Here is an 849,423-nt window from a genome sequence, read left to right as displayed (position 1 = left end):
CAACACACAGTGCTTCAATCCGAGAACCGGACATGAACTCAAACTTTGGTTTGATGTTTTTTTTCGGGGTTTCGATTGAGGCATTGTATACATAAAATGCGCTTCTTCATCGTCTTCGTCGTTCTTGGGGCTAAGATTCTGCTGTTATACTACCGATTTGCGCTTCAAGCAAGCTCTTATCAGGTAAAGTGGTAAGTGCTATATATACAGGATTTTCCGAGTCAGACTCCTATGTATAAAGCATTGTTCATCACTTGTGAGATGGTTTTCAATCCCTTGTGCTGTGCTGTTGAAAAAAAATAAATAACTGCTCGTAGGCAGTTAACACATGGGTATTTAGGGGTTCTCATGCATGTGGGATACTTTCATAATTCTTTTACGAAATGAACTTTATTTGAAAGGAATTGCATTCTATAGCACCTATATTATTGGATATTAGGAATTTCCAATGAATCCGTCCAAAAGAGGTGCCAGAGAGTCCAATTATCTTCACATAAAGTTAATATCCCATTAGAATAGTGTCCCACAGCTATGAAACCCCCTGCAAATGCTGTTCAGTGTGGATACTGATTCGGAAACCCTGTAACAAGAATCCTTGTCGAAATCAGCCTAGCGGGTATGCAATCTGCATGCACATTAGGGCACACTGTACACGTAAGTTCAAGCTCTGTTTTTTTTTTATTTCTTCCATAAAAAAAGCAACTGAAGTTTTTTCAGTAGCTTATTATTAAAAAAGTATATTATTTAAAACTCTCTGTTAAAGAGGCGAATGATGCCAACCGGCTCAAAGTCTCTATAAAAAAATAAAACTCTCTGTTCATACAATAATTATCAATGTCAATCAACATTTGCGCACTGTTTTACACACGCGCTGTACATTAGGTGTAGCTATTTACATCAAAATGCAGGATATATGCTGTCTGTGAGCAATATTTTCAGACTTTGTTGCTTGTCAAAGCAATACAAAAGAAAAAAAAACATTACCTTTAATCGCCTGCTTTCTTATAGAAGTTTACTGTTTTATTTGAGTGTTCTTGTGTTCGGTTCCAATAACAGTTCCAGAACCATATCGGACGCATTTTATTATATTTACATCGTCTATTAAATACAACCTTACTACGCACTATGCAATTTATTTTCTTTGCTTAGTATTGACTTGACATGTTCTTACCAACAAACGTTCTTCATTTGCGTTTGTCACTAACCTAAGTGTCGGTTGCCCACTGAGCAGGGGAGCAGGGGAGCGGGACCTGCAGACATGAGTCACATTGTAGAGAGGGAAGGGAGGAAGGGAGGGGGGAGAGTGATGTTCCGTTTTGTTCTGCTTGCTCAAGGCACTGGCAACTAGACTAAAAGCTCTCCATGGAGCATAATTTCAGTATTTCAGGTGTGGCTGCAATTCCGTGTTGTGGCCGCGTGGGGCGTCGCGAGTGGTTCACAGTTGCAACAGTGTTGCACCCTCCCTTTATGTTAGGACGGTGGATCTACCCATTGTCCACTCTAAAGCATCTTTACCACTCTCGACAGCCAGTAACGGAACGGAGCAATATCCGTGTACAGTACGTACTTGTCGCGGGCGCAGGTGAGCGTGTTCGGATCGTACTGGCCGACCGAAACGATACCACGAATGTAGTACCTCGAGCCACGCTTGATCACCAGCCCACTGCCCGAATCGCCAGTGCACGGCACCGAACCATGCCCGTCAGCGCAAAATATCCTCGCATTGCCGGCAATCAGCCGCTCTAGGTTGCGGGTGCACGTTCGCCGATCGACAACCGTGGCCGTAACGTAGCTCGGATACTTGGCATTGCCGTCCTCGGTGACGCCCCAGCCCGACACGAAACCCTTCTGACCGACGATCTGCTCCAGGTTGTCGCTTTCCTGCCACAGACAGATCGGCCGCACGAGATTGTTGTACGTGAGTGGCTGATCGATCAGCATCACGGCGATGTCGGTATCGAGCAGTATCGAATCCTCGAAGTAGTAATCCTCGTGGATGAAGATTTTCTTCACACTGCGCTCCTGCAGATCGGCATCGAAGAAGTTGTCGATGTTGTGCATGCCCGGCACGGTTGTCAGGTCGTTCGCACTGCGCGGGTTGCCGATCGAATCGTACATGCAGTGAGCGGCCGTTACCAGGTGCCGCTCGCCAATGATCGTACTGCCGCATATGTACTTCGGCTTCGCTGGGACTCCGGTGTCGAAGATCGGTGCCGCCCACGGGAACTGTCCCTTGGGCGAGCGGATTCCATTGATCGAGAGACGGTTAAACACGGCGGCCGGTTGTCCGCAACCACTACAAAAGGTCAGATAGAAAAGGAAAGTTACAGCGTTAGATTCAATTGTTCCTCGTTGGAAAGCATCCTGCTACTTACATGCTGGCCGAACCACCCGCTTCCGTTGAGCTAAAGTCTACCGACGGTCGTTGCGTTTGTACTGGCTGCGGTCTGGGCGTTTGCACTGGCCTTGGTCGTGGTTGCGGTTGCGGTTGGACCACCGGCTGCTGTTGCTGCACCGGCCGGTACACCGGTGCCTGCACGGCCGTATTTTGCTGGGGCTGGAACTGTATCGCATTGATGTTGTTGCCACTGTTCGCCAGCGGTTGCATCTGCGTGAAGAGTGTGTGCTCCAGGTTGATGGTGGTCACGATATTGCCCGTCGCCTTTTGCCCGGTACAGATCGTCTGCCCGTTGACGCTAATGGCCAGCACGCTCGGGATGACATTGTTGAACGGGAAGTTTACGCGATACTGGGCCGGCTGGTTGCTGTAGATATCGCGGAACGTTTCCTCCCGCGACTTCACCAGCGTGATCGATCCGACGTTGTTCTGGAAGGTAGAGCAGAGCAAATGCGATGAATATTTAAATTATCTATTTGTTTCATTTGGGTTTCGGGGTGAAGCAATGATCTTCTAATTTACGACACGAAGGAACAGACAGCGGAAGCTTCAGCACAAACGGCGGGTCTGCCTTTGCTACTCGAATTATGGTTATTAGTACGCGGACGCGGGTGTCGACAACACAGGTTTGCGAAGGAACGATCATCATATTTTAGAGTGTGCTATGGTGCTTTTGCTAACCGAACCTTCCAAAACTGGTTTCTCCCTCTCTCTTGAGGTTGACAACAGGCACACAACAAAAAAAAACTGCGTAAAATCATGATTTTTGGTTTTACCCGGTGCTGTGACACGAGATGACACCGCAACCCCCTCCCCACCATCTCGCCATCCAGCCAACGCAAACGAGCGCCGCGCAGGGAATCCCACCTTATCGACGGAAGATGGTGGTCTTGGACCAGCGCTAGTCATGATTGATAGAATACACAACACACCGCATCGTCCGGTACAGTGGGTAGGAATTTTAAAACATAGCTCAACTTTCCCCCAGCACGTAGCAAGCACTCACGGTACTCGGGTTATGGGCAGGGAATTTCAATCACCACTCAATAGGGGGAAAAATGGGGGCCAACGTATGAATCAAACTCCCGCCCAGATGACTAAACGGTTGCTGGATTTTCATGCAGAAAAACATGGCCGATCGTGCGTGTGACATTCGTTCCACCAAACGGGTTTGTATTGGCTGGAAGGTCTTGACCAGAAAATGCCAAACGGTCAGCGGTGCGCGAAAATCTAAATTTAATTTTTCCTCCCATCATCTTACGATCGTGCGCGGGGGGGTAGGGGGGGATGCGTGGATAGTATCAAGGTTAGAGCAGATAAAGAAGCCACATTTCGGTGTGGGCGATGTTTTTCTGTGGGTTGGGAAACCGGTTTGTGTAACATTTTTTGGGAAGAAAATTGAATATAAAGTATGTCTCCAAGTATCCCTCCCCCCGGGTGGGGATCGATGGATGATGGTGGACTGAACAAGCTTTCCGAATCATCGAACACCATGATGAGCACCTGAGATGAGATCTTCTTCGCTGTTTTGAGCGTGGCCTTAACATCATCTCCCCGATGGAGCGATCTTACACGTCCGCCTTCCATTGAAGATCGTGGCTGACGTCTAGCACATCTTGTACAAGCTTTCAGTTATTTGTAGAACGTTAAGTTGTTGTGCAAATAGTCTACCATTCCACATGTCCATTCGTTCCTATCAGTGATCACGTCAACTATTGGGCTGTTGTTTTAAAGTATGCTTAATTTAAATGTCACATTACACCTAAATGACGCTCCCCCCAATATCGTCTGCAGATCATGTCAAGTACCAGTTCTGAGACTCCTACGACACTGTACCGGCAAAATCGAACGACCTTTACTACCGTCGACGATGGTTGGTTGGGATCGTAACGGGAGGGTATCATTACTGGTTTTTTTTGTCGTGCCGGACTCGGACACTTACCTGCGGTACGGCGATAGCGATCGACAGGTCCACGTTCAGCTTGACCAGCTGACCGATGCGCAGACCCTGCAGCTCGACGTAGCCAAACACCTGGTTGGTGCCGGGATCGAGCCGGTACGAGAACACGTCCGGGCACGGCGACCGCAGATACTGACCCTCGACCGGGCTGTGCGCTAGCGGGCCCAGCAGCAGCAGCAGGCAGGCGCACGTCCGCAGCAGCAGGCTGAACGGGGGCGAGCATCGCGCCATCCAGCGTAGCTTTGCGTTCATTCGCACCGTCGTCAACATGATGTGATGGTGTATTTGCTGCTGGTGGAGAGAGTACGGTTTGTGTGCACTACACGCGCGTGTCACGAACGGCGGGCCCGTGAGAGGAGACAGCTGGACGGTGCCACTGCTACAAACTGCTTGAGGAAAGGAACTGCACACCCAAACTCTACTGCCCGCTCATAATTGCCCCTTAGCTGCACAAAAACTCTTCAAACAAAACTAAACGCTGTCAAACGAATCGTTCAACTAAGCGTCATGCACACCTTTCCGTGTCCGGTCACACTAAGGAACTAAGCCACTGTGACAGGTTTTACCCCGCACCGTCGATAGAATTGGTGGTACGTTCTAACACAACATTCGGTGCGTGAGCAAACGGGTTAGAGATGAACGCTGTACACGCTAAACGCTAAACCACATACTCCGGTTTGGGCACTCCGGTTCGGATTACTACTCTGCCGATTCCCTGCGCGATCTTCTGCTTATCGGTTCTCTCACCAGCCGCCGGAGAGATAAAGACAGATAGAGCGAGAGAGCGCCTCCTAGTGACGTGATCCTCACACACACGATCGTTCTTTGTACGCTGATAATGCGAGGTCGCGGCTTGGCGAATCACGCGGCACGATACGACGACGAACCGTTCGGTCGAAGCTGTTGTTACACACTGACACTGGGCACCGCGGGTAGAGCAGCGAGTGTGTCTCACCGTGCGCCCTGCTGGTGGTATTGGTCGGCCAGGTCGACGCGCTGTAGGGACGCACAGGGTAGAGTAGAGGGTGTGCGGTTGTGGGCTGGGATTTCGAGTGCCATCAAGCGCCACCGGTTTATTGTTCGCTACTAACACCACCGTAGCCTACTACCGGTTAGCGCTCGGCGGTCGGTTTTTCATCGATCGCGTAGTGCATGTGTGTGTGTTTGTCCCTGTCGCAGGTCCCGGTATACACACCCGCGGTTTCATCTCGCCCGTATTTTTCACCATCCCTGTAATGTGTACCCGGCCTTTCAAGGGGCCAATCGCTTGCCTTGTGCGCCTGTGTGTGCGGGTCGGCATCTTGTGAGTGACGCGCCGTTTGGGGAATTACCCGCCGTATGGGTCTGGCCCTTCTGGAGAGTGTCGCTGTCTTTCTTTCGCCCCGTGCGCTGGCTTGCGGGGCGTACAGCAGCAGTGGTCGCAGAGGACACCGCGGGTAGTGATGCTCTCGGGCGCTCGGACGCTGTTTCCACTGTCCCTAAGATTGTCCTGGTGCGCGGAGTCTGGCGAGCTGAATTCATTAATGAACACTACCTTGGGTGGGGAATTCCAGCACCTGCACCTTTTTTTCTGTTTTGTTTTGATTGGCTTCCGTTTGCAAGAGAAAAGGGGTGTGTTTGTGCCCTTTTTAAAGAGCCCCGGTTAGCCCTCTTCACTGATGCTTGTGGTTTGTTTGGGTGCAATGAAAAGCATACCTGAACACTCACTCCAGCAAAAAGTGCATTGGCACCTGTTGCATCGTGCCTACAAATTCCTTCAAGAACGCAGTTGAAACCTTCTCGTAGACACATTTGTTCCAGCATCATCGATTATACCTGTACAATGCTGCATACGAGACACACGGGGTGGAATTGTTCGTGAGATTACATATATTGTGAAGTGCATCCACGCGGTGCACATCACATCCTCAATAATGCAGCTTGTGATCGTATGCACTATTAACGTAGCTGCCCGCGAGAGCGATAGTATCAGTGCGAACCGCGCCAATCTATTTAGATTCGTGAGATTTTCAATCGCATTTCAATTCTCTCTCACATACACATACCCTCGTACTATGTGGCACACTGTTAGTGGTATGGAATTTTTGCTAGACGCATCTCGTGCTCGTTATGCATCCGAAAGATCGCATACTCCATCGATGGAAGCGTACGCGATCGTAGCTCATATGCGCGTCAATTATTATGATTTTTTTTTTTTCAAAATTAACTCACGAAATACCGTAGAATCGTTTTTCTGGTCCCACCTCTAACATCGTTTTGCTATAAATGCTATTCAAAATAAAGAAACTCGTCTTATTTGCATATCTGATTAGATGCGAACATCCAGTTCAAAATCCGGTTTTGAGAAAAGTCAAACTTCAACCAATTTGGAACTGAATACAATGACCAGTTTCTATAATCTTCTAAACGATTCAAAGACTGTTTCTAGATCCATTTTTATCATCTCCGAGCATTGCCCTAGTCCTAGTCCAACCTCAACGAGAGCTTTGAGGAGGAAACTGTAGCGCAAGAATTTGCGTGTTCTCCTATCTAATGTCTGGAGGAATTGAGAACCAAAAGTCAGGGAAAACCCAAGAATACAGTGGTTCAAATTACAATAGCAGCCCGTTTGGGCAGCACTAGTTCTACTCGTAGAACTCTGCCAAAACATACTCTATCTAAACGCAATCTTTTTTTATTTTGATATTCCTTTGTGAAGATTTGTCTTCAACAATTCGTATACAGTCTGCTCCCGAGTTACGTGGTTTGTGCGTTCCCGAGGAATCCGAGTAACTCGAATATCAGCGTAAGTCGAATATCGCGGTTTTCGGCCAAAATACATTTGATAACTCTATAATTTTTCTTTAATTTAGTACTTTACACTTTTTTCACTCATTTCATACGATTCGTGCCAAACATTCTGATAATTTTGGCTTTTAAGTGGATTAAATTCATTAACAAAAAGGCAATGTATACTGTATTGAACACTTCTTGAAGTAAATTATATTGATTTGAAGTTTGATCTGTCAAATTTAGAAAACCGCGTATCTTCGAATCCGCGTAACTCGGGTACAGACAGTAGTTTTAAATGATTTTTTTTTAAGTCTCACAGGAAATGGCCCAACAGGTTGTTGTGGACAACATTGTTCCTTGCAAGCTGTTAGGTTCAAACTGCTAGCTCAAATTCCAAACTCAGTACATTTAGTTTCTTGTAACAATAATCAGCAACAACATTAGACAAGACACGCAAGTCTGTTTGATTGTTTCAAAGCATTCAAGCGGTTGAGGCTGGATGAGAGGCGTTGTGTTGATGTTGGAGGCTTTAGGAACCTGGTCAGTGGGATGCTCACCCGTTCTCATTCAAACTTTTAAGTCTTCGGTCGAACAAGGAACCATTTCCAAAAAAAAAAAAAAAATGCGTATAATCTAAATCGATGAATTCGGTCGGATGAAACATTTATTAGAACTGAGAACAGTTTTCATTCTTTCGCTTGTTAGAGCAAGCAAATCGTTTGACTTTATTTTTTGTTACGATGCATAGTTGTACTAACAATTCGATCACCGGGCATCGGCGATCGGGGTTGAACATACATTTATTGGAATCGGATTATGTGGCATCTTGATCACATGCCTGGCCACTGTCGTTTATGGTTGCTGTTGGATTGTCCCAAACACAGGGGATTACTTCTACTGCTAGGGGACAACTAGACCGACGGATAGATCGTGTGCTGCAGGCTAATGGAGCTTTCGGTGTTGCTGGCTCTACGGCCAGCGCAGATCGTTCGTCCATTGACGCGAATGGCCACTACGCTCGGGAGGATATTTTTGTACGGGAAGTTCACGCGATACCAAGCCGGTTTGTTTTTCTTGATGTCGCGAACAGTTTGGCTGGTGGATTTGTACAACGAGATCGATCCGACGTTGCTCTAAAAGAAAGTATTAAAAGTTGGTTATGTTTTGAAGCCAATTTCTAAGCGTTTACAATTGAAAATATGGACAGTGGAAACCTATGAGAAATAAAAAACAAGTTTGTCTATCTACTCGGGTTATGGTAAATAGTAGTAAGACAAGGATCAAACGTTGAGGAAAAGGAGATGCAAACTGATTCTCAAATTTCTATTGGTCATTGGCTATTGATTCACATCGCCCATCGTTACACCATTTGAAACTAGAGTTTGCAAATTAATAGCTATATAGTTACGGGCCTAGGGCTCCAATTAAACACTTGGTAACGAACTGGTCGAGTTTAAGTTGAAACCCTTAATTCGGAAACCCCCACGATCCGTTCAACTCTGCGAAAATCTGCTGTGCCTAGTCAAGGCTACAGCAGATAAAGAAACAACCTCCAATGTTGTGTGATGTTTCGCTCAAGTTGTGAAACCGGTTTGTTTAACTTTTTTGAAGAAAAAAAAAGATGTGTATTTTTGAATATTCAATGTGTTTCGTAATAATGGGCAACAGGGAAAATGCCGCTGTTTGAATATTCTAGTTGCTCCGTTGTTTTCAGTGCGAGGACAAAAGTGAGTTTTAGTTTAGTGATTAGATTGCGATTTCCTATCGAGAGCTAGATGTTAGTTGTTGTTAGTAGTCCAAAATCAGTTAGATTATACCAAAAGTGATAAGCGATTGTTTGAGTGGTTAAATATTTTATTTTAGTGGCTTCCTTTAAGTCAGAATTATCTTTTTTAAATGAGTTAGCTTATTTAATTTATTTATTGAATTTGATATAATTCATTAATATTTAAAAAAAGGCTTTTCCATAAACACTTTTTATGCTATTTACACGTCACATTGGGTCCACGATTGCAAGTGGTTCGTGGACCACCAGTTTTGGGGGTTTAAATTTCATGTTTGATGGCTCTTGAAGCTGGAGGCTTACCTTTCGCACGATGGCAGCGATCCTCATATCTATCTGGAGTGTGATCGCCTGATTGGCGCGTAGACCTTGTAATTTCACATAGCCAAAGGGCTGTTTGGTATTATTATCCATCCAGTACGAAAACACGTCAGGACACGGTGACCGCTGACCCTCTACCGAGTTGTACGTTAGCAGACCAAGCAGCAGTAAGCAGGCACACGACCGCAGGAACAGAGAGAGAGGTGGAAGGGATCGCACCGCACAACGGAGGTTGCCGTTCGTCCGTCCGTTCAACATTTTAGTGTATTTGTTCTCGAAGATTGAAGAAGAAAGTATGACAATAGTAGTGATCAAGGTTCTCAAAATGCACAAAACTGATAAACTATCACACTATTTGATGTACGATTTTGTTCTTTTGAATCCCTGCAGGCACGCCTTCCTACCGTGTACGATCGCTCCTAACGTCTGCCAAAGAACTAAAATGTTTCACCAGTCCGTGCTGGAATAAATACGCTATAAAGAACTTTGATGTGTGTGTGTGTGTGTATGCTCGATCGCCACGTGTAGCAATCACGCCTGGTAGAAGGAAAACACATTTTTTAGGAGAGATTTTTTAGGACTGTCTCCCCTCTCATATACAAAGTTGAAAAGCGCCAGTTTACAATCCTACCTCTGCCATTATTAGTCGCTAAACGCATGTGTTAAGGTATTCAGGTTTAGGAGCCCGGAATACTGGTTGTTGGAACGAAAGAATAGGATATGTGGCTATCTGCGTAACGTTAACTTTTGCGGTAAACTGTTCGGTTTAAAAGGATTTTTTGTAATAACTGCGAGCGAAAGAATCTCCTTAACGAAAATTAAAGGAGCTTTTATTGGTACATATTATATAATTTATATATTTTTGAATATTCAATGTGTTCCATCCATCTCCCTAAACAAAACGAAGTAAGAGGTGACGCTCACGTTACGCTCACGTTACGCTCATAGGTGACACGATTGCTCACTATAGGATCTTCCTGTACGAAAAAGTTACTCACTATAGAACGGTTTTGCTAACCAACTATGGGTGCTTGGATGATTTTTATTTCTTTGCGGTGTTTCCATTCTCCGAGGCAACAAGCAATGGTAGAGTGATTGAATAATTGATATATTTAGATCAAAAGACATCATTGTTTTCTTCTACACACGTGTTGAAAGTGTATCAATAATTATCAAATTATTCCCATTGATTCTAAATAATTCTGTGGTGGAGATTCTACCTCGCTCCATCCGTTTTATCATGCGTAGTAGTGTTTTTTTTGTGTAGTTCAAAACGTTTAAATAAAAATACTTGCTTCGAACTATCATGTAATTGCTTCGATCCAAGTGCAGTCAAATGCTTGCTTCAAAGGATTGCAAAATCGTACGCTATGAACGTTTAACAATTACAATTTTAATTGTACATTAACCCAAAAATGCTAGGTACAAGCAATATAGTGAAACCATCGGTGCTGCATAACTAGGACTAAGTGAACAACTTTAAAACATGCATATAACGGGTTTATATTTCCCATAAATCGGGCCTTTATACGCAGATGGGTGGATAAGGCTTAGTACGAGTTGTGTTAAACATAAAAAAATTGATTTATTTAATTTTAGTATTTATTCATCCATTGAAAGTATATCACCGACAAACCGACGTGACACTTCGAACAAAATGAGCTTCAAAAGTTGTCTCCTTATTTCAAATGAAAATACGTTAAACACTAGCGCCATCTCTATAATGATTCGCTTACTACACTGGCACAGAGAAGAAACTGCTAAACCCTCTTTTTGTTTTTCTTCGCAAATTCCAATGCGTATTGTTTTATGTACTTCTCACATCTTTTGCATTGATTTGAAAACTTATAAAATGATTTTCCTGTGTGTTTTGTCGAATTATTCTCACAAAATCTTGCCTCACACTACCTTCGCCATTTGTATTTAGAAAAGTTGTTTACATCGAAGCAGCAGTGAACAGAGCTTACTTTGACAGAAGTGTTCGCCTCACTGGTAAATGACAGTACTTTCGTGTGGGACACTTTTGTAACGCCAGTGTCACGTCGGTTTGTCGGTGAGTATATCTTGCGGGAAAAATAATCGTATGGTTCAGCAGTGACATTACAATCTGAACTGCACTGTAAAACCGAAATGAACTGCAACTCCTATTGGGAAAAGTAATGGGACAATAATATACAAGGAATAAGGACATTCCTGGGTCATGGTTTTTTAAAAATGCGCACATGATGAAGCAACACAGTTGAATGAAGTTAGTTTAATTGTTTCTATCAGCATTTAGCACTCCTGGATACCCATGGCTGCTTGGTACACAAATAGTCTTGCAGAAGATGGGGCACTGATCAATAATAAGCCGTGCCAGTGAGCCCTGAGGAAGAAAGTCTCGGACCCATATGTCATGACATTTAATAGTATGATATAGTAGTCAAACCGGTAGCATGATATAGTAGTAGGCCGGTCTCGTATTACAGTCGTCAACTCGTACGACTTAACAACATGCCCGTCCTGGGTTCAATCCCTAAATAGACCGTGCCGCCATACGTAGGACTAACTATCCTGCTATGGGGGGAAATCAATTAGTCACTGAAAGCCAAGCCCACAAAGTGGTACAGGCAGGCCTTGACCGGCAACGGTTGTTGAGCCAAAAGAAGAAGAAGAAGTAGTCAAACATCTTCTTCTTTGCCACAACAACCGTTGTTGGCCGAGGCCTGCCTGTGTCACACTGGGGCTTGGTTTTTAGTGACTTTTTGATAACCCATAGCAGGTAAATAGGCAGTCATACTGGAACTTAAACCCATGATAGGCATGTTGTTAAGTCGAACGGGTTGACGACTGCACCACGAGTCCAGCCGATAGTCAAACATACTGAAAAAGAAAGTTGACCACGATTGCTAATGTAATGGAAATACTAACATTTGTAACTAAGTCAAAAATATGGAAGGGTTATAAACCGGGAAGGAAGAATTGGAAACCTGTGCCAAAATAGCAACACGGTCATAAAAAGTATCAGTAAAAAGACATCAAAAGAGAGCAGAATTGCTTATCTACATGTTTGGATGAAAACATTTAAACGAGTCCTACAGTCAGTATACACGTTTTAGGTTCTGTTGTGAAACTCTGTAACCGGGCCAAATTAACTAGTTACATCAAAAAGCGTAACGAATTTGTAGCTGGGTAGAAGATTATTTTAATGCAAATTTACTTTTTAAACACAACCTCACAACGAAAATTATTGTTTTTGCACCAAAATTTTAATATCAATCTTATTACATTTGTAATAGCAATAGTATTATGATGAATGTATCCCTTTTTGATGATGTTAATGCCAATTTAGTGTGTGCGGACTGTTGCAAAGCGGGTAAAATTGGCAAGAAGGACACATTTCTGATCTATTGAGACTTCATCACTCTCGTCAGCCAGTACCGGAACGGGGCAATATCCGTGTACACCACGTACTTATCGGTTGCACATGTGAGTGTCTTGGGATCAAACTGTCCAAACGATACAATTCCACGAATGTAGTACCTCGGGCCACGCTTTATTACGAACCCACTGCCCGAATCGCCTGTGCACGGCACCGAACCATGTCCGTCCGCGCAAAATATCCGTGCTTTGGCGGCAAATAGCCGATCCAGATTGCGATTGCAAGTCTGCCGATCGACAACCGTGGCCATAACGTAGCTCGGAATCTTTGCTTTTCCATCCTCGGTGACGCCCCAGCCCGACACGAAACCTTCATCGCCGACGATCTTTTCCAGGTTGTCGCTATCGGACCACATACAGATCGGCCGTACAAGCTTATTGTACGTGATCGGATCATCGAGCAGCAACACGGCGATATCGGCATCGACTAGCATCCCATGCTCGAAGAAGTAATCATTGTGTACGAAGATTTTCTTCACACCGCGCTCCTGTAGATCGGCTTCGAAGAAGTTGTCGATGTTGTGCATCCCTGGAACGACTGTTAGGTCGCTAACATTTTGTTTGATGCCATCCGAATTGTAGACGCAGTGGGCGGCCGTTATTAGGTGCCGCTCGGTAAGAATCGTACTGCCGCATATGTACCTCGGTTTCGACGAGCTGCCGGTGTGGAATATCGGTGCCGCCCATGGGAACATGCCTTTGTGCGCATGTATTCCGTTGATCGAGTAATGACTGAATCCCTTGTCCGGCAGACCGCAATCACTTAAAGTTGGAGAGAAAACAAACAAAATGTATAGAAGGAATGAGCTATTCTGGAGCTAAATAAGGCTTATCGTTACTTACAGACTCTCTGACTCTTGTTCCAATGACTCGTCTTCAGTACTTTTTACATATTCTATTTTTTTCCGTTGCCGTTTGACCGGCTTAACATCCTGCTGTTGCACTGGCCGCGTAACAGGTGCTTGTGTGGTCGTCAATTGTATCACGACGGGCGGGTTTTCTGTTGTCTGGAGTCTTTGTATCGGCGCGATATCATATAATGTCTGATACACAGGTGTTTGTGGGGGCTGGTATTGTATCACATTCACGTTGGTCCCGTCGTTCGTGCTTACCAGGCTTTGCGTCGACGGATATAGTGTGTGCTGCAGGTTGATGGTGGTTACAATCTGGCCGGTCACTTTCTGACCGGCACAGATTGTGTGACCATTGACGCGAATTGCCAGCACGCTCGGTTTGATGTTTCTGAATGGGAAGTTTACGCGATACCACGCCGGTCTGTTGTTTTGGATGTCGCGGACAGTTTCGGTGCTGGATTTATACAACGTGATCGATCCAATGTTGTTCTGAAATATTAAATAAGAAATATATTGAACATTTACGTTAAATAAGCTCATGTAAACTAACCCTTGAAATGGGTGACATTATATATACATAATTCCTTCTGATAGTCAGAGACTTACCTGAGATACGGTGGCAGCGATCATCAGATCTACCTGTAGCGTAATCGCCTGATTGGCGCGCAGACCTTCCAATTTCACATAGCCAAACGGCTGATTAGTGCCCTCTTCCACCCAGTACGAAAACACATCTGGACACGGTGACCGCTGACCCTCGACTGGGGTGTACACTAGCGAGCCAAGCAGCAGTAAGAAGGCGTACGTCCGCAGCACCAAGCTAGACGGTGGTGAGGATCGTACTGTCCAACGACGACTCACGTTAATGTGCACCGCAAACATTTTGGTATATTAGAATTATGCGAGTTCGGAAAATAAACTACACTGATATTTATTACTCGAAAGCGCGAGAAAGATCCTTTGATCCTAAACTTTCACGTTTATAAATCACTCATAGCACAAGATCAAGACATTTTCACACTTTTCCCGTACTTGAAACAATCGTCTAGATGAAGTCTCTCATCCAAACTTTCCGTGTCCGATCACACTTAACGTCTGCCAAACAACTGACATGGTTCAGCTTGCAGCCGGTAAGATGCGCCTCCCCCCAAAAATAAGAGTTATGCAATTTGAGTTAGCGAACAGGCTCTTTTCGAAACATTAAAATGTTGGTGAATTTGTGAAAAACAATACCACTCGTTCGGGATACGACAAAATCCCCGGCCGTTTCCTAACGCGAATTGGGTAACATAGTCGTGGAGGGGTATTATACAGTATCGGACAGAAAGATAGGGCATTGGTTTTTTAACGCACCGTGCACCCGTTGGGCCAAGTTTATGTGTGGTTTGTATGTGTTTGTGTTTGTGTGTGTGTGTGTGTGTGTGTGTGTGTGTGTGTGTGTATGTGTGTGTGTGTGTGTGTGTTTGTGTGTATGTGTGTGTGCATGTGTGTGTGTGTGTGTGGATGTATGTTTGAATGTGTATTGATGTGTGTGTTTGTTTCACAAGTAGGTCGTTTCGGATAGATTTGTAAGTAGTTTTTTTGTGTTTTGGGTTAGGTTTTTGGTGTGATAAGCAGGACCACCGCCCTCGCGATCAGTGTGTTTTCGATATATTAACAATATTACGGTCTTCTTTCGCCGTGGTCTTCTGAGGACGTCCGGTTGACTTGCGCGTTTCGGTTGTCCAAGCGCGTTTCAGTTGTCTAAGCACGTTTCGGTTGTCCGAAGCGCGTTTGCCACAAAAGTGCGCGATCGTTCCATTACGAACTCGATCCTTTTGCGCTTAATGCCAGCAGCAGCCATTCGCTTTTACATATGGCGCTGATAATCGGTATAACGTTTACCTCGACCCATTGTTACTAATATTGCTTGCTTGGACCCTCAAGAACGCGCTGGTTAAAAACTTGGACACAGCTGATCCCGTGCTCTGCCTGCGTTCTACTTCTATACGCGATGAATTACATCGTTTTGGAGCAGCGAAAACATCGCATGGATAAAAACTATCAACGAGTACGCGAGTAAGCGTCTTCCCTTCAAAATCGAGAAAAGAATACTGCCGCGCTCATGAAACAAAACGCCCATGGAAAAGAATAACTGCGCGCCAGCTCAATGCACGCACAAAGTTTACCATTCGCACACAACGTGCAACGCAGAGATGCACGAAGGCCTTTCAATGGCGTGCACTGGAGAAACACCTGTGAGGGAATGCCGAGTTCATTGCTATTGTGCGCGTGTCCATTTCGCACCGGTGTCGCATTCACATTCATGAAACAGCACACCTGCGTTTTCGTCCGAGGAACAAGCGCTGCTGTCGATGTAAACTTTAGTTTTTATCCAAGTGTAAACGCACAATGTTTCACATGATAACACACATAATAAGAATAATTTCAACGCAATATGACATCATGGCAAGCTATGTTTTTCAGACACAAACCCGCGCACTTGCAAATACACATTAAAAAGCACACTCTCTTTCTACTACTACACACACACACACATGCACACACACACACATACACATGCACACACACACACACACACACACACACACACACACACACACACACACACACACACACACACACACACACACACACACACACACACACACACACACACACACACACACACACACACACACATACACACACACACACACACATACACACACACAAACACAAGTAACGTGGCAAAACAAGTGCACGGTGCATTGAAAAAAAGGGTCCTATCTTAATGTCCGATACTGTACCGTTTCATAGCCCAATTAGATGCTCTGTGGTTTTCAAACGATGCGTAGGGAATAAACAAATGCCTAGCAGTACTGTTTACGATGGACTCGGTCCATACAACATTTAAGAGTACCATGAGTACTTAAAACAAGAATAATACAGAGCAGCTTAAAATCCAGACCCAAAAAAGCCAAAAGGCAACCATTTAACTAACACTGCTTATCGTTTCCCTACCTTTTCGCCTCTCTTCGAGCGAATGATCGTGTTCGTCCCTATTCTCCTCTCACATCGCACAATTCACACTCTCTTATCTTATGACATTCCTGTGCCACGGTCTCCCCACTTAAGATGCGAATATTTGTCGTGCAAAGTGAGGTTTGGAATTTCCCTTGCCACCGTCTTTTTTTTTCTATACTATCACCACCGCAGCTACTACCGGTTAGCGCATGGTTGGTGGACTCTTCGTTATCGATCACACTATGTATCTGATGCGTGTGTATCTGTTACGCATAAATGATTGGGATGTAGCGATCCATGAGACGATTTGCTTCTCGTTACTTTTTCTTATTTTTGTACTATTATATAGAGTAATGTTTTTCGTGTTCTGTCATCTATACTGTCTATACCTGAAAGAACTCAAAATTCAAAAAGGAAAGAAAAGCATTCGGGTTCAAATTACAATCTTATAGCTTTATTGGACACGTAAGCAATATCGTTTATTTGGTAACTAGATTCGTTAGAAGCCAACTTAATCCTCGTGGCCAACCTAATACTTTATCATACCTTTGTTTTTTTGGTTTTGTTTAGTGTTTAAAATTCCAATATGGGCTGGAATATCCGTCCGTCCGTGTATCATTCCATTGCCAAACAGTGGGGATGAGGCAAATTTGAAATAATGTAGAGTGAAATAGGCAAACGATCAAAGGTCAAAGTTTAAAAATAGAATTGTACGTTACACAATCTGAAAATAATCTAGTACAGACAGGTTTGGCATCGATTCTCAGATGGAACAATGCTTTCAATCACAATTGGCATAGGAAACGTCTTTTTTTTGTTTGCAAATACCTAAAAGGACATAATTCAATCTGATCGATGATCGGTATTTCAAAGTCGTAAAAAGATTGTCCCTTTTTTAAAATGGATCGTAAAACCGCACTCTCGGAAATGCTACCAATGTTCTAAGCCGTCGAGTTATCGCGTATTACGTCGTTAACCGTAACACCGTTGCTGAACTCGTTCGCGCGCTTGTTGTACGTCACCACCTTCACCGTGCGATCGTGCTGCCACTTGCGCACCAACCGCCAGCCACCGTACACTACGGCCACGAACAGCACGGTCGCAAAGATGGCCACCAGGAACGCTAGCATACCGAGCAATCGGTCCACATCCCGCTCCAGATCGTGCAGCTGGCCGTCGAGCCGCTGCTGGTGCAGCGCCGTCTCATTGCCCTGCCCCCGGATCGTGGAGAAGAGCGCGTACATGAAGTAGATCGTGTTGCGGCCGAGATTGCGCAGCACGGTCATGTCCCGCTTGATGTGGTTCATCGTGTACTGCGGCTCGAACGCATCCGTAACGTAGGAGTCGGTCACGTGCGTACCGTTGATGTAGCAATCGCGCGGATCGCTCGTCGAACGGATGTGCGTGCGGTTAAGGTACGCATTCAGCTGATCGTAGTAGGTGCAGTTCCAGCGGTTGAACGACAGCGACACCAACTCGAGAAACGGAAACTCATGCCCCAACCGCTCGTAGCTGATCAGCTCGCGCAGATAGTTGAAGTTAAGGCTCAGATACTGGAGCGAGCGCATCCGCGACAGATCGCTCACGTTCAGCCGCACAAAGTTGTTCTGCGACAGGTCGAGATTGAGGATCGAGTCCGACGCCAGCAGGCCACCGATGTTGTGCTCGCTTAGGCTGCAGTTCTGCAGCCGCAGCGTCACCAGGCTGGGAATGTTGCGTATCGAGTACTTAAGGTTGTAGTCGAACTTGGACACATTGTTCGAGGAAAGGTCCAGGTACTCGAGCTGGTTCATCTCGTGCAGCCCGACGATGTTGTCCAGGTTGTTGTGCGACAGGTCGATGTGTTCGGCCCGGTTAAACTTGAACAGGTCCGCATCGTAGATGTTGTTGTGCTGGATCTGAAGCGCGCGCACATTGAACGATTTGTTGACCGTGAGCGTTTCGATGTGATTGTTGTCGATCTTCAGCAGGGCGATCTCCTTCGTCTCGATGTACGGCATCCGGCGGAAGTTGTTGTCGGACAGATCGAGCTCGTAGATCTCGTCCACCATTGTGATCGGATCGAACAGGATCGGGGGCAGAAAGGCGAGCTGATTGTGATCGAGCAGCACCGACGAGAGGTGATCGTTGAAGTGAAATTGGTTGGGTGCGAGCGTTACTAGGCAGTTTTCCCGCAGGCTCAACGACTCGAGCGCGTACAGCCGATCGAACGCTTGCCGTTCGAGGGTGTGAATCAGATTGAAGGAAAGGTCCAGCTCGACCAGCCGTATCAGCGAACCGAACGTAAGGTTGCTGATCGTCTGCAGCCGGTTGTTGGACAGGTTGAGCGTTTCCAGCGAGTAGAACTTCAGGAAGGTCAGCTCGTTCAGCTCCTCCAGATTGTTGAACGCCAGGTTTAGCTCGAATATCTCGTACCCATCGCCGACGATGCTGCTCAGATGCCAGTGCACCTCCTTGAAGCCCTGCCGGGACAGATCGACCTCCGTTTCATTTTGGCGAAGGTTTAGCGTGTCCTCCGTTAGGAAGCCGTCCCAGTTCGGCGAATGGCGGTACTCTTCCATGAGCGTTCGATGGCGATCACGCTTCATACTGACACACTCATCGCCGCGTGATTGGTCGACCGACAGCAACGAAACAATCCCCGCAAAGAGGTACGCTATTGTGCATCTGAAAAGAGAGTAGAACCGCGGTTAAAAAACAGGAAAGCGATGATTACACTACACAAAAAAAGCGTAACAATGAAGGGAGAAAAGTTTGCACGAATGCTGACAACCAAACCCATACCAGCAACAAGGTAATGGGAGCTGCAAAACTGTTTGAATGATAAACCATTTTATTCATCGCGCGCGACCTGCATCGTAGCGGATGATATCGGAGCTGCAGCACAGAACGTGACTGCCCAACAACTACCGGGATGATTGTTTGTTGGGTTGCTTTTTTTTGTAGCAGCACATCGAAACTCCTCTTTTGTGATAGAATGTGCAAACACAGCGGTGTGGCAATTAATTAATGCATTGATTTGAAAAGGTTCCATTGGAATCCGTGTAGTCGTGCTGTTCTTCATGACGTTTATGAACGATCGATCATCACGTAATAATTACACATTTAGTGTAAACCAATAGTGTGCCCATGACTGTTTGCCTAGCTAGCAGCACAACGAATCGACAGCACACCGTTTGTGGTTGCTCTAGGACTTTCCATAATAGCCGTAACAACAACAGCCGTAAACTTTGAAGGCTCTTCTGATGTTACATTCTAAGGTACAGCACAACAGCAGGAGGTGGATGTGGTACGTGCGCTGAGATGAATCTGAACGTTCGCCACATGCATGTACGTAGAGTTTTTTGATAAAATGACGCTATCAACTGCACGTATCACGTTTCCGGTAAACAATTTAATTTTATCCATTAATCATTACATCAATTCATCAAAAGCCGTCCATTAGGAGTCATTCAAAACACTTCTAATTGACCGATCTGTAAACGTAATTGATTGCAATGGCGCAAAAATGGAAAGATTTCATCTACGGGCTAAGATTAAAGCGACGAACCCGTTGCCTATAGCAAATCGAACGATTTCCCTTCAGCTGTCATTTTGTTGAACAAAAACGAAAAAAGAGGCGAATTTTTGGCCTTCTTTATTCTGCGATCACATGCGGATAATGTGTATGTGTGTCATAATCATTTCATTTTTCATTCGAACGCCCCCCTTTGCGGGTCCGGTGTGAATCTGCCATCCGTTTTATCAGTGCACACGGAGTGTGGAGAATAAAATTACAGTCAATTAAATTCACTGGACAAGTCGTGCATGCTAATGATATTATAACACGGCGTGCCGGTATGGCGTGCTTGTAATGTACGTCATCCGCGCGTGTGTGTGTGTGTGTGTTTGTGCTACTCCCGGGTCTTCCGGGCCCACTCGACCTTGATTAGTACGAGCCTCCTCCTCCATTGTGGCATCGGGATGGTGATGATGAGGAGAGCAAAACATTCTAATGATGCGCCAATGTTTGTTTTCGTTTTCGCGTGGTTGTACTCTTTCCGGGTTTCAGCCGTGATGTGATCGAAATACGGTGCCGCAGAAAGTCACCGAGAGAGTTACACAAAAGCGCGATGTGCGTACTGGATGCCGGTCACCCATCGGTATACCGTAAATGATAGTTTAGGGAAGGAAGAGTTAGCAAGTTACGATAAAGCGAACCATTGCTTCGCTGCTTATGGCATGGCGAAGAACACAAAGCGCGATACTGTGCTTCTCGGTTGAGGTATATCTTTCGTACGTGAGCCAAATGTTTACAGAAGCTCCGGTTGTCTGGCAGCAGCGATAAAGCAGTCGCTGTAAGGGCACAATTGCATGCATGGATTACACATTGCTTGTGGTGGGTATAAAGACAATCTTGCAAATCCCTTTTAGCACGCCTCTCTAGGTGTTCTAGTGAATTCTCGATAAAATAAAATCCACAACAATGCTGCTGCAAGGGTGGGATTTGAAGCGTGAAGTAACATTTATTAAACTTAAACAACCATCTGACCGTACCCTTGATCGCGCTGTCCTCATCGGCACAAATAAACACCAACCTGCAGCTGATTCCTTTTTGCGTTCCTTTCGTTTCGTGTTTGTTTGTTAGTTTGTTTGCGTTGTTTGTTTGCCCTTTTGAAGCCTTCCAAGGCCATCATTTGAAAAGCCATTAAATATTTAAATATTTTAAAACAGTATCCCCATTAAACGTTGTTTACCCATCGACATCAATCTTACCGTACTGTAAGCTGCATGTTTGTTCCTTTTCCCGCGTTATGGGCTGTGCACCGCTAGACGAAAAGTGTCAACCACTTTTAAGGATGACCGAACAGCTTTCTCTTCTGCTGCGCCCCAAACTGCACACGTGCTCGATGGAACCTGGATAGGTAGTTGATACCCGAAACCTATTTCCTGTTCGTCGCTTGCTTTAATAACTTAATGCGAAGTCGTTGTGTGCAACCAAACGAATTCACCACTTGGCTGGCCAATTAATAACAATCATTTCTCAGTCACCTTTAACAAAACTTACTGTTGGAAAGCATTTAACACACACACACACACGCACGCACACACACAGCACTTGTAAAGTGAGAGTCGCGAAGAGAAACAGTGCAGTAGGCTGATCACTAATTAATACGAGAGCACCTATAATCGATTGTTGGCGTTGAGCTGGAGACTAGTCGATGTTAAAATCGCTTGCGGATCGTGCTGTAGAACATGAGCCTGTGAGAACAACCGGGTCAAAAGCTGCAGCTGCGTGTTTATTGCACTTCTATTGCACATAAAAATCGATAAGCATCTCTCCAGCTTTGCACAGACGATCGCGCCGAGATGCTTCGAATCACTTCAGAATCACTTTATAGCACGCGCCCACACTCACACATACACTTTTGCTCGATAAGATGCTCGTTTGCAAATGCATGTGCATCTCCGTCCCGTCCGAACACCGAGCAAAGAAGGGTTTGTCTAAACTCCCCACCGTCGTCTGGTCTGGTCTTGTCAGCCGCACCGTGTGCGGTGCGCAGTGGGCAACGGTTGAACGCGTACTGATCGTACCGGATCGATCGCACGGGGGGATGTTATAATAGAACATTGAAAGCAGACGGGGAACGTACCGGCCGTGCACACGCTGCGCGAACCCCGCTCGAATGCGCGAATGTGTGTCGTTGTTGGGGACCGTTTCGGTCGGTGTGCTGCTGATGATAGACGGTATCGTAAGCACACACGGCCGTGCTGCATGCGTATGGGTTAGGGGAGGGGTTGATAGAATCACGTATACACTAATGCGTTTTGTAGTACATTGGAGCCGGTGGGATTTACGTGTGCTTCATCACTCAGGAATTGGAGTGTGTGGCTGCAGGAAGTGTTTAGTAGAGTTAGTTTGCAGAAGATACCAAGTGGCTACAGAAAGAAATGGGCTTAGAATGAGGTACTGTTCGAGTACTATTCGAACTCAAATTACATTACAGTTATTGGCTTGCTTCGTAGAGATCACATTACATAAAGAACAAGGGTATGAAAAGTAACCCCATAGTAACATCCCTATTTTGGTTTTGTTTTTTAAAAATTAAGCCTTTATTTGCATCTATATCTTCTCTATAAGGGTTGACGCTGGTATACGAAGTGCAGAGCTAATGCATCAAACATCGAACCAAGCGTACACGAACGTACGTGATGCGATGAGCTTTTTGCCGATGGCCCGCAATGGCACGCGATATTGATAAACCGCCGAGTGTGGAGGATTGACAACTCGTATTTAAACCACCACAACAGCATTGCGCGTGTCTTTAATATGTTAGAGGTAGGTGGAGCTCTTCCTTTTCATTTTTTGTTTGCGCTTTAAATGCTTTAACCTTTGCTTGTTTGTTTTTCGTCATACAACAATGCAAAGTTAGTAAATAGTGATTTTATTCTTCCCATAACGTTGTTAATGTTTTGACTGCACTAATTAGTTGTTTCAAGTAGTTTCCAAAAAATGACTCCATTATCTGTCAGTGCGCATGTGTGCATGTGTAAAACTGAAATGTATATTATGTGATTAAAATGTAATTAAGCGAGATTTAATGTTGGTTTTGATCAGATAAAACATTTGTAGATTTTGTGTGCAATTGTGGCAACGGTTATTTGTTATTTCATGCTATCGCGTTCGCTAAACACGTGTCAGTTTTTGTAGCTTGGTTGGAAGGGGTTGGGATTTCTTTTATTTTTGATATTTCTGTTGTATATTTCTCTATCAGTGGAATGCATTACCGTTGCAGCACAACTCTGTATTAGCGTCTTGGATTGATTGTAACAGTGAAGTTAAATATAAATCCTTTGTTTTACGTAAAGCGCTATTTTGCTACAACAATAAAAGTTATAAATAACCAGTTTAAATAAAAACATCGTTAAAATTTAGCTGTAAACAATACAAACGACTTAATTAGTAATCCACACGTTACCTTACCGTTGCAACGTTAACGATCGCGTTAAACAGAGTGAAGCGCGCATTGCATACCTTTAGGCGTTTATGGAATAAGATGTTCGCTAGCGTTATTTTTGAATTGTCATTTTATTTACGTTATTTTCTATTACTACGTTTTCGCTTTTCGTACATTTCTTTTCAACACGCTGTTGTGCATTTTACGTAAATCGTTTGTAAGATACATCAAAACTATTCCTCCCTAAACGTAATACCAATGCAACCCTTCCTAGCGGGAACGGGAAGCTTTTTATGATCGCATTTTGGCAATCGCTTTGCCGACACTAACGCAGTTTGCAAAATAAAATCGTGTAGGAAACGAAAACACAAATACTCAAATTACGCTACTTTGTGTTCGCATTCGCATCAACCAGTGCGAAACAGCCAGTCAGGCTGCCTTCGAGGACGCATGTGGTGAAGATGGTGGGTACGCATTGTGGTACAAATAAATAAAACTTATAACATGCTCCGGTGCGAGCCACACTTGCGGGTCGCGGTCGCCTGCTTCCTCAGACCCAGTTTCCTCAGTCCATCCCGCTCGGTTGCCGGCTAACCGTGATATCCAGCGGCGACTGGCGCTTGGTACTACCGGACAGTACGCTCGACTCTTGCGCATCGATGTCGCGGATTTGGTTGGAGATACGTTTCGTGCGTGGCGGTGGTACCGGTGCGTTCGCTTCCACATCGCCGTGATGGGCCACGCCAGCACCGCCCATGTTCGCGATCGGTTCCGTGCCGTGCGCACCCTTCTGCGTCTTTTCCCGGTTCCAGCGCATCAGCGCCTTTATCCGCCCCCCATGATAGTGATAAATATAAAGTGCAGCAAATCCACATAGGACCAGAAAAAGCGATATAATCGCCACCAGTGGGCCCATATACTTGACGCCCTTCGGTGGTTCCTCCTCGATCGGTTGCTCGCCCTCGGCCGGTTCCGTGCTCGAGTCGGGGGCACGGGTCGGTGTCGGCTTCTGGCTCGGCCGCAGCGGGGTACGATTGTCCTGGCCGTCCTTCTCGCTGACCGATACGTCCGCACAGGCGCGGAACTCTTCCTGGGGGCCGCAGCCGACCGCACCGTTTCCGTCCGGACAGATGCCCCAGTTGTTGCCGGCGACGTACTTCCACTGCACCACGCAGTTGTTGCAGTTTAGATCTGGTGGAAAAATGGAATTCGTTTAAAAGGAAACGCATTGTGAACGTGGGCAGACAACAGCCACATACCTGCGGGAAGTTCTGCCTTCATGTCGTAGATCCGGCTACCGTTGCGAGGGTAGAACCGCGTCTTCAGGTCGTTCGGATGCGGAATGCTCGGTGTACCGCTGACGATCCGCATCAGATGCTTGTCCAGACAGTCTTGCTTGGCCTGCACATTGTCACAGATGCGGAACTCGAAGTACCTGGCAATAGAAGGAACGAACTTTAGCAAGTGACACACATAACGCACCATTAGCTAAACCACTTACCCCATGTGGCTGGCAGTGAGCTCGACGCGTAGCGTGATGGTGGTGCCGGGTTTGTATCGTCGCACTATCACACCCTGACCCCATTTGCCCCCGAACTCGTGCGGACGCGGCAGCGGTGCATCGAACGGATCGCCACACTCCCCACACTTGCCCTCGTTCCTTTGCCACTGCCGGTTAAATCCGCCACAGTACAGCTCGTGGTCGTTGTAGTTGGGCGGGGTGGAAAATCCGTACCGCCAGGCCGAGGCGCGGCTTGGTGGCTCTATTAGGCGGCCATGTCCGGCGGTGGGATCGATGTTCGCCGCCAGCAGAAGACACAAAGGCACGAACAGCACACTTAAGGACACTTTTCGTCGATTGATCATGGTGCTGTGTTGTTGTTGTTTGGAGTTGCTTCGTTTCACGTGAATTGGAATCTCGCTAAGCGCTGCAGACTGTCCGAGGCCTGCATGAAGGAACAAAAGCACAAAATTACACTCCTTGAAATACAAGCACTTTTTAAGGTATAATGGAACTATAACAAACAGTTGGACCTGGTCCGACCAGGCTCCTCCAAGCGTTTGCTCCAAACGTCACTGTCACTACCCCGAACCGACACCGATGAACCGTCGATCGCAAATGAAGTCCCAAAAACTGGTCCACCCCGATGTAAGGAAGGGTCCGCGCTTCAAACCCTGCCAAACCTTAAGCCACTCCCCCACCCTTCCCTACTCCAACCTAAGCCGGAAAAAAAAGGGAGTGAGCAGGTATGGCCGTACACAATTTGATAATAGCTCGCACAAACCAATCCGTCCACCGCCGTTCCGATACGGTTCCTCCGCCACAAAAAGCGCATCTTCCGCGTGCTTGCGGCACATACCGCCTGTGCACTCAGGGCACGGCGCCGAAGCATAAACGCTGCTTGTGTACGCACGCCGTACACGCGGGGGAGCGGAAAGAAGCGGAAAGAAGCGCATACAGCATAAACATGCTCGCACCCGCCCATAGGAGGTGTGCGCGCGCGCCTTCTGGGTGGGTGTTGGTTGTAGGGTGTATAAAAACAAAATAAAACAAAAAAAACGCACCACACCAAACACAGAACAATGGGTATGTGTGTGGCAGGGCAGCGTCAAATACCTTCGCGGGCAACACTTACGCTTTTTGCGCGATGGTTTGCATGGAAGGAAGTCGGCAGCGTTTTACGATGTGCAAAATACCGCACTACTACTGGCGCTACTACTACTGCTACTACTACTTCTGCTTTCGATCACTTCCTTCCTGATAATGGGGTGCCCACTGCTACCGGTATTTTACACCGTGCGGATATCGGGTATGACGCGTCCGCGGTCAGTGTGTAGTGCGTGTTTGCTTACGTATCTCAAACATGTGTTTGCACTAAATCTTGTAGTGTATGACAGCTGCACCGGTTCACAGGTGCTCTCTCTCTCCCTTGTGTCCGGTTACATCGTACGCAATCTTTAGTCTTTCACATAGCCCAAGGCAAACGGTTATTGCTTTCACTTTAATGCCTTCACTTGTCTTTGCTGCTCAACTCCCCACGTTACGCAAAAAACTGATAAGAATGGAAGATTTCACGTATGAGATACCCCATTCCCCATCTTACACCGGCGAGACGGCGTGCTTAATGTGTAGTCTTGATTGCGGATCACATACGGTCGCGGTTACAAGATCCTCAAACGCGGGTTTATCGGTTGCGGATACTCGTGCGACAATTGTGCGACAACAATGGGGCACGCTGGGAGGATTATTGGGCTATGACGACGAGCTTACAGCGGTGGCTTACATGTTACGTCAAGCGGTGGTTTACATAAACTGCGAAACCATTTTGTGTCACCGATGCGCTTTTTAATTGTGTTATGTGATACTAAGATTAGAATGTGTGATGTGATACTAAGCGAACATTGTTCGGAGAGGAGAAGCAATATGAGCGAGAGAATATGGCCGAGAGATCAATGTTGAACGTTTAAAGTATTTCTAATATTAAAATAGTTTTTATAGCGTTAAATTCCAACTATAAATCACCTTTAACTGTCACCAGAACTTAAGTTTACGTGTTGATGGCATAGTACAGCACTCTGAGTTGTTTTGTTTCGTCAATTACCCACTAGAGGGAGCCAATTTATGGCGCTGCTGTTCTCGCCGGACCGTAGATTGTACTACACAACACCAATTCGGTTCGGCTCGTTCCCACCGTGACTAGCCGAAAATAAAGATAATTACACCCGTGTCCAATCCCCGCATGTACAGACAGCCGAAAAAAAAAGAAAAATCATATTTAACCGTCACCATACCAAAAGCTCTCACTGTTACATTTGAATGTGTTGGAGCTGCAGCTCTACACACGCGGTTGCAGATATTGACTACTGCCCCTTGCTCTGTGCCCTCCCAACACTGCCTATTCGCGCTGACCCCTTTCCCACGAGTGCAACCCTTTCGATGCGGTACAAGCCCCGTAAGCTCTGAGCGCCAACGCTTGGTACACACAGCAGCGTTTTGCTTTTAAGGTCCAGCCCCACGACTCACCTATAAATTGCAACGTGCTACATTCGGTGTAGTGTGCCGGCGAACAGAATCCACCACAAGCTGACATTGAAAAGTAGTGTCCAACTGACCGTTACCAGCAGCACGGAGGCGAGGCCAGAGTGAGAGGTGAAGACCAGCGAGATGTATGCAAAAAATATGTCTACTGTCCGTTGACAAATAGCTGTTTCCGATCGGCATACATTTAGCGGGCATTTTTCTCTCGCCTGCGGGTGTAGCTGTGTGCGCGTTTGTTAGGCTGCAGTAAACCACCCGGTGAAGGTGCTTAGTACTGGGCAAGAATATGCGTAACTGGTGGCAAATCAACTATAAGCTGTATACACAGCAAGAGTGCGTGATCAGAACTGTCAAGCTCTCGTCACTGGAATACAGCAGCAAACTGACAGCTCCGTTGCGATGTGAAAGAACGAAACCCTCTGAATGATGATGATTAGAGTCAGCGAATTCGTGAGCCCCGATCGGATTATAATTAGAGCGAGAGTGAGCAAATCGGAGGACAACAGATTTAAATTACAGTACCGAACGGATCATGCAGATGCATCTTGATTTAATGCCGTTGGATCGTGATGGGAGCTTTGTGCAATGGTTAGCCTGCAATGACCTGAACGGGGACTTAGTTGTGACACATTTGGCACCACCAGAAGTAGCACAGTTCGTGAGTGTGGCTTCAGTTTGTTTGTTGTTTAATGTTATGCTTAGTATTTTTGCTGTCAAATAAATCCCAAGAAAGCTTCAAACCGACCACCAGCAAAGATAATTTGAAGGTCGTGTCTAACGCTAACCGCATGATTGATATACAACTACAACCAAACTACAAAAACACACAATGCATCTCGAAGCCAGCCTAAACGAATCGAAATGATGGAAGAGTTAGTCATCTCTATTTTGCGTTAATTTTCTTTTGCCTTCATTTACGGCAAAATGAAGCTAATTCAATTGACGACCGTTAAAGTAGATTGTTTGGGAAAGAAACCGCGAACCGTATGATCGATGATCATGCATGGGTGATTAACGGTAGTGTACGGTGGGGTGGCACGTTTGGGCGCCGGCGGCAAGGCACAATAAAATGCATTTTATTTCGTGTTTGGGTAGGCATAATTTTCATGGATATCTGAGCCGGAAAAAAGGGATGAAAAATTACGAATATAAAGGCAAACACAGTCCACCAGCGGTTGGCAGCGGTAAAGTACGCGATCACTTGGTTATTGATTGAGTTTAGTACACACAAAAACAACAACAGAAAAAAGAACTTAATCATCTTTTACTTAGCGAGTTGTTAGGTGGTGTGCCGTGGAATGGGATCGTTTCACTTTTACGTGTCAATGAAGCCATCGGCGATCGTAAAAATTAGCCCCTCAGCTTGCCCCCGCAGGAGGGAAGTGTTTTGCGAGTGCTTTAAACTTGAAACGAGAGCTAGTGTGTGGCGAAGTGTGCTTTCCACGTGCAGTTTGAATGATAATTCAGTGCCCATCGTTGTGCGCGAGGAAAATCTGTGGCAAAAAGCTGCTTCAATGGAAAGGCCAATGGAAAGGCCTCGTACCGGAGGCGATACGATATCTCTCTCGCCCGTTCGAAAGCCGATCAACATCAACGTCAGATAGGCGCGCAGTAGCTTCTGGGTGAAGCAACCGCGCTTGATGTTGATAAGCACCATTAACTTGGATACAAACTGAGCTACGGACTTGTTACAGCAATCGTTTGGCTTGAGTGTGTGTGTGTGTATGGTTGGATGAGGAAGAGCAGATGAGACTGGATGATAGTGCAGATTAAATGATGATCTGTACGTCAAAAATTAGGCTTCAAATTGCTCAATTAGCCATTCAGTGATTGAAAATCTTATTGCAATCAACTACATTTTTATCATAGTTTCAATTTGAACTCAGAAATTATTAAACGCGCACTACACAGCTTATAATTTTGCCTATTTGTATCGCCCGGCACGCGTTCGATGGGTTGCCAGCAGTTCCACCCGCAACTCTTGCGTAATGGGTGTACTTTTTAGCGATTAAAACCATCAAAACCTAACTCCGGTGGACATCAAATGGATAAACGAGGACACTCCAGCACAACGTGTGGAATGTGTAATGCCCCGGCCGTAATGCTGCGTGCTTCGTGGATGAGCAGGTCGGGTGAAACACAAACGCCTACCACGAATGTGCTCGCCCCGTTGCCATTGTTGATTGATTGATGGCAATGTTGGCCACATGGACTGCATTCGTCGGCTGGCCAGTCGAACAATACTCGCATTGCGTAAAACCTTCAATTTTTGTATGCCCGCACTCGTTCGCCTATGCTGGGTGTTTTATGTTGATGAATTATTTTCTTCACCTATTGACCACCAACCAATTGGATTTATCGAGTTGCGTACAGCTTGCTTCAATCCTTCCGATTCCGTCTGCTGCCATCTCGACACCTGTACAGCAAGTCAACTTATTTCCTGCACACACTTCGAGAACTGCTTCGTGTTGTTACTTTAAAGCTCAAGTGCTGTAGATCACTGTTGCTCAGTTCCGCTGGTATAAGTGAATGGAGATCTTGGTACAGTTCAACCGCTCTGGTCTCTCTGGACCCTTCCACTCCAGTTCGTCACTTACTACTCAACAGCGGGCTCCGTAAAAGGTGTGGTCCACCTATACGCTACGGGGTTCATGTCGTTCGAGTGATTGAAACTGTTTCGTGTAAGCTTTTTTTGTATGCAGTTTTTTTTAAGTTTCTGGTGACCTTAAACAATAAGCAGGAGAACTGGCACGTCGTCTACGGGACTGGTGCCTTTAGTTGCTGCGTCATCAAGCCGCATGAAATTCAGCTGAGCCTTGTCATTGAAATATACTTTCCGGAACGGACTATCAGCGGATGAATCGAGCGCACAGCATGAACTGTCTGGTCTGCTTGGCAAAGGGAATAGCACGCGATGACTAAACCGGGGTTCGGAACGAAGAACGAAGAAAAAACAACAGAAAACAGTTTAAGAATAGGTTCTGTTTCCGCTCGACTAAGAGTTCTAACCAATCGTCGATGAATCACTTAGGAGCTTGAAAACAAGATCCCTTCTCTTTGGCAGCGGTATCGATCGATTCGGTTTTGATTAATTATACTTTTTATATATTCTAAATCTGTGCTATTGTTCATTTTCGACGGATTAAAACATGCAATGTTCAAATAGCAAACAACGAACTTTTTGTTTTCAGGTTCGTCGCTTGCTGAGTCTTTTGTGTTTTGTACCATTAAAAGTCGTTTGTTCACAGGAGCTTTTTTGTGCTTTAAGCTTTCCGCCATAGAGACAAACCAAGCTGACCCAAGCGACTTCAGGAAACACGGGTAAAAATTGTTCCACCTCCCAAGGAATTCGACCGTCAGCGAGATAATGTCAACCTAATTCTCCGAGCCGCATAGTTTGCACCATATTAAATACGCCGCGCGGTGCAATTATATCAGCTACAGCCGTCTTCCGCTATCATTACCGACGCTTTGCAGCCACTGGATAAGTCACCGGCCAGATTGCCGGGTTACCGACGCACGCACCCCGAACCTTTCACTGCGTTCGTTACCAGCACACCCTCGGTCGATCCGACGACAGCAGACAATGAGCTGCCAGAGCTTGCTGTTGCTACTGCCTGCTGTCGGATCATTATCGTCAACAGTGATTACGCCTAACGAAGCTTACACCAAGAGATGACGTTATACTAAGCCACTGACTAGGGGGAAAACATAAAAAAAATGGTAGCATCTTTCCTTCTGCACCCAATGGCACCTAATAGTCACATTGAACTCTCCCGGGGTACATCAACACCGATCGCAGTAAGCGGGAGAAGGGGATTGCAGACTGGCAAAACAATTAGACAACTTTCTTCGCCGGCTTGTCATCGCCGGCTCATTTGCACCTCGCCAAAGCTCATGTAAGGGCTCACAGTCGAGTGAGAGACACAAAAAAAACGCATCAAGCGATTTGAAACCCATTCCAAGCTCATTGTTCGGTTCGGTTGGGGAGAAAATGGTACAACATTCGCTACGCGTCAGAGAGCGCATCAGTTGCATCGCCTGTTGCATCTGCAGTGCGGTGGAGAAACAATGCCCCGGACGGTGATGATTTAAGCGAAAGAAAATAGCATCCAAACGTTGTAATACAGTCTTCTGTAGTAGACATTCTGTACAGACCTGGCATCCCTGACAAGGAAATGAAGTTGTAGAGTAGTGGAGGGAGCGAGCAATGCAGTCAACACCGTCACTGTTGAACCGTGTGGAAAGCGGTGTGGTCGGTGAGAAGTTGTTGCGGTTGTTGCGTGCATTCTTCCCCTCCCGAATTCCCATTCCCGGATGCTGCGGTTTTTCTTTCCCTTTCAAGCTTGAGAGGCTTTGTGCACGGTTTCGCCATGCTGCAATCGGAAGTGGTTTTGTGGCGCATTTCTTGGGCGCCTTGGGTTCAGCGAAGGTTGAAATGAAAACAAAGTGTCAGAAATTAAGCTAATTTATTGAACAGAAAAGCGGAAAGGTTTTATGTGCGTCCTTTAGCCGGATTGATTTTAAATAGTTGGCTATTGGGTAGAGCGTGGTAATAAGTTTGCAGTTTTTATGTGCAAACAGTTGAGTGTTTGCGTTGGCGATGATGAAACACCCGGTGTGATGCACTTTTCCCATAAGCAGATGGGCATGAACGTGGGCATGAGAATGATTCTGCGTCAGAATAAGGCATCGCACGTGTACCGCAAAGCGATCGTATCGTTGCCTTATTCAGCCAGGCCTTTGATTTACCTTTATCGATTATTTTGTTCATTATCTAGTAAATGCTTCAATTGTACACTTTTACATCATGTTTGACATAATATTTCTATCAAACTCCTTCAAACGTATCAATAATAAAACATGAAAAGCTGTGTTTCATAAGTCTCTGTCTGCTGGTGCTGGGGGCCAATTCCACCGGGGCGTATCCGGCACTATCAAACCATCTCAGACACAGACATACTTGATAAGCCCAAAAACAAAAACAAAAAACAAGTTAACCGGTTCCCTCTTGCTCTGACCTCTTACACAACCTCTCGAACGGAGAGCAGCCCACAGACAGTTCCGTAAACAGTCTTGAGTTTGATCCGTTTTTTTAAACACGAAAGTCCTTTGGCTTCGGTTTCACCTTCATGTCATAAGATTTAATCGCCCTAGCTCTTTCTACTCTGGGCTTTCATTTTTCGGCTCATTTTGGGCTGGTTTCGTGTCGTTTCGAAAGCCTTTCTTGTCACGACCTTGTGCTGTGTGTCGCTTTCCCCGCATCTGATATCCCCGCAAATGATAGCCACGGGGCAGGAAATGTCCATAAAAAAGCTGCCCAAATTCAACCCGGGTCGGAGGAAATATCACCATTCACCTACGACCACCGATTATGAAGTCGGTCAGGAAGTGAGGAAGGTATATTAAACAAAACTTAAAAAAAGCAATTTTATTCACAGTTTTCTTTTGCAAAATTTCAGCAGTTTGTGACGATGAGTGAATTGTACAAAATTATTCACTGGAACGATGGCTGTATCCACTATCGGTTGTTCGTCAAAGTACGGCAGGTGCATATAGTAGTGTGATCACCATTCAAAACCTGTTTACTATGTGTTGAGTTGCATTATTAATGGTGGGTGCAGATTGACAGCAGCTAAATAATTGCTTTAAAAAAAGGTAGTATAAGGAGATCGGCAGCATGATAAATTTCTTTTGCCGGAGAAAGTCGGAACCAATTTTGTGGAAAACTAAAAAAAATATTATTTTTAAGGTAATTTGTTTGTAATTTTTTTGTAAGCAAAGTCTAAAAAAGAATATTTTCTAATTCGTTAGATACTGTTAAAACTAATTTTATTGTTTTATTTTACAGTGTGTCGAACGTTTTTCATCCCGCCGCCACAACCGTATAACGTGAGTGAAATTTGAATTTATTACCCCATGCTCCTTCACTCCTCTTCGGCATTCTTCTGAGCTGACAGTGTCAATTGACCACGGCCAGCGGACAAACGGATCCCACCGAACGGCCAATCAGCCAGTGTGGGATCGATTTTTCACCTTTCGCTTTATAGCCTTTTCATCCCGCTGCAGCAGCCCGTCCATCACCCACCTGACCTGGGCAGCAGCAATGCCCAAGTGTTCGGGGAGAAAGGCTTTCCCTTTTCAATAGCACTTTCTGCAGTCCACCGGAGACCCGCAGGTTGTCATTGGCTCAGCCTGCCTGTTGGCGCACTCTTCAAAAGACAAATTAAGTAAATTTTCGCCAAAATACAGCCAACGAAGAGGATCATTTCAACAGTGCCCAGGCAGGCCCAGAAAAAAACTTTACGCAACAGTGCAACGAGCCCATTTAGCTCGTGACGATGAGGAACTCCCATCCGCTCTTTATAACCACACTTTCCACGCGGGTTAAGTGTCACTTTGCGCAGACAACAACAACAAAAAACGGTATCGCTTCAGGTTCGCACGGTGTTGCGGTAAGAAAAATCTTGCCCCTCTTCTCATAAGAGCATACCGGCGTGCATCCGGGCGTCCGGGGTTAGAGTACGCGTGCAGGAAAGATTTAAAATTATCTACATCCCATCCGCAAAAGCCACAAAGACAGACAACCGCCACGGGACGAGCCGCATAGTAAGACAATGTCATGTGTATGTGTATGCTGCGGGTAAGATACACCGAGTGCGGGGAAGTTCAATGTTTGGAGCTAGATGCCAACCACAACGGTTCCCACTGACAACGAGGGAGCGGAGCGTTCGTCTTCGGCAATAAAGGTGACGGTGCAAAGTACCGTGTGCGCGCTTTCTCATCACTTTTGATGGTTTAAATGCATCTGGGCAGACTGATGCGTAAGCGCACCGTCACACACGCCAGTAAGATTATGTTGAGCGGCCGGCAAGATTGAGTCCCCGCGTGCAACCTCGCTTTGAAGTTAGAAGATAACCTACCAGCAGCAAAACCGTAACTGCACGTAATGGGCTTTTGGTTTAGGGGTTGTTTTTTTTTTGGGAGGCTTTGTGGGCGGTGGGTGGTCTCTAAAAGCTTCAGTACGCCCTTCAAGGACACGTGGTGTTTGATGAATGCGGGAGGAAACATGCATAAGCGTTCAATTTCGTGCCACCACCAACCAACGCCACACGAAAAGGTTGTCTTCGTTAGAAGCGACTGGAGTGTTTGCTGCTTCCAAGCTGCTTCATAGCCTCCCGTTAAGCTACCATCGCACGAAAACGGTGCACCTAATTCGCTAATTAGCATTCAAGGCTCGGTACCGACTGGCGAGAAGACGAAGAACGGATTCGATCGGTTCCGTACCGCGTGAGTCAAATTTGTACACTAACTAAACCCGCATACATCGCTTCCAATGGATTCTCGATCGCAGGCGCAAGCTAATAAAACTGTTTACTTTTTGGACTGTGGGCCGCGGCCATCGGGAGACTTTACGCATGATTAATCGATGCTGGGTTTCGATGTTGGTTCGTGGTGCGAATTTGAAGTGTTTCCGTGCGGCAGAAGGGGAAGATGCTTCTATTGCTTTTGATGGAAGGTGTTATTATTGTTTCACAATCAAAGATAGCATCATCGCATGTTATTGTTCGGTGAGTTCTAGTAAGAGATGCTAAAGAGCTGCTAAATCAACTACTAGCACCATGGGAAGCTGACTGTTTAACTTTCCCATCATCATCTGGGACATTTGCATACACTCTTACTGTTTAGAACCGTAGGAATGGGAGAGATCTTCTCTAGTTCATTCTATGGAAAGTAGCTTTGCAAGCGAAAAGAGGGAACCTGAATAGAATGTTTTTTTTGCATCATAATAGTGAAGAAACTCAACGTCCGGAAAGAGTACACTTAAGTTAAGGGTATGTAAGACTAGCGATGATTTGAATTAGAATGCTTTGAAAGATGGCAAGTGATCCTCTGACTGTCTAAAATCGGACACAACGCATGAGAAAGAGCAAAAGTTGCGCAAAACAAGAGCACTCCTCGCAGTGCCGTCTGACCTCCCGGTTCACCTAGAGGCACTGGATTGCTGGAGACTTTAAAAATACTGAAACCGAATTACGAAAGCCACGGCGGCACAGCAATCGCCATGATGGAATCAAAATCAACCACAGCAGCAACTGAGATGAAAGATGGCAAAATTGCGTGTCAATAGACGCGCGCTAGGCACGGTGGAAATGCAAGAAATAGAAAGATCACGATTGATCCATGACACCTAATTATCACGTTACGCCAAACACAGAGGTAGCTCGGATACGCAACTCCGTGCGCTTAGAGAGGCGATGAATATTCATTCGCATACTGGACCTGGAAAGAACTGGACCAAGTGAAACGTAGTGGAAAGAAAAGTGCTACGAAATGATGAGCCGTGGTAGGAGACAGACTGTTATAATGAGGGTAATTAGAGGTCGATCGCATCTGCTTTCCAGCAGTAGTAGCAGCAATCCAGTTTAAGCAACAGTGGAGGATCTTCAAGTTTAGCAACTTTTACGAGATGAGATGCAAATCCGTAGCCCCACCGGATGGCATACAAATGACTATAACACTTTCTTTATTGAACTTATAGCCCCCGCTCGTGGTGTCTAACCTGTCCAGCCAAGGTAATGAACCTAATTTTTGCTACACGAATGATCTGTCCCACTTTACAGCAAAAGGGCAGCTCGAAATGTGCCACATTGCGGGAAGGAAAATTCTCGCCCATTGGAAAACGGCACCGTTGCACACAAGGCTGCATCCAGCAGTGACCTCCTTTTTGTGAGTGTGTGTGTGTGTGCCTTTCTCTTGCACTCTTTCGCCTCGCCATCGTCCAAAGAAAGCAGGAAGTAGTGTGCCTGGGGAGGACTTATTACCTTTCTGGAGGAGGCACACTACACGCAACATCATCTCGCAACGATCTCGCAGCATGGAAAGTCGAAATGTCACTGGCGGCTAGTGGCGTGTCTGTTTGTGGCCCACTGAGCTACAAACTGGTGTACTGGTGTGGGATGTATCGCCATTGCCTTCCGGTTATAGCGGGTGCCAAACAAATATTGTACACATTTCACCAAAGCTAGCTTTCCAGTCGGAAATGGAGCAAACAGTCAGGAGAAACCGACCAGGGGGAGATTTCTTGTTTGCCTTTTCAAATGCGCTGCACCCACACGAACCTAACGGAAGAAGGGCTTATTCAATAGAGATTTGTTTATTGCTTCATTTGTAAAATAAAAAAAGCATATCGTGAAGTGGACAGTGAAACGTAGCAATGTACACAGTTATTGGTTCGGCTTTGCCGTAGATTGATACCTACGCATTAGCGAAACGATCGCCACGATCGCTTCTTGCGCTAAACGTTCCTTCCTGAAAGGCGCGACACCATGTAAGGCAAGACCAGTCGACGTTCAATGACCGTAACATTGACCGAGAGGAGAAAAGATGGTTTATTTTGCTTATTTTGTGAGGTATATTTGAGTGTTTTGGATGTCTGCCAAAAAATGAAAGGTGTTCCGGTGGGGCAAATATCCGCCGCTGAAGGGCTTTTCTACCACAAATACAATATTGTGCTTGCTGTATTGTAGGAATTTATATGAGTGTTTGCATGCTGCTAATAACAGTTTGCCGGGAGAGTATAAAAGCTTCACAAAACAGCAACTTGACCCATTTACGTGAGGGTTCAATGGTAAAAAAAAAGAAATTAAGTAGAATCCCCCTCAATTCTACTGCCGCTCAAAATGCACTACTACGCACACAGCCGCGACACTATCGCACGATGCAATCTCTCACGTCAGTTTTAATTAAGCCTGGCACGCACATTTATTAAACCTTCACTCAGAATTTCGTGCAAAGGTTACACAAATGATAGAAAAAAGAAGAAAATGTTTGAATTAAGAAAAAAAACACTCTCTTGGTTGCATTTGTGTCGCAACAGCCGACAGGAGTTGTTCTGTTTCAGTTCTCTTCTGTAAAACACACCTCATGCCTGTCTCGGAGAACTTGTTTCTGCTAGTGGCAAGCAACAAGTTTCTTACAATCACAACCTTTATATTGCCTTTTTCTTAGCTTCACGTTCTGCCTATCCCACAGCCGCCTTTTCCTATTGCTATCAACACGCTCCGCCTTTAGTAACCGTTTTCGTGGCAGCTGCATAAAGCTTTCCGTTCATGTTGCTTTCCTGTACAGAACAGGCAGGTTTGTGGTCGTCGCTCTCGTAGCATTTTTTCCCCACTCTCCTTCTATTTCAGGCACGACTTGTGCTTGCTGTACGGTAGCTAAGTGGATTCGTACAATTGGCGATGCTTAAATGTCAGCAGCCTTCTAAGAGCAGATTGGCTCCACAGCGGCGATGGTACATCGGATGCGGTTGATGCAGTGTGGTATTAGGGAGCTAAACCTTCCCAAAAAAGAGTTCCTTTTACTTTTGCAACCGGCCCGTGTAACCGACATCCGCTCTGGAGCGTTTTGTTGTGTCGATCTGCTGTGCAAAACAGAAACACAGAAAGAAGCTTTTAAAATAAAGTGAAGCTTCTTGCAATTGTACTCTTAATATGTAAACCACCAAACCGATTCTCTTTCGTTAGCCTAACCTTTGCGAATGACTGTCATTCTCCCGTTTTTGCCTACCGTCAATGGAGTTGTGTTCCGAATTTACATTGCAAAAGATGATATCGATTGCAGTGCACGAATACTGTGGTGCAATTCGGAGGGCGGGAGGGTTTAGCATGAAACATGAATAGCAAACAGTGCACCAGACGGCCGTGACGTACTTTTTAAAATGAAGGCACGGCTTTACAGGGTTTTCCAGGTGTTCTCATAGTTGTGGTACACTTCCGTGACTCAATCCTATTGGAAATGAACTTTATAAGATGGGAATTGGACTATATGGCATCCTTTTTGGACAGGCTCCTTGGAAATTCCTATTGGATTTGTCCAACAACGGTGCTAGAGTCTAGTTCCTACGGCATAAAGTTATTTTCCCTAAAGAAAGAGTAAATAAAGTGTTCCACAACTATGAGAACTCCTGCAAAACCCTGTAATCCACAAGCCATTTTGGGCTTTGTTTTGGGGAAATGTATATTAAAGTGCATTTCCATTTTCTGAATTATTTTCTCTGTTGTTTGATCCAATTTTTTTCTCTTTTTTCAAAAAAAAAAATCACGAAAATGCTATAAAATTATACAAATTATCCAGCTATAAGCTCGGATAATAATTGATAGAAAGCTTCAAAATGTTTTGACCGACTTTTTGACCGACTGAGACCTGTACAAACACACACACATGAGGCACGCCTGCAACAAAACTGCATTATCCGAGAAGGTGTTAAAAACAAATAACAACACCACACGCCTCGGAATGGATAAGAAAAGTAAAAGTAGCGCGAAACACACAAATCATCCCCATTGAACAGCACCGCAACAACACGCGCTCACTTTCTATCGTATTGAACCCGCGGTCTTGCTGCCGCTTGCCACCGCGTTTATCGACACCACACAACACAAGTGGCCCCACTTTTCTCCTATGTTTTATGCACCCAAGGCACACACACGATACAACATCGCGGTTGTTTTCGTACGGTTTGTTTCTTTTTTTGCCAAGATCGCCCTCGATCTGTCTCACCTTCTCCTCTTGCAAAACCGGTTGGCAGGAAACAACCCTTACAGCGGACGTTCACTTTAGCGCACGAAGAACGAGCGACAAGAGCGGTTTTCTTTATGCTGCCTTATGCTCTCGTTCGTTCGATTCTGAACGTGTGCGTGTTCTACTTACCCCACACTGAAACGGTGCATAAGTCGCTCCTCCCTCCCGCGTTGACTTTTGTACGTACGTACGGACACCCTAGGTTGACAAAACTTTCCCTTTCGTAGGCTTCGTGTGCCGAAACCGTTGACGTTGCCGTGTTTGCCGGTCACTTTACCCCCCGAAACGTCGGCTCTTGCACCACAGTCACTTCACAAAACAGTTGCTGCAGCTTGGTTGAACGAATTTAACCACTTTTGAACCGGTTTGCTGTGCGCTTTTTCAGGTTGACTGGTCTCCCCACACCGTGGCTTCTGGTTCTAGTTTCTTTTTCTTTAGCGGGTCTGGTAATTTTCGCTTATTTCCTTCATCTGTCGTTTTGCTCTATTATCACTAGGCACACTCGGTCGGTTGTTTGCATCACCAAATTTGCATCGAATTAACCACCGCAGGCTTTTCACTATCAGTAAACCAAAGCAGCAGCAGCAACACTACCACTTGTGTGGGATTTTTCTTCGTTCGCCCACCCAAATGCCCACCAGCGAGGCACGAAACTCACATGCGTGACCTGCGCGTCGAGCACGTCTAATTTCACGCGCGTACGCAAACCCACTATCGCGTATGCGTATGCTGCTGCCGGTGCGTGGGGTTCGTTGGTCCGTTACGAGCAAACGTTTGTGCGCTACTGAGCAGCGCAGTCGGTCTTCGGGCGTTCCTACCAACGAGTGCAGTGGAAGCGTTTCATTCAGCATGCGTGTAAGGGGTCGTAACAGAGCGGCAAACGGAACGGATAGCAGAGAAAAGCAGTGAGCCAACTAAGAGACCCCCAGAAGACGAAGCCAAACACGTTTGCTCCCTCGCGAGCCTCCCATCAGTCGGAGTTCGGAGTCGGTTTTCTTCGCCGAAGAGCCTGGCTGGCACGACTTCGGGCGTGGTGGGGACGCCACGAACACGATCTTTGTGTTGGGCTTCTCTCGCAGGGGTTTTCGAACGCTGTCGTAAATAGCGGAACAGTTTCGATTACTATTACACTAATGAGTTGCGTTTTTGCTCGCGTTCGCGATAAACAAGTGATTCATATTTTTTTCTACAGAAATTAAGACTCGCTTTAGTGCTATGCTATCGCATTGGCGGCTTTTGCTACGGGCTCATCGGGAAGCTAATGTGGCTTAATGTATTCATTCCCAATCAGTAATAAAAACAGATGTTTAGGATATTATACAGATTCCAATTCAATGAGCAGCGGTTGCGTAAGTGAGCCTGTTTAAAAACAGCAGAAAATTCGGATACGATAAATTAACACTCTGTTGGCAATGGTAATTATTTGTAGAAAAATAGATTCTTGTCCTTTTCCAGAGTCCAGTTAGTAAACTTAATAACAATTCATTTACATGCGTATTGCAACACCTTCTCACCCATCATAAATATTCCCTTCTACCGTTATACGCTTATCAAAATCATTTAAATATTGCTTCCTCGACCCCCTTACCGCCTGCCGCTGCCATTGTGCAGTGTCGTACTTACGCGCCTAAATTTTGGTTTCCGATCACCATACCCTGCCAGCTAGAATCGTTCGATCTGCTTGTGGTTTTCGTACTGCTTCAAATTAGGCAAATTGTCCCACCACAGCTGCAGCCGGTGCTGCAAGATCAGCCGGAACCAGGGCGTTAGCGGTGCATCCAGCCGTGCGATGGCATCCGTCAGCCCACTGCGCGGAATGTATCGCACCTCGCTGACCTCGCTGTCGTTTGGCTTCAGGTCGACATCTTTCTGCAGGAACAGAATGTAGTCGATCTCGTGCTCTCCCCACGTCCCATCGCCCCGGTCGGCGTAGTGGATGCGGGTGATGTAGTGGAAGTTTTCCGGCCGTGCCTGTAAAACGCAAATTCCATTTAAGCAAAGCATTAATTGATACCATTTTAAAGGGCGGCCTTCCCCTTACCTGTGCCATTGGAATGCCAAGCTCGTAGTTCAATCGTCGCTGGGCAGCGCGCCGAATGCCAAGGGCATTCAGCTCCTCCCGCTCTCCCTCGATGTCGTACAGCGGATGGCTGCAGCAAGCGTTCGTGTAGCAGTCGGGAAATGTTATCTTCGTTCCCGTTGTCATGGAAATGTAAAAATCATCGAAAAACGAGCGATCATCATAACCATCGTCGGAAGCGTTTGAATTATTCATGCGTGTGCCAGCAGCCGTTCCGCGCGTGACGTAAGGAGAAGAAAGGAAACCGGGTTGGCATCCGCGAGAGATCCGCCACCCAACACTAACGGGCACGGTCGGTGTGAAATCGGTAGGAGAAAGTGGCGCGCTATCGTCCGAACGTGCGATGGGTCGCGCGGGCCTCTATGTGTGTGTGTGTGCGTAAGGCCCTATATCACTACGTACCTTTTCGACGGATCTACGTTGCAGCAGCATATCTCCGGCACTGTTGAACAGGAAGACACTGAACGCACGATGCAGACGAATGTTACCGTCGGGATCCACCCGGTGGCAGTCCCGCTTCGAGGCACTTCCGGTGGCTTGATCGTGGTCGTTCACCAAGATACACTTCTCCTCCAGCGCCTGTTCCTGCAGCTTGGCAGAGCTGACCGTGGCTACATTTGAAAAGGAACGGGCGGGAAGAGGTAGCCTCCCAGCAGTCCGCAACCACGAGAACAGCATGTTGAGGGATATTGGCGCTTCACGACAGCACAACTTACACACTACCCTGCAGTACGGTCGAATGTTGAATCAAACTAGCGCGTGAGAAGGGGGAAAACCCAGCAGAAAGCTCGTAAAACACAAATTCCTTCGCACCGAGCTCCGAAATCACGGACTTATTTACGTTGCGGTACGAATTGTTATGACAGTTCTCGAGATTGAATTTAAATGTCAGCAAGCTGCTGAACTAGTACCGGTTGTTTATTCGGTAAAGCTGTTCCAAATGCAGTAGACACGAATTGTAGAAGATCGAATCTTTTAAAATGAACATTTTAATACGCATTTGCGTATTTTTCTGTGCAAATATTGTACATTTTCGTACACACCGCCACTGTTGTTTTGATCTCGCAAAAGGCCTTTTCGCCAGCAGTCACTGTAAACGTCATCGAAGGTGTGCGGTTAAAGGTCCTATACACGAGTGGAAAATTGACGAAAAGTTGGTTATTGTGAACAGTTGTTTTTGATAAACTACATAAAGAATCGCATTCATTTAGAAAGAATATTCATGCAATACTACTATCTTGTTTATATTATTTGTAAGGATTCCCAAAACCGCAAAATATCATTTGTATGAGTATATTACTAAAAAATGTATTGCACACTGTAGCCGTGAACTAGCATCTTCAGCAAAGTGCTATCGTGGGCTGTCAATATTCACTTGACGTCGTTGAAGCAGCGAAAAAATTGGTAATCAATCTCATCAAATCAAAAGCAAGAGAGTTGCGATACTATTCGGTAAATAACTGGAGAAACCCCTCGCAAAGGGTTTCCATCTAACTGTGTGGGTCTTTCCCTTGCATCGATCCACTTGCTAGTCAGACGACGTGCTCTCTTCCCTAAACATTCCTAAACGGCCGAACCATTCACGATGGTAAGTAGCAGCAGCAGCGGCAGTAGCTGACGGATGATTATTCCATCTCATCAGCAAAATACCACCCCCTCCCACCCCGTACCATACCACTTGCCATCTGCACCCACACAAGCGCTGCTACGCGCTGGAGCCTACACAGCCGATAACAAACTTCCGTTTGGTCCACCCACAGATTCGCTTCATACTGATACAGAACCGTGCGGGCAAGACGCGGCTCGCGAAATGGTACATGAACTTTGACGACGACGAAAAGCAGAAGCTGATCGAGGAGGTGCACGCCGTGGTGACGGTGCGGGACGCCAAGCACACCAACTTTGTCGAGTTCCGGAACTTCAAGATCGTGTACCGCCGGTACGCGGGGCTGTACTTCTGCATCTGCGTCGACGTGAACGACAACAACCTGTGCTACCTGGAGGCGATCCACAACTTTGTCGAGGTGCTGAACGAGTACTTCCACAACGTGTGCGAGCTCGACCTGGTGTTTAACTTCTACAAGGTGTACACGGTCGTGGACGAGATGTTCCTGGCGGGCGAGATACGGGAAACGTCCCAGACGAAGGTCCTCAAACAGCTGCTGACGCTGAACTCGCTAGAGTAAGCCACGCCACATCATTTGTTATTTTTCGCCTGCTGTTTTTCCTCCTCCTTTCGCTGGCCTTCATAGTCGGTTAAACTATTCGCACTTTACTGCCGATACACTTGTGTGTAGAAGACGATGGAAGACGCGCGCGCACAGCATTCCAAAAAGAAAGAGTAGCGCAAGTTGTTTAGTAGAGCTCGCCTGCTCGGGAACGTATTTGAGTTGTTGAACAACAATGTGGTGCAGCAGCAGCAGCGGTAGTAGTAGTAGTGGTAAAGCCATATTTTGGGGATTTCGAAACCGATCCCGGCACACACTCCCATATTAGCTTGACGGAGAGTGTCAGCGTTTATGTTGTATCACGTTTTCGTATCGAACCATTTCGTTCGGCACGTTTACTATTTAAGCTTCTCACCGGACCTGTATGATATGAAAGCGCTAACAACGCATGCTTCCGCATTAATCGGAGACAAGCAGACGAACATTACATTCAAATCACCCCCAATTTGTCCCAACGTTTGCGCTGAAAAGAAGTCGTGACGTCGTTTTGGTTTCGATTACTGCGCTCTACCCCCTTATACTACGGACGATGCGGCCGTGTTTAGTGTTGGCAAGATATTTCTAGTAAACGTGCAACGAACCACACACATTCACACACATCCCGTGCGTGGTGGGTGTTGAATAATTCTGCACGAAGCTCACCAAAACGCGAAAGGTTAAATTAATCGAAACAAACACAAAAGAAAAGAAAACAAAACAATACACTATTAAATATGTAATGAAAGGTAAGGCAAATATTATTATAGTATAATATAAACTATTACGATATATTAACGAAAATGATCTGTATTTGCGTAGTAATCGAATAAACAGAGTAAAGAGCAAACCCGTTGGACAACCGTTTATTGCAGCTTTGTCTCGTGTGTACTGAACGAACTTTACGAATTGTGCTAAGAAAGTAAGTAAAATATGTTGTACAAATTAGAACCATACATACTAACACGCTATGTATGTGTCCGTCTATTAAAAACATGAAACTTTTCAAAAGGCACACGTGTTCTACGCCTAATCCTACTGTCCCGTTATCAGTCTAGTCATTTCCACGGCCGGGGTGTTTTGTTGGACGCTTTCCCAGTCAGTCCCAGCTGATGCAAGGCCGTAGCGGAAGCGGACCTCCCATTCATCATCCCGCAAGGAGGAACCGTAGCTTCGTTCGTCCCAGTGCCACGTTCGCCGCTTTTCCGCCCCGTCAACTCCTTTTTCGATTGCTTTCGACAGCTCGATAGTACCTCTTCCAGTCGTTTGAGATCGTTCGGCGACGTTTGTAGCAACAGTTCGATGTAGTTGTGCAGCTGCTCCTTGGGGATGCTGCCAACGGTCGATTCCGTTGGTTTTCTCCAATTATCGGTATCCCCTTTTCCACCGCCCGATGTCTGGAGGGAATCATTTTCATCGGTTAAAAGGGAGTGTTTTAACGAGCGAACTCCATCCAAACGATCTTTGTCTAGGTGTTCGAGGGTAAGACGATTGAATTTGGCGCTAGCCGTCTTTCCCGCCTCCTGCTCGAGCAGTGTGTAGTGGTTGCCGGAACTGCCCAACTGTCTGCCCGTACTCATCAAAAGATCACGCGTTTGCTTCCACTGGTTTTCCATGATCGAGTGCACCTGCACGGCAATGTCGGCCCGGCCACAGCGTATCGTGCGCAGCTCCTCCTCCAGCTCGTGTATCCGCTGGGCGGAATTTGCTAGCTGCAGGCGGTACAGTGACTCCTGCTCGTTGCACCGTTCGGTGAGTAGCTCAATCTCTTGCTCCCGTTTCTGGTCGATCAGTTCGATTTGACGCTTCGCTCGATCGGTAAGCGTTCGTTCGCGGGTTCGCGCTTCCTCTTTTAGCTCTTCTTCGACGGAAGCGAGCTGCTTCTGGAATTCCTTCAGCTTGTCCGACACGACATCCTCGAGCTGCGATTGGTAGTACTTTTTCAGCGTGAGTCGTTGCAACTCCAGCTCCTTAAGTAACTTTTTCTAAAATAAAAGAAAATTTAGTTTTACAACATGGATCTTTACCTTTTTGCGCTCATCTGCTTACCGATTCTTCTTGCAGCATTGTGTTCTGTTCCTTTACGTGCTTCAGCTGATCCTGCAACGTTTCATTCTCCCGCGTCACGTCCGCAAATCTCTTCCCCAGCGCGTCCGTCTTGGTCTTGAGCGCACAAAAGTCCGCCCGCAGCCGTACGCCATCGGCAAGCTTTTGCTTTTCCGCCGCCAGTTCCGAACCGAGCTGCTCGTTCGCTTTTCGCTGCTTTCCTAGCTGCTCTCTTAGCTGCCGTTCGCTGTCGCGACTATTTGCCAACCGTACTTGCAGATCGTCCAGCTGCTGTCGATGCACCTCCCCAGCGTCGCGGCTAGCGGACACGAGATTCTCCACCTTTATCTCCAGATTATCCTTCTTATCTTCCAGCTTGCGCACCAGCGTGAGCGTTTCCGCCAGCTCCTTTTCGAGGAAGAGGTTCTTGTTTTTAAACTCTAAATTCTCCGCCATCAGCTTCTCGTGCGCATCGATGTGCTTCAGCTCCATGTCCCGCAGCTTGCCGGTCAGGCGGGACGTTTCCTGCTCCAGCTTGTCGATGATCGACACCTTTTCCTTGTCCACCGACAGGGCGACGGAGATTTTCTCCTCATACTCGAGCAGCTTCATGTGGAGCGATTGAATGTTGCGCTCGCAGTGCTGCCTTCGCAGTCGCTCTTCCTGCAGCACCTTTGCGTAGTCGGGCTGGCCACCGTTCGTACCGTTCGTTTGCCAAATGTCGCTCAGGTTTAGCAGTGGCTGACCGTTTTTCCCACATGATTTGCTTACCATTCCACTAGCACCACTGGCGGGCACGTTTCGGGGCGGTTTCTGAGGGACGGGACCACATCCGGAGGAGCCCGGTTTCGTGAGCCCGTTGAAATCGTTCCGCGTAAGCGATGGATACTCTTGCAGGGAGAGACTGTTGAGATCGATCAGAGATCCTTCCGGACTGTGGGTCGTAGCTGCACCGTTGTGCTGGTACGCATGCTGTGGCGGTTGCCTTTGCTGTGACTTTTGTGGCTCATCGTCCTGCAAAAATCGATCTATTTCGTGCAGTATGTACTGTTCCTTCAGAGGTTCTTGGTGGTGGTTCTGGTGGTGGTTCTGGTGGTGCCCGTGGTGCTTGAACGGAGTGGAAGCCACATACTGCTCGGTTCGCTCGGCAGCCAGCGAGTAGTTGCCTATCCCTGCCATCGTGGAACCGCCGCTTCGCTGTGCAAAGGATGCATAGGACAGGCAATCGACGCCCAAGTCCCAGGAACAGTTGGCTGGGGTTCGAGGCGTCGGTGTGATGGGCGATTCGCAGTTGAAGAAATCGGGCGGTATCAGCAGCAGCACGTCTGTTTCATCCGAATCACTCATCACATGCTGATGTGGGGGGGCATGCAGAATCACTCTTTAGCTAAAACGATACACTACTTTCTAGCTTTACAGCGCTGTTACAGGCCGTAAGATTGTAAAACCAAAGCAAACGGTCATGATGATGGGGTGCCACAACAGTAGGACACAGAGAAAAAATAACAAACAAAACACACAAGCCGCTGTCCGTTGATGTCAGTTGCTGGTACCAAACGAACCGTTGCAAGGGGGTTATCTATCTGGCTACTGCATCACTTTCGGATGGGATTTTTACCTTGTCTAGAAAGTTATTGGTAACTAAAATAGCACCAAAACCACCATAAAATCGAAAAATTATCCATTTGCAATGATTTTAAAGCGTTTATTTGATAAAATTCGTCATACTTCAATAGTCCCAAGTAACAATTTGGATACTTTGGGAGAAAGTACTTTTGGGTCCGTTTCCTCAGCAAACTCTTTTGTTTCGAACAATTGGTGGTATATAGGAAAATTTTCCAATTTTAGTGGTTTATCAAACAAATAACTAAATTAATAAAGCGGAAAATTACCCCGAAAACCTCCAATCCGTTAGCGTGCTGCCATAGCGTTGACGGGCGAAAATTCGCCCGTACAAAAATGCTCCTTGGGTCCCCGGCTGCCGGCGAATTCTGTCAAACAAACCTCATTTGCCGTTTGCCTTTTGTGACGCTTCTACACTACTCTGTCTGTTCAGCGAAGACGACGCGGTGCTGCCCCTACAGCTCAATTGTTCCGTGAATTTGCACGAATCCGCATCTGGCGTTACTTGTTCATTCGTGTACGGAGGTGAAGAAAAAGTTTAACAACCACTAAAATGGCTGACGACAAGAAGGACCCGAAGAGCTCGGAATCGGAGCACATCAACCTGAAGGTGCTTGGGCAGGACAATGCCGTGGTGCAGTTCAAGATCAAAAAGCATACGCCACTCCGCAAGCTGATGAACGCTTACTGCGATCGGGCGGGACTGTCGCTCCAAGTGGTACGCTTCCGTTTCGATGGACAACCGATCAACGAGAACGACACTCCGACGACGCTGGAAATGGAGGAAGGGGACACGATCGAGGTGTACCAGCAGCAGACCGGCGGCGGAAATCGTTCCAACCAGTAGACGAGGGGCGGTGGCGGAAGGACGGCAGCCGGAGGAGAAGGTCACAATTGCACGCGCTCTCTCAGCCGCTACTACCACAGCCATGAGAGAAGAACACATCATTTGGTGGGGGGAGCCATGCAGCAGTGACGAGATTTAATGTAAAACAAACAACTAATTTAGCGCGTGGTCTTCTTGCTCACGTGAAATAAACATTCTATATTAATAACACCATATTGTTTTTCGGTTTCCTTTGGCCTTGCTGTTTTATTCGGGAGGGAAAAGGTGTGCGGGCTTTGCGAGCGGTAGGAGGGAGAGGAGGGAAAACGGGGAAGGCGCGCAAAAGGGAGTTCTTTTCGCCGAACGTTGGCATCGCGGCATCATCTTTGACAGCCGCCACAGCAGTTGTGTCAAAACTCGATTTGGCTCGGCGGAGAAGGTTGGAGTAAAAAAATAAAAAGAAGCTCTCGGCTCTCCGGCGCACACACACACACACTGCTTGCCCAGTTGTCCACTTTTTTGGTGTGTGATTTTTCGACAGACGATTGGCGCACTGAAAACGGCAAAATTGTACGCGAAAAATGGCTGATGCAGAGGTAAAAGCGACTCCGGCTCGTCCGTGCCGTCATGGCTTGCTGTGTCGGTTCGCGAAAAGTCGAGATTTTCTCTCATCATTGTCGTGTTTTTTACTACCCCCTCGTCTCGATTTGCCGACGCGGCTGGCTGACCAAGTTTTTTTTGTTCATCCCATTTCTCCCCGCCTCCCGCCTTCCATAATAGCTTGCTAAGGCCCTGAAAGACTTGCCGAACCGAGTGCTGAACGTGCCCGTCGAGGAGCGGCCGGAACTGTTCCAGAATGTGATTGCGGTGCTGCCAAATCCGGGTAAGTGACGGGTGGGGGGAGTGACGTGTCGCGTACCGGTATGCCGTAATCGTGCGCCTGCTACCGTCGCTCTGTTGTGATGGTGGTGTGTCCCTCTGCCAATTCTAACCTCAATTTCCCTTGTTTTTATCTCCGGTGCTTCGACTGTGTACGTGTGTGTGTGTTGTGAAATTGTGCCGTTTTCTTGCAGGAATTAACGCCACCATCGTGCGGGGAATATGCAAAGTGATCGGCACGACACTCACCAAATACAAGGATCCGGAATCGCAGGCGCTGGTGCGGGACCTGCTGGTGGCGGTGCTGAAACAGCATCCCGACCTAGCGTACGAACACTTCAACGCCGTGCTGAAGGCGCTGCTGACGAAGGATCTGGCCAGTGCGCCACCGGTGAAGGGAGCGCAAGCGTCCGCCCTCGCGCTAGGATGGGCCAACCTGGTTGCTCTGCACGCGGACCACGAGACGGCCGTGGGGAAGAAGGAGTTCCCGAAGCTGCTTGACATTCAGGCCGGCCTGTACCAGCTGTCCCTGACGTCCGGCATGCAGAAGGTGTCGGACAAAGCGTACAGCTTCGTGCGGGATTTCTTCGCCAGCGGGGACGACGGTCTCGCCCAGCGCTACTTCGATCGGCTGCTGGCGACGGAACCGTCCAGCGGCGTGATTGTGATGCTGTGCACGATCGTGCGGTTCGTGCGGGAGGAGCTAGGGGCGGAGGCGGCGGAATCGTTGCTGACCCAGCACAAGACCAAACTGTTGGACCATCTGGTGAAGGGTTTGATCACGGTGAAGACGAAACCGCACGCGAGCGATATCATCGCCTGCTCCCCACTGCTCAAAGCCATCACCAAGGACGAGCTGAAGACGGTGGTGGTGCCGGCGCTGCAGCGGTCGATGCTGCGGTCGGCTGAAGTCATCCTCCGTGCGGTCGGTGCAATCGTGAACGAGCTCGAGCTGGACGTGAGCGATTACGCGCTCGATCTGGGCAAACCGTTGGTGCAGAATCTGGCCTCGAAGGAGGAAACGGTGCGCCAGGAAGCGGTCGAGTCGCTGAAGCAGGTCGCCCTCAAGTGCGGCACCGCCGGTGCGATCGAGGCGTTGCTCAAGGAAGTGTTTGCCGTGCTGAACGGGTCCGGGGGAAAGATAACGGTGGCCGAGCTGAGGATAAATCTGCTACAGGTTGGTGGAAATTCTTTTTAAAAAAATGGCTCATTTTCAATGTCTAACTCTCTTTCGCTCACTCTCGATGCTTCCAGGGTGCCGGTAATTTAAGCTACAACAAAATTCCACCCCAAAAGGTACAGACCATCCTGCCCGCCGTTTGCGACCAGTTTTCCAAGGTGATCGAGGCGGAAATACAGGAGAAGGTCGTGTGCCACGCGCTGGAAATGTTTGGCCTGTGGACGGTGTACCATCGCGGAGACATTCCCAACAAAATCGTGCAACTGTTCCGGAAGGGTATGGACGCGAAGGCACAGACGATCCGCACGAGCTACCTGCAGTGGTTCCTGTCCTGCCTGCACGATGGCAAGCTGCCGAGTGGGGCCGACTTTACCGCGACACTGTCGAAGATCGTGGAACGGGCGGCCCAAAGTCCGGCCCAGACGCCTGTCGTGTCGGAGGGTGTCGGTGCCGCATGCATCCTGCTCCTAACGAACGGTAGCGTGTGCGAGAAGCTGAAAGACTTTTGGAACATCGTGCTCGACACGGGCAAGTCGCCGTTCCTCAGCGAACGGTTCCTCTCGACCACGAACGCGGAGACGCGCTGCTACGTGATGGTAATCTGCGAGCAGCTGCTCATCAAGCACCGGAGCGAGCTGAAGGGCGGCGACAGCGCAATCGACCCGCTGATACGGGCGGCCACGATTTGTGCCATGTCAGCGCAGACCAAGGTGCGCCGGTACTGTCTTCCGCTGGTCAACAAGATTGTTAACAGTGAGCAGGGCGTACCGCTGGCGAAGTGTTTGCTGGCCGAGCTGACGCGCTACGCCGAGAGTAGCAAAATCCAGTGCGAAGGGGAACCGCTGGAGGAGGGCGTACCGCCCGCCCAAGCCCTGGTCGATGCCATCTACACCGTGTGCAATGTGGAGGGTGTGGCGAACCCGGACGCTCAATCGTTGGCGCTCGGGGCGTTGCTCTGCTCGCACCATCCGGCAGCCGTGTCCGTTAGGGGCGACCTCTGGGAAAGCATTCTCGAGCGGTACGGGCTGAATGGCAAGCAGTTCATCGCGCTCAATACGGCCCAAATCGAGGAGACGTTCTTCAGCGGGTACAAGGCGGCGGCCATGTACGAGAACACGCTTGCGACGCTGTCGCGCATCAGCCCGGAGCAGATCCTGTCCGTGCTGGTGAAGAACGTGACGGAGCAGCTGAACAACTCGCGCATGTCGAACGTGACGGACGAGGAGTACTTTACCTACCTGACGCCGGACGGGGAGCTGTACGACAAGAGCGTCATACCGAGCGCGGACGAGCAGATCCAAACAGCGCATCTGAAGCGCGAAAACAAAGCGTACAGGTGAGAGTGGTGGCGGTGGCGTGGTGTGCTTTTCGTTTTGATCGTTGTTTACCTTTTCCATTTTCCCCCACTTTTCAGCTACAAAGAGCAGCTGGAAGAGCTGCAGCTGCGCCGCGAGCTGGAGGAGAAACGGCGCAAGGAAGGTACGTGGAAACCGCCGCAGCTGACGCCGAAGCAGAAGGAGGTGATCGACAAGCAGCGCGAGAAGGAAAACGCCATCAAGGCACGGCTAAAGGCGCTGCACGACACCATCACGACGCTGATCTCGCAGATCGAGGGCGCGGCCAAGGGTACGCCGAAGCAGCTGCCACTGTTCTTCCCCGCCCTGCTGCCCTCGGTGCTGCGCGTGTTTTCCTCGCCGCTGGCCGCACCGGCCATGGTGAAGCTGTACTTCCGCCTGAAGGACATTTGCTTCGGCGAGGAGCGGGCGGAGCTGGGCCGCGACATTGCGATCGCCACGATCCGGCTGAGCAAGCCGCACTGCGATCTGGAGGAGAGCTGGTGCACCGCCAACCTGGTCGAGCTGGTGAGCGACATACTGGTGGCGCTGTACGACGAAACGATCGACATGTACAACGTGCACCGGGAGGAGGAGGGCAGCAAGCGGTACCTGCTGGATGCGCCCGCCTTCAGCTACACGTTCGAGTTTCTCAAGCGCGCCCTCACGATGCCCGAAGCGAAGAAGGACGAAAGTTTGCTGATCAACGGCGTGCAGATCATCGCGTACCATGCGCAGCTCAAGGGCGACACGGTCGACGGGAAGGATCTGGCCGACGTGTACCATCCCGCGTACATGCCACGGTTGGAGATGGTGCGGCTGCTGCTGCGGCTCGTGCAGCAGCACCGGGGGCGGGTGCAAACGCAGGCCGTCGCTGCACTGCTGGACGTGGCGGAGAGTTGCTCCGGTCGTGAGTACACTGCGCGGGCCGATCTGCGCGAGATCGATGCGCTGCTGGTAGCACTGCAGGAGGAGCTGGACGCGGTGCGGGACGTGTCGCTGCGCGCCCTTGCCATCATGATCGATGTGCTGCCCTCGATAGCGGACGATTACGAGTTTGGGCTGCGGTTAACGCGCCGCCTGTGGGTGGCGAAGCACGATCTGTCGCCGGACATAAAGCTGCTGGCGACGGGCATTTGGCAGGACGGCGGGTACGAGGTGCCGATCGTGATGGCGGACGAGCTGATGAAGGACATCATCCATCCGGAGCTGTGCGTGCAGAAGGCGGCGGCGGCCGCGCTGGTATCGATCCTGGTCGAGGACTCGTCCACGATCGAGGGTGTGGTGGAGCAGCTGCTCGAGATCTACCGGGAGAAGGTGGTCATGATACCGGCCAAGCTGGACCAGTTCGATCGCGAGATCGAGCCGGCCATTGATCCGTGGGGACCGCGGCGTGGTGTCGCCATTGCGCTGGGCAGCATTTCGCCCTTCCTTACGCCCGAGCTGGTGAAGAGCGTGATCCAGTTTATGGTGCGGTACGGTTTGCGCGATCGGCAGGAGATTGTGCACAAGGAGATGCTGGCCGCGTCGCTGGCGATCGTCGATCACCACGGCAAGGAGAACGTGACGTATCTGCTGCCCACGTTCGAGTACTTCCTGGACAAGGCGCCGAGCAAGGGCGCGTACGATAACATCCGCCAGGCGGTCGTGATTCTGATGGGTTCGCTCGCGCGCCACTTGGATCGCGAGGACGAACGCATCCAGCCCATCATCGATCGGTTGCTGGCGGCATTGGAAACCCCTTCGCAGCAGGTGCAGGAAGCGGTGGCCAACTGTATCCCGCATCTGATACCGGCCGTGAAGGACCGGGCGCCGGAGATTGTGAAGAAGCTGCTGCAGCAGCTGGTCAAGTCGGAGAAGTACGGTGTGCGGCGCGGTGCCGCCTACGGCATTGCCGGCGTGGTGAAGGGGCTCGGCATCCTGTCGCTCAAGCAGCTGGACATTATGTCGAAGCTGACGCAGTACATCCAGGACAAGAAGAACTTCAAGTACCGCGAGGGTGCGCTGTTCGCGTTCGAGATGCTGTGCAGCACGCTCGGCCGACTGTTCGAGCCGTACATCGTGCACGTGCTGCCGCATCTGCTGCAGTGCTTCGGCGACTCGTCGGTGTACGTGCGGCAGGCGGCGGACGAGTGTGCCAAAACGGTGATGGCCAAGCTGTCGGCGCACGGTGTGAAGCTGGTGCTGCCCTCGCTGCTGAACGCGCTCGATGAGGATTCGTGGCGCACGAAAACGGCGTCGGTCGAGCTGCTCGGTTCAATGGCGTTCTGTGCGCCGAAGCAGCTGTCCTCCTGCCTGCCGAGCATCGTGCCGAAGCTGATGGAGGTGCTGGGCGATTCGCACATCAAGGTGCAGGAAGCGGGCGCCAATGCGCTGCGCGTGATCGGTAGCGTGATCAAGAATCCCGAGATTCAAGCGATCGTTCCGGTGCTGCTGACGGCGCTGGAGGATCCGTCGAGCAAGACGTCCGCCTGTCTGCAGTCGCTGCTCGAGACGAAGTTCGTGCACTTCATCGATGCGCCGTCACTGGCCCTCATCATGCCGGTGGTGCAGCGCGCCTTCATGGACCGGTCGACGGAGACGCGCAAGATGGCGGCCCAGATCATCGGCAACATGTACTCGCTGACGGACCAGAAGGACCTGACGCCCTACCTGCCGAACATCATCCCGGGGCTGAAGACGTCGCTGCTCGACCCCGTGCCGGAGGTGCGCGGTGTGTCGGCCCGTGCGCTCGGCGCCATGGTGCGCGGCATGGGCGAATCTTCGTTCGAGGATCTGCTGCCGTGGCTGATGCAAACGCTCACGTCCGAGTCGAGCAGCGTGGACCGGTCCGGCGCGGCCCAGGGCCTGTCCGAGGTGGTCGGCGGGCTGGGCGTGGAGAAGCTGCACAAGCTGATGCCGGAAATTATTGCCACCGCCGAGCGGACGGACATTGCGCCGCACGTCAAGGACGGCTACATCATGATGTTCATCTACATGCCGTCGGCGTTCCCGAACGACTTCACGCCGTACATTGGGCAGATCATCAACCCGATCCTGAAGGCGCTGGCCGACGAGAACGAGTACGTGCGCGACACGGCCCTGAAGGCGGGCCAGCGCATCGTGAACCTGTACGCCGAGTCAGCCATCACGCTGCTGCTGCCCGAGCTGGAGAAGGGCCTGTTCGATGACAACTGGCGCATCCGGTACAGCTCGGTGCAGCTGCTGGGCGACCTGCTGTACAAGATTTCGGGCGTGTCGGGCAAGATGACCACGCAGACGGCGTCCGAGGACGACAATTTCGGCACGGAGCAGAGCCACAAAGCGATCATCCGCAGCTTGGGCGCCGACCGGCGCAACCGCGTGCTGGCCGGGCTGTACATGGGCCGCAGCGACGTGTCGCTGATGGTGCGCCAGGCCGCGCTGCACGTGTGGAAGGTGGTCGTGACGAACACGCCGCGCACGTTGCGCGAAATCCTGCCCACGCTCTTCTCGCTGCTGCTGGGCTGTTTGGCCAGCACGAGCTACGACAAGCGGCAGGTAGCCGCCCGCACGCTGGGTGATTTGGTGCGCAAGCTCGGCGAGCGCGTACTGCCGGAGATTATTCCGATACTGGAGCGGGGGCTCAGCTCGGACCAGGCCGACCAGCGGCAGGGCGTCTGCATTGGGCTGTCCGAGATAATGGCTTCGACGTCGCGCGACATGGTGCTTACGTTCGTGAACAGTCTGGTGCCGACGGTGCGCAAAGCGCTGGCTGACCCTCTGCCCGAAGTGCGACACGCCGCGGCAAAGACGTTCGATTCGCTGCACACGACGGTCGGTGCCCGGGCGCTGGAGGACATCCTTCCCTCGATGCTGGAAAGCCTGGGCGATCCCGATCCGGACGTAGCCGAATGGACGCTGGACGGGTTGCGGCAAGTAATGGCGATTAAATCGCGCGTGGTACTGCCGTACCTCATTCCCCAGCTAACGGCCAAGCCGGTCAACACGAAAGCCCTCTCGATACTGGCGTCCGTCGCCGGGGAAGCGCTCACCAAGTATCTGCCCAAGATACTGCCCGCTCTGCTCGCTGCCCTGGCCGGTGCACAGGGCACGCCGGAGGAGGTGCAGGAGCTCGAGTACTGCCAGGCGGTCATCCTCTCGGTCAGCGATGAGGTGGGCATCCGCACGATCATGGACACGGTGATGGAGTCGACCAAGTCGGAAACGCCCGAAACGCGCCGTGCCGCCGCCACGCTGCTGTGCGCGTTCTGTACCCACTCCCCCGGCGACTACTCGCAGTACGTGCCGCAGCTGCTGCGTGGCCTGCTCTGGCTGCTGGCCGACAGCGATCGCGACGTGCTGCAACCTTCGTGGGACGCGCTAAACGCAGTCACGAAGACGCTGGACTCGGCGCAACAGATCGCACACGTGACGGACGTGCGGCAGGCGGTAAAGTTTGCCAGCAGCGACCTGCCGAAGGGTGGCGAACTGCCCGGCTTCTGTCTGCCGAAGGGCATCACACCCCTGCTGCCCGTGTTCCGCGAAGCCATACTGAACGGGCTGCCCGAGGAGAAGGAAAATGCGGCCCAAGGGTTGGGCGAGGTGATTAAGCTAACCTCGCCGGCCTCGCTGCAACCGTCGGTCGTGCACATCACCGGGCCGCTCATCCGCATCCTGGGCGATCGGTTCAATGCGGGCGTGAAGGCGGCCGTCCTCGAAACGCTCGCCATCCTGCTGCACAAGGTGGGCATTATGCTGAAGCAGTTCCTGCCCCAGCTGCAGACCACCTTCCTGAAGGCGCTGCACGACCCGGCCCGTCTCGTGCGCATCAAGGCGGGCCATGCGCTGGCCGAGCTGATCGTCATCCACACGCGGCCCGATCCACTGTTTGTCGAAATGCACAACGGCATCAAAAATGCGGACGATTCGGCGGTGCGCGAGACGATGCTGCAGGCGCTCCGCGGCATTGTGACACCGGCCGGCGACAAGATGACGGAACCGTTGCGCAAACAGATCTACACCACGCTGGCTGGGATGCTGGACTACACGGAGGACGTTAGTCGGGCGGCGGCAGCCGGTTGTTTCGGTGCGCTGTGCCGCTGGCTAACGCCCGACCAGGTGGACGACGCCCTGACGAACCACCTGCTGAACGAGGACTATGGGGATGATGCAACGCTGCGGCACGGCCGCACGGCGGCCCTGTTTGTCGCGCTGAAGGAATACCCGGCCGCCATCGTGCTGCCGAAGTACGAGACGAAAATCTGCAAAGTCATCACGGGGGCGCTCGTGTCGGACAAGATACCGGTCGCGATGAACGGGGTGCGGGCCGGTGGCTATCTGCTGCAGTACGGCATGGCGGACGACGGGGCCAAGCTGTGCACCGCCCTCATCGCCCCGTTCGTCAAGTCGATGAACCACAGCAGCAACGAGGTGAAGCAGCTGCTGGCCAAAACCTGCACCTATCTGGCGCGCGTCGTGCCGGCGGAACGGATCGCGCCCGAGTATCTGAAGCTCGCCATTCCGATGCTGGTCAACGGAACGAAGGAAAAGAATGGGTACGTGCGCTCCAACTCGGAGATTGCGCTGGTGCACGTGCTGCGGCTGCGGGATGGGGAGGACTTCCATCAGCGCTGCCTGACGCTGCTCGAGCCGGGCGCACGGGAATCGCTCAGCGAGGTGGTCAGCAAGGTGCTGCGCAAGGTGGCAATGCAGGCCGCCGGCAAGGAGGAGGAGCTGGACGATACCATTCTCACGTGATCAGCGTTCGGGCGTGGCAAAGGGAAAGGCGCAATCAATCCGGAAGGCGGCAACATGGGGTGGCATAAAACACAACGACGACGAGGAGGAGGAGGAGGAGGAGAACGATGGTGGTGGCTGCTGTCACGTTTGAAGCAGGTCCACCAGTCGCTAGTATCCATTTTAGGTAGCTCCACCACCATCCACAGCCATCGTCATACTAATCGTTTTGTATTATCGCAAACAGTACGTACCATTGCAACTATTACCAGTACTATTGCTATTCAAACTGTCGTACAATATCAACCCCGGAGAATAAACTACATACAAGCGTACCTACCGGTTTATTAGGGGGATGTGGAAATTCCCGATGGAAGGTTCATGGTGACACAATCTCATTTCGGTTGTTGTTGTTTGTTCCCCGCAACGGAAGATAGATTAAACAACGGTTAAACATTATGTACTCAGTTTTATTATTTGTATCACTAAAACTATCAGTTGTCCACTGTTTTTTTAAACATTGAATGTATCACCATCCTCTGTAGCCTGTTCCTATAGCCAACCAGTCTCTTGTTGCTGTTCCATTTGCGTTCATACTAGTTTTGTATTTCTGATAAACACAACCACAATGATGCTGCTAACACACATGCTAACGATAACGATCAACATTACGCGCGTTTGAAGATTAAAGAGCCGTTTTTTCTGTATTTAAAACTCCGGCGGAGTGTATCCAATTGATCAACAGTAGAGAGACGCGCTTTTTTTGTTTTAGAAAATAACAATTTATCGAAATATTGCAATGCAAATTCCGTACTATGAAACAATGTACATACACACACATACACATATACAGAGGCGGAAACAGTTCCAAAGAAAACAACGAAGTAACAACAATCAAAAACAGAAAAAAACAGTTACAGGAAATCTTAGACTAAGCTCGTAAAAATCACAATCTCATTGTTGACGGCTGGGCCGCACATTTGCTGGTGAGTGTGTCTCCTGGGTTGTTACGGGTTGAAAACCCCCCCAATTTAGACAGGAGCCACCCAACCACCGAACCGTCGTTCTAGCTCTTTGGCTACCGCAAAGATAAGATGATCCTGTCCGGGGGCAGCGACAATCTGGAAGAGCAAATGCAAATTCATTTTAGCATCGACACAAGACAACACGCGTGTTGTTGACCCTCTATCTTACCTGTACGCCGATCGGGAGCTTCTCGCGATCGAACCCGACCATGCAGGAGGCGGCCGGCAGCCCGACGGTGTTGAACACCATCATGTACGTCGTGTCGACCAGCTTGTGAAAGATGCGATAGTGCCGGTGGGCCGTGTTCGGGAAGCCGGGATAGATAAACACCCCGTCCGTGCCGAGCAGATCGATAAAGTCCTTGCGCAGCTTCTCCGTCTGCGCATCGAGAAAGTCGAGCCGGGACTGGGGTATGTAGTTGTTCACGATGTGCTGCATCGGGCCGATCATGACGGAGGGCAAATCGGACTTCGACATACCGAGCAGATACTTGAACACCTCGCGCTTCATCGTCGTGTCCGGCTTGCCGTTCGCCTGCGGGCTGTAGATCGTTTCCACGTTCTTCATGCGCAGCATCTTGCACACCGAAATGTCCAGCGTCCAGCGCAGCCGCTTGAGGTTGACGCGCTGTGCGTTCAGGTGTGCCGCCACGTCCCGGATCGCCTGCACGATGTCGGCATCGATCGGGCGCGTCAAACCGGACGGTCCATCGTTCTCCATGTAGTAGCATTTGAGCGCCCCGATCGGTACCGGTTTGTGCAGCGTCACGGGCGTACCTTCCGGATCGCGCATCGCTTCCAGCAGGAGCGGCAAATCCTCCGCATACCGGCACATGGCGCCCGGCGTGAAGAAGCTGCCCCAGTTCTCATCGTCACAGGACGGATGGTGCCCGTACGGTGACACCACGTACGGTGAAGGTTTGTGCCCGAACACGCCAGTAAACATGGCTGGTAGGCGCGAAGAGCCGGCAATATCGGTCGTAACGCCGAGCAGCGATCCGGCCGCCGCAATCAGTGCGGCCTCACCGCCGGACGATCCACCCGCAGTACGCTGCAGGTTGTAGGGGTTGCGCGTTAGACCCGTGCACTGGTTGTACGTTTCCCAGCACAGGCACAGTTCGGGCGTGTTGCTTACGAGCAGCACAATGCCACCGGCCCGCTTAATCTGGTGCACGACGGGCGCATCACTGAGTGCGACCTTCTTTTCGCGCAGCTTTCGACCGGCCGTGTTGCTCATGCCCTCGACGGCTAAGCTTTCCTTGATCGAAACCGGCAGCCCAAGCAGGGGCTTGGTGCGAGCTAACTCTTCCGCGGGTCCGAGCGTACCCTTCGCCAGCTGACGGTCGACTTCCTGGGCCTCTTCCAGTGCGGCTTCGAAACGATCCTCGACGATGGCGTTTAGCAGCGGGTTGACCTGCTGACACCGTTGGATGTACGTACGGACCACGTCCTCGCTGCGTATCTCGCGCTTGCGGATGCGCTCGGCAAGCACGGTGGCCGACAGGAGCAGCAGCGGATCTTCGATTGGTGGGAGCTTGCGGCGCTCTATCCGACCGCTAACGCACTGCGAGTAGGGCATGACGAACCAGCTAAACACGCACATGGCTGCACGGAGCAGCCTGCGTATAGCGTAACTCATCTGTCTGTGGAAGCGAGAGGAGGATAACGATTAAAGGAGCGGCAAAGGAACCCGTGGGGATGGGTCAAACATTAACAAAGGCTGGATATGATGGAGGTCGTAGGAATTTCGGTTTTGTGCATTCCATGCTTTTCCCAAAGCGTTCATGAAGAGTTCAAGAAATTTCCAAAGGGGCGGTATCAGCAGTGTTAGTCATGTGGGAATTAGTGGCACATTGAAGACTTCAAAATCTCATTAAGTTCGTCTGTCCTCTAGTGTAGTATATCTCCAGCAATTCAGCAAACACCTAAATCTCCATTATCAGGTACCACTTCACAGTCTATAATTGTCCCTTTCCCCAGCATTTAATGGGTTTAACGATCTAATAATACACTCCACAGAAAATTCTACCCAAGTAAACGATTGGTGAGCTGCTACGATTGGAATTTTCTATTGGATCCTATCAATACCTTGGAGGACCACCCTCGTCGGTCACACGTGATAAACATCCGTGGAACCATTGAAGAGCGTACGTAGAGTACGACACTTCAATGAGGATATGTTGAGGCTTTTCTTGAGTTCGGACATCCGCACGGGTTAACACCATGTGCTGTTTATGACCGGACATTTGAAAATGACCTTCAATTAGCTCTCCGTCTATAAACAGAAGGTACTAAAAGGCTAAGCTGCACAAGAATTCCACAGCGAATACTGGTCAAAGGGTGTAGCTTATTTCAGGAGCTACTGGATATGCCGCACAGCTTACAAACCCTCAAGATGTTGGAATTATGAACTTGGGGGGACATTCGGTCCAAAAGTTGCACTTAATACTCAAGAGCTATTGAAGCCATTCTTTATAATTCACACGATCACACACACTATAACACACGCTTTATCTGGATCAGGGTGTATTTTCCTCAACCCTTTACTCAACCCCCTCATCTATCTGTTTTGTGGGAGGGACCAAAGTGCGCATGTAGTGCAATAAATCATGGTTTTATTGATTTGCAAACAACCGTGACGACGACGACGACGACGACTATGTGGACGTCCAATGTAACCTTGAGCCACCGGCGATACAAGTTGGATAATTGAAGAGCATACAGAAAATCCAATACGAAGTACATATAAACAAAAAAAACAAAAACCCATGACATTGAAGTGCATTATTGTTTTACAGAAAGGTACTTGAATCTTTCGCCGTCGCGGACGTACAACCACACAAAGCGCGTCGTCACTATCACACCGCGATGCAGAGAATAGGCCCCAATTGAAGGGGCAAATCACAAGCAGACAAGCGAAAGAACGGAGATGACGAAAATCCAGAAAAAAATGAACACAAACACACAAACTCGATCGTTGTTGTTAGGAGTTTTTGCAGATCGCGATCGATATTAAGATCAGCTAAGGCTTGCCCGATTCTGCCACACGGAGCGATCACGATGCGGGCTGATAATGTAGGGAGAACAACACACCGAAGTAGCACGCAACGCAGAGGAGTGGGAACCAGAAACACATAAGCTCAAATGCGCATCATTGTTATGGAGATCACTGCCCTGCTTTCATATAGGAAACGGTCCAGAGAGAGAGAGAGAAAGAAGGCAAAAAACCTGTTATGATTCGTATGCCGATTACACAGTATCGTTAGATTTTTAGACTTTTGTTTGTAGCACAAACACATTCGCACACTTTTCATCAGCCCAAAATACCTTTTTTTCTATTCCTTATACACTGATTAGATCGAGATTTCGAACACAGTCACTGGAACCTTAACCGGGCACCACCGCCGGAAGCACCACCTTCTTGGAGAAAGTGGGCACCTGTGCTGGAATGTGGAACTTCTTCGTATGCGAACACTGAACCAAGCACGCACGCACGCCCGCCACGTCAATTACATTGCGAGCAATTCGCGTCTGTAGCAACTGAAGCCAGACGAAGATCAACGCACGCGCCTCATGTGTGTAGAGCTCCAGTGGGGTTTAAGCAGACTGACCGATCGCGATGCCGTTACAGCAGGTTTCGTAACTGCTACGAACGATGCCGAGTTACAGCAGTTGAAGCCGAACGATCGTGCCGTGTTCGGTGTTCGGTGGTGTTGTGTTGAAGCGCCATCGGAGATCATCATTACCGCGTACGCTGCTCCACGTGCTCGCAGCTCTCCCCAGAGCTGGGTGTGCCGAGGACGATATGCCTGGGAGTGGGGCGTTGCGTTAAGGCTTGGCTGGAAGATTACAACTTTTGGATGCTCAGAAAAGAGGAAAGCTCGGCTTGTTAAGACTGCTTGCATGGACCTACAGCGAGGACAGCGAACGGGAGAGAGAGAGAGATCGCGAGAGGATCGTTGGCCGGTTGGAGAATTTCTCGGTGGAGCTCAACCTGCTCCGCGCGGGTGCATCACACGATAACTCTTCCTTGGCAAACTCCTCTTCCTTCAGATCTGCAAGGTCTTTAAAGAGCTTCGATAAGACGGGATAAAAAATCCTAACAATCCGACAGAAACCATTAGTCTAAATGTGTAGTGGTAATGACATGACATCAGAAAAAAGTATATATTATACCGAAACGGTTCCATGTAGCAGGAGTTTGGACGAAGAAAAATGACACCGGACATGAAAAAATATCCATTACAGCGGTTAACACACCGATAAAAACACGCACGTTGAAATGGATCGTCGTACAGCAGCAGTTGGTAATGTAATAAACACTCGTCTCTCCAGCATCCAGTATCCCCACCAGGCGAGTGTGATACCTAATGTGCATTTAATAGCAGCTTTTTGGATATGGAGCGTGTGTAAAACAATATCCCCCTCGCCAAACACAATGGAAAAGGGTTACACACAGCATCATCACAGGATCAGACTCACAGGCCTCACCGCCAGTCTCGAATATCTCACGAATTTTGGTTCGGTCGGAAACCACATTACGACAGCCGCAAGCTGAGCGAGCGCAAGCTGAGCCATTGAAAAGCTAAACAATTTAAGAGCTACTGTTAAGGAAAGGGAACATTAATTAATGCACGCCGCTAAAATCATTCTCAAATCCACTACCCCTCTGTTGCCAACACAGAAGAATGCAGAAGTCACCGGGGCTAATGGGGTGCCACAACCCGTCGCTTCAGAGAGGGTGATCGTAGAGTTTATCTAATGACAGGCAAATTAATGGTGCTGATATGCCTAGCCGTAGCCACCAGCTGATAGATTTGTAGCCTCCAAGCGAAAAGGCTAAGAGCGCAGGTGATTTAAAATGAATTAGTCAGGTGGAGGACCCCGAGAAGAAATGAGGAGGGGGATATGCGATGGGAAGTTGGAATCGCTGTGCCTCCCCCCTGAATGTTTTAAGCTGCTTAATGATCAGTCGTGAGGTCACGAGAAAACGGTTCGATTGAATTCTCAAGTGTTGATGAGCCCTGCCGCGGGTCACAGCAGGGAGTAGGACATTTGAGGTCAGTTACCAATACACGATAGTGACCACTGCGTAGGACTGTTCGACCATTCCCTACCTCAGCCCACGTTACGTCGATCACAGAGTAATATGATCTTTGTTTGATCTCAAGGCAAGATATGTTGTAACGAGATGTAGCGCAAAAGCTAGCTAGCTGTTGGCCCACAATCGACCCACAAAGTTCGACGACATCGAAACTGGCGAAACTAACGTTTGATTGATAATCGTCTGTCGCATTTTGTTTCAGGTTTCACTTTCAACCGCTCTCTCTCTCTTTCGATCAGCTAAAATCCTTCACTTGGGTAGGGTATCCCTTTGGGTGGCCCTTTCCAGGCGCGCACACTCGTCGATCGTTGATCATAATGAGGGTGGTGGTTTGGCGGTAAGAGTGAACGTCCTTCGCAAGCCGGCCGGTTGACCTGGCCGGCTGAACGTTGTTGTACCTTGCGTTGTAACTTGCGTGTTTCATAACTGCACGCCGATTCATGCAATTTTCCAAAACGCTCGCTGGCGATGGAGTGGCTGGCACTGAAGGGAACTTGCCAAAGTGCGAATGGCGACAACAGCAAGAGACGGAAGGGAAGAGATCTTTTACGTCAGAGTTGCTGGTAAACAGAGCTAGCAGCCATATCCTATTTGTCCCTCGCAAGTGTACAAGTGTGCCCTCGTGCGTCTGTTTGATCGTGTCACGACCACAAACATAAACTGTCCTCCCCCCCCTCCCTTCGAGTGCGATGGTGACAAGGTCACAAGGCCCACAAGCCCTCAGTCGACCTGGGGCACCCCTTATGCAACGGGGAAAAGGTGTGTGAGATGTGCATGTGATAGCTGCCTATCGTATGACGGTGGGCTGAAACAATATGAGCTAATGTTTGTTACGAAAAAGTTCGCGTGTATCGTTCGATAATTGCGGAGAGATGTTTGTTAACGAGAGGTGATTGGACAAACACACGTGGAGGTTTTAATTTTCAAGACATCTTCCAATGTACATATACGCGGTTATGATCATAATAAGTTTGTTCAATCGTTTCGTACGTTGGTTAGTAAACAAAAGATAAGAGTTAATTTAACCCAGACCCAACGGATTAGTAATCGCACGATCAACAACCAACAAACGAAACATTATCATGCTGATAAGCGACATATTATCGAACCAGTTACACCATATTGGGGAGGTTGGTGGACCATTTTCTACGCACTTGGCCGCACTATGGTTCATCGGAGGACTATCGGTAACCTTCCTGCCAGTGATACCAATCGCACGCCTCCCGCTGCATGCTGAGATGAGCATATATATTGTGTTTGATCGCAGCATCGCTATGCATAAATGCATAAATATGTAGATGGTTTGAATTTATATATTTACATATTTTTAAAGCTCTAAATGTCCCTTCTGAAAAACATATCAAAAGCAGGTTACAAAGCTAAAATATCCTTCAAATGCCAACCGGCTACCGCCAAGCCTGCAGCAAAACGATGTGTGTCAAATGCTGCTCTACCGACAGGCTCGTCAATTCCAAGAACCGTGTGCCGTTTATATGTGGTTTGTAAGATAAATTGCTTAATTTGTACCGGGCACTTGCGTACGGCTGCTACCACCACCATTGACAACATCTTTAGCGGCCGGAAATGCAATCTCTCGTGCGTTTGACAAAAGGAACCATGCCACTTTATCACCCCATCGTGTAGCACATTATTTGATGAGCATTTTGTTGTCGAGTTAGCTCACGTGCCCGTGTGCCGCCGAGGAGGTGTGAAGCAGTCCGGTCAACAATCAAAATTGCTTTGTTAGGTTATTTACACTTGTGCGGCGCTTGTGCGCTTTGCGTATCCGCAGGAAAGGGGAACCACGTTTTGTTGTTGCGATCTTTGCATTTCTACATAACGAACGTGCGCTGGATGTGTGTATAAGAAATGCATTATGCATTTCTTATTGCTACGCTGTGCTAGAACTATTCTACTAAAATACACACAGCCAGTATTCGATGCAATAACACACACACACAGCCAAACGGTATCGTAGTTAGTTAAATGCGTTCATCGTGCATTTGAATTATTGGTTCAGTGCTGAAATGCTGCCTGCAAAGCGTATGCATCACAGCAACCGAAGTTCAGCACCGAAACTGACCTATCTTTCCGTTTTCCTTCCCTTTCTTCTCGCACCCTTCCCTCTTTGTTCCAATGTTTGCGTACATGCGATCGATAGCAAAAACTAAAGCTGTTGACCGAATTTATGTACCATCGTCGAAAATTCGCTTTTGCTGTGGATGTGGTCGCTTTTTTCCTATAGGGGTTATAGCCATAATTTGTTTATTTTTGAGGTTGAGCCCTCTCCTCCCCATCCCAGCTTTATACATACACACTGTTCGCATTGGGAGTTCGGTGCCTCGGTATACTTGGATCGATATTTCTAATTCATGGCAATCACACCAAAATTACATTCCACTGTTTTTTTTTGGCAAGGGAAGCCCGGATTGGCGCAATGGTTTATCATCGTGGCAGGCCAGACACACTTATTAGTTTCGATACAGTTTCATATAGCCCTATGTTGGCGTACGAGAGAGACAGAGAAGGTGAATGATATCAATTTTCGATTAGACACCAACGATCCGGGGAGACGACGATTGCTGTCGTGTGTCGTCTTTGGATGTGTTTTTATGTACGCAAGCTCACACAGACGCACGTATGTCTTGCGAAATAATAGCAAAACCGGCGGTTCACTTTCACCTCCTTTTTCTGTACTGAGCAGCTGATTCGCCACCGTCGGGTGCTTTTTACGGGGGTTTGGGTTCGCTCCGCAATCATACCCTTACACACCGCGGACACGTTTATTTATGCTGAAGAGGTGGCCCACAACGAAACGCCGATTGAGGTTGGTTTAAAACTCTGCTGGGGGTTGGACAGCGGAAAAAAACGGGTTTTCCACGGCACGGTTCATGAGTTTTGCCGTTGACTTTTCATCTGAGATGGAAAGGCGCACACCAACGAAAAAACACGGCTTTTAATATGACGGCGACGCGCAACTGCACTGTCTTGGAAAGCACGAAACACGAAGATGCACAAGAATTGAACACAAAAGCAGCACACACACACACACAGAGAACAACTTACTGGTTGCATTCTCGGACCACCTTACGGTAGCACTTGGCGTAGATGAGCCGCAGAAACTCGACCAGCGCTTTCAGCGGCGAACTCATTATTGGGGATGATTCCGGCTTGAATTGCATTGTCACACTGGCGTATGCTTCCTGCGGTCGCTTCGTGCGGGATGGAAATGCACATTTAATACTGTCTGCTCCCAACCGCGCTGTTCCCGGAGCCTTGCTTCCTGTGGAGGACCTGACGACGATGCGCGCAAACAGAAACGAGTCTAATAGCCAAATGCGGCTGACGGACTGTTGTTTTGTTGCAGAGAAGCGTACTCACGAAGTTGCAGGTCGGTCGGACCGAACAGCCCGAAGCTGACGTTAGCGCGCGCCGTCTCTACCTGGTGGTGCGAACGAGAAAGCGGGAATCGAGGGGCGCACCCTGTCCCTGGTGCGGACACGTTTCACCCCCTGAGAGAGCAGATGCGTGCTGAACAACCTCCTAACGCCATCGTGCGGTACTTTGTGTGAGTGAGAGTGAGAAAAAGGTGTGGAACGATGGAAAGCCTCCGATAGCAGCGAGCTCTGGGCTAGGGGTGTCAAACTCTTGCTTTCTGGTGTTGTATTTTTAATGCTTTTAAATAATGAATTTGTTTCGTTTTGCTTACAGAGAAATTGAGTTTTACTTACTCGTTTTTGAATTATGATATTCTACGAAATGAGCGAATTTGTCTTGAAAACAATTGCATGCTATAATGGATAAGATATTATTATTATTTATTTTACCTAAAAAAAACTCCATCTTTGCATTAGATCTATATGAAACTTGAACTCTACCGAGCGTTCTGTGGAAGAATCTAGCCTCTCTAGCCACCCAAATTTCGGCTCTCGTTGGATAGATTTACCAAAGGACGCATTGTGCTCTTTCTTTTCTGGTCGTTAAACATTTTCAGATGCTTTTCATAGCGATTCAGCTGTTTTTTTGACGCTGTACAGATATCAACATCAATTTTTGATTTTGGTCGCACAACGTACGCTTTGTCGGACGGCATCGGAACACGTGCACGCCCTACCCAGTCTCTATCGCCCGGGTGCCCAGTGCCTCTTTCTCCCTTGTCTAACCATAGGGCCTCGTCCAGCTGGTCACTTCTTGCCGATGGCAGACTGTCCATCGTTTTGCGCTTGTTAGCAGGCATTTGTTTCATTTCAAGCTGCTGGCGTTCTTCACGAGACATCGCTTTCAATTCGGTATTAACATTATAGATCGTTCGAAACCAACCGTGGATCAATTCTCCTGCTCGCTTGCGGTTTGCATTCGTTTCGTCTGGATGCTTGTACAGATACATGACCGCCTTGCCGATGCCGGACTGCTTAAGGTACGATTTTTCGATGGTAGGGAATTCCCCCAACATCTTGAGAATGCCTTCACGAATCTGCAAACATGGCAGCACTTTGCTGGGTAGTGGTGAGATCCAATCCGCCAGTACGTTCAACACATTATGCTCCAGCAAGGGCAGCTGCAGATCTTTCTTGATCAATTGCGACATGAAATGCTTCAGGAGGGCGATCTTTTTTGTGGCCGGTTTATTGGCGCGGTTGAGCTGTCGGTCCTGGTCGGCAGCCTGTTGCATCGTTTCCAGGAGCACCAGTATCTGATCATCATTTCTTTTTGCTACATCGATATCGCTACCGGTGCGACGGTAAATGTTTTTCTTCCTCTTGAGAATCATCATTAGGTCAAAGTCCGTCATAAGCTGCTTATTTGGCGAACAATCTTGGATGGTATCTTCTGGAGACGAATGTAGACAGAATTGTCTGCCATCTACATATCGCTTCTTGGAAGTTGTTGTAATTTCCTTCCGCTTACCGTTGAGCCCGGATTCCATGTTTCTACCCCGATTATATTCTTGTGATGTTATTACACCCGCGGAATGCAGCTTGGGACAAAACAGCACTATTTCTACAACTTTCTTCGCGAAGAGAAGATTCTACACTACATGCCACAGCTAAAACTGTAGCTGAAATCTCTATCGAGGATATTTCCTGGAATACGCAATTATTTTCCAATGGCTGCTTGTTTACAGCGGTGTTCGGCCCTTTCGCTGTCCGCAATTTCCCAAACACGTCCAAAGTGATGTTCACCCGACCGACCACTGTGCGATTTTGACAGGCGGCATCAATGTGTTTAAGGTCGCGCGTTGACGATTTCTCAAAAGTGCAAGTTGTTAAGCAAGAAGAAGAAGTTGTTGTTATCCCTCCACGGCAAGTCGGTGAGTGTTGAATTGTGCTGACTGTAATTCCCAATCATTTGCAGCGATTGTTAGCGTGCAATCGTTAAAAAAGCCATCTCAATTCAATTTCAGCACAGAATCCACAAGTAAAGATGTCCATCCTCGCGTACAACGGTGGCTGCGTGGTGGCCATGAAGGGCAAAAACTGTGTGGCCATAGCCACCGATCACCGGTTCGGCGTGCAGGCCCAAACCATCGCGACAGACTTTGAGAAGGTGTTCGAAATCAATCCCCACATGTATCTCGGCCTGGTCGGGCTGCAGACAGACATCCTGACGGTGTACCAGCGGTTGCTGTTCCGCAAGAACCTGTACGAAGTGCGGGAGAACCGGCAGATGACGCCGGAGCGATTCGCCGCGATGCTGTCAAACTTCCTGTACGAGAAGCGCTTTGGGCCGTACTTCATCGAGCCCGTCATTGCGGGGCTGGACCCGAAAACGTACGAACCGTTCATCTGCAACATGGACCTGATCGGATGCCCGAACTTGCCGAACGATTTCGTGGTCGCCGGCACCTGTGCGGAGCAGCTGTACGGTATGTGCGAAACGCTCTGGAAGCCGGACCTGGAGTCGGACAGCCTGTTCGAGGTGATCTCGCAAGCGCTGGTGAACGCGTTCGATCGCGACGCCATCTCCGGTTGGGGCGCGACGGTGTACATAATCGAGAAGGAGAAGATCACGGTGAAGAAGCTGAAGACGCGCATGGATTAATTTGGCCGCTGGCAAGCAGATTGCTTTGGTGGGCAGGGGAGCTGGAGTTCTTACACATTACATGGGGAGCTTTGTTTACTTGGTAATACTTTCCGTTTTCATTTAAGCTCGATCAATACGTTTGTAATACGATCAATAAAACACGTCAACGAGGGGGACGATCCTCTGTTTGCGAAGACGGTACGTGAAAGTCATCTTGTCTCATCGGAATGTGTAAAGGAAGAAACAAAAATCTACGTACAAACATTCTGGCTGGTAAGTTTCGGATCCATCCGGGGGCAACGGGCAGAGGACAGAGTTGTGGAAAGAAAAAGGGTATAGCTTCACGCTAGTCGGCATAGATTTACATAAAGCGGTGGTTTATTTCAAGTGATTTGGTTTGTTTTCTCCGGTCGGTTAGCGTTTTCTTACCCATTTTCATATATCTTTTTTTTTACAACGAAATACTGCGCACTCCAGGGTTTGATGTAAGTTAATTAGTATACCGTTGCAATGTGTTCTGCAATCCATAATTTGCATCAAACCCATTCCCTACAGCTCATCGGTAGCAGTAGTAATAGTAGTAGTTAGTAATAGTAGTGGAAGCAATAATGTATTTTACTTCTGAAACTCGTTGCCATATTAACTTGCACAGGAATTGAACCATTTCCATCATATCGCACTCCCTTCGGTACGGTTAATAGATATACCATTGATACGATTTTGCTTCGTTTTCTTCTACGGATTAAAATCATTAAACGCAACATTTGACTAAATGGAATAAGAAGCCACTCAAAACATACTGATGCGTTAAAAAAGGGAAAGAGAATGCTACAAATTATCAAACAATAGTAAAAGACACCAAAGAAAGCTCGATGAGTTCCGGTTGCCCAAGCTGGCAAACCATTTTCCAAACGCTGCTGTCACCGCTCTAATCAGTCTTGTTGTGTGTGTGTATTTTTTTTAACGACAAAAAAGCACCCAAACGTGAATACGGCACCAATTGCACTGGAACGTTGTTATAAATTTTGAAACACAAAAACACCAATTAAAACAGCCAATTGTGAGATGTTGTGGTTTTTTTTTAATTCCATTTTTTAATGTCCTTCCACTTCCGGCGGTGCCACTGCTAACACGCGGTTACAATGGTTATTTTTTTTTGCCTCGAACTGCACATTCTGCTCACCTGAATCCGCCACACTTGAATTTTAGATAAGCTTAGCTAATGGGAAAGTAAATTCGTCCTCTTCTGTCTGCCGGCTAGGCTGATGCTACTACTACTTACAACACAAAGAAATTATGCCAGTATTGACTAAAAGAACTGGGTACGTAGAAAGTAAACTTACAATGCAAAAAAAACCATCATTCCATCATTTCAATCCTATCCCCAATCACGCAACGTTCGCTACTGACGCCACGTGGTCCACGTGGATGACTTTCCGTTATACCTTCGTGACAGCATGGTTCTCTATCTTACACGCGCACTGTTCCTGGCGCCCTGCCTTGTGATGCTTACAGATGTTATATGTATATTTAATTGTATATATATTTGGGTCTATATATATATGTATAAATAAGCTGTTCTCTTTTACATACAGGACCTTTCTGCATAATGTGATCCGCGATCGCCATGAATTCGCCAATCCCCTGGGGGAAGTTAGCTCGCTGATAATTACTTATTATCTCTAAAACCGTTTCAAAAAGCGCTACCCAACATTCTCACTTGCCTGCATAATTTTCTTCTTCCGTTTTTCTTTTTAGCATAATTAAAATGCAAAAAAGCTGCAGCTTATTAGACGTTTTGCTTTTGCCGAGGTTGTTGCGCAAAGATAACTAATTATAGCGCAAGTAATCATACCGCTGTAGTACAGCGTTTGTGGCGTGTCCTGATGATGCGCAATGGTACCATTCTAATCGGCCATTTGGAACTGCTGACCTACTGCTGAGGCTGTACAAATGGCACACCACAACCGCTTGCGTAAAGAGCTTTCTTGTCGCCATATGCGCACACGCGAGAGTGTGTGTGTGTGTGTAAAGGACCGTTAAATTTGACTGGCAAAATTTGCAGTTACAAAAGTTACGGTTCTGCGTATTGGTTTGTGTTGTAAATTTTTACTACGCGACGGTTTTCGTCCGCTTCGTCGCACTTCCGTAAATCGATTGAATTTAGTTTGAGTATATTAGTGAGATTTCGAATTATGTTTCGTTAAAATGCTGCATCGAATTGCATGTAAAACTCATCCCTCTCTCTCTCTCTCCCTGCTCGCGCTACCATTTCCAATCGACTGTTTGAGCACATTGATGTGATGATGATGATGATCGTGATGCTGGTTGATCTTTCTCTACCTTGCACGTGGTGTGCTATGACTGTGGCGTCTATGGCGGGAGGATCCGCTCCGCGTGCTACTTCTGCTATTATGTGTATTTAGAGTTTATTGTTTCCTTGGTTTGCTGTGGTTGGCCCTGCCTTTTTCTGCACCACAATACACAACTAGTATATTTAGCTACTATATAAGAGCCACACTACCGCTCGCAGCTGCCAAATCGGCAACCGGCGTAGTATAGAAAGCGAAAAATCGGTCTCATGTTAATATTGTCCTGTGGTTTACAATACTTGTTTGCTGCAAATGGTTCCTGTAGTATTATCATTCTTCTGTTGTGATGTCAGTTTTTTTTTATTTTGGTAGATGAAATGATGATTCTTCTACATGTGGACTAAACTTACGTATGGCGTGTTTTTTTAATACACCACTTTATTGGCCCTGTTATCGGAGAGCAATATGGTGGCAATGTGATGGGGTTTTTTTTTGCTTCTGTTTGGGAAACTTTACTATTTTTAGGCGGGGAGAGTGTAAAATCGCTCAAAATACCGCTCTTTGGTAGCGCTAAAACGGTAGCGTTTTGTGTGGTTCTGGGGGGTGAAAATATAGATATTACATGTACGTTTCTATGCTTCAATAGTGTTGATATTCTTTGCCCTCTTCTCGTAGCAGCGAGATCATATACAGAGTGATATGATGCGATTCGGATTGTTCCATTCAGTGGTCATCAAGTGGTCAGGATATGCGTTTTTGTTTGCGATACAGTCTACACACATGTTGTAGTAGTAGTAGTGGTATTAGTAGTGGTAGTAGTAGCGGTAGTAATAGTTATAGCTTGGTTCAGCTAGTGTGGAACCGATTGGCAGCGGTGGATGTGGGTGAAGCGATCATGGACACGATGAGCTGATGCGGATGAGACTCCTTACGGGTGGTTAGCAAAATCCCTTTTTTATACGCGTAGGTTATAGATATAGATAGTTATAATAGCATTAAAGCTGACGGATGCCAACGAACGGCACCACATAGGGGCGAATGTGGCTTTGCTGTTGGTCGTGAGATGAGGATTGATTCTTTTGCTAGCTTGTTACGATCCTACACTACACACAGTCGTATGTTGGGTGCTATATGTACAGGCGTTTCTGCAAGTTTGCGAGATCATCCTGCAGAAACCGAACCGAATGCTTAATTAACGCTAAATGCTACGAACCGACACGCTAATACGAATGAGACGAATTTAGATTGAGCTTTATACAGGAGTAACGAAACCGAAAACAAATGGCGAATGAATTGTTGTGCGCTATGCTTCCACGCCCGATGCCGTGAAGACACCCTCCTTAATGCTGCATCTGGAGGCCATTGATCTGCGCCGCGTTTATGTACATCTCCCGGTCCTGGTCCGATATCATCGAGTAGTTGGCCGAGTCCCGGTCCTCCGGTATGGTGGCGGGCGGCAGAAAGCTGCTGTGGTTGGAGTGCGAGTGCACCACCGGCATGCCAGCGTGCTGCGGCATGGCGAGCGGATCGTGCAGCAGCTTCGAGAACGTATGGTGGCCAGCCCCGAGCCCCAGATGGCCGTAGGGCGATTCCGCGTTCTTCATGTACGGCAGCCGCTTGAGGAACTGGTTCGAGGACGTCGCGTACCGCACATCGTTCGGCAGCGTGGTACGCTGCGGCTGCTGCATCTGTTGCCGCGAGCCCGACTGGGGCGGCGTGAAGGAAGTCTGCGAGTGGTAGTGGTGGTGCTGGTGCTGCTGCTGATGGTAGCCGGCGGGCAGGGGCATCGTGCTGCACTGGGGATAGTCGGGCCGGTGCATCTCGGAGGCGGTGCCGCGCGTTAGTGGCAGCGTCGCGCTCGTACCGTCCTTGTTGAAGCTCGACATCTTCATGTTGGTCGAGCGGCCGAACGGTTCCTCCTGGATGGCGGGCGGCGGGGGCGCTTTGATGATGGATTTGTACGGTCCCGAGCGGGGCCGTATGACTACCTCGTCGCGCTCCTCGCCCGAATGCACCCCGCTCGACGTTTCCGACGGTGCGTCGCGGCAGTCGGGCGGCGAGGTGGAGCTTTCGGTGGAGGTGGAATCGGAGCGGGGCGTTAGCGCTTCGGTCGGCATGCCGGAATCGGCCCGACGGAGGCAGCGGGGCGTCGAGCCGGGACCCTAGTGGAAGGGGAGGAAAATTCAAAAATTAGGAAAAAGCGGAAAATGTTACATTTTGTGTGTGTGTGTGTGTGTGGGCTACACCGTACCGAGTTTTCGAGATGGTTGTGAACGGTGACGGTGACCGGGGCCAGGGGGCTGGCGAGCTGTTCCGGCGATCGCATAAACGTTTCCCGCGACACGGTACGGTTGAGGGGCGGTTCGAGGTCGCGGGTGGACGCGTACGTCACACTGTCGTCCCGCACGCACGCCAGCAGCTTGCCCTCCTCGGACGTGTCGTCCGCGTGGTCGTTCGCGCTGCCGACGAGCGTGTTGCTGTTGCTCGCCTCGTCCAGCAGATCGCAGTCGTCCAGCTGGGGCGGTGGTGGAGGGGGCGGAGGTGGCGAACCGGACGGGGCCGGGTGTTCGTACGGCCCGAGGTGCAGCAGATCGCCGGTGGGGCCCCTTAGCGTAGCGTAGTCTCCGTCATCAGCTTCCCCCGCAAGACTGGACATACGTAGCGTGGTTCCACCGGACGGATTGCTGTCACGGGAGGAACGGGGGCGATAGAAAGGAGGTTAGAGTGCGGCATATTGAAAGAAGCGGACGCAATTGGATTGACAACACACAAACGAAACAAACAAAGACAAGCATTCTACAAACAATCGGTGGTGCAAATGATAAACCGCGGAATGGTGCGCTTTTTTGGGAACTAAACAGCTATTCAAACTAAATGTCAAGTTTCACACACGATGGACAAACAAAGAAACACACAAAAAACACACAAGGAACGAGTTGAAACTGGTAAGAAACTTGTCTTGTGTATGCTTTACCGCTTGCTGCCATGTTCGTGTGGACCGTGTGCGTGTTCGGAGGACGTACTGGTTACTTCGTTGAATGTTACTTTGAGCTTCGGCGAGTTCGGCGCAATCTTCGGCCAGTAGATCGTTTCCTCTTCGCCGCCCGATCCCGACCCGGGACCGCCAGGGCCACCGATACCGCCCAGCCCGGGGCCACCTGCCTGCAGTCCCGTGACGATGGGGGTGCCGTTCGGTGAGCGAAGACTACCATTGCCCCGCAGCAACGGTTGGGCGGACGGACCACCGGCCGATCCTCCCAGCCGGGCACCCTCCAGCGGGGGCAGTTTGAAGTGCCAGCGACGCTTCGCCGTCAGCCCCAACCACAGGACGATCCACAGGAAGATATGCAGCACTGAGCCAAGAGCTAGAAAGGGTTGAGCAGATGAGAATAATAAGTCTACCACTTTAGCAGTACACACCCGCCAGACCACACACTTACCAGCGGCAAGCACCGCTCCATCGAGACTTCCCCGATAGGTCGCGCACAGGTCGTGCATTAGCGGCGCCTTCACCACGGCCAGCGCCAGCACGAAGCAGAGCGACGAACAGTGGGCAAAGTAGGCCCACACGTCCGCACTCTGCTTGGCCGTGATCATGCGACGATCGCGCACCCTTGCCGCCAGCTTCCCGTGCCCGTACAGATACAGCACCAGCGAGGAGGCGATCGTCAGTATGAGCGCCAGTATCGCCAGCGCGATCGTAACCGTCCCGTTCAGTATGAGCGCGGGCGCTTGCAGCGGCAGCGCCTGGCCGAGCGTTTGCAGCTTGTACAGCACGCTCGCCCCGGCAAAGCTCAGCAGTATGTCCGCCCCGTTCGCGATCATCTGCAGGCTGAACAGGCAGGCGAACGATTTGGACGTGTGCCAAAAGACGGACGGATAGCGGACGGCCCAAACGGCCAGCGCAATGGCCAGATTGACAAACTCCATGCTCGGCACGGTGCCCCATGCCGCCTTTGCGCTGAACTGCCGATCGATCGGTGAACCGAACAGCTTGGCCAGCAGGGCGGGAAAGCCGGACAGCTGCATTGGATGGAGGGTAAGATTGCCCGGGGCGGCTCCGATGAGAAACGCCGGCTTAATCTCCATACCGTGCTCGTCCTTGATGATGAACTCGTCCTCGTCGACGCTCGGGATGCTTTCGATGCTTTCGAGGCTTTCGCTGCTAAAGCTGTCCGGCTCGGAGCGCTTGCTTTTGCGGCTGACGGTGCCAGACTTGGCCGGCACACCTGGCGAGGCGCCTGCCACTTTGGGTTTGATCTCGATAATCTTGGAGTTGGTCGTGACCGGTGTGGAGGGAATGATGTTTTCCGGCAGGTTGACCGGTTTCAGGATGTGAATGTCACTGTCCTTTGCCGTGGTGGTGGTGCTAGTCTTTTTGGTTGTCACACTCGCTCCAACGGTTGTAGTTGGCTCGACGGTAGTAGTAGTAGTACTGGTAGAAGTAGTAGTAACAGGACGCTTTGGATGACTAGAATCGGATCTTGGAGCGGTCGCTTTCGTCGTAACCGGTGCGGGCACTGTACTCAAGTTGGAAGGCGAGCCTTTGGCCTTACCCGTTCCTGGCTTCTTGCCGGCTACGACTCCAGACGCTTCGATCAGCGTCGGTGTACCCTCGGGTTGATTGAGCAAACTCCAATCCAGCTCCTGCTGCTCTTCCAACTCCAACCGCGTGTCGATCTCTTCCCCGTACCGATTCCTCGGCTCCTGATGGTGGTGGTGGTGCTGTCCGTGATGGTGACTGTTAGCATGGTGTGCTTTCGATCCCTTCCCACCACCATGTCCCACCTTGCCGTGGTTCGCGGTCGAATGAGCAGCCTTTCGATGATGCCCATTGCGGGTGGGCTCCTTCCGGCGGCTTTCCCGGCTGCTGGCACGTTCGTAGCTTCCCGCACTTACCGTCGTACCCGCCCCCGGTCTCTGTCTCGGTGCGATCGTGCTCGTCGTCGTGATAAGATTGCGCACCGGTGGCAGCGCATGCAGCGGGGTGGTTGTCGGGCTCGCTGCGCCCGCGTTAACATTTTCCACCGTGGCAATAGCGATCGAGGAGCCGCCACTGCCACCCCCGTACAGGGTGCCACCACCGCCCATCTCGAGTGCCTCGTGCGTGCGAAACTCCTCGTCGCTAGTGTCGAGCGAACCGATGCCATCGTCGTAGTCGGAAAACTTTTCCACCAGATCGCTCTGCTCGAAGTACCCGTTGCGGTACAGCTTGCGCTCCAGCTCGCTCATCGGGGGCCGGCCGGTGGTCGCGTTCGGGTAGGTCGGGGAGGAGGTCATGAAGGAGAGCACCACCAGCCGGTCGCTGTGCGTGACCATAAAGTCGAGATCGGTGCGCCAAACGTGCTCTGGAGTAGAATGGAGGGAAGAAAAAAAAAAAAAAGGAAACGACACGATGAGATGGAGCTTGATTGAGGAAGGATAGTGCAATTAGTAGCATTCAGCATCACTCCCCCCCTTGAGGGGGGAAGGGAAAGCAGCCAATAAATTAGTTTCATTTCCGCCGGGAATTTCATCAGGATGCATCCGGAAACGGTAGGAAAACTCCCAATTTCCCTAAACTGTTTAAGATCAGAAGAGTTGCAAGTAAGACTGATTTGTACCGCTCTGGGACTCTAGCTCCCAGCCGTCATCATCATCAACATCGCCCTCGTCATCCGTCCACAAACACACACACACATACACCGATGACACACTTCCAGTGGGAAAATAGGTTTAAAAATTCTCTTTCAAGTCCCAAAGCTTCAATGGGCAGCAGCAACCTCCTATGCAACACGAGTGAAGCCGAATCAAACCGTTCTTCGGAGCGCTTGAAGCGATGCATAATTCACTAACGGTGCGACAAACTATCATGTCCCCGCGCTCTTGGCCTCGTGGACGTTGTTTGTTGTCGAGATGGGCTACCAGGCTTATGGCGTTATGGCAATTAAATTGCAACGGAAATCGAGGTCGAGACAGTGTGTTGCCCACACGCCTGCACCGCTTCGAATTCCTCGCAATATGGTGGACGAAGTTGCAGGGTAGTGAGATTTAAACGAGTTGAGGTGAGAGAGGGTTTGCGATGTGTTTGCGCAAAGGATCTCTATCGCTCCGTGCGCTGCTCTCGGGCTGCTGATGGGATTGAGGTGGCGTACTTTGTTTGCAGCCTCGTGCACGCTTCATTGAACTTTGATGATCGAACGTGTAAGCTGTGGAGGCTTATGAAGTGGTCGGTCAATATTTGATTAGATGTTGGGATGGATGGAAGAAAAAAACGAAATCCTCAGACCCAAGTTACTCGTGCTTTGAGACACACATTTCTAAGGCAGAAGGTAATGCGGGTAACAAGTACTTTATTTAACCGACAACTAAGAGATTATAACAGCAGGGAAGGAGCTACTGTTTACTGTCTGTTCAAAGTGCCCCCCCAATTCAAATTGAGACGTCTTTAAAGGTCTTCAAAAACACCCCAGGAAGTGTCTTAATAGTGTGTATTCTTTAATATGAAATTTAAATTATTAACAGTGTTATTCCGAAGCATTGTTAAACATGGATTGAACTGTTGAAAACACACCAAACATTCCACGCTCCGTTCCGTTTACGTTTTAGCCGCGCTTGAAAAATAAACACACGGCCAAAAGCGAATGGCCGAAAGCTTCTAATCGTTCAATTTGACGCTAAGCTGTCCGGTGCGCGTGAACGCGGAAAGTAATAACAAATTGCTTGGGGCCCTGGCCACATTCCACTGGTGGAGGGGGGTATTATTTCTCCCTGTTTCATTATACTTCCATTTTGTAACACACACACACACACACACATTATAGTACAATGGAATCTCACCATTGAGACTGTTCTTCCTGTTCTGACAGTCGCCTGTAAGTTCCTACGGCAGTATCCTTCCCCGAGGCTACTGCTTATTGGAGGTAAGAAAGCGCCATGTTGGCAAGTGGAATGTAAAAGAAAGGGAAAATTTTATATTCACTAGCAAGAGAAGAAAACGAAGTGAACGAAGAAGAAGAACAAAACGAACAAAGCTTGTGGCGTTAAAATATCGTGTCGTGGGATACGAGAAGAAGAGACAAAAAACAGCAAAAAAAAAAAACAACAATAACAGGAAACGTGATTAATTAAACGTCATCATGGTAACGGACGGTGAGGCGTTTCTGTAGACACAAAGTGGGCTTTGAGGGCTTCTGCTGAAGCGCACTTTTTTCCCTTATCGATGAGATCCCCGGCCCATAGTGGCGTGTTTGTTGGGAGTGTTTTTATTTTTTGCTTCCGCTTTTTTTTTTAAACACATAATTTACTCGACCGTCGCGTGATTCGGTTTGTTCGTGGGTGTGAATGGGATTTTTCCTTGGTTCCCGCTAACCGTTACATCGTTGTTTGGGACAAACTTCTGCTTGCGGAGCCCTTTTTTCATTTAGAAAAGCCCGTGGTGGTAGTTAATGCTGCAGATGCGCTTCACGATTTGCGTAATTGCGTATCAAGCGCGCTTTTGGTTTGCGTATCGTGTGGCACGCTTTTCGTGTTGTTGCTTCAAAAGCTGGCCATAAAAGGGACGATAAAAAGGGCTAGTTTAATGTTTTAAAAGAACAAATGCTATTGCTTACAATGTATTGCATTAGATTGAAAGGAAATAGCAAAAGGAGCGGTTTAAAAGCTGTTAAACAGATAATAAATATAAGATTATATTTAATTTATTTTACGTATTCCTGCTCCAGACTAAAAATGCAGTTAAATGTATGATATTCAGCACTTAGAAAATCCATACGAGTTGTTTTTTTTTTGTATTTTAAACATTATAAAGCAAAGTAATTTCCATCCTTCTGGATGATGAAAACGGATCCACCGTAAATTGAAAGCAAACAAATGGATAGAACGGTGCAGCATTGTCTCACTCACGCTCACGGACAGACACACTACACTAGCCGGGTCCGGTGAAGCGAAATGATGTGAATGGAAGTCATTAGTTCTAATTACATTTTTCCGTTGCACAATTTTGCAGCTGTGCCTGGTGCATTGGCTTGCCAACCCGTCGAAAGGGGGCGGCTCCATTACTGATGGAGCGCAAAGATGGAGCCTGTCTGGCCCCGGCTAGGAAACTTCCAGCCCAGTTCAGAGGTGCTTGAAACGGTCAACCGTTACTGATCTTGTCTGATTGGACTCGGTAAAAGAACGCAGAAAAGTGCATGTTTCCCTCCCCCCTCCATTTCTATCTCATTGCGTTCGAACTCACTCCAGTCAATAATGGGCGCAAAAGGCGAATGAGTGAGGTAGCAAAGAGTCATTTTTTATGGCTCTGTTTCCTATTACGGGACGAGTTTTTTTGTGTGCTGTTGCGCTCCAACAGATAGAAGCTAAAAATAATCAGCTTAATTACGTTGAAGCGAACGTTTCCTCGGTAGCAGCTGTGGTGGTCAGCCGACTGGTGTACTTTCGCATACTTTCGCTGCACTTGAAGTGTCCGTCTGTTAGGCTTAATTAATGAAACCCTTGATAAAGGGGGAAGTTTTTCACAGATTGGTTGTAGCTTGAGGATTACAAAAAAGCAAGATGAGAGACAAGTGAGCAAATACAAAAAAAAGCGCAGGTTAACTATCTTGCCCTTTCTGTGTTTGTAGAAGAGCATACAATATGAAGATAGGGAAAAAACTTGCATCAACAACGAAGAAAGTTTGTTTCAAATTACGCCAACGCATTACATTTGCTTTCCAACGTACTTTTCCGCACGTTTCACGAAGCATTATGATAGCAAACCGTTCTGCAACACAAACATTACAATCGTTCTTCAATGGTTCTTGTGCAACCGTAATCAGATTCGCTTTGTAGTCACCAAAGCTCGTTTCCTTTCCAATCCGATCGGGATTCCAAGAAAACCTAAGAAAAGTGCAGTAAAAACGCAAGTCCGCTTGTGCTACATCCGCACACACACCCCGGACCGTGTAAGTAGCCCACCGACGGCAAGTGTAAAACTCAATTTCGCACGTTCTCTTTGCGTTTGTGTCTGTGCGTGTGTGCACTGTGTGGGCTCCTTTTAGTTCCATTTTCCCATAATTTATAACCTCAAAAGCTGCCCGTCGAAACGGAAACAACCCATCTCTGCCAACAACGTTTGAAACGATTCCATTCGACGCTCAGTATGCGCGTGCCAGCAAACAGTGCAAAAGATGCTTGTGTTCCGTTTCCGTTATTGGATGCAAGAAGTGCACTTTGTCATGTGGCAGTGGGAGTGGCGCTTGTAGAAAGTGTAAAGAAATAGCACCGCCGCACCTCTGTTCCGGCAAGGGGGAAGAAGAAGGAAGCAGCCGATCCGAGCATGAACTGGTGCTTGTTTTGCGATGATCAGGATCGATATTTTAGGTGTTCGGGAGGAAAACAGGACTAAACGTGAAGCTCACAGCAAGCAACTTCCTGGGAGCAAAGGGAGCAAAAAAGCAAAAAGCGAACATTGTTGCACGATCAGGGTATAAATATTGTTACACCATTTATGATGCTTCCCGTGCATGGGACTGCTGCAAAAAACACGTGCAAGAAACGGATCGCCCGGGTGAGTGAAGCAGTCGTGTTTCAAAGTTGATACGAGTGTAGCAAATCTTGTGGCGATTTTGCTGTTGTTGCAACAGGCAAAAAGCGTGATATCTTGATTCGATATTCGCTCCTTTTAGTCGGTTGTACAGTGGTGTTGTTCACATTGTTGCCTCACCCTTGTAAGCTTTGTCGGTGTCGATGGAATTGAATCTTTTACGATGCTTTTAACGGTGCTCCGAGTTGTTAAAGGGTGGCATTTGATGCTTGCGTTACGACACCATCGGAAAGTGGGTCAGTGTACAGCAACAAAAAAAGGAGAAATATTTACAACGATGCAACAATGACACATATATTCTATTTCATGCAATAAAGTATGTGTTGAAGAAAGTAAAAATACAAATAAAATTATCATAATGAATGTCCAATGTGCAATAAGACATTATCCATTACACTAATCCATTAGGAGAAGTTTCTCCATATGGCTACTCTATGAGGGGAACTAAACCATCCAAACTCCATAAGTAATAAGATTAAAGTCAATTCAGTTTTTATTACCTTCAGATTCCTCCTAGTGACTGACCCTTCGCCTAGATCAACTCTCTATCCTTTCTCCTTCTCTGCCATCTATTAAACAGATTCAGTGTTTAATGTCTCAATCTTGGGGATCGCTTTATCCGTTCGACCTTTTGGTGTAAGAGCACGTCCACGAACGAAGTTGGGGGAAAGGTCAGCGCTGAACAAAAACTAGTTCTGAGCTCCGGTGTGTGACGTGGTAGTAAAACTCCCCTAGCATCCTGTATAGCATCGGTGACGTTAGTGACACTCGGGAATCATGCGAGAAATTGCACAGGAAATGGGTAGGAAGCAGCAGACAGACTGGCAGGAGCGGCAGGATGCAATTAAAACTGATCTATTTCTGATTAGGAGTTCGGAGAAGAATGGGACCAGTTCTGTCTGACCGGCCAGTGTGGTGCAGGGGTGAAGGGGCCTCGGGTCAGCTGGAGCTGGTTCCCACACCCATACGGGTTGATACGTTTTACGCCATTTATTATCTGCTTTTATCGGTAGTTTTTCGTTCGCTCGAGCGGGCAAAGTAATCGAGTGGGAGTTTGGGTGATGTAATTTGGTTAATGCTGATTTATATGGCTTCAATAGCGGGTGGCAAATTCATCGGGAGGGCTTTGCGAAAAAGAGTTTTACAGCCATTTTGTAGTGATGGAAATGGTAAAGCAGTAAAACACGTGCATTACCGTGCGTCTCCATCGAGAAAACATATTTACCAGGCGTCTCCATTGTGAGCAGAAAGGTTTGAAATGCACCTTAATAGTTATGGTCGTATATTTAGTTAATCCTTTTACACATGCAATCATGTAAGAGTAGTAAATAAAGTTGCTAGTGAACTGCGTTTACTACACAAATGTCCCCTTTTATGCGAAAAACTCGCCGTAAGATCGGATTGTTTATGTTTGGATTTTATTCATCTTAATTAAAAGCATGGATTTAGCCGTTGCCACTTTCCCCAGTTGTGCATTTTCACAAAGAACAGGGTGACACCTTAAACATGAACCATATGTTACCGTTCGAGCGACTTTGATTTGGGTCCCAGGACAGGGTTGCGGAAAGGATTAACGATAATTCGATGAGTTGCTGGACGGGTTTGTCAGGTAAGAGAAGGTACGCCTAGGCACCGATCACCCTCAACACTTACTGCCACGCTGTGCCGGTTTGGCAATCGAAATAATTGCTTCCCAAAGGTTAATCCTCTTACCCTCGGCCCTTTTCACCGGAAGTTGGCCTTCCCTTTCTTCTAATAGACTAAAGACGCTGCCTTCCATGCGGCAAGCGGTCTGGGGGGGGCGTTCGGCTGCGAGTGCGGTCCGGGTGTAAACTTTCCCAGCATCCATTCAACTCATCCGTGCAACTCATCGCCCCGCTCTTCGGGCTTCCCCTTCCCACCGTGGGCCAACAGAGGTGGGGCATTTAAATCGCACCAATGGGTGACGTAACTGAGCGGTTCCGTCTTTTTGATACTGTGTGTGTGTGTGCTTCCGTTTTTATTACGAAGCAGGCAAGCAAGTTAACGGTGTACGCGCTCGGGTGAAGGCATGCAGATGAGCACAAACAATAACATGACTCGCTGCAGAACAATATTGTTCCATTCTCGTAGCATTTTCTCGCGGTAAGCAGATGAATTTCAGGATGCAGTCATAAAGGAGAGAGTGAGGTTTTTTAGTCCGCGGATGGTTGAAGCGGTTTGCCAACCCTTAGGCTAGTTGTTTGCTGAAACAACATGCAGACATTACAAGACATGAAGTTCTTTTTTTTGTGTTGTTCCTGCTGCTGCTCCAACATAAACATTGTGCAGCTTCTTGGTAGTACACAGCGCCGAAGATGGTTGGAATAAATTTCAGACCAAAGGCGTTTATCGTTTCCGAAGAAGTTTACGCTTCAATGTAAAACTCTACTTTTATGCATTTAAATCTGTCCCTTCGCTCCGGCGGCAGCGAGATTCGTCCGGACTGTTTTGAAACGCGAACCAACCGAACGAGCAAAAGGAATCGGAGCATCAATTCTTCTCCAACCATTGACACGATTGCGTGGTTTTGCTTCCACTTTCCATTGAAAGGCATAAATCGTGCAGAAGTCAGAAAGACGCAGCGCACTCTCGGTATGCCGACAGAGCTCTTTAGCTCAAATTGAGTTTACTTTTACCATTGTCATTTTAAACAGATTTTAATGATGTGCCTTGTTCTGACCGTCGTTACGGCTGTGGCTAGCAAAGGTACACAATTGCGTTTCACTGGGAGGGGGAGAAAGCGTTGTGTCTCGGCAGTGTGTTGAAGGATTAAAGTAGTGTATGATTCGTACTAAAAGAGACCCGGTTTGGTTTGATGTGGAGTAGATAGAGAGCAGAACAGTCTTTAACAATTCCGTACCGTTTCCCGTTTTTAACTGGCGTTTGGATTTAGGTTGACGTTGGATGAGTCAGTATGAAAATGGTCATGATTTATGCATAAGCATTGTTTCACCGAAACAGAAACCCAACTAAACGCTCTCGAGCTCTATGTGTCTGTGCCGTGGTCTTTCTTTTTTTTTTATGCCGTATTAAATTTGAATACTGTGATGAGCTTCAACTGGTTGAATGGAGCTCCGAAAGGGAAACATTTGCTGATGTAGCACGGTCAATATAAGCTTGTACTTAATTCATGCAGTCCCTTTGGTGTAGCAGAGATAGTTGTTTATTGTAGTTTTAAAGCCAAATTAATTATGTAAGCATATTGTATGTATATTGCCAACTTTAATCAAATCTTGTAGGTGTATATTTTACGCTTAATTCTGAGTCTCAAATTCGTACGAAAAAAAAATTCCTCTTCTTATCAATCATGCTGTTTAGCATAATTTTAACCCCCAAAAATACCCTCCAAAACAAAACCCTTCAACAAAAAAAGCAAGTGTCAAGATCTTTGCTTTGATGTGTTTTTGTTAATCCTTTTTTTCTGTTGTGCGCAAAACCCGCAGCATGTTTAAGGAAGTGATTACGCAAAATCAGCACTTTTCCCACGGTTTAAAATTTCTTTCTGTAAACCGAAGAAGAGTGTACGGTGTTGGGCAACAACAGAAAAAATGTATCCCGTCCTCAAATTATGATCTCTCGGGAAAGGAGTAAAAGTTGACGGTTTGTTAGCGTTCAGCGTCTTCAAACCTATCCTAACATTACCGTTCTTTTTGTACAGTCTTCCGCAAAAAAGGACATCCCTGTGTGTACCATTGTGCGCCCGACAGAAGTTAAGAAACTTTACCTAAAGTATCAAACATAAAAAAATGTCTCACAAGGGACAGAAATTTTTGTTTCGGGGCCCCGAAAAATGGATCGCCCAAAAGTAAAAACTCTACCGCTCACTTCCACTGTAGTGTGTTGGTTGCGCGAAGGAGTCAAAAAACGGAAGCTCATTTTTATCTGCTAGCTTTCGCCGTGCGAACGAAGATAAGTGATGGATGGATGGATGGATGGGTGCAAAAAACAACGAGTAAGTTAAGGACATTGCTACTTCAAGCGGGTGACTTGAAGCATCACATTGAAAGTAGTCCTTCACCTCTTTTCTCGGTTGTAGTGAGGGAAGAAAAAAAAACAACCACAGCGACTCTGCTGGGGGTTTATGCCCTTACTTTAACCGCGAATGATGTAAGGGAAAGGGTTATGGTTTTGAATGTACGCTGGAGTGATGAGAAAAAAAGAAATGTTGAAGAGAAATTGTAAGTAACAACAATACAGCCCAGTAGCAGAGCTCTGATTCTGAGAAAAGTGCAACAAGCAGCAGTAAAGTGGATGACTTGTTGCCGAAGGAGAGCGATGGAGTGGCGCATACTTAAACCTTGGTTGCTTTTCCAAGATTGAACGTTACATGTTTTGCAACATTTGCTTGTAATTTGTTTCCCTTTTGCAATAGTGTTGCCGCTGTTGTCTTGCTCCAAGTAACTTGACATCGGAAGCAAAATGTTTGCAAAGTGCGTGCGCCACGTGTTATGCCGGTGAATGTTTGCTTCAAACTTAACAGCCAACAAACAATAACAAAACCATGGTACATGCGGGCGTGATTCAATTATAAGTTTATCTTGATTGATTGAAATGTTTCCCCCGCTGTCGTGTGTTTTACTCGGTTTTGTACGCCCACATTATCTGATGTTTTCTGAACTTGACAAAACAATTGGGGCGGAGTGGTTGGTTAATGGGATGGTGTGTAAAGTTTGAAACAGTTAGTTTAACGATTGATCTGAGCTGGGATGGTTTTGTTTTCCCAGGATGGGTCTCATGGGAGAGGATTCGGCACATGTTGGAAAAACACCCTGTTTTGTACATCGCGTAGTGCAATCTAAAATTCTATGAAATTTAGTAGCAACTAAGTACTTCAAAAAGTGATACATTTTTAAAGCATTTTTCAAATGGCACGCCTTGTCGACAATGACTGAAACGATTAAGCGTACACAACAGAAAGCGTTCTGCCTCAAACGAATACTCACGGAAAGGAAAGGATCTCCTCAATCCAGCCCTCACTCATTTCGCCCTTTTGATGCTTCCCCCTGCTAGTGCTGTAGATTGTGACACACCGGATTGACTTTTTCCGCCCAGTCATCCCGTTATTTAATTACTGTAGTCCGCGAAAAGTTAGTCCAATAGACTGTCAGGCACGTTGGACCGGGGGGGGGACGACAAAGATGGCACACGCACTTGCCGTCCCTTTCAAAAGAGCTCTCAGCGCGACGGAACTGGAAGGTGTGAAATGGTACGCTCTTTCATGTTGCTCATTCTGGTGGAAAATCCTTACCGGAAAAGCCTATCACGAGCTTTGCACTGCACGGCTCCAGAGAAGAGTGGCCGTATCCGATTCCCGGCTTTTGCTGTGCTCGCGTTTTGGGGAGGTGGACGAGAAGATGACTTCCTTGCGAGAATTGCTTGCTTTTTTTCTTTTCATCCCAAAGTCCAACTCAAACTCTACTGCATTGCAACGCGTGAAAGGTGTGTAGCGTTGTAGAAATCTGAAGAGTGCTTAACAGGAAACCAAGCGTGTGCAGTAGTAGGCACAGTTTTGATGGTGAAAACCAACTGCGAGAAAGAGACAAAACGCGCAGCATCGTTTTGGAGTTTGAAGCGAATAGAAAGAAGAAAGTCGGGTGGGAAATTTACCGCCCCCCACCCTCCCTGCGGGCTGATAAGCACAGGCGGGATGGATGGCTGGGAGTGTCGGTTAAACGTTTCCAAACCCCGCCCGACAGGGAGGATGAGAGCAAAGCCCTGCTTTCTGACACTATAAGCCTCTAGAGCAAAAAGGGATAGAAAATTTTGAAAACAACGATGCCGGCAGCATCGCTGAAGATTGAGGTTGAGGTTATTATTTTATCAACATTAGAGTAGAACGCGGGAATGGGAAAACCGCAAGCTAAATCAGCCCTTTGTACGAGGCGGCGCTGCAGCTTTTGGGAGCGTCGAAATTGGGGATAGAACCGATTAGAGCCTGTGCGAGCGAGTGTGGCAAAGCGATACGAGCAGGGAATTAGTGTGTGGCCGCCAGAATTTATTGTGCCGTGCTGTGTGTATTGTTGTAGCGGTAGGAAATGGCAGTTAATGAGATTTGCGATGAGTGGTTCGGGTAATCGGTAGGGGCTTGCGAATGTGAAGGGTGCAATTTTTGAATGGGAAAGATGGGAAGGTGTAGCAGCTTTAGGCAATATGCTAAACATTGAAATTACTTATTTTAAAGATGTGCTTAAATGATTAATTACTCGAGGGCAGGATTCGACGAACGGTATGATATTCTCTCTGTGTTTGAAGTAAGGAAGTAAAGCTCACCCTTTGAACTCCAATTTAATAAACGAATGGGTCTACTTCCAGTAATGGACGGTGCATTTCATCATTAACGTCGATCACAGCGCAACATGCACATTGGCAATAAACACAACTTATTACTTTTTGCTCCATGTTTCAATTGTTACTGACCTAGATTGAGAGGCATTACACGACGGAATTGCAACTGCCAAGGTGCAGCACAATATACATCGCTTTTTATGATGTTTTTAGTTTGTGAAGCGAAGCCCATCTTTGTGTTGGTGTGCCAATTCCGGTGCTTCAGTGCTGACTCATCAGAAATTCCAGGTCAATGTGTCCACTTCGATTGCTTGTTTTAATTTGCCCACCTTCCGTTCCCGCACAGCTTACCTGCCCCCAAACGGCATGGTCGATATGTACACTTCCTCGTCTTTTGGAGCGTAAAATAAAACCGACACGCTTTCCTCCCTTGCCGGAGGGATCTGGATCTGGATTGCATCGTGCAATTTTTATGATTTTTTTTACCCAACTCCGTAGTGTTTGTTTCCCCTCGGTACAACGCAGAAAGGAAGAATCGTACTATTACACCACAGCAAACAACAACATCCCTTTGTGCAGTGCGGGGTGGTTGCATACGGGTTGCAGTCGCTTTCGGCGTTATTGCGTCCTTGCAGAGAGCATGGTTTGCCAACAGGACACACGCCTCGGTGTGTTTTTGTGAAGCATGTAGTGTGCCGTTGTTTTGCAAACTGCCACAGGCGTATGCCGAGCTGTGTGGATGTGTTTCAGGCTCAATTTTCGATGTCATCGTTCGAGGGGTGTCCATTGAATGACCTTCCAAGTTGGTAGAGCAGCAAAAAGCATAAGGGAAACAGGGGAACAGGAGACGATGTTGAATGGGATTGATTGAGTGTTCGAAAGGAATGGAGAGCAGCTTTTTCTTCTAATAATTGTGGCTGACTCTTGCCACAGGACTGGCGAGTTATGCGAGGGGATGGAAAAGGGGACTCACTGTTGTAGTAAAATAATAACACTACACGGGAATTGTAAATCAAAGGGCAGGTTTATTTGGGGATTGTTTGTTTTGGTCTCCCCCCGCTGGAAGGATGCTATTATAAGTTTTTATTTGGTGATACATGGTAAAGGAAACGGTCGCCCCAGGGGAGCAGTCGGCAATCGGCGCCGGAGATCGGACCGTAAAACAAAGCTCGTCCCCCCTTCGTCAAGGACAAGTTTCTTGCGATGTGAACTTCGTGTGAGGAAATGGTTATATTGCCCCCTTGGATTTGATGTGGACAGGAGGGATAAGATGACACTTTACTCCCCCCCCATACTAGTGCGCCCTGAAGGATGGCTCATTTCCGTAGGCGATAAGCGAACCTCTTGGCTCTTGATAAGGCCACCGTGCGTTGAACCACGGGAAACGAAGTTGTTTATTTCTATTCAGTTTATCTGCCCGTGGCCGGATGGAAGGGCAACAGTACTGGTGGATGTTCCGTATCCGAAAGACACCGGAATAGCTTGAATACGATGTTATCCTTAGTCGACAATAAGGCCTTTCCTTCCCTTTTCGGACACAGGCACATCGGCAGAAGATGCGCACCCTGCGCCCGCAGGGAATCTTGTTAGTGTTATCCAAAACTTTACGACACTTTCGAAAAATGGTTCGTACACAAAACACACAAAAAACGAACCAGGAAGGGAGATACAGCTTCGGTAGCAGCTGCCACCAACTCACTCTCCCGTACACGGGCCACGCCGAGGAGTCAGTGACAACTGCGTTGGCTTACAACAGCACCGGATGCCGCTCGTTTGAAAGTTCAGTTTATGATTGAACATTCTGTAATCATACTTTGAGTGAGGAGAAATGGTTTCCAGAACGGAACGAACAGGACACGGGTACGGGTGGAGGTAATTGCGTAGAAGACAATTTAAAACATCGCCCCAAAATGTTTTACTTTCAAACCGGGCACTTTTGGCCTTTATCCCTTTTTGCGCTTGTCCTTCCGTGCGGGGCAAATGTGTGGGTATAAAAAACAAAACTCGGATGGATCAAATAACGCGAAAGCTTCCACCAACTCGCTGCGAGCGGGGTGCGAAACTTTCACGGTGTAAACTTTGTGCACGGCGCATAACAATCATGTCTGTTGGCTAGAGCTGTTGCCCTTGGCCGTCTCGTCCCGGCCGGGAAGGAATTTTCTATCGAATCGGGCGTAGGCTGATTGAAAGGTTTTGGGATAGGAATTTTAATTAGGATATTTTTGAATTTGCTCTTTTGCGCTGGTGGTTGTGCTGTGCCGGTGTGGGTGAGACGAAACGAAAATGGATGAGTTTGTCGGTGGTATTAAGTTGTTTTAGCTGTGGGCAAGGTTACTTTGCGATGCGATAATTGTGAGAAAAGGGGTGTGAAAAGATGAATTGGCTGAACGTTGTACTGAAATACCCGTTGTGTAAAATTGTGAAAAGAATGCAATTTAAGGGAGTATTTGTAAGGCTCACTCTAGGGCTGAATTCTAAAGGTTATTTTTCATAATAAACAATCAAAACTTGAGCACCTTAGTAATCATTCATTCAGTTTTATTCACTCACAAAAGTGTTAAAAGACCTCTCGAAGCGATTGTCTCCTTTGTAACAATTTCTTTGATCGTTATCATCATCGTTATCATCGTCATCACTAGCAGTGCAAGAGCTTTTTGTTCGCACAAAAAACCTCACAAAAACTACTGCTCTTTGTGCTGCACACCGAAAGTGTAGCGGTGAAAATGCAATTTGCATTTAAAGCACCTTATCTTTTTCTCAGCTCACACAGCGAGCACAAAAATGCGCGATGCACTTCAAACGAGCAATATTTATGCCCTCCCCCCTCCCTCTGGTAAAATAAACAAAATGCCACAATGGGTCAAACTGGGTAGAGAAAGCGGAAAAAGCGCAACCACATTGACAACAGGGCGCGCGCTTGTTTCCCCGAGACAAACAGGAAGCGATTTTTCACCTTGATGAAACTTCGCCCCGGATTCGCAGCGCACGGCGAGCACGGTTTTCCTACGTTGGCACGATGGTAAGCACATCGCAGTGTGAAGCGGAAAGAGAGAGAGAAAGAGGATGCGAAATGAGCTAAAATGTCTGCGGAAAATACAATTATGGTAGCGTTTGAGGAAATAATATCGCAAGACCAAGATGCCAGACGACACGTCCACGGAACGAACCGTCGTTGTGTGTAAAGTTTCTTGTGAGGCAGATGAGGTGGAGCCGGGCGGTCGTTTATATGTTTTTCGACATTTTATGGTTTTTTTTGTAGCACTTTGGTTAGTTTGCTTTTTATTTTACGCTATTTAATTTCATTGAATTAAAATCATTTTGTACTTTCGGTGTCATTTTTTGTGTCAAGTCTGATGTTGGTTTTCATGGTTTGTGATGAGTGTGATGAGTAAATAAAGAGGTATAATAACTGAGTTTTGACACTGGATGGTATGGCAATAAAGGAGAAAAGCTTAGACAAAAGCATGAAATTGAGAAAAAAACACGAATAATTATTCTGTAACTAAGACAAGAACGAAAAAATGAAATCAAAAGAAGATGAAAATCAACAAAACATAAACTGTAGTATGCAAAACAGCGGGCAAAGTATTTAAACATACACAAGGTGAGAGCAGAAGCAGAAGGAAAGCTGTTAAAAGGTACAAAAACAAAAAAAACGAAACAACAACAATAACACCATTACTCTGATAAGACATAATCCTCTCGAAGGAAGCGAATGGTGTTTTTTGTTTCTATTAAAGAACAAAACAGGAACGGTCTGGCGGTGGTTTTTCAGCCAGTGAGATTCCATCTATTGCTGCTTCCACTGTACAAAAGGATCTGGTCATTGGTTGTTGATTTCACTGTTTTGCCCTTTCTATTCCGATTGGACTGCTCTGTGTATTGTGCTGTTTTGTTTTTCCTGTTTTTTTATGTTTTTCATTTTGATTATTCCTCTATTTCCCATTTCCGCAAAGCAAAGCGAAGCGAGCGAACGTGTACGTCCTTTTTATAAAATTGGATCATTGCCTTTTATCCCGTTAGTCCTTGATTGGCCGTTAGTTTAGCATCATGGCACGGGTCCGTCCGATGGGTTAGTTTGAAGTTTTTCCGGCACCTCCGGTGAGCTGTGTTTAGTGTTTTTGTTTTCTATCCACCGAGTCCCTGCAGCAGGACATGCCGCAGAACGTTCTCTGCTTCAGAGTTAATGAAGAAGGAGTGTTTCGATTTTCACTTTGTTTTCATTTGAAAGAAGGATAATTGAACAAGGGACAGTTTTGCTTCAATCAATTTCCTCGCCCTCGTCGATGGGAGATTGATTTTCCTGAAGACTTTAAAGCCTGGTGTGGCCTTCACGCAATAGATGATTATTAAATTTGCATTTAAAGTAGGCCGTTGAACAGTAGAATTTAAAACCCTGCTTAAAAGGGGTTTCTTGGTAAACCTTTTGTTTCCAAATCGTTCAATAATCAGCTCACTCAGGGCAAACGCCTTGAACCGCAGTGAAAATTCTATCAAAATACCACCACCAAAGGATAGGGTCTTACTTCCAAGAACCAAACCCATCATCATCATCGTTGCTCATTACACTTCCTTCCTTCCGCCCATTTGTAACACCAGCCTTTTGCTGCCCGGCTGGGTGCCTATTTGATGTGCCAATTTCAAAGGATTGAGATTTGAATAAACCTCACCATTGCACATTTCACCACCATCCATTCATGGGCACAGCGGTTCTGCTCGGGTGATGATGATGAAGGTGCTCATGCATCTGCCATGCCACCATAGGTGCTTGTACCATCGTCAGGTAAGCAACAGCAGTCAGACAGACAGTCAGAAAGGCATCATTAGTTATGCAAATGCGGCCGGCGTGTACTGCAAAGCGACTACTGCTCCACGTGCTCCAGATATCTCTTTGTGCTTCGGGGGCGATTGTTCGGATTTTATCGGTCACCAAGGTGCCATGGGTTTATCTCGAACGATTGTGGCAATTCCGTGCAATTCGAAAGCGTTCGAGACTACTGAAGCGGGAAAGATTATCCTGCGTTGTGTTGTGCCGCACGGTGAGATGTGAAAATGGGATTTATTGGGCGCTGCGGAGGAGCCAGACCTTAATGCAGGAGAAATGTAAATGACACACAAAACGAGGCGAATGATTTAAGTCTTAACCGTATGGGTCGCATGGAAAGTGTCCGATGTGAAGCTAAATATGTACAATCAGCGAAAGTCAAAACAAGGGAATGGGAGTAAATATGGATGTTGTACAATAAAAAATGGATACCATCCTCTATAACATAGTTTGCTGTTCCGGTTGACCGTAGTTGTATTCTGCATTAAAGATTCATTCACCAAACAAGCCTGTTGTAGCTATGAAACAAACAAGCTCAAGCACTTTTGCATGCACCCGCAGCACCCGTTCGGCCCATTCGGTGCCCGTTTGCTGAAATGCACAAATTAAAGTGAGCAAGCAATACAAACTGATCATGTTTGTTTCGTCGAAAGTGCAATTATGCTTCGTTACGCACTCGCTCCGGCCCCCGCAGAGCCAACTCGTCTGCAGTTCTGACTGGGTGGCATTTATAATTGAAACCGTTTATCATCGGTTGGTTCACGTTTTGTTCGGAAAGCTTTGCATTGCAGGCAGCGTTTTACACAGTGCGCTCGGGAGTGGAAGGATCCGTTTGGAGTGAGGCGTTATAAAAGCGTAAATTATATCGTAGCCGTTAGCAGTGCGGGGCAGCGCTTGTGGTCGATTGTCTTCTAAGTGGCCAGACACGTTGATGGTGGAAGTGTATGGAGTGTTGAGATGAGAGGTAGCAGTGTTTGCCTTGGGCAGCGCATAACGAACTTACTGTATTTGATTTATGTTGCCAGTTCGATGGTGTGCAAAAGAAACCCAAATTATTTGAAACGATTTGAGAATGTGTATTGTAGTTGAACAGTTTTACAAACTTTTGTCATCTTTTATGCATTGTTTTAGTACATTTATTGCCTTCTTATACTTTGCCGGACTTAGACTCTTTGTATCGTGCAGGTGAGATTACATTGAAAACATCAAGAAAGAACGGTTCTTATTAACTCGCTTGTGCTACATCTATACTCCCCAAAAATTACCTAGAAGAAGAAACCTCCATTTCCTAGGCCCACAAAAAAGGGCGACAGGAAATGAAAGAAGAAAAATCAATTTGGTGTATACTTTTCTTCGGTTGAGTTACCTTTACGATTATAAACTTCTCCAGACGTCCAGAATCCTGATCCGAACGGCCAACGGTGGCGAAGAAAGCAACCCTAAACCGATACTGCTGCCATGGGGTTGGGGGAAGGGTCAAAAGGGTTAAGAAAATTAAGCCCTAATGCCTATATTCGAATGCCCATTACGCAGGAGGGTGAACCCGTAAGCTGACCCGTTCCCGTTCTCGTTCCTGTGGATGTTTACATTATTCAAGGCATCTTGTTGAAGCTTCCTCCCGTCCAATATAGTGAGGTGTTGAAGAAATGAGAAAGAGCGAGAGTTACATGCTAGAAAAGTATGTACTATAGCGGAGGCAAAAAAAGGGGAGTCCTATCATGGCCCATCACTCACCTCTACCCTTCGTTTCATGGGTGAATAAGAAAATATGGATTCAATTTATCAATTTCCCTCAACCGAAACTGAGATGTTTTTTTTTCTTCTATTGAGGAGTGCTACAAAAAAAAAACAAGTTCGATTGGGCCGATGTTGATCGAGGTGCCGGAAGCACTAAGAACATGCAATTGGGTGGAAGGATATTTACATAATAAGATGTATTAATGCTTTTGGTAGGCATAAACACCAAATATTTATCAGCAAAGTGCGGTGTTTTGATAAACATGTTGTAAACTGTATAACAATACAAGATAATGTTATTGTATCAGAGAATTTATATGTTTACTGGTATAAAACAAACATACAACAAATGAAGAAACATATGTTTTACGCTTAGCGTCTTCTCGTCTCGTCTGCCAATAATGTTTGCGTTCCACCAAGTGAACGTTGCCAGGCGTGTACTCCCGTGTAATAGTTGCTATTTTCTCCCCACAGGGTATACTTTCATTCCGAATAAATACACGTTCCATACGTAAGCGCCTACGGCAAAATGGTTGGCATTTCCTTATCGCACCGTCAGCTTCCGGTAGCTCGGGGAACAAACTTCGTATTTCATCGTCAGACGACGACGAGCCCCAGCACACGATGTGTACCACACAACGCCCATCTCACACACACACACAGACACATACACACACACACCAAAGCCCGGCACCCACCAGACAAGCGTGGCACAGGTATTTACCGACGGTTTCGGTGGTTTTCTGCGGCAAACCCAAAGGACATTCTTTCTGACTTCCGGCAGCTCAATCACGGCCAACGGCGGGTAAGCGTACGAAACGAGGTGAGGATATGTTTATGCGAACAATTTATGTTTCCTCTACGGGTGAAAATTGGTGCCAGTGCATGGCGGTTTGGGCAAAATCGGGCACGCTAGTGCTAGATGGTAGCGGGCATGATGGTTGTTCCTCCATGCTTCATTTGCATTGGCCGCTAAGTCGGTTCCTGTCGGCTGCTTGGGGGAGATAGTTTCGCCAAAATAGAAGTTTGGCTACGCCAGGTAAAAACTTTGCCCTTGCAGTGCATCAAACCGAACGGATGGAAATGATGCAGCTTTTTGTTCGGGAAGTAGCAGAGGTTGGGAAAAACTTAACCGGAGGCTTCCTTACCAGCGGGATCTTCGGTGCGGTCTGTTGAAAGCAAACTATAGACAAACTCTTGCAATTATGCTGGTTTTTTGTTGGGTGATGTATTTCCACGAGCCACCTGAGCGCCGTTGAACAGCCAGCTCATAGTTTTGCTGGTTTGAAATTCATAGAATCGTAAGAGGAGCTTTTTAAGTTGGGGCTTGATGAAATAATTAAAATAATTTTAAAAGAAAGAAAATTGAGAAGAATTTCTTGTCGTGTAGAATAAAAAAAAAACTACAATTGTATTGCTTAAATATTATTGAATATCCATCGTAAGGTAAGCAATAAACGAAATCTTTCCAAATTTTGAATTCCATCAAGAATTTAATTTGTTTCGAAAACGTGACACCCCTGTCAGGTGTATTAAAAATAGTCTGCCGGTAAATCCTCTTATCCTTACCAGCCTTGCCTTGTTCACTTTTCTCAAAACGGCACCAGCAAACTTGCTGCCGAGAACAGATTTCAACCAATCAGTTTCAGTATTGAAGCCTGTGGTACGGTTATTTTCTACTGATCAGCACAACCGGAAGCAGCATCATCATGTTGACAGCTGTCGTTCGTTAGCTGTTCGGTTTTTTTTGCACTTTGGATCGTTTCCTCACAGTAGGCGAACTAGTTGCGAGAAAAAAGGGAGAGCGAAGCTTAGGAAATGGAAACTTGCAGGTGTTTTCCGTCATCTGTTCAGCAAAGCTGATGGAAGATATTGAATTTAGAGTGCAAAACTAACGTGACAAGAGTTTAGCGCGAATTGCAACTATTGTTCCGTGAGTTTTTTTTTCTTGAACAAAAAAAAAGCGTATGCAAAGTTATATTTGTTGCCCATTAGCTAACATTTAAAACTTCTACCACTGTCAATAACCTTTTGCCATGTTTTCGACCAAGGAAGGGATCCTTTTTACTCCCCCTTTTACTCCCTACGATTCAGAATTGCTTCAGAAAAATGTAGCAAATTGCTGTTTAAAAGCCATTAATTTACGGCTACTCGCTCGGATGCACATTCTTGAAGAAAATTGTCCACCAAGCACACTGCCGATGCTATCTCGCACTGTATCGATTTTCTATTCGCTGCCGTCTCAAACCCCTTTTTTCCACCGGTTGACTTTCAATTCCTGTGCGAGTTTCCCACTTTGGGGCGTGTTGCGGAGGTGTCTCCGCGATGTACCAGGGGGGGATGAAGAAGTGATGTGTTTTATGAGAAAAGTTTCTCCCGGCTGATTTCCCCCGGGGACACAAGCCTTGTCGTCCCAAAAACCTTTCGAATGAGGCCAAAAGGGCACTGCCGCAGAAGGGCGGTGTGTGGGCTTGTACGTGTACGATGAAAGGGAAAACGATGGAAGAGAATGAGAGAGTAAAGGGAACACGGATGACTTACAATTACATTTTAACGTTTTGGGTTGATAGGAGAAAGAACGAAAAAAGTATAATCTTTTAAGTGTTTGAATTTTGTTTTGCAAATGTGTGAAACAGCGAGAAATATTTGCAAATGCTTTGAAGTTGAGTATGAAGTTCAACCTGTGAGTTACTCTCTCCTCACTGTATTCTGGATGTATTAAAATGTGATTGATGAAATAAATCACCATCCATCCATCCAGCCTTGCACCTGCAACTGCCTCCATTTCTCCGTTTAAAACCCCTTGCTCAATCCTCTGTGAACAAGTGTTGACGTTCAGCAAATGTCACTAAAAATCGAAAAATAAATGGCATGCTCGTAACCATGCCTCTGGACGGAGGCAAACGTAAAACCCGGCCTAGAAATTGCGCGCTGTAAATCAATTCTGACAGCGCGTAACAGACGTGCAACCACCGCTTTGGATCCCCGGCCGGCCTGGCGAAATACACTTCCGGGCAGTGGTAAGGGAATGTATGTCCACCGTAAGACCGGCAAGCCGAGCGAGCGTACGCGCGTGAGGGAACGTGGCCAGATGGTGCCAATGCTTCGGTGCCCGTAGCACCGTAGCTAATGTCAAACGTGATTGGACGGGGATTGCAGCCCGTGCTCTGCGCAGAGGATCTCTGCAATGTGCCCACTTTTACCGCACCCTCTGCATCTGTATCGACTGTCGATGGTTGATGGTTGCGGGCCCTGGACATGGATTACTGTGTGTGTGTGTGTGCGTGTACCTTTCCCCCCGGATGGCTGCAGGAAAACGCGAAGAAACTTATTTTTAAATCATGATGGTGATTTTATTCTTCCAAGGGGAGATGGAGTTGGAGTTCGAAATGCGAAAAAGTTTTATCGTACAAACCCCTGGTATAAGAAGGGTGTGCTCAATGGGGGATGAGAAGTACGAGAGATGTTGGGCGAAAAGTTCGCATCGATGTTACCGATAAGCGAACATATTTAACATGGCTTTAGTGAGGGATTTTTAGTGTCATTATGCTAAGGAATCATAAGGTTCTTGTGAGCGGCGTCTCCTAGAGGGGTTATTTGGGAGGAAAAATGAAAATCTTTCGAAGCAAGTAAACATGACAAAACCACGGGGTAAGATAATTTTACTTAAACATGGCTGTATGTTGTGTTGTTTAATAATACTGTAAAGTATTATTTGAGTACTTTTGAAAAGCATGCACAACTGTTAAGCAACACACCATGTGCATTTCAGGCAACTGTATAACTAGCTAAAGTAATAATCTGTTCAAACTATAATTCACCATAATGAGCGTGATTTAAGCTACGAATAGGATTAGTAAACATTCTGCATTCACTGGTGCCGTTCCGAGTGGGACGTGTGCCTCACGAAGCGATACCATTTAAACTGCAACGACTAGCTTTATCCAATTAGGCTAATTTGTAAATGAAATAATGCGAACACAAGTCCCCGGTGGGAGGCCTTTCGCAGTGAAAATAATTACAGTTGACGATGGTCGAAAAGCTACACAGAAATAGGAATTGCAACAAATGGATTAAGAATGCAGCGGAATATACTAGCATGGGAAGGAAAAGTGCTTGTTTGTGCATAATTTAATATTAAGGTAAAATACGCTTTTGCTTCAGCAGCTTGTTGTTGTTTGGGTGCATTTTAAACTGTGCAATATCGATTCTTGTTTTGTTCTGTCAAAGTGTGTAAATTTCAGTACAAAAGCACACAAAATCCAATTATTGGCATTACGAATGATCATGCCAGTTCGGATCGTAAACAAGCACTTTTTTTTGCATTTGCTCAAACCTAATTAATTTCATCACTCAACGCTACCGTTTACGTGCGTGGCGGGAGAGCTCGTTGGGTAGGAAAATTTAATTATTACAATAATAAAGCATGACAGCTTCCACATCGTTGCGATGCTGCTTGACGGAGGATATCATCGTTGACAGCGATGGAAAATTACCGCTTCTCGCGTGTTTCTACGCAAAAGCCTTTTTAGCCGGTGGGCGAGAGAAGGTGGGTGGAAAATCGGATTATGACACCGATACGCAGTGTGGTTTGAAGCTAAGGGCACGGGACGATTCGGGCAAACACCCGGGCTCGATGGTAGACGATGCTGGGCGCTAACAGCTCCGCAAAAGCTCTTGCGGGATGGTGTGCTTAAGAAAAGTCCTCCCAGTCGAGGGGAGCGCTTAGCAGGTAGCGTAACAAATTGGGGAATTACATTTTACACCGGCAAACAAACTAATCGACCCATTCTCCCCATCTCCCCATCCAAAAGGAATCCGGTGCACTAGCCACTTCCGGTCGGGTGCGGTATTTCTACGCTCGCACCGTGTACGATTCGGGTACTGTTGTGGATAAGAGAATTTCTGAAATCGTATCTCGTTAGCACACACATACTCATGCTTGCAAACGCCACCCAGAGGGTGAAACTCGACCGGAAAAGCGTAGAGTCTCTGCACGCTCTGGAGAGTTTCGGTCCGTGCGTTACAACTGCACATTAATTCATTCTTATTTATTGTCATCTTTAATTTCAGTTAGCTTTTCCATTAGAAAGTTTCGCTGGTAAAATAGTGCTTTCCGTTTCCGGTCGCGCGTGGTCTGGGTGGGTGAAATAGCGTGAAATCGTTAGCCGGTTGGAATTTGAAGAAGTCGGAAAAGTAAACCAAAAAGCTGAATAAATGCTTTGGCAAGCAAGCATCTGCATGTGCGGAAGAATGGTGCGCTGCGGATTGTTTATCGACTAAAGGCGAATACATACGTAAGTGGTTTAAGTTACACTGGGATACATACACACATATAGAAGGAAAGGATGTGGTAATGAGCAAGAAAGGCGGTAAGAAGTAATATGATGGCTTAATAAAGTTTTGCTTTCAGAGCACTTTTTTGTGGGGCGAATGGGAAAACTCCCCTCAATGGGGAAGAGAGAAAAAATGGCACAGAAAGAAGAATGTGCTTTATAATATTTTTCATAAAGATAAAGCCATACGAAAGAAAAAATACAAATACCACTGGACTCAAAAGCTATTTACGATTTTCTAGAGAAATACTAAAATTTTACCCGAACAATAAGCAGAGTATAATCGCACACAAACGGGTTGCAGTATTCCCGGAAGCGACCGCGTTCTATTAACACTTGATCCTATTTCTATTATCGCGCTTGGGCGTGCTTTTTTCCGATGAAGGTGCGCATTATGTAATTGGATTTCCCGGTATAATTTCGCGCCCTCAAGGGCAAGGCTTAGGTACGCTTCATTCGCTGCGGTAAGGTTGCGTTTTAAAAGCCGGTTCGGTGGGAAAATGGGTTCCAAATAATTCGCCGCACACTGTAGGCAGGAGAGGTTTCATCGTCAGAGCCGTTTTGTGGTTGGCTTTTTAGGAAAATACCCTACACGTTGATGTGTATTTCAATTTGGTTGAACAACGCGTTTCCATGAAAAGAAGCTTGCTCCGTTCTTCTAGGTGAATGAGCATCGGAGAAGAATTTATATTGAATATGGAAAGCGGAGGCGTAGGATGATGAAGAACCATACCGGAGGTGTTTGTTTTATAGAAGTTATTTTGGGAAAAAAATATAGAAAAATCGCATGTACATTACCTCTTGGTAGTAGTCCATTTTCGATTACTTTTGCCTCGAGCAGTAACCGAGGCAATAGTAAACAGATTGCCGTGATGATATGTATGAAAGCTGAGGTTGGGCCACCATGAATCCACAGCGAGCTGGAAGGGAAAAATAATTTAATTTTACATTTACTAAAATGATGATAAAATTTTACATAATTATTATCGCATTAAGAGAAGTTGTGCACTATCCTTTCTTTTCCTTGCTTCCTTAACTCTCACAACCGTGTGCCGTTCCCTGGCAGGAAAAAAGAGCTTCATATGTATGCATTCATCCTTAAGTTCCGCTTCTCAGGCAATGATTTATAGTGCAGCAGCGTTTGCATAATTTCTTTCAGGAACGATCTGCTAGCTAGCTGCCAGCACGGTACGGTTTATGCACGTGCTTTGATGCAACGGCACAACATGACAGAAGCGAAAATAACGCGACGATGATAGAGAAAGCTAGATAAACTCGGGTGCATGTTTGCGACGCCTAGCCAATACATTACTCCTCAGCGCAGTGCTGTGTGGGCGGCAAGGAGATGGCAAAAGGTAGAGTCTGTATATGCTAAGCAGGATGCAAAATAGTGCCACTCAAACAGCTCCGGGGCAGAACCGGTATGAATTAAGCAGAGTTGTTTCCATTACCAGATGGTTTGACGGTTCTCGCATACGCCGGACCAGGGCAGGGAGGATGCGGTGTAAGGCAAAGATTAGATTGATAGGGTGAAAATGAGAGAAAATACTCGGCAAACAGTAATGAAAGTTTTTCTATGGTGATACTGGGTTGGAAAACGGGTGTGCAATTTGTTGATGCCATTCTGCTGTGTGTATGAAGCATGTGAGCGTAGCAGAGGAATCAAGCTCCTTCGTAGTATTCGTCACACTTTCTTTAGTATTCCTTTTGGAAATAGAAAAAACTTCGTCCTACTGGGAATGAGTGTTTGTGCCACCCGTAACGAAAATCTTTAACGTTCTTATGCTGGCTGCATTCGATTAAGCGAAAAATAAATAATCAAATCACACCACACTGCAGCAGTGACTGCCAAAGCAGTCAGCGCCTGAAAGTAGACTATTCGTTTCTCACCATCTGTGCCCGGGTGGGAGCGTGTGGTTTAGAATTTATAGTTTGGCTCTGGCTGTGAAGGCTCGCTTGTCGACAGTCGTGTACCGTTTTACCGACAGATGGTACCATTGTTATTAAGAATCGGCTGAAGACATTCATCAGGCAAAACAGACAGTAGCATCTTCAGCGTGGGAAACTGTGTACCATCCACGTCGAAATATTAAACACAACCGAATCGGTAGAATCGGAGCAAGAAGCTCTAGCATTCGCTCGGGGAGGGCAAAAATAGCATCTCCCGCGTGGGTGATTGCAAATTTCATAGTGAAATGGTGCGGGAATACTCCTTTTCGGAGGTGAAATGGAATAGGATTATGGAGGTTTAGAACGCTGCTAGAAACGGTGAAGGATTATTCGATGGCGTGGGCATATCTATTGGAGAGACTTCCATCACAAAGCATAGCTGATTTTGTACGGTTTTCAGAATTCCCGGCTTTGACTTCTTAGCCTTCGGTGAGACGAGTATACACGAGTTAGTTTTAATTAAAGTTGGGTACTGGTGTTACCGAATGCTAGCGCGTCTCATTAGGACGTGCCCGGTGGTGGCCCGGAGCAGCGAGAGCACGCCGTTGGTACATGCTGTCAAGCGTATCGTGTTGCGCAAGAGCTTAGTCACTCCAGTTTGCTAGTGCTGCAGGAGCGTCAGTAGTGTAGCGGGAAAGCTACAGCGATGACTTCAAGCAGTCGAATCGCGTTTCGGAAGCAACCTGAACGCACACAACGGTAGCCGTTGAGGAAGTCATCAAAAGTGCTGATACTGCAGCGTAATGAGAATATAATGAAAATTGTTCTGCTTGTGTTGTGACGACGGAGTGATGTCTCCGCTGGAATAGATTCTGATGCCGCGTCTCGTTCCATTAATTGTCTAACAAAGCAAAAACAAACACAATTAGGAGCGCTTTAGAGATTGGCCTTCATGCCTTCGCAAATTCTAATGCTGACTCGGTTCGAAATGTTTCAATTAGGCTCTTGGGAGACAAAACTTTCGCTGCTTAAATAAGTCAACGCAATCGAGTAGGTGGAATGAAATTGTGTTTGCTTCAACTTACCGCAACGTTCCCTCGAACGCTTCCTCTTCCAGTCCGTCATGGCTGGCTGGAGCAGAACCGTGCCAGAGCTTGGTGCCGGAGGCCAGCTTCATACCGTCGTTCGCTAGATTGCCCACGCGAAACAGTGCCGAGGCGAGCAGCAGGGGCAGAAACAGGACGACCAGTCCGCAGAACACGATCTGTATGTCCAGCTCGGTTGTAGGCTTTTCGTACTTCCAGCTTAGCGCGGACAGGCCTATGTATCGGTGGGTGCCCTGCACGATCAGGTAGCCCTGTAACAGCGTCATCAGTATACCGTACCAGATGGACCAGAGCGTGTTGAGGTGTAACCGCCGACGCCGATGCTTTGCCGGGTCGGCCAAATGTGTCTGACGCCGAAGCGAACCAGAATTGGCCACGTACTGAGCGGAGGTGTTGTTGCTCGTCAGCACCACGCTGCTGTGCGATATGCTGGAGTTGAGACTTTGACATTGCTTCGATGAGGCGGTCGAGGTGGCGGTAATGTTGAGCAGTGATCGGTTTTTCTTCGAAACCATTGTTATGTCTCCCCCGTTCTCGTAGCCCACCAGCGAGCCGGTTATTGACATTGTGTGTTTGTTTTCTTTTCGTGAACGAGCGACAGCACTTTAGGTCCTAAGGTATTTTAGAAGTTCTGAGGGATGTCGTGTGTTTGTTTATAAGATGGACTTAATGCTGATACTAATAGTGCGCTACGTTACGATACTATAGACTACGGCGGTGGTTTACGGGCGTATTCTAATGTCGCCGGTGTTTGACAGAGCAAAGACTAGAGCGAACAAAGTCGTTGTTGACGTTGCACAAGAGTGCATGTTATGAGCCTTGGGTGCCGAATGGTCGGCCGCACCGTGGAGATATGCTCGTGGCTACGTATTCTGGAGCAATCCTTTCGGTGGTTGCCGTCGATATGTAGAGTGCATCATCGCGTCGCAGTTTACGGTTGACTTTGGCGGGAGATTCGAATCTATAAATAGAAAGAGATGGGAAGGAAGATTAGTTAATGTAAAGTTTTGGTATTAACTATTGAGTTTCTGAAGTTTAGCTATCTTTGTATTTGGAACATCCTTATTTCAACAATCAAAAATCGTTGAATCTATAGAACATAGTAGTAGTCGTAACATTAAAGCCATTGTTTTATAAACCCGGAAGATTTGCTGTTGTTTTTACAGTACCTTATTCCAACCCAGAAATCTAATATAAAACATACCCAAAGTACAGGAGAACACATTACACCATTCCATGTGTTGTAAAAGTCCCGCTCAGATTTGGTGATTTGTGGCTACAATTTTTGCAACTTTTTTTGCCATCTGCCCGTAATCGATGTCAATTTAAGAAGAAGGTAACGAAATAAGTCTTCCGACCAAAAAGGAAAAAGGAAAAAAACAATACATGGGTTTTCTACCGTTTGTCGCAAAGGTTTATCGTTGATTGACGAAGGTGCACACTCCCCATCCCCCACGAAAAAAAGCACAACGGTAGTAAAAAGGTCCAGAAATCCCACATCTACACCGACCAATCATTGGTCCAATGAACCCACCCACCGTACATCCGTTTTGTTATTTGTGCCGGATTCGCATTCGCAGCTAGACGGTTCTCAGTGGACCCAAAAAGCAGGCCACACAATATGGTTCACTTCATCATGAACCATTAGCCCAGATGTGGTGAAGTCCTAAAGTTTAGTCTACATTTTTTTCTGCTTTGCTTCTGCACCGTCCAACCGGTAATGGATGTAGTGTGCTGAAGATGGTTGAAATAAAAATAATACCACTAATAGAACACTCCCCGCTTGTGCAACTTCTGCCAAATTACTTCCAGCCAAGGCTTGGACTAAAGAGAGAGAGAGAGAGAGCGTGTACGAGCAATGGAAAATGTTCTGGAAGCAAGTTGAATTTCAAACCGGCGGGGACAAGCTTCTTGCTGTTTTATTGTTTGTTTGTCTCGCCCCAGGTTTTGTTTGGCCACTCGTTAAACGTAAATCGTAGTATGGCGTGAGGGAACAATAAAGAAACAACACAACAAGCGAAAGCAAAAAAAAAAAACAAGAAACATCACAGCGTCTCGATTGCAGCAGATTTTCATTCACACCGATCGATCGATTTTCAGCGACACTGGAGTCGAACGGCAGGATGAGGTGCTACACGTCTGGCAGAACGGTGAAACAGGAACATGGGGATATAGATGGAGAGGAAAATATTGGTTTACTTTGTGATACTGTGCATGCCCGATGCCGGCTGGCTTGCGGGACAGGAGTTGTAAGGGAAATGAGACGAGGTAAAAATAAAATCAGCAATGACCAAAACAGTTCACAGCACCGTATGGAAATGGCGATACCGGTTTTCTTTTTTACAGTATACGTGCAGGATGGAAGAGTACAATGCTTAGCAATGATGATGATGCTTACAGCGCAAGGGAAATACACTATCAAGTGGTAAGCTTTGCAGACGACATTTTTTGTTTGCTCCGTTGTGCTCAATGATGATGACGATTTTTTTCAACGGTAATGATGATTGTGTGGTAGAAGATGTTCTCTGCAGCACATAAGCGTTTGTCGTGTGGGAGTGGTTGCAAGTTTTCGTGTTTTTTTTTTCTTTCCACCGAACTTGAACGTTTATTTACATAATTCAATGGCGGGGACAAAAGTTTTTGCTAGCTAAACTCAGGTGGCGTACAGCACAACTAGAAGCATCAGCCGCGAAGTATTATTTTTGCTTTGTTGTTCCTTATTTTGTGCATTTTTTTGTTGCTTTCCCAAACGAAGTAAACAATTCAAATGCAACGAACCGAGTGTAGCGAGCAACGGTAATAAAGCTTTGCGAACTTATTAAAAATACCGACAATAGCTCCGTATGCTGTCTCCGACGCTCCATTGTAGGGGGCTTGGTATGGAAGCTTTTTCTCTTGTGCAGTAGTTGAAAGACACTTTAGAGTGCATTTTCGTGATGCAATCTACTTTGATTGCAATTCAGCTCGTTAGAGCACGCATAAAAGCATCGTTGATGGTGATGATTTACGGTAAACTCATGATTCAATAGAACGGTAAACGATGGAGTAAAGAGCTTGCTCAAGCATTAAAGGGCTTTGGCGGGGTTATTACACGGAGGAATGAGTTGGTTCTTTTGAAACAGATTTTTATGCAGCATTTGTTTGAAGTTTGATTGGAGTAGATTTTTTCTTTGGTAGAGTAGTAGAAACAGCTTCATAGTTGTTGGTTTTAAATATTATAATAATTGAATAATAGCTTGAGCATCTTTAAAACAGTCTAAATTTTTAGTAATATCAGCATATGAAAAATAACGAATGAAAAATCAGTAAACCGTTAAAACTTTTCAACATGTACGCTTCCCAGAATGACTGCTGTCCGATAAGTCTCAAGTGGTAGCCACACTCTAGAACCCATTTCGAAATTGCTTCACATTTTTAGAACTGCAGAGTTGCACCGGTAGATAGAAACGGTACCCCAACAGCCACTTGTTGACGGGTTTCTTGCACAACATAAAGATCGTAACTTTATTCCCTGGCAGCGGGACATTGAAGGCAGTGCACCACCGTAAGACGAGTTGGAAGAAAGTTGGACTGCATCGGTACTGCGCGACGACTCGAAGTGATTGATGGTCGGAGCTCCTGCACGCGGTTGGTAATGGGCCCAGCGCTTCTGGTCTAGCGCTTCCGGGCAAAGAGACCAACTAAAAGCGACCTACTTTTGCGCTACCGAACTGCCCGTTCGCCGAGCGGATATGCATTTTCCCGTAATGGGTTTGATGGCACAGGCTGGTCCATTTTTTCGCCTCCTATTTCTCGTTTGGAGTGGAGCACTCCAACGAAGTGCTTCACAAAAAACGGCGCTCCACTTGAGAGGACTCCAAAACTGTGCCACGATAAGGACCGGCGATGATGGTCGCTATTGCACGACCGAACGCCAACGGCAGTGTACTGGCGTGGTACATAATCGGAAGAAAGTTTTTCGTTTCACTAATGAAAACATTAACTCCACCGTTCGCCCTCTCTCACTCTGTAAAGTTTCTCGTAAGAGTTTTACCTAGAAAGCATTAAGCAACAGCATGTTTGCAAGATAATTGAAAGAGAGTAGTGGAATTATAACCACCCACAGCATAGCAGAATATTTGTCAACAGCAAGCGGATATTTTTGCATAAGCGGTACAGCGGAGTACAACTTCCAGGGAAAGCCTTAAAGTTTAGCATACCGCTTGCGAGTGAGACGGTGTGCCCTAATTAAAAAATCAATAGCAATTAGTTGTCCATTTTGTCACTCGCCGTCTGTGAAGTGTTGAATGCGTCAGTTGGACGAGTTGAACGGGAAAATGGGCTGGAAATAATAAGCCAATCAATTATCATTAACGCGCGGAAATCATCTCCAAACGAAATTCCTATGCAAACAGACGTTATCAACCCCCAAAACACGGTGCTGGCCAAAGGGATATTAATGGTTATTCAACGTCTAAATGGCGCGTTTGACGACTGAGAAAAAAAACATGAGTGACACGTTGAGTGAAATCGTAAACCAGTTATGGGAGATTAAACGTTGACACTTAAGCTGATTATCTTGATGATTTGATTAAACGATTAACATTGGAAAAATAGAATTGGGAAAACTGAATCATGAACATTTTTATAAAAAAGTACCACTGTTGCATCTAATTAATATTACAAGGGTAGGATAGAGTCAGTACAACTATTTCTAAATAAGCAGATGCTTTTAATGTTGTAATTGAATTTGTCTGTAATGTGTTCATTGTATCTCATTAACAAAATGTTCAATTTGAAAAAAAAACCTCCCAAAAACACACAGCAATGTAGAAAGGGCTTTGATGTGTGTTCAGCACACTACATCTCTTCAGTCACCCGTTTCATTTCGTTGGACTGTGATTGATGAGGCCGACGCGTAATTTGATACTCGTAATTGACCGCACTGTGCCAGCCTTTGCCACCCCCAACGGCCGAAAGCGGGGAGTTCTGGCCCGTAATAATTTCATTAACCATTCGTTTGGCCAACCGAGCCTTCCGGGTTTGCGGTGTGTGCACGCCGTGGAGCTGTGTATGTGAGCCATTTTCCCGTTTCCTGGTTCGAAGCCACTACAGCCCGGTTGCCGCTTTGTCGCACGCGGAAGTGAAAAATTGCCACCGGAAGGCGACAGAGCAATATAAATTGTTTCAGCAAATAAAAACCTTTTGTGGTGGAGGAGCGAGCGAAGGGAGCGGGGGTGTTGGAGCAGGGGAAAATTGTGGAAATAATTTTTAATAAAATTATCCTCCCTTTGCGCCCTGGCTGTCTTCATTGTGTGCCTGTGGAATGACGTTTAAACACCAGGATCAGGTTCATTCCCTGACAAACAGTGGGCCGCCAACTGGAGAAGGGGGTGAACAACGATCAAGTTTCTTTGTAAGCCTGAACCTGACCGCAGGAGGTGTACAGTTGCCCAAAATTAATTACAGCATAATGCAGTCGATAATCCTATTAGTAAGTGTCATAATCAAGCCACATCCAAACGGTGGGACAGCGGTGATTTCGTTTAGTGAGCGACTGAAACTGCCAGACGATGAGAAATTGATTTTTTTAATGCGGTTCGAGCGATGCCAGTGTTAAAATGAAATAATAAGGTGCTTTTTATATATTTACTGCTCGTTTCACAGAGCATCCAGCGACTTTAAGCGCCTAAATGTAGGCAATACAGATACTTGTGAATCGAAACAGCTCTAGTGTAGGACGTTGTGAATGTATAGATTTATGTTTACATTTTTTTCATTTGCATTGATTTTTCTATTGATTTTTAGAGCCGTATACAACCAAATTTTAAAGCGCTACACATAAAGACGCTATTCGCTTCCTTGCATCAGCAATAAATAGTAACATAAACATTCACACCTTAGGCGGATGCTAGAGTCTGTTCCGGGTGGAAGATAAAAGTCTTCAATTCAATTATGGGGAGCACAATTTCCCCACCCTACCATTTACCTTCCCGTTTCCTCATACCACACCACACCACCAGTAAATCTCATTACTGAGCTTCATGTTCTGCCAGTAAAAAAAAGAATGGAAGTCCATTGCAAAACAAAAAGTCTTCGACCGACCTAAAATCCAGCAGAAAAATGGCAAAATCATCGAAAACCTACAATTACATTGCGGACAAAGCCTTAACCAAGCGGGAGGGGTCAGGGTGTAAGGGGCACTGTTTACCTGCTCGTACGCGAAACTTGCTTCGCTCTTTGCACGGTAAAGCCGGGCCTGGCTCGGTGTTTATTTTTTATGACGCTATAATCTCGCCGAAATGGGCACTTACTGTCCTACGGCAGGAGGTGTGTGAGTGGAAGATTTTATGTTTTATTTATGTTTTGTTTTGCCCCACTTACGGTGTTTGGACGGCAGTCTTTACTAGGGCGAGCAGCATTCACCCGCAACCCGCGTTCCGCCAGCAAAAAACGGGCAGCAAGGAAGCAGCACGACTAATAGAACGATCAAGTGCTGGTGTTGTTTGATTTTGAGCCGCTCGTCCGACATCCTCCCCATGCCGTTCGTGTCTTATCGAATCGCGTCTCACGTCGTAAAAGAACACGTGACACGCTCCAGTGACCTGCACGATCCCGACCTATTCTCTGAGGCATCGTTGATTAGACGAAGATATTTTGACGTTGACAGTGAGAATATTAACGGCGCGAAAGAACAACAAAACAACAGTCCAAGGGCAATCATTTCAATTTTTGCAAGATTGCCAAAGTAAACAGTGCGGGAAGTGTAGGCGCGAGAAGATTTCAGCGAATAGAACATAATTGAAAATTAAAACTCGTACAAAGATGGCCTCGGGTATACTGGGGAGTTTTGCTTTGGTAAATATTATTGGTTGAGAGATTGTTGAGACACAATTTCAATGAACAGTCCAAAGATGTGCAAACCTGAATGTTATACGGTGAAAATTTCATCTCCTTTTCCGAGGGGGAATCGAACCCCAACCGGCCTTACAGAAGACGACACGTCCTTACCATAAACCAAACCAGCTATTTTTTTCATTTAGAGAAAATTTAAGAGACGCATCGCATGTTGCGAATTATATAGAAAAATATCAAGAACCGCTAAGCTTTGCATGTCCGATAAACTCCAACACGTGATGTCTACACATAGGAAAGCAATAGGCAAAAAATAGCACGCACTGCTCCGCAACAAACGGATTAAGGCGCCATGTTGTTTGGAGTCCGACTAAAAGATTCAATTTTTTCTTCATTTAAAACCGAACTGCCTACAACATCCGGGCAGAATCCTCCGTACGCGTTGATTGCTGCATTTGTTTACATTTGTATTCTCAATTGCACGATCATTCTGGTTCATTGTTCTCTCCAGGCCGACGTTAGTTTGATGTCCTGTGAGACCGATTTGCTGACAGTGCGGACATGCTGTCAAAACAAGGAAAAATAAATTAAGCATTTGTAGCAGGGATCGCTGAAACGTCAGTCCCAAATTGCATGCCACGTACTAGTAGCAGGATTCAGAAGTTCTGACTGTGTAACGTTAGCCCACACCGACCGAACCCACAGGCGGATGTGGGGATAATAAATAAATATGTGACGGAATGCTTTGGCTCTCGGGTTTGGTGTGTTGTACGGCCAGCTGTTGTAGTTGTCGTTCGTCAGTCGTCCGGAAGGACGTCAGACGAAGCGACACCACGTGAAGGTAATGGAGTTGACCGGGTAGCAAGAAACAAGGAAGTCGCGCAATGACGGACCATTAAAACTCGCTTCCATTGAGAATCACAGAGGGAGCGTAGCCGTATCGTCCGTTCCGATCCCTTTGCTCGGTGTTTTATCCCCAGTTAAGTCGTCCCTTCTCGTACACGCTCCAAGCTCCCCATCTGTCACACCCAAGCCAAAGCTAAACCGTTCGGTTGCGTGCAGGAAGGGAAGATAAAGGAACAACATATCCATTACTATCATAATCTACATCATCATCAATGTTATCATCATCCTTATCATCATCAGCCTAGCCTTGCTTATCGTCTTACACACCCTTATGTGTACGGTTGATCCGCTCGGGAAAGCGCATCGCCCCGGAACGTTGATGGCGTTTGATTCGTTTTCCACTTTTATTTAAGATAACGAATGCCAGTATCTATGAGCGAGTGGAGGGAGAAGAAGGAAGGGCGAAAGGGAAAGATTTGGCACAATATAGGGGAGGGTTGCTTGTGAGAATTCTTTTCGAGTAAACGATACGCCGCTTGTTTACCTCTTTTGAGGAGAGCAACGTCTCTTGAAGAATCATGCGTTTGACAGACACATATCAAACATACGGAAATAGAAATTATTTCATTTCCTGTGTGCTAGGCGGTTGAAACTTTGCGGGTAAAAAACATGTATATCGATAAATGTGGTTTTAACATAAACATATTTGTCTAGAAATTCCACACTGCATGAATAAACCCACAAGATTGAGTTTTAGGCAAACATGTGGCTTGGTTTCGATCTATTAAGATTTTTACAAAGTTGTTGATCAACTTTGTGTTTAGATGTTCAGCAAAATCTCTGCAATAGTCTCGATTTTAAAAAAAACAAATCCATTTTGAGGCTACTCCCTTACAGTCATGAGTGAAAAGACGATACTTCCCGGTCATATTTCATGCCCGTTTGGCCTGGCACACAGATATTGCTCGAGATTGAAAGGGATCTTTCGTGTGGGTGTGGGTACGATAAACGCCAACACGGCCAGCACATTCTATCCGGCGCGAAAAGGGCCACACCGCCCCACGGAGCCAAAAATGTTGCAATCGATTTTCGTGCAGCCATTTCGTTCGCTTTGAACCTGAAAGGATCTGCATGATATGAGGATTTTCTTTTCCAATAAAAATCACCCATATCATAGGGTAAGAATGTGAGGTAGTAGAAGAAAAAAACTCTAGGTTGGAAAAGAAATGGGGATAAAGATTCTCTTCTGCCCTCCACCCCCTGACAGTTCCCAAAAAGCCTTCATTTTGTAGGTGACCGATTGGTAGGGCGGCGAAAAAGGCGAAAGACGTGATGCATTCCAGCCACTTGCGAAGTGGCATTTGTCTCCTTTCTATATTTTTACCATGTTTTTTTTTGTCTGCTAACTCTCATCCCCTGCTATTCTCATCGTTTTCTTCCACTGTACGTGCAAAGTAACAACGTGCAGTAACTGTGTCTGCAACAGTAATTCAACGTGATCAGACCAGGGTTGCAAAGAAGCTTACATTCCAACCGGGACAATAGCATCGTCAACGTGGACGTGCCGTGAAGCATGGTCACGAGGACCGGGCTGCTCCATCGATGTTGCACAGTTGCAATTGTCGAACGGTTGCACTGAACGGTTCGTTTGCATGAAGGATGCAGGTCGATCGGTTACGTAGCTCCTTTCCTATCCGTTCGTGTCTGTTTTATCCAATCCACCCCTCTCTGCCCCGTGTCAGTGCACCTGATCGTTCCGAGTGTCGAGCGGTCGTGTCTGGTTCTCCCGGCGGGGTTTACCGTTTTTGAATTGGCTATGAAAATATTGAATTTAATTCCACTTACATAGCGCATCCCGGGGGATAGGCTCTATCGCTTCGGGATGCAAACCGCTGCTAGGAACGGCTTTCATCGAAATCAATTAATTTTAATGAATACCTTTTACTGAGGCTTTTTACTCAAGGCTCAAGCTCTTATGTACCAAAGCATGATGCAAAAAGTGACTATTTGCAGGTGAAAGAAAAAAGGAGCAACACAAAAACCGAAACACAAATAGTACTCGTTCCCGGTTCAATTAAAACTTGTGCACGTACGGTGCGACGACTCTTCCAGCGGTATTTGGCCGGGAAACTCAATTACGCTTGTACCGGTGAGTTTTGCTGCTGAGTTTGCATCCTCGACGTTTCCACGGCTTCGTAAACATAGTACGGGAGGTGCGCGGCACGCAAATTGCATCCGAAATGCATTCCTGTGCAGCTGATTTGATTTCTTCCCGTTCCGTGGTCCCGCAATACAACGTGGTCCGTCCAGCACCAGTGAGAAGGTGTGAACGTGAAACAGGCTCAATTTGGTCCGGGTGGGCGGCGGTTTTTCCCATTCGTTGTATGTCGCGGTCTGGCAATGAAACCATCACCACTGCGCGTTTAAAGTGTGCAAACATCAACGGGCTGTCATCGATGCTGGGTGGTCCACAAACCGGTGGGTTTTGGGGTTGAAAAAAATAAAATAAAATCAAAACTAGCAAGCTTTCGGACGACCAGTGATGACGCGATCCTTACCGGCTAGACGGCTGGGCCCGATCGTTATTCACCATTCAAATGATGATGTTTCGCATTGATTCCGGTCGTTGTGCAAAGTGAGTCAACATTCGTGGGGATGGATTTTTTATTCTGTACTGTCAAGAAACAGCACATTTGTGTGAGCTTTTTTCTCTTCACCTCTGTCGCTGTGGTCTAAAAACCGCAGAATCTGCATGGAACGCGAACCCAATCGTGGTGGGTTATTGCACCATGGGTCTGCAACTGTCGTTTGGTTGGCTGTGTAGAACCTAACCACAAAAAGCGAGTGCAAAAAGTCAAAAACCTTCGCCCGGTTGCCGGTACGGTTGAATGGTTGGTGGTTTTGTCCAGCCCGTTGTCAGGCTGTTTTACAGTGAGTATTTGTTTTTTTGGAAAGCAGTTTTAAAATCTCGTTATAAAACAGTTACATACGCTTGGAGTTTTTTTGTTGGTGTTCGTTTGACTAGGAGTAGTCACGAAACCGCTGAATAGAGGGGGGTAATATATGGGTTTGGGGCTTATTTTAAACACATGCCTAGAACACAGATGTAATAGAAATACAACGTTTGTGTTATTCAATGAAAAGGGCCAGAAAAAATCAACATTGTTGCTTTTATTTCCAAAAGCGTAATTGTAAAATTACCTATGATTTTTTCCATTTTCACCTTACAATTTAATACTCTTTAATGTTTTAAATATTTATTATATTAGCTCCATTCTTGCGATAGCTCCTTTACTAACAACAATAGATTAGATTGCTACAAGACTTTAAACATTGTAAAATGCTAGCAAATAGAAGACTCTCCCTACGAAAAGCTTTAATAGGTCCAGAATCGCAGTGGAGTGTCGCAATGAGAAAGGTGTATTTTCAATTTACGATTTGCACTAGAAGCAGGTATGTATAAAACATTAATCCAATTTCCAACCCTCTAGTAAACCGGCGAAGAAGAACCAATCAAACGGGTCGTATCATTTCCAAACCCCAAAGCAAACCGGACGCTGGAATCGTGCAGAAAGGACGAGAAAAAGCCTTGCAGCAGTCAGGCAGGTGGCGTGGGGGCTAAAGCAGCAAAAGCAGCAGCAGAAGTACTGAGACTGCTGGAGTGAACATCCCAAAACCCCGCCCAACAAACGTGACAAACGGCACTGCTAAAGGATAAATTTCATTTGTTCACCAACGCCACATAGCCGGCGGTGGGTAGCGCAAAGCCGTTGGATCGTAATTTAGAATGCTGCATTCGTCGTCGTCGTCGTCGGGAAAAGACATCCTCGCAGGGTTTGGACTTCGATTTGAGATTGGGTTTACCCTCGGTGTGCAGAAATCCTGCAAGCGACCGTTGAAAGTGCACCTGAGCCGGGTCTTACGACGAGTTGGACGGGTATGGCAATCTGGCGAATGTCTCGGAATGGTCATTGAGAGTAGGTGGATAATTGATAAATCCCGTGCGAAAGCATCTTTTGATGGAGTGGAGGACGGGAGAAGGAACGGAACGTTGATTATTCAACTATGGAACTATGATTTCAAGGGTTGGCAATCGTACCATTACAACGGCTGGAAGCAACTTAAATTGCAGTGGGAGTAATATTGGTTGATAATGGATACTATTTATGAGTTAAAATTGACGTCAAGGGAGCATGTTGTATATTCTTGATTTTTGTAATTTGATACGTGAAAATGTATGCTTTATTGTTAAACATTTCTCGGGCTTTGCAAACTATACGCCGTTTGGTAATTGATATAATTTGAAATAAACAAACTAGGTAGTGAGTTGTTTATTTTCTCAGAAATTTTAATCAACCAAAGCTTTTCCCTGTTACAACGTTACCATGGGAACCAAACGCTTTGCGTCTGCAGTAGACTGACAGTCCATCCATTGAAAGACACACGAAGAGTGGACCTGCCATACACATTGGCTGCCATGTAAATTAGCAACAAGCGCGTGTATCGTGTAGTGGCAGGAACGCTGTTTCATTAGTGCTTCGAAATAAGCTAAACAATTACGATGATTTAATGAAACAACCCGCCGCGGTACCATCCGAAAGGCAACCAGTGGCGCTTATAGTGTAGCTTTTGAACCCAGTTTCCTTCGGTTGTCTACCGCGCAAGGCTTCCGTGAACACCGGTGCAACACAATTAGCGGCGTGGTTACGAGCAGCATGCCGCATGCGAGCTCGCTGAGCTCCATTGTTCACCATGGGCAGGCTGTGGTTGGATCGAGAGCAAACAAGGTCTGCCACAAATGGTTTGCTGTAATGAACATAAACAACAACACACCGGCAAGCGCCGGCGATGGCTCTGGATGCTGGGCGAATTCTGTGAACTGGGGCAGAACGGTAATGGATTCGTCGCAAAACTGACGCACCGAACACATCGCACTCACAATTGACATTTCGTTACACGCCAGATGTGGGCATTCGGAGCGCTCATCTAACTTCCATCATTGCTGTTTTGATTAACATTTCGGTGCCGGTTTCGGGAATCGAACATTGTTGCACGCATTATACTGTGTGTGAGAGAGGGAGCCAATGTCCAGCAGGGAATAATGTCGCCTTAATGTCAGCTGGCAAGTCGAAGTAGTTGAACTTTCGACGTTTCATCGAAACGCATGGTATCAGATTTCGTCGAACGGGACGGTCTGTGGATGGTCTACGTGCAAGCATCCCTTTTTGTTACGGCACAACGGTTATACAACTACCATTACAAGGCGATGTTACGTGTTGGGCGAAAAGGAGCTGGAGCGCACATTGCAATCATTACTATCATTGACGTGGTACAGTCGACGAGACACCAAATGGTCGTCCCTGAACCATCCTTTGAAAGGATAACGAACGAATAGTCACATCTCGTCGTAACAGGCACTACTAGCAGCAGCAGATAGTGTGCAGGAGCAGATATGTAATACCTTTTGGTGCACTTGAATCAGTAACACGGAATGGGGCCCTTTGCGCCCAGTGCCACCAACCGATACAATAGGATGCACCAGCGCAGACTGAGAGTCACTTGAAGTTTAATTCAATTACTGTACGGTGAATGACTTCGAATATTCGCATACAAACACCCACATACACACACCCGCGTGTGCTGGCCAGTTGGTGAATACGGTCGTACGCAGCGAGCACATTCCTTTGGCTGGTTGGTTGGTTCGTTGGCACTGGTTTTAAGGGTTGAGCTTTAAATACCCTTTGGCGGATTCGTCAGGCAGCGTTCGTACGTGCTTACTGGTGTGACTGAGAAAAAGTATGGCGACTGCACGCTAACCTAAAGGGAGAGCTTGACCAAAGGGATCAATGATGAAGGTTTTGGCAAAAAAATAGAAGAAGACTCGACATCGTCAGCTCAACTTCCGGACGAGAGGGACTGCTCGTAGCTCCGTTAGACGACTGCTATAACGTGCTAGATCGAGTGTTTGTCGATTCGATCGTCCGATAATGTTTCATCCGTGGTACGCCGCTCACGGAGACATTTTTGGAGGATTTTCCAGGCTTAACCCATCCCGCATTGTGTCTAGTGTCGTTTTTGGTGCTTTAAGGATGGTCATTGTAGAGAGTTAGCCCGATGTCCCGACGGAGACTGTGTGACGATTAATTTTTAATTTAATGCGATTTAACTTGCTTTAGTGCTATGCTGTAAGTGATAGCTGAGGCGTGTAGTTTGTTAGAGAATCTAATAAAAGCAAAGCAAAAACTAAATGAAATAAGAGAGAAAAAGATAAGCCTTGAAACGAAGCCACGAATAGTTAGCCTTTTTATTTAAAAATTAAATCTAAGTGAAGAACTTGTTTCCTTAAGGATCGACGCCGAAACGCAATTGAAACATTATCTATTTAGTGTAGAAACTTTTCATACCCATTACCTGCGGCAAAACCTTACGCAGTTGAGACAACGAGCAATGAACACAGACTTTCAACAGAATAAAATCGAATTGATTTTGCTTGATTCTCCTCGGCGGTGTTACTCTGCTGGATGCTCTGGGTCCGGGAGCGATAAAACTTTCGCAGCGCATTGCGGAAATGTACCGCAAAACTTTCACTTCAAGTGACCAAAACCATCGTTAGCCATAAACATGCCAAGGGTGGATCACAAGCAACGGAAAGGAAAGACGAATGGGGTAGAACTTTTCACCCACACTGGGAGGAAAAGAGAAGGATCGCTTATGAAAAGAGGAACCCGTTTTCCAATGTGTTCCCAACTCGCAGGACGCAAGGTCATTTATTTGGGATTAGTGTTGCAGCATAATTATAATCTATGTCCGGGAGTTAGACGGGCGATGGGAAGTGGCACCGTAAGTTATGCAATTAGTTTTGCTTTTGCAACCAACGCAAGAGGAGGATTTATTTTTGCCCTAATAAGCACAAATGACGACGATGGGACGAAACTGCTGAGCCAATATTATTGTGCTCGGTATGATTTGAAAGAAAACTGTATCCATTGTGTGGAGGTTGCTATTATTTGTGACGTTGCCATGTGAGGTGGCTTATGAAGGGTATTAATAAACTGCCAAATGAAACAGTAAGGTAATATTTTAAATAGCAATAATATTTATTTCTACAGTAACTTTTGCCTTGGTGAAAGCAATTAGCCGCGTGTACTGCCGTTAAGAATGGCTTTGCCTTTTTTGCAGGGATTATTTTCACCCCGCAGTCATAATTCTCTTGTACGAAGATAGTCTTTTTTGAACCAAACATTTCCAGACGGCTGGGAATTTTATTGATCGCACTTCATTGACAACAGACGTCGCAAGATAGAAGAGGGAGCATTGCTACGTTCTGCGTCTGGTCATTGCTGTTTGTCCCCCAAAGTTCCCTCGAATCGCATTATGAGAATGAAAGCACAACCTAAACCAGTGAGTCGGGTTTTACTAGCCATGGAGAAGTTCTTTTCATGTGTACAGAAGTCAAGAATCTAATATGTCCGTAGCTGTGGAAGCATTCACCTAAATTAAACCATTTTATACCACATTTAGCGATGTTATTACGAGCACACGAATGTACGGAGACAAAGACTAGCAATATGAAACATCAGCAAACACATCAGCAAACACGTGCAAAAAAAAAACAAATCTCCTAGGAGTTTAAGTCTACTTATACTACCAGAACGAACTGTCATGTAAGAAGATATTCGACATATGTGTACGTTTTTTACGAGACAGTGCGCGACATTTCTTCTTTGCGCTGGAGTGAGGTACCAGGAATGTTAAATTAAAAAAACGGGCATTTCTTTCAGTAAGCGAACTGAGCGAACATTAAACTCGAGTGTTAAAGAGGTTTACAATTAAACGATGGAATGACAAGTGTGCATGAAAAATACGTCACACAAAGAGCTAGGAATAATTATGTTCATTGCTTCCTGTGGCGTTCCTTTATGCTGTGGCGCGTAGTTATATCGCACCCGGGTCGTTGTTTCACGCTGAAGAGCATTTAATTTCACGTTTTTCCATTCAAAAAACCGAAAAAGGGGACTGAAACTGGTTGAATGAATGATTTGAAAATAGCTATTTTTCCTGACACCAGCACAATAGAGCCGTGGCATGGCTGTAAGGTAGAGGACAATAAAATAAAGCCAAAGTTTTCCTTTTTTCCATTTTCTTCAGCCGCCCTCAATGAGTTGCCCCTTCGGTGTATCATAATATCAACGAAACAGAAACACCCCGGGGTACTGTATGAAGCAGAGTAGCGCACAGTGGGAAATTTCGTGGAAAAGATTGTGAGCGGAAGCTTGGCAAAACCGCAGCGTGCCAAGACATCGGCGAGCTTGATGGACAGTGTAATTGAGTTTGCGTGGCGATAGCTGGCAGGGTACGAACGATTGGGATCCTTTTGAGCTGACCAATTCATGGTGAGGGATGAACGTGTAATGAATCACTCGTTCGGTTGTGTGGGTCGAAGTGGAGAAAATAAATAAATCATCCAACAAAATGGGCTGACATTTACGCCCATCACCGAGCTAATAGGGTGAGAAGAGAGTATTTTTGCTCGTTTGCTAAATGAATGAAGGATCATACACACCATTAACGAAAGTATCTAAGAACTAAGCGCCTAAAAGTATGCAAATCATAAATGATCGATTGAACACTATATGCAGTGTGGCGAAACCTTAAGCGATTGGGACCACGTGGGAAGAAACGCAGCAGATGATTATTTTGTTGACATCCGCATAAGCCGCTAGCAAACACAATTTAACTAATGCATCTCTATCGATGGAGACTCCCAATGTGAATGTGCGCCGTACTCTATCGTCTGGAAAATTGCGCCGGAAAGCACACCCTCCACATTGGGGTTCGAACTAGCGAACGAACGAGCACGAGCGACGGCCAGACAGATGCATGGAGGTAAGCGAGCGCAACATAGCGAGATAGAAGGGCTTAAACCCTTGCTGATGATGTGTAAGAGAAAGTGACACTGACAGTGACACTGACGTCGTTGTTGGAAAATTGCATTGCAGCAGCTCCCACCAGTGGAATGAGCACCATGAGTTGAAGGAACAGGTTCTTATTTCTTGTTTTGCCTGAAACAAAGGAAGAGAAGGGTTCCTCTTTCCCTTGCGCCGACCACGTGAAACATTCACTTTCGATGTGAAGGATCCCTTTTTGTGTAAAGAATTTATGAATTGCAGACTGGAAGCTTCCATACGTACGGGACGGGTGTGCTGACGATTGCACATACACCATGTGATGGCTCACATTCTACACGGGACACTCCACGGGCTGAAAAGGGGAGAGAGTTGGCGAAACACAAGAATGATTTGTTTTGTTTTTGCACACAATATTCGACCACGGACGACGGCTGCTGTTGCATGCTTGCAGCCACTGCACGGCATGTAAGCTAAAAAGTAAACTCAAAATGGCCAGTCGAGTTGTTAATAGAGTAGCGTTTTAGAACCGTACCGTATTTTCACGGTTTATCCTTCTGCCCGTAGAGTGTACTCACTAGGAGGAACGGTAGCCTTCACCACCGTGGTTTGAATGTGCGTGTATGATTATGCGTTTTCATACCTCTGCACGACGATTCAATGAAAAACACACAGAAAGGTAACAGCGTGGACTTGCCTGGTGCTGACACGCTTGACACATGCACACCAACACAAGTGTGGGCGGCGACCCTTTCACAAGGTGGGGGGGGGGGGGATCTAGCCAGTGCCGGTAGACAAAAGCAGCAAGTGGCTGAGGGTGATTCACTGAATGGCATGACGCACCGAACGTGGGGAGAGCATAATTGTTCAGGCATTTATGCTCCGACATTTTCCCTTTGGGCATCCTTGGACCATTCTGGGTTTTGTGCTTGGTGCTTGGTAGGAGTGGGAGCCTTGTAGCTACGCCCTGTGATCATTGCAAACCAAGCGTTGCTAGGCTGAATATGCGTCAAGTTGAGCGAATCCAAACCCAACCGTTGATGCTTTGCAGAACGGGAGAAAATGGGTGGTCTGTCAAAAATGTGAGAAAGGAAAGATACCGGCGTTTCGGAGGGAGCATCTCCGCTCCTTGACAGCGACGTGGTCGTATCAAACGTTCGTCAAGTTGACACCTTGGATGTTATTGTTTTTTGATGTGCCTTTGGCTGATGTGTGTGTGTGTGTGTGTGTGTGTGTGTGTGTGTGTGTGTGTGTGTGTGTGTGTGTGTGTGTGTGTGGAGATGCTTTTGATTGAAGGTTATCACTTCGAGTGGCACTTGGGGCAAGGGTCAGTGTAAAAGATGTTGAAACTTGATGAGACATGGGGCTAATATAATTTCACACGATTGCACATGTTACTATACCTTTGCTTCTAATAACCTGAATAATAAAAAAACTGTAGTTTTTTTACCAGTTTTGGCCAAGAGTATACTTTTATTTAAAGGTAGCTAGAGAATTCGTTTGTACATCAATTATTCAAAACTTCTAAAATGCCACACGACGTACGGGATGGTGAAAATAATACGAGCCAAAAACAAATAGGCTGATGTGAGCAAAAGCTGCTACGGATGTGAGCGAGAAGCTGCTGTAGAATAAATAATACGCTTTTTCCGAAACTCACAGAAGAAATTTCACGTATGCAAAGCGCGTTTCGGAAAATTTCCACAAATTTTCACGTGGGAAGTTTGCAATGAGAGCAAAACAAAAACGAAAAACAAAAGAACGCAGGTGATGAAAAGTTGCAAATAACGTTGAGAATAAATTAAATATTCATAGGACGAGTATTGGAGCTTTTAGACGTCAATAGTAGGAATACTTTAACCGAAGCAACAATTGAATGTGAAAAGGGAACGTAAAGAACTGCTCAATTTAAGGCGCACAGTAAGAAATGCTGTACAAAGGCAACCCATTGAATGGGCTTGAAGCAAAAGTCACCCAGTTATTATCGCTGACAACTGTGCTTTATCGTTTACATTGAAATCACTGATAATTTATACTCCGTTTTAAAATGTAAACTCTTACGTTCTGTTCTCAAGCTCTTATCTAACGCTCTCTAGCCACGCAAAGCAGAGCTAGAGAAATGGCAGCAAAAAGAATCAAAGCCCCTGCTGTACAGGGAATGTAAATAATCGTATTGCCATCATGTTGCGCCTTGTATGTTGGATCAATTCCAAAACAACGCGAAAGACAACCGAGCAAAGGTTGGCGCTACCACGCTTCACACACCAGCCAAAATCCGGAAGCGGAAGAGCCAGTGCCACACGATGGGGGCCAAAACGATCGCAACACAACGGGTCGTTACCGTCGCTCGCGATGACTATAAATGGTTGAATTAAAATCACGGCACGAAAGCAAAATAAATAATGTGCCCTTTGGGGGAGGGTGGTTCCTTCCTATCCACTTGCTAGCTTGCATTTTGGAGCTCACGGTACCGCGTAGTGTCGATAAGTGACCGACCATTTCACTCCCGCCCCGGTGCAAACTCGTTTCGCTAGACGGGAAACGCATTTCAAAATGATGGTTTCGTCTAGCTAGGATGACTCCCAAGAGTGAGGAGGTATGAGTTGGTACAGGAGATGGGATCGTCTGCTGTATGCCATTCGATAGTGGGGTTTATGATGTTCATTCAGCTGGAGTAGGGCTCCCCCGTGAACCGGCCGAACTGTTACACCGGAAAGAGGCATATAAATGGTGGAAAGGCCAAAAAGAAAGTTCGTGCGTAGGATTGCGAATAAGGTAAGGTGTCAGCAAACGTCGTCAAGCCATGGTGGTATGAAAGAGCTGGAAGAAGGACTTGAAAGGATTAAAAATCCATTCTCGAGGTGAATGCAATTGGATACGGCGAAGCATGAAAGGACCATCCCGCCTTAGCATGGTCTCGTTTAGCTCCCGGCTCAACCGGATCGGGTCAGATCAATCCGCAGGAAGCTGTGATTGTTTGTTTGCTTTTTTCTCCCCCCGTTGAAGCTTAGCCATTCCAAGAAAGCTTTCACCCACAATCGGCGTTCCAGAGAAACCAAGCTACAGCCTGAGTGAAGGATGTAATGATTTATGTCCACTGGTGCCACATTCAGCCTGGTACGGTGGGAACTTGATTATTTTTATCCTTCTTTTCTATTGCATCCGTCGGTTCCTTACTTGCGTCAACGATCGAACGTCATCGCTCAGTAACACGACACTGTTCACCTCAAGGATGGTCCCATTCTGTCAATCGGAGCTGCAGCCGTCTCATAAAAAAGCAACCACTGTTCGTGACGCTTCGACGATGCGCGGAAAGCGAACAGTAAAGGGTAAAACGAGCTGAGAAAGCGACCGATGTTATACACAGAAGTTTCAGGAAAGTGCAATGCAAAACACTTTGAAAGTACAATCATGGTACTTTGGCGCTAGCAAGTGTCCTGTTTTCCCCCGGCCCGATAGCAAACAGTTGTTCAAACACTTCCTCGATACGTTCGCTCCTGACGACATGCATCCAGGGATTGCTGATGGAAAGAATGTTCACAACAACTCCGTTCGACAGCTGTTGTTTACTGCCTGTACGCTACTTCCCAACCGGTCTGCCGGTATAGCATCTGATTGGGTGTTTTATGATGCTCTGCTCGTTGCATTTCTTTTCAAAAGTTTATCCTTTGGATCGACCCTACACGATTGTAAGTACACCGTGAACCAATCTCATGTTGAAGCAAGGGTATTTCTGTTTCCTCGGTCCTGTTTTTTTGGTTTTTGGCATCGGTGGTTAGGAGATTTCCTTTAGTTTATTTGAGCATTGTTTATCTTCTTTGTTATTGGATTGGAATCACCCTTTTAGAACTGGTTCGCAATGCAACTGCATAACTTCAGGCGCATTGATTCGGAAATAGTGATGTTTGCTCTCTTATTTATGTGCTTTTGTAATATCAACGAAGACCATGCGAAGACCAGTGAATAACTTAAAATGACAATTGTAAATAAATTAAATAAACGAAACACGTTTACCTACGGAGGATACTCTAAAAAATACATGTCGAGTTGAACAAGAAAAATCCAATGCACTGGAAGTTATATGAATTTGTTAAGCTCTAGGCTGGATGAAACATGGGAATTCATTTTCGTACTTTCGTTTTCGTATTCGTAATGGTTTTATGATTACAAAATAGTATAGGGAATTTTTGACATTAAGAATCTTTCTTTCTTACTCTTGAAGAAACAAGCTAAACGCTTTTTCTGGGCAATTTGAGTTGATGACAAATCAAACATTTTAATTGCTGCCTTAACTTCCTATCAAGGATATTGCAATTTTGTCACGTCGTTTAATGCTTCTCGCTGGTGTGCTGGCGACAAAAATCCCAACCGAAACACAGAGCAGATGCAAACATTCCATCCATCGCACGGCAGAAACAAATAATTCCCCTGTGACAGCCACCCACTTCGGGGTACAATAAATCAATAAAATTCATAACGAACCTCCTCGCCGGCCTTAACGCTCCAACAGGCGGGCATTGTGACAGATCACGAACGGAAAGGACGAAACCGTATACGTGCAGTATGGTGGATGGGTTGGTACAGGGATCCCTTAGCTCATCAGTACGGAATCCTTCAAGTGTAATAAACGAATTTTCTCCTCACACCACCTCCTCCGCCCCCCCGCCATTGCTGGGAGTAAAAACAAGGCCATGGCAAAGTACGTTGGTCGTCCATCTTGTTGAGGGTGGCATTTGAATGTGTTTCGCTTTTATATCTCCCAAAAACTCCCACCATAATCCTAACCGGCGGACGAGCTGTTCGAATCTGGGTACTCTGTGCCACGTACGTTGTGTTGCAATAACAAAAAAAAAATGCTTTGTGTACTGCTCAAAAATGGTATATATGTGGTAGGCAATAAAAAAATTACCACCTGTGCCAACCGACATTCCTCACCCTGAGGATTCGTCAAACCCTCGTGTAGCTTTCATAGGGAAATTCATCAAAAATATCGCTTCCACATCACCCGCTCCACATTTTCACCCATGCAATGTATGTCGTTTGTTTTGGAAGCTTCATTGTGCGGGCGGATCGTTCAATTTCATCTTCTTTAGTCGATTCTAGCATCGCCCGCTGTTGACTGCCAGATTAAACAAAGACCGAATGGTTCCTTTCACGTGAATGTGACGTGCAGGGGGTGGTTACTGCCATACACCCAACAACAACACAGCACACATACACACCGATATTTATCCTTCCCACGCACAGGAAACCACAGCATGTTCATGCATATTCGCGCCAAAATCGAATGTCTGCAGCGGACACCCGGCCCGACAGGATCTCCGAAGTGGAAGGTGTTTATGCGTCATGCGTTGGAGTGTTGGGGAGGTTGATGTTTTGATGAGGCAGCTTGGTTAGTTCCGTAACAATTTCCATAAAACGAAACGGCTTCCCAAAAGCCATTGATCGACAGTGGTGAATGGGAGGGTGGATTTATTCCAGCAAGAGCCCGGCTGGCTAAAGAATAGACAGCACTCGAAATACTGAACGAGGACGGGACGGGTATCTTTTGTTGAAAATTAGAAATATTCTTGTGTGCGTTACCAAAGTGACACCCGGTGGAATCTATTGTCCTTTGCGTAGTATCACCACTCCTCCCTAAAAGCACCACTACAGCTGGAAGCTAGGAATGATAATAAAAAGGGAACTGTTTTTGTGTGTTGTGGGGAAGGTTCCCTCACACGAGCGTTTAAACATTAAACGAAAAATTTAACCAATAACCATCCTACCGATCGTCCCCTTCGTGCTACGCTTTTAATGGTTGGTTTGTGTGTGTCTATGTGAAGGCAGGTTCTATGATGTGGCTTAGCATTAGAGTATTCGTTTCCCATTTCCCGCAGGCGTTAGTTTTTGTGGGTTGCATATACACTGGTTGGGGACATTCTTTTTTGTATCTCAACTATGGTTGCCATCTATGTATTGCGTAGCAAGAAATTGGCTTTTGTGACTGAAATCGGGGAGAAAATTCTTCGCTCCTTTACATCAATCCTTTGCTGGGAGCAGGGAGTGGGAAGAAAGTATGGAGAATTTTCTTCCATTTATTTTCACAGCCAGAACGACGTAGATGGATTTAAATCCGATTTGAGTGATGGAATTTGATGCTCGTTTTTTCGGCAAGATGACATTGAACGTGATATTGAATTGAAAACGAATATAAAGTAGGCTTACGATTGTACATGCAGTGTTGTAATGTGTTTGCAGCTTAAGCCAAAATTTTTGGGTGTACAGTTCGCTCGAGAATGTAAAAAAAATCTTCTTTACAATTATGTTAAAAGGTTTTTTACTTTTTTTCAATAATATTCTCATTAAACTTCATCGTATTAATATTTCAAGATGGTGCTGGGAAATCTGTTTGAATTACCAATTATCGTTTTTGAAAAACGTAAAAAATACGATGTAATGTCGCTGGCGAAATATGAACAACATTAATTACAATAAGCCCGTAGGATGTAATTTATTTACGTGTAATTATCGATCAAAAAGATTGAAAACTCAATCGCTGATAGAGCCATGAAGCTCAATTCGGGCAATCATGGAATGGAATTTTGATGCTGGATTTTAATGACATTTTACAGCCTCACGTTTCTGAGTGGTTTAAACCTGTCCGCCTGCAGCCCAAACTCGTCCTGCTCCACGTGAAGCATGAAATGATAAATGAACGAATTGATCAATGAAGTACCGTTCGTCCTTTAGCCGTTGGTCTCGCCTTTTGCACGTCCTTTCGCCCTGCAGCGTAGTTTGAAGCCATGGCTCGTTTGATCGAATTCGGTTTGCCTCCTCAAATCCAGAATACCAGACCCATGACTTGAAACGTGCACCAAGTGGAGCGTTTCGATTTTCATGCAGTTTTGGCAATCTGTTTCGAATTTTGGTTTCTTTGAAGAATCGCGTTGAGTAGCGCTTTTCGCCTCGTATACGTTAGAGGGAATGATAATTTTGACCCCTCTTCTTTAGAAAAAAAGAGCCAGTGGTTGTAACTTGATTGAAGACAAATTGCAAACAACAGTGACGGCACCGTCCAGGATCTTTAATCTAAAATATGTCCTTTTTTATTCCTATTTCAAAAGTATGAAGGCGCATAAAATAAATCAGAAACTTTCCACCACATGAAGCATTACGAGTGCATTTTCGCTTGCCGGTGGGCACGTACTGGGTGAGTTATAACCTGCAAATGGATGTCAGTGCTTTGAGTAAATGCATTCAGCACGGGAGTGTACCAACACGCGCTTCCGGCTTCTGCACGATGAGTTATGGCTGTAGCCATTTTTCCTCATCATCTCTGTATTCTCTGGATTTTCACAACGATTCGAAGCATTTCGAACGAATTATGGACAGCCGAGGGTGGAAAAAAATACAGTGTTTGCCTTCGCAATGACATGCTTTTTCTATGTTTTTCGTTTCCACCAAGCCGCTTGGCTGTGGTGAACTGGATGGACGGTGAGATTATTAATGGAGCTTCCTTTAGCAGAAAACGGATGCTGTACGGTGGTACACACATTCGGTCTGACGAATTACCATCATGTTGCAAGCAAACAGCAGTGCACGGGTTAATTCCAACGTGGACGTGGAGGATGATCCCTGCCAACCCCAGGCAGCTTTGTGCCCTGGTGCACATATGAGATAGTAAGGATCTACACACACTCACTGACTTTTCGTCCTCTGCCGCTCAATTGCGGGGAGGGATAATTTGCGGGACAAATTTTCACCGGCAGAGCAAACAAACTACTGACGATTAAAATTTCATGAACTGGAGGGCTTCAGTGCCGGAGGAAAAACTTTCCTTATCATCCAATTATGCTTCGCACCACTTGCTCTGACTAGATGAAACATGCAATAGTTACACACACGCATACTAACCCAGCCCCGTGTTAGGCATAGGATGTGAGAATTTTCCCTTAGTGTTGGTGTAGACGCATGGAACTTTTCCCATCCTTGCCGAATTTCGAGTTGCTCGCAAATTAATTCATTTTCACTGCCATATTCCTGCGACGGATTAGGAGCGTAGCGACAGTGTTGATAGTGTGTTTCGCCCGTCCCATTTGTTTGCCAAAACTGCCTTTCCCGGTCGTGGTAAGGTTACACAATGTGTTATTAGCTGTGAGACCGAAAAGTACGGGAGGGGTTGTCACTGGGATGGAAATTAAATTCAAAAAGCCCTGCACACAGGTTGTTCGGGCGTTTCTCTTGCAGCACCTCGTCTCTGCCTGGTAGTAAAGTAGTAGTATATCTTACCGCGAGTCAACGTAAGAAAATAGAATAGTAATGATAAAATTGTACCGCATTTCATCCACATAGGGTTTTGAAATGGTGCTCGCTGAAAACGTCCCGTCAACCACTCGAACCCAGTATGTTCGTTTCCTCCGCTTTCCTTCCGGCGGAGTATACATGAACGGGGACAAATGGCTTTTTCTAGGTTGTTTGTTGTTTGCTTTCTCCCGTTCTGGGTTCGGTTTTTCTACCCTGTCCTACCACATGTATACAACGGGTGCACGAAACGTAGGACGTTGTGTTGTATACTTTTGGCGCGTTATTCCGTCAATAACCATTAATTTGATTACGCTCGACATGGAACAGATAGCGGTGGGACAGAACGTAGTGTAGAGAGAAGATTGAGGTTTGTTTGCTTTCGATGTTAGTGTGTATGTGTACGGGTGGGTGGACAAATGAGTGTGTGAATGAGGACGAAGAACGCAATTGGGCAGGAGTGTTGTGTCATTAATAGAACAACGACCCGATTTTGGCTTATCCTTTGACCCAAAGGTTTGGTTTGTATTCGTTTCCTTCTTTTGAGGTAGTATGTGTTAAAGGTTCAGTTGTTTGTGTACTACCAAATCACGTATACTCATGCTTAATTTGAGTTTCACTACAATCAAAACGGTGAGCTTTAGGAAACGCTTGGAGAAAGATTTATTGCCACGTGATTTATGGGATAAATGAGGTAGCAGTTTAGAAGTGGGTCGCACGCAAATAAATTTACCATAAAGGTGGATAATTTTTTAGTAAAACAAGAGCTTTAAAATAAATAGGGAAATATTAGAAATGATTTACTAACAATAAACTAACATAGACTTGATATATTTTGTTAATTTTTCCAAAATTGCATAAACATGGGCGGTGTTAGCACAGGTAAGAAAAAGCATAAGAATAATATGTCGCAGCTCTCCATTTTAGATTCATTCATTACATAGAAACCATGAAACTTTTAACCACTTGCACATGTTCCTTTCTAAAACGGGAAAGCATCCGCTTTTTGTAAAGCAACTTAATCAACTAAGGATTATGTTCTCGTCTCCTAGCAGTAAATGTATGCACGATGCTCAAAACGAAATATCCTGTGTTTGTTTGTACAGCTTGATGTGTTTATGTGGCGTGGCTCTTTTACGTCTTTTACTTTCCATTTACCAAAATAAAACCTTAAGCAAAGATGACAAATGTGTTTGAATGCTGATCGTCACCCTGGCCGGTATAAGGCTTTGTGATGTTACGTTAAAAATACAGTAAAAAAATAAAAGCTAACGCTCGTACCAGTGGCTCGTAGGGTTGCTGATACAGAACAACAACTTTATAAGCCAGCTAGCGGCTCGTGCGCCTTGCATACCGATGATTGACATTTCAAATACCGTCACGTATCGTCGGGATTGCTCACGAACTCTTCTGAGGCGAGAAAGAGGAAAAATAAGTTCGCACCTTTTATCGTGCCCACCTTTAACCCGAGCTGATGAGCTTTTTCCTCGCAGGCAACTTTGTTCACGCAAATGTTGAATAATCTTGTCCCTCGCTGTTTGAAGTGAAGAGGTTTGGTTACGTATTCCAACCGACAAACGGATGAAGTGTAGCAGGAGGTAAAAATCAATCGACAGGAAAGTCATCGCCCTGTCGTGCGGAAGGTAGGTAGTACGTTTTGGCAGTGCGTTGTAAATTTTTGAATTCAACTCACGAAACCGATTTCCGGTGATGGTATTCCCGGGGGGTTTGGCGAAAAATAGGCCAAAGTTATTGTGCGTATCTAATGAAAGCATCCATATCTTAATATGTGCGCCAAACGAATACTTCTGATGTTATGAAATGACTGTGTTGGAAATAGGGGAAAGCAAACACCTACCTTTACAGCATGATGCACACTTTAAGCGCTAGCCGGATCGGATACTTTTGCCTGTGGAAAAGTAAGAAACCCATTTTCTTATGATGTTTTTAGCTGTGGACAAACCTTACCAATACCCTTGAAAGCAGCTTATTCAATACGAACCTAAACAATCTACAGACTCGAACCAAATTTATTGCATTTCAAATTAATTTATTTCCCTTTACTTCCTCTGAATGATATCAGATTGGTTTATACAATTTACGTTTTTGATTTTTTTTTATCTAATCAAATATATGTGATTTTTTACTTGTTAAAGTTTTTTAACTTAGTTTTTTCAGTTTAAATCAATTTTTGTATGTGTGTTCTATTATCAACTTGCTTGCAGTTTGAATGACGATTTGAACATCATTATTCTTATTTTAAAGGCTGTTTGTGATTTCATCCGGTCTATAGAAGCTTGTCTTTCAGGCGTTTTCACCATTTTCAGTGAATTTATCGTCAGATGTACATGTTTTTATGTTTGTGGTAGCTAACGTTAGTTTGATTGCTAGTTTCTAAGCTTTCTTGTGTCTATATCTACACAGTTTATTTATGTCACCAATAGTAACTGAATAACTGAACTACACAAAATATTGTTGGTTTTGCATCGTTTTCATCAGTGTAGTCAAATTTTGATTAATAAAGATTTATTCTAGAAAAGAAAGGTTGCGATGTTCGTACCCAACCAGTACATCATAAATGTTTGATGCTATGATTAGAAATGATACTTATGTGGACAGAGCACATTCTATACAGTATCTTCGACAATGATAGGTTTATTTGGTTGTTTAATAAATAAACGAAGCATTTCAAAGTTATTCATACAAATGATGTCACACGACTAACGGATTTACAAGGATAAATCGTACATAGATATATCAAATCAACTTTAATAATTATAATGATCGTTTGAATAAATAAAGTAATATTTAGATTTGTTATGTTTGTTTGTTGCTTGATAGTAATTAACAACGGCGGAGGTATCGAAGCCAAAACAAAATTTAATCATTACGCTGAGTAACATCAAAATTTAGGTGGAATGTTTATGGCAGTAGGAGCCTAAAATATTGGTAGATTATGTAGCACTAGAGAAAACATTCGAAGTTTAATATTTTATTATAAATAATTCAGCCGAGCGTTATCTCTCACTGAAACAACTAGTCAGAAATGATGTTGCAACATGACGGAACCAAAAACATAAACATTACTACTTTTCAATTGACTGAAAAATCATCTACACAATCTACAGGTATCGAGCGTATCATTGCGAATAGTATACTCTACTTAGCACTAGCGTACCGCTCACTACCATTAACCAACTTTAGTCTTTTTGCCGGGAGGTGGAATCGTCTGATCATTCTCGACATCCTCTTCACCGGAACTGTTTCTTTCGTCGTCAATCGATTGTTTAGAACTGCTCAACGAGTCGTCGCTGACTGCCGCTATTGCTCCATACCTTGCACTATTTTTCGAAGTCTTCCTTCGCACATTGGCAGAAAGAGAGGTTAAACTACTACCAGTGTTAGTAATAGTGGTGGTAGGTTGTTCCATACTGTCCTCCGACTTGGTGCAGTCATCCAGGCTATCCTGCCCAAATTTATGATCCTTGGAGGATTCGTCCGAACCGAGTGCACTTTTACCGTGCTCTGTGTCGCAGTTACTCTCATCGGAAGGATCCTCAAGCACGTGATTACTGCTTTGCTGTTGCCCAACGACTTTGATAGTGGAATTTCCATTGCTTGCCTTAGATGCGTCCGGTTCTGCAGGTTGCACGGTTTCGTTAGGATCTTTTAGTGCTTCGTCGGTGGCAGATTTGCTGGACTCTTCCGGTATGTGCTCTAGCAGATCCGGCTGCAACTCACTGGCAACGTAATGTGTCCAGAGCGCTAGCTCCACCTTATGAGGTGTCCATTTTTTCTCGTGAGGCATGAGTGCTGGTTTCGGTGTTTCGAGTTTATTCTTTTTTGGAGGTGTCGCGCTCAACGAATCATCATTGGAAGAGGTCGAACTATCGTCGTCCGTGTCGCCATCTTTACTGGACGTGCCGTTGCCTGACGTGCCCTTGGAAGGAAGTGTTCTGCTGCTGCTGCTGCTGGATGGCTGTTCGGACGAGCTGTCGTCTGGATGACATTCGCGATTCAGCCGATCCGTCGTGGTCTGGATGTGTTGCACGAAGTTCATATACTCCCGCGTTGTGTAGTCGATGCCCTCGATTTCAGGTATTGCCATCAGACATTCGTCCGCCATGAAGGGGGCATTTTCAGGAGCGGCTGCAGCTAGCAGGGCAGACGCCATCGTTGTGCCGACGCCCTTCAGATTCGATAGTGCTGTAATGGCCTGTTCCAGGTTGGGCAGCTTGCGGAAAGCTTTTCTCGTTTCCGTTTGCACCGCCCGGGGTGTGTTTACTTTGATCAGATAGGATAGCTGCGGGTAGAACTTGCCGCGCGTTTGCTTCCATTTCATGGTTTTGACCAGCTCCTCGTGTACCATGTACTGATCTTTGCCCCGCTTCTTGATTAGCTGGGGAAGTTTGTTTTGATACCAGTCGTCCAGGCGGATCAGCTCGTCTGGTTTTTTGCATTTGTTTTCCGCCTTCAGCTTCAGCACCTGCGGGTACAGGGCAAGGACGTAGTCAAACTGTGCCGATGTACCTTGCGAAAAGAACGTAGCCGTGTCCTTTTTCGACATCCTTACGATGGGTTTATAGGTGAAATGCGATCCAAAAACACCCAAGAATAGCTATCCGAAGAGTGGAGTGAATGTGAACTGAAACTGTGAAAGGAGAAGTAGACAACGGATAACATATGACAATTATGTTTCCCAGACAGCAGCTGCAACGCTGCCTGTTCGTCCCACAATTCCATTGGCACACTAGAATGCAAATTAGTCCGTACAATATTGTATGTTCTTTCCCTACTTCTCAATGCAATTGCTGGAAATCTCCCCCAAGAGACTTTCGGTACGTTTATGCAAAGGATTAATCCTGTATGTAGACGCTACCAAAAGACCCGTGTTGCGTTTCATATGTTCTGGTAATTATTACACCGGTTATGGATCTCGGCAAAGTTTCCCTGCAACGAGCGGGTTAAACGAAGCCGTTTCCAAGTGAACGTCAGAAAATGAGTCCTTTATTGTTTACAACAAATCATTAATCACCCAACCCGTTCGTCTGCCGGGTCTATTCAGGCGCAAGTGCAGGCGTTGTAGTTTGCCTTTAGGGGAAAGGTAGGCACTTACACCGCCACAAAAATGGGTAAAATGGTGAGGAAGAAAAACGCAGACAAAAGTAATAAAAAAGCAAAACTTTATCTACTAAGCTTATCTCTTGTGGGGTTATGAAAGGACGCACTCCCCTTCTGAACAACAGTGGCTAGATGACGCCGGTTCACGCGAACGGAAGCGAAAAAAGCGAACAAAGTGGAAGCAAAAACACTGAACCCTTCTACTAATAATGCCGGCGACTTTAGTTTACGATACGGTGGCAAACGAGCCATTATTGCACACGCGAAAAACAATGGAAATGAGCTGGGACCAGTGCGATGGGACCTGGGTGTCCTAGCTCCAAAGCGTCAGTGCTAGCAGGAGGAAAAGACGGTGCTTGGTTTGGTTCATAAATATCCGATTCTTTTCCGGTTCATTTGAAGACGCTAGTTCCGGGCTAGTGCTTTCGGTCGATGGTGCATTGGCCGGCTTTAGTCGCTGGGGAGCCCGCTCGTAAAGGGAGCTAGAGTTGGATGAGTAATTCTATAAATCTTGCCCTCCAAACCCCAAGCCACCGATGGCATAAAGTTTGACTACGAGCGGGCCTTTGTATGCAATGAAATGGGGTGGCTAATGAAAATGTTGGTCGATAACGCTTTCATTCTCCATCGCTTAAATGTTTGCCCTGCACAACCGGAGGAAAGTCCTACAATCCGTCAATCAGTCAGCTATCCGTTGTTGAGTATTTTTTCTCGTAATCTTAGGTTAGGAATTAACCACAACTTTTCCCTAGTCCCTAGCACTGCTTCCTAACAACATCAAATTAGATTTGTGCAATCAGCGATAGCAGCATGAGGTTAATTATGGGAAATTTAATTAGATTTCGCTGTCCAGTGCGAAGTGCCTCTAGGTTCGAGCTGAAACGTAGTTTTCGTCCATCGACACACCTTACAAACGCTCTTACTATATAGCACAGCAAACCGCTCCCCATTCACATAAGCATTAAACATTAAAGTTCAGCAGGAAATCACATGAATCCCCTTTTCCAACCGTTATGAGCCCTCTGAAAATCCAATCAATAACAAATAAAACCGTTCCCAATTTTCTTTTCTCTCGCTTTCTATTTTTCTCTCCCAACCGGCTGCCACAGGACAGCAAATAGTTATCCTACTGCACTCGCTCAAAGTTAGATTACCTCCACCGCAAGAAGTCTTTCCAGTTCAGTTACTCCTCAACATGCCTTCCGTCCTGATGTGCGGCGATACTGAAGATCGATCGATTTGAGTTCAATTATTTTTTGTTTGTTCTATTGCACACGTACGGAACGCACAGAAACTCGCTGAGGTTTCGGTTTCCAGGCAAAGTTTCTTATTTCAATTTCCCGTTTGCGGTTTGCGGAGTCTTTTTCCAACGTCTTCGAACAGTGTCGCTGTGCCAACATGCACAGAGCTGCGCGTCGTCCCTTCGAACTAGCTCGGAAACTTTAATTTAGGTGTCATTGGCACGCACCAATTGTCATCGGAACGGTGAAGCGGAAATGTCCGCACCGCAGGAACGATTGGCATTTTGCTTGGAGGGTGGAATAGCAAGTATTTGTGGTGAAATAAGGCAAGACTAACACGTAGCCGTGTTATGTATATTCGTTTAAAAATCCAAACCAAGCCAGCTCAAGGAGTAATTTTGATGTGCCAATTGCATACTGTGAGGCGTATTCTTCTACGATATACGAAAGGAATCATTATCTTGAACTAGTCAAACATGTATTTCGTTGGTAGTAACCATTTCGACTATCATCTATCAGGAATTGAACAATGTTTAGATGCACATTCCAATACTCTTTATATGAATATACTAGCGATTTTTATACTGTAACTAAACGGCAGACGAGGATGGATGCTGTACATTCTTTCAAACCCTTGCATGGTTTCAGACGATAGCGAAGACCGGCGTGTTTCTGAAAGCTTCTTTAGCTGATGAATTTTCAACCCAAAATACCACTGAACCCATTCAAGCACACGCCGTGAGATACTCAAGCAACGGACTGAACTCTGCACTTTCTGATAAGCTAAGAAGCGCTTCGGTTGTGATCCTTGGGTGAATTTGGCGCTTCGCATGTCACACGATTCTAGAGAGGCCATTAATTCTCAACTGTCTGCCAAGTGCTGTTGGCGTTCCAGTGTCTTGTGCTGCACACGACTTCACCACAGCTTTCGGATGAAGCATAAAAGGATCTTAAAATAGTAGCAGAATGAAAAATGAAATTTCGCGCTCGTCTCTCGGGCAAACCGTTGATTCCAATAACCATGTTGTGCATGAAGACGTTACTTTGGGGTTATTTTAGAGCACTTGCAGTGCACCAAAGACTACGATGCATGATATTTCTCTATCATTGCGGCGCCTTGTTTGTTTCGTTACGCTCAACGAACGATAACTCATATTTAATGGGTAAGCTATGGTGATAAATATGAATTAAACACTTGTTTATCACGTCTTTATTTTCCTGATACTTCGACCAGAGGGAAGAAAAAATTTAGTATCTTCCTTCTGACTGAATGTGTACTTTGAAGTTTGATAAAACGTAAGTGCTCTTTAAAACGGATCATCTTTACCGACAGACACGTTGATTGAAAAGAGGTTCTTATCCAGGAGGATTATCATGATGAATGGTGTGTTTGACATGATGAATAATGTCTTCAACTTTTGCAGTTGGACGATATGCATAAATTCGCTTAACTGCAGCTAATCAAGAACCGAATAGTAGCCCCAAAAATCATAACACAACTTAATTCAAAAATCATTTCCATTTGTGTTTCGTCAATCCTACGTCAGCGAACATACAAAAAGTATTTTTACGTACGTATTTTGCATTCTAGTATTGCCATTGGAATTAATTTTTTTTTCGTATGTTCATGAAGTTTACCTTTTTTATTGTATGTTGAAATGTTTACAGTTGTTTGCTTCTTATGTTGTCGCTGTAATGTGTTGTAGAATTTTCATTTTCGGTGTACACAATGACGGCAAAAAATTATCCAACACGATTTGTATAAGCACTTTCACTATAAATGTTTATAAAAATTTCTTTTGCTTTTTCTCTCGCTTAGTTTGCATGTTTTGAACTGACCGATATTTCACTATTGTTTAATTATTATTAAATTAGGGCCACGTTGTAATAGAGTGTTTCATAACTTTGACTAAAAATGAAACTAATTTTTTAGAATTTAACAAAAGTTTAAATAATCAATGTCGGTTAGATATTTAACACTAAGTAGCTCCATTGAACACCGTCCTGCATGCTCTGCAGCATACGCTCATGCTTGTTTTCTCGCGCATACAATTCTCTCACGCTCGTACACGCTCTCTCAGCTGTACCACACCACGTCATGGCGCTAATGGGTGTGCGTCGATATTTTTGCACGTTTTACATACGGCCGTGCTCGTTCGATGATCTCGGCTGTGGTTTTCTTTAAATAGTCTTCTCAAGTAAATAAATAGAAGGTGCCACGCTTGTAGCACCATGTGGAGCGCATACCACCCTTGTCAGACTGCACCACAGGTGTGCGCTATTGGAAATACAGCAAACAACCGTATGGAACACTCTGACCCTTGCTCCTCCCTCCTTCCCACTGCGATAGATAGAAACACTCCACGATGCTTCTGTTTGCATCGATGAAAGGGAAAAGCCGGTATCAGAAGGTGGACTGGGATGGGGTATTCCTAACCGGTAGAATTTATCGCGCGAACATTTCTCAGACCGGCAAAACCCACAGTCACACAAAATAGCAAAATTAGGTATTGATTGAACTGTTTTCAGTGCATTGCAAAGAACATGTTTAATTAAATTAATCTTCTTTTTATAATAATGATTGACGCCAATGCCCAATGCACCAAGTACACATAAAACGGGTTGCAGACAGAACAAAAAATCACCAAAAAGAAGCACCATGCAATCAACGTAACAGACCGAAACCACACTAACACATCCAAGTAGAAATGCACCGAAAAAAGATAATTGAACAAGTGTTTGTTTCACGCAAAACGTTTGCCATATAGGTAGCAAAAGAATGACAAGTTTTTTTTCCTTCACACATTACGCACAACTCTTATGTTGTCCCGCGAAACATAGTGCGTTTTAATCAGGTCCATTGTCACTCTCCATCAGGCCCATAAAGACAAATCTGCTCTCGCACAGGGAAAACAAAGCCACCGAAAACACAAGTGCACCCTCAAGTGCCGTCACTGACCGTCAATTGCACCACTAGCACAGCTGCCTTTTCGGTGGGTCCCTGAATTGGTTGCAAGCGCCACGAAACTACGGTCCCGGGAACACGGACAGCGACACACCACGACGGACACACGGTCAAAAAAATCGATGAGCAGCGCAGCTAACCCTGGCACACACGCACACACGAGGAGAATCGGTTCCGGCTGGCCGGAGTCCGTCGTGTTGTGTGCTGCTGTTGTGTGTACGGGGAGCGCACACAGGCTATACGGTTTCGGCGTATTGCTGCTGCTGTCGCGTGCACTTTACATCCCACCCTCCCTCACCGGAACCGGAAAGATGCAGCAGGAGGATGGTAATACGTTCGAATTTCACCCCCGGTTTGCACGAGCCAAAACCACGGGACACAGCAAATTTGTACACTCTTTGCGTTGCGGAATTCACGTAAACTTTCGCAGTGTAGGTAGGAGCGAATGTGTTGTGTGCGAAGACGTCAAAACTGTGCTACCCTTGGTCCGTGGTCTGCCCGTAGTGAGAGCTGTGCGCTGTTTTATGCTCTCACTGGCTCTCTTTCGCTTGGGTGCTGATATGGGGTGGAGGGGTGAGTTTTCTCTCGCAAAATTTCAACCGACCGACGACACTACTCTAGGGGGTTGTTTTTGGTGCACAAGCGGTGCAAAGACGTGATGAGGCGATGGGGTTTGCTATTCGCTCTCTCTCTGCGGTGCTGTGTGGTTGTGTCTGCGCTATCTCGAACTGGCTGCAGCGCTGTGGATGGTGAAATCATCGGCAACAGAGTCAGGCCCGAACGGTGGTTTTTCGGTACAGGGCCGAGCTGTGCTACGTTCTCTTGGCAGCCGCAATAATGCTCTTGTGTGACTGTGCAGCTCTCTGCGGCACTCTGGCACACTGTACTGTGCAAGATGGCGACCGACACTGTTCGAAAAATCGATTGGTATATGTGTAATATGAGCAGGTTTTATGAGATTAAACGGTTTTTTAAAGTGTGCAAATGTTTCACCAACAAACAAAGAGCAATAATGGCACGAGAGTTGTTTAAACGATTTTCCAATAGTATCAAATTTACAAAAATGTTTTGTGCTGTGTTGATTATGTTGTGCGCATCTTCTCACGACACAATTGCAAAACATTCGTTACTTTTTGAATATATGTAGACGGTTACATTGAAAGTGGCAATAAGGTAAACACAAAAGAACCATTGAACATTTTGGATCAGGAAGGACATGTTGTTTGTTAAAAGTTTGAAGAACTTTACTGTAAATATTTCGCATCATAAAAAAAACAAACTGATAAGTTTAGCTAGTAACAAGAAACAAGTAAACTAGATAAACACTTGTTGTGATTGGAAATAGCAATGAAATTCCGGTCCAAAAACTCTAGAACCAAAGCTGCTAACCCCAGACACATAACTATCGAATTCAACAATTGGGAACGAACACACCATGACGACCGGCAACTCCATCACCATGTGCTCGAAGCATAAATTCGATATTCACTTGTTGGTTGGGTGCAAAACGGTGCACTCCTTCTTAAAGCGACCAACCACAGAAGGGAACCTTCAAGTGGAAACCAATGCTTCTAATGTTCGGTGTGTATGCTGCTAACGCCATACCGTTCTGGCTCGGTTGAAGTGGCAAATAGCAGGACGCAAATGATGCAATAACAATATTTCTTTAGGAACCACTTATGGTTCTCGGTGGTCATTATGCATGTTTTCCGTGTGAAGAGCATGATGGTAGTATTTGGCCAGTGTTTTGGTAATTGATTCGTTAGCTTGAAGTGGACGCTAGACGCTTGTTCTGAATCGAATGGAGATATGCTTTTGATAAGCGAATGTTTGTGTAGCCATAAATATAGAAAAATGTTTCAATGTTGATTTTAATAGACTCTCAGGAATTTAGAAATTACTGTGTACATATTTTTCAGATAGGTTATTTACAGTTTAATTATTTGGTAAGCTGCTTTCAAGGAATCAAATAAAACGATACTACTTACCAGTGAGAAGGGAAGGTCCACCATCAAATGTGCAGGAAGAACCCTGAAAGAAAGTGGAAAACATAATTCGTTAAAATATTATAAAATAATAGGAGGCCTCATCGTTTGCACTGGCAAATGGAATTTCAGTAACGGTGCTGGAATGGTGCATAAATTATGCCAAAAATAAACCTTCCGCATGGAAACGCATTAACAGGGAAAAGAAAGAAAAAAAACATCAAATTTGCTTGCCGCGGTGGATATTATGCTTCCGGGGAAATGAGATATAAAACTTAACGGAGCCTTCTTAAACACATCCGGGACTCATTGTGGGGTTTAATGGCAAACGAGGTTAATTTTTGTTTATAGCATTGCCTTTATCTATAAATTATGCACTGAAGAAATGCACTGTTAGTTTGCTCTTGTGGTTTGTTGTACTTGAAAAGAAAGTTTTGTTATTTTCTCCTGACTGGTTTCTTAATAAGAAATACTCATATCACCACTGGAAATGTATGCAAACTATCAATCAAATATATTAAACTTCAAAGTACATATGTGTTATGTTTTATGTATGTTTTTTTGTACTATCTCACAGTGTTATCAGTCATGCCAGACATTGGACGGAAATTGGCTTGAGATCATTAAAACCACCAGGAACATACACATTTTCGTTGAGGACACGAGTATTCGTTCTTCCCTCGCTGTCACTGGTCATTCTCAAGCTGCTATGCTTGAACATGCAAGTAGAACGTCTTGTGGGAATGGTTAAAATCAGGTAATCTGTATGCATGGAAACCGGCCCGAGGAACAAATTGAGGCATTTTGTCTTATCGCTGAACCCAAGGTAAGTAAAGTAGATTGAAAGTTTTGATCGATGTTGACCCAAAATTAATTTCATTATCCATGCAAGAACGGAATGTCCATGCAAGAACGGAACGCAATGAAAATGATAATGTCAAATTTCCACAAACATTTAATTCCATTTTTGCCTTTTTCAGGGAGATTGAGCAAAAACTTTTAGGGTATTTTAATATCATCTGATCATCATCTTCTCGGCAATTAAAGCATGTTACTGTAAATAATTATCGAGCAAAATAAGATATTTTGATCATATTTTTGTTTTACTACGATTCTCGCTTCCATCAATATCCACCCATCAATCGCTGCCAATTAATGCATGACGCATAAAACACGTAAACGCCATTTTCTAACCCAACAATCAAATTGCCAGCACGGTAATCAAATAATCCATTGACAGCGGTAGCACTCGCACGCTTAAAGAGGACGGATATGGTACTTCATACAGTAACGATTTTGAGCACAATCGGAGCCACGGGGGTTGCTGTCCTTTCGTTCTCCCAGCGATGCCGTGCTGTCCCTTTCGACCAAGCCAACTGTGACAACTCATTCATTACCATCATTAGTTAGTCATTCACGGTTCTTCACGCCCCGGAACACACTTTTTTCTAACTCGCGTTTTAACTAAGGGTACCTAGGAGCTAGGACCTAAAAATAGCACGAGTGTGGCACACAGCAGGACGTCCGGAGGGAACGTATCGAGATAGGACAAGTCCATGTAACAGTGCACACAGTAAACACATGCAGATTAACTTCTGAGGGAGACCGTGGTGGGCACCGCCGGTGTACAAATAAATGGTTTTAGATCCTGCTGTTGGGCTTTAACGAATGGTGCCACCGAGTGCCTGTTTGCGTGCAGTGGGTACAGCGAAATTGGAGCAGAAAGATCGCACCAAGTGTTTGAAGGTGATGACATATGCAGGTCGAGTGTATTAAATTTTAACATTGCTCGCACTACACAGGAGCTTAATATGAGCTTCCAAAACCGGGGAACACAAGGGTCCTAGATAGCGAATGTGCCATATTCGATTTGGGGTGTCATTTAACCACGATTCCCCTTTGCTTTTACGGGCTTGTTGTAGTGGTTATGAAATATAACCTCAAATAGAGTCTTTGTACCAAACTCGGGTAAGGTCGTGGATCTTTAGGTCTTCCTAGAAAGAGGGTCATTGATGTGTCAAAAAAAAAAAGGTAGCATCAGGAATGAACCCACAGACGAAAACATGCGTAATGGGAGTTATAAATTATTCATTTCCTCCGGTCCATTGAAGGCTACAATCGTCACCAACGCTGGAGAGCGATTATCACACAAGTTCAGGCAGTCTCAGGCCGGATTAGGTACTCAGATGCCGGAACCATAACATCCCGGTTCCTTCTGGCAGTCAGATGAATAATTGAACGCGGTCGATTGGTCTGCGCAAGATTCTAGCATAGAAAACAGTTCGATGATAAGCAGCAATCGAGGTCAAATTGTACGATGGCCCCGATTTTATTGCCCATCGCAATTGGTACGCTCTTCCGGCATTCGTTCGGAAGCAGAGGGCTACATTATTCGGTGGGTTGATAATCAACAAATCGAACTGGTTGGAACGAACGAAAGTCGTTGCTCGGTATTGCACTTCCGCAGTCACCATCCGGCAGCAAGAAGTAATTACTTTAAAAGTCTTTGGGCACGCATACACAAAGAGCACGTGCAAAGGGGTTCTTGGCCGTTCGTGACACGTTCTGCTGGTCGAATCAGATGGATGCCGGTTGAGGGTTGGAAACAGTTTTTATCAATCGATAAGCAGCTGCATCGTAGTAGCTTCGTGGTTTGGATACAAATATCGCAGTTTCGGAGCGGAATTGAGGGGATTATATTTTATTCCTCTCGCTTCCTCTCGATTCAGTGGCCTTACGGCCAGACTGTTTGCACTTCCGAGCCGTCTTAAACATCGGAATCAATTTGCACCGTTGCCGGCTGTCAAAAAAATTGATAAGAAATCAACCCATCGCATGGGACGACACACGTGCAGGGGATCAAAATGTTTCACCCCTTGCGGGGCGCTGCTGCCGGGCATATTGTACGCTGAAGGGATTTTGCTTGTAGTTATTCGTTAATGCGCCACACCCTCTCACTGCCAAAAACTACACTCCTAATCCGAAAGACCAGGATTACAGCTCGAGTCGCATAAAGCATGATAAAAATTGCGTACCAGACTGAGTGCGCTGTGCTGCGAGCGAGTAGTGTCAGAAACACACAAGGGGAAGAAAACACATAATGAAAATGCGTTCCAGCTGAAAGGACATGAAAGTGATCTGCAAAGCAACAAAAAAAAAAAAAGAAGGAACGAGCGGGCTAAGATTCAACCAAAGGTAAGCTGGTATTATGCTATGAGCGCATGAGCAGGTGAGACTCTCTGCAAGAAAAAAGCATAAGGAATACCGTCCGAGCAGACTGTGCAGAGCAGAGTTCTATTGAAGAATCATGTCCGGTGGTCGGTGGTGCCGGGCTGGTGGAACTTTATCCATTTGGTGCACCCAAATGAATTCAATCGCTCCTACAATCGGGACTAATGCGAGAAGTTGGAGCTTCCAGCGAACGTAAAGGCTTTTCGGACGAAGACTCTTGCGAAGACGATGCGTGCACTGGAGTGTAATGTATGCGCAACGGAACAATCGGAACGAGTCTTACACGGTCTTATGTCTGGTTGATTACTGCAGAAGTTCGCCAGTAAAATGGGCGAGAAACTTTTGTTTGCATTCTGTGGCAGGAAGTAGTGAACAGCGCTGGGAAACGCTACGGAAGCCCTGGGGCGGATTCACCGAGAGCAGGAGGATTCGGTAAATTAGGGAATCTTCACAAGGACTTACTCGTTTCGTGTGGTTGTGTGGTGAAGTTTGATAAGAAGGCTATAGTTCGGTTTTGGAAGGGACGATGTTTCCTGTCTGGAATGGGTCGCGTGTGATGAGTCATCCCATTGCGTTCGATCGATCGTTACAGATAAAGTAGGATTTGTGGGATCAATAATCAGATGGCATTTAAGAAAGTTAGTTTCGATAGCAGGAAGCAGATGATCTCGTGTCGATTGCCATGCAGTTCATCGGCGCAAAGTTTATCAACTTGACTAATGGCGAAGGAAACAGACTTGGAATGGGCATAACAGAACAGCTACACATTTGGTAAAAACCGTTGCAGTAAACAAAACCAAGAACATCGTTAAATCTGGCAGGGTCATAGTAAAATTTGATTTAAAAGTAGAGCAAACAAGGGCCTACGAAAAAATGCGCAACATATTGTACGCTTCCCATCTGTTGCGTTTTAAAAAATCAACAACTTTCAAATCAAAGGCACGTTGCTCTACCTACCTGCGTTGACCTCTCGAAAGCCTACGCCTATACTTCATTTACCATCTGCCGGTGGCTCTAGCGTTGGTTCGTCGCTTGCACGATGAAGTGAGTCCCATTAAGGGATTAGACTATGCGTGCCTGTAACGCGATCGTTTGATAGTTTCGTTAAACTCTCCAACATCTCCCTTCGGTAGCCAGCGTTCGACAGTTTGGCAGGGGCTCCCTGTTGAGTTGGTAGAGTTAAAAACAAAAACAAAAAAACTCCCTGCGTCCAGCGAAGAGCGATGAAGCTGCCTCTCGGCCTAAATACAAGCACCTGGCCGCTGCGTATATTGGAACACGAGAGACCGACCAACGTTCGCACACCTGAAGGTACCAATTAGAACGACCAACGATTGGTAATTTTGAAAACCGGGAGTTTTTGATGCGAAACTGCGTTGTGCAAAACATGCATATAGTGTGCCTTCTGTTCAATTTTAGGGCTGGAAGCGAAGGAAACCTTAACTGCTGCGATTGACTTGACCGATGCCAAAGGTAGGGCGCGCGCGCCCGAAGCATCTTTTGCTTTGTTTTGCCTCTTTTGCTGTACTTTCGCCCTTTTTTGTCTTTCCATCTCGCAGCATTCATTGTGTTTTGCGCATCCTTCGCATGGGAAACTGTGCACCACAAGCATCGGTATTGGCAGAATTTATGTTACACAGACGCTTCCCGGGAACGGTTTGCGTCCTGTTTTGTCCAAAAAAACCTCATCCTCTTTGCAGCGTCCACCACTGAAGTACCTGCGCGGGCAACGGTGGCAGGTAATCGACCTGGCCAAGCATGAAATGAAGAAACGAACAGTAAAACAACTCAAATAGAAACCCATCCTGTAAGCGTCTGTTGTTGTGTGCCGGCTGCTGGCCGAGATCGTACTTGCCCGGCTTGGTGCATAGGTTGCAACCTGATTTAAACTCCACCAACCAGATTCATTCCCTGCCTTCGGATTGCAGCCCCCGAAAGGATGCACGGACGTGGTGGCAAACGAAACTTCGGCACAAAATAAGATCCACAAACGAACGGTTCGATACGTTAAGATAGCTCGGGCGACTGCACGGCCGTCAAGAAAGAGTGGAATCATCATGTCGTACCGTAGCCGACACCGTAGCAGCGTATTTTTGGAAGCTGTAACGCCAGGACCGGTCGACCGGTCATGTCGAAGAGCGTGCGCAGCGGTAAGAAAGGGAAGGGAATAAGGACAGAAATCGAAGCAATAACAAAACCGGAGAGCAGATGTTCGTGTTCTCCAACCATCACCGTACGCGTCGCCGTGTGCTGAAGGTACAGATTGATCGAGGTTTCGGGGGATTTTATTTTTATGGGTTACATATTTTTTGAGGTTAGCAGCGGGCATCGGACGAAAGGCTCTAGAATTGTTGCCTAAACGATGTGCCCAGGACAGCAGTCGGTTTGATTGCTAATGTTTTTATTCCATCAGGAATGGGTTGTGTCTGTTTTCTTTTTTCGTATTCACTTTAAGCTCTTGACATTGTGTCAATTTTGTAAGACGGTCAGCTGAGAATGTTTCAAACCATTGAAAATTAAAAAAAAAAAAATCCCCTGGCGAGTGTCACTTAATCGGTTGAAGACTTTTGATGAGTTAAAATCGAACGCTTTTTTTGTTCAATACGCCCCTATCCACATGTTCGGCTTATTGCATATTGAAAGGCTGTTGAGAAGCTGGCCCGCATAAAGGGGCAGGGTGTTTGAATTTTAATTCTGAGGAGTTGTCCACGGGGTGTACGCATCCGCATACTAAAGCCCGACAGCACGAAGTCATTAGTTGAACATGTTGCCATACTTATGCCGGCTTTTAAACTCATTTATCCAATGTGAGGTTCGGCATGCCACTGGGAACAGTGTATGAAGGAAGGAACTTCCAGCCACCAGTTGGTAGGTGGTTTTATTGACATCAAAAATAGCGTCCGTGGTTCTGGCTGCGGTTCGGGATGCAAACGTCAGTGTAGCAGCAGGATAATGAAAATAGCATACATACACTGCAGCAAAGCGAGCCGTGCTGGGCATTGGTGTGCTGTAGTTTCGCGTGGATTCTAGTGCACCCCGGGGAGTTATTACACGCAAAGTCACTTTCGGGGGAGATGCTTTTCAGGAATGGGTGGATACTGCAAGCATTGGTATGACTACCATTGAACAACGGAGAAGAGGGCAAAAAGCAGGAGGCACAGGACATGCAGCGTGGTTCGTCCGAGCGCTAGATAAGTGGACAGTATTTTGGAGTTGGTGGTGGTTATTTCAAAATTTATGCATTTACAACGGTGCGAGATTTTATGAACGGCCTTTGCCCGCAAGAGGACAATATAATTTAAATGCCATGCGAACGGACGATTTTTTACCAGGTGAGAATGATCGGGATGATGAGTTCAGTTGAGAAATATGAAATGGTGAAATGTACCCTACTACATATTTCGTAATTGAAGTAGTAAAAATTTCGATTAGACTAAAACAAACCCTTTGCCAGATTAGTATTAAAGTTCCTGCCCCAATAAAATAATTCCCTTCTCTCATATTGCCACGATAAACCTTTCAGCATGGACAGAAGTTTATGTGGCGATGTGTTTATGCCCTTGCACGATAAAACACAAACGGGGGTCTAAATTTGATCATCATCATCCCTACTGCTTGCCCGGCACCTCCGACTCGCAAACCATTCGATCGCATTACTTATTCACGCACGTTTTTCGGTGGTTTTTAATGTTTTGTTTAGCCCGCCCGAGCTCGTGCGGTGGGTGCAAAACCGTTGTCTCTGATATGGTTGGATAGTTAGGGTGCGTTGCGGTTTCGGCGACAGGCGGGGTAACACCATGTGGGCGCTAGAAATTAATGCTGCCGAGCTCGCTGCGCAACACCTTAAAAATATGCATCCGCACACCATGGCCTACGCCACCGATTGTTTCCCTGTCCCGGGTGGTGGAAGTTATTCGGAAATTAATTATGCTGAAATTGTTTACAGCCCCCCGGGGGGAGCGGATCTGAGAGCACGAAAACATTGGTGCAATCGGGTTTTGTGCATTGAGTGTGACTGGAAACTCGATGATGATGATGATGATGGTCGCGTGTGGCGTCCAGTACGTTAAATACCGTTCGCCGTATCGCTCCAATGGCTGGTGGTTATCCTACCCAGCTTCATCCAGGGATGCTGTTGGTCATCGTAGGGCATTTGTTATGGTTTTTTTTTGCCGTGCGGAAGTGCATTGCACGTAAATAAATAAACAAAAAAAAATGATAATTTATGCGCGAAAAGTAAAAACACGGAAAACAACAAAGTATTGCGCCTGGTGGAATCGATGGATAATCATTCGGTGGAGTTATTTTTCGACATCACAAAGTGGCGTGTCATTGAAGAATGAAGTCCGTTTGATCATGATCGTTTAATGAGAGAGAATGTAATGTTATGCGCGTGGCGGTATAGGCAGATAATTTCAGAATATTGATTTCATTTGTTTTCCCCTCGTGAAAATATGTATTTTAATTGACAGTCAATAAGAACCTTCCCACATCAGTAGGTGTTGATTTCATCATCAAACAAAAAATAGCCTCTAGCTATGGACACACTGAATGAATTCGATAAACAAAAACGTGTTTTTAGCATCCTAAATGTCACCAAATGGTGCCACGGTTCCAGAATTAGTGGAAACAACTTTTGCTTACGTAAAATAATCAACGAACGCTATTTGTGGAATCCAACCCATGGCAGGGGGCTATCAATTTCACCTGTTACTGAGAATTTTGTAGAAAATACCCATTTATCGAACAGTCTGCTGCAAAGCTATCCGATTAGCTACCCACAAGGTTGGCTGAGCGCAAAAGCGTAATATGATGAGGCTGTACTTTCCAGCGCTCCGAACGATACTTGCACTAAGGGCTGTTAATCAATCAGTATATACCAAAGCCTTAGGTGACAAAGAAGCAACTGCTGGCGTTCACCATTGTCTCACTGTTGCATAATGTAAAACTGATGAGTTACGAGCGAGCGACACACACGCTGCCTGACATGTTTCGTTTATCTAGAAGCCCACCCAAAAACGCAAGCTAATGTCACCATTGCGGTGCTGCTATGGGTAATTTTCGCTAGAGTTACTTGCGACAGGGTAATCCAATATGAGCGGCTTGAATTTGATACCATCCTTCCTTGGCCGGGTGTCTGGCGGCGGTCCCATTGCGTTACGAAATGCTCTGCCGGCAAGTGGTGGCCGTGGTTCTTGCTGCCTGAATCTACAGCGATGACTTTCTCATCGTTGAAGTCAAAAGGCTGGTAACATGTGGACGTACGTTGACTTTTCGCACGAAGCAAAAGACTTTCCTGTGTATTGTCACACATTTTCGGCCTTACGGTGTGGATAGCATCCGGCCGTTGGGAGAGTCTGTTCAATGCCGGGCATAGGCAACTCTGTCTTCGTTGCGGGTAAACATTAGAAGCAGAAAATTGGCAAGCGAAACCAAGTCGAGCTGGTCGTTATCGGACGGTGTCAGAATGTTCGGTCACTTGGAAATGGCTTTTGAAAATAAAATGATTGATTACAAAACTCGCTCAGTACGATCGCTCGGAGCGATGGGCTTTGTTTGGGTTAGAGATGCTGAGTTGTTTTGGGAATTCGTTGCAGGGTAGGGCGATGGCTGGAGAACGGTTAAGGTCGTTCCGCCTCGGGACCTAATTAAGAATGATGAAGCAATTAAAATGGACGGTAATTGAATCCAATGAGCAACGACAACATTGATATATAATTGGAGGATAAGCTGGAAGGTGATGGAGTAGCGAGATACAAATAAATCGTACGAACATGTTGTGATTACGTGCCTGAAATTTCCACACCGAATAACATTCGTGTTGTTTTCTGTGAGGGGTATTGGGTTAAATTATTCATATTTAGTCGTTGAAAGTCATTGGTCGAATAGTTTTACTTGTTTCCTCACTTTTATACCTAGTTTCAACATCTTTAATTTACAGTCTATTCCCTATCGTTTGAATGCAAATCATATTCTTTCAAACTTTGAACATAAGCGAAAGTTGAACAGAATATGCTTGTACCTTCTGCATCCTTTCATCACAAATATGTTTTCATACCATAAACGAATTATACTTGTCCCGGCACTGGCCGAACAATTGTACAAGAACTTCGGCAAGAGCACTGCCAACGGTGGAAGATGCATTTGCATTCGCATTCAGATGCAGATGCACCAGGACTGGGGTTGCTATTCGGATGAGTCAATAAACGAGCATGTCTACAAGATCCCGGACGCATTTCCACACGACCATGAGGCTCGACAACAGCAGAATCTTCATCTTCTTCGAATTCTTGTTTCACCGGAACATCAACCACAGACCCTGGCATGGCATTGCTCACTTGCTGTAACATAGTTGCAGATGAAACCACTCGGAGCCTTCGAACGGAGCAGTGTCAAACACTGACCGGGATAAAAAGGGAGCCAGCCTTGCTTTCTGGCAGACACACAAAAACCAGAAGGATAATCCAGTGTGAGGTGTGTTTCGGCAGGGAGCAAAGGTTCGTTGCTTACCGTTTTGCGGTTTCTATTGTGGTTGCTGTGGTTTCTCTCCGGTGGTAGCGGTGTGGTGGTTGTAGTAGAATGAGGCGAAAGAGTTTGATGATGGAGAAGTCGGTTACAGGTGCTATGGGGTAGTGTTTGATACAGACATCTTCAGAAACTACCGTTTTCGTGAACCGTTCGCTTCACGGTTGCATATTGAATAGAATGAATATTTCATCCGTATCTGTGGGTGTGTCTCGTCCCGGGCGAAAGTCGTCCCTTATTTACGAGCGTTGAAAAAACATCCTCCATGCTCAAGCATGACGGGGGAAAAAGAGCGTTGATGAAATTTCGATAGGATCCACTTGAGTTTTGCAATTTCGAATTACAAATAGCTTGTGCAAATATTGAATCGACACAGGGGTACCAATCTAACTCGCAGTCTAGGCTCGTTGTCGACGTTTAAAACTGCCTGATAGAACGAAAGGGACGAACATATTGAAGGGGAGAGTCACTTTAAGAACGATGCAAAATGTAAGAAGTAACTCAAACAAAAGCCCTAGAACCTTTCCTTTCTGCTGAGTGGCTAAGTGTGTGTGTGTTTCTTTTAAGACACTCAACAGCTACACATTACGTTCATCAACTACACTTTACACAGTTCATTCCAATTCGCTTGATGCCTATCCGAGCCCTTGTCGACAGACAGCAGACATCAAACAAACTTTGGCGCAAAAATTAAAGTAAATTAAAACTCCGTCAGCTTCACTGCAATAGGCTGCTTTTCGGCGGATCCCCCCTTAGCTCAACAAAATGATTCGCCCATAAAATTGGAATCTATCTATGTAAGTGTCAAGCGCGTACTCTCCTCTTTAACTGGGTAAATTGCTATCAAGAAGAAATCGCTGAAAATGTTAACTTTTGATCTTGGTGGTAGTAAAGCCGTCGTAGGATCTCGACTCTTCGGTAAATGTGTGTGGAAATTACTCTTGCAATCGAGAACGACTGTCAAAACTTCCGCTTGTGGAATGAGGCCATCACGGCAAGAGAGGGATAAGTTTTACGACAAAGATTTCAGTAGGGTTGGTGGTTAGAACAAACGATAAGAAAGCGATACTGCAATGTGTAGGGGTTAGCAATTCCGAGGCGATATCGTGGTACAGTACTCTTACCCTTGTGGGATGAAGAGAGAGTGTTTTGGTGGCATTGTCGAGGTAGAGATGTCTTCTATTGTCAGCACATAAACCGTATCTAGAAACTGAACAATCGCAAAGAACGAGAGGGTGTGGTAAGTAAAATGAAAATGAAATTATGACTTCGATTGCTTGCCGTTCTTCCTCAAAAATCTTCGTCTTGGTGATGGCCAAGAACCTTTTAGCAAAATCAATATAAGATCCAGTACGAAAGATTCATCCTTTCAATCAAACCAAAAGGCAAGGTCAAGAGTACAGAGAGAAGCAACCCAATTACCACGTTTTCCTTTGGCACATCAACGCGGGCTGTCATCAAGGGATATTCCATCAACTAACGAGTGCTTCTAGCTCCAAAAAGACGTACTACAACCATGTACGATTCACAGACATTACTTCACAGCATCCAGTCTAATCGTCATTCAGGCACACTACAATTTGAAGGATGTGTCAGGTCGGTGTGTCGGCAAATTGGCAAACCGATATCGGTTTCTGTGGTCCGTTCTTCCTGCCCTCCGGCCAGCCATGCTATTTAATGCCCTCGGGTGCGCAATAAATGAGGAAATCGAATTTAAATTGAAATCAATTGACAGTCTCTGATTGCGCAGCGACCTATCGACCTATCGGTGCCTTCCATTAGTCAGGCTTCTGCACACAAACATACATCTTCCATGGCTGAAAGCAGCGGATGTTGAAGGGAAATCAGTTTCAAAGTACCGACAACAGGACCACCTCGAGGGCGAAAAGCGGAGAAGAGCAGCAGGATGAAAGCTTGCACCCACCGAAAAGCTTCTGATGAGACCCAGTGACAGGCATACGGTCAGGAGTGTTTGACATTTCAGTCTGGCATCCGAACGACCCGGCCACGACTAGTAGGCCGATCGTACGCGGTTGAGGTGAAATTTTCATCGGAAATGAAATGAAAGCTCGCTTCCGCAGGGCGTTGTGATGGAACTGATCTCTGTGTAAGGGAACGATGCGCTGGCAAACGTTCGTTCGGCGAGTTGGTGGTGAATGATGAGGTGAACATTACTGGTACACCAGCAACTAATGAAGGCATGGGGATGGTCAAAACTTCATTAGATGTCCTAGATACGGAACAAAGAAAGCAGGTCATCTGAGAACGTAGAGTGAGCAAATTCATATTGCAATCTTTTTTCTCTTCTTTAGAGAAAGCTTGGTGTGGACCCAAAAATAATAGCAAAAGGCTATTATGTGCCACGCACGCCGCAAATTCGCACCTCAAGTACGAATATAAACGGGAATTAAAATTCGTCAAACATTCAAGTGTATTAATGAAACAATTCAAGAGCACATGACAGCTGCGGTAACCCACCCACCCTCGGCGATGGCAGTTTTTCCTTCTCTTGCTGTCATTTGTGTGCCAGCCGAAAGGTGTCCTTTCCGCACACTCGGGCACAACTGTAGCAATTAGTCGTCTGTAGGGCTTGGTTGAAGTGCATTGCGGTACCCGATGAACATACGAACACGGGAACGAACACTTCACAAATGCCAACACGAATGCAACCGTACTTCAGCAGCACTCGTCAAAAGCGGTCCTTTTTTGCCTTTTTCGAACGAAACGAGATGGAAAAAAGAGAATAAAAAAAATCCCCATTCTAACCAGGAAAACAAAACCGTCCCATTTCAGCATGATGCCAATCATCATCAGTTATATTATTTATACCCAGCGGCGTCGTACTTAATATCAATAATTTTACACATCCAAAAACGTACTGTGTAAAGTGTGTGTACTCGACACTGTGTATGGGAACGTTGGGAGGATTGCATGAAAGTCCTAGGGGTGGAGAAAAATATAAATCAACATCATCTATTCGGTTCCCTATTCATAAAAAAGAGACATTTTGTTCAACTTTTTACACTCGTCGGTGTTGGTTGACTTTTTTCGAGTGTTCTCCACTCACACACCCACTTTAAAGGAACGGTCGGGCGGGCGTAAATCAAACTTTTATTCCATCACAATTTCCTCTCTCTCGCCCACCGGATGGTGTGTCCAAAGCAGGGCATAAAAATATCACATCACTCCTCTATTTCTAGTGCCGCAGTACACAACAAACGCCGGAATAAACAAAAAACAAAAACAAAACAAAAATGTTTGTTTCCTTTTGCCCGATAAATGCGAAATAAAGTATAAAAAGGATAACGCCAGCGAACACACAAAAACAGTTGCACTTCATCCGAATAGCCGGCCGCGCACAATGTGCCCGGGTAAAGGAATGGAATCAAAAAGTTGTGCAGCAGAAGCAATCTACCGCCATCGGCCGGGGGAAATATGTGCACGTGATTATACGTGCCGGTTGATAGGACAATAATATAACTTCAAACGGGCAACGGAACAAAACTTTTGCGTATATTGGGTGGAAAGGAGCAAAATACAGAAGACAAAACAATAGCAACAAAAAAATCGTACGCGTCGAACAAGTTGCCTAACATGAACGCCCATCATGCCCCGCCGCCAGCAGGCAGAGTTGAAATATGTTTAACGTGACTTTTTGCTTATGATGGTTTCATGATATTTTTGTGTGTGTTTTTTTGCTCACATTTCCGATCCGCGCCTGGTGGCAGAACAAGGTGCAACGAATTTAATTTTCCTTCTTTGGACGTTTTTATTTCAACATTAGCCATTACGCTTTGAGACACACGTGTGAGGTGAATTGGGAAGTTTTTTTTTTGGTTTTTGTTGAATGTTGTACGCTACGCTAGCAAAGAAGTGTGTGCGTGACTATGTATCATACGGTGTCCTTTGCAGCCGAAGCTTAGAACACATAAAAGGGTTCAACTAGCTCGGGCAAAGATAATTTGATCCACGGTACCAGAGTACCGGAGGCTAGTGCGAAAAACCGTCGTTAGGGTTAGATTCTACGAGCATTGGTCGTGCACAATGCAAGATATTGTGTACAAAAACATACGAAGATGAATTAAACCTCCCAGCACGTGAGCATGGCAGCACATTTTGGCAAACAAAAATAATAAAAAAGGGGTTTCATCATTAGCAAGGATTTCGGGTGCGGTGGAAATGGTCTGGTCGCTCGTTTGTCGTTCGTGACCGGTGAATCATTTTCGGCGGGTGGCAAAATACGACCCCGGGAAAGGCCGGGAAACATAATTTTGAAAAGTGTGCAACATTTGTGCAACGTGTGAAATTGCGAACGCTTGGTCACGGTACGCTCCATGGAAGCAGCATGGTGGTGTTTGTGTTGTGTTTTGTTTTTTCTTTGCTGTGTCGGGAAAGTTTTTCCCAATCCCTTATCGCAGGCGCTGCGGGCTCGATTTGTAGAATAGGGCAGTGGTAGTAGTTCTGTGTGTGTGTCTAGTTTTCGGCACGAAAAGAAACGCCGCTCGGGAAAATGTGCAGATTGCAAATATTTATTCAAGGGATAAAAAATAGGACGCTTGAAAGAGGGCTCAGAGTTTTGAGCACATAACTTTGCGAGGATAGATACACGGGTAGCACCAGAGTGCCCAAAGGTTCTCTGTGGCCATTTTGCAAAACAACTAGAAAAATCGGACAAGCAAGACACAATATATCCTAATCGATTGAATCGATTCGAGGAAGATCGGTGTAAAAAGAAGATAGCAATCGGAAACCTCACACAAACTCTGTCATGACTACGGCAGGAGCATTTTAAGAAGATCGAGGAATTGGCATTCTGAAATCGATGTTTTTTTTCCTGTAGATATAAAAATCGATAGACACACCAGAGAAGCATTGAGCGCGAACATCATCAAGTAGCGGGATCGTCCAAAACCAACGTCCAAAGAAGAAACGTTTACGTTTTCTAGATACGGAAGAATTACGGAAGCAGCGATTTCCACAGCCGTGGCACCCAGCATAAACGGAAAAGCATCATTGAACATTAGCCTTTCTCGGTTTGCTTTTGGGGAGCTGAGCGGGCGAAAAATTGGTTTGGCTATTCTTGTCGGATAATCTGGATTTTCGGCCGAACTTGGCTGCCGAACAGTGGACGACAGTGTGAGTTGGGGAGTACGTAGTCAACAGAATTGAAAGCTATGAGGAAAATGTGAGGAAGTGAAGATAAACATTGTGGGTCTGAGTTGATCGGTACAATATTGTGAAATTATTATCATTTTACGCTAAGCTGGTGAAAAAGGCAGCTAAAGGGAATGAAACAAAATTGTTAGAATTTTTCGGTTTGTTTTAGATGATTTAAAGGCTTTTTCAAACGTACGGTTTGATAAAAAAGAATAAAGAGAAATAAACTCCAAAATAACAAAAAAAACACACTTCAAAATCAGGTCACACACTAGAGGTGAAACTAATCATATTTCATACAACCCGTTGACACTAATCTGCTGCGTACAGGTTGGTTCAATTTAGATTTCAATTTAGATATAACATCCTGCGAAAAGGGAAAAAGGTGGCCCCACATGGACAAACGCACTGCGACCGACCATAGGGAGTTGCCAGTGATTCATGGTTGAACGGAAATTGATCAATTATTCTACTCCGCTGCCATCAGAAACCAATTTGTAGGGAAGAGAAACTTCAGTGCAAGCAGGGGCTTCAGGATTAAAGGATTAAATATTTCAAACAACGAAATAACTTTCCTGTTTTTTTGGACTTATGTTTCAATGGAAGAGGTTAACAATAATTACTAGGCAAGCGTAGTATGCCTTTGCTGTTGTTTCATGCTTTTAAAGTGCCAACCCTCGAACGCCGGCGGAATAGTCGCTGTCGATGAGCTGGAAAATGCATGACTTTCATGCTAAAAGCCAAAACCATCGCGTGTACCAGCAACAACGGTGGGCTCACATTCGCAAATATTCACACCTTTATGCTTGCCACATGCCGGAGGCCAGTACCCGTCCCTACGATAGTGCTTGCTTGTATCAAACACAAAACAATGCTGCTCGTCTATTTCCAGATGCAACATAGTCATGGCAGAACGTTGCCGGAAGTCAGGACCGATCGATAATGGCACTGGCTGCAATTTTACCCATCGGAGTGGTCGTATGTTTCCTGCCCGTTCGATGGTCATTCATTTGCTCAATATGAAAACTCCAAAAACAAACGCAAACGAAGCGGGCGAAACGGGCCTATTGGCAGGGTGGCAGTTTTTTGCGTGACTTTGCAACGGAAAGGTGGCAAAAACACGAATATCTCCCAGAAGGTTCCGATTGCTGGACACTTCTCCATTTAGATTCCGGATGCTTTTCGATATCGGAGCTTACGGTGGAGCCATTCAGGTACGGGGCACTGAGGGAGGATGTTTCATTCATGTTGCATTCTCTATCATTGACGCTATTGTGCTGTTGCACTATCGCGTGGAATCACCGTTATCGTTGATGTTCGGTTCGCGCGTGGGGCAAGTCATGGCATGACCCTTTTGCAACGTCAAAAACAACCTACAGACTGTTTTTGGGGTGGACCATCTCGAACAAGCTTTTGAAAAAATACAAAAACCATTAGTGCCCGAATGAATGGCTTAGAGTGCAACTTATTGCAACATACTTGCGCCTAAATGTATGCATTGCGCTTTCTGTAACGTGCTTGTTAGGCTGCAGTGAAAGCGTACTCAAAAGCACTACATCGATAGCAGAATTGATTAATTCTTCAGCAACGCAAAATTGCACTCAACTCCCGGCCGCATACTTCACTTAATGATGCAAAATGTTGAAATTAGCTCAGCTTAGCCTTTCAACAAACAGAGCGCAACAATTGATAACAGCTCGTGTTGGCGGAGGGAGGAAGGCAGTTGTCAGCGGGAGTTTAATTAGTCACATTTAAAGCGATGTCTCGATCGGCTTCAGCTTGTCACAGTACTTCTCTTCCATTCCTTTTCCCTGCGCGCAGGAATGCATTCCACGCTCTGCTAACAGGCACGTTCAGCGCTGCCAATAAGAGCACAGCGACACAAAGAGTGTATACCTTCAGGCGTGGAAGCTTTGCAGCACACTGTCCACGAGTGATACTATTCATCCATTTGTTAAATTCCATGCCAACGATAATCCGCCTATCGAAAGCATTTTCACGAACAAAACACAGGCACTCTGCTGTGTGATCGAAAAACCTTCCACCCAGACGGCAGGACGGGTTGCGCAAAAGCTTACTGTCCTGATAATGTACGTACATTGTGGCACTTTTTAGATGGTTTCCGCTACGAAGCAAAATGCAACGAGAGGTACGGGCAAACATACGGGCAGATGCAGATGCATTATTCCGGTGTTTGGAGCTTGGCTGCAAATTTGTTTCCGTTTTGTTTTTAGCGTCCTATGCATATGTTGCGAACCAGTTGGGCGGATATAATCGGTGCCTAACTGTGGGTGCATGAAGGCTGTTGAATATCGTTATTTTTTGTACGTTCACTGCTTTTTAGCTTAAAAAACACCCGAATGTATACATAAAAACTGAATCCTGTACAATTCGAGAATCCCCTGGATTGGAATATAAAATGTAAACTAATTAGTTTTTGCTAGTGGCAAGGATGTTTTTTGTGATTTTTCAAAAGGCACGTTTGGACCGTATTGCAAACTAGGATGTGTTAAATGGAATTAAATTGCTGACCATCGTAAATGGTTGTTGTGGGCGATTGAATTTCCATACAAAAGCGTTCGCCCAGTATAACAACAAAGCCTAAACGGTGGAACAAAAGCAAAATCATTTCATGCGAAGCGTTGCAGGGGAAGATTATTGAGCTTTTTGTTGTATTAACTATCAAAACGAACAACATTCAAATCAACTAATTGCGATTATGCAAAAGTCCTGTTATTTGTTGCTGTTTTAATGGTGTAAACCCGATTCGAAAGATTTTTTTATATTTTGTGCTTGCTCCTTCGTGTTCTAAACCCGCCGTGTGCCTCTTTTTGCAGTATGCAGTGCAATTCACTTTCTCATAGGTTGTTGAAAGATGAACACGATGAATTCACGTTCAATTAAAGCCACCAAAATGATATCAATACTCGTACCATAACCATAACTTGCTTTCACGCATTTCCCTTATCGGCTGCGAAGATAATCATTAGCGCGTAATGTGAATCGTAAATTTCGCTGATCCAGCGCGGAATCACGCTAAGAAAATCCTTCGTCTGCCTGTTCTGTACGAATTAAAGTTGTTATTCGCATTTTTCGGTCGTTCACCGCTCACTGCTCATCATCATCATCATCACCGTCATCCTCTTTGCACCGCCTTATCGCCAGTAACATGATTGGCTCTCCTGTTTTATCCAATACAGCCTGCACAGTTATCAGCAGAGACCGATCGGTGGGCGCGGGAAAAAAAGCCTTCCGTAAAGAAAAGCGCTTCCCACAGCGCCTTCACACACACGCGCAAGCAGGGTAAATGGTAGCTAATGATGGTAAAAACTATGGCAGTACCGTGGCTCACCGAATGGGCCTCTAAGCTTCCATCCCCGTAACACCGGGTTAAAGCACTATTGCCTTGCAGCCTGCACGACAACGACGACGTGCTAATGAAACACATGTAAAAGTGCCGGTACGTGATTGCAATAGTGAAGCTCGTTCTGGGGTTCTTTTATTTTTTTTTTGTGCCTTTCCTTCCACACCTCCAAAGGCCGGGGTTACCAATCTGCCGGACCAATTTCCTGCACGTGGAAAGATTTCATCCAGCGCACGCTTCGGACTCATGGGCCTTTTTTTTGGATTGTTTTGTTGGAGCCTCCGGTATACTCCGTGTGATACCCTTTTATGTGTGTGTGTATGTCGGGTGTTATTTTCCCTTTCAATGGAGCACACCGAATGGTAACATTTTGCTAGTGACTCCTTTCATTCGGACAATTTGGGAGTGTGTGGGAGTTTCTGTTTTGCCAGCAAACATCAGACGGGTTGAGAAGATTCCGCCTAACGTTGAGTTGAGGACAGTGGACAGTGGCGTAGGTAGGGTGAGTAATCGGGTTCAACATGAAGGCATAATGGAACCCTGGGACTAGTTTTCCACCGAACTATTAGCAAGTGGACGTGTGTGGGTGTGTCTTACGGTTTCCAAGCAAACAAATATTTTATTTGCTTCTTTATTTGCTACACTTCGGCAGCCCTGCTTGGTTTTCTCAGGGGAATGTTGTCGGAATTCAAATTTGCTTTTTGTTAAAGTATTGTCTAAATTTCGTAATCTCTTCCAGCAAATCCTTTGCTCGTCAACACCGCCTCCCCTTGAAGAGAGAAAAGTTTACATCCACATACAATAGATTCACACACACAGAGAAAAAGAGAGTCAGAAGAGATAAATTATTCAGTCCAATCAGTCACGGAATTACGCTGAATCGTCATCCGTGCGAAGGAATGCGTCATCCCGGTCAGGTGGATGGATGGAAGGAAGTAAAAACAACACCGTAACCGAAACCTCGCCAGTAATATCGACCCTGAGTGGCTTGATATAATTTACCGATGGTATTTAGGAGGAAATGAATCGAGCGGGGCGTGCAGAAGGGAACTGCGAGATCATTGGCCACACCTGCGAATAGGGACACTATTACCGGAAAGTGATTTCGTCAGCTTAATAGACCTTTCGCACGGAAGCTGATGGTGTGATGCTGCGAATGATGAATTCGATGAAGCCCTCTCACCTGACGAAGGATGAAGGTTTGGAACACATTTCTGACCTAATTATTGTACGGTGTTGGTTTCTTTTGCCAGCAACCGAACTGGTTTGGGACGAGTTGGTAGGGGAATAAAACATTTTCCCACGAATTAAGAGCTTATACGTTATGCACAGTGTGAATAATTCTATGAATGAAATTAATTGGAATTTGACAGCATTAAGAGCATTTACAGGTACAATATTTATATGTCTTCTGAATGTGCAGCAGATATTGTTGTGAATGAGCGGAAAAAAACGAAATCCGATCAGAATAATTTATGGCATCATGTCCGAAGCCTGATGCCGAATAGAGTTTAAAAATTCATCATTTTCCACACATTTTCAGTGCCCATTAACGTTTCAATTTGTATTTAATACTTTCCGAGAGAAGTCCAATTATGTTCGCAGTTGACAAGTTTTGTGTTGTTACAGCTTGTGTTTATTGGCAGTTAAACGTAACACATGCTTCACAGTGGGGCAATTTCATGCGAAGGGATTATCATACACATTTAATTAAAATGGGAAGCAATAAATCGAATCTGTGTTTTGTATGGCTCCATTCAATTGAAGCATTTTATGACACTGGAACATAAATTTGCAATTACAGTGCAGTTGCAATTGAATAAAAAAATTATTGGGGAAGGCGACAGTATTCGTGGGAACAGATTTGGCACTGGATGGTTGGGTTATTTTTGGACGCATAATTAAAACCGTGCAATGTCAACGTGGTTTATTTTTTCTCGTGAATTTCAAAATGCATTTAATGACCTTGGTTAAAATTAGACCTGAATAGTTTGATGGCTTAAAGGATGTTGTCAACATGGAATTAAATTACGATTTCAATAGGGTCTATTAAAGAAAAAAACTACATTTACTTACGTTATTTTTTAAGTTAACGAAAAGAGTACCATAGTCTTATAGCAACACTTTTTGTAGCACTCTTTTTAACCTTTTCACGTGTCAACCATTCACTAACGTATACCTACTACAATAAGGACTCTAATTCTTGCACAAACATTCAAAATCACACACGCACTTAGAGCTTCACGCTTATACTTTTTAACAGGTTTATTACACTGTTTTCCTCTTCAAGACAATTCAGATTGCCGAAAAAACACACTAAATTATTTAAGCTCCAGTTTTCACACTCACAATCACACGGTACCTGTAATGGTCACGCTAATTACGATACCTTCACTTGATTGTAACCGACATTTGTGCACGGTAGCCGATGTTCTTGTTCGCTTCCGTTCTGCAAAACAACTGCAACAAACTCACTACACGATGACGCACATTGACGCACGTGACGCTTCCTCGCTTCCAAAAGGGTGTAGCAACCCAGCGGGGGAAGGTGTTGCGGTCTATATGCCACCTGAAAAGAAAGGGGGAGGAAAGAAAATCGATTCTCCGAAGGTCAGCACCCGGTGTCAAACAAAATCGCAAAACACTAGAACACTTGACACAAGACACAAGCCCTTCCTGGGTCGATCCTGGGGCCACTTTCGCTAACACAGCAACCCGCGAGCACATGGCAACGGCCAAACTTCAGCATAAAGCACACACCACCATCGTTATATAGCACACCGCTGTGCTACTGCCGCTGTCTCCGTCGCCGGGGCGTTTGGAAATTGGATGTAAACTTCCTTTCGAGCGATCAGGTGCATCGGAGCAGAAAATGAGGCAACTTTCCAGTTTTCTGCCGTCTTGAGAATGCTGTAGAGGTTTATTTCAGCGTGTTTTGTGTGGTACACTTTTTTCGGGGGATGGTGGTTGCCAATGCTGCGTCCGTTTCCATACACAACTGGGATCTGAGTTTGAAAACTTCCCACCGCTGCACAACAGAAAGAAAGACTCAGTTTGTTGTCAGCTTGACTTCACTTAATTCGGCTCGAAGGAAAATCACTCATAACATTTGCATAATCTTTTGCATGCCGAAGAGGGGAAATGTTTACGCGTTGGCGTAAATATTTTTCATACATTTTTTCGCTTCGGCGCTTTGCCAGCACCACCAACGATTCACGGGACAACGTTTCCCATCAAACGATAGGGCTATTATAACGATATTTCCGATTTTTTGCACTTCTTTGCTTTACAACCATAAACACACAGCACACACGACCCGCTCAGGTTTGCATCCTGTTAGCACACATCCTCTTAGCTGCTGCCCTTGTCCGCCTACTGCGAGGAATATACATTCCATCAGGCGGATGCCGAATCGTGGCAGAAAAACGCACGCGGAAACAAATCTTGCCCCACTGCCGGGGGGAAAGGAATGTGTCCGCGCGTTCGCTGGAATCCTTTTGCGTCGTGACAGAATGACAACACACTCTCACGCACACACCCACACACACACCCACTGTGCACGAATCAAAGGATGCGTTGATTTCGCTTGAACGGCAAGAAGCGCGCGCGCACACAAACACAAATACGGCCGGCCTGAAGAGGCAGCCACCGGCAATTGCACACTCACTCACTCACCCAAACACATACACAGAGGGAGATACACCAAACGATGAAGATACCTTTTGTGAAAAGAAGGACGACGGAATACGCTGTGTGGGTGCGAAAATGCGCTTTGCACTTTGCACGCCCGCTCACGAGGGGTTTCCACCGAAGAATGAAAGCAAGCGTGCGTGAGCATCGGGGCGAGAGCATAGAACATCGCACGGACGTCGCACAATGGGTACGCCGTTTGCTGGCGATTGGCTAGAATTGGAGTTTGGTGTGCGGTACGAGGCTTTTTGACAATAAAATTGTAGGGGTGCAGCACAAATTAATGCCTTTTAGCGCACTTATTCGCCATAGAAACAACATCTTAAATTAATTGAAATGAACCATTGTTTGCTGAAATATATAACAAATTCGATGAATTTAAAAAAAATAATTTTAAATTACACAAGCAATAATATAATTTTTCTTTTGGATTTTATTTTACAACCCCGTACACGTTATGTCCATCCTGCACCGCACTGTGCACACTGCTTGTCTCTCGCAACGCTCTCTCAACGCTTCGAATGGCGCGCGCGCTCTCTCTCGTTCGCTCCGCTTCTCATCGCCCGCCGCCTACCATGCTGGCGATGTTTTTGCGCGACGCGTTCGGGCAACCCGACGGCTCACATTATGCTTATGCTTGGCGTTCACGCTTTTATGCTTGCCGCACTACAATCCGACAACCGTCGGTACCGCGGGAGCGGTTTGTTGTCGGTAAACAAACCGAAACGACAAGGACGCGTGTTCGGGCCGGTACCCCGAACTGCCGGTTCGCCGGTCCGGTTGGAAGATGAGCGCAAAAAGGTCTCCTTTGTTTTACTGTTGCCTTCAGCCCTAAGCTCGAAATCTGACTTTTTTTTTGCTAGCGGTATCCTTGACGTTAGCAACGGCACCGAACGCCCACCTAAAACACGAACAAAACCGGCCGGTTTGTGAGCGAAGGGAGTTCAAGTTCATGCGCATTCATTCTGCATTTTGCATCCTGCCCTGGTATGGAGCAAAATCCGGCATATCGGATCGGTCGGTCGTTCGAACGAATCCTTGAACCTTGTTCCGCTCTGGGATCCGATGAACGTTGGTTTGGCAATTGGGCTGAGGGGAAGAAAGTGCAGGGAGTGGGGATAACCGGGGCGAGAATTTCGCCATCTGTTAAATTGCCGCTGATTTGCTTCGTTTCCAGGAGGGTTTGGGGTATTTTCAGCAACTTTTTGGTGTTGGAGTTCGGCCGAAAGTTGGAGGGTACAATATACACCCATTTGCATATGCATTAACCAATCGATTCCGGGGGATAGCGGAAAGTTTTGCGGAAATCTCTCGCAAGTGGGTGATATTGGATTCGTTGAAACAAAAGTAGAATAAAGATTAGTCGTTCAATTACTGAGTGGGAATGAATTCAAACGGATTGGATACTGTATGTGTGCACAATATTCAATGGAATTCGTAATTTTATTCAGTTTGGTCAACCATTTTATAGAATATTGACAAAGTCCATTTTATATGTTAAAACACACCTTACATGATGTTTTTTTGTGCTGAAATAATCACCTAAAAATATGTTTTTTGATCCAATAACAACCCTAAAGGAGGTCTTGCAGAGTGCCCAGATATTCCCACGTATAATTACGCATCAACTTTCGTCGACCCGTTTGCTTTGCAGTTCTGTGGCTTCTACTGAGTACGAGTCGAGTAAATTGTGCTGAAAAGTTCTCCACGACGCCTCTCGCTGACACGCATGCAGCTAAAGGATCCTGTTACAATCTCCAGCTTTGCCATTTTGCAAAAAAAAGTTGCCAAAAAACGAACCGCGACCACATCAATTACCGTCCGTTTCGTTCCTGTCACCCTTCATGCATTCTTCAAGAGCATGTTCTTCCAAAGGCTTCCAGAGATTCAGATTACAATGGCATTGGTTGGTTGTACCTGGTGACAGGAGTGACATTACTGTCCTTTCGGTGATGCGTAAAACTTCTTCCTTCCCGTGCAACGTGAACGAACGGCGTCGTCCCGATGGCATCTTTAACCATCGCCTTGATGTGGTCCCGCGTTGGTCTCCTGTTAAGCCGGTTCAGTCGCATAAAACGACATAATTGCTACTAATTACAAGTTATGCTGCACCCCGTCCAACCCTTTTTCTTGGGCAAATTTGCTCCGCATGCACTGACCCCTTTCTTCCAATTAGAATGCTGCAATCTCTTTTGGCGGTTGCGAGGCTTTTGCAACCTTTGTTGCCTGATTTAATTACAGACCAGTGCTTCAACAACAACCGGGCTGCTAAAGTAACATTTTATCACATTCCACGTGTGCCTTGTGGAAAGGAAGCTGTCACCACGTTTCGGGGGACATTGAACTCACGTCACTGAAGAGAGCAGCAGTAGGTCAATGGCGTACTACCGGAACGCCACACGCCTTTTGCGTAATACGCAGGGGAGCGATACGTTGCGAGCGAGTTGGGTTTTGGGCGAGAAAGTGGCATTTCTTGTTCTCCGTTTTCGGCGACAAATCCTTCCTTTGCTCCCAGGAGAATGCATTCTGACACAGTTACATACTTTCGGCGTAGAAGAAGCCCGCAGCAGGTAGCCCGTGTGCGCTACCTGTTCCTTTTTTATGCGTGTTCTGTGCATTCTTTCCGCCACCCTTTCTCCTTGTTGAATTTCAAACAGCCGTTGAGTGTTCTTGGAAAAAAACGGCACGGCCTGCTGCTCCGTAACTGGGTAGGGCCTTCTACCAGCGGGTTGTGTCTTTTCAACGCAAGGCGCAGTAGGCCATCCTCTTGCCGCCCGTTTTTATTTCAAAACGCTCCAAACGAACACGTGCTGCTTTGGAAAACACATTTCACACGTGGATCTGGTTTTCGGAGTGCAACTTGAGTTGAAGACGAATGTAAATGAACAAGTGCACAATCCGTATAAAAGAGGCAACAAGGCGAGCTTCCCTCGACGGATGGCAATGAATTTAATTAAAATGTTATCAACGTCCTCAGCACGGGTAAGTGGCGTTAAGCGTGGAGTGACGTTTTTTGCTGGAACGGTGAGAAAGTGCATCATTAATGCAGTGGCGAATCTTCACACGTGGCCCAAGAGCCAGAGTCCATTTTGTTTTCTCGTTCCAGCTCTCCACTTACCTAACGGGGTGCTCAGTTGATTCTCATGAAGTTGATGAAAGATAATGTTTAAATTATGCTGTGCGCGTCTGTGGGGGAAAACGGCAGGACCCAGAATGGCGTGTTAATTGTAAGCATTAGCACACTTCTTTCCCATTTTCTATGACTGAGATTTAAATAATAAAGAGAAATTTATTTTGTAATGAGTGACGAGTGAAGAGTTTCAAAATAAATGAACAGTGGGGTAGCTTCAAGCTCAACTTCAAATACATAGAAGACACATAGGAGATCCGAGAACAGAGCATCTTCTTTCTAATATCCTTTCAAGCTTCTTCGTCCTAACCGACCACTCCGTAAGAGACACCTGCTGTTTTATGGGATCCATGGTCAAGCTTCAAACGCTCTTCATTGCTGAAACTGCTTTTTCAGTCCAGTGCACAAACAGCAAACAGCAAAAAAAAGGATCGAACGACCAAGGATGTTTAAACACATTATAGGAAGCACCTTGCCAAAATTTGATCCAACTAAACAGACAACAACAAACGAACGAAGGCAAATAAATAATAGCCCCTGAAAGGTTTCTCTTTTCTTTCTCCCCCTGAGCCAAAATCGAACCGATCTGCAATAGAATGAGAGTCCTGTCGTAAAAGCACCCGACGGGACGTGTAGGCATAGGGAGCATATTTTATGTGTTTACGTAGGATCATCGCGACCTCCTTCAGATTGTGCGTGTAGATAGTGTGTACACGGGGCCGGTTCTGCTAGGAAAAAAAGCAAAAGTCTTCTTTTTAAAATATTTTGTGCTTTTATCCAACCATCACAAGCATACGAACGGGCAGGATCTTCTACCAGGTTATTTATTGGTTTAAGCAAATTGGTGCCACATTTGCAAACCGGCCATGTGCGAGTAGTCCTTTTACACTCTTTAATCTGCTGCTGCACCGAAGCCTCAGTGTGTGTGTGTGTGCTTGGGAGTCATAAAGTGTACGCTTTATGGGACGGGGGAAAATGCGCGTGAAAGTAATAATTGCACACTAAATTGATTCCCATTTGCACGCCCCTATTTGGACACGGACAGGGGTGCGTGGTGGTTGACTGTGGTTTAACCCCTCTGCTGCAAGCGTTCCAGTCTGGTGTCTAGATAATTGCTTCATTTTTCTGGGTTGTTGTAATTGAAGGGTGGAGCGATTTTTGGACAGGATTCCCTAGAAAAGGGGTGCAGCGAGAGAGAAATTCGATCTGTTTTGGAGATGGAGAAGACACTTTGTAACAACATCAAGAAGCAATTAGTTCGTCTTTTTAATGGATTGTTTGTATTGTGAATTCTTGTGTGTTTTTAATGCAGTATTTGACGCAAAAATAACTTAAATAAAAGATGTAAAATTATAAATATTGGTTAAGAATATTTAAGAAACGTAAAAATAATTACTTTTGCCATCTATACTATAAACATTTACTGGAATAATCCATCCAGTATGTTGAACATTAAAATTTATTTGCTTTCCACCACCACTGTCCTCCTCTCATAATCCCCTTTCCCTGTAATAGTGGAGCAAAAACGAAAACAGTGGAAAAAACGGAGACAAAGGCTTAATTTAAATATGAAGTATTTGATTTCGCTCCGACGAAGTTCGCACAGGACATCATCTCACCAGAAGAAATGAGGAGCAAAAAAAAAACGTGCATACATTTTCAAAACGGTGAGCAAGGGAAGCAGAAAGCAGAACAAGGGCCGAACAGCTGTGGAGGAAACTTTACCATCCAACTTCCAACAGCAATGGTATAAATGTAAAATTTATTTTACTCATTCCTTCCACCCATTTCCACCACGTGCCGGTGGGCGGCGCTTCACAGCCGGTTCCCCGGCTGTTGATTACCGATTGCTTGATGGACAACACTGGTCGATCCCGCTGCCAGGTGGAAAAATTAAACGAACGGTCTTTCCAATTCCTTTACCCATCTCTCGGTGCGCTCGCGTTCGTTTGTACAAGTTCTCGCCGCATTTCCGGTGCTTGTTTTGCGCCTGATGAAGTGAGTGTAGTGAAAGGAATGGAATTGAGCAAAAAAAAAAAAAAAAAACAAGCAAACGACGAGTAGGAAATCAATCCAACCTGTTCGATTAACAGTAAATCAACAGCGAACGCCATTGACACACTTGGTACGGTGTAGTAAATATGGTGCATTGGAAATTATATAAAATGCAGAAAGGATGAAAAGCACGACTGATGAGCGCACTCCAGATGGGTCTAATGTTTGTATTTATGGACGACTTCATCATAAATCAGCAGGGTTTGTGTGTGTTTATGTATCGCTCGACGAAGCTTTGCTCATGCCATTTATAGAGAAGCTGCCATTATGCAGTTTTCATAGATAAAACCTTTCCAAAAAATAGGAAATTACTTGCTTTATTTCCCGCCAAGTTCTTCATTTCAACAAATGAAAAGCGTGAGAAATGGTGTCCCATTTTTCATCTGGAGTTCCGTGGTACCTTGGCATTATTTTACCCTCTCCTTCCCAATATTTTTACTTAAGTATTTTGGGGGAAACGAAACCTTCACCGCAGAACCGTGTCCGTTGAAGGAATCGTTTAACCGCGTTTGCTAAAAAAAACGTATACCATTTGGGCCGGAAATGGAGGCTCATTTTTGCGAAAATCTGGATTCAGACGATGATTTACGATGCTCGAGAAATGGTTGAGAAAAGGTGTGTGAAACAAACACACACACCGCAAGTGTGTTGTGACTATGAGGCATCAAGGCGTATGATGAGACATGAAATGATGAGGAAATGTGGTTAGAAAAATCTAGAAATATGTTTTTTCCCTTAACATCTAACAAATGCTTGGCGACCTTGGCAGTTGAACTGAATGCAATCACTGCCACTACACCAACATCATGCTCATTCCCAAAAGAAGCCAACCCCACGGTGCGACTGGTCAGTGTGGGAGTGTAAACAAACGTCACCGTTTCGGGGGAAACTTTCCGCCTACTGTGTTTATCCAAAAATAACAAGAACAAAAAAGATGTCTTCCCTTTCGCCACGGTAGCACCACCTTTTGTACCGTCAAAACACGCATGGCGCACGTTGGCGCAATCGTCAGCACGCTGTGCCCGCTTTACAGTGTAGTAATGGCGTATCCTCCCCACTCCCCCCCCCACCTCCATCCCATTCAATTGGTAATTTTGTTCCTTTTGTTTACAAAACACCCCTCCCCGGAACGGAAAGGCAAATGGTGCGATGGGAAGATATCGCAGGAGGCATTGCAGCAGCAGTTTCCAGTCACGTGTTTGTTCGGATAGATTTATTCGCTTCGGAGGAAGTGATGTTGCACCCGTGTTCTGTTTTGATTTCGGCTGTGAATTTGTTTTTATTTGTCCTATATACTGAATTCGGTCAGTTCGCACCACGTTCTACCGGTGCCAACGTACGCGGGTTGGTAGATGGCGTACCAAATGGGAGCAACAGCCCAAGACAACGGTTTAGAGCCAGAGGGAGAGAATTTCATCTAAGCAGAACCCAATGGTAAGTAATTCAATCAGTGACAGATCTTTAAAATTAATTTTAGCAATCATGTACCCTAGGTGAAACTAAAGGAAAACGAGATGGCTTTTTGAAGACATCGCTGTTAATCATAGCTTTTGTTTAGCGTTGTTAGTTAGAACAATAAATAACTTGAATTAGCTCCACCTCAATGATATGCATTGCTGTACTGAGCGTAATGGACGCGCAACACCAAGAGACGATGAGATGACCGTCCGGAACATTGATAAGCATAATCCAGGGGGTTTTACTACATACCAACAGGACTGGGGAATGTTAGGAAGGGGAAAGCAGTTAACAGTACACTAGCTACACATACACACAGAAACAATTTGCATGTCTATACTTTCTACGTGGCGGTTAGGCGCTGCATTGCATTCTTAACATCATGCTTGCCATCATAGCACGGTGCTGTATCGTAAACCGTTAACAAGCCCGGTGATAACTGCTAAAAGCAAAAAAAACAACCTCGTATTATTTTGTTGCAATATACCTACACAAACGCCACAGCTACGTTTAATATGTTTTAATCGCTTTGTTTTCCTACCGCGAGGGCGCTCGCCCCCACGTAAGCTTCTTTAGTTACAATTTGAAAATCCCTAGCATTAACACCGTCGTAAAAGGAGCACACAACACTTCGCAAAGACGCATTGAAAATATCGCCTAGCCAGAGTGCAAACGAACCTCAGGGTGCGGAACGACGATTCGTTGCTAAACGCTTCAACAATGCTCCTTGAAAGCGTGCAGACATACGTAGACTATACGCGGCAGTAGGTTTGCTAGTAATTGCTATGCTTTTGTTCGACTTTTGCGTTTGCATTGGCGGATCACACGGTCACACCGAGGGCGGGCTTTGTGCCGAGCAGATCGGACAGCTTTTGCTGATAGGTCCCGACGACGGCCGGATCCACGATGCCACGGTTGCGGAAGATCAGCTGCAGCGCGTTTAGGTATTGCATCTCGGTAAACTGGGCGCCCTTTTCCACGATGGAGGTGAGAATTTCCTACACGACAGGCAAGAGCGATAAGGAAAGTGGTTAGTGAAATAAGGTCATAAAAGCGATGAAGCGATGGATGTATACCTCCGGATCTAGGTAGAACATTTCGTAGAAGGACCGTGCATAGTCCAGGGCCACCTCACGCGACGCCGTAATGCTGCTCAGCGTTTGCTGCAGTGCTAGCGCATTCCGGCACATTCGCTGCACGCCCGAATGGTCGATGTATTCCATCGAGTTGGCGGCCATGATGAGAATGCGGGCGGCCAGATGTGCCAACCCTTCGAAGACGTACTGCAAAAAAGGGAGAACGGTTATAAAAGACCGCTGTCGATCGAATCCTCCATTCACTTACCTTCGTTTTCCGCGGGTGCAACGTGGAGCTAAGCGCTTCGTCCATGTCCGACAGTACCTTCGTTAGCTTCAGCACCTTTGCGTCCGGTTCGAGCGAATCGTTCTTGTTGGGATTGTTCGCCTTGTACCGATCGGAGGGGCTCGAGCGCAGGTAATGGAAACACTGCACGCGCACCTCCAGATGCAGCACCAGCAGGCACGTGTTGGCGAGCTCCTCAAACTCCAGTGCCAGATTGATCAGCACCTTGATCATACCGTCCTTCACTATGACCGGACTGTTCACGATCGTTGCCGTACCGGCGGGCGAGGGAGAGCCGGGCGTTGTGACCGGTGAGGCCGCCACCAGGCCGTTTACGATCGGTTTCTTCAAATCGTGGGCAAACTCGGTGATGCGACTCGCAAACCATTCCATGCTTTCCTGCAGTATGGCCAGCTCCTTCAGCACGCCCACATCGGATAGGATCTCTTGCTGGGAGATGCCGCCCTCGCCGAGATTGCTCGTAAGCATTTCCGCCTCGCGCACGTTACGCTGCTGCACCTGTGTGGGACTTTCCTCCTCCGAAGGTTCCGTCTTCATTAGGCGCTTTTGCTGCAGTTGCCTCAACCGTGCGTTCGATGACTTTAGATCCGTCCAGTTGGGAAGCGATCTGAGAAAGAGGGGGAAATGAAAACAAACCTTGGTTAAGGATGCCAAAGTTTCGATGCTGTGCAAACGTACTTCAAAAATCGTGTAATATCGTCATCTTTAAGCCAGGCGACACTGTAGATTCGTTTGTCCTCGGTTTCTGGCTGCACAATGCCACGGTACGCGGCCTGACACGTCTCGCGGTACGTCTTCAGCAGTGAGCAGACCATCTTCAGCAGTTCATCGGAGTAGGTGGGAAGATCTTGGATGAGTTTCTTCGTTTCAGCAATTCCTGCGGAAGAGAATGATTGTGTTCATCGAATAAACGGAATTCCATCTGACAAACGTAACAAATACTAACGATTCTCCACGATGAGAGTGTTCTGCAAAAGTGGACGCGTTAGGCCGAGCCGTTTCATTTCCTCCGGACTGATGATGGTTCGCCAGGCGTCCTGTGCTTTCGAAAGCGACTCGATCGTCAACTGCAGATTGCGATTGTGGCCCCGTGCCAGATAAGCGTCCTTCACGTAGTTTGCTAGGAACGTGTTCAAGCTGCACGGTTGCCTGTAACGGAGAGAAACATCCCATTAAAGACACTGATTCTTCTAACAATCAACCAACGCACCCTGACTTGCACTTCATAAAGCTTTCAATCTCCTGAATGTATCCCATCAGCGGTAGATAGATCTTCCGCACCAGGGACGCATCCGCCGGGCAAACCAGCGCTCGTTCGCGCTTTCGCCGTTCGGCGGCAGCATCTTTCCCGCCGAAATAATACGGCTGATGCTGATGGAAGCTGCTGTTTAGCAGATGAGACGAGTTTGCACTGACCGCCGAGCTGTTGAGCAGCGCCTCTTCCTTTGGTGTGCTGTTGGACACGTTCGACAGGTTGCGCCGGTGTTCTTTCGTCCCGCCCGCGTCTCCATCCGCTGTCTGCGGCCCGCCGGCGTCGGCCGTGTGAGACGATTTATCAAAGCGAAACAGCAGCTTCTTGCCCGGCGTTTTTCTACGACTGAAGAATGCGTTCACGTTCGTCGACTGCTCGGCGAACTGGCCGCGCAACAGCAGCGCCTCGTCGCCGCTGTCGTTCTGGATGTCCAGATAATCGGTGAGCACGAGCTTGAGCACGGCCTGGGCCTGCCCCCAGTACTCGATGATGTCGTAAGGCTTCACTTGCGGAATGTTGTATCGTTGTATGACGTTTCCGTAGTTACGGAGCGCTTGCTGGTGCGCGTTGGCGATCAGCTTAAACTGCTTGAACACCAGATCGAGCAGCTCGAGTATCGGTACCGGTTGGGCGGGCCTGGTAGGGTCTGCACTGGACGCACCGGAGGGCGTCCCGTTGCACGTGGCAACGGTGCTAGACGATGGAGTGCTAGTGATGCCGAGCGTTGTCTGCTGTTGCTGCTGCTGCTGCTGCTGATGCGTCTGTGGCAGATGCTCAAGCGAATTGATGTGCTGAGTTGACTTGGTTACGATAGCTAGCAGTTCGCTTTGCATTTGTACTTTTATTGACTGTGGAATAAATGGAACAGTTCAGAAATTAGGATGAAGCGTGTTGGGAAAGCTGCCACTTACCTCAATCGATTCAGGCACTTTCTGTAACAATGCAAAACATTCAACAATTATACTCAGGAAGTATGACGAATTGACATCGGGATCTAGCAGCTCCGTATCTTCGATAATTTCACTTTTATCCACATCCAAAAACCCTGAAAACGCAAAGCGAACAGCAAATTAGTGGAATAGATGCAGGCGCTTTCTACACAAAAAACGGGGCTTACCATTCTTGGAGATCTCAAACAACGCCTTGCGCGCTTTCGTGTTCGCTTCCACGCGTTCGGCCGAGCGGCGCAAAACGTTTCGCTGGAACGGTGACGTGCCGGCCGCGTACTGGCTGTTGCGCCCGGACGCTTGCCGCTGGAAGTTTTGCAGCACGTCCGCCGTGCTGGACACGTACAGATGTTTGTTCAGCTCCTCCAGCAGCTTCCCGTACAGCTGCTGGCGGCGGTTTTGAAAGTCCTGCCGCAGATCGTTCAACCCTTCGACGCCCTTCAGCTTCCCGTCCGTCGTTTCGATCGAGGCCATCAGCAGCTTGGTCGCGTGCAGGTAGTGTTTCTTTGCCAGGAAAGCGGTCAGCTGTGCCGGCACCTTCCGTATCTCGGTGATCTGGTCCAGCATCTCCAGCACGTATTTGTGCTGGATCGCATCGGTGTAGAGCTTCTTCAGCTCGTCCCGGCGGCAGCGCAGCAACTGTTTGCAGGACTGGAGGTTTTCCTTCACCACCTGTATCCGCTCCCGGGAGGCCGTAACTTCCGTCGACACCTTGCCGAACAGCTGCATGACACGCGTGAGGTCGCCATCGCTGCGCGACACTAGCTCGTTCAACCGTTGGTCAGTTTTGCGGAACTCTCGCTCGATTTTGAGCTTCTCCCGCTCGCGCTGCTCGTTCGTTTCGCTGGCATCGAGGGTTTTGATCACGGAAACAAGCAGTCCGCAACCGCTCTGTTGGAAGGACGGTAAAGAAAAGGCAACCGATTAGCTGATTGGACACGCAAACGCAAACAAGAGGCAACTGAAGCAGCAACATTTATCTTATCGCTAAAATTGTTATGCCGAGCGAGTGCACTGCCCACAAAAAAAGATGATGTCACTAGCTATGGAGGACAAAGGGAGGCAGCCAACTGTGGCCGGTCGGTCGACGTGGTTCTCTCACCATTTTGGGTTCGTACTGCCTGCAGAGTTCTACCCAGAATGGCTCACAGAAAATACGATGTGAGCCTTTACGCAAAATGTGCACAATTAAGGGAAAAACCACTGGGAGCTCTTCTTGTCGTGGAAATCGTACGCACTGTTATGATAATAAACAAAACTTCCATCAAAAATTGCACGGGTGCATTTGACAGCTGCGGTGCGTGAAGGTAGCCCGTTTGTGTAGTCGAACCGTTTGTTTTCGTTTCGCTCACTCGTGCTGTACCGCTCACACTCAGGGGAATCTAACGGAATGCATCATCCTATCGTTGGCCCATTTTGACGCTGGTCGAGATGACGCACCACCACTAGCACCAGCAGCAGACAAATTGATTGATTGCCACCCACTATAGAAAATAAACACAGCATCTTCACGAAAATGGCTTTACACGCGGAATTGAGGGCGTTTTTCGTGCAACCTTCAACTCGTGGCTGTAGCTAGTGGTAAAGCCTGCTGGAAAATCGTCGGTTGGATAATGAAATCGGGAATATTTACCGTTTCTTTGGTATATTTCACTCCTCTCGGAGGTTTCACTGGCGGAGAGTCCATTGAACGAAAATACGAAAACAAACGCAGATGAAAGGTAGGTGATATTGCGAACGCTGACGGAAAAATATCGATCGTTCGTCTGACAGTTTGGTCCAGGGGTGTCAAACACGGTCAAGGTCAGCAGTTTTAAAGGAAAAATGTACAAACAAATCAAATACGACACACTTTTGCATGTCTGCAGTAAACAATTCAATGTTTAACGATAATTAAATTGTTTTTTTTTTGCAAAAAACAAAAACCGCATAAAGTAGAACGTTGATTATCCGGGGACGGATTTACCGGCGGGCGGCTTATCCGTGCACGTATAGTTGACAACCGCGGCGAATATTTGCATCGATAGTCCAGTTGGTTAAACATATTTGTGTACAGCTATTTAGTGATATTTTCGGGCTTCATGTTTGTTCATGAACAGCTGTTAAACTTATAGTTATGGATTAAAATAATATTCTTGTAATAATTACTGGATTGATACAAGGTGAATTTTTAGTAAAATCAGTGAGTTTTGTAATTTTTATACGGATTTGATATTTCTTGGACCATTATCCGTGGAAATCGATTAACCAGCAACCGAATAGTCCCTAGCTGCCCGGATAATTGACGGTTTACTGTAATATCACGCTTCAATGATTAAATGTTCTTACCTCAGTTCAGTATACCAAGCATGATGAAAGCTTAGACTCAAAGCATTTGAAAGAATGAAGTAATGTGGAAACTAATTTAACACATCTGGTTTGTTGTTGCCACTTCATCGCATTTGATTTTCTTCTTCTTATTGATGTAACAACCTACGTGGTCTTGTCGACCTATACAAAAAATCGAGACTTATTAAGCACCACGTAGCCGAGTAGTCGGTCCTTGCTACTGGGGAACAGTCTATATGAGGGGTAAACCCTCAACGGGTATGTTGTTAAGTCGTGCGAGTGGAAAAGTGTACCGTGGCACAGCCTCATGGCATTTTATTTTATTTTATACAACAGAACCACAGACATGCAAAACATTTTTGCAATAATCTAGTTTTATACTTACAGTCGCAACACTTTATTCTACTTAGCATTTTTGCCAACAACTCGTTCTTGGTTTTTCTTTCCATTTGTAGACAATAAATAAACCATACGAACGTGTAAAGTTATTCCATAATTAGTTTACTGCTTTATTTACTGTTTCAATGTTTCCATCATGTTTTTGTATCGATTCCATTGTTTGTATTGTTTGCATTCCCTCACTATGCCGCCTCGTCTCCGAACCGATAGCTAACACCAGCCACTTATACTTGTTATTTAACTTTCCTTCGTTTCCTCTGCTATGTTTGTTTGCCTTTTTCTCTTTGGACCCTATACAATGTTAATTATATATCTAGCGCTTTAGACGATAGTGTTGTTGCTGTTAGCTGCATGTTAGTACAGTGCTCGTTCCCTTCCTTCCGATCCGTGTTCCACCCCTTGCGCTGTCATGAAAGTAACGGACCGTATAACAGATCGCGTCGCTCCTGCTAACATTGCTGCTGCAGAACCACTCTCTGAGGAAACAGTATAATGTCTAGCTTTTTTAGTGTGTGTGTTCTGATTAGCCCTCTGGTTCAGAGTCGGTCCAGTGGTTGTTCTATACGTTGTTCGCTACGCAGTTTAACAAAAGTTTAACAGAGTGTATAACACATGCGGTGTTCGATTTAACGTTCTGAAGTGTGATCAATCAAGAAGATGCTTTCAACACGTATGCTGAGCACGTTTTTACAGTGTCACGCGATTAAGGGAAATAATTGAAGGCTAGTATTGCTCCTCTTTCAGTAAACTTATTAAGTAAGCGCACATGAATGATTGCGAAAAGTTCAAAACGCTAGCACTCCAAACAGTGGTAGTTGGGTTATAATTAAAATCCACTATCGAATATCGCAGCGCACGATCAGAATCATTTGCAATAAATAAATTGTTTGTTCATTTGTTTTTGCTTCATTTGTTTTTTGGTTTCCATTTTTGGGTTGATGCTTTCCTGACTAATTTTTGTTTTATTGTATTTCCTGGCTTTATTCTCTACCCTTCTTCATTCTCTCTTTCTCTTTTCCATTTATTTTATCCGGCTAAACGCACGCACGGCAACACACACACAACACACACACACTCATTTGCGGCGCAGTTTGTTATTAAAGTTATCAAATAATGCTAATATTTTTATGTAATAATCACACACATTTTGCTTATTCATTCTATGGTCTTTCCCTCACCCTTTCCCTCCCGTTTTGTCTACCACATCGATCATGCTCACAGAGTTCGCTTTTCGACAAGGATGATTAAATTGTACAACATGTCTCTTGTTCGTTATGCCCCGTTGATTGATGCAGTATCTATGACGCTCCCATTCTGCCCATGCCTTGGTACAGTAGATGTGAAGGAACGGATCAACTGTAACAGATCCTCAACCATGCTAGGAGATTTAGACACGCGACCTCGCCAACAGGATCTTTCCTTCTTACTTATATGTGTTCTAAATCGCGTATCCGGCAATGTAAGTATTACTATTATGTTTATATCTCATTTAGTTGTTCAATAATATTCTTTCTTCTCAGTATATAATAGATTGACTTCGTCCACTTGTTTCGATATTTTGTTGTTTTTTTTTTCGTTCTTGTATTTTAAAAAATCGTTTTTTAAGGCCATTCCTGTTCTGAATTGTTTGATAGTTTACCGAGCGTGTACCGACAGAGTCACGTTCATCTCGGGAAGATCACGATCGTGAGGATGGCGACAATGAGATGTTCGAGGAAGCGAACAGTGGATGTTGAGATGGGAAAGATGAAAAGATTTGTCACTCATGCAAAATGGAATAAAACAGTTGTTGAATTGAATAGAAACTGTAGCTTTAGACGCGCTTCAGATAGTATCTGTGCATTTTTAGAAGCCATTGGATGAGAAGTGTGCTAAAACAATTCAGAACAGTTTCGTTTATTTTGATGTTTTGTTGTATTGTTTCATTGTATTTTTTATTTATGCAACATTGCGTTTAATGAACGAACGAGTATGTGTGGATCAAGACAAACATTTCCAACGAACCCAAGACTGAAAGAACATTTACAAAACGGACCACTCAACGGTGCCAGCTTTTACATTCTAAAAATGTAATTAAAAACGCCTAATAAATGGTGCAGAATGGGGGTGGGCGATGACCATCTTTACAAATGGTATGCCAACTATGAAAGTGCTCATTTTTTGTTCCTTTTTTGTTCGGTTGTCAATCCGATCCTCTTACTTTGTCTTTATCGTAAATTTGTTTGCTCCCTTCCCATTTGCCTACGTATGCCCCGATTTATCCCGCAACTTCCCATCTTATCCCCAAATATCGCTTCGTGTTTATATTGTATCCTTCACTGTTTGTTTTTCTTTCTCCTTTCCTACTTTCGCCCTTTTAGCTTATTTAAATTAACGTTATTTGGTATTATATTTTTTTTATTAAAATAATGCATGCGCAATTATTGCCGTCTTTGTTTAAAAAAAACGGTAAAGAATTGCTTGGGCAAAAAAAAAAACAAAAAACAAAACAAACATACCCTACTAGTGCACATCAATCAAGTGAGAAACAAAATGTTACGATCACATAATGCAAGGAAAGGGGAGAGGGGGGGGGGGGGTAGTGTACCTGCTTCGCTTTAAATACAAATGGTCCGTCAATCATACCGTCGATCGAGCATGACAGTTTGCCACTGCGAGAATCTTTTTGAGATCTCGTTCAAGTGTGTGCTTACCACTTGAAAAGGAGGTGATCTCGTGATTGTTTGTGAAACCTGTTCAATATTCAATAATCAACAATCGATCGGCGGTAGAATTATCGGTTTGCTCTACCAGTAAATAGTAATAAAAATATAGAACGGCACAATAGGCTTAACTTTGGTATTTTTGAGATTGGGTTTGAAACCGAAATATTAACCGAAGTAAAACAATGCACAAGTACTGCCACTTTAAATAACGAATTTAAACTACACAAAACCGTTAAAATTGAAACGAGTACAGAAAATATTCGCTTTGATAAAATGTACCACACATAGATGTGTCATGTGCAGCTGCAAGTACTTTATATAATTTATTCCCTTTACCTAAGCAGAAGGTGGACTACAAACATGCTTCATGCTTTGTCCTGCTGCTTCGACAAATGAAGCGTACGATACCGTTTATAAGTGAGCAGGTTGGACGCCACTGCCGTCAGTGAGAGACGGAGTGCACGATGGAGAGTAGCCACCTAGTACTAGCTAAGTAGCATAACATGAGATGATCTGATGGTGGTTACATATTTTGATGACGCTTTCACGTAACTACGACGGTAGAACATTTAATTATTGCTTTCGTTTATATTTGTTCACTTTTATTGTGTGATTTCCTCTCGATCTCCTTTTCGCTCTTCTGCTGAGCCATCGTTGATAGATTTGTGCTTTCTTCGCTTTATGCTACCAGAATGGTGTAGTGAGCAACACTTGACATTCTGAAAGTGTTATTCCATCTTGAATTTTATAAAAAAAAGTTGTTTGTTTGAATGCTAAACATAATATTAGAAACGAACGATACGAGATAAATACTGAACTTAAAAGATGTTAAAACAAAAAATGGTGAGTTTCTAAAAGAAATGACACGAAGGGTGATTTTTGTGCACTAATAAAGGTTTGATTTGCAGGTTCGTTTCTGTACGAACATTTTTGATTGCATATATTGCTGATGCAAACGGTACCCAACGGGGCAGGAAACCCTCAAACGTGCGATAAAGTGGGAGATGCGTGTGGTTTGTTGGTTTGTGCAAGATCCTCTACTACGTGAGCACTGACCCAGAAGGTACAGCCAAGCTGGTTTTGTGGTTTTTCGTTTTTCTTGATTTTTTACGAATTTAAATCTAGTAGCCATAGCAACTGTGCGCTGACAAGGGGAGTGGTGCAATGGAGCATAGAACAAGAGTGTATGTTGTGTGTGTGTGTGATCGATCAAGATAGACGGATATTTATAATCAAAATGGAAGAGAGCTAGAGAGAACTAGAGAGATAGAGAGAGTGAGAGTGTGTGTGAGAGAGACAGAGAATTGAGCCTCTACTCTCTCCGCTGTGGTTTATTTTGACCGGTACAGAGCGTGCTGTCCGAGTCCGGAAGTGCAAATTGTGGTTTATTCAGCGGTAATAGAGAACAGAAAACATTAAAGCCTACAAAAACGTACTACCAACAAAGCGAGTCAAAATCAGATACAATCCATTCAGGTAGTGAAGCAACAAACTGGATCATTGTGTGCGACATTCTGGTTGTTTGGTGGTTTATGCGTTTTGCTTGAACTTTCCCCTTTGTGATAGTGATCGTGCCATCAAACGTGCGTCAGAAAACGTGCTTCAAACATAAGGTTTAGTAGATACAAATAGTGGTGTAGGTTGGGAACTATTTTGACACAGGGAAACGAAAAATGACAGTGTGTTACTGCTACTATTGCTTAAGACTGCGTCCATTTTGGGTAATACGTTTCGATTGATCCGTTTCGATGTTGCTTTCTGTGCTAGTGGTTTCGGCTTGTTTTGTTCTCTTCTCTTCTTGTCTCTAGTTAGACTGTTTAGTCTGTTTCCTGATTTTATGACGTTTTGTTGTTGTTTTTCTCGGTAGCTCTACTCACATTATGGTGGTTCATTGTTTGCTTCACAGTTCCTGATTAGATTTATTAGGTTTCCATTTACTTGCGTTAGTAACATTTTTTCATGTTTTGTTGTTCGTTTTGTCTTATGTAATTGTATGCAGAGCAGAGATATTTATCTGTACTTGCATTTGCGCCGTACGTAGCATTTGAAGCATTTTCCTTCACTTCAGATTGCCCTTTACTCAGTATGTTTATTTGCTATTAGAAGGTTTTACGCTCCTTCTATCACCCCCACGGGTATACCATCCGCTGATGCTATTCGTTCTAGAAATTTACTATATCAAATCTGTTTACGTGTATGAACAAAACAAGTGAGTTTGTTATTATCGTTCCATTTGTTGTTGATAGCGCTTTCTTTGTCTTTTGCTTATTTCATTCCCTCATTCATTTCATCCCTCTTGCTTAGCATATTCTTTTATGTCTTCCGTTGAGAGAGTGGGGCTAGTAGAATACGATATAGGTAAACGCATAAAATCAGCCAACTTTTTTTTCTCTCATATTGTGTACTGTTAGAACCTGGCAAGTATAGACACTCACTGTGTGTGAGGGATGAATGTTGCGCTTTAATTATGCTGTTGTTTTCGACTTTTGACAATTTTGCAAATAGATAGAATAACACTGTAACGAGTGGTTGGAGTTTGAGGGCGAGTTGTTGGGGGTATTTCATATTATATACTTTTGTTTGTGATGCCAGAGATTGATTGGATAGAGTTTTTTTTTTGTTTGTATTTGTCCGCAGTTTGTGACCGTACAATATAAAGATTAAAACTTGCCTGCTTGCCTTGTGTTAGGAAAATTGTGTTAGCCAGAAAAACTGTACAAACTTCACACGCAACAGCGGCATAGCAGTGTGGTTTTGGTGATTTCGCAACATTGTGTTTTTAACCATCGAGCGTTTCTTTACTGTTATAGCTGTGTTGTTTGTGTGTGGTTTTGTTTTTGAAAGATGTTGCTCCTCATTTCGCTAGGATTACCATTACACTCGATTGTACTACATAGTATATATCTAAATAAGTGTATATATAATTACTTGTATATATATATAATTTTGCTTTCACTGTATGCATAGTATGGTTGTTATTACTTGTTTCATTGTTTCTTACTGCTTTCTGCTTTGCTGTTAATTGTTCAATGGGCGCTTGCCAAACGTTCAAGAGCATGATGAACCTGCTATGGATGGGAAGGGGTAGTTGAATAATATGGTTTAAAGCAGAGAGTTATCTAAATAATGTTAATAAACCTAATATTTGGCGTACCGCTTCTGCTACGAATGGTACACGATTCTTTAGTAATAAATATTATTTCAACAACACCCACTAGTACATCAACGCAATTGGAATGGATTTTTTTTGCAAGACTACAAAATTCATAAGGAAACTAAAGGTACGAAATAAGATTGCTTGCGATTGTTGTTAGAAATAAATTAGCTCCTGGGATGAAGGACAAACATAAGGCGTGGGCTGTAATAAATAAGAGAGAGGATAATTTAATCGCACAAATATACAATAGACATCTTTGGTTAATCCTTTCTTTCTTTTTTTCTCTTCAACTGCTTGGCTATATACTAAAAACAAAAACAGCAAAAAATGTTCCTTCCACTGTTGTGAAGCGATTCAAATAATTGTAGCAAAAGAAAAGCTAATAAAAAAATGAGCTTCCGTTTTGGTATTTACTTTCATTTCAGATGCGTGTGTGTGTGTTTTGTGGCATTGCTTCAAGAGGCTTTTCTTGCGACAAAGAGACCATTCGGTGCAGCCATTGCGCTCCTCTCGCACTGGACTGCTTTGAGCTGGCATTGAAATGTCTTTTTTCCTAGCGCGAATGTAACGGTGCTTCGTATTACTTTGTACGTGTGTTTGGTTTGGTGCGCACAAATTGAAAAGTGTGTGTGATTTGATTGTCAGAATCATTTGCATTCGTTTCGCCTTTCGGGGGAGCAGTTAAAAAGTTAGTCTCTCTCTCTATTTTCGCATTTCCTGTGCTAAGGAAGTCTTTTGTTGTTTCTTGTCTCCTTGCTTAATGTCGTTTTTTTCTTATGTTTTGCTAGACATTTCAACCCCAATCACACGTTCATCACCAAATTGAAAAGGGTTAATAAAAGTAGTTTGTAAAAGAAAGCAAGAACTTATGACACTCCGTCCATCTCTGTCGCTTGCCTGCAAAAACACACACACGCGCCTACTGCCATCGGGAAGATGTAAGGCAATAAAATACCATAGGCAGGTCTATCATGCCTGTTGCGGTTCATCTTTGTTGTTTTTGTTCACAGTATATCTACTAATAAGTTTCTTTTTTTTGTTGCTCTCCATCCCCATTATCGCTACATGCCTACGTTCATATTTGCTCTTCTTGTTATCAAACTTTGAATATAAATGTATTTTTTTTTCATCACGACACATCATTTCATTACAACATCGTTAACGTTTACTATTCTAAAATGTTTTTTTTGCTTCCTCTATCATCCTCTCTTGCCATTTGCATCATACAGATTTTTTTTTTGTAATTCAATGTTGTATTCTGTTTTTTTATGTTTAATGTCTGCTGCATTTTGCGTGTGTATGTATGCTTGTTTTTTGTTTGCTTTTGTGTGTTGTTTGCTTAGTTTAGTATTTTGTTACACCATTGATTTCACATGTTTAGTGGCTTTCATAGACTCTTACTGTTTTACTTCACTATATTAACCTTCCTTAATAAGAATGTGTTGCCTTCACCTGGCAGCAGTAAAGGTTATTTGTTTAATCCTCTCTTCTCTACTTTATCGTTCAAATATGATCGGGCACGAAATTGATATGTGTGAATTGTTTCTTCTTTGTTTTGTTTGTTGCTGTATCATTTACCATTTTGTTTTATCATATAACATACTCGTCTAGGGCTTTTGTTTCATTTGTTTAAATGTTTTAAGTGTCTACCTCACACTTTATGCGCAGTTTACTCCTCGCTGTTATCTCTTTCTCACGCTGTGCAGCTCTTCCAATGTAGCTTTTCAGCGTTGTTCTTTTGCTGATGCTATTTGTGTGGATTTTGTTTTCACTATCAAACGTTCGCTAAGTATAGCCATAAGAGCAGGTATCAAACTCTACTGTTCTTCTAATTGCTGTTTGCCTCACGTTCTCCACCTTATTATGGCTGGTTAGCTGAGCTAGTGTTTGTTGTTACACAAGGTGACAAACAAATACTCCAGCATAGTGTGATTTAAAAAAAAAGAGCAGCAAATTAATGGACTTCTAACAAATTTGCATGCAGTTTGTTCATTGTTTCCTGCATTTTCCATGGAAATGTCTTTAACTTCCACTATACGCACAAATACAAACACACTCACATAAAGCATACACGCATATCAAATACACACGACATCGGTATTAAGTTCTTTTTCATCGTTTTATGTGTGGGTTATACTTACTTGCTACCGTACCCGAATAAAGGCCATAACGCCATAAAATGGGGAGGGATGGAAAAAGCAAATAACAAAACATCCAAACGAATAGAACTCCAACTCTGCCCTCGTAGCTTTCCATCGGGAAAGGGGGTAAAACCCCATTAAAAAGATAACGTAACGTTTTTTTTCTATATCAAGAGAACTTAGGCTAGTTGTGAAAGGCATTTCGTGAAAAGGGGACGTCCTCGTGCGCCACGACGTAAGCGTTTGTTCGTGGTGCTAGATGTGCTAACACATAAACAAGTGAAGCGCTGCTGAAGCGCTTTAGCGAAGCTCGCACCGTTTAGGTTGAAGCGCTTGAAGCGTGGCTTACGCGGGGAACACCCACTCGCTTAGAGACAGGGGTAAAACAGGGTGTAACAAAAGCCCGAAACGCTCCCTAGAACCTAGCAAGGGCATTGGGATGGGTATCGGATTAATCATGCCTGCAATCGATCGATTTCGCTAACGAATATGTTATGTTATGTATATTACCTATATATGTATCAATGTATATGATCTTTGTGTGGCAAAGTTTTGCGCGTGAACGTCGTTCAGCACGCTTCCTTGCATTCCTTTACTCGTTTATATTGATGATCCGGTGTGGTTTTTGTTTTTCATTCGCTCGTCTCTGTTCCACAGTCGGGAGTGAGAGTGGTCACCTCTGTCCCAATGTCTACCTCGAACACTACGCTACGAAAAAACATGTCTTGCCTCTCGACCTTCGTATGCGGTGTAGCTTCGTACACTCTATTTATCATCCCAATAAAACATTGATATGTATGATTTGCAGTAGTTCCCATGTGGTCAAGCTACCCGAGGGGCGCAGCACACGGAGAAGCAAACGATCGACCTCGTCAGAAGGAAGCTGCCGCTTCCCGATGTGCTGCCCTCTCGATTCGCTCGTTTGTCCGCGCTAGCGGTTTCTCCCATCCCGGTCGGACAACCGGTCTCCATGTGTTCAAAACTGGCCTAGATTGTCGGCTTGTTTGCTTGGTTTGTTATCGCTCGATTGCCCTCCGTACCTCACGCAAGACGCCAGACTTAACTACACACATTGAATTGGACGGAATGATTATGCTTCTACGTTCTGCCTTGTCGCTGACACTTCCTTTCTTCAATCCTTTCCCCGTTTTCGCAGAGGTCTTGAGAGACCTTTCTTTTCTAGTACCCCCTACCCACCGCACTTCATCATTTGCTTTTACCAATCGTTTTCCCTCGCTGACCCGCTCTAATCCTTCTTCTGTTTCACTAGTTCAATGGTTTCGTTAAGCTTGCTCGTTTTGTGTTTTTCGTTTTTGGGATTAATTGAGTTTACTTACGCACTATAGTTATGCTTACGAGTTAAAGATATTACCTCACACAGCTTCACCAAAGACAGTAATAACCGTCATAATCATAGTATAATGATAATAATAGTAATAATAATAAAAAAAAACTTCAAAGTTTCGCTACTTATTGCTACTGTTTTGTGTTGCTCGCTTCTAAGCAAGTCTGACGTTTAACTCTCGCATTACTTGCATTTTGTTTTTTATACCTGCTGCTTGCTGGCCACTCCGTTATCCTTTTTGGTTATCTGTATGTTAATTTGTTGACCCCCCTGCACGGCATGTGCGGATGTCTTGTGTAGCCTGTTGAATGTAGCCCCCGTTACACTGCATATACCATAGCCATAGTTATGTTCTCTTTGGTAATCTGGTAAAAGAAAGGGATTTCCTTATCCTTCCCAAGCCCACGCCCGTGATCCGGGTGTATGTTTAGTGTTTGTTCTTTGGTTTTTCTCTTCTGTAGTGGTTGTTTTTTTCTTCTCGCAGTTAGGTAACTGTATTGCTGTATTGCCAAATCATAGTTTTTTGTTTTTAATTGAAAGCAATTAGCTTTTGATTGAAAATAGTTAGCTGTATGGTGGTATGGGCTTGATTTTTCCCTAACATTTTTTGTCCTACACTATGAATTGCTTACATTTAGGCGGATGGGGTTAGTGCAGGATAACGAAGGGCTGCTAGAGCAAACTAGTCCAGATAGTTACGGCTAAGTTCAACACACCCTTACAAAACACATAATTAATCACACGCAGCTCGATCATTCATTCATTAAATGTCTTGTGTTTTTTGTTGTTGTTAGCAATAAAAATAGTTTTCCATTCACGTTAGGAAACAATTACAAACAAAGCAAAGGCATTTAAATGTAATTCCATCAATGTAATCCTTCATCTGCTGGGAGAAAATGAAAGAAACACAGAATAATATTGATCCACACTAGCCCAGCAACGACCCATATCGACGTGGGATGGTTGATGGTTTTTCGTTTTTGGTTGTTACCTCTTTTGCTTCCTTTCCCCTTCCATAAAAACCTAACGTTTTCGGTCTCATGTCGCCTAGAATTGTTTCGAAACAGCTTGACCTCTCTACTCGTATATACGTTTATCGCTTATGCGCACATTTTGTTTGTTTGTTTATTCTCTCAAACTTGCTTTAAAACTTTGCTAAATACGTCAGATGTATGTTCTGCCTTCACACCCGTACCCGCTGGCTAGTAGTAAATGTATCTCGTTTTCTTAAATGTCGATTCAAAATCTTGATATGCATTGATATTTTCATTTACAAAGTTTTTGTTTCGTTTGTCCCTTTCATTTTTGTTGTTGCTGGTTTAACTAGTATTTCATTTTGCAGCCATTCCGTGTGGCCGTTCTCTTTGCTCTGCTTCGTCATTAATTGTGTGTCTTATTGCTCACATTTTGTTTCTTTTTCCATTGTTATACTTCATCATGCTAATGGGGATTTTGTGTTTGCTTTTGTTTATTACTCGGCTCTGTCTTGCTTGTTTCTGGCAGATGGTGGCCATCATATATGTCCCCTATAGCAGCAAATTAAAAAAACAACAAACAAACAGCAGTGATGAAACCCTAATCACATACTTGTTCAGCCTATTGACTTACGATATCGTGTCCTAATGCTTTCCAGCGCCTTCGTCCAAACTGTTTGCAGATTCTTTCCCTTCTGGTTTTGTTTTTTTGTATATCTCAGATTGTTTGGATTAAAAATGATGCTAATGCGTAAAAAACGGGATGTAAAGAATGATCGAATGTCCCTTTTACATTTTTTTTTCATTTCGTTTGTTAGATTAATGTGCGCTGGGAGAGGAAAAATCGGCCGTTAGTTGGTTAACAATAGCCTTTGCTGATTTTTTACGATAAGAAAAAAACAAATTGGAATCTAGGTAGAGTGATGATCGCTTGCCAGAGAGTTTGCCAGCCCAACTCGATTGCTCGACTAGTCCTTTACCTTCTACGCTCGCTCGCACCTTCTTCGTGGTATCTCTTCGCCCTCTTTACCTACCTCCCGCAAACGAATCATCACTCCTTTTTTAGGGCACATTTTGGTAAAAAGTGATCAACTAGTATGTATGTTTTAGCTAGCGCTTGTTCGCTCGTTTCGCGTAATGTATATCGCTCTAGACTTGTTTTGTATTCTCTTTTTCTGTTTTTGTTTAGTAATCGTTTTAGCGTGTTTCTCAGGAAAGTATGTAGTGACTGTGTAAGCTTGCGCTCTCTTGCTTGCTCTGTTAGGTAGGATTGATTAATTACACTCCCATCATGTCGACGGGTTCGGGTTTTCCCCGTCTGTGCTTCTGTACGTGCAGTGCAGGTTCAAATACAAGCGTTTGCTGGCTAAAATTGCGCCTCCATCCGTCCTTTCGTCTTTTCGATCGCTTATCACAGGGATCATCATGGAGTGGATCGCGGTTGCACTAACCCAATCCATCTAGTACTTCTTTTCGACCATTCCTCCTACTCTCTTGGGCACACCTTTTTTGCAGTGTGTTTATTTTGGTTTAATGCTTTGTATTAGATTATCCTTCTGCAGCAGCCCGCCTATGCCCGTGGATGTGGCGCCACAGCAAAGGTGAACAGTCCCGCATTCTGTCCACCCAGCCCGGCCATTGATGTTGCTCCGGGCGGTGCAGGTTGTAGTGCACCGCGGCCATGCATGCCGCCTCCGATCAGTGCTGCCCCGCCGGTGCTGCCGATGCAGTGATGCTGATGATGCTGCTGGTTGCCGCCAAGATTGCTATGGTTCACGATGGTGGTAGCGGTGGTGTTGGTGGTGGGTACGGGTTGCATCTGTTGCGGTCAGGTTGTTGCCATTAGGTACGAGCTGAGATCGGTTCGTTCACTCTTCTTCCCCAAATGATGTTCCATTCTTGGCTCCAAACCCGCCCCCCTGGCACCGCACCGAAAAGGGAAGAGAAGAGAAGGAGAGAAACACATTGATATGAGCAATATGGTGGACGATAAGAAAGGGTTTTTTTTGTTTTTGGTTAACAAGGGTAAACTTCCTAGCTGTACAGGGTGACAGTTGTTATCTTTGCGATCAACGCACAACACAACACAACACACTCACACAGCTACTGTTCGTCTCTGCGTATGGTGCACGCGTGTGTATGTGTGTATTGAGGTAAGTGAATGATAAGGAAAACGATTCATTTCTGTTACCGAGCCTAAGCGTCTTAGGCACGCAAAACACAAAAAAAAAACAAAAATGCAAAACATGAAACATAAAATGTCGCACGTTGGTGTCGGTTTGGTGTAAACTAGCCCAAAGGCCAAAGTACAGTACAGTCGGATGGAGTAGTGAAAGCTTCATCTAAAATGGAGGCGCATGGTGTTTCTTCTGTACACAATTGGAAAGGTGGATGAAACCTAAAAGATTACTTTACAGTTTCAGCTTACTACCATTGTGATCTGAATTTATTTTTTTCCTGTTGAGAGGTATTTAGGACATTGGTTTTTAAATGAAAGTATTTACTCTGTACAAAATGGTTTCTAATTGTGGTGCGGTGTGAAGTGAAACGGGTGCAAGATTTGCAAAAACTTGAAACTGGCTTTGGTTTTGGTTTCGTGCAGTTGTGTGTGAGAGTGTGTGTGTGTGTTTTATACGTGAGTGCGTCGGTGTGTTGAGAGAAAGAAAAAAAAACACGATCACATCAACTCGAACTCATTCAGAAAACATACTGCGATCCGGTGCAAATCAAAGAGTGAATTATTGAACAATGCGGTGTGAAGAAAGTGTCTGTTTGTGTTTAAAATATGTTCAAAAGCGAAATCAAGGGAATGGCAGAAGCATTCGTTATTGCGCGAGGTGAGTTGCTGTTTACATGTTCTACTAGGCTGTGGTTGGTTTTGTGGGCAACGGTGGAGGGATCGATTGTTGGTTGGTTTTTACTCATAATTTTCATACATTTTTGCCCCAATTCCGCGAACTGCCAACAACCGATCCTTGATCGTGGATGAGGAATAGTGGTGGTGGTGGTGATGATGATGGCAATGGAGTGAGGGATCGGGGGGATTAAACATACTTCTCTCTGCTGCGCGTGATTCTGTGCGTAGAACTGGTGCGACGGTATGTCGGCGGCCATCTTCGACTTTGCAAACTCGATGCGCATTGCGCCCCGGTCCGACGACAGGAGAAACTTGCCCTGCAGAGCGGTCATTGCTGCCGCCGCACTGAGCACGTCCTTAAACTCTACGAACGCAACCGGTACCGGGGTAGCACCACCGCCCGACCCGTTCACAAGCGTGGTGGTGGTGGAGGTGAGTGCAGTACCGTTGCTGGTGGCCAGCTGGCTGTGATGGTTGGTGCAGTGGCGATAGAGGCCGTTCAGGATGCTCTGGTTGTTGATATTGGCGGCGGCAGCAGCGGCGGCGGTGGCAGCTGTTGTTGTTGCTGAACCCTTAGTGTGCAAACGAAGGCGACAGAAGCCAGGCAGACTGTGGTGGTGGTGGTTGGTGGTTGGTGGTGGTTGGTGGGGGATAGTTGTGCAGAATTTTATGGTTTTAAAACGATTTTTTTAAACGATAATTTGCAATAGAACGTGGAGGAAATCAAACACATACGAGATGGATCGAGGAATTAGGAACGTAATGAGGAGAGAAAATAACGCAAACAATTTTGGATGTAAAGAGGAAAGTGATAAAAGGAGCAATTTTAAAGGGATACGAGTTGTCGTTGCGATGGAAATAAAATGGAAAACAGGTAACAAGGAAGTATGTGTTAGAAACGGTGCATAATTCAAATAGAAGTAGTTTTTTTTTGCTGGTTTTTTTGTTTGTTTCGAAACATTCATACAGGGCAGGCGAATACTAGTAGTGGAAACCGAGAACAGCGAGCTGAGAGTGATGGTGGCCTACCCCTTCCCTCCCTCTTCCGTACCCAGTTTTCTTTGGTGGCCTCTGGTCTCACATTAAAATCTTTTCGATTCAGAACAGTTAGAGTAAGGCGAGTAAGACCAACAATTTAAAATGATGAAACCAATTACAACACGTCCGCAAAGACGCGAAGCAAACGGAAAACAAAGAAAGAGAAGGTTGGGGAAAGAGAAAGAGATAGAGCAAGGTAATTTTGCACGTGAGATGAGTGTGGTAGGGATTTTTTGGAATCAGAAGAAGTAGAAGAAGAAAAAAACATGAAAAAATAAATTGAACAATAGTTACCACGAAAGCATTCCGAATCAAACACTAAAGGAAAACAGAGTGTACAGATCATTCACTTTCAAACGAGGACGGGTGCGGGAGAAAACAAAACTTGTTGATGGTTTGGATGAATTTGGTTGCTTCATTATTAGCTAGGCGAGCATGGGGGGGGGGGGGGGAGACGGAGCAAGAGGGGACACGAGAGTGAACAGTGAATGAAAGTAGTAGAATTGAATAGTTTAGTTATCGGATTGCACGTACAGAGAGAGAGAGAGCTAAGTTGTTGGGATGCAGTGAATGTGTTGGGTGTTTGGTTAAACATTTGGTGAAACGAACAGGGGATGCAGTTTTACGGATTTTCTTTATGAAATATTTCATCGATATAGGTTTAAACGTGGTGTGCACTATATATATAGAAACAAATTGCGTTCTGTTAAATATATCTATTTATATATGTATATAAATATGGAGTAAGTGAAGGGTGAAGGGGTTGACTACAGTTTGTTGGATTTATTAGTTGTTGTTTTTGTTTAATGGTTAGGGATTTTTGGTTTTATTTTTTAATACTTGAATCAATCAATTGCATCGATCTCAAAGTTTGTTTCAAACATAAAAATAGACATCTGCCAAACCTCACATTTTAGCTGTACCAGAACAGTTCAACAGATAAGCCACAACTGAAGAAAAATCCCAGAGAAGGAAACATTCAAAGAAATTTCGTTTGGGTGAATAATACAAAAGAATAAAAATGGCCTGCTCTGGCTTTCGTCTTTGTTTACTTTTAATGGACTGTGACGGTTAGACATAGAGTACTTTCTTTTTTTAGATTTTCATGCAATTCTCTGCGTTTTTTCGTCTCGTTGGTTTCGACTATCTGTCTATGGTGGGTAGAAAAGGGAACAAAATTCTGCAAAAATCATCTTGGGGGGGAAAAAACTAAACCAAGAAAAAGGGTTAAATACTCCGGAACAGTAGCGAGTAAAAATAAACCCACGCACAAATAGCCAGAACGAATGGAATGAAACAGAGTCAAAAATAAAAGCGGTAAATTGGTTCGGCTGGGGCAATGAGTTCTCGGAGATTAATCGTTTACCCCTTGAGCGACAGCCCAACTTGGGATTGTCTTCCGGAATACACCAGTCGCCAGTGGCTAGTAGATAAACAAATGGGGGAAAGAAAAACTGAAAAGCCCGACCAAACTGAATAGGCCCGCAAAACACACCGATTGCATAAATCGTGGCGAAGGTACAACTGGTGTTTGAAAACCAAGAAACCAAACCCCCGAAGAAAAAAAAACTAACCCAAAAAGAACAATCACAACACTATAGAATGGGGGGGGGGGGTTAAACAGGTTGATAGATGAAGATAATGAAAGATGGAAACAAACGAACGGATAACCAAGAGAAAGAGAGAAAGAGACGGAGAAAAAGGGGGACGGTGGGGAAAGGGGGCACACAATACAGGGTGGAAAAAAGAGTGGTTAGAGGGGACGGGGAATGAGAGGCGAAAACTCACCTAGCGAAAATTTCTTTCAGCTCATGCTCGGATACAAACTGTCCGAGATTGGCAACGAACAGTGTCGAGCAGGGAGCATTGGCGGCTAGCGGCGGGTTCGGTGGCTGATTGCCGCCGGCAGTGCTGCCGACCGGACTGGCCAGGGCCGGACTGGGCAAAAAGTGGTTCGCAGGCAGGCCGGCGGACACATGCATCGATGCTGGATGTATTGCTGACGGGTGCGGCATTTGAATTTGCTGCTAGAATTAAAAAAAAAGGTAAAACAAATAGAGGATAAGGCACAAACACACACACACACTTAGACAAGGCGGAGAGTTAGAAATTGAGGAAGAAGAAAGATGGATCTTTGTTTGTGGATGAAGAAGGGCGAAATTAGTATGCAGCAGTACTACTTTTTATAGCCTCAAGGTTGGAATTGGGAAGAAATGGCATCGTTTTGAGAGCCTAATGAAACAACAAGATGGAGCGAATTGTTTGGTACATTTGAAAGTCCTTAGAATCATCAGCTTAGCTTTTCGATTCTACTGTCAAACATCAGCAGGTATCTTCTTCTTCTATTTGGCGTAACATCCGTAACATCCTTCGAGACTTAATTCATTACCACGCAACCGGATAGTCAATCCTTGCTACGGGGGGACGGTAAATTCTAGGTTTGAACCCATGGCAGGCATGTTATTGAGTCGTTCGAGTTGACGACTGTACCATGGGACCCCCCCACCATCAGCAGGTATATAATGATTAAATATGGGTGAAACAACAGTTTTCATTTAGAAGTTTTTTGATATGAATATTTAATCACTAACTAACTTACAGAAATTCGACTGAAAGAAGCAGAGCATTGTAAAACTTCCGTTCAGTTACATTCCAAGAAAAAGATAAATTGGCCCACACCCGGTGTAGGTCTTTCCCGCCATTCGTAATATATTTGCCCGCACTGCACGCAAACCACGAAAGTTTGTCGAACGCTGCAGACAAAATATTTCCTAGAGTTCCCCCGTTGCCCTCTTTTTTTTTGTCGTTGGTTGCTCCGAAAATCTCCGCATGCCCGGGAGTACGAAATCTCGACTCACTTCCGGCCACTTTGCACACTCAAACAAGTGTCGCTTGGCCTCGGCTCGGCTTGGGCGGAGAAGGGGGAGGAGATTCGACAAGGCCAGTGCTGAGAATGAGTGTAACTTTTAATTAAAACTTCATTATTATGCAAATGAGCCAAATTTACGCTCCATTGCAGTGGAGCTTCGCACTGGTGGAAAGCCTTTCGCTCGAACCCAATGCTAGAGTGGTGCATTTTCGGAGCAAAAAGAAAGGGCAGGCGCAAAAAGTTTAACAATATGTGGGAGCGGAAAAGCACGAAATCCCAGGAACCGTTTGGCAGCGTGTCCAATTTTAAGGGACAGAGAGGAAGAAAAACAGCATTAAAGTGAGACGGGATGAATGGGGCATCCCTTCACGATGCTTTTTTACGGCCTGTGGAAAGCCTTTCCACATTGGTGTATTAGAGAATTTAATTTTCCTCCGTCGATTAAACCGATCCTTATCGGAGAGTGGTGGGACGATTTTAATGATCGTTTCGAGTAAACCATTTTCGACCACTTTTTCGCTGCACAGAGAAAAAAAGGCCAACTTGCCGGCCCGGTTTTGGGGCCACAGCAAGCAAAAAACAAGCGAGCGACAAAGAAGCTAAAAACAAAAGTCCTTCTGTTGAAATTTGGTCTCCGCGTTTTTTTGTGTGCACGGTCCTCGGCCGATGCTCATCTCGTTCGACAAGCTGCTTAGCGAACAACAAACGAATCATAAAATCTGTCATCGAACCCATCTCCCATTGCCTGATCATGAGCAGGAGCGAAAGGTCCGTCCATAATGCGGATTAAGGGCAAAACTTGTTCATTGGTCGGGTGGTTTTCCCGGGTGTTTTTGGGGATTGAGCCGATCGTGGGGGAAAAATGGGGAGCGTTGGGAGAGAGGGAAAGGTGGAGACCAAAATCTGCTTAACTGGAAACCGACGACTGAGAGAGGACAGTTGTGGAGCATCTTTTTTGGCTTCATGCCGTTCCGGTGCGTAGTGGAAGTGTATGGTGAAGGCCATCTAATCCGGTGTGGAAGACAGTAAAGTAGTTTCTCCTTTTTTGCAAATCTTCTTCCGCACTCCCTTTCTGTGAAGGTATCGATTATCAACGGGCCATGTTCGAAATGGTAGTATATGGCCGTGCTTGGTTTTTGCAACAGGCTAGGGGCCGAAAGAGCAACCATCCACGAGCCCTAAAGGCATCCGTTCGATTGAAAGTATCGGAAGGATTTGAGAATTATTAATTGCGGGGCAATCATTAGGAATGTTCGGGGGCTGTGGTACCGAAGTGACCGGGATTTACACCAGGTACTCACCATTGGCCACGTAGCTTATTGGATAGGATTGTAGCCGAGAAAGTGGGACAATCTTGTTAGCAAACCGTTCTTTTTTCTACTTCTTCTTCTTATTGCTGCAGGTGATTGGAAACCATCATCAACACCTTTACTGGCGTTAAGTACGGATAGAGTGTGAGGGCAGTTCTTGGTCTTCATTTCTCTACCATAGATCCAAAATAGGATTAAATGAAGAGAGTTTGCTGCACTGGCATCTCATTGACCAGTAACAAGGCTGGTTTTAATTTTCCTCCACCCGTAAAGTGCATCCATCGAACAAGGGAAGGGTGGCCATCGAGCACCAAAGTGTAAATGGTTGTCAGGTGCCAGAAGCAATTTTGCCTCCATTAAAGCGTCGGCCTGTCGTTGTATACACATTTTTTCCCCCCGCTATGGCAAAGATGATTGGATCTGAACTGATGGGATGAACTATAGCCGCCCGCTTCGAGCGTGTGATGGAAAATTTATTTTCATTAAATTCAAAAATTAATTCCCACTTTTCATCAACGCTGGCGGCTGCCCTTTCCACAGTCAGGCGGTCCGTTTTGGTACGCTCGAAAAACTATTGAGCCGTAGGTGCGAGGAGGGCGGAAATACTTTCTTAAGCAATGGGCAAAGAATTTAATCTCAACTGACGCGTTGGCGTAACTTTTGCCCTTCGGAGCCAGCGGGTAAAGCTCACCGGGAAGGTTTCGCCGCAGAACGGAGCAACAAGAAGCAGCAAGCCAAACAATTCATCTTCAAGCGTGTACAGTTTTCCAGCGCCCGTTTAAACTGCGCGCGTATTTCACCTCGCACCTGGTGCCTGGTGCTCGTTGTACCGAATGGTCCGGTGGGAGTGCTAGCATAAAGCTAAATGGAATACTTTGTTGCTTTTCATCTGAAACGTAAATAAAACAATTTTTGCACTGGAGCTGTTTAATTTTCTCATGATCTCCGGCATGAGGTCTCTGGGCTGATCGAGCGGAGAGCATAACGAAGAAGAAAGGAACGAACAAAAGACAGAACAATAGAACGTGCACTAGACGGGACCGGTGAAGGAGAAAGCTGGGGAGAGTTCTATTTTTTTGCGTCTGTAAGGTTGTTGCTCCAATCACTTCCGAGACCGTGCTGAGGAGAGGGGGTGAACATTCTGAGCCACCTTTGCCCACAAAGCATCCGGATCGCAAAGGGTACCGCGGGAAAAGAGTAAAGTCGCAAATGGCAAGGGATTACGAGCCACGGGAGGGAAAAGCGAGACCGAGAGCCGAGTTTTAAATCTCGGGTATGATTTTTGCTCTCTGCGCGGTAAAATTTTCAGTAAAAACACGAATAACAATGGGCATACAAGTTACAAGAGCAAGTTAGCTTTGATAGATTGCTTGATGTAAGGAGGATTACGGGGAAATGAATTTAAAAAAAGAAATTTTGTCATTTATTTAACTATGCAATCTAAGGCCAAGTAGCAACGCAGAAATATAGGAATATGGTTGTGAGTAGTAATATGGCACTGTAAATATGTCGAAGGCATAGGCTTTATATGAAAAGACAGAAGAACAAAACATTCTATGGAATGGGTTCACCGATTGTGAATCGAATACAGTAAAGCAATATTCCTTTTCGTGAGCAAAACAACTGGGCAACCCAAAAAAAGAAGGCCGGATTGCCCATTTCACTTATAAGCCATACAGTCTTCCCTCGTACATATTAAGTATACGATAAAGCTTTATGACTTCATTTCTAGTCGTTAAATCGAATGAGGATACTTAACGACAGGTGAACCCCTTTTTCCGGCGGGTCTATATACGCGCTATATGATAAAGGAACAATACGAGCGATGGGAAGGCACTAAAAGGGTACCCAGGACAGATCAACAATGAACCAAAAATCGCTTGACGGTGAGGTGAACTTAACGAAAGCTGTGACTCAATCAATACGAGGAATATCTACAGGATGTACGGGTGACCCTATAAAACAGTGTTTTCCCAATGCGTTTGCACACCGTAAAGCTAAAACATAAAGCGCCCCCTTTTTGGTAAAAAGGTAAACTGCTATCTGCAAGAAACAATGAATTATAATGAAAATGAAACCAATTTTATTAAAGTATAAGCTATGCGATCTGTAGTAAAAGCACAAAAATCTTTCGCTAGAATAACACAGAAAAGCTAACACGTACATAGGAAAAGCGACTGTTTGCCCGGAAACAACATGCATCACGGTTAGACACCGGATGGTTTGCGTTGCGAACACGGGAATGGCCAAGTGGGTTCATTATTTCCTAGCCGCAGGATGCACGGTGGTAGGATCGCCTTTTGTATACGAGGACGCACTGGGGTCATATTTACAACGATACTAAAAAAACACAACTCAGCTCAAGATGCAAATAGAATCCGTACGGGTTGTTGAATAAACTCGCAAGCAAAGCCTTCATCACGAGAGTGTGCATCACAATGCAGTTCCGTTGCTCTCATTACGTTGTTCTTCTTTTTGTGTGAGTGTATATTTTTTTGCAAGAATTCCACAGAGCTGATGTTACAAAGCAAAACTGGAGACAGAGGTGGTCTGACTGTGGGCAGAATGAATGTGTGAGTGGCATGAAAAATTCTGAAGAGTGTGATTCTACAAGGGTTTTTGCTGGTGGAGGGAATCGTATCGTTGGTCTTGTTTATCCTGCTATATAAATACTTCTAGATGATCATATCTAATGGTAAGGACGCAGGCTCTTTGTGCTACTAATCAGAGCAATGCTCTAACCACGAAAGTAGTTCTTAGAAATGAAAATTACAGATGCATTTATAACGATCATTTGATGCTGGGATAGGCTCATTAGTTGATAAAGGATTTATGGAACATCTCTCATAACAAAATCAGAACTTCTCTCAAAACATTGGGCTGATTTGTTGAGCTTAAAGCCAAATACTATCACTTGAATGAATATCTGTGCAATGCTCTGTAACAATAAGTGAAGCTCTGGGTGCAATATCACACGCGGAGCTATCTGTACGACTTCTTCTGTACAAACTATTGGGTGCAAAACAGCAAATTATTAAAAGAACAAGTAAAGTGGACACAACACAAGCGGACAATATATCTACACAGAAGGGGACTAAATGTACAACTTCTCACGAGCAAACAGCTCGGGATATACTCTCAACAAAAAAGATGACAAATAACGTTTGGACAGTGTGTGTTCTTAGAAGGTAATGGTTAATGGTAAGCGCGATGGTGTTTGATGAAGGTATTGGTAGACTATTTGATGGCGGGTTGGTACTTACTTGGTGCATCGGCTGCTGCTGTTCGAGGACTTTGTCCGTATTTAGTCAGAGGTAGGACCGTACCGGTACCTGCGGATGCAGTGCCGGATGGACGAGTGTCGCGTGCTGCAGTGCTGCTGCACTCGGCAGCTCAGCGGCCGCCGCCGAGAAGGCTAGCGGATGATGCCATAGTTCCGGGCCGCCAGGAAAAAACGGTGTACCTAAGTCTGACAGAAAGATTCAGTTAGAGTTCACGGAAAACCACTACACTCAACATTGGGATTGGGAGGGAAACTGAGGGCTTGGCGGTGTTGGAAGGGAAGTAGCCAAATACGAACGGTCGCCGGGATACGGTGTACATACATTATGATTGGCTACATTTTGCTCTCAAATCTGAAGTTATACATGGACCGTGTACTTGGTAATGTGTCGGGTGCAACTACATTTTTTGTTTTGTTTTGTTTTTTGCACGCATTCATTCTTCACAACCAGGAGACAAAAGGTCGGGGTATTCAAGCACCGCAAACACTCCATATTGTCGTGGTGCGTATGTTTTTTTGTGAGAAGGAGGGAGCGCTTTTGTGCACGCACGTGTGTATGTGTGTTCGCAGTGTATGTAATGTCGGTGTAAGGGTAGGTGTGTGAGTTTATAGCAGCACAACAGTGGTGACGACGGTTGTGGTGGTGCATGGTTGCACTTCTGGCTACTGGTGCTGCTTACGAATGATCGACTCGCAATACAAGTTAGTGTATCGGTGTTTGCGTGCACTTGCTTTGCCTGTCTAATGGTATTTTATTTCAACAAAAATGTACAGGTACGGGGATCTTACGTTCTGCTTGGATTGGGGGTAATTACTACAAATACTAAATGTGCATCGTAATAGTTGCTAGACATTTATGCGGAAAATGTATGACATTTTTGCCATAAGGAAGGCATGGAAAGCTTTTTACGGGACCCCAACAAAACGTATGCAGCAATGTGTAAGTTGTTGAGATGAAGAATATATTTCTGATGTTTTCTTGCCTCAACTGTATCTTAGCCAGAGAGCTTGGATAAAGAGTTGTATAAACGACAACCAGAAAGAGGCGGGAAAAACAACACTCAAGTGCAACTACACGGTATAAGCATATCATCATGTAGCCCGGGAGCGAGGAGTACTGCGCACTCCACTAATCCCTGGTTTTCCAACCCCAAGGATTTGTCGTTTTGCTTTACTAGTGTCATCGGTCGACGGGCGTTTGGTGAGGGAAGCAAGTAGTTCGGGAGAGAGAGAGAGAAGGAGGAGAGGACAAGATGTGGGAGGCGGGAAAGAAAATGTAACGAAAAAAAAAGTACTTACGTCCAGCAGTAAGTGGGTGCATCAATGCAGGATGTGCAGCTGTGGCCGCTGTATTAGGTTGTGGTTTTGGTTTGCTGACTTTAGTGTTACTCTTGGCGAATTCCAAGCGTATTGTTTGGGGCATATCGGGATCGAAGCGTACACCTTGCTGCAAGATTTATATTGTTTTTTTTTTGTGTGTGGTTGATTTTTGCATTTGCGTTCCGATTTTTGGTTTTGGTTGGCACGTGAGGTGGTTTTGGAAGGTACATTTGATTTCGATTTCAAACGATTTGCATTTGCGGGCAGATAGGAAGGGTTGTTGTGACGCGCGGTGAAATTGGGTTTCGTAGTTTTTTTTTTGTACCAGTGCAGTTCGGTGTGGGTTGTTTTGTTGATGTTGCAAAGAAAAACAGGAGTTCCAATTTCCCATCGAATGACAAAGGTGAATGATTGATCGATCGATCGGCGATATGGCATCATAACAAAAAGTAATGGAGCAATGTTTTGTCCATATGTTTTTATTTTATTTTGTAAAAGATAAATAGGAAGAGAGAGAGAGAAAGAGATGGGAAAAGTACAGGTAAATAAAATGCATCAATGTACAGTTTTTTTTAGTAATTTACATTTAAATGACTGTAGGGTGTAATTAAAAAATATATTAGTTTTAAATTATTAAATAAGCTTTTCATGGGAACCATTTCAAAAGATTATAACCGCAAGATTAGAGAGAATGGAATTAATTAAAAACAAAAACGTTAGGAATGGAAAAATCTCATAAAATCACAAAATGTATGGGTTAAAAATAGAAACCATTAAAATAGGATTATTGAAATGACTTTAACATATTTTTTTGTCATTACATTTCAGGCGATTAGTAAACGAAACATCAAAAATGAAGGTAATGATGCAAAATTTAGGAAGCCTGAGTAAGGGGGAATCGTGCATGGGCTGTAGCATTTTGGTTGTTGATTTTGTAACCATGGAAGAGGCTTGCTTGAGTATGGTATTTGAAATTTCGAGAGAGAAAAAGCTTATAAGATTAAATGAAAACATACAAAAACAAGTGCTAATAGTGTCAGCCTCCCAGGCAGCGGATGTGTTGAAGTGCTATTTTCTCTTCAAGATATTTTGGCGCGATGGCATTGATAGGAGAGTAGAAATGTCACAGCTTGATTGTGTACAAGTGTGCTAAAATCAATCACCACTTAAGGGAGGTTGCCCATTGAGCTCAATGGAAACGAAAGTAAAAAAAGACTAATCAGATTAAATCACATCAAACATCAAGCTCAGTGGCTTGACAAGTGCACACAAATGCTTGTGTTCACGTTCCTTCCTCTCACAACCGTTTTTATTCGAAGAAACGATCGATTGAGATGAGAAAGAGGGAAAACCTTAAAAAAACATCCCTACCCCAATACATACGGTTGTACGTGTGTAGGCGTGCGGCTTTACATTGGTATACTATTAACTTTACCGGTGGGTTGAAGTGGGGCCCCCCTTTTCCGGGGCAAGAGCGCAAGTAAAAGATGCTTCTGCGAGATGTTCAAAGAAGACGGTGGCGCTTTTTCGTCGCTTTTTTTGTTGTTTTGTTTAAGACGGGTCAATAGTACTTCTAAGTGTTGGGCTATTAAAAGGGAGAACGATGTTAAGTGTGCGTGTGTGTGTGTATGTGTTTCTTTGGGTCGTGTAGGTGGCATTATTCTCGGAAGAACGTTTTTACTTTGATCCTTGGTGACGGTTCGATGTGACAGAGTGAATCATGTGTGAACGTGTCGGTGTGGTGATGTATGGGTGTGTAGGCGGTGTGCAAAGTTTTCAACGATCAACAAGTAGTTTAAGGGTGGGTGAAAAAAAGGACACACTCACACACATACGTATCCATTCAGTGGAGCGAGATAAAAAGGGACATTCTTCTTCAAACAAAGGGCAATAGAATTAAAAAAAAAACGCTTGAAGTATAGGAATGTAAGGACCAGGAGCAAAAGAGGTTTGCTGCAAAATGATTAGCACGCTGTGGGAAATGCTGTTTTTACTGGGCACGTGTGTTTTTCTGTTTCTCTCCAAACCAATATGCTATCTAGCCTTGAGGCACAACTCTTGCGCAATCCACCTAGCTAGGTGATCAACACAACGGGGCGAAATTAAAGCTTCAAAAGATACTTTTCAGAGCTTGGTGAGATGGTTGGTCGGCATGACCGTGGGGTTAGTTGGTGGTGGTGGTGGTGGTGGTGATGGTGCACGAGCCAAAGATTGCCCGATCATGTACGAAGAGCCCGAAATAAAATTAATAACAAAAAACCATAACGAAAAGTAAGTAAAAACATTAGCCTAGCAAAAAAAAACACAAGGAGGGTGAAAACGGTGAGTGGGGTTAGTTTTTTTTCCGGGGTTTCAGTTAGATTTGGTTGTGGCACAAACGGGTATATTAGGTGAAGTTTTGTAGTCAGAGAAAACCGGACGGAAAGGTACGGAAGTGGTGCGAAACGGTCGACTTTACCTGTAGATCCTGCTTGGCTGCCTCTGCACCGGCTCGGGTGTTGAACGTAACGAAACCGACGGGCTGCAAGGAGTGAACACGAAACAGTGTAAAACATTATTGTGTAGAGGAAAGAAACAACAGTAGGAAAAGGAAGAATGGGGCCATGTTTTTTTTTTGGTTCCATTGTTCGTACAGGTTAAAGTGTCGAAGCAAATGTTTCAGATACAAAAAACTACCCCAAAACTCGATAATGGGACTTACCGATGCCGTTTTTCCATTTTTGCTGGTAACCTTCAGCAGCGAACCTTCGTAGCCTTCGTAGGCTCTGAACAGTAGATAGAGTTCGCGCGGCTTTGCATCCATCGGCAAACCACTGACGAAGAGGGTACGAACCTGTGTGTGAGAGAGAGAGAGAGAGATAAAAAACGATACAAAATGAAGATGCGTGAGATGCGAGGGATTGCATATTGTTAGCAGTAAATTGATGTAGGAGTTTTATCACACTGTCGTGCCAGTTGGCGTGCGCAAAAAGAAGCAGTAAAGGTGGTTCTCAAAAAAAAGGTCCATACAAAGGCTCCGCAAAAAGCATCCCGTCTCAATCGGTAAGATCCATCTAGGGGTTTTAGGGAGGGGGTTTTCGACATCATTCGACGTGCTGAAGGATACGTTTTTGTTGGTGGTTGCGACTTTGCCTAAACTTCCTTATGATCGTGCTGCCTGCATGTATTCATTCATGTTAGTCTGCCCCGTAATGGTGCTACCCTCCCAAATAAAGCAGCAAAAATCTGTTTGATGCAAACGCTCATTGAGCGTTCTGTTTTTGAACCGTGGCCGGAATGGTGCGAAAAGTGGAAGATAGAATTTCCATGATTTTTTTTGTTTGTTTGTGGGTTCAAAGGCGGCTAAACTGATAAGAACACGTAGCTTTGGGAAGCACGAAACACCCAGATAAAGAGCCGAGACGATGATGGGTTTTTTTTTGTTTCGATCTGTGTTATCGTTTAGGGTGAGAGCGAGTGAACTTACAAATCCATCTTCAAAGTTTTGGTTTGAAGTTGGTGGTTTGGTTAAATTTTAGCTTGAATTCCAGTAGCGAAATGCAAGAAATGTTTCTTAACTGTTTTTGGTTTATGGCAACGAGAACGAGAGAGTGTGGAATGTAACAATTTACTCAAACAACTTTTCACAACTGTATTCAAGCAGCCAACAAACACGTCCAAAGAGGGCGTCACTCTTGACTAGTATTTTATTATTTGTTTTGTACCTTTACAGCTGGTTGCGCTAATTTTAATACAGCAGCACATCGTCTACAAGAGATAAAAGTTCGAACGTCTTCCGCTGCTCCGAGCCGCAATAAGGAAGCGAAAAACTTTTGCTTCACCAACGAGGCCATAACAAATAGAGCAACGTGCTGGCAAACGTGTTGTTTCGGACGTTGCCCCCCAAGCCCGAGTTTGTGGTGGGAAACGCTTTAGTTGCAGAACATAAGCCCCGAAAGCCTTCTCCGCCCAGCTCGCTAACGACGAAAAGCTAGGCTCGGGCCATACTTGTGCACCGACCGGGAGACGGATAGGCGGATACAAACACACGGTAAAGAAAACACTCATTTTGTGGCCAAAATTTGACCATCAACGTGGTACAACGTGGTGTGCCTGTGCTATCGCGCTGCCCCCAAGCCCCATTGTTTAATTTTTGTGTGGAAAAAATCTAATTTCAAAACGAAACAACTTGCTTTTCCGCATCGAAACGCTGTGGTTTTGGTTTGGCAAGCAGGGAATACATGTTTTTGCCTTCTCTGCTTCCATTTCTTTATTTTAAACTTCGTCTCAATATACACCCGTACCATCTCATGCGCAACAGCAGCGGAAAGTCGTGCAACTTGCTTTTTTGTACCTATTTTGCTCCCAATTGGCTCCCGAAAGGCTCCCGACGTTGGTCCGATCCGTACCGGCAATGTTTATTATTTCTAACTTTTTTTTTGTTCCTCGGCAGAGCTCTCTATGTTGGTATATTGTCTTTCGGGATGTTCGTTTACGTTCGTCATTAGAGTGTCCTATCCGTCTGGGTGGGAATGGAAGAGAGACTATGTTTTTTGTTCTTGGTAAAACCGGACAGGGAATATCAATAAAGATCTTTATCTTGACAAGTGTTTTCGTGCCTTTTAAACGCTTTCCTAGCTTACCGGTGTCGATGTACGCAGGATGTGGAAATAGATAGGTTTTGGCTGTGGGGTAAAGATAATTCGTTTCCGATAAGCGACGAATCAGGATGAGGTGCAAAGAGCCGCACCAGACTGACTGATGGAAGATTAAAGCCAAAAGTCTTTCCTCGTTACGGTGGATGATTGAAACGATGGCAAAATGGTGGATTAAGGAAGCATTAGGAAGGTGATAGGGAAAATGCTAAGTTTGAAATAATTAAAATGTGTTGTTGGAAAGTATTATCTCAAATTGTTTTAAGCTATGTTGTTTATTTAAATCGCTCTTAGCTGATACATTGAAAGGAAAAATACAATTTCCCGTGAAATTGAAGTAATTTTGAGCACATGTTCGCAGAAATCGTAGATCTATGATAAGAACCAATCAGTTGTTCAAATCCTTCCAACGTGATGATACGTAAATTTCCAAAACTTGAGAAATATAGCTTAACAATAGATGAAGCTGATACCCAATTTATAATTCATGGGTTGATGAATTAGACATCTTGTCAGCTCGAGCATCCCCGCCCAGACTCATCTCACATCGTAACCTGACGATAATTTGCTCCATACCACACCTTTGCAACAAATTCTATACCACAGCGCATCCTTCCATATCCCATCATGATAGCAAATTGTTGAAGTGGGTTTCACCGTACATCATCATCATCATCTTTGGACAGTTTTTAGGCCTACAGACGACGTGCAAGCACACACATACACATAAGCGCACATACACGTATTCATTCACTTTCAATTGTCTTGGGTTTTGTAGCAAGGCGTCATGTTTAATCCTTACCACCCATCACCGCCCTCTCCACACACGCTCACACAAAAACAAAAAGCAAAGGTGCGAACGAGCGATTCCCCATGTTTAACAAAAGCCCTCCAGGGCTAATACCCACAACACTTGTTTGCCCTTCATCACGTCGCCTGGAGGGCGTCTGGCAGAGGGATGGAGCACCTGGTATGCCCTGTTATCGTTTCATTTTAAACGAAATTAATTATTAACTACGATACTGAAATGAAACTTTCCCACGCCCTGACGCCTGACGGTTGGGTGCAAAAGTCGGCAGTCAGGCCGACCGGGCCGGCCCGGCTGGTCAACGGCCGTACCGGCAGGCAGGGGAATGTGGCAATGCGTGCGTGCTCAAGTAGCTCGGTTTCAGTAGTACGTGGCATACAACATGGTTTGCGATTAATGCTCTACATCGCTCTACTGCAAAGTACATGGCCCGGCCGCTTTAGCTGCACATTATGCTCGTCCTTATGGACGGCACCGATGCGATCCGTAGACGGGCCCAATTCCAATTAACTTCCTCCACACTCCAGACACGTATCGTGCAGTGTGGTCAGCGTGGGAAAATTAGAAACTGGTAGCCCTCTATCGGATATCCTGATAGTGTTTAAAGGCTAGCAGGCGATTAAAATTTCATCCACCGACACCGATGCAGAAGCTGGACCTCGATCGGCAATCAACCATGCGAAAGCGAAGTGGCAAGCCTAGTTATGGCCGGGTTTTGTGCAAGTTTTTATCGCAAAGTAGTTTTAAGTAGCATGAATAAACGATGAGCATGTGTGTGTGTGTGTGTATGGTAGTAGGCTTGGCCAGTCTCTTTGAGCGCCTTATGTACCTGGATAGAAGGGTTTGTGTGATGGGTTTGGACAAATTACTGGCACCAGCTGGTAACGATCTTGCCTGTTGTAAAAGAAGCTCGTCAGTTTGGACAAAAACTCGTAATTTTTCCATTTGATGCAGTCAATGTGTTCCATAGATTAGTGCACTTAGCCAAGGGAGGGGACCTTCAAAATGAGAAGGCAATTTTCAAAAACGAACCATACGGACCGCTAACTAACACGTCATCACTAACACGTATGGCAAGCAGCTGAGAAGGAGTTGGTGTTTCAACCTATAATTTTCCTTCTTAATCGAACGCAAAGCACAGCACGCTGCTAAAGTAATTAAAAACAGCAACAAGGAATAAATTACATCCTTCAGTGACATAAAATATGCACCTGAGAGTCATGAATATTCGCATGCTCGCTGCCGAAACTACATTCCAATCCGAACAATATCCCTTCCTTTTGAAATGGGAGAACTTCGCAGAATTCCTCCTCCTTCTTCCCCTGCCAAAAAGGCTCTTCGAAATGGTTGAAAACTTTTAATGAGCTTTCTTGACGATATCAATCATGATAAAACGTGATAGCTTCATCTGGGAATTTTGAGGGATCGCAATGGCCTGGGATATGTGCCCCTTTCGGTTTCCATATTGTTCGCGCAACGCGAATGTTCTCGCAACGCGAATGATGAGAACTCAACCCGTTTGTAAACACAACAACACATGTGTCATTTGCGCACAGACGGAGAAACGGGAAGCGGGTGTCAAAAAACCACATGGCGATACAGTAGCAGCGAATAAAGAACTCTACATTTTTCTACAGCAAAAAATCCAGTGTTATCACTTGAGTTATCCCACCATTTTGGTCCTTCGAATCGCGGATCGACGATTGATCATCATTTAGTTCTTCGAGCAACGAATTGTGGTCATTCGGAGAGTGTAAACAAACGAAATGGCAGAGGCACGTAAGGTAAAGTCGCTGCGTATCCAGCAAACGGCCACGCAACTCTCTATACAGGCAATTCATACATTTTCCAAGTCTTATAACAAAGAAACGCAAAGAGCAGAGGCAATTATTCGCAAACAAAACCTACAAAAACAATATGCAAAATTCATTGACCTGCAAGATGAACTGTTGCCCCTAGATGAAGGCAATGAAGCGGAGAATCTTGCGCTTCGACAAACCGTGGAATCAGCGTACTATGATGCTGAAGCTAATTTAGCTAGCGCTGTTGAAGCAAATGATAAAAAACCATGTGTACCAGCATCTAACATCAAGCTACCGGACGTGAAGCTTCCCGTCTTCGATGGCAAGCCACAAAATTGGTCTAGCTTTCATTCGATCTTTGTCGCGATGATCGATAGTGCGGAGCTGTATTCAGGCGTACAAAAGTTGTATTACCTGCGTACATCGCTATCCGGCCCAGCACTCCAGCTAATACAAAGCGTTCCAATCAGCGAAGAAAACTATTCCGTGGCATGGAATCTGTTGCTCAATCACTACAACCACCCAAAGAGATTGAAGCAGTTGCATGTGGAAGCATTATTTGAAGATGCTGCGCTGAAAAAGGAATGTGCAAATGAACTACGCAAACTGATAGAAAATTTCGAAGCCAATGTAAATGCATTAACCCAATTAGGCGAACCAACTGCTCAATGGGATACGCTTCTAATACAAATGCTTAGCCGTCAGCTCGATCCGTCAACACTACGAAGCTGGAAAGAACATTCGGCAGAAAAGAAAATCGATTCGTATAGTGATTTGGTTGCGTTTCTGTACCGTCGAGTAGGAGTGTTAGAAGTGTTGCCATCAACGTCATCAGGTAAACCACCCAAGCAACGTGTATTTGCAACAACCACAATGCCGAACAACAACACCAAGGGTTGTGCTTGTTGCAACAGAGACCATCCTGTGTACACGTGCGATGAGTTTAAAAAACTATCCTTAAATGCAAAGCAAAAGGTCATAACACAGCTCAAATTATGTTATAATTGTCTTCGTCCTGGTCATCATCTACGTGACTGCAAATCTGCCAGCACCTGTAAGAGTTGTCACAAGCGCCATCATACACAATTGTGTTCTTTACCACAACCCTCGCCTACTGTACCGTCATCAGAAGAAGATCAACGAGATCCTCCGACCACGTTAGCATCAACATCGGTCGTCGAGTCGATCACATGTGCTTCATCAGGTCAACATAAGACAGTCCTCCTGGCCACTGCCACTGTCATAATCGTTGACGATGAAGGCCACAAACACAACGCACGAGTGCTGCTAGATTCAGGAAGTGAGAGTTGTTTTATCACTGAAAATCTAGCCCAGCAAATGAAATCAACAAGGGAGAGAAGCAATCTATGCATCTCTGGAATCAGTTCCACCAACACAACCGCAAAGCAGAGCATCCGAGCGACACTTCGCTCGCGGGTTGGGCGATACTTTGCCAACCTACAGTTCTTCATACTACCAAGAGTCACGGGGAATCTTCCATCGTCATCGATCGACACAACGGGATGGAACCTGCCTGACAACATCTTTCTTGCGGACCCTCACTTTGATTGCATCGGCCGAATTGATGTCTTGATCGGCGCGGAGGTCTTTTTCGACATTATGAGACCAGCTGGACGAATACTTCTCGGGAAGGATCAACCAGTCCTTGTCAACTCGGAGCTCGGATGGATCGTATCGGGGCCAGCCGTAAGTACACTCACACCTACTTCACAAGCTTCTTCTATTACAGTCAACCATGCATCTACAACGGTTCAAGATGTTCATAAACTTATGGAACGGTTCTGGGAAATAGAGGAAGGTGAAATAGTCAACGCACAATCTAATGAACATGCAGCGTGCGAAGAACACTTTCGTCGCACCGTTTCACGAAATTCTTCCGGACGCTACGTCGTGCGTCTTCCACTGAAAGAACATCTTCTCACAAAACTAGTTGACAATCGCAAGGCAGCAGTTCGAAGATTTCATTTTTTACAATCCCGGCTCAGTTCTAACAACGAATTTAGAAACAGCTACAGCTCATTTATCGATGAATACGCTGAACTGGGGCACATGAAGCGCATTTCGGAGGAAGAATATAACAACACAAACCAACATCATTATTACCTTCCACACCATGCGGTGACGCGTCAAGAATCACTAACAACCAAGTTGCGCGTTGTCTTTGACGCCTCCAGCAAGACATCTAGCGGCATATCGTTGAACGATGTATTGATGGTAGGGCCAACAATTCAGGACGATATCCGATCAATCATCATGAGAGCACGTAAACATTCGATCATGATAGTCGCTGATATTAAAATGATGTACCGTCAAGTGCTCGTAGATGCTCGTGATACATCGTTACAACTCATCGTATGGAAGCCAACACCGTCCGAATCACTGCAAACATACAAACTGTGTACCGTCACATACGGTACAGCTAGTGCACCCTATTTAGCAACACGAGTATTGTCACAACTTGCCGATGACGAAGGCAGTAGCTATCCTATTGCAGCCAAGGTATTGAAAAAAGATTTTTACGTCGATGATTTACTTACCGGCACTTCCACCGCAGCCGAAGCTTCCGAAGTAATTACACAACTAACTGCGCTTGTTTCCAAAGGTGGTTTTACTCTACGTAAATGGGCCACGAATGATGAACAAGTTCGCCAAACCATCTCAAAAGACAAACTTTCAGAAGACGAGTCATTTTGTTTCGATCGCGACCAGATTATCAAAACTCTTGGTTTGCATTGGCATCCATTGAACGACTCCATGACGTATCGCATCAAACCATTTGAAGAAAAACTGATCACAAAACGCTCAACGTTATCGGGAATTGCACGATTATTCGATCCAATCGGCCTTATCGGACCAGTAGTCACGAAGGCAAAAATATTCATGCAATCTCTCTGGACACTTAAGGCCAGCGATGGCTCGATATGGAACTGGGATACTGAGCTTCCAGAGCAGCTCCAGAAACAATGGCTATCATTTAAAAATGAGCTCAACTTACTTAACACAATACAAATACAACGATGCGTTCTACTAAATGAAGCTACTAGCGTCCAATTACACATTTTTGCCGACGCATCCCAAACAGCATACGGCGCTTGTGCCTACTTGCGCTCAACTAACAAGGCAGGCCAAATCAAAACATCACTAGTAGCATCTCGATCGCGGGTCGCGCCTCTTAAATCACAAAGCATTCCCAGACTAGAACTATGCAGCGCCCTCGTAGCAAGTGAGCTATACAAATCTATCCAGCAAGCTATGCAGCTAGACGCCGATATCTATTTTTGGCTTGACAGTACAGTCGCTCTTTACTGGATTCAAGCATCACCGTCGAAATGGAACACCTTTGTCGGCAATCGTGTGTCCAAAATACAACAAGCCACTAGCAGTTGTACATGGAGCCACATAAACGGCCAAGAAAATCCTGCAGATCATATTTCACGGGGATTAACTGCAAGCGAACTCGTCAACTGTGACCTTTGGTGGAATGGCCCGCCATGGCTCCAACTAGATCAAGAGCAATGGCCCAAACCCCAACTGTCATCTCAACTACCATCAGAGGTTTCAATAGAAGGTCGGTCGATCACTACTACAGCTGCTGCCACCAAAAGTCCCCCATGCGATGCAATACTGTTGGTAAACGAGTTGCTATCCAAGTTTTCTGACTACCACAAATTGCTACGAGTAATTGCATATTGCTTTCGAATGAGAACTAAACGTGATTCTTCGCAAGAAACTGTCGTTATTAGCACAGACGAATTATGGAATGCTGAAATCAGAATCTTGCAAGTGGTTCAAAGAGATATCTTTGAAAAAGAATGGACTCAGCTCCGTCAAAACAGTCCTGTTTCCAACAAATCCAGACTAAAATGGTTCCATCCGTTTCTTTGCGATGATAATCTTATCCGCATTGGTGGACGTTTATCAAAATCTAATCAACCATTTGAAAGCAAACATCAAATATTGTTGTCAGCAGGACATCCTCTGGCAGAAATGCTGATTAGACACTTGCATAAAAAACATCATCATGCCGCACCGCAACTATTGATCACCATCCTTCGTCAAAAGTATTGGGTCATAGGGGCCAGATCCCTAGCTAAACGCATTTGCCATGAATGCGTACCTTGTTGTCGTGCTCGTCCTCGGCTGCTAGAACAATTTATGGCAGAACTACCAACTTCACGCATAACACCAAGCCGACCATTCTCAATAGTGGGAGTGGATTATTGGGGTCCCATCGGTCTATCACCCATTCATCGCCGTGCATCATCTGGTAAAGCATTTGTAGCTGTCTTTATCTGTTTCGCTACAAAGGCTGTTCATCTCGAGCTCGTCGCAAACCTTACCACAGCCAAATTCATCCAAGCATTTCGTCGTTTCGTTGCTCGTCGTGGGTTATGCAGTGACATTCACAGCGACAACGGACGGAACTTCCTAGGCGCCTCCAGAGAACTGCGAGCATTGGTGACGAGCAAACAACATCGAATTGAAATCATCCAAGAATGCACGTCACAAGGAATGCGCTGGCATTTCAATCCACCGAAAGCGTCACACTTTGGTGGGCTATGGGAGTCAGCAATTCATTCTGCTCAGAAGCATTTTTTCAGGGTCCTTGGCAAAACAACTCTGCCTCAAGATGACATGGAAACGTTGCTTTGTCAAATTGAATGCTGCCTCAACTCACGTCCACTGGTTCCTCTCAGTGACGATCCGTCTGACTTAGAGCCACTAACACCAGGCCATTTTCTGGTCGGAAGTAATCTAAAGGCAGTCCCTGATAACAAATTAGAGGATATACCAACCAATCGTCTTAAACATTACCAACTGGTACAAAAGCTTCTACAGCAGATTTGGACAAGATGGAGCGCAGAATATTTGGCGACTCTTCAGCCTAGGAGCAAATGGCTCAAACCACCAGTAAAAATAGACGTTGGCCAACTTGTTTTGGTCAAGGACGAGTCAACTACCCCATTGCATTGGCCGCTAGGACGCATCATCAAAACATACCCAGGCGATGATGGAGTAGCACGAGTTGTGACATTGAAGACAGCTTCTGGCGAATACACTCGGCCAATTGCGAAGTTGTGTCTTCTTCCAGTAACTTCAATGGTTCAGAACTAACGTCTGAAGGGGCCAGTATGTTCGCGCAACGCGAATGTTCTCGCAACGCGAATGATGAGAACTCAACCCGTTTGTAAACACAACAACACATGTGTCATTTGCGCACAGACGGAGAAACGGGAAGCGGGTGTCAAAAAACCACATGGCGATACAGTAGCAGCGAATAAAGAACTCTACATTTTTCTACAGCAAAAAATCCAGTGTTATCACTTGAGTTATCCCACCACATATGAAATCGTAACCTTCTCGGGACTATCAATCTCTATCAGCTGGATGGATGGACAGAGAGGGTGCATGTGTGTGTGTGTGTATGCGTGTGGCGATATCGGCTGTGTCGTGTAAGTTTAGTATTTATGAATATTAATGCATATATCGACGGATGGGCTACCTTTATCCATCACCTGTGGGACTGTCCCCTAGATGCTAGATATGCCTTATCATTAACCGTAGGGAGCTGGTGAAGTGATAAGCAGCAGAAACTAATCATGACTAGCTGGTGTGAGATACGATGAGTTTGATTTTTGTTTTTGGTTCTAAACTTTGAACCTAAGCGGAAGCGTAAATGTGGAAACTTTAATATCACTTCGATAATTTAGAAGGCAATTTTATCGCCACACTGAACGCACCGTTCCCCAACTAATGAAGTTACCAGTGTTACAAAATCATGATACGAAATGCGTCCAAAACCTCGCCGGCAGGTAACGGGAGCGATAACGAACTTTTCCAAAACGTCCGGAAAAATGTCCGTTTGCTTTTCCCGCTCTCATCGTGTGCCCTGAGCGCGGGTGATTAAATTATTGCTGTTCGGCGGTTTAGTCAGCCCGGTGGTAGCGCTCCTTAGAACGATTTTGTCACCGTGGGGCCGAGGTGCCGTTGCTGTCAGCTTCCGTTTGCCGCTTCCGCCCATCCATTTTGCCAATATTTGTCACACTAATTAATTTAAATTTCGTGCCACGCCTCGGTCTTCGGGGCGAAAAATGTTTAATTAAAGTGGCGGGACACCGTTTTGTCAAGGCGCCTTCACGTGCTTTGGTTCAGTTTTCCGCGTAGCACAGAGCACCCCGCAGGGACTGGTGGTGGCTCGTTTCATACTTTGTATTTTATTTATTTTTGATCAAGTCCAATAAAGATGTGGGTATGAGAGATTACTATGTAAAGCTATATTTGAATGTTTAAAAATTCGACATATTTTGCTTTTTTTGTTACTATGCCTCAACCAACACCCCTCCAATTTTCATTCGATCGTCTATTATGTCGTGATAAAATAATGACAAAACATTTATTATTTTTGTTATCCAGTGTGGATGTTTTCTGCTCCCCCTGTCGCTCTCTCTCTTTCGCGCTCTTTCTTCTCGTTGACATTTCCTACCAAATATCTCACCACGCAAGAATCTTCTACCTTCGTTTTATTGTACATCGTTTGGAGGGCAACTGGAGCAGGTTCCGCCAGCGCTATCCACTCTCCCTTTATTGCTGAACCAAATTTCGTGGAATCAGAGTGAGAAACACGACGAAAATTATACACCCCCCGACTCCAGTAAGGCAGTAACAACTTTCTCTTCCGTTTGACAAATATTCTTGTTGCGTATCATAATGTTCCAGGGCACAATCTTAAGCTTTGTTGCCGACCATGCCCAGTATAGCAAGGACATCGTCTTACGAAACGGCGAGACTGCGAGAAGTAAAAAAAAAAGAAAAACCTCTAAGCCTCTTGCTTTCCGCACACAAAAGCAGCTTACACAACCGTAGCTACGAAAGTGAAGCTACAAAGCGTGCGGACGGAAAGGACACGCTCATTGTTGTCATCCATCTTTGCCTTGCCCCGTGCCGCAACCACTCACAGTGTTCGTTCGACTGGTTCGTTCTTTGGCGACAGATTGAGCGCGCTCTGTGCCCGCGCGCGAGACGATAAATTACGCGCATTGCTCGATTTGAATGGGAGATAATCATTAAAATTTTAGTAGCGTGAAATTTTCATCAAACTTTTGCTCGGGCGTGTTGCGAGAGGCGGTCGGTCGGTGCTGGGGCAGGAGCGGCATGCGGCGTTTGCCGACACTCCATGCGAACAGCACAGAACCGAGTGCAAGAAGCTGAGCGGGATTGAGGTTTTCGGGCGGTGTTGAAGCCAATGGAAAATCCGCAGTGGTGTATGTGCTTGCGCTTTCACAAGCACATGCCGATTGGCGGACGGGGGTAAAGAAACTGGCGGGCGAAGTGCGGTAACAAACATCGATGACTTAATTAATTTGTCCCTGTTATCCTTCCCAGAAGTCGTGGTGAAAGTGTGAGTTTTAAATTAATGTTTTTTAGACAATGAGCCGGCTTTAGCGATTGTTTGGGTGGAAGACATCTTTATCACCATCGTACTCGTACTGATTGATTGCGTGTTTTTTCGGGGCGAAAGACCATTTCTTTTATACCGGCTGAATTAAGAGTTGAAGCGTGAAGTGAACCAGTTTGACGGATGAATGGATTGTTCAAGAAGTTTTAGTAAGGCGTGAAACGGTTTAGTTTAATTGTTTAACAAGATGATTAATTATCGCTCAATTGTAAAAACATCATCTAGACTAGTTCAGACTAGTCATTTATATGATTTATGAATACTGAAATGCTGATTAAATTGTTCGCTTTTGATTAAAGTTCCTTTCCAAATGTTTCCGTTCACAATCACACGCCCACACAGCCTATGATTCATGTAACGGAATGAAGTCATCACGCACGTGGCGGCTCCATACCGTACTGGGCGTCTCCATTGAACCATCCGCATGTAACCGCAACGACCGCACATGTTATTTTTCTCGCCATTCGATCGCTAGTAAATCGAAGCAAACGGCTTATTTGACGTGCAATGCTTTCCCACACTGCCGGTTCACCTCACCACAGCATGGCTCACTACCGCCATAAACCACCGAGCACAATTTATTCAGCCCCGTTGGTTTCCTCCGGGCGGCCGCAAAGAAATTGGCCCGAGGGATGCTGTACACAAATGGACAACATTTATTTTGCTACGTGGTGTATTTTTTGCTGTCCCATTTACCTCCCTCCTATCTATCGCTATCGCTGTCAGTTAACGACCATTCGTCTGCAGCAGTGTGTTCGATTTTTGGGGTGCCGAACGGCATGCAAAACTGGATAGGCCGCGCTGCGGGGCATGGGCAGCCCTGCGCGACATGTTGGATAAATATTTACACAGCAAACTTAACGAGGGGCCGCTATTAGACCACGAAAGGCCAGGGGAGAGAGAAAGGGTTACTTCCAGTGCTAAACGTGGAGATGCAAGAGTGGGAAGACAGCATTGTACACGCTTTCGGTTCCCTCCGGTGGAAGATCCTAAGCAAACATTTTAAAACCCCGTCGTTACCGTTGTCCCGTTTGAACCCTTGCTTGGCTTGCTGTTTTCTCTATCTAACCAGTTCCTTCCTCGCTCAGCACTCGCTCATCGATTGTATGTCAGTGCCGAAGCAAAGGAAAATTCGTTCAATTTTGTGTTTGCACGCACAAGTTGCGTGCGGTAGACAAGACAAGGCACCGCAACCCAGTTGGTGTCTTCCTTTTTCCTTGGTCCTTGGAAATGGAAAGATACAAGCGTGTGGAAAGCATAAAAGGAAAGCATGCGTATCCGCAACGAAATATGCCAGTTCGACACAACAACTTCCCAGAAAGGAATGTGGTGAATTAATTTCACGACAAGCATTCAATCCTACCCACCAGCACCGCGGGCAAAAGCTCCCACACGCCATGGGAGAAAGTTGAACATGCTTCCATATCAATGCACACAGCGGGTAAGACGAGGCGGGTGTGCCGGGCGGCGCAGGATGTCAATGGAGGGCGCTGTTTGTGCGCAATGGTTTTACGATGTGTTTCGAGTTTTTGCCCGAAACATAGAACCGTCCCCAGCTCTTCACCCTTCTTCACTCCCAATGGGGGGTTCTCGCTAATTGATGCAGAGATTCGTTGGTACACCAAATTGGCCCCGTTCTGTGCCACTTTTTGCTAGGCGCAACCAAGCAACACGTGGCGATGTGGTGCTGCATGGATAGGGAGGGTGGTAGAAGGGGGAAAGCTTAGATGAGTATGTTTTCTCCGGTTGGCTATAGATAGGAAGATAATTGCTGTCGCTTCGCTGGTAGATTGTGTAGCAGTGTGTCCTGCGAATGTTTGGTTTGATGGTATCTTGGAAGCCACTGTAAGCAACCGGTAGCGAGCATTGCCAGTTAACAGCTTAATGGTGGGCTAATGTAGCCTAATAAGCGATTTAATGAGCGACTAAAACAACTCATTCGTAGGTATTTGATTGAAGGCTGGTGATTTGGGTTGGGCTTTACAAAAAGATCATGCTATATAACATCAGACGTGTTTTAAAATACTTTTCTAGGTATTGGTGTAGAAATTAGATGAGGGTTGGTACATTTTAATAAATGTACCAATTCTTAGTCAGTTTTGCTTTGGACAAATTATCGCGGGGTGACTAATGGTATTGAAATTGTGTTGAACAACCACTCCGAAAAGTGTACACACGCAAAGTGGAAGCAAAACACACCCTTGCGTTATTATTCAACCCCACCCTCCGGGTTCCAGTATGTCGCCTGGTTGTCTGTGTTCAAAAACAACTTTAAACACGCACGTGCAGCTCATTTTTATCCACCATCATCCAGAGACCGCAGCACCTGCCGGTTGTTCCATTTTTTGGTTCTCTATATAGCTTCATGAGCCTTATTAAACACTGTACGCAATAACTTTGGCTGTGGTATATTTCGAACAAGGGCAAGAAAAACAAAACGACAAAAACTACATAAATTGAAAAAAAAAACAGAACACAAATTATTCCGTCCAGCGCTACGCTCACAACATTGCAAAACACGTGCGGGTGAAGCGTATCGACTGGGACTGCGAGCAAGGGGCGGTGAGTTTTAATCCGTGCGACGGAAGAAAAACGATTTTCGCGAATTGTCAGCATATTTCGGTGCGTAGTGCCGTTTGCGTTCCAATTGTGTTCCCGTTTTTACAGCATGTTACGCGAAACATTGGTTTTTGAAGAGATTATGAGAAATTCCTGCGTTTATTGGGAGTGTGTTCAGCATGCGTTACAAGCACACCGAATGAAGGTAGCTCGGTGTGCGTGAGGAAATCTCACCGTAAGGCTAGCCGGTAATCGGGCTTAACATGTCCACCGAATACGGGCGGGTGTGGTCGGGATTGAATAACAGGTCTTATTCACGATTTTACAACAGTCCCGTGTACCCGTGAGCCCGTGAGGCATTCGGAGCATGAAGTTGACTGTAACTATTCATTAAAATTTATAGCTTACAACCACTGTCAATCTATCCGCAGGGCATAGGCTCAGAATCGTACCCGGTACAGGTTCGCATTTTCGGATTTTAGGAACGTTTCTAAATCAACCCGTACTTTCCACGTTGGTTTGTTGCCTCCCCCAGGATAATACCGCCTTCTCCCACGAAATACATCGGTCCCGGCGAGGTCATGTGGGTGTGCGTGTCGCGTTCTGTGCGTGTTGCGTTATTGTTCCCGTCGCTGGTACGAGAGAACCCGGCAGCATCGTCCGTGTATGCGTGATTATTAAATATGGATTTATTATAATTATACCGCACGGTGTGTGGGGAAAAGAGGTGTGGCGCCATGTACTGGACCTGGTGCCGCGTTACTTGTCGGCGTCGATAATTCTGCTCCATCTCGATTGCTGGAGTCGAGGTTTGACCTCGATGTAATGGTAACGCATAATTTATCTGGCCATTTTGAGTGACACGCAAAAAGCAAACATTTAGAGGCAAACGGTAGAACTGTTTTGGCACATGATTTCGGCACGATCAGAAGCTGGATTACTTTGGCATATTTTAATTTTTAAAAAAAGAAGGTTACACATTACTCAATCAAATGGATAATGAATGGTTTCCTAGAGGGTGTGTATAATACCTTTAAAACATTATTGTCATCATCGGTTTTTTGTTTCTTTTTGCTGGTGGAAAATGTACATTAGGCAAAATACTCCAGACATAACTTAAAAAAAAAAAAACAGGGGAAACCCACCACTAAATGATCCCCAACCAAATGGTCTGACATGTACTAAACAGTAATTTGTGCCGTAAAACTACTCGCTGGCATGCGATTGCGTACGCGATGCTTTGCCATTGCCCGTGCGTGCCCGTGTAGGTGGAAATGTTTCGCACGAAATCGTGCGTGTCACATGGCAAACGTGACTGACCGATACCGTGCAGGGTGGCGCGTTCGTGTGCAGAAACCGCACAAAAACCGGGGGGCGCCGACTGATGTCCGTGATGATTATTAAAATATTATAATTAAATCATGAAACATGAAGCATTCGCAATCGCACCCGTTTGTTTGGTCGGCGGATTGGCGAGTGCTTTAGAAGGATTATTGGTGCTGAACGGGTGTGATGAGGATAGGCAAATATAGCCACGGTTCCAAAACTATGAGTAACAGAGCAGCACTACCCAAAATCCGTCCAGTTTCGAGGGTTTGGCATAATGATTTATTCATTTATTTAATATGTAGCGACGTTGGTAGATTCGAGTGTTGTACACGGTCCGTTCAATCACGGTAATGTTTTTCCACCCGCTTTGGTATGGTGAAAAGCGGCTAGATTTACATAGGTCAAATGGAATTTTCCATGACTGATTAGGTTTGAGTGTTTGGGCATTTTTGGCTGAGCAGTTGGTTCGCTTATCGAGAGCGAAAATACCACCAACTGCAACGATACTGTTTTGTACAGTGAAAATAGCACCAAGCAAAACGAGCTTCGAATTGAATTGAGTTTTGCCATATTTTACAACAAGTAACGATGGCGTACCATGCCAAATTGCGAGCTGGCTTAGGGTTATGAAGGCTTTTGCCGAATCGATTAATTATCACATTGTAGCGGAATTGCATTAGCACAAATTGTTACTGGGGCGCCATTAACCATCACCATCAAAGCCGGGCTCTGTTAATTTCGCCCAGTTGTACGTCGTGGAATTAACCTCACGGGAGCAAAGTTGTGCCGTGCGGGTTAAGTTTAAATACTGTGTGTCGTGATTCTCCATTAGTGTGTGGCTAATAATTAAACTAATTATCTTAATGTTTCGTGTGCCGCCATTGCTAGCGGGAGTCGCTGAAAGCTCGTGTGATTGCTTTTGCTAAGAGTTGCAACCAATCACAGTACACGGAAAATGTGTGTCTATGTGTGTGTGTGTTTGGGATGTTTCACCCAAACTCGTTATGTTCTACTTTGCCCTCGAAAAAAAAAGAAGATGTGCCTCTCCGGCCGGATGTGCACGAGCGAAGATCGAGCCGCTGGAAAAGTTGAGCGTAAAAAGTAATTTTCAAAACTGCCTCTGCTACCCGTTCGCTCGCTCGCTGTTGGTGTCGGAAGTTGGTGGGAAGAGTTTCTTGGTACGGGCAGCAGTTTGAATTTATTTTGCAAGGAAAATAATACAAGCTTTACCATGTGTGAAAATACCACATTTTTTTTTCATAACGATGATGCTACCGTGAAGTTCGTCCCGAAAGGGCTGGGTGGTGGAGAATCGGGATCTGATACGGTGTGCGATGTGTTTCGTCCGGTGCTATATTTTGCTGTAATGTTAATGGGCGTAAAGCATGATTTCTTTGAAATGATTTTCCTTCTCGGAGGGTTGGTGGGTCAAAATTATCCTGTTTCATGTTGCTACTTGCTACGGGCGGAATGGAAAGATTTTAACGACACACAAAGTTAGTGGCGACGAAAAACGGGAAGCAAAATTCGGGCACTGCTTTTATTAACAGCCTCCTATGCACATGATTTGGTACAGTTTGGTGCTTTACAACATGTGTGGATAAAATGAAACGAGTTTTTGAAGTTTGCATACACCGATGGGAGTTTAATTGCACATGCATACGTGAAACTCTTCTTTAACAGACTTTTAATTTGGGCCTTTATTGAAAGCTTGGCGATCTTCGAACGACATTATGAATAAAGTATTTTGAAAGTTCTTTAGTTTTAATGCATCTACTGCTTTCCGAGGCACAACAGTAATTAATGACCATTTTTAGTTTGAAAAGTAACATGTACATCAAAGCCTTTATCTCTTCAAGGTTTACATTCGTTACTAGTAAGTACAAACAAGGAGTCTGAATATTGTGACATGATGCACATGTTTGTCTCAAAATTAGAACGTTTAGTCAGGTATTTTAAATACTTCCATAAAAAAAACATGAAAAGAGGTACCAATTGGAAGAGGGAATAATTATTGTTTGTGAAAAATTACAGCGCTTCCTACAATTCCCACAATATTTTCCTTCTCCTCAGATCCCACGATTAGTGGAATGACAAATTGTACATGAATGATAGCTTAACGAAACGAACCATGGCACCTATCCGGTCGTTGTTTGTCGCGCACGCATCGAATAGAAACCTTCTGACAGTGCATTTTACAACGAAAACCCCTTACGGCGTATGAAAACGATTTATCAGCACGGTTACAACACTCCATCACTGGACCCAAACTGGGCAAGGGAACATATGCATCCCAAACCCGGAACCAGCCGGCTACAATCGTATGGGTGAAGCTGCTGAAAATGAGAAACACCGAATGACGCTGCAGGTGGCACGTCAGCAAAATGTAAAGGTCACCCAGCATTTGATAGTATTACATTGCAAACATGCTAGTATCATGCTGGGCGGTACGGTAGAGCGTCCCAGCGTCTCCGTTAAAGGTTGGGGCGTACCGTCGCACGCTTCATCGCGGAAGGAAGCGGGTGTGCGATTTTTTATAATTAAATTCTAGAGCGAAAAAATTAAATTATTACATTATTTTCCGCAAATGTGGCACGCTGCTCTCTTGCGCTTTCTTCGCATGATCTGGGCGGCAGTACGGGTGGTGTTGCTTTCGCTGCGCTAGAAAGCAGGTGAAAAAGTAATACACACAGCAAACACAAAAGCTCCGACCAGGGAAATGGATGCTTCGGATGCCGGCCAGGGACTAATGAAGAATGATTTATGACTGCTTTCGGTGTGTGCTGGATGGGAGGGGAGAACCAAGCAACTGCCTTCGTACCCGCGACCGACAGTTTGCAACCGTTGCTGCTGCACAGAGGCAAAACACAAAATCACACATATTCATCCCGTCATCTTTAAGAAGAGAAATCCTTACCTTGCGGCCCGAAATCACGGGCAGTATGTTTTGGGAAATGTATAGCCCCCATGGGGGGAAAAATATGATGCCACTTAATATGATTAAATTTTGATGCGTTGTCTCCGGGCGCAACTGACGAGCTGTCAAGCGCATGACCCGATAAAGTGCGTGCTAATTGAGTTTGGTACGCAAATTCACGAGTGTCTTTTGTTTTGGTTGTGCAGTATATTCTACATTGTCTATTTATGCGTTGTGGTGTTAGCAGAAGACAAAGCGGCTTTTCAGTTGAAGGTTAATAGCATTTTGAAAGGATTGAAAGAATCTTCACAACAAGATGACAAGGTTATAACAAGAGAGAGATAGAGAAAGGATTAAGAAACTGAAGGACATCACGCAGAAAAAAACTGACCACTGTTTGTGCGATAAGATTAATAGCATAAAAAACTAGTTAGCTCACCATAAATAACATTTTGACGCGTTCACAAAAGACTGGCAAAGAGGAGGGCAAGAGTTAAAAAAAGAAGAGAAAAATCCCTCCACCTGCACTGCCCCTACTAGCTCTGATGCTTTATGCTGCAAAAGCCACTGTGCCCGGATGCCTAATAGAAATGCAAATTGTATTTAAAAGTCCGTCAACTGTACTGCAGCCCGTCCGATTTCGACCCGAGTCCGGCTTTATACGGTTGAGCAAGACAAGTTTTGCTCGAGCTCTGCTCTCGAACGGCGAGAATCAGCTGTGGCCCGGGCGTCGGTTTCAAGCGAGAGCCATTACGGCTAAACGGGACGCAGGATAACTAAGGATAACGAATTCAAACTTTATCTGTGACGTTGGAAGGGTGCTTTGGGTGTTGCTCTTTCCCTCGCTGCTCTGTCAAACACACACCTCGACACTCGCCGAGAAAAAAGGTTTATCTGTTTTGCATTTTAATGGTGTTTGTTTGTGGAAGTGATTTGCTCTGGAGGTTGCATTATGCTGCGGTAAGTTTATCACCGAGTACTTTTGGCGCACTGGCTTTTCCGTGGGGAAGCTGGAGATTGGAAATTGGAGCAAAAGTACGGAACGGATGGCACACTTATTTGGCGAAGGAGGGGAAAAACATGATCTATATGTGTTTTATCTCACAATGGCCTTAAGACAATTAAAAGATATCATCGTGAAGAAATACATTTAGACGATAGTCGATCAAAATGTTCGCCTAAAATCCAATTAAGCAATGTTGTATGAATCTATATTCAATCCACTATGTGTGCAAAAAATGTGCATCTGTTTCAAATTTATATCACTGCAGCAAAATAGTAGTTGCACAACCATATTCATAAGAAGCACGTGAAAGGATTTCAATCAGATTATGACACATGCGGCCCTACCTCACGCACACGTACGACAACGGCATCTTCTCGTCGGTCCACATTCGCCAAAGAACGTTCCGTTTTTCTGAGCTGACAGGTTGCACTCGAACCAGTGCTTGCGATTTATATCAGTAAGCATACCACAGGCAGCTTTATGCCAATCTGATTGGCATCGAGATGTCAATCCGCTTCGGCAGAGAGCGTTGTCTTGCAGCAGAAGATGCAACATGGAGGAACAAATTCAATCGCACTTATTTACCACCTCGTGCATTTCCTATTTCCTATGCAGCGCGTGCATTGCAAGTGATGTGATTTAGTTTGCTTCCGCCCGTAAGTGGCAGATGCAGGCAGCGAGCAGACGTCACGTGGTGGTTTTTGGCGGGTAGCTTGTCATGGCACAGCAAGATGGAACGTTTGTTCAGAATAGTTCGTGCAACATACTTCGTTCTGAGGTTTCTGTTTTTATTTTTACCGGCGACATGACAGCATATGAAAGGTGGCGTAAGTAGAGTGTGAATTCTACCACCTAAGCAATCGTATACAAATCGTGCCGTAGTGGTGTTGGAAACATCTCCGCGAAAAAAAAAGTGCTACCACCAGTCAGACAACATACAAACAAGGCGAGCACTTTTGCTATTCTCCCTGCGGGATCTTGGTGAACCTTAAAATGTTCCTCAAACACTCAGCATCACACCTGAAATGGGTTGTCGGTAGTGCTATAACGCATCTCCCTCCCCCCTCCTCCCACAACGAAACATGATGTGAAGCTAATGGAGAAACCCAGTTAGTAACTGCTACGTCGACCACGAACCCGCTTATGATCGGGAGGCAGCGACCTAGAGCACGAACGCTCGCAGCTAGCAGCGGACGGTCGTCGGCTAGTCGGTATGTCTTCATTACGACTTTTCGGAGACATTAGGATAAGATACCGTTCGGTCGTTAGTACAAGGTTAACGTGCGCCTCCCCGCCCTCGTCAGCTTTGCAGACTCCCGTAACCATTGCGGGAGCTCCAAAAATGGCTTCCTTTGCTACCTCCTTCGGGGCACTTTGCTGGCTTTGACGCAACCGTTAAAATGTTGCCTTTTTGGCCCAACGATTTGAGGCGATGAAAACCTCTTGAACAACTTCATTTCCTTATCCCGAGAGTGGGCCCAAGCCCAACTACAGCACACCTGAAGTAATCTTACCATCCAACGCGGTGGGACTTATTCCGAAAGGAGTTGCTTCTTCCGGGACTCGGTAATGGTTTTACTCGGCAAACAGGCAACACTGGGTGCGGTGCAGGTGTACGCAAAATTGGTGTTATCGACGTGTGTGTGTGTATTTTTTGTTGCTGCTGTTGTTGTTGTTGTTGTTGCGATGCTTGTTTGTGATGTGCAGTGTTCGTTCGAGTGTGCTATTTCTGGCTCATGAGAAATCTTTTCGACCTTAAGGATCACCACACAAACATATACATACACGAACGTACTCTTACTGGTAGGTAAGTCAATTTTCATATTAAGAAAATGGTCCCGACCAAGGTAAACCGTAAATGGTACACGGGATGGGTATCTTTTCACTGTTTAGCACACGATATTTGCAAGTTTGCACGAATGAAACCGTATTCCGGGTGTGCAAAGGAGTGCAAAAAGGGCAAACGGCTTCCATCCGAGTGGTAACTATTTTAGGGGGCTCGGTTTCTGTAGCATCATCGGCATCATCACACCCGCTGCTCGGACTTTGGAATGGGCTACGGATCGATAAACCGGCCCGGCCGGGTAGATGGGGCGTTTGGCATGGGGAGAAGGTGTGAAAGCTCCTTTCATAGCAGCTACCATGCTTCGCTTTCCAAGTGAAATGAGAGCTTTACAGTTTTCATGCCCTGCTCAAGAGCAGGGACATTAAATTATCTCTAATCGGTCTCGAAGGTTCCGAAGCCAGTTACGTTTCGGTTTTCCAGCGAACGGCACTGGGTCGACTGGGAGGAAATAGGAAACTTGACTTGGCGGTGGTGGTGATGATGACGATGATGTGAGGTTTACGGAAAGCACTTAGCTTTGAAACCCTTTCAGGACAGTCTGCGAGTCAGAAGCCCAAGCGGCCAAGCGAGAAAGTAACATCGGTGGGGAGCTTTCGAAAGTAGTTAGGAGCTCATAAAACTATCATTTAATTAGTGCTGTTCGAATCGAGCTCGAGTGCATGAAATATGGTTAGATTATTCCACTTCGGAATTTGCCTTTTGCAAACTAAATTAAGAGACATATTTTTAGTGAATTTCTTTAACTGCAAAATGACAGTCCGCGTGTGACAGTGCGCATCGATTTACTTAGCTGGGGTTTTAGTAGATTTGTTTCGTCGATGTTTTGCGTACCTGTAGAAGAGAAGATGAAATAGAAGAATGTTTTAAAGAAAACGTTCAAACTGTTTCAGACATATAAACTTGGCTTCCAGAATATTATAGATAGTTCTATCGCAGGTATAGTTATTTTCACATTAATATTTGCAATTGCTGTATCCTTTCCCTCTTAGTACTTAATTGCACTACACGAGAATTGGGGGAACATTGTGTGACGGGTTTTATATATGTGCGGCTCGTATCACCATTTCGTCGAGGTCGAGACAAACAAAACCATAGGTCACGCAAGGGAAAAGTAATATTGTGGCTCATCGAAAGGAAAGCGATGAGGCATAAAGAGGAAAAAACAGCCAACAACAATGGACACAAAAAATCCCCGAAGCAACGCATGAAAATGATGATCAAATTACACGTTTCAATATAATGATTCTCGTTTTACCTTCCCTCTTCATACACTATCGGCCACATTGTAGCAATCGCTTTAGCTCATGCTTTATTCACATTTTTCTTTTGCATTTTGCCGCCCGTCCAATTCAGCTCGATTGTCCAGCTCGACACAAAGCTGGCAAATGGAGGACCAGAATTCTTTTTTGTTACGTGAATAAAGTACAGGGACTAAAACAAAGCAAAAGGTGGAAGTGTTTCTGGTCCGCTTTTTTTGTTTCATTGTAGTGCAATCTGTGCATTACCATAAGGAAAGTAGTTTACTTCCCTGCATTTTGCATCCTTTATGATACTGTGGCTTAAAAAATCGATCGTTTAGCATGGATGGGGTCGGCGCGTTTTCCCCCTGTACGCACCATGGGTGCACCTCCTCATCCTCTCACAGTGACCCGTCATAATGCCAGACATGATGGCGTCAACGTTATTAGCTTGGGTGGCTCAATGATGCATGGTGGTTGAAAGAGTAGGAGGGAGAGCGAACGTAGGTGTGCTTAAATTAGTCACCATGATATGACCGGTGGTGCGGCTGTAGTGTAGTAGCCCCATGTTCCTTGCATATGCGTGTGTGTCTGTAAGGCTAGCTAGAAGAGTAGCGTATCACTCAAAAGGGGTAGAAACATGTTTTTATTTGAGATAGCATGAAAAAAAAACACACTTGAGAGAAAGAACAAAAGGGAAGTAAAAACTTGCCAAGATAGTACTTGTCGCGAAGGTTTGTTTAATTTTAATTGGCTTCTCCTTCTTGCTTCATCTGCATGCGAGTGGGTGTATGTGTGAGGAAGAAGTTGTAACCAGGAGCAAAGGAAAGAATGAAAGGGAATGTAGTTAAATTGTTGCCCACTCTAGTTCCCACGTGCGAAAAGTCCTCGACATTTGTCGTTCGTCGTGAGTGGTAAGAGTGGTTCACGGGTTTCGTTGTTATATTTTGCTTCATTTTTTCTACTGGCTTACGCTTTGTTTCCCAGTCCAGCGGTACAACGCGCACTCAGAACTTGTGAGCGGCGGAAATGGAAAGCGAAAAAAAAAGAACCTTGTTATCCCTATCATTAGTTGGATAAATAGGCTTTCCTTTCTGTTTTGCGCTAACGCTGCGAGGGTTTTTACGTCACCCCGCGGTTCGGGCAAACCTTGTCCCAGCAGGACCTTCCGGGCACTATGTGCACACAATGGGCAGCACAAAGCAATGGGTTGAGAAAGTTATAGCGTGGTTTTCAGTGTTTTAATGAATGTTTTGTAACTACGAAGAACAATAAATGACGTATCCGTTAGTACGCGTGATTCGAGCGGAGGAATTTTAAAGACACTATAAATAAAATATTAAATAAATAAATTAATATCATAAATTAAACTATAAAATTTAGTTCTTAATCATAATAAAAAATCAGCTTTTCATCTACAAGTAGTTGAACATTAAAACGAAAATTTCGCTTGCGAAGGATTTTGTGTTTCAACCTCCATATCGAGTGCCACCGTTTGAGTACATAACGTAATTGTATCTCACTTCAGCTTAGTATTGTCTTCATCCTTTTGCCAGAAACACACTGAAAACCGCATGTGTGTGCGTGTGTGCATTGTTACAATGAACCACCCCCAGCGGGATGTTAAATCAACGAATTACTTCACTCGCTCATGGAATCATTTCGGTAGAGAAATCGGTAGACAGTAGAGAGCAACGACAAGAGCGATGATCGGAGCACAACGATTGTAACAGACACTCCACGTGTGAGAGATGCATGAGTCCGACAGGGACAAAGTGATGCCATTTGGTGTGCAAAGTTAATTTAAAGTTTAAATTTTAATTACAACTCTAACCATCAGCACTGATTGCATGCAATGTTCGATCACACAACATGGATTGTGGTAAAGGATGGAAACCATGAAATGTTAAATACTGTAACTATATATTGTGCAAAGCTTTTCACTCTTAAGGAGCAGAGTTTTGGTTTTGTACAACTAACTCAATATCAATATTGATTTTTAAGGTTGTTCTGAATTTACTGGATAGCGATATTGCACTGCTAGGATTGCAATGAACCTCTAAACCATGCTCTGAGTATCATCCGCTGCGAAAGTGAACATGTGTATGAGAGAAACGATAAGTTACATCGTACGTCCTTAACCATCATGGCGGAAAACACTTCAAGACTCCAGCGTTGCATTGCTAGAAATATCTCGTTAACTAGCCAAATGTAATGAGCGAACATGTGTTGGCACAGTCAAGATGAAAGTATTTGAATCGCTTAGTTTACAGATGATACAGCAATCCCCACATGTCCTACCAGATGGTGGAGTTTTTGGTAATTGTATACTGGCAAGATTTTTTCCGTCTCTCGCGTTACATTACAACTGCTGTAGCAGTCGTCCGTTAGTATATTCTGAAACCTGAAGGTAAGCATCTCATCCTTGATGCCGCAACACATGCACCCAGGGAATGGGGGACAGGTACAAAGGCAAATGGTTCCTTCGGTTTGCCGTAAGCTGTTGCGAAGTTCATGAATAGCTAACAACTACCGGGATGATGTTGGTGTCCATTGCTGACTTTGCAACATACACACGATTTGCGTCTGGAAAAATGCCTATGTACACACACACACACACATGCACAACACGAAATGAAAACTGCTCTTAGGTACTGGCAAGGCTTTCATTTTGAATTCCCGGTCTCGACAAAGCGCTTGCCCTGAAGGACGTCGCGTGACGTGTTCTATCCCGAGGGCCCATTTGTGGCGCTCGTTGCAGAAAGAAGTTCACCTCACTCGGCTGCCGGAAGATGGAAGGTGTTTTGTACTGAGCTCTCGCTTCTCTCTTCTCATTGCATGACCCTGCAGTGTAGAATGCACCTTCGGGCGATACAATGTTTGCAGCGAAACGAACCATTTCGTTAAATCAACTGAGACTGGGAGGGAAAAAGGAATCCACCCGAACAGCCAGGAGACTGATTCTTGCTCTCCTGCATGTGCGTGCTTTACCATTCGTCAAGACCGCCACGCTACGGTTGCATCCTGCAGCCTGGTCACTTGACGTCGCACGAGATGGCAGTGAAGCGTACAGGGAGAAGATGTGGATTGGAAGAGATCGCATTTAGAATGAGCTGCACACTCTCATCGCTGCGTGTGTGTGTATGTGTAAACGCCTCCATACGAAAATCTTCACCACCGGTCGTCGTTGCACCATGATTGTCGACCGACTCAGCCGGCTGGATTTTACATCGGGCTTGTTTGTTCAGCTTAATTGCTGCAACGTAACACTGCAATTGACTGCGACGTGCTCAAGTGGATGCACTTGTGTAGCGTTTTACCCGTGCTGTCCTGCCATGCGATCCTAGCTTCTCATAGGTGGGCGGCTCTCGTTTTTGCAGAACATGCAGAGGCTTTGCGTTACCTTTTACCCATTCTAGCCAAATCTGTCCCCCCCCCCCCCGTTTCTTTGATTCGGCTATACCTTCTGGGAGTTCGTTTCGTTTTTTTTCGTAAGTGCATTTTACCCCTACGAGAAGGAAGGATTTCACCGAAGGGTTTTCATATGTAGAATATATTTCTTTGGAAAAATGGTAGGACGTGAGAGGTCTTTTCAATGGCAATCGGATAATTGGTTCTCTGGTTTGCAGTTTTCGGGAAGGAAATAAACTGAAATAATAAATGTTCACCGTCAGTAGACAACGAATGATTGAATCGTAGCCAGTTGAATGTTTTAGTTGTGTTTTTTAGTTGTGTTTGACTTATTTATGATTAAACAGATAGAAATATTTTATACTCCTGTAATTTTTTATCGTTATTAATGTAAGTATAGTAAATTCAATTTTATTTTTACCATATTTAGATGAAAATAATGCACACACTAAGTACAAGACCAGGCAACGCAATTGTGATTCCTTTCTTAGAAAGCATTAGTATTCCTCTTCGCAGTCTGCTCTGAAAATATCCCTCAACCAAAAGGCTTTAAAAGTAAGTAGAATGTGAAGGAAAAATCTAACGTCAAAAAGCAATTCCCTTATGTTCTTGCATCTAAACAAGATACGGTTTGAAAACATGACTTTCCGAAAGAAAACAGAGGCAATCATCCGACAGGAACTATAGAGAGCAAATGCTTTGTTGTTATGAGCAGATGGTTGCAGCGTAAGAAATATCTATGCCCGAGGCTATGCCCGTATTGTCCGTGGAAGGAAAGATGCTAAAGAAAGAAAAAAAAGCTAGCATACTTTTTCCCCTATTTCCACCACCTATCAGTCTGCATGAAAAGGACTAGTATCGACCAGGGGTGCTTCCACAAAGCAAACAGCTTTTAACGAGAGGTTCCACTATGTTTTGATGTCGTGTTTGATGACCATTTGGAAGCAAATAGCCTTCGCTGTCTACTTTCCCCTTTGCAGTTTAACGGTATTGAATGATCGACAACTTCAAAATTAAATTATTGTTCGGCTCTGGCGTGGCTTTCGTGTGAGCAACCGTTGGAGTAGATAGATGCTATGGTTCAGCCCATGCATATGTACACATGTGCCGAACCGATCACAAACATGATGTTTTGCTCAACCTTGCAAATGAGTTTTTGTTGCTGTAGTTGCTTCATTTCCGTACATGCATGCATAAGAAAGTAGAGCAGTTAAAGGCACATGCAATCAAAAACTGATTACTGATTTATTTGCTTTGAAGCAAGAGTCCTATTAAATGCCTGATTGGAGTGGAAATGTTTTTAGTTTTGTAGATCATCTTGGGGGCTAGTTTAATAGTATTGTAGACTTACTGTAAAAAAAGCAATCATTATTAGTATTAACTCTACTCTAACAAACATTAAAATGATTATCAACCTTATTATCAACTTCAAAGGACTACAACCTACTTCATCATCTCGTTATGTTGCGTAAATGCAATCGCGTAACTAGCGAACATAAATCAGACCGTTGTTTTACCGAACAGCGTTAAAAATGCTGATCCATGTCGATTCCATGCTTTTCATTTGGGCTGCTTTCAGCCTCAGAAAGGGACGATACAAGGTATGGTAGGTTAAAACAGAAAAATATGACATGCTGGGTGGATATATTTCATCACGTTCCCTGTTTTCTACCTGTCTTTGTTGAATTTGCAGACAGAAAAAAATGAATCACTAGCATTGCCAGCAATATTACGTAATGTAGAATAAAACAGCAACAAAAAAGGGTTAATTTATGGTGACAGTTTTGTTTTCCATTTAAACGCCTGGACAATATTTCATTGTTGCGTCAGGTGTAATATTATAAACTGTTTTAGGCTCATTACGGGTACGGTTGATGTTGGTTTAAGGAAAGTTATATTAGAATCGTTCTATTTAATCAGTTTTGTAAAAGTGGTTTATTTCTAATGTATTTACTACAGGAAGCAAATTCCTTGCAGTTGGCGCTTTACAGCCAAGATCCTGCATTGAATAGTTCAACCAGGCGTCGCCACCCTACTCATACGATTGACTTTCGCTAACCAGACGGGCGTAAAAGATACGTCGGTCAATTCAACAGTATGGAAACTACCAACACATGCTTGCTTTCCGTTCCAGAGCGATCACTTATTTGTGTGACACAAAGGACTAAGTTGTTGCAAAAGAAAAAGTTGGTCATAATTAATTGAAATCAATGTATACCACAAACACGCTTCGGACAACCAATCAAGCTTAACCAACCAATAGCAGTTGAATAAATAACTTAATTTGAATGGACTTTGTGGAAAGATTATACCCGTTTGTTAAGACCAAGTGATACTAATAATAGGCTGGGTGGAATTCTTCAGTTGAATGATACGTTGTTTTTTTTATCTCCAAGCATGCATAACATTTCCAAGTAATGTTTTATGAATATCATATACCCATAGTAGCACCGATGAAAAGGTATTGAAATGGTCGGGATTGAAAAAAAAACGTGGGTTTGTTTGTTCACATACCATCCAAATACCACGAAATTGAAAAGCGCTCATAAGTATGCACGGAACGCGGGTGCATGTGTTCGTTTACATTGCATCCCCGTGCGAGGGTTGCAGGGGTTCAATCATAATTAGCAGCAGTTAATTTGCATATCTAAACATATCGATCGCAAGCACCCGCATCTTTACGCTGTTTCGGTGGATGCGTGGAAAATTCGCTCTGTGGGACGCAATCAGTAACCGCATGAGAATTTCAAGTCAGGATTTTCAACAACATTTTCCAACCACTGTCACGTGGCGACTCATTACGGTTGCAAATGGAAAGGTGTTAAACAGATAAACATACATTCGTGAAAGTCAATTTTAGTAGATGCATTGACGAAACGGTACGGTAATTGCATCGGGATGCAGATGCGTTAAGAACGTCGGAGTTGCGAGGATTATCGCTAATCAGCAGAATTCGTACATACGTATTGGTGGAATATTAAGACAGGCTGTCATGCATACACAACAGGTTTTGAGTGGGTCACATTGTTTACGTTTGAGGAGTTCAATCGGATGGAAACGCAAACAAACTGTTGTTTATTTTTCAGTCAAGAAGCTGATTGTAGAAAAAAAACACCGAGTTTGAACAACAACATTTTTTTAATCTAAAATCGTTTTTGGAAACCTTAATAAGCATTTATACATTATATAAACACATTATTGTTGCACATGGTCATTTGACACAGCCAATGTGTCCCATTTTAAAGAAATATATTGCTAACTGCTTATGCTTACCGTTTCTTTGCAACAAAATATTGTTATCAACAGCAAAACAGATGCACCTAGGCAACATGCTTTACATTTTCCAATATTCTTCCCCAGTTACCGTAACTGTACGTACCGAGATTTTTGCTTCAATTACCTTCATTCTCGGAGAGCAAAAAAAAAAAAGTATGACCAGCTCCAGACGAAGAGATGCTGTGGGTAAAGCGCGTTAACGACCACCATGGAGAAACACCCCACTTTCGAGGTGGCTTATCGTAAAACCTCACCCAAACAGACACCGCACTTTTAAAGGTAGTCGTGTGCTTGATTATGCACGATGAAATTTTCATTTTTCGCTTCGCCAGGCAGAACCGGCCCGGAATGCGTGAAGGTAAACGAGCTGTAAGCGAGCATAGCATGATAAATACTGTGCCGGTTGGGAAGAAGGATACTTGGTGCCATAGTGCAAAGTCACTGGCAGTTGCAGCAGCAGCAGCAGCAGCAGCAGCAGAAGCATCCAAACGACATGCAAGGCGTAAAAATATGTGTTTATTTGCTCTGCTGGAAAGGATTTCTAGCGGTTGAGCTTGATGTGGTTAACCTACGGTGCTAAGGATATGGTTATGGGTTTCCGCACAAGAATTAGCATCTTTTGGCGCTTGATTCATGGGTTGATGTCTTATAGTTTGGATTGAGAACGCTTCTTTGGTAGATTTAAAATGATGATTAATGGCAACGAAAAAACTGCGCAAAAAATTCAATATCCAAATATGTTACACTTTATCACCATCTACTCGCAAAGTGGCAAATAGCAGCACTGCTACTACTGCTAAGTGATAATTTTTCAGTAGGTAAAGCAACATCCAGATTGAAGAAAAAGTCGAACAGATAACGACATAGCAAAAAATGGTAATGCCGAAGTAAAACTGTTGCTCGTTTCTCGTCTGGCTCGGAAAGCAACCGATTTGACTGGAATGTTTTACCATCTTTCCTTGTATTTTTTTTGTCCATTTTCCTTTGCACACTCTACGGATGGAGGATTTAAAAAAATGTCAAGATTCTGTTCCTGTCTGCTTCGTTGCATCGGCAACGGAATGCAAAATGAGCAGCATAAAATTCCACTCCGGACGACCTAATCGTTCTGCAGTTGAAGCTTATCGCTTCAATTAATGAAGTGAAGTTGATTTTAAGAGCTTTAAGAGCTTTAACGTGGAATAATAAAGTGAATCACTTTTTTCTCGCTGTATTGGCAACATATTTTAACAACTTTTGCATCGCGTTACTGCTCGGGAACATATTTTCTAATGCCACTCAATGATCCGAAGGACAGCAAAAACCGCCACTCTTACCGTCAACCAGCATGAGAGTGTTGGAATGAAAAATGCCTTTTTGTCGCCATGAACGTCAATAGCGTACAGTTGCCATAGTTGCCTTTTGCTCTTTACCTCTTCTGGTCACATGCCTGTGGACGCTCCAAGGCCCATGTAAAAGAAACCAGCAAAAAGTAGCCATCAGTTTACCCTTGTCAAGTAAAGCGATGGTGGGAGCGTTTCAAATATGCTCAACGAGCAAAGTGAGTCAGAATCATCGAAGTCCCTCCGGTTCAGCAGCCGGAAGTTGAAAAGTCAATTGGAAGGCATCGACGAGCACGACGGGCTCTGACGAGGGGTTTTTTTGTGGAGTATGCAGGGTGGCTATTGCTTGTGGAGTTGAGTCTGGGAAGGACGAAAGGTCTCGTTATTGAATTAACTTGTTAAAATATCCGACAGGATGACTTGCGAGCCACACGATGGTAAGTCCCCAGTACTTCTGTTCTTCTGTCCCTTTCGCTGTGTGCTATGTGTGTTAAAGATTCGGGAGTTTTGGCTAGTGTCGGTGTCACAAGAATGTTTCACTTGTCGGCCTTCTAGCATTGGAAATAAAAATAAAAGCATTGAACGATAATTTTATTTGTTTACGACATGCTTAAAAGTGTCTTAGACGAGAAAAAGAACTGGAACACGAAAACAAACAATCCCACATCCTGCTTGCTTTTGAGGGTCCTTCGATGAATGCCAGAACAATTTTTGTCCAAATTATTATCGCCAATCAGCGCCCAATAAAAAGCGCCCCTAGTCCCCAGCCTCCTATCGATAAAATCGTTTTCATTTTCCTGCCTCACCGGAAAGAAAAAAAAAGCCCCGGTCAATGGTTTTGTTTAATGGGTTCTTCTTTTCTTCCTATTTTACCACCCGGTGAGCACTCACAGGAGAGGGTTGGGGGGAGATATGTTCGTTTTTACGACGTTCGTTTACTGTCGACCCATTACGAGAGGCATATTTAAAGAAGCATTATAATGGCGCAAATTGGAAGTATAAATTTTATTATCGCGCGTAAATAAGTTCAATCTCAAGCAGGCGAACGATGGCGATTGAGGTTGGGAAGGCTATTTATAAGACGATGGTCAAATTTGGTGCGTTGTTTCCGTGTAAGTACACACTTTGGGGCGTGTTGCTTTCTCTTTGCTTTTTAACATTGATTCAACAAATCTGACACCGGCGGAAACACTCCGCACATTACGCGAAAGAACATCTTTTTATTTACCATCATCTTGGTCCGGAAATGGCAATGTGCTTTCCTCGAAATGACTTTACGCGATGTGGCTCTTATGGTGGATAAAGTTCCGTCCTTTTACACCACAGAATGAGATAGTCTTGAAACTGTACGGGATGCTTTGCCGCTCACTGCGATTGCTATAATTACTTGCCCTTTTTTCTGAGTGGTTTCTCTTACTTTCACTGATGCTCTCTGACAAGACAAGACGCATGGTGGTGTGCTTTATTGCCACTTGAATAAGTGTTTGATAATTTACGAACTGTTCAGAATTGGGCCGGAGTAAAATATGAGTTGGTGGAGCAAAAGTCAAGCTTTTAATAGAGCGCATACGTTAAGAGTTATTTCAAACGGAGTGTAGAGTAGAAACATCATGGTGGTTCATCATTCTATTACTAACACTCACATAAGACGATATTGTATCTGGTTTGAAGTTAATGTATCAGTCAGGAATTGTACATACCTAAAAAGAAAATAAAAAAAACAATCATAAGAAAAGAGATATTCGTATCATTTTAAAATAATATAGGCCTGAAAATGGGAATTCTATATATTTTCGATAAGTTTTGATACAATAAGCTAGATCAGTTCTGCACTTTATTCAAAGCTGTATTTTCTTCCACGAATTCTTAGTACCGTGTAACCTTTTCCTAGTTTGAGCACAAACCTGTCACTTACGTTGCTGTAAGGATAGATAATTCTATCCTAGGTAGAAAGCAGTGGCCCTGATTTAGCTTGAAGTTGCCGATATCTTGAACCTACACCAGCACCTGCTTCATGGCGACGAAATTCTCATCCATTTCATACGCACGGTACCACAGCAACCACAACATTGAAACCGAAACGCTCCAACGACATATGGGTGTTGCCCCGGTAACACACAAAAAAGAACACCCATCCCGGGGGGTAATTGTGGGAACAGTGGATGAAAAAGGCGTTTTTGCTATCGCAACGAACGGAAAACAGTCTACGCATGTTTCACCAGGCCCTACATTCGAATCGAGCTTTATCGCTTTGAAACGGCAGTGCGTTGGATGAACCCAGAGCGAGAAAGAGAGAGAGAGAGAGAGAGAGAGAGAGAGAGAGAGAGATAGAGAAAAATAGGGTGAGTGAGTAGGAGAACTGCAAAGGGCAAGGGCATTATTGATAATATTGAAGTTATGAGTGAAAATTTGTTGCTTCAGTGACGGGCTGAAATTTCTCCCACGCCCTAAAAAGACGCTCGGCAGAACATGACCCCAGGAAGCCTTTATCGATGGCTTCCTGGCGTTGACTCCCCTCACACTGGTGCCAGTAGACGAGTATCAGGTCAAACCATAAAATGTGTGACGTACGGCGAAAGTGCGGGGTGTACATCAAAAAAGAAATAAAAGAAAAAAAACTCCCCCCCTGGTACCAATATCTGATAACTCCAACCGGGTGGAAAATATGGCATTTCATGCAAGAGATAAATATTCCCAATTTATTGATTGCGACACGCGCTATTGCTAAGGATGGCTTTCGGGGCGGAGAATCGCGACATTGTGTTATAATCGTGGATCATAGCGCACCGGCTATGTGCACAGGTGCGTATGGGCCGATCACGCACACATGCTCACATCGTGCCGCTTTTATTGATCGATAAAAAAGGGGGAAAAACATACACATTCAGAGCTCGTACGTGCAGGATTCGCTCAAAACATTGAAGTGGTTGGTTGAGAGAAAGTACTCAAAATAATGAACTCCCGGAGGACTGGGCTTTCTTCCAGATGTATCGCTCAAAGAAACTGTGGAGTGTTTCTTCAAGGTAATTACTTGCCCGAGAAGCACCTACGGCAATGTTCTTAGTTGTTTCAAAAGAGCTTGCTCATTATACGATACTTCTTGCTCTCAGTACTCATCGTTGTTATTGCTGGAAAAGCTCCTGAAAGTGGTATTATTGATAAGAAATCTTACGCCTGTTTCATTATCCACTTTTGCATAAGAGAGTTGTTGGTTTTCGAGAGGGTGGATTCAATCGTACAAAATGAAAGAATCGTACTTCAGAATTTATGAGCTGAATAGAGGATGTGTGATTGAATCTTTAAGCAATTTCAAGTGGAGTATTCATGAAAGCTTTGTATGACTAACGCAATATGAACGATTTTGCTTTGTTTAAAATATTTGTTTCAAATGAAACAAAACAAAGAGTTTGTTTCAAAATTAGCTTTTAGATTCATCTGATTGTGTTATTAAAGGTGGAATAGTTTGGTGAAAAATGGATAGCCAGTGTTCATTCGGTAAGCAACGGAAATTAAATTGATATCACCATAAACTGCTTTTGTATTTATGACCTCATCTCTATTTGTGATAAATTTCAATTAAAGCCAAATCATTTGCTACCCAGCAGCTTCATCGGGAATGGTTGGGCTGAAAACAGTCGTCGCTCCGACCACAATCAAAACCGTACCTCGATTCATCGTCCATTGCTCAATCCGTTCATCATTTTCTTGCCAAACGATATCATGGTTTATCTTCCGGTCGGCCAAATTTTGACGGTTTGGTTTGTTAGTTCACTTTGCTCTCAAAATTCAGAGCTCCCGAACACTCCTCCAAACTTTGGCCCCGGGATCGTTTTCACTTGAGTGAAACTAAATTGAAATCGATCTTCCATTCAGTTGGATACGCAATTCAAGCCTTCGCTGCTGTGAGTTTGTGGGCTTGTAGCATTCGGCTACGTCTTAGCAATAAATGAACGAAATGATAGCTAAGACGCTGCGCTACAATGATATCCCTTTTCAGCGTACGCCTAATGTTCGTTCTCTCAACTCATCATATCACAAGCAATGTCTGGCTTGTTCCAGAAAGTTTCCGGATGTTCCGGTACGCCACGCAGACACTCTCGCTTCGCTCTTACTCGCTTCACCAACAACCAGGTACCACAAAGGGAATTGTTGGATGAACTCTAATTTTAATTAGAACAACTGCACTATGAGTGGCCGGAATGCAAGCGATGCAACCTCCCCCGCACATGCAGTCTTCATTTTGCGTTGCTGAACACAAGAAAGGAAAGGAACGCGGCGCTTATAATGCATCATAAATGAGTGAAGCTTTGAACACGACACTAGCGACTGTAGAGATCTGTATTTAAGAAACAAGCAAACAAAGTTTTTCAGATTCACAGAAACAAAGATAATCCTTTTGCAGGAGGGAAAAACAAGTTGTTGATAAAATTGTTTGCATGAAGCTTGATGAAACGGGTAAAACAGATAAATAAAGGTAAACAGAACGGCATGCATTTAAATAATTGTTCCTATAGGAAAAATGCTAATTGTGAACCGTCTAATGAAATACAGTGCAAGAGAGAAAGCGTACTGAATTCCTGAGTGATAAAACGCTAATGGAATACAAACAACAACATTACCCTGCGGTGGATGGAGCAAGTGGGCGGGCAATGGGTGCGAAAGCCCTCATCAACGGTGGATGTTTACAGAGAGAACAGAGAGGCCACGTTTACAGCAAGAACAATGCGCAGATGGCAAAGGGGCACGCACATTGGCACGCTGGCATATCTCCGTCATCTATGGGGTCTATGCTGCTTGGCGTGTGTAAAGCAGTCCATGGAGTGCTATCCATTTGCAGCTAGATAATTACGCTCATCTCGCAGTGGGTGTAGCTTACCCCTGAAGTATCATCGCATAGTAGCATCGCAAAAGATATCCCACGAAGTGTCATGAAAAGCATGTTCGTTCCATTTTTCTCTCCATTGTTACAGTGCTTTTTTCCTAGACAATCTGGGACAGTTTCTATAAATGAAGTATAGCTTGTTTCAATCAAACATTTTCTCTAGTTTCTGCTGTTGTCTACAGTGGATGAACGTGAGCTGACCTCAAATCATAATAGCCTAACAGCATACCGCAGAGTTCAGTTCTATTTCAATTAAACTACTTTTATATTCACAATAAACCTTTGTATGATTGTGAATGCTTATCAATCGATACCGTGCAATGACTAACGAGTTACAGCTCGATCAGATAGCTTCAATTGTAAATCCTAACATAAAATGTCTTAAAGATAGGATAAAACACTTTGGCAAGGAAATCAGATGCCGATTCTCAGAACTTTTTCTAGTGCTTTTTTGCGCGTTCACATTAAATTCCCGCCCTTAAACTTTTCTCTAGCTCCGACCCGAGCTTCCTTCCACTTCCTGAATCCTTTTCAGGCAGGTTGTGTTATATCCTCATGAAAACCGCGACTTGACATCTATTGTTGTCGCTTGGCGTGACACTGCACTGTCACTCTTCATTAGACCCGTCGGTGGTAAGCGAATACGGTATGCCCATTCCCTTTTCATGGCGGTGTCGTACCAACTTTTCCAACCTGGACGTGGTGGTGAAAGTGTTAGTGTAAACCGCAACCGTAGCGGGAAATAATTTTTGCGGTAAAAATGTGGGTAAGGGGGAGACGCAAGGAATTGGTTAGATTAAATGGTTTAACAATGGGGTTTGAGATTGATGCTTGGACGTGCAACATGCATATTGAGCTGTTTCGCGTAAGACATGCTAGCCATAAAATATTCTTGAGCAAAGGCAACCAAAACTGAACGATGAAAACGGCGAAGCGAAACATGGTAACGACGAGTAAAGTAAATGGGCAGGCTTGTATTAAATTGCAGCACATTGGAACCATTGCAAAGAAAGGGGAATTACCAGTGCAATTGATTTTTATTGCCAAAAGCTTTCTCACCAGCCATTTTTGGGATCGGTGGTTTTATTGTTACATGTTTCAAGGGAGTTTTTTTGCAGTTGGTTTTAAAAATGAACCAACATAAATGCTTTTTGTGGCGATGGCCTGACACCCATGTGATGTATGCCTCTCATTTAAGTGTACTACCTTTTTGGGACACATTAATGGAGGTAATAATTAAAGGTAAATAACCGAAAGCGTAATGAAAAAAATAAGCCATGCCGGTTTTACACAAAGTTTACCTTTGGCTCTATGACTCTCTTGATATTATCGGGCACATTTTTGGAAAAAGAAAGAATTGATAAAAGTGGTAGAAAATAAAAGCATTACGCACTCATTTGCCGATAGGTTTTGTAGAAAAAAAAATATCCAAAAACAAGCTACGTCAAAACGGTGACAAATTAATGACATCCCATTTATGCGTTTCACCGGATAAAACCCACGCCCTAGCCAAATGGAAACCGTCCCGGTAACAGAAACCGTTCGCGTGAGATAGCATGGTGGCAAAATATTTCCTCCACACACACACACACACACACACACACACATAGAAACGTAACCACCACCAGGTTGGGCCGGGAGGCATTTCCCTCAATACTTCCCGTAAGCGAAGGTTTCAAATGCTGCCATTCTCTGGAAAGGGGTAGGACATGAAATGACACACCCCAAAGACCCGGGCCCGGGACTTTCGCCAGCGTGCTGCAACAGGAGCCTAAGAGATATTGGCCATGAAAAATAAATGCGTTTGTAATAGGAAAATGAATAAAACATTACGAACCGGGCCGGTTTGTGACGATTCTACGGCGCCCCCGTGTGCGCAGAGGGATAGAATGAAGCAATACTGGGATTGAGCGGTTTGAGAGCTCCAAAAGCTGATGCTGTAAAGTGGAAACTGGAATGGCTGAGATCCAAAATTTTGCTACACCTTTTTCCTTTACGCCTTCCTGCCAACGGGAAAGGGGATGTAATGTTTCAATCCGTACAGGTCCGCCGTAACCGTTCCGGTTGGGATAATCGGACGACGTAATGGAACCATTAATCACTTCGATAAAACCTGATGCGTGTGACATTAGAGTGGAGTTTGAAGTGTACCGTGGTGGTGTGGGAAATGATAACGTGTTATAAGTGGTGAAAAATTGCTATGTTTGACAGCTGAGGGAATGTTGCAATCAATTGGCACTGGACAGATGATCCACTGCGATTATGCTGCATCATGTAAGCTGACTAAAATTTGTCAAATATGATTTTGGATGAATAGGCATTCATGTTTTGTTATGACATTAGAACTTAATAAGAGAATAAAATATGTCTATAAAGCTCAAAACATAACTATTCCCTTTAGAATGAATTACTGAATCCCTAAGCCAAGCCATCTTCTACCTTAAAATATTTGTCGTTGTCTTCACCGTCACGAACACACCTAGGCAACGTAACTGGTAGTGGTTTATTACACTTACGTGCGAGCTACTTTAAATTCTACTCCAAACCCTCGATCCACTCTAAACGCTAACAAAAAAAAGCTAACGTATAAGCATTATCCGCAATGGGTCGAGAGATAACACACCCAAAATCGATCGGGATCGGAACACGAAGCCCGAGGTGTATGACGGTGGACCGGTCGTAGGGATTTGCTAGCTCCCATCACCTTGGCAATGGGGCACGCTGGCGGAATCGGTTTGCGTCAGGCCGAATGGAAAAAGGGGGACGATAGAAAGTAAACTTTCTCGAGAAGGAAACATAAAAATAGCATGCCATGAGGATATCCATTTCGGGACTCTACACTCACCCACACCTTTACGCGCATCCAAGGTAGTGTACGGATATCGGAAAAATTGGCTGTCGGTGTGTGCCGAAGCGTAAGGTGAATGAATGGCTCACGAAAGCTCGAAGGCGTTTCCCCATTTATCCTACGCGGGGCGCTTTTTCGCGAAGACACGCACCCGATGCCGAGCCAAACCGGGACAACAAATCGATGTAATTGGAACAGTGGAAATGCAAACAGAACCGGTAAAAGGACGCGTCGAGGGGTTGGGTTAAGGGCTTCTTCTAAAACTGCTGCCAACGATCATTACATCAGCGGTATTTGCTTCGCTGTTTTTTTTACGTTCCCATTCCGTCTACTCAACTGTTAAAGCGTTTGCAGAGAAGAAAAAAAAATCCTTCTCAAAACATTTAGGATGAAACGAAGGAAAAAAAAAGATCATAGGAAAAAGTTATTTGCCAAGCACAGCAGTTGAAACACTTTTTTTAAAGCATTCACTCGGTCTGTTTTTTTTCTTCCTTTTGATTTCCTCCTCTTTTAGCCCTCCATTACGCGGTTCGACAAAGTTTATGCGTGTTTGCGCCTTGTCAGTGGTGTACGTTCACCGTACGGGAGGAGGCAAAGCGCCGCCCCACCCATCGTTATTGATGTGCTATTAGGCGATGGTAATTGGAGTAGATCCGAAGCGAAGGATGGAAAAGTGAGTCCACTTATTTCCATTTGCTGCTTTTCCCTTCCCAAATAGCAATTGTCAGCAATCGAAAGACGGATTCAACGATTAATGAAGGTCGATACGGGTTTTATGTATTTCTTATTGGATGCAATGTTTTAGGACGAAATGACGCGTCTAACATGGCTATTAATTATTCGATAACTCTTGTACCTTTTGTTCCTAAAAGAGATCTCTTTTAGAATGTAATGGATGGCTAGCGCTCATCGATTTATAAAATATTCCCTGGGAATGAACTGTATCTTTCATGATTATTACGTTCGGATGAAAGATAAAGTTTATTTTAATGAAATGAACATAATTAAATGGGATAAGCGTCTGATCGAAGACTAATCGTAAAGTACTATGAACATAGATTCAATCAACTTCTGTAACACGTGCATTAGCGAGAACTAGCACTTTCATCATAGTATTGATTCACCATTTCGATTCTATGTGGGAGAAGCTCTAGAACAAACATCGCGTTGTGAAACGTAATATTTACTCCCACTGCCTGGCTCTTTATGATAAAACAGGGAACCACGGGCTGCTATCTGCCCATCGACCGACAGGACTATTCATCTATCTAGAGCAATATGAGTATTTGCTCTCTGCCTACTCACATTGCCATTGCACATCGTAGACTCGTGCAGGAACGTTGAACTGGCTAAAACGCACCAACCATCCAGACAGAAACAAAACCTCGGCCCCACACAACACGAGTTGAGTTCCTCATCATTAGTTGAAATGAATGTTTTCACTGCACTCACTGCTGCACATTGGGAGTGCAATTAATGCTTGTTTTTTTGTTGCTTCCTCCTGTCGCTATTCATTCTAGCAGTTTTACTCCACAGTTCGTTCAGTGTAAACGAAAATGAAACGTTGTAATGATTTCATCAAGCCTTTCTTTGCTAACTGAAAGAGCAACAAGTTCTGGTGTGCAGGGAAGAATATATACACCACCAACCGATAGGCAAAATATGCAACATTGAAGGGTTGATCGAAATGAAACTCCTATGTGAAACATGAAAAGCCCGCCACGATACGTATACCGAAACTAGAGCCAGTTGCTTTGGGGGAAAAAGCTTTTCATCTAATTGCTGCATTGGGCCCCCTGTGTATGTATGTGTGTGTCATGCTTGTGTCATCGTGCCCTAATCAGTGCGATTGATTGAAAGGCTCTGTCATCTCTATGCTCTTGTGCGATGCTCTGTCCACGGTGGAAACGTGTCGAAACGTATGTGAATGAGTATGTACACAGATCTCAAATGCTGCAGATGACGTTAACCGACAATCAGATGAGGGATGCAATTATGTGCCAATACCTGTCCGATCACGAAACGTCAGCTATCATGCTTTCTGTTGTTTTGCTTTCATTCTTGACGTGATTTATCGAACTAGTAGAGTGCATAGAATAGATGTTGAGAATATACTTCACAGGACATAAAATATAAAAACAGTTTAAACAGAAAACAAAGGAATCTTTTGTATTGGAATCTTCAACTATTGACTATGTCCTAGGATAATATGAACAAGCTTAATTTGTATTGCATAATTGTATTAATGACCGTCATTAAAACAATCATACGTTTCTCCGGATAAACCAACACATCCGTTGACAATTATGTACACGTACTATGAAAGTATAAACTCTTTATTTTGCTGCAATGAGTTTCTTTATCTTTACCCTAACAGCTCTACAAGCTGAATTTAACTGAGTGGTACCTTAAGGGTTGATCCAATGCACAGCAAACCGGAACGAGTAAATTAGCCCCCGGACAAGGCACGGGATAAAATTATCCCCTCAGTCAGACATTCTTTGGCATACTTTCAATCCCCGCGGGAAGCCGTGCGCTGCCAATCTGCAGACACGTTTGTCTGGTTGGCCAAACAAACACCAGAAAAAAAGTGTACACCACCAGTTTCTGCTTCCAAAAGTAGGAACCTGCGCTCCTGCGTCAACCCAGCGTGCGGAATCCGTGGCCAGAATCGCTGGATGAGACTTTCGGTGGTATTTCGTTCTTTTCGCTACGACTTTTTTCGTTCACTGTGGATCTCATTCATCCTTCTTTTCGGCCTGCCAACGATTGCTGCTCCTGCCGCTGTGACTGGGTTGTTGCCTGCGTTGATAATGTTGTCGCATGGATGCCACCATTTCCTGTTCGCTGCCATCGTTTTCCCACCCTTCGTTTCAGCCTTCCTACCGCTGTGACAATCAAATGAAAATTAACTCCTCCATTAGGACTGTCAGTGGCATATTTTCATTTCACGTGCCCTGTCAACTGGCAACTTGTGTGCCGGTGAGTAACTTTTTATTTAATGTGTTGCTGTGTGTGTGTGCGTCTGTACTGTGTGTACAGCCGAAATCAAAATGGAAATAAAAAAATATATTTCCTTTTGTACAGAACCGCTGGAAAGTGCTGGTGGAGGTAGAGCGATAAAAGTGCATCCATCTTGATTTGAAGTACATTGCTTTTACCACAAATTTAAATATGCGAGTGAGCAACGGTTGAGGTGCAAAACAGCAACAGGACAGTGTGCCTTTTAAATAAAAATGGTCGCTTTAATTAGCGCAGCGAGTAATGCTGCAAGATTTTTGGAATAATTTGATCGTATATCTGGGAAATCTGTGTTTCTACTTTAATCCCAAACATGAGTTAGAATAACCCTAAAAATTCTTCCATTTCCGCTAAGAGAGCAAGTGTTGTGTTCGTACATGGGGTTGAATGTTTGATTGTTTTAATTATTCATGAACTCAGCCTAGATTCCACGTGGACATGGAAAAGGCAAGGCCCTGTTTGTTCACTCATGTACCTCCGTAACTAGTTTTTGGCATTCCTATATGCCTCGAGCCATCACATTCTTTGTTGATTTTTGCCAGGTATCAGTAACATCAGCAAGTACCCCGAGTTGCATGTTTCATTTTATTAACTGTTGTTCGATGGGTTTTGTTTTGCATGCATGTCTCTGTACGCTACACGGACCCACGCTCGCAAACATACTCTAAAAACAAACACCTTCACACAAGTCAACGTGTTGTAAACTGTCATACATGCTGCCACTTTTGCAGAACACAAAAAAATGCAATGCAATAACACACAGCTAAAAGGATGATGGTAATGTCTAGCTAGCCTGCTTTATCATCTACCTGTAGTACGGGAATGAAATTCTTCCGTCAAGCATGAGCAAAGCGAGAGAGTTTTGTAATTCTTTCCTCCTGTTTTTATTTCCTATCAAATACAACCTCTGACATGGTACCGACAGCCGTGGCCGGGGAGGAAAAAATCCCCAAGGCCAAAAACTGCCATAGTAATCAGAATCGATCTCACCTGGGCAGCAAAATTTACCCCCACCCGCATTGGCTGAGCTTGCGGGTGTGTGCATAGTGGCACTGAAAAAGAGTTTCGCTTCTCTGCTGACTCTGCAATGACGCTGCGTCGTTAAATACACACGCCTGTGCTGCTGCAACACGTACGAACAAATAGACTAGTGCATTGTGAAAGCTCTCCAACAAAAAAAGCGACAACACACATTTTGCAAAAAAATGTCAACCGTGCATCATGAGAGAAAAGCAAAAAAAATAACTTACCACCCCCAAACATTGCTCTTGTAAAGCAGAACTGCAGGCAAAGAAAAATCCTACATGGTCCTCCGCTCTCTCACTCTCTTGCTACCTAAAAATGCACTCGTAAAATCTACTCCAAGCGGGCATTGCTCGGGGGGGGGGGGGGGGGGGGGGGGGGGGGGGGCAGGTCAAAAGAAAACAAAAAAGCTGGATCCAAAAAGCACCGAACGGGAAACCAAATCTGCAAGTTCATGCATATTCAATACGACCTGTCACTGGCATTCAAGCGTCGAGCATGTTCCCCTGATGCGTCCCTGATGGTAGAAGGTGTGTCCTGCTTCCCGGTGCGAGAGTTGCACCTTTTTGGTTCGAATTGCGTTCCCTCCCTCCCCAAAAAGGGACGAAGAAACACGTCATCAGGCTAGCCCGGGACGAAGTTATGCCTGGATGACCCATACACCATCATTCAGTGCACAGCACAGGAAGGATCGGATCGGTACGGTGGCTTTGGATTTGCACCGGGACCTAATCCGCGCTGCAGTTGTGGGTGGGACTATGTGTGTGTGTGTGTGTGTGTGTGTGTGTGTGTGTGTGTGTGTGTGTGTGTGTGTGTGTGTGTGTGTGTGTGTGTGTGTGTGTGTGTGTGAGAGAGAGTGTCACGTTATTTTTATGATGATCCACTCCTTTGTTCGGCCTACACATTCCGGCGAACAAATTTCGACACCGCGTAGACAATCGTGTTTAGGCTTGCGCTGCACGTGTCCGTGGTTGGCAAATAGAACGGTTGCATGTGGGTGTTTTTTTTTTCGTTTTCGTGGGTGAAATATTTTGGCATTCAGTATCCACAAACCGGAAATGAAAGGACGATTATTTTCGGGGTCATGCGTTTGATTTTGGGCGCAATTTTTTTGGTTTGATTTTGCTCTCTTCAAACAGTGCTCTTCACTAAATAACACACCCTCTTGCTTAAGCTTCCCAGTTAGTTTCAAATGGGCTGAACGGATTAACTCACGGATCGTGTAGTATTTGGTCTACCAGAAATAAATCGTGATAGGCAAAATCAGTTCTACCACATCGATGCTTACCTGGAAATAGATAAATGAAAAATGGAAAGATTAGGTTTAGGTTTTTCGGGAAGGCTTTAGATACATTGATAAGAGTTTTATGTGGAAATCACATTGGAAGAAATCTGGTTCCGAAAGAATTGAATAAAAAATTGTAATTTCTATTAATCTTTCGATTGAGTGTAAATATATGTTAAGGATAAATTATCTAGCTCTTTAGTAGCTGTACTACGGTACATTTCACTTATTGAAATAAATGAAATCGTATAAAAGTAATCACGCTCAGGTATGTCATCTAGCTACTACTCCAACAATTCTGTTTGATTCTTCACTCACACGGGTAATTGGATTAATTTCACCCTATTTAACCCAAACCCATCCAGTTCACAATAGTTCTTCACTCCGTGTCTTGACATTTCTTGATGTTATCGTTTAGCACCGCAACGCAACGATGCATTCCGTTTTTTTTTTGTATTATTGCATCCTTAATCCTTCAAAGACAGACACCTAGAACACCTCCGCTATCGCTCTACGTATGCTTCCATGGTAAAATGCAAATGCTGCGTGCGTGTAAACGAGCATAGGAACGATGCATCATGCTAGGTTAAGTGCTTTTTTTTCATCGCTTCATTTTCAAGAGCGCTGCATCCCCAAAGAAGGTTTGTTGCTTTCCGTGCAATTTACCTTCAGGGCATACAGATTTTTCTACCCTACGTATAGGGTTCCCGGTGCCCCTGTATTTCACCCTCAATCCAACTTTATGCATTCAAAACAAGCACCAACCTCAGCAGAAACGGCTTTGGCGCTTATCCTTTCCCTACACTGGCTGTGGCTGTGCCACACAACCGGAAGGTAAGACTCATTCTTTAACATCACGCAAGGAGTGTGTCGCACAAATCTGTTCTAGACTTGAGGCGACCCCTTCCGAGGGCGCGAGTACGAGTGCTGGTGCTGCATGCACAATCTTCCATTAAAGTGTGTGCATCTGGTTAGCGAAAAAGCGTACACGAACGTACATACCGCTTGTGTCAAAAGTCGGGTGAACTTTGCACCAAGGTGCGGGCAGAAGGGAAACGGTAGTGCCGTAGCAAAGAAACACATTTCCTGGTTTTGCATGTGTTACACACAATTCTCTTCAATCTTGCAGCGTTAAGCTTGAGCTAAAATGATGAAGACATTCAATCTCGGTACCGAGGTTCGGCCGGGTTTCGTACATGGATGGGGCACACAAACACACACACACACACACACACATACACACAAACACTCACACACAGCATCACGGCAGAGGACGAGCAGTGCGACGAAAAGGATTAGCATGTTACGCGACGCCACAACATTTGCCGGATGAGTTTCACTTTTTAAGCCGAGGACGATATTTTGCGCCCACCGCAAGCAATGCATGCAGACACATTCCGAAAAGGTGCTCCTCGCTGTGTTTCATCTCCAGCCTGCATGACTTCTTGCTCGACCGGCAAGGCAGGGTGATAGTGAGTCTGTGCTGGCGGCCCGTTTCACTTTATCATCCGTTCTGCGGGCACTTTCTGATGTACGTCACCGGAAATCAGTTTTAACCGTGCGACCGTGGTCGTCGGTTTGATATTTTGTCATTCTAACAACATTCTGCTGCGGCGTGAGGGTGGGGCCACCATGAAGACAAATGAGAAATCTCTGTTTTCGTGACATTGCCTAGAGTTTTTTGCTGTACTTTTCTGCTTTTACTCTTTTTTCGAAGTATTGCTGGTTCGTCATCGTTTCAATTTTTCTTCCCTCTGGGGTGGTATGAGCGGTGTGAGCGATGAGCGTAAGTCGAGGTCACGTCATTCTTCTCTCTACCGTGCTTCCAGACATGGTGGTTTGGTGCAGACGACTTTTAGATACGCCATGAACACCAACGGAGTCATACAACTTTCGTGAAATGGTTCCTGGAATGACATCGTCTATGCTACTCTAGAGACATGCTGTACGGGTAACGCATAGGTGCGGTTGAAGCAATGTTTCTACTCTCATTAGAAGCACATAATATTGAAAGCTATTTGATGAGGATATTCTTTTCAATACGTTCGCCTTACTGGCGTGCATTGTTTGGTGCTCCAAACCTATAAATATTACCTTCATGTAATATTAACCGAAGCAAATGGATATGTACTCACTGAAATGCGACAAAAACTAACCAACGAGGAGCAAACGGCCCACCAAAGTCGCACGTTTAATGGTCCAACCTCCAGTGCCAATGGGCTTCCATTTATGATACACCCATCCGGTTGCTGTAAAAGCACGCGCCGCAAAACCCGAGTGAGGGACCATAAATTCATCAACATTTACGACCAATTTCTACTGGAATCAAAGACCAATTGATCACTTTTCAAATTACTTTCGATCGGCCATCGCGGTGTGGGCTCGACCTTTCGGTTACCCGCTTACTATTGAATCGGTTGCGGTGGCGGTGCAGAAGACACCTTTAAGGTAGTTTTATCACACAAACTCACACAAAATAAAACTCGAAGAAGATAAATATGAAAAAAAGAAGTACAAATGGCAACAAAAACATATCAGCTGGGCAACGAAGCAACATCGTTACTGTGCTGGGTTCGTTTTAATGTTATTTCATCATCACGAAAATGCGTGAGTTATTTTTGGAAGAAGACAAATCGATACTTCTTCGCTTTGGCGTCTCATTGAGCGTCATTGCAAATGGGAAAACAAATAACCCGAACGAAAAGGATTTGAAAATAATGACCATTTTGATGGACGTGTTGTGTGGAAAACGGATACCTTGCCTAACTGGGAATACAGATAAACTACATGATAATATGCGATTACCATAATAGTTTTTAGAAAGCTTATCTAAGCCCTATTTTCAATATCATTTTATACTGTAATCATGAAAAAACGTTTCTGAAATCCTTTGTTTTTTCATACACCTTTGATACAATATTAATTTTGTTACGCATTTTTTCCTTTATATCTACTGTATTTTGTGAAATGTGGTACACTATATTTGGAGAAGTATCAATAGTTTAATCGTTGCATTATGATTATGCTTCAACATGCGGCACAACACAGGGAGCACCCATTTTTATTCCCTCGATTATGTGCTATTCACGGAATTTATATGTTCTCTTTTTGCTCTCCACAGCGTCAGGACACACAAACCTCCCTGCGTACTATCCACATTTAAAGGCTCCTTTCGATTTTCCCGCTGCTAGGTACGATATATTTCCACCATACTTTCCAACCATTTTTATGAGCCCCAAACACCACGGCATATCAGATTGTGCGTGCAGTGTGCTTGGTGGTTGTTGTTTTTTTTGCTTATTTAACTTTTTATACTCCATTTGCCACCCATTTCCATCGTCGGCAGAGGTTGTCCTCATTTATGTTCGAGTTTTGTTCACAAACTGAAAAAAAAACAACTGAAACTGCAAAAAAAGCAAAACCTCTTTCACCTACTTGTGTGCCAGCACCTGCACGTTTAATTAAACATGTTTCATGTATTTCAATTTTATCGATCATAAATTATAACCCACGCCGGACGGTACACACACACACTCACCAAGTGGTCTCAATAAATATGTGTGTACTGAGCCCTGCGGGTCCTAACCGAGAGCACCGCGCACTGTACATTTATATTTCGCACACATGGGCCCCGACCAGTTTCGGTGTCCTGGTGGAGTTTGGTAGTTCTTTATTTTGTACTGACACAAAAAAAAGAACAAAACAGAACAAAAACCCCTTTGCGAAAAATTCGATATATTTTTATTTCTCGTTTATTTATCAACCATTCCCAACCCCTGTGCTGCGCGTTGCTCAGTGGGAGGCATTTCGATGGTTTGTTATTTTTATGTGAAAACCCATTAAACACACATACACACACACGCTCAGGGAAATGGAGTATAGTTTTGGGGTCGAAAAGCAAACGGTTTCACGTTCCGTTCGTTCCGAGCGCTCAATATCATTCTCATTCGTGCGATTATTGGGCGTGATGGCGGCTGGGTAGCCATGAGGAGAGGGTTTATTTTAATCTCGGTGAGCTTTTTTCAAAACCCCTTCTCTACGGATCATCACGAGCCCCCTGTCTTTGCCGGGGCCGGGTCATACCTTGATTTGGGTTTAATTTTTTTATGATTCGCCCAGATCCACGAATGACGGATGATTATTGAGTTGATTGGGTCCTGCAAACCTAGGGGCTAACACCCCCCTGTGGCGATAATCCATCCATTGGAATGTGCGTTTTCAATTAAGCGGTGCCCGGCATGCCCGGCAATTTGTGATTGTGAAATTGGTTTCAATTAAATGCTTTTACCCCTGGCAAGGCTTACGGACTGACCGACCGGCAGCGAACGAATGGTGCATAAGGATGGAATTGATGTCTAGTTGAAGGTTCGGATTGTTTGATATAAAAATTAATTATTCCTCATTTAGGTTGAGTGGGAGTACATTATTAACCAGTGCACAATTATTAACTGGCAACGTCACAAAGAAGGGAACAACACGCGGTGTTGAAGATGTGATTGAAAATCCAAGAGATTAAATAATAATTTTAGACGATTTTATGAGTGACATTAATTCCTTACGCATCCCAGCTCTGCAGTTTGCACAATTTATTGAAATAATCTCTTGATACTGAGCTGGAGGCCTTTGGTAAAGAAAATCACCCGAAGAAATGTGAGGTAACAAGCCGGCAGCGAAATAATCGATTTCTACCACCCCGCCATCTGCACGAATCGAAACGCACACACGGCACAAGCATCGAGACAAGCAGTCACCACATTTCGACACACACTCGTATGCCCGCTCGCTTTCCTGATTTTCCACCACACAGTAACTTTGCTTGTATATGTTGGCGTGATTATCACGTTGTGTGTTTCCCCTTGCCCATGCGGTGAGCGGTGGATGGGATGCGGCAGGGAAATCGTTATTCATAGTAACAGTCGGGCTCGGTTCGCTTGCCAAGGGAGAGTACGTAAAGCAGGCGTCTCCATTTGCCGACCCCAGGAAGCCGGCCCAGGATCTTGCCGCTTTCGACAGAGCGACGTCATTACGATGGCGCGCTCCTGTGGCGTCATTTCAATCGGCGGCTAATGGGCGAGACATAAATGTAATGAGCGGCTGCGATGGTAACATGTTCGTTTGCACAAGTGGTGGAAGCAGGCAGCAGCAGGCGCGTTCATCAGCACGCTGGGCAGGAGAGGAGCCGTAATATGTGTGGCCAAAATGTGCGTATGGTGTAGCAAGTCAGCAAAACTGTAATCAGTGTGCTTAAGGCCTTGTATGTGAGCTTTCTTTTCAAATGTGTGCTGAATGTGAAGGCATTTTATTTAGTTGTAATATTTTCGGGACAGATAGTTTTCCAAAACTTGCGAACCGCAAAAAACTGAATGTATTAAGGGCGCAAGAGATACGACCAGAAGGATTAATTAATTTACGCATCTCTCGGTCGTGTCGTTTGTTCGAGCGTTGTTCGATTGGTAGTTTTGTGCTACAGTTAGTGATACATACCCTTAAGGCCAATGTGATGGTTTCACTAAGACAGATCCAGGTCCAGACCATTCGTTCGGTCCATGGAAATGCATCCTTTTCTGTTTAGACTCTCCTGGTAAAGCTCATTTTAATCCTCAAGGCTATGCGTTTGCATTCTCGTTCGAACGATCAGAACACCGAAAATTGAAACACGCCCCAGGACTAACGGGTACGTTTCTCCTGCATAACTACAGTCAGTTGGTGAAATCCATAGTCAATTGCATTCCTGCAGATTACAGCCACCGGGAGAATGTAAAATTTAATTGAATCGTTCTGCAATTGATTTCGAATGTTGAGGCCCACTTTTGTGTACCCAAAAAGCACTGCACACGGTAAGACATTTGGACCAATCATTCAATATTGAACAACATTTTCGATTCTGAGTAGAATTAGCGCTCAGCGAGATTGTGCTTTCGTTTGCATCGTTATGCACTGGCTTGTTTGCATTGTTTTGTCTTTTTTCGGCAAATCATGATTAATTGCCTACTTTACAATAATTATGAAAAAACAGGCGGATATTTTAAGGGAATTCTATTATTCGCAAAACACAGCTTGTTAGGCTCAACACTCTCTGCAGGATACATAATGTTCCCAAAACGCTAACACGTGTATGCTTTTCTCTGAGCAGCAACACAAAAAAACTCTCCGTAATGAACGAAACTCACTGAATAATCCATCGCCAGAATGGCATCATGCAGGGCAAGAGTGTGGAGCACGGTAAGCTAAATCAATTTAGCGCTGCGCAAACAACAACAACCCTGTACCACAAGGCACACTCACACACACACGCACTGTGTGTCATATTAAATTATTAGCAAACGCAATTAGACCGTGAGCCGACTTATTATTACACCGCGACTGTAAACGCAATGTAACGCAATCCTGTTACGAACGTTTTACGAATGAAAGGATAAAACTGCCGCATTTTCACCCCTCCCACGGTTACCGATACATGCCGAGGGTCGAAACGTGGGAAAGGAAATTTAATAAACCAAACATCACGTACATGCGGGGGTGGGAAAAGCCCGCCGTCGGTAACCGCAGCCGATCTTCTCGAGCAAATCGCACAGCCGTAGCTTTTTGGTGGAAATGGTCGCTAAAAAAAAAAAAAGAACCCCCGTATAATCACTCAGTGAGCAACTGCATAAACTTTTCCATCGCGAATCTCGCCCCGGTTCTTTCGGGTTCAGAGTGGAACCTTAAAGGCTGCCCAAGAGAAGCGTTCGGCGTGGATAGAAGCAGGTGGCTGCCTGGATGGGACTGGGCATAAATGGTTTGTACAAATCAACTACGAAATGCTCCGCCAACCGTCGGCAGGCGACCTCCGGAAGGAAGATTTGGCTACCAGGAAGATGATTTGATGTCTTGCTGGAGTGCAGTTTGTGGAGGAGAAAAACGAAGATAGAAAAAGCACATCCATGAAGGGGAAGAAAGTGTAGCATGGATAATGTGCCGCTCTGCTGGCAAACGGTGATGGCGCATAAATTATGCATGAACGATCCTTTGGCCCACGAAGAACGGGGAGGAAAAGCGGTAGGGAGGGAGGGGGCGGGATGGCCTAGTCGCCCGTAGGTCATAAGGAAAACATATTTCTTACAAGACGAATCGAGTGTGTATGTACACTCGGAGTGGGGCTGAATTGTTGCAGGGTATTGGGTTATTTGGGGGCGGCCGTACCGTTCACCGTACGAACGGCGAACGACAAGGGAGGACAAATAGCAACAGCGGCATGATTCGTTACTACGCTTAGGCAAACCGGGCAAGAGTTGAAGTGAGCGTCACTGGCGTGCTGTGATGGCAGAAAATATTTTATTCATGACGGAGCAGGACCGCAGACAAGCGAGATCCAGGCACCGGGCTCATGGCCATTGTGATGGGCTTGCTTTCACGACCTGAAGGAAGAAATGCTTATGCTTTGCCTTATTATGCGAGTCAAAGAATAACAACAATCGTTGATTTCCGCGGACGGAATAATCTTTAAAGCGAGGACAATGTTTGAAAGTACACAATTCCCTACTCGAAAAAAGCACAGCACGCTTTATAGATTTTGAATGTTACGATTTTTGACATTATGAAAGGTTCAATATATGGTTTAAGCAATATTTTAAAAGCTTTAACGCCTTTTAATATGCTATCGACGACACAACAACAAAAAAAACACACGCAATGCGTCTTTAAATCACATTTTGCCTGAACCTGTTACACCACTCTTTAAACAGCCCTTTCAGCAATCGCCCGATAGCACGACAAAAGAAGGAACAGCACCGGCAGCACGTACTAATGGCCCCTACATGGCGGCACTAAATCAAGCCCGTAGCCCGCCGAAAATCATGGCCTTTTAACAGTCTTACTATCGGGCGCTGCAATATTGTTTCTGGTTGGGTTGACCTTTTTTTTTGCTCTCGTGCCAGGAAAAGTCCAAAACCACAGGACACCCCGTCAACGTCCTGTGCAGACGCGTCGATTGTTAGGGGGGGGGGGGGGGGGGGCTGTGGCAGGAAGGTAGCACGAATCAGGACCCATAAAAGAGAACCCCTCTTGTCCAGCCGGTGCCCAAGCACGGGGGACGCGTCCGGCCATCGGGGTAGCTAATAAATTATGCATTAAAGTCATTACCGCTAAGCTCCTCAAGGCTTGATGAATATGCCGTTTTATGACAAATTGTGAGAGGCAAATATGGCGAGCGGCTACGAGGCGGTGTCGAACGGAGAGAAGAAAGGACGTGGCTTTTAGGAACAATGTCAGTGATCGTGCGTGCTTGTTTAAGGATTGTAGTACTTGAACATTTTGGGAACCTTTGCAAGTCACTGTACAAATAGGTCTTTTTAAATGAAAAGTTTCATGCTCGGCTTTCGTTATGACTCAAAAAATTAGATTGATTTACAATGTGTGAACCACCGCCACAAACGTTGAGAATGGGGAAATATGTGTTTGCATAACAAAATAAATATTTGTACAAGATTCGAAGGAAAGGCGAGGCCTTGCTTGTGCCTTCAAAAATGTCCCAAGGCCTTGTTTGCCCGGCAGTAGTAAATAAAATTGGAAAACAATTTTTGTCCTCAGTCAACCGTTAATTGCGGAAAGCGATCGGTAAAAAGTATCGCAAACTTTCGCTATTTTCCTTCCACCCACGAGTGGTCCCTGCGCGCAAACATTGTCCCACCAATTTGGTTCGAGTTTTGGCCCGCAACTCCCGCGGGGCATTTGCGTACAAGCGTACAGCTTGCAACCGTTGCTAACCGACAAACAAGCTCGAAACCAATCGGTCAGTTACGAAACATCAACAGTAGGAAAGAAGGAAAGAGAAAGAAAAAACAAGACCAGACAGGTTTTTCTTTTCTCGTCATTGCTCGATTTCAATTGAAATACTCCTGCAAAAGGGAAGAAATACAAGCTGAACCCTTTTTTGTAGAATAGAAAACCTCTTCGAGCCTTATCAGAAGAGGTAAGAGGATATTTTCGATTCGCAACGGATGACGATGGACACAGTGTTGCAAAAACAATCGATCAAAGTTTTGGTTTTCCACAGTTTTTTTTCCTCTTTGCTTTTGAGTTGGAAAACTCCTTGAAGATAAATCGCAACACCCGTCATGTGCAGTGCAAAGAGACGCTGAAAGTTTGTTTAAGTTCTTTACAGGACAATATTTCGAGATAGTACAATATCAGTCATAGTATCAGGAATAACTAAAATGTTTCAATGTATCTTGGAAAACGTACTTTAAAAAAGAAAATAAAGGAAATTATTCCTACTTTTTTATCAAAATGTAGGGAAAATAATGTTTAATCTATAAAAACACCTCAGATGCTCAGAGATGCTTCAAGACATCTATACAAAACATTACTTACAGAAAAAGTCATCTTAGTCAAAGTTTCATATGTATCGATTGAAAAAAAAAAACCCAACAAAATGTTCTTATCAACCCAACAAACCATCAATAGCTTGTTGGCTGCATAAAACAAGTTGAAATCTTTGACTGCTGCCGTCAAAGTTTCTGTGCATGTAGAAGCCCCACCACGAGGACGGACATAAAACAGGAAAAGTGGGAGCAAGTTAAGTGATTTTCTTTTCTGTTATTTCATTAAAGTTTCCCATTGTGGCGGACACACAACCCAGCAGCAGTGCGGATGGGTTAGGTACACTTGCAAGGGTTCGGTATTTGCCGAAGCGTTGAGGCAGTAGGGCGGCAATGCTGATCTTCTTTCCGCAACAAACTCGCTACAAATCGTCCGACATGGTGGCATACAGCTCCCGTTTTATCTCCCGGAACTATGGCTAGCAAAGCAAAAGTGGCAACTCTTACCATGCCCTGGCAGGGGCCAGCTCCCGGGACGAAGCGACCGGTTCAAAGTATGGTCACTTCAACTTGATTGAGTTTGGATAAATGATGCCGAGTGCCGAGATGCCGGCAAAATGGACAATCGGCTACAAAAAGGCTGAGCAGAAGAACGAGGGGCACCCTGCACGATTCGTTGTGCTGCGGACGGAATCGAACGGAAACGGAAGTGTTAGCTTAGCACGAGCCACTTGCGAACGAAGTGTAATAAGAGCGTCTTTTGTCGGCGGGTGACTCGATCTCGTTACGTAGCACCGTAACGAGAAGGGTGAGGAAATTCAGTGGGGCAATGGGAAAAAGTTGAGGCATTTTCCTAACGCACCCGCAAGCAAGCAAGTCACTGCATGCTCAATGTTTGAAGGGATGACACACACACACACACACACATGCACCCAGTGTCTTGTAAGACTAACTTTTATCCCATGCAAACCACATTCCTGATCCGTGTCATCTTTGGCCTCCAAAGGGGAGGTCGAGAAACCGGCTCATCAGCAGTCATTGCTGCAGCAAACGGAAGCCTTGCGATAGCGTAATGGAATGGGGGAGTTACATTAAACTTTTCATTCACTATTTCAGTTATGGCTTTGTTATTCTGTGGAGTTGATCGAGAAATAACCATTTGTGTGAAAAGTTTCCGTTTCTTCGGTAATGTGTACCTTAAACATGAAAGAACATTTGGTACAGTTGTTTGTATGCATGTGGACTGGACAATAGACTTCATGTTCGAATCTGAAAAATTGCTTGCCGAGTAGCTGCCATTCATCCTGTCAATTGAGTGATTGAGCTTTTGCTTGCTGGAGCTACCGAGAATTTCTAAACGAAACGGGCCGCGCACGTTGGAATTTTGATTCCAACTTTGTTTACTGCCCTGTTGGTACTTTTTATGAGCTTTTCGGCTTCATGGCGATGGAAAAATATGTCAGTTGTATGAAATATTGATCAGTCGACACAAACAAACGTCGCTGTCCAATGGCAAACGTTACAAAAAGGGTCCCACGCTTTGCCTGCCCAGCACACTGAAACACGGAAAGGATTAAAGGTGAATTTAATTCGATTTGAGCGGGCGGCGAGGGTGGATGGCATTGCGTCCAGCCGGGAGAGGAAGCCGGGTGAATAAATTCAATGCATTCATAACTCGTAGCCAGTCAGCCGAAAGCGAACGGTCCCCCGTCAGGATGGTATTCCCATTGCAGGGACATGTTTTATTCCCTCCGTTCTTACCTTTCGCAGGGAAACCTCAGGATTGGGAAAAAAGCTTTTGGAAAACGGAAAAATGGTACCACCAATCGATATTGGTTCAATTTTGGAGGCGCTCGCTTTCCGGTTTCAGTAAAATCAAAGGTCTTACGGGAAAAAGCGCCCCTCCCCCCCCCCCCCATTCTTGCGCTCGACTGACTGCTGCACTTTGGTGAATTTGTGGGAGAGTATGTGTGTGTGTGTTTTTTTTCGCTCAATTCATGCTGCTCACTCTACTCCAACCGACCTGTCCAATGGGGTGATTTATGAGCGGAAGTGTGTGAAGTTTTATTACACAATCTCTCACTCGCACTTCTTGCGGCCCAGGGACCATGATGGAAAGAAGGACGGTTGAATTCTTTTTGAACTTACATTGGAAACCGTTGCCGAACAATGGAAAATAATGTCCCGGTGTGGTCGGCAATATTGATTTTGATAAAAAGTTTCCAATATTTTTCATCGACCAACTTCTGAGGACGGAGTGGGGAGGGCTGCGCATTAAAATATGTGAGTGAAATATGGCCAGCCGGATGAGTAATGTGTCACCCAAGATGCAAGCCGGCGAAGCGGTGCCCTCCAAAACTATATGTTGAATTACAAATTATCGTCTCAGGCTGAATCCCCAGCGGTCCGTGCTTTAAGCTACTTGTGCTTGTGACCTTTCGACATCTGGGAATCACTTCACGTATAATCTAATGGAGGTTGATTAGGATGCGAGCCTTTTCGCCAAAAGAGGGGAAAAGGTTTTATCGTCATGAGCAACAAAAAAGCAGCTCTTGCCACTCGTGAAACAATCTTGCGAATGAACGGAAACGGAAAATAATACACATCATGCATTATTCAGTGGGAGGTGTGGATATAAATCAAATTTTCAGCAACCATACCGCACCACGTCATGCAAAGGCGGGTGTGCGCAGGATGGATGGCACAAAAGCTTACATATCCAGGGCCGAGCGCACGTAATTTTTGGGGCTGAAAATTCTAGGAAGCTTTCCCTGCTAGATAGAAAGTGGCACAAATAGAAAGTATTACTTTGCTTGTGCGTGGAGTTTGCGTGAGTTCAGAAGGTGCTTTTTTCTCGGGAGTTGTTTTGCCGCTTTCTGTTGCTTCGCGTGTAAATGGTGTAGTATATAGTGGCATGAATTGTGCACAGGGTCACATTGAAGAACGCACACATACGTGACGGTTTTGTGAGCAGCGCAAACCTTTTTGGAATTAAAAAAGTTCAACCATGTGTCATGTTTCGTTAGCGGCTCGGGAACGTTTTCTCAATGGTTCATGGATTTGTGTGTGGCAGTATGAGAGATATCGGAGAGCGGCGTGCAAATAAAATGAATTGTTTCGGCAGTTGAAATTATATTGTGACACAATTTAATCCTTGTTACAAGCGGATAAAAACTGAAAAAATCTGATTTATCAAAAGTACAATTGAATTTTTTTGCTCTAGACCGTTGTGCATTAATTGACTCGTAGGAATACAAATACATGCAATAAAGACATTATTTCACATTCCTCTGATCGAGTGTTGATTACCATAAACTTTTCCATGTAACATTCCTTCTTGCGAACGGAAAACACGTTATTATTAATCAGCTACCCTCTTTCCCACTACCACGCGCAGTCGATATTTAACGCCACTACACTGTTTGTGTTTACTTCTGTACCCAATAATTATTTAATTTCAGTTTTACGATAACGAACTAATCCACCGAACCCGTGCAAGCGAGAAAGGTGTAAATCTTTGCCGTTACTCAAAACCGAAAACGAAACTAAGCTCGCTGGCTCACGTTTCACAGTAAGCAACGATAAGAAACCGCACCACCGGTCGACACGCGATCGTACTTTCGTGCGATAAGACATTCTTCTGTACGGGAAAAGTCTCCATTTTTCACCTCCCATACCCCTACGGCAATGGGCCCCCACGGCAATGAGTCGGTTTTTCGTGCCTAAAAATAGCGTCCAATTTATGCGATTCCTTATCCCTGCCTAATGTGCCAATCGGGCGAATGGAGAAGCGAACGGTGTTTTATTTATGAGCCGTGTCGAATGGAACGGTGTGGAGTGCTCAAACTTCTCCGAGTGGTTACATTTTTGCACGCATCGGTTATCGTTCATCGCGTTAATGCGGAATGCCCGCTGGGGGGGAGTAACGAGCGCCAGAACTAAAAGTACCCTTCAATCGTGTGCCTTTCTTCCAGCAAAAAGTGGGCCAAAATTTGCAACCGTAGTGTGTGAGTCTTTGGCAATGGGCAGACCGGTCAGTCCATTGCGCGTGTGAGTGGTTTTGCCCGTACAGGTTAATTGTTAGCTGAGGTGACCTTCCGATTAGCGTTTCAATGCTGAAATTAACCTCAAATGGAAACGTTGATTAGAAGCTGGGAGAGAGTTTTCCGTTCGAAACGAAAACGCGTTCCATTACTTAACGACCATCGGGTACGCTTTACACTCTACATCATTAATTGGTCGTGAGAGATTGAGTACAATATTTCGTGCTGATTCGGAGTATGGTTGGGTCCTACGGTTGCGTGGGGTTTGGCTTTTTGAGCTGAAAATGAAACCTTATATTATTTTATGACCATTAGTAGAAGACAGATGGTGCTTTTAGCCAGTTGTCGAACGGTCGATAGAGGAACGTGATGAATATTTCAAGCTTAATTAATATCAACAGTATCGCTGTGTACTTTGAGGTACATTCGGCAGAACGAAAGAAAAGATTGAATAAATGATAACAATCGATCAAAATAGCTGAAACGAAGAACTTAACCTTCTTTTGAAACTGTTCTCATGGTCAGACTCAGTTTACTATAGCTGCTGCGGTACTTAACATTGCACACCATATTCGTAAAAGTCTCCGTAAAGTATTGGTATTTGGGCTTCCCACAAATTATGAAACCTGAGTTGAGATAATTTCAACACTACCTGCATTCTTCAAACAAACAACCATAGCATTGCAAATCATCGCAACCAGGAGCACCTTTATTTCAGTGTCATTTTCATCGCCTTGTACTCGCCTTGTTCAGCAAACCATGCAATTGCTGACTTTAATTTATTCAGTTCATTAGAATGAAATGGCAAAAAAAAAGCCGAAACTCAACAAAAAAGGACACCGTTGCTGAAACATCACCTGAAGGCACTACCTACAAGCCTAGCTCCCGTCTGGTTTTACTTCCGGTGGCTTAACCAAGCCCTGAGCCTGCTCCATTATACAATGATCAGGGTTAACGAAAAGGTGAATCTGAATGTTTCACACTACGAGTATGGAAAAAAAACATTCGAACAATTTTGCAACGGAGTGTCTCGCATGCGAATGCATGAGTTTAGTTGGTTTAACGCTGTGTGCTAGCTGGTGTATGCCATATTTTGCTAGTGAAAATATACCTGCCCCAAACGTTCGTAGCCGATAAAAGGCTGTTGTTGATTTTGCTTCATCCCTGCTCCACTTTGGGGCTGACATATCTGTAGAGTCATTCCGAATGTGTCTAACGGCCGGATGGAATGGAAGAAAGGCGCTCTTTACCAGCACGTTGAGGTGGCGTATCGTGGAAGTGCATGGTAAAAATGTCAGCAACTAAACCACCCTCCACCAGCACCGACACGATGTGCATGTGTGTCCTGTGTCCGGAGGTGATGCCGCTGGGCTTCGACCTTCCGGAAAGGTGAATATTTCGTTTTTCTTTGCGACACTTTTTCATGCGCTTGTTTTTTCCGCCCTGCTAGCGTTTAATTTTTTGAACGAAAAGAGATCATCGAGATAGGGCAGGGCTTTTCACCTTCGGCTGGTCGTGCTGGTGACAGTCGGGAGTACAGCACACGCTTCTCGGTAGCCGTGGCTTCGTTTTAACGAGCGGGGCCCGATTTTTAACTCAAAGGGTCTCATTTTCATGTTAAAAGCGTGCACACGGGTACGGATACGGGTGACAATGAGGAAAAAGAAACAAACACTAGTCTATTTTTAAACACCATAAACAGACAAAAATAAACTGTCATCAAACAGAAGAGAGATGCTCGTTTTGAAAGTTGTCTAACCCTCGGGTGTCTAATAAATTTGATCGCTTTTTGCGAAAAAATACACATTTCTTTTTATTTAGATTCGCAGATTTGTTTAGAAGCAAAGCCTTCATTTTAAAACAAAAAAACATAATTAAACCCGTATTTTGTTGTTTTATTGATAACAACTTGTTCATATAAAACAGTCAAACATTGCCCCTCGTGTCTTGCAGATTGCATAATTTTAGGCGACGCTTTCGCTGCGTCACCAAAGTTATCACCAAGCATAGTTCTGTTCCAATTGGCAGCGTAAAACTTTGCAACAGTCATTACACATGCTTGAAGAATGGGTTAGAATTAAATTCTGCCGCACATTCTGCCTGTAAAACGATCATCAGCACCATTACGCACATCGCTCGAGGAGTGTTCCATTAAAATCAAGCCAAATAAATTACTCTGCAGCGCGATTACGCTAAACGCTCCTCCCTCGGCCCTCCGTCCCACATACTCCACCCACCATGCATTCGTTCTGTCGCACCACGCACGCACAACAGGAAGTAAACCGAGCGAAGCTTCCGAATGGAACGATACGGTAGCAGAGAATGGGGTAGGGTTGGGCCATATTATTTAAATTTTCCACGCCCCGTTTCTGTGGCGCACGTATCGATCGATGGCGATTAAGCGTAACCTATCGAAAAGACAGCAATCGGTCGCCTGCCATTCTTGCCGAAAGCGTTTGCGTTTTATGCATATTTTACCCTTCCCGGGAGAGATTGATGCGTTCAAATTAGGGAGCGCTTGCCGGGGTGGTGCGATTTTGCCTTGGCAGCATGGAACCGGCATGCTCGTGCGTCTGTTTAATATTTGTTCGCATGGCTGCTCAAGCATTCAACGACGAGCTGGCCGACCAGCATTGTACTGTGCGCTGTGTGATTTGTTGATTTTTGTTTTCCCTTCGCTTGCCTTCCATACACAGCATGCAGCAAACATTCCCTAGCACGCTGATCGTGCATTATTCGTACAGAACTCATGAATCGTATTGAGCTCCACATAGCGTAAAGGTAACTCCGGTCACTCCCTTTAACCTTTTGATCGTGTACCATGCTTCCGGGATGCGGTGCGCCTTCTAGATCACGCATGTAGTGGGCCTGGATCAGTATCGAAGGTATGTCAAATTTCCAAACCCAACACGAACCCAACAAAACAGATCAATAATAATGCAGAAAAATCGATTCAAACCTATCAGACCGGCAACAGACAGCAGCGCACCCACAAAATGGCCGACCCTTTACCACTGATTTTGCGTGTATTGGGAAAAACACACACTGTTCCGTTTGTGTGTTAATGGATTCATTGCGTTCGTTCGTTGCCGACCTAAGAGCAGCAGCAATGGGAGCTTCATTTCCGATGCGTTTTAAAAGCGATGTATTACAACTATAGCTCGGTGTCTCGTGCTATGGATGCGCTGCGTCACCTCAAAAGCTTCGCCCACTATCTCAATTCACAATCGTGATCCACCGTTGAATATAGGATAAAAAAGTGCAGTAAACGCAAAAAATAAACAACATCACTTACAAAACGGAACGGAAGCAAGCCCGGTAAATTACATCCAGCGTATTAATCGACGCAACACATCAACCATCGGTGGATCTAGCTACAATGAATGGAAGAAAATACAACAGTAGCAAAAAAAAAGGGAAAAAGAAACAACAATAACCCTCCGGCCACTGTTGTTCTGACCTAAGCGCACGTGCTCGGTGACGCGTTGGACGGGACAATTGCGTTGCAGTTAACAATGACACAGTGCCAGTCGACTCTTTGCTGAGTTACAAGGGAACATCACATGAGGCATTATTTTGATGTTTGCATCGTTTAGAGCTCATCTCTAAACTAATGCAACAAAGCGGCATACTATGCTTTGAAAGCTTGCTTAGTAAGATTGTAAAGCTATCACAACTATCTATTGTATCCATTGCTGTTAAGAACTTACGCAATCGATATAATCAAGTGTGTTAGGGCAATCAAGTTGATTGAATCGCTCACCTGCAAGAGAAACAAAAGTTTTTTGTTAATGAATATTCATTACAAACGACATACAAATAAGGGTCTTGCAATGTGTGACAGCACATCAACAAAAGCTGAAAGAACAGATGGTATAAAATCTGTCAATTTTGATTCAAAAGTTAAAACACAACGTTTCCATTCGCTGCAACATCAAAGCACTAGGATTATAGTTTTCCCGTTGCAGTGAAGCACTCATACTGGTACTGAACTGGCAACTAGATTGCGTCATTTGAAGCTAGAACAAGAAAAAGCTCCATTAATTTCGCACGATGAAAAATGCCATCGTCTAACTAATTTGAATAATGCTAACTGTGGCCGTCCCAGACTAGCCCTGTAACGTGAAAAGTACATAAGTCATAGGGTGTAGCACGAGAGTGCAAGCTCGGAGGCAGGGGACTATATTTTGGGCCAGCACGCATGGCACGACGCTGAAAAACTGAATGTCTGAATGATTGCTGTGACGACCGGACTCGGCGGAATGAAATGAAAGACCAAAAGCAATTTCATTTGATGAACATCCACACAGCCGTAATGTGAACCGGAATCACGGTTCGTGCGCGACCAGCGTACATGCGCTACACGCATACACATGCTCCCGCCCCGCGTGGGGAAGGGTTTTTGGGATAGTAATCACCCGGGAACGGTGAGTGGTGTGGCGGCGGAAGCGCGGAGAAGATCACACAACATTTCAACGCTTTGATGGAAAATGAATGTTTTCGCTTTGGTTCCCTTCCCGGACCCCTGGATGGTACCGATTGAATAAGCTTTCCGAAGCGGGCTGTCCGTAGCTGAACCAATAAACAGAGATTATTGCAACGTGCCGCACCTTAAGCACGCTACTACGGTGTGATGATCCAATGCTGACGAATTGCGTCATGTGATCGTTCAAGTTCGAGGTTCTGATGATCTCAAAGCACTGTATGAGCAATTTTGCACGTTACATGTATAAAAAAACATCAAGATGTAATTTAATTAACCAAGCTCAACCGTACATTGATTGGCTGACACGGTTCCTTGGGCACATCTTACCCAAACCAGCACAGGAAATCGGCTGCAGATACTTCACCGTTGCCTGCTGGATGTCAATGTCCCAGGCTGGCGTGACAAGGGATCGTGCGGGGCACGCTGATAAACCACAAACATGGAACTCCAATGCATCCATATCCCGCGAGCGGCATTTGCGTGCGCGTTAATTTCCCGCGGGAAACGGCGTTGATTAGCTTAACCACCGTGAGCGCTAATTGGATGAAACAGCAGGATGGCCTGGGCGTATGGCGAACGGTGTGGCCAAAAAGGATGCGGCTCCATCACGTTAAAGCTTGCCATCATACTACGAACGACACGGACGTATTGCTGCAAATATTGCTTCGTTTCAATGCAAAACACACACTAACGCGCGTGCTCCGTTTCACGCGGTGATAATCATTGCACACTACGAACAGAGAACAGCGAACAATCACCAACGCGTAACGGCTGCATATTGCACTGTATAAACTCGTTATTTCGTTGTGCAATGTAATGTGTCCCCGGTACGCGCTGCACACACTACAAATCCCATAGCTCATAATTGTGTTCTCGTTTGCGCTCTCGGGGTGACTAATTCTCGACATCCTTCGCGGGTGGAACTGTGAACACAGCCCAGTAGCAGGAGATTGCTGCTGCCATACTTACACATAAAACGCAATCAGTCGGGCAGAAGGCAAAGCACCGAAAATTAAAAACTCTTCCATGGAGTTCTGTTTTCGGCACAGTTTTGCAAATAGTTTTGCAAAAGTGCTAAATCTGTGTAAAACACGCCGCAGCAAACAACTTTATTGATCCGCAATTGTGTGGGGTAGGAAGTGGGCATGTTTTCATCGACTTGAACGAATGCGCTGCTGTGTTGAGGAATGTCGTTCTCCTGAACGGACTCGTTCCGTGGCCATTGGCGCAGCAAAACTTTTTCGATCTCGAAGTTGGTGTTTTGCAACGCGTTGAAGTGGAAATGTTTGTTTGGAAAGTATTGAAATATACTTCATTTACAGCTGCTGCATATAAATGCACGGGAAAATGCACACAAGAACTGTTTTAATCACATTTGCAATGAACAGCAATTTTTCAAACTGCTATCAAGGTTTTAATCGTGTACTCGATATGTTTCGAATTTCATTATCTACAATAATGAGAGTACGATATTAAATGGACAAGAAATTTGTTTTCATGTAAGTTTTGATGACTTTTTCTAGCTTTTGCTCTATCTTTATTGTAAGCAACGTATGTTCCTGGCCAGGTACCTGCTGAGATGCGATACTTATGATAAACGATACTGTTCCTTTTCTCAAGGAAATATCCATTAGATGCTCGTTTGCCTTCTGTAATGGTGATATGATGAGGCTAGAAAGTAAAAAAAAATGTTTCCAGATCATCCAGCCAGCCTGTTTACATGATAAACTGCTTCACCATCTGCCACCGAGAGTAGCGAATGTGCTATGCTTCGCGCTTACATCGTAACAGTTTATTCGACGGATACATTTCGGGAATCTTGCTTGACTTTTTTGTACAATCATAAAAAAACAGACTTTAGCGGTGAACAGAAAGGTTTCAAAAGCGCTTCCAAGAAATGCTAGTTATACGATGCGGGTTTCAGTGCTTACAGTCCTGGTTTCGCGCTCCGCTTACATGTTTGTCAGAGCGTAACCAAAATGGGGGAAAGGTTTGGTTAGGAACGCCAAAAGAAACGACCAACAATTCTAGCCAAACTGTTCACCGCATTGAATTCATTAAGAATAAAAGTAACGCCTTCGGGTTCTTTTCGACCAGCGCTGGAAACGTGCATGCGAGAAAATGCCGGCCAGCAATAAGAACACATTATCCGAACGCATTTTCAATTCCAACGCACTCGTACCCAAAGCTCTCTTCTTTCGAGTGAAGGAACGCAATTACGATTACAGTACCTGGATGACAGTACGGTGCAAATCCTGGACCGGTTCTCCCGCCCTGGCAGGTTTATCGGTAAGTTACCGGCGTGTAATATGTTCTGGGGATCTAGTAGCAAGCAAGCAGGCACGTTCTTTTTTGTGCCTAGCCCTCGAGCAACTCCGCTCAACTCAACCAACCATGTCCACGTCCAACCGACCGACCCTGTCCGGGCTGTACGTAGGTTCCGGTCGCCTAGCTGCGTTCACCGGGTCGGGCTCTTGCCAGTCGACAGTAGCACCCGGAGACTTCGTTGCGCGTTCCGGTTGACCAGCCAAGCGGAGCATAAACAGAGTCATCAAAAAACCCGACCCGTTGGTGCTGGCAGAGCCACTCAAAAAGCCTCGGAAACAAACGGCGCTAGCAGCAAGCGATAGTACCGTAGAAAGGCGGAGGATGTGACCGTGGTGTGTGCTAACCATTTCGTAGAGCGTCACTGGTGTGTGGTATCGGAAGCGGCAAACAACGCACATACACACTACGTTGATAGTGTAATGCAACACCGGAGGAGTGCCGTATATAGCCTAGCATTTTACGATTAAGGTTAAGGGACAGATTTATGGATGAGTGTAAGCAGCATTCATCGGGTTCTGATTGGAATTCAAGACCAAAAATAATCACGAGGTACAGAGAGAGGGGGATATAGAAAGAGAGAGTGTGTATGTGTTTCCGTTTTTTTTTGTTATCAAAAATGGGAGCACTAGTAACGAAACCCCATTGTTGGTAAATGGCGCTGGAAGTATCGTTTACTTTCATTTCTAGCATCTTCAAATCCTTCACCATACATTGGACCTTGATTCCATTCACTAGGAGCGAGTGTATTGAAGTCCGACAAATCGAAGCGTGAAACGGATGCGGCTGGAGTGTAGAAATCAGCACTACCCATGATTTTCGTAAAAATTGTAGCAAAACGAAGCAGAGATAATGGAAGCAATATAATAAGTCTATTGTTCACGCCACATATCGCATAAAACGCCGTTGGGAATGTGTTGAAAAAGAAAAAAAGAGCTTGTGAAAGCTTTCGTACACATAATTATAGCACATTTATAAGATAAAAGAATCGCATTACAGGGCATAGATACAAGTATGACATTTCTTTTCAACATTAAACTATATTGATTTCGATGTACGTATCTCGTACTTTGATTTTTGTATGTATTCATTTGTCACTTTTCATGATGTACACCCCATACCAACTTAGCTATGCTAGATATCACATGTATTCTGCCCTCGGTTGATTGTCTTCACGTGTCCAGCTTGAGCGATGGAACGTGGCTCGTCATAATCATGCATTTATCACACACTTTCATTCATTATAGCGGTGTGTGCTACAGCTTTCCACACTATCCTATTCCAAGCCTCGGGGATGGCAGAAATTCCCGTATCTATCGGGGGATTAGGTCAAATGTAAACAGGGCACAATCTACTATCGTCAGATCGCCAGTATAATCGAACCATACTAGCAAACGGAGTATACAGTAAAGGTATAGCACATTGATAAAACGGGAAAATCTCGGAAACAGTATTAAAGAATTTCAGTAACGTGATTGTACACGGTTAGATCAAGAGAATTACACTTTTTTTCAATGATAATCCAACGATAAAAGCATGCTAACGTGCTATGTTTGCTGAATAGAGGATACGGACAGAATAGGGACTCCTAGTGTTGGATGTGGCCATCACTACAATTCACACCACAGTGCCAATAATCTCTCGTGTTAGTTAACGTTCTGATGGATTTGTAGGCTTTGAATGGTAACTATATCAATTGCATGTATCATATGTTACACGTGAGCACAGCCATGTTAGCTAGAGTTTTCAATTACACTAGAAGCAAGCCACCAAAATCCGAACGATTTCAAACTATGTCCATTCCACAGGAAGAGGTGTTCTTGAACACGCCGCCAGAACTGTGACTAACTGAATCGGTGCTGTTAATACGTGTGAGCAAAAGAAATAGTGTATGCTTCACTTCGTTGCTATCGTAGGCATCAATCACCAAGATCGCAGTAGAAGCATTGACGAAGCTGAAAAGAATAAAGACAGCCTGGGAGGATCTGATCGGTTAATTGACCGGAAAATCGATTTCCCTGGCTTACCGATCGGAACAGAAACGCCCAGTTCGGATGCCATATGGCACATAGAAGCTACACTTCTGAAGAACCGGCACGGAAAAAAACATAGTTGACCAAGCATCGAAGTGGTACCATCCGTGGTGCGCAGCAAAGGCATCGTAGCTAGTAACGCATGAAATTGTGTTCTCGCCGCTCGTGTCACTGCTCAAAGATGGAGAACAGAGATTTTGTTGGGTGTGTTCGGAGCACCCCATTGTGTGCTTGTTAGATACCCACCCAAAGGTCTCACCCCACCGTCCGGATGTGACTAAACTAACCTCTTTTTCCCCGCCAAAAATGGCAGCCCTTTTACTTACATCGTGCAATAGCGGAAACAGCGGAGGAAAGCTAGTACGTATGTGGTTTCTTCGGTGCGTTCGGGCGCATCGAACACTGATTGACGGATTGTCAGCTTTGGGGAACCAGATTTAAAAGACCGGCAAATGAGCTGACGGGACACACACTCACACACACACGACATACCACTCCGCCGCGCTTCCTGTGTAGTTGGAACGGGTTCGGGCAATCTCATCTTTGCGCTGCGGCGTCCGGAAGTTTGCCATGACAATTAAGCGTCTACGACGCCCGCACCCAAACAGCACCGAAACTCGTTCCGTTCCGGTGAAGGTAAACCACAATTAAACAATCTTCTACCGCCCGCCCGAAGGGTTGCGACCACAACGATGTACCCTGCTGCTATGCCGTTCCAAAACCGCATCCATGCCTGGGTGGCAAAGGTATAACTGTCCGCGTGCCCAACGGAGCAGTTGGTTTCTGCAATTACTACAACGTGCACACACACAGAGAGACTCTCGGTTGCACTCTCCGGTGTACCACGGTAGATTCTAATCGCATTAATAATAACTGCAGGAGATGAAATGACATGCAGGAGATACATGCAGCAATTTGGAGAACTGTGTGTTCTGATGCGCTTTGGGTTTCCATCAAGCTTGAACCAGACGCCGGAAGGGAGTCACGGGTACGAACGGCTTCACTGTCAAAGCCACAACGTTTTCCGTTATGGCATGTACTACCAGAATGGTAACGCATCGGGTATTTCCGTGGTAAACGATTCGATAGTGAGACTGACTAACCGCCTCACATGTGATGAAGTGCGCACAGTCTCAAGGAGATTGGTCAACACAATTAAGATGATCTTATCAGGTGGAAGGATATGTGATGCAGTTTCTATTGAAACTTTACCAGTGGAATTTTATGATTTTATCCAAAAGTTATCCAAGTATTGCAATTTAAAAAGTGGAATTTGATAATATTGCCAAGCAGATGGCACTTTTGGTTTGTTCGGTTTGGTGCTGATTTTTTTAAATTTCAAATGATGTCTGAGCGAAATGTTTCTACTTACAATAGCACCTTTAAAGCTTCCTATGACACAATTAAAACTCACCTGTAAGTAAAAGGAAAAAAAGGATTATTTATAAAAGGTTCCATAAAACATCAGTAAAATGAAATGGTTTACGAATGAATGCTAACGATTCTAAGGCTGTACTCTTTTTACCCAAATACCTAATGTAGCGGTATGCTCTCACCAACTGCCAACCAATAAACTTTGCAGCCCATCAACTCATATCCAGTGGTATTTTTATCGAACTTTACTACCCATTGCTAGCATTCGACTGAACCGTGCTGGTTGTTTATTCTAACGAACCCCAGTATACTATATCAAATTCTTCATCGATGGCTTACGGCAAACGACGAGACTTAGTGCCAGCCGGTGTAGCAGCTTACGCAAATGTTAACGAGCTACATAATATGTTCAACCGACTCCTGACCCGTCCGATTGGGAGACGAAGGTGGCCCTCGCCGACCAGTTACAGAATATTGCCCGGCTGAACGCCAAGGATCGATGAGGGCTAGAAGTGAATTCGGTTGAGGAAAAACAGTGAGTAAGAGACCTAAACAGTCGGCCCAACCGACAGTAATACCGCCCGGTCATCAAACCTTTGTGCGGTCGCATATTACGGGCTGGAGGTGGAAAATCAATCGACATGCAATAAAACCATAAAATGTTCGCGCGACAGCGACTGTTGGGCGTTCATAACGACCCCAAAACGCAACCGCCTGCGTGGTTAGGGTACGCGACCGAGCCCACTGACAAATGGGCGACTGGCAACAAACGAGCCGTCCAAGGGAAGGTCACACAAGGATAAACAGAGCTAGTGTCGATTTGGTTGGCAGAGTAACGAGCAATATTTTGTCCAAAATAGTTTTAGTCCGTAGTCTGATCCTGTTACCATAAATAAAGTGTGTTACTAATAACGCACTGGTGCTTATGGAAAATTTAAGCAAAATACACATTGGAGTAAATCCTCTCTATTTCCAATTTCAGGAAGCTTTGCATCGAAATAAATTGCACCAATTAACACAATATGATGCGAGTGATGCACACAAATTCAAATCAATATTGTCATAGCGTAGAATAAAGCGAGAGGGTTTAACCCGGGACAAATTTTCCAACCCCATCAAAAGCTAACCACCACCATCACAGCACGAAAAACCTATGATTCTGTTATCACCTCGTTTTGCTGTACCGTTGGTGATGCTTTTGTAATCCGAACATCAGCGTGAAGGGACCAACATGGGGTTGGCGGGAGAGAGCGCCTTTTCTCCTATCAACCGGCTGTCAACGCATTGGAAGTGAAGCATTGTATTTTCCTCACACTCTACGTGCTGTGGGGTGCCGCCCGTCCCATACCATTGGCATTGGGCACCACATTGACACTCAGCGAAAAATAAGGTGAAAAAACAACCTTGCCATCCTAAAGCTTTTACTCGTCAACGTGTTTTTCAACCTTCCTCTTGCTAGCGGAGCGGGCGTTGATTACGGCACACAACATGTGTAGGGAAGTTGAAGGGCAACACAAACAAAAGCATTACAGCCGAAGGGAGGGAACGAAACACACACACAAAAAAGTCCATCCAAACGCAAAACAGCAAAGTGGTTTGGTCTCACACACAAATTCACGACGACCTGTAAAGTTGTCGTCGTTGGTAACAGTGCTTTGGGGTTTCGCATTCGCACGGCATTGTCACTGGCTGGATGGCAATAAAATGTCCACCATCGACTCTCCCACCTCGTACTCCAATGCATATTCAACCCACGATTTGGGGTTTGGTTTTGTGCGTCTGTGTAAGCTATAGGATAGCTATAACCGATTGAAGGCACAAAACCCGACAACACTAAACGGCGGTTTTGCGACGGTGCCGTCCAGCTTCGTTGGGAATCACGAGTGTGTGGAGATGAAAATCCACCCGAACGAGGGAAAGGTGACACACGGCCAACTCAAAATGAACGAAATAACAGAAATTATAGCCCCATTGTGTTTCCTGGCTCGATATTTTTCATTCCCAAGCTTAGATTGGGGGCCTCGGCGATGGCAAAAACGGTGATGCAACACGTACCCCGTGGTTCCCGAGATCGGGGTGTTTAAAGTTGAGATAGAATTTATTTGTATAGCAGCCCACACGAATCGGGTTTCTGTTGAAACGAGATAAAAGCTTTCCTATAACAGTGGTCAGCTTGTGAAGCGGTGTGATTTGAGTCTGGATAAATTAAAGTCCCACACAGGCACGACGCTTACTGATTGATTTGGTCCCCATGGTCTGCGTTGCGTTAGTTAGGGGTCGTATTTAAACCGCTGTTGTAATAATAGTTAACGAAACAACACAACAACTTCCCACTCGACCATTATCGATGCACAATAATAGCTGAAGCAGTGCAGCATTGTACACAATACGTTGTTGATCCAACCAACTGGAAACGGGATGCAAAATATTGCTGCTAAGTGCTACATCTATTCTAACCCTACACTACAACCACTACACTGCCACATAGCTAGGTTCTGGCTGTGTTGAAAAATGCACCAAACATCTTGACGATCGGTAGAATGCAGAGATTCAACTACCGCATCCTGTAAGCTTTCCCGACCATTGGTTACACAGCAAAACATCCATTGCCGGAAGCAAGCGCTCTCCTTCCCTGCAACCTGGGAATAACTTCGGAAAATGCCGTAGGACAACTCGCTTCCCGATTTGCCTTGCCCGCCCAGCCCAGAGTTACCGCTGATCGTTTGCCGTTTTCCGGCAAAAGTGCTTTCGATCTCGGTGCAAAGCCGGGGAGCCAAAAACTTTGCCATCCAGAACCTTAAAGTCAATCTGCGACGGTAGCAAGCGCAACGAGCAACTTTCTTTACCAAACTGTGCGCGCAAAACTCGCTTCCTGTAGTTGCTGCCCGTTGCTCAAGGGGATGGAACTCTGGTTCTGGCGAACCTTCCTCTTTTTCTGCCTTGCCCAGTAGCACTTTAGCGTGTTGTTTGCTTCGGCTCGAGCCAGCACGACGTTGCTATTGCCTGGCATCGATTAAGGATGAGGAAAACTCCTAAACTACCACCGCCTGCTCTCCACCACAGCAACACACACACACCCTGATCACCATCGTTCATACTTGTCGTCCGGAACGGTGTTTACCTATCTAGCTTTCTTAGCGCAAGCGAGAAACAAACCCGTCCAGAATATCTCATAATCGTGCCCGCTGCTAGTCGCTTCCTTTGCTAGTGGCACTGCGGCAAACGACAGTAACTGATGGTTTAATAATGACAAAATAAATGGGTTGCTCATTTTCATGCAAATTTCCACCCCGTGTGGATGTGGCGGTTTAAGAAACCTCGGGCCCGGCACACCTTTGCCACCCACTTTGAACGTGCCAGTGTTCTTACTTCACGATGCAAAACAAGCTCGGGAGCATGAAATATGCATTTTTCAACATGGAGAAGAAGCCTTTCAACTAGCTGGGTCAGTTTGTTCGTTGTGTATAATGCGAAGCATATGGTTGAAATCTCTGGACAGTGTCATAGTTGGTTTACTTTTTTTTCTTCCATCAAGCAATGATTAATGTCTCTGGTGTGTTGCACTGGTTTTTTTTCTAGCAAGCTTTTCGAAGCTGTCTGCAGTGAAGCGTTAACGATCGCATTAGAAATTGAGTAGCGCTGAATAAAGGCTACAGACAAGGTAAACATAATATTAGAATGTAACAAAAACAATCTACAGACGAGCTCAATCGATTGTTTTCGTCAAGAAAGTTCGTTTCCAGCACTGGCATTGACATTCTCCAGAATTGAACAACTTTTTCTATCAATCCATTCAGCACAACTTTCCCCAATCGCATCGGATATCGTGCAGCCATTGAGGGCCGTCGACAGTTTCCATGATGACGTCCGTCCACTTCTCGCATTACATTGCTATTGATTTCCACTGCCACCATTTGCACCACCGTCCTGCGAGTCGTGCGGGTAAAATGGTTCTCCCCTTGTAATAAAACGTTTGCAAATGACATTGGCAAACGTCCGAATGATGGGTTTGAATGCTGGAACAACTCTCGAGTGCAAAAAAGATAGGTAGGTGGCAGTGTGCAAGGTAGTGAAATTAGCACCGACCAACCGAGCTTGGCGGTTTGGCAATTATTTGCTCATTGAAGTTTACCGTGCTGTAGTTGACATAAACGAACCCCAAGCCCTGGTGCGCTAAGAACTTTCTGGATGCTTTCCGTTCGCCACAAAGCCAACGAGCAATAATTAAGTTGGTGCTTTTCAACTATACTAGAATATTTTCATTTGAATTGGTGCATCATTTATTTTGCTTGGATTCATCAAAGCACATCTTTGGCTCGAAGTTCATTATTTTTTAAAGCATTTTAGACCTTGCGAACTTAACTGTAATACTTAAATGTAATGTTCAGTGCAATGGTAGAACATAACCTTTACCAAAGCTTCATCCTTCCAGCTGCGGTATAAATTTTAATAGCTCGGTAAATTATTGCTATCCACTCTCGTATTCGAAGCCGTAAACCGAACCGACCAGATTCTGCCCCATTTTTCTTGGTTCGATTTAAATAATAGCACCCTCAGTCAACCTTAAAATCGATTCCCTCCACCGAAAACAGCCACCATAAAGCGAATCGCCTTTCCGACGATGCTTCCGTTGGCTCCCGTTCTTCCCCTCACATGATTCCATTTTTTTTCAATGAAAAGCTAACCCCTGGCGCCAACGTGACTTGCAAACCGTTGCCTGCCATGTAAATGTGTTACAAACTTGCACACTTGGAAGGGAAAATATCAAACTGCACCATCCTACCTGCAGCTGCATTGGCGGCAGTTGGTGGAGGAAATTTAAAATTTATTCCCATAAATTTTCAATAAACACATCGAAAACAACAGTCGACGAGCATTTTTCGGTCCCGATATACCACACACACACACAAACCCACAAGTAAGGTGAAAATTCTCGCGGGAAATGGATATGGTGTTGGGTTGAAAATGCACTCACAAACACACCCACACAGGTGCTAAATATTTAATCGCAGACATCGAAGACGCTACGAAACGTGTGGCAGGATGGGTTGTAACAATATGGAGCGAAGACCAACGAAGCAAAGTGTTGTATTTTCACAATGTAAGACTGTATACGGGACCGCTATAATGCACGTTTGCTGGGAACGGAGAGGTAGCGAATGGGCAGGATTGGATTTGTTGCACTTTAGTGGTCTCAAGGTGCATTGCAACACGCTCTGCTGTACCTTTTTGCGTCGTACGAACGAGGTTTACAGGCCGAGGGAAGACATTTTTCGGTATACCCTTACCGGTGGGTTTGAAACACTAGAACATGCTTTCCCCCGGGCATGAAGCACACAACAAAAGACGATCTAAACTATGCATTGGTTTTCCATACCCGGTGAATCAATCGTAAAGGTTTCGTGTTACGGAAAACTGCAACAATATGGATGAAAAACATGTTCTACCAAGGCGTGCAACATTTTGGAAACGTATAAAAGCTGTAGGGAAGATTTTCACCGTCCAAAAACACTCGATCCAAACGACAAGAAAGGACACATGCCGTGACACAGCGACAGCAACACGCCTTGGCTCTCAGTTGGCGGCAGAAAAACCCGGAAAATTGAAACACATGAAAAACAATGAGATATCGTTTGCCAAATTTGTGCTAATCCTCCGAGAGCCATGAAAAATCCTCCCTTTTGTAACGACGGACCCGTTCCGTGCCACGCTTTGATCGGTTGCACGGCATAGCCAAGCTGCTTCGTACAAAGAAGGTGAAAACTGCCACTCCCTGGGCGACTTTCTTTATCGTATGCTTTTGGATGGCATAGCCACACGCACACACATAAACACGATACTAGAGTTTTTTTTTTTTGCGTTTTCCGCCCCTAACCCAACACTGGTTCCGAATGTAGATGAGCTCAGGGATTTCTGCATAGCACATTCCAGGACAAGAAGTATCACGTTCGCAGGAAGGCGAAATACCGTAGCCATTCCCGCATGAAACGTGTGATGAGGTGAACTGGGAAATATACTAAACCTTTTAGCGGCAATCAAAATTTAATGCCTCATCATACATCGTTGCGTTGCTGTTAAGGTGTACCTTGCCTAGATGTGTATGAATTCCTCCCATTTTTTTTGAAAGAGGCTGCGATTTGCTTATTTGTTGGTTTTTGGTTTTTCAGCTCAAGACTAGAGCCACACAGCCACAGACGATTTTTCAAAGGGAGTTGCAACAATTCATCTATCAGCGCACTAAATTTGATCCAATTCCCTTGACAGGAGTAGAAGGAATACAAAACTCCACCCCTAGGTGAAAATAAAGCCAAAATTAATCAACTTTCTGCACATCATGGAGGCAGCAGTACATTGGTGTTGATATAAGGTGGCTTACCAAAACCAGTTAAAAAGTCGTAAAAAAAGCTTTGCGTGATGAAATTCTTCCTCTTGCTACTGATAGCACAAAATATTCCGGTTTATATGAGAGTACAAAAATCTCTGTTCAGTTTAAACACATCCATTGATCGGTGAGCGTCAACTACTCACTCCTGTCGTCACTACATAGCTCGTAAAGTTTGTTCGACTTCACTACAAACAGAACCGGCTAGATCGGTACGAGTAACCAAACCTCAAAATTTGCCTTAAAAGAGGAAGGAAACACATTGGTGACAGCTTGACGACAGCTTGCATAACTATGAAAAAACTTTGTTCGGTCATATTTCTCTGAATGACTCGCAAGCAAAAAAGTATATCTGTGGATTATGGTCGTGTGAGTGTCAGAGCAGTCGGTATCAGCTTATAAACTAGCAAACTAACTCGCAAAGAGTCGTAGAGTTTTGACCACAATCTGGTTGAAAATGACATCATTTCCCATGAGACCTTTCTAACACGTTCATATGTATTCCAAACAAGTTTAAAGGAGCATTTCTTCTTGCTTAACTCGATTTAGATGAAAAAATATGTTGATGCATGCTACTACAATCTCGGTACAACAAATTGCTTTCATGTAGGTGATGTATGCGTGCAATGTATTGACAGCTTTATCCAACACTGAAAACCTTCTCCCGTTTTTCACATCATACCAATGATCCAAATTCAATACGACACAACACAAAACATCCCCACTATGTTCGATGACCTTTTTTTTCCTTTCTTGCCCATCCATAAGACCCGAAGATGAATCGCTTTCACCGAGGGCGAACGAACTAATCCGAAACCGTACCTTACGATGGGTTCCGGGTTCGGTTTTGTTTCCATGCCAGCCTCAGCCAAAGCCTTCGATTTTTCGACGCGCTGTCTCGCCGCGTATCCCATCCTAGCATGCCAAGTGTTTGGTGCCTCTTCGAACGGTGCTGAGGCCTCTCGGCCTGTCGCCAAGTCGTGCGAAGTAAACCAATCACACTTGAGCGAATTTTTCGGTTCTGCCTCCTTTCACGGACAACAGCACACTCGGCCCGGTAACACTTCAGTGACAACAGTTGTATCCTTGGGCCTGGTTGAAAAGGTAGGCTGCGGGGTGGACTTAACGTTTCACAATCCGGCCGCCAATTTATCAAATCCTTACAACAAATCCTTCGACATTAGTGGAGGATTTATTTGCTAGGTTGCTCGTGCGGTACATTGGGCTTTAGGAGGGTTGGTGGAATGACGGTTAAAGTGTCCCTTTCCCTTTAAGAAGGCTTACATGTATTAGTCATTGATTGAAATGAACTTTCAGCCGCGTGAGTCTAACTCTAAAAGTATGATATTTCCAAGTCTAATATTACACACGTAATCCGATCAAGCAAATGCCAGCTAATCAAAATACAGAAATGTATCTATTCCAGTTTATATCGCATAAACATTCTTCCAGTTCCGATAAAAAGTTGACATCTGCCTTTAAATTCACCACGTGTCCTCATTGCACCATACTCTAACTAACCAGATTCCGTTACTGACTCCTAAAATTCCTTCTCCCACACAGCAGTACTAATTAAGTAGCAGCATTCCATTCCAACAGCATCCCTCGTGGTGAAGAGTTGCTTCTTCTCCATTTTTCCTCTCTCGTTTTCGCTCACTCTTGGCATTCGTTTTTTCCTCCAAAAACAGGATCTTTATTTTTGCCCTAACGATGACGAGCTGCTGATGATGGCCACGATTCCACGTCGGCGCGTCCTTTCACAGCGAATTAATTGCCGGCCACTTTATCACTTCGAAGATCGTCTTTTTTCTAGTTGTAGCAACCGTGAGGACGCAAACGCAGACGGAAACCGGTTGATAAAAGTGCTTACCGTCGTTGCAGGAAGAAAGAAAACTCATAAAACGGCTGGTAAAATATCAACGGGAATTGCTTTCATTAGCCAGTTTTATGTGAAGCGGTTTTTGTTTGCGAGCCGGGCAAAATAAGAAGAAGCACAGCAAGAAGGGCAGAGAGAGATAGAGGGGGAGAGAGAGATAGAGGGAGAAAGAGACAGAGAGAGAGAGAGAGAGAGAGAGAGAGAGAGAGAGAGAGGGAGAGAGAGAGGAACAACCCCGACCTGAACGGCAAAGGCGGAAGTAGAGGAAGTTTTCCAACACTCGATGGCGCCCCGTAAAAAGCGCCATTTGAGCGCTATGAGTATTGGGAAAGAAAAACAGGATGTTGGCTGTGAAAACCGGTTGGGAAGTTGAAGGATTCTATTTGATTTTCCCCTCAGTCTCGTTTCGCACTTTCGAGTGGAGACGGTTGGTGTGTGTGTATGTGTGGGTGTCTTTTACTCTTCCCAATTTAAAACGCCACTGTGCACCGTGTCTGCAGATGCTGCTCCGATAATTTGATGACTAATGCTGTCCAAACGAAAACCCGGAAGGTCCTCAAAATCTTGGCTTCCTCACCAGGCGGACTAAGGTGAGCGGTTCAGGAATGCAACAGTGTGCAGGGAATGGAGTCTCAAATCTTTAATTATTCACACTGCAGTAAAATGAATGTCACTTGCCTGCCTGGTGACCATGGGGCGAGATCAGCGTCTTGCTACGCTTGCAATTCGAAGCGCTGGTTTGTTTTATGATCATTATTTATGTTGCATTTCGCTTGTCTCACGGATTTGATACCCTAGCGTTGGTGATGAAACATGCTGCAATTAGCTGTTTCTAATTGAATAATAAATGAAGCTTCTGAAATGCGTTACTTTTTGCATTGGGTCGAATCTTTGCATTGGTTGGTCCCAAGTAGATGATTCAAACCTAGTATATCAATTAAGAGTATTATCGCATTGTACAAAACTGTGTTATCATAATGGCAATTAGAGATTTAACTATAAATTTTGTTTTCTATTGGTGTTTATATAAAAATACTTTTGAAATCCTGGTTATAGACGTGATTTGGTGATAGCATGAATATCGTAAGCATTGTAGAATGTAACTCGACTAATGACTTTCAGATGATCAATGATGCTTCGGTTTAATTGAAAAGCTCGTTTGTGATGCGTTCGTTTGTTCTCCAAGTAGAATTGCACATGTTTAAGGTAGAGGAAATACCATCCGCATGTAACCTGCACTCAATCGATGCACCAGATTTGCCCTTCTTTCTACATCCTACGAATGACCAATGCTTGCTATAGTCAACCATTTACTCAGTTTATCAAAACACCCAGCCATCAGCGGTGCTGTTGTGTCCTATTTTTCCCACACAGTGCAGTGTCTTCACTGCAGAAGGATCCACTTTCCAAACGGCCGGTCTTGCATTACATTACGACAACACTTTTTCTCGGACAACTATCAAGTACGGGAGGCGTGAAAAAGTGATCCCATTTAAGCCGTCTATTCTACGTACACTTGCTCTCCCGAGAGCACACTCTAGTTGCCCTCCTGCGTTGCAACAATGCAATGGGGGCGATAGAAACAGAGCATACAATATTGATTGCAATTGCTCTGATAACTTTCTTGCAGACGCATTGCAAACGGTTCTACAAGCGGTACTGCAACAGGCGCACAATGAGTGCGCCCAATGGAAACATGAAACGGCGCCAACACCGGCAACGGTTACGCTATACATGGCTGTTGGGCAATTGGAGAGCTGGTAAAATCGACCAATGCAACCCCGAAGCCCGAGTTGCCACAACAAAACAACAACTCCGATACATTTCCACAAACGGTCGAATATTCGCTCGGATAGATAAACAAACAAGCAAACAAAGTACTTGCCCTACTCCCGTCCCTACGAGTGCCATGTTCCTACTCATCGTTTCTCAATCACTGTTGAGAAGGGTAAGGGTATTGCGGTGGTACCGGAGGTATAGATACTCAGTTCAGCTTTCTTCCTTATGAAAAAGGAAACTCGGACTAAACACAGCACTCGGACCACTCGGAACTATCTGTTGTGCCAATCGGATTCCTAACTTTCCTGCTGTAGATTTTCTCCCGGAAAAACTCTTCCCAGCTATGCGTCGTAAAATGGGACGAGCCGACAGGATGGTGCTCAGCGCATATATGTTACGCTATCAGTACCAACCCGGAGGATAACTTTTAAGAGGAAGGTCAAATCCATAGCCAAGCTTTATCCCTTGTTTTATCATCAAATGGCTTTTGGGAAGCGTTGATCATCCTAAAACACGTAACTCTTGAATGTTCGTGTGTATTTCCCCTAGTCAAGACGTATCTTGGACCAAGGAAACGAAAGTTAAGCTGACCGATGTAGTGTATGAATTCAGCAAAAAAAGTTTTGTGCGTAAAATTTGTATTACTGCATATTTCTGATTAGCATAAAATTCAACTGGATGACTGTCTCGTGGACAGAACGAAAAAGGTAAAATATGCTGAACTATGAACCAGAACAGTCGGTAGAAATTATCGATCAAACAGTGGCTCGCTGTCCGGACATTTCATTATCGCTAAAAGCACATTCAGTCAACCAAATAAATTAATCACCTCCTCGTCGAACCCCGTAAAAGCTATGGCAATGGATGAGAGTAGCCCAGGGAAGCCCATGACCATACTTTCGAGACCAAAATCTATCATTTCGCAGACTATTTGCACTGCGAATGAACGCTTCCGAGACCTGTTTCATCCGAATGTCTCCGGACTGTTTGCCAAAGGGGGCTATCAAAACATTCGACCAACTATGCGCCTGTCGTCCCAACCCAACCGATGACACCCGGTCGACGACAAACAAACTCCAACCGAGCTGGCGCCACAACCTTCTACACAAAACGGTTCAAGATGATGTTCGCTTCGGTCTGCACAGCGCCAACCCACCAGACCGGGTGGCTCCAAGCATCTGGGCACACAAACACAAGGAATTATGTTCGTGATAGATAGGACGTACCACCAGTGCGTCCGAATGCGATGGCGACAGCGAAGCCGACCAGGCAAAACTTCGCCAAGCAGCATAAACGTCATCATTAAACATGTATCAAATAATTAACAGCATATGTCGGTAGGGTTCGACATGGTCCGATGTCCGGGACGATAAAGCGGCAACTTGTGTATGGTGGAACGGTTTTTGTGATGGAATCGATCCACTCGGGTGTGGTGTAGATGCCGAGTGAAGGAATATGTGCCTTGAATGGCCCCGCAATTGGGAGCATTATTGAGTACATAAACATTTGTTTGCCACACAGCTGTGTGGCACAGCTTCGTTGTGATGTGCAGTCCATAGCATATGCTCGAGCTGTCCGGAATGGGTTCTTGACAGCGATGGGTGCATGTAATAGTGTACTATATGATGCAGTCAAGTATGCTTTTAGTACTTTGCAAATGGACGAACTCTGATAATTGTAAACAAAACAACTATTGGGCGATTCCACATGATCGCTCATCATAATAAGAGGTTGTAGAGCAACGCTTTCAAGAAATGTTGTGGAATAAATGATTCTGTATTAAGATTTTCTGTTGTGTTAAAGAGGTGGTGTATTTGAACAGTTGTTGCAATGCAGTAACTCTGAGAGCGTGTCGATAGCGCTGGACATTGCGGAAGCAAATAATTTTGAACCAATCCATCGAACACGGTGTCATGTTTATAGCCGTCCAAATCACATTTGTGGGTAGAATGTATACATTTCCCGGTCTTAAAAGATGCACCCACTAAGGGACAAAGCACTTCCACGACAATGCGAGCGCACATGCTCTGAACGCACCGTTAGTCGACCGGTGTGCTTCGTGAATCATGAATGATTGAAACATGTTTACAGCAATTACGCCGCTCCATACCCATGCCGTGCTTCATTGATTGCGCAATCGTGTCGAACCGAGCTTCGAGGTCAGGAGCGCTCGGGCGCGTATCTTCCTAGAATTGCGACGGGGAGCAGCGAAAGGATGGCAAGCGCTAGCCCGCTCCACTTGGTCGGTCAGGCGGAAGGGATGAAGTTTATATTCTAAGCATAAAACAAGCTGTGTACTTGCTTGCGGATAGCACCAGCAGCATAACTCTCATGATCGTACCACAGCTGTCGCAATCAAACATGATGGCTAAACCTTCATCACAAACATACTCTCTCGGTAACGTACAAACACTTGCCCACACACACACTAACCATCCACTTGAGCGGGTGGAGAGTTCATAAAATTTGCATTCTCTTCTACTGTTTCCCCCCTGTCCGCTGCTTTCATCTTGCAAATCCTTGAGCTCCTTGCGAGCGGTACCCCCAACTGCCACCCTTCGCACTCATCCGAAACGTTGATGGATGGGTTTCGTTGGATGATGAATGTGATCAGCTTTTTATTGGCCATCCTCGTTCCTCGACAAAAAAAAACAAAGGGTAAAGGGTATACTGCTGCGGAAGGCAGCAAATCCCGCAGAGTAAGTAGCCACAGGGGTGCAAAAACCACATGTTTTACCACCATTTCAAACACCGCCCTGTGCCCGTTGCCCGTAGTGCAATGAAACTTCGCTCAAGCGCACCGGGCCAAAACCTCATTCATATTACATTGGATTTTATTTGCCCACTTTATGGAGATGGAGTTGAAGTCAAGGATAATGTACTTTCGTGTCTTTTGGTCGTCGTTGTTTGGCAGGTTTCAACACCCATGGCTGATGGGTCGAGCTTGGGAGGTTTGTATAAAAAAGGAACACCATCAGCGTGCAGCGTACCCACACAGAGCCCATGCACTCCCAGTGCCTCGAATGCGATACAATCATTTCGCTCCAGCGTTCTGACACACTATCACCACCGGTTTTCCTTTTCCTCCCGATGGGGGAGTGGAAGGAAGAGCACGTCCAAAGTACTTACTCGCGTAGTATTTACCGGATGACGGTTATGGTGAGTGCTTTCTTCGTTAACGGCAATCAACTGCCTCATCGCTTAGTCGTGTGCAACACAGCGATGTGATGTTTTCTCCACAAAGAAAAGAATATTCTAACCAAAACGGTGCAACTGTCGCGTTTCGAACTAAAGCCGTCAATATTCAGAACGATGGCAGGAGTTGTTATGTTAGTTAACAGACTGATTGAAATAAAGAGCTCCTCCTAATGAAACAAAAGATGATGCAACATTTGCACAATTTAACACTAATCTTTTGCTAATTCCTGCAGCCCTCATGGAAATTGATGAGCAAGATCGAGGCTAACGCAAATTCTAGAAATGTTTGTAAAATCATCTCTAAAAACACGAATCTCATTGTTATGCAGTAGCCTACATTATTGTTTTTTGAAGTATTTTTTTCGTACAGTTTTATTCTTCTTCGTTAAATTACACATGCACACATGTCTTAAACGCCAACAATTTCTGAGTATTTTACAGCACATTAAACAGCAAATTAACTATTAACGTCTTTTAGGTGTTATGATATACACCCGTTTTTATGTAAAACATCATAACCTATCGGAATTAAATTGAGTTGTATTCTTTTTGATAGCTTACACATTTATCATCTTAGTAACAGTAACATTGTGTTCCTCATTGCTTTAAATACTTCCTCCATTAAAGGTACAAATTGGTCGCAGCCATTGCTAATACCTTATGATTCTACTTGAAAAGGTCACACTATTCACAAACGTCATACTCCAACGACCTTCGTTCGATGCATCATGTCAACGCGTTCAGCACGCTGCACTGTTCGGCCCAATTTTCTCCGTACACCATTTACTACCCAATAACATCAGCCAAAATCATAAAAATGTTGTCCCACAAAGTGGCCGGTGGGATAATTTGATGCCAGATTTGCATCAGATGCACGGCACCATGGAATTGATTTATTTGAGTGTCGTGGTTTAGTCGTCCCGCAACGTCGTACAATGTTGAGCACGAAAGGATCGTTGAAATAGCGATCAAATGCAATCAACAGTTATGGTTCCACAAATCATAAAATTGTGTACCGCGTGCGATGGTGTGAAAAGGTGGAGAGCAAAAACAGGTTCGGAACACTCATTAATCAGTGCATCGAAATTTCGGACTCATCGATGTGTATTCCCGCTCACTGTGACCTAGAGGATCGTACTTGTTCGAGAACATAAATTAATTCCCAACTCGTTAGCCTGTCGGGATCTATATTGACAGCAAGATTAAAGATGCATAGCACAAAAACAAGCGCACACCACTGACGATTGGCGGATAAATTATACACCTCGTAGATTCGTCTGCGAAACCCTTCCGGGAGAGCTTGCCTAGGTCATGATGAGTCTCGACAGCGAGCCGATCGCGTCTTGGCGTTAATCTGCACCAATTACTCTTCCGTACACTAATCGGAGATGATCGTCTAGCGGTTTGAAGATGGAATTTTTCTTTCATTGAAGCGTCGCATCTTGCATCACGAGTGCACTTGGTGCACCGGTCAAAGCAAGGAACAAGAACCTTGGAAAAAACAAATCTCGATCAGCTCGATAGTACACTCCAATAAATCTGCGCCAACAGACTACACCCAAACAAGTCTCACTGTCAAACGGATGTCAAACCTTGCACGTTGCCCTTCAACTACCGGCGACTGCATAGGGGCCGAGCTAGGTATTCTTCCGTCTTTCAATTGCACCATCACGATGCGATGGTGTCAGATTGCCAAACTGATCGCATCTGTGCATTTTAATATGCCGCTGAACGTGATCGGACGCATGGGTGTGTATGACACGTCCCGCAGTCCCGTTACCCTCCTGGTTTCGAGTAAAAAACTCACTCTTTCGCACATGTTTCGCACCCCCAAACGGACAACCGCCTCGTTCAGCAGCAGCACTACATCGGTTGGGATTAGTTTCATACCATCCGAGAGTGTCGGGTGTTGGCGAAAGGTGAAACACTACCCGATTAAAAAAAGACATCGCGAGAGGATTGGAAAGCAACGACACTTTATAATTAGCTAATAGGTAACGCAGAACGATCTTCTCGCTTATTGCCTAGGCCAGGGCTTATTGGTGGCAAATATCAAACCCTTCGCTGCGTTGCGTTCTGCTACCGCGCCGGATCATTATGGGTCCGATCGGATTGTTTCACCCAAACGGCAATTTGACTCGTGTTGAACGATGTGCATGCAGCGCCCGGCTATGCGCACTGATCATGGTACCTATCGACGCCTTTTTCGCCGCCACAACACTTGACGACCGTCGAACACTCTCCATCCTACTTCCTCGTTCAAACGTGGCCTCCCTGCAGCCAAGGTTGCTGTACACGTAAGAAATGCCACAGCATGCAGTTAAAGCCGTCCCTCTAGCCGCGCCAAAACTGCCATCTTCCTCTACACATACACACACATACACTACCTGTATCCACCGAATCGACTGATCTTCTCCGCAAACGATCGAAAAAGGGACGCATAACTTGCAACCTGAGCAGCGTTTGGAACAGGCTACCGGGGTAGTTCGGGTTTGCCAACCAAGCCAAACGATGATGGGCAAATACACGCACCAATTTCTAAAATTACAGCCGTCCACTGCACTGAGCTCTCGTTCCTCACCATCATGACTGCACCTTCTCTTCTCCACCTTTTTGTGGAACCATTTTTCAACCCTTCGGCACGGCGACACTGCAGCAGTGCGCTTGCAAAGTGCTCGCGTCATCGGCCGCCCGGCTTTCTAATGCGAGTTCGCCAATATTTATAGTCGATTGTGACCGAATGGGGATGAATCTTTTAAAAATAGGATTGAATTACATGTCGCCACCCCGGCACCGTCGGGAACGGAGGGAGCGGGGTCGTCGCACAATCGTCATAATGCCACCGACACCGAAAGACCAATGCCGGTCGGCAAGTCGTGCGAAAGGTCTCTTGGCATACCGTTCCAATGTTCGATCAAGTTCTCGGAGTGTCGTTTACATCGGAGATTTCATTTCATGTAGTCCGCACAGGGAAAAAAAGATGTATCTTGATTTATATTGGAGCATCATGGCAATAGCTAAAACGCTTCTAGTGCTAGTGAAATGACATCCAGGAAACGAATTTATAGAGATGCCAGGTCTTTGTGATTTAGTTTTATAATTACAGTAAAGATTATTCCAGAATCCACTTCTTAGCAGTTGCTGTCCGCTTACCTCTTCTTCGTTGCTGGCCGTATTAACGGAATCCATACTTTGCGACAATGCCAACGGGGCCATCGGCGTCATCTGACCCATCGAGCTGTCCATCTTGAGGTTGCCGGTGGCCGACTGGCCGGTCTGTCCGAGTCCGGTGTGGTTGTTGTTGGCTGCGTTCACGTTCAGCGCACCGTTCATAGACGGACTGCTGACAACGGTGTTCGATTGTGCTACGACCGGCGAGCTAAACATCGGCGGCTGCCCTACTGCCCCAACTGCGCCTGTTCCGGTACTGCTGACGGGAATCGTGCCCAGCGGCGACTGGCTGGTAAGTGCGCTGGCAACCGAGACGGACACTTGGTTCGGTTGCGGCGAGATCGATTGCTGCACCTGCTGTACCTGTGCGTCCGAGCCAATCGATTGCTGGTGGTGCAGTTGTTGAAGATGCTGTTGCTGCTGCTGCTGCTGTTGTTGCTGCTGCTGGTGATGGTGTTGATGGATTTGGTGCTGCAGCAGGGCGGCTGCGGCGGCGGCAGCGGCAGCGGCCGATGGGTGCGCCGGGACGAGGCAGTTGCCGAGGGCCGGAAGGGCAGCCGCCGCGACGCCGGGCAGCGCGGTCGTGCGGAGTCGCTTCGGCGATAGGACCTGCGGGCCGCTCGCTACCGTAATCTGCGGCGCTGGCCTACGTTTCACCACGGTCGACGAAATGGTGACGGAATTTACTGACGCGCCACTGAATCGAACACCATGTGCCGATCCTGCAAGATGAGAAGGAACGTACAAAGAAGGGAGTTAATATATAACATTTGAAAAAGGGAAAAGGAAGTAAGAGATAATTTAAATTGTTTTTAAAGGTTTTTTTTTTTATAACGTATCAACCTTCACAGCCAGTTGCAATAACATATAGTTATACCGTGCAATTGCACCATTTGCCGTAAAGTAGGTTAACGCGTGCCGGACAAGCAGTACTGATTGCAGTTGGAATGTCATGATTAAGATCTGTATAATTAATTCCAACCAACGCACAGAAGGATTGAGTTCATTTCACACACGTGTAAACTGGTCTTATGGATGCAGCGTACATTCTGTGTCCGTTTGGTTGTGGTTGCGGAGTGAGAAGATATGCCACCGCAAAGTCTGACGTCATTCATTGATTGATGTTGCAGCATTCATTGAACACTTTGATAACTATAGAATTAAAATAGTTTTTAAAGAATGAGGGTGCATAGTTTTTTAATTCGCTAATACGCTTTATACTACCTTTCAATACATTTCTTTACAAAATCAAATCAAAACATACGCACATGGGCGCTCAGAACAGTAAGGGGTAGAGAAAAACACAACCCCAAATCTGGGCCAATTTTCGCAAAGTACTTTAGCGGCATCATAAACATTCCGGCGAGCGCAAACAGCACCCACCCCCAGGGGAACCTGTTGCCTCCAAATCTTCATCATAACTCATGCGCTAACGATTACCCCGGGATAAGATTTCTCTGTACAGCTCTTCCAGGGATGCGTCGATGCTAATCCCGGTACGAACTTGGACGGTACTCGGCCGCTGCCACCAAATTCGAACCGTGAGACTTGTTGCGGAGGGGTTTATTATTAGCGTACCCGTTTGGTGTTACCGCACGTTAAACGACTGCGCGTCGTTCGCGCTATAGTCGTGGCTATTCGGCACAGGTGTTGTCAGTTGTGACGCGTCAAAAACCGACCTCTTTGCCAACCCCCCCCCCCCCCCCGGAGTCATTCCAACGTTTCGGTATCCCAGCACACGCACACAGCAAAGCGTTTTGGGTGGCTTTCGGATTTCTACCACAACCTGGAAACTGGTGCATTGATGGTCACATACCACTAGCGGTAAACAGCACGCTAAACGCAATGAGCAATGTGGGTAGGAGGGATCAAACGGGGTTTGAGTTAGTGCAAACTGGCCGCGGTTTAGAAATAACGTAACGAAATACGATGCGCCTAGGCTGCTGCAGCCGTAGCCGTAGTGCAATGCAATCGATCATCATCGTTGCAGTGGCGAGCCGCGACCAGCGACGGCATGTTTGGTGCGGCCAACGTTGGCGTTAACCGAGCAGTGAGCTCCGCGCGCTGGATGTTGTCGGTGTTCATTACAAACGCCCCAACGATATGCAACGCCACTAGAGGCGTTTGAGATTTTTGCATTCTGCACATCTGAATTGAAAAGTAAATAAAATGAATGCAACTCTTGTAAAATGGTTCAGCTTTTCTTCCAATGTTGTATATTTTTCCGTTGTTTCTCTAGAAACATTTCTATCCATTACAAGTTGCGCCTCAGATGCATGTGGGTTTGATGGCCATAATTCGAAAGTATTCGAATGAATAATTCGATACCAACCTACTGCTAAGCACAGCCAAATGGAACAGGTTCTTTTTTATCAAGTGTTATTTCACCAGCATGTACAACAATTGCAGGTTGCATTTTCAACAATTAGAAGCTAATCATACGAACAAGGTTGAATGTTGGAATTGAGTCAGTTCGCTTTTTATCGTCATATTTCAACAATCAAATTTGATTTTTAAATATTAAAACAGCGACTGTGGAAGAACGATCATGTAAAACCGTCAACAGATTTGATGTTGAGTATAATGTAGAGAAGGGGATTATAGGTAAGCGCTAACAATTTATATAAAACAATATCTTTCTTTTTACGTAGTTGCATTCAGTAAGTATTACACAATTCATAAAACACATGTATCCGCTTACCGATTTGGATTGGAAAAGTGCCAAGGATTTATTGAACGGCTACACAAAACGAACCCAATTTTAAAAATGCGCTCAGTATAAGCATCGTTTGGCCATTTTTATTACCTTCCCATCTTCAACAATTTCATATACGCTCGTTTCTCGCCCTCTCTTCTAAAAACTTACTATTGACGCTAGTACACTAAAATTATACCACGAAAAATGTACATTGCTCGTCCTGGTGAACGCGAGACAGGTCGCAATTCTAAGCACGATGGAAAATCTTGCTTTTTGTCAGCAAAAACCACTCACTACATCATTCCGAATCGATGAGCGATCATTATTTATCGTGTCTATGGCTCGAAGTGTGGCATTCGCTCACAGCATCAGTATTGCTTCGGGTTAATCATAAAATCATTACCATTAATCAACCTGTACTTTTAAACAAGATGTAAACGGGAAACGGCAGATACACCGCAAACCGAAAGCACATGCCCTAGAATCGATCGTTGATGAGATGTGGAATTATAATGTTGATTAATGTGCGCCTTGGAAAACATGCACTGTGGCCGGTTTTTCATTGAGAAAAGATTAGAGTTGAGTACAGCAAGGAAGAAAATTACAACCTTATAAATCATCTTATAACCTACTTGTGTTGATACTTGATTAACATAGTCCAAGAAAAATCAGTGCATTTTATCAAAATTATGAAAAATGAATGTTCTGTTCCGAAATCGTGTCACGCAGAAGCAAAAAAAAACACACACACATACAGTTTTCTCATCCTTCTTTGCCAAATGCATTTTCCTACATGAAACAAACAGTCCACCCAACGTCTAATATTCGGCTCATTTTGATGTGCTCGAGCGATGCAAAAATTAATTAACAGACAAGCTGCTGGGCCAAAAAACCACACCAACCATCTGAACGTAGTGAAACTTGATCCTTGGTACCATAAAGTTTGCTTCATCCTAGATGCGAATATTAAAATATATTCTTCTCGGCAGCGCTCGACTGTTTGGCGGCACAGACTGCGCGCTGGTATCGCTTCCGTACAGTGACGCAAAGCAGGAAAACCCAACCCGAACCCGAACCGGAAGCCGGACTGAGAGTTTGCGCATTTTTTATCATCAAATCTCGAGCACACTTCCACGTGGTTCAACGAGAAATGAAAGAATGCAAAAATGGACGAACAAAAAAAAAAGAACAGTCATAATCAGGGAATCTCTTTGGTGCATAAGGATAGCTTCACTAAAAAATACTGTTTTTTGTTGAGACTGCAGCATTGCAAACATTATGTTGCCGCTTACCGACGGGTGGTTTAAATAGTGACGCATTTTTATGGATTTCCGGGGGAATGACGGCACCTGATAAAAAAGTTTGGTGCATTATCCGTGGAATGTTTATGCATATACTGTGCGTGGAAGTTGCGAGTGTTAAGAGATTTAGAGAGTTTAGACCTGATCTGTAAACTGATGCGTTTATTTTGGGTTTCATGTTAAAGGCACATTTTTTTAACGTGATACATAAAACCAACTTTATTCGGCGTATGTTTCATATCACTTATGAGTTCAATTTGTTTTTGAGATAAAAAGACGCAACCAAATGGAAAATCTAAACCGATGACTCATTTGATTGAAACACTTAAATTAGTTGATAGCTTTTGATTACTTCAAACGATTGAACGACATCTTTATTTTACTCAACCAACTCCGGATGGGAGGCACTTCATTGAGATTGCATTGCCAAATTGGTCAAAGAAACCACAATGGAGCACATAACACACCAAAAAGCTATCCCACCAGGACTGATCGATAGGAGCGGTTGCTGTACCAGATTGCAAACTCGTCCTCACCGGGCTCCTTCTTGGTGGTAATTGGAAGATGGCGGTCATTGGAAACCAAGGGCCAAACATCGACTGAACCATTCCCAAGCTGGCGACTGTTCCTGTTGTAATTAAAAGCGGAAAGATGTCGACCTTCCTCGCACGCGCAATCAACGGCAGCAGTGAAAATATACGCAAAGGTCTACCGTTTCGACCATTCCCTTGAGCTTGCAAAAACTTCTAGTACAAGTTTTTGTCCCATGCGAAAAACCGATCGCAGAACGATGGGGCACAAAGGTTACAGATGATTGCAAAATTAGAATCCAATTGACGCCGGGGACCCATGTGTGCGGTGAAGCGGAACCATTGGACCAACCATAAAATGAATTTCACTTCAATTAATTCCTCAATTGAACTTGATTGTGTAAAAGCGCTGCTACGCCAGACCTTCCTCCTCCAGCTACTAGGTGAAGGTTGGCTTTTGGCCGACGGTACGGTGCTGTGAATTGCGTTCAAATTAATTTTCCGCAAAAATGAGGGAAAAACGTACACGTTGTAGCGTGCGCTTACACGAATAGCAATTTGCTTAATTGTTACACATGAAAAAAAAACAGTATTTTTCTTATTTAAGGCAAATCATGTGGTTTTAGGACATAGTAACGGCATTCGACGAATTATGTTTTCGTAATAGAATAGAACAAAACAACAGCAATCCCATTAAATGTTGTTGAAAAATCACATCAAGATCATAAACGGTCTGGTATCCAAATTCAAACCCGATTAAGACATTATAAGCGACCGCTAATGCAACATAAACCAGGCGCCTTTTACCGGATGGGACGTTCCGCTTTAATGCACGAAAAGTTTTATCCGTCTAAAGGCGTGTAATAACCAGCGCTGGACCTTTTAAGCCGATTAGCAGCTACTAGTTTCTATGCTCCCCTTCTTTCGCCTCCTACCTCTCGCTCTCGTTCTCTCTAGTCGCACACGAATGTGTCTCTAGAGCGATGTGCTCCATTCACAGGCTTACCTTGCCGCGTGCAAGTCCTTTGACCATTAATCTTTTCCTTTCGCAGCCAGTCGTAAGTGTTTCGGTGAAGGACGTAGGATCTCCGTTTCATTGTTTAAGCCGGAAACAAGTGCCCCCTTCCCTTTGGTGGACTCGTACAAATACTTGCGAAAAGAAAATTAAACCTCTTCTTTTTTCACTCTACCATGTGTCTCTAACGTTGATTCGCACAGAGTTAGCAGTCGCTTTCCGGACCGTTTCGTTCGTTTTCGAGCGTCAAGAGGCACTTGCCACCGTTCCAGTGCTGCACATTCTTCCTCGTTTGCTGCCATCCTTTGCTCTTAATTAGGGATGAATTATTTCCATTATATTCCATATCTCCAACAGCTACCCGTACCCGTCTGAGGACGTAGGCAACGCCGGGCTTCTTTTGCTATGAAAGACAGGCTTCTCATCGCTAACGCGACAAAACATCTCCATTCCAGTGCAGCAATGCATGAAGAAATCGCGCTTACCAGCGCTTATTTTGCTCGAGCGTTCAGGTTCTTTCATGCACAGCTTCAAAATCTCCCCTCTCCCCATCAACGGAATACATTGAACGAAATCCTGCCAGTCCACGCGAGGTGTACACAATGGACGACGAGGCCGATTTGCGTGCTCACTTTGCGACACTTCCATGCGCACAACGGAGCCTTCTTGTAGTCGGACCCAAAAAAGCGATCACAAAGCGCCCAGGAATGTACCCGCTTTGGTACGCAAACGCCAACAGAACGTGTAGGTATGTTGTCATTCCATAGTAAACGAGATCCAGTCTACGCGTGGCTAATTAAACCCCCGACATCCAGTTTTCAAGCAGTACGAACAACTTTACGCCCGCACTGTACTGACCAGTGCTGTCCCAGAACGACAACTTGGTGATGAAAACAACCTCACACCAAAGAGCTAACTACAACTGATGCCACTCAGACCCGGAAGTGGTGCTTTTAGTGCCAGGGAGGGACAATGCTGACCGCTTGCGGAAGTACAATCATCATCACACCATCATCATGATCTCCGAGACAGTCAGTATCATCGGTGCCCTGCTCATCCGGTTGGCATGCAGACGGGGCTGGAATTTGTCCTACTCAACAACTCCGACAGCAGCGGGATGATGTCGATGATAATACTCTTATTAAAGAAACAAGAGTTGTACGCACAGAACTCAGTGCAAATGGTATGTGCCTGATATCCTGCACTGTCTGTCTCGTCTGTAACTCAAAATGCCTGGAACGGTAGAAAAGGAACTAGAGGTATTTTTCCAGGTGAGTCACAGTGCTCTAGAAGAAAGACGTCAGCATTAGTGCCTAAATTCACCCGACATTCTGCAACAAATCAGTCCGAACATTGCAACTTTTGCTCGTTCATCTTTGTCCTTGGACGCTGGCTATCCCACCCACTAGCCGAAACAACAGCTCGGAAACGATTAAGCTTTATTTATGGTGTGTCTCATCACGTTCGGGACACAACCGTAACCATTGTTGGAGTGGTTCAGTTTCAGCAGAGCTTGACACTGGTCTTTATTCTCCTCCACATTGCGTGGACAGGAAAAACGGGAGCGGTATCATGTATCCTGGACATCAAAAGTATCCACGGATGATCCTCTTATGGCTGTGAAAATTTCACAGAAAATCAGCAGCCCACATACGTCCTCTAACATTTTATAAAAATAGTTTTCAGCAGCTCGGTTTTATAAATTGAAGAATAATCCATAAATCTTCTTTAAAGATGTTTATTGAAACGGAGAAACGAAGAATATTGAATACACTTGTTTTCTAAATTACGCTTCCAATGCAATCGAATAGTCAAATGTCTTGTCTATTTGTCAACAACAAACATTTCCACTTTCCAACAACCTTCCAGCTGACATGTTCGCGATCGACCAGCGTTAGCGAACTAAGCTCTAGATACCTATTCAATTCCCTCACACTCAATTGTACCGTGTGATTGATGAAAGCGCGTGATTTTGGCATCCGTCGGTGCATTGAACTGTCAGGACTATTGGTATTGTGCGAATTGACAGGGATTTGGTTTTTATTTTTTGCACCCTACTCCACACCACACACGACTTCAGCTAGAGGTGGTGGTATACGCGCTGAAGCTCATGTTCTATTTGTTATGCACGCTGTAGAGTTTTGCCCAGTGTGGTGCTACCCGTATCGTGTGCTCCAGTTCCCCCAAATATAGGGGCTGTAGTTGTAGGGAATAACCATACTAATCTAAATAAGATTATCCAATACATCGTGAAGAGGTGCATTCGCATTCAATGGGAAGCAAATAAAAAAAGGACGCCCCTTATCCACCCGATCCTGAGCTGACAGATTGATATTGGCATCGATACAGGTGCGAGCAGGGTGGCCGGATGATCAGCCAGGTGTAAGCGTGTATGTGTGAAGCAATTGGACTGAATGCACGATGGAAGGATTGACAAATGAAGTAGACGTGTGTCGCTGAAGGATGAGAGATAATGGATTCTGACATGCAAGTTGATAGGTACGTCTGTCAGTGAAAGGACTCAACCCCACGCGTACACGGTATATCGCTCGAGGTTTGGCTGTTGGATGCGTGTCAGAAGTCCATTCAATTTTATTCGCCCACCACTGCTCTGTCTCCTCTACTGCACCCTTTGTAACGGTGGTACCGGTAAAGTTCAATGAGGAAATAATAATTGAAATAATATCTCAAAGGGAATATCCAATATGAAATGCAACAATGCAATCATTATATTACTTAGTATCACATAAATATCTACCAATCCATCAAGCCTATATCACTCAGGCGCAAACCGGCAATGCAGACCAAACAGTGAACATAAAACTTAATCATGAATTAGCCTTAAGTGAAACATTGCAACAAGCGTGGGATGAGCATCTTTTTGTACCAGCTGTAAGCCACATTTACTAGCATTAGAAACAAAACAAAAAACCTATTTCAAACGATTTTTTACGTCCCATTTCCTTGCTGGGTGTTAAGATGAATTGCCACAATAGTCATCGCTCAAGACGAGATCAGTTGTTCTTTGGTAATTGTATTTGCCGGAGGGTGTTACTTTTTGCCCACCCATCTCCTCCGTCTCTCTTTACATTTGATCTTTGATGATCTTTCAATTGAATTTGATTGATAAATATTGTTTCATCGATAGCAGCCGCCGGGCTGGAACGTAACGGAGGCTTTATTTGCTTAACTCAATTAACGTGGTCATCATTTCTTCCATTCTCGATGGGATTCTCAACCCACCCTCTCTCCAGGCGCTTCTGGATGGTGAGATTCCATATGGCCCATTTTGTCAGTATGTGCTTAGTACGCATCCGAAATGTGAACTCACGATGGTTTGGCAGAATGATGAAGCTTCTCAAAAATATTTACTCAACTACGTGCCGGAGCGACAACCTGGCGTTAGGTGTATTTATATTTCACTCACCGCACCAAGAACGTACGGAGGCTTTCTGGAGTGAAATAAAAGAAGAAAAAATAGCTTTGCCCCTTTTTCTGCAAGACGAAGCCCCAACATACGCAACAGACGCCTGAAAAGGCCGGTTCTACAGTCAGAGCAACAAGCGGCCCTGGTTACACTTTTCCGCTGTAAATCCCGTTGGGATTGCGAAACATCACACGTGTGCACTGTGTGCTGTGGGCGTGCGCCTTTGCGTATTTAGAAATTGCGTACGTGATGGCGTGCGTTGCCGGCCCATTCGTACAGGATTTGTTTGTGTAGTCGCTGAAGCGACTGGTAAGTCACCCGCTTTTTCCCTCTGCAAAACCTCAGCATCTGGTGAGCTGGTGAGCAAGCGGCTCCGTCAAAGCGACGACGGCATCGTCTCGGGTTTGCCAGTCGCCGGTATTTGCGCAAGCCATTTGGTTAAAGGATTCTTGGAGTTTTTTTTTGTTGTTTGGTATGCGTGCTTGGGTAGGTACGGGTGTGTATCTTTGTATCGCTTCGTTTGCTGCTGACGAGGCACGATACAGGAAGCAAACACAGGCTTGCGCCTGTGCTGGATAATGTCCTGGAAAAAAGGGTGACCCGGTGCGACACGCACACGGACCGCTTTTTGGGGATGAAAGACAGCACACCCCAAAGGATCAGGTACGTCGTCGTTTTTGTGCCTTAGAAGCCGTTACAGCGATGGGCCTTTTTTGGAAATTTTCACTCACAGAAAGAAAAAAGTAACGAGACAAACATAAACATACACCCGTTTGGAGGGAAAGGAAAAACGAGGCGCAGGTAGGAAGCATAAAAGGATGATGAAGTAACAAAATATTAATGATGACGCTGCACCCAATCATCCGATGGACCCTGGGTGCCTGGCTTTACGCATTCATGTGTCATACGGCTCATCAACGGCGACGGTCTGCTCCATCGCATGCTCGACTTGATTAATGGTCAAAGGCCCAAATGCAAACGAATGGAAATGCTTTACCGGGAAAGCACAAATGAATGAGGAGGAGTTTTTTTATGCATGTTGTTGCTCTCTATCAAACACCGTTTCCAGGGACCTCGAACCGGTCGAACCGGTGGTATGGTGAGCCACCCCAAAACTAATGGATAGGAGAGAAAAAGCAAGGGTCCTTAATTAAGACTTCTGGTGGTGTATAGTGCCACCGACAGTGAAAGATTTCTATCCGATGACATTTTGGCTGAAAGCCACCTAACGTGTGGAAGGTTAATGAATATACGGCATGTAAAACCCTTCACCGGGGACACGTACACACGCAGGAACACGCAGTCTCTCCCACGTCCTTCAAGATAATTATCAAAAATATGGCCCCGACCCTCGACTCAGTCTGTACGACCGTCGTTCAAGTGGATGATCCAAATGTGGACGCCATGCTCTCGGGATATGGATCAAAATGGACGAATGGGCGTTTTTGTTGATGAAAATCAGGGGTGTCCTTTATAAATAGGCGTTAAAACTCCCACGCTAGAAAGCTTTCAAGTTACACCCTGACTCGTGGACGGTTCCTACAGAGTTGGGTTATTTTTGTAGAATTAAAACTCGTCTGTGGGTGTTGCTTTTGTTTTGACGCATATGAAAATCTCATAATGTGAGTTCCAGTTGCCTCAATGTAACGCTTATTTGTCACTTTAATGAAATCAAATTCTTGGCTTAAACACAAACCAGTTGTTAGAACACTTCGAAGGTAACTTTGCACAACAAACCCCAAATTCGTCGCCCTTTTTCATCTGTCGTTAGAAAAGCTGACATCTGAGCTGCTCCGTCTACACGCTCACCGGAGTAAACAAATCATCTACCCACTCCCTGCCCTTTGATGCATTCTAGATTAAAATAGTTTCCCGTTTGCTCGCCACTTACGACGGACTAATATAAATCTAGTTTCATTTTAATCTTCTACCCGATACAGCGTTGTTTAGAATTATGCACTCAACTTTCACTCACTGCCACTACCCCAGTGTATATGCTCTCCAAACGTTGGTCGATCTTCCACAGCCCTGGCAGCGATGAAATGGTAGAAAACGAGCTACAACCGACGACGTTGATTGCAAAAATTGCAATCTTCCTGTTGCTTAAATTTTCATCACCATTCGCTGGAAAATGCTATCCCTCTGTTCATTTGCTCCACATGCTCATTTACTTGTAGCTTGATTTAATTTCATTTCCTCGTTTCTTTCCCAGCAACCCTGGCTGTCGATAGCGTCCACCCTTAGATGGGCTACACTGGGAGGTGTCTACAAACCCTTTCCCGTGGCACATTGATTGAATCAATCGCACCGTAACGCTTTACCGCCAATCTGGCGCACAGGCAGCGTTCTTCGCTAACACGGCTCGGAGTGTGTTATCAACCCTTCAATCGTCTACATTCTCGATTCGTGGAAACTGTTTAAAGTAAAAGCGACCCCGCCCGAAAGCAGTGTACCGGTGTATCATTTACCGCAGCCGTTTTTTCATTACTGTCAGCCAACAGTGTTACCTTTCTGCTCATTTCCCACCTCGTGTGACGTGTAGCTGGGTGTAACTATTTTGCGATCGATTTTCCGATGCACACACTTTCGGTTTTCACGCCGACTCGGTCCGCTCGATGTGGTGCGACGTTCACGCTCATCCATTCATTCGCTTCGTTCGCGCTTTCCCAGCGCAAGCTTTCCCGATTGATGAAAATTGCTTCCTTGCAGCAGGCGCTTAATTTTCCTCACCCAAACCCCCTCCTTCGCCTGCCTCGCCACGCAGGGATATTATTTACCTCCTAACACCGATTTTCCTCGCACCTGCCAGCGGCCCATTTGCCTTGTCTTTTCAATCAATGAACGAATATTGATTAGACAGTCGCACAAAAGGGAAGGCACCGGTGGACCACAAAAGAAAGAAAAGCTCTCAATCCGATCAACCACGCCACACGAACCGACTGCAAGCACACTGCTCACCTGCCGGCGCTCTGTTCGAACCTCCGCTGGTCGTTCATTTCCCTCCCGGTTTGGGGCTTTTCTCCCAACCCCCTGCCCACATCGGACACTACATTCTCGCTTCTCTCAAAGGCACTATCGATCAATCACTTTTTGATTGGGAAACCGTCGGTCGATGGTGCATGGCAAAAAAAAGGATCATTCTTCCAATGGGTCCTACGTTAAAAACCGATGGAAAACATGCTCGACACGGGCTGGGATGCCGGTGGGAAGGTTGGTGTGGTAATTCTAAAAGGCACACCTCATGCACGCATACGATCCTCTGGCATACGGCATAAACATTCACGCTGGAGGTCGCATGCCCTCCCGGGGGCCATTCCAAACCGGTTCCGGGTGCGATACGTTTGGGTTCGTGTACAACGTTTCGTTTTATCATTGAATTTCCCAGATGCTCTCACCCGCATACCCAACCCTCTCCCACGCAATAGAGCAGAGAGGGCGAAAAATGGACTTCAAACACGGCAGGATTTTTTCTCCCCGTTTTCCGCCGGCGTTCGTTAAGCTTCCACAGTGTGCTGCTGTTGTTGCCTCTTGTGGCCACGAGGGCCTGTGTTGGCATTTTCGTTGCCCATTTCTCTACCCCTTAGTGGAATGGTGGAAAATTGCTAAAAACCCCTTTTACCTTCGGTCGCCGGTAACGGACGTAATCGGTGTACATTTTTATATTTACTTATTTGTTGATGTAATTTCACCCCAAAACGCTAGAGCGTTTCGCTGTTTTTCTTTTTCAACAAGTTTTCTGAGCTATTTTCGTAGGAGAAGGTACATTTATCCACGAAACTCGGGCACAGACTTATTGAAGCAATTTCGTCGGGGTTGAAGTCGAGAGTTTTCCTCCCATCCTGAGGATGAATGTAATATTTTTCAGTTTCCTTTCATCCAGCAAAAAAAAGAAATCGTTTGTTGTTTTTTCTGACCCTGCCTAACTGCCACAAAATCGTGCGAAGGTGATACAAAATGATGCTGGCTCGCATTGGTCGTAGAAAAGCAATTTTTCAAACACAACTAGACAGTACGCTGACCTGCACTGTGCTGGCTGGTTGGGATCTCCACCGCTTTTCCCCAAAAATGGATTCCGACAGCTTTGTGCAGGAAGCATTCCGTTTTCCCATGAAAAAAAAAAAGAAATAGAACGGGACGCGAATGAGAATCGCGATAAGAGTGCAGCCACGCTGTCCAGCGCAGACAGAATCACGCTGGAATCACTTTTGAACATCCTGCCAAGCTGCCGCATCCAGCACCTGGGCTAGCATTTGCACAGTACCATCCATGAATCAACCTCTGCAGCATTTCCTTTTTTTACACCTTTCCGCAACAAAACGAAGCTGCGTATTGGCATTTTTTGTTTGTTTGTTAAATCCAAGCGCTCTTTCTCCGTTGAAACACGGTCACTAACGAATGCGCATTGGCGCCATCGGGATCGGGAACGAGCTGACCGAATGTACCGAATGGTCGGAGATTGTGCAAAAGCCAATTCGCCATCATAATGCGGATTTACGGACGAGACCAAATGGATTCGAAATGAAGGTAGAACGCTCGATGGGTGTGTTGCATGGGACGGACTCAACACTCCGTGGTTTCGCTCGCAACGGAAACAAGCATTTATAACCAATGATTGTGAAATACCTTCTGAAGCAAAGGTGAAGCAGTTATACCATTGTTAGATCAATGGTATCTAACACTCGTTTTGAAATTCAATTGAAAAATATTGTATAAATATTGAAATATTTATCCTTGAGTTTCGTTTTAGTTTTGAAATTATGTACTAATTCTTGAACATTCGTTAAGCTGATATAAATCGACTCGGAAGTATGTTATCAATACAATAAACCAATTGGCTCACCTGCGTTACTACTGCTTTCGAAAACTAAAAACACAATCGCGTGCGTTTCGAAACAAGGAAAACTAATTAAAATGTGTTCTACCTTGCATTGGTTAGAAAACCACACATCAACCGTACCACATTTCAACTTACAGTTTGCACCAGTTTTCAGCATTTGCAACTGTTTTGTTTTCGTTTGTTTTTTTACACACACGCATACATTCTCTCACTCTCTGTCTCTCTCTATTTTCATGCCCCTCTTTCACTCTTACCCCTGAATTTCAATTAATTTCAAGGATGAAACATGCCCACCATGCCCGTGCCCGTTGTGTTTAGCACACTTTCTGTATTCCCTTCCCCCGTGTGGCGTGTGTGACAAATTGAGTGATAGCAATTAGCAAACACCCATGTAACGGCTCTCCCAACCATTAATCCTGCCAACGATGCAGATCACGTACTGGTTGGGCAAATATTAAAAAAAACCTACCGACATAGAGCGAGTTCAACAGAGTTATGTAACAAAGAATAAAGCACATGGAAAGAACAACTATAAAACAGTGTTTAAGGTTTAGGGCCTAAAAAGGGTTTGCATGATGCTTACGATAATTGTGAGATTATGTTTGTATTATAATTTCAAACTTTTCGCATTTATTCCTCCATTCTTGATAACCAGAACTAAGGTAGCAAATTATTTTTGCCGGTTTATTTACAGCTAATTGTTAAGCAAGAGCACCAACTAAAGCTCATCTCCGTTCGTTGCCCGCTATGGCCAACCGTCGACGTTCGAGCGCAATGGTCCGTGACGGACACCATCAGCCATCATGCTGCCGGTGTTGCAAATATGGTTCGTGTTTAGGAATGTGTATTTGCGCTGTTGCTTCTGTTTAGGCTAGGGCTTACCCAAAGCCCGCTCAACCATGTCCGAATCGCTTGATGATGATGATGGTGGTGGCTCGATGGAGCTACGGGAAGGCCATACACCCCGAGGCTCAGTGACTGACAGGATCTTGTAGGCCATTTTTGCTGGCGGTGCTCATTGTACCTTCTGCAGCCTTTCCTAATGGCAATTCATTGACTCTACCAGCTATGTTGGCTGATGTTGTGCAAAAAATCAGCGGTAAAACAATCGGCACTGTTACAGTCTATTGCACCGTACAGAGCGCTGAAATTGGAAGATACACATCCTATCGGGTCATGGTCAATTGAATGTACATTGTACATTTTTTCATTTCATTTCATTTTGATTTTTCAAACGTACGTACATTCCCCGATAGCTTGTGGGTATGGTTTTAATTAAAGAGCTCGCCAGATCGGGATTTGGCCGTACCGAAGCAGGTGTGCAGAGTCTTGAATTGAGTCATTGCATGCTACCACAAATTGCGCCATGTGGGCGCCAGTGGTACGATAAACAAACTGCCGATCCCGCTAATTTCTCCACTGATGGAAAGTGAAAGAATATCGCACCACTTCTTTCCAGAACGCTCCACAGCACATCACTTGAATGCCGCGGAAAAGTACGCAGCAAACACAATGAGGTGAGAAGAACAATTTCGTTTCGTTGTGCTGCATTATAAAAATAGACCATCACACACACACACACACACACACACACACACACACACACACACACACTCACGGCCGAAGACAGGAAAGGGGAACAGGTGTGTGGTTTAAATTGAAAATTAATCCCCCGAACCACTCTTGCAAAGCCCGCACCACTATCGAGAATCGTGACTTTGAGTGGGAAAAAGGTGCGAATAGCGCACTGATGCACTTTAGGGCGGCGAAAGGAAGATAAAATCAGGTCGTGGCATTTCCCAACTAAACAGACGTGGTAGTGTAGTTGAACTGTTGTAATTGAAGTGATATTGAGTTTTGTTTATATTAGAAACTCCTACCAACAACATCATCGCTCCAGTGATTGGCAGGTGTAATGGAATTCTTCGCAACCTCGGCCACCCTTCGTGTGGTTTTTCTTTTTTTTTTTTCAAGCGCTGAAACGCAACCCAATCAGCAACAGCAGAGAACCTAACCCGCAAGTAATTGGCCATTGTAACGATCGCTCGGGGGTGCAGCTCCACCACAACCGACCGGAAGTTGGTTAGATGTGTGCTTGTTCGGTACGGGTAGGTCATCACGTGTACCTTTTGTGGTTGGTAGAACGTGGATCGGTGGATCTTGCTTTTCTCCCGTTTTCAATGGCCAAACCGAACCGGAAACGGTAAATATGGAATTGCTCTACCTTTTGTTACGTTTCATGCATTCTCTCGTAGAGCTGAGGGATTTCTCTTGTGTTGGTTGCAGTGTGCTGTACGTTGGAATCGTTAAAGTGCAGGTGGTTTGCAAGTAGGTAACACGCGACAAGCTGGGACTGGTTGCGTGTTGCAATTGCTCATGAGTGTAAGCGTGTCATAGTTTTTGTAGCAATGCTTTACATACTGCTAAGATTATGAACATAGTTCAGATATTATTGTAACTTTGAACTATTTCAACTTACTTGCACCGATAATGGAACCGTTATTAGTCACTGGTTAAAGTACATACCTGAAAATATAAGAAAAACGATATTTATTAAAAACATTCAACCATCACTTTAACTAAATCTTTAATTTCATTCTCAAGTCAAGTTCTCTTCTGAATAGGAAAATCCATCGAGAGCACTACCCATTGCCAATGGATCATTGTTATCCGGTAAAGGGGTGCCATCTTGCCTACCCATACACCATGGCCAAGCAACTACAACCCTCAAAGCCTTTGTGCCGGACATCGGCATCGGGCTCGACGACACCGTAATTTTTCAATTTTCCAATCCAATCCCCAAAATACCAATATTATCGGAGCAACGTCGAACTCATTCCGGAGGTTTTCATCCGTTACCAGGGTGTTAACGATCCCGAAAGTCTGCCAATAACGGATCGACTATCGAACTCGCACCGGCAACCGGTTGACTATCTCAATTTATGTAGGGACAACATCACACACACACACACCCCCCTTCCTAAGCTATTGAATATTTCGTCTCTGTACAGTTTCTGGCTGTGGTTCTAATAAATACGGCTTATCTGCTAGAGGTATCTATATCAACTACTTAAAAAAAGGCAGGCCTGTCTGTGTACCGTATTCGAGAGGCTTTCGACTGGGACCTAAGCTCTATTTAGTTGTCTGCTATCGATCTATTTCTGGGATAGGTAAACGCTACCCTTAGCTCATACATCTTTTTCGAGTGTCGTTCCCAAACCCAAATCATTGATAACATCACACCGAGTGCGAAAAAGGGCAAGGTGAGCCGAAAATTCCCTGGAGATGCGAAAAATATCAGGATGTCGAGATATCGAAAAGCAGGTAATGTCGTTTATTAGTGGTAGGAAGTGATACTCTTAATCCGGGACGTCTGTGAGATAGGTTCTGGTACTCATGAGAATAATCGTTATTCTACATTTTGTAACTATTTTTTACATTATTTTTCAACAATCAGATATGTTTTATATTCCTGATTCTATCAATATCTTGCAAAAACTAGCTTGGTTCTCGAAATAATGTTGACTATCTCGCACAAACGATACTCAAAGAGCAATGAAAATATTGATAGAAGGACCTGAGGCAATCGAAGAATCTTCAACCGATCGTTAAACCCAACAGGCGAATAGCGAATCATCTAACTGCAAACGGTACTGGCAAGACAAACTCCCTACCTTCCACTAAATCAACGGAACTGTTTTATTTAATTTCCGAAATGCTAACGACTTAAGCAACAATCTTTCGCCACTCTTCTACTTATCCGGCGGATTTATTCAGCTGTATCGAAACGAACGGGAAAGCAGACGGCGACAAAGGCAAAACGGCGCAGGGAGTCGTGTATAAAATTAAGAGCACGATTTGATCAAACGCAGTGTATTCGAATACAGCCAAAAGGCTAGCACTGGCATACTTTGGACCAACGTTTGCAATCGTCAGTAATCAGGAAAGAGGACAAAAGAGTCTCGTAATGATTGCTGCGTTGTGTGTGTTTCGGTTCTGTTCCACTGGTACAATGCATTAGTTGTTCATTTTATTCTCGTTTATTTGGTCTTCCGCGGAGAAAAAGAGGCTGGGGTTTCCTTTGTGTGAAAGTATCTCTTTTAGTGATACTTTTTACCAACACATTCTTCCATTGTATCGAAATTTGGCCAAAATTGGAACTTTTAAAGCAAGTGGTTTGGCTACATCTTTCCGCCCATTATCCACAGGCATCTCGTGCCAGAGGTTGCTCTCTTTTTCTCTCTACCGAAACCAGAAAAAAGCAATCGGTAATGGAACTAATTAATTACGTTTCTCGTTTCAAGGCACGAAAAACACGTACCGCCCGGTACGCCAAAATCGCGCACACCAAAGATCTAAAAAAACGGCTCAAACAAACGAACTGCACTGCCTTGCACGGTGGATTCGAGCAAAATGTCTAGGGATGCAGTACGGACGAACAGCAACACCTAACACCCACATCAGCAGTGGTAGTAGAAGCGGTAGCAAAGAGCAAACCTGCAAAGGCGTCGAAACCGTCTCAGAGCATAATTTAGTTTGCGAACAAGAAACACGTACCAATCGCAGTGGGTCGAAACTACGCGGGAAAGATTTCGCTATAATTCACATCAAACACTAACGAAAGCAAAAACCTGCCTTGAATCCATTATTATATCGCGCACGCCGGTCGTTCGGTGCCGTTCTATTTGCCGTTAGTCTGCGCATTATTTTCTTTCTACCTTATTTACCCTCAATTAGATTTTAAGGCATTGTTGTGTTCCCGAAAGGGAAGAACTTTTTCAGCATCGATATCCACCGGCAGATCTGTTAGCAGGTTAGGATAAGGAAAATGTCTTATTCGATACTCAACAAATTGCTTCATCCTGATCGATGTTCTTTGAAGATTTACATCGAAAAACATAATGGTGCTTCAGAGTAAAAAACGCCATAAAGCTCCATTTTGCACACGCACACACATAGACTCCATCAGAAGTGTTCTCGAACAATCAAATTTGAATATGATGATACCGATACAGTAGAAAATAACTACGCACAAAAATCGAGCCTCGAATCCCATCGGCAAAATCCCTACTTCAATTTAATGAACCATGGACCATGGTAGTATGTCTATTACTGGATGCCTTCGACATCCACTATTCACAGGGGATTTGCTTTACCAATCAGCATATCCTCGCCAGTCCGATAATGCTAAGCCTGTTTACGAATGGTCAACTGGGGACAAAGCGAGAGTGAACCGCATCAAGCGCCCATACACGATGGCAGATCATCGCATCGTTTTTGGAGTTCAGTTTATTCAGAGAGACGGACCAGTTGGTAAGCTCCTCACCATGAAATGGCATGGTAGAAGAAAACGAAAAAAAGGTGGCTCCAAATGGCAACACGTGGATTCAAAACCACCCTTAGCCCGGTCGCAGAAAACGCTTGTCGAAGACTATCACATTACTCATCGCTTTTCGGAGCAAGAAAGTTGATCAAACATTTATGCATTCAGTTTCCTTTGCCTGGCGCATACAAGTGGTGTTATCGTTTTACCGTCCAATGCAAATAATGGCAAGTCTTTGTATCGAGCTGTTGCCCGAGAGCTTAACAGGAGTGTTTTTTTTTCGTCACCGGCGTGCTCTTCTGTTCAACGCAAAGATGTATGAATGTTCATGCCTTGGAGGCACAAACAGGACGATTGTGTTAAATGAGAATGGAAGTATCGAGGCAAGACCCAAGTATTGCAAGATACCACACATCGGCAATGTTGAACATCCTGAAAGCACCCGCTGCTGCTGGTGATTCCTAACCGATGGTCTGAAATTATGCCCACAATCTGCGTATACTGCATACCTACTTCACCACAAAACATTTACCACAAAAGCGTATGTATGTTGGCGTGTGCATGAATACACAACATTGTTGTATGAAGTAGCGCTCTTCCTCTACCAGGTGGGTACATATTAATCCAACCTGTTCGACCGTGTTCGTCCCCTATAAAACACATCCGGAGGTCCCGGCCCTCTCGGCGTTCTGGCGGAATGAAACAAGCGACGATAAATAATGCATGTGAAACAGTCACCCGCCCATCCCAACCAGACACAGTGTGATAGCTAAGCCTGTATTAGTACGCTACGCTGTGGTGCCCTTGTGTCCTCTCTCAGCACAAGAAGGACGTACCGAAGAAAGGACGGTCCTCGCTCTTTGTATGGTTTGATCGCTTCTCGATTCTCTTGGTCCTGAATCGATTCGATAAGTTTGTATTGGTGTAGTCGCTTAGGTGACCGTAACACACACCATCGGTTGTACTGTGCCGGGGTCAGGTTGCTATGGAAGCGAGACTTGGCACACTATTTTGTATAGTTGCATGCTTTCATGGGCGCCCATTCGGTTGGGTTCAGTTTTTGAGTGATTGGGACATGCTGTCGCCACATGCAATCGTCTCCTGGGCTGTCACGCACACAAACACAACCCCCCAAACCCTTAGTATAACTGCCTCATGAGTAAACTAATGTTACGTAAATACAGTCAAGCTTTCGCGATTAAAAATAACAATTTCGGGCTGATCCTGACAAGCATTAAAAAACATCGCAAACGGACTGTAAGGCGTTTGAAGAAAGTTTATCTAACTGTGGGCGTCTGGCAAAAAAGTATGTGGATTTATTCATCGCTTTCTTTTTTGCTGGAATTTTCCTTACCGTATAATTCGCTGAGGAAAAGTGATCTGCTTGGTTGAAAGGTTTTGCACAGTTTCCGAAGAAATGCCAACGATACAGATTCAACCGACCCAAGCCAAGGTTGATAAGATATCCCGTATGACCTGGCTCGAATTTTCCCCCTTTTTTATCGGCTAAAGATTTCTCCACTTTTTTTCACACACCCGCGTAGAAATTCCTGTGGCACGGTTGTTATTCCTTTTTTTTCACTGAGAGCCAGCGCTGGGGCAAACTTTTTTGCTGGAATCAAAGAACGAAAGGACCACCGTTGGCACGGGGAAAGAGTTCCCAATTATTTTCGATGAAATATCAGATAACCATTCCGGGCCGGGGAGCGAACGTAAAAGCTCAAACCTTAAACGGACCATTGGACAACTGAACCTCCCAACCCTTAATGGTATTGATTCGTAGAGAATGGCAGAAAGAATCGATTCCGAAGCCGGCAGGAATATATATTTTTGGGCTACAATAATGGTTAGATGATATTTTTCGTTCAATACAGTGGCCTCGGTCCGGCGTTTTCGGGCAGGATTTGTGTTACATGGGCAGAAGCTTTGTTCGAGCTGAAGGATAGTGAAAGTATCATTAACAATACCCCAACACTGGACGAAGCTGGATTTTGCGGGGGGGCTGCATTGAATAGAAAAAGGATTAAATAACACGATCGAAAGGGATTTCACTTTTTAATTTGTTACGCAACACTGCAACATTTGGAGGCGATACAAATTACTGAGTTCAAGGTACTTTAACGGAAGCCTTTCTGTTCTTATGAAATAATGCTTTAATAAGGCAATACTTTTCCATTATTGCGTGCCCACCATCAACAACCTCACTAAAAGCGATCAGGCTAGGGTGTATTATTTAATTACATCAAATTACTTAACCATCAGCCCATCTTTGACACAACACAAATGGTCATTAATGTCATTAAAAAAAGGCGTGTATCTGAATGGATCGAACCGAACGCAACTACTAACAGGCGCTAATGTCAACCCGTCTGTCAATAAATATTGTTTCATAACAAGAGTAATTGCGCGCCAGCACTGTGCGTATGGATAGAACTGCCTATAAAGCAGCCCACCCACTACCAGATCCAACAGTTGAATGGAAGCACGGAACGATCTCTCGATCCATCCATTTCGTATGACTCTAGCTACCGATGATGATTTCCCACACGCTCCAGCTAGAACAAAACCACCCTTTGCACTGTTTTACAGTGAAGCATTCTAGAGTGGAGCAACGATACCACCTACCGATGGGCAGAATGGCCCCACGTTCAGGGTGGGATGCTGTTTGCTAACCTTCAAATGGGCACTAGCCGCACACCCAGCGTGTGCTGACTATAAATAAAACAGTGTTGGACGATTGCAATTCAAGCGCCAAAGTATTTCTTTGCTTTTCAATGTGGAAAAATGGTCCCAACAGTGCATACCATTTAGACTAACTTTTATATTGTTTTCATGTGGCGGTTTAGATGTCAGGCTAGCCGCAACGGCGGTACAAAACCGCGAATAATCCCTCTTCTTACGCCTATTTGATTTGCGTACGCCTGTTGAGTTGCATTTGAGCGTACACCAACGCGGCGTGTTTGCCATTTTAAAAATCACCGCTCGGTGTGTGTGCGTCGGTCTTTACAAAGGGAGAAACGTGTCACCGTCGTCATATATGTGCGTACCCCGTTAAGCCCGGCTGCCGGAAATGTCCAGCATTGAAAAAGGAAACGCTGCCGAGGCGGCAACAGAGGCAGAGCTGTATTTTGCAACTATGCAGCTGCAACCGATCCCTCTCGGTGCGGTGGTTTGTGTGTGGAGTCGCACGTGGGATGCAAGAAAGGGAAAATGTTAATGTACAGTTTGCCAAACCAAGGTCTCCTAGACGACATTCTGCTGCGAGAGGCTGGTTCTTGTTAAGTAAGTTTAGCTTTTACTGCTTCAATGACACTGAAACGGATTCTTAAACGTGCAAAATACATTCAAACTGTTTATGAATAAAATATATAAAAAGCTAATATTTGCTACATAAAGTCGGTACAGCAAAGACTGTTTATGTAACATTTTACGAGCTAGCGTGCACGAAGGTAAGGGTCTAATTTTTGGCTCATTTCACCTTAAGATTAAATTGTAGGCATAAAAGAACCCACAAACACACAGGTGAAAACTTTATTCCTACCCACCGACCGAAAGCCCATTGGTCAGGCTTCACAGGTTTGTTTTTCTGTTTTTGGTTGCCCTCGCCATGGAGGTTAAAAGCTGTCACACTGCTGACAAAGTTCGCGACATTCAACCTTTCACAAACGAGAAGCATCGAAAGCGGTGGCTTTCTTTAGGTTCTTTCTACGGTCTACCATGGACGGGAACTGCCTTAGCTGCCGTAGCCTCCCGGGAGAATAATCATTCTGGCGTAACATCATTTATTTATTAGTTGTTTCGAATTTATGGAGTCCCATTTCGGGCACAGCGTCCAGTTTCACCACGTTCTCGGTTGCGTTCATTTTGATCATCATCAGCTATTCGCTCCCTTTCCCCCCTCACTTTGGGGAGCATTGAGAAGGGGGGGGGGGGGGGTCGTAAAACAAAAATGCTGGCTTCTGCACTGGCTCGCTGAGTCAGAAACGGCGCCACAGCACGAAAACGAAATTTTGCCCCACCGTGGTAAGGGCCGTTTGTCCCAGAGGAGTTGGTCAAGTTTTGTGGTAGCAGTAGCAAAGCCAATAATACCACAGCACAGACTTTGACTAAAGCAGTCGAAACTGTCACTGGGAATTTGCTGGTGTTTGAGTCACTAACAAAACCAGAAAAATGTAGTTAAATGTGAAAAAATGTCCTTTTTTGTCCTTAAACATGGTTTATAAAAATGCACAAATACGATCAACATTAATCGATCACTAAATCAAACCAAAAACAACCAATGAGCAAACAATGAACCAACTGATGAACGTGCAAAAATCCTTCTTCTATATGGTTTTGCTCCTATTTTCTTTGTTCCACAATGGAACAAAAAACTACAGCACAGAACATAAACTACCCCTAATCGGATACCGCATACCACCCGTTTACTCCCGAGGGATTGTTTCGGTGTATCAAAATCCAATATTCCTAATTTCCTTTCGGTAGTTTCGCCCACCGCTCACCCTTCAGACCTGCGGGACTGGAACGGTAATCGAATTTTCATTATCGACCCGAAAGTTAGGCACATCACGAGAACGAAAATTGATTGAGCAACATGTCGTATCGTGTGCATGTAGATGTCCGCGTCTGTATGGATTACCCCGTTTGCTGAATAGTGATGAAAGGACGTCAACCGTTAAGTATGTTCATGTTCAGGCAGGCTGAGGCAGGTTTAGGTTCAAGTCACCTTGGAACCTATAGCTACGATAGAATATTTTAGCATATTTGCTACGAATTTTGAATAGTATTTACAAAAAGGTAATAAATTTGAAATCATCGAAGGTTAAGATACTACCTAGACAAATTGTCAACTATTTTTATGTAGAACTATAAACTCAAATCAATAATTGCCCTCACCTTTTTAGCCCTAAAACATAAGCTCACACATTGTTAAAGCCAACCAAGAAATAGCATACATAACAACCAACATTCACCATTCTTCGAACTATTAGTCGTACAGTGTACAACACTCCGAAAAAGTCGCAATCGAAAACCTTCGACCTCCGAAGCACCGGAGCGCCACTTGTCACCGCCCATCCAATAGGCGGATGTTTCAAGGATACGCTCAATCAGTATCGTGTTACGCGGGCCTGCCAGATTCCAACACCAACCGACTGAAGAGACAAACCCGCTCCCCCCCCCCCCCCCCCCCCTGCGGCACTGAGCTATTGTCGGGATGTTGGGACACCGCTACCGGTGTCTGTCGTCGGCGATACGGTAACCTTATCCCAGAGTACACTTCGTGTACGTGTATCATGTTATTCCGGTGTTAGCTTTCTTCCTTCGGCACGTTTCGTAGGACCGGCATTCGAGGAGCGTTCCCTTCTTCGATGCCATTCCGGTCCAACTTCCGGTGCTTCAGCGGTGACTATTTGCCCTCGCCCTCGAGGGTGCTTTAAGCGACAATTCACGGTTGGCACCACAGTTGACCCCACGGTAAAAAATGAACGCAAAGGACATTTTCAGAGTGTTTTTAGGAGCTCCCTTTTCTTCCCCAATCGACATTGGTGCGCTTTTTTGCACGCGATGGTAAATTTGTCCCATTGACAGTTTGAAGCCAATTGCGCTTCGTTCTAATTGAGACCGTTCTATCCGGGTTCCCCTTATTTTTCGCGATCCGCAAACATCTTCAACTTATAAACGGGGGAACAAATTTCCACTTCGACAGTGGGTGAGTTGTCGAAATAAATCGCGACAATCCGGTTGACAATATTGTTCTTCCTGCTGCTACCCATTCACCGGGTTCTGGGAGTACGAGAAAGCAATCTGCTCAACACGGAGCTACTAAATACAGCAAGAAAGGGACAATTGACTCAAGTTGCTTCTTCCGAACAGAAGGACACGATTGCACTCGGAACAGTTTGCGAACAAGTTGTCCAATGCAGTGTAGTACGCTATCAGACAAGCACTGCACTGCTGAGCAAGACTGCAGCAATGATCTGAAATGCTGAAAAGGAAGCGAAAAAAGAACTAGAGAAAACATCCAACCAACGAAACGGATTGACCGATTTCGTTTCGAATCCATTTTTTTCCTTCCCTTTTCCACTGCAATCCAAATGTCCTTTGGGCTTTCGGGACGAGAAAAAAAATCAATTCAACACAACCGGGACGAGCGATGCTTAAACCGCAAAGGCTACCCTAGCACCGACCAGGAAGCTTCTCTGGGCGGGCAACCAACACAAAAGCAGCAGCCAACAAAAAATAGGCTGCAAGAGCGCGAGACCTATCCGGACGAAAATTGAATGCAATTTAGACTCAGCAAATTCTTGGCTTGACAGTGGCTCGAAGTTGGAATGCCAAACCGGCACAGCAAACTTGTGTGACATTATCGAACAATTTGCGGAACACCATCTCGATACTCACCCCTCCCACTGGGCTCTAGTGCGGATCTGATAGAAACTAAGGATTTAATGAGAGTTTGTTTTTTGTGTGTCGGAGTTCTTGTGGTGTCCGTGCTTTTTTTTGTAGCTGTACCGAATAGACGTTTCCCACAAATTGCCTTTGCCTTTGCGATGAGATTATGCTGCGACAGATTTATTCGTGGATAAGTTTTTTACCCACCGTCCTGCTTGCTTCGCTTGGTTTTGTGTTCGTTCTGGTCCTTCTGTTTGTTTTTCTTTTCTCCTTAGCAGCTCAAGCTGTCGATGAGGTCGGGGCTGCATCAGTTTGTCTTGGATGACATCGAATTATGTGCTAATATTTGATCATTGTTTCCGATCTAGGCATTAGTTTGGCAAACTTGACTCAGCGGAAAAGTTGAACCGATTGGGGTTGCCAGCAATCACGTGGTGCAACATGATTTTGTGGTTTGTGAATCGTTTGGATGGTATTGCTAATCATTCATCTAGCATTTAACATTCAACGTATTTATTAGTTTTCTATTAAAAGTTGTTATAAATCAAAAATACACAATACAAAAACTGCAGTCCCTTTACCAGTGAACAACAAGGACTCGTTCAGCAGTGTACTGAGCTGCCAAGCTGTTTTGACACGCCATAAAAACAAGGGCGGCGAGGTGTTAAAGAGGTTGTGTCAAAAACCTACACTCTCACTCGTTCTCTCTCTTTCTCTCTCTCTCTCGCTTCCATTCTCTCTCTGCCATTCTATTCTCAGCGCACGATAAGGGTTGTTGAGGTTCGGTAAAAAGAAATAAAAACCACCCGACAAAGGACGACACTTCACGTTCATTCAAAATATTCCAGTTTTTTTTCTGTTGTTGTCCATTGCCGACAGCATGGCACCGAAATCGTATCGCAGCTAAAGCATATCGTTATGGCCGGGTGTTGCAAAAGGCACTTAAGAGCGTACACAGAAACAGGCACAGCTTGGCTTCTTGCGAGAGGCCGCGCCGGATTGCTTCATTTTTGTTTATTGGCACCGATTTGCACTTGAGGTAATGTTGTTGATTATGGAATTTATATACGATTTTTTCCGCTCAGTTTTGCACAATAAATAATCTGTTGTTTTATTCTGCATACCGTGTTTTACCTCGATGCATTACTGTTTATTTTCCTGCACCTTGTCTGCTGCCGTACAGCAGGACAGCACATTTGTTCGTTCAATAACCTCACATAAATCACCGAAGTTCGAAAAGGCGGGGTAGACATGGTGGTAGACAGAAAAGTCCTCCCTGCCCAGACGGGCTAGCTCTTTAACTTGTGTGAGGTAGCATCGGGTGTTGGCATAAAATATTGGCACAAAAGTTTTATCAATAAATGGCGCGAGCTACGTCCACCCGATATCATGTCGTTCGATCCAACAAAGTATTTCGAACCGCACCGAAAGGGATCAAATTTCGTAAGCATCCCCATTTCCTCCAGCCAGGGCCGTGATGGCTTTCTGTTCCTATTGCTTTGTCGTTCGGAAACAACAAGAAAGCAAGTATAAAGGTAGCAAAAATATTAACAACCAGGTTGTGGTGTTCTTCTTCTACATTGTACTCGAGCAGCCTTGGGCGACTTTGTTCACTTCGGAAGCCGTACAGTGCAAGAGGTTCGGAAAATATTAAAAATAAATTTGACCAAAACTAGGCATACCATTCTTATTTAATGGCATTTTGTAAAACATTCTAGATCAAAGCCATACTTTCATGTTGATGTACTGCATAAATGACCTGCATTTGAACTTCAAACTTTCAAATCTTCTTACCCACACCCATGATATTGTTCTGAAGAAGATACTTCAAATAATTGTGCTACACAAAATCATCCTCTAGGCTTCTTGGAATAGAACATCATTAGTTTATAAATATAAGAAATTGTTGTTCTTTCCGGTAGCTCTTGCCAGTAGCTGAAGAATTATTACAACCTTGAAACATCCCTCAAGATGCATGCCACTCGAGTAAAGCCTAAGCACTGCTCAGCACAAGCCATGTCGCAACGCAAACTAACGGTTCATGCCGCTAGAAAGCCCCCGGCCCTTACTGTAGCTACAAACTCCGCCTTAAGCAGTCGACAATTTCCCGAGAATACACCAGCAAAAGTTACGAAAAGAGTCTGTAAAGCTAGAATGGTTTTCACGGCCCCTAGGCTTGAGCTACTGTTTCCTGTTAGGAAAAATGTGGATTCTTTTGAGGTACCGTTTCATTCTAGGTCCCATCGCAACATACCTGCACTGACGACATGATGGTTGTGAAATGCCTTGCCTGTCCCAACTGTTTGGAAAAACTTGCACCAAACTCTCACGAACTTGCTCCTAAAAACAACCCCACCAAACAGAACGACCACAGTTCGCAATGTTGTGCGAATTGTTTGAGGTCCAGTTTTTTTTTTCCTTTCGTGTCATATTTCCCGGTGAACTCTTTTAGAATTGATTGGCGTGGAAGCGGAGTTTCAGGAAGCCTAAGAATACACTCATAAAGGAAAAGTATTACATGACCCAAGAAGTAGTTGGAATAGAGTCATTTGACCTTGTTTTGTAATATTTTGACATGTTGTTGTAAAACCAGTATGTAAACCAGCAATTCAATGCAATACTATGAGACTAGCTGAACCAAAAAGGCATACAGTAAGAAACAATAACTGCCAATGCTCGTATGAATCTTCCGATCTTCCGCAAAGGTTGTACAAATTTAATTATCAAATGCTTTAACCAAACTTCCATATCGCCGTTCTACCACCCAAACAAACAGAACTCGCCTTAAAAAGTAGCTTAATTTTAAAACAAATACTGTCTTTCACGGCTTCCAAATGAACTGGCTCATTAGACACACACACACACATACACACATATATGCTTCTCATACTGAATGCCTTTGCGGCGGCACCACGCAAACCTCAAAGTGAAGCAAGCCGTCAAAGTCAAACTCTGTGTCTTCTGCGACTTCAGAACTGTACGAAAGCCCATACAGGAAAGGGTTGCTGCAATGCCAAACAGTTATCAAATCGGTAGTTTAAAACATTGAGAAAACATTACCAGCACTAACACGAGAGAAACAACACGGTTAGTTCCAGCAAAATGTGTTTTTAATCAACGCTGGTGCAAGAAATAAATAAAAAAAAAACCCGTACGAAAAAGCTCATTTCTTTCACATGACAGCACAGATCGTAATGTATGTGCTGCTAGAGATGGATACAGTACAGTGTGCGTCTGTACCTTACTTTGAAGATCGCAGTTTGCATGAAAAGCATGCAGCGAGAGCAGAAAGAAGCTAATTGTGGAATTGTTTCCAGCATGATTGCGATGATTAACATTAATTAAGTGCTGCGGTAGGCACGGGAGAATCAACGGCGAGAGGGGTTAGACTCTTCTCTTTCTTTGCTGCTGCGTGCTTATTTGGTGATGGTTTTAGAAAGAGAACGAACGGAAACGATCAAGACGAGCATGCTGAGAAGTAAGACGTTGTGGGGAAGTATGTACATGCTCAAGCGATGTTGCTGTTCTACCATCTGTTTCGGTTGATCGCTGTAGCGCGGCTGTAAAACTCACTCGCTGTCTCCTCTCTATCACTCTCTCTCTCTATCTCCGCCGGCACTGCCAAAAGCCCTTCAAATGCGTTGCCCAAGCAGCAGTAGAATGTCTGGGTCACTCACCCACTGGTGTAGAAGAATGTACACATTCTCTACGCATGACGGCTTGCGAATGAACAAAAGATCGCTTTATGTTGAGCTGTCACGATCGTAATAATCGACGCAATAATAATGGCGCCATATGGAACGGTGTATGACATACAGATTGGTGTAGTAGATGTCGCAGTTTTCGATCGTTTAGGATGTACTCAAATAGTTGTGATGAAATTTATTTCTGAAAAACGTTTGACAAATTTCAAGCAAAGCAAACGAAGTAAAAGTGACGAAAAGTGATTGTATCATTAATAAGTTATAGACCTTTTTAACCTTGTATAATTATCATATTTCATGCACAACCAGCCAAGATTAGTGAGCACGAAGGACATAAATCAAGATCGAGAACAAACACCTCTGATGGTCGGTATTTCCCCTGCGCATAATAATGAGCTAAAGTTGCATTGCTAAGCTGCTTCCTGCATCACTATGACACTGTTGATTTGCGGATGTACGGAGATAAATCACCCACATTCAATCATCCAGCAATTGCTAGCACACATAAACACACACACACACACACATACTGACACACTGACAATCTTAGTCACATTCCGATCGAAACAATCGAAACCACATCAATCGAGCCAACTGGACGTGAATGTGCCGGCGTTGTGTTGGTGTTTGCTGGTCCGTAAATGATTGCAAGAAAAGCGCCCGACAGAAGACCACTCGCCTGGCTGAGCCTTCTAAATTTTCTGATTCGATGGTCTGGAAAATAGGCGAATCATTGAAGTCATTCAAGAGAAGGTCTGCTCAATGTACGAACAGGCTCGTGGTTGTTATTTTGGATACGTTTTTCCTAACGTCGAGGAGTTTTAAAATACAAGTCTACAAATACATCGTTTGTAAACGCTACGTAGAAGGAATAGATTTATTTCTTTACAATTTGTTGTGATTGTAGTTGTTACTCGTAACGTTCCAATGAACCATTAATCGATGCAGCACCGCCACACATTCACTAGAGTGTTGATACAAACACCATCAAACGAAAAGCATAAATATTGCCGCACCGCATGGTTATAATGTGCACGGTCATACACCGCAATTGTCAATTACTTCCAGCAGCTGTTTCACTTACCTACGCTAAAGGCGGACGCACTAATGCAGTTGGAATAAATTATTCGATCAAATGTCGAGGTTTCACCGCTACGAAGGGGCCTAAGCTGCACACAGAACTGTTCTTGCAATCTTTTGTTTTGGTTTTTTTGCTGTCTTTGCTATTAGAGGCGTGTTTAGTAAAGAATATAACTATTTTTTCGGATAAGATGTTATTTTATCCCTGAATTTCAGAATGTTTATTGTAAAAAAACACAAAATAAAAAAAACAATGCTTTTTGTCTCAAACAAAAGCTCACTAATGCTTGAAAATTGTTATCGTGCTCTCTCTCTCTCTCTCTCTCTCTCTCTCTCTCTCTATCTCCCTCGCTCTCTCTCTCGCTCTCGCTCTCTCTCTCTCTCGCTCTCGCTCTCTCTCTCTCTTTCTCTCTTTTTGAAAAAAAAACACAAACTGTCCCTTTTCTCTCTCAATGCGTATTATACAAAACCTCTCTTCCAGTAGACTGTAGTCTTTAAAATGACTCATCCCCTGCCAATCATACGCTCATTAGGAAGATAATTTTACGACTGTGACTCCCAGCGAAACAGCACACTCTGCATCTGCCCCTCGCGATACGGGTTGAATGCTTAACGAAGTAACGTGTCCGACCGGCTTTTAGGTTCATTTTAAGTGAATTAATCTTCATGCAGGCCGCCTTCCACCGTATCGCATGCGTATGGGTCAGGCACGCAAGATGCTCCTCCCCGGGGCATGATAAAAACAATTTGTTCTCCCATCATACTCACATTACCATTGCGTTCAAGGCTGCGTTGTGCCTTTCCCGAGATCAAACGTCACAAAAGCAACACGGCGACTGGTTCTAAATACTAATGCTTCGATCAAGGTGAAGCCTCACCGTGCGATCGTTATTCTACGATCAAGCGTGTGCAACTGTAGCCGGGCTAGTGGCGAAGCTCATTCTACCGTTCTTCACCCACATTATAGCATGCATTGTTCCCCGTATAATTGCACCGCAGCACGATGCAACAGTAAAAAAACGAGCCCTCACAATCGCATACGAGCAGAAGCTGCGGCTACAAAATTGCGTAACTTCGCTTTCGCTCCAGCCTGTAAAAGAATGATGCGATTCTAGTGGAATTCTCTTTGCTGCGATCATGCACCGCGAATGTTGCCAGTGTTGACGCTAATAACACACCACCCCTGATCTTGATCTCGTTTCATTTCACAGCGGGAACTAACGCTCACGCATACAGTCTCACTGAATGCAATGCAGCGTTATCCACCCCACGTAGAACATTGTCGAGACCCCAACACGCGTAGAAACACGATTCTAAGCCGCGATTCGTCGGCAAGATCCGAGATTTAAGATCGTTCCCACAATCATCGGTTGTTGATTATTAATTATCCGAGATGAAAATTGGCGCAATCGGGCGAAGCAACGCAACGCTGGAAGACCTTCGCCCATGTGCGAAAGGTAGGTTGCAAAAGCCTGCCAAACGTGATAGGGCTGCTAGGAGTGGGACGCAATCTAGCGAAGGCTTCACCATTGCCACCCTGTCTGATGCTGGTGCCAGGTGATTTGCATTAGCTTGGGCTAAGCATCGGCGTTCGACCTACTGGGGAGGGCCACGATGGCCGTGAAAGTGAAACAGGTGAGCAAGTGTGTAACGATTTGCTGCTATCGCAAAAGTGCATTAAGCAGACATTAAGGGACACGATGTGTTGAAGGGGGTTACGGGCTGAGACGCCGGCTGGCGAGGCCTCTGTTTGCTTGCGTTGCATTATCGATCGAGTAATCTAATTTTATTAATTGCTGCTATCAACGTTTACGGTGTATCGCAGAGGCATCAAATGGTATTGTTTTGAGGTGAGCTGCCCAAGGCTGAGGCAAATCGATACCACTTAAAATAAACAATTCCAGAGTGGAATCATTCCGCGAATATCGAAACACAATTGTTTTGATACTGTAAGAAAGGGAAATTAACGTATTTCTTATTCCAGGCATATTTACTCTTAGGTGGAAAGTATAAGAAAGTATATGAGTAAACATCATTTACCTCAAACAACGCCATCGAAATATTTCATGTTTCAATCGTCAACAGATCATCAATCATTGAACAATTTAGTGTGAACTAAAAATATATTTCCCATCACTCAATCATCTCACCACTCATGCCTACAAAGGAGTGGAGGGTGAACGAACTTCAGTGGTACGAATAAATTCAGCAACGATTTAATTATAACACCCCAACGAACTTCCGCAAACTTCAATCAGCTCACCCACGTTGCTTCATTTTCACTTGTCACCTACTCTCAGTATTACCACCCCCCGCTACTCAGAAACCGTGGGACAATTAGATAAACAAAACACACACAAAAAACCCAATCATCCCGATCCGAACCAATCATTGATTGAGCGTTCGGATCGATAACCACTGTGCCAAAGGTGATGGTGGTATCACCGATGTTTGCAATTATTTTCACTTCACCAGCAGAATGTTGGTAATTATTTTCACTCAAACCGTGCCGGGTGTGATCGGCTACACCAGTGTACTGCGGTTTTGAAATGCAGGCAAACACAAACAATATCGAGCTCATTATCATGGCCCTTTTGCTCAGGTACACGCACCATACCCGTTCCGCCATGGCCATGGTAAGGGATTCGAACATTTTAAACCGCTTTGCAGGTGGCCAGTAAGCCTCGTTTTCAAATTTAGATTGATTTGTTTGCCCACCACCGATATTGCACCAGTGGTGTATTATTCAAGTTTAGAATGAAAAACACTCATCTAAATTTCATCCACCAAAATCGGTACATGTTTGATAAAGGCGTTACGGGGGTAATGATTTGCGACAATCCGGGATGCTCACCAAAATTAGGCTGCTGCTCGACAATCGGATACAGTCCACCAACGTTAAAGTTGGGATCTAGAAACGGTTGTTGCTGCTGGATGTAAAACGGTTGCTGTTGCGGCTGCTGCTGCTGCTGCTGCTGCTGCTGCTGCTGCTGTTGAAACTGTATGAAGTCCTCAATTTTGAACCGCTGCACCGTTACTGCACTGTACGGAAATGCGTTTGGAATCGTTTTGCAATCGTTGCCGCTTAACGATATGACCCAATCTTAGGTAATGCGTAATGCAGTTTGCTTCACCGAAACGACGACACCTTTCGACTGTGTGGAGTTAAAACTGGCAAGAAAATCGCTATCCGTTTTTCTCGCTTATTCTACTTTGCTTTTGAAGCCTTTGTAACAGAGTGTTTTAAGAAAATGAATAACTTGTTTTTGGGTTTGTTAGTTAATTGATTTTTTGGTAGAAATTAGACTTTTTAAAAGTTGTTTTCTTGTAATGTATTACTTTTGTTACTGAATTATTTTATCCAAGAGACACAAGCACTTAAGAAACGCTTAAAAAAATCACACGCACACTTTTATATTTGTTGTCATATTTAAGGTTTCACCAAACAAAACCATACACAGGTTTGGTGCTCTTTTTTTTAATTTTCTCCCCAATTATAACTGGACGAAACTCCTGCAAACAAAACACACAGCGCTCGATTAGTGAAGTAATTTTTTGAAAGCAACATAACATTTCTTCCAATACACGGAAAGATTCTACACTTTTTCACTTGGTTCCAGTATTCAATTTAGAATTGCACTATCACTATTACGCACAATGTTGTATGATTTCAACAAGCAACCCATGTGAACAATGACTTCAACGACGACAACGACAACGACGAGTAAGTAAGCATATGAAACTATATTTGAACATTTTAATTGTCTCTACCAGTGCGTTTTACAGTAAAATTAAACTTCATATTTAAATGAAACCTACAAAACATTCCGTGCTCGAACAAACCAAAGAGCTCATCACGCTGAATGCATTAAGCAAGATGTTTCTTTTTTCCCACAGTGTATCATTCCCGAAAAAAAGACACACACACACATACCTATTCACAACGAATGGTAGTAGAAACAGCAAACGAAGCTATTTTTCTTCATTCCATGCCTTTCATGCACCACCTTGCTTCCGAGCGTTTGTGGTTTTCTGCACAGGTCTGCAAACAGTACCCTGCGGGAGTGAGAAACCAATAGCAAGGGGAAAAAAATAGAACCTTTCCACAACCCATTCACTGTGTAGGTCAGCTGTGTGAAAACCGTGCTTTGCACTTCGTTCACCCAAATGCCAACCCAGTGGGACAAGCAAGACAGTTTTTTTCTGTTGTTGTTGTCGTTGTTATGTGTGTGAGTGCATAATTTTGCCCATGCTGACGATGACCTGCTGACTGACTGTTCCGAATTCCGCAGCTTTAGGTGGTGGCGGTTTTCGAGGGGGTCCCGTTTTTTGTGATCATTTCACTCACAACTCTAAATTTTTATGTAGAAATGGGACAGTTTCTTCCAAGGGAGTTGAACTAACCGCGTCCAATAGTCGGATTGTGGTTAAGTAAGGTGACAAAACAAGGTTTCAGCATAATTGAGGTTTATAAAGGAAGCATGAAATGATGTTTCCATTCTACATGTATTACCAACGAACGTGAGATATCTTTTGAAAAATAAACATGTGAATATTTGAAATTTGCTCTTTAAGAGAAAAAAAACACAGCTGCATAAAAATTCTGAAAAAAAATCACTGTGTTGGCTTTTCCATTTGATGTTTTAATACACAATTCCATGCAAATGCTGATGTCTATTTATAGTATTTTGCAATTTCCAACACTCCTGCTCAATTAACGAAAATGGTTTTGATCTCTTACTGCTCACTGTTTCACTTTGATCAATGGAAAAGGCACCATTCAATTTTTTGTAAAATACACACTAACATAAATGCACGTTAAACGAAACGGCTGTGAATGGTTGTGGGCAACTGTTTGATCAAAAAGTTAAACACGACATTAAGCACGGTATTAAGCTCGGTACAGCTTTTTCCAATTTCATACTGAATCTGCGCTCAATCCTCCTATTCAATTGCTTGATAAATTGCCCGCACGACCTTCGGCTCGGAAGCTTCGATCAGAAACTGAATCGATAGCCGTCGATTCGAGAACTGCGTGCCACGCGGAATTTGCGCACCGTTCCGTTCCGCTAGTATCGTTTTTTTTTTGTTCTCATGCTTCCCACACCCGCCCACCACACGTTGCCGATCTAACGCTGGACACCCACACCCATTGGGATCGAATTTTGTTTCCAGCAAACGGCAAGGGTGTGGGGGTGGCAGGGTGCAGGGGAAGAAAAAAAATAGTGCTACAACAAAACGCGGCAACAGCGGCGGCTTGTTGAATTGCAACGCGGTATCGTGGGTGTAGTTGTCGTCGTCGTTGTCGTCGGCGACGCGGTCGCCACCGTCATCTTGGGGATGATTATTCCACGTTTCACGAAGCTTCTCCAGCTGAGCGAACAAAACCCGCGTGTGCGTTTCGTGCCGCTCGCACACAGCGATAGCTTGCTGCACAAAAACACCACAAACACAGACCGTTTAGTGTGTTACCCACTACATCCAGTATCGGTTACAGTTGTTGCAGAACACACACGGTTTAATTATTATATTTTCCTCCCCCTCTCTCCCCCACCCTCTCAGCTGCCGTTCACGCGTACGGTAGGGAATAGAACAACAACATCCACAACACTACCTATAGTAGCCTTCGCGAAACTAACGAAACGCCTAACGGGGTACACACGCGTGCAGGGATGGCGATGACGCTGGCTGACGGTGATGATGGGGGGGTTGGTTTTGGTAGTGTGTGACACGACACGAACGGCGACGGAGTGTGACGGCGATGCTAAAACGGCTGTGCCTTCTCATTCGGTGCGATTTTCCCGACTGCTAACAGTAAACTGAACCGCGGACAGCAGTGCTGCTGCTGGCGCTTCAAACACACCAGCTGCGTACGTCGGTTCGTCGGAGCTGAGAGCAATGTTGCCGAACAGAGAACTGAGAGCAAGAGTGAGAGAGCGCGCGCAACGAATGAACGAGAGCCCGACCGCAGCCGAATGGTACGGGGCACCAATCGATGGAGCACGAATTGTTTTCCAGCAACGCTCTTTTCAACCCTCCCACGCGCTGTTTAGAAGGGAGCAACATGAGAAAAATGTATGTTTTTCGGAGAGCCACAGCGATTCCAATAAAATGAGCGTGTGTGTGAGTAAAACATGCTCTCGATTAATCGGAAAAATGGAGAAAACATGAAAATTATTTGATCTATAGTGGAAAGAAGTTACAAATACACACCTAACAAAGACTGGTTCTAACATACTTGTATTTAAAAATATTTAAACCTAACACAAAAAATTAAGTAAAATGCTCAGCAAAGGTTTTTTGTAAACCTTCTCGCGTAGTTGCTAACCCGCTATTTTACTAATGAAGTTCATTTTAGCCGTGAACACTAGAATGAACCAGTTTCGTTAAATCGAGAGGCTTATGGATCAACTAGAAGTATTTTGATATCATGTACCTAATATATATTGACGTTTAACAATCTATACAAAACTTCATAAAAGTCGCTTTTACAATTTTATTTTCAAGTCGCATGAACGAGATACAACCTACTGTTCGTAAACAATTCCTACAGAGTTATTCTCACTGCTAAATGACCACTGAAACGATCGTAACACATTCGACATGACAACCTGTTCTAAAGCAATCAGCCAGTCGCATTACCTTCTCGCAAACCGATTGAACGCAATCATTTCTCAGCTGTGCAAGTACAAACATGATGCAAATTGTGAACCGCTTGCCCCCACTTGTCCTTATAAGCCCGCCTCTTTTTCTACAAACGGATGTAAGTGGCTTAGCAAAACTGTCCACGGCAAAATCGTGCCACGCCGCGACAGACCAAGTGTCGTGCTGCGGTGGTCAGCGGAACTTTTTTTCCTCCTCCCATTGAGCACTCGAGAACTCGACCGACAAACTCTCGGTCTGATTGCTACACCTTAGCATAAGGGAACCATTAACCGTGTACCAAGGAAGGGAGGCTCAGTAGCATTACACTTGATTTTGAATTCAATCGAGTAATTCGATCTCTCGTCAAACGGCAAACCCAAAGCAAGAAGACAGTGAATTTGTACGGTTTCCCGTTGGCGTAGATTCAGGCGCTCGTTGTCCGTCTTGCTTGGTAGAGCTGGTTTTGTGTTTTACTTACAAATTCTCTTCCGTGTTGATTTTGATTTATGTAAGTGGTGAAGGAGAAATCATTCCTTAATTGTGAGAGCCAACAGTTTAGGGAGCAGATCATCTATAAAACCTCTCTGCTACAATCAAACATTTAAAACTAGCAATCTGAGCGTTGATAATCAGACGGAACAACGGAAAACGAAAATAAACCATCGTCAAAGGGAATGGCACGAAAATAGCCTGTAGCTGGATCAACTAAACAGTTTTTTCCCTCGCCCCGAAGTAATATGGATTAAACAGAAACCAATAAGTTTTGTGACTTAAGTACCATCCGTTTTTTTTTCTTACTGTTTTGCGCGAACCACGTGAGAGAGGCAATAGACAAGAAACTGCAAGAAATAAAAAAAAACAAAACTGAAACTGAAACAGCGAGGTTCGTCGCTTACACCGGCAATTAAGCTCGAAGTCACCAGTGCAAGCCGGCAGCCAGATCTACGCGTGAGAATGAGCACGATCGTTCTCATTCCTCAAATGAGCAGTGAGCATAGTGGTACAAAGAGATGGGAGAACGGTTGGTGATGTAAGAACGTGCGCGTTGCTTCCCTTCATTCGCCAGCTGCTGACCATTCCTCCCTAAACCCTGCCAGGCGGTACTCGATCAATTCCATCACGTAAGATTCACACACACACACACTCATACACACACATTCAGACACACACATACACAGACACAGGACGGAATGAGATACGGCATCTCACTGTTCACTCGCTCATCCGCGACCACAAAGAAAAACGGACGATAAACGGGGAGGAAAGAAAGCGATGAAGAGAACAAAACAAAAACTGGAAGGTGGTAGTTCTTCGGCAGGTTGTTCGGACGTTGTGCAATGCTGAAAACCGATGACGAAAGAATTGGACCTTGCGCGGTAGGGACGCAACGGGCGTGTGTCTGTGGCACGGCTGCCTCGCCAGGAAGTCACTTTGCTCAGGTGGCTTTTTGTTTTTCTTCGCTTCACGCTGCATCTGACAGCGTGCGTGTGTTTTAACGAGCAGCAGCAGCAGCAGCAGAGCAGCTGTGAGCTCTTCTCGGCTCTTTTTTTGATCATCTTGCCATCTCATGCGCGTTCTAAGCGGAAGCAAATCGATTTCGTTGCGATACAAGATTGCCGAGGAACAGGTACAGGTGGAATTTTCACAGACACATTCGAGAACTGGCAGGTTAGTATGCTGTTCTTTCTGAGAAGAATCGTGACGAATTGGGCCATTGTGGTAGGATTATGGACAGGGACAGAAAACGAAAGTGGTAATGCTGACATGGATACTTGAGCAGACGGAACAAACTAGTAACCGGGTACTTGTTTAGAAGTAGCAAACATTGTTTGAATGACTAAATAATATTTATAAAATAATATGACACACCGTGAGGCGGCTTCCATTCGTTTCAATTACTGCCACTGCCAATAAATCTCCATACAGAGCGGAGTGCCACTTTTATTTCCCACAAAAGCTGTCAAATTTCTAACACATTTCTTCGCCATCTCGCCACTAAACAAACAAAACAAGAAAAGAGAAGAGAAGAGAAAAAAACCGAAAGGCACGGCGCTCGCTTTGGGAAAACTTCCGACAACTTTAATTTGTTCACCAACATATGACAGAAGCGGGCTGACAAACAGCGACCCCGCCTGGCGACAGATGCTCCAATGGTTCATGTTATGATTATGACTTTCCCCCCCCCCCCCCTTGCCATTCACTGTGTCCCGTCACCACCGCCGTCATCCGCAGGGGCCCGTATTGCAGTCGACCTGCTGAAAGCATCCTTTAGAGTTTTCATCATTTTACCCCGCGAGCACAACGACATCGGCCAATGTTTCGACCAATGTCCTTTCGCTTCGTGTTCGTTCATGTCCTTGTCGTTCGTTTTTGGTGCTGAAACATCGCAACCATAACAGCCACCTTACCGTCAGCTGGTTGATATTTTGAGTTGTTTCTTTTTTTGGGTTTTGGTTTTTTGGTTTGGTTTTATTTTATTCTTTTTTGTTCGCGACGTGTCGTTTCGGTTTCGGGTCACATGCATTGCTCATCACAATCATCTGCTCAGCAAATTTGTATGGATGCATGTTAAAAATATGAGTGAATTCGTTTTTATTCTGCAAAGTTTTGAGTTTGGGAAGGTTTACGTAAATTTTTATGTGCTTGCTTGATATAATAATTCAATATATCCAACATAATCTTATTAGATACTATTACAGTTTTGATAATATAATTTCAATCCATCAAACTTGATCAGATCTTTTATGCTACAGTTAGTACACGTGGGATAGTCTCAACAACCTACGTAAATACGATAAAATATAAAACCCCTAGCCCTCTGTTTGTTAACACCGCTGGATACTGAACAGCATGAATTAGATCTGCCCGGTCCAGCCCCGTTAGCTGGTAACAAAGCACCCAGCAAACAAATTATGCCAGCTCCAGTTTCGGCCCATCCATTAATGCTGATCGTAAAAAAAACGAATCACAGAAATTTCACCCATTTAACTTCCCGTTCCTTTTGGCATATGGTCCAAGCATCGACACTGGAATGTTCAGCAAGCATAAATCTCTGTGCCCGTGAAAAATGAGACAAAACCCATGAATTCACCACCAAACTTTTCAAACGGGTTTTTGTTACCGGACATCAGGTTGGATTCAAAAGCTTCTCATTTCCAGGTCGTTTTGATGTGATTGATCGATCAAACTTCCGTTTGATTTATGTTTAACACATTCGACGATCACACTTTTTTCTCACGTGCTAGAAAAAGAACTTCAATAACAACAGTTCAAGTAAGTATCAAAGTGAAGATCAATATCATATATCACGATTCTGACTCTGCGCTATTGAACAGAAATTCAGTGAAAATTGTACAATTTTTTTTTATTTTTCCAAGAGCAATAGGTTTTCATAATATATTTTAGATTTTATGCTACGCTCATAAGAAACTATGTTAAAAATTCAATAGCATACATAGTACAGTCAAAAGTAGCAATAAATTAGGATTAGAAAATTCCGAACCAATGTTCTTTTAAGTCGGGAACTTCAGTTTCCCAGAAAGATTAGGAAAACAAACCCACTCTCTATTTCCATTTCTTTTGTACCTCTTGCCATACACTCCTGCCATCGTTTACCAGCTCTACGAAACATTTTTTTCCCATCCAACGACCTTAATCGAAATAAAACGATCTTAGCAGCGGAGCTGAAGCTTCGTTTTAAAATCGCACTCTACTCACGGCTAATCGAATGCACCGCGGCTCGCCCAAATCGCCCAAAGGTGTGCGGCACACACACACACACACACACACACACACCCGACTCGTTCATAGCACACAACGAAACGAAGCCGAAAAGAAAAGCAGACAGTTGAATGCTCAAGAAAGAGCCACAATCAACATGATTCGAAGAACCTTTCCTGTGCCCGCATAACAACAACGGCTACTTGCGTAATTAATAATTCATTTTACCACTTGCAACGCACAACGTGGATCGAAAATGATCCCTCCACGGCTCGCCCAAGCAGGCGACGAGAGCGAGGGAATGGCAGCCGCTAGAACTGAACTGAGCCCCGCACAGGGCAAGAAACGCGAACACAGGGAAAACATTCACCAAATGAGAAACGGTTTGCGAGCGGGCGATGACCATTCTTTATTCGAAAGCCCAGACAAGCATGCCTCAAGCTTTTGGGGGGAGTGAAAAAAGATGATGCTTTCGTTCTATTGCAGCATTTCGCGTGTAGCAGAGTGATTGCTATCCGCTAGGTGGAATGTTTATATACAAGACTTTTTTTTATTGTTAATCTTAACATTTAACGCAAATTAAAGCGTGTAGTAGAAGAACCTCTATGCTTTCCGTTACTAAAGCACTTCTACTTCCCACAAAGAAAGGCGTGGCGGGAATGGTTAGCGAAGCAAGCACGTAACAGACCAAAATATACGTACAAAATAGACCATACTGAACTTGTAAATAGGGCAGATAGAGTAGTTGCCTACATAAAAAAAAAAAAATAACAGATAAAGATGTTCGATTTTCAGCAACAAAAAACCCTAACGAGCTTTGCTGCAAGGTAAACTATCTCTGCAAAACACGCCAACACGCCCGACAAAGCCACGCAAGGCGGCGGTGAAGTCTACGCTCTCTTTTCATTGCCTCTCTTCAACTTTCTACTGACTGTCTGCATCCAGTCTCACCCCAACAAGCTAGCATTTGGTTGACTGCGGTTCGATGCTCGATGCAGCGGTGAGTTTGCGGCCAATTGTCGATTCGGTTGGGTTGTAAATTGCATTCCAATTGGTACGCGCAATGCAGCGTTGCATTAATGCTACGAAGCTTCGGTGTACGCTTTACCGCCTAGTCCGCCTAGATGTGCACACTATCTTGGTAAGAGGGGAAGGGGTCTGATCCTTACGGTGCACGGTGTGTGCTATGCTTTCTTCGCCACTCGGGGGGAAAAAACACACACACACATACACACTTTCCATCGAAAGCACACGCTGCATAAGCAGTGAAGCATGAAGAATCGTTCAACAGCCTATTGACGGAAGGAAGGGTAATGACGGTAAGGCACCACCGTGAAGCATCAGCCATATCGAAAGCCATGTATCCTCTGTTTTCTTCGAGTGTACTTTTAGTTGCAAAAATTACAGTATGAGATTGGGTACATTAGTTCTCTGCTAGAGGAAAATACAGCAAACATTGAATCATTTGGTACAGATCCGTTTCCAGAACCATTCTTCTTGGTGTAGACATGCGTTACAGTAACTAGAAAAACGTGTTGTTTTTTCCTAAAACCTCAGAGAACAGAACGAAACGTTGAACGCCATCTCGTAGAACAAACCGTTTTTTTTACATTGAATATCCCAGCTTCATAGCAAATAGGAACGGTCTTACAACCCCACCGACTGCAAAATGTAGTGCGATAGTGCGTTCTGCCAAGAGCAACTTGGCTCTTGAGCTTACATTGCCTTCCCTTCCACGCCCTGAAATAACACAATAGACTCTCTGTTACCCGCAGGGCTATCATCGGTTGAACAAAATGGGAACAACGTTACCGTGGAACGGTTTTCCGGAAAAAAGGCACTAGACTACATAACTGCAACTCGGTCGGATCGGGCATAGTTAAAAAGGTCAAGCGAACAGTTCTCGTGGCGATGCATGGCAAAGTTATCTCCTCCTCCCCTTTGGAGGGATTAAACGCCAATTGCTTGTACTTTCGCTGCTAATCGAACAATCAAGCGGTCGGGCAATCGATCATTGACGTTTGTCGAGCGAATTTAGTTCCAACATTGACGTTTGTTACTAAGGAGGTTGAAAATTAAAACCTGTACAGTATTTCTTTGTAGTTAAATTGACGTAAAATATTGGGTTTGAAATTTATGAAAGCTGAATAGTACTTTTGCATTACAACTTTTATGAATTATTTCAAAAAAAAATGTTAAATGCAATTTCTCTATTCGCCACAAAAATCCAGTCGATCACTCCTAGTCGCCTATTTGTCGTAATACGTTGCATTTCCGACCGGACGACCCACCCGACGGTCGCTCGCGTACCGTGTGCCAGACTCATCGAGGGGCTTCCTCGCTGACGAATGCAGCCGAGTCAACGTAGGTCAATTAATTACCACCACTTCCTCCGAGCCGATACTACGGGCAGCACCCCGTACGATCCCTGCCCGGTTTAATTGAAGATATTATCAACGGGCCTCGTCGACGGTAAAACCAGCCCGCGATACGACCCCACGGTCTTATGCTTCCCTCTATGCGTGGCCCAGACGGAAGCTAACTAGCAGAGAATGAATTAAACTTCATAGCAAAAAACAAGAGGGAAAAGGGGGAAAAACAAAACTCAAAGCAACCCAGAACGTCCCAAGGGGTCAAGTAACACACGCGCAGACATCAGAGCAACATCGTTTCACCCATTATCGACCGCTGTTAGGAAAGCGGAAGGCGATTCTTTCCATTACGCTCGAACCTCGCTGTTGTGCTGAGCAGCCTCTGCGGTCTATTTCCTAGAACATTCTCACTGGCAACAAGGTATTTCTTCCATTGGGATCCCTTCGCCACCGAAAGGAAGATGAAAGTGAATCAGTAATTTAACTGCCAACTGGAACACGGTGCCTCCCGGTGGAGCGGTGAAGAGGAAATGGCACCGACGAGGCTCACGGTACTGCCTGCTGGCACATCCTGCTTTACGCATCCTCCTGTGCTACTGCCGTCGCTTAAGACTTTCCCAGTCGGCTGGCTTACGCCTTCGGTGGCGGACAGACATTAGTCAAACTGCACCCTCTGGATAAGGTCACAGCAAGCCGGAAGAAGTAGCGATTGCAGAGTGCGGGTTTTTTGCCATTACTTTTCTCGCAGTCTAACACGGCATAGGCTTGCAGGTAATTTACAAACATGTGTTTTTGATCTTTCGAGCACCTTGTTCCAATTCTGATAAGAGGCAGGTCTCCAGAATTCTAGAGAATTGTGAGGTTTTTTGAGGGGAAATAACATAATTAAGAGTATTTCTTCAGGGCTGGAAAACATTTCCGTTCAGCATTGCTTATCACACAAGCAAAATGAAGGCTTTAGGTGAATGCAAGTACACTGAGTTACGAAAATTAAATTTAACGCACCAAACAACGCGCCCTATCAACACCGTTGCGTGCCATAATGATGGTTTAACTTGCAACAGCTCGCTCAAAACCCTACCGGCAATTGCGTCGAATGGGGAGAAATGGTGATATCAACAGCATTAGCCACAGTTCCATACTGAAACAGTAGGTAAATGGTGTAGATAAGCATATTGAAAAGTTTTGCACCCGCTTGCTGCATAGGAAGAAAAAAAAATCGTACTGTTATTTGCAAGCAAAGAAAACTAGCCACAAAAGGGGGCTGCGAAAAAGTGAGCTCGGGAAAGACCGCTGAAGGCCACACGAAACGGAAGGAAGATGTACAACAGAAACGGAAAGCCAACCCGCGCCAGTGACTTCCCACCGTACCCCGAACTACCAATAGAACGCCCAACCGACCAGAACGAAGAACGGCAAAGGAGATTAAAATAAGGGCTAAGGGAGGTAAGGGAAGGCAATCGAAAAACAAAAAGTAAAACTCATGAGCATGAGTCTGCTGGTGACCGCGGTTCGGAAGCGCGGTGAGGTGCCGTGTATGGAAATGGTGCTGGTACGCAGGTGGTGCTGTGGAGGAGAAGGTGCGCGCACATGGCAACCCCCGATGCTCCATAGCGAGGGAGAATCGGCTGAACGAGAAACGAATAGCCTGAGAAGTGGAGCGCAGCAATCGGTAGCGCAAAACGTAGAGCGTGAGAGAATGAACGTTCTTTGGCTGCTCACTTGGGAAGCAGAGTTCATCCGAAAGCGAGAGAGTAAGAAAACGTGACCGAATGAACATTGCTGTTGCTATGGCAACGGGAGAATCAACAAAAAACGATTAAGCTGTGTTTAGACAAAGCAAATGTTGATCAAGAGACATTGGTGTATCATTCTGTACAAGCAGTCAAAGTAATTGTAATAATAATTGTAAAAGAAAAGGTATCCTAAAACAGAGGATCTCAAAGTTGATTTTCTTAACTTATTTTTTTTTGTCAGCTGCAGAATTTTTTTTTCATACTAACTTCTACTTCAACCACGTATTATTACATTTTTTTATTTTTTGTGTTCATTAAATGTTGAATGTTGAATTGACCACAGCGAAAAACTTACCATAGACATTGCGCACTGGTACAGTGTGTGCCTTTGCTTTACGCGTAACGATTAAACGTTCCCGAATAGTGCATTGTTTGCGATACAGTTCTCCCTTTGCCGTCGGTACGATGATTATTATGTTGGTGGGAACATTCCGACCGATAATTAGATGGAAACGGCATCACTTTAGCTGTGGTACGCCAAAGTTCTAGCTAGCGATCGCCCGTCAGTACTAATGCTGTGGTGCGGAAGGAAAACCGGTCCGTGGGAAAATCGAGGGGAAAATAACGGCGTTTTCTATTTATTTGTTACATATTACTTCTGATGCTTCAATCTGCCCCAAATACGCATACGATGCTAAACATAAGGTGACGCTTTTGAATAGAAGGCATATACATTTATATAAAAAAAGTAATACGAAACTCATCATAGTGGTTTTTCTTCCAGATTTTGCAGTGTGCAGTTGAACTAAATTGCTTGGTATTAGGTACTGTTTATGTTTTCCATTCCCTGTAAAGTGCTTTCTAGATTTCGATAAATTCGCCCTTCTCTTCGCCCGTCAGCAGCAGTAACAGTAACCCAGTCTGCAAATGTTATATTTCAATTCAAATCTATATCCTCGTTACAATTTTCCTAGCTCAACCCTCGTGCATGTACACAACCAACTCAAGGTAGGAACTGCTCACTGTCATCTGCTCATTAATAATAAATCCCTTCGTCCTAAGCCGCCGCCCCGGATAGGAAGGCGACGGTCGAATTCAGTAGGAAATTTTTGCTCAAACGGCATACGGAAATACGACCACGGTAGAAACGAACCATTCTCGTGCGCTCTCGTATGAATCATTCATGAGTGAAAGAGGGGCATACCGGGCCAAGAAGCGACCTGCCTGGCCTCGGTTTGTTGCAAATTGGAATTAAACCCATCTAGCGAGTCTGTACAGTGCCAGTGTCTCAAATTGCAAAACCATTGAAAATAAACTGCAGTATTACAAATAATAATTGTGCTTGTGTCTGCCGATAATATGGGACGACAGTATGACTCTAACGGTACTAGAGGAGATTCTAATGGGCTGGTTCAAACAAGCACGCAGGAAACCATTATCCTTGGGAAGAAAATCATTTAAATTGTTAAACTTTCTAGGAAATGCTTCGGGAATCGTTCGTGTTATGCCTTTCACCATTTTTCATATTTTCCTTCAGGTAGAATGTGTTGGTTAGGGCATAAGTATAACTTACAGCCCTCCTAGCAACAATTTCCGTTTCCAGCCATCCATTTTGGAGGCGTTTCGAATATCGATATCGAAAACTACCGTCTACCTTCACCGTCTACCGCACCGTCCTTCGACTCCATTCTGTTCCGACTTAACGACACGCTAACAACCTGGCCCCAGTCTAGTTACTATGGTGACAAACGCTGCAAGTTTACCATAAACATTAGAAAACGCCCCACACTGCTACCACCTACGAAGTATGAGCGGGAGGTTCAATTGTTTTCGCTATAACAGCGGCAAAAGCAGTGGGAAGGTACCATTAGAACGACACAAGCGCATACACAAAATACACGCACACACACACACCCACAGACACGGGGTAGTGGTTCACTAGTTCCATCTGCCCATCAGTGACAGCTTGTCGGAAGGTTGGAAGGATACTGATGGAAGGAGCTGACTGGATGGTTTGGAAAGAAAAACCGCAACCTTTCCGAAGGGAATGGCCTACACGTGCGGCTAGTGAACCGTTGTTGTTTTTCTCGGGCAAAACCCCACGCAGTACATTGGACATGTATTGAGCAATCGATTATTTAACTCTACTAATAGCGAAGTAAATGACCTGCTATTTCAATGATAGAAATACGTTGTTGGAATGTTTACAATGTATTAATTTAATTCTATTGAAAAATTGGAAAGTTTGTAGATACAGCATTCCCTACAAATTGATGATCGTGTTAATCGAAACAATCTGTGTATCTATTATCGAGCAGCAAACACATGTTGGAAGTCATAGTGACATTCTTTATTGGTCTCTTGGAATTTGGAAGGGTCTCGAAAAAATGATAATCATCCATCAAAATGTCCAGCATTAACAGCAATAATGTATAACTTATTTGTAATGAAACGCGGTATTATACACGCGTAACAATAGTTTTCCAATCTCACCGCCCCAATTCACTATGTGGGTCAAAAGATCAATGTTTAATTTTCCCATAAAACAATCACCCACATGGTATCTGCTTATGGATACAGAAGATACAAAACCGCTATAAACCAAACAATGAGCATCCGTTTTTTAATTGATGCTATTAATAATTTGTGTTGCACGCTCTCGTGTCACCTTTTATTACTGACGTGTCAAAGCGCGAATCGTGCACCGACTCATCAGCCATGCAGCTGATCCGCTTCAGGTTGAAACTGAAAACTATACGGAGTGGTGTGAAATGCTAATGAGTGTAAATACTGGCTATTGTCTGTTATCTAGCTAGAACTATTGTTACACTACTTACCAAAGAAGATATTCACCAAATCTTCTCCAACCCACTAGCTGCTCGTAGACGTCTTCTCGCAGTTAACTTCGATTTATCCAAGGAAAAACGTCGCAATTTTGATACGAGCTCCAAGCGGAATGCTTGCAGCGAATGACTTTTGCGGCACACACATACACACCACAATACACACTTGCACAGCAGACGAGAACTGGCCGTTTCTATCGTTGCATGTCCTTCCGGCGTACGCTACGTTACGTCACACACAGCTATTCACACAAACAAACACAATGCTTCTCACCCCGGACACAGGTGACCCGTTTCTACCCTCCCTGGCCAAATCGGTTCTTAATAGTCCGCCAATCGTTTGGTTCGGTGTTCGTTGGTTGTATTCGTTCAATGAATGTTACACAAGATGCAAACTGTTTGTTTCTTCGAAATTCTTAATATTAGTCTTAACCTTACGATGTTACACTTTTCCCTGCTCCGATATTTGCTCCACTGTTCAAGGCTCTCTAGACACCGCTAGTTTGATATGTATTGGTGTTGGCTTTGCCCTTCTTCCTTAAAATCTGCTACCCTTTCTTAGCATGAAACACTTAGGAGCAAATAGATAGTAGTTGTTTTAGCTTATAGTAGGTTGTACAATAATTTACCACACAACATAGATTTCTTCGATGTTGCTCTGATGATATGTATCGGTTGCCGCCTTACGTTCTAGAATAACACTAGGTTTGGTTTACATTGATGTCTACCTTATCTTAAATTCTACGGGTGATATGTGAGTGATATTTGTGATATATTGCCTCCACACAGACGACTACATTGAAGATTTGCGTTTTTGTCTTAGCGCTCTAGTTGCATTCCGTTGCAACTATACTCTCTCTCTCTCTCTCTCTCTCTCTCTCTCTCTCTCTCTCTCTCCCTCTCTCTCTCTCTCTCTCTCTCTCTATCTCTCTCTTGCTCTCTCTCTCTCTCTCTCTCTCTCACACACACACTTGCTAATGGTCCAGGGAGGTACGGTGGCATCCGCAGTCGGAGCCTTCACTGCACTGCAATGTATGCACAATCAGTGTGAATCCTGATGCCCAATTTTGGCCACTGTTTTCTATCTTCTATTGAGCTAATTTCTAAATAACTGCACAAAAACACACGCACACGCCGTGCGTACGCCGGAAATGCTCACAATAATAGTTCGCCTGCCTCTAAACTTCTGCAGAAAAAAACAAAACGGACACACGTTTGGAACTTCGAATCCGTTTGTGCAACTGGATGTGCTGTGCTGCCGCGATAGTTGTTGGAAACGTTGTCGTTTTCCGCCTGCTTAGCTAGATGCTGGGTTGGATATGCTGTGATGGTGAAATTGTTGGTGGTTTCCGTAGCAAAAACTGTAGCCCCCGTTGTTATTTCAGCCGTTTTGCGTGCCGTGATGCAAAATTGTGAAGTATTGACTGATAAAATGGTAGCAATTAGTTGCGCGCCGGCGCGCCACGCATAACCAGCCACTGTCAACGGTGGCTCACTGACAGTTTCGACATTTCGCCACCCCGATTGGGGATGCGTACGTTCTGCTTAGTTTTGAAAAGATGGCTGCATACGTTCCATTGGCTGTATCGTCAGCAGTCGATAGTCGTTGAAAAGCAATGATTTACTATTATGCCATTGTTTAGCACACATTTGACTATGGTCGGAACAATCGCAGAAGACTTTAAGTCCCAAATCCTATATCCAAATCGATTTTGATAGCTTATTTATCTAATTCTAGGAATCTGATTCACTTGAAATTTGGAAACCACAGCCATTTGTCTCTGATTTTTTCGTAGAATTTGTTGAGAAAGATAAACCTGTTTTTATTAATTAATTTTTACAATACCCCTATTCCAAGCAACCGGACTACCCGGGTAGCCAGCGGCTTTTGAGGCTTATAACTTTTGAATACGTATATTCTATGTATCGATGCAAATTAATATCGATCCAAATTAAATTAACTAATTTTGTTTCTATAGGTCTTTATTCAAATAAAAACTCCTTTATCTTTTTAAGTACTCAGGAAAAAATCTAAAACAATTATGCAAGACTTGTAATATACAGTTCTCAACACTATTACAGCAATTATTCTGTGAACATTTTGTAAAGTACTGAAAAACTGTTTTTTACGTTTTGTTTTTTATTTTTTTTCAAAAAAAAACCCTCTGCTTAGAAAATCTATAATATAAATACGGTAGTGAGTTGAACCAATCTTTACACAGCTATAAAAACTGCATTAGTTTGTTCAATTTCAATTTCGCAATATGGGATTACGAAATTGGATTACGCATTCAACAGTTATGAGCCTTCAAAGATGCTGGCTCTTCGGGAAGTCCAATTGCCTGGAATATGGAGTTTTTTTGGTTGTCAGCGACAGGGTTAAACCCGTAAACGAAACTCCATTTCTCAAAGAGATCAAATAAAAACACACCTGTCTTGATTTCGTTTTCATTCTCACAGTTTTATTGTCGTTTCTCGACATTTTCTTAGCCGAGAGGGGATACAGTTTTTCCTTGTCTTTAATATATATATATATATATATATACTTTTTTGTTGCGGTATATTTATATATGGTTTTAATAATAATAGAAATTTTTGTATTTTACAATATTCTCTTGAATTATGTTCATGTTTGCGATCGTACCCTTCGCTCGTTTAATCGCGTACGCCACGCTCCTACCACACAAGAGCAGCGTCTAGTCTCTTCGTCGTCCGTTCACCATGTGTTGTTATCTTTTTATGTGTTCATACTTTCAGCGTATGTTTTGTTTTCCATCTTCATCATTTTGTGTTCATGCTTCTGTGTGTACGAGTTCAATGTATACGCGTTGATAGTGTGCATGTTACTGTAAACGGTTGACACTGTAAGTATAATGCAGTTTAACAATACATTTGTATATTGTATTATCCTGTTTCTTATCCCTCTTTCTGTCTCTTTCTATTTATCTCTCTCTCTCTCTCTTGCACCCTCTCATTCTCTCTATCGGGTTGCTACTATTTCCGCTCCTTATCCGCTTGTATCGCATTACAACCGCATTTGCATGTGACATGTTTTGCACTATCTTGACGGTGTGGCTAGTGTGACTGATTTTGGATTGTTCTCTCTAGTGGAATGAGTTTTGTGTGATGGCGCTTCTTATGTGTAGGGTAGAGTACACGTGTGTTAATTGTTTGTCTTGTGTTTTCATCCAGCAAAATTTGAATGTATGATGGTAAAATACCTGTTACCATTCGCGTACTCCAGCGCATTTCGTTCTGTTTTGGCTCGTTTTTTTTTTTTTTTTAGATTCTTGATGTTGTTTCATGTTTAATGTATAATTTTATCGATTTTCCAATTAACTTCTAGTGTGTGTAATTGTGTATAAGTGTGTGTATGTGTAAAAGTGTGTGTAAAAAAACATGAAGTAAGGATGTAGCCTCTGGCCGTGTGAAGTGTATGACTTTTTTCAGCATTTACTTACAGCATTGTTTCAGCAAAGTTTGTTTGGTTTGTATGTTTATGTGTTGTGTGGTGAGAATGTGTTAGTATGGTTTACTTAAGTTAATATAAAATAATTTTAAAATTTACTTTTTACTTGCATTTTTAACCCTTTTCACCCAGTCTAACTTCATTGGTTCTTAGCTACGAGTACTAGTTGTTTCATGTGTTTTCCTTCGCCCTAGCTTTGTACAAACGCCACCCACTCCCCTGTTTTCTGTCGACGATGAGAAAAACAGGGAGGGCAACGTTGTGGTTGGTTTTCTGTGTTCCACTTGGTTGGTTGGATTGTTGATTCAATTATAGATGTATTTTGTTAATATTCTTTTATATCAATTGTTTGTAAATTAATTTACTTTACTCATGTCGCTCAACAATCTTTTTGTTTGTTTATTTGTTTTTTTTTTGTTTATCTACTAACATTTCTATTCCCGTATTTCCCAACATACATTTTCAGCGTACACATTTTCTCACATTCCAAAGAACTCTTTTGTCACACCGACGCGGGTAGCCATGCTTGTTTGCTTTACTTTTCTTTCCCTCTCCCTTTTTATTTATATTTTATTTTTGTTTTGATGTTGTCTCTGGTCTATCTTCAAACTTCTATCGAAATGCAAATAATCGATATAGTGGTAACATTTCCACATCCCTGGATCGTTTCGTGTACGTGTGCCTACACCGTCTGATCGTTTACAGGAAGGCGTAGTGTCTAATGCATAATCTTTTCCGATGCAGTACGATTGGTTCGCAATTAGCGTCTTTTCAAAAGGCTACACATACTCGCACACATGGTAAAACAGCACGCTCCAAGCAACTTATTCGACACTAACATAAATGTTTCATAACGTGTAACGTTTCATAAGATACTGCTATAGTGTGCAGAAGAAGCGACGACTGCTCTTTCGTACCAAAACCATTCCTGTCTGTCTATCACGTTCGTATATTATTTTAGGCATCACCTCGTAACGCCATCCTGGATAATAAGCGAGCAAGCTCTCAAGCGGAACAAAATTTTAAATCATTGTTCTGGTCAATGCATAACACAAGTGCTGTGTTCTAAACCATGCATTTGTTTTTCTTTTCTTTTTTTGTTGCATAGTCAATAGGCCTCAATTGCTGTTTTCGAATTATGTTTTTTTTTTTCGTTTGTCTTCGTTATTTTTCACTTATTTATTTCTCCCTCTCATTTGCATTTGGTATTAGTAATATACTGCAAAGCACTTAAAGCAATAATTATAACCTTATACTTTCCAGATGATAATGTTCTTTTCCATTATTTCACCAATTCTCTCATGACAATTTTCGACACCGTCAATTGTGTTCCAGATCATGGACTAAACACAGTGGTTGTGTAAACATGTTGACGTTCAAAACCTTACCTTACTAAGCGTATTACGGTTCCAGGAAACACAAAAAAGGCATACCAACAATGCGACGTAAAGTAAATCTTGTAAAACAAAATATTAACCCATCTTCAATATGCTTATTTCGCGCGTTCGACTCATCACGCGATGCATCAAGCGAACTGATCGCAAATAAACTAAACATGAACATACCGCTGAAGTACGAATGGGAGGAAAAACTGGTTGGTCCTGGTTATGCTTCATCACTCGAAGAGTGTTCCAAGGCAGCGCAAACACACACATACACACACACACAAGCGGTCGTGGCAAAAGGTTGTGTTTAAGTTTCCGTTATCTGGCGTAAATTAATCCATTTTCCACTGGACGGATCAGACAATGTGGGGGTAACAATCCAACAAACTGCATCAACTTTCTCTGCAACCTGCCAATTTTAGTCATAAGCTGCCGCACAAAACAATAGTGCAGTTATTCAACCATTTAAACAACTCACTTCTGCTAAATATACAAACATTGAGAAAATAGAGTATGGTTGCTTACTTTCGTTGTTTTAGCTCGAACATGAGTTAGATAATAAATCAAGAATACAAAGCTTCCGAAAGGTATTCGTAAACCAAACATTAGTTGCAGTTTATGTTATGTGGCATGAAGCTTGATCATCTAAAACAACGAAGAGGAAATGGTTCCAGGTTTCCAAGCGTAGGGTAAAACAATCAACCAAAAACAGACGATTGCTTTACCGCAGGTTGACAACAAACGACTGTCCTGACGATCTGTCCCCTTCATCGAGAGTCTTTTCAAACCATTTTTTGTCTCTGAGATTGGCTATATGATAATGAATCGCTTCGCCTATAGTTCCCTGTAGAAACCTGATCTTATTTACACCTGCTGCTTGCTGGCCTTGCTGCTCAACCGATCTTTCTTGCGTCTATTTGCTTAACATTTCCTTCATTCAGTTGATCTTATTTAATAGTTTTGTTTGTTTGTTTTTATGTTATTTTATTTATTTTTTGTATTTTTTTCTGTTTAAAGACAGCTGATGCTCGTTGCATGTTGTTGTTCCTAATAATTTTATATTCTGAGGCTTTGTTTAAAGGGGAAGAAATGAGCTGAGAGAAGAGAAAGAGAGAGAGAGAGAGAGGAAGATATTAAGATATAAATAAAAACCGTACTCAATGGTTGCTTCAATGTGCATGTGCAATGCTATGCTGATAAGTATATTATTCAGGAGTTGAAGCAGCTTCTATCTTCCAGCACCTTCCTCTTCGACTTTACCTCTCCTGTTTTTCCTGTATATATTTACATATAAACTTCGCTCGGTGGTGCAAATCATCCTCAATGTGCAGGAATTAAAAGAATACCAACTACATTAATCAAAATCAAAAGAAAATCATTAATCAAAAATTTTAATTCTTTTTTATTGGTTCAACCTAACATAGTTCAACCATAGTGCAGGTTCAACGTAACAAAATGCAATAGTTCTTTTCAAAAAGCTCACAAATGTTGGTGTTTGACGAGAAGAATACGCATGTATGACATTTGGATTGCTAATAATATATGCTTCAAAAACTCAATTTGAATCCTTCCACGGACACAGATGAACCATTTCATTACGTCCCGCATGGTGTAGCCGTGTAGACGCTTAGGATACTAAGCAACCAGCTTGGCTTCTGGAATAAATTCTTGCACATCGAGCTTGATCAGTATCACCATTGCGATTGCAACCGTTAGCGCGCCAAGATTCAAGCAACTAACCAGAGCAAAAGCGTAACACACACGCATACGTAATGCTCTCGATTCTTGATTCATCTCACTTCCCTTGGCGATGATTTGCACCTTAAAATGCGATCGTTTATCATTTACAATTGCACGCCTCTTCCCTAACTCTCTCTCGCTCTATCTCTTACTTCACTTGTTTGCAACTCTTGCATAAACAACGTTACACTTTTAGCGTAATTTGTTAATCAGGACTCGAACGATATCCTTTTATTTCATGCTCCTAACTAATCCTATCGTTTCTGATACTCAGCGAAACAAGTGCTGCATCCTATAATGTTGATTTGTTGGTACCTATTCCATTTGTTTGTGTTTTGTTATGTGTGTACGTGTGTGTATGTGTGTGTCTGGTTGTGTCAGTGTTTTATTCCACTTTTCGTCATTTGTTCCGTTTGTATTAATATTTGCTAAGAATTTTCTTACTGATAAAGATATGATTTTTGGCTCGTTTCTCATTCCCTTCTTTCCGGCAAATTTACTTATTATGCTTACACTCTTACGCAACTTTTAGCTTTCTGCTCGCTTACATACTTGCCGTGGTAATAGCTATTCCTCAGGTTGCACTCGGTTCAAAGAGGTTTTCCTCGCGGCCCTCTAGCTTCTATGCATCGTATTAACAATCCTCCCGTAGCATGAAGCAATGGGGCGACTCAAAGCGTTTTTACTCTGTACTCTGCAGGAGTACCTGTCCGATTCAGTTGATACTGCTTATTGTGTAAATGCGCGTTTGTTTAATAGCTGATTTCGAAAGCATGAGTTTATTCAAACAGCGTGTATTCGAGAGCTAAGGCAAACAATATGTTGATTTTAGTTGTTATTTGTTTTCATTTTTTTAGCTTTGTTCATTTATGATAAGTTAAGTATGACAATGTTGCTCTGTGTGTATGTAAGGGTGTATATTTTTGTTACTGATTTGGGTGTTTGCTTGTCTTTGATCAACTGCATGACTTTTTAACTCCTACAGTACGATAACAGCATCATACAGTACCGTTTCAGGACAATCGGTTCACTACGCTGCTTACCCTTTATCCTGCCAAAGGCAAAAGCTTGCTTTTGTACTTCCTTCGTTCATTGCGAATGTTTCCGTCCCGAGACGGCTGAGATTGCCCTACGATGCCAGGTAACGTCTTGCGGATCTAACGAGCATTGGCCAAAGTTCAAACATTTGTCAAAATGTTCGCTTGCTGTTGAGCAGACTGAAGAACGTGACAAATCCACTAGCATCATCTGCGATCGCTAGCTCACAAGATCCACGAGTTTGGTGAGTTTTTCACACCTTTCGTTTCATTGCTATCAGTTTGCTTCTCGTTTTGCCTGTTGTTTCGATGCATCAGTTTACTGAAGCATATACGTGTCTAATTTGTTTTATAACTTTATTCTCGCATTTACTCGTTAGCTGCTTCTTGCCATATAATTTTTGTGTCTGTTTTGGTTTGGTTTCAAATAGTACAATTTAATAAATTCACAGATTTGAGTTTCTTTTTTTTCTTCTCCTATTACCTCTAGGTTTTCTTTCTCTTCAAGCTTTCAATTGGTGGAATGATCTTCGTGTGTCCTACTTTCCCCGTCTATAAGTTGTTATCAAACATGCTTGGACTTAGTAGGTCGTCATTCTTGCGCTCTATGGTGTTCGTTTATTCGTACCACGTTTTCTATTCTCGGGAGAAGACTTGAAAGTATGTACGTTAACGAATGAATTAAAACAAGTAATATCAATCACGATCGCGCACAAACGGGTATGTTTTGTCTCATTTTGCTGTTTTTCTCTGCAGACCACATTCAGCAGTAGAAGTTCCTGGAACGAAACTGTATCCCAACCTTAGCCGTGCGTTGGTGAATAGCTCCAAAGTGTCCCTTTGCGTATGTAAGGCCGTAAATGGTTTTGATAGCGCATACGTGAATGGATTGATTTGTTATCCATTTTTCGTGTGTAGCATTTACTTTCTATATGCGATAAGTCCAGTGTTGTTCACCTGTCGATGTACGTTGGGGCGGTGATGAAATACGTGCTCATACCATTCCATAGTTATAGTTCAGGTTTAGAAACGTGTTTGTCTTACTGTAAAATACAGATCAAATTGGAATTGATGGAAAAAGACAAAAAGAAATCATGAAACAGTTGCTGGATCACACTTTATTGTGCCGATTTTGGTGAAAATATTATCGAGCTGTAACTATAGCTACGAATTTTGCTGAACAAGGCAACCCTATATCTTAAATGCGCTAGCAAAAGTAAGGAAATATGACACTATTGCGCACGATCTGAAGAAGATAATGCATGACAAATGAAACGAAAAACTAGCATGCAATACTAATGGTCCAAGGAAATCTACCGGTTTTGGTTTGATCAGTGCAGAATCCATTGAAAGTTTTGTGTGACGAAGCAAAAGAAAATCAATCCTGAAACTCAAAGACCAAGCGAACATTGGAAGCGGTACATTTAGATAGTACAGCATGCAAAAGATTGCTTAAAGAAATATGATATCAGACGTACCTAGAAAGGAGATACCGAATGTGGGAAAACAAGGTGAGTGGTTCTGTATTATTAGCACTGTTAGTGGCTACGTGAACTTTTTGCGGCTAAGATTTGACTACGCACATTCGCGATAGTGAGGGATGCACAATGTGCTCAAGCTAACCAGCTACAGTGTGCTGGCTTTCAATGAACGCCGTGTTTGATGTCCTGGTGGAGCATGGGTTAGGATAAGAATTTTGAGGGGAGCTTTATGATGGAGCCTTTTATAGGCTTTTTTTTAAGGATAGAACTTCAAATGCCAAATACTGCGACTAGGTGCTGGATAACTGATCAACTTATTCTTCATCAACATCGGAGCAATTTTCAGAAGTATTTGTCAATGTCATTGGCTTTAATTAACAATAACTTCCTTTCGTGATGAATATATTCTATTATTAAATATAACTAATACAAACCACGGTAGCCAAGTACATTTGCTGTGATTCGAGTTTATCATGTAGTGAATCATGCTCTCAGTGACTTTTAGTGAAATTAATTGATCTTTCAATAATTTCGACTTTCTCGAAAGTCAAAGCTCAGTGATTAATTCCTTGAACTTGTTATTTCTTTTAAACAGATCAACAGCCTTAAGAGTTTATACTCAACCAAGACTCAAATTTATACACTATAACGAATGATCTATAACAAAAACATATTTTACATAGGCTGACCGTTCAACTTCAAAATCAATTAGAACAGGAAACAGAAATCTAAACATTTAAAGAGAAAACACAATATATTCTTTATACTAAAAGTAGTAGGATTCAGAGTAAGAACAGCCAGTCAGCCAGCACTGGAGTGTATCAGCAGAATGCACAATACATTTTATTTGCCTTACACACGCAGAAGCAGCAACATAGGTATGTGTGCGGTAGTGTTAAACAATATCTATTCATCTAGATTGGTCTATAGCAACATAGAATAGTGAGAGGATAGTAGGATAGAAGGACAGCAAGGACGACAGAACGAGTGTCAGAGCGGTGATAATGATGGAGTTAGTGGCGAGCTGGGATAGGAAGAACTTCGTTTGGTGATGGTTCAGTTAGTGGCTTTACAGCTTGAGTGAATCGAGTGAGGCGATCGAGGATCTTCTAGACAGGCCCAAGCTAGGTGGCCCACTGACCAGTGACGTTGTTCCGAACAGTTTGTACCAGCCGATGACGATGTGTGAGAGGTTGAGGTTGTCCAGCATGATCTGCGCTACACCCATGAATACTTTTTTGCCTTCCATACGACCATAATCGCCCCATACCGTGACCTGATGCGGAAAATGGTTTGAAAAGGACCAATATTATAGTGTTGACCGGCCGGACGCTATCAGCGTGGAAGGATCCGTTCTGCGCTACTTACTTGCAGTATACATCCCGCAAACGGCTCCCTAAACACTAGTTGTTGCTGATATAGTGGGTCTAACGTTTTTCTAGCAGTCGTTGTTTTTGCTTTTTCTATACACTTTTTACCGGAAACTAAATACACTTTAACGTAAGGCGCTGGAAGTACTTTTGAGCCAGGACGTGCCTTGAAGATTGGAGCAAGCGAAAGAAAGAGAGCTGTAAGATCGCACTATTCAAGGGCGTCAGATGTATAACTTACCTGCAATCCCCTTGCTCTTATCACTTCAACCTCTAAGGAACCCTTCTGATAGCACATAGACAGTTGAATATCCCCTAAGGCCGGAGCACCCAGTACCTGGCGTCCAACTAGCTGTCCTGGTCCCAAACCATCGATGAAGTCCGATAAAGGTCCGGTATCACCCGCTACTCTTAACGACGGTGACCATCTGCCATGGTGTTGGTTGTGGTATAAAATGTAGGGCGATAGGTATCGAGTAAGAGTAAATATTACATGTTAGTAGCCGTAGTATGATCTTTCCAAGTGGAAACAATAAACAAACAATACAAATGAAAAAAACTTAAATATTAATCAAAACCGTGGTAGCTAGTGTACCTAAAGAAGTTGAGAACAGAAACTAGAGGCACTCATACAAAAAAAATCATAATTTTAAGTAGGAAAGTATGCAAAAGAGTCTCGAATGAACGATATAGAAATATTTCTTTTCGCTCCTTTTCATACTTTTCTAGTCCTTTTTGGCTATAAAGCATCATTCTTATAGAGAGCCAAGAATGACGCAAACTAAATAAATAACAACCAAATACACAGACATCAAGCACATCAAAACGCACACGCACACGGTGAATAATAATTATAGCTGAAAAGAGATTGGTTTGGTTTCGAAATGTAGACTAACGTTTAGTTATTTATTGGTATTTAGTTACCATAAAAACAACTAAAAATAAATAAGAAAACCTTAACTCATATGCTTTGATTGGAGATTTTCAATTAATGCTTAAGTATAGAAGTAATTTTGAGATAACACATAGGAATTATTTTACTCATTCTAGATTAAGAAGGTTAGAGAATGTCCAGAGAAACAAAAACATATACGGGTACTCGCACACAGTGGACGATAGAAAGGAATGCTGCGTTAGAAAAAGGGGAGATACGGTATTCTTCATTTGGGCACAGTACAGCGAGATCAAACAGTCGTACAGGAGAGCTTAGGCAAAACATCTTTAGCGTACGGGTTCGACAGAAAAACGATCGACACCGGAGTGACGCACCGTTGCGCAAAAGCTACAACACGTGGATTGGAGCTAGATTAAATGGTACAAGAAAACAAGAAGGTTGAGCAGAGTACACACAGAAATTTGAGTAAGGGCCTCTGTTGTTCAACGGATGACAACCAAAGTGCCACTATAATAGCATATGGCGACGGAAAGGATACATACAACCACATACATACTGGTAACGTTGAACGTTGCTGATTCGTTCGCACAAAACGATAGAGCATGGAACAGTGAGAAAAACGCTTCACAGGGAGAGATAGACAGTTTGTAGTGTGTCGTGTAGTGGAGCATTCTACCAAGCGGCTAACTACTAAGGTGCTAAATGATAGTCATGCATTGTACCAGTGGGAAAGGAATGAAGTAGGAATAACTATTTACATGAATATCGACAATAAATAACAGCTGGACAGTTCACCATCCTGCTACAAACTGACCTATTTGATGGCTAGTGTTGGAATATGTTTAGTATCATCTCTATATCAGTAAACCCTACTCAGAATAAGAGCGTAAGTTTAGTCAAAACAATTTAAAAGAAAAAAAAACTGTTAAATTTAATACAGAAATCATAACAATGAGAGTTTTGATCTCATTAAGCAGATTTTTTTTTGCAAAAAATGTCATATGCCAACTTTAAGAAAATTGCTTCAAGAAACATCATTATAGCTCCTGTTCCGGGTACTTAATGGAAAACAAAAAATATCAAATAGACAATTACAATTACAGCAATAGCAACATCCAAAGCAAAAGCAGAGAAAAGAATGCCAATAACCCACAAAAGCGTAGAGAGTAGATATGGAGACAGATGGAGAGATAAATAGAAGGAGAGAGAGAGAGAGAATAAGAAAGAGAATGTGTGTGTAAAAGAGCAAAAGCACACAGTGTAACATACACGTAGATAGCACACAACAACAAAAATGACAGCTGAAAGGGGTCACAAACACGAAGAAAGAGACACGAAGGAGCGAAACACAAACGGAGAGTATAGATACATAACACGTGAAAGTATAGTATCGGTTTGGCGACAGGAAAACAAAAGGCAAAACTTAGAAAGGAACGGAAACGGAAATCGTTTTCGCATACGGCAACACGGCGCCACACCGACTGCGGCTAAAAACACACACTTACGAGGAGCCTTCGGAGCTCGAGATCGAGTGTAAGCTTCCGGCCCGATAGGCTGCCGACTGTGCTGGTATCGGTGTCACCTCGACCGATCGTTGGATCGAACCGGCCGACGCTCGTTTGCGCTGCGACGTCGAGGATGAGGATGAGGGCGACACTCCTTGGTCTGCGAGCAAGATCGAATGGGCAACAGATGGAGATGACAGAATTTGATGTACAAGGCGATCAGAGTGGGGTGGCAACATGGTACATTTGTGAGCTGGTGCGCCACTGGTGACGCGGTCGACTCTTTTGCTAGCCACGCGAGGGGTACTATCCGCAATAAAAATTACGCTACTATGTCTGAGTTTGGCCTACTTTTGGCATAGAGCTATGGTAATGCAAACAAAACAGTGCAGCCCAGATCAGCTGCTTACACATTCCAATGGTACCGAACTGAACCAGATTCTCGCGCTAGAACGGAACTCGAACGCCTCTGGTGGCCTATTTCAACCAAAACGTACAAAAACTGAAAGGAGCATGACAATAACGACGATGACAAACACGCAAAACTAAATGAAACGTAACAAATATTGAAACAATTGCCCAAGCGGAATAAAGAAATTACATGACGGCCAGACACATAAGCAAATGTTGTTGGCATACACCATGAGCACCAACCAAAACAGGCCGGGGTGAAAGATCTCACCCGTGCACCCAGGACACATAGTTCTTTTACACAGCTTGACGCCATTTTCCTACGCCATAACAAACACGACAGAAAACAAACGGATACTATACACTCTACCATCGAAATGAACGGTTGACGGCTGTAGCTTTGCTGTAAGTTTGCCATCCCTCCCAGAAAACAAAGAGAACAATATTACCCTATGCACCATGTAGAGAACGGTTCAATTAATGGAACGATCGAGATGGTAATGATACTTAGTAGACAACAAAACAGAAGAGAAAACAAGACACTAAGAACCATACAGTTTCGTACTCGCGCATCTAGATAAGCATATGTAGTTTACAGTGGTGTAGTTTGTGATGTGGAATGGGCATCTGCATAATACGTCTGTTTATGTGTTTGGGTTCGTTTGTGCACATGGTGTAGGACGTGATTTTCGGTGTTTAGGGCTCTGTGTGTTGTGTAGTGTCATCAGTATACTCAGTAAGATATGTTACTGTCCAAGCCAACAGCAAACCGGTGTATCGGTGTGGTGATCGACTGGACATTCAAACATTCTCTTGTTGCGATGATTTGCATCTCTCCCCGCTGTTCGCGTACTTCGATATCAAAAAGCCAAACAACAAAAATGGAGTTTATAACCTCTCTTTCTCTCTCTGAGTATTGGTTCCGTTTCTCGTAGGACTATTCTTTGGGATGCAAACAATAAAGTTGGATCGCGAACAAAACAAATACTAAAATAAAGAATATAAATCTTGTTTTTCAGTTCTCTATTTGAGTTTATATCAATCCAAACTCTTTTCCTGCTATGCTACTACTAAAACACTACCGTCTAATAGCATAATACCTGAACGGAATAAAATGAAACCATTGCACCGTAAAAAAAGTAATCAGCTAATAGTAAACATCTGCATCAATTAATCCTGCAAAAACAGATGCTTTCTCGAGTAACATCTAGCATGTGCGTAGACATTTTGCTGAGAATTTTAATTACTTATAACGCATTCGTTTCAGGGATTAGATTCAAAAACTAATCGAACTAAAGTTGATAACGTACAATAAGCAAAAACAAACAAACTGATACAAAGCAAACCAAACCAAACAAAACAGATCAAATTAAAGTCAAAGAGCATTGCTAGCAACGAAACAGCACAGGGGTGTTAAAATGAAACAAAAATTTGCTGCTGCGAACCTGTCACCGTCGGCACTTCCTTCACCATCGCTGGAGGCGGACGAGCCCCGCGATAGACCGCCGCCGCCGCGCACCTCGCCCGGAAGCACCTCCTCGCTTCGATGCACGGTGAAGGAATTCTTGCCACGCTTACCAAACCCCATGCGTCGCTTACGACCTTTTTCATATGTTGAATGAAATTGATTATCAAAACAGTGTCAGTTCCGTACGCTATTGGCGGAGAATGGTATTTTTTGTACATTGATGCTACACACACAGAAAGAGAGAGATACACCATGGGAGGGCAATGGGAGGAAGGAAGAGAAACACAAGAGATGCGGGAGGGAAATACTGTAGGCAGCAAAAAGGAGTCGAAAATAGGAAATAAAAGCTTGGAAGAAACATGGGTACTTGGGGTGGGATTTATTTTTTTTAATGCTCTCCTCTTTCCTGCTAAAAGCTTGTTGTCGCCTTCTGTAATGGGACGCTGAGCAGAATTTAGTACACCGAGTTGGCCAGATCAAGAACATCGCCACAGCAACAAGCGACACTGGTCGCCGCGTCGTTGCGCGCCACCTTACGGAATGATGCGGAAGCTAGGCGCAATAGCTGCGCCACCGTCGCCAGCAACCACTGTACAAAAACTCAAACTCACACGAATAACAACGCTTATACAGAAGTAGTTACCTGTTGCCGACAGTTGCGACGTCGAGTTACTCTTGATACCCATACCGGTACCGAACCGGTCCCGGTCCCTGGTGGGCGTTTCGCTTTTCGGCGAACGTTGGTCCAACTTACGTCGTGCATCCAAGCTCTGTATCACTGCAGTATCACTTAGGCTACCGTCTGAAAGCAAGCAAGCAAGGAAAGGTGAAGACGCGCATTATTTCCCTCTCTCCTGGCAATACTCGTCCAGGATTGCCTACCTATCTTATCCTCCGGTGTTCCCTCGGTATTCGAAAGACTTTGGTCCAGTTCGCCGCGCTCCCGCGACTCCCGTTGCTCTCGATCGCTCAGATCTCGGTCCCGCTCGTGATCGCTACTGTTCCGATCGCGGTCCCGGTCACGATCGCGCTGCCGATACGCTTCCCGTCCTCCGTTGTGGCCACCGTAACGGCTGCGGCCCCGCACATCGTAGTCACTGTGGGTGGTATGGGCCCGGCGTTGATGGTCCACCGGTAGGCGCCCGGCCGAAGTTGACGGTGAGCCGGAACGGGTTGCCGCGTGACGATCGTGCGATCGGGATCGGGTACCATCAGACGCACGGCCAACAACATCGCCCACCGCCGGTGGCATGTTGGAGGATTTTTTCATCGACGGCCGTTTCGGTGTGGTTTGCAGCAACGCAACGCCATTGGAGGATTTGTTGGAGGAAAGAATGGAAGCATAGTTAGCGGGTTTTCTACTACTAGCACTAGCGCGGCCACTACTACTGGTGCAGTACGGTGAGGAGGGAGACTTGGTGTACTCAAAGTATTCGGGCTTCTCGTTAATGCTTACGGAGCTGTGCCGTGCGCTATCGTTTTTACCAGCACCGTCGCGACCCCCGCGACGATTACGATCCTGCAAGTTGGCTAGAAACTGATCCAAACCCTCCAGGCTACTCGTGCGCCTCGTATCATACCGTGCCCTACGCTTCAGCGATGACTTCCCATTGAACGACGAGTTCCGGCCCCGCGAGAACGAACTTTCAAACACCTCATCGTCACCCTCTTCCTCGTCCTCCCGCCCATCGTCATCGTCCTCCTCTTCAGCACTGTCGCTGTGATAAACCTTGCGCCGGAGCGGAATCTCACCCGCATCGTTCGATACCAGGCTGGAGCTGCGCGATTTGCACTTGGCAAACATTTCAGGACGTCGGCGCGGATCATCCTCCTCACCGTCCGGTACCATGCGACATCCCCTGCGCTCGTACTCATCGTCACCCCGGCGCCGATCGGTACTTCTCTCGTATCCCACCGCCCTTTCATGCCCGTACCGATCGGTGAGCCGTTGCTTCAACCGCTCATCCTTGAGCAGATAGTGCTTGCGACCGTCCACAAACTCATACTTATCGTAGCTATCGTGGATGCGTTTGCTGTAGTTAAGCTCGCCGTCACTGAACGAGTGGCTACGGTTCAGCACGGTCGGGCTTTCGTCGCTCAGATAAACGGTCGACTTTGGCTTCTGCAGCAGTTCCATCCTCACCTCATCGATGATGGATTTGATCGATTCCGAACTGCTGTAAAGCACGGTCGATTCGGACTTAATCTCGTCCACACGGCTCTTGCTGTCCGTCTTCTTACAGGGCAGCTTGGATTTGGACTTTTTCGTATCTATCTCCTTGAAGTTAGGCTTCTCGGCAACTTTCACCTTCGAGCTACTCGCAATGGATGGGGTAGATCCTCCCGTTTTTGTCTGTTTCCCTTTCAAAGAACCGGCTTTCTTAATCGAACCCGACCCGCTTTTAGCCGGACTTTTTGTACCCTTTTTCGGTGTACTCGAACCGGTGGACGACTTTGATTTTACCATTCCCGGCTTGGATGAGGAGCTGGTTTTGCCGACCTTACTCGACTCCTTTTCTTTCTTTGCCACAGCCGTACACTTTTCCTTCTCTCCCTGCTTCCCAGTTGCTGTGGGTTTCTCTATGTTCTTGCTTTTGCCCTTTTCGGACTGATTTTTTGACGATTCTCCGTCGACATTCTTGACTATGTTTAGCGTCAAGTTGCTACGATCTAGACTAGCTTTGGAACCGCTCCTACTTTTCCTGCCCTGCACTGGAGTGACCTTCTTCGTTTCACACTGACTGTCCCTGCGGCCCTTCGTCTCCTCTTCACTGTTCCCGCCTCCCAACGAACGAGTCCGTTTCCTGTACACCTTCTCCTCCACACTGCTCGCAAACACATTCTTGCGTACGCTTTTCGTCTTCCAGCCCGTATCCGAATCGTACTCAATGTCTATTATCTGATCCTGCGCTATCAACGAATGCGACCGTGAGATCTTCTCCGGCTTCCCGCGAACGTCACTGCTAACTACGTACGTGTCCTCGGTCACCTTCTTCGGGTAGGCCGAGTAGCGATACTCGCTGGGAGATTTAAGCACCTCGATCGGTTTGTTGAGAATATGGTCGGGGTGCATCTCCAGATCGCTCACGCCATACTCATGCTCGTCGCAATCAATATTGCGACCAGCCGAGAGCGTTTCCTTCACCGGCACTCTTGCCTGGTCCAGTGGCATTGCAACTTCCTCGTACAAGTTTGAAGCGCGCGAACTGCGAAACTGCACATCCGGTGCATTGATTTCACAAACCGTGCCCTCCGGATTGCTCGTGTACCGGAAGTTACTTTCACCAAGATTTTCCCTACTATTGCTGATGCACGTGATGGTCTGATTCTGGTAGCCCGTGTGCGGATCGTACACATTCTTGTTCGAAATGCAAATATTCTGCCCTCCGGCACCGCCACTCATCCCGCCCGGCTCGTAAACGATGCTATTATGCAAATTCTGATCGGAAAAGGATGACTTCAAAATGATCTGATTCGTGGCAACCGGTGGCGGAGCATACTTCGAGCCCATGTCGCTCCCACCCATGCCGGCATGCGGTTGGGGATGGTACCGATTCGAGATCGATATCATTTGATTGCGCGGCTGCGCGTATCCAAACGCATGCGGTTGCTCGATGGGACGGTTCGAGAGCCGTCGCATGATCATCGAGTTGAGGTTCGGTTCCGAGGTGTTGGAACGCATCGCATACGATGGACGCCGTCCCATTGACGGTGCACACTGTTCGTACTCAACCGTGCCAGTGCCATCTGCGGCGTGCATCGAGGACGACATGATCGGATCCATCGAGACACCGCCGGCAGGATGAGCTCTCGCGCGCCCAAAGTAATGCTCGGTGGGAAGTGATCCCGACTGAAACTCGAACGACGTCGCGGGATGTTGGCATCCCGGTTGGCTGGAAGATAAATTCACCGAAGTGCTCATAACGTTGTCGCTGCCCGGGTTCATGGAAATACTACGAATCGTACTACGCTCCGGCTGCAGCGTGATGCACTGTTCATTAAAATACCCTTCAGGCATGGAGCCACCATGACTGACGGGCACGGAACCGTAGCTGCCAGCCATATCGGACATTTGCGAGATTGTCTTATCGGGTGGAGCGGGAGAGATCGGTATCGGTTCCGATAGCACGGAATCGATCGGAATGCTTACGGGCAAAGGGGACACAAAACTGCTACAGGTACTAGCATTACCAACTACGGAAGGACCAACCACAGTACAAGCAGGAGGTGGTAGTTCAAACTCCGGCTTGGGAGGAATGATTGTGGCTTGCGTTACATCCGGCAACACTGGCAGTATGCCCGAGTTGTCGGCCATCACCTGCTGACCTCCGCACGGGTATGACTCACTCGGCAGGGCGCACAGTGAGGTCGTTGCCCATCCCGTCGGTAGGCTCCGGTGCTGAAGACGGCGATTCTGATGAGTCCTTCCGTGGCAAGCATAGAAATGTACACAAGTCAGTACGTGCGTCTACTTTCCACAGCCATGTTGACCCTCGAGGTAGACGGTTGCTCCGAAACATGCTCTCCATGCTGCTGCACGTCTATGTGTATGTGTGAGTGCATGTGCAAATTCGTAGTGAAAGTGGACACCATCACCGTACACTTACCTGATCCCTTTCGATCCGCGCGGTCGCTCCGATTGGGTTGAGAAAGCACTTGAAGTAACACTAACTACCGATTCCATGTCGGAATCGCCAAAGTCACCCATAAAATCCTTGTCCGGAGATAGTGAGTGCCGTGGCCTAATTCTACTCTCTAACGAATGCGTCGTCAAGTCACTGTCGGACAGTCCGGAGTAGTGTCGCTCCCAGCCTGCAAACAAGTGATGGAACAGCGTTCAGGGCACCATAAAAGAGCTCCAGTTTCACGCAGCTTCCGCCAGCTGCCACCTACCTCCCATTCCCGTGCTGCGGTATGTCGGCTGATGGTGGCTCTGGCGGCCACGATGCCGCGCGAATCGTCCACCACTGCGCTCCTCAAAGTCCTGAATGAACCGCTCCCGTATTGCTGCATTCCGTGACATGTGAGGTACTTGTGGTAATTGTCGTTTCTTCGGTGAACCGGTTGGTGTCGCTGTCGCTGATCGTGATTGAAATCTTGGCGCATACTGATGCAATGGAAGAACTGGATATTCTGTATATCTATCATCTTGTGGCGATAACGAGTCCCGCCGATCGTCCCGATAGTTGTCGCTCGGTGCCGCCGATTGGCTTCGCTGATTCAACGCCATCGTACCGTTGCGCCTGTACGCCGACGATGCCTGTGCCCAGAAAACAGAGGTAAACTGTTAGCGACGGATGCAACCGTTCCCGCTGGCGCGATTGGCATACCTCTGCACTCATCTGGTTGTGAAATCCCTGTCCGACACCAGAAACTGTACGATAGTCCTTCGCTACCATTCCAGCTGCCCGTTTCCTGCCTTGCGGGGACATATCCCGTCTAGATCGTCTGTCCTGCAGATCGACCTTCAACCGACGGGAAGGTGATGTACAATTGCAAACGGAGAAAAAAAAACAGGAAAAGAAACAAAAAAAAGACCGAAATAAAATTATGTACATGAGTAACGTTCGTTCAGACAGTTGAAATCAGAAACGTGTGAGTGTGTTTGCATATAGCGCTGAAAGAATGTAATGTCATGTACATGAAACATGGTCAGGTGGAATCTGTGGAACAACTACACTGGCAATAGCTTCGGTCACCATGTACGGCCCGTTCCAAGGATGGGGTTTGTGATTATGTGTAGGTGTATTTGTGACTCTTGTACACAGAGTGAGTAATGTCTGAAGTGGGGTGTTGGGGTTTTTTAGTTAAATATTTTATTGTTGCTGTTCCGTACAACCCGCAGTATCTCCGATGTTCGATGCGATAAGTTACCAGTCAGTTACCGTCGTTAGGATCTACTAAACTACAAATATACTTCATTAAGAGACAAACTAACAGAGTGAGCATCAAGCATCGACATAACGCAACCAGAAAGGTACCGCCGAGCAAACATCAGCCGGAGCCTTCCGGAGCTAAGATACCAAACGAAAATCAAACCGAAAGCCAAAATAACGTAGATAGCCTGCCGTATATTAGCTAAGGTCAGTAACATAGTAACGATAAAATGTAACAAACATAGTAAAGAGATAGAGCACTAGGGATAGAGATTATGAATGAGAAAAAAAAACGAAGCAGAAAAAAGTAGGTTAGGTAAAGCTTAACAAGAGAAATAGAAGAAAGTTAAATATAGATGGTAAGAAGATAAAGATGATGAGGGTGAAAGAAATGGTTTGTAGAATTGCTATAACTAAAGCATATGGCAGTAACGATCTAACGGAAAGGGTAACTAGAACAATAAAAGCTATGTTGTGTTTTGCTATTAATTTTTTTATGTGGAAAGTATGCTTTCCAGCTAGATTTCCAATTCAAAGAATAAAGCAGATTGTTTGCCAAGCATAAAACGAGATCCGTTTACCATGGCCATGTGACCAACCAATAAACAGTGGTTAGAAAAATTGCGCTGTTGGCGCTGTTTTGCACTATTCAATTACAACACCAGCCGTGAAGCGTGTTTGCATTCGGTTTCGTTTTCCGCGGCTAACAAATGTAGCCCAACTCTGATCAATTCGAAACATTTCGGCACTACATTTGGTTCCGACCAGGTTCGAATGTTGCTGAAAATCAAAACAAAGAAAGTAAAACACATCAATGAATGTAACCAAACATGGCGGCGCTAGAACACGCGCGATAAATATTATATATCTCCAGCAGTAGTGCTTGTAACACCGTGTCTCATTTGTTTTGTTTCATTCTACTGAACTGAAGTACAACCAAAAGCCACACAAAAAATGGAAAATTATCGTTGCTGAAAAAATACCTCTGCAAAGAAACATGGGAGTGGATAGCGTGCAATGTACACTGCTCAATGAAGACCTAATCTATGGTTATGCCGTAACTGTGTTAGATAATGTTACAAAACTTTGCAGTGATTTTGCTTGTGGTTTGGCTGTGATTCTTTTCAAAATGGTTCTGTTGATTGCAAACGGCAGTATGGCAGGGAAACCTACAAACGATGCACATCGTGCTTGGACTAACTCTGTAATACTGATTGAGAGCTGGAGCGTTAAGAAAACAACTGTGAACCCCCCCCCCCCCCACGATCGGTTTCGTGACCAATAGTACGGTTGTTTAACGGTAGATGTAGTTTCTTTTTTTGTTGTTGTTGTTATTGTTGGTTGGTTGGTACTGAGGGAAGCATTGTGAAGGTTATGCGTTTACCTCTGGCGGAGGACTAGATGAGCTGCCTAAGGATGATACACTAGCGCCGTCACGTCCGGTCATCAAACCATCTATATCGCATTCGGATGTCGTATCAGAGTCACTCAATCGTGAGGTCGTACTCGGCGGCGATAAATGATCGGTCGGGGTCAATATCATATCCAATTCGTTGCCAGGTTCTTTATCGTCTCTACGCAACTACGAATAGATATTGTGAAAAATGTAATGATTGATTGTTTTGTATTCCTTTTTTCTTCTGAGTTTTCGTGTCTGAAAATCGATTCTGCTGTATTCGTTCGCTTTGATTTGCATTCAAAATAAAAAGGTTTGAATTGGTTGCCGTAAAGTTGTTAAAGATTTGAGGTCAGAATTTTGTTTACATGTTTCGCATGTTCATTACGCAATGTGCAACATGTTGTGGTTTTAGGGCTGTTTCTTGGAAACTTTGAAGTTATGATATGAAACTAAAAAAAAAACAAAAGAATCAATTTTTTTATTCGTCTTAAAATGAAGGTGAATGCGTTAAAGAATTGGTGAGTGGTTCTAAAAAAAATAATTTAAACAATTAAACAAAACAAAAGTCAAACACATAAAACATTGTACCCTAGGTTCGTTTGTTCGAACAAAATTCTTATTATTTTTATTTTGATTGCGTTATTCACTCAAGACGGGTGTTGTAAATGATTGTGTTTGAATAAATAAACAATTTACGGACTAGCAAAATGGAACCAAAACGTTAAAGTTAAGAAACATTTTAAACTAGAGATGAGTTAATCAACCAATTGGTACAACCAACGAAACTTTGGTGAAGTTACTGTAGGCAAGCGTTAACCATGATGAAGGAATGGGTGGAATTTGGCAGAAAGCGGTAGGAATAAAACTGGAATTGTACGTTTTGATAAAAACAATAATGTTGAATAAATAACAATGAAAATCAGCTAAAAAAATCAAACTGCTATATACTTGAAAAAGCAACTTGTTTTTCCAAGAAAAATGTGCTACCATATTGCAGCGAATAGAAAGATAGAAAGAGTAAGAGCTAGAACAAGAAGAAAGGTAAGATAGATACTAAACAATACGAATTTAAACAAGAAACCAAACAAATTATGCACCACTTGTAGGTGAGTGTGTGAGAGAGAGCGAGAAAAAGAGAGATAGAGAATGTGTCTGTGTTTGTTAATATTTATAAAACTTCATTTTTATCCTTCTCTGTAGTAATAATACAGACTCCATAGCTATTACATTGCTCGGTAACGCTTGTGAAAGGCAAACAACACAAAAATCGTCAAAGATTCTCGTGAAGCCGTTTTTTTTGTTTGTAACATAAATTGGTGAAAATGGGTTCAGGGTCAAAAACGTAGTCATGAAAAACGAACGGTTTTCGATCGCACGGATAGCCGCCTATGCAAGTGTATACGTACAGTATCGCGCAGTGTTTCCTGGTGGGGTTGAAGAATATACCATTCCGCCTCATCGTCCAGCGGGTGTGTGGACAGGTCGATTATTACTTCGCCAAGGAAATCATTCGCACCGTACCGTACGTAATCCCACACCGTCACCTGCAATCGGATGCAATCGATTATGCACGCTTGCCACAAGGCTGGAAAGAGATCACCGTTCTGCCGCTTACCTCAAACAGACGGTTATTTAGGTCCGCCCTTCGCAAGCCTTCGTAGACGAACGTTTGGCCCCAGCGCGGATCGTTCGTGAGGGCTAACGTTTTGGTGCGTCGTTTCGACTTTTCGCTTCGATCCGGTAGCAGACAAATCTGTGACAAAGCACGCACAAGATGAATAAACGTAAGAGAAAGCAACGAAAAAAGCCCCACGGGGAAAGAAAGGGGGAAGAAGCTTTCGAACATAAACACACAAAAGGATGAAAGGACAATCGGGGGAGAAACTTACCTTAACGTACGGATTGCGTGCTGCACCGTTGCCGCGAGGCACAAGCCCATTGGCGCACAGGATGGTCACGATCAGCTGCAGTGAGCTGGGCTCGAAGCCGAGCTTGATCTGTACCCGGCCGCCGACACTGTTCTCTTGCGTGACCGTCCCGGCCGGTGCCAGCCGGTTGCTGTACCGCGAGCTGGAGTAGTTACGCACACTGTGCAGATCGGGCGATCCTGGCGAGGTAACCAGCACACTGGGCTTATCGCGGCGATCGTAATTTTCTACAGCAGTTTGAAAGGTGGAACGTTGGGATTAATTAACGAGGCGAAGTGGCAACGTATGGCTCCGCTTACCAGACAGAACGGGTAAGCACGACCACGGAAACACGCACAGGGAAACGGAACCGAATGCACAACGATCGAACCAAAGCGTAATCAAATTGATAAAACAAAAAAAAAAACGAATCAAAAATGGCAACAACACAAGAAAAACACGGAACAGAAGAGCACAAAACTGCGCGTTGAGTTTTGCTGTTCACTTGTCAAGGGCTATGCTCTCAAGTCGATAGAGGCAGTGTAAGCGCAGCAATAAACTCGTCGTAAAGAAGCTGCCACACAAACAATTTGACAAAGCGCATCAATTGGGCAACAGTAACGCGCAGTGTAGCAGTGTAACAGGAGTTCGCAAGCCATGGGAATCGTTTGGCCAGAGGAAAATCGGTTCAGAAAACAACACACAAAGAAACGAAAATCCATCACCATGCCATCTCCCCCCCCCCCATGGGCTAGTAGTGGTAGTCGGGGCTTGCGGCAGTGACGCCACCAATCTAGAGAGAGAAAAAACTCACCGCGCGCGAGACTATAATTACCTGGCCTAATGTGGGCACTCTCCAGTTCGATGAGCGCTGCACGGGGATCGCTCGGTAACACCTGGCCACCGCGCACTTTCAACCCTAGCACATCTTCGCCGTCAAACGGTCTTCGCTGCACCGCTGGACCGATCGGTCGGCCACCGTCCGACGATGACACTACCTGCCAGCTTAGCGGATTCTGTACAGGCAAAAGGGTGTTACGATGGGAAAGTGAGGGGTAGTAAAGGAAATGGGACGGTTGTAGGCTTTTTTTGGTTTTTTGTTTTTTTGCACATATTTTGCACACGCTGCAATGTGTATCCCTAGGCACGGCGAGGGAAACACATTGCGTGGTAATGAATTTGCTACGTGTAGAGTTAATGTGTGTTTGTTGTTTTGAGGGAATGAGGGGTTTGCTTTGCGCCGAACGATAAGCCCTGCTGCGTGTGTACTGGTGGATACGGTGCGCTGTGAGGCACAGACACGTGACTTGCTACTATTTTTTCGTGTGTAGTGTACGTGGAGAAGAGCGAAGAATGGAGCACTTAAAACTAGTCCCTCAAGTCTAGCAGTCAACGTCAGCGGATCGTTCTCTCCCCATCAGGAAGTGTAATGCATTGTTTGCGATTTGCATTCATAAGGAACATAAATATACTTTAAGGTAAGGCTTTAACATCGACTTAACAACTGACAATTGATTGATATCGCCAAAACTGCGCTATCATTCGAACCGTAGGGCAAAGGAAAGTACCGAAAACAATCCTATCCAGTCCAAAGGTCCACAATAATGGAGCCTAAAAATCGTTCCTTCTGCCCGGCAATTTTGTTCCGTTTTTCATTAAAACATTGACTACCCTGGTGGGTGGAATGGAGGGGAGAGGGGAATCGACAAAAAAGGCCACCAGTACACCTCAAACATTGTATACCACACCGCATTATGCAATCGAGGAGGATAGGCCAGAATCAAACATCGCACAGCATCACTCTATAAGAAAAAAAAAAACAACTAGCACATAACCAACACAAAACGGATGGCTGTCAATCGGCCACAGACAATGGAAAGCTGTGGCAGAAACTGTGCTGTAAAAAAAAACAAAAACAAAAATCGCACATGGCGCTGAACCTTCGATTCTACCTCTCCAGAAGACTGAGAGGACTTGCTTCGGGATGGCGTTGCGCTTCAGCCCCATCTCCATCATCCTACCGGGAGCGATGAAGTCAAGGACGGAAAAGGATTATGTATTCTAAATGGTTGGGCATGGTTGTGCCATGCAAAACTCGTGACGAGAGATGGAAGCATAATCAGGAAACGGAAGGTATGGAGATACCGAGCCGACATGTCACAAACACCGGATGAATAACGAAGAGAAAGAAAGAGTGTTAGCGAGAACACACAGACGACGACAACGACATGAGCAACAAAATGGGCACGAATTGGGATTGCTTCCGACGTGGCAGCAAACCGATCGAGTGTGGATAGCTTTTACGTGCAATTGTGTGCAGAAATTGGTTGGAAAATCGAATCGTGTGTGGTTGGTTTTTCATCCATCTAATTACGTACAAACACACACATATATGTATATAAACACACACGCGCAAAAGCTCACACCAAAGCATAGCATTAGTGGTTGGGTTGGAAAATGTAAGCTGCGTCCGCTTTCGTCAATACGCGCACACACACACACACACACACAGTGAACCAAGTGGAGTTGTAGGGGGGATGGTTTTTTGAAACAGTGGGTGAGGTGGTTGCGATGATGCTGATTATGGAGCTGGCTGATGGTACTATACTCCAAAAGAAAATGGATTTTTATGTTACCCTGCGGCACAAACAACACCGGTACTCTATCGAGCATGTACATACATACAATGGTGTATAAATAGACATTGGCAAAACGTAGATAAGGAAGCTGGTGCTGTCGTGAGCGTGACAGAAGTACAGCTTGCTGAGTGGGAGAAAGAAAGAAAGAGAGAGAGAGAGGGGGAAGAGAAAGAGAGATAAAAGCACACACACGTACACTCCCATTCACACGGGCACTCATGTTTGGAGCGAAATGGGGGCGAAATCGTGTGCAAGAATGAGAGAATGTGAGAAAGAAATTGAAAGAGGGAAGCTTTAGAGGGCTACGGTTTGAGATAGAGATCATGGCGCAGATGACGGAAGAAGAGAAGAAAAAACAAAAACACATTCACAATTGCTGGAACGAAGAATGTGTGTACTGTATTGTGGTTTTGCATACGGTTGAAAGCATTAATGGACAGCCGTATTTACACGTGTCCGCTATGCACTGTGCATAAAATGGGCGATCGGAAGGGGACAAATCCCGAGCGAAAAGCGCAGCATGCCCGCTGATGCCCGAGGTGACATGAGGGCGGATGGTTGACGGGAAAAGAACACACTGCTCGAATAACTATCCATATTCAGCCGATTTTCCAAGTCACTGCCACTGACTGGTAACACATAGTAGTTTTACAGACCCACTCTACACCGTCATGTCTCCTCGGCACCACCACACTGGAAATACCTATTTCATGCGATTATATTTATATTACAGCAACATGCAAAGCAAAAGCATTAGAGTGAGAGGCAAACGAAAAACAGCAGGCTTAAACGGAAAAAAAGCTAAAATGCACTGGAAAGAGTAACGCTAAAAACTGGTCAAACGAAACAGAATGCAATACACTAAGTGTATCCGCTAGACCGGTAGTGAGTGTAATCCCTCCCTCCTCCCGGCGATGCCTTTGATCGCCCGATTACTGTGTCGGATGATCCGTCCGGCTGACGGTTGCTCTGCGAAACAACAGGCATTAGTAACCGTGGTAGTGAAATTCGTTCGTGTTCGTGTATTGCGCACTGCATACATTTGGGCGGTTTTGGGTGTTGGCTGCATCTCCGGCAACCACCAGCGTGCAGTAGGTTGTTCCACAGGCACTGTGTACTCACGCTTGTGACGTGAAAGAAGTGTACCGTCCGTCACATGTCGTCAATGTGTGTGAGAGTATCAGAGCTGTTGCGTTCGTCTTACTACCTTTCAATTCTTGGTCGTGTTTACATGGGCATGAGATTAAGGTGTTTCGTGCAGTCTTCGTGAGTACGTGTGTGTATGGGGGTATTGTGAATGTGTGTGTGTGTGTGTGTGTGTGTGTGATGTGGTGTGGGGATGTGTAGCACTATACCTTTGGGCCATCGCCACGGTTCGAGTCTTCGCTACTGGTAAACGTGCTACTCGTGTCAATGCCGGAGTCTTTGGTCGCCGAATCCTGGCTGCCCTGCCGTTCCGATTCCCACCGGGACCAATCGTCCGAGTCCTGCCCATCGAACCGGACCGTCTTCTTTCTGCGCTCGGTAAACCGCCGACTGTCCGCCGGCTCGTCCCAGTACGGATCCGGCTGCTCGGTCCCGGCCGGACTCGTACCGTACCGTGCGTGCGAGTTCTGCGCCACCGGATGATGTCCCGTGGTACTGTGGCTGGAACCACCGCTGCTGCTGCTGTTGCACTGCTGCTGGTGGGGCTGCTGCTGGTACGGATGGTGCTGCTGGCTGCTGCTGCTGCTCCCGCTGCTACCACCGTGCAGGCCCTGCGGTATCGTGACCGGGCTCGGTGCCACCGTACCCGACAGATGGTGAAGCGACTGGTGAGGCTGATGGGGCTGGTGATGATGGTGGCTAATACTATCGTAGCCTGCGATAGTGCTGTCGCCGACCACCACCTGCGGCAGTGGCTGCTGTGGATGGTAGTCCCGGCCGAGCGGATCCTGCGACGGCTGGTAGTGATACGGATGGGATGAATGCGGCGCCGCCTGGGACGGTGATTGATATCGGTTGTGATTGGTACGATTGTAACTGTTGCGTTGCTGCACGTCCAGCTTTGTTGCTCGATAGTCAGTAAGGTTAGCGTTCAGTCGAGTGTGATTATCGAAATACTGTCTTTGGTGACCGGCTGGAAGAGAAATGGGTTCGAAAGCGGAACAACGCCTCAGCAACACTGCTTCTTCTGTTTTCGTTTTATTTTTATTTATTTATTTGTTGTCTTGCAAAAAACTAAAACTCTTCTTGAACGATACTGCCCGTTATCATTTACCACCTTCACGCCAACAAGCGCTTGGCGTAGCTGAAGCGCATTACGCTAGTGCCCGGATACAACTGAAGGAAGGAACACAACCAAACCATAGCGAAATACCAGACATCACTTGAAAACACAAACATAAGCCCTGTATCGGTTTAAACTGAATTCGAATCGAAAGTCATAAAATGAATAAAAATTATTCAAAACTTATTTTTAGTACGTAACACTGACTTGTCCAAATCACACAGCTGAGCACATCTAATACCAGTGCTCTGCAAAACTTATAACGACTAAGCCAATACGTTCAATACGATAAATTAATTATACATGATTGAAAGTTGGGGTAATAGGGCTAACATTACTTCCATCATCAAAATCATACAATGTATACTAACAAAAAAAAATTGATTGGTTTGATTGATCGTGCTAAAGTTAATGGTAATGCAACTTCGGCGGTGCAATGAGGTAACGCGAAACATCTCATAAGCAATGTTCTTGCTCTGCATTTTGTTGATTACTACGGACGAAGGGCAATCTAGCGTTGAATATGTGACTAGGTAGAACAAGGAAAAACTCAACCAACGCAAAAAATAACTGACACAGATATACAAAACCAATGGGCCCTTTCTATTATAACAGACCGAGTGTCATGATTGTAAAGTTGCACGAAGAAAGAGTTTTGCATTTACCAATACCTTCTATTAAATGTTTTTGATTGACAAAAAAAACGGAAAACAATCATTTGAATAACACAAAAATAAAGGATACAAATTTGATGTACCAGCGTGTAAGGCTCTTTTTGTGCTAACGTTCGCTGAATACACGCTGAACAACAGGAGCCACACTTTACTTTGATTTCATTAGTAAAAAAACAATCATAGAGCTTTTTTTATTTTTGTTTGTGGGATTTAAAGTTAGGAAGATGATAGACAGAGAATAGACGAGAGAGAGAGAGAGATAGTTAAAAGAAGGGAGAAAGTGCGAGAAAAATACATATAATTGTACACAGAAAGAAGGATAGACACAGGCACAGAACATTCCAATACGTACAGCCGAATGAAAGAAGATGGTACAAATGAGTGGGTATGTAAGAATTGTAAAACTGATTGTCATTGCAAACGAGGCGTTTCGCTAACACAGTGACAGAGGAGAACCACACGACATACACACGCAACACACGCAACACACATACACACAGGCATACGCATATTCATCGCACCACACAACAATACAGTGCACATTTACAAGTAAAGCTAGATGCGAATGGGACGAATTGGCGTGTAGACAAGGGGTTGAATAGAAGAGTTTACAGAGCTTTGGAAAACCTCACACACAGGCAGTCGAATTGAAGCAATCTCATTTGTATAACCTGTTTAACGAATTAATGAACATTTACTATCGGATCTTATGCATCGATTGAAAATGGTTTTTGGTGGATGGGTAGGCACCGGCAAGCTCAAGAAGGAACGACATTCGAAGCCTGGTATAATGGTACAATTATATTCTTATTGTACAACAAACTGTTGTTGTAAATGTATGACACTGGTGAATTATAAACTTAAGTTTATGCACATTTTCTTCCGCACTGCTTTCTGCCAAACCATCCAGTTACACGATCAATGCATAAAGCAGCTCAAAAGAACCCTTCGGATCGGCTGACTGTCGGAATCTCTTGACATCCTGCTAAGTGTAGCATGTGACGTACATCACTCATCAGCTACCTTCAGATGGGAGAACAATCGAGTAATCCTTCTGGAAGAAAGGGAGCATGGTTGTGTAAATGGTGTGAGATGTGCAGCACACTAGAATCGCACGCCATTTCATCAATATCGTTGTGGACCTTGACAATTCCTGCGAGTAGGCACGCTAAAGAAGCCTCGATGGCACTTCAAAGCTTCACATAAAGACAAACCCATACATACGCACATACCAACGGAGCCATATATGTTCCACGTGCTGGTGGGCATATGCTAGTCCTCAAGATTCGACAGGAACGATCGACCTATAGATTGGATTCACTCAAGAGCACATGGCACAGGCCCAGGGTATAATTACAAATACCAGTACCATGTTGACAATCACTGTTTTTTAACGCAAATTCATTCTTTCATGACCATGCTTAACGTGATCGAAATAGGAAGTAACGAAATTCCGGCTATAAAAAATATTTTCCAGCTCCAGAACGTAGAACCAATTTACTTCAGCTGTCTAAAATTTGCAATTCTTGTGCTTAACAACGAAGCGAAAGTTTTGTAAGGCGTGGAGGAGAGTAGGGTTGCCATTTACTCCCGCGCTGATAATGAAGAACTATAATTGGGTCACCAATGAGCGGCCAGTCGTTTAGATGTACGCAATATTTTCCAATATCCGGGAGCAGAAAGAGAGAGAGAGAGAGAGAGAGATACACAGAGAGGAGCACAGTAAAGCATCAGCTGAGTAGAAGAGTCCCTTCGCTGTACTGGGTTGCCGGACCGGTAGTTATATTTAGCACGAACAAACGTCGCAAGTCACGAGCGCGACCTCCCGAGTGCCGAGTGATAGGGTGGAGGAAGCCCTAGGGCTAAGCTTCCACCAGTAAGGGCATAGAAATGTGTGCCGGCACGCACTCCATCAACCTGCTAGTCGGGCGTATCGAACAGTGCCAGGTAAGTGGTGGTTTCAATACAGTGCCCTACGTAGTGTGCCGCTTGGATAAAAATAGTTCAACACATCAAACGTAAAAATAAACTCAGGCATCGCTTCTCCCCGCCCTTTGCTGGACGATAATACCGATCGCTGGAACTTCACGGTGCTTAAGTGCAATAAAACAAGTTGCTGCTGGAGGAAAATAAATAAAATTAGCCCCACGGCAGACTGTTGCGTGGCCAGGCGTCGGGAGCCCAATAATGGCCAGTTACGGTCGACCATAGCATAATGGTAAACAGTTTTGCAAGCTGCATTATAACGCTAAAACGCTAAGTGCTGAAAATATGGAGGTTTCGTTTGGAGCTGTCTTTCATACGTTTATCTACTTATTGCAATCGAAACGGATTGATTCACCGGTTCAGCTTTTGCTTTTACTAGATGAAGAAAAACAAGTGTGTTATCTTTTTAATCCGCTCGAGCTTGAGCCCAACATTTCTTTTATGAATTCTCTCTTTTTTTTCAACCGCATGCCAAATGGAATTGAAAACGACTAGCCCTTACTCATCTGAATATGAAAACGTTCTAATTCGCTGCACCAAAACACTCTTCTTACCAGCGCTTCGGGAGTTGGTTTTTCGAACGAGTCGAAAGAAATGCAACAAACATGCCCAGAATCGGGCGAGCAAATATGGTAATAGATATTGGCAGAAAATCATTAATTTGGCAGCAAACTGTCTGGCTGTATGGCTGGAATTGAATATGCATTCATAAACACAATCGTTTGCGATTTTGGGGCCGTACGAAAACGGGATCTATTTTAAGTTGGGTTTGTACCGAGCCGTACAAGTGGGTGGAACGTCGTTCTGGAACATCGAACTAGTGCAGCTCTTGCACAAATGATTGAAATTAAACACAGACCTGAGAAACGATAATTAAGCCAGCCACTACAATTGGTAGCTTTGTGGTTTGAAAATTGAAAATGTTTTCCGTTTTGAAGCATGAAGCAGAATGTAAAACGTCCTTCAATTGATAGAGGCGCACAGTAGTTTTACGTATGCATGATGGAGCAGCATGGTCTTTTGTACAAACGTGTACTTTATTTGTGTTATTTTCTCCCAAAATCAATGCACATGAATGCCCCTCGTTCCCCAGTTTCCACTAGCACTGTTCAGCAGGGTATTTCGCCGGCTATTATCATTATTGGCATTGGTTGCAAATTTCTGCACCGGGGCTCATTAGCGACATTGAAAGGTAGCCGATATAGGTCAGATAAGACGCTTCAGAACTGCTAGGAACAGAGTCGCTGTCAGCTGTACGTTCAGTGCACCAGCAAAAAAAAAAAATTAAAGCAAGCTTACGTGGCTTATGTGTAAAAATAACATATTATGGGGTGTCGGTGGTGCAACGAAGCCATGCGAAACTGCAGCATAGTATTCCGTTGTCCTTTCGATTGCCTTTACCCAAGCGACCACCTTTTCGCTGGATGCCAACCGTGCACAGTGCTCTTACTTACACTATTACAGCCATGTGTAGAATCTTTCCACTTACAAACTTGTAAGAGATCTTCTTCATTCCGCAAAACCTTCTTTCGTTCTACAATCGATAGTCCTTGTACAGTCGAAGGCCAATAATGGGGCCGACTGGCAGGAGCAGACGGGTATGAAATCGCTCGGAAAAGATCACATAATGGCAATCCAATTTTGTTCTATAATCTCTTTGCGTCGTACCACAGTGGTACCGTTGTCATTGGCGAATAGTTTGATACAGCAGTATTGGTAGCCGTACAACAGTATACAAGATAGTGTGAGAAACAAACAAACAGTTTGAATGTGTTTTTTTTTAGTTATAAGATATAATGAAACTCAACAATCGCGTAAAAAACAACTTCAGGACATCAATCAAGCACGAACGAACATGTCCTGGACGAATGATACCAATCAAGTGTAAAAGTTTTGGTTTAATTAAAAATGCTGAATAGTAGCATGCTTTATCAAGCAGCACTTTTTGCTCTTGTTTGACACAACGACCAATGTTGAATATTGTGTGTACCATTTGGCTAATTAGTGTACCCATACTAGGATAATCAGTCATGCTTATGGTGCACACGGTCCAAACAGATCTTGAGCCCATGATGGACACATTGGTCAACCGTTCCAGTTGATTAGTATGCAATGGGATCAACACAACATTAGTACAGTTCTTTTTATCACATTTTTCAATTAAATCGTTTCGCTTTAGATGATGTTTTCTGGACATGACATACAAAGGAGCTTAAAGGATGCTCCAAATCAGAACGTAGATCAACTGACAGAACAATCAAATGTTGCATAGTGGTAAATAGAACTTAAACAATCAATCAAGAAGTAATTCTAAATCAATATCAACCCGAGCAGGCAATAAAATCAACTAAGTGTAAGTATTCAACATAATAAGAACGAGCCTATTGATACGTGGTTATCGTGATTGATATTTCTAACGCGATTTGTAATGCAATTGAAAACATGATAAAATGGTTTTATCGATTGCGGTAACTTAAGCCTAAAACTCACATTTTAGCAGGTTTCTGTAACAATTAATTCCCAAAATTACCCCGGATGTCGGATGGCAATCTTAATGCAAACAACACAGCTCGCTGTCACTAGTCTGCTACACTGTAATGCGAGAAATAGGCCACCCGCAGTCACACGACATTTGTCTATGCTTATTGCTGAAATGTTTCGCTCACTCCTTCACATCCTCACACTTTTTCTGATGCACGTTTCTGATGCGTCTTTGCAACACAGCATTGGTTTATAGTTTCAGATGATGGTAAAACGAGGATTCTTCCTTAGTGGTTTATATTTTGCAGCTTTATTGCTCGCTACCGAGGGTGTGACATCAAACGCTTGCTCGCGGGCGGGATCTTCTGCTTTCTTTCCTTTTTTTCACTCTGGTCGGACGCTCTGCCCACCGTCTGGCTCAGGCTCGAAAGATCCCGTCGGAAGGGAGAAGTTTATTATTAGAACTTGAACTCCCCCAAAACCGAACCGTATCGTCGGCGCGTGGCTTGAAACTGAGTTCGTTTGGCACTCACCAGCAAAGACGGCAAAGTTCCATCCGAATATCCGTGTGATAGTGATGCATCACCACTGACACAGGCACAAGCGAGCGTACACTCTCTCTCACGGTCAAAACGACGTACCAACGAGTATTAAATCGGTAAATTTTGAAACCGAGCATCCAGCTTTTGCCACACTTTACCATTCGCTGGACGGTGAATTGTTTATCAGCTCTGTTGAACGCTTGCTCAATAGCACAACGCTTACCAGCGACACAAATACAATTGTCTGTCCAATGTTACACCCACGGTGCTCATCCGTTTTTACGTTGCGTTTTGGCAAACTGCACACACACACACATCCACATACACTCAAAACACGTAGGTTTCAACGACGCTATTCAATCGGCAACACACGCACACGCCGTTTTACACCGGGAGCCGTTTTCCGTCGTCGACCGGTGCAGGATTAGCACACCGCTGGAGAGTAAATTTTGTGTGTGAGTGTGTACGGAGCGAGCTAAAAATAGCCTCATCCGCAACCAACCCGGGTTCGTATTGTTATTTACTCACAAACAACATCCCCCTCTCCCTGATATCTGGGCTGTGGGTTCGTACCAGCGGTGCAGGATGTTTGACGGAGCATAATACGCACCAAAGTGTACCAGGGCCAGCGCAAGTGTCAGTAGGTTTGCATACCTCTAGGCGCGTTTCACAAACTTTTCCGACATCCTGTGGCGGTGTGTTTGGTTCACACTGCATCGCTTATCTGCAAGGGCAGATCGACGTCCGATGGCAGGCATCAGACAGAAAGTGGTGGTCCGTTTCGTACACCGTGCACTTGTGTAGAAGTTGTGCTTGGCCGCTTGTTCAAGCAATATGTCCAAATAGGTTTGCTTCAAAACCCGATCGACATAGAAACGGCATCACCAACGACAAGATGCAAGCTCCAAAAAACAAAATGTTCTCCACTCTCACGCGCTCCGAGCGCTTGATCACAATCCGACTCAAATTTCGCTCTCCCTTTGTATGTGCCGTGCACTTCTCTTCCCACATGTATGTACGGCTTGGTAAGAGAGAGACAGAGAGCGATCCTGTGCGGTGCTGTGTCTCTGTTAGTATGTTGTTTTTCCATCCGATTTCGGTTCGTCCATATCTTGGCACTCGAGTCTCAACGGTTCGCTATCTTGCTCACGCGCGCGCGCTTTTTACCCCCCGTCTTCACTCCCCCGCCCCCTCTTGGCACGATGCGGAACGGCGTGAATGGTCAATTCTTCCGGCAATCGATAATTTCCGGTGCAAAGCTGTTTTCCTTCAAACGGTACAGAGCGCGCACAGGCCACACTATTCCAACGGGTACACTGTCAAGGGCGCACAGTCACACACGCACACACATGGACGTAATCCGACACACACACACACGCTTGCAGTGAGGGCAGATACGCGCATACCGTGCAAACAGAATGCGCTACAGCCGTATGCAATCCGAGATGCTATAGCAATGGCTCGGAAAAGGTTGATCAGCGCCCCCGAGATGGACCGATGAGGCGTGGGGCGATGCCATGACTGCTTTACACAGGACACAATCGTACACACTGCACTGGCTACCTGCGTTACATACCGATAGTGGTGCTAATGTGGTGGAAACATTATTTTTCACCTTCCCGAAACCGAAAACATTCCTTACAGCACAAACGGCATTTTCATCGCCAGTTTCAAGCATTCGCTGAGTGAGACGGCATTCGGGCGACGGCACAACCGAAAACACATGGTCACTGGTGTTTCACGCCCATCCCGTACACTGACATTGGCGGAGAAAAATTCGGCATTTTCGTTTCACTGCCCCCAGGCTCAGCTGGGACCTGGCCGAAGGTTCCGTGGACCTTTTCAGAACGCACGTTAAGTAGGGCACAGGACCACCTTCACCGATCGGGTGGACTGTTCGGTTCGTTCGGACAAACACGCACACACCACCCACACACACACACACACACACACTCTAACAGTCTGCCTCCGAAAAGTTCTTCAGGGCTTTTGTTTGTCGTGCGGGTTAGCTGGATGGGGTTTCTGGGGGAACAGGGAACAAAAAAACCAAACGGCAATCGGTAGTTCCGCCCCGGAGGCTTCAGGGAAAACTGGCACGCTCGGCGGCTAACGCAGGACTGAACCCGTACGTGGACTCGTGGAATAATTTACATACACTGCGAACGAAGCTGGTCCCGGTTTGTGCTTCGCCACACATTCGCCACCCGTGGCCAGCGTCGGTCGCTTTCTTTCTTGCATGCAGGACCGGACGGGGACAAGTGACAACCGCCAGTGCCAAACTTATACGCACCGGCACTCATCAATTACCGTACCGCGGTGAGTTACCCCCGTGTGGGTAATTTTGGAACGCTCCGGCCGAGGAGAGCTAATGAGCAAGGGAAGCTACCGCACGCGCGTCCAAGTGAGCGTTGGTGAGAGCATTTTTGAGGAATTCTGAGTTCCTTGGGGAGCGAAGCGTGGAGTGGAAGCTTTGATGATTTTGTTTTTAGAACCACACACACACACACACACACACACACACACACACACACACAGACGCGAGTCATTTAATTACGATAAACTCTGTGTTGTGCTTAATTTCAATAGCTTATGTAGCAAATAAGCGCAAACGTGACAGAAACTAACCAACTACCAAGCTGCAAAAACTTGAACTACGCGATGAACCTTTTGTTTGAAGCTGTTCCCACTAATCGATTTTGTACTCTGGCTCTCTCCTGTAACGGATGCATGCTCATCTCCAAACGGTACCGTCTCTCTTGGACGCGCTCATGTAATGTCCTTTATAGAGGAGATTCGGGAAAGAAAAGAAAAAGAAAAAGAAACCATGGACCATCCATGGGCCAAACTATTGTTTTGGTCGGTTCGTACAGCACGCTCTCCGGTTTCAACACCTTGCGCCAGGCACTCTTTTCCGTTCGAATCCCCCATTTGCCTCGGTGGCGACCGCAGAGAGCGAAGAGCAGCAAACCAAAATCAATATCTTTACATCGGGGGGGGGGGGGGGGGGGGGGTGAAACACAATAATGATGAAGAGAAAGGCAAAAGGAGCGCCTGCCCCCTTTGGTATTTACGTCAGCAGACGGCAAAGCCTCGGCAAAGCGTGTTAGCTCAGTAAGCGCCAAAAGACGTCAACAAGCGGAAAAGCACGGGCACGCCGTGTGCCCGGTTGCTTCCCGGATTGCCTGCAGTCACTCAGCTGCTCCCAAGCCCTCCGACACCGAGTCTATACCACCCCGCACTGCCTCCACCCAGCCGGAAATTGGCTTCGCAAAAACCTAGCGCAACGCTGTGTGTATGTGTGTGTGTGTGGGCCGAGTGACCGTGCGAGCGCTTAGGACGCCACTCAGCATCCTCGTCCAAGGTCATTGATATGAATTTATTAATTGGATATCTACTCGTTCGGCTGCTCTCCGGAATGTACAAACACGCAATCGAAGCCATACACACACACAAACAAACACACAACCATACACTTTGACAACGTAAACTTGGGTAGACTTGAAGCTTGAAACAAAACAACTCTAGTTTAGACCAATTTGGGGAAGAATATCTATTCCTACCACCTAGAAGTCCCCGACGAGCTCACTAATACTACGCACCGTCGTCGCATTGGCAAGGGACTCGTGCAGTTGCTGTACCATCCACGTGCTATCCGTGAGCAGTGGGCTTTGCACGTAGTGCTACCCTTCGAATGGTAAAATTGTAGCTTTGAACACACATTTACAAGCACGGAGTGGGTGGCTATGGGGCAGAGTACGATGTGTGTAATCAACTGTATCGTCGAATGAAACACATGGACCACAAAAAACGCGTAACCAACTGCACACACAGTGCTTACTGACGTCAGGACATCACACCACCAAGTGACACACACGACTCGCACTGAACACAGACACCCAACATACAGTGAGAGAGCGACTGGTAAAGAAAATGTTAACTTCAAGCACTCGCTCGCACAGTTTTTACACCGCATCAACTCCATCATTAAATCGCAATCACCTGAACCGATGACGTGGATGGCATTACGCCCTGTGAGCTGAATGAGTAGGTGTCTCCACCGTGTTTAAAGCGAATTGAAACTGCTTTCGAATAGTCTGAGCCTCTGCACCAGAATGACGTTGTGTAGTTGTCGAAAGATCTTGTCGAAATTTTCAATCTGTTCACGCATGTCCGCAGTACTGTTGAGTTCGGAACCGTATCCTGACGGCTCGAATGGAAAATATTACAATCAGGTATGATGCCGCAACACAGGCAGGCAAGATGTGCCATAATCTTATCTGCCACCACTAGCTGCTATCACTCTCCCAGGAGGGCCAGCATGTGGAAAAGCATCCGTGACCACCGTATGCCCGATATCGAACGGCTCGCACCGAAACGGCTTCAATCCATTGTGTTACGACCCAGAAACATAATTCTATCATCGGCAAACACAGAGCTGCAAAGTTGGAAAACGGGCAAATGGGGCCGGCGAGGGCTCATGCACACATTATTACTATTATTGTACCCGTATCCCGTCAATAATGAAATTTATAACGGCAAATAATTTACGAGCTCCGGCCACTGCAAAACCGCGGCACAGGGGAAGCGCAGCGTGAGGAGCAAACTTTCACCCCAAAAAATAGGCCACCCAGGGGGTGAGGGGGGGGGGTGCTGAACTGCAACGTGAAAAGAAAAGACCCTTTCCTGCAACGGGCCTTTCCTCCCCGTTCTCCTGCCGCCTTCTGTTACACAAAGATACTGCAGTAGCGCCATCAGATACTGCCGATGTGTGTCGGTTTTCTGGCTGATACCGTGCCGCCAACAGGCCGCACTGTGCAGCCTGTGCTCGCAACATACAAGGGGCCCCGGACTAACAATTGCATGCCTCCGGGACATCGGGCTGGTGGGACGGTGGGATGGCAAAATTGCAAACTGAACTGTGCAGAAGTTTCGAGCGAGCGAGCGGGCGAGCGGGCGGGCGAACGAATCGAGCGAAACGTCTCGGCAGCACAAAGAAACCACCTCCACCGGTACACATACCCCCTTGTGGTAAATGGTAGTTGACAGTTTCTTTCCAATTTTACCACACACACACACACACATACACACACACACTCGGGTCCTACTGGGGGCACGTGCATCCTACTGTACCGTGGAGAATCCGGGTACCCGCCGAAAGGGAGGCAAGTGAAATGCAACAACGGCCAAAAGCCAATTGACGATGCAATGAAACGTGCACCTCGCGTACATGGAAAGACGCTTCGGGTGAAGCCACTTAGTCAGCGACAGCGAATCTGAACAAAAGGGCGGGTAGAAAGGTCGCCGAAAGGAGGAGGAAAGGGAAGGGGGGGGGCAGGGTTGTAAAAAAAAACCCATTACGAGGCACACTGACAGGAACGTTCAAGGCAAAGTCTGGCCAAAGCTTCGGCTGCGTGGAACAAAGTAACCTTCTCGAAGTAGCGGTCCACACCGCTTCCAAACAGTCGCACCGCCCATTGACGTTGCGTCCGCCATTTTAAGGTGACTGTTTTGCGTATGTGTCTGTTTGTCTGTGTGTGTGTGTGTACATGTGCTACAGTAATTTTCTTTGCGATAGGTTTTTTTGTTCGTTTGTTTTCCATGACACCAGGCAGAATCTGGTGCTTCGTCGCAAGACACGAGACGAGAGCGCCGGTCCTGACCTACAAAAACCTTGGAGGAACAAAGCGAATTAAGGGAGGAATTAAAGGCGACTGGATGTTATAGGGGTGCGCTGCCACAAGTACTGGAATCATGTGTGTGTGTGTGTGTGTGTGTCTGTGACCCAGACAAATAAATTGTGCACCAAGTGCCCGAAAATAGGTTCCTTTTGAGCAAACTCAATGTCCTACAGCACACGACCAGTGCGAGATCAATGAAAGCACAAGCGAATGGTACACTAGCGGGTAAAGTGTTTGTTTACGTAGGATTTCAATAGCCTTCAAATGAACCTTCACTATAGATGTATTCCCCATTTCCGCCGAAAGATGTATCAGCTAGACGTCCTACACAATCCGAGCGGTACAAATTTAACGTTGGAGTCGGCTTTCAGCTAATTAGCTGGTATGCTAAATGTCATCGGCAGCCTACGCGTCACCTGGCTTGGCCTGGCTTCCGACCAGCATCGCTCCGAGATGATCATCGGACGCGTGCTTACGCATTAAGCTCGACACTTTAAACATTAGCGTGCGAGCATGTTTCATACCTACAGCAACTGCCTTACGCAAACGATTCAATAGGCTACAATCACTTCAACGCAACAGCCGTGGGTTTCTTCTAGAATCCTTCGCCCAGGTGCGAGCAGTACCGAGCAGAGAGTATTTTTTAAACCGAAAGTAGACTGTTCTGGCTAGCTGTTTGCCTCCATTGGGCGTCAGAAGGAACTTTTAGCTAAGTGGCCTCATTTCGTCTAGAACAGTGGCTGCATCATCGACACAGGGAGCGCTACAGTTTTGGGAGGGCTTTTTGTTTTGCTTATAACAAATTTTGAATTCCAAATCATAGCGACAAACAGAAAACAAAAAATCGGGACGAGAACAACAGGGAAAAGGGCATAGAAACAAAAGCACAAGAGGAAACACACCTTTTGGAAAAGCTAGCGCTAGCCGCGGAAACAAATGGTACCGCAACCGAGACCGAGAAACCAAAGAGCAATAATTTGGAGCGCGAAAAATACACATACACGTACCGCGCGTGTGAAAAGAAGTTGAAACGAACGAAAGAAAAAGACGTGAAAACAGATAAAGGATCGCAGGAAGATATGCACGCTTCACGGTGGAGCCCTCCTTCCCGAAGGAGGAGGCCGACTCCTCCTCCTCCTCCCTGCGTTGCCGCGTTGAGGGGGGTCATCGGTCACGACACCGAACTTACCTTCGAACTCCGGCGTGGAGCGAATGTCCTCGTCGGAGCTGCTGAAGGAGCGTTGCTGGGGCAGGTACGGGCCACCGAGCGGTCGCTTGTGCGATTTCGTGGGCTCCGGTGGTAGGTGCATACCGCCACTGCCAACACCGCCCCCTCCGCCTCCCATGCCGCTGCTACCGTGAGCCGAGCTGGACTGGAGCGATTCGGCGTAGTGCTGCTGCTGCCTCGGATGCACCAGATGCGGATGGGTTCGCATGAGATCTTCGATTTCGCTCTGTTCGGGAGGGGGAGGAAGAAACAAATGACAGACACAAACCCTCAGGCATGGTGGTGTAGATCGCCAACCGACCCGACTTACCTGATAGTAGCTTGGGTCATCGTGCCCATAGCCGCCACCACCGGCATGGGTTATGTGTACCTGCGGAGTCATCGAATGCTGACCACCGTACGGACCACTACCACCACCACCGCCACCATGATGCATCGGTGGCTGGGGAAGCTGCGAATGCTGCCCGTAAGGGCCACCGCCGTAGCCCTGCTGGCCTGCCCCCGGCCGGCCACCGTACATGCCGCCCACCTGCCCGTGGCCCATCTGCTGCATCCGGCCGATCTGCTGCTGGTGATGGCCGGGCGACATCATCATGTCCATCCCGCTGCCGTCCGACTGGGACAGCCGGCGGGTCGGTGGATCCTGCTGGCTGTACTGCCGGCGCAGCTGGCTGTTGGCCCGCTGCATCGGATTGTTCTCCTTCTCTGCCGCGCTGCGGGCCCGCTCCAGCTTCGGACGCTTGTCGGAGGGATCGTGCGGATCGAGCATGGTTTGGGGCAGCGTCTGGGTGGGTTGGACAGCAGATTAACACCAAGTGTGGGGTGTCTCTAGTACGTGAAGAATAACTTACCCTCGGGTCGCCTTCCTGTCTTCGTATCACACCGTCCGGGCTGGTGCTTTTGTTCATCCACTGACCCGTTTTCGACAGCAGCTCTTGCTTTTTCCTACACACTATGCACACCCATATGACCTGCAGGGGGAAATGGTACGGATCAAGAGCGGAAGAGAGCACTTTCGTCAGTTTAGCCTCAAAAGTATATTGATAAGCTGTAGAAGAATGGTTTTAAACGGTTTTTGGTAACATGTGTGAGTTATGTTTGCACCTTTCAAATACTTGTTCAGTTTCTTCAGGGTATTATAGTGTTTTCCAGGTGGTCTCATTGTTGTGGGACACTTCCTTGACTTTTTCTAATGGGAAGTTAAATTCATATGATGGAAATTGGATTTTGGACAGGCTGTTTGGACATTCCTATTAGATTTGTCCAACAAGGGTGCTGTAGAGTACAATTCCCATTACATTAAGTTCATTTCTTATAAGAAAGAGTCAATAAAGTGTCCCACAGCTATGAGAACTGCTGGAAAACCCTGTATCACCCAACTGCCATTTAATCAATCCGAAAAAAGCATTTTTTCCACACTAAGTACAACAATTCAAGAAACTGCCACGAGTATACGACAAAAGCACACGCGACCTGCACCTGCAGCGAGCACAACTGTGCACCGGCGAGCACAACTGGTGTATAAATTTTTAAATTTGATTTTCTGCACTGCACTTCCCTCTCCCCAAATGCCGCTTTTAAGTGTGCAAAAGGGGACAGCAACTCCCCTTCTCCGTTTATCACGAGCGGTGCCGCTTCCAGCCCGACGTGCGTTGTTTGGATGCCAAACAGTGCCAACGGAGCGCGCTGCGTAACATGAAATATTAAGCATACGCCAAAGTGCGACCCCGAAACGCTTTGTTTTTTTCCCTCTCATGCGATTGGGTGCACACCGCCCTTTGGCACGTCCTGTCCATCACTTCGCACGCTTCATTCATTGGGGGGGGGGGGGGGGGGGCACTTGGGGCCGCATTACATTTGCTGGGTCAGTCAGCAAATCCCCTGCGAGACAACGCCGAGAAGACGTAACGTCCCCTATACCCGAGCGGTGTAGTGAATGGAAACGCTCGTTGCAGATTTTGGGGCGCCCTGTTCTGCTTCCCATTCCAGAATGCCAATGTCCTGGGTGGGCAGTGAAATTAGTTTTCCAATGATCCAATTTGAAGTGACCACGAACGAGGAAATTGGGACGCCCGTCCTTCGGAATGTCCTTTGGAGCCAAAATAATAATTATTACTTCCATTCGTTCTTTCTTCGCCTCACAGCATTGCACAGAGGAAATGAATCCAACCGCGTCCAAGTAGCGCTGGCCGGGTGTCGAATGCCGTGTGTGTGTGTGTGTGTGCATAGTGCAGTGCCACTTCAGATTTTTCGTCATAATTCATCGAAGCCGGCAGAGTTGAACGGCAAGTCGCCACCCGGTCGTTTTGTCGCTCCGTCCTCATTCGCCCACGGAGCACCAATACAGCGGGCGTGTATCGGGCGTGCGTTTGAATACTCCGTCAAACGAAAGACAGTCGGAGCGGGGTTGGCATCAGCAGCAGCAGCAGCAGCAGCAGCATCATGGTCCTCCTCATCGTCCTGGGGCCGCTAGACAGCCGCTCGATAGCTGCCGGTTGGTGCTGCCGCCGCGTAGCATATGCGGATTGAATTTTTGGAGAAAACTGGCACCAGCATTCTGGGCGCCTATGCTGATGAGGCAGCCACAGCTAGCCTGCCCAGCCCAGTTGCCGCACGCGTGCCACATTCGAATTCGGCTGCTCGTCTCATGAAACGGAACATAATGAAACCGTCCGGCTAGACACAGTGCATGCCGCGCGCATCGAGACAAAGCGTGGCAGAAGCTGGTCGACTGGTTAAACACAAAAGGGACGGAGCGGCATCGAGTGGCGACGGCCAGCGGGTACTTAAAATTATGTCCACTTATACATGTTTCCACACGCGGCCAAATCGGTTTGCCAACGGATGGCCGGATTGAAGCGGAAAAATTATGACCCATGTAAATGGCAGCCGACAGTGTGCCGTGCGCCGTGCCAAACGGGCTGGGCCGCACATTAGTGAACTCAATACTCATTGTCTTCCAGCGATGGCATACGACGAATCGGTTCGCCACGTTAGAGTGTCGCCTAAATGCGTGCGAGCGGGACGATCGTTAACGCAAGCCAGGGGACGGCCTTTCGGATTCGCCGTTCTGCAAATCTGCCCGGTTTCTGTTCGTTCATAAATCAAAAATCAATATTCGCCGGTCGGGAGCGCGGCACGGATGGCACGGAGGTGCGCCGGGGCGCTCGGGTTTGGGAAGCTCCAAGGCAAAAGCTCTTTCATGCATCGAAATGACGTCATTTCATTCATTCGCATTTCTTTCGGCAAACGTGGGTGTGCGTTTACGAGCGCAGCGGGGAACAGTCCTCCCGGCCCACCGAAACGGGCCCTGGTCAAACCGCGTGGGCGCAAGGGGTGGGGGCAGGAAGGGGTGGCGGGTGGGGTAAGCAAAACGTGGTAAAGTTTTCATCTTCGATGACTTTCCAGTTCACAAAAGCGGGCGGGTGATGTTGCGTTACCTCCTCGTGCGCGCGTGCTCACGTTTTTTTGTTGTTGTTCCCTGTCTTTTTTATCCGTCTTGCCGAAGCCACTGCTCTGCCTCTCCCCATCTCTGTTCGGTGTTGGGGGGGAGGGGGGTTTCTTGTATCGCCTGTGCGGTCCCCATGAGTTGGCTGATGTGTTTCTAAGGAATCCTCGATCAATAAGCCTTTACTGAGGCTTGTTGTTCTGCTTTGCTGTCTGAGTGTTTGGTGTCGCTTGTTTCGAGCGGGACTTACAACGTTTCTAACGGCAGAGGCAGCAGCAGTAGCAGTGTGAATAAATAATTTTTGAAGCATATCTAGAGTTGGCAAAACATATATGTAAGTCAAATGAAAGTGTTCCTGTAAAAGCAGAGGTTCGATTCCCTTTAGATACGAAAACAGAAGACGTAGAACACCAGTTTGCCTAAGTCAATCAATAATATTGCCCAAAAATCTCCCCTTTTTCCCGTTGCTGCTCCTTTAGTTACTCGTTTATGCTTGTGCCACCATCGACAAGTGCGGTTAGAGAAAGTTACCCATCGAAACCCGTCTCCCGTCCGTGCCTTTACAACTTACCTTATTGTTGCGTAGTGTTACTTTGCCACCGCATTTGGCACAGCAGCGAATGTTGCAGTAGTGACAGATGTGCCCGATACCGTCCGCGAACTTTGTCTTCAGGCAGATGTGACACGTGGCCTCCAGCTCGACCCCGGCCTTCTTCTGTTGCTCCGACTTTTGCCGGATCGAGTCGACAAGCGTCGCCACCTCGTCCTGCTTGCGCCTGCATTTGGAGAAAAAAAGGGATTTGGAAGCGTGTGAGACAAAAAGCGTCCTTTTCAGTGATGAAAAAGTAAAGGGAAAGTTCTGCTAAACCACTCCTATTCTTAGATTTGTTATCGTAGTGAAAAACAATTCATTTTCCGCCTTCCACATGGGATGCGTTATTGATTCGCACAACATGTCTGGCGCCTTTTTGTGCATTAAAATGGCAAAGTAATTAAATGCGTTGACGATAATAGCGCAAGAACCGGAGGCCGGTGCATGAATAATTGAGTTTTAAATTTGTTTTTACGTGATTGTGTCATTTTTTCTCACTTCACAACACTGTGCCCGCATAGGAATGGTGGATATTTTTTGTTTATTTAAACAGATTGGAACGTCAGCTACTCGTTTAATTGTATATCGATTACAAATCACACGCCCGAAAGCATGCAAAGCGACCAGAGCCGAACACCGAAGCGTAGCGCATGTGATTATTTATTTATTTTTAACCTTCCAAGCGGTCGTAATTTGAAATTAATTGCAGTACTTTATAACTGTTGTGTGTGTGTGTGTTTTTTTTTAAATTTTACTAACTGCATAAGACTCTCCCCATCCGTCTTACCGCATAATCTCGTTCTCCCGTTCCTCCTCCTGCTTTTGGCGCATCATCACTCCCTCGATGATGGCCCGTTCCTCCTGCGTTAGGTGCGACAGATCGGGCATGTCGTCCATTTTGCTCTCCGGTTGATGCTAATGCACCTTTTGATCTGTGAACTGTGAAACTGTATCCTGTTTTTTTCTCTCTCTCTCTCTCTCTCTCGATTTGTCACGCTGTCTCCGCTCGTCACTCTTCACAAAACACCAAACCACTGTAGCCTGAGGTACGAAAACATCGATTCACACCTTGTTTATTGATAAACCGGCCACCTGGCAGGCTGTGGAATGGCCAGTTTGTCTTGCAAATGGAACTACACTGCTTCTACACCTTACTATCGGTACACGCTTGTATCACAAACGACACTTGCTACAAATCAATATTTCACTTTCATCTGATTGATCTTTATGTCACATTTCAACCGTTTTTCTTACACTCGATGGTGAAACTGGGGTTTAATAAGTGTTTTTTTCCTGTTTCTTGCGAACAACACTACCTACACTGAGATATGCACTGTGTATATTGGCTTAGTGTATGTGTTTTGTGCACTGTAGCAGTGTTTTGTGGTTTGCATTGGAGCTTCCGCACTTTTTGCACACGTTTTTTTGCACGACACTATATCTGCTCTCTCCACTCACTGGTTCGGTCACACTGATCTCGCTTAAATATTCATTGTTGTTCAAACTTTACAATTTCACGCACTGGTTTCACAACACCAACGACAACCCCCGTCAACACTTTTTCTTCTTACGAAACAGATCGGCAAACGATGGCTCGTCAATTGCGCGACCCATACCGTACGGCCAGTATTGATGCCGGTTCGTCACTTGCGGCTCGCCGCTTGCATCGAGTTCACTGCTGCAGCAATAGTGGATCGCGATCGTTCCCACTCGGCAGCACAATCTTCCGGCAGCACACCATGCTCGGTCCGGGCGCACTGGGCTCACTGACAGGCCATGATGGCTAGAACCGTCGTCGTCGTTATCGTCACCGTTGGCTACACTGGAGAATCGAATGTCGCGGTTGGTTTGGGTGAACATCTTCTCAGCACAACGTCACCGGAGGATGTGGGTTGCTGTCGCTGCGGGTAGTGCCAGTTGATGAGGATGCTGCTGCTCCTGCTGCTGCTGTTGCTACTGCGCAGCCCACCAACCGATAACAATCGCTTTCCGTCTAACGCAAAGGCCAGCGATGGAAGCTGTGGCGTGTTGCCAAGTCGGCACCACCGACCTACCACCGGCTCAAGACGTATGATGCATGGTTAGCTGTACACTGTGCTGGGTTGACTGGGTTGGTTCGTTGGCTTTCATTATGAATGGATCGAATACTGCTTTGTTAGTGTAGCGGCTGAATGGCGGAGGGGGAGCGTGAATGGGATGAAACAAAGCAATCGATTATTAGGTTGTGTTGTTGCGGTGATTATTGGGAGATATTATTGGTTAGGAAAGCTAGAAACTAATGACTGTTTTACTCTTAACAACAAGGCGCAAAAAGATTGAATAGATCATGAAATACTAAGCGTCTCCATGCACTTCGTAAAAGACTAGGCGTCTCCTTTAGGCTTTCGTTTGGTCCTGAATGGTTCTGATTGGTTAAAAAAAATGCTAATACTGATCCAAAATTTCAATAGCAGCTCCAATGTATCACACAATCTGTTTTGTATAGTGGAAAGAAGCTGTTTTCAGACATTCAATCCAAGTCTGATAGATCGAGAGTGTTGCACATCGCAAGCATCAGCATATTTCAAGGCAGGTTAAAACACCTCTAGTTTGAAGCAGTATCTGGTCTGTATTTTGGACCATTCTTACGGGCAAACGAGATCATTGATTCTCGGCTCGGCCGTTGTTACGCGAGCCGTACGTCACGAGCTTATCTTGCATGTACGTAACGATGCGAACGCTCGCACACAATCGCCCCTCTGCTCAATAGTGTAATAATGTGCGTGAGTTACTGAAACTGTAACTCCAAATCTATCTTCGCCCTATCCAAGAGATAAATTCGTGCTGCTGTTCGCGTTAACCAACTACACTCAACGCTCAGAGGCTCTCTACACTCACGGTTTTATTCGTGAGTGTCATACAACGATAAATAACAATAGAGAAGACGAAAAAAAAAAAGATAACAACACGCCGACCGAAAACCCTTGCTAGCTTTCCCATCATTTAGTGCACTGTCAGCTTTCTCCCCGCATCGCTCTCACCCACCTTTCTCCCACTCTCGCTCTCTTTTTGATTCTATTTCTCTTTTTCAAAGCCTCCCGCACCCGACGCCTACTTTCCCCCTGTTCGTTTGGCTGTTGAAGTGGTTTCGCTTAGTTTTTTTTTTTTGTTGGCCGCAAATGGAAAGTCAATTTTCATTATCGGCGCATGCTCCGATGAACTGTGAAAAATGTGAAAGAGCGTGAAAGAGCACACTACAAGCTCGGCTGAGCAGCCAGCACTCAACTATGGTGCGGGGCGGATAGAAAGCAACTAATCGGTGAGTGCCACTTGCATTTTCGGTGAAATATTTCAGTGAGCTTTGCAAGCGCTCATGCCACACATAAACACTCACGTCGATTAAAAGTGAGATGAGATGGTGCGACTCACTATCAGTCGGAACAAACATTGCACTTGCTTTACTTTGTATTACTAAACATGCTACAGCTTTCTAAAATTTGTTTTAATTTTTAGGACTTTTTGTTCCTCAATTTCACGTGGTATTTTGTTAGTGAACAATGCTGCTAGCTACACAGCAGGTAATGGTTAAACACACTACACTAATATAGCCCTCTGCACAGAAACCCAACTCTGCTTACCTTCACTACTGTTCGCTGCACTTTGACGCCTTACGGAGGATAAAGCTTTGATATGGTTTCCATTTTTTCCTTGCGAAATCACACTTCTCTTTGTCGCCCAATGCTGACCGCTCGTGCATGATACTTAGCCCTTGAGCTTTACATAGTATCGACCACTTTCGTTGTACCACAAATGCACTAAACGCATTGTACCTTGAACTTGCACTTCGACCGTTCAATCTAATGTTTTACTCCATCGTTTCTACTCATTTTTGATATTCCTGCGAATTTCGGACCCTAGCATATGTGTGTTTGGATGCATTAGTGCACTTTTCTACACTCCCACTATATGATGCACTACAAGGGAATGGGTGATCGATGGATTTTTACAATTTCCATCTCATTAACAGACCGATTAGTCGATGCAATAACGACGGCGGCGACGGTTGCAGCAGCAGCAGCAGTTGCAATCAATGATTCGATCAGTCAGCACGCACTCGTCGTCGTCAGCCATCTCGCCATGGGGCAGAGTACGGGTGGGGATACGGGATTCACTCACTTCACACACCGATTAGCACAGCGCAGCACGTTCACACACAGCACCAACACTACCATCGCAGAAGGAAACTGCACCAGCTGGCGCTCCTTTGTTTGGCGACACACACAGAATGGCGATATGGAGAAACTGGAGTCTGTATTTCACGTACACTTTTTTGTTGCGAAAAATGCGTTTCACTGCTGAATCACACCTACGTCGATGCTACTACGGATGCATTTGCCTGTGTAGACGTAGACGTAAGAACGCAAAGGGTTAGATATTGCTTGATTGGGCACAAAAAAGGATAAAGGCATTTTGATAGTATGAAAAGGAAATAATCTGCTCAACACTCCCAAACTGAAAAGGTACAATCGGAGGTCAGATCAATCAAACATATGGAGGAAGAAATGCGTCAGTCTCCCTAACATCACACATTGGTACGAACGATACAAAGGGACGGCACAAAGAGACAATTCTAAACGTACAGTTAGTTAACAACCTTATCGCAACTAACCACTTTTAAACTATTAGCAACACAACAGTAAACTCACGAGTAGTTTTCATCAAAGAAACACTTCCATCACACTGAACTGAACGCAAAGTGCCAATCCCGTAATGCACTTTATAATACACCGTCCTGGGTCGGAGTCGGGAGATGAGCTGTTAATCGCTTGCAAGAAGTATACACACACACACTGTCTGTTCGTTGTCAAAGACCAACTGATTCACGCTGGCTCACACCATCATCCGTACGGCCGTACGTCTCACACGCCAGTGAGAAGTGGTGAAAAGCTTTCACCGCTTTCACCCACCACCACCAGCGTCTACTACGGCTGTGTTGGGTCCGTTCCTACAGAGCCCACCTTTTGTGCATGAGAATGCACAAATCAAAGCACTGATTAGCTTCGTTGTAGTTCGGTTGGAATGTAAATGTGTATGATTTGCAAACACTCCCAGTGGTCCAACACTTTGGTCTGCTTCTGCACCACACCACACTCCATCAAGTCCTTCCGTTCCGTTTGTTATCGCTCACTTCCTGCGTTGCGTGAGCGGTAACGACTGATAACAGGCTAATACTAATACTAAGGCGAAGCAACTAGATGATGGATATTTGTGTCTCTGTTGTTGCTGTTGTTGCTGCGGGAAATCAGTTTTCATCCGATTTCGTAAGCAAAGCAAACAGGGCCTCGTGTCTGCCATACTGTCCGTGTGGTCCCGGTGTGTGTGTGTGTGTGTGTTTGGGGTGGGAAATAGCGCTTCACAGTAACACGGGCGATTTACGATCAACAGCCCCCTCCCCATATATGTGTTTGTGTGTGTGAGATAGTGGTAACGCTAGTATTGGTGGCAACTTTAAGCATTCAACTTCGTCGCTTCGCATCCGCCCCAGCTCCTCCGCTGCTGCAACTGCGGCAGCCAGAGCAGTGAGGACAGTGAGCTGGTAGCTGTAGGCGTAGGGCATAATAATTGCTTCACGAGCGTTCCTGCGAACGTCACGGCGGCGGCGTCGTCCGCCGCGTGGGTGGCGGGAACACCCCGGCCGCCCTTTCGGTCGGGGTCGGGTGTTTGTTGTGCGCGTGTGTAGTTAACCGCTGCGTTCCGCCTCCCCCCCTGCACCCGGCGTTGGCCGGCCATGCCATGGACTGGCAGGCTGTACGGTGCGGGCTGAAACGGTGCGGCGGCGCTCTGTGATAATAGGCTGCAGGCCGCAGAGCTACAGCAAGAGTGCCGACCATCCAGCCCCAAAGTGATGGGGAAAGGTTGAAGGCTAGCGTCTAGGAGCTTAGGTGTAGTGCCACAGTGGATGTGGACCATTTTTTTTTTTTTTAATTCTTTCGCGTAGCTGAGGACGATTGTTTGGAGGGTTTGCATGAGAAAATGGTACGAAAGAGAGGGCAAGAGAGGGTGTCGTTTTTACCATGTTTGGAAAGTGGTTTGGCGTATGCGTTTCGCTCCCTGCTCCCTACCAGCTTGACAATGAAGATAACGCTGCCAAACGGTCGTTTGGGGTCACCAACACCGTCAATGCTGCGGGGGGAAGCGTACGCGTACGTCATTGCGAAGTGTAAAGGGGGAGGTGGAGTGGCTGGGGAGTCACTGCGTTCGAATGTCGAGAGACAGTGTGGAATATAGGTCAAAAGTCCAGAATTGTTGGGAAAGTTTTCATGTTTTCAATACAATTAAAATGGGTTAATGAATAGTTTTGGTAAAACGGTCGTTACACTGTTGGATGGAACTAACTACCTTCTCCTCCTAAGCACTCTCTCCTGCTTTTTGTCCCTTTTGTGGATGTTAAAATGGCTCTTTTTTATCTTTTTTAATTCTTTGTTTGCTTGCCAGCAAGATTAGAAACAAATTCGATTCGAAGGATCATACATTGACGCCTTTTTATGTCGATACACACAAACACACACACACACACACACACACACACACACACTACGAGCGCCTTAGATCGATCTTTAAACTTCCTCTTAACCCACATCAATGCAACGAAAGGGGGGGGGGGGGGGCGATAAAATCATGCAACTTAAAGCACAACCCATCTGCGTATCGGGCAGTTGGGTTTGGTTTTGTTTGTTTTTTGACATTGGCAATGCCGTTCGCCAACTCCGCCGTCAAGCCAAACGGCCTGCTGCTTCGGCAACTGTACACGTACAATAAAAAATCAAGCTTATACATTCTAGATGGGGACTAGCATGTCACATGATGCATAGGTTTTCACATTCACGTACGTAACAACACACAAAACCCCCAATTTATTGTCCCACATTCTACAGGGCAAAGCCCGGCGACCCTATGAAGAGGTGCTATCGATCTCCGATACAGGTATAAACATTGGCAGCAAGCCGACGGTTTTGATAACTCCTATGCGTGGTGGCTTGCGCCATCGCACAGACAGGTGGCTCCGGTGCTGGTATGCTACGATACACGGAATATGATTGAATTTGTTCGATCTCTCTCTGCCTCTCTATAACGGTGCGATGGTACAATATGGTTGCAGTCTGGCAGGCGCTTGCGAACAACAAACGGGCAGACCGGACGAACGAGTCTGAATGGTGTGGAGCGTCCTCATGCCAGAGTGGTGAGTGGTGGTTAATCTATACTCACCTTGTCAACTATTAACCTGCTCTACCCTATTACACCCCATTATGAGCGATTTTCAACACACCACTCTATCTATCATATGGCTTTGCTCGCTAGGCAACACTTCCTTCGTCCAGGCAACACTTCTGTATTTTTATCCCGAAGGCAACCACCATCACTATCGTTTGCTACGTTTTCGACGGCCAACGTGGATGTTGCAGGATGGTGGCACAGGACCGGACACTAACGTGACACTAATTCCATCCCTAAGTGATTTTTCTTCATTTAAAACACACACACACACACACGCGCATAGATCGTCGTGTTCAAACAAGGAGCTGCCAGGCAGCAACAGAGAAAGGACATACGAGCTATCTCGGCATTGCATCGTACACTCCCTCTCACCCAGCCCGCCCCGTGTTGCATGCCGAGGGATAGATGGCGAGTATCCTGCGAGTGTGCGATACTACCACCACCACCACCACCAGCTGCCAGCTATCTATTGGCGGGCTATGGGCGGCCGGGAGAGCTCCGGGAGAGCAGCAGTGCGGGTTTGTCGTTCGCTCTCTCGCGCGCGCACACACACGCTGCTCCTTCACCACAGGACACACAGGGATGATGAGCGTGTAGCAGAGGGAATTGCAACAATGGAAAAGAAAATTCACACACACACACACACACACACACACACACACACACACACACACTGGGATAGAGAGATGAAAGTTTTGCTCCGCGCTCTCTCTCGCTCTCGCTCTCACACACAGTGACAGGAACGCGCGCGCACACACAATCCACTAAACAGATAGCGCGAGCAGGGGATGAAAAGCAGAAGAAAAACGAAAAAAGAAAGGAGGAAATGGCAGGGAGCGTTTGTGGAAGGAAAAGCTGCTTCCACTGCTGATATCCTTCCACACACACACACACACACACACGCACGCACACACATATTGAGAGTTTTTTTTCTGTTCACACAATATTTTCCACCAGTTTAGACCGTATGTTTTCTTTCCATTTCTTGGTTGGTTTTTTGTTTTCTTCTCATCCACGAAAAACCCTCCCTTCTCCCGCTGGGGGCGCTTCTGGGCAGGATTCGTTATGGAGGCACCCAGGTGCGGGTTACTGCAGCACCGCTCAGCACGAATTTGTGAAGGTGAGCTAGATTTTTCTGTCCCAAGCGAAGACAGGACGGTCGGACGGTGCTGCAAATGAAGCGTTTTTCCCCCCGCCTTGGGCAAGCATGGGCAGGGAGGGAGGCAGGCAGGCAGGCAGGCAGCCAAGAGCAATCTGTTGGACACCTCCTCTCTGGCACACCAGGGGCCAGGGATGTGGGGAAGGGGGCGGGGTGGCTTTTCGGGGTGTGCAAGTTGGCTTATGCACTGGGTCACTTCAGCCCACCACTTGGTGGTGGGGGAGGCGGGGTGGGGAGGGATGGGTTTAGGGATTGCAGCAGAAGGGTTTTTCAAATTTTCACTTCACTTATCACTTTTTGCCTTAACCTCCTTCCTCCAAGCTAACCTTCCTCTCTCCCGGGTAAGCAGTAAGCTGCAGTTCCCTGCAGGATCTGTGTGCGTGTACGTGAGTGTGTGTGTGTGCGTGTAGGCTCTCTTTGTGTGTGTGTGTGGATGTGAGTTTGCAAAATTGCTCCAAATTCCAGAACAACCAGGAAACACCACATCACATACTGCCCTTTTCCTGTCCCCAACGTTTTTCTTCCCCCCCCCCCCTCCCACCCCCCAATTCCGTTTTTTCTTCACTGCGTCCGGGGGAGGATTTTTCACATTTATTTTAAACACACACACACACACTGTGGTTCGGGTGAAAACAGATATCTATGGCCAGTCCAAACAGCTCCTCTCCCCCCACTGTCACTATGATCGACCTCCTGCCTCTCCCCGCAGTCACCGATCTCACTCTAGGTTATCATACCGAGCAGGCACACATACGCACACACACACACAATTAAGCACACGCGGAGGGATTGTGGGAGTCATTGTTTCGCGTGTGTGTGTGTGTACCCCCTCTCCCTTGCAGAAGATTACAGGGAGTGGAAGAGATTAGAAAGCAACACAATTGAAAAAAAACACATACACACACACGCACACCCGCACAATTGATGAATTTGGAACAGTTGCACAAGGTACCAGAACGCAAGGAACACTGGAGCGCTGAAACACTGGAGCCTCCCAAAAAAGGGCCAAACCCGCTTGGCAAACGGGTTTCGCCTTCCGTTTCCGATTCCGCCCGTAACGGGGTCCGGGATTTGTGACGGCTGCGACGAGCGTAGTGGAAAATCCGCCTGTGTGCCCGTGTGTGGTGCACGCACACCCCGAGAAGCTCGAGGAGGAAAGCGATTTGGCCTGTAAGCTGGTCGCTACTGATGGCTGGATCGCCCCAAATTGGTTTCACCCGAAAAAATTTTCACCACCAAGACGAGAGAGAGAGAACGGGTGAGAGAGCGAGAGAGAGAGAGCCGCACAAATTTCCAGACTTCTTTTGTGTGTGCGAGCCTTGCCGCTCCTATCAAATACAATCACGCGGCGCTCTCTCTCGTTCAGCTCTCTTCAATTGCCAAATCTCATCGTGGAGGGCAAATCTGCTCTTATGTGTGAGGGGGTATGAGCGATGAGCAGCACTACCAGCAGCAGTTGAAAGTTTCGAAATGGACAGTTTCATAGAAGGTGGTGTGTTTTAAGGTTTGCAGTGAAAGAAATGGAAACGAAGCGATAATATGAGGATAAAAATAATATGATATTACTGTTAACAATATGATAGTGATCAGTTCCCAATGTTAACAGCATTATTCAACACTCACAACGTGTTTTTCAACCACTGTCATATACGTTTAACAGTTGCGTTGTTGAAAAACATGTGGCAAACGTTCAATAATACTGTTCTGAGTGGTAACTGATGTAGCAAACAGTATACAGTCAGAATTCAACAGTTGGACGCTTTTTAATTGAACGCTCGAGTTGACTCTAGTTGACTGACAGTTCAATTGAAAAGCATACGTTTGAGAAAAACCGGTTTTTGAAAAATTCACAAAAATCTTATGGGCATGCCGAGAAAAATTTGATAATTTTTTTGTATGGTAAAACGTGCCAACTAAAAACCACATATTTAATAGTTGGCAGGGAATCGAAGTTCAACCGGTGAGTTCAGACTGTATAACTTGTGAAAATTAATAGTAAAACAAAGAAATCTCTTACGAATCGTAAAATTCATATAATTTGCTACTGAAAATGCCTAATGTGTGCAAAAAAAACCATACAGGGATTTCCAAGACACTCTAATATGTGAACAGCGTTGTTCACAGCTTGCAAGATGTTTTTCAACAGCAGTCACGTGGTGTATTTGCATCACAATAACATTTCAATTCTTCCATATGATGTTCAACACATCACAAAGAACTGTCGAGCTCAGTCCAGCTTGAAACGTGTTGAAAATTATGTGGAAGAAGTGATACAGGGTTTAGGAAGTCAATTTCGAATATCAACAATATATTTCATTGCTTGCAAGATGTTTTTCAACAGCTGTAAAATGTTGTATTTGCATCACAAATATTTTCCAGCTATTTTGCAAGACACTCAACGCATCACTAGCTGGACTGAGTTTGACAGTTCTTTGTAAGGTGTTGAAAATCATGCGGAAGAATTGAAATTTTATTGTGCTGCAATTACAACATTTAACAGCTGTTGGAAAACATCTTGCAAGCAATGAAAAATGTAGTTGATATTCAAAATTGACTTGGAAAACCCTGTAAGGTATGCAAAGTACGTTAATTCCCTATTTTTCATCAGATGTTCACAAATGTATTATTAAATAGAAATTGGCAAAGAAGCATCTATGCATCACACTTTTCACCAAATATTTTCCCACCTTTCCCACTGTCCGTGTCAGTGAGATGAGCACTACTGCTCGAATGAAAACGATGAGAAAGCTAACCGACTTTCCGTTTTCTTTTTTTTTTTAAATGGGAGCCTTTTACTTACCTCATGCTGCAATACGTTTCTCAAGAAAATCATGCATCAGAAAAGAAAATGCATCTTACACGATGTGTCTTACAGTATACGTGTCAATTTTATATTAGTCTTTTTTTCCGTGCCGATTACAAAGATTACAATCTCAGACGAGTGTACACGCGGCGAGATAAAACCTAATAATCGTTCTACCTTTTAAAGCTGCACTAAAGTCCCTAAAAACCTAAAACATCCTCCCGTCGGACTAGGACGCGCCAGTAAAACACTTTAACCGCTAAAACAACTGGGAAAGTGCACAGAACGTCCAACTAAACGGGACTTAACGCAATTCAAACTCCCGTGTTGACGCTTCCCCTCGCGCGCAACGCAATTTAATTTACAACCCATTAACTATCAATGTCACGTGCAGTGTTGCTTTACGATACACAAATGTTGCTTTTGCATTAACTGGTATGCTTACGGCGGTGCTGCTACTGTTGCCATCATTAGAATCTAGCTGATTATGAAATATGTTACACCAATCTAGCGAATGGCGCTTGTCGTTCTCATTCGCGCATTCTATCTCAGTCGTAGTACTAGTTTGGAAAAAAAGAATCCAACCGGACGATTGCTTCGTTTAAAACATGCCATTTTGTTCGCCTAACCTAATCTCTATTGCTAATACACGCTTACGAGCTACTCCAACGAGCAGGGTGTGTTCATTGGTAGTGGAAATGATGCTTGCTGTGCAGCAACTACTGTACCGTTGTCCTTTTCTCCACCTTGCCTGGTTGCAACACACAAGCTAAACATCCTCCTTATGGCATCCCCATTTGGACCACGATCACGTGATCGCGTACTTCTACATTTAGTGCATATACGGTGACTATTGATATTTGCTAGCAGTAACTGTGTCGGTTTCGTGTTGTAGGAAAGTTCCATCTCAGCTCAGCTCCCAGGTGCAGGCGGTCGTCCGGTTTGGTCGTGCTTTGCTTACGCCTACCACCAACGGACGGAACAAACGGTGATTTCAATAGCGGGCAATTAGATAAATTTAAAGCATTTCTGTTTGTCGTGTGGTATTCGCGTTTTGAACAGGATCGAATCGGCCCGGTACTGGGTGTTAAGTAAGGGCGTGTACCCAAACACCTGAAGAGAAAAAGAGAAGAGCACGCGTGAGAAGGGTTTGAGCAGTGGGGAACCAATCAATGCAGGCCGAAGCGAGCAGTGTGCGCACACTTTCGCACACTATCTAAATCGAAGCAAGCATTGAAGTAAGCGGATGCCATTTTAACGTAGACAGAGCGGTACAGGATGAAGCACCAAAACAAACGTAAACCATACAAGAGGCAAAAGGATTTGAAAAGCAAACGAACTAAACACACCAAAAAACATAAAAAGTTCCCTAATGAAGATGACGATCTCGTATTGGTGGGCGTGTTTGATCGCAACTCCAACCAGATATATCCGAAGAAGGAGAAGAACACTGTCTCCGAGGACAATGCGACATCCAAGCAAATTGAGCAGGAAGCCGTCGGAGACACTGCTGCTGTTGAAAGGAATCAACCAAAACTGATCGTTGACGTTGACGACCATCATACTCCGGAAGTGAATGGGAAGGACACTATGCAGCCTCAAGAAGGCTCTTCTATTGACCAGTGTCCGGCTAATGATAGCAAATGGTATGCAAAGCTTTTAAACAACTGTACCCCGTCCACCTCGCGATGGTCGCCAAGTCCGGAAAGAGCGTTCTATGATTTCTACTCCTGATAGGCCAATAAATAAAAACAATGCACCTTACCTTCGTAAAGAAGTTGATGCACTTGTGCCGCTCCTGGAAGTGGGTATCGTCCTCGCTGAGCGACACCGGGCAGCCGGGGCACCGGAACGTCCAGCGGGAGGTAACCTTCACCGGGGGTTTGCGCGTGACGTGCGACACCAGAAAGTTCATCGCAATGTCCTCGCAGTTCATGTACTCGTCCACCTTGTCCCGGATCGCCTGGGGCAGCGTGTACGTGTACAGGTACGTGTAGTACTTGTGGATAAAGGCGGCCCCGGTCAGCACCATGCTCAGCTCGCAGCTGTAGTTCGAGTTGTAGTTCCACGAGTCGAGCGAGTTCACGTCCCACGCATGGAACCGGCCCGGGAAGCCAACCACCCGGTCGCGGTGCTCCCGCCACACGCGAAACCCGAACAGAATCTCGTCGTGGCGCAGGTGCGCATCGTCATCGACCGACAGGACCGCCTCGGTTTCGATCGCATCGAACGGTAGGAAGCGATTGTTGAGCGAGTTGCGCGGTGCGCGAACGACGTGCACCGGCACGCCAATGTCCGGCCAGCGTAGATCCTCCAGTGGCGGTTTCGGGGAGTTCCACACGACAATCACCTTGTGCAGGTAGGGCAGTCCGTACAGGCGGCTCAGCGAATCCATCAGCACCTGCTCCCGCTCGTACGTCAGTATGACGATGGTGAACTGTTCGCGGGGATAGTTGCCGCCGAGCGATTCGCCGAACTCTTTGCCCGTGCCGCCCGCACCTTTCCCGATCGGCCGGAAGCCCATGTGGGAGCCGATGAACTTCGCGTCGGACGGCAGCACCGGATCGAAGGGAAGCTGCGGGTACAGTGCGAACGGGTCGGCCCAATCGTTCCACATTTCGCGCGACTGCACCAGGGTGGCGGTGTAGTTCCTGCGGAACGCCGGACTCGGGTACGGTGGTTCGATCGGACCGAGCGATTCCTCCGGCTCGGTATCGATGACGGGGTCGGATTTGAGCGGGACGAACGATGAATTGAACACGCTGTGCGCAATCACTGACGGTATCGGTTTCGGGGGAATTCCGAGCCGACTGCGCAGGCTGGCCACGATCGTATCAACCGTGGACTGAACCGAGCTAAGGTAGCGCTCCCACACCAACCGACCCTGGCGGCGCATCGTCAGCAAATCGGCATCGGGGATGGCACGCAGCAGAAAGTGTAGCTCGGTTATACGGGCCTTGGGCAGGGAAATGACCACCCGTCGCCAGTCGATCGTTTCAGCGTACGGAAGCTGCACCTGATCGCCGCCCAGTACCAGCGGAATCGCTCCAGCTCGCAGTGCCTCGTACAGCCGTGCCTGCAGCAACGTGGAACTCGTACTTCCTCCACCCGGTGCTAGCAGCAGCGCAAAGGTCGATTCTTTCAGCACCGATTTGCGCGAATTGTCCGTACCACAGAGCGACCAGTCACGCAATCCCGACGGTGCGCGTTGTTCCGTCGCCGGGACACACTCAAACTGCAGCATGAAGTAGTCCTGCGTCCTGCCCGAAGACATCTCCTTCAGATGCTCGATGATAAACTCGTCCACCGTGTCGCTCTCGGTGTCGTCCGTCCCGCGCGGCCCAACCATCGAACCGTTCTGGCCCAACAGCTCGCCCTGGAAGCTGAGCAGATACTTCCGGCGGGCTGGCAGCATCGGAGCGCACTCCTGCCACACGTCCCCGCCCGGTGGGCCCAGGATGGGCGGTGCAATCAGATCGAAGCCGACGCGGAACTGGCTTTCCTCGAAGCTCGACTGCACCAGCATGGCCCGGCCCGTATCCATCGCCTGGCCCTGCAGCATATTACCCGCCCCCGGGCCAACTTCGCGGCGGGCAAAGTTCAACAGCACATGGTTCCGCCCATCGCCTCCCCAGTACGGCAGGAGCCGTAGGCGGGTGACGTTCAAACTGGAAAGATTGGGCGCGCCCGACCCATCCGCTGCTCCCTGCGGTGCAACGTAGCGGTTGCTCTTTTGCACCTCATGCTCGGACAGTGCCTCCCCGACGAGTACGAGAAATACGCACGCCTTTTTCGGATCCGTTGTGAGGTGCGCATTGTAGCCGAGCGTTTGCTTGATCGTGGTCTTCAGGAACCCATCGATATCGTACCCTGCGCTAACGACCGACGTCGTATCGGGGTCGTACAGGTACACCGGAAAGCCGGACGTTAGACTGCAGCGCGAGTGATCGAAGCAGGTGCTCATTTTACACGACCGGCTGTGGGCGGCATCGATCGGGCGCATCTGCGCCGGCAGCGTGTCGGAAAAGAGTGCCCTCGGAAGGGCCAGCTCCGGTGTGTTGCGCAGAACGGCTTCGCGCTGGGCTACCTGCGCTTGCTCGACGGATATCTTCAACCGATCCAGCTCCGTCTGCTGGCGGGCCAGCTCTTGCTTGAGCTCATCGATCTTCTGATTGTACAGCCCGATGTCCGACTGTAGCTTCTGGCGGCGCGATTCAAGATCACGCAGCTCCAGCGAAACCGTCCCCTTCATGCGCAGCATCTCGTCGATGCGCAGCTTCAGATCGGCCGCCTTCAGGGGGCTCACATCCTCAAACGTGAACAGCTGCGAGCGCGTCCGGTGGATGTCGCTGTGCTGGACGTTCGATTCCTCGTGCACGAGCAGGTTGTAAAAGACGAAGGGCAGCGACAGCAGACAAAACACCACAATCAGCACCACCCGGTACAGCTTCATGTGCTTGAGCCAGTGGCATACGGTACCGCCGGTACTGGATGGACCGCCTCCATTGCCACCGAGCGAATCGTACCCGGTCATGGTGGAGCGGGTGGGAATGTACGGTGTTCCTTGTGGTCCAGTTATCGCATGGTTCACTGCGTTCAAGTAGGTCGTTGGCAACAGCCAAGGGTTCGGGCGTCGTACGCGATAGCTTGCGATTTGAGGGCAGCCCAGAGAAGGGTCCGCTAGTAGAATTAACTTTGCACAACAAGGTTTATAATAATAACAATTGTGAAAAACATAAGTTTACGTTTTCCCCCAAGTGATTCGCACAATTCGATACGAGGAGGAATTTGTTTTTCTCGTTGACAGTTAGTCGAGTGTTGACAAATAATGGACAGTGGAACTCGTTCATCAAATACATAATTGGAGTAAATTAAAATAATCGATAAACTAAGTAGAATATCGTTCAGGATATTCATACAAAAATGCAAATTTTATGGAGAAAATTATCTGCTTAAATTTATCCAACTCCGTAGATTTACATAGCACAAAAATTTAAATTAAAAACTTATTTACAGTAGAGGACTTCTGGGATTCTGGTTTTGAATTGTCATCCAGGCCATCGTTCTAGTGCAATTTTGAATTTTCTGTACGAAATTCCTCTGTTGATTTGCTGTTCCAGAAGTTATTAGTTGATGCATTTTTTAAATTTAAAAATGTAAGCAAATGTTTATAACAAAATTAATGCTAAATAAAGGCAATATTCTTCTCAGAAATTTTCAACCAGCATCAATGGCGATGACCGCACAGCGTCCGTTGGTGCAACGGCCTTTTCACAGTTGACTGACGGTTCGAAATCAAACTGTTTGTCAACGGGTACAAAATAAACCGCACTTTTTCGTTCTCGGCCGGTTTGCCCTTTCTACAGCCGTTCGTTCAGCTGCCCCGTATTTCGCATTGTTTGTTTCGTTCGTTCGGTTCATTGTTGGGCACGCTGAACATACAACCAGCAAGAAATGGTTGCTGGTTTTCCGATGTTCGTTCGTGCTACATTTGCTATGCCGCAGAGTCCCTGCGGTGAGAAGTGAAGCCTACGCCTACAGAAGGAGGGACTTTTCCGTGCGACATCTCCGGAGTGGTTGTACATAGAGGGGGGAAAAGGGAAGTGGTACAAACTTTAATCCCTGCGCGTTTTTGTACGATGACGGAAGTGGAGGAGTCCACCAAGGTACGATTGGATCAAGACATTGCCAGCAGGCTGCAGAATGAACATCCGGAACAGTTCGTTACGTTGGTTCGGATGCACCTGTCGTTCGAACTGGATCTTCACACCGATACGGAGTGAGTAGGCGGGTGAAGAGGGAAAAGAAGAGGGAGGGAGAGAGCGATGTGCTGTGTTGTCCTTATGCTAATGCTCGTTACCAATCACAGAAACGATCCAGCCGAACTAGATAAGCAGAAGCTGAAGAAGTGGAAAGGATTTCACAAGAAAGCGAAAGGCTGCACGTCAGCCAAAGCGACTTCGCCGGAAACGGCCAAGGCGGCGCTTACGAAGGCCAACATTGAAGATCTGAAGCAGCTGATCGCATTCCTGGAGCAGGAAGAAAGTGAGTAGTTGTGCGGCCCCATTTGAAGGCGTTCTTGAATATTGATCACACGATTTCATTGATTGGGCCACTTTTAGACATCTCCCAGGAAGGGATATTCCGCAAAACGGGTTCACTGGCGCGTCAGAATGAGCTGAAAAGTTTGCTGCTGCAAGGCAATGTGTTGCCGCTCGATGAGGCCGGCTATACGGCACACGATTGTGCCAGTGTGCTGAAAAGCTTCCTGGCCGACCTGCCCGAACCACTGCTGACCGAGCTGTACTACCCGGCCTACTGCCAGGTGGCCGATCTGTACCACTCGAAGGAAGCGGCTCAACCGGCACGGAACGAGGATCGGCTGCTGAATGCGCTTCAGCTGCTGTTGCTCCTGCTGCCGGAAGAAAACAACATTCTGCTGCGCCACATTATCGAGCTGCTGCATCGTACGATTCAGCACGAGGCGACCAACAAGATGTCGGCCGTAAATTTGGCCACCCTGTTCACGCCGCACCTGATCTGCCCGCGCAAGCAATCGCCCGAAGCGCTGCACACGACGGCCCAGCACATGTCGGGCATAGTGGGTTTCATGATCAAAACCGGTCCCCGGTTGTTTCACATCCCACCGAAGCTGGCCACCGACATACGGGCGTACTTTGTGGATCAACGGCGCCGCAAAACCATGTCCCCGGAGCACATCCTGAACGAATCGACCACCTCGGACTCGGTGGCCAACACCGTGTACACGTTTGTCGATCGGGAAAAGACGGCCGAAGCGTTGGAGATGAACTCGACCGACACGGCACTGGCGCAGCTGTATGCGCACATCCAGAGCTTACCCGAGTCGTCCAAGAAGAAGAAGCTGGTGAGCAAGTTTAACCGCCAGAATGGGTATGGCACGCCACTGCAGGTGTTGCTCAGGGAAAAGAATGGTTCCGGCACGGGTAGTGCCGGGCTGGCCAGCGGTGGAGGGCTGAAGTATCCACGCTCGATTAGCGATTCGATCAAGCGCCATATCTTTCACAAATCGCTCATGTCGAGAACACCGAAACGAGGCACGATCAGTGGCAGTCAAACGCCAACTACTTTCCAGGTAAGTAAACGTAACGGTTTTTTTGGTTTGAAAGCCGTGTTAGTTTCCGTGTTTTGCCCTTTTCTTTCGTTTGGCTAACTGCAACCGTCCGTGCAAAATTCATCACCACTTCTAGCCATCTATTAATATCCATTAACCGATCTTACTAACGGAATGTCACTCTAACCACCAACCCTTACCTAGACTCCAAACGGAACAGGTTATGGCAGTGGCCCAAGACAGCGCGTTCTGTTTCAGAGCCCAGTGTCGGCGTCCGATTCGCCGTCGAGCGTTGGCTCGCCGCTCTGCATAAAGCGTTGCTCCTCCGTCTCGTCCTCGTCGTCCTCCCTGTCCTCGATGTCGTCGTCATCGGGCACGGGAAACGCAAAGGCGGCCGGTTCGCTGACACGCACGATCAGTTCGGAAAGTGCCAGCAGCACCTCGAGCTCTACCTCCTCAACCCATCATGACGTGTCAAAGCCGGAAGCACTGAAACGGCGATCATCCGGAGAGATAGGAGCGGAAGAAGGACAGCGTAGTACCAGCGGAGGGGCAGATTTTAATTCCTCCTCGGAGCGCAAACGAAGCAGGGTTGAGGAACGTCCGGATCGGGAGCAAACGGGACGGTCCAAACCGGGACTGGTGGTGCGCTTCGGTGCCGAGACGGTGGCCGGTTGTGATGTGCTGGAGGACAACGAACCTCCTCCTCCCGAGGACGATGAGGACTTTGTAGAGCAGGAGGATGACGATATCGGTGACAGTGGCAGCGAGCCCGTGGACGAGTTTTCGAACGATGAACTGCTGGCGAACGACGAGGCAGTGGCGGAGGAGGAGGAGGAGGAGGACGAAGGCGACGAGGAGGATGTGTTTGAGGACTGTGAACGGATACTGAGCGATACCGAGGAGGAGCGGTACGGTTCAGCCGGGCTCGGAAACGCACGCTCTCGCTATCGCTCCGAACCGAACCTTAGCGCTATCGGATACCAGCACCAGCGGCGTGTAATAAACCTGGACAATAAGCATCTCACCGCGAACCGCGATAGCGAGATGCCTGGCCGGTTGCTGCGCGGCGGTCTAGGGGCCACGCAAATGGACGGCAAAAGTCAACCGACCACACCGGGCGGCGGAGGTGGAGGAGGTGGTGGTGGTGGTACCGCAGCGGGAAGTTCCACCAAGCAACGCATGAACATAAACTTCTTCAAGAACAAGCTCATCAAGGGCGTTTCGATGGGCAATTTGCGCTTTCCGTTCGGCAACGATGCTAGCAAGGCAAGCAAAAAGAACAACAGCCGACCGGTGGAACCGTTGGTTCGGTCGAGAGACGCTAAAAAACTGAGCACCACCGCACGTGAGAGTAGTTTGGCGGACAGTGTCTTTCTTCCTACGCTCCGATCTTCCATCGTGCCCAGCACCACGTTCGCGACCACCAGCGTGGCGAACGTGGCGAACGATGACAATTCAAACGAATTGCCTGGCTCGGTGCACGGGACGAATTGGGCGGCAGCGAACTATCTGACCAGCACGCCCGGCCCGGCCGCCCTCATTAGCGGGCGCAACTCAATGTCTCCAATAACGAAAAGCACCCAACGGATGCCCAAAGCGATGCAGGTGTGTATTCCTCCTTCCGGCCTGGTATTGTTCCGGACGTTTATATAAGTACGCCGCGGTGTATGGTTTGTTTTCGATCTTGTTCAAACTAAAATTCAACATAATCCGCCACACTTACACGCTTACCTGTATGCTTATTAATGTGCGCTTCTTGTATTTATTGGTGGTGGTTTTATTTAACTTGGCTTGAAGCTTACCTTTCTCTATCTTTAACTACTTTTGCATAAGAATTATTTATTGATTTTTTATTGTATTTTATTCACCAATTGGCGAGCTTCTCGATTGGCAAAATGATGTTGCCCATTCCCCCGTAACGAATCCTTTTAATTGCTCACACTAATCCCTTCTTCCCAGGAATCGATCATGACCCCACGGTCCCGCAAGCCGGTCATGCTACTGTCGGTGTTGAATGCAAACGACCAGCAACAGCTCTCCACCACCTGTGCCAGTTTTTCCAGCCTGAAAGAGGAGGACGAAGAAGTGGATCTCGAACCGGCGGTACCAGTCGGCAGCTTGCTGCATGGAGCTAGCGACGGCACACCATCATCATCCCACACGCGTTACGATCGTGGCCTGAAGCAGCTCATCAACGACACGGGTCTACCACCGATCGGTAATGACGTGGGGCTTCCACCGATATCGAACCATTTTCCTTCTAAAGGTAACATAGCCTCCGGTTGCATGGTTGTTCATGGTGATGGTGATGGTGGTGGTGTTGTTGTTGGTGGTGCCGCGGAACGAACCCATGAGTCGCGCGCTCTGGCGAGTCCCTTTCGGTAAGGGTATTAGTAATTACGATGATTCTGCTCGCAATGCTGCTTTCCGGATCCGGTTCCATAACATTCTGCTTCCCCTTTTTTTGCAGACATTACCTGCTCAGTCGCGGTGTGATGCCGGCCGAAAGTCCGGCCGACCTATCGTTCGCCAGCCTGCCGGATGATTTCGTCGAATCGTCGTCGGGAGAAATTTTGGACCGGCTTAGTGAGTCGAAAATGAGCGAAAGCTTGCTGTACTGCTTGAATGGTAATGAACCAAAGGACAAGGAACCGGCAACAAATGCTTCACCGGCGACAGCGGTAACAGCAGTGCCAAATCAACGATTTCCTGAACTGAACAGTTCCGAGCTGGATGAAACGGCACTGTAAGAGAGGAAATTAGATTTCCTCTATGCTCTACGGAACCACAAACATGACCACTTGTAGACCCGCAGCGAGTAACAGTAAATCAAAATTTAAACACTTTTCTCTCATAATTACGTTGAGGTGAGAGTAAGTGAGACAATGGAAGGGCAACGTGATGCTCTTCTTGATTTACCCATTACAATTAATGAAATAGTAGCAAGGCGTAATGTGTTAGGTGCCTTTAGTTATCTCTAGCATATCATGAATTCTACGTATGATACTCAGACCTCCCCAGCGACATCCCATACTTCTTCAGTATAGACGGATTGATACAGCACAAATTGAAAAGAATTGTATCAACTACTTTTGAGTATTTTCGTTTTGTAGTGATAAGGAATGTACGTTTAAATCATACTATAATCACGAAATAAAAAAAAAACTAATTTAAAAAAACGAACACCGTTGGTCGTAAATTGTAGCTTTAGATGATATTTAAAAAGTAAAAAAAGGTGCTTCACATAGGGTTGTTGTGTTATCATCGTACCGGCAGTCATTCTCGTTTAGAACGGTTTCGGGGGCAGCACATCACTAAAACTCGTCCTGAGCCATCTCGGAATTCATGTTCAGCCCTCGCTCCTTCAGCGCTTTCGCGACCAGCCGGTGCTTCTCCTGCCGGGCCTCCTGTTCCCGTCGCTGCGCGTCCAGTATGTCGTCGACGGAGATTTCCCTCAGCGGCAGGGTGCTTTCCTTCTCGCGATCCTGAGGAAGAGAGGTTCGCGCATTACAACAAACTACAATGACTGCACCGAACCTACAACAAATGCATGCTTACTATCTCGCCCAGCAGCACAACGTTCTCGCCCCGGATGATGACCACGCCACGCTGGATGTCACCATACTCGTTGCCGACGTGTATCCGCTCGATCGTCCGGTGTAGCACCAGATTGGCGAACTGGTCCACGCTTCGCAGATAACCGATCAGCGTGCGCCCGTCGTGCAGCAGTACCATGAGTTTTTCTTCGAATTGTAAAAGGGAAGAAGCGTGATTAAGAACCCTCGTATCGTCGGTGCTCCACTGTACGGGTGGCAAGGTGGTTCGTTCGGATGCTGCACGTACTATCAACCTCGTAGAGCATATGAGCGGTGCCGAAGAGAGGGTTGTCCATGGTGCTGAAGCTAGGGATGGTGGCCAATGCCACTGTGAAGCAGAAAAGTGTTATTTTACTGTGTAACTAAAGATATTGAACAAATTCCGGGGAACGGACACACACAGGGGAAGATTTGCTAATGGCAGAATGTTGATGTAAACAAAGCGGAGAATGTTTGACGTTTTGTAGCCGGTGTAGCCCGGTGAAAAATGTATCATGATTTATAACAATAGGCCTTTTGCGTTATTGTTGCGTTTTTCGATAAAAGTAAGTAAGTTAAATATAATTATGACAATTTTTGTATAAGCTTAACAGCAATTTTGTATATTTTAGCATCGGTTTGTTTTTTTTTTTGTTCAAAATATCTGTTGTTCCAAAAATGTTGAATGGGCCGCGACCAGCATGCAGAACTGTCAAACAGATGCTCGTTTTGATTTGTTGACAATTGGTTTGCGCGCTAGCTTGGCGATCTCCCGGTTTCGTTTGCATTGGCCGCACTAAATTAAGCCATTTAGGCTTATTTTTGTAATAGTTTGAAATAAAAGACACTTTACTCGTTCTACGTGAGAAGTTTCCCTGTAAGTAAAGATATAACACGAGTGGAAGTGCAGCGAAACGATGTGATTTTAATGGCTCGACTGTGTTTTAGGTTATGGTGCTCGGTGTTGTTGCGGCAAGGCGAAGGAATTGAATGCGATAAAGGAAAACGATTGCGGATTTTGGCGCTGGTGTCACATCATCAAGATGAACAAGCTCGAGCGCACATTGCAGCTGTTGGACGAATCCACTGTCCAATCGCCCAGCGGATTGCTGCGGTCGAAGGATTCGGTGCGCTACTTGCAGCAGCAGGCCCGCGAGGAGCAGCGACAGCTGGGAGCGTCCGGGCTGGGCGAAAGTATGATGCTGGATTCCGTGCAGGATGTGGGCCTGTATCGAACGGTGGGCGAACTGGAACCGGCCGGAGGCGGACTGTCCGGCAGTCAGCTTAGCTTGGTCGCTGGCAGCACGGTAAGCTACACGAATGCAAACGTCCGGGAAGCGAGCAAGCAGTTGTGCGAAGAGTTCCTGCAGGTGCTGCAACGCTACAGCAACGCCTCGGACGTGTTCGAGGCGACCGAGGAGCTGGTGAAATCGTTGGACGACACGCTGGTACAGCTGAACAATGCGTCCAAGCAGCTGCTACCTACTGGTCGGGAGCGCCGGCTGCACGCGGAAGAGATGTGGCTGAACGCGGAACGGGATACGTGGCGGCTGATGATCTGCCTGTACCGCGATCGGTTGATAACGCAGAAGCAGGACAGCGAGATGGACGATTTGCCGCTGGTGAACAGTGAGCAGACCATCATCTCCCATCTGTACGGTGGCAATGCGAATCTGCGCGAGTACCAGATCATTGTGGACTGGCTGGAGCAGATGGCGCTGCGGCAGCAACAGACCGAGCTGGGCCACTACATGAACCGGACGGTGGCGTGGGAAAACACGCTCCACCAGCTGCTAGAGGTAGGCCAGACGGCGTTCGGCAGTGGCCGGGCACTGGTGAAGGGGCTCGATCCGGACGCACCGATCCGCGAGAAGCTGCCCCTGCACGATCTGGACATGGAGGATCAGACGCAGCTGGCCAAGCAGGTGTTTCGCGCCATTCGCCAGGGCCGGTTGAAGGAGGCACAGATCAAGTGCGAAAACTACGGGCAGGCGTGGAAGGCGGCCCTGCTCGAGGGATGGCGGCTGCATCACGATCCGAACTACGACCGCGAGAACGTGTCACTGGCCCGCGAGCCGATCGAGGGCAATCCGAGGCGCGATCTGTGGAAAAAGTTCGCGTGGCAGATGGCGGAAAGCCGCATGCTGGATCCGTACACGAAGGCCACGATAGGATCGCTGTGCGGGCATCTGGACTCGATGGTGGAGGTGCTGTCCGAGCACTCGTGGAACGATATGCTGTGGGCGTACCTGAAGGCGCAGATAGACATACGCGTGGAGAGCGAGATACGGTCGCACTGCGTCAAGAGCTATCTGCCCATGCCGGACCGGTACTGGAACGGCAAGATGTCGCTGGAGCAAATCTTCGACGCACTGGAGGCGCACAAGAACGCGCGCATCAGTCTGGCCGCCAAGGATGTGGACAAGGTGATCCAGAAGTACATTATGCTGGATGACATTCCCGAGCTGATGCGCACCGTGGACGGTTGGCTGGAGGGCACGGAGGTGGTGCTGATACCGCAGATGCTACGCTTCCTCACGCATTTCGTCATGTTTTTGCGACAGATTGGCAAAACCTTCCAGGAGGACATAGGCGATCGGGTGGTCAAGCGGTACGTGGAGTACCTGAGCACGCTCGGTTCCGCGCACATGGTCGCGTTCTACACGGCCGCCCTGCCACCGGCCATGCAGCTGCTGCTGTACTCGCAGTTCCTTCAGACGATCAGCGACAGCCAGCAGCGCAAGCAGGCCCTGGAGCAGGCGTACAACTTCGGGCTGGACGTGCCGACCATTACCGTGTACACCGTGGAGTGGTACCGTGCGCTGGAAGCCACCGAGGACGAACTGACACCGATCGCTTCGGGCAGGTTGACCGAGCTGGACGAGCAGAAGATTTCCTCGCTCGAGTGGCTCACCTTCTATCCGGACCAGCGCGGCGAGCTGCTGTGGCAGTCGAACACACTGATCCGCTACTTCCTGGCCCGGCGCAGCATCGAGGCGGCCCGCAAAACGTTCGCCGTCATACCGGCCGACACGATGGAGCTGATATTCACGCACTACGGCTCGAAGGATGATATCCCGTGCCGGGAGGAGGTGTCGATACGCGAGTACCTCTGCTACCAGACGTACCTGGCCGCGATCCAGGGCTACAACGACTGGTGTCAGCTGTTTTACAACGGCAAGCCGAAGCCACCGCCCGCAGTCAAGCTGTCGAACTTTACCGAGCGCGTCACCTCGGAGCACCGGGAGGCAACGTACCGGAAGGAGCTGAGCAACTGGGAGCTGCGTGTCGCCGAGCTGACCAACGTGACGCGCGACCTGCTGTACAATGTGCTGCTCTTCCCGGAGGCTGGCTGGCTGGTCGATACGGACACGACGAAACCGCCGCCGGACGATGACGAGGACTGGCTGCACCGGGCGGTACAGATGGAGAACCTGCGCAAGCTGTGCATACCGGAAATCGTGCTGCTGCTGCACCAGCTCCACACGCTGACCGAGCGGTACAGCGAAAATCTGCTGCTGGCTGATGTGCTCAGCTCGGAAACGCGCAAGCTGTACAGCGTCTTCCCCAAGCACAAGCTGGCGGAAACGCTGATCAAGATAGCGGAATCGTCCCTCACGCTCATGAATGCCCGGAAAGACCCGTTCGTGGGCGATGCAGCGAAGAAGTAGAGGCATACATTCTTTCCCACGCTAGCTCTGCATTTACTACAGTTCTTAATTTCTTAATTTTCCTACCGTGTTCTAAATAAAATCGTAAGTGATAAAGTATGTGTAAGATAAAAATGCGATTTTTTTAATTCAAAATTCAAAAAGGCTAACACACTTGCGGTGAAAGAAACCAAAACGAGCGAAGGGAGAAAGAAAGAGAAAGAAAGAGCAAGATAAAGCGAGATGGGCTACACGCTCAGCAAGGGCTGGAGCAGCTGCGAGTGTGTGCGTGCAAGCGGCCTGCTTGGGGCGAGCTTATCATTTTGACAGTTGGGTTGAAGCTCTCGCGCTCCACCCGGATTTCTCCAGTTCGTAAACATTGCGGGTAAGAAAAACAGTGTCGGTTCTGCTTCTGCTGCTGCTGCTGCTGCCTGCCGTCTTCAGTACAATTGTCCACCGCGCTATTCTATCGTGTTCTCATCGTGTGCCGCTAAAGTAAGCCATTGGTAAAGTGTGTGCGAGCGTGTTTGACGGGTGTGGTTCGGTGTCTGTGCTGGAATCGGGTGTGTTTTTTTTGTGTGTGCTTTTGCTCGGATGATAGTAGAACCGATTACGTTCGTTTCGTGACACTGCCAAACCAGCTGCATGGCAAGAAAAGCTCGGTTTTGCGGATGTCGCCCGTGTAAACAAGACGACACACCGGGTGCGAGGGCGCACGGTGGACACCGACCGTTGTCGTTGTAGAGACGTTTGGGGTCATGGGGGCTAATGGATACGAAGCAACTGTCTTATTGACTATCGCGACGGGAACGGCGCAAGTGGGGTGGTGGTGCGTCAGCTGTGTGTGATGTCACAAGATCCCGCTGTTGGATGTAATAGGCTGGCGGCCGTGTGCGAACCGGGGGGGTACGGGGAAATTGTATTCCGATTGGCCAGCCATCCAAGTAGCTGGGGGAAGGGTTTTTTTGCGAGCCAGAATGTGCAATTAGAAGACCGTCGTAGTAATCAGCTTTACGAGGTGTTTTTAAATGGAAACTCTACAGGGGAAAGCCTTTGCAGTTGCGTTCTGGAGCAGGTAAAGGGGAACGGAATGCTGGGTGCAATTTAATTGCTGCTTTAATGTTTGATTAACGCAATGCACTTGCTCCGTGACAAAATTGCTAATTGTGTATGAGTAACCCTGTAAGCGTACTGCGACCCTAACGCTGTAATTCCTACCTTTTTGCTTTGCACTGATTGCAACCAAGCGTGCTGAAAGGGGAACAGACAGAGAGCGAGACAGAGCGAAACAATAGAAACAGCTCCAACATCAGCAAACGGGCTGCGGGGCCAACGGTACAGTAGCGTGGAAAGCGAATGTGTCAAACCCATTGAAGCTGGACTGCGCGCGGTCGAACGTCAAAACTGTCTGGCTGTCGGTCGAAGGAACTCACGGAAAAGCGTTCTCTATATGTGCCGTGTATGTGTGTGTGTGTGTGTGCCTGTGTGCATTCCTACACATGCAGGGGAAAATTGTTCCCAGCGCGGAAAATGAGTCCCCCCCATCCCAAGCAGAGAGCAGAGGATACTACGATGTGTTTGTAAAACACGCTCGTTACTGTATTAGTGAATTGCCTGGCGCGCTCTCTCTCTCTCTCTCTCTTTCTCGCTCGCGGGGGAAACCGCTTGCGTACGGTGTGCGTGATTTTCCCCGGAAAAAATACGGTGCGCTCCCGCACAAGGATATACGCGCTCACCGTCGCATCGGATTGTGTGTTGTGTTCTAGGTGGATCTTAGCGCTGCGTGTGTGAAGGTTTGCTGCCTGTCTTTCGGGTCGCTTCTTGCGGGCACCTTTCACTATCGTGTTTTCCTCAGCGGTTTTTCTTCCCAAATCAAACAAAGCTGCTGGAAAGTTGTGACGCTGAATAAAAGTCGTGTGAAAAACGGGCCGTTTTCCCGTTCCGCCTCTGCCCCGCTGCAAAGTGGGCGCCACTAGCTTTCCCGTTTTTTTTGTGTGGCTGCGAAAACCGAAGTGAAAAAGGTAAACGAAACTCGCTGTGAGTTGGCTGTGTGTGTGTGTGTGTGTGATGTGTAGTCGTGAAGTAACCGTGGGCTTTACGGGAGTGTCTACAACAGCGTACCGTGTGCTACACACTAACCGCACCATCTCACACCGAGGCCACACCGAAAGCCAAAACAAAGCCAGCGACAATTTTTACTTGTGAACAGGTGAAGGCCAATTTGAGTGGAAACGTTTTTTTTTGTTTTGTTCTTTGGTAACGTGTGCGGTATGCGAAAAAGAAGGCTTTCCCCCCTTACTGTTGACCTAGTGCAGCAGTAACAGAGCAGGCGAAAAAAGACGCCCCACCCACCCATTGATACGACATCGAGGGTGCGAAAGCGGACCGAAATCGTGTGTGTGTGTGTGTGTGAGAGAGAGAAAGAGTGAGAGGATGAAGTAAAAGGGGGGAGAAATGTAAATCAAATGTAATGATGCTTTCATTGCTTGTTCTTTGAGAAAAGAAAATTTCCATTCCCCCCCCCCCCCCCAAGCTTGAGAGGACATTTCGCATAGTTCTGACCAGCACCACCGCCTCCTTTGGACCGTTCCTATGAAGCAGGCGTTAAAATATCCTGTGAAGCAATCCTCATTCCCAACACACCACCACCGTTCCCCGTACGCGTGTGTGTGTATACGGCAGCTGCGCGAGTGCAAATTCTAGTATCGCTGGTGTGTCTCTGTGTGTGTGCAAGTCTGTAGGTTGCTAGGTGTTGGACTCGTACGTACGGGCGTCTATGAGCGTGTGTGTGTATGGTTTGTGTTCGGAGAAAATGTGTAGTGGAAAATTGCATCCTTTTTCCCTTGCACACTGAACGTTGGCGTGTGTGTGTGTGAGTGTGGAGCAAAGGGTTGCGTGGAGCGTGGAAGTTAAAAAAAACGGGTGGCTTGTGATGTTTATCTGTTCGCGCAGAAAGGATGCGAAAGGAAGGGTTGGGGGAGAATCCTCTGGTCAGGGCGATTTGCGTCCTGGTGGGGGAAGGGTTCGGTTTTACCAGGAAAACATTTGGCCTTCGCTGAGTTCCGGTGCAAACGTTTGAAGGCAACCGTGGTGTTCCATCTGTCAACGGGGTGGTGAAACATAGCTACACTATTGTGTGGCCATTTGTCACCATTTGTTTGTTTGTAGCTGCTTGATAAAGTGTTTGTAATAGTTGCGCTAAAAATGTATGGAGCAATTAAAAGTATCGACAATAGTTCATTCATAAAATTTTCCCAGGAATGCGTCATGGTCACCGGGATTAATAGGATGAATAATGGGAAAATTATTATTGCTTCAAGATGAGAATCACAGCACAGCATAATCAATTAAGAGAGCAGAATAATGAAACAAGTTGTCATTTTTAGCCTGAATTTTCTTTCGGGATTTTGGGGGGCATTTGACCCGTCCACTTGTTAGACATGACATGGTCGGTATATCCGCAGGGTATTGTTAAAAGTTTGAACCGTGTTTTCTAGGAAATTTGAAGATCCGAGGAATTGAAATGATTAGACATTTAAGACGCCTTCTCGATAAAAAACACTTTTATTCCTTTTTACCTTTGTACCCTTGTACATAGCAATGTTCTATCCCTTTCAGTGAATTAGACAAAATAGTTTATTTTTTGCAAACAATTTTATTACGTTATTCTTTTATTCTTCTTATTCCCAGCTTCTAAGGTAGTGTTAATAGTGTTAAAAATCAATACTTGCGCCAATCAAAAGATAAAATTAAATTAATTTTTAATATAAAGCTAATTTTGAATGGAAATTAAATAAAAAACAAATGTTGTAAAATCAAAACGAAATCTTCCACAACACCTCATAAGTTGACAGGCGGTATTGCCGGACCCCGCGCCATCCTTACGGTGGTGTTGGGCAGGGATTCCTTGGTGTGGGTGGTATTGGTGGTGAGTACCCCGTTTTCGAGCTGTACGTGAGTAGTAAGTCCTTGGTGTCGGGAGTTGGCTGGCAAAATTCCGCGCCTTACAACACACAGCATCATTTCGCATCGGGAGCGGTGGGCGTTCGGCAAAGGCACTCTCGCCTTACAGCACACAAAACCCTCCGTGTGTGGGTGTGTGTGTCGGTGTGTGTGCAGATGCGCTGGTGAGTGGTGGGTAGATCCTGCCGAACCTTTGCTAGGAACCTGCACAACCATCCGGCACTTGTGACCGGCGAGACGACTTCGACCACGGCACGGATCGTTCAGTACAGTGCGGCAGCTACACCAGTGCGAACACGGCACCCCCCGGTCCGGCAGCTGGCCCCGGCATCAGCCACCGCATCTGCCGGGTTGGCTGCCTCCCATCGCGGCACAATGAGCCAAGCAGTGTGCAAGTGCAGTTGTGCGTGTGCTGTGCGCATTGTTTTCCGTTTCGGGATGCGAGAAATAGCAAAACGAGGCAAAACGTGTAAGGGGTTTTCTTATTGTAAGCGCGTGCAGCGTTTGAAAAACGGTTCAAGTCATGGTTCGCCTGTTGGTCAGGGATTCGGGACGCGGTGTCTCGGTACGCGGTAGGGCTATTTTTAGCAGCCACGGATTTATTATACCCGGTTGTTTGGTGTAGTTGAATTTTCCATGCTTTGACACGGCTCTGTACGCTCCTACGCCACCACCGACGGAAACGAGGTTGTTGTGGGATTGATTGAAAGTGACAGTGATGTGTGCTGCGAGTGTGGGTTATTTGCCGGCAAACACGGCCACCTTGTGGTACAGAGACACACATACACACATACCATTACATCGAATTTCGTGACGCGATGCAAACGAGAGTGTAAATGGAAGAAACGATCGGTGGTCGGTTGCTGATCAAAAGGTAAACATAATTCGGAAAATTGATTCACATTTTCCCAGCAAACCGGTAAGCGATTGCCAAACAGGCCGACCCGATCTGGAACGAGGTGGCAAACGATCCGTCACAGTGCGAGCGGGCGGTGCTTGTGTGTGTTCGTTTTCTTGGTAATTAATCGAGCTAGAAAAACAGATCATGTTTCCCTTAGGCCGCGTAGAGCTGGATCCGATCATTTACTACCGTTTCGCATACGCTTCGTGTTTTCCCAAGGTCTGGTCTGGTTTTGGGAAGCTAAATAAATAATAACAGTGCGCCAACAGGACGCGTGATTTGACCGTCAACATACGGCCGGTCGGTGGCGGGCAGGGCAGTTGATTTTGCCGAAACCATTTTCCACCAGAGAGATCCAAATTCGACACCCTCATCTGCACACGCTCGTGTCTTCGCGGTGCTTTGTTTATTTATGCATTATTTTTCACCCTCCCCCCACTTTCCCCTCCTCCCCCTAGTTTACAGTGCGTCCTGAGAGCGTCGGTTGCAACGGCAAAGCGGTGCAGCGCAGTGCAGTGGCGCAAAGTGCAATAAACTGAACGATTCTGTCGATCGGTCGGTCGGTCGGTCGGTGGTGTGTTGAGGCCAGAATCGGTTCGGTCCGCGGTGAATGTGCGAAGGTGAATGTCACAACCCGTTCGTTACGGTGTTACGGTGCAACAAACATACAATTGTGTACACAAATAATCGTAACAGATAAAGCAAATTGTGCAGCTCGCCCTTGTGCGCGTGTTGTTGTGGGCTGTAGAAAGTGATTGTGTGTGGGTGTGTGTGAGGTGTAGTTTTTGGGTGGGAGAGGAAAAAAAAACACAGCGCCAGGTTACTATCGGCCCTGGTGGAGTGAACATAATCAATCACAAGTGTGCGCGAGGCAGCGAACCGTTTGACAGTATGGCCGACGACGAGATTCTGTTCGACGACGTGTACGAGCTGTGCGAGGCGATTGGAAGGTAAGCCGTTATGTCATAAAACTTAATTAAAGTCATCTATCAATCCGTAGCATGGTAGAATAGCACTCCTTGTGAAAGGCTTCCGTTGCCTGCATGCCTGTGCAATCGAATGCGAAGGGATTTTTGCTCGGAAGAAGCAATGAACGTTCCCAAAATTCCGCCGTATTCCCGCACTTTGTGTGCTCGAAACTTTTACTCCTCCGCAGAGAATTTTACAAACAAATACTGCGCCAACAAACGTACGGGTACGGGGTTTGCTTGATAGATAGGTCATGCGCACACATCCACACAACGCACACAAAGTTTGCCGGAAGTTCTAATGAATGCACTTGGGAGGACGACGTCGGTAACCACAATGCACTCGTCGTCATGTCAGCAGCCTGGGAAAAGTTGCTAGGAGCTGAATACGCGAACAAAACGGCCTATTTGTGGGCAGCATAATTTGAGACGACATGGTACGAGGAGAAAATTGGCGAACGAACTTCTGCATGCAATCGTCAGTTGTACTCTGAAAGTTTTTTTTTTATGTTAAATTCTTTCTTCTGTTCTTTGCTTCTGTTTTTGGTGGAACTACATACAAAGCGATGGTTTTACGGAGTAAAAACCAAATGCAAAGGATAGTTTTGTAATTTTGTCGAAAGGACAGATTTCATCCGCTTTGGAAAAGAATAAAATTACAGGGGGCTTTCCAGGTGTTTTCATAGTTATGGGAGACGTTCTTGACTCTTTCTCGAGGGAAACGAACGTCATTTGATGGGAATTGGATTCAAATTTGGACAGTCTTATTGGGAAATCCTATAAGATTTATTCAAACAGGGTGCTACAGCGTCCAATTCAGATAAGGTTCATTTGCTGTAAGAAAGAGTTCAAATTTGGACAGGCTTATTGGGAAATCCTATAAGATTTATTCAAACAGGGTGCTACAGCGTCCAATTCAGATAAGGTTCATTTGCGGTAAGAAAGAGTCAACAAAAACCCCAACAACGGAATATTTCAGAAACGTGTTCAAAGAGAAAATTATTCGTGCAATACTTTTGATAGTAATAGAAACCCAAATCAATTCCTAATCAAATTGATAGAACGTCCGCGCTATGCCCTAGCCTCCCTTGAAGAGAGCATCCTTGGGTGCATGTCGGTGTTCGCGCGTTGCAAAAATTAAAAGCAACAACGCTTCGCACCGTGGCATCAAGTTTACGCATTCCCGCTGCAAGCTCTTTACCCCGTTGACGGTCGGGGTAATTGCTAAAGTTTACAACCCCCTTTCCCTAGGTGGCTAGGTGAGTGCAACCCGGTTACCCGTGGGCAGGCGGAAAATAGCAACGGAAGGATATGCAGCATCCGATTTGCGTAACGAGATCCCTTAACCTGGATTGTTGATACGGGTTGGGAAGCGGGTGGAGCGGCGGGCTGGGCAACCAGGGCAAGCCATTTGAGACAGCCAGCCCCCATCGGGCCAGGGTGCCAGATCCACACGTTGTTTGGGTGTGAGTGCTACGGGCACTCAGTTTGCTGCGCATGGTCGGCAGCAGCAGGTTTCGGTAGTAGCTCAACCAACCACCAAACCGTGACACCCAGCTCTAGGCCAGAGTGAGTGTTTGTCCCTAGTTGGGATGGGTTGCGAGTGTATGGGTGTGAAGATTGGTCCATCCTTTCAACGCGTTACATGGACGCAGTTGCCAGTGTTTGTGTATGCGTGTGATGGAGAAAGCTGGGATTTTTGTTGTCAGTAAAGGTAGCGTCCTTCGGTGTCTTTCGACTGTGTGTTGTGTTGGTGTGGCACAGGAAGGCACAGTGTAGTCAAGTCCGTCCTGTCATCACACATCGAGAAAGTAGCAATCCGTTCCGAGGATGGTTTGATGTTAAACTTTTCCATCTGCGTGAGAGAGAGAGAGATGTTCATGACGTCAGTGGGCTATTATACTTATACTTATAGGTGGAGATATCCTACCCGTACTCTGTTTCGCTTAAGGTGAAGACACACAAGAGCTCCAAGCTGTGTGGCCCAAACCAGCTGAAATGCTTCGGTTACAGTGTCTATTTTCTTTGGCACTTATCGGAGCTGGCCGGGGCGGATGACTACCTACTCGCCCACAACCCACGACTGTGCCGCTGCTTCGGTGTGCCGTTTTTACCGGACGACTAGCATCATTCCAACGACCAACCGGGCGATAAGATCTCGCATCGGTCGATCTTAAGATCACGCCCATTGTAGAGCGAGGACGACGGTGGCGAAAGAATGATCCGATGAACCGGGAGCCGGGGTATGGAAATTGGTTATCATTCCGCTGTGCGCTGCTACAGTTTATGCTCACCTAGCGTGCTGCGGGTCGAGGGTGTACGCCTTTTAAATGTGCCGGTCGGGTGGGTCGCCGCCAACCTCCCTCTGCGGGCTGTGTCTGTCGCTCGCAATGCTCGGAAAATGGTAGAGACGCCCAATGACACTTGAAATTATGGTTGAATGATTTCGTCGGCCCTCTCACTGGCGCACGATAATGATATCCTTGTGTGAAGGATTACGGAGCGAACGAAATAAGATTCCAATTACGGCGCTACTGCTGTAGCGGGTGTACCGGGGGGGCCGGTATCTTACCATCACCATCGCTCGAAAGTATTGTTAAGATGTGCTTCCGTCCCATTTCGGTGCGGCATGCTAAGATGCTGGGAAGTGTACGCGCAAGCATAATGTAATAACGTGGGAAAATGAAACCCGGGCTGAACGACGACGAAGCGGAAACGAAACTAAACTATGGGTTCATTCCGTTCAATATTGCCCCCTAACTGTGGAAAGGCTGTAGGAAGAGGTGTGTGCGTGCGTGGTTGGTTGGTTTTTCGCTGGCACAGATCGGCATACCCGTTCGCTTTACCTTTTCTCCCATGCTGCTCATGGAAAGAAGTAAATAAATAAATGAAGCACACACCCAGCGTATGCGGCACCTTCAAGAGAGAGAGAGAAAGAGCATTAGTATTTTTCCGGTTCGAGGAGTGGAATTTGCTATCGAAAGGCGAATGTGAAAGAGGTCGACCGCGCAATGGCGCCCGGGTGGACCTTTCCGTTTTTTTGGGGGTAGCAACCGGAGATTAAGTGTGAAAAGCATGATTAATGGTCGCATGCATTGTGGGGTGGTTCATATTTTGCACACTCTTGCTCCCCCCCGCCCCCGGCGAACAAACGGACCGTTTACCGTGCGCGGCAGTGTTATGGTGGGATAGTGGTATGGCGGGCTGGATGTGTTGTGCTCGGTAATAATTGCTTTCGACAGTAGCACGCAGCGCACTGGATCTTCGCCTCGGCCGTGCTAGGGTGGATTAATTGCGTGGTGCGTGCATGTGTGCCACTCATGTGAACTCTTTACGCTACACGGCGGCGGCGGGGCGAGGAAAGAAGCGCTGCGAATGGGATTGTTCATGTTGCGGGTTCGGTTGGGTGGTCGGTACATTAGGTGATAGAGCGCGCCTCGGTATCAATAATCGCTATGCTCTTCGCTAAATGGTCCATTTTATGTTGTATTTTTTTTTGGTCGATTAGGTGCGTGGGGAATATAATGATAGGTAATGCTTGTGAAGAATGCAAGAAATAAATCACAGCTCCTAATGCTATAAAGCTCAAGGAAAGTGAATAGCTTGCTAAAAGTGAATGGTGGATTTTTCCCCTTTTTTATTTATTATTCAATCGGAAAGGTATATAGTATTTGTAGTCTTTTGTTACATTTTTTCCATTTTACAAACATGCTACACACACACACATGCTGAAGCGAGCGTATCGAGGCAGCGGGGTAAGCAGCACTGAGAAGCTGCTTGAAGCTCCTTTTCCATGGAGGCGCCTGGTGCTCCATTACAAAGCGATTGAGCTTTCGCTGAATTCAAGAGAAAAGGGAAAACTCGCTCGAGCTAGCAAAATGCTAAAATGCGTTAGGCCATGTTACGCTTTGGGGTTCGGTATTTTGTTTCTCTCAGTGGATGGGCGACAAAAAAAAAACAACTTCATTTAGCGTCAAACTTTTTCCGAAGCTCATAAATATTAATTGCGTGCATCCGGAACACGGTTACTGTCGTTTCGCTTTCGTCGGCGCTACTTATCATCTTTCAATTTGTAGCCCCCAAAGCGTGCCCAATTCTAGCCGGTTGGCTGTCGTCTACTTTCCCTTTGCTTTTGTTTCTTGCCAACCGGAGGGACGGGCGGTAAGAGCATAACGGATGGACGACTTTTTAATTTCAATTTCTGGCAGTTTTGAACACGTTCGCGTGGCGTTTTTGTGTTTTGGGGCGCGCGCGTGAATTTTTTCTTTGTCCCACCGGAGGGACAGTCAAAACTGTGGGCGAGATATTGTCACTGCAGTAAAACTGGTGTAATCGATTTTGCGAAGCAAACATTTCAACAAGCTGCGCCGCGCTCTTTGGCGCTACCGTAAGGGCCATTGCAAACAACATTCGAAGAAGGTAGCGTTCGCGGAAAATGCTTTTGAATGACAAGCGGGCAGGCAGGCAGACAGGCAGGAGTACAAATAATCAAAGCCCCGTTGCGATCACGGCCGTGCTTATCTCCCTTAACAAGCGACTGATGCTTGCTTGTTCCGAGTTACGTAATCGGAGGCGTGGGCGGGTTGAGTTTTCGCTTTGTTTATCTCCGCCTTCGGAAGAAAGCTTTCGCTTCGTAGAAAAGAAGGTAGCGGTAGCTTCGGAGAGCAAAGGTACCGTAGGAAACTACTACCAAGATGTAGCGTGGTGTAGGACAAATAAAGATAAACGATGATGGGACCCCCGCACCCCGCCCTGACACAATACCGCAATTCTCAACAGCACTTTTTTCGATCTTCGTGAACTTTCCGTTTTAACACGTGCGTCCTTGCGTGTGCGTGTGTGTGTGTGCAGACCAAGGGTTGTGTCGCGCATCGGATGCAAACGGATTGTCGTGCGGTTACCATCGCGACATGATCAATGGCTGAATGTGGGATTTATGGAAAAGTTTGGCTGTACGCAGCTTCTTATGCTTGTGTTTCCGGCAGCGGCAGCCTTCCCAAATGCCGTGCCTGAGAGTGTGTTTGCGGTTGTGCTGCATTTCCATTCCGGGGGTTTTCCGTTTCCCGGGCCGACCCGGGTACGTGACTAACGAGCATTAAAATGTATGCCAAAGTTTGCTCGCTGTGGTCGCCGGTACCACAAGTACCACCACCCCGCGTGTTGGAAGAGCAGTTGATGTCCGTGAATGGCTGATTTTGGGTTTTTTGTTTGTGTGAAAGGCTCTGGTTTAGTGCGCGTGTTGGGTAAGCGCGATTCGACTATTCCGGATCGAAGTGTTTTTCTTCCGTTTCGTTACCTTCTATCTCTACTAGTGATGGGAAAAAAGAAGTTCGGTGAAGTTCTGGAATCGATTCCGGATAGTAATTGTGGAATCAGTTCCCTGAATCGATTCCGGAATCGGATCCGGAATTGTAATCGGCTCTGGAATTGGCTTTGGAATCAGAATCGGTTTCGGAATCGAAGTCAGTCTCAGCATCTCAATAAGAATAGGCGTTTGGGTCCAATGGTTCTACGTATCGATAGCACCAGTGAATCCAAATTTTCTTGTAAGCGATCCAATCTCATATAGATTTTGCTCCTGAAATTTCTTATTTCAATTTCAAAGAACTGATTCTCATTCGGAAGCTAATTCCAATTCTGGAGTCAATTTTGATTCCGTTTCCGGCGAAAATTGCGATTCCCAAGTCGATTTTAATCCTGGAACTGATTCTGATTTCGGAGCCGATTTTGATTCTGCTGCCGATTCCGGATTCTGAGTCGACACCGGAATCTACTCCAAAGATGATTCTGAACCACGGAATCGGAATTGGGTCCGATTTCGAGCTCCCATCACTAATCTCTACGACGGCGTTCGGTCGATTTGATTGCGTGCTGTCATGTTTGCAAAATCGGAAATCGGGCACGGCTTCTTAATAGAGCTGCATGTTGCAGCAGCAGACGTGACTTGTTTTGCAACCGCAGCTGTTTGCGGCACACCACCAGCGCGCGAGTGCGGTGTATATGTGGCTACGTACGTGTGCGTGTGTGTTCACTGTGTTGACAAACGTTTCCCTCCGATCAGATGGAACACGATCAATCAGGATGGGGGGAAAAACCGGGGAGCATAAAGACACTGGCTCGAAGCTTTTGGGGACGAAAAAAGAAGTGTCATGCTGCGAGCTGAAGTGAATTGATTTACTATCGAATCGTTCGGGCGCAGAAATGAAGTTAAGAAACCAGAACGAAACAGCTTTTTTAAGAGACAAAGGACATAAACTGTACACGGAAGGTAGGTGTGAGAAGAAGGAACGGAATTGGGTGGAGATTTGGAATTACAGGCCGTGTTTGTGGCTGCTGGCACAAACTAAAACTCTGACGAAGATTTATAGCGATGGTTGCCGCCACTGTGTGTGTATGCCTGGTCGGTAAGGTGTGATGGGTGAGTTACATATGGCTATATTTATTGCTTCACCGACCAGCAGTCGAACCATGGCCGGCCAGGCAGCCGTGAGTGTGTTTGATGCGGTGCAATATCGTACTTGACGCTGACAAATCGAATTTGTGTCGCTTTTTTTGTTGTACTGGCGAGCGCTCACCGTATCGATTGCGAACAGCCGACGGCGCTTCGTGATTCGTGATCGAACTGTATTATTTTATGTCTCGTTTTGCTTCACCTTCCTTCCCACCTCTCCCTTTGACACCTATACCGGGATATGCTGGAAGCTGATAAGTCGAATGCATTAGTGTCGGCTTTTTCCTTTTTGCGGGAAAAGTTTCGCTTCCACTCCTCGGCGTGTGTGTATGAGTGTGTGTGTTGCCGCTGTACTGCGTTAGTGCGAAGTACTCAGTGCAATCTGCCCCGAGCAGGCTGAGGCCATTTTTGCCAAAAAGTACTTTACCGGAAAAAGCGAACTGATCTAAAAATGGGATCCAACGGAGCGCTGCGACGGACGCGCGTGACGGAGGCTAAGGGGCTGAAACAAAGTAAAACATATGTGCCCTGCGAGGCACACAACATTTTTTTCCTTCCTTCCTTTTTCGTTTCGGACGGCCATTTTCCGTGCGTCAGTGCGAGCTTACCGAGGGAGTGTGGGTCTGTTTTTCCTTCTACGTGTGTTTTAGCAGCAGCAGCAGCAGCATGGGAAGGTCACGTACCCGGTACAAACTGGGAAATAATTGATACGCGATCCCACAAGAGTTGAGAGTGGAGTGTGTGTGTGTTTTTTTGCTTCTTTCCCTTGGCCGGGCTGTGAAACGACGACCGGCGAGTCTCGTCAGGCCCATAAGTGCGAACAGCGGCGAGACTCGGCAGCAGAACACGCCCGGTTTTGTGACACATACACACACACACACACACACGACGTACGGTAGCGTTGAAAAGTTTTTGGACGTCGTTCAAAAAACATTATTCTGATCCGCTGCCAACCGCTTGAAACGGTGCGGCGATAAGCATGTTTGTAGTGACGCCGTTGTATCGGTGACCCTTTCCTGGTTGGGGAGAATGCGTGAGCCACCTTTCTTCGTGCCTTCAGTGCAGGTGAAAGAAACGATCAAGACGTGTGTGCGCGTGTCCGTTATTTGGTTGTATACTGCGCATGGGAGCGCAAAAATATCGCCAGAGTGCACCTGGACGTGAATTTGAAGAAAGCATAAGCAGGGCGCTTTTCTTGTTTTGCTCCGTTTTTGTAGAAATTCAAAAGACTGTGGACGGCAGAGGGTTTGGTATTGGGATCCGTCCGGTCGGAAAACGGAGGTGACGCATTTTTGGATCCAATACTACAAGCGGCTGGCGAAGCAAAAGTTGATCCTACTGCAATAAGACATTAAGTTCATACTGGGAAGGATGTGTTTCGCATGCTCTCTGCTACTCTCTCTCTCTCTCTCTCTCTCTCTCTCTCTCTCTCTCTCTCTCTCTCTCTCTCGCGCGCTGTTGTGTGCAAGGTTGAGTATGTTAATATTACATCGTTCGCATGATTGGAGAAAATGGACCCCGTTTATTGACTTTGCTCCGTTTGCTTAGTTCCTTTTGGGTACGAAATTGATTATGAACTACAAATGCTTATAGAGCTGGATATGAACAGCTTGTGGCGTGCTTGCTTTCTGGAATATTGAATGGTTAAAGTAAACATCAAACGTTCTTTGGTAGAGCGTAGTAGAGCAAAGGAGAACGGGCGAATTTCTGGTTTGGATTCCGACATTCAAAACGCCGGCAGTTTCTTTCGTTCGTCATAATATTATTGTTTATTATGTTTAAAACGTCAGTGCAAGGATGTCTTGTTAAATTCACTTCTCAACGGTATTCAGTTCCGTATAAACTATTTCATAACATAGTTCCATGGTAGTGTGGTCAAAATTTCAACCTAATAAACCACAAACCGTGGATTACAAAAAGTTTTTTAGGAAATATATTGGAATGATATTGAAAGACCAACCACACCAACGCGGTTTGAATACGGCGTTTGATATGAACATTAAAGGATAGTAGCAAAATGAATAATAACACAATTTCGGCTGTTAATTAAACATCAAAGTCCAACTGTAATAGAATAGAGCGTTTCTCTTATTGGATATTTATAAACTATTTGCTCTCACTTCAGTTTTTTTGTTCATGGTTCGTTTCTACCGGTAATGGTACGATGGAGATCTATTAGCTTTCTGCTAGTTTCGTTAGTCACAGCTTGTCGAACCATTTATTTTTAACCCGAAATGTGAAACTATCTTTCCTTTTCTTTATTTTACTTACCCCTTTTTGGACACGCTTAAACGTACGCTCAAAGAGGAAGAAATGGAAACGCTTTTGTTTTCAGACACGAAGTTGGCTGCGTTTTCTGAGAGAGTGTTGCATATTTCAACGTAAGCCGACGCTTGAAACAATTGTGTACACCTACTGCTGAGCTCTTCATTTGCTGCAGTTAAATGTCGGGACCTTTCTTAGAGCTCCTTCCCCTATTTGCCCGTCCCTTCCCGGAATCCAACCAACGAATGTCGTAACATTTCTCTCATATTTCGTTTCGAACATTAAAAATTCATTGGATCAAATATTCAATGGCTTGGTCTGACTTCGGTTTTGACTTTGTCGACGCAGAGGAAAAGCTTCGCTGTTGCAGCAGAGAGACAATAACAAAAAAGGATGGAATGGAGAAATTTTCCACTTGAACCGTTTTGCTGTTTTGGGGGTTTTTCCCACTTTTGTTCTCCTCGAGTACCACCACCCTTGTGGTAGAGGAGGTTATGAGCAGGGGTGAATGGGTGTGTGCGAGAGAGAGTTTGGTGTCTCGGGGACATGAAAGAAATTGTCCTTTCTCTATTTGCAAAGTCTCGCCCCTAAACCGGAATGCGGAACTATGCGTCTTTTTTTTGTCCATTTCATCCGCCATTAACCGGGCACATTGGTGTGGAAAATATTCATCCAAAACGGGGCATCCCGAGCGGTACAGGAAGATGTTACGACTGCTGGGTGGGTCTCGGGTAACAAACGTTAAACTTTGTGTGAACCCCTTTTTTTTGAAGCGCGTTGCCTGTTTATGCATGTATTCTAGAGTGTTTTCTCCGTCTGTCGTGTTGTGTGCGCGGCGGTTTTCCCGTTTTTGTTGCTGTTGCTTTCGCAATGCTATCATCTTACTTGGGGTCGGGCTAGATTTATGTTCTTCATCGTACGTCGTGTTGAAGCGAATGATTTGGCACCGGTGAGCTTTTCGGGCTCGCTGCTGCTCTTCCTTTTCTTTCTCTCTAGGGGGCTGGGAGAACGGTTGTACGTCTTTGCACTGGCATCTTGACGTGATATGATTTCGAGGTGACGTCCTACGGTTTGAAGTGTTGCGAGGAAGGATAAATTTAGAAACTGTTGAGACTGGAAAACATGCCAAACAGCGCACGGGGAGATTTGTGCGATATAAATAAACGAAACTGTTATCAAAACGTAAAGGGTTCCAATTTCCACTCAGGTTTAATCCTTTTGACACCTTTTCCCGTGGTGCTCTGCACTGCTTGGTGAACGTGGGTAGCTGTCATGTTTAGAGCCTTTTGTTGCTGTGCTTTTACCCGGGACTCTTACACGCATCTGTTTGAAACCCCGCGAGTGATATACTATATTTTGTCATAGCTTCGTTTGTGCGAATGGAGTTTCTCGTGCTTCCTTTCTTGCTGATATTTCTTTCTGAAAGTGATCAAAAGTAAACTTTTCCGCCCGATTGTGCTGCGTTGGAGCTTTTTGTTTGCAACCGTTTAGCGCACCGAACGAGTCGGGTGTGAAGGGTTTTGGCAGCACACAAATTGAAGGATGATCGTCGCTGTAGTGGTAAAATGATTTTCCACTGAGGGCGGGTTGTATGGGGATGGGGGTCGCATTCTTCCCTTACTCGGTCGCCGCACCATCTGCACCGTTTATCGTTTTACCGTTCACTTTTATGGCGGGTATCATTTTACGGGCTTTATGAGTGAAAGTGAAGTGAGGGTTGATTGAGGGTTAAAACACAACGATGGTCCCCACAGTCCCCGGAAGTTAGAGTGCCAAAGGTTGCCAGTGGAGTTTGCGAGCAGTGGTGCAATACCCCTGCTGGGTTCAGGGTTTTTTTTTTTGGTGTTCGTTTGTCTTCCTTCTTTTCCTGGGTTTGTCTGCCTTTTCCATGTTAAAGGCGCGCCTGGATATGCTTTTTCAAGATACCGCTCTCATGCTGAAGTTAATTGAAGTGGCTTAAAAAGTGTTTGTAATGTGCGCGATAACGAAGGTGTTCTCGCGACTCTTACCTGCGTGTGGGCCTGGGCTATAAAAGCCTGTGTCCAATCCGTATGTTTTGTGGATGGTGGCTTTGGGGGTGAAGATTTTGGCGCCCTTTGCATCCATTAGGCTTCAGCGTTTTAGTGTTCATTTTATGAAATTGTGGTTAACAACGGGTTTCGCTATAATAAAGCATATAAATTGTTCTGTTTTATGTGCGATTTGGCTTCATACAGGTGGGTTAAGAGGATGGTTTTTGTGCAGAGGTTTAGACATAAAAGCTTAAAGTTGTCCGAATGAAACAGATAAATACGTTAATGAAATGAAATAGGAATTACGGATTGGCTGTGTTTGGTAGCTTATTACTTAACTAGATTCGTTTTGCTACTAGTATCTAGTAGTTTTGTGTATAATGAGCTCTATTCAACACAATCGGCCATGTTTGTGAATGATTATTTTCAGTCGTCATTTTATTTTTATGTTTTATAGTGCGTCGATTAGAGTACAATGGTATAAAATCGCTATGAAACTCAACCAAATCTGAATAGAATTTGATTGGTTATCATTTCATCGTGTGAGTTGACCGTCATCATATTGAAATGAGTATATGAACGTCGACGGACAATCCTACCAAATTTAACTCGGGATTAATGGCTTTCGGGAATGAAATGGAATGCAGTATGATGATTTAATTATGTTTCTTACCCAAAATAATTAAAAAATCTTTAGGACTTGCTGAGAGCGATTTTTCATGGTTTTAAATCTTGATGCTTTTAAAAGGGATTATTATGTTTATATAATAAATTCAATTATGTGGGTCCTAAGGTCTCTATATTTATGAGTGTCCGATTCATGCTACTACTGTATAGCTAGAAATACTTACTTACCCATAATGTTATCTTTTATTGTTTTGCGTAAAAACGCAAAAAAATATAAAAAGCACTGATTGAGGACTCTCATTGCGTGGCGCTCTGCCGCTACATTCAGTAAAGTTTGGGTGAGAAACGGCCAAACAATGCAAAACATAGTTGCTGACACTGCGGCGATGACACGGTACTCTGGTGCAAGCATGCAAGCAAAAAAAAGAGGGACAATTTTACGGTAATTATGGGCCTAGCTGCAGTGTCACAGGAAGCTTGAGACACAAAAGCAGCGAAATAACGCCAGCAGTAGAAGAAGAGAGAAGATGATGATGCTAGTGGTAGTAGTAGTGGTAGTAGTAGTAGCAGCAGTAGCAGCAGCATTGGCATTGGCAACAGCAAGACAAACGAGATTGGCCCTGTGGCATCGACGGTTGACTGAGTTGTCAATACGGCATGATTCGTGCTTTCCGGGTCCCCGCAAGCTTCTTATCGAAACGGCACCAAGCACCGGTCGGACACGGAATCACTGTGACAATGGCTGTTGGCTGAAGCTTGGGGGATTGGGTTGTGTTTCGCGGCCCACTCCCTGATCATCACCGTGCAAGGGAGCTGGTGTGCTATGTATTGCTATTTTTTCACACACGCACTCAAACAAGCACACATACACCCGCGGGTGCTAACGATAAAGTGAATGCACAGCCGCTGCCCGGAACGGCGGAACGGCTCGAATCGCGGTTCGTTCATTCGTGAAGCTCCCGTCCGGTGCATGCATACGTAGATCACTGTCATTAGCCGAGGGATTTTCCTGCTTTTCCGGCCGTGAGCCTTTTGATAGCGTTGACGTTATGTACTTTTTCTTTGCTTTTTCCCGTGTGACGCGTCTGTGTAAAATAGGGGGTGTTTGTAAATGTTCTGACAGAATGCGAAACATTTGTCTTCTTGTTCATTTCACTGTTCAATGATAAGTTATCGTACTTGTTTGTATACACCAATTTTCAGTGAAATTGTATGTAAAAAACTGAATTAATTATGATGCTATCGAAGTTGGGTTACGTTAAGGTTCTTTTTTCTTCAGGAAAATAACCATTGTCATGAAGAATTTTGAATTCAATTTATATTTATATTTTATTTATTTATTTCGATGAATTTTGTTTGGACGGTCAGAAATGGGATGTTATCTTCCGTTCTAAATTTTGGACTAACTCAGCCATCGTCCAATATTGTAGGATGTCGTACTTTATGTCGATGTCGGATGTCGGAGCTTGATGCATAGCACCTTGGCAACTCAAAATTAAAGTACTCCCATATGCTAGCGCTGCCTACAGCTGCAACCGAAATTGAGTGACATAATAGGCACTTGTCCTGTTGTTTCCGTGGCCCACTGGAGAGCGAAGATTGTGCAGCAGAAATTAATTTACTGCATCCCGGTTTGCTTCCCGGCTTTTGGCTACCGGTTTTCGGAAGACAACACTTGATCCAAGATTCATCCCATCACGATGCTCCACTAGCTGCAGCAATTGCACTGGGTGAAGTTCCATCACTACGGCACACACCCCGGCAGGAGGTAAATTGGGATAACAGCTGCAAAAGCCCGCCCACTGGAATGATCGTTTGTGGAGGTGAATTGATGATGGCCACGGTCACAAGCCGGTCACAAGGGATAGAGGTAAGCACAAAATGGAAGCGATCGGTAACGTAGCATCAAATTGAGTGGATGGTATTTGTCAAAGAGAATCAAAGGAGTTGTCAGTGGGGCTGGCAGCATTAATGAACGAGGCGCTCATCGGACTAACAAATCGAGCTCTGGTTCGTTACGTCAAAAGTTTTCTGATGGAGGATAGAATGATGGTCCACTGCGCAGGCATTGGTTGGGGGCTGCGGTTGACACTTAATAAGTGCAGCTTGATGGCTACGCTTTTGGATCGGTGTGGACAGTAGCAGGTGGGAAGAGGCGCTTGAATCTGGAAAGTTAAATAAGGGTTTTGAACCGAACACAGTTTCTTGCATGAGATAATTTCCCTGGAACTCCTATGTTGAATGTTGAAGATCGTTCACAACTCTTCTTGCTTTAGTACATTTGCAAGAACACGCTGTTGTTTTATATATTTTCCCCTAGAAGGGACGCCCTAGCGTCCAGTTATTGCTGTAAGCACTCTTGTTAGAAGAGTGAAATTCAAAAGATTAGATTCAACCATGCTCGGTTTGGATACGGCTCAGAAGAAAGTAGAGTGCCGGTGTGCCATAACGGGCGATACTTAGTCGGTAAAGCACCTCATAACAGGTCCCGAAGAACGCACTCGCACGCAAACATTCGGAAAGGTATTGTGGTGTAAGTTGCCTACACAAAACCGCAACGAAGCATGCTTTCGTAATGGGTGCTGAAGGGTACGTTTGTTACTACCTATTCCCCAAGAAGCAAAAGATTCCAGCTTGTCTCATGTGTGTGGGTGTGTGCCGCCTAAAGACAAGTTTACGTGTTGAAGGAAGACAAGAATAAAGTTCGATGAAGAACAATAACAATATTTCAGGATTTTTAGCACCTATCAACCTCATTCGTCTGGTGGAGAAACCCCCTCGAAAGGCTTAAACCCTAACGCTCGGCGTCCTGCCTCGTTAGGTGTCTTCCAAAGAGAGGCATTTTTCTTCTCTTTGTTGCTCTAAAGTGTTGTTCTAGCCCTCAGGCCTTGTCGGATCCCCTCGTCTCCCTCCAGTAACGGTCGCATTATTGGCGGTATCACTAACAAGCTGAGAACCGTGGTTGGTAGGCATGGCCCCATACGATTTGACCTTTACTGTCGTGGGAAATATGAAATGTTGGTGGCATCGGTGACGCTTCGGCACCGGGTAGAAACAGTTGGTAAGACGGCACAAAACGGAGGCCATAAATGGTGAAAAGTTTTTTGCTGTCGTGCAGGCAGGGATCTAGTTTTTGGTGGCCCGTTTAGCGACGGATTGTGGTGTATAGGAAGAGAAAGTGAGAGTGTTTGAAAAATCGCGAAGCCATTAACTACATGCTTTATGTGGCACCTTTTTAGTGGACATGGCGGCGAGGGCGACTACCATTATTGTCTGGTGCTACGCTTTTCACAAACTTTGACAGGGGATATAGAGAAATTGATGAGTTTTTGTTGCCGTTGTTGTTGATGCTGTCGTATCGTTGGCTTCAGTATGTATCCCACACTTTAGCAGATAAAGATTATGAATGAAGTGTTAGGTTGGGGTATATGTAACGTGAATCATTATTTAGACGTATTCAATTTTAGGTTGTAGATATGACTCATCAATCATGAAGAGTTTTATTTGCTAACATATATTTTCTTTTAAAGTCGTCAGCAGCAGATAACATTTTTTTTGTAATATATTTAGTATATCTTATCAAATTGAATGTAGTTTGTAAGTCGAGACCGAGATACGCGAAATGAGTGAAACACAAACATCCTAAAACAAATGATAATAACGTGAAAAAAGGACCGGGAACGATTATTGGATACAGGATTGTGTTGAAAAGACACGTCAGCACAATTAACCAGCGCTAACAAGAGTCCCAGGGTCCCAGGCCCGTTAAATGACAAGGATCGACAGCAGAGTGGGCCGCGGCAAGCGTTTATAAGGGTCAGGGATTATTTCGTTGGCTTTTGTGTTAAAAGCACAGAGGAGCTCACTTTGCCGCGTTAATGGTGTAATCTCAGTTTTTTAAGATAAATTAATGAGAAACAATTTCTCTTCCCGCTGGGTCGCAAACTTTGTACATTAACAGCCAGTGGGAAAATGGGGAAAGATGAATGTAGATACAAACGGCATAAAACAAGGAAGCTAAACAATATCACGAGCGTAACTTTGACCATGATGCTTAGGTCTTAAGTAATACTCATCAAAATGTGTCTAGCAAATAATTACATTGCTCTGAACGCACGTGTCTGTGATTAAACATGAACATGGTTTTGTCTTTTAGTTTATTGATGGCATAGCTGTTTTACCCTTATCGTTGGCAGACGTGAGTAAATGTGACCTTCATATAGCTAGAAACAGTGATTTAGTTTCTTACGTTTTAATGGGTGCAAAGTTTAACACTAAAGGGTATTTAATTACTAACCTTTACTGTCCCTTTAAACTGAATGATATTTGTACCGTGGGCTACTAGCATACAATAATTTGTCTAATTTGGACTTTCAGGCATAGTTTGTTTCTGCTTTTGCAATCTGCCCCTAATGTCGTTCGTTATCATTACTTGCCTATCACGTACTTCATCTTCCATCGATGAAATATCGATTAAGATCTAATCCACGTTGGATAGATTACGTACATGTCAGACTGAGCACACCCCAATGAGGCTATAATGAAACGTGACAAAATCGATGCCACTCGAGCAGCAACGTGTTAAATAGGTAGATTACACACGCGAAAGGGGTGAGCGCGAGCAGAGGACACGTTTTAATACTAAACTGCTGCTCGTTGCTTGGTAAAATTGATGAAGTCATTGCCGGAGGGTGCTGCCAACCGGGATAGTCGTTATGCGGCGACTATCTTGAAGCTTGCAGTATTACCTAGCTTGCCTTTTTTTGTTCAGTTTGTGTCATGATCTTTACCACACACTCATGTGGCCCTTGCATGCGACAACACACCTTTCAGTCTACGTGTACGTGTGTGTGTGTATGTTTGGCTCTTCCGGTGAGATACCGCTGACAATGCATGGACGCTACGTGCAAGCGCGGGTGCAGCGCTGGATGGTAGGAATAATAAATTGGAAACCGTTGCCGCGGTGTGGATGATGGCGGATGAGAAAACTCCCGTAGCTCGTTACCCGGAGCGCTTGTTGAGGCAAAAAGTCGGTCTCAAAATTCCCGGCGGCACGGATGCTTTCAACAGCGCGCCATCATCATGTGTGTGTGTGAAGGTTGGTGGTGTGTTCCATATTCGCGCGGCACTTGGAGGGGTGAGTTTTTTTTTCTTCTGGCGATGAGATAACTTAATATGTTGCTTCTGACTTTGCCACTGTCGCCTGTTCGTTCTATTCGAAGATGCTGCCTAGGAAAGCGTGGAGTGAGGGGCTATTAAATAAATACGAGCCGCGGAGGTTAATTGGACTAGGTTAGGCAGTTAAATTTGTTTCTCACGCATCGTTGATTGCAAAAATCGGCTAGAAGACGGCGCACGGCTAACGGTAGGTAGAGGTTGTAAAGGTTGCCTTAGAGAATGTTTGCTTCACTGCAAACATTTTGGCTTCTCGTTTATGTTTTATGTTTGTTGGGTACGCAGACACACTTACAAACAGATGGCGTATCAATAGCCGGATGAAAGCAAAATGAATAATAAATATTTGTTTTATTTTCCATCAAGGTGCGGGCCTGTTTCACTCGCGGAGTTGTTTTTATATTGTCGTTTACATGCGACATGTGACGTCGCTGATTTTGAAACGTAAGCGAAGAAAGCATAATATTGGCGGGTGTGGTGTTATGTTTATTATATTCATGCCGTGTATGGTACCGAAATGAACGATTGCCATTTAAGTTAATGTTACGCTGAAGATGAAATGTAAGTGAATTTCATCACATAGACGATGGTGTAGCCTGTTTGAAGAGGCACACTCGAGATATCGCTCGCGAGCTTTCGATTTGAACCGTCAGCAATCTGTTACTTTAATCAAACGTCACTGGTATCACTGGTATCGTGGTATCGTTGGAGAATGCTGCTTCACACAAGTCAACATTCCATTTAACTATGTATTAGGATGTTCATCCGAGCCAGCCTTGAAGGGGGCTTGTAGGCGAGTCACGTATAAGTCGAAAGCTTGAACCGACATTTGAAGCATGAATTGTAAGGACCTATCTCGACAAGCGGTTACTTGGTTACTTGGTACTAGAACGCATCCGAAGCTTCTTACCGTAGACAAGCAGTAAACTGTAAGGTCTAGAAATACTCTCCGTCCATCGTTATGGAACAGCAAGGCGTTGGGTCTGAGTCGTGTACGCGATAATATAGGTCGGGTTTGAGGAGGAATTTTACGCTACACTGTAGTCAGGGAAAATTTACACGACAATGCACAGGCAACTGATCACCGTATAGTGAAGGCAGCTTGTTGATAGAGGGCGGAAATAATGTGAACAACATGGCCAAAGGTTTTGGCGAGTAATGGAAAATGGCAACGCAGAACCTAATGCGGCATAAGTACCGACAACTCGGGCGAGAACAGTATGTGTGTGTGACTTTTCTACAATGAACCACATTTTATTAAACGAACGCAAACATAATCATCAAATGATGCCATCGCGTCGCTCCTCGCTTGCTCCGAAATCGGAAATGCAGCTGGCAGTGAAAAGTGAACAAGAAGCGCTACAAAAAAGCTTATGCACACACATACAGGTAGCAGCTTTGCTGCCTCGGGTTGGTTGCTTTTGCATGCGCGATACATGATGGCTCACGAGAAAATGGATATGAAAGGAGCAAGGAAGCAGGGCAAATGAGCGACGGAAGCATTGTGCTCTAGTGTGTCGTCTGGTGCTAAGCATCCGTTGACGGGAAAAGCTCAGGTTTATGAAAAATGGACATTTGTAAACGTTGCATCGCATACGTCCTTTATCCGTCTTTACCATCATCGTTAGGTATCATCGTGCGCCTGTACCGAAAGTCGGGTCTGTCTTTTCGCTCTCTCATCATCAACGCAACCACCGTGTGTGTGTGAGTTCAAGTGGACGGTAGGTTGTTGCTTATTCAGGAGTTGGTTCTCGGTATTTATTCACCGGTCGCATCTGCTTTACCCACGCCCGTTTGCTATTTGGCCGTGTTTGCACACGCTCCCATGGACTGTATTCTTATTGTGGCCTACAGAAACGAGAGAGAGAGAGGGCGGAGGTTTGTTGCTTGTGTAATGACAGTCCTGGCCTCGGGGCTTTGGCTTTTGCTGCGCGTAAAACCGCTTTGCCTCTCTATCAAATTAATGTCACTTGGACAAAAACATTAAGAAAGGCATAAACAAGAGGTCCCCGGTCGTACCGTTCGTCTGTCTGTACCAGCTCAGGGGTTTTACTTTGATGTGAGCGAATCTTCCCTTTTTTTTTGTTCTGACTGCAAAAAAGTTGTGAGGTTATCTTTGGCTGAAACTATGGATCCTTGTCATAAGGAGTTGGGAAGAGAGATGTGGATGGGGTAAATGGCAGGTAGACAGACAGTTTTAGTTCCAATGGCGACAAGGTAACACTGACTGTGTATCTTCAGTGACAAAATTATACGAACAGCGCTACTCCATGAGAAGCTTGCATTTACCAAGACACTAGCCTGCCAATTCTCTGCATGGTTAGGTTTAAGCCTGTAGAACAAACGTTACCAATAATAGCAATAAATTTAGTGGGAACAGACAAGAGATCGAAGAGAGACTCAAATCTTCTCCAAATACAAGTGTGTGTGTGTGTGTGTGTATATCCGGCCGTCCCCGGAAAGTGTCCCCGGTCGATCGGTTAAAGTGTGTCTACTACTCTGCCGAACCGACTGGAGAAGCTGATAACCCCGGGAACAATTTCTGTCTCTGACGACAAGTATAAGGTTCACTGCTGAACGTTTCCAACTCGTTCGGGGACTAAAGAGATTACATTGATTTGCGTGCTTTTCATGTGTTCTATTTTCTGCTTCGACTCTTTGGCTGAAAGCTCGACCAATCGGCGAAGTGGGAGGGAAGTGAAAACAAAATGTATGATGCGGGGTGTGATTTTGGGACGTTCTTCTAACATACGACATACGAGTGTGCGCTTTTTCGTTGCATGCTGCTCGATGTTTGTGTGATCCTGAAGGTGTTTGCGTCGGTAAAATCGTTTGTATTTCCCCGCCCGTGTTGTGTTTTCATTTCTGTTTATTGGTAATGGGATTTAGTGTATAAAAAAGGTGCAAAAAGTCTATCACCTTTCACCGAGCGAAGACGACAGCTGGGAGAAGAAGTAGGATTATGCTTCCGTATTGGATTGTAAATTTTTCATACATGAGCATCATTTTCAAGGCGTAATTCAATACGAATGTTATCGAAGTGGTAGTGCTCAGTGAAGTGGAAGTAAGGCTAATCCTCTCGGAGTGTTTTTTTCACGTCATGTGCTTTACGTTTGAAGATATTTTGCCTGACTTGGCCAGTTTTCAAGGGTAAATAATTGAATACAATTTCGTGTACCGTTTTTTGGAGTATTGTTTTTGTTAATCCTCAATAAAGCTATCCTCATTTGAGCTAGACAACGAAATACAACAATTGGAATGGGAGTTTGTTTAATTGAATTCACTTCCTTCGAAAAATTAGTGTCATTTAATCAAGATTTGGACCACGTATGATATACAGCAGCAGAGCAACTGATAAACTACCCGCTTAGATAATACTTTGTATGGCACAATTTTTAAACATCATTCCTTGGATGTCCCTGCTGTCCATACTGGCGCAGATGCTCCTGTTGGTGGTGGTGATTAATACTAAATTACGAACTACCACTGCGTCCGGCTTACGTGCACACTGCTGATCACAAATGATAAATGATTGATTAAATGGACAACCTGTTTAAAAAGCCTTATGCTCTAGACGGTGAGGCATAATGAAGAAGGGTAACAGATTGGTCGATGCCACCCCATCTTAAACTATGCTATAAACCTTCCTGTTTTTCACAAGCGCTTCACCACGCACTCGTAGAAGCCTACAGACAGTATTTCGCTTGGTCTCGTTGCCGCAGACGATGGAGATGTTATTGTATCATCTATCTTCATTACCTGACTATCCCAGACAACTGCTTGAGGTGTGTCTGGCTTCACCCGGTTCGACCAGCGGCAGTGTGTCAATCCACGTGTATATCTGGTGCTTCTCCCGGTTGGACGGTACGGGTCGATCTCGTAAATGGAAAATCTCTCGTTTTAATGGAAGATAAATATTCGAAGAGCTTAGGCAGAAGTTTTTAATTATTCATTGGCGATTTATACAGTGCTGTAAGCATTTGATATTCATAACCTGTCACAAAACTAATTAGCCGAGGCAGGTTTTACCTGCGTCGCGATAGCCGGTGCGCTGCCCGGGTTGACAGCAAATTTTAGCTTACCGTTCGACGAAAAACGAAAAGAGCCAAAACTATGGTCGATATCCTCGGAGCGGGACCGTCTGAATTGATGTGCGGGGTGAGGATAATAGTTTTTCCGCTAGCTTCGAAAGGATTTAAATGAAGTCCCAGTGTGGAAATGTCCCAGGGGAGGATACGAGCGTGTCCGAGTGTGTACCTTTTGCAAACAGCATGTCCAAACATTGCCCATCATGAAGGTTTTGGGATTTATGTGTACACTGTGTGGTTGAAGTTCACACAGATTACTTTTGATAGCGAAATTGGGCAATGCGTATTGATGGTGGAGTTTGGTTTTGAGTTTTTATTAACTCTCCCTAGCACGGGTACACGATTGCAGCAAAGTATTTCAGTCGAAACAATAGTTGGTTTAGTTTGTTGTTTGGGTACAGCACGACTATATAGGTAGAAGCTTGTGCTCAGAACACATACTCCAATAGCTAGTTTTTGTGAACCCAGTTGTTTGACGAGTACGTGGAAATCATAAATGCTGGGTTTTGAGGGAAAGTTTACCGATCCAATTACCGGAACAAAGCGGTATCGTTGAAAGCATTTCCGAGACGAGCCATTTGCTGATTGTTAGCGGTTGCCGGCTCGTTTCGATGTAACTTGTAAAGAGCTGTCGTTATTGGTTCGATAGCGATGCATCATCGTTATGCAGTGTAGCAATCGATGGAGAACCTCAGTCATCTCGAGCTCGTATCGTTTTAAGCTTTTGATGTAAAACAAATCCTCTCTGCCCATGGCTCTAACTCATTTCATACAATGGGAGTCATCGTGCCGTAATGTTTATAGAAGAAGCTCAATGTTTGTTCTTCTCAAGTTGTTTTGTTTACGAATGTATTACACCACAACATCTTGCTACCGTACATTTGCAGCTATCTGTCTTGTTCACATTGGTCTTGGCTGGGACAAAATCCAGCATCAATTCCATCCGTTGTGTATACGATGAAGCGACGCGAATGTTACGGAACTAATTAATAAAACGCTTGTTACAGATGAGTACACCACCATGCGGGGTGGAATGAGTATATGTGATGCGTTTCGTCATCATCAAGCTGAGTGGATGCAGCCGCCGGAGTATTTGCACTTTGTTGCTGAACGTGTTGAATTCCCTTGTAGGGATTGTGCCAGTTCACCGAACAAGCGAACCATTAGCGATTATTAATAATCCACTCGGGCACATGCTAGGACTGTGGAATATAATATCCGTTTGACAGTCCCGTAAAGTTCGACCATTTGCTCATCTACCGTAAATTTGGCTGTTTATTGTGCATACAGCCAGTCGGACGGCGGATGGACCAGCGATATATTTACCTGGTTGTTAATTATGGTTGGTATCCGCTGTACGCGAATCCCTTGTTTGCCGTAAGCCATTGCAAAGAAGTAGCTCGCTATGTTGGCTGTTACGTTTGCAGGATGTACAGCGGATTCTTTCTGTCGTTCGTTCATCTGGGGCACTCTTGGGGGTTTGTTCAGGGATGCTCGTTTGTTCATTATCGAATCATGAGCCTGGATGGTCGGGAATGTGAAATGTAATGATGCTGAATCCGTTGTTTCGATGTTTGTTATTTGCACGTTAGCCTGTTTGAGAGTTGTTTTTTTTCTGTGCCGGGTAGCAATTATTCTGAGCTACTCTCAGAACCTATATATGCTCAAATAACTCAGTGACAGGTTGCGAAATGGTAGTACCCTGAGACTAAATTGTTCCAGTCAGCAAATAAGCAAAGAATAGTTGTAGTACGTGGGCAAAGTGTAATAATTCTCTATGAAAAGGAAGTAGTAGCTTTAGAAATAAATCTTTTGAAGTGTTTGCATGTCGACTGCGAGACACCAAAGAATTCTAGTGCACCTACGAGGAACGTGTGTAACATCGTCCCATTATGCAAATTAGAATGCATTATTTTTTCGGTCCACGGTACTAAGCAGCAGACGATAATTAGGAACCGCGTCTCTTGTTATCACGTTTGCAAGAAAAGGTAATTTTCTCACCGATGAAGGCAGATAAAGAGAGTATGAGCAGAAGGGCATGAGTGTGTGCATGGTGTCTCGTAAGCTTTTCCCTGTTGCCGTACATTCGCAGAGCTTCACTTTGAATGGCAGAGGTAGAGTGTAGTGGTTAATTTTGCTAACTGAATTAGTAAAAGGGGCGATGTTCATTACGGTTGCGCAGCTTCCCTCCGGGTTGATGAACTGAGATGGGTAAAAAAGGAAGGCAGTCATGAAAAAGTAAACAGCTCCCATGTGGTGCGTGTGAGTGGGCGCGGGTTTTGGTATTGTGGCTGCGAATTGTGGCAGCAGGACTAATTGGCTGGGCTGTAAATGGGCAGTCTCATTAGTACGATCACGTTCACTTTTTATTGCATTTAAGGTGTGTAATCATCAATCCTCCCAAAGGCTCGTTACTTTCCAAGATTAACTTATTTGATGATACGCGATTTGTTTGCGTTTCGATTTGATTTTGCATTTCCATGTGCCGTAATTGTTTCCGTATCATACTCAGAAAATGTACAACCATCACCCTACCTACACGACGCTCTACGCTGCACGAACAAAGGCTGTATGAATAATAAAGCGGGCAGTATCCTTAAACCAAGTGAGAATTGCAAATTTTTTGTAGCATAATGCTTGTGTGCTTTTGCTGGAGCGTATGGGGTAAGTGAGTGTAATAATGGGAGACGGGTACGTTTGTGTTTCAATCGAATTATGCTAGCGTAGCGCGAGCGAATCGATATTGATACGGAGTGCATTCTGTTGTGTGAAGAAACATCTAATTTTCCACCTCGCTAGCGGAGAGACGGTGGCAAAGAAGTGGCACTGGAACGTATCCTCGCCAAATACAATTTACTTTCCGGCACTTTTGCGAGTGCAGATGAAAGTATTGAACGGGAAAATTAGGTGCTAATCATACATTATTCCTAACGGAATGGTGTGCCGTTGAACCAGTACGCTCTGTCGGCAGAGAGCGCAGTGAGTGTATTTTGTAAAGTTGTCTTTAATCCTGTGGAGTAGGATGCTATGGCAGCGCGTAGGGAATGTATAATTTATATTTAAACTTGTATATGTGTATCAACAGCGGTACAAATATCATACGAAAGTGTAAAGAAACAAGGTTAGGCAGCTAAAGAGTTGTCTAATTTTTCAACATTTTTATTCAAGCCTGTGTATGTACAAACCTGTTAGAGCAGAGTATGATTGTGCCATTAAAATATCAGTAAGTTATTTACTTCAGTGCAACATGTTTCTACGCATGCTTGTAGTGTTTCTACTCGCAAAAATATAACCGGTGTAAAAATGAGCATAATTTACAGCATTAAGAATACAGTGGCTTTAAGGTTTGAGTGAGTAAGCAGTGCAAAAAATCATGCAAATTATTCTGTGTGTTTCAACCGACTGCGGTATGATGAGGTAATTAATGTGATTCCTCGTGGTTCTGTTCGCTGGTCGTCGCTGCGCGTTAGAGCACTCGGTAGCGATGATTATGCTTTCTACCGCAGTACCAACTACGCGAGCTGCTAGCGGAACGTGCATAGTCAAGAGTAATTGTCATAGTTGATTTGATTTGATGTCATTAGCTTTATTATGTGCATAAATTAACATTCAATGAATGGATGTGCGTTTGTGGTTTATATGAAGCGTATTATACATGGGAGATGCTGGAGAAGGCTGACAAAGAGGCAGATTCAATGTTGATTCAATGAATTATACATAGCATACGATCTGTAGTTGTGATGTGTGTGTTTACATGCTAAACTAAATGTTGTTAGATATTTTATCAATGCAACTGTTGTATAACGTTTTCTATTGTTTCCAATTACAGAGGTCCATTTTCAATAGTTCGACGATGCATCCATCGGGAGTCGAACCAGCAATTCGCGGTCAAGATTGTGGACGTTGCCAAATTTACAGCCAGTCCGGGTCTCAGCACATCCGGTAAGTACAGTAGGCAAGGTATACATACTTTAGCAAAAACTGTAATACACTATTTACCTTGAAAAGCGCCTGCTGCTACAAGATTAGCTTTAATTTTTTGCAGTGATACCGTGCTCTGTGCTGCTCGTCCCATGTACCTTCTTTACGCCTCCGAGGAAACCGTTCTCGAAAATTGGCTTTTTCATCAGTCAAGTTGTACGTTTTTACACACTACGACACACACACACCCACATACACATCCTCATTACTTTTCATTCCTCATCAGTACATTTTTCCTGCTGACACAGGCCATATTTCAGCAGAAGTCAACCATGCGTGCGGCTCTTTGCCGTTACGGCACCATCGAGAACTTGCTGCCGGCGGATCCGACCGGTTTCCTTGCCAGGCAGTGTCTCCCGAGCACTTCCGTCCGGTCGGTGTGTGTGTGTGCGTATGTGTGGGTAATGTAAAGCAAATAAGTAGAAGCAAAGTCGCTTTTCCGTTCGGAAAGTTACACGCAGCCGACGCTAAAATTATGTTTTCATGCATCAGTGCTTTTCGACATTTTCGAAGAACGTGTGTGTAGTTGCGATTGAAATGGGAGCTTACTGTAGGCGCGAGTACGCTTCGAACTCGCAGTAACATTGGTCGGAAGTGCTTGAAACGTTGCACAAAACATACACCTACATCTTACTGTACGCATTTGAAGCCGCCCAAGAAAACGGGCCGGAAGGTGCTCATTCGGTGAAGTGCGTCCCTGTTGACCCTGCTGGAGTTCGCAAACGGCACCGTGGATGGTACTCGCAGCAACGTTGATCCGATCCGACAGACTGGTGCTGACGAATATGTATAATTAATAATTTGCTGTACGTACGCGCACCAAGGTGCGTTTGGGAGTTTGGTGCGGTAGTCGGTGAAAAGCTTGTGGTTTTGTGATTTTACTGCCTGCTGATTTGGTGTGAAACCACACGCGAGATGACGTGCGCGCAGGGTAAGAAGGGAGCAAAGAAATACTCTCTGGTTTCCCTATTTGGAAGGAAAGCACCCGAATCGCAGGCACGCAGAAGCGAACAGGTGTCGAGGGGAAAGTTTATAGGATTGTGTTGTTTTCCCGAAAAAAGGGGTTTAGCCTCGGTAACAACGGAAACACGTTGCGTTTCCCGGGAGGGCTTTTCGATGGCTTCATCGGTTTTTGCAGGCGTCAGATTGTGGCGTGAAACGGTTGAAGCTGTTCGGGCACGGAACTTCCGTAATTCAATTTGGCGGGAAATGGTCTGGAAGAGGGACCTCGGTAGCCAGCCCGAGCACGAACCGACGTGGAGGTGCCCGTGTGCCTGCCCGTGGATGATTGATTACGTCGTCACTGCCGTTGTCATCATTATTCATTCGTGCGGCACCAATGAAACGCCAGACGCCACCACAGGTCCGGGTACCATTTGCTGGAACGCCGTGGGAGCCATTTTGGAATTTGGAGAATGCCGAACGAATTCACCATGAACGCACGTGCGCTGCTACTGGGGACGGATTGGAGCGACATCCGCGGGCAGAAGACGGTGTGGTGCTGGTGCGATGTTAATTGAAGTGAACTATGTTCACCGCACGCCGGGGTGGGAATTCGATGCGGGAATGGGGTGAGCGGTTGAGGCGGTTCCATCTCGTTTGATTTGTGTGTGAACTCTCATGGAACATCGTCAAGGTATTATGGAGAGGCATGGCTTGACCTGCCGTTAAATGTCATCCATCGTACCCGAAATTCATCGTAAACTTGCGTACGGGTGAATGGGGGTGACAGACACTAAAAGTCACCAGTTGCTTGGGTGAGTTGCGCAAGGGTTATCGGGAAAGTTTTGGTAAGAGTGTACGAGAAAGAGCGCAAGCTTGTGGGATACTTTCGCTCTTTTGCGATTTGCTTGCTGTCACTTTACTGGGAACTCTTACAACAATGGACCAACTGCCTGTGTCGGTTTGGTGCTATCGTCGTTAAAACAGACCAGCAAAGGGGAAGCCAATTATCTTTGGAAAGATTAATGGAACATGGGCATGATTTATTGTGCACGAACAGAGTGTGGTGATGTACCGACCGGTGTCGGGAACTTGGTTTTCCGGTCAGCTGGACGGGAGAACATTTGATTGTTTAGCTCTACAGCAGCCAGGAGCCTGTGGGAAGGCAACACAGAACGAATGTTACAATCGAAGATTGTCCATCACAGAAAGTTCGAATTGGCAAGCACGGCATGTCAAACCGAAAGCAAAAAGGGAACGGCCATATCAGGCAGCACGCCGCTGAAGGAAAAGAAAAACTGCATGAATAATTTATGCCTAGTCGGTTCCTAGAAGCACCGGATGATAGAGGAGGTTACCATGTGTGATCGACTCACACGAGCGCAAAGAAAGATTCGCATTCACTCAGGCAAACTTTCGCCCTGTTTTATTCGTGTGGCGAAGTAAAAGCCTTGCATTATACATTAGCCCAATACGGATCGGTCGTTTTCCAATCGTCCAAAATCTTAGAAGCGATCTTTGTGTGCTTTGTGGCCGGTGCTTGCGGACAGACTCCATCACGCTCGGAGATAATTTGATAAAGTACTGCTGACGACTGAGTATGTATGTTGTTTTCGGTTAGGAGCGGTGATGATGGGAACTTTATTTTTACATGCCCCGATTAGAATTTCTCTTTGAGGTCGCTTTGGGACGGTTTGTAAGTTAAACGTTTCAATTTGCGGTTCGGTGGAATCTGGAAATCTATGCTTATATATGTACAAAACTGCTTTACCAAACCAACAGCAGCAGAGTGTCTTGTAGCTACGACCAAATGCTGTAGTTGTAAGCCTGTACAGACAATTTTCTGATGCTCTTTCGTGAACGTACAGCAATGTATAGCTCTAGCCGATAAAATGCTTTTAGCTTCATTGTGCCGTACCGGTTTCATTTGCTGCAGACTTTCAATAATGCTGTACAGCCTTGCTGTTCATTTTTGCGTTTCATGTACCACCGCTCGTACCCTCCCGCCGGAACGGAGTGTAAAGAATGTCCATCGACGTGAAATTCATTACGTTGAAAAATTACTCGAGTCCGGATGGTTGGCGAACCTACCATTCCGCTGATTAGTATTCTTGCCACACAGTCAAGTCGACCGAAGACATTATTGGCCCTGGTGGTGGTGGTGGTGGTTTGCCGTATACCACAGTTCCGACACCAGTCCTGTTTGTTTTACCAGGGCCGTTGGTCAAAGAGATCTGAAATATTCGAAATCCTGCCCATTACATGGTATCAGTCCCCTGCTTCATCTGATATCAATGGTCACTGCGAGGTGGGAAGGTGTCCGGGCGGCGGACAAAAGTACAACAATGCAATGAGTAAGAGTGGGCGGGATGAAGGGGAGGAGGGTAATAATACACAAAAAAAACCCGCCCGCTGGGACCTGCTGGTGGAGCGTGTTGTGCACAGGCATTCGTTTTGTGCGAAGAATTTGCTGTAGGATGAGCTGGAAAAGCGAAAGCAATTATCATAGATTATGCACTGTGGCTTGCCGTTCGTTTCGATTAGCGGCAGGCCGACCGGCTTGTGTGTGTGTGTGTCTGCTGTTGACTGTGGATGCATAGTTTTTTGTCGTGTCTTTTTTATGCTCTCTTAGGAGCGTTTGTTATGCCACGCTTTGTGTCTAGATGTAGAAAAGAACGAACAGCCTGAAAATCAGGAAGAGAAAAACTAAAATAATTTGTTGTTTATTAAATTTGTCGTTTCTTATCGGAGCAAGATGAAGCAAATGTATATGGCGGAATACAAATCTGTCCAAAACGTTACGGAGTTGAAGCCGCAGCACGCTTTTGACGGACTAAATGTTCAAAAATTGAATTGTTCGCAACACATGAATCGTTTGTAGAAGACTTGTTGTTCAACAATATGTGAAGAAAAATTGACTTCATGCTTCTCATCTTAAAATGAAATAAATCATGTGGGCTACAGTCCTGCTTGTCATATGTGTCATTTGAATTGTTTGCTTTTGTCAAAACTTATTTATTAGCTAAGCTTGTTTAGATTGGCAATGACATGGACAGAAACGATAGCACGATGCAAATTTAAGAATTGTTCATATATCTTTGTTTTAAAGTAAGGTTTATGGGAGTGTAAATGTTGGTTTAATAAAAGAATCTTCAGTTCTTCTTGCTGGTTTGCAGTATGTTTTGATGACTGAAATACGTTCATGCGTTATCTCGTTTTGTTGAAAACGCAGCTCCAATTTGAAAAATAAAGGGCACGTAAATCACGCAATAGATTGGCATATTTTGCATCTTCAAAGTTTTCACCAGAACAAACCACAACGTAGCAAGAACGTAAGAATAAAAAACCGCTATGAATAAATTATGCTGTTCAGTTTTATTGTAAATCCCCGTTGCTGAAAGTGAAATTTATGTTCGGGGCCGCAAGTTATTAAGTTTTTGGCCAGAGGAGAGAAAAGTGCACGTCGGCACGAAGGGAGCGTAATTCGGATTGATTTCTCAATTTTATATGGGTACTCAGTGAATTTCCGACAAAAATGGTGGGGCTTGCGGGTTAAAGATTGAAAATCATCCCAATAAAAAAAAAAGCAAACGAGATATTTTTCTTCGATCGATAAACCCATTTCCTGCCATTGCCTGCGGTTAGTACATTTTCGTTGAAGCATTTCATCTTCACAAAAAAGAAGGGACCACGCTAATAACAAATATTATTTCCAATAATGTATAATGTGGATGTGAAAAAAAACACCCTGACTAAAGATTGAATATTTAATGGTTCCCAAAGTTATGGGAGCTACAGGATGCTGCGAATACTGCTGCTGTCAGACGAAAATTGTAGCTGTTATTTTTCACCCTAAAGCTCACGGCACAATACCTGTGCCCCAAACGCAGATGGGTAGATTTGTGAAAGCGCGAGCTCCACCGGTGTAAGTGGACTAAATAATTTGACTCTGTAAATGGAGCCAGAAGTCATGCAGTAACCGTAAAGCACACGTGTTGTGCCGTGTAGCTTGTAGCATACCATGGGGAGATTGTTTTCTCAGCAGCATGGTAGCAGCACAGCCCTTGCAACACCATTCGTCACCGTTCACACGAGGCATTTGGTTCCCATTCCAAATAGTATGTATGAGTGCTTGTGTGTGTGTGTGTGTGTGTTTGTGTGTGCATGTGATGAGAAGAATTCAATTTCCGGCCAAGTTATGGAGCGTGGGGGAAGGTATACGACGGGTGCCAGCACTACGAGAAAGAATCCCACTACAACATGACCTCTCCTGCGAAGACGAGGTGAAGTCATGGCGAAGTTTTGGTTTGATGATGGTTTGGTCTGGTTGGCTGCTACTACATGTTCTAATGAATGCAAAAGTTCCATCGGTATGTTGGTCATGTGCTTCACTCGAACACATGCACGGTATTATGGCGGCGGGCACAGTGTGTGCTCATCGTATGGGTTCACAGAGGTATAATAAATAGTGTCAATAGGGTAGAGTTATCATTCCTTGTAAGCGTTTCACTTGTTACACGGTCCCAGTGAACTAGTTGCGAATACCTAATTAAGGTGGTTAGCGTTGTAACTTAACAGTCATTTCAATCGGAATTTATATAAACAGTTAGTTTATGACGGTGTACATGTTTGTTCAAAAGCTTATATATGTTTTCATTTATGTTATCATACAAATCACTTTACATCAAACAACGTGTAATGAAATAGATCGATAGTCTTACAAAAACGATTATTTTAATGGATAGAATACTAATTATATTTAAATTTTTACTTAAATTATAAATGATCCTATACACGAATATTGAAATATTTTATTCCTTCACTGTAAATCTGACTGTAGAGCTGGCTTCTATATTGTCATGTGTGCTTCCCTCTCAATGCAAGAGGCTGTGCTAAGGGTTGCCTGCTTAGGAATTCATGCCAGCTTATATATGCAGATCTACGAGCGCGTCACTGAATTACATGCCATGATATTTTGGTAAAGTGTGGTCCCCATTTTTAGCATTTGCTTCTGGCTTGTATGTGCCTGACAAGGGGCCTACGATGGCGTATGTTGGCTTCGTAGGCCGCCGTGGAGTTGCTGATTTTTCAGAGCTTTTTGGCTTGTTGGTTGGCTTTGTCCTGCCGCCGGTGGTTGACGTTTGTAGCTGCTTCTGATGCAGCTGCTGTTGCTCGCTCTATTTAAACGGCCTGTGGGATTAGGTCGCCGATCGAGAATCTAGTTGCCACGCCTCCTTCCCGTGGTCGAATTGCTGGAATGGAAATGAAGCAATTTTGAGCCCCGAGCCGTTGAACGGCATTTGATTATTTTGCCCGTGGTGCACGCGCATACATTGTTTGTTATCGTATCAAACCTGTAGCTTGGTTTTTGTTTCAACCGGGCTGATGGTGTAAGAAATAATTTCATTTTAATGGCGTGAATGTTAACGAGCAATTTGATTTATTTTACAAGAAGGGAAAATATAATATTATTGCAAAATTTCATGCTTGCGGAAAAATTGAAAATCGTGTGTAGCTACAGCCTCAGATTATTAACAAAAATAACGGAGAAAAAAAACGAAAGGAATGAAGCTAAACTTTCATGGTGACGGTTATTCAATGTGACTTGCTTCTGACAAACCTTGTCAATGCTTTTTACTGCATAGCAAAAAGGCAGAGTATGGTACCGCTTTTAAATTCAGAATGTAAGTTGTATTTTTGTTTTTGCTTTTCAGTTGTTGTTTACCATCGACAAGATCAAAAGACTGTACAATCCAGAACAAACAAATCACAAGCTTCACAAATTTATTTGCAGAACCGACGCCAAACATGGCTGAAATTAAGGCTGTCTGATACTCTATCTGTTACATCCCTTTTTATCTTGCCGAGCAGAACAGCGCCGCACAAAAGAGGCGATATGTTTACGATGGTGGAATTCTCTGTTATCTTTATCTAAAATAGCTGGTTTTTCTTATTTACCGCTTCTGTGCTTAATTTTTTTTTTCTGAAAATAACAAAAGTTTTTGTGCGTCGTTTTTCGTGGAAATCTTCGAACTGTGAAGACTTATGCTGCCTGTCTACTTCCCTCGTCCATTACAGATCTGAAGCGGGAGGCCACAATATGCCACATGCTGAAACATCCGCACATCGTGGAGCTGCTGGAAACGTACAGCTCGGAAGGAATGCTGTACATGGTGTTCGAGTAGTAAGTATGATGAATGTTATTTGCCCGTTGTGCAAATGGAACCCAAGGCGCCGTGACGCAACTCCTGTGCGTTGGTTTCGTATCCTTGGAGATGCAGTATGTTTGAGTTGTAATAAATAGACACGCAAATGCTTTGCATGTGTTCGGGATGGGAGAGAATCCTGCATTTCTGGAGAATAGTCCATAAATGAGGGTATTAAAAGGTAAAGCTTCGCGATCCTGCGGTGGAAGATGTTGGCTAAAGAATGGAATTTCGTGGAATATCTTGTTGCAGTTGATACGTGCTATTGTGAACGCAAATAAGTGCGTCGCTTTTTACTGCTTTTATTAAATATTTATTGTTACAAAATCGTCTGTTAGGCATACATTGTTACTGTTATCGATTTGATACGATTATATGAGAAATGAAACATGTAAAAACCCATTTTATACTAAACATAAGCAGTTTGAAACCCCAAAGCTCTTTGTAATTGAAACTAGCCCACTGCAGCTTCAGGCTGTTTTCCTTAGAACTGGGCGTGCTTATTTTGGAAAGCCTCTTTATGGGCATATTTTATGCATCTTTTTTTGTACGACGCTCATTCGTGCGTGATGATAAGCGCGAAGCATAAAGTAGAATTGGAAATAACCGTACGCAGGAACCCATTCCCGCCACTGATACGCATCTGGAATATTTTTCGATCTCTTGAAATGCTCTCCATTTTTTGGCACGCATCTAAATTTATGATTATGGATAAACATCAAGCTCTTCGGCTCCCGTGGTGGATCGCCAACCATGGCCGGACCGGCGCTGGGTACGACTTTTTCCGATCAATATTTTACGGATTCATTGCTTGTGGATGTCCTGTACCACTTTCATCACATTTTGACTTTCGCTTCGTAAGAAGTGGTCTAGAAACGATCGATTTAAACACTCACTGACCGGGGGAGGCGGGCAAGCGATGAAACGAGCGTGCGGAAATAAAGTGGACTTTTGGAGATGATTACCACTGGCATAATTTTCCGTCGAATCATCTTAAGTGGCCGGAGCCGGACAGTATTGGCCAGCGGACAGTTTGTTCGCTGACTAAGGATAAAAGATGTTACGAAGTCGTTGTATGCTGTAGAATGCAAACTTTTCCCCGCACAATGTAGGCGACTTGATTTGATGTTGATGGTTTCCTGGAAGCCGAAGGATGATGGTGCATTCACGCTGGTAGGTCGGATGCCTTTTCGATAGTTTGATGTTCAGGTCAGCAGTGCTTGGCTCAGCAGAGAAAATGGGAACGAGTGGGAGGAAAGTGTTTGCGCTTAAAGAATGGATACGCCACAGAGAGCAGAAGCCTCGAACGCTTTGAGCTCTGATCGAATTAGTGTAATTAGATTTTATTGAAAGGAAAGGGAGAGAAGTTTACCGCCCGGCGCTTGTTGCCGGATAGGAGTGCGGAAGGAAATGGTTATCCTTTTTAGCTGCCCTTCTGCCCAAAAGCGATATTGAGCGACTAGAGAGCACAGCTGGTTTTGAGTTAAAGGAAACGGTGTGCAAAATACACTCTGGGTGAGGGTTGATTGTTTGAGCAGGAATGTTTGCTTCCCCGCCTCCGGCTCGTGGTTGACACGACATTGAACCAAATGTGCTTGCCCGAAATAATGTGGTATAGATTTAACAGTAGGAAACAAAAGAGAAAAGAACAGATATACCACCCAATGAAAATGCTCCGAATTTTGGTAGCGTTAGGTGGTTGGAATCGGCAGAAACGCAGGACAGGACGAAACTGAATTAAAACTATTTCAATAACAATATAAGTAGCTGCTATTGTGAGAGAAACTTTTGTCCTTTGCCCGTTTGCGAATATGTTGCGGTGGAAATTGTGCCCGTCGAAGTTTGGTTTGTTATTGGCGTAGAAGCGCGTAGAAGTGATACAAAGGGACACACTTCTATATTGTTTGCCGTATGATGCCTGAAATATCGTTTCATTCGCTTTTTTGCTGGTGGTATTGCTGGAAAACGATGTTTTGTATTATCTGCTTAGTATGAATCTCGTTCGAGCTGTACATCTACCAGAAGACAATTGTTCATTTTGGAAGAAATGGCTCAATTGAAGATATTTAAAACCTTGAAACCCCTTCATTCAGGCTACAATTTGATACGGGTACGAAAATACAAACAAAACATTAAAAAATTTATTGTAGAAAAATCCAGAATTTACAGAATATTTGTGTTATTTTTTAAACAGTTCCGAAGCACAGCAATGGTGCTTGAGTATGCGCTGGAGTATTTACTGCAGGAACTGCAGATAAATACTTGTGAGCGTAATTGCTCATAGAAGAGATTTGTTCCAGCTCATTCTATATTTTATGCAAGCATTATTTCAAACGCGGATTGAGGGTACTTTGCTGTCCAACGTATTGGTGTACATTAATACACCATTTCATGTGCTGATTTCTGTGATTCATTTGCACGCTCGTAAGGGGTTTCCACGCCTAATGGTCACGTACGGAAGTTGATTGCGTATAGGGCTCTCGAATGTTGGGGTGAAAATTTGCCAATATATTTTTTTTTTGTATCAATCGGAAGCAATCAAACAGACCTTACTCTTTCGTGGCGTTGTGCATAGGGTTTTTAAATTTACTATCGTTTCCCGATCTTTGCGAGAATGCATAAGTGGTGAGGGAAATGCCAGATTAGAAGAGCAATTTTTCCATCGTGCTGAAATATTGGCTCGCCATTCTCTTTTGTTTTTTTTTGTTGTTGTTGCTGTTCATGTCTTGTTTGTACGTTCGGTTGCTGTTCATTAATAAAGAGGATCGAATCGAACGAAACGTTATAGCATCACGTTTCGGTAGGGATTATTAGTTAAACGACCACACGGCAGTATGGCCGAGCTGCGTCCCAGCAGGAAATTGGTCTATGGGATATTATCAAAAGCTGTAAAAATTGATTGAACGATAGCTTTTTTGATTTGAGAAGTGCTGATGCTTGGTGCTGAATGGCAAATAGCATGGAAAAGAAGAGTTTGAGCTTGGGTTATTCCAATTGAACTTTTCATACGCCAGAATATTGCAGTAATTATAGAAAACCAGAAACCATTTTTAGCAACGAAAATGAACCAAAAAACATAAAATAATATAAACATACAGAAGCAATAAAAACAAACAGCAGGAAAAAAAAATTTCCTGCTGTTTGTTTTTTTTGCTTCTGTATGTTTATATTATTTTATGTTTTTTGGTTCATTTTCGTTGCTAAAAATGGTATGTAAAAAATACGCAGCATCGTGTTTCAAGTTGATAATTGATGCTTTCGTTAGAAAGCCTTCTGCTATTGAAACGAGTCGATGAGTTTTAAATAAAGGGGTGTTAGCGTGATTGATTCGGTAAATCATTCTTGCTCAAACGCATCCATAGCGTTGGCAGAACGTGCCGTTGTCGTTAATGTTTTCACAGCACTTTAGCGGTTCAATCACTCGGCTCAGCATTCAACAGAACACTTCAGCTCTGGCTCCGTTTATGTAGCACCCATCAGCGAAACCATCATATCGCAACGAGCGGCCAGCTCATGATGGACCAGTTCTCTTTTGTCATTATCATATTTTATCATGCTTAATTTCGTTACCGTGTCGTGCATTAGGCAGAGTTGACGTTAGTGATCGGCGTTCGAAATCAAGCTCGCGTTGGAAGCCAACGCGAGTGCTTCCCACCATCAACAACGGGCGGGTATCAGACTTTCCCAGCGCAGTCTCAATCGCTATCAGTCTCCCGGGAAATGGAATGAAATATTTCGTGTTGTAGAACGATGGATTGATGAGTGTCGTTTTGGTGTGGTGTACTTTTTCGCCCAGATTCTTATTTCCGGTCATAGCCACCCAACGAGGGCGGGTGGGGAGTGGTACGGACGTGCACAGTGTTTGATTACTCGGCCCGCCGTGAAGCGTTTGCGCCACGTCACTATCGATGTCGACGTTTGTTTGCTTTGTCATCGAAGCTTCGGTAAACTTGATACAACGTTTTGCTTTTCTTTTCATTCTTGTTTCCCCCGCTCTCGCCGTGGTTGTGCCGGGTGTCGTACAATACGCATACTCTTCAACGTCGCCCACACCAATCACATCGGACACAGCATGGAAGGATCAGACATTTGCTTTGAGGTGGTTCGTCGGGCCGTGGCAGGATTTGTGTACAGTGAGGCAGTAGCGTGGTAAGTAAAATGGTTCGGATCTATATATTTTTTGCTATCTGCTATCACGTTCCGGAGAAACACATTTTTGATAGCAGATAACAGATGTGGTCGTGCTGCGAGGGTAGAAAAGAGAGGAATTCTGTGTTTAATCATTTTCTTGTTGTTTGGTCGATAGAGTGCCAGTAGGATGCGAAGGAGTATCAATGTATCAATTTATCAATATGATTAGGGCGTGATAAAATAAATCGTGATATTAGATAAAACATTAATGGATTATTTGAGATGGTCTGTTGCTGAGCAGAAATCCAAAAAAATGGATCGATGTTTCTATCGATTGAATATAGAGAGGTTGAAGATAATCGTAGGATAATTGAAACAGGATCTAGATATGTTTCCTTCTTAATCGAATCGAATTAATACAACACATGATATATGAGCCGGTTTGTAAAAAAGTACAGTAGGTTTGGGAGGAAGATTTTCCCTCGAAATAGTTAGCCCTTAATCTAATATCAGTGCTTTTGTTTAATTGTTCAGTGGATGCGTACTCGCATCGATGATTCCATTGTTTATCATGTGTAAATAATTGAATTTTAGCGCGAATCATCTAGTAACGCCAGTTCCTGGCGGTGCCTCGAGTTGCTCGTTCGGTCGATAATTTTATATCCGATTGAAGTCATGCGTTTGCTAATCGCTTTTTTTCTCTGTGCACTTCCGCCGGTGGGGCTGGTCGTGCGCGGGACGTAAATTGCATTCATTTCAGTCACTATTTGCGGCAAATTTTGGAGGCGTTACGGTACTGTCACGAGAACGACATCATTCATCGGGATGTACGGCCCGCCTGTGCCCTGTTGGCAACGGCAGACAACTCGGCACCTGTCAAACTCGGTGGATTCGGTTCGGCTGTTCAGCTTCCCAATGGACGCGATTCGGTGGAGACGCATGGTAAGTTTGATTGGGATAATGTTGTATGCGTTATCGGTGGTAAGACTTCTATGAGAACTGGATGAATAATATGTTTACTGATACTTAAAGAACTGAATGAAGAAAAAAAAGAACTGAAGCTTCGATTGTACTAGTGTGTTTGGTATATCCGCTGTAGAAAAATGTAAAATGTTTCATTTCATTTATTGAATTAAAGTTCATATGCTTAATGAATTCAAGATTATGCATTAAAGGTATAAATAAGTTATTAACTTGTTTATTCGCTTAACTGTTCATTCAATTATCTTTGAAAAAAAATTATTCACCTGTATTTGACAATCTGTAGCGTAAATAACAAAGGTTATGGCTTAAAACTTTTGCGTAAATGGAGGCGCATGATGTTTTGTTTGATTGATAGTTTTCAAACTAAAGGACTGAAACATTTCAACATACTTACTATTTATCATCTTTCATTTTCCATTTGAATTATTTTCCATTTTAAACCATTTCAATAATCAGAGTATGGAATTTAAGGCAGTGTAAGCATGCCGTGTATCAGCCAAGGAAAGGTCGCAACAAAGGTATATCTGAGGCCGAGCCTTACAATTACCAGTGATGGACAGTGTCGAGAGATAATTAATTGGATGGTTCACGCACTGAATTAATAAGGCCCGAGCGGTAAATTAATGATAAATTTTCCTCGTGGGAAAATGTTCTGTTCGGTTTGTGCGGTTTGCTAAAAGGGCACAACTCTTCGCTCTGTGGCTATCCTGTTGGTGAGAGGCTCAATGATGTAAAAAAAGGCCATCGTCAAACCGGTATCGGATAACATCGAGTGATATGTGCTTGAATGGGAACGGTGAAAGCTGTTGTTTGATTTAGGTTGCGAAAGCCATGTCCCAACCTAAGAGTGATTTTGAATGTTTAAATTAGTTATCCCTCTTCGTCGGAATGGTAGTTTCAATTGTATTGTATTGTTTTAGCATAAAAAAATTAGAAAAAGCCTTTACCGGAACCTACCCGGTTTACTCTATGTAGTTTCTGTAAAACTTATCCCTCACTACAGGCGGACAAAACGAATTCTGTTGCTACCTGTGCCATTGTGAGTTATTATACCTCACCCTTTTAATAGTATTTTTTAGCGCAGGACTTTGCAGTCTGTTGATGATAACGCAAACCAAGTGGGTGTGTGCTGCATTGTTTTCACTAACAACATTCCTCCTCCTTTCCCACCACAGGACACGGCTCTACAATTTGTTTTCACTCATGCACTCAATCTCTTTCTCTCTCTCTTTCTGTTTCTTCCGCATCTTTTCATCTACATTCTTTTTTCGGTCAACATGTTTGCTTTTGCAAACACAAACAAACACTGACACACACACACACTCGCACACATAAACCCACAAACACATGCACAACCCTTGTGCCAACCACGGCGTGTATGTGTGGGGGGAAACCGGAAAAATGGTCGGAACGATGATTGTAGAAAGACTCGACCCCCATCGTTCGTTTTTGAGTCCGAGAGGAAAGCTCTACCTGAAAACAGATAGCGAGGGTAAGCAGCAAGCACAGCACCATCCAAACAGTGTGTGTTCGTTTGTTTTTGTTTATCACCCTTCTTCTTCTTCTTCTTCTTCTTCTTCTTTGGTGTGCATTTATCTTTAACTATGGTTGATTTTTTGTCTGCTGTTGTGTTCATTTCCATACACATTTACTCTCGTCGCTGTTGTTTTGGTTTCTCTCATCTCACACGGACGTTGTTTTATCTGTTTCGCATCAATCTGCTTGAAAACGGTTGCGTTTCTTTTTTATTTGTTCTCACACACGTACACATTTGTGATTGTTCTTGCCTTTTGTATCGTTGTGAGCTTGGTGCTACATTCTTGGGGTATCTTTGCTCGCATCGTTTTCATTTCATTTTGTTTCGCTGGATTTATTTTCGGTGTCGTTAATACCAGTGCAAACCGGACAAACGGGTCGCAATCGGTAACAGACAGACGGTAGTTAATGTTTTATGTGTGCCTTCTCTTATAAGTATTTAAATGCAGAAAAGGTATTGTAAAAATAATAGTTTGGCATAAATAACTATTCCATCTTTCATACATGCATCATTGGTATAGTAAAATGTTGTATTCGGTTGATTGCCTATGTGTGTAAATAGTTCGATTCCACTTGACGTTGAATGATCATGTTGTGCTTATCTGAATTGCTTTCTCATTCACTTGCACTGATTCAAAACCTTATCCACTGAATACGGAAAATAAATACGAAACTGGTTTCTAACGAACCGGTTTTCCACTGTTTGCTTTGCGACATTTTACGAAGGACAATAACTTTTGTGCAGTTGAAAGGAAAGTTTTTGGGGGTAGGAGAGCTATGAAGCTGTTTCTCGTTTTCCATCGTCTCGGGGTGCCGATTAAAAGCGTATTCATGCTCCGAAAGCTCACGGAAGATGTAGGCGTGTAAAGTGAAGCAAGAAAGTCAAGCTGCTGTCTCCCATGCGCCATCCATCTGTTCAACCCCGGCTCTACTCTAAGTTTTCGATCAAAGCGAAAAGAACATGCGGTTTATTGGAGTGGCAAATCATTTCCAGCTGCTTCTGCTGTCTGACGGACCGTGCACACCCTGACACACATACAGACACACACACTCACAAACATTTAGGGTTACTACTTTCGGTACGGTTTGGGATATTTGCATAAAATGAGAAAAGTTTTACTTGAACTTAAACCGCTAAACGCCGTTCCGTACCTTTCGAAGGCAGCAATCTTGAATGTTGAACCCGGCGCTGCAGGTCCTGTGACGCGTTAAGCATTGTTTCCTGGTTTCGTTGAATAAACTGTGAAATGGGTGATAAATTATTGAACCAAAAGAAACCATTATTGCTCCATAAAATATGCGTCTGCCGAATTGTTTTGTGTTTAGTATGAGCCGTTTCTATTGTGTGTTGTTTTGCGAGCGCTTGTCTCTGTTAAATTAGTTTTCAAGTGATGAGAAACAGTTATTCATAGGACATTCAATATTAAGATGGTGACAAGCAAGTCCGTGTAGAATGAACAGGCACCATTAAAAAATCATACCCACGCCCGCACTGGTCGGAAACACTTGAGTGTCCGGTTGGAATTTGCGAAAGGTATAGCAGGCAAAACTTTTTGTGGTATTCCAATTTGTCGAAGTTTGCCGGGGTGAGTTTATCCTACGTAAATACTCTTGTAAAACCATACGGTGTTGAAACCGGCAGGGCTGTATCGCAGTACGGCAAACTGTCGGCCAAAGTTTGGACGATACTTAACGAAACCAACAGTTTGTTGTTCAAATATTTAGCCAGTGAAGCACCACGAGTGTGTCGCAAGCTGTGTAATGGTTCCAGCAACGCGTAGGAAAAAGGTAACCGTAATGCTGTGGGTGGTGGTGCGACTGTTGAAGAGGGTTTGAATAAAGTCCGTTGAGTTTGCGTGGGCGTGTGTATGTGTGTGCTTTTCTGCTAATAATAGCTAAACGTCAAGCTCAGCTGGTCCTATGCCTTATGCACATGGGCATTTGGATTGGTCCGCATTATGAATGGCGAGGATAGGGGACAGCAGAAGTATGTCCGTTTAGCGGCGAATGTAATAAAGTGCCCGGCAAGCTTTTGAAAAGGGATCGTATGCGGTGCTGGTGTGAAGAAAATCTCCTCAGACGAATAACCGAAGCCCGGAACCAACACTTGGCTGGTTGGCGTGAAAGTTTCTGTACGGTTTAGTTTTAGGGATTTTCTCCGAATTATCGAAATACAAGGTCCGGTCCGGCAAGTTTGGAGGATAAATTAGGAACTTTCTGTTTCTGTTTCTGATAGAAACGGGATTTGAATGTTGGGGTTTTGCGCCCGACAAATTGAGTTTATCTGTAGACGGATGTTAAAAACTCCCAAAATAGAGCTAGTGGTTTTTCTAGATTGCATTGCTATCAAGAGAACGTTAAACATGTGTTCAGGCGGGTCAGAACTGAGAGTGTGAAGCGTTACGATGATGTTTTGGCTATCCGTCCGTGGCAAATATGCGAATCGATATCTTGGTGCCATTCCGCATCAGCCTGATTGATAAAGTAATTGCCTAGGAATGATGACGTTCGTACGTTGATATCACACGAGGATAGCGACCTATACGCGCTGACACAATATGATAACAGTCCGTATCCTAAGATTATCCCTACCCAGCTAAAGGTGTCCCGATGGTCTTATAATCCTACCCATGGCCACCGTTCAGTAACGACCGGTGTGTGTCCATCGAAACACGTTTACGGAATTCCAAATCACTTTCAATTTGTCAGACACGGGGGTCTGGAATATGGGTCGGGTCGGAGAATGTCCCGAGTTCGCACACAAGCACGGTTCAGCAGTGGTTAGGTATTTAGGCAGAGGGGTAGTGATTTGGTAGATAGCTTTTCCGGCTAACCGAACCAAACCGATCTCGAAGGTTTTATTGAATTGAAGGCAAGCTATCGCTTTTAGCGATCTTCCGCCCAGATGGTCAGATAGGCGAAAATGATAGGTCTAGTGAGGATGAAAAAGTAACTAAAATGTGTTTTGGGCGGTGTTTTCAGGAATGATTGACGCATGACTGATTGCACTAGCGTGCCGATCGAAGCACATTCAGTTGTAAATGCAAACGCTTTAGCATGCGCTTATCGTACGATACAAAAGAATGGTTTATTACGAGATAAAAGTGTTACAGCAAGGACACGGCACATTACAAAAACATGCACTGTAGGTAGATTTGATTATGCATTATGTAATCAATTGCTTTTGCCGCGGAACTGTATTTTACTTTCACTTTCACGTCGCCCAAGTCGCTGTAACTGATACAAAAAGCGGCAAACTTCTAGCGGCACTCACTTGAAAGTTGCTTTTTACGACGAGTCTATGTATTCCACATAAAGCATGGAATCGGCGTAAAAGTCTGAACGCACCTGGCAAAACATGATAGTACAAGCTAGTAAATGCTTTCTCTCGCTGTTTTCATCGATTCTTCGGTTTCTTACGTCAACAAGCTTAACGCTAAACTATTTTGTTATATTTATCCATCACCGCTTCATCGAAGGGCTGCACAACCGGCACACAAGTATAACCAAATATCTGTTCTCATTTCTTTTCTCTACATTTGACGGCACGCGCGACGACAAACAGGACGAGTCGGCTGCCCGCACTACATGGCACCAGAGGTAGTAGCCCGACGGGTGTACGGCAAACCGTGTGACGTGTGGGGCGCTGGAGTGATGCTGCACGTCCTGTTATCCGGTCGTTTACCTTTCCACGGATCCGGCAAGCGGCTACAGGATGCCATCGCACGCGGTCGTGTCACGGTAAGTATGTGTATGTGTGTACGTCTGGCTGGAAGCTGCTTTCCTTGCTACTTCCGCCCTGAATGACACGAATGGCACGTTATCGAATCGATGTCAATCGATCCGAAGGATGCATCCCAGGGCGAAGATTTGAAGCATTCCGAGCACTGCTGCCCTTAAGGTGCTATTTGTGTACAGTGTGAAAGAATTCAATACAGCATGCACTATCCATGTGCTTGCGCGCGTGTGTGAATGTGTATGTCCTTTGCGCGGTTGTGCCATCGACGCGCCGTAAGAAATGGAATCATAACGTAGACAACGTGTCTGCCGCGCTCTCTACCATTGTTACAGCTCGATACCCCGGAATGGAAACATATATCGAGCAATGCGAAGGATCTCGTTCTAAAGATGCTTGCGCCCAATCCCATCAGTCGGCCGACCATAACGGAAGTGCTGGATCATCCTTGGATACGGGTAAGGCGGGCGGGGGCTGTCTAGCGGGAGCTCGTTCCTCACATTGTGATGGTTTTGTTTCCCTTTTTTTCGTTCGTTTTAGGATCGCGACAAACTGCAACGCATTCATCTGGGCGATACGGTTGAGGAGTTGAAGCGGTACAATGCACGCCGCAAGCTGAAAGCTGCCGTGCAAACGGTGGCGGGTGGCGTAGCGATGGATCCCCTCTGCTGTGCGGATACCGACTCAAGTGAGTTAATGCGAACTGTTATTGGAATTTTGATTCGCTTCGTTCAATTTACATGCAGAGAGCAGACGTATCATAATCGGTGTCGTCGAATGCTTGGAAATAGCTGATTTTTTTATCGTTTTATCGAATTATTTAAATTTCGTTTGAACAGTTTGCATAGATGCAACCGAACGAATGACCCTTTAAAGGAAGCACGAACCGTGCTGGATCGTGCTGAATTGTTTAAAGCTAGCTTGAGCTTTGACTGCGGCATCGTTCTCGCTTATTATTAGCATAAAAGCATACTGTGCCAGTTCGCCGACTGGGAAAGTTTGCACTCCACAGGCCACAGGACTAACGAGTAATTAAAATGCAATTGAACCTGTTTTTTTTGTTTGCCACCGTTGCGGTATTTTCTATTTTTCTGCTACGAAAAGCAGGCAACAATGCACGGACGAAAGAGGCGTGACATAAACCAGTAATCTGGCGAAGGAATGGGAGGCTATCGTCACGTCCTGAGCTGGAAAAAGGCGAAAAAAAGAAGCAGTTGAAGGCAAAGCAATATCTGCACTTGCTTTGATGCTTGCTCTACGATGGCTGGCTGGCAACCCACTTTAATGGGATCCGCTGTGTGTTTTCTTTTTCTGTGCCTCTTTGTATGTGTATGTGTGTGGCGTGCTTGAAGAAACATCAGCAACATGCTTCGGTGTAGCGGCGGAATCATCTCCACCAAGCCATTGGAGCCGGAGTCTTTTTTTAATGTTATTGAAATTGCCTGCTTTAGTTACCGGCTGGCGGTGATGGAGATGAGATGAGAACGTGTGGGGCTGTCCTGTGCGACATCGGTTCGTGACGTGGCTTAACGCCGCGAGATGACTTGTTGCATACGCTGCTGCTTTGCAATGCTGCGAGAGTGGTAATGTTCAGTGCACAGTGCTAAAATTTTATGCTCGCAGAGCTTGGTACGTGTTAGCTGGGAGGAATATAACTGTGGAGGAAAGTGAGGTTCACGGGCCTGATCGCAGAAGATAACCTCTGTCTGATCTCGGTTGCGAGATGGTCGTTTTATTGCTGACGACAACATGATGCCTGGTGTTCGATGGGTATCGTGTAAGAATATGTTGAAATGATGCCATTTTATAGTGGAAGGGTTTACAGCTAGGAACAAGTATATGGACAATAAAATAAGGGGTTACGATTATTTTTTTATGGTACCCAAATGGTTGACAGTCCCTGGGCGTAATTGAATGCAGCATTACGAATACTCCAATCACCAATAATTACTATGCAAAACTCCTTAGTATTGCCGGGTATTAGTATCAAAGGAAGGACAACAAGGGGAGTAGTAGCGTTTGTTGATTTTTTTTATTGCGTACATGCTTAAAGAACTTTTTTTTATTATGTTTTAGTAGTCTTTTATTCATGAATATCCTTCGTTTAGTCTTCTTTTGGTGCGTGGTCTCCTCCTGCAATCACAGGGTGCCACAATCGCACCCTCTTACTAATTCCGCTATTCTTCATGCTTATGGTTTTGTCTCTCTTTTTTCTTCTCGTTTTTCTTCTCCTTCACCCACTTTTTGCGCCCGCCTCCCTCCATGCTGCTCCATCCCTTCAACCATAATTACCCCTTGCGCCGACAAAATGGGGTCACTGCGACGACGGGCCGTACAGTGGCGATTGGCGCTGCATCGGAAAGCCTCAACGAGTGGGCCGACGAGGAGGCCGGCCTGGAGGCGATCCAGAAAATTCTTGACTCATTAGACGATATCATTGCTTTACAAGATGCGAACTGCGATCCAGATATGCTGGCCGGTATGCTGCGCGACGTCAAGCTGCACGAATTGCTGCAGGTAATCGAAGTGTTTTCCTTCCGCATGGATCCTCCATGTATGTGTGTTTCTCTGTGTTGGTGTGTGTGTTCGAAGACGCGTAGAATAGTAGTTTGCCACTCGTCTGTTTGAGGACGATGATGCGCTTCACGCGGTATCGAATTGGTTTTGTGTCGCCGGATATTAATAAAAACAAAGTGCTCCTTGTCCACCGGTAGAGGACCGACCAAGCGATACCGCATGCCTCCTGACGATACGTTTGGTTGATTTTCATTCTAACTTTTACTTCTTTCTCTTTTTTCTTGTTTTCGTTCTCTGGTTTCCTTTTCCCCTTTCCGAATTTGTTTGACCATCATCATCGCGTTGTTCGGCTTGCTCACCGCATCACAAACGACACCTGTAAACACCACACTGCCTTTCCCATTCAACAACATGGCATTCTCATACCGATCGCTTCCACTACACTCACACAAAACACGTCGATACTGTGGGACATGAATTCGACCAAATCACCACACACGCGCACCACATAATTGCATTGCCATACGCGGGCGTTTTCGGGGATGGCTGGAGCAGTTGTTCGATAGAATCAGTAGTTCGGTTATCAATCCATCACGGGCCCCACCGGGAGACGCCATCAGCCGCTGTCGGGATGCGATCGATGTCATCTCATCCACCGCGGGACACAAGTACGTGCGCGAAAAGTCGGAGCTTATCAACCTGCTCGGATCACCACACATTCAGGTAGGTTGAGTGCGAACGATAGAATGGAAGCAGCGCTGTACGGATCCCCTCCCCCATTCGTCATACCGCGGACCGCCGCTGGTCTCCATGCGTCATATTTTTCACGTTCTGTTTCCGCTACCGATGCTTAAGTTGCGTGCAATTTAGTTTGCTGCATTTACTTGAACCCTGTTGCATAGTACACACGGCAGCACATGGAAGTGCTTGCAATTTTCCCGTCAGGCGTCACCAGTGTCGGTGGCGAGAATCGGTGGGTTTGTGGTCGTGCTAAGGATGGTTTTATTCCCGTGTACGGCCGGTCCCGTCAGTTCACTGTTGCATTTCGCGCAGGCGCGTTAGTATCCTGACAGCGCGCCTACCCACGGTCGGGACGGGAACCATCGTTGCAGAGCTTTTGGTTTTGTACGAAAAGCTTGCAGCGAAAGCTTCTTCCCCACGGTTTTCGCCGCTACGAAGCAGTGGGCACAGAAATAATCAACTCGTGCTGTGTCGCACTTTCCCATACGATTGTGCAAATTTTCATCGATTCTTCCCGTGTTTCCCTCCCATGAAAGCTACCATACTGATGCTTTTCCCCCATCCCCATCCCTGTGCGCTCTCTCTCTCTCTCGATGTCGATCCAAAACAAATGTTCATTTTTCATGGCTTCTTGCGCTTGTGTTGTGTTATTTCGTGCCTAATTTTTTATACTTTTGCTTTTCTTTCTTTCGTTTGATCCTTCTTCCGCCCCGGTTTACCAGTGCCATCGTGTCGTACGCGCGTTTGGCAGGCCACCGTGAGGGGTTTTGCTGCGGATGATGTTTAATTAAATTTTTCTAATTATATCATCCTGTTTCTGGGTGGAAGTGGAAATAATCCCTGTGCGTGTTGAACTGTGTGTGGGTGTGGGTCCTGTAGATTCCTTCATTTTGGAAGTCTGCGGCGCTGCGCCTTTTGTTGACATTGTGTTTTGTGAAAATATGAAAACAAAATGCACCGAACGCGGGACCGGGAAACAAATTCGACACAAAATCCCTCTTTCGCTCTAATCCCTAAAGTTATTGCGGTGGGGTTTGCAGATAAATCAGGGATCAGTTGTTTTGGGCCCGCGTATGCATATCCGCTTCGCGGAAAGAGGAAAGGTACGAAGACAGAGCAAACAATCGATGAAACACAAAACCGAAAACTTTCTCGCTACGTTGGCCGCCTTTTAAAGTGGCTCCTGTACACGTCAACCGGCCGGCCACCATTGGAATCACATTAATTCTAAACTGTCTGTTGCTTAAAGCGCGGTTTTTAACTTTTTAATGAGAAGCGTGTCAAGCAGCATGATTAAAAGTGACTGCACATAGCATTCGTCGATGGGATTTTTTTTAATTTATTTTGGCGCGTGGCCGAAAAACGAAAGCGCTGCCAAATTAGAAACGAAATGTCTCTACGTTCCACAAAGTCAATAAAACTGGTAGCACCTCAGGCCGGTCTCGGGGTTGGGTCGTAACATCCTCCGGTGTGCGTTCTAAATAATTAGAGAAATGCATTTCCCTTGCTTTGCACGTAAAGAGACCTAACAGCAAGGAAAATAAAAATAGCAGGGCAGCAGATTGCAAAACACAGATATTAAAACGAAACATGCAATTAAATTGGATATCTTTTGCTTGTTTGCTTTCTTATGGTTGTAAGAGATACTAATGAAAAACGTCAAGCGAAAGAGGACTCGAGCGTTGCAAACTCTTTTCGTTTCTGTCTAATCCAAACAAAAACCTACTCCTACTAGAGCAACACCATTCGTGCCGGGGAGATTTGAATGCAAAATCAGTTGCTTTCCATCGGGAAAGGCCTGTGTTCGATACATCCGGTAAACGGTAAACCGATACCTACTTGTGTAGCGCATGAAACGAGCACGATTCCGGTCACACGGTCGCTTGATGCTTAACCGATAAGTACCAATGCCAATGCCAGATGGTACCAATGTGTGGCAGAGCAGGACGGGGTAGAAAAATCGTTTGACTGGATTTTCTTTCCCAAATCTAGCTGCTCGGGGTAGCTGCCGTAGCTAGAGTCGATTTTTCATGCCCTTGTGCCGGTGGTAGGGAATGGTGATGTCACCTTTCCCTTTGCCGAAGAAGGTCAACGAGCGCACGGAATAAAGAGTGTATAGTCGCTGTATGTGAGTGTATGAGTGAGCATGGGGCAGGTTTTATAGGGCTACCCCTTGTCACCGCCAGGAAGCACCAGGTGTGCAACAGCTGAGCCGCAAGCCTAGTTTGCTTCGAATAACACTCGCACACGTATGCGCAAGCAAAAGGGACACGGTCAGCTCGGGTTGCGGTGCTATTTGCTTTGCGTATTTCTTCTGCACTGCCCCATTTGGTGTGAGGTTTTTGGAGCGCTCGTGCCCTCGCTCCTTCGAACAAAACCGCTGCAAAACTCTGGTCAGACGATGGCAAAGTTAAAACCGATTGTTTCCAGGTCAGTTTTTTTGTTGCCACTCCAACCCACCGGAGAGCTAGGCTAAACAGATATTTAGTTTCGCTGTTGGTGCTGTTGGGGTTTAAGAGTACGGTACCGGCACCAAATAAAAGTCCAGTGTGCCATTGGAAAGATACCCAGACCTCTCCCGAGCTCTCGGAGTTCGTAAAGCTTAGATGCAGTAGTGCACAAAAAAGAAGTCTTTCTAGGGGGAAAAATCCTTTATGCAGAATGATAAGCTTCAAAAGGCATGCTTTTTCCTGTGTGTTAGAAGCACAGAAGCATCCTAAACTCACAGCATCGTCCGCTGTGGATTTAAGGATCTGATTTTTCCCCTTTCGTGAATACGAGCAAACTTTCATCACTGGTACGGTTGGAACTCAAACGAACCTCCAGGTTCATGTCCAGCAGGAAAGTGGATAGTAAAAACGCAGCTCCAGAACTGGAAGGATCCCTCGCAGATTAATATATCATTCATTATGATTAAATATTTGACTATTGCCTGCAGTCATTTTAATATATTTCACTAAACGCTTAGTAGCCGGAATGTCTGGTGCTTGGGTCGTGATTTACTGTATAGCAAAAAATAGGAAAAAAGTACACTGAAACTAGATTGGATCGACAGCGAAGAGTTGCCCTTTGCCGGGTCGGACACTTTTGGTTCCAAGTATTCGCCACTATTGGGATCAACTTTAAAGCATGAAGAAAGTTTTTTTTGTCCCTTTCAGCCAACGATCTTGCAATTCATGGGAGGTGCGGATAGTGGTGTTGGTACTATTGCAGGGCTTATTCGCTGACCCTTGCAGACGCCACCTTGCACGTTACATTCCGACGCAGCGCTTGCGGGATGTTAGTTTTGCTGATGGCATGCCGCTACAGTAAGCCAATTTCCGCGCAGCCTCGGAAAGGATGCTGGCGGATCGCCGCCGCGCATCGTGCACCGGGTAGTGTATGAATGTGCACAAGAACGGCAGATGACTTAGAGATTGTGTGTGTTATAGTGGAGCAAAAGCAAGCAGGACAAACCAACAATGCAACAACAACAACAACAACAACAAAATCGGGCACCATACACTACAAAGCCCGATGGTTGTTTGTGGAATTCATCTCTGGAGCGTTTGCTATTAAAAAATGAGTCTGCATCTTTCCACGTCCACGGGTGCTTCGGCGTCGCCAGCGATCCGTGAATGGGTTGGCTTTCATGTACGGCATCTGGTGCTGGTTTGCTGCTTCCTGGCCGGGCGCTGGTGTGTCCGCCGTACGCCCAACTAATCTAGATCCTGCAGGAACTATAAACATATAGCTCGGCGCACCGCTTGCCGCAGCCCTAGCCGTTAGCTTGTTGCTGCACGCTTCGTAGCGCAGCTCGCAGCGCGCTAGATTATACGAAGTATCCTTCGAGTTGACTTGCATGCGATGTTGCCGCCGTCGCACTTCTTCGACATGCACGATTGCATTTGCGGACGGAGTGAGCAGCAGCACAAACTGCCACAGACGATGGAGGGTGACGTTTTTTTCCCTCCACCTTCCTCTACAGCCGTTGTCATGCATATTTCGTGTTATGTTCCTCTTGCCTGCTGTGCTGGTGTTATTATGAATGCGAGAGTCCTCTTCCCGGGAATTCATTCGCCATCAAGTGCACACGGTGCACACACATACACATATGTGTGTCTGTGTGCATGTGCTCCATTTTTTCATTGCACCATTTTGTAGGTGAAGGTTTTGTGCAGCGTTTACGCTTTCGTTTGCCCTCGTTGGGGAAACCCTCTGCCAACAACCCGCTGGAACTTACCCCGCTGGAAGAAAAACAAACCTCCACATCGCTTACGTGGCCTTATGGTGAGTGATTGATTATGGAGCACGTGAAGTGAGTGGATTTGATGCTCGGTTTTGTGGTGCAGAAGAGCGCAAGGGGAAGAAACTGCAAGGTGCTTGAAGAAAACCGCGGAGGGTGATGCAGCTGACTTTTTTTTTTGTTCGCTGGTGTAGGTGGCCCGCTTTCTTTAAGGCACATATTTGCATAGGGACGATAAACGATGGGGATGTGGCCGAGATAAGGTTAAAAACAGTGAAACAAATGAAGAGTAGGAAAACAGAACAGCAAACGAAAGGGACCGCCGAAGAATGCTGAGTTGATAGGAGAGAAATAATCTGAATGTGTATAGTTTTCTTTGTATCAGGCGCAGGGGCCGGAAAGGGCATACAGTGACGGATGGAGAGTAATGTTTCATTGTTTGTTGAAGGATGTTCGTACCATTAGACGTAACGTAGCTGCAGAATGATGCAGGGAACGAAAGCACTATTAGCAAGGGATCGAGTGCAAAACAGTTAATGAGATTAAAGTGGTGCAGCGTCTCTAAGTACGGTCTTTTAAACTACGATTATCGTATAGCACAAACTGAGAATGTAGCTTTGGAAATGAGCTCTGCATACTAAGCATTTCTTCTTACTGTTGCATCAACATATCTTTAGCGCTTTTTAGGACAATACTGGCTGGTTGTGCAATAAAACAGAAACGTTTTGTTTGGGTGGGTAATTCCCTGACAAAGAACCACCTTCTTATTGATGATTATGTTCTAGTTCCAGCAGCGCAGACGAATTACTGCTGTATTGCTGTAGCTTCGCCGAATGAATCTAGATTCGATTAGCGTGAACCACCATGTGTACACCGCACTCGTAATTAGATCAGGACCTTCTCGGTACTCAATCGAGTTAAGAGTTATTCGAACCGTGGGGCTCACAGACACAACAATAGGGCAACTCTATTCCCGCATCATCGCGAAAGCTAAAGACAACATGTTGAACGTTCGATTTTGGTGTTGTTTTACCAGAACTCGCCAGCCAAACCAACACAGCCGTCGTTGCTGATGGCAATCAATAGTCAGCTACGCTAATGTTGACTTTTCATCAGTGCTCGTTAAAATCTAAGTGGTTTCCAAGAGGTTTCCTCTGTGCGACGTTGAGATGATACTTTGCGAATGGATTCAACCCGTTTCGTTGGCAACCGAACCTTTGTGGTAGGGTTTCGAGTTCATTTTCTACGACTGTGGTTCTAGGTGAAGGTCCTTGCTCAGCTGCTCTGCTGCCACTACAAAACCTTAACTTATTGCAGTGTTTTTTCTGCTATTCTTCACTTCGGGTGCTGGTGGCTTGGTTCTGCTTAAGTTTGAAGCGACTTAGCGAAGCAGAAGAAACGAAACGTTCAGCATTACTACCGTCATCCATCTAGTGCAAGCGTATATTAATTGCGCTTGCACCCGACGGGAGAAATTAGTTTAACCCCGACACAAATGGAGATTGATTCTGGTGTGTTGCGGTGGATGTATTGACTCTACCGGATACGGTACATTGTTTGCTGCTGTACATATCCTCATCTGCAGCCTTTTGTTGGCAGCTATGATTTTCGCACGCGCGGAGCGTTTAGAAAAGGGGTAACTTTTTACCAGCACGTCTTTGTTGCCGCCTGCTTCTTTCAGCAGGCCGTCCAACTTTGCCCCGGTTGTCAGAAAGTTGCTGTTCTATTTTTCCGCCTGACGAGCGTGTTGTGTAGCGGTAGAATTGGAATTGATTTGAGTTGATGGTTCGGATTTGCCACTTCACCGACCCCGTGGTAGTAGTGCTGCTTGGTAGATCGCCGGGGCCTGGCCTGGGTTGAGCCGTGATCAATAGTCAGCGAGTGAAGATCTTAAATCTCCACCGGCAGACAGTAGTACGGTTGCGGATTTCGTATCCGGAACCTACTTAACTTCGCTTTGTGCGGTAGCAGGCAACGGCATCGAACCCATCAAATGGAAGACGACGATGCCGTGAGGCAGCGGCGTGTACATTGCCATTGTCTGCCCCCTTCCTGTTTGGTGCGTTGGTCCGTTTTTCCACAAACCTATAAAGGCTTTGTGTTCATGTTGAAAAGTTGTTGGTACCATTTTAGGAAAGTTGTTGAAGCGACACGCCGGCTGGGTTTTTGGAGTGGTCATGGTTTTTCGCTGTGAGCAGAACATTTTTCGCCAACCCTTGCCAGCCCTGCCCGGGTGGTGGACGGAAGCTGGATCGCCGAAAATAGAGCCACCGAAATCGGCGGCGAGAAGGTTGACGCTCTGCGGCGGGAAATCTCTGGTGCAAAGCGTCTAAAAGTTAGGTGACAGCAGAGGAAGCCCCGCTTGGCAGGAGCAAAGGCAGCCGGGCTTCGGGGAAACTTTTCCTCCCGGATGGTGTTATTGTTGTCGCTTTTATTATCATTAATGTTATTACTGGTCGTATCGCCAATGAAAGGCAATGTGCACGAGGGTAAACTTTTCCACGGTGTTGGATGCCCGGGTTATTGAGTGACAGTTGGCGCCTTTACCCCGGCGCACGCTTTGGTTTTGCTGTGGTTCGTTTCATGTAGTCTTTTTTTGCTGTCGCTCTCTCTCTCACACACACACACACACTGCCACCCCTGTTTTCACCTTTTGTGAACGTTTAGTAAAGCTGTAGAAGTTGGAAAAGATTTCTCCTGAGAGTGTTTCCGTAAGTTTGCGTCCATTTTTGTAGTATTCTCGAGTACAGTTTGAGCTCCGGGAGCGACCTCACAGCAAGTACTGTTGGGGTGCACCAAGGATTCACGGGTGTTTTGCTGGCCCCTTTTTCCGACCACGCGTTACGCGGTGGCGTTTATTAGTCCCTTTGGGTGGTTTGCACCTAGCCTGGCTCACGGGAGGAATGTGCGTTTTGCGGAAGCGACGTTGCGCCTCTTGGTTGCAGCGCGACGAAGCATGCGAACTTTTCACCGTTGGCAGAGCGCGGTAATGGCACAAGCATTTTTACGCACCACCGTGCATGCGGTACGGAATGAAATGCGGTTACCGACCCTCTGGCCCGTGGGGAAGAGTGCCAAAAGAGAAAAGATGCATTACCGCAGGAAAGTACGCGCGGTGAAGCTTTTCAAGTGTCGCTTACTTGAGCAGAAGTGCTGCACTTGGCGTGTTGAGCTGTCAACTTTAGCTGAGTGGACTAAGCAACAAGAAAATGTTCGATTGACGTTGCATAAAATGATGTGCCAAGATGTTTTTAGGATTAGTTGCATTTGGGGTAAAAACTTCTAGTTGGTGTAGTTGTTATTTAGAACAGGCTTTGGGTCGTCTCGTTTATTTGTAGAGACGTGTAGAGACGTGCATATTTTTTCTGAACAACCCTTCACTCAGACCGCTCTGACTGCTGATGTATAAATTTGCCCCGTAAACGAACTAAAATATCCTTTTCGCCTATTTTTATAATTATACTTTTTCCATCTTTATTTTTAATCGTAACCCACGTGCCTTTTTAAAGCATACTTTACTGTCGCAACGGCACACCAGTGATCCTTTACTCCTTTGTTTCGGCATTTCATTTGAATTAATGCATTTTCGAAAAATAAATATTCATTCGCCTTTTAAACTCCCCGTCACCTTTTCTTCTTCTGTCTTCTTTATGCCGTCAATTATTACAGTACGCAAAGAACCACCACAACATCTTAAAATATTGATTTTTTTTTAAATGTGTTTAGCGCGCGTATCACACCCAAAAAATGGTCCATTTTGTTGATTGCTGGCTTTTGAATCTGTCCAGCCTGGAACGCCTTTTGCTCCAGCAGTAGGTATTACTGGATCCTTTTGCTATTTTGCTGCTCCTGTGTTTGGTGGGGTGAGCGGGAAACGGGGGCGATTTTAATTGGCATCTGCCAAAAAGGATTGAAAGGGACGATTCAGCCCTGCTGATAAGTACCCCGTCGCATGAACACTCATTTGAAATGTAATACAAACGGGGCGAATGCGGACTGCTGCGGCAAATAAAAGTATTAAGCACAAGGCAAGCGGCCGGGAATTAACGTGGTGTAGTGCGAGTTTGGTAGCCGACCCTGGTAGCAGTGGAGTATGATGTTATCGAATTAAATTTAACGATTTTCAAACTGTGAAACCATTCGGCACGGGAAGAAGGCGGCTTATGGCGGAGGGGCACTGAAACGGAAAAACACTGGGAATGAGTTGGTCATTGCTGGCCCGGGAAGTGGCTTTTGGGTGTGTTTTTTTTTGTTTGGTTTGGTGCTCGTTTTTTACAAAGCGGTGGTAAATTTCTAATTTAATTCACAACGTACTAACGATTGAGTTCCATTTGGGGGAAAGGATAAAAGACGATGGTGGCAAACCCATGGGCGGACGGAAATTGAAATGACGGTTCATAGGGTCAGTAGCTATCGTTTTTGGGGAGGACAGTGCACTGGGCGGTGAATGTGTCTGTGTGTATGTGCATTCCGATTTATCTAATAGAAATAGTTTAGAAAGTCATATTTTCACACTCGAGTTTTCCGGATTGCAATCCGATTTAATTTTGGGAAGCCCGGTCCTGGCACGCTGGTGCGAATAAATGTTTAATTTACTCAGTGGATTAAAACTGTGTGTGTGTGCTTGTGTTGAGGGCTTTGTAGATCGAGGTGGTGTGCTGGTATGCTGGTGGTATGCTGTACCACCTACATCGTTATGAAAAGGGCTCTCCACAACACCCTCGCCATCAGGGACGGTAGGAGCGTTTGTGCTATTTCATCCTATTTGCGATTCAACATGTGCAGCTTTAAATATCGTTCTTCAAACCATTGAACGCTTCGGGAGCTGCTTGTTGGTTAAACGTGGTAAAAAAGAGCGCCTCCCATATTTTTAGTTATCAATCGTAACTGATCGCTGTAGTAATCGTTTATCGATGCGCGTAATGAAAACTCACTGCCCGCGTAATAAAATGCTTATTGAAGGAAGGAACCAAAACGACCGCACAAAACGTGTTGTGGCCCAGGAAACAGCAGCAGCAGCTGAAGTGTGTTTTATTGCTCTGTGCGGTTGCAGCACCATCACAAACGGGCAAACTGCTGCTGCATGCAAAACCACCGTTGTTGCCTCCGGCCGAACGAGATGTGGAAGCGAAACGAGTAGTTGGTGTGATTGTGTTGCCTTTACAGCGTGGTTGGAAGTGATTTGCTCGAATGGTGATGGTTCGTTCTGTTTTTTTTTTTTTTGGCGTTCCGGTTCATGGGTGAACGACACTCGCGAGCGTTGAGTTTTGGATAGTGTCGAGCGCACACAGAACAACAATCGTACTTGCAAGGGTTTTGTTGAGCATCTTGAGTGTCCGGAATGTTGGTTACTACTGCTACTACTACTACTACTAATGCTACTGCTGCTGGATGATTGAATATTCGTACGTCACTCGCTGCCAAGCGGGATAGATGGAGTGGGCATCGTAATGTCGTAATGTCTTTCCGTTTTGCGAATGAGGCAAGGTTACTGTGCATTAAATTACGACTTGAAAGTTTTGCAATTTTGTATATTGCTGCATAAATAAAATGGACTCCTCGCACCACCCACCCACTACCATGGTTGATGGGAAATTGGCATGAGGTGTTTCGTATTTTACGTATGTACAAATGCATATACGCTCCCATACAGGCGGCACAAAAATCGGTTCAAGACCGTACTATATCCTCGCCGTTTTTTGATTGACTTGAGTGGGAGTAACAAAGTTTCGGAAAATGAAAAGTGGAAGACACGAATGGGCGGTTCAATAGAATGGAACCACCGACTATGTACGGTGCATCTATTTTCAATCAGATTTTTTTTGTGTGTGAGTATTCCGCTTCCCCCATCGCTTTTTTTATTCTAGGTTGAAAAATACGATCGGTTTTTAAAGCATCAATATGATGGCGAGTTGTAGTGGTCGTTATTGGACGGTAAAACATTCGGAACCAATACAGGATGTATTAATACCGCTCACAACAAATTCAGAGCGGTGCGTTTGTTAAACCAGGCCGCAAGGGAGGCCGCAAGAGAGTTGGACTTCTTTTTTTAGCGTGGAATGCATGATTTGTTAGAATGAATTTTGTTTTCAATCCTTTGATAATTGTTGATGAGGTTGAATATTATTGTATTTCTTTAAACTTCCCACAATCACATCAATTGTTTCATAAAACGGAAATGAAGGTATGATCTTTCGCCTAGATTGCTGCAATTCGCAATACATGGCAGGTCTGTTAAACTAAATGCAATCATTAGTGGGACGTTTTGTTATTGTTTTGAAGTAGCAATATGATAAATGATTCAAGAATGGTTTTGATATGTTTTGCAGTAGAAACTAAGCCCCATTATAGCTAACAAAAATCTCTCATTACATCAAAGCAAATGATCCGAAATGTGGTTCCGAAAATCCCACTGCCGATCGATAAGAAATATCGCTCCTGGCTGCGGGCGATCGTTTTCGTATTCATGTCTTGCGCATCAAAAATTCGTTTGCTTCTGCTGTACTGTTGCTCCTCGGTCCCGCTGTCTATTCTGCCGTCCGGTGTAACTGTGGGGAAGGTATGTAATTTATATCGACGGTAGCATGTACGCGCGCGCGCTGGTAAACATTTCCAGTTCTTTTCCATTTTTCTGTGCACTTGGTTTTGCTTCTCTTTGGAAGCGTTCCTGCGGAAAGTTTGTTTCGCTGTTGTTTGGTTTTTTTTTCTCGCTTTGTATTGCTCAGTGTGATTTGAGTGAAAAACTGATATTATTTCTTTTCTGTGTTCTGTGCTGCCGGCGCCACTCTATCTTTCATGCGCTCAAGCAGCTTACTGCTGGCTCGTTAGAGTCGAAGGGAAAGTTTCGCATCGGCTTTAACAGTTTGTTCATTTCGACCTTTTCAGTAGAGGGACAAAACAGCATGGTTAGAGCATTCGACAGCAGCAGTGGGGGGAGGGGAGGGGGGAGGTGCAGCAAAAGGGCCGGTGACAAAGTGAACGCTACGAAGGCTCATGAAAAGTTAGCAAATGGTAAAAAGGGAGCATGGAAATAAGCAGAACTAGAGAAAAGTTTTGAAAAATTTACATCATAAATCTATTGCTTGTTCGTAGAGCATCTTTTTTGTGTGGCGTTTTTTGTATCTGTGGTCTGTGCCTGCACGGGGCTGAATTGAACCGCGATCGAATGTGTTTCGGTGGGCCGTTAAAAGCCGTGTCAGTATTGCGGTGAAGCGCGCTAGATAATGGATTGGCAGCGATGCGAAATCGTGATCCGTGGTTGATGTCGCGCACTGTGAGTAGCTGATGAAGAGGAGGGAAATAAGCTTAATGGTTGGTAGAGAATTTTGACATTTAAAATTAAAGAGGTGAAAGAAATAACTTTTTTTTGTGCGTTGGAAGATGTGCCAGATTAAACGTTGAACAGCTGCCATCATCCGCTTGACATTTGCCATTTTCTGCGTAACTAGCTGCTGTGCGCATATAACCAAGTGCTTTGAGACAAATATCCGTTTGGCTCGATGGCAAAATTGATTTCTTTGAAGTTTGGCTACATTTTCGTTAGTTGTGTACGAACATGGGAAGACAGTTTATTTATAGCTATCCAGTTCCAATTTCGCTAGAAGCAACATTCCGGAAGATGGCAAATAATGTGAAGCTCAATACGGAGTCCATAAAATTGATACACGCACATACTGTAGCGAGTTTGAGCGCGGGACCACCGTCCCGTGGTTCGCTTGCCATCCTCGCAAGATTTAAATCTGCTTCGTACGCTCCATTCAAATGCCGTTGGTTTCGTTCGGATACACCGGATGAAACTGTTTGTTGCTGCTGTTTTATTTACAATGCACTCATATATTTCCGTACCTCCCCATCATCTCTCCGGATAACGAATGCGGCCAGAGTTTAATAAATGTTTCTTTTCTTCTCTTTTTCCATGGTCTCTCCCCTTTTCGCCGCTTCATGCCGCGCAACAACAATAGGTAAGTGTCAGTAGAAACAACTACGACGACGACGACAAACGACGGCTTCCCCAGTGCCCTTTGTGGTGCGGTTATCGATTCGAGCATCCAAAAATTGCGGGATGACAGTAGAATGGGGGAAGGGAAAAACGGGCAAAAAGCATCGGTGGAAATGCGCCATTGAAGTTCAAAAATGGGCATACCCCGGTAATGGCATCGCGCAAAGAAGCTCCGCTGCTTCCTGCCATTGCGCGACCGACAGTGGAATCTAGTCGTCGAATGGTAATGCAATTTTTCATACACTGATAAATGATATCCATTTGTCACGCGGTTGCGCTTTCGCGAGCAGCGGGAAATAGTAAAGCATCATCACGGGAAACACGGCGAGAAGATGTTTGAAGATGATGAAATCGGATGAAGTGGTGGCGTAGGAATTTCGGCCAGAACGAACTACTAACGCTCGCAGATAGTGCGTTAGGATGCTCTCACTGGTATGGGGTGTTTTGTGTGTTGTTTATTTGTTTGAAACATTTTAAACGTACACTAATGACAACACGCGTGGATGGCCAGAACGGGGGGGGGCAATTTCAAACCTGACAACCGATGCGATGAAACTGGTACTCGGGTCATGCAGAAGCGGCGGCAGATTCGATGATTTGATGGGCAGGAACATGGTACACAGCGTTTTTGATGGTCAAAGTAATTGGCTCACCATTAGCGATAATTTTTGGGATGCAAACTGGCTACTTCTTGGAAGCAAGTCTGTGAGAGAGAAAAAAAAAGAGGATGGCAAAAATATTCCAGCGTCAATGAGGGTGCCCTGCCAATGACCGGCCCTTAATGGCCATAATTATGATGCTGACGGTGATTGAGGGTTTTTGATCGGTTGAAAAATGTGTCGCTACAATTCCTTCTCGCTGTCCTGTGTTGTGCGCTTTTGCGCGTGGATGCAGACTACCGTTTCTAGCTAGGACGAGGCACAGCACGAGTGGCGTAATTAATATTGTGGTTTTACAAAGCAGTGGGATTTTTTTTCTTTTTCATATTAACGGGCAGAAATGGCACGAGCGAACACATTCATTTCTTTTCTTGAGAAACCTTTAAAAGCGATGGAAAATGTACCGATGTGTGTATCTATGGGAAAAAGGGACTCCGCGACGCAAGGAATCCTTTCGGCAGCGCTCGCCATTGTGTGCTACCGAGCGCCGCGAGCGATGGATGGTTGCGACCTATTGGTCGTGGCAGGGTTTCCATTGAAACGGGAATGAAAAGCATCCCCGATAGAAGACCTTAGAGATGTTCTCTTCCCCGTTTTTTTTTGTTTTAGCAAGACGAAAGAATTAAATCGACCTGTCCCTGGCTCGTCATGCTTCCGGTATACCTGGCGTCATTCCCGGAACGAAAAAGAAAGAGAGTTTATACATATACCTACACAAACACACACACACACACGCTGTAACTATGCTGACCGGTATCAGAAAGGAAAGCTGTCATCGCATTCGTTTCATGCCGGGAACCAGGTCTCTGTCGAGGTTGGAGCGCCGCAGTAACTCGACATATTTCAGCTAATATTTCAGCTTCCGCTGGCAGCGGCAACAGATGGAAAGATAATGCCGTACCCTCTCTGGCGAGAGTGCACGGCTGTTGTGGCCTACAATCACTACCAGGTCGGGATGGAAGTGAATATTAATATTTTTCGCTGTCCCGCTGCGAGTGTGCGTTTTGTTAGAATTTCACTGCAAACGCCGACGCACTCTGGTTCGCATTATTTCCGCTCATTGGCGTTGCCATGGGTGGTGTGTGGCTAAACTGTGTGGGCGGGTGGGTTCACTTGTATTCAATTGTGCTTTGTAGTAATTTTCCCAGTGACCGTACCACCCGGAACAGGGAGCAGCTACCCTTGGTATATGATGTATTCATTTTATTTCTCCCTCGTATCGGTGGAACACATAAAAGGGAGTGCATTGTTAGAGATTACAATAGTGCATACCTTTCTTTCGCGATGACAATGATGCAATGCCCGTGGTAGGTTTTGACGGGTGCTTTAACTGTTTTACAACGGCTGCATTTCGACGAGATTTGCAGTGAAACAACAATTTGGTCGCGAGGGATCCAATGAATGTATATTTTTTATCGTTATGTACCTTTGTTTTTGTCATAAACTTAGTAGAGCATGGGATCATTTACACTCGGCACCCACTCCACCTATATCCATTGGCTTAAAGACACGGAGGCAACAGTGCCACCCCAAAAGTAATGCGCAATGATCCTGACAACCTATACATATTTCCCAACTCTCCCGTGACTCATTCAACAGTCTCCATCATCCGTAGAGAGAGAAATTGCACCCAAAGTGAGGAGTCCACGCTTTCATTCCGTGCCAAATAAAGTGTACAGCCTGTTGGATTTATTGTTACTGCCTCCCGGCATCCCTCACCACCGTTAACCATTGCTGAATTTACGTGCATGTGTGTGTGTGTGTGTGTGAATGCGCGCCTGCCCCCAGCGCCAGTCCATCGGTGTGCGACACCAGTTCGTGAGGCTGGTCCAGTTATTTGTAATCCCCCTTGGAGGCGGCGCACCAGCAATACATACTAAGTACGTGGCGTATCGTACCTTCTGAAGGGTTCCGACGCCGGGCAGCGGATTCGATTAAAAGCGAGTGGCCGACAAGGTGGAAGAGAGGTTTTGTTTGGTTGCTGCGGTGGGATTCATATTACGGTTATATGAATCCAAAATGAGTGTTTCGGCCGGAACCAGTCACCCGGCAATGGGCGCGCTATGCGGCAGAGCAAAATTAATAGTTTCGAATGGCTCAACTTCCGGTGGGTGAAACGAGTGTCCGGAGGTTTTGGGGCGTCGTGCACGGGTACGGATATTCGTGTTACACCACAACGAAGCGGAAGTTTTCCGTCGGTAAACTCCGCGAGGACGCTACAAATCCATCCGCCCATCGTTTCGACCATTTTGTTGCGAACCGTTCACGCCGGGCACGGGCGCCTTCCTCATCGGAGAGCCATAATGTAATAATTCCCGCGCGAATTGCTTGGACACCGTGGACCGCCGGCGAGTAGCGCGCCCGATTGTTGAGGAGAGGATTAGAAGGGTAGGAAAAAAATATGGAAATAGTTTCGCAGCGCACCATTATGGAGTGATTTTTTTTGGCCGCGTTTTTTTTTTATTGTTTGCCTTGTGCGCTGTTCTCATCGCACCGAGATTGTGTGTTCTCTTTGCTGCATAAATCCAGGCGCATGGGTTCGATGTTGCTTGAAAGATTGCTTACATCGGGCGTATGGAGCAGGGCGCAATGCAAAACGGTCGAACCGGGATTTGCTGATTCTCGGAAAGAGTTCGTTAACGTTTCCGCTCGGCAAAAGCAGCTCCAAAGTTGGATTCTATATTTCAGGCAGAACCTCTGTACGCTTTTTTTACGAGAGCAATTAATGGCTGAGTGCTTGGCGGCGGTCGTTTCCCTAGGTTCAAAGCGGCTCGCTATTTCTAAGTGGAAGAAATATATACTTCAAGCGTTCACAAAGCACAGCGGCGCACAAACACGGTATGGTGCGCATGATGGATGGGAAAGAAAAAGAATCCGCCAAAATGATGAACGTAAAGTTATTATTATAGTAAAATGAAGCGCAAAAAACAACAAACACGTAATTGCGGAAAACAATAGCAGCATTGCAACGTGTTTTGCTGGCGCAAGCTTACAGCTTGCCTGCCCGAAATGGGATGCACTTTTTCCCCTCCCTACTGTGGCTGTTGGATCCCGTTAGAGCTTCGATTGAAAAATGAAGCACTTAAAAATAAAACCACCCAGCCCGATCTGAGTCCCGTGTCGCTAAAGTCTTTTAATATGCTTCGCAGCATAATAGGCGCACGGAATTTGGTGGGCTCCCCTTTGTTTCGCCCGCGGCCGGGACAGGGTGGCAGTAAAGCCTTAAGATCCCTCGTTTGACGCTCTCCCGATAGTGTCGTTTCTGGTGCTTGGGATTTTGGTTCCTTTGCCGGGTAGCGCGGGTGTGATTTATGGGAAATAAGGCCACCGGCATAAGGCACCGAGGGCACGGGTTCGGACGGTGAAAAAGTAGTGTAATAAGCGTTCTGCAAGGCTGGTGAGTTGCAGTAAAAAAAACAGCCCGTCCAGTAATCGAATATAGAAATATAGTTAGTGCCGCGCGAGCACGTTGGATTGAAGGACGTCGAAGGCAGGGAGTGCGCTTATTGTTGCACTCATTTACTCACCATTTTTGCTGTGAAATGCGGTCCCCGGGTGTTTGGCTTTGGGTAAGGCTCTCGGAATGTTATAACTATGGCGAGGTGTGTCGTAGAGCGAGCGGGTAGAGCTGTTTAATTAGTGTATGATTTATGGTACAAGCAAGCGATAGATTGCACGCGATGTGAAGGATGGGGTTACTTTCCGCCGCGGGTTTCTTTTAATTGGAGCTTTTTGTTTGCGTCGAATAAAACTAGCGCAAGCATGTATGGAAGAAGTGTGCTTTTCATTATAGTATCGAATTTTTATAACTATTTTTGACGGTTGTGAGATTTTCCATTGTTTGGGTGCGTGTTTGGAACATCTGTTAACAGCCTCAAAGATAAGTCTTGTTATGGAATCGATCGAAGATCCTATCAACCTCTCACCACAACTTCTTCGTCTGCTTCTTTTTGTAACTCACGAAACACGTGCTTCTTTGTCGGTCTTACACAACAAATATTGCACATAATTGGATGAATTTTTAGAAAAAACTGAGCAACGGTAACAAAAAACTCACATGTACAAACTCGCTCATCTTTTAAAAAAATATAAAAAATCTTGTTTTGCATAGGTTCGGTCGTGCTCGTGCCTTTAGAAACGATTCCCTATCATTCCTGGCTGTGGTCCTTGGTTATCAACATTACCAAACCGATATTCAGCACAGTAAGATCAAAAACACGTTGCTTCGGTAGCGCATCTCTTTGATTGCGCATTTATTACTCTGATCATGTATGCTTCTGAGTGTGCCTCAATCTCAATCAACTCCATTGACGGCTGGAACACTGGATGCCAATTAAGCCGAAAAGAATATTCCGTTCCGGTAAGAGCACTGGGCGAACACGGTCAGCGCTCGACCATTGTACCTTCGGCGGCATTGGCGAAGGTTGTTGAGATTCCAAATTCTTTTGGCAGCGTCCGCTTCTCATTTGCTGTCTGTGTCAAAGAAGCTGTCCGATTTACGATTGCTGCTCAGTGCAGGCCGTACGACCCGGTCCAATGCATCCGGCGTAGGCCATCGCGTGCGGGATGAAATGCTGCTCGTAGGTACCGCTGAACAGATGCGCCCAAGGACCGCTAGCAAATACGGCCACATCGTCACCGCCGTGTGTTTCCAGCCCGAGCGGTACGGTGCTCGGAAAGGCGAACGATTTGTCCCGCATGTCGACCCGGTTCAGGTCGAGCCGGGCTTCGCGCTGCACGTTCCGATCGTAACCAGGTCCGTTCGCGTAGCTGATGGTGGCGTACGGCAGCTCATCATCCGCCCGCTGGCCATTATTAACTCCGAGTATGTCATTTTTGCGACTCTACGGGTGTGAGATGCGAAAAGGGCATGATTAGACAATCGGCTTTCGGACCGGGCCGGTACGGCGTCTCCACGGCATCCCCACCCCGTCCTCCCCTTACCGAGTAACCGCTCATCGTCATCGTGTGCGAGTGGTCCGCCGTTACGACAATCAGTGTATTATCCTGGCTCGTGCGGCTGCGTGCCATCTCGATAGCTTTAGCGAACTCGACCGTCTCGTCGAACGCTCTTATCGGCTGTGTGTAATGATGCCCATGATCAATCCGGCCGCCTGGTGTGTTTGTGTGTATGTGTGGGAGTGGTTTGGTTGTCCGTGCAAAGGTCCGAGTAGAGATGAAAGAAGCACAAGCCATGGAATAGATAGAATAAGTACAATAGTTGTAGCGCACGGAAAGATATGCTCCTAGACGTGGGCCCGTGGAAAGTGGGTCCAGTTTTTGCAGTGTCACGTACCTTCCACAAATAGAAAGTATCCATTGTCGTTGCGCTCGAGGATGTCCATCGCGGTTGATACCATCTCGGACAGCGTGGGGATCTGCTGTTCGTCCGCGTCCAGATGGTAGGGAAGATGCTTGCTGCTAAACAGGCCAAGCAAATAGTCCGTCTCACCGTGCGCAGTGTTGGTCTATGGAGACGCACATGGCGAAAGAAGTCGATAGGATTTCAAATTATGTTCTTCTCTTTGTTTTGCTGTCGCTTGTGTGTAGTCATGAATTTTCAATTGCTTCGTCGTAGCACTTATGGGAGAAAATAATGGTTTGACATAAGCCAAAAGTGTTCCAAAAATTTACTTTCTCCGTGCCTGTATCGATGGCTGTGTGTGGATGTTAAAAAGCTCGTCCCCTCAAATGTATACCACAGTTGAGAAACTATTGTGTATTATGCGGTGTATTGAACTCAATGTAACTCTACCATCAACCAGTTTGTGAATCTGTGTGCATGGAGTGAACAATCTGTGTTTTTGCTGTGGGTTCCCCTCTTCTGTTTTGGTATCCCTAATTACCTCGAGTAATTGGACACGGTTCTGCACGTATGCAGATCGGTGATGGGAATGATGATGTTGCCAGTGTTTAATTAAATCCTCTCCATCGGTGCGCCTTCCCCGGATGCCGTCGATGTCGGTTTCGTGGGTTGGCAGGAACTCCCGACGACCTCCGCCCATAATAACCTGCAAAACCATAGCCACAAGTGGAACGCATATGTAGTACCATGCAGACATGTCAATCGAGCACTTATCTAGAGAGCGGTGAATATGGAATCCTTCTCAAAAAAAGGAATATTGTTGCAACAGGGGTTCGTCGACTAATGAATGAAGTATGCACGTACATTTAGTTCGAGACAATCGTTGTACGGAATGACATTCCTGAGATCAGAAAGATGACAACATGGTTCAATGTTTAGTGAATGTTTGAACTGAAGAGAGAAAAAACGTATGGCGTATCATGTTAATTAAAATTGATTTCCAATGTTTGGTAAACTGTGTCTTCAAAGCAATGGTGATTTCTTTTGAGTACACTCAACAACGGGTTTACATATGGTTTGCATTGTCATCATCAAAACATCACCCACGGGGTTAGGAATTTAATTCCGTTCCTCGAACTGGTAGAGCGGGAGTGCGCTCAGCATCATAAACCCGCGTATTTGATTAACCCGGATCAAGTTCCGAGTGGCAATTGATTTCATTTAATTAAAGTCGTCGTGTACTTTGATGTGCGAGATCTCAATTATGTTCTGTGGTCTGGTGTCTGTGACTCACATGGACACACACAAACACACCAACTCCCACTGCTGAACGAATGCAAAACCTCCTCCCAACCCTGCAGGCAACCAAGCAGAAGCCACGCTGCTGCTGCTGTTGCTGAACTTTATTCCAATTCTTGCATTTAACTTTGGATCTCTAACCAAACAGTATTAGCAAAGTCACAAAAATGATCATCCAAGCTCGGAACACTAATTACGTTCTCCGAACGCTTGCGCGCCTGGGAGGCGGAGCGGAGGCTGAGGTTGTTTGCGGATTAGGGGTGCATTAGCCAGTGGTAGAAAATCGTAGATTTTCGTCAGCTTTCTGCATCGCCCACAGAGATGCGAGAGCAGTGATAAAATGCAGACTCCTTCCACCAGAGGCGGTGGAAGTTCGCGGGTGGCATATGAAAACATTCGCACACATTTGTGTTGGGGATTTGAACGGAATTCGATTATAGTAGGGTTGCGGCAGTGAATGCTGTTCGTTCGGTGTTCCTTACTCCTTTCATCTCCCAACAATCTTGCTCTCTTGCCTTATCGCGCATATTGGAAAGTTTGAGGTTAAGGCTGAAATGTTGGCGATAGGGTAAAGCTTAAGGGAATAGACATTGGCTGTATGTGGCTGGGTTTGATAAAGCAAGGACTGGTCTTCCTTACTGTCCGGGCTTTCGATAGCGCAGTTTACACACCCTCGGTGACAGAAGTACTCAATCCCCGGGCCGAAACCCAGCTATGGGGCAGAATGTTCGTGCAGAGATTCTTTTCCACCCGTTTTGTGGTAATTCGATTCGAAGTTGGTCGAGTGTGTGCTTTGCAGTTAGAGTGCAGTAGAGTAGTATTTGCGGTGACTGCCGTCAGAATGGTCAGATCTTTGTGCAATCGTTTCAGTGAACAGAATGAATCACGGTAAAAGATTACGTTCACACATTCTACCGTTGGGATATTCAGTTGGAAAGATACCAGAAGCTGCTTTGGATACTGTAGCTGCCTTTTTTGTTCCTCTTGTGGGAGCAAACCGCTTGGTAATATCTCAATGAATTATTCCTTGATCTAGGGAAACTTCAACGAGCAACGAAACGGCTCAGAGCCGCTGTGTGCAGATTAGTTTACTTACTTGCATATGTTTGCCGACCTCGCCATGGATAAGTTGGGAGGCAATATCTTGGCAAACGGCAGGATCAAAGCCGTCCTTCTCGATGGCACCGTTATACTCCCAGTTTCGATTGGCCGTGTGGGCATATATCCCAGCTGGGGAAGCATTCGTCACTTCCGTGGTCGTTACGAATCCTGCAAGGAAATGAAAGAGAGAAATGGTAAAAATTTAGAAAGATGACACACCAAAGCCAGTGCCAAGTTTTGGAGCAGCATGTTGGCCAACTTTAGTGCTGAGCATCATTAATAGGGGTTTTCCGAACTCCACCCGCTGCTAGCTTACTCTGTGAGTGTGACGGGTTTTTGTTTGGGAACCCTGTTAGCTCTATTAACCGATGGATGATGTTTGCTCGCCGAGTCAGGGACCTTTTGGACTTGTTTAGAAGTAGCGCCTAGCATAGTGAACGTTTTGAACTACTATCCATAACCTTCCGGTTTGCGACGAAATAGGACGTCTCGCAAAACGCGCGAACTCAAACGGGGGGGTACGAGGCAAGGGATATGAATGTGTGTCAATAAATTTGCATAAAATATTTACGAAATCACAAGGGATGTAATACTGAGCTCAGCCGCAAACATGACCGCTCCCGGTACCGGAGGCTCAACAGCTTGACCCGTCCGGGGATAGTGATTTCTGTCGTATTGGAATCGATTTTGCAGGGCGTCTTTGTCGCTGGGCTGTTCTAGCTCATGCTGCCGCTGCATTTTCCGACTGTCAAAGGCAGGGGACACATTTCACCTCCATACACAACCATGCCGTAGGATAGCCGGGTAGCAAACAAAACCTCCCACGGATCGCTCGTTTGAGGTTAGCTGGTTAGTGTTCCAGCATTTTGCAAAACGTCCGAGCTATGAAAGATGAATGTCACAAACACGAGCAATCCATCGGATACTCGGTACTGGTGGAGGATTGTTATATTAAAAGCATTCTACAGGGCTAGATAAAGGGGAAGGAAAAAAATGCCATCCAACCCGGTGTGTATGTTGACACAATGTGACGAATGATTGACGAATGACAGTGTGTTGTGTGCTGTAGGTAATGGCAGATAGTCGCGGGTAGGCAAGAACCGTTGGCTTCAATTGTTTTCGTTAGACATTGCCATACACGCATGTGTACATACACAAAAACACACACATATATATATATATATATATATATATATATATATATATATATATATATATATATATATATATATATATATATATATATATATATATATATATATATATATATATATATATATATATATATATATATATATATATATATATATATATATATATATATATATATATATATATATATATATATATATATATAGCCACAACCTGCCGTCGTGTAGTTTATACTAAAGCTAGACAACGGTCGCTATCCGCCTCACCGTCGATGTGTGGTGGAAAAGATAAGCGGTTGAGTTACGCGAAGCCACAACGGTACGTATCGGAGGTGAGACGCTCGGTGACTGTGCGAGGATGATGCTGCTGATGATGATGATGCTGCTTACGATGGTGGTGGTGATGCTGACGATCAGCCGAGTTGATGAATGGAAAAGGTGCTTGTAGGACGTGGTGAGTACGAACCGGTAGAAAGCCCAGCGTCCTGGGCCCATTTTGCAATCGAATGTACATGGTTGGAGGTATCGTTCTGCGCTTGACAGTCCCCGAGGGCAGCCGCGGCCGTAAGGCCGATGGTTCCGTAGTTAGCCTTCACTCCGGCCAGGTAGGCAGTTGCGGTGCAGGCCGAATCAGCAACCTGTACATTGGCGCAGTATGTCTGCGAAGTGGAGAAAGGGGAGAGACTCGGTGTAGAACACGGCATCAAAACACAACCGCCAAACCGGTTGGGAATGAATATTTGATTCAATCAATTCGTCAACTGGGCTGCTGGTTTTGCAAAGTCCTACCTTGGAAAGTCCCACGTACGGGAACCGCTCAAACGACAGCTCCGTGCTTTCGTCACCGAGGTAGACGCGCGTTGCGGCCAGCGTTGGGATGGAGAGTCCATCACCCAGGAACATGATTACATTCTTGGCCACCTTCCGGTTCAGCCTGTTCTTGTGCAGCTGCCGGTCGAGTATGTCCTGTGCCACGTTGTTCCAGTACTGGGCATGCTGCTCGTTTGGGGATGGAGGCTCGAAGCGCAGTTTAGGCATCGATGCGGACGAGCGCTTGGCGCGCTGGTCGGTAGATGCCGTTGGCGCGAGATCCGCGAACAGAAACCGCTGGGGATGCATTGGGTCGTATTCTGTGCGTAGGTTAGGGAAATCGAACGAAGTAGAAGCGAAAAATAAACTTTTAAAACATTTGCAACCACAAGCCAATTTCATTTTTTTTTTTTCATTTCGTCTAATCTGTCCATCCATACCCACATCGCTGAATGAACTGTTTGAGGAAACTTTTTCGAACGCGAGTGGGCTACTATCGACCGTATAAACAATCGCGTATACTGACCTTCCTCAGCTTCATGGTGCAATGGTGACGTCGAAACTAGGCCACCGACCAAAGCTAGATAGACGCACAGCAGCCGGTACAGCATCTTGAGCGATAATTACCGCAGACGACCTTTCAGGCACGGATGGTTTGGCCTCGCTGACCACACGCGTTCTTTTTACCACACGGTGGTGGTACGCAGCTCAGCCGAAGCTGTGACTGTGATTTTGTGCCTACGCACGACTGCCCCGAACGGTAGACGAGAGCACACCTGCACCACTGCACCAGCTGACGAACCGGGAAGCGTCTTATATAGGTGTCTGGTAATGGTGATAATAGCGATCGGGTAAGACGGTTTCGTCTTCCGATGATAAGCAACGGCAAGGCCTCCGTTCCCGTTGCCGAGCCGGTGTGATAATGTGGAGTTTCAAACGAGGCAATGCTGCAGCATCGCGTCAGACAGCTAGCTGTAGCGTGCTCCCGGCAGCTTAAACTGAGTCACTATCGGGATGAAGTCGGGCGGAAACTGGTACGAAAGAAGAATGTGATTGAAATCACAAAAAAACATGCCATGCCTGTCTGTTTGCCTTGAGTAATTACTGTGTTATTGTTTTTACTGAAGTGTTAATTTGAGTTCCTTTAATTTGCCAATGAGCAAGCTGCATGTAGAATAAAACGATGCTTTTAATTAGAGTTTCTTTGTAAATGGCAATTGGTTTTATCTATCAATGCGCCAAGAATTATAAATTGTTCTTGTAATGGAATTTTACAAACATTTCGAGGGTTAACTACTACCCTGTAATGCATGGATCTTATCCATTGCAATTGAATATGATTTGCGCGTTTAGAGATGAATATCAAGGTTTACGGTACAATCGAGAATATTTTCAAAACCGTTGAGCTCAACGCAACTTAGATATTTGGAAAAACTGGAACGAAACAAATAGAAACAGCTGAAGTCATATGAAAGTGTTGTATGATTTGCAAAATTATACAGACCAAGTAAATTGCTTTGAGGTGGTGTGGTAGGTTTAAAAAAAGAAGAAGATGACAAGCACGAAATTCATTTCGAACGTCATTTTTTCTGGCATTCGTATTGATGTTTGCTGTTGAGTTATTCTGAACGATACGTACAAGTCGTTTGCTGTCTTTTTTAGTTTTGGTTTGGTTTTACTGTAGCAGGTAAAAAGCCACCCACAACTCAGTACCGAGTGGTCGGTTGAGTTGCGTTGAAGTTTCTTGCTCGTTTCTAGTTGCAAGGTGAAAGCTTTGAGGACGTACATACAACAACTATATTCACGTTTTTCTAGTGTTTTTTTTTTGTTTACAACTTCAACCAACTACCCAGACCTTCGGTACAAGAGTGCTTCGTGTTGGTGGTTGAAGCTGAATAAACTGGATTGTACATGCACCGATAAAAAAAAGCTAAACACCTTCAAATATAACGTTGAAGGCGTTGAATGGAACTGGGTAAGATGATGTACTATTGGACCACTTCTCGGATTGCCTTAGCGGTAGCGGTTAAATCGTTCCCGAGCGTTAAACGACAAGCTGAAGCAGCGTGAAGAAGCTCCGTACTGTACCGTACTGTGTGTGCGCGCGTATGTGAGTGTGTGTGTGTGTGAGAGAGAGAGAGTTTTTTTTTTCTGCACGTTTTGTGAAATAGAAATCACGTGCAGCAGCGTATGACGTAGCTTTGTCCCGGTGTTATGACGTTGAGTTAACATCCTCGGTGTGCAGAGTATGTTCTGAAGGTGTAGTTCTTTTTTATGTTCCCACACTATACACCTTGCGTCTGTGCATCCTCGACCATACCTGAGCGGTCGCTGCAATACATGCTAGCGTTTGCATATCACGCAGCTTTAGAGTGTGTTGCAAGTCCCTGGCAAATATTTGGCAGGAAATAATGGATCACATTTTCCTTGAAGTAGTAGTGGAGGACGTGTTCATCAAGATGTGAGGCAGCGTGTGTTGAGATGCTGTCTGCGCAATATTTCATATTATTGTATAAATTGATGCAGTATCAACTCGACGATGTACACGTACAGTAGATGCGTTTTAATTTGTAAATCCATTTTAATTGGTTTGTGTATGTGTGCCGTAGAAATTGCTGCCATAATCACTTCGCGTACAGAAATATGTCCTTTCATCCAGTCATGGGGCTCACATAACACGTGCTGTGCTGTTCGTTGTCATTGGTTGCTCATTGCAAAGAGTTCATCGTTTTCTTATCTTATTGCGATAGCAAGTTCGGGCCGATAGCGACGGACACTGCTCTGTCAATTGTTTCTAGCCATGTACACTTTTCCTCGACAAATAAATGCCCACTCATTGATCTCTCACTCTCTCCCTCACACTCGTTTTCTGAACGCAAACAAACACGTTTTCTGAACGCGATAATCGATCCAGGAATCAAGCAAGCTTTAGTCTGTCACGCTATCGAGTCTCATGTGCGGCACGTGAAAGGCGTGCCGTCGTACAGAATGCGTGTAATAAAAAAGTAACTGAGCGATAACCGTGTCTATGCCCATCGTGTGTTTTTGTTGGCGTGTGTGCGATAAGAATATTTGCCCGAATGGTATCGCACCCGGTGCATTCGCCGACTGCACTGCCGAGCATGTGACGGATGCGAGGATACGAACAAAATTTTCATTTTCATGTACTAATCGATTAGCTGATTACATATGGCGCCAAAAAATGACAAAGTCTCCAGAGTGCTTTTAGTGTGTATTGATTGATTGTTATCTACTTCGCTGGCATTTGCTTTGATCAACTGGGCCGTAATCTGTAGAGCGATTTGTAAAATGATGTAATGTGTGGTAGGAATTAACCATCCGATGTCGCTCTGTACATGAGCCGGGCGATTCACTCATCATACAACGACGATAGTGCCTTTTGTAGTGGGATTGCAGTACTCGAGCAGTAGGGTATTAGTTTGAAATTTTAATTACATTAATGTACGATGCGAGCCCTGCGTAAGGCTGGCAAGCTGATAGATGGCACTTGAAATACCTACCGACAGTGATGCGGAGTTCATGCAATGGACATATTATAATTTAATATTAAAAGCGTATTACATATGCGCACACTTTCTCTGTGAAGTTAGTCATTTATTGAAATCCGATTTTAGTGTAAGTGCGATGCTCTTCAGTAGGTATTTCCATATTAGTATTTTCATAGTTCGATCTCACTGTTCTATATGAATAATTAAAAGGGTTCTTAAATGGTATACGATACAGCACAGCCTCCAAGAGTGTAAAAAAGGTACGATGAAAATTTCCACAATTTCACCCCAGAAATGATGACGGCACAAAATTAAATTGTCTGATTTTGCTGTTGAATAAATGGTACCATCATGACTCTTGCTTGGCACGCTTATACTATAAATAGCTGGTTCATACTTGCCGAAAAATGATAGAAACTCCGTGTATGTGCGTGTCCGACGTATGCTACTCGTTTGAAGAGCCAGTACTTTTTAAACATTGCTTTTGAATATTCTCAAATATAGTGAAGTGTGATATGTTTTCATCTCTGGGGGTGAATTGCATACCTTCGGACGAATTTAAAATTCATCATAAAATATCCTCGAGCTGATTGTTCTAATGAAAACGCTTCAATGCACCGCTGGGTTTCCGATGAACCGTATGGGTTTAGTGTCCACGATACCGTCACAAACCAAGGTTTGTGGGATCTGTATTGTACAAAAGCTGCATGTCACAGCAATCTGTCAGAATATATCCACCCATACACTCCTGCTTGATGGGGAATGTTGCTTCGATGCTTCTCCGTGGTGAAGCTACTGGTAAACTGAACAAAACGTTTTGTTTGAAAAATAGATTCTACGAGGTTTAGATGAGTTTTTTTTTTCAAATATTGTATCTGGTGAGATGCGTTATGGGAACAAGTGCTTTTATATTTTTCCAGTTGTACAAGTTAGCTACCAGACTAGTTTTAATTTGGAAATTGCAGGAAAAGTAATAGCTAAATGAAATCCCTTTCAATTCTACTAGTTTACCAAGAATCAGTCAGTGGCTGTAACAGACTGAATTCAGTGAAGACGCTTCAAATGTATAATGGGTGCTTTTGCTCTTCCCAGTGTCCAAGAAAACGGTTTGAGTTGTCAACCTAGCTACCTATATGTTGACGCTGTTTTTGCTGTAGCTCCCTAGATTCGACGATATTGATGTGGCTTTTCGGAACATTTCGGTAGTATTTTGTGATGCATCACTGTTTTCCGCACCGTTCCTGATTTTGTCGCATTCCTTGAAGGGAGCTCGAACAAAGCCAACGGAAAATAAAAAGGAAGGAGCAGTTTGTTGCAGTCATTTGCATTCCCTGTGGAACGAAACACTCCCGCAGCAGCAAAGTGGAATCTGTCGTGCATACGGTCTATCGGAATACTTGCAGTTTATTTTTTTTGCTGCTACAGAGACAGAGGTTGGATTATGCTGCTGGGATACTTTCAGAATCCCGAGGCGAAGGTTGAATGTACGAATGTGTTCCTTTGTTGACCCTCTGGGTTGGTGCATCAAGTAGATTTTAAATAGCTTGGCGTATGTTTAGCTGTATCTTGTCGTAGACATCCTGTGGTTTAACATTAAACATTCTTTATAGTAGTTTTGCATTAAATCTGAATATGCTTATGGCATATAGAATTTTTGTGGTGATATAAATTAGCTTTATGAGTAGAATTCAAAATGAAACCACAGTCCTTGATCGAAATAAATTGCAAAAAGGAGTAAGAAAAAAAAAATGGACAGAACCTGTACCATAAACGCTTTATTGGATATCGCTTAGAGCAGTCAATTACTGTGATTGGATTCTATTTAAGAACATGCCCAGGAACTAACCCGCAAAATGTCAACTAATTACACCACAATTACAACCCGTATCATCCGACCGATAGCAGCAACCAAACGGTTTTGCTAATTCGCTATACACTAAGCATTTCCATGGAAATGAAACATAGCAATTACGATTGTGCAAACATTGTGCATGTTGCATTTGCACCGCCAGTGCAATCCAGGTCATGGAATAATGTTTTTGTCCATCATACTTTTGCGAAAACCAGCCATCATCAACCCTTGGATCCCGTTTTCCCTTTGTCCGCTGTGTTTTATTAGTTTCGCTGCGCTTTGTCTGCCGACACTCATCCAGGTCGTTTGCTCTAATCATACGGACGCGCATTAAATGTGCATTGCAAATCATATTTCTCTGTCAACATGTGGGATGAGAATTGGGCCGTATATCTTATCACGATGGTAACCCTTGTACAGGAAGGGTACGTGGTGGTGGGTTGTTGGATGGGGGGATGGGGGGGTAGACAAAATAAGTATAGTGTTCAGTGATATTAATCTGTGATTGTCAGAGCACCACGGTAATATGCACACCACTCACGATGTTTCGGTGTCGTTGTTTCTTTGTTTATTTTTGAGTGGATCGAGAGATTTTGATTAAACCGTGTTATGAAATATTAAACCATCATCATAAAATAACAGTCACCATTTGTCAAATCGACCGAGCGGGCAGTGCGATGCAAATGTGCAGCATGCTGTCAGCGTGCCAAATTTTTGGTGGAACTTTTATATTTGGCTTTGCCATAAATCCATTTAACGAGCGGTGATGGGAAAGAGCACAATGTAAGGGAACGCTGGGGTGGAGAAATACTGCGCGAACACACGAAAACAATGGGTAGTGAGTAAAGTGCTGGAGCAGAAAGTGGTTAAATTAGAATGCACAAAATTGGTGGGAATGTATGACCGGGTCAATTGGTATCGCCACATAGCGTGTGAATCATTTGGCCTTTCGAATATTTGGACGCGCTCAGTTTCATTCTAGGCCATTTAAACCGTTTTGATGGTGTCGCGCTCTCACTACATCCACTCACTGTTTTATGTGTATTTTTAAAGCATGTTACAACAGCATTTGGTTGTAGTGTGAATAGTTACAAAGTGCTATTTGAGCTGACAATTAGTCTATTTTTGTGAGTACAGTGAAGGAAGTGTGTTGGACTTTTTCATGTCTTTCAATGATTTGCTTGCTTTTACAATGTTTAGTTGTCAGAAAATACATACAAAATAATTAAATATTGATTTCAGCACATAATATATCCTTTAGACATTGAGTACAATAAAACCAATGTAAGGCATACTCATTGGCTGTTCTGCTTCCTCGATAAAATGGGTAAATGCTTGGAAAACTACTACGACCATACTTTAACGATCAAAACAAATACAAATTTTAGATTGCAATCAAAACTTTCAACCACCTTACCGTACCGCACCAATGCATAGCAGTACCTTGGGTAATGGGATCTCAGTAATAACACATCCTGTAAAAGGTATGGGCGAGGGACAATAATTTAACAACAAAAATCATTGCGAGACGCTCCAACCAATTTTCTGTCCATTAAGCAGACGATTCAACCAGTTTGCAACCAGTGGCAAAGCAGTGGTTCAACCATTAATCGGTGCTTAAATAGTTGTGAGCGGCAGTTGGTACCAACATCGGTAGCCGTTGTTTGCATCTGGTGGGTGTCTCTTATATGCCTGCTTGCAGAAGGTGCCAGATACTTTGTACATGAAATTATCGCGCTCAGCCTTCCCCCGACAGTTGGGCACAGGAGCATGTACAGCCATGTAGGTCGGTCAAAGTTTAATCAATTTTCTTATCGAAAGGTGCTTAACAGGTGCTGTATGAGTCGGAAGATGGGCAGGTTTTGTGAAGGGTTTTAAGGCCGACACGATTACCGGTAAAGGTATGCCCGTTCAACGAAATGGCTTATTATAATCATCCACCATTAGCTTTAATTAGTTGACAAACAGTTAAAGTTAATTCAACTGTTTATGTTACCTCCGAAAAAAGAAACAACCGTACGGAGGGGATCTTATAGCTTGAAGCATTTTTTTCTCCTTTTTTTAGTTTTCAATTACTCATGGAAATCTGCGCTTCACGTCCTGTTGAATATTCCCTGTCCGATCGATTGTATCCCTCTTTGGAACAATGGAGTGTAGTAGGGGAATGATATTTTCTTAACCCTTAAATCTGATGGAAATGCAGAACCATCCCAGTTCGTTGAAGGGAAACTTCGCGTGCTTGCGAGGAACACTTTCACTTTTATACACTCGCGAGCATTCAAGCCCTTATCAAGGAGGAGTGTACATAAAGAGAAAATTGATGATAATCTGCTTTAGTACTGAAGGGTAGATTTTAGCAAGCAGAGGTAATGCCTCGCGGGTTCATATTCTTCGTATCATGGTGGCAGGACCTCGCAAAAAAAAAATCGTTCCAAAAAATACTTGCTACACCTTGACGTGGTGGAAGTTTCAATGACGTAGTCACCGACCGAAAAGAAAAGGGTCTCAGGATGTGGCCGAATTTCAGCAGCCCGTTCCCCCCAAAGACCTTTTGCCTTCGCTGTTATCATCCGGGATAAGTGGAATTGGTTGGTGTAAGTTTTAAGTGGCTCGTTTGCGAACGAAATTTTCACACACAGTGATACGCGTATGTGTGTGTGTTTGTTTGTTCGGAGCCTGGAAAGCGGGTACGATGCACTCGTAAAGGAGATTTCATTAAGGGATAAGGTTCGGGGCGATGGCACGAGAGAAAGTGAAGACGTAATCCCAACGTAACGCTTACGCATACTTTTGCCTTACTGCCGCCACCATGGTCGGCTGTGATGTGGAGGAGAATTGATATCGATAGTCATTGCAATTAATTTACTCCCAATAGCTTATGCTGTTGCTAGGTGTGTTAGAGGCGTTGGGTGGATTATAATTTGAGAGCTTTTGCTGCTTGCACAGGTTATCGTCCAGTTTGGGGAAAGTATTTTGTTTGGGGTTAGGAAAACATCAGTAAAAATGATCTTATGGGCATTGGACGGTAGTGTCGATTGAAAGTAAATTGTTAGGGCTTTATTCTGAGGGAGTAGGTTTCTGTTTGTAATTTGTAGTATGACAAGCTTTATGAATTTTGAGTTCAACTAGTTAATTTTGTTTCTCGATTGTAAAGTTTTATTCAACGAATGTTTTATCCTATTTTTAATATATCATTTTCGTTATATTATAGTATTCTACATTATATTGTTATTGCTATCTTATTTATGTTATGTTTCTACTTTGTGTAAAATTTTAAAGCAAACAAAATACTCTCATAAAACATCACAAGACCAAGAATTTACTTGGCAGCTTCAGTGTCTGACAGTTAATCAATTAACAATTTCTTATATTTTACCATTCCAAACGTACACAAGACCCGAGTCAAATGGGCATGCATTTGTTTTCTAAAGTGTTCATTGGTTTGGGATGGCTTCGGAGCCCTAGACCTAGCTCATTCTCCCGGTCGTCCGATTACTCTTCTGGTGAGTGTGCACTAACCACAAAAACTGACACATAATGTTAGCACCTGTCGGGTAGAATCCGAGGTACCGACCATCGGTGTACATACATGGGAACTAGATGTAGACGCACACGGGTGTGTTGAGCTGTCAACAGGTGCAACTGTCAGTTGTACCTTCACTTCTGCCCCGTCCGGAACAGCGAGGCGGAAAGTGTCATCGATTCAGGTGGTGTATTTAATTTCCTTTTCGCATGTATCTGTCATGTAGTAGATTCTGTGAGTGTGGTAGGGATAAGTTTCACAGGGAGAGATAGTCATTCTAGCTGATATGCATGAGCATATGTTTATTTAAGATTTGAATAAATGCGACGATACCACAATTCATCTAGCACATTCAACTGCCTTTGCCTTAGATTTGAAAAAGTGCCGGAGAAAACTTGTTCTTTATTGTATAATGAATATGTTTACATAGGTAAACCTGCACGTAATTATTCTTCAACGGAGAGCACCGTAATAGATTTTGTTCATATTTTGTAGTTGTCAAAGACGACCACAAAACACTAAAGATGCATGAACTGTTCTTCGGTTGCTCAAAACATCAAGAGCCATAGCAATGACTTTTGCACACATTTTTTTTCCGTAGCCCGTTTTCTAACCAATTCAGCCAACCGAACGGCAACGTTTGACCTTAGTCTGGCAGGAAAAATATGCAAATTTGCCTCGACGACGGTAAACGAGCGGCTAAAATAGACAGCATCGGTGGTTGCTAACCACACCACATCGATTGAGAAGAATGACCGTTGCTGCATCCTATGCTTCTTGAAGCTGGACTAGAAATCCTTGTACCGGGGTTTCCTATGGAATAGTGTTATTTTTTGCTGAGTTTGCACTATTGCGAATGCTGCCGGTCGGATTGGTAGATCTTTTTTGAAGAAGAAATACTGCTACAAAAAAAAAAACAGCAAACCCCAATGGTGGATGCATAATTTTATTGTTGATTTCGTGGCGTACTAGGTAGTGTAAAAAGAAGCGAGCGTACTAAGATGATAATAAGGTGACTGTGTGATGCGACGGTGTGTTGATTATGGTGACGACTACGATGATGATGGTGATGATGATGATGAAAAACGAAGAAATGGTTTGCATTTGAATATTGCAATATTCTTTCTATGAATGAAATGATATGGTTCCTCGAGAGAAGAGCACCGTCATGATGTCGAAATGCTGGAAAAAGTAAAGCTTCAGCAAGTATTGTCTAAGGGAACCCTGTTGGTTGTGCATAATATTGAGTAAAAGTTATTTAAAACCCTCTCGCGTTACTATGACCACACCAGCATACGTGTAACAAGGTAAAACACTATGCAGAAATCAAAGAACGGATTAACATTATGAAAGTTTTATCGAAGAAAAAGCGTATCGTTGTGCCACGCATTTCTGTTCAGAATGCCAGGAAAGCGCTCATCACGATGACAACCTTTCGTTGTGGTGTTTGGCATTACTTAAGCTCGTTAATGTGGTCGTGTGTCTTGGGGCACGAAGCTTCGCTGTAGTTGAGCAGAAAAGGGCAGATTAAAAAGCAAGTGCACACGTAAAGGAAGTGAAAGGAAGCTGTAGTTGGCAGTCCAACGTATGACTAAACCTTGTATCGTGAACTTAAATATGAAATAAGTTATGCTCGAGCAATATAAAGCATAAAGCATTCGTGGGTTGTGCGAGTTGAACTTGGCGCCCTTCATATTGTTCGTTGACGACGTGGGATTTTTAGGTCGAATGGTGCTGATGACATTCTGGGCAATCGTTGGTGGTGTTTCTTTCCGATGCTGCAATTATATGGTTTGCGCTTTGAGGTGCGTTTTTTTTTTATTTGCAGTTAATTTGTGAAGATCCACAATGCCTCGAAAACGTTCTACTGGAAAACTTCAGCGCGTAAGCGAAGCAAGGTTAAGTTCAGCTACGCTAAGACAGACGACAAAGTTGTTGAAGTCTGTACGTCTTGCTCGGTCTGGGTACCAAGCAACAGTAATAAATTGCCATCCTGCTAACATGGAAACCGTATAATTGAAAGTAGAAATAGTTTTTAGTTGTTTAAAGCTCTTCAGTGTTGATTGAATTTGTATAGCAAACTTGTAACGAAATTGAATTAATATCAACATATTTGCACAGGTTAGTGACGCACGGAGAAGTATCGCAAAAATGGAAATGGTGCGCAAATAAAGCATAAGCATAGCATTTGAAAGGTATACGCGATATCTTTCCGATATGGAGCTTTGCTGCAAGTTAAACTATGTGAAATGAATAATTTGAAATCAGAAGGAACACTCTTGGAGCGTGGCTTAATTAGAGTTCGTTGCAACACATAACGGTAGAGTACTTCTCCGTGTAATGATCTGCTCCTACTGCACCAGGGTCAGGTGGCTATCCCAGTCAAAAGCCTTGATGGATGTGCAACTGAACCAAATGTGTGTTTCTAGAACGCTCGTACGAACGGTGGAATGTGCAGCTAACGAGATGCAGTGATTTATTATGCACAACAGTTCATTATTAATGAAAAGCCGCACGTAAATTGGCAAAATTTAGTGATTAATATTTGAACGGCTTCGAGACGCTGCTCCGACGCTTACAGGTACACAGTACCACTGCAAACTAAGCAGAAGATGGAAGAGTTTGTGTCAACTTGTGTGTGAAGCGCAGCAGTAGGCAGGGCTTTATTCTAAACCAGTAAACAGATTAGCTATATCTTATAAGTAAGGCCTTTATGTTCTGGTAATTGTTCACATGAAAAAAAAACTCGTTAACAACAATAATCAATATTGCTTGTAAAGTAATCACTTGCACAACTTGCGCATTTGCAACATGCTTAGTCAATGTAATAAGACAAAGTATGACAGCTTGTTTTCTGGATTGCGTCCAGGATTAAAAGGAATTCAAAAAATCTTCATCGCTACAAGATACTCTATACCGTTGAAGAAAACCTTTCCTGAGGACGAATTGAATTGAGTAAGAGACGAAGCATACGTTAAGAGATAAGGCCAAACTAAAAACACAAACACTCGAAGTAGGAAGAAACTATGTCTTCAAATCCCAATTGGAAATCATCTTAATCGAGAAAACTGCTTGCAAATAGTAAGTTTATCGAGCCAAAGTGAATCCGAACGAAGCAAGCGTTGTATCGTGTAGTACGCGAACTGGTGGGATTCTTTCATTCGGTTTTTGTTAGCCTAGCCTCCCGAGCATTTGCGAGGTTTGCGTACCGCTATACACGCTTCCTTCTTTTTGGTTGGATAGCTGCAAAGATAGGAACCGATTTTTCTCCATATTGTTTGTCTGCTGATTTCACTTCAGCCCGCTTCCGAGTTGCGGCGAATCGAAGAAGCACTATCTATTGAAGTATAGCTTTTTTGTTGTTGCTCCCCATGGCCACCACGCTCAATCCCGCATCTGTGCTGCAGATGCGGGCACGACTCTACACGGTGTCTTGTTGTCCGCTTCTACATTGTAACAATAATAAATCTCGCTGGCGCTGAGACGAGAAGCAGATGCGTTGTACGCCCTCTTACTGTGAACAGCAATTTGAAGCAATAAAATTGAAGAACCCGGATCCATCACTGCTTAAGCAGCTTGTCGAACGAGTCGTCTGACCAAACGAAGTCGAATGGCCGGGATTGTGCCATGGATGCACGGAGCTGCCGTGGGCCAGAACCTGAATGGAGAAACAATATTTTTGTGATGTATTTTTAGAACGGTAGCAAAATCGTTACAGGATTATCTGTCCTTTTGGAATGGGCAAGGCCTGGGATGTATCGTGTTCAGGGAGATTGTTTGAGATGCAAAAACGTATTGCAGAGAGTTTTCGAATGTGAGTGTTTTTTTCTTGTACGGTCGTAAAAAATGATCCATGTAGCAGGGTGGAAACATTCTTATCGATTAAACCGACTCGAGAGTCTGACCCATCCGAGGGACAACCGTGTTGCTCGCTTGCCCAATTACATCCATTCTGCCATCCATCAGTGCACTGATGCATATCCGATCTTTCTCTATAGATTTACTTCATTCAAATGTATGTTGTATTCTCTTTATTTGCAGGTAAGAGTACGCAAACTCCAGTCATGGATCTGTTTCTTGAAAAAGAGATCAGACATCTATGCAGCCAGGTATTTATTTCGTCATGAACCAATCTGTACTCGATTGAAATCAATTTTCAGACCATCATCACTGTGTATGTCATTGTTCGTCTAGAAGCTCACCGGTGTGAAGCTAAAGGTTTTTGTCTGAACAAATCCTTCATTCATTCCGTCCAAGCATTAGCAGCACTTTCTTTGATATATTTTTTTAGCACTGTAACTTATCATTCCGGCACAATAATCCCGGTACTGTGTGATATGCTGTGTGCTTTACTTTATTTTCTCCCTCTGCATTATTTAATTAAATATCTGCACACTCCTACTGTCCAACCAGAATGTAGCCTCTCAAAATCTGAGTGTAAGGTAACAGCAACCGTTCTGTAGTAATGCTATATGGCTCATTTGAAGAAGCATTCTTTCATTTCGGCCTTGTGAATGACTAGTGAAGCATTATTTCTGCTCCATGGGGAAAAAGTAGCCCTTTGTTCTTGATTGGCCTGCTTTAAGTACACTTAGCTTGTGTTAGCTCGGAAGCATAGTTACGTGCGAGTGTGGGATTGTTGGATCAGATTTGTTTCTTCCTCACTGCCGGCACCATCCCACCGTCCTCGTTCGTCATGACCGAGAGGCAGTGGTTGTCCGTGTGTGCAGTTGCAATTTGCCTAAAGGATAGCTAAAAACCGCGCTTAATGCGTCAGTTTTACGACGATTTGCTTGAATGGGACATAAACACATGTTTATGAGCACGGACCCATCTCGCGAGGGTATAGTTTGTGGTGTGGTGTCTGTGTGGACATACTGTGATGGTTGTTTGGGGCTGAGTTAGTGGTCTAGTTTTAGGCACTTTCTTGTGTTGTGTCGAGTGTGCTGTTTAAAGAGATGAATAAAATATATTCATTTTCGTTGCTGAATAAAGAAGCTACTTGGAAGAGGGTCACAATGTATAAAGCAGAAATTTACAGCTTAAAAGATGAAAACAATCTGTACATTGATTAAAGCGAATAATATTCGTTAAGCTTTTGTACTAGCTTTTTAATCTTTAGGGTGTATATTTCCATAAGAATCGTTTCTGTGCACTGTTTCTGTTTAAGACATAATCGTTACTCTTAGATGTATTTGTGTAAACTATTCCATCAATTTTTGCAATGAGAAATTTGCGGCTAATAAGTCACGTTTCATGACATGCAATACCATAAAAATGCATCCAAATATTTTTTTTACTTTAAGATTTATTTCTGTCAGAATTTCCATCATTTAATTCGCATATTAATGCTAACAGCTAATACCACAGTGACAGCCTCTTAATTAATCTAATAACCCCAATTACTTAACACTGATAGCACGTATGCTACGTTTTGTTGACAGAAAAGGCGGGTGATTGATTAAAAATTCGCACAAACAACATCTTAACTCGAACCAAACAAGGAAGATCCTCGAGTGGCATAAGTAAATACATTCATGGCCAACAAAAAATGACATAAGAAGATCGCAGTCAAATGTTGCTCGATTTGCCCGGAACACACTCACCAAACATCAAAGCGAGTAACAAACACGCGGATATTATGGTTCCAGCAGTCGGTAAATGCGCTCAGCAAAACGACTTTGAGCCCCCTTCGTCAAGTGCTGCTCGCTTGGTGAACCGAAGAAAACGGGCTGGGGTGGTTTGTAGTTTGTTTAGACTTCATTAAATTTCAATCAGTTTATAATGGTTTTGGTTGCGCAACAAATTCGAGCACTTAAGATGGCTTGTAAACTGTTGCCGGTGCCGAAGGTTTTAGCCCGGTACGAAGCACCCGCGAAGAGAGTCGATCGTAAAACGCCTAACCAGAGTGGCTGTGCGTACGGAACAAAGTGTGAAAAGTGCGGGCGAGTGTGCTAGGAAGGAAAGCTGGTGCCACCGGATGTGCACTGCCGCATTTCTGCTGAAATAAGCCAGGCGGGCCAGACGTTGGGGGGGTTATATCTGGGAAAAAAGACGACCCGTTTTCCTCTAATCCTAAAACATGATGCTCTGTATCAAGTGTCGCTGGCCTCTATCGGTAAGGGGAGAGTGAATAAAGCGTCGAAAGCACGGATCAAAATCAATGAAACAGTAATTACGCTTTAAAGAAAGCTTCTCTCCTTCCGCCCGATCAAATTGTTGTGCAAAAGTCGGTAGGATGGCAAAAAATCACATAACCGGGCGCGATGGAGACGCCTGGTGATAGCGCCTTTCGCATCTTTGCCGTTTTTGACGTTGTATGACGTTTTGGCGTTTTATCTAACACGATGGTAAAGGTTAGACCATGTAACGGTGACGGCAAAAACGAAAGTGAAACCGCGGAAGCTCGATTAGTCAGTGCGTGTGCGTGTGTGTGCGTAACCTCGCGGCAAAAATTCGATCACAAAAATGCTCATTATCTTATCCCGAAACGTAACGACAAGCCTTGTTTTGTAATGTGTGGATATGTATGCGCGTGTGTGTGTGCCCGCAGTGTAAGTCATGATGTGTAGGCGTCGTTGGCAAGCCCTGTGTTGTGATCATTTAAAAACCATCAAAAAAGTCGAAGTACACCCATTTTGAGGCGGCCAACCAGTGTCTTCCGTTACTGATGCGATGTGCACGACAAAGACGCGAATAAAATACCCTTCAAGGCCTCGCTTGCCGCCGTTGCGCCATCCCGTTGTCGTCGTGAGCAGCAGTAGCATCTTGGAAGGTTGAGTAGCTTCTGATGGATTTTCGTGTCGGGCCCTCCTCGCGCAATCCCTCCATCCGCGCGAAGCAAGGGACGCACGCGGGTTTAGCGAGGAGCGAAAGGATACGAAAGCCGCGCGTGCTTATGGGTTTGACAGGCTTTCGCCACACGGGTAATCTGATGGTGGGAGGGAGTGTGACGTGGGGGTCTGGGCCTCGGAAGATGGGCAGAATTATGACTTAAATAACTCCCCATAATGAAGGATAATAATGTTCGTTTAATGTTGTGACGTTAGGTGGCGAACAAACGTCGCTCATTTCATAAATGGATTGTTAGCGTTAGGAAAAGTGGCAGTACCAGTTTTTTTATGCTAGCTAGCGTGTGGTGGAGAAAGGGTATGCTGGTACAAAGTTCGGGTGTTTTTTTTCTGTGTATTAGCGACTGTCGTTGGGAGTGGGATGGCTTTCACTTTGGCTCGCAGTTTGTACGGTAGCGTGCTATTTCATTCTTTCGCTTAACCACGTGGGCAAATTAGAAGTACCAAAAGTTGGGCGAAAATGTGGGCTGTGCAGGAACGGGTAGTGAAAACCATGCTTGAGGGAGATAAAGGGTGGAAGTGTTGGCAAAGGCACGATGTGTATATGTTGTTGTTGTGTGTGTGTGTGGGTAGCAAAGTAATTCCCGGTTTTCTTATCTGTTCACCCGGAGGTTTGGGTTGCTTGCGGCTACATGATTGACGGTGTCTGTTTTCTCTAGCATCGTTTCAGTTTCGCTGCGAAGAGGTAGTGTAGGGTGGGGCCCAGCGATAGGTGTACGGCAGCATGAGCTTCCAACAAGCGAATATAAGAAACACGAGAAGAAGCATTTACATCGATAGCGGGAGGAACGTAGGGCGGATACTGGCGATGGTGTTGCCTGTTGAATCACGTTCCGTCTCTAGTTGTTTTAATTCCACTCAAAGGGCCCATCAGCACCGTGTCATCTTGGCGCTGCGGTAGGCTCTGTTTATCGATTTTGTACGTGTAGGTGTGTATGTGTGACCGTAGCGGTTATGTTGCGCCAACGGAGCGCGTGTGGGAAGGTGTGCCGTTATGACAGCTTGCCATGATTCTTTTCGGTCTTTTGTTTTATTTGGCCCTGCTGTCGTTTAACTAACACGCCTTGCGGGAAAGTGAAGTACGGTATCGACATATCGTTCTTGAAAGCACGGTAACAATTGTGTTCACCTGTGAGTATATGTGTCGGCTTTGCAAGCAACATGATTAGCCATGACAATTAGGTTTTATTTCTTACTGAAACAATCCTTCTTTCGCTTATTTTTTGCCTTTGCTTTAAATCATACCAATTAATCGATCCGTGGCGCACGTGACAATGGAGAAATTTGCTGGTTGTTTCCCCGTTTTTCCTGCCCGGGACACGCCCGATTTGTTTTGTTTGCGATTTGTTTGTTTTGCTGCCTTCTACACCCTTCCAGTCATTTACGCTCCGGCAACTCAACGACGGTATTTGGGGCACAATTTATTTGTGCCAGCAGCAGCAGCATAAACCTGGGTAGGCGCTCTGCATTGTCCCAGCCGTGTTCACTGCAGTATTGTTTCGCACGTGTATAGCTGGACCGGAAATTGTGCTATAGTGCTGGAGGATTTTGATGCTCTTCCGTGTACGATTGTCACAATATAGCGTGCTTTCTGACGGACGAGTGCAGTGGATCGAATAAAATGAGTATCGCCGCTGTGTACCGCCTGGTGCGCCTGCAGCTATGCAATCAGCTGTTAAGAATTGGGAATAAAGCACCGTGGCAGCACTGGGAGAGGATGAGAATGTTTTATTAGGATTGTTAAATTATTGTTTATGTAATATTTTCTGCAACATATTGATGTCCATGGTAGTATAAAAAAATATTCCAGTTCAGATTAGTGCCATGCATGGAAGTAATAATTTTAAGTGAAAAAAGAAGCAAAAATGAGACATACTTAATAGGCCCGCCGCTTCGCCACCTGTAAGCCCGTTGGAAGCGTACCGGCCACACGTCTGTCACATTAGGAGCTCAAGCTTACATCCCTTGCTGCTTGTGAGCAGTATTGCCTTTTCAGTTTGGTGCGCTGGTATTGGTGAACTAGTTTCGAAACGACTATGGAATCGAACTTACAGAACCTACCCATCAAGTGACTATACCACTTCGGAGCTTTTGCTCGCGAGTGATGCGATGATGATGCTCGGTCATGACGATGACCTGTAGGCATTGGTGATGGTGATGGTGGTGCTACTGATGATGATGATGAGCAGTTCGTGTGGAAAGATTTACTTGCGGAGCCCAGAGCACATGACGACGACGTGTTCCCCATGTTGGTGGAGGAAAATTCTGCATCTCGCAAAGATATGTGTGTTTGGAGAGACCATCTCCCGGATGCTGGTGCGCAGGATCCAACCAGACCAACGCTCTCAGCACCATCCCTGTCGTCTAGGTAACATTTTCGTGTGCTTTCGCTCAAAGCAACGAACCGAGGGAACGATAAGGCGGAAGGAGAAGAAATGCCAATACTAAAGCAAACACTGGTATGCATTGGGACGCTCTCGAAAGGATTCACGTGTGTGTGTGATATGGAAATTCATTGCTTGTGTGTGTGTGTTGAAGGACTTTGAAAGAGCCTCGCTGTGGGAGCAATTTCGGAGAAAGTCTCTCCATTTCCTGCTGGATGCTGGCCGAATGCTAGTGTGTGCGTGTGTATAAAGATTTCTGCGTGGGAATTGATTTTGCTCTCCGTGAACAGGACAATGCCTGAGCGCGTTGACTAACAGGTCACACATTCACCTAGCACTGGTCTGCTGCTCACCAGCTACCCCTGCTGATGACGACGCTAATGACGGTGATGACGATGATTTGCTCCCATGTCAACACGCATCCTGGAGTCTGGAGTCTGCGCCAACCGTCCGCTCGGGAGACCAGCGTCCCGAGTGCGGTCGTTCGTGGCGTGCTCGGGTCATCCGCGGGAGATGCTGAACGAGCTTCCCGAATTTCTCGCAGCAAACGGTGGCCAGTTTCCCATTCGGTACGCAGCAGCGCGACACGAGCGCAGCATCCCACAGCCAGTCGGCTTACCAGGAGGACGCACGGTGTACCTCGGTATTGTTGTGTGTACGGTTGTTGTTTGGTGTGCGCTCGTTCCCCCTTTGGGCCATCCCCCCTCCCACCTCCCCCCCCCCCCCCCCCTCTTTCGAACGTCTGTGGCGCGCGCGTTCTTGCTGCGCTGTGTGTTTGTGTGTGAGCGTTAGTTTGCAATACCTTGTGTTACGTGTTGTGTGCGTAGATAGTCGCGGGAGGGCTTCGTCGCGGAGGTGGCACACGACGACGGCTGCGGCGATGGTCCTAGGGATTCTTTCGAATCCAGAACGCGCACCAGCATCAGTTGAACGGATGCCCTTCAACCGAAAGGGTGCAAGCATTAGACACACTCCACTAGCATTGCATATTGTGTCCGCAACCGAAAAGTGTACTTCCAGTTTTTTTAGTTTTTCGTGTTTCAGTTTTAGCCTTTGGTTTTTTTTTCTTCTTCGATTTGCAACACCAAACGCGTGCTTTAATACCGGTTTACTGATTGATAGATGCAGCAATTGGTAACGTTTCTGTGATGGAGGGATATCGGTGAGCGAATTATAAGCGATCGAGTTTTAGCGACGGAACGACTAGAATGATTAGGTTTAGTTTCCGGGATTTTCCAAACAAATACATACATTTTCTTTTCAATGATAGGAGCGTAGGGATTGTTGATGCCTACCGATGCATTCAACACGCATTACAAATAATTACATCGCTGTTGATCACATCTTTGCACTGCTCGGCGTACACGGTACCACGGAAAGGTCTGTTTTCTCTTCCAATCGAGAGAAACCGTCGGCAGAATGCCGCACGTAAAGACATCAGATGTGCGTCTGTTGTTCGTCAGTGTTGGTGCGCTGCTTCGTGCTTCGTTTGTATTTGTACGGTGCTTACCGTGGCGCCATCGTCTTCCGTTCGGGGTGGAAATGGGAGAAAAAAGTCGCGTGAATTGGAAAAGCCATCCAGCAGCGTGCTTTTCTCTTGAAGCAAAGTCAGTGTGTTTGTGGATCTCGCTCAGCCTCCCAGTGCACGGGTTTTTGTAAGCGATTAGACAGCAGCGAGTGAACGGTGACTATACTGTGCTTGGGTGTTTGAGTTTTTCGGGCCCCAAAAACTTACTGTCCATAGACTATGTTAAACGTGTTAGTCAAAACGAGTTCGTGAATAGCATAGATCATAATTTTGCGCAACAATGTACGCGAGCTGCTAAGATCCAGAATTGTTAAGGAAAAAAGGAGCGATAGAGCGTATGGAAAACGAATGGATCTTCCATTGAAATAGAGAGCGAGAGAAAGAGAGCCTGAATCAGGATTGGCATGAGATATGCTGACGGGGTTTGGAAAAACTGAGAGCGCACAAACTGCGAGCACAACGAGAGCTAATGCAAATTGGAAATTTCCTTAACTGTTTGTGAAAGTGGATGTGTGTTTTTCGCGAAATTTTGTTGTTTTGCGCGAATGTTCATTCACTGGCCTAGGGGTAAGGGGTAAAAAATCGCATACGAAGCATTCGACTCTGTCTGTGAAGCTCAAGTGAAAAGTAAACTCAAACAGCCACTCAAAACCACACGACGGCAAAGCAGCGGCAGGAAGGGTGTCTGTGAATTTATGTTTTTGTGCGTGCGCGAGCACCAGGACATATTGTGTGGAAAACCAACAAAAATGGAAGAACAACAGTAACATGGCAAAAGGCAAACTCTTCTGCCTCGTATGCCGTTGTGGGAAAAAGTTTCCGTTAAAAAAAAAGAGAGAACCTAACCGAAAAACCGCACCGAAACCCGCCAAAGGTACAAAGGTTTGGCCATGGCGCCTCCCATCCCCACCCGTAAGGAACAGCCGTTAGTGTGTGGTTGTGGGAAACAGTTTCGAATATATGTACGCGTGCATGTGTGTGTGTGTGTGTTTGTGTGAGGGTGTGTGCTTTGAAGTGTGTGTATATGTGTAATATGTTGGTGGTATGGTGATTGTGTAGAAAAGAAAAACAAAACGCCGCAAGCTTAGAGAAAAGAATCGTTTACGAACTTTTGCTCCGCCAACTTGTTTCTTTGCTCTGCGTTTGTGAAGATGGCAAGGGTTGGGTTTTCGAGGGGAAGGGAATAACATGGCCAATTCCCTCACGTAAAACATCACGCATGAAGTCGTTACGGCGGACAGAACACATTTGCCTTATCAATTAAACTTTTCCGAAAGCTTGCACGTGTGGTTTGTGAGACGGCGATAGGGGTTCGCCATGGTGGATCCTGCTAACCAGTGAACCGTTTCCAATCATCTTCATCGTGGAGACGGCTGGAACACTCTAGATCTTCTCTTTTCCAGCGCAGCAGCGAATAAAAAGCTTGTTAAGGGATAATCGTGTAACTTTTTCGAATGTGCGTTGAATGTTGACGGCAAAAGAAGCCGACGGGCGAAGACAAAAAATGTCCTCCCGAGAAAAGGACACGTCACCCGCACGACTCGCATGCGGAGGTGACAATGACGATATGAGCGACGTGTACGGGTGTGCGTCTTTCTTTCGTTATTCAATCCGTGGAAATTGAAACTTAATTAGCTGGTCGCGGTTTTGAGCGACGTGTGATGATGATTAATGTTTGTTTCCAGAAGCCTTTCGGTGTTTTTATTGACAGTGAGACAATTCCCTTGATTAAAGTGAGCTTATAAGATCAGGCTCTGAATATTTTTCTAGAACATTCTGAGACTTTTTGGGTCTGTTCATTCGAGCATATTTTTTGTGTGATATACTAAACCTACAAAAAGCGTCGGTCGCCATTTCTGTGGTATTGGAAAAAAGGTACAGGGCCATGAGAATTTCATATCACTCCACCGAGGAACTGTTTTTGGTTGTGCTTTTGAGTTCTTTCTACCGTCTGCTACCATTCTGCAGAAACCGTATAGCTCGCATAATCCTGGCTTGGTACGAGAAGTTGCGTCCACCTTTTAGGGTTATGCAGGTTACAAAACTGACCCCGTGGGTGTAATATTCATATTTTTATTTTATTATTCAACCTGCCCCCAAGAACGATGGTACAGTGCTGTGCTGCTGCGAGTGTGTGTGTGTTTTTATTTTCATTTTCTCCTCTGGCATGATTAACGAACACCTTTAAGCCAAGCCAAACCAAGCCTAAGCAGAAGGTGTGCCTGGCGCGATGTTGCACAGCACACACGCCTGAAGCTTGATTTTTTTCTGTCGCCCGTGCTGGTTTCATTTCCTATAAGGCACAAAGTGGATGATACTTCAGTTTTCCTCATAATGGACCGTTTCTGCGTTTGTACGTAAACCATGACTCACGCAATGGTCCTAGAAACACGGACGCCTTTCGGACGCCGAATGCGTGGTTGTACATTACAAATTTGGCTTGCATGACACTCGAATGCTTTTGATCCTGAATCAATAAGCCCCGGCTGGTGCCTTTTAGTCTACCATCCTTATAAAAACAGAGGCACAGGTGTGGGTGTGCTGTAAGCAATGGGCTATGGGATCCTCGAGGGCGTGCTGGGCCAAACGTTGGAGGTTTTCATTTCGTTTATTTTCTTAAGCGAACGTAGGTGGCAATTGTAAGAAGGTAGGCTGTCTGTATTTTTGATCTTCCGTTAGTGTAGGTCCGAACTGGAAGAAACAATGTTTTTTGGAATTAAAAAAACATACGCATTAGCATGTATGATTAGCAAAGTGCGGAAATAAGCATGCAGGTGGTCTTGCGATCTAGGAAAGGTAGATATCTTAAGCGCCAGGATAAGGGTCGTATCTAAACTTTCTGTTCCCTTGCGGAAGGTACAATAAAAAGGGTTAGGCACACAGATGTTTGGGATGAGATCTTTCACATTTGACATGGGATGATTTTACAAAACTACATGTATGTGCTTGACCAAAAGGTTTTGGGTACGTTGGAGTGTAATGTACGAGCAACAATGAAATTGCATCCAGAGAGTGAAGGAATACAGTTTTGTTAATTAATAATAACGTACAATTCAGGACAGCCGGATAGTTTTTAATGAGACGTAGCATTTTCTGCAAGGTCGAACGCAATTGATTCCCATTCGGGTCTTTCTCCCGTAGCCGGAGTAGTAGTGTGGTACTATTACAAATAAGGGGTACAATTACAAAAAAGCGAAAAATTCTGTTTGTAACGCCGCAATATTCGCTGTGAAAGAAAGCCAGGATAGAAATACTAGGAAATATGTTGAAAATGCCTGGTTTTAACAAAGTAAAGAGAGAAACCATCGAGTCTCATCTGTGGGAAAATGGATAAAGTTTCCCACAAATTTACGAAAAAGCTCCGATTTAATTGTCTGAACATATCGCAACACACGACAAATATTAATCGTTTTAGTTTCTGTTACCACATGCTGCTGGTTCACCCTCGATCACGGACACTTACCGCTGAACGAACGTCCTACAAGGCAGGTTAGGATCTGCCAGTCATTCCCCGATAGGCCGCCAGTGGGTTGAACACACGGTGCAGAAGCCATTAAAAACCCCAAACCACGTTACACAACCGAATCGAACCTGTTCGAACCCCTCCAAGCAGGATTAAAAGCAAATAAATTTAACATCCCTGTGCAATATTGTAAAGCTGGGAAGGTTTCCCCGAGCGTGTTTGCATGAAAGGGCCGCGCGAGCAACAAGACGTGTCGGTGGGTGTTTGTATTTCCTGCCCATTTCCCAGGCCTATCGCAGTTGATGTTAGTGTGGGGGCTGTTTGTTTTCCGCATCCATTCGCATATTTGCCATTCTTAGCATAAGCCTTTCGCTCGGCTTGAAGAAACTACTCAACGTATAATCTTCTTGGGCGGCTCAAATGGGGATACCTTTTGTCTATCAACCACGAACCGCCAAAGTGTGGGTGTGCACGTGTGTGGGGTTACTTCGAGTATGATGAATGTGGAGCTGTGAAGATTTTTAGTAATTTTATGTGAAATATTTCGAATAATAAAGCTTTCTAGTATAGAAAATTGTGCTTATTTAAGGTTTGGTTTTATGTTTTCTTTGCCCGTCCTTACATCATTTGTGACAATGTTCGTTGAGGATTGTTTCCCATGAATCAATTCTTTGATCTTCGCAGCAGTCGAGCAGCGTGCATTTTTTCAATTGAATCTGCTGGGTAAAACTTCAAACGGGTTTTCCAGAGTGGCCTACGATAGTATGTTTTTGTTTCTTCTGTACCGTTAATAATGATTTGATTTGTAAACCGCTGCAAATGAAAGCTCGACATTATTTTATTCACACAATCTGTCCGGTAGTCTTTGGCAGTGGATGTACAGAAAAATCAGTAAATGATGATGTTCCCCGCTGCAAGAACGCTTTAGCAGTGCAGCGATGACATCATGCCGAGCCTGGAAATATTATACTAGCCACAGGAGGCACGTCTTCCCTTCACCCACCCGTGTGGTGTTTCATGATATCCAAAATTTGCTCCACCGTGAAGCATATTATCCTCCGTTTCGTTGGCGCTATTTATTTTCCAATTTAGCTCTGTTTGAACTTATACAGTGAACCGTGTTTACTTTCCCATCAGAGCGTGTTTCGGTTTGTACAGAGGGGCCTTTTCGGCCGACCAGAAGGACGAAAGCATCGTCCAAACGGGCGGTTAGAATAGAGACGAGCAGGTTAACGAGTGATGGTCAACCCCGAGCTCCGAAGGAGGACGGTGGAGCCCTGATCACTTAAAGCGCCGTCGCACTTCCTGCTTCGAACCGATACGCGACGTCTTTTGCGGTACCGGAACCGCTTATGGCATTTTGCCCTTCACGCACCATGCTCGGTTAGTCGAGCATCGTCGTTAGTCTGTGCGAGAGCGATCGAGGTATTTGGATTAGGCGTCTTGGAAGATACTTGGGACAATAAAACTGGCATCGAAGGCCAGTACGTGTGTACGCAGCTGTTACCGCCTGTGGCATATGTTATCTTACTGCCAAACGAGTAGTATATAGGAAGAAGAGTAGCTGGAGAAGGCGAACTGACAAACCGAGGACGTTTTGGTGTGCCAATTCTTCCCGTCTCACCTACTTCCGCTCTTTTGAGAGAAAAAAGAAGGATTGAAAACATTGAAACGAGCAGTTTCAATATTGGCGCGGGGAAAATGTGATGCGTGGTCATGTTGATTCGAATAGAAAAGCGATTCCAAAGCGAACAGAAAATGTGTTGCGGTAGCTGAGGGGATGGGTGGGAAAAGAGGAACATATTTGCGTAGGAGACATATTCAAATTTTCAATTTTATGATGTGCTCCATACGTGCTTTTGATATGCTTGTGACGCTAGTTGATACGTTTCGCACGCATTTACAAAACGTTGAAACAATTGAAAATCATTTTTAAATGACATGGATTATATTTGACTACCCAGAAAGAAGCTCATTTTTTATAACAAAGTTCTAAGATTAAAGCAATAGTCTTAGTCTTCGTTTCACAAAGAAGTATTGAAACGAGTGCTTGGTAAACAAGGCTAGGTTTGGTGAAATCCTTCAGCGAAAGGATCAGCGTCGAAGAGGATATTTTATTAAAACTTCATTCATGAAATAGGTAACGCAGCTACCTTCGAACGAGTACGCAGAATTGACAACACTTCTTGTGCCACTACTCGCCCTGTCTTGCTTTCCACGGGCCATTTACCATTGCTAGGCAGACGAGCGGCAAAACCGGGGGAGTTCAATTTCATCGGCTCAGTTTGCGCTGTGTATTCCTGGCGGTACGATAAATCCTACCCCGTCAACATCCCTCCCGCTCCGTCTTGCACATCGCGAAGACAACTCTCTAAATGCACACTGAGAGACCGGTGGCACAGATTTGAAACTGTAATCATCTTATCAATGATTAATTTCCTCGAACTGTAGCTCCAACTCGGCTGTCGCGTTGTGGAGGAAAATGGTAGGAAACTGGTAAAATACACACGTCACTCCCGAGGCTTTAGAGCAGAGCACTTTTTGGCTGTGATATCCAGACACGAAGTGCGTTCCCTTCGCTTGCTAATTCCGGTTATTCGCAGGGAGAGACGCGCGGTGGTTTTCATCACTTTACCGAAGACTGTCAGCTGTGCCGATGTGGGAGCGGGGGCCAATCTCGACATTAGCCTACCGCTGAGCACCGATTGCTTGAAAGCAGCGTGAACCTAAGCCCTTCCACTCGAGCCCCGCTGCGAGCCAAATAACTTTCCGTTTGTCGCGCCCCGCTAACGCAGCAAAACATCGGGATTTCTCGGTACGAAGCAAACACGAAAAAGAATACAAGATCCTTAAATCTGAAATCGGTTTGCGCTGCCTTTTATCCTTTTTTCCACCTAACGCAACGCATTCGCCATCCCTCTCTCTACACGAGGGTATGTTTTCCGGAAATGTTTTTGCACCCGTTTCAAAGCATCCTTTGGGGGAAGTTCATTGCCGCGCTCTGCGTGTGTCTGTGCTCAATTCGACAGCCCGATGACAAACACGGAACATGTGCGCGCACATGAACCAGGCCTTCGGTTAGCTTCATGAATAAACATGAACATATACATACTCCCTCGCACCCGCCTCTCGGTACAAACGAAGGAGAAAGAAAGAAAAATCAGGCGAGAAGCACACATCTTACTTACCGTATCCAAAATAATTCATGTCCCGAGCAACTCAGATCCGGGGATTTGGTTGAGAAAAGATCGAACCAATCGAAGGGAGAAGAGGAACGGACGAACTAGTTAACCGTGGGGAAACCGGGGGCAGCTACACATTAGTCAGGTTTTATGGTACAATCTGATCAACATTTTTGCTCGCCAAATAGGCAACCAAATCGCCCCCAAAATCTGTGTACTGGGCGTAGATTTATGTACGTATGTGTGTTGGTTTGATAAAGTGTTAGAGCTTACACTAGGCGATGTTGAGCCTTTACCATAAGATATTTCTTAGAAGCTGTACCAGTCCGATCATATGTTTTGAACGATTCGATCTGATTTGTAGTAATGGGTAGATTTGTAAAGCATTAAAAACGTAATAATGTTCGCATTCGCCGTGTTCATGTTTTGGAGTAGCGATTCATAATGCTTCGTGTTTAATGCACTATATAGTTCTTCAGGAGGGATTATCAAGCCATTATTCTTAGTTGAGCATGACGCTGGAATATATTGCCTTCAGTAATAATATTTACACGCAATCAAACCTGGAGTCTCTGCTTGCAATACCGAAACTACGTCAAATTTTGGATCGAATGAATGCATATAACACATCTAACATTATTCAAACAACACATCAGGAAAGAAAAAGTCCTATTGTTTCAACACACAAAACGAAAACATCTTAATTAGATTGTGTTGCAACGTTGATGTAGTGATCCACTCAGATACAAAACATCAATCCACTTGAAGAATGCTGCAGCACCAAGAGGAAGGAGGGGTTTATCTTTCATGACATGTGCTCAGGCTCGATTGCATAGCAGCTACACATGGTGGCCCGCAACGATCAAAAAGGATTTAAGCGACACTGACCTCAAACCAAAGACCCCTACGTTGGATTGCATTTTCTTGTCACTATGCCACAGCAGCACCGGCTATCCGTACGTTGCGTCCTGTCATTATTCTTTTGCTTCCCTTTGTTCTGAAAGACGCCGAGAGATATCGTGTACTTGTCGCCACAAACCGGGATTGCACTGGTTTGTATGCGCGAAGCGTGTGCAGCTCGTGTGCATTCAGCATGTGATACGTACGTACGTATTCAGCAGTGATGAACAGTTTTGTTCAGAGCTTGTCAGACTCTTGAGAAAATAAGACCCGGCAGCAGCAGCAGCAGCAGCAGCAGCTTCAACAGCAGCGGTATGAAATATGATAAGCTGATTTTGACAAAAATACCCACTGAATCATAGATGAGGAATGAATGAGCAGCCCCGGCTTCTTTGCTGTCCTGCTTGCTGTGAAGTGTTTTGGTTGGAGTGCAGTTCGTTTCTTTGGTTTTATTTCGGAACGATTTTCCAGGATGAAATTCAGTGTGTCTGCTTTTTGTCCCCGCCCAACTGATGATTATGTGTGACTCAAATGCTTCAGTAAAAAATGATACTTGTCTCGTTTTTTGTCTCGTTAGATGTCTTACACAAAAACTCAAACACTACATTTAAGCGGGAAAATTAATCACATCCCACTCATCAGCAGCAATTATCCTGCAATAAATGCACACCATGTTTGGTGATTTTGGCATCGGTATGGGCGGCAAAGACAAACTGTGGTGCATGAGCAAGTTTGGCCGTTTCGTGCGCCCGTCTCTTACCATCCTCAGTTTTCCACCGAGTTTATTGGGCAAGTGTCAAATTTTAATTCGCTTCCACAAACTTGTTATCGCTTGAATCATCTGCAGTGGTGAGGCGTATGAGGGGCGAACGAAGTATGTGAGTGGCGTAGCTATTTTCCCAAGAATGCCTCCAGAAATTCGGCAACGGTTTCGTGGGGGTGACGCTTCGGCAAAGGAGCGTGTGAACGAGAATTTTACCAGCAGTTATGGCCTTAGTTAGGCCTTCATTGTGTGTTGTTATTTGTGTTGGGCAATGGCACGTGGAAAAACATACACATTCTGTTGGAAGCGAGGGATGATTGGCGTCGGGCGAGTAAAAACTCGAGCACGGGTGACAATGCTGTGACCGGCTGGCACTGTCCCTTTCTGCGTGCTGGCTAGCTGACAAGGTTCTTCCCGCCGCACGAAGCAGAAAGATGATCCCCAGGAAGTGTCCTAGTGTCAATCTCCTGATCCTCCCTCTCCATTTGCTCGAATTTTACCCACAAGCGCGCCTACACAATGGGGTGAAAAAACTTTGTTAATTTCAAGTCTAATAAAGCCATATCGTGTGCGCGGCCTGACGGAGAAAAAGTTTACGGACGAAAAAGTATGGCAAAGTTGATCCGGATGCGGTATGCGTGGTACGTGCTGAAGCTGCTCGGCCGACGAATTGTCGTAGCGTTCGAACGAGGCTGAGGAGCGTGAAAAGTTGAAATGCCATGCGCCAGGGGCGGGAAGGGAAGGATGTGAATGTTTTCGGTGTGCCGGTTTTGGAATAATACCATCGTGAGAATAATTAATACTTCCATCTTGGGGTTTTTCTTACACTGCTTTCTGTGCGGCCAATGGCTGGCTTCTGCTTGGCTGGCTGGCTGGTTCGCGTATCTTGCATGGCGGAAAAGGAAGGACAATATTCTTCGCGCTATATGGTTTTACGTTTGCCATCGTCAAGCCTTCCGTCGTCCTCAATTTGGCTGGCAGCAATGTTTCTGCACAAACGAGCCGAGAACGTGTGTGTGTGTGTGTGCTTGTTGGTTGTGTGTTTGGCGAGCGTTTCTTTTCCTACTGCAATCCCAGACCGCCTAGGCAAGCTGTGGCAGCAGGACCGTTTATAATTATATCGCGCGAGTTATGATCAAAATAAAAATTAAATTTCAATTATCCTAATTATGAGCCCCACGAGGAGTGTGCGGCATTGCGGCATAACACAGGGAAATGCAACCCGCGGAAACATTAGCATAGCCATTAAAACAAAACTGGGCGCAGCAGCAAGCAGAGCCAACGGAACAGGAGTTACAGATTTCAGCACGGAGCCGTGATACATGAGCCTTACTGCCGCCCTGTTAGCAGTGTTAAAGTTGGTGCTCCATTCCGTTCACCCACCTTATGAGCGGACATTTTTCCACTTTTAATTTTTGGTCAAAATTGTCATTACATGGAAGGAAAATAGCACTCAGCTGTGGGTTACTTATGCCAACAGATGCCACATTTTCCGTTTCCATCGGTTCCTGGAGACCGCAATCGGGACAGCGGCATTGAGAGTGAACCACTGGCAATGGCACCACTTTATTTTCTTTTTAACAAACGGCTTTAGGCGGCTTATTTGCACAAGTACCATCATTGTGGAAGTGTGCAGCAAGCAAGGGGTTTTGACGCGTGGTGTGTGATGCGCATTGTTTATTCAGCACATGTTTTATGACAGGTTTAAAATAAATCATAAAAAATTCATGACCGAAATGTGGGTTGGGAGAACGGAACTCCAAGCGATTTAAAGAGCCACCCCAAAATAAGAACTCAATTGCAGAGCGATGACGTGCTGTTTGGGGACCATTCTGTTTCCCCCCTTTTGATTCTGCGAGTAGAAGGATTGGATAAAGTCAAACGCATAACCAACGGGAATATGTGCGTGCGTTGAGATACAGCACAAGGATTATTACTTTAGCTGGGGAGGAGCAGCAGCAGCAGCAGCAGCAAAAACGCTAGCAAAAAATAAATAAAATAAAATAACACACCCAAACGGACATTTAAACATCCTTCGTTTCCGAACCATTACCAACATGCATACGCAGCGCAATGCCACACGGCACGTTCGGACGGGACTTTTAATGTTCAAGTGTGATGGGCACTCGTCAAAATTATGTAGAGCGGCTCGAAAAGCATTGAAAATAATTGAAACGAAACAGTGTCGGCAAAAAAAGGGAAGGCTAAAAACCCCCTACGGTTGGAAACGATTTTATGGTGGCTTTTGGGCAAATATTTATGCAACCGTTTTTAACCGATTATCCCATTTCCGGGTGTTTTTTTTTTTTGTGCTCTTCTGTACCTCATTTCCGGCACCTGCCCAGGCGTGACTGATCGAATTTGAAAGATTAATCATACGCGTTCCATTTGCTCCATGCGACTCGTCCTGTTTACTTTGCCTAATGACGTTTGAATTCGTTCCAGATAATCAGATGAACTATTATGACAGCAAACTTTAAGCTCGGACTGCTCATTTATTTATCTCGCCTCTTTTTTTGTTTTAAATCCTTTCCTCCCAGCCCGCCAGTTGGTGGATGCGGTTTTCCTGTCACTGCCAACCATTTCAAAATGGCTCGTTGAACAATAGTCGATTGGTCGTAAAAATGGCCATATTAGTGGCACTGGGCCGTGCACGTTCGGAAATGCATTTTCAATCGATTACATTCGAAATAACTCCTCTGCTTGGTTTAACCGCAGGAAGAAGGCTTCAAGCTCATTCTACCCGCTTTGCGTCCGCCTTGTCGTTGATAAAAAGGTTCTTCCGTGTGCTCTCTGCACTTTTGTAAGTCATATTGCTTCGGCTGCAACTAGAACGATAAGACAGATTTCGAGAGGCAGGAGATCTTCCAGCGGATTTCCAGTCGGCTCGATTACGGTACGCTTCACTTATTGGCGATGGTGGGAAAATGCCGGCATTACGTCTCTGACACTTATGACAGCCGTGTTTGAAAAAGCGAACGCTAGGAATTCAATCCTTCTCCGCATGCTTGCCCGCTTGCTGACTCGCTCGCCTGCTGGCGGTGGCAATAAAGCAGCAAAAATAAATTGAACTTTATGGCTGGTCCAACGCTTAACCCCTTTTTTCCGGTCGAGTACGGCAAACGGTGGGCAGTGCCGCGCGAGAGTCCTTGAAAAACTGCTGCTCCCGCCCATTCGGGAAAACTGCACAGTCAGTGAAAAATAGCTGCAACCCAGATACCGGCTACGGGGGAAATTGGTGGCCATTTATTCGCCTTTCTTGCAGGCACTGCTTTCCCTGTCAGATCTTCGGCCGAGTTTTTAGCCGAAGTCGAAAACAAACGCTCTTTATTCCCGTTGCTTTTACTTAGTATTGGAATGGGAGTGGATGGAGGTGTTTCATCTCATCGATTAAGACGTACTTTCGTGGGGTGTAATGGTTGGGGTTTTTGTGTGATCTTTATGTGCATTGATTTTCTAAAGATAGATGAGTTTAGATCAGAAGCAGGAAATTGTAATTGATTTTGAAATAAGTTGCATACATTACCATTGATATCCATTAGAACAACCAAAAAGAAATCCATTTTTACTAAACTGTCGAATGTTTTAAGTTCAGTAAATATCGTCTATTAAGCAGCAATAACAATGATGTTTCGATTAGCCGAGCAAAACATTTGCCCCGACCATCGTTTTGGTTCATAGACGTGAAATATGACACAATCTTCATTTTATTTCTCATCGTTAAGTTTTACTGTGTCCTTTCTCACCGAGTCTGCACTTGAGTGCTTGAAAACTTTGGCAAACATTTCTCAATGTATTTGATAGTGCGAATGTGCTCAAGAGAACGAGGGACCATATTGTTCGGAAAAGTCCAATTCCTGTGTGATCAACATCGAAAACACTGCCCTCTTTACCAATCCTTGAAACGGATGAACATAGAACGAACGTAGGAAAACATCATTAAAAGGAATTGCTTTTTTTTATTAACTTAAAGCGCTGCGTTTTCACCTTTAATTTTGAATCATAATATTCTTCCGACCGGTGGTCGTCTTTGTTATGCCACCGAGATGCCATACTGAAAAGAAATGCTCTGCTCTCGAGGCTATTGGGGAGCAATATAAGCTAGCGACCAGGTTCCGCAGAAGCAACCCTATAGGCAAATTGAGCTAGCAAAAATTAAATTACACGCAAAAGCAGCGTCGTCACTACAGCGAGGTGTACGAAGTGGACGGAGCAAAAGATCGTACACAAAGAGTGGTAAGAAACAGAAAAAAAAGAAAAAAGGCGCAGCATCCAGCTACGCGGAAAGTACGCCTGGAGACGATAACAATGAAACCTTGGTGCGCTTATCTTTAATTTGTACGAGCTTCTTCGGTTCAGTGATTATTGTGTGTTGGTGGCTGTGTGGGAAAACGCAGCGAAGGAAATCGATCGACCTGTGTTTTTTTTTCTTTCTCAGCGTTCTCAGCGTGAAGCCAAACTGTCTTACTCAACGGGTGGGAGGTGTACTTGATCCATTTTATCTCACCCTAACCTCAATGTGCGTTTGTTTTTTCCTCCAATGGTTTGTGCACAGATATTCTAACAGCAACTCACAACACCGAACAAACAAGAAACATTGTTAGATAAGTGTAAAAGTGACGATAAAAAGAGACAGAGAGAAGAAAAACATACTCCCGATACGCGAAATTGGCTTTTGGGAGGCAAACGCTCGGAAGTGTCATTGTGTGGAGACGAGGTCGAACTTTGGAAGGGTGCCCACAAATCGCCCCCAGCTTGGAAAAAAGTGTGTTCCAGTAGTTGTGTTAGTGCGTGTGAAGTTGTGTGTATAAGTACGCGTGTTCGTGAGTTTGTTAAATTTATGGACAACTTGCTCCGAATTGCTCAATGAGTTGTGCTACGCCTGATAATGGTGCCGAGCGTATCGATTAGGTGGCACCGGTGATGGTGTACATCCTGATTGGAGAACGGCACAGCAACACCGCAGCGGATACGGACATCCCGAACGTTACTTTGCAGGCGTACGGCAAACGAGTCACGCTACTAAAATAGTAAACCACTATCCTACACACGCATCGTGTGAATGCGGCAACGGAAGGCCACGCCACGCACGCCCCCAGCCGGACAGTAGCCGAAGACGACGTAAAGCGCGAGTGTTGCCCGGAATTGCTGCACTGTACGGTTCAAAATATACTCGAGACAATCATCGCCACCGCCAACGCTGAGGTTGCAATGTTCTGGTAGCCAAGAAAATTTCGCCGTGGATCCTTATTGCGGCGGTGGAATCAACAGTGGTGGCCAATGGCCGATACCGAACTGCGGCGGACCGATGTGTCATCATGGCCCCGGACCAGGGCTACCGCCGGGAGCGGGCGCGGGACCAGTGACGGTGGGCCAGGGCGTGGTCGGACCGGGCGGGGCGGGACCCGGCATGGGCACGCTGGTGCACGGTCCCTCGCAGCTGTCCCTGCACGGTCCACCACTGCCACCGCCACCGCTCTGTAATCCATGCAGCAATACGAACAGTTTTAACTCAGTGCCATTACCGGGACCGTCCCGCTGGGGTCCCCGTACATCCTGCCCTGTACATAGCCCTTTCAGAATACGAGTGCCAAACGGTTCCATCTGCTCCGGACATCAGGTAATGCCTACGCCCTTGTTGTAGCTTGTAGACGTTGGTGTGTACTTTTCCAGTATTGTATTGTCGAGCTGCTACTGCTCTAAACGTTTGAAGCGCAAGAAAGGGACGAATTCCTTTAGATCAAATGATTGTTTGTTCCGGCGGAAATAATCGACAAAGCGATGGTGTAGTGCTCGACTGTGAAGGACAGGAGAGCAATCTATTGAACACTAGAACGGGATTCAATGCTGCCCAGGACGTTTATCGCCGAAACCTTGGACAATGGTTAGCAGATACCGTCTCTAATTACGTCAGATGAATTTCAATGAATTTCTCAGAATGTGTAACCCCGGCCAGGGTGCCAGCATGCCTCGGAAATGAAGACAATGTTCAAGGAATATTGACTGGAATGTAGCTTTTCTAGGAATTGTCCGATTTTGGCAAATGGCTACTATTGGTAGCCACATTAAAAGCCCGAATGGGTAGAAGAATTTACAATGCAAATAATACAAATTCTTTGCCCTAAACAGGGGCCAAATACATTCACCAGCATTAGATGTTTACTGCGGAAGTGGGTGAAAGTTTGTTTAGGGTGGCGAACATCAAGAGATACCTTCCATCCTTACCCTCCTTGGTGTTCCAGCCCGAAGCTGATCTAATCATGCTTCTTCCAGCATTTTCTGAAGGAGCACCAATCGGGAAATGACCATTTCATGAAACTTTCTACAGAACCCATACTCCAAAAGTCTTTAAGATGGAGTGAATTAAAATTCATTAGCTTGAGCAGTTTGAGGCTGTTCCGGGACTAGAAAAGGCCCATGTAAGTGTAGTTGCTAGTGGGCGAAAACTTTCCACAACTTTGCCATCAATCCATATCCAATCCAGGCTCCTGGTTTACCGATGGTTTCGGTCCTTGCCGTACTAGGGGGCAAATTTTGTGCGGCCAGAATCTTAAGTGCATCGAACTATCACCGTATTCTGGGATAAGTTATCGTCCTGGCATGAAGTTTAATGGAGACTGGTATAGAATTAAGATGATCGATCCTCTGCTTATGTGCGTCCTCTTCACGTTAGGCTCAAAGTTTAAGTGGCAAACTAGTTTGACTATTAAAGTAGTTTGAGTTCTGGTAAAGTCAAAAGAATTATTTCCTTTTTGTTAGTATTTGCTGTATTGATTAAAGTAGCTAATCCACGCAATTAGGCGTAATTAAATGATTTAGGAAGGGTCGAGGAATCTATCCTCTAACGTCGGTAGCGTTAGCATTAAATTTGAGGTTAAAATAGAAACATCCTACATAATTTATTGACCACAAAGATACTTACCTATTTTAGACACATCATGAGTCAATCATGAAAACGTTAAAAAATGTTTAAATTCACTACGCTACGCCTAATACTGCTATCTGTGTTGAAAACGATCCGTAATCGTAGCCTAATGTTGGGTCTGATTGTATTTAATTGCGTTTAATTATTCATTGATCCTATTTCGTACGGATGTACGTGATTCCGGTCGTGTGTTCAGTACAACGTTGAGTATGGTTGTTTAACCATATTTGGTTTAATAGTGTTCAATTCTTGAAAAAGAGACTTTCTATGGATTTTAAAATTTATTTTATAAATACAAAAGTGAGTTAACAGCTGCTGACACTTCGGGGTAGATTATTGACACAAACCATTCAGAATAAATGTTGAAACCGAATGGTGGATAGATGGTGAATGACGCTACCCTTTCAGAACACATATGTTTACTCTTTTCACAACTTTTTACTTGTTGGACAAATGAGTCTATAGTGAAAACTGTATCCCAGATATCGAGCCGCAAGCGAGTCAACATTATTTTGGGGATTTCGTGGAAGGTCCACCCACTGCATAAATCATGCTACCTTAGTGGCTGAATTATTGAATGCTGTCGCTGCTGCTACTCCTACTCTGCTTTCATTCAAACTTTACCGCTTGTCCGGGTTAACCGGTTTTGTCAGACGTCAGTAGCCTCTGTTGTCTTTCCCTCAACATTTTGCAGAACTCTTCAACGTCCCAGATCCAGATGCTCCGTTCCCAGTATTCCTCCTCGTCAAGCGTCTCGCATGTCGCATGTTCCTTAGTATAGCTACCTTTTTGCCAACAACAAGAGTGTAGCAGACAAAAAAGGTGAGAAATTAGTGCGGATTTCGAAGGGGCGACGTGTTCGTACGGTACGGAAATAATAGAGAACCAGCATCCATCCCAAGGTATCGAGCGAACGAATTTGTAAAGCCAATGTCATTTATCCTAGCAAATCAAGGATTTGCCCTCCGTTGCTTTAATTGAGTGAGATGTTAAACGAAAGATTTAATGAATGGACGGTTTTGGTGGTAATGGTAATGCAGCCGGGTGTGGTTGGTGATCATTAATTATTTCATCTGATCCGAAGATTTGCCACCACCTGCTATTAAAAGCGAGAAGAAGCGTCAGTGCAATTCGAGAGCATTTGGCACAATCCATTTGAAATTCGTTCGACGAGTCGAAGAAGACGGGTTGAATTGTTATTCTAATTGATTTGTGAATAGAAGAGGATTCAACTTGAATTATAATGAAAAGTGCATCACATAATTACTATTGAAACCACTAATGGAAAGTAAAAAAACGACTTCATATTTTCAATCCAATAGTACGAAAGTGATGATAGATTGCTGCTGCAACCTTGAACATTCTATATACATAGGCTTTTTGTTAACATTGAAACTAAAATAATCTGTAATTAGGGTTTCAGTTTAAAGGAAACTTTGACTGACAATGAATTTCAGAATTGTATGCTGCTCAAGATCGACCAAATGTTTACCTCGCATAAATTTAAACGCTTCTCGGCTTTGCTTAGGCTCGTGGCACAAAATTACCATTAGTCAATTATGTAGTGCACAAAGGATGGGCATTAATCCTCAACAACAGACGAAACCGCTCACCTGCGTAGAGGCGGATCGTATTGTAGCTGCTCATGGGCTGAAAAGTCATCATAACCCTTGTGGCAACAATGGAATGCGTTGCAAAAACCTGTCAACAATCGAAGCATATAATTTGCGATTATATCACAACATGAAAACCATATCATTCATGTTTAGTAAAGTACATTTGGCTGTGAAAATAAGGTTATTCTTGCAGAGTAACTGAGTTCATTCCATTTTGAATGGGTCATTACAACATTGCATTGGAACATTTTTTACTTTAAAGTCGTACATACATTTCAAAGTAAAGTTTCATATTGTATGGCTCTACTGCCATAAGAGCTATGGTTGTAGAACAAAATATAACGATCCAGGCTGTATAACCCATTTAATTTCCATAGATTGGATGTAGGTGTATATCTAGATATAAATACGGGTTTCAGTGCAGAGTTGCAAGAACTTTGACAGCTAACTAAGCCCAAGAAGCCTTTCAAATATTCTCATTTCAATACTAATACCATTCTTCTCTGATTCTGATTGATCAGACAAATTCCAAAATTGGACATCTTGTTACAATCCGTTTCTAACAGCGCGGTGAGGACATTTGCAAAAAGTTTTCTCCTCAAAGTCACTGCACAGCCGCAATTGCCGTTTATTAGCATTCCCCCACGAAGATTCTATTGCATGCCATCCCAAATTTCAATCGATAAAGTAATGAGTTTTTTTACTCGATTCATCCTCATCCGGTGTAACTTTCTTCCCCAAGGACATACAGCTACATTTCGGTACCGATATTAGCTTACCCGTCCGTCTGGGAGGAAGTTGGAGGGCCGTAGCCGAATCGATGGAAAACTTTTCCAATTTACTCCGTTCGCGTTCCCAGACCAGTTAGCAGGCGAGCGTAAGTGTTGAATGGACATTTTGTTAAGTTTTTTTTTTCAAGCTTTAGCTCAGCTTGCTAACTCCCGAGTTTCGATTCTGCTCAAAGGGACCGTCGTTGAATGGGCTGGAAGTTTGTGAATGTTACCAACAGATTTATCATGGCGTCGACAGGCGCCGGCTGTCCACGGGCTAACGGTCGATTTGCTTTATCGCGACCCGTTCTGTTTACCCGTTCCTGAAATGCTCCGAGACAACCTCCTGTCGGATGGCATCAGTGTCGGTCGATGTCGTTGAATGTTTCATTTTTTCTACATTCGTTTCCATTTAATGGCAATGTAAAACAAATCTAAACTATCACTCAACTTCTATTCTATCCGGTCATTTCAGTATATTTTTTACGCCAGAAGCATTGAACGAAACATTATGGCAAGTTTAAAAAGTCTCGATTTTACCCGTGAGGCAATTTAAATCCATTTTTTAACATTTTATTTTCCCCGAACCCAGGGGATCCTCGTTGGATAAACTTTCAACACCAAAAAATCATCATCGTAAATAGAAGGCAATGCAGATGAGCTTGTAGAGTTGGGCTTCAGACTGACCCTTACCAGTTCACCAGACGAGGCGTGCCGTGACTTCTGGAAGCTTCGGTGACAGCTGGGAGCGATTGGCCGTAAATCTTCTTTCGATGGGAATAAATTTGACCAGTTTGATTTATGATACTGGTGAAGTAAAAACCAACAGCTACTCATAATGCGGCAGGGAAAGATGGTGAGAACCGGCTTAGCTCGGGTGCGGCAATAAGCACACCATAATCGTATGTGCACGATAACGAGGGCAGAAGGGTGTTGTGTCGAGCGAAAAAGGATTCGACCGATCTGTACCAAGTGCTGTAGATGACAGCACGTTTTGCATTATATTCTCACTGGATGTAGGAGGAGGTCAAGAATTACTCTTGGGATTTTTTCGTTTACTCTTTTTCTTTACCTCCCAGATCGGAATGATTAAATTTTGATGATCTAAAGTCAATCGATGCATTGGTGTTCGCCTACCGGTAGCAAAAAAGCTAGCACTCCGTTTTGGTTCCTGTGTGCAATGAATGAGAAAGCAATTTAGAGTCTACGGCTGACGTTGAGGGTGAACAATGAACGAAGTTTAAATGGCACTCGTACTGGTCATAAATATTGTTACCGTTTGCAAAGTTGGGCACTTAACACTTTTCATTGAATTGCGTTTGGTTCGGCACTGCCAAAGTGTAGCTTTCAAACTTTTTTAATAGTACACACGTGCAAATGACCGCCTTCCCGAACTATGTGATCGCCGCTGCAAAGTTAGGGCAAACTTATGTTAACCCGTAAAATATGAACGCTTCGACGAGTGGAATACAAATAGATGCAGGTATTGTTCCCCGGAACCCGATCCAGAATTCGATTGTACGTGTAATATGTACTTGAGCGTCTAGTCGTGCACTCAGTGGAAGTGAAAATGATATGAAAACCTTGTCAGCAACCTTTGCAATCGAATGCGTATGTGTCCATGAACCAACGTTTCGTACTGCTGGTGCTTCGGTATTGTGTAGCGTGCCTTCGTTTATGGAACGACCTGTTGATAAGACGATAACTTGCAACGGTTAACGAAGTGATTGTTGTTGATGTTTATGCTGCTGGTCTGTAGCAGGGGAGTATGGTATGGCAGAGAGCTCATTCACTTGGGCAGTTCCTTTCTTTCGCTGCAAACGGTGCTGGATTTCATGGGCGTACTTGCTGGACGCCCATTTTTGTGAACCGTCTACCTCGGGCGAATGGCGAATGTAAACACGGGATCGGTCCCGGAAGCGTTCGCTAGTTGTAATAGTTGATCGCTCCGGGCTGTACCAGGCTGCCGAGAGTGCCAATTAAAGATGATAATAGGGAAGCAGAATTTACGGCGGAATGACCCGCACTAATGATGGTAGCCGTGCTGCAGCTAACTTGTTGTATCTCGGCGTCAATCGTTCGGTGGTTACGGGCAACTGGCCTGGAAGCTTCTTAGCCGCAGTTGCTGCTGCTCGTTGGAGTTTGTCCTAATATTGGGTCATTTTGCCTCATACCTATTGCGCAAAGTATCAGGGAACAAGGGGAACACAAATGCCTGCTGCACGCTATCAAGCATCCTACGTGCACCAAACGACCGCTTGTAAGGGTAGGTCATTGTTGTAATCGCTGTATGCGATGGTTGGAACAGCTTTTTTACATCAATATTGATATCGTACTAGAGTACTATTGCATCATGATGTTTCTGAGGGTTGGCCAGTGAAGGAATGGTGTTTAGCTGTTTTATGGTTACTGATTTCATACAAGCATCGTGGACAATATCACTAGTACCAGAAGGCACGGTATTGACATAGCTGTGGCTAATTGTAGTCGATTCTTTAAGGTACAAAACATCGACGGAGCTAATAAAATGAAGTGGTTGGTTCGGGAATTTTCCAATTATTTCCGTTCGTGTATGTGAGTAGGTCATTAGGTTTCTGTGTAATTTTTAATTAACCTGAGACATATCATCAACTGTGGAGCACCCGGAGACATAAGCAGAGCAGATACAAGGTTTGATCGGAATGATGATAGAAATTCTTCTGACCCTATAATCGCTTCTTGGCAAACATGTGCTGTGTACGGAATGGGAATGGATTGTAAGGACGACATACTAGTGTTACGTTTTGAAGAAGTTGGATCATGCATACAATTTAATCAACTTATTTATTAGGATTTTTTGTAAAGATTGAGTATTGGTATTGATTTGAAGACACGACAAATGGAATACTGCAACAGAATGTACTACATACTACTTCATCCGAAACTCACCCAGTCATTCGCATTTAATTTATACACTTGCGTCATATGGGCTGAGCTTTGCTTTTTTCTGTCAAGATCGAGTTATGCAACGCTTTGCGAATAAACATAGTGTTGTGTGACGTAGTCTAGCAATATTATCGTACATAATTGGCAGCTTGTGCGGCTTGATCGTTGCGTCGTGTAGCAACCATTCTTGGCACTGCGCTTTTCGTGATTTAGCTGGCAGTGCTGCGGCAGCCAAAACGGCTCAATCGCTTTCGTTCTTCCATTGCGAGCTACAATTAGCTTTGGAATGTCATCATGTTCTCAGGGAGGGTGGAATTCCGTCCACGTCGTTTGGTAGAGAGTACGTCAGCCAACTGCTTAATTCGCCCGGTAGCCGAGGGAAAATATTATTTCATTTCTCGAAATGCTTTTCTCATTACTGAACGCGCTTCGACAGCAGAATCCTAAAATGGTGCTCGGCTAGCGCCAGTGAATAGCAAACTGTGTAACTTCATTACCAATATAGTCAGCATAATTTGCCCGTGCCGGAAATGCCATCAAAGTAAGTCGGATGGAAACATTCCTCTTCCACTTCACGTTCCTACACTTTTTCTTTGGTGTTTTCTCATGCTTGGTATCTACGCTTTACATTACGCTTTCAACGGATCGAGATCCGTACGCAAAACATTTTTTAACTTTTCTCAAACCATGAATGAATCAACCACCTTAAAACATGTGACGATTGTACCCAAATGTCGTGGTACATACTATACTTAAACTATACTTAAACGTCATGCGCTTTCTTTTTTTGAAAACGAAAAATCAACACGAATGAAATATAGTAGTACAGAGACAAATATTATGAAAAAAAAAGGTTTTTAGGAAAAAACAACGCAGATTTTATTAAAAGCTTTCTGTTAGCGGTAGTTTTGCAAACGATGTGTTGGAAAGCTTTGCTCATTCCTGGCATCTAGCAATCTTTGGTTTTTAAAACAACTATGGTAACGAAAACCTTTGATAAAAATAGTTTGCAATTCGCTATTTTCAACTGCATGCAAAGGAATGCCCAGATGCTGAAAATAAATACTAACAGACGAGTTTGAAAACTTTCCTCCAGCCAGAAGCTACGGCTGGGCAAGGCACCAGCATAAAGCACGTGCAGATGACACCGAAATCTCCCGGAGAGATAAAAATAATTAGTCTCCTTTTTTTCTGCACGCTTCTCCACGCCTGTCCGAGTCGGGCACAATTAGACAACACTGCTGCAGGACGGTAAAAGCTGGAAGCTGAAGATTGGCGAATAAATCTGAAAGTTTTCAGTGGCTGGGTGTATTTTGTTTCTGTGTCTTAGGTTTTTTTTTTTGCTTCTGTCACTTTTACTCTCTGTTCTTTCTGAGTTCACCCATTTCACGTCATGGCGCAGCCATTTCTTATTTCTATTGCCCGCTCCATACTAATAGTCGATCATGCTCTCGCTGTCGGTCGGTAGAATGTGAAAAAAAAACACGAAACGGTTTCCGTCTTAATCATTTTTACACCCACTCTCACATAGAAAGAGAGACAGAGAGAAAGAGAGTTGTTTCGCAACAAGCAGCGATGAAATATGCTGCTAAACTCCTTGCTCTTGAACCGAAACCGCATGGTAACATATTTGCTGTGCCAACGACGTTGGCTAAGTGTCTTTACCCGGTGAGTTTTTTTTACTGCTAGTGTAGAAATTAAAGTTTCATTAAATTTGCTGGTCATTACAAAAAGCGGCTGCATCAAATTCGCTTCCCTTTTTTTCATACGCCATACGCTGGTCCTTTGAAGCGTTCTGGTTTGTGTTAGCAACGGGTCGGCTTATTCCTTCATTTAGACTTGGCGACTGCGGTTGGATGGTGTCGATTCATGTTTGTGATAATTACTCTTCCAGTTTAGCGTTCTAATCCGTTTAACTTATGAAGTGAGTTAAATGTTTACTAACACTTGAACTGTGCAGATAAACGTGGTTAAGTAGCTCAAAAATTTCAGCATTTCAGCCTTGATGATGTAAATCCAGAAACGGGATCATTATTCACGATTTGTAAATAATGTTTTCATATTAATGTTATTTTTTAACACTTTTCTCTTTCAACCGTCAACATAATGGCAACTGTGACCTGTTCATAATCTCGCCATTGTTTGCGTTGAATCGGTTATTATCTCATGTTCTCTAATATCGCCGACGGGGTAGAAAATTAATGAAAGCTCCTATCATTTTCCTGACCGTTGAATGGAGCGTCATTTTCCTGAGTTCGTGTCCGTCGCATAGGTCAGAGGGTGGTAAATCGATAAAAAAAACCAATGGCGGATTCAAAGCGTAGGAGCACCGAAGGATGGGAGGGGGGGGGGGGAGCGGTTCATTTACCAATCAACGCAACGCTGACTCTTGTAACGAGCACTATTTGAATGCACAGATTGGACGCGGGATACCTAAAACGAGAACCTTTTGTGTATGCACATGCTGCTGCCTCGCTTCCTTTATGTTATATCATGGTGAATTGAACACGAGGACTAAAAAAAACTGAGCTCACCGACAAATACGGTATCCGATGGACTGCTTCCGTTGAGTTGGTTCGTTTCGAGCTAATTTCCGCTCGCAGCCTGAAAAAGCCCTATCAGTACTGTGCCGTGTCCTTGTGACTGACATTTTCGGCCGGCAAACTTCATCGATTCGAATTGACCGGTTGGAGCAGCATCATTTTTTGTTGCTTCATTACCCGAATGATAAAGGTAGCGAGGTCAGCCACACGTTTCTCTTCCTCATTCACACGCACATATGCTTGGTATACAAAAAAGCTTTGAAAAGCATTCGTCTCTCTGAGTAAGGGGTGTTAGAGGGTAGAGAGGAAGAGGTTTGGGAATATGTTTGCACACCGTTGTGGCTCAAGAGGCGCATCATTTAGTGAGCGAGAGATATGTAGATAAAAAAAAAAAACCCCGGCGGAAAAGGTCTGAGAAAACCTTGTCACACGGAGGGTCATGTCATAAATATGAATGACGGTGGCACGGTTTGAATGGTGTATTTCTTCCTCTGCACATTCCGCACGCTTTGTCGTCTGCCCGCAACTGCCTTTCGGTTCCGGGTTGCTACACCGAGCCCCATCGTGCCCATTCACGTTTGCCTAGTGTTCGACGTGGTGCTGTTGAAACACTTTCGGTTTGTTTTTCGGCGTTGAAAACTGTATGTCTTGTTTTTGGGGTGATTTTTTTTTATTTGCCATTAGAGAAGAACTGTATGTTCAGATGAAACTTCCCAACCCAAAAAAAAACCACGATCATATCAGTTATGCCGTAAGGTGTTTTCGACGATTGAAAAAGGCGAAGTAGAGGCTAAAATTATGAAAAGCTTACTGTGCTGCGAAAAAGAAAACCTTAGATACAAATTTCGTCGGAAGTATATCATAAAAAGGAAAATACGGGTGGGCGAGAAGCAAAAGCGCCCGCCGGCACGGTACCATTGAATACAAAAAAATCCGTCCTTTTTCCACTCAACAACAACGACAACGCAAAAAAGCATCCCAAAAAAGAATCATCAGCGAGCATAATAATGTCATCACTGAGCTGGAAACTGTCCTGATATGATTGATGTTACAATAGGCTGTCGAGCGATTGCTTTCGATTGACGCGCTCCGGATCCGACAAACGGGTTTGGACGGGCGCGGCTGAAAAAATCAAACCGGAAAGGGGTGACGTTCATTATAGAAAAATGTGCGCTGCAGATCCGCCAAACTGCTTGTTTACTTTGTGCATTCGTTATTGAAACAGCTAGAATTGAAAATAGAATGATGCAAAGATAAAAAAATGTTGGTCGGGTTTTATTTTTCTGCTAAGAATGAATATGGAACTACTTCAATAATTTTGAAGAGACACATATTAATATAAGTTCTTTCGAATACTATACAATTGAATTTTTCACTACTTGCCATGCTTTGTAAACATTTTTGCAGGCTATTTTTTAATATACTTGTGCTATTTGTTTGCCTTAATTCGCATAGTTCAATTACTTTCAAAGCACTCTATCTTCGTGTACACAAGACATATTTAATCAACATTTCGCTTGCGGACTGAACAACCAAAAACAATTTATCAGCACCGCCTCGAAACCTGCAATCCAGAAGAGCAATGCCCGTCTCTCTACTTTTGATGTGTCTCATCCCCTCAGGCACTAACTATAGCCGAACACGAGCGTACGGCAACTGCTACTCTCGAAAAAGGTATCGGGTTTACCGGTGAAAATCAATATCCGGTACGGAGTTTTTGTTTTCCATCGGCATAATTTGCCGTGCACAGCGTCCCGTTCCTGCTCCCGATTCACCGTTCCACCGAATCGGGTGCCACGGCGATACATTATTTCCGTTTCGTTGAATGGGAAGCTGAAACCTCAAGGTGGTTGCCTTAAGGATTCTGCACCATCCATACGCAGGGAAAACATGCTGCCAGCATCAGCCACGTCAATATCATGCACAACGTAACGTTGTCCTGTTGTTGTATGGCCAGGCTGCCGAATAGTCCCCGAGGGAGGCACACATCTAAATGTGCATCTAAATCATGCCTTACTTAATGGAAGCCGTGAGCACTCGTAACACCGACTGAAGTAGCAGACGCTCTACGCTTGGCGTAGAGTAGCCACTCCCGGATCAGGTCGGATTTTTGTTTCGAAAAAAAAAGGAACCTAAGAGGAGGGGAAAGAAGGCAAAAAACCAACACCTTGACAGGGACTTAATGCATTTTCCAAACTCTGGGCCGAATTTAGAGCACTCACCCGTTTTTGTTGTACTTTTACGGTCGAACAGCTACCATTCGACGTACGCAATCCAATTTCAAATCACAAACAGGGGTTTCACTTCGTGTTGTAAAGCAATAGGTACCTTTATGATATTTTACTACCACTTAGAGCTCTAGGACTTTTATTGTGGGAGCTCGAAAAACATGTAACTCGCGGTACAAAACACAAACTGTACATTCCAAAAGATCAACATAAAAGATACATTAATCTATCATGAAATGTTCAACAGCTTGAAAAATGACCCTGTCTTTAAGAATTTCGCACGTAATTAGCATTGCTTTGCGAAAAACATCATTTGACTTTCACTATCAGCCGATTGTCATTAATTGTACGCGTTGGTTTAGTGAATTGAAGGGCAAAGATAATGCAATGATTAATGGTTTCCGAACGACAGAAAAACCTGCTCACGGATGCTTCTTTGCCTGACAACAACACAGAAGCGATTGAACTATCCTTGAAAAGTGGGAGAATGTTTCCATTAATTTGCCAACTACGTTAACCTAATTGATACACTGTTTCTTATCATGCATTGGGGTGTGGTGGGAAGGAGATACTTATCGCTTTTCGCTTCTTCTATAGGAACGATTCTTGGCTATGTACTGTTGAAGGACCGATAAATCGGCTTCTGAAGTGACATGCTTTCTATCCCATTCATGTTTTATTGAGCTCTCTATTTCAAAGTGAACTATAACCAATTTTGATTTCATACTGAAGGCCGTAAGCCTTTCCATCGGATCTCGTTTGCAACATATTACATACTGTATATGCTTTCTGCTGTATCGGTTATGAAACGATTCTCGTAACACGATGTAATATTCCACATCGCATGATCATTATCGGAGAAAGATAAGGCTTCGACGGCTCGATGGAATGTTTCACATCTTCATGCCACTAATGGTTGCATTTGGTACGAGAAACGACATCTTCTTGCTCACTACGATCCCTGTCGGAGCGTTCGGCATTAGGTTGAACTACTTCACCTCGGTAAAAGATCCATAAGTATAGAGAACGATAACTGCAAAAGTGAGGAATTCAATTTCCTTTCCAATGTGTCTCGAAGCGGCGGTTCATATTGGGGAAGCTGCTCTCATCATGCCGCGCACTTTCTTCTCGTTTTTTCTTCAAGCATTCGATGGTGTAAAACTGCTCCCTCTCATATCCCAGATTTTGCATGCATTACGGCTTAGCAAATAGCAGTCTGTCGAGACGACTATTCAGACCAGCTGAAGTAATTTCCATCTCGGTACACTGATTTATCATTCGGCTTTTTATCTGATACGGAATGCATCAGTTCGTCCTTTCTCGCGCTCTGGGTTGCCTCGCTCCATGTGAGGCACTCATAAGCCGGCCGCCATGTACACGCATGTACCACTAGGAAGTAAGCATCCGAATGAAACAATGCCATAAGTTAGGGACTGCTAGTATGTGTGAGTGTACGTGTGTCTGAGCGTTCCACTTCGTTGGGAAAGCTCATTTGTTGTTGCTGTGTTCCGTGTCGTTGAAGAACAACCATCCTGTCAGTGAGTTTGGACACCAACAGCAATAGCAGCATCAGCAGCAGAGGTACACCCGTGATCCGTTATGTGGGTCATACTTGTAAGAAGCATAAGAAGTACACTCAGAGTATGAGGTAGAGCTTGGAATTATTACTATGAGCAAGAAACCCATCCTCGCTGCCGTAGAAGCTACGCTAGGCAAGCATTACGCAACCGTAAGACTCATTTGCCCGTATCCCTCAGTACACTTTCTGCACATTTTCCGCACGAACGGCAAAACCGCTCGTCGCCTCGACCCGGAACCGAACCATTCTGAGGTGTGGTCGTGGCTTTCCAAGTGCTCTCTGCTACCGTTCTGTGCACCTCCATTATGCTCTACCCCTTTTCCGCGGCGTCCTATGAGACCGGTGTCCTATGCCTCCGTGTATCTACCTGACGCGTATCGAGGCGGCAAAGTATTTAATTAGGATCGTGGAATGTTTAGAGACCGAAAGGAGATTTATTTATTTTTTCGTGCACGGTTTTTCATCTCCTGGTACAGTCCCGAGCGGGGTCGGGTGAGTTTCAACAGCTAACGACGCAATAAAATTAGCAGATGGCTAGCTGATGCTGCTGCTGATGGTGATTTTGGTCTAGGTCAGCTCGCGCTCTGGCTTGCGTAAAGACGGAATATGGGACCAAGCAGGCTGGAAAGTGGTTGGCAAATAAATGCCGCGCAGGTCGTTGAGGTTTGCTGGTTGGCTGCAAAATAATTACAAATATTTAAATTAAACAAAATAATAGAGCTTCATTTTTGTACTCCTGTGCGGTCGGGAAGGCTGGTAAAGTAGGAAGTGTTGGTGTCGGTAGGGTTTTGCGAATTGTTTGTGGTAAATGAATCTAAATTACTTAAGTTAGATGCAGGCCGTAAGCAGGCGACGAAGAATATCCAACAGTTTTGAATTGTTTTTTACATATTTGAATAAAAGCTTTCTAAATTGGTGAACAGTAAAGAGGGGTAGTAAATTTGCATCTGGCATTTGAAACATTTGGAACCATCTATGGCCAACAATTGCACAGTTAATTAAGTAAAAGCCAGGGCACACAGACACCCTCCGAGCATTTGCTTGACAATTTTTATTCCAGATAGAAATGGCCAAGCACAATCGTCAGATCGTGACTGGAATGTTTTGCTTCAGCCCATGTCTATTTTTTCGGGACAAGTACTGTTTCGAGTCGTTTGAAACATAGTATCGCAGCGCCGCCACTTTTCAGTAATGTATTTTTACCCATCATGGTATAACACAAAGAAAACATGATAAATTCAAGAGTGTTGGTGAATTTCTATTCTTTCTATTGATTGATTCGCGCCCCTCAGTAGTGCATTCGCTTTTCGGTCACATTGCAGCTCATTATCGTCGTGCTACTGAGTGTGCCCAAATAGCAGGGCAGCAGTATTTTTGCGTTTCGGCTCGTTAATTAAATTTTCTCCATCTCCGCCAGCCCACCGCTCCAGATTGGGCGGTGGAAAATTGAATAAGTGGCAGCAGTGTGCGTGCGCGGCCATTGTTCGGACCGAGATGCAGTGCTAGCTAAAACCCGAGCGATGGAGGTACACGATTTGAAACATTCGGTGGGCCAACGAGGAATAACGCCACCATTTTCTTTTTTTTTCGGCCAGTGTAGGGCACACCATTTGGGACAAGCCAGTTTTACTGGCGGATCAGATAGCGATGATCGTTGCTGCCGGGACCGTTGGTGCGTTTTATAGCGCGTCGTTAAGGCATCGCCTCCTTTCGTTCTTGGCCCGGAGCCCCGGCCTCTGGTTTCGTTCTTGGCGCTGAAATGGTGCCCGGCCATGATTGTGCCACTGAAGCAGTGACGCGGGTGCCCGTGGGGGCTGTGCTATTTATCTTGTCGCCCTTTCATCGGCCTACCCAATATTTTGCGCCCGACGCTTGGCAAAAGTTTATCGCTACCAATGGATCGCGGCAGGAGATCGGTTCATTGAAAAACTCCACCAGTATACACACCCAAATAAACAACTGGTCACGGTCGACTTTTGCTTAATTAATTTCATTATTTACCAAATTCCATTATTTACCTTGCCTGGCCCAAACACCTGTCAACTGGTTTTTCAAGCTGCATTTTGGAGTTGGGAGGGTATAGACACAAGTGTTTAGTTTTTGAATTGAGAAAATCGTAAAATTGGTAATGAACTAGGTGAAATCGACTTTTTTGAGCAGAATTAAATTTTAGTTAAATGCACTCTTTAAATTGTATAATTTCAGTGCTTAAAAGTAATGTTGTAACGAAAACATTTCATTTTTCTTTTGTCGTTCCAGGTATGCAAAGGATTTCAAAAATAAATGTATTCAAACAAGTTACAACATTTACAGTAAGTACAACTGAAGAGACCAAACTAAATGTGTTGGTAACACTATTATTTGGATAACTCCTGATTTCTAAAGAAAAGAAATCCCCTTGATGTTTTCCGGCTAAAAACCTTTTATCCACACTGCGTCAGTGCAGATTTCAAGCTAAAAATGAACCCGAGGCTACTGACAAGAAATAGACGTTCCAGCTGATTTGTTTTAAGAAAGGAAAAAGCCCTCCAAGACACAAAAAATTGAAATCTCATCTCTAACAGAACGATGTCCATTATGCCTGTGCAAGATTCAGCCAGTGAGCTCGTCAAGTAGAAGGATAAAATAGAAAGCGGACGACATGTTCGGTTTGTCATGCAAAACTTTCGCCAAAACTGCCCAAAGCTAGCAATTTGTCAGGGCTGCGTAAAGTCCGTAGAGCCGCAGTGTACATTAGTACGTTTGTGTGTGTATGTTGTTCTGCAGGTTTCAACTGTCAAACCGCTTTCCTCCTTGGAATGTCTCCTATTCAGACTTTTTTTTTTCGATTCTGCTGACATTTCTCAGGTTCATTTAGGCTGCTGCATTCGCTGCTCGCCTCCGGGAAGCTCTTTTTCGGTTTTTGTTTTTTCCTTCCGCCGGACAGACGGGATACATTGCAGCTTGACCAGCTAGTAGTGTAGAGTGGGACACGCTTCAGAGCATATTGGAAATGGGAGATATATTTGTCAGTTTTGGCAAATGAAATGGTTTTCGCTACTGTTTTATCCAGGATCGCCTGAAGCCGTAAAAATCAAGCACAATCTGCTTTATGCTCTTTTTTGTTTGGCGTTGTAGAGCAAGTTATCCTTTGCCATGGTAATCTGATACCTCAGTTTTCCGTTGCCGTTCAAGACAACAAAAACAATCCGATGAAAAGATGAAATTCCTGATCTTAAAACAAGCGCAAAAACAAACCCCACCTTCGACAGGAGAGTATTCGTTTGTTGAGTTGTTTGTCTGTTTTCATTTTTATTTATTTTTTTTCCTTCCCTTAAATCTTACAGCACATTTGCTATCATAGGTTTGTGGGTGATGTGGTAGCACACTGATTTTACCACAAACGGTGCATGAAAAAGTTATGGAGAAGTGTCGAGGCTAGCTTACCAGGGAAAATCATCCAACACGGTGATCTCAGCCTTTGAGATAACATTAAACGTAGAATCGTCGCTCAAGGCGACCGAGAGAGATAAGAAGTTGCGTAATTTGTCAAGCGGGTCGAGGTGGAGCTCTTCTGGTATGAAATTTTAGCCATATTTTTCTCGGTGTCATTTCGTTCGTTCTTTTTGTCAACTCGTGCTGACAAGGGAACGAATAAAAGCAGCCGTTAAAAGGACACGCGATAAGCTGAAACGTGCCGTTAAACGCTCCACGCCAAATAAAGCCACGATGAAGTGATGATAGCTGTAGAGGCGCTTCAGTTCTTTAAATTCGACTCTGTTTTCCGGCAGGGTAGGATTACTCGAAAGCAATTGTCATTACTCACTAACTCACACAGGTACGTAGTCGGTTGCAAATCCGTTCGGGATCGTATCGTTTCCCTGATTGCTGTGGTGCGTGGTTGGGTTCGTGAGTTCTCATTACTCTCTTGTCGTTTGATATTGATGGACCGTTACGTCAGTATGCAGCTTATCCGCGCAAAGCCATATTTCTTGTCCGTCTTTCCAGCTTTTTCATCCGTCTTTCCAATATGTTGCTATTTTTTCATCAAGCTCTGACATAGAGTTGTATTTTTGCCCTATTTGTGTCATTTCATTTGACTGCAAATGGTCAGAGAAAGTAATTATTTACCCCCTGGTATGTGCTCGGCTAAGCAGAATTCGAAGATGGCTCATTATACAGAGCCTAATGCGGTTTTCCCTCGTGAATCCAGTTACGATTATGGGATGTTCAAGGTATTAAATAGTATTATTATACAGCATAGTAGGTATTATACAGTAGCGAAGAAAGTGCAAATACGTCTAAATAGTGCTATTGAGAAATACTCTTTGATCTATTAAAAAATAACTATTGCAGACTTGAACTGTCTCGTATGAGTTACGATAGTGAAACACCAACTGTTCGTCAAACTTTGTCCCATTGTTTTCCCCAAAAATCCCAAACGAAAATTTTGTAAAAGAGTTTTATTCAACGTACAAAAAATATAGAATGTTTCTTTGTCACATTGAGCCTTTGTATTCGGCAAAGCGAACACAATTTCCAAGCGATTCGTTTGGTGAACCTTTAATTTTTCTCCATGCCATCTATTGTGCCATTGTATGGCTTGTGATAGGTCCGGAGGCAATTGATTTGTCTCGAATTAGTTTTCCATTGTGCCGTAGCAGCTGTTTACAATAACATACTGATAATGTTATCCCTTTTTTTCATTAATCTTTTTTGACATTTTCTTGCTTATCGCTCATCGGTTATCCCTCAAATGAGAACAGCAGGTTTTAAAATAGTGGTGCACCCTTAATTGCAGAAAGGCGAATGCTTTATTGTGAAAGAGTTTTTAAAATAAAATAACTTGGCAAAAAAATCTATTTTTTAACAGTGCTATTTAACGTTTCTTCTTTTTTCGAAGTAAATCAAATGTGCTTCCTTACATTCAAAATAAATAGTTGTACAATACTACTTCAAATGTACAAAATTATGTATTAAATATCAGGCTCAATCTTATATATGTTATTTGTATTTGATGCTAAATGAAACACTAGATTCCGGTAAATGATACTGTGTTTCAGGTGAAAAGGCTGATTTAGCTCCCTTATCACGAGTACCACCATCATTGATAAATGGGTGCAACAATTCTATGCAAAGAGGGCCCTGTTTGAAGTTTTGTTCTTATCCAAGGAGTTTCATGGGTACAAAAACACTCAGGCTTACACTTTGTACCTGCGGTAAAACGATAAGAATAACGACGACGACGACAACGACGACGACGAGAACGAGGACGGTGTGTGTGTTTATATTGTTTCTACTGATGAGCAGGATGACATCGCCGACAATGGGAGCCTACCATATCCCGAGTGTTGTTGTACGTTCTCACAACTGAATATACATTGTTTAGTGGAGCTTGTGAGGATGGTTGTTTACTTTTCATTAGAAGCAAAAAATCGATTTTACACTTTGCTCAAGGTCCGGGAAGCTCCTTATGTTTTCGAGGGTTTAATGGGAGGAATGAAGAGGATTGTGTAGTGAGCCGTAGTAGCGATGTAAACAAAAGTTCTTTCGTTTGGCGCTAGACACTTGAAGTTTCAGTGCCGTCAGCGGTGATCTAGTGTGATCTTATAGCATTCCCATTGCAGACTATATCACATGTGCGTGCACCTGTCGGACGCAAAATTTGTTTTAGAAATGGAAACCCGGCAAGAATGCAAAGAGCATAACGTTATGAACGTATGGTATTTCTTTCTTGATTGATGCTACATCACGATGTAAAGTCCGTTCACTGACATCAAGTGACGAATGTTCCAAAAGCATATACCATAACAAAACATTCTGGCACATTGTTAATTCTTTTTTCCCAAGAAATCGAGTATTTTGCCAAGAGCAATTGTTTTATAATATACTTCCTTTCCAGTGTAAATGTGTCTGCTTGTGAGATATCGTGACACGTGAAACATGTGTCCCATCATTTCCACCAAGGAAAAGACGAACAACTTGTTCAACGTATTGAAGTAAAAACGTGAAAAAGCTTTTATTTGCTCCAAGGTTTTTTGTTGCAGAACCATTGCCATCTACAAGCTTTGCTAACAATGTTTGACACCTTTACATACACCGAGTGGAGCGAGATTTTGTTTAAGCTAATTTCAGACCGAACAACTTACGAGGCTCGTTGCCTAAAAGCATTCACGTTTCGTTACGTCCGCTTGGCGCGAAAGGGGTTGAAACAGGCCACCGGTGAAAAAACGGCTTGCTATAAACACGAGTCGCCGCCGGTGGCTGTTAGCGTACCCAGCTAGAAGGCAATCGTAGACAAACGCGTCAGCGTAAGTAAACATTCCATGTGCGGACGTGATTCTTGAACCGAGCACCGAACCTAGACTGAACCAAACAAGAATCTGCGGGCTGAGCTCAGAACGTCACGTTACGGAGCGCGAGTGCTTCTAGCGTTCGTGCGAATACCTGCGAGTCACTTTTTGATCCAACAAAGCTGTAAAATGTCAACACTTTGTCTAGATAGTGACGGAACATTGTGACAGCAGCAGCAGCATCATCATGATTGTCCTCATAACCAAACCCAGGCGGTAACGATGGGACCTTTATGGTTCACACGTTACCGGGTCTTGAGTTTTGTCCTGTCCGCTCTCGGGATGTTGTATCACGCAGCCTCAACGTCGTGGACCGACAGAGCACCCCACGCAGGCAGTGCAAACTCTGCCTCTGGATTTCTTTCTCCGTCCACATTCGAGTGACACCTTTTGGGGATTGTGCCCATTGGGGGAGATGGTTCGTGCAACAACGTGTTGCTAGATGGTGCGCATATTTACACCTACCAACACACTCAACCCATACAGACACCCCCAAAGGGTGCAAAATAATTGTGAAAATTCGTGTACGTGCTGGCAAAATTCCAAAGCGTTTGTGTGCAACAACATGGTTTGTTTAGTGTTAGCGTTTGAGTACGGGGGAAAACGAATGGAGCGTGTTTTAGAGATAGAAAGCTCGAAGGTAGAGGTAGAGGATGGAATTTTATTGCCTCAGGAAGGTTTTACATATCTTTTCAAAAGGATTTAAGACAGAATATAACTTTTCGCTTCATTAGTGAGATAGTTAGTTGCGAAAACAAAGCAAAACAACAAAATAAAGGAACGCAAATAATAACAATAAACATCAAGCCACATCAAGCAAAATCTACGTTGTATTACCCAACCAAACCCTTATCAAGATGATTTTGTCAAGCATACTGAACGACAACTACAATAAGTGCATACAAAAACTGTATGATTGATAAAAAAGGGAATTAAAAACAAAAATCAATGGCTAACGACTATTGTGCTCGATCAATCAATACAGTGTGTGCTGACGTTGCCCATCTGGTAGAAAAAAGTTCATTTAACAAGATCAAAGAGCAGCCGATAGTCGCCTCAGGGAGAGTTAAAATGAAACCGGCGTTCGAGAGAAGATGGAAACAATGTTATTGTTTTGTGCCTGTATCGATTGAAGGCCTACAGGATGGAGCGACGGAGAGATCGCAAAACCTGTTGTTTTGCTGCTACTTCTAGTTAGTCTAAGAAGAAGTTATACAACATGACTTCAAGTGCCTGCAACCATTACACACAATTTCTACGAATAAAATGAACATGAATGCACAGCGTCGTGAACATCGATAACATGTTCTGCCCTTTTCTAGCGCCATATTTTTGGCCGTTTCTTTGCCAACGACTTGCCAACCACCTTGGCTTCCGCTTCGTACCTTGCCACTAGGCACAATGTTTGGAGCCCGATCATTTTAGGGGAAACCATTTCAAAGGTTATGGGTAACGTGGTTGAACGATGTTGTTAACATCCCACTCGTGCACTGCTTTTAAAAGCACTGAAGAACAGCATCAATAACAGTTGAAAGGCTACATATCCGAGCGTTGCCGTAGTGTCACTACGGAGCGATTGATTGAAAATTATTCTTTACGAGGTATCGAGGTGCTTGGAAAGTGTTTTAAACCATGTATGCAGGAGTTGGTACGCTCGAGAGGCAATTTAAACTGGTGGCTGATAAAAGCGATTGCGTACTGTTTTTGCTTAAATTGGTCTGGTTCATGACAATAACTTTAGTAATTAACCACCAGCACAAATTTCATTCCCTTTGTCACCGACGAGCCAAATGCTTCGAGGAGTTGAATTCACAGGTTTAACCTTTTCGTAAGCGTCTTACGTTGATTAGCAAATATCGGTACACCGGGCGGTACCACCCGTGTGACGCTTTAATCTAGCATAAACGTTCCTATCTGATTTGGCTGCAAAGCTGCTCTCACGAATCCGTGAAACAGGAGGGTTGCCATGCTCCGTTGCAAAATGTAACTTCCATTAGATGGTTTCATTAGCCTTGGAGCGCCGCACGCGATGTAGCAATGCGTTGTACGAAGCTGTGCATAATGAATGACCCGATTTTTCCGGCGCATCCTGCGCTACAGATGCAAGGCGGAGAACCTAATGTAAACGGTAGCGGTGGTGAAAAGGGATACGCAAAGGGAATAAAGAATGCGAAAAGCAAATTGCTAAAACGCGAAAATGAAGCACCAGGAGGCAGGGGTAGTAACAACACTGCAGTGGTAAAACTTTACTCGTTATATCCCCCGGGAGCAAACGAAAGAAAAATCCCCACTAATGGAGTGAACAGAGTTCCATCGCCGTCGTCGTCGTCGTAGTCGTCGTCCTTCTGGGCCCCACTTCAAAGGAGTGCCGTTGTTGGTCGAGTGGAAATTTGTTTCCTACCGTGCGCACTTTACCCAGGTACGATCGCGGTGAGGAAAATCTGCACCCACCCACTCGAGAAAACCCACTGCTAGATGGGACGGATTGTCTAAGTGTGAATTGTGAAGCGGTGAGTGCATTTCCAGCGGGGAAAGGGAAGGTTGATTCCAATGGGTGCTAACGCGTGCAGGTAGAAGGAACGCGCAATCATTATCTTTTTGTCGTTCATTTTGGAGTTTGCATAATTTATTTTGCCACAGATTATAATTGAATTTCGTTTTGCCTTTCCCTTCCCGCCATGGTTTGCTGCATGGCTAAGTTTGTTCCGAAGGCAGAAGGAGCCGGTAAACTACTAGCGCAGCCTGGCTGGAGCATCCAGGCCGGTGTCTATATGTACAAAAGTACGGTCAATCTGTAACCGGTTTCGCTTTCTTCTAATTACATCTTTTAATCCGGTTAGGAAAGAGTTTCTTTGGAATGGTTCTCAGTCGTCTCAGCCCATTCCATCATCGCTGGTTGAAGGGTTAACGACGAAGAACGGGAAATGAACCTATTCCTGTACGCCAGACGAATGAACAAAAAAGCAAAAAAAAGAGTGTTCCATCTTTCGCGTTGTGCTACACTGAAACCAGTTTCCTTGTTTGGCCGTGTGTAGTTGCCATGGTTTATGTGGATAGGTTGATGATTGCAGAGGTAATTTTATTAACAAGTTTCACAAAATCATTGTCCAATGTGTTAACGATGGAGTGAAAAAGATGCTTCAAGGTAATCGCATGATGATGATTACTTTAAGATATTGTGTGGCAGTATTCTAGGAGCAATACATATGATACAAACTTTGGCTATGTTCAACGCAATGAATCACAATTATGCCGAGTATCTGCAACTAGATCACACACATGTGTGCTATGGTTAGCTGTGGCAAATCTTGTTTGAAGAAGTAAGTAGTGAAAGTTTTAATGGAAAAAATTACTTATTCAGATGGAAGCATCAGCAAGCGTGCCGAGACTCTACGTTAATCACGTAAACGCTCATCGGAATAAATGAAACTCATTAGTTGAAGATGTAATTAAGGTTTTTATGGCGGCGGCAATGAGGAAAACCAGGAACGGAAGTTACTTTACACACTAACGGAAGGAAAATAGTAGCAAATAATTTCTTGAATTGTTGATGCTTTCCAATTAATTGCTACAATACAACTCACAGTGAAATGAAACTCCCCCTGCGAAAAGTAATAACACAGTAGCAACCAATTTATGAAGTAGAAATGTGTCACAATAAACTGGCAGAAAATATTTTAGTCAGGGAGTGGTGTGGTTGCCTTCAAAACTACCACTGCCAATGACAGCGGCGAGTAGAATGTCCACCATTACCCCAAGAAAACAACAAATTGGTCAATACTTGTAGGACGGAAATTTATTGAATCACACCGGAGTGGGGGTAGTACACGCACGGCTGGCGTCACACAAACATATTGGTGCTAAATGGGGAAACAGTGAAAGACTCCCGAGAATTACTGTCAGCACCTCAACTGCTACTGTCACACCGATACATCGACGTCAGTGTGCTTTCGTCTCGATCCCCGATAGCATGCTCGGAAACGTATAAGGGAAATAAATTAACAATTTTCTCTAGGACGATTGCGTGAGCCACGGACTGCTGAGAACATGCCAAGAAGATCTAGATAGTATCCATAACACCTGCCCATCTTTGCCTGAACTACACTTCCCCTCAACGTTCCATGCGGGTGTACAACGTACCTAATCATTGTTCATTTTGGCACCATCTCTTCAGGAAGCAGAACCTGAAATTACAATCTCGGTGTTTGGAAGGAGCCGCTTCTCACCAGTAACATCAGACACTGTCAGATTTCGATTGCAACTTGAATGGAACGGTTTGTACCCATCTTGGTACCTTGGGCTTCCCATCCGATGGGCGCTAATCCATTTTGATGTATGTGTTTTGGTACTCCGTCGTACAGTAAATCGAAAAAGCCATTGACAGAAAAGCTCATTGCTTGCCGAAACATCTGAACACCGGTGCTTCTGGTGTAATCAAGACGTCCAGTTGTGCCTGTGTATTTATGTTTGTGCTGTGCGCCACAAAACTAAGGCAAATCAACCTCTCCTATCCCCCATCCCAATGGGACCACAGTCTCTTGTGGATTTGCTTGAAGGTACAAAAGGCTCTTACTGTGCGTATCTTTCAAGCTTTCCAGGGGAGTGCTACAACACGGAGTGAAATGGTTTGCCTCTAAAGATACCATTCGAGGCAGGTTTCTTCAACAAACAAAAAAAGCGCCAGAGTGGTTCATTAAGACTACGAGGAGTATTACCACGTTTCGGATGGATGAGAAATCGGCAGAATACGCGACTGAAGCAATCGCAGAACGAGACAATAGTTGAAGTGTGTGGATTCCGTTTTTGCAATGTTGCACTTTAGATAAACGCACCCGTAGCATCGAACAGTGGGTAATCAACCGTCCTTCAAGTGCGATGTTTTGCGATGACGATGGGAATGCTTCCACTTGCTTAGCACCAAGTCTCGTCCTGCGTGCGCTGGGTGAGATTGTTCATTATCCTACAGATTACCTCCTTGGCCTTTGGGACAGAGATAACGTTCCGAAGTGCAAGTCTTCGCATCGTTATCAGCCCCAGGCTAGCTTTTGTCAAAACCGCTTAGGTTCCCAGCCCCTGCTGAGCGGGCCACCAAGACTTGCAAAGGGTGAGTGTTTGAGTAAATCTTGAAGTAAATCTTGACGTCCAATCCATCTTCCATTAACACGAATATTTGGCAAGTTTTGCGTGGAAGCACACTCACGGTTGCTACACTTGGGGCTCACGAGCGCTGCTCCTGTTATATTTTGATAAATTATTCTCACCTGTGCTTTATCACGCAATTAGCAAAGTACGCTTCACTTTCTGTTCGGTCGTTTGCACACGAGTTGGCCTGGGGAGGACTAATAATGGTGCTTTTCTCCCGGGCCAAGGATTATTTCCCCCGCGTGAGAAACTCTGCAGTGTGTGTGTGAATGGCTTCTCCGCAAATGAAATCGTTGCCGTCGTGGTGCGGAAGAAGGCGGCTCTATGTTGAATAAATCAAAGATGGTCTAATTAATAAACGCAATGTTAAAGCTGCACCGCAAGGCCCGACAAAGAGGTCGGTCCTAAATCCAAACTCGCCAAACCGAACTACTTTCAATGCAGAAGAGGCTTTAAGCGAGAGGCTCATTAATCTTGCGATATTTCTTCCCGTTTTAATGTGGTCTCTTCTCTCGTAGGCAAAGTGTTTTTTTTGTCTTCGTTTTTATCTGTTCTTGGCAAGTCCGGGGTTTCCTTCTATTCCTTTGCAATATACGGCAAATGGTTTGGGCGTTACAAAGAGAAAAAGAAAAAAAAATAAAGAGGAAGAGAGAAATAAGCGAATGATCTAGAACGTCGTTTGTTGGAATGTAAAAAGAAAAAGAATCTGAAAACCGGAAAAGGAAGAACTTGTTCGAAATCACTGACCAGCGAAGGAGGCAAATTGCTTGACACATAAAATATGTGCCTTACTTTCTGTGGCCTTAGTGTGCCTGGTGTCTTTAAAAAAAAAGTAGTCAGAGAAGAGGGAAGCCGCTCCACCGCGGTACTGAAGCCGCTCCGGGGCGGTACTGAAGCCGATGAATGGTATGCTTATTAGTTGGTGAGTACCATTGAAAGTTTTATAATTTTCCTTCATTTGTAGTACGATTGGCACATACCACCAACATGAACGCCGTCAGTCAGTTCGTCCTTCGAGAAAAATGCTGCAAATGGATACATTCCTGAAGGCGGAAGGTGAAAAAGGTTATTTGAATATCTTACTCATGGATCTGGGCTCCTACTGTCAAGAGGTCTGTGTGCATGCGTTCTTTTTACCTTCCTACCCCGTGAGCGTAAAGTGTGCGCCAGGTTTGCTGCACGCCGTTGGAATTTGCTCAAGATTTTCAGCTCGCTACTAATGAGATTTGTTTAAATTACTGCAGATTGAATATTCATTCGGAGCGTTTACTTAGAAGAGGAATTGTTTTTACCTTCCCCGGGTAAGCGAAGCAGCGCTTATCGCTACGAGGAAGATAACAGTTTGCTCCAGAGCACACCATACACACCAACGCACACTGGGCGCTTGATTTATGAGACTACACTCGCTCACTCCCCATGTGTCGAACGATGGATGTGTGTGGTGCAATTATTTTCAATTTGAATTTTGAGTATTCGTAAATTACACCCCCGTAAGTGAGTAAAAGCCGTTACTTATACTTAAGACGTACCCTCAGAAACGTGTAGCACACGGTTCCTGTAATATATTATCATAATGCTACATGGAAAATCTTCACCGTATTCGTGAGATGATTTCCGCTTTTAGAGCTTAAACGTAACATAACGAAAAGATGGTTTCTTCGGATTTCCATCGTTAGCTTCAATCTCCAAAAAGCACCGTTGCATAATAAACAGTAAAAGAGAAAGAAAACAAGGCGAAGTAAATCTTTGCGGCTGCGTTGGCTAACAGTTATTTGTTTTCTATTATAAAGTGGTAAAAGTTTATTAGTGCTCACTATTTGCTGTTTCCGTTCGCTGGGTCCGTATCTGCATGAAGGAAAGGTAACGTCACACTCACCGCTGCAAGCAGTAAAAGTTTCCGGAAACTAGGAAACTTTTTCCCGCTGCCATCCATGAAACATCCCAAATCGCTCTTGATAATGCATTTGTGGTTTTGGTGCTAGTTGGCGTGTGTTTCAGACAGGCAGAAGCACAGTTTTGTCAGCCGTGTGCATGAGAATACACAGCGCTGTGTCTGTATGGGGCTTTTTAAACCAAAGACTCTGTGTCTTTCTGTCTGGCTTTGTAGACATGCATTTGTATCGGCTGTTTGGTTTCTATTTGTTGTTTGATTTTGCTTTATTCTGCCAGCATGTTCCGATTGAATTTCATAGGTTTTCAGCGATACGAGATGACAGCCATTGCAAACAAGCTGTTGTATTAGTAGCTGGCATAGAACAACGATGATAGAAATAAGGTTGCTTGAGCAGCAGTTCACTTTCATCGAGGCTACGTTGTTCTATATGCAGAAGCAAAGAACACGGCCCATTAATGGTAGGTTTTGGGTATGGTAGTGCATAGAGCTTTGACTGCTTGTACGAAATATCGCTAATAACAGATAATCTGTTCTAGGATGAAAACATTGCAGTAGATGTATAACAGATATGACATGTTTTGTTTTACTCCTGCTACTAGCTGTGGTTTTATTTTTTTTTTTATCAAAAGCTCCTCTTTATTATGTTTTCTTTCTCTATTGTTTAATGTGGCAGTTGCTCATTTTCTCTAAGAAAATTTCTATCATCCTATCGCATTATGTACGGCCACATATGATGTAATTGGATGCTTTTTAAAATCTTTTACATCAAAACGATTGATTGACGGCTCGCTTGTGCAAAATAACATGCTGTGGTAGAGCATGTTTTGAAAGGAAAAAAGTGGTGGCTTAAATACGATACTCTACAGCACGCGTTGTGCCATGCTTGCCAACAACCAAGTCAGTCAGTAGCTAATGTCTTTCTTTGTTCATTTTCTTCACTAGCATCGGGGCCGGTAGTTAGTACAGCTTGCCATTACAGCGCCACAACAAAAATCGACATCAAAATGGTATCATGTATCAGGATTTGGCTTGTTGTATGCTGGTTCCGGTTTGTCGGAAAGGTTTTGTTATGGCCTCTGTATGTGTACATGCTCAACAATGCACGGTTTATGTGGTCGACTGGATGTCTGCACGTGCTGGTTCCGCCGTTATTGCTCTGATCGGTAATCAAGAAAATCCGGTGATGAATGGCAGTACGTTTGGTAAAATTAATGACATCAAATTACGATGAAATCAGAAAATCGAACACATCAGCCTACGCTTGCAGGAGAAATTGATACGCGTTCTATACGCGATCATGTGCCGGAGACGTGGAAACGTTTCAATAAAAGTCGATGCCATAATGGGTGAATGTTCCGCTTGCTGATAACTCCACTTGCTCTCAAGACAATTTGCTATGGTTTGGGAAAAGATGTTTTAAGAGAGTTATGCATCCTTTAAAATGTGGTGAAGATCAACAAGCGTTATAATTTTGTTATTGTTATAAATTAACATAAGCTAACTCAATATGGTCTGATACATTGTGTTTGTTCTACTGCAACTTTAAATGAACAGCAAACATCGTTCCAGTCCGTATACTTGTCACTGTCGTAGCAAAAAGTTTCGGCAAATCTCAAAATTTACTCCAACCATCCTGTACCACTTCCAATGCTCTGTGCGAGTGAATTTTGAAAGAAGCAATTTTCTCGACGATTATACAACAGGTTCATTGGTCATTGTGTTGTTCGGTGGATGGAGATACGAAACAGCTCGTTTTCCTGTAGCACAGAGATTTGGTAGCGATTTTACACCATCGTGCTTTCACTGGAAGACCGTGGAGGTAATCATCATGGGCAGAAAGGCGAAAGGTGTCATGTTCGAGGCGTTCTGTAGGCAGCTTCGAAGAGCAAGCCAAACAACCGTAGCCCCCATTTCTAATATAGTTTCTTGGCCGATACCGACTGGCAGGCGTTTCCGACAGCTCAGCGCTTTTTGTTAGCGTGTTTGGCTGCGACGAGTTGGAAGCCGGGCATGGATAGGAATGTTGGATGGTAGGTAGGACGTAATAATACTGGTACAAACGGGCCGGAGAAAAACAATACCCATCCAGCGCGGCAGACTGCTGGCGAGATCTCCTACAGCTACTAAACAGAACATGCTTTGCGTTCGATTGTTACTCGCGATTGCGGTGGGTAAGGAAAGGAGGAACTACTACTACCGGTTGGATAGGCTGGGTGGTTGTGAGCAAAACACAAAAAGTCCTGTACAAACTCGGCACTCCAATGTTAGACGTGCGCAAGCGAAAAATGTTCCACTGTAGCATTGTGCAACCTTTGCTGAAACGGGATACTTTGCATGCAGGATATTGAGACGAGGGCTCTTGGTGGGGTTTGTGGGAGGATGCAAAAGCAGCCGGTACGGGCCTACATTATTTGCAAGCAATATGCAAGCGTTTTGGCTAGCGATCTTAGGCCGCCAGCAAAGGCTGTGTGGAAAGTTGCAGGACCGACCAGGCAAGTCCTGACAAATGTCTGCTACTGTAAAGGCACCCAACGGCAACCGAACTCGAGTTTATGACGTCTGTAATGACGGTGGAGATTTGTGTTTGCCCGTCAACTCTGCAGCACGGTGTATTGTTTCCGGTTCGGTATTGTATTCGGTCTGGACTGATCTTGTAGAACAGCTTCTTACAATACTAGGTGGCTGGGCACATTTTACCAGGGAAGCTGTGCTGCCTGGTCTGGAGATGATTGACGCACTGGAAATAGAATTTTGACATGCTGTACAAACTAGATATTGTTAAAGCTGAGTCCAATGGTATGGGCTGTGTGCAATGTGGTGTTTATGCGTTAGAAGTTTTACTATCAATTTGAGGGGTTTGGAGTTTACAATTTAGACACTTATACCTCTGCAATAGCTTGCTCGTGTTGCTTAGAACCCGTAGCTCACTTAGTAACTTTCATGGGTAACACTGTTTCGCAATCATCGCAGAAATTCGTTTATCTACGTGAAATATTTTATAATCACCATTCATCGTTAATAGAATTTTGCTGAAAACCTTTCAATTCCAAACCATTAGAGCAGAAAATGTTAAAAATTAACTTCAGGTGCGTGAAAGTCGAAACGTACCAAACTGCGAGCTCTCGACGTCTCGCGCCATGACGGAGCATTAAAACTTTGTCAAGCGCCGATTGGTGGGTTGGGCTGAAAGTGTGGGTTCGCCAAAATCGGCTAATCGCTTGCCATAAAAAAACTGCTTGCGTTCTCCTCTACCACAGTTTCTGTTTCGATGGGGTGTGCCTTTCAACCGGGGTGTTTTGAATCTCCAGCAACGGCAAAAATCTGCAACAACGCCCTCGCCACGGTCTAGGAAAAGCTAGCGCTGCCATATACCGGCGCCAAATTTCTGTGCGACCATAACTCGTTAATAGTCGAACGCAAAACTTATCCGCCAATCCTGATGCAGACCCGAAAGGGCAGCGTGAACCGACCCTTTTTCCAAACGTACACGGATCGAACTTTTCCCGAAAGTAAACCAAGGGCGCTCGCTGATTCCTTTTGGCCGGGGGTTGGTTCCGTGGCCGCCGCCCACAGCACACCCCAGCGGGTTTGTGCGTCTGTAGCAGCGTATAAATTTGGATGGAAAGTTTGGGTTCACTCATTTACGGTTCTCGTTCCAACCATGCGTTACCGTCAGTCAGGGGTTTTGCGCTCAATCGGCTTACCCGGGGGCCCGGGAGTACACGCGACGAGCTGTAAAAAAATAATTGAGTGTGAGTTATGACGCAACCTGGTTTTGGCCAAGAAATTTTACCTTTCAAACCGACCGATGCCAACGGGAGCCACAACCAACCCGGGTGTGGAGGACGAAATGTAACGGGAAAGTTTTTATTCCACCCATCGCGCACTACGAGGCACGGTGAGGAGTGGAACATTTTTCCTTACCGTGGAGACCGTTGGCTTTACCTCGTCGTGCCGCCCGTTTGGCCCGTTTAACCGGTATCTTTTATTCCGCGCTGTTAAAAGAATGCTTGAAAAGAAGCGGTGTAGCAACCTTTACCATTACTCTTTTTCCGGCTGTGATGCTGGACCGTGTAGAGGAAGAATATTAAAATTAATTAAAATTTCATAGCAATTTAATTTATGGCCGATAAGATTTTGGTTCCGCTGCTTTGCCTTGAAGAAACCGTTCCAGGCTCCGGGAGCCGTATGAGGTTTTACAGTCACCAAAACTAACCAACTAAACCTCTGCTACCCTTTTTGTTGCTATTGGTTAGCGTAAGAGCTGGCTTTAAGCCGCCCCGTGAAGAAAAACCGGCTGCCCCGTGAGCGTTGTAAGCATTAAAAGTTACGAATTTGGTTCTTTGTTTCCGAGTGATACATTTCAGCACGTTTTTCCTACGATGGGCTTATGCGCGTTTATAACGATGCTTTCGTGAAAAGCTTACACAAAATCAGCGGGAAAGAATTGAAAGTTTGAGATGAAATGTTAAACAGCCGTGAAAATCTTCATTTCGAAGCTATGTCGCTGGGAAGATGGCACCACACCACACACATATTATTTCGTCACAAATTTAAAGCGATTTCTGAGATAATTTAATGGAAATTGTATGTATTTCTAATTCTGCATTTCTCAACACAAGACGTGAAATAATATATGTTTTTCAATTTCGTGTTTTTATTCCCTTCTTCCACGGGGTTTTCTTGCAAATGGAACGACTATGAGACAACAAGGTTCACATGAATGTCAAAAATAAAATAAAAACCCTGGGACCAATACATGTGCTAGGTTCCCATGCAATTGCTGTACCGTCGCTGTTGCTTTTGCCTTTCTAGTTCACAATTTTTCCCAACCTTCGTACATAATCGCGCACAATCCACACAATTTTCCACGCTCACCGGAGCTTGACGCGTGAAGAAGATTTCTCCCGGGAAGCGAAGGGACCGGGACCCACAGTTCGGTGTCCTTTCAAACCGAACGCGTAAAAAAATATAATAAAAAATGGCATCATCGTGGTGAGTAGCATGCTGGCGTGGAAGGAAGGGAAGTTTGAGATGTAAAACGACTGATTGAAATGGAACGCACCTATTGGTAAGAGCACTGAAATGCTACAGGTTTTCGGCTAATACCACTTTGTCTGTGTAGCTTAAGCGGATTCCTTTTTCATTTGTAAAACTTCAAACGGAATGTATGAACTTGCAGCAAATTGTGACGTGTGGTAGAGATTATTAGTTTATTCTGTCGCGTGGAAAAGGGATTTTGTTCCCAAGTGTTTGGAAAATATTTCTCTAAAGAGCTTATTACTTTGTATGTTGAAAAAAACACACACATACTTTACCTTTTTCCAATCAAAATTAACAATGCTCTAGTGTACACAGCCGTGAACAAATTAATGCAAACATTTGAACTACGCAGATAAACTTTTTAGTTGTAAATGGTACACGATACAATTTCGGAAGACAGTTCGCTCCCTTGGGAACAGTTGTGAAAAAGTATTCCCATCGTCTCGTGGCAGTACGTACGTTAAGCAGAAACTTTCGCAATCCCGGCTTTCACCTCGTAACGTAACTGGCCGAAGGACTAAACACACTCACACACATACACATCTCCCATGCAGGCTGACGCTGAGTTTTCCTCCCAAAGTTTGACGACTGTTAGCAAACTGCGGGTGCTAACGTATGCTAATTTAATATTTCCAAATTGAATCAAACTATTTAAACGAGTTTCGATATGCGAATGTAAAGTTTTTGGAATTGAAATTTTGCACTCAGAAAAGCAACAGATCGAACGTAAGCAAAGACACACGGGAAGGCACCAGGCAGCCGGGAGATGTTTTTCTTTGTCGTTATGGTTTAGTTTCACTTACATATAGAGCATGCGCCGCTTAGTCACAATGTGTAAGATCGGAGCGCAAAGGCGTTCTTGGTACGTACAACTTTAAAACCGTTTACGCAAACTTTCCCCCAACAAGACAGAATGGCGCTGCCACGTACCGGCACGCGAATTTGCAGGCATGTTGAAATAATTGCAACGATCGTGGCCAGGCCAGTAGGGTTTGTATGCTGTTGATGCGGTACACCTGTATCGGTTGGATGATTGTGTATGTATGTGTGCTATATTTGCTAAAAGCACTCGTTTTCTCTTCCAGCTCCAGAGAGAACTTTTGACTGGATGAAGAAAAAAGTAATAATTTTCCCTCGATTTCCATGCCCGTACCTATACGATACGGTATATACATTAGCACATTCGTCAGCGAACCGAACCAAGCCGATTGACGAATGAAAAGTTGGTAAAACTGGAAAGTTCTATTGCAACACTATTTGCTCTTAGTCCATGCCGTTCCAACTACTCGAGTAATAATATAACTTCGTTCGGGTGGTAAGGCGCAAGAAATGTGGGACGGCACAAGCTTTTTCCTTGGTGTAGTGTGGTTGGATATTCGTCTGTATTGTTTTTCCCTCAACCTGACACAATGCATTTCGTGTGGTGCTGGAAGAGTGTGAATGATTTCCATTATGCGGGCTCAAATAAAGGCTGATATTTGTTTCGCAAACTGTGCATGCATGAACCCATTGTGAAGGATATGCACTTTTGTAATGGGTTTTCATTTGAATTGTGGCTATTGACCGTTTCGTAATGTGTGCGAATGAAGTTTAGTTCTTTAGCGAAATTAAATTGGTCGTCCATTTTCTAGACAGCTCCGAAATGGACGAAATATATCGCGCAACGGTATGTGCAATACTGAACCGTCCCGCAGCGAACTGTCTGGTAGTCGATGTTTTTCTCTGATTGCCTTACGCTCAGTTGCATAGCCGTAAAGAAACGGGCAAAAAAAGAACGTAATGGAACGTTCGGTCGCGTGGAAGGAAAGGTAGTGTTTTGCTGTAATTTTTTGTTCCCTCCACTGTCCAACAACGCATAAAACACACTGCCTCACCCCATCACAGATCGGGCCGGCATTGTCACAGGGCAGCTCCACCGGCAGGATTGTTGAGCGCTGGCTCGAGTGGAAATGCATTCTCGCTTCCTTCGCTTGGCTGAACGAACGTGCAACCATGAAAAACGTCTTCGTCATACGGCGACGTGAGCTTGGAGTATTAGTTTTGCATACAAAATGCTACATTATCTACAAATTGCGATTGGTGTGTGGGCCTCTTCTGCCAGAACCAGGCCTTCCCCTTCCTTTCTGGTGGCGTATGCCGGTAGGCTTGCATTTGTTTTGAGACAGCCGTAACCGGAAAACGACATTCAACACGACGAACCAATCCTCCACTGACACGAGAGCGGAGCTTTCGTGGATGTTTCTCCCCTAGTGGGGGCCAAAAAAGGAAACCTTTTCTTTCAACCGCTGAAAAGGAACTCCATATAGATAGGTTACGTTGCGTATCGTCAAACCCAATATCGTCGAGTGGAAAGGAAATGGAAAAGGGAAGCAGCAGCACAAGGACTTTCCTACAGAAAACGGGTCTGTAAATTTATGGCAAGTGCCTTGTGTGGCATATCAATTGGTTTTACCGTGTGCGCGCGCGATCGTTTTTGCTGCTGGTAGCGTACGAATCGTGCGGTACTGATGCGGTTTCATTCTTTGTTTTTTTTTTGCAGCTTCGTACGTGCTACGGTTGAAGTATTTGAAGATGGCAGCTTCACCTCGCAGACTGCCGCTTGCTGAAAAGTTGTCATTTAATCATATCTTTAAAAACGATTAAGTGATATCCGCCCTTCTGGCTGGCGTTCATATTTAATTAAAATAGACACACGTTTATTGCAATAGAAATAGTGACCCATTAACTCACTCATTGTCATTCGTTGTTGCATTGTTTCTCTTTACGTTTACTTTTATTGAATTGGATTTGGGTTGGCTTGATTGCATGAAAAATATGATTCATAAGCTTTAATTTAAACGACGAAACAATTTAACTGCATTCTCAATGAAAATCTCTATGAAGCTCTTTTAACACATTTCTACGTAACTGAACATTGTTGAGCACTACACATAATTGCAAGCGCTTGCATTTTTTACATTTTTCCTCCATCACTCTGTTAATTAATTTTGCACGTATTCAGAGTACCGTGAAAACCTATTAAGAGTTTAAATATCATACAGAAACACAAACGACTGGTATATTGACAGTGTGTTACACAATATGTGGTTTTACGAAATTGCCAATCGGTGGTAGCCCATCGTTACCATGGATGCTTCATCACTCAAGCACCAATTTCAATTCAGCGTAGTCTATTGGGTCGTTACTCAGTTAGCGTTGTCGGGGTAATGAACTGGAGCTCACCGCAAAATATATTTGTAGCTTGTTGTATTACGTAATACAATGTTTTATACTGAGTTGTTTTGTTTTTTGTTGTTTGTTCTGGGTGTCAAAAGTCCAAAAATGGTTTAAGTTTTTGTGAAATGTTGGCTGCGCAAACTAATGTGCTAGATGGCGCTAGGGTTTTGTTTTGCTGCAACGCGTACATATTGCTACACATTTCCCATTCATACTGGAATATTTGAAAACTGTGAGCAATTTATCTGCCGACTAAAAATGAATGTCCTGTCTTGGCTATAATCATTGCGCCTATGACATTTTTATGTATGTTATGGTTTATTTTCAGAGCCTTCAAATTCGTGTCCATAAATGTCAATCATATTTGCTAGTTTTAAATAGTGTGTTATTGGTATTAAATCTTAATATATTGTTCGATTTAGGCATCCACTTGGCATTTATTGTAAAAAAAAACCAATCAAAGTGTTTAAACATTGAATGAAATGTGTTACATGTCACTGTCAATGGAGAATCTACCCAATTCGATTTGTGGCGGACGAGCCCTGCATGCAATTGAATTTTTGTATTACATTCCCTGTCGCATCCACCCATCCTACACGCTTCAGTTTTGTCGGTGACTCATGCTCTCGGTCCTAAGGATTTATATCTAATAAAACACTTTTTCCTTTACATCCTTGGCACTGTGTGATCTAATTTTGGCCTTATCTTTGTGTATCTCTTGGCACGCGTCCGAAACCAGATTAGACTAAAACATTTACTACACATCGCTATCAATCGCATTGGAACTGGAAAGTATCATTCGTAAACTTAACCATCTACAAATTATAACCGACAGAACAGACGCGTCTCGGTGGCTGAGCCCGAATCAAGCACAACCGACACGCTTTTTGCACGTTGGACAGAGCGCGCGTTGGATTTATGGATCTGTTAATGAAACTTTCGGAACCAGACTGGCTACGCACAATAACCCGGGAGTCGTTTCTGGTGGTTGGGTTTAGTAATTATGTGAATGTGGCCAATCGGCACGGGACATCAGAGATAGCATTTTTCTAGTGAGCAGGACTATAAATTAATGAATTTTCGAGTTCATATTTCAAGACAGGCTTCCTATCGTCCCGTCTCAATCAAAGCCGCTAAAATAGTCGACCTACATATGTCTTTGTATCGTCCTGTCGGCCAACCCAAACCAGAGTCTCTTTTCGACGGTGACAGCAGAGAAGCAATCTACCGAACTTGCCATTTCCATTTCGTAACGCCACTTACATAATGCCTTATACTGAAGGAAAAAAACCCAAATAATCTCTGCTTCTCCAAAGTAAGCGATTCAAAAGCTATCTTGCGAGAGGTTTGCGGAGTCTTTCCGTCTGATACACCCCCCCCCCCCCTCCCCCTCAATTCTCAACCCGTGTGTCACGTACATTTTGTCAGATTTCATTTCTCATCGCCCGTCCGCGTATAAATCACGTTCCACGTAGCCGCGGGCGGTCAACGTCAAGCAGAACAAAAACGTATAATAACTTCCCATTTTCCACTCACTTTTCCACAGCTCTTTGTGGGGGGGGGGGGGGGGAGGGGGGAGTATTTCCAGTAGGGGAACACATTTCTGCAACCCTTCATCGTTAACATTCCGAGCAGGGGATTTAAAAGGGTGATGCTGCAAAAAGAAATATTCAAACCGATTCCGCGCTTTCCCCTTCATCCTATGACTTTTTGTCACAGTCCAATACCGCCGCATGCCCGTTATTTGTTAAACTACCTCGCTTTCTTTAAAGTATCCGGTTCCTTCCGCCGTACGGCGAGCAAAAGGGCAGGATGGAAATGGTACGAAATATTATGCGGCACCGGTGCCAACTTTACCTTTCTCCCCGAAAGTATCGAAAGAAACTTGACAATATTCATAAAGCTCGTGCCATAAATTATCACTTAAACTCCGCTTCGGGGAGTCATAAGTGAGTGGGTAAATGGGCCATTGAGCAGCACGGTACGCCACGCGTAGCCGTGGGTAGAACACGCTCGTAAGCAGCGAGCATTTTGGGAAGGTAGAATGTCATTTTCATCCTTCGAATAGTTTCCATCGTTTGCCCGGGCGGTCCCTCGCACAATCAGGCAGGCTGTAAGAAATCAACCATGGCATATCAATCAAAGCTTTACCGTCTTCCGATGCCGAACCTGGGGCGAATGGTAAACGATCGCCCAGGGAGTGGCAAGCAGCGAAGGATACTTGTGCGCACATACATTCGTCCAGACCGGAAGGCCCATTTAGAGCATCCCGGGGTTTTGTGTGTGTTGTTAAAAGCAGAGCTTGAATCCAGTATGTCCGCACCTGGCCAACCGGAACCGGGGAACGCTTCGGCGCCCTCGAAAAACCATGTTCCGAGGTCACGTTTCGTCCAGAGTCATGATGAAATGGAGTATCGGTGAGGTGCGGGAGGTTAGCAATCGTAAATATTCATCACACTTATCTGCCACCGGAAACCGTTCCCAGTCTCGAAGTGTATGTATATGTAGGTGGATGTATATATATATGTGTGTGTGTGTACACTATTTGGCGATTGGCTTTTGGCAGTTGTCACTTGACACTCGCTCCCACACGGCGGGACCCAGTAGCGGGTTGGGGAAAGGTGTTACCGATGTCATGTTTCGGGCAGAATGGTCATCAGGAGACTCTGGGACTGCCGTTCTCGTGGTTGTCACGCTTGGTGGAGCACTAGCTGGAGAAGCCCCTGCTCAGGGTATTGGGGAGACTGGAACCGTAAATTACGAACACGAACCGTCAAGAAATGGATGATGACATTCATGACATTTATTTGTTTAGGCCCAAAAAATCCATCGCCAGATATGGTTGATGGTGGTGAGGATTGATATCGGGATGGTCTCAGCAACACCGCATCATTCCAAGGGGTTCGGCTGGACGGAAAGGCACGGTGGGAAGAAGATGACGCGTTGACAGAATCGCCTAATGCTATCATTCAATTTGCAGTTTATTTGTGATTTCTTTTCCCCATTGCCTGGTGCCGCTTTTTGAGAGTTTATTTTTTATTACGTCTTGAGCGTGCGCACATCTGTCTCTTTCTCTCTCGCGCGCGCCCAGTACAACAGATTTGTGACTACTGCTGATGTATGCCGTTCACGTCCGGCCATAGGATTTGTCGCTGCTCGGACAGCATGGAGCCATCGCGGTGCCGTGATGCTTGTAAGTAAGCAAACAAAAAAAAACCGGATAGCTTCAGTTCCTTTGATATTTAATGCTAAAATTGTACATGTCATCGAAAACAACAAGCTCGGAGATGTGTTGTTCGGGTGCACTGTTCCGTACGTTACCGGAAAACTTAACACTTCGAGCGCCCATCTCTGAGTTTTACAAACAATAACTCAATTTGCCACTACCAAAAAGGAGATGGATCAAACCGAATCGGGGTCTGTTTGGGGCTCAGGTGTTCGCTCTTCATTCTCTCTGTGCCAAATGGACCAGTTTCACGCGGACTGATGAATGTAGATTTGAATGGTTTCAGCTTACCAACTATTTGGAGCAACCGGAAAGGAATATCGCGAAATCCGTTTGTAACCCAACGAACAACACAGCAACGGTCAAAATGAAATTATCGAACACCGGGTGTACCGGGTGATCTGCCGCTGTGACTCTGTCTGTCTCATCCTAATCCCTAATGATATATTGCTTTACAGCTTCAAACGAAAAGCGTTCCTCGTTGAGAACTGAAAAGCTTTTACACTACCACCCAACTGCCACGCCTGCAGTGCGAATTCTGAGTAAACATGGCACACAGTTCCTGGGAAGTAGGGGCTTCCGCCCCTAGTTAGAGGGCTTCGTCCAAGAACAAGGCAATGTGGGTTCGTCCAATTTCATCGATTCTTGGATTTTATCGACTGCTCATTGCTGCTGGTGAGATTCCCATTGGGTTTTTGGGTTCGAGCTCTCCCACGTAAACCCGGCATGTTATCCTTTTTGGTCAACCGTGACAGTTAGCACCGACAATCCCTTGATCTCTCCTTGCACCTCTTGCGGATATCCGATATTCGCTGGCGAACGGTACCTAGAACAAAGAAAGCTGTACTCTCACTTTTCCTGGGGGTAGTTATTAGGACATAATTAAACGCTTTTCATCAGCATACCTGTCATCATATCGAGCATGGAGGCCTGTGGACACGGTTATTATTTTGCTTCCTTCCTGAAACCGGTTTTTAGCCTTTCATTGGGTGAGAAACTAGGAACATGATCCGTTTTCAAACACCTCAGTGGGTGGGATTAAAATTAGACAAGTGGTTTTCTTTTTAATCTCAACTCGGCTGGGAGAATGGTTTCACAGAACCACGCCACAAATTTCGCGAGAAACGTGGTCACCTGCTTTTGCTCCAGGGAAATCCAATAACCTAAAATGCTCCGTCAATTCTTTGTATGCGCTTGAATGACTAAACCCAGAAACTGAAGCTATTTTCCTCTCGTGATTTTCTTACGCCACACTATACCGCACACTCTTACGCAGATATACACCAAGATCCCGAAGTAAAGGAAAGATAGAGGCAGAAATCTGCACAATGAAAAAGGGGTTTAGTTCAAACGAAACGACTACCAATGGATGCCAAACGCCGATCGTCGTGGGTGGCAGGGAATTTTCGGAGACGATTTGCCCAAACGGAACAAAGCATTCTGTTTTGTCCTTTCGACTGTCAGCCAGGAGCGCTGACCTGCTTCGCAAAAATGGGGTATGTCGTTCTTTAGTTTGCTTATTATTTACCTCCCGTTCTTCACGTTAAGCTTCCCGCAACCGACTGGGCACTTGGGTATTTTCACAAAGGCACAAAGGGATGTAAGTAAATATTTACTCGATTGATTGTTGCCGTTTGCTTATAAAAAGGACTGTAGCTCCTGCTAGCTGGTGGCTGAGTTTTTTGTTGTTGTTTTGCTCCTTTGCTTCAACAGTGATTCAGGGTGGCCTGGGGATTTGAACAAATTTAACAAATGGAATGAATCAAATTGTTATCGGCTGCTGGCCCGTACTGAAAATACAACAACAAAATAAAAAAGAGGAAATGCTTCAGTTAATTCATCATTGCAAATGTGTGGAGCAGAGTGAATGTAAGGAAACCAAATTCTATTGATTAGTTTAAATGATTTGTGCGGTATGGCAAACCCTATAGTCCTATTCATTAAAGAGAGAACCACAATCCTTTTGATCATCTGGAATGTAGGAAATTCAGTTTGATCTCTAATGCTTTGAAACGATGAATTTTGTATCTTTCTTTGCCTTGAATAACAGAATTGTTGGGTTGAAAACTAGAGATCCTGCCCGAATGGATTTCAAAGATAGTCAAGTTCTATCAACTTGAACACGAATCTGTGCCTCGTAATAATCATTTTCTTTCAATCTCATTTGATTACCACTTGATGCCAAAAGTAGATGCCAAAATAATCATTCCTTACCGTACACAATCTACTGGGGAGATGCAATTACGCCTAATTCTTAGATAGTATGCACTGGTGGCAGATTTCCTTAGCAACCTCAGCAAAAGTGTTATCTGTTATCTTGCCGCATTCCTCAGCAAACCCCAATTAAAGTGCATTCATAGTCATTTCGCGAACGTTGTGTACCTAACTGGAAAGTTTCTGCTTGCGGATGTCCATCCGCACCACCCGCAGGAGGCAATTTGTTGCTACGCCAGGAAGTCCAACCCAACCACTATTCCAACTGTTGCACGCTATGATGATATTCTGGCCGGCTTGTCTAAAACTTTGGCCATTGAAATTTAAATATTGTGCATTGTGTTGGTCCTTCCGGTGGAGGCAAAAAGGGTTACTGTCGTGCAGTGGGAGACAGGCATAAGGTAACGTAGCGCGTACAACTGCTCAAGATGGAAGCCGGTTTTCGCTGATGAAACCGAGAAAACCCCAAGAAACTGAAGGTGGTGTGCAATAGGAATGATTTAAATTTATTGCATTTTAAGGACTTTATTCCTTGAAATATGATTTCATTTCACGGTCCGGGGTCGGGAAATAAAGGTTTGTTTTATTTTCGGTGTGGTAAGTGTCAGCAATGGCTAACGAAAGGGGAATTTCGCGTAAACGTTTCCTAAAGTATAGGTAGTAAAACTCTTTGTCAGTGTGATGTTATTGGAGTTGCAGCGTTGGTCATAAGCTCTAAAGCAAACACGACTAATATGTTTTAACTTTTTTTTTTCGAATAGTTTTTATCAAAGCTCAACACAACCGAAACTCCCAAACACTCGTCACAAACCCCATAAAAGCAATGAAGATTTATGAATAAGTCGTTATAAGCTCGGCAGACCGTTAATCTGACAATCTAACACACACAGTACATTTGTTTCAACTACGGTAACGTATCAACCGAGTTTCGTTTTTAAATTGGTAAATAAATGGGTTGGGCAGCATCCGCGTTTCACCAAGCACTTGAAACTCCATATCACAAGTTTGACAAAAAAAATAACAGATTGGAAACAGTGGAAGCTCACTGCCCGTCCCAAAATAAAACCAAAAACTAGATCAAACGTAGGAAACAACAGTGTGTGCGGCTTGCCAGATGTGTGTAGGAAACACGAAAAAACTAACAGTCCAGAACAACACTGCTGCTGGTAGTTGCAGCTTATCATAATAAATACGACACAAAGCCACACAAAACGGTAGGGCGAGGACATACAGAAAGGTACGGCCCGCTTAAATTGGTAAAAGGTTTTGTTTTTCATGCCAAATCCTTCCCTGTTCACCCGACAGGAAGCGCTTGTACGCGTTTGTTCACAGGAAAAAAAAACCTCTTTTTCGTCGCCTTTGAAGGTGTGTGCTTAGAAAGAACGTATACTCTGTAGAAAGGGGTTTTTGCATTTTTGTTTTTTTTTTTTTGTTTTCGGCCATCGCTTCCAGTCAGCAAACAACTTTACAACACCTACGTACGTTCCGGTTTTGGGGCTCCAACATATTCGAGTAGTTGTCCGATTCTTTGCGGAAGCCCGCAAAGAATGTATTCGCTCCCTATGTATGCTGTACACTATCTTTCTGGCGCGTTAGTTCAAAGTCGGGGTTTGGCTTCGTTATGGTTTTTGTGCTGCGTTACGTTGCAAGGATAAAAATCGATAAACCACAGTCTCTTGGCTTGTGCGGATTACTGGGTAGACGGAGGCAATGTGTTGCAAATGTATCCCGAGCAGTAAAATGCAAGCGAGAAAAACTATCACCCATACCCTGCCATCCGTAGAAAGGGACTAACAAACAGTGAACTAACGTTTCTTATTTCATATTTTTCATTGCAGGTCAGTATATACCGGTAGTCCATTATTGTAGCTGCACGAACAAAGACCAGGTAGACCCGTTGCTGGCAAGTAGAATGCAAATAACTTTCTTTTGTGCTTAAAATGTACTTCTGACCATTTCCACGACAACTGTGCTATTCTTCGGAGTTGCGGAAACTATAAAACTTATTTCTAAAACATTTAAAAAAAAACAAATGATATGTATCGAAGCAACAGTGACTTCCATACATGAAAATCGTATTTCTTTGAAAAGAGCAGAGCAGGAAACGAAAATGTTATTCGTTTTGTCATTGTTGTCTACAAGCAAGAGACGATTCTTTTTAACAAACGGCATTGATCTTATTGGGGGATATAAGAAAAAGATACTTAGCTGAGTCTAATCAAATGACATGGTATCTTCTTAATTGATTTTTTTTATGAACGCATAAACGAACCTATTTAATAGTTTAGCCAAAGTATTTAGTGCATAAGAGTTATCTATTGCCTTTATGTTACGTTTTTATTTATTTTCTAACTGACATACTCCATGTGACAAAGCAACCAATGTCCTTCTGGTTTTATCACTAAAACATTTAAAAAATAATAACAGAAACAGGTGGACAAGCTTCCATTCTCTGGGTAGTACGATTCTGTATGGTTTCGTCGATTTTGTCGATCGATAATGAAGCGTATGAACGTGTTACAGAGCGCCCAACCGGTATATACTTTCTTGGAACACCGTTGAAGCTACCTAAAGCTCTTGTTCATGCTTGGTACAACATGACCGCTAGCGGCCCCAAGCAAAAAGGGGTTTGTGAACTCAATGAAGCGAGCCACAACTGAATGGTTGGGTAAGGGTTGACGGGTTGAATGGATGAAAAAATTAACCTTTAAAAACATCCCCATGTTCTGTTCCCTGTGGGACAGTTGCTACCCGATGGGTTTGTTTAAGTTTCCAATACGTTCAACAGCAAGAGGCAATAACATTGGTTTAAAACTATTCCCACAAGTGTTTGTGCATAGTGGCTTAAACAAAGGTAACGATGAGGGATGCATAGTGACCGCAATAGTATCGATTGCTACTGGGTGGCGCGTCTTTTTAGAACCCTCTTTAAATCGTATCTGACACAAGACACTTCAATCGCCTTCAAAAAGGTACTCACATCGTGATGTTGTCCTCCGCTTGTTTTCCTTTTTTGGCTGGTCTACTACTATTGGCCTCGTTATTTTTGTAGTTTTTTTTTTGTTTTTTTTTGCTGGTGCAAGCTTTTTCCGTTTGGCTGTTCATTCCTGTACCAACTTGCCTAGAAGTGAGGTGTTCTTTTTGGTTTTGGAGTAATCGAACCCAACACTCTAGACACAAAAAAGCATTAGAGTTGGTCTGAACCGTACTTGAACGATACGTTTGATTAAAAAGGATTAATCTCACATTCGGTTCCTTGTCAAGCGACCATAGCGACATATGAAGCATTCGTCTATTCTTTACTAGACCCTTGACCAATGTAATCCAAAGTGTATCACATACCATTACATTTTTTATCTTTTTTGGGTTTCAAATGAAACCTTTTTTCACAACGAATCCTTTTGAATTTTGTCAAATAGAGAATGGTTGAACGATTCCTTACTTACTTAAGTTTATTCCGTGTTATTTGCTTTCTTTAATGTACCAGCTTTGACGCGGTATATCGCTGCCCAAGTAATTGATGGAAGTATTTTTTTCTCACTTTAGTAGCACCATATGTTTTCACCCGATTCGATTTATTAGTATTCGGTGATGCAAAATGATGCATACGAGTAAAGCAACCGGCTCTCAACAGACGAGTGTACTCTCTCTTGTTCTATATCTCTCGCTTGTTTCTATCTCTCTCTATCTCTCTCTCTCTCTCTTTTTTATTTCAACGGTAGAGAAGAACAAATTGTTGGCACGTGCAATGAAGCTGTGCAAGTGTGAACGGTTTTTACCATCCATTTTTGTCTCGTTTTCAGCGCCATTGCTGCGTCAGCAATTATTGCATACCAATTTGGAAAATTGTTGATGAAAGGGAAGAGCCTCATTCCCCGTGCTCCTCGGCTGGGAAGGATGTGAAATTTTTTCATCATTTAGGTGTGGGTGACAATATTACATTGTACAAATTTATGGTATACTTACTCATCCTGCCAATTTTGAGGTTATATGAGATAGAGCGGTTTTATATTGCATACAGGTCAGCATTCAGCTAGCAATGCGGGCGTGCAAAATAAGTAATTTACTGTTATTTAATGTCCTTTTTTATTACTGCAATCTGATCGCCCAGCAATCTCGATTTAGTCAAAGCAAACTAACACTGAATGTAACATTCACATGCATTTTTTTTTTGTGCGAAATTAAGTTCTTAAATTTGTACACGAGACAAACGTCTATTCTAAGCTCGTCACTACTTTGCTCTTGCTTTTCCATCGCATCGAAACTTTATGTAATGGGCCATTGTTCCGAAAATTCCACCATTGTAAATCTGTCACAAAAATCCATCTCCCCTGGTCTGGTTTACTCCTCAACCGTTTCCTTCTAGTACAGTGATTGGAAATGCCTAAAAAAATAAAACTCGGAACAAACCATTTGCATAATGGCATACGCGGGTGCACGCCAACGAGTACGAATTATGTGAATATGGGTGAGTGTTGGAAGATGACTTTGGGCTTGTGGAAGTGAGAATGCTTACATTGGCAAACTGAGGGTTTGTATGCCATTCTAATATTGTGCCTGTGTGTATGTGTTTCCGTCACATTATTGTTAAAAAGCGGATTTTGATGCGCGTTCGGCTAGAACAAAGATGTCAAGCTTTTTTCTTGAACAAATATGGCTCACAAATAAGACAAAATGGTACCGCACACACAGACATGCATTGGGTGTTCTCTGTTTCTTCGCAGTACCGCCACATTATGTGTATGCCATTTGCAAAGACATGTTGGGGAATTATGTGGCGTGTGCAATTTTCTCTACTGTTTTTTTTTTACGTCTGCTTTCGTCGTCTTGATGTGTTTTCCGTTTCAGGGCGGGACGGTCTGTTCGGTGTCTATTTATGAGCGTACAGCCACAGCCTGCAACGAACAATACAATTTTGCATACGGCACAAATGTAAGGCAAATAAAACAGCAAACCGATCCGATCCGCACTGTACAGAAAAACAGTCCCGAGATGGTTTCGGTGCAACAATAGGGCGCTCGGGTGGTATGGTTTTGTGGTGCTTTGTTGTGTATGCTGCTAGGAGGAAGCTTGGAAGTGATGCGCTCGCTGCTATGTTTTGACGGCACGGAAACCATCAGCGTTTGGTTTCCCCTCGCAGAGCCATTACGAAGCGGGAAGATTCCTTTTTCGGTGGTTTCATGGACGATTTCCTGAACCCCAAATGCGATTTCCATTCCATAGTTACAGTATATGTATGTGTGTATGTGTATCTCCGATGTTTTGGAGCTAAACAGTCATGCTCGCGAAGTGTTTCGGGGCGATGCGGCCACAGGGTGAAAGAAGAGCCAAGGTCCTATATTACTGCTATCTGGAACAGTAATTTGGCGATGACTTGATCGAAGTGCCAGGGGTCGATGTAACCCAAGTTTTATGGTTATTTCACGATCGATAATAGTGACACGGTTTATTGAGCCATTCCGGGGTTTTCTCCGTGGAATCGAATAGCGCCGCTTCCCAGCGCTGTCAAAAACTATTAGCTTTGCCACGCTGGTGGTCCGCGCCATTGGTGTCATTTTGGCGACAGATAGTGTGAGTGTTTTTGGGCATTAGTGACCTAGTGTGGGGACATTAAAAAAGGGTCTCCATACACGATTTGATTGTGATATTGCTCTTCGCTCACGCCATACGTGGGTCACGTACGTTGTTCTGGTAACGGAATTCCAAGTTTACGGCAGTTAATCGGTGCCCTTAAAGCAATGATTGCGGGCGTGGGTCATATATTGAACAATTTATTGAATGTTGAATGGCCACTTGCATTAATCGGTTTCGATTCAAGCACAATTTTATTTATTTCACAGACATGAAACAGTTGTTGCCATGCATGGCTTTAATAACCATACGGCTTGGTTTTATCTCATCATCAATTATAATTATACGACAACAACTGGGCATGAATGTGATAAAAACACTCGTTAAAGGTATTCCGGCGCATTAGAATCAAATTACATCATGGTCTCTTTTTGTATATCCCTTTTTGAAAATGTATAGTCATTTGAGTGTGAATATTGGCACTGAAAACTGTACGTAATATCTTAATCCATTGTGATTCTCTCCCCTATAGAGTACAATATTTCACATCATTTCCACACTTTCATCCATTTATCAAGCAAATAAGGTCCGACCAACAACTTTCCATCCGTTTGGCACATTTTCATCACGACTCACATTTTCGTCCCTTGCGCCGCCAACGTGCGAACCGCTGAGCAGCAAAAGGGCTTAGTGAAACAGTGGCAGGTGGCAACAAATTTGGCCAAGCTACATATGATCCATATCAAAATTCAATTAAAGTTTGATCCGTTCGCACAAACTGACATATCCATGAGCTTCACCGAATGGTGCCTGGCATGGAAAGACCCTTTCAGGAGCCTGTAGCACATTATCTTGTTTTGTGTACGTGTGTATGGATGCGTCGGTGATTCCAAGTCCAGTCACCGTCCTGGGATAGGGTGTTGAAAAAAGGGTTTACGCCGACGGGTGCTTGAAATGAAAAATTAACAATATTTCGAAAGCATTCACACCACAGACGGGTTGTGCTGGGTTCATGTGGCGAAGGGTCAAATGAAAAGGGGTATCAAAAAGTGGCAAAAAGGTGTAGAAAATTATACGCAACGTTTTTTACGTTCCCATCCGAACCAACAAATATGGGCAAACATTTGTGTGCTGTTTGGAAACGCAATCGAAATCGAAATGATAACATCAAATTTGCTCGCTTGAATGGGTTCAATAAATAGTCTAAAATAATAGATTCAACCGCGGGTGAATGCTGTCGAGCGGAGAGGTGTAAACAAATCACAAGCAAGCAAAAGTTATACACCCGGTTTAGATTTCCTCTGGTGTCGTGATAGTCAAAACATATGGCTACCCCTTGGATAGTGTGCAATAGTACTGTTTGGTTATCTTTGCTGTTAAACAGTATCAAAAAGTTGAAACGGTTTAACAACGGCAAAATGAGAACGGATACGGTTTTTGTTTAGCATTTTGTGGTAATTTGAATTAATTTCCACCATCATCGCAAACTCATGCTTATTTAGACCGCATGTAAAACAATACAGCTTTATACGTTTCAAAATCAAGACAATCACATTGAAATACAACTCATTGTGATGGAACTTGTAATCGTATCATCTCAGATGTACGCTTTGCGTCCCATTGGGATTTGATGAGGGTTAGCATTCATCGAAATAAAAACAATTTAAACTGCAATTGTTTCTGAAATTTGCAGCTCATTATCATCTTTATCCGGACAAAAGTATCTGTATCTTTTTCTAAGATTTTCACTCCGTTTCGATGACCGTTTAAAGGAAGTGAAGTGAAAATTTCACAAATGAAAGGATTATTTCTGGTTTGTTCGGGTTGTTCAAATTATTAGCATAAAAGGTTTTCGATGGCTCAAACGTAGCAAAAAAAAACCAGACAAAACAAAATAGCACCGCCCTGTACTTCACCCATGGTTTTATGGAAGCAGAAAAGAAAAAAAAAATACACCTTTGGAATAAATGGATCTGAAAAGGGTATGTAAAGTAAAAACGGGCTGATGATAGCTGCATTGTTTTTGCTTATGTATCCTTTAATTTCTCACGTTCTCGCGCCTTGGTTTGATGGAAAAACCGGGTATAAAGGTTTCACGGTGGTTGAAGACCCCGTGCGCCTAATTAGAACCGTAAATGATTGTACAAGAGAGCACTTGAGAGAAGCACACTTAAATTGTTAAACAGCGGATATCCGTTGTTTACTCGCATTTTCACGTCCCTACGGGCAATAGAAACGAAACATTAGAACATAGCGCAAGAATACACTATAAATACGTAACATAGGGCATCATAAATGCTATTGAATTTTATTAAAAGATAAGAAAGTGTTAGGTATAGTTTCCAAAAAAAAAAAATCTTTCATTTGTTGGGGTAACCAAAAAGATTACAACCAATAACACCCTGGACAAATTATGAGCAGTGTTTTTTTTGTGACAATGATGAACATTTGTTTTTATTCCAATGTGTGGGTTTTTGTTGGCAACATGAACGCCTCTGTCCCTGGCAGCAGTATTATTGTGCGTTACCACCTTTGCTTTTCGTTAAGGTCATTCTCATATTTTCATAATTGCAAAAACAAAAGCAGCCATTGATGGAAAACCGGAACAAGATAATTGGATAATTATGGTTCCTGGAAATGGTCCAAACGAACTTGCATTCCTGTTTTATCTTATGTGTTGAAAGGTTATTGCTACTAAACACACACTATGATAAAAGTACACGTTAGCGAAGTGCTGTTTATGTGGTGGTGGGCTTCGTGCCGCACCTCAGGCACCACAACAACCGTTTATGGGCTCGTGAACGTTTGCTTAATAAATGAAATATACGTACGCATATTCTATTTAAATTTTTTGGCAAAGTTATTTGCACGAGTATTTTAGGCCCCAGGCAAATAATGGTATCGCTAGTACGCAGCGGAAGGTGAATGTGTTAAATTCTTATCGCTCACCAGCTTGCGCCAACAACCAGTGTGAGTAGGGTTGCGAATGGAGAAAATTAAAAATGCCACACATTTCTACCTCGTATCATTAATCATGGAGGCTGAGGTGAAGAACATTATTTATGAAACAGTCGGGACGCGTAATTTTTCGTGTGGATGTACCTGTTTTTTTTTTTTCAACGGGAGAGAATTTTATCATTATTCAACTCGGGACTGCATCCTTTCAACGGAAAAGATAAAAAGGCATCACCTAAAACAGCAGAGTGATAATTATGAGAATGTTCGCGCGTAAACAAAAACGTTTCCAAATTTTGTTCATCTACTGGCACAAATCGCAATCCGCGAGTAGATGTATGTTTCGAAAAACAAGCTTTCGCCAAAATGGACCAAAAACCTCCCGGTCTCATCGATCGATTGAAGCCTTTGTTTGTGTTTTCGTGTTTGTCTGCATTTTGGGAAACAGGCAAATCTTTAGCCAAAAACCAAACGATGTCACCATAACTCATCCTCTAATTAAATGCACCCCGGCCATGTTGTACAATATATTCTCCCGGGACAGCATTAAGCGAAAATAGCGAACGGTGTTAGCAGAGCCGCTTTGCACCAGGAACGGCGAAGCATCGCTGCAGCAAACAGAACGATCCGGCGAAACTTGGCAGCCTTGAAAAATGCACAAAATCCATGCACCTTAATGGCTCGCTGAAACCGTATCGTTTGCCGCGGGCGATGAGGCTGGTCAGTAGAATGAATCGTTGGTTCACTCTGGCTAGCCCCAGTAGTTTAAAGTAATCCCCAAACGGGTGTAGAGCTTGATTTTCGGAGTTAGAATTCGGTGGTAGAGCCGATGGTACAACGCCGAAAATGGCACGAAAGCAAATATAGCGTTACGAGCTAATCAATATAATTGTATAATGAATTATTTCACTAATTAATCGGTCGCCAACCGAGCGACTCAGTGATAGGTCGGAGGGGTGGGAGTGGGATTGGTGAGCTGGCGCTTCCAGTGGATGTGCGGGCGTGAATTTTGAACAGTTTGAGCTGATTGCAATTTTCGAGCAAATGGGTATCCCAGGTGGCAAACGATCCGGGCAATGTATGTACGAAGCGTGGCGAAACCTAAAGGTGGCCTTCGAATTGGTCATTGGCGCGTGGAGCGATGGTACATTTGGGGTTGGGATAACGATACGATATGCGGGTATTTCGATTATATGCTGGTTGGCTGTAAAGCGTACGAGCAATTGATGCTTAATTGAATCATCAACGTAACGCCGCACATTGAGCGTGTATTGAAATGCTAACGAAAGACTTTGCGCTAATTGAGATGGTTGAACATCGTGTCTGTTGTGTTCTTGCGAGAAAGCATCAAAATATACATCAACATCAAATCAGAAAGATAAAATGTAATGATAAATAGCAAAAGCTTACCATCAGGTATGTAACTGTAACCTTTCCAAAGCTACTCTACCTTCAGTGCTAGTGATCTCCTTCTTTGTGCGGTTTGTTCTGTATATCAACGTGCTTTCCATCAATTTTAATCCATCACATCACATCACAATAGCACACGCTATTGTGCACATGACACATTTTATGTAATGTGTGGTCTACCGCAACTGTCGGCCATTCAAACAAAACTGAAAAGTAACCTCAGAAGCTCAGCTTGACGCACGGAAAAGTAACAACCAAAACATTCTTCTGTATTGACATTATCTAACCCGCGCACACACACATACACATGAGTGAAAGAAAGCAAGTAGAAAGGCTTGATACTATCAACACGAGCAAGTCATGCCCTCGAGTGTTGGCATACAGCTTAAACATGTGTCAAACCTTCAAATCGGTGTCAATCACTTTTGATAAGTATACACACACAAACACTCACACATGGTGTAGGCGAAAGATCGTATCGCGCCAATTCTTAAATAAAATCCTTTCCTGCGGTGAAAGCCGGTTGTCTAAATATGCGCTGGTAGCGTTTGGAAAGTTTTTGATTGCGCAAACTTCTCTTTATTTTACTTACCCCAATATGCCACAACGATATGGCAAAGGTGACACCTTCAACGGTTTATTTGTGGGATCGGGTCATAAATTGGAACATTTAACGATTCGCTCCATAGCCAACGGTTTCCTCTGCCGTATGTAAAAAAGGCACACAAAGAGCAAAGGTGTGTAATAGTAGTGCGAAGGTGAAATTAAAATGCCACCAATGGAACAGAAATAGGTCCGGAAAGGCCCTGTTCCCTTGGTCTAGATAGGTCATCGAATGTGAAAATGAAGGATGAAGAGAGATACAGAGAGAGAGTGAGAGAGAGAGAGAGAGAAATAGAGTGAAAAAGAGAATGAGAGAATGACTCGCTCTGTGCAACATGTTTGAAAGAAAACCGGGAAAGTACCTGCGGGCACGATGGTGCCGTTTTCATCCTATCCTACACGTGTGTCTCGAGCGGAGTAAGTTATGGAACAGTGGTACGTGGTGCGGACAAGGCAAAAAGGCTCTTTATCTCAACTCAACCCGAACGTGAAGGGTTGACCGGAGTGGCAGAAGATCCCGCACTCGTGGCTTTGTGCGCTGGGAGGGATCTAAATGAATCCATTATTAATATTATCACTCTCCATTTTCATGCAGCCCTCGGTTAACTCCGGGGGTTTGATGATCTAGCTGTCAAAGTCATCCCATTCAACCTTGCCTCCGGGAATAGTGAGGAGGGAAGTTGTTGGGAAGAGGCAAGCGAGTGAGACTTTTTTTGCCTCCACCTTGCTATAGCCTTTGGCTTTTGCTAAGAAAACGATGACCTACAATCCCTTCATTATCCGGATGTCTCTTTTGCGATGTCCAACACTTTGAATGGGCACAGGTGTGGATTCACTGCACGAGAGGAACTGCTGGTGAGATTGTGGTTCCTTCAACTATGTGATAGTAAGGAAAAAGTAATAATCGCAATCATCTTTTGGAGATATGTGGTTCCATTCGAATATGGTTTGTTCAATTTTGTAATGAGGTGAAAAACATATTTACGATAAGTTAAGGTACTGATACCTAAACCTAAACAACTAAACCTAAAAAGCTTAAACATTTGCTTTGAATACTACGCCAAAGGAGGTTTTTTAGCAAAGCGCATGGATTAAATATGTATTTATCTTGTGTGTCAAACTATTCTGGATGTGCTGTTTTTAAGCATGACACAAAAACAAAATCGAAATGCTTTGTCCATACGTTTTCCATCGTCCCGAACCATATCTGATTATGCCGACAGCATGAAAGTTGGTGTGAACCGGTTGTGAAGCCTTATCATAGGCCATCCCCTAAACACCTGTCATAGCCAATAACGTATGCCCTCGGCACTGCTCTAATCTGCTTATCAAACTGTATTAAAACTTTTTTCCCCTTCATGTTTCTCTCTTCCACCAGGTATGTATGCATCTTGAATTGGCCACTCTTCCCCAGCCGCTCGGCCATTAGCGGCGCAAATCCTTCCCCGAAGACTGACCAGTGCATAAAACATCCGACCATTTCGGGTAAAACTAATCCTTCACCAGGCGAACATTCGGGCACCCGGGTTTTTGCGCTTTGTCGAGTTGTAGAGAACTTCTTTCATCTGATATTCAAAAGGAAAAACAACATATCATCCACATGTGAGATTGCTAGCAGGGTACAGGCGCTAGAAGCTGGGGACGAGTGCTTCTTGTCGAAAAGATAAGTCAGTGGGTAAGGGGGAACAAAAAAATCCCCGAACGGAAGATAGCTGTTTGGCTTGTATCCATCGTGCGGAAATCGTAAACAACAATTTCGTTTGATTCTAGCCTGCTTTTACCGCTTCTTCTTCCTCATTTTGACTTGACTGACCAACCGGGTTGCAACATTTTGCCTAATCCAACACCAATCCCCCCCCCGATCTCCTAACCAGCAGTGACAAGCGGTACTGGCATCGGTATCGTTTATCCGCTTTGTGGTGAATTAATCTTCCGCATCCTTCTCCACGTTCAACCTCTTAAATGCCCAGTGCGGTTGGGACCCCAGCGTGTCTCGGTTGTTGTTTGCCCTTTCGAAAGGAAATCGAGCATGGAAGGGCACAGCTCAAGGCATAATGAAGGAAAATTCGTACTGATTTTGCAGTCCCAAAAATCTGTCAGAAATACCTCGTAGCTTCTCGAGGTTTCACTAGAACGCCGAAAGCAGATTACAAAACGATTCCTATCCGTCGGCTTCCGTCCCCGGTCGGTTGCCTCACCCTCCAAGATGGGTTGAAATTGTTAATACCTTACTCAAAAACTATATTTGCAGAAGTTTGTGCGCGTGTGTTTGTAGTGTACCCCTGAATCGCTGTCCTTTAAGGAACGAAGGAATGGCAACGTTCGGTGCAGTACCCTCGAACTGGAGCACGCACATAAATCTTTGTAATAAATCAGCAAACCCCTTTTTGTCCGTGTTCTGGGTACTGTTCTGTGCCTTGATCTTTCCCAGTTGTACAAATCGGCAAATCGGAGCGGGCAGAAAAAGCGGCATCTAAAACTAACAAACAATTTGGCTTTCTAGTTTTGGAGAAAACGGAAGGCTCCGGCGTGCTGTGGACGCATCCAGAGGATATCAAGATATGGTTACCCTCGAAACACGAGTGAGTCCCTCGTTCCAGGCACATTCGGCTTTCTTAGACAACAGAGTTCAATGGGATGATTTAATCTAGTTTCTCCTATGCGAGTTTGTAGTATGGATGGATAAACATTTCCCTTCTCAAGGGGTTTTTTAAGCGTTGGCCAGCATCCAACGTTCTTTGTGGTAATCTTGAAATTGTTTTGCCCAAGCACTTATGCCACTGACGTGATGGATTCTTATTTGCCTTAAAAGCATGCTGTATACTTTTATTGTCATTGTACTCTCGAGAGTTTTGCAAAGTACCTGTTGTTTAAAGCCAAAATAGTTCACCAAATGGCATTGAATTCTAGAAATTAGGGCTGTTATTAAATTTCCACTAGCGTGTCCATTGTTACAGCTGTACAACAACTCCTACCCCATTGAACATGATAGGGCAGCAACTGACAACGGCTTCTTAATGTGCTAACCAATTCGCGGAAGTAGTTTATAGCCCGAGCTCGTTATTGTAGTTGAAAGTTTGGTGTAAAGAGGCGTAACATTCACGCAATTATGCGTCATTGCCTGCGAGTGCCCTCGGAAAACTCCGGCGAGCATCTCCTCGTGGTTGAAAACCTTCGGTACTTCTCTCCCAACACATTGCGCCATCGCAAGACGGTAGATTACCCATGGTAAAGTTTACTGAAATCAAATCATCACGACCAGCTTTCCACTCCAAAACAACGACAACTCGTCAAGTGTGTACCACAAAACGACCGTTTCGGTCTCGCTGGCTGTGGTTTTCTATTTCCAAGCTGTTTTTTTTTTCTTTAATTTAAGCTCATAAAATATACATTTTTATGGACGCTCGTAAACATGACGCCCCACCACAAGCAGACGGTCCTGTGTGCTGTACGAGATGGTCTTATTTTGTTTCTTATTTTGCACTCGAAATGGCTTTAAAATGCGTTTTCCGTACGTTTCGAGTTTCGTTTGATTTGCGAGAAGCATTTACACACGCGACTAAGAAGCAGAGAGGTGAAAGGATAAATTGGAGAAAATTTTCCACCCGAGCTGGGATGGTGCTGCGTTCGGGCCGACTGTAAAGATGATGTTTGTGCTAGAAAAAATGATATGTTAGGACGAGGAGTACGAAAGATGGCAAAAAATGGACACGAGTTGAAGCGTACATCGTAATCGTTTCATATACTGATGCGAGAGTATACACGAGACCAAACAGCAGTTGTTGTGCTTGGTTTCGGGGAGGGAAGACACAACACTGCAAACATAACTCCGATGCTCCATGGCGATGCATAAAACATAAGCTGAAAACGTATTATCATTTCCGCTCGATCCGCGGTTGGTTCATCATCATAATCATGATGGGAAGGGATTTTGTTTTTTTTTTTTTCTCGGTTGGGTGTGTTCTCGCTTTCGAGTGGAAACAAGAATGACACGAAAGGTCGATAAATAAAGCTAGCAGCAAGTGAGCAAACTGTGAACCATCCGAAGATAACTAAATCGCTTTCAAAAGCAAACTTGATCAACGCTGAAACCGCATGCTAGACGAGCAAGTCGGTTAGGCTCCTGCACTCGCTCTAAACTACGTGCGGTTTACCAGAACTCCTTTTAGTTCAACACGCACACACCGACAAAGTAGTGTGGCATATTTGATCTATCTGCTCGGAAGGACTATTCATTTGCGAAAGAACGGAAAGTATTCCGTCCCTCCGGTGGCACGTACACCACCAACGCTACCAACGCTATAAGATTAAAACTTTCGCGGTTAACCAGCACTCGTGAAAAACAACTCAAGCTCAACACCGAACCATCGCAGCGACGGGTGGATAAGAGGTGTGTAAAAAAAAGTTTTCGGTAACGTGATCGAAACACACTGCTCCGCCCCATTGCCACCCTACATACATCACAGGTGAGCAAACGCGCTTTTGCTGTCACTTTTTTCGACAGACGTGGAGGAGAAGTTCCAACTCTCGATAAAGTTAACCGTATCACTCGGCCCCGTCTTCGGGGTCGGTTTTGGGAAAGTATTCCGGGTCAAACTGTTGCTCAACCACCATCGCTAGGGTGGCGCATCCTGTGCCGTGTCATCATCATTCACCGAACGGACAGGTGTCACATGGCCGATTCAGCGGACGCATGTGTGTGTGTGTGTGTGTGTGTGTGTGTGTGTGTGTGTGTGTGTGTGTGTGTGTGTGTGTGTGTGTGTGTGTGTGTGTGTGTGTGTGTGTGTGTGTGTGTTGGGGAGACTAAGTTAGCTAATGTCGCTTTCTGACCCGTATGTGTGTTTCAGAAAAACTTCCACCCAGTTCATGAGAAAGTTCTTCCGACGGTCGAATATACTGTGTATGATTTTTGTTTTTATTCGTCAAACTTCGACACTTTGTACGACAAAATTCCTTTGCCAAGAGTTGTGATAATTTGACAAGTGAGTGGAAAATGCTACCTAATTAATAAGATTTGAAGACGACAATTTCTCTTCCCGGTTGTGGTATTTTGGTGAAAATCTGGTCCAGGTCTCGCTCATGTGGTCCATTAATAACCATACAACCCTTTAATCTGTCTCCTCGCCCGTACTGAACCGCCCATCAATGAGGTCAAATTGAAGAAATGGTAAATTGATGCTTCAAAATTTACCTTCAATCATCAAAATTCATTCAATCCATTCGTTGTGAAAAGCACCGATGAACGAATGCGGCCTGGGCTTTACTTCTTCACGGCTGATTTCTCAGCATGGCTTCGAGCGGAAAGGCTTGCCCGTAATTTACAAATTCAACAGAATGCTTATCGCTTCCGAAATAGTCAAGGCTTTGCTTTAGCCGGACCCATGGCCGTCCCTTGTACCACATCTCAACCCTTGTTTCCCTTTCGGCACACTTTCGAGCTGCTGCAGCACCGAGGTGGGATGATCCTAATATCCTAAAAACCGGGTGCTTCATCAAATATTTTCACTCCATAAACTCACCCGTTGCTGCATCCTTCCATTAATCTTCTTGCCTCTTTTCCCACTCCCAGAGCTTTCGATGCTCCGGGAAAGCTGCCTCTGCTCTGCCTTCCCTCGTTGCACGGGTAGCGTTTTAACAGCACGCAGAGTGTCGAGTGATAATGAAACCTCTCCCACGCTTCCCGTAATATCTAGCGAAGAGAATAGTGAGCTAGCAACGGATCACGGTTCATGGATTTTTCGAAGGGGCGAGAGATTTGGAAACATGTATCAAAGGAGAGTATATTTGCATATTTAAATTAAATTTTGTAACCATTAAAACCGACACGTTGCTTCGGCAAAGGTGGTAAGATGATGGTGGCGGTGGTGTGTCTGTGTGTGTGTGTGTGTGTATGCGAAGGGGTTGAAAAATCTAAAACACCTTCACCCAACCAGCCACTACTTGCTGAGGAGACGACGACACAGGGTGTGCCACATGCGCTGTATGTGTGTGTGTGTGTATGTATTTGTGTGGTACGATTCGGGAAATTATCTTATCGTCCTGATCCGTCCGGTGAAATCGTGGTCCCCGGTGAGTGTGAATAGACCAAATTGGCCAACGAGTTTGGTGTACACCAGGGCGGGAAAGACGGGTGTGATATAAAGTTTTTATCGCTTTTGCGTCTCGCTCGCATTTGCTCACTTTTCCAAATTTCGTCGAACCATCCGTCCCATTCGTCTACCTTTTGCTGCCCCGAGAACGCATTCATCAGTCAATGTCGGGCGGAACGTGTATGTTTTCGCAGCAAAACCCTTTTGGCTATACTGTGGGAAATTGGACAGCTACCCGTTCTAGTGGTTCATGAAATGGTGAAGCATGTTAGCAACTGTTATTGCATTAAATTATCTCCACCCTTACCCCTGGTTTTGGGTTTATTTCGTTAGAGTAGAGATGCTATGAGTTTATTTAGAAAGGAAAGAAATCAACGAGCCTGCATCATTCCATTACAGATTTTAGTCGAATGAATTTACATTTGACCGAACAATTAGGTCGGCAAAAACAACCGCAATCTCGACATCGCGTGCTAATGTTCATTACGCAGCTCGATTATGATACTTGCTGAGCTAAGGTCATTCATGATGAAGGAATATATTTTGTGCATAATCACACCAGTTACTGTCATAAAACATGTTGTGATTTGCTCATCAAGCTTACTGCTCTCAACTCTTAATTGCCTACAAAAGTGTTGAATTTTAAATGCATTACAATGTAATTTGTCTTGTTACTTTGTTGCATTCAGTAGTGTTTATTGTAACTACTCTACTCTACTACTAAATGAGTCCTGTCCTGTCGCTGTATCACCAATAATTGTCCACAGGCATTTCACATCGTGCCACTTCTTGCGTTCGTGGCTATACTCAGCCGGGAGGGATAGTTAAATTCTTAAGTCGTTAAATTTACCACACGATAGAACGAGAATTACACTCATCCTGCTTCAGCATTCCATTTCTCAAGACCTCACGATGGGAAGCTCAACGAGCTGCAAAATCGACAAGCAATCCTGCTTACCCGTGCCACCCATCATCGCTCTCCGAGTCCGGGTCTCGGGAAATGATCCGTAAAAGTTAGGCATTTCTGTTTGGCACAGCTGTGTAATTTTGCAAATCACGCGACATCGGGTATGCCAAAGGTGGAGCTGCCGGCAAGCGTAATTATCAACGCCATATTCCTTTTGCAGACCCTATGCGTGACGTTTCGTATTGCGAGTGAGCATAATTTGAAGATTCTCTCGGTTTTACGCCCACCTTTGCGGAAGGCGTCTCCCTTAATACATCAAGCAGGAAGGTTTCACTGTGGCGACGATGGATAATGTAAAGGAACGACCATCTGCAGGGTGGCCTCGTTATCGCTGATAAATAGTGCACGAAACAGGTGAAAGAAAACGCTCGTATACTGAAAAAGGTTTTGTTGTTGTTTGTTTGTTTGTATGAAACGAAAAAGACTGGTGAAGCATGAAACGTCCAGCTTTTTTGTCGGTGTCTAACACGACAGCACAACTCCTTTCGTGCGTAGTGTGGATGCTTCCCTTTTTTTGTAGAATAGTTTATTGTTATGGTTATTGCTGCTATCATTGTTAACTCAAGCATACGTTGTTTACTCGGGGGCGGGAAGGAAAGTTCCGTTCACTGTTATCTTGGACATTGGCTAGGATCGTTCGCTTAGTCGTTATCGACTCATTTTCTTGTCCACGAATTGGTCTACTGCTGCCAGTTGGCAAAGCCAGGCGCAACGGAACGGAAGTCCGCTGGGAAGACTTAGGGGAAGATGATAATTTTCCTTCAAACCAGGAAATGGAGCGAGGAGGGATGATGATGGTTTGCGTGAAGAAGACCATGTCATTGTTAGCAGATGCAGGCCAAATGATTGTCTGCCGCTTTGGGACACGCTTGGTTGTGTGTACTGTATATATCAGCCCCGCTAGCCGCGGCAACCAGTTGACGCCATCGCACGTTTCATAGGCGTGAATCATCTTGGTCATCTTGGACCATCCAAATGGTAAACTGTTTCGGCATCACAATTAGATGTAAAGTTTCTTACGATCGACGTACATTAATTAAGTAACGTTGGATAAGGTTTAGCGGGAGGATAACGGGGTTGCGACATGAAGCGATTATTGGAATAGATAGAAAAAGAGAGCAAAGGCAAAGAAATAAAACTGTTCATGGACAGATACAAACAAATAACAACAATTTGTTGTTGGTAATATTAATATTGCACTTTGTGTTTAATTAACTTTAATATTAACAGAAGAAAATACTGCAGATTGTAATTCCATAATTCTTCTTAGCATATTAAATATATGGCAATCAAAGCTTTACTTTCCACCAACCATACGGAGCAGATTCCTTTAATCTCCCCTTGCAGGGACAATCTTTTTTAAGACCACACATTCCCAACCATCGTCCAAGGATTCGAGTACAAACGTTTCTACAGTTCGTTTTTGTTTTTTGTTGCTTTGTACGATGATCAACTTTTCAAACGTACAGCTGGTACACGAACCATAATCCCTGTGATATGTCTAGTTGGGGTATTATTGCGCTAAACAACACAATGTGTCTGGGAGGCTTAAGCATGACGTGCCAATCTTCTACCTCGTATCCTCAATGGTACCAGTTACATGGTTCCACAAAACATACCGGCATACCAATTGGGTCGGGAGGCAATTATTTGTTGTTGCGCTTTTGTTTCACAAAAACCAGCAGCGAAGGGGCGGAGGTGTACCATGTACCGTCGTGCGCTGTCATACCTGTGCTGCAATATAATTGAGCAATGGTTCATAAATTTTCCATTGAATTTCATACGTCAAAGAAGCGAAGCAAGGTACAGACGAAGTTGGAGCTAACAACATTCCCCAAGCCGAAAAGCTGCTTTTCCACCTGTGCACTGTGGATATGTATTGCGCGCTATCATTTTTCAGCTCCGCTACCACTTCACCCGTAAACCATGAATCAGTACCGATTAAAGCTCGTAAATAGCGCATTAAGCCGATAAAAGGAAGCGCGGTGGGGGGAGCATAAAAAAAAGTAAACAAGTGAACACACAGCGGATACGAACAGGGCCCTGAGACCCGTCACCTTCAAAGAAGAATGTTCCGAATCACCTTTTGCCCCTGCTATGTACCGCATCACAGGGGGGGTTTCTTTGCAAAGCGCAATCTCACTGCGTGCCTCATAAATCAAAGGAGGAATTTTTGCACATTTTATTGGTGCTCACCTGGATATATTTATGTGGTTGTGTGTGTGTGTATGGATACGCGCGTTTGTGAGACAAAAATTGAATCACGGTGGATCGGCGCATCCCAATGTTTTGGTATGCTACGGACCAGTTAGATGGGGATTGGGGGCGGCGGGGTTTGGTATCAAGGGAAAAGATTTTATCAGATTCCTGACAAGAAACATTTTTCTGGCACAGTTTGTGTCTTTTGTGTTGAATTTTTATCAGCACACGGGGGCCTTAAATGCCGAACATTGGATTTTTTTGTTTTAGTCGGGACGGAGCTATTTTACCAAAATCAAATATTTTCGGAACTAGCTTATTCGTTCATAAGAATCTTGTTAATGCCACATACTTGTACATATTTTTCGAAAAGATGTAAAATACATGCTTTAACCATCACTTATATGTCTCATTTTCATACCGGTAGTGATATACTGTAAGTTATTATTTTCACTTGTTTATTCGCATTGCACACTTCGTTTCAACTAGCAGGCCTCATACTGTCCGTTACGAGCTGCTGCCCGTTTTGCTGCAAAAGCGAATCGAGCGGAAGTTTCATGAAAAATCACTATGAAACGAACAACATTGTGGCGGCATTTTTCTACGCGACTTTCTGCGCTGTCGTGAAACATTGCAAGACGCTTCGCTATAAACGAGCGGGTCAGTCGCGCCATCCACACGACGGCGATAGACAGAACAGGCCAGAGCGGTGGTAACAAAATGGCCGAAACGATAAATCGTGTCACGGAGTACGTGCACGGGGCGGCTCACTGCCAACACGCAAAGGACAATCGGAAGCACAGCCTCTCTTCCCCACCCACCGCTATCATCACCGTACTGTAGAATGTGACACAAAATAGTGGCGAGGCCAAAGGATCGGGGTCCGTGTTGAAGGAATGTTTTTTTCCGTGGCACTGCGGCGGTGTGCCTGTTACTGGGATGAGAGTGGAGGAAAGCATTTGGTATGTTCGTCTTTTATGTTTAGCACATAATTTTTCTTCAGGTACAAATTTGCCGCAAATTTCACTCCGTCTCCCGCGTGCATCACCACGGCATGTGTCTAGCGGGAGACAAAAGTCACATACCGTCGCCAGTTGCAATAAATTTCAAATTGAAGCTTTCTCGCTCTTATGTACGTGGTTTTAGTTTCCACGTTTCGCTGGTTTCGCGCGTCCTTTAAGTTGTCTGCTTTATTGCTTCGTACCCACGGGTAAGTTTGTGAACGAGTTCGTGAGCTGGCAGCACATCTGAATGAGTTTCGCTCCACTCATCCAATTTGGTAGTTGTTTTCTTGACATTCTTTGGAATCTTTAAAATGTTCGCTGGTGGGTGAATTGTGAAGGCGGGTTTCAGATGCTGCCGTGTCATGCAATATACTTTCTGGCTGCTTGCTGTCAAATGTATTGCTTGCTCTTATGTGACGGTAAAACTAGTGACATTGACTTGGTTATTATGCTCGGTTCGTGTAGTATACATGTGTCGGTATCGGTAGTGGTAGCTGCGAAATTATGCTTTTTAACGATGTCATACTTTTTCAATCTAATTCACACGTTCGGTTGATGCTTAAACCTACACTTTGAAGTCACCTTTTTGATTCAATATTGGCTTAATTTTCAGTCGGTAGGTTAGTTTATGACGAATGATCATTATAAAAATAGTCTCATTTATACAATCGGTTGCGGTCAGGGTATGTTCGCGCTTAAAGCGAGCACTAACAACCAAACCAAAGCCCACCCATCCAGATGGCATCCTAAATAATGAAGGCAAATAAGCAAATGGAACGTTTGGACCTTTAGCCCCATGGACCAGCTTGTCACAATCGGATTGGAATCGATTGACCGATGAAGGAAGCCTGAGTCCCAAATTCTCGCCTAGAATTGTGTTTTTTTTTCCTCTTCTTCACTACGATAAAGGCACAAATTGTTAGGCGTCCCTTTTTTCCAGCTCGCTAAATTTACTTCCCCAGCAGAACTGGTGCTGCCTACCGTAATCTGAAGGTCGTCAGGCCCAAGGGTGGGTGTGTGAGTGTGCATTTTTTTTCTTCTTCTGCCCGTTCAAAATCAATCACTGCACGGGATGGAGTGGATGAGGTGGATATGCTAACGAAGAGCCCGAAGCATTTGCGTTGTAAAGCCGTGCGGGAGTGTGAGTGTGTTTTATTTCGATAATAGACCACCGCTCGCTAGATGCGGGCAGGGATTTGAAAACTCAACGCAACTCGCACACACAAAGAGGCTCACGAGAAAAAAAAAGTTCTGATCCATAGCAACAATTTGATTAGATTTTGATTTGGGCCCAATTTTTGCACTCGTTTTCAATTGGGCACTCGTGTCGTGTGCGCTTTGTTTTTATTTCAGCGCCGTATCCTTCCGAGCACGAAGCGAACCGGACCGGTGAAGCTGATTTTTCCAACCGCGTGTGACGCGGGACTGTTGTTCTTTACGGTCCATTTGAATACGGACCGTACACGCCAGACGGGGGGGGGGGGGGGGGGGGGTGGGGGGCAAAGGGCCAGAGGGCTCTCAGATTTTCAGCCCAAATAGTTTTTCTTTTCCGTGTTTTTTTTGTTCGTGCACCGAAACGTTTCATTTCGCGCTCTCGATATTTTCATCCGATTATGACATCGATTTCATCACTCGTGCAGTGGAGTGAGTGTTTGGTGGAATGCTTTGGCACAGAAAAGGAAAGAGGAGGAGTAAAAGGAACACCGAATTTGATGACCATTATTATCGATCAAAACGATGCCAAACGAGCGGAATGCATTTCCTGGGCAATAAAGATTTGATTTGTTTTCGTCCACTGAGTTGCCGAAGCCGACGATGAGGGGCTGTTGGTCGCCAGAAGAGCCGGTGCTTTCATAAGACCGTTACGCGCTTCTGGTGATGGTTATTGATCCGTTTGTCATCATCCGTCCGACAGACCGGCCGTGTGTGTAATGGGCACAGGTGTGTCACGGGCGGCTGTGATTCGAAATGACATACAAATGTTCGCCATCGTTTAATGAACTTTGCTACATTATGGCTATCATCGAAGCCGTTGGAGATTACATTATCTGGGGCTGATTTCTAGCTGAATGAGTTCACTGGAGGGATCTACCTATGTTTAAATATCAATTTGAATACTACGGTATTGGAATATTAAGCAGATTATGCTTACTTCATTAATTCAAGTACGTATCGAACTCACACAATTTAAACTCTGAGATACCGAAACGCATTCATAATATTTTAAAAATCGTTCACCAATTAATTAATCAATTAATCCTTTGCGCCCGTTGGATGAATGTTACGCACTTGATCACATTCGTAGACGGAAATGTAAATCTTGCCAAAAATGTTCCTTAATTAATTTTAGTACTTTTTTCATTATTGCTTGAATTCAGTTGTGCTGATGAAACGCACGTGAAATTGATTATTTCTACGGTACTCCAAATTCAATGTACTCGAGTAGTGCGACAAAAACAATCTTCGATAGCAATCTGAATCGTTCATACACGATGGGTTTTATTATTTTATCGAAAATAATAACTTTGAGTGTGTATGTGGGACGGTTGTTTCCATACCGTTGTCCTGCATGCGCATGTTCAATCCTGAGGTAACATTGTTAACTTATATCTTCATTAATCGTTATCGAACATTGATATTAAACAGCATCGCACAAGATTGGTCTTCAATATTCGAATTTATTTTAAACATGTTTCAGTACTATTTAATGCTGCTTTCAACCCATTCTTCTTTAGGTGAAATTGTACATATTATGGTGCTGCTGAATCTAGCATTAATAATACTGCAATTGTCCTTCCTTCCCATCATCTCCAAACTATTCCTGTACAACCCAAAGTCACGCCTCGGCAAAAACGTGAATTTTATATTTTATTTCCTTTTTTTTCCACTTACCACTTAACATCGTCTGGTTGTCGCCTTGCCACGTGCTGTTAAAGAATGTTTTCATTTTCCTTGCACAAAAAAAAGCATAAACCCAGCTTAACAATACGGAATCGTTGTTTTCATTTGCTCTAGGGACATCTCTCGCTTTATCGCCCTAGACTGTCACGTTTTAGATTTGTGTCACTTGGGAGTGCCCAAGAACGTTTGATTAAAAAACTTTCTTCCCACTTGTTCTTATTTTATATCGCGGTATGTTGCGCTTAAAACAGTACGCTAAAGAAAACCCCAGTAAAGGCCTTCAAAAGGAATCGGCAGAAGGCTACACAAAATCCATAATGACAACGATGTTTCACTCAATTCATTCGAAAGCCCGGCAACAAATCACGGAGTCGAACGGTAAATAACACGGCCCAAAGCCGAACAATGCCCGAACACACTGGTTGCGCTTTAGTTCTCAAATTATTAACACCGTCATTAGCCTAATGGGATCAGCCAGTGATGGGGAGGAACTGGGAAGCGGCCCTCCCCAGCCACCCAGCAACAGAGCACGAACACAAGCTTCAAAGTTATCAAATTAATTGTGCTGCGGAAGCGCACACCTAGGCAAGACAGCACCCAGCTGGCGAGATCGGGCGTTTACCAATATTTAGCAGCGCCTCGTGAACATTTCAAAATCCTATAAAATGCGGTCCCGGTCGACTAATTCGTCGATGAGCTAAAACGATGAGTTCGTAGCGATTATGATTGCGAAAAAGCAGTTGGTAGGGGGTGGAAAGGCGGAAGTGGGGACAAGTAGAGCAGTGCCAGTGTGCGTTTGTTCTGGTCGATAAGTTTTCTCCGCCCCCCACCACCACTGCTGCTTTCGTTCGTGTTTTTGAGTAGCCTTTTCCGGTTTCCCTTGCCTAGCAATGGCTTCCCGAAACACATAGCAGGATAAATACAGCCGCTAGTAATGAAAAATCATAGCTCTCGGGGCAGCAAACCGTCCCTATGGGTAAACAAACCGGGAACGGTGGGCGTGGACAACAGAGGCAGGCAGCAACTGATTTATTATTTAATAAACGAAAGATTTGCTCTTCCACTTTCTCCTTCGCTGTTTCCGTGCAGTGTTTACTTGGTACTGAATTCTCGGCGGGGCACAAAAGTACCCTCCGTGTCCCAGGCCACGCTAACCACATTCCGCTTCCATCAGCGGCACACTTTCAATCACTTTTACCGAGAATTCGGTAGCGATGACCGGAAATTGCCAAACAAGGGGGAAGTAAAAAGAAAAGAGGGAAAAAAGGTAAACTTTGCCACTGTGCGGGTCAGTTTTTACACAGTTTGGGATAAAACAAAACACGCTTGTTTTATGGGTGGATTATGGAACGCATAAAATTAACACATCGTTTACGATAAAGCCTGTTGCTGGGTCAGACCGCAATGCTCTTTCGGGAGGTGATGTACGTTGAGCAATCCGGGAAAGCGGTACTTATGATGAAAAGGTGCGGAAAATCGAATAAAACCCCGTAACAATGATGGATAAGGATTACGTGCGCAATTTTCTCCCACCAGCGGTACCGGACTGACGGTTCTTCCCGATCCGTCAATTATGCTTCGCGCAGAGCTAGAAGCACTTTTAGCACCACCTGAAACAAAACAAATGAACAGTGGGTACCTCTTATCACACTTTTTACGCGGTAAAACAAATCTTCCGGCTTGATTTAGGAAGGTTGCGTTAGCCACACTCTACTCCAGATTATATAGATGGGTTTTGTTTTAAATTATTGACCTAAAGTTTAACCGTACCGTAACCGAAAATAAAGTTATAGTTGCACTGAATTGACGGCATTGCCTTAACGTTATTCGTACACGCGTGGCTGATTGAATTGCAGTTGATACCGTCATCGAAGTGATGCTTTATGGTGCAAAATAAATTACTTTCGTTCCATCACTGCCTTTGCCTCCAACGCCACTGCCATCCATCGGAATGCCGAAGCAATTCGTCGCCCGCAGATCAAAGCTCCCTCTGAGGCGCATTAATTCATCTAGGCATAAATGGATCCCTGGGGAAATTAGTGGTAGTAGTAGCGTTTTGCACAATCTTGCCCTACTACGCGGCATGTACATATCACCATACATCTCACCCGTCACCACACTCTGATGTTGTCGTGTCATCGGGAGTCATCTTATCAATTGTTGCAATTAATTAAAACTACCGATGTGTTCGATACGTTCCACCCGAGCTGAAGCACACTGACGTTTCGAAATGCGAAACAGCTCACGTGCCCCCAAACACACGCAGTGCATTACATTAACCAAAGCACCACATTTTACCGGCGTCAGGCTTTTGGGTTGCAATTTCTGAACTGTCTATTTGCAGCCTGCCTCGTGAAGGTACGGCCAAAATGTGTTCGATGCTCAGATCGGTGAACCAGTTTGAAGCCACTGTTCCGTGTCAGTAAACGGTGAATTTCGCTGACGGATGCGCTGACGTTCGACTTACTGCGGATCGCCGGTAGCGTCCTCGCCATCCATTTGACACCGGATGGAGTGCGAACTCAATCAAACCGTTCCGTTGTTCCGACGCAAAACCCCTGCCGATTGATGGCTGCCGACGGGTGCGGTAATTATTTCTGCCCAGGCTTTCGTGGAAGCCCGTGGAAAAAGACAGGATTGATTGAATGGGTGAATTGTGTTGATAGACAAAAAGGCTTTTTGGTTCATTTTTGGTCCCTTTTCGAATTGTTCAGCTTTGGGTGGTAGTTATGCTTTGTGTCTTTTTTTGTGCAATTTCGCAGTGACAACAAAGGAATTGTACTTTGATGCATAGAGTTTGTCAGCAATTATCGTCAGCAATTATAGTCAATTGTGATTTGTCCCCTTCGCAGAAGAAGCTGTCTAAAGCAACGAAAATGTTTGCAAATATTTGTGATAATTTTCAGAGACCACGTCTTCTCACTGCCAAACAGTTTGACGCAATGATTGTGCTAGTGTTGTCTTTACAAGACTTTGTAATACATTTGCCTTAGCAGAAGGCATGTTATAAAGTTTAACAAAAACAACCCTACCAAAGAATACGATACAACACTAAAGACACCACACTGAAGAAGCATTCCGTTACGTTGCTGGTCCACATCGAAAGATGCGTGAAGTGTGAAGAAATTTATAATCTAAATGGATTTTACATGTTTGCCCGCGTCGAGGATCAAAGCGCGAGGTTGAAAAAAAATGTAAATTTTTCCTCCCTGTGAACAACACAGACGGGGATGGTCAAATGTGTACCAAAGCACCGGCTCAGCGAAAAAGCACAAGAACCGTGTAAAAGTTCGAGCCGATGGTGCGAATGATTGATTTTTCCCATCCCGGTTCATTTTTTTGCCTTCCATGTTTGCATACTTCGCGTTAAACTACGATGTGTGCGTCCGCTGGGACGCTTTGCAACGGAAACGGTCGTTAACGCGAGGGAAAGGTGCACGCCAACAAAAAAAAAGGGCAAACGAATAAAAGCGAGGGCGAAAACTCGGCTACGAACCGAAATGCTAATGATTTCATCCTCTCCCACCCACTGGTTGAAGGCTGTGCAGGGTGAATGTGGTGAAACAAACAGGGACAGGGAGGAGGGTGAGAATCTCTTGTTGCCTTTTTCAGGCTAGCAGAAGAAGCATGGCATCGTTCAATTGAAACGATACACACACTCTCACCCTGTTTGGTGGTTTGCCACGATGGTCCTGTTGAGTTTGCTGTCAGTTTTTCACATGCAAATCAACTTTCGGTACGCTTCTTTCTACTCTCATTCGTTTTCTATCTCCATCCCCCTTCCCCTCCTCCTGCATTGTTGCCTTCATTGCGTTAAAGTCAAGAAGATGAATGCACAAGCATCGTTCTTGTCGATTTGTACGATACCGTTTCCTGGTTAAGTGGATTTTCCACCAATGCACATGTCGCACGGGCACGGACACGAACAGCAGTGGATCATCGATCGTGGACGACTTTCGAAACCGGTTGAACTTCCACCGTGAAAAGGATAGTTCGAATGAAAAAAAACACACACACCCACACACTCCTGCCCATTGGACCGTTTCACATCGCACAGTGTCCCGTGCTGAATGTGAATGTTGTTGAATTTGCGTTTTTGCACGCATGTTTAGTTGAAAACATTCAATAGGGAGTGGTGTTATTGATGATTGTCAGATTATGGCTATTAACATAAACGATTGAACTGAGGTTTATCACACATTTGCGCTCTAATGGTACGATAAATTGCTGCTAATTGAATGCTGCTTTTGTTTAGTGCAACACCTTCAACGAGCTCTCTCGTCTCACTTGACTTTCTGTGAATCTACTGAGTGTCTGTCAAACACTTGAAGCCAAGCCAACCGCGTTAGTGAAGCTGCATTTGATTTGTAATAATTTATTCATTTGCTATTGTTCTCTTTGCTCCTCTTCCTTTGCAACACACACTCACACACACACGCTCACGCCGACCCTTAAAGCACATATCAAGATCAGCAGGAGTTACGTTCATAACTACTCTCCTGCAACAAACGAACGGAATGACCCAGTGTTGCGGAAACGTACGAATGATTTATGGTACACTTTTTGCACCGGAGCGTGCCTCTCGCGGATGTTCTTGCAACGTTTACCATTAATCAATCCCATGCAGCGTTCGACTTCGGTTTAACGATATAAGGGCTTCTGGCCCGTTTTCATGCAACAGCGTGTGTTGTTTTTTCCCCCTATGCTGTAGCATATATGGTTAAAGCTACACACTTATTTCACTACACACATAGGACTGCATGGAATAAGATATATGCCACTAGGTACAAGCCTAACACACGATTGTTTGCTTTGCTCTCGAAAGGAGATTCGTCGAGCTAACTGTGCACAGACACAGCCATTGGAACTGCAACATGGAACGGTTCCAAGCAGTGGTGACACACGTTAGGCTTGCAATCGCTTTGCATGACGCGATAAAAGATGTGCCTTGGCCTACCTTTTTGTGATGAATAATTCATCAATAGCACTTTAACGTAACGAGTGAGGTGGATGACGCTAGAGCGTAATGATGTGTTACTGTGAATTTATGCAAGCCGCTTTTTATAGCATGGTCGGTTACGCATTTTCTGTTCTTATCTGCTGTTTTCGCTGAGATGAAACAGCACGCAGCTAATTCGAGTACCTTGTTCGACTTCAACTTCAACACAATGGCTAGCTCATGAATATGAACGATAAAGTACGAACGTTTGCTGCTGATATGTTAATGTTTTGACGAATCATTCTTTTCATAAGAATTACCTGTGTTTACCGCTCGCAGAGGAACTGCGTAATTTTAAGTTTAAGAACTTACGTTTTTTTTTTCAGTAATGACTTTGATTTTTTTTTCGAAAACTATTACTCACATTATTGTTATTATTAATATTATTCAACCAAGCGAGTCCTCATTTCAAATTCGAATCGCATTGGCAAGGACGCGGTCATGCAGTCTAATATTTGGCATTCGATTCAAATGTTAACTGTAAGACTGTGTCTTTGACACTGTTTCTAGCATCGTGGAAATGATAATATCGCACCTCAACCATCGTTTCCTCCATCATTTTAAAGCTTACCAGCAATCATCGGAATGGCGTAAGGTTGATTATTTAATCTACCGTAGGCTTGATTGCAATTCAGCAGCCGATTTTACGATCGACACCGGTGCTTTCGAACTGGAACCGTGTCTCTACAGCTCCACAGGTTTCGCGTTCACGTTCCGACTGGCTTCTCTTTTTCTTTTTTGTTCGTGGTTTAATTTTAAAACACCCACCATGTTTACAACCTCCGTAAATACAATAATAAGCCTCCCATCATCGTGTACGCCTGCAGCGATTCGCAAGGATTCATAGTCTAGCCCGGCATCTGGTGGTCTGGTTCACCGTTGTAACCTCTGTCGAATGGAGCAGCACAACACGCCGCCATGCCCTATGACTTTGTGAGTACGCCATGAAATCACTGGGCGCTGTGTTTAGTGGCATTGTGCACTTTACTGCACTTACACACACCGTTTGCTGCCATCGTAAAGTCCGGCTCGGCTATTGCTAAGGCTTGGATATTTCATTGAAATGCCCTTCACAAGCAAGGGCGAGATCATTCATTTGGAAGAAGAAACACCACGACCGAGGAAAGGAATGAAAGGAACGTGAAGAGGGAAGATTAGACGTTCGTCCGTGTGTTTCAAATGTATCTTGCTCTAGGCTCGTCGTAAATAGGTTTGTTGGGTAATTCGCGAGAGAGTCAAGAGCACAATTTTATGGCTCACAATTTTATTACAAGCAATCAGCCAAAATGGCACTGTCATTCATGTATTAGTGATTTAAGTTAAGAATTTACAGTGGAATTTATGTAACATATTTTTATGTGTATGCGTGGAAAATTATGGAATCCATGTGACGTTTAAATGCTATAAATTGTATCAAAAGCGTTACTGTTATACTTGCCCGTATGCCAGTTTTCAAACATAGAACGAAACGCTTGCATTGAGAGTACGGCTTTCGTTTTCGTAACACCACGCAAAAGCTTTCGTTTATAGCTCCGGTCTTCTCTTAAGCCTAAACAATCACTGTTACATGGTTGCTATAAATGCTACGAGCTTTAATAGCTTTATCTCTTTCGGAACAAGCATGACGTGGAAATTGTATCCCATAAGTGCCGAAGCTTTGCCATAAACCCTTAAAGCTGTATTCGAAAGCTTACTATGTCCTGTGTCGTTCATCCTTTTTTTGCATTAGATGCATGCCACTCAAAAGCTTCCCGTATCGAGCAAAAAAGCTTCATTCTTTTGTATCTCACAGTGAGCGGCTTTAGGAGCTCGTGAGTTCCCATTATACTATCGTTCCGTGAAAGTAGCGCTCAGCTAGATTGTTTCTTATCAATCGGCATTCAGTTGCCCGATAGTGCTCGTACAAAACACTCGGTACACTTCTGCTCAGTTTGTCGTTCGAGTGGACGGCTACGTATAACATTGAGCTCTTGTGTTTTTGTGATCGGTTGGTGGATTGCGGGTGCTTTTGTTTTTCGCCCATTAGTGGTGTAGTGATTGAAATTGTGGTCACTGCTTCCAGCTAATGTTTTTACGCTGTTTGTGTGTGTGTAATTGTGTGATGCATTGAGCAACATAATTAGCTTAATTTACCACAGCTAAATGTGTGCCCGTGGGAGAAACCACTGGTGAAAAGTGTTTTTGTCATCTGTGCATAACGATAGTATGAGTGTTCATAATGGCTGTGCGCTTGGAAGTTGAGTGAGATTGTGTAATTTTGTTTTTTTCTCTTCTGCGCAAGTGAGATATGGCATGCCGGTGTATTTATGTAGAAGTTTTTAATTCCACCATCCCGTGCTACCAACATCCTCCCGCCCGTGTAAACTGGATGCGGTAGGGCTCGTGGATACATTTACGGATTACTTCGCGAAGGCGTGCAGGCGGCAAATGAAACAACTTCATGAATTATGATATTTGGATTTTCAATCAAACTTAACAAAGTAAGCAATCTTTAACCGCCCGGTGGTTGGGGAGAAAACTTTTCTGATGTTTGTTAATACCATTTACAATTCTCGTATTGCTGAATCTGCATTGATATTGCTATTGAAGCCATACATAACATACCAACCCGTTCTGTATTCGTGATTTCAATTGAATTATTTTTACCACCAGTGAATACAGCGTTGTTTTTCTCCACAATGTTGTGTGTATGTGTGCATGTGTGGTTGGCAGAAATCCCATGACGACTAAGCCGGTACAGGTTTAATTGGATGGATTTGGAATACAGCCTAGCTTCTGGCGCCGAACACATTACTGTGGTTATTGTGAGCGGTTAGCCTCTTTCTCATGAAACGCAGATAAATTTTTCATCATTCTCGATGCCCACATTGTTTGGCTGCTGTTTTGATTCCCACTGGTCTACGAGCCCCTGTTATATCCCATGAGACCATGAGAGATATGTTCGACATAAACAAGTACAAGTTCGTTTTTTATCATTAATAACCATTTAAATGTATACATTATGAAATATTCAGTCAATAAGTGCAGTTATTATAGCTAAAAGAAGGGTTACGTCGCTATGGGGAAGACTTATAAAATGGCTGGAATACGGATTACGAATAACGCTACCATAGAATTTAATCTGGCTTATAATATGTGATGATATTACTAGTTTCGTGTTAAATCAGAAATAAATATTGCAATAAATATAATAATGTCTCGCGCTTTCTTCAGTCATACTTATTCAAAATAAACTAAGATTATTTGTAAAAAATGGAAACATACGCAAGGATTTTATCTGGCACGGCTTTTCTTAATCTTTACTGAGCTGAATACTACCATGTACTATGAAACATAATTTCGTGTAGCCGATTTTAAGATAGAAACATCCAAGTGAGACCTACTTGCAGATACTCTATGCTTCTGCCGGCCTCAGTACTTCATTTTTTAAAGAATGATTACCTACGGATTCATCACCATAATAGAGGGCCGCTTTGAACCAAACAACGATAACTAATCTTTGTCATATGTTCGCATAGGCCTAAACGGTGCTCATAAATATTCATAGAGCAAATTATCACGACACACTCACCCACATTCAACTCGCTAGGCATGCGTTAGCAAAAATGAATGGCTAAGAGACCATTGGTTCGCCCATCGCTTTGAATCATACCATCAGATAGAAAGGAGTAATAACCTTTTTCCCTTTTTCCTGTTTGCACAAAGAACGCAGCACACGGCCTATCTTCTAAGAAGATAGAAACTTTTTCCTACTTTCTCTTCTGCTGGCCGCCCTTTTTTTGTTCTTGCTTTCATCATTCAGACGTGTCTTTTTCCGCGTTCTGTGTAAAGTTTCAGCTCAAGCAGCTGCACTTTACACACGTACCTTTGCTGGGACATCATAATTATCTTTCGGAAATAAAAATGTTTTCAACGAATGTTTGTGAGTTCCAGCTTCCGCAAAGTAAAAAGGAAGGAGAGTTATGGAGTTTACGAGCAAGGAATGTGTGAACAAACGCCCTTAACCCTTCTTTTCATACCGGAAGCCGTAGGAAATATGACACGATTTTATACAGTGAGGTGTTGAAGAGCCTTTAAGCAGGATTTTCTGTGTACACATTTCACCCAAGCGTAGACGCACGCCTACATGGGCGCACATCGCGACACATTACGAGGGGAGGAAAAGTTTCGTGATGACATGTGGGAAAACTTTTCATTGATTCGAGTTGGTGAAAGTTTCGACAGTTACAACAGCCTAATCTCTATTTATATGCGTACGGGGACTATAAACGAATGATGTATGAACCTCACATACACACCACCGCCCATCCGAAAGTGGGTGCGCTTGATCCTTTTTATGGCCAATACTTGAATGGAGAAGGTGGTAATCAACCCAGCAGCCGGTACAGGAACTGTGCACTGCGCGGTGTAGTAAACTTTTTTTTTCGGCTCCAGATCTACAGCGTTTACCATGTGGCAAATCCCACCAGGAGTGAGCACATAATGTTTGCATACATTTCGCCTGCGGACATTTTAGAAAATCCTTCCCGAAAATGTGGGTGTGTGCATATGTGTTTCTAGGCACATATTTTCTACGGCGACACCAAACTCGAGGATCAACCACCCGCTGATGGTGGGAAAAGTATCGTGCGTTTGCCTAAATAAACGATAAACCACCATGAATATGATTACTTCCTTCCACTGGCGTTCGGTTGCCCTCGTTATAAAAAAAACGGGAAAAAGGGTAATGTTTTTCTGCACAATTTTATTGGTGGAATATTTAACATCACAGCGCTTTACTTCATTCATGAAGCACAATGCAACATTCACCAACACCGCACACAAATGTTCACTTGCACAGATTGCACACAATATCGCAACTTACTGGATTGTGCATTCATTGGTTTGTGCTGTCATTTTTTATGTTCATTTAATTTTAATCAACGCCAGCTTATTCAGCCCTTTTAACTCTTTATCCGTAGCTCCACTCCATGTGTGGATCAATAAATGCAAAACTCAAACATTCAAGTGATGGTTAATGCTTCAGGACACATACGTGTAGCTTCCAGGCTATACTTTGTTAATTAAAATTTTACTCGAGATTAACTTTTCCTCGACTATGAATAAATTGCTTCGCTTACTTTTACAGTGGATTGATAAGAGTCACATTAATTTCAATGTTTCACCACAATTACGAGAGCGGAATTCTCCTTTGTTTCCGAACATCTCTGTCAAACAATTGCTACAGAGCAATCGATCGTGCGAAACTGCTAAAATTATTCCGAACACAGTGATGTGGTCGTACGTCGAAACTAGAGTAATCCCATCGGTATGTGACACATGGCAGCTTGTTGCCATCGGACACGGTCTTACTGGGCTGACAGTTAATATTCGGGACCGTTTCCCCTTACAAGCGTTTTGTTTCGCTGCATTCAATAGCCAATAGCTCACTGTCGTCTCACTGCTGGCCAGTTCCGCCGATTGGTTTCGGTCCAGGCAGACAGAGCAACTTTGTCCATTGTCGGTAGCATAATACCATTACGCTTTTGGGGGTGAAATGTAACGCAGCTGTGGGATTTGGCACGACTAATGAATGTTTCTACTGTATGTTTCTAAGCATTGTGTGATGCTTCGCACTAACCGTACAGCACGACTACTCCCACTGGATACGATTGTCATAACACACGTGCATAGGTGGTTAATAGGTGTATGTTGCTACTCCGCTAGGAAAGATAAGACTCCCACACGCAACTAGGGAGCAACGAAGCAATTAAAAATGTTCAATCATTAATTGTCATACCGGTTTTCCCGGGAGAGATAAGTTATTTTGTGTGTTTCGTTCGAACTCAAATATGAATTTCTGTGAAACTTTTCTAACTTAAATTAAAAGAAAGATAACTGAGAATCCTTAACCTTTCTGACCTTTCATGATTCTGGCAATCATAACTGTTTCAATATAGCCCCAACATATCACTTTAATAGATTAAAAATCTTAAATTCATCCCACCCGAATCGGCACGTTTTTTCCTCGTATTCAATATGAAACTCCACACCAAACCCATCACGAGTTGCAATTGCGCTGAATAAATTCCATCCTGCGAGGCGCATGGAAAACATTAAACATTAAACATGGCAACTGTAAATACGACTAGGCTTTTCAGTTCGGTTTCGCTTTGATCTTGCGAGTGTATAATAATATTTACCAGGAGAAATCTGTTCCGGTGAACAACAAGAGGAAAAAACTTCTGCAAGTGTGATCCCCATTTTCAATTTACTTAACTGGTCATCGCCATCGTGCACGAATGCGGCTCAGATACGACTCAAGCGCACCATACGCTTAGAAATGTATCCTTACTTTAACTCATACCTTGTTCTGTTCGTTGCAGTCGTTACATTCGGTTGGATAAATTACTCCAGAACGTTAAACAGCAGTTTATGTTTGTTCTACAAGATTACGCTTCGCAACCGGCAACGTATAAATTAAATTTTTAAGTGTCGAAGGTGAAATGGTTGGTAAATGAAGCAGCTTAACTTGAAAATTTATTGTATTGCAGATTATGTTTTCATTCAGCAATGAAAAAAAAACGTGTTTTCATGTAACGATAGAGAGAATTGTTTTATTCTTTCGGCTTTAATTTTGTGTCCGTTCCAAAACTAGTATATTTACAATGCTTCTTTACAGTTCACTGTGAAAGCATGTGGTCCTGTTTGGTTTAAGGGTGCTTTTTTGTCTCAGTTCTAGGAAAGGCGCCTTCCCACTTTACCAGTCTATTTATTGTACTTGGTTTGCTCGTGAACATTTATTATTTACAACCATTTCCCAACATTTGCCGTGTCCGTTGGATCGCTGCACTAATCGACCGCTAACAACCGGGCGTGTTTCTCGAGCTCTGTTCCTAGAGCAAGTTTACCTTTCTTTCACACCGAACGGTCGGAAACTTTACTTGCCGGTTCGCTTGCAATGCTTTAGGGACAAGTAACAAAATGGAGACACCAAGCGCTAACCCCTCACCCCCTTCAACGCTACTGTTTCCTTTGGCACGTTGGCCCGGGTACAGCAAAGTTACCGCCTCCAGCCCTGCGTGTAGTCGTTAGCAGTTTCTTTGATTAATTTTACTCATTATCGTTTACCTCGGGCCCGCGGTGAGAGGGACTTCAAGTGCAGCCGAAAATGGGTTTAGGCAGCATGCTAGCCCAGTACAACCGGCCAGAAGAAATATGCTTGCTGCCGAATTTCAGCACACCTCGCTCACCCTTTCAAGCAACAAGGTAAAAAGTTTCTTACCGACTTCGTAAGTTTTCCCTCAGGTTCATGTCAAGCGTGAAGGCGGTGCAGCGGGCTAAGATAACAGCTTTCGTTTTCGTCTTCGTAGTTGAAGTTTTTGTACCAATTAACACTTTGCGTTTTAGATGTAGGCTGCTAAACTATGGGAATAATTACTGTTAGATTTACCCAGTTTATTAGGGATTAGTAGAGCCAACCTCAACCAATGTCTAACGCAAATATCTTATGTTTTATGTTATGGTACCTAATTAGACCGGACAGTTGCTAAGCATACCACTGTTACTCAAGCCAATTAAAAGAATAGTTGGTCAACAAACTAACTTGTATACATCAATACAAAGCCCTTTTTTAATGGTGTGTTGAAAATTCCCAGAAATTTTCTCGCAATGAGATTACGTTTTATGCCCGCTTTTGGCACTGACACACAATGATTTGATGCTTTTGTTGGTCCAGCTTGGTACTTAATGGATCATTACGGTGATGAGCTTTTCATGTTTTCCTCGCGGCACAATACGGCCCACCATGCCTACCAAAAAAAAAGGAAAAAAACAGTTCCAAATAAACATTCACCAGCGAAAAGTTTGTTTGTGTACGAGTGGCTGTGCATTTGGCTGCTGCGAAAACAATAATAACGCGAACTTTCAAAATTCGGCGTTGCGCTAAAGTGGATTCACGACATCGCAACCAACCGCTAGGGATAAACGCTCCGACTGTAGGAGAGTGGACAAAAAAGGGTGCTAATGGATCGGGCTACACATCCGTATAGCTGCAAGGGTGTGTGAAAATATTAAGCTTCTTTCTATTACATTCGGCAAAGCGCCAGCATGTTTTCGTGCCGTCCGTGTTTGACAAACGCACCGACTGAATGATGATGTCTCCATAGGAAGGGTTTTTTCTCTTTCTCTTTTATACTCGCTCACACACACTCTCTCTCTCTCTTTTGCGTTCCGTTGTGCAACTCTGCCCAACCAACCGCATTATCTTTCATCATGATAATGAGCGTAATAACTCTTTCGCAACCCGGCAGTTTATTATCATTTTCGTGCCGTGCCGTGCGTTTTTGTTCCGATGTTTGTGATTAAGCTTAAGTAAATTAAGGAAAAAATGTGGCCAAAATCTCAAAGGTTGCAATTTTATGGGCCTTCTGTGTGCTTTAGTTTTTGTTTTCGTTGGCCCTGATACAATTTTGTTTTCCTTTCATCTTTCCTAGCGAGTAGTAACCATAACGAAAAAAAAACCCGAAAACAAAAACGAATACAAAATAGGACAAAGAGAATTTTATGGTATATTTACTCACCATTCTTCTTCTTTTGCGTCGTGAAATGCAAATCAGTATTTTCAGCATGGTTGCATTTTTATTGCCCTACAGAGTGCTATGCCCGCTTCTCCTTCCCCGTTCCGTCTATACTGACGAACGATATTTATTCCCGATTGCATTTCCGTACAATGGCTCACCATGGAAGGGGGAATTTTATCCATTTTTATGGTATATATGAAATACATTTTACAATTGAGCGTTGTGTTTTGTAAATTGTACCCGTTTCCATGTGTTTCCGTCATTGTGAAACGAACGATGTCTTGCATAAAGCATGAGCGTTATGCTATGTCGCTTGTAAATGGGAATTGGGCGTACAAAAGCAATACTGATCGCACAAAAAAAAACACATGAACATTTTTGCATGTATTTATACTTCCTTATTCCTTTTGAAAATTTGGCATTTATTAAAAAAAAAGCAGAGAAAAACGTTTGATGCAGACCCATGGTTCCGTCACTGAGACTGAAATGGAGACGCCTGGTACACCAGCTAGCCCACGGAGGAGGCGCCTGGTGATCGCCCGGTTGTTGAATTTTGTCAACAACCATTCTGGTTTCACAAAAGCAAAAATGTACAAAAAAGTATGCTCAACTTTGCAAAACAGCAGTAAAACAAGCAAACGCTTGTAACAATATGGGTGGAAACAAAAAATAAAACAAACTTTTTCAATCAGCCATTGTTGCGGAGGGTGGCATTACATTTTTAAGCTGTCATGTTCTTTTTTGCTTCTTTCGCATCTCCCCGCCGTAGAGCTTTTTTGAGTGTGTAAGTTTTTGTTACAAAGTCAAAGGTTGGATCACTAAAATGCGTTTCAAAGCGGTAAATCAGCCAGGCAGAGGAGTGGATGTGTTAAAAAAAAAGAATCGAAAACTCCCACACAATATAACCACCGACGGAAGGTACACTTCAAGCGCATGTGGTTAACGATCGCAACAGCTTGGGTGTGCTATATTCCAATCCCTTCAAAAAAACAAGCAGATCGTTCCAGCTGCATAACCACTTTTGGCATTTGGTGAAAATTTATGGTGGTGCGACAGTACGCTTCTCCCCTTCTTTTTACCACTCCCGGAGCATTACCCGGTGTACCGTACCGGTGCTCCCAATGCAGTATTGTAACTGTGTGGAATTATAAATCATTTCAATACGATACGTTAACCAGATGGTTTGCAGTGCCTCCTAACGTTGAAGCTATATAACTTGCCCTGCATTACGTGCACACTGTGTTAGCATTGCAAAACTCGCTACAAGTTCGATTTCCGTACGCTTCTGTAATGATGCAAAATTCAAGATGCCATTTACTTTGCATCTATTTCCTGTTGGACTGGCATCTGCAACTATTTACTGTCACAGACAGCCGGACTATATCGTTACCAATTTTGAAACCATACACACATTGTATGGTAACCATATTTGCACAAGTCCTTTAGACGTGTTTTCAACGCAGGAACGTGCAAACATGTGCCACTTCTTAGATTATCGATTGAGAGTAGCGGCCCAAGGCCATGCGGTTCTTCTTGCGAGTCGTGAAGTCTTAAGTCTAGATTTATGCTGACGATATAATGCATCTAAGTTGAAGCAAGGCGCAAGTGTGCGCCTCCTTATTAATATGGTAAGAAAGCATACTAGACATGGCTGACAGTTCCATTGAAATGGTAATTTTTACATCCCACAGACACTTGCTCTAGCAACTGGAGGAGTAAGCAAATTGCAGGATGAGTGCATCCACTTAGCGCAAAAGCCGACGTCATGCATGACAAAAGCTCACGATGTTGGCAGTAAAACAGAGGCAGCAAATAAGAGCTTTCGATTATAATGTGATACTAAAGACTTAAATTTGAGCCATAAATGCAATGATTTAATGATAATTAATGGTACTAGAGCCGATTTGAAAGAACAAACCCCACATTAATGCATTATGTGAAGTACTGGTGCTGACTTCTTCTCTTGCAGTAAAAGTGCCTGGGCAAAGAAAATGATAAAGTATCACTAAGGATTTTTTTTTTTCTTGTTCGGTATCAAACGTTACTAACAACTGTGCACACGATCCAGTTCCCGAGACTGCCCGCCCAAGCCCGATCTCGCATCGCACCACAATCCAGAGGCCGTTATTCAATCAATCGAATAGCCTGACCTCAATGCTTTGGAAGGCGTGTAATTGACTTTGTGCGCTTGTCGCTTTCGCAATCGGAGCATCAAACATGAACGGTCCATACCGATGAAAATCGAGATTAGTCAGTCAGGCGAAGTTTGTTGTACCCTGGCAACGGTTTTACAACGACGAGTGCGGATTCAATTTCGATGGCAGTGTGTTTGGTTTTCTTACCCAATGCTTTCCTTCTCTTCATTTGCTCGGTTCAAATTTTGCACCACAATGTACCATCATCCCCTAGCGATAGAAGATGGTACCGTCAGATTGTTCGAGCGAACCTTTTGCTTTTTAGCTCTGGTTTCTCCGGTTGCATATCGAGAAGCTTCCTTTCTTATTCCATCTTTTCACATCTCTACCCACTCCAACGAGCAGTTTCCGAACGAATGCTTACTCAGGTGAAAAAAGTTGTTCCAGTTTCGAGACGACCATTTCCTTATCGATGATATTTGCGTTTTGTTGTAGTGTGGCGCAATTTGCCCGGTGCAACAACCACGGGTACCACAGTGGAAAGTTCAATACTGCATTGCCGTACGAATTGCATGGTAACGGGATCGCGCGATGCATGCGCCCATCCACACTGCGGAGAATTGTTTGCTGAATTCTATTATTTGCCGCTGTGTGGTGATGCTTGTCTCAGCAGAAAGCAGGCAATGGTCTTGCGAAAAGGCGAGGAGGGCGTCAACGTTACCACAAGTTTGGTTTGATGGTTGAAGCTGATGCAATTATGTAAACGGCAAAGACACGCCAAGGGGCATTATGGAGTGCAGTACGGTGCAGCACAGCTGTCTCGCTGACTTTTGACACGAGTAGTAGCTTTCTGTTCGGTGCCAATCAGCGTTTCAATTTCACCGCTAAACCGAATCAACGTCAGCAAAAGTGGTTCGGTAGGTTCGTGGTTCATGTCGTGTGTTGATCAGTCAATTGAATTGGCAATGGAATGATGTTATTATAGATTTGGCTACAATTGAATAATTATTATTTTACTAACTCTGTTAAATTGGAACTAGTTTACATGCTCTCGTACTTGGAAAATATGTGAAATAGTGTATTGAAAGACTAAATACATGCATAATTGATCCGTACTTCGCTCAATCTAAAATTCTAATTAGTCTCATATATTGAGCCACGGAACTTGCTGGTCCATGTCTGCCAAATGCAACCGGCTCCGCTGTGTCTGCTCCATTGGTGCATTATTCCATTTCCCAAACCATGTAACGTAATTCGCTGCACTTCTAACAGCACTCCAATAAACACATCACATCCTCCCGTACTGATAGTTGCGTGCTTTTTCCGCTCTCTCTCTCACCCTCTCCCACCCAGGCTCTATTACACACGCATGACGTGGTAGCTAGGGAAGTATACGGCGAAGAAGCGCTTCGTGTAACGCCACCACCGATCGCGCCCTACCTGAACGGCGGAAACGATGAACTCGACAACGGCGATGCCGGAGAGCTACAGCACGTCACGCGCGTCCGGCTGGTGCAGTTCCAGAAGAACACGGACGAACCGATGGTAAGCGCAACGGTTGCAATTTCTTCCCCTCGCCCCGTTTCGATGGATCGTGTTTCAATTTTCAACAAAATTGACCCCCATCCCCCCCCTTTCTCTGGTACCCCATTTTAGGGTATCACGCTGAAGATGACCGAGGACGGCCGGTGCATCGTGGCCCGGATCATGCACGGTGGCATGATTCACCGGCAGGCCACGCTGCACGTCGGCGACGAGATACGGGAAATCAACGGCCAGCCAGTGCAGCATCAAACAGTCAGTCAATTACAGCGATTGCTGCGGGACGCGCGTGGTTCTGTTACTTTTAAAATAGTTCCTTCATATAGAAGTGCCCCACCGCCGGTTGAGGTGAGTAACTGCAGGGTAGGAGGTAGGCGTTAAAAGGACGGCCGAATGACAACGCAGGCTGTTCTATAAACAGAAAAGCGTAGGTTGAGCCCATCAGTTCCGCCCGATACTGCTGCTCACTTTGCAGTAATCGTGTCGAGCGCCTACACCTTTCCAGAGGCTCTCAATTTACTTCCCTGAAAGCTTCAATCGTTTCACAAGCCATACGGACAAAACGATCCACACAAAAAAGCAACCCAATTCCCACGATTTGTTTGAAGCAGCAGAAACATATGTTCCACTTTTGAAATCCAATTTACCAGCCCCTCGTACGCACATGAATTTGATTGTTTGCATATCATATTTTCTTCTCTATCCGCACACTTGCACACATGCACACAAAACGCGAGCAGCTATTCAGGATAAGACCAGCACCGGTTTTAGTAAGTATTTTCATCGGTACTACACTTCTTGTGTGTCATGTCCCATTTGCAACCAATACACCATATCATGTTCAATGTTCACGGGTGGCAATTTCGCATTTCCTGTGTTCATTTTGTTTGTTTGTGGACCCAGGTTCACCTCTGTACTGTGTTGGTTCCATTCAATTCGATTCGTATGTGCTTTGCTCGACTGTTCTGTTTTAATTTTGTGTTGTGTTTAATTTCGTTTCCCTTTTTGTACCGTTTCGCTCATCCACACTGTGAATAATCATTTGTATTACATGTTAATTGACACACTTGCCTCGCAATCAATGCACAAATCATTACAATCAAACTCTCCACTCTCTACCCATTTCTGGTTGATCAGATTTTCGTACGAGCGCAGTTCGACTATGACCCGCTGGACGACGAGCTGATACCTTGTGCGCAGGCAGGGATAGCTTTCCGTGTCGGTGATATTCTACAGGTCAGTAATTGGTCCCAGCCGCGATGAGCGATGGCTTCCATTAACTCACCGTTTTAACTCATTATCTATCGTACTCGTTGTCTCTCTGTAGATTATTAGCAAAGACGATCATCATTGGTGGCAGGCCAGGCATGATGCGGCGGGAGGTTCAGCCGGATTGATACCCTCACCAGAGCTTCAGGAATGGCGCATCGCATGCCAATCGGCGGACAAATCCCACAAAGAACAAGGTAAGCCTCTGAGCTGACTGGCCGTTGGCATTCGTTCGGTCGCTTGGTGAAGGGGTTATAATTTGCTTACACAGCGATTTCACAGCTTAAACAACCCCTGCGGTAATCTTAGTTGGCGGGAAATGGTGATTAAAATTAAAATCGATCGCGTTGACAGTAAGCAAATTATAGCCACCAACAGTTACCAACAGTAGATTGTAAAGTGTATAGTATAAGTAAATATATATATATATATATATATATATATATATATATATATATATATATATATATATATATATATATATATATATATATATATATATATATATATATATATATATATATATATATATATATTTTTTTTTTTTTTTTTTTTTTTAAATCCCTTGTTGCAATAATGTATAAATTATACGATAGCAGACCAGTTTGTAGCACAAACCTGACCAAACCTGTGTCATATATTGCCAGATTGTTACTACAGTTCTCACAGAGCTCACAACCATTAACAAAACTTACACAAATTCACTCACCAATTAGTCATGCGTCATGTCCGATCCATACTGTGTAATGGCGATCCGTGTTCGTTGCAATCGTTACTGCTCTGTTTCCTATCTGTCTGTATGTTTGTATTCGTGTGTATGTCGATGTGACCTTTTTCCTTGTTTCCTAACTATACGCTTTCAGTTTTGTGTTCCAATTTCCGACTAATGTGAGAATGGTAAACTGATTAATGCTCGTTCTCCTATTTGTGTTTTTCCTCTTCTAACTCATGTTTTATCCGCCCCTATTATTGTTTTTATATATAGAGTGAATATTTTCTGTTCATGATTGTTCCAATGTAATTTGTTCTCTGATTGTTTACGTCTCTTCTGTACCATGTATCGTTAAAGTTGTGTTGGCTTAAACCATATCGTTCTGATGTAAATTCGTTACTCATTTTTCCTTTCTAACTGTTCTACCTTTATCTGTAAGCTGTACAAAAGCCTACGTTTTTTTGAAAGCGTTACAATCTTTCGTCTATGTTCCTGAATCTGTCCACCCTTGTGTGTGTGTGTGCGTGTTTCCTGTATTTCAGCTTATGCCACACTTTGCTGTTGATTCGTTCGTTTCCGGAGCGAGTTTAAACGCATATAAAGTAGACTGAGGAGCTGTTAGCTCACAAACTGAATCGTTGCGCAAACAGAAAAAAAAACTATTTTATCTTAAAACTTTATGCTCACTATCACGTTACTTAAACCATTGTTTCTAAAAATTATTTCTCTTCGCCTGCGTCTCGGTGCATCGCGGTGGTGCATCGACAGGAGAGGCAGGACCCGGTTGTTCTGCACAGGCCGAAGGATGTGAAGGACCCACAGGTACAGGAGCGTTTTGCTGACAATGTGTTGCAAATTTGAAACAAACAAAAAAATGCATTACCGTCCATTGCCAATTACTTTTGGTGAAATCGACATGCTTTTTACACCGTTTTGATTCTTATATTAGTTGATCGTTTTGGTAATTTTTTTCTTTGAGATTTTTTGTGATTTATTTCATTTGTATTTGCTGATATTAATTGTTTTTATCTACCATAATCACCATTCTATATGTAATGTAGATAGTTTGCATATTTTGTATTAGATAAGCTCTAAAATTTTGCACGGTAGATGTTGAATATGCTTGGATCTATGCTATGTGTTTTTGATTAGTATGTTAAATGTGCACTGATAATGTAATTGTACTCGATTCAACAGTAATTCATATGTCTCTTGCGACTATATATCCATTGCAATTATTTTTAATGTAGTTCAATACATGTGGTTTGGATATTGATAAATCATTTTTTGTAGGATAAATAAACAAGTGCCACATGTATCGTCCTTATGGCACATGGTTTCATCTCCCATCGTAGATTTGAAGTTTTGAATCGATTACATTACTTTGTGCGCTAGTCCGTTGGAATGATAAAATGATCAGATTTTGTATTATAAGGCTGCTTATAGTATGAAAGAAACAGTGCACTGCAAGAAATTAATTAAAACATGTACACATTTTCCAATCTAGTTCCTCGCGCTCTCTTTTCATTGTGCAAAGTTCATTCTTTATTCCGGAAGATCAAAGCCAAAAGCATTTGAATAGCGCTGTATGCACAATATTACAAAGATTTTAGCTGAGTAATAGCTACCCTTCTTGCGCTAGACGAATCGTCATTTATCTCTTCCCTTTCGGTGATAAACGACCATTACTCCAAAATCGGAAAGCATTCTTGCCGTGTCCGCTTGTACATTTTCCCTAACGTACGACTGTTGATTGCACCGCCACGCACATGCTTATTGTGCTTTTTGTGACCGTTCTCGTTGAAGCACTGGCAGCAAACCTTTCGCAAAAGAAAGGAAGGTCTAATAATCATTATTCAAAGCTGTAGCACTTAAGCAGAGCACAGGGGGGAAAGTAGTGTCGTCTTGAGCATGCCATTTTATCCCTGTCGAACGTGACAATAGAGCACGGACTGTGTTCTTCATCGATCGAATAATCCGTTTCGGGGAAGAACTGGAGCGTAAGATTCGGTTTCACTTCCAGCACGTTCTACAGGACCGTCGTCGAGGGGCCATTGTTCGGCATAGATATTTGAGGGAAGAACGCTCGTGTAGTTGCACACAAACTATAGGCTGGTTTGCACAGCTCCAAGGCACAGACCAAGATGTGCACGCGAGGGGTTTTGAATCACAATTTTCACTCACGAATTTCTTGCTTCATTAGAGTCGTTCAATTGCTTAGCAAATGCTTTTAGCAACTGCCCCATTTGCTCCATCATCCTTTTGGTGCGCCGGAAATAGTAGTTATGAGTTTTTAGAACAATTTCATCAGATTTTTGTTTCGTTGTTTTTTTTTTCTTGTTGAACGTGAGATGTATTTTATTGTACGTTCTACAAAAATAAAACTTTTGCACAATCTTTTTGTCTTCGTAGTACGTAGAAGTATGTTTTTTTTTTTTTTTGTAGAGCACATTCTGGTGTGTACCATAGTAAGTAGATTTTGCTTGTACATTTTGCATTCACACACACACTTTCACTTTGGAGCACTTGCAGTTTGACACATAGGGCCTGGAACACCCGCTCCAGTGTTTCTTCAATTCATTTTCCATACACTGTACCCTAAGAAGTAAAACAAAAAGTATCCAATTTTGGCACCTCTCTCTTTTGCTCGCCCTCTCTCTATCTCTTTCTCTCTAAATCCAACCCAATTTTTTGCGCTTTAATCAAAGCAGCTATGCAAATGCTGGCTCGATAAAATATCTAATCAAACTCTTGTGCTCTTCTTCTCCCATCCTCCCATTTCTCATCCCTCCGGTACGTCTCTCCCGTGCTCTCAAAGTAGTTAATTGCTCAATATTTAGTCGTAAAAAGAAACAGTGTCGGGATAAATATTTGGCGAAACACAATGCGGTCTTCGATCAGCTGGATCTGGTAACGTACGAGGAGGTGGTCAAAGTGCCGAGTAAGTAGTAGTGCGCTACCCTGCTCTGCCCTGTTCACTGCAGCAGCACTTCCGTTTACCAAATGGTGGTCCGTGCCTAACACGCCCCGATGTCTTTTGTGTCTTGTTACGCTCGTTCCCAGTCGGCGATCCAGCGTTCCAAAGACGCACCCTGGTGTTGCTCGGAGCGCACGGCGTAGGACGACGTCATATCAAAAATACGCTCATCGCAAAATATCCGGATAAATACGCTTATCCAATACCACGTAAGTTGGCCGATTGCCGAGAGCAAGCTTGCCTTGCCTACAACGGGAAGCGGGAACATTCGTGTCCCTTGCTCGGAGGAACTAACATTCACTTTGTGTTGGGGGGCTGCCATCTCGATACCCACAGATACCACCAGACCACCACGACCGGATGAGGAGAATGGGCGAAGCTACTACTTCATATCACACGATGAGATGATGGCGGACATTTCGGCCAACGAGTACCTCGAGTACGGTACGCACGAGGATGCGATGTACGGTACCAAGCTGGAGACGATACGACGCATCCACGCGGACGGCAAGATGGCAATACTGGACGTGGAACCGCAGGCCTTAAAAATACTTCGAACAGCCGAATTTACGCCGTACGTTGTGTTCATCGCAGCGCCGCTGCTGCAAAACATTGCCGACGTAAGTAGATGCTCCGCCTGTTCCGTATGTTGCATATGTTTGTTTATTTATCTAGCATCAGTTGCTCATGGCTGCTCAAAACTCATACGCCGCTGTCGAAATCAGTGTCCCTATCGGTTTAAGATGCTGTAACAATATTTCGATTCGTCGTTGTATGCTTTTCCTCTACACAAACAAAGCACCACTGGGTCATTGGGATTTTGTTTTAATTATTGCTATGCGGATGTTTTTTTTTTTTTCTTCTCCTTCTTCTAACCACTCGGGCTGTGCGCCACACAATTCACAGTACGACGGTAGTCTCGAGCGGCTCGCCAAAGAGTCCGACATGCTGCGCCAGGCGTACGGTCACTTCTTCGATCTGACCATCGTCAACAACGACATCGGCGAGACGATAGCGACGCTGGAGAACGCTATCGACAAGGTGCATTCGACCGCCCAGTGGGTCCCGGTGTCCTGGCTGTACTGACAAGATAGTGAGCTAGAATGTCCCGCCTGTTTGGAGGATGAGTGCGATTGCGAATGTGACTGCGAGCTGGATCTGAAGTGAAACCGGAAACAGGGCGCAAATTAAAAACAAAACAAACAAAAAACAAAACAAAACAAAGCTACACCGTTTCAAAGGCACAAACAACAAACTGCTACTGCTGGTGGGGGCACCGACCGGAAGGGTATATATAAATGGTACCAAACGACGGTTCATAGTGTTTTAGTAACGAATCAAATCAAATTGGCAACGGGAGCGGTTATGGGTGGAATCTGTGGACGGTGAAAGGCAGGGCAGGGGTTGAATGTACAAATCTTAGCTTTTCCCTTTTTTTTTGTTTCTTCAAACGCCCATCGTTAGTTACGTTATTCCAAAGAGCATTTTTATAGTAAATATCTAGTGGAACTGGTTCTTTAATCTTTGTCTTTGAGGTAAGTGTTATGTTTTTTTGTTAATCGTTGTACACATATTCATGATGGGTTTTGTAAGGGAAAGCGATAGTTTCATTGTTCTTGTAGCAAATTTTGAGACAGAATTAACAACCTTGTGTTTAATTTGCAACAACGTGAAAACCCCTCTACTTTGTTTTTGATACGTTGTCATGCGCGTTTCTACCCGACAGGTCGGTTCTCTAAGTCGGTACCCGACGCGGAAAGAAGAAGGAAAAAAATAAAAGAAAAAACCAAACCAAAAAAATTCAAACGAAGTGATAGAAAACGGAAACATTCACACACAACAACAAAAAAAAACAAACCACAAAAAAGCAAACAACAAAATTACTGCAAAGGAGTATAATTATAAAGATAATAATTAAAGCGTACACGAAACAAACTAGAACTCTTTTTAAAAGAACTAACACAAGCAAGCAGAATAAATGTACTAGCAACCCTAAAACGCAAAAGAAAAAGGTGCGAAAGCAAACCATCCCAAGTTACAAAAATTCCCGTTAAACGCAAGCAAACAACAAACAAACCAACAAAATCTAACAAAAACAAATAAATGCAAACGATTACTGGAGCGCGCGAGTGAACAAAACAGAATGAAGCGAATAAACAAGCAAACGACAAAACCCGAAAAGGTGGAAATATTAGTTAGATTTAATCTTAACCAAAATAAACTGAAAATGAAAAAAAGGAAAAACAAATGTTAACATAATTCATAATAATTATTATAATAACGCTAAATAATAATAATAATAATAATAATAATAATGAACGAAATGAAAACAAAAAAAGAGGAAACTTAAAATCAAGAGAACTGCAATTCAAAGAAAGTTGAACACAAAAGCAGCAAGAACAACACAGGCAGGCTAGAAAACCCAAACGACAGTTTCGAGGTGAGAGGCGTAGTAAACTAACAAACGAAGTTAAAGAAAAATACATAGGTGAAAACTTATTACGGTTTGAAATTGGGTGTAGAGAAAGTAAACAAACAAACAAACAAAAAAAGCAGTAATATTTAACGATGTGTTTTCGTGTGGATTTTTCGTTTTTCGTTTTTCTAGCAATTTGAACATTGTTCTATGAAAATGGAACACGGAACATCCCAGGGTGATAGAGACCTGCGGAAAGAAAGCGAGAAAGAGAAAGAGAGGTGTTCCACTAGGGATATTCGAGCAAACGGGGGTTAAATGTTATTTCCAACAATGGTAAAACATGGTTGTAATGGTAACAAACCGACAGAAAGAGCTAACGTAATGATGCCCATACATACACCTACATACACAGTGGTTAAAAGATGGGTAGCTCTTGCAAAGAAATGCAAAACAAAACAAAAAACAAAAAAGAGTAGAAGCAGATGAGAAGAAAACACTAGCAATGGAAGAAGAGGCGGTAGTTTGTTGAAATTCATTCACTTGTCGAGAAAACCATTGGGGGCTACAAAAAATAAGAAAACGAACATGGTTTTCACATCTACGGAAACGGTTCCGAGTAAAAACAAACTTCCCAAACGAGTAGAAAACATTTGTTAATTGTGTGTACTTGAGGTTAGGGAACTGTTTTGTAATTATCTAGTGTATTAAGTTTATATCATCATACTTACATTTCCATTGTTACATATGGTTTTACCTGTTCCAGAAAGAGAGATACAGAGAGAGAGAGAGAGAGAGAGAGAGAGAGAGAGAGAGAGAGAGAGAAATAGAAAGAAAGAGAGAGAGCGAATGAGAGGGATGAGCTTTCGTTTGTTATTGTGCTTTTGTTTCATCGAGTTGTGATTTTGTTTGCTCTTTCCAAAGCTAATTCAAGCTTCAAGTGTTGGAAAATTATTCACTAAAATAGCATACCGCGGACACAAATGCCAAATCGCCTTCGTCTGATTTGTAATGTGCAGCGAAGATCGCTGAGGAAAAAGCACACAAACAACAACAACAACAAAACAACGCAAACAATACATGCAAAGAGAAGACGCACTTTGTTCTGAAAAAGTGAAGCTTTTCAAAACCTTCAACAGACAAACACCGGCACAAACACTAATAGTAACACGTAGGAAACTACTGACACGGGGAGTATGGAAAGCGTTAAAAATGAAATTTAAAACACTATCCAACACCAACCATTCTGCACCCGGAATGTTTCGCTGCATGGATTCGGGCGTGAGTTGAAGCCGAGGAGCTTCTCTTTGGAAGCACTGTGTCGTTGTATGTAGTGTATGATTTCGTAACTGTCTCTCGAATCGGAAACAAAGCATAAAGCACAACACCATTACCAAGTTGATGGATAAGTGTGAAACAATTATCCAAACATTTGCATTACGCCACCACCACCCTCCATCTAGTAACATTATCGCCGAACCTTAAGACATATGTTTGGAACGCTCACGTTAGAGTCATTTTCATGTTTTAGCAGACACGCAAACATACCCACATATACACACTCTGACACATACTATGCAGTATGGTTTGGCAATACACACGCACACACTCACACAATCGTACGCTACTACAGAGGAACGGGAAGAAAATAGCAACCCGAACGTTCACATGCGTAATGCGATGCAAAGAAACGTTTTGCTCCGGTAGAAACTTGATGAAAAATCAACCTAGGGCGGCAAATGTGCACAATCAGCCAAGAATATAGCTCTATACTAGAGCCCAGTACCATAAACACACATACACACATACACACGAGAAAAGCAATTATAATCAAGCGCAAAGAAACACAAATTCACAAAGAAAAACAAGCAAACAAACATGTAACGTATTTAAAACCCAAAACAAATACGACAACTCTATATTTATGAGAAGAGAAGCACACCGCCACATTCCCAACATGGTTAAAAAATTCAAATCCAACACAACTGTATTGGAATCAAGTTTTCTACCCTTTCTGGCGTTTCCAAGTGGTAGAAAAAGAAAAATAAATAAAATGGGGCAATAAATAGTAAAAAACAACACAAAAAAGGGGACAGGGGAAAAAAAGCAACTCCCATTTCCCATTTAACACAACAAAAGGAGATAAAACAGGAAAACTAAAGATAAAACTACACACAAACACACACGCGCGCGGGCGTTTAAACAAACCATACCGATTGTAGTGAGATTAAAAACGTAACGCAACTCTTAACGAATCCATTTACGAGGAAATAAAAACGTTCGTTTGTCGTTGATTCATTTGATTTCGACCCGCAAAGAAGGATGAGGATGGCAAAAAAAGTACTCAAAATCCTGCTCCTTCCCTCTTTCCTCCCTTCCCATCCTTCCGTCGTCGTGTATACAAGTATAAAGAGAAATTTTAAAATTTACTACAAAACAAAAAAACAAAAATTAAAACAAATTCGGCAAGGTGTGGCGCAGTAATACGAGGAGCATTAAAAAAAAACACACACACACACATACGCACACCTACACATAACTACACCGAAATTACACTAAACACTTTGATACGCACACAAACGCATAAAGAAAACTTGTTATAGAAAGGAAAGTAAACACAAATTCTTAACCAATTAAAGAAATGACGAAACAAAACAAAACAATAATTTCTTGAAAGTAAACAAAACCTAAAAACCATAAATTCCCAATACTCTATAACTAAACCGTTGGTAACGTGAGTGAGCAAAACAGAGCACAGAGCGAAAAGCGTGGTTTGAGCGAAAAAGTGAAGAAACGTTTCAAAACACAACCAACACTTTTTTCAATCTAACCGCGTTTTGAACCGCCGAAATTGAACTAAAAATGCCGCAAAAAAAATAAAACTAAACTTTCAAATACTACTTCCACTATAAGACACACACACACACAAGCAAAGTAGCACACAGGCAAAACATACGCACACCACACAATCACAGCCGGATCGTAGTTGAAAACTAAAGAAGAGAGAGACAAGACAAAAGGAGATGAATGTGGAAAGAAAAAGCAACAACACAGAACAGACACACTGACACACACTCTCAGAAAAAACACAAACTTACAAAACAATGGTAGGATTTGTCATGCAAAGCAGATAAAAGTCTCAAAACAACTCCCAACAGTACGGTAATCACAGGCGCGCAACCGCAATTGCTAGCAAATAAAACCTAAAATGAGCACACAAACACACAAACATACTACACACACGCATACACACACACACACACTGACAGAGGAGGAAAGGCACTGGGTGCGTGTGTGAGTGGGTGTGGATGTGGTTTGGTGTGAGTGTGCAGTAAAGCAAAAAAAACACGAGAAGTTAAACATTGTGAAGCTCGGAACTCTCTCTACTGTAAAAGTATTATTTTACTAGTTTATTTTGTTTTTTGGATGAAAAAATTCTAATAAAAGTGACGTTAATATAAAACAAATAAGCTCTGAATGTGTGTATGTGTGTGTATTATTTCCTACTTCGCCCTCCCACGTACGCGATGACTTTATGGAGCTGGATGGGGTCATCGTCCCGGCGAGAAGCAGAACCGGGCGGATTAATCGTTTTTGTAACCTCGGGCATTCGGGCTGCGATGCACCACCTCCACCCCCTTTCTCGGTCACCATTTTGCGTCGGATCCAGTTTCAATTTCCCGAAGTAATTGAGGTCATGTGTGTGTGTGTGAGTATGTGTGTGTATAAATATATTACTGAAGCATGGCGTAGTTCTTTGCATCTGCCGTTCGTCGGTTGGCCCGTTGGTATGAAATACGACCGCAACGCTTAGCCTTTCGCGTTGCAATTTGCACAATCCGATCGGCCCAGAATAACCTCGGCCTGGGACACGGATGAGACTCCAGACTCGTTCACGAAAGACTGCACGGCAGTCTGCGACAGAGAGAGAGAGAGAGAGGGACAGAGAGCGGAGCTGTGTTAACGTCGTCGGCATGAATATTCATACATTCGCAAAGTAGCAGACACCGGCACGCGGTGGATCAGTGTTTCGGTCCCCATTTTCGAGGTATTGGTCGCGTCCACTTTCCTCCTACGCGTTCGATCTTGTTCGACGCTTACAGGCAGCCAAGCAAACAGCAACTTCTGCCTGCTGCTCGGTACATGTTTGCTCAAAGGCAACGCTCGTAATTAGCAGAAAGCTTCCAGCCACCACGACACAGGCGTACGTTCATTGATTTTGTGCTAAACAAGCGTTCGCAGCGGTGGAAGGATGCATCGTGTATAAGCCGTGCGTAGTATGGGGGGAGACTGCGCCTCGGTTACATTGTGTATGCGACTGCAGCGGGTGAAAGAAAATTAAAATCATTCCAAGCGGAAGAACACATCTATTATGGTAGTCCCAGGAAAGGATGCAGCCAGTGCAATCCGTTTGTCGCTGGAACGGCACAGCCGTTTTGTGCTACAGAAAGGCGCAGTTGGACGATGTACGTGAGATGCACAATATATATAGCATTATTATATTCGTGGTATTATTAAATATCAATATAATACCATTCGGCGCTTCGTGAGATCGTCGAGCGGAAATATTTATCCTTATCCTAGAATATATCTTGCTTCACAGCTGCCACACTTCCAATAAGTCTGCTATTATTCAATAGCAAAGGAAAAGGACACCATTTGTGTAATGTGAATTGCCTACTTTCGGGCCAAATCGTTATAGCGCCTAAAACCATGCAATCTTGATGATTCGAACAGTTTGAAACAGCATGCTATACAGTTTTTTTCTATTTTTACATGTGCCATTGTGTAAAACATATCAGGGAATAATATTTACCATTTCCTTATCAAGCATTAAGAAAATAATAATATAAAAATACTAAGTTATTGAGTTGTTAAACAAATAAATATAAGAAAATAAAAAATTAAGTTATTAAAGTTATTTTGAGTGGTGAAAAATTATAATTTTTTTAACGCTGATAACTTTTCTACACAGCAAAATCCAAAACGATTTAATCTATTCCCAGAAGTCAATAAAAGTATTACAATGCTTGAGGGACACACCAACCTCTTTAGGGTTTAATCATTGCCCAATGCTTGCATTACGGTTTACATCCCAAGCTTATTAAAAGGGGTCCTTTTAAAGTAGATGTCGAGACAGTGGCTAGCAGGTTATCTGTGAGACTGTTCCGAAGTTGCAGTGCTTAACATATATAACCTGAATTTAAATTAAATAGATTTACGCACCCTTAGGTCATCACATTCAGTATCGTGCCATGACGATGATATCTTTTTCATTTTTATTAACATCTTCCCTACTTTCTTCCTTTTATTTATTTATTGTTCCCAAGGAGACACCCCATCCCAGTCCTAAATACTGTACCAGTTCCCCGTGGGACAGTTGAAGCAATTCCTGCTTTTTCACATTTTGCATTCAAAACCCTCCCGTTGAGCAACTCTAGAGCCGCTTGGCAAATGTTTGCGCAACATTCCATGCTCTAGGCGGGACCTACATGCGGGACCAAAGATGAGCAGAGAAAGAAAGAAAAAAAAAGCATCCAGCAATGTGTCCGGCATTGCTTTTGCGGCCCGGGCAACATTAATCTTTTGCGTTCAACGCATGGAACGTTGGGGACGCTCCGTTTACACTCTTTTACACAGGTGAAAGATGAATCGAGTGAATAAAAGTCGTCCTCCCTTTCTTGCCCAAGTCTTCCATCCTCTCCCTCGCATCGTTAGCATTTATGACTGACCTTTTCATCAGGCAATTGGAATGAGGGGTAAGCTTCCCTTCCATGTCTTTTTTTTTACATCTTCGAAAAATGTCTCCATCCTGTCGGACTTTTGGTGAAGAATTTTTGGCGCGCGTACGTCACCGACATCAGGCTCCGGATCGTATGAATGTTTTTCGCTCAACTCAAAACACGCTTCCACGCAACTCGACTCGACTCGACTCAAGTCCCGGCGAGCCGTAAGGGCGTCCTTTGCCCGCATTCCAATGCTTCGCCGTTCGAATCTTATTACCATCGAAACACAATTTCCGTCCAGCAAAGGATGCTTGTGCGACCGGATCGGCCCTCTGCCACTGCCTAAAACGTATCAGTTTCGGGGAGCGGTACACACAGGTACAACAGCTCGTTATGCTTGCCGCCGGCAGCCTGGTGAAAAACAAAACACACGCCACCCCATAACGAACCATCGCCGGAGCGGACGGAAGCCAGTTCACGGAACACGGCGCGGCGTCAAGCTGCCCATTTGCGTTGATTGCGCCTATCGATCGACGCTAACTGGCGGGATGGAAATGGTGATAAGAGCGAACGAACGCTGGTTCGTGCGTACGCTGGTCGGGTTCGAGCTTCCGGTCGCTAGCCCCGTTTTTAGCACAAAGAAACGGCCTCCGGTCTGTTTGCCGCCAATACGCGTCTGGTGGATTAGTAAAAACAGATGACTGTAATGTGAAGGGGGAGGGGGTGGAGGTGTGGTGCCATTGTGCCGTTGTGCCGGAGCAAATTATGTGATTTGTGGCCGCACAAACGTGTGAAGTTGGTTTCACCGCGCGCTTTCTTGGAAGCTGTAATGATGGCCAGCCACAAGCAGCAGAAAGCACGGTTTCGTGCTTTTATAAGCCGCTAATTGGATTCATCGTTCATCGGTTATTTCCGATTGCGCCTACCCATCTGACCAGTGCGTAGCATTCGATCGATGCTAATTTATTGTTCGGTGCAGGTGAATGCAATTGATTTATCATGTAGCTTTACCGAGAGGGAAGCGCTCTTTAACGCTTCCGTTCGCACGGCGGCCTGCAAAGCCAACCACTTTAAAGACATTCGCACAGCGTCTTTGTAGTAAACGCGTGAAAATTCGATTCAGCGAAACGGAGCTTTCGCGCTGCCGACACAATCCAGCAATCTCGCGAAAATTGGCCAGCAATAAAAAACACAAACAGCCACGCTTTAAAGCCGACATTTTGATGCCTCCAGTCCGCTCGCTCCGCCTCGAGTTGCCGTAATTTAATTTAGGCAATCCGGCCCGGAAATGGACTGGAGTCCGTCTTTGAGGAAGAAAAAAAACGGAACGAAAACTGCTTTGACTTTCATCAGCCATCCAAAAGCCTCCGGCAGCTGTTTAGCGATAAGCAGCTATCGTCCGCTTTGGGCACTTCTTGACACACACACACATAGCGCCACCCCACCCGTTCCTGGGAAAGCGTCACAGCAGAATACAAAATTAATTTGACCAGCTTGAATGGTCGCACGCGCCAAACGAAACTTTCCACATGGCAGTGCAGCGCTTCGCTGGGTGGAGGAGAATTTTGCTTTTGCTCCTTTTTCCGATTTAAAAGTTTATTGTTTGTGTGTACGGGTATGTGTTCGGTGGTGAGAGCGTGTGGCATTCAAATTGGGTATGATAGATAGGGTACGGCTGTTTCTTTTTTCTTACAAGAGATGAAACAGATTCATTTAGTGTGTAAGAACTGCTGTTGAAAATAGAACGACTCATAAAACGGTAACTAATTGAATTCAATCACGGGATTAGAGCAGTAGGATACAATGGCTATGCGAAATATACTCTAAAATGATGCCCAACATGTTTGAAGAATTGATACAATAGTGCTAGAGGTACTAAAGTTGGGCTAAAAATGGAAAACACGTCATTTTTTAAGATTGCTTTTAAGAGAATTGTTGAAATTCGTTGATTTATTGTGCCGACTTCAAAATAGGTTCCATTACAAGCAATACACGAATGCCATCTTCTTTCGAAGTCATCGAAACATTTTTTGTAAGCGAATTCTTCTTGATTGCCACCTCAATTGACTGGAAGCGACGTCCCTGGAGAGTGATATTGTGTTTTTCAGGGAACAGAAAGAAACTATGGGATGTAACACCGGGGGAAAAGGCTAGTTGCTTGATTACATTCGTGTATTGTTTTGGCAGAAAACACTTTCTCAGTATGGACTTTCGGGGACGATGCATTGTTATGATGCAAAATCGATGAGTTGTCCTTCTACAAAACAACAAAACCAGGTCGTATCTTACGCCCTTTCTCTCTGAAACGTTGGGAAACCCGCTGAAGCTATTAACAGTCTTTCGCAAAACTGAAAATGCCTATTTTTCTGCGTTGAAAAACTGGTGAAGAAGAAAAAAGGGCAAATACATGTGTGATTTGCTTTTTTCGGGAACAATGCTGGGTACTTTGGAACATAATGTATACACAATTTCTAGACAATCTGTTAAAAAAAGGAAGGGGAAAAATAATTTAATGCCGAACACGTTAAAGCCTTTTGGTTGTACTTTAGCTGTTGTCAAAAAAAAACTCTTTTAATTCCGCCAGTTCGTTTGTAAATATCGTAAATATCTTTTTATCCTATTTCCTTACAACTATTCTCTCTTTTTCCCATCTCTTTTCCTCTCTCACCAATTCCTAACGCATATGTCGACAGGTCGTTGGAACCATCCTATTTTGCTGTTGTAAGGTTCCAACACAATCCGTTATCCGTTTTCGTCTACCAATCCGTTATCCTGGCTTTAATGGTGGTCGCCCGGAGTCTGGTGAACTTGATACGCTTCACGACAGTGACATCGCCGTACATCTCGTATAGCTCGTCGTTATAACGGCTTCTCCATTGTCCTTCCACGCATATGGGGTCAATTAAATGAGAGCAATTTAAGCTTGGTCCGTCGTGACAGGTTCTTTGAGGTGATCTGCTTTCTCAGGATATAGAATGACCGGTTGTTGGCAGTCAGAATCCTTACGCGCAACTAAACTTCCATGCTTTTGTCGTCATTGACCTTTGACCCGAGATAGGTGAATTCTTCGACGACCTAAAACTGCGTTCACCTATCTATCTATCTGCGATTATTTATTGGTAGGGCCACTGATATTGCCACCATCAGTTTGGTCTTTGCCTCGTTTATCTACATTCCGAGGGTCCCTGCCACCTGCTCATTTCCTTGGTAGGCTTTTGCTACATAGGACTGCCGCAGACCAATGTTGTCTATATATTCAGCGTATGCCAGGATCTGGGTTGACTGATGGGAGATGGTTCCAGAAGTCTCCACAATCGCGTCCCAGATGGCCCTCTCTAGCGTCAAGTTGAATAGGAGACAGCTGGCAATGCCTGTATCCTGCCAATCTTCTCCAAGATCTGCCGCATGGTGAAGATCTGATCAGTGGTTGATTTTCCGTTTCTAATCAGATCTCTATCCTTGTTGCGATAGCAGGTAACCTTAGATATAACGTTGTTTCGGTGACCTGCTATCGCTTAGTAAAACAATTGTTTTGATCCGTACACGCCTCTATGGTATGCTCGAGTTCCCCCGAATGTTTTGCTCTTCCCATGCGTGTTCCCCTTGGAACGGTGAAGAACTCGGTTTTCGTCGCATCTGAACCATATATCTTCTTCTTCTTCTTATTTGGCACAATAACTGGTGTCGGACAAGAACTTGCCTGAACCAATAGTGGGTTTCACTTTCAGTGACTTGACTTATTGATTTACCCCCATAGCAGAATAGTCAGTCGTACGCGTATAGGGGGGCACGGACCATTTGGGGCTTGAACCCATGACGGGCATGTTGATAAGTCGTACTAGTTGACGACTGTACCACCAGATCGGCCGCACACTGAGCCGTGTAAATTCCTCTATATTCCGTATAAGCATATGGTTGTTTTGATAAAAGCTTAAATACTTTACCTTCCTCATGCTATAGAATTCTAAACACTATACAAATTACATTGATAGCAACCGCTCCCTCACCCGCTGTCACATTCAAATGACTATAGACAAGTGACTAGAGCATTATTCATCGAACACTTTGTTAATTATGTTTTAATTCATCGCACATGCACATGCAGTTAAGTAAGCGTGCAGCGAGTGTTTTCGCGCCACAAAGCACTAGCACGAGAGAAACGCGAGGAATAAATATTTACCACCAATCAGCGGCATGCTTTCCCCGAGTTTCAAATGCTTCATTATCCATTCCGCGCACCAAAGATGAAACATTATGCATCGATGCACGGGTTCGAGTGCAAACCATGCAGCAAATTATCTTATTAGCGTTGCTTCTTCACCCCTCACTCACCCCCCATTTGACGTTGTTTTGCTTCAGCCCTCTTTAGTCCCCACGCTCCTGCCACGCCGTGTTCTCACCATTCCACGGCTGGCTGGTTGGCTGGTTGGCTAATTATTTCTCCCTCGGCTATGAAATGCGAAACTTAACAGCTAGGGTGCAAAATTTGACTCCCTGTTCAGAGAAAACCCACGCACACACTGTGTGCTGGTACTTTGATCCCGTGGCAGCAACGATATTATTTGCCAAAACAATTAAGTGCACACTCGGGTGTTTTGCCCTCCGTGCTCATCCGAGCCGTGCCTGTGCATAACAAGCCACCCTAACACGGAAGCAGTGCGTTCTCCGGGGAACATTGAACGCGTCTGGTCGTTTGGTCCAATGTTTATGGGACGATGTGTGGCGACACAACAACAACCAAAAGCAAAAAAATGGCACAACCAAAAGGGCATCGAACGATGCGATAGAATGGGGCAAATTATTGCTAAACCGGGCGGCCAGAGTGTTGCGCCTCGGTAATGGAGCATTTGCAAAGCACACAACAGGACCTTTTGTTTTCGGAGGGCAGCGTGTTACAAGGGAAAGGGATCTCCACAGAAAGGAACGAGAAGGAGTCGTAGATATGATAATCTTACAGACGAAGATTTCGGTAAAGGACGTTGGGAAGTGTTTCAACCCAGAAATGTAACCACTAAATGCGTGTAGTCGACAAACGCAAGATTTTACGCTCATCGATAAGCTTTGCTGGTGGGAAAAAGTGTGTTTTGATTAAAAATTTAAGGTACAAGCAGAGCATGCTCTTCACACGATAACAGGTAAGTGATGATGGTAAGTGTTGTTCTTTTTGCTTGTTCTTTTTCTGAATTACATGGGAATTTCCATACCAAACTATGCTTTAGTCTACTGTCGTGTTAGTGATTGTCGCTACTGTAGAGTTTTATCAGCTATTATTTGGAGCGGCTTTACAAAAACACAAATGTATTATTCTTTCGTTTGCTAGATACTTTTTAAGGATATTTGATATTTCAAGAAAGATCAAGAAAAATATCACCTTATCAAGCGCCATATTCTTCCCCATACATCTTCTTGAAATCCTCCCTGAATGTTTGTAGGCATCCGTTTAATGCCGGGGACTTTTGGGGACTCGCATACTGCGTGGGTTTGGCTCCAGGCCGGGTTTAACTTTGTTATCCGATACCGGGTACGGGATTGGTTTGGGATAATTTTGAATGCCTGGGAAGTATTCATATTTTTTTAGATATTTTTATGTGCTAATACAGGTTTCTGTATCACTTCCATGACTAAGATAGTAACTGCAAATGGGACATGCCACACGTACTAGTTGTTTTTTTTATTAAAAAAATTTGTTAGTTTTCTGCAACTAAAATCGCTAATGTATTCGATTAGCAGGCCATGACTCTTTGCCGGTCAACATGTCTGAAAGTAATGTTTTTCCCCAGAAAAACTGCTGCTTGATCTTTGCGGATGACGTTTGGACACATGCGTCACTACAGCGGCACTGCACAAAGCCGTGATGTTGGAAATCCCCGTTTTGACCGTTGGCAGCGCAATTAATCTTCACCGTTTCACAAAAGCTTCCAATTAGGCGTGAAATCAGATAGCGGGCACCAAACCAAACGTTTTGCTAGATTTACAACAATTTTCTTAAAGCAATACATCAAATTGGATTGTTTTTCGCTCTTTGCCCCGGTCCCGGCACGCCCCGTTCGCACGCACGCACGCAGCCACCAAAGCGTTCAAATAAATTGGCCGGTAGCGGCTGAGCTGGGCTGCAATTTTTCAACACCCGACCATTATCCGACCGAACAGCGCACCGGCCACACGTTGCCGGCGACGAGAACGATGCGGAGCATGACGTTGCGGCTGTCTTGCACGTGTGAGTGTGTGAACCTTCTAATGAAGATTTACTAGTAAGTCAGGCGCGTTGGCAACTTTCCACGCCTCTACGTCATACAATCCCGGTGTCCCGGTGGATGTTTTTTCCAACCCCTCGCAGTCCCACCGGAGGACTCCAGGCTCTAACCACTTCCAAGCCGAGTGAAACAAGCATGTTTGAAGAAAGAAAAGCAGTGGTCTCACACACGCTAGACACGCTGATAAGACGCAAGAACAACGTATAAAACATACACACACCGCACCCAGCGGTCTTCGTCGTCGTCGTCGTCACGGGGTGAAACATTTCTAGCGTGCTGGAAGCAACCGCACACCGAATTGCTTTCCGTTTTTCACCTCACAGAGACACGCGAGCATTCCGATGACACCTGAGAATTGTTCAGCATGAATGATGGAGCACGGTGCGCGCACCCTTAACATCAACGTACACATCGCATCCCAGCGGTCCCTGCGAGCAAATCACGCTATTACCACTAGCGCAACACAATACCTTTCGTCGCATACCGGTTTTGTCCCGGGTGGGAATTAGGAGCCGCACCACTCGCGCGCGCGCGCGTTTGTGTGTGTGTCAAGCAGGTGGTCCAGGACGACCGGTTCCAAGCGCACAGAAGATGCTCGCCAGATTATTGTGTTCTTGTCTTTCCATCGCTTTCGCGGGGTGGCTACGAGGGCAGGGAAAGGGGTTTAATGCTGGGCGCCTTTGCTCGTAAAGACGATTTGCTTTGCACGCGTGTGTAGCGTGCGGAAAAATCATTTGTGAATGTACCGTTCCGGTTCCATGACTCGGTGGAGTGGATCTAAGCAAGGATGAAATGTAGCACAATCCTTAGCTGAATTAGTGATTTTGTTTTAACCTAATATGAATTAAGCTAAACAAGTGCCATTACTATACAATTAAGTAATGTTCAATTGTGCAAAAGCGTACCCTGTTCATAACATTGCATTGTTTTAGGAATTAAGCGCCTAAAGATATGCAATAAAAGGCTTCCACATTTTGCAATCTGTGTTATGCGCCTTAAGGTAGGCAAAGTAGTATATTGGCGGCATAGAAGCGAGGCTTATTTGTGATATTTTTGCCGCTCGATGGCAAACGTTCACAACTGGTCTACATTCACCATTAATGTTTAGCAATACGCTGTTTAACAAAATATTTGATCTGAGTAATATTTGGAAAGTACATCAACTTGTAGGTTATTGCTGTTCTTTAAAGTATAAACTAAACATGGTAAACCCCTATATTAAGCATCGATTGAAGTGCACTGATCTACTCCCAATCGTTTAAAACGGTCTTGCTAGAGCAATGAACCAAACTGCAATCCAGTGTCCACCTAGTTGGAGTTGAAAGCATGGCGCAGAATTTTTAATCTCACGTCTCAAAGAAAGCAAGCAAACCACACAATCAAAACCGGTACAACACCTTCCCCATAAAAACGTCCTGCTTTTGTGTTTAGTAGCAAAGGGAAGGAACAAAAGCTCCAGGAACCAAATCCCCTGCCCAGATTGTGCAAGCGGGAAGTCAATAACGTACAACAAAGCCGGAATTTTTAACTCCACCTTTGACTTCTCTTCCTGGAAATCTTCGTGCGATGATACACGGACGAACGGCGGCGGCAAAACCGATTCGAACGACAAAAGGAACTACTAAGCATCCAAAAACCCTTTGTGACTGCTAAGGCAGGCAGGTGGTTGGTAAGATTGTTGCCATGCTGTGCCGAGCATCCCACTCGACATGAAAACGAACGAGCAGAAATTACCGGTGTATTATTAAGGTACGCCACTGCACATCCGGATGTGTCTCGCTGTGTTGGTGTCCATTTTAGGGTGAAAATCGAAATGGTGACAACTGGATGTGGGTGGGTTTTTTTGCTGTTGTTGTCAGCCGTCTCCTCCGGTTGATCGGCCTACTTTGCTGCTTCGCTCGAGCAAGAGCTCCGGGGGATGGAGTTTTCCATCACTGTCTGGGTTAAATTGAAAATAACGTTTCAACACGGTCCCATACATATCGTTTTCGCCTACCCGGAGCCGTCGTCAAACGGGAAACTGTGGCGGTGGTGAGGCGTAGCTTTTACCATTGTTTCGGCTGCTTTTCCAAACTCGGCAGCACATTTCCATGCCGGGCACGCAGCACACACACGTGCAAAGCGTGCGGGTAAAAGGTGTAACACACATCATTATTGATTGTGGAGCGCTTTCTGCCATTGCCACTCCGTTGCCTCCCGTCGGTACCGCTGTTTGTTCTTTTATTTGTATTTAAATGCATACATTTACAGATCAACTTTTACAACGCGGAGTCAAGCTGGATGATAACAGGAAAGCGATACAATAAATGTTTACGGGTATTCAATTTTTGGGGAGCTTTCAAGCGAACCGGAATACTTTGTTCGTATGGGCTTTTTATTACGTCCAATCGATTCCTGTGCTATGTTATGCGCCTAAAGGTACGCAAACTAATGTTCTGAGTATATTAAACACGTATCTGCAGCTTCAAAAAGTGTTCGTAACGCAACGATTAACAATGAAGGGTTCTCTATAAACACAGAAGATGAATTATGCTATGCATTGTTAAATTTGCATACATTTAGGCGTCAAAGAATTCTGGGTTGATATTCCTTTTTTCCTTTTATTTATTTTTACCAATTTTTCACCTTCAATAATACAGTGATTCTTATCTCAACTAGATGGAATACTGGAAGCTGTGAAATCTTTTATCAGCAAAACTGTACGCCGACTTGTGCATGGTACAACAACACAGTATTGGACGAATTTCGTTTCCCTTCGACGACGATGACGGTGCAATCTGATCTTGTCGATTCACTATCGCGCACCGTATCTTACTTACCTTTGTAAACGGTTTGATTCTTGCACGTTCCTCAAGGCATCCACACGAAGCACAGACACACAGACCGAGAAGTGCGCTAATGGATTGCTTCATCAAGGCAGGTTTGCACTACAGTGACGTGCAAAAGCTCGGCGAATCGATCGGAAAAATGCTGCTAGATAGTAAGAAAACGAGCTATTAATAATATCATAATCGAGTGAATGTGATACTGTAGTTTGAATACCTTTCAGGTATTTTTGGGTTGTTTTGACTTTGGGTTGTTTTGACTTTGAAATGCAAGAAGATAAATTCCTATTTCTTTCAAAATGGAGTTTCATTAGGGTGTGATTAGTTTTTCTACCATCTGTAAGTTACGGAATAGTTGAAGTTAGCATCATTCCTAGGGCACACACTGAACCGAGAAAAGTCCAATACAAAGCGTTCAATTTAATTCAATTTAAAAGCACGATTGAAGTAACGCTCGCAAAAAGGCTATCCGATTGATTTGAAAATTGGCAAACTTTAAAGAGCCACAACTACTACTTCAAGCTGTAACGTGCATCCGACATGTGCAGCAGGCGATCGTTATTGGACCAGCAAATGCCTCAAAATGTCTGCACTGCACCGAATGAAAATTAAAGAAAAACATTCAACTCTATACCGCCGGTTGTGCAGCAAGCTGCTTCAGTTTGCACAACAGCACGGTACACGACAAAAAATGCTCTCTCCCTTGTTACTAATCGATTTTCCTCATCTCAAACTAGTAACGTTGTTTTCTCATTCCACACTCGAGCTACCATCAAACTACCATCGCCGCGCACGGGCACACCTCACAGCAATGGGAATTGTTTTTATAGCGCCTTGCAACAGGCGAAAGTAGGAAAGCTTATCGTAAATAAACCCACCCTACCACCAGTGCATACGAAGTGATTATCCTAAACATATTGCAAATGGACGAAGCCCACACAGCCACAGAACAAAGCATAAAAAGCTTCCTCCGAATTACACGGATGCTTTCTCCCATCCTTTGTATGTTACTGGTCGTACAGTAAGAGTTTTAATGGGAAGGTAATTCTATTAGTCAGCACAAACACCCACAGCCCAATGGCGCGTCACCGTAACCAAGCGAGCGGTTGCGAATTGAGCCAGGAGAGAGGGCTGGAATGAATTGCACACAGATAACACGGCTACTTTCCACAATGCACGTGAGTGTCCCATCCAATCATGGCTTAGCATTTCGACGAACGCCAGTGTTCGCCAGCTTCATGAAGTAATGAAGCTGATACTTTGTAGTTGATGTGGTTGAGATGATGGTTTTTTTTTTATTTCTCGTCATAACAGATTCTTTGTACGATGCATGATATAACATAAACACTGTTTGAAAATAGATAAGGATTGTCGCGTATGGTTCGAGTCTAAAATAAGCCACTCTAGACATTTTTACAAATCCTGTGAGAGGACACTTTTGGAATAAACCAGCTGATGATTTTTATATAACACACGATACGAACACGGTAGATCATTGTAGAATTTTTAAGGCAAAAGGTAAAGATCCTTCAGCGGCCTTGGTAAACGCCTGAAGCTATGCAATAAAATTGTGAATTGTTTCATTATGAAATTTAGAAGCTATACAGTAACCAGGAACATAACTGAATATACACTTTGCATACATTTAGGCGCATAAAAAACGAGTGTATCAAATATGCAAAAAAGGTAAGTGATAATTGAATTCCTTGCTTTAACTGTGTCACGTGAAATGTCTAAAGTTTGTACGAATTTTCAAAATCAGAATATAAATCGAATACCTCCAAAAAATAAAAAAAAATGCTGCAAACGACTTACATTCCCGTCCTTATCAACTACAGTCCAAATGTTATGGTTTGAGCTTTAACTTTCGATTCCATTTGCCCTCTGTGCACCGCTTCCTCCCCACGCAACCACCACCGTCTTATGCACTTCTTAAAGCTTATCCTGTCTGTCAAAAGCTGCTACTACTTCTGCTGCTATGCCCGTGGGCTTTCTTGCGAAACAGCGGCAAAAACATACCGTGCAGCCTCCTGATAACCGTGTAACAGTCGCGCCAACATCAGCCGCCGCATATCATACGCAGCGTGAGCGTGTTGCGAGTGTCGTCTAATTAAAAACTCCCTCCCCGAGCTCGTCGATGCGGGGAAGCAGATAAGGAAATTCGTTTAAACGCGCACGACGAAAATCGACCATCTTCCATCCGGCCTGCTCCTTCCCGTCCGTGCCCGTGCTCGGCTGGCCCGTTATCATTGGTTTATCTTTTCATAATGCTATAAATATTCAAGCCCAGCAGGATGGCCCAAAAGCTTACAGCGAGGTACGGTTTGGTGCGGCGATTAACATATCACAGCGTAGATAAATTGTGCGTGTAAAATAAGCTCATCTTTGGGGTGTTCTCATTAAATTTCTGGTGCTCCCGATTGACTGTATAAAAGTCCTATAAATTGAAGGAAAATTGATCACGGCATAAATTTTACATTACCTCCATAACGGTGTAATGAAGCAAAAAAAAAAAACACGCGTAATAAAATGGCAACCAGCCACCCAAGACAAATCAGACAGCAGCTACCGACCTAGTTCCGGGAATTCTTTCCACCAAAAAGCACAATCAATTTCAATCAACCGATGTGTCATTTTTAAGCTGATTCCTGTCTGCTCCATTAATTGCACAGTTTTGTACGGTTTCGCATTAAACTGGGTGAACTTTTTTCTTCCTCTTTTGGCACTTTTTGCTCGTCGTTCCATTAAGGTGTTATTCGAAACCGAAGGGCAAATCATAAACACCATCACCAAAGCGTGGGAAGCGGAAATGAACGAAATTGTTGCTTCACCAAGCCTATTTTGTATGCTAATGGGAAAAGATTACCACCATTCACAGTCTCTAAACACATCGAACATGCAGGGCCTGTTATTAAATTTGCCCGCAGAGTATGTGAACCTTTAAACTGCTTTAACTCGATTTTGATGTTGTACGAGAGCGTAAAAGGTGAAAAATCAGCTGCAAAATAATCACACGCAAAAAGTGGTTCAGTTTCAAAGTATGCTAAAAATACTTGGAACAATTCAGTCCGCCGTTTTAAAAATCCCTTTTTTCTTGAGGGAAATGATTTTTAACAGAAAAGAAAATAAAACAGAACATAATTGCTATCCTTCGCAGAACTGCCCCATGTGGTTAATGATCGTACTGCTGCCAAAACTGCCGCTGGCTTTTTACGCAAACCGGTGGAAAAAAGAACTCTAACAATTTTAATTGATTTCATTAGCTCATTAATTGCGGTGCATTTGTTTGCCGACGTTCATTACCAACGCTGGCCATTTGGACAGCTAAAAAAAACTGAAATGGCAGGAAAAATTGTTTGCGATCAGTGCTGCCCAAAATGACCCTGTAAAATAAACACAACATTTTGGAACAGCAAAGTGTGCAAAACGAATTTGAAATCACGGGAGCTGTTTGCTGCCCTTTTTTGTTTTGTAATCTGCAACAATATTTACCTCGCTGCATCATACAGCTACTATTTAAATTCTCTCTTGCCATATGAAGCATAGGCTTTTCGTTCTGTTTACAATTAAAATCGTGCGTAACACAGAATTTTGATTAATTAATCACAGCAGACACAGCGCCAATATTTATGTACAAATAGATGAACAAAGCTAATTATTGTCTCCTGCCTAAAAACATTGCTACATTGTACTTCCGATTACCACCTCACTGTTAGACGGTGGTACGCTTTTTCTGCTACCGGATCAGTGAGTTGGCACAACATTTTCAACCATTTCCATTTCAGATAGGTATGATAAATGAACATCCTTTGAAATTGGAAAGAATGCTGCTAGGTAGATTGCATAATCACAGGCGCTTTGGACGGGCGCAGGTGATTACGCCTCAAAGTATGCAATCAGTAACACAACTGGTTGTTAAGCATTGCTCATTTTTGTTCCTTGCTTCCAGCCACCCAAACGTCTGAAGCTTAAGCATTGCCAAAAGTTAATTATAAAGTGCACCTTCTGGGTACGCTTCCGCACCAGCCGCTCCTTATTCAAAAGCCAATAATAATCGTACGTTTACAGTAAATCCATTGTTTTTCCTCGTTAGCATCACTGAACAGTATGTAAAGGAAAAACCAACCCGATGAAGCAACCAAGATTACACGTCCATCATCAAATATCGTTTAATACCGCCTCACTGCTGTCCTTTCCCTTGCTCCCTTTCCCTCGCCTCTAGCTGTTTGCAAATAGTGCACCCCGGTAAATATTTAATTCCACTCTGGACGACCAAACAGCTTGACGTTGGCGGGCCATTTTTTTGTTGTTTGTGTTCCTGCAATCCCACTGTAGACCCGATTTGCCCGTAAATCCACTTCATTCCGTGGATACCAAACCAAATCCCTCAAAATAAAAAGAACAAGGAGTGAAATAAAAGCGAGAGAAAGAGTAAGAAAGAGTGAGTGTGCTTGTACGGTTGATTAAGCACGGGAACAAACACATAAAAAGGTGTACTAGTTCCGTTTGCTAGAAGCGCTATAACCCGTATCCTTCTTATCCGTTCTCGCTCATTCCGTTCCCATTCAATGCGGTCTATGATAGGAGTACGTAATCTTCCGACCATTGAGCGAAGAATTCAACCACCTTCCTGCACAGCTCATTGTTCTACCAACTCCTTTCGCTTCCTCATGGTCGGAGGGTTTTCGGCCCGTTATTGGGATATTTGTTTGCCATCGATTCCCGATATCGGCTTGCTCTTAAATGGAAACCACTGCAAAAGGAACGGATGGTTGATTGTTAATGCATAATGTAAAGAAAGGAGTTTGCCAACCTTACTCAAGACATTTCAAAAGTGGCACCACCGGCTGGCACCGCTGAGAGGAGGTGTGGAAAATCATCCATCCAAATCGATTCGGCATTCCGCCCAGTCTTAAGGCGCCATACCACAGACGCGAAGGAATGGAATTAAACGTTTGGGGTAGCTCTCTACCATCGACCATAAATTAATCATCATCAACACCGACTCTCGCCTTTCCCTTCCGCTTCGCATTGTAGGTATCGTACGTGTAAGAATCCTGCTCAAAAGCACAAAAGTTAACTATTTTGTTTATATCAACAGTCGAAACGAAACCGTCACTCGAGTCTTGTTACTGTGTTCGCACGAAACTTCATTACCCGCTGCCAACACTGGTACAGGAACCATGGGTTGGGGGTGTTGATTTGTTAGTTTTAACTCTTGCTGGAAAAAGTCCTTCCCTCGTGTGAAGTTCTAAGAAGCTTTACCTTTTACCCTTTTTTAGTGTCAGTCCTGCTCAAACTCGCCATCCTGCCCGCTCGCCATTGAGTTCAATTGCAGCAGTTGAATAGTGGCCAGTGCCAGCTTCACCTGGAGGCGCTATCGGCGGTGGTTTTAATCCCTGCAAACTTTTGCCACGCTTTTCTGGGGAGGGGTAGAGCACGTCCGGACAGACAGCGACCGGTTTCCATCACCCAGCAGCACCTTAACATCAAGACTCGCACTCACTCGCAAAGAAGATGCGCTCACACACACACACCGCCACAGAAACACATCCTCTCCATCGTGAAAGAACCCGGTCCGTGGGTCGATTTTTTGCAATGTGGCAGGGATTGAACGGCAAAATGGAATCCCGATAATGTCCGCCAGTCGCTTCACCGGCTACAAGGCAGGGCAGCAGCAGCAGTGTTAGGAGAAGCTTTTAAGCTTAACGGACTGACATCAATAAATAATTACCTTTCTCCGATGGGTATAGACGGCGAGGCATTGGATTTTATTTGCCGCCAGCTGCCCCGGAGCGGTACACGCATTATTAGCAACATATCTTTTAACCGATTTTCAAAGCGATCTTTTCGCGCTTTTATATTGCATTGGCACAGGGAAGCCAAATCCATGTCCATAGCTTCGTGTAAATCTGCGATGTTATTGAAGTAAACGTGTTAAAGCAAACGTTTTAACATCGTGATGCTTTCCAACACTGTTACTGTGTACGGCGTAAACACTATTGCTGTCGCATTGCTGCAGCTCTTTCCCAATTTCCCGAACAGACGGAAACCTAAAAAAGGGGAGCTTTAATTGATTTCTTCCTCACTTTCGAAGCGAACTTTTGTAACAGTGCCAAAACCCGGCATGCGCTGCAGTTGTGACCAGCGCCGATAAGCGGTTTGACCTCCTCGGCCAGGAAACGGGGACAATGCATTTCTTTCTAATGTTTCCCCCAAAACCAGACCAGAGACTCCAGACCGGACCAGACCAGACCAAACCGGGACCAGGACATAGATAAGCCGTGTGGTAGCAGTGCACGCTCGACCGGATGTGCTGGAAGCTGGAATGTGTAACGATCAGCGATACTGGCGGTCTCGGGGATGTGTCCATTACACGATGCAGCGCTGGTATGCGAGGTGGATTAACTGATGCCAAACTTTTTACAGCGATTTAATTGACCGTGAGTGAGTGAGTGAAAAGAGGATGAGTGAAAGCGATAGTTTAGGTTTATTTATTATTAAGCTTGGTTAGCTGGGACGAACGAATTTGCCGCAAATGGGCAGTAATGGAATTCAGCTTAAATGGAACCGAGGGAATGGAAGGTCCTCCCCCCCCCCCCCTCCCTTGACAGGCTGACGGATGGATGCGTCCACGGATTGTAAGCGGATCCGTAGGCGGACACGTATGATTGACAACCGAACGGAAACTTCAGTTCGTACGAATAGGGAGGAAAAGGTCACTAATATGAATGGCATATAGGATACTAAAAAAAAGCTTTCTTTTAATGTGTTGTGACAAACGATAGCACTTACCCTCTTCACAAAAGTTTACCCTTTTTCTTTGGCACTTCAAAAGAAATCTTGCGTGCCGTGTGTGGTGCCGGTTACTGTTGATCCATATCCATATGATGAAATGCCATGTCAACGTTTGAACGCTGGAGTTAATGAAGTTGTTCATCAAGTGACTCCTGCCGGCGCTTCTTCCTCCCCCTGAAAACAGTGGGATCAATCTGTTCCGGTCGTTTCTGACCTATTTTATTTGCTGCTGCTCGATTGATAAAACGATTTCCTCTCGGCTCAATTCAAGCTGGACGTAGCAACTGTTAAACTCCCCTTAAATTCTTTGCTTCAAAAAGTGTCGGTGAAACTTTAACAGACCACAGCTTTTCATCACAACTTGGAACGGTTGCGGCCGCTCCGAGTATGTTAGTTTCACATTCCTCACACACTGCATACTTGCCGTTAGTAGCGCGATCGGCATGTGAGAGCTGATAATGGACGCTACCCCCTCGTGGGTGTTGTAAACTGTGCCATTGGCCGCTACCCGGAAAACGTCGCACGAGCAGTGATTGATTTACACACCTTCCATGTGTCGGTTGCGTTAGACGTGTACGTGTTTGCGCCTAAATTTGTTTCAAGACTCTAGCAGCTCACTAAAGGAAGAATAAAAGGAAATTCCAGCCCACACCGAACGCGCGTACAAATTGGATTTGGGGCGTTGAAGAACCTGGTGATATTGTTACGATGCGAATTTTGAACGGTGCCATATGGCGCATTAAATGGCGCTCGGCGCGATTCTTAATGAAGCCAGGATATTGGTTTAGGCTGGGATTGAAGCACTGGCGGGAAATATGTGTTTGCAGTGTATTGAAGAGGAATGTTAGGATTGGAAGCAGCGTGTTGCATTATGTTATATTGCATGCTAACGGTAAGAAAAAAAACAATTGTCCGTACAAATCGGTGAACGATTTTATTCTTCCGTGGCTTACTCTGCCGTTGTCACTATGTTGCACACTGTTTTAGTGCTATAGTTTTAATGTACTGTGTTTAGTCAAAATTGTTCAAATTGTAATGTGGATTGTAACATTCTAATTCAAATAACCTTATATGGTCGCGTGGGTTTCGACACCCCAAGTGCCACAAATCCACAAAACGACCACAGAACGGGCTCTAAATGGATCGGGCTATCAAACTAAAAAGAATCTAATAAAAAACTTCGTTTCTTCTTCTTCTTCTTCTTATGGCTCAACAACCGTTGTCGGTCAAGGCCTGCCTGAACCACTTGTGGGCTTGGCTTTCAGTGACTTTTGGATTACCCCCCATAGCAGGATTGCCAGTCCTACGTATGGCGGCACGGTCTAATCGGGGCTTGACCCCATGACGGACATGTTGTTAAGTCGCACGAGTTGACGACTGTATCACCAGACCGGCTAACAAAGCATCGTTTAGCAGTTGGCAAATCTAACAAAAAAAAATGGTGGAGCCATCTGTTGGTGAGATAGCCAGACAGTGGAGATTTCCTCGCTTTGAGAGTTTTCTCCCTCTGTACTGGTGTATGGTTGCGCATTGAAGCTATGCATCAGTAGAACTAAAACGGCGATACGATAGTTTAAATACTAAATTTCAATGTGAACCTTCAGAACTGAAGCAATTAAGATTTCAATAATGGTCATTGGTGATGACACCCACAGATCTGACCACAGCAATATAATGATGAGTTATAAAGTCGCCTTCTATTGAGCAAACCAGCGAAGCTATGGAGCTAAGCTTCTATTCAATAATATTCATTAGTATTCAATAATTTTGTATCTATCCATTACATAACTTTTTCCGTTGGGTTTGAGTAAAAATTGTGAAAAAACCTAATAACCTTTGTTTTCAAAACAGCCCAGAATGATAATGCAATATGCTTCGGCAAACCATCACCAAATGCGTAGGAAACAATCGAAATTACTCTAACGACTACGCTCCATGTATCCCGACCTTAAGGGTTACTAAAACAAGCTCATACCAAAAGTGCTGCTTGGGTCGGCGGTCACAGGCGTTACGCGTAACGCCAACGTAATGCAGTGGGCTGCGAACACCAGCGTTACCTCCCGCAGGGCAAAAACGTGAGATCGCTAACGCTCCTAATCGGTGCGATTTTCCCTCGCTGGTGATGCTTTTTGTAAGTAGTTGCGGCGGTTTTTGACGTTTCGAGCGAGGGTTTTGGAGAATTCAAAATGGCCAACAAAAATAAGGCGGCTAAAGAAATATGGAGGCGATAAGGATAAAGAAAATGAGCGAGATGCAGCGATACTCAAACGTCAAAAACGCTCACCATGTTGTACGGGCTCGATGACATTTTCTCAGCTGTCTTTGTTATTGTTCGATTTTGTAAACAAATCGCCCCCGGGAACGAACAGAAAATAGTCCACGAAACTAATTTTACGCTTGCAGCATAAACCATACACACACGCTACCCGTTTAAATGTATAAATTTCTTTCCAAAGCACTCGGCATCTGTGGATACATCGTGCAGTATGGCTGCATTACCCACTGCACCTTCGAGTACCTGGGCGATTTCGTTGTGGTAAGTAATCTGTTCCGCTGCCGCCATCTCCTTTACATAATCGTCCAACAATCCTGCACAACGTGTCTTCCTTTTCGCAGTGCGTTGGCCCCTCGATGGAACCGACTCTGATGACGAACAACGTGCTGATAACTGACCGCATTACCCCACGCCTCGCCAAACTGCAGCGAGGCGATATTATCATCACCAAAAGCCCCACCAAACCGGTGCAGCACGTGTGCAAGCGCATCATCGGCATGCCGGGCGATCGGATCATGACACGGGCATCGTTCAACCTGAACCCGCTCTCGAACACCTACACCATCTACACCTCGGTGCTTGCGAACGACAGTGGCAGCGAGCTGGAGCTGGACGCAGATGGACACCTGCCGAGGGCGAAAGCGCAACAGCACTACGAGGCGATGGTCAAGCTGCGGGAAAAGGTTGACTACGTTAGCCACTCGGTGGAGGAAGCGCAAGCGAAGCAGCAGCAGCAGGACGGTACGGGACGCGTGGCCATGAGCGGTGAAGGACGAGGGGTGGATATACTGCCGGAGGAGGACAGCCATCCGGAACCGAGAACGAGCATTGTTATTGTGCCGCGGGGACACTTGTGGATCGAGGGCGACAATGTGCAGAATAGTTCCGACTCGCGCAACTACGGCCCGGTGCCGATTGGGCTGGTAAAGAGCCGAGCCGTCTGCCGTCTGTGGCCTTTGAGCGAGTTTAAGCTGTTTATTTGAGGGAGAGAGAGAGAGAGCGACAAAGCTAACCCAGTGATGATTGTTCTGCTATGAGATATTAGATTAAATGTTAAGTTAGTAAAATATTGAGAGAGAGAGAAAAAAGAAACCCATTTACATCCGTTTCGCTTTTTTTTTCTTTATTGTATTCCATACTAAGAGGCTAAAAAGTGGGAGGGGGAGGGGTTCCTGTGGAGGATGATGTGCCATTGAATTATACGATAAAGATTCCCCGACCCTCGAACACGCACACAGAGTAATCTATAGTGTTTAGAGTTCATAAAAAACTAAAACAAACACAAACGCATGTGTATAAACTCTACCTTAAATTTGAATATAAAACCAAAACGCAGCACACGTTCACGCTTCCAATCGGGCCGAGACACTGGAGTGTGGAATGGGGAGTACATGGGGGGAAAGGGGGACGACCGGGAACAGCAAATTGGCTAGTAGTGAGGAGGGAAAGAACATTGCGCTACTTCTCGTGTGTCTATTACTACTGGTTCTCGACCGTTTCGTCTGCGTCCATTGCGACGGCCGTCGGTGTTACGGGAGTAGTGGGCTGTTCGCTGCTCTCACCGCCCTTTGTCGCAGCAGCTGCGGCAGCTAACGTGGCGGCATGACTGGCACGCTTCTCCCGCATCCAAGCGTCTATTTTGGCCTTCAGCTCATCGTTTCGCTTCACCTGCTCCATCGTCAGGGGCGACCGGTTGAACGGATCCGACTGGTCGGACAGGAGATGGCGCGCAATCGTCGACCGGTCGACGGTGATGCGCGAGCTGGGCAGTATGACCGGGTCGGCCATGAGCGAGGACATGATCGGATCGAGGAACTCGTCCGGCGGATCGATCAGCGCTTCCTCGTCAATCTTTTGCTGCTTCTCGATGCGCTGCACCTTCTGGGCGAACTCTTGCATCTCCCCAATCAGCTGGCCGCCACCGATGCGGGCTAGAATGGCAAAAAAACAAAGGCTACATTTGGCGAACACAAAAAGACGTCCAGACAATTGCTTTCCACTTACTCAGCACCTGCTCCGCGTACTCGAACAGCTGCGGGCTGTAGCTGCGACCGTCCTGCGACACGGCCAAACAGAACGCATCGCACTCGCACAGATTCACGTAGATGCGACAGATTTCCAGCACCGTGCGGGCCGGATCGAACTCGAACTCGCGCTTATCCTTCACCTTGAAGTTGCCCTTCTTCGGGCCGGTCAAGTTTAGGAGGAAATAGTTCAGCATGGCCGCCACCCGATCGACCATCGACGAATGGCAAAAGATCGACTTCGTCTCGGACGTGAGCAGCTGCAGTATGTTGATCGTGTCGCGGCCGAGAATGTTGTCGAACCGGGCCAGCATGCCCAGATTGCGCAGGTTGGCCACGTTCTGCTGCCGCTCGGTCTGAGCCAGCGATTCCCATTCCCCCGCGTCCTGGGCGCCCTGCATCTGGCGGATCTGCTGCAGATTGCTCAGCGACTCGTCCAGCAGAAAGATCGCATCGTTGATGAGCAGGTTGATGAAGCGCAGAAAGATGGGCGGATCTTCCGCCTCGATGTTTTCGATCGCTTGCCGCTCCAGCGCCCGGAAGCACTCCTTCTGCTCGTCGATCTTCCACAGGTAGTCCATGATGGCGTACATCGGCCGGCGGTAGTTAAACTTCTGCTCGAACTGTACGCTCTGGCCCGTCATCTCGATGCTGACGAACACGCGCAACAGGTTCGGAATGATTTCCAGACGGTGCGGATGGTTGGTGAACAGCGTGGCGCTCAGGCTGAACCCGGCCGGCTCGGACTCCTTCGGCAGCAGGCTCTCCAGCCCCTCGGCCAGCCGGGCGCGCAGATGCGGATTGCGGATGCGCTCCGAGCTGCCCATGAAGATCAGTATCATCGTGAAGATCGATCGCTGCGCGTCCACGTCGACGCGCAGCGAGCGGCTGTCGAAGTGGCGCGAAAACTGCAAGTACCCCACGATGTTCTCGATGATGTACTCGGGAATGCACTTCAGCACGCGCGACACGGCCACCCCGACCAGGGGCAGATTGACGGGCTGTTGCGTCTGGGGCGAGAACCCTTTCGCCGGCTCGAGCGTGTCGATCTGGGACGCTTCGCGCGCGCTCAGCTGCGTCAGCCAGATGGCGGATGCTTCGTAGAACTGCAGCAGCAGTTCGTCCGTTTCCGGCTCGAGCAGCACGTTCTGCAGGCAGAGGAACTGCTGCATCTGCGAGGACACCATCTGCATCAGATCGCTCGGCACGTCCGCACCGTTCTGTGACATCATCTCGTAGTACATCGTCTGCAGCCGGTGCAGCTCGCGGTTCATGCGGAAAAACTTCTCGATGCACACGCGGTACCCGAGATCGATCGCTTTGTGCGTCATGAAGAAGCACTCCGTGACGAAGTTGTACCGGTCCGCCTCGAGCCGCTGCTCCTTGTCGTCCTCCAGCGGCAGCAGACACGTTTCCTTCTCCGCGTCGAGCATGTGTACGGCTTTGGTTTCCTTGTCCGCCTCCTTCACGGCACAGTAGGTCGGGTCCACGATCAGCACCTTCAGCTGCGGTTTCAGCAGCGGCTGACACAGGCGCAACAGCACCCCGGCCAGATTGATGCTGAACGCGTCGGGCGAAGTGGTCTGATTGCCGAACATGCCCATGCCGTGGTGCGTGTTCCAGATCTGGCCGCGCGGCACATTCGCATGCAGGCACCGGCCGATCCAGTCGAGCATCTTGCTGCGCACGGTACCGCCGAGCAGCAGGAAGCTTTTCACGAACGCGTGCATTCTCGCCAGATGCCGCTTGGTGTAGTTCCACAGGTTCGACGACAGACTGTCCACCGCCGACCGGTTCGTGGTGAGCGGATTCTCATAGTACTCGTACGGCCCGTTGTGGTTGCGCGGCATTATCGAGAGCGACAGCAGCTGGCCGAGCAGGGAGTCGGAATATTTGATGCCGTCCGAGTCGGGCGGCGGGGTCGTGTAGCCGAGAAAGATGAGCGCCAGCCGGGGGTTGTTTTTGTCGCTCGGGAACACCTGCAGGAACGGCATCACCCAGCACTCGATGGTGATCAGCGAGGCCGCCCGCAACGCCTTCATGACGACCACGAAAATGGGCCCGAAAATGCCGCGAATGATTGCGAACCCCTCGGATTCTGTTTCCGTGTCGGTGAATATTTCGTTCACCGCTTCCGACACGAACCGGCCCGCTACCGCGTAGTCGTCCGTGCTGCACTGCTTGAAAATGTCCAGCAGCTGGTTCGACAGGTTCTGGCCCTCGTACAGCTCCGGCTGCTTCAGCGAGGTGCACACGTTGCGCAGTATTAGCGCCTTCATCTTGCGCTGGTTGTCCAGCGCGACACTGTCGTTCGGTTCGACCGGTTTCTCATTGCGCTCGAAACATCCGTACAGGTAGAGGATGGCCTTCGTTTCCGCAATCTGGGGCGTGTCGGAGGTGGTGATGTTGTTCGGTATCAGATACTCGGATGGGTTGGGCAGCATCAGCCGCTCGAACAGGGCCTGCTCCAGCACGTCCAGATCGAGCAGCCCACTGTCGACACCTTGCGCCACGTCCTCCACGTACACGAACTGTTTGTTTTTCTGCGGATTCTTGTTCAGCGTGATCAGGAAGATTTTCTCGATGTGCGCATTGGTCTTCTGCTCCAGCGGGTTCGGTTTGTGTGATGTATCCATGCTTTCCGCCATTCGATGTGCAGTTTCTTTTTCAAGCTCACTGTGGGGAAGCGAGGGGAACAAACGATACAATCAATTCGAGCGCATAGAACAATCCCGCCCCTCTCCCGTTTCCACAGCACACTCACCCTAATTGCAGCGAAACAACACAAAGCGATATACCGTAATTGGAATAATTTGGTTGGAAGAATGAGACACTGCACTACGTCTGCTCTACGTGGAATGCGTTGCGGCGGGAAAGAGAAATTTGGTTTAGATATTACAGCACTGTACACATTTTCGTCCGATGGTTTTGTTTTCATTCATGACTTTCACGACTCCGAGCAGACGAATGAGTTGTAATTTTTCTCGTATTTTTCTCCTCCCACCCCGTGCCAGCTGTCAGATTACTAAACATCAACCGAGATGTGTTGGAAGTCGGGTTGGCTCATGACCGAATTTGACACAATTGGCTTGACAGTTGTCAGCTGCGTGCAAGGAAGAAACAACAGCTCGTGTTGCGATGGAGAGTTCATGCGAATGAACTGAAATGAATTTATGCGTTCAGTTTTAAAAAAAATCATTGGTTTAATAAAATAAGTCGTTTTAGTTGCCATGCTTTTAAGTTGAACGCTCAATAGTTGGCTGACAGTTCAAATAAAAAGAAAACGTTTTGTATGAAGAGCCGGTTTTTGAAAAAATCATTAAAATGGCATGGACTGTTAAGAAAATTGTCATTCTTTTATTTTCTTTTTTTAATTGATAAACATGCCAACTAGAAAGCACATCGAAATATCTCTACCCTCTAAATATCGAAATACACGAAGCGCTTTGAACGTGGCTGAGTCCAAACGCGTATATTTTGGATGTTAATTCTAATAGCAATGAAATGTCATTAGAGGATTTGCGGCCTAATAAGATGAACCTTTGAGCGATTGTCAGCTTAAAGGGATATTCAAGTTGAAGAAAGGTAATGAAAGTGTTGCTATGAAGTATCCAAGAAACCACGGGAAAAACAATATTTTTGTGAACTGTCTCCCGAAAATTAATCTTAGAGCATTTCGAGTGCCAAATCGCATATGCAGCATAGGGAATATTCGCCTTAGAGAGACATTTAGCTTAAAGAGACAGAAAATGTATCGAACATAACGGGACCATCAAAATGTTCATCTTAAAGAAACAATCCTTCAGATAGGTGGGTTCTTGGAGATGATGTTGCCACCAGCATGTTAGTCCTTGCCTCGTTTATCTGCAATCTGAGGTTCTCTGCCGCTTGCTTTATCCTTTGGTAGACCAATGATGTCTATATCATCAGCGTATGCCAGGATCGGGGTTGACGTATGGGAAATGTTTCCCGAAGTCTACACACTAGCGTCCCAGATGACCCTTTCTAGCGCCAGGTTGAATAGGAGACAGATAAGCCGTCACCCCATCAGCCAGGAGAGAGTTTTCATCCACCTTCCTCTTGCGAGTGACGTTGGTCATAGTAATTCTAACTAGCTTATCAGTATGTGATTTTAAATGAGCACATTACGATCTACAGTTTTTCCTTGGCTATGCTATGCTATACAAAAGCGAAAAAATGCTTTGAAATCATTTCCAGTTGTTCAGAGTTATTAGCTGATATCGCGAAAGAATTGGTTTAAAATTAACAGTCGTTAAAAATTAACCAGAGTCGTTAAAAATTGCTAGAATATGGCATCGCGAACGCATTGAGTTCATTTGTTAATTTTAACGACTGGTCCTATGCCGTCGTTAAACAAACGACTGTCAAGAGCGTATGCGATACAAATTAACAGTCGTTTAATTATACTGCTCGAATTTTTTTCCCCGTGTTTGCCTATATGCGATATCGAGCAGTCGTTAACTGTTTTGACGGTCGTTTATTTTAACAGGAATGAACAACAAATGAACTCGGTTAAACCAAAATGAACTTTAAACGACTGTTAAAAAGAGTTCATTTATTCGCGATGCCGGCTATTATTTGACATTATGATTACTTCTGAACCTATAAAAAATAGGCATTATTGCTGTTTGTTTATGTTTTTCTTTGTAAAATATGTTGACACATCCATGCTGAACGCAGCGAACAGCCCTTAGCGATTTCAAAAACTCACGATACATCTATACTTATGCCACACACTGTACGCGCGCCAGCTTTACAGCGCGCACACTGTGTTGTGTTCGTAGCGTTCGTGTTTTCAGTATGCGACCATCCGTCGTTGAAGCAAGTATGGGTGAGTGAACGCCAGTTTCGCTCACGGCGATACTCTCCGAAAGCTCGCGTACGTACTTTGCCGTGTTTATGTTAATTTACCGGCCCGGTTCGGATCCCAATTTTTCCCGATACATTCCCACGAAACGCGCTGTTTGGGTTGCGTATTGCTCCCTTTTGCGTGCCGATACGTCATAAGATCACATGTTTGAAGCTAACAACATCGCGTCCGTGTGCTTTTCCCATTAGGAAAAATCGGTGAACGGAGTGCAAACATATACGATCGAAAATTGTAATTCTGTTTTTTTTTGTTGTGCTGTGTTCGGCCCTGTTTGTTCTTGTGCGCTTTCGAGCCCCTGTCGATACTTTTTGCTCATCCGTAGACCGGTAAACCGTCAAGGTCGCGACCAAACCAATGCGTGTGCGTATTTTGAAAGGAGAAGAAAAAAGACCGGTAAAGTGTTGTAAATTTTAAATTTTCGGTAACGTCCTTCAGATCACACAACGCATCTCCGTCTTGTGCGGAAAATCAGTCTCCATTTAATGGCCAACGCCGGTCGGGGGGAGTGAGTGCCCCTCCGGCAGCGGAACGCTTTCGGTTGCTTCGATTCGATTGTGTTGATTCATGGTGGCCGGATGAAAGGGCAGAGTAGCAGGGGGAGGGAGGGTTTGGTTTTCCCACAAAACAAATCATTACTGCCATCGTGACAGTGCTTTACTTTAATTAGTGTAATGTTCATGCATGGTTTCAAAAGTGAATGTTCAATGTGCACGTGTGTGTGTGTTGTTTGTCTCTTATTTTCGTAAGCTTCTTTTGAGCAGGTTTGAAAGGTTTTCGGTGCGTTTAAATTTAACTCAACCAATCATCATCTCCAGTTTGTGTAAGAAGCGAAACGAATTATGATTAAATCTACTCATCTTTACAAAGTGCTTACAGTGTTTGTGTTTGTGTAATAATTACATCGGTGTTTGCGAATGGATGAACGGATTATACGCGACACAGGAATGCTGAGCACCAACAATGATCGATCATCTTAGCGTTTAAAAAAAATAAGAAGGTAAGTTTTCATGTTTTTTGATAACTAAACAACATGTTTTGCATTCCCGTTTGGTAGGCTTAGCATTCGATGCTGGTTCTAATAATAAAATCAAACCATTAGAAAATGCGATAGCAATCCGTTAACCCGTTGGACATTCCTGGCATCCCTTGCACACTTATCAGCTACACTGATCGTTAAAGTTCAGCTGATAGTGGTGTACATTTGTTTTCCTCTTTTATAATGCGAGATTTTTTTGTCCTCTTCAAACTCCTAATCAAACCAGAATTTGCAGTTTAATGAGAAGGATTTGCCATCCCTTGTTAGTTTTGGGCGTACACATGATTCATCCAACGGAAGCGCCAACTGATTATTAGTTTCGATTTCTAAGCGATGATAATGTAATGTTGTGACTCTTGTGGTGACTTTTTGAACGATTGAAAAAAAAAACAAGTGCTACAAGTAGTTTTTTTTCAAAGCCGGTCTCGTAGTACAGTCGTCAACTCGTACGACTTAATAACATGCCCGTCATGGGTTCCATCCCCAAATAGACCGTGCCGCCATACGTAGGACTGACTATCCTGCTATGGGGGGAAATCAATTAGTCACTGAAAGCCAAGCCCACAAGTGGTACAGGCAGGCCTTGACCGACATCGGTTGTTGAGCCAAAGAAGAAGAAGAAGAATAGATCAAGAATTGAACATCCACGTACCAAATCGGGGCCCTTGTTGCGCACACAATGAAAAAGAAAGCTTTTCTATATCCGGGTTTTTGGTTTCGTTTCATTCTCTTCTGTGTTTTTTTGTTATTCTTCTCTCCATTCGTTTCGACTCCTACAACCACGGTTTCGGTAGACTTAGGTCCCCGCAACCTCTTCCCGTACTTGGCGTTAGATACATCGCGGTGTGTAGCAGTTGCGTTTCTTTTTTATACCTTTTACCCCTTTTTCCCTTTTAGCCGGGGCGAACTGAAGAACAGAAATCACAGAACGGTTCGACCAGAGTCAGGCCCGCGTCACATCAAAGCTCCGATTGCCATCCACACACAACACACACCGTTCGTTTGTGTGTGAGAGCACATGTGCGGGTGTGTGCATGTGTGTGTGCGTGGAGTGGGTTCAGAAGCGACGTACGGCAAACAACACATGTCCCGTGGCGGCTTATTGCCGAGATGAAGCCCAAAATCCCATATGGGAAGTGGACCTTCGCTCAATAGTCTCTATACGGTTTCTATTATCCTCCGTTCATACTTGCGCCTTGCACGGGTCAGGGTCGGGTTCGTTTCCCGCCATCCCGCTCGGATGCATTCTCGATCGGTGTTTCTGGTTCTATTCCAGTAATAACCCGGCCACAAGCACCCACTGACATCTCGCCCGTCATTTAGAGGATTTGTTTTGTTTTTTTTTGCTTGCGAGCTAAGACTTTTTTTTCCACTTGCACGTGTTCCCGTGAGGATTGGTTTTGGTGTTTGGTTTGGTTTTCACGTTAGGAGTTAAACTCCGGCCGTCGTCCTGAATCTTTGCAACAGGCAGGCACACGACAAGGCATCTCAGGCTGTAAAAGCTCCTTCTGCGCACTCATAACGCCACACTGATTTGTAATCTAATTCGACGGTTTACGGCTACGTTGTTTTTGCCGCACATTAACTGTATTGCCATTGCCGGCAGGATGTTTTGCACGGGTTTCTATCGATACGCGAAAATCGAAATCACAACATTGGAAGGGCTTCTATGCCATAACTTTTTGGCGAGTTTTTTTTTTTATTCTTTTTACGCGATGACTGGCTGACCTTGGGACCCGGCGAGGGCGACAAACCGTACTCCAAAGTTCGCTTAAGAGAGAACCTCAACCAGTGTGTGTGTGTGTGTGTGTTTGCCGGTACACGAAAAGCTCCCACTTCAGCTCAGGCGTTGTGCAGACCGGTGGGTATCGGTGAGAAGTACCTGAAAGAAAACGTTGGCTTGGCACCGACACAGCATTAGAATCGAGGCACGACTCGAGAACAAGTTTCAAGAGCATGGCAGCAGAGTATGGCAGACCGCTTTGAAAGGTCTTGGAGAAGTGCGCGTCGTAGTACCAGGAATCTATCTCCACTGGCGCGTCGCACCACACAAAGTCTAATCCATCATCCCCAGCCAATCCTCCCAAGTTCCCCAGGGTGGTCGACCGCGTAGGTCAATCGAGATGGCATTTCTGTTCAAACCAATCGGCAACCAATCTACCTTTAAAAAGGTGTCTAGGCGTGCGAATTGTTTGCACTGCAGGAACAACTGAATGTTTGCTTGCCGATCATCGATCAGCAGTGTCGCTCTGGAGAAGCGTTGAATTTTGGAGAGCCTTTTACGAGAATGCCCCGCCGACGGGGGTAATGTTTGCAATTTGTTATTCTTTTGTGTCTAGCATGTTTTTTTGTTTGTTTTGTTTATCCCAAAAACTCGATGACGTCACCTTTAACCGTATCAAACATGGGTGGGTCAAACAGTCGAGAGGTTCGCTGTTTACCTTACCACCCTTGTAAATGGAAGTCTGTTTGGCTACCGATCGTCCTTATTTGTTGTTTGAAATCCGTCAAAAAGTGACGTATGCTTAGGCAATACGATGGATCAAACGGACCACATACTGTGTACACACACACACATACACTGGTGATTAGATCAAGCTTTAGTCATAGTTAGTTTATTCGCGTGCGGCGCTATCGAAACCTTGTGGGGGCAATCTGTTTTCGTTCCAGACACATTCGAGCAATCATAAATTGATTCATAACATAAGCCACACAAAAGTGAAGGAAAATGTGAGCTGAAAAAAGGGCCCTGTCGATAAAGTAGGGTTATCATTTATGGTCTGTTCGCCGGACGTGCCGCCGCTTGTGCTCTCTGATGCTGACCCATTAATGGGGCAAAGGGGGATGATCTTGGAGGGTTCTTATAAACGCAGGCCTTAGTTTCGCCAGCACTAGCTAGGCTATCGGAACAGTTTTGGAAGTTTTTTAATTAAGTGCGTCATATATCTGACGATTGCAGAAGGTCGGTATGGTTTGCCCGTTTTTCTAGGTCTGCGGAAATTCCAACCGCGGACTGCCCCAAAACCAGACGCTAAATCAATCGATGACAGTCATGTCAACATCGGCTGTATTTCTTGTATTTTAATTGCTATTGTATTTTCACTGCCGAGTTCTTATTTTCCTTTCAAAACATTCGAAAAAAAGCAAACAAAGCCATGGACCATATGACATCTGTAAACGATTTTACACCATTAGGAATTATGCCTGCCTGCCTGTCAGGGCACTCGGGAATTGAGCAATTTCTTTCACATTGCACAAAGAGAAATAGTTCCACAAAGCACACAATGGTGAAATGACGCGTTCGGGCGAAGAAAGCAGGCGCCCCGAAATTTCGATCACAACCCGGAACCGTTCCCGCCCGTCCTGGGGGCAGCTCCGCCAGCCGCCGGCCGGAGTTTTATTTTTATAAATAAATCAGAAAAATGTGCGTCTGTTTTTTCTGCATCCAGCTGTCGGTGGTAGTGCTGCGCGAAGGTTAGCCCTTGGTCCCTTGATGCTCGCGGATACAGCCTTGGAGCAAGTCTCCAGTGGACCAGCTCTCTAGAGCTTCTTCAATGCTCGTCCGAATACGAAACCCAAAAGCAAGTTCATTCTGAGGAAATGGGGACCTAGATTTGCTTTTTTTTTGTTTGGTTTGGTTGGCACGAAATGGCGTAATAAAACGGATTGCGCCGTAGGACAAGAACCATCCTCCAGAAGACGACATTGAGCTGCTTCCGGTAGCGCGCATGCACACACACACATACACCAAGTCCTGCATAAGGTGGGTTCGGAGGGTAACGGCCCTCGTCGGGTGTTGATCGGATCGAAATCAGATTGTGGTAAATGCAATCAACGCTCGGTTATCGATGCCAAACGACACGGGGCCACATAGACATACCAGAGCAGCAAGGCCAATTCGACACCCATAACGATGTCAATCGTTTGTCGCAAATTAGTAAACCCCTGAAGCAGCAGCGATGTGTGCTCGGTGCCAGATACCAGATCGATGAGCTCATCCCGTCGTCGGTGCTGGTGGTGGTGAGAGAAAAACCTAAACCCTTCCAGCTGTGGAGTGGAGATAGAGCATCATTCGTATGGTTGGGTTAGCGAGGTGTAAAGATGCTGGTGTTTGTGGCAAGTGTAGTGCATGTACATGCAGCACTCTAGCACTGACAACTGCACATGATCGCGACTTCTTACGTAAGGTGGCGGGTGTGCGTCCATGCCCGGTGCAATTTACAGTGCACGCCACACACGCCACACACTTGTGATGCAATTCGTCATCACTCCCCGGATTACCAAGCAGGCTGCGAGGAACGAATAATTGGCAGCTGTGTGGCGGGCGATGTACGAATCAGACGAGCGGCGAAGGTGGTCCATGAATGGGACAGATAATTAGAATAATGATTGATGCCGGCTCCACTGATTGTTGGAAGGTGGCTGGATTCGGTTGATGAAATCGTTCTGAACTTGGACACAAATTCAGAAGCAATTGAATGACGGAACGCTTATCCGCCGGTGACAAGCTGCAGCACGTCCTCGCGCCGTTCTTCTCTCTTCCCAGGCCGTCATCGGGGTGACCTTTACCTTGAGAATATAAAAGGGGGACTTGAAATAAAAGGGCCACATCCGGATTTTAGATTTGATCGGCGTGCGCTACAACTCTATTTCCCTTGCGGAGGATGATGTGGTCGTCCCGTCTGTTGGATTGCGTTGCACGCACGCACGTAGCGAGGTTTAAATTGGACCCAAAAGCGAAGAAAACAAAAACAGAACCTAACACAACTTCACAGCCCTGGATTAAGGATCAAGGTCTGTAGGTCTTTCTCGCTCTCACTTCCCTTTCTATCTCTCTTTTTTTGTATATGCCCTTTATGCACAATGAGGAAGAATGTAGATCCCGTATGGTGGTGTGTAAAAGTCATCAACGTCGATATGCACGTCGCTTTCGGGGTTTTGGAAGTTGCCGAGCCGTAACGAAACCGAAACAGATGGTTCTTCCAAGCACTGCGGGCCCTTTTTTGAGCGACTTTGAAAAAGAGACAGATGAAAAAAAGAACAACCATTCGAGTGGAATGGATCCGGATGTGAACTATTACTCTGGACGGGTTGTGGACCGAGTGTGAGGCTCAAATTACCGTATTGGTAAAATGCAACACCGAACGTGGAGGAACCCCATTCGGAAAGGACGTCGTGATTAAAAGTTGGGAGGGAAAAAGTGCAACACCACCGTAAAGGTGTTTCATTTTCAAAAGATCACAAAACAACGCTGCTTTCATTCATGATGGTGGTTTGGTTGTTTAGTGAAGAGCAGTAATTAAAGAATACGCCCGTAAAGTTGCGTTTGCGTCACACACGAAAGCCACACGAGCCTGCTGCCAACGCTTGGGCTGGTTGGCTAGAGTTTAGCCCCTTCTTGGCCCATACTCCTAATTGAAATGCATACGGAAATGGTACAAACACATGCTTTTAAGTGATATGTTGATCTTTATTGCCGCCATAAAGCGTAACAGAGCTGTTTGTTTTATGAAGTCGGTACTTTGGGCCCAATAGTTCTTAGCTGGCCCAGCATGACCGGGGGTACCGGGGGAATTGTTTCCCATCAAGCGACGTGTGGTTCTCGAATTCTACTACCGAAGGCACTGCCGATGAGCGACGATTTCCGTCTGCAGCAAGTTACGGCAAGATTTGGAGTTTATGGGTTTTGCCAGACCGCATAGGGCCTCTCGGAGGCCACAAATGCGGGTCGCTCGGTGGATTCCGATGTGGCCCTTTGCCGGTCGAGATGAGTTAAGGTTATGTCACAGGAAAAAGCTGTGCTTTGTGTACTGGACTGTTTGAAGTACCGCAGATCGTTGGCTTCTTCGCAAGATTGGCAAACGTTGCTACTGATTAAATGCGCCGTCTTGATAACAGGGTCTATTTTCCAACCTCAACGCAAGGCTCATCAAAGAAGGCCCTCCCACTTGGAGGTCTGTTTCGTTCGCGTAATTGAATAATAATTCAAAACAATACTACCCTTCGCTCCGATAAGCGTTTCGGAGCTTGCTGGTGAGGCACGGAGGGCATCATATAAATCACCCGTTTGGCCAACTTTTGCTGCTTATTAGGGTCATAATTTATGATCCGCATGAAAACGGCGTATCGCGCGCGTTTTTGTTGGACCGCACGTCAAAACCGTCCAGTGCTTACGGGTCGAGCACCGTTGATACCTTCGCGGTCGGGGCGCCAATCAGCAGTGTTCCTCGGTCATTGCTCAAGAAAGTCAAATTACCTCGAATGGGTTCCTGCGCTCGGCGCTGGCGTGCCGCGTTTTGAATTGGGTGGAGAAATTGAGAGCATCCGCTGAACGGGTGGACGGTTACTGGAGGAGGTGGATGGTAACCAACAAAAAATCACACACAGTCCCAGCCGAGGCGAACACCAACCTAGGGAATGGCTCGCAGCCTGGGTCGTATTTGGGACTCACGGAAATGTCATCTGCCGTCAAACGGTCCCAGGGAAGGCTCGTTCGCCCAGTATGTGTGTGTGTGTGCGCGCTGCGGAATGTATAGCCATAAAAATGGCGACAAAAAACGCAGCCCGGCACACACACATTCGATGGGAAAATAAAACAAGAAGAAAATGTGTATGTGTGTTCCAAAGTGGGAGAAACGAAAGAGGGAATAGGAACTCACGCTCGTACCTCGCACATCAAAAACACACCCACCCACCCGGCGTGGGCTGCCAGGGTTTGGACCCTTTTTTACTCAAGTTCTCTTCCCTCGGCAATGTCCCCCTCCCTCCCCCCCAACTCCACACATCAACAACGGCATCGACATCCATCGTGCAACCTAATAAAATTATGTTAATGATACCTCCGGCGAGCCGTTTTTTTTTGGGGGCTGCGACACTATTTTCACTCGAGACTTCTTTTTTCTCTGGCTGTGGCGTTTTAAGGCTAGCTCCGGTTAAGGTCTTTTTTTCTGGGGCACTTACTGCCGTACACCGTGAAGTTTCCGTTGGCTGGGGTTAGTGTAGTTTTGCTTTTCTCAGTTTTTTGGGAAGGGGTTTGCTTTATTTCATGAAAAGAGTTGCATAAATTTCCAAAACACGCATACACACACACACACAAAAGCTGTGCTTAGGGACCCGTGATCGGGTAGTTTACCAGGAGAAATAAGAAAGCAACTTAGGTAAAGGTCCGTGTTTTTTTGCGCTTGAACAAATATCCTAGTTCTTGGATCGTGACCGCACACACAACAACCCGATAGACTGTTGGCATGAAGCTTCGGGGGTTGGGGTTTTTGTTTCTACATTTTGCCACCACCCAAATCAATCGATCAATCGAAACTGGACAAAAACACGAACAGAACACGGACCGTGGGGCATTGATATACACCCCAAAAAAGAGTGTCCATTGAGCATGGACCAAGCGTGTCGTTTGGTTCGTACTGCGAGAAGACATTTAGATTCCAATCCATCATGATCAATCGCATGAGCCTGTCGGGGGCCTGTCTTTTCAGTGCCCAAAAGGAGCCTTCACAAAAGCTCGATCGCTAGGTGGATTTGCCTGTCGCCAACTGCAGTCGAGCTTTAGTGCTGTTTTTTAGCAAGGCAAAAATGTGCCAAATTTAAAGTAAACCCCGCCACGACAGCGCTGTCATTGTCGCGAGAAATTGTTTGCAAATTAATTCCAATTAAATTAGCATACATCACCTGCTCGGTTGGGTGTGAGACGGATGACGCGGTGCACAAGGGACCTTCAGCTTTCGCGCGCCACATGATCGCACTCGCAATGGAGTAAAACCCACCGTGTCCCGAAGGTGAGTGGTTTTGTTCGGCTTAACCTAGCAAAAGGGCATGTGGCTTTAGTTAACCTTGTGTCGCCCTCGCGAACCCCATGGAACCAATCACAACTATTTTGCGCCGGGGTGGTAATGAATGGGACCAAAAACAACCCCACGAAAGAACAAAAAACACACACACATTCACACAAAACGATACAAATCGTTCCCGTCACAGTGTGCGCACCCATTCAAGTATCGATTACAACGATTAATGCGAATCGAATTAATTTTCCGGTTCCGCAGACGCCATGATACGCGTTCCCAGTGGCGCTTGCCATCGAAATATAATCGAGTTGTGTTTTTTTTCTTTCTCGCCCCTCTAGAGGGTTATTTTAGCCATATTTTGATCACCCCCCGTTCCTCAGGTCGAGTTCGATTGGAAATGAAACCAAAGATACTTAACATGAGGATTAAAAAAAAAATCACGAAAGCGTTTGTTGCGTCTTGCGGTGAAGACAGATAAAGATCACCTTCTCAATGTGAAGCGTGTCAGCAGCAGCAGCAGCAGCAAGGTAGGAGGACGGTTTCTTAATTTGCTAACTCCTAAAATGGAAGCAAAGGGTTGCCGCGTCTCATCCCACCTCAACCCCGGGGGTAATCCAATTTGCTGCCAAATAACATCCCATGCCATCTCCCACGATCCTTCGCCACGGTCGTTGCCGTTTTTTTTTGTTGTCCTCTGTTCACCCTTTCCACTCTGCTCTTATCAACATGATCGTGAACACGTATGCAAATACGCAGAAATCCGCGCTGAGCGATTGGGAAACGCAACAACAACACCACTACTCCCCCGTCGAGTGGCCGTTGTCTTGGAGGCTGCACTGGACGCTCCCGATGTTATGCTGCTGTTATTTCATCCCGGCAGGAGAAAGGTCAATCCGCATGCCGCCTGTATTGTTTGGGTGCCGTTTGAATTTTTGCCGCCCCTTTTCGTCAGCTGTCGAAAGCTGAAACATTGTCATTAGTCGTGTTGTTGTTGTCGTTGTTATTGTCGAAGGGTGGTGATGTCGGGGTGTCGAGTGAGGAGTCCTTTGGTTCGATGTTGCCCGGCTTGCCTTGGTCCCGGCGATTATCTTTGTGCGAATCGAAAATCGGCTCCGGATGGCGATGGATGGCGTCGGCACACATGTTTGTTGTGTGTAGCTGGTTCCCTCGTGTAGAGAGCTGACGGAAAGACGGGGAACGTATCAAATATCAAACATCAGTATCACTTTCTTTTTGTGCTGTAGATGTTTGTTTCTATTTTGGAAGGAAAAACAATTTGTCAGACAAGATGTTACAGCGAGGGTTCGGTGAGGGGGGGGGGGGGGGGGGGTGGGGCAGCGATTAGATCGCTGAGCTCGTAAGTGATGCTGATGATGGTGATCGTGAGTTTGGTACAGCATTGGCGCATTTGGATGAAGGAATGTTATAATCACGTTTAATATTGAAAATGTTGTGTTGATTACAAAGTTGCTTCTAACTCATAACTTGGGCGCATTGTATGTCCAATTTAAAGAAGAAGAAAACATAGTATTTGTCGTATTCAGTGGAAGAGAGCACGTTGAAAGTAAATAAGCAAAGTGGTACTGCTACAGCTTTTGGTGATCCTTGAGAGCGTTTACAATCCTCTTAAGAGCGTTCAGATAAAAACCATTTGCTCTGATTTAACGTATTGTTTGTATCCATTAGTATTCCAATTTTTTAAGCCTACAGTAAGCAAAAACTCATCCTGAAAAGTAGCATTCATCATTATCCTGCCAAAAACAAACCCCAGAACTAATTTTTCGTAATGTTTTGAGCTAAATGTTCCACTAACCGAGTTTTTGCCTGTGGTTTTGAATTGAAACCAAAACTCTTTTGTACGAATTTGTCACAGTTTTCCCCCATTCGTTCACGATACAAAGGCTTCTGTAATGGTTTTTTAGTAGCTGGCCGGCCATTGTCGCTAGTACGATTGTATCGTTTGAGCACGGAAAGCTGCAAAACGCCATTGCATAAATATTGTCCAATCTAAGGGATGAGATAGAACGAGAGAGAGAGAGAGAGAGAGAGAGAGAGAGAGAGAGAGAGAGAGAGAGAGAGAGAGAGAGAGAGAGAGAGAGAGAGAGAGAGAGAGAGAGAGAGAGAGCAGAATAAGTGCACAGGCACCGGAAATTAATCCTTCCTATCTAGACCGTCTTTAGTGCAGCCATGCGCCACTTCTGCCCGATTCTGCAACTCGGCGAAGGCTCATTGCTCGGTATGCCGAAGCTTTGGTAGTAAAATAAAAGTTACGTACCCCTCAGTAGCATGGCGCAGACCGGAAGGGGCAGCAGCCATTGTCTGTGATTTGTTGAGCGGTGTTTCGATGTGGCTGGAATTATGTGTACGATACTCTTTCGGATGCAAGCCAAGCGCCAAGAGCAGCAGAACGGCAGACCAGGACGGGGAGAGCTTTCATTAAAGCTTAATCTAGCTTTTTGATTATGATTTGTTTCATGGTTCAGTTGAAAGTTTGTTGTCTTTGAATTGGTACGATACAGACACTTTCATTGCAATCAGGAAAAGGACCGCAATTAATTGCAAGATATGCTTTCTTTCCTCTGGGATGAAAGTACTACATGCCGGACCGGTATCATTACAATGAGTCACTCTTATGCACCGGACAGACAATGGAACCATAAACATACGGTGCATTTGCAAACAGGCATTTACACAAAATTGGAAACAATAATAACATACTACGAGCAAAACGCACCGAGAGGACATGACAGACATGACTTCCCTGTGGTATGCCCCTGAACAACCAGTAAAAAAATACGAGGCCAAACGGTCGTAAAAGTAACAAAAACAATAACGAAATAAACCCTAAAATACGTCAAAAATTTGTACGAGACAGGGGTAAAGAACCTCGAATAAGCGATGGAAGAAAAATGTGCTACAGAAAATGAACTTTATGGCTAAAATATGCCATCCGTCCGTCCGCGACCTTTCCGTGTGCGCGCTCGGCAACCGCAGGACGCGGGCTGGTAGGGTTAGCTAGTTGAACGCAACATGGGCGCAACATTTGTTCCCATAACAAATGACTTCTTCGTGATGAGCCCGTATAATAGGCCCACGGTGTGTGTGTTGTGTTTTATTCCTGTCCAACAAGCCACCCGTACACACCCTCTTCTTGAATGAGGTCCTGTGGGGCGGGAGAGCAAGAGTCACGAAGGGTACGGAAAACGCATCGAAGATCACCCCGCTGGGGCACGTTCATTATCAATTATTTTACCTCGTCGGCAACGAAGACAAGGGGTTTTTTTTTCGATCCCTGTACCTCATGCACGAATAAGGTGCGTTTATGTTTTCTACCAAAATCGTGCAACAACGAAACAGTTGCGGTCCAGCGCAGGGAAACGCCGTTGGGATGTACCGTTTTTTTGAAATAGCTCCCAAAACATCTTCCCGGTATCATACACGCACACTCGAACCAGGAAGAACCGAACCCATTAAATTGATGCCCAACCGTTCGATGGTGAAATGAGCAATCGTTAAAAGGCGTATGATAAATCGAGAAGTGTGACTATTAAGCAGCCCGCACCACGATCGGATGCTTCGCGCCGAACAAAACAAGCCTTAGATTTGAGATCAGATACAGATCCTTACCGGGGGCCGTAGTAGCGCAGTAGCAACCCTACGGTTGGAGGCTGTCCGACTGCCCAGCGGGATGCTTCGCCCATCGCAGCTGGGAGGCGTCTCTGCTGATTGTGTCAATCAAAATTAAGCGATGAAACACAAGTAACCGAGTGTTGGAGTCGAAAGACAGTAAATTAATTTTATCTTCTCGTTTGCTTTCGAGGCTTTCCCGGCCGTGGCAGCCGGAGGTGAGTCCAGCGTTTAATCGACCGGGAGTTACAACAATGTTTGCCGGTTGTTCTGGCCGTGTAGTGGCTTTTGGGGGTAATTTGTTAACACGAGCGAAGGGACGCGAAGGGTGGACGATCTTCGGGTCGGGTTGGACCGTTGAGGCGATATTTGATCTCCCGCATCATCCCGCTTGCACACGCGGCTGATTGGTGCGTGATTAATTCTGGGAAAGGGTCCGGCTTTTCCTTAGGACACACCAGCCGATCTTTGCTGCTTCGTTTTGGTTCGTTGGTTGTTTCTTACCAAAACACAATTGATGGGCACTTTGGGGGCTTTAGAGGGAAGGTGAGGGTACATGCTGTGGGATCTGCTTAAAGGGATAATGCTTTTGAAATATGTATCGTTATTTATTCAACGTATTTCATTTGTCGTACCACGAACACATCAACAGTAGCATTTTGGTCTTGTGCTGGATGGAGGAGCACATGGTCTTGTGCGGGATTGGAGTACAATGACCGTTTGTAACATTCCACCGACTGATGCATATAACCAACACTGGATGCTTGCAATGCATCCTCACACTAGTCGCAGTCGCAGCAAAACTGTTTGCTCTATCGTTGTCTTGAAAAATAATACGGTTCATGTAGAAAGAAAACTTTGCAAATACCTCGCAGCAGTAGCATCGCCATCGGGAAGTCGGGAAACAATTTCATCTCCCCCTTTGGAGGATATTTCCATTGTCTCTGTAGGATTATGAGCTAGTTGAGTTTGCCAATTTTTGCCCTGCAACCAGCTGACGCCACAACACCGAGCGCGACATTGCATTGCCAGCCGTTTTCGACTGCTTTTGCTTTGGTGTTTTTTTCCCCCTGATGCTCTACGCCAGCCGAGGGACCAGCGAGAGGTTATACACCATTTGCCATTACTCTCGTTACGGTTTACGCGCCGTTTCTTGGCGGGCACAAATTGGAAGGTACAAGAGTGTAAAAATTGGGAGGTGAACGACTTTTTCCAGCAGTTTCGGTACTCTAAAGGGGGATCCCGGGGTGCGGCCTGTTGTGATGCTGCCACCACTGCCGTGTACTGCAGTGTGGTGTAAAGAGAAAATTTTTTAATTCATTTTGCTACTAGCACCGACTAGCGGCAGTGTGCTTCAATTATAGTTTATGCCACCAGGGAGTAGTTTTTTGTTTTAAACTGTAGGTATTGTAAAATGGGCACTGGTAATTGAACACAGGGTGCAATGTATAACTTTGAAACAGTTTCATTAAACATGAACGAGACACATCTTCAGTGTCTGAGGATGGAGAAACGATATCTTCGTGGTTTTTTATCTGCAAACACTCCAGAGAAGCTCATACTTGATTGCTTTACGTTATAATTGCGCAAACCATCCATGATATCGAGCACTGGAAAACATCAAACACTATCCGACGTTTCAAGGAGTTTGGCTATGGTCAAAAGCGGCGATTCAATTGTCAGTACACTTGAAGGAGCTTACGTTTTCTTTTCTTCCTTTAATCTGATATCTTGTTTCGTTCGGGACGTTTTCGTTAACGGGTCAGCAGCAGCCAAGAAGCGTCGATGCGTAATTCGATCCGTTGCTGGCTTCCGTTGAGTGCACTCACCAGTATGAGTTTGAGGAAAAACAAAGATAAATTGATTTTACGCTGAGAACGGGTGTCTGCTTTATTGAGTTTTTGTAACAGTGAAACAACTTAATGTTATTTGAAAACGTTTCACATGCAACCACAAAGAGTCCATCTTCTTGAAGAATTCATAAAAATGCTTGTTCTCCGCACAACTCTTTCATATTATAGACTTGTATTTGTACGCAAGCTAAGGATGATAAAAGCTAATTCCTCCTGTCATGCAGGTCGTAGTGTCATGAAACTTCGTGCTTAGTGCTAGCATAACTCCTCAGATCATTGCACAGTATCCCATTGCGTAGGTACAGCTGCTACTGCTACACTTGCTCAACATTAGACGGGGACTTTTATTAGGAACTACCAACTGCAATGGAACTGCTCATAAAATTGCACACACAGAGACATGCTACCATATTGCCGACAGTATATCCTTACGATGTCAAACCCCACCGCAATAATGGGATGCGAGTGTCCGGTTTGTGGTCGACTGTGGACATTTTTCTCCGGTGGGTGGACATCCCCAGCAAGGGCAGAGTTTTATTGCGGAACAAGAAACGTTCATTTTCCCCGTGGGATATGTGTGGGACGAGCTTACTATTCGTGCTGCTGGGCACAATTGCTAGCCGCCAGCAACCATTAAGACGTCGCTAAAGCATGGTATTATGCCGCAAGGACGCAAAATGGACAGCACAAACATAATGCTCAAAGTGCAATATTGATCTTCCTACTGCTTTTCTTCGAAGGCAAACGGTTGTGTGGTCAAGATGTTTTGATTGCTTCCAATAATGCTTTCCTTCCTAAACTCTTCTAATCCCGGCATTGAATGTGCGAACATGATTATAAATATTAGGAGCAGCAAGAAGTAAACGCAACTTAATATACAATGCAGTGGGTAAGTTAGCTTTCATTCGAATCGTTAAAGGCACACCCGGCCACCTATTCATCATGTTTAGCCACACGAACACGAGGGCAGTTAGGGCCGCCGGAATTGGCCGTCATAACACTGCCAAAGCCAAAACACTTCGTCACCGTTCGAGTCTCCCAATGCCAAGGGGAGCTGTCAAAGCCTCAAAGCATTCGGGAACCCCTCAATTCTGGAAGAAAAGGTGATGATTTGGCAAGTTCCGTGGGGAAGTTGAGAGTGTTTGTTTTGAGGGAGTCCGTTCTGGGAAGACGTCCGGTGGGAATTTCGGGACCCGAGACGATCCCGACGCGCACGAGTCACGAATCGCGGAGCGTGTAAATTCATGCGGTGTCAGATGCAATCAGTCGCCGGGTGACGTTACTGGGTGACGCTTCGAGAGCCCCGTCCTCATTTACGCACCGCAATGGCCCAGATTACAGCACGGTATGTTTGGCGGTTCATTACATAGCTTTTGGCACCACCAAGTTGGCTAGGGTGCGCGTGTTTTCATAAATCATTGACTTTTTTCAGCCCGGTTTTTTGGGGACCTACCGAACGCTGCATATCACGCCATTGCTCCACGAACTAGACAATATGAAGGGAATATGATGAAGGGAGAAGGGGAGAAAAGTGTTTTCATAAATCATGCTCCCTCTTGGTAAAGTGTCCAACGAACGAGAGGTGAAAGAACGCACAAAAACTGGTGAATAAGCACGCTAGGAAGGAAGTAGGGACTTTGCTCCACGACGACAGCCTGCAGAAGAGCAGCATCCTGCCTTGACGGATGGGACAAACAAAGAAAATTGGATTTTCGCGCCTTCCAAAAATGGTTGGATAAAGTTTAATATTTACGGTTGTGCGTGTGTACTTTTCTGCTCAATTTAATTGTATTGAAACACATCCCATTGGCAACCGAACAAGAATATCGCCTATAGCTATATTGATATTATTGGTATTGAAAGCATGATGGAAGAAGAAAATATGTTTCAAAAATCCCACGTACAAGCATAACAGAGCGACTGAAAGATGAAGCAGCGACAATCGTTGATTGAAGAATGCTTTAGAGAGAAAGCATCATCTGATCTGAGATATATTTATAAAGAGAGCTTTAGTCCGATTAGAACTGGACTAGAAACATCGACCGAACGCGACGCATTGATCCATCAAAACGAGTAAAAGTTCCGTTGGAAGCTGGGCCAACGATTGCCACGGTTTGATAAATTTGTCATAAGCATAAAAACCTTGAGCCGAAGCTAGGAGTAGCAATTCGGAACGGTGGAAGCCTTTCTTACCGCAAACCGATGGTTTATTGGATTATTGATAGCCAGCGTTTGACGATCTCAGCGTACAGGCTGTAGGCGGTGTCTTTAGTGATGCGGACAGATGCGAGAACAGTAGATCTTTTCCCAAAACCAAACAGAATCAATGTTAATCTCCTTCAGACGAAGGCACAGGATTGTACGGTTCGTAAAGCCGACCAACAGACGACAACACAATTTTCCCACCGGTGCTACCTAATGTGAATTCCATCATTAATCTTGCCCGGCATTCCTTGCTCTTGGCTTGCTGGTTGATCAGCGCGAAAGGCGGGGAAGGTTTTTGGGTGGATCACTTTCAGACGATCCGTGGATCAGAGGGTGCGATCGCGATATAATGTGCGGAACCCATTTTTATGCGTACCATTATTCTATTCACTCGGTTTTATCCAAACTTTCCGAGCCCCATATTAGGGAACTGTTCTCCGGTTTTCCAAGCCGATCTGACGCTTAAACGAATCGTTTAGTTTTACCCCCTCTGTACCAAGACGATAACAAACCCGACCTGTCTCGCGGCAGCCAGTTTGTGGCAGTGGAATAAATAATGATATTCCATTTTATTCATTCATCATCATCTCACCTGCGTGGTTGTTGGCGTTTGCGTAGTTCGCTTTCCAAGTGATTCTTCGCGTTGATCCGAGAATATGGAATTAAACCGTTTCGCTTCTCTTTCAATGGTGGAACGCGCGGGCTGATCGATACCATGATACTGATATCCACCGCAAAATAACGCCAGCACAAAAGTCGTAGTGATAGTGATCAGATATGCTCTTGAACGCGAGTGTCTCGATGAAGCAGATCGAAGGCTTGCCACTATCGAAGACCGAGTGGCGTGCGCCCAATCGCACAGCTATACGAGGAGTGGATTCCAACTGTGCGTGCGATCGAAAAAAACAAACTCCTGATCAAATAGATATGTCTTTCCTCTGGTGTTTAAGCAGCTTCGATTGCTTAAATTGTTTTCAGCCATCAGTGAACCGGCAGGATCTCGCAGTCGCGGTATAATTGGCTATACTAAGCATCGATCCATTGCAAAAGCGGCAGTACAAGATCGACGACTTCAAATACACAAAGCGCTCCACCACAAAGCGAATTGTGCGGTTGGTATTTGGACTGCGTACCATCACGGGTTTAGGAAGTTCTTAGGAAGTTCTTCTGCGAAAAGGTATTATGCCGAGCTTAACCATAACAGGGATGGCTTTTAATGGGCTTCTCTATTTTCTATTTGTTATGGTCCAACGCTAAGCCGATGGTGCTTCAGAGAGCAACAGATAAACTTTGGACGGAAAGGAGTGTCCTTTGGTAATTATGCTGGTAAGTCTTCGTTTTTGCATCGTAACGCACTCACTCTTCTCGTCTTTCGGTGGTTCTTGTTTCTTCTAGCATCATTCAGCTAAGAAAACTGCGAGACGAAAGAGTATTTCGCTTAATACCCAACATAGACTTCCAGCATAGTAAAGTAAACAGCTTAAAGTCATCCGGCAGAGGGAAGATTTTTGGTATGCGATAAGACACGTACTGGGAAGGTGAACGAAACGAAAAGAATGGATAAAAGATCAGAAGACGCGGCTTGCGGTGTACGAATAAGACGATTACGACTGTATGTCGTTTTGGTGTGGTAAACCATTATCACCTTTTGGTCGTTTGATGATGGTCAGTTCGCCTTACCCCTGAGGCAGCGCCCCGATCATTCAGATCGTTTATTAAGCTTGATTATCTCGCTGGTTTCAATCAGGCTTGGGAGCGTTTCGTTCGTGTGTGAGTTTTTTTTGTGTTGTGTTAGCGCGATCTTCCTTTCAAATTAGGAATAGAGACTGCATTTGGACGTGGTTGATTGTGAAAAATGGGGAAGTCATTAATAGGAAGCAATAAATTCAATCAAGCAGAGTTTAGCGCAGCAAATTGGCGAAAGGAAACAAACATAAATAAAGCGACACAGGAACTGAGCATTTAGGCTTGGGAGAGGATGAGCCATTTAGGATGAGATCAAATTAATTTCTCGTAATAGTTCATTAAAAAAAGAAATTAGAACAAGTAGTTTAACAGCCTGATACATTTTAGATGATTTTTAAAGCGATCAGTTGGCTCGAATGTCTTTCAAGTCGGCAACTTGTTGCTTCTCTTTGAAACACCCACCATTTATTTCGGTCGTCGCTGACTGCTTATCCCGTGATGCTCATGCTGGTTGGGTTGTGTCGTAAAAAAAAGAGAGATAATATTTTTATAGTTTAATTAAGTTGCTATAAAATGCAAAGTTAACTCGGGCGGGGGCAAAAGCAAACCAACGGGTGAACCGGATCAAAGTAAATGCCTGATACACCCCTGATTCCACGGGGTTCACTGGTTTTATTGTCGAAATATTGTTTTATTTCTGTTGGTGGCCATCTATTTCGTAGATCTTCAGTATTGCAGCTTTTCGAAGAAACTTGATTGACTAACCAACAACGGCCTAGAGCGCCATACGGGCGTCATCGTACGCGAATTGGGGATTGTAAGAAGCAGTGTTTTTTGTCGGTCAAAAGTTTATGTTCCCCGCAGTTTGATATCGATCGTGCGTGTTTCGGCGAGTGTCATATGGGAATAAAATTCTTACCCCGTTGCGAGTGATTCAAATGGGCTGGTGAAAGCGGAGAGCTGTCTAATTACCATCAGCGGAATGCCATCACGACTTGGTAGGGGGTTTCAAATGGGTGGAGAAATATTAATAACGTAAGCAATGGAAAAAGGTTGATGGTTATCAGCAGTATGCCTAAAGCCTGTGCCCAATTCAACTGTCCGACAATGGATACGAAAAGGAGTGTGTAGTACGTTGAATTTCCTGTCCCACATCCCTCCAACGGTAGCATGGATTTTTCATTCCCTTCAAATGTGTGTGGGTGCTGTATGTATGGTGGCTCGCGAGAGTAATTGTGGATGCGTTTGTTAAAAGGGTCATTACAGAGGGTGGCGTAGCGTAGGAGCGCCAGTTGAGTTGAGAAAAAGCCCTCCAAGTTCCCAGAAACCATCAGTGCGTACCTGCAGTCAGTCTGAAGGCTCGGTTCGTTCGCTTGGACACTAATTTGCATGCACCGCCCGACAGAACCGGGAGCTCACGTTCCAGCGCTTCTTGGAGATTCGAGACAGAGCTGACGGTTGACAGCAAGTGGACAGTTGGTCCTCAATACGCTTGTGGTCGGCTTTCGACAGCGTCGGCTTCTTGTCCAAATGGGCACGGGCTGATGGGGACATTTATTGTTGTTAATATTATTTTTATTAGCAATAAATAATTTCAATAAAGGGCCGACTCGCGGTGCGACGTATTTCGGGAAGGGAGTTGCAGCCCCGACTCCTAGCCGCAGATCGACGATAGGCCACTTGAATGAGGGGAGAAATCATTACAGTTGAAACGTAATGACGGGTGGTCAGCTAGTGAAAAGACTTTGGGCTACGATTGTCAAACTCTTACGGCCAACGGCGGCTTGCGTCGTGAGGGAAGTCGAAAGGCGGTTGACAACTTCGGTTGAACGATCTAGAAGCTGATCAGAAACCGATCCACACTGGGAGAGAGGGCAATCAAAGTCAAAAAAATGCATCCAATGGATGCTTTATGAAGCAGAACAAACATAATCTAATTCCACGCGTGCATGCGTACATTGTGGTCGGGTAATGACTTAACAACATGCCCGTCATGGGTTCAAGCCCCAAATAGACCGTGCCGCCATACGTAGGATTGACTATCCTGCTATGGGGGGGGAAATCAATTAGTCACTGAAAGCCAAACCCACAAGAGGTAAAGGCAGGCCTTGACCGACAACGGTTGTTGAGCCAAAGAAGAAGAAGAAGAAGAATGACGTTGGGGTCGTGGCGCATAAATTGTCCGATCGTAACGATTTGATACGCATGGCTCAATGTTTGGTGTGTGTTACGGACAAATAGTTAGACATGGTTATAAAAACTAAGTTTAGATCAAATTTAATAGATTCAATTATTTATGCTGCTACCTCGCAGCGCACTGAAACTGTAAAAGTTCTTTTGGCTTAATTCTAATACTGCACAATAGGCTTTGCCGTTTTTTCCTTGCTACTTGTTCTTTAATGTGTACAAGAATAATTGTTTAAAGTTCCCTCTTTTAATGAACAAATATCCCATTTGCTTTGCCATTAAGCCCATTAAATTGTTTGGTTATGGTCGCTTTATTACGATGTTTTGTTCTTTTCTACCTCGGTCCCTGTAGTTCCAGCCCACCAACAATCGGTGGCGTGTACAATAGTACCCCTTTTTGTTTCAATTAGCCGTACCCATAAATAATGCATATTAAATCACCCAATCGTACGCCGAATCCATCGTGTTAATTTGACACTACAGGTCCGCCCAGCCGTTTACTGCACCCTTCCAAACCCAATGGATTGTCAGATGCTGGAGCATGTAAATTAATCGTGAATTATACCGTCCCAGTACAATTGCTTTCATGAGCGCTAAACCCGGTGCCTAGGCCCAGAACACTGTCCAAATAATAAATCATAATCAACCATTCGTTGCACCGCCCCGTGTCTATTTCGATGGGGCGCTTGATACCGCTCCTCACTTGATCGGAATGTCAGAATCGAAAACTATAGGACCTGTCTGACAGCTGGAACTATTATTACCTGAACGAGTGGAGGCATCAACACACTCGAAAATGGTTTGCTTGTTTGAAGTTTTGTTTGTAACACCAAACCATACGATGAATAGGAATAGCAACAGCACCTCTCAACCAAAACCGTTGTGGATCTGGCCGGCCGGCCGGTTGGTTGAGCACACGACTCGTTTGTTACAGATTTTTATGCAAATTAACCTTACCATCAAACAGGCATAATGGAGAGCATTAAAATTATGCTAAACACCACAACACAAGCTCCCCCTTTGGCCGCGCTTAAGTGGGCCCTACCCCAGTCTCTTGCGACCCGATAGTTTGCCCTATTGCGGCCCGTGGGGGTCGTTCTTGCTTGGGCAGTTTTGAACTGCGAGCGAGGAAGGATGCTCCACCATGGCTGCCGTGATGCTCTCGTCGTCGTCGTCGTCGTCGTAGTGTTGACTGTTGGAAATTAATTTATTATTTACATGCGCTTTTCTGGCAAGAGGTGGAAAGAAAAGATTACGTGTCCAAAGTCTATTGAATGTTTAAGCGCGTCGTTGTAGCTGTTGTTAATGTTGTGACTGCGGTTAGCTGGGTAGAGGGAGCGTGATCAAGGTGTGCTGTGCAGGTATGAGGCGGTTGTTGCGGAAAAACATAAATTTTTAAATGAATGCGAAGGGTTTTTATTATGATGTTACTCGTGTCTCGTGATGGAAGATTGAATCATTAGCACCAGAATAGAGGGGGATTTTGGGGGGATAGGATTGATGTATAAAAAAGGAAGAGAGTTTTTGGGAGAAAGACAGCAAGACAACAAAAAGGTGAAAGTTGGTTTCCAGTGGGTGCAAAACATATTAAATGCCATTTAAGGAAATTGCTTGACATAAATATTATTCTCAAACCAAGTTATTGACTGGACGAGCATCCACTGGTTTGTAATACAGGCTTAATTAATCGTGAAAGCAAATGATTAATACACAACAATATATCATCGTTCGAACTAAAACCAAACTTTTTTAACCGGTTTTCTAAGAGCTTTCCAAAACATTCAATAAAGGTCAGGAAACCGTTTAATTTTTAATTAAATTTCATTACGCTTCAGAAGACTCTGGTAAAGCTAAAAAACAATTATGTCTTGTCCACGTCATGTTTATCGTTTACGCTAGACATTGGAACGCACACGCGCATGGAGTATGCAGTGGCGATCGGTCGATTGTGCCGGTTTGATTATGGTGCTTGGCATGATACGCTCAACAAAATGCGACTGTGAAAAATTTAATTTTGGATAAAGGCCCTTGCCCGTTCTGCTTTCCCCGGCGAAGATATTCCCTGCTTTTCGTCAGCAAATTCTGGTTCGTCTAGGTCGCACACAAGCAGTACCGAGTTTGGTGATTTGGCTTACTCGCGAGCAACTTTCGCGTCACCGAATGTGCAACGAAACGGAACGGAGTAAAAACCGTCTACGATTCCTGAGAGTAATGGCTTCCTTTTTTGTTGGCACCAAATTGCCAGTGGGTTTCGTTTAATTTCATCAACTATTTTCAGCGAATGAGAGTCGACGGGTTGAAGTGAATCTCGGCAATCTTTGATAGATATTCCAGAAAGCAGAATCGTTGCTTCAAAGTGATGTCATATCGTCTGACCTTTAAGCGAGCGAGCTTTAAACTTGTCTATTTTTTTGCTTCAAAATATAAAAAAAAACTCCACTGTGAAGACAGTGTGCCGTTTGCACATCTTTTGAATAAGCAATTAGCTCGATTGCTCAAGCTGATGCTCCAATAGAGTCACTGAGGAACGATTAAAAACCCAAAAATGGTGCGCCGTATTCTTCAAGAATCTCACGAATCGGGCCAAACAAAGTGGGCAAATTGTCAGTGTCTTGTTTCAAATTCAGGATGGCAGATAATCGCACCATTTGCCCATCACGACCGTAAAATATCGTGCCCAATGAATGGTTTAAGATGTCCATTAAAAAATGTTGATATACAGTACGCTCCCGATTCCCCCACAAAAAAGGTTGTCTGTAAGCATTCCAGCTCCCAAATAGAAACTCAATGGCCAACAGCTAAGGAAAGAAGTAATCCCATAAATCGTTGCCTATTTAAACTATGCGTGATCCCGAGTACCACTCGAGCGTTCTCTTGATCGGTGATTGACTTGCGTGCTCGCGAAGAGTGCTACCAAAAGCAGCATTCTCTGCGTCGTCCGCATGCATGATTTGGATATTTCATTAGAAGGTTTGAACGCTTCGAACGTTGTCAATCAGATGGTAGGCGTTTCGTTTAGTACGTCAGCAGATGCTGCTCGCTAGAAGCAGTTTCCTCTTTGCGGGTGGAATGAAAGTAGCGCTTTCTTATGACCCTCCCTTACCCGGCTATTGCAGTGCAACCAATTTCGAGATAGTGTGCACTCTCTAGCGCCACTCAGCAGCGCACAACAGCGTGGAGATGGAGCGCTATGCACTAACAAAGGCACAATTTCATTCTTCAAACACCGTTCAACCGTTAGAACGGTTCAAAAGCTCATAAAAGCATGTGATATGTTAATTATAGCGTTCTGCTCCATCTCCAGCCCTGGCCCGCAGTGGAAGATGAACTCTCCGGCTAAGCGTTTTGTTTTGGCCGCACCACGAACAGGTCGTCTTTTGCTACATTCTCAACACTCACCGTGAACGTGTCAGTACCTCGTCTCGTTCGTTTTGCCGTAACGCGCTGATGATAAGCGCAACAGATGCGCCCGTTCTCCATCTGACTTCTAATGGTTTGTCTCAAGTCTTCAGCAGCAGCAATGAGTGAGCAAAAAACCCTTCTAGGGAAGCTGGAAAAAGGAAAACCAACACTAAGACGTCGACCTGCTAACCGTCATGGGAATTTGAGGTATTAGAATAAACAAAACCGCTTCAAATGAAGAAGCGTTAAATGCGGTCCGCTTCGAGTGGAGATATGAATTGATACTTTTAAGAGTTTAACCACACCGCATGATGCTGTAAATGGCCGGTTGCATTACACAGGTGGCATTCTTTCACCGCCCGGTACGTGCCTGTACTGCTGCACAAAGTCCCGTTGTTATTTCGGAGCGGTTTTTGTGTTCCGATTTCATCTCACTAACGCGCTTGCAGGTCCACCGTCCATCGGACCGATGTGCGATCGATGGCGTCGGCATACGATAGATCATCAATCACGACGGACGAGGGCGACTTAACTGCTCCATCAGAACATGTAACCGATCATTCCGGGACCGTATGTAACAATACATCATTATCGTAGTGTGCACAGTTAAATTGGTCGTAGTTTGCTGGAGAAAACGGAGCCGTGCCCCATTCTTGTGTTCTTGCTGCCCCAAAGTTATGAACTAAGAAGGATTGGGTGGGTTTTGCGCGCTGCATAACTCAAACACACATGCGGACATACATATACACACACCGGTGCCCTTTTGGTTAATGCACCGCATCGGTATCTGTCCGTACCGTACAGAGTTGTTATGCGTTTGTACGGCAACAAATCCGTTCCGGCAACACTTCCAACTCCGACTCGCTCGAACAGCACCCGGGCGGACACATGGCAGAGTACGTAGCGGCACAGCGCGCCGCGGAAGTGGAATGTGTAATTAATATTTCTAGCTAGCAGCCCCCACGCGTGCATGATACATGATTTATGTTCATCTGCTTTTCGCTCGCCCTGATCTCACCCGACCGCCCCATCTCGCCAGCTAATCTTCGCTGACAGGCACTGTCGTATGGGGTGGCGTACGTATGGGGTTGACTTTTTTCTCTCTCTCTCTTTAGGTGTCGTTACTTTCTTTTCCGGGCATCATTCCTCGGGTGACAGTCCGTTTATGGTATCAAAGGACGGCCCATGTTGGTGTTGGTTGGTGATATGGTTTATTTCAGAGCACTATCCCTTGAAGGAAGGCGGGCAGTGGGGTTGATGGTGCTTTGAAGCCAGACGAGGACACGACACGAGGGAAAGGTTGGGCTTAGTTTTGTTTTTAAATTGTTAAAAACTTTACAGATGCTATGGAATATTAATTCCAAGATATTGCATTCTTTTTTAAATGATTAAATGGGTTTAACGTTAACTTCTTTTCCTCTGAAGGGGAACTAGACGCGAAAAATAAATAAATCTTGATAAAATTATGGAAATAATTCTTGATTATAGATTTTTTTTTTTCATTCAAGCTCCACCACAAAGGATTTACTACCAAGCGTTCCGGCGCAGACAAGATAGGATTAATTGAATTATTATTTATGATGATAGGAAATTAAACAGCAGCTCACAGCCGCTTTATTTAGCCCCAGCTTCCTGGCACGTAAGGCGTGTGGTATTTTCATGCTTAATGCCACCCTTTAGTACCGTTTATCGATCTTCTCTGTAAATACAGAGGCGCGGGTAAAAGCTTGCAACCGTAGCAGGAAACCTTAATGAAAGAAGACAGACCCTCAATTATGTGTGCTGTTCTATGTGTTTATTAAATGTTCGCTTCTTTGTCTATGGAACCGTTTGCTGTCGTTTCTACATTTGAATCACGTATCGATATTTTGCGCGAAATCAAACATAGTTGCTGACTCTTAGACATTGCTGCTAATGATAAAGCATGAAGCACAACAGAAACATGAAGAACACAGAGCGAATAACGTCACGTAGCTAAAGTAATTGGCTCGTTTATGAGAATCTATGAATCAGCAGGGCAAACGATAAACGAAATCACACACGCAAGGTTAATTAACAACATGAAATGAAGTGGAAGAAAAGTTTGTCTACGCTAAATGGTTTTCGGTGGGAATAGTTGGTGTCATAAGACGCTGAGAAAAGAGTGTTTAGAGTATATTCAATAAATAAAAAAAAAAAAATAATAATTTAATTTAAAATGATTATAAAATCACCGACTGAACATTGGACTGCCATAAACTTCTCGTTTCAATTCCATGCAGCATACCGGTCGTAACCTTACTGGTCAATATCATCACACAAACGGTAGCATTAGTCCAGCTGTAAGCTTTCTCACGACACCGACAAACGCCATCACCGGCCGACCTCTTGCCGCCAGTGCAACTGACGTGACAGCCGGCTTTCGTTCGCCAAAAGCGCGCTTCTTTTCTACGCAGCACCGCAACACTGCTTTCGCGCTCCCGTTTTCCGACCGATTTTGCGTTGCTGCCGCTTGCGTGTGTGTGCTGTCAGTCAAGTGCACGCAACCGTGGAGGTGTCAAACGTCGGATTTATCGGCTGCCCTTTTTGCCGCCACCGCGCCACCGGGGTGCAGGGTAACATGTAACAGAGCATTTAGTATTCACAGGGCAACCTCTCCGTTTCGTTCGGTTGTGCGCTGAGACGTGAGGCGGCGGCAGCATCGCTGTAGGTATCGGTTTGGCAGGCTGGTGGCGGCTGGTGGTCAGTTTGCAACAAATAAAAGATTTCTGTACAAACGATCTACCGACCCGGGTGGTTGCTTTGGTGGGGAGCATTTCTTTTCTTTCCTTTTTGGTGATTATGTTGATTTGATGAACCGGCAAACCGACGTCTTTGGGGAGAATTGTTTCGCACAAAAGATGTCTTCCTAACGATTGTTTGGTCATTTGTCTACTGCTTGGCAAATCCTTATGCGCGTGACTTAAAACCTCTCCGTTTTCGACAACGGTTCCGCACAGAAAGCAGGACAATTTATGGAAATAACAACGTAGTTACTGAGTACCTATGGGCGGTTTTGATGTCGCAAAATATAAAGCAACGGAATAAAAGCTGACGGTTTACCCATAACCAAGCTTTATAGGCGTGATGACTTCATTTTCAGGTGCTCAATTATTGATGTCCTTTTGTGGGAGTGAAACAAGGTATTTCGTATCTGGTTGGTCGTTACAATTTTAACCTCGCCTTAAGCAAGACAAGACTCGGGCGCTTTGGACGGTAGATGTCATATGCCCCAAAAAAGGACTCTCGGCTGTAGGCAGGAAGTCGTGTGAGGTAATCACGAGCGCACAAACCATGATCGAAACGATGTATTGTGCCGCAAATTAATGCTTACGCTCGGGTTGAACATATTCCTGTACCGGGAATGGGAGTCAAGGGACAAGGGACACTGCAACATAAGGACAAACTTCACTCAGCACCACCATTCGCAACGAATCGATCGTCGCTCCAATACAGGAGCTGCGAACTGCACAAAACATAGACCAACGGTGTTGTGTGTCGGCAGACACTTGTTTGACCATTTTGGGTGTACGAATTTATGGCTATCACGGTGTTAATTACGAAACATTAAGCAATGAAAAGGTGCGCGCGCGCGCACACACACACTCCCAGGAAGCAGATAAGCGAAGACAACGAACCTACCAGTCAGTGCAAGATTTGTTGAATGTCTTTTGATGTTTTACGGTGCGCGCACTGTGCGAATCAAGGGAGCGAAAGGCAATTGTTCGATCACCTTCCCGGTGTCCCGGTGGAATATCGAAAAAATAAAACCCGGACGACAGTAACCAGCTTGCGCCGCCGCCACATGTTTCTTTACTTAATTGTGTGTTTTTTATCGGCTTCTCGTGTTTTGAAATTCCACCGAAACCGAACAATGATTTATGCACTTTCATTAATATTTTATTTTTTGTCTCTCTTTCTCTGTATTTTTCTTTTCTTTTCTGAACGCATAGGTATGCACCGTAGAAGGCCGGAGGAAACAAAACAGACACAAAAGTGCATCACGCTATGCACGGAGAAGACTTTGGAGGGGGTATTGGAAGAAAACATTTACAAATTTATGGACGGTTTATTTAAATTTGTCTGTCGCCCTTGCCGCTTGGTGCGGCGCTGGCGGCGACATGCAAGTTAAATCGCATGCACGGATATCTCGGCATCGGCACACGCGGCAACTGGGTAATTGTTTGCATATTTATTGCAGGACGAAGCTGGGCCCTTCCACAAATCAATGCAATTTCTTTCGGTTTGGTTTGCCCACCATACTGAGGGAAAGGCGATTGCCGTCCGGAAGAAGTATCTGGCCGAGAATTAATTCTGAGAAGTATCCATCGTGCAAGGCGCCTTGCTGAGTGACATCAGCATCCTGTCGAAAAAAACCCATTTGATGTAGAGCTCATTTCGGGGGGAGAACTTTTTTATGTTCTCCGTCATTATGCTGGTATCATAAAGAGAGGATTGCGTAAAAAAGTCGCGCACCTCTTTCCATTGCCCATTTATCACTTTATATCGCACTCACCTTGAGTTTGTTGGAGCGTTATCAACGGTGATGTTATCGTTGGCAACATAGAATGCGCACGATAAGCATAATGAAGAATCTGTTAACCAAAAGTCAAGCTAATAGTCATGTCCAACTACCAAACACGTCGTTGTCTTTCCGTGGCAGCTTGGCGCGACCGGAAGTCGAACGAAGGGACAGCGCAATCAAATTCTTCGCATTCCGCAGCATGGGGAACTTTGTGTTTACTTTGTGTTCAACACGTAAGTCATCGGACTCCGATCTAAACACACCGTTCATTATGCCGCTAAAGGAGGGCTAATTCGTAGATTAGTACCTCCGAGCCGTAATAGTAACGCAGCTCGTTTAAGCTGGGTTGTTGTTTGCCATCCGCCCAAACCCGTTACTTCCGGTCGAGCGATAGTTTACGATCGGCTGAACTGCAATCAACTAACGGGACTGATTTTGATCGTCGTTCTGTAAAGGAAAGTCGTTTCTATTGCTTTTCCCACCCACCTAGCTGTGCCAGTTTTTATTTGTTGTTGCGGGAGTGTTCAATGGGTTGGTTATAAATCTTTCCATTCATTCGCCCGGAGCTCTCTGCCACAAATGTCTGATTGGAGGTGGTGGTTACCCTTTTTTTGGCCATCGGAAGTGCTTTCTTTCAATTAGCATCGATCGGTTGCACCGGGAGCTTTCCTTTGTCCATTCTTTATCACGATTCTCCCCCACTGCTAATGCCGAAAGAATTTGGGTTAAAACGATCGGTTTGATTGCAAACTTTTACCCCTGACTTGACATGAGTGCAACTATGCAATTTGGAAATTTCGCCCCATCTAGCCAGGTTCGGTGCCAGAAGGGAGGGTGGTTGTGGTTTTAAACCACCGCCCAACCGGTCGAAACTGTTCATTATACTCCATCAAAACATGTACGCCTAGCTTAGTCAAAAGGGCATTATATAAAAGGGTAAAGCGGCCCTTTACTACGCCACTCTATGATCATCTGAACGGATTCAGTTCAATGGTCATTGTGCGAGGGGTTGATTCGATTTGCGCTTCCAGCACTGTCCGCTGTAATTGAAAGGCAACAATGGAATAAAAAGCAGTATGCTCTTCTAAAGCTGCCCCTACCACCACGTCGTCGTGAGCGCTTTGTTTAGGTCAGTGGGCTAAGCTAAGCTAATTTACATAGAACATTGAGTTTAGGGGTTTCAATTCAATAAAGCGCATTCAGTATTGATGTTTGGCTACGGGCGGAAGAAGAATCTCTTATTCGTGTCCAAAATGTGATATTCTCTGCATTTGCTTAATGAAAGGAAACATATGTGATTTCTCCTACCCGACCCATTTACTGACTAATGACACAAATTGCAGTTGACACATTCTTGCACGTCCGATGCAATATTAGCCTTACTCCATATGGTCACACGTCGCGCCACAATATAGACATTCCTGGCTGTCCCAACACATCGATCGCCATGATGCATTGGAATCGAATAGCTTCGGCTTGGAGAATCGAGGACAAAGAAGGCCTTGCAGATCATATGAACAACTATTTGCCTTTTAGAGGCAATTTTATGTGCAAAATTGGTTTGGTGTCATCATTTGGGTGAGAAAATTTACAATAATGCAGCCCAGCACAGGATCGGCTCCACCCAGTGTTAGTGCGTTGAACAGGGCTTAAAAATGTTTTAAAACATAAAAATCGCCAAAGATTCGTTTTTCAAAATGTATTTTTCATTCAATCAAAACGAAGAGCATCCGTGTTGTATATTGCTAAGCGCCCATTCGAGTCCCAGTCGAACGGTAAGCGACGGTTGGCAGCAACAAACGCCCAATCGGGATGTTCGCTTGCAACGTCCCGAAACCGATCGTTCGAAACCACAGCGCACTGGTACTGGGCGGCGATTGCCATCAGGATTCGGTCATCATACACCTGTGACTTCGCGCACGGAAACTCCTTGCAAGGGGTAGGTACGATGTAACTCTTTCGGTAGAGCCCTTGCAACCGGTCCACATTGTCCCACTGGCCGGTGTACAGATGGAACCGGGGGAAAACTGCATAAACCTCGTGCCCGTTCTCCACAAAGTACTCCAAAGCTTTGGCAAGTCGCTCAACAGAAAACCGCGGTAACCTGTTTTGATAATGCGAAACGTTGCACGCATCCAGCAGCACGGTACGGCGCTCTGGCCGTGCTGCCCGAAGAACGCCGGAAGTTGATCTAAGCGCAGGGCGTCGTTTTCGAATCGTTTTTTTTACCGTAGAACCATTCGATTTTTCGGGTCGCTTTCGATTTATTGCCGATTTTGTAAAATTCGATTTTGAACTTGAACGATTTAGAACTTGTTTGCGTTTGGATGCCATTTTAAGGAGAAATCAAGGAATTGAAGAAAAATGTTTAACGAATACAATGAACGAAACAGCAAACACTACACCACACATAGAAAGAAATGTGTAATGCAATAAAAAAGTGCTTCAATGAGCACTGCGAGTAATTTTCGCTTCCAAAACCAGCGCAAATTGTTACCATGACGACGGTAGCTCTCGATGAGCTGATGAAGCAAAAGCCGAACAAAGCTATGACGCATTATGTTTACAGCCGGTGCGCGGTAGATTTGCATAATCAATAAGAGCGGTAGCGACACGGAGGCACTGATGGTCCGGCCGCAAAACTCTTGCGTCCGGGAGATGCTTGAAGCTTGCCCGCAAAAGACGCCCGACGCAAAGATCATTAACATAATTTATACGTAAATACCAGCAACCCACAGCGCGCAAAGAGTGTTTTTAATGTAAAACCAGCGTGGAAAAGCCATTTTTGAGGGAGGATTTGCGCTGGCCAGAGGTTGGGTCCGGGAACAACATTACTTTCAATTTAGTTGTTTTGGTCGGCGCGGAGTGGGTCCCCTTTTCAAATATTTGCCCTTTTCGAGCACGTGTTAAGCTAAGGTCAAGCGTTGTGTCAAGGTAAACACTTCTTGTGGTAGTACAGAAATAAATTAATAATAATAAAAATAAGCAATTATAAGTTGATTGATGTATGCCTATAATCACAAGCTTAAACTAGCCGATCGATCGAAGCTAAATCGATCAGCTTCAGTTGTTTTTCTGATTGAAGGATTGCTCTGGGGCTACGATTTGCACGATCTCATCAAAGTGAAAGTAAGAATGGAAGGCACCTCGTACGCCTCACATAACTGGTGCAGACAAGCCTTAAATCGCCCCTCTTGCCAGGGTGACATATTTCTGGCCCTTTTTGCAATCTGATACGGCTGCCCACCGATGAGGGATGAGAGTCGAGCCTGAAAACATAACGACTGTTAGCCCTCCGGTGTTACGCACGCACGACACAAAACCGTCCCCCAACCTGTCCAATATGTCCTTTTATGGGTTCGATAGGATTCTTGTTTGGAACCGGTACGTGTGCGTGTTGTAGTTTTTTTTTGTTGTGCTGTTGTTTATACCGCTGAGCGAATGTCACCCGATGTGTTGTCGTGATAAAGTGGAGTTAAAATGAAAACCGATTCCAGCCCGAAACCTGCACTGGTGGGGAAATACTGAAGGCTTCACAGTGACTTCGCTGAACCATCTGCTGAAACCAAGAAAACGTTAAATCTGTGTAGAAAGTGAGGAACTGGTTTGGCCCGTGTAACAATGGTAGTAATGTAGTGCAACAATATTGCGATGGCTGGAAGCGTTTCTGAGGGAAAAAAGGAGCTGTACGATAGGACATTCCTTTGCTCGCTTGAGCTGTCGATTTTAGCATCTTAATTCTGTTATATTTTCTTCAGATAACAATCTGTTTATATGTAGCCTCTACAAAATACTGCGTATTTGCCGCTATAGCTTCTAGCTAAACCACAACTCAACTTCCACACACAGACGATCTATTTAACAGCAAACAACGGGTTCCTCAAATTGCATCACCCCATCGCAAATTCCATACAGGCCGGGTGCGCATTCCTTCTTTGCAAAAGTGTGCAGCATGTGAAAGAATGCACCGCCTCAGTACGATGAGCACCGACGACGGCAAACCAAAGACAATTGTTTAAGAAGCGGCTTAAAAAGTATTCTTCCAGGAATTCATCCCCTGCCGGAGCTGGAAAGTTGGGTGAAAATTATCGCAATATTCTCTCGCTTTCTCAGCATCTTCACCACGCTCGGAAGCTTTCCAACCGCGTACCGATGATGCGCGCTGCCGAAAGCAGAGTCGGTGCAGTGCAAAAGTTTTATGAATGAATTCAACCCAACGCAACGGGGCCACGGGGGGAAGAAGGAGGAGGATGCATAACAACCGCTTTGCAGAAAGCGAACGAAAACGTGACGAAGTTTAAAATTATTCCATTCGATCGTATCGGAACCGGAGCAACAACCGGTTTGTCTTGGGAAGCAACCGGCAGGCTACATCGGGTTGGAGCATCGGGAAGGTATGCGCGACCAAAGGACTTAGGAACTTCCAGTGTTGAGCCGGGTGATGAACATTTATCGGCGACTTCTGTTCCTCCTCGCTGCCCGCGACGGATGGTATTTCGCGTTTTCCGATTGCATTATTAATGTGTCTGGGGGCTGGAGCAAACGAGAGTGTGAGTTGTGGTCTTTTTTTAACAAGTTTTGTGACATCTGAGTGCGGCAAAATATGTATGTCTGGGTGTTTTTTTCACTTTTCTACGAACATAAAAATACAAAAAAATAACATCAAACTCATACTTAAATTTGAGCGCAAATGTTGCTTTGCAAGCTGCGCCTTCTTCGTGACTTTATAGTGGAAGGAACTTCTCCATCGTAGACGATACACAGCCACGCAGACTAGACCTTTGAGACCAATAATTTGTGTCCATCATTTTCTCATAAATCTACACCACCTTCCTGACCGTACCCCGTAAACTCAACCATCGCCAAAACGTTCCTTTACGTACGAGAAAATTGTAAAATATGGATTAAATCATAATATCAGCCCACAACTCAATTTTCACCTTTAACGTAGCGGGTGTGTGTGTGCGGTTGTCTGTGTAGGCTGCTCCCTTCGTCACTATATCGTCCTTGCCAACTATTCTACAAACCATCGAGAGGAACCGGTTGAATGTTGACTAGTCCCCTCGAGCACAATCTTCAATTTCCACAAGCTCCTCTACCATTAAAGGTCGTGTTAAGATATCCTCTACAGAATGACGGCAAACCTGGCAACGGAGAGTGGAAAGCGAAACGCATTTTTTCTTGATCTGCAACTTTACAGGAATACCAATAAATCTCCGCACACCGTACCAATCGAGGTCCATCGGACTGAACGGTTTTTGATTTGTTGTCGCTAAAAACGCACTCGTGGCGTGTTGAAGCGTTGACTTTCCTAGCGTCGGTGAAGTTTGTACCTTATAATTATCCCTGCGACGTGCTGCTGTGCAATGGTATGATAAATTATTCAATACCAGTCTGTCAAACCGTTGACTATTAGTCAAGCCAAGGAACATGGGAACATAGAGAAAGGGCTTGTTTCAACATAAATATCACGTTAGTCTTTTCCGCTTCTAGCCACCACGCGTACGGAATAACATGGATCGCGCAGGCTAACATTTCCGCTCTCTGCGATAGTTCAAGACAGCGATACGGAATGCAGAAGTGTGTCTTATGAAAGATTATCTATCAGTTGTATGTGTTGATGGAAAATGAAATTCTTCCAATTGTCAACATAATTTAAATGTTATATTAGACATCTTTTATGTTTTGCTATTATTAGCACTCATTTCGTCACGGTCATGAGCGTAGCAAAAAGGAACACATCTTTGGACGCTTCCAAAACAACTGTCTTAAGCAAAATCCACCAGCATAAGCAAATCCTCCTTTTTATCATAACCGTTTTCGCCCCGTGCCCGTCGCGAGACAAAGCTCAACGATTGGGCTGTAAGCGGCCGAACATTATCATTATTAATATAAATCTTTTAAGCACTTTATGCGCGGTGGAGGATCATGCCCCTCGCGCACAGCAGGGACTGGGCTTGATTTATGTGCCGGAGCAGTTCGCGGTTCGGGTCTTTCGTGGGCACCTACCCTACACAGCGACGGTGTCACTGATTTCGACAGCCTTGTTCGCGCGCGGATGCCGGCTCATTTTATTGCAGAGCTCCACGAGATTGGATGTGATTGCTTGAATATGTTATGCGCCTGTGTGGCGTTGGTTTTGTTCGGTTCGACGGGAACATATGCGGAACAGACACGGTTTAGGGTTTTGAAGGAGGAAGACAAGAAATAGAAGCGGTAGATGATAATCAGAGGAAATCTCTAAAAATTCCTTTCCGCCTAGTTTCGAAGGTGGAGACTGTGTGCTCAAGGTTAGCGGAACAATCAAGGCGTGAAATAAAGCATGTTGAGGGCGGTCTAGATTAGAAACAGACAGAAGTCGCTGTAACCAGAAGCGTTCAAAACCGTGTCATGTGAATGTGTGACACGTTTATTGCCATTTTTTTCCTTCTTTGATTTAGCTTGTAACACAGAGTAGCAAAGCTGGATGGAACAAACCCAACCTTTCTCGTCAATCATTGACTGAGTGCGCGGGACGAATCAGAAAACAAGTTACCCGGACCATAATTATATCGTTGACTTAGAGCGAGAATGCATTTTTCAGCCCCGTTCCGATCAGGTCCGATTATAAATCGTTCAGTTTTTCGTCTTCCTCCATTAGATTGCCGTCAACTTTCGCTTCATCCCTTCCCAGACAAACAACTACCAGATGCCAGCCCCAGAAGCCACATGGAGTCGGTCGACGGTTCATCATCGTCCTCGTTGTGGCAGCGATCCTCTCCGCCCGCCGGACGAGCTTTCTACCGGTGCTGCATTGCAAACGGCTTAACATTAATTGAAATGCTATCACTTCTGCCCAACCAGTGCCTTCCTTTTGCCCGTCCCAGTCGCTCGTGCCAAGATACTGTGCTGCGAGCGCAAGCACATCGTAATTTATAGGACGTGCCTTTTAAGTACCACGATTGCACGATTTGTGCAGGTTTCCGATTGCAACCCGAAAGCCGGCTGCGCTCACCGTCCAGAACCCGGCGGTCGACGGGCGGCTTGAGGGTAAAAATATTATCTCGAAATAATTATCGTAATACGCCCTGGGGAGCAGTAGGAGCTGGATGAAACGGGTGGGCTGGAGAGACGAAAGAGAAAAAGGCGGGCGAATTTTGCAACTCCGTGGGGCCCATGGTCACGGTCATGGTGGAGGATGCAACGCTGTAATCAATTAAGCTTCATGATGGTATTGCATCCAATAAATAACTCGTTAAACAACAGAAGTTGAGCTGAAAGTGGAGGTTAATTTATTGCTGCCCGGTACCGTTCACCATAGATCAAGCGGCTGGGAGCAAGCAGGATGGAGGTTTTGTTTGGTGTTTTACGGCAGCGTTTAAAGTGTGTCGAGTTGGTGTCTTCCCTAGACGCTCGACCAGCTGGTCCGTTCTAGTGGAAAACGGGAAAAAATAAACGGCAAAAATGTTTTTGTCTTGAAAGTGTCTTGTTAGGCCGCTTCGTTTAGTGGTTGTCTTCATTTTGAGCTCACCTTATGCAGGAGAGAGAAACAGGAAATTATGATATTTTTTCCCCTTTGCTAGTTAATTTGTCCAGTGTTGAGTGCCACAACACGTATCAGCACGATTATTGATCCGCATTTTAGCGAACATAAATAACCGAGAAAAGGGTGTTCCCATGCAAATCAAGACTGAGTCCATTTGCAGTAAAACTCCGCAACGATAAATTTGCGATTTATTCCATTCACAAACACCTCATGAAAGAATGCAAAAAATCGAATCAAAACAAAACGGAATGGAATTGAAATGATTCGAATTCTCGTCTCATTTACATCTTTTTCGCGCTCCTTATTGCCGATTTTGCCATTTCTCTTTCTATATTTATTTTCCCCTTCGCTATACAGAGCACGTACCTTGGCGAAATTCGCAGGTTCACGCTTCCTTTCAGATGATTTCATTTGCTTAATAAATTATCTCAACGACGTTCCGCGGTGCAGTACCGGGCTGTGTGGGGCCGTTTTGCTGCAGCAAGCCTCAAGATGCATAATATTCGCCATCTACAACCGTAGAAGGAAGGCGAGGACAGCACCGGGATTCAAATTTATTGGTTGTCACCTTACATGCTTTCTGGTTGGATTTCGGGCAATGTTGAGGAATTAATTAAGCACAACAGGAGTTCTCAAGTGGAGTCAAACTTTTGTTTTTGTTTTTGTGAGATCTACATAAAAAGGTCGAGACCAACATGAATCAGGCACTAACCTTCAGCTTGCAAGCAGCAACAAAACTACCTCAATGTGAAACGATTGCGTGCAAGCGGTCCCGGGCAAGGGTTTAGATGATTAAATGATACCGACACCGTTTTTAATGTTGAAGCTGTTGGGTGGTTTGTTAAACCAAATTGAATTATGTACATGCTTACTGGCGTGAACCGCCCTCCAGGCAAAGAGGTGTGATCGAACGGCACGGAAAGGTTACGATTTGCACTGATAAAGTGTACGCGATAAGCGTAAGCATTATGTTCTATTAGCACGACATGGAAAGGGACCAACATGCAACCACAGGGCCACGCGGCCAATTTTAGAAAGTGGAGTTATTTTGGTCACATTTTAGCGTAAATTAGTGTTATGAATTATGTTGATACGCGCGCAATCGTGCTATAAATTTATTATACTGCAGTTATTTAAGAGTAGACCTTCCGCTTCATTTTACATTAAAGTAGGCCAAACAGGATTGTAACCATTCTTTGCAGAACCTTTCTCCCGGTTGGTGGTAGAGCTTGCGGTACACATTCCATTGAGCACAACTGGCACAACAATGGTCATACAATCTTGTACCACCTTAATGACCCTAACACGTTTAAATGGCTGTACACGGCCTAGACTTTCTACTAGCCGTTTTGTGCCACGAGTTGTCAGGCGTATTGCCTCAATGCACACGAATCGAATGGAGCAGGCCCTTTTCGGAAAGGGCCACTCCTACAACACTCGTGCAAACGAAATTAGTCAAGAGTATCACCTACATTACACTAGCGCCTTCCAGAAGCGGAGGCCCGGACACTGCAGACCGCACAAAAAGTGGCGCTTCATCAAATGCAGCTCTCCTGTGTCGTTCTGTGGGTTGTGTGAGCTTGTTAAACGAACTCCCAGCAGCTCCGTGTCTCTTTGGTGTGGCGGATAAGCAAGCTCAAGTACGGGCGGATGAGGTGGTTAACAGTTCGTGATCTCGAGATGCCGTCGCACTGTTTGGGGTACTTCAGATACGAGTAATCATCGTGTTTGAATAGTTCTAATGGAATTTCTCCGCAGTTTGGTGCATATCAGGGGTCAAATAATGCAAATGACGCTAAGGGTAGGGAGCGTTTGCTGTGAATGTATAGAAAGGAATAAAAACAGATTCAAAGTGGAGTTTGGATATTTTTGAAATGTTAAAACTTTGATTGCAATGGGACTCATAAATTGTTGGTTGGAAACTTTGAGTAAAAGCATGTCTGAAATAATTCAATTGTTTGAACAAGCAAACCAGACATGAATTTATTAAATTTGGGTATTTGGTGCAGTTGTTGATTGGGTAGTATTGATAGGTCTTTGTTGACCGATTATGTCATTTCTCTATCTGTTGGTTGAATTATAATTACCATGATCACGATTATAACTGAAAATAAAGCATTTGAATTACAATAACATTTATAGAAAAACCATTTTCAAGATGCAAAGAACATATCATACTATTCAACGTCTTGCAATAGGATGTCGAACTGATCAATATCGGTGACCTTCCTTTTACACAAATCTACGCATATGTTGTTGTTTATCCCTGCTGTTTGCAATTCTTTGATCGCCTGCTCCTTTCAACACACAAAAGCCGACCCATTCACGCTGCATTAGAGTTCCCCGCCGCGATTTCATTTCCCGGGCTGTCCCGGCCCTTATGCCTGCGTTGCGAACGAGTGCATCTGTGAAGATCAAGCTCAGCGCGGTGGTAAAAGGTGAGTCGGCCCGCAAATATCAAATGCCGTAAGGGTGATTATTCAATTTAAATGCCCTCCCGGACCGATCTCGATCCGCCTGCGTTACGGTCGATCCTCGCGACGCAATGTCGACGCACAACAGCACACCCGCGCAATTAGGTGTGCCCAAAAATGGTACCGGACCAACAACATTACCCCTAGGGCCCATCACCGTCGTTTGGCATCCTGCGGTGCGTAGCGGAAGCACCCGTACCCGTCATTGTTGACCCGGGGTCCAAGTCCGGGGTCCGGGGAACCAACGCGCGACGGGCGGAAATTTATTTGATTTAAAATTTTATTGTCATTTCACGCTGTGTGCCCGCCTCGTCATCGATCGGGTACTACCGACCGGCCGCATTCGGGAATCTAGAGCGACACGAAATGGGTTGATACACGGCACGGCGGGGTTGCTGCCGTTTGCCATTTAACGGCATACCGTCGTTTGCCAATTGATACTTCAAAGCTTAATGGTTTCTGTTGCGCTTAGCCCGGTGCGATGGTGCGTTTTGTGCAGAGCTTGGGTTCGATTGTCGGTCGGGGAAGAAAGATTCAACTAAAATAAGGGATGCGCATTCGTATCGGGTGTGTACCGTTGCAGCTGTTACGATTTGTCTTTATTTACCGAGTTACGTTTTTGCTATAATTAAGTTATCGGGTCGTGTTTGTATACCCCAAGCGCTATTGTTGCACGTGTCGTCGCCTTTCAAGCGACCCATGAATGTTGCAATTTTTCACAACCATGTCAACACGTTTATTGCGGGGACATTGTTGTGAATGCTTTTTGTGTTCATGGCGGTCGTTAATTGATTATTCAGTTCAAATTGAAATTCCAAAAGGTCGCTCAAGAGCCATCTCGGGTTTATCTTGAAGAATTCTCGGCAACGTTGCGCGCCTCATCAACGATAATCACAGTTTGTTTATCGAGCCAATGGTAAAGGACGCCGTGTTTGTTGACGAGCATCTTTTATGTTGCGTTTTGTTTTCCATCATGCTTCCGTCAAATTCAACACGTTTTTTCTATTCTTTTGCTTCTTGCAGTCCTACGATGACCTCGAAAAAGGCAATCAGAAGAGCTGTTGACCTAACAGTGATGTGTGAAAATTTTCAAAAGAGATTTCGTGTGCTCAGAAAAACATGCTTGATAGATACCGGAAAGGGTCAAATGTATAATGTGCAAAAAAACTCGTTCAGAAAGGTTTATGTGTCGGAAGCGATTTGACTAAAACAACCAAACATTTTTAAGCTCTTGCTACGTACTCGTAGGGTATGGCTGGTGTATTGCTTAAAAGAGCTAATTGATCTTTAAAACAAATAAACAGGAGCACATCTGGTTAAGCATCGGACACGGGGCTAAAAATGATGCATTGTTTTGACAGCAGCTGTAAAAGCTGCTGCTTCTGGGAGGTCATTTCTTTTTCCAACAACCGAAAAAAACAAAGTTACTTTATTTTGAGTCGTACACGAAAATCTGTGCATTAAATGCTTATGTAAAAAAAGTCGCTCCACTCTGGTTAGCAATACGAATGGCTCCACACACGCCAGAGATGACAATCTTGCCCCCACTGTTGGAATGATGTACCTTCCTGTCGCGTTCGCAGTGATAGTATCGAAACACAGCATCTACATACTTGTAACAAAACTACCTGCCAACCAGTTTCCAGCCACTATCAGATAACGTGCTGATTTGAATATCGCAGCAAACGCCACGTTTGATGCAAAAAAAAAAACACAGACAGACAGGCGCTTACCGAGAGCCCGATGCAGACCAAAAATCTCAGATAAGCTGCACGGTGTTTGCTTCTGCTTACACGCCCGTTTTGGTGTGGCTGTGGTGCCCGCACCGTGCCGTTTCATTCAGCACCCAGAGGTCATTAATTATCTCCCCGCGCGAAAGGGGAAGGACTCGCTTGGGAAAGCTTTCGGCGGTAAGAGGCATCGGCGGTAGCACGCGCCCGCGACCGAGCGAGTGTGACAATCGCTCCAAATTAACATGTCGCCAATCCGTGACTGACTTCGACTGACGTGTCGTCGGTGAGAAGGTGGAATGCTCCCGCGGTGCGCAAAACACGAGCACGCAAACACGGCACCGGGAAGGCCTAATCAATGCAAAATTGCATTAGTGGTAGCTTGGTAATTAATTACGCGATCCCTTTACCTGAACCCTTTGCTCCATGTGTGTGTGTGTGTGTGTGAGTACTTGGAAAGACTTATATGTGTGAGATGATGTACTGGGTTTTTTTTTGCCCCTGCAGCTTCAGAGGGTTGAGTTTATGATATTTTTTATTAGTCAGTGCGGTTTTTGCCTCTTTCGACCATGTTTATGTCGAGTGAGCCGTTATCTTCTGCACACACACACACACACATGCTCGAAGCAGAAATTTTCTGGCACCTGGTTAAAGGTTTATGTGATGTATGATAAATCATTTACAATGTACGCTTGAAGCTACATACCTGTTGAGATCCCTTCTCTTAGACAAGAAGTTAAACATTATGACTTAATTTCAGAAACCGTTTCGAGTAAATTAAAGCCCAGCGGATGGTAGAATTAAAAGCTGCCCAATGAAAGCATTTAAACCTTTACATTCTTCTGGCCATTCGGCTTGCCCAATTGAATAAATAAGGAAAGAATTCCTAATGGAAAATTAATGTACATCTTGTCATGCCTTCGCCGTAGGAATACCGTTTGTACGTACATTAGCACCTTCCCACGGGGTTAGGATTTCTTTCACTTTCCCTTTCCTTCCCTCGTATGGCTTCCGGCACAGTCGCACCATCCATAGGCCACAAACATAACACACGGTAACCTACGTGCACGTAGCTCATAATTGTAATGGCAACCGTGCTCGGTGCTCCGCCGCTGAGGCTCCACCACAACGCAGTACATTGAACCGTAGCATTCCGGTAATAATGCTACCCCGACCGACCTGTTGGTAAGCAGGTCGTGAGCAAAGGATTAGAGTCGAGTCGAGTTCGAGATGGTGGCAGAAATTCGTTTGCCAAAAGGATTGCCTTAACCCGTTTTTCCGACCGACTCTCGTTAATGTCACTGACACCGATAAAGCGTCACAGGTAAGTGGGGGAGTGAACATACATTGTGTGCCAGAAGCAGGGCCTATTTACCGATTTTCCATTTCCGGAACAGTGCACGTAAAGCTCATTCGCTCCCATTCTTTTTGGAGAGAGGGGCAAGGGAGCCCACCAATCCAAAAAGGAGATTTTCTTTCACGCTCCTTCCCTACCCCCCTTTTATCGGAGTTGTTAAATCGATCACAACGAGCGGCGACACGATTCGATGAACTTTTCCACGGCTTTTGCGATTACCAAAGCGCTCGGGTCGGTCCCGCGTTGCGTTCGATCGGAGTTGACTATTTTGGAATCTAGGACGGGCGTACACCGACAAGGTGTTCAGCTTAATAATAGCCTATCAAATATCAATTTCCTTTGCGGTGGTCGGACGTAGGACACGGTTTAGTACCGGTGCGAACATAAATCATAATGTGTGTGTGTGTGCAAGGTGACCGTTTTGCGTTGGGCCAGGTACAGTGGAAACTCCCGGGCAAGATTCCCGAGAGAATGAGAAATCATATAAATTGTGTATATCGTCGTGTGATTTCGGGAGGTTTGTAAGAGCCGAGCAGCGTTGTACCGTGCTTGATGGTTGCTTGTGGTTGTTGAATGATGGACCGTTTGATGCCTCGCTTCGTTCGCTAATTGAACAAAATTTTGCGGATGAAAAACAAATCGGATAACTAGTCGGGTCGGATCTTTTTGTGAGGCGACCGCTCACTGTTGAAGGGTTTCACTAAGCAGCTTTGGAAGAGGAGCGCTGATGGGAAACACTTCTCCTACGGAAGCATGAAAAAGATAGCGTTAAGAGATGATAGCAGGAATTGATGCTTGGGTGGAAAATTTATGTTTTCTCTTAGGAACGATTAGTAAACCCATAAAATATTGGAAGATTCTAGAAACTCTGAGTGTTAGAAACAACTTCAAATGGTCCAGATAATTTGAACAGTATCATTTGTTCAGACATCAAATACATCATCAATTCATAGTTGGAAATATGAAATATCTTCTTTCTTCCTATTTTGAAACAGTTTTAGAACAAAAATTCTTTTTAGCATAGTAAGTGAACCATTCTTTGATCCATAAGTAAGCCAATTAAAGCATAAACAATGTTCAGCGTAATTCAATGCCTTACATTGCTCAAACATGCGTATTTGAATTCCCTTTTAAAGATCCCGGAAATGTAGATTTACACAGAAAAGCAAAAAAAAAACTCGACACCCCTTCTCACTATTCTCCCATTCAGCTTCATTCTTTTACAACCCCAACTGACCCAATTCTCATGCAGCGGACCGGACCATTGGGTCGGAGCCAGTGCGCCATACTTCCGCATTTGCCACCCTGCCACACATATGGGACCATGAAAAATTACGCTTCCAAACGCGGCCCGAGTTCTGAGAGATACAGTGGCTGGACACACACATTCTTTCTTCCACACAACACCCAACAGACGCCGACCCTTAACCGCGGCCCTACGGCTGGCCGATAATTTGTTATATCTGCTCGGCTCGTTCCCGGTGCCTCGGTGGAAAGTTGAAAGAGGAGCGACATAGTGTTAAGCTGCTCATTCCAAAGGGAAGGAAAAACGATGCTGCAGTGTTTGCATTCCTCGAACTCTCTGCCACAAACCACTGTGTACTAACAACACTAGTCTCGGAACACACGAACGTACTGCCCGGATTGATGCTGTACATGCGTTCTAGTGGTGTAGAAATTCTAGCCTAGCCAGGCACAAAGGCACAGATGTGTGTTGCTCTTTTTTCTGGCAATTTACATTTTCTTCCGGCAAGGAAGAAGCATCCCGTCCAACTCCCCACAAACGCCCCATGAAGCGCACATGACTGTTTGTTGGTAATTCTGGCGTCGCCAATCGAACGCCAACTCCCGGAGGCAATGCGCGATTGCAATCGCACCGGAAAAGTGTCCGTATGGGTTCGGTTCTCCTGCTCTCTCTCTCTCTAGCCCTCCCACATGCCCATTCTTAGTCCGGCTGGCACCACGGTGCATTTGATCGAAATACCCCGATTACACACGCAGCAAGAAGCCGCATGCATTCGTTAATTATGCGTCAGCCGCGCGCACAAACACAACGGGCCCGTCTGTGTGCGGGATAAACAAACCGTTTGTTTTATTGACTGTTACACCAAGTAAGGCGTTGCGTTAGAGTGCGCTTTTTTGTGAAGGGAACCTCCGATGGGAAAAATTGCTCAATGAAGGAACCGTGTCTCGGGACTTCGGTTTGGCCTAATAACACACAATAAAAGAGAAGATGAGTTCGTGGTACTGCGCCGTGTGGGAGGTTTGGTATTTCTGATGTATTTAGTTTACTTTAGCTTCCGGCGCGTGTTTCATAAGCGAGTTGCAAAAGGGCGGCTCCGTTATTACACAACAACAAGAAGCACCCGAACGGATAATGCTCTGGGTGGGCTTTAGAAGCAAGTCTTTTGCACAGAGAGTCGCACAGATTTACTCACAAATAGCCGCCACCCGCCAAAAAGTCACCACAGTTCCTTGGCGGAGTTGCGTCGCATGGCCTGTCGTTTACATCCAATCGTACGTCAATCGCTTCTCCATCATTAGTGACGCTTGATCACCCCGATGCCGATGTTGCGGTTGACCTGGCAAACATGCCCGGGTCGACCACCTGGACTGTTTGCGACATTGATGTCTGAGGTCTGCGAAGGCATCTCTGAAGGCGGAAAGTCACAAGAAGGCACAGTTTTATGGCTTTTTTGCACGCCCAAAGACCCGAGGCCCGGTCTCCGCCAGAGTACAATGCAGCCGACCGGATAGATTCGATTTGTCATTGTTGGTGTTGTTGCGGTGGTGTTGGTGGTCTGTAAATTAATTTGGAAGGTCAACGCGCGAGAACGCGCCCACCGTTATTAGTGGCTTCACGAGCGGCTAGCAGTGTGCGCGCGCGACCCAATTACACGGTTGGCGCTGCCTTCAATCACTCATTAGTTAATTGATAGATGTTGATTGAAATAATCGCTCTGTCAGCGGGGTGGACCACAAACTTTGCTCATTTCGTGTTTTGACTGGGGTAGCATTAGAATGTGTTGTTTTTTTTTTAAATAAAGTCACCAACTTTTCAATTCAATGCCATACTGACTCATGCATTCATCCAGTACCCCAAAACCCATTTAGATTCAAATAAATCCTTCTATCTGATAGCCTTGTTTTGCCGTCAAATGTAATTTGTTCGTGTTTTAAGCAATCTTCTGCACGGGGAAAGACGGGGCGTGCTTCGATTACAATCTTCACTTTACCCCCGATCCAAACTGAGGATGAATTCATTTCCCCGTGATCTGAATTTGGAATCATGCGTTAGGTCATCATCGAAATGAACTCCATCAACTGAGCGTAAAACAATTGTGCTGCACCCACTACTTTGTGTTTGTTGCTGTCGTACAAAGAGGACCGCAACGAGGCACACTATCGTTCATCAGGAAAACCCACACTTTGAACATCATATCTTCGATATCTGATCAGTTGCAATAACGAGCTTTTGCCCAATGTTTTTAATGCATCAAAATTGTTGTATTGTTTAATTCTCATTCTTGGTTCCTTTCCCTCCGGATCGCTGATGTAATTGATCTGTTATCTTGAATCATTTGTTCGAAATTAAGAATATTCTCATCTTTGCACGCGCACACGCTCCAATCCTGTTCGGTAGGGCCTGGCATATCTTACCCGTTTCGCACGCACGCTGATGTTTCTGTCAGTTATTTATAGCCGTCCAATATATTTCGGCATCCCAAATCCCAGCGCTGATGCTCTGGAATGAATTATAAAATGTAATAAATTGTGCATTCGATTCCGGCACATGCACCCACAAACAGACGCCGTCCGCCTTTCGGGTCGGTATTGCATTTCAGTTGCGACCGCACGGTATGCATATGGCGTTGTGTGGACCAGCGGACTGTGCCACCGCGCACATCCCAAAATGAAATCGAGAGCAATAACAAAAGTGAAAAACCACTTTGCACTTTGCTGGTGGCTCCCCTTTGATAGATGAGCATTTAATGTGCAAGTAATTTGTGTTCGCCCGGATTCTGCTTTGTGTTCGGCCGGGTTGTCTGTTTGTGAACGTCGAGCCGGGATGCAGTGTGCCCCGGGAACCGGGAAGCGATCTTTGGGTTGAAGTTTTTGCTTAATTTTTCATACATCTTCCCTCCCGTCAAGCCGTCACTGTCAGGCGGAGTGAAGTGTGAACATTTATTACGTTCATGTTAAGCCGTTTTGTATTTTTCTTTCGAACGAAGGAATGCGTCGAGGGCTGATTGCATTATTTTTTTTTGCGTGCAATATGTTCCAAACGACTGGATGTGATTAAGTCACAATTTATCCGAGTTTAGAGAATCGTTTGTCTTGATCAGTTTGACTGTTTTTTTTTTGTGGGGCCAAGATAATCGAACTCATGTGTTGTTAATACTTCAATGCAACCATGTTAAGTTGATCCTTTACTCTTTACAAATGATTCTATTTTTCTTAAATTCTAATCCGTCTGAAGAATTCATCTTGCCAGTTTTAGTCATGCAATGTGGCAAACTTTTCAAAAATGTTAGACAAACGTTCCAGATCGTTTTGCTTAATATTTATCCTTCTACTTACGATAACACCTCGAGCTAGATACGTTGGCACCTTTTACCAGTTTCGTTTGATGTTTATTGTGTTTATTTTACCCTCTCCCATGGCAGCTGCTATAATCACACTGTCAAGTAGTGGAATTGAATGTTGCATTTTATATCAATCCCAACCGCTCAACCCCGTCTTTATGCTCCGTTTTCACCCATTTAATGTGCAGTGTTATGGTTACGGGTTTACGAAGAGAGCTTCGATGCAATCGAGGCTTTCCGCTACGCGGCCCAGCATCATCCCACGCAGATAGCTTTTGTCTTGAAGGTTTTGCCGGAAATGTAGCATTACAAAAGGCACTCTCCTTTCTGGAAGCACTCCCAGTGTGCCTGTGTTTGGAGTTCCGATTCCAATCAACGTGCAGCCGCCGCATGTGTCGATTACTGTTTGTGCTATATAACCCATAAACGAAAATCGAACGAAGTGGGGAGCTGGGAACGAAAGCTGGGCGGGCTCCGTCGCCGGCCCGCTGTTGGAAGCAAACTTTCTCCAAACCCACACGTATTCCGCGAGCCCTTCACGCGGGAACAATGATATGTATTGACAGCAAAAGTCAATCCCATCGGGTCTGGCCGGGCGGCCGTGGATCGATTCGAGAGGACGGGCCGCTATCCATCGGCAGTGCGGCACGAATCGCAAACGATGAGATTAAGCCGCGTTTCGAGAGCACGTAGTGTTGCTGCTATCCTCCTGCTAGAGCGATGTAGGTGCAGCTCTGCCGCCTCTGTACGAGCGAGATGTATCGGGAAGATTATACCGCCGAGATTCCAACTCTCCCGGAAGGCGTCTCAGAAAGAAGAAAAAAGTTTAAGTAAAACACAACTGTCCTCTCGCCAGTGCTATGCTGTCCCGCCGCGGTCGTATGTGTCGGTAAATGGTGATTCTTTTGAGAACGAACAGCCACAAAATGCAAACAGACAGTTTCTAATGCGCGCCAAGCAGAAACCTAGTCCCGCTGTACCGTTGGTTGCATTTGTCAGGCGGCCGACCACCGATCGGTAAGAATTCCATTGCCAGTTTCGTATGGCAGATTCGCTCCAGCAGCGGCCAGCTACGGCGCATGACAAATGAAAGCAAATAACTCTTCAAAAGCTGGACCCGCTTGGTACGTTGGTGCCAGACAGCGTATGTTCGCTGTTACGTTCTTGTATGCTTCCCTCACGACATGTGGACACGATACGTGAGCTAGTGGTAGCGCCGCAACGGTCAGCCAAACGCTAAAAAGGGGGTGTTGGATCGTGTGAAGCGAAACAAAACAGCAATAGAAATGCAAAAATGCACTTTAGTACGATTGACAAGATGTGCGGAAAAGCTAGCAACAGAGCGGATGGCAGTATGATGGCAAAACGAGGAGCAGGCTTCGACATGGTGGTTGAGGGGGATGTTCCGGGGGCTCCAAGATGTTGCATTTAAATCCAGCTACAATGTACCAGTCCTCACGCTGAACAAGGATTTGTTTTGCAAACGATTTTTTCGCGGAAATTGATGTTATCTTAAGGCAGCGAGGGTGCGGTATGGTATGAAGATTAGTCACCACACTACCACACATAGTGGCGCGAACAGACATTAAACCGTGTCCCAAAATTGCAAATCGATTATCAAAAACGGATTAGCAATTATTTAAATAGCAAATTCTTTTTGGCAATGTTTATCTTCAAATCAATAATCACTTTAGCTGAAGCAATTCACCATCCCCGCTTGCGCTTGAACGTTGCGCCCTCTCATCCAAAATCAAACACGAGAAATATCGCCATTTAAGGGGTTCGACATAAATGCAGAAACGTGTGGATGGCGTGTGCATCATCATCGTCGATCGTCACCGTCCGGAATGAAGGCGTGTGTACTGGCGTTGTGTGTACTCTTTCTCCGCTTGCGATGGTAAACGCTGTCACTAGCGAACCAGTAATTGCAAACAGTATTTGTGCAGTACGTGCAATACACATATTTATGTACATTTCGCGCATTAACGCTGAATAACTTTGGAACACTCCTCGTCTCGAGAGCGTCCCGATTGGTAAGCTCTTAACGTATCGCTTTGCTTTAGTGGATGGTGCGATGTGTGTGCATTTGACGTGAAGGATAAATCGGGATAAAGGTACACATGAACCTTACGGTGCAATTAGTTAGGGCGTTATTTGAACTAGCAGTGAAAGCTGATGATGCTGATGGGGTGATGATGGGTGTGTACACATATAGAGATAGTTGCTTATTTAGCAAATTAGATTGACGATAGAGCGTTGTTAGGTGAATAATGCATTTGGATCAAATAGTATCTGCTTGATTATGTTATTTTTTACTCCACATCGAGTCTTTGGGACGATTTCTTACCAAAACCTCGAATTATTATATGCATAAGTAATACTTCATGTCTGAAAGTTTTTAAGGCAAACAATAATCTTCAACTTTTCAATTATATTTTCTCTCTTTACAGTTCGATGGCCCCAAGAGCATGGTACGAAATTCAAGGATGCAACGCAAATAGAACATTTACCGGCAACACCTCACCACAATATCCTGTTGTCGTAATGAAAGTGACAGTGAAATGTGAAACTCAATACACGCCGTAAAGAATCATCTGCGGGAGAAAGGAGCGAACAGCTCTAGACAATGAAACGACACAAACGCTCCTGTCGGTATGTGCATTCGGAAAAGACTTGTACCGCATTGTGTCAGTTTGTGTTCTTATTGTTCCGTGCAAACCCAAATAACATTCTCTGTGAAAGTGAGCCGCTCTAGCTGGGAGTGAGCTGTGCGACTGTGTGTGTGTGCGTAATCAGGACAGTGGCAACCCTTCCACCCACCGTAAGATGCCGTGGGGTTGCCTCTGTTCAAAGGAGAAAAAACGGCCCCAAATCAGCAGTCCGATACTGAACGTAAGTAGCAACGAGCAAGTGCAACGATGACTGTAATAAATAAGGAGACATTACTTGATTACTGCTAGTGTTTTATGAGAGCAATTAGTAAGGCTCGTTAAAATATATTACTAGAGATTAGAGAGCCAACTCGCTGGTTTGTGCGCGGATTAATTCACTTTGTAGTTTCAAGTGACAGTTGCATTTTAACACTGTAATGATCCACATAAGCATAATTACATCTTGCAGTACCCTCCTTGTGCTATTGTCAATCCAGCAAAGATTTTTACCATTTTATGCAACAACCACTCGTGAAATCGTTGTCAAAGCAGGAACAAGTACACATCCGGACAGGACTAACAGCATTTTCACCCCCAACACACCCACCCACGCAAGGCATGAGTTTTGCGTCGTGCGAAAATGAAAATGACAGGCACTGCAATTCCCATTCACAACGAACAATCATCCATTCACGATTGCCCGTGTAGGTTCCTTTCGATGCAGCCTCGCTTATACCGTATATGCAGCAGCACAGCCTTGATGCCGGTGCTATTTGATGCGGATGACCTAGATTTTGGGCTTTTTGCTGTGTTTTGGGTTTGCTTTCGCCTGCCCATCGTTCTAAAATCCATCTCCAAGAAAGTGTGCAATGGAACAGCACTGCAAAATGTATGCCCGCTGCTGGGGCGTAAATCAAGGGTTTTATTTATGTGTATCCTTGACAGTTAATTACCAGCTTGCAGGCAGGCGACAGAAGAAACCGTCCATCTTTATTACATACTTTTAGATTTTGGGGTCTTATAGGATGCTACTCGTGGGGATGGTGAGAACTGACTCATATTTGTCTTTCTGAAAAGAAAAATTGTTATTTGTTGAAACCGAAAGCACTGAAATTCGGCCCAAAGAGTGTGTGTGCGAAACCCGTAAGATGCAAATACGGCTGTGTTGAATCGCAAAAGGTGTAGCATAACACGATCCACACCGCTTTGCGGTCGTGATCTTTAAATCACACGCAGCATTCGCAAAAGCCACAAAGTAATACATCCATCATGCGGCTTTCGCACGGATATTACCGGTGCGGTATGGTATGGCTTTCCCGGAGTGTTGTGCAGACTCTGTGTACTGCTGGACACTCTACCATATATCGTACCTTGCGCTAGGCCGGAAATTACACACACCGTTTTCTTTGCCAACCGCTCGTTGCGGTTTGAAGAAAGCAAATCTACCAGAGACGACTCTATCCCTCGGCCCAGTGCCGGTCCAATATATCATAGCCACATGTCAGCAGATCGATCGAATCATTATCCAATTATCGGTCAAAACGGGATATACGTTGGCCCGTTTCGCCGCTCGATGTGTTTGCTAAAGTGCCGCCAGCATGATTTTCCCATCCCACTTTTCAGCAGAACTCTGCGTGAAGCCGCAACTGAAACTGGTCAGTGTTGTGTAAAAAAAGGAACAGGGAAATGACAAACCACAAAGGTTGCAAATTTCAACGCCAATTCTTTCACGCTGTGCAGGGGTTTGACGGATGTGGGAAATCGGAGCAACGAATGTTTCCAAGAAGAGGAAACTTTTAGGAATAGGATATTGTTTTACTGCCAAAAACTACATCTTATTTGTATCTTGTAGCTGGCATACCAAAATTTATGACTTTTAATGATTTTCTAGAACAATTTTTAATTAATGAATAGCGGAATTTGGGGCAAGTGTGCCATACGGGGCAAGAGTGCCACCTAGCACTTTTCCTTAAAAACTTTAGTTTAATGATCAATTGTGTATACAGTTGGTTGCTTTCCAATGACTAGGTATACTGAGCCGAATTTCATACAGACCAATCGATATTTCACATTGTTTTGAACTGATTTATATTGAGTTTCAAAATTGAGCAGAATATTATAATTTTTAAATCCAACCAAATAAGTTCTCAAAAATTATGCGAACAATCAACCGAGAAAATATTTACACCACCGTATAGCTGAGAAAACGTGAAATTGTTTGTGGGGTTAGTTGAAAAACACTTTCTTTTTGTCACTGAAAAATTCAAGTTCAAAAAAGTTACAACTTTTGGGGCAGAATAGCCATCTCTATTATGGGCAAGTGTGCCACCATCTTTCATAGGCTGGTAAAAATGTAAACATTGTTGTAGCGTTCAGCGGTATGGTGCGCTTTTACGAGCGGATTCTACTCTGGAAAAACAGACCAGCAACAACCCATATTGCGATACAGTTTGTGATGAAAAGGGGTTCATTGGTGACTCAAGACATGTAGGAATACATACACTAGTGGTATAAACGTAATAATTTCCAATTATCAAAGAAATACGGTTATTTTAATCAGGTGGCCGTCTTGCCCCATACGAGTGGCACTCTTGCCCCATAGCCCAAAAAACAACGTCTTTTTGGACCCTTTTTAAAACGCTTCAAAAACTGTTTTGTTTGCACTTTTTTCAAGCGAAACTCATTTATAAGTAAGGAAATAGATGTAAAATGGTTATGAGATTTAAATCGGCTTTTGAAAAACACGTTTTAATGAGTTATAACTTGAAATGCTTAAGGTGACACACTTGCCCCAAATTCCGCTATATAGACATCTTTTGTAGTCTCTAAAGATGTTTGGGTCACATTAAACCAACATCAACGACAGTACAATGTTTATTATATCATCGTTTAAAAATGCTCCAAAAACACATTTAAAATTATCGTTAAAATCGAAGAAAAAAACAAGACGAAAGCAAGGCCACCAGTTGAAGCGAACCAAATCGAATGATTTCAAAAAATCAATTAGTGTTAATTTTTATCTCCTTTTCCATCCCACATCCCCCATACGCCACAATGTGTGCGCGACCGTGCACAAAGCAAGGCCAAACCGTTTCGAGTCGGAAGCAGATGGTATTTTCCAGCAGTGCGCGGACCTGTAGATGTCTCTCTGCCCCAGAGGCGAAAAGTCATTTACGTCGATTGAGTTTGGCGTTTGGCAAAACAAAAACAAAACCTACTTCCACACATTTCTTCCCCTCTTCCACTCTCAAACTTCCCCTTTCGATTCGGATGTGGAATGTTTCGATGCTTCCTGCCGACAGCGTACACCTACGGATATTCAGGATTAGCCCTTCGGAAGAGCATTGCATCACAATCACACCCTGCGAATGATGAGCGGGTGGTACCGGGTTCAAGTATTAGGTTTCCACAAACGAGTCGAGAAATTCTAATTGCATAAGCAACGATGCATCAAATCAGACCGACCAAAGACGTGGGAAGGGAATACCCGAAAAGCAAATATTTACCTACCGGTGGCTCGCAGGAGTGGTACACGGAACTCAGTAAAAACGCGCAAAGAAAGTATCAATTATCGCTACTGCCGTTCCATTAAATCCGTCAGTGAGGGATGCGTGTATGCTAAGGGTGAAACTAGCAAGAACAAAAAAAAAGATAGAATACGGCAGTATTTCAACTTGTGTTTGGTTGAGTCCATTCCTAAGCGCTCTTTTCCGGGTCACGTGTAAGTTTATTGTATCAGCTGAGCTGCCGGGAGTGAGCACGAAAAAGGAAAAGGTGACGACAGATTTACACAGAGCTCTTACCGATACCGATGAAATGAGAACTTGCTTTTACCCGCGTCCGTAAGTGAAGGAAAAGAACTCGGCCACAAAGAGCATCACCAAGTGTCGATTGAACTGCGAAGCAAGATGCACAACAGCGCATCGTGGTTGGGATTGGGACATTGAGTAGAACGCAACCCCCAAACAAGCAGTGTAGAGTGTCGAGATTATTGTCACTGTCATAGAAATGCTGTCACATCACTTAAACTCAATTTATGCCGTTTTGTGTGCCGCAAATCAATACACTCAGCCCTTCTCGCTGCGTTAACTATGATGGATATTCAATAGTAAAGTGCGTGCGTTTACGCAACTGACTGAGGGCCATGAGTTTGATGGTAGTGCGTTAATCAATATAATGAATGGAAGTTGGTAAATTAAAATGGATGCTTGTCAGCAAGTTCCAGGGTAATTCATGCATTCAAAGTTTCCAAAATCAATATGATAGCCCGGCAAACTTCTCAACCAAAATGATTGAACATGCATAACTTTGTGAAAAGCACTTATTGCCCAGTTGCAAATCATATTTTACTTTCTACAACAAATAACTCCAGCACAAGCAAGACAAATATGACCATCCTAACTCAGCCACGTGCCGTCCATTTTGAATGTCCCGCTGAGCATCCCGAACTCAGTCTGCCAAGGCTCGGTGTGTTCCATTTTTTTTGTTGTCTGTCCCAGTATGACCCCTATACGTTTGGGCCAAAAGAGGAAACTTTTTAATCACTCGTCCACTAGTGGTCCACCAGTTGCCGCGTGTACCATCGGGAGTGTCGTAAGTGTCCATAAATCTCCATTCCCAATCGTTCGATGTCTGATTATCGTGGTCGGTGGTGTGCTGGGCTTTTCGAGTGCGCTCTTGGGTTCCACGAAAGAGAACGAACCGAATCGCCACTCGTTGACCGGTCAAGCGGGAGACCATTTTCCTGGCTTTTGGCTGCTGGGGCCGTCTGTGTATCAAACGACCGTCCGACTGCAATCTGTTACGGACAGGAAATTTACGAGCATGTGCAATTGTCCCTGCCCGTAACTGTTGCCCGGGAAATTGAAGCTCTGAGATTCAGGAAAATTGTACCCTGTGCCTTGTACAGGGAATATGATTGCAAAATCTGGAACAATAACCCCTTTGTGGAAATGGTTTATCGGTGAAAGTTACGGTTTAAACTGTTTCTTGACGTAGAGTTACCACTTTTTCTCCCCTCTTAAGAATGCAATTGACAGTGAGTAAATGATTGAGCTGCATTGATTTTTCGCTGTATTTTCCAATTCCAGCCGGAGGATACCCAGAAGCTCCAGTTACTTCCCGCCGTTAGACGTCCGCTGCTATCGGACGCGGAGAAACTCGAGCAACGGTTGCTGGCCCCGAACCGGAACGCCGACTTTGACAACGAGAGCAGCGAGGAGACGCAGCCTCCGAACGATGCCGGCCGTGATAGACTCCAGCAGCAGCTGCTCCAAAAGTCGCGCCTCAAGTCCTCGAATCTCAAGAGCACGACCTACACCCGCAACACCGAAAACGACAAGCTAACGCGCCACCTGAACACGGTCAAGTTTAGCTTCGACGAGCCCGTTCCCCAAAAGCCGGAAAATGCAGCGGCGGAGGGCGCACCGAAGCCTCAGCGGAAGTTGTCAGACCGTGGCGAGCCACCGCCCAAGCCGGACCGTCGCATAACGACCACCACGCAGCAGATTGTGGTGAAGCTGCCGGAAACGGTGGCAAACGTATCGCTGGAACATCAGCAAAGCGGCGCCGGCAGGGATGAGATCGATTGCAATGGAAATGGGAACTACGATGTCGTGGTGCCGTCGATAAAAGTCTGTGACGACGGTGGTGTCCAGAGCGACGGCAAAGCGACTGCACCGGTTGACGAGAACAAGAACGAAATCATAGCGCCGGGCAGCAGCGAGGGTAGCATACCGTTCATTGACGAAGATCCGTCGCAGATACTGAGACAGCTGAATGCCAATCCCCAGCGAGGTCAAAATTTCCATGACGCTCGTATCATTACGCTCACACCAAAGAATGTAGGATCGGAGGCGACGCGGGCGACGGCGGCCGCGGTGGCCAGCGACCAGGCGCACCGGGAGGCACAGTTGCGCCTGCTGGCGGACACGAAAAAGTTTACCCGTTTTCTGGTGGAAGCACCGCCGGTGGCGAGTGTTGAGGCGGTAAAGTTTACGCACATTTTCCAGATTCTGCCACCGTCGTACGATCGGTTGTGTCAGCAGTGCCACAAGGCGCTCCATCTGGACATTGGATTGCGCTGCGTGGTGTGCGATTTCACCTGCCATCAGCAGTGCGTGCGACTAGAAAAGGTAAGTGGAAATGCTTAAATTATTTACTAAAATTTCACTAAACATAATATTGTGGTGAGAGCAAATTGAAATGGCATAAAAGTGGTTCACTTTTCAAAGAAAAATTTTGAACGAAGTAAGAGCGATATTCGCTCACTGTGCAACGCTTCGTTAGTTTGTTTGGTTGATAATAGATGGCGCTGGTGCAAAGCGTTGCATTGGTTTGTGGCAAGGCTGTGTTTGAAAAGGCGGGAAGCTTCAACGCTGAAGAACTCAATTGCAGTTTTCGATGCAGCTGAAATAGGAAAAATAGTTTTTTTTATTAGATAAAAGTATTATTTATTTTCATGTATTTTGTGAAAATTATGTTTTTTTTTTTCATTATTCAAACCAGGAGAACGCTAATCAAAACCAAAAACAAAACGAAGTACTCCAACTACTAAAACAGTAAATCCAGTCAACCGGGTACATTGATACTGGAATTCTAGCAAAACAACACCTCACCTTTCTACCTTTTACCCATTCGCGGTCGCTATTTGCTTAGAAGCTGTCAATATTGTTCTCGCATGCATTACGTTTGTGCTGCTCGCGTGATTTTTATGCTAAAACAAATATTGGATCTTGTTTTCCCTGTCCCCTCTCCCTTTCCTATCGATTAGTTGTCAGCGATCGGTAAGCGTGAAAACTGAAGAAGAGGAACGGCTCGGTAAGAAGGAAAACAATCTACAACACGTCAAATGTAGTGCCGGACTGCGTCGTGACTTGCTCGTTGGCCATAACGTTTCCACCGGGACCGGGAATGGGTGAGGCTGCCAAGGGGAGACGGCTTTGACAAACATGAAGTACGGACATGAGTACTTGCATATGTGTTCTTTTCCCCGTTTCTGGGAGTTTGGAAAGCTTCATTATTCCAGCAGAGTGTGTAGCAAATTGGGATCCTACTCTTCATATTTAAAGGCGAGAAAAAATAACTGACTGCATTAATTGAATTGGAAAAAATAGCTGAGTTAAGTCATATTTTAAGCTCTAATGCTTATCCATTGAATTCATCATATTTATATGAAGAGAAAGAAACTAGACCAACAGCAATAGCGGACTTAGAAGCACAAGTCCTCGTCCAAGAAGGTAAAGTTCGCCAAACGAGTTCTTGCTCCGGAGACATGACGGCCCAATCACGGCCTCATTCTGGCTTCCCCTGCACAACTTGAACGTCATGACAGGCTATCAAAACTGGGATGAATTCGTTGCGCACAGTACGGGCGTCGTCTTTTGGTCCTATGCGCCGGAGATCAGGTTCGCCTACACTCCATATACATTGCCGCCGCGGGTTGACAATCGAAACCGGAGCGAGGTGCAGCACCGCGGCTGTCTTCCTCTTCCTCGCACGGTGGTTCGCACAACAAATTACAAGTTCGACAGACGCGAGGTGGGGCCGGTTGCCATTCAAGGAAATCCAGTCGCTCGAGTCCAGAAAACCGTCTTGGTAAGGCTCGATCGGAGCGGTTCCGGCCGAGACGCACGCGGAACAGTGTACTATGTTGGTTGGCGAATGAATGAATGATTTAGCACAACCGGGCCAAATGAATGAATGAACCAGGTAAGCATAAGCACGGGTAAACAAACCCCTCACACACATACACACTGACACAACAGCGCTGGTGCAGCGATGGTGCCCTTGCTTTTTATTTGCTTTAGTGTGTGCTTGGCAGGAGGTGGTTACCATTCATAAAATGCAATGTTATCAATCCCCCGATCCTCGGGCGCCGTTGCCCACCCCAAAAACCTTCCCTCCCTCCCCAATTGGTTCGGGTCGTTTCTCTTCGACTGTGTGTGTGTGTGTGCGCGCGCGTGGTGTGTTCTTTTATTAATACGTTTTACATCCACGGGGGAAGTTTTCGATTTCCACGCGCGTTTCATCCCAAAGGGTTTTGGCGAGGAGGGAGGGATGCAAGGTGGGAGAGCGTTTTATGTTTCAGCGTTGCACCACAGACGCTTACGCTTGTTTTGTTTGTGCCCCCCTCCTTTTTTTTGTTCGAAGAAACTGCGCATAACCTGACGCCCTGACCGCAAGAAAAAGCGGAACAGCAGCAGCAAGATGTTAAATCGATTCGTTTTCTCTCGAGCAAAGACCCACCAAACCATCCCTCCTGCTCCGCGTCGGGTTGTGCTGAAAAAAGGGAATAATGTTGCAAATGTTTATGGTTTCTTTTTGTACTCTTTTGAGGGAGCGCAGCGATGTCAAACGGGGCGTGAGCGCGCGCGCGGAGTGCAACGCTGGGAATGAATCGTTTCGGTGGTTTATGTTTCACTTTCTAGTGTGTCACTTGGGTGGGAAGAAGGATCGGTTTTGCTGTGTGCGATATGGATTTCAATTTACCATCACCACCCCCTTTGCGGTGGTTGAGGAGCCTCCTTTGGGTTTGTTTTTTTTTTTCTTCTCACTGTGAAGTGGAGTTTCAATTAAAACGTGCCATTTTTCTTCCATTTTAATGCGCCGCTAGAGGCGGAATGATTAAAAGACCGTTCGATCATTTGTGGCATGTTCTCGATTTCAAATTAATGCACAACACCCACTCCCAGTGGTCTGTGTATGCTGAAAGCATTTACTTTCGAGGAAGCAACACAGCAACGTTTATTTTAGCACGCGACTTTTACAAGCACTTTTCCTTGCCCAGAGTGTTGCACTTAAGAAAAGTCCCACTTCCACACACACACATTCCGATGCACTTTGATTGTTATGTTGGGATCTCCATGCGCTCCTTCCGCCAATTCCAACGCTGCATCAGTCCCCCACACATACAAACACACACTCACACTCGGCCGAAGGGCCTTGCCTTGCTTGAAAGTGTGCGCCCACTGCTTCTGCCCGAAAAGAGTTGTTAAGTGGCACGCCACAGTAAGGAGAAGCAACGAAAATAAATGCACTTATCGTCCACCACCACTCTCCCTATCTCTTTCTCTCTCCCTCTTCTTCTCTCTTGCTTACACTGTATGTGGACGCGTCCGCGATCCTTCCAACCGGATCTGCATCTCACAGACCCTTCAGCCTCGCGGCAGTACGGCATTCCATTGCCGATCGATTTGTCACGCTCTCGGGTACGGCTGCCGGCTCACATCGTCGCCAATTGGGCGTCCCCACCAAAAATGCCAGCTTCCGTAAACGCGTCACCTCGGCCGCGTGTTCTAGGCCCGGCTAATCCAAAAACTAATTTCCTGTCGAGCGGATCAAGTTTCCAACCAAAAACAAAGCGAGATTTGACTGTTTGGCATCGCACGGGAGAGTGGGAAAGAGAAAACGCCGAAAAGCAATGCGCACAACGCGCACAACAGTTTTACCATACGGCGCGCCGGAAGGTTCTCCGGAAGAAGGGCAAAAAGCAGCGGTCCACGAGAAGGAAGGCGCAAAAAGCAGACAGAACGAACCGGGCCGCCGTTTTGCATTTGGCGGTGTGTACCGCGGTCGGGGTCGTGGTGGTTTTGTTCTTGCGCTTTACATACACCAAGATCGAACGATCGGGAAACGCTTGGGATGTTTGATGCAGGGCTGAGCGCGGTTGAGCTCTTCTGCTTTTGCGTAACAACAGTGTGTGACTATTTTAGTTACATTAACTTCAACACGCCACACAACGAACGCGATTGAGTCATTTTGATAAACTTGCACAACACTTGCGCACACATTATAGGACTACTTATTGCGGTATTATTAATCTATCTTCGTGCTTTATCAGTCGATTTACATACCAGTTCACTCCGTCCCACTGACTACGCGCATCATCGGCGTACGGTGACTTATGTGACCAAAGGTTTCTCGACTTAAACTCTACTATTTGCATTTCGACACGATGGTTTAACTTGTTGATTGCTCTCCTCCGCACGCAACAACCGATGTTAAACCGATTAGCATACTATCATGCGGCCAGATCCGCAACCAACTTTCCTCTCCGCAATGTCGTCGGCGTCGGCGACGTTTTTGGAATCGTGGCGGTATTTTGAGCGCTTCCATAGAGAAATGCCGCGTCCCAGTATAGCCTTCTTCAGTTTAACCTACTCAAGCGTGTGTATGTGTATGTGTGCTTGTTTTCAAATGCCACACACATCGGGATAACGTTCGACAGCAGGCATCACCTTTGCAAGCCCTTCCTGAGGGTTTGTTTTTCTCTATTCGCTTTGGGAAGGTTGCTGTTTTTACGTACAGTGTTTCCCTTCAGCTTGAAAGGGTTCTGTGGCTCTTTCGTTACTGCGATGGTGATGATGATGATGATGATGGCCGTACTGTAGAGCGTCTCAAGTCCCACGTCGGAAGCCCTTGAGGAAGTACTGTTGCCGCACGCCTGCTTCTGCTGATGCTTGACGAGCCCCCCTCGTGATCGTTCCGCGTTTGGAAGCGCTGCACACCTCCGCATATGCTGTGGGCTGCGACCGCGTACACACTTGCTGCCGAGAAAGACAGAGAGCGAGAGCGAGAGCGAGAGCACGAGCAGCAGAGAGCGGAATTTGTATGCCCGTGTGAGAAGCGAGCACGTTGAACATAGCCAACGCACTGTGAATCGGGTGCGGGACATGATTCAAGCAAGAGTTTCTTTCTTTAAAATTGAATTTAAACTATACATTTTATTTCGGGTTTATAAAATCTAATTGTTGACATTTCGATCATTTTGTGCAATCCCAAATTCGCTAGTTTATTTTTCGTTTACTTTTTTACTACCTTAATCATGGACATGTTCGTCATATTTGTTGGAAATCTTCGTAACAAAAAACAGAACGGAAGGTTTACATCGAATGCACAGTAAATACATGAATGCATCGATTGTGTAACTATTCACTTACTTAGTCAGTTAAAATATTTCCATATTTATACTTCATTTGTACAATAGCGGTGTTGTGCTATAATGGTTATAACACCGACAAACCGACGTGAAACTGGCGTTAAAAAAGTGTCCCACACGAAAGTACTGTCATTTACCAGTGAGGCGATCACTTCTGTCAAAGTAAGCTCTGTTCACTGCTGCTTCGATGTAAACAACTTTTCTAAATACAAATTGCGAAGGAAGTGTGAGGCAAGATTTTGTGCGAAATTTTTGAACAAAACACCCAGGAAAATCATTTTATAAGTTTCCAAATCAATGCAAAAGATGTGAGAAGTACATAAAACAATACGCATTGGAATTTGCGAAGAAAAACAAAAAGGGGATTTAGCAGTTTCTTCTCTGTGTCAGTGTAGTAAGCGAATCATTATAGAGATGGCGCTAGTGTTTAACGTATTTTCATTTGAAATCAGGAGATAACTTTTGAATCTCATTTTGTCCGAAGTGTCACGTCGGTTTGTCGGTGGTTATAATGCTATAATGGTTCTGAAATAAGCTCTCCTCATTGTTTTGTTTTTGTTTTGTTTTGTAGCTCTTGGCTTATTGCTCTCTGCATTACGTAGCTTTTACCGCTAGGACGTTAAATTATAAGAGAAAAAGTGTTTTAAGAAAAAAAAAACTCTGGAGTGAAATCAGCCTAATACTAACCTAAACAAAATCATAATTCCTACAGACATCGGTTGTATAATCTCAATATACTTTTCATGAATAAAAGCATTGTGTTGTCATTGGATGTGATCATCATGAATCAAAGTTTAGGACAACATGTAGCGATATAAAACATAAAGTGGGTATAATATTCAGAAGAGCTTATTCCTAGCAATTCAATACCTTTGCTATAGAGAAAGAGCAAATTAAATGATTTTGCAGCTAGGTGTACGGTCGTTTGATGGTGAGAGTGTGTACGTTGTTGAATTTTGCTGCGCAGCATGCACTGGCTTCGCTTTGTTTCTACGTAATCGGTCGAATATAATTTGATTTCAATCATCACTCTTAGATCATTATCGAAGATGTTGTGTTAGTGAAATGGTACAGTGTAAAACCGTACTTTGACTTGTAATATTTGTTTATTTGTTCATGTGGGAAGAGCTAAACGCCTAGCTACACATATTATGCTATAGCTGTCAGTTAACTGTAGAATATTTTAAATTTTCTAAGTGAAACTTAGTGAAAACTGGGGATTCATATTACGCGCTTGAAAATAAACGCCAAATCTGTCCGCTAAATTATTTTGTTTTTAATAAGAGGTGCATAAGACTTTTAAACCAAATCAAACAAAAAAGCTGCATAACCCTTCGTAACACACCACAATTAAAAATATTAGCGTTCACTATAATAAAGCACAAAATGTATAATTTTTCACACCATACTGCACTACCCATGACCACACGGTGTCCCACTGTACCCTGCCCACGGTGAGAGCGTTTCTCGTCTCGGCATCGCCGCTACTACCAGCAGCTCTCGGCAAAAGAAGCTACACGCGCGCGGAGGACGCGCACTTTGTTTTGATTCGTTGCCGCGGCTAGGTTCGTTTTTGTGTTTCTCGCGCTCTTCGCCCCAGCCGCCTGCTTACACACTTGTGCCTGTCGTAAGTAGTACCGCCGACCGGTTCGCGCAAAAACACGGGGTGTTCGGTACTACAGTGTGCGTTGTATGAGCGTTGGTGGAAACGGTGCCGCGGCGTGGAAGGCGCGGAAAGAGCCGCTGTATGTTGAGAGACGCGCGCGGCATGTTTTTGGCATGAGATCGACTAAAATGCTTGCGTCGTCGCCGCTGATAAGTGTGTTTGACCGTGTGTGATTGTGTGAGTGTATGTGTGTGTGTGTGTGTGCAAGGTAGCAACGCGATAAGGTACACGGCACACACCAGTACAGTGCAGCCAGGAGCAGCAAATGTTCAAGTGCGTTATCGTTATCGATAACTGATCGATAGGCCGCGCGCAGTTTACGCTGCTCATGCTGGTGTGACACTCTTACGCACTCGTGCTATTGGAAAACAAAACGCCTCCGTGTGTAAAGCCGCGCGCGTGTACGCCGTTGTGTAATGAGATGAGTTTTCTTGTTATGCTTTTCACAGCAATTTGTTTGTGCAGCGTGTGTGTGTGTGAGTGAGTGTGATTTACATGATTGTGTACCAATCGGTGTAGCAAAAGTAGAAGAGCACGCCAACCTTCCCGCTCAGCCCTTCGCACGCTTTATCGACAACGTTTCGACGATCGCCCATTTTCTCACCCTTCTTCTTCTTCCGTGTGCCCGGCGTTGCGCGCGCGTGTATGTTTGCGCGAATCATGTTGCTCGCACGAAAGCGCGTGCGAAAGTGGAAGGAAGTGCGAACCCTTTTTTCTCCTGCTGACAAGGCGTCGACAGGCGTTATGACAGCGGGTGATTAATTGCGTCAGTTAGCGTCAGGCTGCGATTGAAATGTGTGTTTGTGTGTCGATTTTTTGAAGTTATTATTGTTTTTTTTTTTTTTTGGTGTTTCTTCTGGTGAATATTTTCCATTCTTCCGTGCCTCCTGCTCAGCATGCATACTAGTAGTGGGGGAAGTGCTAGTCCGCCCGCCTGCAACGGTGAAAGTCGGAGCTTTCGCAAGCGACCCTTGTCGTTCGCGCGAGTGGCGGCATCCATTTTTTGTTTAAAATCCGAGAAACTTACGACCGAACCGAAAAGGAAAAGGAGCACCCCGTTATCATCGAACGAACCTCCCCGCCCCCCACATTCAAACCTAAACAAAAAAGTAATAAACGCACGACGCGCACGACGGAGGCTTAAAAAGGAAAGTAAAAACAGACACCTCGATGATGATCGAAAGTGATCACCGAACAGGGGACAGCGCCGGGCCGGGAGAGCGCGTTTATGATGTTTATGTTGGGCCAACATATCGGGTGGCGTATCGATCGGCTTCTTAGCGATCCCACCCACCTGAAAACCGTCGCGCGCGCCCGCGCCATTCACCAGCAGTCCCGAGTTGTGCGTGGGGGCCACCGCCAGTTGGGTCAGTTTGTTTTTTTTTTTTTTTGGAGATTTCGAAATCGTTCCCTGCGCCCGAAATGGGCGAGGAAGACGACATTCGATAATCGTAACGAACGAAACGATCCATCGATTGCCGCCACACTTTGGCCACACTGGCGCGATCGCTTCGGTGGATAAGACACTGCGCCTCTCAGACCGGTGGTTGGTTTGCCAGTGTTAGAATTTCTTCCCTTTCCGTGCCGTTGGGGAAGGGTGTTACGCTTGGAGCGTGGTGTTTGGGTTCGAATATGTGGCAGTTGGGAACCAGGAGACACAGAAGCACCTTTTTTTCTTCTTCTTCTTCTTCTTCTTCTGCCTTGTCATCCTCGCCCAGCCAAACCGCGCGCTAATCGGGAACGCTTCGAAGCGCACTTATTCGGACCGATAAATTTAAAAGTCCACCGGCCTGGTCCACCAGTCTGCGTTCTATTTTTAATCGCGCAAACACGCATACATATCGGCCCACTTCGTTATGGGGCCCCCACCGACCGACCGGCCGACCGATCGTCGCGCGCGGGGTGGTTTATGGTTCACGTTTGCCAACTGTGCTAACGGTGGGAGTGGGCCACACAAATACCACATGCACTCACAAACACTCGCCCAGGCTTGTACGCACGTGCCCCCTAACACTGCAAAGTTGCAGCGCCAAACAACTCAACTGCCCCAGTGGCAAGTACCTCACCGTGTGTGCCGGGTGGTTTTGTTTCATTGTTGAATGGTGCGGGGTTTTTTGTTGATGTTGTGCTCTTCAAGTGCAAACTTTACAGTCTGTGGCACCTCTTCGGGTTTGAACTGTCCTCTGCGACCGCTAGGGAAAGTAAAATGAAAAGCGTCAAGTCGTCATAAATCATCTTACCTTCTTTTTTGCGCAGCAATGCTTAGAACACAGCTTCGAGACAGTGTGTGCGTGTGTGTGTGTGTGTGGTAATAAAATAAAGATGGTTCTTAGAATGAGCGCACCTTTTGCTTCCCGGTACAGCACGCAGCCATAAGTGTGTGTCTCCTTTGCCAACCGGACCCCGGCACACAAATGCACCACCGTTGCACATTAACCTGCAACTGCTGGGCGCGAGAAAAGGGGCGCTCCACGCGCTCCCCTCCTCTGCAGCACACGTGCGCAAGGTGCCAACTGATCAAGGGCCGCACAAGCGAGGCAAAAAATGTAGTAAATGCAGAGCACTTGGTGTCGGTCGAAACTCCCGCAACTGTGCGCAACTGTCAAGCGCGAGAGTGACAAAGTCATGTCGCGTAGACGGTGCGCGGGCTCGCCTAATGGCGACCAAACGACTTCCTTTACAACCGTGGTGTGCACGGTGTACCGGGCGGCACGCTTTCATGTATCCGTGGTGGACCTTTGGATAAGACGGAGGACAAAAAAAAAACGGCACCGCACCGCAAGACAGACAACCAGAAAGGCGGACGGCAGACGGCCGTTGACAAATCGATGCGTTCTGGTTTGGCAGTTCCTGGTCGGCCGCGCCAAGCCAGCAGCCCCGGGTCTGAAGTTCTAAGACATTTCTGGCGATAGACGAAGAAGACGAGGATGGTACCGCTTTGCGTTTGGTATTTAGTAATTAAAAGTACGCTACGGATTGACCCACAAAATGCGACATTCAACGAAGGAGTCCGGGGTCCGGGAATCCCAATTACGGCTATTGCATCACTTGGGTACTCGTACACTGTGGTGTAACGTAGGACTCATTTACAGTAGATAACAAACGTATGCTTTTGAATTACATACATTCATTCGGGCAGCAGCAGCAGCAGCTGACCTCGAACGGCAGATGATAAGGAATTGGTCGAAAAATTCGAACAATTGCGATAAGGCGTCGTTGATTGAATCACAGACACAGGCTGCTCTGTTCCGATTGTACTTCTCTCTCTCTCTTCCAGCAATTCTTCGTTCAAGGTAAATTTTGTACTTCCGCCCCGCAAATTATCACTCACAGCGGCCCTTTGCTGGGCGGAAGTTGAAGTGAACGAGTTGTAGAAGAAGGTACCACCGAAGCATTAGAGTGTGCTGTAGTTATATGGCGATTTCTCTCTAGCCTGGCATTCTTGAACGTTCCTATCGAACTCACTGGCTCGGCGTGTGAAATACAAAACAAGAATTTCAAGAATCAATTAACATCCTTCTATCTCTCTCTCTCTCTCTCCCACCCTTTCGCGATTGGGATGGCATCCGGCTGTACAAGAAGGAAACTAAAAAATCCTTATCGAATCGAGCTGCCTTTTAAAAAGTGTTAGAGCCTGAAGAATGTAGCAGCGAACGCAGTGAGGGTTTTCAGATTTTTTTCCTTCTCCCAGCGTGTTGGTTTCAAGGTTCATTAAAGTATGATTAACGAAATTGCTCTTATTATCTTGCGCTTGCTTCGTAATCGTCTGGAACGATCATTGTGCAACTTTTGGTGGTTGGTGTGTTGAGAACGTGGGGTTTGAAGTTATTAGAAGCTGTTTGGAACTCGCGCGTGTGTGTGGATAAGGTAGAAATAGGAACTATTTGTCTTTCCATTTCATTCGTCAGTTTCTTGTAGCTTATTGGGTAGGAGAGGCAAAGATGAGATGATTTACATTTAGTAATACATACATTTACTAGTAAAACTGGTTTATGATCCGAGAAGAATGGCACGAACCTAGACCAAAACGACGTTGTTTCACATGTGGTGAACTATAAACACGTGTATTCACCACTTTATACAAAGGGCGAAAGCAACAAAGCCATTCAGTGGAACGCTCTTTCTCTCTTGCAAAAGGCCGTTACAAAAGGTCCAGGATACGTAAGAAGTTCATTTAACTTGCAGCACTTCATCGTGTGCCCTTCTCGCCACACCACGAGGGCAGCAGCATCAACCAGCAACAAAAACTGCAGCATCTGGTTAACGGTGCAGGCCACTTCTAACCATCAACTGCGTCAGATAACTTGTTCTGCTACTCGTCAACGGCACTGGAAGCACTCATCTCAAGTTCCATTCCTCCCGAAACCTAGTACACCGCGCTTCACTAGACTGCCAGACGAGCCTGTAGCCTAGAAAGGCCAAAAGGGCCAAAGAACTTTTAATCACACTGTTTATCGTGCCCCGAGATTTGGAGACGCAGGCAGTGTAATGCAAGTAGCAGCACTAACAGCAGCAGCAGCAGCGACAGCAACGATGCTGGATGAGTTTTGCGGATATGTTTACAGTGGCACATAAATTATGTATGCTTGAATTTGCTGCACACCTCTGCTCTGCAACGCTGTTGCTGCTTCTCCTTGGCTAGTCAGTGCACTGATGCTAGTCAGTGCTATTCCTGGCTGCGCTTTAGCAAGGCGCCAGCTTGAACATTTTCGAGTGAAACGTATTTTTACGGAAAAGGTGCGTTGAACACGCGCCTGTCTGCCTGACGTGCTGACTACAAGGGCCGGAAAGTGTAGCCAGACGGTGGAAATCGGTCGCCAACAGTAGAACGCATCTCGAATGTAGGTTATGTTTAGATCTCCGCATAGTTATAGTTCCGGGATCATCTAACATGTTCCATACTTTTTCTGACTGTTGCTGCTGCTGTGTGCGTGTGTGTGTGTTTGTGTGTTTGTGTTGAGATTTCTGGCACGTTTTGCTAGTGTTCCGGTACTTTCCGAGCGATAGGGGAGTACCTAGAGGAAAGTCAACACACGTCCATTGTCGGTTAAGAGTTTGTTGGGTCAGAAAATGGGTTTCGTGTTACGTTCCTCGCCGCAACGGCATAAATGATGATCGATGGCATCTCAGGGCGTGTGGAGAACGCACTGTACACATCAACTTTGCCCGCGAGCCAGAGGAAAATTCATTCTTGCGCGAGTTCTATGAATACCACCCGGCAAGAGGCTGTGCTGGAAAGCGAACGTCCCACACAGAACCATTTGCTTGCAATGTCCTCAGGCTACAATCGCGTGCTGTTGTTGTGGGTGAAAGACGTTGACTAGTGGCACGCTTCCAGACACACACACAATTTGCATTCGATTGCAAGCCTGGTATTGCACGAGCATGCCAAAGGGCACACACCATTTTATGGAGCGAGATTTTCCTCCTTCGTCGGTCGGTTAGATGCCCAGTTGGATGAATTTTCACTTAATTGGCATCCAGACGGGCATTTGGAAGAACTGGCGTGTGCGAGTACCATGGAACGAGCACCCTTTGCCCTACTTTGAGTTATTCAGCAGTAATTTTAGTGTTTTTACATGAGCGCCGAGCACGACTCAATGGGGCACGATTTAGGTCCGGCTGCGGAGGCTGGGGTTTTTGTATCTGCCGGTAGCAATCCCGGCCACTTGGTTGACAAGAGGAGGACAATAGTGGCCAAACCGAGACCAGAAGCTTGGCATCTTTTCAATAGGCTCCGCTACCGTGGACAATAGTTACAAGTTTTGTTTTCCTCATGTTTGAGTGTTGTGTACAAGGCCCTGAAGCATGCGAGAGGATGTGTTGGCATGTGCTGTTGACTTTCCCGAACTTCTTGTAAACACTCCGGCTAGGTCACTCGTATTTGTTATACACTCGTCCAGGAGGAGCTGGGCACTCTTCTGGGTGATGAAGTGGTTGGAGTTGATGACCGAAATAAAAAAAACGAGCAGCCCCCTTCTCCAAAACTCTTCCATCCCCGTTTGTTGGTGACGTTGGGACGATGAAATTGTTGGTAGTTAATGTCGTCGTCATCATCACGTCAGCCCTTGTCAACTCCCGCGCCAGGCAAGGTGGCTTGTTAGACGTTGCAGCTCGTTGATTTGTTTGGCCGAAGTTTTGTGTTATTTTTTCACCTTTTCAACAGGCGACTGCTGCTGGAATCTCGCACCACAACAAAGCCGAAGTCTGTCCGATGTCTGATTTTGGCTTTCTATGCTCACTGACTCAAAACCTTTGCCACTTGTGACCGGTATTTTGCTTTTGCTTTTACGCCGAGTTGCACTCAGCTCTTGTGGGCAGCTTTGTATGATGGATAAGAAAAGCTCTCGCTTTAATTAGTCTCAAGGACGTCCACCGACAGCAGACACACGCTTTGGAGCTCAGGGGCCCTCAGTTGTTTTCGTCTGCGCTGCCTCCGCAGGTCGTGCATTTTGTTCACCTAAACGCCCAAACGAGTCGATCAGAAGCGTGAAGCGGTTGACAGCCCACGATAATGCAACGGAATAATAACGAACTCGGAGCCCTTGCGAGCTGAAACGGCGGCGGCTCATTAGTGCGGTGAGGCCACGGGACTCTCTGCCAAAACCTGGTCCTGGATGGTGAGGGCGAGTCGTTCGAGACTGGGTTGAAAGTAACAAGTGGCGCTCGATCGATCGCACTGTGTTTGACTTTTGTTCGTCATGCATCAACGGTGGAAGATTTGTTTTCATCGGAAACGAGTTGGTGATGATAATCAAACGAATAAGTCTTGCCAACCAGTTTGAAATTAGGCTTGTTTTTTCGATGATTACAGAGCCTTATCAAGTGGAAATTCATTCATTCATTCATCTTCTGAAGGTTTGGCTCCTATCAAGACCGCTTGTGCGGTCATATTTAAGAAGAAGAAGAAGAAGAAGAAGAAGAAGAAGAAGAAGAAGAAGAAGGAAACTTGTTTTGCAACCAACTGGAAAAGGCCATTCAGCAAAACTATCGGAAGTCAGGCCCGGCAGCAATTAGCAATAACTAAGTTACGCCCAATTGCTGCTGCAAACAAATCCCGAATGATTGACAGGCGGATGACAGGTTGACAGGTATTTGGAAGGTAAATGGGTTTTCAAAATAAACGATGCGAGAGCAGTAGAGTGAGCTGCTCTACCCGTCTCAGTTAGGGCCTACACATTCGAAGGAGATCGCCTGATTAATCATCTAACCTTTTGATAGTGCTTCCCGTCCATTTAACACTTCCGATCATATTTTTATGACACTTCTCCTCCCACTTAGGCTGGTTTTTTTAAATGGACTCCTCCAAACACGCATTAATCTTTCTTGCTTGCTAAAACCCCGGTATTATGTGAAATTTCTCAGGACCCTGGCTGGTAACGAATGAACGGAATTAGCAAAACGCGTGAAGGAATGTCCACGAAGCGAGCGAGTGCGGGCATAAAAGTGCCACAGGAGATAAGATCACCATTACCAGGCGCTGGTGTAGACTTAATTTAATTAGGAATCCATCCTTTGCACGCGATACTTTGCCAGCTCCACCACGGTTCCATGGCAAGGTTTTTTTTTCTATGTACCACATCACAAGGTGTATCCGCGCAAGAAAACGCGTCTGGCGGAGCGAAACCACCACCTTACCTTGGCCAGGGTGGCAAATATTTGACCGTTGGGGCAATCGCCTGAGAGGATAGTTTAATTATTTGCTTCTTGATAGCCGGTGGTGGTGGTGCGCTAGCAGAAAGAACGTAGGGTGGGACTGACTTTATCGGGTACACCTTTTTGGGATACAGTGAGGCGAGTTCTCTGTTGTCTGGGCTGGTTAAGGGTCCCCCTTTATTGTACTGCAAAACGTGGCGCGTTTTGTTGGTGTTTACATTCCGGCATGATAAGAGGTTGCTGTTTTTGTGAGCTAAGGCTTTAAACGACTTTAGTGTACACCGCGATCGGTCGTTTGTGTAATTCAAACGTTGTGTTAAAAACCTCAAGATCATTTCATTTCTTAGATTGAACTGTACTTTTTAACAAGAATAATCAATTGTGTTTATGCAAGAGCTTGAACATCTTAAACTATTCCGGTTGAAAAGAAGGTACTTCAAACAATACAGTTTATGTAAAGTGCTGCGAAAGTTAGGGGTTATCCTCCGGAAGAAAGCATTTTACCTGAATGAAGTTAGCGACTTACGGCTAAAACGGTTTCTTCAGAATTCTCTTCTCCCTTCCAAAGGTAATCCACCCTTTTCTGTTCATCACAGTTATTTGCGTGCCTGGTTGTGATTAATAATTGAAGCTTTATCAATGTATGGGGAGGGCTCGGTACAGGTACAGACGGTTGGTGCGCGTACCTACGACCTCTGAGACCTAATTTTTCGACGTTGCGCCTTCCCTTTTACGAAGCTAGCGCGCTTCCGGACAGACTACCCAGTTTTCCTTTACCAAAACCTCGTCAACATCACGACGAGAGAGAATGCGGGAGGGGTAGAGGAAGTGTTGTGGAAAACGATGAGACGGTGAAGTTTCGCAAAACAAGCAACCGAGCGACTCAAGTAGCGCAACCGATGGCCCAAGAAAGGCACTACTTTTGAGCGGCGAGAGTGCACACCCCGGCCGGAGCAAATGAACTTTAATAATACGGAATTATTAATGATCATCAATTTGAAAATAAATAAAGAGATCCGTTTGTTTTCGGTTCGTTCCGAGCAAACGATGGCAATTTTATGGTTTCGATCGACGGGTGGCCACCACTTCGCGGAGCGGAAACTACCGCGGGATGATGGGGAGGGAACTTACACGGAGCGTTTCTTGCAAAGGGTTGGAAGCGCAGCTCCACGCAAACAGCGCTGCGCCACGTCTCACTGTACAAAGGCTCAACTCGGCTCCCTATCTCAATTAGAATCTTACTCAATAAATTTCACCACGCGGGCTTGCAGCGCTAGCCTGCTGTTGCTTTCGTGCTGATGCAGCGCAACAGTCCCAAACACGTACACACAAACACACACAGAAAGCACGCTGATGCTCGCAAACATTGCCGATTTCAGTGTTTTTTCCCTTTCGCTCTAGAGGCACACAGTTTTGTCTTGGTTTGAGATCAGTAAATAAGAAAAAAGATGGTAAAAGCATCGGCAGGTCTTCTCCCTTTCCTTTGGGCAGGCCACAATGTGCGGGAGAAAGGCTTCACGAGGCGGCCCAGCTCCATATTCCCGTTTAATCTTACCTACCACCGAGCGGAAGATCAAGAGTCCGGCAAATGAAAACAAATCAAATTTAAAACGTTCACACATCAAACAAACAGGGGTATTGCTAACCCACGGCAAGAAAGAAATGGGTGTGTGTGTATGTGTGTGTGTGTGTGTGTGTGTGTGTGTGTGTGTACTTCGGACATAGCTTTCCGTTCCCAGACTGGAGTGCGCCTACGGGTCGACACCCTCCGGAGGCGAGATCACACTACAACTGCTGCACATTGTTTACAAACAAATCAGCAGTTTCGAACTTCTACTTGTGATCGCAATTCTTCGTCGTGTGATCTCTACCGGCAGGTTAGGAGCCGCACAGAAGCCCTTCGGGGTCATACCTTTCAAGCCCTGAGGTGATGTTCGTTGCTGATTGCTTCAACCGTCCGCGCAGCACGTGTAATTGGCACAATCGGCGAAGGGATCTAGCTTGGATCTAGCGATCTGCGACGGTTACAGCTGGAGATGATCCTGCGGGATCTCCGCCGGTAATTCACCGCTGCTACGTGACGTTTCGCAATGAGGCTTTCAGCTGTCATCAGAGGGGCAGTCAGGCATGTGCAGTCGGATGCCATTGCGGGTTGCGGTTTTGTGTGTAATTGTACGCCCTCCTCCCGGTCGCTGGGAAGGAGATGTGGCTGCGGTCCAGACACTAAGGCTACTCGCCAGTCCGGTTTTTGGCGCTAGTTGCGAACGTGTGAGTGTGTGTGCAAGAAGGTGACACTGGTGTGGCTTCGCTTCCATCACGCCCGACGCAAATTGGTCCATAAAAATGGGAACGTGAGATAGTGGATGCCCCAGCGTGCTAGCAGTAATTAGCAAAAGCAACCACCGGTGCAGATCCTCGTCGGCGGTGTCGTTCACCAATGCACGGCTCTTGCATCAACAAAATGGTTTACCTCATGTGATCTGCAGAGTTTGGGACGGGACAGTCCGCCACGCTGCAGCACTTTGGTGCTAGATCTTTGATAGCAGTCACGCTCTTGCGCATTTATCACGATGACAAATACTACTTCCCCGATCGTGCGAGGTATGTGCCCCGGCGGAGGTGTTTTGCAAAAATCAGATGTGGAGAATGGTTCCACCAGGACCAGATCGCTCACTGTTCAATTTGTGTCGTGAGACCAAGGGTGTACACATTTTCATTCGTCACTATTCAGCTGTCATGCGATAGGCGTGATAAAGTGGACACAATGTTTATTGGCAGTACCGTGCATATACTTTTGCTTGAGCGGAGTCTGCTAGGTACGGAAAGGTAAACACACAGATTTATTCCTAGCAGAAGCACTTACTGCTGATTAATTCAATACGATTTGATCCAGCAAAGAGGTAAGCCGTACAAAAAACTAGAAGAGTCGTTGACGAAAGCGTAAAGAAGGAAAGAGTCTCACTCTCTCTCTAAATTGTTCACTCTACATGCGGTGGTTAAGATCTTGCGCTCTCTATCGAAAAGCGAATAGTGTCGATTTTAACTGCTAAAGTACCTCAACCTTACTGCCTTGTTGATCTACTCGGATGCTCGATCGTTCCATCTCATAGATACGAGGATCGAATTCAATTCACGCCCCTGGACACTGCATCAACAAGTGTGCCTTCGTTGCATGTAGGATATATTATCCCCTTCACGACTCGCGGAATGGACTCATCAGCATCGTAATACATCTGACCTACCGAAGCGACCTTTGACGATCGGGTTCCGAGCTATCTTCTTACCGCCGCCACATGGACTCATCCTCTCAATACTCGGGGAAATATTAATTAATACACACTCCACAGCACTTAGAGTACTGGCCGTATCGATATGCAGCGCGCCAGTGCCTCAATACGCGAGGCTAGACGATTACCAATCTAATTGGATTTGGCTGTCAGTTTGGCGAGTTTCACTTCAATTCCTTACCGAAGATTGATGCCCGTGCGATGATAATTTCAAAGCTGATGAAGATGACGGGTACTTGTGCGATGGTGGTTGCACATTCAAGTGACATCATTCAAAGTGCTGCGTGCTACTGTTTTGCTACCGCACGTACGCAACCGAACCGAGTCTGGGTGCTGCGGTTAGGCGAGACGAGCCATTTTTACGACCATCAGAAGCCGTTTGAGGGCAACTCGAAGGAGCAAGGCCTGGCCTGTGTCTAAATTTTTCAGATTAGTGTGTCTAATTGCAAACTTATAACTCGGGTTTTCGGGTGGGGATAATTTTATTGATCGTGAACCGACGGCGGTGCGTTCGCGAAGTGTATTGAAGATCGTTCGTCATCCATACCGGCTGTGCGTCTTGCCGGAGTAGAGGGTTAATAATCGTTGCGGGAAAACGGACGAGGAGCTTACCCGGCCGCCATGACAAGTTTGCACAGTGATGTAACAGACACTCGTATTCATTACACTAAAACCACCGTGTACGCCTCCGTACGATCGCATCATCGTGCAAAGGGAAAAGAGTTAGAAGGGGACTGTTTTTCGTTTGATTAGTCGCTTGCCGCCGCCATGGTGCTGTGTTTTATGACCGTTCTCATTCATTGAAGCGAGCAGGCGAAGTGAACACACATGTGCGAGTGTGCTTAGAATCAGAAAAGTAACAGGTTGGTGACGTGATCGCGTTGAGCTAGAGTGCTGGAAATAAACTGGTACTGGTGCCGTACTAGTCTGTTTGAAGTAATTTTGCAGACGTCGCCTGTTTTTTCTGTTTATTTTGAAGTTGTTTTGAAGCTATAATACAACTATGGGTGCTCGGAAGTGGGAAGCAATCCCTTGTTTCGTTCAGACACACGCAACAACCCACAGAGATACACACACACCGACAAAGAAGATCTTTTTACAAGACATTGACAAGAAAAACTAAGCTCCCCAGCCACGTGGTGGAGAGTGGAAATATTTCATGCCTTTTTATTTGCCCCTTTAAGCCTGCATTTTAGCTCGCTCGCAGCGCCCCGGCCCGATAGTACGCGCCACAGCTCCATTTCACCTACTTTATTTAATCTCACCAAATAAATGTGTGCAGCTTGTGAAAAATCCCTTCCGCTCCGCGCCTAAGCGCCATTCGTCGGGCCCTTCCCGCAGGGGGGTTACAGCGGGCACGGAAACAAAGCGCACACGTCGGTGGTTTTCCACTAAAAATAGTGTCGTGCCTTCGCTGCTGACAGGCCGGCGGAAATTAGACATCGCATGCAGACGGGGCGAGAGCACACACATATCTTTGGCCAGCATCGGAAGTTTTTCGTACGCGTCTGCCTAAATTTAGATCCGTATTCGACACATTTACGCGATCATGGAGGGTGGCAAAGGTAGAGAGAACGGGACATATATGAAGAGAGGGACGGAGAGAGATAGAGAGCATAGAAAAAGGGTATAAATTTTACGATTTACCGGTAGTAAAGCGGCGTCTCAGATTCGAAGGTGTGGACACCTTGAACAGAACACAGAACACGGTGTTTTTGGGGTTGGCGTTGAAAAGGGGAAGAAAATAGACAGCCTAATAATCGCACGTGATATGGAATCCAATTTCAAATCTCTTTTTCCACATTCCTCGGTGGGAAGCCCAGAGTGGCAATATTGTGTGTATGAAATGACAAACAAAATGAAACATTTCACCAGTGTGGTAAAAGTGGCACTCTCATAAAACCATCAGTCAACAGCGTTAACACCCACTTTGGGTCATTTTGCGGGGGGGTGGGCATTTGTTGTGCGGTTGTGTGCTTCTCCGCACAAAAAAGCCCACATTAGTTGATCTAACAAACGATCTGGGATTTTTTTTTACAACCATCTCCTTCCTCCCCTAACACACACACACACACACTCATTATCATATTGCTTTGGAGGAGGCGTTTGCCGTTGCTGGAACCACGGACGCCTTCGGGCTGGTTTTGTTGTTTGGTGGAGAAATCGAACGGAAACAAAGCGCGCACTGCTGAGGTCTCCAAAACGGAGTGCCCCTTTCTTCCTAATGTCGCACGGTAGTGGATAAAAAAAAACACACACACACAGTGGGCAAACAATCCGTTTGATGAATTTACAAGTTGACAGTATCCATTACCGATGCTAATCGATACGGGGCAAATTGGGGGAAAACGAACACTTTTTATTTCGCTGCCTCGTTTGGAGCTTGATCTTTGTACAGGGAGTGTTAGGTACAGCAGCAAAAAAAATCCTTCCGGAATGCGGAAATCTGTTTCGCTCACAACGCCATCGCCCACAGCTGCGAGCATGGGGCAAAGCTAGTTACCAGGCCGTTGCAATTGCAAAAACAAGAAACAAAATAAACGAATTACGGCTCTTGCAGGCTTGGATTGATAGGTTGGTTGCTGTTTTGTTTGTTGCTCATTGCTTGTGTTGGGTGTGTTGGAAGTGTTGTTTTGTGCAAAATAACGAGCGTGAACTAGAAACGAAACGCGAACATCGCGACACCAAACTGTGACCAACGTTGGGCGGCAACTGTGTGAAGCGGTGTAATTTATTTAACGAGATTGAATTTATTTTACAGCAGCAATTTGTAGTTGTGTGATTTGAACTAGTGTGTTGTGCTTTAAGTTAAACTGTTATGCAAAAAACGTTATCGTTAGTGCAACAGTGCAGTGTCGCAGTGTAGCGTATGTTTGTGCTTTATTCCGATGAAAATGTTGCCTTCTAGAGACTATCAGCGTAGTGACAACTGTAGTGATACTGATTGCTAAAAATAATGGATGTATCGGTAAGTACTCAACTAGAGTAAAATCCTTAAAAGGTTTGAATTTTTTGAATCACTCATAAATCAAATGTTCTGTACTGCTGCATTTTGTTATAAAAAAATGGAATGTTTAGAAGAATTGAATGCAAGATGTCGCGATCAATCTGCCTCTTATTCAACTACTCTTGAGAAATACTCAAAATTTGAATAGAATAGGCTCTGGTTAATTGAAATGCACGACAGCTGTAAAAAGGTTAACATCAGGCTTTCACTTGGGTTTTATCTCTTGGGGTCGTTGCGGATCATTTTTCATCCTATAAATCTCTAGAAACTATGCAAGATTTAGTTATAACTTATTTAAATGCTAAGAGGTTCAGTAATAGTTATAGCTTGGAACCCATTACAGGGATGCAGACAGAACAGTGTTTACTGCTGAAAGTGTAAATACAAATTCTAAAGCAAAGCTGCTTCCTCTCAATTCCACAGCAAAGCATAAAACATTATACATGCTGAATATGGTTCCAGGAATGTATCGATCGGTTAATGTCATAAGGGATTTATAGTTTACATCGAACTCGGCGTCGGGCACTACATCATACACTACTCAGGCAAAAGCAAAATACCGACTCATCAATCATTCGTTGTACACAAACATACACACACACATACTCGGCTTATCAAAGCCGACCACCAGACATGCATTCACTACTTCAACATAAGTGTGAGTGTGTGTGTGTGGGGGGGGGGCTTACAGCGAACCCACAAAAAAGGAATAAAATCTACATTTTCCAGTCTGCAGTCTGTTTTCACTGCTGGCGATGGAAAAAGGCACCCGAGTGCCCTCTTAACCTTTTGGAGAGGGCTAGGAAAGACAAAAGCAATAAATTTGTCTACGCGTCTCTGCGCCTAGTGCAGCACTCTCTTTATCATTTTTTATCTTTAATTTCGATGACAAATGTTTCGAGTGCTATTTACACGGGCCCTACGAAGCAGATGCAAAACGCTCGCGGTGGAGTTTTCCCTGCTCTCTGGGTTTGTTGCGGAGCGTGTCTTTCATACGCTGTCTTTCTCTCCCGACACTCTTTCCCGTAAACATTTTCTTCATTGGAAAGAGATCTTTTTTTGCTGTTCACAACGAAGCTCAAAAACCTCTCGAGAAAAAAAATCATTTTTATGATAAAGAAAACATAATGTTGAACGAGTGCATATGCGCCCAGGGGGAACGGGAAACAGGAAACCTACAAATTTATTAACTTCACACTTTGTTTCAACAAGTTAATTCTCTCCGACCCCACGTCGGCCGGGCCCCGGCACGCGAGAGGGGTGCATCGAATGTTAGAAGAAGAAAAGAAAAAAGACTACAAGAGATGAACAGACAAAAAACAAGATAAAAGCAAAACTTTAATGCTCGCCCCGCTAAGCAGCGTGTAGTTTTTCGGGGCCGCGTTTGTTTTAAAGGCCGCTTCTTCGGCTCCGTTCTGGCCATCCCCTTGTTCGTGGGGTATCCGCAACACGACGAGAGAAGAAAAGAGGCATACTGCGTTTCTACTTGTACGCACGCGTGTACCGCGCGCCGCAAAGTGCATAAATCCCTGCTGCACACAGATGCATTGCTCCGATGTATGCTGTATGTGCGTTAGTAATTCTCGAGAATTGTCGATGGTGTATTTTGGGGGGTTTTTTTCTTCTCAAATCCGCCGATGTACGGTTCGTGTTTGTGTATATGTGTGTGTGTGTAAAATGCACTCTACAACATGAGGAGGAAAGGTACAGGAAGCAGCAAGATAATAATAATGTCGGTAATATGTTTACATTCGGTTTTTTTTGGGGGGAAGATAAATATTGTTCCTTCACTATCCCCAATCGCACCCGAGAGGAGGAGGGTGCACCGGGGAGAGATGGCGAGACGCGCATTCTTATATGGACGCCGGACCTTTTCTCACCCGTGCGTGTTTCGATTTGCTTTCCGTTTGTGCGGTCGCGACGTTGGAAGAAGGTCGAAAGGCCGACACGATCATCTTCCGCGAGACGGTGACGATGATGTTGATTTCTTTACGATCGACTGTATCTTATTTCCGAGCTGCACATCGCTATTGCGCGCGCCGATGCGAGCCAAAGTCACAAGCGCACAGTGCCCGGTTGCGGTGGAAGTCCGGGTGGCCTCCGGGGCTGCGCTTAATCGACGGAAATCGTTTAAATTTTATTCTAAAAATACAAGAAACGGTGAGCCGTGAAAAGTCGGCGGAAAGCGGAGGGGTGTGCGGAGGTAGTGAAAAGGGGAGTTTATTTATCATGCAGCATAAGTAAGCTCATCTGCTCCCATGATGAGTAAGGGATGTTTCGGTGGAGGTTTCACTTTTAGGACGAACCTTATATGTTGCAATTTTAAATTACGAGTGTTCCGCCAACTGTCCATAAAAATCAACTACCAAAATAGGCATTCCATGACGCGGAGCAGGCATTTCATTCGATTCGTGACAGTGAAAAGCGACGCTCACAATCCCACCATCCTTTTCTGCATCCCAAAACGACCAATTAGCAATTATTAAATAATGTTACTCAACGGCATAAACATGGTCATTTCGTGCCTGCCCGCTCTCAACCCTTCGCTCGTGTCCCGATGCTCAAACCATAAGGTGCAGCGCGCTTGCAGTGGTTGCGTCGTGTGTTAGAAAATTACACCCTTCGCTTCGAGAGCGTGTACTTTACCCTTTTTACCTAAAATCGGTAATCAGACGTCAGACAACAGTGTGTATGTGTTGTCCCCTTCGAGGGAGCCACAAGGTGTGTGTGCACTTTTTCGGACAGCTACAGATAGAGGACAGTCTTGCACACCTTCGAATGGATTTGAATCTGCTCGTGAGAAAGCCGACGGACGCTTTACTACTTATGCCCGATGGAATCTCACTATAAAGAAAAGAAAAAAAGGTAACCAATGTCTCGGTACCGATGCATCTTCACACAATCGGAAGGGACGGAAAATGGGAGAGGTTGTGTCTTGTCTTCGGAAAGTAAACTCCAAAACCCATTAAATAAAGTATCTTTTCCGCTCAATTCCATTGCCCCTACGGTCCCGGTATCTGTGGGGCTGTGGGCATTTCACCACCTTTGGGGAAGATTGGGCATCCCGTGTCCCAAGGAAACACTGCGTAGGGTCTCCAGTGGAAAGACTTAGCTGCGTTAAACACACATACACGTACATCAACAACATGATACATGTCCCGATAGTGTGGTTCAAGGGAAGACACTGCAAACGCAGCAAAAAAACACCCTCCAATTGCTTTTTCCATTCCAACTACTGCGAACATGCGTGTGGTCAGCCAGTAAAAATGCACTAAACGATGCGCAATGTATTGACCAGATGCTTTGCAATTGGCACATTTATGCGATTGGTGGATAAGACCGGGTCGAGACAGAGAGAAAGCGAAAGACTTGATGAGTTTTGCAGCACGATAAAACGGCGCTTTCATCGGGGTCGTCCTACTGGTACGCGTCCACCTCGTCATCAGCTCAATTGAATTATTCTGTCATGAACAGGCAATAGGGTAGGATCATCGCACAGGGGGAGACTTTTCCACGGGCGCATCATCATACCAAGCGACACAATCTCGTACATCAAGTATGCAATTAATTATAATGCTTGGCCAGAAGAATGATGGCCCTTTGAGAACATTGAGCAGTGAGCAGAAGAATCTCGTTCTTTGTTGATCGTTACGAGACGAGCACATGGATCCAATACGATGGTTTGGCTTAAGCCGAACGTAACATGAGCTCATCCGCATGAGCCCGGCTTGTAGATAGTGCTGTCACATGTGTGTGTGTTGGTACAGCTGCTGTCTAATCGTGTCCCTAGACGCAAACAACTCAAAAACACTAGGTCACCCATGCCCTGGCAGAGGCTTTTTGTCTCAAAGGGAACATACGACGCTTGCAGCGCACAAATTTGCAAAACCTCCAACAGATGCCTCACGGCTTTGATAAAGCTACCGTCACAGTAGCGGCGGTTGGGTGCCTCTTATCTCTTGCAGCATGGATTTGTGTGTAATCTTCAGCTGTCTTTGCTAAATGTGCCATTAAATCGCATGTAAATCACTTTGCCATGTGTGCGCTGACAGTGTCACATGGGTTGACAGCGTTTGAGTGACAGTACAGAACATTTGGAGTGATTCAACCGCCAAATAATAATCAAAAACATTAACCCCACTTTTCTCCACCACCACTTTCAGCGCAAGGCGCGGTATACGGATACCTCGTACCTCATCTTCCAGCAGCTGACCAAGGGCGATGTGCTGTACGCGTTCCCGCTCGTGGTGGGGCTTATACAGCGCTCGCCGAGGAAGAGCGCCGCCTCCCCGAGTGTACCGTCCTCGCCCAAGCCGCGCACGGAGGTGAACGAAGCGCTCGTGATCGACAGCCCGGAGGAGTCGTTCCTGGGCAAGCAGAAAAAGCCCAACACCTACAAGGCGAAGGATACGCGCAAACCGGCCGGAAGTGGGATACCGCGCCGGCAGAGCAAAATCGCCGAGAAGCGCAAAAACCGACGCAGCTTGGAGCTGAAATCGGTCGAGGAGGTGTCGCGCGAGGAGGAGGAAACCAAAGAGGAAGATGAAACGAAGGTGCAGGTCTGTGATATATCCGGCCGTGGGGGAGACGGAACGGCGGCGGCACCGTCGCCCTCGTCCAGCAATCAACCGCGAACGATCAGTGTCATCAGCAGCGACGAGCCGGACAGCGTGCAGAAGGACATACAGGTGGCGGTCGACTTCCATCACCGGCCCAACTCGGAGGTGGAACCATTTCGGGCGAGCGCGATCGAAGCGAACAACAACGATCTGCGGTGCAAGACGGCCAACGAGCCTGACCGGGCGCGGGCAGCGGACTCCGATGTCGAGTCGGTTAGCACGCTTACGCCCAGCATTGGGCCGGGCACGGATCTGCGCGGTGCGGACGATGGCAAGAGTGAACCGCAGCAGCGGATGGCGGCCCCCGGTGTACAGATTCGGCGCAAGCAGTATCCGTACGAGCCGTGCTATCTGGTCGGGTCGGAGTTCAGTGACACGAGCGATTTCACCGATACCGCCAGCAGCGTCGCCAGTGACCTAGATGAGACCGAGTACGCTCGGGTTGAGCTCCGCAAGGTATGTGTGTGTGTGTGCAAGCGATAGTGGTAGAACAACGTCCCCTACCGGCTCCGGTGTTTGAAATGGGTTTGGGCTCAGGTTACGGGAGGGTTTGTTTACCTTGCGCAAGGTGGATCGTAAATGCCCGGTACCGATGTCTCTCGTGCCGGGTGGCCATGTGTCGGTGGCAGCGATATCAAGACACCGGGAGTCGCCACTGAGCCCTAAATTGAAATATGGCATCGACATCAGTTTGACAGTTCGATTTTACCACCATCATTCCTTGCGGGAGCTACGTACAATGGCAAAGTGCACAGAGTGACAGCAGCGGGAATTCTCATGTTTGACAACGGCTCCAGCATAGGGCGCGGTCAACGGTCACGCGATTGATAAGTCTCGCGCCGGCCGTTTGCTTTCGTAGTGTATCGATGGTCAGCTACCTTTAGCATTAGATGGGCTGTGTGGTTGTTTTTTGATTCGTCTCTCAAACAGATTGAAATTGAACGGCTATCAAGTGACACACTGCTACGCCCTCCCGTGCGCCCATCCACGATCGCATTCTTTGATGGACAGTTTTTCAGGCAATTTATTACCCGAAGCTTTATTGGCAGCTTGGATGGAAAACCCAGTCGGCAAGAAGGGGAAAGGAGAGCTAAATTCACCCACCCCGTGAAAGATTGATCCATCCGTGGTCCTTGATGGCGTTTTATGGTGGTCGAAATGAAGCGTTAAAGTGTTTCCAAGAAATCGAAGGTCGTGTGCGGTTGGTGCGTCTGTTTGTTTTGTCCAGTTGATGTAATTCTTTCCTCATGCCCTTTTCCAAGTGGGCAGCGGGAATGTCTTCAAATGTATACATTAAGACATTCATATACATGATGGGTTGTTTCGTAGCCATTGTAAGGCTGGGGTGTAATTTGATACACAACAATCAATTTGTTAATCACTTGGGACGAGTGAAAGCACACTGTGATGCAATGAAGAAGGAAATTGATGGTGTGGTGATCGAGTTTCTTCAATCTTCAATAAAATATCATAAAGAACTAAATTTTCCCCCAATTCTGTGACGATTCTGAGTGGAAAGAGTTCGTCCGCACACGAAAATCCGCCGTTAAAACGCTTAACTGTGAGCAAAGCGTTGCAACGTGCATGCTTTCAGAAATTTCCTACAGATGGCGCTGTGATGACGGTAACGCTTCAATCCGTGTGTCTCGGATAAGTGTGGTTCAACTGTGGGTAGTGTGGAGGACTCTTCGGTCAGTTCAATTCATTAGAAAATTGTTTGTAAATTATGATTACTTTGACATTACCTGTTTAAAGTAACGTTTAAAGTAAACAAACTTAAAATTTTTGATATAGTTTCTTTATAAAATCTACAAATTGATTGTTTGTATATCAATCTAATAGTTACACAAAATTTGTTGAATAAAAATGTTTACAAGTTGTCCTAACGTACTTCAAAACTTCTTTTCACATATTTTTCACATGACTTTCTGTTTAGATGTTGCACAGGGCGCGATTGATTCCACGGCTGTTCGAACCATTAAACCTGACCCGCCTGACGGTGATGCCTGCTCACCGATAGCGGCAAAGCATTGTGCATATTAGCGGGACATCCTTCGATTTTTCTCCACCGTGCGCAATTTCGTTCGCTGATTTTGCTTCCTCCCGCCGCTCTAAGCGCTTCGAAAATTAAATTGTCTTCACCGCGTGCCGGCTTTACCAGCTCGGGAGAAATGGTTCCTTGCGGCGGTCTGTTCGCCTGTGTTTTCCACTCTTTCATTCTTCGCTGTCTTGTTTTTTGTTTTGAGTTTGGAAAATTTATCTCAAATTAATCACCTTCCTCTAACTACTACCCCATCTCTCTGTGTGCGGCACTGGAAGGCATAGATCGGTCGGTCGGGTACTCGTGAGGCACACGATTTTCATCGCGCCGTACACGGTACAGTGCGGCACGAAGCATAATGCACCCGCCGCCTGGTCATCTTGGCTAGCCTTTGGGCAGTGACCATTCACTGACCGACTGGCCCACTGATGGAGCGCAACAAAGAGAGAGAGAGAGAAAGGGAGAGAGCGAGCGAGCGAGCCGTCGATGGGAATCGATACAGAGCTGTTGTACAGAGATCCCTCCAAGGGAGACCCACATTCCTGGCATCCTTTTCCCCACAGTCGAATGCGCTCGCTAGGCCGGCAATGGAAGTTGGTGATAAAAATCTAGCATTCAACGGGCAGCGGAAACGCATCTCCAAAAGGAAAAAGCGTGTTGCCGGTTGGAACAGTAAAGCATGAACGAGTAATAAGTAAAAACCAAACCTAGCCCATCTCCTGTCCCACGTCTCGTAGGTACGCCTCGCGCAACAGATGAAACAGATGTGGGAATATTGGAGCTCGCCCTGTCCCAAAGGCGAGTTCGGTGTTTGTTTTCCATAGTCAGTGAATAGTGGTTGGTGTGCGGTGGTGGCGAGGGGGAAAACTAAAGGCATTTTAGAAGATGTCTAGATGTTTGCTTTCTAGAGCCGGAACAAATCGATCACCCATTCAACCCTTCCCGCGTTTGTATAACGCATTATTGCGCCCAGTTCTGTCTAGCTCGCCGTGTTTTGTGTGGGCATGGCAGTTTTATGTTTTAATCTGCGCTCACAGCTGTAGCATCCATAAAAAAACACACACACACAAGGGAAACGGTCAGTTGGTGGGCGGGCTCAACTGCGGCCCGAGGGAGAAGCTGTGGCGTTATGTAAACAAAGCGGGATTGCTTAAAAACATTGAGCATGAGTGTGATTGGTATGGATGTTTTATTTGTGGATGTGATCGTGTTTCTTCTTTTCCGCAGATATCTGTTGGGAGCTATCAGTATGCTGTAGAATGGTCAGTTTGCCTGACGGCATGAAGCGCGAACCTGCGTCCGCTGTAGCCATTTGATTGGCATTGAACTAATATTCGACGCTCTGTGACGTAAAACTGTTTTACGGACAAGCCATTTCCGTTATCAAAAATATTGTCTTTGTGCTTTCTTCAAAATTATGACAGCTTGGTGAGATATGTAGACGCAAATATGCTGTCATGAGTTCATATGTATTAATAACAATTTCATCATCATTCAGTAATCTTCCAAAACTCTACCAGAGCCAGTCAATCCATTATGTATTCATAAAATAGTTCACAAGTTTACATCCTGCTATCCGATAAGATACGCTCAACAATCTTAACGCACAGGTGTGTGATAATTGAAGGAGTGTTTTGCTGTTTCGGTGACGTTCAAACTAGTTTCTGTTTGCTCTGTCGTCCGAGCACAAACTTCCCATGCTATTCGTTTGCAATTTACATCTATTATTCAAATGAATCGAGCGCGCTCATGCTTTGACAATTGTTCGTGGCTGGCGAAGATTAGAGGTTTAAGATGACCGACAGAGACGATACACCAAAGTTTGTCTAATCCGCACACACACACACATAATCTCGATGGTGTGAACAATCTCAGATCTCAAGGAAAGCTCATTCAATTCCACCGAAGGACACCCGGGAGGTTCCGTTTAATGGCTGAGAGGCAGACCAGTTTCTGGGACGTTGTGCATACGATTAAAGTTTGATAGCATAAGTTTCGCTTCTATCAATCCTGTTTTAACGAACAAAAAGCTATCAATATCGTTGTGAGCTAGCTCGTATCAGAGATGGCGGGTGATTTAATCACGCCTTATTCATGGTGCTACTGTCTTGTTTTGCGCTTTTATCTCACCATCAAACAGGACAATATCGTTGCTATTTTATCTGGTACATTGCGGGATTGTCTGTGTACAATGAGACCAAATCACCCGAGGGAGCGTTCGTTGCCATCAAAGACCTGCAAGTAGAGCTGGCATCATGTTGCAGAAAATGTTGCTCAGACGGCGGGAGTTGTAATCTACCCGTGCATCTAAAGCTTCTTTTCTTGCTCACTGCAACGTGTGGCGTTGGTGCCGGAACCCCTTTAAACGACTGGGAGTTTTTAGTTTGATTTCTTTCGCCCTTACGTAGTGCAAAGCCAACGCCAACTCAATGAAGACGCAAAAGCAATGTGCCGACCTGGCCTCGGTCACATTGTCGTCATGGTTGATTGTTTCCCACTAATAGACTCGTAAATTATATCCTCATGACAATTTGCGCTCCAGGTGGAAAGCCACCAGGCATTTGGGATGCCTTATCGCAATCGCTACTCCCTGCCGGGATCTCAGCCCAATCTGCAGGCGTTTACAGTAGTCATGGAAATGATCTTCCCACCGCGGGGAGTCGATCTACACCACGATGCGCCTTCGTTTCTTTCCAATCCTGCTAAACCAAGTTTACCCGTATGTTGTAGCAGAAATGTAGCCTCGCTATGCAAATCGTGTTTAACCTCTTTCAAATGTGAAACATCTTCAATCAACAACAACAACAACACGCCACACCACACTGTCCACATTGCCAGCGTTTGATTCGTCATCGTCCCAGCACACTATTGCAAACATCGTTGCAGTAAACAGTTGACTGCACCTTTTGCAAAACGGTGTCAAAAGGTACTCTTCGCCAGACTCTCCGTCAAGGCGAGACACTTCGTGTGAGCACCGTAATCCTCTCTTCTTCGCTGAAAGGATTTAATGTCACCTCAAATACCCCTACGCCTCCCGATGACGATGCACAGCCGTCAATCTTTGCATCTTGCGCTGTTTGCGCATATTTCACCCAACAATCTGTGTCAGCGGTTCGTGATAATGCATGATGGGTAGTTTTAACAGCTAGATTTATGATGTTTTTACGCTATTCACCACACACTGAAGAGTGCAGTGTTCTGGTTTCGATCGGGTAGAGGCGTTTGCTCGATGTCGTTCTGCTAGTTCCCGTCCCGGTTGTCTACTGGGTTGCTTTTGTGACCTTTGTATCGAAAGCAGCAATGCGACCGGAACCACTACGGCAGCATGACCTCAAGGCACCTGAGTGCAATCGGTCAGCAAATTTCCATCTCAAAATTATCGCCAGGAAAATGAACAACACGCAAGTAACGACACTACGCAGTTGAACGTAGAATTACTACTACATAAATCATCATCTCGTGCACTTTCTCGCCAACTTATTGCCGGCGTAAGATGATCACGCGAGCCCGCTCGCGTAGTTCGACGATCGTGGAAAGCAGGACTTTGGTTGAACAACGTGAACATGACACGAGCAATCGGGGTACATGATAAACTTGACCGTAACAGCACCATCGCACACACGCCAGTAGACGGTCGGAAGGCTCTCTCACGGATATCTCACCGAACGGATCCGATAGCACGCGGTCCTTGGTGATCGCCGTGACATGACTGATGAGCCGCGCTGGATCGTTACGTCCCTTATCCCCCGGGGGTGCCTCTATGTACCATCGAGCGTGCTGGATCGTTGAACAAACCCCGTTTGGGGTGGGGAACGGTTCAGTAGCATGGTCCGCGTTCCTGGCCCTCTTCCGAACGCACCTGATTGACACATTTGGACTCGAAACGTCGAACGTCAGGTCGTGTTTGTTGGGGTTGGAATGTTAGCGTACGCGCGCTGGCTGATCTACACGGTCGGCTTCCTCTGATGCTTTGGCATGCAACCGGTATGTCGGATCGCACGGATCAAAGCATGAAAAGCTCCGCGTGCTTTCGTACCTCATTGGCTGGAGTAGGAATAGTTTCCAGGGGAAAAAACGGAAAACATATCCGCATTCACACGGCCATGGTAGGCAAAATGGAAGAAGGCACCGTTTCGCATCTGCAACATATTTCAAGATCTGCATCTTTTACGGCGGCGTAATATGAGTAATCGCTTAGATTACATCATCATGCGGCGGATTGTTTTAATAAATAAAACGCTTCTTCTTCAGCACGCTTGAAGACCTTCAGCTTGATTAGCATCTTTTGCAGCTCAATGTTTACCATTAACATTATGGTCTAAAACCGATTCAATCATACCACTGGAGAAGGCATCACTTCAGGGTGTCAGTAAACGCGATGATTCTTCAAAACAGATACTGACCTTTCTTCATTGGCCTACACAAACAGTGGACCCTCTTAGGTGGATCGAGTCTACCTACAGCTCATGCGTTAGTAACGTGAGTTTCGAGCGGCACATAGCTGAACCTGAGCCAATTTCACCCCAATGGATGAAGCATTCGACGTTCGACCACATTCGACGACCTTTGACGGCGACCTCAGCCATGCGCTGACGGTGGTCGCCAGTGTCGGATGGCTCTTTGAATACTGCCGAGCCATTCGTGCCACTCTCGTTCGACCAACTGGTTTAGCTAATCCAAGCATTTCGCTTTTGCCAACTCATACAAGCCTCTCTCCTCAAGCGGTCGATCATGGTCGTGGACCGGGAGACTCGGCAATATTCCGCTTTGCCAGATTGCGGCTGCACGGTAGTGATGATGCGGCGGCTGTGGGTAGTACTCTATTCCAAATATGGGCAGCATAATACTAGCCTAATCTACCCCGACCGGCCAGGAATAATTGAGTCAAATAAGGAAGTGAAAAGCTTTATCCGCTAAGCTACCCGCTCCTGGCCGGTTGCTTCCACCAAAAGTACACCGCACAACAAACTATCGAGTCGCAATCAACATCTTTCGGACGAATTTTGGACGATCGATCGAAAAAAAAAACCGTTTGAATCGGTTTTAATCAGTCCCCAGCAATCTGGTGGCCATTTTCTGATGCTAACTAGCAGCAGTATGTTGGAGAGCAGTTAGAGTCGATATTCCTATGTTGGAGCAAATAAAATCCGGGAAGAATAAAATGCCCAGCATTGGGTGGTAAAGCTGGCAAAGGAATGACGCAGATTAATGATGGGCCGTAAACCGTTTGACGACTATATTTAGAGCGCCGGGCCACACGATGTTTCATACTTTCGAAGCACGAACTGCAAACCCCAATCAGCTGAGGTCGCCACGAGAGAGGTTCTGGCGATCTGGTATGCGTCACAAGGTTCCCTTGGGTTCAAACTTTACGACCGCGCGAAATAAAAAGAATATGATCGATAGCTTCGGCGCTGCTCAGGATCGCGTTCTGGAGCGAAGACGGCACCAAAGAACGGGTTTTTCACTCCAAAAACACAACTATCGCTTGTGATGTTTTGTAAACCGCTAGAACTCGAAACGGGATCAAAGACGCCAATGTTGGAGGTCGGTTGGGTCCGCCTCCAAAAACGAGATGTTGAGCGGAAGAGAAAAGGGAACGAAACCCCATGAATGTCACTTCATGGGTGCTATCAAAGCTTCGAGACGGTCGTTAAATTGATCGCCGTTTAATGGCCACGGGGAAGGTGGTTTTACTCCTATCGGCAAATGAAGTTGTACACCGCTCCGGAGGCGAATGCAAAAGATGTCCAACTAGTTTAAAACCGAAATGAAAAATGTTGTTTAAGCACGGCGCATGCTCCAATGTGAGTTAATTACAACCAGGAGAGTATCTCAATCCTGTAATCCTCGCATTTTCCACACAACAACGCACACACACACGCTCGATCCCAAGCGAACACTGCTACAGCAACGCTACCCTCCGTTCCAAACGTTGCAGGAGGTCTCGGGGTAAAGTGTACACCCCTAATCCACCCATGCCAAACACATTCCCGGCATTATTTTCACCAATAAATCGTTTGGCATGCACACGAACGAACGATCCCCAGAACCGGTCATATGCATGTTGGCCAGGGCGTACGTGTTCTACTTTTGCTGACCTACCACCATGCGATGGACTGCGCGCTGCGCTCGCCATATCGAAAACCCATTCACATTCCACACCACCGGTAAGGAGATTCAATCTCTCCATGGGTGGCATGCGTAGTTAGCCCGGTAGCAGGCCCGTGCGCCGCGCACAGTAAGCCACAATTAATCCGAAGGTCAATTTCTCTCTTATGACAAAAAAGAGAAAGAAAAGAATGGAGTTGAAAACGATGGTGGTGATTTATAATAACCGATTAAGCTCGCCCAGCCTGTCCCCCTTGGGCGTAGAGTGGTTGCTTTCAATGTTCAAGATGTGTTGAAAAATGGGTGTCATTCGAGCTTGACCTCCAAGGGATACTGGGCCGAACACACGGACGGAAGCTTGACAGATGTTAATTTTGTGGCATTTGTAACCCGCTTTGCTACCGATTCAATCCGCTGGGGAGTTTTAATTTTCGAGACATTTTGTCCCGATACATTGAAACTACACGGAGCTGCCATCGCTCAATCACGTCAGCTAATAAAAACGAAATGCGAAAGGAAATGAACATAAATTTCATCAAACATCATTCTAGATTTCCCAATCCTTCCTTCCTGCGCGCTGATGCCTTAATGGCATCACTGCCCGGTCAAGCGATCGCCGTACACAAGCAGACGCACTAGAGCACATGACCTCGGAAGATCACAGATATCACTCTCCAGCAGCCCATTGCCCTATCCCGACGTTTTACGCGCATTTCACTTCACCTCCGGGAGTTATTCTCGAGGTCATCGAGCAGGGAAATGGTAAGCCGCACTTCTGCTACCCTGTTAGCCACCAAACCGATTTATAGCAAACGGGGGGGGGCAAGAACGCTTTATGCAACATCCGAGTTGAAACTAAAGGGGGAAAAAATCTCGCTGATTGACTGGTTGATTAAAGTGCGTGTTGACTGTTTACCTTCTGGGTAAATGGGTGAGATGCGTTGGCTATGAGGTTCGCGTAATGGTGAAAAACGACAAGAATCACACCGGGCGTGCTTGAGATGTTGTGCCAACCCGAACCGATTGCTTCATACAGGCAGAAGCAGCGGCAAGGGTCACGACTCTCACATCCGGGAGGAGTGCGGGAGGAGTGCAGGGAAAGGTTCATTTTCACTGTACCACGCGGAGTGGGAACGGTTGCAAGTTGTTTTTAACGATTCCCATATTCCGTGCACAAACAGAACCCAATTTCAAGCGGTCAAGTTCGTCTCCCTTCCGTCGAATCTTCATGAACCTTACCACCGAGGGGTGTGATTTTTTTTAAAATCAGTGTTCCTGAACCTAGGCTAGGTGTACGCGATTGCTCTCTCTCTCTCTTTCTCTCTCTCTCTCTCTCTCTCTCTCTCTCTCTATCGTTTTTGTTTGTGTGTTTTAACCCAGCAGATCAACTACAAACCGGCGCAAGATCGCTGGATACACATTCCTCGTGCTCACACTGAAAATTCACCCGCATGAGGAGAAAATTTCTACTTCCTGAACAACGCACAGCCAGAGCGACTGGTGTCGCAATCAGGCCGGGCATACAGCACACCCGCAATACCACCTCAACCCACGCAGATTGGATTGGATTTCGAATCGCCCTGTGCTTGATGTGTCTAGTGGTGCTTGTGTAAACAATGGTAACAACGATTGGTGCATGATAAATGTATTGGTATGGCCACACGTTGCTGCCCGACCGGGCTTTCATTTTGGCACGGTCCTGCAATGTATGTTTATTTATTTTCTGTGCAATAAATCCTAAATCTGAAGTACTTTTTGGAACCTTGGGTACAGAGAAGGTAGCATAGACAAATACGTTTTCCGTGTAGCTGTTGTGGATCGTATGTGTGGAATTTATTCATTTAGTTGCTCTCTTCTGCTCCTTGGAAGTTCAATTATATTTCATTGATTCGTTTGTTTTAAATTAATTTTATCATTTTTCTTTATTTTTATTTTCAGGTAAGAATGGTTACGCTGCCTATTTGAGAGCAATTCGTAAGTACGCAAACCACAGAAAAGTTAGGAGATCCACGTTCAATAAATCTATCCAAACGATATTGTTAACACTCATTCAATATGTACTGCACTAGCCCCCCGGCTAGATATGCAACAGCATTCGAGCGTAATAAACATGTTTAATTCATTGCCGTCTAGAGGAGAGCGGGTGTATGCTGCCGATTGAAAAATGATCCCCACCGTCATAACAGATTAGCATACGTCTCGTAAAAGCTATCACATCACTAAGCGCCGACCCATTAACAGGTTCGCACTCCGACGATACACTCCCGATAGTGCACTATTAATCATGAGCTTTTTAGCTACCCTGCCGCGTCCGGCAGGTTGTTATGTGTCGTTCCCTTACCAAGACACTCGACAATCACCAGCAATTGGAAAATCGTTACATCATCAACCGGTCGATAGCCAATGCTACTACCGATCGAGAGTGGCCAAGCTCTTCAGTGTGTTTTGCACGTTCGTTCGGCCAAGTGAAGTAACTGAGGCAATCAAGATTCGAACTCACAACAAGATGCTCGCAAGCGCTCGATGCTCAAACCTAACGTCACGGATATTTTTATGCTATGACATTTCCGGCAAAGTACTCTAAACACACACTCCGCTGTCATCAACACTATTAAACGCTGACGTCAGCGCTCTGGCCAGTGTTTCAGGGTAAATGGTTTCTAAATAATTAATCAAAAATGCCGAAACCAAACGCCAGGAATTTACCCTTTTGCACGTTGCCATTCGTGGCGTGTGTTTTTTTTTTCAAACGTGGAAACCCATAAAAACCGAACTATTCGTGATCGCGCGTTGCAATCCTTTCCATCTTTTCGAGTAAGTTTCGAGCGAACTTCCCTCTTCGCACGATCCCGCAGCAAGTGTTCGTTTGAGCCACTCTGGGGCCACTCTTAGGCACCCGGAGGTGATAAACAAATCGTTGACTTTGGCACCCAATCACCCCGCGGACGGTGAATCTTGCCACTTAAGATAATGTCCTCTCGTTGCGTGTACGTTTCACCTTCGCAGAGCGCCAAGTGGAGAGAGAGGGCTCTCTGGCAAGCCAAGGGAATCCCGTTGCTTCTGCACGCAGCAAATGTGCGAAAACTAATAAACTGACAGAATTATAATTTATGAAACAATTGCTCGGTCTGGAAGGGCTGCCGTAAAAGCATTAAATGTCTTTTTTTCTCGCCAGTCTCACGGCACGAAGTTCACGATCACGATCGATCCCGGGCAGTGTTTTGCTTGTGCGCTGTCAGCTGTGATTACTCTCTTTCTCTATCCTCTTCTCATTCGCCTCGGAGTGTTTTATACTACGCTTTTACAAGATTGCGTGGTGGAGACATACAAACAGCTTGTTAAAAACCCAGAGCAGTCTTAATATTCTACCCGGTTGCAAACATTAATCGTCCTATTCCTATACATCGCCGTTTGGAATACGAGCCCGGTTGGTGTCGAGATGAGACACTGGCATTGGGAACTCGGCCGTACAGACTCAGCTGTCGTTTGTGAGACGATGCTGCGAATTACAAATGATTTAAAATACTTATGATGGCCGTAAATCTATTTTCCTGTTTGCATTTGCCTTCTGCATTCCAAGGAACTTTTTTACGTTTCGCGTGACCTTAATTTAGTTTCCTCGCGAGGCGTAGTCTGCGCAAAAGAAAACTCTTTGGAAGGATGGTCAGTTTTGAAATGAGTTTCTTGTGCTTTTGTGTACAGCAATTTCCACTCCTGACGGTAACCTGCTCGGAGGCATCGGTTCGATTGAGTAATAACGTGCCTAGTGCTCATCCCGAACCTCGGTACCCTCGGCATCGCACGGCTAACGGCAATGAAAAAGCATTCTTTCAAGGCTAGATTACTGGTTTTGCAGCGGCGACCCACTATCTATTAGACTGATCAAAACGCGCTTTCGGCAAACGCAATCATGGCACGACCTTTGGCAAACGCAATGAAAGATGGGATCAAACGCGCGAACCCTTCCCCATTCACCAGCAAAAACACTAACTGCAACGGAGGACGTACGAGAGTACTTAAACACCATCATCTTGGCCCAGGCTGGTGTGGTTCTAGAAAGTCTTACAGGCCAGCATCGCCAAGAGCGACTCGTCTAATCATGCTCACTCCCCCTTACCCAGCGGAGCCGGCGAGTCTTGGATTCCAGGTGCAATAAAATCCTACCAGACACCTCGTTTAGCAGCTTTGGCGGGAAGATTGCTTTCGGTTCGAGTGCGGTAATTATGTGTCTCTTCTAACAAGGTGGTACCTGGTGTACTGAACTCCATCGCACATCCCGTTTCTCGCTAAAGGGGAAGCGTAATTCGCTTAGAGTTGCTCCTCCGCTGGATAGCATTAATTTCTTCTTTTACGTGAACTTTCATACCCCCTTTCGCTAACACAACCGTCGATCATCGCCTAATCCTGCCCAGCTTCCCGGTAGATGTTTTAATGTGAAGGCGAAGAGCGCAAAACACAACAAAAAAATCACCACCAGCACCACATATAATCTATTTTGATTGAATCGTTTTGATTCATCATACCGCTGACATGTGGCTTTTATGTTGTTTCTTGCTCCCGTCGAGCGGATATTTATTCCCCGTTTGCTGCTCCTGCTCGGAGAAAACCCTTTCCCCGTGCTTGTTTGACGCACAACAGCATTATGCTACAGCTCCCGAAAACGGTTCCATGCACGCGTCGTGCGTTGTTTGACAGGGCTCGTGCTATTTTTGACAGCGCCGCAAAAAAAGCCGTGCATTTTCCAACGAAATTGATGGCTGGCGAAGAATGCGACGATGATGCGCCGCCCGAACGATGACGCCTGCCTGTCGTCGTTAGTTTGCCGCACGCCGCTAATCTAAAGCTGGTTGAAAGTGTTGAATTATTAATCGCATCTCAAGGAAAGGAACAAGGAGAAGCGAATGTATTTCACCCAGCCAAACACTAACGACGGTTGAGGAATTTGTGTAAGGGCTTGTGTGTAGTGTGTGCGTCACTTTAGACATCGGTCTTCGGTAATTAGTATCGATTTGATACGCAACAAGTTTGACAGAGCGGCGCACATCGATCAATCAATAAACTTCTGTCCAATAACCTCCATTGCTTTCCCAAACGACATACAACAAGTCGAAGGTAATGCAGTTACTTTGGTAACATCTAATTCCAACCACCTAAAGATTCATTTCATGCACACTTCCGTCGAGAAGAGAAAGTCCCTACCATACGCCTTTCGCGTTATTTGTGCGTTAACATTATCTGCACATTAAAGTAGGACCGTAGCGCATAAGGAAAAGGAATAAGGTGCGCAATTTGTTCGACATTTTGCTAATCAAATTTGTTTTGCGAAATGAATGATAGCCCTCGCTCACCGAAAAAAAAAACCCCTCAAAAGTGTGAGAAAACTTTGGAAAATTGCTGAACGGCTCACCACCACCATCTAAGATGAAAATAATGAAATAATTAAATTTCATTTTGTCTCTGACATTTGCATCCCCATTTGCAAGCTCCCATCTGAACCTAAACCCCGCGTTTTCCCCCCGGCTACCTTATCGTGTTGGAAGGAAAGCGTATGCCCAGCCACCACTTTGCCCACCTTTGCCGAAAGATGATTGATTAGGTGTGGAATCGTGAATTTGTAATTTGCCCATCTCGCCTAAAGTACGCCGTTGCGATGGGAAAAAGTGGGCCAAAACTGTCCAACAGCTAATGGTGGCTGATGGTTGTGAGGTGGGTGTTGCTGTAAGCCAGCAAACAACACGTTGAAAGAGCAATGTCATCGGGATAGGGAGAGCTGTATGTATGTTCCAATTCCACAACATTGTAGGATTTGGATAGGCCCTCAGGAATGCACGCGATCGAGTAGGATGGGAGCTTCAGGCAGTGCTGGCTTGCTGCCCGGTTCTTTCGGACATGATCTCATCCACTGCACATGTGGCTGCAGATCATGCTATAAAACCGTTCTTATGCGTTCCAGATGCAGTTTGGAATGGTGATCCCGATCCGACGGAATTCCAATCGCATGTATAACGGTCTTGCCAACAGTGGGGTCTGTTCTGTGGTTCCGCGAGTGTGTGTGTGTGTGTGTGCTTCGCTGCGACTGTCTCTCTAACTCATTGCCTGCCCGACACGCTGCCATCCATCACACTGCATTAACGTGTCGCCTGCGGCCGTTCCACGACCAAGGAGAGCGATCAACCGACCGTGTGATTTGTGCAATAGGGCTCCGATCGCAAGAAAATTTGCTCCTTCGCGGTACGGTATTGTTCCGGCCTTGACATAAATCATGGAGCACAAATCTTCTAACCCGATTCGTTCCTTCTACTCCATTTCAAAGTGCATTGTAGACAGAGTTGAAGCTGAGGGGAAGGTAAATAAGCTTTAACACTACCCACCACCCCCTCAACTGTCTGTTCCTCTATTTATTCGATTGGAAAATCGATAATCAGCGAACCGTACAAGCGGTTGTCATCCTTGCTTTGCCAGCTGAAAGCGTTAAAAAAGGCGCCTTTGCTGAAGGATGAATCAGCGTGTGTGCCCTCCCCTTCTGCTCGGACGAAGGGGCGGCAAAGCCCTTCCCACGCCTGCTGCCATCGAGCAGCTCGAGCAGGGTCGTTATTAATCGGAACAGCTGTTTGCGACTCGGTGGTGTGGCAGCCGCAAACGGGAAACGAGAGTGAATCTTATTTGTTTTGCGATGATCTCTTGTTTTGCAGTCTAGTTGAAGATATTTTTAGCAGCTCGTGTCACGCGAGGTAATAATTTGTAGCTTCTTTGTTGGCATCATGGCTAGAAATAGTGCACACTAAAATATTATCTTTAAAATAAGAAATCTTACGACCAATCGTTGCTACACATTGGCACAACACTTTCATTGCACCGACCTTGACCATCACATTCGTGCGGAGCGCGTTCACGAGTGGCGCATGTGACGAAAGTGCAATTTGCAACGCAATTAGCGTGCCACACAGTATCGCTCAACAGCAAGCAAGTATATCGAAAGCAGTTCTGCACACGTGCACTATTTATGCGATAAAGAAATTATTTACACCGCGCAACTTGGAAGGGAAATTTCATTTGCCTCCCCCTTTTAATGTGCTACGCGCTGAGAACGTTAATAGCGAAGGTGCGAATGTTTACACTTCCCTTCACTCAATCATATTTACCTAACTGTGTGTGAGCAACACTTTGCTACATGGCCTCTGGTTTCCAGCCACCTTTTGGCGAATCTGAAAAGGCTTCACCTCCTTACTGGATGCTTACAGATGCCACTCCATCATTTCGACAGCGTTCTTTAAGTCCCACTTCATACGACGCTGGTTCGTGGATGCCGTATCAATCCTGCACTGAACACAGGAACATAGTCACGCACGTCTGTGTGCCAGGGAATAAAATATTCCACCGTCAAACACCATCACGCAAAGTATGTTCCGGAGGAATGATGGACGCCGTCCTAACATGTACCTTCTGGCGAATTCTTTTCATCATCGATCTCTCCACACCACGACCTTAACCGATCTCGTGTCCACCATCGCACTTCCTACTTTAAAGCCCTTCGCGCCCTGCTTCCACACTCCCCTCTAGGGAGTTTTTTTTCCTTGCCGCTAAAAGTCCAGCTGTTTGCGAGTTCCTGCGGAAAGTGTCATGAGCACGTGAGAAAGCGATTTGCGTGAGCGATTCTAACGCTCCAAGCCAGTGAGCAAGTGATGGGTTAGCGCAGGAATGGTAAAGGAATCTATTTGCCAAGTTACGACACAAGTAGCTCGTATATATGTGTGTGTGCGTGTGTTTGTATGTACGGTTTGTACCATCTGTATGTGCGTTTTTGTTTTTGCGAACAGGAAGGGAAAAAAAGATCAACATAACCAACGATCCAGTGGTTCGTATAATGATCCCATAGAATGGCAAGAGTCAGCAAGAACCGTAAACTCCACTCTCTGTGTCTGTATGAGTGTTTTTGCGCTTTTTTTCGGCCTTTGCTCGTGCATGTTTTCTTTCCACTGGCCCTTCTCTGAACACGCTTAACATGATCGCGGTCAGCGATTTTTTTCTTACTTCATTCTGCTGTGCGCATGGTCCCGTTCCCGTTGCGGCTGTCATCGGACTCTGGATAAACTTTCGTCCATTAAAAAAAAGAAATGGATCCGAACCGATGGGGCAGCGCTGCCGGTGGTTGGCACTGTTGGTCAATTCACCGAAAAAAAACCCTCTTAGTGCAGAATAAACCTAAGACTGAAGAGTGGCCTATACTAGCAGCAACACATTCGCGAAAGATGGAGAGAAAATAAAACACACCGAATCGGGCAAAAAAAAGGGCAATGAAACCGATCCGCGAAAAGAGGCTCATCTTGGCTGGCTCATCGATGTTGTAAAACGTGTCGGCTTGCAGGCCTTCCCAGGCGTTAAGCGGAACACATGTGGATAAGGGTTGGTTTTAGCGCGCGCACTCGAGAGGGAAAGAGAGAGATAGACAAAAAAAGTGAGAGAGAATATGCTGGTGCGTTTGTTCCGGAGAGGAGGGATCGCACGATCGCCCTACAGCAAGGGTGTCGAACTCCGATTTGTCGATTTTTGCAATTTCAACTCAATATTTTTGATTGAATTGCTTTGATACCTAAAATTACGGACAAACTTCATAGATCATTTCAACTCACATTGCGAAACTAGATCATAAACTTGTGCTTATAATAACAGGGAATAACTTTATCATGGAGATAAAATGGTTTAAACTAAATGTTAGCAATTAGGGCCACCCAGGTAAACCATTACCTCAGGGCACAAAATACTGATAAATGTTACTGCTATGCTAGTCGATGCGTTCGTATGTTTGTGTAGGTATTTATGACTTGAATCAGTCGGCAACCTAAAAGCGGTTTTAATTGTCACCTGGAAGCAAACATCATAACGAGCTTAAGACGATAAACCTCGAATTGAATGAATTTATTATTGTTCGTAAGTTTGGCTACACGTAGATAAATCATGGTAATACAGCTAAACTCATTCTAATCTAACATTTTAAAACTCTACCAAAATAACTAAGCAATACATCAAAACGTTTTCCAACTCAGCGTATCGCCTTATCGACCCTCTCTCTCTTGCTCCCGATGCGAGCCATGCGCATCAGCCGTTGTTCGACACTCTTGCTATTGCACGCTGCCGTCGGCCAGTGCAGTGTAGAGGGGCATGAATGAGAAGCTTTCTGAACGTCCTGCCACCGGTCGAACCACACCGGAGAGAACCGTTCGCTCTCATTCGCGGAGAGTCTTTTGAACGGATCGTACGTACGTAAAGGCGCGCGTCCCGTTTTCTAACCGTTTTGCGACTTTCAAACTTGCATCCTGCCTTCCCCGTGTAAAGTGTGTGCTGTAACGGCGCGAGTTATGGGCGGCGAAATCTAGAATCATGTAATTAGGGTAGTGTAGTGCTGTAAATTCTCGCTTCTCTCTTCCCCCTTACTGCCGTGCGCGCGTGTATGTTTGTGTTTTAAGTTCTGTAGTTCTGATCAGTTTGCTTCCTGCTGGAGCTTTGCTGGTGGTTGTGGGGATATTTTGTACCAAGCAACGCAGCACCCGAGTTTTGCAAGAAGTGGTACCGAAGTCATCCGCAGCTTCTGCTGAAGTAGTAGTTCCTTCCTATTTTTACTATCGCTTAGTGTGTTCGTGTCTGTGATGTTTGCGAGTGTGATTCTAGTGTGGTTCAACTAATGAAAACGTAGCGTCAAAATTAACAACCCCCTTCTTACAAAAAATTGGCGTACTCAGCGTCTTCCAAGCCCTCCACTCCCACCGTTATCGGACCAATCAATCCTCCTCTGCTGTGCCCTCGTTTTTTTTTGTTTACGTGCAGTTCGATATGTTGTTGCCCTTATCAAGTGCGCGGCCGTGTGCGTGAGTGAAGGAATAAAAATCGACCAGCAAAACAACCGGGAGTAAAAATCAATTTTTGAAACACACTCTCGACCGCACTTCAACCAATCGATCGGAATTCTGACGCGTCCCACACCAACAGCACGATTGGACGGCCGTAAAAGCGTCCGCAGAATACTGTGCACCGGGCACCGGGTGTCTTTTCGGTTGTGCGGTTATCAGTGCCCCGGACGGTGGAATGCTTATCGCGGCTCGCTAGTTAAAACAGAATACTCGGTCTCGCGGTACAACCCTCGGTGGTGACGGTGTCGGTTGATTAGCAGTGAGTGAAGAAAATCGCCGCAGCAATCGCAACCAGCGCCCAGCGGCGATGACCGAGTGAAACCATTCTCGCCACTTCACATCGTGCGTGAAGAGTAATCCGCAGAGAAGCAAAGGTTTTTGTTGCAGTTGTTGTTGTGATTTGGTCCGCTTTATACGGGCAAAGGAAGGGTAGCCGTTAATCAAGCCAACCAACCAGCCAGACAACGCAGCCAGCAGCAGCGCAGCCTCACCATGATAAGAGTCAACTCGCAGTCATTCAGTCTTTCCAGCACGCTGAAAAAGGTACGCTACACGGAGGGGAGAAACGTTCGGGAAACAGAAGTTTGTGTTGATCGCACCCGCATCATCTAGCCTCACGGAGTCGGTAGGGTGTTAATTTTTCACAAACGAACTGTCTGACTAGCCGGACCAGAGTGGTTAACAACAAATGTCAACCCAGTCTTACACCCAAAACCAAACTCAACCCTGGAGAGATGCGTCGTTTGCGACCGCGGGTTTGAATTGAATGAAGGAATGCATTTTCGGTGTGTTTACGTTTGCTACACCCATGGCGGTGTCGCTACTGTGGCTGCATATAATGCCGAGGAAATGTACTGTTTATTTACAAGCAAATGCGTTTAATTATTCAACCGATTCTGAACCGATTCCGACCGAGAGCACGAGCCACAAACAAGCGCTGGGAAATACAAATGGGAAAGCATTAGTATGTGTGTGTGTGTCTTTGTGGGCCTGGGGAAATGCGTTGTTTTTGAACACTCATCCAACTAGGACGTACAAAGGTTTTGAAAATAACTAATGAAATAGATCATCTTTTCATGGTTGCTCGTTTTTCAGTCCCAATCGGCATGCGGATAGTGTAAATACATTGCGCCAAGCGAGGACAGTAACAGCGTAGACACGATCGCGGGTGTCTGAGCGCCGAATAGTTACCCGGGATCGCTCGGATCTAGATCTGAATGGTTCGTGTTTGTCCATAAAAAAACATCGGTACATCACTTTCACGACATGTGCAGTAAAACAAAACCCTTCTACCCGCCCCAACAACCCCACTATAGTGGATCGTGGTCAGAAAGAACCGACAACTGACCTACTAATCACTTTTACTACTTCAAGTATGCGTATGCCCTGTGCATGTGGGTGTGTCTGTGTGCGCTGTAGCCTGATGTTGTTGGGTCATATGTCTCTTCAACAGGCCAGCGCAGCATATTGCACGACACAACGAACTCCGCCTCATGTCTCATTCTTGGCATGTGGTTTCGGGGTTGACGATCGTCTGTGTCATGTTGTTCCTTCCCGCGGAGTGTTTGGAACTGAAATTGCAAAGAATATCTTGAGGAAGCTTCTGGCACAAACAGTTGCACTACACGTGCTATAGATTACTGGATCCAGCCAGAATGTCTGAACGAAGAGGCCTTTCGAATGGGTTCGCTGATGACGTAGTGATGAGATCGGTTACGACTTGTTTTTTTTTCCTACTGTGTCTATACGAAAGCCACTGGAATGCAACTCATGGCAACCACCCGTTTTTGCTCTTCCAGATGATGGTCGTCGTCGGGAAAAGAATTCAATTTGTGTGCACATTTCTTCGTTTTTGTTCAAAGATATATCTGTTGCCTCTTTACGACGCTTCACTTGTGAGTCGATTTACAGTTGCCGCTGACGAGGTCTTTGCAGTATCGTGTGAAAGAGATCCTTTTTTCTGACTCTGCAAGTCCCTGCTGTGCGTATGTGATTCAATTAATTAATGTCAGTTGAGTGGAACGCCACAGGGACGGCAACGATTGCGTATGTCTCCAGCTAAAGTGGGTTATTATTTGAAATGTTTTGGAATCTGCTTGTAGGCCTGAATGCCGTTCTTGTTGTTGCGAGTTTTACGCTTGAAGGCTACTGTTGCCTTAATCCAACCTCGTCGGCATGCGGGATGACCCAAACATTTACAAGATGTGACAAACCTCCCTTCCATGGCCATCCCAGACTACGACCGACACGGTAGGAACCGCTTTAGCCGCTTAATCAGCTTCAGCGCCCGCAGCTCCCTTGTTGGCAATTAATCACACCTGTCAAATTTTGTACAAAACAAAACGGGAATACCGATTCCGCCCGCTTTCCAAGAAGGTAACAATTATGTGTACGCCTGCTATGCATTCGGCTCACGGTCGAGTTCTAAACTGTGTGGCGCAACGCACCTCTGACTAATCCCCAAGCTCAGAAGGTACTGGTTTTTTACATCTTAACTGCTCATGTTTGCGGGCAAACATGATCATACTGGACTTATGAATTGGAATTGGTTTTGTGGACTCCCTTACGGAATGCGCAAACGACGGACGGAATCCCCTATGCGGAGTGCCACGCGGAAATGTCCCATGCGTCCATTCGATTCCAAGTATTTGACGCAAGCAAACACCCATGGGCTCAATAGTTTTTAAAAAGAAAAAAAACCTGAATCCAAAAAAACTAACAGTCGTCCGCTTAAATACTAATAAACCATGCAAATCACGTTTCCAACCAGCCAACGTTTCGGTTCTGTGTTATGTCTTTGCTGTTGCGGGGACGGGAAATTTTTGGGACCGCTTCGCAACGTGCTGAGGTGTGGCGTTTCTTCCTTTTTCTTTTTTCTTGTACGGTTTCGGACCCACCGAAACCGATTGGAAGGTTTGCTCCCCCGTTGTCTTAAGAACAAATGGCGTGTATTTGCTCAGTTGACCGACCGAGAGGCATGTTCGTGCGATTTTAACATTTTGGTGCTTATTTACCTTATGCCTTTTGTTATTTCGTTTTTGTAGCTTCTTTTTGCGGAATGTAGTTTTGCTAAACTGTTATTGTGTTTGCTGTGTTTGTTTCTTTGCAAAACTTGTGTTATGTTTCCTTACTCCGGCTCGGTAAGCATACGCCTGGACCTGTTTATTTGTTTCGAGTTTTTGATAGTGCGTTGTCTTAGTTTGTAACATGTTGGTTGAGGTTTGGTGTGACACAAATTGCATATATTGATCCCATTCGTAGTTTTTATTCTAATCGTGTGGACCAGTTCAATCGACCACTCGTCTTCTCCTTAATGCTTCGCTTCCTTTCAACGAAAGACGGAAAGAACCTCATTCGATCACTCATCATTTCAATCGGCAACATACAAAATCACTCAAAGATATGATTTTATGCAAAAAACCACAACACACCAACAAAAAATAACACAAACTATTCCAATCTGAGACTCGTTCATGCCGTCTGCAGCAATTCCAAACCCCTCGGAAGCTTATTCAAACGGAAATGAATTTATGATTTTATGACACGCCAAACTAACCACCGCCAGGCTGGCATCGGTTTAGGTCGGTTGATCGTAAATGTCGCTGCTGCTGCCCCGGCGTGTTCCAAGAATCTCGGAAACCTCTGCATGAGGTAGCCTTTTCCTACCTGCCTGAAGATCTTTCGATTGTGATACAAGACCCGGAGAAGCAAAGTTGGCGCATCGGTTGTGATGTACGCATATGCGAAGATCACTGCGAAGCTTCCCTTACGTAAGATTCGTTTAAAAAAGTAGACAGTTACGGCACCTGTCCTTGGACATGCATTAAATTGATGTTAGATAAGCGGTAGCATTGGACCTACCCAAGATGACCCGACGGGTTTGTTGTTTTGTCTTTTAAGCAATAAGAATCTCGTCCCCTATTTCTCAACATTGTCAAAGAGGCGCCAGTAAACTGTATGTACAAAATGGAGAGCACTGCTTGAGAAATATCGAAATTCTATGTCACTATGACAATTGAAGCGAAGGAATGTCGTCTAATTCTCAACGCCCCTCACCCCATACTCATCAATCAATTGATGATCACGCATGCTTTGTGGCACTCCCGAGCTTGTTATCGAAACCACGCGCTCATGTTCGGTTGACAAACGTGACAAGGACTCGCGCGTGTCCTGCGTTACGGTTTCGCGGATAAACAACGCGTTGATGGATTGATTGCCACTCAGCAGCATGTCTCTTTCTTAACAAACACACACGGAAACACACGAACGAGCTTGTGCTAAGAACCAGGTGAGAGAAGCTATGGCCCGCAGTACAACAAACGGAACCATTCACGGAAGGCATGAACGGAACTGTATGGGACCAGGTGTGCGCATAGTGATTATGATAATGTTGAGGCTGAGTTTGTGGTGAGATGTTCTAGCGTCTTCTACAGGATTTGCTAATGATGCTAATGCAACCTACCCCTGCTGGATATGTATGTGTACGTTACTTTTGAATTGCGTTTGTGTGCTTCCGTTCTGTGAAGAGGGAAATGTATGAGAACTTATTTCCCGTTTGAAGCGACTATGAGGGGTGCATGCATAGAACTGCAGCATATGGCATAAAATCGACCGGTTCCAGTCCTCAAGATAAATTGCTTCTCGCATTATAAAACTAATTGTTTGACACTTCAAAATAATCAACATCTACTCGCAATTTGTGCAATCAAAGCGTAAAAGAACGCGATGAATTGAATATTACGATTTGTCCAAAATGTTTTCCCCATTGTGTGCAAGAATACCCGCAGTGAAGAGATGTATCTATCCAAGGGTAATACGAACCTTCACGCCTTACGTGTAAGAACCAACCCGAACCGTAGACACCGCTCACTCAACCAAAACCATCCCCTTCTCGAGGTGAGTAGCGAACGCGAATGCGTCTGGAAAGTAGCCAGCTAATTAGATATACCTTTCGATCCCGAAACTCCAGCGAAAACGAACTGGACGGGAAGCTGTTTGCGCACATTGCTTTAGCATGACTTGGACTTATTTTTAGCCGTTACCAATCGAGCGCTGGTGATGGTCTATGCTGTTCTGCAAGCGGGCGCCCCAGCTTCAGATTTGCTTTTTTCTCCTCCTCCAAGAACCGACAGTGAAGTAGAAAAACGGTTTAAAAGATGAAATTGGCCTGTTGGCTGGCGTTTTGCGGCGGCGGCTGCTGAGATGGCAAATAATAGTTGTAATACTTCGTTACCCAAGTCGCAAGAACGGAATGGCAGTGGTGGTGGTGCGGTGCTGTTGGTGGTGTAGTTTTGCCGACAAAGTGGTTTGGATTTGCTGCTATGCGTATTGTCTGACTGGGCATGGGAGAGAGAGGTGGTGATATGGTTAATGTTTCGAGGCTGTGATGTAAATTCCGTAAGGAAGATTCTCTTGAGAGAGAGAGAGAGAGAGAGCTGAGGATGTTTAGGGAGTGGTGAAACGTATGGAACACACTTCAACCGCTTCAATGCGTGTAGGTGTGTATGATGTAAACAGCTGCGGATACGAATTCTTGGTACTGCGAATTGAGCACTGTATCATCTGTGTAGTTCGTGGGTATTTTATTTGCTCTTTTTGAGTGCTTTTTACACTAGATATATCACCATGAGTAATGAATACCATCCGCAAATAACTGATCACATCATTGGAGGAGTCAGCGTTATAGAAATACTTTCAATAGCTTCACAGTTTATCACTAGCATCTCCAGTTTTAATATCTTTAATGCATTAAATATGTACTATGGAAATCTGTGCCGATATTTAAACGACCCTATGGGGCTCGTTCCAGTGTTGAAATGTAATCAAACCTCCGCAACCTTCAAGGCTAATCAAAAGCCGTACTGCCTGCTCCCACAAATCCTCCCGCTCTTGCATAATCTAATGAGTTTGATATTCAATATCTTCCCCAGCGGCTAATGCCAGCGAATGCCGCTAAACGAAATCGCAGCTCATTTTAATATTATTAAAAGACTTTCCCACCACACGCTCGAGTGGTGCCCGGTGCCAGCAACGGACAGAGGACGATACTCACCAGCTGGCTTGCCTCACCTTGCACGGGCTAATGATAGTAATTTGACGTGATTTGACCCATACGTTCGCGGAGAGGTTTTGGGATAGGTCCGGACGGTGATTTATTCGCGGGTTTTTTTCTTACACCCAGTCCCATTATTTTGTCCCTCAACAGCTAGTATGTTTAGAATGGACCGAGTTTTGATGAAGAAATGCTCATTCCTCTTGGGAATATTTGCAACAAAATTCCATTCCAGCAATGTTTGATATTTTCAGCGTTGACTCATTGCAATTAAATACTGGTTACGCTTATCAGAAAGCGGGACGCAAAGTGATTCATCGTACGTTTTGCAGCGACATTAAATATCGGAGATAATGTAAGTAAAGGCAAGCAAATGTATGCGCTACTTAAGCATAAATCAAGTCGCGATCCGCGTAAGAGCAATCAATAAATCGTCGCCCGGAACGGAGCTCGCTGAAAATAAGAAGCAAATTACGGAAACCCATCGAAGAGATTGCGCAAATGTGGCGTACCCAATAATGGCTAGACATGATACTCATGAACCGCGTCCCGCCAGCTCTCGCTATTGCCATCTTTAGCATAAATTAAATCCTCCCGAGTTGAAAGACACGCATTCGCTTTACGGCAGCCGGGCAAAAACGGTTTGTGCTTTCCGCCCCGCATTGACTCACTTCAAACAAAACACCAAAGCCGCAAAGCAGAATCGTGCCGCAAAGGAATCGTTCACAGTAAATAGTTCACGAAAAACCGCGTCATCGGTCACGCAGCGAACCTTCTTGGGTTTACTTTAAGGCAGTTCGAGCTTTCCCGTTCCCCCTTCGCTGTGTTATGCCGGTATCCGACCTCGGAAGCCGTGCAGCAAATTTTTGCAGCCATTCCGAAACGATTCGTGGTGTCGCCGACATCACCGCACGACAAACGAACCTTTTACGGGAAGGAACTATACCGCCGAAAGTGTCAAATTACCGTTTTCCCACCAAAAAGAGTGAAAAAAAAACGAACTGACGAGATTGGAAAATAGCTCCCATTTTTATTCCACCCGCTTTAAAGGGCGCCCCTCCTTATAATTACTCTCCGACGGGCTGGAATCCCGGAGGGACACGCGACCCAATCATTAGCCCTGATGAGTTTTAATGGTCACACCTCGCCACATTCAGCCTCGCAAACCCATAGCCCGAAGCCCTTACACGGAAGGAAAAGCTCATTTGATAATGTTTTGATTTTTAAAAGCTTTTCGGCTTTCCTCTAGCCCGTCACCATGCTTAGCGATACCTTCGGTCATGCTGGGTTTTGGTTGCGCTGGTGTGATGAGCGTTCGCCCAAGGGTCGTTCAAAATTTCATCGGCACTTGATTACCTTTGCGGAACGGTTTCAGATTTTGCAGTTGGGCATCTTCGGGCTGGAGAAGGGTGTTTGTCGGTGCTTTGATACAGTGCATTCCACAAGGTCATTCTTGAAAGAGAGCAGCGATAAAGCAGGCTCACTGCCCTGCTCGGAAACGGTGTCACGATGGCTGCAAACTTGTGTGTGAGGTCGTTACCCAACTGGCAGGGAGGTTTCTGCTGCTCAGGGTGTGGCATTCTGAAGTCTCCTGGTGTGGTCATCCATGATTGATGGCCGGGAACTCAAACCCCGCAGCCAGTCCACCCTTAGAACCGGTTCCTTGTCCGTTTTTTGTTTGAATTATTGATCCGAGCATGATGAAGTTGAAATTGGATTTTCTTTCGCAGGTTAATGACACGGATGGATCGGGGCGGTGGTAGGCTTCACCTGCTGGCCCCAAGATTCTTTGAAGCGAAACGAATCTCGGACACATCGTTTTGTACGATTTCCAATTTGACATTTAAATATGATCAATTTCAAAGCCTAAGGTGAAGATCGTGTTAGTAATGCGTGTGAGACACGATTTCAATCTTTTATTTTCTAAGCCCGTCCGCGTCTTGGACACATTTGCAACCTGTCTGCAGGTTGTCGCCGACCTCTGCACACGGGCGAGGTGGACACGCGTATGGCAGCATCGTGATTTGTCTTGTTGGGTGGCCTCCTCCTCAGCCGACCGAGATGAAAAATGAGCTCTCCCACTCCCACTGATTGGTCCTACACACATTGGCAAGCGTAGACATATGGCAAGTGTCAAAAGTTCATGACAGCTGCTGTCACTGCTGTACATGCTGATGGTGGTGGTGTATGATTTTGTTTGGTTCCACCACCATACGGTCATCTTACGCTGCGGTGTGGCGCTACGGGCGCGTGCAACGGGTGGCAACTATTTGGGTGGACTATTTGTGAAACATGACTTCACGCGTTCGACGGGGATGCCCTATAATACGCTTATTTGCGTATACTATTAGCACCCGCGTGTCACTCTTTTTACCGTGCCCAATCGCACTGTGTGTTTGTTTGATTATCGCGCACGATCGCTCGTTATGAGGCGAGCAATTAATTTGTAGTACGTAGGTCAGGCACCCGCGCACGCCAAGTGCACGCAACCTTCGTCTAACATGTTGCGTGTGCGCTAGAGCCACCGTGTTGTAATTAACTACAACACTAGATGAACACAGATACCGCAGTGATGGTCTGTGCAAGACACAACAATTCTTCATAAAGTGTGTGATGTCAGCGGTTTGCGTTGGAGAAGGTAGCATTGCAGCAGCAGTGCAATCTTGTTCCGTTTAATAGCTGGAGCTGTAGCGCTGCAAATCACTAGCATTAGGGTCGGCTGCGTCCGTCCGATGTTCCGCACTTTGATGAAGGGGTTTAGTTGTGTTGCGCGTTCAAGGCAGTGACAGCAATAAATTCACGTGTCATCAGTGATGCCTTCTATTAGCGGTGATGATCATTTATTAGCAGGGCATGGCTTCTGCGAATTTGTCACAGTGTGCTCTAGAAAAAAAGCACCTATTCATTTCAGCACATGCTGAACAGAATGCGCACAACAATCGGAAGTACGGCCCTTCGAACCCGCACTACTGTGCGCTGTTTGAATACGTTAAATAAGACACCCTTTCTGTGGCGGTTCCTTCGTGAAGGCGGTCGCGTACCTGTTTGCCGCCGGTACAAGAAAAGGAAGGCTTAATTTACGATTATAATTGCTTTTAATTGTCGCTTGCGCACCGTCGCCAAACGGAACGGTGACAAGCTGGGCTCTCTTTCCCGTTCCCTACCCTGCCTTGAATGACCGCACGTTGGCCAGGGTACGATGTTTGTTTGCTCTTGATTAAGGTACACACCTTGGTGGGCTCCCGCTGCTGTCAGGTGACCATAATCATGCCTGATAGCCACCATCACCACCACCACCACAGCACGGTCGATTGGAAACCAGTTTGAGTGACGAAGCCTGCGACGGTCGCTAATAGAATGTTGAACGGCGGTGCATTTGATTGAACGACTTTCGCAATGTCATGGGTCACCCGCTCCAGGGTGGTCGGTCGGAGCGATGTGGCAAAGGGGTGAGTAGTGTGCTATCGATGGGTCGTTATTGAGCGGAATCGTGATTTGGTGAGACGTAATCCAATTGAGGGGTTGTGAAACCTGATATCAATGTATTATCACTTTTGTAAGTAAACAGCCCCGATCTCAGGTGCTGGAGGCAACTTTGGAAGGTGTGGAGCTGGTTAGATTGAGACAAATGCCTCTACTAATTGTATCGCTGCAGGGTGCTGGATGTGTCGATAGCTTTAATGCTACTCTTATGAATGGTTTAGAAAACAAACAAGAAGATCTTGCTAGATCTTTTAGGCGAAGTATTCTCCTAGCAAAAGTGTCTGTTTATTTAGTAACTTAGTACCTGTCATGGACAGCTGTTTTGCTGCTAACCAATTACGAACGCTCACTAAATTGAGCTGTCAACAAATCAGTTCCATTGCGTTCTTCAGACCCACGCCCCACGATTCGGAATAATTTGGAGGTCTAGACGGAGTTGCGTTATGCGTCGTGTAGGCAATTTAAACACTATCAATCATTTGGGCATGCGTGCGATAGTGCGTGCGTGGTGTGTGTTGAACACGACACACGACCATTTCCTGATAAATAATTTCGCCTTCAGACCAGCTCGCGAATGATTCAACTTTGAACGTTAACAGTTTCATATGCCCTTTTCTTTACCTAATGTTATCACATTTGAAACCACCGCCATATAGAAGTGTACGTTCTGCACCCACTAGATGACGCAAACAGTCTGGGATTTGTTATTGTAGCAAAATAGGGACACGCAGCACAAAAACCGGAACTTCCATTAGCTGTCGATTAGCCGCACCGAATGGACATCAATATTTTCCGTGCTGGGAAGATAAAATCGGCTTCAGCGTCATCACAAACAGGTAGCATAACCCGGCCAAGATGCGCCTCAAGCAGAGGAAGCCTTTTTTCCTGAGCTCTCGCGCGCTCTCTCTCTCCCGCTGTCGCCGTACATGAAACGTTCCATTTTTCATGTCAATATCGGCACAATTGACTTGTACGCCGGCGTAACATGATAACGTTCCGGTCAGAACACGCACAAGGCTGCAATGCGATGCCGTGCGATCATACGCAGGCAAATGGGGAACGGTTGCGGGGATCGCTGAAAAATTGCCTCATTTAAGAATCCATTCATGCGCTCCAATGTGTTCGCACGCTGTGGTGCCGGTTCTTTGGTCATTCTCTGCACCTCGGCGCAAAGGACACAGCACCTCGAGGATGCACTGCCACCGGGGGTGTCTTCTCGCGAACGGTGTGCATGGGGAAGATAAAAAATAAATTTGCATTAAGCACCATCCCGGCGTCCCGGAGGACGCGCGAAGTCGTTTGGCAAGTTCCATGGACGATCGCGGGATGACACGACAAGCCAGTGTCAACCTGCAGCAGCAGCGGCAGCCGCAGCAGTCCATTCTCTCCAGCGCGGGATCATGAATGCCTATTGCGCCGGTCACTTTGGTCACTCGGCCGCAGTGTGTGCCCTTTTGCTCAGAGGGAGCATGGTGCGGCTCATTTATGCAAAATCGGTTTTAACGATCTGACAGCGAAAAATTATGACAATGCGAGGTGGGAACCCAGCAGGAACCGGTTTGAGGAGTTTTTGTTTGTCGCGTTTACCCAGCAAGCATATGTCCTTCGCCAAAAATTTTGCCATTTTATAATCTTCTCACTACGGGAAAAACGTTCTTCCGTGTGGCTGTCAAGTTAAAACCGCAAGGCACAACGCTACGTTTATTAGTCGCTTAGAAGCGAAATCAAGCAAAAAGAGATCTGCCAAAAGAAGAAAAATTAACGACAAATTAAAGAAGCACAAAGCTTTTCATCGAGTTTGTCCAAGCACTCTCTCGCGCCCTCGGTCTCGCGGCAGAATGATAATCGACGCGAGCTTGCAAAACACGCGCAAATCGTTTGTGTGCGCTTTATTCTTCCGTATCGCACACTGACCACCAGGCAGGCAGCATGAATCGGATGTCTATTTTTAGTGGTGAGTCAATGAGCACACACACCGGGGAAGACGATTCGATTCCGTACCGTTTGCCTCCATTCGGGAACAGTTTCGTACGCGGGCGCTATCGCGCACTGCGCAACTATCTAAGTCAATTCAGCGCACGAGTCGCTTCCCAAAGATTGTGCAACCATGGCTGCCGGGGCCATGTGCACTTGTGCCGTTGGCACTTGGGTGTTTTTAAGCAAACATCAAACAATCTCAAGATTCAGGCTTTGCGCTCTTCCAACTGATGTTCGAAAAGCGTTTTTTTTCTGACTAATCGATAGTCCACGGCGATGGTACTTGTAGATGTTTGAGCGTGATAAATTTCGCATCAGGCATTCACTTTGAGGCACAAGATCATTTCAAGGGAGTTCTCGCTCTTCACAAGGTTCACAAGACCAAGGCGCGGATGAAATATTATCGCCATTACAAAATGGTTGACTGAACAATGTAGATAATCTTCGCAACGTACGCCCGTGTCGTTGTTTAACGATCAGCTGCTCCCTTCCGTCGGAAGCGGGATGACATCTAACGAGCACGTTAATCAACGTCCTGCGTCACCATCAGGCCAGAAAGATGCAGCAGCTTCTGCTGTGGGATAGAGATCCCGCAAGACTTACGATGACGCCGTCTAATGGCCTTGACAGTGGGTTGCCTGCGTCGTCGTCGTCGTGCCAGGTGACAGTGGGCTGAGCGTGCGGAGAAGATCGTTCTCAAGGTCATCGAGGTGCATCTCCGCCACAGACTTGCACGTTTCTTTTCTTTTGGTGTGCATTCTCGATCCTGCGCATCAGGAATTCAAGATGCCACCGTTGACAGATCACACGTCTCTCTCACTTTCCAACTGGTGCGGTGTACAGCAGCGTTGTTGTTTATTGCGTCCCAAGTTGTCCCCAAGAAGCAAAAAAAAACATAAACCGGCTTCCTCGCGGTGCTGGATGCGCGCCAAAAATTGCCCAAGTAGCCCAAATTCCAAACAGCGCACTCGCTCGGGCGGCAAGAATCTGTTTTTTCTCGGAAATGTTTGGCCCATTGCAGAAAAATAAAAACCAGGCTTACGAACCGGTTCTCAGGTTTCGTGGTTTTATTTGCGTTTGGAGAACATCAGACAGGCAACCCGCAAGGCGAAATCTCACTTCTATGAGGTTTCAAGATGCACTTCGCCATTTTGGTGAATTTTGTCACATTTGCATCGTTGACGATCGCGAGTATGCGGCGCAACCTTTAAGATCTCATCTGTATGTCATTGGTCGTAAGGAAATCTCTAGGCAATGGTTTGGCGCACGAAACATTTCAAAGATTAATAAATATGTTTCCTTTGCAACATCGCCACTTTTGAACACCTGTTGCTGAAATATTTGGCATTTGCATATTATTGAATGCTCAAAGCCACATTTCCCTCCGTTTTGTTTGATTGGTTATATTCATCCCAATAAACCTTTTCGCTTGCCTTCTCGTATCTTGCCTACACCGACACCAATCATAACAGGACCATTTATCAACGGCCATAATGTATGCATATTTGGCGTTTCCAAATATGTTAATCCTTTAAATGGGCTGGAATTGGCGGTATCGCGAACTCTTCCTTTCACAGGCAAATTTGTAGCCATAAAGAAGAAGAAGTAAAAACGCCCTGGCCAACTTCCCAATCAGATCAATTAAGATAACCCAGCCCGGGGGCTTGGGACAAGTTTTTTCTTTGCTTATCGCCAAAGGCTTTTCCTGTAAACAACACACATAGACCTGCTGGTGCTCTGGTGGTCAGTCTCCTTGCGGAATGCGAGATTATGTGCACAGTGAACTGGATTTAAATCACACAACCGATCGCCTCCTCGGGACCGTCTTATCGTGTCAGAGTTGAGTGATCAATTAAGCAACTAATTGGTGCAAACAGTTCTCGATTTGACACCAAGCGACCCCAAACCCTGCCACATAGGCGTGAGCGCGCGCACCATCTGATGCCCTAGTTTTGGAACGTGGTGTGTGAGCGTATCTTTTTGCTTACATGTTTCACAGTTCCCGCACCTGAATGGGACTTGCGAGGTGTATGTGTGTTTGAAACTGATAAACAGCACAGTAAACAGCAATAGTGAATTAGCGAAGGTATGCTAGGGATTATAAGTGACACGGGTATGTACTACTCCGTACCGCTCTACTAGCAATTTCAATTGGCGAAAGAATTCTTTTTTTTTCTCTCAAAGGCGGACATATCACGCCTCGATCGAGGGCTGCGATGTCTGAGATGCTACGAGACGGTGGAAAATTAAAAGCCCTCCCCACCGATGGAGAGATATTTATCAAGGAGTTTCCGTTCGGGCTGGAAGCGTTGATTTAGCGGTGTGTTGCGTGCAGCTATGTAAATAATAAACCCAACTAGTCGAACCTCTCGATCAAGCGCTGATCAAACCAGTGTTGGTGGTTGGCCGTCGGTGAAGGTGATTTGCACTAGAAGGCGTACTCGTACAATGCGGTTCCATGCGCGGCACGTTTGATACGTGCCGCCGGCTGCAACAAATTTGTTGATTGCATTTTAATTTTCCCTCTACGCTAATGAGGACCTCTGTGAGGAGCGGTGTACGTACTGCGCAAAACCTGTTCCACCGGGTATCGTCGTGCAAGGCTTTGGAGCTAAATGGTACAACCTTTGAACGCGCAAATCAAAGGTATCTTAATAACTAATAACTGCGCTACAAAGCGTTTGAGCGTATCATTGTACTTCCTGAGAGCAACAGGTACTTGTGTGTCTTTGAAACTTTTGGCGGGAAATGTGCTTGGTGAGATCATACACTTAGCAAACAAACATTCTCGTGAGATGTTTGTACGTTCGTTGTTACTGAGACTCTCCTGCACATGCTCCATTGGTGTATCCTTCAACGATGCCTTGAACATCCTTGACATTATCGGGTGAGAAAGTTTGCGTTCGCAAGCACATGGCCCACGGTATGTCTACGGACTTTCCCTTACGGCTCTCTCGGCGTCTAATGCCATCGGTCACAGTAGTTGTTTTACACGCAAAGGAAAAAAGAGATGGCAATGTCGTCGGAAAAACGGCAACCAAGACGCCATGCGCGCATGCTTCAAAATCCGTCAAAACAAACCGACGCCGGTATTTTGATACTGTGTGTGTGAGAGTGGATGGTAGAACAGTACAGGGTGGACCAAATCGGCACTTCTACTGAATATTATTTCTAAAGAATGCATATTTTGTGTGAACATTGAACTTTAAATGCACAGATTCTTTAGATTTTGCTTTCGTTTAGACTAAGGAACACCCCCAAATACATAAATATTGATGCAAACGTATTGAAAATAAAAGAAACATGACCGTTGAAAGTATTGATTCGTTTCCACTGTGCAGCACTCAGTGTGTCAGTTTGTCCTTTTCGCACGCAATGTCGAGGACAGGGACGGGGACCTTGCCCCCCGGACGGAAACGGCATCGAATCTCCTTTTTGACCTAGCGCAGTGCAGTGATACATGTCCTAGCGCGTAGACACGTCTCCCGGTGCTACCGACCTTTTTTCCTTCCATTTCCATTTTGTTTTTCAAACGACTTGTAGTTCGAATTTTTGCGATTTAGTGTACCTCATAATCTCCGACTCTACACTTCCAAACGTTACGAAGCTAAAGTCCATCAAACGTGGTAACGGTTAACTCCAAAGTACGCAGAAAGTGCGCAGAATGGTGGTGTGAGTTAGCGTCGTTGCGGTTAGCGTCTGTTGGAAGGACGCCAAACTAGTAGGCCTCTCCCCAAACCGGTGGTGCGTCCCGGCCACGGCTATGGGAGCACTCCTTACGCACTGCAGCAGAGAACTGCATTGCTGCTGCATCTGTCGCAATGTCCCCGGTCGCAGCACGACGGTACCCGAAATGGACTTATTAGTTGTCTTTGGATAAATCGTTAAGCGCCTAAACGGGGCGCTAATGGTGTGCTAATTGTTGCACCCCGAATGTGTGCGTGTGTGTGTTTTGTGTGCCTCTTGATGTTCGCTAACAACAGTTCAACAACTGTCCAAAAGATGGACATTATTGGACATAGCTGTACATACATAATGCTTGAGTGTCTATTTGCTGACAGTTAGTGCTTCTGAAGATGAAGATTCCTCTAATCCCCCTTAAATAGCTGGGTGTGTGTATGTGTCCCTTTAAGGTGTTTCCATCCCATTCCTTTCTACCTTAATTTTACGTACGTGAGGACAACTCTTTCCCGCTCGTTAGGGGTTTCAAATTATCTGTTAAAAATGGGCAATGTTTGCGCACTAAAGACGCGTTTGTGCATTCGAAAGAACCGTGCGCTTCATCTTTCCGCAGCGTAATGCAACGCCTCGCCAGCCACGTTTGGTGTGGCCGCCGCGCTCAGTGTAAATAGTGGAAGTGTTAATAAAATGTAATTAATCCCTCTAATAGGCGATCTCTCGAGAAGGAAAGCACAGCCCAAGCCCTGAACTGATAGACCGGACCGATAGTGGGTCAAATGTTACAAGTGATTAATAGCTCGATGATTACGATCGATAGCGATGTGCAATGCCCCGTGTAACGTTACTTTTTCCCTCTGCGATCGGTGCCTTTTGATCGGTTAGCTCGGTTTAGATTTTGCGCTACGAATCCACGGCACAGCAACGGGAGGTCAGCTAATTCGACCGGTTTTCGTTCCCCATCGAGGGCACTTGTAAAAACGAACGCGTTTCTTTGCCAGCCAAGCGTTTGCTGGCCGGCCCTGCACAGTGTAAATAGTGCGAATGCGTGTGCTCATCTCATCATTGCCTGTCCTAGTTTTGTGTGTACGATTACCCTTTTCAGTTTTCTAGTCACATAGATCTACGCGATCTCAAACCTTTGGTTCGGGGAGTTCAAGCTCAGCTGATTTCTTTTCCATGCCGTTTGGTTTCGTCAAAATTTAGCTAAATTTGGCCCACAGATGATGTCATTCGCAGCACAGTTGGTGAAATCGTTTCAGAACGCATCGACGCCCGTCAGAAGAAGAAGCAGAAAAAAATGCCAAAAATGTGCAAAACCAAGCACCCATAACGGAAAAAAACGAAAGCAACCATGTCCGCTCGTACGCATTTGTGCGAAACCAGCGCAATCGTAACGAGTGATTTGTTTATGTGGTTCTTCACTTTGCGAATTTCTACGTTGTGCGGACATGAAGATTGCAAAGCAAAAACAATCGTTAATGTCGCTAAACTACACCGTTTCTGAAGTTAAGTGTATTTTTGACCGTGAATTAGGAACGGACGAACGGTAACGTCGTCTAGAAATAACTTGAACATATTTTGTTCCGTTTTATTGTTAGCGCGCGTGAGAGATTAGAACAGGAAGACAACAAATGTCATCAGAAGAAAGTAGCAAAAAAGTGTGTGTAGTAATAACATTGAGAAAAATCATGAGAAAACTCATGATCATGATCCCGTCAATGAAAGACTGTATTGATACTTTGATTCGCGTTTCTTGGTGCTGCAATTAGACAAAACAACATAAACATGACTCTCAAGACAAATCGTAACTCAAAGCAATAAACAAAAGACACTCCAACACAAATAACGGTGTCTTCCCATTTGAACCTACAGAATAGTGCTGCGTTTGCTTCATTAGCTCGTTACGAACCCTGAACCGTTAATGTTGATCGAATTGAGCACATAATTTGCATAGCCTTTTACGGAAAGGTGCGAATATTGTCACATTGCCCGATGGCAAATGGAGTATAGCGTCCTCCACACATACACCTTCATCACGATTATTTACACTTTGTTTGTACCTCTTTTTATTGAGATATACCTCTTCGCCCGTGAGATCGTGTGCCATTGAAAACGTGTGAGTTGTTGAAATTGTCATGAGCTGTACTGTATATCGCTTCACCGCATGTTATAGGCTAGTGATTTAGAGGTGTTGCTGTAGTTTTACAAGCAAATCAAGCGATAAAATGCGATCGTCCTCGCACAACAACAGCCCCTGAGGAATGGCCTAAAAGGAAGGAAAGGCAAATCTAATGGTTTGATGAACCGGCACGTACTCGTCGAACGCCGTCCAGTGACACCGAGAGCAGTGCGAAAGGATCGATAATTTATGGGCAGTAGTTAGAGCGGCAAGCAATCACACATACTCTAACACACACACACACACCCACTTCTCACTTACCCGCGCGAGTGATCAACATACTGTGCAAGAAATAAAAAGTGCAAAGGAAAGCGACATCTTACCTCACAGACGGTAGAGGGGCGGCGAACCGTTGGAAACATATCAGCTTTTGGCTTGAGCAAGCGAAAATTGGCACCGGCAAATAAATGTACGCGACCCGGCGTCGTTGGCACCATCGGACACCGGACAAGCGCTGTTGTGTTTACGTTTCGTTTCGTTGACGCTGTCCCGCGTCGGCTCGACCGTCCAAGGCATCGTGTGCCGTGTTGGTATAGTTGGTTCTGAGGCCGCCGCCCGACGACGACGACACGCACCGGGAAGGGTTTGGAAGGGATGTACGATGATCACTACGACGAGACGAACGATCCAACCGTGCCGCGCTGCTCCGTCACCACGTTCCTGCACCGGATTGCGTTCACGGTGCTGCATGCATCTTTTTTCCTGGAAAATGTACGATGATCCTCTGTAAGAAATCTCTTTCCCCGGTTTCCCGACAGTAAGCACACATATGCACACAAGAAGGGGGTTACCACAGCTTTTGCAATCGAACCGGAGCTGTCGCCATTGTAGATTGTTTCCAGCTAATTGACCCAACGCGAGGCTGGATTGGCTGGACATTGGAGAGTGGTCATGCGTGGCCGTTAGGTTAATGAGAAAAACATCATCCGAATAGTGCCTCCCCCCCCCCCCCCCCCCCCCCCGAGTACTCTCGCCGGCAGTGTTCAATGTCGCGAATTATGCAAAACATGCTGCCTATGGCGACACGCCGTTTCATCGTCCCGATGAAGCAAATTCAAACCCAATATTCTGGGTATTGCTGACATTGTGATGACTGCGGAACAGCCTGCCCTGTGTCTTGCTATGAGTCTACCTCACAAATTTCCTTCCCCATCGGAGCGGAAACCAATCTTCCAACATTCCAAGCCTCCAAAAAAACAATATACCGGCTACACCGAAATGCCCTGCGGTGTTGCTGATTTATAACTTTACCACCGCAATGGATTCTAAAGAGATTTATGCAAGTGTGATATTTCGTCGCCGCCTTCGCCCTGTCTACGCCTGTCCCTTCTTATCCCTCCCCAAATTCCAACGTTTGCGTGTGACAACGTGTCTTGGCGTATGGTTTGAGCGAGAAAATGGGTACAATTTTCGTACCCAGTGGAGATTGCGTTTTTATTGGTCTGCCCAAAGTACCCCCAAGCGCTTTCAGGGTTTTCGACCCCGAGAGAAAAAGAGAGAGAGAGAGAGAGAGAGAGAGAGAGAGAGAGGGATTGCATTCCACAGTTTCCGCCGAACTCCGAAAGTTCACCAAGAGTGGTCGGTCGTGGGCGGAATAATTCGCGATCGTGTTCAAGGATCGCGCAAGTTTGGAGCAAGAATCTACTCGGCTGCTGCTGCTGCGGCCCTTCTCGATCGTGATCAACCGAGACTGCGAACCGCAATTTACGCGTACGCAGCTTTATGCTTACTGCCCCGTTTTGTGCAGTGTTATTAAAACCTGCACACGAGCGATGGTTGAATTTCATATTTCAGCTCTTTGCATGCGAATGTCCGATAATGTACCGCATGTGCAGCACAACCCCAGCAGAGAGGCGACATTCCGAGCCTGTTTTGCCGGGGTTTGAAACGGCAAAGAGGATCAATAAACCTGTCACGGTTGGGTTTGCATGTCCTTTTTTTTGCTGCAGGTTTTTTTTTTGTTTTCAAACTTTGTACCGCTTTTACGTTTTATTTCCTCTCGAATTTTTAAGATGCTAAACCGTAAATATGGACTCCGTTTGCGTGGAAGCAATTTTTGCGTTCCTAATTGCTGGAGCTTTGCATTTTAATGTTGCACCCCTCTTAGTCGGGCGCAATAAAATTTAAACGAATCGCTTGCTTTCCGTACCCTGCACCTCGTGAGATGCCAAGAAGTTAACAGAGAAAATACGCTAAAATCGCACAGCAAGAAGTTTAGTGCAAGAGGAGCGAATTTTGGTAGCAAAAGAGGGATTGAGAAATAGCTTTTTAGTTTTGCCGAAGACGCTCCACTGCATGTAACCGCGAAAGAAGCAGAACAACTAAGTAAGACATTCATTACCGTTAATCACATGCGTGAATCAGGAGTGCTGAGCGCGAAACAAATGCATGTGCGTGTGCACGGTTGAAGGCACACAAGATTCGGAAGACACGTTCCGAGCATTCTTACAAACGAGAAGTTTGCTGCATCTTCTGATGGATTTCTTGGGCTAAGGTTTGGAGGGTTTTAATGAACTCATGGCCCTCCGGACGGACGGTACTGATAAAAGTTGAACCGATCGTTTCTGACGGCATTCGGCAGCAGAAGCCGACATTGGACCGGTTTTAGAAGGACGGACTGATCTTATGCGAGGGATAATAATTCGTGTAAAAAGCTCCAGAGGTGTAGCAGAAGTTAATCAATGAGTAACTTCATTACCATAAGCAAAAACATTCCTCTTCTCGACCTCCGGTGGCAGTTTTCGCTTCATTTGTGTCACTCCTCTCCGTCCTTAGCACTTTACGTCCTTCCTCTTCCTCCTAAACTATGTTGCGGCCGATTAAAAATTACAATTCGACACGGCAAATTCCGTTTCAGCTTTGCTTTACGTATCCGCCCTGTTATGCTTAATGTCTGCAATGCTCGCGGAGGAACTGGCGCACTCGCTGGAATGTTGTTGTTTGGCTGGTCCAACCGCGATCATCACGCGTCTCACAATTCGATGTGCCAGTGCAATTGCAATTTTATTTCGTATTATTGACCATACGACCGCTTTAGCTTCATTAGCGCGATCTCTCTTTTATGACGCGATCGGACGTAATCGAACACAGTGTATTATATAGCTATAGCTTGCTTCCATCGCCATCGGATCGGATGCTGTTACACAAGACAAGAAATGTAAATAGCGCTGCACATTAAAGGCAGAACGGCAGAACAGGTTGACATAATTCCTAATCAATTTGTGCAGGATGATCAGACGGTTATTGTGGGCTTAATTGCGTCATGTACTGCATCATTAAAGTGTGACACAAGTGATTAAAATTTGCCTTTTTTCATTTTTATTTGATTACAGAAAAATGGCCGGGAAGAGGAACAGCAAACAATCAACAAGTACAACTCGGTGAGTATAGATGAAGAAACTCTACGTAAGCACTGTTTAGGATACACATTTTCTAAAGTTCCCGGACAGAGTAGCATTCAAAGACAGATTACAGCGTTTCGTCTCTGCGCGAGCCAAAAGCTGTAATTAAATTTAGATCATCATTTGAGATTATATTTAATTTAGACGTTGAGGGTAAGCTTTTGCCGCTAGGGTTATGTTCTCGATGAACGACATCATTCAGGAAACGGGCGCGTCAATGTGCTAGACGATCATCTAAATTGAGGTGCGATTAGCTTCGCACTTTGGATACATTTTCCATCCTTCGGACGGGCATGATTTATATGGTCTACACATCGAGCGGACCGTACTGAAGAAGTCGCAAAAGGAAAGATATTTTTTTTCACTTCTTCACTTCTTCAATTCTTCACTATGTTTATGTTTGCTTTGAAATAGTTCAACGAGCTAGAGTTATAGGGAATTAAAAACTTGCGAATTTTAATTTCAATCATTGACAATGCACATACAATTTCACTTTCTAGGGAATTTAAGGGAATACAATGAAATATAAGCATTAAATGTTTGTTGATTGTCGTTTTTCACTCTTTGCATCTTTGTTTGTTTGTGGTAGATTTGTTTTGCTAAATTCTCCTTGAACAAACATCGCCAACCTTGATAGAAAATTCCACTTCAACAATGCTTTCGATTGTCTCTGAAATGAAACGGATACGATGGTGATCACGTAGCTTCATCATGTCATTTACATGTACGATTGCATGACACAACCCGACTGCACTCGCCATGTCCCAAGTCTGCTTGGTTGTCTTTTCGCTTGCCAGTGAGATGCTGATCACGTCTGAGACGGAGATTTCACTTTCAACTCACTCCAAACGAGAGGTTAACCATGAACAATTGCAAAGTGAAAACATGTCAAGGTACTAACGTTAGTCGCAGGCTGAATGATTGCCTTCATTCTGATGGCTATTGTGGCAATTGAAGTTTAAAATTTGTCTAAATTATATTCTAATAATTACGAGACATGACAAAAAAATCTCATCTTCCATTCAGTATCATCACCGTTGTATAACAAGCAGTATGTAATAAAATTTAACTACTACGCCGGGGTTTCCCGTCTGGAAGACGGAAGCTTGTTACCTGCTAGTATGATCTGAAACAACTTAAGGAACGGTACCCAACTAGCCATCCATCGTGTAGTCCGTTTATGACGCTCTGTAACTGTTTCACACATTCAACCATAAATTATGGTAATGAAATAGTTCCATTATGTATGTGAAGGTAAGCAGTGTCGGGTTGCGGAATGCTTCCTCGCAAAACCATCGTTTGTGCCTTCGTTGGATAGGGGCTGGACTGGATTATGGAAGCCTTAACAAAGTATCGTAAAATGTAAATGTTTCACTGCAATCTAAGCAATGGCAGGAAGAGGCCCCACGTTGTTGGGCAGTAAACGCATTGCTTGGCATTTGTTCAGAAAGTATAGACATTCAATTTTTATTCATTTTTTTTAAGCACACCAAAAACAAGCAGTGCTCATTAGCGCTATTTCTGGAGATCCTCTTTAAAGTAGCATCATATCGTCCAATTTATCATGCATTGAACTCCCTTAACTCTCTGAACGGATTGAACGGGTACCCTTTGCAGAGCTGTCCAAATGTTGGCAGGATGAGGGCAATTTTGTCTGATCAAATAAATTCGCCTCAATTTCGTTTTGTATTCGAAACTACGTTTCCTTTCGCTTTTGCGCGTCGGAAGATCGGTAACTTGAACAGAGGGAGTAGTACTGATCATGGTTTGGTTCCAAACAAACAACAAACGCGCAGCCATATCGATAGGAGAGCATCATTATTGTGCGTTGTCCGGGTCCTATACGGGAAACAAACCCAACCACAATCGATCATTATTTTGGGGTCATGCGCGTTCCGAGGTCCAGCAAAGTAATGATCGGTTAGCTGGGGCGTATTTCATTCTTCTTTTTTTGTGGAACAAATCTATAACTGTAAAGAAGATCGGCTCATAGGTTCACATGATGCCCTAATGGGGTTTGTACTTCAGGCTCAGCAATCGGTCAAGATGCTCGATTTAAGACGATTTGGACAACAGGGGAAGATCATATAAAGGCAACGCATTTCGAACACACGCCGATACGGTGCGCAGTATGCGCGGTAAACGGTATGTCCCGATTTATGATTGGCATTTAAAAGAACCGACCACTGATGCAATCTTACTGGCACATTAGATCGAGATAGGGTCATCGTCGTTCTGGATCTTTCAAGCATAAAATGTGCACGTGACATTTTATGATGGACTATCGCATGCCGATGAGAGACAGGGAAACTAATCTCCGTGCTGGGTCTGGTACTGCTGCTGATGATGATGATGATGGAGTGGTCGTAAATCTATAAAATAGAGAAAAACCGGTGCGTCACGGCATTCTGATGGTTTGGAAATGGGGAAAAAGCTAAACGAGCAGCGTCCACCGGAATAACAAAACAACAACAAAGCGGGCACGGGACTATAAAAAGCCCTAAAGGGAATAGAGATCGCTATCTGAGAATGAAAAAAGTTTCGTGCTCCAAATTTGGGCGCCACGCTTGTCTGCCATTGCCGCGCTTCCTAAGAAAAGCGAAATCACATCCCTCGTCTGTGCCGGAACACCCCGTCTATTCCACGAATAATTTGGCATCTTCGTTTCTCTTTCTCTTTCGCCAGCTACCACTGCATACGATCAACGCCCAGCAGCAGCAGCAGCAACAGCCCAGGCCAACCACAAACCTGAACCATGTAAATAACAACCATTACCATAATTATTCGCTTCAACCGTACTACAACCGGCAGCAACAGCAGCATCAGCAGCAGCAGCAGCAACTACAGCATCACTCGTATCCTGTCGCACGAATCGACGAGGAACCGGCGGCCCAATCGCTCCGGCTAAACTACGTGACGGAGCGGATTCTCGCGTCAACGTTACCGGCCCGGCGGCTTCAGAATGGCTCGTCGTCACCGCACACCCCGAACGGCACGCCGCCCGTCGACGAGCACGAGCGCGAACTCATCAACATGCTGGAACAGAAGCATAAGCAGGTTGGTATAGAGCGAGATCCTGTCCTGTCAGTCATATAAAGCCGGCCGCGGCTATCTCACCTGCTTTCGGATGGTGGATAATTGAATTAAATGCGTCCAATTCTCCGGAACGTTCGCGTTCGGTGCGCGCGCCCGTTCGCAACTCTGTTTGGCAGCCGCTTGACAGGAAGCCGAGGATAAGCTTCTTAAGTGGAGTTGCGTAACGCGTCGTTTGGAAAGCTCTCGGAGCGCAAAACAGTACGCAGCACGGTAGAATATAAGTCCACCTCATTATCCGTTAGCTTTATAATCACTCAATCTTACTAGCTGCTTACTCTCGGAAGCATTTCCTCATCTGGTTTTGTGCTGTCCTTTAGCTCGCTTCTAATTTCATGCTTTGTCCATCTTCCAGAACTACCGGATACTGGATCTGGAGGCGCGTCTCGTCAACATCACGCTCGAGAAGCTGTGCGAGCTGTGCAAATACATCGATTCCTGGCTGGGCAGCGGGAAGGAAAAGATTGTCGTTCTACAGGACAGGTGAGTGCGTGTGTATACGTGTGTGACTGTGTGTTAGGATCGGCAGAGTTTAAAGGTGACCGAACGGTGTTTGAGAGCGACCCCCAACCGGCCGGAGTCAGGGTGGCGGTAATCCTACACTCACGTCCGTCACGTCTATGGGAAAGCATCGATTGCGTGACGGCGATATGTGTGTAAAGGGGGCTGCGCTTTTTTCGGTCATCCACTTGAGAAGGGACCACCTTCGAGCAGGGGTTTGAAGCATTCGAAAAAAACGAAAGAACGAACCCCTTTGCACTTTGCTCTGGCATGTTGTCTCGGCAAACATTCACCCGATCGTCGATGATGATGATGCACGCCCGCAGTCCCTCAGGGTTTCGTTGTACTATCTGTATTTATTTATTTTCTTATCATCTTCTAGTCTTTTTTAAAAAGCTTAACCTGGTGGCAAGAACCTCTGGCTTCTGAGGGAAAAAGCAATGCTTACTCAAGCCACCGGAATTTAAACTTAAAAGCGGCTTAAAGCGTTGTCGGATTACCGGGCGCTCATTCTTCGGATCTGTACCGGTCGCCTTGTGGGTTAAATAATCTATCAATTTAAATTTGAATGCCGTTGAGAATTGTGGGCTGAAAGGTCTTTGTCGAACTTCGGAACATATATCCAATATCTTTAGAGCTCATCAAAGCATACATAAATGTTGATTTAATTAAACTTCTTCGGTAGCTCGTCATAAGAGCTGCGTTTCGAGTGACCTATCTCTCCTCTTGAAAAGTCTTTTTAACTCTGTTCGTTTGTGGTGACAAACTTCTGACGACCCAGTGGCTTGTCATCGGCTTTTAAAAGTTCACCGCCAAGAACATTGTAGGACACACCAGCACACACCATTAGCATAAAATGGCTCAAAGTGTCATATTTGAATATTTACGGCCAATTCAAAAGCCGCGCACTGGAAAACCGTACCAACTCGCCGTAGTTGATGCGTGTTTTTTGTAGCGGTATGCATATGCACCCAAGGTGCATTATGCCGGCTTATTGGCTTACATCTGTTTTTGCCGTTTTTGTTCGCATTTTATTGTTCCCTGCCAGCAAAAAAAAGCCCCCTCCAAGCACGGTGGTGGACGACGCAAAAAGTCACAAACGCCGACATGTATGCCACCTCACGAACTGGCGCTTCATGCGTGTAGTACCCCACCGTCGTACTGGGGCCGTGCAAGATGTACCGATGACGGTATTTGCAGTACAGTAATCAAATCTCCGAATCGGGGAAAAACGTGTCCGTGTCCGAATATTAACATCGGACAACCACCAACCGTCGGACAACCCATCCCGCACGGCCGGTCAATCATCGACCATTCTCTTCGCTCTTGCTGTGGGGTATTGTGCTTTAACCTCGCCGTAGCTTCTGGTCATTCCACATCCCCTCCTTGAACCGATCGATGCGGCATCGATGGCTCGGTGGAGGAGCACGGGCGGGGGCAGCACAACGGCAATTTGTTGCTACCTTTTGTCGTCGTCTCTACACCGGCGGAAGACACACTTCACCGTAAGCGTATGCAACATGCAAACACAACAACACTGGCGCTAGCGGAAAGGGCGAAAGCTGCGACACAAAGAGAACGCATCGCAAACTTTCGCAAACCGTGGAGGAAAGGGGCGTCCGTGCGAGTGCCGTTTCGCGATCCTTTATAAATATTGCATGAACATAGATTTTTTAAGCAATCAGTTTTGTTGTTGTAACGATTTTTGCCGGTACCAATCAATTTTTCCGCCTGCTCGGCAAACAACACAACTATTGACCGGGGGGCCTTGCTGATGATAAGAAAGTGGGTACATCGGGCAAGAAAAGAAACACAAGCTGCTTTAGGGATTTTAGAGATTGTGACGAGATTACAGTTTGGTTTAGTAGTCTGTAGTTGCGGATATCTCACGGTTCCTTCAAGCGAAGGAAGCAAAAACAAGCGAACTCCGTGCTTTGTTGCAAACGTTTCGAAACGTTCGTTACGGTGTGCGCTGGGCGGATATGGGCGTTTGATTTTTTATAATCTTATTCAAACGATTTGGTGTGCCGCACGAGAAGAGGCGAGGAACCACACTGTTTTGAGCAGACGAGTAAACATCGCGGAATGTGAGAATGTTATGATTACTCGTTCGGCCAAGCAGACGGGCAAGTCATAATTTTGCAACGTTTTAATAATACATTTTTTGTCAGATTTGGCTGAAAAATGTCTTGGAGCCTGTAATTGCTAATGAAAGCGCCAAAACTTATTTTATAATATTTTTGACTGCCAACAGAAGACCGATACCATTTCTCTTTTCAATGCGCAAACCGTGATAAGAGCGTGCACACACCAAATGTGAACAGGAAATAGCACATTAAGCCCTCTCTGTACCCGGTCGCCACGGTAAATCTGTAATTTGGGCAACCATTCTCACCCGAAACGATTCGTGCGAATGCTTTAATTTGCACTTACTCCAAAAGTTCCAAGCACATTGGGCACTCCAATTGCCAGGGTGCATGCAGCAACGCAACAGGAAATCGTTTCTCAAGTTTGGTTTAACTTGTCAGCACCACTTTTTAAGCATTGGCTGAAGATAGCAAGAGGGGTCATTTCAGGGAAGTTAACAGTTATTAACCTCCTTTTTACACTCGTGATTCAGGTTTTCAAGACTTCGCTTCCCCCACACGAGCTGAAATCGATTTCTCGACGAAACGTTCACGCGACTTGCGTTGAATTATCAGTAAATAATAATTACCCTAATAACGATCTTGCCAACGATAGGCACTATTGTGTGCAGCATCAATGGGATGAAACGGATTGCAAATTGACGTGTCAAAATTTATAACACGACATGCGCGCGAGCAGCAGCTTTGTTGCACTTGTGCGTCGGCACACAAAAAAGCGGAAGGTCGCAGCATGAGTTGCAGTTTCAGCCCGCTTCCATTACGCCAATTAGAATGTTTACTCTCTTCTACATTTCATGTGCTGTTGTTGATTTATCGAATTCTGGGTTTTTTTGTTTCGTTACAGGGAAGATAAACATCGGCTCGGGACGGCGATCGCAGCGTACCTGCAGTATCAAAAAATCTGCGGCTCGAACATTCCGCAAGCTAGCGGCCACTCGAAGAATTCCCTTTCGCCCGGCGGTACCGACAATGGGCGGCGGACGCCCACCTGGCTCGATCTGGACATCTACTCGATGCAAAAGTTTCTGGAAACGGTCGCTGGTCCATTGCGCATTCCTTCCCACAGGAGGTAAGTGGCGGACCTCTGCTCAGCCATGGTTTGCAAATGTATCCAAATGCAAATGTAGCCAGTGTCCTTATAATGTATCTCTCTTACTATCTCCACCTTCCAGATACATTCAATACTTCTCCGGGCTGCTGTCGGGTGTGATCAAGTTGAATTCGTCCTCCTTCTTCCTGAAAGCGATACGGGTCGAATCGCCGCCATGTTTGCACTACCGTGCCATAACCGTCAACAGCGAGTGGCGCAGCTTCATCAAGATCTTCGAGGGCGTCCGGTGTCTGTTCACCTCCGACATCTACGTCATACCGATCACGACGCGGCACTTCATCTACGAGATCAAGCATCCGCTGCGGTTGCGCGGCGACATCCTGGTCCGCTGCTACCAGATCATACCAAATAACAACAAGGCGACGTACGAGAAGGAGCTGATCGCGTCCGTGCAATTTCACACATGTGCCATAACCGAAAAGGAAGTACAATTCACCAAGGGAGATGTAGACTTCGCGTGCGAAGACGAGCGCTTCTCCGCCGAGCACAGGATGACGTTCTGCTTCGACACCGTGCCGAACGAGCGGCCGATGATACTAGTGTTCCAGGATCCGCTCGTGCGCATAGAGCCGATCGCGGAGAACGGTGATCTGCTGGAAACGATCAATGAAGGTAAGAATCGTGAGCATTATCGATTTAGATTTTAATTTTATGCGCAACCACTTCAAAAAGGCTCAAGAACAGTCCACAGTCGATGTTGAGACGAAAGTCGACTTTCGACATGTAATGCGGATTGCATACTTTTGGGCGGATAACATTTACAGTGTGTAGCTTAACTATCACTAGGAGTACTGCTCTGTAGTGTAGTATTGCTCAAAATTGCAATTTATCAAAATGATATTTTTGCAAACTGAAACATTTATATTTTTAAAATTGCATTTGTTTATATATTTGATGTTATGTAATAACTTTGCAATGACATTAGTCATCCACAATCGTGGTCGAATTTTGATAATCTTTATCTGAATCGACATTCGTATGAAATCTCTTATTTTTTTGAAACATTCAGTAAGATGCATGCTTTAAAGAAATAAACTTATTTATTTCCTGCAGTCATTCGATGTTGTTTGTAGTGCTTTCGTTATTTTAGAGCTTTGTTCTATGCAGCTTTCTTTGATATATCAGGAATAGATCCTCTTTCAAGCCAACATAGTTTTCTTAGTATCGCGCACTGGTTTCATAATCACTTACTAGAAGATAAACAACCGATTTGTCCCTCTTCCCACGGATGTCCTGTCAACCAGTCCCACACATCAGTAGGAACTTGCTAGGGTTTTGGCTCTCGCGTACGAGTTATAAACAAAGACAACATTAATAGCTTCATCCGTCGTTGAGCAGCGATCAAAACACTTAAACGCTACCCCATTTATAAAATCCTCAGCCAAACCGTACCGTGGCTGTAACGTGATTCACCTGAGAGGTCAACATTTGGGTCGAAGGATGACATTGTTTCCGCCTTTTACACCTTTCCAATGCGCGAAACATGATACAATTACATCCATTATTCATGTTTTACCATGCAGTGAAATCTGATCTCAGCATAATTGTAGGCTGGGAAGTAGCGTTCACCCGGAGCCGTACACAGTACACCACCACGAGGGGCAAGCTCCACCGATATCTTTCTACAGAGTGCGTAATTAATTCACTCTAATTTATTTGACAAACGTTTGATTTATTGATGCTGTACGTAGAGGGGCTATTTTTGGACCAACACTACCACACTGCTTTACGTTTTACCGCGCATTAGACCCCCACGAAAGGGCGCTATTTCGGGTGTGTCTCCTCCTCTTCCTGTACCAAAACACTGATACCAACACTCTCGTACTCTCGGGGGCATGATGATTCATCGGCCGGCGTTACAAACTTAAACCATTCGCACGTCGGTGCTGCCGTTGAGCTGATAAACTTCTCAGCTCCGCCTTGGATTGACTGTCAGGCGAATGTTTAATCAACCTGCGAAAACAGCTGTTGGATGGCGTGTTCGCGATTCAATCTTCGCGCCTCGCCTTTCATTCACCGCAGAAAGTGGCGTTCTTCGGGACATTAATGGCCTAACGATACGCTTGTTTACAGATTATGATGCTTATTTGCAGGAATTCTTCTTCCTGTTCAGATTCGGGTGTGGTATAAATTTAGAATGTGTACCTTCGTTTTGACTCCCCCTCCTGCTGACGCCACATAATCATAGAGCGGCTAATTTCTAACCCAAAATATGTTGTGTCTATGCGAAAGATGAAAGATATCTTTTTTCTCGTTGGCACTTCATTGTTTGTCAAGAAGACATCCAATTCAACATTAACGCCACACGCGGCTCGTGTTGTGTAAGAACTTTAAATGGATAATAACACACCGTGTGGTCGGCAACACGGATCCTCTTCAAACAGTGTTACCAACAACGCAGACCCAACCCTTCCCAACGCAAATTTAATGTTGCCCCAGTAAACAGTGTGTGCATTCGATGATTACGATCGATTTATTGGAGCGCTAAACAAGCGCGAAAGGTTAACACTGCCAAGCAATGGTAGTGTGTGTGTGTGCATCGGAAAGGTTAATTTATTGATTGATTGTTTTATGATCGCATCGTGTAGGTGTGGCGGCGCAGTAGCGCATTGGGTGACGACCACGAATGATGTGGATGATGATGATGGTGAGGAAGATTATCGCGTGTTTCGGCCTTGGCGGTATTGATGAGCATAACCTTCACTGCGCCGTTATGGGCAGGTTTGTTCGTTGCCTTATGGTGGGTTACTTCCGATGTTGGCGTTTTATCTATGCCATCAGTTTGCTTAGCGAAATCGATAAAGTGTATCACATTTTTTCTTATTTTTCTGCTTTATGCTATCACTGCTCACTTTCGATAGGCCTTGTTGGTGTGTAAGTTTATCCTTCCTGTGTAAACAGATAGAAGCAAATTGCGTTTTTGTAAACGCAGACCTTGTCAAAGCACATTTTACAGCGACAAAAAGCGAAATATTCATAATTTCGCTCTCTAAGACCCGAACCAACCGGTATTTGATGTCTAATCCACCCGAAATGCGTAAGATTCAACAAATAAACAGCGCGGTCTCTCGTCCGTTGGTCGTGTATAGGTCGGGAAACATTAATGATACGCTCCAGTTACGCTCCCGGCCTCGCTTCATTGTAAAATTGGCTTGGCTCCCGGCAGCAAAGGCAACCAGAACGCCGGATTGCTTCATTTTGATCAGCCCGTGAGCACACGGCACACCACAGTACTATGGAGAAAATGTTAGGCATCATAGATTTTGAGAGTTGTGCAATTATAAACGTTGCCAGCCATCCAGAAAAGCGGCCCGTCTTAAGACTGGCGACGGAACGATGTTTTGGTGGTGGCGCTAGGATGTTTAACAAACATTTCAAGCACAACTAGTGGTCACGGCAAAGTGTGATTATTATTTTGCGGTATTCGTAACTTAAACAGGTGTTTGTTATTGAAGCTTTAAGGCAATAAACATCTTTAAGTGCGTAACGAGAAATCATGTCAAACGCGTCCTTGAAAATAGTACTGAACAAACCTCTTCACCTTAAGAAATTACCCTAGGTATCACTAGACAAACCTTTAGGCAGACGTTTACACATGGTTAATCTAATCTAATCTTCTCGGCAATACCCTGATACCGCAGAATCACATCCAGTGTCATGTTTCGTTGCTTCTTTTCTCGAAATATGAATCTGAAGTTTTCTGTTTTGCAACTCCACTCTTCCCCCAACTTGTGTCTCTAGAAACAATTCCGCTCGATGGTCGCAGCCACTGACGCGCGTGGGGGGAACTGTTTCGCCGTGCCGGGGAAACTCGCCGTGCGTTGAGACTCTCCCCTTTTCACCGCGCGCGATGCGTTCGGTACGCAATCCAGAGAATGGGGTTTCGTGCGCATGTGGATATCTTCCCGGGCGTCGTCGTTAGCGTGCGCGCAGCCAACTGCTAGCCGCTTGTCTCGCCAAATGACGGGCTTCGGTGCGTTGCAGTGCGTTCCTCTTTCGGGAGTTGCTCCCTGGTCGCGTTCTGGTGTGGTTCGGCGTGCGTGTGTCAACGAAACTGTGTCACCGGTGTCCCGTCCCTGTCTGTCTCTCGCTCTCTTCTTCTCAGTTCTCGCACACTATGAGGAAAATGGCCTAACGTCCCGAGATAGTGAATGTTTGTGTCCTAGCCCCCTTGGGCGGACTTGGTGCAAAGAAAAATCGCGATGATAATGCGAGACAACCAGTCTGCAAAGTCACATTGTGCTCGGGGTCCAACAAATGTGTCATCACTGGGTTGCGAACGGGTTTTTTTTTTTGCAGCAATGTCTGATTGAGTGCAAATGTGTGTTCGTTGCTGCTTTCGATAAGCAGAGTAAAATCGATTGCAGTTACTACTCTGGTGGAAGAAAAGTGTGTCGGAAAGGGCTGACGGTTTGTCTGCCGGAGACAAAATGCTACGGTGTAAGTGTCCTATGCGGTGGTGGTGCTCTGTTATCAAAAACCGTTTTAAGTGAAGATAAATATCGTATTTAGTACATATGTTTAGTCATGTTTTTAGAACCAGCGTAAAGGAGAACCACAGTCGCTGACTGTGAGACCCCACCGGGTCAGTGGATGAACTTTGAGTAGCAATCCCGCCCTAGACAACAGCACGCTGCGAGCATATGTATGCTCTACCCAAGTGTCTATTTTCAGTAGGCCGGAATGGGGAACACATGAATTTATGTTGCGACAAACACGCACCGTTGTCGTAGTGTGACGTCAAACCACTTGTAGATTCGGCCTGTATTTAGACAGCGTGTTTTATCACATTCAACCGGTAGCCTCATTCCCCCCAAAAAAAACATCAAGAGTTATGATAAGAAGGGAGTAAAATGTTGCCCAACTATCCGGTCGGAAAAGAAACCTCCATTTTGGCGGTAATATTAGCCATTGCGTGATGATGATTTCATTAAGTAACCAAAACCACAAACCATCTGTGGAACATTTGGCCGGTTAATGGTTCGACGCACGATCAATATTCTATAAATAAAGTCATGAACAAAGGTTGTGCTATTGCGCGAGTTGTGATTTGTTATTGTTGCCAATGCGCAACCGGTTTAATAATTAGAGCCGGACATTCCAAACTTTCTTCTGTCGCCCCCCTCTTGTTGCCACAGAATCGATTGTAGTACACGGCTTTTTACTCTTCGATCATTAGAAAAGAGAGATAGAACATTCATGAAAACACCCTGAACTCCAATATCCTGAAGCCTTGAAGTCTCGGTGTTTGGCTCATATAAAGCAACTTTCTGAAGCAATTCTGAACGTGGAAAGTTTGACCGAGCGGGCATATGCGGGATTGTTTACTTCACGCTTTGAAACCGCACCGACTCGGTTCGATCTGTTGCCAACGGTCGCGACGACGACGACGACCTACCCACCGTAGGAAGTGTATTGCATTCTATTTCGGTAACATAACCGTTCACCGACCACTGCACGGCAGCACCACCCAGTGCCAGTTCTGTCGCTGGAAGTGTGAATGCAAACGGAGAAAACGAGGTGGGAAGTGCAACCTGGGCGGTAAGGCAACATGGGCGAAAGTCCAGTCACACCTACGCCCCAAACAACTCTTGCAACTGCGAACCACGCGCAGCACCCTCTCACGGGAGCTGTTTGGCTGGGGCAGGGATAGTAAGTCGTCGCGAGATATTTTGCACAAGATATACACACCCGGGTGTCAAGTATGTCGCGCGTGTGTGTGCGTCCACTACTCTGGCACGAATCCGTGCACTGATTGGGGGAAACCGATTCCGAAACGGAAAGGTCGCACACCAGACGGCACCACCAGCGCTTTCCAGGTGACAATTTCTGCAGACATGCAACGCTTTTTGTCTCACCCCCTTTTAGTCGTATATCCACGAGAGAAGTTTAAAGGCTCTGGGTGCTTCGTCCACTGACCAATCTGCAACCGAGCATCGAGGGACAAGTTTGGCAGCTTTTAGGCTCGTTAGGCGGCAGGGATAGCATTATGCAGAGCGTACGCTAAAGGTCTGGGAGTTGAATTTCAGAGTTTAACCAATTCAGTGCGTTGCCGTTGTGCGGTGCGGAATCATTCCACTGTGCGTCCCTGACGAGGGATGAAGTTGCGTTTTCGATTTAAATATTTGGTAAACTCACAAATGGGCGTTTTAAATTACCGGTGCCAAAAATTGTACCAACACTTTCGGGAGGAGGGCTATAAAGCGCAACCCCTCTAGCAGGAACCATTTCCACAAGAACGCACAAAATTTCGATCAACATTTTCTAAATTAAATTTCCTCCGCTTCATCTTCCTTTCCGTTGTCGGGTGTGTACTTACTTTCGCGTCCGTGTCCACCGTGGATGGCTGTCGTCGTCGTTGGTGGGCTCGACGTGTTCGTGTGTTTGCTTCGAAACTTCATCACCATGTCGTCATAGGTTGGTCCAAAAAAGGTAAACTGATTAATATATTGCTCGCTTGGGTGCTTAATTACACCGTGTGTTCGCACTGAGGGGCACTTGACTCGCTGGCAATTCACAGGGCACCAGAGACGTCCAGGGACGGACGCGAGGAGATCTGATCGGTTGAGGGCATTCTTCTTTGCTTGCAAAGCTCCGGGTATCAGTTTGCTTCGCATTTTGATTATTTGCAGTGTGTTTCCTTCGCTCTATTCACATAATTTCACATTTTGATCTTGCGTTCATGCACTTCCTCCCAAAAAAAAAACGGGGCTATTCAAAGCCACACCCATCAAGAAAATGCACCAAATGACAGCTATAAATCATCCACATCATCCATAGCGTTAAGGCTCTAATTATGAAGATGCGTTCGCAATCAATCAATAATTTGACAGGTCCATTCCAAACATTTTCGATCCTGCCAAGCAAGACGCAAGAGTTGTATAGCGTTCGTGTAAAATTGATGCTTTCAACAAATTTGTCTCTCTGTATAGAAAAGGCCTCCCAAGACGCGCTCCCTAGTGGAAATGACACCAAGTGCCACTTTCGTACAATCGCATCTTAACGCTTTCTTAAGGAATTAATACTTCTTCAGACCATCTTGCAAACAGAGCTCTTTTCTGTTCACTCTCACACCTATGGTGTGGCGAGCCGTTGTTAGCAAGCGTTCCGTCGCATTACATCAAAAGAAGTCGCGGGTGGTGGTCGTGGTGGTGTGCGAGCGCGTTTGCATTTGAAGAAGAACGTTTAGTGGAAGGCTTGTCCACGAGCGTCCGAGATGATGTTCGGCACCGCGAACGCGACGACGGTACCTTTTATTCCTTTTTTGTAACCGATAATCGACTTAATCATTCTCAATTATGTCTACTTTCGTCCGAATAGCGGTTGATGTTGATCTGACACAGTTGATTTCTGCGTCTTTGTTTTGGTGTGTGTCTTCTTGTCGTCATCGTGCTCCGAAGAAACAACGATCGAAAGAAAAGCAAACCAGTTTGCCTGCGGGGTGGAAATTTTGGAAGAATCTGTGTTTAGACAGACGTGCCGAAACTGTAGCATGACGTTGTCGTCGTCTTTTCCAGGGTCGCCTGTTCGAAATCCGATCCCATCTTGATCCCGAGTTACCAATTTAAACACACAATACACAACCCTGGCGCCGATCATAATCCACAGAGTGCGTGCTGTCCAAATCTCGGCGTTTCTCCCTTTTTTGCAATCCTTAGCCCGTGCAGCGCTTTTGACCGTCCGTTTCAGTACTATCCCACACTTTGACTTTCGTGTTGCTTTTCTCGGTCCCCTCTACTCGCATCGCGAACCGCAACGCACTTCGCTTCTGCTCTGTGGCACCGGCGGCACTCGCGCACACCGCGGAAGGTAATCAAGATCTCCAAGTAGACCAAATTTGGAAGCGGGACCGATTTCGAATCCGTTGGAGGAAAAAACACGCACCAGAAGGTCGTCGAGTGTAACAATAATGATGTGTAGTGTGTTTTGATCCATCGCGAGCGTCGCGCGGGTCAGTGTTCGTTGGCGGGTTCGTCCAGCAGGTCCTCCCGGGCGTGTAATCTTGCACCATTCGTACAGCTTTCCATTAACATAGTTAGCAGTGTGTCTGTGTGTGTGTGCGTGTTCATTCTGTGCAATTGTATATACGTGTGTGTGTGTGCTTTATTCCAACCTGCGAGTGAACAACCATTTTCGCCTTCGTTTTCTATACTCTCCAGATGAGTCCGGCCATACGCAGGGTCCGCTGGATGGATCGCTGTACGCGACGATACTGAAGAGCCCCAAGTCGCCGACGGCAACGACGCACCTCATCTCGCCGCCGGCCGAGTTCAGCAACGGCAGCAGCAAGTCGTTGCTGCTGCTGAACGGCAACGGTCCACCGCCCCCGGTGCCGGAGCGTTCCAAGACGCCGAACTCGATCTATCTCAGCCAGAACGGGACGCCCCGCAGTACGCCGGTACCGTTTGCGCTGGCACCGCCACCCGCCGCCAGCCCAGCGTTCGGGGACAGGAGTGTTAGGGCCGTGTCGAGTGCGAGCAATAGTGTCAGCGTGAACAGCAGCTACAGCTCGTACCAGAGCGCCAGCCCGGGTGTCGCCAGCGTACCCGATGGTGGCAGTCCCGGAGCGACACTAGCGACGCCCGGCGGTACGAAAGCGAGACCACCGTCCGCTCAGCAGGTCGATGGCCGCGAGTCGGTGCGCAGTCCGCTGACGGTGTCCATGGACTCGGGCATCTCGAGCAGTGGCCCAGTTAATCGTAAGTTGTTTGCGCTGACGAAAAGCCTCCTCGCGTGGACAAGCGAATGGGTGGTTTTGTGTGCCTTCCTCTCTAATCACTGGCGCACGCCGTGTTCTTGTCTCTTTCCATCTCTTTTCTGCATCGTTTTTGGGACATTCGGACCGCTCTCAGGTCGCGTACAGGGATCCAGCGTTTCGCCGTCAAGTTTTCCGAGCCCCCAAGCTAGTCCGCAAGGTAGGTAGAGAGAGAGAGGACGTACATTCCGCTGCTGCTGCGTTGCATTTTCTCCACACATGCGATACACACACACAAGGGGGAAGATTCCAGCATCTGCTCCGGATGATTGGGAAGGTCTTCCAAGCGGTTTGTTTGCAGTACGACACGCGAGCGAGAGAGATTCTAGTGGGAGCGCACGTTGGGGCAAGTTCGCGCGCGCGACCAGAAAGCTGGTCGTCGCCATAAAAGGACGCCTGAATGTGGTTAGGGCTCAAAACCCTTCTCAAATCAAGCTTCCATTTTCCGACACTGAAAGGAGAGTGTTCCCTCGGCAACGGCTCAGGTGGATGTCAGCAGGGAACATGGGGTACACAGTAGATGGTGGAGGAGTTCGGCCAGACGGTGAAAGACTTTCAGGCACCGAGGCCGTCTCTATCAGCTCCCGGTACATTGGTTACGCGGCAGAGCAGCAGGATGTTGGCATATGTATCTTCTGCACTGGTGTCTCCGGCGTCGCCGTTTATGGGAGCTTGTCTGGCCGGGACTGAGCCTTCCGAGGAGGAGCTACCGAGGAGGGGGCCCGTGTACTCGGCTCCAAAGTACACACGTATTCTCACCAGGGGCATACAGCAAGCCCACCTTTCCTCAAAGCCATGCCGATGATCTCGTACGTCCATTTATGTAACTACACCTTTCATGATCGTGTGGTCCACCCTTCCACCCTTCGAACGGTTCCGGCCCACACAGCCACCTGGTAAACGATCGATAAGAGAAATCAATCTCAGTAAAGCCCATCGCGACCGTGCACCGCAACGGTCGCTTACAGAGAACCGCATCGGGAGAAAGAAGTCAGCGCCTTTTACAGCTTAACTGTGCCGATACAGTTTCGACACAAGCCGCCGTGCGTCCTTATTTCCATCCCCTGGCCCGTGGCCCTGAGACACCTTCCGTTTCGTGCTCGGGAAAAAGATGTCACCTATTTCCGCGTTGATTTTCATCGATTCTTGGAAATGTGGCGTGGTGATGGTGGTGGCCGCGGCGGCTACTACACGCCAAGCCGGGGCAGATTTTCGCCAATGGAATGGAATGCACCGGGCGCGCATGGTGTTTGGTGGTACCGGTTGGCGGGCTTTCATTTTTTGCTCTCCAATCTTGGTGCACCACGCGCCTCCTCCACGTGCTCCCGTTCTCACCTATGCATACGCTTTTGGGACGGAACTTCGCCCGGAGTGCCCCGCAATGCATGGTTCGAGTCCGGGTGTCGATCATTGCCACCCGATAAACACCTTTTGTGAAGCATTGTCCTCGGTCGTCGGTCGTGTCGTTTGGGAAGGGAATGGGAACGGGCTAAAGGCGTGATTGAGTGATATTTGTTGCTGCAGTCTCGTATGTGCATGCCTGCACCGTCAATCTATGGGACCGAGGCGTGGAAGAAAGTGAAATTGATAGGAAAAATGGTTCGTCGCTTAGCTTTTTTTCCAAGCGCGTTTGGGGGAGCGGTGTTGGGTTGTCATTTTTTGTGAAGTAAATCGTAACTTTAGCCACGTCTGAACACGGGTCCAGATGGTTCACAGTTCATGAATTATTAAAGTTTTGTGGGCAAGGCCCTTTTTCCATGCCTGCTTATTATCATTTTGCAAGCTCAGGCACCAAAAGTGTTTAATGGGGATCGCATAGATGCATTGAATGTATCCCTTTCTTGTTAGCCTTTTCTCTGTATTACATTAAACCGATGGCCGTATCACAAAAAATGACACCAAAAAGAGTAATGGATGTCAGTTTAGGCCTTAATTCATCACACCACAATGTTCCGATTTTTTAAGCCGCTCTATTTGGGACATTTTTTCTTAAAACGTATCAATTCCCAAGCAGTTGTGTATCGTTAACGGCAACAGTTTGAACAAACAAACACAATATATGAACTCCACACTGCATTTCATCCATCAAAAGTCAACACTTTTCATCGTCTGTCACCCGCCCGTCATCCCACCGCAAGGGTTGCCTAACGCAATGTCCATAACGAGACCGTCAGCGACAGCGGCCCAACACCAAAAAGCATAAATTAATTCATCCTGCAGCGGGGCGCACCGATGGAATGAAGTTTTGACGAGCGAATCCACGTACGCGCGCGCTCGCGTACACACACACACACACACTAGAGCTTGTTTAGGGCCTTTTTCTCGCGCATAGTTTCTCACCTTTTTTTTCGTACCGACGTACCGCGGCAAAGATCCGGGTGCACTTTTGGTGTTGGAGATACAATTTTTCCATTTTTCTCGCCCAGTACAGAGGTGGTCAGTGACAGTGTGCGACGGTGTAGTCGCATCGATTATGTGAACATCTCTCTAGCTGCTGTCCCGGCCCGTCCCGCTCTCTCTCGCTCCGTTTTTGATCGTTCACACACATATTTGGAATAATTTCACGATTTTTAATTACATGTATCTTGTACCACTGCCGAGACAGGTGATCCAGTGGCGGCTGGGCTGGGGCAGTGTGTGAAAAGCCGCAATGTTGTGTGTGTGTGTGTCGCTGCCGAGTTTCGAAAGCCGGCTCAGTAAGCGGTGGGTGTCCCCAGCACCGCGCTAAGGTGTAAATGGCAATCCCGTCGTGGTCTTTTCCATCTTATCCATTTTGGAGCGAGACTCGCCTCGAATGCGCTCGCTTCTCCCCCCCGGGTCGGTACATACCACGGCCCCCGGGTTGCACGGTTGACACACGTTTTTGGATGGTTTTCCGTCCCTGATTGCGCTCGCGGCGCAAACGGCCAATATAGTCAACGGATTCTTTTTGGTGATCGAGCTGCCCCTCCTTGGGAGGAGCCGCTCCTAAGCCTAAGTGTGTACGGGAGTTCGAAAATCTTTCACACCCGGCGAGATACACACGACTGCGGTGACTTGCGTCCAGCAAAAAGGGCATATTCGTACGGGACCTGATCGCGACGCCAAGCACCCGATTTCATAAGTGAGGTGTTACTCCGCATTGCTGGAAAAGTGGGATTTTGGCGAGGACTAAAAATGTCTCATTTTGTCTCAACCCACACGTTACACGCCGGATTATTGTCGCAAAAACGCAGGCAACAAAGGAGGGGAGGAAATCAACCAAGCTTCCAATTAACCTGTCAACTTCAATTTGAATTCTTGTTGAGGTGCAAAAATTGGACGCAGGTACATTGAGCTTCAGATAGATTTCAAAGTTTTGGTAATGGAGTTAGATGGCTTTGAGAGCATCTCAAGCTTTTGGGCGGTCCCGTGGTACATTCGTCAACTCGGACGACTCAATGACATGCCCGTCATGGGTTCAAGCCTAGAATGGACCCGTCCCCTCGTAGCAAGGATGGACTATCTGGCTGCGTGGTAATGAATTAAATCTCGAAAGCCTATATAGATCGACATGTCCCCGCGTAGGACGTTATGCCAAATAGAAGAAGAAGAAGTCTTTGAGAGCAAATTTGAAGAGATACCTAAGCGCCCAATATCTTGCACAATACTCTTACATTAGTTTCAAGACTTTGAAGTTCCAATCCCTCAGATCTACATTCCTTTCCGTGCGAAGCTGTAGGCTTACCTCCCCACTTATGCTGTTTATTTTCGTTGCGTCTATTTTCCAGATGATCGCCACCGGGAGCTGGACGACCTGCTGTCCGATATGATGCTCACCGTGCAAGGCATCCCGGACGTTGGCCAAAAAGCAGACCAAACAGACCATCATCAATCGCAGCAGCCGCAGCAGCAACAGCAGCATCAACATCATCATCACCACCATCATCATCATCATCAGAATCCCAACGATCACTTCGTCAACACGAACACCGACACGATCAAGCGCTCGCATTCGGCCCAGCTGCCGCAGCGCGAGGACGCCCGCTCGCGCACCCCACTCACAGCCGTGAGTGACTACTCGCCCGCCACGGCGGCTGCGGCGGCTGCGGCGGCGGCGGCCGCAAAGGAGCGCGAGCTGCTCATGTACGAAACGTCCAGCACGACGACCACGCTCACGCCACCGCCGAGCGAGAGTGGCCGCGAGACGCCACTGCTGAGTGGCCCGTCGTACGCAGCAGCAGCAGCGGGCACGATTCGCGAACGCGAGCTGCAAAATATAAATAACAATAATCTGACGCCAGCCGAGCGCGAGCTGATCATGAGCGTGCAGCGCCACCAGCATCAGTCGCTTGCGTATCCTCGACCAGCGCGGTCGACCACGGGAGCATCGGAACGGTTCACCTCGGACGACGACGACGATCTGCTGGTGCACGGCGGCACCGGCTCTGTTGCCCAGATCCCGTACCACGCGCGGGAAGACTCGCGCCCGTTCACGTACGGCAACATACCGGCGACCGGGACGCCGCAGCAGCCGCCGGCCGCCACCATGCTCAAGATGCAGTCGGGCCTGTCCAGCCCGTCGATGGTGCGGAAGGCGCTCGGGACACCTACCGCGTCCCGCAAGACCGCCGGCACCCTGCCCCGCAATGACTTCGAGGAGATGCTGCGCGAACGGCGCGAAAAAGTGCTCAGTGAAAAGTACACCATCGGCGATCAGTCGCCCGGTGGTGGCATGATGGTCAGTGACACCATCAACAACAACAGCAGCGGAGATGGCCGATGGACCTACCAGCAGCATCACACGGTGAAAACGGTCACAACGCAGGGCGGCGGCGGCGGCGCTGGGACTCCGAACGGCTACCCGGCCCACGAACCGCTGAAGCGCTCCAACACGATGGACGGCAGCTTCGGACGCCAGTTCTCCAACGAAGGGTAAGTGCAACAGGAAATCGTGCTCTCGTAGTGATAACCCACCAAACCAAGGGTGTGTGTGTTTTTTTGTGACCAGAACATTGAAACCCCCGGTAAATCCGGGAGGCAAAAGGATACTAAAATTAAATTTGTGTGAAATTGAAAAAGCCCGACCTTCGTGCCGTCTACAGCGGTAGATGCCGACAGAGTGTGTGTGTGTGTGAGAGAGGGGGTTGGGGGTGGATCTTTCAAGGTGATATACACAACGTGCAGTGCGAAAAGAAACAAAACAGACAAATAGATCGGTCTCATTGCATTTGAGAGGGGTTGTGTGGCCCACCGGTGTGGTGGTATGTGGCCATGTGGTATATAAACAGTGGACACAGTAGGACACAGTGTGAGCTGATTAGCGTGACGGCAAAGAGGTGAAGAGTTCATTAATTTATGCGAATCGTAACAACAACCGCCAAGCAAAAGCACCTTCAACTGTGTCTGTGAGCCGTGGCACGCTACTAGAACCTTAGACTATGAAGGTAGAGTGAACCACACACGCCGAGAGCTCCACGTCCTCCCAATGGGATGGTTTACATCTCTTCACGTGGTGCATGAGTAATGGACGGATGCTTTGGAACGCAGGTGTGCGTGTGTCTGTTGGTCTAAAAGTCGGAGCGGAAATACCATTGCCATGCCGTGCACCTTGGCCATCTGAACTCTCCACAAGCATGTAGACACTGGACAGCACAGCGGGCTGGGAAGAACACATCCATCCACCAGTGTGTGGCGTCTCTTGCGTTCCAAAAATACCGACGCACCGGTTCCATCGGGCGCGGATCATTGCCACGACCTGCGGGATCTTGGTTTGGCGCGAGGATCACTGCCACGACACGGGGACGTCCTCCGCACCCTAGCGGCTGTAATTGACAGAAGTTTCACTTTCCATCTTGACCCTGCTCCTCTCCGGAAGGATACAGCACCCCAGAGCAAAGCGAATAGTCTTTTTTCCAAACTCGCAATGTTGCCAAACAGCGAATCGTGCGCCGCCAACAAAACCATCAGCATGGCGCGCGCGCGCCCCAGACTAAATTGCGTCAAACCATCTTCCAACCATGATAAGCATATGGCAGGGGAGGGATGGGCAGGACCTCAACAGATGGGGTGAACTATTTACGATCCCATCCTCCCCACAGCGCCACTCGATGCCCTTCTTCTTTCTTGGGGCGGAATCGCTCGCTACGGGGCGGAATTTATAAATAGAGAAGAACCCTGAGTGCGCTAGTTTTTGAAATTTTCTGCTTACGTTAAATTCAAGGTTAGTCAAATGGCCCCCTCCCTCAGGCTCGTGGATCTCCCCTCGCGATTCCCTTCATCGCACCGGAAGCTCCCTGCACGGTTGCTGGCAGCCGAGGACTGACCGAAACGGAGTTTCGTTTTGGATGGATGATGAAGAATAAACATTTGTGGTGCGGCGGCGGCGGCGGCGGCTACTTCGGTGCCTTTTTTGCACTGCCCGAGTGTGGCCGCCATACGGCTCCGTGTGGGCGGTACGTTTAAGGGCAAGTAGAGTAGCACGCGCCTCGGTGAGACATGCGCACGGGTAAACGTGCAAGTGGGCTGGGACTGTGCGAAGAACTGTGCGATCCGCGCGCACAAGCGTGGTCGTGTTTTTTTGGCCACATATCAAAACAAGTGTGGCGGTGGTGGGTGGCACCCGAAGGGCGAATCGAATCGGGGAGAGGGCGTACCTAAAAAAGCGGAAGGTTGGACGTTTGTTGATAGATTTAAATCGCTTGATAGGAATAGAAAATGAGAAAACTTCAAAGCTAAAAAAGGTGAAACATCCGTTGAGAAGCACTGCAATTGGTGACGCACCCGCTCCTGCATCAACCAGATAAGTGTACCGAACTTTTATCTTCTCCTCAGGCAGCTGAGTGACTGAGTGTTTCGCGGGTCAAAACCAGCAAAACACACAAAAAAAATCTTCCACCTTTGCATGACATCATGCAGTCCAAGCAATTCTTCGTGCACGCGGTCGATTTTCGCTCTTACCCGTGCGCCCACACTCTCGGTTTGGGCTTTCCAGCCTGATTGGATAGGACCGGTCCACGCAAGACTATGGCTGAGTAGCGCAGAGAACCACCACCTTAACGTTCGGTGGCTCCAACGTACGAAATAAAAGCTGTCGAAATCGGCTCATTAGCGAAAGGCTGCCAGGGCAGGTTGAACGAACCGGCTCGCTTGAGGCAAAGGCGCTGCTGTAGGCGCGATTGCAAACGGACCAAGTGCAGAGCTCCAAGTCCGCGTGCTCAAAGTGATATTTGCATCTTCCATCCCATGCGTTTCTTTGTTGTTTTTGGATGCATCGAGGGTGCATGGGGGTTTTGTAATAAAACAAAAATCGACTCCTCCCTTTGTACCAGAGGACACAAGAGAGCACTTGCACTTTGTGTATGCACTTCTTTTGCGGCCCCAAATAAGAAGAAAAAACACACCGAAGAGACAAACACAAAGGTTGGAAACAGGTTTCCTGTTAATTAGCTGTGCACTACAGCCAAAGCGCGCACCTCTGTTGCTCAGTTTGTTGCTCAAAGATTGACACACACACACGCTGATCCCCGTTTGTCCGGAAATGGGCAACACACATTGCCACGATCGTTGACGCTCATCCCACGCCGCAGCAAACTTCAACCGCGTCCGCTACTTCACCTTGGCATTGGCTAGAATTCATTCATAAAAATTCTAAATATGTCCATCGATAATTCTTGCCGCGGGCAAGCTATCGCCCCACGCAACCAAGCACACGCCATCGAGTTGCCGATCGATCCGACTATAATCAATACTCGGAATCGGAAACGATGACGTGCCTGGACCTCAAACAGCTGGCGGGAGTTCCGATGTGTGTGAGACGCAATGAATGCTGTGTTATAACCCTCATCCACCACCGTTGTACATCGATTGTTTAACGCTGACATGCCATTAGCAGTGCCATCGGAAGTTGACCGAACAGGTCTGTGTGGGTCGTTTCACTGTGTAGTTGACAAACGCCTCCACAGCCAAGATATCTTGGGGACGTGACACAAGTTTTGCAAAAAAACGACTAGTATTGGTTGTTGAACTTTACTCGGACCGCTTCAAAAAACCCGTGCCATATGTTGAGCGGGTTTCTGAGGCGCCTTTTCCTTCATCATTAACACCCTCTCATCAGCGGCAAGGTGAGTTGTGGGACAAAATTTGAATACTAAAAGCATCAAGTCGTCAAGTTTTGAACGCTCCAAAGACACTCACACACACAGGAAGCAAATTAACTGCACAAACAAATCCATCCCCATTTGTCTGGTTTCCTGTCCCGGCGGACAAAGCTGATAAGCGCGCCTTACTTTTGGCACAAGACGTCGGCGGCGACTTGTTTTGGTGTGTCGGATGTTTGCATCCCTTTATCTATTGACAGGGTAAGCCGACCGATAATCTCAAATCTTTATGCCGTTTGCAGCATTTTCGAAGGGATTTGGAGGAATTTCAGTATTATTACGGTGCCCAGGAATGCTAGGACAAGGTCGCTTAGGATAGATTTGTAGAATGTTCTGTAAAAGCTCCCGTCTGTGCCAGTCTTACATTACACCAAAGCAGGACAAGCACCACATAGTAATACCAACTTCAACATTTGTAGCCCACTTAACCTGCAGCGAATGATAACATCCTCGCCGGCAAGTGGGGTACACGCAAAGCAATCAGCGTGCAAAGATCAGGTACACACTTTGTGTAGCAGCACGGTCGTTTAAACACAGTGCAGTGCGGTTACATCACTTGCTAAAAGCGCACAGCGCAAACAACTGCATCCAAGCCGTTGGACAGCTAGCACCCCCGTTGGAGATACATTGTCTCTGGAGGGGAGGTTGTTGTTTTCTTATCGAAGACCTCGGCGGCGAAGAGCAGTTCCAGCAAACACAGATTCGTTTCGGAGGGAGTTGCGGTGCGTCGTCGTGTGTAACCAATTCCCTTTTTGCCATACGTACACACTTGCGCGCTAAGCAAAACGTCAAACAGAAGTAAATCATTCGCGCCCGCCCCTGTAACGAGGAGAGACCTCGAACTCGTCTAGTTTACTTTACAGGTCACCGTGGACGATACCTTCAGTTTTTTGTTGTTATTGATGGGAAAGGAGGAGGATATCCTGAGGAATGGGGGATTTATTCGACTCGATCGAGGCCGAGATCGTGCCCCGGGTGGCCTAGGAGGAAACATTCCGAGGGCGACACACGGCCGCACCGTGCCCCGAGCTTTGCCCAAAAATGGATTTCGGATATTAATTCGATCTCCTGAAAGCGCTCCAACTCTCACACGACGTCGGTGTTGTGACCCGTTTCGGGTTGCCATTTTTCCTCCCTCCTTCGCACACACACAGTCTGCGGGGTTTTATTATTATTTATGGGCATCACATTGTGGTGTGTATGGGCACGCGGAAGGGCGCCAAACAACAGCCAAGAACAGCAATAGGAGGATGGGTTACATACCAAACTCACGTGAGATTCGGTCTCAAAAGCGCTTCGGAGCTGCTGCGGGTGGAGACGCGCGCATTATATTATCCCCACCGACCAGGCGGACTAGTTCAGGGGTGGCGCGCGCACGGTAAGCCCAAGAGTGATCGTAACGCAACGGACTGTGCTTGATACGTTCGCAACTCCAACCTCCCCTTGCGCGCGCTGCCGTGTGTGTGTCTGTTTGTGTGAGAGTGTGTTTCGCCAGGCGCCATCTGTCATCAAATGTTGCTCCCGTGGACAAACGGGTCCTGCCAGCTCCCGGCTGAGTATGCCAATCGGTGCACGGGGTGAAAAACTAGCCACCCGGACCAGCGCCAGGGTCAACCGGGCATCCGGCGGGATGGAAAATGGGTTCTTCTGGAGCGGCTCACTAGGCTCGCAGCACAGGCTCAATGAACGCGTCTCAGTTTGACATTGAGCAGAGACTGCTGCTCTCGTGTGCCTTGTGGTAACCTGTGTCGCCGCGGCATTCGATTAAAGAAGCGACTAATTTGCTCCAATCCCAAACAAGAAACTGGTATTTGCGTCCCAAGGTCTCCAGGAAATAGCAGTCCCGTCAGCGCACACCAGCTTCAACCCCCTCTCGAAAGTGTCTGTGTAGGCCGCTGCACAATAGGCATTTATTATTGGCACAATTTTAATCGAATTAATCTCGGACCGTCGTACAGAGATCTGGGATAAAAACACTCCCCTTGTTTTGCCATCTAAAATGGGACGTCAATTGACGATTTATCGATTGCGTTGCGTCGATGCCCAATTAAATTGGTAAATGCTAAATAGGCTGATGCGTTTTTGATCGATTTCCCGCCTCCCCCTACTGGTTGACGTTAAGCATCAGATCGGATTTTCCCACTGCCCTAGAGCCGTTTTGTAACGCTCGGTTGGTCAACTGACCACCACCTGGGGACAACACATCTATTACGTCAAATAGCAATAACGTTTAATAGGTACATAAACTGCAACGTCTATCGGCTTTGGCGCGTACCTCGCTCCATCCAAGTCAACGAGACGAGTCCGGGGAATTGCATTACTACCAACCAGCTTAAAGCGCTGTATATGGGGATCTCAATGATCCCATTCAAATCGTGCTACCCCTATTACACCCCAAATGGGCCATTGCGGGACTCATTTAAGGGAATCGCAACCCAGATACACGGGTAGCAATGTGGGTATCATGTATGCTTTATGGTCATTTAATTATAGAAAACACTGACTCACATCTGCCCTGGCGCCAGTGTAAATCACGACGAGCGTTTGTCTCTGCAAAGTGAGAAGAGGACGAGAAATTCTACTGCACGCACATTACACGCGGCACGGTCTGACCTTCAGTTTTCCTCCCGCTCCCCCCGTTCGCTTCGGACACACGTGTCCCTTACGGTCATTGAACATCCTTGAACGCAAAAGTAAAACACTTGCATGGCAGAGCATGGCGCGATCGGGAGAGCAAGTGTAGGGTTGTTGTGACTGTGTTCCTTGATTAGATATTGCAGTGCTGGGGCGGCGCTGGTTCGTCGTTCCGGTTAACCTCCAAACAGCCAAGCGACTGGCCAAATTAGGTAAAGACCTCTTGAACGCACAAACGATGGCTGGAAGCTGGGAATGAAGCGGAAGTGACACACTGCTCTCTGCGCGCGATGCACAAGTGCTTCCAGCCGTATCATCCGGTTGGCAAACAAGTCCTTGGATGCGGGGCAGCTGTGAGATTGCGATCGTAGCCCGGACAGATATACCTCGAAGGACGCGCGAGATGATCGCGTACGTGATTATACACACACGTTGTTGGACCGTACGATATTTGATGATCTTCCTCGTCTTGAGAGATTTCTCTGCTTCTGTCCGTTAGTGTTGGCTGACTTGAGTATCGAACGTACTACGGTCGTGTTGTTAAGCCGTCCACCAACAAACTGTACCACAGAACGTGCTCTTGCCGCTTACGTTAGGATTGAAGTATAATTGGAACGGTTTTACGATACACAATCGGAAAAATTATGTCTATTCCCATTAAATCCAATCATATTCCACTTTCTAGGCGCGCTGCTCGCCATACCTTTTAAAGAAGCCAAACAAATCACCTTTAATTCGATCGTTTGTTGCTTCGACCTGACCTGACGTTCCATTCAATCGTTTGGCCCACTTACGATCGGACGGATCACATTTATTGCAATAAATTGTGCCTCACAATGGACGGACGGGGGAGTGCTGAAGATCCATTCCGTTTCGCGAAGGCGCTTTCTTCTCCTGGTGGTTGGTGGTTCGGGATGTTCTCCATTCTTTATGCGTGTGTGGGCAAAATGGCAAATAGATTTAGGCGTTGGACGATCACAGTCATCCAATGGCATCCCACACATTGTGGCGTCCCGTAACTTGGCAGGCGGCAATGCCCTACCCTAGCTAGCACACACACACATGTGTGTGTCGCACAACTCCCCACGAACGCGTAATTTTTCTTACGCAAACGGTTTATTTTAAAAAAGGCGATGCAAGTACTAAAACAAAAGGTAAAAATAGTCTCTGCATGTAACCATGAACCGTACACGTACCTGTAATGGGGGAGGCGAATGTACCTGCCCGCCATCTCGAAGAGCAGTGACCAGCCATGTGTTGCGCAGAGTACCTAAAACAGTAAAAATAAAGAACTGAAAAAGTTAAAACCGAAATAAAACATACATTCACTTAACACAGTAAACTACGAGCTCATGTTGCTGACCACTGGCTTACTGGCGCTCCGAGGGCAACGAAATGACAGTCGCCATTGACCATTTTACCAAGCGATGGATCAAAGAGTTGTGTTGGGCCAAAATGACGAACGGTTCAGTTTTGATGATGCCCGTCAAACACGCAAAACCGCCAATGTCAAAGAAAAAAAAAAAACAAATTAAAATAACACGATAACGTAGAGGATGGAAGGCAACAGGCACACGCTTCTGTTGCCTTCTGTGAGAAAATCAGGGACAAAAAGAAGGAGGCAGGAGCATGAGGGTTCGCTTTCCACTATTTTTAACTCAATTCATAGGTTTTTTCTTCATCTCCCCTTTTTCGAATGTAAACAAAACCAACCAGCCGCCGCTTCTTGGCCGTGTTAGGGTCATTGAGGGACCCGCACGCAAGTGGGCGATATTTCGCTTGCGGATATGCCACGCAATCCGTAGAATTTAATTCACCTCCACACCTTTCGGAAGTGATCCGACCGTCGATCGGATCGTTTGCGTCCGCCTGATGGTTAGAGAAGGATTTTTCGTCCGGTACCTTTTTTTTATGGTGCCGAGTGTGCTGTCGTCCCAACGACGCGGCATCCCTCGTTTTTTGAGATTTTTAAGAATCAAACGCTACAGAATGCGTGGGTTTGCTGTTTTTTTTTTTGTTGCTCCCGGGTTTGTTTATGCTCCATCCACGCCACGCAGTTGCCAAACGAGACATGTAGGTGGAGCAGAAAACTTATGTTTCACCATACAGCAACGGACGCGCGCGTTCGTGTGTGCCCCAAGCAAGTTCTATACTACTGGCGCCTCCTTTGCTTCTTCTTCTCAAAGACATCTCCGACACACCGGGAATCCGGTTGGCAGCAGTTCGAGGCATCACGCTCGCTTGGAAACTGTTGCAAACCGTAAATCTGTAACTAAATAAATTGACGGCAATCACGGGTTCCGTGGATCTCCTCAAGCACTCCAACGCCCTCCACACAGATCTGCGTCGGGCGTTCCGAGCCGCACCCAAATACGCAAACGAAGACGCGCGCGCGCACGCACGCTCGCTCGCTCGCGGCATTGATGATTAATCCGATCGCAATTACACATGCGCCATATGGGCTACACGGAGGCGACGACCATACGGACGATTGCTCTCGATTTTAATGTTTTGTTGTTCGGCTAAAATTAGTGCACGCACGCCCTCTTCCCCTGCGGGTCCTCCCTTCTCTATCGTTTTCCATTCGAGGTCTTCAATCGCCAAGGCAGAGACGCGGTTGTGGGGTGGCATGAATGAATCACACACGTTAACCTGTGCGTAACCTGTTGGGGGATGGTGCCCCAATGGCCCATTGCACTCGCTTGTCGTGCACTTTGTTTGTAAAGCTTGTCTGTTAACCCTTAGCGGGGAAAGAAGATGCTGTGCTGTGCGCACTCTGCCTGCCCGAAAAGTGTCTCCCGGATGTGGTACACTTTTTCTCCTCCACTTGGGCAGGAACGACCTTCGATGCGTCCCGAACTGTTGACGTTACATTCCAGCACAGATGTACACGGGCGGAACAGGATTTATTCGATCATGCCGATTGTGGAAAGAGACAGAGAGAGAGAGCGTCCACGACGGGGTTGGCAAAAGGGAGAAGGTAAACAAGTTTCCACATTCCGATCGCCGTAACTGATCGCCGTGGTTCACTTTCCCCATACCCTGCAACAGGTACACACACACACACACGCTCTAACGCAGCCGGTACCGTTCTGTGGTCCTCTGGCACTGCGCAAACCGATTGTACTTGGTCAACTGACCAAGAATTGATACTGCTGGGCCCTGTGCGCTCTACGCCAGACCTTGCTGTCCATCATGGCGGATAGCGTACTTGGTTGCCTCTGGGGGTGCTGGGGACATGGGGACCCCGGTGCGGTTTGTGACACCAATTGCCGTTTACGGCGGCTTGTTCCGAGAGAGGTTTGTTCCGTTTTTGCTTCACTTTTTGCTTCTCGGACTCGGAGTCCTGGGCGCGCATTTGATGTAAAGCGGCGTTGCGCTGCTCCGTTCCCATTTGCTGTGCCGAACCGAGATTTCCGAACGACTTTCTTCTCATTGCCAATGAAGAGGAGAGGGAGCGGTGCAAATTAAGACCGTTTTGGGGACATAAAACGTCTTACCCAAACAGCGGCGAATGCATCGGGAAAACGGGGAAAGCCGAAATTCCTACAGCCAAATAGGGATTTTATTGCAAATGTTTCTCCCAGAGAAATCCACCCTCAGGGACATCGTTTTGCTTCGTTTTGTTCCTAATTTTGCTTGAAAGTATGCGCTCTTTTCATTGAAATGCCCGATATCATCATACTGTTTCTGCAAAACAATGCTATTTGTTATGGCTTGTTGAGTACTTTTTCGGGATGGGATTGTGATTTCGCGTTGAAAGCTTGCTGCCAATGTCGATTAGGCGAAATAGAGTGTCTAAAAAGAAGGGAAAAAAGGGTCAAACAGCTGCTGGAGCAGTGCCAAACCGAAGCAAAATGATTTAGGATCACATTTCGTTCGTCTAATGGATGGAAAACGCGCCCAAAAGGATAAGAGCACCAGCATACGGGATGATGGGGATCGTGTGTATCCGGGATTCGTGTACATCATAACCAAACACTTCCTGGCAGTGTTCCAATGTTCCAATGGACGTACCACATGCATGTACACGCTCTAGTAGACGCGTTTTTATGCTGAGACAAACAAACATCTCCGTTCATTCCCCCCCTTTTGCAGAATATCCGGCCAGTCGTGGCTCCAGTTACAGCAGCAAAAGCTAAGGGCACGCCGGGAGCAGCAGCGGCGGGAACATTCGAATAGTTTTAGGTAAGCATCAGGCCAAAGCCGGCCAAGAAGCGTTGGAGCGGTCCTGGCAACATTAGCGCTATATTAACTACATTGCCAACAGTTACAACTACGGCAGTCCGGCCTTCCCGACAGCCGGCGAGAATGCGTACAGCACGACGCACCGTCGCAGCCAAACACTGTCGCCGGTGCGGAACGAGCGGAACTATCACACGCTTACCACGACCCGGACCCACTCGACGGAGCGGCCGTTTGTGGCGGTACAGCGAGCGCACGACAACGCCAAGCTCCAGACAATTGGGGTGAGTAGTATCGAGGGCAAAAGGGGCATAACAACTCCCGAAGTTTGAGGGATTTTTCTAAATTCTAAATTCAATGCAAGACCACAAGATTCATTTGAAAAAAGTAGTGCTTGTCGTAGCACTCTTTTGTGTGTGCGTGTGTATTTAGAGAACGTATTTTACACTGTGTGAGTGTGTACACGTAGTTTCAGCGTAAGAAATGGCTTGCCTTTTTTCTCGGATCAACCAGTTTTCTCTGAATTATTACGCTTGTTTACTACGTTACGACAGTTTATGATTTTCATTTCACCTTACAATATATATATCTTGTCATCCCATGTGTACGAAACATTGATGAATGCTCGTAACCCCACTACCATCAACTGCACGCACTTTGGTTTGCTCAGAATGCACCACTCTCCATCTTGAATGCCTCACCGCACGGTCACATTGCACAAGCCCAAACAGCACCTTCATCCTCCACACCATCGCCATCGGCGGTGTCGTCCCCGTCGCCGGTACCGACGGCCAACGGCAACACCACTACCACCAGCAGCAGCAGCACCAACAACACATCGGTATCGATCACCCATCATCATCAGACGGTTAATGGAGGCGGTAGCCCGGTCAATGGTCACGCAACGCCCCAACCGCAGCATCGGCACGTCAACGGCAATGGCGCACATTATCAGCAGCAGCAGCAGCAACAGCAACTTAACAACAGCCTGAACGGCAGCAGCGGACTATTGTCCCTTGCCGAGCAGGACCACTCGACTCCGAAACACGGACAGGTTCGATTGGTAGGTTTTGCTCCACCAGTACATAATTCGCCAGTTCCAATACTGTCCCGAGCGGTGCTACGTAACTCCTCTCTACGACCTGCTAACAAACACACACACAATAGCCGTCCTATCGGTGTGGTTCTTTCTCTATCCGTCGGCGATTCTACGTACTTCTGCCATAGCGCTGATGCCAATCAACTCGGAATTCTTCTTCTCTTTTTCATTCCTTGGTATCTTTTCCTGTAATTTTTGTTGAATTTCATTATATTGAGCCTCTTTCTACATGTTTTGCCAATTCTGTATCATGTTTTTGCATTTGTATGTATGTGTGTGTGTCCTAACCAAATTGTGTTTCATGTTGCTTCTAATACTAACTTGTGTGCTTTAGTTACCATCCATGTTACTCCAACCAAGTCCCACCACTTCCTACAAGTACAATCGCCCAATGTTTCATTGATTTATGTTCCATTATGCCATTTTGTTTTTTTTTCTTCTGTTTTCTCTTCCTCGTCTCTCTGTTCATACATTTCATAGGAGTCCGAACAGATCATATTCAGTAACATACACAGTCTGAACAATCTCGCTAACTGCGAAAAGCTCAATAACCTGCTAAACGAAATAACCAACAGTGCGGCGGCGGTCGCGTCCGTTGCGTCGCCCGAGCCGATGAAGGGGGCCGCCACGGGTGGCCCGGACGCATGCAATACTAGCCCTAACACTACTACCTTCAGTGTAACTACCACCAGCTCCTCCTCGTCTGCTTCCTCCATGTCCACTAGCAATCATAGTGCAGGTCACATTAATCAAACGCATCATCTAATCGATACGCCGTACCATGAACATCATCATCATCCACCAACGCCGAACGCTCACCAACGCCACCAAAATGGCTGCCACCGTAATGGCGAGCAGGAACCGATGGAGCTGTCCTCCTCGCCGGAGGGTAGCGTCGATGAGAAGCCGCCACCACCACCACCGTCGTCCACCAATGGTGAGCGACTGCGTAATGGGCACTCGAACTCCTCCAGCTCCTCCGACAGTGCGATCGGTGGCCATGGGCAGCTGGCCCTCGATAAGCTGCTCGCCTCCTTGGCGCTCGAAAGTGACGTTACGGAAGAGCATCTGGCCAAGATTGAAGGACGCGCCGCCACCAACGGGGTGCCGTGCTATGCCGAGCAGCGGCGGCCCACCTTCCATCCGTCGGCCGAACTGTCGGACGTGCTGGCCAATCTGGCCGAGTACGATCTGAGCGAAACGCAGCAGCGCAATGGCAACCACCTGCTGTACCACTATCAGCAGCAGCAGCACCAGAACAACGCCTCCTCGTCCTCGTCGTCGGGTGATACTACCACGACCAACGGCAACTATCGGCTGTATCCAACCCACGGCTCGGAGCTGGCGAACGTTGGTGGTGGCTTCAACACGCTAAGCAATGGTGGTAGTAGTAGTAGTCAACACCAACGTAGCGCGAGTCGCACGAGCAGTAACGACGCAGCCGCTGCACAGCAGCAACAGCAGTCACAAAACAGCTCGCCGAACGTACAGCAGCAGCAGCAGCAGCAACTCCATCACCACCACCACCACCACCATCATCCCCATCATTCGTTACTAATGAATAACCACGTGCGACGAATCGCGTCCGAAACCGACAGCACCATCTCATCCATTTCGCCTAGCTTGTCCGAACGCAGCAATGCGATCTCTTGGTGCGATCAGGTAACGTGTTCTGCAAACTCCATTTGGGTCCCAAACACTCTCTAGAAACCAACAGCGAAGCAGGCTGACGCGTTCGGCACGAAGGATTTGCTCCTCCATCCCAGCTACGCGTACTATCTCATTCTCATTCTGCTCTGTAGCATGCTTTCAATGTACTACCTTCTGCAGTATATGGCTATGTGTTTTTGTTTTAAATCATCCATAGAGCGACTCATACTAACGCGTTTAATGATTAACAGAGTGCACAATTCAAGATTGATTCGAAACATAGGAAGAGCTAAGCATCCTCCAAGGGTTGTCTGAAGTCTGAACTGCTGGATAGGATACACAATCTGCCCCTAAATAACGCTTCTACTTCCGTTCTTTTCCACCAGGCTCGAGAAGAATCCTTCTCGTCGTACCGCTCGGAAACGGAGCCGGACAACTCACCGATGGGTGGATCACCGCGGCCAGAAACGCCGGCCTTCCCTGTCACGCCACGCACACCGTACGGGCTGAGCAATGGTACCTCCAGTCCCGCTCTGCCACCCAAGAGTCCGACATCACAACGGTAAGTGTAGGGTTGATCTTATCGGGGAAACCGTCGAGAATTGCAACACAACACAGTGTCAACAAGCTACTCCGACGACACAACCTCAAACACTACACTCTGCTACAAAACTCGTTTTTATTTCTCCCATTACACTCACAACACAACATCTACGGTATTTTGGTGGTGTTGGGAGGGTGTTGGCGCTAATGTTGGGGCTTTCCAGAAGATATAACTCTGCCTGGTCGCTACGAAGCCAGAAATCCAGCGTATCAACGTACGACGTGAGGTTAGCCTTCCTACTTCCTTTCAATCTACTGCACAGTAGAGGATTGCGTATGTGTGTGTCTGTTGTTGTGTTGTGCTCCACAGCGCTCCGTTGTGGTTCGATGGTTAAATAGTTTAGATTGTATTGTGCACGGGAATGAACCCGAGGAACCCCACTGCTCTACTGAGACTGAGATTTGCACCGTTAACCGTCGCCATCATGTGTAGTACCCAGGGAGGCGTCATGGCCGCCAGCTCTATCACGTTTACAATGGGTTTATCATATCTGGCTAGATATTACCAGCCATCACTTCTAACACAAACCAAAACTACTCTGGATCGCTCACTAACACGATCATGTCCACGCACTGACCTCCATAACATGCCTACCACGCCTATAACCGCTTTCTCTTCCGATCTTTCTAAACTCTTTCCCACGTGCGTCTGCACCTGACAGCCGAAAAAATGTCCTCTTTAAACAGCTCGAGAAGCTTGCGCTTGCCAAAGCATCCCTGTTTCAGTGCGTTGCACCGGTCCTTGAAAAACGGGCGCAGGGTTGTACATTTTCCTATGAGTGAGTAGTAGTGAAGCATCATTGTAGCTGATTGCGTGCTAACCCTTCTGCTAACACTACAACTGGGCGTTGAAGTAGCACTACTAACCCAAACATAATCCCCAAAATAAGTTCGGGAACTGCAACTACTACTACTACGTGTGTGTATGATCTTGTTCAGTGTCGTTTCGTTTCTCGCGTCAAGCGCTCGTTGCATCGGGAACTCGACGCCGAGCGGTTTACAATAATGCTGGCTCCGAATGTCTCCATACCTAACATCCTTTGCTCCGATCACCATTGCAGCAAGGACCTGTTCAGTGGCAACCAGCAGCGGACCCAGGAGCTCGTCAACCAGAACGAAACCCTCTCCTGCTACACGTCGCGCCGCAACTCGACCACCTCGAACGCGAACAGCGAACCGCAGGAGGTGGCCCCCCAGTTCGTGAAGTTTGCGCGCGACTCCTCCAAGTACTGGTACAAGCCGAATATTAGCCGGGAGGAAGCGATCGCCCTGTTGCGCAATGCGGCGCCGGGCACGTTCATCGTGCGCGATTCGACCACCTTCGCCAACGCGTACGGTTTGGTGGTGAAGGTGAACCATCCGCCGCCGGGCGTCCAGTACACCGGCCCGAACAGTGAGGAGCTGGTGCGCCACTTTCTGGTCGAGCCGACGATCCGGGGCGTCCGGTTGAAGGGCTGCGCCAACGAGCCCGTCTTCACCTCACTGTCGGCGCTGGTGTACCAGCATTCGATTACGCCGCTAGCCCTACCGTGCCGGTTGATCATCCCCGATATGGTGAGTGTGCTACATACACGGCCGATCTTCTTGACAACACATTCTAACCGCGCCGCGATCTCGTTTAACAGGACCTTCAACAGATGGAGCATCAGACACCGGCGCAGCAGCAGTTACTACAGCAGGGTGCAGCCTGTAACGTGCTGTACTTGTTCACCTGCGACACAGAGTCACTTACAGGTAGGCCTGAGGATGTCGGTTTAGGGGTTTAGCTAATGTCTACATTGTATAACTCCTCATTTCTCTCGTTTCTACAGGACCTCAAGCAATAAGGAAGGCGGTCAGTTCGTTGCTTGCACTACGGCCTCTTCCCAAACCGACGCAAGTGCACTTCAAGGCCTCGTTGCAGGGTATCACACTGACAGACAACACGCGGCAATTGTTCTTTAGGTTAGTCCCTCCTCCAGAATTCTTAATATGCATCATAGAAACCAACAGCTGACCTAACTCGACAATCTTTTCCTCTCTCTGTTTGTAGGCGACACTACCCATCAAACAATGTGTCATTCTGTGCGCTCGATCCGGACGATCGTCGATGGAGCATCCAGTCGACTACGGGAGATATTCCCGCTTCCAAGTAAGACTCCCGCTTCAACATTCCAAAACCGACCCTACACTAACACCCAACTATCTATCGATTTGTTTTCCAGACGTATGTTCGCGTTCGTCGCCAAGCGGTCACCCTCGTCGGCCGACAATCAGTGTCACGTGTTCTGTGAGCTGGAACCAACGCAACCGGCGGCGGCCATCATACAGTTTGCCAACAAGGTGCTCAGCGGTACCAGTCAGCAGCCCGCAGTTACCAGAGCAATCTGAGCAGAATGAGCAGCATATATCCGGGATGTACGCCCGAGGCACATTTATACAGAGCCGCTAACGCATGCACAACACAGCATCCACTGTCGTCGTATGGCAAACAATACAACAGAGAAAGCGTACAGAACAGTGGAAAAGCGCGTATTGTTGTACTAATAAAACTTAAACAAACCCGCAAACCGCAAGGATCGAAAACGCACGAAACGCGCATTAATTAAACCACGGCAGGATGTAAACGTTTTAACATTGCACACCCGTTGTAGTTCACGACGGCACACGCATATATGTGCACACAGGCGAATGAGCAGCATACTAAAACAACCATACTTAACACGGTGCGTTTTGAACGTGTGCCACGTGGCGCGCCCATTGTTACTCACGACACACAACAACAACAGCAAAAAAGAACAACCGCCAACTACCATTTTATTGTGTAATTGTGTAATTATTACTTACTATAATTTAGCCATATGCGTAGGGCAGCATCCATGTAACCCCGTCATCTCACCCAGTCTCTCCCCATTAGTTTCGCTGTGTATGTGTTAAACGATAGCAAACGCCCTACACTAACAGACTATCTCCCACACGGTTGTATACACTACTTCTTTGCTGTCCTTTTCCGTTGCGTTTCCTTCGTGAGAACAAAAAAATTAATAATAATAATAATAGTTAAACAAATTGTTAGCCTTTTGTACAGCGGAGTGCTTTCGTGAGAGCCACACGCCAACTACTAATACACGCGTTGTTTTAGATAGTGTGTAGTGGGTGCGATAATCTGAAATATAGTAACGAAGAAATCAAACCAACTCCCCCACTTCGAGCGTATGATAAAGAAGGTAAACCACACAATAACATCTTTAAATATCGGCCGAGCAAAGCTTTTTGTTTGCTCCCCCTGGCAGGGACGCGGTTCGATGTTTTTCTTTTCTGCTTTTTGTGTTCCATCGTCCATCCGAACGCACCTTTTGCTCTAGTTGTTCGAATGTGCACAGCGCCTTAAACTAATGCAAACAAGTACATAACACACATCATGCTGCTACTACCACTACTACTAGCATCAGCGCTCATTAACAACGAATCGAACGTTATTTCGGTCGGTCCTCTCCTTTTGGCCTTTGGTAGAGTCCAGCGCACAAAGCTTTGATCATACCTTTCACTTTAAGTGTTTTTCATTTTCCCATTGCTTATCACACGTCTTGCCCGCGGCAAAATTCTATTTCGATTTTTCTTTAAGAAACATTTGTTTATCCTTTTAAAAGCGATACTTGACAGATTATTTTAAAATTCTGAACGTACACGATTGATCGTTGTATGATTTTTTTTTCGCTTTGCGTGCTTTCGCTGGCAAAGGTAGGAAAAAGAAGGACAGATAACTTGTAGAACAAACGAACGACTAAGTGCTTATCGTATGAACGCGTAAGTAGCTTATTTACGATCACACTTAATGATGATGAAAACGAAGCAAAACTGAACCGAAAGCATCTAACACACTCGGAACTGTATCATGAATCTGATGGAAAAAAAGCGTGTCTGATCTGATGGAAGGAAGCAAAAGCAGATCACGAAACCCGCGTGCCTCATCGCTAACGAAACATACAGCAAATAAACAAAAAAGTGTACGTTGAACCAGTGAGATTAGTGAGAGACAGTAACACAGCAATATATTTATGTCGACAACACAGCAACAACAGGTACTAAAATAAACAAAGCGTCAAGCAATAAGGCTACAACATAACACAACCTCACGTGTAGAGAAGGGGTTGAATCATTTTGTACTAAGCACGGAACATAACAGTCACAAAAGCTACAAGGAAGTTACAAGATCATGCAAAAGGTTTCTAAAACGGTACTAAAAACAGAAACAAACGAAATAATATTAAAAAAATACAATCCCATTACTACACCCACAATAATGGCAATTGGAGGAAAATGCAAAAAAGCAAACAAAAAAAACACACACACACACACACACATTCACCACTAGTCGTTGTTTATAGGAAGTGTAAGGAAATCAGAAGCAATAGGTAACGCAGCTCTCGTGCGCCTGCAAGTATAATACAACGTAACACGCACAACGCAAAAAAATCGTTCTACACGTTTTGTTTTTATACAGTTAAAAAAGCATGAAATATCTATTATGTTTTGTTTCTCCATTCTCCGTCTATCGGTAGCTTTCCCGTGGCCGCTCTCGCAAGCATAGCACAGAAGCTGCAAGGGCGGCTAACTAGGAGAACACTAAGAGCTTTCCTAAATTATTTCTAATGTAATCAAACTTAAATTATTCTATCGCAACAGTATGACGTGTTATCGATTTTTGCTGGAGCGCAATTTGCGACAAAACCCCACTCAACCCATTATTAACACATTCAAACATGCATGATTCGATTAATACTGTAATTGTATATAGGTACAGTGATTTTCATGAAATAATAAACGAAACACTACGAAAAACGCGACGTTCTTATCCTTTGAAACAGTGAGTTGATGAAAGAAACGGCATTCAGATTATGGCCGGAAAGGCGCTGGATAATGAGGACCAAATCAAGGATGACATTCCTTATAATTTAACGGTAACCATGTATCAAAATTTTGATTTAAAAGGTAATTTAAACCTAATTCCATGTCAAGCCAGGCAGCATAAGTCAGAAAAATGAAGTTTTCGTCGGAATCAATTACAGCTAGCTCCGAAGTTTTCTGGAATCGATTGAGGATAGTAGGTCAGGACATGGTTCCGGAATCAGCTCCAGAATTGGCTCCGAAATCGGGGTCGGTTTCGTCATTCTCATAATAACGATGCTACGTATTGATAACCGCAAAGACTCAAAATTTACTAGTAAACGATCCATTCTTATTGAGATTCCCAAACTGATTTTGCTTCTGAAACTTCTTATTTCAATTCAAGAACTGATTCCCATTCCGAAGCTAATTCCAATTCTGGAGTCAATTCCGTAACCGGACCAAATTGCGATTCCCAGGTCGATTCCGATTCCGGAGCTGATTCTGATTCCGAAATCGACTCCGAAGCCAACTTCGGAATCGATTTCAGCATCGGCTCCCGAATTGATACCGAAAACGGAATCGGGTATGCCCGATTCCGAGCTCCCAGCACTAAAAAGAAGCAAAAAACTTGCAATACTATCATCCAATTCCTCTCTATTCGGATATTTTTTCCAATCGCAAATGACATGTTAACGTTAACGTAGTTTGTAAATAACAGTTTTAACTTCTTTATTTGAACCCATCACGTGTCCGCTGCCATATAGGAGGGACTGTTCTTTCTCCAATTCCGATTTCATTTTAACTCCTTGCTGGTCGTTATCATTATTTAGTTTAAAATCTATTTTTACACTCCTTGCTCTATTACTTTCTTTTAGTAAATTTCATCAATCGTCGTGATAATAATGCTACACATACACACACTCTCGCTTTCCGTTTTCAGTTCTCGTGTTAGCGTTGGCTAATGAATGAATCATTATCATCATTACACCACTGTGTGTCTGACTTTCCCTCTAACTATCCCACATCGGATCGTGGTGTGTTGGTAAAAATTGTACAAAAAAAAACAACTAAAATTTCTAAAAAAATAAAAGAAGAAGAACAGAGTCGATGCACGATTGAATACCGGTATTCTGTAAATGGCCACCCGAGGGCCAGAAAAATTAAAGCTACTTCGGCACAAATCCTTTCGGCTCGATTTTGAGTGTGTGCCGGACATGTTTAAGTGGGGGATGAGTGTGTCTGTGTATTTTGTCTTTGTAATTCCATCACACTGGAGAGTTGTGAATGCAACTGTGAATAATTTACTCGCACAGACATGGCAGCATGTAAAAACTTCTGTCTAATTCTTGCTCTCTCTCTCTCTCTCTCTCTATCTTTCTCTTCCAATTGTTTCTATCGCCGACGGTCTCGATCACGGTCGCGTGATCGATCGCGTTCGTGCTTGGATGACCGATGTCGACTGCTGCTATCGCTATGGCGACTAGAGCCATACTTGTCGTGCTTTCCATTGCCCCGGTAATCCTTCTCGGTACGCCTGTAGTCGTCTCGATCGTACCCACCACCACCGCCACCTACCTTGCCACTGTCCGATCGCATTCGATCACGGTCGCGATCGCGGTCCCGACGAGAGTGTTCCACCACGAACGAGTTGGTGTGGTTCATTCCCTTCGAGCGATCGCCGCGATCACGATCTGCGCCGTTAGTGTAGCGATTGTCATTGTTTCGGTCCTCCTTGCCCGAGCGACGATCGTATTTTTTGTCACTAAAAACGAAAAGATTAAGAAAAATAACATTAGTTTTACAGTACAGAACAGTACTTTTCCTTCGACAGCTTGCAAAACTCAACTCCTTCTTACCTCTTTTTGTACTTTTGCGGCGAGTCGGGCGATGGCGAACGGGACGAGTAGTGGCGGGAGGATTTCTTCTTGCCCGAGGACGACACCTTAGCCGGCGAGCGCGAGCGATGGCGCGTCTTCTTCGACGTCCTTCTGGTGCCGCCGCCGCCGCCGCCGCCACTCTTGTCGGTGGAATAGTGCGGCGAGTGAGGCGAGCGCGAACGTGACCGCGAGCGGGAAGCGGGGCTGCGCGAACGCGACCGGGACGTGCGCGTTTTGGAGCGCGAGCGCGACTGTGATGTGCGGGAGCGGGACCGGGAGCCGCGCGATCGCGACCGCGATACCGAGCGGGACAACGAGCGCGATTTCGAGCGGGATGATTTCGACAGCGATTTAGACCGCGAACGCGAAGAGCGCTTCTTCCCATCGCCCACCGTCCCTCCTCCGGCAGTGTCGGGCTCGTTGTTGTTCAGTCCGGCGGTGCTGTTCGCATTGCTGCCACTGCTGGGCGCTGCAGTTCCGCCACCTGTCCCACTGTTGGCGCTGCTGTTCGTAGTGCCCGCCGCTCCAGATGGATTCAGGGGCAGTGGGATGGCCCGTTGAATGAACCCGCCCCAAGCGTTGTGCGACCCGTTGTTCCGGTCCACCGTAATGACGGTCGGGGCCGGAGCCGGCGCCGCCTCGGGCCGGTCCTTCTTGCGCTGCTCTTGGTACTTTTTCTTCAGCGCTTCGACCGCTTCCTCCAGCAGCTCGGCGTTCGGTTTGCCCCGCTTGTACAGGGCCATGATGCGGTAGCAGACGTCCAGCATGTCGTCCTCGCTGACGCGAAATATCACGAACCACGGCGGATTGTTCGGCAGCGGAATGTTGTGCTTGCGCGCGGTCAGATAGATGCACGCGCACGCGATCGTTTCCGGCTGGTAGCGCACGAACACGTCCGTCCGGAACGAGTCGTTCATGAAGTTCCACGCCATCTGCATCATGTTCTGGTGCTTTTCCAACTCGAGGTACTTCAGGTACATCACGATCAGCTTGTGCGGGTGCTTCACGTGCACGCAGAACCCGAGCTCCTTCAGCACGCGCCGCTCCGCCTTGATGACCTGCGACTTCAGGTTGATGTAGTGCTGGTCCAGTATCATCGGTAGCAGTGGCCTAGTTAGTGTCGCGCACAGGAAGAAAGATAGCAGAGCAAGAAGAAAAAAACACATTCGGGTAAGGAGAGAAAGAAAAAAAGGGGTAGAAAGAAACCGGAACCGCTCTGATCCTTTAGCAATTTTGCTCCTTCTTTTTTTTTTTGGGATTGGTTTTCCTCCAGCTGGTTCGCATTTTGAGCGCTTCAATTTTGAAATTTACCCCCCTGTGATGTGGTGGATTTCAAAATTGCCATAAACAAAACAAAACAAAACAAAAATATCATCTCATTACACACGCTTTTGCGGCTGCTTCAGAGCTATCAAACGATTAGAATTGGGCCTTGCATGCAGTTTGTTCACGTTTATGATGTACTATAAGCTTCAAAAAACAATTCTTCTAATTCAAAAACAGGCAATTGTAATGGGGAATTTTAAAAGGAATCATTAACACGATCCCGAAGTTAAACCACATTTCGATGGGGAAGTTTCGTGCGAAGAAAGTTGATATAATCGTGTCGAGGTAATAGAACATGTTCTTCTTCTTTTTTTTCAGATAAATAGCACACAGTGATCTTCGGGATGCGATAAATTTACCTGCCAACTTACCAACAGCACCCGACTACACACTTTCCTCCCACTACAAACCGATTGTCCCCCAGTCGGAATCGTGTTGGTGGCATGTGGAGCCCAAACAATACTAGAAAATATCTTAAAAACAACATTATTACAATACACCAGCCGCACCGATAGTATCTTCAATCCTGCCAAGCCGTTCCGGTCTTCTTGATCGCTTCTTCTTTGGACGAGCTCTCTTCGATGAGCATCTCTGTCTGTCGATAGACATCAGCTGTGGTTCGACCCCTAATGGTTGCCGCTAATGGTTGCGACGACCGGAAATACCGATCTACCGTTTCCGTACCACGAGCTCAAACTCTTCCAACAAACCGGCGCACTTCACCCTGCCCAGGCTGAGCGTCATCGCAACTGTCACCACTGTCGCAAGGGATGAGCTTCGCAAGATCGCTCCCATATTCGTGCGGTGCTGCTGCTAGACGGTTCTCTTACTTACGGAGACGGATCAGTGATAAGAAAAAACATAAAGAAAAAAAGAAAAAGAGAACATTCTATGCTTCGAGATTGGGTAATACAGAGAAAGAGAGAGAGAGAGAAGTTAGAAAGAAACACAAACAATCGTCGTGGCCACACAACAGTAGTAGAGGTAGGCAACTGCTACTATTTGTCACTCTCCCAGGCGGGTGCACGCGCGTCCGTTGGGTTGAAGTTGGTTTCTGTTTCTTTGCTTTCCTCCCAATTCCTCTCCTTTTCCCGTATGAATAGACCATCTAGGCAGGCAAGCACCGTGTTCCAGCGGGGTAGGGGAAGAATCTTGATCCGCCAGTCCAAGCGTGGTTCAGCAGCTCGATGTGCTCCTTGGTGGGAAGGTGGCGCGTGCAGGGACGAGATCGATCGATATTTCCAGCCTGTCCCGCATGTCTTCCTGCAGCATCCTCTCTTCCAAGGCGGCTTGGGAACGCTTTAATGCTGCTGAAACGTGGATGCAACTTAGGAATGTTTTACCTTGTTCACCACCTTTTGCGGCATATGGTACATATCAACGATATTAACGGACGATCAGTCAGTGGATGCACACACAGTCAGTGATTCTTCTCGTTGTTCTTCGGCACCCATCTTCCATTGGAAGCCCAGCATTGCTTTTACGGTTCGATTCGGCTCGGTTGGGGTGCTAAGGTCCCGTACACACACACGCGCGCGCGATTTCCTTTAAACTAACCTGGGAGCGCGCTGGCTCGCAACCGATTGCATTGCAGTTGGATACTCGTCGCTGCGCAGCGCCGCACACACGTGTGTTCAGAGATGGATTTTGTTTTGTTTTGTTCTGTTCAGACCATGTTTTGTTTTTGTATGTTTAATTTGGATTTTTTTGTTTTGTTTTGTTTGTTTTTTTTTGTACTCTAAAGCTTTGCGCGCTTAGCGTTGCTTTGAGAAGGAGATAGAGTTTTGAGTAAGATTGCGTCTTACCTACAAAACTATAAGTGAAATAAGTTAATAGAAGTCGCTTTGCGGTAGGGGCCAGCAGCAGCAGACGTGTTGCTTGCGGAAACAGTGACAGGGGTATGCGGATCGGTTACGGATCGGCACCCGGCATACTTACTTTTGGCTGCGGACTTGTTTGATATGATGAAACACATTTATGACGTCACGGATCCGGCGCGGGGCTTCCTCGATCTTCGACGCCAGGCAGATGCAGCTCATCGCCGTCGCCTCCATGCTGTGGCGCACGAAGGACTTTGAGTAGAAGAATCGCTGAAATAGGACCTGCCCGGTCGCCATGGCAACCTAAAATGTAAAAAAAGGAAATGCTTTATTCAACCGTGCCGAGCTTGTCGAGGACACTTCGCATGGTGCGGGGTCAAGGATGGGTGTCGTTGGTTGTGGGGACGGTAGCTGACATTTTGGGTGAATCACACACAAATGACATGCAAACAATGAAAGCACAAAGTAACTAGCCAAGCAGCGTTCAATTCTTTTTGAAAAGACATTTTCTTTCCTGCTCAGTCGAGGCACAGGAAAAAAAAGAGAGGTTTGCATGAATTTCATCCCATCCACAGCATTAAAATGCATCAATTCATTAGCAGCTGAAATTCACATTCGCACTCACACGCACGCACACACACACGCACAAGACAAGATGGCGTCGGAAGCGCTTATGAAACTTCACCCCTAACGAGCGCTGCTTACCTGGGGCAATTTTAGCAATATTCCTGCCGTCTGGATCAGCTCACACCCGAGGATACGCAGATCCGTCTCCGTCTCCCGATCGAGCCCATCGTTCTGGGACGGGGTTTGGTCCAGCTTCACTTCCGGAAGCAGACAGTTTTCGAGCGTGAGCACGATTTTCCCATATGGGCGCTGGACGGGCTGCGGTGCTGCGGCCGTCGCTGGCGTGGACTGGGTGGTTCCTATCACGGCGGACGCCGCCTTGCCGGTGGCGCTGACCGTTTCGGTGATTGTTTTACTCACGCTCATGATTGTAACGTGCACTTTCCACACACCTTAACTACGCATCAAGCGGGGGAAAACAATTCCGAAACGACGGGAACGGACCTGGCTCGCTTCTTCGCGAAAATCCAACGATTGAGCGAGCTGTCACGTTTGGTGGTGTTGGCAGTGTGGCCAGATTATTTTGGCTGTTTTCGGTAGGCGCATCAAAATTTTATCGGTAGTTTTCGGTCGGTTAAAACACGAAACTTAACTGAGTTGATGTTGCTAGTATGGTTTAGAGAGTATGGTTTGGCTCCTGCGGAGTTCTTTCGCCTCTAAACTTAACTGAGTTAAATGAAGTGAAAACGAAAGAAATGTTAAGTGCGGGATGGGGGGGGGGGGGGGGGGGGGGGGTGCTAATGCGCAAAATGAAAGTTCCATCTCATGCAAATATGCATCCTTTATCTAAGATTGGATTAGATTTGGTTCAGCTTTGGATTTGGATAAATGGAAAATCGGTAGTTTTAGGGCGGTCCGTGTGACACTTCAAACAAAATGACACTTCAACCGACGTGACACTTCAAACAAAATGAGCTTCAAAAGTTGTCTCCTTATTTCAAATGAAAATACGTTAAACACTAGCGCCATCTCTATAATGATTCGCTTACTACACTGACACAGACAAGAAACTGCTAAATCCCTGTTTTGTTTTTCTTCGCAAATTCTAATACGTATTGTTTTATGTACTTCTCACATCTTTTGCATTGATTTGGAAACTTATAAAATGATTTTCCTGGGTGTTTTGTTCAATAATTCTCACAAAATCTTGCCTCACACTGCTTCTAAACGACCAACTTTTGTACCGCGACAAATTTTCTGGGAGCTTTTTGTTCTAAAACAACATCTCAGTTTTAGAACAAAATCCGAGGTAACCGTGATTGTCACGGGTTTGTGAAATTTTCAAAGAAAGCGTTTCGCGACATTACGATCAAAGTAAGCCATACATTCGTGCTAAAACAAGGACGGTTTGACAGATAGAAATTGTCGCGGAAGATTTTTTGGGTCGTCTAGAAGCAGTGTCACACTTCCTTCCAAGGATAATGTATTTAGAAGGTTGATTTTTATCGCTTTTGCTGGGCGACATTGTGGGGGACATCTGTCACTCTCTGCATACAAATTTCATTACCCCGCACCAGCCCTCCTCGATTTTTATACCGTAGCCCCCGGAAGAGAAATGTCAAGTCGAGAAATGTCATTTTGCTCTGAACAACTTCACCTTGTCATTTATAACACCTTGCTTCCTTCGTAATTTGTATTTAGAAAAGTTGTATACATCGAAGCAGCAGTGAACAGAGCTTACTTTGACAGAAGTGATCGCCTCACTGGTAAATGACAGTACTTTCGTGTGGGACACTTTTGTAACGCCAGTTTCACGTCGGTTTGTCGGTGGGTCAGCTGTGAACCGGTAGGCATATAAAAAATCGGTAGGAATACAGATAAATCGATATCTGGTCACTCTTGGTGTTGGTGCAGCGACGACGGTGAAAACAAGGTTGGTTCGTCGAGCCTCCCGGTGACAGATGTAATGTGACAGTTGCTGTTGACAGTACAGAGCTCGCGTACAGTGTGGAACTGGAATAAATACGAAAAACACGCCGAAACTTGCATTTTTGACTACATTTTTGTGATTCTATATTAAAATTAGTAAAACTCTGAACTTAGAATGATGTCACAACCATGACACCGCTTTTTGTTACCGACAAAATCGAAATGGCATACATTTCCTTGCGGAGCCTTACAACAGCTGCATCTTGCAAGGATTAGATCGGATTGATTTTAAATATGAAGGGAAAGAAAATCACATTTAAACGTTGAGCGTTTTGATACATTCACAAGAGAATTATTTCTGATAGTTATTTGTATTTTCTGCTTATTTTTTTATCTCGTTTAAAGGCCGGGCTACATTGATCGTACTCGCAAGCGTAATTTTGATTTTCACTAGCGCATCTGGCGGCGGCTGACCGAAGCATTTTTCCAAACAATTTGGAGCCGCTTCAGAAAATATGTTATTTTTCCATGTTTTTTACCTTAACTGGACTGGAAAAGCTTTGTAATTGATAGATGAATATGTTGTGCAAGTATTCCAGCCATTTTCGCATCAAAAAACGGTGAAAAAACTAATAATTTTTGAGATCCGGCACGACCATTCCCTTGAAGACCAAAAAAAGCTTCCACCAGCCGCCGCCAGATGCGCTAATGAAAATCAAAATTACACTACGGAGTACGATCAATGTAGCCCGGCCTTAACATATTTATCTAGCAGACCACGTTTGATCAATTCTGTTAATTTGCTTTATTGATTATTTTTTGATAATTCATTTGCGCTTTCCATCTTTTCTTTTGCTTACTTCAACGTTGGTAGTCTTTATGATTACTTAAGTAGTATGAAACTAGTTTTTCCATTAAATGTAGCACATTTTTGGGAAAAAATCGAGCGATTTTTAAGGCCGGGCTACATTGATCGTACTCCGTGGTGTAATTTTGATATTCACTAGCGCATCTGGCGGCGGCTGGTGGAAGCTTTTTTTGGTCGTCGGGGGAATGGTCGTGTTGGATCTCAAAATTAATTAGTTTTTAAACCTTTTTTTTATGCGAAAACGGCTGAAATACTTGCACAATATGTTTGTCTATCATTTAGAAAGCTTTTTCAGTCCAGTTAAAGTAAAAACATAGAAAAATAACATATTTTCTGGAGCGGCTCCACATTGTTTAGCAAAATGCTTCGGTCAGCCGCCGCCAGATGCGCTAGTGAAAATCGAAATTACGCTTGCGAGTACGATCAATGTAGCCCGGCCTTTATGCATTTCTCGAATTGGTAGCGCCATCTATGAAAGAGTAGTAAAAGTACTTTGAAATTTTGTATCCTTACCGGCTTCCTCCATCCTCCATCCTTCCTCCATCCTTACCGGCTTTACTTCTTAACTGCTAATTTCGAAGAATCCATACTAGTTTTCTCATAAAAAGTATAATAAAAATAATCCATATAGGTGTAACAGAAGATCCAACGATGTGTTTATTCTACAAAACCTCGAAGGAACACATTCAAATCGTGCTTAAATGCAGTTGCAACGTTTACGTATGCATCCATTACTATCGATATTCAACTGTCTAGTGCAATCACACACATCTAACACTGCTATGAACGCTCGAACAGCTAACGATATGCTGCAGCACACCGACCAAACAGCACCCTGCCTCCTAACGCCTTCAGAGCAAATTAATTAGTTTTCACCTATGTAAGCCCTCGGGCGCCCGTTTTGCATATCCACCAACCGCGTGAACCAAACAAGTTCAAAGAAGAAAGCAGAAGAATGGCAACAAAAAGCGTGGAAGCACAGCACAGCAGGCGATGGCGATGGTGGCAGGAGACATCTTTGCTCTATCGCATACTCTTACCTCATCCTTCTGATTCAGTCTGCCCAGCATCCCGCAGGGTTCGGTGGGTATTGTGATAGTTCCACAAAAGGAAGACTTTTTTGTGTGTCGGAACTCGACTCTATCTCCTCACCAGCAGCACACGGTGTGCACGGTGTGTAATCGATAAGGTGGAGACGTTCATTCATTCAGGTTCCAACTTCCGGCGTGCTCCTCTCCACAGGTGACATGATACCCGAGACACGGCGGGAAAGACTACCGAAGGTGCCAGTAACAGTGATCATTTTGCATAGCAGCAGCGAGCTCTGCACCCGAACCAGGGGGGGGCCCAGGATGCAGCAGCATTTTAATTAAAACTCATTTTTATTTAGTCCGTACCGCCATCGTACCGGAGACGGAGACGCGGGATGCTGAATCGGGCTCAACCGGTTCGATTGGTCGAAGAGTGTGCTTAAGATGTGCCGACCCGTTAGAACGGTTTGTGTCCTCGCCAGGCTGGTGCAGACGGCACTAGGTGGATGGCATGGGCAAGATGGCTTACTTGAGAAAAAGGGCAGCTGCCTCTGATGGCCCGTCGGACGGTTGGGTTGCGAAAGGGTACGGGTAGGGTAACAAATTAAATCAGAACACGGTGTACACTGGAGACAGAAAGAGAACCAGGACATTCCGACCAAGCGTTGACATCAAGGGGCACATCCGTAAAGTAGGTAGGTAGGACCTTGCTAGCATAAAGAAAAGAAGGGAAAAACAAACCTAAACACCGAATGGAGGAGAAGCATCCAAACCAGAAGACCGATAAGTGTTGAACGCGACGGAATGGGAGTTTTCCCCATCGGGAAGAGTATTAGTGAGTAAATGGCTCGGCCCGGATTCCTGTTCATCATCTTTCTTCCGGGCAGGAGTCTTTTCCCTTATCGTTTAATCACGTTCCCGGTGGGGTGGACGGTAAGAACGAAAAAAAAAAAACAATTTCACAGACACAAATATACGTGTCGAATGAGCGACACTACTGTGTGGGGGGTTAGGGAGTCACCGGGAAATCTTTGATTATTGCCGAGGGCGATGGACTCACAATAAAGAGAAGAGGACAAATAAAACTCTCCCCCAGCTCAGCGACACGGAGCGAGGGAAACAAATTAGAGAGCTACTTATGCTGAAGAACGGGCTCCCATTCATAATGATTTGGATCAGTTGCTCTGCCCATCGAGGCCCACTGCTCCTTCCCAATCCCTCCCCCACCCAAGGCGATCATACCACTGGCATGCAAATTAACCCCACGGAGACGCAAAACGGTTTCGGTTAAACCCGGGAAACTGATTTTATAACCTAATGGATCGTTTCAAGCCACCCGCGGAGGGTGGTGGGTTATTTTTGGCGGACGTTTTTTCGATTTTTGTCACCAGTCCAATTATTTGCGCCTCGTAAGTTTGGGATTAATTCTTTTCAGCTTTGGCTTTGGCGGTTCTGCTGGTGTTGCCTGAGCTCATCATAATTTGGTGGTATTGATGGTGGTGGTGGGTGGTGGTGGGTGGTGCTACATTTAACTCGTTGTTCCTAGGGGTTGGTGCAAAAGGGGCTCTAGGGAAAGCCAATGGGAGCGTGGGGGTGAGACAACCGTGACAGCCTGAAGCTTTGTGGTTTTGGAAAAATCGCCCCCAACGGCGGAATGGAAACAGTACAAACGGTCGCAGTAAGACAAGCGGCTAACGATGCTGACGAAGAAATTTAAAGCAACACAGTGCGACCTATTATCAACAATACACATAAACGATAAATACTTTACACGACATGGAGGGGGAATACAGGGACCGCAGGGGAGTAAGCGTTAGAGGAAGCAGTTTCAGCGAAAAACCACCGAAACGAATTAATTCAGTCAAATTAATCAGCTTATACGAATAAAAAGCGATAATAGGGAGCAAAGGCACCAAAGCGAACTTCCCGAAAATGAACACACGCTGAGCCCGGGAGGGGTCGTCTCGATTCGATGGAAATATTGGACACTAATTGATTCCGGAATGTTTGAGCGCGAGTGATTAAATTCGGACAGAAAATCGTAGTTAATGTTAAAATTTCTTGCGCAATTCTATGAAACTTTTCATTCCTTTTTGTGGCTGGCTTGGTGCTGTATTTTGTGGAAAAAAAGTCAATGCACACAGAAAATGGGTTGCTAAAATATTGACTGAACCATTCGTTCGGAAGAACCTGTAAACCGTGAACCGTGTTAAAGTATTAATTAAACGTAAAATCTGCATCAGCGATAGATGGCGACCGAAGGAACAGTCGATTCTGTAGGCGTTGGGGTCTATTGGTTTTGACTGTGGCGGAACTAGCCTTCGGAAAAGCTCTCTTGCAGCAAAAGCGAACGTTACACGTACACACACGCATCAGCAGCCTCAGGAAGCTTCAACGGGATCCAGCTTAGCTTAATATTATTTAAATGAAAAAGCAAACGCTTGAATTGAAGCACTTGCTGTCTTACGCTACATTGGCCTAGGGCAGCACCATCGGTGGCAAAACTCCGCGATGTAAAGGCCGGGCTACATTGATCGTACTCCCAAGTGTAATTTCGATTTTCACTAGCGCATCTGGCGGCGGCTGGTGGAAGCTTTTTTTGGTCGTCGAGGGAATGGTCGTGCCGGATCTCAAATTTAAGTTGTTTTTCCATCGTTTTTTGCCATGAAAATGGATGCAATGCTTATAGGACATGTGCATCTACCTTTTACAAAACTTTCTTGTCCAAATTAAGTTAAAAACATGGAAAAATTACATATTTTCTGAAGCGGCTTCAAATTGTTTGGAAAAATGCTTCGGTCAGCCGCCGCCAGGTGCGCTAGTGAAAATCAAAATTACACCAGAGAGTACGATCAATGTAGCCCGGCCTTAATGAATGAGTTTTTAAGCCCACCCAACTGTTGACGTCGTGTGGGCGGGCAGTGGAATCGGAATGGCCCACCGGAGGGGGGTTTAGAGAACAAAAAAAAAAACGAATGAAAACGGAAAGAAATAATACTCTCGACATCATTCGCAAAGCCGTTTTGAAGAACGTTTTGATTTTCGTTTCGTTTTTCTTTTTCACTTGTACACGCGCGCGCGCGCTTGTGTGTGTGGCTCTCTGGCCCGAAATTCGCTTTCTTGTCTCCATTATATTATTGTATCTTTGGCAAATAATCTTCAGCATTCACTCCCGGATCATCCCGGTGCGATTGTGGTGCGGAGGGAGGAAAACATAAAGCCGCTGGATAAAGTAGAGCTGTAAAGGCACAGAGAGGCAGGAGTGAAAGGCAGCCCTTAGGCCAAATTTGGCTCCAATTTGGTGCCGCCTTTTGCGAGCACCCGGCGGGGGGGGAAGCCCAAGGCCCCGTTTGTGTCGATTGACAATAGTGCCTTTAAATGAGCTCCCGCTTAGCTGCTAGCAGGTTGGATGGCTTTTAGGCGACAACGCTCGTACAGCGGCCAAGCGTCAGGACGAACAAGAAAGGGCAAGGCAACAAAGAAGAAGAAGAAGAAAAAAAACCCCACCGCTGCTCATCAAACTCTGGAGAAAGGCCCGGGACAGGCGCACGGCTACACCGTTGGGGATTAAAAGGTTTTCTTTCCTATTGAGTCCCCATTTACTTCGCCTTACTTGCTGATACCTTTAAACGATCGCTGCTTAATTTGCGCTCCGCCCGGAAACGGAAACACAGGCACACGGACTCGTCGGCTGACAGAACTTGGCAAAAAAAAAAAAAAAAAAGAAATACACTTCGTGGTAAAGGTAGGATTTTTGTGTGTGTGAGAGTTTTTTTTCACCTTCTACTGCTTCTCATCGCTTTCCGTACTTCATTCGATTTGAAAATGTATTTTCATTAATTTTGCCAATATTCCACCAGCTCCGGGGGAACTGCTCCGAGCTATTGAGTTGAGCGCACTGCGGAACCATGGACGGAGAGGATTCTGGGATGGTTAGCATTACCAGGCCAGGTGAATTTATCTGCAAATGAACGCAATCAACCGGGCGTCGAATCTGTGCCTGAGGTACGGTTAGCAGAAATCGATTTAGTTTTTAAGCATTTTCCACCGAGCTGTATTATTTTTCAGCATAAGAAAACCTGGCCAACAGTGTAGTCTTGGTACAGGAATTATATTATGCGACAAGTCACACAGAAAAGGCTTTGTTGCCTTGTGTGACAAACTACCATCTATTGCTTGTGTGGGCAACTTTTGTGAAACATATTAAAATGAAAATATTATAAGACACAATCATCTTTTCCCTCGAGAGAAAGTTGACCGAATGATGCTCGTTTCCGGGTAAAGACGTCTCATTGGCTGTTGCATTGTCGGATGCATCAAAAGTCCGTCTTGCAGCGAATGCAATGCTGGGGCAGTAAGAAAGGTTTGCTCGAGAAATAGTGAATGTTTATAAGCAGGTAAGCTGTCAGATACACTCGTACCCAGCGTTGTTTGAGTGGGAAATTTTCCGAGAAATTTTGCAACAAACTCTCCATCACTAGCTGCTAGTGGATATGGAGTACGTAAGGTTGGTCGTTGACACCAGCCAACTTGTTACTTGTTGGCAAACAGGTCGTCTCGTTTGTTTAAATTAGACGCTCCACTTGCACGGTCTCGTTGCGTTTCCGATTTGTCCGGTTCATCACCATCCTTTCCAGCCCGGTTGCACAATTAGCACAATTGACTTGAACGCCCCAGTAGCGATCAAAGGAATTCCTTGAGAAGCCTGCAAAAAAAGAAAAACGACCCTGATCGTAGGAACACATACAATCTCAGTTCAATTTCATGCTTGAAACACGGTACACCTCAGCTTGTGTTCAGTGTGATGATTGAATTTCTCCTTCCCACCCTAACCCCAGCTTTCAGCATCATCATCATCATCATTAGCTGTTGACTTAAGGTGGTGTGTGTGTGTGGCAAAACAGCGCCACACAAAACATCCGAATGGACGGAATTCATTTCCCTTTTAACCTGCCGCAAAGAGGTCGTACCGACTGGGGGCAGACAAGGCCCGTGCCGTACTTGTGGTTCGAGTCCCGTGCACTCAATTCAGGCATCACCCGAATCGAACAATAGTCCACCGCTTGGGATGCCCAAAGCATCATCCAACCCCCAGTGTTGGCCAAACAATGTTGGCGTCCCGAAAAAGGAATACACAAACAAATCGAGCCAGATCGTAGGCGCACGCAGGGACGGTTAAGGGACGCGAGCTCACGCTCAACGAATGGTTGGAAATTGAAATTTGCATTCACGGTTTCTGTTTATTGAAATGCTGTCGATTCGTTCCTTAAACATCCCCGCCCCAATACTAGCCGCCCGCCACACGAGCCAAAGAGTTTGCCTTGAAGTGTGGCCCTGGCCCCTGGCCGTTTCTTCGATTACTGTCGCACACTTTGTCCTCTGCAATCTCGACCCGAAGCCGCCCCCGGGGCGGAAGCCTGGCAGGCATCACCCTTAGCCACCTTCGGCCGGTGTGTGTGTGGTGTGTGCTAGCGAACGCGCGTACTTTTACGGTTAGTTGGAGTGTTTGTGTAGTGAAATGTTGGCACCCATTCGGGATGGAGCGTTGTTCACTCTCACCTCGCTCTCCCCATGTTCCCGGTTGTTCCTGCTGTACGTGGAGCTTTTTGTGATATGATTGTCGGGTCGGTATACATCGGCGAATCCCCGTTCCCGTACCTGTTGCCACCAACCGCCCCAAACCCGCCAGACACAAACAGAGTGCGCCGGAATGATACTAGCTACCGTTCGACAATGGCGCACGACAAAAGGTAACAACAACGATCGCTTTTGAAATGTCACCATGGAGTCGCCTGGTTTTCTTTTTTTCCCCCCGTTCTCGGGACACGCTGCACGGGACGTGTGGGTAGCAGGCATGGGTTTGCTGTTTGCATCAAGCATCCAACTAGGGCGACTGTAGAGAGAGAGAGAGAAGTTTTTTTCCTATTGTTGCGAGCACGATTGAATTACGGTACGCTTCGTAGTCCGCTCGATGGAGGCCGGTATTGTAAAATTAATAAATAAAACTCTATTGATACCCCTTTTTTTCTTTTCACCGTCCGTCCGGCACGACCTGGCGAGGCTTAGGTAACGAGCACGCACTTTAAAGTTGGGTGGTGGTGTTACGGGTGTTTATTTTAGTTTTACCGAGAATAGTGCTGTTGTTACAATGCGGTAACGATTCTACGAATGACATTTGATATGGTGATAAAAACAATTACAATGAGTGTTTGTTGTAGCTGAAAGCTTTGTTGAATGTTCATACATTTTCTGGGAATGCATTACAAGCTTCGTTTGTGCGCAATGTTATGCTGATGTTTGGAATTTGATGATGACGGTTGATGTCGCAGAGAGAAGCTCACAAATAACGTTTGCATTAGAAAAATGGAGAATAATAGTCAATTTTTCATGAGTTTATCTTAAGCCGCACTATCAAAACGGGAATAACATTTTCAATAATAGTATCCCATGAGTCAGTAAACAAAATTTCATACCTCTATTAGTCGAATTCTAGCCGTGATGGCCAAAAAAGTAAGGCAACTAGAAGCGTGCGCGATCAAAAAACTGCATCCCGTAGTGTCTGAAACGGACTGCGTGATTCAGTTTGAGGACGTCGGATAAGTCCTTTCCACCATCTGCAATATCTTGCCATTATAAGTTTTATGTTTTGGACTATTATAACATTTATTGCACGAATTACATAATAAATAATAACACAAACCACAATTCATTGAAGTATGGGGCCGCGCGCACGAGCCGAACCGTGAGCCCTACCGGGAGCCCTGCTCGACCGGTAGCCTGTTACACACTCCTCGTTAGGTGCGCTCTGCACACACTTAGCGCGCATCGCTAAGTGCGGCGTGGTAGTGTGCGTGAGCGCAGTGTCGATTCCTGGATGTCGAGCAGCAGCAGCGCAACTGCTACGGCGAATCCAGGGCTCGTCACGTCTATCCACAACAATAAGACAACAATCAGAGCATCGAATAAAAGCTCGGTTTCAAATGGCCGACGACTCTGAGCGAGTTGTGGTTCGAAAGGAAGCTGAAAATTAAGACCGAGGGACATGTGGCTACAGTGAAATAGAACCTGGGGATCATTAACAAACATATTAGGAAACAGTAAACACTTCCACTAGCTTTGCAGTGGCAGGCAATGAGGCCAAAACTCAATTTTAGGTGAATTGCGGCTGAATTTCGATATGACACCCGGGTCCAATATCCTTCAGCTGCGTCTTATCGGAATTTTATAAACCAATATGATGCAAAACGCTCTACTCCAACAATTTTGACGCGAAAACTGAGAAGGAATTCTTAAAAATTGAATTAATTCTTACAAAAACATGTCTGCACGCATGTCTTCGTCCATGCTCATGAAAAGTTCATGAGATTATCGCCCTTCGTTTTTCTCTGTTTTACGGTTGATTAACAGCTGCTAATCTACCATTTAGTTACTTTCAAATTACTGGTAAATTCGAAGTAAATTCTTGTCATTGGAAAGAAAATATAGCATTCCATTGTAATGTCACAGCTCTCTTATTTGCTGTCGCTATCGACTAAGTCAATCGGCACCTGTACTGTTTCCCTAGTAATCTTCATCGTAAGGTCAGATTCTTTAGAAATTTGTCAGCTAATGCAGCGCCAATCAAGAACATAAAAACCAATATTTATTTAAAATTTGACCTTTAATTTTATATCTTCATCTTTATACCGATCTTAATCAAATACAACTGTTTCAATAATGTTTAACTATTGAAACAACTTTTCAAATAACACTGTCAACGTAATAAATATACATTTTTGCATAACCCCCCCCCCCCCCCCCTACAGTAAACAAACAGAGTGTCTCGAAATTAAATCAATGCTACGCAAACGGCCAATGATCCAATGGCGAATAAAAAGCTCAGTAGCAAATTAAATAAAAGTATAAGCCCGTTTCACTCACAGAAAGCGCATTCCCCAGTAAAAAGATGCAGCAGTGGTAGTGGGCAACCGGCTGAAGCATCTGTGCCGACCGCGAACGGTACGTACGTTTTATGAGCGTTATTTGAATCGAATTAATTTGCGAACCATTGAGCTAGCAATAAATATAAATTTTTAATAATAAATAATTTTCATTTCGCTTGTGCCGGGCACCCATTTTCGTATCATGTCCGAGCATTCTCACTCTGTTTCTCTCTCTCTCTCTCTCTCTCGCGCGCCCTTCCCATTCCTCGAAAACGCAGGCAGTCAAACGTGTCGCGATGATTGAGAATGAAACAGTGCATACAGTGCAGCGAAGGAAAAACACAACCAAAACAACAACAACAAAAAAAAAACACAAAAATTGCACCAGGAAAAACCTGTCGTCACTGTGAAAATAAATGGGCAAGGGAGAACACAAATTTGCTTCCCGCGATGCAACCGGCGTACCGCACCATCGGTGGGGCGTGCAGGAGATGTGCAACACATATTTTATATCCACCCAATCGGTCAGATAATGTTGAAACACAAAAATTACTCCAAAACCGTACGATCCGGTGCCAGCAAATACCGGTGGCGAACCGTCAGCGCAACAGCGCAAAACTTCACTCGTGGCGGAACCCCGTGCGCAGGCGGGCAGGCGGGCATAAAACGCTGTAATGAACACGGGCGATGCGAATGGCACAGCTTTTACGATACAAAAACTTTCCACAATACGGTAACGGTAAATTTGAAATGAAAGAGAATGGCAATGGTACGGGGAAAAATGTACTCGGCGTCCGCTTGCCACAAGCACAAGGCTTGAGCTTATTAAAACGGGAGCAAGCAAAATTCGTGCAAAGCGCGCCCGCCAGAACAGAAATAATCATGAAGTACATCTGGTAAAGTGCAGCTGCAAAAAAGTCCCCCCCCCCTCTCTCTCTCTCTTTCTCGCCCTTCGGATCATCACAAAAACTTCAACGCAACAAGCCGAACCGTTGGTGGCGAAGCCGCGCGACGGGCGTACAAATTTGGGGATGGAAATATGACCAATAAGTGTGCCGTAAAAAAGCACGACTGAGTTGCCTGCTCACTTGCTTGCTTGCCCCTGACCACCCGCTTCTACGGTCCAATTGGTTTGCACCAGGAACAACACAAAAATTACGACCTGGATGAGTGGATTTACCATTTGCAGAAGAGTGAGGGAAGAATAATAAAATAAAACGGGCGCAAAGAAACAAAAAAAAAAAGAATGAAACTCACAAAACGTAGCGCGCAAAAGCGACACATATTATAAGTCAATTATGAAACATTTAATTTCCAATAAATAATGCGCGTCCCTTTACCAGTCGCCTGCACGTGCACGTGCAATGAGATGAGGTGAATGAAGCCTATTAACACAACAGCAACGAAACAAAAAAATGGAGTAGCGAAAAAGCGAACGAAGTAAGGCGCAAGGAAAATGGACGGTAAAAAAAATATCACAAAATATATATATTAAAAAGTGTAAGCTCACTTGTCGCTTCGTGGCGCACCCTTGCCGGCTCGAATACGCGGAACAATGGCGCGGAGCGTGGGCAGAAGGCTGATTGGGGGAAGGAATCAGTGTGCCCAGCATTCACGTTTTCCATCATCGCTTTTGTGTGTGTGTGTGTGTGTGCCCTTGGCTCGTAATTTTTATGTCCGCGTTTCGATTCTCTTTTTCCGCGGGACAATATTTCAGCGGCTCATTTTTTTGTTGGCGGCTCCTTTTTGTGTCCGATTTTTGTGTGTCTCGCAATGTGTTTGTGCTTTACGTTCTGGCTGGGCTGGGCGTGTTCCCCAGGGCAACGTTCGCCACACTTTTCCCTCACAACCGGAGCTGCCGGGTTGGATTTTCACGTGATGTTCAGAAATCAACTTAAATTATTTAAACAATAATTACACGAATCAAAAAGTTTTTCGGCTTTTGCGTGCCCGGTGACGTGCAACGGGGCGGTGCAGAGATGCAGACGGCGGATGGAAGTGATGGAAATCTTTACCCCACGTATGCTGGCGCGGTCACCGCCCCTTGCCTCACGCGGGCACACACACACACACGTGCCCGCTCGCATGGGTGGGAATGAATAATACATGCTGATTTTCACGATTGAAATACGAGATAAGTTTAAATATGACATGGAATAAATTAATGGGTAAGAAAGTTTCGGCTTACGTGCTGCTCGGTGCGAAGTTGGGGTGCTACAGTGGGTAGCCGCCACGCTCGTCGGGTTTGTATCCCGTTTCGCCCGTTCCTTTTTTTTTGTTGCAACGTGTGCGTTCGGAGTAGTGATGTGTAAAGTTGGCAAAAATCCGGAGTCGACTCCGATCCGATTCCGATAAATTAGGAATCGACTCCGGAAGGTAGGTCCGCACTTCAATATCCGGAGTCGTTCGGAATCGTCCGGAGTCGCCCGGAGTCGCCCGGAGTCGGAGTCATCCGGAGTCATCCGGAGTCATCCGGAGTCGTTCGGAGTCGTTCGGAGTCGTCCGGAGTCGCCCGGAGTCGCCCGGAGTCGGAGTCGTCCGGAGTCATTCGGAGTCGTTCGGAGTCGTTTGGAGTCGTCGGAGTCGTCCGGAGTCGCCCGGAGTCGGAGTCGTCCGGAGTCGTTCGGAGGCGTTCGGAGTCGTCCGGAGTCGTTCGGAGTCGTTCGGAGTCGTTCGGAGTCGTCCGGAGTCGCCCGGAGTCGCCCGGAGTCGTAGTCGTCCGGAGTCATTCGGAGTCGTTCGGAGTCGTTCGGAGTCGTCGGAGTCGTCCGGAGTCGCCCGGAGTCGGAGTCGTCCGGAGTCATTCGGAGTCGTTCGGAGTCGTTCGGAGTCGTCGGAGTCGTCCGGAGTCGCCCGGAGTCGTCCGGAGTCATTCGGAGTCGTTCGGAGTCGTTCGGAGTCGTCGGAGTCGTCCGGAGTCGCCCGGAGTCGGAGTCGTCCGGAGTCGTTCGGAGTCGTTCGGAGTCGTCCGGAGTCGTTCGGAGTCGTTCGGAGTCGTTCGGAGTCGTCGACTCCGGACGACTCCGGTCGACTCCGGACGACTCCGAACGACTCCGTCTCCGGGCGGATTTAGTGGTTCCATTTTGCCGGAGTCGGAATCGGACTAACAATAGTCGGAGTCGGATCGGAGTCGTGGGTGCGCTCCATACAGCACATCACTAGTTCGGAGGAAGGTGGGTTAAACTTTATCGTGACAATTTGGCGAAATGTGTGTGTGTGTGTGTGTGCCAGCGCGGCTCCGAGTTCGATTTTAACCTCTGACGCTTCGAATCGATTTGTGTGCGTCAGACTTCGTTTTTTTTAAATGGGCATCACGGCGCATAAGCTCACCCGCGGTTGGTCGATTTCCGGCGAAACTTAATTGATGAGGATAAATCAAAGGCATGAGTAATGGACATTGGGGTACGGTTGCGATGTCGATTGCAATACTGATGCCGATAAATGCTGTGGCCGCGCTGCATCCGGTGGAAATACTTTAAATTACGTTTTGGAGCAAAGACATGCAAGTAGTTTAATGCTTTAATGTTGGGTAGGAACTGTTTGCAGGAGAGTTTGAAAATTAATAAACCCTTTTTTAGGCTCGCAAAAAGCACCACAAGAGCTCAAAGCTCGTGCCTTCGTGAAATGCAAATCCTTCCTTGCGAAAGAAATGAATGGAAAAGGGGAAGAGGCAAAGCAAAACTCATGCTTAAGCGCCATTAGCATAAGTTGTTTGCTTTCGATAAAGCAATTAGCCAACGCAAAAGCACATGCACACTCACACACACACACACCTGCATACACAAGTGATATCGGCATAGTGTCGTCTTTGCCTTGCAAATGCTTTCCCATCCATCGCAAACCGGTGCCGTTGCCATCACAGCTGCAGCAACTGTTCGCTCGGTTCGCTTTTCCCGCGCCGCATTCTAGGCACATAATAAGTGCAGAGGAGTGCGCCATTTTGTGCAATGATGAATTGTTGTGCCCGCCTACGGGTAAGAAAAGCTGCGGCGAGCTGTTGTCTTACGGATCAACTTATTTCATTTCGTGCGGTACCATTCGCAAAACACGCCAGATAAGTAGTTATTTTGGGGAGCTTTTGTGTGTGTGTGGCATGTTTGTGTATTTTGCCGCATAACCAAACATATTGCAATTTGCTCTACGCGAAGGTGTCAACGATGAGATCTCTCTCTCTCTCCCTCGTTCGCCCGGTCTCGATAAGCAGCACCACGCGCTCGACGACATCGCGATCGTTTAAGCCTACACACGTGCGGCGCAACGGCGCGAAAATGGTATGCGATTTTCAATTTTCAAGCTATTTTCACCAAACCCGTGGAAGACGCTGTTTCCCTGTCGATAGTGGGAAGCGAGGGACAGCAAGAGAGAGACGGACAACGGTGGCGGCAACGCAATAACGCAACACCAGAAAACAACCGGATCCGACATCCCACTTAGTCACCGCCATTATCCCAGTTGCGAAATGAGGTTGTTAATATGTTTATAACTTTGTCTCCCGAGGCCGAGGGCTCAGCCCGGTCCGGGCCCATTTCCCACACATGCGGGCCTGAGGGGAAAGCATTTTTCCGCCCCGAAACATTCAAAAACTTCCAATCGAACACGGGTGGGATGGGTTTTTATTTTTTTTACGGAGCTTCACGATGAACAGGAAGGGTTTGGCTTTCGTTTAGTTTCTTTTACTTTCGGCCTAGCCTTTTAATTAGAAACAAGGGTTGTTATTATGGTGATGGAAATGTGGAACAAACAACAAAAAACAGGACGATTCGTAGGAAAACCCCTACAAAGTTAAATAACACGTTTCTTTACAAGGGTGACACGACAAACAAAAAATAGATGAAGGTACATTTTGATACATTGCAACAATATTGGTCAACAATTCAATGAATGGCAACTTAGAGAACAACATACTGGTTAAAATAATAATTCTTTACCTTTTTAAAGCTTCTCAAAGTTGAATAGTTCTCGAGCACTGTTTAAACAAGCTCGACATTAGTTTTCATAACGCTTTCATCATGCGGGAACCCATATATGGGGCCCTTTCCGTTTAAAGTTCGTAGGCTGAAATTTCAGCCCGTCAGCTGTTAGCATTGTACAGCAGTTTTCGAGCAGCGTTCTAAGTAAGTATAATATACAGGTGGGCTTATGCCAAGGTGTATGAATTTAGAAGGCTGATTTTATCGCTTCTGCTTCTGAATGAAGATTTTAAGAGTGTTTTGAGTATTCGTCAAGCCTCCAGAAAGCTTGTTTGAACAAAAATTTTCACCCATCCTGTCAAAAAGTGATATTCAAATTTGGTTTTAAAAAACATGCTATGAGACCACCTGTGCTACATACACTTTGATTGTAGATTCCACCACGTGATCTCTTTAATGCACCTTGGGGTAAATGTAAACAACACCGTGTTTTCGAGCAGGTGCTCGAATCTAATTCTAGCTTTGAGGCTAGAACAATCTAGACTGAAAATTGCAGGCTAGTTTTTTGTGTGGTTTTGTTTGGAGTGTTTACATGATTTCAGCCTCCAACTGTGAAACTCCATACAAAAAGCTGACTAGAATCGTGAAGGGCCCCTATGTTAGGCAAAAACTCCAAGTTCAAACTCACAGCACAAATGTAAGCCTTAGCTTCCCGCAGGCTTGTGTATTGATGCATGACGTACATACAGCAGCAACAGCAAAACATCAAAAGCGATAATGTTGAAATTAAATGCAAATATGACGAAATCGATCAGAAAAGCGCTGTGTAACCGTATGTAACATACAAAAGAGCTCAAAAAAGTACTTCATTTTCGTTACAAGACCACATTACGCGGGCGCTCTCTTCATCGCCATGTTGAGCATATGTTGTTTGTGGTGCTGTGTAGACATTAATTGACGGTTTCACTTGAAGAACGAGTAGAAAGTCTAGTTGTGTGTTTTATTTATTTTGCTTTTCTTTGTAACCTTCTGTGTAACATGTGCTGGAGTGCCGGGTACGAGGATACGACTTGCAAATGCAACATGAGACACGAATGGTGCAAGATGAACACAGCAACACACACTGATGTCATGAACTGATGTCATATCTGAGGAGCTGCACTCTCTGGCTCTCTCCCTACCGAGTACGGCTCTGTGTGCGGCTTTGGGTGGCCTTTCCACATGTACATGCACAGTATTATTAACATCCATCGTTATTTTCCAATAAACAAGATTCGCTCTAGCCCCGGAGTTGCCAAGTCGACCGAGCAAGCACTGCCCTAAAAGCGCCACACTGTTGGTGTGATTCTCCAGGATAGGTGCAGTTGGTTTTATAAATATTTTTCTTTCTCCTGATGCCGCACACGAGTACGAGTACTGGCGGTACAAGCCGGTGGTGCCTTACGGTTCGTTCAATAGGAGTCGAGAGAATTTGCTCCCGGGAAAAGCGTAGTGAGTGCGACACATTAAAAAAGAAAGAAAGAGGCAAAACGTTCTCTACCCACTCAAAGACGATGCAGTAGTGGCCTCGCCACACAAACACACAAACACGCCTTCACACGGCTAGAGAAACTGATAGCTTTGGGGAGGTTGGGGAAAACGGCCTTTCACTGGCTCACCATCAAACACTTCCTTCCCGGCGCAACTAGCGCTTAAGGATGGGTAGATAATGGGGAATGGATCGTTTCCTTTTCGCCAGCGCTACACTCTAGGTTTGTGTGTGTGTGTGTGTGAGGGAAGAAAAGCAGTTATTGCTTGCCAATCTTTCCCCGGTGGGTCTTTTTTGGAGAAGGCAAGCCGGGTAGTGGTTAAGCTTAAAAAAAAGGGGCACCCGTCCCTCTTTATTTGCCCTCACGAAGTTGCCGGACGAGTACGGACGGATCTGTTCTTCTGCCACTTTCCTTATAGCGTACACCGACCGTACCGAAACCGACTCTTGATGCTTTCATTGGGCTACTTGAGGTGAAAATCACAAGCGCAAAGAGACGCTTTCTTCGCACGCAGTGTGCAATGTGCGCGCTCAGCTCGATCCGAATGTCGTCCTCCACCGTCGTTAAATGCGATGCTTTTACCTTTTAGCGCTAGCATATTGTCTTCCCGCGTTGGTATAAAATGAATACGATTTGAATAAAAATGTAGCGATTGTGCATATGCGCACGATTCGCAAGAAAGCGAAAAGAAGGGCGAACGAAACACAGCGGCTAACGGGTATCATTATGCACGGGATACTGTTCCCGCTCTTTCCCTTGCAGGCGGTGCCCGGGTAGAACCCATTTTCAACTCCATCTTTTAACGATGCCTAATGGACAATTATGGTTCACGGTTGGTTGGCTGGCGCATATGGACCGGGGGGGTGTGTGTGTGTGTGCGCTGAGACGGGGGAAAGAATTCAAAGTGAATTGATTTTAATTTCGCCAGCAATGGGTTTGCGAGTTGTGCACAAATGGGGAACATTAAGCGGCAGTGCATTGGCTTCGGAAAGGAAGCACGGGAGAAAAGGCAAAGAAGAAAAAAACACACAGGAAAGTGATGTTTGAGTGGACTGTTTTACATCCATTACACTACTCTACGGCTTTGGCGCTTTGGTGTGAAGGAAAATGCGCATCGCAATAAGGCGTTACGTGTGAGAACGTTCCATTTCCGCCCGCCCCGGAAGGAATGGCCGACGTTCGAGCGAGGAAACAATCGTCAGATCGTCGGAAACATTCCACCACAATCGCACCGGGAGCGCATTAAAGTGTACGCCACGAACGCTTCGGTGTTGATTAATTGATTTCGTTAAAGGGGATCCGTGACCCGCGTGAGCGGTCGGCACGACGTGAAATTAATTCACGGTCGTAGTGCTTCTTAATTGGTTTCAAGTGTGGGTTTGAACTTTTAATAACATACGCCAACGAAATGAAAAAAAACACACACACACACAGAAACAACCACGCCAGGATTTAAGGCACTTCAATCGTGTGCGGTGCTGGGAGGGTTGTTTCGGCCCAGTACCCCACAGTACACCGAACGTGGAGAGGATTCAATAATTTACATTCCTTCGATTGATTCGTCGACTGCACGAGCGTCACGCAGAGCGGAAGGGTTGTGGGATGAGCAAACAAAAGGAATTCAGTTTCCCTTGACGCAATCAACAGGAAAACGGGGCCGGTTGCAGTGTGGTGCTGGTCGGGAAAATCACTCTCACTCTTCGTGTCCCATCCAAACGTTCTCGTCTTTTGATACGGTTCGGTGAGTTGCGTTTTTTTTGTGTGTGTGTTGTTTCCTTCATTTTCTCAACCCGGTTTTATGAGAGGTCTCGCTCCCGGTGGGGGATGAACTTTGGCAAAGAAGCAAAGTCAACGAGAAGCTCTGCCTACCTCCACCAACGGGTGGGGGTGGCAGGAGCGCGGCAAGAATGTGGGCATGTTTTATAATGAAGTGAAGCAAAGCCACCCGAGCCCGGTTGCGTCAGCCCCCCCCCCCACCGGTCCCTAGCTTTTCGGTATATCGATTTGATTTAGTGTGTTTACTGGTTGATTGATGTTGTTTGAATATTTTATGAGTTTTCCGGTTGAACGCATGTTACGTTTTATGTGTGACAATGATGAAAAGCCCTCCCGATCGTGCTGCTTGGGGGAGTGCGGGCTGTGCCACGCCAGGGGAGGCGTACCACACCGAGTTAAATTGGTTCCTGCGGGGCTGCGTGTGTGTGTGTGTGTGTGTGTGTGTGTGTGTTTATACTGTACAACGATGGCAGAACTGTGGCAAAAGGTGATGTCGGTCTTAGAAGTGGCGCGGCGCCATGACGCACATACGCTTCCTGACGTTATGAATTGCTCTGGCGCGTCGAGCGATCGCTTTAATGGTTGTAAATTTACGCAGATGGCTTTACTCTTGTTGCGCTCGCACCTCCAGCACTAGCTTACATCGCTGTGTGCCGGTGGACGAGTTCATGTGGGGTTCGACAGAAACATGATTTCATAATTAAAATTTGGAGAGGAGATTGTTGTTGTGTGTGTGTGTGTGTTTTTTTTTTGGGGTTTTGTTTTGTGAGTTCTTGCTAGCACCGCGCGAGAAATCGCTTTACGACGCCTTATTACCAGACAAACACCGCTGCCCGTGTTGATGATAACGCATAAATTCGTATGATGTAGGGCAATGTGCGACGATAGGAGCGGGGGAGCAGATTTGTTAACGATTATACAATTTGACGGCCTCGGGTAATTTGCACGGTGTGGTGTACTTGTTGTTGACAGATTGTATCAACTCCAATTTGTTGTTCGCGTGTGTCGTAACATTGTTTGCTTTTCTTCGGTTATATTGGTTTCTGTTTAAAAATGAATTGATTCGATTAAAGCACCTGATGGGCGCATACATTACGTGGTATTGGTAATTATTGTTTTCGAAATTGCGTAATCTATTGAAAAACAAGTTTTTATTGTGTGTAATTATTACGGCGAAGTTTTATCCCAACAATTGCTTCACCTGTTACCGGTATTAAGCTTTTGTTTTACCTTCCGGGAAGTGCAAAAAATAAAATCATTACCAGAAGCAAAACACAAACCACGCAAAACCGAAAGTAAGGGAAAAGGATTACGTTCTTCTGATATTTGCACCGGGCAGCAGCATTTAACTCGTGCATTTTTTTACCCACTTTTTTTAAAACATGTTAAAAAGATTACCTAAAGTTATTTAAAATGTTTTCAACCCCCGCTTGCCATCGCTTCAATCGAAATTGCTTCGTCGATAGATTCGCACTTGCAGTCGCAAGCAAGCGGGGACGGCGCATGGCACGAGCGAACGCTTTATGACTTTCGATGTTTTGATTTTCAAATCCTTTTGGTACGTTTCGTTGGTGGAAAATTTCCACCTTCCGCAAAAGTTCCAATTTTCCGTTTCCAGTGTGTATTGCACGGCAAATCGCACCAGCGAAAGCTGTTGAAAAATTGTAATCCGTTATTGTCTTACTCGTTTGCTCGTTTTATCGTGTATTTTTTCGGGGTTGGGAAGGATTTCTTCCCTTTTTTGTACGTTGAGTACAGGAAAGAGAGCGCACACCAAGCGAAAGGGATGTGGTGCTCGGGGATTAAGGAAACTTTTTGCACCAGTCCGTCGCAAACCCCGGGAACAAATCCGGGAGAAAATAGAGCAAGTAAAAGATTGGTGCGAATGAAAGAGGAGCAAGTCGGAAAATGCCAGTTTCCGATCGGTAATGATGATGGTTTTGGGTGGAGCACAAAGTGAATCGGCGGAGACGCGGATGGGCGGTTGGAACGGCGTCGGTGTACGGTACGATAAGCGCCCAGCACTTGGGTGTGTCTCGGCCCAGGGAGGGAAAGGATTGCCTTGGGGATCTCGCTCGCCTGCGCCAAAACGGGGCACGGGGGAAAGTTCTTTTGCGAGGCAGGCCGACCCCCAGCCCTGGCAAAAGTCAGAAAGCCGGCAGCTAGTTGGGAAAAATCGATGAAATAAAAATTAAACTTTGTTTGCCCCGCATCGCACCGGCAGTACCGCACCGGTGCCCGGGTCGCCTTCCGTGCACCGTGCGGATAACAAGATAAAGCTTTTAAACTCTTTCTATTGTAAATTATTAGATGTATGTGGTGCTATTTTTCTTCACACGCTTGCTCCCAGGGTAACAGCTCTAGCTACCGGGGAGTCAAGGTCGCTAGCTCAAGAACAAGGAGCGAAGTTGACCGACACACGAACGATGGTAGCTGGCTGCTTGATGGTGCAAACTCACCCGTTTAGCATCTTGTGAACGGGGCTCCTGCAGCTTCCATCAATACCGGCAGACCGGCTAGTGGGAAGGAGAAGCGTCCCCGGGACAGGACCAGCAGGCAGGCCAAACTTTGCAGCACGCTTGTACCGGCGAGTGGCTCTAACATGGCTGCGAACGGTTAGATAGGCGACGACAAGAACACGTGCTTTCTTGCTGGGGTGGTCTCGGGCGAGGTATGCTCGTATTCAGATTACATCTCGCACACTGCACAAGCATGTTACGGTTTTTCGTCGTGACGGGACGTCCATTTTGGGGGGAGGGTTTGGCGAGTTGATAAGAATGTTTGGTGGCCGGGGGGGGGGGGGGGGGGGCGCTGCTGTGTGATGCTGTGTTTGCTGGAATCAGCGCTCCAGCAGCAGGCAGCAATAATGTGGGCTTAACAAAACTGTTTGGAGGCTAGCGTGTAGTGCGATTCGCTTGTAGGGGTCCACCGTTCCCACCGCGGGGTCCGAAAGCTGTTTGCCAGTAAGCACATCACGATAACGCAATTACCTTGGTGAAATTGTTTACGATCATCGCAGTAGCAGGAGCGGCACTAAAATGAGTATAAAACCGCCACTGGTAGGAGAGAGGGCGCAGGAGAAGCATCAGTAGTCACCGTACTAAGCGGGCCATGTTCAAACGATGCACGTGTGTGAGTGTGTTTTGTGTGGAGCTGGTGATGAGATTACAAGCACAAGGAAAGCCATTTTCCGGCGCAGGAAGCCTGTTTGGTCAGGTGCGTTTCTGTGTCTTTATCAGTCCATTGGACGTTTGGCATTAGGATTATTGCTTTCGCCTGCGTCTCACCTGCGCGCATGGTTCCAGCAGCTCGTATATTCAATAGAAATTCATTACAAAAATCGTTCCGGTTGATGCGCGAAGAGAAGCGGAAAAAAGGCAGCACGTGGCACCCTCGGCACAGCTGAGCGGGCACAATTATTCGAAGAGCCTTTTGTGTAAGGCACTAATTTGCCACCGTGCAGCGGTGAACTTTCTCTCTTTACACACACACACACACACACACACACACACACACACACATACACCAGCAGTAGCAGCATGCAAAATCATCATTTATGGAATTATCTCTCCTTTGCCTGCGTCTTGCACGCTTTTTTCCATCGTGCGCCCGCTGGTGAGTGAAATTAATTTTGAATATTGCGTTTCGCTTGCGGCCATTTGGCTGGCGGTGCGGCTGAAATGAATTGAATATGCCGTTTGCCCACACACACCGGCGACAAGCTGCAACCTCGCGTGCTGGCACCCGCAAAGCCGAAATTATCCATTAGCTAATGAGCAATAGCATTTAATACGCGAGGTATATTATAGCCAACGGCGGCAGGCCCAGCAGCATCCCTAGCCGAGCCACACTCTCTCGGGGAAGGATTTTCTTTCAATCGTGCGCGCAAAAATCGTGCTTGAATCTAGACGGCTCGAGTCGCCACGCAATCGAGCAGACCTCATATGGGTACGTGTGTGTGCGCTAGCTCGGACGCTCGGCTGCCGTCCGACTTCCGGCATCAAAAAGCGCCGCGACGCCGTGCTGGAAATCGTGTTGGTTGGGCAGATTACGGTAGAGCTGATAAAACTATTCTATTAGCTTACGGCGAACAAACACACATCCACACACACACATGTGCCGAAAGCCGGTGGCCAAAAGTTGGAAGTGCATAAACTCCCGGAAGCTTTTAAAATCACTTTGAAAAGCACTTAAAACTTATGAAATCGACATACCGAAAAAGATGGCAGCAACTGAGCGGGGGTTTCCTGTGCGATGGGAATGCCCTGTTTTCCCGCCCTTGTATGTGAGAGGAGAGAAAGCGAGTGAAATTCGTCCAATGTCTCACTCCCATCCCGCCTCCCCAAAGCGGCAAGCAAGAGGTCATTCCCGGACCTCACATACAGCGGCGAGATAAACAGAAACGACACACCAATGGGAACGGGGATCCCAAAAATTAAAGCAAAACTTTTGCACACACGCTTCTTGCTACCCTTGTTGCCCGGGGTTGTGCCTTTCGGCGGAGAGAGGGAGTAAAGAAAATGAGTATCTTTGAGCTAAATGAAGGCAAGGAACGGTTCAAATAGCAACGTTCCTCTTGCGCCCGGAGCCCGGAGATGCATTCCTGCTGCGCGATTCAACGAGCAGCAAAAGACGTTTGCCAACAGTCGGGCTGCAGTTTTCATAAATAAGCTTTATCAACCCGCTTTTGCGGTGCGGTGGGAGTGGCACAATACAAAGCTCGCATGTATGAAAGATAAGTGCTGTTTGTCCGCTTGTGCGTTCCAGCTCGAACGCTGTCCCGGCTGTCCGTGCCGGTTTTGATAGGGAAATAATGAATATACACGTTGATGGTAGGGATGTTTGTTGTTTTTTGCGTGTGTGTGTGTGTGTCCTTTTTCCCAGTATTGAGTAACGAAACATGGCACTGTGGATGTTTGGGGGCAGTTCCTTGCTGGAGCGTGAGAGAAAACTGGAATAGTAATTACCGTCGACTAACCTGCCAGTCAGTGCCCGCTGTTGAATAATGCATGCTTACTTACCGTTTGGTGCTGGGCGCTCGGTGCTTGACCATAATGGCATTGTAGTTAAAGCTACAAAACAGAACAGCTTTATTTAAGTTGCTTGCTGGGATAATTGGCTCTGGTTGCGGTCTTAGCGCAACACGTTTTTTAATGAGCTGACACTTGTTTGTTTAAAATCGCTGCTTGATCCCACAGCATCCGATCGCTCACAGAAAGATACGGCCTATCGTCAAGCGTGACAAAATAGTCCCACTACAGCAAACGCTTTGCTAAACTAGGCTTAAGGTACACAATTAGGCAAGATTGAACTTTCGTTTGTGAAGTTGTAGCTTTCATCAGCACGCTCGGAGCCAGGGCAAAAGCACGCCGCCGTCTGCCCCACAGAACCGAACCTGGAGGTCGTCAGGCTACAACGTCAGCCTCAGTGGCTCAGCCAAACTGACAAGGGATTTTGTAAATTCATCTACAGTGCTAATACTCCGCGCCATATAAATTCTCCTCTGTGCTTTCTTCCCTTTCGTCCGCATCGCGAGGAGACGCACGCTAAAGCACAGATATCATGTCACTCGACACGAACGATGTCGCAAGGCTGGTTGGCGAACATACCGCGCGCGAACGAAACCTTCTCCAATATGGCACACTGATGCTGTCACACAGAACACAGGGTGAAAGAAACAGAGAAAGAGAGAGCGAGAGAGGGCGTAAGAGCGTTGATGTGTCGGTACAACTCCTAGCGACGGAACTGGCTCGCCGCTGTAATCAGATAAGATGACAACCGTATCTGCCGCTGCTACTGCCGCTCCGAGAAAGTGACGCTGATGATGACTGATATGATACGATGGGTTCGCTTGCTCGTGAGCCAAACTTGTATCATTTTCGGAACGGGGGGGGGGGGGGGGGGGGGAGTGAAAACACTTATGAAAACACTGGTTGTTGTGGTGTCGGTTTTTTTTGTAGCTATTTGTGTTGCTTAGCTGTTTTTGTTGTTGTTGTTGTTGCCTTTCCTTTTTTTTTGGTGAGTGCCTGTGAGATGCAAGATCGCAAAGTTAGATAAATTGTCGTACGTTGAGCGCGCGTTGGGGACTCTTGTCGACTTCAGTCTGCAGACTGTAATGTATCCATAGATGTTTGCGTGTGTGCGTTTTATCTGTGTTGATTAATAGTTATTGGTTTTAGTGTGCGGCGTTGTCAGGGGCTAGAGATGTTTGATTTACAGTGAGCATATTTGTGGATCTTGTTAGTCGGAAATGGATCAAGCTGAAAGCATATTTGCATGGCTGTGACGAATCCGTGCGCGCTGTTTGTTTGCGCAGGCACAGCAGCATCTGCACGGGGTAAGCTTTTTTTCGGACCCAGTTAACCGTTGTGTATTTTGCTGCTCGCGTAAAGCACGTGTTCCATCCGATGAAACATTGTACACGGCCTGCTAATGCAAGCGATTCGTTATCATTCAGCACCTGTTTTGTTTGGGAAATGCCTGTATAAGCTTTTGAGTCGCTGCAAGCTGGCTGTCCTTCAAAGATGGTGGAGTGGAGAATCTTAGCGTAGCCCAAACATGTAAAGTCCATTAGGCGGTGTCGCGCCTAGTACGGAAACACCGCTCCGCAACAGTAGCTAAGCAGCAGACGGTGTGAGTAAGTGTTACTAATGGCTCTACGGGTAAGTGTGCTCATAAGTGCTTGCCTTCTGATTAGACTGTTTATGTGTACAACTAATAAGGCACGTTGCGCAGGATCGTTCGCAGATTTGAATCTGACTAGATGGAAAAACAAACTGCATTTAAAGTAGATTTTGTCGAGCAGAATGTATAGAAAAAGTAAACAAAAAACGTCACCATGTTGGCAATGAGATCAAGAAATTTACAAAAATGAAATTTTTGAGCCTTTGCCACGTGTACCGATGGAGAAGCCTGGTGGCTGTTAGATTTCAATAGAGGATATTTACCAAACTGATCAAACTGGATCATCGTAGGTTCTTTCGTGGTATATACTAATACATATTGCTGATTCATTTAAAAATTTAACAACAAAACGCTCAACAACACCTTCAACAAGAACTATAAACAAAATGGAGAAGCCTGGTGGTTTATAGTAGTTCGACGGAATTATTTACAAAAAAAGTAGCATTGTGCCTCAACATTATTTAACACCAAAAGTATCTAAAGCAAAAGTCTTTGTATGCACATTTCATGATCAACTTACTTTTCGAACTAAACAAGAAAAAAAGATTTGTTTCGAATTAGTATGTGCATTCGACCCCAGCAGGCAAACAATTCCGATTGCAAATAGTTCTGAATTAGTTGTGCGGTTTTCTTTCTCCCTCTCTCTCTACCTGGTGCTGACTCAAAGAATTCAGTTTTGCTATATCAAAGGAACACAAACAATTGCCTTCAGCTAGACCGGCGTTGAACGTTTCTATTAAAAATTGGGCAACAACTTTTCTCGAAACGCAACGTTCTTGCAGTGTATCGCACGTGCCTGCCTCTTTGACTGCGACGGCCAAGATAATTGAAAAGCAATCTCATTTCTTTAACGTTATCGTGCCGAGGACCGTTGCCAAAGAGCGTCACGACGTTTGCTGTGCACCAAATTTCATCCACCTTCACGTGTGTTTGAATAAAATAATAATTTGTATGTATTTTTTTAAATGACGCGTACGGGTTCTTCTACTCCTCGCAAACGGCCCAAACCACACGGTCCAAAACAGGGGAAGCTGACGTTATGCTAACGAAGCCAAACCAAAGGGGAACTGGTAATTGTCAATAAAATAAGTGCCACCGTGCAGCGCCGTGCCTGTCGGACCCTGTTTCCCCATCCACCGACAGCTGGCGCGTTGTCAAACACCAGTCCGGCAAGTCATTGCGGCCAGGTGCCGTCCGGAAGAGGCGAAAGTTTTCCAACCACTTGTGAATGCGAAGTGCTTATCTTTCGTGGCGTAAAAGTTTAATTAATTCAAATCTCAAGATGCCCATCCATCGATGGGTGGGCAGGCGTGTACCGCGGGTGTGTACACCGCTCGCACCAGATGACTAAAGTTTGACTGGTTATGGAGCGATGGAGAGACCGAAGGAATGGTACGTGTGTATGTGGGTGTTGGTCTGCGTTGTGGCCACCCGTTGATGCCATGATGCAAGATGGTGCACCTTCCTTGGCAAAGAGAAGAAGAAGAAGGAGAAGAAGCAGTGGAGACAAAGTTCTTAAACTGATTAAAGCACGATGGTTAGCTGTTCGGTAGTAATTGGCCACATTGCAATCGGGATGGGTCGTACTCTGCTCTTTCTTTCGTTCTTGTTCTTTGCTCACTTTCTCGCTCCCCGCTTTGAAGCTACGTGAAGCGAAAGTGTTACCAACGAACCGGTAAAATGTTGCCACTTCGATGACCAAAATGTCTGCAAGTTGAAGCAGAAATTGCAATCTTAGCGTGAGTCTATCAAATAAAAAACTCACGTAGTGCTTATGGTAAATGAAATCATAACGTTATTACCAAATATTGAACTGATTTGAAAGGTCTCGGAAGGTGCAGAGGGCCGTGGCGGCGGCGGGATGATGATTTTTTCGAATCAATTGAACCCGGTTCCGAAAGAATGGGCTTAGAAGCACCTTTCGAGCCACTCGAGCCGAGCAGTTTGCTGGTCTGAGCGCTTGGTTCGATTGTCAATAAGTGTTTTCTTTGCGTGTGAGAGATATTTTTCCAAGTGATTTTCATCTTCCGTGCGATTACGAATGCCGAAGAAGTTAGTTTTTGTGAAACATCGAGCATTGGGACGGTATGGCTTGTTTGAGAAAGCAAGATGATGTGGTTTTGTGAGTTTCTATTGGAAAAATAATATACATTTTCGACGTAGAAATTCATTATCTGATAAGTCCGACAGAAAGAGCATAAGCAGTTTGAATCGTCAAACTTGTTACTGATACGCAGGAATGCTAAGGTCTTAGAAGGAAGATTTAAAAAAATGTCAAGCAAAAGTATTTGAAAGAAGTCTCGTAAAATGAATCGACGAAATATCATCTTTAATATTTCTTTTATCCTCCCATCGTACTCTACACGGAACCTTTATCTTCGCTTCTTACCTGTCTAGAATTTAAATAAACTCAAACTACGGGATGACACGAAAGGTCCAGCAATTGACTTTTTCCCACAGCTCCTGGTCTTATTTGATGTGCCCCAAAAAGTACACACGTGCTGGTTGATCGTGAACTCGGCCAACTCTCACCCTCCGGGAACGAACCCATCTGCGCACCCCTTTGGAAAAGTTAAAAGAAACCGATGCTTGTAACGTACGGTGGACTGTTTCTACTACTGCTTCTTTTCTTCCCACTTGCGTATCAAAACAAACTACTCCAGAATAAAGTTCACAACGTAGATGGCGGTGATGGAGTTGGGGGGGGGGGGGGGAGAAGCTTTCCCAAACAAACAGTTCGATCTGTGATGGATTTTTCCTTGAGGGTTGCTTTCGTTTGGTCAAACAAGCAGATGGAAGAGAAAGTGGTTGGAAAATGCTTGCAGTACACGAATGGTAAAGGAAGCTTCATAGCTGCCAGGGGGAGTTTAATAAGGAGCAGGTAGGTTAAGGACATACGGAAGAATTCATCAATACAGCAACACAGCAACACAGCACTGGAAACATACGAACCAATTGAGAGAGAGAGAGAGAGATAGATTGGGTGGTGTGCATCGTCTAACCAACGAAGCCGGTTGAGAAAGATGGTCCCACAGCAAGCAAACAAGCGTTGGGTGGAAAGCTTATTGTTTGATGTTGTTGCTGGTCGTGCGGACCGAACAGGTTTTGCTTGATCAGGATTCTTTCGACCAGCGTGTGTGTGTGTAATGAAACGAACGAATGGGCAGCATACATGAGGTGCCATCTTCGCAGAGAAGCAGCAAAAAAAATACAAAGTGAAAGGCAGGGAATGTGCCCGAAAGTAGTGGAAAACTTCGGGACAGTGGTTTCCGATGGGAATTGAATACCAAATTAGATGCTGTAGAACAAATGGTTTCGAGTGTTGTAAATTGAAAGGGGATTTCACCCAGAATAGTTCCCAGATGGTCGAAGCGTTACATACCCACACACATATAGACACAACTACACACAAAGGGATGAGCAAATGAAGAACGAATCAGTAAAAGGTTGGTTTCATGCTTGAGCTGTTTTACATTGCTTCGGTCGGTGGCTGCCCCGGAACTAGCTGCCAGATGTAGATGGCATCGGTAATATCGGTGTCCTCGGTAGGATGTGTCTTGTCGGGAAGGTGTGTGTCATAAGGAGAAGAAAAAAGGCGGAAGCACGTACACGGCACACCTTCCCACCCGGGCACTAAATGGAACTGAATGGAATGGCCAGCATTTCGTGAGCCCTTTCTTAAGAAGCCGAACCGGGTGTCAGGCTCTACCCGTCCGATGCCAAACTAGTTCAATCGGTTTGACTTGTTGAAGGTTAATTGAGTGAAGAGAATCCCGAGACTGTCCGGAAATCCATTGTTGGAAATTTTAATGCCACTACCGTTACGGGTGAAGCAGTGTGATCGGAATACGTGCACCGTAGCACACCCCGCACTCTTTTTGCATCGGTAAGATTTCCCGATCGACTCGAGCAAGGGCAGGCAGGCCGGAAGAAACCGGGCAGCAGGATGCGGCTCGAGCCAGCTTCGCCCAGCACCACTGCGAATGTCTGCGGGTGAAATATTCAGAAGCCATCCAGGAAGCATAATTAATAATACTTTACATCGAGTGCTGCTGTGCTGTCCTATCCAGCCCGGTTCGCTCGGATGTGGTGGGCCCCGATTGTATTTGTGCAACCACGGAAGACGAAAATCACAGGGAAAAAAGGGATAATTACCCACTCACGGGCGGGTGGCGGGCGAGAACGGAGGCGCAGGTGGAAAAAAAGAACGCAAACTTCTCAAAGAGTTTTCTTAGGTTTGCTGCTTGCTAAACTTTCCTACGGACACCAGTCAAGCACAAGCCCCAGAAGTGCGAGGTAAAGGAGGGAAAAAAATCGCATTTAGCAAACCGTGATCGACTTGCACATCTTGAAGGGCGTCAGATTGAGGGTTTTTTTTGTGCTGCTCTTGCCCATTCTAATTGTAGGTATCGATATCATCCTTTCCTTTTCTTCCGTTTTCCGTTGGGAGAGGCGTTTTAGTCGACAGACAGCGGAATGGGAATCGAATCAGTGTGTGTGTGTGTGTTTTTGTGCATTTTTTCCTTCCTTCACCCACAGGGCAGTAAAAAAGGAATTTATAAATTTAGCGAAAATAATTGCTCCTAGCCGTAGGGACGTGCAAGTCATTGCAGCACAGCAGCGCGGAGATTGTAGAATAAATTCGCGAAACGCTGCTTCCACTACGCGGCATCGGCACACGGCACCATCAAAGGCGTGGCAAGTGGACAGCAAAAGCGGTCCACTGGAAGGTGGAAAAATGTGCAGCACAGCTTCACTAATGGAAAGTTACCTCATTAATTACACTGGTTCATGCTTGTTTTCTTCGCCCCGTGTTCCATTCTGTCTTGTTTTGTCTTTTCAATTAGCCGTATTCTTTTCACGTCACGATGACAACATACTTTACTCATTATCATATTTGCCAAGATTGCTACTTTTGATCGTTTTTTTTTTTAGTTTTCCGAAAAGGCGAAGGGAAAGGAAGAGAAAGTGATATGCATTGCGGTAGGAAGCAACTCAAGAGGCTTAAGAGGCAGCTAAAAGAATCGATAGGGAGTTTGTTTCTTTTCGTAACATCATCAAAAGATCGCGGGTTCAGCAGAGGAATGAAATGAGGTAAAAATAATTAATGTTTTGATAAGCATGATGCGAAACGGAGGTGAGCGCACGCTTGGAGCACCTTTTACGGCGAAAGAATTGAGATCGTTAATTAAAATGTCGATCCATTTGCATCATCATTATGGCAGACGATGTGAATCATACGGTGAGCGTTAATGCAGTATCTCACAGTTTGTTCTCTTGCTATTTGAATAATTTGGAAAAACTTGTCTTACAACTATGGAACAGTTTGCACCAGATGCCCTAGAGGAATTGAACCAGAATAAAAGAGGCAATTTTAGCTTAATAGCTAGCACATTTCCTCCAACTACGCTGCATATTTGGATTGAAATTCCTTTAAAAGTATTATTTATCAGAATACAATTGAGCACAGTAAAATTAATAACTTTTACCGAAAACTAGCGGCTTTTCCATCAATCCATAGAGACGTGCTACACTATTAAATTCGTAGCAATTAATATGCTATTCAGTTGACTATTCAGCTTGTAGTAGTTCTAGTAAAATCTTTACATCACAACTGTGGCAAAGTTTTAGGAAGTACACTCCGTCCCTCTTTGAAGAATGTGTCGTCTCGGTATTAACTAGAAAGGTGGATACTTCCGCGTGCTTAACTTCCAGTGAACACCTGTGTTTGAGGTGCATGACAGTCGACATCTCGACACTTTCCGGGTTTGCGGAACATGGTTTCTGTTCGATTGTGGTCTTGAAAAGTTCTAGTCAACTGTCGCCAAGTGACAACGGCTCAAGCACGCGCCGTCGTTTCGAAGAAAGCGACGAGTCGAAGGCCATTCAGTGAATGAATTCGGGAAAATGTTACTTCGTGTTGAATTTATTTGCATCATTTAGACAAATAAAGACCACAAAGAACACACTTCTACACATCTTTTAACCTGTTTTAAGCCGTCTTTTTACATCGGTTGCTACCTGTATCTACTCGTAGGCACTCTTGTTATTGCCACCATTACAGGCGGGAGGGAAAAAAGCATAACGTCTCTCTAAAGAAACGATTTAAAGTCCTGCTAAACATGTATGCACACAACACCAATTCGGTGGGGATTTATTGTTAACACAAAAAGACCCTTTTTTTCACCGGCCGGTGGCAGGACAACTAGCAAACCAGCAACCCCGCAGCGGACAAAACGTGCAACAGATTACCGTAAAGGATTTGGCTCCAATGTTTAACCCATCCCGAGCGGAGCGTTTTCGTTTCGGTGATATGCAAACGCCAACCATCGGTCCGCACGAACGAGGTGAAAACGAGGCGGAGGAATGTTTTATTGCCCATCGTTATTGCCCGGTTGGGCAAATTCACCTTTCAGCGAAACACTTGCCGAGATCATATTGTAAAATCCACGATAACGGTGCCGCTGCGGTGCGGGGAGAGAGCGAGCGAGGACAAATATTATATATTTCAAAGCAATCGGTGTTCTTTTTTCTTGCTCTTCTAACCCTTACCAATCATTTCGATATCCTCAATTCGGACGATCGGTTGGGAGGAAGCAGCGAAAAAAAAAGGCACAAAAAGAGAGACGCATCCAGCAAATGCCCCGTAGTTACATTGGCAGGATTGCTCACCTGGTGATAGCCACCAGCACACCCACCCACACACGAAGCCCAGCTCGCAACGGTTTTTATCCATAATCCCGCTGACTTTTATGCCAACCCGATAAGCGAACCGCCACAGCGCACCCGACAGCGCAATAACCTCGAGCGCCCACCGGCCGACCCCACTCCCGTGCCGCGCAATGCAGGTCTGCGCGATGTGCTGCGTTTTCATTTTGCCCGATAACATTTACATTAGATTAAATTCCATTTTATTATAGACTTTGGATTATCGCTTATTCTCATGCGACAGCGAGTGCGGAGCTGTGGAGCCACCTTGCACAAGGCTGTGTCCTCCTTCCAGAGCGGTCACAGGAAGCTCCACAATTTGGCATATGGTGGCAGCGGGAGCGATCCGTTGCACTCCTCGGCATCACAAGAATCGAACTCGTTGTGCAAAACATCAACCATTGCATTGCAGCAGAATGGTAAAGGAAGAATCCATTTAAAAAAAAACACACACTAAAGTAAAAACGTTCCATTTCCAGTGTGGTGTTCTCTCTCTCTTTTTTGCGCATTTTTTTGGGGTGCACCGCTGCTGGGGAATTCAAACCCTTTTCCGTTTCGCGGAAAGCGACGGGCGGGCTGGCGTGGTACGGTGTGTGTGTGGCCCAGTAGAATTCGTGCGAAACCGGGCAAAGCTGCACGTTTTTCATTCTATCACGTTTGCTCGCGATGAAGATAGGGTTTAATTGCTTCCGCTGGTGCTGCTGCTGCTGTTGGTCCGCGTGTCATTACACCAGCCCGTTGATCTTGATTCTAATTGGTCGATATAAAATTGGAATTTATTTCTTATCTAATTGCCCAGTGCTGTTGTGTGTGTGTGTGGCGTTCTTTGCTGTTTGTTTTACGAGTGCTGTGCGGTGATTGGAATCGGCAGTAGAGGACGCATCCCGCGTCCGCAACAAAACGGAAACGATCTCCTTTGCGTCGTATCCCGAAGGATTTTCCAAAGGTGACCATTGTTTCGATTGCTTTGTGCATGAAACAGGGGGTTCATTTTTATCGACAGTATTTATTCACGTTTTGATCAACAAGAAAAGAATAATAAATTATATTGGATATACATATTTTTTTTCTAGACAAAAAGATAAATAAAAAGAAGCATTTTCATTTTGTTAATGGTGCTGCGTTTCGCTATATTACTTTCTCGTGTTTTTCGCTTTTGAATTGGAATGTTTCCTGTTAATCTTTTTTTGTTGTTTCCGTTAAACCACCTCAACAACACAATGGTATCCCCATCTGGTTCGTTCACACATTGGAATCAACGTTCGTTGTCGCGTGGCAAAAGCAGCCACTCGGCGCACTCGTCCCAGGACGCGAACGGAAGTGCATGCTGTGCGAGTGCCTCACAGTGCATCCATTATCATTAGCTATTGTTTGATAGTGCAGCAAACACACACACACACACACATACACTCCCATGCAATAATTATTGTACCATAGCGCTCGGCTGCAAATCATCGTCAATAGGGGGCCGCCTTACACACCAGTGCACCGGTGGGAGCAGTGACCTACTTCAGCTTTAGTTGCGGCTAGACGGAGAAGGTTTGAATCCGCACCACTTTTGCCGTGCGTTTCGAAGGAAAAACACGTTCTTTTATTTCTTTATCCCTCCAGAAAGGGAAGCAGCAATTTGTTTCATTCGGTGCTGCTTAATTCCGAGTGCTGCCAGGGCTCACCTATTTAAACTGTTTGTTTAGATAATTGGGCTGCGTGTGTGTTTTCTTCGGCAAAGAATGCGGTCAACATTTCAATGCTCTACCGCGGGGCGTTGCGTGACGGTACCTACTTGTGGCACAATGTTTACAATGCAGTTTGCAATTTGCTGAAATAATACTGGTAGCGTGATTGTTTCTGTGCGCTCGCGAGCCCCCAGCAGGCAAAGCAAGCTTTTATTTCTGGTTACTTTGCCTTCGGGCATGCCAAATGGCACTGCATCGCGGAGCGGGGCCCTATCATTTCGCGCATAACAGCTAACACGAGCATTGTGCAAAGTCCTGCTGCGTACAACTTTATCCCGTCCGACCGACACAACTTCGCATGGCAAGAGCAAGATCATTCGCTCAGCCGTTCAATCGGCCGTCAGGTTGATTAATCGTGGAGAAATAATTTATTAAATTATGCCTTCCGCTGATGCCTTGCCGACGGCTGGAGCCACTTGATGGAGCAGTCGGCAGGTTGGTTTGGGCGAACCGATGGTGCAATCAAAATCACACTGGCGCGAGAACGGAGGGGGACGAGCTAATTAGTGAGATCTCTTAGCCGGGAAAAGCCACAACCCCTCGGTCTGCTCGGTCCTTGTGTGTGTGTGTTTGTGAGATGAAAGACACAGTGACCACTTGAGCGTGCCCGTCTCGAGCATTCGCGTCGCTGTCGCGCTGCGAGGTCTTGCGTCCATCATTTCACCCTCCGGTGAGGATGGGGGAGAAGGTAAGGGATCCTTTCTGGTGGATCCTGCTCGAGTGTTTGCGCTTAAGTGGCTCGAGAGTGGCGCGCGCGCGTTTGCCAAAGGGTGGTGGCGGTGTGTAGCAGGTTCTTAAAGTATCAGTCATCCGCAGTCAGTCTGCCAGCGAGCTAGTCATTCAAAACCCGTAGCCGGGCCGGGCGGTGGATTAGCGCAGGGCTGCATTCAGCAAACGCACAATCGAGCAGAGCTTCAATTAAAACATCACTCAATATGTTCGGACAACTGGCGCCAAAGCCCTGACAGTAGCAGCACAAGCAGCGGCAGCTTCGAGTGAGCTTAGCTTGAGATGACGGATAGTCACCCATAGCTGGTTCGGTCCGACTGTCTGCCCCTCTCGGCATCACCAATATCACGCCCCGCGCGGCTGTTAAACGGCTTGCAGTACCATTTGCATCCCGAGCGCAGCAAGCAAAGAGTGCACGGATGATGCATCCCTAGTGTTGGTGCTGCTGCCGCTACTGGCTTGGCTACTGAATTATTTATCATCCCACGGCCGAATGGAGGCAATGGCGGTGGGTGGCGATGGTGCATCATAAAAGCACACAACATAAAAGCGATCCAAAACCCCCCTCTTGGCAGGGGACCTACCAGCTACCTACCTGGGTATTGGAAAAACCGGAGTGAGTTGTTACTCAATTTTGAGCGTTTGGTTTATGTAGGTTCGGTTTTTAAAGGTTTCGAGCTATTTTTTGCTCCAGGCCCAACAGGCGACGTCGCTTCGTACGTGCGCCGTGGGATGTTCGTTGTTGCAGCGCTGCCAGCGCGTTAGCACGGCGTGTTGGTGTACGGCGTGTGCATTATTATCGTTGGAAATTTAAATATCGTCCCGCCTTTGCTGCGATCCCGCCGGCAGACGAGCGTGCGAGCGCTGGTCAGCCCGGTATTGCTGTTGCTAAACAAGCTGCTGTTGCATGGTGGCTGTTGGAGGTGCACAAGAGGATCGTTGTGAGGGATGCAGTAGCAGCAGCAGCAGCAACATGTGATGCCTCCCATGATCCGGTTTCTGCTGTGCGTGCACGTTGTAAGACAACGTGAGTGTGTGTGTGCTGGAGATCCTCTTGTACCACCTAGCCAGAAAGGGGGTGTAGTACGCGTCATGACATGAGCACGACCAGCATGCAGCGGGCGGTGGAATGCTCGACCCAGGCGCATGGAACGCCGTTGGCCGGATAGAACAGTGGACCACTTACCGAAACGTACGCGGCGCCTGCTGCTGAAACTGACAGAATGCAACTCCCTGTCACTCACCCATCATAAGTGGCCCGGCTGATGGTTTGCCTCTCGTCCAGTGAAGCTGGCTGCGTGTGTGTGTGTCAGCTCATGCTCTAGCTAGTGTTGGAAAAACACGGTACCGAGATTGCACTGCACTGTGCAGCAGGAAGGGAGGCGGTGATGGCGATGGCAAAGGCTCGAGTTGAGCTCGCGTGTTGCCTTGAAGTGTCATTTGCAAATAAAAGCGTATTGCATGTCGTCCCGGGGCGTACCCTTGAGCCACCGTGAGATTGCATTGCAGATCCAACCCCCGTGGGTTCGGTTTAATTGAACGGTGGCGGGGATCGAAGCATCAAAAAGCCGTGATTGCCCCGTTGGCACCGGTTGTAATAAGCAATTTAAAACCGGGTTCGATTGCTTACCTGGTGTAAAACAAAGCGAGTTAATGCCATTAGGCGGGGCTGAAGGGTTTGATTGAGATATTAAATAATGCTGTTGCTTATCGCTATTGCCGGAAGAACGATACGGAAAGGTGAAAACAAGAAACTGATAGATTTCACAACTTGCACTCAGTGTAAACGCAAGCAATCGCCACGTTGCTAGTGAGCTGAACCATCTTGAAGAGTGCGATTATTTACGGTGGTTTTTTTTGTAACTTGTTGCTGCTTTACATTTCCGCTACGGGCGCTTACTAGACTCAGCCTAGATTCATCTGCCCCAAGAGCTTATTTCCGTTTCCATCGTTTCCTTGCATTCCCGGCGACAGCGCTCGGAATCGTTGCGCTATCAAAGGCAAAATTTGTTTCCAATAAAAAACTCGTCCAGTTCATAAAAAGTCGAGTTTTATGCCTCAACGCTAGAAGTGTTCTCCTACCATTGGTGAGAAAATATGGCCACAGTTGCATATCTCACTCCACCGCTGCTTGGTCTGGCTTTGTTTGGGATTCTTCCATTTAAACTGCTCTTTAACGCACGTCAGCAAATCAACGCGTCGGTTAGTGTTGGGTGTTTTCGTTTGGGGCCGCCTCGCGATGGACCATGATTATTATCGTAAATCGAGAACGAGCAGGGAGTTGCTTTTTCTTCACAGCAAACGACAATGGTTCATCGTGTGTGTGTGTGTGTGTGTTTGCATTCCTGTATGTGTGTATTGGTAGATGGTTCAACCAATCCAGAGGCGAGAAAGATAATAAATTAGTGACTGAATAGATTAAAACGAGCTGCAGGCAAGGCGAGAAGACAAATAAATAAATGCTCGTCAACGTGATTGTTATGAGTTTGTGATGCTGTTGCTGCCGCTGCTGCTGTTGATTCCGTGGTTGTTCCGTGGGGCGATTGGAAGCGAAACCATCGTCAGGAGCAGCAGCATCATCATCATCATCATCGTTCGCATCATGATCTGTTTCATCGTACATTGTTGTACACGCCTTTGACCTACCGCGCCGTTATGCAACTTACGACGGGAACGGTTTCGAGCAGAAAGTGCATTAGAAACCTTCACGCCCTTCGCCCCATTCTCCCTTGCAGCAGTGAAACGATGAATGGGAAAACTCCCCCCGATGCAAGGCCCGCAAATGGAGGCGTTTGACGTTAAACAAAGACCACGGAAAATGGATGGAAACACATCGTTTTCACGGCGGTTTTCCAAACCCGTCATTTTCCAAACCGAGGTACGGGCGGGTTTGTTTACCTCTCGCCGCCTCGCATTCTCGCGCTCACCTACGCTCCCTCGTAGGCCCAGATGATTTATGCTGAGCTGGGTTTAGCCTTTTTTCCACCTCCAAACCTCAACGCAATCACTTCTACCAGCCAGCAACGTTTGCTCAACTTCATTTGTTATTTTATTTTCTTACCAGGTTTTGGATGGATGGATGTGGGATGTGTTTGGGTGGTGGTGTAGCTGTTCACGGTTTCACACGCGGCACCACAAGGGAAATATGAAGGGGCGATGGTGTTGCTCACCCCCACTGAACCGTTGTTTTGAATTTGGTTTTCCACTTTTCATGCCACACACACATACACGTGCACGCGCTCGCCGTTGGCATGTTATCTCAATTGCCTGGCCCCGTGGCGTATTCTTCCCGCTCCAAACCGGCACGGGGAGTTTAGTTTGATGGTCTTTAACGCTGTACAAAAAAAGAAGCTGCCCCAGGTTTTCAGACCTTTTACGGGCCCAACAAGATGGTGTGCTGTTGCGGTGCTCAGGTTTTCCATCGAATGTCGCATCTGCTCGCAGCACCTTCCCCTGGGCCACTTCCCAATGATGTACGCACAGGCAGACCGAGCAGAAAGGCGCACGGAAATAGACTTTTAATGGATTTAATATCATCATTCCGCTCACGAACGTGTGATTAGAGCAGACACAATCGATCACATTTAGCAGGATTATATTTTCCCGACCCATCCAGAGCCTCTGTGTGTGTCTGTGTGTATGTTTGTATGAGAGATTCTCTTGTTTCAGGGGATGAGTTGTACGTGGTGTGCATCTGCTCTCGTGTCAGACACAACCGGTGGCAAACGATGATGATAATCTGACGGTACACTGGCAATCAGGTGGGTGCAGGGGGACGTGTATGTGTGTGTGGGGCTGGGTCGATGGGGTAGTAGGTGTTGGGCGACGCATTAGATGATCCCATGTTTGTACATGGAATGTATCACTTTTGTTTGAAATGAAACAGAAAACAATCATCCAGCATGCATGCAGAGGGCAGGCGGCGAGAAGATTTATGGTACGATCTTAATTTAGGAAAGGTTCTTTTGTCTTTCGCTTTCGCTTATGTCTTTTGTCTCCCTTCCGGCGGGGTGGCCGGGTATGGGTATGCTTCCAGCCGGGCGTGGTGACAAATATCGACAGGTTTGAAGGCGTCAGCGTTATTTATGGGAGCTGCTACCCGGCACAAGTAGCTCTTCTTGCGTGTTAGCTGAAGTGTTTGTCGTGCATGTGTGTGTTTGTGATTTTTAAGTGTGAGAGTTAATCACTTGCTGGAGGATGTTTAGAGCGATTAATTGATGTGGAATTAGAAGCACTCAAATTAGCTCCGGATGATCCAGACGCATGGCGGTTTTAGCATTCGGATTTGTATTTCATTACGATACGGGACTATTGTGCGTCAAGTGCAGGGTTACTCGATTGAGCTCGATCTTGTTCAAACATTCAAAGCTTGCGGGCAATGTTGTTTTGAAACGGACGTTCATGATGTATCTATAATTATTGAGTTTGAGTTGATTAATAATAAAAAAGGCGAGAGTTAATGCAATTGGAATGACGATTGACCAAGATAGGCTCATCCCAGCTTAGCAGCCTTAAACAGTGAGCTCATCAATTACTCAAACTGTGTCAAACAAGATGTAAAGCGTTCAATCTGTAAATCAAAATGCTTCCAATCAAATCAATCAGAGGTAAATAATGCTAATGACATGCCTGTTTTGTGTTTTTTCTCGTTGTTCCTTCCTACTCGCAACTGTTTCCCATTTCCCAAACGCTGCAGCCCACGCCCGTGATTGATTGGTTCATATTTAATAAAGTTATTGCTAAGTTAACTCACATTGCGAATCTTTTCCAGTGCTCCATCGTTTGATTGAGCCCATGGCCCGTGATAATGGAATGGTGGGGCCTTCCCGGTACACTGTGACTGTGCTGGGGCAGCGTGACCTGTGCCGTGGCAACAACAACCCCAAACCGTGTCCCACCATTCCGCCATTACAATTTCCCTGCCAATGCCTCATTCATCAGCGTGCATGAAGCACCGTGAGACAAATATGCATATAAATGAATAAATTCGGGAATCAGGAATCAATTGAACGGTTCCGGCTACCGTCCCGCCTTCAGAGCAGAGTGCTGTGTGTGTGTGTGGATGGACCATTTTGCACAGCCCTGCTGCGTACGAAAAAGCCAAACCCAAAGCACCAAACCAACCAACCGACCGAGCTCCAACAACCGGATGAGCCTTGAGTAAATCAACACAAATAAGCAATATTGGGTTATCGGGCAAATCCGCTTTACATTCCAGCCAAACGGTGGCTTTGCACCGCCGTAAGACGCAAGATTCGCGGTACGGCATCGCCATCGTCAGGTCTACGCATCGGGAAAGAATGCCATCGAAGGGTTGTCGTGGAGTGGAGTGGAAAGGAAGCAAAAAAATGGCGCCAATCCAACGTCGGTAGTTTGCAGCGGGAATGGCCAAATGGAACGTCTTGTGGGTGTGGACGGGAGAACGGGTTGAGCGAGCTGGGCCGGGAGAACCTTTTCCTGCTTGTTTAGGACGGGACGGGCTTCGGGGATTGAAACTGAAACGGGTAGTGGGGTTTGGTCGAAAGGAAAAACTGGCAAAATTGAAAACTAACGTTCGTTCGGTTTTGCATACCGTGTAAGGTGGATCGCCGCCGTCGTCATCGTTCGTCTTGCACGGCTGGAAGGTTGTGCATGTCAAATCGTTAACCGGATATATGCGGGGAAAATTGGTCCTCGCTTCCAATCGCTTTTGCTTTTCCGCAGCGGGCGAGAAAAAGAAACCCGTTCGACCGGCACACGAAGTGGGTTGTTGTAACGCACGCTGTTATTCTTTCTAATCCGGTCCAATCCAATCGACTGGCCGGCGGAACGAAAAACAACGCCAGTCAAAGATGTCTGAGTTTATTGAACTTTTGATGAGGCCTACTTCGGGCTGACACGACGGTGCTGCGCGGGTTGCGGACGTTCGAGCCTGTCGGGCCTGTTGTTTGTGACACATTTCCTTGTGGCAGGCGTCCTTGCTGGGCCCGTTTCTGCTAAACGGGTTTTGGTGCTTGTATGTACACAGGGAATAAAGCTGTACCAGCGGCGGGTTTGTTTTTCCAATCGTGTTCAGTCCAATATAGGATAAAGGGTGTAGTTGTTTATGGTTCGTATTACATCGGTGGCAATAAACTTATTAACTGGTGGCATGTGTGTGAGTGTGTACATTACACTTTTCCTGTGTTAGAGGCAAAACAAATATCAGAAATAAGTTCATTACACACGAAACTGCATTGGGATGTGGAGCAACTATTACTTAGGGGTAGAATTGTGTCTTCAAGGCTAAACACCATTGGACACTTAATGTTTCTTTACCATAACAGAAAGATGTTCTTCATCATGCTGCTTTATTACCGAAAGATAGATGGTTTTTCCCTTTTTACAAACGATTTGCAACCATTACTCAGCACACCTAACCAACCCACTAAAACAAACACCCACTCACACATACTCTGTTCACACCTTTTTACGATCGACGAAAGGAAGACAAACACTAGCACGTTAGCTACCACCGGAACCGTTTCAAATCGTTCCGATTCTACAGCTTTGATTAAGGGTTAGCTAGGATTAAGACACGCACACCATGGGACGACGATCTGTTCCGTTCCATCAGCAAACAGTAGCCGAGCTTCCTTCATTCAGCGGTAAAAGCAGTAAAGCAGCGCCAGGCAGAGTGAATCTTGTTGAGGCAGCATTTTTGGGATAGCTACGTTACGCTAGTTCAAGTGTAAACACGAGCAAACAAACCAGCAAAGAAGCAAAACCAGCGATGGAAAATGGTGCATGAAAGTACCTTCTAGGGCAGACCAATCTATGCCGACTAATGGGAGGGAAGAGGCAAATTCTCCCCATTGGTGTGAACGATCAAATTATCATGGTGTAATTGAACGTGATTAATTAAATATGGAAAATAGTTGCGTTTGCTTCCGGCTGGTGCAATAAATGGAAAATGAGCCGTAAAAAAAACCCAAAGCGGCACGGACCGGAGCGGAAATTTCATCACCTTTTTCCGGCACGCCGACACAGCGCGACGAAAACGGGACTCAATTTGACGAACCAAACCGTGCTAGTGGATTATTCGAAAAATGAGAGAGAAAGAGAAGGAGAGGAACGAGCCAGAATGCCAGTCAGTGCATCAAACACCATCGACATCGGTATCGGTATCGGTGTGTATGTGTATGCTTTCACTTATGCTCAACGTGGCGAGAAACTAAATTGTGTGGAAAATCATTACGACGCTCCATAAACGCTGGCCGGCTCGGAGTGTTTCGGAGTTCAGTAGCAGTTTGGCAAACCGGAAAGATGCTGTATATTAACGGGAACGGCCTCCCCCCCCCTCCACTTCTCAAGGGGGTGGTTCGTTGTGGTACGTTTGCTTCCCACGCTGCCCAGCCCGGCGTGTGCGTGCACGCAGCGGCGGCTATTTGTTTGAACAATTAAAGTTTTCCCAACATTCCGGGACAGGGAGCTGCTGCTGCTGCTACTGTCCACCCGTGCCGCGGGGCAAAAGAAGCTGTCAAGAAAGCTAATTCAATTCAGCAGGCCTCTCACTGGCGTTCTGGTCATAAACGTGCAGTCGTTCGGTGTTGATGGGCCTTGAAAATTGAAGTCCCGGCGAACCTGAAGTTATGAGCTGCAGCGCATCGGAGTGGTCACCGGATACAAATGAAAATGAATGGTCGGTCATTAATCACCGCTCCAAATACCCGTGACATTGTGTGATTATTCATGACGGACGCCGTTCGAAAGTGGTGGTACCAGCGTGCGATGGGGATGGGTAAATAAATAGATGCACGTACCGGACCGGACCGTTGACCCGTTCTTGGGGGAGGTTAGTTTTTGAGGTACTGTCAGCTGGATTCGCCGGTAGCAGGAACATGCTGGTGGACGAAAAACAGAAACCGTTTGTGTGTTTGCGTGCATGTGTGTGTGCATGTAAGTGAGATTGGGCTCAAGCTGTCCCATAATCATCGTCATCATCGTGTCGCTTCCGTTGTCAACTCCGGTAGGTTTTCGGAGGCATATTCGAATGTGAGGCTGGCACATCGATGCTTGGAATATCAAAATCTTGCCGTCTGTTGGGAGATGGTGCGTACCGGTACTGAGACGTTATTGTTGTTTCAATACAACCGCCCATAACGACCCTCGGGCAGAAGAAGGGTGGGGGGGGGGGGGGGGGCATGTGCTTCCGACCTCACACGTAGCAAAAATGGTACACGATGCGCCGCCGGTTAGGACACATAACAGCAATGCCGACGACGTGCTAACATGAGTCATCATCGTGCGCCTGCCTGACAAGTGTAAATCGACCCCGCCGGGGTAGGAAATCGTTCCTGACGGCGCTCGCTGCACACCCCTCTCGCTCTCGGCACCCGGAAATTGCAATCACGTACACCCTAAATGGAGTGTTGCCGGTATGTCAATGAGTCACCGGTCAAGCCGGCCCGGCGGTTGATGTGTTGACTCTGTCCAGTGTGCGTGTGTGTATAGTGGCGGAAAATGATGGCCACATAATTTTCGTTCAGGCCGCAGTTCAGGCCATCTTTCGGCTGCCTGTGTAAGATGGGATGGAGTGCCCCAGTTCACCCTGCCAGAGGTGAACGTACGGATGCAAACAATGCAACAAGAGCAATTTGTGCAACGATTTGCATGGTTGATAAAGTTTTCATGACGATTGATATTATTTGTCGAACGTACGGGCGGCGAGCGGGATGTAGACACTCTGGAGCACTGGGTACTGTACGTGCAGGCCGCGTTCGATCGGAAGTGAGCAATTTGATTGGAGATTCAATGGCAACAATGTAGAGTGTTTGGCAAATAGTATCCGGAAGTGAAGCGCACACATTGATAAGTATTAGGCGGTTAATAATGAATGTCTTTGAAGGTACTCTCTAGGCTGGTTGAAGTTCCTGACTCTAGGTGAGAATGATTGAGTGCTCGTCTCATTTCTTGAGGTTTATAAAGGCTTTAGTTGAGATGTTGAACGCAAGGGCAGAACGATTGGATGATGAGAATCAAAAGGAAACCTTAAATTGTGTGTTGGTAAGCTAAAGAATCATAACCTGGGATATATTTGACGTAGAATTGAAATATTTGAAAGAATTCGTATCTAATTTGATCACATCCTGGACCTTTGGAGCCGACTGTAAGTATTAACATCACAACGAATCTTCGCATTTCTCCCATAGAACGTAAGATGGGATAGAATTTGTGACAAATCCAAGTTTTTGTTGTTGTTTTTTTTTCACATATTCAATAGATTTTTTGGTTATCCTTTGAAAAGACCTGTCCCAATAAGTAGGCTCTAACATTCAAATCAAACTAACTAACTTGCTCTCGCCAGCACAGTTTCCCAAGACGCCCGATCAAAGATTAATCGTTAGGGTGCGATTTGCCGACGCGCCTGCCATCGCCTTCGAAAGGGTCAGCATAGCATTGCCCGTGGTTGTTGCACACGTTCCCTTCACACGCACGTAGACACGTAGACTCACACAAACACACACTCACAAACCACACGAGAATGCATCCACCGGTTTCGCACGAAGCAAATGTGTCTGATTGTTCTGGCATCGATCAGCACGCGCCGGTCGTGTGGCGGCGCTTGACTCCGTACGATCGATCGCTTTCGAACGAGATCGTCAAGCACTGTCGGGCGCGCACGGGAACGGTGGACAGTAGCGGTGCAGACGTCTAACGCAAAACACGAATGCAATTGACACGCGACTCTGCTAAAATTAGCACACAGTGTGTGCGGCTGCGAAACGATGCACCGCCACTCCGACTTCGCCGGCGACCAACCTGAAGCGCCAAAAGCCTCTAGTGATCTAGAGAGACAGAGGGTGCAAAAAAACTCGATTAAAAAGGTATTGAAAAAGGTAAGCCAGCGTTGCAACGTGCACGGGATCTGAGGCCAGCAGTTTGACGAAATGAAATTGTTTAGAGTGCACATTGTGCCGCCTGGAGCATTAAAAAAGGGAATGGCATAAATGTTAGAACGTCTTGTTCGTACGAAAGGAAAATGCAGACTGATTTATTCTCTATTTCAATAAAGCCTACTACACTTCGTTTAAACTAGAGAGGTTGCTATGATCACAACACTCCTCCTCAATCTCGGCTGGCTCTAAACCAAGTTGTAGGCGCAGATTCTAACAATCGAGGTTGCTATGATCTAGAACACACGCTCTGAAATTCATTATTTCTAGGTATGGACTTCTCACACCTTCCAAACATATCTTTTCCATGACATCCAATCCAGATTCGAGACCCTGATGACATAGTCCGATCTTTGCAAAGTACAGAAGAACATGACTCGCCTTTTCGTAACTTGCGTTTTCTAAGCTCGCCTTTCCTAAGCATCAGTCCCTCCTCCTTCTGCTGTACATTCCGATATTCAAGATCCATTGGCATCAATAAACACTTTGGAATTGATCGATATCGGGCATTCTTTCGGGTCAAGTCATTCTGCATTCTGGTCTTCAGTGAATATAATCCATTTGAAATTGTTGCTAGTGCAATAACCTTCTGATCCTTTACGATTCGACAACCGCTCATGTCAAAAAGAATCACAGCACCTTTCGCTGTCAGTTTTTTCACAGACACTAAGTTTGTCTCTAAGTTCGGGACGAACAAAACATCGTTAAGATTCACTCTTGATGTTTTACCCTCCGGAGACAGCGTGGTTATTCGACACGAACCGATTCCTTCAACCCTCGCCGTTGTGCCATCGGCCAAAATTACGTCCTGCTGATAACGCTCGTCCAGCTCCACGAAACATGACCGATCGATACACATATGCGATGTTGCTCCTGAATCAACGATCCACGAATTGGCTGTAAATCCACGCATCGTGAACGAATATTCCTGCTCCAGAGTTTCTTCATCAGTTGTTTGCACACATAACTGGCTCCGTTTCATACCATGCTGGCCTTCCGACTGTTTCAAATCTCTGGACCGCTTCTCCATTAGAATCAGGCAATCCTTTCTTTTATGCCCTGCTTGTTGACAGAAATGACATAACATTTGATTCTTCTTAACAATTGTCTTTAGTACAGAATCGCAGCAACCTCTGTTTCCCCTTTTGGCTACTTCGTCCACCACCTTGGTTTTCACCAAATCTAGCGTAAGCTCGTCGTCAGACCTGCTTTCCAACGCTGTGGTCAGAACCGAGAAAGATTGCGGGAGACTTCGGAGCACCATTGCCACTTGCAGGCTCTTGCTTAGCTCCTCACCGGTCAATGTTAGCCTATCGAACAATTCTTCCATCTCGAAGATATGCTGCTCGATATCCTCACCGTCGGAAAAACGCTTCTCACATATATTTTTTAAAATCGACACCTTCGAAGTTAGTGTGGCCTTTTCGTAGTGTCCTCGCAGCTTTTCCCATGTCGCTTTAGCCGTCTTACAGTCCTTAATTAGATTGAGTTGGTTATCTTCCAGTAAAAGGCCGATTGTCGCTCGCGCCTTCTGATCACCACTCTTCCATACTGCTCCGATAGCTTCGGTAGTGGGACTGGCCGTCGTGTTACCCGGTCCATCGCTGATCACATACTGCCACAATTCTTCTCGGATGAGGAGGAATTCGACCTTTGTCTTCCAGACACTGTAATTACCTCCGTTGAGTTTTGCAATTCCCAATCGTTCCATTTTGCGAAATCTTTCTTTTGGTTAAAACTTAATTTTAATCGCCACTAATACTGGGCCCATAACCTGTTAGAACGTCTTGTTCGTACGAAAGGAAAATGCAGACTGATTTATTCTCTATTTCAATAAAGCCTACTACACTTCGTTTAAACTAGAGAGGTTGCTATGATCACAACAATAAAACCATAAATCCATAGACTTGATATTGAATTGAGTACAAGACAATGGTAGCTTTTTCTGTTGAAATAATGCAGCATCTGATGGATGCTCTTAGCTTATTCATAATGCTGTTATAGCTACGCTGCAACCATTTGCTTTTGCCATTAGTTGACGATAATAAATTGAGCAACCGTCGTCCACTCGCCTCTCGCCGGTTCGGAGCGAAGCGGTTTTGCGGTATCGCGTGCTGTCATTGTTGCGGCGATCGGTGCATGTTGGTCACCGAACCACTGCCCTCCGCCCAAAACCTTCCCCACCCAAAAAAACCGCCAGCCTGCTACGCACCGTCGCTAGAGCTAATTATAGGAAAATAGTTGTGGCTAAGCGATAATAATTTCATTACTCGTAGCGTCACGCATATTGACACACTCAATCCGGCACGCTAAAGGGACGGAGTGGCCCAGGCGCCCTGGCAACAAAGAGCGCATTTTAAACGCGGCAGCACCTTTTGCAGCCCCGAAACCACCATCGCGCGAGATCTAATTATGCCGAGGTGTACAAAATGTGCGTGAGGGTGGAGACAAAAACAAAAAAGAGGTGAACCCCACAGATCGGTGGAAGCTATCGTGCCACCATTGCTGCCAGGCTGTTGCCGTATTTAGTCAAATAATGCACCTCATATTTCGCGCTGCATCGCAAACCATTACCCCCCCCGATCAGCTTGCTACTGCCGCCCTGATCCGGTACTCCGGTTGATCTAACGCTGCATAATGTGATTTATTTGCGCGCCAGTATCTATCGGCCACGGGGCATTTGAGTGTTGAGATGGGTGTGTGTGTTGCTTCCGTTCGTTCGGCAACAAATCTCCATCCTCTCGACTCGCTAATGTGTGGTTGGTAGCGCTTCCTACATTCCACACGCAGCACGCCGAGGTTGGTAAATGTCGGAAGGGCGGTGGAGCAACGATGCGGAAGACATGTCATCATTATCATTGTCAGCGCAAATCGTGGTGCCGAATGGTGGCTTTCGGAGAATGGAAATAAATGGTTCGGGTAACAAGAATGGGAATTTCTAGTTCACCGTATTGTGTAGCAGAAAGGGTCTTTGATCATCTTGTAAAGTACGCGATGTGTGGTTGGGATAGGGGCATGAAATAATCAGCATGCGTGAAATAACCAAAATGGTCAATACATTTCTGTCGAATTGGTTTAATTTGAGTTAAAACTTTTAAATCGTTTCGATGAATTGTAGCTGTAGTATAGATTAATTAAACAAATTGATGAAAATACACAAAAATCTTTTTGTTGAATAATTGATATTTATTATTTTTACAGTTGTTTTATAATTTTTATTTCAAGTAGTTGAAGTTTTTCAGAATACAAACAATTGGAGGGATTGTACCTTTTTTCTAAACTTTCATGTGTTAAGTCTCACTTTCACCTTTTACCTTGTGCTTGAATAGTTCTCACACCGCACAGCATTTACGTCTTCGGCGCAGCAGTGGTGGGTTACTTAACCGCAAAGTGTTACATATCGTAGGATTCCACTCAAAACAGCACATAAATAAACCACTAATAAAACGGCTACTTTACCATGCATTGCTCGAGTTAAATGAAGACATTTTTCAACACACACACACTCCCACCCATATCAGCGCTCTCGCTCGGGAGATGGAAAGAAGATAAAATGCATAAATAAAAAGCCTACGGTGGTACGGGATGGGCACTGATTTACACCTTCCTATACCACGGTTCGCCCCGGCATCGCCTAGACCGTGAATCCATCAGAATCCACCGGCAGGCGCCATAAATAACAAAATCAAATAATATTTACTTCGTGCGTGGCACGTGCCCGTAGAGTCGGCTCCGTAGAGCGATGCTGCTGAAATATGCACATTCTATCAGTTCAAATTATGCTGTTGTTAAATTCCATTCCGTTACTCCCGCCCGGCAACGGCGGGGAGCCACTCGGCGCCTCCCGCAACCATCCATCATCCGCCTGGAACACTTGGGTATAGAGTACGAGTACAATAAATTTTGTGCAGAATAAAGTATTCACTGCCATCCATTCTTCATTCTGCAAACACATACAACTGTAACCGAGCGCGTTAAAGGATCTCGTTTGTGCGCGTAAGGGGCGATGTGATTGTGTGCGGTTTTCTCTTCTTGGGTAGGAGAGAGAGCTTGGAAGGACTTGCTCACCTTGCTTGCTTCACCGCTGTTTCCGAAGCCGCTCGCTTCAGGATGACAGGTGAAAAGTTCGCTTTAACCCTTGCGTAGGTTGGGCGATAATTTGGGCCCCGTGAAACGAAGGGAGGCCGTCCCAAAAAAAAATCTCCCAGTGGTTTGAAAGGTAGTAAGAAAGTAACCGGGACACTGGCAAAAAAGGTACACCCCAACACTTCATACAAATAACGGTAAAGTAGCCTACGTCAGTCCGTTTGGCACAAAACAGGAAAAGGAAAGCAACACAAACGACCAACGCGGCGTGTCTTTCGTGCGGGGTAATACGCTCGCTTCCCAAATGAGCATTGCTAAAACAAGCTGGCATAGAAATATGTTTTTAATTAACGGCTTGACTGACAGGCCACGGTAAATACCTGCGTGCCCGCTCACGACCCCCTGTCCGCCCGTACCCACCATACCTTGAGCCTGCAGCGAGCGGAAAGAAGGGGTGTTGAAGCGAAAACAAACAGCGCTACGTGCCAAAGAAATGGCACATCTACCTTTTGCCCATCGGACTGGTCCCGAGAGTGGCCAGATATTGTATTTTCCGTGAGTATCCTTTTTTTTTGTTGTTTGTTACGTCCGCGCCTCCCCGTCGTCCTTGCCACGTTCACACACATACACACACAATCACACGATGTGACGATCGTTTTGGTTGCGGTAGGTGTCGGCAGGCTAAGTGAGAGTCGGTTGAGGACCATTTTTCGCCACCTTTTTGTGTGTGTGTGTGTGAGTGCGGCTCACTTACAGCCGCCCGGGCACGGTTGAGGGCACGGACTTGTTGTTTGATTCGGTGATTTTGACAGCACGGCAGCTACGACCAACCGGACCGGAACTGGGCTGGATTGTTTGTTTGGTTTTTTTTTGTTGTGGGAGAGAAGAAAGCTTTCCAGCCCAGGGCCCGACGGTCTCTGACCTTGTCGGGCAGGAACGATCTAACTAATGGTGGCGGTGGCGGTGGGGATGTTATGGTGGGGTACGACGCAAGGATACGCAGCATGAATCATGCAACGGTTGACCGACAAAATAAAATTATCATTTTAATTAAAGCGAACGAACGGCGGAGAGCGAGTTAACGCAAACGCACGGCGAGCGCACGGCAGTTGCAGGAAACGAGGGTGAGTGGAGGGGGACCGCTGGAACGGCAAGCGCAGGCCGGTCAGAACTGTCCCCGTGTTGCACGACGCAATGGCACACCGAATTTCGTCCGTCGCCGGAAAGCCGCAAAAAGGGACGGGTGAGAGTGAAGACGATAAATTATGTGCCACGAGCTGGCAGGCAGGCAGGCAGCACAAACACACTTGTGTACAGCTCTTTAAAGCGCATTCAAAAATGGTCATCATGCATGATGTAGATATTGTTGGCAGGGTGATAAATGAACTGTGAATTTCATTATTATTACAGTATCGTTTATAGCCGGGGACAAAAGCGGGACCCTGTCGGACGGTTGTCTCCCGTCGGACGTACCCATGCCTGGCAGGGGTTTGGATTTGCTCGCCAGCCAGGGGGCTCTTAATTAGTTTCATGCTGAAAGCTCGCCCGACGTTCGTGAAATTCTCTTTACGTGTTAAAAGTAGTGCGAACATTGGCACACTGTCCCCCTCCCCGTTAGCGATTGTATTTGCAAGCTGACACCTTGCCAGCTGTGGGTTTACAGATTTTACTCGAATATCCACCAACTTCACAAACATGTTGACCATAACCTTAACCTTGCAGCTGAAGCGTGCTGCTGGAACAAATCGACAACTAGAGAGTAGCAGCAAACTCGCCTCATTGTTCTCATCGCTGTTCGCAGTCTAATGCTCATCGCATTTTAAATGAAACTTGATATACTTTTGCTATTTTGGATAACGCTATCAGCCATCAGTTTTATCAGTAACTGCATTGAATCGATATGATTGATACTGAATCGACATGAACGGATGAAGAATGTATGAAATGATGTTCTACAGCGAAATGTTAATTTACTGTAGTTCGAATATTTGCCTGCATCGCCACAACCACCGGTCACCATTGAGCGATTAATTAAAAAAAATCCCTTTTCCCATCATCACATTCCGTCATTTTCTCGAGCAAACTTTGCAACAAAACTGTGCTACACAAACCCACCAAATGAATGCAAATTAAATGTCGAAGCCATATTAAAAAGGGCTTTAAGCGTGAAGAACCACCACGAAACGAGAGCTCGGGTAGCTTATGGTCCGTTTTGGATCTTTGGAAATAGAAAGAAACGAAAACAAAAACCGAACAAAATGAAGGGAAAGGAATACCCCGGGCAACCATCAACACGCTTCCCATTCAAAGGCGCTGCTAGTGTGTCTGGTTGGTCTGCGATTGCTTCCCCTGCTTCCCAAGCGTTACCGCGGGGGTCCGCCTGTCCGCCGCTCCAGCAAACGGTTGGATGAAAAGGGTTGACATGTTATTTCGGAATGCTGAGTGATTCATAAGATTCCATCAAAGCAAAAACCCTTCGGGGAAAGGGTTCCATTCTACCGCCAGTGCTTATTAGTTTGGTGGGGTAGCTGGTAGCACGTATAAATACACACACACACACATATATATATATATATATTCAAACGCACACACGCGGGTACAACTCTTGCCGACACGCTTTAATGCGCATTCCCGGTAGCCCACAGCCCGAAGCGGCTGGGGACACGGGTCGCGCACGACCACCGGGCGGAAAGGAATTTGAATATGTATGACAACATAGCTTCAACTTTTTGGTGCATCCTTTTTTTTTATTCCGTGCTGCGCTGTGCCACAAAGGGGGAGCCTCTGACCCCCTCCCTCCCCGACCGAGCAAAATATTCAACAGCGTCTCGTTACGAATGATTATAAAGTATTCGGATATTGAGCGGTTTCGGTTACACTGGTGAAATTGAATTCTATTATATTCACTGCCGCTCCGGAGAAAGGCGTTGTGTATTTGGCTGGAACGGAACACACTCACTGCCAGAACAAGATATGTTTGCACGGTATGAAACGGGGCTTTCGCTGCTTTCATCCAAATTAATAACAACCTAACTAGAGTATACTCAATCGCAACAACGACGCTTATTCATGGCGGCACAACGAGCGATGTTGTTAGCAGCAAGTTGTGTAGCAAATTGCAAACACGCCAATTTGGCCAGCCGGGTCTGCGCAGAATAGTTCCTTTGCTAGCTGGCGTAGTTGTGTAAGTGAAATAGTGATGCCTTTCGATCGCTCGCCGTTCGAGTTCGCACCATAAAAGGCATTCAAAGAGCGAAACAGCTGACCGATTTGGCGGCGCTTGGCACGCCGATCGATCAGACAATCGATTCGAGCCATATCGGGGTTCCCTTCGATGATAGATCGATTGTGTTTTTCCTAGTGCAAACCTTCTCACACACACACACACACACAAAGCTGTGCTAGTGTTGGAAAACCTGTGCCTTGAATGCACTGGCAGTCGATAATGCTGCTGCTACAAACACATCGATTCGATTGATCGATACACTCTTTCTCGCTGCACACTATTATAATGCTATTTTCGTGACGTTTTTCATTAATCTGTTTCCTCGGCATGTTGCCACCCCGTGCTGCGATGTATGCGCCTTACCACCCCGTCCTGCTTCCAACCCCGCTCTTATCTGCACTATCATCCGCATCCGAACGCACCCATCTTGCGGCAGACGCCGCAATCGATCGCGCACCGCTTCTGCTATTTTGGAGCTATTTTTGGGGCGCTGAGTATGTGCGGCGGATGCGAGTGTGGATGCGGTGCGATTTTCGCAAGAGACAAACGCATCCCAGGGCTCTCCCCGGCGGCCTTCTTCCGATGGCTCTCCGCGCCACCCACCCAAACACCGAGGTTCGGGTCTCTTGGCTCCGCCCGATCGGGTGCGATCCTTTAATGGTGATATGGCGTTCGATCTTTACTACCGCAGTATATAAGTTGGCACGCGTCAGTTTTGGCCCTCAGTCACCGCCTTGTAGCTGTCGGTTTATATCGCGTGCAGTATCAGTTTCAGTTGAGGTGAGTTGGTTTGCGCGGATTGTTCTTCGGTTCTTGGTTCAGTGCAAATACGCAGTGCAGAAAGCTTACATCTTTTTTTTGTTTTTTGTTTTCGTTGGCCCAGCCAGCCTTGGCCGTTTTTGTGTAGCAGCACCAGCACTCAACAGCAAGCCTCAAGATGTGTGACGATGATGCGGGAGCACTGGTCGTGGACAATGGATCCGGAATGTGCAAGGCGGGCTTCGCCGGTGATGATGCGCCGCGCGCCGTCTTCCCGTCCATCGTTGGCCGTCCGCGCCACCAGGGTGTGATGGTCGGCATGGGCAACAAGGATGCGTACGTGGGCGACGAGGCACAGTCCAAGCGCGGTATACTGACGCTCAAGTATCCGATCGAGCACGGCATCATCACGAACTGGGACGACATGGAGAAGATCTGGCACCACACGTTCTACAACGAGCTGCGCGTGGCGCCCGAGGAGCATCCGGTCCTGCTGACGGAGGCCCCGCTCAACCCGAAATCGAACCGCGAGAAGATGACACAGATCATGTTCGAGACGTTTGCCGCACCGGCCGTGTACGTGGCGATCCAGGCCGTGCTGTCGCTGTACGCGTCCGGCCGTACCACCGGTGTGGTGCTCGACTCGGGCGATGGTGTCTCACATACCGTGCCGATCTACGAGGGTTACGCGCTGCCCCACGCGATCCTGCGCATGGATCTGGCCGGTCGCGATCTGACCGACTACCTGATGAAGATCCTGACCGAGCGTGGCTACTCGTTCACGACCACGGCCGAGCGGGAGATTGTGCGCGACATCAAGGAGAAGCTGTGCTACGTTGCGCTCGACTTCGAGCAGGAAATGCAGGCGGCCGCCGCCTCGTCCTCGTCGGAGAAGTCGTACGAGCTGCCGGACGGACAGGTCATCACCATTGGCAATGAGCGCTTCCGCGCCCCGGAGGCCCTGTTCCAGCCGTCCTTCCTCGGCATGGAGTCGACCGGCATCCACGAGACGGTGTACAACTCGATCATGCGGTGCGACGTCGACATCCGTAAGGATCTGTACGCCAACAGTGTCCTGTCGGGCGGTACCACCATGTACCCGGGTAGGTGTCCTCTAGCACTTTAGCCACTCGCCACGCGTGCCGAGCTCTGTCCCTCGCTAACCATTCCCCGCTCTGTATGTACCCGTTCTAGGTATTGCCGATCGTATGCAGAAGGAAATTACCTCGCTCGCACCGTCGACCATCAAGATCAAGATCATTGCCCCGCCGGAGCGTAAGTACTCCGTGTGGATCGGTGGCTCCATCCTTGCCTCGCTGTCCACCTTCCAGACGATGTGGATCTCGAAGCACGAGTACGACGAGGGCGGCCCAGGAATTGTCCACCGCAAGTGCTTCTAAGCAAACAAAACATCTGGGTTCACCAAAGCCCAAGCCCAAACCCCCCACCCCACCCAAACCAACCAACCAAACAACAACTCACCAAGAAAAAACCAAAAACCTCCCCGCCGTTCAATTTATTTTCTGCTCGCGCGAAACGATGCTCGTGTGCGGTGTGGCGTCTCTGTTTCTTTTTACATTACATCATTATATTTTTTTAAAGCTTGAAATTGTAACATCTCGGGAGTAGCTAGCGAAGTAAATATATCTTTTTTGATTACATCATACTGTTCTTGCGGGGGGAAGGGGGAAAAGGAGGAATTCAATTGGAACCCGGACTCGGTGGATGGAACGCATTGGGAGAGTGAAGGTATGTAAATTATATCACCACCGCCGAGTTCAGCTTAGAAGCAAGTGTACACCCCGTTCGTTGAACAGCAGCCGCTGGCAGTGACGAAGTGACGAACAACTGTTTCCAGGACTTTCATCCATATGCAATCGAGTCTCTCAGCTTGGTAGTCGCTGTACTTCATAGTGTTATTTTTGCGCTACTCGTCAATGAAAATTGGCTCTCCTATCGGGTGGCTGGGCGGCTGGTTCTACGCGAAACAATACCTCACTGCGACGAGACGAGGCTAGCGCGACGGCACAGTTGCCGAACCACACCACAAGTTCGGGTGTGGATGCCGCCGATAGATCTCGTTTTGCACCGAATAATGCTAATTTCATGTAGATGACTTTTCCGCCACCGTGTGCGTCTGTGTCGTGTGCCATTGCGCACTTTGCATTGCATTTGTTTTCCTTGTTGCTCTCAGCCAAGACATCGGGCTGTCGGGAGCCGTGTGCCTTCGGGAATGGAAGTGTACAGCCCGTTTGCTTCCCCGTTCTCTTCTCGCCTTAGCTGCCAAACAAAACAATACAGATACCGCTGCGGTGTGCACGATGTGGCATTTCATCACAGGGAGCTGTGGAATGTTTACGTTCGCCTCTTTACCATTACCAGGTTCGGGGCCTTCGAGAGAGTGAAAAAATAATCTGCCACATTACATTTATAGAACGGGGTGCGCGTACGCACTGATGAGCGGGGCACCACAGTGCAATGTTTCACGGGGCTGCACTTTACCGATGCACTTGTCTCGGGCTAACTTGTGTGATTCGGACATTCTGATGCTTGCTGAAAGTCCGACGAATTGAAGCAGTTTTTTTGAAATCCAAAACTGTCCCGCCAGAAAAGCCAGAAAAGATAAAACGCCACCGTTCAAACATTTTAATCAAACAAATCAAAACCGCTGACTGTGGCGAAGGGGTGAACATAGACCTTTGAACCAGGGACAAGTTTGCTTGCCGAGCACACAAACTATTCAAACTGCAAGTTAACCTGCTCAAAATGCTATCAAAATTCTCCTTGTTCGTCTCGGCGACGTCCTCCTGACAACAATCGGAGGTGGCAGATTTGAAAGTAATCGAATCGGTTGGACAATCGTTTCTTCAGAGCGAGCAATCGTTTCGATTTCTGATGCTCTCGGTTCAGCATTTGTCTGTGTGAGTGTGTGTATGTGTGTGTGTGTCAGAGAGATGCACCGAAAAACTTTGCCATTCATCGCGATGGAACAACTTCAAACCCAATATCGGTTTGTCAGTTCTGATTTACGTTTGTGCGCCCATCATCCGTGCCAGTCTGGGACGCCAAGCGGGGATGATGATTGTCAGAAGTAAAATAATTTTCATTTTTAACGACTTTCTCATGACCTTTTTCATAAACTCTTTTAGCTTTCGTTTTAGTTTTTGTGTGTGTTTTTTGGAGGTTGGTAATATACAAAAGGATGCCTCGGTGCTTCACTATAAACGGTGCCCCCTTATCTGCCAAGCTCATGGGAGCGTTCTGCAAACGGCGCTTCAGCGCTTGATCAACAACGGTAATCCTTTTTCGCCGTGGCGCCAAGTCCCGCCGGTAATAAGAAAAAGTGACTCCATTTAGCTTTACTGTTCTCTGCGGCGGGCAGCACTCGAGCGTTTGGCACTCTCGTACGCTGTTAAGAAACGTGTGCCATAATAGTGAATAGACGATTATAATGATACTAAGGGCAGTGTGGTGCTAGCGGTTATTGTGCACGAAATTCGAGCCAAAAACCGGGGGATACTGGGGGATTACACTGTTTGGTCCCAGAAAACGATGATCCGTTCGTACGAGGTGCGTGCAGTCCGTTGTTGGAGTGCTAGATAATAGAAAAGTGTTGTTTTCTTTGTGTTATAGCTTTTGTATGCTCTTGAAGCTTGACTTTATTACGTGTCTTCAGAGAGTTGTTTTTTCCCCGTTGTTTATTTATAGCAAACGTCACGAAGGATCTTTATGAAGTAAAAGAAATATTTAAAACATTAATATTACTAAAAAAACACGAGTAGTACAAAGACCTTCGAACTACTGCCCCGTGCCGTGTTGTTGCACAAAAGCCCCCGAACCACTCAGCACAATGCAATGAAAACAAATCAAATAATGAATGGGCACCCGCAGACATACTAAAAACCAACCGAGTCTTCGCCGCAGTTCCCAACTCCAATCAGCGAATGCATTTTTTATTATAATATTTCCCATTTCCACCAGGACATGTTTACTGTGCCACGATGTGCCCACAATCGGGAGCACGGACTGCAACGCCGAGGCAAGCAAGAAGACCGTGGCGGGGCTACCACCGCAACGGAAATGGGAATGTCCTTCATCATTTACTTGGTGATGCGCGTGCGAACTAAAATAAAAGATAACCTTTTTGGATGGAGCCGGTGGGGAATTGCACACCACCGTACCGTACCACCGACTGCCACCGATCAGCCGTCACTTTAGCTAGACGATTGCTTAATCAATGAACCTGTGCTTGAATTATGCAAACCTCCGAGCAGCAGTATTTCTCCAACACCCCCAAAGAAGCTGAAGAGCAGAGGGAGAGAGAGAGAGAGAAAGGGAGAAAGAGACAGAGTGAAGAAAACAGCCTGAAAAGAACAGAGATGCTTGCAGGAATCGCAGCCCTTTGGAGCTATTGCGGAGTGCTTTTCGCTCGGGTTCGCTTTTGCATTCATTTTCCAACCGAAAGCACTTAAGATTTACGCCTCGGGACCATCGAGGGGGTGGATCGGGGGATGGTAAAGGAGGGCAATTTCGAAAGGTGTACGCGAGAC

At 45.4% G+C, this 849,423-nt stretch overlaps 28 protein-coding genes and 1 long non-coding RNA gene across 115 annotated transcripts; 11 read left to right on the top strand and 18 right to left on the bottom strand.

Moving 5' to 3' along the window:
- Positions 1–998: 998 nt before the first annotated feature.
- Positions 999–5,441, bottom strand: LOC1281466 (serine protease gd). The gene is made up of 3 exons (XM_321381.6): positions 4,341–5,441; positions 2,376–2,827; positions 999–2,296 (listed from the first exon to the last, which is right to left on the bottom strand). The coding sequence occupies exons 1-3, from the start codon at positions 4,626–4,628 to the stop codon at positions 1,501–1,503; spliced, it is 1,536 nt and encodes a 511-aa protein (XP_321381.6). The 5' UTR covers positions 4,629–5,441; the 3' UTR covers positions 999–1,500.
- Positions 5,442–7,764: 2,323 nt separating this feature from the next.
- On the bottom strand, positions 7,765–9,712 carry LOC133391772 (uncharacterized). The gene is made up of 2 exons (XM_061647931.1): positions 9,217–9,712; positions 7,765–8,263 (listed from the first exon to the last, which is right to left on the bottom strand). Exons 1-2 carry the CDS (start codon positions 9,490–9,492, stop codon positions 8,042–8,044), a joined length of 498 nt encoding a protein of 165 aa, XP_061503915.1. The 5' UTR covers positions 9,493–9,712; the 3' UTR covers positions 7,765–8,041.
- A 2,754-nt stretch (positions 9,713–12,466) lies between these two features.
- On the bottom strand, positions 12,467–15,066 carry LOC11175979 (serine protease gd). Its single transcript, XM_061647922.1, has 3 exons — positions 14,115–15,066; positions 13,498–13,997; positions 12,467–13,416 (listed from the first exon to the last, which is right to left on the bottom strand). The coding sequence occupies exons 1-3, from the start codon at positions 14,388–14,390 to the stop codon at positions 12,621–12,623; spliced, it is 1,572 nt and encodes a 523-aa protein (XP_061503906.1). The 5' UTR covers positions 14,391–15,066; the 3' UTR covers positions 12,467–12,620.
- Positions 15,067–16,946: 1,880 nt separating this feature from the next.
- LOC3290509 (toll-like receptor 7) lies at positions 16,947–22,184 on the bottom strand. The gene is made up of 2 exons (XM_061647919.1): positions 21,270–22,184; positions 16,947–19,181 (listed from the first exon to the last, which is right to left on the bottom strand). The coding sequence occupies exons 1-2, from the start codon at positions 21,284–21,286 to the stop codon at positions 17,456–17,458; spliced, it is 1,743 nt and encodes a 580-aa protein (XP_061503903.1). The 5' UTR covers positions 21,287–22,184; the 3' UTR covers positions 16,947–17,455.
- A 147-nt stretch (positions 22,185–22,331) lies between these two features.
- Positions 22,332–23,137, top strand: LOC133391774 (uncharacterized). The gene is made up of 2 exons (XR_009765241.1): positions 22,332–22,545; positions 22,636–23,137. It is a non-coding gene; the product is annotated as an uncharacterized LOC133391774 (long non-coding RNA).
- A 427-nt stretch (positions 23,138–23,564) lies between these two features.
- On the bottom strand, positions 23,565–39,900 carry LOC1281471 (uncharacterized). 2 transcript variants are annotated; one of them, XM_321387.6, is made up of 4 exons: positions 39,207–39,900; positions 24,954–25,398; positions 24,712–24,887; positions 23,565–24,643 (listed from the first exon to the last, which is right to left on the bottom strand). In XM_321387.6, the coding sequence occupies exons 2-4, from the start codon at positions 25,316–25,318 to the stop codon at positions 24,018–24,020; spliced, it is 1,167 nt and encodes a 388-aa protein (XP_321387.5). In that variant the 5' UTR covers positions 25,319–25,398; positions 39,207–39,900; the 3' UTR covers positions 23,565–24,017. The 2 variants fall into 2 exon arrangements, with proteins under 2 accessions (XP_321387.5, XP_061503909.1); XM_061647925.1 differs by lacking the exon at positions 39,207–39,900 and adding an exon at positions 25,479–25,579.
- A 596-nt stretch (positions 39,901–40,496) lies between these two features.
- Positions 40,497–41,835, bottom strand: LOC1281472 (isopentenyl-diphosphate Delta-isomerase 1). Its single transcript, XM_321388.5, has 3 exons — positions 41,560–41,835; positions 41,119–41,265; positions 40,497–41,048 (listed from the first exon to the last, which is right to left on the bottom strand). The coding sequence occupies exons 1-3, from the start codon at positions 41,833–41,835 to the stop codon at positions 40,740–40,742; spliced, it is 732 nt and encodes a 243-aa protein (XP_321388.5). The 3' UTR covers positions 40,497–40,739.
- Positions 41,836–42,410: 575 nt separating this feature from the next.
- On the top strand, positions 42,411–44,211 carry LOC1281473 (AP-2 complex subunit sigma). The gene is made up of 2 exons (XM_321389.4): positions 42,411–42,745; positions 42,918–44,211. The coding sequence occupies exons 1-2, from the start codon at positions 42,743–42,745 to the stop codon at positions 43,341–43,343; spliced, it is 429 nt and encodes a 142-aa protein (XP_321389.2). The 5' UTR covers positions 42,411–42,742; the 3' UTR covers positions 43,344–44,211.
- LOC3290508 (uncharacterized) lies at positions 44,154–46,960 on the bottom strand. The gene is made up of 2 exons (XM_551101.4): positions 45,411–46,960; positions 44,154–45,346 (listed from the first exon to the last, which is right to left on the bottom strand). The coding sequence occupies exons 1-2, from the start codon at positions 46,752–46,754 to the stop codon at positions 44,420–44,422; spliced, it is 2,271 nt and encodes a 756-aa protein (XP_551101.4). The 5' UTR covers positions 46,755–46,960; the 3' UTR covers positions 44,154–44,419.
- A 445-nt stretch (positions 46,961–47,405) lies between these two features.
- Positions 47,406–48,090, top strand: LOC1281474 (small ubiquitin-related modifier 3-like). The gene has a single exon (XM_321390.5). The coding sequence runs from the start codon at positions 47,584–47,586 to the stop codon at positions 47,875–47,877; it is 294 nt and encodes a 97-aa protein (XP_321390.3). The 5' UTR covers positions 47,406–47,583; the 3' UTR covers positions 47,878–48,090.
- Positions 48,091–48,201: 111 nt separating this feature from the next.
- LOC1281475 (stalled ribosome sensor GCN1) lies at positions 48,202–57,281 on the top strand. Its single transcript, XM_321391.5, has 5 exons — positions 48,202–48,452; positions 48,637–48,739; positions 48,930–49,912; positions 49,990–51,251; positions 51,330–57,281. Exons 1-5 carry the CDS (start codon positions 48,438–48,440, stop codon positions 56,965–56,967), a joined length of 8,001 nt encoding a protein of 2,666 aa, XP_321391.5. The 5' UTR covers positions 48,202–48,437; the 3' UTR covers positions 56,968–57,281.
- Positions 57,282–57,395: 114 nt separating this feature from the next.
- Positions 57,396–66,439, bottom strand: LOC1281476 (fatty-acid amide hydrolase 2-B). Of its 2 annotated transcripts, none has more exons than XM_321392.6 (3): positions 66,142–66,439; positions 58,141–59,614; positions 57,396–58,067 (listed from the first exon to the last, which is right to left on the bottom strand). In XM_321392.6, exons 1-3 carry the CDS (start codon positions 66,255–66,257, stop codon positions 57,978–57,980), a joined length of 1,680 nt encoding a protein of 559 aa, XP_321392.6. In that variant the 5' UTR covers positions 66,258–66,439; the 3' UTR covers positions 57,396–57,977. The 2 variants fall into 2 exon arrangements, with proteins under 2 accessions (XP_321392.6, XP_003435909.2); XM_003435861.2 differs by lacking the exon at positions 66,142–66,439 and adding an exon at positions 61,299–62,086.
- A 1,793-nt stretch (positions 66,440–68,232) lies between these two features.
- Positions 68,233–69,307, top strand: LOC1281478 (proteasome subunit beta type-3). Of its 5 annotated transcripts, none has more exons than XM_003435860.2 (2): positions 68,233–68,386; positions 68,480–69,307. In XM_003435860.2, exons 1-2 carry the CDS (start codon positions 68,296–68,298, stop codon positions 69,115–69,117), a joined length of 729 nt encoding a protein of 242 aa, XP_003435908.2. In that variant the 5' UTR covers positions 68,233–68,295; the 3' UTR covers positions 69,118–69,307. The 5 variants fall into 5 exon arrangements, with proteins under 5 accessions (XP_003435908.2, XP_321394.2, XP_061499808.1 ...); XM_321394.5 differs by having other exon boundaries at positions 68,281–68,386; positions 68,460–69,307; XM_061643824.1 differs by having other exon boundaries at positions 68,317–68,386; positions 68,485–69,307.
- A 148-nt stretch (positions 69,308–69,455) lies between these two features.
- On the bottom strand, positions 69,456–160,462 carry LOC1281479 (protein tincar). Of its 5 annotated transcripts, none has more exons than XM_061643808.1 (10): positions 160,354–160,462; positions 158,711–159,203; positions 138,361–138,403; positions 128,904–128,954; positions 102,156–103,137; positions 99,979–100,100; positions 74,852–76,759; positions 74,386–74,776; positions 73,663–74,095; positions 69,456–73,573 (listed from the first exon to the last, which is right to left on the bottom strand). In XM_061643808.1, the coding sequence occupies exons 5-10, from the start codon at positions 102,740–102,742 to the stop codon at positions 72,752–72,754; spliced, it is 4,263 nt and encodes a 1,420-aa protein (XP_061499792.1). In that variant the 5' UTR covers positions 102,743–103,137; positions 128,904–128,954; positions 138,361–138,403; positions 158,711–159,203; positions 160,354–160,462; the 3' UTR covers positions 69,456–72,751. The 5 variants fall into 5 exon arrangements, with proteins under 5 accessions (XP_061499792.1, XP_061499793.1, XP_061499794.1 ...); XM_061643809.1 differs by having other exon boundaries at positions 160,310–160,459; XM_061643810.1 differs by having other exon boundaries at positions 160,322–160,459.
- LOC3290507 (uncharacterized) lies at positions 129,075–137,040 on the bottom strand. Of its 8 annotated transcripts, none has more exons than XM_061643815.1 (3): positions 136,367–137,040; positions 135,046–135,316; positions 129,075–131,696 (listed from the first exon to the last, which is right to left on the bottom strand). In XM_061643815.1, exon 3 carries the CDS (start codon positions 131,610–131,612, stop codon positions 130,236–130,238), a length of 1,377 nt encoding a protein of 458 aa, XP_061499799.1. In that variant the 5' UTR covers positions 131,613–131,696; positions 135,046–135,316; positions 136,367–137,040; the 3' UTR covers positions 129,075–130,235. The 8 variants fall into 8 exon arrangements, with proteins under 8 accessions (XP_061499799.1, XP_061499804.1, XP_061499798.1 ...); XM_061643820.1 differs by having other exon boundaries at positions 135,046–135,256; XM_061643814.1 differs by having other exon boundaries at positions 135,046–135,328; positions 136,671–137,040.
- A 6,300-nt stretch (positions 160,463–166,762) lies between the features above and the next one.
- Positions 166,763–172,292, bottom strand: LOC1281483 (exocyst complex component 4). Of its 2 annotated transcripts, none has more exons than XM_321399.6 (9): positions 172,183–172,292; positions 170,720–171,440; positions 170,514–170,647; positions 169,561–170,450; positions 169,297–169,499; positions 169,029–169,227; positions 168,312–168,957; positions 168,044–168,250; positions 166,763–167,965 (listed from the first exon to the last, which is right to left on the bottom strand). In XM_321399.6, the coding sequence occupies exons 1-9, from the start codon at positions 172,234–172,236 to the stop codon at positions 167,789–167,791; spliced, it is 3,231 nt and encodes a 1,076-aa protein (XP_321399.6). In that variant the 5' UTR covers positions 172,237–172,292; the 3' UTR covers positions 166,763–167,788. The 2 variants fall into 2 exon arrangements, with proteins under 2 accessions (XP_321399.6, XP_061499938.1); XM_061643954.1 differs by lacking the exon at positions 172,183–172,292 and adding an exon at positions 171,652–171,831.
- A 1,065-nt stretch (positions 172,293–173,357) lies between these two features.
- On the bottom strand, positions 173,358–331,982 carry LOC11176012 (protein couch potato). 9 transcript variants are annotated; one of them, XR_009764754.1, is made up of 9 exons: positions 316,088–316,326; positions 282,908–283,647; positions 198,977–199,108; positions 198,734–198,796; positions 196,255–196,402; positions 194,936–195,141; positions 189,282–189,520; positions 187,423–187,544; positions 186,928–187,064 (listed from the first exon to the last, which is right to left on the bottom strand). XR_009764754.1 is itself a non-coding variant. In XM_061643805.1 (7 exons), exons 2-6 carry the CDS (start codon positions 283,139–283,141, stop codon positions 194,981–194,983), a joined length of 738 nt encoding a protein of 245 aa, XP_061499789.1. In that variant the 5' UTR covers positions 283,142–283,647; positions 316,088–316,326; the 3' UTR covers positions 173,358–185,517; positions 194,936–194,980. The 9 variants fall into 9 exon arrangements, 3 of the variants coding, with proteins under 3 accessions (XP_061499789.1, XP_061499790.1, XP_061499791.1); XR_009764758.1 differs by lacking the exons at positions 186,928–187,064; positions 316,088–316,326 and adding an exon at positions 330,544–331,982 and having other exon boundaries at positions 187,071–187,544; XR_009764753.1 differs by lacking the exon at positions 186,928–187,064 and having other exon boundaries at positions 187,071–187,544.
- A 1,007-nt stretch (positions 331,983–332,989) lies between these two features.
- Positions 332,990–385,735, bottom strand: LOC1281485 (regulating synaptic membrane exocytosis protein 2). Of its 13 annotated transcripts, XM_061643767.1 has the most exons (23): positions 385,395–385,730; positions 379,647–380,404; positions 376,817–378,196; positions 376,009–376,213; positions 372,841–372,960; positions 372,300–372,773; positions 371,951–372,215; positions 358,487–359,250; positions 355,328–355,508; positions 354,475–354,740; positions 354,201–354,338; positions 353,992–354,129; positions 352,571–352,768; positions 350,641–350,775; positions 350,204–350,570; positions 349,918–350,122; positions 346,193–349,734; positions 345,954–346,112; positions 345,288–345,453; positions 341,273–341,459; positions 341,030–341,197; positions 340,803–340,937; positions 332,990–339,223 (listed from the first exon to the last, which is right to left on the bottom strand). In XM_061643767.1, the coding sequence occupies exons 3-23, from the start codon at positions 376,924–376,926 to the stop codon at positions 339,221–339,223; spliced, it is 7,926 nt and encodes a 2,641-aa protein (XP_061499751.1). In that variant the 5' UTR covers positions 376,927–378,196; positions 379,647–380,404; positions 385,395–385,730; the 3' UTR covers positions 332,990–339,220. The 13 variants fall into 13 exon arrangements, with proteins under 13 accessions (XP_061499751.1, XP_061499749.1, XP_061499743.1 ...); XM_061643765.1 differs by lacking the exons at positions 332,990–339,223; positions 345,288–345,453 and adding an exon at positions 343,432–343,591 and having other exon boundaries at positions 340,391–340,937; XM_061643759.1 differs by lacking the exon at positions 332,990–339,223 and having other exon boundaries at positions 340,391–340,937; positions 385,342–385,729.
- A 1,576-nt stretch (positions 385,736–387,311) lies between these two features.
- LOC1281488 (exostosin-3) lies at positions 387,312–392,448 on the bottom strand. Its single transcript, XM_321405.6, has 2 exons — positions 389,011–392,448; positions 387,312–388,358 (listed from the first exon to the last, which is right to left on the bottom strand). The coding sequence occupies exons 1-2, from the start codon at positions 391,777–391,779 to the stop codon at positions 388,254–388,256; spliced, it is 2,874 nt and encodes a 957-aa protein (XP_321405.4). The 5' UTR covers positions 391,780–392,448; the 3' UTR covers positions 387,312–388,253.
- Positions 392,449–392,528: 80 nt separating this feature from the next.
- On the top strand, positions 392,529–397,520 carry LOC1281489 (nuclear pore complex protein DDB_G0274915). Of its 2 annotated transcripts, none has more exons than XM_061643772.1 (6): positions 392,529–393,024; positions 393,115–393,290; positions 393,368–394,359; positions 394,543–395,946; positions 396,301–396,607; positions 396,812–397,520. In XM_061643772.1, the coding sequence occupies exons 1-6, from the start codon at positions 392,885–392,887 to the stop codon at positions 396,835–396,837; spliced, it is 3,045 nt and encodes a 1,014-aa protein (XP_061499756.1). In that variant the 5' UTR covers positions 392,529–392,884; the 3' UTR covers positions 396,838–397,520. The 2 variants fall into 2 exon arrangements, with proteins under 2 accessions (XP_061499756.1, XP_003435903.1); XM_003435855.2 differs by having other exon boundaries at positions 392,530–393,024; positions 396,301–396,722.
- A 16-nt stretch (positions 397,521–397,536) lies between these two features.
- On the bottom strand, positions 397,537–398,390 carry LOC1281490 (U6 snRNA-associated Sm-like protein LSm1). The gene is made up of 3 exons (XM_321407.4): positions 398,185–398,390; positions 397,900–398,084; positions 397,537–397,826 (listed from the first exon to the last, which is right to left on the bottom strand). Exons 1-3 carry the CDS (start codon positions 398,231–398,233, stop codon positions 397,656–397,658), a joined length of 405 nt encoding a protein of 134 aa, XP_321407.3. The 5' UTR covers positions 398,234–398,390; the 3' UTR covers positions 397,537–397,655.
- Positions 398,391–398,632: 242 nt separating this feature from the next.
- On the top strand, positions 398,633–401,701 carry LOC4577275 (nuclear pore complex protein Nup107). Its single transcript, XM_001238473.4, has 2 exons — positions 398,633–398,793; positions 398,865–401,701. The coding sequence occupies exon 2, from the start codon at positions 398,960–398,962 to the stop codon at positions 401,585–401,587; it is 2,628 nt and encodes an 875-aa protein (XP_001238474.3). The 5' UTR covers positions 398,633–398,793; positions 398,865–398,959; the 3' UTR covers positions 401,588–401,701.
- A 191-nt stretch (positions 401,702–401,892) lies between these two features.
- Positions 401,893–599,061, top strand: LOC4577273 (peripheral plasma membrane protein CASK). 30 transcript variants are annotated; one of them, XM_061643781.1, is made up of 22 exons: positions 401,907–402,061; positions 406,889–407,380; positions 431,846–431,958; positions 439,018–439,123; positions 443,217–443,294; positions 444,037–444,218; positions 445,684–445,752; positions 449,362–449,537; positions 449,868–449,990; positions 450,073–450,220; positions 451,871–452,049; positions 452,605–452,772; positions 589,695–589,886; positions 589,998–590,231; positions 590,624–590,655; positions 591,014–591,119; positions 591,211–591,349; positions 592,633–592,686; positions 594,686–594,805; positions 594,928–595,050; positions 595,178–595,461; positions 595,748–599,061. In XM_061643781.1, the coding sequence occupies exons 2-22, from the start codon at positions 407,322–407,324 to the stop codon at positions 595,925–595,927; spliced, it is 2,865 nt and encodes a 954-aa protein (XP_061499765.1). In that variant the 5' UTR covers positions 401,907–402,061; positions 406,889–407,321; the 3' UTR covers positions 595,928–599,061. The 30 variants fall into 30 exon arrangements, with proteins under 30 accessions (XP_061499776.1, XP_061499772.1, XP_061499777.1 ...); XM_061643774.1 differs by having other exon boundaries at positions 594,683–594,805; XM_061643782.1 differs by having other exon boundaries at positions 401,908–402,061; positions 590,624–590,653; positions 591,021–591,119; positions 594,683–594,805.
- On the bottom strand, positions 469,455–476,148 carry LOC1281493 (alkaline phosphatase). Its single transcript, XM_321411.4, has 8 exons — positions 475,866–476,148; positions 475,319–475,659; positions 474,996–475,188; positions 473,374–473,546; positions 471,520–471,684; positions 470,970–471,141; positions 470,618–470,787; positions 469,455–470,517 (listed from the first exon to the last, which is right to left on the bottom strand). The coding sequence occupies exons 1-8, from the start codon at positions 475,948–475,950 to the stop codon at positions 470,170–470,172; spliced, it is 1,647 nt and encodes a 548-aa protein (XP_321411.4). The 5' UTR covers positions 475,951–476,148; the 3' UTR covers positions 469,455–470,169.
- A 22,107-nt stretch (positions 599,062–621,168) lies between the features above and the next one.
- LOC3290502 (mitochondrial inner membrane protease subunit 1) lies at positions 621,169–622,227 on the top strand. The gene is made up of 2 exons (XM_551123.3): positions 621,169–621,396; positions 621,477–622,227. Exons 1-2 carry the CDS (start codon positions 621,295–621,297, stop codon positions 622,116–622,118), a joined length of 744 nt encoding a protein of 247 aa, XP_551123.2. The 5' UTR covers positions 621,169–621,294; the 3' UTR covers positions 622,119–622,227.
- Positions 622,228–622,237: 10 nt separating this feature from the next.
- On the bottom strand, positions 622,238–626,185 carry LOC1281494 (ubiquitin conjugation factor E4 A). Its single transcript, XM_321414.6, has 3 exons — positions 625,924–626,185; positions 623,140–625,835; positions 622,238–623,066 (listed from the first exon to the last, which is right to left on the bottom strand). The coding sequence occupies exons 2-3, from the start codon at positions 625,805–625,807 to the stop codon at positions 622,615–622,617; spliced, it is 3,120 nt and encodes a 1,039-aa protein (XP_321414.5). The 5' UTR covers positions 625,808–625,835; positions 625,924–626,185; the 3' UTR covers positions 622,238–622,614.
- Positions 626,186–627,974: 1,789 nt separating this feature from the next.
- LOC1281495 (tensin-1) lies at positions 627,975–783,783 on the top strand. Of its 18 annotated transcripts, none has more exons than XM_061643734.1 (24): positions 627,975–628,059; positions 628,812–629,047; positions 676,508–676,949; positions 681,799–682,842; positions 746,644–746,691; positions 749,398–749,769; positions 750,161–750,288; positions 753,298–753,522; positions 753,626–754,176; positions 759,982–759,996; positions 761,724–762,263; positions 762,417–762,479; positions 766,069–767,212; positions 777,169–777,258; positions 777,341–777,539; positions 777,926–778,318; positions 778,835–780,016; positions 780,391–780,566; positions 781,270–781,386; positions 781,669–782,161; positions 782,233–782,341; positions 782,419–782,551; positions 782,640–782,738; positions 782,812–783,783. In XM_061643734.1, exons 3-24 carry the CDS (start codon positions 676,884–676,886, stop codon positions 782,975–782,977), a joined length of 7,353 nt encoding a protein of 2,450 aa, XP_061499718.1. In that variant the 5' UTR covers positions 627,975–628,059; positions 628,812–629,047; positions 676,508–676,883; the 3' UTR covers positions 782,978–783,783. The 18 variants fall into 18 exon arrangements, with proteins under 18 accessions (XP_061499718.1, XP_061499717.1, XP_061499716.1 ...); XM_061643733.1 differs by having other exon boundaries at positions 627,983–628,059; positions 628,918–629,047; XM_061643732.1 differs by having other exon boundaries at positions 627,983–629,047.
- A 2,394-nt stretch (positions 783,784–786,177) lies between these two features.
- LOC1281497 (cyclin-L2) lies at positions 786,178–791,633 on the bottom strand. Its single transcript, XM_321418.6, has 4 exons — positions 791,205–791,633; positions 790,618–790,802; positions 787,333–788,463; positions 786,178–787,238 (listed from the first exon to the last, which is right to left on the bottom strand). Exons 1-4 carry the CDS (start codon positions 791,490–791,492, stop codon positions 786,869–786,871), a joined length of 1,974 nt encoding a protein of 657 aa, XP_321418.5. The 5' UTR covers positions 791,493–791,633; the 3' UTR covers positions 786,178–786,868.
- Positions 791,634–844,742: 53,109 nt separating this feature from the next.
- LOC1281498 (actin, muscle-type A2) lies at positions 844,743–846,532 on the top strand. 2 transcript variants are annotated; one of them, XM_061644834.1, is made up of 3 exons: positions 844,743–844,894; positions 845,002–845,976; positions 846,068–846,532. In XM_061644834.1, exons 2-3 carry the CDS (start codon positions 845,052–845,054, stop codon positions 846,271–846,273), a joined length of 1,131 nt encoding a protein of 376 aa, XP_061500818.1. In that variant the 5' UTR covers positions 844,743–844,894; positions 845,002–845,051; the 3' UTR covers positions 846,274–846,532. The 2 variants fall into 2 exon arrangements, with proteins under 2 accessions (XP_061500818.1, XP_321420.4); XM_321420.6 differs by having other exon boundaries at positions 844,745–844,894; positions 844,998–845,976.
- Positions 846,533–849,423: the final 2,891 nt, after the last annotated feature.

The sequence above is a fragment of the Anopheles gambiae genome, chromosome 2 (genome assembly GCF_943734735.2).
Source record: "Anopheles gambiae chromosome 2, idAnoGambNW_F1_1, whole genome shotgun sequence".
NCBI classification, from domain to species: domain Eukaryota; kingdom Metazoa; phylum Arthropoda; class Insecta; order Diptera; family Culicidae; genus Anopheles; species Anopheles gambiae.
This window is presented reverse-complemented; position numbering and strand designations above follow the sequence as displayed.

Excerpts from the sequence above, each read along its gene's own strand:
- LOC1281466 (XM_321381.6), bottom strand. The coding sequence starts at position 4,628 with ATGTTGACGACGGTGCGAATGAACGCAAAGCTACGCTGGATGGCGCGA. Across the intron at positions 2,828-4,340 it reads TCGCTATCGCCGTACCGCAG|AACAACGTCGGATCGATCAC; the intron begins GTAAGTGTCCGA and ends TCTACCTTCCAG. Across the intron at positions 2,297-2,375 it reads GCGGGTGGTTCGGCCAGCAT|TGGTTGCGGACAACCGGCCG; the intron begins GTAAGTAGCAGG and ends GACCTTTTGTAG.
- LOC133391772 (XM_061647931.1), bottom strand. The coding sequence starts at position 9,492 with ATGTTGAACGGACGGACGAACGGCAACCTCCGTTGTGCGGTGCGATCC. Across the intron at positions 8,264-9,216 it reads TCGCTGCCATCGTGCGAAAG|AGCAACGTCGGATCGATCTC; the intron begins GTAAGCCTCCAG and ends ACTTTCTTTTAG.
- LOC11175979 (XM_061647922.1), bottom strand. The coding sequence starts at position 14,390 with ATGTTTGCGGTGCACATTAACGTGAGTCGTCGTTGGACAGTACGATCC. Across the intron at positions 13,998-14,114 it reads TCGCTGCCACCGTATCTCAG|AACAACATTGGATCGATCAC; the intron begins GTAAGTCTCTGA and ends TTAATATTTCAG. Across the intron at positions 13,417-13,497 it reads GAACAAGAGTCAGAGAGTCT|TGATTGCGGTCTGCCGGACA; the intron begins GTAAGTAACGAT and ends TCCAACTTTAAG.
- LOC1281471 (XM_321387.6), bottom strand. The coding sequence starts at position 25,318 with ATGATCAATCGACGAAAAGTGTCCTTAAGTGTGCTGTTCGTGCCTTTG. Across the intron at positions 24,888-24,953 it reads CTCACTGCCAGCCACATGGG|GTACTTCGAGTTCCGCATCT; the intron begins GTAAGTGGTTTA and ends TTCTATTGCCAG. Across the intron at positions 24,644-24,711 it reads GAAGGCAGAACTTCCCGCAG|ATCTAAACTGCAACAACTGC; the intron begins GTATGTGGCTGT and ends TTTTTCCACCAG.
- LOC1281472 (XM_321388.5), bottom strand. The coding sequence starts at position 41,835 with ATGCTGTTCTCGTGGTTGCGGACTGCTGGGAGGCTACCTCTTCCCGCC. Across the intron at positions 41,266-41,559 it reads AACGTAGATCCGTCGAAAAG|ATAACATTTCCCGACTGCTA; the intron begins GTACGTAGTGAT and ends ACGGGAACGAAG. Across the intron at positions 41,049-41,118 it reads TTGGCATTCCAATGGCACAG|GCACGGCCGGAAAACTTCCA; the intron begins GTAAGGGGAAGG and ends TGCGTTTTACAG.
- LOC3290508 (XM_551101.4), bottom strand. The coding sequence starts at position 46,754 with ATGAGTGATTCGGATGAAACAGACGTGCTGCTGCTGATACCGCCCGAT. Across the intron at positions 45,347-45,410 it reads CAATGCTGCAAGAAGAATCG|AAAAAGTTACTTAAGGAGCT; the intron begins GTAAGCAGATGA and ends CTTTTATTTTAG.
- LOC1281474 (XM_321390.5), top strand. The coding sequence starts at position 47,584 with ATGGCTGACGACAAGAAGGACCCGAAGAGCTCGGAATCGGAGCACATC.
- LOC1281475 (XM_321391.5), top strand. Across the intron at positions 48,740-48,929 it reads TGCGGTGCTGCCAAATCCGG|GAATTAACGCCACCATCGTG; the intron begins GTAAGTGACGGG and ends GTTTTCTTGCAG. Across the intron at positions 51,252-51,329 it reads CGCGAAAACAAAGCGTACAG|CTACAAAGAGCAGCTGGAAG; the intron begins GTGAGAGTGGTG and ends CCCACTTTTCAG.
- LOC1281476 (XM_321392.6), bottom strand. The coding sequence starts at position 66,257 with ATGCAATTCAAGCCGGAATCATCCCCAATAATGAGTTCGCCGCTGAAA. Across the intron at positions 59,615-66,141 it reads GTGGTCCGAGAATGCAACCA|ACAGATGAGTTACGCTATAC; the intron begins GTAAGTTGTTCT and ends TCGCTTCCACAG. Across the intron at positions 58,068-58,140 it reads AGCTCCCGATCGGCGTACAG|ATTGTCGCTGCCCCCGGACA; the intron begins GTAAGATAGAGG and ends TTGCTCTTCCAG.
- LOC1281478 (XM_003435860.2), top strand. The coding sequence starts at position 68,296 with ATGTGTTTAAGGTCGCGCGTTGACGATTTCTCAAAAGTGCAAGTTGTT. Across the intron at positions 68,387-68,479 it reads TATCCCTCCACGGCAAGTCG|CACAGAATCCACAAGTAAAG; the intron begins GTGAGTGTTGAA and ends ATTCAATTTCAG.
- LOC1281479 (XM_061643808.1), bottom strand. The coding sequence starts at position 102,742 with ATGTCAATAACCGGCTCGCTGGTGGGCTACGAGAACGGGGGAGACATA. Across the intron at positions 76,760-99,978 it reads AAATGGACTACTACCAAGAG|AGCACGTTTGGCGCACCGAT; the intron begins GTAATGTACATG and ends ATTCTACTCCAG. Across the intron at positions 73,574-73,662 it reads ACAACCATCTCGAAAACTCG|GGTCCCGGCTCGACGCCCCG; the intron begins GTACGGTGTAGC and ends CCCTTCCACTAG.
- LOC3290507 (XM_061643815.1), bottom strand. The coding sequence starts at position 131,612 with ATGTCGAAAAAGGACACGGCTACGTTCTTTTCGCAAGGTACATCGGCA.
- LOC1281483 (XM_321399.6), bottom strand. The coding sequence starts at position 172,236 with ATGGACTCTCCGCCAGTGAAACCTCCGAGAGGAGTGAAATATACCAAA. Across the intron at positions 169,228-169,296 it reads CACTCTCATCGTGGAGAATC|GAATTGCTGAAACGAAGAAA; the intron begins GTTAGTATTTGT and ends TCTCTTCCGCAG. Across the intron at positions 167,966-168,043 it reads TGTTCTACCTAGATCCGGAG|GAAATTCTCACCTCCATCGT; the intron begins GTATACATCCAT and ends CCTGTCGTGTAG.
- LOC11176012 (XM_061643805.1), bottom strand. The coding sequence starts at position 283,141 with ATGTTTAGCTCGCCGGTCGTAGCACAATCGAACACCGTTGTCAGCAGT. Across the intron at positions 198,797-198,976 it reads AAAATGGAAAAACGGCATCG|CCCGTCGGTTTCGTTACGTT; the intron begins GTAAGTCCCATT and ends CACTCCTTGCAG. Across the intron at positions 195,142-196,254 it reads GCACCCACTTACTGCTGGAC|ACTTAGGTACACCGTTTTTT; the intron begins GTAAGTACTTTT and ends TCTTTCTGTCAG.
- LOC1281485 (XM_061643759.1), bottom strand. The coding sequence starts at position 376,926 with ATGGACGACATGCCCGATCTGTCGCACCTAACGCAGGAGGAACGGGCC. Across the intron at positions 349,735-349,917 it reads CGCGGATCGAAAGGGATCAG|GACTCATCAGAATCGCCGTC; the intron begins GTAAGTGTACGG and ends TTGCCACGGAAG. Across the intron at positions 341,460-345,287 it reads GGAAGTGCCGACGGTGACAG|ATGGTCACCGTCGTTAAGAG; the intron begins GTTCGCAGCAGC and ends ACACCATGGCAG.
- LOC1281488 (XM_321405.6), bottom strand. The coding sequence starts at position 391,779 with ATGACCGGGTACGATTCGCTCGGTGGCAATGGAGGCGGTCCATCCAGT. Across the intron at positions 388,359-389,010 it reads GCATCAACTTCTTTACGAAG|GTGTTTGGGTACACGCCCTT; the intron begins GTAAGGTGCATT and ends TTTTCTCTTCAG.
- LOC1281489 (XM_003435855.2), top strand. The coding sequence starts at position 392,885 with ATGACGGAAGTGGAGGAGTCCACCAAGGTACGATTGGATCAAGACATT. Across the intron at positions 393,291-393,367 it reads ATTCCTGGAGCAGGAAGAAA|ACATCTCCCAGGAAGGGATA; the intron begins GTGAGTAGTTGT and ends GGCCACTTTTAG. Across the intron at positions 396,723-396,811 it reads GCTCTGGCGAGTCCCTTTCG|ACATTACCTGCTCAGTCGCG; the intron begins GTAAGGGTATTA and ends CTTTTTTTGCAG.
- LOC1281490 (XM_321407.4), bottom strand. The coding sequence starts at position 398,233 with ATGGACAACCCTCTCTTCGGCACCGCTCATATGCTCTACGAGGTTGAT. Across the intron at positions 398,085-398,184 it reads TATGCTCTACGAGGTTGATA|AAAAACTCATGGTACTGCTG; the intron begins GTACGTGCAGCA and ends TACAATTCGAAG. Across the intron at positions 397,827-397,899 it reads TTGTGCTGCTGGGCGAGATA|GATCGCGAGAAGGAAAGCAC; the intron begins GTAAGCATGCAT and ends TCTCTTCCTCAG.
- LOC4577275 (XM_001238473.4), top strand. The coding sequence starts at position 398,960 with ATGAACAAGCTCGAGCGCACATTGCAGCTGTTGGACGAATCCACTGTC.
- LOC4577273 (XM_061643774.1), top strand. The coding sequence starts at position 407,322 with ATGGCCGACGACGAGATTCTGTTCGACGACGTGTACGAGCTGTGCGAG. Across the intron at positions 444,219-445,683 it reads CGATTCGGTGGAGACGCATG|AAAGACTCGACCCCCATCGT; the intron begins GTAAGTTTGATT and ends CGATGATTGTAG. Across the intron at positions 452,773-589,694 it reads TCGGATCACCACACATTCAG|GCTCTATTACACACGCATGA; the intron begins GTAGGTTGAGTG and ends TCTCCCACCCAG.
- LOC1281493 (XM_321411.4), bottom strand. The coding sequence starts at position 475,950 with ATGCTGTACCGGCTGCTGTGCGTCTATCTAGCTTTGGTCGGTGGCCTA. Across the intron at positions 473,547-474,995 it reads GGACGCTGGGCTTTCTACCG|GATTCGTAACGACCACGGAA; the intron begins GTTCGTACTCAC and ends ATTTCCTTGCAG. Across the intron at positions 470,518-470,617 it reads TGACGATGAGCGGTTACTCG|AGTCGCAAAAATGACATACT; the intron begins GTAAGGGGAGGA and ends TCACACCCGTAG.
- LOC3290502 (XM_551123.3), top strand. The coding sequence starts at position 621,295 with ATGTATAAATTTCTTTCCAAAGCACTCGGCATCTGTGGATACATCGTG. Across the intron at positions 621,397-621,476 it reads ACCTGGGCGATTTCGTTGTG|TGCGTTGGCCCCTCGATGGA; the intron begins GTAAGTAATCTG and ends TCCTTTTCGCAG.
- LOC1281494 (XM_321414.6), bottom strand. The coding sequence starts at position 625,807 with ATGGCGGAAAGCATGGATACATCACACAAACCGAACCCGCTGGAGCAG. Across the intron at positions 623,067-623,139 it reads GTACGCGGAGCAGGTGCTGA|CCCGCATCGGTGGCGGCCAG; the intron begins GTAAGTGGAAAG and ends TTGCCATTCTAG.
- LOC1281495 (XM_061643734.1), top strand. The coding sequence starts at position 676,884 with ATGCCGTGGGGTTGCCTCTGTTCAAAGGAGAAAAAACGGCCCCAAATC. Across the intron at positions 682,843-746,643 it reads AGTGCGTGCGACTAGAAAAG|AAAAATGGCCGGGAAGAGGA; the intron begins GTAAGTGGAAAT and ends ATTTGATTACAG. Across the intron at positions 753,523-753,625 it reads CGCATTCCTTCCCACAGGAG|ATACATTCAATACTTCTCCG; the intron begins GTAAGTGGCGGA and ends TCCACCTTCCAG.
- LOC1281497 (XM_321418.6), bottom strand. The coding sequence starts at position 791,492 with ATGAGCGTGAGTAAAACAATCACCGAAACGGTCAGCGCCACCGGCAAG. Across the intron at positions 788,464-790,617 it reads AAACAAGTCCGCAGCCAAAA|GCCACTGCTACCGATGATAC; the intron begins GTAAGTATGCCG and ends GACACTAACTAG. Across the intron at positions 787,239-787,332 it reads CCGCAAAAGTACAAAAAGAG|TGACAAAAAATACGATCGTC; the intron begins GTAAGAAGGAGT and ends TTTCGTTTTTAG.
- LOC1281498 (XM_061644834.1), top strand. The coding sequence starts at position 845,052 with ATGTGTGACGATGATGCGGGAGCACTGGTCGTGGACAATGGATCCGGA. Across the intron at positions 845,977-846,067 it reads CGGTACCACCATGTACCCGG|GTATTGCCGATCGTATGCAG; the intron begins GTAGGTGTCCTC and ends TACCCGTTCTAG.